The sequence below is a fragment of the Ischnura elegans genome, chromosome 3 (assembly GCF_921293095.1).
Source record: "Ischnura elegans chromosome 3, ioIscEleg1.1, whole genome shotgun sequence".
Lineage (NCBI taxonomy): Eukaryota > Metazoa > Arthropoda > Insecta > Odonata > Coenagrionidae > Ischnura > Ischnura elegans.
This window is the reverse complement of record NC_060248.1, coordinates 50,626,276-51,461,754: the sequence shown is the minus strand read 5'-3', so window position 1 is coordinate 51,461,754 and position 835,479 is coordinate 50,626,276. Positions and strand designations below refer to the sequence as shown.

Here is an 835,479-nt window from a genome sequence, read left to right as displayed (position 1 = left end):
GGCATTTCTTGTGATCGCTACCGGTGTCATATAAATGTTCATGGATATTTCCAACCACCTCAACTTGTTTGCTTTCATGCAGTCTTGCTTTCCTGTGATCGTTGCCTCTTCTCATGGTTTCCTTCAATATTCCTCCGTTCTGCACATTCCATAGATATCTTCCACAACGCACTCATTGAACGTGTTTGAATATACTTCTGGGTTGATCAGCACTCCCTATTACAGTCTCATTGTCCCGTCACACTTGGTCTCTGTAAGACGCTAAAGTTTAATCACAGACTCAGATGATTAATAAAATTAAATAAATAACACATTCTGAAAGGGTTCTTTTCTATTGCCTTGAGATTCAAATATGCATCTCATTCCACAATTTCAGTCACTTTATCTAAGCGCTTTCTCTTTTGATGCCTTGTAGCCTACTGGGGCTTTCTTGATTCATTGATCTTTCGGGTTTTCACTGCATTGTTCGTCATAGGATGACGAAATTTTAACCGGGATTCCATTAGGTGGCATTTTGCATCTCCTTTGCACTGCAGTTTCTGACCCAGAAAAATCCCACGTTTTTTTTTTTATTCACATGTGCAAAAATTAATGTTTTTCGATGTTCTAGGAAAATTATTCAACTGAAAATAAGCACGAAGAAAACCAAGATCTCAGTATGCAGCAGAAGAGAAGAAGTCAAGACCAACATTAAAATAGGGAGGCAAAAACTGATAGAGGTGGATGAATTCTGTTATTTGGGAAGCAAGATAACTAGTGACGGGAGAAGCAAGAAAGAAATTATCAGCAGAATAGCCCAGGCGAAGAGAGCATTCCACCAAAAGAGAGACCTGCTTAAAGCGGGAAACTTAAATATGGAAGTAAAGAAACAATTTATAAGAACCTACATCTGGAGTATGCTCCTATATGGAAGTGAGGCATGGACAATGACCGCAGCGGAGAAAGCAAGGATAGAGGCCTTTGAAATGTGGTGCTACAGAAGAATGATGAAAATCAAATGGATCGACCAAGTTAGTAACGAGGAAGTCCTAAGAAGGGCAGGAGAGAAGAGAAGCCTCATGAAAACCTTAATAAGAAGACGGAACAACCTTATAGGCCACATCTTGAGACATGATGGCCTGATGAAGACAATCGTCGAAGGACAAGTGGAAGGCAAGAATGGAAAAGGAAGACCTCGAACAAAATATATGGAACAAGTAAAGAAGGATGTGAAAGAGAAGAAATACGTAGTTGTGAAAAGATTAGCTGATAGGAGAACTGAGTGGAGAGCTGCGTCAAACCAATCCTAGGATTGTTGACCAGTGATGATGATGATGAGGAAAATTATTTCATCTTAACACCGATGTATACGTATCTACTAAATACATTTGTGAACGCCGTGAATGTAATCAGAAAATTTGCAAATGTGCTAAGAGAGTAAAGAAATACATTCCCGGAGACCGAATTTGCAGTGTATCAATTTATTGCTGCCTTTTTTTTATCATTTTTTTCTCTAATATATATGTTTTTAATCAAGAAAACTGCAGCAAACAACGTGCTTTGAAATGCGCCTAGTTCTTTAAAACACATGACGAATTACTTTTTAACTATGCAAGTGAGGCGTTTTTATTTCACAAAAAATTCTTTTAGGTGTAATTAAAACTTTTTGCAAATTTCAATTTTTTCCTAATACTATATCTAACTGTAAAGTATAATCAGAACACTTCTACAATCGTTCGGTAAAAATATGGAGTGAAAACGAATGAAAGAACGCAAGAAAAGGGCGAATAGTCAATTTACCACTGGCGGTCATTACAGGTATGTGGCTTACCCTGGTCATTCTAGTGTTAAAGCATTTCTTATCTGTGTAGTTCATGAAATTTTGATGCATAAGAAACTTGCTACAAGCATTGATTTAAAAGGCCTAGAGATAATTTGGGCAATTTGGGTTTCTTAACTACTAAGCCAATAATTTCTTTGTGAATAATGGATTTTTCCGTTTCTCGCATGTTAGTATTGCATCCATTAGGCATATTTATTGTCACACTTATTGTAGTGCGCCAGAATAACATCTTACATAACTCTTCAAAGTATAAAATAGTCCACCTGGATACTGTTTGTTGATTTCTTGTTTGCTGTGACAACCATGAAAAAAGGACAATTACTTTTGGAGTAAAGGCAGGAATTTGGTTATGGAGCCTATCAAAGACTGGAACTTTTTCCTGCAGAATTCAAGGAGGGATTTTGATGCAACATTACATCAAAAGTTCCCAACAAATATCTCTGTCAAGGATTTTGAATTTCGGAGAACCTTGGGTACAGGTTCATTTGGGAGAGTAAAATTGGTGAAGTGGCTAAAAAATGACAAGTATTATGCTATGAAGATTTTGGAGAAAGGAAAGGTTGTGAAGGCTAGACAGTTAGAACACACATTGAACGAAAAAAAGATTTTACAATCCATAAAATTCCCCTTCATAGTGCACATGGAGTTTGGATTCATGAACAATGATTATGTTTTTTTTGTGATGCCATTTGTGTGTGGAGGAGAACTTTTCTCTCACATTCGTCGCTTTGGTAAGTTTGAAGAAAGTCAAACAAAGTTTTATGCGGGTCAAGCTATCTTGGCCCTGGAATACTTGCATTACTTAGATATTGTGTACAGGGACCTTAAACCCGAAAATATATTAATAACTGAGAATGGCTACTTAAAGTTGACTGATCTTGGTTTCTGTAAAAGAATTTCTGGTCGAACATGGACATTATGTGGTACCCCTGAGTATTTAGCCCCTGAGGTGATTCTATCCAAGGGATATGGAAAATCGGTGGACTGGTGGTCAATGGGAGTTCTTATTTTTGAAATGTCTTCTGGTCGTGCACCATTTACTGCTTCTGATCCAATGAAAATATATGAGAAAATAGTCGCTGGAAAATACAAAATGGAATCTTACTTTAGCCCTGATTTAAGGGATTTGTTGAGACATTTACTTCAGACTGATTTGACAAGGAGGTTTGGGAACTTGAAGAAAGGAGTCAATGACATTAAAGAACACAGGTTTGCACTATTATGATTTTTCGTATTACTCCAATATTTATGTTCTTCACTTCAAACAAAGTTTTAACCAACTAAAATTTAAACACTGAATACTTAAAGTAGATAGACTTGCAACCCAATGTTAAAGTATAAGTCTCAGTAAATATTTTGCATTAATGTAAACCTTGGAATGTGAGCAGGTAGCCTCTCAAGATAGAAGGAGTTAAGCTGGGTGGGAGGAGGATTTTGCAAGGGGCTTGGATCAAGTCCAAATCCTCTGTATATATCTGTTTAGCTTTCTTGTTATGGTATGGTGGGCTGAAGTTAAGACAATCTGTAAAACCTCGAGAAAGAAATAAAATTTCACCGTATCGATTATTTGTACATTATCACGGAATCAAAAAGTTATCCAATAGAATTGATAAGTATACATTTTAATGTCACAGGTTCTTCCAGACTCTAGATTGGATAGGTTTGGTCAATCAAAAGATAGCAGCACCATTTATCCCTCGAATTAAGGGTGAAGGAGATCCTGGTAATTTTGAAGTATATCCAGAAGAACCTATTAAGGAATCACCTGTTGAGCAATATCCAAAAGAGTTTTCAGAGTTCTAATGAATAATTTGGAATATATGAAAGATGGAAGATAAAGGACGCTATGATAATGCATATCCTGGCTTTTCTTATTACTTGCTTACTTGAAAATCAAAAATATATTGTTGCTGATCTGCTAATAATATTGTTATAACATGTTCTATAATTTTATTTTGTAAAGTACCTATTTCACCACTGTGTATTATATGATTTTATCAGTGCCTAGTGAATATAATAAGGTTAAAACATTGATATGTCTCTTGCCTCATTGTAAACTTGCTTGTACTGTGAAATGCAAAGTAAGTGTTGTGCCATGTGACTGAATTACTGTTACAATAAGGACTATTTTTTGAAGAATGTGCACATCTTAATACTTATAAATTGCATTTAAAATTAAGTAACAAATGGGCAATTTGCCTAAATAAGATAAATAAAAAGAAAAAAGTACTATTCTCTTTGAATTTTACAATCCTGTTCTCATACTTCAAATAAACTAACAAAACTGGAGTCGTGAATCATGTATATTTCTCATGAGATACGACAAAATCGATACCATTGATACAGGGATGTTTAACTATACTTAAGAATTCATAAGTACAAGTTTTGCATATATGATCATAATGCCTATCCAGGTGCATAGCTTTTAGGGGCTTCAGCCTTTCCCAAATTTTTAATCCCATTGTTGCAACCACCCCATGCATCTGTTAAGAGACAAAACAGCTCTAGCTCAGCTGTCTCAAGACAGCTCTTGATAATGATGTGTAGGCATTGAAACCGGTCGAGGAAGAATAAAAAAGTGTGGAAAAATACTACTGTTTCAATTATCACTATCCATGGACTTCCACAAAGTCAACTTGTCTACAATCAGTTTGCATCTGTTGAGGATACCGCCAGCCCAGGGGCATGTATCTTCCCCATTTTTCAATACATATAAGTGAGTAAGTTTCATAATTTCTGCCAGCAATGACCTATGAATTTAACTTTCAGTATTGGGAAAACAAAATATGCTGCTGACTAATTGAAATGACAATGTTTTCCAATGCATGTGAATGCACAGTGAAATACTGTATAGGTAGGGTGACCAGACATTCAGGTTTATCCAGACATATCCTCCTTTTTAGATTTCATCCACTGTCCGGGCAGATTTTTTAAGAATCGGAAAATATCCTCCTTATTAAAAATTATGATTATTTATACATGGTAAATCTATTATTGGCCATTCAGAATTTTCAAAATTTCTGAATATTTATGCAGCAAAGCAGGGCACAATGCAAATGCAGAAAATGGTATTTTATCTCAGTGGACTACTGACTTGTGAGAGAAACATATTAAACATTGCTTCAGTAAAAATTTATAAGAGTTCTGAGTTAAGAATCCAAAAATTCCTTTAAAAAATTAGATCCACAGAAAAATATACAAAATTATGATGCTAATGAAATTTTATTGTTCTCAAATTTTCGTTATTTTTCAAGTGTCCTACTTTTTCTCCCTTTATCCTCCTTTTTCAAAGGATGCTGTCCACTTTTTCAGCTTTCGGCATCTGATAACCCTATGTATAAACAACCCGCATACCCCCAAGGCACCCTCCAGGAGGTGGCTGCTATTTCTGCCTGTCTACTCAAAACTACTTCCATTTGTTTAAGATTTAATGTCATCATGATAGAATTTCTTAGCATGGCTGTTTGTAGGAGTAAATTTTATCATCATCAGTCAGCAATCCGAAGATTGGTTTGATGCTGCTATCCACTTAATTCTCCTATGCACACTTACATATTTCTTCCTTTTTACATCCTTTATTATGTATTCTATGAGTCTTATGCGAGACCTTCCTCTGCTGTTTTTCCTTTCCAGCTGTCCTTCAACGATTATTTTCATCAGACTATGTGTCTCATGAAGTGACCAATTAACATGTCCCATATTTTTCTAAAGGTTTTCAAAAGACCTCCATCCATGGATATTGGCAACAGCAGCAACAGGAAGAAATCAGACCGAGGTGATCGGCCTGTTTGTTTACTAATGCTACAGCCTAGCGGTGAGCGAAACGGGTTGAATATTCTCTTGGCATTTCTGAGATCTTGGTTGGACAAATGAAATTTCTTCTTTCTTGCTCTTTAAAGTTCATGCAATATAAGTTTGCCCATCAATTTGAATCCAGAAATGTGTCTTCTGAATTCCTTTCATAGGGGTAGTTTTGTCTGACCATTCTTCTATATTTTGCTGGCGGAATTATTCAACTTCCTCTTTGGGCAACATGTTCAGGTTTATTGATTTGTATGACCACCATTTTTGTAAACTCCTTGGCATTCTGAATAGCAGCTGTATTTGGGCTGGACAGATTATGTTTTGTTGCATGAAGCTTCAGCAGGCCTTCTACAAACCATACAAACTTCGGAAGAGTTATCTACAACATTTTCAAGGCCAAATGTCTGTAAGTCGAGTCCCCCCTTTCCAGGGTAGTAAACAGGACTAACACTATTCTCTGTCGCTGACTGATTCAGGATATGTAGTTCTTCCTCTGCAGTTACAAAAGCTGTATCACACACAACATGAGAGGCTTCTTGTTCACTTATTGTCATTTTTGATAATGTGCTAAAGCATTTAGAACACAAAAAGTCACTACTAGAAACATTTTCCCTTTGAAACAGGATCTTAAAATGAGTCTTGTCTTTTTGCTAGTCTCATATATCACCCTTTTATGTATAAGTAAATTGTCAGCACACTTCACTCTCCTATGGCCTCAGTCTGAAGGCATTTCAAATACGTATGAGGCATTTCATACATTTCGAATATCTGTTTGCGGGCGGGACGATTCGCACTTCTCCTTATGACGGTATGACAATCGTAAATATGAACAAGTGAGTGAGGCGAAACGCCTTAATACGAATTAATGGAAAAAGTTCAAAGAGGGAAGGGGTGATAGGCATAAACATATGCACCATGTAAATTTACCTATACCAGCATAATACGTTAATATTACCTTCTTACTTCATTCTTCTTGACCCCAATGAATTGGTTTCAGTTGTCATAGTTTTCAATTGCCTCGTTCTTCTCATTGGAGACTAATAGGGTAGTTTCCTTCATCAAAGAAAACGAAAGGCATTGATTGCGATTCGTTACCCACCATTAGTGTATTCATAATTCACAAATTATTTCGTTTTTGAAATACCGGTTTAGACGAATGGCAAGGGCCAAATTTTATCCTCATTTGAAAAAGGCCAGATTGGCGCCCATGCGATTCCACTCCGCATGACGTCACAGGGACCTAGTTTCTATACGAGTAGATAGGAGTTATACATCGTCTGAGGTTACCAATGCATGCATGAGGCACAGAGCTCAGGGAAACATGTCTTAATAATCACCTATTAAAACTGGCTAAGGTCGGAAAGTTTTCTTCGTTTTATAAGGTATTAATAAACCTTTTTTAAGCCATGCGCTACCATTCAGCAAGGTACTCAGCTATCCGCTAGCATCCTGCGACGTATCAGAGCTAAGCCTCGCCTCAAGGTCACCTCACCGGGTGGGAGGGGGAACCAGAAATACGACGTACGGAGATATTTCCCGGCATGCATACTTAAGCGTCGCGTTTTCGCGCGCTTGAAAATTTTCACTTTTCATTTAATCGCGAAAAATAGATGTCATTTAAAAATCTAAAAGCGCGAAATACGTACTCCAGGAGTAATAATCTTTCGATTAAGGCAATAAAAAAATAATAGGAAACCACCCTATTCCTGTTGGCAAACCTCTTGGGTTCTGAATTTTATAGAGGAGATTATTTGCATAGAATTTTTTTTTTTCATTTAATAAAAATATTTCTGATAGTATGTTTTTGACTATACTCTAATGACATGATTCAATTTTTACCATGCCTGAGTCTTTTCATTGGTTTTAAATAGGTAGTGTTTGCTTTTGTATTTGTGATGGGTTTTTGTAGAAGGTAACTATGTTGTTGAATCTTTTTGGTAATGGGTATTCCTACTGTTGGAATATTATTTCCGTTTACCTGTATCTAATGTTGTGTTACTTTCGTATATTTATTCAGCTTTGATACTTTACCTTTTTATAAACATGTCAACATATGTATTAGTGAAGAAGTGAAATAAATGTTTTAAAATATTTTTGGATTATTTATTTATGTACTATCCCTTCCACTGTGGCGGCAGTTGCTATTCCTTAGTCTTTCTGCATTAGTGTTCAACGAAGAGATGGAAATAGTGGAGTATGAATTTAAGAAAAACGACCAGAAGCGTACGCTATTCGAACAAGCGCGGTTTTGAATCTCCCACGCTACGGTGGCGACAATCGGCAATGCGTTGCCGGCGAGAGTTACCCACCCCGCTTTTCCCCTCTGTCCGACCCCTCTCACCCTCAATCGACTCGCCGTGGAAACGCTTAGCCGCGTGAGCACAAAAACTTCACGATGCAGTGCAAACTTTTTGTGTTATTTATATTTATTTTTGCTGTACGCGATGCATCTTTTGAAGACATAAGTGATGAAATAGATCCCATTAATACCCTTGTTTGGGGGCCAGGACTTAAACCTAGTCAAATCGTGATGCCAGCGCGATATTTCTACATTCACGGCGTGAATTCCAAGCTACAGAGGTAGGTAATCGTATTTAATAAGGACTCATGAGTTGTAGCGTGCTTTTCTTTTGTGTATTTATGTTTATTACTTGCCAGGCTGAATAAATCGCCAGGGAATGTGTTTTCCGTCGAGATCACCGGGGATTCGGAGGATAAAACATGTAGAGCATGGGTGAACATATTGGATAGAAAAGATGGTAGCTTTATCGTTAGGTACAAAGTTTTCAGTTCATGCGACAATTTCCAGATACATATAAGATACAAAGGCTTAAAGGTAGCCGGGTCTCCTTACTCTGCAATTGGTACGTAAGAAAGTTTTTGTTCATTACTGGCACCTAGTTTTAAATTAAAATAAAACAGTGGTTACTATTGTTGCCTCTTGCAGGATTGGTTCATGCCGATGAATGTGACTGTCCTGTGAGAAATTTTGACTCGTGGTATGATCGATATGGATGTGGGGCAGAAGAAATGAAACACATGTACTCATCAATTATAAGTGACCTGAAACCCTTTAAAGCTGTCAATTTTACGGATTCTCGTCGACGTATTCGCGATAAATTTAACCAGCCGGGAAGTGTCAGCATTTGCAATTATGTTGTGAAAAGTAACAAGGTAATATACGCTTTTGTATGCCGCTAACCTCTGATGAAATATGGCTGTGCAATGACGATCCTGTGTACTACTTTCATTGATTGTATTGAGCTCCATGTCACAAAGCCATTAAGATGATGGAAATGAGATAGCTGAAAATCATTTTGTTTGTGGTGTTTTCCCCCTTGAAGTTTGTTACGTACCTTGTTTTTTTGTGGGAAGAACTTCATCGTTTGGGTGCGTCGTAAGCAGTTAAAATCTATGACCTCATCATAAAAGCAACTGGGCACAAAATTGAGAAAGTGGAAAATAATTATTTTGGTTGTTGACCGGAGAAGAAATAGAGGGCTGCAGTGTATCAATTTTAGAATTGTAATACTATGAATCAACAACAGGGGAAAATGGATGCAATTGTAAGGATGTCAGGAAGATTCCAAGGAGTTGGAACAGAGGGAGGGAGAGAATAGAATTTATGAATAGAATGATAGGGATTACATCTTACTTTGAAATTGAGATGGAAGTTCAATGTGGTTTGGGTGAGCAAGCCAAGGTAATTCACAAAGTGCTCCTTGAAAACCTACTCTTCCTGGTGGAATACCTTAAGCAATGATATGAAATGCAATTCCTTAAGCCCCTTCAGTTTCCACCCCTGGTATCGAAGATGTTAAATCATATAGCTGAAAATGTTAAATATTTTGACTTCAAGGGATGGATTATTAATTATTAACTTTAACTTTATGCTGATTCCTCTGTTGCTACCATTAATATTCATCCCAAAATCTTGTTACCTTTACTATAATTTTGTATGGATAATTTTATATCTACTATGTAGTTGAATTTCATCCCTTTGCTTTATTATGTGGTGTAATAATTATTTTCTCTGTTGTAACAGGTTTACCGAAAATGCTATGGACAATATGTTGGATTTAAAACCTTTGTGGATGAAATATTGCTTTCTCTTTCTCGAAAAGTAAAACTTCCTGATATAGAATTTTATGTCAATCTTGGTGATTGGCCCTTAATAAGGAAGGAAAAATTAGATTCAAAAGATGCTATTATACCCATGTTTTCTTGGTGTGGTTCCAAAGACACCCACGATATCATCATGCCTACATACGACCTCACGGAAGCCACTCTTGAGTGCATGGGAAGGTGATCACATTTTCTCTCCGGGGCTTATCTTCTTCTCCTTAGGCATTTACTTTCAAGTATATATTCCCATTTATTGTAGTTATTATGCTCTCTATTGATTTTTTTCTTCGCTTTTACCTTGACAGAGTTACATTAGACATGCTTTCCATCCAGGGAAATGTTGAGCTGCCTTGGGAAGAAAGAATTGAGAAAGGATTTTGGCGTGGGCGTGATTCTCGTATGGAGCGACTAAACTTGGTAGCCATGTCCCGAAAAAGACCTGATCTTCTAAATGCATCACTCACCAACTTCTTCTTCTTTCGAGATCAGGAGGAAGTCTACGGACCCAAAGAGCCTCATGTTTCTTTCTTCAAATTTTTTGATGTAAGTATTTAATAATACAGTAGACTCCCGATTATCTGGGCTAATGATGGGGAGGGACGGTGCAGATAATAAAAGAACACGGATAACCCAAACTGTCTCTTAAATATCTTGCAATGTTCATAATTTACGTAAAACAAACATTATATTATTATTTATGCAGTTGTTTTTGGAGTGCTTCCCGGACTCAATGAGAGCTTTCTTCACCAGTTCACGATCTTTTTAGTGGCGATAACATGGTTGTACTCATATAATTAATGCTCCATTTGAGGCCTGGTTTCGAAAACCACACATTCGTGGCTTTGTGATCACGGGTACAGAAAAGTGGTTTGCACGAATGCTTCAAAGCCACTGCTCGACGTCCGAAACTGCATTGTCAGGCACCACGCAGCACAGTCCCGTCTCACACAAGTTTCCCGGGCTGCAACTGCTGCTGGACGTGTTTCCGTGATCATGGAGCGTGTTTGCGCACTGTGAGGCTTGGAAAACACGAACACGGTGCTCCCATGAATGCAGCTAGCGCGCGATCGCTTCCGTTTCACGAAGGGGATTCTAAATGAAACGATAAGTGCGGTGTATCCTAACATAATTGCAGTAATTCCAATGATTTGGCCTCCAATTTTATTTTTTTATGAAGATCACAGAAAAAATTGAGCGAGAGTGAAAATCATGCACGGATAATCCGCAACCTGGTTAAACCGCAGCCAGATAATCGGGAGTCTGCTGTATCTGAAATAGTGAAGAGCTTTATTGATGAAAAGTTTGAATAAGCTTTTCACAGGTTCCGAGTTGTCCCAGTAGGTAACTGCATGGTCACATGAATGATTTTCTTTCAAGCAGCCTTAATTAGACTTCACATTTGCCTTTGTCCCTCCTCCATGCCTCAACACAGTGGCGGCTGGTAATTTATCTAGGGTGTGCATTACAGCAGATATAGGATGATTTAATTATATTATGTTAATACTAATCCTTGAGCATCATATTTCGTCGTTATAGAATACATAGCAAGCAAAACATATCACTGGTATATTCTACCCTCAAAATTGCATGAACAGAAATAATATTAGCATGCATGAAAATAATTATTCTAAACACACCTTTACAAGTGACGGTAGGTGAAATTCATTCTCCTTTCCTTACACCCTATGAGGAAGTAGTGTAGAAAACGGCCATACAGATGGCTCTGTAGACGGACTATAGGATCCTGGGGGCAGGTAGTGTAGGTGGCGGCTACACAACTACACTACCTGCGAGTCACTCACCAAAAATATGCGCGTGCGCACTCGCATGGTTTTGAGTCTGCTCCCATCACCCATTTGAACTGTGCATACCCCCCCCGCTTACTTCGTCCCGCCAGAGCACCCACAAGCGATTGCATAGACTGAAAATGTGCCCGGCGCGATGCAACGATGCCACGGGACCGCACACTTGTAGAGCGGTGAATTCGAAAAGGAGATAGCTGTAGTGTTCGGAGATTCATGTTTCTTGCATATGCAGACAGGATTTTTATCCTTCTCGTTGCAAAGGAATAGTTTTCTTTTATAATTCATTCATCATTGGGTGTGCACTTGCTAACATGCGTATATACACGCGCCGCCACTGCCTCAACAGTATATCTGTATTGCATTAATTGCATAATTTATGTTATAATTTTAGCTAATTAGCTGGTAGAAATTTTTTTCCTATGATGATGGAAGGTTTTTTCAATTAATCGCGCAATCAGCCTGAATTGTTTTTCTGAGGATTTGCTGATGACTTCGACATCATATTTCTACAGTGTTTGACTTTGTTAATCACATTGCAGTGCGTTGCTGTTTTTAGTTCAGTTCCTCTGCAAATTCTGGGCTAAAATTTTTGAAGGGTGTAGGGCTTGCACTCAATAAATTTTCAAAACTGTGTTAAATTGCATGTAATTATATATACAGTTGATTCCAGTTATTGGGACTTGTGCACTTTGCTCCAATTAAGCGGCTGCCCCAATTAGGCGAACTATATACGGGCATAAACAAACGTTGAAATGATAGAAAGAAGACTGAAGAATGTTTATTATGCAACATAAGTTTATTAATCTATTAATTTGATTAATAAATCATCGAGTTTAGTTCATTTATTATCATTTTTAAGAATTATAACAATTTAGTTAAAAATATTTTTCACAGCCTCAGGCCACGCTAAATGAATGTCTTTTACTGAGCCCTATTGAAGAAAAGTCTTTTCCTCTTGCGGATAGTATAATAGCAAGAGCTTTCAAAATAGGGCAAGAATAGGAAAATTTGTGAAAAATAAGAATAAATCAAAGGAGGGAAATAAAAAAAAATAGTATTCTGAAAACAAAAAAATTTAATTTCGTTAGGAGTATAGAGTCTATGTCACCGACTCATGGCCCAATAAAGCGGCATGCTGTCCCAATTAAGCGGAGAATACTCTGGGATATTCCTCTATTGGGTTCTTTTCTTCAAGATCTGCCCCAATTAAGTGGCTGCCCCAAGTAACCGGTGGACCCATTGAACTGAATCTACTGTATAAAACAAAGTCAAAAATTGTGTTATTTACACCATTTATAACTTGAGAACGACTGTACAGATTTGAATGATACTTGGTTTTTTGAATTTGTCTCAGCCCTGAATAACAGATTAAACCTTAAAATATAGTATAAGCCATGAAAAAATTAATCTTAATCTTATGGGCTTTATTTTAGTGGTTGGTAAGACTGCAAAAGCTGTCAAGTTAGTCAAAACTAGATGATTTTTTGTATTTATCAATTTAATTACTTAGCTACAATTCAAGCTAAGCTTTAACTATATTTAAAACATTATAAGAGTTAAAACACATTAAATGTATTAAAATAATATTAAAATGATTTAATTGAAGCTAAGCCCAGCTCAAGTTGAGTCGTCAACAATCATGTGACTATGTGTAATGACCATGTTCCTGTCAACAAATCAAGCAGATCGATTTCATTACCTCGGAATTTTAGAAATTTTGTTTTATTGAAAGATGAGCTCATGAAAAAAGTGTTCCCAAACATGATTGATAGCCACAAAAATCACAATTGGTGAGTGTGCGAGCCATTTTGATGGCTACGAACGAAGATTAGATCACTTAAATTTTGTAATTCAGGATCAAATTTTGGGTACTCTGCACTCACTCAACTCTATTGACTACGTAACAATTGAGTATAAAGTAACCAACTATCTATCTGAATGTTTTAACTTCTTGGATGTACCTGGCTTAACACCCTGCAATATACAGCTGAAGATAGGCTCAGTGGACCTGATGCTCAAAATCAAAAAGATTTTTCCATAGATTAAGGCAGAGGGCTAAATTCCAGTTAGAAATGCAAATTTTGGGTGAACAGCCGTCTCCTTAATCTGGTTGCCTCTGAATATGAACTCAGATGGCCAAGGGGTCTGAATGGGAAGAGGTCAGGTTTTGTGTTCGCTTACAGTTCCCTAATATGTACGACTACTTTATTTTCCGACACCTTAATATTCCCATTATACTCAACTAAACTTTTCCTTTCTCTCCTTAAATCCTTACCTTTCTCAGCTTTGCTTATCTTTTCCTTCACTATACTCTCTCCGTCTATCCTAAGTCTTCCTCTCTCGCCATCACACCGTAGTTTTGATGTATCCTAAATATGAATGAAAAAAAAAACCGCTGGACTAACAATTTATTATTGTTATGGTGTCATGATGGTTTAAAACCTATTAGAGTATAATAAAAAACATCAATTGTCATAGGCAGTGATTGTAAGATAATTATGATTTTTTAAAGCTTCATTCTATTTCTCCTTTCAGTATAAATATCAAGTAACTCTAGATGGCACAGTTGCAGCATACCGCTTGCCATATCTTCTTGCTGGTGGATCCCTTGTGCTAAAACAGGATTCTGATTATTACGAGCATTTCTATCCTCATCTGAAACCTGGGGTACATTATCTCCCAGTCAAGTCAGACCTCTCTGATTTAATCACACAAATTGAGTGGGCCAAAAATCATGACTTGGAGGCCAAAAGAATTGGTGAAGCAGGAAGGGTGTTTGCTGATAAGAATTTAACTCCACAAAGTATACTTTGCTATCATGCCACCCTCTATAAGGTAAGTTTTGTTGCTTTTCTTTGTGCTACTCTTTAGAATTTAAACTTTGATTGTAATCTTTGTCGGCTTTATCCTATGTTAACTCAATGAGCCATGATTGCATCATAGCTATTTTTGTCAAAGAGACATGTACTGTACATCACTCATGGTGTTAGTGGATTGTTCAATCTGGTGGTTCATGCTGCCAGACATACAATTCCACGAGACAGCTTGTTGGCATGGGTAGTTCAACATTGCGGAGGCTAAAGCCTGAAATTTAAATACTTGAGTGTCACCATAGGCAGTATAAACCAGGGTTCCCACTCAACCGTGAAAACCTTAAAACCGTGAATTTCGTCTACCGTGAAAAAACCTGGAAAAAGCCGTGAATTTCGCCATGAAACCTTAAAAATATCTCAATCTTGATAATAATACTACGATTGACTGATCAAATTCGATATGTTAATCATGTTTCATGGTCAGGCACGCGCAGACTCTTACTCTACGCATTCCTCTACACACGAATATTCGAAGTGTAGCAATTGGTCCGTACTATATGACGGCACATTGATCGATATTTTCCATTTTAATGGCGGAAGTCTGATATTTTGTATAAGCGTTTCAATTTCAGTGATAGCTTGGGATAGGCTTGTATTCGAAAAAAGACGAATGAAATAACTTGCATTTCTAATAGACCAGAATGAACAATTTACGAAAATCATCTGATTTGTAACTCGAAGTTCGGTTCCCACACAAAATTAGGGCACATGCCATAAGCTTCGAAATATGAGTTTGCCATTGGAATTTTACTTAAGGAAATATTTCTACGGCAAATAGGCTTTCAATTTATGGAAATAGCTCTCAATAGACTACGCTCACCTCGTTTGAATTTATGTGAATAATAAAGTAAAAGTGAAAATAACACACTTCAACAGGTATTTATTTTGTCTTTATATATTTAAAACCAAGTGCATTATACAGTGGAACCCCGATCTATCGTTCCTGCATTTTCCCGCATTCATCGTTCGCCGTTCCTGGTCCCAAATAAAGTTCCATAAAGGCAATGTAATTTTTTCCCGCATCCATCATTCTCCAAAGTATCGTTTTCCCGCATTGATCGTTTGAAGATCGCGGTCCCGTCGTTTTCCCGCATCCATCGTTTGACAAAAATTAGGCGAAGTGTTTACAACGTGTTATTTGTGGCTAGTAAAGGAGGACAACCCCAGGAGATTGAATTACTATAGGGAGAAGCTGAGTGCCGTGGGATAGTCACATTAGCGCATTTCCCAAGATCCGCTATCCCCTTCCATTCAGCACTCGCCTACTGAAGCTTACCTCTTCTCCGAAACAAAAAAAAAGTCCCAGCCCGTCCAGGGATCATATTACGAAAACCTTAGCTTCGAAAAAAATATCAAGTTACATGAGAACAATAGAAACGTGTTCCGTGCCCCCTCCTCCCTTTTCTCACCCACTGACCTTTTTCAGCCTACCTGCTTCAAAGTTCCCAGTTTCTGGAGGTCAACTGCTGCATGAATCACCAATTAGCCCAAAAAGTGTCTAACAATGAATTTCGGCAATTGGCATTATACTGATATTAGATTGAAATATTTGGAAAGTGCACGTGATTCTACAAAGAATGAGACCAAACACGACATATTTCTAATGTTATTTAGGCATTTAAAACAAGGAAATAGTTTGAAAAATACAATGGTGATTTCTGGCGAAACTTGATATCCTCGTAGCTGAGCTTCTCGGCAGTTAATGCGGCATTTTTCCGAAAACAGGATATCAGGTTATTATCAGTTATCAATTTACAAGTTATACTATAAGTCTTACTTGTCAGAGTTACGGAAGGGATATTTTCTCAGGATATTTTGTTTCTCCCTACTAACAATTGGAATTAATCCACTCATCTGGCGCTACGCTAATTAGAAAAGAATGTGTAAGTTGCCTTCTCTTTACGACAAAAAATTTCATGGTGTAGTCATATGTTTATGCTTCAACCCTGCAGTATGTTCTGCGTAAGACATACGCGATAGCATCAGTTGCGAACTTCACCTCACCTACTTTCCAGGGTGGGTTGCCTTCAAACTATCGAGTGTTGTCCGTGTGGGTTTAATAAAGTAAGGTTTCATTTTTATTAGTTTTATTTTTATCCGTTTTCGGACCATCGCCCTTCCGAATAAACAAGTGAGTACTTTAAAATATGGACTGAAAATAATTTAATAAGAAGAAAAGCATTCGGGATACAAGCGCGTGAATATTGGAGAATGCCTCGGGCTGTCCGCTAGCACATGACGGTAGGGGTGGGGGTAGAGCGAGCTACCAGGTGAAAACAAGAAGTGGGAAGAAGCCGAGGCTCAGGCGGGCGTGCCGCTGACGATTAACGTAACATTGTTCACGCTTTACACATGGCCTAAATTACATGAAAAATATATTTATTATACAGGAACATTACAAATAATTGACTATTTTTGGCCTATATGATCTATCTCACAACCAATCACTGCACCGGCGAAAGCGGTTGTTTTGGCATAACATGCACACTGCTCTTGTGAATACGTGTACTGGAAATGGCGTTTCATGGATTTTTACATCAGAGAGAAATCCATGATAGCAGGGTAAATGCCGAGTGGAGAGCAAACATTTTTAGTGAGGTGGCGTGTTCCTTTAGGATGTGTGAAAGAGATATTATTCGAATCAACAATATGACCTAAGTGTCTCGATGAAGTACTAGTATTCCTGTAATTGGCTAAAATCTTCTTTGAATCCTTAACAAATATAATTGCGCGCCAAAATCCTGCATTTCCTGGGACATAGGCAACCTGTCCAAACATTCCCACACCGATCGTTTTCCTGCAATCATCGTTTTTTTCGCCCATCCCCCTGAAAAACAATAGATCGAGGTTCCACTGTAATTACAGTGGAACTTGGTTATAACGTCATCAAAGGGACCAGAAGATTTGTAACGTTATATCCGAGTGACGTTATCAAAAAAGCAGCCTTAAATCTGAGTGAATACAATACAATACAGCGTGCCTGTGTCAGTGACCTTGTAGAATGTAGGGGTGGGAAGGGATAAGACCCAGGTATGCGGGACAGCCCCCGCTCCCTCCAGACACCAATTAAACAAAAGAGTTGCATCCCGTCACCAGCTCAACGTCCAGCTTGTGACCTGTTTTTGCTTTTGATGTTTCTACACGTGGTTTCTATGAACTTTGGGACATAATACAATCACACTACCACTTTTGCAACCTAAGAATTGCAAAATTTTTGACGCTATACCCGAGCGTCGCAATATTTGATGACAATATAAACGGGGTTTCGTACAACATAAAATGTTCAATTTTGGCTGGTCTGTATAAAATGTGATGTTAAACCCGAGTTGACGTTACAGCCGATGCCGTTATAACCAAGTTCCACTGTATATGAAATTAATGTTTTTATTGCGTTCTATTAACAATTTCAATAAATATTTTCCGCGATCTCAGAAAGATTGGGTATGGGAAATTTGGTTACTGTGCGGTAATAACAACGTGCGCAAAAAACAATCTCTCGGCGAGGAATAAAAAAAGGACTTCAGGTGTTCAGACGGAAGAAGGTCCTAAGGGCATTCGCGTATTAAAGGAGGCCATGGTATTCATGCATCCGGGCAAGAGCGCGGTTGGGTTGGGCCTTTAGTTGGCCCTGAATTTTCCAAACATTGACTTCATAAAAGATATCACTTTTCATTGCTGCGTATACATTCACGGCGTATGTCGCGTATGTTAATTTTTAGTTAATATACGGCCGGTGATTGTCCTATTGTTGACTTTAAACGGACCATGAATTTGACATTGAGACCATGAAAACCTGAAAAAACCGTGAAAACTTGAAAAAAAAAACGTGAAAACCTGGAAAAAGCCGTGAATTTCATTATCTTGGTAGAGTGGGAACCCTGAAAAACTTATGTTAGGGCATTCATAGATTTGGCTTTCTCTCAGTTGAGTAGATACTGGGCTATTATCAATGGAATATCAACCAATATCAAGTTCTTACTATGAAATATGTATCGACCAATGAATATGTCACATTGCTTCTTACATTACATATTTTAGGACCAATATAAGTTAATTATGTACAAAGCTTTTATGGTAATGGACCTTAAGGTTATCAATAGTAAATGTATTAGTCGTACATTTTTCATAAAATGTGATAATTAGCACTTATATTCGAATAAGAATTTTAAAAATTTTATGTACAGTCGAACCTTGATAAGTAAGAATTCAAGGGACTGGCATTTCTTTCCCATTTTCTTTTCTGATTTACCCAATTTCTTCCTTACAAAGGTTAGGAGAGTTCAGGAAATCCGCATTTATATACTTATTATGCATGTAATAATTTATGCACTTTAAATTATCCCATCTATATACAGCCCTTGTGGTGACTGACTCATGGATACAAATTCCCGACCACTTCTAGAAGTGCTGGAGAGCTGAAATTTGGCACGCGTACGGGGAACCCGAAATGATCCGGAGGAAAAATCCGAAAACCGGAAGTTTCCGCCACGTGTCGTCGCTAGGACGACAAAATGGCCGAAATCGGGCTTTTTCCGGTGACCGTCTTTCGGTTTTTATTTTACTGCGCGCGAACCGTGCGTGCCACACGAGTCGTTAATGCATTTTTTGAAAGCTGATGAACGTAGGCACGTAATTAAGTAAATTTATTAGTTTCCATTTGAGAAAAATACAGCTAAAATGGCGTCCAAAAATTGATTTTTCGAAACAAATATCAAACTTTCCCCTCCCCTCGACTTAATTTAAGGTGTTGGATAACGAAAATGATTATTATATATGCTCATCACTTTGTCTACGAAATGTAGGTAACAATTTTCTTACATCGTGCTTGGTTACTCAGAAAAAAATTAAAGTATTCCGAAAATCACCGAAAACTACGATTTCCAAAAGATTAACACAAGGTTTTGTCAATTTTTGACCGACTGATTTCTTTCAAACTTTGTAGTTACATACAACTATGAATTGTCTTTCAGAAAACATAAACATCTAGTAAATGATTTAATGGATTGGAACGCGAAAAAATAAAAATGGCGGGCACTACTCACTTTTTTAGGGGACTGGTTTCCTTTTTTTTTGTATTACTCCTGAAATATGGAGTTCATAGGGCACACTACTGTTAGATATGACAGCAAATGAATGTGACCATATGGTATCGTCATATTTAAACCCCCCGAAACCCTCTAAAAATTAAAATTTGCATATAAGTAGCCTTTTCGGGTATTTTTCGTCACGATTCCGCCACTATCCCATGCCTTGCCACTCATCACTATGGTATTGACGTCGACGACTGATGACCCCTGATAGGACAAACCTATAAACCCCCGGTAAACCCACATACACCCCCCTAAAAATAAAATTTTGCATATTAATCTACTTTTTGGGTACTTTTCGTGAGTTTACCACCGCCCCCAACGATTCATCCCCACGGAAATTATTTGAACGGATGGTGACCACCTGGAATACACACATAAACCCCCGGAATCCCCCTGAAATACCCCCCAAATGTAAAATGTGCCATTAAGGCTCCCATTTGGGAACTTCTCTCAAACATTACGCCCCACTTCCCGTCCCCTCTGAGCTCTAGATCCGGAATATTTGGTGAGGGCGACTCACCGTGAACCATACGGGAAAAATACCAGAAAACCCCCGATCACCTCCTGGAACATCACCAAAAAAAATCCTCAATCCCAAGGCGGCGAAGCCGCCCCAGAACGAGGAACGGCGAAGCCGTTCCTAGGAGTAACTGGCGTAGGCGAGGAGGAGCTTCAGTAACCCTCGGGCGGCGAAGCCGCCCCGATGTCCAAGCGGCGCAGAAGCTGTGGACTCCCCTCAAACGAAAAACGGTGAAACAGCTCCGAAATGCCTTCGCCCTCTGGGCGGCTATGGCGACCTTAGACGAGGAACGGCGAAGCCGTTCCGAGTATTAAGCGGGGAATCCCCGGGGGGGCACACTGAACCCCTGGGCGGCGAAGCCGCCCTTCAGCGAGGAACGCGAAGCCGTTCCGAGGAATGAGTGGGGCGCCTCCCTACCCCCTGGCCGGCGAAGCCGGCCCCTAGCTGAGGTGAGATTATTCGAACTTAAAAAGTCTTCGAGCGAACACAAATATAGACGGCGAAGCCGGAACCGGGGTTTTTAAGGGGCGGAGCCCCTTAACGAGCGCGCGGAGCGTGCGAGTTTATTATATATATTCAAATAAATATGTTGATGTCCTCTGAGATTCTCTTGCGGCATAATTAATATGATTTTTGTTCTTGTTTCTGTCATCAAAAATAGATTGTTACTGTTTTGAAACAACTCTACTACAACAGCATGTCTCGATTTACTGGATTCGAAGATGTAACAATGTAGACTATGAAATTTTCTGCAAAAAATATCACACTCTTTCTCTCTTAACGTATGTGTATTAGGAATTGATAGAGTCATGAAGAATGTGTTACATTCAAGTCAACGTTAACTAATACGTTTACAAATCTAAAGTTTGAGTGTGACATACCTTTCCTGTCATTCTGTATGGAGTCGGGTAGAGTGCACTCATTTCCTTACCTTACGTCAGATAAAAAATCTCTCTATTATTGAGGTTCCTAGATTCTCACACTTAGAGGCTTTCAAGGGTAATAATGTCGGGACCTGGCAATGAGTCCCATCTATAGAGGTTTCTCACTAATTGAGGTTTGACTGTATATGAAATGATAAAATTACTTTGTACTTTCGACAAAATTTTTAATGGGAGGGCATTAAAAATTTTGTGGAAAGTAGTAGGTGATTTTATTTTATCATGTACAACTTCCACAAAGTTAATTCACCAACCATCAACTTCATGTACAGTGAGTCCTCGTTCTATGTCACCCCGTTTAACGTCATTTCGCGATAATGTCAGGAAAATTTTGAGACCGTCATTCGTTTATCGCACCTATGCTTCGCGATAACATCAAGTCTTTTAAATTTCGCGCGAAAAAAAGGCGAAGCGGCGGGCGTTGCAGGTTGTTCGTTTTGTGGGCGGTAATACAGTCAGTCTAAGCAAAGTGTAAAACGGTGTGTTTATTCTTAATTGCGATTACGGTTTTAGCAAAAATTTCTGAAAAATGAATTCTTGCGTAAGTGCGCAAGGTTTTACTTGACAATGGTTTTCAGGAACCTAAAAAGTGATTTCAAGGCATTTTTCCGTGTAGAACTCTGAGTTTTTGTCGTCACTTTTTTCGCCGAGTTCACATTAATTTTGGTTCCTGTAACTGCGACGATGTTTCAGCGATGATGATGTCCAGGCGACGCTCGCCCGGGCAACCACCATAGTGAAGCCGAAAAGCAAATGCTGGAAGATACAAAAATGGAGAAGGATTTACGTCACTGCTGCTATTGACGTCGATAAAGACAGGAACTCGTATTTATGCGGTAGTTTGGCATTCCCTCCGTAAAAAATGCCCCAGATATGATACACTAACATTTTTATCGCGTAGGAATTGTGAGGTCTAGGAGCCAATATTCACTTTTTACATTGTCTCTTATGGGATATTATGCTTCGATTAACGTCATTTCGTTTATCGTCACATTTTTCAGGAACGGTAAGTGACGTTAAACGAGGACTCACTGTATATGAAATCTTTTTAAATACAATACATTGTCATTAAATATACATAGTCATAAATATTATAGACTGTGGATGCATGACACAGCAAATTGAAATCACCAGAGAGTCAGTTCATCCTATCAATATTCATAAAATCTAATAGATTTAGTTTTGAGGAGCAAGCATTTATTGGCTCTATTGTGTGCTAAGAGTGAGATGATGACATGACAGACAAAATGGAGTGAAGAACTGCTCCAAGTCCCTACATTAACTGTAGCACCATCAAGTTTTGGCACTGTGCTACAACATTAGGCTCAATACTGGAAGTGAATTTTCTATGTTGGGCCTGATAACATCTCTCAGGGACGAAACTGATGGTATTGAAGTTATTTGCATGAATTTTGTGATGGTTTTCATTCAGTAGTAGGTATTATAAAAAAGAAAAATAGTATTATAAATGTGGATGGGGGAAGGTAGGAGGTAAATAATATTAAACTGCATGATTTGATGCCTTAATGAACTAGTTGTTTATGGTCGAAAAGGAATATTTTTGGATTTATTTATACTTTGATTTATGCAGGTATTTTTTAGTGGTTATGTATAATAATGTTGGTCATATCTAGTGAAAATTGTTTGTTTAGTTCTTGATAACATTGTTTTCAATCCTTTTTTCCAGGAATGGAGTAAAAGACTGGTGAGTCCTGTCAAAGTTCTCAAAGGACGGGATCAGGTGACTCAAAAGGAGCAAGTATCAAAACTGATCAAGTGTGATTGTTCTACTAAAAAAAGTATTGAGAGTAACAGAACTTCACGACCCAAGGATGAAGTGGACAGCAGCAGAGGGAGAGATGAACTTTGACTCTGGAAATCTCTGTCCTCTTTATAGGCAAATGACTCCTATTATAGTTTGTTGTCTTAGTGCAATATTTTTAACACTACACATAAAGTTTCTCTAAGTGGTGATTGGGCCCAATACATGAGTAAGTAGTGTGTAGGAAGAAACACTAATGGAATCTCACAAGGCTGAGCTACTGTAATAGGCAGACTAATCATTTTGTATTATGGTTTTTCATTGTTCTCCTTGTTATCTCATCATTTATTTGTAATTACGATAGAAATTATTTTTGTGAGGGCTTTTTTGTGAAAGAAAAGGTGGTGAAACCTTAATGCACGTAATATGTGATATTTATAAGAATTACTGTAGTATAGCTCTCACAAAAGAACTGGGTGCAGTCCTGCATGAAAATGAGGGTGGGTAGCAGTGGAAGGGATTATGGGAAAGGAAGGAGGGGAAGATCACAAGGCATAGAGAGAGGGATCAGGGTCAGTTTAAACAGAAAGCAAAGTACGTGGCTGCATAGAGTGCCAAGAAAAACGGAGCACCTAAGTGCTGGTGAAAGGAAACATGTATAAGTTCACGCTGATATTTAAGTCTCGACCCTTATTCCTAAAGTATCTGTATTAATTTTGAAATGTATCCAGAGAGAATACCCACTACAGTTGAGGACCTCAAATCCAGAATCAATCCTTGCCAATCCAGCAGTCACAGGGATGGTAAAAACACCAATATTCTGTGAAATTCAAATCCTGTTATTTAGGGCTTCTCTCTGCTGCACTTATTCCTATCAGATCGCACACCTGCATGTATCCATATCTCTCTTTACCTGACAGACTTTGACAATATACCTACTACTTAATTAACACCGTTTCACTTAAGCACTTTATATTTTGAGTCCCTGTTTTGTTTTAATGAACTATGGTTCTACATTAATGCTCTCGGTAATTCCACAATGCACAGCAATCGTTACGACCCGTGTGATCCGTACCTCAATTACAATAGTATTCTGCTGCTAGTTTGTTTCTGAACTGAAAGGGACTTGTGAGAAACTTATAACTAAATATTGCCAATAATAAATTTTATGAAAGAAGAAAAAATTTTAAAACATTTTGATCAAGGCTTTTGCAATTACTTAATAAAGTAATTCATCAATTGGTGAGTCTTTCGATTACATTCTGTGCCTTTTCAATTAAATTATGCTTAGTGTTAAAGTTTGAACGCTGTATTCAATGATGAATAGTGAGAATTAGTGATACTAAGCTGCCTATAAAGGAATACTATACCGCTTAGCATGATGTTAGAAGCCTTGATCTGTCTTGACTTGATGATGACTCCCTCACGGCTCTTGCTTTTTAAAAATGGCCATATGCTTTTTCTCTGAATCTTTCCTACTACGTTTGTTTTTTTATTGCTTACAGTCAAAGAATCCAGGATAAGGTATGCATGTAATTACCGTCAAGTCGTCTTTCACAAAAGTTTTGTTGTACGTTTGTTACTGATAATGTAATGGTTGATTTTTTTATCAGAGGATTTGTTTTGCTATTTTTCTAAGCATTTAAAGACACTATTGTATTGTTGAATAATGATTTGAAGTTCGTATTTATTGCAGTAAGATCGCATGTATGAAAATACAGTATGTGTAACTAATCATGTGGCTTGAGGTGAAGCTTATTGCTCAATATGTAGCTGTTATAATTCACTCATATTTGTTGGCAAAATGGCTAAAAAATTGAGTGAAAACAATGGATATGTGACGTTTTATAATTTCATCAGTGATATTATCAGCATTATATTATTTTCAATGTAAAATTATTAAAATTTCTTTTGTGTGACTTGCGATGGTAACACCGCAGGTATGAGTTCCATAACATGTCTTTTTTGGATATTGACTCAATTAGTGCTGTTTCAATTAGCACTCAATTATGAAATGAATTGAGAGCGTTAATTGAGTATTGAGTCAATTATCCTCACTCACAATTCCTTGTCCTTGATAAATAAAAGCCTAAACTGAATAAACCATTGGAAACAAAAACAGAATATTACTACACCAATGTAGAATCCAAAATGGAGGCTGTATTATGTAATATCGTTCCAAAGCAATGTCTTTATACAATATTTTTGATATGTTTTTGTTCAACTCTAGGGATCATGGTAATGTGGCAAATTTCTACATTTTTGTATTATGTACTTCCAATACTGCCATTTAGTCACAATGTGACTCATGAATATTTATTATTTTTTGTTCTTATTTGTAAGTACTTGAATAAAAAGTGTGGCACACATTTGGATTAAAAGGCATTTTGAATCTCTTTGAATGGGAACTTAAAATTTGTCTATTTTAGAAAATACTCTACCAACCTTTTGTTGATTTAAGACTTCTCCAGTGTTCTGCTCAAAAGTACACATCTCTCTTCAACAATAACTATTCAAGAGACTTTATCTTTGTATACCTTTATATTTTAAAAGGTATTTACAATTTCAAGAAATGTTTTTTAAGAGTTAAATTGTAATGATTATTGAAATTAAATTTGAGTAATAAGTTGAAATTGATGCTTTTACTAGTGATATGCTTTCATGAGAATTATCCCATTATCAGTACATTCTTCTTTCTTTTTATTTTTAGATGTAGTCATAAATTTTACTCTGGTCGAGTCTGACAGAGACAAAGTCAAAACCTACAAGTACTCATCAAGGACGAACATTTCATAGACAAAAAGTCATCTACCCATGCCTGTACTCAAATGCAGTCCCCTTCAATGTGTATTGCATGGTTGAAAGAGCTTAGCCTTTTTAACTTCATTTAATACATTTGGAGGATTCTTGAGAAAATTATATTTCATCACAGGAAGTTTAGCACTTAAGTAAGACTTTCATTCCATTCATTGTTCCCATGTGAATGATACACTGTAAACGAATTTTTAAGGAGTGCACAAGCTATAAGAAAACTAATTTGAGAGGATAAAATTATGATTTTATAAAATAGAAAACTTTTAAATGAAAATATTCCTAACATTGGCGTAACTAGGAATATGCTTAGAGGGGAGATGATAGAGCTTGGGGGCCACCCCACTCCTAGGCAACGGGGAAATTTTTGAAAAATGACATGGTTGAAAATGCATTTTACGGCATTAATAAATGTTAAAAATTAATTTTAATCTTTAACTTTTGGCAGATGCAGTTATTACGTCATTTTTGACCTCTAATTTTAGTAACTTTGCCTCGAGCAATATTCATGAAAATTGGCATACTTATGGGTAAAGGCCCTAAGTTTTGTCTAGCGTAAACAGAATTTTACAATTTTGACCTCATATTGTGGGTTCAAATCAAAATTTTGAATTTGTCTTATGGGGTTTCAATGTTAAAAAATTGGGATAGAAAAAAATCTGAATTTCATTGACCAAGTTGTCAATTCTTAGGTTTCCTGACACAAGAAAATGGAAAATGACACTTTTATTTACAGAAATTCAATTGTTGACCCAGCATGTTCATCTTTCTTCACTAGTTCACAAAGAAGCCTTTTACCCTTCATTACACCCATAAACCCTATTCTCTTCCTCCTCTTTGCAGGTTACATAAAGACACTCCCCCCTAAAGAGTCAGTTTTCAAGGATCTTTTGATTATGCTCCATGTTTCCTGGTGAGAGTATGGTGATAAGTTTCCATACTGTTTTTTGTTTGACATCATCTGTAACATGTGGACTTTTGTCTGGCTTATACCCTTCAACCTATCTGGCATGGGTGGCCCTGTAGGGAATTATACCCACCAGCTCATTTCTAGGGCCTTGGCTGGATTTTCTATAGGCTAATTGAGCTTCATAGATGAGATTAATTATTTCATTATTGATAAGTTAATTGATGGTTGTTTAAAAGAAAATATAATACCTCATCATGAAATGAGTTAGAAATGCAATGCTCTGGATCACTTTGGTGTATTTCATGATTTTATTGAAAAGTAAAAATAAAATGTTGTGAATGCTTCAAATTAACCCATTAGTGCATATCGTCCGATATATCGGACGTGTGCCATGTCTCACATAAATACTTCTCTAGTCGATAAATTTAATGAGTCAACTAAAATATTAGCAGGGGAGGGGGGAAGACAGACATCCATTTGAACTTAATACAGTAATAAAATGTAACGCAAGTCAACTGGAGCCCATAAAAAAATAAAATACACGTCCGATATATCGGACGCTATGCACTAATGGGTTAATTTGAGTTATGGATGTGTTAGTGTATCCTTGGATAATTTGATTAATTTTTTTTCTCCAATCATAAAACCATGATTGGGTTGGCGTGGATTATTTAAAAAGAACAAAGATAATCAAGGAATAATAATTTGTAAAGTTTAATGAAAATGAGGTTTTATCAAGATATTATTAACTCATAATTAGAGATACGTGAAAATTGCACTTTCATTTTTATTTTATCGCACTTTCAATAACAGTTTGTCGCATTTTGTAGCATCTATTTTTTATTTTCGTAATGAGGTAGATGACGATAAAATGTAGTGAAACAGTTATATGACAAAATACAGAATATTTTAAATAATTATGTTGTAGAACAATAATAAATTAAGGAGTAAGAGCGAATAAGTGGAGGAGTAGCTTGCCTGTGTCCACTTATCGATTACGGCCAAATTAGAGTCCCAGCCAACTAGCAGCTGGCCTGCCACTCAAATGCTTTAAGCAGTAGGTGTCGGCGGAGCATTTAAACTGCGCTCTGCACAAAATGTACGAATTTTGCTGTCGAAAAGGCAAATTTGCGTAAAAATATCATAAAATTCCATTCATCGCATCTATGTTGCATTTATTTGTGCACATCGCATTTATCATATTTTCGATTTTCATGCATCTCTACTCATAATCAATTGTGTTAGTACAGTGCTGAGGCAAATGCTAATACATAGAACTATATGGATCCATGAACTGCAAAACTGACTTTGGCTCCCTTTAAAACCTATGGTTCCATACATTGGTTGTCATGTTGGTCCCACGTTTAACTCTATAACCTTTGACCTCCGTATTAGCCTTAGAAGTCAATAAGTAGATAAGATGGATATTTGGACAATGCCAATGACTTGGACACCCTTTAAAACCTTTGGATCGACACCTTTGTTGGTACATATGTCATTCTTTTTGCTACCCCTATGACCTTGACTGTGACCTTATCGGGTCAGTGGTTGAATTTCTGTGAAGAAAAGTGTTATTTTTGGTTTTCTCATGCATGGAAACCTAAGAATTGACATCTTGGTCAATGAAATTCAGAATTTTTTCTATCTCGATTTTTTAACATTGAAACCACATAAGGCAAATTCAAAATTTAGTTTGGACTCACATTGTGATGTCAAAATTGTAAAATTCTGTTTATGCTTAACAAAACTTAGGACCTTTTCTTATAAGTATGCCAATTTTCATGAATATTGTTCAAGGCGAAGTTACTAAAATTAGAGATAAGAAATGACACACGACCTGTGGGACAGTCTATACATTCATACACACTTTTCGATTGATAACATCCTGAGAAGATGCAACTGGCTTGACACCTATGTTGATTGGGATGTCTAAATTCAAGTCTTGGAATCAATGCTGAAGAGAGCTGCCAACTCTCATTGTTAACTTTCTGCTAAAAAGTTGGATAATAATGAATGCACGACTTGGCAACATCACTTTTATTTCATTAACGTGGCTCTGCTCATGAATAAAAATTTATCTATTTATTTCCTCGCTTAAAAGTGATCAGTGTCATAATACTGGGTAATTTTCTTTAGTTACATCACAACATAATGCTATCTATAAAATAAATCAAAGTGGCAACTCAGGTTGGCTGAATACACCTAGGATAGTAGTGGCTTCACCTAGTATGTATTCCAAATGTGTAATACTTCACAATAACATTTCATAACCAAAGCAACATTTATGTTCCAAATTCTGTATTTTTTGTTGCTACTGCAACAGTTGCTGTATGGTAAAAGGCAATAGTTTAGCTGGAACATCTACCTAAAATTGGCGACAAACATACTACCCTTGGCCAAAGACAAATTCCAGCATGACCTTTATGAAGGAGTGAACAAGGTCCGTAGCTCACGCAGAAAAACATAATGGTGAGACTTGCCGTTCATTGAAAGTATCAAAGCAAGAGCACCAAAGAGCCACATACAAAAATAGGGCATTTATTGAGATAGCCCGAATAGACACTGCCAACGGAAGTAATGGATACCGCCAACACCCTAGTTGGAGGAGGGTACTTAAATGTATCAATGTGAGAGCTACAACAGCAAATGTTGAGAAAGAGCCTGTAAACAAGGAGGGGCAAAATCGTTCACTGACACCTTTGACCTGAAGATGTTGGCAGTAGTGCCAGCAAAACTGTTGTACATATTTTACTATGCAGCAGCCAATGTCATACTAAAAGAAAAACTGGAGAATTTGGAATCCCAACACCTCAGAAACCTTCATTCTCATGGTATTAAATGTTTAAAAATTTAATAATTCTAGTTACTACCCATTACTAAACTCATAACAAAATAAGTACAAAATTTGGGCATAATAGCAAAAAGTTATTGTCACAGTCCAGGGGATGGTAAAAGGAAAACTACTTTGAAAAAACTATTTTTCAGCTCACTTGCTGATATTGTTTGGCAAAACATACTAATTCTGCTCATTACCTAACATTTTACACCTAAACAAGGAGGTAAAGAAAGAAAAGTGCAACATATTGTCACATTTTGGGTAATAGTCATTAAATTACATGGTGTTAGGTGTTCCAAAAATTGAAGTCTTAGGCATTTATGGGTTAGCCCCATCCACGTCAATTTATTTTTTGAATATTGTTCTCCTATCCTCTATTTATTTTTTATGTGGTTCATTTGAAATTGAATAGCAAGTAATGAAATTGTATTTTTTTGTTTATAATCACCTCAGTACGGTAAAATAAATAGTGAATATTATTTCATACTGTAAAGTATCTAGATAAATACATCTAGAAATAGCTATCGCTACTCATATAAAATCATTTTATTCCTTCCAATGCACCATATTTCATGTCCTTAATTTACATTAAGGATGTTGTAACATGGTTAAACTTTCACTATATTTACGTTCCCCTTAATATTGCTAAAATTATGAAAATGTGATGACGAGCTATACTCGTCATTGCACGATTTGGCATCCGAAGTTCATCACTAGCTGGACTCATCATTTCAGTGCAAGGGGTTAAAATGCTTTATAAGGTGAGAGTCCTTTTGGAAGAGATAAAGAACAGATAGAGCAAGCGGTTGAAGCAATATGAAGGCAAAGGATTTCCTATATCCACACCACAGAATATACTGATTAAGAGAGAGAGAAGGATGAAAAGGCACTGATTACGAGCCAGAAGGAAGGTCATCAAGTAGAAAAAAAGGAGAGTAGGATATTTTCAGTGATAAAAAGTACATATGAAGAGATGTTTCTGTTGATGGTGGAAGCGTTTTCTTCATCTAAACCAGCCATAAGAAAATAACAGCTAATCATAATTTTGACAATGCTTTTTATTTTCACACCTTGAATTTCAACATGGACCTTCCACTGGTAATTCTATACCGCCATGACTCTCTTGTCGAGGGTGTACAAACAATGAGCAATGTATCAAGAGACTCGTGAGTGTAGCTGAATTGCTAGCAGTAGGATAACCTTCAGCCTCTACCAGGTCCAATGAAACAGGTATGAAAGAAATGCAATGGTTTGCTGTATCTCAGAGGTTTTATTTACATGATATTAAAAAGTTTTAGTCTTAAAAACAAAAGCAAATCAACTATCAATTTCAGATATCACTCATAATACAAAGGATGTATGGTATTGTTTAACAGTATTAAAACTGGCCATTACTGGACACCATAAACTAACCACAAAGTCATCAAATGAGCAAAAATGTTCCCCTTTAGTTAACATCTACTAAAAAGAGAGAAAATTAAAGACAACAGTTTTTGAACCCTTTCCTTATATAAAAATTAAAATACATTTAACATTATACACAGCAATTGACTGAAAATACTTCACCCCATCCAAGTAATTGACTAGCACCACTTTCAAACAATACTCTACTGAAATGTCATGATAGCAGGAAACTTGAGCAAGCTAGCTAAATTTAATTGGCATATTCACTAAAACTAAGAAATTCACAATCCTAGCAGGTAATCATTATTTCAGATGGCTGAAATGCAGAAGCATAACTACTGCCAATTGGAATTTGAAACATTGGCAATACTTGAAATAAATTTGACTGAATTTATAGAAAAGAATCGAGCATTCTTGAGATTTGATGAGTAGCAGATTGAAGATTGTGAACAGGGGATGTTTATGTAGCAAAACATTCTGGAAAAACACCTTAAATTCTTTAAGTAATCATATAGACTGGGACTTGCTCAGGTTTCTATCGAATTTCTATCTCAATGGTTCTCAACCTGTATTGTATCCACAACAGCTTCGAGTCAACCTTTGATCCCAATATATATTCCCTTTAAGGAATGATTAAATTCACTTCTTGCTACAAAGAGTGACATGGTTTAAGTTAATTGAAATCCTTTACATGGAAGTGTTGAAAATTATGGGATTAAAAAAATTCCATTATTCATTAACATTTCTGAATACAGGTCAAATAGTATTCTCACGAAATATTGGTAAGAATTACATCTTACTAAAATACTAATTGATTATGCAAACAATACCTTTTTTAATACTGAAGGTTAAAAGAGGATGGTCAGTCAAATCTCTCTTAATGGGTACATTTAGTATGTTCTGAGTTTTCAAGTGAATAACACTGAAAATGGCCGTTACTTGAAATATTTTATAAGTTAAGATGAATTTCCTAATTGTAGTAAAATGAATCAGGTTAAGTACACAGTAGGCATAATTAGTCGTTATATATGACTTTTATCTTCATTTCCTTACATAATCAGATAGGAGGGAAAATGAGAAGATTAAAAAAATTGACTATCCATGTAACCATTAGTAAACTCTTCCAAATATACTTTGACTGGCATCTCATGAATTTTTATAATGATGACATTTCAAGCACACTCAATACCAAAGACATTTCACTTTTCTCTAAACAACAACCCCTAACACACAACAGGCATGCCTAGGTTGAGAACCACTGCTCTACACCAAATCTTTTTTCGTGATATACTTAGCCTTAGCTAGGAACCATTCAAAAACCCAATTACAAACTTTTCTGCTTAACGATTTTCTAAATATTATTTTTTTAAATTTAAAGCACTTGCTATTTGAGTGATTCATTTTTAAAAAATCACTGGTTTGTACATTCTGCCAGCTAATGAACATTAAGATTGGATGGTTGATCAGACTAGAAATAACAAAAGAAGGAATAAATTTATAATCTCAACAACCTTCAATATATAACTGGCCATTTTTTCCACAATAACCCGTAAAATAACTACAGTAAAATACATTACACAATTATTATTAAATTATATTGACGTATCCTTAAATATCACAACTGTTGTACCAAAAATAGGTCAATGTATCACCAAAAACAATCCTGCACAAACTGAAATTGGCTGTCTTTTCTTCACCCATGGATTGTAGAAACCATTAACCCCAGAAAAATTTAAACACATAAATAGCCTTATGCATTCCAATTTGAGATGAATATAATTATTCAATGTGCCTCGAGCAAGGAATAAAAGCAGATGGATAACCTCTGAATTAAGTCAAAGAATGCCACAAAACACTAATCACAGACTATTGAACTTCAAACCCACACAAATACTCTCCAAGGAAAGCATTAATAAACTGACCTCACAAAAGTGATATAACACATAGTAGGCGTACTGTCACTAAAATTTATAAAAAATCTATACAAAAAATAAAATATAATTTGCTATATAATAAATGCAAAAAAAATCACGTAGGGAGACAAAATATATGTTTAAAGACTGGTCACATTACTTAACAAAGAAATGGAAACTAACAAACTGTGCCAGGAACTTCAATCCAGGAATTTGAGATGGAGTTGCAGTGGGAACATTTGGAAAAGGATGAACTGTCTTAGATCATTGAGAAGTATAAATCACTCAAATTTGACAAATTATAGCATGCTCACTCACCATAAGGGTGAAAGAAATGCTATCAATAACACCTTGATAAAACTGATAAATTCCTTGAAAGCAGTCTAACTGGGAAAAGGTCTAATTTGCCATTCACTTTGGGAAAAAATTCTTGGTAACAAAAACAACGGTGAAAAAAGAGGAAATTACAACTCTCAAAACATACTACTTGCAGCTACATGTTTTAACTCTCCTAAAATTAGTTATAGTCTTCTTTTTCAACAGCCTCCAATCAAATCACAACAACTTGTAAACTCTTGCAACTTTCCCTAATGATTCCCTGTATAAACAGGTTCCTCATGATACCACTGTAATAAGCACAAACACGTTTACAACAAAATAGTTTGATGCACAAACTATGCACTGCACACTTTCAACAATAGATGATTTTTATTACAATAAAAAAGCTCAGACACCATTCACTACACGCAAAAGTTAAAAAAAACAACCAACTGGGCTCATTTGTTGAAATTTCAAGTAAATACCCATGAAAGTGTGCAAATAATTGCAAAGTGCTTCAACAAATGTCTCTTGAATGCATATAAAAATATTGAGCCCTATTCTATAACATACGCAAGGATGCTAAGTCCTGCACGCAACAATCTGCGTGAATTACACCCAAGCAATCACCACTCACTCCAGCAATCACTCCTCTAATATAATTAACTTCGTGGAATCATTTTTTGAACAGTTTCAAAAAGTCAACTATTTTCACACTTCTCACAATATGTAATAGAGGTCACACAAAAACCTTGGCCCACATGGGAGAAATGTGAGCATCATTGGATATGGAACTTCTCAAACGCACACTTCCAACCAGAATTTTTTAAATATAGTAGCTACAGCAAGTCTTATGCCATTATATACATAACTTTTTTACAGTTGTAAATCCCCCTGCATTCCGTCAACCAGCACTTTGGATTACCTTTTGTTCTGCTATAACACGTGGCCACTTATCTGGTGTTTTGATAAGAGAAGAAACCAGTCATGAAATGTTATTTCATCTGTTAAACCACTGGCTGTCAATCAGCAATTGACACAATCGCTCCTAGAGAACCAGCATTGTTGGTGAGTACAGATAAATGACTGGGGGCCACAATAAATGACAAGATTTCTCTGTCATGCAGCTTCGCATGTGTTCACAGCAGTGTTTCGGCACTCCAAGCTCCAGGTACGTCAGACAGGGGGGGCCCGTCTCAGTCATCACTCACTTCGTCATAGTGTGCAAACTTGAGGAACACTTGCTCCAGAGTTGTTTGACTGAAACTGTATTCTTCTATGTCCAACTCCACTTTAGCTGCAAAAGAATTTTTTGTGGACAATGAGGCAAATATTTTTTAATAGTATTGCTACCACAGTAAGTCCCTTCTTTGTGATGGCATAACTTCATTATCATTTTTTTCTCAACGGAGTTAGGTAAACTTAATTGTTAGAAGAAATACACAAAAACTTGGTTGCCAAGAGATAGGAGTGAGTCTCTGTTCTGTGCTGACATAGTGTGGAAAATCGAATGCACTACTAAGTATCTAATTGATCTCGTTTGAGAATAAAAATTTCATTCTCATGGATATAAAACATTTCCACCAGATATCGCCGGACACTGTGAATTATGATCTCGTTTGTTCTCTATACCTAATTAGTGTGCCTAAATCTGCTTAGAAAAAAGAAATCACTTGTACCCCTTGGCTTCTCACCCACTCAATTATCTTACCTTTTTCAAGCTGAGTGAAACACTGAGCTAACGACGTCACAGCATGTTGAGGTACACAGAACACAAGACGGTCGGCAAAGCTCTCCTCAACTGTGGCATCAGGGAAGAGCGATGAAACAAAGGCACGAAGTCCCGCCTGCCGGTCTGCAACAGACGCTGTGGGGGTTGAATCACCTCCACGAACTTTCATTTCTAACGTGTAGCCAGCTCCATAGAGATTTTTCAGGTGCTGAGTAGACCCAAGGCATCTGTAATTCGTTTAATGTATAATAGCAATCAATACTACAATAATTTAGTATCCGTTTATTTTCTTGAAGAATTATGGAAAATAATGAAGTGAGATCACACAGATGTATGCCCTTCCCTAATGGGTCAATGATTAAAATCATCCAGAGAAGAGATATAATAATTACAATTTTTAGGGACAATTAGGCCTATTAGGGACAATGGAAACTGCAATGTACCCCACATACCGAATGCAAGCCCACAGGGTGGACGAAACAGGCCGTGGTGACACGTAGCAAGCTGATTGCAGCGAGCGATTTTCCCTGATGTGTCTCGGGTGGGACATGTGTTGTGGGCTCATTCGGGTGACATAAGTAGGAAGCACTATTTCATTTGGTGGGTATGAGACTTTGGAGTTCACACTCGTTACATTTATAATGGAATGCCTAATTGCAGAATTGAAGAAATAACCTTGCTGGTACAATACAGTGCCCAATACAGGGATAATATAATAAGCTCTTATAAAAAATTTTTTTTTAAAAACCAGCCTTTATAATTAATTACAGGGGATGAGCAACGTTTATATATGACACAAAGCAAAAAAAAACTCAGTGACCCCAAAAAACCAAAAGTGACGTATTAAAAAAGTCACTATATTTATTAAATTTTCAGTGAATGGTAAGCCCCCTATGTTTCAAAATGCCACCCCTATGCTTTTAAATGCCTACTATGTGGATATGCCTAAAGTGGATAACTTTTACTGTGGTCGCAAAACACGAAAATCGACCATTTGGAACTTCTTAGATCAAAAACATGTTTTGGGGGGCTATAGGTTGACTGGGGGGTGGTTAAAGGGGGGTTGGAGAGAAAAAATTATATTTTCATGTATTGTCATCGGAAATGAAGAAGTGTGCAAAATTTCAGCGTTTTTGCTTCACAGGAAGTGAGTCAAATTTCAGTTACAAGATTTGTACCAGACAAACAGACAGGTTGGTGAGTTGATATAAAGACTGTAAAAAGGAAGCTCATTGGGAGAATCATAATTTTGAGAAGACAGTTACTTGGGTATTTCAACACACATTCTCACTACATATAAGACTCTCATTGCTCGTGTTTAGGCGACATAAACCCAGGAAATTTTTTTGCAAAATCCAAAATGTGCTGCATGACTGGTGTACCAGGCAGTATCCAGTCATTGAAGAGTACCGGCTGCAGGCAAGTATTGACGACATCACCACATTTTCTCAGCACTGACATTGTTTGTAATTTTTGGGTATAAGTAATTGCCAGTATTACGTAATTGCTCTTGTCATAAATAAAAAAAACATAAACCTAAAGCTTATCCCACAATATAATCGATAGATTGTGGGTTAACTTTAAGAATTCCATATCTTTTATAATTTTTCTCTTCATTTTTCTACAACTTTTCTTCACATTCTCACACTCACCAACATTCGCAGAACACTCACTAATAGAAATTTAGTCTTCTACGCAAAATCCTACAGTCTGCTATAAATGTCAGAACCAGCACAGTCCGAGCATCAAGGAAGAGGAAAAGTACAAGTATATTGGGATTTCACAAAAAAACTGATTTCAGTTTGTACATAATCATTACCCTTATGATTTGTAAAGGTGTTAGCAATAGGGTAGTTTCCTTCATCAAAGAAAACGAAAGTCATTGATTGCGATTCGTTACCCACCATTACTGTATTCATAATATACAAATTATTTCGTTTTAGAAATACCGGTTTAGACAAATGGCTATGGTCCATTTTTATCCTCATTTGAAAAGGGCCAGATTGGCGCCCATGCGATGCCACTCCACGTGACGTCACAGGGACCTAGTTTCTATACGAGAAGATAGGAGTTATACGTCGTCTGAGGTTACCAATGCATCCATGAGGCGCAGAGCTCAGGGAAACATGTCTTAATAATCACTTATTAAAACTGGCTAAGGTGGGAAAGTTTTCTTCATTTGATAAGGTATTAATAATCCTTATTTAAGCCAAGCGTTACCAGCCAGCAGGGTACTCAGCTACCCGCTAGCAGCCTGCGTCGTATCAGCGCTCAACTCGCCTCAAGGTCACCTCACAAGGCGGCAGCGGGAACCAGAAATACGTCGCACGGAGAGATTTCCCGACATTCATAGTTACGCGCCGCGTTTTCGCGCGCTAGAAAATTTTCACTTTTCATTTAATCGCGAAAAATAGATATCGTCATTTAAAAATCTAAAAGCGTGAAATACGTACTCAAGGAGAAATAATCTTTCGATTTAGGCAGTAAAAAAATAATAGGAAACCACCCTATCCTTAACTACATATTACCAATCAACAAAAAATTACTTCTCAAATTAGCACTGAAATATTGATACATTTACTTCTAGAAAGATAGAAAGGTAAAAGTAAGCCAATTTTCTACATTTCTAGTTGTAATTACTGGAAAAAGAAGCAATTTTTGCTGGACATTGGCTAAATACAAGTTTGCATTAAAACGTTTGATTTTCCAGGGAGCTTCAGAACTTGTTACAATGGACTTCTACTGTATCTTTCTAAAGGGTAAACTTATTAAACAGCATAAGAGCACTAAGAATTTCTTTTTTTCTCATTACTAATTTTTAAAGATGACAAAAGAAACAAAGAATTTTACCATAGGATTTACTAATTAAACCATTACCCAGGAGGCTCAAATCAATCATATTATGCATGGAAATCCTCACCTCAGTTCTCCTTGGACCATAATCCCTACTCTAGAACACAAGGCATCTGCCTCTTCCATTGAATGTGTAGTCAGTATTGCTCCACGGGTACCCTGAAATGGCAATTGAGAAGGAATATTTTACACAGACAGCTAAATCTTTATGGAACCTAAAACATTAACACGTCGCGTACTTAAATTTATTTGGGGTATTTAAATTCCTAGGAACGCTGATTCTGGGTGGAGGTGTAGAGATTGGAAATATGCCTTTGGTTTAAACATGGTTAAAAAGCTAACGTTGAGAATATAACTTAACCCAATCAAACGTTATGATGCATCAATTCATTATGAATAACGAACAACAACTGAAAACGTACTAACGAATACGTATAGTACACTTTAAAATTATTTAGGTTGACGCGCCTAAATGATGAGAATCTTCGAGAATCCATCCGGAACGTTCGGGAAAAAAATGACGAGAATTCTCGCCATCCGTACGCAACGTGTTAACAGTGTGAAGCTCATAACTATGCTAAATGCCAATAACTTATTTGAATTCCTCTTAAAATAATTCAATAAAATTTCTTACTTACCCTTAACTACAGGGCTTGGAATTCCTAGTTGAATAGGTTTTTAGCATGATAATACATAATCGATAGAAAGTTGCAGAAATAAAATATTAATCCTATGATGTTGTCAATGAACAGAAAATTAAAATATGATCTAGTTTACACAATTTGAATGAAATGAGTTATGCATCAACTTGGGAAATATTCTATTGGAATCATCACACCACATGAAGAAAATATTTCAGAAACAAAAAAGAATTTAAAAATTATAAAACAGATTCCTCTACCTTCATCCACCAAACTAATTTATGCAGAACTATCCTATTTCTACCATAAAATTTATAAAATGGAATAAGAGTACTTCATACACAAATAAAAAAAATTATCTGAAAAAATTCAGATTTCCATTTCAGACAACACAAGAATCAGCAAATTCCTCCACGAAAAAAAATAAATTGTACAATACACCAAGGATCTAGTCTTTATAACAAACTGCTATCTGCCATTAAATGCCTTGAACTCAGTGAATTCAAACAAGACGTAAAAGATTTTTAAAAACATTTATTATCAGTGTCAATGGATTTATAGAATGCTACTTGTAAATATACATACATTATATTTTATGTATGTACTCCATATATGTACTCCTGTTATATCTTAAATGTATATGCAAATGTATCAACAAAAAAACTAGACTAATCTATCCTAACGCACCTTTGTCTATGGAGAATAAAAATTATGATACTTATAATTAATACCTATGATTTGCACACAGTGGATATACCCACTACTCACCTGAAAACTGGCCAAGATGGTGTCCCAAAGGAAGCGCTTGGATCTAGGGTCCATTCCTGTACTCGGTTCATCCATGAGGACAACTTTTGGACCACCCACCATTGCCATTGCATAACTCAGCTTACGACGCGTTCCTCCACTACACTGATGACTTTGCTTGTTGGCATGCTCTTGTATTTGCAAACCAGTGAGATATGCATCAACAACACTGAAAAATCAGACAAATGCTTTAGTTACTTCCGTCTAAAAGCAATGCAAACATCAACATGGTGGTTAACATTTGATACCTTCCATTACTCTCCCAATGAATAAAATCGATGACAAGGTTTAATTAAACTGACAAAATGTGTAAATTGGCAAAATAGATTCTTCATGGATGGAATCATGCAAAAACATGATTTTTTTTAAAAACAGCAGCAATCACAAAAATATTTATACTTACCTTTCTTCGAAGGCAATTTGCTCATAAATACAGGAATATCTTTAAGTGCATCATTTGAAGATTTGCCATGAAATTAAGAATCTTCTGACTAATTCATGATACAGTAAAATCACAAATTAAGAAGATAAAGACACTTATGATGAAGTATAAAATACAAGGGATGAGATAGGTGAAGGATAAGAACACTTACATAGGAATATCAATTGGAGGAACACCTCTGATGGCAGCATACAATTCAAGGTGTTCACGCACAGTGATGTTCTTCCACAAAGCATCATGCTGTGGACAATAGCCCATCAGCTGGAATGCCTCAGCGATGTTAGATGTGATGTTGTGGCCTCCAATCTGAACCTAAAACCAGAATATAGGAATGATGATACAAATGTATGAATAATTAATTACAGCATATTTATCCATTGAAAAACCTCCCAACATATAACATGCAAATCGGAAGAGATCCTTTGGATCAGAATTAATACCTATTAATAAGTAGTTTTAATTATTTTTAAAATTAATTACAATAATTTTTAAATGCATACCTGGAATGCTATTACTGAGATTATCATGTCAAACACACTTTTCCTAAGTCATTGTAAGTTATTACAAAATGTAATGAGGAGATAACTGAATACCAGTCTGAATTCTTTTATTACAACATTTGATGCAATATATTCAAGCTATATAATTGTAAATATGTTATTTGACCTATCACCACAAATATCCTTCAGGACTAATTCAAGTATTTTAAGGGAATTTTTGGAGGCAGGAATTTCCTGGTGCAAGAACTATGGAACTAAAGTAAGAGTCTTGCTTATCATGAGTCACCAATGAGACACTTTCTGAATGAAATTTAGCACTAAGATGTAGTGCCCACTTATGCACGGTAGTTTAGCTGTAATCCCATTGACAGGCCTTGCTCCTCTTCAGTTGGCCAACTTAAGAAATGTGGGCAAGGTATACAACCAAAATGCGGGTATTTACAATTTTTATAAGCACAATTTTTTTAGGGTTAGCTGCTGAAATCATTTCAAAAGAATTTTAAATATGCCCATAGATTTTTGTCATAAAAAGGTATTATTCATTCAACCATCTCAAATCTCTGAAACATCAACCAGATCACATCTTACTACATTTAAGGTGTTAGTCCTTTACAGATGATGATTTTTGGGTAAGTTTTTGTGACTGTCATTGGTGTCTTTCAAATTCTTTTGAAAGCAATGCAACAGCTAAACTTAAAAAAAATATGTACCACTAAAACTTATAAAATTTCTTGACAAGTCAATAGTACATACATTTATACCAGATTCCAATTGATTTCATACCTTCCCATTCAGAACCCAACTGGTTCCATACCATTTTACGTGTACCATATTGGTTCCAAACATTTAACAAAGGTTACCTATTGGTTCCATTTCATGAGGAGGCAACTAGCCCAGGGGTAACATTATGTACTCTGACACTTCGTTTTCCTATACATTTAAATTTCATTACGTCCATCACCAAATAACTCATCAATAAAACGTGAAATTTTTATGAAAAGTCAACTTTGAAAATGTTCATGGAGACCAAGACCGAGACAAGAGCCACGACCGTTTCCACAAAAACCAACAATGGCTATAAACTTCAGCACTGTGCATACGAAAGTTACAGCTTAATTAAAGAAATTAACCCTTTTCCAGTGCTTATAATTTGAGAAAAATTTAACCAGTATAGGCAACCCGCACACCACCCCAGCATCCCCTGAAGCAAATTTTTGGCTATGCACCATTGCTCAATTCCAGGCCTCAAAAACAGTGTTCCAGATTTGAAAATTTCAGTTCAGAAACACTTTTGATAGGGAATACTTGTATAAGTACTCACCCTTCCCCTGGTGGGAGCCTCCTCTGCAATCATGATCTTCATGGTGGTGGTCTTCCCGGCACCATTGTGACCCAGAAGTCCAAACACCTCCCCAGCATCCACAGCAAGGGATAGATTGCGAACAGCCACTTTCCTCCCATGTGCACCATCAGTACCTCCTCCTGTGCCACCAGCACCAGCACCACCACCACCACCGCCACTGCCGACGCCACCGCCACTACCACCACCCTCGACACCTCCTTCCCCCCCTTCCTCATCCCCACCACCACCACAGCAAGCACACCGAGTGCAGCTCTCAAAGAGCCCTAGGGGCGACTTCTGGTATTCCTTTCTCAAGTTCTGAAACAAAAAGAATTTATTATTCAAGGAGTAACCCTGGACTAGCCATTTGTACACCTTTATAGAGTGCACTTGAAGTGTGGAAATTCCACAGAGGAAAAATCATTTGCCTTAACATTTGAACATTGAAAATCAATTTTTCGATTAATCCATGCATTTTTCAAAAAGTAAAGTAATTTTGACTGGATAACTACCTCAAAGCATGTCTGATTAGGCAATTGTAGGCCAAATCGGCCATCATTTTGTCACATTAAATCATATTCATGTGAACTCTTGGGGTTCAAATGCACAAAATCCTATGGAAATTAAGTATAAAAATGTTGACATATTTTTAAACGCTTGACTTCTCCGTATACAAAATTTACACAAATGCACAAAATCCTTTGGAAAATATGCATAAAAATGTTGACATTTTCCTTCATGCTTGACCTCTCTGTATACAAAATTTACATAAGTTTTATGAGACAGAAAAACATATTTTCATACTTTTTGCATGGACTGAGACTTGTCATGATTGGACAATCTCTATTCTTCATAAAATTTTGCTGGGCAGTAGAATATGTACCAACCTGAAGAATAACCACTGGTGGAGGTGATACATTGTTTGCCAGCAGCTGAGCAACCTTCTGCCTCTCTGCTTTGACATCTGTATCTTCATGTGAACCAAGGTCATTATTTTCTATTATATCTTCACTCACTGGGGCTTTCTTTGTACACTGTGACAAAAGATAAGCCCAGAATCAACAAAAACAAGTATTTAACACAAGATAACATTAATAGAATTCAGTGAACAAAGACTCTCTCCTCGCACTACAATCCAAACTGCTCCACCATAATTCATACAGAAAGGCAACAAAATATAATTCTTTAAGAGAAACCTGTGTAGGACATTAGAGATTAATTTTTGCAACGTTTCCAAATTCTTGGCTCTTTGAGATCAAAATTAAGGCTCCTTTGTGGAAAAATTTGAGAAAAGCAACTGAGAGGGGAAATGAGTGAAACTATAGACATTAAAAAATAACGCATTGTAAAAACTGACATTTTTCTATCTGAGAAATTTTTCCATATGCACTAGATGGGAGCTTATAGAAAAAATGCACTTACTTTCAAATAAGCAAAAATATCTGATACTCTGCCTCCTCCTTTACGGACGTCCAGCACCACGAGCAGGAGTAAACAGACAGGGGCATGGAATATCGTGGACACAAGGATCACAAGAATTTCATCTGTAGCATAGTCTGAGAAGGATAGTGCTGCACAAGCTGCATTCACTTCACAAGACACATACACTCGATTCACAAAATAAACTATGGCATATGGAATGTACATAGGATCCACCAGGGAGAGGAAAACATGAAGACCAAACACAACACTATTCCTTTCATCTCCGCTACCACCACCTCCACCTGCAAAAAGTGAATAAACAGGGGTCACAATGCAGAAGAATCGAAATAAATTAAAGTACAGACATTATGTATTGATGAAAAAGATAAAAATGAACCAGTTACATTAAAAAATACAGTCCGAGTATATATCATGAGATGTTCAAAACTACTAGAATACAAAACTACTCACAAGTATGTTCATTAGTTACAATGAATAATACTATTTCCTGAGTTGAAAGAAAGTTCATTTCATGATTTGAACAGATCAAACTAAAATCAATGTTTCTGTACACTGCACATATTTTGGCGTCGATATTACTACAATTTTATTCCCAATGGATCCTGGATTATTTGGTTTGAAAATATCAGCAGTTTTAATCAACTGCCTTATGCAGAAAATAATCAGAGAGAATTCATATTTCATATTCGATATTTTTCTGTATAAATACTGTACCATAGACGTTCATCAACTTCATTATGATAGAAAGATTGAAAATTACTTTGCCTACCGTCTTAAATATTAAGCACACCATCGATATAACTGATATTCTAGCTATCCTAGGAAAATCCTCATGAAATTTAAAATTCTATATCCCCACTCCTGGCTGGGTAGATAACTTGACTTAAAAGCTCACAGAGAACTGTTAAATAACTTACCAATATTCAACATATCCAATCCAGCAACAAGGATGAATGGGGCCAGCCCCACCACCGCAGCAACATTAGGCAGTATGGATTGAGCAGAGTCAGATCTGTCAAAGAGGTAAGAGGCAGCAGCTGCGAACAGGACCGAAGCTGGGCAACAAAGGAGGCAAAGAGCGCCCAAGGTACAAAATGCAGGAATGGGTCTTAGGGCAGGAGGATCAAGGACAGGAATCAAGGCTAACAGCACAACACATATGAGCAACATTAACGTGGCAAGAATTATAAAGTAGGTGATAAAATAAATAATAGGGGAGAGCCCATTCACTCTGAGCTGGTTCTTCGCTTTTACCTGAGAAAGATAGGAAAGAAAAATCATGTTTGAGTACTTGGTAAAACTATTACATATACACGACTATTACCAATAATTTTACAATATTTTAATGTCGACAAAAAAAATTTTTCTTTGAGAGTACATACTCAGATTCTTAAATTTATGTGCCCTGCTAAAAAAGTCATTCAAACCACAGAAATCTGGATGATGAATTTATGATACTTGAAGTACGGGCAGGCTGTAAATGATAGAATTAAGGTAATTTACACTAGCATGCAAGAGCAAACAAGGAAGAGGAACATTTGTGAAAAATAACAGGGTTCCCACTCAATCTAAATTTTAAAATTTAAGGTTTTTTCCATGTTTTTACGGTCTAAATGTCTTCAAATTCACGGTTTGTATAAAAACCATTTTAGGTAGAAATATTGTACACGTGACAATCATCGGAGGCACGTTAACTACAAATTTAACAAAGTCGACAGACACCGTGACGGCAAACGCAGCTATGATAGTGCTATCTCTCCTAACATCACATATCGTTTGGAAAATTCTGCTCCGGCTAAAGGTTGTGGGTGGGAAAATGGAGGGACCAGGGTGCCTGAGTAGTTAAGAAGTGTCTGAATTTTTGCAAGTGTTAATGAACACTTTGGTTACCAGTCTTCCGGCTTTGGTACTGGCTTAAGGTCAATGCGTCACCATGGCACACGGACCAATAATTGCGCTTCAAAAGAAGTGTCCAGATAAATCCGTGGCCATGTCTGCACGTGACTAACCTTGAAACATGATCGAAATATCCATTTTCTTTTAATCTATCAATCCCAGTTCTACGATCTTAAAATCAAGATTGAGAGATTTTTAAGGTTTTACGACGAAATTCACGGCTTTTTCCAGGTTTTTCCACGGTATACGAAATTCGCGGCTTATTCATGGTTGAGTGGGAACCCTGAAATAAGTTCTCATTAAAATGTAACCCAGTGAAATTGCACTTCCTTTTAATTTTGACATTCCAGAGGAGCCCATTAAATGCATAATCATTGTTTACCAAGTTAAAGATATGGTTAATTACTACAAAATTTCATCAATATCTAGCAAAAAGTAAGAAAAGTTGTGGAGCTTATAACAAACCACTATAGCAACCATGAGAAATCTAGTAAAGTAGCTGCACACAGCTCAAAGCAGGTGTGGAAAAGATTAAATTCCTTTCCGTAGAAAAGAAAGGTTTCCAAAATAGGTGGTAGGTGTTTAAAGTAAAAAATAAAATAAAACACAGGAAAAATATCAATAGGAACTTGTGGCAAAAGGTCACAATTACAATGGCCATAACACTTTCTATACAAACATCCTTTGAGAAGCCTCTCCCAAAATTATGGCCTTCCCAACCAAGGCTGTGCTTAGACATACATATAGCAATATGGTGGTGTAAAATTAGCCACAAAAATCCTCAGCTGGCCTCTGACAAAGATACATTAAAACTTATGAAAATTACGTACTCCTGTGGGCATATTTCTTTTCCGCCACTTACCCTTGTTCAAGGGAATAAAGACCAGGAATACAGAAAAAAGAAGAGCATGTTAAAGTAACAATCACTACAAATCTAACAAATGCGATGCTCATCACACGACCGCCATGTCTAGTTTTAAAAGGGACATATGAAGTAATAATTTTTACATTATTCATTACATAATTCATTGTCTCAAGTGTGACTTAATGGAATCAACTTAGAATAATAATCCATAAAAAAACTTAGAAATTCCTCATAAATTTATTACTCTACAACCTAGGTTGTGGCATGGCATGTCATCATCTTGTGATGATGTGATATGAAAACTTGTCGTGCAGTAATAAATTTATGTAGAATTACAAAGTCTTTTACGCTTCATTATACTATTCACAGGGGTCCTTCTTTAGCCCAAACTGGAAAAAAAATTTAATGTGCCCTGGTTACCTTCAGCAAACAGTTTTTCAACTGATTCCAGTAGTTTCCACTACGCTGCAGCATTAATATTTTAGTAATGTATTGCAAGTATTTGATTGTTCACCACTTGGATCAGCACTAGTGGTTTTCTTTTCTTTGAGCAACCACATATTTTTCTGTGCTCTTAAACATTTGTTTGTGAAAACAGCTCTACATCTGCTACAAGTCTGGTAAATATCTATTTATGAGCACAATTTAATAATTAAGACATTAGTATAGTTGAACTTTTGATTGCTAATAAGGTTTTGTAATGATGTAAAAATTTCATCATTGCAACAGTTCTCCTAACGTCAAAATTAAGGCTTACTTTGGCCCAGCTTTTTTCTTGGACAAACCAGGTTTTACTTTTGCAAACCTTGTTTTCCACCCATTACAAATCATTTTATGCATGATGCGTTCTTTTTTCTTAATCAAAGTAGGTAGTGGGCCTATATTTTAGTATTTCTATATTACATCTGTCCAAATTTTGGCTGCAATGCCATAGCTGGCAAGACAACCGAATAAAGTATAGAAACTTACACAAAAACATGCAATTTAAAATACCATCATAAAAATATGTCGGCATATATTTATTAATTAAAATGAAACATGTATATGGGTTTGTAAGTATGAAGTAATCAAATAGAATGACATCAAATAAACCAATCAAACAAGTCACAGGAAATGATGGAATAACAAAAAAATAACGACTTACTTCTCTATCATACACCATGTCCACAGCCAAACTTATTGGAACCAATACAAAAATCATTCCAATGAAGAGAGAGGAAGAGAAAGAGCCTCCATTGAACTCAGCTGGTTGAGATGTCAGTTGAAAAGGGTGAGACTGGACGGTTATAGGACAACAATTCTTGTCCTCTGGATTCACAACCATCCTGAAATGGAACAAATGCCACCATACAAAACAATTTGAAATCTTCAATGAAAAGGCTTTATTCCAAGGAATATTACAGAAGTTATGCAAGGGAAAATAAGTTTAGTTTGTATGATTAATAAAAGATATACTCAGAAGATACTAAAATGTCAAGTAAGAGCAACTTTTAACCATAGTAATTTGCAACCAACTCCATTTATAAAATGTAAAAAAAGCACAAACACTGTCACTGCCTAGTTATTTTATAATATGAAACAATTTAAGCTCAACATACCTATATATTGCATTGTTGATCAGGTTTATTACAATTGGGAGGGAATGCTGAGCTGTGTCGTTGTATATTGCTGTTAACGATATAGAGCTTGGCTCTGGACCATCCATATAGTCCCCCAGGTACGAGGAAATGTTGACATTAGCAATGTCAAACGTACTGATGGACAAAGCACCCAGATTAGGCCACATATTCAATAGGTGGGAGAAGTTCCCATCATATGTGGATAAAGGTCTTCCATTAGTCTGAGCACGGATGGCAGAAGTGAAAGCCTCTAACGGATGACCAGTTTCATTGTGAAACACCAACTTCGTGGCATTCTGATATGTTTCTGAAAAGGAAATTATCAACAAAACATCATAATCCCCCCTTAAATGAGACACACAAGACTCAGGCAAGACATTTTAAGAAAGCACATCCGCATCATTACATTTTGGGTATTTCATTTACACATACATTCTGAGTCATAACAGTAGAGAGATTATTAGGAATAATTTCAATTTCATTCCATTCCCTATAAAATAATTAGTCTGTGCATTAAGATTTTTATCTACAGCCTAGCAGTTCTTCCATTACCCACTATTTCATATTTAGTGTGGCAAACACCCTAATTAACCTCCACTTGCAGAGCAAAATGTAACACACAATGGAGCTCTTATAGTATGAAAATTACCTGATATACTACATATACAGTTGTGCAGCCACTTTAATCACCAATGCATCTTCTTCCCCTGAGAACACTTGCTGGCTTCAGGAGACAAGATAGTTTGATCATACGGAGGAAATTGGGAGATCCAAGTTCTGATCCCAGTCAGCGAAAATAATTTTTCCTCTGCAGAATTTACGCAATTGTGCACTTGCAGGTGAATAAGTGCAGGTATGCCACTGGCTACTCTTGAGGTTAGGTATATCTTGAATCAGTTATTGAGAGTTGTGGGAGGTATTTTTTAACCTCAAAGTGGGAAGTAGCCCAGCCAATCAAAGCAGAAATATTGATGCATAATTCCAGATTTTCCAGGGAAATTTTACAAAATTCCAGGTTAATCTTACTTGATTACTGCGATAGATAAGAATTTTAAAATACCCAAAATTACTTCAATACTTTTAAATAATATTATATTTATGAAATCAACTGATTTTGGAGCGCCTTGGTGGAACGATGAGATATTCATGGTGAAGCAAAAACCCAGTACTGTTCCACAAGCTTTTATTTGCTGTCGACTAGTTTCAATGTCTATAGCGTCATTATACAAAGACATTAAGACAAATGTCTTGATAATGATGCCATTGCCATCGAAACTAGACGACAGCAAATAAAAGTTAGTGGAACAGTACTCGGTTTTTGCTTCATCATGAACATTATATTTATGTATTATTTTACATTCCTAATTTAAATACAGTGAGTCCTCGTTCTACGTCACCCCGTTTGACGTCGTTTCGCGATAACGTCACGAAAATTTTATGACCGTGATTCGTTTATCGTCCCTTCGCTTCGCGATAACGTCACGTATTTTAAATTTCGCACGAGAAAAAAGGCGAAGTGGCAGGCGTTACAGGTTGTTTGTTTCGTGGACGGTAATACGGTCAGTCTGTTCAAAGTGTAAAACGGTGTGTATATTGTTAATTGCGATTACGGTTTTGGCAAATTTTAGCATCCGAGACATTTCCACGACAATGTCCAAGAGAACAATGTTCACAATAATTTTGGTTCCTGTTACTGCGACGATGTTTCAGCGATGATGATACCCAGTTATGCTTCGATTAACGTCATTTCGTTTATCGTCACATTTTTCAGGAACGGTAGGTGACGTTAAACGAGGACTCACTGTACTTACACTTAATAATAGAAATTTTACATTCAATAAATGAATGTCTCACTTGGCACCTCAAGAAATTCATCATAATTTTAAGTGTTTGATCAATAACATATGTTTCCTTTAAGTGCAATTTAAAAAGTAATAAATACATTTTAAAGCATTCATAAACATAAAATTGTCTTAAATTAAATATAAAAAATTTTAAAAACCAGACATGGGTTTTGAACTAGCAAAATTTTATGTGAAATTGATTTGAAGTAAAAGATTTTGAAATTCCAGGCTATAGCAAAAATTTATGAATCATTCATGCACGATTCCAGGGACTAAAAATTCAAAAATAACTCCTGATTCTCCCAGTCACCGGGAAGACACCCTAATACAACACAGTTTAGTAGACTCTTTCAAGCAGGGACGTGTAAAAAAAGAGGACTGAAAAGGAAAATATCTCACCTCCATTGAGCCTTAGAGATTTCATTCTTGAATTCCCAACTTGGATACCATTTAAGTACAGTCCCAGCACTGCAAACCCAAGAGGTAGAGCGATCATGAAGTAGAGCAACTGTATGTCACGCCCCATGCGAAGGAGCCTGAGCCAGAGCAGGGCCCTTGCTGTCTGCCAGTTACTCACTCCACTTGAATTTGGTCCCACCGTTTCCGACACCCTCTCCAGCACTGAAACCATCCCTGCTCTCTCTGCAGCCACTGCCTCTGAAGACGTGCCACTCCTCGTCCTCGTATGATGTGGCTTCTGAGAAGAGCTGCTGTGAGAGCTTGAGGCCATGTTGTTGTTTCCACCTTCACTGTAGGCTCCAGGCGTCGACCCAGAAGTGCCAGCCCCAGAGCCACCGAGACCAACGTCTTCTTGCAAACTCTGGTAAGAGGTCCGAGACTGGAGGGACAGGGATCGACTCAGAGCACGACTCCTAACCATCTTTTTGGACAAGTTATCCATGGTGTCTTCAGTCTCTTCGTCCTTTTCAAGGTGGAGGAAAACCTGGAAAGAATCATCACATTTGAGGTAGGAGTGAGATCCTGCACTTGAACGTGAAACAAAATTCTCACATTTTTTCCTCTAACAAAACCTATAAAAATTAGTTCAAATGTTTTCAGAGTATTTTAGAATATGCTTGTGATTAAAGCTATGGTTTGTGAATTTACTGAGAAGGCAAAAATAAAGTTTTAATATTCACCACTTATACAACTCTAAACCTTCATTGGTTTCCACACTGAGGATATAATTATTTATATAAATAAAATGTTTCACCTTTATATAAAAAATAAGAACAGTGATCATATGGAGCCTAATAAAAATTTAATTAAACCAAATTCAAGACTTTAATATGACACATGAGAAACCTTTTCATTACATTTTATATGGCTTAGAATTATGCAGACAATACTGAATAATTTCAGATGGCAATTGTAGGAAATGAATGATTACCTCTATCAGCCTTTAAATTTGCAGGATATTTCCATAATCTATAGCAAAAAATAATTCATCATGAATAAAAGAAAATTTCAAGGGCTACTTTAATTAACTCCTTTAGGAAGGGGATATTTTTTCAGTAATTATGAGCTGAAACTAATCCGAACATTACTTTTTCAGTTCCTCAAGGAGGTACAATCTATGATAATTACATTTTTGAACCAATTAGAAAAAATGACGATATGCACTTACTTCTTCTAAAGTTGTCATGGAGACTCCATAACTACTAATACCCAGGCGACCTCGATTATTGATGTCTTCTTCAATGGCAGAGAAAAGTACAGCAAAGCTATCGACAGAATCGTGGGGCAAAATGAAAGACAATTCTCTTCCATGTCGCCGAGCTTTCTCTGCCTTTCCAACATGCATGGTGACCAAGCGAGTGATTGCATTCTCTCTGCCATTTGAATCGAGGACCAACCTGAAGAAAAAAATGAAATAATATCAAGCTTAACTTAACTCAAATCTCAACTTGCCAAGTTAAGGAAGGGCCAAATAATGGCATGGTAATAATAAAAATATTTTTAAAAAATACAGTGCAACCTCGATAAAACGAGGCCCCACGGTGATCCAATAAACACTCGCTATAGCGAATTGTCGCTTTACCGGGGGTGGAGCAAATAACAGCCAATATACCTGTTGCGAACAGTTATACAGGAAGAGGAGTGGTGCGGCGACAGATAAATTTATATTCGATAAACGTAAGTAAAAATCCAGAAGAAAGGCGATGTTTTTTTTGCATCACTAAAATTCCTTACTCAAACAACGACTAACTATTCAAACAATTTATAAGCGCCGCGCTGAATAAAAATCATGCAAAGCATTGTTTTTTGGTCATGGTGTCTGCCATCAAATGCTTTCTATTCACGCAAATCACGGACGTGCGGGTATGCTGCCGTCTGCTTTCTGCCGTCCGAGGAACAAAAGAAAATCAAGCATTTGCAAATGTTAATGCCACAATATTTTCACCAAAATGAACTACTTATTCATATCGAACGACAGTTTACTACATGAATTTGAGACTGAGACATGTTAACTTCATTTCTAACAGATCTCAAGAAATTACCGAGATAAGGGACTCTTGGTGAAGGTTTTCCGGCGATCTCTCCGGCTTCCAGATCTCTATGGCGAGTGCCAACACCAAAAGGGCCTCGTAAAAACGAACTTTTTAAACATGCTTATTATAGGGTCAATTGACGGTGCATCGGCTATCTCTCGTAATGTCGGGGGCCTCGCAATAGCCCGTACTCGCTTTAACGAGGTTCCACTGTATACATATATGTACTAGCCAGAGAATTGGGAGCAACTTTATGGTATAAGACCATATTCATTTGCGAAAAGAAAATGCACTGACAGCATAGCACTGACATGCTACACTATCCATCCTTGAACTCATGACTTCTTCAATACCTAAAATTGGCTCCACAAATTCCTTGCTCAGTGGAAAAACAGGAAATACACATGGCAATTATAAAAAAATATACATCCTTCCCAAGATCTCATCTCAGCCCCACATCCCTGGCATAGATGAGGTTATCTCAGGGAATGCATGTCCCAGAAAGTATTTTATGCAACCAAATTACCAAAGACATACTCATAGCTACATGCAGCTCATGAAAACTTTTCTTATAGCTATGTATCAGTCGATTGATACATCAAATTCATTAAAATATTCATGTCATCCATTCACTGCCAAATACATAATTTCAGTCTCTCATTAGAAAGAATGTCCCATTCAGAATTCTTATTCCATTAAGAGATGCCTGACAAAAAGTTTGTTTTATAATTGGCCATATTCTTTGAAAACAGATTTATAAAATAATGATTTTTAAATCACTGTTTTCTAGTAGTGTTCCATAATAATCAATAATAAAATCCAGACCATTACAGAATCAACTCATGGGCTTTTACTGTATTAGAGACTAAGATTGGAATTGTGCATAACCATAATTAATAAAATTGAACTCAAGTATCATTTTTAATGGCATCCTTCTCCTTTCATCAGCAAGATTGCTTGATTAGCTGTAATTAGTCTAATTAGGTGGAAGATGGACTTCATGTAAAAAAATGGAGAGGTAGAATATGAGCTGAAGTGAAAAAGAGGGATCAGAAAAAGTTGGTTTGATGGTGGGAAGACTAAAATTGGTCAGCCAATATCCATGTCCATCCACTCCTACTGATGAAAGTATTAAGAAAATAAAGAGAAAAAGGAGTTCTGTTCATATTTATACTGCTATAATATTTATAATAGAGTAGGCAAGTGCTCAACAAATAAATTTACAACAAAAGGAGCATCAAAGCAATTGTGATTGGAGAGGAACTATCCCCGGGGAGATAATCCCAGTGAGACCCCTTGACCACAGCCCGCATTTCAAAGTAAGAAATGCTACCAATACACTCACGTCAAATGATATCCAATCCCAAACTTATTCTTGAGAAACAATGATGAACCACAACAACGCAGTCTACCTCTGGACACCACTGCTTTACGGTCGGCAAGGATGTCAGCCTCATCCATGAAATGTGTAGTCAAGAGAATAACCTATAAAATTTACAAAGATTACCATTAATTTGTTTCACAAACAATAACTTCAACTACTAACTAGTTGAAGAGTTTTCACTCATTACATGACATCTATTGCTCTTTACCAATATCCTATTGCACTGAGAGAGTCAAAGCTTTTATTTCAAAGAATGGAAAAAGTTTCTCAAAACAGAAATATGTGACTGTATCAATAGTTGTTCACCAACTTGATTTCTTTCAGATGTACATGATATATGTTACCTCTTTAATATTTTTGACACTGTTAGGGAAGAGAAAATAGAATGCATTACTCATAAACTGGATGGTTTGAAGTTGACTATAGGGAGCTCGTGGAAAAGTTTGGTCGGGAAATAAAACAGAACAGATATATCAAGCATGTAGCAAGATTTAGTAACAGTTTTTCATAAGACTGACTTCAACTTCCTGAGTAATCTGTTAAGCATGTAAATACTCATTAAGATAGAGAACAGTGTTAATTTAGTGTGCTATTTTCTGGACCATCTCTTGTACAGATTTGATCTGGCCTTAGACAAATACGTACCTATTAATGTGAAGCTCTTTATAAACTCAGTCTTACATGCAGTTACTAATATCCAAGAGGTTTTACCTTCTCAGAAAGAACAGATACTCAGACTCAGAAATGTATAGTAGTGCCATATATAGAAATGCTAACCTTCCCATGCCTCCTATTTTGCAAGACTGACCACATATGCCTCCTGGAGTATGGATCTACACCAGCTGTTGGCTCATCAAGGATGATTATCTGTGAAAAGAGAAAAAAAAATCAAGACCAAATGGAAAAAAATAGAAATGGAATTTATATCACTATGGGAAATGGTTATGAAATCAGGTCTGCTTATATTAATACATAATTATAAAGAAATATTTATCACATAAATATTCAGAATTTAAAGACTAGTAGAGAATATATTTCAAGTAAAAAAACAGTGTTATCACATGGTAAATGTGGTGTCATTGGAAAAGAAGTTAAGAACTGAAATATACTATGTGTATATATTAGGGATGAGTCGATTCCACTTTTTTTTTATTCCAATTCCAATTCCGATTCCTTCAAATCGATTCCCGATTCCGATTCCATTGATTCTAATTCATACTAAAAGTTGGGATACTGATTTATCTGTAGCATTGCTGTCATTTAAGTTTAAGAATTAAATGGAATAAAATAACATTAGCCGCGGTGGCTACATTGTCGTTTGGCCGCGGTGGCTAAACAATAACGTAGCGTTCATTACGTCCATACATACCAGAACAGCCTGGCGGGAGCACGGTGGAGGCAGAGCGCAACCTGTTGAGTCCGCCTGAAGGCCGCGGCGGCTTATGCCAAGCAAGTATCAACTTTCTCAAGGGTTGCATTGATGAAACTGGGCTATACAAACGCGAATGTGTCTAAATTTTTATTATAGACGCAGACACGTGTTAGTCTATGAAAAAATGTTATATAAAAAAAACCCGCTCTACGCACGTATATATAAGAAACTTTTTTTTCACAGGAAAACTCGCTCTCTGCACGTTTTTATTATCATCAAACTTCAAATATCATTCCAAAATAAAAATATATAGATTTCGATCTATTGTTCGTAAAAATTGGTGGCCTAGATGAATTCTCCGATGGTGATTCATAATCGCAATAATTTGATTTACCATGACCAGCGGTTAATAAAAGAACAAAAAATGCATGCATTGCTTCCTGATCCCATGGTTTTCAATTTTTTTTCTTGTAGAGTTGCTCATGAACACGCGCCATTTCAGGGTTCGACGGTTTGTCGCTCTTGCCGACATTTTCATGTATCCGAGGCCGCTTAGGTATGTTCATCGCAGCACCAGCGTGGTGGACGTATCCTTTGCGCGGGCAAGGCTGACACCGCGGCCGCTTTGGTGTGTGGCGGCCTTTATGTCCCAAGCTTACAGTCTATGCTCAAAACATTTATCTTCCTGGAATCGATGGAATCGGAATCGACTTTAAACGATCGATTCCGATTCCGTGCCCGAGAATCGGTGGAATCGAGAGTCGACATTTGGAACTGACTCATCCCTAGTATACATAAATATTTATCTGAAATTCTGAGACTAGGATTAAAAATAATAAACAATTATTTCAGCCTCCACATTCAGAAATGTGTATTTATCGATTAAGCAGTGGAAAAGGAGATAATGAAATAGGATTTGAGCTCAGGATTGGTTCCACGGTGATGGAGAATGAACAAAATCAATAGATAGTGTTAAAAAATACACATTCACACAAGAATTGGGAATATACCGCTAGATTACCATTAAAATGGCTTTTTTTTTAAACTGACTGGAGAAATCTCACTGGAATTCTTCAATTGGGTTCTCTTACAGAAAATTCTTTCCACATAAGTAACTGCCCTAGTCATCCTTTGGCCCAAAGAAGCGGGATCTGCTCTACATATATAAGTTAATTACTCATTCTATGTACATATCTGATAAAGCAGGGGAAAATTGAATTTTAGAAAAAAATCCCACACAGACCATTGTGTTGAAGAGTTTTGGATGCTTGGGAGTCTGCCTGGCTGCCGTTAAACCCCCTTAAAATATAATCTGTGATAACGTGAATGAACATGCAAAACAGGTGAGTAGACTTTATCATGCTTGTGACATTAACTGAGGCAGTAGTAGTGGCAGCAAAAATGAAAGTAAGTAGTGCCAAGTTGGCACTACCCCTTGCCACCTAGCCAAGATGAAAACAAAATGTCCACCTTGCCCCTAGAATACAGCAACACACTGCATGTTAAGCTATGATTTTCATCTACTAGCTACACGTATTATGAGTTTTTCCCTAACCTTATTTCCCTGGCATTTCCTTGACTTCCTTAAATAATGCCTAAACGTCCAAAAAAACAGTTTTCTCAAAATTAAGGATGATTCAGTTCTACTTTTTTCCTTTGAGATTCCATTTTGATTTCTGGCATAGGTTCCTATTCATTATCAAGTTTTCCATTTTCCTTGCTTAACTTTCAAAAGAGTCAAATAATTTTCATTTGGCTATGGTGAAAAAGCCAAATATAACATATTAAGTAATCTCTTCATTGGATCAATCAAACTCCATACAATGTATGCAATATAATTTGTGAACTCAATAAAATATTACAAATTTGGATTAGTATAGATTGTGCTGTCAATTCCTTTTTGACATTGGTTCCGATTCTGGGTCAAGAAACTGTACAAATGAGAACTAAATCAACCCATACCAACTGAAAATTAAATAATGATGGTCAAAATGGAACTCTTAGGCAATATAGGTAGGAAGACAGTTATGTACTAAGAAGAGCACACAAAAAGATGGGTGCTCTAGTGTTAAGTAGAGCAAACAAATCAAGCAAGACAAATGTAATAATATAAATTGAAAGAAATCACGGCGAGCACAATCAAATGTGTAGGAAAGAATCTTGGCAATCATATTAAACCGATTAAGATTAAAAACTATGCTCACCTTGGGATCTCCAATCACAGCAATACCAACAGACAATTTTCTCTTTTGCCCTCCACTGAGGTATTTGGCAAAAGTATTAGCTTTATCCAATAGGTCAATATCCTGCAATGTTTTGACAACTTCCTGCTCTACAGAGGCAGCAGGTATGCCCTAAAACAAAAAAAAAATTCAGCATGAAAAGTTTAAAATTGTCAAATACAAAGGACCCTAATAAATGCTCGTTGAAAAAATTTAACATAAATTTTTAAAGGCTGCAAATAGAAATTGATTACAAAAAATCCCAAATGCTACGCAATTTACAAGAACATGGTCGAATACATCAAAGGAACTGAATACATACACATATGCAGTATCACAATACATAAAAATTCCTAGAAATTCCTGCATAGTTAGAAAGGAAAAACACAAAGACCTTTAATCCTAGTGTCTAGCTGTAGGTACAAGTTTTCATAAAAATATCAAAACATAAAATTACTATTCATAAATAGACTAACATCCAATTCCCAGTTCAATTTAATATCTACCACAAAGCAACGTAACGCATCAATTAGAAATAATATTTCAATACATATTGATATTCATGTAAAATATGCACGCACCTAAAATATAAAAATTTCTTTGTGCAAACAATATTAAAGTCTGAAGTATTTTTCATATTGTGGAAGATATTTACAATAAATACAAACAAATTTCCAGATAATTATGATCAAGTAATTAGGGAGTTTTTTAATCAGACAAAAATAATTTATGCAACTATGCTCCTATTTCACCAATGTTATTAATGAACAATAATAAAATTACATTAAATTCTTTCCTTAAAAATCATAGCTGTAGATACAAATTTTCATAAAAATATCAAGAAATACAATTACTATTCACATACAGACTTACAGTCTATATGTGAATAGTAATTTTCCAGTTAAATTTAATATTAAGAACTTTTAAAGTGTCTTAAGGATAAAATCCTTTAAACTCTTTAGGGCCATTTTAAGATGGCTAAAAATGCCATTCAAAAATAGATAAATATTACTATCAATGAATTCATTCACAGACAATAAATTTTATTTCATGGATGAAAAGCAAGACCACTGAGATGAGAAGAATAGCAATCGTTACTTGAAGATCTGGAGAGTTATTATATTTGTCTTTTCATTACTATGGAGATAGATATGTATAAAGTACTGTACAAAACATTAGAGCCCCAAGATTGACGTGAATCAGAAATTCTGATTTGAGTAGGGAGTGAGACTAACCACATTGACATGTTAATCACTGATTTGGAGTAATGATCATCAAAGTTCTCAACACAACAAATATTTTATGCCAGAGGCTTGACTAATCACACAGGCTGGACACATTACCAGGAAAAAAAACTGACATGCTTCCACAGCAAAAAGGATAATGTATAACGGAATTTTTCAAGCACCTACATACCATACTGAATTATAATTAAATGTGAGATATTAACTAAATTTGGTAGGCTTTAAATTTGACTCATCACCAGGTGATGGCAGTGGTGAATAAAATACTTTATGAATTCAATTGATTCGGCTTTAACTTTGTGAAAATCCATGTTGAAATGAAATTGTACAACCTTGGTATCTTTTCACAGGAAAATTTGTACGAATAAATTTTCCTGTGAAAAGATACCAAGGTTGTACAATTTCATTTCAAAATACTTTATTATTGTTGAGGCACAACATGATGATAATAGGTGTCCTTAAAATTCCTGAATCAGGCTAAAGCCAAATGGTGAGACATTCCAGGCTACATCCTTCAATCCAATTGGCAATGTGCTCAGTGAATGTAATGAATAGATAAAGCAAGTGTAGCAAGAAACAGGACGTGGGATAGATTATTGGACTACCTAATTACAAGACCAACTTAACTCTACAATAGTGTTCTTCTCATAGAAAAAAATCCTTTTTTTCTGTTTGATAAACAGTTTTACTTCAGTTTAATCAAAAAATAACTCTTTATTGGAGATTGATCAAAAATTTAGTAGGTTTGATAAAATTTGAATTAAAATTCTGGTTAACAATTAACTTGAAATAATTCTATACAAGAAGTGAAGCATCTTTTAATTCGCAAAAATGACTAATTAGAGAAATATAATACGTGCACATAAGTCTAGCTTGCACACCCAAATATGCTATTAAATTTTAAAATACTCTTTTACCAAATGTATCGAACCCATACCTTTTAAAATATTAATATGCATATATAATAACAAAAAAATGTATATACATATATAACCACATTACACCAATGGACAAACTATCAGTGATGATCGTATCAACCCTTTGAGCAGTGAATTTTTCTAAAATACAGGAATGTTTGACCACATTTACCAATAGCATGATAAAACATGCATTAGCAACCAACAGAAAAAACTGCACATAGTGGTAAATGGGCTCACCAGACTCAAAAATGAATGGTCGCATATGACACAGGACTTCTGGAAATGAGGCGTACAAATATGTTTTTGCTGCTCCATTCTGAGTTGAACGATATTCAAGCACACCCACACTTGGAACTGCCAGGAGGCATGAAGATGGAAAACATACACGAATGTGCATATTGCCCAAAGGGAATTACTACCTATTTAAAAGCATTATTTCACAGTTACCACTGAAATAGAAAGGAAAATAAAAAAGCATGCTAACTGAAGCCTGCACACGAAGCACACCCACTTCAGGAAGATATAAAATCAAAGGCCATGCAGAAATGTTTTTCTGTGGTACATATCATACAAATTTTTAATAAAAAAGTTAAGATATCTTTCACATTCCAAAGTGAAATAAGATAAGTTACACAGCTCATGCATCTTCATAAATTATTTTGGGATCATCCCATCATAACTACGCTACAATAATGGTTGATGTAGCATGTTAGGGGCAGCACCATAAAACATCTCAAATAATGAAACAAACTAGTAGTAAAGACATCAAAAATGAAGCATAAAGTAAATGACAAATGTAACTTTTGAAAATTAGAATCAATACAAAGAAACAAGTTAAAGGCCCAGCAACATAAAACTATGGTAGATTACATTATTTAACATAAGTAAAACAAATATGAACATCAATTACAACAAAAAGAAAAAAATGCAAGAGAACAAAAGAACAACAGGAATGCCTATGTATGTACAAACTTGTTCACACTACTGCAACACAAAACCTGATAGAGCTCAAAAAAGGTACAACCAACACAATGGACAGCTAAATTGAACAAATATTACCTCCTAAATTTTTACTTTTCCCAAAAATTACAGGAAAGCCTTCAATAAACAAGAGGAAGTATTTGTGTTATGAATATGGCCATATTTTCATGAATTATTGGCTCAAGCCAATAAATCTCACAACCCATACTCGAGACTTGTTTTGGTTTCAACTGAATAAACAAGCTAAACTCAGGATCACAGCAGTTTCATCTCCTGCTCATTTTTCTTTAATGATTAGTAACCCAAGTTTTTTGTCTGCATGTATATTCACCTTGCAAACCAACTTGACTTGTCAACCAATGCTTTAGCATGATGTGCCTGTTGTTCCAGAGCTTTCCCACTGTATGCAAATAGATAAATAAAGTTGAGAGAAACCAATATTACAGTATGAATCATTCAAAAGGCAACTAATATGAAATTACATTTACATACTACATACTAATGCCAAGAATAAACAACCTATTAACAAACACATAAAGTATTAATATCGTTAAAAACAATACAGTTAACCACAAATTCCATCCTATTTCTTCTAAAATTAGTACATAAAAGGATTAAAATCTATGTAATTAAGTACATATTTAAAGCAATATAGTGCCTTCCTCCCCATTGCAGAAGTAGTTATGCACATAATACTATAGTTATAAGTGGACAATGCTGATTTGCATCATTATGGTCTTACTGAAGGAGCAAAATAATACCGAACGGCTCTTTTGGACACTAAATAAGTAACTTCTGCACAGGAGAAATTCTAACACAGTTAGTCACAAAAATAGGCTAACTACTGGTTTAATATGATGAATTTATCAATAAACCAATCAATCAATCAGTTATCCCAGGGAATTTATCTCAACGAATACATGATATCACACTAAACAAAAAATAATATTGTATTTAACAAAAATTTGGCACATTACTTGATTAGCCTTAATAAAATGTGAATACTCACTTAAATGCCATTTCTAGGGAATTTTGATAGTAAACAGTACAATTTGGAAGTAAACAGTAAATATGATTTAAACTCAACCATTCCCAGCTATACAAAAACGGATAAATTATAATAATAATGCTTGACTGATAATTTCATCCTGGCTGAGGGAAATTTACACAAGTCTGTTCATTTAATGCAGCAACAATTTCCATGTTGATGTTTATACTGAAATTGAGATATAAGTTAATATTTATCGAACAATTTCGTTTAAAAATTGTAAACGCTGCTCAAAAGACAAAGAATTCAATACTTGGTTCATATTTTTTGATAAAGGAACAAATGTTGATTTTGCTAACTGACTGAATGAACAGTGATGACCGCAGTCCCTTACTACAAAGAGGGAAAATAGAAGATGAGGGGTCCGTGTACCTCCTCCCAGATTTCAAGGGTAAGGCCTACATCTCGCTGCGTAAACATGGAAAACAAGGAAACATATATTTTCCGCATTCATTCCCCTACATATGAAAATCTCCGATGAAAATTTGTGACTTTCGTCCCCCAGGTCAGGAAACGTCCTCCTGCACATTTCTGTCGTTAGCAGCGAAAGGGTGAAATCAGAGGCCCAACACTAAGCACACAGCTTCCACCTTCCCTGGACATTTGTTCATCATGAATATTTCAAAATATTTAACAAAGCTAAGGCATATTGATAAAAAGTTCATTGAAATACATTCAAACCAGATGGAATCCACTGACATTAACAATAAAAGCAGACCTAAGGTTTACACAATCCAATGAGACAGGGGAGTAGTTATGTTACCTAGCGAAACAAACCTAAGATTATTTTCAATCGTGAATCATGCACAAAAAATTACAAATATTTGATAGTACAGAGATTTCTATTAAAATAGTTTTTAAGTTATTAATTACTAACATCAATGAATACCTTCAAAATTAAATGCAGCTACGGACAGAGAAAATCTTTTTTTGTATGCTCGAGGCTTTTGCACTACTGCATTACAGTTCTCTCCATAGTTCCCAGGTTAGCTGCGTTGAAGTTAGACCACGAAATGTCATCTGAAATCAACTTCGACGCAACTAACCCGGAAAGTATGGAGAGAGAAAATTTCACTACTGTAATGGTTCATCCCATTACGGTATATGTTCCTTGGTTATCCCTCCCTTTTACCACTACCTTAAACCTCACCCCAGACTCAACCTTCTCCCCCTCCTTCTCTCGACTCGGCTCTTGGAGTTGTGTGCACGAGTGAGTGAATGTATGAGTGTGCGAGGAAAGATAAGTGAATAGGTTTAGTCAGTTGTGTTGAAAGGAAATCAAATAGGATAGTGAAGTGTTTAGATATTAAGTGACCCCCCCCCCTTTGTCCTCTTCACACCACCCAACCGAGGAAGGTATAAAAGTACACGGAGCGAGGAACCAGGGGCAGAAAAGAGCAGAAATTCAGAAAGTAATACGCACTAGACTCACCCGTGGGCAAAGCTTAGGCCCGATGAAAGAATTTACTACCAAATTTGCACAGAGGAGTCAGCAGTGAGAACATTGAGTTTTTGCTGGCAGCAGTATCGCAGCACCCTGAATTGGCATGCTTTGCCCAAACTGAGGGACATCTTTTGCCATTCACTGAGGAAAAAACAGCTGAGAGGAGGATCCCAACACCACGTTCCTGACGATGCTTCCATTCCCGAAGAGGAGGAGCTTAAAGTTAGAAGATTTCGGCGAGGTGATCTCTTCAGGCTGCCCCTGTCATCGTAGCGGTCACATAAGATTTTCACCATCCAACACTACGTTATTCCTTAAACCCTACCCCCCCAAGCTGCAGCAATAACTTTCAGACAAAGCCATCCCTGACTAGTGAAAGTGTGAGATAACTCATTAAATTTCATCACTGAGGGCGAATGTGTGTTTGAAATAAATCAGGAAGAACTAATAATTACCTCCCTACGATAATTAAAAATAATTAAGATTGTTGTTTGTTCCCTAATTACCGTTACCAGTTTTACATATTCTTTTTGTTATTACATTATTTCTGCATTTGCTGTGGTTATTTCATCATTTATGTTCACTCAATCATTTCCCCATATTTCATTTAATTATTATGAGGGTTATTATCATTTTGTTTATAAAGCCTATTCTAAGTGTGAATAATAATGTGTGGTTAAATGAAAGATTTGTGTGCAAGAAGTTCATTTGCTTCACCAGTCGAGGAGGCAAGGCTCCAAGTCAGCCTCTGCCATACCTTTTTCCCCAATTCCAGTGTGCAATATTTAGGTGGTAAAGCTAGGGAATGTGAACGAATGGGACAGCTCGGGAATGGACACTTGTGTATCCTCTCTTGAGGTGATTTTTTCCTTGCTTTATGCTAAGTGGCGTGGTTTTTGCTCAGGGGTCTCATGCGGAAGGATTCAGTGGGAATTTTTTTTGTACTTGTGTCTCACAGCCTTTATTCAATCCGTATGGGTCGTGAACCATTGCACTTCCGAGGAGCCAAAATTTTTCTAAGTCTCAAATCTATGCCAAATTGGCAATGCCAATGAACCACGCTACCGTTGGAAAGAACAACAAACACAACAAGCATCGAGTAAGTAATTTCTTCCCCGCTAGTCAAAATGAGAACTTCGTTACCGAACTCTATAAAGAACTCTCCTTCTTGCAGGAGCCAAGGGCTTCTGCCCTCACGCCATCATAAAAGTTGCAGGTCAAAACATTGGTGGTCTAGAAAACTCTTTTTGATAGGCAATGAAGAAGGCCATTACTCAATGATGAGAGTTTTTGTTATCCTTTGAAGCAGGGGCGTGGCTCAGTGGCATTGCCAACTAGGCATCAATTTGAAACTTAGAAAATTTTCAGCTCCCGGGTGATAAGATTTTTCTGTCCAGAACTGCACATCAATTGGGAGAAAATTTACACACTTAAGAATACCTTTTAATGCTGGTAACTAATTACTTTGTTGCATCTGAGGCTAAAATGTAGCTTGAAATAATGAAACATATAAAGATAAGAAATTCAACAAACGTCCATGGTTCAACAACAAAGGCATACTCAGCATCCTAGCACTGAACCCATTGAATGGGTTTCAAAAATGGCATAACATGGCTAATTATGTGAGCAGACAAACTAAAATGTACTCACTGAAACACAAGCATGCAAAGTGTGTACAGAAAAAAAAATGATTAGCCATGAGCACAGTCCACTGAAGGTACAGTCACATTTACTCCCTAACTGGTGACTACCACATTTAAGTTAAATTCAAAAGCATAAAAGTCTCATCAATATAGGTAACTAAGAAAACGTGTACATTAAGGGAAACTATGCAGCGAGCCACATAAATATTGCTCAATAGAGGGTAACACAAGTCTACAAATGGTAGAGGCATCCAGGACCACCCCAAGCTTCCAGGAGGTGCAGTTTCCCAAAAATGGGCCTCCCTAACTGTGAACAAGCTGTTTGCCATCATCACCAAGCTGAACTCATGAAACTAACACATTTCATGCATGCCCATCAGAATGAGATCATTTCAGAAAAATAAAAATTTATGAACTAATAGTTCTAAATAATTTCTATGATGATAGGAAACTCTCAGAGGACCTTACTTGTAATACATCTGCTCATTGTGAAAGACTTGCAACTCAATCCCTGCAGGTGAGGGGTAAATTATAAGTAGTTTAGGTAACTTTTCTACAATATTAATGGAGTAAAAGCTATAGTGAAGGGCAGAAACTAGGTCAGTTGAATTCACACAACTAAGAGATAAAATTAAGGAATGCTTCAAATTCAAGAATAAATTCTGATATTCTTGCTTAAAATATAATCTCAACTCTCTAACTTTCAATTTAACTCAAGGGACCAGAAATTTTAGCTGAAAAAATTTGAATAAATATTTACAGGTGTATCTACCCTTCTAGACTTTAAATTTAAAAAAAATTAATATTAATGAAAATAATTCCATTACCAACCAATACCAAGAACCTCTTTTCTGAGATGCACCAAAAGTATTCTCGGACTCTCAAATTATTCTTAAGTTTCATCACTGAATAACATTCTGTTTGAAGTGCATACTTAGTGCAACCACTAGGGACTGCAAGCCTTTCCCCAAATGGCAAATCAACAACTAATCATGAATTGACGAACCTCACTGTTTTAAAATTCAGTCCTTTTAATATAACTTTTAATTTGCCATCCATCTCTTTTTCAACTCATTCCTTACCATTTAAAGTTAAACAGTAACTGTGACACAAGACAACCTCACACCTTGGCCAATGCTCACCCACTCATGTTTTCTTTGGGTTACTCTCACATATATAGTCTCATAAATACATACGTATATTGCTAATGAATCACCCATCCCTTCAATCAATTCTTATTTTCTTAAGGACACCCATTATCTTTATCCAATGCATTTGATCAAATACTTTTTCAAAACCTGAGAAGCAACACACAACTCCTGGTTATATTCTATGCTCCTCTCTATAAGGCTCTTCATCACCACTATCATATCTCAGGTCGACTTACCTTCATGAATTTAAACTAATCTTCAAACATTGACCCTCATCACCAAACATCTACATATAAATAATTATCAGTACCACTATCCCTGAAAATGATATTAGGTTTAAAATTATAAAATGTCTGAATAAAAGGCTTCAATTTCTTCTTTTTCGATAATCTCCTCACAAGCCAGGTCCCATTGTAAGAGTTTCCAAGGCCCATTTGATTCTGCTCAATGCATTTATGGAAGACATAGGGTTCTCACGTCTATTCCAACAGTGCTTTTCAAGTAGACTACCTTCATCCAGTTCCTACCATTCAATCTATCCAGCATGGGTAACCTTACCAGAAGAAATTAAGAGCTACATCGGACAGAGAAGCTCAAAAGGTCATTGCAAAGAGCAAGCTTTTCTCCTGTGATAGTGTCTTAACCAAAAGAAAATGGGCAAATGAAATACCATACACCTTTTGCTGGAGGATATTAATTTATTCACATTATGTACTATAATAAACGTATATTAAAGCTTCCAACTCCGATCTAAGATGATGATCAACTTCAACATTCTATCAAATTAAAAAATTACATGCTTTCATTACTTATTCCACACATGCTGAGATAAATTGAATTAAAAGAATATGAATCAACAGAAGAGGTTTGCATACACCAGGGGCCACATCATTATGCATGAAACCACAATGTAATAACCATACTATTCTGCCACATTCTTCTATTCTATACACATTTATACTGCAAGGGAGTAAGGTAAAAGAAAAACTTCACGCAATAACATTTGACTCATACCTACAGCAGAGATAAATTTGAAACATAAAACTTAATATGTATAGATATTTTTTAATGATCTGTAAACCATACTTCATATGAATACCTTGTAACCATAAGGCCTGTTCCACCTATTTATAACCTCTATTTGTCGTTCAGACGTACATGTACCAATGGAAAAAATTCAACACACTTCCTGTTGTCATAGTGGAACCTTAAATTCAAGATAAGGTACTCTCATGTCATACTGAGACCTACAAGTTTGGATATAGTTAATCCAAAGAAAAAGTGTAAAACCTGGTGTTGGACAAATAAGGTGGCAGCCTGAATCCACAAATACCTGATAAACAAGATGAGAAATGCAAAAGTGCAATAAAGCATGAAGACATGGCAAAGCAAAGTGCAATCAAACGGGTAGGTAGACTACCATCTACTTAACAAATTAAACACAACTAGCTAAGCACCACCGGGATAAATGTGTAGTATATATAAATGGGAATTAGATCACTGAACTAGAGAGAGTGAGACAGAAACAGAGAAAAAAGAGAGAGACACACGAAAGCTAAAGAATTGTGACAAGAGTAGGAAATCAGGGAACGCACCCGAACAGCTGCAAAGAACTCGAGGTGTTCCCTTGGGGTGAGGAAGTCGAAAAGGATGTCGTGCTGGGGGCACACCCCTGTCATCCTCCGGATGGTGCTCATGTCGTTCTGGTCCCTGCAATTTTTTTATCCAAACCACTCTTATATATATATTCTCCCCACCAAAGAAAAAAAGATAGGCCACAGAAAATCTGGAGAAATATATAATACTTTGTACCCCAATTGCCAAAGAAGGAAGAAAATGCATTTCAAGAACAAGTATCAACACTATGTACACATTTGTCTGGATTCCATAGATGTAAAATGTGCCTAACACTTGCATGAGGTCACCATTTAAAAAATCTATTTAATGAACCCGAATTTGAACCTAGAACTCCAAGTCCAGTGGCTGATTACAAGAAAGACTTCAACGCATTAATCATGTCATGTCACACATTACCCACGTCAACCATTACATGGCAATAAATTAGGTGGCATAAGTGAAATGACCCAGTGAAAATATTTACTGCATGAAAGGAGTTATTTTGTGACGATTTTTAAGTTCATTTGTAAACATGTACTACTTGAAATGTGCATAAGAGTCTTCATACACAATAATCATATTTTAAATCCATATTTGTCTGCAACAGGGCATATAATTGAGGAAATAGTTATAGGTTAATGAGTTACTAAAGCATTAGTTTCCACAACCAGAATCTATGATTCTAAAATTTCAAGCATGTTGAAATTATCACTACTATAGTAAGTTGGGAAATGGTTTGTTCAACCCACAGCATGATCCATGAACTAGTGAATCCAATCACTAAGCTTTTAACATATAACTGCACATTGGATTGATAAGATATATCCTTTAAAAATTGAGGGATTCAAACAAGAAATACTATCTCACTAAAATGATGAGTTTTACATTAGCAATTTAAATGTAATACTGCTGTGTGCTTATGAAGAAAATTGTTCTTAATGTTAATGAAAAGATTGACCATGTTGACTGCTCAGTAAAAAAATTAATGATCACCAAAGAACATATTAATTTAGTTGCCAAGAAATTTCCTTCACTGATTCAAAGAGAATGAGACCCTAGATTATCTGGAGATGCACGTGCAGATTATTCACAAGTAAAAATAACAAATATCAAAATTCTTCAGAGACAACTGTTTCTACAATAAACGTATTAGAATCTCAGCTTCACCAAGCACAATCATAACCTAAGAAGTCTCTTCATTTCTTTCTCATCTCATGAGACAGTGGCCAGATATTATGCATTTGGTTGTCATGACACTTTCCAACTAAGCAATTTAAAAACTACCTTTCAGCACTTTGAATAGTAATTACAAAATTCTAACCCTCTTAAACTGACTAGTAAAAATTGCTATTAGATGAAACGATCATGTAAGCGACCAGAAATAAAACAAATAATAGTCTGCACCCCTATCATACCCTCAATTATTGATCGAATGGGTAAAAATAACTCAACCATTAATGGTAAACTGCAAGTGAAATAAACTGACAGAAATACTTTCACATAATTTCTTAAGGGCCATGCATGCATAGTAAGGCTTAAGCATTGACTGGTGCCATTAGTGCATAGAATGATTCAATGAGATAGCCAATAGCAACTGACCCAGCCAACTGATATAAAACGACCTCAGGATACAGTATTTACCACTGCAATAAAAAAACTGCACAGAAATAGCACAGAGGCACATGCCGCCTTAGTGTAACTAATCATTTACTCTATATTCATGCCTATTCTTAGTGTAATACTAATCATTTGAGTTCTTGATGACTGGCATAGAGCTGTCCAAGAAATCACATGATAAGTCTCTATATCATCTGGGATATTGTTTAATGTGCATCCTGAAAGTGAATCACTCTTTCTAAAATATTAAATTCAAAACTGAATTTAATATTTTCTAATAAATTATACCAAATGACCCAATTAAGAATCTCATGCCAAATAGAGAATACCTCATGATTGAATTCCTCTGAAGATAGAGCAAAGTGAAATATAACACACATATATATGCATAACACAAGGAATAATATACATGTAGTAATCCAGCATTGGTCACAAGCATCTCCATTTGGCAGTAACAAGAAACACCATATTAAATAAATATTATCACAGATATCTGACTATACACTTCCCATTTTTACTCATATGCTTTAAATACTCCCATGGGAGCTACCTCGGAGCATAATAATATCCATTTCACATTTCCTTTCCACAAAATATACATATTGTCCAGGTTTTCTATTTCTTGACCTTTACATTGAAATAAAATATGTACTTATATTTTCTGATGGGACGAGGAAAGTTATGGAATTTCATATGAAATTCTAGCTCTGGCATTTCATGCCTTTAATGCTACCTATTTTAACCCTTTGGCTGCGGGAGTTCACGATTTTAGCTGCCAGCCAGTGCAGAAGAGACCCCCTGTTCAGGAGGCACCCCCTGCCATGAGGACTGGTCTGGCAGAGTTAAACCCCTTAGCGATCCTTATGGTGAGGGAAAATGCCCAAGAGCAAGATATCCAGGAAGCAATAAAAATTTTGGGTTAATGGCACAGTGAGCGTGCAAAATGTATAAAAATGTTGCCGCACTCTAAGGGTTGACTATAGACAGGGTGTACGTCATTGCATAATTCATCCGGCTATCAGATAGTTTTAAGGGTTATAGTTTTCAAGATCATAGATAAAAAGCTGAGGGCTCCTATATTTGGGTGCTATTCACGCCATCTGCCATAGATTAACACTCCAAAATAGCCTATGAAGGAAGACAGGAGAGAGAGGATAGCTGCCTCCCCTAAAAATGGATGCCGAGGATGCATTTTAAGATTACTATACTGGACATGGTCATAAAGTACATAATTATAAAATTATGTCCAGTGAGAAGCCTAACAAAAATACAGAGAACACTCATTCATGAAGGTGTGCTAGATATAGACTTCTATCCATTAAATTTATGTGATAATGTGGGTGTTTGTTACCTGGTGAATGCATTGCAACATAAACACAATTTTTAGCAAAAGCTTTAGGATTAAATGCAATGTGAATAATTTTCACTACATTAACATCAATGAAAAGCCAGGGAAATTCATTCACTGCAAATACAAAATGTAAAGAACAGATTCAACAGAGGAATGAAAATGTGTAAATGAGTTTACATTAGCTTCTGTACCATGCTATCCTCTGCAAATCTGATGCTGAATAGCTCAGTAGGTCTCCACAGTGGATGAGAACACAAATAACTATTTAATTTCCATATTTTTTCAGTACTCATCAGAACAACTCCAGTATTTAGGTAATTTATGCTTATTCCTAAATCTTATCTAGACTACTTAATGGCAAATCACTGAATATTCATTAATAGCTTTGCCTCAATTACAAGGGCTGATTATATGTGCCCAACCAACTTGCAAATAAAAACTATATGTAATAAGATTGTAATCGCGAATAACAATAAAATTATGTATTTTTATAGAAGTTTGGCCTGGAAAGTAACTGCTGGCTTTATAGTTACACCAATCAAAGAATATATACAACTAAATCTACCCCAATGATTTTAATATAATTATGCATAAAAATCAGTAGTGATAACTTACACAATAACATTAGATTTCAATAGCTTCATGAGCAATATAAAAAGACAAATCTAGGAGGTCTGGAGGCCTCCATTCGGCAAAATTCAGAATTTTTGGTCCCTTTAGCTACGCAAATTAGTGGTTTAGCTCTAATAAGTAGAGCCACAATATAAAAACCAGGGGTATGAGGAAATGTTGCAAATACAAACAGCTTTCTGGGGTGCCGAGGAAATTTACATTTAAAAGGACAGGGAAGCTTTGATATTACGAAATTTCAAAACTATGAACTAAGTCAATCAATCATAGAATGCCAGTTGTCAATCAATTGGAGAATGTTGCAGAGAATGAGAGCAAGTGGAGGGGAAAGTGTGCCTAGGAGACAAGATTTGAAGAGGAACGCAAACCTAGACCTGTGCTCCACTGTAACTGACAACTGGTCCGAGTTATGCCTGCTCAAAATTATACTCTAAACAAATTTACTCAGTAAAGGATTCATACTAAATATTATACCATTCTTTTCTAATTCATAACAATTGGAGCTCAATTTTCGATCACCAGTGCCCAATTAGTACCGCAGATGCATAGAGATCACATGGGTCACAGCCAGGTGTTTGTCTGCTTAGACAGAGTCTGAGTCCTTCCGTGCAGTGGTGCAGTGAGAGGGGTTTTGGGGGATAAACCCCCACCCCCGAGCTCAGAGAAATTTTTAAGTTTAATCCATTTCAATTAATTGGATTAATATTACTTATAGAATAGTGTTAAGTATCAATAAAATATTCCTCAGAAAGCTGTAAAACTCACAATTTTGTGCCATTTATCGGAAAATTTTTTTAGGGGAGGGCCCTAGCACCTCACACTTACCCTTGCGGGTATTCCATACCCTCAGACGTGTATGTTGCACCTAAAACCCCCCCTAGCCTTAATTCCTAGCGGCACCCCTGCTTCTGTGGAACAGTCTTGAGTCCTTGAAGCAATCTAAAATACCCAATTATGTGCATAAATAATGAGAAACTCTTTGATTTACACAAATTATGAACATTATAAGAAAAAAAAGGGAAAATTTGGATTATCCATGTTTTCTGATTACTCATGCCACTTCTCCTCATCATTAGCCCAGCTAATTGGGAGTTATCTGCATTCATCTAACTTTGACCCAATAATCTTCAACTATATACATATTAGAAGAAGAAACTGCACTTTCCGCAGGAGTTTGATATACAGTGGAACCTCGTTAAAGCGAGTACGGACTATAGCGACACCCCCGCTATTACGAGGGATAGCCGATGCACCGTCAATTGACCCTATAATAAGCGTGTTAAAAAATTCGTTTTTACGAGACCCTATGGTGTTGGCTCTCGTCATAGGGAGGATTTCACCGCCGGAAGACTTTCATCAAGACTCCTTAACCTCTGTAATTGCTAGCGATCTGTTAGAAATGAAGTTAATGGAGTGCTCAGTCTCAAATTTATGTGGTAAACTGTCGTTCGATAAGTATAATGATTGACGAAACAATGCTTTGCATGATTTTTATTCAGTGCGGCGCTTATAAATAGTTTGAATAGTTGGTCGTTATTTTAGTAAGGAAATTTAGTGATGCAAAAAAACATCGCCTTTCGCCTGGATTTATGCTTACGTTTATCGGATAGATGTTTATCTGTCGCCGCACCACTCCTGTTCCTATATATCTGTTCGCAACAGGTATATTGGCTATTATTTGCTCCACCTCCGGTAAAGCGACAATTCGCTATAGTGAGTGTTTATTAGTGCACCGTGGGGTGTCGTTATATCGAGGTTACACTGTATTTGATTCCCAAGATTTATTCCAATTCTACAAAGACCAAGTGTTGAGTAAGAAATTTCAAAATCCGATGACAGGGAGAAACAACTATGATAATTCTACACCAAGATATGTAAGATATTTTCTTCTGCCCTCATAAATTTCATTTAAACTTCATGCAATTATTTAAGACAGTGAAAGTAAACTTAAACGAAAGATGAAGTTCAATTAATTTTCTAACACCTTCGAATACAATTGCAGATAATTTTGTTTGGCATTAATAGCATTTCCATTTATTCCAGCCTAACTACTAAGTAAATTTGATTTCGGATAAACTGACCGAAGATAAATAGGAACACACAAGTTCTCAACAAAAAAAGGAAAAAGAAAAGAATTAAGTCATATTGACAGAAAGTAAAAAGATGCTCAAATGAGGTTAGACCTTCTGATTGAATCGCATAACGTAATACAAGTCTAGGCACTGTCACAATAGATATAAGAAACCTAAACAATTTCTGAGGAACAATGTCCAAAGTATATCTAAAATAATTAAAAACAGAAACACTATACAAAAGGAACAAAATAATATAAAAATAATCCAAATTACCTTCTCTTTTGTAGAAAAAAACACAATCTTAAGCAGAATGTTTCATAACATCCTACAGTAAACACTTTCATTGCTAATTATGTTAATCAGGAATGTGGAATGTCTTATTTTAAATAAAACCTTTGAATGCAAAGATGCCACCTATCAATAGTATGCGTATGCTATTATGCCCTGAGACACCATCTACACTGAGAATGATAAAAAGCACGCAACACAACTAATCTTAGTCCAATGCAATAAGAAGACTTTGTGATAACAGTAATCACAAACCCTGATGAATATGTATTAAAATACATATTTCAGAAGAATATATGACACACATATTGGAAAATTGAATACAAGTCAAAAGTAGCCTGTTAATAAGAACCAAAATGCAATACAAATCACCCAATACACAAAACACACACACTAATCTGATAAAGATTACTTATATACTTCATTCAAATGACAAAGCTGTCACTCAAACCCCACAATGCCATGCTCAAGGATATATATGATACCCCTAAAAATCACATTTTAATAAAAATACTAATCTGGAGTTAGTTAATGAAGAGCAATGATAGAAAACAAAAAAATAGATTTAATATAACTTAATACTTGATTTCTTCTAATGATGATGATATCCAAGAAAATCTATTTAGTCACTAGAAGCTTTTATCACAGCGAGGAAATCACAGTGACCACAGACTATACAAGAAGCTGTAGTGATCACAGGCTTTTATCAATCATGTGCAATGAACTTCTTCATTTCCAGTTACAATTGCGTAGGGTGCTGTGGCAAAACTGTTGCCATTGCCACAGCATCCTATGCAGTTGTAACCAGAAATGAAAAAGACACTATAATTTACCGAGTGGGGACAGAAGAAGAGATAACAGCTATTATGCTGCAGGATAAAATGTTTTGGGCAATGGACCTATTTATCACAACATATTGGCCCTATTTTACAGTAATTTTCATCAATGAACAGAAAATTCACATTGTAATGCCCCACAGGAATTAATGCAAAAGTCCTTCCGTCCTTTGTGAACAATAGTAGGATTCAACTGCAACTAAGTTCAAATAATCTACACAACCAAGAATTAAATGTATCATATGTTATTATTCTTAGCATTAATTCTTACATCTGATTCAAATCAAAAATTCTAACTGATGATGATTCTGACACCAAAACTAATCAAGCACTCCCACAAACTAAAGAGTGATATTTGATAGAATCCATAAAATGTATTTACTATACCTTATATCATATCCAAATACAAACGCTGTGCCGGATGTTGGAGCAGTAAGTCCAGTAAGAATGTTGAACAGTGTAGTTTTGCCAGCACCATTATGACCAAGGATGGCAGTAATCTGTCCCTCATAAATAGTCAGATTAATTCCTACAGAAAAAAGAACCATCATGGCACCATAATACCCAATTCATCACATCACCACACAAAAATATGACATCCAAAACATTTTAGTGCATCTTTTACTGGTATGTACACTGAATAGCATGCAAGAAAGCAAGCTAAGTAGGTATTCGGCTCACAAACGAAGTCGTACAGTGTGAATGAAATTCAGCAAATAAACACAAAAAGATTTATACTTTGATCATGTTTAGGACTGTGGTAGTCACCACTTTTCGATATTCAAGCGAGATTGAAGTACTGCTCACATTTCAATCAATTTCGGTATTAATATGTCCAAGAAATGAGTCTCACGATTGTTTTGAGGTCGCTGAAGATCTTTATTGCGGAGTACGTTATTTTACAAGGCCTTGCTCTATATGATGATGCAGCAGAGAAATATTTATTTCCTTATACTTGTGTGACAATTTCATGAAGTCATGATATCATGCCAACATTATAGAAGTAATGGAGCAGTTCATTTTTTTTTTCACAAAAGCAAGGTGCGGCAACATAAATTCCTTTTTTTAAATGAGAGTCATTCAGTCACTTCATGTTGTAGTGGAGCATAAGTGGTATCATTTGAGAGGCTAAATAGTTCTTTTTCAACAAAGTTCTGATTCCATCATGTGTTGGAACAACGAAGGAGGGCCCAAGGGCCCTTCGGAGGATACAACACAATGGGGGCGGGACCCATTAATTCATGCGTTGGAACAGTTAGGAACGCCGGTTTGCCGTTGAGGCCTATTTTTCGAAACACTTTCCTGAGTGCCTCATCTCAATTAGATTTGGAGTGGCCAGTCCGTTCTCCTGATTTGGCCGCTTGTGATTTTTTTCTACGGGATTTTTGATATCCCGTGTTTATGCAAACCTTCCAAGGACCCCACAGGCTTTGAAGACCAACATCCAGGAAGAAATTACCAACATAACCCCTGCTATACTGGCTAGAGTTTCGACAAATACCAGAAATCGGTTCACTCTCTATGGAGAATGTGGAACGTCACCTAACTCAAAAGATCTTCAGAACTGTGTAAAACAGAATTTTAGATATCTGCCTACATCATAAAAAATTTAAAAATTTCTGATTCATATAATGGGTTTTATTAATTTTTGAAAAAAAGGAAGTTATGTTGCCGCACACTGTAGCTCGAGAAGTAGGAGTTGGATTGAAAAACATAGAAATAGGAGAACGAGCCCATTAATACCTGAAAAAACACCCAATTTTGGAAGCCAATGTTCAATCCCATCAAGCCTTTCAATTGTAGAATATTACCTAACTAATAACATACCATTCACTGCTTTGACCTCAGGCTTCCTGCATGCGTGAAACGTCTTGTGGAGATCAACAATCTGGATTGCCTCCCTGCCTTTCATCTCTCGAGGAACTTGCTCAACATCCCCATCGAGGCCGTCTTCACTCGTGCCCAATCCTACTCTTTCTTCATCGACACCACCATCCCTCCCATTTCCTCTCCGCATGGCTGACATTGAATTCATGGATGTGAAGTCGCCATTCAATTTGGTCCTCGCATCAGGGGTTGATGGTTTGTGATGGTGCTGTAACATAGCATATGCATAATTCATAGAGATACCAAGGCCTTACTTTGAGATGTCCGTTGAAAAATTTTCCAGGTACGAATGCCAAATTTGATGATTTCTCTGGCTCATAGTTACAAAAACTGACACAAACAAATATACAAATATCACGCACCTAAACAAAGCTATAAGCCAGTTCTTTTTGGCTGACACGAATGCTATCAAAAAATGCTTGGCTGACAGTGAATACTAATTTTTAATAAACTAAATAATTTAATTTAAATGACAGTGCACACTTAATTTATGCAAATTGAAGCAAACCTTTTTTGATCTATAATTATTGGTCATTAGAACTTCATTTCACATAATTGACCTTCAAGAAACACAATGTATCTTGTTATATTCATGCCATATTATGCATTAAGTTTTCTTTGCCAAGACTACTCAATTATTTAAAAAATAAAAAACTTCCATTTTGAGAAATCCACCATTAATGCCCTTTTAAAAGAAGTTTTAACAGATTTTTTCAAGCTGTAATAAAATAATTCATAGGTACATAGAGCATGCAAAAAGCATTTCCATGAATTGAAAGGTACATCACGGACTTATAAGTCTCCCACTACCTTAAGAATTTTTATTGCCTGATCACACAGCATTTGAATAATGCATGGCTACGTAAAACTTACGTCAAGTTTCCAAAAAAAAAATTGTTACATTCACCCTTTAAAGAAGGAATTGAACTAATGGTGATAGTTATCAATCTTACCTCGGTTTTTTCCACGGAGTGGATCACTCCAATGATTTCTATTGTATGTTAATTTATAGTCTATTTAAAAGACGTCAGACTGAGGAAAACTACTAAAGCATACTTAGCATACTGAGGAAAACTACTAAAGACATTAGGTGTCTTCACTGACAATGAGTGTGAGAGAATGTGTGAAGCCTGAAGAAAAGATTGGGAATGAGAAATAATGTGAGGTTTAGGAATAGAGAAAAATAGAACACTGTAAGGCATTTAAGAGTGATAATCAAATATGTCTTCATTCTAGTAACTAGCACATTTTATGCTTGGGGAGGGGGGTATGGTACTGGTAGTCTGTCACTAATTCTGTTGGTGAAAAGAGAAAGAGGATATTACAGTGCTTAAATCTCCCCTAGAGTTGAGCAACAGATTATTATCACCATCAGAAAGGAAACAGGAATTTCATTGCACAGCAAAAGAGACAGTACTGTTTTTAAATTAAATATATACAAGATAATTCAAGTCATCATTAAAAAATATCAATGATATTTCTCCCACCAATAATATTTTTCCAGGGTGTATCTAAAAATTTCTACTTCATATATCATTTAAAAAATTCTTTTCCATTTAGCAAAGGAATTGTTGTGAGCCTTTAAAGAAAAGATTGCATCACGTATTACGTTGAAAGAAATAAGAGCAATTTTCCACTAATACGACGAATTAATTTCTCTAACTTAGGTTAAAACATTTTAAAAATCATCTTCAGGAGTGAAGCTCACTGATGACTTTTATTTTATAACATTGGCAATAGTTCAGCTTTTAGGAAACTTTAACATTTGTCCAACAACACATGACATTTATTCTTATTTAGTCAACCTGGCTGCGTTGAAGGTCCATAAAATAACACCTAATTCCTTGGAAATTTTTGCATGATATAGTTTTCCAATATCATACAATATTCAAAATACATATAAGGAGTGATAAACTTGAAATTTACAGTCGCGGAAGAGGAGATTGAATTTTATAAATATCAAGAAAGTTATCAACTTACCCTAGGGGCAACCTTCCTAGAACACCAAAATGATGGAGTAAAACAAAACCAAGGTTTCCGTTTTGTTCCATGCTCACCTTAAATAAAAGACGAAATCAAAATTTGAATCACTGCATACAATACTGATAATTCATGGAATTTTTTATGCTATTCGTGATACTATATATAGATAAAACAAGAATAAAATCAAACCACAAAATTAACAATGGGAATCAAAAACTCACTTGGAATGACACAATCCAGATAGTACGCAAGGAAACCATACAACACAATATCAAATGACATCATGATTAGACTTCCACCATAGGGTATACCAGGACCAGACCATAAATTATCGAAATTTACTCCTTCACCGGAAAGATCAAGAACAAGAGCCTGAAATATTAATAAAAATAATCATTTTATTCTAAATATTAATTCTGATACAAAGGGTCAGTGAGTACAAGACAATATTCACCACAATCAGTCCCTCACCTTATCCATAGCTAATGCAAATCCAGAGGAGCTTATTAATGAAACAAACCAAAATGCCGATGAGCTTGAATCATCAACAAAAACTTGAATAAAATAAAGCAGACTCATAATGTTAACAGCAAAATTTCCAAGTATTCCTGCAGTCTGCAAAAGAGAGTGGATTTTAATTACATGATATAGATAAATATAATATTTATACATATAATATCATTCAGAATCTGATACAACATTCATCCTAAAAGTATTGAATAGAAATAACTTACCCTAGACTTGTCAAAAAAAGGGGTCAGCATGAATCCAAACATTATGATTGACAGAGCATACAGGAGAATAAGTAAGAAGACTAAAATGAAGTTGGTATGCTGGAATACTTGAAGTGTAAAGAGCAGAACGGTACTTATGATTGTTAAAAACAGAACAAATACTCCATAAATAATAAACCATGATAACCTGGAAGTAAAAAAGAATAGAAAAGATTATGCTGTGATAGTTCTTTCCTCAATTATCTTGTTTTACCCACTAGCTTTATATGGCAATGATACGCCATTCCACCAGTCTTGGCTTAACATTGACACTTTGACTAATGTTATTTAAGTGCTTTGAGAGGCAGTAGGGCTGAGTTATCTTGTAATATGATCTAAAATTGGATATACAGGGCAATGAGTAGCAATGAGTTATATCTGTCTTCTTTTTCTATTTATCATTTAAATTTTACAATTATTAGGGAAAATAAGGCAGCATGCTAAGAAATACTCTACCACTGGCAAAAATGTACTTTGTCCACATCATTAGATGTGCTCTGCCCAGCCAGCACAAGAGATAATTGATATGGAAATTATTTGATTAACTTGGGGAAATTTAACCTTTTGTCATTACCCTTTCTTTACCCGTTCATTACTCACGTGCAGAGTTGCCAACAGGGAAGTATAAAAAATATATAGTGAGGCATTTATGTACTTAATTGTATGTGCTTAAGAAAAGTTTAAAGTAAAAAAATAAAGTTCAATATATCCACATGAAAATTTAAGTGATATTTTTCAAATTATTCTTGATTTCATTTTGCAAAGTTTCACATTACATACACGCTATTGATGAATGGCTGAGGTCATTAACAGACAAAATGAATTTAAAAATTACCTGATTATTTTCTTAAATACATTGAGAAGGATAGTAATTTTCATTGAATAATTATTTTTGCTTAAGTAATTATAAGAAAGTTGAAAGATTGATCATATCTTGACTGTTGGGTACAATGGATCCTCAACTGCGATTTGTGAATATTGGACTGTAACGTTGGCTACAAGTGGACAACTAATTAATGAAGGAGGAACATGAATACAACTGCAAGTGACGAAATAACGTGCCACACAATTACCATTTCTTGCTATAACTGGAGCATGAAGCAAAATAAACTATGTTACCTGATATAATGTTGAAAATCTTAAAACTTAATTTAATGGAAAACTTAACCAGAGAGTTCAATCACTTTTTGTTGTGATTAGCATCAACGTCATGCGCGACGAGGTGCTCGACCGCTCAGCATGAGGAAGGGGTTTGCAGCAGAAGTGCGTAAAGGAGAGGTGGAGGGGAAGGAGTGTGCTCCCTCTGTATTTCAAGTGACGAGGCTATAAATGAGAGAGTCAGGGACAAACAAGTCAGAGATCTTGCTTCAGTGACGTCACTGCCTTCAAAGCGAAGCGAGCTACGTGATATATGCAGTTGGGGTTTCCAATCCGTCTCTACTTGTTAGAGGGGTTAATGCTGCACCTGTTTCTTTGAAAATTGTGCTGTTTAGACAACATATTAGCATAGTCTAATTGTAAATAGAAAACTTAGTGGCAATCAATTAGAGCTGAAAAATCAACAGAAATACTGTCAGGAATGTGTCGTGTTTGGTCAATTCTTTTTTAAATCTTGTGGATGTCATCTAATTGTCAAAGCTATCGAGACATCTTCGGGCCCAGAAAGTCACTCACCTAGCATATGCTGTCTAGAAACGGAGAATTGAAGCAGGTAGACCAAAAAAGATCAGTTGGTGAGACGGGGTAGGGATTAAAAACACGCTTCAATCGTTCTAGTGTAATTTGATATTTTCCTTAGAAGACAATGATCTGGTCTGTGTGATTTCGGAAACAAAAAAAAAACAACAGAGGCAGGAACTGATCGACGGCCGAGGGTGATTTTCTGAAATCTGCGATGTAGTTATGTACTTTTGGCGTTGTCATTATCCTATGACGCTGAGATTCTCCGATAATTGTTCAATCTCTTGGCAAGAGTCACACTATGTGCCAAACGTATTTTGCCTTTTTTATTTTCGAATGCTGAAATTCTGCTACGTAACCTCTGCGAAAGCTTTCAAACAAAACAGTTCATGAGTAGGACAAGAATTACATGCGACGGCACATTCGAAGAGGGAAGCGGAACTCTTTCCATCCTTACGCATTGCATTCACTGAAGCTATATTTAAAATTTCGCATTCATATCCGATGTCTTCCACGACTTTGGATCCAATTGTAACACCTAATTTTGAGTGGTTTGTTTTGGTTTTTGGTGTGACGTAATACAAGCAATAATAAGCAGCAGAGGTGGAGTGAGGTAATTGTTGTGATTGTTGACGGCGCGGGAGGAAGTAAAAAGAGGGGAGTCGGATTGTGATAGTTATGGCGGACGGGTGTTCCCTTGCTCCCGAGTTTGTATCATTTAAAGTGCAATAAAATATTTGTAAGTGACGTGAAACAAAGAGGAATTAATTAAAACGTTACACAATGTATCCAATGAAGGGCAACATCCGCGAATGTTTGGATCCAAGGTATCTGGTCTGACCATCCCTGGTAGGTTTCATTTTTGTTGTTATTTTCACCAAGCGGTTATTTCCATACACAGATGTCGTATTTGTGTAAGTAGTAACTTTTCGTTGTTAAATTAACACTTATTCTTGAAATTCAATGGAGATTTCATTCATTATTGTGAAATAATTCCTATAACGCATTGAGTCAATGTAATGTTACATGACATAAGAATGTTAGCCAACAACAGACCAACAAGTCTTCATCATTGCATCGGTCACATTATGACCATACAATTTTTCTTCAGCCCACTGATGTAAAAGAAATTGATACCATAATAGAAAAGATAAATAAAAAACACTCCGCAGGTTATGATGATATTCCATGCTCCTTATTAAAAGGCAATGCCAAATTGTCTGTGATCCATCCACTTGTGCATCTAATTAATGAATCTCTGTCACTTGGAATATTTCCCAATAGATTGAAAGTTGCTAAAGTCATCCCAGTATTGAAGGGTGGTGACCCACACAACATGAACAATTATAGACCTATATCTGTTCCCTCCCTGTTTTCTAAAATATTTGAACAAGTGATGTACAATAGATTACTCTCTTTCTTTAATAAATTTAAGATTCTAACGGATTCCCAGTTTGGTTTTATAAAAAATAGATCTACTGAAACAGCAATATATAAACTCCTGTATGATATCATCTTAGAACTTGATAAGCAGAATCATATAACAGGGGTGTTCTTTGACTTAAGGAAAGCATTTGATTCTGTTGATCATGAAATACTGCTGAGGAAACTTAAGATGTATGGAGTCTCTGGAATTGCCAATCAGTGGTTAAAATCCTTTTTAAGTGAAAGATCACAAGTGGTACAGATTTACTCTGCTGAGTCATATACTAATATAACTTCTACTCCCTTAGCAATTTTCAGAGGTGTTCCCCAAGGATCTATTTTGGGCCCCCTCCTTTTTCTCATCTACATAAATGACCTTCCAAAGTACTTCGACTGTGGTTCAGTGTACATGTACGCTGATGACACAACCCACCTTACCTCTAATAAGCACTTAGACTCTACGGTAGTCCAAAGAAACATAAATTCTATGAGTGACTGGTGCAATGATAATAGGGTATTTATAAATAATGATAAATCAACTTTCATTCAATTTCATACCTATCAAAGAAAGATCACTTCTTCTCCTCTCCTAAGGTTAAATGGATCCTCCCTTATTTCCTCTTCTGTGACTAAATTTTTAGGTTTATATATTCATGAGTCACTATCTTGGGAATTTCATGTTGATAAACTGTCTACAAAGGTGTCCAGTGGCTGTTACCTACTTAGAAGAATTGTCCCTCTGGTTGATACTGCTACTGCACTCTCAGTCTATTATGCATATATCCATAGTCGATTGATGTATGGGATTGCAGTATGGGGCCATTCCCACCATTCTACTCGTCTTTTTAGGCTCCAGAAATGGGCCATTAGAATAATAAAAAACATTCCTAGGCGAAGCAGCTGCAAGCCCTATTTCAAATCCTTCAGGATTCTTACGCTACCTTGCCTATACATTTTTTCTGCAATTACCTTTGTTCAACAAAATAAGCAGTTTTACAGTCTCAAAACCAATGCTGATATCCACAACTATAACACAAGGGGTTGTAGTGATTTAAGAGTTACTGTACATAAATCAACCATGTTCAGCAGAAACCCCATATATGCTGGGTCAAAATATTTCAAATGTTTACCTCTAAAGATTAAACAGCTAGATTCATTCTCCAAATTCAAAGGTCAACTTTATCAGTATTTATGTGACAATCCCTGTTATTCAGTGGATGAATTTATGTCTTTATAACCTGTCTTTTGAAAATGTTACTTTTATGTTTATGTCTGTACCTATCCTTCTCGCCTTAAATATTATTTTTTAATACCTCATGTATGTACTATTCTTGTGACTTGTTCCATACGTGGCTTAGACACGTCTCTGGGAACCAATAAAAATATTATTATTATTATTATTACATTAGTTCTGACAGAGGGGGTGGCATCATGTTTCATTTTAAGCTCCACAGATGGCTCTGATGTCATATTGGGCAGTTTTACCCCAGAAAAATGCCGAATTTTACCACCTAATTACCCAAATGTTACCTTTTTTTATTTCTAAAGTAACGGGTAAAGTATCTATAAATTTAAGAAAAATTTCCTTTTACCATTATTCTTTTCATTTATAACAACAACCATTCTAGTTATTCAAACTACTATTCTAATTCATAACCATAATTTCTTTCGCCATAATTCAACGTGTGTAAAATAAAGGTAAAAATGGGGTAATCTATCTTGTGTGCTGACTGGGTGTAGGCAACACATTAAAGACATTCACCAGTTAACAGGTTTGATGCAGGGTTCATTTGACCTAGTTCCTTAGTTGTTCATAATTTTTTACATAACTTAATTAACATGCACAAAGTATGAATAACTTCATCATATGAAGATGTCATTCACTTCCAAAGTGCTAATTACTCAACAAATAACTTTAGGAAAAATGCCATTAACAAAAGTGCAAATTGATCTGCAAAGAATTAGCTATCATTTAGGAGTGAAATATGACCCAAAACATAAAAAAGTCAACAGCTTAAACCAAGGCAACAAAAATACTGCAACTATTATCATCTAGCCCAGTTTACAGCAAGGAATAAAATTTATTGGAGGAATAAAAAGAAAGAAATAGATAACGGTTCGTAAAAATACAGCATGCACATAAATACACTAAAATTAGCATTTAAAGGCATGACAATACATTAGTCTCAGCCAAATTAAATATATTGTTTCATTACAAAATAATTCAAAAAGTAATAAAAAGCAAAGTGTTTTTTCAAATTATTCTAATAAAATAAAAATAACGTTATCTATAAATAAAAAACGTAAAACAAGTAGAAAAAGGTGATGAATCTTTACTATATCATCATACAGGTTATTACAAGAAAGATGAAGGCATAAATGCTACAACAAACGAGTAGTGCAAATCATTGAAATCCTCACCAGAAAACTGAGTCTCGCAGTCCCATTATTTTCATTCCTTCTTTGATTTTGTTCTCTTTTTCACCAACAATCAAAATTAAAAGGTATGTAATGAACTGGGATAGAGCCATGACCATATAAAGTGGTATCACAACACGAAATGCCACCATCCAACCTGTGAATAGACATTTACGAAATGACGATGGTAAACATATTAGGATACAATGAATCTGCTCTAAGATAATTATGCCCAATTAATATTCTCCTTTGACATATAACACTCTATTAATAATAGTTTCCAGGGAAAATTATAGTATAAAATTATAACAAAATTCATAGAAAAATATCATTCAAATATGGCTAATTAAAATTAATCAATGAAATGGCATTCAAAGTCAATGTTCAACAATGCCAACCAGCCAGGAATTTACATAAATTACTTGACTAAAAACAATATACATAGCTTAACTTAACACTGGATAAATAAAACTAATTACCTCCAGTATATGCTTCCTTAGGTAATAGCTCCAACTGAATATCAGGTACTTCTATATCAGTACGGTCTGAATCCAACTAAATATCATAAAATGAATGAAATAAGAATTACTAATCTGAAGAAAAATTTGTAAATGATTAAATGAAGAGCATACTTAGCAGAAATGCTGAAACTAAATATAAAATCATTGGTAGCACTTAACAAGTAACTATCCACTTAAACATGAAGCTTTTCCATAAGTCACGCACACACAAATATTTCTCCAGATATTGCAAACAAACACTAGAAAAGAGACGAATCTATTGTAGATTGTATTTTACAGGAAACTATGCTCTTGGTACTTCTACATTAATAGTTTGTCAGCATATAATTGTTGATAAAATCCATCTCAGTTATTGACAAAAAGCAATAAGTGTCAATTTAAAAGACAAACTATCCTTAAACATGCATTACTCAAGAGAGGAAGCCAAGCAAATAAAATAAAAAACAGAATTAACCAATGATTTTGCTTTTTCGAATACAGTAAAACTTCGATTTTACGCACTTCGATTTTACATCAAGTCTCGTTTTTACGCAGCGGCACTCAAGTCCGGCCGGTAAGCATAGGGAATTGCAATGGTGAAACTTCGATTTTAAATCTTTTCTTGATTTTACGCAGTTTTTCGATTTTGCGCAGCATAACCCCATCCCCTAAGAGGTCGCTAATCTTGATTTTACGCAGTTGTCTTTCGGCTTGTTTTGAAAATCCGACTGGAGCAATATGAAGTTAGGTTATTATTTCGTCTCAATGGGTTGCAAAAATGAATACAGGAACGGTTGAAATGACGTCGCGCTGTTGAGCGTGAAACTAAAAACATCGCGAATCTAATTATTGCTTCCCCGTGAGCCCTCTCAGTACTATTTCAGGCTCCATTACGAACGGGAATGTCGCTCTTAGTTCAAATAGGGTTGTTCACCAATTTTTTTTTACTGTCTTAAATGAAAGTACACACCGAGGGGATACCGGCGACAGTTTCAGCGCTTTTCTATTCAAAAATTTAATCCTAAAAAGGCTAGGCGAAAAGTGTGGAATCCGAGGGCCGGCTCAAACGCTCCGAGAGCGCACGAAGGTTGCCGAAGGCATGCTGACGTCACACACAGCGAACTTCTCGCGGAAGCCGTCAACCCGGTCGAAAAACCTGTGATCCTGCGTCAGAGAAGAAACAACGAGGGTGAAAATGGAGGAAATTAGGAAGAAGGCGTATATATATATTGCTTTCTACCGCTTTGTAATCCTACCACAATAAGAAATCCGGGAAAACGTTTTATTACTGTGCCTCTTAATTCTCGTGTGCGAAGGAAATGGTTAACTGCAGCAATGCGAGATGACCAAAAATATCAACGGCAAGACATCTTATTATTGCTGTGAAGATTCTTTTAATGTTAGTGTTAAATTTATACTAGATGCCAGCATCACAACGTCAGTTTACGTGATATTGTTTTACTTGCGGTCTTCCCAAATAAGTCGAACGGACGAAAACAATTTTAATTTAAGTTATTTGAATGGAAATAATTTACGAAAGATTAAGAACAATGTTTATGCTACTATTCAATGATCACCGAAGTTAATTGATGCTAACATAGTCTTAGATTTTTAATACACCAAAGATTGACACACAGTAACCAAACATAATGTTTATTGATGAAATATTCTCGAGCACATTCTCAGCCGAGAGTTTTGGAGTTGGTGAAAACAGTAATATAACTGACTTAATAATGAAGCTACCCCTAGAGGTACTTAGGAATACCTAATGATCCAATGTACGTCATTGATTTGCCCTCTGGAATATTTAAGATTGCCACTAGAGACATTTTCATCACCATCATCAAAATTCAATTAAATGACAGCTTGGAGAGATTAGGAGACCAATTACAAATCAGTAAGACAAGAGTTTTTCTACTATCCACGCAACTTTACCTCTTATTTCACATTGCTTAAAAAAATTAATATTCTTTCCGAAGCATAACAAACTTGATCTACCATTGTCTTTTAAGCCAATTACAGCAATGTACAGTATATAATTGAATGTTTTGAAATTCAAATTCAAAAGCCCTCTGATCCAATAAATCAAGCTTTGACATGGAGTGAGTATAATAATATAAAAATGTAATGTTATCAAATATTTAGTACCTTGTGAACCAAATGAATTTGTAAATTTTGTTCCTCTGGGTTCTGGGTATGGCGGAAGAATAAGTGACAAAAATTATTTTTCCTGTGGTTTCTTCTGATTTTGTGCTCAGGACAAACTCTCCTTTTCATAGTGTATATATTATTCTCTTTTAAGTTGGATATAGCAAACTGCTGAATCGCCGTATTCTTTTCTGGCAGCGCTGAAATAGTTATCAACCCTTAGACCCATAGCACACGCCGATTTTGGACGGCCGTCAACATTCCAATGGTGAACAATGGAAGGGTATGGGAGCTTGCACACTGACCGACCGCGCACCGGCACCGGTAAAAAGTCGGTTAGCTACCGGCCAATGCCACTGCGGATCCCCTGCGCCAGCTCAACAACCAAGCAACTTATCTTTTGACCTGTGAAAATCCAGCGTGTGTGCAAGCAGCGCTTCACCGGTAAAATATCGGCCGGTTTTGGACGGCCGGTAAAATGTCGGCCGGTATTTTACCGGCCGTCAAAAATCGGTGCGTGTGCAAGGGGCCTTACAGTAACATTCACAATAATAAATATTTACTATAATTCGCCATTCCATATCATGATTCAGACAGATCTGAGACGAACAAAAGTGATTATTTTATGATAATAGTTTCCTTATGTCACCTAAGTTTTTATAGGCTATAAATTATCAAAAGCCTTTAAAACTAAAAAACGAGCATTGCGTGACAGGGATTTGTGTTATAATATGAAAAGTACCCCTCGAGAACCATTTCAGCGTTTACTAGGGGATAATTCGAATAAAAATGGAAGCCAGGGCTGAGTAAATCGTAACAAAATTAAATATTTGATGGAAAATATACTCATAAGTACGATTAACATATTTAACAGTGCTATAATAATTAATATGCATTGACTACTAACTTGCCTGCTTGACTCCTTGAATTTCCGGAGCGCTAAAAATGTCATTACTGCGTATTTAGATTTTTTTCTTGTCTTGACCTCTTCTTATTCATGATAAAAAATGAGCATCAGAGCACTCATTTTAGGTGGGGTAGTATAATTAGCCCTTACAAAGCCACAATCCGAAGGCATTTCTCACCACGGCATCCACAAATTCAAGCACGGCACGGATAACGGCGTTCACCGAAAGCGTGCAGTCAGTGAAGTAGCTGTGTGTGACGTCACAGCCATTCGAGCCTGACTTCCCGCCGAAACTGGCCGTTTCAAAGACGCACAAATTTCAACGGAGCACCAAAGAAAATGTAATGCACCTATTGCAGAAAATTTTTCACCAATGTGAATTGTTAGCCAAAACTCACCGTTAGCATCTACTTAAATGGGTAATTTCGTTTGAGGTTAACACCCCTATTCGCCTTAGAAGGATATCGAAACCTAAAACACACGGCAATCGCCGTGTATGCGTAACTACTTTTGATTAAGACATGATCGCTGGAGATATTAACATTATCACCTTTCGTTTATTATTCGACTTATTGATCGACGCTGTTTATATCCAGAATTATGAGCTACGGAATATCTATCCGTAACGCAAGGCTTTCTAGAATTTTGCCAACGCTATGTTTTCCGTCGCCCCAGCGAAATATAACGGCGAAATGAGTCGTTAAAAATACTCTCGTGCCAAAATTTTGGCTTCCAAGGTGATCCAAAAAGGATAGTCGTACTTCTAGTATGGACGTAAGTCGATGGTGATTCAACACGATGGTAAAAGCAGCATGCATTGTCTCATTCCCAGGCTAACCCCACATCTGCGGGACAAGTGGAGGCGAGGGAGAATTGCTTGCGCTGCGCGCTTGACAGAACCGACTCAACTTGTATCTCATTGTCGGAGGGATTAAATTAACCATGGTTGGAACTTGAATAGCTATTAGCTTAACTCCGCTAGGTGGGAAGCGTTTTAACGGAACGGGAGTTAATGCCCTCTGAGAATAACTCGTGTCGTCAATCGTCATGTAATCATTGAAGTCAAATTCAAAACGTGAGTGATAAGGCAGTCCCTTCAAACTCAGGAATGGCTTATTACCATTAAATCGAAATACAAAAATTGTCCGGTGTTGTTATCAGATATGGGGAAGCAAAATATTACGTGAAGCTGAGTCACACGGCTTGTGAGTCGAAGGTCCCGGCGCTGAATTCGCGGAAGAGTGCCGACAGAGAAGCTATTCCCGGTAGAGTCAATCTACTAATGCTAAAATTTCATGGGGAAATGCTTTTTTAATGCGCATAAATTACAAAGAAGGAAAATTTTTCAGGACTATTAGTAATTTTTTATTCATCACGGGCGGCATGAGGGCAGTTGCGCGGTCATTTAAATAGCTCACTTAAAAAAAGTGATCTTAGCACCGGAAAAATCTGAATATCCCGGGTCCTGTGTGCTCCGTATTATCTATGGTATGCTATTTGGAGGTAACCAACAACTGGGGTCATTAGCGCCATGAAGTAAGGGCTGGGGGGATAGGAACCCTATGTTGGCATTAGCCAGGTTGTAATGATAAGCTCAAAAGGGACCAGGACTTAACTTCCCATCTGATGGACAGAGTGGTGCACTGGAAGTGCCCTCCACATTGGACTCAAGTGGGGATAGGGCCAACTCTGATGAGTCTCTGCTACTGCCAGGACTTGAACCCAGGTCCACAGGGTGTAAAGCCTTTGTGATGTGTTAGCAAAATTTTGCTCCCTGTTAATGGGGTTAATTTGGATGACTATCCTCAGGTATCTCATTTCTTCAATCTCCAATCTTTGTTTGTCTGCAGGTGGTTAAACGGATATCCTGAAAACTGCTTTTAATGAGAATATTTTTGAAAATTAGCTTCTCTGCGACCATTTAGTATCACCATTCCGAAATTTCTCCTGGGTAACAGAAGTAATCTTAGTGCCCGAAATGCTGGCATTTCAACCATTTTGTTCAACCATGGGAAACACTGTTCAGGAATGCAACGTTGTTTCTCTTAAGGTAACACGTCATCTGTGGTGTTGCTTTTGAGTAAATAAGATTATTAGGCTTCATTTTCCGAGCAATAATGAGCAAGTGTTATCCTGAAAACTATACTCCTCCTCAATACCAACTCTTGATTTTACACACTTTGATTTTACACAGTGCCCATATTTCGGTCCCTCCAACTGCGTAAAATCAAAGTTTTACTGTATTAATTTGTGATTAAAATATCTGTCAGATAATTATTTCATAGAAAAATTCTGGTTTCCTTGATATCAGATGCATTTGAGCTGCAATGAATGTTATTTGCCCTGATTAAAATAATTTAGATTCACAATACATTCCTGTATGGAATAGAGCTCATATGAACTAACTAATCAAGGAAGCATACCACATAACTGATGATGCAATACACTCAAAAGTTCAACAAAACAAAAATACAATATAAAAGACACAGTTCTGGGAGTGTTTTTAACAGACTCCGTTCAGAATAAAGTAATACCCCAGGTGATGAAGATGCCAGTCTGTCAAAAACATTCCCAAGACTACTTTGGAATGCCAGAAAAATTGAAACCTGTGTTTTTCTTTGTAACTATTTAGTGCACTATATTATCTGCATCTATCATTGAAGGCATAAAATTTAAAAATTGGTTACAAAATATAGTCCACCAATGCATAAAAATTAAATTACAGACTTTTCCCAGACAAAATCATAAAAACCCAAGATCACATAGGATAGTAACTTCATAGATTAAATAAAAATTCTGCAGTTTGATTACCTTATTGTATAATTTTTCCTGTATCTTGCTAACCTAGAATGATTTGAGGCCCATATCTGATGCATATGAACAAATTAAGATGAAAACAGCCTCATACTGAATGATAATTTTACGGGGAAAAAGAAAAAGATGCAGTGCATATTGTAATGGCTATTATATTATGTTTCAAATTTTAGTCCGACAATATGCAAAATAGTCTTTGCTGGCTTTTTCCTCACATCAGCTTTACATAGAATCTAATTATTGCATCCATAGATTTTGCATTTTATCTCTGTTTGCACCATTTTTGTGTCCTATGATATTGAAATATTTTGAATTTCCAACTTTTTACAGTATCCAGATTTTCACACATTTTGTGAGAGCCTCAGAGAAAATGTAAATAAAAGGTTATAATCATCAATTGATCAATAATTGTAACATTGGTTTGATGCATCTCTCCTCTCAAACATAGTTTATAGTGATTTTATACACTTGAGTTCAGAGGCACAGACACATAATTGCTGCTGAGTCAAACTTTGTTGATATACTTTCTCCCAGAAAGTATGAAAGAACAAATTCCAATAACCAAACTTAACTACATGCTTTGTGAAGCAATGGAATCATTCAACTATGAGTTTATGGTACATATTTCATTCCGGTGAGAAACTAATTCAATTAGGCACTCAAAAATAACATAAATTGAAAAAGACTGACCCGAATTTTTGTGTAGTCCAGAAGAGCCTGAACAGCAACAAACCCTGAATAATAATACTTATTAACTGGACAGCTATTCCCAGTTTCAATAGGGATAACTCCACTCCAGTGACCAGTTCCTTGCCTACATACTGCTGGTGAGGCAAAGAGTTCTTCAGTAGGCGGGGTAGAATTGAAAGTTGGATTTGTGCGAATCTGTAATGGAAAATAATAGCTTTAACTTTAAGGAGATAATGCACAATTCAATGAAACAACCTCATCGCCACAATAATAATACAATGTAACAGTCAAAACCACTCTTAAGAAGTGCTTCTATTCCCAATGGTGTTTCCCTTAAAGTAAACACTAACCCATCTGCAAACAAAGGCTCTGAAGAACTCATGAATGCAGTAGTGGATGCAGAGAGGGGCTAGGGGGGATATAGCCCCCTCTGGGATATCCAATTTACACTAGATAAAATGGTAATTTTCTTGCGTCGTTGAATATACATATAGAGGAGAGCCTGGAAAACGGTCAGGTCCCCCACTTAGTCCTCCCCCATGTCCTTAACCTGGATCCACCACTGCATGAATGTGTATAATATAAGTATAGTACACTCCCGATTATCCAGGGTAATGATGGGGAGAGGACGCATGAATAATCGTAAAACATGGATAATCCAATCTTTACTTTTATTTCTTGTAATTTTCATAATTTACGTAAAGCAAACAATCTATTATTGCTTATGCACATTGTCTATTACTATAGATTGCTTTCCAAAATCGTTCTGAGCTTTGTCCTCCCGACCTTGATCTTTTTCGCGGTGATAACGTGATTGAGCTCGTATTTCTACTGCTGCATGTAATACCTGGTCTCCGAAAACCAAGCACCCGTGGCTGCGAGGTCACAGATTCAGAAAAGCACGGTTTGCACAAATCCACTTCGAAACCACTGCATGATGTTGGAAACTACACTGACAGGCACCATGCTGAGTAGTCCCGTCTCGCACAAGTTGCCCGGGATGCAACTGCTGCGGGACGCGGATCCATAATCACTGAGCCCGATCCTGCACCATGATGCTTGGAAAAGAGCAGCACGGAGCTCCCGTTAAGGCAACGGGTGTGCAATTACACCATCACGCAGTAGTGGTTATGGAAAACCAGGGCTTAAGGCAAATTGTCTACGTAGGGGAGTGCCTGGCTATGACTCATGCTATCTCTACTTCCTCTTCCCCCCTGCTTTCACTTCTACTATTCCATTCCTATGCAGTTTGGCCTAGACTGGTAACGGTGTAAACATGCCCGAGTGTGACGAAACCTCTGGTTCCCACGGGCCGTATTCAACCGCATGCAATGCCACGGCAATAATTGCATGTTAGCGCTATAAAATATACAATCGGAGATCATAGTTAAAATTTCTCTGACTTTACGAATGATTAACCATTGAAGAATCTTCTAAAATTAATCAAGAGTTTTTTCCACCGCTGATGGCCATCTACAATGCTAGAGCAGACATCAATGTAAACTTGAAACATTCCGTGTCAGCAAATAGATAAAACAATTTCACTTTAAGAAGGGGATTCTAATGGAAACAATTAGCCTGGAGTAGTATCGTAGTTAAAGAATGCAAATATCTTGGTGCTTTTTTGTCCGATAAAAAAAAAATAAAGATCGCGGAATACTTTGAAAGACAGTGAACTTATGCACGGATAATCCGCAACCCGGATAAAATGCATCTGGATAATCGGGAGTCTGCTGTATATAGAATATAATCATGAATATATTAAAATATCCAAATAAAAAAATTTGAGTCATAATAACACAATTTTTAGCTTCTCTATCAGCTTACTTCATAATCCAATTTCCCATGCTCCGTAGGTTCTGATGAAAAAATCACAGCAATTGGAATGGAAGTAGGTTCAGCCCAATATGCACGGCTTAATTCCTCCGGGGTTTCGAAGAAGATGAACGAGATTGGTTGAACACCTGGCTCTTTGTGCATTGTTTGCCAGAGGTTGTTGACCTGCTCCATGAAAGCCTGCGTGTCTGTTGAATTTGGCACAATGGCTAACGTATGATTTTTGAACTTGCTGAAGTGCTCGAAGAGTCTTGCTTCCCCCCGGGGCACATCCATCACAGGGAAATTAGGATTAGGTATTATCAATTTTATCAATATGAGGATGCCGAGAAAATAAAGTGGAAGAAGAATCTCCTGAAAGAGAAGAAAAGGGTTTAAGTCAGATGAATACAGAAGCATGAAACCACAAATAATTCTAATGAATATCATCATGCACTGCCTAACACAATGACTGCAGACAACGTTTATTGATGCAGTCTTGACCATCTGACAACGGAAGACCATGTTTACCCAAGCGTTCAATCACTTCAGTGATAACTGAGGTAAGTTATATTAAAGAGGAAACATTGAAATTCAAAACCTTGTGATACTATCAGCACTTTCCATGCCATTTTAAATCAATATAGTCATGCTAATTTTTAAAGAAATAAAAGGTCCTTATTTTTTTTAGGGTAAAGTCCCACCATGAGGCATCCCTCAAAGACTGTTCTTAGGCCTGTCTTGTTTCTTCCTTATGGAAATGATCTTGCAGATAGTTTTCAACATATATTATATGGTTCTACACAGGTTTTATCCATAGATGATACGAACATTATTATTATATCCCATACTTTGGATGATTTGTCAAATAAATGTAAACAGGTTATTCAAACTTTACTGACCTGAGTAATAACAATTTCCTTGACTTGAATATAGATAAGTCTGAATTGATACAAATTGCAACATTTCAAATTGAAAAAATCAACAAAATTATTCTCTTATCCCTCATTCATTGCCTGATGATGCGACCTGCAATGGCCGCAAAATCTCGCGTGACAAAGCGCAATTCGCTGCTGCTTCTGAAAGCCGTCAACACCAATGAATCTTGCTGCGAAAGCCGACGTTCCAAATTATGACTTGGTTCTCAATCAAATATTAATACCATATGATTAAACATTCACAGAAAACATGTTGAGTGAAAATTCAATGACTGAAAATTTAAACATCTTCAATCATCTACGAGCATCTCATTCCTAATTCACAAAACTGTAAGGTTTTGTAACAAATCAAAATTTATTGAATGAAAAAACAATGTAAAACACATTGATTATCAAGAATACATTAATAGTTATTGATTGGTGAAACATTGATATGGCTTCCCTGAACTCTCTCCTGACCTTGTTTCCTTTGTGAGAAGTTGAATAATCCTTTTATCAGACACTATTTCCATGGCTTCCAGCATCATGTGATGGAAACATTTACCCCATAAACTATTGCATATATGTAAATCAATTTTGACTATGAGGATAAAATTATTTTCACAACAAGCTATCACAAAGGGAAAGTCCAAATACACACACATGCAAGCACACTTTCACTCAGACATCATAGAATTATGAAATGCTTATTTTTACCATGGAAAAAGTCTTAGCTTTCCATGAAATAATTAGACTAAAGATTTTATTGCTGATGATAAGCCACATGACAAACATTCATTATTTAAATTTTAGCCTATCATCCCACCATTAAAAAATTATTCTGCTTCAAAATATGCAATGTCATTCAATGATACATGCTGAAAAAGGATTACCCAATCAATGTATACTTATTAAAAACTAAATCCTCAAAAGAAATTCAACCCTGCAGCCCAATGTAAATTGGTCTCGAGTAGGAAAATAAAACTGAACAAAAGAAGAAACATGATGTCTTACGAAATCTCATTGATTGATCTCATCAAATAAGTTCAAAAACTCAATTTTCCACATAATTTCATTAAATTAATATAAAGATATTCATAATACATCAAGTACACATTATATGCGAGTAATTTTAATGTAAGGCCTCATAAATTTTTTAAATGTAATTAAAAAAAATAATTTTTCATAAAAAGGAACAGTGATTGAGTTATTACTTGTCATTGTACAGTTCAAACAGGGACAATGAGATTACAAGATGATGGCAGGATGTGAATGTAGGGTACATTATTCTCCTTAGGCCACTTGGAAAAGAATATGGACTACAACTGCGAACAAGGATTAGTGATCAAATGTTTATGTTTGAGAGTTTCTGCATTTTTTGCCCAATCTGTCGAAGAAAAACTAAATAAAATTGTGTGCTTGTCTGAATGAAATGAAGCCATTGATGAAAACATAAAAGCACGACACAATAAATAAATTTATACGGGGAAATTTTCACTATACAAGTGTAAATCAGGTTTTCCATTTTCAATCTTCCTGACTTTTTCCTGATTTCCTCCCTGATTTTTTTTAATTCCCTGACTTGATATCAATGGCAAAGCAGCCATATATAAGGATTTTGGATTAATGCAGCAAGGGGCATAGTAAAATAAATTTAATCAGTATTCCTTGCACCAGAAATAAAGTAGCAAGTCAGCACTACCCCACACCAGCCAGCCAGGATGACAACATAAAGCCTACCTCACCCCTCGAACGTGGCAACACGATTCCTTCAACCATGATTTTCATCTTTTTGCGGCACCTTTGGAGTGTTTCCTAGAACATAACCTAGTTTCCCTGACATTGACCATTTTCATTGACTCAGTCAATATTTTTATCTCCCTGTCATTTCTCATATATGTATACCTAAGTCAATAGGCTGGCAGACGCATCTTAAATATACCCTTACGTTTCATAAACTTAGACTCACAATAGCCGACAAGGTTGCTGACCCTGTCCTAATAATAGGCGATAGTAGAAACGATTGCAACATACATTATTGCATTGTTCCTTGATCATTAATTATAATTCTAAAGTTAGTAAAATCATATAGGCAATTCAGAAGTGAAACTTTTAAAAACACACTAATCCGTGGTTTGCAGAGCACACTATATGAGGCATAAACCATGATGGCTGATGGATACAAAATTGTGGATCTCTGTTGACATTAGGGTGATATCTTTCGGACCCAGCCATCTGGCTAATGGATCCCATTGGGTGTACTTAGCAACTTGAAGATAACTGATACAGGTTTAATGGATTCCAAGATACCTACTTTTATAATACAGCAAGAGAGCAATAGCATGGCATGAAAAAGAAAGAAGAGAAAGAACTGTCCTCTGTGCTACATTGTCATCTCAACACCATACAACAACATAATCAAGATACATACTTATGTTGCACTGACATATAAATGCCTGCTAAAAACTTTTTTCAGCATACAATTTTATGTAGCATTTATAGATATTTAAAAGCACTTTCTTGCTAGTTTAACATTTTCTCTTTAAAGATAAAATTTTATACCAATGTTGAACAATCTACCATCAAGATAAAAAAATGCCCTTAAGCAATTAAAGCAGACAACTCATTTAATTTAGTGAAATTACATGCACAATATCATGTAATACTTGCTTTACCATAGAAATATACTAGTTAAGTCTTCTTGGGTTATGTTGTCATAACTAAAAAAAGATGGCTAAAAACATATAGAGTTGAATCTTTTAATTTCAATTTGACACCAATTCATTCTTACTATTCCAGCTAAATAGGTTTTATTATTTTGACTGACACTAGAAAACTGCAGGGCAGTCAGTGATGTAGCTTAGATTTTTACCGAAAAAACATCTGCCTTCAACTGAATGTAAAAAAAATTCAATGGAATGGGGCAATGAATTATATAGACTGCCATCACCCTCAGCCAGTATCAGTATAGTAAACCCTCAATTTACAATATTAATCAGTAATGGAGGTCCGATTGCAAAGCAAATTCCAACATATGTTGAATCTACATTATTTCTGGATGAGGAATTAATGTATAGAGCATCAAAGAGTGCAAATATTGCCACAATAAAAAATATTTGGTTAAAAATAAGGCAAAGAATGACATCACAGGTAACATATTGTGTGAGTGAAAGCAAAAATTAGAGAAACAATTAAGGTTTTAGTCTACTGCTCCGTAAGACACAGTCAGCCAGTTGGGCACATGGAACGTGTAACACAATGTGCTAGGAACAAAAATTTGAAAACAAAAAGTTTTTTATATGTTGACTGAGTTAAGAAAAATACAGATTTCGGAAAAACAAGTCTCGATGCAGACAGATGACTTCCCCCTGGTGGAATTAACATGTCTCACTATCCTTCAAGGAAGATTTCAAACAATAAATGGCCATTCAATCTGTTACAAGGGACTTCATGCAAAGGCATGTTTCAGATTTTTTCCAGTGTGTTTCAAGTCTTTAAGAGTGCCCCAAAATCAATTTAACCTCCAGTATATTTCACTATGAAGTGTCTCAATGAATATAATAAAAAATTGTAAATAAAATTTTTTTCTATGCTTTTATGTATGTAATTTGACATGCCATGAGAAAAAATTCTTATTTGGATTTTTTTGGACTCAAGTTTCCATTTTATACTATCTAACTAGTTGGGTTCTCAATACTACCTTCCCACACCTTGGAGTTCATATAAGGGTGCCATGGCACCCACTGTAGATATGCCTAGGTCTCTCATGGGCAAAGTTTAAAGTTGAAAAATTACAGTTATTATCATGTATAATTTGAGGCACGATGTGGTGGAAGTTATAAATATTAGTTAAATAAGACATTCCAACATGGCAAAAATTATTTTTTAAATCTCCCAAGCTAATGTGTTACAATGGTTTTTACAGGGGAACCATGAAATATAAGAATATTTGCTTAGTGAACACTGAAAATTTAACATATACATTATTAATACACCGATTGCATCAGGTCACTTATTAGCAAAGTGAACGACGCATAAGATAAAATGAAGAAATCGGAGGTTTTTTTAGTAATCTGCAAACTTGGGGTGCAAGTGATATGGGTCAAACTGGTAGCATTGTTACTATTAGAATTGATGAACATTATTCAGTAATTATATTACACTTCAATATTTATGATTTTTTTAATGTGATCAGATGCAGTGGAAAGTTCACCAAATAGCTGGAGTAAGTGGACCTATAAATAGAATGTGAAAACAGGCATATGGAAATAATAAATTTTCTACTAATATTGGTTCAAATACTTAAAAGCTCTTCACTACCTCCAATGGAGTTATTCATGAAAGCTCCTTTTTTCCGATATTATTTCAAACATGCAAGGACTAACGTAAGTTTTAGAGACGAAAAATGTGGAAAGATAGTGTTACCCCTGAATGATAATAGAATACTTTCAATCTTTTATGGCCAACAACGAGATCATGAACGCACAGGATATTGAAGATATAATCTACATGCGTAGGATCCTATTGGAGAAATATAGGACATGAGGCTTAAAAATAAACTTGATGAAAACTCAAAATCGAAGCGGTGGCAGTGAAGACCCAAGAAGTCATGAAGGGAGAGAGTAGGAAAAGAAATTGATAGGAGGTTGGGTGCGGGAGATGTATTTGATCAGAACAGGTGGCGATTGGGGATTGGGTTATGAACTTGTAGAGAATATGGAATTTTAATCATGGAAGATATGTTGTCTGGTTAAGCAAAACTGCCATAAAGAGGAATGTCTGAATAAAAAAAAAATTCCTTCAAATTCAAATGCATGAAATTACAGGGGTTCATCTCAAGTTCCTTTTTTCTATTTCCCTAATGTCCAGTCCAATGACTTTAACACAATGAGAAATCAGGTGTATTTAGGGATATTATGGAAAAATGCAGCTAGATATACTGTGAAATAAAGTCGAGTAGTAGTAATAAAGTCAAGTAGTAGTAATAAAGTCAAGTAGTAGTAAAAAAAAGTCATATGGTAGTAGAAATATAGTTAAGAAGTGCCAAGTCAGCACTACCTCATCCTGCCCCACCAGTGGTGCAACAAAACACTGAACGTGCCTCTAGAAAGAAGCAATGCTTCACATATTCAACCTAGATTTTCATCTCTTTTCTACACCTATGCTGTGTCCTGACCCTGATGACAATCAAATTTCCCTCATATTTCTGTGATGTCCAGTTCCAGTTTTTATTTCCCAGTATGAGCCCTGAATTATTCTAGCAGCAACTATTTTACTTTTTTACTCTCTTTCATCTTCACTACCAATTACTACTACGTACATATATATTATCCCTTTTCAAAGCAATTGAAAAAATGTTAGCATTGCATAACTGTTTTGATATAATGTCACTCATGGACTCTACCGAAAACTGTGAAGCTACACTATTTTTTTACTGTAATAATAGCATCCCATTTTCTTAAGGAATCCCAAAATAATCATACTAGTCCTCTTCTATTCTAAATTTGAAGCATCTGAAACTGCCGATTTAGGATGTTAGGTATTTTTTTTTTAATTATTTTTTTTTATTTTAACACCGTAGGGATACAAATTCTCCATGGGTTTCGTCAAGATACAGAGAGACATAAAAGAATCACAAAACTCAGCTTACAAATATTAAAAAAAAAATTCTTGAACACTAATAACATTTATAAAATGTCATTAAAAAATTCTTGGACACTATAATAACCTTTGTTACATAGCAAGTTTCTCAATCTATTCTTAAAAACCTTTATTGAGGGAAGGGTTTTCATATCAGAGGGTAGTCTATTGTAGATTGCAGCAATAGAGTGATATGGTCCCTTCTGGCATTGTGTAAATGAATACAGATAACTGTGAATGTCACTTTTTGATCTAGTGTTGTGACTGTGAAAATCAGAGTTAACACGGAAGTAATACGGATGGCACTTCACAAACATGGCACATGAGAGAATGTAAACACATGGAAGTGTGAGGATCTTGAGGGACACAAAAAGTGGCCGACCACTTGTTCGTATAGGAACTTTACAGATTGCCTTAATGGCTTGTTTCTGTAAAGAAAAGGCTTTAGCTGCAGTAGAGGAGTTACCCCAAAACATGATACCATATGACAATAGTGAGTGTACTTTGGCAAAGTACACAGCTTTTAGAACATATATAGAAACAAGAGGAGAGAGTTTCCTTATCATATAAATACCTACTGAAAGTTTCTTATTAATTTCAAAAACATGAGTTGACCAGTCAAGAGTGTCATCAAGCTGTAGACCTAATAATTTCACGGTGGAAGGTGGAGAAATCCGAATGAGGAGGCAGAGTAGGAATCTCATGAGAGAACTTGTTACGAAAGAGAATACAAGTGGTTTTAGCCTCAGTCAGAACCATTCTGTTAAGGTGGCACCACTGCAACATCTCATCTTTTGTAGTCGAGGCCAAATGATCCAAGAGGGGTAAAGTACTAGCGGATAAGAGATTAGAAGTATCGTCAGCATACATAACAGTGGAGCAATATGAGAAGTGTTTAGGAAGATCATTAATGAAGAGAAGAAACAGTAGAGGACCAAGGATAGAACCTTGAGGTACTCCAACTGGTACTTTCAAGGGACTGGATTTAATTTCCACCACTCCTGCAAGTGATCGATGAGTGTAACTCACAAACTACGATCTGTCACTAAGGAATGATGATATCCAATTATAAGAGTTATTAGTGATTCCCAAGCACTGAAGTTTGGACTTGAGAACTTCATGATCCACACTGTTAAAAGCGTTTTTGAAGTCAAAAGAGATGCCTAAAATGTGATGTTTATTGTTCAGTCCAAGAATAACATTATTTAGGAACTCGAAAATAGCAGAATTAGTGGACCGGCCAGCTCTAAAACCATGCTGAGAGTCAGAAATTAAATTAATCTCTGGAGGTACTTAATTAATCTATGATGGAAGAGTTTTTCAAAGATCTTTGAAAATGTTGATAGAATGGAAATAGGTCTGTAATTAATAGACTCTGAAGGGCAGCCTTTCTTGGGAATTGGAATTACCCTGGCCAGCTTTAGGGCAGAGGGAAAGACACCAGAGCTGAATGAGAGATTGATGATATCAGTCAATGGAGGAGCAATTAAGTTGGATGAAGCTATTATAATACTAGGAGGAATGCCATCAGGCCAGGGTGAAAATAAAGGTATAAATAGATGATTTGAGAGCAACGAGAAAATTAGAAATTTGTAACACGAGTAATACATGTTTCACAAGACAATCATAAGTATCCAGCTGTGGTAAGTGCGATTTTGATCACCCTACATACCACTATTTTTTGGAGTACTACTCAAAACAAAACTTATAAAACACTGATGATAACATGAATGCAAATATTTGTACAACAAATATTTCCAGTAAGAAATTCAGGGTATTTTGAAAGTAATTTGTCAAGAATGTTTTTAATTACCCATTTTGAGGTGAAACCAATGTACTATTATCACCGAAAACACCTGCACTAACTGTAAGTTATTTATTATAGCATTAAATATCACAGAAAGATGAAACAAACACTGCTCTGGGGTGAACATGTGCGTCAGAACAACAAACACTACCATAAGAATGCCGCCTGCTTGAATATGGCTTTTCTAAGAGTTATGGCCACTGTATTTAAACAAATACCCCCAAATAAGGAGGGCTGTGGCTGAAGTGCTGGGTAATGAATCACAGCAATTGAATGCTGAGGGGCCAAAGGGCAAATACTCACTGAAATGTTAAGGAGACATACTGTTTAGGGCACCCTCTCCAAATGACTCCCCCTCAAGATAATTTTTCTGGCCACAGCCTTTTATGAATGAGCATTTACCATGGAAACTGGCAGGATAATTATCAGAAGGTAGATTTAGAGGTGTGCCCTTGGGCACCTATGCTACTCTGTGTGGCAAAATATAGCCAATGCTGTTTTCATCAAATGCTGGTCAGATCTCTGATTGCTATTTCAAATCACACAAGTGCTACCCACAATTACTTCCAAACTTTTCCATGAGTGAGTATGAGTATCCATGGTGTTCATTCAGCCGTAGTGACTCAATTTTGTTTAAAATAGAATTGTTTACACAATTGTAATAACGTGAGAGTCATATGACAAACAACACTGAAAACGTATGCCTATTGGTGGAAGGGCTATGTGACTATGCTAATTCAACAGTGAAATATATAAATTAAATTTTTCCGAAACATTTTATCCTTAATGTTATGCTTCTTTCAATGCACTAGTGAATCGCATGGTGGTAAATGCACATAAGATAGTAAAATTAGGAAGGTTTCAACTTCTCTAAAGCACAACTCCTTTGAATACTTAATCTCCTATGAGCCTCATAGATTACACATTATAGAAAATTCACTCGCGATGAATGATTGCCAATTTCGTTGAAGATTTCTTAAAAAAAATATGAATGTTTTAACTAAAAACTAATTTATTCAGGGTTTGAAATACTTACGCAAGTGAAACCTAGATGTTGTTAATGGCATCATGAAAGAAGGTCACAATAATAAGGGCATCATCTTTCAGTCACTTGTTGGAACATCTACAATTAGCTATTTGCTGCCCAATGCTTTTGAGGCCACTACATAATTACATATAGTCCAGTGTATCTTGATAGGAATATTTTTTATGAGTTATCCCTGTTTTCCAAGTTAATATTTACATTTTTAGTTTTTATTTATAGTGAAGCATCTTAGGTTAGTGTCTTTCTTTCTAACTTCAGCTGCTCTTAAAATACCCTTGATGTCGATCTACTTACCCTAATATGCAACCAGTGTTATACATTTTTCCTGACTGTCCTGTGTGCCTCAGTGTTTCATAAGTGAGTGTTCCTTAACGTAAAAATAATTAAGTCCATGTTACACAGAAATTTTACTCAATAAAATTTCTAGCCCATACTTGCTATGAGTGTTAAAATATTGCAAGCTTCTAAGGCAGGCAAAAATAAAATTGTACGTATGTTCACCCAAACATCAGAGGAAATGAAATGACTGCGGCTTTAAATTGTAAACTGAACTGCTGCTAGAACTTGCTCATCAAAACGTGCTCTTTCCCTATTTTTTTAAGGAAGTGTCGGTTATGACCCTTTGACCACGTCACCACTGAGGCCCTTAGGAAACCACTCAATCATTATGATAACCTATCATGAATATCAAATAAATCTAATTTTCCTTGTCCTTCCAGTGTTCTGCAGAGACTTGTAAAAACACTTACCTAGTGCCTTTATTATACCTAAAAATATAAAACCTATCATGAGACACTCTGATAACCTCGTCCTTCCTTCAAAAAGGAAAAAAAATAAGAAAAAGAAAATTAAAGCCTACCATAAAACTCACAACCAATTAACCTTTAATGATGATTATTAAAGAACTGTTAAAGACCCACCATGGTTCCCTGATGATTGAGAGGAGGCAACTCATACAGATTAAAATCTAACACCCACAAACATAAATAGAAAATACTTATGTCCCACTATTCACATACCATATGCACACACATGAAAGTATATTCATTGCTTGAATTTTAGCATGGGTACCTATTTTCCTTTTAATTCTCACCAATTTAAAGGTGATGCAAAGAGAAAATTAATTTCTTTGGCATACAAAGTAATAGATAGGTAGTTCATCTACATTTTGAAAACATACACACACAGAAAGTTTGGAGTCAGTTAATGAGAATTGACATCAGCTTGTTGCCAGCAAGAGTCAATTTAAAACTATTTGGTGTCATGCTTAATGTGCCCAACACTGAGTCATCTGGTACAAATGGTAAGCCTGCATATAACTGAATTATGTAAATTTATGACAAAAGATGCAGTAGTAAATTTTGGCCATCATCATAACGACTGCTACACATTTCTCTGCAGGCTAGGTCAATTCTGTACATGTGTATCCTTCAAAAAATTATATTGATTATGACCTCAATACATGTGCATGAGCCTACATCACAGAGTCAAACTTCCTTAACAAATGGTAGAAGAATATTTTATTCTACAAAAACTCATCGTTGTGTGAATGGGTCGACGAAATTCTTCCAATGCACTAGCTCGTATACAAAGGTAATGTATTGAAGTTGCATTCAACATCGAGGCTGAGTGAGGCTCTTTAAGTTTACAAATATTGCAAATAAAACTGGAAGTACCAGCATCCATGATTTCAACAGCTTACGCTACAATTAATTCCAGAAAAAGGCTAAACTTTCACAAAGCAAACTAACATCTACCCCGACTGGATGGAGATTGAAAATAAATCTGCCCGCATCGAATGCATTCCAAAGTTTAACATCCGAATCATAAAAAATCTTAAAGGATACTTCACGACTGGGCTGGCGACGAGGTTGAAAATAAGACGCTTGGTTTAGGTGCAATGACATCCACAACAACGAATGATTTATTACAGGGGAATTTATAAGCCGAGAAAAACCAGAGCCCGAGATGATGAAATTCTGATCACAAGATGCCATACTTGCGATAAAAACCTCAACATTTTGTGTCTCAAAGTAGTAAAAATGAAAATACTATGGATCAACAGCAATTAATTTAGGAAATTAAAACTGAGAAACATTTACACCTAAAATAAAAGACAAAAAGAAAACTGCTGGAGTACTTACAGCCAAAGTCTTTCTTTTCTCACGCTTCTTCAGAAGAATGTTCCGAATTATCATAGCTTTCAGCTGAGACGTGAATACTGAGGATCTTTCAACCATCTTGAAGGCACTTATTTTTACCTCCTTATCCAATATTGTCCTGAAATGATAAAGCTTCGGGCACAAAGGATTCACCGCACACACACACGATTCTAATCAACCACCAAGAAGATATTCCAATGTATTTGACACACATGATATTTGTATTTCTATTAAACTACGATTCCCATCGAAACCTAAAAAGCGCCTAGCAGGCGCTGTATTACTGTGCTCGGTGGCTGACAGTAAATTCACAGAAGCCAACTAAATGATGCGCTTAAACACACTCGCAGAGAAAAAAAAGAGTTCAAATCCCGGGAATGTCACGATTAGATATCGAACGCTGGGCTGCTAACTTATCCAGATAACGAAAATCACCTATTCTGCACTCTACGAAAAAAATCTCTGTATAGAATAATGTAACAAGAACAGCAAAACTAATTCTTAAGGGTTAAACATGGATAACAATAGATTTATCATTAACCCATTAAGCGAATAGACGTCCACTTATAGGAATAAATCACAATGATTATCAAAACGTCATACTATTAATACTTACAGAAAATTATTTCCTGCATGGACTCGAATTATCATTCTTGATTTTGTGCATTTTCATTTTCCTCATTGCTCAACTAGCAGAAATCTCACAGCCATTGATACATTAACACATACGCGCACTACGGTCTTCAGCTGTTTCATACTATCGATTCACAGCAGCTTTGTTATTGATCGCTTTCCTGAAGTCATACACAACGAATATTCAATGGTAGAATTATTTAAGTAACCAAATACCGTAAAATTCAGCGCAATATTACAGGATCTGTGATAAACATGTGATGCGTAACCTCTCAGGTACCGAGTCGCCAACCCAAAAAGAGCAAGAATGAGGTCTGAGATACGCAGTGAAGAGCGACATAGCAATCATGCGCCTTCATATGCCGGGAGATATTTCCGGTTTTTCATGGCTCACACGAAAAAAGTGACGAATATGGCGATCATGAAATCGTAATTAAACGCACTAAAATCCGCGCTCTTATCACATGATTGTTGTACATCAGGTGCCACAACGTAAGATTCAGTACGTGCACGATAAGCCCCCTCTCTTCTTCCAGGGTGGGTTTCCGCGCAGACTGAGCACTACCCCCGCCCCCATGCGATCTGCTGCTTTTTTTCGCCCCCGCAAAAACGGCTCGGCTTTGTTGGGAATGGCGCAGTTTAATGGCTCGGCATAAAAAGATTAAGAATAGATGTCGGCAGTAAAGAAGTACTTTCGACAGACATTAGCAACGCACCAGTTTTTGCCGAATTAATCCAATATTCATAGAATTATTTCGATGGTAGTGCCTCCTCTGAGTTTAAATTACTCATGAACAGAGAGGTAATTCTTTGTAAGGCCGCGTTGGAATGACGGAGCGGCCTTAATTTTAAGCAGGCATTTAGTACTTTAGTGCTAATTCCGAGATGGAATTTAAAAAAATAGGGGGTAATACCTCAATCTGAGACGTATTGTAGCTAAGTGATTGAGCAGCTATAAAGATTAATAATGTAACAATTGTTCCTTAAGGTGGTGAAAAAAACGCTTTCTAAAAATATTTTAAAATCATTCAATGCATGTTGCAGTAGCATAAAAAATAGTAAAATTCATTGATTGTATATTCTGTTGAGTAAGTGCCCTTCTGAATGAAAATACGATTGTATGAAATAATAGTGTTTGAAGAAATATTGTTAGGTGTTCTAGTGGTGACCGGAATTAGTACCGGTAAGAGTGCATTTTCATAATATGTTGTTTCATTACTAATATGCACGCCTCTGGTCTATGAATTACTCCCTGTAAAATACTGCCTGTTAAAAATGAGTCGCAAAAACTCGCTCGTCGAATGCTTTCTCCTAAATCACAATGTCCCGGAATGAGAGCCGCTTCCAAAGGCCAAAAATCTCATTTTCACATAAAAGTAAAAATAAATCCTGAGAAAAGCCCACCCGTGAAAGGGCAACGCCCAAAATGTCAAGGATGATGGCTCTATTTAACCTAAGTGAATCAGTGGCTGCAGAAGGTCAAGGCATAGAGAAAGCCGCGCCAAAACATTGTAGATGTGCGACCTCACAACAAAAGGTATAACTTCTGCAAATGAATGTAATCAAGACATGTAAAAATTTAACGACCGTGACAGGACTCGAACCTGCAATCTTCGGATCCGAAGTCCGACGCCTTATCCATTAGGCCACACGGTCCTTCTTGCAAGGACGCGGGAATTTTAGTAAATAAAAAAATCCTCAATGATATCATTTTTACTTAACAATGTTTGGTGAAAATCATCGCAAATGTTGCTATATCGATTTTTCATATCACCCGATCATTCTAAATGCAATTCCACTTCACGACTGCGGCAACTATGATGTACGATGAACAAGGAATTGTCTCCGCATTACAATTTTCCGCCCAATTAATACCAAAAGTCCGTAATTTTACGCTGAAATATTAGAGAATCATTATTATGATTGAATCCTTCGTCCTTTCTAATGCTCATTTCCATCTTAATCAGGGTAAATCTATCAGAAAAGCAACTAAATTTGCATTTAGAACGTCACAATATATACATTGAAATACACAAAAGTTTACAATAATGCCAATGAAGTTTCATGAAATAGTTTTTTAAGAAAAAAATAGAGATGTATCATATTTAAATCGCGGGTCTTCATTTGAGCTTGGATGGTGCTGCTGCGGAATAACTTGGAAATACGTATGCCGTGATCCACTCCCAGGCCAGGGCCTGCTTGCGCGGGACTTTTGAAGTTTAGTCGATTTTAAGAAACGATTAAATCTGTTTTGCTGTGATGAAATGAAGTATATGCACACAATTTTACTGTTGGCTAAAAATCAGATTATACTGGGAAGAATAACATCGGATATAATATCTGGTCTTCGAACTACTTGAGAGATCTAAATACAATTTTAAAAAATGGAGATCGCGTTGGTGTTGTGTCTTGAATAGTTACTTTTCATCCTGTATGCTCGACTTGAAATCCCAATAATGGATGATACTTTTAATTGGATTTCTGATTTATAATTGGGCGCCATGAAAGAGGATTTGGGTCCAGTGTTGCACATCAGTGTGATAGTTTTTTTTCACATTATATAGTGGAAAGTCCGCAGTTTTCCGATTTGGGGAAGGAATAGGGTAAAAAGTTAATTTGGAGGAGTCATTACATTTGAGACGGCGCATAACTCTCCATTTGGTAAGACCTATCGTTCATTTCATCATGATGAACAGAGAAATATTACATACTTCAATAAAACTGAGGAGGCGAGTTTATTACTCAGGAAGTGGGGTCAGGGGCGGTCTGCGGTGATTAGGGGCCCTCAACTGGGGTTCATGATGGGGCACCCCTTACTGCCTCCCCCTTCCCCCGGAAACTTTTAGGAAATTATATGAAATTGATTTTGACGCCATTCTGCCTCTAAAACTAGATCAAATAAAAAAATAGCAATTTCGAAAAAAAGTACTGTGAAAAGTGAGAACGCCATAGCCTATACAGTTTAATTATCTGTTATGGTTCTATTATGTATGTAGTGAATTTGTTCCTTGAAACTGCTCGGAAATCTAAAATAAGCTTTTCGAATAACCCTTTCAAAAGGCATCATGTTCCTGTTATCTTGACCTTACACCTTTATATTTTATTCATTTTTTATGTAATTTTTTTACACTGACTATTGTATATAAAGCAACTAATGAGAACGTAGAATGTTATAATTGCCAAAAAAACTTTAGCTCAAGTAATAAACTGAGTTTTTTTAAATTAAATCTAAAAGTGTAAAATATTACTATAGCACATTTGAGGATAGATAAAGGCTTTTGGGATTTTTACCAATTAACTATTATGTCTAATTAATATTTGTATGGTATGTGTAATATGTAATCATAAGTAGCTAGCTTTTATCCATACTTCTTGGTTTATTGCTCTTAAGTGTGGATAAAATCTTGTTCAAATATTGGGGCACTAGCGTTGTAGAGAAATGGCCCGCCTGGCCGCAAATCCGCCAATATTCCGCCGATGATTTTTTAATTAAATGTGAATATCTTGACGTAACTTAGATGCATTGCATTAATAACAGGGGAATCTCAATCCTGAATTAACGAACACATCTGAATTACTCAGATGTGTTAGTAATTTCAGGCTTAAATTTCTCTATAACATGAGTGCCAAAACAACTGAAAAATACAATAACCCACTAATTACGCCCGTCGCTATTACATGTACTGCACGTGGCGGCTATCCTCGCGCATGCGCACAACGATTTATCTGAAGCATTTTGCCCGCTTTTGCCCGACGGACGAAAATTGACAAGAAAGTGCAAAGCGCCGCGCCTGGCCGCCAATCCGCCAATATTCCGGCGATGATTTTTTAATTAAATGTGAATATCTTGACGTAACTTAGATGCATTGCATTAATAACAGGGGGGTCCATTAATGACGTGAAGAGTAAAGGGGGTCGATGGTTCTCACCCACTCTCGCATGGAGGAGAGGGTGATGCTGACAAGTATCACGTAATTTTTTTCTCAAGAAAAAGTGTTGCAGTCACTCTTGAGACAGTATGAATCCCCGTGAACTGAATTAGAATGAATATTCTTTTACCAATTTCAGTAGTTCTGATTTAATTACTTTATTGTTCAAAATTTTCACTGTGAGTCTAGACTGCGATCTCAGTAATCTAAAATTCTAGTCTTAATTACTTTTAAATATAAATCAGCAAAAAAAAAAATAATTCCATCGCAATGAAGCATAAAGTAGTGTATTACCACTGGAAATACGCATTTTGAACAAGCTCACCTGATATTAGAGGGAGGGGGGAAGGGGACGAGCCAAATCTCACGAATAGGGGAGAGGGGGGGGGGGGGAGGCAATAATCGCCAAAATCACCTCACGTAAATAATAGACACCCCCATTACAGAATCTCCAATGAGCAACGAGGAGTTCATACTATGGAGGCATTGACTGCATTGCTATCACGATTCCAAAACCTTTACGCGCATGTAAACTGTACACGCAGAATATGTGACGTTAATTAGTAAACTAAAATATGCATATGGTCATGGCCGTATCCAGGATTTCTTTCGGGGGGGCACAAGCAAGGCCGTATCCAGGATTTTGTTCTGGGGGGGGGGGGGGGGGGGAACAAGGATACCTCGTAATACAAAACGAACGCAATGATAATGGAACCGTATTAAAAATATTGCATATTTTTGAGGGTCTGGGGGGGGGGGGGGGAGGGCACGTGCCCCCGTCCCCCCCTCCTGGATCCACCTTTGCATATGGTCACTTCTTGTGGCTCAGGCTTACCCACAGTATGTAATGATAAAGTATTTTGTGCGCGAAAACGCAAGCGCTGCCACCGGAAACTTTACTCGGGGAGAATCACCATAGTGATCGCAAGGGTCGGTCTTCATAATAATGATTAACCGGGGTAATTGTTTGAGGGCAGCGTGGCCTAGGGTCAGTGTCCCGTGGAGTACGGAGGGATTTATGATAGCGGATTGGCACCGCCTCTTGCGAGAGGCAAGTCAGCTTGAATAACCCTGCCAACCTTCAATTGGACGCATTCGGGGTTTACTCACGCTGTCTTCTCCCTTTGGATTTTTGCTTTATTTTCATTTTTATCATTCAACAACATGACGAAGTCCTTGATATTCAATGCGCAGGTCGCCGGTTCTACGACTGGCAATTTTTTTCTCGCGTTTCTATTTTTGAACATTATTTGAGAACGGTAATTACCACGTGTTTCCTTTATAATTTTTGGTGCAACCGTTTTTTCGTGGAAAATTGGTCTTTGATTTCACTATGGGTATTTTTTATTCACTCTAAAAATGAAAATACGATTATTCCAACGTACCTGAATCTGCGCCTAAACTCTCATTGTATAGTTATGTCAATTGCGTATTTGTACTATAACCACAGTTCTTGTTCAGCCAAGCATTCAAGTTTTTTTGAGAAATTATAAACATTTAAAAGTTTTTTCTTCCCACTATTTTTGCGCACCGCTTTCGAGTACACGATTCATATAAACACTTTTAATAGCATGAAAATCTCTTAATAACCAAAACAGCCATCAGTGAACTATGTAGGATTTTGCGATCTCTGTGAGGAAAATTGCAGTGTAGTTGCGCTGTGCGCGATTATCCCCCCTCAAGAATCGCTTCCTTCCTTGCTTCCTGTCCGCGGTACTGTTTCACGGTTCATGATGTTCCTTTGTCAAAGACTCAGACAAGGGAGATGTGTAATTGTACCCATATATTGTAATTGATATTTTTTCTCGGTGACTTAATTGGGGTCTCATCTACCCAGAAGCATAGCTGCCGGGATATCGGGTTTCGCTAGGAAACTGGAGACTTTGAGAAGAGTGAAGGCGGGAAAAAAATGGCTAATGGCAAGCAGGGGACAGGAGAGCAAGAAAAGAGACGCGACCAGCGCCACAGCACATGCCGGCCGCTTCACGATAGAGCGTTGTGGAGGCTCCCTAAGGATCGCTTAATGCTCAAACAATTAATTACCCCCCGGCGATCGCCGACCAGCCGACCTGGCCAGACCACCCCTGATTTCAGCTACAGATTTTTGGTATATTTCCATTTGGTATTTTTCTAAAATAAAAAGTACATTTGTAAAATACTTTTGAAGTAGCTCTGTAACATTATGATGTAGAGTTTACCTGTTTTTCGTTAGAATCGTTTTCTTCATGCTTGCAACTATCCATAATGTGCCAAGACAGGTTTTTATATATTTTTTAAGATCTCTTAGTTTACATGCAAATGTATTTTGTATTTTAAAAAGTAAGTATTTAAAATACTATTTTGTAGTTCATTTTTCCAATACCCAAATCAAAGGTATTTTGTATTTTGCATTTAAAATACTTTTGGAGTGGTATTTTGTATTCCGTATTCAGGGCCGGATTTAGGACATGAGTGGCCCGGGACCCATTTTGGTAGGAGGCCCACTGTTTCAAGGTGTTGCAATTTGTAACGTAATGACAGAAAATGCACATAATTTTCAGCACTCAGCATTTCAGTAATGTTGATGACCACATTCTAACAAAAAAAACCACCCAGCTTCACTTTGAATCAACTCATACACGATTTTTTTGTTTATCCAATTTTATGAAATTTACCTCTCCATTGGCGGAAGGCTCATGCTTTGTGGGTAGTTCAGAGCTCAGGCCCCTTGGGCCCCTCTTTGATACAGCCCTGTTCGTATTTCAAATACATACACAGGAGAAAGGTTCTATGATGCGAGTTCGGAATTATGTCTTGACGATGTGGGTGTATATCGTGCAGATACATTTATTGGGTGCTCTAATAGATTTTCTGTCAGCGGACGCAGAGTAGGGGTGTGGATTGGATGTGTGACGAACTGTGTATACCGTGAGCATGAATATACAATTAGAGAGAAGGAAACGACCATTTCATCCCAGATGTAATGAATTACTGCGATATTGGTGTGCGGACTGCCTATTTGGTCGCACAGATGTTTTTAAGGGTACGGGCTTCCGGGTAGAAAGGGGCGGTCTGGCCTGGTCGGCCGAGGGCCTCAAGCTTAAGGGGGGGGGGGGGGGGGGCAGCACTCGCGTACATCGTGAAGCGACCGACATGCCTTGAGGCGCTGGTCGCGTGTCTTCCCTCTCTCCTGTCCCTAGCTTACATTTAGCCATTTTTTTCCCTCCTCCACTCCTCACAAAGTCTCTAGTTCCATAAAGAAATCCGATATCCCGGCAACTGTGTTTCTTAGTAGTTGAGATCCCAATTAGGTCGCAGGGAAAAAATATCAGATTACAATGTGCGGGCACTATTACGCATCTCACTTGTCAGAGTCTTTGACCAGGGGGTATCGTTTTATTTTTTAAAATTTTATGGTAATCATCACTATTTTCGCGATAGATTACACCGTCGTCAGCAAATAAACGTATTTTACTTCTAATGGAGGAGCATAGGTCATTTTTGTATGTGATGACCAAAAGGGAAATATACGAAAAATTGGAAAATTACGCTTCCTTGTGGAACACCTACATCAGATCTAACTCCGTCAATAACTACATTTTTCTTGCGATCACTCAGAAAGTCGCGTGTCCAGTTTAGTACTGTTTCGTTTAGCCCGCATGATTGCAATTTGTATAAAAGCTTGTTATGAGGTGATGAAGTAGCGAAAACAAATACAGCATTATTAAAAGAAATTCATCAGTTTAGAGTTTACCTTAATTTTTTTTAATTTGTTACATTAACTGTGTAGAAGTAGGTAGTAACAATAAAACTAATTATTTGCATTTCGTCTATTTTTTACGAGGTCCTGAACACAAAATCACATAGGACAGCTCCAAAAATAATTGATCATTTAGTGGATCCATGAATATTAAACAGTAATTGATAAAAATATTTTTTAAATTACAGCGTATGCAATGTCAAGTTCAAAATCAAAATAAACAAACATATTTAAACCGTATCCATTTACATTACTCATTCTTTTCTTCTCTGCGGGACAGCTTTAATTGGTCAACTGATTTATACGGACCAAATAAATTGTTAAACATGATCCTTTAAAAATAGTTTGAGATGTGTTTGTTCATTCAGGCTTAAATTTCTCTATAACATTAGCGCCTCAATTTTTGTGCAAGATTTTATCCACACTTAAAAGCAGTAACAAACGAGTATGGATAAAAGCTTATAATTATATATTATGTATGCTGTGAAAAATTAATTAATTGGTAACAACCAAAAGCCTTTATTTAATCCCAAATGTGTTTTCGTAATATTTTGCACTTTATTTTTAATTTTAAATAAAAAAAGCCTACGAGAACCAATTGTTTTGCAATTATAAAATTCTACGTTTTCATTAGCTTCTTTATTTACAACATACTCAGTATTATAAGATTACAAAAAATAAAAAAAATTAACAAAATGAAGACGTAAGAAGATAAAAGAGCACCTTATGTTTTTTGAAAGGGTTATTGGAAAACATTATCTTACAATTAGATTTCAGTGCAGTTTAAAGGAACAAGTTCACTTGATAGATACTAGAACCATAACACATAATAATATTTTATTAGCTGTGAAGTTCTCACTCATCATAGTATTTTTATTACGAAGTTACAATTTTTAAAAATTTGATTTAGTTTTTAAGAGCCAGAATAGCGTTAAAATCCATTTTCGGGCATGCATTGCGGAGGGGATCTCCTGGTAAGGGGGCTCCCCTGAGCTTGGGGCACTCGGCGATCGCAAACTAGTCCACCTGGCCAGACCGCCCCAGGTCAATGTTTCCACGTCGTAAAGCGCAACACTCCGATCAAAATTTTCATTAGACTTTTCTTGAATCTCTTAGATAACGATCCCCTCATAGGCTCCATCCTGCTGATAAACGCCTCCTTAGCTGACGCAGATCTCTATCTGATTTCTCTACAGCTGTATCCGTTTTCATCTAGTGTGCTGTCCTCTGCATGGGAAATATTTTCTAGTTACATTTTATATTCTTGCATTGGTTATTAATAGTCTTAAAGGTTACGACTGCTCATATAATGTTTTGGCTGCAACTATCCTGAAAAGTAATCAATGTATCCGCACCCTACTCTGTGTGGAGGTGGACGCCTCTCTAGGCCTTCACTCCATGCGGTGCATAGCTCTCAAGATTCGTGCGCCTTATGATTTTCGCGCTCTTCGTTGTGTGCTCCTCACGTGAGAAACTCCACCCGTGATGCACGCCCCTAGAAGTGCAAGCCACTCGTAATGGACGGTTCAAGCGGTGCACGCTCCTGGTGTACTTAAGGATAGAATTTGAGCGTGAGAGAGTGAATGAGATAACATCGAGATAAAAATTGAGATAATACATCATTATCCGAGAAATTTGACAACTTAAATGTAAGTAATATAAATACGCTGAAGAAAAGAATCAACAAAAATATTCTTGCTTATCTCCAGTTCAGTTCTAATATATAAAAAAACATCATGGTTTATTTTCCATGAATTTTTTGCGATTAAAAGTAATGATGGATTCTTAGCCATTTGTGGTCATTTCGCAGTGTATAATCAAGAAGATATGGTGTACGATTTGAATTTAGCCTGTCAAATAAATTTTGGCTTTAATTTCGAATGGCATTACTGCAAAAATATTTTCGATGACCTTATCGCTCTATTGAACTCCTAATATTGTGATATTTTTAGTCGCAGATATTGGACGTGTATTATTTTTCCCATTGTCGTATAGCTTGAGAGTATCTTCGAAGGTCGTATGGTCCAACGTTTAGGCAAAACATTTTATTCTTTGAATTCATTTTCCTGACGCTTATACGCTAACTCTGTGTTTGAATGTAAATGCACGCTTGACTCACTTGTCCGTTAGCGAAAGCTTCCAATCGACAAACTCTTGTTTCCGTTCGTAAACAATATTTTTCGTATTATTGATGGAAGTAAGGTAGAAGTAACATCAGATCGAAAGATGTTAATTCTTCGATCGAATGTCAAAAAGTGTCTTAAATTTTATCGGTGAATTGATAACTATTTGGCCAACTCGAATTAATTAGTTTATTTTCTATAAATTCCTCGGTTTTATCTTCATAATTTTTTTTGGACAACAATAATTAATTTGCTATGCAGATACACTTTTTCATTGAATTTCTGGTAAAATTAGATTTATATGGTACTAGAGCGGAATATACTTCTGTTTAAAAATTCCCAATAGTAAATATTTCTAAGTGTTACAACTGTCATCAGTTATGTTATAGATGACGGGAGTGTAGTAGCGATGAATTTCGTTTGGGGGAGGTCCAAAACCAGGGGGGGAAATTATTGAAAAATACGGTACGAAATAGGGGGTGATAAGGGTACTAAGTCGAGGGTGTATTATAAAAGTGTTAACTGATTTTAACACTTTTATAATCGAAATAACTTCATTTCTCAAAGAAATCTTTTGTAAATTCATGATTTTTCAATATTTTGTTTTCTTTTGTGAATCAAAGTAATTGTGTTTTTATATTAAGGGGGTGTGCGGACCTATCGCATCGCCTCCCCTCCCTTTCTACGGCACTGGATTACGGAAGTATACAGACAAATGGATTGCGGATCCTGGGAAGCGTTACTGTCCGCGCATTTATTTGCCCAGAAACATTGTCAAAGATTCTCGTTTCAATCGTTCCTCAAGGAGATGGTCACTCCTCACCCAAAGTGTAGGCACTGCATAGCCACTACCACGGTATGAACTATATCGTTGCATCATCACACTCATGATGACTTGTGCTATTTATGAATAATATGGTACGCTAATTCGCGTTGTCACTAAGTTATTTGTCATAATTAACTGTTACTATTTCCTCAATATTTTCAGAGTTTAATATTATATGCCCTTCTCTCACCTACGTGAATAACCTTTGGGTCACTAAGTATGAGATTAGTAACTCTTAATAAGTCGAACCCTATATCTCTCCTTTCACTTTCTGTCTATCCCTCGTATTCCTTACCCGTATCACTGATGTCTAAAGGCAACTCTCAATGTATATTCAAATAATCCGCGATTTTTCGTCTCAAATTAAATTCTTTTTTTTGTTTCCTTCTCCATTTCCGCATTCGTCATCTTATTCCTTACCCAGGAAATCTTTCTTTCTTCCTTGAATTTCTTTCATTAATTCGGCATGAGGCCAATTTTCTTCATTCAATCCATGAACTCGGTTTTCTTCCTACTCTTCTCTCACCTAATAGTATTCAGTTCACCTTTTTTCAGCCTCCAATCTCCGCTTCGATTCAACGCAATCCTATGAGCCTTCAAAAGCGTTTAGACTTTTTCTCTAGGACTTCTATGTTTTCGCCCGGGTAGCTGTCTTGGACTCAAGAAATCTCATCCGTCAGCCTCGGCGATGTATGTTTGCAATTAGAGACAGTTGATTTTGAGTGAAGATTCAACTATGGAGCGTAGTGTAAAATTTCAATGGTTATTCGGTTTCCGGAGAACAATCAATTCATGTCGGCGATGAACACTCAAGTAAAAATATTCGCTCGGTGACGAGGAGCGCTTTAGTTGACCCTTTATTTAGGGAAGTCTCTTGACTGGCGAAAATTCACCGTCCTCTTAGCAAAACAATGTGCAAAGTGCAAATTCGTAATAAACGCTATTCTATCTTATTTAGTACGACATGAGCATAAATAATACGTCGGATATAAAATGCACTCCTTTAATTCGTGGAACCAACTGTATATTTTCGTTATCACTCATGAATACACCCGGCATGAATGTCTAGATTGCTTTCGTTTTATGACAATTACGTGGAAGTTATTTTAATAATTAAAACACAGCGAAAAAACAGTAAAATGAAGATATGTGCCTGCGATGTCCTTCTGCATGCTCGAAAGTCCGGGTCACATACTTACTGACGGTAGTTATATAGCCAAATTTACATTAACAAAATACATACATCGTATACGACAATGAATAATGTGACGTGGAAATGCAAATTGACATGGATGACAGGTTGGATGTAATTCTATAAAGCATTTTCTGATTTGGAGTACATTTTATAATTAAAATTTTAGGCACATTTAAGGCCCTTTAAAAATGGCCTTTTTTTACCTTTTGAAGGAATTTGCGAAATGAATGGTGGATGTCGTCTTTTCACGTCACAAAAAAGTGACTTTCCTGCACAAAGAGTGAATTGAAGCGTTGCACATTACCCAGCGAATATTATATTTATGAGTGCCCTCCATAGAAGGATTACTCACGGGAAACCGAATGACCAAGGTGCAGTGTACACCTCTTCACTACGCTCTAGACTTGAGTTTCTTTATTATACGTCTGCATACGAGACTTCAGGATATCACGGTGACCGCTTCCGTAATTTTTATATCTGATGTATTAATCGTCCTACCACACCTGTCTCATTTTTCCCATCACCTGAACTCATTCTCATCTTCCCCGCTAAGCCGAGGCAACCCCTTTTCTTATCCCCCGCTCATCAGTAACACACTCATGCATAAATGTATATGCACATTCCATCCTCTTCTTACCTCATGCGTGTTTGCACCAGTATATGTATCCTCCACCTGCCCATCATTCCAGTCAACTCGCCGAAAATAGATGAAAACAAGTGCCGTGCGCATGCGCCGGCTGCGCAGGTCGGGGAGCCGACCCGCGTGACGGGCGGGCTGCCTCGGCGGCTGGATTGGGCGAAACAAGATTTCCTCTCTCGTCAGTCGGTGGGAGACCGCCTTCGTGGTAGGTTGAATCAGTGAGCACGGGGTCTTCGCGCTCCGCTGTTCTTGTTTACTAGGCGCTTTTGCGAATTAACAACGAGGATACTTCTGTATTCATTATTCCTTTCAGTATCATATCCTTGTGAGTGTCTGTGGGATCACTAGTGTGTTGAAGTGTTTTAAATATTCGTCGAGAAAGCGTCATCAATCGCGGAGGAAAAAGTAATCCTCGGCATTGGAGGAGGGCTCGCGAACCCCGGTTGTCTAGGCGACCGAGTATTCGTTATTGTTTTGTTCATTTATCTTCCGGAATCCTGCCCGCTAAGATTCCTCTTTTCCATGCTGTTTTCTGTGTATGTGTGTGTGCCGGTGCGAGTGAATTTGTGTGAACACCCATCGCCTTAGTAAATCGGATGACTTACTTTACTTAATCAGCGTGCGCTCATATCTCATCAGTAGGTACCAACTACTTATCTTCGAGTGCCCAACAGAATTTCGGGTAAACTTCTTTTGTTGACGCGGCGGTGACATTTATTCGCGGAGAGCCATGTCTTCTTCGACCCACACCTTGGTCTTGCGGAAGTTGCTGGGAGAGGAGCTACTGAGGTGCAAGAGGAAGACCTCCGCGGGAGGAGGAGGCAAGTCTGAAGAGAACGGGAAGAATGGGGAGTCGAGTCCCGCGGGAGACGAGGAGACAAACGGCGGCAAGCACCTGGAGGCAGCGACGTCGGCCGCTGCAGACGTCGTCGCCGACGAGTTCGAGGAGGAGAGGGTATCCGTGTCCGCCGTGTTTGAATCGGCCGCGGACGGGGGCGGAGAGGGCGGCGGCGAAGAGGGCGTCGGCGGAGTCGAAGGCGGCAAAGTCCTCGGCCTGTACTTCTGCTCCTCGTGGTGTCCGCCTTGCATGACTTTCCGGCCTCAGCTGGAGTCCTTCTACCGGAACGTCAGGAACGGATCGTGGGAGAAGAACTTCGAAATTGTTACCGTCGCGACCGACGAAGAAGAGGTGGGATTCCGCATGACCTTCAGGGGATCTCCATGGTTCGCCCTGCCGTTCCGGGACAGAGAGAGAAAGGTAAGGTCGCCTCGTTTTATTTTCGCACTCCACCGTGGATCTTTCTTATGGCGACTCGATGATAGTAACTCTTATGACTGGCGATTGCCGGCCTCGGTGGCGTCGGGGTGAAGTCATCGCCTGCCAAGTAAGAGGTCGTAGTTTCGAGTCCCGCCTGGGTAGGTGGCCCCTATTCATGGCATGGTTGTTCGTGCATTTGTAAAAGTAATCAAGTTTTAAAAGGGTGAAATGATTTGTTTTGAAAAGGGTGGAATGAGATTAAATAAATAACTAGGTGGAATGTAGACAGTTTAAAGACTATGAATGAACTTGGGTGATTCCATAAGTTTCAATGACTCTCGTCAAAAAATGATGTAATCGGTTATTTCCATCGGTGCCATGGTAACATGGTTAACCATGGTTAACAAAATAAATAATACTCAAATAACACTTCCCTCAATTTTGGTGCCAAAGCATTTCTAATACATTCATTCAAAACCAAAATAAAAAATGCAATACAACTTAAATAATAACTAGTAATAAAAAACAACACACATTACTAAAAAAAAGGTTAAGGAAAGAGCGTTCCGGCAGCTCTAATTTTGCCATGACGTCACTGGTTATACCCAGATGTGGATGAAACCAGTCGAGTGCCAAAAAAAGTTTTGGAATTGACCGAGAAACTTAATTTTCTTATTACATCTTTTCTAAGATCCAACTTGTTTGATGATTCTTGTCTGGTTATTTTGGGCAAGTTGCGGATCGTGCGTGGTTTCTGCATTCGACGTCGCAACGCCTGAAAAGCACTCGCAATAATTATTTAACCCAGAATCACTCGGTCATTTTTCCCCGTCCCTTTCGAGCGATAGCTTCGGCGATCGCTCCAATGATGGCGGAAAAATTACCTTTTCACGCAATCAATTTCCGAGATCGCTGAATGGATGGAAAAGGAAAACCCATCTCTTTTTTATCACTCGGCTGGTTCCTTTACCCATCGCTTAAGCCTGAATCACACGATCATTTTTTTCGTCGCGAAAGTGATCACTATCGCGATTGCTGCGCAAAATGATCGTCAGCGGCAATTGTTTTTCGCGATCGCGATGAGGATTCCCATCGCTATTTTTCATCACTCGTCCGGTCGCTTTTTCCGTCGCTAAAACCGTCACTAAAACCCCATATCAGGCAATCGGAACGCATTCCCCTGCATTCCCCTGTGGATCGATTGCAGCGCAACGTTTGACAATTGTGGGAACGACATAAATAAACAAACACGCTATATAATTTCGTGATGTGGGTCCTATGACAACGAGCTGTGATATTGGAAAGGATGCGAAAAGCGACGGCGGGAGTGACCGTGTGATTCAGAAAAATGATCACAAGAGCGATTGCTTTTCGCGACGGGAAAAGTGATCTCGATAGTGATTGCTTTCGCGACGAAAAAAATGATCGTGTGATTCAGGCTATATACTGTGTTTCAGCTAATCATAACGTTCGGCCGCTAACACGATTATAACGGTACACTTGGCTTTTAATCGAATGCAGTTGTAAATACGTAAAAGTGACAGATAAGCGATGAAAAAAGGGACGGTGAGAATGACCGAGCAATGCAGAAAATGATGGGCTAGTGATCATCTTTTCTTTCCTGCACACCTATCGCTGCAGCTATTCCTATGAGGGACGGAAAAAATAATCGAGTAATTCAATATTGACTGATGTAATTGCAAACTCGATAAAAATAGCGATGTTTCCGAGCGATGCTGTTACTGAGTCTGAGGTTTTATTAAGTAATCCATTTGAGTTCGCGCTATCGTTGCAGATGTAGGTGTACCACGTGCACATCATGCGTCAAATTTAGAAAAAAAACTTAGATAAGCATGGTTATTCTTGGCCACAAACGGTACGAATATACCTTCCTCGCAGTTCATAAAGTTGAAAGTCCAGTTTAAATCTATGCGCTAACTAGCTCAAACATTGAAAATACCCTTGGGTATTTTTAAGGATAGTATCTTAGCTTAGAATCTGACATAGCATACATGGATACTCTTGAATGGAATATGACAGGATGAAGTTATTGTTAATTTGAACGGGATTATTGACTGACAGAAGCGGCGGTGGTGAAATGTGGAAGACAATTGTCCATTCAAGGAAGCATCTTAGGGGATGATGCGATTTTGATTTAAATAATGAGTTTTAGGGGTAAAGCGTTGTTTATAGAATGAAATATCTTAAACTGTGCCTGAATTTTAATCTTCTCAACACTTGACCGAAATATCTCCATATATATTACGCTAATCGTAGAAACAGTTTCCCTGCATACCAATATTCACTCATGGAAACATTTGGCCATTATAGTTTTGGTGAAGTACATCGATGTGAAATTTTATGGGCCAAGTTTTTTTTCTAAGATATACGTAGGTTCATTGAAACATCATCAATAGTCTTTAGGTTTCGTGTGGATTCTGGTTATTCAAGATTGAATAGCTGTAATTAGAAAAATACGTGTTAACTACATAAAAAAAGACATGTTAACCCTTATTGCGGTAGTTAATATTGAAATTTCACTTTGTTTTGAAAATCCTGATAGTCGATCAACTAGAAAGCTCGAGAAGTTTTAGGTGAAAATATTATCCGTAACGCCATCTCGATTCTTTTATTCAAATTGTTTTTATTCGCAGGAAAGGGATAATATTTAGGTGCTGTAAGGTAGAGTATATGCGGATACATCACTCACTGGTTGCGGGTTAGAAGGTAAGGAGTATGGAATAGATATCCTTTATTCCCGTCATGTGAAGCTCTGGCGTCCTTTGTTGAATATTTGCCGTGGAAATCACCCACTTAAGGAAAGCGGCTCCCTCAGGGTACGTACCGGCAATCTCGAAATATCTTGAACAACTGGAATGGTACAATGCATGCTTGAATGGTGCATTATCCTTTAATTATTGTAGGTATTAAATCATAGTCGATAGTGAGATCCCTCGGTTTGATCGGATAATAGGCTCTCATTTTTTTGGAGTAGGCAAATTTTTTCTGTACCTTTACAATAATATTATTCTAATGTGTTCATGTGACTTCATCAAGAAACAAACCGTAAGTAAACTCCGTTTAATTTATCGTTCCTTTATCACATTTGATGGGAAGCATTGATACTGCAATCAGGGGCACGCACGGCGAATATTACACTTGTGTATAATTTATCCTCCTAAGTCGCGAATGGATTGGAGCTAAAGAAACTAACGAAAAGTTTTCTTTAGATTTATGCAACAACTTGCTCAAAAAATTGCAATTAGCCATGGGCCCTTTTAAGGATAGTACTTTAAATTAGAATCTGACATAGCATACATTGATACTCTTGAATGGAATGTGACAGGATGAAATTATTGTTAATTTGAATGGGATTATTGACTGACAGAGTGCGGTGGTGAAATGTGGAAGACAATTGGTCACTCTATGTTGCTTCATACTACTATCTGGTTCATTATAATTTTTGATATTTGTTGCAAAATTTTTTAATGCAAATGTACGATAGTTTGAAAAGCAATAACAGCTCGCATGTATTATTTCAAGAGTGGACATCAGAAGTATAAGGTTTAGTTATTCTTAGATCGTGATAGCTCATAATCGGTTTTTAAAACGGTTTCTTAACTGCGTCGTCATTATTTGGTGAAGATGTTTGTGCACATGAGCCTTTGGTCAGCTATTCAGCGATGGGAATGGTGCTGGGTCAGCTGTGGGAGGATGAGAGCAGGATTGACTGACGTTAACCCATCGTAACGCAATATTGCTTCTAAGGCTTCTAAGTAACATAAAAAGTGTGTACATTTTCAGCTCTATTCGGGATGGTTTAAAGTACGTGTTCCTTTCTTTTGTAAAGTTTAATGGTGAAATATTTAGCTGCCACAAGAATTATGATTGATTGGAAAAATTTCACTTTTTTAAAATGAGAAGTCTTGAAATTTTAAATTCTCCCAGAAGCAGCTCTGGGTTAAGGCCGTTTTACACGGGGCACGGAATTGCGCAGGTTAGAGCTGCATTAATTTCTAAAATTGCGTGGAATTGCGCGAATGCATGAACGAAATTAGAACAGGGGGTATTTTGCCGTCTCGCATCCACACATTCTCGCATGTGTTCTAGCAATTCACCGCTTTACACGACGCAATTTTGATTGCGCCTTCGCACGTACATCAGACTGCGCAATTCCGTGTACCGTGTGAAACGGCCTTTAGAAAGGACTTCCGAGTGTCCTCCGTACTACTTCATTTATTCCGAAAAAGCAGCGAATCTCGCAGCAATGTCAACTCTTCTAGAATCACCCACACAGTGGAGTGCTCACATTTCCGTGATGGCTTGCGCGTCAGTGGTAGTCCTAAAAGGCCACCCCCCGCACTCCCTCGCGCTTTCTTGTTTGCGTTTCTGTGGAGATAGGAAGATGGTATGGGTTTCCTCTTTCCCCCAAGACGGTCTCCTCACGGCTCGAGACGTTTTTCGTGAAAGGATTCCGCTATTTCTTCGGATTGGCTGGCTCTGTTAGCACGTCCGGGCCATTCTTTCTCCCTCCCTATGCCAACATGGGAGGAGGAACCTCTGTGAGCATGGTGGTTGTTTATCTCGTCGTTCCTGAGCCTCCCCCGCCGCCGGTGCATGTGGCCCTCAAGGGCAAGCGGAATGGGACGGTGGGGGAGAGCGGCGGGACGCGGGTGGGCGGGTGAACGATAACACGGGCGAAAGCGTTTGAGTTACCAGGAACCTCGAAGGAAATTGTAGAATGGAGCTGGATTTCTCGCGGGCAGTGGCGATTTGCTATTGGAGGCCGCATTGTAACGAAATTTATCACATGTGTCAATAGTCTGCTAATCGAAAAAGAAAGAATTGATCTAGAATTAAGTTAATGAGGTACCTAGGCATTTTGTATTTTATTCCTCCCCCTAAAACTATGGAATGCGAAGGTAAAGTATTACGCCAATCAGTCCATAGAAACGAAATAGTTCAAAACTGATAAACTTCGAAAAAAAAGATACATTTTTTTTGTAAGAAAATAGTTGGGTCCACATCCCTTTTAGTTTACAGCATGCACTGTTAATTATTTATGAGGGGATTAGGATCAAAATCCTATATTACCTAAGACGAAACCGTGACAATTGTTAGATACAGTAATAAATTATTCAGTCAAGGACTTTTCACGAGGTAAAATAAAATTATGTTTGCGTACGCTAGCTTAAGAGGAGCATCAATTCCTTTCTAACAGGTTGTATCTCTCCTTTTTCTAACTAAATAAACGTTAAAAATTTTATGTTTCTTGATAAAATACCGAGGTATTTTTTATAAAATGTGAGATATAGGAAATGTTGAAAATCGTCTTATTCACCTCCATAAAAATTTCAAGATGATATGACGAGTGATTAGTCGCGGAAAAAGACCGTTCGAGCGAGAGTGATATGTCTTCTCACCAGTAAGACTGTGTGTCGTCGAGACACTGGAAGAAAGGTAGGGTGTAGCGCTATAACCTCGAGAGGTTTGGGTGGCCAAAATTCATCTAAGACGCCACTATGTTACCTCGAGGAGAAAAGGAAGGGAAAAGAGTCGTCAAAATTAAATTGACGGAAATTGAATTTTCCGCCTGCTCCGGTCCGCGCCGCCGCCGCCGTCGTCGGGAAGTAAAAGGCGTCCGCGCGGGGGGAGACACGGAGAGAGTGAGTGGCATGATGGGAAGGGGTTTTTCGTCTCTTCTGCCTCGCTCTCCTTGATTCGTGCGATTCAGATATGCGCGGGTGAGCTTTTATTTTCTTTGACTCGGCTGTTGACTCGAAGGGGAATAAGGAAAGGCGGGTAATAAGGAAAACGAAGTTTTAAGAAGGAGTTGGTGTGAGTGTCGCGCTACATTTGATTCTCTTAACTCGACTCGCTTGCGTTTAAGTGGAAGAAATTCGAATGTAATATTATCGTCCTAATGTTACCCTGTAGTGCATCGTGCTCCCCTATAGAGATGAAGGTTTTTTTTTAAAGATTCGTTTTGCTGGTCCTATTCAAATGTTTGACAATTAAGTCCTGATGCATTTTATAACATGGTAAGTTTATGTCATACCTTACATTTAAAACTTCCTTAGATATCAAATAAGTAATTATTGCGAGTTGTGGAAAATAAGTGGATCATTGATTAGTGGAAATTGTTATTTTATTTTGATAGTTTATCTCGTAAATTATTGCACGTAAAAAAACAGTTTCACATAGCATATATCGCAACTATATGAACATTACCACTTTGAAGAACTGTAAGGGTTGCGGGGGTTCTTGCCCTTGGTGTCGGGAAGCGAATAATCACACACAAGTATTTGAAGTTTTAACCCAAAGTTTATTTCCCTTTGAAATCCCAGTTTCCAAATCAATTCAATGAATATACATAAAGTAATAATGAATTTGTGCGTCTAGAATAGCCAAAATTTAGAACATTACCAAAAGTCTCGGGAAGGAGAGGAGCTGCTGGTGATGGCACGGGTGGATAGCGAGGCGCTTAGGTCGCACGGGCCATACGGCCCGTGCTTCAACTCCAACTGTGAGTTACTGAGTGAGTTCCTGAGTGCGTCCGTGAGTACCAATTGCATCTACACCGTGCCATTATATAGGTAAGAGGAACCAGGATGTTTTCGTCCAAGAGGAAGGGGAAGAGGAAGGTTAGGCGTTCTTGAAAGTGAAAAGGTGCAAATCCCAAGGCATAGTTTGTCACAGCTGGCTATTCTGAGACATCACACAACAACATATTTATGCACATTTTGGAAATGGAAATCTTCCATTTCCGGATCACTACAGAACTATTGGCCTTACCATTAGGTGTGAAATTTATATTAAGTAAACATTTTTGCAAATTTCAATAATATTGTCATACTGTTGGGAAATATTAATATCATTTACGAATGCCATCCTCTCTTTTGAAAGCTCCCTTTGCAGCAGTCGCAGCTTTTGTTGCATGAATTGATTATTTCTTGTCGTTTTTAATGAATGAACTTTTCTTATGCTGTACATTTCACATTCACTCAGGTCGCCGTACAAAATGTACAAGCTTAAATAGGAATAGAAAATGAAACAAAGAGATATGGACGCAAACTCTTGAAGTTGACGCGGCGACAAGGAAAAATTTCACCTCGACCGGGTTTTCCATGTGTTTCCGACCATCACCTCTACACTACCACCTTGACAACATTATACGTTTATGTTTCTATCTCTTTATTTTATGTTCTATCGCTACGTTTGCTTCTATGTAAGTAAAGTACATACTTTACCCAGTAATTCCATGGTCTACTATAATGTCTCCACTCAGGGGCGCAGCTAGGAATCAAGGCTGGGGGGGTTTTAGGCCAACTAATACTTACGCAAGTGGGGGTATTGCATACCCACCAGGGTAAGTGGGAGTTGCGGGGGGCCCTCCTCCAGAAAATTTTAAGATTAATGGTTCAAAAATGACTAGTTTTACCGCTTTATGAGAGATATTTGATTAATCCTAACACTATTCTATAAGTAATACTAATCCATGAAGTAAAATGGATAAAAATTAAAAATTTCTCTGAGCTCTGGGTGGGGTTTTATCCCCCAAAACCCCCCCTCGCTGCGCCACTGTCTCCACATACTTTTCCCGATGACGTAATACGCCCTAGCTGTTTTATAATTCAAAGTGCCTTGGCCTACCTCATCGCCTGTTCCACGAGCGGAGACATCCGTCGTCCAGCCTCCTGAAATGGTTTTGGGTCCCGATTTGGGAAGTTGCACAAGAAAGCGACACCGTCGATTCCTTTCGTGGATGTCGTCCTAGTGCTCACCCTGTAACGATCGCGGAAAGGGACATGAGGATGAATTACCGCATGCTGGCCGTGGAAACAGCCCTTTAAAAACCCATCGGAATCGAAGTCTCACTCCTTTTGGTCGTGGGACGTTTGGTAAAAAAACACACGATCGGGCGATAATGATCGTCTCGCTTGACGTTTGATGCATTGCCCCTCTAGTCGCGAGTGATTCATGTGGGATTCGGAGTTGGGAGCAAGACGGATGATATGTGTAAAGGCTGTGGAACTCCGTGGATTGCCGCTTGAAACCCATGTATTACTAGGGGGCGTCTAGAGCGATAAGAGATGATGACATCACATTTAATCTTCGGAAATAAAGTACGCCAGCTGTGTCGAATTCATTTTTCGCTCAATGCTGGCTCAAGTGAGGAATGTGGAGACCATGGAAGGTGCGGCTTCGAAGCTTTCAAGGTCGGAATGTCGAATAGTGATAAAGAATTCCTCCATTGAATGAGGAAGCTAAAAGTCTTGCTTGAATCATCTAAACTTGTCTTAACTTGGAGTAACTGTGTAGGACCTGTTGGTTCACAAACACTATCTAAAGAGAGGTCTCACGGTCAAAGAGTCTTTCACGGAGTGGGTTCATTTTTGCTCACGAGAATTGCTTACGTATTACGATATGTTATTTCACTACGAATTTTGATTTCCCATCATTGCTCTTACCCCTTGCATGCTGAATTATTTGGATGACTTTCATGATTGGCTTCTCTTGCTTTTTTCCGTTATCTCTTCCTTGAGGCTTACAGAATAACTAACCTTTCTCTTTTCTAAATGCTATAAACAGTGAAGAAAACCATTCATCTTTCGTCACGTCAAAAATATTTGATTGACGATGAGTCTTTACACTTACGGAGGAACACAAAAATAGAATTCGCTTCCATTGAGAAAAAGGATTGTATATTTTGTAGAAGTAAGTTTTTTTTAACATGCTGCCATTTATATTGAAAGAATAAAAATGAATGATGATGTAATGTTTCGTTCCAAAGGTAGGAACTGCGCGATTCGAATTTAGAAGCTCGTAGAAAGTTTCGCCGAAGAGTGTTGGGTGGCAGAGTGGGTGTTACGGAGTGAAAAATGCCCCTGTCGAAGGCGCTGTCCTCGACCGAATAATGTCTCCTCCGTCGATTTCAAACAAGTTTTGAACGCATTCTGAGATTTCCTGTTCCTTAAGCAGTCACATCAAATCTGTTTACGGTTTTCATACTCGCCCCGCTTTTTATTTTTTTAACGTCCACGTCAGGGGCCTGCAAAAGGAAAGGGGCATGGGGACAAGACTCCCATGAAATGGTGACTAATTTGCGCTCTGAAGCTAACTACCGCCAGCCACTTAGAGATATCGTAGTACTGCCTATCCATGTCTTGGCACTACGAGCGGATTTATGTGGGATCACACCCCCGAATTTTATCAAAGAATTTTTATTTTTATTGGTATCCTTGTAGAGGAGTTGAAGGTGTGTAAATGCAAATTCATGACTACAAGTCCCAAACGTGGGAGAAGTTTGAGTTGTTATATACCCTACCTTAAAAACCCCCATATCTCCTGGGGGGGTATTCCATACTCCTTGGACCCAGGTCACGGGTCCCCCCCATTTGGTGCTGAATCCGCCCATGACTGGCGCTATGCCTCTCTTCTTAAAAATCTAGTTTAATTTGATTTTAAAAATCATTAGGGTCCTTAATTTAAATGACTTTAAAAAAAAACTTGACTTGATTTTGTCCCCCCAAAAGATATAATCTAAATGCGTTACTTTTCCATGTTGGTAATCTTTTTGCAGACGTTTCAATTTAAACTCGAAACTCGTAGCCTTGCCCTTAATTTCATGGTTGCTTGTGGGATGTTTAGTTAGTGAGGAAGTAACAAAATCCTCTAATTTATTGTAAATGATTTTGCTATGGTTGATGAGGTAGATTTTATGCACTCCTGATTTTAATTCAGACAAAGTTTTAGATCGACCTGCATAACTTTTGCGGGTCAATTAGACGTTAGAACGCAACGGATGAATAAGAACAAACCAATGGGGTCCTTTCAGTTTCTAAAAATATTTCAAATTATGCCAGCAGTTCCCTTCCGGGGTTACGTCGAAAATAATCGGTAATGGCGGACGCCAGTTCCATATTATGTGGAAATGTATCTCTCAACCAGGAAATATGTATGCATATTATATGGGGTATTTAAAACAAAGTTTCTATTTATACAATTATTTATAAATGAAAGTGCCACCTACCCGTACTGAAATTTTGTAATAAAATGAGCACGTTACAGTTTTGGGGGGACAATGTAAGCTTTATACATATAGAGGGGTACGGAAGGAAAAAAAGGTTGGGACCCGGCGAGGTATGCAATCGAGATAGGCTGGCAAACGATTTTGATTCTGGTTAAATCAATGGTATCACGTCAGCTTAGTTAAGAAGCATTCTCGAAGAGAGGCGACGCGTTTGGTTTCTGCTACTCGAGGGGAGAGGATTGGGAAAGAAGTGTCTCGGTCGGGTGCGGAAGAGTAGCGGGGTCACAGCGCAGAAAAACTTGTCCCGTGGAGACTGGGGAAGGGGAAGGAGAAGGGAAAGAATAAAAAAATCAATTAAAATAAAATAAACAGTCGATTCGAAGCATTTCTTCTCTCTTTCTGTCGCTCCCAACTCTTCACCGAATCCAAACTCTCTCTACTAATTTCTGCAGGTATTTATTTGTTTATCTTGTTAAGCAAACATCCAAAATATAAATAAAATATATGGATGAAAGGTTATAAAAAAGTAAATTCAAATTCAGTACAATGGGGAACATGCACAATTTTTTAAAAGTACTGGAATAAGAAGGCCTCTACCTCAAATGTACTCGTCGAAAATTTCGCGTATGAATAATGCTTTTTAGCTGAGTTATGAGTCTTTAAAAATTGATCTTCATCGGCTGATTGAAAACACGACGTCATCGGAGCGTGACGTCACGGAACGGCATCCACTGATGACAGACTGAGGAAGTGGATAGAAAATCGATCTACGAGGGCTCAAATGCAAATTTGGCGATAGTAATTGCAATTTTTACTTTAAATATCTTGCATTCAAGCCTCTAACACTCTACTCTCTTAGCGAAGTGAATGGTGTTCCGTCCGATGACGTCAGAAGGCGTTTCAGATCACGTGACTTCAAGCGATATTCGAGCATTTTTAATTAGCATTTATTGACGTTTGTGGAGTACCAGGGGAGTTTTGGCTTATATATTTGGACTCGTGAGAAAATTTTCTATTCAATGAGACTAACTAGGATGATGAACAAATTCCATGCATGTTCCCTATTGAGTCAGACTATTCATACACGTACATTATTTTGATTTACAAGTTCATTTTGTACAAAATTTCCATCACCTCCGAGAAAAATTTTCTTCGATGCTCAAACGAATTCAGGTCGATTCATAATGTATTAAAGTAATTACATATTCTATTTAAAGGGTTATTTTTAAAAAGCCACTTTGAACATTCACAAATTAAAAGTCTTCTTGTACCTTACTTTAATATTTGGAACGTCCATACATATTCTACTAGCCTGACTACTACTTTCGCCTTTATTCAAATTGTCATGCAAAAACAATCAATCTTAATGTTATCTCTATACACAGAGTTTTTGGAATTCAATTACTTGTAGTAAGCGGTAATACTCAACGTAATTATTATGCAAAGGGTAATTACCGGACGTATAACATGCATCTTTTTGCATTTGAGAGACTCACAGCCCTGAGGACTATGGCCGGTCGGACATCGAAACGTCGCGTCGGCAGTTATGCAGATCCTGACCCGGTGGCGATCCCGAGGACTCTTCACTAAGTAAGTCTATTCGCCGGGAAAGCACTAAATCTTTCTTCGTTAAAATATTTACCTAACAACTGGTTCTTGCGAAGTCCTGCGCTGTGAGTAGTATATTCTCTCGTCTTCCGGTGGAGTTTGATGCAAAATAGGCCCATTTTTCACCAAGTCCACTTCTGACCAGAATATGATTACCGGCGAAACTGTCTTCGTCAGGCATGAAACATCGCGGTAGAAACCCGAAAACTGAGAGGGAAACTAATAACCAGTTAGCTTCGATAATATAATATTCATTCCCCCTTATTTCCAAACATGAATGCATTGCATAATTTGCTTGTAGAGTTATCTTGTAAGGTTAAAAGAAAAAAAAGGCTCACGATTTGAAAACTGGGACTGTTTGTTTTTGTTGTTTTTTTACTGCCTGTCTCATTCCCCTTCGCTCTTTGATTGCTCGGCGCGCGTGTCTGGATGGCTGTCTCGGGGAGTGAGTAGGAGAATGGGGGAATTCCCGGTGATGTGCGTGGAAAGGGGATGGGGTGAGTTGGATGTGGGAAACAGTGGGTGAGGATGGGAGGAATTTCCCTGGTTGCAGCCTGTCTGGCCGCGTTCGTAAGATTGATGTGTAAATGATTTCCACCTTCCCTTGGAACTCTCTCACTTGTGTTGTTGACTCACTAGCGTATCGTTTTGCTCAATTGTAGGGGCACACTACCACGGCGGAAATCATAATGCTCTGTAATTAATAGCAGTGATTTATCCTATATTTTGTAATGAAAAAATGTAATACTACAAAAATAACATTCAGATACAGTTTAGAAAATCTAAATACTCAAATTTTGAATTTTTTTGCTCACGCCGCGCCGTTGAGATATCGGTAAAAAATCGAAACTTCTGTAAAAATTTCCAATTATGTAGCTTTTATTAGCAAGTAATTAGATAAATTATTCTGTTTGAATCCGGCTATGAAGGGCCTCTATTTGTATCAATGATGTGAAATCTTTATTTTATGGGTCAATATAGTAGGAAAGCATATCGAAAAAAATGGGAAAAACATAAATTTCAAGTCAATATTAACGCATTGTCAACTCTAAAATCATAAATTTGTGTCGTAATGACTGCGCGATTTCATACTTGCTTTATAATAAAGCAAAACTTTGAGTACATCCTGGGCAAGGTTAATTTACGAAATAAGTAGGTAATCGTGACTGTTAGCTGCGACGCTATTCGCTGGGTTAGTGAGCCTCTAGTTTTTTGCCATGCACAAGACCTTCTTAGTTTGCCAGTTTGATCTTGTTAATGAGTACGGAATCCAGTGTGAGTAAACCGTTCGTAGGTTTCACTCGATAATTGAATTTGAAGTTAGCCGCGTTCATTGTTGCGAACTGAAGGAATGACGGAATCTTTAATTTATTTCAGTATCAGCTGTTAAATTTAAGATTTTTAAGGTCCCTGTGTAATTCCTGAGAGTTATTTTTGTATGGACTTTTTAGGGTGTTATAAAATTTATATTTTCTAGCCGCACGGATTCAGAAGGTTTCACGCCAAGAGTCAACTTTAATCAGGATCAGAGGAGGATCTATGGTAATTCTCAGTATTTGGTGACAGTGGCTGATCAAGGATAGGGACAAGGGGGGGCTAGTTGGGGCTTAAAATTCCAGCAATAGTGGAGGTCGAAAAAAAATTACCATTCTATCTATTGTAAATTGGATACTCAAGGGGGGGCCCCCTTTGCCCCCCCATAAATCCGTCACTGTTTGGTGATATGTTTTATCAAAAGTTAACTGTGTGTTCCTTTTAAAATTTATGGCTTAATAAACGGAGACAAGATTTTTAATGGAAATAAGTAAGAAAAAGGCGCTCATGTTTAATGCAGCTCACATTATTCTGCAATAGGTGCATCTTCAACCCGTGATTATTTTACTGAAATGCGTTTTAAGCCTTTAAAAGTGCTATCCTGACTAAACCAATATGATGGCTTCATCCTGTATCCCTTAAGGAAGAGATATTTCAAATGGATTACATTATTGCGACATTTGTTCACATGTTTCCTGTTTCTCAGTGGTAAAAAATCATTAGACAAATGCCTATCATAAAATATTGCGAATATAGTCCTATAGTATTTTTTTTCAATTACATTAATGACATTTTTTGCAAAATAATTACACATGTTACATTACACATGTCACAAATTACACACAATTACAATTACACAGAATATCATAAAATGAATCGAATATTATCTTATTATAATTTTTTTGAGAATTTTCAGTCACGAGATGCCGATGATCTTCTAAATTCTTCTGTAAAATAGAAAAAAATTATTAGAAGGGGAAACGATACCTCAATTTGAACAAGAACAAGTGCATCAGTAAATCGGTTTCGGAAAGCAGTTGTCAACAGGTGCAGGCAGTTATGTGTGTACAAATGGATTGAGCGCATCGGCATAACGATCGTTCATTTGCGCTCGCGCATTAATGGTCTTCAAGTCGGAACTGGTTTTCTCGCTGGTATTCCTTCATTTGTTTTTCTTTCTCTGCAAGTGGAGTGGGAGTGGAAGGACAGGGGCGTGCCGCCGCGTTCCCACTCTCCTCTCTTCAATGGCATTCGAGGGGTCAAACAAAACGGGAAAGAGAAATAAAAGAAAACGCAGTCGGCGAAGAGAAAAGGGAAAAGGATGAGAGTTCTGGCTTGACAGCGTTGAGACGTGAGAGATGGTCGATGGAAAGATTAAGGAACTGCAAACGAAAAGAAAGATGAGGAGGAGCGAGTCGAAGGAGGGAGAAAAAAATAAAATAATTGAAAGTCGCGCCCGCCCGCCGCTGTTTGTTTCGTTGCCTCATCCTCCCTTCGCCATGACTCTCGCCCTCCCACTCTGTCGACCTTCGAACTGAATGGCCATGGAAGCGACCGCGGGATGCTGCGATGCATTGGAGCCAGGTGGAGTGGGAGCATGGAAACAAGGCCCCATGCCACGGAATGAGCGGTGTTGTCCTAGCGAAAGCTCATTACGTCAGTACTCGGCAGCCGATTTCTGGGACTGGATGAGCCTCTACGCCTGTTGATAGAAAAAAGTTAGCTATGAAATGATTCAGTAGAATTCCTCAGGCGAAGAGGGCTTTCTACAAAAAGATGAATCTTGTTATACCTGAGAATAGAAGCGTAGAAGTAAGGAAACAATTCATCAAATGTTACACATGGAGCATGTTTCTCTATGGAAGCGATGCTTGGACGTTGAAAGCAGCAGAAAAGTCAAGAGTGGAAGCATTCGGAATGTGGTGGTGCCAAAGAATGATGAAGATAAGATGGATCGACCGGCTGAGGAATGAGGAAGTGCTAAGGAGAGTGAGAGAAAAGAGAAATCTTAAAAAAAACCTTAAGGAGAATACCTACATTGCAATATTATTTTTACTGTAAATCCCACAAAGTTGCGAAGCAAGTTTTATTTAAGACCGGAATTTACATTTGTTTATAATTTTTTTTCTGTAAATTGGCCTTAACGTTCGGAAAGCCGGTTTTCACAGGTGATGCGGTAGCATCGGCGGGGTAAAATCCACGATTTCACTGCCAACTTTGAAACCCGTCATCTGCCCTCAATGAATCATACTATTCGCCGAGTTGAATGATGATGGCCAGGTGGCAGAATTTATCCAAGTTTACCGTATTTCATTGCTACTAATGCCTTCGTGATTATCTAGCGCTACCGGAGGAATTCATGTATCCCCCTAGGGCCAAAAAATATTCATCAGCTCGACTGGGTTTTCGCGTACTTTTTTGGCCAATTGGGTGGGTAACCAAAATAATACAATGTTATTTGAGTACTTGTTTGAGTTCCCGAGTACGACGTAGTTGCTTGTAAACAAATACTGTATTAGAAGGGTATCCGGAATTTCCACCAGGTCAGGTTCTCCATCACGGCCGACGTTTCGATAAACGAGTCGTCCATCGTCATCAAGGAATGATCGTCATCGTCATCGAATCGTCTGCCTTGATGGAGAACCTGACCCGATGGAAATCTAGAATAACCTTCCACGATAAAATACTCCTGGAAGGCCTGCGATCATTCTTCAACTACTGTATTACATATGGCGGCCCTCTTAGAATATTGCTGTATTACTGCTGTGGCAAAAATGTATGTTTGCCGGTGAATTACCACGAAATTCAGAGTTCAATTACTGAAAAAATAGAAAGAAAAGTTTAGGATTAATTGCGCCTCTTTCAGCCGGGGCCACGTCTTTCTATTATACCATCTATAAACTACGAACCTATCTAAGATTTGAATTCGGACTTTGATACGATGCTCGTATTTTTTCTTGCGCCTCTGATATTTTTTTTCGCCGTCGTAATTTGAAAGAGTCGGGGGTAATTATTTTTTGCTCTTCAAACTGCGGAACTCACTCCCGTTTTCATTCTTCATGTCCTTATATCCTTTCTCCTTTCCCTCTCTTTGTCTTCCGTGGTTCCATCCGTTTTAATTTCTCCTCCCCAAATCTCATTTTTTTTCCTCGCCCCTTTAATTGTCGGCCCGTCTTAATTAGGTCTTTTTATTTGGCATCCCACTCCCCTCTGCCTCTTTTCGACGCTCCACCCTCTCGGAATTTGGCGCCGCGAAAATTCTTCGACTCCATCGGCGATCCGTATTTTTTTTTTTAAAGAGATCCGTAATGATGTCGATCGATGCGGAATGTAATTTCACTTTAGACACCACATTCACCGCTTCGTGGGGAAAATTTTCTCTTGGCCGTGATGTAACTTTTGGTCCTTCAGAAAAAACTTTACTCCAAACAATGTTCATTATGTAGTGGACTCCCAATGAGATAATCGAAATCTCTTACAGTCCTTTCTTACGATAGTCGTTTAGTTATAGCCCGGTCAAAATAGACATTGACCCTTGCATAAATTGCCAAAGTCTTATTTAACAGCACGATTAACACAGTCTTGACTAAAGACAATAGTAACTAAAATTAATATAATTCAATATGGTAAGATTTCATTCAATCTCAAGAGGGCCAGGATTGATATTTCAAAATTTAATTATCCTACTCCACTCCTCCCGGGGTGGCGCTCTCTGGCCATGGCCGTCCACCGCGTTAAGAAGTCTAGCACGGGCCTGATTTTGGGTCAAGGGTCGACTCAGAATCAGTATTAGTTTTGTCCATTACTAATATACCTAATTTTTTTCCACATACCTTGTTCTGGTGAGGGCAAGCACTGTTTAGAAAATAAACATCTTCTCTCCAATAGCTTCTATTTCCTACATTTCCTTATAGTGGTGGGTGTCAAAATATTTTTAGGCGACATCTTTTTTCAGTTTTTTTTTCTCCAATTTTACCCGAATTAATCCAATTATAAATCATTTCCGAATACGGGAATTCAAAGGATTTCATACCACATGGTGGCAAAGGTAGAAATCGGTGATAGGTAGCAGAAGTTGGGAAATTTATTCTAGCTCGTTGGAGCGGAGCAGAATTCAATGGTACCTTAAGTAATTGTGAATAACATTCAAAAGTATGATTTTTTATGAACTTATAAACTATACCCCATAAAGGTTATTATAAATATTATTGGTATATATACCTTGACCATTACGTAAACGTATATTTATCTTATATATGCCTCTTGGAATTTATATTTTTGTCTTTTGCATAGGATGAAATGGCATCAGCAATGGCCATGGAATTCATTTAAGCAGGTACGTCTGTGTAGGAAATGTTTCTTCTGGTTTGGGGAGGCAGCCTGAATAGGGTCTTTGGATGCTCTTTGCCTCTACTTTCGAAGCCGCTGCTTAAAGAACCAAGGAATATTCGTAGTATCTTTTATTTCGATACGGAAAAAATATTCACCACATTTTCTTTGTTATTGCATCTCTTATTGACAATTAAAAGCCCTAATACCAGTCCCAATACAAAGCATGATACCTCTGCTTCCATGTGTGCGATGGGTTAAGGGGAAATGTAAAATATCCTAGCGAACAAAACAAAATCAGCGTTGCAGATCGGACATTGCTATCATTGGAATCTTCGGCCATATACGTAAACAAAGGTGCTTATTTATACACTTAACCACTAATGAAGTTAGTCCGAACATCAACCCTAACCAATGACGTCTCACTGCGTATATTTTCTCTTGAGGAGCACATTGATGATATGGTTCCCAGCTAGTTGTTTTAGATTACGCATGCGCCATACGACTCATAAGGCGTGTGACCCTTGTGATTCTGAGAAATGCAAAAATGCTAAAATTTTGATCTGGGACTAGTATGTTGCCATAGTAACGCATATACCAATTACATGATCGAAGGTTAAATCAGCGTTACAGTCATAGACTCGTAGACATAGAGGCGAAAAAAAACAATTACATAAGCACATATGCCTGTGGTCGCGGAATTCCTTGTCGCGTGAACATCTGAGTGGGAAGAGATTACGTGACTTCCGAGTATTTCAGTCATTGCCGCATGCGTAGAAGATCTCCTATATTCTTATTCTAAGGGAGCGATACACCATTAGCGAACTATCCACGTGAGTTATTCCGCCGGCTGACCACGTAGGCCGCGGACCTGATCACGGATGAGGGGCGTGGGATTTCGTTTTACCGAGCCTGCGAGGCGACGCACCGTCGAGGTACGTGAGTGGCGGCTCTTGGCTCGGAGAGAAAAAAAGTATATATATCGGATCACGGGAGGCTTTGTGGCCAGGGCGCTCGGGGATTGTTTATTCAGCGGCGGCGACAGCGACTCACAGAGCGGGAAGGTTGCCGCGAGCCATGTATAGGCGCATCTGTGTGTGAGCTGCCGTCTGTGATCGCTCCAGTCGGTATCATCCCGACCGTTCTGCGTAATTGGCAACGCACTCGGGGAGACCAGCAGATTGCATGAATGAGGATTCCGAACCCCCGCTTTCCCCTTGCGTCCACTTTCCGAAGCCCATTAAAGCTCACGCAATACCTATGGGAGCCGTCTCCGTTGAGATAACGGACGTGCTTTATCCTTCCGATTCGATTAGGTATAATTTACGGAGAGAATCCCGTAAAAAATTATTTTTTAACAAGCCATAAAAGAATTAAAATAGTTGGAATTGGCTCCCGTTATCCTTTGTTGTAACGCGTTACAATTTAATTGTACCTCTTTGGCCACAGTTATGTTTTAAAGCCTTTTTCATTGACCTCATAATGCTTGTCACGGCTTGGTCAAGACCTTGGTAACGTTATTTTTACAAGAGGCTGGGCATTTTCAATTAAAGCGATATCAGTCTTCTTTTTATGTACTCTCATAAATTTTTCAGAGAAGTGAAATATCTAAATATTTGGGCTCTATTTAGGTCCATTGCTTTTAATTTTTAATGCAAGTGATTAAGAATTTGTTTTGTAAATAATTATCGCTGAAGGTACATGTAAGTGGGACAACTAACATTTTTAAGATAAAAGTGATTGTATTGATGCGAAAGAAAGAGGACTGTTTTCCGTAGTGGTTACTAGGAGTTGGATGAGATCACTAAGAGGTATTTCGTGTGGATAAACTATTAAAGATTTTATAAATTTAGGAGAAAAATTTTAGCTTTTTTTAATTACTATTATTGCTAAAGTATTCTCCCGGTTAACTCAGGTTCACATGAGGAAATTCGCGAACATTTCCGGCCTGTCCCCCTTCCCACATTAACTTCCCCTCTTAAATTTATTTTAAGGCCAATTTCCTTCAATTAAACCCTAGTCTCTTCTTTCTTATTTCCCGATCAAATAACATTCTTCCCAGTTATCAGTGTTATTCATCTCCCCACCGCGTCATACTCGCTCCATTCAAATCCTCTGCCTCCACTACTACCTCCCTCCACAGCCACCAAGTCTAGCACTTCCTCGTTTGTTTTGTCTCCATCCGTTTCAACTTCTCCATCGTCCTCCACACCTTTTTCAGAAATGCTTTCAGCCTCATCTCGCCTTCCTTCCTTTGCTGTCCCACAGTGGCGCCGACTCCATGGGGCCATAGAGGGCCCGATCCCCCTCAAAAATTCGTTGTGGGTGTTAGGAAAAAATGTATCAGGCTTGTCGATTTTCCCCGGAGTGTCCAGATATCGAGATTTGAGCCATAAAGGTTCCAATGTTGATCATGTGACTCTTCTAAAATGCTTAAAAAACTTGAAACACACTACTTATAAAATTCCCCAGGGCAAGATCCCTGGTTTTGGCCCCCCAATATTTTTTGCAAGTCGGCATCTCTGCTGTTCCGTACGCATTATGAAGTGCAGCACTCCTTAGAAAACTTATCACTGTTTTGTCTGAATAAGGTACATGAAATTAATTTCATTCTCTTGAAAATTTCCTCAGTTATATTTCTGTCGTTACTAAAGCATCAGAAGCGACCTTCTACGGTGGGAGGAGGAGGGCGGGCAGAGGCAATTTTTCTCCTATACCTTTATCGCTTCTAAAGCCCTGGTTACATGGTACATTAACACGTACGAGTTGATGTGTGTATGCATGACCGATTTTGGTGAACCGGGGCGGAACATGTACGAATGCATAGACTAAATTAGAACAGGTTCTATTTTCTGTTCATGCGTTCGCACAAGCTGGGTACATTTTCGTGTTTATTCTCACGTTCATAAATTTGGTCAATAACTCGTACGTGTTAATGTACCGTGCAACCAGGCCTTTAAGGATATTTTTATTCAATGCCGAAAAGATGCACGTGCCTCTCACTTCGCCTCTGTTTTTTTCCTTGTTTCATAGGAATACGACCTTCGAAACTAATAGTTATTTGTGGATCTTAGTTTCAATTTTTAATGTCCTGTGCCGTCTGTTGCGTCGTAGCGGAAGTGAATGTCTTCAGGTGTTGTTCTTCGTCCAATCTCATTTAGATCGTCCCTACCTAATAAGGAGCGCAGGGGAACGTCGGAGACAGTGTCGACTTTATGTTAAGATTCAGTGTACGTTGCAGCCCGTACGTGGCTATTGACGCGTGCCTAGCGTTCGGAATGGAGCAAAATCCCTGTGATGACGTTAAAAGTCCGTCTAACTTTGTGAGACCACCTTAATGATGTCATCATTGTGATTGAATGGCTTTACGTTCAGACATGAGTTCATCGTTTGAAGCCCCAAAAATTGATTCTTCATTTACATTGGCTTGTTACTTCAGAGAAAAATATTTTTATTTCAATCGAATTACTACTTCGGATGGAAATTAGGGAGATAGCGCCGGAGTGTGATTTTATAATTTGTGACAGAAAAATTTCCATTACTTGGAAATGTCTCATATCTCGTAATATGTGAATCATGTTGCAATGTGAGGAATTGTATTTGCTTTTGAGATGATGATACAGTCATTGCGATAGCCGATCATTAGGATTTGCTACATCTTCTTACTTTTTATTGAGTCGTCTTAGTAGCGTGTAGGGGAGATGCTTATACCAGCTGTGCCATTAACCCATTATAACCCAATGTTGCTTCTAAGCAACATCAAAAACGTATAAGTTTTCTACTCTATTTAGTAAATATCTAAACTACGCATTATTTTGTGGTTTCAATTGTAATGACGAAATATTTAGAAGCCACATTTATTATAATTGGGTGCAAAATTTTCAAGTTTTCAAATTGAAAAATCTTGAAAAATGATTTCTCCCAGAAGCAGCTCTGGGTTAGAAAGGGTTAATCGAGGTATGAGGAAGGATAGAACATTTGTTGATGGTTCATCGGGTGCTGCTCAAACTTTATTATGGCTGTTACCGTCCGTGATTTTGAATCAATATGATGTTATAATTATGTCACTCTTATTTTACCGTATCTAAAGGACATATCAATTCATTAAAATAATATGATGTTATACCTGTTTTGGCGTGCGGCAACATGTCTCTTCTGAATTTCAACAGCAATCACACCTTATCGTGCAGCTTCGAATTCTCCATAGGATGTCAAGAACCTATCTGTTCATGGTAAATTTCCAAAGATTTATTCTTTATTAATTATGTTTTTTGAAGTAGTCTCCATGGATAATTTTCATGTACATATATGCAAGTTATATAGTTTACTTTCGCGGTAAAGTCACACCTTTTACTAATCAAAGGATGAAAGTATTATCATCGATAATAGAAATACTTAGTATTCTTGTAAAATATATTTCAGATATATTTGATGTCATAGGCCGCCTCTGCTTGTCATTTTGATTTTGAGGATTGATTTTACTGTCTTCCATTTCAAGGTACGTGTTGAAACCCATTCCAGACCAATGTACAACACTTTGAAGGAATTTTCATATGAGGTGGTGATAATTTTATGATTCCTCTCTCTTGCACCGGAAGTGAAATGAAGTGTCATTAGAGAGCGGCTCTCCAAGGACCTTCCTTTACTCGTCGGCGATGTCTGTAAATATTTATGGCTAATAATAGCGGCGAATGATACATGGTGTTAATTAAATACTAAAATGGAGGAAGAGTTTATGGAAGGAAGAGGTTTTCTTCTGTCGAGTTAATTACAACCCCCATATTCACATCGATGATAGGAATGCGATTACTGGTGCTTTGTCGGGGAGGATTAGCTCCATTAGGAATAGCATTTGTGCCGACAGTTCTGCCTGTCCACATCATTAACCTAGCAACAAACGGTAAGTGATGTACGTATCGAATGCGTATTTACGGTATGAGACCTCAGCAATATTTTTCAATACACCCTATGTTTTTCCCGCGGAATCTTATGCCTACCCGATGCAACGTGGAACAAAATCTTAGTTGAATCATTTATTCATTTAGATTCACATACTTACACCATGAGGTAAGGAATATCTCAGCGGTTTATTAAGAGGGATGGTTTTCTTCGGCATATAATGCGCTTTGCGTTATGTTTTAGAAGCCACTGCACTAGCTTCTGTACCTATATATTTTTCTCGGATTACCTCTTGTTTCATAGCCATTGGTTGGTTCCGGCGTGCTTGCACGTGTTTAACTCATAAATTTATTTAAAAAGGCTATTTTGTAATAGTTATTTCACAGTAGTGTGCGCAATAGTAGATTATTGTATATTCATTTATCGGGGATGATGATAAATTATTTTCCAGGTATCAGTTTTTGAACGTACTGTAATTGTTACATATTTTGATATTCATCATCCTGGAATGGCTCCGCCCGTCATATTTCCATTCTCCCCCCGAAAGATAAAACGACGATATTTTTACCCTTGCCTTGTGGAGGCAGCAAAAGGGTCAACCATCCTCTTTTATGATCTTCCCGCTGTGTGAGCGATAAAAAGGTGGATGATGAAATTAAGAGGAAAACTTTACCGCGTGCTCCTGTGCGTGGAATGTGTGTACTTGTGAGAATGATGAAAATGTGCGCTCTTGCTCTCCGACCTCTCGCTTTCATCCTCAATCTCTTCGCTCGCATTCCACCGCTTGGTCCTCACCTCAGCCACTCTCATTTGGCGGCCGCCGTTTCATTGCGGAGTCGTTGGGTGCACAGTGCGTCGTCGTCGTTTCAAAGCGGCGGGCGTCAAAGGGATGCCTTGCGGGGTGCGTTTGCGTCTCTCCCTCCTTCGCCCATCCCTTCCTCTCTCTAGCCTCCCCTCCTGCACTCTCCATCCCATACCCCCTTCCCACCTCTCAGTAAAATCCCTGTCCCTTCCGACTTACGATGCACAGTGGTCCTGATCACGTAAAAGAGGGACAAAAATCAGATTTTTGTCTGATTACTTTGAAAATTGCGCCCTCTATATTTTTTGGCGTGCTATTTTCATTTCTGCAGTAAGTTTTATGAAAAAATATTAATATTCGTAATATATTGTGGAATTATAATTTATCAACTGGCTAGTTATAACGCTGAAAGCAAATAAAAACGTTTTGTAATGATTAAAAATGAAAATAAATAAGAATTATTTACATATTTAATGAGTTAATGACCTTTAGAATTACGTAATAAACCACATCGCGACTTGGGTGTTTTATTCCCGTCTGTAAATTTTTGTTTGCACAAAGTATGTTTTACTTATTCAAAGACAACGTTTTGCCTATCTTGCTATGAGCGTTTTGCTAATCTATTCACTCGTATTAGAAGAAAAGAAGGGATTGAATACCTTATATTGCCAGATATTCGCACGCATTTGGAAAAAAATGTTCTATGAATCATATCCTTAATGATTAGGCGTATATGCGTCTATCATGGAAATGGAAACGTGAGATTTTACAAGTGATGTAAATGTCACGCTCGAATATGCAAAAGACTTGTAGGAGGTGCCACATCGCGATAATTTCTCGAGGGTAGATAAGAAAGGCGAGGTGGAATATAGACCATATAATTATTGTGACTTTGATCAATTTAAATGATTTCAGCTTTTACCCCGAATTTCATGATGTATGCTTTTCATATACTGGGCAATTTATTTTCGAATTTTGTGTTACTCGAGTAACGTCTTCATTATGAAAAGATGCAATAGAAAACTCAGATGCGCATTATTATTTAATAGAGCCTTTGGCCTAAAGAAAAGGGTATTAGTTTAATTTTGGCTGGTTTGATGTTCTCTCTCATGTCATGTTACTTGAGGACTGTCATAGAACTTTCCGAAAGATGTCTGCTTTGATCTTCGAGGACATTAGATTAAGAAATAAAATTATAGGTATTTCATGATTGAGACATGCTGAACAAGCTGAAGAAATCTTCATCCTTTCTAATTATAGAGTAAGTTTAGTACTATGAGATATTCATTTATCAAGCATTGCCTTAAGAAACTTGAAAAACTTAAACTGCACGTATTGTCACTCGACGAGAATTTTACCGGGCGGTTCTTGCGAAGGCTTCCACGATGAGTATGTTGATGACCGTGACAGTGATGACCGCGTTGTTTCATGTCTAATGACGACAGTTAAGCTGGCAATCCCGCCGGTATCTCAAGTCAGAAGTGTAGTGGGCCTGTATATATACGCCGAAATGGTCCTGTATGTATTTCGTTCGGTCATAGCGGTCGTTTTTCTTTCAGGTTCGCTCATATTGGCTGAAGTCGTTTTTTTTTTTTGGTTTTGGGAGCGAGTTCCGTGAAAAAGTCTCTTCCAAACGTGGAGTAGCGGGTAGCTATCTTTTCTTTGAATTTTCCTGGTGTTTCGACTACTATGGCCATTTTTGCGTATTTTTAAAGATCCATTTTGTATCAAACTCCACTTCTGACCTAACGACGCTGACGGGATTACCGTCGAAACGGTCGTCAACAGTAATAATTAAAGGCACATTGTACTTTACACACTGGTTTAATACTCGGCGACGTCATCGTATAACGTAGAGTACGTTGAAACTGGTTGCCGATTACAAAACTAGTGTGTGAGTAAAAAGTGCTTTTTGCTATTACTATGCATAACTTACACAAAGTGACTTCACCTACTATCAACTTCGGTCGTCAACAGGCCTGAAACCACGTGTTGGAAGCCCGGAAACTATGAGAGTATTTTCTGAGTGGTACATGTAAGTAATAGATCGCTGTAAAAATATTTTTCGTGCGGAATAATATACAAGTCTACCTACTCTTATTTTTGCGCGATCTTTTTTTTTACCCCAGCTTCCCGTAGCAGTGCCACTCTTTCTCCCGGAACTTGCCTCCCCCACTTATCTCGTCCAAGGCGTCTGTTCCCTGCAAGCACCCCCTTTGATGGCAGATTATGACGGGAGAGGGAAAGTGGGCGGAGGGCTCTTAACCCCCCCTCACCTCTCCCTTTCTCCCTCCCTCGTCATATTTCCCTCCTCTCCGCTTCCTTTGTGTCGCTGACTGACCCCGGGGGGACGAATGGCAATAGGCATACACATTCACCCCTTTTTTCACGCGAGCTGAGGGATAGCTTCTCCTCCCTATCCCCCATCCCTCTACCGTCTACCAGGTTACATCCCCTCTCAGGAACGAATGTCACTTTCTCTCTTTGTCACCCTCTCTTCTCCCTCCTCCGTCCCCCCTTCCCAGTTCCTCTATCGCTGGGGAGTGGGCGAGGGTACAATTATGGTTGCAAGGCTCTCCCCTCCCCAGTTCGATGAAAACGCTGGGAGTATTTCGAGCCTGGTTTCACGGTCCTCTTTAAGCTTAAATTTGATCCATTTCACCTTGCAAGGTATCAGTTTTAGTTATTATTACTTTAAGTATTCTTCAGGGTCAGGTAAGTTTGCTTGAAGTATTTTAGAATTACTCCGGCTATTTCCCTTCCCTTCTCGGACCTCCATCCTCAAATCACAATACGGCCTTCTCCCTTTCATTCTCTCTATAAATCCTACTCTATTCCTTCTTCCTCCTCCGACTGAAGTTAATTTTTTTAACACCACTCTTGACGCCGTCAATATTTGATAATTATATGATATAATTCTTCCTGCCTAGATGTCGAGAGTTTTGGCTACACGTCCCCCATTGCAAAACGCAGGAATCCGCGAAATGTTTACCTAGCCTTCTCCATTGCATACTAGAAGATCCTTCTGGAGGTTGTTTTGCATCCCAGGGTCAATCGCTATCGCAAGATGCTGTTTACAGCGTCATATGCCTCTGGTGTCTTCTCAAACTCGTTTCTTTTGTCTTCCTTGCATTAAGGAGAAATAAGAGGTTTCGTCGCATTCATTTGACACGAGAAATGTCTGAAACTATTTTGTTCGCAGCGTTGTCTAATAGAAGTCAATGTAGAAGCCTCTGAGTGGTTGTCAGAACGATAAAACTCCAATTGAAAGACTTGAATGTATGATCTTAGATTTTCCCGGCGTATATGTTGCAGAAAGGTTTCTCGGGTTTTCCACCGGTTGATGTCGTCCATGGACGACATCAACCGGTGGAAAACCCGAGAAACCTTTCTGAAAGACTTGAATGGTTGCCGACTGATGCCCGCAAAGCCGCTTCACGAGCAAAACCATCGACTATGGCTTAACCATCGACAATGGCTCCAATTTATTTTAAGTTACCGAGACCAGGGTGAATTGTAAAATGAATGAATACTATAGTGATTTGGCTTCTGGAACTATGAAGAATAGTTTTTCGAGCCTTGGGAGCGGTTAATATTTATTATCTTGAAAGCGATCGAGGTCATTGATGAACTTTGAACCTGACTACCAAAACAATATTGGCATTAGATGCCTCTTTTAGAATCTCTCAAGTAAGGCTATGCCTTCACGCATGTACATGTTGTTAATATTAAGAGCACAGAGGAAGTTTGCTTTTGGCTAAAGCTGGACAATTTTAATCTTACGCAATATACATGTATGTACACCTCGTTGTAACACACGCTACGCATTCGAATTTTTCATACTGATGTACCTCTTTCTAAGCCTGCATTCTGATAACATTAATGGTGCTCCGGTTTTTCCATGCTGGGTTAATTATTGGGTGAATTCCACAAAAGGCGTTGGACAGTTACTAAACGCGCTCCAGTTAGTGACTATCAGCTTTTATATTTTAACTTTTTATTTTATTAAGAGTTTATTTGATGTTTAAACCGTGCAAAACCCTATGCCCTCATTTTTTCCATGATCGATCTATATGTTGTAACCTGTGTTTATAATTTCATTCCCTCCCGTGAAGTCCTGTGGCGACACCTCGTGGAGTGATAATTAACCGCCGTAAGGGGTTACCCCCCCCCCCCCACTTCGCCTCCATGAGGGCTCGCCGACTGTCTCCACGCCCCGGGAGTGATGGGGATATTAGAGGGGTAGTCCGTTCTGCCGGTTCTGCCTCAACTGATCTCGCTGGGAATGGTCCACAGCGCTCGCCCAGTCATTCGGATGCAAGTGCTTTTCGAGTGGCTGTGTCTACAAGGGGGATGACAACCGAACGACCCCTCAGGGTCGGCCAGCGCGCCTAGTCGAACCAGTGTTCCCCTCCGTGGAAAAATTGGAGGCAATTTTTTTGACAAACCTTATTTGAAAAAAATAAAACATTTTTTGCCTCTGTGGTTTATATCATTGATGCGTTTTAAATTGTGTTTCCTTGTAGTTTATGCGTCAATGGATTTCTTTTTTAAATGGAAATTTCCTCGTTCGCATGGTTCGTAGGGGAAATATTTTCGTCGGTGGGAACATTGAATTCGAAAGCAATTTTTGTCATAATTTTTTGCTATAAACAGGGCCTTACTTTAAATTAACATGCCTGGGGCATGATTTTCTCACGAGTGTGGACACCGATGATAATATTTATGACCGTGGAATCAATAATCTGGTTGAAAACCGTTGAAACCCTCTATCCTTGTACTCGCTGGAATAATTTTCTGCTAAATGTTCCTTTTTCGCTGCCTGCAATATAGTGGCTTCTCTGGCTTTGATGAAAACTTCGAGTTGTTAAAGAAGGTGAAGGCCACATTTTTTCCTCGTGAAGTCGTATAATAAGTTTTCACTCTTTAAAGAATTAAATTTCCGTTTAAATACGTTTAACTATACCTAATAATGAGTATTTTTTCCTTTTGTGATAAAAAATCTGCAATTTTAATGCATGGAACATCAAAATGATGTTTAATATTGAAATGAATCTCCAGCGTATCCAAAAGCTAAGATAATTCAGCAAATCTTGTAACAAGGGACTTTTAGGACCTAATTGTTCCAAAATTCTGCTTCTAGTTAATTTGGCTTTAAGTTCTCATTCGCCAGCTACGGTTTAAGTGTGCTGGCTTAATAAGTCATGGTGACTTTGAATCAATATTTTCAAAACCTTTTCAATGAATCTTCTTGTTGTCAGCATATTTCGCGGTTTCATATTTATGCTGCGTATTGCATGCAAATGCATGTCCGGGTGAATTGCTCGTGAATCCTTGATGGATTTATATTTAATTTCACTGAATGCCATAGTGTGCTGGGATTATGAACATTTCTCCTTTGTCCGTTCACTTATGAGATATAAAGTTGTTGTTTATTAATTATGTTGTTAGCGATTGTGACTGAAATGATTTCAAATTGTTCTTGCTAAGTCATTAAGCCTGAAGAATACATTTTCAAAAAACCTATAAAACAAGAAATTCATAGAAAGTGTTGCTGGTCTCGGCTACATCAACTAAATGTAAGAAATTGGAGAGAATTGCAGAAAAAAATCTCCTTTTTTGTTAATAATGGCTTGATTCGAAAATTAATTATCGAATAAAGTATTTTTCGCATTTAAATTGGAGGGGTTGTTACTATTTTGCGACTTGTTAGTGTACTGTTTATAGTGAGGCATTGTAATTAAAGTTCAATGGCGTTGACGTGGTTTTTCATGTATGATTCAATGATAAGAGTCTTATTGTTAGAGAAACAGAGTATATTGGAGCAGTTGATAGTATAAGAAAAGAGGATAGCGCATATGATATGTGTTTATCATCCTATTTTAGTTTCGTAATATTGCTGGCAATTGCTCACATATTTGCAGTTTTGCAGGCAATTTTTGCAAGTGCTGAAGATGGAAAAAATGGAATAAAGTAGCTTAATATCGTATTATGACATGGATAATATTATGAATAAGGCAATTTTATCAAATAATTAACAAAGTAAATAAGAAATCTAGTAAATAAGTATTGATAGCAAATAATTTTCCTTCATGAAATTAGAGTTTGCTCTTTCCATAATTCTTATGCTACCATTATGTCCATTATCCCGAATCCACTGAAGTAGTCTATAATTTGTTTCGTTTATTATTGTCGTTAAACTCTAATAATTTAACCTCATGTTTTCCTAATAATTAACATTGATTCTCCCTGAGTTTTTTTTTATAATGTGAGATCATGCGCCTATAGTTTGCAGGGTATTAAACATGATTTTTTTTATAACGCAAAGGTGAAGGCAGCTATTGAGTCTTTGAATTAAAATTATCTCACCCGGGAAGACACCGAATTATTAAAAAAAATGAAGGAGTACAAAATTACCCTCACTTTGATTGTGGACGAAATAAACGAATCATGCTTCGATGGTGCCATAAATCATTGGATCATTTGCATCCTCGCGAAGTCCTCTTGTTCAAACTTGCATTTCAAAGGAACGCGAGTGTCAAGCCGTAAAGAATGTCATCTTGAATTTGTTCGGTGAATATTTTTTATCGTGGAGAGCTCTCTAAGGGGAATGGATTGAAGTGATGTCTCGGACGTCTTGTCCACGCTGCGAGCGTGATTTTCGCCTCACGAGAGGGGTCTGCTCTTCGGTGTCGTGCTTCGTTTTTCTGTTTCGCCTCTGCCTTAATGACTAGGAGGAGGAGGAAGGAGAGGGTACTTGCACCCCCCTCCACTTTGAGCACAATATCCGCGGCGGAGTGTGTTGTAACGACGTGGGGAAGGGGGACGGGACCCCGAGAACATAAAGGGTTTGCATCGAGAAAAATGAATAATCACCGCTGGGGTCGCTTGAAGGGTCTTCCGCTGAAGTAGGCGTGAAGTCCTCTCTGTAAGCGAAATTTCCTATTCTCCGGCCAGCGGTTGCGATAGTGCGATGCATCGATTCGGATGTCGATACTCGTTTGATATCGCGTTGCGTTGTTGGATCTACTGGTAATTATTGCTTGTAAACCGGAAGTTAATGCAAACCCTCGTAATATCAAGCGATAAGTATAGCATTTTCATTTATCTGATAAGGGGGCGATTAAAAAAAACTTACTGTAGACCCAATCAGAGGCTCGCTTGCCACAGGTACCCTGAGGCAGTCTCGAACTCAATAGCTAATAATAAAATTTGTCAAATGTTGGGACGAAAGCGATGTGCGTTGAATCATAGTAGCATTAGCGAGTTTTGAAAACTTTCTGTCTGTCGTAAAAACTATTTTACTTTTACTATATATATTGTGCATTTTATCATGAAGAATTTTTACAGCTGTTTGAGGGTATAGTGGATTTGGGAGGGGGTGAAGGATTGATCGGATACAACTGAATTTGATATCTTTTATGCCTTTTATACTTTATTTTATACCTATAAGGCTGATTGGCTTGCTAATTTATTTGATATACTGTTCCTAGGACCTACACTGTTATAAATATTGCTCAATTATAAGCCTGTAATTGGAAAATTTCACACAGAACCTCTCAATTTTAGCGATGGGAAGCTATTCATATCTGTGGTCTGCATATTTGAATTTCTATGGCCACGCCGGATGCAATTCGTGTGCATATATATTTATATGAGATTATTATAAATATTTAACTAACCTAGTAAAATTTGGCGAAAACCCATCTAAAAGTGTTATTGTCTAAAATATGGACAAAATATCCTCTAATTGTTATACGCACTTGATGAGATTGGATCTAATTCTGGCGTGGTATGTAAATCTGACATGGTAACAATGATATGGTATGGTATTTTGAGGAGGTGACCGAAAGCTGAGGTTATTTGCGCCATCAGGGAAAATTGTGGAAGGAAGGGCGGAGAGAAACCCGGCGTAGGCTTTAACCTGCTCTCAGCGATAGGCGCCAAGGGGACCACGGCCGAACGTCCCATCCGACGGACGGAGTTTTAAGGCCGTTCTACACTAGGCACGCATTTGCGCAGGTTAGAACTGCATTAATTTCTAAAATGGCGAGGAATTGCGTGAATGCATGAACGAAATTAAAACGGGCTATTTTGCCATCTCACGTCCACGAATTCGCATTTCACCGCTTTACACGACGCAATTTTGACTGCACCTTCGTACACACGTCAGATGATGCAAGTACGTGCCCCGTGTAAAACGGCCTTTACGCTAGAAATTTCCACCATACAGTATTCAAGCAGGGAATAGGCAGTCCCTGAAAATTCTCTGCCACCGCCGGGATTTGAACCCTAGCCCACGGTGTGGAAGCCTGCACTCTATTCGCCACACCAACGCGATACCCAATTTCTAATCCAGTATGGCGCGAATATCATGTTATAATTCAAACATTTACGTTCCCGTCCTTCTGCATTCGGTCCTTTTTCCCCCCTATTCGACAGAATCGTCCGCTCCCCTCTGCCGACATCGGCGCGAATAGTACTTCCCCCACTCTCCTTCCCCGTCATGTTTTCCATCCGGCTTACGCCCGCTGTAAGCGTTCTGAAACACCTCCGAGTCCTACGACGGCGTTCGATCCTCAGACGGTCTCGAGGGCCTGAAGGTATAAAGAAAAAGAAAAGAGGGGAGAGAGGGACGCGTTTTTGAAAATTTAAAATTTTTTTATTTCGTGGAAAGAATTTTCGTGGTTCACTCGAGTCCTCGTGGCCGTTGTTGTCCGAGTCCGACGCCTGTCGCACACGCGTCGGCTTCGGGGATGAGGAAAAAAGGGAAGGAATAAAGAGGAGGATATTATTTCTGCAATTGATTGGTTAATGATTAGAGAACTGACGTCGAGAATTTTTGTGCTGCTAAGGAACCTCGGTGGCATTAATCGACATTGATTGATTGATCAGTACCGTATATCCCTTATTGTTTTATTGTTATTTTCTGGCCCTGTTTTACGATAAATTTTATTTTCAATGCCCAGTTTTCAAACTTCTTCATTCAATGTATTCTTCTTCCAATTCCAATGGATACCTATAGATATGAATGATAAGCTTAGTTTTTCTGATTTTTGAGTCTACTACTTGAGTTATGTCCAACGAAAAAGTGAAATTTAAACCCTAGAATAGCAAGAAATATTGAGAGTAATTGAGAACACTCGCTAACCTTAAGAGCATCCGTATTGAAAAAATATTTTAACGTTCGTATTGAAGTCATATGTTAAATTACAAAATATCAAGTTTAGGTGAAGGAACCTGTTTTTTTTATGCACACCTCTAAGATCTTTTTTTTTTTCAATGGGCGTCTAAAGCAGCAGTGTGGATCCAGGATAGGGAAAAAAGGGGAGGCTAGGGGGCTCTCCTCTCCCGTATATATTCGACAACTGAAAAAAGTTAGCATTTTATCTAGTGTAAATTGGATATCGAATGGGGGGGGGGGTATAGTCCCCACCAGCCCCTCTCTGTATCCGCCACTGCATGTCGCATTTATCGCATTAACTTTGCTCTGAAAATTCATGCCCTAAACCCTTTGAGGCGTGTTGGCTTACTGAAATCGGATGATTTATAAGGATAAGATAGACTTTTTGGCCGAGTTTGGCTCAGAAAAACGCTGGGTGCGTGAAAAGCGGTCTCCTACGTGGGGGTGGCATTTGTCAACCCCCCTCTCTCTCTCTTTCGAACTTATTCTTTTCTTTTCGGGGCGACAGCTGTGGCGAGTGGGTAGCCATTAATATTGACGATGAGGAGGACTGATCCTTCGCGCGGAATACCTTTGCTTTCAAGTTGTTTTGGGGAGGGGGTTGCAAGTCCATTGTCACACGTTTTCCTTCCCCCACTCTCGCTCTTCCACCCCTTTCTCGACCCCAACCCCTCATGATTGGTACCTCTCGCGCCCGCCGGGCTGCGCGGCATTCACTTTCACCTTTCCGTGGCCATCCCATGACGACGTGAAAATAAATAAATAAAAAAAGACGAAGGAGAGCGGAGCGTAAAAACAAGAAAGGGAGGGAGAGACGGGATGTAGCCAGCGACGTCCAGCGGGAGTGAGACGGAGCGAAACGGGAAAAGGGTGAATCGAGAGCACTTTTGGATTTGGCAACGGGACGAAATTCGCGTCGTCGGTTCTCTTTTGTTATCCGCCGTGGTCGGACAGTTGTCAGGGGAGATTGTACGGAGGGGCAGTTATCTAGTAAACTTTCGTAATGCACCTGGAAATAGTCCAGGCGGTTTTGTGTCTGGCCTTATTTTTACCCGCACCATTTTGATTATTCCGTCGTGATATTGACTGCTTTGCGCTTCTCTTTATTTTTGCCTTCTCGACTCTTGTTTTCAAATGGTTGCATTAAACAAAATTGATGCTCTTCCTAATACAGTTTTTTTTTAGATATTTGTGTAACTGACGCTATTGCTATTTGCGGTATAATCAAGATTGGCTGATATTTGGATGTTTCTGGCCCAGGGTTTCATTCCCTTATGAGTTTTTCGTTATGGAATGCCTGAAATTATGACAAAAGGCGTGTAGTAAATTATATGTAGTATCTTTGCTCATCAAGCTTACCGCTGGGCTGTTTTTTCGGTGAGGTTTTTTGCATTGATACACCTTGGATAAAAAATTCCGTAGCGGTAAAATCGTTTTCCATGGCAAAAAATGAATTATATGCCTCGTGGAATTTTCATATCATGGCAAATCCGAGGTTTTATCTTTAAAGAATTAACTTAGGATATTAAATTATGCACTTTCTTTTCGATGTGCTGTGAAAGGTTCATCGAAGTGCACAATGTGCAGGCATCTGTTAGCATCGCACCTTAGGTACCTTTTATAAAAAGGATATTTTTCTCTCAAGAGTCTTGGAATTAATTTTAATTTAATGCTGCTGAAATAACATCGCATCTCGTAATGAGTCGAAGTTCTCAGTTTTCTACTCCTTATTCGGTGGGCTATTACGTTGACCGTGTCCTGTGTGAAATACTAAGGATTCTTATAATTAAATCACTTATAATTTTAGTAGTTATATCAGCTTCCTTTATGTTAATTGTCTTTGAAATGGGTTGTAATGCACCTGGGGAGGATTACTCAACCTTACTGGGAAAGAGTTTGCAAAAGTAATCGGCTAGTCTCATGTTTTATTCCAGAATTGAAATGAATGGTGTGTCAATTAGGTTTGACGTCAATGCAAGGCGCAAGGAATGGAAATGTGAGTGGAACACGTTTTAAGTGACTTAATACTAACGATCCAGTGACTATATCTTTCACTCAGCATTTTATGCTTCCGACCCTTCCTCTAACTCGTTCATCCTGCGCCGCCACTCTCGACTGTCAAGGCCAATTCAAGGCGTATATCACAGCTGCCGAAAGCTTTGTGAATCGCTCATTGCAAACTTGGAACTCCCTGATCATCAATCAAGAACTACTAATTGATCCGTTAATAATGAATCGCGAGCGACTGCACCGAGGCCTGCGTTCGTGTTCTTCGCCTCTGTTGCGGCGCAGTTAAGTGTTAATTGCTCGATCGTTCTCGCTAGTTTTCATTTTGGAACTCAGCACCTGCGTCCCAGTTCATTGACCCATCGCAATAAGGTATTGCGGAGCCAGAGGGCGAGAGACAGTACAAAGAGGCTTTTTAACTGTGTGCTGCTGTGAAGTCAGCTCTTTGACGCAGACTCTCCTGTTTCCTGTACCGGCTATTTTCATTGGCTTACGTACAGTTAAGAAGTCGAGAGTTAAAACCATGTGAGACATTTTGATTTCAAGTCATGATGGTGAAAGCAGTCGAAATATGTGACTTGTCTATTTGTGAGTCTTTACATGCATTCTATGTTACGTAGCATTGATCGGTTGCATCTCCTCGATCGTTGCATTATGGGAGCGTGTATCCCCACTCGATGTGTATACTTGTGTATTTTCACAGGTGTTTCTGTTCCAAATATAGAAATATGTGCCTATAAAAATGTCATGAATTTTGTAATAGAAAGTGTTTTTAATCAGCTTTATTTCTGAGGCTCGGAGCGTATCAAGATAAAGCCTTACGTTAGGTCGTTCTTTATTAATCATGAAATACTTGATTAATATCAAGCCCTTCAAAGTTATGTAATGGTTGTTATGCGGTGATAGGAGCATTATACGCTCGTTTCGTACCCGTGATAAGACGTTGATGTTCTGAAAAAGTTGTTTTAAAATTGTGTGGTGAACTAAAGAAGATTGATTTAATCCTTCATGATGTAACGATTCCCGATTAAAGTTAAGGAACATACGCATTATCTAATTAGTATTTGCAAATGGGGTTATGTTTTGGTAGATTGCTTACAGACAATCATTTGTTTTGAGGAAATCAGTTGAGTTTCGTCTGTAAGGCTATCTAAATCAACTAAAGAAGGAAGAGGTAACTAGAAGTTAGGACCTATTATTGGCCTTTGTTTTTTAAGACGGTACATAAACCTTCCAGGCTTGTGATTGGTTTGAAATCCGTTCTATTCGCTTCGGAATCATAACCCTCCCTTACAGAAAGAATAGTTGTTTTTGAACGAGCAGGATTTGACTTAGATTCTCAATTTTCGTATTTGCTCTAATGTATGTAAATGTTATTTTAGCAATGTCCAAGAACTTCCCACTCCTGACTATTTTTCGATGATGAACTGTTGTTAATAATATATTTACTCAAAATCTGCGTGTTCGTAGCTATATTAAGAAAAATGTAGTGATATGATTTATTTTTTGCCTATTTATTGGTGACTAAGTATTTTTGGCGTAGGTATTCAGTATGAATTCTCTTATGCCAATGCCACCTAAAACCCTGCCTGGTCCCCTAAGGCCTCCTTATCATCCCACTCCTCCCCAGCCACCCCAACCCTTGTCGCGTCAATGATTCGTGAGCCTGAAAAAGTTTGATGGTTGCCAGTGTACCTGACGATGCTATAAATCGATAAAACCGGTTGTACTCTCAATATCAGAAGTCCAATGGAAAACAAAAATTAATAGGGAAGTGCACTAGTGTTTCAAATGCACCAAACACATTTTTTAAATTAGAGTTCAGAATAACATAATGTCGTAAAACCACAGTTAAAATCATAATAGTGAGTACTTGATTCGAGATGACCGTCTGAAATATGGAAAAATTCAAAGGCCGCGAAAACGGGTGTCCATGTTGAATATTGGCCGTGACGTCACAAGGCAGTAGCAGAAGGCAGCTTCTACACCGTTTAGTTCTACCACTATTATTGCATAGAAAAATTACAGAATTTGAGGGTATCCGTTTTTTGCTGTCATAAAATATCTTCAGATTATATATGTGGCTGCTTCTCTTTTGAGTAAACGACTTCATCATTGCGTAATATATTAATATTCATTTACGTGTCAACTTCAAGTTTGGAAAGAGTAGTACGAATAGCACATTGAATCTTTAATAAATGCATGATGGCATTTATTTTTCGCTGGGTATATTTTGGCACAATGCCGTTTATCATGCCAAAACTTTTTTGTAAGAACCGAGTCAAACTAATAAACCTATTTCAGACGTTTGCTGCAAGACTTATTCGTTGCGTATGTATTCACGCCGGCCGGAACGTTCGCCCTTCGCTACTAGAATCATGGGATGTTAGCCTTATTTCCGAGCTGGCTGGTTGTTGCAATGGTTCGCTGTCCAGGATGGGTTCAAGAAAAGATAATCTTGGTTGGGAGAAGGAAAATTCCAACGATTTATAAATGGTATACCAAACTTTGATGTATTTATGGTTACTGAATTTTTGAATAAGGAGGACAGGTTCAACGCTCCATAGAAATGCGAGACGTTAAGGCTAACAAGGGGAGACCGCGTACCTTGCTGCATCTTTTTCAATTAGGGCGTTAGTTAGGCTTTAAGTAATTAATTTTCATGCGTTACTTTTTACAAGTTATATATATAAATCCAAAATATCCATTACTTTGTAACGGGTCGGTTGGTGTAGTGGTAGCGTGCACGAGTGAAAGGGAAGAAGTTACCCGAAGGAGCAGTCTACTTCATAACATTATTTTTTGTTGCCTTCATTTTGATTATACGGCGTCTAGTTTATCATTAATTATAATTGCAGCAATCATTGACATGAGACAATTTTTTTATCGTCATTATGGCGTTTAGGTATTTTAGCAGTGTCATTACAAACGCCGAGATACGATGACTACAAGGGTTGGTGTGCGCTAAAATGTTAATTTTTTCTTTGCTTATACTGACCAACTTCCACATTAAAAATGAAAACCACTCTTGCAAGAGCACATACCATTAAAGGCTCGTGGCAAGCAACAATATGCGTACAGGCATAATTAATAAGAACACAAAGCGAATATAAAATGCCATATATCTCGAACACTTGTAATTCACATTACTCCAAAGGGAGTTTACTTACTCAGTACATACCTCAGTACCTTGTACTCAGTACCTACCAGTTTACCTCGGTAGCAGTGCTAAAAGAACCATTCTGAAATATAATTTCAACTAACAAATAGGATGAAATAAAAGTTGATAACCCTGGACCGGGCGCGCTGGCGTATAAAATACGTCAATCTTTGAAAACCAAGGATTTCGACATTGTACGTACATTCTGGGCTATAATGGTCTCGTGTATTCTTACAGTGTACTTTGACTGCCTATATTGCGAGTTTTCAAAGTTCGAGGTATTGTAGCTAATTTTTTAGATCAGCAAGATGAACCCGTCACCAGTGGAGTACAAATTACGCCGCGCGACCTGCCGTGTACCTTTATATCTGTATCACCTATAAATGTACTAATTTCAACAAATAAAGATTAACTTTAACAAAAATCGTTTGTTATCATATATGCATATATCATGGGCAAAGTTCGCATTTTGCCCGGTCGTGTAAAAAAACAGTCGCGCCATAATTCTTTAACCAAACTACTTTCAGTTTATAAATTACGTAGGTCTACGCGGAAGATGCTATATTTTGACTCAACACACTTTCTGATGTGACTGAGGTACCTATTAAGTAAATTATTATAATATAAATATCAATTTGATCTTACAATATGTACCTTCAAATGATCTTCAAAACAGAATATCATCGATAGGTAAGAGTCAGGAGCAGCCTTGAACCATTTATTCCGTATAGCTTGTGCTTAAGGCACGGGAATGAATATCTTCTCCAGGCTTTTGTTTCGACGTCGAGATGAAATTTGGAACAAAAAATCATTTATAATTCTATTTTGAATTCATGTTTTCGGTACTAGACGACATTTTTAGGAAGCAAACTCCACCGATTCCCGGAAACTCTCGCCGCGCTAAAGAAGGCGACGGAATACAGCGATACTCCACTGGTGACTACTGCCTTGTGACGTCACATCTCAATCAAGATGGAGGCACTGTGTTTCAGCGCAACATGAAATTTTCCGACTTTCAAAACGTTTTAAAGTGCATACCCCAGATGCAGAAAATAAAAGTGACTATACTAATGTTTCTTTTTTAGGCTAAACTTTCAAATTCAGCAATTAAAAAAAATTAGTGCACTTCCCTATTGCTAGAAGCATCGCGATATTGTTAAATTGGGCCTTGACACCTTCAATCTCCCGGAAATTTCAGTTTTTACTAACAAAAAGCCCATGCCCGATTTTCAGTTTATTACAAATATTCTTTGCATAGCTATACATTGAATTAAGGAGCTTAAATTTTGTCTTGGCCCTCAGTATATGAAGCTATTTGATTAAAAACAAACTTTAATTTTAAATAGAAATATATATTTTTCACATTTGCAAAAAACAGCGTTTTTTTGCGTGGAATTACCCCTGGAGCCCATGGAGCCCCCTGAGCGTTTTAAGGCAAAAACCGAAAGCCGATATGACGGCAACTTGAGTGTCAAGTTGTACGGATTAAGGAGGTTCAAGAGTTAACGAGGTATAGCGGCTATTACTCCTTTCCCTAGGCTCATGCTTAGAGGGCCCCTAGCGAACTGACGAAGAAATTCGTGTGCACGTAGGGATGGAGGGGTTGCACGTGGAGGGATGGAGACTGCTATTTTTCATACTGGCTGTCCCCCACGTGTTCCCTTCCCCTCCCACTCGTCCCACCCCTCCTACTCCACCACACGCTCTCACGGCATCGATCGGCCGTGCGTGTTTTTTTGCACGCGGGGTGCGTGCGTTGCATCGTCGTTTTCACTCTCGTGTGCGTGAGTGTGAATGAAAATGCACCGAGCTCTCTTTACTCGCAAGTGAAGTCGGGAGCGGGGATAAGACTAATGGAGGGGGAAAAGGGGTTGGTAAAGAGAATCTGGAGTTTTATTGGAGGGGTGGGAAATAAAAGAATGAAGAAGCGCGACTCCCTCCGGTGCAGGCAGCAAGCCAACCTCTCTTCCCTCTTATTTATTTTTTTTTCTTTAGGAGGAAATACCATTGGAGGGGGGTTGGGGTGGTGCTCATTCAAGAAGGACTTGGTGCCGTTGAGCCTTGAAAAAAATTTTGTTACGAAAAGAAAGAAATCGGGGTTTAGCACTCACCTGTGTTGCATTTTCAGGTACGGAGTTTTTCATGGATTTGAATCCACCACTTGCTGTTTAGGTACGTGGTTCAAGGCACTGTATATTTCTTTTGCCAAGCTTGGGCGTTTCACTGTCCTCTCCAAATACTGTCGTACCCTCAGTGGATTGCTGGAATGTGATTCGTTACCAGGAAACCTTTTGGACTCACGGCCTTTTCGAAAAATTTAGCGCCCCTATTGTATCTTGTGTCGTAATTAATTTCCCTTTGGGACAAAGCATCACTATTAGAATTAGCGATTAATTGATTTTATTAGCATTTCGCTGAGCAAAGAATTATAATAATTAACATTTTACTCAATTCCATTAAGTCACGCTCGAAACAACAATGTTTACTGGTTATCATTAGGAACGGTATTAGCATACTTAACAACCAACGGCTGCATAGAAGCTGCTTGCACGTACACTTAGTTTTGCTGAGCATAGGCGAAAAGCAGAGTATTGAGCTTTCTGTAGAGCATGAGAACAGTTTTGACATATTTGTGTTGCATTTACCGGAACATAATAATGTAGAGCATCGAACATAAAACATTAACATCGAATATAAATTAGAGCCTTAATCTGGAATACCCTTCGGAGATAAGAAGATTACGGGGGTTCTCGGCGGAAAATCGTTCGAATATTTAGGTTAAAATTGTACATTTTTAATTCTTTATGGAGATCCTATTTTCCTGCAGTTGATAGCCGCCAGAATTCCCTTTTTCCTCGTGAAAATTGAATGTTAATCGCAGAATCACGAAATTTTGGGCTGGAGAAAACGGGGTTTGACAATTTTAGGTCCTGTCGCCCTTCGCCATCCCCGAACGACGTCTATGCCTGCATCCTCAGTATTCAGCTCCATGTTCCAAGCTTTCAGTCGAATTCCGGTCGCCACTTCCCCGGAGGACCCCGGAGGAGGTGGAGGATTGGGAGCACCGGAAACGGAAGCAAGGTGGGGGAAGGAGTGAGTCTTATCTCCGTTGTCAATGGAGTTTCGCGGTTGTTCAGTGTCGCTCCTCGCTTGGAATCATTGAATTTCCAATAATGGGGTGCGGAGTGTTAGAAGAGTGCAGAAATCTGGATCTCATTGTCTGTCTTCTGTCCCTCGTCACAGATAGCGCAAATGACAGCTAAAACGATCGCTTGAAAATGAAATCCGCACCCTGTTTCCATGAAGAGGTTGGCTCGAGAAGCGAAGTAAATCTCATTTTTATTTTTACTTGAAAATATAATCTTATTACTCTACTTTATAGACTGATGACCACACACTAAATTGGCTTTCGTGCCATTATTCCTGGCAGTCGTATTTGAAAATCCGTTTTTATAATCCAGGTTCTTATGACAGTCATGTGAGAATACTGATAGAATGTTGAGTATAGTTCTCGAATCATGAAAATATGTAATGTAGGCTCGTCTTCTAGCTACTTCATAGCGAATTTATAGGGAAGGGATGCTGAAATTTTATTCAAATCACGTTAATACTTAAAGGCATAAAGATATCGCGACAGTCGACTGAAATTATCCATATTCTGGGTACTCTAATTTCGTTTCTTATCATCGGGGGATGCCGGGTAGAATGGAAAAATCGTTTTTCTACAGCGTATGAAAAGTATTTTTTTGGATCGCGTAGTCGCGAACCTACTTCCTTTATCTAGGCTAGCAATTTTCTCTCCTTAGATAGTTACATAAGCATAAAATATCGCGCAGTCGAACTACCGAAGCTCGTAGACCTAAGGGCCCATTTTGCCACCAAAATATGGTCAACAAAAGAGATGGATATCCTTTTCTAAGGCCAAATCCTTCATTTCCATTGGCTCTAAAGTAGGCTATTCTGGCTGCCTATTACGAGTCCTCATGTAAGCGGAAGACTGGCAATGCAGGTGAGTTAAATATTAATCTCCATCCTCACACTATCTACAACAGCTGAAATGATTCCCTGGAGATGCAGTTATCACATTACGTGATGGAGGCTAGTAAAAAGGCCTTTAATCCGTCTTCTTTTCATAGCCATAAATCCCCTCTTGAGTCTTGGGAAAGGTACTGCGATTAGGGATTTTGAATTGTCGCATGCTCGGTGTTTCCTGATGACAGATCCTTGGGTGTTGGGTGGGCCCCATATTCTGTTCTCTGGCGTGTCCGTTGGGTGTGCGACTAGCAAAAGCAGTTCAGGACCAGTCGGATTTTGAGTGACTCCAGTCTTTACCAGTTCATGCACTGTCTCCTCTCCTTACTATATCGCGAATTTAGTCGTTAATTAGCCTCTCTACAACTATTTAAAAATTTTCTACATATCTACATTTCTCCCCATGCATTTCTGAGATCCATGACCTGTTTTCGTTCTCCTCACTCGCAGTATGTGTTTCAGTGAACGTCAAAGATGTTGACCCGATGTAAGAGACGTGATGAATTTCTTTTTCTTCATCTTCAATAAACTGGGGAAAATAATGCATCTGCTGGTGTTCTTCGCTCATGCAGCATTATATTATATACAATAATATTATTCAACCATAACGTTTCATGATGCCGCGATATTTGAGTGAAGCCTTGACAAGTGAAAGCGATTTTAAAATTTACCCTTCATCGATTGTTATCATTTGTATTAGGTGTGTAAATTTTATACTTAAAAAGATTACATATTAACGACTGAAATTAAGTGCAAGAGATTACATTTAATTCCTTGCTGTATCTTTGCTATGTAATCTTTTTCCGTATTATACGCTTTTTCCCATTGTCATACTATTTAGATAGTGACGATAAAGTTTCGATACCCTTATGTTGCATGAAATTGAGTCGAAGTTTCGTACAATCTTTTTTTTTTGCCTCACTTCGGTGAGAGACGTTACTTTCAAGAGATAAGGTCCTTTTTTATATTTTTCTTGGTGAGAATATTGTGTTCTTTCTGCAGAAAAACGGGTGAATGGCATTCGTTTATTCTCATTTCCATATTTTTGCCCTCAAATTCCTCTCAGCCGCATTGTTTTAGCTGAAGTGGTGGCATTGTGTTTATATCAGCCGTGGAATATTGAAATTAAACTTCCTAAAACTTTAGAACCCGCTTAACTGAAGATCTATTTAATGCTAATTCTAGCCTTCATTTATTTTGTTACACTTGAGGAATGTTTTAATACACTGTCATTGTGATTTCATCCAGACAATGGGAACAACGGGAACGAATTTGCAAAGTTTTTGGCAGATTTTATTTTCAATTGTCCCGATGCGGCTGAGGTAGCTCGGGAGATATGCTTTTTCCCGCTCGTCGCTAAAGTTTTTGCAAAATAAAAAAAATTCCCGAGTCCATTTTGACGAGAGCGTTTCAGAAGGTAGATAATGGAGTTTCGTAGCCCGCTCAGTTCTTTTCTTCCATTAAATTTTTGTTTTAAGTGTGGTAAGTTACGTTGCGTGTGCACCGCGAATTAAGGAGGCAAATAAAAAAATAAACTTACGTGCACCTACTGTTTGTTTCCCATATAAAGTCTCTGGAATGATTTATACCGGGATAACGAAAACACTGAACTGCATTCTTCGGTACGCACGCAAATGGGCTGAAATGGAACGAAAGAACGTGAAAAAAATCATCTCCAAATGGGCGCCGTGCATTCGCGCGTGCAAATTGTCTCGGTTGTGTGTGCCTGAATATTTCGTTATAAAAGTAATTGCTGCTTTCTCTCTTTCTCCTAAATCGTGCGAACAATTTGGTGAAATGTATTTCATGCTCACGAGCCAATTTTTACGGAAGAATGTGAATGGGAGTCATTATTTTCGTTGTTTGTGTCAAATGATTGTCACAAGGTAATTGTTACGATAATTACTCTTGACGAGGAAACGGTTTTTGAATGCTATGATGACGTCTCAAGACACCGTGTGATGTTGTAAAAGGCGCATTTGTCGTCGCGATATGGTGGTAGAACGTTCTCCTAATAAGTTTCGAGTGAGTATTTTTTCGAAATTTCAGGACTAAAATTACGATCTAGCAAAGGTAAATGTCATAAGGTTGTAATTTGATGTGCTGAAAGCCCTGTAGAAGGAAAAATAAATTCATTACAAAGGGATGAATTTTTCTATGGTTTTTCAACCATGGGATTGTGCCAATTATGGAAATTAATGTATATACTTGTTTAATTTATATCTTTGTATAATATATGTCTTTGTTTAAGATATATCTTTGTTCAGTTCAAGCATATTAGGGAGGAGCGTTTTTGTTTAGTGTGTAGGGTGTAAGGCTGCTTTTAGATTATTTTTTATAGTTTTCTAGGGCGATATATCAAATATATAATTGAAGATTGATTCGTTCATTATTTATGTCGCTATAGTTATTTTGAGAGATTATTTACCAATTCAATGAGACATCAAATTTTACGTCGCCACCTTAATTATCAATTAATCCCACCTCTTCATTGCAGTTCTACACAGCATTTTAGTCCATGGATTCCACTTAAAAATGCATACCGCTAATTATTTTGGATGGTAAATATGAATTATAATTCAAATAATCTTTAATCCTGTCAGTATCGCAATAAGTTAGGCTTGCGCAAAAGTAATTTTTCTGTGAAATATATAATATAACAGAGTAAATGCAATCATACCCTTATTATAAACGTGCAATAATGCATATACAGGTACATAATTAGACCCTTTTAATTTTTATTTCATTTTCAGTATTGACGTGGATATTTTTATCGCTTTTGAATGGTCTATCTCGGAAACTACGTCTAATAGAAACGCGAACGTACCATTTTAGATTTAATGTGCTTCTATAAATCGTAATGATTTCTTATTTTTTGGCTGAAACTTTCATAGCCACTAATTCGAAAATTAGCAGTTAAAATAAATCTAAATTGATTATTATATTTTGGGTGGGAGCACAAAGTTTTTAAACAAATAATGAACTAATGACTAATATTTAACTTTTACAAAATAATATTCTATATCTTTTAAATTATTTTTTCCATTTCAATGTTGTTGATACCAGTTATTTTTAATTATACACGATTACTTGTATGTAATTAAATATACTTTTATATTTTTTGAAATTGCGCGTGTGAAATTGTCAGGTTGGAATAATGTTAATGACTGTGACAACAAGCAGGCCACGCTAGGGCAAAAACTTGTCCTACGATTTCTCACTGACAGTAGAAGCTAACTGTCACTTTAGAAACGTGTCCATAGCAACTCATGACTTGATGGGCTGCGACAAGGTCACTGTCCTGAGATTCCTTTTGCCCATTTCTTCCCTTATCGTTCTCCCCTCAGAATTAATCCTGTTGAAAAGTGTGATGTGAAGTAACTATGAGGAGTTTGTGGGAGGCCTAGGAAATTAGCAACGTGTAGTCGGCCATTTGTTGGTTTACTGAAAATATCATTCCTGAAATCGGAATCTTTTTTCTTGGAACGAATAACTCGCACAAAGAGGTGCGTTTCATTCAATGCTTGTTTTAGCGTTCTAGGTGGTTTTGTTTTAGCGTTCTAGGTGGTTTTGTTTGTGAAATTTCGCATAATTTAAAAAATATTAATGGAAAATAAATCTCCATATGGTAAATTAAATATGGTATTGTTAAATTTGTGTAACTCCATGCTGCCGAATGGTATCTTGTGACTCATGTTTACAGATTTCAGCATTTTAGTGTTTCATCTTACAAATTAAATGCTTGATCCGCTAGGGATATAATTTTATTTCATCCAGCTTGGGTTGCCCTCACGAATTTTTGAATTTTTGGCGAAATGAATGCTCACTAGTTGTGATATTTCATTGCCCAGATATGCTATTCCTTAGATAGACTTTTCTTTCATTCCGAGGTATGTGATTCATTTGTTTTCGTCAACAAGAGTTAGTTACAGCTAATATTATCTAGCTCTAATGAGGTAATACAGAAATCGATGCTAAAGTAGCTATTTTCTTCGATAATCCGATTTAAAACCGCTGGAAATAACAATAATGAACGCTCCTGTTTTAATCTCGCCTAACACCCCCTTGTTTCATTTCGTATTTCCGTTAATAAGCGTCGGCCTGACTCTTCCTCAGGCATGTTTTTCGTTTCATATCCATCTCCCTCTTTCTCTCTCCCTACTACTTTACTCGAACTTTCATGAAGCGTGCGTGTTGCAACCTTCTTTACACGTCGCATGTCGTCGTATATTTTCCTCCCCCTTGCTGAGGCATTTTATCTTCCTCGCCCCGTTTGACGGCGTGCGTAGCGTAATATGCAATATGGCAGCGATGGCTGGGGAGGAGAAGCTGTACAGGAGAGTGGAGAGGGTGGGAAACGAAATGAAATGGGGGTATGAGGGGGAAAGAGGGTTGAATCGTTGGGTGTGGAGACACAGGGTCATCAAAACCCCGCCCGCACTCGCGTTTATGCGCACCTAGTCTTCGTCCTTCCATACTCTGGCGAGGGAAAGCAGGGGTGGTATGGGACTTTGGATTTGGGGGAGGAGGGGTAAAGGTAGTGAGGGATACATGGGGTGATATTCATGGGTAAAGGTGGGGAAGATAGGGGGAGAATGACTTTTCCGAGGAGGAAGGGTGTGGTGTTTTTTTTGGGCGAGGGGTTGTTGTAATGGGAGACAGGCAGTCTGTAGAATGGGTCGCCCATCCGAGTTGCATGGAAGTGCCGGTGGGTGCGGGGGAGCATGGGACGTGCAGGGTGGGTCTTTCACAGCTGGGAGAACTTCGTTGGGCGGGCAAGGATAGAACGAAAGAGACATGGAAACCCTTCCCCCTCCTGCAAGCGCAATGGCTCCACCTATGTTAACCGACACGTCACCTATTCCACTCTCTCCCAAACCAACCTATGCTTACGTGTATGATCCAAGTCGCAGCTAGCACAGAAAGGTATTTTTTAGTCTGATATTATCTTCCAGATGCAGTTGAATGATAACATTTTTGACTATGCACTGTTACCTTTTTTAAGAGTGCAGTATAGGTATCCAGTGGCTGATAATAATAACCGCAATCATTTTCCTATGAAAAAAATACTTAAACATTCAATATATACTTCCTATTGTACCACGTTTTATTATAATCGCTTTCTTGTTTGTCCTTCCCGGAAAAATCTTGCAACTAAAATTTCGACCACTTCCTGATTAACTGGGGCGCTGAAATTTTCAGGATAGCTCAGAACTGGATGACAGTGAAACGTTCTTACACTTTTAACACGATAGGAAGAGTACTTCGAGTAATATTCAGAAATAAAAATTAAATGTGGAGTTCAAAAAAGGCCACTTAAATCCAATGGAGGCGCTGCAAACACAGTGGGTGCAGTAAAGTATCTGTTTTTAGAGCGCAAAGTATCTGTATATTTTTTATGTTGTTTATCTTCTTCTTATCTCTTTTATATTCTTCCTGGGATTTACCATTAATGAACTTATTCTTACATGTTTGTTGTGCCTATTTTTTTTTATAATGATATGGCTTTAATTCCAATCTAAGCTACACCTGAATTTAGCCGCGAGAGAGGTTACATAAAGAAAGAGAGGCATCTCCTGATGCTCCCCGTAAGTCGTTTCATGTGATAATATTTGATGATCATCTGGGGTATTATAGAATATCAATATCAATGTTGATATCCTAGGAAATATATTTTTACATGGGTCTGACTTACATATAAACTCAAGTGAAACGTCATGCTTCGAAGTCTTTCATAAGATAGCCGGATGGCAATTTTTAAACCTTCAGCCGAGGATAGGCTATATTAATGTCCCTGTATGGAGGTAGTTCAGCAAATATTTTTTACGATATCAGTGATATTTAACGAGAGTATTAATGTACAGGGTGGAGAAAAATTTTGTCACGGAATTTTTATCCTGGATAGCTGATGCTAGGAGAAACCAAAATTACTCATGACGTTTGGGTCGAAAACGCACCATTTTTACTACAAAAACTTAGAGCTAAGCCCTCCAATTTTCCGCGAGCTTGCTTTGTTGTCAGATGCCTTGGATAAATTGCTATCTCCGGTTGGCAAAGCATTCGAAGTAATGAGTTGTCCAGAGCATCCGGCAACAGAGCAAACTCGCGGCCAATCCGTGCGCTTGGCTCAAAGTTTTTGTACTTAAAAATTGATAGGTTTTTGACAAAACATTATTGATAATTTTGATTCCTACCGGCATCAGCTATCCAGGGTTAAAATTTCGCGACTCAATTTTTCTCCACCGTGTATAATGCATTTTATGAAAAAAGAATGATTCATAGAATTTGCTATCAATTTAGATCCATCGGTGTCTAACAAGGTGTTTTGAATTCTCCACAAGCCTGGTGTTGTTGTTCTTCGATTCTCTGCGTAGTTTCTCTCTCTTGAGCTCACTCAGCCTATGGCTCTTTAACGACGTTCTTCTCGATCTATATTCAGTTGTAGACTTTGCATTTTCCCCCCCATCTTTTTAGAACCCGCTTCAACCCTTGTCAGCCGTCGTTTACATAAGTTATTTTGTTTGCTTTCCATCGTTTTCCATTTCAGGTTTGGTTTGTTTGCATTGTTCAACGCAGAAGAAGTGGGAGATTATTTAAGCTATTCCATTGAGAATTCACGGAAGCTAATGACTGATATGCTCAGCAAGAGGGATCCACTAAGGGTGGGAATGAATTAAGCTCCATGAGGTCGTTTTTCGGGAATACTAACTCACAGGGGTCCCAATAAATTGCTGAGCGGGAAACCCGATTGTGAATGCGAGCGTGGAGAAGCCGGGAGATTTGATTGATTACTGTCCGCAGAAGTTTGTCTTCCAACGTGTTTGCTTTTCATGCGATTGATCGTTGCGGATAAAAATCTTAAGATCTGTGATTTTATATCTGCGGGAGATCTTCTGAGGTATTTCTACTTGCTCCAGAGAAAAGAACGAAATGAAAATCATGTGGAAGGCGTTGCAAATTGGATCCAGTTATTCATGGAAAATGTTCAGCTGAAGAACTCTATTTAGATGAAAACCTAAAGCCCTTGTCGCAATGCATTAAACATTTAATTTTATAGGTTCCTTTACGAACAGACAATCTTACAATTCCTTGCTCCTATTAAAAAATAAAATTTAATTAAATGAAAACTTGTGCGTCTGTAAAAGTTTTTATACCGACGTCCGTGTCTTCTTCCTTTTCGTTGAAAAATTTCACTCAAGTAGATTTCGCTCCATGGAGTCCTCCCCATCATTTTATTATTCCTTTAGCGAAGTGACCAGGCACACGGAATTCATAACTTATGAATTAATATGGTTGTTGATTATTGAACGGAATGGTTTTTTAAGGTAGATGAGAGAAAATGGGCAAGGTTAACAATATTCGGAGGAAAAATATTGGTCTCTCAGTTTTTCCAATGGGGTTCAAGTACGAGTGCATATTGTGACAGTTGCGTTACGTTTAAGTGAAAATAGCTCCATCGTCACCTATTGATGTTAGAATTATCGCAAAATTTTCTGTTCACGTGTGGGTAAGAGAAATTGATTTAATATCGCCCCAAAGATTCACCGCTTTTATAGATGGGGGGCATATAATGGATAGTTGTTACTTCCAATACTCTTCCGTCTTTCTTTCATCCTGATTCTTAATTAACATTTTACTGTTTAATCGGGAAAATATAATTGTCAGTTAGAATGGAGAATTGGCGCATACGTATTTAATTGGCGATCAGCGCGGCGTGTAGACTGTAGGTCGAGTCTGTGACATCTGTTTGCAGTTATTTCATCCTTAATTCGTTCGCACTTTAAACCCTCTCGTTGCTTTTACCGTGGAGGATTGCTAGGGGATATTTCCAAAGTCTTTGTCATTTAATTCACGTCACCTCCATAAGGAAAGTCTGCCAGAGGTTATAAAACCGCCCTTCTGGGGACCTTGCTGGCGTGCAAGAAACCTATTAGCTCTTCCCGGCTACGTTATTCATAGCATATATAGCTCTTTTTTATTCCCTTCTTACGTTATTAATCTTCCTCTCTCATTTTTAATACTCCAATAATTTTATTTAGAGCCCTCAGTAATAAAGATCATTAATCGCAATAGTTCTGGTTGAAATATTGGGGTAACATTGTGAATGCCTTAAACATCGTCCCCATTAGCTACCATCCTAGCGAGCACTACTGTTCTGGCTTTGAAACAAACTCTCTCAGATAAGCTTTGCTCCAATAATAATTTTAGTATCTCTTGTAATTGTTATTCAATATTAAATTTTCAAATCCTCGATGATCATATTTCCTCTGAAAATTAGTGTCTACCATAATTTTCATCATTTAAGTTTTTATTTGCAGGAAATATACTCATAATATCCCATTTCATATCTCCCGGTGCCTCTTGTAGATCTAATTATCGATGACTAGGATTTATTTATAATATTTTTTCAAGAAATTGATGCCTAACCGCAGCCTGTTTAAATTTTGCGTAATTTTCCCTTCGAGGTGTTCTGTGATAAAATCATAGTCTCAAGTTTTCTCACCGCTGACCCTCCACATATGGCGTTTTAGGGCGATAATAGCACCATGATAACGTAAAATTGGTATTGAGAGAGACATTATGGAGCATATTATATTATTAAAATGAAAACAATACCATGTATTCATCTCGTTCTTGTTTTCTCTATTATTGAAACTAATATGCTGATCATGTTGCCGTGCATTGGAGGCCAATTTAACTTGGCGTTATTCACGAGTACGCATTCTAATGGCTCTTGTGAACGGCAGGTATCAGACTAGCGTTCAGTCGTTATGATTGTTAGCGGTTCTGAGGTTAATAAAGTGTACCACTTTTCGGGATTTTCGGACTGGGAAAAACCTCTTGAGGACAGTAGTATATACAGAATATACGCCGTATGTATATTTCGGGGGGCGAGGGATTGGGGGTGAGTGGAGGAGGGAAGGGGGAAACATGAATGAAAGGTTAGGTCATGTTATTTTAAATAAACACAAATTGATATTGCACATCAAAAAAATAATTTGGATTCTAAAGCATGCTGATAAAATTCGATAGTACTAGTTGATGGATAAGAAGTACTACAAAACTCGGGCGGTGGATATGTTGAATGCTAAAATTTTCATCATTTTGGGGAGGCCGGGCCGGGCGAATAGCTTTTGACGGACTGTCTTCACTCACAATCGGAGCTCGGTTTAGAATATCATGAATTAGGCTAAGTTTATGGTCACCTTTTTTATATTTCCACACGCAACTTGTGTCAGAACACCTTTCAGCTCCTGCCAATCATCTAGGCGCAATCCTGTGGCTGCTTGAAAAACCTCCTCATTAATTGCATGCATATTAAATCTTATTATTTTTCCTAAGGGTCGTAAGTTTCGATGCACTGCGCTGAGTCTGTGTAGAGTATGGTGGGAATAATTTGTGGCCGGCTGCGGTACGAAAAAGATGAAAAAATAATTTAGGTTTGTTATGAGTTTTTCTTAATTTTTTTTGCTAATTGGGAAGGGACCGTTGCATGCAACACATTCCCCTCTTCCGGGGCAGCGGACGGCGGAGTCCATCGCCCTGTTTTTGGGGAAAATGGAGAAATGTTGCATTCGAAGAGGTCTTTTTCGTTTCTCCCTCTCGTTTCGCATTCCCTTTCCGATTCACCCTTCCTTTTACCCCCATCGTTGTCGCCGCCTCTCGAGAACACCCTTCCGATCCTTGGTCCGTTTCGCCCCCGGAAGTCGCCCAACTACCTCCCCAATATTCCCTCGACTCCCTCGCGTCAACACCCTTTTCCCTCTCGCGCTTCTGCGGCGGCTTCATTTACTGGACAGAAGAGGTAGGGGAATGCGAAAAGGTGGAATAAAATCCTTCAAAATTTTTTAGGGAAACGGAAGAAAGCCACCACATCTATGCTCGTGTGTCGTCTGCTGTGACAGCCAATTCTCCATATTTTCTTGTTATAACTCCTTGAAATGGTTTGGTAGCTTATATGATGACTATTACACTAATTCCTTTCCCCTGGGCTACAACCTTGTCGCGGTGGAAAGGCTTGCGCGTTCCTATGACCCCTAGAGCTGCACTGGCGGGATTAATTCTAAATTATTCCCGGTAGGGCCACCCATGCCAGATAGGTCGAAGGGTAGGAGCCAGACGAAAGGTAGTCCACGTGATGGTGTCACGTAAAAAACACTGTTGGAATGGTAGTGGGAAACCCTACCAACTATCTCTTCCCTGAACACATGGAGTACAACCAAATGAGCCTCGGAATCTCATCGCCCGGGACCCGTCCGCAAAGGGCGGGTGTCGGGCACGGCAACGAGGTCGGCAAGGTCCTCGGGGTCGCCAACATGCGAAATCCTTGCAGAGACTTATCATCATCACCATCAGCAGCAGCAGCAGCAGCAATGAAGAAAGAAGAAAAGAAGACCAAGAAGATGGAGAAGAAGAAGTCGGCTGTAAATGTAGGGACGTGGAATGTGAGGACTATGATGAGGGCGGGGAAATTAGAAAATATCAAAAGGGAAATGGATAAAGGGAGGATAGACATCTTAGGATTATGCGAGGTGAGGTGGAGGGATGGGGGGGACTATTGGAGTGATGGGTATAGGGTTATATATAGTGGAGGGGAAGAAAGCCAGCGGGGGGTAGCTTTAGTACTAAACGGGAAGATGGGTAAGCGTGTGGTAGGTATAGACCAGGTAAGCGATAGGATTCTGGTGGTAAAAATTGAGGCGCGGCCCACCAACCTTGTGGTGGTCCAAGTTTACATGCCCACTAGCAATCATAGGGAGGAAGAAGTAGATGAGGTGTATGAACAGCTCGAGGAAATAATTAGAGACACACCGGGTACGAAAAATCTGGTAGTAATGGGGGACTGGAACGCCTCAGTCGGGGAAGGCAGGGATGGAAACGAAATAGGAGATTTTGGTCTAGGAAAACGGAACGACAGGGGAGAGAAAGCAGCAGAATTTTGTAGGAGAAACAAATTATTCATCACAAACACGTGGTTCAATCATCATAAAGGGCGAAGGTACACGTGGAAAAGTCCAGGGGATGTGGGGAGATATCAAATAGACTACATTATGGTAAGACAGAGGTTTAGGAATAGTGTGAAAAACTCGCGCAGCTTCCCTGCAGCGGATGCGGATTCGGACCACAATCTAGTGCTCATGAAATGCAACGTAAGATTCAAAAGACTTATAAGAGTTAGGAAGACGAAGAAATGGAACGTAGAAGCCCTGAAAGGGAGCATGAGGAGAGAATATCAGGAACTAGTGGACATTAGTATGCGGGACATTGACAGCACCAAGACTGTCGAGGAAAGATGGGATAATATTAAAACGGGAATAGTCAAAGCGGCGGAGAAGTCAATTGGCTACGTGGACAGTAGAAGGATAAAGAAGCCGTGGATAACGGAGGCAATGGTAAAAGAAATGGAGGAGAGAAGGAAGTGGAAGAACGTGGACACAGAACAGGGCAAAAGAATGGATAGGGAATTGAATAATCGATTACGACGTGAAACTAAGAGGGCAAGGGAGGCTTGGTGGAAAACACAATGTGAGGAAATGGAAAAGTTCCAGAAGGATGGAGAAGTAGGCGCGTTGTACGCCAAAGTTAAGTCGCTATCGGGCGGCAAAAGAGGACAAACCATGTCTAAAATTAAGGCTAAGGATGGGAGGATGCTAACCGAGCGAGCAGAGGTACAGGGTAGGTGGAAGGAATACGTGGAGGACCTGTATGACGGAATGAACAGACCAGAGAGATTGACTCTAGAGGAGGAAAGTGCAGTGGAGGAGGACAATCTTGGGCCGGGGATATTAGATTCAGAAATAGAGAGAGCACTTCGTGATATGAAGGCTAGGAAAGCAGTAGGCGTGGACAATATCCCGTGTGAGCTTCTGAAGAATCTAGGGAAGGAAGGTAAGAATAGGTTTTTCGAACTAGTGCGCAGGATGTTGGCCGGAAGATTTCGTGAAGACGGTTTTAATTCCGCTTCCGAAGAAGAAGAAAGCTGTGGAATGCGGAGATTATAGGACTATCAGCCTAATATCGCATGCGGCGAAAGTAGTACTGAGGATATTGAACAGACGAATGGAGGCGAGGGCAAACGAATATTTGGGCGAAGATCAGTTTGGTTTCAGAAAAGGGAAGTCAACTCGTGATGCAATAGCAATAATGAGGTCCCTCGTGGAGAGGAGGCTAGAATATGACCAGGACGTATATGCGTGTTTCGTGGATTTTGAGAAAGCGTTTGATAGGGTGAACTGGGTGAAGCTAATGGATATTCTCAAGAGAATGGGTGTAGATTGGAGGGATAGACGACTGATTCGTAATCTGTATATGGCCCAGACTGCGCAAGTGAGGATAGCGGACGGAGAATCTGGGTGGGCAAGCATTGGCCGAGGTGTGAGGCAAGGCTGTCCTCTATCGCCGCTGCTCTTTAACGTGTACGCTGAAGAGATGGTAAGGGAAGCGTGGGATGAGTTAGAAGCTGGTATAGAAGTGGGAGGAATGATGTTCAAATCAGTGAGATTCGCGGATGACCAAGCGTTGATCAGTCAGTCAGCGAGGGGGCTTCAGGCTCTAGTGGATGCGTTATACGAACGTTGCGAGGAGTATGGGATGAGGATTAATCACAAGAAAACTAAGGTTATGCTGTTTTGTAAAGCATCACGAGCAAGGAATGTGAGACTCAAGATAAAGGTGGGTGGTGAAAAACTTGAGCAGGTTGAGCAATTCAACTATTTAGGCAGTACGTTAGAGGAAAACGGATACAGTAGTACGGACATCAGGAAGAGAATAGCATTAGCGAAGGAGGCGTTCATGAACAGGAAGGAGCTTCTGAGAGGATCGTTGTGTAAGAGTTTAAAGAAAAGGCTGGTGAAGAGTTTGATTTGGAGTGTAGCTCTCTACGGTGCGGAAACGTGGACACTGAGGAAAGAAGACGAGAGAAGATTGGAGGCATTTGAGATGTGGGTATGGAGAAGAATGGAGAGGGTGAAATGGACGGAGAGGAAAAGGAACGACGAAGTGCTGGATATGGTTGGCGAGGAGAGGCAGCTTTTAGATGAGATGCGCAGGAGACAGAAGGTATGGATGGAGTTAGTGCTTAGTGGTGAGGGGATGTTGAAAATGGTGTTGGAGGGTAGAATGTTGGGTAAACGAGGGAGGGGAAGGAAAAGAATAGGTTTTTTAGATAGATTGAAAGAGAGTAGGCCTTACAGTGAATTAAAGAAGGCAGTGCTGGAAGGAAAGGGAGGCTCCCAGATTGCTTCTCGAATACTCCATGGAAACCTACCTTAATCGGTAGAATACTATAATAATAATTACACTAATTATTGCAAATAATTAGACTATAGTTTATAAGAATTATATAAGAATTATTATAAGAATTCATCTCGAGGGTTGTTTGGATTCACCTTTGTACCGCCGATTTAGACAACTAATCTATGCCAAGAAAGTACGAGTCTTCTCACAATAATCTCGTGAATTTTCAGAAATTCACTCCGTCAAGGATGCAAGAACTCAATATTTTAATCTTCATTGTGAACTTTATAATGATTGAAACTTCTTTTCAAATTTTTAGTCGTCGGTGATTAATTCGCGCCGTAGAGACCGTCGGCGTGCAAGTCTTCTGCGGCGGCTTCATTTGCCGGACAGAAGAGGTAGGGGAAGGCGAAAGGGTGAAAAAAAATCCTTTAAAAATGTTGTAGACACAAAATAAAACCTAACTTATGCTCGTGTATCGTCTGGTGTGACAACTCGTTCTTCATTTGTTCTTGTTATTATTCCTTGCTATGATTTGGTATATAATGTGAATACTACTGCAATATTACGATCGTAATTGAAAATCATTTTAACTAAGATTTCGTCTCGAGGGTTGGTTTAGATACACCTTAGATACGCATTCGAACTTTACGGTCTTGGTTTTTCCAATGTGTTCATGACACAATTATGAGCATGTCTTGTGCATAACCGTGGCAGTTTTAAAACTATCTGTTGATTTCGTGTGGAGTGGTTGAATTAAAGCAGTGATTGACTGGGGTTCAAGGAAATAATGTACTTGAAAAAAATCAATTTAACGACAGATAATAGAATGCGTACAAATACCACATTAGATGGCCTCGTTATAGGCCAAAAAAGTATTACCGATTGAGAGGAAAATTTTGTCATCCTTTCGACCTATCCTTTGCCATCCTGTCAACCTATTAAAAATTGTCCAAATATAGCATTCGGCATTGAAGAAAACCATCGGAAACCCTAATGCCCAATCGAAACTCAAAACACGCGCTTTCTTTGTAATTAAGAGTGCAGAACAAAAAAAAAATGTACGAAAAAAATATTCTCTTATTCTGAGTGTGGAGCTATAGAAAATAGCCATTGCCTCATTCTCAAGCACATTAATGTCGCGCAGAATCCTCGGAGGGGACGCAAACAGTGTACGCAGCGTTGCCTGAGGAGAAAAGGACATTATAATGCAAGCTTAAATTAGTAGTGGCTGGATGCTAGGGGTCGACGAGTGAGACGTTCTTGGCGCGAGGGATGAAGAGCAGAAGAGGAAGCCCTGTGCTTTGGCCTCCGGCGTCGTTTCGCCGGCGTAGACTCCGCGACGTCTCGGGCAGATAGGGTGGAAGGGTTGGGATGGAGGGGCAAGGGTCCCGATTAATTGAGGCTGCCGTCCTTCTGCTCCAACCACTGGTCTTGGCACCCTTCCCTTCTTATCTGTCGCCTTCACCACATCCCGCCACGTCCACGGCCAGCCTCTATAGGTAAAAAAATAATCATCATCATTAGTCAACAATCCTAAGATTAGTTTGACGCAGCTCTCCATAAAAAATAACAGGCCTCCTAATAGGTAGAATGTACTTTTTGTTTGTATTTTTCTTTTACGCTGTGAAGTTTTTTTTTTTTAAGTCGAACAAATGTGAACGAGTGAGACGTTATTGGCGCGAGGGATGAAGAGCAATATTCACACATACCATGCGTAGTAAGCTTTCCAGTTTTTTCTTCATGTATCGTGCGTCTTAGTAACAAAATTTTGCGTCTGCATTTGAATATAAAATTTGCTACATTTTTGTTTAGCGTTTGTGTCTTTCTCGATGATTATGGCTCATAGTGAACCAAATCCTATGATATCGAGGAGAAAGGTAAAGGAATGTGAGTTGGATTAGTGCACTTTGTTGTTAGGGGGTTTAAACCATACTTACAGTAGTTATTGAAAAACTATAGCCATTTTTGTCTTTTAGAACACTATTTATGAATATGAGGCCTCTTGTGTCTAATGCAGCACCTGCACCTAAAATGATAATGCTAAAAACTGAAGCTCATATTATCACAATTTCTCTAATTTAGGGCTTTGATCCAGTAATTCGGTCACTTGTAAATTTCAAGCGTAAAATTTATCTATAAATACCCCATCCGATTGGGTTTTTACCCATCCTCATTCACAACTCCCCCCTCATCCAATCCGCTCTTGTATGGGAGTGAGACACACTCTCTCATCCTCAATTAATCTCGTTGATAGTTGTAACTTGTCGATTGCCATGGTAAGGTGGGGTTAGAACCCATATTCTCAGATCTTAAACTTTCGCGTTGATGCTTTGGCTTTCTTCGACTCTTCATGTGTGTATCCGCGTGGAAATGTAGGGGGATCGCGCAGCAATAATTCCCTTGCTACGACGAGTTGTATCAAGGGAATTATTGCCGCAGATGCTTTGGAGAAAATAAAGAATAGCAGAAAATTGCGCAACTTAATGCTTTGGAGACCTTAGGTTTTTATGAGAATTTAAAATGAATAGCCTGCCTGAGCTGGGAATTTCACTCCATTTTCCTTCGTTACTCATTTAATGACTCCAATCAATTACTACTCAAGCTCCATAAATTTCGCTCTCGAAAGGTATCAGCCGTATTAATTACATTTTTAGCTCCTTCATTTCAGGCTCAGTTTTTTTTAGTTTCATTTTGTTTCGTGATAACAAATTGCCCTTTATATCTCACTGTCCGGTTAATGCTTCTCAATAGTGACTGTTCTCCCGTATATCTTTTTTTTTGGCGTTGCGTCAGCGTTGGTAGAGTTTGATTAGCCAAAGCTTGCAATAAGGGAGAGAATTGCATCGTTTTTTAAATTTTATTCCCTCATATTCACTATTTACGAGGATTTTTGGTTATTTTACATATTTATATTACCTTATGTTCTTACTGACGTATTAAACTAATCAGCAATCCTGATAGGAAACAACATAATGAATATTTCTTACGATACAACTTGCATATTCATTTTAAATATGGTAACTTAAAACATATTATTTAAATTATATTTTCTTTTCCATTATGGAAATATTTTAAAATTTCAAGTATCACCGTATTGAATTATTACGATGGAAAGCATATGAGTCGATGATAACGATAGTTGAAAGATGTGTTCGTTAGCCACTTTATCGAGGATTTTTCTGGCACAATGAGGGTTATACTTCAAAGATGGTTTTGAAGAAGAGGTTTTATTACGAAGAATTGAATGCTGCGGTGTGTGCTAGGACCTACGCTTGAGAAACTTCAATTCACTTTGAACATTTGCACTTTCTCGCTTTCGCACAAAGTCTGTCAACTTACAAAACGCTGGTTATTTTGTTTCCTAGTGTACCACTTAGAACAAGGTTAAATAGGAGAAATGAAAGGAAAAGCAATGCAATGAGCATTCATCTTGAGACAGGACGAGTCTACACAAATGTTATTGCCTGTTTCAATTGTCTTTGGGGTAAAATATTTCGCAGGGCTTTCATTCCCTGTTCCATAAATGTCGCTTGTTCCGATTGTGCAGGTGGCAATAATTCTCTTTCCTTTCTCTATAAATTATACCGTAAACATAAGCATGAACACTAGTTTCCTAACATTCGCTTGTTGGGTCAACTTTTTGCCTCCTCCAGAAGCCCTGATGAATCCTCTTGAGTGTTTTTTTCACATTCTTGTTTGAGGTCTTGAAAAGTGTTACTAATCGTTCACTGATTTTACTATGATTTTAACATTAATACCGTCCAAAAATGATTCAGTCAATCGCAAAATATTATTTTATATTGCATATTTAGAGCAAGATCATATCTGAGGCCATTTTGAACTCAAGGTAGCCTATTCATACGTGCATCCTGCATTGTCGCTCTGCACACTTAGAAATTTTTGGAGGGCATTCTATCTCACCCCCCGCGAATGATATCCTTTCACTTTCCATACTTCCACGACCCGACTGCTCATAGTTACCCGCCCAAACCTCCACCGCTTCGCGCGAGGCTGTTCCTCTTGCAAGTCGTCGTCTGGGAGGGTCTGAACATGGTACCATGGGTCTGAACTAAGAAAGGGAGGGCGCTGCTGCATTAACCAGGCGTGTTTGCCTGCGTGCGCCGCCCTCGCGCCCTCATTTTTTTTCTGCGCGAAGTTTGTTTATTCGGGTTCGTTTGGTGCGCACGCTTTATTTCCTCCGCCCGCCTCCGTGTCGTCTGCGGCCTCCCTTTGAACCTTAGCCGACGACGCGTCGAATTCGCGAGGTTATCTTCCACCACCCGCATTTTCTTCTTTCCTTTGGGCTCACTCTTCAAGCTTCATTTCCAGTGGGAACCGTCATTCTTGGCATCCTCGAAAAAAAACCCTTACGTTTATTGTTACTGTAGCTCATTAATATGAAAATTTTCTTCTTAATGGTAAACAAAAATCTTTGTCAGCGGGAATTTAATGGAGATGCATAGATTGTTTAAATATGAACCACATTACAATTGGCACTACGAGACTTCCGGTCGTAGAAAGGATAAGCATTTATAGGTCGTACTATTTGTGGAAGACTACTAGCTTTATCCATCCATAAAATGCATTTGAAAATGAGGAATGTAAAATATTTTTCATCGTTGGCCAAAAAATATGCTCTGGTTTTCTTTCGTTTGAGGGTCTGCCACGTGGTCCATATTTTATGCGAACTCGGCATTATTTATGTGTTCATTATGTTTAAAAACGTATAAATGATATCTGGCTACCATTAAAAATTATAAAGGATTTCGTGCCTTTAGCTTTGGCTTCTTATGCTTGGATTCTCAGGTCAATGCTTCAAATAGCTCTCTACCCATCCAATGAGTCGTCAAACCATGTCTCGTATGGCGCTTTATGTTTAGAGCAGGACAATTGCGATGTCTACTTTTCTCTCCACCCTTTCTTATTTATGCTTCCTAGTGGCGCAAATGACTCCAGCTGTCAATCGCTTCCCTCAACTTCTATTAGCTGCTACTGCTGATTGAAAATAAATTAATAACCCATACTTATCCATTTGGCATTATAAATAAATGATTAAAATATACATTTATTTGATAATCTATGCCTTAGGCTTACTCATTAAGACTTTCAACTATGAGAGCAATATTTTCAAAGCGATTGACTATTCGAAAAGTTGTTATTCGTTTTGATTAGCTTAGTCATGCAGGAATCCAATATTCCGGCCGCTGAAGAAAAAAGGACTTCAAAATCAATAAGAGCGCTGTCGAGGGGTCATTTCAACTCTTGCGGCATTTTAGTTTGGATTTCCAGTAGCGTTCTTATTTACGCGATTCATTATAGTAAGGACACACTTTTGCATTGGTGTTTACAGGCGACATGCAGCAAAATTTGTGCTTCGATGAGACGAGGCATTTTTAATGATATTTTAAATTTTGATTCTCCGTATATTCTTCTACGAAAAGAGACATTTTAGCCACGCGAATTTAATCGAGCAAATGATATTTAAAATTTTAAATCTGCCATACAAACCTTAACTGACGCGTCTGCAACAGGCATCTCTTCACACTCTCTCTCTTTCATTTCCCTCCCGTTCACAGAAAGAGTCAGATATTTTTTTTGACGTCTCTTATCTTTTTGGAGAAAAAATATCTTTATCTCTTGAGTGGGCGTTGTTTGCGAGTCTGGTAGGGAGGTATTGAAGGGAGGGGCGGGAGGCTGTTCACCCGCTAAGCGTCGCGTAAGGTGGAGAAAGAGAGGGTCGTGGGAGGGGAGTTGGCTGAGAGGAGGAGAAGTATAAAAATGGAAATTATCGTCTCGGGGGACCGTCTTCATGAATTTCATGAGTCGAAAACACACTCACTAATCTTAAGTGACTTCTTACGGTGGAGGGGGTGTTACCAGTGTCTGCTTCATTCCTCTACCTCTTGGGATGCGCTATTACCGTAGGATTACCTCGAGAAACTTCTTCGGTGGCAAAGTTATTAGTAAATTGCGGGTGGGACCCATTGAAATTCATCATGAAGGGGAATGGAATTAATAAAATGAAATATTAGTGCATATAATGAATTTAAGATTTATACTTTCAATGTGAGTAAAGTCAGACTCCAAATGTTCCAAACGCGCTGAAAAGGACGCATTTTTTAGACTTTGACTCATAACGCACTTCACACTTCTCCACCTGGCAACGAATCCTACACACATCCTTACAGTACTTAGCGGGAATATCCTTCCCTCTATTAATTATTCCATTATTACTAAATAGTTGCATGCTAAATATTTTTACTTATAATTTACCAGTCTGATTGTAACAGCTTGGCCCGGTTACGGATTTGTAAAAGTGAAAGTATACAGCCTTAAGTGCAATGTTTAACGACCGTCCCACGCATGAAAGGTTTTAAAATTGCATTTTTTCTTTATGTAATAGTAGACTAAAATGGTTTAGACCGAGGGTTAAAGAAGCATTTTTGTGGTATCCTCCATAGTTTATGAGGAAAATTTAAACGACAACGAGCATTTTTTCATTGGAATAACTAGGAAGAGTGTCCAAAACCTACCACCTTATGACCGCAATGGGTCATGCAATGGTCTTTATATTGTAATTTTAAATACAAAATTATGGGCGGGTTGCTTAACGGAATTTGAATATTGTAAAATCCTAGTCAGCTGGGCTCTTGGAAGTTGTAGTGAGAGAGAATGAGACTTCTATAAATGAAAAATGCGAATTACTGTGATCATTTCCGTTCGGAGAAGAAATGCTCATCCCTGTCAATTCGTCCTGGCAAACTTCAAAATCAGGTCTGTGGTAGCCTCCCATAAGAAAAGGCGATATCAGTAATTATTTATGACCTCTGGATATGAAGATACTGCGAAAGAGGACGTGGGATTTGGTGACCATTATATAATTTCTTTTTATCTTCGTTTTCAACTTTCTTAAGCTGGTATGGGATAAATATGAAAAGCGCCCATATCCTCTGATTGCGACCCCGCTTTTTTCCGCGAAAAAAGACGAGAGGCGCAGACGTTGAATTGTTTTTACTAGATACCCCGTCACTCATAATCCCCGCATCAACAGGCAGCCTCCCTGCTGACTTAATAAAAAGTGTGCTGTCTTCGAAATGTTGGACGTAAACATGCTCGTGTCACGCAGATCTTCCGAGTAACCTTATTCCACGAAAAGTGTTTTTTTCTAAGTACGGGTTGCGCGGATGTAACTTCCTCTGTGCCTGTAAAGAGGTTTAAATTCATTATTCGTACGACACTCAAACGTCTTCTACCCTTTTCACTTATGTCATTTAATTGAAAGTCACTGCCGGGTGGATGAGACATAAATCTTTTCATTTCCTCTCAAGTCACACCGAAACAATCGTTCTGGAAATCTCTCGAGATTAAAAGGTAAGCGTATCACGATAAAAGCCGGGGAAAGCCATGGCGTCAGCAAAATATGCAGAAAAAATAATTTCCACGGTATATATTTTTCTTTAAATTTTGTGAAGCTCTCTTTACCGCTTCCTATGGAATACTCATGCTCACTATGTTTGTGTAAAATATATAGGTTTTAGGGGACGTTTCATACATGTGGCAGAGACTGCGGAATCGGTTTCTTCTCCCGTAGAAATGCTATTTCATCTTCGGAACGCTTATGGTTTAACGGGCAGATGCTGATTCTTATCGTTACTGTTATCCAGGATTAATTAGCTATGAAAGTTTTCAAATTTTCGCAACGCATAACCTGGCATTATGGTATTAATAGCTGACTCCTGTGACCAATACATTTGACCGGTTATGAATACCGTCGTTTTGTGGACTCATAGGACTTAGGGCTCATATTTAGTGAATATTCCCAATAAGATTGCATGAAATTTTTGATCCAGTTAATTTAGTTCGTTCAAGCTTCATAATCATTCTTGACATAGATGAACTACCAACTTCATTTCATATTACTTCATTTCATGTAAATAATCCTCTTCGTATTATTTCCGCTCATCGTACCTGATTCTCATAACATTGAAAATCTATCATTCCGTAACATTGAAAATCTATCATTCTTTCAGTCGTGTAGTGACCGATTGTTTTAGCTCTTCGTATTCCTGTGAATTTTTAAAATACGAATACTTTTCATATCAATGGTATTATGGTAGTCATAATTCAAAGATCAGAGTGATGGCAAAATAAAGTCAATGATTGCAGTAAGATGACTGGTCCGTTATAAATAGCATAAACGTTTATTCTCGCCATTAATAATGTCGACAAGAAAGATTTATTTTTTGAAATACGCAATGACGGTATCAGAATAAAGAGAAATGCTCACTACTCATATCCTAAAATTTAACACTTAGACAACTTGTTCTACTATTGATGGACGGTGGGATAGAAATGTCTTTTCATCATGCTATCTTGACTTAATCGGAAATGAATTCGTAACTTTAACCCACTCTTTCTGTACTCAAATCATAACTCCCCTTTAAGGAAATGAATTTCATCGCTCAATCCTTTTTGGAAATTCTTGGAGAATGGAGAGGTGGCGAAGACTAGAGTGCTTCGGAAATGATAAAATTGGAAACCGTTGCACAGAGAGGGGTTGCGGAAAGAATGCGAGGAACTGAACGAGAACCAAGCAGTTATCAGGGGAATGCGAGATATGTCAAGGGGAGTAATTTCATCTTTCCAGATTTGGAACTCCCTCCTTGGTATTATCAGTTTGTAAAGTGACAAAGAAGTTTATATATATATTTTTAAGTCTTGACTTCACCCTTCTTACTTTCTTCACAAAGGAAAGAATCTTATGATGCGGGGATCAAGGTGTGCTGAACCTGACGGTTGAGAGCTCGCGAATCGGAAAAGAAAGGTTTTTCTTTTTCGGCGGCTGGGGTGGTTTTAATTCGCGTGGGAGTTATGGATTCAGTGAAGGTGTGAGAGGGTCGAACCGAAAGAATTGTTTGGGAGCAAAGAGGGCGTCGACAGTATTGGTCTATAGCCTTATCGTCGCCACTTTTAGCCTTCCTTTCTCCCTGGTTCCAAGATTAAATTCCCAAAGGAAAGAGTCCCCCCGTGAATGCGCGCCGTAGCTTCCCTTTACTGGCTTTGCTGCAAAAACCAGTTATTTTATAGGGATAAAAATTCATTTAGCTGAGTCATTTTTCCGGCCACCGAGTTCATCGAAAGAGATTTGTAAATGAAACTGCTCGAAGAAGAAACTTGTTTTCGGATCGCATAATGCTATATGGCGCCAAGTTCCTCGATTGAAAATTGTTGCAAAATATTGGATGTAGTATTTACTTTCCAGTGTAGTCGGCGGTTTTTTATGAAAACATAATTGTAATGAGAGTGAGAGAAGTCAACGGATATTTTTAATCCTGGTGATTTATTTTCCCTTCCTAGTTCCTTTTTAACAAATATTAATTCCCTTAAGAAGCAAACGCAGAAATTACCGTGTACGTTTGTTCACAAAAAATCTTAATATTTTTTATTCAATAGATATTCAAGGAACCGCCAATAGCTCCAAGCACATAGGTAATACCCAAATTTATTCATAACAATAATAATAGCATAGACTTTAAAAAATATACACTCGATCGCGAATAGGTCAATGGAATTTGAATAAAAATAATATGTTTTGCAGAGGGATTAAATTTTATTAATAGCAAACGACATAAGAATTCTCGAACTATTTTAGGCACTTTTGGATTTTTAAAAGATATGGCCATTTACTTTTAAGTTGGAACTTTTAAGCAAATGGCCATAACTTTTGGATAACCAAAACTGAAGTTTCCAACTGAAATTCCACACCAGGGAACGTTGAACCTATAAAGGTAAATTTCAAAGTGCCCAAGGACGACCATCCCCTTTAAAAAGTGGCTGGCGTCCTCGCGTGGATTGCTACGCTGTGCAGGGGGCGGTCCGTTGATTTTTGGATTAACCCGCCGCGGAGGTGAGCAGGGAAAGTATGCCATACCTTCATCGGTAGGGAAAATCACATCCTCCTGCTGATTCCCATCTCTAATTTGATTTTGCCACGTACCATATTCATTACAGAATTTTTGAGCGCAAAAATGTATGTTTAGACATAAGATCTTGAACATTACAAAAAATGTCTTTCAAAGTGTTAAGATTCATAAATCCTCCACTGATTATTTCGAGAACTAACTCTATGTCATTGTATCACTTCGCTTTATCTATTTATCCTAGGTCCTGATTGATATGGGTTTTTAATAAGAAACAGTTTTAAGGCGCATATCTAATGCTTTTCATACATTTTTGAAAGGTGCATATGTTATAACCGTGATAAGTAGCTCGAAGAGTTTACTCAACTAGAAAAATACTGTCAGCATACAAAACTTAGGTTCTTAACTTCTTAGCTAGATTTTTACTATGATATTAATTGCGTATTTATTTCTGTAAATAATCAGGTTTAATAGCCGTTAATGAATTTTTAGAAATTATTCAATTCCATTTCTTATTCAGTGTTCTCTTTTTTTAGTCAATATTGTTTTTAAACTCTGCTATTAGTGAGTTATCCTAATTATACTCGCGTCTGAGTAGAACGTATTCATACATCGTAACTATTTTTTTTCGCAATTTCCTCATTTCGAGGAGTGTGAATGTGCCCTTTCGTCTACCCTTTTACTCTACCCTATAACCTCATGTAACTATTGGATGATTGGTTTTGATTGGATGATGAACCTCCGATTTTGGCCAATACAGCCTTAAATATAACCCCTATATTAAGTTTACGATCCATTATGATGGTGCATGCTGAAGTTTTTTTTAATCGTATATCGATATATCTTGTGAGTCGCATTTTCAGAACCGATACCTAGCGGTATCACCGTGGCCCGCCTTCCTCTTTCACCGTCTCGTATTCACTGTGGATAGGGAATCATATCACTATATCCCCTCCCCACGCTTCTGATTGTATACAGTTGTACCTTACATATAACATTTTCGTCAAGCTCGCGAGGTTTCCTTTAAATGTTGTACTACACTGCCAGTTGATAATGCATCCATTCTAACAACCCCTTTACTACACCACTTGTTATGGCCAAAAAGAACATAAACGTGACCTGCATTTTAAGTTTTGTGCGTCTTTTTGGCTGGAGATGTTTTTGACCCAAAGAATTTCGAGTAATCTTGGAGGGTATGCGAAACATGAAAATCGACATATCCTGAAAATGGCTAAATTTCACATCAAAACTGTGCTCTAGACAAAACTAACTTAAAGAAAATAGAAAGTCACATCAATTGGCAAAGTAGTCAAGTTATTATGACTAATTTTTTTCATTTCGTGGAGGAATAACTTCTTTTCGTATTTTTTTTGCTAAATTAATTGAATGTTATTTATATGTTAACTTATTGACTAATGAATTTAATTTAAATTATAAGAATTGCACGCTATTGCTATATTCAAATTATAAGAATTGCAATAAGGGAAATTATATGAACATAATTTTAACATGAAGTGAAGTAAGAATACGAAGTGGGCAGTTTTGCCAGTCCATGCCAAAATATTTTACAAACTCTATCCTCTATGCAGCTGGTGCTAACATGTTGTGGTGAAACTTTTCCAATATAATTTTAGTCCGTTTGTTAACTTCAAGGGGGGTGCTGCGGAAAAAAATCGAACATTTATTTTTCGTTACCACTCTAATTCTGATGTTTCTTTATCGGAAGCCGATGTATCGTCAGAGTCGCATTTCCTGAACCGATACGTCGCGGCATCCTTGTGGGCCGCCTCTCCCTTTCACCATCTCGCGTCAAGTGTGTCACATGCATCCGCACCCTCTTCCCCTCTCCCCCAACAACACCCTGGGATGAAAAGGAGACGGGGAATGCCCATCTTGCTAATGAAAGCCTCGCCGCCGCCGCCGTCTTCCTGTCCTCCTCGAAAAGCAAAAAAGAGAGAATCCTCTCTTACCTCTCCTTTCCTCTTGGCACACCTATCCCCTCCTACCTACTCGTGGAAATGTAGAAAAAAATGATATGGAATACGCGAAAGATGAAAGGGAAGATGATGAAGGGACTGCGAGGAGGAAGACAAAGGGAAGTAAACGTAAATATAAATAGAGGACGGGGAGGGCTCTCTTTTTTAGGAGACAAGTTTGTCCTCTTTCTCCCACTCTTTCGCTTGTGTTTTTTTTTCTTCCTTCCCCTTTCGGCGGGCGGCATTTCCTTTGGCGCACTTCGTCATTTCTTTGTTTTTCTCCCACTCGTCGTCGGTCTGGCCTCTGCTCACGTTGATAAGGACGGAGGTGAAATGTCAAAGACTACGCTTGGGCGTTGGGTTTTTTCTCTTCATCAGAGAGTGCAAGAACAAAGATGAGGGTGATTATTTATTTTGCTGCCCTACCCCTTGAGATATCTGGGAAGAGTTTGACCCTGTCGCTCGCGGGATATCCTCTTAGGTTCATGTCCGATGAGGAAAAAGCAGCCGGTTCATTTCATTTCGGCCCTAATTTAATGAAAGGTGTGCCCTTTCGGGTGATGAATGTTTAATTTCGGTAAGCTAACATTATTCCATGGACGATTTCTCTGAAGTCTTCTGGTTGAGGAGACAGGATACGAGGGTTTTCTTCCGCTTACATCTATTTTATTTTAGACATTATTTCGGTTACGTCTTAGGCATTGCATGGATGAAAATGTATGCATGCGGTAGAAAACCGGGGAATCAATATCTCAAGTGAGGTGTGGTAAAAGTTGAGTATAAAATTACGTGATTAAACGAATAAATGACTCAGTACACTAATTGCGTTTTGTCATGGTAAAATCAACATTTAGTTAGCGCTAATCACTAAGCAGTATCATTTGCGGTAGAAGAGGAAAAAAGAATCCGATATTGTACCCTGAAACATCCGGTAACACTCATATTGGTCAGAAATTTTCCCTAGAGAGGCAAACACTCGGATATTCTAAAAATTTTTTATTGATTGATTGATTGGAAATTGAAATTAAGTTCGTTATTAGTTTTTATATTTTCCTGTGACAGCTTCAATAAAATACATGCAAATGTGTTGTGATAAAATTACCACTTGCGCCTCAAGTAGAACCTTGAATCTTGTGTTAGCCTAAAAAAAAGACCAAATTTAGGAATCAAAGATATCAATTCGAGGAATTGCCTTCTTTGACATATTTGATTGGATGGATATTAAGGAGGGACTCAAAGCGAAGTTGTTGATGCTGGCGATGTCTGTCATTCAATCTGCTTATTTTAGGCGTAGGTATTTCGCCTTCAGTCACGCGACCAAAGTTCAATCAAATCCGATGATTTCCATTGATCGAAGGGGAGATTGCTGAAGTTTTTCCTTCGGCTACGCGGAATAATTCAGAGAAACAAGGCCAGCTCTAGCAACTTACTCTCACAAGGGTACTAGTCATAGATTTAAGTACCTGGGAGTATTTTGTTATAGCTGAGGAATTCAAATTTCTGTTAGCTAATAATTTTAATTTTCGGGAGTTGTCTTAGCTTTTTTTTCGAAATGACACATTGATATTGTATCGCAGTGTAAGTTGCGTTGACAGCTATTCCGATGTTTGATGACGCTAATGGTGATAATTAACCGTGGACATATCTAGTTCTTGTGCTTAAGGTAATGATTATTTATAGGCTAATTTAGCATCTACTTGAAAGAATGGCATCAAAAACTTTTGTCATCGAATGTAGCAAAATTGTATTGCTGTATCCATGTGAGTATTAAATTTTTAAATTGACTCTCATTCTAGAGGAAACAATTGTATCGTATCTTTTATCTTTTTTCCCTTACTGTATCTTTGTTTTTGATTATTTTAAGTTCGCTTAAGTTTAAGTGAATTTTTTATCCTATGATACAATTTATTATCTATTAATTAGAATTGTGAGATTTTTAGACTTGTTTCCAGCGTTTAAAAACTTTAGAATTAAACAGGAGAAGCCCTCACGTGTGAGGCGCCAGAGCCAAATACATTTATTATATTTATCTCTTGGATTTTGTGATATCTGTATATTTAGCTTTCTGTATGATTCCCTATGATTATGATTGTGAATCGATAATTATTGGGTGACGGGTGGATTGTGAAACTTGATAATTGGATTTTGATGGAATACTCTCGGCTCGGTAGGTCGGGAAATGAAGCTGATTCTCAGCTCGCTGCACATGTTAAGATGAGCATTCCTTTTGACATCGGGTGTATTGGTTCATTTTCATAAAGCAAAAATCCTCCATCATTCCGCGTCCCTGAATAAGCTCAACTACGATAGCAATTTGTAAAATAATTCTGAGTTAGCTTGATTAAAAAGGATAAAATATATGCTGGAAGGAGCTTTGCGTTGCTCTCTAGAAATTGTTTGAGGTACGATGGAGTTTCTTGGAAACGACAAAAACAAAATTCTAGCAGTGTTACCAAGGTAAAGACGGAAGGGAATCACCTCGAAATTATTAATATTTCAGAAATATTCTCTTCAGGGGTAAACTAACAGATGGAAGGGACACTGGAAAACCTGTCATATATTTACGTCTACGTATTAAGCTTCTGAAACCAGCTGTATTTGTCCTAAAACAATGGCTTAGATTTGTGGAATTAAAGCGAAATGATATTGAGATCACCCCATTTGTATCGGCTCTTAAGAGTAAGAAATATTCTTTAAAAAGAATTAAATTAAAAATCAGGCCATTTTTGTCAATGATTAATGTTTGGTAATGCGAATTCTCTACAGCTACTCGCACTTTCTATCTTGAAAAATTGCTTTGTACTTGTGAATATTAGTGGAGCAGTTAAGGCTTTCTATTCGAGAGTGCAAAATTGCATGGTCTAGTTCTTTGGATGACGAAGAAAGAGTAAATATTTCTGTTTGGAGTTTGGTGATGGAAACGCGGGTAGTCTTATTCCTGCTCAACTTTATTATTAGGCAGCGATCCGTGGGAAAAAATATGTAGAAGGCTTAGAAAACCTCTATTTTCAGTACTCAAATTTGCATTTTATGTGAGATCACGGACCTGCAGCACCGCTAAATTAATGCATCCCTTTGATGAAGAAGGCAAAGATGTACATACATATATAGTCGTACTAAACGTATATACGTAGGTGCATGTTTTTTTACATAACGACGTTAAAATAAGCGCGCGGTGCATCGCGTCACCGGCGAGGTGCTTTTCTTTTGTGAGATCGTCGTAGCGTTTTCCCTTGAAGCTGAGGCGCAAGGGAGCCGCTTTCCCTTTGACTTGCCCGCGGTGCAGGAGAGATTAAGCAAAGAGGGGGAAGGGAGTCTTTTTATCCTGCTGGTAGACTCGTGGCCTTCGCCGATGATATTTTTCCATTCCCCCCTCTCCCACTCTGTCTCCGTGGATTAATTGGAGGCCCAAAAAACTACCTTATTTTTTTAAAGGCCTCACGTTTTTTTTTTTTCAAACTTTGTTTTGAAGACTTCGTTTTTTTTCCTCAATTTCTCGTACGCTTTCTTCGCTTTTTCCGTACGGTAGTAACTCGCTTAATTGCACTCTCCTTTGTGCGAATCAGGCCGCGTTTCACGGCGCATTCGTTTCTTTTTTTTCTTCTTCTTCTTCTGGGAGCGAGCGTGCTGACAGCGGCGTCACAGAAATCGTCATCCATTTGCTATGGTTTTTCGGTGTTGGCCAAGTGTTCAGTACAATCGCCGTTTCCCTCGATTCGTTCCGGGAAGTCTGAGATGTCGCGTTGCTTGAGTTTGCCTTATGATATTTCCTTTCTGGTCTCAAAATGAGGTTTTCCATTTTTATTTTATACATGGGAATAATCGAGTTATTTTTTTTCGTCCCAATCAAAAAATCTTGGTTAAAATCCTGAAGATCGGTTTTGGAATCATGGATGTGATTTATTCGTTCCTGAATTCTCCTTGACTGCGGAAAAATTCAAGTTAACATTAATTTCCTTGCGCTAGAATTTAAGCTTTTCGTGCACTAATTTTCTTTATTATTTTACTTAGTAGCCCATTTCACGCTTAAAGTACTTTTATGTCACTGAGACGTTATCTCAATTTTTCATGTTCAGGAAAATGGTTATCGTGTTATCATAATTTTTTTCGGGGCAATAGCCCTCGATCTTAATTTAATGACTGGAACCTTACATCGTAATTACTTAATTCTACTCTTTGAAAGACTTAACACATGTCTGTAAAAATTCTTTCGTTTGCTGATTTGTTTAAATTGCAATACTTCTGTTATTCATGCAAACGATTAGGTGAATATAACTCCTATTTTTCTATCTTTTCAGGTTAGTAACCAGCTTTTGTGGGGGCAGACGCCGGATTCAACGCTGTCAATTGAGAGGAACGATTCTCTCTGGATGTGATACTTGTTCCTAGGAATACCTTGCAAGCGGCGGTAGGTGTCGAATATTATGTGCTGGTGCATGTGGTATCGTATTCGTTCCAGGACCGTGTCAATGAAACATGTTGCTCTGTCTCTGTCGCAGATAAGGAAAGAATTCGCTAAACAAATAAATTAATTTAATGAATCGATGACTGCTAATTTTCGGGTTCTCCAGCCGCGTCTGTCGTTTATGGTTGACAACAGTTTCGAAAGCCAACCTGCTTTCGTCTTCAGGTCGTAGGTGAGGAGTTTTAATTTTTTGCCGTCTTATATAGCACTGGCCGATCTCCCCCTGTGCGCTGATTGGTCAGCACTCTCCTCCAAACGTTGCTGATTGGGTAGCCGTTGTCCCTGGTAATATTTTGTGTTTTTCGAATTTCAATTGCTTCCCTGATTTGCCTTGGGTAGTAGCGACTCTCTTTTGTCACTATCTTCGCTTTTTCGAAATCAATGTTATGGCCCGCAAGGCGGCAAAAAATGAAAACTTCTCACCTTTGACCTGAAGACGAAAGATGGCTTTCGAAACTGTTGTCAACCATAAACGACAAACGCGGCTGGAGAACCCGAAAATTAGCAGTCATCGTGAACAGCGCCGCGGAAACCCACGCACGAATTTTAATTTAATGAATGGTACAATGACCATCGTGGCTGGTTAATTAGCAGGTTATGATTTTCATACCGATATGTATAATATGTATTTACGATACTGATGATTTCTTTCTTTCGGATTTTCGTTGCTAATAGTCCTTAAATTCTTTGAATATAAATTATCGTAGATGAGCAAGCTTTCATGCATTAAGTATGTGAAGTCTTAGTCGAGGAAGTTGATTAGGACGAACTGCGTAGCGGTGCTTCTGTCATCTCGGAACCATTGCAATGGCTACCCGCGTACGCCTTCCTTACTTACTACTCCTGTACGTGTGAGTAGGAGAAACTCAATTAAACGAAGAACCCGATCAAATTTCTGAAAAATTTCGTTATTTTGGTTTATTGATATCATCCAAATTTTATGGTAAGCTGGCGTCGATTTGAGCCCTTTGATCTGATCATTGGACTTGGTAAACTTGATGTTGTTTGATGGTAGAGAGGAGAAATCACGGATTCAAGCCTAAAATCTTTATGGCACCCTCACATTCATGCATTATTCCTCATTGGTTGAAGAAGTTACTTACATCGAGAAGTGGGAAATTTCAAACTTTACGAGGCGTTAGTCTCATCTGGGAAACATATAACAGTTTCTCGAGTAGGAATGGTTGGCAAGATCTCTTCGCTTTACCGTGCCTCAAGTTTATTGTGTCCTTAAGGAGTTTCTGTTTGCTGGGATCCGAACTTTCCGAGCGTATCCTGGAGCGATTTGTCTTCTCTCGGGACAACAGGTGGATGAAACTTTCCTTAAACTAGGACCCAATTTTAGATCCCTCCAAGTAAATTCTCTCCACCTGGGAATTGGAGTGTTTTATTTTATATTTGAGATTTGAAAGACTATGCTGCATTGGTATGGTAGTATCACTCATGAAAGCAAATTTTAGCGGCTTTCAGTTTTTACCATGGAAAACTATTAAGAATTTAAATCTGATTTCCATCAGCCTTTAATATTTAAGCTTTCTGCCTATTGCCTTCTCCCGTCTGAATGTTTCGCATACCTACCATATTCTGTTGACTTGCTCGAAGTTGATCTGATCGCTCTTTCTGCTCATCATTCATGATCTAAGGTTTTGAAATGCTGTAACTATTAACGTCAGTTCGTAAAAACGCATTTCCATGTTTTTTTCCCCTCATTAACTTTTTTCTACCATTATTTCGGGGCAAAAATATTCACCTGTTTGTATTTTCGTCCCAAATTTGTGTTAAATTTTTCACTCCCTCTCTCATCCTTTATCAGAATACTTTCCGCACTGGAATAATTTGCGAGGGAGTGATTCAGCTCTCGACGTTTCCTCATTCTCCTTATTATGCTCGGAATGAAATAAGTCATTTTAAATAGAATTTCATGACTTTTTCTCTGCTTGACGTTTCAATCTTATCCTAATTGCACTGGGAGAGAGCTATTAAGGTATTTGTAATTTTCATTAGCAGCTTAAGTAAATTGCAGTAGGCCTCTTTAGGTGGAGGAAATTAATAGTATCATGAACCTAGTGTGTAATTGATACGTTTGGTTGTAATGAAAGCTGAATATTAGGCGTAGAAAATGTGAAACTTGTATTCCGGGACATCGCAAGTGTAACTGGCTCTGCATGCAGCCAGCCCACAATGCACGACAGGTCTCGAATACAGGAGACGCGTAAACTGGTTTGGCGAACTATCCGCGAGGTTAGTCCAGTTTGCGATCAATAAATTGCTCGAGAGGAACAGAATCGCAGAAGGTCGATGCTCCGCGAAGTGAATGGAAAGACACGTGAGGTGTGGTACGGCCTCATGCTTGAATGCTGATGTCATTTCGATTGCTTGGTCGTACATCTTTTTAAATTGACGCTAGTATCGCCAAGACTGGCTCTCTCTCTCTCTCAAAAGAATTCCTCTGCGACAAAAATAGTGCGCAAGCCATAACTTTCGCCGAGGATGCGATAAAATTAGCTATCGTTTGAGCTTCGAGACAAAAGATAAACGGTCTTTCCCTCGAAGGCAAATGAGAAATAAATATTGAGCTTGAAAATATAAAATGGGGAATATTAATTGGAAAGGATCGAATATTTTTCTTCCTCTCCATTTCCTGCGGGAGACCATGCTTCCTAGAAATGTTTTATGACCGAATGGTGGGGTCCCTTAGGTTGTGGAAACAATAGCTCTCTCTTCGGCACTAAAATAATGTGGGCAGTCCAATACTCTATAATAAATGCAGATATTTCTACGGACAGTGGCGGATCTATGGGGTGGGGGGCTAAGGGGGCTTTAGTCCCCCCTTGGATATCCAATTTACAGTAGATAGAATGGTAATTTTGTTCGGACCCACACTACTGCTGGGAGGTTACCCCCTACTTATCCTCCCCCTTGTCCCTATCCTGGATCCGCCACTGTCTACGGATATCAAAATGTTATCTTAATTGTTTGTACAAAATATAAGGTCTCACATAAAATATTTGCCATAGTTTCAATCGTAGGCCATATACACTTTTCGCTTGTATTTATCCCTGGCGCAAATGTCATGTAGATGTCTTTGTTGCTTTTGGAGTCGCTAAGTTTCATTCATCTGATTTTCTGTGCTCCTTGATCCTTGGTAATGGCGTTTTATACATATTCTTGATTTCGTAAGACTGTGTTACAAAATCCGAATACGAGATAAGTAAGGGATTAGTTCACGCCGTTGTGTGCCGTTGGTGCGCGACTATTACTCCGTCAGGTTAGCGTGAGCCTTTCTAGTTCACCTGTGAGCTCTCACGAAGATCGACAGACAATTGTGTGGCGTGGTGAGGGTTTACAAAATAACCACTCTGATTGGAACCTATGTCCCTTCAGATTTTGCAGAAAATTCTAAACCAGTCCACGTCATTCAATTGACCACTTTCATGGTCTGTGCAATTTTCAACCTCTTGTACTTTCCATAAGCCTGAGGTTTTCATGAATGAAAGATGATGTGAAGTGAGTAATAGTAATGTAATGAAAGGTATATTTCATTTTGTAGTTAAAAAAGAATGCTGCGGGAATATTTTTGTCTGCTTATTAATTTTATTTATATTTGTTTATTCAAATGTATTTATTCCAAAATTAATTTTAAAATATGCAAAAAATGCTCATCTTAATGAGCCGACTGGAGTCTCTTGGTAATCAATGAATCTCTTGAGTTTCATGATTTCAACTGAATTTGGTTTATTTACTTTCATTTTAAATATAAACTCAGGATTTACTAATGATGAGATAAAATAATAGCTTTTTTTGGCATGGATAGTGATTACCCTTTCGAGCCTAAATATTCTAATTCAGTAAGGCCTTTTTTGTTTGGGTGTTGGATTTTCTTGACAATTAATGAATCGCTGGTTCGAGGTAGGCTTTTTTCCTAAAATAACATGGAAACATATGCATTTACATTCAGAAAATTCGTTGATACAATTGTAGTTTACAGCTATGATATCATCTGCATCATATATACTGTTTCATAATCGGCAGACGCATGGAACACTGCTATCCAAATATAATCCATAATGGAAACGCGGATTTTATTTCTTTTATTGCTTGTCAATGGCATATAATCATTTTTTTTAATATTTAGTAATTGGTAATGTCCTTACTATTTGTAAGAGAATTTACGGTTGAATTATATTCGAGTCAGTATATTATGTAGTTTCCATGAAATTGTAATGAATGCTGGCTGGTACCAGTGAGGTAATGCATGAAAGGATCCGGACGAATAATGGACTTTATGGTGGTTTTGCCTCGTTCTCTTATATCTCTAGCGTAAAATTTTACCGAGTTGCAGTTGAATTAAAATTAAATAAATCAAATGCTCCAGTAGTTGCCCGTTATCCGTGTGATGTGCTTCTCTTGCCAAGAAGTTCTATACCGTGGAGAGATGGCCCTAAAAATGTGAATTTCCGCGAGTTATGAATGAGCTTTTCCGGGATGTTGGAATCAGCGGGAAATAAATTTTCCAAGCGCAGTGAAATAAAATATTACGTCATAAATTGAATTTTTAAAAATTTCGATCTCCAAAGCCTGCATCTTCAGCATGTGCATTTTGCGTGAGTATGTTAGTCATCTAGGAATAGTGCTGAAAACACTGCAAAAGTTTCAAGAGATGATATTTATCAGAAAAAATATCAGGTGTTTTGTGTTTCTGTTTTCTTCAAAACCACTCGATTATCATATAGTATATGTTAATAATTATTTTTAAGCTAGTTATGGAACCGAAAGTAGTAGTTGTTCCCGTAGTTGAAAAAAATATTTTTTCATCTGTAAAATTATCTTTTTTTTCTTTCCATTCCTCGTATAAGATGTAGGTAGGAATTCAATTTTGCTGCAGTGAATAATATTCGTTATGTATGATAGAAAAAGGATCTTTCGCACGGGAAAATCCTCATTAATGTCGGCAATTAGCACTTATTGAATAAACGCTGAAAATTTCATGTAACCAAGCAATCTTATAGCTGATGGGATTAATTTAATTAATGGCTAGAAATACACGATTGCGGTGGGCTTTCCATTTTTTATGTTAACCAGCCCTCAACTCTCAGCACTCAACTCGCTGAAGCTCCTTTGAGAAGGCTGCGGAGGGTTTGTGTTTCCCATATGGCTATTTATTGGCTTTTGTCTTGTTATGGCTTCAGGCAGAATGGCTTGATTGATCTTTCATGAAAAAATTTTCTTCGCAAAATCAAGATGGAACGAACTGGTCTTTGTGTGAGCTGGCAAATTGGTTGAAGTTTCGATACCCTACTCTTTTCGATACTGCTATTTTGTGAACAAGTCCAATCTAAATAAATAGTCCTTGCATTTGTACTCCTTAGAGTCAAATCCAAATCGTTCAACCACACTTCAACTGTGTATCTACGCCATCGATAATGCGTAACGTTTGGTAAAATATTTCGAAGAGGATCCTATTCCCATTAAAAATGTAGTCGACCGAAGTGAAACTATTAGTGCAGTTTGCATTCTTCGCGTCGATTCAGTCGTATAGTTAATCGCCATGTGTTCTCACTGTTTACGTGTTCTAATCGGGGGAAATCTATGATGTCAAGAGGGATCTGCTTTAGAGTCGTTGGGTATATTTAATGGAACCGTGAGACGGATATCATTATCACAGACAGACGTTTGTTTAGCCGGCATATTTTAACTTAACGACCCAGGTTTCGACAAACGTCATTGTATGCATCATCATCATTAGTCAACAATCCTAAGAATGGTTTGACGCAGCTCTCCATTCCTCTCCCCTATCCGCTTGTCTTTTGATAGCGACATATTTCTTCTCTTCTACATCCTTTATAGCCTGCCCTATGTAACTCATTCGCAGCCGTCTCTTGCTCTTTTTCACTTATTCGGATCTCTCCGTGATGGCAAACGCCTAAAAATTACATAGTTTTTCCAAACCTGAGTTGGTTAATGAAAGTCCTTCGACCGTAAAAAACGTTTTTCTGTGATTATGTTTCAAGCCGAGGGATGCAAAATATTCAAAGTCGGCTCGGCCGTCAATGAAATCCAAAATCCCAACTCTTCTCCTCCTTTCTTTCCCTCCACACGATTCGCTCAATGTAGCTGGTGCCCTTCCAAACGAAAATGAAACGCCGCGCCGTTCATTTTAGAAATTTATTCGCGCTGCTGGTTGTGCGGTATTAGCCCCCACCTTTTCCCATGGGAGGGAGGCCTACCCCCAATGTTGCTGCGAATCTCCATTTCGGAAAGAGATATTCGGGGAGGAAGAGAGGGTTAGGATCGAATGATAACACACATCGGATCACATGACCCTCCTCCCATCATTCCCCGCAACGGCAAATCCCTCGTTACCCTTTTTTCCGATCGGAATTTTTATCCCGAACTCTGCTTTACCGATGACCCCGCATTTGCGCGTTTTTTTTTTCGATTTCCCTTCCTCGATTAAGGCACTGTCCCTGGTTGAGCTCTCTCGCTCATTCAGCCGAATTGCTTCAAACCAGAGGTTGGCTTTTGATTGTTGAGGGTGTAGCTCAGTTCAGACTACGCTACAGGCCAGTGAATATCACCTCAGAGTTTGGGTGGAGGGGTTAGTTCTTTTACCCTGGGCCACTTCGCACAGTGAGGATTTTGCTTTGGTGGTGTTCGAAGGTCTCCATCTAAGTTTGAGCCGTTATACTTCAATCATGTACTATCATGTTTTAACCCCTCGGCCACCATGATCCCCATATATTTCATTTGTAGGTATATAACGGAATTATAAAAGTTTTGATTGCAATTTTTTGTTTAAATATTTGATAATTTGCGTTTCTCTGTTTGATATGTTGTGCTTTGGTGTTTTATAGTCATTCAGGAAGGGTCTGTGGGTGATGAAACTCCGTTTTATTTCTGTCTTCCTAGCTGTAATTGTTACCCAGGTTTTCCGACCGTGCATTTCATCAAGGATTTTAGTCAAGTAGCGTTGGCATTTGTTGGACTGCAAAGTTTCTTCACAAGCCGTATTTCAATTCCTCGTAGGTGCTATTTTTCCACGTATCGATACTATAAGTATTTCAATGCGCTTCAGTACTCTTTTTATCTTCCGCGTTTTAGTATCTTTTTTAGCATTAGTATACGCTGTGGAAAATTAATCGAACTTTTTAGAAGAATTTCTGCGTGACTTTTACTTTCTTTGTACGAAGGAAAAACAAATTGGGCGTACTCTGCATTAATTCGAACGCTGTTATATCATTTAATTTCCCAACACTATGTCTATGCAAATAGAAATCGTAAAATTTTCAAAGCATTTAGCCCTTTATAAATTCAGGTATATAGATAGAATAGTAGATTCAAAGAAGGCACACGGCTGCCCTCTTCCTAGAAGTGAAACCCCCTCTTATAGCTTTTATTCGAATCCCTGGAAATTTTTATTTCTATCGCCCGTTGAAGTTACGATCTGGGGGTTAGGGAGGATTATCGTTATGGGTGATATCCGTGTCGTCTTTCCATCCCGGTTTAGTTTTTTTGTGTGCGGATGCATTAATCATTAAAAGGGAGCGAGGAGATTTTTTTATGCCCGGGATGAAAGAGGTGAAAGAGGAGATGAATGGTGGAAGAGAGAGGGCGAAGCGAACGCATCAACTGAAGAGACTGCTCTGTGTGAACTCTGCGGAGGCCATTTACAAAACCGTGCCTTTCTCGTCTCTCTCCTTCTCCTCCCCAATCCGAAATATCCCTCTCCGCCGTGTGGTCGTGGTTTAGTGTGGTCTGAAATCTTCTGACTTCTTTTTTTTTTGCTCCCTGGCTTTGTCTTACGCCCTTGGGTTCATTATTTTTTAAAACGTGTTTTCGTTAAATTTATTTATTATCATCTCCCCGTGAATAGCTCATTCACGGTCTTTACAAGGGGGAACCAAAGACAAGAAGGACATTCACTAACGCCCATGCCCTGCTTACCCAATGCAACTTACCCAGGCGGGACTCGAACCCGCGACCTTCAGTTTGGCAGACGAGGACTTTACCCCGCCGCCACCAATGCCGACAATTAATATTCAAAATATCCGCCGGTCTGCGGAATCTGTCCTTATCTTTAAAACTGGTCAAAGCTTTGGTGGATTCATTGTCGCTGGCTGCCAGTCCTTCAAAATATTTTTGTTATACTTTTTACTTTGTCCTTTATGGCCGTTGCCTTACTGATAGAGTACTTGGCTTGGTTAGCCTTGTCTGATCTTAAAAATTGATCTGATAATCCTTCTTTCCAGTTTTTCCATCTTATCGATTTTGTCTTTCGCTAATAATCCCCTCCTCGCCGGTGCCGCGTACAGTAGCATTGATTGGCTTGAGAGAGGATGAGATAAATCTCCCTCTTATCTCCGCCCTTCCTCGTTTTACAAATGCGTGTATATTTTCCAGCCTCCACTCCGATTTTAAAAATACCCTTCCGGGGAGCGAGTTTGGGGGAGATGTGATTTTTCCCCTCCCCCTGCCCGACTCTCCATCGCTTGTAAAAATTGGCCGCATGCGAGCGTAAACAGTTTTTGCTTGTGTTTGTGTTTCTGTTTTCGTGTTTTCCCTTGATCCGGAAGTGAGGACCCTGATGGGTGATCGATTTTTTGAATGAGCACGGGAATATTTTTCTGATGATAAAATGACCTCAGAGAGGTGCTTTGGCCTCGTGTTATTGCGCTACTCTCACTTTTGCGAGATTTAACGGTATAAAAAAAATACAGTTTACCCCACGATTAAGTCATTTACTCATTTTAGAAATCCTTTATTAACATAATATAAATATACTAGCTGACCCGGCGGACTTCGTACCCCCTAACAATCAATGAACTAACAGTTTAGTTACACATTTATAAATCAAGAGCGGCTGTATCGTTTATAACCATGTTTATTATAATAAAATAAGATACTAATTCAATAAAACTACGTAAATGAGCATGAAAATAGCTTAAGAAATTTTGGGCATTGTAGTTTTATAAAGCAGTTAATGAAATAAAAATTATACGCATTCACTTTCTGGCTATTTGATGCTGGCTTTTAACCGTAAAAAAAAGTTTTTAAGTCCAAGTCTGTTGCGTAAACTTAGCCCGTTCACGGGGCAGGTTAACACAACGCCAGACCGACGCTTGACTGATGCTCAAAATCGTGTAAGAAAAGTCCCTATGAAGCAGCAGCATTCGTATCAAATGACTTTAGGCGCGCCAGTTACAGTATCTCTGTTTGGAAAAAATGCACTGCGTAAACGCACTTCGGTTAGTCCTACACATTCGGGTTTAATGTAGTGCGTCAAGCACCTTATGATAAAAAACAGTTTTTCTTTTATCAGGTGCAATATAAAACAGATGACGCTAAATAAATATGGCGAAGCGAAGCAGTGACGCAGCGAGGGGGGTTTTGGGGGGTAAAACCTCCCCAAGAGCTCAGAGAACTTATTTATAAAAAACTTTGTTACTAATATTAGGGGGACGGATAGGTAACAAACAAAACATATTTAACTATTCACACAGCCGCAAAATCCGCTATTTTGAACCATTTATCTTGAAAAAATGTCTGGGGGAGGGCCCCCACACCTCTCGCTTACCTCAGCGAGTTTTCCATACCCTAAAGACCCGTAGTATTAGCTGCGCCCTTGAAGCGAAGGAAGAAATACAGCGGATGGTTTACCGACTCGTAAACATAGCAGGTTTAATTTACCATGAGAAAATCATGGGTTTTCATTAGCACATGAGCACAAACATCACTAAAACTGAAAGACTGACCATGCGATTTGTTAATCGTTATCGCGAATGCAACACTACTTGGAAATTGAATACATTTAAGCTCAAAAGGGCATATATGTTGGGATCATGGAAAGATGAGGAATGAGAACTTCCTCATCTTTGAGTTTTCCTTTGAGTAAAGTCGCGTGAGTCACATTCATTATCAATTTTTTAAATAACCAAACGCGTTCCGTTGGATAGCTATGGTGAGTTTAGGTTTCGAAATATCATGAACACAGAGCCTTCCTTTAGCTGTTAATCGTGCCGTGGTAAGCAAGGTACGTCCAAGGACTTTATATATTCAGTTAGATGGTTGGTGACTTCGTCTTCGTTTATTACTCAGTTAAAAGATTTGAATTCATGCAGAGTAACAATTATTTGATCCTGATTTACCTAGTTTGAGTGATCCACATCTTCGTTCTAGGCCGTCGAAATTGCTTACTCAATCAATCATTTTTGATTTTTGTGGTGATCAATCATATTCTGGAACTCTTTGTTGATGAGCTCACCTTCCAAAAAAAAATTGCAAATATTCGGAGAAAGTGTAATCAAACTGCTCGATTCCTCGACAGGAACACGGACATTACCTTTTGTCAACAATTGCTTGGAGATTTGTTTACAAACACGGTAGTGAAGAGTCAACTCGAGCTGGGCTTAAAATTAGCTGGAATTAAATATTTTAAATGCAATTTCAATATTTTGAATATATTTAGTAATTAAAATATTATATTGTTACGAAGTTCAGTTATTAAATGGGTAAAAACAAAACAAATAATTTAATTGGTAGTTTTGACCGACTTATCAATTGCTGTTGCGTTGCTAACTCCTAAAAACATATTGTTAGAAAGAGATGAATTTTTTTTGTGAAATTATCCTTTTTTTAATAGCCTATATGTTAACCCCGCCTGAGACGAATCCAAAGAACCAAATCCCATTGAAATCGGTGCAGCCGTTCTCGAGTTATAAGTGTTCTAACTAACACGATTTTCGACTTTCTTTTATATATATAGATAATGTTTTTGCTCCTTAAAAAATTTAAACATTTAAATATCATACTTACAAAAATCAATTTTGGAGCATAAGGTGATCCCTGGGGCTATTGTCTGTGGGAGGGATCGGCTTGAGAAAAACAATCGTACACTGAGCATAATGTTTCATAGCAAAAATTTTCTTCCAGATGAAATTTTGATTCAAAAGTCATATACAATAAGGATACACTCAAGGAAAACAGTATAATTATTACCATACCTGCGATTGCACTACATTTAGTATTTAATGTAGTTGCGTTGCATCCGGCATTCTGTCATGGATACTCTGAGGAATATATGACTCCTAAAATGGGGATATTTTGCTGAATTATTTTTTGGAATTTCAATGTATGTATGCAGTTCCTGAGGTAGAATCGGAATCTCTTTTTATTTCGCGGCGCCTTACCTCTATATTTTGCGTTGTTCTAGGGGGATATTACACATTAATTCTGTAATTTTCCGGTGATAACTTAAATTTCTATTGTTGTATTCAAGTTGTTTATTGTAAATAAATCAGACCCTTTCGGTGATATGCCTAGCGCAAAATCAATGAAATGATTTCGGAGAGCCAAATTATGTAGAATTGAGTTTATACGCGTAAGCCCATAATATGCGCCAGTTCATCCACATTATCTTTTTATGCTCGTTAAGGTTTCTATACCCATTTATACATTTTTTATTTTACCCAATCACCCATGATGCACGCAATGTACTAATGACGCGTAATTTACCCAAAAATTCGAATACTTTGGAAATAATTAGTATAAAATATTATAATAGTGTTTGTGGCTGTACTTTTACAAGTTGGTGTGTGTTTGTGTGGGATGGGGAAATGAATTCCTCGTGGAAAATTGAGTTCTTAGATTAGTTTACCTTTATTATACCGACCCCATACAAGTTATTTTCAAAGACGGTGGGCCTGCGAACTTTACTACGATCATTCTCAGACAAGTTCTCGGTATCCTCGCAGTGATCTACCCGCTGGCTGTTTTCGATTTCCACGCCCGTATCACCATCACTCTGGAATAAAATATGGGGCCATATTTACCCTTCAGCCCAAACCATTTCTGACGCATTTTGGAAACTGGCGACAATTTCGTCACATCATTTCTCAACGTCTCCTCCTTAATGCGCAGTCGAAGGAAATATATATTTATTTATTTCATATATCTGTTCCACTTTCGTATTGGTGGTACATTTATATCCATTTCCTCTCCTGTACATTCGTCTCTTGCTGGTACAAGGCCGTATTTACAGCGACTTAACTAAACTGAAGTTGAAAAAAAAATCTCTAAAGAGCGACTATTGGTTCACAGCAACTTAAATTAGCGTAACTCTACTTGGGATGGTCATTAATCGGGAAAATATCAAACTTGTCTTCTCTTGAAATTAACGGGAAGGATATAGGATAATTTCGTATATAGATAGACATAAGATCTATTGTAAATCCTCCAGCATAGATTTCCTATTGAGGCGCGTTTCGTGCTGTGGTGGACGTAATGCGTCATTAATTTTTCCTTGTTCAATATGCCTTAAGTTACGCCATGTTAAGTTGTTGTGAAGAGTGCGGGGTCGCGCTTTTTCGGTTGTTAGTTCCTCCCACTCCTTCCCTTGAGCCCGCATTTTGTGGCGGGGGGAGGAAAATAATCACCTTCCTTCCCCCGAATTTGCTTATGTATCCTTGCAGATGCTGGGGAATATCTGTAGCGAGCGGTGGGTTTGGCTGTTTTCCCATTCCGTCCTTCGCTCTGCTAACACGGTCCACTGCACGCACGCTTTTTCTCGACGGAACGCCGCGGCGCCACCGTTATGGAATATGACGATCGTGAGACGAGGTGTCGCGACGGAAAGCATCTCCTCCGACGTCGCTTGACGCGTGAATGACTATGGTTCCCACGAATGTTCCTGTGATGTCGGTGAGATGACTCGCTTTGGATGCCTTCGCGCAGAAAATATATCGTCGTTTCAAACGATTTTCACTGAAGTTTCTAGAGAAATCCTACCATATTTTGTTCCCATTTTAGCGTTTAACTTTGTCGTCCTTAAGTTTAACTGCTCTCTGTTGGTGAACCTACTAGGAAGAGTTTTAGATGTAGCCACCCTGCTGATGGCATGAAATTATCTGTAAGTGAGCATTCGTATACATCACATGGAAAATGTCTCCGCTACAACGTACAAACTTCCGATAAAAATGAAGTTGCAATGAATAGTATGTCTAGATATAGCTTAGGCTACAAACTTCTCAACCGCTGTAATGAAGCGGTGGCCCTCATGTTGCTAAATTTGTACCTGTTTCAAACGATGCACGTTATACTTGGTCTTAAAACTTCGTCATGGTACCAGAATCTCTAACGCAAAAAACAGGTGCGGATTTGTTTTTAAAAATCCAAATTCATGAGTTGAATGTAAAGTTAAATAATTGAAATCAGAGCTCGGAATAGTTTTAACGTGGGATATGGGACACAACTATAGTATTTTTTACAGGATACTCATATTCGTATTTTTATTATTTTGATTTGATATTATTATGATTTCATTAAGTAAACGTAGACGAAATATGCGTCAGAAAACAAGGCGTTGGGAACTGAAAATTTCTCATAAAGTTGTGCAATTAATTACATTAGTAATTAATCCTTTTTTACCGCGCAGGGAACAGTTTCTTCATCTTGGAGTGTTCTCTCAGTGTATGATGGGTACGCGCCATGTAGTTGCAGGTGCGTACTTCTCCTAGCTACCGAATAAACCTCAGGATTGTTGCGTGTAAACCTTTAAGTTTAAGCGGAGTTGATGAATATTCCTTGAAATAAATTCATTACGAGTCTTTAATATCTTTCGAGTCTTTTAAACCTCCCGGAAGAGGCGAACGAAGGATTAACGCTTAGCCGTTAGTGGTTGTGCCTAGATCGTTGATTTGCTGTTGGCGTAAAATTTCTTGGAAAAAATACGACCCGCAGACGGAGGACATGTTAGTCGCGCTTCATGGATCTCTCTCTGCTCTATTCCTCCTTTCGTTTGTTCTCTTATCATGCCCTCCCAACCCTTCCTCACATCCCTCCCAAGTCTCCCCGTGAGGTATATCTCATCAATTCCGCTTTTCTTTCTACTCTCACCCCTTTTCCTTTCATCTCCACCTCGGCGGTCTCTCTCCCTTTCTATTTATAAGTGCTCCACAAATTCATTACCTCCGTTCCGTTGGATTCATTTTCCTCGGATTTCTCTTTCCCTCTCTGCCGTGAAATGGCTCTTGCAGGAAAGAAGGGGTGGAACCTCTCCTCTCACTCTCTTCTTTTCTCTTCCTCCACCAACTTTGTCTACACCACCACTGGTTCTCCGCAATAATTCTTCCCTTTCTCTTTAATTCGAAAAAATCCTCCCCATGGTTCTCCCTGTCATGAAGAAAATACGCTCAAAATATATGTTGCAGTTCTTTTAAATACTGTAGTGTCACACAAGGTTGCGTCGTTGGCCCTCTGTAATTTCATATTGGCAAATCTAGAATTAATACCCATGCCATTTCTATTTTTGTAGTTATCTATCTATAAATGACTATAAAACCTGGGGTGAACCGCTCAAATTGGGTAGTGACGAAGTCATTCCTACTATCTTCTTGAAGTAATCGCACTCTATTTCGATGGAGGTTGTTAGGATTCTTTTTAAAAAAATCAGCTCATAAAACATCATTTTTTTATATTATTATTTTTTACGCGAATATGATGAAATAATGACGCACTGAAAATACATTTATAATGATATGCGTTTACTTACCAATTTGTATCTGTGAAATGTGTCTCATGAGTTTCTTTTTCATTAGTTGAGAACTTATTGATATTATTTATTGTTCTATCTTGGCAATCACCACTTCCAAAATCTTTCTCCAGGTAGGATTACAATTTCATAAACGATTTTGTTCCAAACGTTATCGTAGAAGCTTGACGAACTATTACAGTCGAATTGGAGATTATACGAATTTGGCTACAAAAATGACTTTTTAAGCGACAAAATTGACTTTGGTGTTACTTAAAATAAAGTTTAGGAAAGTAATAAATATTGCATTACTGTAGTGAGTCTTCTACGCACCAATTCCGTCAATACATTGACCGATCCTCAAGTTCATCCGAATGAGAGACTGAAAAAGAACACCGGAGCACAGATAACGGCAATGGGCGTTTAGCGGTACCAAGTAGTCTTAATCGGCCGTATTCATAGTTTCCTTAGTAAGCTACTAACGCCCAAGTAGCGTTCTAAGTAGTAGCATACTAGCAAAATGGTATTCATAGATCGTTAGTGAGGGCTACTAAGCTTAGTATGCTACTATCTTAGTAGCCGGTTCTTAGTCGCCCTTCGGCCTTGTCTAAGGGAGCTACTAAATATGGCGGACCGTTGTGGATGATCGAACTCCGGTTTTATTTGTATACTGTTATAGAGTTTTTATGCATTTGTGCCAAAATGGAATACGAGAATCCATTCTTCAAGTAAGGCAGGCAACGTATGTAGTGTAATTGTTGACAGGAATTGAAAGTTTTTCGTAGCTGCGAGGAAGCTACGACTTGCAGTGAACTTGTGCCTCTAGTGTAAGTGGTGTAAGTGAACACAATTTGTACATTCAGTGCGCCCCTAAGTGAATTGATTGCATATAGACGATGAAGTAAAGAGTGAAGCGACAAGTGAAGTGATTTGTGAGTGTATGAGCTTCGACAAAATTATTTATTTATTTCATACTGGTTTAACCATTTCGATCAAAGGTAGCTGTTGCGAAGGGGATATGTTTCATATTTGAAGCAGTTGTTCTTTAGGGATACAGCAAACGATTATAAATTTTCATTCGTTTGTACGCTTATAATTTGTGTTTGATTATATTACTTATTCTAGTCACTTTAACGTGAGCTTTCGGCAGTATTTACATTTCGCGTATTTCGTTGCGCTGTTGTTTTTGTTTTGGTTACGGTACGAGTGATAGTGGAGAGTGAGATTGGAAGTTTGTTGATGTTTCAATTTCTGGTTTAAAAATTTGTTTCAGCCTATTTATTTCATTGTCTACGTAATGGTAATGTGAAATAACATTAACTGATTCTAAATCATTAGTGATGAGTGGGAAGTGAGACGCGAAGAATTCTTTCGAACGTCAACGAGTGCAAATTCTTTTGGTGTGTGCAGAGAGATTGGAAAACTGATTATCATTGTTTACTAGAGTTACGTTATAGTGTTTTAAATTAAGTGTGAGTCAAGCTTTTCATTGAACCAGTTGATTCAGAATATACGGATTATAAGTGTCATAAAGACAGCTCGTGAAATGTGAAGTGAAATGTTGTGTGCGTTGTAGTGCTATTTGTGATATGATGGGCATTTATTTAATAAATAAATAATAAATTTAATAATAAATAAATAAGTAAAACAAGTTACGTTAATTATGCTTTGTTTTTTACATTAACCACCTCTAGTAAAGTATATGCCGTATATTTCCGCACGCTGTCAATATTTGAAATATTTAAATGTAGCGAAGCAGATTGTTGTTTCCTTGACTAACATTTTAGGAGTTGCAAACATATGTTACTAATTGCTCGCACGTAGGTGTTTGTAACGTAATAAATGTGTATCATTCACACATTTATCTCAACGTTATTTTCTTAACGTTTCATTTCTGCATTGCAAAAGTTTTCGTTTCTACTCCGACATCGAGGTGTATTTCTGCTTTCCGAATAAGATATGTATAATACTAACGTAGCTAGTTTTGTTTTTCCATACTAATCACGCATACACTAATGGAAACAAATATCGGAAGTGCAAACAATACGCAATGTATGTGATCAATAAATATACGGCCGTTTGTAAAGCAATAACTGCATCTCAAACATACAAATGCTTCGGTATTACTCATAAATCTACCCTTTCCCAAAGGTATTGCATAATTTTTGTGTACAGCAATAAAAAAATATGTCTGAGATGCGATATCACATCGAATTATCCATTATGAAGTAAAAATTTCAATGCATTTTGCTGAATCAATTTCTTTTGTTTGATAGTGTTACGAATTTTGCGCGCCGCGGAGGAGTCAGATGCAGTGTTGTCAAGCGTAGCCTAGCGGGTTGAACCCAAACCGCTACCGAGTATCGGCTGCCGAGCTGGCTAGTAGCATACTAAGTTAGTAGCTCTTAGTAGCTCACGTAATACAATCCATGAATACCATATCTTAGTAGGCGACTAAAAGGTCTTAGTAGCCGACTAAGTTAGTCGCCCTACTAGCGTGTTTTAGCGGAAATCTATGAATACGGCCGAATGTCTTCTAATTCTTAATTTACCGGTTAGAGAGGGTTGACTCTAGTCGGCTGATATCGAGACGAATTTAAACGGAAAATAAAAGAAATGCGTGGCTAGCGACTATAGCATTGAATGTCGATAATAATCAATGGACGTCGGGGACAATCGAAATTTTTGTAATCATAGTCATTACCCGCTGATATTAATCAATGTTTATTGTTGAACATTCACTCACTATGGACAACTATCGTACACCATCGATGGTCGGTAGCTATTGTGAATTGTTGGTCATCTATCCACACCTTAGGCATCAGTGTTCAACTGTTACTACGTATTACTTCATCGAATGCAGACGACCGATATCGTCACAACGAACGAATCTGCTTTCTGCCCCTCTAGTCTCCTCCCAACCCCTCTTTTGTGCCTCTCCATGCGTTAACTCCGTCCGCGCGTCCTCGCTCCGATGTGCCCCGCTGGCTGGCACGAGTCTAGCCAAAATAACTTCTCCTTTCAGTGGCTTTTTGTACCTCCCCGCATTCACGGGCGCACTTCTCCCCCCCTCTCTATTGCGCGCCAAGAGCGTGAAATACGCCGTCCGCTCGTCCAACCCACCCTTGCCACTTTTCCTCCCGGCAACAGTTTGTCCTCTCCCCCACTTCCCTCCCTCTGGTGATTCACTCTGGGCGTCATCTCCCTGGCCTCTTTTGTTTTTCCTCTCCTCTAGTAGACGCGCCGGAATAATGTTAGGATTTGTGGTCCCTCAATGGAACAGGTGGATCCAGGGACGCAGCTAGGAATTAAGGCTAGGGGGGCTAACGCGACACTAATACTGGGGGGGCTATGGGGTATGGAGTACCCGCCTGGACGTGTGCCCCCCCCCCCCGGAAATTTTTTAAGATAAAGGGTTCAAGATGGTGAGTTTTACGGCTTTCTGAGGGGTATTTTATTAACCTTTACACTATTCTGTAAGTAATACCAGAGAGGAGAAATAATAATAATACTAATGGTCTAATGCTATACCTCGGTAATACTAATACAATTAATTGGTCATCATTCATAAAATGGGTCAAACAAAATAATTTCTCTAAGCTCTGGGGGGGGGGGGGGGGGTTTATCCGCCAAAACCCCCCTCGCTGCACCACTAGGTGGATATATGATTGGTTCAAATTTATTTGGGCCTGGCGATTGGACAGAGCGCGTAGAAGAGAAGGAGGACATTTTTATTTTAATAGAAGAAAGAACTACTGGTCAGCCGCTAATGGATAAGCGTTGTTGTGGTGGTTTCTGAAGTATATAACTTCTAAGTTAACACTGAATATGACCTTTTAATATGGAATAATTAACTGTTTTTGTAAGTAATACATACATTTTTATGCCAAGAAGTTTGTCACCTAGTGTTCTATATTTGGTTTTTCTCAGCAAACTTTTGCTACATTTTTGTTTGTATGCTTCCGAAGTTTTTCGAATTGCCTTAAATTTCTCACTTAGTTATATTTTTAATACTTGATTTATCAAATCGAAAATGTTTTTCCCCAAGAGATTTGAATTTTTTGCTTTGAAATCTTTTGTAAAATAGTTTTCTTTTCCATTATGACTTTAATTATAGTACGAGCAGTAAGCACGGGAGGATTCTCGACAGACGTCACGATAGAACGTGTTTTGGGCTAGAGAGGCCCACATTTATTCGTCGTATCATCCGATGCTGCCATTATTTATCTTGATACGGGGATATTAACCTCTTTTCACAGATATCTCAGTTGATGTGAGTGGAACACGCGTTCGTGAAACTTCCGCATCGTACTCAATTTATCACGATGCAGTAATAGTGGCATCATATATGACGTCAGACTTGAATTTTGTCGAGAGTTATGTTTGAATAGTCAATAATGATATTCAGAAAAAGTCATAAAGGCAGTTGAATTCGTTTGAATACTCTGGCTGGCTCATGTGTGGGTTTCTTATGTCTGTATAACTGTAACAGTTGTACTCGTGTAAAAAATAAAGCATTCATTAAACTACTCATTTAACATCTGTACCTTGAAAATAATCGACGGGATAGAAGGTATAAATTAAGATGCTTATGAATTAGGTCGAATTAGGAAATTCCTTTTTTTTCTCTCCGTGAATTCGTCGTGAAAGAACATGTATCCGTTTTATTCTTCGATGAAGGTTTAAAATGTTTTAATACCGAGACGGGAAGTTACTTCTTTTGACCAACCGCGGCTATTCGTTAGTTTTTAATTGAAAAGTCCTCGGAACTCGTTGCACCACGGATTCGCGCGTATCTCTGAGAAATAATTTCCGTGAGTCAACGGCACGTATCCAGGAACAAGCCCCATGACTTTCCGAAACAAAATAATCTCTACCGAAGATAGAATCTGTGTGTTTGGCAGTTCAAAAAATATATATCTGCGAGTCGCGCGTGATAAATTCGAAGAACGGAGCTTTTACCGTTTGCGAAGAGTTCAAAGTAAAAGCTAAAGGAAAATAAATTGAGTCCGCGGTGAAAAATAGCAGAAAGGATGGTACGTTCGCTCTTCCGTGTAAAACTCAGGCGCTCTCCAGAGAATATTGGATTTTCAGTGTTTTTATGTGTCTCTTCGCTGCACTCCTTTTTAAAGAGTTGAAGAATGTTTCGATTCCTAACTTGAAAACGTAATTTTTTTACCATGCCGAAATTACCTCATTTGGTTTTAATGGTGACTACGGTCACGTCAAGTGAACTCTACTTATGTTTGTCAGAATTATGAACACTTTCATGGAATTAACCACTTCTTAGGTTAAACAATTTAAGTGCTGGATTACTCATTTAAATTTTATTTGAAATTTATTTCAGGTTTTCATTTTTAATGATTTAAAATCAATTTTATTCGATTTTTTAATATGATTGTTGAGTAATTTAATGTACGTTTACCTATATGATTTTCAGAAGTGGGAATACTTTCGCATAGTCGTGCTGTTTTTTATTAGGAAAAATCGAGAGATTGATTTTGTGAATTTCAAATTAACCCCGTTAACAAGATTTTTTTTTAGTCATAATTTGTGTCACTATCGCATATTGAACTCTATTTATTAGTACTTTGGTTTGTGTAGTGTGAGTGTGACTGATGTAATTAAAAAGGGGGCAAAATGACATTGGGAAAGGAAGCTAAGCGAGAATATGCCATTTGTGCTGAATAGCCCAACATAACCAATAACTTTGTAATAGCCACAGGAAATTTGCATGTTAATTTTGCTTTTCATACATTCCTGGTGGCCCTTGCACCTATGAGATCCAGTACAGTCCTTCTGATCGTTTTGTGGTTCATTATGGGGCTAAAACATAAGGAGGTTGCAAACAGGGAAAAACAGGGCAGCGCTTTTTACGCCCGCCCCTTTTGAGGCTGTCGGTGTCTCCGTTATGATACATTCTGTATTTTAGTTCTCTCTTGGCTTATTTTATTCTATTTCACTGATATCGTTGTCAGTTAAGCTTTATTTTGTGTTTTGAGCAAGTTTATCGGTGTCTTGATCTTAACGGCTCTGCCTTCAGTTTTCGGGGAAATAATTTATTTTCGCGTTTTTATATTCGTCCTCCTCATATTTTTTACATTCGAGGGATAAATTGAAGGAAAATTACCTCAATGAAGACCAGTAGATAATACTCAGGACATAGAAGGACACAGGATGAAGGATGTCAGGGAACGGAAGGATATAACTTGGGAAAGGGAGAGACGGAAGGTTGCAGTGTACCAATTTCAGTTGAATATGTTTTCCTAGAGAGCGGTTTTTGAACAAGTTATGAGAACGTACATTTGGAGCATACTTCTCTACGGAAATGAGGCATGGGCAGTGACCGCAGCGAAGAAATCAAGGGTTTGAGGTCTTCAAAATGTGTAGCTACAGAAGAATGATCAGGATCAAATGGATCGATCGAGTTAGCGATGAGGAAATCCTAGAAGAGTAGGAGAGAAGAAAATACTCATGAAAACCTTAATAAGAAGATGGAACAACCTTATGGGTCACTTCTTGAGACAGGATGACCTGATGAAGACAAACGTCGAGGGACAAGTAGATGGCAAGAACGGGTAAGAAGGAAAACCTCGAACAAAATATATTGAACTGGTAAAGAAGGATGTGAAAGAGAAGAAATGCGTAAGTGTGAAAAGATTAGCTGATGGAAGAATCGAATGAAGAGCTGCGTCAAACCAATCTTAGGATTGTTCACCAATGATGATGATGAGTAGTTTTCGAATGGAACCCGGAAATCTAACCTTGGATATTTTGATTTCCGAGTCTGATAGTAAGCCGCTATCTCGTGCCTACGCTATTTGCCTTAGGGGTACCTAAAGTAAGGCCTAAAGGCCATGCTCAAATGAGACCGCTACATAACAGGCCCATGGTTCGATTCCCCTTCAAGGAGATTTTTTTCTCTTATAAATTCATGTGCGTTGCCACGTACTTACGTTGTTCTCCAACGCTGCGGAAAGGGAAGAAGGAATCCAATTCCGCCCCCTCACATTCTTTTCGAAAGGAAAAATGTATTCCTCCCCAGAAATCTGCCGTCCCTCCACCATTTCAACTCTGTCCGTCCCCCTTCCGGGAAGCGTGAAGTAGCGCCCCCGCATTCAGTCCCTTCAAATCGAGAAAACTACGTGACGGGAATGGACCACTGGTTTCGTCCAACTCTTCTCCCCCGGGATCCATGCAGCCACTTCGCGGTGGTGGCCGGGGAGAGATAAAAAATCCTCTCTTCCTCAATTTTTTTCCTGCGATCAGTCGGGCGGTGATTCCGTTAGTTTTCCAACTAAGATTTTGGGTTCCCCTCCTTGGGTTATACCAAAACTTTCGGTGGATGATTTGCACATCAATCGCTGGAATCCCTCAGAAAACCATTTAAAATTCAAAATGGGAACTTTGTGGAACTCGTGTTAAATCCTCATTCGTGTGAATATCATTTGAAGATATCTAATGCGATTAATCAACCTTACGAATGTTATTCTAGTTCTTTCATCTGAGATACATTTAACATTGTAAAATACAAGAATATTTGAAAATAATATTTTGTTATTACTTACTTCATGCATGGTATTTGAACCTGCATGGGTTATATTGGAAATAATAGTTCTTTTATGAATTAATTCATGCAATTACATCCATTCTATAAAGTCACCACAAGCCATCCAAGCAGGTAAATTTGATCCCAACGGACAGAAATGAAATAATAAATTTTACACATCTGTCTATGAAATATTTCCTACATACCGATGAAATCGATGATACAGGAATAATATTGCAAGCACTATTATAATAATCAAACAAACTTTATGGTGCTATTGACTAGTTTCGACGGCTAAAGCGCCTATCTCAAGACGAACGGAATACAAACAAAACACGCTATAGTTGTCGAAACTGGTCGACAATAAAGTTTGTGGAACTCTACTGTGTTTTTTGTTCTACCATAAATATTTCCTAGTTACTCCAAGTCACGCCAAAATCAGCTTATTTCATTCACATTACTATTCATGCTACTGATTAATAGGCAAGTATGAGAATTTAACGATGGAACAATGAGTTAGAGTTGGAGGCAGGATTAAAAGGATGAAGCATTTTTTAAGGGAAGGGAAATGTGACTCCGGATTGCCAGAATGAGCGAAAGAATGGGCGAGAAAGAAGATCATAGCGTTTAAGATTCGGTGAGTGTTTCGTCGAATTGATTTTCCCTTAAGCTCCACCTCGGGGTTCCACTCTCAGTCAGTTCCCAACCGTGTCCACCCTCTTTCCGGTTGACCTCTTCGATCTCTCGCTGCGGTATCGCGATTTCGATAGCGGGCGATGAATGGAACGGTCAGCTTTTATCGTATTCATCCTTCATTATCCTCATGGAAAAAAAGGCCAAGGTCCGTGGGCTGAGCCAAAAACCGATGCCTGAAAGGTCCCTGGTAGGTGTATAGTGAGGTAAATGTGCGGTCAATATTTTATGGTTTATTTTCTTGATGTAAGCATCGGCTTCATCAGCAGTTTACTGTACGGAAATTGTTTAAACAGCTCTTTTGCACTACTCCCGGATCACCTCTGGTGTTTTTTTCCACTTCTCAGAAGAATTTTCTAATGTGTTTGTCAATTTATCTTCAGTGACTATCCTCTCCTTCTGTCGATCAATACTTTAAGCGTGCTTATGTGCATAAGTTCTTATCGATATTTTGTGATTCCTGACTGTGAAGTATAATTTCATTCCCAATACTTCATTGCTCTGCTTTGCCCTTTGAATACCGTGGTGCATGTAGGTAATTCATTCATGCAAGTGAGATGGGCAATCCAATGTAAGGAAAAAATCGTGTTTGATTTGTGGACGGAATGCAATGGTTAAAGCTCGAAACAGTGTATTATTTCGGTGTTAAATTGATCGTTTTTTCATATTTTACATCCGGATAATACAAATTGTAGAAATAGGTATCGCCGCACCAGTGACTTGTTCTTAAACTCTCATAATTTGCTCTTTCCTACATGGAATGGGAGGATAGGAAAAATCGTGATTTAAGCTACATGTATAAGTAATTGGGAGTCCTTGAGGAAACTTTTCAGCCAATATTCGCTGTAATTCCAGCCACGTTAGAGTTTGGGGAGTGAGGAGAGAGTTTTAGAACGAAGTCTTGGAGGAAATGGAAATGTTTGATGCTCAGGACGTTTAGGGGTGCGCGTAGGAATGAAATATTCAAGGATCAGTGTGAACGGTGGGCTCAAGAGACGCGAGATGTTCTCGTGCCAAAGTTGTGAACCAGTTCAGCTTCGGTGGTGGTAGAAAATGTTTGCAGGGTGTTTAGCCACCGTCTCAAACAACTTTTGGCACTCCGGCACCGTCTCAAAAAGCCGGTGCCGGAGCCGATGATTTTAGTATTTTGAACCCCCTCAAAGCTTAAATGGGTTTACTATTGAGGTATTATTTTGATCCAGGCAGAAATCGTGGTTATTCAAAAGCATTTTAAGGCAGTGTTATTGCTAGTTATTTATGTACCCTGAAATACTTAATTATACAATTATTTTCATCTTCGTCTTAAACTAGCAGTCCTAGGATTGGTTTGATGCACTTGTTTACTCAATTCTCCTCTCTTCTGGGCCATCGCTCAATGCTCATACATTTTAGTTTCTCGTCTTATATAAGATTCCCTTATAGTTCAATGATTGTCGGAAAAGCTACTTTACTCTCACACGAACGCCTCGGAGCCATTGTCTAGCTATTTTACTGACATAATGAGGTATGCACTTTTAACCATTGGGGTAAGTGATTAATGGGATGTATAATTGTGAGATATCTTATGGAAAACTCAGGGAATTCGTGTCTTTAATGGTCCAAACATTCTGCGAATCAGCATGTTTTGGGCATTTAGGGTGGGAAATGTAACTGAAAGAGGTGGTCTAGGGAATGTTATTGGCACCCATACTCTGAATTTGCGATGTGAACACGCCTGTGGCTTTGTTGTGGGTGTTAGCTTTCCCTTTCCATTTCCAAACTAACCTTTAAGTTGAGTCACAGAGTGAGTATGAGACTATTTACATCATGATACTTCACCTTTTTGAGATAAAATTTGATGGAGGACAATTCTCGATCGAAAAAACATGCAAAAAACGCTTTCTGTTTCACAGATTACTTGGGGCATCGTCAGGACACGAATTTTGAGCCAGGCAAAGGAGGCTGCGATTCCGCAGGTCCGTCAGAAAAAATATATTGCCTATTGCCTCTCTCTGAGGAATCGTGACTACCTTTTTTCCCTTGACGATGGTCATCCTGTAACTTTGCCTTGCCCCAAAATCGTTTGGATACCTTTCCGGCGCTTATTTAACCAACCTATACGAACTTCCATGGAGCTCGCAACATGTGCACAAGATCCCGCGTATATTTCCGTATTTCCAAGACGTATTTTTCGTGATGCCGAGGAAAAATGCGAGGAATCATATCCAGAAAGCCATTCCGGTCAGCGAACAACCACTGCCTCTTTCTTTCTTCGCTCCGGTGATCCCAGAAGCAATATCGTGGCGCAAGTTTGGTTATATTCCTTGTATGCACGATTTTCCTCCAACTCCTGAAAATATGCGTCTGGAGCATATTTTTTTCTCTCAAATTTCCCAGGCATAGCGAAACATTCCACGCAGCGGCGCGTGTATTTCACGGCTGAATAAGAACGAGGCATACCGACAACGTACCGACGACGCGACGCTTTCTTCTTCCTCGGCCGAAGATTTTCTTCTGCGGCGCAGTTGTATCGAAGGCCAGATGCTTTTCTTTTTCCGTGTTGCATTCCTTTAGGGCTGTAGCCATCTCCTGTCGAGAGGATGGCGAAGTCTTCAGGCACAGTCTCTGCCCATGTGAGAGATGAGTGACCAGACAACTGGCCCTCAGAATAAATATATACTATAGTACCCAATAAATATAACCCAATACCACACCCGATGGGAATCCCGAGAAATTTTTCATCAACCTATACGCCGGGAAAACCTAAAATTTTCAGTAATAGTAATTTACGGCTTCTGAGCATGCGTACAAAATTGAAATGGCAAAATCACCGATCACATGATTCCTCATGTGTCTAATTCGCTGATTCAGACAACAGCGTTTGTGTACGTGTTGTTTCTTTCGACTGGGAATTTTGCTTTGCTTTGAGATGAGTGAAAAGACACTGGCTCTCAGAATAAATATGTATAGTTAAAAGCGATTTCCGGATTCTGCGCATGTAACCAAAATCGAAAGTCAGAAATCGAAGATCTCGTGATCCCTAATTTTTCAAATCGACTGATGTTTTTTTTACGTGGTGTTTCTTCCGACTGAGAATTTGGGTTCAATTACATTTAAATCTCTCACAGGGAAGTAGAAGTATCAAGATTTTAGTAAAATCTCCTCACACTCAATAAGTAATTCAACCCGAGGGTCGTCTTGGGTAGATGAGGGCAGACCTCACCGCCGACGATGACACAGACGTCTTTATATTACAAATTCAAGGTAGGAGTGACAGAACTCATCTGTGCGGGCCATCCCACCTAACATGGATTTTAGTTTGAGTAATACTCGAAGACGTCACCCGGGATTTGTACCAGGAATTTCATTGACTAGGCTACCAGTGAAATTTCTTCATTATTAAATCTAAGAGACTAGAAACTTTCCTCAATAAACTTCCATTTGCGAAACAATGGCCACTGTCTTATTAATATGTTTAACTCCCACAAAATTAAGCATGAAAACGTACTTTCTATCTGAGAGTATGTTTTAATCTGAAAACTTTTTCATTTTCACATTTTGATGTCCAATTTTGGTAGATGAGTTTGAATGTTAGTCTCAGCTTTTGGTTCCTGCTTACTTCTTAGCTGCATTTACTATTGGGGGCGGGCAGGACTGCGGGGTTTCGTGAATCACGGGTCACCGGGACGGGCAGACTCGCATAACGACCAGGAAAATGATCACTCTCTGAGCGGAGCGAAAAGGGTTGAGCCTTATAATAACGGGTCGCAGATAAAAGACAGTCCTCTCGCTGGATGTGTAAATAACCTCTTCTTTGCCTTCCGTCTTATCTGCATTCCACTCTACCCTCAAGGAAATAAATAAAGAGACGAGAAGACCGCCAAGTTCTTCTTTTTATCCTTTATCTTCTCTCTCATGCGTGTGCGGGGTGGGGGTGTGGTGGTCTTTGTATCGAGATTCCGCCCGCAGCAGGCTTGGCAATCAACAGTCTCACCCTTTAGTGAGAAGTGGCCGGTTAAGATTAAACGGACAATCTAAAGGGCAAACAAGTATCCATCGAGATAATCTGCACTCGAGTGTATAAATCGAATACGTTTTTTATCCACGCCGATAATGCGGCGACTCTCTTTGTGGAAATAATCCAACTGGCGCCAGGAAATTATGCGATCCCGTTTCTCGAGTGTATATTTACGTGCGATCAAGTGTCCATTAATGAAGAGAATTCATTGTTGTAATCGTTTGGGTAATCTTTATAAGTGTATTCATGGAGCGAAACGGTTACTCTTTTAGCTATCGCTGTTTTTCTATATTGTTTTTGTTTATATATGGCGCGAGGAATCATTTAATGATGGGTGTCTCTTCATTGAAGTACCTACCTTCTTTTTGTCCGAACATTACAGAAAGCAAATTATAAAAATTTACCGTCGAAGGATTAATGAAGAAAAGGTTTTGCAATGCCCACTTAGACAGTTCACTAAGTCTTAGGGGACAATGCAAAATATTTTCTTCATTAATCCTCGTAACATGTTCTGCAACATCTCTTCTGGCACCATTGAATTAAACCTTATTTTGGCTAGTACTATCCTGCTTCCGACATGGAATTTTAATAAAAATTTTCATTATATCAAAAATATGATTACCTTGTTAATAACTTTTTCCCTTCATCTTCATCTTCTAAAATATAACCATAGCAATGAATTGCTTTGTTTACGCTGCGTTCTTTTAGAAATATTTTGTATAATAATCGCGTGTATGCTATTGACTGAAAATCTGTTTTCACATTTATTTGGTTTTATCATCGCAATCCAAATTTTTTGAAGAATCTAGCTTTGATTAATCGAACAGTCTGCACTCAAAACCACAGGCTGTTCAATGCGTGAATTATATCGTAGTTTATAGGTTAGTCCCCCGATTGTGTGAGAGATGTTCGTTCCTTAATACTCTCTTTCGTCACTTTCTCAAATCGTATATCACGCAGCAAAATCAGAATAATTATAATTACCATGAAAAGTTGGATGATAGTGTAGCCTAGTGTTCTGAGTATTGGTCCACGGAGTTGTAGGACTATGATTCGATTCGTGGTCCTCGTGAATTTTTCTCATTGTTCAAGTAAACCTTAACGCCAATAAAAACATTTTATCCTATGTTTTTTTTGGATTCGACGAGCTTACGAAAAAAAGTAACGCTAATAGTTGTTTTGTTCGTCAGAAAAATGCTGGCGTCATGCATGGCCGTGCGGATTGGCACCTACTCGTTGCCTATTCATTAACATATCCCCACAGCTTCCAGAAAATGATTTATAATCGTGGTAGCCGAGAATATATGAAGTGTTATCGACAGCCTAAATTTACAATGGGCCATTTATAATAGTATTTGAGGAGATTAATTTTAATCCACGCACGCATCAAACCAACCAGGCTTTATCGTGAGTTATAACTCATTTTTAGTGGAATAAAGATAACGCCAATTTCCTATCAGGGGAAAAATTTCGATAGAACGATCAGAAATTGTCACATGAAATGATATGATAGGTTATTGGAATATACAGTATAAATCTTGGGACCGCTGATATTCTGATTTTAATATTGAGAACCACTTTTATCCATGCTAAATTAATCTCTATAGTTAAAAAATATCACATAGGAAACAAAAATGGTCCTTCTCTACGAGTGCCGTCGTATCTTTCAGACAATAGGTAAAGAGGTATAAGGACGTATAAAATGTAAATCACTCGCCAGAATGAGAGGTTCGCTGAGTAATTTGGGATTCATTTCTTGCGTAAATTATCGAATTATAAATCTATCGAGCGTCAAATAACGGGAATATGGCGCCGTCTTGGCACTCGCTTATTCCAACATACAGTCTCGATAAGTGTCCTCAAGTGTACAAGAGTAGGGGACGTAATAACTCAATGATGGAGCCGGTCTTCGCTACGCAAATTCTTCCGGGTCGATCCACAATGTACCGTTCCATTGACCTCCTCCGTTAATGCTCAACCCTAAGACTCAATACTGACTGCACAGGAAAAGCAGACCCTGTCACGATAATTATTTTGGAATGTAGGAGAAAGAATGTTAGTTTGAAGTTTTCAAGCTAAAAACATTTTATAACATGAAAGCAAACGCTATTGCCATGGTGACCCAATTAGGCCCAACAGATTCATCGCGTAATCCAGGTTTTTACCATTTCAATACCGACCTCATGCGTAAAAGCCGTTTTGAGCAATTGATTATACATTTCCTCCTGGATGAGGAATTTCATACAAGCGAAGATACTAGCGATGATGCAGAATTTCGAGCATAATAGCTCTGAAATGCATTTCTTTTAGAAATGTTTTTCTCTCTCTTTTAATTGCCTTAGATTAAATACTTAGCAAAGTAAAGCTTTGTTTCAATTTATTTCTTTACAGCTCATGTACTGTAGAACTATAGTATTCTACTTGAGTAATCTTAAGTGCTGGGGTGGGTTCGGGTTTTGGTCGTTCTCTGTGCCAAAGTCTTTGTAAATGTCGCGTCGGTAGGTACCCATCAGCACCTTCACCCGTTTGGAAACCCGATCGAACGCGGTACAAAGGGTCCGCGACAGGAGATGACGTTCGCAGAACAAACTTCTGAAGAGGTTGACAGAATGCAAAGTTAAGAGGGATGCCGACGAGAGGCTTTTGAGGGTGTGAATGAGAGAGGGTAACAAGCGTGGAGGAAGAGAAGGAGGGAATGATTGAGAAATTAAGCGAGGAGAAGGCTTGGTCTCGCAATGGAGGAAGAAGAGGCGAGGAAGAGATGTGCGGTTTTTAGGGGGGGGGGGGGGGGGTTGAAACCGCCGTCAAAAAAGGACTATTCTTTTTTTTTTTTTTTTTTTAAAAAATGGTCCGTCGCTGCTTGATAAGAGCCGTGAAACCCTTTAATGAATTCACCGTGGTTCGCGCGCCTTCAAAAATGGTAAAGAGATTTGAATTTACATTCATTTAACAGGGTGTTCACTAACCTGGAAAATATGAAATACTCATGGAATTTTGGTATTCTGGAGAAACTCAGGGAAAATTTAGAGAATGCAGCGAGTGTCCTGGATAAATCGGTTTTTAACTCAGCCAGCGTCCGAAGAAAACTAGACCAGTGCGTTGAATTCGTGCGTGCGACACACCTAGAACAGAGGAAAGGATATAGTTATTTCTTTTAGATTGATGGTCTAATATTCCTTGAGATCAAAATCCCGCTGATGGAAATTCCTCTTCCATCTCGAGAATTTTGTGTCAGGTTAGTTGTTCAAGTATTCAAGTATAATATTTGGAGTCTATCTAGCTAAACTGATTTTGTAATGGACTTCATTTATAGGTCTGCAGTTTATATTTGGGGTATTCCATGGCTTTAGACTCACTGTTGCGTTGTAAATCATGAGTGTACATCTTTTGGAGGAGGTAGTAAGGTCGTAATTATTTTTATAGATCAAGATAATGTAAAAATGTCTATGCTGTTTTTTTCATTTATGCGTACGTAGGCGGATATTTTTATGAGATATGAGCAAGGTTAATCGAAACCCATCCAATTGGGGTAACTTGCAATTGTAGATCATCTCAAGGAGTTACAGTATTGAGATGACTGGACGGAACGTTTGCAAATAACATAAAAGGAAAACTATCAAAATCGTTATCAACAGCATTTTAAATAAATAGATACACAATATGTCTATTCAAAAATGATGCTTCATACAATAATATCAGCAGGTTCATATGTGAAATAATTTTCGCCAATAGATGATATTTGAAGTAGTTGTTATCGTTTTAAATGTCAAAAAGTTTACTAAGCACCTTCAGTATTAAATAATTCTTGAATGTCTAAAATATTTTAAAATTTAAGCGTTTATTATTGTTATTCAGCATGGAACATACTTGAGAGAAAGAGAGAGTTGGGTCTCTTCTTCAAACTCTTTGTGAGGCGTGCGGGAGATAATTGATATCATCTAGACGTCGCTCCGCGGAGAAGATTGCGCCTTTCATGCGATGACTCACCGTACGCATATATTGGAGGACAATTTTCGAATTTAACGGCTTTGTGGAAACACGAAACGAAAATTCACATTGTGCATTCCTCACTAATGCATTTCTCCCGATCATGGGTTCGAAAATATTATGCCATCATGATAACTATCTTAAAATTACATATTACTGTCGATAACTCTGTCGCTTATAGGGTATTGAGGTCGAATGCTCAAATTGAATTACCATTTCCCATCACAGAAGAAATAGAATCGATTAGGAAAGTACTTATTTCGTTGTTCGAAGTATTATCTCAGACAATACTTACTTCTCTTTCCTTTCCAGTGTTTTGAAAATATATTGACATTGGTGATAGCATTGAAATTAAGAAAAAAAGAGAGTTTTGGGTTTTCCAGCTTGAGAACCCTAGTTCAAACCTTGGGTTTTCTGTAAATTTTTGCTGAAGAATCCTAAGATATAACTGAGTGATCAGTTGAGAGACTTTGTAATGCGACTCAAATAATTTATCAAACTGTGGTATTTTTGGAGCTTTCCGTCAAAATCAACATGTCTACTAACCCATTTCCCATCTTATATTGTGCAAATTCGTAGTCGACCTCAAGCAACTGACGAATAAATATTCCTGAGAGCTGGTTGAGCTCTCAGGAATATTTATTCGTCTTTATTCGTATTTACGAGCAAGTTAGCTGTCCATGGAAACGGTGATGTCGAGCGTGAAATTTCTCTCATGTATATGGAGTATACTTATAATCCTCAGTCACTTGAGTGTTGGAGCAGTGTAGGATGAATCAATTTCACTGCGATCTTAGTTTTTAATGTGCGATTTGGTCTGAAGGGAAACTGTATTTAGGAAGAGTGGTTGGAGAGAGAAATACATTATTAATTTAATACTTAAGGTTAACAATTACTAAGAGTTTGTGCATTAGGGCACATCGGGGATCATGAATATGAGATGAGACTTGAAGTGAAGAGCCTGGTTCTTGCGTTCGGAAGCGAATGGATCAGCTGAAAATGTCTTCTACGGAATACGAGCGAAGAAAAAGTGGTTCAAGTGTGGGAGCCAGATTATCAATAAGGCACCCAGTGATCGGGAGTGACGGCACAAGTAAGTGGATAGCGTTTTGGGAGGGAAGGGGAAGTTGATCTGAATTATTTGTTGAGAGATCCTTTACGGAAAGAGATGGAAACCGAATTACAAAAAATGTTGCTGCGTATCTGGCATTGCACGATTGGCAGTGACAAATTATGCAAAGACAATAAAGAGCACTTTGACAATGATATTTGTTTACAAGTACGCGTTGCAAACATAATATAGAATTTTTCTGGTTGGCATTTCATCGTGTTTATTATTTTCCTAGCTTCTCAAGGAGTCATTCACAAATATTTCTTGTATGTGTTCCCCATGATACGTTGTCATAACTCACCAGTATTGTTTTCTCCCTGATTCTTTGCTTCAACTATGTATTATTTTGGAACCTTTTTTGGTTACACATCAACCTCCATAACCATGGTAGAGGTTGTGGCAACGAGGCATAAGGTTGACCTTCGATTGGTGGCAATGCGACGAGGCTGGTCTTCTTCTCCGTCATCCGTCGAATTCTCTGTGAGCTTTGCAGTGGGTAGTGGCGACGCGACGGCTCTCGTCGGGCCAGCTTGGCTTTGATGTTGCACACGTCGAGACCTGAGAGCGAAATGCATACACTCCAACTTTCTACGCACACCCTGGCCCCACTCTGGCTTTCTCCCCACTCGCAAAACGATTGGGGAGGTCTTTGATCGCTTTTTACTGTTTGACTGGGATTAGCTTGAACCCCCCAACCCCTTCGCTTTGTGGCTCCCTAAGTTTTTAAAATAAAAAAAGGAGGCACAGCTTTGCGTTTCCTACCTCGGGCAGTGCGACTTTTCTCTTTTATTCTTACCCCAGGGGAAAATGACAGTCTGCGATAGACGACCCGAGTAATTACGCGATCCCCAGCCCATTAAGGGCGAGCGTCACTGGTCACAAAGATTAACAGCCATGGCTTGGCGCGGCTGTCGCTGGGCAAAAAGGCAAAGTATCTCTTCGGATATCCTGTCATTAATTAAGACGGATAAAAAATGTGAGTTCGGACAATTTTTTTGCCGGGCAATGGCTGGGACATAAAAATCATACACGAGCGTGACGCTCCTTCGCGAAGTATGGATCATAATCTGCTCGCCTCGAGGTTCATGCTGCGAGCATGCATGTGCCACTCGGACGAACCACGTATGTGTTCCAAATATTCTTCCATATAAATGCATTCCTTTAGAGTAGCAGCAAATGACAATAATTTTAAAATTACGAAAATAAAGGTCGTAGCAATGGGAGTGTTTAGTGTTTAATATTCCTGAATTTTTTGGAGATAAGGTCAAACGTGTACCTCAAATGAACCCATCTACCTCTACAAAAAAAAACACTTCGAATTTTTTCTGAAAACGATCCTGGTCTTAATGAGATCTTTTATATCTTAGATATCTTTCATATTTTATATGGTATCTGTATAATGTATCTTTTATTTTCTGTTTTTTTTTGTTTTAGTTAAGAATTGGCAGTAGCATGTTTAATATTTTACTACAGGAACAATAAAATTTCCGTATGTATAAAGAAAGTTAGGTTTCATTAATTCGTTGTAATTTAGTGTTTGAAGAAAATAAGTTTCTTTCTTTCAGCCCTATAAGAACTCATGTAATGAATTTCTCTTAACGACACATTTACGGTGGTTATATTTATCTTGAGTACGACGTGAAAAATTCGTGCAATTACAGCAAAATCGTTTAAAAAGGTTTGATAGAGAGAACCTAGGAAAAAAAGGTCTATTCTCAGGGAATTCGACGGGGGATTCCGAATTTCAACATCTTGAGGGGGAACGACTACTATTTGTAGCCCTCGTACTCAAACGGAAATAATTCTGCTACATTTTTTTCAAGAGGAAGGAATAGGCTCTCAGAATAGATTATCATTGCGGTGCCCACCAAATCTACACGAGCTTCCGGTTATGGAGAAAAATATTTATTGAAGTTATGTGAAGTGTTTTCCAGAGAAAAGACATTTTTACATCCAATCAAAAGCTTCTATACCGGTATTTCCATTGGACTGGTGACCATCTGGACGGAAAAAAGTGCTTTTTTAGTAGAGTACATTCTGATTTTGATGCAGGAGGTCTAATTCTCATCTTTATTTTTGTAATATTGTTTGGCTTTCTAATTGATTTCTCATTCTTCATATAATTTTTCCTGCAGCCAATTCCTTCTATTTCAATGCATTATGGAAGCCGTCGCTTTTCTTCCAAGACTAGATCGAGGTGGAGAATTGATGAATATTGAAAAGGGTTAAGTTTAATTTTGGACCTTTTAGGAGCGTGGAGACAGCGGACGAGTAGTAAGCCGGGGACTGTTTTAAGGACCGTCTTTATCCCTATCCGCAGCGGGAAAATTGATTTACCTGCTGCTCATCGGAAATATTGCTCGGTTTGTGAGGAAATAATATAGGGAGTTAGGGGGATGAGAGGTTAGGGGATGAGGTGGGGATGTCGAAGACTCTCGAGAGAAGAAGAGAAGGAGCAGAGTGTCCTGGGATTAATTTTGCGAGCCGTGGTAGGCAGGAAGAAAAGATGCGGGTATCTTCATTCGGAGAGAAAGCCCTGAATTCAGGTAATGCATACAAACGATAAGTTGAGTGATACGTGAAATAAATCATAATTTAGACGTCGATTTATTATTATTTCATATTAATTAAAAGATATGTTTGTATGAGTGTTCTACACTTGAGTGGTAGTGGCATATTTTAAAATTTTCCTTGTGTTGTGTTACCTTGTTACGGATAATATGAACATGCCTCCACTGAATTGTCCTCGTCAATGTAGCTGTAGTTTTAGTTTAATTTGACCTTCTTAAGCATCTAGGTTATTCCACCACTGGGAGCGGTATTAGACCCTCATAACGAGCTATCAAAAAACGAATCTATAGCATTTCTAGCAGGAAAAAATGTTGGTCATTTGGTTGCGAAGTTGCGAGAGAAAGTACTTTTAATTTATACAAATATAATTTCTATATCAGTTTTTCGAAGTTTCTTTTCCCTCATGATCGCAGTGTATGGACTGAGTGAGCCAGTCTTCCTAACAGCGATTTGCTCTTATTACCTAGTATTGGTCTTAGATGATATTCCAGCGTAAAAAATGCTGTGTCAAAACGTCAGTTTCATTTTAGCTATGAATAAGAGTAATAGAAATAATTTAGTACCGTAACAGAAAAATATGACGGCATAAAAATCGATATAAATTTCATGAAATGTTTAGTAAGGCAATAATACGGGAAGGTAAGTTGGTGCAAGTACCTGGCTTTTCGGAGTGGACGAAGACGTTGGAGATATATACGTAAAGATGTCCTGGAATTAAATTTGCAAGTCGTGGGAGTCGAGGGGGGAAAGCGGGGTTGTGGGCGGGTGTCTTGTTTGGAGGGTTTTTAGCGTTGAATCGGGACGGCGATGGTGGAGGTAGGACTTTTGAAATTGGATTTTTGGCTTACGGGAAAACAAGCGAGCCGTGAAATTCGCGGGAGTGTCTACAACATCTCGGCATTAATGCCGTGGGAAGGAAGGCTGCTAAAAGGAACGAAAAGGGTTCTTTCCGATGGTGGGGATGGTCGTTCGGAGGGAACGGATATCGGGGTGCTGAAGGGGGAAGGGTATTCGTAAGGAGGGAGAGGTGATCTTGGAGAGGAGTTCGGTGGGCGTCTGGAAGGCTCCCACAACAGACGGGGCGGGGTGCGAGGTTTATTTGTTTTATCCGAGGGAAGCCAGGAGGACTGGGGGCGAAGGTCGAGTTCGCCCCAGGACTGGTGCGGGAGAACGGTTTCAATAGAATCTTCGGCCAGGCAAGGAAGTTGCGAGAGAGAGAAAGAGAGATTCACGAAAAATTTCTTTCGTCGAATACCCTGGATGAACGCTCCATTCCATCCGGCATTCAAATTGAAACGAGTGTCGTTCTGCTCTTAATTTCCATACGGAAGGAATTAATGTTCTCTTCTTTTTCTTACCTCTCTCATTTACGAATGGAATGGTGGAAGCATATTTTAAGGTTTTTCGATGGAATTTCAATGTATTCCCGGGTATATTCACAGATCCTGAATCAATTATTTAATTTTAAGGCCGTGAAAATCTTTTTCACCATTTTAAAATTTAACTACACGTTATTTTGTGTTGATATGTATATACGTAATAAAATAACTCAATGTCATTTTTTCTCTGTGATTTTATCTGAAGTCAGGATGAAATGATGCTTATTTTTGTTGTGTTTATTGGATAAGATAGATTTACATTTATATTAGCGGGCGAGGACTTCACTCCTCCATCACCACCATTTTCTTTGGGAAGAGTATTTACTCCATTTAAAGACGATATGACATATCTTTCAATAATTGAGAGGAATACATTATTTTTCTCACCAAGGGCTCTACTTTATATTTTCTTTTCCATTTAGCTGAGCTTAGTTAAGATTCCCAGCCCCTGTTCAGGTTTCAAAAGTTTATTTCACCTTTTGCCTCAAGTGGTGTATTCTTTTTTAATTCTTCCCCGCTACCCAATCTATTCCCATCAACCAGACTGGGATCGAAGCCTATCCTCGATGATTAAAATCGTACTCGTGGCCTGCTTTAATATCCCAACCGACTTCGCGACAAAAAATTGCGAGGAGGTATGTGATGAAAACTTCTACCTCCGTGATCGCGCACTTGGTGTCCTTGTGGAAGAGACTGCTTTTCCTGTGGAGGGTTACTCGATATCGCAGCCGAGGAAAGCGCAGTGTCTCGTGAAGTACCAACATGCGATTGCCTTGGAAGTCTAGGTCAGAGTTATATTTAAAGGAGCAGAGAAAGATTGTACAACCATTATGTTTTAGGTTTTGAGATACCTATTCAAAGCTTTATTTTGACGAAGGTTATGCATTAAAATCAAAGAAAAGAAATGCAGATGATTTAGTGAAACAAATGTAGAAGCACTTTAACAAAGGGATCACTACTGTTGTACCTCATGACTTACTCTCATTCTTAGCATTAGCATTTAACTTAGACAAAGAGGTGGTGGGTTAATTTCCCCAACATATTTTATGAGTGACGCCCACGGTTGACTATAGCTAATATTAGTTGTGAATCTCGCAGAAAAATACCTTTTTCTCTTAACTACATTTCCCCAGCCACGATTTCGCCGTAAAGATTCGCATCTCGGTATTAATAGCTCATGTAGTAATGTTTGGTTCGCTTCTATACCGGCAATTGATATCGCATGTTGGTGAATATTTTGATCGGTTCAAATTTTAATGTATCAAATGGGCCATTAGTTATTTAGAATTTTTTCGATAGAAATAATTCCACCATTCTCTAAAAATTGCCATCCATTTAGTTTTAATTGAGGTACGCAGTCTAGACTATTTTATTCCCATAAATGCACATAAATCATTGTTTTCGAGATTCCAAAAATAAATTCTTGCCCAGTAATGGCTATTTCTGCCTTTCATCGCGAAATATATGTCCAGAATTGGCTTGTGAAAATTGTGATTCCCATTTGGTTGTCATTGTTCAATGATTTATTTGACAATTTTCATGAATCAAGATTAAATATATGTATTATTGTGTTAGTAGATACTAGGAAATTTTAATGCTTCACGTTAAGTTCCAGTGCTGAAAGTTACGTTCCTAAAATAAGAACGTGTCTGATGGTCGGTATATAGCTGAATTTCACATTTGCACATTTGTTATAAGCATATGAATACCCTGTTTAAACAGTACCATATTGGTGAAAATTTCCTGAGTTGGTGAAATTTGCGTGAAAATATGGGTGGCATTGGTAAAAAAGTTCGGGGAGACTGTAAAAATTATGCGTATGAATTCCTCGGATATTATTGTCATCTATGATTATTTTGCGAGAGGCTTTTGAAAAAGAAGTTCGAAAGTTTATTGCTGTGTAATAAACACGTTTTTGATAAAAAATTATATGATTAGATATTTGAAAAAGAATTTCGAGCCAGGTTTTCTCCTAGGCAATTGGCAATAAACATTGTTGGACTGTGCATTTGGCAGGCTATCGGTTACGGTCGCTAAGGCAAGTTGGCAAAAAAATTAGTAACTCTCGCTACGATTGTTTTATTATCGTCTTGTGAATAGCTAATATTGGCTGTAACCACCCCGAATCGGAATTAACCCTGAATGTCGTCGATTATCGTGGCTCGTCAAAACTCGCTGCCTCTACTAATCACCAGTGGCGCCGACTCCATGGGGCCTGAGGGGGCCCGAGCCCCCTCAATGATTCGTTTGGGGGGGCGGAGCCCCCTCAATAATTCAAGAAAATATTTAAGTTATATTATGTTTTGTGAAATCACAAAAATATATTGGTGATTTTTATTTCCCATGCTTGACGATAGCTACCTTTTAAAATAAATTCAACAATGAGTGTTGAAACAAATAATTATAAGGTTAAGCAGGTTAACTGAATCAAGTGGTGTTAATCATGGTAGTGTTTCGGTGCTGCGACACACTTTCAATTTAACATCTTCCTGGGGCAGGACCTCCGATATGGGCCCCCCCAATATTTTTTTATAAGTCGGCGCCCCTGCTAATCACACACACCTAGTGATTCAATCCAAAGATTGGCATAGATCCATCTATTAATAACGGAGTTAGTTCATTTATAAGATGTGCAAAATCAGTCTCAGTGCTGTTTGTGATGATGATGATGATGATACAGTATAGGTTATTTAAAATATAATCGTTTTCGGTACCAATGTATAGCGTGCTTGGTAATGCTTAGTTGCTGCTGGAACGTGGTTTCTTAGACATAAATCTGTACGAGTTAAAGCCTAGCATTTTCTTCAATTGATTACTATGTAACCTACCTACTTTCCTACAGCATGCACAGATGGAAATTTTTAATGTATTGGGTGACAATAATGGGAAGTAACTAGGGGTCCGTGAAACAAGCAAGGATCGTACCAAAAATCAGAATTATAATTGCATGTTAGGCACGTGCCAAACATCATAATTTTATTACAATCGTGATTTTTAGCATTGATAATTATAATTCAGATTATGATCATGATGTTTAATAATCATCAAACATCATCATCATAATTAATCTCTGGGACCTGTTGGATTTTATTTAAGCTGTATCGGTAAAAGTCAAGTATTTTGGTAGATGATAGAATAGGGCATTTTATTTGCACATGCCCTCCCTATTGACACTCTAATTTTGCATTAGAAAGTTTTTTTTTTACTGTGCCAGTCAATAAGCGAAGCCGTAAATTTTGATCAGCACTTTCGTTTGACTTCGTGGGTACCGCCGGTGGTGACGGCACGTAACACGCCGCAGGTTAACGAATCCATTTTTCTTATTTCTCGCGACGAAACTCATTGGAAATGGCATCCCTTTGCACAGCTGACGCTCCCTGCCTGCATTTTTGTGTGCATACCCACCGGCGCAGCGTCGGTGGCCGCGGGAGAGAAAGCCTGCTCCTCGCAAACACTCGTATGCACACCAAACTGTCTCCCCTTCCCCGATACGATAAATCTTTCAGACTTGCGGGGGTGGAAATTTGGGGTTGGGGAGCAGGGTATGAAGAGAGGAGAAGGGTAGGTAGTATCATGCACAGGGGGTGAAAATTATAAACACGCCGCGTGGTCGGATCCAGTCGCTCCTATACACGGGGATAAGCATTGTTCTGGCCTCGTCATCCTCGCTGGGCCGAGACGGATGGCGGCGGGGGTCTAAAAAAAAAAGTATAAAAAAATGAACGCGGACGGGGGAGAGGAAAAAACAAATTCCGCAACCATCCACTCAGTCGGGGTAACATCAGCGGATTCGGATATCGGAGACGAAATCGATGTGTTTTCTCTCTCTCTCTCTTCACTCCCCCTTCAATTTACGGTCCATAGCCGCGAATGATTTTCTTTCTGGCATTTTTATTTTAAATTTTTTATCATCATCTCTCCGTCGATTTATTATTACTATTTTTTTCCAGCAAAAAATAAACATCGTGGTATGCTCCGTTGGGTTCAAGTGATCATGTTTTCGGCATCTCTTCGTGCCAGTGCGTGATTTTTTCAAGGTTAAATCTCTCAATTAGGCGATCGACGAGTTGGGCTCTCGGGGAACCCTCTCGCCAAGTTATCTCGACCTGTTAAATCGTCCCGCGTGACAAGTGCCTTCACACTCTAATTAAAGTTGAATTCGTGAGCATCCAAAAGCCTTTTATTTTTTAATGTGCAAATATTTCGTGGAAGGTATTTGGAAACGAATTCTCCGAAATGGTCATCAATGAAATTAGTGCTTGTTTGCCTGGGTGTAGTTTTTTCGTTTGATTTAAAATAAATCTAGTTTGTATCGTACATTTTTGCCATCAAAGGCCTGTTAAAGGACTTTTCCGAACTGGCCAAAATTGTATTATTACTGATTGCAGTTTATACGCGATTATTTACTTTTTTATCAAATGTCAATGGCTCCTCGTCAAAGATCTTTGGATGGGAATGGTGCCGAGATGAATATCAATCGTATTTGGGGAAGTTTATATGAGTACATCGGTTTGTGTAATCTCATCACTCAGGCGAGTTTCTCAACATTTAGCAGGCGAGTTTGCAATAAAGCCTTGATCAGTTAGGATAGAAATTGATAAACGTGTTAAGTCATCATTTTAACCGAAAACCTGTGCGAGCAAGTTACGAATGGTCATAGAATTTTTGTTTCCTAGCTTTTTGCTTGGTTTTTAAAATTCTTTAGTTCACAGCATTTTCTTATCCTCAAAGGCATTTAAAACGAACATTCGGAAATGAAATTCAAACACATTAGGTCATGTCTACCTAGATTTAGTATTTTTAAATTGATTTTTTTCTTGTAAACTGCTCGCTGGCTAAGGTCTTTGAATAGGAATGCTCCGAGTAGATTACAAACTATGTTTCATCATTTTTTAATCTGTGTTTGATAATTGAGTAAGATAACAGCAAACCTATGTTCGGATATTAAAATTGTGCCTTAATCACCTCATTCATCTAAAAACGTTTCGTACGAATTAGGAATTTTATGTAATTGATATATATAAAGTGATATAATTGCTTCAAACATTCCTTTGCATCCATAAAATAATAATTTCTGACCAACGATTGATCAAATCCATAGATTTAGTAGCTTTATGTAAACGAAAAAAAAAACATTTTTTTTACGGCTTGATGTCGGATTACCATTTATTCTTGTGTAAGATACTGTTTATTCTCTCGTAAGTAGTGTTCTTAGGTTGCTTTTTATGGACATAAGTTAATCCATTTTTCCTTGTTTACTTTTTCAGGTAATAGATAATTCCTCCTTGGCGTTTATAATTCTCGTGTGAAGCATGGCATTGGAGCCGGGATTACCACTCACTTATTACGATAGATGGCTTAAGATCGAGTATAGAGGTAAGGCTTTAGCAACGAATCATATATTAAACTTTCCTATCACTTTCTGGCTCCCATGATTTTGGGTTTTGCGTGTGACGTTGTGCATTGTATGGTATCTTTCATAGTGATATGCCGAAAAAAAGTCGTAAGTTAAGTGGTATTAGATGCAAACGTATTGGTTGAAGTTTTCAAAGCAATTCAGCCATACACTAATGCTTATCATGAATAGCTCTCACTTGCGGATAAATGATATAAATATTAACCCCTTATTCTCCCTCTTATTATCTTAATTTGTATCACATATTAAGGTATAAGCATCTTAATTTGTAATCAAATGATCAAATTTCACGAAATGGTCTTTTAACGTCAGTGATTGACTTAATTTATGTCGTTACCTTTTCATAATTTTTTTTTATAAACATCTCGTTGATAGCTAATATTTGTAAGCCCGAAGATATATCAAAGGACTATGGACGTTTGTATCATGGCCAAGCGTTGAACGATGGTGTTTTCGATATTGTAGAAATGCTCCATTCAAATTAATTACAGGTTGGTGAGAAGTTTTCTTAATAAAAATTACCTCTGTGCTTGGAAGACCTTTTTGTTTTGTTTCTACTTAAAAATTCGGCATCATTCACAGTGAGGATCGCAAAAAATAACTATTCGATTTTAACTAGATGTTTACATCATAGAGTTTTCAGTTTATTGTGATATAAAATTGTATGCTAATTAATGAACTGATATAGAATATATTTGAAAACATTTTCTCAGAGATTCATTCTGCGCCCCTCTTGTGTTTAAAAAGTGAAAATACGTGAAATTTTTGTTGATTTGTAAAAAACAGTTGTGTTCCGTTTTAGGCATGTATTTTCTCTGCACGTATGTATTTTTAGTTAGAGCGCGGGAGTGTTCTGCAGCGCCCATGGTAATTGAACGGAATTGATCTTCCACTTTCCGTTTTGTCAAAGGGTTAGAATTGTTGAAGTTTCTTCTGCGGAAACTTGAAAAGAAAACTATGGCCGTCTAAGGATCAATAAAGAAAACCAAATCTTCGGACGAGGAACTATTTGACGAATTGTTTGCTTAAAGATTTCTGAATAAGACTTACTAGCCATTAGTTTCTTAGCTATTACCATGAAATAGGCTGGCTTGGAAATGTCAACTCCCTAGATATTGACCCGCGCATCTTCCCAGGCAACTTCAATATTTCTTATTTTTTATTTTAAGCTCTGCCACTTTCAGCCTTAACGCGAGGCGGGCGAAATTTTTCAAACTTTCTTCCTGGTTATACGGAATCTTTTCCTAATTTGCGTCATGGTTTCCTTCTATTAAATCATATGAGAGGTTTGGAGGTCAAGGGGAAACAAGTGATTTTTTTTTAAGTAAGCAGAAGGAGCTCGAGATGTTTGGTATAAAAACAAACGAGATCAACTAGATATTTAGTAGTACATTTGATTTTCCACTCAATGTCAACACAGAAGAGAGACTCACTCATATCCCTTACCCACCAAGTTTTTTGTGTATTGCTTCTATGAATTTCAGTGTCTAACTTTAGGAAAAAAATCACTTATACCCCTTGGTTTCTCACCCCCTCAAATGTATTTTTAGTACAAACAACATTCAGATTTAAGTTGCTGGACCCCATTATTATTCATCTGAAATGAGATATTGGACGATTGAATGAGATTAGCGTCAAGGATTGTGGATTGAGATGCGGCTTTCATGCCTTGTGGCATTATCTCGAATGGAATTCGCATCCAAATGTATCCATCGTTCCTCAAGAGACTTATGCATCAGAATGTCTGAATCCTTACCCCCGTTGAAAGTGGGACAAGATCTGAATTCCTCCTCGCATTTCTTACTCATTCTTTCATTTCAAATTAGTCGAGAGTTAATTGTCTGGAAGGAAGACTTCCGCACCCGTACTTGCATTTTCAAACAATGCTTGGCCTCGTTGCGAGACAACGTCGTGCCTCCATTCCCCGGCCTTACCTCCCCGAGGGTCCCAAACCCGTGGTACATCTGCTACAGTCATCCCATTTCCGGAGACATACTCAGTAGGCCACAGCGTATTCCCTTGAAAATTAGTTGATGTTTTTCTTCCATTATATATAAGATTTTGGTATGTTTTCTACATGTTATTTTATGAATGTTGTCAACTGGTTAATTTTCATGGATTTAGTTTCTTGTGGGTATCCGGTATAATTTTTAACCGGATTTTTAATTTTTAAGTTAAGTTAAAAGTTAAGAATTGTCGATATTCTGCATGAACGAATGCTATTGAACGCTAGTTTCTACAACCTAAGTTCCTCTTCGTTGACCAACGATCCAAAATTGAAAAATCCCTACCTCTCCCAACGTATAACACCCTCAGTGTTTGTGACTAACCTCATAAGTTATTCATTATAAAATATCTTGCTCGAAGGCTCCTCTACTCTGAAAATATGCCAACTATATGTTTTAAAAGAATCGCATTTAGCTAAAATTAAGCTGAACTATGTAATCTGCGGATATTATCTCTCTAAAAACAACTAATTCATAGAACAGACTTCTCGTCGAACATGAATATTATATGAAGTGAGCAATTCAAGAAGGATTTGTATGAAGACGGCTTAAGAATCCTTGTGCGAATTATGAAATTCTTTCCAGTTCATAGTAAAGAATTCGTGTACTAGTTTTTTAAGTGTATAAAAATTTACATAATACGGATAATTATATTAAACGTCCGAAATCTTCACAATATATAGTACTTTATAATGCCTAAATATTATAGTAAGTGTGTACATACTAGAGTAAGTTTGCGCTGAAAATAGTAAGCTTATTTCCAATTCGAAAAATCAAGGAAAAATGACACAGGCTATTTACAAAAGTGGAAGCTTAGAAATAATGATAATATTTATTCGGAGGAATGCAGACATAACTCGTGGATCCAGAAAATATACAAGTTGTAGAGCGTGGGTTAGAAATCAAATTTGAGTAGATACTTGACATGGTCGCACTAAAATTAGAAGCTGAAAACGTATGCAGTAGCCAGAGCTATTTACATGAGGTCTTAGGTGTATTCAATGTCAAGGTCTAAGGTTCACACTTCTTGCAATAGGAAAAGTTTGGAAGTACTCCGGCCGTTTAGGAAATGGATAGTTTAGAGTCGGTGTGCCGCCGCGGAAGTATAAGGAATGTGGATAAATAGCGAGTAAAATCATGCTAGACAATAGAAAAAATTCTGTTAAAAAGAATCGCTCCTAAAAATTCACTTCCCATTGCGCAAGTTTGAAGAAAACTCATCATAAATAATCGAAATAATAATTTGAAAGAATCAATCCTCTCAATCCAAATCGAATCTCGATGAATTGGATTGATAAAGCTTGGTCTGTGGTTGTCTCAGTCCTGTATTATTCATGATCAGAGGTTCCATTTCGTTAATAGAGTTAAATGGAATGAAACGCTGAGGAATGCAGACATAACTCGTGGATCCGGAAAAAATTCAAATATTCGGCCATCATCGATACAGCCCCCAGGGGGGGGAGGAAGGGATTTGACCACTGCGGAGGTGGTTTTTCCCTTCGAAAGAATTAAATATTCTCCTTACCCTCCCTCTCTTGTCCAACCCTCAGGCACATGCCTATTGGGGCGGGAAAGTCCAGAACGCTTAGTTCACTCGACGCTGCAGCGTAGGGGAAAAGTTCCCCTTCCACGTGCTATGTCGCCAATTTTTTTTCAGCTGCTAACCTTGTTCGAATGCTCTGGATCACTCGATTAAATTTTGAATATTCCTCCCTTATCCCCGTTACCTGTAGTTTTTAACTTTTTTTGCAGAAATAAACCGTTCCAACTTGCCTATGCGTACGTCAGGGGCAAATTTTAAGTTTGGGGAAGTTTGATAATTCATTAAACTGAATTGCGAGGAAAACTTGAGTTAGGAAAGTGTCAATTTTAATAGGCCGCATTAGAGAAGAATTAAGCGGGTGACGTATGAATGTCATATTTGTGCTCCTAATCAATTGTGAATAATTTTTGTAATTGATCGAATTGAAGGCGAACTATAAAGGAAAATAGAATTTGCGAATATATATCTAAGAAATTTAATTGATGGTAGATATAGAGTTGTTTCCTGAATGGTCACTTAGTGATTAAAAAAAACTTCGAAGTTTCACTGAAAGGAATAAGGTGTGGCGACTGGAAATAATTTGTGGTTCAAATTTACACTGGAAATTAAGTTTAAAAAAAATGTAGTATCCTTTTTGTGGATTCTTCGTTGTTGTCCTCTCAAGGACCGAGGTAATGTTTTTACTGTTGTGGATTCTACTCGGAACTTTGCCTATAACTGAAGTAGATACCGCTTTTGAAGGGAAAATATATATATATATATATCTCGTTCCTTTGCTTCAGTCTCCACTAGAAAAAAAAAGCAAAATCACGGCTCCATTCGAAATTTTCTCCTTGCGAATGCGTCGCGCCCTGGCGCTGTCGCCTGGCGGTTCCTGGACAGTCGTCCCGCCCTGCACAATGACAAATGGTCATCCGGCAACCCTTTGTTGAAGAGGGGATGGGACGGAGTAAGGGGGAGAGGGTACCGTCCGCTGGCGTTGTCGTGGTGGCATGTGGTCAGAGGCGACGCTTCGCATGGAATTGTTTGAGTGGGTTGGGGAGGGATTGGGTTTGGAGATTTTGCGCGAATAAAAAAAAGTATGCGTCCAGAGTGTCTGGCCCGAAGCACCGGAAAAAAATATTAAATTTTTGTCCAAAAATTCGGCCCTGGAATGCTATTTTTAGGCGTTTGCTCATACGTGTTCGTTGTCATCCTTCCAGAATAACCAGACAGGATAGATGGAAATAGTTAGGCATAGTTAGTTTTTATTTTTGCTGGGTAATCTAAATTATTACTATTCTATTCTAACTCAATCGGTATATTATTTTTATTCCTACTATAGTATTCTACCGATGGATGTATTCTACCGATATTATAGTTTTCTACCGATTGAGGTAGAATACTATAATAGGAGTGGAGTGCATAAGAATCAATCTGTCAGACTTCCCTTCGTTCATGTATGTACTTCCCTCTTCAATTCACAATAAAGCCTAATCCCTTTCCTTCTATCTAAAAATCCTATTATCTTCCTTCCTTTCCCACGTGTACCCAATAATCTACCCTCTAACAGTGTTTTCAACATCCCTTCCCCGATAAGTACTCACACCATCCATACATTCCATCCCCTCCGTATTTTATCTAGAAGTTGCCTTTCCTCGCCCCCCTTTTCAGCACTATCGTCCTTCCTCTTCTTCCAATTCTCCTTCTCCACGCCCACATTTTTAACGCCGCATGTCTTCTCTCGTCCTCCATCCTAAGTGTCCGTCCAAATTTTCCACGCCGTCAAGCCCTAAACTCCAGATCGCAGTCTTCACTAGCTTTATCTTTTAACTTTAACATAACCATCCTATCGTTAGCTTCTTCTTGTTCATGAACAGTGAACACCTCCTTTGCTTACGCAATTCTCCTCCTCATGTCCGTGGAACTATAACTACTATCCTCTAATGTGCTGCCCAAGTATGAAGTTGAGTTGCTCTACATGTTCAAGTTTTTACATCGCGAGTCTCACATTCCTGGCTCACAATGTCTTACAAAATCATATAAATGTGATCTCTTTGTGATCAATCCTCATGCCATATGCCTCGCAACGCTTTACTATACTATTTTTAGGCGTTCTCTCATACGTTCTCGTTGTCATCCCTTCAGAATTACCAAACGGTATGGATGGAAATATTTCATAATCGGCTTTAAAGATAGGCTTGCTGATCTAAATGTGACATAAAATTTGGCATATTACCTAAACGCATAAGATTGCGCACGTAAGATTTTTTTAGCTCAATTAAGCGCGATAATTTTCAACAGAAAACTAGTGAGTCTTCCTTGAGGCGCAAATAAAAACTTCCTGCGCTAATTCAGAACTGGGATAATAATTTTCATATGGTCGTTCGTATTTGAAGTTCGTTATTTTCCCATAATTATCGAATAGAATGGGGAATCGAGATGAGATGGTGCAATGGTTTATCGTTGTTATTATTGGTTTTTGAATATGAATGATTTAAATAATTCCCGTTCTTAGTTTTGGTTGTATATGTAATGCATTAAATGAAAATCACTTTTTATCCCCGCAACCGTTTCAACTTTTACTATCGATATCCTCAGGGCTATAACAACGTTTAACATATATGCAACATTAGGTATCATAAAGTCAAATAATTGAGCAGCCTTTTCAAGACAGTTCTGATACTTAAAAAAGTAACAATTCATACGATACCTTAGAAAATAGATTTGATGAAACATAATAAATAGTATACTATGGATGATTCTTCTGTGTACCTCAACAAAGGCTGAGAAAACATAAATAACCGTCGTACCCATTGGAAACATGCGAGTATCTTTAAATCGCGACTGGTTTGAAAGAACTATGACAAATGGAAATCATTTATTAAACTCAAGTGAGCATAGTAAAATTTGTTTGTATGCATCGAAAAAAATGTTATGTTATTGAAATGATTAATAATTGCATTTCTCACGATCTCTTATCTCTATCTCTTGCTCATTAATGCATGCGAAAGGTTCTAACCTTGAGACCGAAACAAAACTACATATCACCCCAAATTCAGTTCTATTTACCTCTAGAATGTTTTTTCATGCGACAATTCATTCGAAAACCATTCTTATATCTGAACTGTGGAGGAAATTGGGAACATTGGCGGAAATAATATGTAATTATGATGCAATGTAAAATACTTTAATGCTGGTGATGTATGTGCAAATACTTCAATAGAATTTTAACTAGACTGTACGAAATGAAGTTTTTTTCTTTCGTACGGTATAAACCAATTGGTATATGTACAAACTTGAGCTAAAATCGAAATTTCATGTTTTTTCAAGCCTTGAAATTGTGATAATACTATGGAAATTGGTCTTCCCTTCTTGATTATTCGTTATACTTATTTTGGTTTTAATAATAATGAATGGAGTGACAGAAAGAAATTTGGGTTGGGACGAGACGAGGTTGAGTAATAGTAGGCACGATGAAAAATTAGTCGCTGAGGTTGAGAGTTTTACAGAGTGAAAGGTCGTCCTAGGGGATATGTGAGGGTATTTCGGACTGGTATCTTTGGAACTGGCGGTAATTAGTTCGACCTCCCAACATTCCTACAATGTCTGCCTTAACTGAATGCTGTACAACACGAATATTATATTACCTTTACTTTTTAATTCCACATTCACGTCTCTAAAATGATGTATGCATTTCCAATAAGGCGTACTATACTTTCCTATGTAAGTATAACGCTATTTTGCATTCAACCATATGCGCTATAAGTTTTGGTTAAATTTATAAAATCAACTTATACTTGTAGTAAATGGTGGATCGCTTCTTTTGTAAAATGGAATTGAAATACCTTCTATTTATCGGGCGGAAAAGGTTTTAGACTATGCCTCAAGCAAATGGCTTTATTAATATATGAATAGGCTCTCAATTCATGTCGTTGATGCGAATATTAACCAAAACTATTGACAAGCAATTAGAAATCAGAAAAAAAATTGGTGTAAGAAATCTACCTTGCAATTTATATTCTAGTTTAATTGCAACGTCTATAAGAAAGAGAAATTACTCGTTGATACGAATTAACGTTTAATTTTAGGCTATATTCCCTGTATCGACGAATAATAATGGAAAGGGGAAATTAACCTATCACCTTAAGTCCCAGTGTAAATTTTAGCACATCGGGTGGAAGGAATTTATTCTACATACTAGTACCGCTAAATTGGAGGCATTTTTATTGATAGCGTGTCATAAATTTACGTAACGCTTCGACCTGGTAGGCCAGGCTGATCTTGAGCTTATAAAAGAGGGAATATTTGATTTTTTTTGCTGTGGTATGCCATGTTTTTTCTATGGTGTCGCTTTCCGTCCGTGTTGTTTATCGCGCTCTGCGGCGGTCACCACTGTTCTGGCCGGAGTCCAAGGCAGTCTTAGATACGTGCGCCTCTCACATCAGTTATTCCGAGAGCAAGAAATGAAAACTTTCCGATATTTTTATCGCGTGCTCGCAGCGATAGAATTCAAAGGCGAAAGGAAGGAAAACGTTAAAAAAAAACGAGTAAATCTTTCACATCCCTTCCAATTCACGAAAGATTTTTGCTTGTCGGAGATATTCCGTTATTTCGGGACGCACGGCGCACTTTCCCTCGCCCGTTGAAGGATGAACGGCCTTCCGTTGGATTTGTTTTTTTACTTTCTTTTCTTTTTAATCGAACGAGACGGGGAGTCCCTGTGTGTTTGTGCGGCCAACGCGCTGCTCTCATAAACATGGAATCGCATTTCTTCTTGAGCTCGAGGCCATCTTTGTAACCGCAGTGATTTTCGTATCGTGGTGGCGCTACCACCAAGCCGCGTCCGGAGGCGACGATTATTATTTTTACTCTCTCCGTTCGGACAGATATTTCCGTTGAATTGAGTGGTGGAAGGAGTATAAAATAAAAGATGTACAATTATGATTCAGAATGGAATAATTTAAGATGTCATTCTTTCCTCCGTCTTTCAGGGATTATAAAGGTTGCAAAATGTATTCAGTAAGGAAACTGTACTCATTGGGATGGATGAGAGCGTGTTTTTCATTTCATTTGCGTTTTCCATTTTTTCCTGGAGTGTAATGAAATATAATTTTAGTTATCATTTAGGCTTCAATTCATGGAAGTTTTGTACATTCAAAATCAACCCAACTGTTTTAAATTCTCCCTTTTTATTTGATCGATCCTGATTTCAACACAGTTGTTCTAACATTTGGATGTTGAATTTGTAACCCAAATTGATTTGGTAATAAAACTTGTGGATTTAAACTAAGCTAGTGTCATCATTAGTAAACATTTATTAGTTGCTCATTTATAATGACCTTGTGGAATTATTGAGCTAAATTTTATGTAGCTAGTATTGCATTTTATATCAAGTTTATCATGTAAATGTACGTTTCTCAGAAATGTTTTCGGTACAGAGGCAAATACAGTGCTTCGCGGGGTTGTAATAATTAGTTAAAACTAAGTTATGACAAAGTCTTTCAGCTGCGGTCTTGGTTGTTTTGAGAATGTGAAATCGCCATTTATTATTTTCGAATGATCGCAAAAGAGGCTAGGGACTTTTTTAAAATAATTTTAAATATTTCCTGAATACTCTTAAACAGGACCCGTAATGGACTCATTGTCAGTTACTGAGTGCCGGAATATAATATTACTCAGTGCTTTTGGTTGATGAATTAGAAACTTTATTATCGGTAAAACATTATCCTTTCAACCACTTTCTACTTTAAAAAATCATAGGAGAGAAAGAGCAACAGGTCAATGATTACACTATCTCATTGATGCTCTGGTTAAGTGCATATTTAGCTTCCTGAAGGGTGAGGGTAGGGGAATACTCGATGTGCCTCAAGGTACTGAAAGTGACGCCCTTTCCACACTCTTATTTTTTCCGCCTTGATGAGTAAAAAACTGCTTATTTACGATTAAAAACTGCTGTCTTACGATTATTAACTGTATTAAAGTCTCCAAAAGTGAATCTAGTTTTTTTTGCTAGACCACACAAAACTTCTCACCTCGGTCGGCTTTTGTGATATCACTATGTGGTTCTATCCGACTTCTGGGATTGATAGGTGAGGGTAGAGATCACCCCGGTATAAGCTATGTATTAAGGTTTCACCCGGTTCCTTTCGAGCAGGAGCCCAGCGCTCTACCCAACAGACCGCTACACTCCCATTGATTAGGTTGTGTCATATTTAGATCTAAATCAAAACTTAATACGTGTGAGTTGGTAGAGCCATCTACATACCACCAAATCAGCTATAAAATTATTCTATTGCATGTTGATCGTTACATTTGTTGTAGATTTTTTATAAAATTACAAATTTCCTATTATGTTGGTTGATTCCTGGGTTACGCCTTCAATAATTCAAATTGCAGCTATCTGCCTCAAACTAGTCTACGAAAATATTTATTCTTATTATCACTTAGCGAAAAATATTTTGGTATAGTAAAACAGCATGTCAGGAAAAAGAGCTGCAAAACTTTGAAGAAATAAAGAATAAAGAGCGTGGATTTCTCTCCACCGAGTATGGGATTGCGCGGCCTAGTAATAAAAACTCACTGGAATTTGGAAAACTTACTCAATCGTTGACCTCAGGTGCAATTAGGAAACGCTACTGCCCCTTTGAGTTGAGTGAAAATATCACAAATAATATTTTTGACCGCGCTTATCTCTTGGGCTGCAAATTTGGCGAGATTTTTCCCCATTGTCACTCGAGTGCTTCCCACTAGAGGTCTTTTTCGTTTTGAATTTTTAGGATGAAAGAACGGTGTGGTGTTCATTTTATTTTATACCGACGATAAGATAGCAAAATACATCACTCGCACTACGCTGCAGGATGAAACTGTTTTCGCCGTGGATACGTACATCGCCGCGTTGCTGTTTTTACCGTTGAGTGACGACGTTTTCAACGGCCCAGTTTGAGGAAATAAAAAGAGGCAGAAAAGGGCTTCGTGACGCCGCGCTGTCCTGAAAACTCTCTCTGAAAGGAGAGGAAAAGGAAGTAAGAAATTTAGGAAGAGGGAATGGAAGTCGTTGAAGGTAGGCAGATCGTTGAAATCTTCAATACCCTAAGAATCATGTTACAGCATGTTACAAGAATAAAATCACCGCGCCAGAACTAAATTCTCTTCTCGGTCATTAATTATTTTCGCAATGAGTCACATATACAGCAAATTCACATAATATTGAATATTTGTTTTATTTTTATTCCTTCACATGATTTAAAGTATTAATTCATAAAAAATCGAACTATGAATGTTACCTACATTTAACCCACAAAATCCGCAGCGGCAAAATAAATTCAGGGCACGTATTTGCCTAGCTTTTGTCAAATAGTCAGCATTTTGAAGTAGAGTGAAGAAAAGAAACCAAAAACTTTATCCAGAACGAATTTTGATACGAATGATTAGACTTTTAATTATATTATTGCTGATTGGAACTTGGTTTCAAAAGTATTCGTAGGGAAAAAATGATTTCGGTTAATCGGATAATATTTTAGGATAAAGGAATTAATGAATATGGTTATAAAAATAGAGTTGTCCTGTCATATGAAATGAGTGTGATTGGCTATTTCTATTGTATGTTTCGGATAAAGTTAATCAAGATTTTGTTTCGAAAGTTTGCTCTTAAGGTATACTCTTGCTTTTAAACTTCTGGCAGTTATCTTCATGACGCAAGGTGCGAATGCTAGTTCCTACTCAGGATTTATATGAGTCTCAAATTGTCATCATCATCATCACAGGTCTACAATCTTAAGATTGGTTTGGCGCAGCTCTCCACTCCATTCTCCTATAAGCTAATCTTTTCGCATTTGCGTATTTCTTCTCTTTCACATCTTTATTTACCTGTTCCATATATTGTATCTCAAGTTGTATGTTATTGAAATAGCAAAAAGATGAGCCAGAAGAGAGTGGGATTATATGTAAGAAAGGATAGAAAAATCAATTATATACGTAGCAGAACAGCGTGGTCCAATTAAAACCCAATAGAAACATTTTCCAGGAGCTCCGTTGAGTTCGACTTGCCATAAAACTCATTCAATGGTTTAAATAAAAATTTCTAGATTTTAGGGGCAATGTTTTTAAACTGAAGCCCAGGAAATTAAAATTTAAGGCCTGGCAATAATTCTGTGTCCAACAGTGTATTTTCTTGTGCTCCTAATTTTTCACATTCTTTGTAAAATATAGTTAATTTTACTTTCATTTTATTTTAAACAGTAAAAAATAAAAAATGGCAAATAAAGGCATCAATTTATTATTTACATAGTTTCCAACATAACCGCACCTATACTTGAAGAAGAATATTTTAGTCGGTGAATTAAGGAGGCAATTCCAGGGTTTTTGAGGGTTGGATCAAGTAATAATGGGAGTTACCTTAGGGAAAATGAGATATTTATTGGGGAGTAGTCTGTATGATCGTTATCATAAATGCATTTTCTCAGAAAGAAATAATGCATTGCTGCTGGAAATAGCTGTCGAGTGTGATTTTGACTGAATGATATCCTGGTGAAGAGAAAACAATTACATAAAGTTACAATCTCAATTGAGAATGAATTAGTATTATCCATTGCAAGGGACCAATTATACTGAAGTTAAAGTACTGTGTAATAGATAGTAAATAGAGAATAGCGTAATATGAACATTCTTGAAAATCAAGACGATCTCTCAGGATGGGAAGCTGTTATCTTTGTCAATGCCCTTAATGTTCTTCCAAGAGTGGATTAGAATGTTTTAGTCCCTAAGTATCGCCCTCAGCTCTTCCAAACCCTATAACACGACAGCCGCATCCCTCATGACAGTGGCATCACTCGGAAGCCGGAAGACCAATAAAAAAGGAAATTAATTTGGCGATTTGAGCAATTTGTCTGGAAGTATAAAAATATTCCTCAAACTATTCAGCTAGTTTTCTATCCACACTTCCCCTCTCACATCCTCCCAATCTAATTTTAAGCTATTACCTCCCCCATGAAAACCAATTTCCACCCTCTCAGCCCCAATATGTCGTCATCGTCAAACGCTCGAGGCGTTGGAGAATTTGAACCCAAGTTTAGGGAATTGTAATTTTTCATTGGACTCCTTATCTATCGCAAGCATTATTCGAAATAGGAATCCTTGGTTAACACTCTTAGGAATAAATATTTTTCGGTTTTGAGAATAAATTTGTAGTAAGCTCTCCTCGTTATCCTATTATCCTCTCCTATCCTTTACCTTCTGATTTCTGGCCTTTTCCCTCTACCACAGCACCGTTGTCATCGTCCTTTTTCTATTATGTGTTCCTATCCCTTTCTTTCCTTACCTCTGAATTTATTTGAATGTTTGCGCTAATGGCATCGTATATTTCCATATGTTTATCAGACGGTTATCAGTAGAACGGGTAGACACTTAAGGTAATTTTACATAATAAAAGTGGTTTAATGCAGTAGAGATGAATATTATGGTGATTTAGATTTTGTACATGATTTGGTTAAAACTAATGGATATAGTATCAGATAGCGTACAATCAGAAATTTTTTAAGAGTAATAAATGAAGAGATATCGCTTTTTGAGGGCATAAAACGCAGAATAATCAGCTAATCTAATAATTGTCGAAGGAATAATTAGAGTAGTTATCATGGATCTATAAATGTGTTAGAATGTTTTACAAACCCATTATTTAATCAATAGATGTATCATGAGTATAGGTAGATGTGAAGAGATTAGCTATTAGTATAATTGAGATGAGGGCTGCGTCAAACCAATCATAGGATTGTTGACCAGTGATGGTGATGATGAAAGTGGAAGATAGGAATAGAGTGTAAAAATTCAAGCATGGAAAAAAGAACAGTTAGGAAAACTTAGCTGGAAATGAGAGAGAAAGAGCATGAGTGTTAAATGCTTCCGACGAAAAATTACACCTTTTAATCCAAAACTGGGAGGCAATCTCCACCGTATCGCCTTTCTTAATTAAAACGAATACCACCAGTTAAAGATCAGTTTCCTGAGGCTACAACTCCTTTTAATTTGCCAACGAGAACAAATCTGCTGGGTTTCTCGTTGAAACTTATGAGCGCTCTGTGTTTTATTCATAATCATACTTTTTTTTCTAAAAGACGTGTGGGTAAATGAATAACTTATTAGCATTCCCCCATGAAACATTGTTTTGCGTGTGTGTGGTGTAGCCTGGACTCCACGGCAGCGGAAAATTTCTGCTCGCCTCAGCGCTATGTGGCAATCGGATTCTTGTCAGATTCGCCTCCTCCCCTGCCGCATGAATTGTGGGGCGAAGGGAATAGGATGAAGTTCCTTCGGGAGGGTGGGACCGTGTTGCGACTCCTCCTTTCCGATTCATTTGTTTCGGTCGGACGCAATAATTTGGTTTATTTTTTCCCTTATGGGCATTGCGTTCCTCTTTTTTTATATCCCTCCCTTCCTGTTCTCCATACGCTTCCGGAATCTTTCTCGTCTCCTTTTTCCTTCTCCCTTTTCGTCCTACTTCATTTCGTTTCCTCTGTTAAGGGGGGATTGAAAACATCAGTAATAAGCTTTTAGGATTGGAAATCAATAGCAGCTTTTGGTTATTTATATTTACATGAGAATAGTATAAAAAGCTACAAATAGCAATACTAAAATGATTAGCAATACGGCATGATGGAGTTTATCAAGCCCGCTTGTGGAGTGCACTAATGTAGGTTTATTACATTGATGAAAAACCCCGGGGGTAGGTAACCTTAGTTACCAAACATATTAGATACCATTTGTAGCTGAAAATGTGTTAATTCTTTATTGCATACTATGCTCATTGAAGGACTCTTTGAATTATAAATTTCGGTTTGCAGTAAACTGAATTCAGTTTTGTATACCACAAGAAATGTTTCGCGTCCTCGTGAGGCGCGCCGCGCATGCGTAACTGGAAACAATCAGCTGAAAAACATATTGTGAATTGGTTATTCTGATGAAAGTATGAACAGGTGACGTAATTGCTCCGGGTTGGGACCAAATATCTCAATGGTAAAGCGTATGAAGGAGCATATTTGTCTACGTGCGTGATCGTAAGTGCGTATCCATCTCTTTCTTCCATTTTCCAACCCCTTCCCCCCTTTGCCCAATCCTACCTCCATTGCCCGAATCGATTTGTTTGCACCGTCGGTTTTTCTCGAACGTGCCCGCCGCGGGGGATAGTATTTTTTCCGGGAGAGGGTGTGTTATGCATGTATAAAGTTCGGGGGTGGAACGGGAGGGTTTGTTGATAGGAGGTGGAGTATGGGGGGAAAAAGGGAAGAGAGAAAAGATGGGAGAAGCCTGGTAGGGATAAATGGGAGAGGATAGGAAGGGAGGGGGGAGAGGAGGCATTTGGGTTGTACGAGCCATCTTTTGTGTGTTTGCGTGTGGGTGAGCGCGGGCCCGCCGTCATTTATTTTAATGAGGTTGATGCCGTCACAGGCCATCCTCTCCCTCTCCTCCCGGCCGCCCTACCAGCCCCTTGTGCCATCCCGAGCTGTGCCTAAAACCGATGTCATTGCGTCCCCGATATGTTCTCCTATTAATCCTATTCTTTTTTTATTCACCCTTTCTCTTCCACGGCTACTCTCTTTCGCATACTCCTTCCCCGTTATATGTTATGCGCGGTTTGGCCCTTAAACATGCGTGTAGAATGCACTTGTCCACTGAAATTTATTGCATTTGTTTTTTGTTGCGAACCTTTTCTCTTGGATCTTCGCTTCACACCCTTACTAAAGGCAAAAAATTACAGCTATCTTGTTGACCAATCCCTCCATATACACCGTACTTTTTTAAAAGTTCCGCTTGCACGCGGTCATTTTCCTTCAAAAATGCAGCGGAAGTGGATTTCATTGTGATTTTGTTCAATTGCAAATGAGCCTTCAGCCCATGGAGCGAGGTATCACAAGAATAAAATGAATAAAAATATGGCTAGTATATAATTCTGTGAGCTTCGAGTCAAATGAATAAACCCATTATTTATTCGACAGGAAGCTTTACTTATTTCTTCCATCGGGCTTATGAAATTCTTCGACGTTCATTCGAATGGAACGTCTGCACATAAGGTATTTTAGCTGGGAAACTTTAAAGCACATATGCCCTTGGGGCTCTTTAACAATCGGTTTCCATGGTAATTTTGTAGTTGGATAGTACCGCGTATTTAAAGCGGTGGAATTAATTTCTCAGCCTCTTTGGTCACCGCCCGTTTCAAATCCCGCCTACGTGGGTTTTCTCTACCAAGGGTATAGATGTTTGTGATTGTGCTCATAATTAATTTTTTAAGAGGTTCAAAATGGTCAATGTTGTTAATTCTCGAAGTTTAAGAAGTTGTATATTAGTAAATGAATACATATTCAGTTCCTTTCTTTGGGCGACCTGATATTTTCTGCGATTTTCTACCTACCAGAATATTGTATTTTGTGATTTTTTACCGTCAGTGAGGGAATAGGTTATTGTTGGAAATCCGTGAGCGGCTGGGATTTTCACAGCTATAAAACCCATCTTTATTTTGATTCCTCTTATTTATTGTTTTGATTTATTTGGACTTATTTTACTCGAATTTCGAATAATGGGCGATTAGCCAAATTTTTGTTCGCCGTCTCTCTTGTAATCTCTCAGTCCATTCGATGGAAGTCCTTTGACACAATGATATTACGCATGTTATCAGTTGGTAAGTGATAGATTTTGGCTTACTTAGGTTTACTTATATTTAAAAGTTTTTATTACTTTAAATGAACCTTGCAGTTTCTCCACCACTGAATAGAATGGAGCTCTTCCACGGTCTTTAATTTTTGGCTCTCCCTACGAATCACATCACTTTATGGAAATAATTAGTATTTAGGGTTACTCAGTTGGCTCTCTTTTACGTTCACCAAAATTTCAAATATTTTTGTATTTTGTGATAATTATTTTGTTTTACTAGGAAATTTAATTTCTAAACAGCATTTTTTTAAAAAGTTACTTACTGGTTCATTTTTGAACCAGTTAGCCTGATGAAAGCAGAACAAACTACAAAACATATAGATTAGGAAATCGCAGAATTCAATATTACTACGATTTGCTGCGAATTAGTTTAGAAAATATTGTTTAAACGTTTGTTTGATGACGTACATTGTGTCATTGTAGCATGTTTCTTATTGAAGGATCCGGTTTACATTCCACCTTATACATACGTTGACATTTATAGTATTCCATTGATGTAAATGTCACCCTTAGAAGCTTGGACGGATTGATTCTTCAGCTACGGGATTGATATTTGTGTCCCTGCTTCGGCGAAGCTCGTATACCCCCCGCAGGATTACAACCCCTTCAATCTTGCATTTTATTCATTGGCTTTATTTCCTCCAACTCCCCCCTTGGCTATATCCTACGGAACCCCACGTTTTCCTCCTTGATTGCCCCTTCTCAGTTTGCATCTCCGAAGCTCGTATTTCTCACTCCACCGTAATCTTCCCCATACTTTCCCGTTGATTTCGACTCGACGCGTTTGTGATGTCATATTTATGCCTCTCTGTATCCCTTATAGAGCTACCGTGCATCGCTGAAAGGGCTGATCCTTAAGGACTAATTAAATAAGCACTATCACTCCTTCATTATCCCTTATATATCGAATGTACTTGTGCTCCAGTAATTTTGGTCCTATTTCATGGTCGATACTCGTTTTTATAAGAGAGCGATTCGTCAAGAGGAATTGCGACAGTGTAAGAAAGATGATCTTACTTTCGATAAACCCATATCTTTCGAACTTTATATCCGTTCTCCTTTAACCTGGCATTAGCGTGTTTGTGATTGATGTGATGAGGATATAAGGGGGTAGCTGACTAATTTATTACACCACCTCGGCGGAAGACGTTTATCTCGTAAATTAATGGCAGGTACTATAGCTTTATCATTTTTTAAAACAATATTAATTGCTGCATTATTAGCACAATTCTGAAACATGAAAATTACGAAATTTTGTCTGGAGTATTTTTCATTAAAATTCGCCGTTAAGCCGCAAACTGCTGTTACTGTGCTGTCGTGAACACGTTAGAAAAAATTTTATGATAGTTGATGAAATGCTTAGTGTTGCATAAAAATAGAACCATTTTGTGCTGATATTACTTGAATTATCTTTCTTAGTGGTGTCAGAAAACGCATGATGGCATTTTGAAAAATGAAAGAAAACCGTAATTGGAAGTGTGTATCCCTTTATGCTAATAGATCACCGTAATCAGCCTCGTGATCGCTGAAGAGATCTCCTTTTGTTATCAGTTAAGGCACTTATAAATATTTGTGCCACGGTGAAAATATGGAGCCACGGAAAAGTGAAATAATGTGATGATTATCGCATACTTTTGTCGTGGATGCAGTGAACTCTCTAAATGAAAGAATTTAAGCGAATTTCAGAGTAATAAAATGACCTCTTATAAAATTATTCTACATGGTATACAAATCTTACATTTAATCTAAAATTAGGCCGATAGATTGATATCTTAATATTGATGAGAGTTTTAAATACGTACAAGACTCAAATTTCACGAAACTTGTATGAATAATTTTTCGGAGCTTTGTTCAAGAAGTATTCGGTAATGGGTATATGGTAATCTCGTCATCTTGTCATCACCTGTGGCATGCGATATTCTTTCCTTTCTGCTCCCCACTCTCTTCCTATTGTTCTCAGCCTTTGAGTTATGCACGGCAACTCCCTAACCTCTTCTCCCACTCTCCTTGCCGCTCAGCAACACCATTCTGATTTATTCTCCCTCACATATTTGAGTCGAACTCACACTCTTTTCAAGCCTACGTGTGCTAAAAGAAAAATAACAATGTCACCCTTCCACAATTATCGCACTCCTAATTCTTGGCAAAATATCGCTGGGACCATACTTAAATTACGTCATGCCAGTTAATCTTCCTGAAGATTTCTCTCCTAATACCGAACCTGCGTTACGAGTTCATTTCTGTAACTTTTATGAATGACTTCGTGGTCTCGTTGATAATGGCTTCCGGGTGCAGCTGCGTGTTGCGCTTTGTCGTGCAAGCTTTCGCAACCGTTGCAGGACGCATCATCAGGCGATGCCATCGCCTGATGATGCGTCCTGCAACGGTCGCGAAAGCTTGCACGACAAAGCGCAACACGCAGCTGCACCCGGAAGCCATTATCAACGATGCTCCTCGCTGCGAAAACCTACGTTCAAAGACTTCGTGGTCTGTTTTTGCGTTCGGATACTCCTGTCGAGAGGTAAGGTTGTCTCTCCCACGACCCTCTAGGGCCGTACGTATGGAATTTTCTTGTCTCAAAATTAAACTGTTTTCAACAGACTTTTTGTCTGGAATGAATGTTGAATATCAATATTTCAGCTGTTATGTGACGTTTATCTTGGGCTCCTCTACTTCATTATAATAAATATGTTTTTCATTTTTTAGCTTTCGGCTGATATCTGGTAATTTCCATTACTGTATTTATCTGTGTCTTCTTTAAATACTTATCTGTATCGCCTGTGGATACTGTGTCGTCAATAAAGACTAGTATGATTGCAAAAAGTTTTACCGGGTACCTATTTAATTTTTCTATGGTAACCATCAAGGTCCCTCATATCATAGTTTCCCAAGAAATGGCTTGGTTCTCTTTGTGCTGCTTGTCGAACCGAAGATGCGCCGCTGTCAATTCCGTGCGGCCTTCATGTACAAGACGTGAGAAAAGCGGCTCTTGGAAAAAGCTTGAGGTTTTGGGGATACAGACGGCTGGGCCCTTCAACATACGAAACGATCTTCAATTTCTCATACCTACTCGCTTTTATGGAAAGCAGACTCTAGCCACTCATTGCTCAATTATTAGCACGAATTCCGGTTAGCTTGATGGCCATGCAATTAATTACTATTATATCTATGATTTGTAGTACAGGCCCCAAGCGATTGCCTTCTAACACGACTTCGTTGTATAGGGCTGCCTTATTGTTATTCATCATACTTATAATACTAGTTGTCCTTCCAATACGCAGTTTACATATCATACTTAACATCTCGAAGGATCGGTTATGGTACTTTCCCAGCGTATGTGGTTGATGTAGTCTTCACGGGTTCTACTACACGGCCTGAAGACAATAAGTAAGATATCGCCTTCTAACTTACCCCGTGGAAAATCATTGACGAATTAATCAACACTTCAAACCATCATTGGCTTCAGTGCTATTCAATTTTACGACGTGCCCTCTAAACCATAGCCAGTGGACAATAAACACGTTTTAGACTTACTATTTTCCGCCTTATTTTCTCTCGTTGTTTTATTTGTTGACTTAAGAAACGATTTTTGATAATATTAGATTGAAATATTATAAAACGTATTTGTTTCAGCGTTTATTTTGTCTAAAGAGTTTTTTCTCAAGTTGAAAATGATGATGAAGACACATGTTGCATTATATTGACTACAGTTTACTAGATTTTTGGAACGGGAAAAGTTTTCGTTGAAAGTGTTTCAATATTTAGAGAATTAAAAAAAGTATGAATGGCACTGAAATTCTAAAATGTTACTGAAATATAAAGTTTCAGCGCATACAAATTACTCCCTATTTGTCGAAACGGCAGCCCAGGTGAGGTAACTTTTTATTGTGAAATCTGGCGCCGAGAATATCTGAAGAAATCATCCACAGGGACTAGTCATGAAGAATGTATGTAGTATAAATGGCCGACTTATCGGGGGAGTTGTGTTGGCCTCGTAAATATTGGAGGAAGTCGAATGCCTAACATCTTAAGTCGTTCGGAAACCGGCAAAAAAATATGGATTGGTGGAGGGAAAGTGGGCTTGGGCAAATAAAGTTCATGGTTTATTTAGTATATCTTATGAATAAAAGAAACTGACTGAGAATCGGTTTTGGCAGGAAGTGGATATAGAACTGGAAAGAGATTGAGTCAGGGGGACACAATAGTAAACTATATGTGACACATAACGAAAGACAAGTGCCTTATCGGCTCGTCTGAAAGTTATGTGGTACGAATAAACTTTTGTATCCGGTAGACCCCAGGCCTATAATTAAGAATGTGATTTATGCTAGTGTTATTTGTTTTATTCTTTTTTTTTACAGTTTTAGTATGGCATGTTGAAAGAAGAAAACAATCGTTAATAATTTGTACAGACCATCACATGATTACCATAAGTTTTGAATTTTGTAATGGTTGAAACTGTAATTCGGGGGTGACTAATAGCGGTAATTATAAGATTATGTACGAATTAATTAATTATATTAATTCCAAAATTTTCTCCGTCATTTCGCATGCGCGTAACCGTATGGATGCATGTTCTAATGTCCCTTTCTTCCTGAGAGCTTTTCTTGGTGACGATCGGGCGCGCCCTTTAAAAGGATGCCATAACTTCAACTCCAGCATTAACAAGATGTATAATATGCGGTCTTAAAGTAGATACTATGCTAATGGTGTTCTTAACTTACGGGTTATCAATACGTCTTCTTTGATTTTGGACGATGGTGAAGATTGCAATCAAAACCGTTGTGTACAAAAACAAATACAAGACCAAGAACTATGCCTAGAACTGGTATTCGGATCTTGGACCTTCGGCTCTCAAGGCCTCTCCACAGTACACTATCCAAGTTTCTTGGCATTTTTACAGTGTAAATGAAGTTCATGATGTTATTAGTTAAATGAAACATTGCAATATTTTCACAGAATTTATTCAACCACGACGCGTTTCGTTGTTACAACAACATTATCAAGTGTTATAACTATGAAACGCATCGTTTTCGAATAGATCCTGTGGAAATATTGCAATATTTCATTTAGCTAATATAAGGAACTTCCACCTTATCGTACCGCGTATCACACAAGATATTCATGATGCTAGGTAATTTTTCCTCTGTGGAATTTTACCAAGGTCCTAAAAATATATATTCTTTAAAGGACTTCCTTGGAATTTCACCACCGCTTACGCGGCAGATTTGATGTACATATATCATTGCTACGTACCGAGATGAAGAACCAGGAATTGTAGAAAAATATTTTAAGAATTGTATTATGACGGTATTTGCTGACTATAGGACTTCGGCGATGCATTTATGATGTTATTTAGTTGGTATGCCATCTGCTACACTTCGCTGGATGTGAAGATTTTCCCCACTCAGCGAGTCCTCAATCGCTATCGTTCGGAACCATTCTCCCTCTCTGTTGCATCTTCTCTTCCTTTACACTTCGTCTTCATTCAGCAACGTCCGAGGGATCTCTCACCCCAGCCCCATAAACCATCCCCTGCCATTATTCGAGGGTCGCGAACCAATTCCGGGAAACCCTCTTCCGTCCATCGAGCTATTTCGTACCCTTCCTTGAGTGTGCACCTTCCCCTGAGCTCTCTTTATCCGCCCACCCTCAGGATAGTGTACTGCACTCTAACTTGCCACTACCCCTCTTCCTTCCCGCTTCCGATTGGCTAAAGGAAACGTCTACAAGGGAAGGTCCGAGGAGAAAAGTGAGTTGGTTGGATCGGGGTGAAGTACAGGGGTCAAAAAATTCTTCTTCTACACTCTTAGTAAAGCCTTCTAGTAGACCTTGTCTCATTGTCAGTCTCTGACTCGAGCCAGAAGTCCATTCCCTTCCGTTGTTGACGTTCCCGAAGGATCGCGCTCGTCTGCCCAACAAGTTTTGCAATGTTTTTAATGTTCAGAGCCTACTGCTCTCTGCTTTAAAACACATCAATTCCTACCTACATTCTCCCTGGTCTAATTTTGATCTGATTCGTGATATTTCAATCTTCATCATATTTTTTTCTTGGCTCTGGTATTTGCGTAACAAATCCGCCCCATGCATGTCTGTGAAAGGCATTTTTTTAGCTTTCAAAAGTTACATTCAAAATCCCCGTTTATAATTTTTTTGGCAAGTAGGAGGATATTTTCATCGATATAAATATTTTTGCAATCAAGCAGAATGCATCCAGATTAATGAGAATCTTTTTTAGATTAGGCAACATGTAAACCTCTCCATCTATATCAGTCTCGATGAGCGACTCGCATTTTTCATCAGTAGCAATAGTGACTTAGGGAAAGTTACATTTGATGTCATATTGTTTTTTTTGAGGCTACTAATTGGTATGATCATTTTCCATGGCGGGACTTACTGGGAAGGCTGTGCTGGATATCACTCGGCATGTCGATTACAGTAAGTTTGTACAATTGCTTGACAGTATATTCGCCAGACGGTGTGTCATACCTGTACCCTCCTCACAGTAATCAAGTGGAGTTCGGCCTTCTTTTCAAAATAAAATATCTGCAATCTCTGGATCTTGAGCCTGAGTCCTCGCTATGGGATACCAATAATTATATAGTCATGCACCAACCGAATCCTCCAGTTACCTATCGCAACATTGGCAAAGATGGAGGAGTAGACTCAGTTCCTTACCCGAGAGGAATTCACCCGCATCATATGCCGAGAAATTTATGTTTTTACACGCGCAGAAGAAATGAAAACGGGAATGAGAGCTGTGATAATAAATACGTACATACCCGGGTAGGCTGACTTATTACGAATTGCGAAAGACGTAACCCCCACAAAAAGTTTTCGCTACGCGTCTGCTTTGAACCAATATAATCAATGTTTGATTTAAATCCATACCATGGCCGGCTGAATTATATGCATATATCTATTTACTGTCGTAGGCTTAAAAATTTTGGTATTTTTTACCGTGAGGGCGAAGTAAAAAAGGTTAATTAGATTTCATCGCTGGGCTTTATCATGGGCGACCTTGATTTCGAGGCGTGTGAATAGCTCCAGAAAGAGTTCTCATGACGACCCTTAGATCATAAAATGGCAAAACCTTGTTTTGATTATTAAAACCCGGTTTCGTATTAGCGATGTTTTCACCTTTTAAACCTTCCTAATGCATCTGACTATAATCTAACTTAATATATTAGGATAAAACATATCTCCTATCCATTTCATGTGGATTTTTTTCGACTCTTTAGTCTGTGGTAATACGTACTCATCCACCAGAGCAATGAAGATTTTCTAATTATATCTAAACTTCATGCTTCGTTTCCGCTTATTTGCATTAATACGTAAAAAATTACCATACTTTCTGATCACTCGAAATTTGATCTTTGAAAGCCCTTCAAACTTCAAAGCGTCGCGTGTGAGTTATTTAAGAGATAATTTATTCATTATTCATATCAGATGAGATTTTCTTGCATGACTGATTTGGCTGGAGTAGTTAATTAAGCAATGAATGGCCTGGGCAATGAAAACTCGTAAACGCGTGAAATATCTGCGAATGTAGATATCAATAAATCACGGGTCAGTTAGTTTTTGTCTCTTTAGTCTCACTGGCAAGCCATACACAAGTATTATTTTTGGAAAATAACAACTATAAATTTCCACTTATGAGAAGGCATTTCTCCTACAAGAGAACGATTTGCAAAAGCGGTGCATTTTTGCATTGAAAATAATGACTCTACCTTTATGCATGTGGATGTAAATGCTTGGTTATGTCCCTACAGTATAAAATATAACCCACTGAATTAATTTTTTCTTTAAGCAATTGGTAATCCGTAATGTTAAAAATACTGCGATCTAATTTTTTAGTTTTAGGATCTGATGCTTGACAGTACCTGTAAAATCCTTGCTGCGTATGCTAGTCAAGTCACCAGAGAGGAAAGTTCAAGGAGAACATGGGAAGGATGAAATAGTTGATTTTGTTAGTGTTGAAAGGTTGTAACGATAATGGCCGGAGTGGAATTTCTCTTCTAACACCAATCCCGAAGTCACGCCTTCTTTCGAGAAGTTTTAGTTGTTCTAAAGACTCCAAGAGAGAATGCCAGGACACTTCTTTATTAAATCTGCGTTGGCGTTGATAGGATATAAGATTCAATTTTGCCATTTCTACTCTTTATTTGTTCAGGATACTCGTATGAGATTGCCATAAATCCCAAAAACACCTCATGGAAGCTATTACTTTCTATTAATTGATCAATTTCAACCCAAGACACAATTTTAACGCAAGTGGTGAACATTGAGAGTAGAATGGAGATCCTTAAGTCAGTAATATTTATGGAAAATGAAAAAGTTAGTAAATGAAATACTTGTAAATACATTTTATCACTATCCCGCTACTTCACCATATTTGTGATTGTTTATGTAAATGGAAATAAAATTTCAAATCAATGTTAGCAACAATAAAGTTAATGCTATCCTCGTATCCTCCCAGTCAGACCATCATATCCATCAGTTTATCTCGAATTTTGCCATTCCAATCTTTGTCTTCTGCGTCCAAGCCAGAAATCGCCTATGCGTGTATTTACTTTGAGACTACAACTAGCTCTCATGGTGTTGACTCTGTCCATCCCATAGCCGTCTGCCGTGCAACACCGTAAACTTTTGTAGGGGCACTACGAATCATCACAGAAATGGAGAAATCAACAAAAGCTGAACGCGCGAATGAAAAAAACTCGGATCGTTCGTCTGCCAGCTTGTATCCAGTTCCCATCCTACCCGACCCCTTGTGTGGGTGGCCTTCTCCGCTCTGGTAAGACCATCAAGCTAGGGCGTCCGGCAGGCGAACTTTATCGCTCCCCAGTGGGACTGCTGTGTTCGCGTTGGGGAATCGTGGTAGGAGCGTATGGGAGGGAGGCAGGAGCCCTGGGATGGGGAGTGAATAAGAAGGAAGGAGGTGGGGTAGGGATATAAGGAGAAGGAGGGGGGCGCGTGGGCGAACCTAGGCCGAGATGGGGGGGTAGGGAGAAGGCAGGGGTTGGGGAAGATTTATGAGTATGGAGGGGTGTTACCGCGGAGGGGTCCTCTCGCGTCTCAGGGAATCGGTTTTACCACCATGGCTGCCGGCCGTACTGGAAGGGTGGCTCACTCACCAAGAAATGCGTGGGCGAAAAAATATGGAGTTTGGGTGGGTGGGGTGGTACTAAGGAAGGTGGAGGGGAAGAGGCCTTAAGACTCATGATATCATCCGTGGGAGTGTTGAGAGTGAGGAGAAGGGTCGTTATGCGCGCCTGAAATTCCCTGGTCCTCTCGGAGCGGTCCGGAATTCAAATGGGGACATATCGCCCGTCGAGCTACTTGGGGGCAAGTGGGAATGGTGCGTAGGCAATGCCATTTAACTACCGTCGTTTTTGAAGGGATTACTACTGAAATTAGCCATTAATTGCAAGGGAACCGTCTGAAATTTGGCTAGAAGGGAAATGCCACACGAATTAACCGAGTCTAAGACTTCCATTTTTAAGCGTACTTTTAGGCGTAAGCGTAAATTTTGAACTCATTTTTAAGCGTAGGGGTAATGTTAAGTCATCCAAAAAAATATGTAGGTAAAAATGAGCTCACGCGAATTGCAATAGATCTCAAGAATTGTGCTATTGGATAGAGTGTAGCCAATATAACGTTTGTAGCTTGTGGAAGGTTATTTTCGAATTCTCCTGAAATTGGATGACACTTCCGATTGGACCTCCACCATAGAAGTCATTACTGACGCATAAGTTGGAAGCATATGTAATAAATAACCACGCATTTAAGAAAGTAGATAAACGATTTCTTAAAATTTCTCAAAAAAGTTGTTATTTTGGTTGAAGTTAGCTCGTGTACGGTAAAAGTTACCCTGGGTGTTTCTCAAAAAAATTATAGAACATCTTTTGTTCGTTCTCAATATCATTGAAATTAGTATCCAGTTCACGAGCAAGATTCACCTCAGTGTAAGTTATGCATATTTGTTCCGAGAAATTGATGGTGAGTCAGTCATGAGTGCATTAGAAAAAAATCTCGCTATGATTCAATGAAGTGGTGTTGACTCAGGAAGGCTCCTCTTGGAGTATAATGCTAGCGTGAGGGATCCTTGCTAGGTAGTACTGATAACAGAAACTAATAGAGTACACTGATAAGCCGCCAGAGTCGTGTTGAGTTGCGATGAAAAGCGTCGAATGTTTCGAATTTTTAAATCATTAGGTTATAATAAGGCATTTTTGTATTTTGAGACGGTAATTTTACATTATCGCAGAGCAGAATATAGGCTGATGTTCCTTAGAGAAAATTCGGTGAGGAGTTTTTTATTAAATGATGTGAAAAATCTCCTGCGATAACTGGCGTTCTCTATAAGACTATCTATAAGACATGCGTAAAGTTGAAGATGAATGAAATAGAATGGCGAATTGAGAGATTTAAGATGTCATCCTTTATTTAGACAAACGGGAATAGTAACATTAAAGCAATTCATGAAATTAATCTCTGCTCTCGAAGGAATACTGAATGCGTGCTAATCTTTTTCAATTTGAATTTTTGATCTTCTTCCATTGGCATTGCATTATTTCCCTTTCTTACCATATTTTAGAGTAGTGTGTTATACATTTGATTGATTGCTTCATCGTTTTATCCTCGCGGTTAACGTTTTGGAAGATAATTTAGTTTTTTATTCATGTGACTTGAACTACATTCTCATATTGTAAGGAGCATTACGTGCTAAGTGGGAGCCCACATTCCCTGCATACATAGGCACGGTTTGTTATTTATTAATTTGTGTCAGGAGCATGAGGTACGCACATGGCGTATTCATGGTGCTTGTTGAAGATTAGTCACTCCATGCTGTACACCTTTGAGGTGGCTCTGGTGGTTTCTTGAAGCGTATCTGGCTTAAGAAGTATAGCGATAGTTTTAATTTTGAAGAAAAAAAGATGCAGGAAACCATGCAGGATCCAACGATTGCAAATGTGGGGGATTTTAGAGTGTTAGTGGAGTGTAGGCTCCTGAGGCTGGATTAAAAGGTCCTTCCTTGCACTTCGATTAATCATTGTCGGTGGGAAACTAATGGTGGATGGGGCAAATTTTTTTATGCGTGTACATTTTTCTTCATTTTTCACGTGATCTCCGACAGGACGCATTTAACTTGGCGATGGCCAGCATTCTCTTATGTCAAAGGCAGGGTTCTGTTTGGTACACTGGCCAAACCCATCGATTAAGCCCTTTTCAGACCACGAGTCACTGGCTTGATGGTTTTTTTAGGGACGATGGCGCGACATTTTTCCTTGGGCGAATCACATATAATTTCTCCCATACATCAAGGAAATGTTAAAGAGGTATTTCTGTTCGTGTTGCTACTCATGGATTTAAATACGTTGAGCGGTTCCGTTTTCCATCGCTTCTTAAGTCTTTACTAGAAGAATGTCAGGCGCTAATTTTCGGAGGCCTAAAATATAAAGCACCCTCAGTTGTTAACACTGGCAAATAATTTTATACGAAGTTTTCATGCGCAGCGTACTCGATGACAATTTTAAATTCGTTGTCATTAGCTCTGACTATTCTTCTTTTTTCTGAGATTCCTCTCTATCACGTGTGATACTACTCTTTTAGTTCGAGCTAACTCTACTCCTTGACTTTAATTTTTAATCCTCTGTTGGATTATCATCGTAATTATTTGTAGAATTGGAATTGAAATTCAAAAGAAAACAAGCCCACATATCTCCGTATTGCTTTTTAAGATTCGGTTAATGAAACAAAGAATCTCGTACCAACCTCCAGACTGGGACAAGACTGAAATTTACGATTATGTGAAGCAAAACTGAGACGAGAAAACGCGGCAACATTACTTAAGATATGTATGCCTTGTCGGAGTTTCTAACATTCTCTTGAATTGAAACCGTAAACTTTTCGAAACATCGAACGTTTCTCATTGTTCCTTGACACCGCATGGATTTGGGAAATTGTCATAAAGCTCGCTTGCGAGACTCGGGATTTAGATGGTTATTGCGTGCTCACCTCATGTTTTCTAAAAAAACTGGCTTCTCTTTTACTGCGTCTGTTCCCGAAAACAAAATCGAGATTTCACTTTACGAGATAGGGTTTACGATGGACTTCAAATGTCAAGACCCCTGCGTCGTTCAAAGGGCTATCTCTCCGGCAGGTCCGCTTTTGACTGTTTTGTCGTTGGATCGATGAAATGGTTCGCTTTATCTCTGTCTTCTCTGATTTTTTGGATAAATGATACCAACATAGGAATGCGAATGGTCTAAAGTTGAAAAAAATATTTTTTTGGAACTTTATGGTCTACTTAAACCTCAACTACACCCAACAGGGCCAGAAAGTCTGTAAGACGAATGCGAAATGTAAAGATATCCACAGCTCCACGAGACAGTAGATTGTATTCGTAATGATTATTTGAATTATTCGTTTGTGTTGTTTCAAGTCTAAGGTTAGTCTTTATGGCAATAGAATATTCATCAATATTCTTATTTCTCCTGAAATAAGGTAGAGCTCGGAAAGAAATTATTGACTGCATTTAGGGTTAATATCTGGGATCTCTTGATGTCTTTCGCCTTGCCACGAGGCGAAGAATCAAGATTTTTGATATATCTCTACCTTTTCCAAGCAACCATAAAATTCCTCACATTATCGGATGACGCAGTTTTCGACCAATCGCAAAGATAATTATGGTTTCTCTCCTTTCGATAAATTTTCTTTTCAGGCCTCAATGACAACTTTGGATCGATAGTTATTCCCGTACATTAATTTCGCTAATTTTTAGTTATGATAAGCATGGAAAGCGTTTTTATTTTGTCTTCAGCGCCATTTTTTATTTAATATATTCGCCCACAGATTAGAGCACCTTTGACCATTTAGGCGCAATGAGTACCATGAATGGCATAATATCAGTCAAAATGACCTCGTATGCAGGTTCACATTGTTTGCATTGTATTTTTTACTTCAGTTTTTTTATTGAAATAGCTGTAAATATCCCAATCTTGTGTTCTGGGATGGACTGTATTATTTATTGTATGTATTACTTTTACCTTCGTCCCTCATCTCTACCGATAGGAGCGATTCGTGTAAATAAATCTTTATTCTGTGTACCATTGGGATAAAATGAAATTAATTTGAAACTCCTATACGCATCCATCGAGTGACCAAAGCGACTTGGGCTCGACCCAGTTCTCAGATCCGATACATACCGCAAAGCCGAGTGACGGGAGACCTTTTTTATCCAAAAGAACAAAGGCCAAACGCAGACCTGACAACCTGCCCTTAATGGCGCCGCTCAATCCTTTTGATCTGTCTTATTACGCTGTGGTCTTACTCAGCTGGGGAGACTGGCGTCATCGGGGTTTCTCTCCTCGGTCTGTCTGCCATCGATAATCGATGTCTCTCATGTTTTCAACTTCTCCCATTTTTGTTTCCATCCCCATTCCAGCGGACATGATGGGCGATATGATGCGTCCGATGCATATTTTGCATGGAATAGCTTGTCTTCGATGTGGACTACATCTTTTTAATAAGTCACAAAATCATTCTTTAAATCCTAAAATGGAGGATGTTACTTGTTGGTTGGATGATAGCTAAAATATTATTTAATGTTAGTTGTAAATTTACTGCAAATAAAAGTAATTATTCAGCAATTTACCGGATTACCTGTGTCAATTCATTATTATTTTATTACTTTGCAGGCTTTCGCAATAATGACAAATAGTTAATTTGGGGTTGTAGACATTTGATGACGTTGTAAAAATAATTTTTTATTACGGAAGACTGGCTTCATCGCAGCATAAATATGCATGTTATTTGAAAACCTAATAATCATTATTAGTCAAAAATCCTGGTATTTTTTACCCTATTCCCCACTAACTAACAGTAATCTTATGAGCTGATAATTTCTCATTCAGGTACTTAATCCTCCCTTACAACCTTCGTTATCTGTTCCATACATTTTGTCCGTGTCATTCCTAGGCCGTTCTTGTTATCCGCTTGCCCCTCGAAAAATGTATGAGGTATTTATCGCCCTATCGTTTTCAATCTTCCTCATTTCTCCCTTGGTCAATCCGTTTGATTTTCACCATTCTTCCTTAGCACCACCGTGTAAATGTTTCAACCCTTATTTGCTTTGATTTTTATTACTCACAGTTGGTGTCACAAGTAGCGTTAACTTCAGTGTTTTATGAAATATTTAAAACATTCCAACAGTGCTATTTTAGAAATAGAGAATAATCGGTTGGCATTTCTTTACTGTCTTTTCCTATCTGCTGCTTACGGACAAGTACGTTCGATTTTGTCACCGTAGCTCTTTCTCTGTGGTTCATCCTGCCCTCTATTCTTGCCACTCCTCTGTTCCTCGCGGTCTGTTTGAAACTTGAGCTGAATCCTGTCTCGATCTACCAAAAGTGGAATTCCTTTGCCTCCTGCCTTCAGCGTTATATTCGACATCGCCGTTCGTTTCCTTTAGGCCTTTTGTTTTTGAAAGTCTGGAATGCAGAGTACGGGGCAGTCTTTCCAAAAACAAAGGGTGCATTTTTTATTACGTAAAGATGAAGAGTAGTCATTCCATCGTATTTATTCAAGATCGACTGATGATTTTCAAAGATTGAAACTCGGAGTTTTTGTGACCTCGTTATTATTATTACATAGCTTTGACAAAGAATTTATTTGTGACCCGCGTCCGTTTCATTCCATACAAAGGATTAAGATATTGGTGGAGGTGAAGATATATATATTATTTGCCGTGATCGTTGACAAATATATTCTTCTATTTCTTGCTGGTAAGGATGTTTTATCTTTACCACTAAAATGAGATGATTAATTTACAAGTCGTAAAGTCTCACCTGACGATTTGAAATTATAATGGAAATTTTACTCTCCAGAATTATTACGAAATAGGAAAACATTTTAACATTTAGACATTTATTGGGTGTAAAAAAGGGTACCTCTAAGAATACCCATTCGAACCTGGTGTAAAACAAGAACCTGTACCTCGCAATATTAAAAAAAGCAATGTGAAAAAATTGAGACTCTCTAATTAGCATATATTTAATTAGCTCATAAAATAGCAAACACTGAAATAACTGCTGCTCATGCATGAATGGAATTATTCGTTTTTTCCAGCAATCAAACCGTTAATATTTTTAGAGATGCATTTGAAGTATTAACATGAGTCCCATGGCGTGGAAACGAGTTACAAATTTTGGGCCCTAGATGCGTAAATAATATTCTATACCATGAAAGGAGTAGAAATATTTAATTTTTATGAATGATACGTCTTTAGGATAAAGTTGAACAACTCTTTATTATTTTCATTCCCGTTTTCTTATTATCAGGATCTTAACTATAATCAGACCTTTCTAATAGCGTGTTTTTGAATGTCCGCCTCATTAATTCTTATTACTATTTTACTTTTTTTACTATCTGTACTACTATTATGTTATTATTACTCGTTGTTTGCTCTCTTGAATTTTAATTGTTGCTTTACTTTACATTCGGAGATTATTTTTTCCCCTACCGTGTTTTTAATTCACTGTAGAGCTTTTAGCTGTAATTTCTACAGCATTCCATGAAGCGGTAAACTTGAAAGTGCTGTTTTAAGACAGAGGGAAAGGCTTAATTTTAGTCCACGGCAAAGAAAGATTAGAAAATTTTCTTCCATGGTGCTAGAGTGTACCTCAATGAATGCAATGAATGACCTTATGCATGAAATATTTATCAAGGAATTCGTTGATACCTCCACAGCCACATAACACATACGAATCTCTTAAAAAATAATTTGTACGATTGAGGGATGAAAAACTCTTAGGAAAATATGTAAGTTGATTTGATGAGGATATGCAGATTTTTTTTACTATTTATTGAGCAAAGAAGAATCGCCAGAGGTTAAGTCAACATGCTCAAAGAATTTTTTCTGGATGCTCTTACTCTTTCCATCGAATTGTTTTAGAAAATACGACAGAGGCTCATCGTAGTCGCCGCAAAAATGGCTCGTGTATGAACTTGGAATGAAATTGACCTGTGCATGATATTTTTTCAGCCTTAAAATGCCTATCTGAGTTCGACTGTTTTTATTTAATTATAGTTTCTTTCCAAATTTGTGGGGCCCTCTTTTTAATGATATTCTGTCTCATTTCTTGCCTATTTTTTCGCTAAGAATTTTCTACTGACAGTTGATTTGCTTCGGACTGTTACAGCGATTACATTGCAGTGTAGGAGCATACATTTCTCTATCTCTATATTTTACCAAAATTTTAGTTTCTCCGTAGGCATCTCATAAAATTGGAAGAAATTGTTCCATTTCCTTTTGTGGACAATATTATTCTAATTTACGAGCAGCCATTCATAAATATTATATGGACATTGCAATGGCAGTGAGAGACCTACTACTCCGTTAGTTGCTTGAAAACTTGTATGAACCAATGAATGGCTTCGTATTCTTGATTTTCATCTGGTTTGTTATCCTGAGTTTATTTGTAGATAGTTTCGTTTCTTCCTTATATGTGAAATTGCTTGTATCAATGCTTTTATGAAATTCTAATCTGTTTTTAAATTTATTTCTTTTGTCATATACTTATGCGCAATCGTGCAATCGGAAGTGGTTCCTCTCTCAAAATTGGCAATTTAAAAATTGATTTTTCCAGTTACAAAGTGGGTGTAACATATTTATGCCAATTAAAACTGATCTTTTAGGCCACCTTCTGAGACACTCTCTTACAAATTTTCCTTAAATATTGGAAATAGAAGTTTCCTGCTTCTTCACTTTCCACGTTCATTATTTTATGGTATATGATTCAGACAGACTTCGCTTTTCTGATTTTGAGCTTTACAAATCTCTGTATCCATGCTTAATGATGTCTCTTAGAACTATGATTAGGTACGGAAGCTAATTTGACGACTTAATGGAAGAGCAATAGAAGAAATTCTTCCCCATGCACAGTGAGGTTCACAGTCTGACATATTCCTATTCCTACGAATAGTCCTATCTTTCCCCTTACTCACCAGCAAATGCATAATTTTACGCTTCTTCTGCAATCTGCATATACCTCCATCTGCACGCTTACGACTAATCTTTTACTATGACGCCCGTAAAACCACAGAATCCATGTTTGTTCGCTTTCCCGTGCATACTATGCCATTTCGTATGGCCCTTTTCAATATACGTGACCAGCTGATTTTGTGCGAGCCTTGTTAGAGCCATTGGTTGTAGCTCAAGGTCACTCCGTCAAAAGATCGAAAGGCGCGTACTTCTTTATTACGAATTCTCGAGATATTCTTCAGGGTACTCTGAAACTTCTAAGTACGAGCCTAACGAAAACTTTTGCAAGTCAGAATCCTGAAATTACGTATTGTTCATTGTATCGACATGTCGATACCGTACTACCATACAATGCGCCATTGCCTACCTAGAATCTATGCCTCCAGTATCTATCTTAAGAGGGTCACTTCCTTTGGTCGCATTGGCTGCCTCCACTTCTCCGCTTCGAGAGAGATTTGGGAGGGGGAAGTAGGGAAGGGTGTTGAATGGCCCTCGACGTTGTACAGTGGGGGTGTTGAATTGCACACGCCTCGGCCGCGATCGATGTTCGCTAATCGGGCGGACGCCCGCCAACGCTCGAGGGGATTCGGGGTGCTTATCAGTGTGTTCGTCCCCATGCGGAGCCGCACGCTTGCAAATCCACTCTCTCCGACCAACCGAGTAGCACCCGATCGGCCAAGGGTGAGTGCTCCCGCCTCCTTCTCTCGGAGTATCTGCCGTGCGTGCGATGATCTCCCCTCTGATCTCATCGCATCATCAGTGGTCTCCACGCTGTCGGATGAATAGAGCTTCCGGGGACTGAATCGTTTCGCCACCAACAGAGAGTCGATCTCAGCCAGCCTCCAAACTGAAAAAAGCCTCAGCGTTGGTTTAAAAAAAGAGCGCACCATTTTGCTGCGCGATAAACGAATGCTTGAATGAAACGTGCGACTCGCTTACCTTACCATCGATCGATGAGGATATGTTTTTGCCTCAAAATTGCCGTGGTTTTTAGCTCCAAAAACAAAAGGCCAGCGTTGAAAACTTGCGATTCATCAAAACTGCCGATTTTATTATGAATACTGAACATGATTTCGAAAATAACTGCTTCAAAGTGTCAATCCACAGTAAGGATCGGCTTGCGCCAAGGAACCCCAAGAGCGACGGCACCTAGCCTCTTGGGCTTCTATCCGTCGAACTCTCAAGGGGGGGAGGAAAAGGGATGGGAGCGGGAAGGAAACACGCTTACCCCATGGCTATGAAAGAGCCATGGAGGGCGCGGGAGGAGGCTAGCGAAACCCGGCGAGCAGCCATTACTGTTCTACCAATTCTAGTAGATTTTCCTATGAGGAAGGAAAATCTATCGATCGAATCGGTAGATAGTGTCAATCCACAGCCAAAAAATCTCCCAAGTTGAAAAATAAATTTGATGGTAATCAATAGTCAACTCTAAAGTAAGCGTTGCTATCGATGAACTCGGCCAATTAGCGGTATTTTCAGTCATGCAGAGGTCGACAGGTGAGGGGTAGCACATGGTTTCAAATATTTAATTTCGTTTGCCTGGCTGGAAGCTAATAGCCCCTCTTTCATATCCCTACTCTAAGGCAATAAATGTTTTTTTTTGGGTGGAAGAACTGATAAACTCGTTTGACTCAAATTTTGATTTCTTAGTGCGATAGACAAAAAAAGTATTCTTTATAATCCAATTTTAGATCTATTGCGTAACTCTCGAGTCAATATATGCGATATTTCGAATGTCTGAATTCTTTTAAATATGGGGTGACTACTAATTTGATTGAAGGTTAGGTAATCATTCTTGATCATTTTTTTCTTCTTAATGATATTTTCTTCCCTTTCTCTCATGTTTCACGCAAATCACGATCGTATTAAAGTGGATCGTAGATTATCAACTAACAGTTCAATAAATAGAAGTTTATTTATATAAATATAGTTAATATTATTTTCTAATTTCTTAACATGAGGCCACCTCAGTGCAACGGTTATCATCAGTTTCCTCAGTCTGAATTTCAAAAATTCCCAAATGACGTCTTGAATAAGTACTATCTCTCCTTAAATTCAGCCATCCTCGTGGGACAAAAGACATTGTGAAGTATAGACGATGGGAACAAATATCTTGTCCTCTTCTCCTTCTTGGTCTCTCGGCATTCATTTTCTCTGTGTTTCCACATCTTTGCTCTCTCGAGTTTCTTTGACGCCAATGTCGATATCAGAAATAGGGAGAGAAAAAAATACTCCCAGATGCAAGAGGAAACTGAAATCATTTTGATGCGTCCCGAAGAAGACAATAGGTCGCGAGTATCTTTCTTCATCCTGGCCCTTTTACTTTTCCGAGGCCCTGGTCTCATCTCTCATTTCCTACTTTTCACTCCCGAAAAATATTCCTCCCGTCAAATTTTGTAGCTTTCATTCCTCCCACTCCTTTGGTCTCCTTTGCTCTTTACTTCTTTTTATCCAAGAATACGAAGGGATGTGGAACAAAGAGGGGCTGGAAGAAATGCTTTGATTCTGTCCACTTGAATACCCCTACTAATACCACAATGGCTTGCCGTATTGTTGTAGGAATTCTAAAGGTGGTTTAAGTATGCACGAGCATATTTAAAAAAATATATTTTGGCATTGATATCACGGAGCAAGTTGCTAGAATCGCGAGCGTATACTTTGGTGTACTTGATGCCAAAATTCCATGCTAATTCCGTGACAACATGTTATTATTGGTAGACTCACACTGGTGTGATTGTAATTGAGGATGATAGAATTCTTTCGATTCTCCGTAAATTGGGTAATTATTTTTCTGTGATCTTCTTCAACTTCGAAAAGCAAAAATTTCAAAACCAAAACAACGTTCAAATCAACGTGAATTTCACCTAAATAAAACATTGAATTCTCTCGGTGCAACCGAATATAGATACCTGCGGTGTGGAATCAAGGTATTCTGGTTCTCGTTTCTGTCCAGGATTATTAATGTTTTGAATTAGACGGCTCGAGTTATTTTGCGGTGAAAGCTCACTATCGGCTATTCCTCATTTATTTACTTCCTTAAAAAAACAAAATTTCAATGTAAATATAAAATTAACTTTTTTTTCAGGTGCTACCTAAATTGGTGGTTGGAAATTGCAGAAGAAAGAATTGCCTTTGGCATTATGTGGTTAGCAGGCTTTTGGATTATATATTTACATCTTTGTGAAGTATGTGCCTTTAGTGATTGTACCTCCCCCTCGATTGGAACTATGTACTGTATTCGCGTCTACGTGCGAAATAGATGTGTTGTTGCGATGCATGAGGACTGACCTTAATGATGGATGAGACATAGCTCAAATAAAATTGAGCTTGTCTCTTACATCTTGATGCCTGGCGTACTCACCGGTTAATATTACGGCAAATATTGTCGCCAAATATATTAAATCTCTCTCGCTTTTTCGATGAAAAATTTACCTATTACTCGTTTCCTTGATTCGATTTCAATTTCAGGGTAATTGAAACTGTTATCAAATATATTGACTTTTCACCGTCAATTTCCGTTAAAATTGCCTCTTAATATAACTTTTCAGAACTCGCCGCGTACCAAATTATTATTCAACTTTTATTTTGGTGACTGCTGTTTGTTTTTAGATTGATGACATGCGTTCCCAACACATTCAATACAATACAATTCATTGTGAAACGTTGAATGTTGGCTTTTTACATTCGCCAGCGTTGTAGACTGTTTTAGTTAGGGCCCTCATCCACTCCTGCGGTATGCATTTCATGTCTGGAATTAAGTATTAAAATCTTTTTCACGATTTACTCTTTGCATGAAAATTTTAGGAAAATCTCGCATCATACCTGAAAAGTGTACGTTAGACTAGAACCATCCGGACCTTTTGTCAGTATTTTATTGCCATCCTATCCAGAGATGAGTTCACACTTATTTTTATGCAAAGTCAACAGTCCGTAGCATTTGGAAAGAAACCGCGATAATCTTCTCTAAGTGTATGGTCCTTTTGCTTCTTAAATAATATAAAACAGGAGTCCTTCGAACTAAGGATTGTGAATAGAGAAACGACACAAGACTCGATAGAGTGACAGAATCAGAGATCATTTGAGACTATGGGGAAATAAGAGCCCCTTCACTTCGTCGATTGAATACTCCGCTCATATGAATGAAGGGAGGAAGGGATTTCCTCGGTTTCCTAATTACCTTGGCAATTATGATTTCCTGTAAAGGATCATCTCCGCCCACTGCTCGTCACTATTTTAGGATAAGTGAAAAATGGGGGCGAATAGATCCACAGTAAATGAAAGGGGGAAATTCTCTATCTCGCCATGCATTCCTCAACTTTTTAGCTGCATAATTCTCATTCAGTTTCCTTTCTCTTTATAATAGAGTTCCACAACGTCACGTTTGTGATAATCGTTCGTCTTACGTCTGTGGCTACAGAAAAGTGACTTATTTTTAGTATCTTCCACAGTTCCTTGGAATATGCGGAAGATACTGACGATATATATATATATGTGTACTAAAACTAATGTGGAATTTAAATGCGGAAATTAATCTCACTCAAGTACTTTTTCTTAGTATAATAAGAAGCTTGTGATGCCATACTTCCAGATGCTCACCATTCGGGGTAAATGCCATGGGTATAATCACAAGTGCTAAGGAGAGTAGGAGAAAAGAGAAGCCTCCTAAAAACATTAAGCAGAAGAAGGGACAACTTAGTTGGCCACATTTTGAGGCACGATGGTCTGATGAAGACAATCGTTGAAGGACAAGTGGAAGGGAAAAAGGGCAAGGGACGGCCCCGAATGAGTTATATCGGACAGGTTATAAAGGATGTAAAAGAGAATAAATATGTAGCTATGAAGAGATTAGCGGATAGGAGAGAGAAATGGAGAGCTGCGTCAAACCAATCGTAGGATTGTTGACTAATGATGATGATAATCACATACTTCACGGTGGTAATCCCTCATCAAATTATAAATATCCTCTTTTGGGGTATCAACCCTGTGCAATTTGCAATACCCAGCACTCCGTGAATCACATCATTAGCCTTAGCTTGTGTGAAGGATATAGAGATGGCGGACAAGGCGGGCATGGCATCTCTATAATTCTACATTTACGATCTTCTGAGTTTTTGCGGCTATGTGATCTACCAATCCATGTGAGAAAAGTGGGGAAGAAGTGAGAATGAGAGGTAAGGATCATCCTTTGCCACGAAGAAAAATTGCTTTATTGAAGGAGGAACGAGATTCCATTGTGTGTGTATTATTTTAGATAGATTTTTTCGTAGGATAGAGGGAGGAAATGATGCCGATATGCGAATTATGCATCATTCATCTTCAAGTTGATTTTATAAACACAAATTCAATCGGAATGTCATAATGTTTTTACCGTAATCAGTCGGAGATCATGTTTATCTATACTTACAAGGAAATTCCCTCAAGTGTCACCACCAGATCTCGTTTTAATTTGGCTAGGTGATCGGAAATGCATACTCATGAGGTGTGGTTGATGTTTCAGCCGCCACAACTCAATAGTTTTCGAGATATTAGCGGAGGAAAGAAAACGCCTATATTTATGCAGCCCACATAATAACAATGGGCCCTACGGCGTATTGCTATGCTGTGTGTTGCCTACATTTAGGCACTTATCATGTTTTTTTCCGTCACTAATATCTCGAGAATTATTCAGCGTCCAATTAGTCCTAGTTCATCAAGAGCGAAATTTTCTTCGTCCTGCGAAGAGGCTTTGTGAAAGGCTGTTTTACTCGGAGCCCTTGCACTTACTTGCACAATCCGACGTGTGCACGAAGGCGCAGTCAAAATCGCATCTCGTAAAGCGGTGAAGATTGCCTGGACGTGAAATGACAAAATAGCCCCATATTCCAAATTCCATGCCATAATGAGAGATTAATGCAATTCTAGCCTGCGCAATTCCGTGCCCGGGGTATTACAGGAAAGGAATGGTGAAAAAGCGACATAGTGCGAACTGTGGTGGGAAAAACGTGTAAGGTGAAGGGAAGTAGACTTTCTTTTCCATGGACGTATCCGTAAAAGCGAGGTTCTCTTTTGAAAAAGACAGTTTTGGGATTGCTTTCTGGTTACCGATTACGTCTCGGTGGCCGCAGGAAGCCTTTATCGCTTGAGGAAATGAATAGTGGTGTAGGGGATGCGTGCACAGAGAGAGAGAAAGGAAGACCAGGGATGAAGGTTTGAATCCAGAAGAAATACAAAGGTCGGAGAAGTAAAGAAAATATAGAAATATATACGCGGAAGACGATTCGACTCGGGTCGAGATTATTCGTCCCCGGGTATGGTGAGGAGAAACTGCAATCTCTTTTTTTTCATTTTCTGCATCTTCCGTATAACCTTTCAAAAGAAATGCGGGGTACCAGTCAATTATTGATTCGGCACCACCTCTTTTTTCTCCAGGAGATAAGTCGCTGTTATAAATAAAAATATTCGCTAGCTTTTGGCCTCAAATGTTATCTTGGTGGTCAATATTTTCTATATCCATCTATAAATATGTGTATAAATATGAAAGGGTCTTAGGAAGTCTCTGTGCTCACTCGGGTGGAATACATGTAATATTTATAACTTATTCTTCAGTAATTCTCGTATACCTTTAAGATTTCTTGTCTTATTTTTCTTGGATAGAAAATTTATCATCATTATTCTTATTTGTCACCCTGTATCTGAGGCATTTGTTATTTACCGACGCGTGATTCGTATTTTGATTTGAAATTTTAAACATTAGATGCCATTTCCTGTGAAAACATTAAAAATGCTCCTATGCCTGTAGATACAGTTCATGCTTTATTCAAAACAGTCATTAAAGAGTTGATGATGAGAAATATGTTCAAATTGTTGAGCGAACAACTGCTTTTCTGTGGTAAAATTATTTGATACTATTACACGTATCAGAATACGTGATGATTATTTGTACAATAACCCGATTATGATATACTACCAGTAAAAAAAATGTCCCACAAATTGAGTCGCGCCACTTATTCTCCTGCATAAAAATTTGAATATCTCCGTTGTTGTATTTTATTTTATTTCCGTGCTCTTAGAGATAGAAATAATGTACAGTGGTTATCTTTTAGTATGTTGATTCATTGTTTTCACCCTCGTGCATGGTTTTCATACAATTTTATTGAAAGCAAGGAGGCCGGTAAAATATACATTGTGATTGGTGATGGTTTTCCGGGTTTACACCGTAATAATTTATACATTGTGATGTTTTCTTTACGATTGGGCGATGAAGCTGTGCTTTTTAAAAGGCATAATCTCTAGAATAATATTTTCTGATTGAATAGCAAACAAATTCATTTGTTATCATCTTATATCCATGTGCGTGGCCATAGAATTAAATGCTACAATGGATTAAAACAAATTTCGTCTAAGAATAAGTGGGGCGATGCGTGCTTTATTTGTAGAGTCCACATTACCAATTGGATTGATACTTGGTTGCATAGAATGCGTTCAAGTTGAATCGCACATAGCAAGCACATTTCTTTTAACATTATTTCTCCAAGAAAAAAGCCATTAAATTGATTTCATGCGTTGCCTAACACAGTATGTTCTTTCAAAATAACTCATTTATTCCGAAGTTTTGTCTGTTTAACGTATGGTCGTCTTTTAATTGTTATGTTATTCGTCTCACCCAGGCCAAAATTAGTCAGGGTACGATAAAAAGAAAAACTTAGTTATTGCCTTATATATCCCTAGTATGTTTTCCCCCTTAGATTTTCCTATAACTTATAGCCTTGTGAATTTACGCAATTTACGATAACTATTTCTCTGAGAATCATAGGAAATTAAGTTTTTAAATATAACTCGTGCAAGTCAATGTTATTTACCTTAGGCATAGAATCGTGAGAAGAAACTTCGTCTTGCGGGTAACTTCCGCTTACCTCTGCGTCACCTAATCGCTCGCCAACATGAATAATATGAATTAGTTATCATTGAACCACTAAAATCATATTCGACTTGTAAATGCCATAATGAAAGATCATAAGTTAAGAAATAAGGTTGTTTATTCTTAGTAGCCACAACTCCATTTTCACTGGTTCATCTTTTGACGAAAGATTATTTTATATGAAAGAGCCTCGTTGACAACATATAATTAAGTTGGTGTGATTATGGAATTAAAAATTTGAGGAGACCGTCATGTGATTCACAACTGAAAGTGGCCTAGCTCGAGTTAAAATAATTATACGCAGAAAAAAGTTTTTTTTTCAAAAGAAGCCATTTGAAAGTCAAAATTTGCAATCCATTTTCGTTCATTTTATTTTCCAATAATGCAAGTTTAAAGATTCAACCTCTAATACAGGGGTTCCCAAACTGGGGGGCGCGCCCCCCTGGGGGGGGGGGGGGGGGCGTGGAGAAAGTCCAGGGGGGGCGTGACACCCAAATGAAAGAAATAAACAAATTACAAAAATAATTTCCTCAGATCTTTGAAATAAAGTCTTTCTAAGTTTTCATAATTCTTTTGTAAAGTTTCAATAAAGTTGTAAACTTTGTCAAAGAAGGTTACAGTTTTTAAAACTACAAAACGCACAAGAGTTCAAGGTTCTCAAAACCGTCCCCGTCCCCGTGTTTCACCTTCCTTACATTGAAAATGTATCTGTTACAATGTTAGATTTTGTATCGGTAATTATATTCGTTTTTCATGTAATTCTTGTTTTATTTTTCATCATACGTACAATTATTGAATCTTTCCACTCTGCGTTACCGCATTCAACAGTGAACAAAAAAATCTACCTACTCACCGTATCAAGTAGGCACATACTTGTACGAGTGCAAGTACTTGTACAAGTAGGAGTTGGTATGTACGGCACCGTGGAAATAGGGTATTGCAAAATGGAAAGCTGATATGCGTAGCGGGGGGGGGGGGGCGTGGTACAAAAAAGTTTGGGAACCCCTGCTCTAATATAATCACCGGGAAAACATGCATAATATTCTTTATCCACTGCCGGGATAAATCTATTTTATCTGGAAAACTAAAACTTTTACCGGGAAAACCTGGGAATCTCTGGAAATTTTTAATTGCTCATCTGCTGTATACCCTGTAACTACATTGTGTGGCACAGGGGTGGAAGAGCGGATGCAAAAATGATAGACAATGATGCGAAGATAGAAAATATTAATGAAAAGATACCGTAAAGATGAGGAGCGCGATGCCGTGCAAAGATAAACAAAGTGGGGCTCTGCATTCTTGCATTTTTTTCCTCCTGAGGTTCGAAAAAAATGTGGTTTTGGCTGCAAGAGATTATGTTTGCAAGATTAATGAGAAAAAGGGAGGTATGTGCGCGTGGTGGGGAACGAGGTGAGGTGTCTCTCTTTCTCCGACGCCATCGGGAGCACGGGGGGATCGCCGCGCTGGGGTGAACGAAGAAAAAATACCAAAGAAAAATAAGGGAAGGAATGAACTGTGAGCCGTGACAAAGGTTCCGTGAGGGAGAAAAAAAAATGCGTTTGATAAAAAGTCGACCCGACTAGGGAACCAAAGGGAAATTCGTGGATTAATGAAGGGTTGGAATGATAAGGCGGGGAGGCGTGCATTCCAGGGGAAACGGAGCTATCCCGCCAAAGTTTGGCTTGGTATGTGCGAGGAGAATTGATAGGGGAGTGAGAATTCTACGGGGAGGTTGGAGGTGCAGTAATAATGCTAGCCGAGGCGAGAGACGAATGCGAGAAGGGTAGGCCGGGGTAAAGGATCCAGGGTCGACGGGGTCGTTGTGGAATTGAGGGGTGATAAACGTCCTGGAATCGAGGGATTATAGAGCTTGCCTGGTCAAGATCTCATTCACCACTGTATGGGAGGGAGTAGTATTTTAATTATTCATTATTTTTAGAGTTGTGGGCTTACATTTCATGGTGCCGAAAGCACGGGCAACGGCTCTTTATCAGACTCAGACTCTCTATCTGCGCAGCGCCAAGTTTTTTTTTCCTCTTGGAATTCGATTTAAAGGAAATATCACATGGGGAGTATTAAAAAAGGTATTTGGAGAGTCTTGTAATAAAAATTCGTCCGAAAAAGGTACTCTCATATTGCATGTGCTTTTATTTTAGCTTGAGGCTGTCTGCGATTGTAGGTGTCTTCGATTTTTCAAGAAAATGCTCCCCTTTTGAACTGCAAGAAAGTCTTAATTGAGGACGGTCTCCTCTCTTACGCAGCCGCTAGCATTATAATTTCATGCACGTTCATTTGAAAGAAAAGTAATCAAGGAAAGATGCAGTAATCATTTAAACGAAACGATCGCAAGAAGCTTACGTATGAACCTCGTTAATTAGTTTATGATTCTACGAAGCGTTTCTCAATACTCTGTGCAAGGATACGTACGTATTTGAATAACTGCTGGAATTGTCCCTGTAATGAATTCGTTGTGGGAAACTATTCTGAAGACTCGTAAATGAAATACTTTTAAAAGGCACCTCTGCAATCTGGTCCAGTAATCAACCTACTACTCTTTTACAATCAGGTCACCAGAACGAAATATTTGAGTATTACGTCCCAATTTTGGCAGTTGGACAAGTGTCTCCCGATAAAGTAAAATATATCGAAGTAATTTTGTTCTTTTAATTTGTTTTTGTTCGATTCTCCTTCGTAGTTAGGGGAATTTCTATAGGCAATAAAATATTTAAGTATTGATGTATAAGTCGACATTTAATTGAATTTGGAAAGTGTTAGAGACACATATATGGGCGACTGAAGTAATCTATTGTGCTTAAGAATAAAGAAAGTAAGGTAAAAGGTTTAATTTGGGAATTTGTTGAAAAATAAACGTTTCCTCGTAATTTTCTCCATCGCGTTATTTCTATCATTTTTCCTCTCACGTAGAAGAGCCAAACTGGCCATATTCTAATATAGACACATTTTTATGCCGTGAGTTTCAAGTGTATGGTAATGTAAGAAGAAGTGCTGGAAGTTCAAATAATAAATTGATATATCTAACGATCCAGCATCTCGAATTGGGAAGATTGAATAGACTCCTAACGACTTTATTGTGGGTTAGGGGACATATATAGATACATATTAGATTAATAGAGGAATATTTAAAGTTAGCCATTGAAGAAGGATGTAGGGATGGAGATGGTAAACCAGTTGGAGAAGTGGTGATAAAAGAGGACGCTTGTACGAAATATTTTGTGATAACAGGGAAGAATGAGATATGGCTATCCAAGTCCATGGCTAACATTACAGATTCATTGAATAGTCTGGCAATGTCGAACATTGTGACTAAATATTGCTTTAATTTTTTTAAAAAAGTTAGCTATATGATTTTGACTAATTTATTATATGAATAACGAAGGAAAATGTACTGAATAGTAAATATTGGTGAGTATAAACTACTTTTCAAGCTGCTGTACATGTTAATTAGCTTCGCGTTTATTGTGCTTCAAGCGTGAATATTGCTAATATTTTTCATATCTTCTTTTTTAAAACGAATTTTACGCTGACGTGTCCTCTTTTTCATTCGGCTTTATTTTAATGATGCTTATTATCTCTTGTTTGTGTAATCATAATTTATAACAAAATAACGGAAGTATTGGTATCTGTGAAATATCCAATATGCCTCTTGGTTTGGTTATATAGCGCCTGCGTAAACGTCAACAGCTGTCAACGTTTTGCTAACTTTTTGTTTGTTTGTAAAAATTCTCTCGTGTCGAGTCTCTCCCGACATTAAACGCCGTCGACGTCTTTGTTTCTGAAATATTAAAAAAATAGTATTTCCGTGAATATGATTTGAAGACATGGAAATGTTGCAATAGATTATTTGCTATGGAAAAATGCTCTGGTGAGTCTTTCATTTGTGACTGTGGATTTGTTTAAGCCTGAAAACGTTATACTGGAAATTTCCTGTAAAATGGTACTGAGGAGACGAAACTGGTTTCGCTTTTTGTATCGAATACCTGTGTCTGAAGAATAAGCAATTGTTGTTTCATCACGAACGTACAATTCTTTTGAGAAGTGCCTCCAGAAAATATTTCTTCTGCTGAAATCTTCAATGAAATAGGTAGTTATTTTTTCATCTGCAGCCCTTACTTAATTTCTGTAAAAAATCATGTAACAGTCATATAAGGGTAGGAATAATGCAGGGGTTTCTGCCTGTGCATGGGGGATTCCCTTCTGTCTGCTCTTATATTTTTCCGATTCAGAGGATGCGATTCTTTTGGCAGGGAAACGAGGTATCTTTCGATGCCACATGTGCTCGTCTCCGACGGGTTGCCTACACCCTCTCATCAAGGTGAATGGGCAAGTGCACGGAATATTACGGCATCGTGACTCCACGATTTTAATCCGGCGACATTGCTTCGACGCCATGTGCATCCCGCAAGGGCTCTCAAGAAACAATATCTACCGTGGCTTTTATATTATTCCACTCTAGCGTGTCAGCAGTGCGTCGAATATGTTGCCTTGACGCGTGAAAGGTCGGGAAGTCAGATTTGGTCTTATTGTTAGTACCTGCAGTCTTTCTGCGGTTGCAGTACTACATCCTATTATTCTTCGATCAACAACGCCAACATAATGCTTACAAGTGCTCATTGTTGCTTTGGCCTCTGCTTCACGCATACGGAGTTTCCTGATCCTCTGGTTCTGGTAAAAGTGATTTTTTTTACATTTTCCTACGACTAATGCATTTATATCCCGGCTTATTTTAACTTACGCCATATTTTTAGTGAATTTTACTTTAAAACGCGTTTTTTAATATGAAACTTATCTCATGCGAGAAATAAAGTCAATTTATTGATAAGTATAACGATTTTTGACGCCACTGTAATGCAGAGTTCCTCTAGTTCCGGGACCGATCATTCCACTTGACATTATATCACCTATGATCAAAAGAGATTTATGCTACAGCTCTGACAGTCTGTCATTCATGAAATTTACTGAGAGAACTTTGAATCATTCATATGACTGTGGGTAGACATTTTCCTCGCTACTGGTTACTTTTTTGGGACAATTGTGAATTTACCTAAAAATGACTATTTCAAGTCGAGTAACAGAGCTTCAAGTTATTGTGAACCGCTTGACGCTAATCCTCGAAGTTTTCTGCTTCATAGTTCGCCAAGTCAAACCAAGTTGCGTTGAAAGAGGTCTAAAATGTCTTTCACAACAACTTAAATTGGCGTAAATACGGAATTGTAAACTCTAAAAGAGCGTCTGTTGGTTTACTAAATAAAACTTATAATTCTGCTACTCGACTTAGCATTGTCACTAGTTGAGAAAAATTCGAATTTCTCTTGAAATTAAGCAGTGAAGAGGAAGAGATTAATGTCTACCCGCAGTATTACGAACTAACGTTAGTACTTTAAAATGAATTCTTCAATTGATGCGTGTTACGTGGAGTGAGTAACGAAAAAGTGCGTCAATTACTGGTCTGGTTCATGAAAAGTCAAGAGCCCGTGAGGTTAGCCAGCTAAGGCGGACTGACTCCACGAAGAATGAGGGAGTGAGCCGATAGCGGGGTCGCTTGAAAATATTTCTGGGTGTGCTGGATGGCGGGGGGTGGGAGGTGGAGTCAGTGCTGTGCTGTTAACGGTTCAGGAGAGGGGAGGGGGTGAATGTGACTCGGCGCATCCAGGTGCGTCTCTCCTGGACATCGATTTCCTCCCCCGTGTCGTGCTTCTTTTTCTGGGGGAGGAGGGGATGGATGCATTATATGACCCATAACGCGAATTAGAAGAGGGATGAGGGGATAGTTTATGAGAAAACGGTAGACGGCGCTAGGCGGAGTTCCCGCCTGCTCGCGTCTTCACGATGCAAAAGATCAGCGTCTCTTTTCCTCCTAATGCCTTTTAGTGTGATGAAGGACGAGTCGAGCTCAGTCTTCGGAGGCGAGTATCATGGGAACATAGTCTCAGAGTTATATTTCTTGGATGTACCTTTGAATAAAATTACGGTAGCAGCAAGTAAATAAATTCGTCGCGTAATCATCTCGAGATACCCTAGAAAAATTCTAAATTCCAGTCTGATAAGTGTCAACATTTTCAAACTTTTTAATTTAATGCACTTATTAAATTTTGTTATAATAGTAGTTATTCTGGCTATTTTTTACAAAAGCTTTATGTGCCAGTGTAAATTATTCCAACAAAGTACGTTCATTTCATTTAAATATAATTTCGTCTCTATTTTCAAGCGAATTTTGGACATTTTCCTCTCTAACAATTTTCTTGATTGACAATCACAAACACCCATGCCCTGGATGGTAGTTAATGCACCCAGGCGGGATTCGAACCCGCGACCTCTAGGTTAGCAGTCGTGGACTTTACCCCGGCGCCACCGAGGCCGGTCCATATATATAAAATATATAGGTACAGCATGAAATTTTTAGCAGCACTTATAGATGGTGACAGCTAATTTGTATGCATTTCTTGATTGTTATGTTCATAAATCGTCTATAACCTTAAGTTATTAAAGAAATAACTTATGTTTCATTATATTTTACTTTGACACCCAAATTATGGAAATATATTGTTTTATTTGCACCCAACTTTCAATTGAGTAAATCCGTCAATAATCATTTTTATCAATTCTACTCAAAGCCACCTCGTTTTACGTGAGAAAAAATTGTCAAAAGATAAAAATTTTCAAAGAAAGAAACTTATTAAAAACCAATTTCATTAATAGTTTGTGGCAAATCATAACTTATCCCCTCAAAAACTTTCATGCAATAAAACCGTAATTCATTAATAATTGGTTCGCTACTTACTGGCACGGGTTCAATAAGCGTTAGTTTAAGCAATTTAGACGCATTATTTTTCTATGTTATTATTGATATTAGGCCTAGAAGTCTCCTCCAAATATCCCATAAATTTTATGTGAAGAATATTTTTAGCTGTTTTATTCGATAGAGAATTTCGTGGGACAAGTCTTTTCGTACAACTCGGTAATGTTTTTAAGTTGTAAAATGGTAATATTCACAATTAATGACATCAAAATGAAAAGGATAGTCTGGGAATAAGCTCTGATAAATTTCAATTGCAAAATTACAATCAGTCGTGGTTCTATTTGCCTTTTGATGGAGGTTTTAACACCAACGTCCAGGACGCCAAAAGTGTCGCTTGCGAGTCGTAGGCAGTTGAACGCGTAGTACCTGCATGGTATTTATAAGACTTTGGCAGCATGAGCTTGCGCCTATGTAGCTCTCGTTTGGTAGAAACTTTTTTTTACCAAGTTAATTGGAATTCTGGCATCTGAAGTTTTATTTTAATTTAATTAGCTCATGAAAAATCTCATTCAATCTTCTGGTGATTAACAAATCTATAAAATATGGTATTTATAATGAAGGAGCCATAGAAATCTGAGTTATACTCATTGAGATGCATGTCAGCTATGGGAATTGATGTAGCATAAAAAGTAATTCGACGTCATTCGCCTCTTATTGAATGGCTTCTCTCTCTCTCTCTCTCTCGCAGTCTCAATGTGTTAATGATGTCATATTTTACTGCCTTATTTCTAGAATCGAAGTAATGAGTCGAATTCCCTTTCATTGCTCGGTCTCAAGCATAATGGTAGGCTGAGTTCTCAGTGACTTTCCGGAAGTGTGATGGGATAAGGTATCTTGGTATTGATACTTCACTCTTTCGCTATTGAAAGTAAAGTTGTGTGTAATAATTCCTCTATCCCCAATTGACGTGGGTAGTGTAAATGAATTTTGCGGTGGCATCCACTTTTCACCTCGCGTGTTCAAGAGGTAGGAATAGTGGGAATTTAAAAACACAGTGAACCTATCTGGTGGAGAGTTACGCTTCGGTGGATTTCACCAATTAATCGTGGATATTTTTTCAGATGATTCTAGATGACCAGTGAAAATTCAACGAGAATTATCCACATCCGAAAGATTTTATATATTTGCAACGCCAGGTGTTGACTCTCTGAAAAATAATGGTTTGATAAAGTTAATTTTATTGTATACTTCTTATAATATCAATTGCAATCTTTAATTTATATTTGTAATTTGCATTGTGCAGGATGGAAAAGTTTCTAACGCAGTAGCTCATTTTCACATCAACGTTTTTATATTTTAACGTGACAACTAGATCTTACATGTTAGCTGCATGAATGGATAAGACTCTTTTTCAGTTTGGAATGAAAATAAGCTAGAGTATATTTATTTTATGTGTAGCTACAACCTCATTCCATTTTTTCTGCATTTGAGTGTCTGGGTTATCGGATGTTGAGTGTTTGTCGCCTGAATCATTTACAGTCTGGAATAGGAATCTGTAATTTCCAATACCTATGGTAAGAGATGGTTAAAAATGATCAAGCAAGCTTTATAGCTAACTAGTCAATGGTACGGGAAGTTATGCAGGTTTCTCCTACGCATGAATACGCTGTATTTTGTATGAGCGTGTAAGGCGGTTTACTTCAGCCTCTATGAGAGCAGAAAATTTGCTTCTTTACGTCCTCATCGTATTCACTAAAGTGAACCTTTGAAGAAATCTCGGCTCTTGCACAAGAGAAATAGAACTCTGTGTAGTCTTATGCTTTCATTTTGTACGAAATGCCAAAATTTCTGTGTGCGCTGCACCTTTGAACTCAAAAACCAAAAGCCTTTTGGCGGTGAAAAATTCACCCACGCAAAGATACTTCACAGAGACATTTCTTCCGTTATATATGTTGGTGGTACCGAGAGTATGAATGAAATCCTTTTTCCCTTTACTTCCCTACTCTTGTTTGACACGCTTTGTGCAAGCTAGACCAAAGGTATGAAAAGAAAACTATTTGGCCTCGTTCACTAATCATTTATATGCAGAATAGCATTGGGGGTAGCTTCTTAGCATTTCGGAGTCGAGCCTAATGAAATAGAATGATTAAAACTGTTTTCATAAGATATAAGCGAAAAAGTAATATCGCTATTCACTAACGCACTGGATATTTATACAATGTGTTAATGATGTCGTACCTTTATCGACAGCGTATAAGTTTCACATCTAACTTTTGCCTGTGGCGGTACCAAAAGAGGAAAGCCTCTAGCTCGCGTAATATTGACTAGGTCGTTTTCGAAACTAATCGCGTATGTAATAATTCGTGTATCTTTACATATTTTTGTCATAACTATTTTGAGTAGACCATCAAAAGTGTTTCAGGTCCGAAAACTAATCGCGTATGTAATAATTCGTGTATCTTTACATATTTTTGTCATGATTATTTTGAGTAGACCATCAAAAGTGTTTCAGGTCATTCATTATTAACTATTAAAAATGAAGGTGAGGTCGAAAGTTGCATAGATTGGGCCTGTATCATTTAAATAAATCCGATAACCCCAAGAGTGCCATTCCATCAACGATGATCTATATACGTGTTATGGAATAAGTTGTGAAAAGGAAAATCAGAATGTATTGTGGGAGGGATGATTGAATGATGAATAATTCATGCCGGGAATCCTCATGGAATGGAAATTCTGAAGCCGGCCCCCACCGAAATCCACTCGTATATACTTTTTTTTATATCTATTTGTTTACGCTCCAATTTTTTCGTGGAATCCCTCGTCGAAGATGGCGCGTGTTTTCTCGTTTTCCTTTACTCCTCCATTCCTTTCGTTTCGCTTCCTCTACCCCGATACCTTCTGTGTGTTAATAATAGAAGGGTCCTCGGAAGTTTTTCTTCGGACGTTTTGTAGGCTAGGTTAATCCTCGTGGTGACATGTTTACGAGTTTTATTTCGCCACCGTCCTTTTCGTGGGTCTCGGCTTTTTACGACTTCATTTCGCGGGGGATCGCACACTTTTACGTCCGCTGCAGTCGTGCGGTTTTCTTCGGGGGAAGAGAAATATTACTTTTACTAGTTTTTGCTCTCATGATACAAACGGGTTCGCCACCGAGTTTATTACTTATATTTCACGTGTCCCGAAAATTATTTGGCAACACAACTCCTTTATCTTTATGCTATCAACGTCATGAGAGTTTTTTCGTCGAAGATATTTCTGAAGCCTCCATAAATTTCAACTTTATCTCCCTGTTATGCCAGAAGTTTTAATTCTTTTAATTTGTCAATCTCCTCCGCGCATTATGATCACGTGACTCTCTGTCTAAACTTTAGCCATGCTTTTCCTTGGATCATATATGTTCCGGAAACTTTAAATTTCACGGCAAATTAAGTTGGCCGGAGAAAATAGACGCATTATGGAATCACACTCTCTGCTCATTATATTACTGAAAGTGAAGCCAATTTTTAATTCAATTTGCCCAATTTCTCATTTATGTAGTCGCGAGTAGTTATTTGTCATCTAAAGAAGCATAGGGAAATGCTGAAACTGAGAGATCTCTTGCGGTATGTAGTAAATAATGGGTTATGGTAGATATCTATTACTTATTTAACAAATTTTCCTCCGTTTGCACGATCAATTTGTTTAAACTATTCCAAAGCTATACTAACCTCAGGAATATGAGGGAAATATCACGGTGGTGAAGAGGTCTTCTGTAATTTAATTTTAGAACTTCCATATTATTGGTGTGCGTCCCTTGGGGTTTCAGAGGATAATAATTGAGTTGAAGTCAATATTGAACCATCAAATTCTGAGTTATCGCGGAAACGCGGCTAAGAACGCGGAAATGGTTTTCCTGGATTTTCTTAATGGGAATGAGTTCCATGCTCTTTAAAGAAACAATATTAATGTTTAAAACCACCAAATATTACTAATGAAATCATGTAATTCTATATTATATTTCATTATTCCTATTTTATTGACGTGCCTATTTATTTAATCCATTCCAAAAAACAGCACGAGGCCAATTACAAAGGGCTCAAAATAACAGGAGAAACAATTTAACAATATTAAGCAACGTAACCAATAATGAGCAAAAAATATTCAACAAGTTTTTTCAAATAAATAAAAAAATCGTAAATTTCATTGGGTGGTGCGAGGAATAGGTGGAAAATTACGATAGTGATGGTGCAAGATGGATGAAGGATGAAAAAAAAGGATCAAAATTTGGAACACATTTGGCTTAGGAGTTAATGGAAGAAGGACGTCTGAATAGAAAAGAACGTTTTGAGACAGAAAGGCTGGGGGTGAAACAATGAAATAAGTCACTCGACCTTGTCGTGCGCGAAGGAACACGAAACGGAAAAATAAAATTATCCACCTAAAAATTCTAGGAAAAGTCTTGAGATGTGTTTTAACTGTCAGGAAATTCGTTTCCGGGCATCACGTGAATGCTATAACCGAAATATTAAAAAATTGCAATAAAAACATTCCTTGGGCAAAGTGATCTAGGGAAAGGAGCTTGCCCCCTACCCTATGAGTATTGGCAATTCACCTGTTTGCACCTGCTGTTTCTTCAGATGTGAGCGCGACCCTTAGTTATCCCGACCAATCTTCGGGTTGACTCAATGGGTGAATGAGTGGCTAACATATTTGTTTATGGTTTCAAGAAAAGTAAAAGGTGGAGAAATAGATTGTAATTGCTATTGTCGAGACCAAATAATAATAAGTCTTTATTGGGCGAGATTAGGTCTAGGAATTCCCATATTCCATCTAACCTCTCACGTTAAATATTTGCAGAAAAATACCTGGTCGAGTTACTCTTGGAATTAAATGAAGTCAAATTAGTACAAATGAGACGTGGAAGTGTGATGTAAAAAACACAAAAAAAATCAAAGTGAACAATGTTACATTTACCAAGTGTAAAAAGATGTGAAAAGCGTGGGTAAAATCTAAGGATATTGACTCTCGTCCAACAAATGGGATGCGACCTGCAGATAATGAGGTATGCCGGAATAAAGAGTAATAAACTGACGAAGTAGCCGAGAGAAGAGTTGAGCTGCACTGGACCGATATCCAAATTAATGGCTCCGACCGGCGATGCTGATGATGATAAATGTCCACGCGGTGCGTGTTTCGTCGACACCATAATTCTTAGTCCCACTTTACCTCAAAACTCGCTCAGAAATACGCTTCTGAAAAAAAAACGCGATTAGGCTCCCGTACCCGCTGCGGCGCGAATGAATTTGGATCCGTCAAAAGTGGTAAAGGGGGCTGAAGGGTGGGGAAGTGAAGAGTGGGCAAGCCTCCACAAAAGGAGAACCAGTGTCGCATTTAGCCCGCGTGCAGAACGGGGAAAATATTCTCGCGAAAAGGAAGTGTACCTTTTATTATCACTTTCTAATCTATCCGGCGGAAGCGAGAGTGAAATATATTAAGGTTGTAAAATTAAGAAAAAAGAGAAAAAATATTGTTTGTACTTTAAAACGCACACAATGTCTAAGATATGGGGCCACCTGAATCGTTCAGACACGGGAGGGTTGACTCGGATATATTTACGACCTTGTGATAAGCTCTCCGCGGTTATTTTGTTGGCAAGGAAGGTGGGAAAGTGGAAAAAGGTCGGTCCCCAGAATATAGTGGATGGCTTCATGATTCAACGTCGTATTCGATATTGCTACTTTCTGTGTTACGCAGAGCCTAACGCTTTTTAATGAATGAAATCCTTACGAGTCTTTATGTCGGCTTAATAGCTGTCTACTTATTTTAATAGAATGGTGAGGCATTTACGTTGTATAATTTCTTTTCGAGTTTGAGAAAATAAATAAAATCCTCTGCTTTCTACAAGTTAACTGCCATAAATGATATGTTGCACTTGTCTTAGTGGTATTAGTTTTAATTGTTTAGTTACTTCAACAAGAAATTGCAACACTTTTTGTGTGAAATTTTGTAAAAACAATATTGTTTACAATAATCTTGTAACTAGGGCAATGAGGCTATTCAACAGTGCATGAAATGAAACATGAAATTGATGCTTATATATTTTATGATCCTTTTGATTCGTTTAAGCAAAACTTGTTAACATATTTGCTGTCATTATACTATCGATGTGATACCTAATCAATTTTATGTCCACTCTGACAGGTAAGTATATAAAAATAAAAATTATAATTTTGCTAAATTATGATAGTCATCTTATTAATATGATTTAAAAAATTATCCTTTAATGTACGTTCCTGTACTCATATTTCATTTGTATTTGAGATGATACCTCGTAACTTTTTTAATATATTACTTTTATTGTAATTTCCTTACTTGATTTTTTGGTAAATTGGGTTTACTCCCGTGAAATAAATATTATTATTAACTTTTAATCGTCGACTAGTTTCGATACACTGTATCAGATTCAAGACTACCCTTGCCGAAACTAGTCGGCGATTAAAATTTTACTTGAAATGTAGGGAGTAAAGTTTTCAATTTTTCATTACTCGGAATCGCTATTGTCGGAAGAGACCAAAGATGGAATGCGAGCTGCATATAATGAGGGATGCGGGGATAAAGAGTGATAAAGTGATGTAACAGTCGAGAGAAGATTTGAGCTGCAAATAATTTTGCCGATATGGTTCTATTATGCTATCATTTATTTGGGTAAGTCATGTTTAGATTCTAGTGGGAATTTTGCTTGAAACATTTATCAAAGAGTCATCTTGTGTTTTTTACCTCGCTGCAAATTTAAAATTGTGGACTCATCAACACTCGGTGCTTTTCAGGCGAGATAACGAGATAAAGTTCTCTCAAGTTTCCACCCGCGTGAGACACTCCATCGTATCGTCTCTTTCTGATCATCTCACCATGGTAGGATTCTCAGGAGAACTTTATTGACTCACTAATATTTAATGCTCCTTTAGTTGCATTAAGAAATTTTAGATGTCTTTCGTCTAACTCACGACGCACGTCTAACTCACATCATCCCTGATACTAGAAAAATGTTATATAAATTTCTAAAAATGTTTTATATTCATTAGATTGCTAATCCATTCATTTAAAGTTTCAAGGTCCATTTACGGCCTCATATTAACAGTTACGGTGATGTGAATGCATAAAATCTACTGATGCATACACTTAAGCGAATCTGCTGGGATGTGTTGCAGATTGGTATCCATCGTATCAATAATTGATGTAATATGATGTAATATGATGACCATGAAAACGATAATGATAGTTTATGGCTTTACACCGATAGAGAGTGCGATAGTTTAAACGCGGAAGTTATCGGAAATGCAAATGAATCCCATCATCTGGTTCCCTGTAAAGCGTTTTTATTCCCTCAACCCCATGATAACATTAAAAGTATGAAAACTTTTCGCTTCCGGTACCTTTATTTCCTTTATAAGTCCCTACTACTCAGTACTCTTATAGCTATTGATATTCTGATATACGCTCTATATTTAATGACAACTGTACAATATATTTTGTAAGTCCCCAAAGTGAAGTAAAAAACGAATAAATGTGCGGCAAAAAAGTTACATAAATAAAAAAAGAATAACAAATGTAAAAATATAAAAGATAGAACACAAACAGCCTTCTGCAAGACGCCAATAAAGATGACTCGGGGGCTAGTATTTAGATGTATTCTTTAAAATTTTACGATGTTCTGTTGTTGAATATACAAATTTTCTTCTGCGATGGAGTCAGAGAATCTATTTAAATAATTCTACGAGACGAATGTCCCATACATGGGGGAAAAGGACAGACGCATATTGTATATCTGCATATGCTAACTCGACTGTCGCCACCTGTATTTCGGTCCGCCTTTTTCTTCGTTTTGCTTTTCTTGATCTTCTCTCTCTCCAGCGTTTCGAGTCGAATCATTTTTTTAGAAGCATAATTCACCATCACGTTGGTTTTGATCCGATTTTGAATTAGCTATAAAAGATGCTGAATCGATTAATATGCTAAAACTGTTTCTATTAAGACGTTAGTGTTTTTAAATCTGTGTAAAAAGTTTCTAGTGCTATCTCCCTGTAACATTTTTTATCAAAAAATTATAATTTACTTTTTTGCTTTCAGGTAAGGAGATCCTCCTTCTACATCCCAGTTCATTTACCGGTATATTTCAGGTATGCAACCATTTATTTTGGTAAGTCTTGCGTAGATTCTAATGGAAATTTTGCATGAAAGGTTTACCGATATGGCTCATTTTGTGAACATAATTTCTCTGATTTGTGTCTATAATGGAAAAAATTTAGTTGGCCAACGGTTATGATGTGGTAGCTTTGTGGAATCGTCTTCATGAAATATTTCTGCATTGCGAAGAAGGAGCATGGTCTACAAGGTCAAAAGAGTAGCTTACTGCTGCTATTTTTGGTTATTTGCATTCACATATAATGATAGAGTTTCATGGTAAAATTTAGGACGTGGAAAACAAAGCAACGCTTTAAAATCATAACTATGGGGATCAATCGTTTTAATAGAGGTACAGTCTTCGTAATAGGCAAAGTTGAAATCGCCGACCACGGGCTATTGCTGTTTAGCTAGTATAACTATTGGGGCTATTGTTGTGCTGAGGGTTGCATACAGTCAGGCATTTTCCTGGTACTTTCCGTCGCAAATATTTCGACAAGAATCGAGCGCTGACGGCTGAAATAAAAATCTAATCTCATTGTATCCATATCCTATCACCTACCAAAATTCGAACGAGATTTGGTGGTGACATTTGCGGGACTTTCCTTGTCAGCATCTCAGGTTATTCGTAAGCTTCGCCACTGGCCACTACTTATTAGTAAAATAGGCACCACATGGATCCTCAAACGTGTATTCCCATGTTGTTCTACCTAACTAATCGAATTTTATTGGTTAATTTTAATTTACTAAATCCTTTCACATGGTGAATGGCATGCACCGCCAAAGACTCAATGTATCAGTTTCCTCATTCAAAGTGCTACAAGAAGTAGTAAATGCTATCTAATTTTTTTGCATGGATGTGACTCTATAACTGAATGAAATATGTACTTACTACATCTCTGGAACACGAATCCATTCGCACGAACTTCTTCTGGAGCAAAAGTTATATCCAAACCCTGCCCTATCCTTCAGAGTTGTACTAATAACATAGCACTCTTCGTTGTGTAATGTGAGAGTAAACTTTGTTACCACATGGAAAAATAAATGAAGACCAAGGTAAAATTGTTTACTACTTGTGATAAAGAAACAATGCTCGTGGACGAAGCATCATTGAACAAGAGGCTGCTAGTGAAACACGACAGCTACTAGAGTCACAAGGGACAAGCATTTTCTTCCTCTGCGTCGTAAATTTCCTTTCCTATTCTTCTTCATGGAGATAGCTCGCGCGGCTATCTTTTCTGTACGTTGCATAAATCGTTGGCGCCTCCCCCATGCCTTGGTGAGGGTGGTCTTGGTGGTGGTGGAGCGGGAATTCCTGACGAACGCGAGTTTTGAGGAAGGGGCGTTACTCATGGTGGAAGGAAAGTATACGGCGTGTGCCAGGCAGGGAACGGGTGACGGAGGATTTTAAGGGGTAGCGAAGAGGGTTGGTCGCAGAGGAGTATCCCTCCCCAAGGCCTCATACGTCTCCTCGGTCAGCAGCTGTGGATGACAAGTTAGCATCGTGGCGCGAGTAGGGACTTTATCTCTCGCTGGCCTCTCGAGCTCCAGAGGAGGAAAGGCTGAGCTAAAGGAACATATCACTTGATGTGACTTAGCTGAAGCCAGGATCACAGGATTATTCTACCACTGTGTGGGATAACTCCAACGATAACGTTTCAGGGGTCCTGTTTATCTATCTCTTTAATGAAGGTTTCACGTGTTTTCAATCGCCTAATAGTGTTTGTGAGGACCCAAGTCTACCTTTAAGCACGATTAACCGACAAGAAACTCGAGAAAACGTCATAATAGCAGTAGGTTGGGAAAACATACGATTTTTCATATGTCTAATTAGTTCTAGACCGATTTATTATTTTCTACTTCTTTTGGTCAGTTTCTCTTTTCATTATGCCTCATTTTCGTTCTCTCTTTTACAACTCTCGTTATATAGGCAGCAGGGGCGTTACAGTCGCTCTTTGTAATATTTAAATTAATCATTGCACGAATTTTGCTTTCAGGACATGTTTAATGGGAGGTTTGGTGGGTAATATTGTCAATATGCTTACATTTCGCAGAATGTTATGCATGGTTAAGGTATATATTTTGATTAGGCAATTCATGCATCCTGTGTTGGATAAAATTTTGTTCTAATAATTCTGATTTTGAAGTAAACTGTTTGGTTGACCTCGCTTTTCATATAATAACGTGTTTTTAAAGAGTGTTGTGAAAATATTTACTTACCCATAATTACTGGAATTAACAGGATATTTATAAATCCGGGTAAATTCACAGAACTCGTTCATACCTCATTATTTATGGCTTAAATGATAAGTATTGTATTTAAAAGAGTCCCTTTAGTACAACAGAATGGGATATTGTTCGTAATATCTAGTCATGGTTAACGACTAGAGCAAGAGGAAGAGAAGTGAAGTAATTGAAAGTGAAATATTTTTCCACGCGCTTTATTTATCAGACTCCAAAAAAAAAGAAGAAATCAGGAAACAAGATCCGATTACCTGCGTATTTTATGAGTAGCTTGAGCGGTGATTCTGAGGTGAGCGAAGGTCTTTCATGATTTGATTGATTGAAAGATTTTCTAAATATGACAGGAAAACTGTCATTTTAGAGACTATAGAATTCGTGACTATGGTTATTTTAATTCAATTTGAAATTGTTGTATCGAGTAAGCCTTAAATTATACTGCGTTATGCAGAAGCTTATAGAATCCAAAGCTCCGTAACTTAGGGTATTTATTCCAGATTATTCTTCCAAAATCCCTTGTCAAATTTTTAAAATATTATTTATTGCATATGCTATTTATTATGTATATTTTTGATTGCAAAACAATTCAATCTTACTCCGACGCAAATTGTGAAACAATATTAGATTAAGGTAGACGATCTCGATGTTTATCTGTAGATGGTGAACTAGAGCTAATGAATGAATTGGATGACTTACTGCAATATAATGTAGGAACAGAATTGCGCAGGTAATTGGATCTTGTTTCCTGATTTCGTTTTTTAGAGTCTGATGAATTAAGTGCGTGGAAAAATATTTCACTTTCAATTAGTTCACTTCCCTTTCGCTCGCTCTAGTCGATCACCATGGCTAGATATTGCGAACAATGTACCCGAAAGTTGCTCTCATTATAATGGCGAGCAAATGCTGGTAACGTTTATGATATTTAAGTAGAGTGACCGTTGACAATCGTAGGTAAACCGAGCAAATGCCTTGCCATATCCTCTGGAAGTAATCTTGGATAAGGTAGGAAATTCAATTATGATCGGATACTGATGCATTATTTCTACCGACAGGTGAAGAGCGTGAGTGTGCTGTTCATTTGGCGCGAAAGAGAGAGAGTGGGAGGGGGGAAAACGTAACAGTTGCATTACATCTGGCTCGGAGAACCACTCTTCTTTTTACTCCTGCCAACTTGTCAACCGACGTCTCCACCCATGTCACCAAAACCGCGCTCCGTTTTTCATTTGCTTTATGTTTTTTTCTATCCCTCCCGGATCACATCACGAATCGATGTCGTTTTCCACTCTGGGCGGAAGCGCTTCGTCAAACGAAATGGATTCACATATCGACGGAATTGCAGCGGGAGTGTTAGCGAAGGCGTGCAGGGTGGTGAAGGTAACGGAAAGTCCGCGCGCGGGAAAGCCAGCAGGAAGGGGTTGAGGCCGGTGACGGGAACAGCCTGAGCGCTTCATGGTGTATGGCGCACACGCAATTATTACAAACGAATTGGTATGACCCTGAGGCGGAACCAGGCATGAAACTGTTGGGGTGGATGGTACTTCCTGGGAGGGTGAGAAATTTGTAATACATAATTGTATTGTAAGAAGGAGGTGCTTCAATCGATACTGCGATAACACATCCCAAATTTCACCCATGTGGTGTGGTGAGCGGTCTTTCTCGATTTATATAAAGTGGTGGTGGTCATCGAGCGTTTACATTAAATATTAATAACACTGGTCTTGATAGACCGCATTTATGTTCTTAAGCGCTCTCATACTGAGCCTAAAATCCACGTGGAAATCTTTACATTGTTTATATATTTAAAATCTCTAGACTTTTTATGGTGAAAGTCTTATCAGTCATCTATCGGAGTGATAGAAGTGATGTCTCGTAATGCAGGCTTTATCTCAGGTGTAGATTTAGGTACTCTTAGGAATGTATTTTCTTGAAATAATAATTTTATCATAGTTTTATAATTACTTTATGGGTGAATAACTTGGAATAAATTTATCTTGTTATTCATAGATGTGATTCCAATAGACCAATAGCTCCTTTCACCCTAGCAAAAACATTTTCTCGTGGATTTGGGGAGATATCCCCATAACTCCTACACAAACCCCGCCATGGGTCCGTTACTATTATGACTCGATCCGGTGCGACAAGTAATTTCCCTTTTCAGCCGCATCGGCGCGAATGGCAGCAATATTTGTTCACAGATGGAGAGTCCGAGTTTCCGCCGCTTTAATCCCGTCCGCAAATAGCGTCCCGCGGGGTTGGGGTGGGGCGGGTTCGATCCTCGATTTAACTTCCCCTCCTATGGTCGCTGTCCCCACCTGCGCCCCCCGCTACCTCCCTGCGTGATGTATCCTTTACCCCAATATTCATCCTGAAACGTCGTGTGATACCGAACTAATACGAGCATTCAGCATTCCGCATTGGTTGCGAAGGAAAGCGGCGATTATTGGCAGGGATTATTACGAGATCCAAGTGTGGTAGTGGAAAAAAATGTCGATTGAATGTGGAGGCAATGGGCAAGAGTTCCTTGAAAGGCTTAAGATAGTAAACGGCAGGAAAATTAAGGTCGAATTTCCATTTCCTATTGTATAGTGCTTTATTTTTCGTCAGAAAACCAATTCAAGTAATCTTTATATGAGGGGGAGAGAAGCCAAGGGGTACAAGTGATTTTTTTCTCAACAGAGTTGGGTAAAGTAAATTGTTAGAATAAATACACAAAAACCTGGTTGACGAGGGAAACGAGTGAGTCTCTGTTCAGTGCTGACATCGAGTGGAAAATCAAATGCACTATACCAAATATCTAGTTCATCTCGTTTGTTTTCTACCCCTAATTTCTGTACCTGTGTATAGAAAAAGAAATCACTGCACCCCTTGGCTTCCAAACCACTCATATATGTTTAATCTTACATGGTAGGCGCTGCAAATAGAATTGGAAAGTTAAAAAATAATAGTCCTCTTAATAAATTCAAACCGTGAAAAATTTTGATTGATTACCTATATTGTAATGGGGAAGAGATCTCTGAAAGCCTTTAAATATAAAACGGCCGGAAAATTAAGATTCTATTTCCATCACAGTATTTTTAAACAGTGCTTCCTTTTTTCATGGGAATAAAAAACCAAGTTATATATATTTACTCTTATGTGGCAGAAAGTTAAAAAAAAACGGTATGCTCCGATTGAATGCCAACCCTAGAATGTTCTTTGTTTTTGTTCCTTTTTTTAAGGGATTATTTTATTATTCCGGGTTATTCTCTCCGTTTAGCGCCCAATCTGTCTGCTTAATTCCCCGCCCTTGTTTCAATGCAGGCATCGGAAGATGTAGCCAATATCTGCTTCGCCGCAAGTTCGGCGCGCTACGTTCAACCATCGCGAAAAGTAAACATTCAACGCAACCGCTGCTGTAAGTGAAGTAGGTATGTCTAGTCATATTGGTAAAATTGTGAGGTTTGGCTGGAATGCGTGGTTCCATTGAGGTGAAATGGATAGTTCATGGAGGGAGGTAATTTTTCGAGACGTACAGGTCAGAAAAATCGTTGGCAATCGAAAGCGATGCTCGTATTCTCTCCGCAGATCCGCGGAGTGAATGGGGCTTCACCACTTGGAGTGTTTTGCTCCGCCTGCGGCTTACCAGACGATTGTATTGGGCGAGTAAAATCTCATGCGTGTTCAGCATAACGTGGCCTGAGGATCAGTGCTTTTGAAATTTGATCTGTCTAGCCATCCTTCTCTCTAATTCAATATCATTTTGCGTTCCTGATTTCACTCTTATTTTGCCTGATTTCATTAAACTTGATTGATTTTATTTCGCCTTGCTAAGTGGAAAATCATTTTTATCATCATTTCGATTACAGATAATTTTTAGTTGCTTCCGAATTCGCCATGGAATATTTTAGTACTTATTGATTATCCGTGGAAGAAGAGACTTTTGTGTGTGATTTTTCAAGGCTAGGCAAGTGATAAGTAGTACCTCTTCCACCTCCTTCATTGGATATTATCAATGATAGTTTTCAACATTATACATTTGGCGTTATATGTGGCGCATTTTCAATGTGCGAATGTCTTGGAGTCACACTTGTGTCGATTGATCTAGTATACTTTCACAAAGAATGAGTTGCTATAGCCTTTCCTTGTATTTATAAATAGTAAGGTTAGTGTCTGTTTCTGTTTTGCGTATACGCATGGGCTTGATCAATAATTTAATGATTTCAAAGCCCGAGGTCTTATATTTAGATTTCCATTTTTAATTCATTCTTTTCTCCCCTAGTGTATGTAAAGGTAATAATTGCGGTCTCTCTATTATTTGGGCTTGAAATGAATAGTTCTGCGGCGATATTTCGCACATCAATCAATGTTTTAACACCTTTTAATGACATTATGGACATTTTGTTCCGTTTCGTTTGCGTTTCGACACCTCTGTGGCACCATCACATCATCGCTTCTTCTCTGGATAATTTACTCTTTGAAAATTCCGCTTTAAACCGGATAAAAACACCCATAAATATTCAGAAGCTTAGGTATTCGTTGTCATTCTAAGGTATCGTGCCCCTCACAACCTCCCAACCAGACCCCCTTCAAAGGTATAGTTTATGGATCTGATGAACTGAATTATCCGTGAGCATGTTTGGGAGAATAATGATTTAATATCAAGGTGATATAATAAAGGGGGATCGGATATTCTTGTTATTTACCTCCGATTAATTGAGGATACAAGCTGTCAATTTATCAATTGTATGGCATTTTAGTTCATTGAGTTCTAAGTCTAAATGTGGCGTTCATGTTAGGAAGTATCTATTGATTTTGGTGTTTTTTTTAGTTTCAACAATCCTTTCCTTAAACGTTGGTGAGAATAATTGAGATCCTCCTAATAATTTCATCCTATTGGCTTTTGGCGGGAGAATGATTGTAGCCTATTCAGTCAAGTAGTAGATGCAGTAGCCTTCGGCGACTGTTCTATGGGTCCCGGGTTTGAATTCGATTGAAGCCTTTGGGCACCACCAATAAGTTACCCCACAGTGCGTGGCGGTCCCGGGGAAGGAACTAGATCTCATAATCTAACTATGTTAATTCAAAAGTCTAAAGATTTGTTCGGGATGAGCTCTATCCTTACTCATTCAGACAAGCTTGAGATGATTGAACCTTTGGATATCTATTGGTGAAGAAAATTGATAAGAGAGTCAGTAAAAGTCAGGTTATGTCAAAATTGGTTACCAGTAGCCGCACTGATCACTGTGGCGTTATCCTGTGTGAGCTCTATCTAGAAGAACGATTCGCGGTGAAAGTACCTCTGGCCATCTAACGGCGATGAAAATTGTCGAGAAAAGGAGGGATAAGTTTAAGGAAAGTCGGAATATTTGGAAATTATATGCCATTACCTACTCGAAGTCTGTCCCTTTTCTGGTATGAGCTCTATCCTAACCTACTAAGACCAACATAATGTCAGTGAACCTTTGGCGATCTATCGGTGAGGAAAATTGGAGAGAGAGAATTGGATAGAATATTGAAAAATCGGAGTATTTCGAAATTGTAAGTCATTAGCCATCTTGAAGTCTGTGACTTTGCCCAGAGAGAGCTCAATCCTTACCTACGCAGACCAATTTGATGTCAGTGAACTTTTGGCAATATATCGGCTGAGAAAATTGGAAAGAGAAGTCAAGGAAAAGTCTGGGTATTCCGGAATTGGATGCCAGTTTCTGCTCTGGGGCAGAATCGGCGATAGTCTTGCCTCCCCTTGGGGATGAGCGTGGAAGTGGTGGCAGTCGTCAGAAATCTCTCTCGAGTGAGAAACCATTTGGCCGTGTGGGGGCGGAAAGGAATGACGTCGCTGAAATGGCGTGAAAACTCATATCGCTCTGGCTCTGCTCCTCCTTTCTCACCCTCTCTGACGGGTTAGTTCGTCACTCCCCTGACCGCTGTTTCCCTTCACATATCGTCCAGAGATTTGAAACGCTCCGCTGCTGGGAAGTCCAGAGGGATGCATGTCGTGGATATCTCCACTGTCTGGGAAGAGAGAGGAAGCAATCATCGAATATTTTTGAAACTGAGACTTGTGGCTTTGGTTTTTGGGGTTGGAGGGAAAATGTCTCCGGTCACGTGATTCGTGCAAAGCAGCTATAATTGAATAGGAAGAGCATATTCGGCACCGCAGTTAGTTCGTGAGTAACCGTTAGCCTCTTTCCTCTACCAAGAATATCCTATCCCCGATATTTGGTCGAAATACTTCGGTCGTAGAGTTGGAATTGATAACATGAATGCTACAGCACCTATGATGTTTATAGTTTCGTGATTATGTGATTATGTTGAACTTATCATGTAGCGAACGTGGAGTTTATACAATGTTATATTTGTTATTCAAACATGGTGATGATTTATTTTATTTATAAATAAATACCAATGTTCAAAGAAAATAGGTCTACATGTAAGTGGGATGTCTACCCTTAGTGGCGTAAAACTGGCTAATTTGTGGGGGCTTTTTACTATATGAGATCAGTATCGAGAAAAATAATATATTTCTAAGGTTCGAGACAGTAATTTTTTTCCTCTGTATAAATATAGGGTTGTGTATGTATGTAAATGGGAAAATGTTCTGAAGGTAAAATAGTTTTCATGTCTCGTTTCCGCAATTAATTAACCACGAAAACAAAATTTCCATGTGCATTTAATTTTATACATTTGTTTTCTTCAGACACGAGATTTATGCTAACCTTTAATTCGAATGATTGAGTAGAAAGAACATATTTTTCATCATAGTTGGTTTGCGCGAAGCCTGTCTCTACTCATCCTCTTTCTGTGATCCTGAAGAAATTCCACTTCTATTCACATCCCTTCATCTCCTCAATGAGCCACTTTGTGTGTCCATCGGAAAGTGGGAGTGGATCGAATGGGGATCAGGTAGACGAGACAATAGTCATTAAGGAGGCTGCGACGGAGGAGAAACTGGCGGAGGTAGGAAATCAGTACAGTCGGATTTGATTGGAACGATCGATTTAATTATTGTCGAATCTCTCGCATTTGGTAGCACGCAAAATGTGCTAATAGACATCAGGACATACGTTGTGGAATTCATTTGGTTACTACTAAAAAGTTTTGACGGGTATTAGATATTCCGTAATTAGTTTTGCAAATTAATGCGTCATTTTAAGCCTTAGTCTATCATTAGATTGGAGAATAGTAGATGACTGTGACGAGTTGGAACACGTAAACTCGTCTGACCTTTTAATTCTTACCCGGTGGAGAGCCCGAGAAAGTATCTACTATCTTTAAATCATGTTCTACGCCGAGAAAGTGTAAAATCGTGCATGAAAAATCCTTACCAAGGAAGCCGGAACGTTTATTTGTGACATTAAATCTTTTCTATGAACATTAATCGTACACTCATGTTAGACCCTTTCCAAAAATACGTACTTGCCGATCACTCACTGAATGGTTGAGGCATTTTTCTTGTATAATTCCATTTCGAGTTAAGAAAAATAAGAAAAAAAACTTCGCTCTCTACAACTTAAATTTAAAAACTAGTCTTTAAAACGACACAGTATATCGAAACTAGTCGACGATTAATAGTTAAGCTGTAGAAAGCAAAGTTTTTTTATTTTTCCCAAATCGAGAGGTACCAATCTTCTTTAGTAAGCGACTGGTAACGGACTTTGGAAGAGTTTTCGATTATTTTTTCGGAATGGAGTGCGATGAATGAGGGCAGGGAAAAAAATTGAGGATATGAGATGTGAAATTTGAAGCAGTGGGACGGGGAGAGGTTCCTTGAACCTCAGGCCTTTCCTGTTCCCCAGGGTCCCTTCTCCTCAAGGGCGTGACTGGTTTTTTTGCGGCGGTCCATCAGTGCCAGGGGATGTGTGGAGGGAAGTAGAGGCGAAAGGGATTGCAGGGACGAGTGTGTGTAGGAGGGAGTGTGGAGGAAGAGATTTTCTGTCGGAGGAATGGGATAAGGACAGAAAAAGTGTGATCGAGATGAAGAAGGCTCGGAAGGGTATTCAGGAAGAGGAGGAAAATGAAAGAGGGCGTACCGAGTGATGTGATGCTTTCGATGGTGCGTAAGGAGTCATTTGCGGTTCTAAGATGACGTTCCCATATTTCTCTAAAAGATATCTGTTCTTAATTGCTCTTATGATCCAACCTTCATAGGTAGCCTCGGAGACTCTTTGAGCTTCCAATCTTTTTAGTATAAAGGGTATGTAACACTCTCTTTTCGTTCTTAGAAGCAAAAATCGCAAATGTCTTTAAGGAAAGTAATATTTTTTCAAGCAAATAATTAAAAAAAGTGATAAAGAGCTGTTAAAGTTTCCTTAAAATGTTGCTTTCATTTACCTTTTCCATTCTTAAATCTTACCTATAACTTGAGCAACCATGGCATGACCCCCCCCCCCTAGTTTTGATCCTGGATGCGCCCTTGCATGTTTTACTCACTTCGTCGGTAGTTGTATTAAAAATTAACCACTCAGGCAATAATTGCTTGGTTCATGCACATTGTACAAGGATGACTCGCCATATCTTGCAGCGGTCCATATTGTAATGCATAATGTATCCGCCGCGGAAAGATTTAATCCGCGAACTAAATTAAAAACGAAGAAAAGCGGCGCGATACGTTGAAATTTTCCACGAATAAAATGTAACTTAATGATTTACGAGTAAAGTGAAACTTATTTATGCTCTCGAGGTGCTCTAAATGATATCTGATTGCGCTAGTAATATAAACCTCATACGTAGCCTTCGAGGCTCTTCAGGGCTCCCAATATTTTTACTTGGAAGACTATGTAACACTCTCTTTTTTCTCGTAGAAATTGATACAGTGGTTTATTTCGTGCTCATTTCGTCAGAAGTTGTAGTTAAAATTGAACTAGGGCTAAAAATTGGACTGTGCGGACAAGAGTAGCTTGATTCATGCGCAAGGATGACTCACCATATCTTGAAGCGTTCTACGTTTTAATACGTACGGTATCCAGCGCAGAAAGATTGAATCCGCGAAATAAATCTAATTAAAGCGGTGCGATATGTCGAAAACTGCTACCAGTGATTTGTAACTTAATTATTAACGAGTGAAATGAAATTTCTAAATGTTCTCTTGTTGCTCTGAAAGATATGAGTTCTTAATTGCTCTAGTAATATAAATCTCACACGTAACCTACGAGACTCTTTAGGGCTCCAATATTTTGCGTATAAAGGCTATGTAACACTCTTTTATCTCTTAAAAGTTCATAATAATGGTTCATTTCGTACTCACTTCGTTGGTAGTTGTACTAAAATTTGAAGTAGTACTAAAATGGAACTGTTCAGATGAGATTAGCTTGGTTCATGTACAAGGATGACTCGCCATATCTTGAAGCGTTCCACATTTTAATGCATAAGATATCCGGAGCATAAAGAGTTATAAATTTAATCATGTGTTTATAAATTTAATGCACCACACACCATTTGTACCTTTATGATGATGTGGTAAATTCGAAACTTCGGTCGGAATAAATTTTATAATCGTGGAAAATTGCAAGTGTCTATTTCAATAATTCACAAAGATTTGCCAAAATCCCATTCGATGGAGCATGCTCTTGACGAATTTAAACGCATAAGCTTTACATCCTTTACGGTCGCACATTCCGCTCCCGTTTCCCTAGGGTTCACTTGCTCCGAATCGCTTGGAATCTTCTCTCGAGCCCTTGAACCCTCGAAAACACTTGAGGGTGAAGAGAGCTGTGACAGGCTGTTGGAAGTCAGATCGCTGGACGGAAACAAAGGGGGCCACCCACGGGGGACGGTTGTCACGGTTACGCACGAGAAGTGACGGGATGATGTAACCCTCTTGCTCTTCCAAAAAAAGATGAAATGGAAATCGCATTTTCCACCACTAAGCACAAACACATTCACTTTGTACCGCATCCGAGTGATAAATACGGGAAGACATGTCATTCAGAAATATCTTTCGGTTGAATCCCGCGGATTGTGTTTAAAAAAAAACCTGCCCCGTAAAAAATGACAGCATTTAAAAGAATTATCACGATAAAAAATAACGGAGACCAGGAATCGATACGGCTTTTCGGCCCAAGTTAAAGATCATCTACGAATCTTACATTCTATATTTTGTAGTTTTCGCGATATCTTTTAGGATAAGCTTTATTTAATTAATGATTAAGTGCGCCACTATTCACTCGGCACCAATGCAATCATGTAAAACGCAATTTGTATCCTCTCCACAACACTTTCCAATGAGCGCCCTTATGACGGTGCAAGAGGGGACAATTAAATAGTGTAATTTTGATTAGACTTCACATTTTCTCTGCTATCAATTTAATTAACAGGGAGGAAGAATACTTTAAGAGGACGCATCACTCCTGGTCTACCCAGCGTATTTTGTTATTTTTCCTTAAGTGTTACCTATTTGTTTAAAATTTAGTTATCTTCATGACATTTTCAGGGTACATACAGTATATTCCAGCAACCTTTTACCGCTTTATGAGACAAAGCAATTTTACGCCACCCTCTTGTCCCCGCACTATTGAATTCTTATTTGCAATCCTTATCACAAAAATAAAAACACCTGGATTTTATCGCGCATCACATTCAATGATTGTTCAGTTTTTCTCTTTCCACACTCGCGCAATTATTTGTTTCTCGCGCTTTTCCTTGTAGTATTTCTTGAGTTTCTTTTTCATAGATGCAAATGTGTCGTCTCATCATGGATGTTATAGTGAGGACTCAGCGAAATGTTAAGAATCATTTACCCAATTACCGTTTGGTTTATTATATCGTTGCTGACTGACCTGGAAATTTAGTGCGGTTTTTAACGTATATTTCTTGTGCCTCTTTGAAAGATATATGTTCTTCCTTGTTTGAGTAATCGAAGCCAAGAAAGTAAAATCCAGGTGTTTTGTTGATGCGCGAAATGCGAATTCCTGTACCTAACTGTTCGGCAAATTATCTCTCTTGTTTTATCGTTTCTGTCGGACGTAGAAACGTAGTGCGACTCTAAAATTAAATTACCATTAACAGACGCTTTGTTACTTCCACAAAAAATTCTATTTTATGACCGCTTTCGGATGTTACACCATTATCAAATACAGAAAATATAAAAACATATGGTGGGGACAGGTTTACATGGGTGACAAACTTTGTTTCCCCCCCTCATTCCCCTCAAGGAATTACTAATCCCAGCTCGGAACCAACCCCACTCCATTAACAAACGAAGTATATATAAACCTGTCCTCACCATATTAAAAAAAATATTTTCTGTGACTAATGTATGTACGCTAATGTCTTCTATGTAGCTTCCAACCTGACCTCAAAAATTTCACCATGGTAGTTAATGATTTTCCTCTTAATAATATTGTTTCAATGCGGCCTACTCTTTATGCGTTCCAGCAAGAAATGTCCGTCCCTTCATTTCGTGGAGGTTTCTTTGCGGCTGTGCGAATCAATTTGATGTGAAGTGATTGGATGTCTTTTAGAGAACACGGTTCGTGTTATGTGTGTAAGGTATGTAAGAACCCGCGGTCAGCTCCTCGACACCGATCCGACCCCTTTAATCCTACCCTTTCCTCGTCAGCTCCTCTTCGCTAAGGGCCTCGTTAATGCGAGGATGGAGACCAGGAAATCTGAAGCGTCCAGTACAGTTTTCACTGCCTCACTCTCTAGGATTCATAAACTCGGGGAAAACTCACCATTTCATCTCCAATCGCGTGGGGAAAATGAAATTAGATGGTAGGACTTTGCTGTGGGGAGTGCCAGTGTTGTGTGCTGGTTGCTTTTTTTTATTTTTTGTTTATTCAATGTATTGGACAATTTTAAATTTTAATAAATATGCTTAAAATTTCATCTGCATAGTGCTAAAGTTAATAGCTGTCGTTGATGTTTACTGAAACGGCCATAGTGATTATGGATTGGTGTCGTAGTGGTTGTTTACGAGCTCTGCTTGCTTTTTCGAAAACTTCAGGTCACTGGTGGTATTCCTGGACTAGTTTTCTCTAATGGAGATACATCTTGGGTAGTCGCCACTAGGTAAAAAAGTCGGGGAAAGGGTTAGTGTTGAGGACTGAAGACCCCAAAGCCACTGGTGACGTGTCTGTAAGGTATGAGACCCGCGATGGAATAAGCTTTCATGGAAAATGGTGCCTTGCCTCCTCTATCCTCTCCAAAATACCGCCATCTTTTTTGCTCTTGTTGACAAATCTCTCCTCATCAAACACCGTTCAAGGGGACGGCGTCATCACAGCAGAATTCTCTCGAGATCATATCAAGGAGATTAGATCAGATTCATTAGGGAATCAGCTGACCCTAGAGAGCCAATCAAACCAGGGGCTTGTTCAATTTGTTGCACAAACAAACGAAGACCTCAATTTGCTCTTTCGGCTTCCGTTGTTTAATGAGGACCTTCTGAATTAATTTTAGTCTTTACCCTGTGCACGTTTATATTTTGAATGGGTCCCTGTTTTGTTCTTTTGATTGAATGATGATTTTATTTAACTACCTATTTGTAGTTTAGCATATTCCCTTCATAGCGAAATTGTGATTTCATGGTTATTATAAGTTGATAAATATTAGACAGACTTTCCACTAAATACTGTGGATTTTACATGACATATCTACTTTCCGGTATCTTCTCTTCCATAAAGGATTTTGGATGTAAATGGAATGCCTGAGGAGATCATTTAGACGTTGATGCATTCCACCAGCGATTTTACTGACTTTATAGGAGAGAATATTATATTCAGTATTTTCAAATCAACTTTGGTCATGTTTGCTCTTATAACATTTTGCTTATGTGGATGTTTATTCTGGATATTTCATCTATAAGTGGCCACAGCGAAAATTAGATGGTCATAAAAATGTAGAATTGTAATCGTATCAAGAGTCGCTAATTTCTTTGCCATCTTGAGTTTGCAACCGCTAATAATGATCGGAATTGCTTGCATGAGGCGGCTACTAAGGAAATATTTTAATCTGTCATTTGTAACCGCGAATCTTCCTTTATCCTCGAATAACATTGCCTCGTAGAATCAGGCGAAATCGGTCATTGATGCGAAATGAAATTTCTAGAATTGTAAAAATTAGTGAATGGGAAGTAGGAAAAACATCAGGTTTAAGATCATATAATTCTCCCATCCTTGTTCATTCTAAAAGAAACTCGAAGAATTGGGTGTCGTTTATTAGTGTCGTCTTGGACTCTCGAATTAGCCCTTCATGTGGTAATTCCCAAGCGTTTCGTTCCGGTCGACTTCCTCCGATTTCTGTCTATTTTGTCTCTGGGGGGCCTATTCTTTCCCTTAATTGCCCGCTCCGCCTTAGTTTGCCATCACTCAGTCTAACTTAAGGGATGTGGGAATTCTAAAGAGGAGGAACTTTTGAGGGAATGGAATTGGGTGTGGGAAGAGATGGCGATAATTAAGGGTTTAAACGTGGTCCAGCTGTCGTGAGCAGAAAAGTGTGTCGGTGCTCAAAACTTCTTTTTCAAGTTCTTATTTTTGGAATTGTAACGATGTGCAAAAAGGAATGACTTCGTAGTATTGTAGGGATTATAACAGCCATGTTTGAATTTAGTGATCCTCGGAGCTTGTTAGTATGCTCCAGGTTTACGCTTGAGATGGTTAATTCGTTTCCAAATGCACCCTAATCCTGTACGTTGTTGAAGCTCAGGCATTACTCAGCTTGTAGCCTAAGCATGTGGCAATTTTTTCGAATGGCTTGAAATGCACTGGAGTGGTTTGGTTGGGCGGACATCTGGAATTATATAGAACAGACAAAGTTAATATAGTTAATACATAATTTTAATAAACCAGTATGTGGACAGTGAAGCAATTTGAGGATACGTGAAGGTTAAACAAGACAGCTGAGAAAAAACGTGAACTCTTATACGAAATATATTGCATGAATGAGACAAATTTGGTTTCATGATGACTATATGCACAGCTCACCATATCATCCAAAATTTAAATGAATAAAATTCAACTTCTGGCAACAAGCACTAGCCTAATACAATGATTTTTCCGAAAACACAGTGGATGACTTAAAAACTTTTTTCGGCTAACAAAAAGCTATTTAATGTTCCGCTAAGATGTATTCAATAGATGCGGGATAAGCTTAATAATAAATTTTCATCTTATTCAGTAAAAAGAACAGTTCCAATTATCTGTCCTTGACGAACAGTGACGGAATATATATCCATTTTAACTTTTCATCAGGATCACAACTCCAGTTCTTTCTTGTGTCTGTGGTGTATCAAAACTTTATCACTATTTCTTGATTTTTAACCAAATTATTTCATGTTATGGGAGGCATGAAATTTCTTTCCCGATGCCATGTCAATGTCCCTTGAGCAGCATCGTAGCTTGAGGGAAACTAGCCAGTGTGAAATTGCTTAATGCTTTAGTTCCGCTTTTCAATCTTCATGTCCAAAGCTTATAGTTTTTTTCCTCAATTATATGAGTAGATGTTCCAGTGACGGCTTGCTCGCGTGATGTCATTTTCAGCGCGTTTGAGAGATTACTTGGTTTAAATAAGTGGAAGCGCTTAATTTTGAGTGACATTAAATTGTCGTGTGAACTCTGGAACCAACTTTCTCCGTATTTTTTGGAATGATGAGACTAAATAGGCGTGTAGGCTCGGAGTATGAATTGATATCCTAAGTGAGTGATATTAGTGTCCATATGGATGAGGTTTCTGTATTTGAAGTAATTCACAAGTAAATGATTAACGGTAATGCTCGGTCATTACTGTCAACATAAGAATTGTGATGATACTCATACCTTTCGCGGTCTGCAAATAATTTAGTCTATTTTTAGGCGGTGAGGTTGACGCGAGTAAACACCCTTGGCACAAATAATGTTTATCACCTAGTTAGTTACAAGTTCTAAACTATGATAAAAACACAAATGGTAATTTCCACACTATTTAATTTAACACTCAACGACCGACCATGGTTTCAATACTTTGTGTCATTCTTAAGGAAAACCTTGTACTTTGATAATGATACAAAGTGTTGAAACCATGGTCGGTCGTTGAATGCTAAATTAAATAGTGTGGAAATTACCATTTGTGTTTTTATCATGGATATAGCAAACTTCCACAAAATCAAGCCTCAAACGATTTTATAAGTTCTAAACTCTTTATGCTCAAATTTTTTCCACTTGCTTTCTTTTGCTGTGCCGTTAATTTGCTTTACATGCACAAACCTTTGGCAATTTTAGGCGATTTTTATGGGATTAGAGTAATTAATCCCTTACAGTCAATATCGGAAAGTAATTAAAATCGCCCATACCGCGTTTGAAACATTAATGTGTGGGACTTAATTTCCTTTTTTACCATTTTCATTAAGAATTATTATTAGCTAATTTCCTGCCCACCTTAGGAGCTTTTGATGCAACTAAGACCGAATAGAATAGAAATCTCCTGGAAAAGTCTTGCTATTTATTGGTTTCGTTAAGTAGTTATGCAAAGGAGGGGATTGGGTGAAAGGAAGGAAACAGTAAATAAATGCGTGAAATACACCACAATTAAAATGAGAAAACTGCTGTGGGGAAAATCTGCTAGATGTGTGACAGAGCGAGTATCGTGTTCATGTTTTTCCAATTTGCGGTATATTTTTATTTTGGTACATTTTTCGAATTTATTTACTTCTTTTACTTCCTTCTTTCCTTTTACTAACCCACTGTCGTGGGCAGTTGAACCTTACCCACGACAGAGTACGGCCTCGGGGGGTGCATATTATTCAACTTCTGAATGAACGTAGAATATTCATTAATTTATGGAACCGAGATTTGCGATTTTGTCGTGTGCAATGATGCTAGTCGACGTACTTAGCCATTTTTATGAGAGGGTATGTAAGACTTTTGCACGATGACATTCAATTTTATTCCGCCAAGCCATCCGCTTCTGGTGTACATTTATACCGTGTCTTACGGCGGTGAAAAAAATCGGCACGTATCGAGATGATAGAATCCAGGGGTTATTTTTCATGCAAAGAACACACGCGGTAGCATACGTCCCGTAAAACAGGAACCATTCACTCAGGTTCATATATTTCCCTCTCTTCGGGCCATGACATAAACGGGTGACATAAAAACATCCCCTTACACTTCGTTTCCATCCTCGCGATCGACCCGACAAATTCGTATTGTCCCTTTTGCGCCGCCTCTGTGCGCTATCAAAGTAGCTGGTGGAAAACTAATTCGGGTCGACGTATTTTGGATAGGAGCTATTTTATGCGTTTTCGTTTGTTTATTAATTTTCAACCATAAATGTCAACGGTGCTACAGTGTTTGCGAAAGCTTACATGTTCTGAATACTCAGAACAGGGGGGTTAAACTGAGTGGGAGAAGTAACGGAGGGGAAATAGAGCACGTGGATAGCCGCATAGACAACTAAGAAATGGGATTTTAGAGTTTAGAGTTTTTAGAGTTTTAGAGACTCGGCAATTTTACTCGTCTAGTAGATTGGAGTAGGTAGTAAAACTTCCTCGCCCCTCCATCTCCAGCTTTTTCAAAGAAAGGCCCTTCATTCAATGACCCACTTCGGCGTACAGCAGGAGGAATTCAAGTTAACTGAAGGCATATGAAGAATTTAATTGAAGAATTGCAAGGAAAAGTTAGGAAAATCATGACTGGATTGGTGACTATTCCATGCTCAACATTGTCTACTCCGCAACGCCATTAACTTTTGCCAGAACTATTTATCTGTTTATTTGGGTGGTTGGTTGGAATATATATGCCTATCATCAAGTATTCAATGTTGCGTGTGCAATATAAAAATAGTTCTACTTATTGCGATGCTGAAGATACGTCACAACAATTAAATTTTCATTGATATCGATTTAATAATGTTTACTGCATAGTATGTACTACATTATCTATATTAGTGCGTGCGTGGAGGAGGCACTCAAACAAACAGAATTTGCAGCATTGGTTTGATAGAAAGGGTGGAGGAAGATCATGCGACGTCGTTGTTTTGCTCTTAACGAAAGGCACCAAGTGGAGCACGTCATAGGTCCCATCTGACGGACAGAGAAGTTTGCTTGAAGTATCTTCCCATCCAAGTTCATTAATGCATGCTTAGGATCTCTTGTATACGCATAGTAGGCAGTCAGATAATGGACAAAACATCCTCTATGGCCAACAAGACGGTCAGGCTGCGTATGAAACGGTTATTTAGTTTGAATTACTAGTACGACTCCTCTATTATAGGCGTAGGAATGAGAAATATGACTGAGTGTTCTTTATTCCAGGGAAAACCAAATGTACTTAAGTGAAAGAGTGGGAAAACTCACTATCTCGGTGATTCAACCCGAAGATTGATGTGAATAAGTGGAGTTAGAGCTCTCCTCGGATTAAGCCTCAGGAGTGTTCATAATCCACATTCAGGGATGCGGGGCCAGTTCCACTTCGCATTCGGAGGATTTGTTTAGGGGTGTCAGGAGGCTTCACCAGCGATTCGAAGCGAGGACCCTTCAGGAGCCAAGCAATATACCCAATAGGCTAACAAAGTCCCGATTGAGTTGGATGCAGTATTTGATAAACTTGGACTAATGGCTTGATAATGAGGTAGATAACGATCGGTTAAATTTCCTTACGATGGACGTTACGGGGTGTCCTTCCAGGGTCTTTACAGAAGGCGACTACACTTTTCCCGACTAAAACTCCGCGGGAAATGACCCTATCGGCGCACATATGAAATTTGATGGTGCATCCGATGTATAGCTCAGGAAATCTCAGCTCAGAGCTTGCGGATGAGGGCAATACGTCGCTGCCTTCCGAGCCTATTTTAGTTTGCTTTATGCATGCATATTTTATCTCTATCAAATCGTCCCTCCCATCCGGCCAACCATCATAGCATATTTTCCCGCGGGAGATTTTTTGTTTTTATTTTAATTTTTTTTGTAAACCTTGAGGGCGTTTGGATAATTTATGTGGTAGCCGTTTCCGGAAGAGGATTGGGGAAGAAGGATGTAGTTTTGGAGGGGAATGAGGATAGCCCATCCGAGATCCTGTGTTCCCCTCCATCCCCATCGAACCATCCTTCTTCCCCTCCCCCCTGAAGACCATCATTTTTTCTACCCTTATGTCAGAAGGGAAAAAAAACATTTCTCCCTCCCTTTTGTTTCCATTATTAAAAATTTCTGTCCCGGTGATATTTCATGTGCTGTCACTTTTCCTACTCCCCGGGAGAAAAACGTAATGTCCGGTTATTTGTAGCTGTCTCCCCCGCAACGCGTTTTTGCTACCGTGCATTTTGTCATGTACTTGTTACTTTGTAAATTGATTCGTTTTTGTATCGCGTAAGTAAACCCATGCAGTGAACGTGAGGACTTGTGTCGGATGACCGGTAGCATATAACATGTTAGATGAAATATTCAATAAAGTTTGTGTTGTTATTAACGGAAGTAATCGTGGACATCCTCAAATGATTAAGAAGTGAAAAATAGCAACTGAAATTTGTTTGGACTTGGCTAACGTCACGTTTAGTTAACAATGGTCATTATTATCGAAATGTGTGAAATAATCAGTCAGCAATTCCTTATTTTTTAAATAGTTAGGTTGAGATTATTTTGTTTTTCTCGACTTAATCGTGTACGCATTAAGTCAGCCTTTATCTTAGAATTAGTTCTATAATCTATCTCCCTTTCCTCATTAGTTGCCTCTTTGCATGCCTGAAATGGTGCGCGACACTAGGAATGAATGTCTTTATTCTGTCCTCTTTAATGTAAAAAGTATACTTCTATCCAACGATACGAAATTTTTTGTGAGGCTAAAGAAGTAGCTTGTAGAGAAGTTTGCGAAAAAATAAAATTGGAAGAACGTATTTAGTCAGTCACGGTGGTAACTTTAGTCTTCAACGCAGTGGTGATCAAAGGCTAACCGACATTCTGTGTTGGTTATTTTTGAAACGGTCAATTTTCGTCTCTCGCACTGGCGGCGTCGCTGAGATAAATTAACCTTCGCGTGTACGCACTCACATGACAAAAATAACCCTTTCACCACTAAATCAGCATCTGCATGTCGGAAATGATTTTATCGCATTTATCTCGACCGCTCAGTTCTGTCGTCGGCCGGTAATCGTATTAATTAATTAACCTCCAGGTATGGCGTGTTATAATTTCGTCACATCCAGAAGATTGCTTTCGTGCATTTAAAAAAATCACTCCATGTGACACTATCCTTTTATTTTTTTATTTTAGTCGCTTGTGAGAGGAAAGCTATGCTGCATGGTTGGATTAACTGAATTCTCTAGTTAAACGTAAGCGTAAAAAATATTTTGAGCAAAAATTCACCCTAGCTTTGTATGTGATACCCAATGGGTCTCTTTTTTCCGTTACGCACCGGGGTTCCTAAATGCTTAAGGAAATACAGTGGATTCCGGTTAATTGGGACATATTGGGACTTGTGCACTTTGCCCCAATTAAGCGGCTGCCCCAATTAGGCCAACTATCCTATATATGGGCATAAACAAGCGTTAAAATGATAGAAAGAAGACTAAAGAATGTTTATAATGCAACATAAGTTTATCAAACTATTATTTTGATTAATAAATCAGTGAGTTTAGTTAATTTATTATCATTTTTAAGAATTATAACAATTTAGTGAAAAATATTTTTCACAGACTCGGGCGACGCTGAATGAATGTCTTTCACTAAGTCCTATTAAAGAAAAGTTCTATCCTCTTGCGGATAGTATAACAACAAGAGCTTTCAAAATAGGGCAAGAATAGGAACATTTGTGAAAAATAAGAGTAAATCAAAGGAGGAAAATATAAAAAAATAGTAATGTGAAAACAAAAAAAATTAATTTCGTCGCGAGTATAGAGTCTATGTCATCGACTCATGGCCCAATAAAGCGACTTTCTGTCCCAGTTAAGCGGAGAATACCCTGGGATATTCCTCTATTGTGTTCTGTTCTTCAAGATCTGCCCCGATTAAGCGGCTGCCCCAAGTAACCGGTGGACCCATTAAACGGAATCGACTGTATAATTATCAACTGAGGAACTTATTGCCCTTTTGGCTTGTTTCGCCTCCTGTTTACGGTAGATTTTTGCCGTCATTCTCTGCTACAATTATACCTGTTGAGGTTTACTCTTATGCTCAGAGAATATAAAATGCAAAAATATAAATAATTCATGCAAGAGTACATAAAGGTGGTGAATAATATTAATTTGCATTTAATTGTGCGATCGAGAATTTTCCGTTCCATCCGATTTCTGGCGACTTATTTTTATCAGAAAATGTAACATATTGGAAATAAATATGTTCTCCCGTGACCTCTCATAAGTACCTCATAATTAGAAGAATGAGATCATCTGAAACGAAGGGTCCGAATTAGAACTGCTCCCAAGAATAGAAAAATATATGACAAAGTTCGTGCGCTGAAAACCTCCGTATCTAATTAATCTTGAGCAAAGTTAATGTGAGGCGCGTAGTAGGATTAAGTAGATGTTTGCCTGAAAGGAGGGGTTTTATTAGTGTGCAGTGTACATATCTACATAGTACCCCGCAAGCGTCGCTAGAAAGACTGATTAGCCTCATGAATACTCGGCGAGCGTGTAGCAGGTATTAGGTCACTGGTCGTTCACCTATAGGAGAATTTCGTGAAGAAGAAAAAATATCAAATTTCTGTATCTATCCGTTCAGCAAAATATTTCTGTAACCCTAACGTTTTTGTCGTACTTGGAAACATAATGTTCTCTTAGATGATGTTGCTCTGAAAAATATCTATTCGTACTTGGGAATGCAATCTTAGCCTAATACGTAGCCTCCGATGTATGTGGTGACTATTAGTGAAGTTGAAAAATCAGGTCATCTAGCAAGTTGTCAGGAATTTTTCTGTACGAGGAAATTAATAATAAGTCGGTGACAAAAACAATCCTATACCAGAGTGATGAAGAAAAATGGAGAATTTGAAGTGGACGCAGAGGAGGAGGAATGGCAAAGTGCTGGATATGGTTGGTGAAGATAGGCAGCTTCTAGATGAGTTACCGAGGAGGCAGAAAGCATGGATAGAGCGAGTATTTAGCGGGGAGAGGATGTTGAAAACAATGTTAGAGTGTGGAATGTTGGATAAATGAGGGAGATAGTGGAAGATAATAGGATTTTTTTAGGTAAAATGAAAGGGAGTAGGCCTTATCGTGAATTTAAGAGAGAAGTACATGAAGGAAGGGGAGGCAACCAGAATATTTCTTAAGTACTCTGTAAAAAACCCACCTTCATCGGTAAATATTTTAATAATAAATAATACTTAAATGATTAGGTAAGATTTAGTTTCCTGCTCAACTTAATTGTAGAAGGGTGGGCATAGGTGGAGAATTTGGAAACGAAGCGTGTTTTTTTGTAGGTCTTTTTTGTTCACAAATTTAGACCGAGCGGTAGAAGAAATCGTGGAGACGAAATTCCGTCCGTGTGGGTTTCTCTTGCCGCGTCAGCAATTGCGTTCTTGACTTGCTACATATTTTTTCCATCTTGCGGTCGGAGCCAAGCGTCGAAGGACACAGCCAGCAGCTTTCGTCTCCAGCCGAGGGGAATTGACAAAGTTGTCTTGACATGGCAGACAGGGGGTTGAAAAGATGAATGACCGACGGAAAATGGCTTCCGTCAGGTGGCCTTCTAATCCGACTTTGTATTAGGGTTTCCCTCTCTCTATCTCTGGTAGCTCACGCATGTCGGACAGATAAGGTGAAAATGTTACGGTCTCATTGAAATATTATCCCACGACCTCCCTTTCATGCTGGGCTGTGCAATGAAGAATTTTGGGTCCTACTTTCGCAATGGTTTCGAGATCATTATTCAGGTGGACAACAACTGGCAACGAAGGGCGATAGATCCTGTGGTTAAGAATTAAATGCATTTTAATTGTTACTCACAGGCCTTAGTGACGGCAAGGTAACATGATAGCTTGCCAAACCGGAGGTTGCGTGTTCAAGTCCTGCCGGGGAGATTGCCCCTATCCGCAGTTTGGATATTGTGGTCTTCCACTATTATTTACTGTCTAACTCCGCAATGATGAGGCCTCAGTGTGCTGTTTTCGGGTTGATGAAGGTGAACTAAATAAGTGAAAGAAATGAGTTCCTGTTATCGAATTTGGATGCGATATCGATGAGTGAGTTCATCACCTTGTGGAGAGTTTTTTGTTATTATTTTTTTGGGCTCTACCTCTTATTTTCGTTCAACGTCACAAGTGTTTATTATTTGTAACAGCGTTTATCGTTCTTAGCATGAATTGAGCATTCATTTATGCTTGTACGTTTAACTTCTTATTGTAAATACAGTAGAAGAAATTATTGTAAATGGTAGCAAATATGACTGGAATCAAGTTCTGGTATATCATTAAGCTACTTAAATATCCTGTATATCACTATTTTATTGGCAAAACTTTTTTTGAACTGCTAACATACATGTTATTGTGTATGTTTAATTTTTCAGTTTCTAAGAAATTGTTCTTAATAGGGAAACCAGAATCGCGGTAAACATCAATGACGTGGCCGCCAAAGCGTTATCACAATCCGAAAAAAATACTCTCAGGCTCCGCCGCCTACGAACAAATGCAGTGGAACACGTCTTTAGCGGCTACCAAACGGGTTGAGGAAAGTAGATTCGTTTAGGTGTTCATGGAATGTGTGTGACCACTGGGTGGCCTCTTAATATGGGTGAAAGATGTAAGGTATTTAAAAGGATGTAAGATTTATTTATTTTCTGCCTAAAATTAGATAGATAATCTATCTTCCTTTATAAACTTTTAATTTCATACGCCAGGGGTATGAATGAAACATCAATGACAGTAGGACACGAAAGGACGACTGCTTAGTTTTGATTTAAAATCTACGAACCGCTCTTCAGATGTTATTTAGACCGTAGAGTGTGTAGTTTAGGAGAGAACAATCCCAAATGATATTCCCGAATATTTTGTGGGAGTACAGCTTCGTTGCTTAAAGACAAATCGCTGATCGAAGCACACATGGTCAATGGCCGTTAAAGGATGTGGTTGAGAAGAAGCGGAATTTAATTATCTTATTTGGGCAATATGTTAGCACCAGGGATTGGCCGCTTATGTTGGTGATTTAGGAATAGAGGTAGCAGTTTTGGCAGTTTTTCTTGTGTTTCTACTGACGGCAGTATCTATTCTGATGATGCTGGTGAGGTGAGCAGGAATGCTTGCTTTCGAGAACAAAATTTGATCGGCCTGCTAGGGAGAAATAAGTTGGTGCGGTAGAGATTGCGGATACCCTGCAAAGGGAAGAGCGTGGGAGAAGAAAGGCGTTGGGTAGTGGAGGGAGAGAGATGAAAGGAGTAAGGAGAGGCCGGTCGTAGGTGGCGCGGAATGAACGAGAGGGGGTGGGATAGGAGTCGGGAGGGTGAGGTGAGGCACCCAAGGATTAGGGCGGGGCCTGAGGATTAAAAGGGAAGATTGGTTGGGGTGGTTTCGGGGGTGGGTGGTGGGAGCAGGCCGGGAGAATAATGGCGAGGGCGCGTATGCGGAAGGGGTGGTGGTGGTGGAAAAAGCTGGGCTAAGGTCCCGAGGATTATTTCTATGGGGAAGGAGCGGTGGCGGAAAAAGGCGGACTCATCTACTCTTGGGCGATCCTCCACACCTCTGAACCTCCTCTTTTTCTTCCTTCTGCCCGAGAGGAAAATCAAAAGCGTTGGCGGTTATGGCTAAAGGAAGGAAGAGGGCTTTCATCGGAAGGAGCGGTGCATGGGGATCATATGAGGCTAACGCTAGGTGGTTCAATAATTTCTCATCCCTTATACCGAGGCAACATCGGCCTTCCGTTTTGAGGAATCACCGGCGAGGAAAATTTACCTTTCTTTTTTTACTCGCTTAATGTTATAACCCTCGGCCTTCCTGGGCCTCGCCTGCCAAATCGAAGGTCGCGGATTCAATTCTGCCTGGGTAGGCTGCCCCTATATAGGGAATGGATGTTCGTGAACGTTTATTATTAACTTGTTGCAAAACTCCAATATAAAAGACCTCTACTGTGATTTTTTCGGTGCTATGAAAAGAAATAATTTCCCAAATGTTGGTTCGGATAGATACGGATCGAGTTCACCTTAGGGAGGCTAGTGGTTTTATAAACATAAATGCTCGGGGGGCCAAGTCCTTCTTCTGTTACCTACGCCACCTTGCATTTCGAGTATTTTCTTTGACAAGTCCGAGGCTACATCTGGGTTTAGGCGTATTTGATTCGTAAATATTTGTGTTTAACTTTTTCATGAAATATTTTCATAAAAAGTAAAACTTTTGAGATAGATATTTGCCATTATTCCAGTTTTGCTTTCTGTTCTCTCACTTCGCAGCTAGAAACATTTTTGCATTGAGTCTCCTAGCTACCATAAGTAGGTTTTTTGCTTTTCCTCAATTAAATTATTCCTATGAAGCCGGAAGGTCTCGCTAACTACATATTAATATTTGCATTGCCACCGTTGATTCAATTTATATAAAATTTTTAGGACTGTATAAGTGGGTTGAAATTATATTTTTAGATAATAAATTAAAGACACTTGGCTCTCATCATCGACTGACTGTTGATTACGATTTATTAATTAAAATTCTTCGTCATTTATTTTTGATGAATGAAACAAATATTTACCGTGTTGCATTTTCTTTTGGGATGATTATAGTTCAGTTTAATAATTGGGGAAGGGACAAACTGGACAAAATAGTGGAGTATATGGAAAAAAAGAGTAAATTGTAAGATTAGTATCAGAGTAAGCTGTCATCCAGAGTAGCCTGTAAGTATTGAAAGGATATCTCTAAAATAATAATGACTAGATTGGTGGTAGACAAAGTTTCTCCATTGAGCTGTCAGTGGAATTTCCGAGTAGTATTATTTTTAGTTGTTTCTACAAAGTATTTTGATATCAATAATAATTTTCTTACCTCTTAATTGAAATATTTATAATGTGAAATTTGAAAAATTCCTGTAGAAAAACCTGTCGTATATTTCTCTCGTGTGCGTATCCGAATGTCGCGAAATATGAAAGAATGTAAACTCACCGACAGTGCCATACATTTCGCGACTGTAAATATTCTTGCCTTACGTCCAATTAGTTCGGAATCTCATTTGAATGATATGGATAAGTAGCTTTTTCCTGCGTTTGAGTTCATGGAATAGGATGGAATGCTTTCAAGCGGCTAAAAGGTGGAGGAGACGCACGAAAGATGTATTTTATTACGAGGACGGAGGGAATAGTGGGTTAATCCAGCGGGCGGCGCAATTGGAGTCGAGGGAAAAAGGCGAGGAGGGAAGAGGAATTTTCGGAGATAAGCGAGGAGAGTGTGATGGTCCCCGAGAGAAATTCATTAATGGTTATTTTCGCCGGAGAAAGAGGCTGCGGAAAGGCAAAGATAGTGCCTGGCGAAATGCTTAAAGGCTGGAATAAAACGTTTTTGGGAATGTGGGGCCATAGGAAGAGGAAGTACCGGGAAGTATTTGCGCTAAGATTATTAGGTTGTTATCTATAGGAAAAAATCTTGGGCCGACATCCCTCGAATTTTACGTAGGAGAACAGAGATATCTTCCTGTGGCCTTGGAGATGACTCACGATTTCGATAAGAGTACGTATGCTACGTACACACTAAAGATTCAAAGGAAGGAGACAGATTTTTGTCTCCTCCATCATAATCAACTTTTTTTACTTGCGTGTTTGTCTGTTCGGATAATTTAACGTTCTTACTGCTCTGCTTGTGTAAATTCTATTCGCATCCTTTTTTTGGCCTCCTTTAAGCTGAGAAAGCGTACTATTAATTAAATTTATCCGTGATAATTGCTGTGCGAGTTATCTGTGGTTGCCATTCTCCCTCAAGTTGTGTTTCAATGCAGTTATATACTTCAACACGGTCAAGTGTTAGTTGTACCACCGTTTACCTGTTCAATATGATGCCCAACATTAACATATGTACATATCGGATGATGGTATTTGTGAAAGGGTATATAAATAATATTCACGACGATTTGGTAGTAATTTTCTGTTCTGGATCGCAAGATCATGGTGGGGTAAGTGGGGTTAATAAACTGTTGGCTATCAGTCCGCTGTACCCAAGATATGAATAATTTTTTCTATTCATGCTGAGTTAATCAATGGAAATGGTACGTTAGAAATTTTTTAAATCGAATTTCGAATTATTGAGAAGGGGACATATTCAGAACATTTTAAGGTGATAGCATATATTTTAAAACAAGTTATGCGTCTGGAAATTGAGAAAAATTACAATCTCTCAAGGACTCAATAAGGCTGTTGTGAAATTCATTCCGACGCGCCTCGGCGCATGTAATGGACGTCGCATGGAATGCTACCTAGCCTTCGGACGCGCAGTCGATGAATAAGGTAATTGGAGCGTTAGATGAATGAGGGTGGATGAATAATGTACTGATTTGTGTGAAACTTCAGATACTCGTTTTTTAATGACATCTCTGGAAAAAAGCTGAAATAATTAAAATTTTGTTTCAGTTATTGAATGCAATTTTAACATTCAGTCATAAGGCCATGCTATAAATTGCCTTTAGATTAATCATGGACGTAAATATATCCTAAGGAGAATTTAATACGTACAATTTCGGTGAAAAGAATACATTAAAAATCAAGAAAAATCAATGTATTGAGAAAATCATGTTTTTTATAATTTTGCTGACGTCATCGGCCAGTAGTGAGTCATTCAATATTTTTAAAGAGGCCACAAATTTGACATAAAATAATTTCGTGACTTTCACCGCTCCGATATGAATGAGTCCCAGTCTATTTCTCCTTGTTTGATTAATATACGTATTATAACATGGGCGTTGTTATTCATATGGGCTTACAGATACGCCGGCCCCGGTGGCGGCGGGGTAAAGTTCTCGCCTGCCAAACCGAAGGTCGCGGGTTCGAGTCCCGCATGGATAAGTTACCCTTATCCAGGGCATGGGCGTGTGTGAATGTCCTTCATTGTTAATTGTTAATTACCTATTGTAAACCCTGTAAATGTGCTGTTTATGGGGTAATGGAAATAAATAAATAAAGAAATAAATACCAGATATTACCGAGTCAGCCATCTGATAGGTCTTGAAATGAGGTTGTTGCAGAATTTCATAGTAGAGAATGGGTGACTCCCACAACTGTTCGCACGTGCGTTCTTTTAAGACCTTTTGACCTCGTTCGCGCGCTTTTCGTCATGGGATGGAATAATGGGTTAATTCCTGAATTGGGGCAATAATCTCTCTCCCCTTCCGCCGTCCAGAATCTACGGTCGCGACCGTGCGTCGTCTTCTTGCGAAGGTTTTGTTTGCGAGGCTGGCGTGCCAAGGAAGGGAACCTCAGCTGATGTTGTTCACCCTCTGCCGCAAGACATGTAGCTTTTTTTGAAACATTTCACGCTGCTTCGTGGAGTGGAGTCGCGACCCGTCCCGAACGTCAGCTCTCACCTCAAGGCAGTGAGTGCTTTCAGAAACCCATTAGCTCAAACGCATGCACTTTGGAAACTGTTAATGTGTCGCGTGCCTGAAACTCGATGCGAGACGCAAGTGAAGCTTGAGTTTCTGCCATCAGCCATCGCTTGGATGAGTCATTGTATTTGGTTTCATATAATTCACGTCTTTAGAGAGGTGAACGAACTAATTATGAAAATATAATAAATATCATTTTTATATATGGTCTACATACGGATTTTTCTCTTGGTCTCCTTTGGCATTATTATTTTCCCTTATCCAAATGACACTTGACAGCAAACTAGAAGTGTCATATACTTTTTATTCTATAATTTCGGTCATAAAAGCTATAATAATTTCGCTAATAAAATTAAATTCAAAGAGTTCTCTATATATTTGTTCATATTGATTACATAATTACAGACGTAATGGAGTGTTTATTTGTCATGAAAAATAATCTCCCTTTTTTATTTATTTTTTTTACTCTCGGGGAAATTGCAACTCTTCATTAAATTAGTGAATTGATCGAGATTAAAATTTCGCCTTTGTTGCCGTTTAAATAAACAAAATATTAGCTTTAAAGAGCATACATTAGAGATATTATTACTTCCGGAAAGAGTTATTACTCTTATATATTTTTACGAATACAGTGCATGAACCTTAACCATCGACGATGTCGATTGTATTACCCTATTGAAACGGTGCGAGTGATGTCTTTTTTGACTAAGTACGACAAAAAAATGTATGCATGCAATGCTAATAGTACTTTGCGTGGTACTTCTGTGATTGTTTGATTTTCCTCAAGGATATTATGTGCTTGTATTATCGCAACGCATGACTCATGTGTTCGTTTTGCCGCTGGGAAGACTTTTAGCTTAGGACAGTGTTTTTTAATTATCCATCTTTTGAAGTATGCAAAGTTTGCATTTGAATTTATGAGGATATCTTGTGATTTGTCATAAATTAACATTCTGCCCCCAGCCGTCTTGGGAATGCGTTCGTCTTGAATGTGAGGCTCGATCGCATTGATAGCGCTCCTTGCGTTGAACCCCGCTGCGCAGAGGAATCGGAGGTGAAGCCAGCGGGTGGGAAGATAAGTTGGGATCAGAGATGCTCGCGAAAGAGGGAGTATGAGGCCCTATGTTAAGGTAGCTGTTACCGACACTAAAATATAACTGTGCTGCCTTATGGCTATCATCGATTTCGAGCCCACATCCCAGTCAAAGAAAATGATTTTTCGGCAATGAAATTTAATATTAGCCTGTTGAAATAAAAGTAATAAATTAATTATCGCATGACATAAGTCATCACGTCATATTTGTCATTATCTTGCTTCGATTTTATGGGATGCTTTTACTATTGAGGTAATTATCGGGGATGTGAAGATATGTCTATGGTCAAAACACCAGCTTGATCCGTAGCATAACCCAAATCGACATTTTTATGGCTCATGTCGGTGAAATTTCAAGTATCACATTTTACTTCATACGTCATTGGTTTCCTCACGAGACGAAGAGAGGTAAGTGGCTCACTTTATTACAAAAAATAACGCCTTGAGTGAAAGAGGAACGGACGATCCTACAGAAAAATAACAGCATCATTGATTAAGTACAAGTCAGGAAAAGTTGGGAAAAATAATAATGACCTATCTGGTTTATTTTTTCGATTGACTCGGAAATAATGTACGGGGAGGAGAATAGAGCCTACTCTGAACTAAGTCTTTGGTTGATAGCCACCAATTCCCCTCCGCGTAGATACTTGCTAATTTAATCAAACCACAGGCTTACGGTATACTTATTTTTTCAAGCTGAAATTTGCGTTGGGAATTTTCTCACTTCGGAGATTTTCTCGTAAGTAAACTACTTCCTCAACTTAATTATTCTAATTACTTAAGTATTTTAATGTACTAAATAATAACTGTGTAGTCCTTCAAAGAAAAAACCGTATATTAATAGAAAGTTATATTAATCTAATATCAGAAATTGATACTGTTGCCTCATCTTGTCGCTATCAAGTAAAAAAATCATGTAGGTATTTTAAAATATTGAATGTGTAAATTGTTGTAGTCAGCCAGAATGAACCATTTTGGGTGCGAAAGGGGTTGAAAAGTGTGGCTGCGAACAGATCATCGGTCCATTTGGAAATCTGAAGTGCGAGTGGGCGTAACCCTCTGGGATTTCCGGGATTTGGGAAGCTTGATGGCGGGAGCTTGTGATTGAGAAATGTTTAGGTCCCCATCTCCTTCCATATTCAAGAACGCTTGGACATCCTATCCACATTTTTTTTTCTCCGGATGGATGATGATGGGAATACACAGGGCCAATTGCGTGGCTGCAATCGCCGATAAACTCGTTGCCTACCGGCGTATTTAAATGAAGAGGAACGAAGTACCTGAATGTAGGCGTTGAGACTGAAAATATGTGCCATTTGGGCGAAATGTCATTGGCTAGCAAAACATTAGCTATTTAATCATATTGGACATGGTTGAAAAGCCAATGTTTAAAATAAGACTTTACCCAATCAAACATTACGATACGTACATTTATAATAAGTAACGAACTACTGGAAACGTACTAGCAAATATCTATAGTATTTTTTGAAATGTTTATGTTGACGCGTCTAAATTTCGTTAATATTTGTTATGCGCCCGGATAGCTCGGGAAAAAGTTATGAGAATTCTCGCCATCCGAACGCAACGAGAAAATATTAATTGAAAATTACCTAGAAATTTTCGTCATCCCTTGATCAACTTAACTATATTATAGACCCATAATAAGTGGTGCACAGTTTCATCATTATCATCTAAACATATGAATGAGTGTCAAGTGCATACATATCACAAAAATGGTCTTTCATCCGACTTTTTCTGATTCTCGATCTCGAATCTCTCTGGCCGAGGAGATTTTTGTATAGAGCTAGTGATGATTAAGCCAGTGGTCTCCGGGATCGAAAGAGGGAGAAAAAAAAATTCAAGAATGTTCATGGTCAAACTGTAACACGCTTTTCTACTCTTTTTCCGTTGATTGCTGAATTTTGACCATTGAAATACATAAAATGAGAAACGTATGTACCATCGTGAGATCCGATAGGTAGCAACGATGGAACCAGACTACGCTTAGATGAGTGATCATTCGTGCCGCAACTGTGGTAATTTTCTCCCCTGTCTGTAAATGGCTGGCAGCAAAAATTCTGTTGGCACGAATCTTAAAAGAAAGTCTTTTGGAAGGATCCCTTCGTCGTTTAATCTACCAATCTATGATTCCATTTACGTCACGACTAACTCGCTCAGTGATTTATCCCGACTGTTGGTATGCATGGATGAGGGTAGAGCTCATCACAAAACTAAGCCAAAGGCGTGAGAATATAGCTTATTCAGGGGAGGGACCAGTTCATTTTCCTGGGTCAACTCGCAAAGCTTGGTGTTTTGTTGTTTATGTCCCCCGGAATTCGAACTCGATTTCCCGACAATAGACTCCCTCTACTGCATGATCAGCATCAATTTGGTTGGAATATTGTCCAAAAATCATTATCTTATGTTTGAAAACGAGTTGTTGATGTTTTTTGCTGAGTATCGACCAAATGTGATTGCTGTATTTTTATTATTCACGAATACTGTCTTTTATAACTTGTATTAAACGCTTTGAGGGCTGTACTCTACCTACTCTCCCTGAAATCTAACACCAAATTTCGCAATTAGTTTAAATACACCTAGTTAACGTCTCAATTTTCTATCAAAATCTTTTCTCTTAATTTTTTACAGCTCTGTCCGATTTCGAACATCAGAGTAGCGGTCTGCATTTTGATTTACGATTTCATCCGTCAAGATTTTTGGAGGAAGAGAGTCAGCGTGACCGTCTGAGATATCCGGGATTTGAGAAGCGTGAGAAGGAGGGAAGGAGATTGGGGGTTGGTGGGATACCCTGTGCCTTACCCCGTGTCTTACGCCAGAACCTTCCATCCCCCTTCCGCCTCCCCTTTTCACCCTCTCCTCATGACGTGCCCTTCCCTCCAGAAATCCTGCCTCGATTCCCATCCCAATCTCCACCCTCCCAACTCTCTGTTCCTCGCATCTTTTTCCGAAGCGAGGAGAGGGATGAAAAGGGCGATGGAGAGGAAGGAAATGGAACCGCTAGGGAGGAAAGGGAAGAAGTGGGGAAAGAACGGGGGTAGAGAGATAAGTATATATCTTATGTGCCATAAAGATTTATGGAAGGAGTTTTGGGAAGTGGTGGGGGTGGAGGCGGCAAGAGTGGTTGGCGGGGGTTTTTCGGATTCCGGGGTTGCGCTTTGTTAGGGTGTGAGTTGGAGGGTTAAGGGTTACGAATGGTGAGACAGGTTTCTAGGGTTAGAGTTTGTGACGGATGGAAGTGGGTTTGATAGCTATGACCCTGTCTTAGCTCTTGAGTTGTTGGATTATTTTCACAAAGACCTGCAAATTACCATTTTATACATTTATGAGTATGCCAGAAATTACGAGACTATGAAAAAGGGCCAGGGGACGATTCTGTCATTTTAATTTTGTTTCTTTTCGAATATGAATATATATGCATGAATAAACTTATTAAACACGATTATTTAAACGAAGCTTATTTACTCGCAACCTCTTATATTTCAACTCTGTCGCATTGTATTTCGAATCTAGGATTTGATAGCATCAGCTATATTCCATGCCAGTTATTTTACTCTCCTCGGCTTTTCTTTACCGTTGTCATCTCTATTTTCCGCAAGTACTTGCGTAATTGCCTTATTGTCTTCCTCGGGAGACTTTTTATTTAAATTCTCTCTCCGTTTTTTATTTAAATTGTTGTAAAAAATACTCAATTATTTTAGTCACAGAAATTACCTTTTCGCGGTAATGGAATGCGTAGTTAGTGTAAGAGGTGAGTAGGAAGTTGTGTTTGTGTGCGAAGGAGGCGGAGGGCGAGAAAAAAACGGCAGAATCATACGTCACCTGGCAGAGGCGGAGTTTTTATTCCTCTACTCGTTTCTATCGAGGGGTGAGATCTCTCGACTGGGGAGTTTTTCTCTGTCCGATCTCCAAGAGTAATGACGCAAACTCGGGAGCTTTTTTCTTCCTTCTCGATGGAGGAAATTACATGAAGCTTCGAGTTAAAAAAAAAAAGCTACACCTCGACATAGGTTCAATGAACAGTGTTCAGGCGTTCCTATTTTATCAGAACATGTAGTGAGCTGGAAGCGAGGTTCCGTGGAGAATACATTTTGTATGGTATGATATGAATGCGATTCGTGAATGTCCTTCGATATCGACGAGACGATGGCCGTCGCCACCCCTGCTGTCATGAAATAATACCGTTTTTAGGGAATGGAGTATTATCTCGAAGTTGCGACATGTTTATGGCATTTTGTTTCCAAGTAAAATTATCAGTTTTGCTTGTTATCTCCTAGCGATGAAAATATCTTAGCTTTTACCGGTAGCGTAATTGACGATGTCGAGGCAGTTTCGCATGTATAAGATGCTGTTGCTCGGAAATATGCCAATTAATCTAATAAGCTCATTCATATTCGAATATATTTGCCTTGATGTGTTGCTGCTTTATTGAAGTGTTAAATATACGAATAATTTATGCATATATGTGTTACAGACAATGTGATTATATCTTCATATCAGTGTTTAACCAACTAGCGTACGATATTTTCTTGGCCAGCTGTGCCGTGGCAGTTTCGATGCGCCGTATATAGCAAATATCGTAGGAGTATGCGAATTACATCGACAAATAGCTTTGGGATAGTGAAAAATCAAGACCGCAAGGGTATTTTTATATTTGAAATAGCTAAAAAACTTCCGTTTCCCTCAGAATTTTTATGCTATAAATAACGATATATTTAAAAAATAAGATAAAATTTGATGATGAAAAATGCCTTCTATGATAAGTTTTCTCATCCCTTACCCGTCATGTTGGTCTTGAAATTTTTCAAGTATTTTTGTTTTCGAAGTCCAGAGTTTTGACTGCGACTTAGAATACAAATAAGGTGAAAATATTAAGTTTCGTTTTCTAGCGTATATGAAATGTATCTACTTGCAATACTTTAGTGAGCACATCTATGCCATCAAATCATTTAAAAAAGTTTGATACACTTTATTTAAACATGAAAAATGTTTATGAAGTTAAAAATAGGTATTTTTGATTCTGTTGATAGTGAAGGGAAAAATTGCTTGGGTATCCTCTTCTACAGTATAGTTATTCGTCCAGTTTTTTTCCATCTAAATACTGGTAATGGCTCAAATATATATTTATCTAAGATAAAATGCTCCTGTCTCTGCAAAAATTTTAAACTTACAATTGAATCATCGGCTTCAAAATTGCCATCCTAATTCATAATCCACTATTTTCCTTCAGTTGAATTAGCCATCGGTGAAGATTTCAAGATAATTTCAATTAGATTTTATCATTTCATTCGCCCTAACACGTTGCAGGGATGATTATCCATCATTGGTCGGAAGCCTTCATTTTCTCGTTCGAGTATAAAATATATTCAAATTGTAATTGAAACAAAAAGGGATAGCATGCGGTCGTAATTGCGGATCCAAGAATTAAATCTCCGTTGAAATGGTGGATTTTTGCGGGTGAATACCCCGTATGCATAGAATTGCGAGCCACATTCGAAAGGGGTTTCGGATTTGCGCCTAACCACCATTGTTGGACGACCCTTTGGGGTCAGACCCCGAGTGAAAGGAAGGGGTTCGGATATTGCTCCTAAGTTTTGCCGGCCACCTCTAATTGATTTACGGCGGCAGGGAACGCTCCAGTGCCAATAATATCTTCCAACAACGGCCTTCATAATTCATGATGCTGAGAGCATTCGCGGAAACTATGCGGAAGATAGTGAGCAGGAGCTTTCGGAACGGAAAGCGATGATGAACTTCAAGAATTCCCTATGGGAGTGGGATAATTGTGAGATATGTGAGAATATCAAGTTTTACTTCCTCCGCTATTATTTGTATGGTTTCATCGTTGACGTTGGTGTGCTGGTGATTGGAGCTGTTTGGAAAAATATTTTTTGAAAATTTCGGGTTGAAAAAGGGCAGCTGATGTCCATATGGATCAATTTCCGCTTTTTTTGTTCGCCATGACTTAATCATAAACACTAAATAATTTTGACTGGATAAAATGGTATAACGGTGGAAGTAAGATAAAATATATGTTTAGTGGAATATAAACTGAAACAATTGCATAAATCAATCGTTACCGATTTAAATTAAATAATTATTATTTATACCGAAGTAATTTTTTGATAGCTGGATGATGGCTAATTTTGGAGATGTTTTATTCAAGATAGCCTGCATTTTGTACCTTATAGTATTAGATGTATTACAGCGAGTTTTAATTTATAATTAGCGAAGAGTTTTGGGTTTATTTACCGAGTGAAATTATTTTGTATTGAGCAAAATGTTTTGTAATGTTATATTTTATGTTGAAGGCTGTTGGTGCTCAGGCTATCTTTGATTCGCCGTCGACTCTCCCATTTCATTGAATAATTGTGGAGCATGTGGAAAATTTAGTTACATTAATGATGAACCGAGTTAATGGAAAGCTTAATGCAATTAAAGAAGTTCGATATTCAACTTGCGAGGACGTCAGTGTTGGTTAAGCGCTGCAAGCTTTGGCGTACTAATTTTTTTTGTTGAAGTTTCAATACAACCTTTTCAACGTGCGGTGATCTTTAACATTTCATCGAGAGCGCTTTAAAATATTAATGAGATTTTCCATTATTTTGATCCAGAAATGGTCAAGTTAAATTTTAATCATGAGAATGGGTATGTTGAGCCTTCATCCGTCCCTATAAAGGCTTTGGTCCGTGCGTAAAATTCCAATCGTCGAATATCACTTTCATTGAAAGCATTTAGCGGTTGCAGTGGGCGATGACGGAAGTGTGGATTTGAATCTCATGAAAGAAGGGGAAGTGTGGGAAAAGCGGAGGAGAAAGGGAAGTGAAACCGATGGTTTCATTGTTTAATAGTGTAAGAATGATCCCGGGCAGATTGAATAACTCATGGAATGTTACTGACCCTTGTGGCTGTATGAGAGTGGACGACGTTATTTGGAACATATTCCAGGGTATTACGTCCATCAAAAGAAACTTGCTGGAAGTAATATATAATGATGCGACTCTGAACAGATTGAAAAATTATCTATCCTTGTTTTTCACGCATTGTTGTTCAGTGATATTAGCGGTAAGGTAAGCATGCAATTTTGAAAGCTCTTGTAAAATGGAATAGAAAATAATGGACATATATTAATATGAATACTTTAACTTATATTTTAATTAAATAATATTTTAAAATAATAATTAAGTAATCTAATAATTTAACTTTTATTTTATTTGAATATTGGAATTATCAAATCTAAATTTCCAGAGAAAATTTGTTATCTATATAGATGCCACTTGCTAATTATAGTGTACCATTTGATCATACAGCTAGCTGAAGAAATATAAAATATCTGTTAGAGTATACTACTCCATTAGGTTTTTTGTACCACTCGCCAGTGCCCTGCACTGTTCTCATTGTTGCCTTAGAAATATCATTTCTGATACCTTCATCCTTCGTAGCTACTTTGTAATTGAACGCAGCATCCAGGTCCTCTAAAAAATTTCAACACTTTCATTCCACGGAATGTTGTTAATTCCTTAGGAAACAGTCAACATTACTGAATTGCCACTTACTTTTGGCTTCATTTTTCAAAGATTACTTGGATGTGACGTCTTTGTTCGACTTCCTCTCCATCAACATTACGTTCGGACAAACGATTAGTTCAAAATTCTCAGGAAAAGCCTCTTAAAGCTGTTAACCAACAAAATAATCTATGATATCACGTTTTTGTACGTTGATGTGCTTTTTTTAGAGTGACTGATGCAAACTACCGACTCGCTGCAATGCCAAGTATATTACGTAGGAGGCCAGGACTTCGTGAAAGACGCATAATCGAACCGATAAAGGCTAAAATGTTAACGGGGGTAAGGTTTAAGGTAGTAACAGAAGTGGAAAGTGATATGAAAATTCGTGTGATTTTTTTCAACGAGCGTCTCGTGAAAGCTAATGGGAGTCCAGAATGTGAGGCAGGGGAACCTAAAGTCAATGTCAGGCCAGCCAAGGCGATTGCTACTGACAACCATGATGTAGTTGACGTAAATAAAGAGAGATATCCTATACGCTGGAAGACGGTTATGCCTCATTCACATTACGATAGTCCGAGCCGTCGTCCTAACTATAGTTGACCGAACTAGCCGTGTGAATGCAAGTCCTGACTATAGTTGACGTAGTTCCGAACGTTGCCACTTTACTATGGTTAGGCGCTGGGAGACCGGAAACGGAAGCGACAAGAGAAAGACGAAAAGCTCGTGAAGCTCTATTATTTTCGAGTATTTATGATTATTTTCATGGATTTGTCCTAGGAAGGAAGAATATGAGCGGAAGAAAAATTATTCGGTAAATACACGTTGAAAACAGTAATATCTTGTCAATGCAAACCACAACAGCTTTGCCAATCATCAATTTCCCGTTCACTTTAGATGTCAGCACTAGAGAGCAGCACAGGTTTCAACCATCGTCGTGTGAATGCACGATAGTTCCGACGATGGCTGGAGCTATCGTAATGTGAATGAGGCATTAGTGGCTGGGAAGGTGAAAAACTTATCAAGATTAATGGAGCTACATGCACAGTTGGAGAGGGATGGCGGTTAGCACTGAAGCCGGAGAGAAAGCACGCATGACGACTGATTGTGAGTGTATGTCAATTCACACTAACTTATGGTGCCCCAATTCATTTCTGTGGATGCCGCTGGGAAAGATAATTTTTTCTGTCGATCCAAGTGAAGTGCGAACAATAATAATTCTGGCCCGTTACAACGGCAATCTAATTTTCTCTTCCTTATTCCTCTCTGTTTCTGAGTTTTCTATGTACTTACTTAAGATTGAGCTAACTTTTTTACAACAGTACTCCAAGAATACAATAAGGAATTGATTACGCAGACTTATAATACAAGAATGGATTAGGTAAAGGGCTCATAATTGGCCAATTATACTTAGCCTAATTGTAACACATTCAGTTTCGTAATAATTTGGGTTGCAAACGTCTTTTACTGGAGAGAAAGTTTTGTGAAGTATAATACTGTCTGTGTAGGTCACTGTTTCTGTATTATTGGCGGTTTGAATAAATAGGCTTATGGAATCAGAGAATTTGTGGAAGATTTAGTGAATAAAGTATAGCAGTATTTTTTGTGGATGATTTAGTGACTAAAATATAGTAGTATTTTTTGTGGATGATTTAGTGACTAAAATATAGTAGTATTTTTGTGGACGATTTTATGGTATTTTGTGGAATGAGGGTGATGACAATTTTGCTAAACATAAAAATGATAAGTTTAATTATCTGTTTCCTTATGTTGTTTGGCATTCAGCACTTTCGTTCCTTGAGTTTTTTCTCGCTGATCTTTGCAATTTAGTTGGTCTGATGAATGTTTGCTACGTGATTTGAGGCTATCTTAAGTAGATGGGATTCTCTTCACTGAAGGGACCAGTTTTTTTCAAACGAGAATAAAACCTTACGCTAGTCTTTTTTTCTAAACCAAAGGCATCTTAAGGGCAGACCAAGTCGTAAATTCTCTCAGCAGCGTTCTTCAACTCACATTCACGCGCGTGCTTGGATGGTTTTTTCTGCTCTTCTAGTCAGTTGAAATTGCCTTTTCTTGTCAGCAACGTCGTATCTGTCTCGAGCACTCAATGCTCTCTACGAATGGTGCTTGTCATGTTTATTTGGTGGTGGGACAATAAAATTAGCTGTGAATGTCGTTAATTTTTTCTCTTGGTGTTCTTTTCATCGAGAGACACTACTCGCAAAGAGTCTTTCATATTTTCCGACGTGAAAATGCTATTCTGGGAGCTGGTCGATATCGGTATTATCTTCTGAAGAGTGAAATAAAAAATGATGGTGGGTGTTTGTTCCTTTAAGATCTTTTTGCCATTAAAAGAAAATAAATGTTTAAGTATTTTAATTTTTTCGTCGCAAGCTCGACCAACATTTTAAGCGATTTCAGTGGTTTGCAATGCAATAGAAGTTTTTGCACGTGGATACTAAATTGGGTCGGTAAATATCATTCAAAATCCTATTGGTGACAGTGGCGTAAATTAAAATAAATATTTTCTGCTCCTAAAATGTTAATTTTCATTGTTTTATGTTTGGAGAGAATATGTCAATATTTTTTGAAAGTCGCTATTCTTTTTTGAAAACCAATACACGAAGGAGCTTTTGGTATCGACTTTTTCCATTTTTTTAAATTGATTTTATGCTGGAGCATATAAAATCTCCAGTAATTGGGCACTTTTGACCACATAAAACTCCTGAATTGATACTCGAAGAAATAAGTACGAAATGTTTTGTTGTAGCAACTACAAAATTCCCAATTTTCATCGGCACTCCCGTGAAGGAGCAGTAGTTACACTATTGGAAACGTGACGATCCGAGTCAAACTCGTTTAGAATGGAATCGGGGCATATTTGATAACCGTCCCATTTTTATTATTTTTTTTTACTCTTTCACCTGCGCGTCACTATTTTCATAATTTTCATTTTTTTCGAGTGCTGTCCAGGCGATTTGAGCGACGCGCACGAGCATCATAAATGACTCCTTGCTGTCTGTCTGTCTGATTTGGCCGCGAGGGGTAGGGACGTCTGTCCGTCATGCACGTCTCTCTCTCTCCCTTCAATGAGCCCCGTCTGGCTGGTCCTACTTCCTCCCCTCCCCCCCCGCGGCCAGTCTCTGTTTGGGAGCTCATTCCGTAGTTGTGTCACGTATGAAAATATTCTCGGGTTGAGTGGCGGAAAAATTTAATCCTCACTTCGACAGCGATTTTTACTTTGTTACCCTCTGTCCTTCTCCCCCCCCCCCCTATCTTCGCTTCTCTCCCCTCCCTCCACTCACCCTCTCTGTCGCTCTAACAAAACAAAATTTCACTCCCCCCTACCATAGCTATTCAGCATTCATTACGTTCCCGAAGCCTCCTGCCCCGCGGGGATGTCCTCTCTTAATTCTACCGTTAGCCTTTTTTTTATTTTGCCGTCTCTCGTCGGTTTTGTTGGGATATTATTTTTTTTGAAACTCCTCGTTAGTGCCTTTGTCTGCTGCTGGACGTTGTGTCCTCTCGTTCCAGTTATTATTTTAGTCTATAGAACTTTCGATGTGGCCAACTTGAATGGCAATGTGATTCTCATAAAGTGCTTATTGAAAAATTTTGCCCCAATCGGAAATCGAGCCGTGCGGGTTCAAAAACCATGCGCAGTTGCCGAGGAATACCGAAGGGTCACCCTTCGATTCCGGTTTCATCAGCATTTTTCTCATTGTAGTTGAATCGTATTTGGGTATCAAATTTACCATCCTACCAGGTTAAAAATTGTTTTTTTTTTTAGAGAAGATGGGTCTCAAAATATTATCCTGTATATAGGTTTTATGTTAGAGGTGTCCGCCATAGATACCGAAACATGCTGCGTCTCTGGTGCCTAACGTGCTGAAAATATTATCGTGAATTTCTCGTAATATGCTGAAAATACTGGGGTGCATACTCTGTATTTAGTTGCAGTTTTGCATTTCAGAATTCATCATCATATCGGCCTTGGTTGCGGCTGGAATAAGTCCTCTCCAACCATACCGTAGGTCGTGGGTTCCAGTCTCATCTTGAAAGGTTGCTCCTGGGGCAATGATATATGTGCTCGTCTATTGATAATTGTTGAAACCCCGGATAGAAAGGCCTCATTGTGCTGTTTTCGGGGCTAATCAAGCTGAGACTCGCTCTGAATGTGTTCAAGCTCCATAAACCTCAGAAAGCTCTTCATATAAGGCTATATTTTGTACTGTTTATCGCTAGATACTTATTTTTAATTTATAAATTATTATTTTACTATCTATGGCATTACTAATTTCTGTTAGTATTTTTTAATTTTCATGAGGTAACTTTGAGTAGCTAAAAAATTTCTTCAATTTGATTTTTCATTCATGTACTTAAAGTGTATGTTCTCATGCAATGTTGGATCTTGAATTTCGTTGAGTCAGAACATCTTAATAGGACGTAGCGCGTCATCTGCCAAAGGGTTGAGGCAATCGATTCTTCACCGCGAATTGCTTGAGAAGCAAGGCAACGAATCGAAAGAAGGAAAGTAGCTTCATGTCCCTTTATTTTCCGAACTCTTTCACAGTCGGCTGTTGAATACAATTTGTGAACGAGCTCGTTCTTCAAATGTTTCTAAGTGTCCCATAAGTGGGCCATACATTGTGTATTTCCCACATCCATGTTGTCATGAGGTCTATGTTGACACGATCCATATGAAACGCGGGAATCAATGGATGGTGTCTATTTATTTTATTTTCTACTAACAGGCCACCCGGCGTTGCTCGAGAAAGATAGTTCCCAGAGAAGTGGGAAACTTGTAGCTTGGAATTCATAGTCACATGGCAGGATTTTTAGGCACACTGAACAGCAAACAATGGAAAAACCGTTTTGCGTATAACGCTTACGGCATCAGCTTACACCCCGCTCCAAAGCATGATAGCTTTGCGTGTCCCTACGAGTGTAGACCAAAAACGTCTTGTGAACTCATGCCCCGGCAAAAGGGTTTTCTCCGAGAGGATTATTAGGTAAGTGTAGTAGTGGATCCAGGAGAGGGACAAGGGGGGTCTAAGTATGGGGTAAGCTCCCAGAAGTATTGCGGGTCCGAACAAAAGTACCATTCTATCTAGTTTAAATTGGATGCCCAAGCCCCCTTAGCCCCCCCCCCCATAGATCCACCTCTGAGTGTTGTATAGTTTGAGTTATCTTTTCCCTTTGAGCGAGTAAAGAAGTGTGCTTACCCAGCAGGATGTCCAACCAGAGAAGTTGTAAGACGTTACGTAACAAATGGTCATGAGAAAACGACGCGAAGGACGCAGCCGAAGGTAGCACTACGGGGTTCGGGATCATGAGATGCCCCTATTTACTAACTTTGGTTGCAATCCGTGCAGCTATTTGGAAACACATAGTAAAAAGACAAACAAAAATCCTCTTTAATAGACATAGATAAATAGATTATGAGTGGAAGTGGTAACACCTCCGTTGTTGCGCTCCGCCTTTTATGCATTCCCGTCTCCATTTTACTCTCTCGCTCGCTCCTTTTATCCTTCACTCATTCCCTGAGCCTTCTTCGCTGGTCAAAAACGTACTTTCTCTTCATTTTGGCGCTTTACAGGGCGGAAGCGTCACGGGGAATCATCATCCCTTGTCTCTCCCGCCATGGGCGAGGGACAAAGCAATGCAACGTGGACCATTTGAAATGAAAGGGGAAATGAGAGGAAACGAGTGCGTACATCAACGCGCAAAGGAGCTCATGTTTCGGCAGTTGTCGTTGTTTCAGTGGAGAGATATGCACGTCCAGCCTCACTCCCTTGCACGAAATTAAAGGAATATCATGGTGCTCGTCTTCGAATTGAGCCGCATGACACTTAGACGTCAGTCCTTGGGTGAAGTAATGCAAAGCGGCTACACTCTTTGGGTGTTTTATTTTCAATATTTACCACCTAAGTCGAAAAAGCCATAACAAACCATTCATCATCATCACTGGTCAACAATCCAAGGATTGGTTTGACGCAGCTCTCCACTCAGTTCTCCTATCAGCTAATCTTTTCACACCTACGTATTTCTTCTCTTTCCCATCCTTCTTTACTTGTTCGTAATATTTTGTTCGAGGTCTTCCTTTTCCGTTCTCGCCTGCCACTTGTCCCTCGATGATTGTCTTCAGCAGGCCATCATGTCTCAAGATGTGGCCTATAAGGTTGTTCCGTCTTCTTGTTAAGGTTTTCATGAGGCTTCTCTTCTCTCCTACTCTTCTTAGGACGTCCTCGTTACTAACTCGGTCGATCCATTTGATCTTCATCATTCATCTGTAGCACCAAATTTCGAAGGCCTCTATCCTTGCTTTACCATAGCAAATATATTTTGTATATAATTTATGTGAATAAAGACACTATAATTCTCGACACTTATTGACCGGGAAATTGATTTGTTGGCTTAATGTCATTCATATAGTCATAATATTGCAGTCAGCGTTAATAGGAAGATATTCCCTGTAATTTTCCACTTGTGGCAGTTAAAAAAATATTTATCACCAAAGTGGAGTAAAATAACCGAATCAAGTCATTAGTTTTAAATTCGAATATCATTCATGCGAATAAAGATTAAGACTAACGAAAGAATAAGAAGACTATTATTCTGGAAACAAATAAACATTTGAATGACAGAGAAGATAATTTGTACGTTTAAAATCGTTCATATAGTTTTAATATTGCAGTCAATGTTGTGAAGGAGATTTTCCTTTAATTTTTCATTATTTCCTCGTGGGTGAGGGCAATCTGGGATGAGGATGACCCTCTGGCTTTATGAATGCGGTTTTTGAGTGGGGTAAAGTGAGTCCAACATAACTGCAAAAACAAACCAGGAAAAGATAGTTGAAGAGGGGAGTAAGAGGAAGGTAAAGATGGGAGTTCATAGATAGGTTAGGCGAGAGTAGGGCGTATTTTCAAATCATACATGAAATCATCCTCGGCATCTTTCCGATTGCCAATCACAGTTGGAAAAACAAAATATCCATCACTCACGGCATATTCCTTTGCGAGTTAGTGTCTTTTTTCTCCAAATAGATAATGGGAAGTCAATCGAAAAATCGACTTCAAGGATTTTTTCCCGGCATTAATTGGCCTCCAGTTTTACCCGTAGTCCGTAATTTTAAATGAATCCCGATTTCGGAGATTTCTTGGCGCTGATACCTTTATTAATTTTTAGTTTCAAAAATAATGAAGAAAGCTTATCAACTTCTCTTTGCTTTGCTATTTGTTTGTAAGTTTTGATCTACTGATAATGACACATTGTAGTGAGAACTCGGTTCGTATTAAATAATTTATCTTTAGAAAAATTCCTGAGGTTCCCTCCTCGCATCAAGAATAATTATTAGTATATTATCATTTTCTATTTCAAACGGCCTGGCTCAACCAATGGATCTACAATAGTGATTGTTGGCCATGGAAAAAAACTTTTTAAATTATAAGGTATTTTATCGGTCAACTTAATCCTCAAAATAATTTCCATTTGCGTTGCACGTCCCTTAGAATTCTTTCCCCTTTCTATCTCCTTCCTCATTCTATTGCAGCCCCTCTGATTTCTCCTCCGCGCGACAAGTCGTCCGACGAGTTGACAGCTAGTTTGTGCGCCGAGGAATTCTGGTACTACTTGGATGGGAGAATGTTTTCCTCTCCACGGTGCGATGACCACCCTCTGGGCTGGTATTCCCCTGTGATGAGTGTGCGCAAGAGGGCTTCATAGAAGAGACCTCGGTCCGTCCTGTGGATTTTAATTTAACGCTACGCGTTTCGTTGTTACAACAACTCGTCGAACTCGAATAAATTCAGTGTAAATATTGAAATATATCTCATTTAATATATATTAATAACTTCCACCGCGTCGTGCCACATATCATACAAGATATCCCTTTATTTAGTCTATTTCTCCGTGAAATTTGGGTCGCTCTGCAGTCAGCGTCGCGAGTGGTGAATATTATTAATTAATTTTAATGCGCGTCGGTTGGTAACACGTTCAGTGGTCGATTGGAGAACCCTCTGTTGTAAAATTCCTGGATGTAAGAGTAAAACGAGTTGGCTGTAGCCTATGAGAAAACGTGGCTGGCTTCATTAGGTATTCCCTAGCTTATCCAATAACTCCTTTATGTTGTTCCTCCCTTTTTCCTATTCTGGATATCAGGTATGTCCAATCGGTCGCAAATACCAGCGAAATATTTGATTAATTGCGTCGGTACATTTATTCTGCTGATTTTTTTAAATCGGTGAAGGGTCTCGGGTGTTCCACTGGGTTGAGTTCTACGTTGCCTATATGATAGGCAATCGTTAGTAAGTCGAATGTTCTACCCACCTTGCCTTCTTGCCTTGTTTTCTTGAAAATTTCTGGATAATGCCATTTCAGGATATTTATTTTTGAATGTTATCTACTTTACATTTACTAAAAAAGTGAATCGAATTTAAACTGCGCAACTTAATTTTTTTCTCTTCTTTCGCATGCAGTCTATCGATTGGCCACTGAAAAAAAACCCTTAGACTGCATGCGAAAGAAGAGAAAAAAATTAAGTTGCGCAGTTTAAATTCGATTCACTTTTTTAGTAAATGTAAAGTAGATAACATTCAAAAATAAATATCCTGATATGGCATTATCCAGAAATTTTCAAGAAAACAAGGCAAGAAGGCAAGGTGGGCAGAACATTCGACTACTACTTACTAACGATTGCCTATCATAGGCAATAGGAAAACATAACTTTTCTCAATTCTGAAAAATAAGGGCCGGCCTAGTGGCCATCCAACTCTCGGAGCGGCTGTGACATCAAAACGACTTGCGCATGTTCCGATGAGGGCGATTCAGAATCGCGCGGCTTGTTTAACGGCACTTTTGGATTATTCAAATTACGTCGCGCCGGGCTCGTCTCGCCTCGGGCACCCGAACAGCCCATTTTCTCCTCGAAGGCCGAGCGTACGATCGTTTATGTTCAGGGAACTCGAGGGAAGTCGTTAGGATGAAGAGAAGTGGACGGTCGACAAATGCCTCCGTGAAGGAAGAATAATATCCTTGTTTTTATGGATCGCACGGAAACGCTTTCCTCGGCTAACATTCCAGTTTTCTACAGAGAGAGTTCTTTATCCGCTTTTATCGTTCTGCCTTACCGAGTGTTTCAGTTGTCCCATTAAGATGCTCATGCCAAATTAAATAGGTATTTAAATATTTCAGGAACGCCGCAGAATTTGTTGGGACTTAATACGATTGAAATGGCGATCGATTCTCATTACATGAGGATTTAATGTGATTAATAATTAAAATAGATTGTTCCCAAATAGCCAGTTATTAAATGCTTGTTATGTTATTGAAAATAGGTATTTTTTTCGATGTCGATTGCATTATTTAGTGAGGGGTGAGTGTATATACGGGTGAGGATCCGCATTTAATATATTGCTCTGGTTACTTCTCTTTATCGTCAGACTTTCTTTTTCTAATTAGTTTATAAGTATAAAGAGCTAAGCAGACGATAACATGCGTGCAGTTAATTTGGTAGAAGAATGTAGTATAGGGAGACGAATTGCCAACGTGTAGTTAAAATTGCTTTTGCCAATACTTAGGTTATTATTATGCTCACACATTAAACGGTATGGTGGAAAAAGAAACTCGTATGTATCAATGCATTGCATTGATGAAAGAAATCAAGAAAGTTTATCCACACATTTATGTAACACATGATACACATACATGCGTTGAAAACGTAATTTTAACAATAATAGTTTCTTGCGTTGAAGTCTTAAGGAATTGCTTCTTATCTACCACTGTAATTTACGAGTCATAATTCAGGACACCATCGGTAAATCACACGAAGTTAGCGAACCAAATATTTCATATAGGTAATCAGACATTCATTTGCGCACAACTTGCCATTTTCACATCCAATACATATTTATAAGTGGAAATTAGACTTCTTTTTGTCAACTTACGTGAATATGTTATGAATTATGTCCGTTATACTTAATTTAATTGTGCACCATCAGGCCTATTCTGTAACAGATAGCGGCTCCGCTATCACGACGAAGATGCTATTTCTGGCGCAATATTACGCCCCCCCGATTCACTATCTGAAAATAGCGGCCCCTGGGCGGAATTTGGGGTCGCTTTATAGCATCGACAATAACGCCAGCATTTGGCTTGCGTTATTCCGATAGCGGCCCCCTACCAGGGCATTTTTAATGCGCGGATCGTCGCACTCAATTGTTTCAATGAAACAATTGAGTGCGAAGATCGTCGGTTCCACACATCGCGCGAAATTTATTTTAGAGAAGGGCGAGATAGATTGTGAAAGATACAAATATGGCCCGTCGATTAGTGTGGTTACAGATCGCTCGTGAAATATATTTAAGGGAAAGGCGATTTCTTCGCTTGGAGAGGAGAATGATCAGGGATCACTCCAATCCCTTTGAGGTTAGAGAAGAGGACTTCACTCGATATTTTCGCGTAAGTAAGGAGATTGCGATTTACTTGTGTCAGCAATTGCAACCGGAGCTGTCAAGAATACGTCGTAGTGGCTTAAGAACACATACGCAAGTAAATGAAAAGATTTTAAATCAATTAGAAGATAGAATTTATAAGTTCATTTTCATTAGAAAATATTAACAATTTTTTAGATGTGGGTTAACCAAATTGTGAACTTCGATTGTCATGCAATATGTTCAGCAAAGATTTTAAATTCATTTGTGTAGGTATTAGTCGCCTTGCGATTTCTGGCGGAAGGATCGTACCAAAGAGGGGTTGGGCAGGACTTTTTAATGGCAGTGAGCCAGCCCACTGTGAGCAGGTGTGTCACCAAAGTGACTTCCAGTATCTGCGACCGCCTACACCAGTGGATTAATTTTCCCCAAACAGACAATGAAATGGCGGCGGTACAAGAAAGGTATGGTACATTCATTATGATGCATTGAAAAAATGACTCTCTCCACTTTTATTAACTCTCCAGTTATTTCGTTTTCAGATTTAGAGCTAATGCTGGATTTCCCGGAATAGTTGGGTTAATTGACTGCACCCATATCTCCATCGTCACTCCTGCCATTCATGCAGAAGGATATAGGAACAGAAAAGGCTACTTCTCTCTTAATACACAGATGGTGAGAAATTCAGATTGATTTCATTATATTTCCTTAACAAACATTCTGTTTCATTGCTCTTCGAAGGAATTTTAAGTAATTGGATTAATATAAATTTAAAGTAATTCTCTTTGAAAAATTCCAGACGTGTGATGATAGAATGGTAATAACTAATGTGGTCACATACCCTGGGTCTGTACACGACCAATTTATATGGAACTTCTGCCAATTAAAGAACATAATGAGAAACACTGATGGAGGATATTTTTTGCTAGGTGGGTTTAATATATTATTTAAAACAGAAAGAAATTTTATAGAAAACACGTGTATTTTGATCACTATAGTGATCAAAATACACGTGTTTTCCCAACTATCATAATAATCAATCAGCTAAGTAAAGTTCCAATTACTGATGATTTTATATTTTGCCATCTGCAGGAGATTCTGGGTATGCATTGGAGCCATGGTTGATCACTCCACTGCCCCAAGCTGAGGAGGGAACTCCGGAATACAGATTCACCATGGCCCACTGCCATACAAGGAATAAAATAGAAAGGGTGTTCGGAGTTTTAAAAGCAAGGTGGAGATGCCTATTGAAAGACCGAACTTTGCACTACACCCCAGAGAAGGCATCCAAGATTGTTGTTTGTTGTGCAATACTGCACAACATAATGATGCACCATCGGTATGACAGTTATGACTATTCTTCTAAGTAGTTTCAATGAACATATTGAAATGGTATTGAAGTATTGATGCTGCATACTTAGAAAGCCTACTACAGCATGTACACATTTATGTTCTAGTCACATGTAGTATTGCATCATGCGGTGTTAAATTATAACTGTTTTGGATTCCAGAATTCCACTGCCAGAAAATGAAGTCTTTGAAGATTTACAAGATAATGGCCAGAGGGGAGACATGTTTGGGGGAGATCAACTCACCATAGCAAGGAGGAGGCAGATGAATATCATCCAACGTTATTTCACCATATAATTTTAAATTAGAAATTTTTCATTCCATTACCTTTTAAGTGGCCTTTTTATACATATTATATAGTCCAACAAAGTCATTTTCTACATTTGGGCTCCCAACATTGAGCTTTTTTTCTGCTTCCCTTTAGAGTTCAGGATTTATGGTTGTTAGAATAAACATTTAAACACATTTTTATAACAAATTATTAGTTTATTGATAAAAAATTACAATATTTGTGACAATGTGCTTCTACTCTTTCTCCATTACATATATGAAACTAACTAGAATAACAAAAATTGTTTAACCAATGAAATTAACTTTTGGTACAATGAACGATTGACATAAAAATGAAATGAACTCTGCAATAAACATATATGTGTATACACATTTAAGCTATACACTCTAGACTTCCTCCAAGGGAAACTCCATTACCTGTACACTCCCATGCCCTTCCACTAACTGGCTTTGAGTACTTACTAAATCCTTCAGAGCGGATACTATTTCTGAATGCCTCCGTAAGCGTTCACCCTCAAGCCTCAGGACCTCCTTCTCAAACTCCCTTCGTTGCACTCTGTCCGCTTCATCCTTTTCCATTCGCTGCCTCTCCAGGTCAAGCAATGCTGCCTGTCCCTGGGTGAGACTGGTGAGGCTATCAGAAATGGCCTACACAGGAGTTTAAGCAATAATTTTTATCAAAATTTGGCTGGGGAGTATCAACAACCATAGTGTTTCTAGACATAAGGCGTAGCTACCTGTAACACCTTAAGTTGGGAAGAGTCGGCACTGCGAAGATGTGCCTCAATATCCCCTAACTTTTTTTTATCTCTCTGGTGACTGCCTGTGAAATAATATCACCATAGTTCAATTTTGATTGCAATTTTACATAAATTATATTTTCTAAAAGTAAAGAAGATAGTTTTCTTACGTTCATAACTTAATGTGGATGTACAAGGCAGTGCCTCTTCCAGCTGATGCTGCAGCTGCTTTTCAGAAGTACTTTGCACAGTAACCTAAGAAAGAAAGGCAGTGGATAGTGCTGGTTACAGCTAACATCTACTATTTATATAACGTATACTATGCTCTTACCTCGTTAATCATATCCCCAATATCATCATCAATGACGTCTATGTCAACATTAATCTGTTGGAAAAACATAAGTTCTGCTTTGTGATTGTCAAATGCAAACCAATAAAAATATGAAATTCATATATATGGTACTAACTGTTTGTGGTGCATCACCCTCCAAGTTGGCACCAACATCAATTAAGGGGGTCGATGTCTGCTTGCCAATTATTGACAAAATAAGACTGTCAATGTCACTTAATATAGGGGTGTGACCCTTAAAAAAAACATATAAACCAGCATAAAATACAAACGGAGAGCAATTATTATTTTAATTTTTCTTGGTTAAATAACTGTTGCTACATCATCAGTGTAATTTGTATAATTATAACCATAAATAATAATGGACTAAACCAAAGTGGTGGCATAAGTAACAGTTGAATAACCAAGAAATCTTATAATGGAATACCAAACAGTTAATAATTGAGTTAGTTATTAAATTGTTATTTTTTTCATAGTCATACACAATTCTGACCTCTTTATTTCCCGTGGCCAGCCTATCGGCACATGCACGGGCATTCTTCTGCCTCGCCTTTCCACGCAGGTCCTTCCATGCCTAAATCATATCACGTAAGATCAATATTATTTCATATAAATGATTAAATTCGACAATGCGTGAGAGATCGTACCTTTTTCCATTGGTCGAGTGTTTTAGGCGGTCCGTGCAGCGCGAGAATATCAGCCAGCTCTTCCCAGAGCTTCTGATGGTCGGCTCTTCCTGTTGGCCCATGAAATTTACCAAGGGCGAACTCGCGATGGTCGCTCATGTAGTTAGCTAATGTCGCAGTTTGTTTCTGCGTCATCTTAAATGCCCTTGCTTTGTTGCTATAATTTTTCCCATATATCATTAATTATTGCAAATACATTCGTAGTTCAGCATAAATACCACATAATATTAATTCCGAAGTCAATATATAATGACTTACCTTTCCATTATGTATCTCAACTTCAATTTTCCGCTAGATATTTATGTTTATTGACTTTCGTCGTTTGTGTTGCCGCACAACCGTTTTCGATTGTCATTTGTCAACTTGGATTTGGATCAACAGGTAATATCATAATATCTAAAATTGGCTGTTAATACCAGCTTTTTAATGATATATTAATAAATAAAAATTAATTATAGTTATTATTCTCTCTAATAATTACGTTTTTGTTAATAACTTTCTGAAGCACACGGCTTGTATCATTTGCCCTACGATGTTTTTCATACCGACTACATATAGCATCAGGGCGATATATTACGCCCTCAAAATCGGCGTAATATAACGCGATGCTATTTGCTGAATCAAAATCGATGCCATTTGAAAGAGGGAAATAGCGGCGGCGCAATAAAGCGCCCCCAAGATACAGAATAGACCATATGTTATTAAACAAAGGGGTTGCTGTGTTCCAAAAACAGGTGAACATCGGCTTCCGTCTGCTTACTGCCGCTACTGCTCCTCTCGGCTTGCAGTAGCCACAGTAGAGTCTACAGTAGGGAACAAAGATTATATACTGTAGGGAACCTCATCAAACGACTGACGTCATCGGTTACTGTACCGTACTGCCAGTTGATTTTGAAACGGTTTGGCAGCACTGTCAGTACTGCCAGTGAATTTCGGAACGTGCCCAGAGTTAGGTGAAGTTAATGGTTAGAATAAATACACAAAAACCTGGTTGCCAAGGGAATTGAGCGAATCTCTGTTCTGTGCTGACATCGAGTGGAAAATCAAATGCAGTACCAAGTATCTAATTGATCTCGTTTGTTTTCTATACCTAATTTCTGTACCTAACTCTGTATAGAAAAGTGAAATCACTTGTACCCCTTGGCTTCCAACCCACTCAATTTTGATCCCCGATTTCTTTCCTGGCCGCTGGCCCGCCAAAGTATTTTCCCCTTTGCTCAGCCACCAGCTTGGGAAACTCCGAATGGAGCGAGTGACGCGGAAGAGTCGGCGTTTTTGTCATCGATTCCCTCCTCTGTCTGGGGGACGGACGACAGGTGCGTGGACCGCGGTGGAGGCCGACCCCCTCTGGAAGGAAGCACCTGCATTCTCCCTAAAAGTCACGAGGAGTTTCGTCCGTTCCTGCTCACATCCAGAAATATATCAAGCTCGGAATTAAGACGAGCGTGTCGAAGATGTACACGAACGAGTCGGATGTGCTTCGTCATTGACTCGGAACTTTGGAGTCACGCTTGGCATAGGAGAATGGAGGACCCTAAAATTAGGTGACTGCAGTGTTTTAAGAATACCGGTTAAGGCTATTTATGTAGTTTGCTGTTTTGTGTACGCTACCGACGAAAGGTACTCTTATCATCTCGTCGTATTTCAATGCGATGATGAAGAAAAATCGGCCTTAAAGTCCTCTCGGACAGAACGATTTTGAAGGAGCTCAAATGCCCAATATTTCAGCCACCAAGGACCGATTTTTGTAAGTCAATGTAAATTTAGAATTATCATCGTGATGTATATTTTCGTATCTGAAAATTTTGGAGCTAAGAACAAATTAATGCAATTAGTATCCTTCCCTAGTATTGCAGCATTTCGGTTGCATATTCATTGTTTCTTTAAAAGCACACCTACTGTGAAATCCGTCGAAAATTCCTTTTATTGCTGTCATTCTATCAAGATTTACAACGACCTATTAACCACTCAATCATCAAAAAATCTACGGTATAAATTATTTCAATATAAGGGACAACTCTCATAGGTTTGAAAAATTCCAATTCAACAATTCAATGCCCACTGACCATAAACAATCCGAATGGGTCACGGTACTTGGAGATTTCGCGGCGCGGAGCTGAGCCGCGACGCAGAGTAGAAAAATGTAGGCTTTTCTCGGCGTCGCAAACTTTTTTTCAAATATCTTCATTTAATAATCCAGAAATGTCTTCATTTAGCACTCTGACGAAGTTTCCCGATGCCTTTTTTTTCCAAACGTATGAATTATATTGTCTACTTTATGTAAACTTTTCCCTGGAAAAAAGGTTTGCCATTTTGTAACGTAAAATTACTAAAAAAATTGTAAAAAAATGTCTGAAAATTGTGCAGAATACAGATTACATTTATAAATGGTTATTTTATTTATTTCATGAAAATCCTTCCTTTATTCATATGCCAGCTTAACTTTTTAGAATTTTCGAAGAAAAATGAGAGCGGGCCGTTTTTCTGGAAATTTGTTTGTGTTTGTGCCTCTGTATCTAGGTAACAAGTGATACCTATGAAAAATAACTTACCATTTTTTGATCACCAATCATTTTTACAAATTTTCAAGAAGCTAAAAGCTCTCTTAAAAGCTGTTTTAGACTTTGGTCAGGCGATTTTGGCGTCACTGTACGACGGAGTGACTGTATCCGGCGTTTGCTCGGGAGAGAACTCGATTGAACTGGAGTGCAGTGGTAATTTACGAGGCTGTCGTTCAGAACTCACTGATCGCTTGGTCAATCGGCTAAAATAACTGGAGAGTAAGTAACTGATGGCCCTACTTGCTGTTATCTGTACCACTGTGTTGCTGACGTTGACTTGATTCATCGGGAAGGGTAGCCTGTGAATGTATTCTCTCGGCTGCGAAATTACTTGAAAACCGTTACGTTGGTCCGGTTAAACGGAATTCCTGTTTTTATTTCGGGATATTTATTTATACTCGATATTAGTCTTCCATATTTAGCATTTTTGGAATAATTGGCTGAAAGAAGAGCGTTTTTTCGGTGAAAATCCTTTCCTGTCGACTCAATGAATTGTCTCGATTTTAGGTCATAGCTGGAGACCCTAATGATGTGAATTCTTGTTAATTTACCCTGTTGTATGTTTGTTTTAGGTGACTATCTCATTATTTCAATTTGCAACTTAAAAAACTCACATGTTTACTTAAATAGCTAATCGCAGTGCCTTTTTCTCCTACGAGTTTTACTGGGCATACTGAACCTATGAGGCCTTGAGGTCAAGAAGCATTTCCATTTTAATGATCACACATCCAGTGCGTCGATCGAGGCGTTGCCTGTGATATGATGATAAATATGGTTAATATGTTCGGGGATAATTACGTGGCGATATTTTTAAATTGCTTCAACGATGGACCCCATTTCGGTGGTAATTCATCCACGTCCAATTTCCCTCATAAGTTAGCCAACGTGCGAAATTCCAGTAACAGTAACTTTGATCCGTGGGGCTTGCGGAAATAAATCTCCCAGATGATTAATTGCAAAGCTGACCATCGACTCGTGAGGGCCCGTTGCTGCGTGCGAAGTGTGGGGGTGACGCTTTATTTTCATCTCACATTACTCAGAGGACGTGAAAGCGCACGACCGATAGTAATCTACTGGCGGTGTTTCTGTCAGTATGCTTATTTTTCTGCCGAATCCATTGCTCCCTCGATATCCTCGCTGTCGTCCTGTAGCCCATTAATGACCACATCAATATTGCCGTAATTAAAAGCCGGCGATTTCGCGCGCCTCCATTATGGAAATAATATTAATAAAAATAACTTCACGTTTTTCATGGGTCGGGCAGAAATTAATATTCTCTGCTGAAAATAGACTTTGATGGCTCTAATCGTGAACTTCTCCGAAATTAGATTCATTTCCGTCTGATTTCGATTTACACTCTCAGCCACATTGTAAATACAAAATGAATCTACATGGTTGTTGTTAATCATGCACCTGACTTTTAGAATCGCACATTTATGCACACAGAAGTTTTTTATGAACTCCTGCAAACAGTGTTGAGTATTTTTAATTATTGAATCCTCCCTAGTTGTAGATATCCTATTTGCTTGATTCCTCTTATCGAGATTCAATGCACATACTAAAGACAAAAGGCTACGTAAGCTATTATCATCTAGTAACTTAAATTAACTGATGCATCAGCTATTTCCTGTGGCTGCCTTTCTATGCGAAAGAGCCTGAAAAGCGACTTATTTACCCTCTTAAATGTTCATAAATGGTAGTCTCGCGGCCGCAATTACGAAATGCGCTGGTGTTAAGCGTTGGTGGGGGAAGGTTTTTGTGGCTAATTAACTGGAGTCGTTGAGGTGATTACCGGGGAAGAAAGACGTGAGCGTGTCCTCGCCGAAAACCAGAGACAACATCCTCCTCATCGTCTTTCTCCCTCCAAACGCGCAAACATTTGGTTTCGGCTCTCCAATTCAACCTCTCCCCATCTTCTCTTCTCCTCTGTAACGGTGCCTTCCGCAGGTCTGTTCCGTCGCTGATTGAATTAAGCGTTTGAATGGAGGCGGTGTCGGGGATGCATTGCCCTCCGCTATCAAACTCGCACGCCGCTCGCTGTGGTTCTGCTGTCACTGTGTTTACGCCATGTTCAAATATAGCCCAAATTCTCTCTCTCTCTCTCTCGTCGTCCTATCCCTGCATTCCGCTCCGCCAGCAGAATTGAGCATACTCCCCGTGGACGTGTTCTTTATGGCTTTATCTTGTCTTTGTGATATTCCGCGTCGTGAAGCTCGGCTGGCTTTAAGTATTGAATTAGACCGTCATGAACGAATCCTCAAATTATAGTTAAAACTCAACAAATACTTACGCCCGTTGAGTGTTTGACGTCGAGTCATGACTGCAAATAGAGGCCTAATTACTAGCGCACGTTGCATAAATAATTCTTAAATCGGTTCTTTAGACTTTTTTTGTGAAGAACAATCTCAGCAGAAATTTATTCAGGCCTTGGATATTTTTAGGGCATCGAAGAAAAAAATAGAAAATCCGACAGTGAAGGGCGGATATCAGGAATTGAAATCTGGCTGCTAATGCTTATGTTAAACAAGTTTTTAGCAATAGATGAAAGGAAAATTAAATGGGAGAATGTGCCTGAAAATGGCGGTGAGCGATATGATTACGAGTATGATGAATTACCTAGGTTAGTACCTCTCAAAATATCGATATGGAAGAGAGTAATGGTGAGATAAATGGATAAAAAAATGAATGAAAAAGTTCTCTCCCTGTTACATGAAGAGAACAAGCTATATTGGTGAGTAAAATAGGTGATATTGTTAGTGGAATATGTATGTACTATCGGATGTGGCTATTACTGCACTACTCACTTGGGTACTACGCTCCCAAATTACTACTATATTGATGGTATTTCACCTCAAGACATTACTTTATTCGGCCAGTTGCCAGAAAAATATACCATCGTTGGTGTAGCATTCACTTTCAATGCAAAAGTGGTGATGACCGTGGTTCAGGATGGGATGTGATAACACCCAGAACGAGGGCCGATAAAATATTTTAATCTCAGTTTTTATTTCTTTAATCTCAACTTCCCCGTAAACAGCACATAGAGGCTTTTACAACAAAGGATGTCACAAACATCCATGCCCTAGATAGGGACAACCTACCCATGCGGGGTTCGAACCCGCGACCCACGGTTTGTCAGGCGAGGACTTTCCCCCACCGCCACCGAAGCCGGCTACATATATATTCAGGAGTACTCAAGATGGCTTAATAGTAACCGAAAGTCGAAGTCAAAATAGAAACCCAAAATTTGGTAATATTTTGGGAAATTGAAAAAAATTGGTACATAATACTTATGAAATACAATTCATTTTAAACTTCTCCTTCTCCTCGAGTGTTTCTTTTAGTGACAATTTAATTTCCAGACGTAATAAGCAGCACGTAAGCTAACGTTATCGTTGGAATCAATCCATCACGCGAACTGATATTCCACCATCTCAATGTTCGTTGGTTTCCACGCGAAGTTGCCGAAACTTGTTCTCGCATGAGTTTACCCTGAGATTCTGAAATTTTTTTTCGGTTTTCCATATTTCGCCTACTTGCTTTCTTTTCCTTCGCCATGTGCCATCCACTCTCCTCTTCTTCTTGCTGAAAAACAAAAGAAAAAAAACCTCCCAGAGGGCCAACGACGTCGAAATCCAATTCTACCGCTACCTTCCCTTCATCTTGCATTCCGGCCGATTAGGAATGAGAACAATGGGACTGAAGCTGTCCATCAGCCGACCATTTACTCAGCCCTACCCTACCTCCTTCAAATCGTCTCTCTTATCTTCTTTTTTTATTTTCCTGCCTTTTTACAGCATTCCTTTAGCTGAAACTCACAGGCTGTGCTTTGAAGAGTTTGCTCTTTGCTGAAGCTTTTTAGCCCGACCACATCCTCAACCGCGACATTCCGTTACATTATTGTAGCATATCTTCGATCGAGATATTTACTTTCGCTTGAAATCATTTCATTTTCATAGGGGCAAAATTTCACTCAAAACTTCTTCGCACTTCATTTGTTTGTTTGGCACAAAATTAGCAGAGTAAAAAGTTCAATTATATGGGAAGCACATTAGATGAAAACGGACGTAACGGTAAGGAAAAGAGGAAGAGAACTGCGATAGCATAGGAGGCGTCTATGAATAGGAAAGAGCTAATGAGGAGGTAGTTAGGTGAGAGTGGCAAGGAAAGGTAAGGAAAAAATCTGAGTACATGCGCTTCACGGTGCGGAAACAAGAACACTTAGGATGTAGGACGAGAAAAGACCGGAGGCGTGTTAGATGTGGGTGTGGAAAAGAAGGAGAGAAGGTGAAGTGAACGGAGAGGAGTAAATACGACGAAGTGTGAAATAGGGGATGAGGAGAGGTAGCTTCTAGACGAGATACGGAATAAACAAGGTTTGGATGGAGCGAGTACCAAGCGGGGAGGGGATGTTGGAAACAGTGCTAGAGGTTAGAATGATGGGTGAACAAGGGAGAGGAAGGAAGAGAATATAATTTTTAGAGAGAATGAAGGGGAATAGGTCTTATCAGGGGCGGGGCCAGGATTTTTTTCTGCGGGGAGCACAAGGGTTTGCCAGGTCCTCTTATATTTGACATTAAAAACAAAACACAACAATTACTGTAAAAATATTCTTTATTTGGACGTGAAAGTAATTAATATTAAATTCAATGATTGAGGCTCCGTAATACACAAAATAAAAAGAACGTAATGACAACTATATTAAAAATTTTATCTAGCTTTTGAGCGTGTTGGGGGGGGGGCACGTGTCCCCCCCTAAATCCGCCCATAGGCCTTATTGCGAATTGAAGAGGGAAGCCCATGAAGGGATGGAAGACTGCCGGAATACTTCGTAATTTCTCCATGTTAACACAACCTACTTTCCTGCTTCAGGTGAAGTGGGCGAAGAGGAACGAAGCGGTGCAAGACATGATAAGCGATGGGAGGAAACATCTATAAGAGAAACGGAGTTCGCGTTGTGGATGGAGCGAGTTCTTAGCTTCTAGGAGGAGATGATATAAGTCATGTACAAGGGAATATTAGGTTAGCGAGGAGGGTGTAGGAATAGGTTTGGAATAATAGATAGAATGAAAGAGAATAGGCCTTAATGTTCCTGACGAAATCTATAGATTCACTTCAACTGAGTGAAAATTAATGTTGAATGAATATAAACACACTTTGTAAATTTTCGCTGAATTTATTTGCTGGTACGACGCGTTTCGACGCTCATTCTCGAGTACAAAGACAATAATCGGGCCAACCTGAATTTATACCTGCTAGGGACCAGTAGGGGAGGTAATAGAAGGGGTTTGGGGTGGAGTCGGGGGTGGATTATTTTTTAGTGTTCCTATTTATTTTTGGAGTAATTCGCAAAATGATCCGTGTTAACCTATCTTAACCGATAGAGTACCAGTACCTAATTATTCTGTTTCAAAATTTTTGTAGGTGAAGACATGACTTGTACCCATCGAGAGTCACTTCCACGCGGGATTATATATTACCCCAAAAGATGAAATTCACTTCGGAAAAATTACTTGACTTGACTTAAATTCGGTCCTTCAATTCTTCGTGCGTTTGAAATGGCGAAATAAATGTTTGGCCCCCACATATATACTGTGGTCGTCAGAGAGATAAAATGCAATTTTGTTAATGTCAAAGAAATTTCAAAATAATATGCTGTTAATTTTTCATGGCTATTTTCATTACACTATGTCAGAGTATGTGTCACTTTTAAACAACATTTAAAAGGGAATATATTTCATATGCATTTTTTTTGTCTTTTCAGGTGAGTGTGATCCTGAAAATGGAGTTGAGATACGTAACAGATCTTTGAGAATATATTGATGAGCAATAGTCGAAGGAAGCTGGCTGAATTATGGATTCGATATGAAAGCTTCACCAGCTATTTTCCCCTGGCTAGCAAAGGTATGCAAGGTGTTATTATTGTCATTCATTAATTTATTTTCATTGCTTTGCAGTGTGTTCAATTATGAAAAATTTTCCGAGGGCACTTTTTATTGATGTAAATCAAATCTACCCCCAAGAGATCGCGTTGAGTGGACGAGGAACTTTTGAGTTTTTTGTATTCACTGACCTTATGGCGGTAAATGTGATTTCAAAATAGTTTTACTGTTAAGACACGTTACTTATTGCTATTAACTCCGGTCTCCCTCGCAATGAAGAGGTTTCTGGTATGATGCAAAATTCAGGGTTTTCGATGTTCATGAGGATGATACACTCTCAACTTTAATCAATTCGTCTATAAATTGTGAGAGACTAGTGTAGGTAATCACCATCGATATTGCTCACTACTGAATCCCTTGCCATGAATTGTCTCCGGTATTGTCTAGTGGTTAGGATATCCGGAAGGCCCGGGTTCGATTCCCGGTACCGGAAAATCATTTTTGTCCTGGATTGCGGCGGGGTAAAGTTCTCGCCTGCCTAATCGAAGGTCACGAATTCGAATCCCGCCTGGTTGGATTTTTCCTCGCTATGGCGTGGGTGTTTGCGGTCATCATGCGTTGTAAATGACCTTTTTTCGCAGCGCAGAGGATAAATAAAAAAAGGTAAAATAGTCTTGTCGTCTCATTAACACAGTAGGGTAGCGTGCATGCTCAGTAAAGGTATATGAAGTCATTCCAAATAATTTTCTTACCCGCTATATCCGGTTTTTAAAATGTCCAATTCTATTTATTTATAAATAAAATAACACATGAAACATAATTGTGGCATGGCTTGGCTTCATTTCCCGTGATTATGTGTGAGCGCTTGAGGTCATCAGGACATTTTTGGCGACCCATAAAATTGTAATTTTAATGTTACTTAATGCTCAAAAGTAAGATACGGTAACGCGCACTTCTCGCTACTGTTAATATTGTTATATGCGATTGGTTAATAATTTTATATACGTTAAATCTAAAAATTATGAAATACTTTTGAAGTCTTACGGCTCTTACTGCTAAACAAACCAGGATTAAATTCAACTGATATTCATGTTCTTTCTGATAAAGGTAAAAAAAGGAGATACATTTGGGGAGATTTCTTACAAATAAAAAAAAATAGATTAGCAAATTATCAGCCCTAAATGAGATAGCGTTATCGCCTGCGTAATTTATACTGGAGTTAGCAAAAATGCTATTTTTAGCTATAAAATCACAGTTTTTCCTCGTGCTGTGTCACTATCTATCTCACACTTAATTATTATTTAATTTATTTGGAACTAACATGTAATTTAATTCCTGTTCAAAATCTTCTGAAATGAAACAGATTTGGCAGCATGAAATTTCCAGTTGATCATATGCTCAAAAGTTGGCTTGAGATTCTGAGACCTAAAAGCGTCTCAAAATTCATTTCCAACAGCATGCATTTTCTATATGTGCTAAGTCATTGTTTCAATCGTGTTTCGACTCCGTTCCGCCCTCTTTTGTCCTTCGCTCTCGTTCAATTCGTCGGAGTGCATGTTCCCGTCGGGTGCGACACGTGTCTTTGCGAGAGTATACCGCAGGTATGCAAATGCGATCTATTCGTTCGTCTCGAATGGCGTCGCATGAAGGGCGGGGTGTCCCCTGGGAAGCCACGGGGGGTAAAGGCGGGCGTCTCCTCCGCCGCCTCCCGCCGCGAGCCCTCTTCACGGCACCTTGCTTGTCCCCGACGAGAATGGACCACGCTCTGGAGCACAGCAGAGGAGGTGGCAGTGTAATTTTATGATTCTTAACGGCGCCATCTGGGTAGCAGGTTGCAGCGCCGCGTCGCGTCGTCGAATGAAGTAGCAGGCATTGCAGGTGGGAAAGATGCTAAGAGGGTGGAAGAAGGTGAATCAGGCTCCAGGGATTGTGGTGTTATGTGATATTGCAATCATTTTATTTGAGGCTGAGGAACGCTTAGATTTTTTTCTAGTTTCTCAGGCTACGAGAAAGTATTTGTTTAATTTTATATAAAATAAAATAAACCGGTGCGTTCACTCACTCAGTGATTCGATTAGAAAGTTAGTTCAGTTAGGTTAGGATAGAGTTTACTTGAGACTAAACCACAGGCGTGTAAAAATGACATACCGAGGGCAAAGGGGGTCCCTATCCCTGGGCCACCTCACACTTTGAGTATTTATGATGATTGTGTGCAAATGCTCACCCGTGATTTGAACAGGGTACTCCCTGGTCGGTGGCCAAGCACTCAATCAACTAGGACACCTTGGTTCCGCATGAGGCTTGGCTTCCGGGCGTTCCTCCGCGTTTAGATGTCCATTTTTTTTAGAAGGCCCGTTTAGAACGCCCGGAAGCCAAGACTCATATGAAGAAACGCCGCGGAAACCTCAGATCAACCTTGGTTCCGCTCGTACTAGCCCGCCTTTCGGCTTGGTTTCTCGGTTTTGATTCTTAATTTTGTGCTTAAATATTCGTTTCTTATGGCAGGAAGCGTTCATATCTAATGGCTGTGTATATTTCGAAAAGAATATAATTTCATCTGTCTGTAATATTTTCCAGTGAATCATTGAATGAATGAATTATGAGACGTGAGACTATGTTAAAGCGCGTTAAAAGGCCTTCAATACTTTTGCATGATTTTATAATATTAACATTTTTTACGTAAATATGATGCATTGCATTGAATGCGAATTTTGACTTTTTGACAATTCCATGGAATTTCTGTGCGTATCAGGCGTACTAAGTATGTAAATGAAGTCAGTTTATTCACCTCTCTCACACCAGGCTATTTGTCAGTGTTACAATCAATTCTATGTTACTTTTAATCAAGTAGGGGATTAGTACGGAGGATTGTACCCAAATACACGTAATAATACTCATGATATTTTAATACATGATATTTAAATTTTAGGCATCATGATTAGGTAATTATTTCACGTCAATATATCTCAATGACATCGTTTTAGCCCCAGAGTAAAAAAATGGCGTTTAATTAAAAATACATTTCGTTAATTGGCGAGACTTGAATCATGACACAGAACATTATTTCACCAGATTTTTGAGAGAATTCTCATTTTCACGGTGTGAACTAGTCACACATTGGTTTTCGTTGATTTTAATTCGTAACTTATCGATTTCTTCTCCGGTTCTGGGTTCTAAGGTAGAACCGAAGTAGAACTAGTAGAACCGAAGAGTAAAACCGACTTCTTCTGATCTCTTTTCCCATTCATCTAACATCCTAATCCCTCACCTAAGCGCCGTTTTCTCATTACTCTTTTCACATATCATCCGCACGCTCTCCATCTGCCTCCTTTTTATATCAGGTAACGGATTCCTCTTTTCACTCGCAATAATAAGCACTCATCGCTTGTCTTTTTTTCGAAATTAAATCACTGGCTTTTGCATTCTATGTTGTCGGCAGCTCCTTTTGAAGCCACGTCATCATCAATTCGGTGGGAAATCCAAGTGGCCTTCCGAGATCACTGGCTCTGTTATATTTAATGGATTTCGGAAAAAATGGCTACTATAATTATACGAGTTTTCAAGTATTAAACAATAGAATCCTTCAATAACGAATGAATGGACACTTTTGATTTTAATGATTACTATTTAATCGGAGATCGTTCTCGTACTTGTCCTTACAAAGTCCCGTTCACAACAACTCAACTTGGCGTAACTTGAATTATGAAAAAAATAGAGCAATTAATGGTATTTTCTTTCAATCATAGTAAAAGGCGCGCATTAATCGTGAAGTGGAATTAAGAAGACATAAAATAGTTTCCATGTCTCTAGATTGACGGAACTGTCTTCTTAGATACTGGTTAATTTCAAAAGGTATTTGAGCTTTTCTCCATCTAAGGATCTTCTAAGTTAAGTTAACCCCATTATACGTAACTGTGAACCAATAGATGCCATATTCAAGGTTGAGCTCAAAGTGTCGCCAACTGTCGCCAACTGTCAAGTGAAGTGGTATTAGAAAGTCTTAATCCTCACAATTGTCATACTGGGCTTCTTTTATAAAAAGCCTTATTTTTCCTTTGTTTTTCCGCCTACTTTTGAAGGATTATCCATTGTGTGAAATATAATGTATACTATTACTCTGGTAACTGCTTCAATAACGTTATATATACATCGTTATACCTGATTATTAGGACTCATTTATTGTCTTCACTGCGTTCTGTGTTTCGAGGAGCGATTCTTCTGCTGAACTTGGCCTTATAAAGACTCACCAGGAGTTCTTTTGTCCTCCACAGTCCTCTAAAAGAAGGAAATGGAATACTACTTGCTATTCCAGGTCCGAGCGCCGATTTATAATCAAAGGGATTCCAAGCTATCCCTTCCCCATTTTTTTCTCCTCCGACATTCAGTATTCGAACGACTAGGACGAATGGAGAGGAGAATTTCCGAAAAAAAGAAAAGTACGAGAAGGAATGGCGTATAATGGAAGAAAAAAGTAACTTCTCTTTTGTTGAATTTTAGGTTGTTTTCTTTTTTACTCTCTCCTAGTGAACCTGCCTGCAGTGAAGTGCAGTCTCATTCGAAGCCGAATGGTCATGATGACGGCATGGGTAGAGGAGATGTTAACCTTCTTTGGAGGGCGGGAATATCTACGAAAAATCTATCTATCTACGGGCGGGAAAATCAAGGGGAGGAGCTACTAATCCGTTCCGTGTAAACTTGTTTTTTTTTTTAAACATTTTGGGCACATTTTAATCGGATTCTAATACGTCCGCTACTCGGCGATGACTGCAGTGCGAATTGTTAATCCTCAATATTCGCTTCATAATATATACTACCGTGAGTAATAGCACTGGAAAGTTATGAAAATGATCAATCACATCACCGAGAATAATAATTTAGTTTTGCAGTGGAGGTTCTCAATACAACCTCCACTTGGGGTTTCCAACTCAACACCTTCCCCTCATCCCTCCTGACACCCACTCCTTCCACTCTCTCCCCCATCCCCTTCAAATATATATGTTTACTTAACATTCAAATTTTTTTGTTCTTAATGATGACCTCTATGGTTCGAAACATGTTGTACGGACGAAATAAATCAGTGGAAATCAACGAAATCACCTTTTCATTTTCGATCATAAATTTCGTTCATTTGGGCAGCTTGAGATTACAGATTGGGATTAGATTTTCGTTAGTTTGAGTAACCTTGAAATAATTTTTTAAAGTGACCTCTCCCGTCATTTTTTCATGGAAATTTAAAAAAATTAACTCATCAATCATAAATATCTTGAATAATTACTCCATTTCTCTTTATATACACCAAGGATGAAGTTCTCCATGAAAAATATGTGGCTTAGCCGGGATTCGAACTCGGATGTCCGGATTACTGGCTTGGCATTTTAGCCAGTAGCACCACCAAGCCATCTCCTCACAGCGAACTTCGGGATGGCCTGATTGGCTATTGGAAAATCCGGGTTCGAAGACCGGCTAAGCTAAATATGTTTCCATGGCGAACTTCACCCTTAGTGTTTATGAATTTGCACATGCGCGCGTGATTGTGCACAAAGGCACTTCTTAATGCAGGGGCTATCTCTTGTTTATTTATGTGATAGTGGAAAGGGTTAAGACCACAAATATTACAAAATAGTATCCTCAAGTTGGCCCCTTAATGTGTTTTTGTTGTTTAAATGGGTTTCTAGAAGTCGCCACTCGCGTCGTTGACGGATAAATTGATCCGAGTTTCGCGGGGAAATAAAATATAATTAGGGGTTTAACCGAAATGTATATGGATGATGATGTGATCTATCAAATTAATTACTTTTCAATGATATTCCTCGCAACTCCATACATTATTCTACGAAATATTGTAAGAAAGTGGATAGTGTTGCATTTATCTCAGCGCCGTGGACATTTTTGAAAGCCGAATAAAATGCGACCGAAGTGGTACCAGAAATCTGCCTTCTATAGGATAAAATTGGGCCCCCTCTATGCAGTCCCCTTGGTTAAGACGCTCAGCTCGAATGGGAAAGCTCGAAAAGGTTGAAACTCATGGTCAAGGCGACGGCGGTGCTCGTCATGTGAGTGAGTGACGTTCTGAGGATTATTCTGGTGGAGGGAGTGGAGCGAATGAGGGCGGGTGAGGGTTTGAGGATGCTCTGGAGATTGAGTGGGTTCAGTTGAGGAAGTGGGTGCTGGCGGAGCGTCGGATTGCGAGGAGAGGGTTGTTGTTGTTGTTGTAAGGAGAGGATGGAGGGGAGGGCTCGAGGAGGTCGAGGAGTGAGATGTTCCCTTGCACGGAACGATCATCTCCCTCCCTTACTTTTTTTCTCTGGGGTGAATAAAAAAAAGTGATTTTGCACGGGGCGAAAGAGAAACCCCTACTAGTGACGACCTCACCCTCTCGAAGAATGTGGACAACCTGTTACGCCCAGCAGACGTCACTTTTTTCCAGAAAACCTTTCCTTCCTAGTTTATCTACTAACTCGTCTACAACGATTACCGACCATTGGTGTATATTGGTGACCCTTCTCACGGGGCCGCCCGCCTTGCTGAACATTTCATAACCACAATTGTAACTTTTTCAAATAAAATCAGATGGCATTTTATTGTATATGTGTATAATCAGTTTATAGAGCACTTTTTTTAAATTTGCATGTGACTTGATTATTTTTTTTACGATTAAAGTAAAGGTACATTGCTCAAGATATTTTTTGCGTCCCCCTTAACTTTTTTTCTGTATCCGCCACTGCTACCGACTGAGAACGTGATTGTTGACTACTTAACTTTGTCGACCTTTGTCGCATCATTCGATTAATGCACTATAGGTCAAATAAGTTTATAACAATTAATTTGTCGTCGCAGATGCTTTTCTACTATATTTAAATTCATCTATTGCCATTTATTGTTAAAGCCAGCACGTATGAAGGTGGGGATTGAACACTACACTGTCGTATGTCCTACCCGTGATCCGTGAAATCCGCCAAAAAAGCGAGGAAAAATGGCGTAATTGACCACAGTTGATGAAAAGGTGCATTCTCTTTACTCCTTTCTCTCATCGAAAAGTAAAGTAGAATACATTTGTACATTGACAACTGTGTTTAATTTCCGTTTTCGCTGTGAGTTCTAAATGAATAATGGCACAAGAAATGTTAAAATTTGCAGCGAAAGCATTGGAGCGATGCCCAGTCGTTGAGACCCTTCGTACCTTTATGTATATCACAGATGAGCCCATCGGTACCCTTTGTTTTAGTGGTACCTAGTCCCATCAGCCCGAATCTTTGATGCAGATTTATGGTTACATGCCATTACAAGTTTTATAACAAGAGTTTGGACTGATAATACGAATAATCAAGCAATGATTGTTAGCTTCCTTATTAGGGTAAAATCATAATCATTAATTAGTTATCATAATTAAATTATATTAGGAAAAAATGTTGGGCTTAAGGAACTAAAAATATGAGAGCCGAAATAGGTATATAGTTCTGTGTTTATGCGCGTATGCATTGCCTAAAATGCTTATAAACATTGAAATCATTCCTGGGTTCATGCATGCAATTTTTACTCATTTTTTGGCATTTAAAAGTACTTACACAAAATATCAGCCGAGTTGAAAACTTATCTTTCAGCCCGAAGAAGCTATTTTTAAGAGGTAAATATTTTCTTACCTTGCCAATATCACTTATTATTATGAGAAGAAGAAAATTAGCAATATTTTCTAATTTCCTCCTGGACAGCTAAAAAAGTATGGCTTCACTGCAATTTTAAACTCTATTTATATAGTGCATAGCAACTGCTAGAAAGAGGAAAGTTATTTGAAGATTAAAACCATGCTTGTATTGTATGGAATTAATGAAAATAGATTTCTCCCTAATGCATCGGCAAAGGCGAAATAAATACGAAATAGTATTCGCTCTTGTACTCCCCCCTTCCAAAGTCACGGGTAACCTGTTACTCCCAGCAGCCACAACTTCAGCGGGTACTCTTCCTCTTCTCTTGACATTCTATTTACTAAGTTTCCCTTTCACCCCTTTAATAGCTCCTCTCGACCTATGTGTTTCCTATTCGCGTCCTAGGGAGATGAAGTAGCAGGATTCTTGGCCATTACGCGGTGAATGAACTCGCGGCGTGCTTTGGAGGTCGACTGCGGGGACGAGGGGTATCTTTGAATTGCAGCTCTTCTCAGTCGCTTCCGCGTCTCCTGCTTATTGCTATCCACTTTGTGTCGAAACATGGAAAAGTATTCAATTGCTTACCCATCTGGTATGTTACTCACAAAGAGTTCAGACCTATTTTGCAACTGTCTAGTTAGCAAGTGGTTGCAGAATTTTTCTGTATTTGATTACGTCTGGTTTTCTTCAATTTACGATTTTTTTATTTTGGAAGCTGGGGTAAAAGAGTTCTTTTGCTGTAATACAGCTAGAATAAAATAAAATAACTTTGTTTTTCCACACTTTATTTTAAATGAAGCAATTCCACAAAGTAACGCCTGAGACCGTGTCTCATAGTAATACTGCTATTTTACAAAAAAGTGAAGACCTATTTTGCAACTGTCTAGTGAGCAATTGATGGCTGCATTTTTCTGTATTTGATTACATTTTGATCTCTTCTATCCACATTATTTTATTTTGGGAGTCGATGTAAAAGAGTTCTTTTATGGTAATATTTGCAGTCCAAAGAATGGTTATCGATATAAATATAAAAATGTTGCACTATGAGAGGAGCAGATTAAGTGAATGAATGGTTATTTTCTTGTCACTATTACCTTTCCCGTGTTGCTTACATTAGTGTTGAGAACACGTCGCGGTCCCGTCGGCAAACTGCTGTCGGCGTCAAAATGATGTGCCGCTCTTTTTTGCAGTAACCAGTAACTTCTGGTCAGTGTTGTGGCGAGGTAGATTACAATTTTTTTTCTGTCACGACTTCAATTTGTATAGATATTCGGAGGAATTTTTATCATATCAATTACAGCACTCGCCTATTATTGCGTCATCCGCCTTAGGTCGAAAGTGGGTCACTTCGCCTACCTCCATGTCTGAAAAATCCTCATATTGGCTATGCGTCTGGGAAAAAAACATAATATTTAAATATGTTTATTTATTTATAATATGCATTTTCATATTTTTGCAATATTCAATTATATGATTTCAATGAATTCATAACTGTATTTTTATTTAGTCTACTTCCGTTATTATCCCCACATTTGCATACCAGAAATTTTTTTTTTAAATTTACCATCGTCGGTTGCGGCTTTCCCGGAGCGCTCCAAAAGGCCCACCTCTATGGTTTGGTAAACCTTTTCGTTGTGAAATCTAAAGAGTGTGCAGTGATTTAATCTTAAAAGTTGTCAATAGCAATATTGTTTATGTGATCACGCATGACAAGGCATATCCGAATTCTCCTGGAGAAGGCATTAATCCCTAAGCAATTTTAATTTAGAAAATATTAGAACCTCGAGATCATGCTTATCTGCGTAGTGGCCCGGAGTAAGGGGCCATTGCACAGTAAGTATGTAAGAAGTTTTTCTCATGGTAATGTGCGTAACGATTACTACCATTTAAACTTCACTAGATTTTAAACGACCCTACTAGTAGCAATAATTATCAGTGATAAGGGAGTCAGCGAATTTATGACATCGGAAAATGAGAGAATTATTAGTCGAAGTTGTATTCCTGGATTCGCTTTCATCTCACGTGCTAGATTATGTAAAACCGTTTCGATGCCTTGATGTTCGTCTCATTTAGATGAAAGCCGCAAAAGCCGTCTCTGCACCTCCATGCTAATTCCTCTTCGTCCTTCTAGTACCTCAGTTCGGCTCTCGGGTCCTGGATTTAGCCGTCAACGTTATGAACACTTTGAGCGTAGTGACAGGATGAAGGCGTGTCCTATTTACGAATATCCGGTTGGAGATCCAGACTGGGTTGAAGGATGGATTCGGAATATGCGGCGCGATGCAAATATGATGATAAATATTCTGATTGGAGGGTTGACACAAATCATCTGATCGATCTGCCGTAGATTATAGGTCACTCGCCTCCGTTGGGTCGTTTTATATTTGGCCATAGGCCACGGGATTATGTCCTCGTAGAAGGGCTCGATTTTTTGGGTCGCTGCTTAGGCGTTGCCTTCCGTGATGTCTCCTAAATATACCGTGTTGGTAGGGGACCTTTTATCTGTTTTATTATCGTAATATCCGATATCGCGATGTGGTATGAGCAAATAAATAGGGACTAACTCCGAGTAACTGTATCCTAAATGCCTATCTGGGATTTCAAAGCATCCGCATCAGACTTTGGAAATGGATTTCAAGTTCATCTATGACTTTTGCTGTTATCCGTCTGGTTGCTTTTTCCTATATAGACTCTCCTTGGGAGGAGATATCCATGAATGGCTCATTTATGAGATGAAATTGATTCATAATTTTTATCAATACACCATGCTCATGGGATATTAATAAGTTAAATGCAGGTGTTAAAGAAACGCATTTTAGAGTGATCAAGTTAAATTAATTCTCGGTTTTTTAAGATATTTGGACATTTTTTGAAGGAAAAAGGTTACAAGAGTTTTCCTAGTGTTTCATTTTTTCGATAGACATTCTATTGCGACATGGAATATGTATGCTTTATTTTTCACAGGAGATTTTTGATTTTTTGGAAGCTAATAAGTGACATACCTATAGAATTATAATAAATCCTTATTATTATGTTGATGATCTAACATTGTTTCAATTCTTTAAAATATCAATGATCATTCTGTCCTGTTCGCACGTTTTGAGGAAACGTTTAATTCACTTATTATGTAGATGTAATGAATATCAACAGTGAATATGGATTCTTGTAGAATATGGGTCAATTTTATGGAAGGTAATCGGAGACCTCTATGATTATTTAATTGAAAAAAAAAAAACGTATCTGACGGATGCTTGAAAGTGAAACAGTTTTCCCGAACTCTTGGATATACCTGCGAGCGGAATTTCTGTATTCTCTTCTCAAATGCATGGGGATTACCATGGTAAACCTATTCGGTAAAAAAATCCTTTTTAACATTCAGGCCAATCGCATCGCTTTGAATTCCGAAGGTTAAATCCCATCTCGTAGTATTGCGGCCGGGCGTGAACTAAAGTAGAATAAGTGTTATTGAGGGAGATTCCTAGTATCCTTAATCCTGGATAATATGGCACAGAAAAATATAAGCATGTGCTTCGTATGAAATATTTTGAGTCCCTCGTGACCCACTTCGATGAAAGATCAATAGCCCGTCAAACGCAGAAGGTAAAGGCATGCATACAGCGAATGGAAATCATTTTCTCTCCGTCAAACACCGGGTTTAGAGTCCTTGTCCTATTTTTGTTTTATGAGTCTACTGTGGAGGATATTTTGCTCTGCACTTTACCTTTTAAATTTTTAACAATTTTATTTTATCTTAATGTATGCCTAGATCTGTCTTGTGGTGTTTGAAGGTTTACATTAACTGTGGTTACATGTGGTGTGAGGAGAGGAATGACATCCATTTCGCAAGACTCAACGGGATAGCTAAGTAGATTTTTATGAATTATCATCTATATGAATTTCGTAGCTAGCTGCCTACTCTGTATTACCTGCAGATATGAAATGACCACCAACATGGTTGCGCTATTATTCTTCCACGAATTACGTGGCAAATATTCGCCATTTCAATAGCAAAACATGTGATATCATGTGGAAAGTCGTCTTTGATTAATAGTACAATATTTATTTCTCATTATATTTTTGCTGATAGAAAAATAAATATTTACATGTTGTTTAGAGTGCCGGGATAACGGAAATGGGAGGTTTACCATCAATTTCTTGATTCTGATAGAAGGAGAACATCGACCGACATATTTCCTATCAGGTCTGCCAATAATCCTCTCTTTTTTCCCCAAACCTCAGAACCTCAATCTTATTTTTATAGATGAATGAATAATGTATTAATTGTCCTGGAGCTACACTACGGATATTAAGAGCAAAGAAGAATGAACTTTTTTTGAGTAACTTGAATGGAAAAAATAAACCATTTTTAAAACAAATATAGTGAAAATTAATTATATGCGTTCATGCGGACGAGAATATTATGATATTTTACTTTCTCTTATTTCTGTCTTTGCTTCAACGAGAATATTACTAGAATTCAGAATAAACCGAGATAGAAGTATCTCTCACTTTAGGAAGTTCTCTCGTCATCCGATGCAGTGATTTAGCCTTCTCACAAGACTCGCGTCTGTGGGTACCAAGGGAATCAAACATCCTAACGGAATCTCCCGAGGAGAATGAAATCACATCCCCGCATTCTTCTTGCCCTCTTCATCCGCCGAACCGAGCTTTGTTCACCCCGGCTCTGATACTTTTCGTCTTCCCCTTGCCTGTATTCTTTCCTACGTGTTCCTCTTCCAACTCCACACGGGATTCTCCCTGGGGAGCGACTGAGGGACTATAGAGTTGGAAAAGGACCCCTCCCTCTGGCCGGATTCCAAACCGGGTGTACTGGAGGTGTCCTTAAATTTCCGTTCTTCCCGGAAGTAACGTAACGTTTTTTTTTAAAGCGCACGTTAGTTAGTCAAAGACTGCAAGAATGATTTCCCAGATATCACAGATAGACCGTCTCGAAAATGTTTTATTCTGCGACTACTTTTAAGTAATCGTGAAACCGGCTTAATAAAATATATAACACTAATTAGGCTGTCTAATTATGCTATATAGCTGTGTGTCGCTGACGTTCTTTAATGAAATAATTATCGCAGAATCCTAAAACGTTTGAAAGATTTTTACCTGCGAGATACTACAAGGTAGGTGATTTTGCCCAGAAAATACTCTTTTATGTATGGTTTGAGATCCCATTTCTTTTTAAAAGTCTGAGTCGACTCTCTTTTGCATCCTATCTCTAGTGCTTAGCACAATCAACAATCATTGGTGTCAATTATCGCATAACAACGTCTTCTTTAAGCCCATTTACGGAATCGGTAGTTAAAAATTTAGATTTTTTTCGAAGTCTTAAGAAAATCTCATACATGAATTTTAAAGGAAACGAATATGAAAATAATAACAAACTGTTAAAGGTAAGACGTTAAAACTGGGCGTTATTGGGTAGATATTTGGATTATTATTCATCTAGCCAGGCGACGCAACGGATCACATACAAGTGAAGTCTTAGGGCACTCGCAAAATAATTCTTGCCGATCAAGGAGTTGCAAGTCTCTGGAAAAGAAACTGAACGCCACCAGTCAGGGTGAGTGAAGTTCACACGAATTATATGGCATTGCCTTGGTTTAGATCCGTGGTTTAGATTTACCGTCATCTCTCCTATCAAACGTGGATCAGTCAAACCATTTGCCCACCCGCGCTTTTCCGTTAACTGTTTTCCCCATCTCGTTGATCGAAATATATACTTTCTCTGAAAATCATTTCATACACTATCATATATGTGAGGTGGTAATTAATCGTAAAACCTCTTTGAATTTCATTTTTTAATTCTATTTTTGATGAAAAAGCAGTAAGATTATCAGGAAGAGGATAGCGTTAGCAAAACGTTTACGCTGAGGAAGGAGGAGGAGAAAAGATTTTAGGCGTTTGAGAAGTGGGCGTAGAGGAGAATGGAGAAGTCCACGTGGACGGAGAGGAAAAGGAACTACGAATTACTGACATAGTTTGCAAAGACAGGAAACATTTAGATGAGAATAGGAAGAGATAGAAGGTTTGATTAATGGGCATGGGGAACTAAAAACTTTGTGTGGAGGAAGAATGTTGGGTAAACGTTGTAGGGGGAGAAAGAGAATACGAAGAACATATGGATATACTGATACAGAATAGGCCTTAATCGTGAAACAAAAAGGGAAGTCCAATTTGGTTGAGGAAACAGGTTGAAGTGATTCGCAAAATGCTCCGTGAAAACTTAACTGGAAGAATATTTTAATAGTGATAATAATCGTATCCAACTTTTGGTTACACAATCAGGGAGATAGTAGTGATATCGTTATAAAAATAGGTTTTATTTCACTGTTAAAGTGGTAATTTTTTAGTTATACTTTCTAATTAATATGACGGAACCCCAGCGTGCAAGAAATAAGCAATCACTGACGTTCTGCAAATTTATGTAATACCCTGTAATTTCATTCTTTAAATGTATTTCAAAATAATCATGTTTTCCCGAAAAATTCCGGTTTCTTTGCGGCAGGATGAGAGGGAGGCCATTGTGGTTTGGTTTCTCTTTCGTCTCTCTTCCGAGTGGCTTTGAACCCTTTACTCCTTTTCCAGCATCAAAAGAGACCCTCTCTAACCCCTTTGCAATCCTACTCTCTCTTAAAGGGGCACTGTGTTGTACCCCTGCGACTCCTTTCGACAACAGTTCAGCCGTTAGATTTCATTTGAACACGTTGTGAATCTCATATTATTTCGGGTAAAATTCTAAATGGCTCAATCTATTTCTGCGGAAAGTATTTATGATGGGGAATGTGGCACCATGCTAATATTCTCCTTTGCAAATAAGGGTCGCGGAGTTGTTATTCATGCGGAATTCAAGTGAAAATCCCTGCGAGAAACCTTATGCAGGCCTGGAGATCCTCAAAGAACGGTGTTATTTACCCTTGATCTTTAATTTCATTATATGTACGATGCTTGTGGAGCTCCAAAGTAAGGGATTATTCTCTTTTGTACTAGAATTAGTCTGTCTCATTGAAAGAAAATTAATTCAAAAGTCATTCCTGTCGAACTTTATATATTAACTAGTTTGCTTATTGTTCAGATATTTAACCTAAAATTGATCTATATTACGAGCGTTTGAGGTTGAGGATTATTTACAAAACATCATTGTAACTTGTCAAACTCCGGTATTAATTACATACTTACTTTACATTATTTAGGATAGGGTTTTTATATTCATTGCGCAAAAATAATATTATTTTAAATATTTTTGCGTGGAAAAAAGCGCAATTACGAATTTTATATTTAAAAGATAGTATTTTTTGTGGAAATAACATACGTATTATGGTTAACTTTGCCAGTGTCAGCAAAAGATTTAATGGTCGAGCTAAATTGCTCTAGCATTCACCGGTAGAGGTTCACAGTGGGTGCTGTAAATTGAGGAAACGGATAATAAATGTAGTATGTATGATCCTGAAGCAATTGATTGAACCTTTATTGAGGCCATGTAACTGCCATGTGCCGGACGAGTATACAAACATTCCAACTCGCCAGGTTCGCCGTGCCTCCAAGGGACGAAAAGTGAATTGCTGAACTCGAACAGTGCTTGTTCACGTTTTCCTTGCCAACCAACCCCAAACAATTCAGTTTGCGGTGAAGTGTGTGTTTATCAGTAGGGCACGACGAAATAGCTGCGACATATGTGCCGTTGACTTCGTTTAATAGTTGCGAGCCAATGCATAGAGAAACATGACAATTGGCAATTAGATTTTCTGATGGACATGCGAGAGGACGCCAAGTTTTCTATAATACGACGGCGAGTGACCAGTGTTTCCGAATATACTTTTGGCTTCATGTCACTTAAAAGTTATTTTCTTCTAAAAAGTGCAATGATTTGGATGGGGCTCAAGAAGCTCATATCACAATCTTTTTCTGAAATCTTTTTATTTTTATGATACAATTCAACTCTTTAAAATTGATAATTTGGACATGAGTCATGTTTAAGACCGTTATAATATTGCTAATTGGAGTAAAAATACATAGAGATTCGAATGCAATATTTTTTTCATAATCTTTTTATTGTAATTTACGAACATCGTGTAAAATATATTACTCCGCAAAGGCATGTTTCATATGGCAGTATTTTGTCTAAAGAAGTTAAAGCGAGGGAAGTTTGAGGTTTATCGTGGAAATTAGTAGCAAATCAAAGGTGGCGTTTCACTGTACATAACTAACATACACTGTATTAATGTGATCATATGTAGATTGCCCTGATGTTAGGTTTGTCCAAGTCTCTTTCTCTCCTAGATTCAGTGCTGGTACGGACTTAATACATGGAGAAAACGTTTCGAAGTGATCACTCTGAAGTATTCTAACATTTATCGTGCACTCCACCAAAACACTGCACTCTAAAATTTCTCTTTTTGCGCCCTACCTTTGCCCTTCCCTCAAACAGGTTGTCATTCCCGGCAATCAAGGATTATGGACCGAGCCGGAATGTCCAGCCTACCATAAGATTAGAGTGTTACTCCCATCCTCTTTCGGCTGTTTGCGCAAGGATTTGGATGGGGCCCAAAGGCAATGGAGGCCATTCACTGCGGCGAGAAGTGTGTGATCCCAAACGAAGCAGGGGATCTGTGAGCTTCGCCGTGACCTGGTAACTTGGATGTAGGCCGCAAATTTCCCCTGCAGTGGCACTGCTTACTTTGAGCCGTAAGCCTCCTGGCTGGCTAAAATGATGTACATGATTGTACATGCATGTTGAAAGAGAATGAATGTATTCCTTTACTGAGAGACCAGGACCAAACGAATCAAAGTGGAGTTTCGAAATCAAGGGATTGAGGGGTCATCAAGGATCACATTCCAGTTAATTCTGTGTTGCTAGTGTAGCACGCAACGATATTTAGAGACCCATTTATTTTCCGCCCATACCGTTGGATTTGAGGTCAAAGTTATTTTCTTTTTAGTTTACCTTGCTACACATTTTTATTTCCTTTCTAACTAATTAGTTTTCTGCTAAAATATAGTTAAGGTAGAGAAAACAAGAATGAAAACTGATTAATAGCCATTTTAAATAGTCATTTATTAACTAGGCATCGTTATGAAGTAACAGAAGGTAAAAAGAGTGGGCAAATCAACAAAAAGACGGCCTTATCTCAACAAAACTCCAATAATACCTCTGACGATACTTTCGTGATGAGCTACTTTTATGCTCGAACTACTGCGTGATGTATTATGAATTATTACTAGTATGCATCCCACATGTAGACGCTACGCGGAGACTATTTTCTGATCATGCCTCAAATGCATATTACTATGATCATGTTTATAAAACTTTGGCCAAATCTCGGGCAAAATGTTCCATTGTTACTAATGTCACACCTTAAGAATTAATTTTCATTTCTTTTAATGATCCAGTCAGTAATTTGCATGAAACTACAAGGGCTTCTTCTAGAGCTAAATATGGATCCTAGTAATTTTATAGAATTTTTTTTGTCATTCGAATCTTGGATATACGGCAGAACCTTCTTTCACTGGGTGTCCAGGCAGTCACTGATAAACTACAAGACTACAAAACAGATCGGAGGAACATATACTTCGAATGACAAATGAAAGAATTCCAAAACAAGCAATAGAATATCAACCATTTGGAAAGAGAAGTATAGAAAGACCGAGAAAAAGGAGGTAATGCGGGGCCGGAACAAGCTTAGTAGTTTAATTCTGGAAGGAAGAAGAAGACCTTCTTTCACACTTCTTACGAACCACTTGCGACCCTTAGAAAATTACAAGCGGGATTGAGTTCGTTTGTGAAACATAGACGATTGACCCCACTGATAAACGCGTTTCACGAGTAGTACTCCGCGCGACCTCTCACGGAGAATAGAGATTAAGATCTGCTCCGTCGCGGCTTTTGGAACACACTCACTTTGATGTCTCCTTATCTTTGTGGATGCACTGCATCGCCGAATGGCACAGCTTCCATGCAACGAGATGATGGAGAGCTGGCGAAGAAATCTCTTTTTGAGGTCTCTTCGTCTTTTATTCCTTCCCTTCTCCTCTCTCTATCTCCATCTCCCCTTGTATAACCTCCCTGCCTTTACATTTCCTTCCTTCTGCTTTACCCTTAAGTGGCCGAGCGATTTTAAGTGGTGGTTCACCCGGAGGATATTGGAGGGTAGGGCTCCGGCAGCGCGAGGCGACAGGCATCAAATGATCAAAGGGAGGCGGACCAAGATTCGGGTCCGGAGAAAGATACTTCATGGTTTTATGGCCGTTTGTAACCACTGGAATTGATACATGGAAACGGATATCAAAACCCCATGCATTTTCCCTGAGAGAAGAGAAAACCAGGCAATTGTGTTTGGTAGAAAATGTATGCGATAGAACGCCGAAAATTCGGTGGACCTAATTTTCAAACCTATAAAATGCGAATGTGAGACCGCAAGAGCAAGCAACGATATATTCGGTTATTGAGAAAGCGATTTTCTAACCTTAATTAATCAGTGTTCCGCTGCCACTAACGCTGTTTACCGCAGCTCGAGAAATTAATTCTAAGATAACAACTTTATACGATCCATTTTTGAAATCGAAAGCCACCAAGATCTTTCAGAAATTCTCATTCTTTGCATTTTATCCTAGCTATTATAAAAACCCACCAAGAAAATTTTAATTCTCTCCAAGTTAGTGGTGATTTCTGTTTCTTATTGCTTTCGCTAATCCTAGATAGTCGGTTATAATTTACCGTTTCCGTGAGCGAACCCGATTCTTCACTGATGAAAATGAAGGTGTGGATCAAAATTCCATTTCCAATGATGAAAAAGTTTTTAGAAGAAATGATAAAGATTAATACATTTTACTACGCTAAATAATGTTATCTTGATAATTATTCCCAAAATAACCTACCATGAAGAGATAAATACGATGAAAGATTAAAAGCCATTCAAATGAGTCTATTCAGTAGAGAAATGACTAAGACAGCAGACTGAAGGGGCGAGGAGATGTTTAACGTCGTAATGAGAACGACATTTTAGAAAAATATTCACATATTTTTCGAAAAGTAAAAACCATATTATCTTTACATAGTTTAATAGTTAGTACAATACCTACCAGATTAATGATACCTTGTGTCGTATTCAAGGTATTATGATTATATTACCATACAATACCATTACCTTTGAAACTTTATTGTACATCCTTAGATTGTCATTGCCAAAAATTCCACTTAATTACCTAACCATAACAATAGCACTAGGCGACGACCCCATGGACCGACAGAAATGAATGTTTTTTTTCTATGTGCATGTGGAATAGTATCTAAATGTGACTGGTAGCTACCATATTTTAATTTTCAATTTGCAAACGATGATGTTTTGCGAAAAAGAAGTATGTTTATTAACAACTCTTGATGAAATTTCATCTTACTCTTAGAATCATGGCAGCATTAATCCAAATTTCATTAAAGTGGGTGTTTTAAATTATAGATGTCCCCCATGGGTTTTAAAGATTTTCACAACGTGGCTGTGAGACGTCTGTTGCAGGCTGATGCAAAATCTGGAAGCCCTGAAGGCGGCAGAGACTAAAGGAGGGAACGACTGAGGGCCCTTATGAAGTGCGGGACTGAAAGGAGGAGAGGTCGCGAGGTTCACAAAGGGAATTTGTTTCCGGACAATGACACAGCGTATGGGGGTGGAAGGGATGGAAGAAATAAAAGGAAAGGAAGGGTGTGTGTGTGTGGAATAGGCAGGGTTAGAATGAATGGACCAGGGGTGGACCGGGAGGGAGAGAAATGAGAATTAAAGGTTTCATGTTGGGTGGGGGATAACAAAAGGGACAAACCTTTTGTAAAATAGGGAGAAAAGGAAAATGGCTGCTAGGAGTGGACGGGATGGAAAGTCATGCTGGAGGGGAGCCTGACCGCTTTTCTTTGAGTCAGACTATGGTCTACGTACTACCCCGCACTTACTCAGTGGTTGAATTCGAATTTATTTATAAGTGTGGGTAGAGCTTATCCCGTACCAAGCCACTGGCGGGCGATATCCGCACATTCTAGGGATATTCCCCTTCCTTAAAGCCACCTTGGAAGTCGAGGTTCTTTGTTTGGGTGACTTAGGCTTCACCTGTGATCTAAACTAGACACCTACTGGTGCAGTTTTATCCTCATTATCCCTCCATAGTCTCTCCCGTCTCCGACTTCAATCAGACATAAAATTCATTTACAGTGCCCTTACTCCCATTTCGACAGTCCTAATATTTTTTCCAACTTCAACATCAGAGTACATTCCCGCAACACTCGTTCCCCACCTTTATTCCACATTCCTACACCCAGGCTATCTGTAATTAAGCGCTCTCTAGTCCATAGACTTTCTTTTGTTATAAATTCTCTCCCGGGTGATATTGAACCGTTTTCTCTGACAATAAAAATTTATAATCACCTAGTATCAACATATTTAACGCATGAATGACTATAAGGCTGGATAAATGTTTGTTGCTTCCGTTTTTTTCTTTCAAATTGTAATAAATAATTAGTTTATTTAATTATTTAATATTAGTTGATATATGTGCTCTATAAATTGGCAGTCTTGCTGTATGTGTACGCTTTTCCTTCTACAGCGCTCCCATTACTCCACCCGTAAGGCGTAAAAGGTGTGTGGCGGTAGCTGTCAAAAAGACTGGCCGTGTGCCTGTAAGATAATACAAAATAATGTACTAAAAGACGTGGTTAGTGTGAGTTTTGGCTGCCTGATCTCGACTTCTCATCGCGGTGATGCCTCCCATCCTTATCCTTCCTCTGTCCTTCCCCTCTCGAGGTGGCTTGGGCGTATGTCTCGGACTTGGTTCCCGGCCCTCGAGAGCGTATCCTATGCGGGGCCCGTTCTGGGTTACCCGAAGCCACTGCCTGATCTCTACCTAGAATTTATTGAAATCCTTATTGTTTGAGGGAAAAACGAATTGCGATGTATATATCAGTCTTAATTAATCGTTTCTGTCGGACTTGGAAATATAATGCGATATTAGGGGCGGTCTAAATATACGAATCCCAGATAATGTTCTCAGCGTCACTCGGAAAAATATCTGTTCACGATTGCTCAAGAATTACAATACGTAGCCTCCTAGTCCCTAGCTGCTCCCGGCCAATCCGCGAAAAAGCTAGGCAACACACTCTGTTAGTTCATGGAATTTTTTTCGATTGTTACCGGTTTCCATGTACTTCATTTACATCGCGAATGAAATATTTTTGTGCAGGATGCAGAATGCTTGACGCTTATTCGAGGTGCGACCCTAGTCGTGTGAGACAGACAAACAGTCGTGTCAGACTCTATTATAGGTCTGCTCCTTCAGAGTACAATCCATCGTCAAGGGTATTTTTCTCGAGAAGTTCATCCACTGCATTGCTTTATGTGGTGTAAAAAATGTTGCGATTCCGATGGGAGTCTTAGGGCATCCAAATTGTTACTCTATCAAGAAGTCAGTATTATTTTTAGTATTTTTTGGTTGAATTTTTCAATTAATGAAACTACTATTGGCCTCTATCCATTTTATAAGTGGTGCTGATAGGTACCGCATTAATTTATCTTAGATATGTAAATCACTTAAAAAAAATGATATGCTATAATGATTCACGATTCACGAGGCACTCGTTCAGCGCATTATTTTATTTGTTTCTGTCGATGCTAATTATTCCCATTAATGTTTTTCGCTTCACTCTAATGAGGTAAACATTTATGAGAATCCATTAGCAATTTTACGCCCATGGCTTTACATGGTCACTAGTGACAGCGGATAAGAAGCAAATATTGGGTGTTTATCTTTTTATTAATTCTTGAAAGCACAGCGAAACCTTGCGTATTAGTGTTGCCGCGAGACTCGAGACTTTCTCGTCTCGTCTCGAGTCTCGTCTCGTTTTCGAGACGAGACAGTAGGGTAGAATTCGAGACGAGACTCGAGACGAGACCACCTTTTGACGAGACGAGACGATACCACTTCCACGAGACTCTCGAAAGTCTCGAAATTTAGATGGACGTCCTCAATTGATATTTGGTATAGTTTTATGCCTAGAGGCTTATAGGTTTATGCTTAAAACTATATCCTTCAGTTAGGATGAAACACATTTTACGTTTTTCTTAAGCATTATATTTTAAATACAGCTGAATAATAACTTTTCGATACATGATCAAATTATAAACTAGAATATTTGCTGAAAAACCAATTTCTGAATGCATGAGCGACACTTATGGAGCCAAGTAAGGGAGTGTTAATGGCTGACTACTTTTTCTTGTTTCCCAGGATAATTAATTTGGAAAATTGGAGCCTTATTTTAATATAAAAAAGTTCTGGCTAAACTTTCGAGAGCCACAGCATTGTGTTACAAAAATGTGTTACGTTGGGTGGTCAGCCCCTCGCTCGGTTTCTTTTGCTTTGGGCATTTCCTGCATTTATTTTCTCTTGATTTCTTCAGGGTTCCAAGGTCTTTCTTCATTCTGCACTAGTGAAAGCATCGAAGTATCGTAAACAAAAGACTGCATTATACAAATATAAAATTAGGACGCATGACGAGACTTATTCCGCGTCGGTAAGCAATACTGCACAACATAATAGATCGTTACGAGAACGCCAGAAATCGTGTATGAGTTTCGTAAATTGCTGTTTCCTTTTTCTTTCTACCGTTTTTTTAGCAATCCATCACAAAATTCACGTTTATATTACTTCAGTAATACATATTCCTGCGCCCTTCATTTCTAAATTTTTCCTAAGATGGCAACGACAATATAATTTTTATTGCAGCTGAGAGGAATCCTAAATTACCTCTATTTCGATCGCTTCAACTCCATTGGTACACACGCCGTGCTAACTCCAAGTTATGCATTAAGTAAGAAAAATATATTAAAATTCTAAAATTTTTACAATTAGTGAATTTCATGAGAGACATGAACGTGTTTATAATTATATTCATTAAAATTCATATATAGTTATTCAAGCTGAACTCCTCTGAGATCCTGCCAACTTCATTTTTTTCTTAACTATGAAGTATGTGGTGCTTTCATCGGCACTAAAATCTCAGTAAGCTGAAGAGTCATGGTATCCTCAATTTTTTATCTCACTCATTTGAAGATACTCGGAGAAAATGATAGTCGTGCCTCAGCATTTTATCTTTTCTGGGAGAAAAAATTCGAATCAGTTCATAATTCGTAGAGGGTATTTCGAGGTGGTATTAGTATCTTCGTGTATTGCTATCTCATTACCCTATTGGAGTCCCATCTCTAAGGCCATGTCCGGAAACATTTGATCCGCATGTAATTGCAAAACAATGTGGCTAGCGCGGCTGTTAGCTAATAATTATTTCAATATATTGCATATTTCAAGAACTTATGGAGAGACATACAATTTTAATAAATTTTTAAAATTGGCTGTGGAAAATTGTGTCGTACACAGTTATGCCACACTTGCCGGGAAAAGCCTGTGGCGGGGGGCAGGAGGCTGCTGTTGGCCGCACCGCGATGTACAGGGATAAATATAGTATCAATTATAAATGAAAATATTCGAATTAAATATGACTTGCAAAGTAATTTTACGAGAATTTCAGCCAAATATCCTGTTCAAAATTATTACGTGTTTTGACTATGGCTACATGCTTGACTGTTTATCATTATGGCCATAAAATATTTTTTTAGCCGCAGAAGGCAAGAGAATCAGTTATTGAACCGTAAAATGTATATATTTTTCTAAATTAAACAGAAATGTGGCCTACACATCTAATTTTATTCGATCGCAGTATTTTAGGCATAACTAATTCCGATTCTATAAATGTAAAAACTACTATGTCTTTACATGAGACAAGTGTAAAAATATTTTTACACACATAAATACAGCAGAAATTAAAATGACAAAAGCTTTCTCGGGCACCAGGTGAGTGGTTGTTGTATAAGTAGCCAAAGTTTGTGTCGGATTGACACCGTCGGGTGTTTGAATAAGAGGACGTTCTGCTGACAGTGTCTTTTTCTTGTCTGAGAGATCTTCAAATTTATCATTCGCTAGGAAAACACCAAAAATTAAAACGTATGCCCCGAAATCGTTTGTATAACGTTGCCTTTGACAACTACATCGCTATCACCGTTCAACAATTCGATAATCGAGCCTCTGATGAAGTTTTCCGTTGGGTTTTCGTATAAATACCTGTGAATGACTTTTTCAGCGTAATTGTCCTGTATAATAATCTAATTTTCGGAAACACCGGATAATTTTAATAGATTAATACGAACGTTTATTTTCAACTTATTAACAAATTTTATAAATTATGAATGTACCAGTATACCGGTATTTTTTCGCCGGTACAAACGAGGGAGTACTATTATTGCTATTTAACCCCTCAAGCGTGACTTTAAATTCCCGTGGTCGTTCCCTTGCGTGGTCGTTCCTATGCGTGAAAGACACACTGTATGAGTTTGAAAGTTTCATTAGGTATTCCTATCTCTTAATCTTCCATATATGTACTTTCAGTGAGTATATATGTGAGACATATCTGCCTGATTTCGTTCTGTGCCTCTTAATTGCCTCTGTTTGTGTGGTCGACTTTTTTTAGAATATTTTTTCCAGCTGATGCCAGGATGCTCCCTCTAGGAGCGGCGACTGGTGGACGCCCATGGAAGATAGTCTACCACTTACGCTCCGATTTATGTGCTTTCTTAGCGATTGTATGTTCAATGTGGGGACGCTGAATGCCTTCCTCTGTGGTTCATTATCATCTCATCTTCTGTCTCATCTTTTCCTTTCTCTTTCATCGTGGCAATGATAGTGAAGGCTTGGACCGTCCAGGCATTGTTACTCAATAGTTTTCGGAACCTCGGAGACCTGCCAGCATCTGGTATCTTACTTATGACGTTGGAAGCTGAGGGTTGGAGTTTTTTTCGCGCTTGCGTTTGCTTTGGTGGTTTTATTTTTTTCGGCCTTGGGCCCCTTCCGTATCTGAACCCCTTCTTAGTTGACCATGCCTTCTAGCTCTCGTGAGTGGTCCGATCACAGTGTGCTTGACTTTCTGGAATAAAAGAGTGCAGAATGTTCTGATACGATTTCGTAAATTACAATTGGATACTCCCTTGAGTCCAGGTTCGAAGATTTATAGCATCTAATTTTTCCGTGAATTTTCAAGAAAATAATTGGGAAGAGATCGGCCGTGAAGACGCGCCTCTAACCTTTGCGTGTGATTTAGCTGAAAAGAAATATCGCCTATTCGTGTAAAAAGGATACTTGGAATTGGAGTTATTTTTCGATGATGAAATAATTACAATTATAGTGACTGAGACAAACCGCTACGTGGCATAGTTTATTTAAAATTTACTAAGAAAATTCCAAAAAAATGCGCTTTCAGTATAACCTTTCGCCCATTAGTGAATATTTGAATCTTAGTGAACAAAATTATAGCAGGACAGAATTCAGAACAGCACAAAGGACGGTTCTCGGATACCGATACGGAAAGTGCTCGATCAACCAGACGGCATATTTTGTTCAACAAAACCCATAAATTGAAACATATAGGGTTGAAAGAAGAAAGTGTGCAGTGAGTGAGATAAACATAAAGAGATACGAGACAAGATACAGATGTAAAACTGCCCAGGAACCTGTGTTTTGAGAAACCCCACAGACTTTTGAACTACTAGACACGGCATACAGGGGGCAGGCAAAAGTAAACGGCGCTGAAAATTGTAAGTACGTATTAATAATAATTAAGTTCAAACAATGTTTAAGATAATACAATTTTTTGAATTTTTTTCGGTGATCGATTAGGATTATGTCTACATTCCATTTTTAGACATTTTTCGTTTTATATTATTATTTTATTCATTGATTATCAATAAAATCAATGATTTTAGCACCAGTTTGATGCAATTGGTGTCCGGATAAATATATGCTTGCAATTTATATTAATGGCTCTCCTATTTTTAAGACTATCGATTAAGCGATTCAGCACGCTTACGCATGGAAACGACGCTAAATTTACTGTGGGGGAAACGAGACGAGACGAGAGTCTCGTCCGAGACTCGAGACCGAGACGAGACTGGGGTTCACGAGACGAGACTCGAGACGATACCAGAGGTCAGGAAACGAGACTGAGACGAGACTGGCGAAAGTCTCGTCTCGTCTCGTCTCGCGGCAACACTATTGCGTATATTCCGTTCACAGCATAACTAATTGAGAACTTTAATCATATCGGGTCTTATCAAGCGTCGAACATGATTTCGTTACAAGCTTAGAGCATTTTTTCCCTTGGTTTCTAATTCTTGTCCTCGTCGCCGTTTTTTTTAATAACTTTTGACCTCAAAATTATTTTATTTAGCGTTGAAATATCTTCCAAAAGCTCAATGATTTTGAAACTGCATCGTGAGCGTTGGATTTCTTGTCACTTCAAAAAGTAATCGTTCCTGAGATATTTGGGCTTAGGGAAGAAAGAGTCGTTTTCCATCTAGATATCAAACGGCAGATAATGCGGAAGAGTAGATAAAATAGTTTTCTCTCTTATTACGAGTGTTCGGTTGGTTGGTACTTCCGTGTAGTGGCATTGTACCTCTTTTGCTACTGAAAGCTTGAATGGCTGTGAATTAGAGGTGATCTGAACCTGGAGAAACTTACAGCGTATGAAGTTTACAGTGCTATCGTGGGATTTATTGCCGAATCCATTTCTCATTTGTCACAATCAGTCAGTCATTCATGTGTTAAGCGCCAATAGTCCTCAGGTGTACTTTATCTGCACTGCTATATTAGGTATATTACGTCATTTTTTCCTCAGCAAATATTCGAGGAAGTACCTAGCTTGTGAGAAATTGCAGAGTGTTCTTTTAGCTCAGCTGAAGTGTTCTTAATGTATTATTTAAAAGTTAAAAATGAAAAATTCCTGTAATTTTTAGAGATAGTATATGGTTTAATTCTTTCTTAGCATAATTTTTACATTTAGAATTTCTTTAGCATATAATTACTTGCATGACACAACAACTGTGCGAGTTTCTCTTAATCCAGATGCATTTAAAATGAGTATTATATGATCATTTTGCAAGGGTATCGAAGTATATATCATTATTGAAGACACCTGAGCAGTTATAAAAATAAGTATCAAATTCTCCGAAACAAATGTGACGCGAACTCAATTAATAATAGGAATACTTCCGGTTGAGGTAAACATTTTCGTAACTTTTGGATTGTTGCGTATTGCGTGAACAGTTGTGGTATTTGGAAATATATCTTACAGAACATAAGTTTTATTTACTAAACATGGATTGTTTTCTGTTCGTTGATAATATCTATATTTTTTGTATTCATTTTAATATATCAAAGCCATTAATGTGTATTTTGAAAAATTTCAATTTGGATTTCAATTTCATTATTTTTAAAAAATTTGATTTCGTTTTCTTCTGAAAGAAAAATAAAACGAGAACGTATATTTAACGTTTACGAGGAATTCTCATAAATGAATAATGAAATAAACGTCCTTTTTGGGGATTCTCTTGATTCCGTTGGATAATTCGAAGAAAATGAAAAGGCGATATTATGGTTTTGAGCGTTGTTTTTACGTCTGACTTGGAATATCTCGAGTGTTGTAATAAGCCTCTCGTTTGGAACAGCGCGGGCCCACTTGAATCTCCAGCAATAATTCCTCTTCCCGTCTCCATCCCCAAGCCCTCAAACGGGGCTCCCATCCACGGAAAAGAGTGAAAATTTAACGTTTCAATCTCATTTTTTTGGTGTTTTTCGATGGCCAGATTACCCGTGGATCCTGTTGAGCTTCCGCGCACAACTTCTCGTCTGCCGAAGCATCCTCCCGCGTCCCTGTGTAACCCTTGGGGTTCCCCTGGTCTTCCCTCTCTCGTCTCCCGCCCACATCATCCACTTTCCGGAGTGGATTCCTTTACAAAGTCGCGAACTCAAACAATGGTCCTTGTTTGAATTGGCTCCTATCCTCCCCAATCTTCCCTCCAATCTCCCTCGTGGCTCCTCACCGCCCCCTCCACAAACTTCACTCAGGCTCGTTTTATCTATGGCCTGTTTCTCCTAGTCTTCTCCAACCATTTCGATCTCTCTCCTGGAATAGGGTTAATTCTATCTCGTGTCTAGTTTCTACAGGTGGTCGGTCGTTTCTTTTTATTGGTGGCTGAAGCGGTAATTGTGGGCTATTCACAGCAAATATAGGGTGCTCCCAATGAAGATTTTGTTTTAAATGATTTTATACTATTTTACTTGCACTTATACATTATATATGTGATGAAAGAGAACCTCTAGCAGGTTTTCGTATGCCTGGAAGTGTTCAACATTACTTTCATTCATCACACGCCTCCCTAGCGATAGGGCAGTTTTTCAAGTATTTTGGCGCAGTAGGTGCTACGACTAATTTAATTCCGAGTCTTTAGTCAGGCAAATCAGCTAATAGCGCATGCAAATAATTATATATTTAACACCAAAAGATATAAATCGGTGAATGTCAGATCGGGGGACTGTGATGAAATGCGGAACAAACTTTTGGTTTTTTGTTGCCTTTTTAAGTACCACCTTTTTGGAAAAGGTAATAGAGGAAATGCTGCTTTCTCGTCTGCAAGTGATCAGCTGCTCTTTTAATTCGAAGCCAAAAAAAATATCTGTAGAGCCTTTTACCTGAAGCCATCATTTTGAAACTTTTTTGCATGGAATTTGCATTATTTCATTTTATATCACAAAAAAAAACACTTTTTTTTCAATTTTGCTTTTTCTTACAATTAGATGGGAGTTAGTCAAATTAGATGATATTTTACCCTTAGGTGAAGAGAGCGATTGATTTTTTTGGCTCCCACTAACTGTATTAATATGTTATATGAATACTTCAAATATCCTTGACCATATTGCTCTCGCATTAGTACTTTAACGTGACTTGTGGTCTGACAAACAAAACACATCAATCATTGCTCCAGAAAAAGGGAATAAAGTATTTAGAGTATTTCCCTCATGAGGAAATTCCCATTTGTGATATCCTTCCTAGTTTTGATGTTTCTAATTATTTCTGGAATTTTAGTCTTCTTAATTGTTTCCCCATTGATTTTCGTGGGTTATTGAGTGAGAATATTTTCAAAGTAATTAAAATATTCCACTCAATATGAGTACGTTATGGCTGCATTTCTGAATTAGTGGGAGTGGAAGTTTGAAAACTATTCTCGTTGTATCGTGTTTTATTGACTTATCATTAACCATGCGATCATTAACGTAGGTCTGTCTTGAAGGACTTAAATTAGATTTCGATATAGTTAAGAAAACCTAATACAATGGTGTGTAAGAAAATATTTCGTAATAGGTAAAAGCAGGGAAAAATACTACTGAGTTATCATATGACCTTCTTCTCGTATGATTTTCTTCAATAAAAAAATACTTTCCCAAAGGTGTCATAAAAATTAAGTCATACCCGTTGTATATAGGAGCCCGTTTCTGACAGCAGACCAGAGTAATGTGTTTTAAACTCGATAGAGATGCAATTATTTTTTAGTGATTGAAGTGTATCTTAATTTCGGTAATATTCCTGATAGGCGCTTCGGGAGTTACCAGCAAGTTGCCAGTGGCCAATGGCAATAAATTTCCGGAGCATTTTTGGTGAAATTATTCAACATTTTCTCGTGATTACTTGTACTAAACATTTTCTGAGTGTAAATCCAGTTTTACAGTTTTCAGAAGACCTTTCTTGCGAAATCATCTAACACAGATGAAATCCATGGTAAATTCAGCTTGTGGGTTTATAGACGACCTATTGTTTTCAAGCTGTTCATTGGTCTTCCTATGTTTAAACTTTTGCCGATAAAAAATAACTTTTAACGAGAGCTATTATTCGTAGTCCCGTTGTATTTGTTTGAGACGTTTGATTTATTTTCTAATGACGACTTGATTTCCTCTTCAATCCTGCAGCGTCAAGTATGCGAGCATATGATTTTTTTTTGCTCCTCCCACCTTAGCCCCTCCTCCTTTCTATCGCCTCCCCCTCTCCTCATCCATCCCTCAAGGCGACCCCTTCCACGTGACATTTTCGTCATCCATTTGAAGTTTGGGCCAACGCCCTGGGCGGTCTTCGATGAAGTGATTCCCCTTCTCAGGATGGAGACTGGTGGAGAGAGATGGAGACATTCTCGTAATGCGTGGATTTCGCTGTGGCAACGGCGGAGACGGGCAAAGCATTCCTCGAAGTCGACCCGAAAGAATTCTGTTCGTGGTTTATTTTGGGTTGGTGATGAGGCGCCTGGAGGTCGTTAATGCCGTTCAAAAAGACGCATCACTCCCGTCTGATCGGTCGTATTTTTCCGTTTTGTCTAACGTGTTATTTGTTTACAGCTTACCCTGCCATCTTGATATCACCATCATTTTTCAACAACCTATTTTTTTCAATTTTTTTTCAACAATCAATTTTTTTTCTAAGATTGGTTTAAGGCAGCTCTCCATTCCTCCCACCCATCCGCTAGCCTTTTTCTTCTGTTTTAATCCTTTATAACCTATCCTATGTAACTCGTTCGGGGCCGTCCCTTGCCCCTCTTCCCTTCCCACTGTCCTTCCACGGTTGCTTTTATCAGGCCATCATACCTCATAATATGGCCAACTAACCTTAAGGTTCTTAACCTAGAAGAGTTCTCTATTCCTCCTCTCATCTCAGCACTTCCTCGCAGCATTGCTCGATATATTTTTGGATTTCTCCATTTTCCGGGTTATCGCCGCGTTTCGTTGTCAGAGGTGACGACAGTTTCGCCAGGATTCCACCAGACGTCTTCAGGTCGAAGTGGTGCTTTCGTTGTTTTTGCTGCGTATATATAGCTCTCGATATATGTTGGGTAAATATGAAGTAAGCCCAGGTTGACATTAAGCTTTGTCTGAAATATAAGTAGTTACGCTTTCGAGAAAATACTATACTTGACTATGACCTACTCTATCATTACTGAAAATTGCAATATCTTAGCGCAAAGTGTGAAACATGCAATCGTCTCGAAAATGTATCGCTCGAGCGGGTGTAATGAGTCTTCTTAAATTAGGCAGATCAGTTTGGGATCGAGGGAAGGATTAAGATACTGACTATCATCATATCTCAGCGAAGGATGATTCCAGCTATTGCTAAAAAGTAAAAAAATGTCATTTCGTATACTGGATAAGTAGTAATTACGGTTCAGGCACGACCAATATGTGAGTTGTCAAAATGTCATCTTTGACGCACTTTCTAAGCCAACTTGACTTTGAATGGTAACCTGATACATCAATTCTACTATTTGAACAGGTCTAATACTAAGGGTTGTTACATAAGTAGTTTCCTTTCATGTATTTATTTGTTTAAACATCTCTCGTAAAAAATTCTTACAATTTGGTGGCGCAAAGAGCTGAATCCATACCGATGCATCGAAAATCGTTACTTGCGAACAACAACTACTTTGATATGAAAGATTGTTTCTTGCTCTAAATATTTTATCTTCTTTTATCAAGTTTCTTCAATTGGAAGTTCTTTTCAATGCCCGCCTTTGAGAAAGTGCGAGTCCTTTGTGAAATTTTAAAAATTCCTTGAGATTATGTGAACCCTATTGAATCCTTATAAACTCAGCCTTTAACGTCAATGAAATTAAATCATAGGCACTGCCTCTACATTTTTCGCTAACCTATTTTTTAAAACCAGGACCAGTCATTAAAACTGCGAAGCGTCGAACAAAGGAAGAGGAATGGAAAGAAAAAAAAAACTGATTCGGTCTACCACCTCGCGAGGGCGTATTCGTGGGAGACAAAGAGAAATAGAGACCCGGAGTCTTGCAAGTTAATTCATTAAAAAAGTGTGTCATTTCATATTTTTGCGAGAGCCGTGGCATACTTTCGTCATCCGTTCTCCCGAAATATTATTTTTTTTCGTTAAGCAGCATCACAGCATGTCGCGCGGGCCCTGAAATTTTGTCTGCGAGAGCGGGTCAATAATTGAATCCATCGTTTCCATTGGGGGAAAGAAACTGGGTCACTTCTCTTCATGTGACCCGGCTCGTATGCATAGAGGTTTTTCTAACGAGTTGTGAAGTTATTTTGGTGTGACCGACCATATTTTGTTACCTCACCTGTTGATATATCATCAATCCTCAAGAAATGCAAGTGCTTAATTGTTTCACTTGGGTAAAATAATGTTGTCATCAACTATTGACAATATAGAATGAATGAATCATTTAAGCACTGAATATAAGATGGAAATTTGTGGCCTGATACCATCAAGATGCATAAATCATAGTTATTATTTCTTTAAAATATGATGTTGCTACTTCATAGCATGTTATACGCCCTGCGGCGCTTAAATTTAATGAAAGAACCGGGCGAAGATTTGGCTAGCTATTCCATTAAGAAATTGTACTTGAAGTTTTATCTTTCATTTCCTTATTTTCATTAAATAGTTTTCCTAAAAACACCTTTTCTGCTGAGTGGTATTGCAGATAATATTAAGTAAATTAATGACTGGAAAAATTGTACTCAGCCAATGGAAACGATAATTATCTCGCTAGACAAATGAGCATTTTATAATTGCATGGACGAGAGTACCTCTAAACCATAATCTGTTTCATGATCAGTGGAACAATATAAGCAATCCAAGAGTGCTCACTACTTACTCAAAGTGACAAGAGTGGCGAGAGGGAAGAAATTACAATAAGATAAGCGTAGAAGATAGGGAAAATCGAGATATCAAAAATATGTAAATTTTCTGTCGTATGCAGTGTGAAGTGAAACACGAATCCATTAAATTATTGAGAGAGTGATATTGTATGCAGGGAGGACTGGACGTATGGGAACAAATGGAAAGAAAGACTCGGGAACGTATGATCCATTTGGCACGCATCAATCACCGAGATAAATGCGAAATAAAGAGTTGGAGAAGTGAGAGCAGTGCAAAGGGACAGATGGACAGTATCAAATTGAATGTGGGAGGGAAAAGATTGGATCCACCGGACGACGACGTGCGCTCCTCTGCTGGTTTTTGTTTCCTCCTGCTTTTGTTTTCCACCCAGGGAGGATTCGATTCCCATCCAAGTCTCTCCCGTCAATCCGAAAAGCCGTATCCTTTTCCTGGTATCTGAGAGAACAAAGCCCAAACTAAAGGGAGTCGTCTCTCGATTTTAGACCCCCAAATAGATGTCCAGTTGGATCCCCTCTTCTCCAAATATTTCTGAAATGAACCCTAAACTTTATTTTGATTTGAATAGTGTTTTCCTTGGATGGTTTAATATCTTTTTTAAATATTTGATCGGTATGGAATTTCGTCATTGTTCGAAAACCCTTCGCTTCAACGGGGATTGTGTTTATATGGTCCAAACTTTCTCTTTTTACTACTGCTTCCATGGAAAAGGATTTATTAACAATGGGCTACAAGTATTTTTTTTTATATTACGAAAGAAAGTACTTAATATTAAACTCGATATTGCAATAATATCTGAATTACTGATGACATTTAAAAATTTTCGTGCATCATGTATTTTCTGCAAGGGAATCTCTCCCTTCAAAACTTAAATTCTTACAGGGCAGCATTTCTTACTTCATGTGGTGTTAATATCAGATGCTGCATATAAAATTAAGATGTTACATAGGAATTGCTGGTTTATGCTTTATTTGCGTAAGATTTCCGGGCTGAAGAAACGGCTGAGACAATTACTAAATAAATTGTCTTCATTAAAATAGGTTTTTTTTCGCGGAATGCTAATATTATGTGCCTAGTTCAGGGGTTGGAATGGTGATTTACAACGGTTAGAGCACACTTCCATATCGGAATTTTAAAATACCCTTTTGGATATTTCCATAAAACACATTTAAAACTTATTTAAAAAAATGCGTCGAAATATTTTGTTTCAACTACATTTTTATTAAAGGTTTAACTTGCCAGACTGAAGCTACATATCACAACAAAAATTGCGATAAAAACTAATTTTTTCCATCTTAAATCTCGACTCACTCCCCAGCGCTATTCTCTTATAACGATACTTTAATAAAAATGATAACGATACTTTAAAAAAATCTGTCGAGCAGATTCCTTACACCCATGAGAGATGGAAGATTTAAAATACCCTTTTGGATATTTAATTTAGTGGCATAGTGAATAATTAATTTAGTGGCATAACCTCAAATAAACAGTAGACATAAACCTACGATGGGTAATAACGCCGAAAGATTACCGAAAAAAGCCTGATTCCGTGAATGTACTCATTACATGTAATAGTTAATCGTATGAAACAATATGTCTGTTGTAATCAATAGCTAACAGAGGGTAACTATGTTCAGATAAGCATGAGGTTAGCTAGGTAATACTAATCACTCAGGTAAATTTTAGTTTGAGGCAACCTGATTGACTGAGATGAAAAAGAGTACTAGCGATAACTTAGAGCGGTAACCTTGAATGCAATATATATTTATAATTCAATCCTCCCGCATGAATTGCAGTAAAATACACATTAGTTGCCATAGTAAAATGTCCTCTGGACTTGGAATCGAACCCTGAGCCATTGGCTTTCTAAGGCACGCCACTACGCTATCCATATTTATTGCCATGTGAATCGAGGAATCTAGCCAGCACTGTGGACTGCGCAGTAGCTCGTAAAAACCAAAGATCCGTGGTTCGATTTCCGGAAATTTTCCTCGGAAATTTTGTTTTTCACATGGTGGTTAATTTGAAGGCAAATATGAAGTCTGAAATGTATATGGAGAGCTAATCGAATATGACTCGTTTAACCGTATTGCATCGTGGAGCGATCTTCATCTTCTTCTAACCTTCACTTTTCTCCCAGTCATGGAAGAGTCGATCCAACGTCTTCGCCTCGACCTCTGCGTTCGTTTACATCCTTCATGGAGTAGACGGGGCGATGTCGTAAATCTCCTGCGACGTCTCATGTGTTCTTGCGTGGGTTTCGCTTTTCGGCAGCGGTGCGACGACAAATGCCCGGGGATGCATGGAGGGGGATCAAAGCGGCCTTCGGAATGTGATTCCGGGCAGAACGGAGAGGACGCGACGACAGATGTCGATGATGCTTTTTTTTGTAGTCCCTTGACTCTTTGCACCTGTGCCCTTTGACGTTTTTTTTGTCGTTTGGTCCTCTTTTTAATCCATTGTCTCTCGGTAAATACTGGCATCGATGCCCAGTTAGGCATAATTTTATCTGCCTTATAAATTTAAAAAAGGTATCTTCAGCTTGGAGAGCTCGTGGAAGTAACAAATGGTGCAGGCACCATGATTCAAATAAATTTAGCTAAATCCTTGTCCTTCAATCATCATAAAGGGATAACTTAAAGTTTTTAATCTTTATTCCGTGTTATTTTTGTGGTTAAACGGGAAAGTTTAAATGCTGTTGAAAAAAGCTGTAAACTATCGCAGTTTTTTCAAAAATGGATTTTTCCTGAACTATTTATATCACCTTTCTACTAATTAATGACTAGTCGCTCTCTGTAAGATATTGAATGCAGGAACTATTCAATGTTCTGTATGAGTGTAATGTACTATTAGTCCATTAATTGAAATGAATCTATGAGTTAATAAATTAACTGTCAATATCAAGCCATTTCGAAAAACATTTCAGTGTTATTACCGCTTGTAGACTTTTGTTTTTAGCTCTTTACGTGTGGCTGATATTTGTTCGTTGCTACTGCTTGTTAACAATCATAGCTGTTCTTGTCCACTCGCGTATTTAAATGAATTCGAGCTGCCGCGGCCCAAAATCCTCGAAATGCGAGGAGACGCAGGGAAATCACGCCTACGATAACTGTGTGAGCTTCACCCACCCGTGACAGGATGAGCTTTACTCTAAGTTATCCGAACAAATCTCTCACTGAGCTGATGAGGTGTTATTCCGCAAAAAATAATACATTTGATGGAAGCAAAGTTAGGATTTATCAAAACTGACGCGGTTTCAGGTAGACTCTTCCCATGCATTGCGGTGAACATTCAAGGTAGGGTTTGAGGTGGAACCAAGATATGCGGGAAAAATTCGCCCGTGCGTCGGGGGGCACTGCGACCCGGCGGTGAAAAATGCAAACGGGCAAAGATAAAAGGCGGAGTGGTATTCGCGGGGAACGCGGCAGATGGCGGTACCTGCCTGCATGCGAATGCGCTGCGTACGAAAATAAACGATGCGACGCGAGCGGAATTCGAGGCATTCCTTTTAATGAGCCGAGGAAGAGAAAGGGACGCCAAAATAAGAATGATACGACAAAGAAGAAGAAGCGTCATCCTTTTATTTCTTCGTTTGTTTTTCACCGTTGATGGGGATAATTAGCTGGGATGCGGTCTTAAAGGGAAGAATATTTAGGAATCCACTTCGTCTCAAAGGAGCGGCGTGGAAAGGAGAGAGGCTTATCCGCGGCTTTCCTATCGTGTGCTCGACCTTTCCGCTGCTCTTCCTCACAGTCCGTCGGAGAATGAAAACCGCTCTAAGCCTTTGAAATTTCTCCCCTGGCGTCTGCTCGTGTGAGGTTCTCTACCTGGCGGCGAGAATATTTTATTTGGATGAAATAACGCATTGTTTAATTTTTAAGGTTGATGGTTGGTGGTGGTGATACAAAAATTACATGCATGAGATTTTTGAGAAAGTATCAAAATAAAATATATTCGTGCTTAATCGGCTGATGGAAACAAACAATTATATTTTCAGTAATGTAATCTCTGAAATGGCATGTAAAAAATCCGCATTTTTACGCATTATCTCACTAATTCTCGCAATCTCATTATCTTTTAATTATTTGTATTGTTTTGAATATTTGTTTATTCAGTGTTGGTATTCTATCGCCAAATCCTTGTGAATTGGTTTGATATAAACACTAGATAATTATAATAATGATGTAACATGTATTTGCTTCGATACACCTGACAGTAGTGGACCTAACCCAGAATGGCTTTAATTTCTTGGTATACCGATACAGAACTTCACGCAATTGCCGTTAGGGTTGCGGTATAAATATCCATAATAAAAACTTTATTCTTAAAAAGCTAAGTTTTCCATTTCCAAGGATGATTGTGGAAAAACAAAGTTATTATTATAATTACATTGACATTCCACGAATTGAAGCCAGAACTGATGCAGTATTTCGCTAGAAAAATGGTTGCGATTTGATAGTTGCGTACCATTGTGTATATTAATAAATTATAATTAAATTAGACCTATCTCTTTAACAGGTTAGTCTCAGGCGCGATCTGGTTGGCTTTCATAATGTAAAAAAAATTAAAACTTTCTGCAATATAGCGTAATATTATATTTACATGCAATGACATATTGCCAATTTTTATAGAACTTTCATTTCCCTAATTTTCATAATTTTCTTATTGTGCTGTGCTTAAAAGAATTTTCTTGCACCACCTAATGTGTTGTCTCTTCTCTTTCCAGGTAATTTACATCCTCTGGCAGGCACGTGATGAAGCCTTCATGTATTTTCATTGAATTTCCCTCTGAAATATTCCTACCAGCAACGGTATGTTTTCAGATATCAATACCTACTGCCTTTACTTATGGGTTATTTTCAATTCATTTATTAATGCATCATTTTTCTGGGGATGAGAAACATTCATTTGGGAATCGATTGATAGCATAAAAATACGATTATATGCTATAATATATAATATACGATTCGAAATAGGATTGATAGCATAAAAATCTTAATGATGCTCATATGACAGTGAAGGAAGGCAACTTAATTGGTTTGGGGTATTGCTAATTGAGAATACTAAGTTAATTTTCTTAGTGATACTTTTTTTCCTCCGTTCTATATTTTGCTTATCTTTTTAACTCCTTCATGACGGAAAATGTGATAATTGATGAGAAAATGCACCTCATTGCGGTCGGATTGCGGTGCGGTATGTGTAGGCTCTAATTAAAAAGTCAAAATGGGACAAATAATGAACGGGTATTGGCACTTACTCTGAACCTACGTCGTATCTTTTCGGTAAAATTTTGCTTACTAATAAAATGCTTCTCAATGTCAAAATAAATTGTGTTGACAAGAAAAGGCACCATATCGTAATCCCACATATGTGATTTCTGATGGCTTTCTTAAACTCTGATTACTGTTTATCTTGTGCCTGAAAACGAATTCGTTTATCCTGTGCCTGGAAGCATTGTCCTTTCATGATATGTGGCACGATGTGGTGCACATTATTAATACTGATTAAATACATGGCAATATTTCCACTGAAATATAGCCAAAGTTCTGCCCTGCCTATCCCAAAGTTTTTCTCTGGACTGGGTTGGTTTGTACTGATAATAACGGTGGTGCAAGCAAGACGTACGTGGTGCACTTTGTTGGATAAAAAATCGGCCCTCGCTTGAATTGGCATTTGCGAGAGTCTTCCTTTATTTTTTTCCTCTCTGCTATTCCTCCCCCCAACTCTTCCATGCACCACAACAAAAATGAATTTCCTGGTGAGCGCATTTCGAGTGCTCGTGGGAGAGTGGGCTTCCTATTGAGGATTTATGCAAAATGGAGTTTCGTAGCGGGAGGAATTGAAACATACGAGGGGGTATATGCGGGAGAGCGAGAGCGCGTTCTCCCCATTCGGGATTTTATTTACCCGCCCCCACGGGGAAATATATTTTTACGGGGGGGCAGATGGCAGTCGTGAATACTACGGGCACCGTAGGAGGCCCTACAGCTCGTGCCGCATTGGTGCGGTTTGTTCGTCTATATTCCACGTTCATCTATTAAAGCTCTTGATATTTTACTCTTTTGTCGTGGAGGTATACCTGTGCACCATCTCCTGGGGTTTATTTTTTCAGAAAAATAGTAAAATAGCATAAAAGAATTGAAAATGAGATTCAAGAAAGTTAAAAAATGACAGTTTTACGTTAGATAACAACAAGGAAATTAAGACGTTTGCGGCTTTTAATATGCATTAAAAATATAAATTATCCTTTTGTTAGAAAAGTTACATTTTTGAGAGTTTAATAAGTTGCATAATTCTCGGATATTTTTTTCATGTTAGGCACTGGAAATTGGGTTGGTTACGTACCATCATGATAGATGAGCATATTTTTCTGTTTCTATGCCGCATTGTTGACTGAAAATACTAAGGTGAAATTATTCTGCTTGACCCTTTTCATTACTGACATGGTCACTGTATTCTGAGCATGTCAAGTAGCTAGTGTAAGTTTTAAACTAGTTATGCGCCTATTATATGTAATTTATTTTCCCAAATCGTCGTTTTAATCGGGTGTGCGTGCACGCGTCTCTTTGTCGCACCATTCCCTTTTTCATGATACCTTCTCATCCTCAGTTGCCTTAGCTTGCGCGTTGGAACCCCCTCTCGCCCGCCCAGTTCGGGTGTGGGATGGGATTACAAAATTAAGTACAATCGCTTCTGTAAACTGTTACGACTTGGAAGGTTGGGGTGGCGGAAATGAATGGCTACGTGGGCAGGACGATGGCTCGGGGTAAATACAAACATCCCTTGCGAGCCATCGGTCAGAAAGTAATGATCGCCGCTCCCTGCGTTTTATTCGATACGTATTTTTTCCTCTTTTTATTTCAGAGGTTTCGGAAATTTTCCCGAGCGGTTTGGTTTCTGCTCACGCTCTCGCAATACTCTTATGACCCATCAATATTCCCATTTTTTTCCTCCTCCACCATAAAAAAATGTAGAAGTTGATTTTCATTGCCTGAACAGCGGAATAAAGCTATGCGATATTCGAAAGCAAACACCACGTAGCGGAAATGTGCGTATTTCTCTATTCACATGCAACAGGAAATTGCGTAGCCTAACTATCTAATTATTTCCACCCTTAGTCACCATCCTCTATTTGAAGAAGGTTTTGAAGCCTGTTTAATGCTGAAAAGGGGAGAAAAGGATAAGTACATGGGGCCTTTCATTATACCCTTTCTAGAAGTTAGGTACCGAGAACTTCGACTCTAATGTAATAAATTTTTATGTGGAAAGTGCAAAGTGTTTCACTTCATATCTCACTTACACTATGTTACCGCTTACAATAAATGAAAGCCTGTTCTCCTATCTCGAAAGACAGGCGGGGATAAGGGCACTTACTATTGAATATTATTTCATAATCTGTGTGTTATTAATCAGTAGAGATTTACATGCTATATAGGCATGGATTATCATATCTTAATAATATTTGTGGCATCGTGAAATATTCTTTAGGTCCTCTTACCTCTTAGAAAATTTTATTTCACCGAATTCCCTGTCTTGTAAATGCTATTAATGTCTTTATTCACTTTTTTCTCGTTTATTTCACTCATACCCATAGTCTTCATTTCAACTAGCCCATTGAATCTCTAAGGTATCCGGAATGATTACCATATGATATATCATTAAGTATTAATACATCATATATGTTGCTCATTATGCCATGTACTGGGCAATTATTGCAAATTGTATACGTATACATTTTGCTATTATTGCTCCGCATTCCTCACGGATCAGGCATATATCAGGCATCATTTATGATTCGAAAACGTACCAACCGTTCATAGGAACTATTCTTCTTTGGAATATGTTAGTCAGCTTCACACAGCTTCTCATAACACCTGAGACAACCTGCGTATAAAATTCAAAAGATATTTGCCGTTGAGCACATTCATGTAGGAAATTTTTTACATCTGTTAGACAAATCTTTTATCCGGAAATCGTGTGTACATGATAGTCATGCAATAAGCCATGAAAGTAATTTTGGTTGCGCAGGAGAGCTTTTTTCAAATTCCCAAGTATTTCGTCTGTTATATTTCATCAATGCCTCGTATTTTATTCATTTGATCAATATTTTCATTGAAAAACTTTTATCTTTGGTGCGTTATTCCATACGATCCTTGGAATCCACATCAATTCTGTAAATCACCTGTCAAACTAAAATTACTGGTCGAACTTATGGACCTGCTGTTAAGCTTTGACATTTGCCTCTTTATTAAAATTGGATGTGACCCAAGAGCAAATAAAAAATTGTAGTATTTCTTATGTTGCTTATATCATGATATCGTGTTGTGTTGGTTTATGTAGTCTGGACTGTAAACATCGTCCTGGATTGTCGCTGTCATATAGCAGCCGTAGTTGTTTTACCGCGATATTTTATTCCTCATAGACCCTCTCGTCTTTTCAGTTGTACTTCAACCAAAAAGTGATAATAAAGCACAAGTGGTATCATAGATAAATTGAAGGGGGAATAACTACCTCTTCATAGTTTTGCGCGACCAAGGGGTTTTGTGCTTTCCAGCCGTGTCCCTATTCGGGAGGAGATTTCATTGGTGGTCACGCGGCGGTCGAAGGAAGGGTTGTCCGGCGAGAGAGAACAAAATAGAGGTTTTGCGGCTGAAAGGCTAAATCCACGGATCCGTTTCACCCCTCGCTTTTTTCCCGTTGTTTTATTTATTTCTTTTCATCCCATCCCGATAAAAATAATTCTCTTGGTTTCCAGCCATAACGCTGAGTAGGAAAAAATGGAATTGCTCGCCGTCACTTCCATGAATATTTTATGCTCGAATTAAAAAAATAATTCTGTCCTTCCATACGCGATGCTGGTGGTGGCTGGGATGAAATTGATGGAATATCTTTAATAAAATTTTGTGTGTATATTGGGAGTAATATCTTGCAATTTTCAATCCATTAAAATACCCCGGAAATGCTTTTCGCTAAAAGGATTGGAGTGAGTTACCCATGAATATTCAATCCACCGGGGTCGGTGGCGAAGCTGGGATGATGATGGTGGTGAACGTTTCTGTGAGTAATGTTTCCTTCTAATTTCGTTTATAAATTGGAAACATTCCTCGATGTTTTGCCTCTATGAATTATATTCTCGTCATTTGGTTTTGACCCCTTTCATTTATTTAAGGTGTGAAAATAATCAATTTCTTCAAAACGCATCGGAATAACTCTTTCGATGCCATTAACAATAAATTTATTTTTTACATTCATATTTGCATGCGTGTTAGCCTTAATGGCTTCCATATTTTATCATGACCATTATTAGGAGAAAAAGGCTCCCTATTAATTAATAATTTAAAAGAAATTCTTTTTTATTTTATCGCGATTTTTGATTTGGGCTTCTTTGCAGTGGCTTTCTCAGTAAAATATTTTTGAAGTGTTCAGATGCTTGGAATACTTCTAACCTTCTGTATTGTAAATGTTGTATTTAGGTATTGAAGAGTACCTAATTTCCTTGATGATATCTGGGACAAATCTTTTGCGGTGAAAATGGTATGAGGGTACTTGGTTAGGATGAACTGTACGGTATTATGAGCATGTTTGATACATTAGTGAAATATTTGATAAGGAAAAATCATATATAATGAGGATTGTCTGCGTACATCATACCATTATTTGGTCAAATATTTTATTTCTTGTATCAAAGTATATATATTCCGAAATTCCATAACTTTCCAAATCATGACTCCAGGTATTTTTGCTATGTTATTTTGCCTCAAAAAAAGAGGGTTGCTGGTCAAAATCACCTGTAAGAACCCAGGAGTATGTTCAGGTCTATCCATTGTCTTTTATACTAATGAATTGTTATCGGAAATCTGTGCGTAATATAAAAAGTATAGACATCGGGTCATTAAAAATGTATTTTCATCCGATATGTCATTATTTTGTCATTGTGATATAATTTGTCATTGTGATATAATTTGTCATTCTTAAATATAGATTGGTAAAGATCCTACTGGAAATAGTGAAAAGTTCCACATCTGTCGTGCTTTTTAAATTTCAATTTTTGAAGAAAATACTGGTGTCGAGTTTGTTTTTGGAGCATCAGAGGGACCTGAAACGCTACAGGAAATAATTTTCCTTTAATAAAAGAGAGATGGGCAGATTTTGGTCGTACCAGTTTAAATTAGTATCCAATAACGCTATATGAATTTCTTATCACAATTGACCTCATATTGAGATTTACCCACTGATTCGATGTTCGTCATTGGATGGTATGACTTTTTTCTTGCAGCTGTTTTTACAAAAAAATCCGTTTATCGATCTTAGGACTTAGAACATTCCTTTTGCAATCTCATATCTTTGGTTCGTAGGGGGAAAATATTAGTTTTCTGCTATCGTTCTGCCAGTAATCGTGGCCTCCTAAAACTTTGGAGCCAGTTAAAATTGACATTAGAAATTCTCAGAAATAGAAATGTAAGAGAGAAATTTGCTGGATAATGTGAAAAGGAGCCCGAAAGTTGGGAGGGATGGGTGGACTTATAGGCATGGATACATACTAAATGCTGTGCTTGGGGAAATGATACTAAATTAACGGGGAGGAGGAAAGGCTAAATTCTTTGTGCCATACTAATTGCTAAAAAATATTTAGGATGACAAAATTGGGGATCGTTTGTAAGTTTCAGGTGCCAAATATTTTTTTAATGTTATTATTTTGTAGATAGGTAGGTATTTGGAGGAGATGATCGACAGCTCAGGCCATTTGCGCCGTAGCTATTGAAAGGGAAGGGTTGGCAAAAAAATGGGGAGAAAACCGACGTCGCAATGGTGAGACATTACTAGCATCGCTTAAAAATTTTTCACATTTATTTCACAGTCCCAAAATCCCTTCTTTGCTCGATATTTCTTACTATTTTCAGTGCTCATTAGGTTTCCATAGACTCCATAGTCTCATTAGGTCATTTCCGCTGTTTCGACTCGTTGTAGACGGACGTCACTCTAAAAGTCTTCCAGCCAGTTGTATTTTTTACCCATTTCTGCGTAAGAATTTCTCCGGGCTTAGTCATTAACCGCTCTATTGGCTCGTCTTTCTCTTCACTTGATGCACGGGTCTTCTTGCTCTTTAATGATCTATGTGCTTCGCCGTCTTCGCCTACTATATGATCTCTCTGAGCCCGCATCACATTTTTTCGCTCACGTTTCTTTGAAATGTATTTTTCACCTTAAAGAACTTCAAGAGATTTTTTGTAAATGTCTCGTCTTTTTAAAAGGATGCTTATCTGTCAGATGTATCCTATTGCGTGGAACGCGGTCGGGAAATGAGCTTTTTTTGCCTTACCTAAACTCTCAAATATTATATTCAGGCGGAAATATTTTTCCTGCAACTCTAGAATTTCGCTAGAAATCTGGGCGCTATTATTCTCTTCTTGCATTCTTGGATTGCTTCTGAGGACACCTTTTCCATTTTTCCTTAATGCAGCTCAAATTGTATGATAAAATTCCGTTCATTTGTATGGCAAGCATGTTACTTCAAATTTCCGATGCAGCCCTAAAAACTATTTGGATATTTGTTTGTCATAGTACTTCATTATCCATTTATTTGCGTCATTGCTGAAACATTGTTGTGTTGAGTGGTCGTTCTAACACCAGCAATGCATTGTTAATGGATAGTCAAATGAAAGATACAATGCGTGATGATGCACTCTAGGGGCTAGTACTGTTTTAATAATTTTCTTGGCGATATTCATCCACTTCCCAATTTAGTTTTCCTGTGGATCTGAAGGAAAATATATATATTTTATTTTGAATGTATGACTGTAAAAATAAGACAAATAATTTATTTCAGGAAAATATCAAGTGGCGAGGGTTGCGTGATAACAAAGGCATCTCATTTTCGTCACCTAAATATGAACTGAAGGGGAAGCATTTATGAAGAGTTTCTTGTGGCTTGCATTGTGAACATATTTTTTGTGGGGATTTATCAGTTTAAATTATTGATTCAATAGTTTCAATTGATTTATTCTTGTTGATCCACTAAATTTGTGAAATATTTGCTGCAAAGCTTTTGATGTGTTGGGGTAAGCGAAGTTCTAATATCTAGGTCATGATTTTGATCATACTTACCGCTTGTATAATCTCAGTATTTCTATTTTTCATGTGCCTTAAAGTGATAAATGATGAACGAGCTTTGGAAGTAGGAGACGTTTTAAGTACTTCGCCAACCCCCTTTACCTTACATGACATCCTTTTCTCTCGAAGATTAGCCGCGAGGAGCTCACTCTGTGAAATGACATCGGAAGCAAGTTTTTTATTTGTCTGGATCCATAGGAATTGTAGGAAAAGTGGCAAACCTCATTTGATAAGTGCTCCTTGGTTAGATTTGCGAAGTCTGTATCCCAGACGAAGTTTATATCCTTCTCACAAATCTTACTCAATACCTCGCTCACTTTGCCTCCTACATCCACGAGTGTATAGTTCCCACTCCCACAGAACGTTCGTTCGTCCCGCATAGGAAAAGGTTCCCTGAAAAATTCACGTTCCTCATTCCCGTGGCTAGATGTTCCGCTGCTCACCTCTTCAGACTTATAAGTGCCGTCACCATTTTCGTGGATGTTATACTGTTGGTGCACGGTGAACTTGGTTTCCGTAAGTGCTCATCCCAGAGAAGGAGAAAGGTTAATCCATTTCGGTGCATCTGTCGACCGAGAAGACGTGATGTCGACCTTCGCTCGAAATTCTTTGGCCCGAAACGGCTTTAGTTCAAGCGTGAGGGTATTCTTTTTCACAGTCTGGTAACGTTTTGAAATGGCGAAGCCGAAATGTATGGATGGTTGAAGGTTTTGTTGGGGACTTAGGAGCCCAAAAGTCAGCATTAGGGCCCAATACAGCTCAGAACTTTTCCGTTTTGGAAATGAATCAATGAAAAAATGTTAGCGTGTCGATCCTATTCCATTCAATTTGCTAGTACTACTATTTTCAATACTTATCTTGTCATCTTCAGTTACTTGCGCTAAACTAGTTCTATAAGCTGAAGAAGATGCAATAAGAGTTTAAACTAGCTGCACGTTTTAAGCTAATCGATTTGAAAACTACTGTTACTTTTTCTTTTATTATTTCACATTATAATGCCCGACAAAATGTTGCCTGTTAATTCAACTGCTTGGGGATATTTTGCATTTATGACTGGTCATTAAGCTTAGAATTCGTGCCATAAAGTACTCTGAAAGAGCTATTGCTGCATGGCACAAACATTTACTTTAATAGTAGGAAATGATGGCATGATGAATTCGAAATTTATTAAACTGTATTTTGAGCGTGATATATGAAAATTTTACCTGCTAAATATCTTAGAGTGAGAGAAAATCGCAGGGATACCACGGCTAAGAAACTAGTGCTTTCAAACTAAATTTTAAAGTCCGAAATCCGAATTTTTTAACATTTTATTTGAGCGATGAACTTAGCAGATCGTTCTATGTGATAATGCCTTCGCAGCAACCAAACCTCTCTGTGAACTACATTTGGTGAGAGCCACCGGTCCCCCAAGGCATGATGTTGAGTTCGGCTGACAGGAATTACGTTGCCGAAGCGTGTTCTGGGCCCGGCCGGAAAATTTGCACGGCGTGAATCGGTTGTTGTTGTTTCCCTTGGATGTTCCGTGTTTTTTGACCCGAACCCCCCACCATCCGAACGCCCTCGCTGCCTTGTATTCAGTCATCTCCCGCAATCGCTACTGCAGCCTTATCCAATCGCTTCCTCCGCCACGCCGTGTTATGGATGGGCGAGCATCTGTTTTCCTGCTTCCCCATAGTCCTACCCTCGTTTCAAGAAGAGCGCTTCCAACGGCGGGGTACTCGTGCACTGCGTGGAGCTTACAGGGGATTGAAAGCTTGTTGGTACACAATTTCCGAAGTGCCGAGCTGATACCAGCACTATTGCGGTGTGAGTGTGAAGTATTTTTTCATTCCAAATATGGAGGAGCGTTGTGATATTTAACGGAAAAGTTTTTTAAAATATGTTAATTTAGTATTATTCCACAAAATTGTTCTATCGCAACCACTCAATCAAAATTTGGCAGTTAATTAAAATATATGGAGACTTAGGACTAGCGAGCCTTTCGTATTTCGAGCGAAAAAAGTAATTTTTATCGACAAAAATTAAGCCAGGAATATAGTGTTTCCCTAATTTACTTTCAGAGTTACTTTCAATCATCCCATCTACCATTTATTAATGCTGTCAACCCTGAGGATCTTTAGGAAAACTTAATGGTATATTTTTCAATTTTGAGTTAATGTTTTGATGGCATATGGAGAGAGCATATTCATTCCCATTTAATTTGTGAGGATAATCCATTTAATTCCTCTCTTGGCCCATATTAAATGAACGAAATAATAAAAAAAATACCTTGAAATTATCATTTCAAATGAAGGGGGCGCATCACTGCAGCTTTACCGGGCGTAAAATGCCCCTTTTCTTGACGTATTATTTTTTTAAACTTAAGCTGTCTCTTGGTGCACTGAATAGATCCCTACTTTTATTTTATAAAAATTTAAAATTTTACAAAATACCGAGGTAAAATTTTAGAATTTAAATACAGGAAAATGTTGACAATAGTCTTGCCTTAAAAATATATATAGATGATGGGCAAACTTAAAAATAAAAACCTCTTCACGGGAAGAGACTGGCGGAGCATTCGTCCCGTTAATTAACCGTAAAAATTACCCATTTCCGAGTCGGAACAATAAGTCACAAACCCTTTAGTATACAGACTTGCCGGCTTATCTACTATGAGCCATCCCCACAATAGAGGAATAGGTCCACGGAAGGGCGAAAAGGATTGCGGCGTGGACTCGAGTTTGAAGGCTCACGCCGAGGGAGGAGGGGATTTGAACGCAGATGGACGGTTTGGAACGGAGGTTGGGGACTGAGGCAAGAAGAGTCAATCTGTCTGGCGATAAACAAACATGCATCGGCAGGGGAACGTAAACATCCCGTTCGGAATATACTCTGTGGCTCACTCCTTCACGTTTTCCTGCTTCTGAACTCCCAAACCCCCTCCTCCGCCTCCTGTACACCCGCTCAGATCATTCCATCCCTCTCCACTTGTACCTATACAACAATCCCCATTTCTCTCTCTTGCTTCCCGCCGTCACATCGGAAACCCCTCCACTTTCAAGGCCCCTCGTGGTTCCCTCCCGCGTGCTCTGCCACTCGAAAAACTCCTTGATGGCCGTGATAGCGGTCGTAAAACTGATTTCTCTTCCTCTGTTTTCAACTGAACGAACGAGTGAAAACATTCGATTATTGCGTGGTTGGTCGCGAACGTATTGGTACCCGAGAGATGCTCTCTAATTTTGCGCGCGCGCCTTTTTTTCAAAATGATTGCGTTGGGGGTTTGAGGGACTTTTTTGATGACGTTTTTCATCAAAAGTCTATATTTTATTTCTATCAATAGGTTTTACTGTTCAGAATGGCAAAAATATGTAACATACTACAGCGGCCCATCATAAAACTGCTCTCCCTCCCTGTTTTACTAAACAAATGAGTTAAAACATTCGATCATTTCGCGATGGCGTTTTGGGGAGTTTTTGACGACATTTTTCGTCCAAGTTCTATATTTTGCGTATATCTTTAGCTTTCACTGTTCTGTATGGCAGATAATAGGTATATATATGTTCTTCATCCAGTCATATCCAAAGATTTTTCCTCTTCTTGCTTTACCGAATAAATGAATTAAAATATTCCTTTATTTCGCAGTAATTCGTGAAGGTCAGGTGTATAGCCGAGAAGTACTCGCAACTGTATTGTATAAGTCTAATTTCAAACCGATTTGGCCTGTTGGTGTAAGGGATTACGGTCAGTTTTACACTACTTTCTACCATGCAACTTGTGGAGTTTAGAAGTTTTTTTATGCTAATGTTGTCCAATAATGGGTAGTGATACTTTAAAAATCCTCTGCCAAAAATGATTCATCTTTCAAATTCACGGAATGAATGAGAAATAATACTACTGTTTCGTAATGGATCGTGAATATCATAATAATTACTGAAAGGTGTTAAACTCCCCGATCGAATGTGCTCCTGTTACTGTGAGTGGAGAGGATGTATAAATAAAAGTTGAACGCAATTTCAGTCAATAGATTGATTATGTGCTTTCTGCAACATTAAAAAATATGGAAATTTATGAGAACCAAAGATTCAATTGCCATCTTAAAATTTTCATTCCTCTATTTATTCTATGAGATTAAAAAAAATAATTTCATCTAATGATGACTCATGCATGTAATAGCGACATACTAGATAAATTCTGCTGTTAACCTCGTGGCCCTCCGACTACAGAGTACTGCGACTGTGTTCTTCCTTTATGTCAGTCTTTGGATGTTTTTGACCATATTTTCTTCGCCTACTGACATCTAGTAGTTTTACTGCGTCTGTAGGAAAGTAATTCATATACATAAGAATATATTAGAGATTGCTCTCAGATGAATTTTATGTATCTATTCAGATTGATTTACTGAAAGAATGAGTGAAGAAATTTTATGCTTAATTCATGATTGGTCATGAATGCCGTGCAGGCAATTAGAAGATGGTCGATATTAGTTATTTTTTTTACTTTCCAGTAACTATGTATGAGTTTCATGGGAATTGATTTTGTACTTTGCCATTCCATTTTCTATTGCTGTGACTTCGCATTTAACTGTAAAATTTTTAGGCATCATCACCGAAAAAGGAATAACGCTCGTCAATTTTTTCCCCGCTCTATTTTGTGAAAGGAGTTGGTAGTTATGTTAGACAATATTATTATATGTCGCGTATGCCATGCCAAAACTCCAAATATACTTAAGGCCCTGGGTTTGTTCAAAGGATTGGATTGGTTATGTCGGTTCCGTAGTCATGTACTACTACGTCCAGTTTTTGTTTTCCATTTCCCCATGGAATTTCGGCCCAACAATCTACCGGAAATATGTCAAAAATTTGGCGTTTAAGTCGTCTTAGTGATAGTAAATCAAATTTTTGTGGTTATGATGTACCGAATGAATGAGTGCAAATATTTGACTAGTTGAGAAAAAGTTTTGGAAATAGCGCTGATAATCAGGAGTTACAAACAAATTGTGTTGCGTGGACTCCATTATTTTACGCCGTTTAGTGGCTTTTGCGTTACTCTGGAGGTGACTTGTCGGTCAGTCACTATTTTCTTCATCAAATTATATTTTAAATTTATTTATTAGAATCTTTTTTCATAAATTTCCGTGACGCCAATTTAAAGTGAAAATTTAAAAAACATTAAATGAGACAAAATAAAAGAACAGTATATAAAAACTAACATGGAATATACCAGAGGTGAGACGAAAACTTTTTATTAGCTGACATTCAATTTATTTCTCCGAAACTCAAATTATTTTGAGGATTAGGATTGAGGGAGGGGAGTCCATAAACGGTGACATTTAACGTCTAAGGTCTTGCGATAATAATGCCATACCTACCGCTGCTAAAAAAATGAAAAATATACTAGCATCATCTCATATCTTGCGGAAGCATTATCGGGGAGTTTCAATGAGCAATTTCCTGCAATGTAATTAATCTTATTTCAATTTCGTTGGTAGCGTACATAATTATGTTGGGAAATTTAAAGATAAATCACGCTCAAATGCGTTCATCTCGCCGTACTTTTATCCCCCGTTTCTCTCCACTTCTGCGAAGGCGAGAAATTTTTCCATTTTTATGATTTTTTTTGCAAAAATTGAGGTGTTGGGGAAGCAAGCAGTTCGTTGGCAAAGGGAAAAGTTTCCCTTTTTACTCACAACCCCTGCTGTCCACGTCTCGCTCACTTTCCTTGCATATTCACCCCCGGCAGACGGGAGATGTATCGACAAAGGTCGGATGCGAAGCGACCCCTTCGTCGGAGTGCGGAGGATTATCCGACGGAATGAATGAATTCAAATTAATTAAGGTCTTGACGGTCTCGACGGAATGCTATGAATATCTCGCTATTTTTCTCTCTCTTTCTTTCTCCGTGAAGACGTGTCTTAAGGATGATTCCCCTGTCGCTTTTGCTCCCCCTTAATTTACCAACCCGTGCATCTACACACCTCATTTCGTCACCCCTCGAAATTTTCTTTCGCCTTCAGCCCAATCCTTCATTTCTTCTTGATGGAAAATTTCCTGGCTTGATTCTGCTCTGCATCAAATTTATCAGCCCGTTTTCGTATTAATTATTGCTAAATGCATTCATAACTGACCTGAACTCGATATCTGTCTATCTAAATTGTTCTCACGTTATCCTTTTCTCTCGTATTTGAATCCGTATTTGTGCCTCCTCTTTTGATATTAAACAAAATAAATTACAACTGGTTTAATTTTTACCACGATTTTTGGGGTATTCTTTAAATAATCTTGGAATCCCTCTGATTATATTAGTTAGATCAAAAATCTACATTTACGTATTTCCGGGAGTGTCCACTGTCCATATAATAATTTGACAAGCAATGCATTGAAAAAAGGATACATTGGTAGTGTATGAGCTGGTGGGAAAAGTGAATTTTTGCATCTCTAGTTGAACTATATACCTCCTTATGTTATCGGCCCTATCGCAATATACCATCGATCCAAAATGATATTTCTTTTTCAAACGGAACGTCGCGACGTGTTTTCTATGTTACTCTTGAACAGTCGTTTTTATCTGTGTCATATTGTTCCTCTGAGACGAAAGAAACAACTAGAAAAATGCACAATTGAACGTGCGGGAATTTATTTTTCTCTTCACTCGTGTGGAAAAGCCATTCTTACTGGAGCTCTGAAAAGGAAAGTTGGATTTCTTCATCGGAACGAAATGAAAATTATGTCTGTAATGGGAAAGTAGGGAGAGTGGTATTAAATGCCTTAAGTATGTGCATTCATTGGCTATTTCGTGGTTTAACCTCACTTTTAAAACGTGTAACATAGCTTATCATGGATGCGTGTAAAAATAATTCTGAGCAAACTTTTTCATGACGTGAAATTTAATATAAAAAAAGGCCATTCCTAATGCGATCATCAGCTTTTTCACTCTGTCACCTTCATCACGCGTAATTAGATATGCCCCTGAGTGCACACCACCATTAGAAATAAGATTGACGTCGCACTGATTATATTTTGTCCTGAGGAACCCATTCACAGAGTGGCGTTGAATTAGTTTTTTTGTTTTTGGGATGCGTACCGCGACTCACGAGGCGTGTGGAGCCAGTAATTCAGGTTAAGGAACTCATGAAAAAGTTTCCTGCAACTTATATATGCGATGTACATAATCGAAGTCTGTCGATGTACACGTAGCTTATCCCCCTTTCACTCCTCCAAAATCGTCGACAGAACCTACAAGTAATTTCACCTTTTCGTGGTAGGCACGTGCATGGGAACCATATTCCCTTCATTGAACATGTCCAGCTTCATTCCTTCCTGTCTGCGTGGAATAATTTGGCTGGTGGGACCGTCAGGGCTCACTCAAGCTAGGTCTGGCGATCGCAGGATGGCCTCAAAGCCGCCAGATCTCTTTCCTTCCCTGCGGGTTTGCTCTCCATTGAAATGACTTGTAATAGGGACGAATGCGGAGCCTGACAAATTGCCGTGTGTGCAATCAGAGAGACAGCGAGCGATCATTCCATGTCGCATGAATAAACGACGCCTTCTATATTCACTGACCGCTTCAATGACTAGCTATCTTTGTGCGGTATCGTTTTCGATTTCGCGAAAGAATGAAATGGCTCCATTGCTGTGAAGGGCATACGTTATTAGATATCAGGCGAGGAATGTGGAACATACGGTTGAGAATTTCCTGAATGATAAATACATGATAATTTAAGCACTGAGTGTAAGTGAGAATTTTAACGATTTTGTATAATTATCCATAGTTTAGAATCTCTCTTGGGGAAATTCTACTAAATAACTTATTTGTACCTTGAAATGAGGGCTAAGAGCCTAGTGGAGTGAAATTTCCGCCATTATTCTACTAAGGGGCTAACTCAGTCCTCTTCAGTCCTCACGTACAATGTGTGTGCACCCACCCACAGAATATGTGTGAAATAAATTCCTACCAAAGTACGTAAAAACGATAAATATAGATAATCATTAGTCAAAAACGGTCAATTGGAAGGGTAATAATAAAATATATATAATATTTTATCGAATATTTAATTTACATGTATTAAACATGTAAATTAAAAATTCGTTATATAATCTTTAATATTCTATAATATTTAATTTAGATGTATCAAACATGACTCATCTTTTCACTACAGCTCTTGATTTTTTAATGATTATTTTAATAATGACGGCCTACATTTTGTTCTTCCACATGTGAAAATAACTTCCGTCAGTGCTCTTGATTTCCAATACTCTCTTTACCTGACATGCTTGGAAGTCATCTATTGAGTTAGCTATCTATGCAACCATTGTCTTTCTAATTTTTTATATCTTTCATTACCTTGTTATAATTTCGATTAAGATGCAAAAACTGGTATGACAATTTTATTGATATATTTATTTGAGACCATAAAACTGTTGTGCGAAGTAATTTTATCAAGGCTTTTTCTTACTGTTTGACAAAATTCAACGCGTGTTTAATCAGTGTGATCCAATATTGTGAGTTCCGTCATGAGGGGACGGTTTTCGAAAGTTTAATATCGCGTTTCCCCTCTCAAACCGTTTCCCGTTTCGTTACTTTTAATGTCTCGCCATTTCCGCTCCAAATCCCTCTCCCTCAAATTTCCTTCCCATCATCTCAATCCGTTCCCTCTTTATGTCGTTGATTTTATTCCCATCATCTCCAACTTAATTTCCACATTATCGTCCTCTCGACGCGTCCCCAAGTTTTACTTTCGCGTTTCTTTTTTATGCTTCAGCATCCCCGCTCCTTCCTTAGTTTTCCTTTCGGGGAGAGGATAGGCAAGGAAAATCACTAGTACCTACACGTTAGGTTGAGGTTGTTACGATATTCAAGAGAATTACGTCAGACTATGGTGTAGAACACAGATACTCTATGCTAAACTTCATAATTGAAATTCCAAAAATTCGACTCTTGACCACATTTTTCCTGTAAGACCACTGTGCGGCCAATCTTTACGAATTGTACGTGACAAACGAAAATTTCACCACCACAAGGAAAATAATTAGTCACCTGTAATAATATTGCGCACAATGAGGATAGGACGTAAATACCTTATTACACCGAGGAAAATGATTTTTTCTAAGTAGAATAAAATAGAGTCCTGCCGTCGCCCGTAAAACTTCCTTGATTGCGAATGCGGCTGATTATTGTCTGATTTTGTAGATGGCAATGTTTTAATTATAAGTGTTTATTTGGACGATTTCGACAAGGAATTTCAGTTCCAAATTCTTATAGCATACAGGGACGCCGACTTACAAAAAATATTGGGGGGGCCCAAACCGGGGATCTTTCCACGGGAAATTTTATAAGTAGTGAGTTTTAAGTTTTTTAAGCATTTTAGAAGAGTCATATGATCAACATTAGAACACTGAGAACTCTAATATCGATATTTGGACACTCCGGGGAAAATCGACAAGCCTGACACTTTTTTCCTCACACCCATAACGAATTATTGAGGGGGCTCGGGCCCCCTCAAGCCCCATGGAGTCGGCGCCACTGATAGCATACAAAGTTTTGCTGAAGAACAAGCGTATTTCAGGTTCTGAAGTTCAATGGATTTCCAACAGCTTACTACTTTCCATTTACATTATAAATATCAAAAGTCAGTATTATTTTAAAGTGTCTTGGTTTCAGTGTTGGCCTCCGCTTTCTGTTACTAGGCATGCAAATATTGCGCGCTTGTTTATATTTACTCGTAGGTTTTCCTGTGCTACAGGGTCAAGGGTGATAATGATGCGACGCTGAACTCCAAATGCATCTGTGATTCCCTTTATGCGGGAAGATTTTTCTGAATTTATAATCAGTGCTGCTCCAAAGGCCTTTCCATTATAGTCCCTCTATTATCGAAAATTCAACAAATTTTCCTCAAAAAATCTAAAATTTGGTACTTCACATGAGAGGAGAATCAGAAAATTCGTACTGTATTTCGAAAATAATTGCAGTTTTGGAAATTCGCGGTGGTGAGGAATGTCATGGGCATTTACCTCGTCAGCGGGTTTACAAAGCTCAATTTTGATAGAAGCATTGAGCATACTCATCTACCGATAAATGCAATAAAATTGTACGATAATACCATGTTACTTTTGACTGATGTTTATTGCATTCGTAATCTGGAAGGAGCTGGAAACAGTGAATAGCTTTTCAGTGACAAGGACGTTACGGTCTAAAATTCTCGGAAATAACATTTCAATACAGGTCTGCTATCCAGAAACCTTACCATTTATGCGTTAGATTTTATCGTTTACGATAATGAAAATACTGAATTTTTATCGGAGAAAACCTTCGTTTTTTGCTATTATTTTAATTTTACTTGGTTTTAAAGTTATTGTTTGTTTTTTTTATCATAGCAATTTTGTTCTATTTTTTATCGTTATAATGCTTGGAATTGGTGGAATTACTGCTCTAGCTTTATAGTTAACCTTTAAAACCTTTAGTTAACCTTTAAAAGTAAGTTTAACCTTTCAATTTTAGACTTACTCATATTTTTGTAGGCCAGAACTCTAATTTATTCAACAGAGAATTAGTAGCTGATAGCAATATATTTGAAGTGAAATTTAGCTCGATGAGCGAAATGCAGGTGCTATTGAAATGCTGAATACTCGGTAGGGGTTTATTGTACCTACCCTTGAGGGAGGGGAATATCTTTCCTATTATTTATTTTTTTCCTAGGAAGTCGTGCTGTTGTCGTATTTACGTGACTCTATTGTTGCGTCAAAATTTATCGTAGAATGATATCATGCGTGTGGTTCCCCATGGTGGAAGAAATTGTCTAACCCCTGTGATGGAAATGAGCTGCGTTAAAAGGATGGGGTTGTGTTAGCAAAGTTTCTCACATTTTTTTGTTCCTCTCTGGCGCCAATATGTCCTCATTCTCTGACCCATCCCCTCCCAAACGGAAATTATACACCCCCTTCATCATTCCTTTCACCCTAGGGTACATGCACTAATTGTAAGGGTACACCAAAGTACGCTAGGGGTACGCCACCCTCTTTCAGGAGTTATGAATTCCCAACCCTTTCTCGACGCTATCTCAATATTCCCCTACTCCCCTATTTTTTGCTACTACCACTTCCGTTAGGCCTTCCCCATTGTCTTTCAGTATTTATCCCAGGTCTGTGGTTTTGCTTGAAAAACTAGCTCAATGCAACCGGCAACTTGATGGTGGTTTTGCCCCAATCAAGTATCGCTTCAGTACCTGGAGTTATCGATAAAATGGATACCCTTTTATTATGCCTCGTTCAGGTTACGATTGTTCCAGCAATCGTTGGAACTATCGTGAATTCACACAACGACGGTTAAAATCTGTGCTCCCCTCCAGTACTGACATCTAAAGTGAACGAGAAATGACGGTTAGTAAAGCTGTTGAGGTATGTAGGGTCAAGATATTACTTTGTTGAACGTGTATTTAACGAATAATTCTTCTTCCGCCCATAGTTTTCCTTGATTGGATAAATCCATGAAAAAAAATTGAGCGAAGGGAGCTTTACGAACTTTTCGTCTTTCTCTTGTCGCTTCCTCTTCCGGTCTCCCAGCGCCTAACCATCGTAAAGTGACAACGTTCGGAACTACAGTAATTATTGTCAGGGCATGCATTCACACTGCTAGTTCGGGCAACTTTATCGTTAGGACGATCGCTCGGATAGTTGTGATCTGAACGAGGCATTATATTTCAGTTGATTCCGTTGTTTAGAAATAATTTAAGCCATCTGAGATGGGAGAATTTATATTGAAAATTCCCTATCGCTATTCAGTATGCTAAGGTGTACTCTAGTCTGACTTTACTAAACTGAGTATAAAAACCTTTAAGGTCCATTGTGAGAATAAATTGTTTCCAGAACACAATAATAGGGTCCCTAACGAATTGAGAGATTCATCGAGGAAACTCAAGGATTAAGTCAATCAAGCTAACTCCGAGGAAATTTTCAAAATGGGATTATAAAGGAATTTAACTGTGTACGTGATTGGAAATGAGAATGGAAAGTCAAAAGGAAATGATGAGTTTGCGACTTGGCTAACTTTCGAAAGTATAAATGAAATTTCATATTTTTCTTTATTAGATGCGTCATGGGAGGTGGAAAGAGTAATTGCTCGAACATTTCTAATAGGCTGCATTCAGAATTTTTGTCATGAATGTAGCTCAAGTTTCTCCATTCTCCAGTTCTTCAAGTAATAGATAACGTCTCATCCAGAAGTGTTTAATGCTTAGGCAATTTTATTCTAATGGCAGCATTTATTTGCTGAACTCTCAGCAAGTGAAATGGATAGGATACCGATTTTCATGTTTCATAGATGGCCTGCAATGCCACACATATATCAATTATTATCAAATCTGTATTTGCATTGTAGCCGTAATGTACATTTTTCTAGTTGCGTGGTAATATTTTCAAATTGGAGATTCGTCTAAATGTAGACATTTATCTACTCTCTATACCCTAAAAACTTCAAAGTGAAATTATTAGAATTAAAGGAAATTTGTCGCGAAAAAAAGACCGGTCATATGTGAGTTATGAGTTATTTAAAGTTATATGTACGAGTTTTCATCTTGTCCACTTTGGTACTATGATTATGTTTCAGGTTATATTTAATATTATGAATACCATAGTTCGAAAAAGGAGTTGCCAATACAGATCGGTCTCCGTACGAGCATTAAACGTGTAATTTGTCACGTGAAGGGCCAGTATAGGGGGAGGAATGGGTCCTCGTAAGGAGTAGGTACGATCTCGCGTCTTCTCCCCCTTTGGTCCGATGCAGATTGGTCTCCCCGAATTCCCCCCCACCCCTTCTTCTGCTCTTCAACTCGATCCATCACCCGGCGTCGCAAGGAGAAGGGTTGTCTGCAAGAGAATGACGCCGTCTCTCGCGCCCTCCTCTCGTCTTCTTCCGCCACCCTTTTGGGGGATGGCGGCTGAGGGAAAATAATATAAAAAACTTCGCCCAACAAGGCGGGCGCGCCCCGCCTAATCACGGGGTGTGGCGCCCCCCAGGGTTTGTTGCTGGGGGGAAGAAAGATTTCGTGGATAAAGTCTCGACGTAAGGCGACGCGTTCGAAATATCGGGAAAAGTTCGCCGTCAGAGTTTTCCTAATAGGTCGGCAGATTGTGCTACTTGGCTGTCTCATTTATTGGTACTCTCTCAGCATGTCACATCCGTAGCAAGAAAAATATTAGGGGGGAGGAGTCAAAGGGAGTGTGGGGTATTTTCAGACGGATAGGCTTTATTTCAAATGTCTACATTCAACGCTTAATATTTCGGTCATATTTTATTTTTTTATCCGCTTGATCTCCTCCATACTCTACGGCCATGATAATCATCACTGACCTTGAATACGCGGAAACCCATAGATACGGGACTCATTGTTAGTGATAGCTTTGTTATTTCCTCGCTGTTCTGTATTCTTTTAATCGTAAAGATTGCAATAATAATTATCGTCATTATCATTAGTATTGTTATTCGAGAGACCGGTTTTGATTGTTTAGGGTAGGTCTCTCCCCGGACTAAACCGCAGATGGTTTTATAACAGACATCATCGGAGAAAGAAGAATAGTTCCTTTCCCGGAAGCGTCTGATATCGGTAGGATTTTTATCTTTTCAAGAACCAATTTTATAAAAGTAATCCTGTCAATTGTCTCCATCAATGTTATCGATACAATAGGTAAAAAATTAGGATTTATGGATGGAATGAAAGGGAGTAGATCTTAGTGGGAGTTTAAAAGGGAGATTGATGTTAAGGGTGTTAATCGATTCAAAAATCCTGAGTGTAAACCTACCTTCACCTTTGGAATAAATTTGACTTTAGCATCTAAGGATGACGCCTGTGTAGCTAAACTTGTTTTTTAACGATCAATGCAAGAAGATTTGAATGAAGATAAACAACTCTTGTAAATTTTCACAGAATTTTTCTATTGGTACAATGCGTTTCGACCAATAAAATATCTGTGAAAATTTACAAAGGCCATTTATCTTCAGTCGGCATGAATTTTCACCAAATGAAAGCCGAATCTATCGATTTCAGCCAGTAGATTTGTTTGGATTCGTTGTACACTCCACGGAGCCACGTCGCGACGCGTCACAGCAAAGGCTAAAGGGAGGATCAGGGTTGGTGTTGGTTGATACAGTAGTGGCTTCGTACACTCACTGCAGCCTCCACTTGCTCCTCTCGTTGACTCTCTCCCTCGCGCGAGGCAATTGCCCGATGCGACGGGGACGAGAAGTAAATGGAAGATTGAAATTTTCTCCACCTTTTCGAACGGGATCAATCCGAGGGAGAAACGTTTAGGGCAGAGAGGACCCTCAAACGGTGCACCCTCTGGAGTCGTCTTTTATTTTTTTTAAAAGAGCTCTTTTGAAGACTCAGATTCTGAAGGAAAAAAAATACGGATCGTTTTCGGAATATTTAGATGGAAAAATCAACAGTTCATCTCAGTTGTACGACGATCCAGATCCAAATACATTTCGTCCGACAAGTTGAAGCGTCGTGTTAGAAAGAAGTCTTGCATTAGGAAGTCTACCGCAAATCTACCGTAATTTCAATATAACTCCAAATGGCAAATGATATTATTTTATTTTTACATGCCAGGGGTTTAAAAAAAGTAATGTACAGAGTAGAAAAATATTTATTAAAACAATTATTTGCTTCTTTCTACGACACTACTTATTTTGCAGTCTTATTAAATACTGATAAATGACTTTTCTTAAAAATGAACTTTAAATGAAAGAGCCGCTTCTTTGGCATAGTTTTAGATAAATATCCTTATCTTACGCTTATTGGTAAAATAAACGTGATCTTCCCTGAATGCGTTTAAGTAAAACAATAAATAATTCAGTCGCAACTTTTCGCATAACGATTTAGGATGTCAATAATAATGAAAAGAGGGAGAAAGATACAAAATGTTTGGTGCGAAACGCGTCTCATTTATACACCTTCATACCACTCAGCGTGCCGCCTCAATAGGCTTGTGGCGGGGCAAGGATTATAAGGATTGTGAAACGTAACTTTGGGGTATGAAAACCACTCTTGCGCATCTCACATATTGTGCTTGCACATGTGTGCGTTTCTGACGTGGCTATTCAAGAATTACTTATGTAATTATTTTACATTTTTTTACCTATTTGAATTCGATTCAATATAGTTATGTTTAAGGACAAGATTTTGGTTTACTTTGCCACTCCACGCTCCTTTGGTATGGATTATTTTTTCTGTCGAAGTAAACCTTGGGGATAATTGAATTGCAGTTATCCTCGTGGTTTATTGAAAGAAAGCTGACATGAAGGATATTTGAATTAAATGATATCTGAATTGCAATCACCTTAATAGTTCATTTGAAGAAGGATGACTTAATTATACTAAAACTTCGCATAAGTATGAAATTTTTCCCTTCAGGTTACCCGATATTACGTTCGTAATTGTAATTAAACTCTGGAAAACTTCTTCCCCCAGCGATGATTGAATTCTTACGGTCCTTATAATCTTGAGAACTCTTGACGAAAATATCCATAGAAATTGTTTGGTGATTCCGTAAATGAGGTACCATACTTGCCGGTAAATGTTTTCACTAAATATTTCATCTTAATTTGAACTTCATGATATTGGAACTCAATTTTAAGTAATTGCTGACCGATTCGCGCCGCTAAGACCATCGCCGTTAAGGCGACAAATTCTAAGTTCGGCAAGTACGTCTAAGTAGAAGCTATGAATTCAAGTGATTAGACGACTAACCCTTTCAGCCATTTCAATGAATAATGTACATAAAATATCCGTCGGCAGGAAATACCACCGTTTGATCGTGAGAAATGGCATCCCTCCTCAAAGTTTTAAAGGTATAGTAAAAAACCATTAAGCGTTTTCCTACGAGTTGGCACGATTTTAAGCAGGATGCTGGTAATGGGTCGGGAGAAATAGGAGAATTTTGACGGCTATCTCGTGAATCTGGTATGAGATTGATTGATTAATTCCGGTGGGAGTTGAAGGCGGAAACGGGAAGTTAGAAAGGGCGAGGGGTATTCGCAGGTACTTTATCCAGCTGTCAGAGGGCTCGTCGCCAAGGAGGTGTTTACACATGGTCCCGGAGTTTCGTTCTGCCCCTCCCAACTCCATCGCCTCCGTATCATTTCCTCTCGATCCTCTTCCCAATTAGATCAGATTTGGGCGTGCGGAAGATGTCTGGAGGGAAGGTATCCATTTCTCCCTCTTGTAATTTTATTTCATCATCGTAATAGAGTTATCGGGTATGTAATGAGTGGAGATCTTGTAAGTACCCTTGGTAAGTCATATGCTATGATGCCTCAAATGCAGGCAAAAATAAGACATGTATACGACGGTACTTGTTTTGGACTGCTGATATTGAAGTTTCGTTGCGTACGTTATAAATTATTTTTTATGAATTACAAATCTTGAGGTTAAGGTCCATTTACATTAAAGTAAGTTACATACATAAGTTTCGGAATTCATTTTCCATTTTAAATGCTTATTATATGGAAAGATGAGAGGTAAAATTTCAATGAAATATAATATGAAATATAACATTTTCAATGAGAGGTAATTATTCAATGAAAAATATCCAAGAAAACGTTTTAACTAATGGATTTGAAATTCAAATTACAAACTAATAAAATTTATGTGACATATTTTATGTAGTTGTTTAGTTTGTTTGGTGCTATGTTATTATGTAACATTTATACGAGTATTTATATTAATTTTGATTAGTTTGATTATAATATATTTTGCTCAAAGCAATTGTGTCAGTTCTTTAATTGCAATTTTTTTTTGGACTTGGATTCATAAAACATTTCTCTTACCGCAATTGTGAAGACTGTTACATGAGAAGAACGTATTGGTGCCTGAAAAATAGGAGTTCACAATAAAAATCATATTTCCAAAATATCATACAGTTCTGGGCACTTGATAACCATTAAATTATCACAAGCAACACTTTTAATTTTGATAACACCCAAATTTTAGATAAAGAATTTAATTTATAAAAAAAACTTCTTAAGAAATGAAATATACATGCACACTCGCAAAAAATTGTATTAAGAGAACTGACATAGATAGCAAAATATATCATAATCAACTTCGGCACATACGAGTTTTTGTAAAAGGACTTAAATAACAAGATTTTATATTTATATAAATTAGAAAGAGGTCAGGAGCAAAAGAAATATATTATAAATTATTGAATCTGTATATTTCAAATTTTTTTAGGCATAGCCTTGGAGATATTTCAGTAAATTGTGTTTTTTGTCTATGGCTCTATGTCGATCTAAAAAAATATTTTTGCCAATGTAATTAATTCAATCACACCTAATATGCTTGGAAAAAATCATGTGTTCTTCGGATAATTATTTCATGCCTTCTGGCTAGTAAAGTGTCTAGTATTTTTACTAATTCATTATTATTGCATTACCACAATTTTGTGTATATTGTGGGGAATTGTAAACAATATGCATGAGAAAATATTTACGCTCATAAATACAACTCTTTAACTTGATGGGGAGTGTTAAAGGTTCGATGGATGGAAAGGAAATGAACTAGGAAGTGTAGGGTAAGCGTAGGTTGGAGATACATGGTGCGAATGAAGCGAGTTCTAAGCGGGTAGGGGATGCTTAAATCGTGCTAAAAGTAAAGATGTTAGAGGAGGGAGGAGAAGTATAGGGAACGAATTTAAAGGTGGGGAAGAAGATTAATGGGTAGAGTCAAAGTAACACAATAGGCTTTATGCTTGATTAAAATAGAAAATTAATGTGGGAAGATCGACGAATGGTGGGAGTGCCGAATTAAAAGCTATATGTTAATCTGCTTGTATTAGCAGAATACCTTACGTAATTTCCTGACGTGTCAAACATCAAGTTAACTTAGTTTCGACTTCACTGGGCACTCACGTCACGCGATTACCTCTACTATTTTTGAAAATATGAGTATCAAAATGACAATTGTATCCTTATAGTTAAACAATCTGCGGATATTTAAATCAGTTTTTCAAATATAGGTGCAATCTACTGTGGTTGCTAGTAATGTAGGACTTTACCTTTTGGACAACCTTTGACAGTCACTGAATTTAATTTAATAATTTGTAAAACAATGGCTAATGAAACAAATTTGTAATTTTCACTCAGATTTTTAAGCACCTCGATCGATTTCAACGGCTTAACGTCATTTTCGTGGCGGGAACCAACTTGAAAGCACTTGTCAAGCTGTGTGAAATGTACGAAGTTGATTAATTTTCCATTTAACACTCGGAATTTCCACGAAGTACCTATCAACTTCTTCCATTGATTTACTAAATTTTATTTCGACACTATTTCATTGCGGCGATAGCCGCGTGATGCCTCTCGCGTTGGAGGTCCTAATTCGATGGTGTCACGTGTGATCGGTTTCCTCGAGGTCCAAGTGAATTGAAATCTGAGGGGATTTGATGGCGATGTAGGCCTAGGGGTACAAGTGATGTATTCATGTATTGTTTTGAGAAAAAATGATTTAAAGTTAAAGTAGTTCGGAGTTGTTGGGAGAAAGGTTTTGATAAAAAACATTCAATATCTCACCAGATTTAAGTGCAGAGCACAGTGTCACTCGTATCCCTTGGCCACTGAGTTCATGTGTATTGCATCTATAAAGTTTTCTACTCAACTCTATTAAGAAAAAAATCACTTGAAATCCCATTTGCTTCTCCCCCGCTCATATGAGGGGGTGAGAGTAGTGCAATTGATTTTCCAATCGATGATAGCAACAGATACTCGTACATCTTGGCCACCAAGTTTTTTTCTATATTTCTTCTATCAATTTCTGTACCTATCTCTGTTTAGAAAAAAAATCTCTCGTGCCCCTTGGCTCCCCCCCCCCTCATATTTTCTTTTCGAACGAAGGCCTGAGCAAAACGCGAAGCTGTGTAGAGCGAGGCTGATATGAGTCGTGAATGGAAGGGAGGCAGGAAGGAGCTGGTCGAAGAGGGGGGAAGGATTCGTTTCCGCGAATTTCCGGCTCGTCTCATCTCACCACCCTCTCTCTCTCTTTTGAAGGCGAGAGGTTGGGGAAGATTAACTGCCTGAAAGTCGAAGCGAGGAGTCATGGTGACGAACCAACGAGCCGAGGGTGCGCGCCGTCGGAGATGGATTCGAGGCTCGCGCGGATGAGAAATGAACACCTTTTGGGGGGTAGCCATTAAGAAAATTCTGGAGATGAGCGATGACGAGGTGCCAAGAGGGAGAGTGAAGAAAGAGGGGAAGTTACATTAGCAAGCGAGGAGCTCAGGGTGTGGCCGAGGGAAAAACTTAATCACGCCAAGGTTACTTCGCGGGAATAAAGGTGCTATATTGACAGGTAGGGATGATAGGTTTGGAAATAAACTAGTTTTTAATGGGTAGAGGGCAAAATACTCTTTATTACTGTTATAGAGAGATATCCAAATAGGGACAGGCATGAGGAGTATTAGGTAGTAGACACGGTTCAGTGGAGGTTATAAAGTGAACGTAAAGTCTCCCCCAGAACCAAGATCCAAGGGAGCATTTTGCTGGAGTTAATGATTTAGCATCTTTAAATCATGATTTATGGAAGAAATTACTTTGTTTAATTACTACATTACTAATTAATTATGAAGTAACGGGTAGAACCCTTTCATTAGGAAACTAATATGTAATTAAAAATGGGTGAGATTGACTACCAAGAGGACCTAAAACTCTGTATGAAGCACCTACCTTTGTATTGCATTTTACTTATGCTCCCAGGAAGGATGGAAGATCATAAAGAAAGACGACTTTATCCGAATACTAAATGAGTTTGCCAAGTCCTGCGATGCATATCCAGGTGGTAACGTTGTGATACAAGGTGAGGATATTGGCTGTATTTAGGGGCACTATGGTAAAGCAGCGCTCTTCTAGTGATGGAATGAAGCCAACGTCTGTGACATCTGGAATGCGATTTTCTCTTTTACCGTCACCAGCCAACCATCAGTAGTTCGCCAATTTAACATATAAGCAAATGGGCATCTGTCGAGAGTTTTCAAATAAATGGGGACCCTAGAGGTCGTTGAAATGTATTAATGAACAAAATGGGAAAGCCAATGAATAGTGAAAGTAGTATTAAAAAGGAGAAACAATATGCTTGAATCTTTCAAAGCGTTCTTTAACAGTCGATAACTTTTAATTTGGTACAGTAGACTCTCACTTTACACTAGTAATCCGTTCCGGATGAACGATCGTAAATCGATTTCCCAATGCGGAATACTTTTGTATTGCATTGGTTCACGAAACAGCTTCTGTATTATAAAGTTTGTTTCGTTAACAAAGAAGGCGTAGAATTATATGATTGATGACATACGTGGTAGTTGATGAAAAATTTTCTAAATTTGAAAATATTAAATTCACGCAAAAAATCAGCTGAGATGGTATGTCGAATTCATCGTAAGTTAACCCATAGTTAATTACTGTATTATAATGATAGCGGAAGCCTGAGCTCTTTCTGCGACCTCTCTGTGGCACTATTATGATACTTTCCGCAAGCAAATTTCTGTCTCCGATGCTAAAAGGGCCCCTTCTCCTATCGTCCTTTTGGGGCTTGCTTCAACCAGGTCTTACAACACTGCCCTCAATTTCAAGCATTTGAGTTTACGCCTGAAAGAAGAATGGAATCTTTTAAGTGAAACCTAATGCATTTTCCTCTTTCTCTCTCGTAATGCATTCCTTCAGGTATCACTTAGGTGACGTTAAGGGAAAAATTGATTCTGGTGGAGTTTGTCCAAGTAGTTGAGAGAATGTGAGAATGAGTTTCCTGCAGGGAGTAGTCATAACAGGGGAAAGTGAGGTAGACACATTTTGCGATTAGATATGCGAGTGTTCGTCACACGGCACAAATGATTTATTTTGGTGTTCGAAATCGCGTCTTTAGATGAGATTACTTTCACCTTCAAGTCGAAGATAAGTAAAGAAACAGTTTAAAAGATCTGGATGACAGTTTCATTTTAGTTTCATTAATTTTCTTTTTCATCCCTCTCTATGCCCTAAAAGTTTTTTTATGTAACTCTGTCAATCCGTTGGATGCAATAGGTGGGTATAGTTGTTGTCGATGAAAGCTACAATTTAAGATGACTCTAATATATCTTTCATGGGGTGTGTAAACTGGATAATTAGGACCGAGTCGGTTGAAAAATCAGCGTAAATAGTCGTATCCCAATAAATGCCAAAGGGGCCGTTTTTGAACCTTATAAATGACTAATTCAGCCTCCTTTAGGCTATCGTAGGATTAGCTGTCGAAGCGTCCTCCTTTCATTATTTCACCTTGCTGATAATTGGAGAATAATTATAGAATATATCATAAGAAAATAAGAAGGGCAATTAAAAACCGTGGTCAAGGTCCAGAGAAGAATTTATTCTAAATCAGTCTAGGAGAGGAAATATTGTCACTATTCTTCAGGAAAAAAGGATCTACTTAGCCAACATGATTCATTATATTGAAGCATAATCGGAGCTCAAGAATTCGTATGTTGCACTAATGTGAAACGTTCAATACATGAATTACTGTTATTATTTGCACTTTTCTTCAAAAGTCATGTCATTCATTTTTACATCAATTTGATATAAAAAATAACGACTTTTACCATTTACTTCATTATAATCAAGATAAAATCAGGAAGAATAGGTATCACTGTATGCTCGTTGAATTTCTTCCCAAGTGTGCGAGACTCGGCTAAACAAAATAGAAGATAATAGTGGTGAATGCGAGACTGGTTAAATAATGGAGTTACATTTGTCAAGGGAGAGAAAGAAGTTGCTCACAATTGGTAGTAAAGAGAGAGTGTTGCGAAGGATTTGTGAGGCTTTCGGGGAAGGAAGGGAGAAAAGAGCAAAGGTTGATGGAAAATAAAAATCACTGAGGCAAGACGTGGTTGCCATGGAGGTGGAGGGAGGGATTTAATTAGGGAAAAGGTTGTACTGGCATTATGAGATTGTTGACCGTGGAAATAAATACATTGCGGCGAGGAACAATCTGGTAAATACATGAAAACTCTCTAGAAGATAAGACTGTTATAAATTAAAATGGTGAATCATAGATTATTGGCAGAGAATTGAAAGCCTATTACTCATGGATGCTGAACTGTTTTTAGTTTTGAATTTTCATCGGCAAATTTCCATCTTAGCGATAGTTTATTCTCAAATTATATCATATAATTACGTTTATTTCAAGCTTATTCGTTGTCTAATGTGTATGCTCGGTGGTAATAAATACCTCAGACCCTATTGTATGCCAGTCAGTGTTTTCCTCAATGAAGATTTCATTCCACCTTCGGCAATATTTCTCGTGTAATGCTTTTTTTGTCGAGTTTCAAAGAACATTCACATTCTCCCGCATTTTGTGACAATGATAACATACTATGGAATTATTTTTCCTCCAGCTCATTGGCAACTATTTTTTATTTCCCAGGACCTGTATTACTTCGACTTCTTCCTTTGAGCCTTGATATTAGGACACAGACGTGGTTCCATAAAACAGTTTATCTTAGCTTATAAACCACTTTTGTAGTGTTAATCACTATGATGCAAATAATAATCTTACTTATCATAAAATCTATGATTATCTCGCTAAATGGATGAGGGCATCAAAATTATTGGTCAACTTTTTGCCAAGAGATTTTCTCTGCCGTAACTTCCTAATTGTGAAATTTATTTGGATTAATTACCTGCGCGTTTTTAATTGTGGAATGTTTTAATTAAAAATGTGCATGCTGCGGTAGAATGGCTCCATTTCTACCTTTCGGCAAGGAAAAGTGCCTTCTCATTTTGTGAGACACATTTACCTACCATTTTCAAATACCTTAATTGCCTTTTCTAGCTTCTCAGTTTTCGTAACTTAATGCGTGAAAATGTGAGTCTGCACCTCGCGAATGAAGTGCCTGCAGACGAGAAAAATACCGCGGTGATGCACGCCCCACCTAAGAAATAAGAGAGGAGTGTGACGGGGAAGCCAACCTTGGGGGTAGGGAGAGGGTTGGCAGGCGAGGGTGTGTTTATTTTTTTGATTCGAGGGGAGATCTTTGCTGGAGGAGCGTTTCGTGTTTGGGGTGAGAACGAGGGGAACTTTGATGGGCGTCATCGCACGGAGATATGCAGCGGGATAATTACTGCTGGAGGGGGGGAGAAGCACGACTTGTGGAAAGGGTGGTTGAACGATACACAGTCTCGCATACGCTTGAGTTCTGCTCCCGCCGATTTTTCGAAGGGACAGCCCCAGCACATTAAGCAGGATGATTCGGAAGGAAACAGTGTGTGGAAACGGCCCTTTGTCGAAGAATGGATGAATTGAGTGTTCAATCGAACGCGATTCGCTGGAGAGAACTGATGCGGAATCTCCGCGAACTTCGATTGGGTGGAGGAAATTTTGATGTTCCATTGTTTTGGAGTAAAGAAGCAGATGGCCCCAACGTCTGGGATGTAGGGACGAAGTCTATTTTTGGCCGAAGGACTAAGAAACACTGGGATACCCATACACCATCTCCAAGTTCCACAACCTATGCTAACGGAGGAAAGTTGAATTTATGATGGTGAGGAAATAGAGTGCGTTGGCAGCTGCGGTCACGAGACATGCTGACCGAATAGGAAGTATAATCGCATCCTAAACGGTCACCTGAACGATCCCCCCTCTTTAAAAAGTGTGTTTCGAAGGGAGTCATCATCACTGGTCAGCAATCCTAAGATTGGTTTGACACAGCTCTCCGCGCGCAAATCCCCTATCAGCTAATCTTTACACACCTACGTATTTCTTCTGCTTCATATCCTTCTGTACCTGTTCCATGTATTTTTTTCGAAGTCTTCTTTTTCCGTTCTTGCCAACGACTTGCCCCTCGACGATTGTCTTCGTCCAGTCATCACGTCTCAAGATATGGCCTATAAGGCCGTTCCGTCTTCTTATCAAGGTTCTCATAAGTCTTCTTTTCTCTCCTACTCTTCTTAGGAATTCTTCATTACTTACCTCGGTCGATCAATTTCTTCCTCATCATTCTCATGTAGCACCACATTTCGAAGGCCTCCACCCTCGATATCTGCAGCTAGTATTACTTTATCACGAATGACTCCGGAATTATTACATGTAAATATTTTTCTGAATAGAATGAGAGGATGTTCTATTTACTGTTCAGTCTTTTCATAAGCATCCGCGAAAAATGACGATGTAAACTTCACATGTCTCCTCATGGCAGCTGAGCTGCTAGAAATATTTTCCATGTAAATTCATGTCTGCACAATTTGAAATGGTCGTTACAGTGCAGACAGCAGCATCGTTCCGTGCATAATGTAGAACTGGGACAGTGGAAATTTTACATGGCGCCACCCATCTATTAGAGTCACTACACGGATGCAGTCTGCCGCTCATAAATGGCTCAATTTCTGAAGCGCCGTCGCCAATGCCTCTGCATTTCCAGTGTCCTGGTTACCCTCAAGTCACATGTCGGAAAGCCATGCATACTGAGGAAGTGCGCTAGCAAAGGAGAATACTCCATCCTTTAATTCTTTGCTTTGAATCGGGTTATCTGAGCAGGGTGAGCGAGAGATCCGTTAGCCGCCGAATACCGCGGAACCATTTATTAATGGGCAATGCTCTTTATGGCTTATGTTCGTAATGGGGAAATAAAAGCCAAGTTGAAAGATGGATGATAGCATTCTGTCGTGGTAAACCTGGCTGTCACGCTACCTTCACTTAACATCGGTGAACAATGCTTGACGCACAATAATAGGATGGTTCACGCACATCCGAAATTGCAGTTCATTTGTCGAATTCGGTAAATACAAGAGAAAGTATAAGTTACAGCGAAAAATTTGCTCTCATTCAGCCGTCATCTCTTAGAAGTTGAGTTAAGAAAATAACAGGAACTGAATTTTTAAATTTCTCATGAGTTTGGAGAGTCCGAATGTCAATTGTTTTATTATTTTTGTATACATGCCACTTAAGTATGATAAAAAATTCAGCATCATATTCAACTTTTAAACGACTGTGGCGGCAGCTAAGGCTAGACGTGTTTTGATGAGTTCGGCGATGTTCGGTTCACACTTCATCGCTTCTTCGTGAATTTTTGGTGAAAAACAATACTGTAACTATGCCCCAGCCGTCATATTCTCCAGGAATGTCTCCGTGTGACTTTTTCTATCACCACAAGGAAAGAGAACCTGAAAGGGCCGTCGTTTTACAATCATAGATGTCTGATACAGCTAAAGGCTACCCCAAAGATCGAGTTTGAGAAGTGTTTCGGAAGAGTATTGGAAGAGGCGTTGACATAAGTGGGTACTATTTTGTAGGCGATAGCATTAATATAGACGAATAAATAAATATTTTTTAAAATCTAAAATTCCCGTTATTTTCTAAACACACCTTGTGTCTCTCATTAGTGCGCGAAACTTGCCGCCCTTTTTTTACGAATTGGTGATGCCAATAGAGTTGCGGTTCTTCAGCTCTTTCAGGGAGACATAAAGGCTAACAATCGTCTGCAGGAATTCGATCCATTCCAGACCCATGCATGGAAGGGAGGAAACATCTAATATGCAGTGACCCACTCAGTAGGAGCGCGTGACGTCATGAACCTATTTGCGAAAGATTTTTCGTCGGAGATTCCCCCATTTTTCGTCGCCGATTGGATCAAGAAATAGGTGATTCGCCAACGGATCGCATTACGGAAAAATATTTACTCTATGAAAAATATGCCTCTCTTTTGAAAATACTATTATGGTCGGCAATAAAAAATGGCATGATCTCACTGCAGTGCTGATTATGGTAAGGGCGATATTAATCTTTTTATTCGGTTGAGGTGGTGACTACCAAATTCGCAAGCATGTAAGACGAACCAAAATCTAAATCGACCTTCATATTTAGGAAAATTCTGAAGGGATGCTTAATAGTTCATAACATATAATTTTTGATCAGCTCAATTCTCTGTTTTTGTTTCCATAGGCTTTGTTTTGCGTGAATGGTTTAGTCAGTACACAAACCCTTTATTTACGTCGTTCTTCGGAAAGCATTTTCGTCCAAACGTATAGATACCAAGCATAGAGCTGAGAGTGGCATGGGGTGTCAGCGGAGACAGGGACGAGAGAGGCCCTCAAAAGTGGTCCCGACTCTTTGGGGAGCCTTTATGACGGGCTTCGAGGGCTTTTAAAGGGTGCGATGGAGCGCGTAAGAGGTACCACGGCACAGGGATCTGAAGGAGTGAAGTGGGGTGAGGGTTACATTGTCGCTTGGTGGGCGTGGCAGGAGTAAATTAGGGAGGCCGTATTTTGAAAAGGGCCATTGGGCGCGTGGAGACGCGTTGCTCGCAGACTGGGAGGGAATCCAACCCGATGGCGACGACTCCATTAAGCCACCACCACCACTTCCTTCAGCCCAAGACTCCCGCTGTCTCCTTAATCCCCCAGAAATCTCTCTTTAGTTTTCCACCACTCTCATCTCCTTCCATATAAGAGTGTGCGGAGTAGTCACGGCGTGTGTCGAATTGGAAACTTTTGCAAACCCGAAAAAGGATCTCTCTGCTTGTATTAGTGCTTTTGAATTGTGCAGCCTCCTTTGCACGAATTTCTGGTGTACTCTGTATTTGCTGAACGTAGATGTCTTATGACCACTTTATTCTTATATTTGTCATTTATATCCGTCCAAGGTTTCTGTGTACTTTTGTGTATTTTTTTCTGATCTGATTTTATTGTATTTTTATGTGTTTGATTCTCGTTATATTTTATGTATTTCTTGTCATTGGGTCGCTGTAAGTTTACAATTTTGCCATGCGTGGAGATTTTCAATAAAATAAAATTAGGTCCATCGTTTCCTTTGGTCTTAACTACTGTATCTTTCGGTGCAAATGTCTTAGATCATAAAAGAAATACCAAGTATAATCTACGGTCACAATTCCTCATATGAAGTATTATGAATGAAGTTTTGTAAAATATACAAATGTGTACGAGTAAATGTTCGTTCTGAGCTCAACTAATCCATTGTATGCCTCATGCACTCTCCATCAGTATTTGTTGAACGCCATGAAGATCGCGCTGGAGGAGTGGCTGGAGTAATGGCTTCTCATGTAAGGGCCCTGACATAAATCCCGATGGTTGCGGAAAATCTTCTGGATCATATCGATTTCTTATCGAGTCCTGTACATTATATCCTCCTTCAATCGGCTAGGTCGTTGGCCCTGGTCCCCTACGTGTCTTTTGTAACGGCCACTCAGATAACAGATTTTCTCTTAACCCTATTAATCAATCCTTCACGGGTAATTATGTTCCTCAGTGTTACTAACGAATAAGGTTATAACGAATTGTGTCATCTGCTAGCCCACCAATGAGTAGATGATGGTAACACCTAGGGCATGAAAAGGTTTATATTAATGAAAGACCAAAGCCAAGTAAGAACATGGCGTAAGACCAAGTAAGAACTAAAGTATTTGAAATTAAGGATACATATTTTGTGACTTCGGCTGTAGTTGCAATGGAAGACATGGAAATTGTCGGTAGAAAAACTTCTTCTTGGCTGAGATTCGTATCAGAGACCTTCAGCTTTCCCGGCCAGTACGAAATCATCTGTCATAAATTATACAATAATTCCAGCCAGAAAAAATTCTGGAGAATTCTTGAAACTTCTGTTCTTTGATTGTAAAGTGTTTTTATCGGTCCCTGAAGTTCCAACTTTGTGCTAGGTTTGTGATTTTTCACGGTACACTCTGCACCCTACGCTGTTTTCTGGTTTGAAAGACAGAATTGCTTTTACTTGGATGCAACTTTTGAAAATTTCGAAAAGTATATGAATGTTTTGTCGCAAAAACGTCCTCGCGTTTAGACTCCACGGAATTAAATGCTAAAAGTTTCGTGACTTTCCCGCCTTCATCACGCCAAAGGTTGGTGGCGAGGGACTATCACGGGTTAGTTCTCTTCTGTGGCCCTCGTTTATCCACCTCCACTCTCAAGATGTAGATCGAATCCAAGCATGAGTCCGTGCGATTCCGCCGTGCGACCGCTAGTTTCTCGCATGAATACTTGAGCGTCGGAACTTCCCTCTGCTCATGCATCGCCGAGTGAGTCGCAAATATATATATACGGGCTCCGCCACTTCTACTGAGGATTTTTACTGAGGCAGTTAGTTTCCATCCACATCAGATCTCTTATGAAGACGAACGAAACGGGGAGAGCGGCCTAGACATGAGTTTACAAGCCTCTCGCACTTCTCGCTTGGATCTTCCCTTTAAATTTTCTCCACTCGAGGTTTCTGCGGGGCGCATCAGCCAACTTCCTCAGGCAAGGCACACGGTCTTCGCCGCCGCCGGGGACATTTCCTTAATTGGGCGTCAAGGGATCGTCTACCAGTCCATATCTTGGTAGGAACTTCCTCCGGCGTCTTCGCTGCCCGTCTTTCCACGTGCCGTCCCTTTCACGGTCGAACTTGAGAGAACTTGGGTTTTAATTGGAAAGGTAAATTTTATACCCTCGTCGACTGGATTTGGGGAGTACAAGTCCACCTCTTGAATCACGTAAGCTGAGTTAAAATGTATGCCGCACGAAATCTTGAATTAGTCTACGGAGGACCTAAGTGGAGTCAGTTCAGTTTCAGCGTCGCGTGAATGAATGCCTGAATGCGAAATTCAATTAATATAGACCAGATCATGCCATTCTAACTCTCAAGTCCCTTTAGGTTAAGTCAAGTTGTCACGATCAAAGCTGAAATTAATTCGAGCGAATTTTCGAAATGGCAAATTCATCGTACTAATTTTGACATTTACACAGCTTCCTTTAATCAATAGATAAAAACTCACTATATTCGTTTCCGAAGCCTTTTCATTTCTATCTCGTGGATTTCTTTTCTCGGCTTCTTTCTGAGTGCCATACTACGTTATCTCTGATTTAAGATATTCATGCTTGAAAATTATTCTTAAATAACGTGAATTATGTCCGTTACTTTTCCTCGACAATTGTCTTCATCAAGCCATCGTGTCTCAAGATGTGGCCAATTCGGCTGTTTCGTATTCATATCAAGGCTTCCACGAGGCTTCTCTTCTCTCCTATTATTCTTAGGATTTTCTTACTCATTGGTCAATGCATTTGATCAATATGATCAGACGCGTAGCCAGGGGGAAGGCTTTGGGGGCTTCCCCCTCTACGAAATTTTTTCCCGCGTGGCGACTACCCCCGATAGATCTTTGGAGGAGATCAGATTTTTCGGTATAGTTACTTTTCATGTCTGCCAAGAATCAACGAAGAATTTTATTTTAAGCCTCATGCAAACTAAATATATCGCTGGTTCAATGAAATGAATGGGAATCCAACGTTGAAATTCAGAACAAATATGTCGGAGATCGAGGGAAATATCGGTATGGGTAACCCGTACACCATCCAAGATCCCCCCGAAGCATATTTCTTGCTGCGTGCCTGAGTATGGAATTTGCTTTCTCGTTGATGCGCGAAGTAGTCGTACATATTTTGATATCACAAATGCGTTTGGATTCAGTGAATATATTTTCAGCGAATTCAGTGAGTATGCGTATGGTGAAGTAAATATGTTGACTCTGTGGGAATAATTACGAAAGAGTAAGTGGTGGTGGACAATTTGTTTAAAGGGGTGGAATAAAATATGTGGGAGAGAGAAAGAGAATTAAAATTTTGCTCAGACTCTGCTTGCGAGATATATGGCTTCTCGCGCAAAAAAATGCATTCCTCGTAAGTGCTCCCTTCTGTATCCAACCCCACATCGTGTTCATGAGCCACAACTCGTACCTCTTAAAAAATAAATGAAATAAAAAGCCAAGAAACCAACTTACCGTTTTGGTTGCTATTCTTATTTTTAAATAACCATCCCTTCTCCATCATAGTATTTCCACGTGGTGGGCTGGGTTATTTTACATGCGAGAACGATTCATCCATTTCTCAATGTATTTTTAAGTTTTCTTTGTAGATGTGAGATGCTCAGAATATCTCTACGACAAAATTGTGATCGCGTAGTAAATTCTGAGGCTTTTCTTTAATTCCTTAATCCTTATTTATCTTATATTCTATCATAACACCTCATCTTATTGGCCTTCTTTAAATTATTCCTCCTTTTTACCTGCCGGAGTGCCACAATTGGACCTAAGTGCACTCAGAGACAATATATTTTGAAATATTTCTAAATTATCGCGTAAGAAACCGAGAGAATGCGTCTACCGCGTTGCCTTACTGTCCTAGAGACATTAAAATCCTTTTCAGTCTAAATCTCGTTACCCTTAAGTACTTCCGTGGAATCCGAATCGAATCAAATGGATGTTCTTAAAATTGATGGAAATGGTCAACAAGAGTGAGGAATGAAAATCCCTTTGATCGGAAGAAACACGAAAAAAGTTGGTGGCGATAGTAATATTTAGCAGGGCTCCCACTCAACCGTGAAAACCTTAAAGCCGTGAGTAAGCCGTGAGTTTCGTCTACTGTGAAAAAACCTGGAAATAGCCGTGAATTTCTTCATAAAACCTTAGAGATCTCTCAAACTTCATTGTAGAACTACGAATGACAGATTAAAAGAAAAATCGTTCTTTCGATCATGTTTCAAGGCCGAGTCACGTGCAGATAATGTCCACTTATTTATCTGCACACGTATATTTGAAACGCAATTATGTATTGGTCCGTGTGCCATGACAGCACATTGATCTTAAGCCTGTGATTGGAAGACATTAACCCTGGCAAGAAATCAGGCACTTCTTCACTTCCCTGCCACCCTGCTCTCTCCATTTTTCCACTCACACCCTTCTGCCGGATCTGAATTTTGCTAACGATAGGTGACTTCATGAGAGATAGCATTTTCATTGCTGCGTTTGCATTCAAGGCATCTGTTGAATTTGTTACATTTTTAGTTTACGTGCGGCCGATGATTGTTACGTGATCAATATTTCTGCCTAAAATACCTTATCTACAAACCGTGAATTTGATGACATTTAGACCGTGAAAACCTGGAAAAAACCGTGAATTTTATAATGTAGTTGGAGTGGGGACCCTGTTTAGGGAAGAACGATAGTATTTGAAAGGGATTGAAGTGGATGGGGCATCCCCAATTTTTCGTACCAAGTTGAACCCAGTGTTGGTTATCAAAGAAAGCAAAAACGTAACACATTAAAAATGATATAAGGAAATGAAAATGTTCCTCTTATCACGCTTACAGGGTGAATTACTCTTTTCCGTAAAAGATGCCCTCAGACCTTGTTGCAAATTTGCATCCACCTCCACGTGGTCGTTGCTAACCAAAAACCTCTCATTTCCCAAAAAAAAACCTTTCCCCCCTCGGCGCCCTCCTTTTTTTTAATACCCTGCCGCTCTTATAATTGCGGTGCTCATGTTTTTGTGCCACATAATTAATCCAGGAAAAAGGGTGTTATCAGTATCTTTTACTTATTCTGCAGTTGCTATACATTTGCATATTGTGCTTTACAGTATGAAAACGTACCACATCTCCTCGTCATTTTCTCCCCATCCATACAACGGTTTTCTTTTCTGAATGAAATTTATCTTTTGAGTAGTTTCACTCTATTCGTGTGAAATTTCTATGAATTTATGTTCTTCATAATTATTTAGCCTCATCTCGTAAAAATTCTCTTGCAATATCACATCAAACTCGTACCGCCAAGAGAATACGGGTGTCTCTCAGCGCATACGTTCACGATTCATTATATCCTTTGAGCCCTTGTTTCGTGCTAGGAGAGTGATGGGCTAGTTGGCTGAGCGTTGGGCTACGTTTCTATTGTCTTATACTCGCTATGTTTTGTGTTTCCCAATCTAATCAGTCCCCGCTGTGAGGTCTCCTTGGATTTGGATTTGAGTGTACACCAGCTGATGGAAGGCCCTCACACGCTCTCACTTATAGGTTCAAGGAATACTCATTAAATTGTACTTTATCCCAATTATTATTCAGTATCATTGCACTTCAACTGATGTAAAGTATTATCACGTTCTGGTGAAGTTCAGAATAGTCTGCAGTGGGTATTTCTTCCAGAATTTCGGACATTCCCCGCTCCTCATTCATTGTAGGTACCATTCGGCCTCTGAAGTTTAGCTCCATACAAATGCTTGTAAATTTTCTTGAATGATGGTATTGATATGACTATATTTGACACTATGAAAGGCAAAACAAGGGAGAAAATGTTTAAATGTCGCGATTATTTTTCTAGCAATTTCTGAGACCTATCATATACTTAAAATTTCAATCAATTGACAGCAAATGCATATTTATATAGGTATAAATATTAATACAGGCATTAAAGTACAAAATAATATGTTTTGCCATAACAGGCATAAATAAACTTACACCGGGAACAAATAGTGGTGATTTTCGCCTCCTACAGAGAACGTATCAGGGTTTACTCACCAAAATTTAATTATGTTTGCGAACTCACCCCACGAAATTGAAATTAATTGAAAAAAAGCCAACGGAAGAACCACTGAAACAGTTAGTGGTGGAGGGTCTGTTTTTGGGATGCACGATTAAATTTGAGGGAGACAGAACCGGAGAAGGGTGGCGGTACCCCGATTTTCTCCAGTTGAATTGAATCCATTCTCGAAAATAAGAATGCCCAAATTAAAAGGAGGAAGAGAGTTGAGAAAATTAAAATTTTGCTTTCGTTGCATGCCTCACAAAAAAATGCACTCTCTCCTTCTTTCTTCATATCTACATCCACCACTGCGTATGAGTACAGAGAGAAAAATACATATACTGTTCCAAAAACCAACTCCTAAAATGTACCCCTTTTTTTCGGGGCCTCCCGCTGCTTTTTTATGAAAAACTTTAATATCCACCTACTCCCGCGAAAAGATACTTTTCATTATTTTCATGTTAATAGTTCTCCTCGCCGTCCCACGAAAAAGCGCACTCTTTTCCGCAAGCCACCCTCTCCGGCTCCAGTCATACTCTCTGTCTCCACTTGCACTCTCATTAATATTTTCGTGCGCTCCGTACTTTTCCTTTTTTTCTCTCCCTCTCCGAGCCTTGATCCTCATTTGTTCATCTCCGAGTGTCTTCATTTTTTTGTCCTACCTCGTACATTTTTTTTCTCGTTCTCTTCCCGTTTCCCGCTCCTCACCGTGACATCTATGTATATAGGGGGTGGAGTCCCATGGAGGCCCATGGGTTCCGCTTCTTTGCCCCGAGAGAATGGGACGCGTGTATGTTTGTTTGTCTCTATACGTAGTAAGTATTTTTATGCGTTGCCGCCGTGCGCCGTCCGCGGGTGGTGAATGAGGAGGAGGAAAGGGAAGTTTGCGGGTGTTCCTTGTATTCTCGCAATAAGGGGAAGGGCGTGTTCCCCAAAGGACTTTTCGGAGCGTTTGACGTTCATCTGCCGGCTTCCCATTTTTGCTTTCCTTTCCATCTGTCTCCTCGACCTTTGCTCTTTGAATGCATCACGCGATTATTAATTGAATTGTCTTCTGGCCTTAATCAAACAGTCCTCGAGGTTTAAGAGTTAACAATCAGTAAAAACATTGTTATTTACATACTGCTCGCAATTTTATTGCCCGGAAACTAAGTAAGCGAACAGCAACCCTAAAAATATGATCACTATAGTAAAAGTAAAAGTAATAGTAAAAGTAAAGAGTAAAATACATATAGAAATCTCTAACAAAGTGTTGTTCTTACACTATGATCAGAAATGAAATGGAAACTCATTACACAATCATATCCTGTATTATAGTCGACCCTATGAAATACATTTAAATTTAACCCTGTTAAATGCTATTATCATTAAAGCAACTAACTGTTTGTTTCTTAAATTGTTGCCCCGCCAAATCTAGGTGGGCACGATTGAATTCGTTAAAGAGTATGGTTATTTATTTTACCTAAATCCCATTCCGTTCAGTTATAGAGAAATGTTCCTAGAGTTTGATGAAAAAGACCAGATGAAACAAGGCATTCTTATTAGAGATACATAGGAACCTTTGAAAATCGAGCAGTCGAATCGTGTTTATAGTACAAGAATTGAAGTGGGATACGTTGATTGGATTGTTAAAGTAGGTTGGAAATTGAAAATTGATTGTTAAAATAGGTTACAATGATTACACAAAATTGATTGTTAAACGTTCACAAAGATAGCTATCGCGTACAAAAGTACGAGTACCTAGGAATGACAGGATTCACCATTACCAGATGTGTGTGAACGTTTTTCAGTCATTCACGGAATAATGACTCGCCGGATCATTGTATTCATTAATAATTCCATTTAATGAATCTTTTTCAAATTTTGCCATAGATAAATTCTGGGAATAAACAGTTGTAGTCTTCCTTAATCATATGTAACTGTCTTGTCCAAAACCCTTTATTTCAATCTCATAACTTGCTATTACTTAGGGGGCACGTACATGTGCAAGTGAATGTGCGGATATGTATTAACTACTTTTTTTCTACTTTCAGGTGAGATTTTCTTCCCTGTTGTGCGATACTCAGAATTAATGTAAGTCATGAGAACCTCGCCTTTTTTTCTGTTTCTTGTTCGAACGCATTCAGAACGAAGCCTTTTTCCTTGTGTTTTTCTTTCTTCAGGTTATTGCTATAATGAGATTCGCGACATTTTAATTATTTAAATAAATGTTGATTTTTCAACTTACTAGTTTTGAATCATCGTTTTTTTTATAATTTATCGTTTTTGATTCGCTACGTTGTAATTAATCTTTGTAAAATCAGTAAATTGTATGATATGGCAAAAGTAAATGATCGTGGGATGAGTCGTAGTTAGCGATAATATGATAAAACATTGCAAAGAGCTGAAATGACTGCATCGTAAGTGGTTGATGGTAGGCATATAAAAAGAAGCTGTAGTATTCCTTGGACTTTAAAACATATGCCCTAGGGTTAAAATCTGGGCATATACTTTTTAACACCCTCTATCAATCCTCCTGGTGCAGTGGGAGTCAGAAGTTAAAGGGGAAACACTCCTGGACCAGAAAATGGAGCTACTCACCTATCCTATCTTACTCCAATAATTACTATGAGTATTTTTTAAGTTTTCAACTGTAGTAGCATAGGTCCTCAAAGAGACCGAAAATTACTATTTTCCCTATGCACGTTGTGTGATATTACTTATCTAAAACCCTAAGATTGCATTTTGAACATTCGCATCTTCGCTTCGCGAACAAATTAAGCGACTAATGAAATAGTAGCAAAGGTTTCAAGCAAGAATACCGTGCGACACAATAAAGATTTATCAGATTTCCTGTTCCTTAGTCATGAAAATTCATTTAAAAGATCATAAAACTCGTATGGTAATGAATTAACGTTAAGAGAATGTGAAAGCAGTAATTTATGAAAACTAGTCGCAATATAATAAATACCTAAACGGAATATTAGATTACATTTTTCATAGATAAAGATTCTACTAAAGCCATTTAAATTTTGTGATGGGCGTGGGAAAATCTTGATTCAATGATTAATCAATAAGATATCACAATAGTTGACCACAGTTGTTAATCCTGAATGAATGCGATCGTTATTGCTGTGGCGTAGTTAAGTGGTGTAGCTGTTAACGCTCCACCTCTCGGGTTTATACAGTATTTTGATCAGGATAGTAACAACTCGAGGTTGGGTAGAAGAGTACATTGAAGCTATTATTGATTATTTTCAAGGACAGGGTTTTATATTTGTAATTAAGTTACCATTATCAAATTTTAACGATTTGATTTATGCACTCCCTTTAAAAGACAGTAAATTTAATGGAAGACATCTTTTAACCCCATAGTTTTATATATTATCTACAACATCTGTAAACTTATGGATTCCAAAATAAAAATGGAAAGTAATGCCAAACTTGTATTGAAATTTCATGTAAAATAGTTTTATCAGTTTTTTGCAATTTCAACAGAGACACAACCCAAATACGACTAAAATACAAACTAATCAGACATTTTATCATTGAAATTCAAAAACAAGGGTGGTAATATTGTTGAAGTTATTACTACAACATAGTTAAAATTGTCGTGCGCTTTAGCTTTTATCATTAAATTTTCATGGAGGCTCAGTACTTATGATTGGATGCTTCTTTCGAACCTCTCCAAGAGTCGTATCTTGCCTACGCTGGTGGTTATTAGCTTGAAAATATCCCTAATATCGTCCAAATACAGGGCGAGAACTGTGAGCCGTGGCCTCATTCAAGAGGATCGTGTTATGGTGTTGAGCGAGAGACATGGAGTGAGATCTTTGCTCGGGTGAATCCTATTTCGCATTTCATCGCGCGGTGGAAACAGCACGCGAGAATGACGAGATATGCGCGTACAACCTATACGGGAAGCCGGTGAAGAGGCTGCCGGAGTAATAGGCGACGAGTGAAGTTGCTTTTTTTTTGAAATCGCAATCTCCCGAGGAATATACGATGCGCTCTTTTCGATTCCAGTCCGCATGGTTTTCATCTTCTTCCACTAACCCAGCTCCCTTGCAAGCAACGCTTCATTGCTCGATAGTGAGGATCATCGTCAATATTTCTACCTCTCTCTCACACGCCCCGCCTCAGTCATTTGTTTGTCGTCACCATCCCGATTTTCTTCAGGGTACGCTCAATCCATCTCCACACCGCATCCTGTGTTTCTTTTTTTTCCGTTTATTTTTTATTCAAGTGCAGCGAATCGTCTCTTTTTCAATCCCGTGTTTTACTTTCCTTTTCGCATTCCGATTGTCTTTTTGCGTGTCGGTTGCATCATCGCATGGTATCATCTCTCGTTTAAGTGCACCCATGGTTAATACTCGATTGCATATTGCACTCAGTCTGGTGGAGTGAGACGTTGTAAATTGTAGGGGATCGCTGTGTTGAACCACATAGACTGCGTAGAATGTGCATTCACTTTCCGTTTGTCTTTGGTGTCGTTATTTTTCATGTGTACGCAGTCGCTTTCTTCTCCTGAGTACATTGCGATTTTTAATCTATTTTTTTATTTTTTATCTATTAAAATATTTTGTTTTTCAAGTATCATTCTCAAATTTCAAGACAATTTTCAGATTCTCTCAGTTAAAATAATTTATTACTGGGGAGTTGGTCATTGAATGTACCCCTAAATCGTTATTCAAATTTTAAATAATGGTAGAAAGTAATTGAAAAATTATCGTTAAGTTGATTAAAAATTTTTATAAATTGTCATGTGGTTTAAAACTTTATATTTTCCGGAGACCGGCTTCATCTCTTTAGAGAACCTAATCATTTGAACTCAGTGCGTGAAGCGTTTATGACGCGTGTGATCTTAGTGCCTCTTTTTCTTACCCTCGAATGCAAATTATTCGTGGCTCGGAACGAATGTATAAAAGAAAGCTCTTCTCTGAGACGAATATCGCATTAATATAGTGACAGAAACAAAGAAAAGAGGAAACAACTGCTGCCCTCGCGACGATTCATTTTTGCGCCGAAGAAAAGATGCGTGCACGCGCGACACGCAACGGAAACAGGTACGCGGTTGAACTTTTAGTTCTCAACGAAGAAAGAATGCGAGCGGGCGAAAAATGTTTTTGACGCAATCTTAGATGCGTGCGTTAGGGGTAAATGTTGTTTCCAGCCCTCTTCATCATTCAAAATGAAGGCGAAGAAAATGCTTTGATGGAGAATCACATGAGGATTTTCTTCTTTTCTTTCCGAGTTCAGTGCATTAAGTGTTTTTATGAAATCCTTTCAGAGGTGTGGTGTGAAAAGGTGAGGAGTGGAAGGGAACAGTGGGAGACAGAAAGGGGAGGGGAATGAAAAATATTTTCGACCCTCTGATATCAAAGGGCGACGCATAAAGCGGTGCCGTAGGAAAGAAATGAGCGTAGGATGTGGGGGTAGAGAAATAATGCGAAGAAGATAAGAGGAGGTTAAGGCGATATAAAAGGTGTCATCTTGGGGGAACATTCATATCACTTATGGTTTCCGGGTGGTAACAGAAATAAAAAGTATTATTATCAGATTTATTTCTTGAAGGGTAAAATGTCTTTTAAGGTTGTCAGAAATATCATGGAAGTAAACTATTCATAATACGCACCACAAACGAGGACCGTAGAAGCCAAGGGGGATTACTTATTGTTAGTGCAATTTTCATTCTTGGAGATAAGTACAGATAATAGATGGTGGGGTACACAATTCCGTTCCGGGAAAGGGATAAAAGTGGATCATTGATAAGCATATACGTATACATTCAGTGATTTAAATGTATCTCTTTGTTGCAGTATTATTTTGTACCCCGCCAACCATTATCTGCAATTATCTCCAAAAAAATGCACTTATCTCCCCTGGCTTCTAAGGTCCTCAATTGAAAAGCTAATACTACAACAATACTGATGAAATCAGGAATAAAAAAATTACAAGTTTTAAACGAACGAATTTAATCTTATGTTTCACTTTTACTATGTGCTGGCCACTAAGCTTTTAGATGCAGAGGGAAGGATTTAATTCCGTTAATAGGGTTGAGCAGGGAAACAGTAATGAGGATAACGGACGGAAATCTTGTTGTTGAGGTAAACACAGTGCACGCTGGGTGAGCCTTATAGGGATTAGCTTAATGGTTGCCTCGGGGATTGCGGTGCATAGTTGCTCTCAGGCTCTTGATTCTATGCTTGGAATGTGCACATTTCATCCGAGTTATGGTCCAATTATTTGCCCTAGGGTGTGAGGCGGAACCGATTCCGGTATTGTGGCTAGATCTCATACTCCTCGGTCTCCAATTGAGCTCTTTTTTATCATGTTTCCTATTTTCCTCTTTCTCTCTTCAGTGTTGCTAGTTTCGTCATGGGGAAAGAAAATGCGTGCGCTATCTGAATGTAGAACAAGTTTTACTCATTAGGTAGATGATATGAAAGATGTAGGCGTTATTCGAATTAATGTTTGGAGAAACATATTGTGTGTCCTTGTAGGAAATCATTTTATTCCTACTCACCGGCACTGATAAATATTTGATCATCTTCGCTCATGTGAAACTATTTAGCATAAACGACGAGTGATAAAGACTTTCGCTGAATGGCGGTATAAAAAAATTATTGTTTATATATATTTTATCGACAAGTTTTTCCGTGGATATTAACCATGGGGAAACGAGATAGTGTAAAAAATCTGTTTAGTATTTAAACATGGATACGATAATTATGCATTGAAATATAAGATTTTAGGGGAAAATCCGTTTAGTTATTATTCATTCGGTAATTCAGATTTGGAAAGATCAAAAGAATTTTTATTTCATTTTAAATCAATAAGATCAGAAAAAATAAGTGTTTCCGAGGCCTTTATAGCTGATTACATCTAAAATTTCATTCGAATATAAATCACGGCATCCAGATGTTACTAGCGCATCATTTAGAATATCAATGGAAACATCACTATCGAGGCGTCCAATTTTGTAATTCGTTTTGTTTATTTTGCTTTCTCATGTCAAAGATGTTATTGAAAACCTGAGTCAACCTTTTGGAATTGTGCTTGATATAGAATTCATTCTACCCATTATCTATTGGAGACAAATTCATTCGTTTAAAGTAGGCCGAAGAGCAAGAGGAGTTTTACCTAGTATCTAAAAGTCATCTTTAAGTATACCGGGAATAGCCGCGGTGATATTTTTACGGAGTCCCACGCATTGCATGAATGTGCGAGAATTCCATTGAGAAAACAATCATTCGCCTTGATCAGGATCAAAAATTCATTTATCATGGAAAATCAATTTTTTTCCGAATGTACGCTTCAATTTGGAACCCCATTTTTTAGGTCGGAAATAATTAAAAGAATCTTTCGTAGGTTAAAGTTGGAAACTTGTTTTTAATTAGCCATTGCGTACCAGTGGGCCATATCCTGCTTCATTGTCGGTATCAGCGCACCAGGTGCTTGCGTTCCCAGTTGCGGAGAGGCAGATGTTACGGTGGAAAGGAGCATGGATTTTCCAGCGTGGGAGGGGATGTCCAAGGAAAGCCGCTTTCATGGTCGACCCCGAGACGAGGGGATTGTCGGAGGCGGATTCGGATTGTTCCGAGTTCCACTCCGTTTCTCACCGTTGGGCGGTATAGAATTGTCGCCAGTGAAGCGACGTCCACGGGGAAGGGGTTAGCTGGAGATTGATGAGCGCTTTGCGTTCCATTATAGAGATATCTGGGGGGATTGGGGTCCATCCAAATCCCAAGTGACCGCTGGGGAGGTCATTCCCTGCTGAAACTGCCATGGATTGTGGGGGTGGTAATTATTTGCTGAGAATATCTCTTTCCAAAATTATTTATAGGCCGAAACGAGGACGATATCTAGTTAATGTGATAATATTAATCGGCGAGAGTATTTATTATGATATCAATTCGGTAATCAGTGAATACATATTCGACTATAAAGAATAAAACTTCGGAGTTAGGGAAATACGCGCAACACCTCGTAATTTGATTAATAATCAAAAAGCAAACTGATTAGGCAGATCGAAATTGATGCGTACGAATATCATAACAACAAAATGTTGACGAAATCTTCGCGTACCCTTAATTAAACACTGAAAACTTATCGATGTTGACACTATTAACTGGTGAAAACAAAATATACTATATTTGTTTCATAAGGGACATAAGAGACCTTGGACCCATCGTTGTTATCAGTAACTAATTTGATATAATTTGAGTTTTCGATATTTAAACAAACTGCAAATATATTGGAGAGTACCTTTTCGTCCCATTGCTTATTTTCAACCTACTCTTAACACTTCTGAGATTATTAAGAAAGGTTTGGTATACAGATAATATGATTGCATGTCAAGCCGAGCATCATGACAACAGGAGACGGTAATTTTTATTCCGGCGGCTCTTTGGGCTTGCATGAGTGGAATCTCTAATTCCGATCATAGCGTTATACTTGCGGGTGTTTAGGATATCGTGCATGTAGTTTTAGTGATATATACTGCCTGTTAAGTAAACGATTTTGACTGAGAAATGCATTCTCAACAATATAATTGTTCTCTGTAGGCTGTTGGAAATTTTAGTATGGTTCATTTGGCTCAAGCCGATGTGAGTAATGCCTAAATGGTCACGTTTCTCTTTGTTACCATTGAAATTGGACTGGAAACAATATTCTTTCCTCGACGGCAATGCATTGGAAATTAATATCCGCAGCTGCTGAAAAGATACACACAGAGCTGCGTCTAAACAGGCAGAGTTTCGTTGAAAGCTTTCTCTAAACGACCAATTTTCCTTCAACTAAGGATTTTCATTGCGGGATGTTATGGTGATTCGAAGGTGGAAGCAGGATTCAAGTTATAATCCCTTAAAACCACCCATAAAGTATTACGAAAGCATTCGACTTCAACACTGCCTTTCCTCTCGTAGCATAAGACTACTGAATGACGGGAAAATACCTAATAATAGGAATAGTCATGAAATATGCTATGCTTTCCCTTTAAATAAACTGGAGTTTCTGGAGTGGTTCTCTTCGTGTTTTCAACCGGGAGAGTCGTTCCATGACGTTCGATGGATGGAGAATGGATTCTTATGTACTGAGTGAAGGTAGAGATTTCACACTCAAGGTAAAGAATGATCCGGACCTTGAAGCGTTAGAAATGAATGTTTACGCTATGTTGAAGACCCAAGAGAAATGAATCCCATAGGAATAGTCGTCGCGGAAGGAAGTTTGATCTTTGTGGAGTGTGTTTTACTTTAATTTTTTTTATACATGTAGGAAAATATAAATATATTTTTGACGGTCTTCTTGAAAGCGATGTTTGTTCTCTTGTCTCAAAATCCCTTCATCTTTTCACATCTTACCGTGACTACCCCACCCTTTACTCCTCCCCCTCTTCACCTTTTTTTCTGTCGGCAGTCTTACGTATCTTTGAAGGCGGCGCTGGTAAAGGACTAGAGTGGATTGAGTGTAGTTCATTTCAAAGGACAGGTAGACGGGACCAAGGTGGGGACCAAGAAGAGAAAAGAAAGGACTTCTTTTGGAATCGCCGCCAGACCCTCATTTTTTTCCGCAAAACGGCGTGTTTGCCGGAGCAGGATGAAAATATTCTTGCCTCCGTTTGCCAAAAACACAGAGTGTTGATAATTTTGTGTCCCCATCAGCTCTTAATGGAAAATATGAATTTTTATCTAATAAAAATTCGACCGCGGCATTTCATTAGGAGGAGCAGTGTAAGTAGCTTGGATAAAGAATTGGGTTTCCTACTAAATCAACTGCTATACACGATTATCGTATCATTGGTCGAATTATTTAAGTTCTTTCATTTTTAAACATTTTGCAAATTGACTTAATGGTATATTTTCAATAACGAAGGATAACTAGTCAATTTTCAGTCAATTGAAGATAGATTTTGATTTTATTAGAAAATGGAGAATGCATATTTAAAACGATTTATCAAAACACCAACAATATATGAATATCACCGATTGAATTTAAATACAATTTTTACTTATTCAAACCGAAGGACGCGAATATGTGGACTTCTGCTCAAGGGTATCTTCATTGTGTTTCGTAGAATAAATTTTAAACGACATTGTTACCATTCAAACTAATTACTCAAAATTTAACACGGTTATGCCTATCTAGCCGTGGGTTGTTACTTCCTTTCCGATAGATTCTCATAAAGGCTCTATTCTTTTCATTGGGTAATTTTCATTTTAAAATCGCCTGAAAAAACTTTGACCCTTATAAATACTTGAGTGGCAGTAAATTATAATGGTGGTTTCTTCAATTTTCATAGCCGAGGGGGTCATTTTCCCGTATTTAGGAGACCTATAGGCATAATTATATCAAATCTCACTCCTCGTTTTAAGTACTTAGAGAGTGGGAGCCATATCTGATATCGGCACCTTCGATCGTTAAAGCATCCTGCCATGGAGGAGAGTAAGGAGGTCACTCGGGGTGACCTATAGCGGAAACGCGCATATGAATTGATTCGCTTGATTTATGTTCCTTAATTGTGGGTTTCGAAGATGCTGTTTCTTTTACCATTATGTGACCTTATAATTTCATTTTTTTAATTTCATTTTCAAACCCTTGTGAATAATTATTCTTGGATCGAAAAGGTTGGATCGTTAAAAATTTTCTCTCGAGAATAAAAAATTTATTCATTGATGCAATCAATTCACCTGGTCAGGTAATATTTAAAAACCTAAGGTCACATTTTTAAAATTAAAAATACATCTCATATTCCAGAAACGGCGTGAAGAATGTAGCTGTTCAAAATGTCTGTGCTGCCTGTAATTTTATTGACTCAACCTGGTTAATATTTAGTAAATATTAACCATTAAATATTATTTACATGGATTAGAGATAATGGACCAATTTGACGCGTTAAGTATTGTTCTTGAAAATTTCGTTTTAATTTTAATCGAATCAGTTCCCTTTTCTCGTATCATTTGTAAAAAAATTGTTGTATGTAGAACGGAAAACAAAAATCGTATTATGTTGAAGGGGATACAAAAATAATACTATGATGTGGTCTCGAGACTCAGGAGTTTGACCAAAACGAGTGATTTTCCATGGAAAAAGACAAAAAGTGAAAACAAATACACGGATGCGTGTACGGGGTTTAGTGTAGCTACGACCTATAATGGCAAAACGTATAATTGTTTCAAACAACGGATAGAACAGCACTGGTGGGACATCATGAAGAAAGCGTACTATATGTCGGCAATTTCAGATCATGCGTGGACCTTATCTGGGCATGAAATTGACTTTGACAACTCGAGAGGGCTGGGGAAAGTTAGTGAGTTATTTGCCAAGAGTGATCCAAGAGGCTATGGCTAACTTGCCAAAACATCAAGAAATTCCAATAGAGAGGACAGTTACTCGCAAAAATTGACGTCATCAGGCATCTTGCTACGCTATAGAAACCCGGAAAACATGATCGCGGCAAAAGTTTAAGGAGAATACAAGGGTTAAAGGTGAGAATTCTATTATCGTTTTTGGAAGATCTGTGAGGTGAGCGGCCAAGGCTGGAAAGCGAAATCACGCACCCGCACCCCCAAATATACATACCTACAATGTATAAGCACCAAACACCACGGCACCCCTCTCCCCTATGCTCAAGCCTTTCCTTCTTGAAGGGGCCGCGAGAAACATCAAACAGGATCCGAAAGAAAGGTTCCTTTTGATGCGATTCTTGCTTTATCTCCCGCTTCTTGCGATGAAAGAGGGGAGAGGGGAACTTGAGTGGTGTTCGCGCTTATTTGCGAGCTGGGGCGTAAGTGTGGGGAAATAAGGGATGAGGAGTTTTAGAATTTTTTTAAGGGGAGCACTGAACGGTGTGAGTGGATGCGGATACGAGGAAGGAAAACACGAAGGCGTTATCATGAAAGGAAGGTTTTTAATAATTATGAGGGGTTGAGCGAGAGGTGTGCTAAATAGGTGGTGTGAGGAAGGAAGGGGGACGAGATGGCTGACGTAGCATTCAGTCAGGGGCGGATTCAACATCAAATTGGTAGACGGTGGATCGTGACCTAGGTACGGAAAATATGGAATACTCCGGGGGAGAGAGAGGGACGTTATCTCCTGTAAGGTATTAATAAATACCCATTGTATATCCTTTGTATTGTAAACGCTTGTCTACCAGTTTTTAATATGTTTGCATTGACGCTATCGAGGGGTTAGGTGGAAGAGGGGACTTATTAATCTCAACCTCGCCCGAATAAAGGCATTCTATTATTATTATTTTTCAGCCTAAAATTTCATTTTTTACCACCTTATGGAATTGAAAAAGAGTAAAAAATTCAGGAAATATAGCAATGGAGAAGATATAAATATGCGGGGATATTTAAAAGCACTTCGTAAAATGTTCTCGTGATCGCCACCGGGTCAGGAACTGCATAACTGGCGACGCGTCGCCAGTTATGCAGTTCGCGTCGTTTCGATGGCCGAGTCGGACATCGAAACGTCGGCAGTTATACAGTTCCTGACCCGGTGGCGATCCTGTGAACATTATACGAAGTCTGTTCGCCGGGAAAGCACTAAATCTTTCTTCATTTAAAAGCACTATCTACAGATGGGGGCAATACGCAGAATTCGCTATGCAAACCAACATTAACTTGTAGAATACTTTTCTAATATGACTAAATGTAGGGAATAAATGCCCAACATAAGCATTCTAAATATCTTAATTATGTTAATTAGGAATAGTTAATAGCTCTGCAGGCCACATTAATACGTTTTGGGGGGTACGTTCTGCCCAGAGGGACCTTTTTGCAGTTGTACACTTGTTTTATCATCGACATCGTCTTCAGGGAACCAATTTAAAGCTAGAAAATGGGTGCAGGGGCAGTATTCTAAACATAATCTTGCAAAAACAGTAAGTTTTTAGGAACACTTGAAGTATGAGACCGCTTACCTTAACCATAAGTTATAAATCATTATTTTATGAATCGAGGCAATAGTTTAAAAAAAAATAGGCAAAAAAATTGTTCACTCACTCACTCGTAATTCAGACAAAAGATTCGCGAAAATTATACCCTCTCGAGTAATTTGTGACATTACCAGCGTTCGGCCCCCATATTCGTTATGTGGAGAGGGAGTAAAGGGGAATAATACATTGGGATGACATTAATTGGACTGAAACAGCTCGTGAATTTTGTTTCTTTTCTTTCTCATCTATGTTTGCGGGAACTTTTTGCCAATGGTGACTCGAAGAGGAGACAAAGTAAAACATACTATGTAGGCAAAGGAAAAGTTACGTTCCCCGAACTCGATTTGAATCGGTATAACTAAAAGTTTTGTAAACTAGCCCGTTCATCAAGACGAGCAGACGATTGTATCGGCTGCGAGGGAGGAAGGCAGAAAAGGGGTTGCAACTTCGAGATAGGAATGACAAACGACCCTTAACAAAGGAAAGGATGACAGTTATCTTCCATTTAGGAATGATTTAGAGTCCTCTGTACGCGGATAGCATTAACATCGTCTCTTCATTTGATAAATTTGGGTATCCGGTTAAGGTGTATCAGTTCTCCATTCATAAGATTGGTAATGAGAATCGATGGGGATGAAAGCTAGGATCTTAAAGTCTGTATTTGAAAGTTAAATTTGCTGTTATCGACGCCTTGTAATAAGGTGGCGGTGAGTATTGTACGGTTTAGTATCACTGCCTTACCGATTGATTAAAAATAAGATCCCACAGCCCATTCCAATTTAATTTTTCTCTAGTTAGTCCTGGAAAATATTACTTAACGCTAATTACTTAACTTTTGTGTAGCTCAAGGCTGTAGTGAGCGGGGTTGAGAGGGGTTCAGAAATTCAAATCCCCTCTAAATTGTTTGGGAGATACAGTCGAAGGTGACCCTCTTCAAACCAAAACCCCGAAATCTATTCACAGCTCTAAGAACCCCTCCGAATTTTTTACTGCCCACGTCCTGGCGTAGTACCTGTATTTTGCAAAAAGTTCTTATGTCCGTGGTGATGGAGCTGTAAGATTTTCAAAAAATAAATGAACTAGCCTCTGGAAACGATGAAAATCATCAAAATACTTTTCATAATACGTACAACCGCGGTTAAGTCCCAATCTTCTTTTGTGTTTGTTTATTTATTCCCGCCCTTCCTCAGAGCCAAACCCTTGATAAGCCACAAGTTAAGGCCTATTTAGTGATTGATTAATATAATATCACCATTTCCAGTAATACCATACAAGGTTTGATGAGAGTCAAATAATTCAGTGCATGAGTGTATGTCGTGTACTTTGGCCAATATGGCTGGTGCAATCCGTCTTGCACGGCTTGAGTGATTGGGGGGATCGACGACCCGAAGACCCGAATGAATAAAAGGAGTTTTCCCCCTTTTCACGTAAGGAGAGAAGGAGTTAAGGCGCTTTAGGGAAGGAAGTTAATGCGGGAGAGGTGGAGGAATTGGTGGCGAGGGATAATGATCTAAAGCAGGGCGCGCACAAAGGGCGAGGCGAGTGAGAGGGAGGGAGGTGATATGGAAAGAGGTCCCGAGGCGTCTGATGAGTGGAAGCAGTCGCTCCCCGCTCGCAAATGCGACCGGCGCGATTCCGATAAGCGTCTCCTCTTTTTCTTTCCGGTCCCGTCCAAAATTCCCACGGGGACGTTTAATCTCTAATCACTTTCTCGAATTTCTTTCTTCCTCTCTTCCTGGGCTATACGGAAAATCATTGTTGGATCCCCTTCTGCGCATCAGGCGCGGGCGTAGGTTTTGGGTCACTGGGTTCATGTTGCGACCCTTTCCTACCGAGACAGAAAACATGGGTTTGGTGTAGTGTGGTAGCTATAGTGTTGGCTTCCCACTCCATGGGCCCGGGGTCACATCCTGGATGTGACAGAGAATTTTCAGAGACTACCCGATCCCTGCTTGAGTGTTGTGGGGAGGACATTTGAAGCGCAACACTCCGTCCGTCAAATGGGACTTACAGCCGTGGTCCCCTAGCACACTTAATGCTGAGAAAATTTATCGTAACACACCGCCACGCGGAAAAAATATTTCGCAATAATATCAGATATTATGTCTTCCTTAATCGTATACAATCATACATAGTTCAAAATTATTAAAATTTGCACTATTAATAAAGAAAATATTAAATATTATTATAAAATTATAATAATTATATGATTATAAAAATAAGCCAAAAAATCTGCTGCAAGCAAACGTCTTGCATCCAGTCACAGGAGAAAACACACTGAGACGCTGGGCACAATTGCAGAGTCTAGTAGAAGACGCGGAGGCAGATGGCGGGCCGAGAAACCTAATGGGACCGATGCCTTGTATTCAAGGCATCCGCGTCCTAGGCTAGCGCGGGATGCCTTGAATTCAAGGCATCCGCATTGAGTGTGCTAGGCGCCTTCCGTTTAAAGCACGCTAATGCCGACACCGGATTTCTCTCCACCCGTCCTCTCCTATCCTTCTCGTAAATGGCCTTACTTGTCGGTCAACTCCTCCAAATACCATCCTATACAGGAAGCATTTTACTTTGGACATTTTAAATGAGGGTAGTTTAGAAGGTAATTTATAAATACTTTTATATTACCTCCATATTTAGTATCTTCAGTTTCATAAGATTGAGTGCTATACTTCGTTCGCATAGTTAAATATAATCATGATGGCTCTACCTGGTACATGTATCGAAAGAATGATTTTATTTAGAAAGGAGACAAGTTCAAGGTCTGGCGATTTCCTCTCACTCGAAATCCTTCACGTGCTAATACAATTTGTGGCGTGTGTAACTGTTTAGATTGTAAAGAATAAGACACTCATTTCTCTAGTGATCTATTTTTTCATTGTTTTTCTTTACCCAGTTCGGTATGCGACCCAGCTGTCTTCATTTTGGACATAATCCGTTTTCCCATACTTCCTAGCACCTGGTAACCCAAAATTTCTACTTCCCTACATTACAGTATTCAGCACACCCTCTATCCTCAATATAAGTTCCATCAACAGCCCCTTGTCTCCTTATCTCATGTCAGAACTCTGCCGTACCTTTTTATTTTCATCCACCTAGTTGAGGCATCTTGATAATCAGACTTATGTATTTGAGAATACGCTTCTCAAGCAATTTCTTCAAATTTTTAAACTTATGTTGTAGAAAGAGATATTAGGAGATACAATATAGCGTTAAAGTAGCAGGGGGTGACAATTATTTCTTAGAAAAAGTTTTTATCGATTACATATACTATTAAAATCATTATCAAGTTTTATTGTGACCTGTATAATATGCCGATATGAATGAGCGTATAAATCTTATGAATTTTTTAAATACATTTATTTTGAGTACAGACTCTGGCTACAGCATTATGAGTTAATTTACATCACGTGCGTAACCACCCAACACTACTTTCGTTTATGATTACTGCCCACAACCACGCAACGATTGCCGGCTATCTCTGTACGTATCCATTGCTTACTCCTACTGGTTTGCGTGTTCTTCTTTGAAATTGCGGCTGAACAGCGAGAATTTTGAATTATGAATGATTTCATATTCATTCAAAGATTTATCCTTTTGATTAGGCTTTTCATGGTAGGAAATACTGCACCTGAAGAAAGTCGGAAGGTGAATTCTTAAGTACTGCTGCTAATTCATCAAATACCAAGTTTGTGCTGATAAAATCCTATTTTAAATATTTGTAAATTTCTCTCATAAATGCGTTTATCATGAAACTACTAGCATAAAGTTTAAAGTCCGCTTCTTTCTTTACTTGTAAATCTCAGTAATTTCTCTTAGATCGAGAAAATACGTTCCATGACACCATAAACATTAATTTTCAGTATGTAGATATTACAAGCTTTTCGGCAATAATAGAGGATACCTTGCATTATAAGGTATTTGAAAGTAAAAGTGAATTTTAGTGCAAACATAAACAAGGAGGAAGTACCTTCCTTTTTGGATTTTATGGTTTGATTACTTAAAATATATTTCTTGCATTCAAATACTCGCTCATTATTGGTGACGTTACTTGATAATGTGAATTATGTGTTATCGGCGGCCTTGAAGGTGTTGTGCAGCTACATAGTGCAATGCATAATGCGTCAAAGATGTTTTAGTTTGAACTGGGTTCGCCCCTTGGCCTAACCGTAATCAGCACATGGCGTCTTTCCTCTGGAAATTGAGGGATGTTCATGCAAATATCTTTCGCTGACGATATCGTGTGCTTACTTGACGATTTTTCAATTTATTCCACATGTTCCGTGTGCAAACGAGCTACCAAGCGCTGAAAAATAATTGGTGGGACAAGGGCTTCCAGAACATGCATTCCACACCGGGGAGTTCATAAATGAAGGACTGGAGTACTTGTCATTTCCAAGGAATATTTTTTGCTGCTTCTCCTTTGGAAAAATTCGTGGTCGAGCGTGTTTTTCTTGCCCGAGCAGACTATGGTCCCGTGCCGCAATGCAGCGGAATCTATGGGAGCAAACAGAGCATTCGCTCCACTCTGGCTTATTCATGATAACGACCCAAAGGCTTGGGCCGATCACGCCGCCGCCATTGGGACACAACCTGATTTTTCTCCCTTCCCCGATTCTCTCTCCTCTCTCTCCGACGGCTCCTCGTTGGGAACGTAGTATTAATTCGAGATGATCATGGATATTTTTTGGCCTCGATATTTGCTATGTTTATTGAACTCCAGTCTTATTTGAATTTAAATCCCTTAAACTGATTTTCAATTAGTAATGTATTCATATATTGAAATTAAACTGATTTTAGTAATAAATTATTCCTATTATTAAGCTATTAGTCGCAAATTCGTACGTATGGCATTGGAGACTCAATAAAAAAAATCCGATGTCATCTTTGTTGAAATGGAAATTTTGTAGAACTTGAAAGCATATAGGCAACTTCTGCTTCAAAATTCATTGGAAACTATAAAAAGTCATCTATAATTTTGCTTTGTTTAGGTTTCAGGTCCTATTGACCCTGGGTTGACTTTGAAATAGGCAGGTGCGATACAAATAATTAGGAACCGAACCACGACTTCCGATCTATTCGACGAATAGAAAGCATACTGCACTACGGACCCCCGCGCACTGGCAACTTTTACAAAGCAACTATTTAGTTGCCGTGTGTTTCATTGGGACTTCCTCAAACCAACTAAATAATTTCTTTGAAGAAGTTTCCAGCGGGGGCCCTAACATCAGTGCACACCCTAAGGCACCTTGGTGAAATCATGTAGGCTTTGAAAAATATTCTGCTACTACAGGTATTTTGTCTATTTAAAAAGGTGTATAATAAAGGCAGTATGACACCCTGCCTATTGTATTAAGGACATTTAACTATGTGATTTGGACCCGTAAAACTAATAAATTCCAGATTTTTCTAAAATCCTAGTATTCATTTTTCAGCTCAAAGAAGCTTAAATCTTTATGATATTTACCCTTATACGTAATAATTGGAATTGCTTGGTTGAATAAAATATTTAGAAGAGAAACAATAAACTTATTTCCACTCTTTAGAGTGATGAGCAATGCAACTTTATGGGGTTCAGCTGGGTATCTAGTAGACTTTTTCATACATTAAACTTGTTTTAGCAAAATTCCCTTCATTCTTCGTAAGTTTTACATGCAGAAAAAAATACAGGTATATTAGATGAACGGACTCCCCGCCGAGGGCTGACCACCCCAGAAATCATCGCGATTCTGCTGATCCTATCCCGGTTCATGCTCACTATTTAGCACCCCGCACTACAGCTTCGTAGCTGACCGTCGAGACTTGGAATTGAGGCGTGAGTAAGGATAAGAAGGAAGGAAATAAATCGAAGGGAATGGTTTCCTCCCCTAGAGGACTAAGGAAAGACAAATTACCTTTGCCCCGTCCGTAGGATATCTCAGGCCTGGCAGTAGTGAGAGCAATGGATTGGTGGAGGAAGAGGCGAGTGAGGTAGTAGCTTTACGGGCAAGAGCGTCCGAGGGTAATGGGCGCCTAAGGACCCATCTGGCAGGCATACCTGCAGAAGACACAACGTGCTTCTTTATCCGCGTGTCTGCCTCGCCGCCGGGGTATATCAATTGGCAAGGAATAGCGCTCTCTGGTGAAAAAATAGCATTTACTCTCATGAATTCCTAATGTACTGATACACGACTGCGTATGAATGGCGAACCTTTCCGAGTACAAAAGTTAAGGATAAGGTCATTCCACCAAGATTCAGCGAACGTATGTTTTTCTCTTATGGTCTCAGATTTCGATTAAAATGTTGATTTAAAAAATTTTAAAGAAATAATTAATTTCATTCAATAAGGAGCGTTACTGTATAATTTTAATATGAATAATGCTTTTACATAGCGTTTTGAGTTTTATATTGTAAATTATTAATTATCTTGAATGGAAATAGAAAACCATAAAATATTACTCCACAGGCGTAATTAAGATTTCGCGTAGGATTTCTGAAAATTTCACGATATTTCGACTGTGACAATGATTTCAACATTTGAAATCATTGTAACGGTTGTAATTAGAAGGGAATCTACTGGTGAAGGTCAATTAACACGAAGCCGCTCCCCTTTCAAACATTAAATTTGCATCTTCATTTCGGCTTAAGGCCTTTCATAGTATCTATGGACCCTATTCTCTTCCTTCCTTGCTCACCTAATACCCATCCTTCTCTCTCAATATTCATCATCCGATCTCCCCTCAGTATATGCTCCATCTTCACTTTCTGCCTGTTCATAATCTCCTATCATTATTTCCTCTCCTAATCCACCATGTATTGAACTTCCTTCCTCTCCGCCCACCTCGGAACACATACGTTAATTTGGAATTAGGAAATGAGAGGGTATTTGCAAATAGGGTGTGTTGTTAATCATTTTAAGTCCATAAACCAAGGTAGGATGGAAAATTGGGCTTCATTAGAAGCAGTCCTCTTGCAAATAATGTTGAATACTTAAATTCAGGAATGCCATTTGGAATGTTACCTTGTCTATTAAGAGATTATATATAAAATTTGAACCTTTCTCAGGCATGTACTGCTTTAAAATTTGCGACTAAATTATAAGACTTCATTTTGAAGATTAATCGAGCAAGGCCTCTGCTATGTGTATTTTTGATAGAAAATAAGAATCATAGTCCTTGTCGCATAATTCCAATTCTATGTTATTCTATATTATATTCTAGATTCTATATTAATTCTATTCTCCGTTAACATAAACATTGGGTCATTTTATTCGAGACGCAAAAAAACCTAAAATTAGCGTTGCACCATTCTTAATGTTTGCCAAACATAAAAATGTTTTACATTCCATTTAGCGAGTTATGCGGCCTGAAATTAAGTCTTGTGACGATTAAACGTTCGTGGATTCGGTATATCGTTGAGCAGCAGGATAAAATTTCTGGAAAAAAGTTAAAAAGTAAAATAGGAAAAGATTTTGCGAAACATTTTTCCTCGAAATAACATGCGTGACAACATTCATACGATGCATTGTTAAATCAAACTTTGTTAAATATATATTATCATCAAACGATATAGAATTTTCGTCGCTCACGATAACACAAGAAAGTACTAAATTAATCTCAATCTAATAAATTATCAATGTTACTAAAAGTGCATGAAGAGATTAAATGACACATTTCATCAGAAAGTAAAATAAAACTGAATAATAGAAATAAAGTACTCGGCATAAGATCGTAATAGTATAATGTTAGTTTCCATAAGAAAATACTTTTCCAATTCCGTATGCCTAAATAAACTCCATTTACCGTAACAGGTCACTCTTTTTTTTACTTATATGAGGTAAAAATGACACTATTTCTTGTCATTCAACTCTATTAAATTTTATATTTTACTCCGTATTTACCCAAAATTCATGTAAAACATTCGAATGATGCGTTTTACCTATTCATCAGCAATAATATATTTCCCATTTGACCGTACCCCTGGCTTTTGATATCCTTGCAATCCCATAATCCATTCAGTAGCCAAGTTTAAAAGATAAAATAGTATTAGCATTCAACAATTACGGGGAGAATTGTTTTGCGGCGTCTACAAGGCGCTTTTACCTATGAGGGCATAAGTAAAACTGTAAACTATACAATTAGCTGTATCGTTAAGGACGCGGCCGAAGACTACTCAGGAGGGAGGGAAATGAGAAAGGTTACTGCCAGCCTTCACCGGGATACACACGAAAAATATGGAGGAGCAAACTAGCCGAGAGATGGATTGATAGAGAGGAACAGGAGGGAGTTATTGCGACTGTGAACCATGCAATATACTGCGCCGTCATGGTTACAGCCGAAGGCTATAACTCCGGGGATATGGACACGAGAAGGGATAAGGTCATCCTTCAACCGAGTGCACGCGCAAGATAGAGAAACATACCCGAGGGCATACAACTGAACCAGAAGAATATTTCCGAAGTACCCCGACGCTGATGATGGTAGAAATTGTAAAATCAAGTGGGCAGATTATTGAAAACGGAATAAAATGATATAACTCATCATACTGCCCACTGGTGTATTAATAATAACAACGCGTTTCGACGCTTAGCATCATTATCAGGTTATTTTACCTTTCGTACACTGCCCACCTCCTTCGTCTCTAACCCCTTTTTCTTCTGCCCCTTCCTCCTCTGGATATAGAACAGCTTCGCAGCTGCGGCGGTACTCACTTGCTATTTCTATTTGACCTGATAAGACGATATCATTTCATTCATTATGCTGCTCCACCATATCTCGCCAAGCACAGTTGAACACAATTTAAAACGGAAGGAAAATTTTGATATTGCGCCAATTGTTTCTATCAATATCATTAGTATTAACCCGTCTCATATCACTGGTTCCTGATAAGTTCTCTAGGTAACAAAAATGCGCCATTTTTTAAATTTTTTTTACCAGTGCACCATTTTTGCTATAGAGTAAAGCTGGAGGTCCCAACAATATCTCATTCCCAAGTCTTAACATTTACCTAAAAATGATGTCCTAAAGATGGTTATCTTAGAGTGGGAGGAACATGGACACAGGGAAATTGGATGAGTTGATGGGTGACATGAAGACAAGAGCGTGCGACAAGATACCAAACTCTCCCTTCCCAACAAGAGAAGGCTCCACCCCTAAACACAAGAGTGGGTGGTTGCACAGAGTGGTTGGTTGGTTAGGTGGAGTGGTCGCAGCAAAGGGGTAGTAGCGTGAGGAGACAGGAAGGGAAGTTTTGGGAAGGGGACGAGGAGGTCGAGAACGCCATGGGAAAATGATTTAGAGTTGCTTGGGACGAGAGAACGCCAACGGGGCAGTGGAAGCCAAACTGCAGCTCATTATGCACATGATGTAATGCAGACACACGCAATTGGAGTAGATTTAAAGATAGTGACACCCACAATGTAATTTTAATTATTAATCAATAACAACAATAATAATAACAACGTTTATTACCGTGGGCTAGTCTTAGCCCCTGAGATAATGAAGTAAAATTCTGCAAATTAATACGATTGTGAAATCCAAAAATTAGATAAATAATACAGTGATGAACACAATATACAAAATCAATTAGTTATACAACGATGACAGGCAAAACAAAAAATAAAAAATAAATTAAAAAACCTTAGTAAACTTGGAATTCTTAACACAGCCGTACATATTATTGTAGAGAGAACTTAATTAATCTATATATATAAAGTTTAAAGTATACCGGGACTAGCCGCGGTGATAACTTTTTACGGGAGTCACCCGCAATGCACAATCGTGCGAAAGATCCACAGAGAAAGCCCCTTAAAGACCACTCACACAAATGTTTGGGGTGAACAACACGAGATACGACAAAAAGTCTTATGAAGACCCCCTCTAAAATTGTCTGAAACCCCAGGAAAAATTATGAAAACAATAAATTTCCAATTATTTATCTATCTATTCATGTAAAATTGAGTTTGGGGATAAAATGACCCAATGTTTATGTTAATGCAGATTAATTAATCAAAATTAGTTATCAGCAATTTTGATACAGCTTTTAAAAATGAAGTTCGAGTTTTACATGCATATGATAATATTTTCATTCTTCCCTGTATAACACAAGAGCCCACCAACGTTCACGTGAGACGTGCTCCCTCATCCACCCCCTCTCGTAAATGCTCACGTGGTTGGGAACCACTTCGCGGCCGCTCGTGTCAACACCCGGCAGCAGCAGCGGCGACCATTCAGGGGGACATGCGTCCTTTCCCACGGCCGCGGTTGGGGTCACTTGTGCGGCCGGGATCCGTAAACACGGCGGACGACCAAACACGACCTCTCTCGCCCTTCCCCCATTCTATCCCCTAACCGAACAATCCCACCTCCGAACACTCTGCCGACCGCCGCTCAGTCATCTCCTATCCTTACCTTACTCCTCCTCGAATTACCAATTCCCAGGATTCTGTCCGTCGACCGTGGTAACCGAAGCGTTCGTCCATACTGTCGCGCTGCTCACGGGCGACGTTTTTCACATGGATACATTTGTGGAGGGCACTTCTAGTATAGCGCTTAGTCCGTCGGTTAAGTCGTAGCACCCGTGGCTCCTGTTGTTAAGATTAGGCTAATGATTACTCCGGGTTTATCTCCCAACCCTTCACTATGGCGCAAAAGACCTGAGCTTTCGTTCGCCTCCTCCGAATACCATACCATAATATCGCAACATCATCTCGTCGACAATGAGAAACGAGTAGTTAATGAGGTGGTATATAGACGAGTAGGAAAAGAAAATACCTGCACTATTGATCATTGCGCACCGAAAAAGAACTCGGTGGATTGTTTAAATAGTGAGACGAATCAGTACGTGGGAAACAAAGTGGAAGGAAAAAGTAACGGAAAAATCCTCCGATGAAAACCTAGGTATAATTTTTGTAGGATAGATCAGAAGGATATGGGGAAGAGAAGCATCTTTTATGTAAAAGAACTGGCATTGGATACGGAGAAAAGGGACGGCTATACTTTAAAGAAACTTCAGATTGCAATGCTATGACTAAATATTGTGAATATACCAATTTGGGTTGTCCCAATGTATAATCTCCTCTAAAAAGTTGCCAGTTTTGTGAGATAAATTTGATTGCTGTATAATTTTTGTTTTTTTTCCCGGCGAACAATTGCAGTGAAGTTTTCTCGGGTTTCGCACCGGGTTAGGTCCTCCATTTCTCCTTCCAACGTTTCGATGAACAACTCACCCGTCGTCATCGGGCATCCAGGATTCCAATCCAATTGGACTATTGTATTATTGAGAACTTTTGAAAATTGTATTATTTTGTAGTCTCGGCGTCATTGCTGTGGCGTGTGCTAGTTTTTGGTGTTGGCGGCGCTCTCCTCTAGTCAGTAAATATTGTATAAAAATATAATTTAACTTTATTCCATTCATACTCAATTACAGGATACCTTATACAAATGCAGTGTAATATATAGGCTCCCCATATGGTCCTATTTTTTTGTCTACTGCCATACATTGTTCCAACAGAACTGGTACTGTCAATACAAAATACAAATTTTCTTTAATTCAGTTCTGTGATCATTTTCATTTTATTATGGTTTATGCTTTAAATGTTAACAATCCTTACATTAATAGACCGTTAACTTCAGTTAGTTATCATATTGTGTTATTTCTTTCAGAAACACACAAATACTTATGCACAAAGTACATTAAACTAAGAACATTTTATGTTACCTTTTTAAGTCAAAACTCCATTTCCTTATAGTACGTAAGCCATTTTTGACAGCAGATGGGAGTACCCACACATTCTCCTTTCTTACCACATTGCTTGGCAGCATACTAAATAATTCTGGCCTCCATAAACCGATAAGGTTATCGGAAAATTTCAGTCGTTGGTCTAGGTATATCAAACAAAAAATAATTTCTATATTACGGAATTATTTCAACGACTTAGCACACTGTTACCCAAAATCGGTGATGATGCCTTCATGGGATTAAAATGTGCGTCGAAATCTAGGAAGGCGGAAGAGGAAGTCTCTTGTCCATTATGGCATTGCTTAGGTCTCACTGAGCAATCACACACTGGCTACCGCTCCCTCGTCAGTCTTATTCACCCCGCTCAACTCATCTTCTTCATAATGATTAAACAAGACAAGCCACTCCTCTATCCTATATCTATAGGACGTCCCAACGTCGAGGCCTAATAGAGGAAGATTTGGAGGAAAGAGAAGAGTTACTCACGTAGCAGGAAAATCGGTTGTTTTCCCTCTCGAACCCTTTTCCAAGCCCTTGTCTTCAATCATTCCCTGGGTCCGATAATCCTTTAGACCCTCACTCTCGACCTCGAGCCTTTTAATCCACGTGATCCTCTCTGGCATTGTACCCTTTCCATCACACCGTCTCCCTCGGACAGATTTTCCTGCTGCTCTCTCTAAAATTTTACCTCGGTATACACTTTTGTTAGTGAAAACCTCTTTCTCTTATGTTTCCAAAGTAGTATATGCTTTTAAGATTAGTGATAGGGGTCGATATTGATGTGCAATTACGCAGGTAACTCATCAAAAGTTGATTATTATGTAGTTTGTAAGTTTTTTTTAGTGTGCGAAGGGGTAAGACCAGAAAATTTAGTTAACTTGTAAATCCTGAAGAAAAATCTGAGAGGAAGACGAAGATGGCACAGAAAGACAAAGAAAGGAAGGTAAAAGATGAATTTGAAAGTGGGTTAGATGGTGGTCGAGGAATGGATATGAGTAGGAGGAATTTAGAAATGAGAGAAAAAAGCGTCTGTGAAGCTAATTAACTCAAATATCGCCTGAATAATTGCGTGTATTAATAATAATCCGGACGTAAATTGCATGCTTTCGAATTTTACCGAAAATTGCCAGCCCTGAAAAACTACTCCTACTCATTAACAAGTATTATTACAATTTAAAATCAATAGCACCATTTATTACAATTGTCTACTAGTGAAACCGTTAGGATGTGGTTTTGGAAGTCCGTAACAGAAAAGTCGAACACGGTGTTGTCCGTTTATTTAATGAAAACTCCACCTTAGTACCCGTCTGCCACTTCACGCGTCATTATATAGACTCCCTGGGAATTGCCTCGCTTTCCCCCACTCTTCCCTCCTACCAACTCCCTTTTCTGTCTCCCGTCAAGTCTCACTTACCACGGCATTATTTTCCTTTCTTAGCACCGCAGCATCAGCATTCTCTCTGCACCACAACACTTACTGGGAAGTGCCAAGTAAGGTACGAAGTGGCCACATTGCGTCAGGTGCGCTTACACTTGCATATATGTATGTATAATATTTTTGGGAGGGTAATGTGACTTTTGGTTGAGCACCATCAAACCACTCATGTATTTATGATTGGCTATATATGAGTCTTGGCCATCGTTTGATGATGGGGATTTCCAAAAATGTGGTAGGCGGAACAGGAAGTCAGTACTGTTCCGATGATCTTTAAATATTTCCATCATAGCTTTGATAAATCAGTCATCGAGCATAAAGACACATCAGAGTTGTCGAAATGTCCCTTGTACTTTTCCGTATTTCCTTGAGAACAAACCAGTGTCAGTGTATATTATTATTTTAAAATAAATTAATCTAACATTAACAGTGCTTCTTTGTATATATTCCTGTTACGTACTGCTTTGGAAAATAACGTCATTATCATCAATAGTTGTCAATTCCAATATTGATTTGACGCAGCCATCCCCGCTTATCTCCTATCGGCCAATCTTTCAATACTTACACAGTTCTCCTCTTTTAAATCTTTGATCACATGCTCTATGGATCTCATTCGAGGCCTACCTTTGCCGTTCTTCCCTTCCACCTGTCCTTCGACGATAATTTTTATTACCTATTCCATAGTGTCTACATGATGTGGCCGATTAAATTGTCCCATCCTTTACCTATGGTTTTCAAAAGACTTCTCTTCTTACCTACTCTTCTTACAAATGCCGCATTACTCGCGCAATATGTCCATTTTATTTTCATAATCCTTTTGTAAAAACAAATTTTGAAGATTTCCAACCTTAATTTCTCCAATAGCGAAGAACCGTTTGCGTCGAAAGTTGAATCCTTAAACACGTATTTGCATATTTCACAAAAGAAAATATTGCTGGAAGAATAAGTAGTCAATGACCTCGTTGATTGCTTCGCAGTAGGAATTCTAGAACTAGGAGCTTTAAAAGACCTAGAAACGCTGGGTCTATGTGGGGCAGGAGTGCGACTATTTAGAAAGTAAAAGGCAGCTGGGAGGTAGAAGGGGAGCGAGCGAAGGATAGAGAATATGAGCTGACTAGCGCAAGAAAATGGAATCGGTAAAAGGATGAAGCAAGCGGTCGCTCAGGATTTGTATTCGCGGAAGCTCCGTCTTCTCGTGCTGCTTTAATTGCTGAGTTTCCCCTCCCGCATCATTAGTCTGTGCCGGGAGGGACTTGGAGAATTGCGGGGGTTGCTGCGCTCAAAGCCCCGTGAGTGGTGCTGATGGTTCGGGGTGTTTGTCCTGCGCAAGGTTCTCGAGGAATAGTAGAAGGAGTAAGGTTTGAATGGAGAGCTTAAGGAGGCACACTACCTCGGAGGAAAGCGTTACCCTCGAAAAGTTATGGCAGCGATCGGTCCGCAGTTTTTGAATGGAAACTCTCGTCAATGCTGCATTCGTCATAACAGCTTACAATGTAGATTTTACGCACAAATATCTTGAAAGCTGTTAGTTGTAATAAATTTGTACTTTACACACTGTATTTCAAATTACATACCAGCCCCTATCGATTTCTACAACTAAACGCCGTTATCATTGGGAGCGAACTTTTGAAAGTGACCCTTAGTCGATGAAAACGTTCAGGGTATTTAAAATTATTTGTGGAAAGTACAAATTTGTGTCATTTATGATGTTTCACGTTTTGAATTTCCACTAAGTATCGCTTTCATGCAGTAATTAACATTATTTGAGTTTAGTCTATACCGCTGCGTAAAATGCAGTGAAAAATCTCAAAATACAGGTATACGTGAGCGTTATGGATGATGCAGCTTTTTATTCATAAGTGAAGTCATGCATGCTAGTAATGTTCGGCGATGAGGGAAACATATTTGGAGTGGGTCGCAAATGTGAGAATCAATGTTGTAAAACTTGGGATGACGTTATTTTGTAATTTAATTTAAACCTATTTCAACAAAAATTGCGATAATTTGTTCTTAATAACTGCACAACTTCATCCCTTCCTCTTATTGTACCGCAAATGTTTCGTTTACAAGGGCCAATTTTCTGTAACGAAATGAGCAATCGAAATTGTCGTCGGCGACGCTTTTTGACGAGGTAGGGAGCGCATTTAGAGGCGAGAGTGAAGGATGGATCGACGGGAGGGATATTTTATACGTCGGGAAGAAGAGTGACGGCCGAGAAGGAAGGATTGAGATAGCGGTTCCGCACCGGGAAATGCTCGCAGGGAAATCCAGGCTCAATTTCCTTTCAGCCTGTAGCCTTTCTCGACATGGGTTGTTTATCTACCCTCGTTCGGAGATGTGGGATCGGTTTGGTAGGGGTTAGTGAGATCTCGATGGGTAATGGATAAACGTCGGCTTCGCAAGTGGAATCCTAGCTCTTTCATTCTCAGGGTGGTTTGAATGTGCAGAAAGGATGAATACTTTTATAAGAATATATTTTATCTCCAAAGAAAATCGTTATAATTGGAAAAATGGTTTCAGATATTTAATGAGAGACTAATGCAAATTTTCTACGTATATAATACCAAATAATAATTAATGTTTTTATTGATTTCTTGGTATTTCATTGGAATTCTTCCCTTGAAATCGTCAATTATTTTAATGGACTGTTTAATTTTTTATTACACTATTAAAATCAGTATTTTTCCTACATTGTTCATCATGAATAATAATAGGATAATAAGATAGTTATACCTATCCTTAATCCGATTGTTAAGTCCATTATTTCCTGCGTTTTAATATATTTGTCAATTGTCATCCAGAGAGCAGAGAATGCGACTGCAGCTACCCCTAAAATCTTATCCTAGACGAAAGTTTTTATTCTAAGAGGATTTCTCGTGGATTTCTCTTAGTTACATGATTTTTCCGTCACATTTTTATTCACATTTGGTTCTTTATTTTGTTTTGAGAATATAATTATAAAGTATAAATCACTCTCGGATCCATAAGGCTCACTGATTTCCTCCTTTTTAGAAAAATTTCCGTCGATAACCCTGTATGCATAGTGTGAAGCGTCAAGTAGTGAAATTGACATCTAGCATAATTTAACAGCTACAATATGATGTTTCGCCAATAATGTTCTATACTACGCTTATACTTTTGCAGTTATAACTCGACCTATTTGTACACTTTAATATTATTTTTGAGAGATTGAGGATGATTCCGGTCGCAGATTATAGTAAAATTCGGAAAATACAAAGTTTCTTCAATTTCATTAAGGCATATATTTCCACTCTGTCTTCCCACAAATAATGCAATAGATTAACTAAATGCTGGATGGCGATATTTGGTGGAACTTGGTAACAGGAAACATAATAAAAGATACACTGTTATATGTTCCACAAAATTTTCCTTGACCGACCCAGGTTTCGACATTACACTATGTAATATGACACCTTTGAAAATGACATAGTGTAATGTCGAAACCTGGGTCGGTCAAGGAAATTTTTGTGGAACATATAACAGATTTCAGGTTTAGAACATATAGCAGTTTTCAGGAACATATAACAGGTTTCGACATTACACTATGTAATATGACACCTTTGAAAATGATAGTGTAATGTCGAAACCTGGGGCGGTCAAGTAAACTTTTGTGGAACTGTTGTACGTTCCACGGTGAAGTAAACAGTTGTATGTTCCACAAAAGTTTATTTCACCGACCCAGGTTCCGACATTACACTATGTAATATGACACCTTTGAAAATGACATAGTGTAATGTCGAAACCTGGGACGGTCAAGTAAACTTTTGTGGAACTTTTAACAGGGTATCTTTTATTATGTTTCATGGAATAGATTAACGAAGTAAATAGAAAAATGAAAGTTTAACTAAGTCATGGACGCGTGAAGGAACCCCGCTCGATGTTGAAACCAAAATGTTAATAGCCGCTGTCTCTGATGATTGACCAATTCCTCTTGAGTCATCTATTACTTATGGGGTGTGGTGTGCAGGCCATTTACCAGGGTTGGCGTCGCGAAGGGTTGGATTTATTGACCGAGGGAAAAGCTTTCTTTCGTGGGTGTGAATGGAAAGGGCGGGTCGCCAGGGGTGGATTCAGAACTTCGTCCGACGGAGTTGTGAGGTTAAAAAGGGAGGCACGGGGTTGGATGCAGAATGTGACGGCCGAGATAAGGGGTTAGGGACTGATGGTCAATAGGAAGGGTCCAGTGGGGGGCCTCGTGAGGGCTCATTCGTTCGAAGTTTCTTCCCCTTTTGCGGAGCCACGATTATTCGGCTGGGTGAGAAAGGGATGGAAACAGGGAAAACAGGGTTTCCCCCGCCAATATGCTGCAAGCCCCTCAGCAGAGTTGGTTAACCCTTACGAGCAAGAGTCATGTTGTGGGTGGGATCTCCCAGAACTGGGGCTGAAGAGATAAAAGGCAAACTTAAGCTGCTCGCCATTGGATGTATTTCGTATTGAAATATGTTAAATATACATTCTAGATTCTACCTCACTCAGTGGCGGTTTGAGAGGGGGGGGGGGGTCACATGTGTCATGAACCTCCCTGAATGAATTTTTATTATATTAATAGTGTTTGTATTCTTAAATTGCTAAATTTGTTGAATTTAATCAGTTTTCAAAAACCAAAATGAAATTTTAGGCTCCAAAATGCGTAAACAATGTGTACTATGAAAACTTTTATACGGGAGAACGTCCCTCTCCCCGGGGGGTATTCCATGCTCCCCGTGCCTAGGTTTTGACCCCCCCCCCAAATTTGATGCTGAATCCGCCCCTGGCCACACCAGAGGTTTCAATACTAAAAACTTATATATTGTGTAATACAACAATTTAACCGTTCTCGCATGCTAGATTATGTATTAGCTGTAAATATGAGAAAGAGAGTAGATAAATTTTGAGGTTCATTGAGAGAGCTTTGTGGAGAATATTTTTTTTTTTACTTGCGAGCCTTCATTATCATTCCATCCGCTATGAAAAATGGAAATTCATCGTAAAGAAGATTCCACTTGAATGGAAATCCTAAGATGAAATTTGTGACCCATCTTTCCCCGTTGGTAACCCAATAATTTCTTACCGTAAAATTTCCATGATATAGGGATGGCAACCGATGAGATTGAGTAACGTACCTATTTCGGCAATAAAATTTGGTTGAGTAAGTAATGTCTCATTTGCCAGCCATAGTTACGATTTGCAGTTGATCATTTTAATTTTCATGATTGAAAATATCCCGTCACAATTTTTAAAATTTCTTTCCTCAAGGAGCAACTTGATGAATGCGAAGATGAATTGGATAGGAGATTTAAGATTAATGATTCTCATACTAGCGGCTAAGTCTGATCCCTTGCTTATGATGAAGGTGATTGTGTTTGACATTCCAACGAATTGAGTTTCGGAAAGGTGATATTTGCTCGTCATTAGTGAATTATTTCTAAGTATTTCCTCGAATCATTTAATTCTTCTCATCTCTCCTCCGGATTTACTTGTACTCATAGTTGCGTACACTCTTCTTCCTCCATTTTTTTTTTAAACCTCAAGGATTTTAAAATGGGGGTGTGTTGTGTCTTTTTATAATTGAAACCCTCCTTGATGTCGAATTTTCGCTTGGTATTTTTGAACTAGTGCCTAAAGTTGTTTTTAATGTCATTCTTAAGTTTTTTCAATCCATTAAGAAGTATTTCAGTCTAGAAATATTGAATGAATGGTTCTCTAGATTGCGAGTCATTGCGCTGTCCTACTTAGCTGTTCTTGCTCATTTGATCAAGACTTGACGAGGAATGCAACATTTTTGCTCCAAGTTATGTTTTTTAAGAGCTTCTGTGCTCTCCAAAGACCCACATCAATACAATATTGGCAGTTATTTCTGCTAAGGGCTTTGGAAAACTTGTTAAGGAGTGATGTGATAAATGCTATAATATTCGCTATAGCTGAGTTCAGAAAATAGCATGCATGTAGGTAATTAGCAAAGGTACCTTTTATTTCTTCATTAAGGTCTTTGTTACATTAGGGGCAGAAGTCCTCGCCTGCTGACTTACCGCTTACTTATGTAAGAGCATCAAGTGCATTGTCGCGTAATTATGGCACATCGTCAGGCTAGGAATATGAAAACTAGAGTGAATGTTCAAAACCGTTTTTGATTAAAAATGTATTTGGGGTAATTTGATTACATATTTTTTTATTTTCGCAATGGAGAAGTTTCATTTACTGACCTCTGCCAACTTACAATTGTTTTTTTTTCTTGGATTTTAAATCATTACCTAAACCAACTTAACCCCGACCAACTTACAATTAATTTCTTTTCTTGGATTTTAAATCATTACCTAAGCCAAATTACCCCCTGCCAACTTACAATTGTTCTTTTATATTTAAATCATTACCTAAACCAAATTACCCCCTGCCAACTTACAATTGTTTTTTTCTTGTATTTGAAATCATTACCTAAGCCAACTTACCCCCTACCAACTTACAATTAATTTCTTTTCTTGGATTTTAAATCATTACCTAAGCCAAATTACTCCCTGCCAACTTACAATTGTTTTTTTTTGTATTTAAATCATTACCTAAACCAAATTACCCCCTGCCTACTTACAATTGTTTTTTTCTTGTATTTGAAATCATTACCTAAGCCAACTTACAATTAATTTCTTTTCTTGTATTTGAAATCATTACCTAAGCCAACTTACCTCCTGCCAACTTACAATTGTTTTTTTACTTGGATTTTAAATAATTACCTAAACCACCTTACAATTATTTTTTCTTGGATTTTAACCCATTACCTAAACCAAGACTAGGGACTAGAATGATATATCTTATACGCGACGGGTCAAATACACCCATTGATGAGACGAGTGATGCTTTCATCCCCAGCCGAAGCACCAGTATGGAGCTGAGCCAGAATCAAAGAGAAGCCAACCTCCTTCAAAAGCACTTCAAGGAATGCAAACCGAGGTCCCTCGTCTCGCGAACCCATTCCTCCGGGGGCACCGCACCAATTCAATTCTCTTTGAAATTATTGTTATTCTCGGGAGTTCCACTCAAGCTTTGCTTTGCTCCCCTCTGTTCTGTTCCATTGTTCTGAGGAGCGCCATCTCGCATGCTGTTTTTTTTCGTTTTCAACTTCACTCGCGCCCTTATATTTCCGGGAGAGGAATTGCAGCGCGAGGCAGGTGGGGGGAAAAATTAAATTCGAGTCGCGGACTGCGCTTTTTAACGATTTTTCGAAAAGGTGGGTCGCTTCGATCGTGCGACGACTTCATCCCCCCCGGGCCGCGGCTCCAAAGTGAAGAGGATGGCTGCTACCGCTTGCTCCTATTTTGCGTTCATCCAAGCCCCCGTCATTCATACCTTCCCCCGGGGTTCTTGCGAACAATGAGAGCGCCGTAGGCCGCGGTTCGGACCATAAACCGCAGGCTTTCCTTCACCGAAGGTATTGATCCCTGTCGCTTCTCTTCGCTAACTCATTAAGAATGAGTCTTCCTACCTCGGCAAAGAGGACGCATTATTCGAAGAATTCTACCGTGGCGCCGCGGAGAGCTGGGTTGCATAAAGACCCTGACGTGGTGTAAAAACCAAGTATACCCATATATCCGCCGGTCAAGTCTGATATCTCTTAAATATTGTTACACTGTGGGGACTATGCACAGAAAACTAGGCCATAAAGTGTATCATTTGAGTAAAAATTTCATTTTTTTAATGTTCTGCGTTTATGAGATTAATGATGATTGATGAACTCAGTTTCATCGTAAGTAAAATTCCCGATATCTATGGCTAAGTTCTGACAACACTTATCTCAAAATTTGGCCGGTCTGAGTTAAAAGTGCTAATACTGTTAATAAAAAATAAAATTCAAGCGAAAAACAACTCTTTGTTTGCATATGTATGCTTCTTTTTCTTTTTTATGTATTTTTGGTTTTAATTTCAATTAAAATTATATACAATTGAAAAAATAAATCGTTGCTGAAAAGTTTATATTTTTAAGGTACATGTTGTTAGAATTTAGTCATTGATATGCTCCTGAACTAGCTATCGTCAATGAAAGTCACGGGTATTTTTTTTAAGGATTTTCCTTATTTTTTATTCTAGTTACTACTCAAATTGTTTCTTTTTCCTGGCTTATGAGATTAATAAGTAATGGATATTTAATTCAATTCCACTGTTATCAATTCGATAATGAAAGTAATGGGTACCTGAGAGGGGGGGATACTTATTGCCTATTATTGTTGCGCGCAGACAATTTGTTCGTGGAAACGACTTTTGAAGATAATTTTTGATGTATTTTTTCCATTTTCTAAGGCAATGAGCAGTGGCAAAAAAATTTACAGATTTTATCCTGACCACACTTAGGATAAAATATAAATAAATTAAAAATTTTTCAGGTGCATAAATGTGGAATAAAACTTTATATAATTTTAAAGAAGAATTAATGATACTAATATTCTAGTATGTTGACCGTTGTAAAGGAAAATCGTCTGGTTTTAACTGTACCACTGTCGTTCCGTACGAATTTTTGCTATCGGTCCGGGCATCTTACGTATCCCGTGTTTGAGCGTCCTATTCCTGACTTCGTGTTATCGCCCGACTAATAAATGGATCGACCCCGTCAACAATGGCCTTCCCGTATGGGCACTCAAACGCAGGCTTCCCCGCAAACACGGATCCCCAGAAATGGATTTCCTTCTTTCTTTGCCCTTTTATGCGTGTGGGGACGATGAATAGTGGCGGCAAAGTGCGATTGATAGCCCACTTTTGCGAGGAATCGTTCGAGAAGATGGCGCAGAAGAGAAATTATGATGCACGGATAGGCTGATCGATGCTGAGGATAGGAAATAAAAGGGAATATTCCCGAACGTTCACTTTTCCATACAATGATGCAACGTCTCTGAAAGTAAATGTCCAATTCATTTTATCAATTATTTTTACAAGCAATCAATTTTTTAGGGAACACAACGTTTTGAGACAATTTTCGATTCAATTCGAATTTCATCCATTTAAATGGAAGGAAATGAGCGGCCGCAAAAAGAGTTCTCACATTTTATTGTCTCCACACTTTGGTGTTTTGAGGTGTATGTGAAATAGCGAGTTGTTAGAATATTTTGGAAAATTTAATGCTGCGAATATTCAAGCATGCTAAGATTTTAATGGAAAGTTATCCGTATTTAATTATATCGCATTGTGAGACTAGTTTTTGGGGTATGTACGAATGATTATTTACAAATTAATTTAATAACTCTGTATCGAATGATGTCATTAAATTATTGATTTAAAGTAAAGCCTTTTTCTCGTGGTCGATCTCTTTTTATTTTAAATTCCGTACACTATCTTGTTTTCCCTGACCAATGTGAAATATTATAAAAATCCTCCACATCATTCACAAGCAACCACTTATCAACAAAATGCATCTACAATTGATTTTTAAAATTATTTTTCTTATAAAAAATAAATAGTTATTGTAAAAGAATGAATTTCAACTAAACTAATGAGTGCCTTTAAATTTTAATTTCCTAAAACTTTACGATTGTTCTACCTCTAGCACTGGGCACTATTTTTCGAAGTTAAGTTGGTCGCAATGTCAGAAAGATTCCAACTTTGCTTTATTTTTTCCCTAAGAAAGACTTCTTTCCGTTTATTTAAGAAAAAAATACGTTCATGAGTGGCATTGGGATCTCTAAAAATCAATACTGATCCCTTATTTGTCTCACTATGCCTCTCGCCGCGACATTTAAATAAGTAGTCTTTTACGGTTTCGTTTCTCCTTTAGTATGCTAACAATTCAATATAGCTATTTTTACATATAATTCTCAGGTAAACCGACATTTTAGGGCGATATTTTTGCAATGATGTAGGTTGGTTCTAAAATTATTGTTTTTTTACTATTAAAGAAGAAAAGCCTTGTGGTCCTTACAGAGGAAGATTGGTTACTGTGCTAGCATGTTGGATTTTATCTCTCCATCTCCACGAACTCCCATATCTCTCCTGTAATTCGTTTTCTCCTTTTCCAATTCTTGGTCGGTCTCCTTCTATTCTCTTTCTTTCGACTCTTTCTCCTCCGTTCTTCCCCTTTAGGGGCCATATCCCGCACCGGATGTGGAACGCGATCGTAAAAGCAGAGGCCCCCCGGACAATATTGGATCCTTTAATAACCTTAACTTGGTGGGTAGGGCGTTAAAAATAATAAATCAGAGTCTCTCACCTTTGCCTTTTATTGGGTAATTCCGCGGTTTTTGAAATAACCTTTATCTCCTGGCTTTAATGTTCCCGCCACAAATCTGGCCACGAAAGATTACGGAAGACGTGAAAGGCTCTTGCTTTGCGCCACAAAGGGTTTTGAGATATTAACCCTTCGCGTTCGATTATCGAATTCACATGGTGGGGAATAAATTCAATAATGAAAGTTGGTTGTTTCCGGCGATACTTTGTGTTATTTGCTGAATATTTTGAATGAATATCTTAAACTTTGTTTTCAAACGGATTTTTTTACTAAAGCGCACTTTGTTTTTCCACGGAGTTTTGTATTAACTCACAAAATATTTAATATTGTGTGGAAAACCAATTTTTAGTTATAAATTCAAAATATTCAATGATGATGTCGTTTTACTGCTGCAAAGTATTGATAAAAGTCAGGTGGTCTACTGTAGAGGCTCAGTCTTATCTTTGAATGAATTATTATCATCGTAAAGTAACAAAAATATTCTTTTTCTCCCCTCAGTACAACTGGAAATACTTATCTTTCATTAGATTTTTTACTAATGAAGGTGAAATCAATCCAGTGATTGTATTGAGAGGATAAAAAAATTGAAGCTCTGAATATGGTTTTCATATACACCAAGACTTTGGGTTTAACAAATGATAATACAAAATACCGAATAACCTCTGAGAAAAAAGGAGGTACTATTGCAAGAAATTAATGGTAATGCTGCAAGTATAAACAGGATTCGGATAAATCTGAAACTAAAAAATACTACCTATAAGAAAAATTAAAAATGTACAATTTTATGTGTAAATTATCACGTGCAAAGTCTATTATTTATGAATACATCCGTATTTTCTGAAAACTGAAAGTTGAAAACTTTTCCTCTTTCTTCAGTTGCTGATACTGTTGATGTTATGGGGCATGATGTTATGTTATGTTGATGTTATGGGGCATACTGTTGATGTTATGGGCATTTGAAAAAGAATTGGTCATGATTTTATTCATTATGTCTTATTAATCATGCATTAGCTCCAGTAATAATCTTTGTACTAGTTTTCAGCAAATTTAGTTCATTGAGTGCTTTTGGAATCTATTTATATCCTACGTGTTAAACCGTGAATTGTGTTTAAAAGCCCTCATAAATTGAAAGCCATAGAATTTTTTATAAGAATGGCATACATGGTATAAGACATTTAAACGTAACATATTTTTTATTTATGGTCTGAAGTGTAATGACGGTATTTCTCGTCTTACCCTCGACGTGACGCTTTGTTCTCTTGCTTCACTTTTGCTACCCCAAAATAATAAAAAAAACCTGGACCAAGTGGAAGACCCTAGGTCATTCGAAAAAGCAAGCCAATTACCCTGGGTACTGGGTTCTTTTTTGCGGATGAGTTTCCAGGACCCGGCTCGTTAATTCTTCACCTCTGGGGGTTGGCGCCCGTGAGCCCATGGAGAGAGAGAGAGACCTTTAATGTTACCGGTAAAAAAAAGAATGAGCGTAGAGAGTGCGCTGGAGGAAAGGAAGGACACTGGCTCGAATAGTGGGAGGGCGTTCGCTCCCGTCCCTCGGCACGTACCTTGGACCTCATTTCAGCTCCATCCCAGCCACACTACTCCGATTCTCACGTTCGACCCTTTGGCAAATACATCCTAGGGGAATGGTCTCGGAGCACGTATTCGGTCGACCATATTCTTTGGCTTAGGCATGTTTGGGTACATACAAATACGCATAACTTCGACGAATCTCCAAGAACAGAATCCAATTGAGGACTTAACATTTGAATGAATGTAAACATGAATTTACTCCGGTTAATTGGGACAAAAAGCCGCTTATACGGTTGAATTAGCAGTTGTAGTTGGTCAATACTTCAGTGTATATATTATTTAAGTATTACACTTCTTAAGGTAGGTTTGAATTGGGTCGCAGTCAAAAGGCCCGCTCCTAAAATCCCCGGCGGCAAAAAGCCCGATACAAAACGCCCGGGTCAAAATCTCCGTGGCGACAAAACGCCCGAGACTAAATCCGCGTGGCGATTTTGTCGTTGGGATTTTGTCGCCGGCCCTTATGTCCTCAGGGGGTTTTGTCGTCGGGCCTTATGTCCTCAGGGGGTTTTGTCGTCGGGCCTTATTTCGGCGGGGGTTTTGCTGCCGGGAATTCTGCGCCGGGCCTATGTCGGTAACCCGTCTGAATTGAGCATTTTAGAATTGCTCCTGCCGTCTCCTCTTCCATCTTGGATTCCCTCTCAAAATCACAAGATGGCCTAATCCCGTTCATTCTATAAATCCTAGTCTCTTCCTCTTCCTCCATTGCCAAAAGAGCATTCTTCCCATAAGCACGATTTTAACTTCCACTCCGCGCTCAGTACTCGCCAGTTTCATCTGTTCTCACCGGTGATCGAAGAAGTTTCTAGTAGAGAGTTTCGTGAGATGGAAAGAGATGAATTGCTGCTCTAAGGCAACAAGAGCTGTGGGAGAATTTTTTCGGTTGGTTTGCGAACAGGAGGTCAGCTCTCAGATATTTGAAGGAAGCAGTGAAAAAATAATTTTTGGTTTTATTCTCATACGTACGCCATCTGAGATACACAATGAAATCAATGCTCCCATAGCGCAAAAGATGAGAGACTCGAAATCCCATCTTTAAAGCTGATGACTATCCTTGTGTTTTATTTTCAACTCGCGTTTTGCTTGTTGCTATTTTTGGGTAATACGATCCTACCTAACTACAATAGTAATTTATTACTTCAGGAAAAAATTACATTTATTCATAAAATGTTTCCAGATTTGAAGGAATAGCCGGATGAACGGGCGCATTAACACTCATATGCAAGAGCCCTTTAACACTAACATGCACTAGTATTCTTCCCACGAAAAGCGTTGCTCCTCCTGGAGCGCACAATAATGTTCTCTTGAGTGTTGGTTAAAAAACTCAGGAGGCCGAAAATTAAAATTAATAATATTATGATGACATTTGACATATTATACTGACATACGTTGAATATTATACTGACAAGCAAGGCAAACAAAAGTTAACCTAGAACATACAATTGAAACATCTTTCTGTAATCTTTTCGGGCATTTTTTTCGTGTCATTAAAACCCCATGACTTTGTTTATGAAAAACAGAACTCGGGAATGCAAAAACTTAATCATTTCAATTAGACTCAAATCTTGTCCTATTTTTATTTCTCTTGGATTCAAAATTTTCAAAAAGTAAAAACGGGGAACATTCTATACAAATTTTTATGCCTACATATCGTGGTTATCCAAGTTCGTTTGATTTCATAATTACACTTTCCCATCTAGTTTTGATGTTATTAATCTGCACGTGTCCTACGCTCATGTTTGCGGACACAACGGTGGGAGGTGATTCAGATGAAAACCGTGTTTAGGCACGTTGCATAAACTCGTTCAGCGTTCTCCCATGCATCCATTATTCGCGGCTCCACGGCGCTGCGCTGCCTGGAGGTAAAGTCGCAAACTGCGGGCAAATTGCTGGCGGCGTCTCGTCTCTCGCCGTAGCCTTTCGCGAGCTTTTATTGTTTCGCGCGGGTAATTAGCCAGGCTCGTCCAATCGAGGGCTCTGGTTTTCCTCCTCCTCCTCCTCGCAAAACTCCTCGGAATCACTCCAAAGGCAAGCGACCTACATCACCGCCGGGGAAATCAATTGTCGAGGCTGCAAAACTGGAGCCGTACTTGCCAGGCAGTAGCGGGCGGGCTCAAAATGCAGTTTTCATGCGCGCCAAACAACGAACTATCGCGCAGGTAAAGCGACGTTGAGCGCCATTGTTGCAACTTTAGCGTTCCATCATTGTCGCGAGCGTTTTTTGTTTGTCGCGTGCACGCGCTCCCTGATTGTGAGTAACGCGCCAGCCTTCGGTTCAGTTTAAGCCATATTCACGAGCCGAATGCTCAACCTCAAAAATATCGTACAGTACTTAGAAAATGCAGTTTGTTGGGGGAATGAATGAAAGGGCACAATGGTGGATTGAGGTCGTGCATTCACGCTGGATTTCCATGCTGTTGTTGTATTTGAGTTGGTGGGTAAACAATTTAGCGCTGACCTCCCTTTCAATGCGTTTTGTATGATAATAGTGCTGTGTGAAGGAAATTCTGAGGGCTGTGATTTCAAAGGCACTAAGTGAACCCTGCTGTCTGTGGAAATGAAAATGGGCTGAGAGAACGCATTTACATTGTGGGAGGAATGAATTGAAGCGTAGATTGCTATCCAAGCACTCAAGTTGAGGTTTCTTTAGGCATTTTTAGCTTCTTTGGTTTCTGTTTTTTTATTCTTGCGATTTTAAATTCATGATTCATGTCACTATACTGGAATGCCAAATTCTGCGTAGGATGTTGAAAAGATTCCTTTGAAAGGATTTAAATGTTTAAATTCCATTTATATCCATAAATTTTTACAATTATAAACTTGAACAGATGAGATCAGATTGATCGGCTCCAAGACAGTTCTCTAGGGTGAAGAATTTTTCACGACAGCTTACTTTGTCGTAACTTGTTTTAATCTGACCAAGTCCAGCTAATGAAAAATCCACCAGCCACAACTCAGACAGTTTGTACTAGCAATACTATTATGGGCTATCAATTGATACTGATGTCGTTCTTTTTAGCAGCTATATTTTAGAGAATTTTGTTTTACTGAAAGCATTATAGACTCGAGATTTGGCGCTTCAATACGTTGTGACATTATGAAAGCTCTTTTCTAAACTCACGTTAATTACGCCATTGTTGAGAACGAGGCTGATTGAGGGATGAAGTTTGAAAATGATGGGAACATATTAGTCTCAAGGGAAATGATACCGAATCATGATGATGTAAAACCATTTTTGATTTTCACGCTATGCAATATATCTATCCTTACTTTTGCACAAACATGCGTACTACTTTGGTTGACTAGTGGCAACAAATATGCAGTTGTTATTGAAAACTCTAACAAGTCACTGTCCGAGCAAAGCTCCGCTTGAGACCCAGTATCATACCGTAACTTCATTCTTGAGCATCATGTATACATTGAACAAGCCCATTTAAAAATGTAGCCTCGAGTAGTCGCTTCCCCATTTTTGTGTGAATGTAAGGTTTAGCCTTATTTTATCCCATTTTTGTTTGCTTCAGCAACTCTTTTAGTAGATCACGATTTCAATTCCTATTACTCCCCAGCTACGAAATTCATCTTGCCCAAAGCGCATTGTACGAGAGCGATATGTAAGGCTATTCGCCTTCTCTCTCGGGTTCACATTCGCAAATTATTTAAGCTTCCCCTCCTCGAACGCGGGTCATTGACAGAGAATTACCTTCTCGAGTGCTTCATTTTGAGAATGCTCCTCGTCGCTGGGTTGATGCAACCGTTTTCCGCGTAAACCATCGTGAACCCTTGTGCCTTCTCCAAAACTCCAGCTCTCTATTTTTTAATATTTTTATTTCCAGCCACGATTCTCCCTCTCTCTCTCTTGTGTCCCGCTTAAAAAGTAATTTCTTTGCCCGAGCCAACGCTGGGACGTAAGGGTGGGGGTGGTAAACAAATGCATATCTCGGTCCGCCATCCGAGTTCGTGACTCGCGGCTGGTAATAAAAAAAATCAGGTGGATGGAGTTCCGCTTCCACTTCACCGTTCCCATTTCTCGAGGAAGCCGAGTCCAGGGCTCTGAAAGTGTCTCTATCTCTTTCTCTCCTTGTCTCTCTCTTCTGGAACCCTTAAGTAACTATGAAGCGCCCCTTTCCGCGTGATCATATACGAAACAACGTCGGGGATGAGCTCTCTTCCGGCTCCCGACGACTTCTAGTGTGATCGCGACTACTCAGTGCGTCATCACGTTTTATCCTTCCCTCCCAGTCCTTGCCTCGAGGCATGAAAGAAAGAGAATCCTAATGGGTTCCTTAAAATCTATTCGATTATGAGGTATTATTCATTGTGAATGCGCTCGTCATTTTCTTTACCCTTGCTCTCACATTGTATTTTAAAGTTTTTAGGATAATTATGTGAGAGTCCGCTGGATAATGCTACCTGCAAGGTGATAAAATGGCCGCTTATAAATGTTTGATTGGAAAAAGGTAAGCAACCCATCAGCAATGAACATTACGTATCGAATGCTCGGTAAAATAAATACTTAGTATCGTTTCAGTTCTTAATATAATGTTTCCTGCGACTTGGTTGGAAGGAGCCCACGCCACGCTTCGTTTTTCTACCTATGGAGCCCTGAGAATGTGCTGCTCGAGCATTTTTTTTTTTTTTTAATATATCGATCTCTTCAAATCGGGCTAGTACTAGTTGCGTAGGCGTGTTACCTTGGAGACTGGTCTCCACCGTCTGAGGAGTTGGGGTGCGCCTAGGTAGCATGGTGGTATCTCCCAAGCTTCCCTCGTCTCTTCCGGGAGCACTATCACCACGCCCCCAGGGTGTGTGCGTTAAATGAAGCAGGGGAGACCGCGGGCCGCCTCGGGAGATTCCTCTGCGTTTTGGCGACGGAAGCGGAAAATTGGGAGTGCAGGTTGGGGGGAAGAGGTTAGTTGGGCGGTTTAGGGGGTTTTTGCTGCGGGAGGGCAGGGGTGACGGGGGCGCTTGGCTAACTACCTTGGGGGAAGTGGCAGGAAGGAGGAGATGTCGGGCCCGGTGGGCGTGGTTGGAGGAACAGAACCGGAAGATTGGGGGTGGAAACGGGAGAGGGTAAGATTGAGGGAGAAAGATGCTAGGAAATAGGAGGCAAATAGATCGGAGAGAAGAAAGATAAGTATTTTAGTGTAGGTAGAAGGTAGAGCGGAGAAATAGTGAAATCCTGAGAAGAAGAAATAGAGAAGAAGTTGAACGTAAATAAAGAAATACTTAAATAAAAATTAAATTCCCTTTAGTTGCCTTTGTGGCAATCCGTTTTTAACACAACAGTGGATTCATTTTGTTAAACTGGTAAGATTACTATTATTCTACCGATTAAGATAAGTTTCCATGGAGTGTTTGAGCAGTATTCAGGGAGCCTCCCAAACCGTCATGAACTTCCCTCTTCAATTCACAGTATAGCGTACTCCCTTACATTCTATCTAAAATCCTATTTTCTTCCTTCTTATCTGTCGTTTGTCAAACATTATATCCTCTAACATCGTTTTCAAAAAACATTCTCCGCTAAGTGATCGCTCCGGTCATACCTTATATCTCCTCCGTATCTCATCTAGAAACTGCCTCCTCCCACCATATACTAATAAGATAAATTAAAATTAATATTAATTTTAATAAATTTATTAGAATTTTAACCAAGTTAGAATTTTAATATAGTTAAAAATCTAATTTGGTCCATAAATTGGCGTTTGAATATCAATATCAGGTTTTGAAAATAGTTTTTAGGCGCCAAAACTGGGTGGTATGACTTTTTAACGTAGTGATTTTTATTTCCCATGCTGTGAATTTAGCTAACATTTTAAGTTGATTCATAAGTTGTTTTATCAAGCAAAAATAATTTTTGAATGGTATTTTGAGATTTTTATGCAAGTAATGGAATTTCTCTAGTCGAAATTCCATGTCAGGGCAGTAGTGTTTGTGTAATTCCTGTGTTTACGTTATGTTTCCGTAAAAATGCTTAGCTGGGGAGGATACGTCGAGCAAAGTGTGGGAGGGAGGAAGAGAATAGTCTCGTTCAATCGAACCTGAATTCGTGGAATTGAAATTTATAGGTAGGAGGGAAACGTTAGTTTCAGCGACAAAAAATCTTCATCAATTAGCCATTCAGTAATAAGTTTTAATCAAAAAAATGCTTGAGTTTCCGCCCTCTTTAAATGCGTTAGTGATGTCATTAGTGTTCCGCTTCACCACGTATTCGTACCGACCAACCTCAACCAACCTAATGAGGCCAATCTGAGGAAGCTTATTGAAACTGACAGATAGGAATTAATATAAAATAGGATAGGATTTAAGAGGAAGAAAGAGCGCGTGATGTCAACAACTTATCTGCGAAAGGGTTTAGACCGTCAAAGTTTTCGTCGCGAATTTATTTATGCATATAAGTAAATGCTCACATATATCATTTCTGCCAATTTTCATTGATACAGTAACAGACAGGGAATGTAAACGTTTACAATGAAAAAGGAGTGCAGGCTAAAAATAGTAAAGTACACAAATACAAGTATCGCAATAAAGGGTGGCGACGCATCTGAACACGGAAAATAAGGGTGCCATAATCACATTTTTTCCATACTCTATCAGGATTGACAATAATATAGAATTGGTCAACGATTTCATGGGATGAGAAGGACTGCCGGGCTGTGTTATTCCTCTTCTGCCCGAACCAACCTCTTATGTTTTAGCATTTAGGGAATCATGTTGTGTGGTGGCTATAGTGTTGGCTTCGTAGCCCATGGGCTCGGGTTCAAAACCCGGATGTGACGGATATTTTCCATAGACTGCCCGATCCCTTCTTAAATGTTGCATGGAGAGCATTTCCGTCCGTCCGTCGGAGGGGACGTTAAGCCATGGTCCCCTTCGCACCTTTCGTTAAGAGCAGGCTAATGCTGACGCCAGGTTTCTCTCCGTACTTACTGCCATACCCTTCCCTCAGGGCGCAAATGACCTCTGCTGTTGGTCGCCTCTTCCGAATACTCTACCATACTTGAGTGAATGAGTGAGTGAGATTCCGTGGAAATTCCATGGTAGTAAGTGAGAGGAAAATTCCTGTAAAAGGTGTAAGAGATGAAGGGAAGTGGATGAGAAATCGAGGCGAAGCAGGAGGGAGGAGTGAGTAGGTTTGTGTGGGAGGTAGGCTTTGCCCGTCTCTCGTGGAGCGAGTAAACACGTTGCTCCCAATTTCGCCGGATTGCACACATCCCTCGCGTGAGAGAGAGACGACGCGATGGAATCCCTCGAGTGTTCTCAAGCTGCCAAAGGCCCCAATCCCGCTTGCTTGCCTGCTCATTGGAATTTCATTGGACTCATTAGAGTAAGAAGAGCATCTTCAGCATGGAGCCAAACGAGATTGTAAAAGGCAAGAGGATGGTGGCCTCAGACACTTGTGAATCAATTTTCTCGGCTCCTTGTAATAGTAATTATGTCAAAAACTTTAGTGCCCAATAGGTGTTTACGTCTCATCAATTTCATAAAATGCCTAAAAGGGTTGATAGTTCAAAACGAAGCCGATAATATAACTCCAAGAGCACTTATCTACACTGAAAAGATAAGCTGATAGGATCGGGGAGCTGCGTGAAGTGAATCTTGAGATTATGTGGTGATGGTGATAATGAAGACGATGAAAACTTTTAGTATATTATAGATGAATATGAAGTTATCGTTTTCACTCTTTATTAAGAGCGGAACTGTAAAAGAATTTCATGGTTTGTTTCATGATTAAGAAATGGGCCTATTTTTTCTAGGATGATATAAATACTATCTAAAAAAGCTTATTTACACTTATTTTATCATATTCCAATTAAATAAGTTGCGATGATACTGTGAAAAGAGCGAATGTTAAGAAAAGGATGCAATCCTTGGCAGCCCTCATGCGCCTGTGAATAATTTAATCCCTCAAGGAGAAAAAAAACAGGACCAAATTTTAGCACTCTGATTACTGTCTTGAAGCCAATTCATTGTCATCGATTGTGTAAAATAATAATTTTTTGTTTTATCAAAATGATGAAGAAACTTATAATTTTATACGCACTGATGACATTTGAAACGGCTGGCTGATCAAGGATTAGGGAGAGCTTCGTCAAGGATCAATGTGCCATTTTCTATGGAAGAGAGCATAACCGCGCGAGATGAGGCGCTCATCTTAATACGTTCATTTCTTGTCGCATTTACCGCGTAACCTGCTTAATCCCTCGTATCCAATCCCTCCCGCCTTCAATCCTTGCATCTCAAGGGAAGTGTTTGTGCCGTGAGGATGAGGCTGGTGAGTCTTCTGGAAGTTGGGAGAAAGCGAATTAGAGAGGGTTTTAGTTAGCAGAGGAGAGTTTTTGGGCGTTTCCGGAGGGGAAATAACCCTCTGGGAGAAGGAAATGGGTGATATGAAGCGTGGAGGAAGGAGAAGAAGGTAATAATGGCTGCCTCCTTGTTTATCGGCTTCATTTAATTTCGCGATCAGGCTAAAGGGTTTAAGTGGTTCCTTTGCGGGTCTATTAGACCAATTGGAAAAAATTACTCCCTAGTCATCCAAGCGCGCTGTGTTCGTTACCAGCGGGGGTACAACCCACCCAGAGCACACCACGGAATTGAATGGGGATGAACGAATTTGGTCTCGTAATGAGTTTTCATTCCGGCGGGGTGACATTAACCACTATCGCCAATGTGTAGGATCATTTTTTATGATGTCGTCCATTTTTTACAAGGTGCAATAAAGTAAGTATTGTAGCGAATCGCGAGCTAGGATTTTGAGGCTCAAGATAAAAGTGGGTGGTTGAAGTCTTAAGCTGGCGGAAAAGTTTAAATATTTGGGCAGCGCACCAGGGGAAAACGGTCACAGCTGTAATCAAGAAGAGACATTGCATTCGCAAAAGGGGCCTTCATGAATGGTAAAGAGATGAAGAATTGATCGTCATGTAAGAGTTAACATACAAGGTTATAGAACAGTTGGATGAGTGCAGCCTTTTACAATACAGAAACGTGGAGACTGTGGAGGAAGGACAACATAATAGTGTTGGGTTTCATGCTAGTTGAATAGAATATCACCGTATTCTTAAAATAACAAACAAACTGGTTTTCCTCTACATATTTCCGCAAAGCCTTTTATTGATTTACTGGGGTATTACAATATAAATTTGGTTTTGCGCTGACGGGTAGTGGATATCTTATACTCGGTAACATAATCGATTTCGCATTTTTGTTATAGTTGTAAGCGTGTATTTTGTGACCTATGTGACAATGTCGCTCAGACTTTTGAATCTGATAAAAGTGTGCCTCATTTCTGAAAGCAAGACTCGAGCGGCAGAAATTTCTAATTTTTCCAGTTTTCATGTGAAAACGTGACAAATTTGGAGATTACCGATTCAAAAAATAGTTTTTCTATGAATAGTGAGTTAAATTGGTCTATTTAAGATGATTATACAGAGATTTTATATTTAATTATATAATAAAGATAGTCTAATTATTTTTAGCACCCTTCTTAAAGTCAGTGAGAATCTTTTAACATATGAAACAAATGGAGGCGCTTCGATAATTTATCACCTGCAATGAATATAAGAACCTTCCAAGAGCAAAATATTACTCCGTGAAAAAATTAACCATGATTTTGAAGCTAATTTTAGCATGAAAAAACTTATTGTGCACTCTGAATTCATGCAGAAACTGCAAAATTCAAGGTTGTGATAGTGAAAGCATTTTTGAATTCTGGGTAATTTATTAGACATTTTCGCATAAAATAAGTCGTCGTGCATGGAGCATGTTCGAGATTAGTAAATATTAGGATTCCGAGAGACCGTCGTTAAGGTTTTTCTCTCCTAAATTCGTTGATTGCTTGGTAAACTCGTGAGGGAGCTTGAGCTGGAAACTATTTGGATGCTTGAGAATGTATAATTCTCAACCATCTCTTCTCCACGACCGTGGCGTATTTATACCGCAGAAAGTTTCTTTGTAATCAGTCTTACTTATAAGTGAGCTTAATACAAATGTTGGTCAGGGAATGAATATCGCTGGGCTTGTGAAAATGAGTAAACAACAAGCTCTGGAGTTTGAGCAGCTAATTAATATTTACTTCACGTCCAAATTTGCTTCTCTCTTTGTTAAATTTGCCTTTACTTACCTACAGACTATTCTTCAAGTAAGAGCTATCAAAAGCGCAGACTGGAAAAAATTACATTTTCCACTCTGTATTATTAATATGATGTCAAATCAGTCTATCCTGATTCTCATGCTGTGCTTAGATTCTCTACGGCACGTATTCTCCGTGGCCTTCTTAATCTCCCCCTGCCACTAATCTCTTCATCTTCTCCGGGGTAAATTTCTTTGTGGACTTTGTGGGAATTAATAGAAAACAACTGTATGCCCTAGTCTATTTATATTATTTAATTTAGCGGATTTCCATTTTTTTGTGATAGGAGACGATTTTTTATGGAACTCCCATGGGAGCATACACAATTTGTATTACACATCCATCCTAGGCAAAAGTCTTATAGATATCAGTGCTTACCGTAGTCCATCCTAGCACCTCCTCTGGAATTTAAGACCTGCATGTATAATTGTATACATACTGCTTTTATGCATTTATTAGCTTATATTTTGGTAAAATATTTATATTAATCGATTGTTAGACTTGTTGAATATTCTTATTTTGGGCAATGAATTTCTCTCGGGCTTCCTCTCGGGTTAAAAATTCCATCATCGCCAACGCTTCGAAGAGCGCGTTGCTCGTCATCTTTAGGGCAGGGATTGAACAACCAGGCTAAATTACGATTGCTCAGGGATGAAGCTGGATGTGATTGGTAGATGCGACTAATGAATGGGTTCCATGATTAACTGAGGTCGAACCCTTTGTCTCGGTTAATTTTTTTTCTATTTGTCAGCTGAACTATAATTTCTTCTTATACCACCCTGTACCAAAATCATAGAGTTTATATTACTACAGGAGGTTAGACTACACTAGGTAGCAGTAGCAGTCCTAATGCGAACGCGGTACCCACGCATTAAATCGTACTCCAAATTTTGTCACTAATGGCGCGATGATCGGTAGGTATCAATGCAGTTGGCTTAGAATTCCCGTCGGAACTAAATCTGAACATTTTATTACCATGGTCCGTGGTTCGGTGCTCTGCTCCTTGCCAAGATTCCAAGATCGAGTATCGTTTGCGCTACTTATTTTTCATAATTTCTGTCTACTTTTTCTTTTTCTGAATTAATTAGTAAAAATATTTTCATGATTATTTCTATAAATAATTATTCCTGTGCGAGGAAAATTTTTGAGCACATTTTTTCCATGAGATTTCTTTCCATTTTTGTACAAGGATACTTCCTTAGAATTGTTTTATTTCCGTGTCGCGACACGACGCATTTTTTAGATAAATATATGTTTGGTTTACTTTTATGTTGAAATGCGGTGTTGTGGACTCATTATGAAAATTTAAACCTAGTTCGCGTCCCATTTGATGGCATGTTCATTGCCCATGGCGTGCTCTGCGAACGCCGACTTCTCAGGTTGTGCCAGCCTGAGGTGCCGTTAATGCTCCACACCTCACCGCAGGCCCATCTGATCACTAAATCTTTCTCGCATCATGTGTGACATTTATGGGCGCAAGGCACATCACCTCAAGTCCTTGGGTTAAGTGATGGGAGACAAGTGGGGGCCGTGAGCAAAGGCTTTTCGAGGTCAGGCCGTCATATCCCAACGCCTCCTCGCCTTATAGCTGACCCAGCCCGCCGATGAGGTCGCCGTGGAGTAATTCGGTCGGTCGCCGATGAGGTCGCCGTTTCTATCGATTGATCTCTTCTGCCTCGAAAGAGAGTGAGGGGAAAAAAGACAAGAAAAAGAGACTTTCCGTCCGCGGGCCACTTCCGCCTTACGCCGCCCCGACCAGGAAACGAGAAAAGTTTTAAGGAGGCGCGCACGACTCCCCATTCAGGGTTCGCCTTCCCTCGTGTCCGCTGTCCCAACTACTCCATCCCTGGTGATGACGCTTGGATGGGTTCTCGTCTTTAGCTCCCTGTTCAGGGTTTACCAGGGTTGCGGATGATCACGAGAGAAGAAAAGTACGGCTGTGGTCGCTCTTTTCAGAAGAGGCGGTCTGAAGTTTACGAGACCCTGGTGTCTTGCTCCATTGTTAGTCGAATACACTAGGAATTAACTATTTTATTTCCTTTAATACATGCATAGAATTTAAACCCTAGATTTGTTATACTGTAAGCTACCACTTCTGCCCAAACCAAGACATTTCGTTTCGTTCTCGGCGGTCCTTCTTCCTGTCTAGTTCTAAATTTTCTCCAGCCACTTATGATTTTGTCTTCTTCGGAATACTTCACTTTCCCTTTCTTTATAGCATTATCAAAGTTTCATTTAGGGAAAGGATTTGCATAGGCTTATTTTATTTCATCCTAATTTAATTTCCTGTGAAGACCTTTGCTTTTGAGTTCAGTAGATTTCGTTTTTTTTTCTAGTGCGAATGGATGATTTTTTGGGAATCTCACACATTCTATGCGAAGCGGAAAATCGTATGGTTACATTTCAGTTATTTGATTAATTATTAATGAAAAAATGTATTCCGTATAGTTAAAATTACTTGAGAAACGGCAAATGAAATAAATTCAAATAAATGACTATTGACTCGATTGGAAGATTGTTGATAGGTTAGGAACATGGTGACCCGCCGGGTAGAGCGTTGATAGATAGGTCCAAGGTTTCGTTCCCAGATGAAGCCATTAGACATCCCTAAATGAAATATTCGAAGTACTAGGTGGCCAAGGGGTCCAAACTGGCCTCATACCCTCAATATGTACACCTAATAATGATAGCCACTTAATCTAGGGCATTGGCGGATCTATGGGGTGGAGCGGAGCTATAGCCTCCCTTGGCTATCCAATTTGCACTTGATAGAATGGTGATTTTTTTCCGACTCCCACTACTGCTGGAATTTAAACCCCACTTAGCCCCTTGTCCCTATCTTGGATCCGCCACTGATCTGGGGTGAACTCTACATTCACCTTGCGAACCAATTTCATGTCTTAATCGCTGTTTTACACTACGACTGATTTCGTGTAAAACCCAAAGCTCTATAGGTATTTAAGGGATTAATTGAAACGAAAAATTATACAGTTTTATGCATTTAATGCCAGTACGAATTATTATCCTAGGTATAAATGAAGATACCTACTATTTTCACTGGAATATAAGCAACAGGTCGAGAAATTTTATTTATATTTTTCAGGGTATCGTACTCTATATATTAATTAATAATAGAATATAAATTTAACTTTTTTTTTAGTTTTAGGTCAAAAATTATTTTTAATTTCAACTATTGACTTTAACCTCAAAGAAAATTTATTTCCCGCAAATGAGATCACACTATGACACTGCTCGTTGGCACCTTGTGCCCTTTGATAAGCTCCTACAGGTATTAATCCCTGCTTGAAAATGTGTGCTTATATTTGAAAGCGCTGAAACTCGTTAGTGATGACGTTACGTGGAGCCGAAATAATGCTGCAGTAAGCTCCATCCCTGTGTTCGTGAGCCTGCCATTCGAGAAAGCAAAAGCCTTTCAACCGGAAACGTTATTATTAATTCCTAACGGCGGGCTCCCCATTATCTCCTGGTGCGGGTTTAATCCCATGGCATTACAATTGGTGTCGATAATGAGCGGCTTTGGCGGTCCGCGGAGAGGAGTGATAGTGTGTGGGAGGCTTGCAATTCTGAATGGGAAAAATAGCCAATTAACCCACCTCCTATACTGTTATTGTTCCTCTTTCATCATATCTGTTACATTATTCTTAAGAAGTCGCTGTTACATGCCCAAACTAGTGTAGGTAGGTATCAATTATTAAGCCACCTTCCCACTCAACGTCATTACTTTATTATTTGTCTATAGATATAGAGTGATTGTGTTGCATAACGGCTTAAATCAGCGATTAATTTTTTAGGGAAATGCATGTTGGAATAAGTAAATATTGTCCTATTTTATTGTGTCACTCATTGAATTTTTGTTATGTTGTTTGTATGGTTCTTTGATTTGAGCGGTGGCCGATGGTATTTTTTGTTTTTAATTTGTTTTGAAAGAGAAACAAGTTTTTGTTCGGACCACATTGCTATTGATCAGTTGTTGACAGAATACTCGTTGCTATGACTTGAGTTTGAGTAATAGAAGTTTTTGCGAGGTTGAAACTTGGAACTGTTGTAACCTTTTTCAATAAATATCTATCATAAAGACGAGGTAGGACAGAAAATTAAGCTGTAAGGGAGTAGAATTCCATTCTGCAGGATCACACGAATGTTTGTGAAATTCAAAAAGGGTCAATTGTTAGTATATTCTATGAAACAATATGTATGAGGAACCTTAAGCAAGTTACGAATTCTCTTCGAATTAAATTGGCGATCAAAATATTTAATTTAATTGATCATGATAACTGATATCGCTATTTTACCTACAAGTGGTTTAAAATGTGAGCTATTCGATGGAGTGATCATATTCTGAAAGTCGTGTGTTAGTTTATTTCGCTAGGCGTTTGATTCCGGGGAAAAATAAAAAAAATCTATAAGCCATTTAAACACTTTGGCTACGTAAACTTACTAAAAGACATACGTAAGACACACGATCAGCACCTTCTAAACTCTACCTAAATTCTAATTTGATTCGCCTTGTCGCTATCGTTATCTACCCTATTTGCAACTCAATTATCCAATGGGTAGAACTGGGTTCTCTTTAAGTACCACTAACATTGAACCACTGAAAATTTATTTTCGCTTCTCGACCACCCCGGCAATGTCAGTTTGCGGAGATATATGTGTATAATATAACAATCTGGAGGTGTGTATTTTTCTCACAGACCTTTTTTTAAGTTTATTCAGGGAAGTTGCGTCCTTTTTCTGAATATTCATTTTCTCTTTTGTACCGCATATATGACGAGAAAAAAATCAGCAGATACTTGCACCTAATATATTACGACCGAAAACGGCTTGCCGGACGTAAAATGACCGCGAGAGGGCAAACATACCATTCGAATCTTTATAAAGGGTCGTGTGTGGAGCGCTGCTGATGAGAGGAGTGGGGTGGTGGTACAGAATACGAAGCACTTCCATCTGTCTGAATCCAATTCGTGGCCGATGACCATTGGGTGTAGGGGTGTGGTCCGTGGGTCCGCCGCGTGATTGTGCATATGTCTGTATGAACACTCGACCGTGGGGATATTGTGGCCGAGGATCGCCCGCGTATATACATATATATATGCCGGGAACATCGCGGAACCCTGGTCAGCACGCGCCCGCTAGGATGGCAACGTGATTACTCCATCCGACCTCCCGGTGGGTATTGCGGCCAATTAAACTCTCCCTCCTCCGCCAGATCTCTCTCATTGCTTCGCTTAGACTCTCGTTTTTGTTTTCTTTCTGTGTTTCATCGGTGAACGAACTTCGGGGAGGGTTATAGCTCCCAGCAAAATGAGCTGCAGGGTAGAGAGAGAGATAGAGAGAGAGAGAGAAATTGTCTGAGGGACAAAATGCGAGCCGGGACGCTTGGCAATTGAAACCGAATTAAAGCGCTCTGCGGTCGTCTTTTTTTCTCCCTTCTCTCTCTCTCCCTCTCTCTGGCTCGCTCACTTGAAATGCCGCGGACGAATAGGAAGACGGGAGAGAGACCCAGACACAGAGAATGAATGAATAGAAGTTTTAACTGAGGAAAAATTTTACGAGCAAAATAAGGATGATGATGGGCACGGAGGGGATCAATGCACCCTTTTGTTTCATTTTTGTCGGGGCGTATTTTTTTCTTGAAGAATGGATAACTTTTAATGGAGAGAATGGATGGATGGCACGTAAAATGGGCGTAATGAGTGCGGAAGTGGGCCATTGTTCCAGATATTAATAGGCTTTGACATAGTAGGTTGGGCGTTGGAAGTGAGAATGTCGGGAAACCCTCTGTTCCCAGGTGGATAATGGAATTTCGCTGTTTTTTACTGTTATCTTGTGGACTATCTAGCAATTTGTATCATTTTTTGAACTTTTGCATATTATTTTCCCTGTTTACGTAGGTGTAGTCATTAAATTTGCTGCGAGCTAATTTCATATTCATGAAATTTTCTACATCTTCATGCCATATGCTAACGCTTCCTCAGCAAGTAAGTGCTCAAGACCCTCCGTCTCTCCATCTATCTATTTTATAGGGTTTGTTAGACAAGAAATAATTGTCAAGGAATTTACTTTACATTTAGAGATGAGGAATTAGAGATGAGGATTTAATTATGCGTTTATATAAGAAAAATAGTTATCCTTGTGCAAATATTTGAAATACCATATTGTAATAATGAATGCAATCGGCAAGAGAACAAAAAACTGAATGCAAAGAAATTTTTTCTTCTCATGTGTGCTAGCACCAGACCTATGTAAAAAGTTTAAGATGGTAGCCCCAAAACTATACAATAAGGGGTACCTATATATTCCATAATTATTTGAGTATGTCCTAATGTAATATATTTGAATGTTAATGGAATAAAGTTATATATCATATTATTATATATATTATTTAATGAAATATGTATTAAGTACTTGCTGGTCTTGTGTTATACACATCATATCGTGTTGCTCTCATGGAAAATCCATTCTATGAATTTACTTATCACAATTGCATTGAAGATTCACTATTTCTACCGTATGCTTCTATATTTTCACGCTCAGATGGGATTTATACTATGTAAGTTTTTCAATGCATTCCATGTTTCCATCTAATTCTAAATTTAGCACTTTGTATCCCACTGCTAGCCGTGGAGAAAAAAGCCTATCGTAATTGTCTGTATTCCCGTGACTTTTTTGAAAAATTATTTTTGCACGCATTTGTGAGAATCATTTTTATTTTTATTTCACGGAATTTGCAATTGTTTTATCTTAAATGTTTCGCTGTATACTATTAGTAGCATTTTAAATTCAAATATTTCGAGTCTATGGCTGCATTTGAAGGTACTTGGATTCTCCAAATGATATTTTTCCAATTTTAGAAAGTTATTGCATTCACTCAATATTAAACACGAAATTTGGCTTTGTAATTTCGATAGGTGAGATGAGATCACTCCCTAGACTTTGTTACAGGTGTGTAAATGTCACAAATAAAAGCCAGATGGGCATTTTTTTCCCTTGGCCACCCCGAATTTTGAGGACTTCGTTTGTGTACGTAACGAAAGAATTCTCCCTGGATTTAAATTCGCGACCCCTCAAGCCAAGCACTCTGAACCGTTATTGTGTATAATGCATTCTTCGAGTTTGAGATCTATTATTTTTATGTACGTAACTCGAACAGCTGTATAAATTTTTAAAAGTTTTTCTTTGGCTCATAATGGTATTCACAGCATATTTCTCGATATCTTGGGATCCATGATTAGAAGCATTTGGTATCCGCACATTTATTGGCTAAAGCGAAGCTTCCTTGTCAAACAGTCGCTTCTATCGTATATGCTTTCCAATTTACATTTTGTGTGTAATGTAAAAAATTTCCTTATACTATTTTGTGTTGAATGTAATTGTGTTAATTCTTTCCATTTTATTTTTTCAGGTAATCGTCCTCACTCATTCTTCTCGAGCATTTATGGTTATTCAAGTGGTGTAAAAAAACTGCAAGTACAAATGCATTTTCTACTATAGATTGAACATTATCCTTTTATTAAAATCCTTTGATCAAATAACACACACGTATAAATGATTAATTCAAAGGTTTATTGGGTTTGAATACTGATGTAGTATTTTATTTTATTGTTTACTGAAAATTGCTATTTTTTATCGACCGTGAAGGTAATTTTTTCGCAATAATGGTCATCATTAATTGAATTTCCTTTCATCATTTGAAGGTTTCCAATCGGTCAATTTTTATTATATTAAAAAATAACTCGAATCTAGTTTAATAGTTATGCATAGGCGCGAGGATAGTATAAATAAGCATGTAAATCCTTCTCGAAGTTGAAGTAACGGAAAATAAGCATTGTGTTTTACTCGAATGGATAAACCTAAGCGTGCTTCCTGGTTAGTTTCATTAGCCTAAAGTTTTTATGCATCTAATATTTCTTATCATGGCATGAATTCAAATGTTTGTTCAAAGGTACCTAGTCCCAGAGCAATGAAACTTTTTTCCATTCTATGAGACAGCGCGCCCTGTCGGATAGTGAGGTAACCGAGGATTGCATGTCGTGCAGCGGCTGAGGATGTTTTGCGGGAGGACGTGCGAAACCATGAGAGATGTGGAAGGCAGGGTTATGAGGAAAGGGAAAGTGGGGTCTGAGTTGAGGGATGGATGAGGGTGTTTGCTTTGAGCAAACATGGAAGTTAGGAGGAACTCACCCGGAGCTTCCAAGCGGAGAAGTGGTAGGGAATTGGTTGGGATGGGAAAAGAAGGGTGGGGAACAATGGGAGCTACGCGTGAATTTGGCGTGAATGCGGTGCTAAAGGTCGTGAGTTAGTTTTTTACGTGTCGGAGAGATTGTAGTTGGAAGGAACAGGCACAATGTGAAAGTCTTCAAATTTGTGAGGGAGAGGATTTTTAACTACGAGGAAACGACGTTATCGGATTTTCGGAAGCTTAAGTCTCATTGTTTATAGGCAATGAAAAGCCGCTGCTGTTTAAGGCCTTCAAACTACATCTGTTATTCAGTATACGGTTTTTCTCGTTGTTAAATTAATGCTGTCAATAGCAATGCATGTCATGCCGTACTATCATCCATAATAACAAATAGAAAACAAGATGGTGAAATGACTGTACTGGCAGACGAATTACAATTCTGTTGTTCACTGCTGAATTATACTAAATTCTGGTTGCCTAGCCTTAAGTTTGCAAACATTCAGGCGGGAATGAGCAAATTTTAATACGAATTATTTTCGTTACTCAATTTGAACATATCTTGCTAATTCTCCATTTTCCCCTGTTCGTATGGGTTATAGGAGATGAAATTTTGCTCCCTAACCCAAAATGCTTTTTTTTTTAAGATAAGATGTTTTAAGACGTACTTACCTACCTTCTCCAGCCCTGTAATATTTTATTTTACTTCACCTTCACCAATTAACATGATTTATGCTAGCAATATCTTATCAGATGTAAATAGCAGTGATAATCGTAAAAACTTTTATTGCCTCCATCCAACCCCTAACAAAATTATTTTAATACTTATTAATACTCTAAGTCTATCACCATTGTGAAGTACGCTTGACTCGGGAATTGACGCCTTGCTTTAATAATTAATTTTAGTACTTGGGCCTCTATAAGCCGTACCCGTACTTACCTTTGTCAATGACGAGGTCCATCTAAAAAAGGAGTTATAATTAGAAGTTAAAAAATTTATTGAGTCTTTTTAATCTCTAGGTATAATTTTAGTGTGGGGCTATTTCATAAAGTTATTATTCTTTCCCGATGGATTGAAAAAAATTGGTTTCTGAATTGTTTTTTATAAAAAATATCTCTTAGGTAGCTAAATTGAAGGGCAAAAAATTATATGATTAAGAGTAAAGATATTATGCGTATGAACGTCAATGTGTCATTCCATTCAACGAACCGCGCACATCTTTAGATTATACTCACCCGATGGTTGGTTGCTTTCCAATCCATTCATCGCTGTTGGAGATTGAACGGACTTTCTCCGTCTTTTGTTCTTGAACGGGTCATCGCAAGGGCCATACACTGCTGGGATCGCAATCGCAAAGCTAGGGGCTTGTATGATTGCCAAAGCCTCCTGCTGTGATGCGGTGAGGATGACCAGAGATGCTGAATGCTGCTGGGTTCGGACTTGGATGACAAAACAGGTCGAAAATGAGGACTTTCTCCGGCTGCGTTCTGATTTCACTTCCCCTCGGAATTGGCCTTGTGAACTTGGGCTGGCCATACCTCGATTTTAACCATGTGGGCAGAAATGCGAGGTATGCGATTGATTATACGCGGACTGCAAAAGACTTTTTACGTCAATTTTTAATATCATTAACAATGGTTGAAGTTGACGAATGATCCCATATTTTCTCCTTTTTCGATCATTCTGCTACTTTTAGAACTCTTTTTTAGGCTACCTTAACCATTTCTTTGACAAGTTGATGATATCACTCGCGATTGCGGAGCGGGTCACCGCTTCTTTTATGCGATCATCAATTCAATTCAATTCTCAAATCAGTATTTTCTTTCAGTATGGCATTCAGTTGTATCGCTTGAAGTAAGTGTTTATTCGTATCAATTGGGAAAATATTCTAGCATTTTACCGCTAATTTCTTTCACTTTAGCCGGAATATTCTAGTTCAGTACGTCTCACTTGCGATACGTAGCTCATGAAATTATGAATTTCATAATTTATCGTCCTTATCAATTCCCGAGATTTTTCTCAGTCAAAATTTTAAAGACTAGTAAGGGTCGTTCACTGAGATCCAAAGTTGCTTTTTAAGCCTTTGCGGTGCAACGTCGAGGCTGGCTCGACAGGTCTGGTGCAAGCATTAGGTCCAACGTCAAGTTGAGCTCAACACATATATAATTTTTAAATAATAAATTATTTAATTGAACCTATGGTATAATATTACAGTCAGTTGAAGTTTACTTTAAACAACAAAATAAAACGTTTAAAGGGCTCCAATGAATCCTGTCAATTATTCATTTTTTCTAAAAATTAATTAGGACCAGATTATTGGAAAAATCAATCATTTTCTCACAATTCCAAAATAGGGAAACGGGAAACTTGCCGTCTACTTTTCATGAGTTGATGGCGTCATTAGAGTTTCATTCATGAACTCGCTAAGGGAGAATCTTTCATTCACAAGAGTGTAAAGAAAGGCGAACCACGCGAGACTGGAGGCGAGGAGTAGTTGAGTTGCGGTATCGCGCTCGGTAGAAGTTCCTGACGTCGCGTCGTCAACATATCAGCGGAAGGGTTATGGCCGTCGAGTTTGGCCGCATATGGCTCGAGAACGACGGATTGAGAAGCAGAAAAATGCGGGTCGCATATTTTTCAAATTTTGTCGAAATCGGTATTTAAAAAATTGGTGAACGAGAACGAGTGAGTTTGATATTATCCCATTATGTAAAAATTGTGCCTGAGATCTTGACAAAAAATCCAAAAGATTTCTGAATAAGAAAAGTGCGATCCTGAGCAAAGAACATCTTCGGTCCATCACAAATTGTACATTTCTTTTCTTATTGTGGATTTCTCTCAAGATCCTTCCTATCTTGTCTGAGATCACATCCTGTTCCACCTCTCCCGAATCCGAGAGTAGCCAAAGGGATGATGACGAGGCGAAATGATTTCTGTGGACCAATCTTGCCCTTTCACTCCTAATGTTCTTCCTTCCCTTTCAAAGGGTTTTGGTTGACCATTCTGGTGCCCAGAGGGATATTTTCAGTGTCGGGAGTATCCTCTGTATTAAACCTGACCGCTAGTAGTTATTATATCCGTTTCGAATACATGCAGTAGTGCGCTACAAAGTAATTTCCGTTATCTACGGTAAAATATTCTGCAAAATATGTTTCTAAAAAAATTAAATCGAAAATTGACGAGTTCTGGTTATAATCAGGGGTTCCTGTGGGGCTAGGGAGTTGGAGTTTGACGGCGAAGAGTGCATCATGATGGAGCTGGTAGGATTATATTTGGGGGTTCACTAAAATATGAGTTTGGTGGCAACTAGCTAAATTAGCCTGTAAATGGTCAATTGTGTTTCCCACTACAAATAGAGCCTTAAAGAAATGCACTTGAAAAGCTTTGAAGGGGCGGGATTTCATTTATTCATTGGCGGGTTTAGTTTTCAGATTTAGTAAGTCATCAAGATAAGAGTCATAGATCGCCACCCCTCATAAAATAATCCATAACAACGCAATGATGAATCATCTGCTCGTATGATAGGTCTTTCGAACCTATTTAGCAATAAAATACCTCTTATTTCGGTATATAGTGCGTCATAAACTACGTATTTCTCCAGTATATATGTGATTCTACGCTTATAAGATATGTTTAATTTTTATTGAATTAGTTCTCCTTAGTTACGAATTGAGGGAATTATTTCATTGAAGATTTACCAAAATAACTGTAATATTCCTATTCATTACAAATAATTTGTTAGTGGTTTTCAGTTTCTCCCTGTTAAATTTATATGGCTATTCCTGTATGAGTTAAAAGTTCCACGTGAGCAGTAAGCACACAGTTTATAATGTATCTTAAGTTCTTTAAAACTAATGGTATTTACTTATTTAACGGTATTAACGGTACTAAGGGCATGATTTATCTTCTGTACTCGGATATTCATCACTTTCCTCACATCTCATACATGCCTATCTTATCAATTTGTTATTAATTGAAAAAAGCGTTGTTGTTGTACTCCGTATTTTTTTTACAAATGTTAAATATAAAACACCGATGGTGTAATACAAGGAAGTAGTTAGAGCATGAATCCCGTCTCTTTGCCATCTCGTCCGAACGCTGCTGCATCCACCGCAGACTACGCTTCTCAATTCGGCCGGGCTATATTTTTTTTTTTTAGCCCTTATCTTTTCGATCCTGTACCATTTTAATCTTCCCATATCCCGTCCTCGACCTCCGAAATCTTCCCGAATCTATCTCTGCGCTCTCGGGCCTTTTACATGCTCCCCATACTTCTGAAGGCCGAAGGATTGCTTCACTTTTTTCACTGATTTTTTTTCTTACATATTTTTCCTTCGTAATATTTTTTGTCCCTGCGGGTGGAAAATGAAGAAGTCGAACGTCTTCCCGGTATCCGGACTGAGAAGAGATATGCAGAGAAAGAGATGCTGTGATTCCTCTCTGCTCTTTCACCTCTTTCCTTAGTCTTGCCATTCTATATTTTTCTCTGCGGGAAGGGAGTAATCATGGCTCGAGGAGAATTCTCTCGATAGATGATGCTCGCGTGCCCGTTGAAGGGGAAAGTAGGCTCATCATCAGAATTGATCAATTCAAAGATTGGTTTCCTGCATCTCCCATCGTCCCCTTTCATGCATATAAATTGAATTCCAAAATAAGTCCACCTCCTTGCACTCCTTTTTTTATTCTGATCATTTTTTTTGTAAATAATGGACGCGAACACAATATTAAATTCGATTGGATTTGCTTTTCAAAGGATTTCATGTTTACTAAAGGCTAAATATATAAGGAGTTTTTTGTTGGGATAGGTGTGATTGCCTTGCAAGTAAATCGGGAAGTACGTGTTGACTGTTCAAAAGCTGAGTATCTATTGAAGTAACGAGCCGCCTCTATGATTCCTTCAATCGCGTCAGAAGGGACTTGCACAAACAGCATTTTCAATAATGAAAAATAAATAATTTTTATTTTATCTACTGTCGATCATTATGAATATTGGGTGGGATTGCTCGTATTCAACGCTTATGTGCTTACTCGGGTAGTATTTGCCGTGGCGTGATCAGTAATGTGTATATTTAAGCAAGAAATTTTCAATGTTTTTTTATTTTTCTTCAAGGATGTAAGATAGGTGTTCCGAAGAAGAATGTCTTGCACATCATGCATTTATACTCAATGCATTTTGTTTCAGAAACTATCATCTGCATCCAACAAACGCAAGAATGCTATTGGGGGGAGTGCTCTAGACAACGAAATATCGATAATTTGTCTCATGTCAATGGAAGAATAATGGAAATCCGGGAAATGTTATGAATTCTGCTGCCAAATCCGTTTTCAAATTCTCTGTGAGCCGCTTTCTCGTCGCTGCAAATTATCCACAAAAAGCCTTACAGTAGAAGTAATCTGTGTGTAATGTCCTTTCAATCAAACTACATGGATTACTATTTCTACAATAATCATGGTTTTATCGTTTTTTGTTATAAAAATTGATTTTTAATCCTTCGTTTTTGTCATATTTCGCTATTTTTATGGTAAGAAAACTGCTTGGATGGTGATAAAATCTTTGATCTCTTTCATTATTTTGAAGCATTGTAACCCACCAGTGAAGTCACAGTGCTTTTTCGCATGCTGTCTTGATAACAATCGGGCGACCTTATCCATTCTACGAATGACGAAGACTAAATCGCACATGTGCAAGTAACCCTTATGTCAAGGTATCCGTCCAATAACGCACACTTGTTTCGTTCGTTTAGGAGAATACTTAATTGAAATGAGCACACTAATGTTTTCTCGTTTATTTCTGGTTACCTAATGCCTTCTCCTCATAATGAATAATATCTTTGAAATGCGGTATTTCAATTTATTTTTAAGAATGTCATACGAATAAACGATGTTTTGTATCACAAATGACAACTCTAAGCTGAAATAAGTCAACATAGCTTACGGTGGTGGTGCTCTTCAGATGTTATTTTCTTTTGACTCCCCAATGATACTCTGATATCGAAGTGATCGTTTATAAACTTTCTTTGTGATGTTATCCCTGTACCATCAAATATCTCAGAGCACGACCGTGATCCTTTTGTTTAGAAACATTTTTTTTGTAGACCTTTCGATTCTCCTCTCATCTTTCTGATCAAGATGGAATTGCTTTCGGAACCACAAGAACTCAGCTCCACGCGCGAGAGGGAACCAAGACTTAATTTTTTTACTTCGACCGTTTTCCTCTTTGAAAAATATAAATTTTTGTTCCATGGCTTCGTATCCCTCCCTTTTCAACTCGCATTGGGATCTCGACCCTCACTCAGGGCAGCTACTGCTCTGTATTGTTGTAGCAATTTTCTTCCTTTTTGTTCCAACGTCTTTTCATTTGTCTTTCCCTCAACTCGGCGAAAAATATCTTAGTTGGGGGAATGGAGACAAAATAATCGTGTTTTATCTTTAGTCTTTCTTTCCAGGGGGATAATGGGAAAGGGAAGGCTTGTCAAATTTAAAGAATCCTCGTGGTAACCTTTCACATCTAAGTTATTATATTTTTCTTTTATAGAATTGAAACCGATCCTGGCGGTGGCAATGTCCTCTTTTATGAAAATAGTTCTTCTTTCCGCTTATGTATATGATGAATGTTTTTCTACACGCAGGGTTGCGTTGAGAATTTTTCATTTTATAATTGTCAATAAAATAGACGGGCAAATGACCCCACAATAATTATTTAATTTCAACCTTTTAGTACACTCGTTCTGTTGTATTCTGCTGGTTAGTTCGTGCTATCATCAAATGAATTAGAGAATTTAATTTGGAAAAGAACCTGTTTGCCAGTCTGTTGTGTAAATGTATTAGACTTTCGCCAAATTCAGCTAGAAAACTTATTCTATAGTCTGCCAATTATTTTAGGGATATCAATGCCTTTTGTTGATTGTTTTAGTTATACTTGTTCTTCGACTTTGAAATGGAACTCCAATTATAATGCACGACCTTTTGCCTCGTATATCTCTTTAAATGTTTCTCGTGTTTCTCTCTTAAATTCTCACTATTTTCCCCGAGCATTAAGGAATATTCGAACAATATGCCCATAAAGAATAACTGAAACGACAAATAATACTCATAGCATTCAGATGCCTCGATAAACGTGCATTGCGATTAAAACGTGCCTGGAACACCATTGCATTATGTTCCAGCCTTAAACTCTTTGCCTTGCAAGAAGCTTTCATTCAAACAAAACGTTCCTTCGAGACGCTTTAACTTTAATGGTCTTCATTTCTCTTTAATTACGTATTCCTCTCCTTCTTCGAGTCGCTCCGTGTTTTTTTTCTCCACTCGTTTAGTCTCCACCCCACTCCGGCTTTCTCTCTTTGTGGAAAAAAAGAACTTTCAAATGCAGAACATTTTCTCATAAGTTCTTCCGAGGCACCTCGAGTCCTCCGTAATGAAACAGCGAAAATATCCTTACGGTCTCATTAGGTTTATAGGTCACGTTTGTCGTCTTTTGATTCTGAGTCTCTCTCCTAGAAATATTCCGATATTATTTTTTCAAAAGACATATACTCTTTTATAAAGTTTTACCCCTAGAGTCATAAGCACAGTTGGCACAAAGGGAGTCTCTTTATTCACGGCAAATAATAAGTTCTTTCTCAACAGAATAGTTTCAACTTTGTCATCTTGTGAGTAAAAGAAAGCCTCGAGGCTGCACTTTTAGAATATGAGAGTAAAAATTTCCTGGCTTGAGGCTTTCTGCACTCGATTTTATCTCAGGTTTTTCTTTCTTGGCTTTCGGTTCCAATAACTGTACTTCGGCCCCCGAATGGAGAGTTATTGCCTCCATCCAGCTAAAGTAATACTTGATGAAATATTTGCGTCTCAAAACGCAATCTGGTGTGGATTATTATTGGTATCATATGTGTGAAAGTCTGTGTACTCGGACCTTATTACGAATCACCCCACCTCTCCCCTAGAGAGACCTATTCCGTTTTACACTTAGCATGCCGGCCTGAAAACCATTGGTCATTCCCTGTATGCCGTCCGTTTTTGCTACTTTACCAACTGAAAAAAAACCATTCACTCATGATAATTAAAAGAATTATATTTCTGCACGCTAATTATATATATCGGCCTCGAATGGACTAACTATACCAATGAATGAACAGAGACACATATATTACGTCTAGTGACGGAATACCTCATTTAAATATTATTGAAAAGAGTTTTCCGACAATTTACATGAGAAGTAGTTTTGGGGTTGTCTCACTATTCCCTCAATTGACGTAATTGGCACGCTGAGTGATAATTATATCTATAAATCCTATTTTATTCCTCCCCCTCCCCGCTAACCTTACATTCTTCCCTCTACCACGGTTTTCAAATTCCCCTCCTCGCTTGTTAATCTTTTCATCCATATCATCTGTCACCACTGCATCTCATCTAGAAGTTACTGAGGTGAATGACTCTGGAATAAAACTTCTTTGGAAGTAAGAGTCGGGTAGCTGAGTGCTTTCGAGGCAGCAACTTGAAAGTGCTACTTTGGCGTAAAAGCTGGATTGTTTATTCAGTTGGAATTGCCTGTAACGTTGAAGTATGTCTCTTTAAATTTTAAATCCTCATTTAACCGTGAATACTGTACTATTATGAGTAAATAAGTGCTTTAGTTGTATTTAGCCAAGGCAATGCATGGGAATTGTATCATTTGAAGTAGAATTTTAGCCAGTGAGTGAGGGAAAGTTTCAGCTACTCCTAGGGGAAAAGATCATCAGCTTTTTTTTTTGGCGGAAGAATGGTATTACAAGCTGTCCTCTTTTCCGGATCTCATTAGTAAGAGCCGTGATGGTACCGCGGCACTCATGTAGAAATGGGCTTTCGGGAATAAAAATTTTGTCCCTCTTCTTCTTGCCATGATACCTTTATTTATTTACCTGCTTTCATCCTCAAAAAGTGAACAAGGTGTATCGTGAGTGACGCATTGCACATTTTTAAAAATGTTTTCCGGCGATGGTAATGCCCTTACAATGCTGTTCTTCGTCTGCCCTCGATGCTGTCACTAACCGTGGTACGTATGAACAAGAGCAAGGCTATGGACTAGGAAAGGGTATATGGAAGATGAAAGAACACAAATGGTAATATCCACACTTTTAAAGTGTGGAAAATACCATTTTTGTTCTTTCATCATGGATATATCGAACTTCCACCAAATCAAGCCAGAAACGATTTTATACGTAGATAGAAGACTTCAATGCCCCCTCATATGTTCTGGGTTGCTCAAAAACTCGAGATATGTCCCACTTTCATTTTGGGATGAAATTTGTCTTACCATCGTTGAGGACACAAATGTAACAATAGATGATTTATCAATCGAGCGGGACCTCTGAATGCGGTCTTACCTACCGAAAATTAAATTATGATCTGCGTTTTTAACCGAAATTTATTTTCGTGCTGAAATGATATATCAAATTCACAACTTGTCAATGCTAATCTTCACTGGTCCTCAAACATCTTTTGTAAATATTGAGAATAAACATATCGCTCTTGACTCATCGCAGCGCCACGTATGTTTTTGGAAAACGATTTAAATGCGCTATTAATGAAGCTTCTGTGAGTTCGAATGGCACCTCTTTTACATTACGGTCCCCTTGGTTAAGGGCAAGCATGTTGGAGGTAGGTATGCGGCTTCTTGTAGAACGAAATCCCGCACATTTCGGGCTGCTAAGTGGCCCGACAGCGAGAGTAAGCACGTAGTGACCGTTGAGCGCATCAAACAAATAACTTAGGGCAGGAATTATGAAAACCAGCCCCCCAAGTTCGGTTTTTTCCTCCGTCGTTACGTTTGCACGTATCGCTGACGCGACGAAAGATATCCACGCGTCGTGGGCTGCTGCCGCGCCGCGTAGACTGGCGCTCCTCATTGCGACCTGTCGTCTAAAAATGGAAGGCGCTGAGAGCGAATAAGCAGACAAGAGAGCGGAGGAGGATACGCGTGGTTGAGGGAAGGAATGGCGGGTGGGATCCTCTTGGAGAGGATGGGGAGAATTGTGGAGGGAAAGAATCCGGCGAAGAGGAGGAGAGTGGTGCTCAGGTGGCAATAGCCTCCTCAATAGAGCGATAGCTTACATCCGGTGCTGGGATCCCGTTGAGTATGCTTCGAAATGGAGTCGGTTTCGCGCTAAGGAGACAGTTGAGTCATATTGTCGCCACGTTCCACCTAATTAATTTGTACCGTCAACCCTAATCCTATTACTCTGCAGCCCTCCATTTCTCCTTTTTCCAAGCTGGTCATTCAGTTCCCTGCTGTTCAGTTTTCCTTGTTTTTTTCTTTACACGCCATAGGTACTTCACATCTTGGCTTTCATCAAGGAGCTTTTCCTTCAGTTATTCCATCCTTAATATTTTAACGTTATCATTATACTCTATTCCATGGGATGTCCACCGGGTCTAGCCTATGGTGCTCCACACTTCCCTTTCTTATCCTATTCTTCCTTACACCACGTTTCTCCTTCTATTCGTCCATTTAATCTTCAACGCCCATCATAGTAGGGGTTCTATTCCTTTCTGATCAGCTTACTCCAAGGTTCATGCTTCTTATTTGTGGAGTACCTCTTCTCCACGACTATTTTCACGTGCTTTTGTTACCTTTGCCTCCAGTCATTCGATCTTGTATCATATTGGGGACCTTTTTGTTGTAAAGGATTTCTTGACTTGGGCTACACGACGCATTATACCTGTTATGCTTCTCCCAGCCCTCGATATTTTCGCGCGAGGTAGATATCATAAAAATGTATAAACTCAGTCATTAATTATGTCAATTAGCATTTTCCATAAATTTTAATCTGCAGAAAAGGAAAATTTTCTTAATGTGTTGCAACGACCAAGGTCCATTGTGGTGATGAAACAGACGAATTAGTTCGTGATTCGGTTGAATTTATGTAAAATGAAAGGGTCGAAGAAAAGTACAAGTGAAAAAAAAAATCATCGCAGAGTACGTTCCTTATCATGCACATTTATCTATCCATCCATCCATCTACTGTGTCAACCCTCGTTTGGAACTCGCACACCTGCTCGCAAAGAGGCTCAAGGCTCATCGCATCAGATGTAGCGGAAAATAGAGGAAGAAAGGCGCACCTGTTATACACCTACGAGATGGGTGTTGAGGAGACAGGGTGTATGTCATGGCTTTTTTGGGGTGCTAAACCCGCAAGGAGCGGTGGTGTTCGAGCTTACCTAGTTTCTTGCGGGATACACCGAGTATGGCTTGATGGGGGTTGAGGATAGAGGAGATATGAGGATAGAGTCAGGTGGGTGGAAGGTGGAGAGTGAGGCAAAAAAGGAAGGCAGTAGAGAGAGATTCATGCTTTGAACCCGGGATGTGTATCGTGATGAGCTAACAGAGCGACGGAGAGTGCAAGGAAGACGAATGGTAGTAGCGGGAAGGGATACGCTCGGAGAAATAAGTCAGGGCCAGGGTTAAATCCCCCTGAAATATCCCCCTAATGAGAGAGAGCCGAGTCTTGAAATGCTTTATATATAGAGTAATTAGTGTCGGAGAGGAAGGGAAAAACTATTCTTTGTTCTATAAATGGGTTCATCCGATTAGGTTCCTTAGCAGTTACACACCTTTTTTTGCGAGCTATTTTCTGGAGATAGTTAACGATACGTGGGAAAAGGTAGTAATTAATAGAGTATGTTCCAGTTAATTCTGCCACCGGATATTACGACCTTGAAGATAAATATGTTTTAAATAATATCAAACTGAGTTTTGCAAAATTTTCCATCATTACCGATCAACAACCCTAAGAATTGTTTGACGCAACTCTCCACTCATTTTTTCTATCAGCATACTGTTGTATTTGAAATTGGTGCTTGGAAATAAATGAGACTCGATTGGCTTGACCGGCACGCCGCCTACCCCGGCTTCTCAGCTGCAGTCGTTAGCTCGAGGCCAGTTGCTACCCTACCTGCCGCCGAGCCAGTCGGACTCGCTGAACTGTCAATCACGTGTGTTAAATCATTGAGCCCGGTACACCACAAATGGCGACGAGGATAAACTATGTGGAAACTAGCGTTATGTAACAGATCGATAACGGCTAGGATAAAGGAAGTAATTCTGTGTGATCCAGTAATTCTGAAATGGCTGGAGTAATAGGCTCGGTTGGCGAGTTTGATAGTACGATAGACACGTGGTCGTCGTATGCCGAACGATTTGAATTGTTCGTGGAATGTAACGAGATAAATGCGACTAAGAAAGTGAGTACTCTCTTAACCGTTGTGGGAGTTAAAACATTTAATTTGATTCGTGATTTGTGCACGCCGAACAAACCATCGTCAAAGACGTATGGCGAGTTAGTAAAGCTGGTAGAGGACCATCTTTACCCGGCACCATCATTTATTGCTGAGCGCTACAAATTCAGCAAGAGAAATCAAAATGAGGGGGAGACGGTAGCTGATTACATCGCAAACCTCAAAAAGCTGTCAATATATTGCCAGTTCGGGTCTTCCTTAAATGACTATTTAAGGGATCGCCTAGTAAGTGGCATCAGGAATGAGTCGACGAAACAGCGACTACTTGCAGAGGCCAGCTTGAGTTTCGAGCAGGCAGTCAAGATTGCCAGCTCAGTGGAGGCAGCAGAGAAGAACGCAGCAGCCTTGGCTGTCCAAGGAGTCGACAACGGCGGCCGAGTACAGCACATCGCATCATGGAGAGCAACGCAAAGGATCAACAACTCTACATCGACCAGGTCAAACTCAGTGTCCAGGGATGGTGGTGTGAAGTGTTTCTGTTGTGGGCAAATTGGGCATGTAAAGAATCAGTGTAAATTGTATGGTGTTACTTGCCATAAGTGTGGGAAGAAAAACCACATTGCCAAGGTTTGTCGATCGACGAGTGCGATGACAAGTGCGACAACTGTGCGTTATAATAGTTACGGCTCTTCCAGACCACCAAAATGTAAGTCTTTTAATAAGTCTATGTTAAAGCCAAAACACAATTTCGTGGGTTCGGAAAAATGTTCCGATACGCCAAGTGCTTTTTGTGTGGGAAATCAAGCTGACGATTTGCACATCGAAGATATTCAGCACATGTTCGTCATGTATGAGGAACATATTGAGAAAGTCAAAGTTGATCCAATAAGGGTAGATATTGTCGTTCAGGGTGAAATGACTACGTTCGAAGTAGACACAGGAGCAAGTGTGACTGTTATTAGTGATACATTTTACAAGAATAATCTAAGTTCTTGTACGCTTTACCCTAGCGAGTTAAAGCTATGTTCCTATACCAATCAACCGATTGTTCCAATTGGTAAAATTAAAGTCAAGGTCAGCTATCAGAATGTAAATAAACTTCTTGATATGTATGTAATCCAAGGGGGATCACATCCGTTAATAGGACGTGATTGGCTTAAAATATTGGGCATTGACATTTCCTTCAAAAATAAAACTATAAAAGCTAATATAAACACCAACTAAACTCTCAAATATAACCAAATAAACAAGATCATTGCGATTGAAATCTATCAACCGGCTTCCTAATGCGCTGAGGGTATCTTTTATCATCAGCTGATCCCTCGCTTGGAGATGGAACACTTGCATTTGACTGAGTGTCAGAGTGAGAAGGAACCGGGGATTGCAGCGATGGGGATGGGTGAGGCAAACGTGGCGTACTGGGAATGCTAGAGGTGGGTGAGGAGTGAGGGGATAGGTGGTTTTTGTTTGGGAACCTCTCCGCTACTACGTCGTTATTGACATTGAAATCACCCGTTTTAACATTATCAGAATTGGCATACACTGAGCTGGAATTCATCCCAATGAGCTGATCAATATGTCTGTTACAAACAAAACCAGACTTGAACATTACAGAATACATTACACCACTTAATTGTTTTAATACGATCCCTTCAACCCATTTGTCTTTACAGCGATAATCCCTAATTAGAACAGGTTGATTTTCAAACAAAATCCTTGTTTTCTTAACACCAAAATACTCTTTTTGTTTTTCTTGCTTAAGTTCCACTCTCTTGACCACATTAGGCCTCAATAGATCTAGTCTGGATCTAAAAGGTCTGCCAAACATTAGTTTAGCTGGGGTTTCATTCGCAGTACTATGAATAGAGTTTCTGTAACTATACAATATATTACTCAGGGCAATATTTACATCTGCATTTTCTACAAAAGCGCAACTTAACTTATGCTTAGCATACTTAACAGAACTCTCCGCCTGGCCATTAGATTGAGGGTGGTATGGCGGCGAAAATGAGTGCTTCACACCATTTGATACCATAAAATTTCTAAATTCTAATGAAGTGAAAGGTGGGCCATTATCGGAATGTAAGGAAACAGGTAGTCCAAATCTTGAAAATAGCTCTCTGAGCTTTTCTATGGTTACCTTAGCCGAGGTAGAGCTAACTTCAAATACCTCCAGCCACTTAGTATGAGCATCAATCACCACTAAATACATCTTCCCTTTAAAAGGGCCCAAGTAATCCACATGTAACCTCTCCCAAGGAGAAGCGGGATAATGCCACACATGAAGTTCACTCTTGGGAGGGCTAGAACGTTCTCTAAGGCAAGGCGAGCAATTGTTAGCTAGGTCTTCTATTCGTCTATCAATATTAGGGAACCAAACATAATTTATAGCCACAGATTTCATCTTTACAATACCTAGATGACCCGAATGCAATTCGTTCAGAACATAATCACGCAATTTACTTGGAACAACAATTTTGTACCCCCACATAATAATACCATGCTCTACAGTCAGTTCATCTTTCCTTAAGAAATATGGCTGTAACTCACTATTTTCCCCTGAGATAAAGTTAGGCCACCCATTCATTACATAATTATACACCTTCTTTAAGATAGGGTCACTCTGTGTTTCTTTTCTTACATGTTCAAAATTTAGTGGTACGGAACTCTCAGCTATACAATGCAAATAAGTTCCTACCAATTTTGTTTCTTCATTAACAGAGTGTAAGTCAGGTAATGGCATACGTGAAAGAGCGTCAGCATTACCATGTTTTTCAGATTTAACGTACTGAACATCAAAATTATACCCTGATAAAAACAAAGCATATCTCTGCAGTCTACTCGCGGCAAAAACAGGTAATCCCCTTTTTGGGCCGAAAATGCTTACTAAGGGTCTGTGATCGGTACATAAAGTAAACTTCCGTCCGTACAAATATTGGTTGAACTTCTTGACGCCAAAAACAACAGCTAATGCCTCCTTATCTATCTGCGAGTACCCGCATTCGGCAGGAGATAAGGTTCGCGAATGAAATGGAACTGGCCTTTCGACACCCTCCTGAGTGACTATGCTTAAAACAGCACCAAGTCCGGTGGAGCTGGCGTCAACTGCCAATTTCACGGGTAGTGTTGGATCATAGTGTGCCAACACAGGTGCTTGCGTCAAGATTTTCTTTACTTCATTGAATGCATAAAGACAGTCTTTGCCAAATTTGAACGAAACATCTTTACGTAGAAGTTTATACATAGGATTTAAAATGGTTGACATGTTTTTTATAAACTTAGAATAATAATTCACAAGACCAATAAATGCTCGAACTTCATTGACTGATTTTGGTATGGGTGCATTCACAATCGCAGCTACTTTATCTTGGGATGTGTGCAATCCGTCTTTATCAATTTTAAACCCTAAATATTCAACCTTACTTGCAAAAAAATTACATTTTTCCTTTTTTACTGTTAGACCACATTCACTAAGACGTTTACACACAGCCTCCAATCGCTCATAATGAGTTTTAGTATCCGGTGCACTAACCAAAATGTCATCTAAAAACACAACAGTACCTTCTAACCCTGCTAAGGTTTGTTCAATGGCCTTTTGAAATACTCCTGGAGCACTCGAAATACCATAGGGCACTCTGCAATAAGAGAAGAGACCCTTGTGTGTGCTAATAGTACAGAGCTTTTGTGACTCAGAATCTAAGGTCAATTGCATAAATGCATTGCTTAAATCAATTTTGCTAAAATGCCTACCTTTATGCATGCTTACAAATAAATCCTCAATGCGAGGTATGGGGTATTTATCAACCTCCAAATACTGGTTTAGTGTGACCTTAAAATCCCCACAGATTCTGATGTCACCATTAGCTTTTAACACGGGCACAATTGGCGTACCCCAATTACAGCTACGTACAGGCATTAACACTTTTTCGTCCACTAGACGTTGCAATTCGCTCTCAACCTTTAACTTCAAGGAAAAGCGAATGGGTCTTGGCTTGAAATGTTTCGGCTTAGCATTCTCTTTGAGAATTAATTCTACTGGTTCGCCTTTGTACTGGCCTAATTTATTGGTAAAAACTTCAGGGAACTTTTTTACTAAATTGTTAACCATTGAATCAAAGTTATCAAATATTTTACTTGAATCGCTAATCCCGTAAAGATCGGATTTATTTTTGAAGGAAATGTCAATGCCCAATATTTTAAGCCAATCACGTCCTATTAACGGATGTGATCCCCCTTGGATTACATACATATCAAGAAGTTTATTTACATTCTGATAGCTGACCTTGACTTTAATTTTACCAATTGGAACAATCGGTTGATTGGTATAGGAACATCCCCATCGCTGCAATCCCCGGTTCCTTCTCACTCTGACACTCAGTCAAATGCAAGTGTTCCATCTCCAAGCGAGGGATCAGCTGTTGATAAAAGATACCCTCAGCGCATTAGGAAGCCGGTTGATAGATTTCAATCGCAATGATCTTGTTTATTTGGTTATATTTGAGAGTTTAGTTGGTGTTTATATTAGCTTTTATAGTTTATGCATTGTTACATTGCTATTGTTATTACTTTATATTTCCAAATATGTGTTTCCAAGGAGTTGTTAAATTTTTGTTTATTGAAACAAATTTATATTTTTTGTTATTAAGTTTTGTTCTATGATGCAACCATTTTTGAAAGGGAGGAATTGTTGTATTTGAAATTGGTGCTTGGAAATAAATGAGACTCGATTGGCTTGACCGGCACGCCGCCTACCCCGGCTTCTCAGCTGCAGTCGTTAGCTCGAGGCCAGTTGCTACCCTACCTGCCGCCGAGCCAGTCGGACTCGCTGAACTGTCAATCACGTGTGTTAAATCATTGAGCCCGGTACACCACACATACCTTTTCACAACTACGTATTTTTCCTTTTTCACATCCTTCTCTATTTGTTCTCGACGATTGTCTTCATCAGGTCATCATGTCTCAAGATATGGCCTCTAAGGTTGTTCCGTCTTCTTATCAATTATTTCATGAGGCATCTCGTCTCGCCTACTCATCTTAGGTCTTCCTCATTTATTACTTTTATTTACCACTAAATTAATGCTCATCTATCCTCTGCTTAGAGAGGTTACCTCGAAGTCCCTGATAAACGATGGATGGACATGCGAATTAAAGTCATGCGCGTGATCGCTTGAATTGTCTACTTTGCAAGTTGAATGAATTCGGCGAATTTTGGGCGCAGGAACGATGTGCAGTGGTGCAATCCATCGATTGCACATATCGATTCTAGCGATAAATACGACATTATACAGTTGTTTTGAAAGTCTCAGACGAAGATAAGGGAAGAAAATACTCGGTCTTATAAATGTTTCCTCCCGATGAGTTGTTCCCTACCATACAGAAATATTTTTCTACTAACTTTTTCTGTAGCATTCTAAACGATGTATTGAAAAACAAACTACCAGCAAACAAACTCGTAGTAAAGCAATTTTGTAAGGAATATGGCTTCTTCGTTCTTGGAGACGTGTGAATATATTTAGTAGCAGTAATGGAATTAATTGCTGTAGGATTCTGTGGTTGAGAAATTCTCCGTCTCACAGGAAATAACATCAGGAATGAGTGCTAAGTTTTACACTGTTTCTTAACACTCAAGCAATAAAATTATCTTCCTTAGAATTAATGAGTCATTTTTTCCTCGTGGTAACATATTGTTTAGCTCGTATTCCAAATATTTCTTTGAAACCTGAAAATCATAGAATTTTGGCTACTACAAAAACATTTCTATTTTAATTTTTGCAATGTTCATTAAAGTTTAAAATAACGCTTTTATCTATATCTTAAAAAATACAAGAGCTGATTTAACTGATTCCTTGCAATTAATTGTATGAAATACATCAAAATGATCTTATCGTAACCATTTTAAATCATCAACTAACTCAGGAACATGGCCTGCGAAAGCAATTGATTATAAATGCCACTTTTGTCGCGTACATTATTGGCTCATCTGTCATGAAGAAGAAATAACTTTCTGGGCTGATATTTGATGACCAAGGGTAACAGGGTGACTCATCCTTTGAAAGAAATAGTGACGACTTTCCACTCAGTTTCACAATGGAAGCAGCGAGACCGATAAAAATGAATTGCCTACGGGGATTCTCCTCTAGTAATCCGGCGCGCAGCGTATCGAGAAAAAGCGCGATGCGTTGTGAGGAGCAGTGAAAACATTCCTGTGCGAGGTATTTTTCCCCTATGCTGGAGACAGCAGAGTGGGAAGGAGATTGCTCGTGACAAATGATGCGGTGAAAGGTCGAAGCGGCATTAACACTCGTACTCGGAAGAGGGCCGGAAAGGAGACGGCTGATATAGGAGAATGCCGTGCATCCAGCCGGAAAATATAGCGGGCTATAGGGAGAAGGAAAGAGACATGCTAGGGATACGGGGATAGCTTACTGAGCGAGAGGAATTCTCTCTACGTGTACGCATAAGGATGGGGGATTAGGTATTTTTGTTCTTCGGAACTGCTGTGTACTTGATGTTGGACCCTTGGTTTTCCTGGCGGATACTCATGATACAAAGGTCTCCGAACAGTTCTACCTGATACAAAGTTCGATATCGTCACGATGGCGTGGTCTTTCGGAAATATTCGTTCTGATAATGATAAAAGAATACCTACCTCATCGTAACGTTGCGATGTTGGTAAAATTAAAGGTTTGGGATTAGACATCTGAAGGTTCAAAAGATGAATCTTTAAAAAAAAAATTGGATCGTGAGATTTTATATAAATTATTGGAGCATCAATCGGAGCATTTTTATATTTTTAATCATATCCATGGTTGTTACATTGATAGACAATGATTAAAACCACAGATGTAAAATGGAGACATTTTTAGGTTTGAAAAGGAATCGTAATGCGGCAGAGGAGAGATAATGGAGGCATTGAGTGAAACCAGAATCGATGATTACCAAGTTTGCATTACTCAGGCTCAGGTAGAAGGCCCATGAGAGGTTGGGAATAACCATCAAATGTATAATGTGTCTTTGTCGTGGTGGATAGCGCACACTCTTATTAAGAATTATTTAATATATTCCAAGAAAATATTTTCAAAATGATAAAGCATTTGGTACCGTTGAAATGATTAATTGATAGTTTGATATTGTTCTTGCTTATTCATAGACTACTTCGTCTACATGAATGCGAAAAAAAAACAAAATTACATCATCAAAGACACAGAAAATATCATAAAAATAGATCTGGGTGAAATTATGGATCTTTCGATATTATTCTTATTTGCAACGGGATCACAACAGTTTTTGCGAATTTTAGTTCAGGAGTTGAGGCTTTAACATCATTTGAATATCAAATCAAAGGAACGCGTTTATTCTCTTATTTTCCTGCACTACTAAATGTCTATTATGAAAGTTACAACGAAATTTGAGTCAGGGGATGGGGATACCGTAATCGAGTCTAAATTATTTCTTTAAGAATTCTAGAGATCATTCAAATGACTACTCTAAACACACGCTCGCACCTTTCATTTGAATTCATCGAGTAATTTGGACTCATTGCTTTCATATTTCAAGAAATTTGACGTAACCGACCTATTGGATCTGGGTAACTCTGAAGCGCATGCGAGGGATATCGACTGCGGCCTCTTTTTCCCTGCACGGAACTCGAAGCATGGAGGCACGAGTTGTTCACCACCACTAAAGGGCCAACGGTACCTATCCACGAGTCATTGACTCTCAAATGTGCGCACGTTTAATCCGCCAGACCCCCGCCACCTTTCCGTTTAAAAAAAATCTCTCCATCCACTCCTCAACCACCCACGGGAAGAGCAGAGGAAATAGGTAGGGGAGCTGGCTCCAGCGTTTCAGGTGCTTTTTGATCTCCGATATTTTCCTTTTATATCGCTCGGAGGACAGGCGAATTTGAATCCGCGATCTTTTGAGTGGAGAGAGGGAGAGAGAGTACCGGCCTACTACCTTGTCCGTCCTCTTTTTAGGCGAGCTTAAAAAATGATGGAAGCGCGGAAACTCCTTCATCTCCCTCTATCTTTCTCCCACTCGCTCTCTCTCCGCCTCTCTTCACCATCCCTGCCTCAGGCGGAACTGAAGGGCTGACGTCCTTTGAGGGCTTCTGAAGTCTGGGAGAACGAAGAGGGGAAGGAAGTACAAGGTCCGTGGCGAGCGACTAGAGCGCGGGAGAGTTTGAGCGGAAAGGAATCGACGACCATGCGAAAAATCAAGTGTGTACCACAAGGTTCATCAATGGGTCCCCTCGATTTTCATTCTTTTTTTCCTTCCGACAACCAGTCTCCGTCATCCCCCTCTTCCCCTCGGCAGACATCCCGCATCCTTTCAGGTTAAATCCGTTGGCCTACTTCCTTTCACTCCCGCCTTTCATGTTCCTCCCGGCGTTGTCATTCTTTTCTCCCTCTCGTCTTCCCCGCACTTCTTCATACTTGATTATCGATCTTGACGTGCGTTTCGTACTGCGGAGAACTCGGGATTGCTTCATAAGTTAGCCAGGGTTGTCAGTCTGATTTTTTGTCAAGCAGCCGTACCGTCTAAAATTTTCAAAATGTCGCAGACATTTCTTCCGACAGCATAATTACCAGAATCACTGGGTTTTTTTCTTGTCTCTGAGTGGTAAAAACTATCGCAAACTTTAAATTTAGATGTCTACTCAAGTATCTTAATTCACTATTTTTCAGTCTATATCTTTAAATTTGACTTATTTATTTTTACTCCAATTGTACTAATTGAATCTACGAACAACGGTATTAATCTCGTCAACAATAGATTGTCTAATACATTTTATTCCAGGAGAATTTCTCTCATAAGCTATTTCTGTTGTTTCAAATCCGTAGATAATGTTTTATCTAGTAGTATTGAAAATAAAACAGTAATAATAGTTTTATCTTCGCAAGAGGTGTGTTTTAACCAAAAACAGGATCATAGTTAATTGGGAGACCTTGCTCATTATTGTTATGGTTGTATTTTGAAATATTTACTTTTTGCATTTATGCTCGTGCAATAAACTAAAAAAATAATTTTATTTTTTTCGTAGCGAGGATTTACTGTGCTTTGTACTATTGAGAAGTATGCTCCATATTCTGAATCTTAAATATTTTTCTATTCGAGCTCAATGGAAAAATTGATCACACTCACTCATTTACTCCATGGTTGAAACGGAAGGTTGATTTGGGTAGGTGAGGATAGGAGTTGCCCCAGATATAGCCACAGTAATGTGAAATTTTCTCTCATTCAGGGTCAGGTGGCCAGTTTGTTACCCTGAGACACCTAGTTATTCTATGATCAGGTTTAGGTTTTGGGATCAGGATTTGAACCCCAATCCCTTCGATCAACAGTCAAGCGCTGTGCCCAATGGGTTACTGCACTCCCCGTTAATAAATGATGAATTAATTATAATTATTTTTGCTTGACGTCGGTTTATTACATCTGAATCGGCGGAATCCATCTTTGAAGAAGTGAGAGATTGACATACCTATCGAAGTGGTGACCCGGTTTGTGTCGCAATTGCTTATCTCTGGAGCTGTGAGGCCAAGTCGTGGGATGATGTCGAGTGTTCTTTCGCGCCTCTTCCACACTTGAGGGGTGTTGCCGAAGATAAGTCACGGATTAAGGAACAAGGGGACGGAAGCTAAAATAAGCCCCTTTCTCACTCTCTCTCATCTTTGGAGGGCCATCGGTCGCCCTGGATAAAAGCCGGGCGCACCGGCATCAAAGGTTTCTGGCGAAACGACTCAATTTGATGAAAAAACTTCCTCCTTAGCCGACCTCGTATCGAAGTAATACTTGAGGGCAAAAATGGTTGTCCAAAAATTTTCTAGTATTTTTTCATTTAGCCTAAAGAGATTATTTGGTGCCCAGAATCGTTGAAATAAAATGGATTTTTAGAAGTGTCTGAAATAGCCACGGTTCCGATTCATGCGTAAGAGTAAAGCTATACGTGATCTACACAAGCATTATCAGCGTTATTCTTGCGAAGGTTGTTTTTTAAAACAATGGTGCATTTTTATTTTACTTCGTACTTTATTTAAGATTACGTTTATTGTCTAGAAAGAGGCCCAATGCCTGTATTCATACGTCCTATACGCACGGAGGAAAGTTGTCAGCGTTTGAATTTTCAAAAGACTAGTGATAATTCTCTTTTAAAGTAATATTCTGTGATTCGTGGCTCGCTTAGTAGGGAAATGATTAAATTTATAGAAGTAGGCACATCATAAGTGTGACTAAATATTTGCTGTACGAAACGACCTTAGCCAGTGGCGCAGCGAGGGGGAGGTTTTGGGGGATAAAACCCCCCCAGAGCTCGAGAAATTTTTAAGTTTAATCCATTTTACTTAATTGAATTGAAAATACTAATAGAATAGCGCAAGGATTAATAAAATGTCCCTCAGAGAGCCGTAAAACTCACCATTTTGAACCATTTATCTTAAAATTCCGCAGTATATTAATTTCGCACCTACCGCTTATCTTGGTGGGAATTCCATACCCCCACACACCCCGGTATTAGTTGCACCCAAACCCCCCCTAGCCTTATTTCCTAGCTGCGCCCCTGACCTGAGCTGTGGACTTACGGTGCTAAGGGCGATGTGGTGGTACTGTTCCAGTATATACTGTTGAATAAATTTCAAGTTTCCTTTTTTTTAATAATCAAATGTTCCTACTTGTTTCAATGTACTGTTATTTACGGTGAAAGTAGAAAATTCATATTCATAGCACCCGTGAATAGTACTCAAGAATAGAATTTCGTTTGCAAACGAGGCATTCATGAATAGGAAAGACCTTATGAGTGTATCGTTAAGTAAGAAGAATTTAAAGAAAAGGCTAGTGAAATGTCTGATCTAAAGCTTAGTTCTTTACGGTATGGAAACATGGATAATGAGTATAGTGGGCGAGAAGAGATTATAAGCGTTCGTAACGTGGGAATGTGGGAGAATGGCGATTATCTTTACGTTTTGGAAACGTGGACGTTAGGGAATGAGTACGAGTATAGATCAGAAGTTTTCGTAATAATGGAGAAGGTGAATTGGACGGAAAGGAAGAGGAATCACGAAGTGCTCGACGTGGTGGGTGAGGAGAGAAACTTCTAGATGAGATGCGGTGGAGAAAAAAGGTTTGGATTGAGAGAGAACTGAGCGGTAAGGGGATGTAGAAAATCGTGCTGGAGGGAATGCTTGGCAGGAGGTAGAGAATAAGAAAATTTATTGACGGAATGAAACTTAATAGGACTTATTGTGAATTGAAGAGGGTCTTCCATTTTGTGAGGGAAGGCTGCCGGAATAATTCGTAAATACTCGATAAAAACCTGCCTAACCCGTAGAATACTTCACTATTACCAATAGAAACAATACTCATACCTTCTCACGCTCCTGTATTTTGGAGAAAAAGATGAAAATAGTGATTTTTTTCTCCTCTGTGCTTCTCAATCCACTCTACCTTCTCGTCAGCTTCACACCTCTTCGGTATTTTTGGCGTCGTCAAGGACCGAATCTCCTTTCTGACGTCTGAAGGTACTTGAAACCCATTATTTATAGCGGGACCTCAAGCATTCTCGACTTAAACGTCGTTTGTCTTATTTTTCTCGGAGTAATGGGCAATGCCCCTGATCACGACGGCTCTTTTTCTCCCTCAACGGGCGAATTTAAAGCGACCGGCAAAAATTCTTACTTGGGGGGGAGAGAGAAAAAATCAACTCTGGTAAATTACCTCCACCCGAACCGCGAGAGACTGAGTGAGTGAGTGGCTTATTAAGACCTGAGTCCGTCCGGGTAAGCGAAGGAGTGGGTTTGTTTATTGAGGAGACGGAAATTCGTGGAGAAGACCGTAAGGAAGGAGTAGGATATGGCTGGTTTCAAGAGTTTTCGTTAAGGAAGGTATTTTATGTCATTTTCGTGGAAATCGCGAAAAATGCTCTTCAAAATTGTGCTTCATCGACTGTTTATGTGGCTGATGAGACAGATGGTGAAATAAAGTGGGTCTTCCTTGCTATATTTTCCGTAACTTGCAAGCTTTGATACCGACTCTCGTTAAATCACAAGATAAATTCTGGTCAGCAATATAGCTTAACCGTCTTCACAAAAATATGTGTGTACGTATATTTCAAACCGTTCCCTTCAACGACGCTAAAATTCACAGTTATTTCCATACTTAAAATTCTCATAGACAAGGAATGGAACTACAGACATTTGACTTTCCCGGCCACTGCGCACACTGCTAAGCTCCCTAGCTTTCTCAATCAATGTTCAGTTATTCCTCAATATTGTCTCGGAAATGAGGATCTTGGATAGCGTGTCGTCTTAAAAGTGGCTCTACAAGGTAAGTGTGGTTAGATTCCCGGTCGAGAGGAATTCATTTTAATGGAAATATATATGAACAGATTTAAAGTTTTTCATTGTATAAATATTAACATTAATTCAAAATATAGACTTCGACGTTATTACTTATTTGCTGATGAATGATGATATCGAAGCCAAAACTAGTTTGTTTGCTGTTACTGTACGGAGGTGGTAACAAGATCGGATTATTTAGTCTGAAAAACAGGTCATTTATCAGCTATAGCTCTACCTTCCATTTTGCAGTTAAAAATTAACGCTGGGAATCTTTATATTTTCATTATTTTTACATGGCCCAAGCATGCCAGCCGTAGTGCCTTAGAGAATCTATGTTCATCTCATCTAGAATATCATTTATCTCTGATCATTCTGATCCTCCATCTCTTTCCCTCTTTAATTGTGTTATGTATACTCCTTATGATATTTTTTTCCAATTCACTTAGGCTTTATTCGCCTTGTTTCGATAAAGTCCGTGTATCAGCTCCGTGAGATACTATTGGTATTATCGTGGTTTAATTCATCTTAAGTTTTGGGTTTCTTGACTGCAAGGTTGTTTTGAAGAGAGGTAAATTTTCAAAATAGTTTTTTTTTAACATTTTAATTGAGCGATTTTCCGAACAGTTGAGTGTTGGAGTTACTCCATGTGGATTCATGTGTCTTTGTATCGCATAGGTCACGACATGAGCTTTTTACCTCTTAAAGAAATTTCCCCATCAGAGGTTTGAAAACACGGGTCTAGAGGTCTAATCGGGGGAAAGTAAGGGGAAATTATGTGGCACTTATCTCTAGACGTTTATTGCGGGCACTGCCCAGTCAACTATATTATTCATCTCTGAAGACGGCAACAGAGTGATCTGCCGAAATGTTCGAGATGGAGTCATTCACGCGGTTGACGGCCCGAGAAGAATTTATGCAAGGAAGTGAAGTAATTGCCGTCTTATTGGAAAAAGGCGGTCATAATATGAAAAGCCCCCGTCAATCAACATGGCATTGATGGGCGTCTTTTCCTAGATTTTCAGTTTCAGAAATATATCTAGATCAGTAAAATTTACTTTAAAAGCGTTTCAAAGATTTTTAGGGGAAAATTTTCTACCAAAATTTGAGTGGCTCTCGTATCAGTACTTTGATTTAACGCATGGTGGGGCTATATCAGCCCCCTATTTACTGGTTAGAATCACGGATGGGAAAATAGGAATGAGGGCGTGAGGAGAGAAAAGCCGTGTGTGTTCAGCCGAGTTGAAATGGCTTCCTTGCACATGATCACGGCCAGGGTTCTTAAAACTTTGACCCAAAAGGCGCGTGTGTTAGTTCACCCTCACCTTTTGATTCAGAGCACTTTGATGTATTAACGAAACGGTATTCCTCCCTTTTTCGTCCCAGCCTCTACTTCCCTCTTCTACTTCTCTCCTTTCTCTTTTCATCACGTTTTTCCTCTTCTCTTTTATTCAAACGTCAGCTGCTTTCCACCTTTCTCCGCTCCGAGCTTCAGGCATTGAATAAAAATATAAATCTAAAATCTTTCAAATCGTCACGCATCCCTGTCTTCTCTCTCTCTCTCTCTCGCTGTCATTTTGAGTTTTAGGATGCGAGTTTATTTGCTTGGAAATGGAATTTACCGGCCGCTAACAGCTATTTTGGTCTTCAGTGATGTCCGGCGATCCTTTCTTCTTCATGTATTCATTAGTTTCTTCAACTCCCAAGGTATTTACTCACCTGATTGAGGAGCAATAGACATATACAGAGTGACTTTTACCGCTCATATCCGACATTTTTGGCTTCGTGAGTTATGTTGGAAAAATTTTAAATGCAATTTCAGGTTCTACGTTTTCAAAAGTAATATAATGATGAATTGTAGGAAAAATTATAACTTTTTCAATTTTTTATTCTTTATTGTAGTTTATATTCCCCAAAATCCATCTCTTATGCAATAGTTTTTCAATGTAAAACTTTATCCAATAAAGTCCAACAGGACCGTATAGTTACGTTGCTTTGTGTAGACATTATGTCACAGTTCATTCTCCTGCACATTAAGTTTTACCACTCAATGCTTTGTTCTTCATTTTTATGCGTCTTTGTGGATGTACTTTATCTACTACGCATTTTTATTAGAACAGACAGGTATTTCTATAGCATCAGTACTCTTAAAGGTTTTTCAATGGGATTTCATAAGGCATTTTCAAGGGTATATGTGTTAATTCAATCTCTCAATGTGGTTCTTCTACTCCACGATAGCAGCTTCGATGGTTGCAACTACTTCCCGACTTTCATGAGTAATACGCTAGTCAGCGTAACGGAATTGTATATCATTTTCCAAGTCTTAAACATAACTTTTCTTCTCTACCCGCTGCCTTAGCAATAGCTTTCCTCGCTACCCTAATGCATTAAATACATCGGGAGCGTGCAAATCCCAGCATTTTCTTCAGCTACCCCTCTCCCTTCCATTGAGCGACCTAGAAAGTTGTAGTGACCCCCGCGCCACTTCGAGCGAAAGAAGTGAACAGCTCCTAATAGCCTAGCTCTTTCCCTCTACCTTATTCTCTTGACAAGAGAGGCCCTTGACTGCCCCGCTGAAAGCCGAGTGAGTGACCCTGAAAGGCCACTTTGCGGAACAGCCTGGGTGACGAGTATAAGAGGAGAGGTTTATTAGGTGCACAGGAGGACTCGACGCAACCCTATGCGCAACAAGGGAGCCTAGGCGTGCAAGAAGTGAGGGAAGAAATGTGGAAAAATATTTTATTATACCTATAAGAATGTAGTTATGGTAAAAAATATAGGCCTTCTGGATACCCAGAAAATAGGGTACTCAAGAGTGGTCGTTTACCTAGGATTTAATTTATAATTTAATTTACCACTGCAAACGTGCCTGAAAGTTCTCATAAAAATAAGCAATAAAATTAAGGAAAGAGAAATAAGCAGGAAATTTAAGGAAAAAAATAAAATCCGTATGGAAATTGTCGTCGAGTCAAGGCTGCACTTTTATTTTGAAAACGAGGTTTCAAAAGAATGAAAGACGGCTTTAATGCTAAATTTCGTTCCTTTGGGTGTTCAGTCATTGTATTTTTCCATTAATTGAATTTGGGACTTCTTTTTTGGCAAATCATTTTAGAATTTATTACTCGAAATCCCTAAATAAAAATATCGCCGTGCGAGGACGACAATCTCAAAAGGGCTTTCCGTTTATTTGGCTGAATGCTCCAAATGAGCATTTGGATACGGGGACGAAACTCATTCTCCCTCCGAGATACATTCTCGCTAACTCTGTCCGTTGCAAGCTTTTCTCCTTTTTTTAAATGCTTATCATTATGCGAAGTGATTTGGAAATAACATTGGAATAAGTTATGAGGCTATTCAAAATTTATTTCGCCAAGCCCAATGGAGGTATTCATATTTGAATTTATATATTTTTTCCAAGTACCTCTTTGGCATTTTCTTCTTTTTTACCTTTAAGAAAACCTTCTCGTTAGAATAACTCAGTTATGAACGAACCATCTTCTTTTTAAGTTTATTGGTGTGATATATATGCAAAGTTGTCTTGTCTTGCCTTTTCTTCTAAGTATACTAGGCTTCTGAAATTTTGCTAGAGCATAAGCAGTAAGATTAACTGTGTACGTGATTATCTACTTTCAATTTTTTAAAATAATTATATTAACTTCCATCCACGGCTTTGAAATCCTTTAAACCGGGAAATCGCGAATACTATGTAATATTCCGTCATATCTTATGATAACAGTGTTTTCTTGAGCTGGATTTCTGTACAATGAAGTTGTGGCCAAGGCATATAACATTTGCAGCTATAATTTTTTTACAAGGTAGTGGAATAACTATAAAAATAAGTTTTTCTAATTATATTTCCTCTCCATTGATGTGCCGAGTTCACCATATGTGGACGTTGCAACGTAACTTCCATAATGTATCATAAATAGCGTGATAGTGACTATTTAGATAGTTGAACTAAAGCTTCGGATTTGTTATGTTAAAAACTCTTTGGAATATTTCTATTGCTATTCGTAATTTTTTCGTACTTGTAAATTTCCTTTGGTTTTCTCTCATCCACGACTTCAATTTGCTTAATTGAAACGATACTGCCAATGAAGTGGTGTTATAGCGGTTGATGGGGGAAGCGTAAGCACCCCTTCGTCACAGGGGTCTTCTGTTCTTCAAATGCTAAGGGTGTCATTAAAAGAGCCAGAGCTGATCCTGTCAACCCTCATTCAGTACTGGATTGCGTCGTGTATATGGACGAAAAACGAGTCTTCCCTTAATGGCAAACATCTTTTCAGCAAGGTAACCAACCTTAACGCTTTCATTTTATTTGGATGTGGATGCACCTTGAAAAGCATCGGCAGTTGCTAGTTGCTCACTCTCTCCTGTTCTTTTTATTCGCTCAAAGCTGTGATCTAAGCAATTTAAGAGCATAATTAGCAAACCTTATGGTTGAATATGCCTTTGCCAATTCATGCTTTGCTAATTAATACTCAGACTTAAAAACCTAGCCGTCAGTGACTGAATGTTATATTGTGCTACTAAATTTAAACACAGACTCAGAAATTAAGCTAAAATCTTGGAAAAACCATTTCTCCATGGAGGTATTAGCTTCTAAGTATGCAGCTTTCTGACCTCTCAACAATTCATAAAAAATCTTCACACACCCTCGTCCGTTTCCTGTTATTTACATTCTCGACGTTAAAAATAATATGTTTTTATTAACATCATAGATTTTATTCAAGAGGAATAAAATCTGTCATGATAAAGTTTTATAAAGAAAGAATAATAAGAAGGTATTGCCTGAAGAATTTATAAATAAGTAATCAGTAATGAGAATAATACCATCCGCACGCTTTTTCTTCCTTTAACCTTGATATAATTTAAATGTTACATAAACAATTATGTATTCAAATGCTACTATTTTTACGTTTTTAGTACATCAAATTACGAGAGAATAACTTTTTTCTTCTGAATTTAGGTAAAATAACATTCATTGAGTATAGTTTACTTGGACTACCATCATTCAAATTCCTTATTATGTACCTAAGTTTAATTTTAATGGAAAATGATCCGGTTCGAAATGCTGGAAATGATTGATTTTCTTACCGAAAAACATGTTTGTCTGCTGGGTATAAATGTAATGCTTGTTAGGAATTACAAAAAGTAGCAAGTAAACTTTTACGCAACTTTTAACAATGCCATAATTTCTAAATTTAGCTTACAGTTTGTGAATTTAACTTCGTTATTATGATTGTTTCGCCCCTCTCCTTTAATTGATCACTGCAGTACTTTTCTCTAACCTCGTCCTCATCTGTCATTCGTAAACGTGTGACTACAAATAAAATTGAAACCCCTTAATATTGCGGAAACTCGATAGTTTTTTAAGTAGGCTTTTAAAAAGATTTCTTATTGTAACACCAAAAATCTAGTCTATGTTTGGGTGGATAGAAGTGCCAATTCACGTGCGTTCAAATATAGAGCATAGTGGGGATAAAAATCGGTTGGACGTTCATGCAATTTTTTACAGTACTATACTTGTGCTTGAGAAAGACCAAACGGTCGAAACACGAAGTACTTAATAGAATAAAGTTGAGGAAAAGTGACATATCTTTATCGTTAGATAAGTGAAGATGCCCTTCCTCTAATATCGCCTGCATCATTTACTTATTAAATCAATTCATTTTCAACAACCATAAAACGCACAGTATTGGATGATGAAACTGAGACATCGTGTTCCCCAGGCTTCGGGCCTAAGGCTGTCGATAGCGCCCCGTCGGAGACATTCTTGTAACTTTGGTGGCGGATGCGCGTTACGACAAACGCCAGCGCGAGAGCAGACACGCGTCGCGGCCTTGTCCCCCCCTCCTGCCCCCTGCTATACCGCCGCACGCGACTCTCTTTTTCCCCTCCTCGTGGTCGCATCCGTTGCAGCCGTTTCCTCCTTTTCGCGTGGATGCAGCCGCGAGTGTCTGCGAGACATTCAAGGGTGCACTCAGACTACGCGTCCCGTCTAAATAGGCACCTCCTCCGCTCTCGTTTCCCTTTCTTTTGCATGTAATGAACCTACGCCCTGCGCAGAGGGTGTGAGACAATACGGAATGACTCCGCCACCGCCTTGTTAAGGGCGAGGCGAACCCCCACTCCTAGTGCCAAGCTACGCTCTGCTTCCAACCCCATCTTACGCGCGTTTTCCTCACGCTGCCGCCGTAACGCACATCTGCCAGCAAAGTTGCAAGAATGTGACGATAACGACTGTCTTCGGTGTAAAGTTTTGGTAGAAAACACCAAGTTTAATATTCATGTCCCAACAGTGTGCGTTTGCTGGCTGTTATAAGTGGATAGAAGTATTAAGTGACTGAGGTAGCGAAGAAGTATGAGGAAATAAAGTTTACTAGTAGAAAACAAACGTACCCAGTAGAACGAAAAAACGTATTGCATTAAATAAATATAATAAATTGTACTGTTCCAAAATCGTCTTGTTAAAGCAGGACTAAGAAATAAACAATATCGGTGTGTTCCCGTATCGGTGATGTTTTACAGCTCCGTTGGCCACAAGTACAGTGCTTTTCTGCAACCACGCTCTCCCTTCTGATACATCTCCATTGTGATGTGTATGCAAATAAAACTGATTCCACCCTAAATTCTTCTTTCAATTATTGATGAGTTTATAATGGGGAAATCCTTCTTTCAATTATTGATGAGTTTATAATGGGTAGATATTAAATGTAACGTGAAGTACCTAGACGAGTGAGAAATGATACATAAAACATGTACCTAAATGATCTCAGACTTTGATTGAATATCCCCTCCCTATCGTTACTTGCCACAAGAAATTAGGTTAGCATTATTTCAATTTCATTTCTTGTTATAAAACAAATTTTTTATAAGTAAGTCCATAATTGCTGTTATAAATATGAATTTGGAAACAATGCATCAAGGATCAATTGATTTCTTATTTCGTATTGTTTCACTGGACCAGTTATGTGAGTGGTATTTTATTTTTAATGAGAAATAAATCTTTTAAATACTCTTCATCGTATTCTTGGAACTACCTTTTTACATGCTTCAATCAAACTATGCTTGTAACACAGCAAAATTGAGTGCTGAACGTGATATAATTGAAATGAATTTGCGCCAGTGAAGGTATATATTTCATATTCTCCGACTCAGGCATCAAACATTCAGTAGGTAATTTTACGGAATGCTATGTCATATTATTCTATATTATTTAGTAAAATAGAGATTCATATTTTTAAATATAGAATATTGATTGCTTTAAAACTTGTCTTAAACATTATTTATTTATTTACAGGTAAGCCTTGTACCGTCGGAAGCACATACTAGAGAGTACATATAACAGGCAAGTTACTTTTGCAATTTGTTTAATGCCAAGTTTCTCCCCCGCAATCTTAAGTTATTAAATCATTATTTACCACACTCATTATGCACGAAGCGGGCTTCCATCCCCTTAACCCCACCGAAGAGCTAATTAGTCTCGATAAGTGCGAGTCAAGAGAAGACCATCGTTAGTATCATTCAGCACTTGATATTGGAGATAGAATCAAAGGTGATTCAATCCGTCCTGGAATAAATCATCTCAGGATGGAAGGATAGAGAGACTGATTTTCTTGGCATCTGCGAACACGATCATAAAACTGAAGTCTTAAGTCTCGAATCCCGACCCCTCCCCGACATTGTGGGCTCGAGAACTGAGTGGTAATAGCAGTAGATTCCGGGATTGTAAACTAAAGTTCATGAGTAAAAATGAGACCAAAATCTACTAAGAAATTACCCCGGAGCCATGTAGTTTCAATGACCTTATGTTTTCCCTGCGATTCAGTCGAGTGATGTATTCTCAGATGTTCTCGTACCACCAGTCGAAACGGTTACGGAAGTGAGGTCACTCAACCGATGTAAGACGCTAGTTCACTCACCGCAGTGTCAATTTTTGATTTTTTAACATGCTCTTACGTACTTCTATCCTCTTAAAGAAATGTGTTATATTATAGTGGCAAAGAACGTCTTGTATGAGCGTCGACTCGAACTTTATCACTAACGTTAACGTACTATTAAGCTCATATTGATAAGGAAAGGTCGAATTATGCGGTCACAGATTCCATGTTTTAATTCTATTTTCACAAAATCAGCATAACCTTCTTATAATGCAAAAATAAAAATCAGTCGTATCAATTATATATCGATTATTTCGCTTTCTACTGAGGTTGTTTGCATGCATAAAGTTAAAAACTTGAGATTTCATTGAATGAAATAAGGATATTTATTCTTAACAACGTATATCAATTATATAAGCATTGCAAGCAGGGATAAATATCGATATATATGATAGGAGGAGTGATTTTTTTCCACGAAACCACGTAATTTTTCATAAATCGTCCTTATCATAACGAGCCTTCCTCTCGGAATTCATCGCGTGAGTAAATTTTATTTGTCCACCTCGCATGCATTATGTGCGTTTCCTCCCATTTATTAGCGCCGCAGTGCCATGAATAGCGGTCATTCATTCGAGGGATTTCTTTTTTTCTTCCCTCCTCCTTTTTCGGATGGAATCCGTAATCTGATTAGGAAACCAAAAAGAGCCTTGACTTCGCAGTGACTCTGGGATAACAGTTGGGAGGTGGGCGCGTGGTGGATAGGGGTTGGGTTGATCGAGGAATTGGAATTGGACTGTTTGGAGACCAGCGATTCCATCTGATTTTCTTCCACTTCCTCGCGTCCATTACTCAGTTAAGTATCAGTCTCGATTTTTTATGGTTTGCAGGCATCGATATTTTGTGCCAAGGATGCCGCAGTAGTGCCTTTCGTGGTATTTTCTTGTGAGATAAGCCTTCATGAAATTCTCACCGATTCGTTTTCGTTTCCATTATGAGTAATTTTGCCTTAAAATTTTCGGATTGATAACAAATTTTAATACATTGGTTAATGTGTACGAAAATGCGACAGTAGTTATCTTTGATATTGGCCATCAATACCAAAGACGATAAGTCTTTAGTATTGCCTCTTTGTGAGATTAAGGTTTATAAAATTCTCACCGATGCGTATTCATTTCAATTATGAGTAATTCTGCGTTTAGTTTTTCGGTTTGTTAATCATTTTTTAACACTTTGGTTAATGTGTAGGATTTTGAGCGACCTTGCATCATTGCCTAAAGGAGCAAACGCAAAAGTCAGCACAAACTCACGATGGAGATATGATCATATGTTCAAATATGAGCTTCGTTGTTTGATGGTTTCGAGGTATCTCCGTTTCCCCAACGAAGGAGAATACTGCAGTTATTTGGAACCGAATTTCCGTATGGTGGCTTTATTCCCATTATAGATAACGACCTGTGATTTTGCAATGCTGCTACAAGATCGAGATGTGTGGATAAGCATCCCGGAATTTTGCGAAGAGCAATTTGTAGTTTTTCAGTGAATTGCAATTGTAATTAACGATTCTCCGTATCGCTGGTACTAATTGCTACTTAGAAGAGCTTTGAGTCTTAGGAAACTTCGGTGTTTTTTTGGTTCTGGTCCCAGTAAGATTTTCCTTCAATTTTTTTGTCTCACATTTCTCATGAATTTACCGGATGGAGGTTGATAATTTTGCTATTTAGCTCATATCATGCAAAAACTCTGTACCTAGCTAACATAATATCTACACCTCAAAGCCTCATATTGTATTCCTGCGAAACTGAAGCAAAGATTATGTGAAATCCACATGAAAATAAATTCTTCCGAATTCAACAGTATAATTTTTTTCCTATTTTACGTACCAATTCATCTTTTATATACCTATGTGTTTATCGTGTATAGATTTATTTGAAGCTAAGGGATTTTGCTTGTTCTCTTTTGACATGCGTCGTTTTCCCTCTACTGGTGGTACTTCTCGCATTCTGGTGTACTAAAGATAAAATATGTTACATATTCGTTGGGTCGGAAAATATCGTGTTTTTTAATGATAAATCAAAGACAAATATTACTGGAGGCAATTTTTGACGCTTTGGGCCGAAATTTATATGACGCCAGAAATTTTTCTCTTATTTATGTTTATTTTAAATGAGCAATGCTTGCAAGCAGAATGTTTTTGACAAGGTTAGATACAAAACAATATCTATCATGAGCTGAATTTTTACGACTTAAATATCTCATGAAAGAACCTTAATCTTCTCCTCATAAATTTCTAGTGTTCTCAATTCGTTCAAAGCGTAAACATTACTAAGTTTGAATTAATAATTAAGAATCTAACTTTTCAATTTTGTCACAAAATATAAAAAAATACAAGTGTAAAAGAAGTATTTCGGTTAGATAAATTGGGATTATTAAATTGGTCTTCAATTGGTCATTGAACTTCTAATTTGAAAGCGAGGTATAATTCGATTCTTGTATTTTTTTGGTCGTTGTAGTATCGATGTCAGATATCGATAGTTGGTGCTGGGATGCCTATGCCATATTGTGTTTGCTTTTTCCCCCAGCCACTCCCTCCCCATTCGCCTCCCTCCCCAAACAATTGCCTGACTTCTCATTTTACGTCCGTCGCAGAATTGTATTAACGGAACGCCCGGGGGATGGCAGCACAGTACGGAAGAGGAAACGAATTAAGGGGAATTAAACTAGGAATGGCCAGCAGTCCGTTCACTTTTGTTTTTTTTATTTGTTTTTGTCCTTCGTGTTATTCTTTCGCCCTCTCTCCTTCCATTCTGTTCCTTTGCACGCCAGCAAACAATACTCACACGCCCCTGCTCTATTCTTCGTTGAGCATAGGTTGTTTTCTGCTTTAGCCCGCCTGCCTCTATTTAAGTTTTCCTTTTCCCTATATTCTTCATACACGTGTACCCCGGTAGTTCTGTCATGAAATGTCCATGTATGATATCGATATTATATGACGACATTTTATAAGCATAAATATCGATTATATAGATAAATAAAGCTATATAATCGATACATTATGAAATGTCCATCATGTTATTAAGTGTCGATTTTATTGTTTTAAGCCTACTCGTAGAAAATATACTTTCTCTCTCTTATTTGTTTCAGTGACCATTTGGTCGCTGATATCATTTAATATTACATTTTTCAACATTCGTTAAAAGCTGGATGTATGGGTTGACATTATTATGTGTTATCCTATTACCATAGTGAACATTCGTTGTAAAAGATTCAAAAGAAGCGATTATTTACGAAAAAAATCGAGAAAATAAAACGTGGCCAACTTGCTACACTACGTTTGGAAATAAGGTAGGTTTTTCGGGTCTCCCTCCGCGTGTCTTCGGTTAGTTAGGCGCCTTCACCTTGAGGAATGTAGTGATTGGCCGAGACAGCGAAAAGCTAGTTTCCATTTATTGGCAAATAAATCGTATTAGTGAAAATATTACTCTGATGATAAATAGCGATAGGGCATTTGGTTCAAATGATCGGAAAAATTTGAAGTAAAAATATGCTGTTTTTTTAAATTCTGTTCTATATCCCTGTGCTTATATCCTTTAAGTATATTTGCGATAGTAGAGATGTTTTAAATAAGCTATTTTGAAATGTTGGATTTGGGCATTGTTTTGAATCGGGAAGTCGCTGATGACCTCTTAAGAGGACTCATCACTGCAGCTCCACCGTTTTATTTTCGTGGCAAATCGTTTATAACTTATGCCGCGATATTAGCGTCGATATTAGCACAATAGTCTGCAATTATCAACGCTTGCCTGTAACTCAATTGCGAATATTTCATCTTAATATTTTTTCTCAGGAAAAATTTTTATATTTAATATTTAAGGTAAGTTGGTATATAACCTTTACACGCTGAAAATATGAAGGTTATAGCCTAAGTTTCAAATGAGCACTACGTCGCAAAAAAGACAAAACACATCCGGTCCCGTGGGAGTGATGCGTCTTCTTATGCGTGGCTGCAAACAACCCTTATTCGGAGCCTTTCTTTTTTTTTTACTCTCGCCTGGACACCTTCGCTTTCACCGCACGTCTTAGACTCTTCCGTATAACCCTCTTGCCCACCCATCGCCTTGTTTTTCTACTCGCGTTGGTCGAGAGACCTTCTCTTCTTCTTACTTTCCGCTCATTTCTCTCGCCCGCTCGCCTATTTTCTATCTCCCTTTACGCGTTATCTCTCCCTCGGCCCCTCGTGACACGTGCTTCTCATGCGAACGAAAGACTGGGGCTCTCAATGTGAGGGTGTTATGGGATCTTTCTTTTTTCTCCATGCTGTTAGTGCCAACCAAGTGGGGGAGGAGTGTTAAGGTGTGGAAATGCTATTGTTATCTTCATAAACACATTGATGTTTTTCTTTTCATCGTTCACTTACCCTTTTGATACCGTCAGTAAATTTTTGTGAAGTACTTGTTTTCTTCAGAATTCCTTGCTAATTTTACGAAAGCGATTGAGATTTTGTGTAGTACCATTAGGTTGATTTTAATTTCAATTAAGAAATGATTCAATTTTTATTGATTTTATTTTGTCTACCAAGAAATTTTTATTTGTAAAAAAAACATTATTTCTATGAATTTAAATGCTATCAATTAATTTATTTTTAAAGAAAAAGAAATAAATTGATAAAATGTAAAGTTTTGTAGTTTGATACAAAATAGGAATATTTTTTAATATTTTAAGCGTGTTAAAGTTCCGCGCAAGCATTTACAAAGAGCTATGCGTTAAATTTTAATGTGACTACTAACAAAAAATATATCATCAGACCATTTTGCGTACCTATTTGTCATCGACAAGAATTATTGATAAAAAATTCTTTTCGGAGTTTTTCCCATATGTAAATGCTGAAATTGGGTGTAGCAGGATATAAAAAAAGAATTTTGCGGTTTTCATTTGTGATGTCGATTATTCGTGGTTGAATTTTCGTGCAATTACAATAACGAAGAAAAAAAGAAGATTTATCATGCTTGGTAAAATGTGATTATTACTGAAAATTATTGTCTGGGTAACTAGGTGTTTCGGATCACGGAAATTATGAGACCACCAAACTCATAATAAGTTTATAAAATTAATGTAACGTTAAGTTCTTCTGATTTCGTAGCGTGGTCAGTTAAATAAAGGAAAGGTATATGAATTTTAAATATGATCCGAAGAGCGTGCAAGATTGGATATCCATGATGAGAATAATGTTTATCCTGTGTGTTAATTTTATCGCCTTTTAATGACACAAGAACAAATAAACTGCCCTGGATGTTTCAATTTTTTGCTGAAATTGTTTGGTTGGGTCACGTCTCGGTTCAGTGGCTCCCTATTTTTGATTTTTTGAATACTTTTTGTGCTCAATGGAATCTCAAATGACAAATGGCTATTCACTGCAGGCAGGTGAATTCCTTCAATGACCCTGTCTGAATGAATAGAGTTGTGAAGATAGAAAAAATAAATTCGTCTGCAGGATTAGGGAATGTGGTAGTTTACTTCGTCGTAATGGCGAAGTTTATTTGTTTTTCATTCGTGCATCTGAAATGTAATTCGTAAATTTCGTGTGAATGCTGCTATATTATTTAATAAGTAGGGACAGAATTTTTAACGATACGAGCAAAATGGGATTCTTTTAATTTTTCGTATTGAACTACATGCAATAGGAAATGCAAACGACGCATTATTTTTGCTTTTATGGCTCATAAATACGTAAAAGTTAATCAATATTCTTAAAAAAACGAAAAATAAGCAAAAAATGGGAAATTCATAAATTCTTCGTCCTCAGAGGAGATTTTTCGGTGTTATGTATGGGGTATTATCGCGTCTATGGTGCCTATTTACGTAATGAAATGTGTGTAGAAATATAGTCTGAGGTTTCAGGCGAGATGGAGTGGAAACGTGACATAATGAAAATGAAATTGCTCCTGCTTTTTCATTTTCAGTGTGTAGAAATGATATTGTTATAATTAAAATCTGATCGTTTCGGTCGGAGGAAAATACTTCGTCATAATCAATATTGAAAAAGCTATTTTATATTTTTCTTTAGTATTTACGAGCAGCTCGTTGGGAGAATGATTGTAGATTTATTTATAATATCCTATTATTAGCATAATTTATCGTGTGAAACGGCAATTTTAGTGAATAAATTGCGGTTAATTTTGGTCGAAGCCATATATTTTTGAGCATTTTGTACTTGAGTCAAGGCGCAAATATTTTTTTGCTCGGTCTTATAATTACCGTAACTTTTTTCATCACAATAAAATAACGGACATCGGACGGCCTGGGAAATACAAAAGCGGGAAAAGCTCGTTAGCTCAATACCGGCTTTCTGCTTACACAGCAGCGAGGCGAAGGTGGTGAGCTTAGACCAGTCGCATTGGAAATCCGTTATCGATGACGACAAGTCCTATTTAAAACAAACCCCTAGGCATCCGTCACTGCCCTTCAGTTTCAGGCCTCAGTTTAGGATCAATGTGAGAAGAATCCGGCCAATGACTCAGGTCAATGGATCCAATCGCTCTTCGTCCTCTGGTGGCGAGTGCTATTTATGTCTATTTTTGTGCTCAGGTTGTTATTTATTGCATGAAAATTCTAAATTACATGCTTACTCATTACAACTATGTTGTAAAAACTTCCATTATTCTTGTGCTGATGCATCCCAGGCAATAATCTGTATTGTCTCAATCTGAGGCAAATGTTTAACGGAAATCCCTTCACAATGCAAAAGCAATCGACAACCGTATTAAACATAATCTCGATTCCTAGAGTTATAATCCATCATTGGTTTTCCAATATGGTCGGAAGCTTAATACTCTAGACACCCGTTCACCGATACAAGGCGCAGGAAGAAGAAATAGCCTGTCGATGTCTATTCGCATCCCTCAATTTTCATCCCATCTCGTCCCCGGTTTTCGCCCGCGGGGTCTGCTGCTCAACTGTCTCATCCGTCGGGATGGGCCACGGAAAAGAAAACGACGGAACCCACGGCTTTTTTCAAAAATCTCCCTTTCCTCTCTCTTTCATCTTTTTTCTCGTTCCATTCTTTACCTTTTTCCTCTTCTTCTCCTTGCTCCTATAGTTCCCCTCCGGCTGAGCCAATACTGTGAAAACTACTTCGAAGAATTCTTCCTTCCAAAACCTTATCTTGACCCGGCCTCGCTTATCTCATTTCCCACAATCCCTCACGATCCCTATCCCTCAGACATACCTTTTCCTTTGACCCATTTGCGGAGGGCGAAATGGAAGGAGAGACCATTTTACGAAGCGGGAAATGAGATTTTTGGACTCATTATTTCTTTCCCCTCTTAGGGAAGGTATTTAGCACCAAGAATGGAACTGTTTAGAAAACCCGGCACGTTTCAATGTGAATGCATATGTGAGGGCTTGGCCCGTTTTGGCGACATTTCTTATTTTCAATCATATTTTTTACATGATTAATAAGAATTTAGATTCATGATATTTTTATCATTTTGGAACCATAATTTTTTTGTTGCATTGATACAGTTTATAAGAAAGACTTGAGTGTGAACTTATACCTTGGCCGTCTATTCACTTGTTGAAACTAATGTTGATATTACGGCTGGATTGTTGAGTATACATTTCTTTTATGTATAGTACGCTGCTTCCGGAAACACTCATTCCGTGATACTTGGCGCGTTGGTTATTACATTAGCTGTTAGTTAGGAATGGTTAACTGTGAGTTAGATATTGGTAAGGAATTACTGTAGGTCCGTTCATTGTGATAAAGACGAAGTCAAACTTGTGATGGATTTCTCTCCATACTTTAATTCATTCTTTAAGCAATATTTAATTAATGAAAAGGTGAGAATGACTGAGAAGTATTTTCAAATATTTTCTTTGAAGGCATTTGAAGTGACGGTATTTGAGTGGATTTTAATAAGGTGTTGTAAAGGAAATTTTGCTTTGGGTCTCGAGCCCGAACCCTTAGTTTTTATGAGTTTAATAATTTATCTGTCTTAACAACTAAACTCAAATAAATATTTCTCAACTATTATTGTTAATACTCAACTGAAAAAATGTATCTCTACTCTATAGATCTCTCTACTTGGGCGGATCGGAAAAATCTATTTTTTCAAATCCATCTGGTCCAATAAAAATAGTTGTGGGACCGATCAAAAATATGGCCTGAAAAATTTGAGACCTCTACGTGAACCCCTGACCCTCGCTCAAATGCAATTTAGGGGGGAGGGTCAAAATTGGAAACATATAATATTTTATGGTCATTCTCTATAGATTTTGCCTAGTTGCTTTCCTGATAGGTCAAAAATTTCGTGCATTTTGACGTATCTGCCACCGTTCAGCCACAAAATGCCTAATTTGAGTCCGCGCCCGTGAAGAAAATATCCCAACGCCCACGCAGCGTCGCGGATACAAGAGCAGCAGGCCGATCCCGTCCCCTTCCCGCTCGCTTCTCCCCCTCCCTCGCCTCGAATGCAGCAAAATTCATCCCGCGTGTGCTGCTAGGAGGGCGTTCATGTTTGATAATATAAATCGGAAAATGGTAGAAGGTAAAAAAGGATGCGTAGTGAGACGACTTGTCCCTTTTTTTGGCTCTTCGTCGGTGTTAAACAAATCGATGTCACCAACTTTTAGAAAAGTGATGAAATATTTTTAGATCCACGAACGCAGGAAAGGAGCCTACGGTCAATGAAGAGACATCTGGAGTGGCTATCTTAGAGAGTCTCTATCCTTATGAATTATCGTATTTCAAGAAAAAATTTCAAGATTATTGCCTAATTATCATTATTTTACACTTGCCGCGTGAACGGCATTGAAATATACTTAAATATCTATGGAAAATATATGACTAACTGGAATTCGAACCACGGACATTTTATACTATAATTAAGGAACCTGTATAGCTTAGTAGTCTGAGTATTGTCGCGGAAAGCCTAAGGTCCGTAGAAGTCTTTTCTGTTCAGGGGAATTTTTTCCACGGGAATTAATGTAAACAGTGTTCAATTCGCATTTCAATATACTACTACAGCTTCATTTTTATTCGCTCCTTACCAAATGCACGTTTCTCATCCTGCACTCTTTTTATTCTCATTGCTAGGTGGACCTTTTCGGCAGGAGGAAGAATTTGTGTTGCTCGTGTTTCACGGAGGAAAAATAAAATGTTCTCCTTTTGGAGGAGCTGTAAGAGGTATCATCATTCCTTTGGAATCCATTGTTATTCTTACAGAAGGGATATTAAGAAATGTAAGGATTCGTGGATTTTTCAAAGGAGTTGTGCGCTTTGGGAGATTTACTCGCAGTGGAGCCTCGGGGATCTCTCGTCCGTTAGTTATTTTTTTGTCGATACGGCGCGCCAACAAAACTGGTTTTTCCCACTGGAACACAGTTTTATTACCTTTTTTTTGAAGGGAACATTTGTCTCCCATTCTTTCGCCCAAGATTTTGGACCAAAGTCTCTTACATATCCCTCTATATAGATGGTGCTCTCGGATAACAGACGGATTGGTGACCTTTATGCCTGCCACTCGCTGTTCTTTCCGAATTTTCCTTAGTTCATGTAGAGATTGCTTTGTGGGAGTGCATTTCCGTGTATCGTCTCGGCGGAAACTAGACATTTCCGGCGGACCGGAAGGCCATCAATTTTGGTCAGCGTGTCTCACGTTGGTTTACTGCTACCGCTAGGTCTTTCCCCGTTTCTCATCATTCAGATGTTCCGTAATCCTTATCCTCATTTTCTTTTAGGGTCATTTTTAGTGAAATATTTATTCCTAATTGCCAATTAATTCCATTTGCTACCATTTTATAATTTATTTACTGCTCTACTTATATATACTTATTTAGCGCATCAAAATTGAGTGTCTTTTTTAAGGGAATAGAACTTACAATAAATATTCCTCGTGACTTGCATCCGGGATCGGGTTGGTATGGTGGCTAGAGTGTGGGGTTCCCACCCTGTGGGCTTGAGTTCAAATCCCGGTGGTGGTAGAGAATTTTCATAGACTGCCCGACTCCTGCTTGAATGAAGTGTGGAGGACATCTCAAGCGCAACACCCCGTCCGTCGGATGGGACGTTAGGCCGTGGTCCCCTTGGCGCCTTTCGTTAAGAGCAGGCTAATGCCGACACCGGGTTTCTGTCTATCCTTCCTTATCAACCCTTCCCTCATGGCGCGAATGACCTCAGCTGTCGGTCGCCTCCTCCAAATACCATACCACCAAGAAAATCTGCTAAAGTTATATTTTCCCTGTGATTGATCATCATATTTTTGTCATTCCTATGATTTTCCAACGCACAATGTCGTGATATTTTGTATTTTTCAATGTTTGCCGTGAAATGATTCGGCCATTGCTTTGTGCCACTAAGTTATCACTCGCCTTTGCTCTTCTTATACGAAGGCTGTTCGGAAAGTAACCTCCGTTTGCTGACTACGTGAAAGGAGGAGGGAGTAGTGCCGCCATTATTACGTCGGCACGCACCGCAAGTCAGTGGACGTACAGTCGTGGTGGAGTGAAGGTCGTTTGAGCGCTAGTTGTTTTTTGGCAGCTTGTCAAATGTGTCCTGCTATAGAAAATCCTGCCAAGTGTGAAGTGGGTGGTGTTATTCGATTGTTCGCAGCTAAACATTATTCGACAGCAGAAATCCATTGGGAACTTTGTGCTCTGGCCCAAGGATTATGAGTGAAGGAGTTGTTCTGGAATTATGGGTTCATGCATATGTAGAAATGGCTTGGCTCTCAGTGATTTGAGGATAATGAAGTGTTCAAAGATGCAGGCACCAAATAGTTCATGGCACAGGCGGCAGATTATTTTGCAGAAGGGATTTCAAAGTTGGTTTATAAGTATGAAAAGTGCCAAAATTATCATGGAAGTTATATTGAAAATTCGTAAGAAAGGGAATTCGTAGTTTTAAGAGGTATATAATAAATTTTGTAGATACACTTTAGCGTTTTATTTATAAAAAACGGAGGCCCTCGTAGATAAGATCAGTGAGGTACTACCCACGTACCTACTATCTGTCTGATGGCGTGCTAGAACATGACCACCTAGATACTCAGCATACTGATACTGAGTATCTAGGACCACCTAGTGACCACCTAGATACTCCTAGGTGGTCATGGCTAGAACGCCGGGTACGGTGCACGGTTCTTCAAAAACTAAACAAAGTACAGTTCGCGGCCGGGTACTCATGTTTGGATGGCCTTCCCGCCAACCGTTGTCCCGGAGGTCTCGTCCTTCCCAGTGAGTCACTCGTTAACATCCTCGGAGACGGATCGTTAGAGCGGATAGGTGGTCGCGTTACGCCTACAGCGCGGCCGCGTGAGACAGAGAAAAGCCCCCTTTGATATAGGCGCCGCAAAAAATACCCATCATTAAATGCCTCATTTATGGTTAATTAAATGGCAGTAATTAAGAAGAAACGTCATTCCCGCTCAGCCAGTCATAATTTGTTATTTATATAGTGTTGAATTAGTTGTCTAAAACAGCAGTGAAAGTTTTTTCCAAAGTCTAAAATTGTCTGGATATGAAGGTTCCAGAATGCCGTATTATACATTGTCTGTCACTCTAACATATAAAAATTATCCGAGAGGAAAAATTAGGTAAATTTTTCAAATTTGAAATGGAAAAAAACCTTGAAAAGTGTCTATTGTACATGCTCCGAATATTTGAATTTGATAGCTTAAATCATTATAAAGAAGATTCTCCAGTCATCCTCTTGGATTGGATGGATTTACAAGAGTAGTATTAAGTGTAGTAGCTCTCGATTACCTCTTCCCTCACCGACCTACTTTAGTCGTAGAGCATGTTAACCAGCACAATGTTTGCCCTCTGAACGCGGCCAATTCTCGCCTCAATCCTCCTGCAGATCTCTCCATCTGGGATAGCACCAGTCCACCTCATTTTACCTATTAGAGAGGAATAATAATTGAAGATTAAAAAAGATTTGAAGTTGGGAATGATTTAGCTGGAGTGGAGGTAGGAGGGACAGTCACAGAGCATAAAGCATTGGAAGAATAGGAAGAGAAAACTTAATTATTTAGCATTAAATTATCAGACTATGTTGAGGAGAATCATTTCAACATTTTTCCTCATGTCATATATGATAATTTTCCCTCGGTATTATCTCAGATACATAATGTATATACTTGAGATAAAGTCAAATGCTCCCAAGACTCTGCACTATGTAGTCTGAATATTTGAAAATGATAGCTTAAGTTTAAGTGAAAAACACGCGTAAAGAAATAACATAATAGTTCATGCGGGAGTGATGCGTTTTAAAAAATTCTTTACATCATTCAGCAGCTCTTAATGACTTCTTCCTCCACCGACCCACTTTTGTCATCTAGCACGTTCCCCAACTCATCCTTATGCCCCCTGAATGCAACCCATCCTCCATCCAATGTAATCCTCCGTATTTTTGCATCATGGAAAGCACCTCAGTCCTCCACCTCACTCTTCCTTGTTAGGGAGGAATAATGGAAACTTAAAAGGATTGGAGCTGGGAATGGTATAGCTGTAGTGGTGGGATGAGTCGTTGAGTAGCGGATGCGCTGAGGAAGGGCGCGCGTTCGTTGACTCTTTGGCCGCTGAGACGCTCTCAAGTATTCCCCGAGGTCGACGCCACTACCGCCGATATCGATTGTCGCAAGTCAACATAGTCGAAAAGACTAGCGCTCACGGATATTCCCCCGAGAGAGAGCGACCTGAGTCAGCAGAAATAGTGGGCGCCACTTACCAATTCGTTCACCTGCGTGCGTTTTGTTGCGCTCTGGACAGCTCTCATTCACTTACCAAGCTCCGTCTTACAGTTCAAATTCTTGAATACATTGAATACTCTTAAAAAGCGCATCGCTCCCGTTTAACTTATGTTTTTTTGGTCACGTATTGCTGTTTTTAAAATAATGCTTTTGTTTTCAAAATTTCAGAGCATGTAAATTAGACTCTTGCCGACATTTGTTTGGCTCCCAAATTTTGAAAGTTTTATTTCAGTGTTTTCTCGGATGTAAATACTTCATATATTCAGTTAATGGTGGTTTTTCAAGATGGTAATCGCACCACTACGCCCAGCTTGTCGTATTCTGTCATGTTTTCTGAAGCAATACTCATTTCAAATTTACACTCAGATTTTTAGTCCCAGAATTTACTATAGACTTAACTCCTATTAATATTTCTTGGTATATAAATTATATTTTTACCGAATGAGGTATAGGTTAATGCTGAGAAGTGTTAACTTAACCTATGTGGAAATGTGAATATGAGCGCTGTGAATGTACACAATATTTCGGTCGGGAGAAAAGACCGGTTGGGCTGAAATAATGACTTCTCATATGGTAACCTAGCATCGCAATTAATTTTGTCGCACTTGACTGCGTAGGAAAAGAAGTACCATGCTGTTAAATCGGAGAGGTTGATTCTCACTCTAAAACAAATGTGGTATTTTAGGGAAGGTCACCAGTTCCTCGTGACTAATTTTCAACCTTCTAACAGCAATGAAAACGTTATAACTGAGGTTCTGTAACAAAAAATATGCTCTCAAGTTATTTTTATGTTTGTATTCACTTTAAAATCTTTTTTCAAAGTTAACGATACAAAAACTTAATTTTTGCGTTGATGTATTTTTGTATTTTAAATACGGGCACTATTGGTTTTTACCTCCTGTTGTGGTAAAACCGGTAGGTTTATGTATCTATGCCGTCGCTGTAACCTAATTTTTGGGTAAACTAACCTATTCATAGGTTAATTTACCCACAGGATGTCTCTGGTTGCGGTTCAGGAGATCCAGGTTTGAATCCCGGTCATTCTCTAGTGAGATTTTTTGGACTCGATCAATGAGCAAATTTTTATACCGAATTTCTCTCAGGAATCCTTAATCCGATATATTGACGTGCTCAGAATATAACCGGAGACCACCGGCTTAAGCACATGTAAACGAGGCCTAGCTTACCGCACCTTTACGTCACCACAATCGGCTTGCTTTGGTCCCTCAAACAACAAGCGCCGTGCCCCTCCCTTCGCAGTTATCCGCGCTCGAAGGCAGGGAATCATTTCGGTTCAGTGACGTTGTTTACGTGCTGGGCGTGGAGTTTTTTTATTCGACGCCCTAGTGGGGAAAATTTCCATCCGAAGTGATTCGATCAAACCATTTGAAAGGGGGCGTGCTCCGTAAAACCCGCTCCAAATCCGACTCTAATTATTTCTTTTTATTTTTTTTTGTGCGCCCGTTAAGTGGGAAAAAATGGTGATGATTATTATCTTGTGATAATGGCAATAACCCTCCAAGGCTCACTTTTTTCAGATAGGGAGAGAGAAGTCTTTGTTCCGCTGGTTCGCTCTGCTCCCGTTGACTCGATCACTTGGAGCCCCTCAAGGCGGTTCAATTCACAGTCTCCACCCGCGTATCTCCGAAAGTGCTGATTCGTGAGGAAAAATAAAGAACAGAAACGCCAAAGTTAGTTCTGGAGCACCTTCAAATGAAAAAAAATTCAAAATTCAGCCCCTTGAGGACAGATTCAACCAACCGAATGCATTTTCATCCTGTTTTAACCCTCCTTTTTCATAAAGTATTGACAAAACGCAAGGATTTTTTTGGTATGTTTAGTGCAATACAATTAATGAAAATGAAGGGCGTTTTCTAAGTGTTCTAGAAAAAGTGTGTCGTTCTCCCATTTCTTCGGTTGATTGCTAGAATATCCAGGAGTTAAGATATATTATATATCATGCAAATGTTTTGTGCCATATTTATGCAAGTGCTTGGAAATTGATGGTAAATTTGAATGAAATTTTATGTATCTATCATCTATATGAGTATGATAATAAAAGGGATCCGTCGGATTTTATAATTTTATAGCTGAATAATGAATTTATTTATTCAAAGGAGTATTGTGTGGCTATACCTGACGCATAATACAATGGATGATAACTACGATCGATCAGGGATCAAATTGAAATATAACGTGTAATCTTTACCGTAAATTGTTGGAGTGCAGTTTTGATTTTTGAATTGATGCATTTTTTGCATCATCATCTTAGTCTGAGTATGGTTATCGAACTTATAGTATTTTAACTATACTTTTTGATAATTCTGAAAATATATACACAAAGTATGAAAACACATTAGTAAATGCTTACCCATACATGGATTAACTGTTAGTCTGGGTTTCATTAGCACTGTACTTGGAACTGCATAAATCAAACTAATTGATTTCGAGCTATCAACTACTCCGAATCGAATTGAGAATCATCATCATACGCTAAAGAGCATGCATTTGAATGCAATCCTACGGCCACATGCTTGAAAACCATGGTCCCATTAGAATTTTGAGTAACATGGGTTGATATTAGGGAGGACAGAGAACGAAGTTGATGCATAATAGTAATAAAAATTTGACAGTTTTCGAAACCTTGTAAAAATACCTTTTTTAAACCATAAATGATTTCCATTGAGTTTATTTTACAAAACTAATCGCATATTTATATAAACTTGAAAGATTTTCCATGTTTAAAACTGTGATTTTATATACGCTATCGGATAATTTAAGAGGCGTTATTTATAATGGATTTGGATTTTATCTTTTTTCTCCATGTAAGTCGTGGGTCAAGGCCGAGATTTAGGCATCGTATAGGGTTGGGTGCGATTTTTTGTTCTCTTGTTTCACATCCAGCGGTCCACCTAAAATCGTGAATAAGGTTTATTATTGGTAGACAGAAGATAAAGCGATGGGAAGAGGAGTGGACCAAGAGGCCCGGAAATACAGCTGTTGCGTACGCGGCATCAAGCTCGCTGCGAGGGTGCAACACGTGTAACTTTTTAAGTGAGTTCTTGCCCTTGTCCAGATACTAATAATCTCTCACATATATTTCAGAGAAAGGAGGCGAAGTATATTTTACTTATATAAAAAGAAAATCAATACTACATTAAAGTAAGAAATAGTGAACATTTTGCGTCTATAAAAGCTTTAAGCCTCAGGAAGACTGTTAGCCGCGGGCGATGACAAGTTTGCATAGCAGGGCACTTCGTTGGAAGTGATCCAATGACCTGCGCATCGAATCATGTTCATAACTACATAGTAACTGCTGTGTTAATGAATCGGTAATGGGTGACTGATGAATAACTGGCGTATAGGCCTATGTTGAAAAGATTACACTACGATCTTTTCGGTAAAAAAATAATGATAGGTGGGCAGGAGGTTTGGATAATATTGTATGCTTGCAAAAATAGAAGGCATAATTCCGGAGGCTTAGTTTTACAAACTTGGCTATTCAAAAATTTAACCTAAACACACTTTTATGCATGTTTAGGATAATGTTGTTGCTCAATTACCGCGTCGCAACATCAAAGCCAGTTGCAAATGACGTTCAAGTGTGTCATTGCAATCAAATGAACTCTAAATTAAATGAAATTGAAATGTCCATTAAATTAGACATTATCGCCCCGGAAAGTCAAGCAACGCTAACGATGGAGTCAGCGGAAGGAGTTCTTTGTCGCGGAAAGGCCAAGGTTGGGGAAGATCACTTCGCTCAAGAGTTTTGCGGTAGTGACCGCACGCGGAGGAAACAAAAATCATTCTCCCCCGCTCCTAGTTTTTGCCGCTGTTCAACGGAAAATTATGATCTCTACCCCTCCTTTATTCACTCCTAGCGCCCGTTGTATACGGAACCACTGGGAACTGCTAAGCTTAGCGGGTCGTGCACTTGTCAGGGGGGAAATGGCGAAACCGTTGTGATGGCCAGGCAAGAGTTCACGCTACTGATGCGTGAAGTTCTTTCGTGGTTATCGCCTCTCTTTTGTTTTTCCTCTCGTTCGTATCGTGCCCGCACAGCGCTACCCTTCGAGTCTTGTCTCCCGAGCGTGAGATATCTCGATGCTGGAAATGCGCTCGTATGCGTTCGTTTGTTTGTTTAGTTGGGGGGGGGGGGTTTTAGAGGGTTTGAAGGTTTTTATTCTTCTTTTAATTTTTTCCGATCCTTCAAAAATTTCGCTTTCGAGAGAGATGCAGGAGAGGGGAAGCAAGCAGGAGTCTCTCCATCAAATGATTAAGACTCCCCAAAAGGAGACCCTTCTTCATTTTTCCTTTTTAAAGTTCGGCGAGTTTTTTTATTTAAATTATTTTACTACTATGATGTGCCTGGAAGCAAGATGGAAAGCTTTTCTCGTAGTTTAATAAGGTGAATCAAGATTTTCCATCATTTTCTCGACTTTGAATAACGAATTTGGAATTAAAACGTTGCTCTTTAATTATTTTACTGTCGAAACAGGAAGGAGTTATCGTTTTACATACGGAAAAAAACGAAAATGCGATGAAAGGGAAGAATGGAGGAAAATGCCGGCTTAAATCAGGCGGATATCATTAAGGTAAACAGACCCATATAAAAATAGGGAAAATGATAAATGAGTATATTTCATTGAATTTTTAAGAGCTTGCGAGTAGATGAGAGCCTCATTATTTATTATTCGTGTTGAAACTGCTGCTATTGTGCTATTCACATAAAGAGTAGGCATTTTAGAAGGAGAGGTTGTATGTCTTTGTGTTCCACAAACCATTTTGGTATTCAAAAATATATCCTCAGTTCTTTTAACCAGCAAGGAACAAATAGAATCCTTGCTGTTTATTCTTTAAAATAACTGTATTTTGTTTCGCGCATTGTTTATTCGACCACAACAATAAATCATTTATAATTTTTTTAACGTAAAAATTTACCTACTAAGGCCGAAAGAGTGACGAAGAACACGCGAAAAACTATGAGAACAGCGAAACGCACATCTTCTTCATCCTGTCCCGGGCAAAATATTTGATTGGTGCATTTCATTGTGTTTTTATAAACAGAACGACGTCTTCGCATTAAAAATAGCTTTTAAATATTGAATTTTACCCATTCTTCATTTTTTAAATGGCCGAAAGGTAGATTTCAATTTCTGAGGTGTAAAAAAGAAAATGAGTATCGCTGTTACGTATGGTGTGTGAAAACATTTCTAAACTTTTCATCTAAGGAAATGTTAATATTGTTCCTCTTAATTGAAATAAACCACAGAAACGGAAATCGCCCCGCAGCAATTTACACTCTACCAAAACGACCACGAATGAAAAGTTTGGAAATATTTTTTTCTTAGAGCATACGTAACTTCGATATTAGTGCAGTATTGTACACCTCGGAAATTGAAATCTACTTTCGGCCATTTAAAATAATCAAAGAATGGGTGAAATTTGATTTTGAAAGCTATATGTAATCAAGCGGTAGAGAAAAAAGAAAACAAGATGGGAAATAAGTGCATTCACCATCATTACATATGTATAAATGGTAACAAATAACTAGATCTTCCTGAGTAATTCGAGTGACCCTAAAGTACAAGGTGTGATCGTTGCAAGGCGTATGAGTTGACTGCAGAATTTGCAGGAGTAGAAAACGGGGCAACTATGTCGATCACATCTTGATACATGATGGTGATGCATCGTTCTGATATCGTTCTGTACATAAAAAATACAATGGATCCACCAATCAAATATTTTTCCCGGTAAAGGATGAAAAAGACCATCGTTTCGCTGTTCTTATAGTTTTTCGCCTGTTCTACTTCACTCTTTCCACCGCAGAAGCTAAAAATTTAAATAATTTATATTTATCCAATGTTGTAGTCAAAAAAACAATGAGAAAAACGATGTATGACATTTTGATTTTTTAAATGGCCGAAAGATAGATTTCAATTTCTGAGATGTAGAGTATTACACGAATATCGAAATTACGTTTGCCATTTGGAAAACATGTTTCCAAACTTTTCAGGAAAGGAAATGTTAATATCGTTCCTCTTACTTAAATTACACCACAAAGATGAAATTCGCTATTTTGTCAGGGTCCATTGCCGCGGGGTAGGATTATATTTTTACGTCATAACATTTTACCTAACGCTTAAGTTTCATTCTGGTCAAAATTCGATGATACCTCGCGTAATTATGATATTCAGGTTTTCTATAATGGCAATGAACATTAGATAGTTGTTTTAAATTAAGCGAGGAGAATTTTAGGAAATAAATGTCTGTTATATGAAAGATTTACAGGAATTTCTTCCTTCGTTTATGTTGCCGTTTTACCCGATGCCATTGTTGTCTCCTTTCTCCCTTTTATCTTTTGAATTAACTGGTTCCATAACCTGCGGAGATATGCCTGGAGTCGCGATTCACATTTTTATTCTCCAGGCGATCGCTAAAGTATCGCCTCGGAAGTACAAAGAATACTACCATTCTATGTTTGTAATTTATCTCTTGAATGTTATCTGGTTCATTGTTGTCTACTTTTTGTGTACTATTTGTTAATTGTTTTCTTATTATGACTCCTTTGTAAATTACCATATATGCTTTCTTTGAATTGCAACTAATATTTGACATCGCCGGAAATAACTCTTGTAATTAATGAGCGCCTCCTACTTCTTCGAACTTTGCAGTAATTTATTCGTTATTGCCGCATTATCCGAGAGCGTTGTTGTCTCTTGCAGAAGTCGACTGGAATTAAGATTAGGACGTAAGACGCTCTCTTATCTTATCATAGCGACTCGGAAGCATTTATCGGAATGAGAGCGAAGTAAAAAGTCTTGAAGTTGCTTTCTTACGAACCAGTTACGGTGGATTTAGATTTTTTTCCTACTGCGATCAAATATTTCAGTTTACAAACATTGCATTTCTTTATTATATCGTAGCTTAGTAACATAATTTGCGTTCGTGCGGCCGAACTAATCTCCTGATCATCTAATGGACGTGCGCTCAAAATGTATTCCCCGCTGTTAATTTTAAATCCATAGTCCTTAAAGTATGCCAGCCCCACGACCAGATCTAAGTGTGCAAAATGTGTCTTTTGAGGATTCCTCTCTAAAATATATTGCACTGATTATTTTCATGGGTAAACCAAACACGTTTAATTATGTTGCTTTAGAGACAAGGGCTGGGCCTCATTATTCTGGCTTTGAACAATTAAAAAAAAATTAATATTAATATCATTGAATTGCGGCGTGTAAAATTACCTTACTAATTGATTCAGCATTGGCCGCTGTCCGAATTTTCTGTAAAATGCTGCCCAATCTACTTTTTATAAGCTATTTTCTCCCCTCATTTTCTTCCTTTGATGTCATTTCTCTCGCGTCTAATATTTCCGTTCTCATGCTTTTCCCATCGATCAATTTACCTGTGATCCGCTCTCATTTCTTTGGTGATATTGAATTCTTTGATCGCGTCGTTCAATAGGCTATCGCCGAGGATATTATGTAATAGATTGGGATCTTTGCTTTTGCGTTTCCTTTGAAAATGCTGACGATCAATCAATCCTTCTCGAGAGAGGCATTGATATGGTCTATTTCAGCGTAATGGGATGAAGAAACCCATGAAAGAACGTAAATTGTCGCGCAAGAGATATTTGATAGTTTTTTTTTTTAGCGGTGAGACGTCAAATATTCCAAGAAATACCCCCTCCTGCTTCCTAGCTCACTTCCAGGAAAGGCAAGGCCATCGGAGGGCAAGTTTAAAGTAGATATCTATATATATTTCAATTTTCTTGCGTAATTTCTGATTTCAAAGCGACGAGTCAATTATATTCAGAAATGAATCGAACGGAAGCTGATTAAACTCGGTTAAGGTTAGAGTTAAGTTTAATACTTTTATCGATGAAAGGTATTAAAGCTATATGCTAGATTTTTTAATAAGTTTACAGTTTGAAAATTTGACCACTCCCATATAAAATAAGCTTGATCTTACTGGATTATTTCTGTATCGTATTTATGTAGTGGGAACAGCAAGCGAGTGGAAAATATTTCACTGTAACAGCAATGCTAGATAAAAGCAGTGATTAAATATTTGAAAGGAAAATAAATTATAATATGTTAGCTTAAAAGAAATATTACCTGCTGGAAAATTTAGACGACGGCGGAGTCTAACTTTAAGGTCGATGAATTGTCACAAACATGAGAATTTATTTCGATGGCTATATTTTAATTTCAGTTCTCAACTTATTTTGGAGGCACTATTCGTTATAATGGTGTTTATTCCTTTGCATAGTTGAAATAATTTTTCTGTTGGCCAACTAAATGGTAGCAGAAAAATATTTAAGCAATCTTCATTATAACATTTTGATTGTTATGTAATATTTTGTGATCAGATCCATATTATACAGAATAATTCAAATGTAGATAACTCGTATATATATATATATAATTCATGCGCGGATAATTCATACATAGAAAATAAGATTCAATAACTCATAATACAGATAAGATACGGAATCAAACATATAAGGACAAGCTAACTTTATATGAAAGTGGGTGACTAGCGAAGAGGAAGCTTTATAAACTGAGTCATCCTAAAATATCAGCTTCAGATTACCTTATTTGACGTAAAATGTTCTATTTAACTTATCCAAAACATTATCTATTCTCCTCTACTCATTTAAGTCGGGTTTTCTAGATAGGGTCGACAATGTCAAACCTTCGTAGCGCTGCGACTTCAGAAGGTCTCCGCTTATCTTTACATTTGAAAAGGAATGGGAATCTTCGGTTCCCTTCTCTTTGTACTTTGCTTGGAATGGGAAAATCCATGAGGAATCCAAATTCCTTGCCCATGCGAGAATACAATAGTCTTGCTCTGGAATCAATGCAGTGTGTTCCGGCTGGAAGCCTGTCGCTCTGGCACTCGAGGTATCTCTAGTGAATGTGTGAGCACGAGTGAGAACTCTATGGAGGAGAAATAGAGGCTTAGTATGGTCAGGAAGAATATTCAGCGAGGACTCGACGTAGCAGGACCTCAAAGTATTTGTGGAATTCTCGGCTTTGACTAATCTCTAGTCTCTTTAATTTCGTAACTTGGAAATTTGAAGGTACCGACAAAAAGCTATACCAAATCTACGTATTTTTTTAACATAGAATATTGATTTAAACTAGAAAATCTAGTCTGTATGTAATATTTGGGCCTTTCTTTCACCATGATTTACACCAGGATGGAGATTTTACGCTGGCAATACTCGCACGTTATCGAGCATTTAGGGAGACATAAGTATATTCATTGATAGAGCGCCAGGTTGTATCAGAGCTGATATGTCATTCAGTTTAGTTAAAATTTCGTAGTCCATGTTTAATTTCCTTCTTCCGATGCTGGAGACCTCCGAAGGAAGGAATGTGTCACTGGGAGACGTTGGCATAAGATTCAATAAAACGCCGAGCCACCCAAGATCCTATTTACCATTCGGATGTAATAGATCAGGGTCATTCCACGTCCAAGGAACCAGAAAAATGATAAAATTCAACCTACTAAATTCTATTTTCACGAAATTTTGCACTTATTAATTTATTTTGCACTTTAAATTTGTTTAGTCAGGGAGGAATGGAGTTATTTGTTGTTACTTTTTACTCTAAACTATTTTCAGATAATCAGTTGCATACATTTTTATTCTTTATTTAAATTCGAGCATCATTTGATTATTGTTTTTCTGTGTTGAAATTTAGAATAATTTGTTAGATTGCCATTTAAATTGTTTTTATGACAAATCATGCAGTTGTCATTCCTTCAAAAAAGATTTTCTAAACTTATTACAAAAGAAAATTTCTTCTGTTTCAAGTGACGACACCCATTATACTGAGACACTGTAAATACAGTCTGCACACATTAATTTGTAAGTAATTGAAATTGTGGACTTTTAAAAGAGAATAAAAGTTGCATTTTCAAGACTCACTTTACCCTTTAGAATGTGATTTTAATCCGAAAGACTTGATACCATATTCAGTTGTTGAAACTTTTGCATTAATGCGGAAATTTTTACACCTTTCCTTCTTTAGTTTATGATTAATAAAACAAACAAATTTCAAAGTACTGACTGCATTCGCGACAGCCGATGAAGATTTGTTTATATTGGCTGAAAATCAAGTGGCCCTAGTTTTGAATCTTCTTATGAAATTTAAAAACGAGTCATTATATGTGTAAACTAACAATGCGTACAGAATTTCACGAAAATACGAGCGGCTGGGTTGCATGGCGTGGTATGGCTGGTCAGTAAGAACCTATTAACTTAGAAAAATGTTATTGGCCAATGTATTGAATTTTTATACCCTATTAAGAATTTTTGTGTCTAATATTTTTTTAACTATTTATAATTCTTATAAATAGCCTTTTCTTCTGATGTTTTTTTTTTTAATCAGTTTTTCCTGTGAAGCAAAACGGCCCTCGAAACTAACTCCTTTAACTTTAACTTTTCACGATAATCTGAAAAATTTCTAAGTATGAATTTCCCGTACGTACAACAGTTATTCTAGTGTACTTATGACGGGAAATTTTTCTAAGTCCAGAGATTCCAAGATGGCGCTGGGCGCAATAACAAATGACAACACCAATGCGTTTTAAAATTAAATAAACAGTTTATTAACCTTTAACATAAAATTGAACATCACCAAAAACTCCAATGGAAGCAGAGTCTGGAGTTAAATTACTTTTACAAAAAACAGTTAAACGATCTTCAGGTTTAAACCTCATACATCTTTTAGAAGTTAATACATTCGAAGAAACAGTAGTACAATGCTCCTTTTGATAAGATTGAAAATTATTCATTTGAATAGTTTTATAACACAAAACATCTGATGCAGGAAAACTCTCCAAGCCACCAATATTCATGGTTACATTATTCGGTATCCTTGCGAAGCAAATAGTAAGCCAATATGAACCTTGTACATTATGATCATTACCAACAGCAAAAGTAAACTTAAAACCAAAAAGAGTTCCAATGGTATCAGCAACCCAAACATTAACAGCTCCAGCATGATTAGCCTTCAATACAGTGCAGTCCTTGATTATTTTCTCCACAGGTCTCCGAGGAGCCCATCTTCTTACTGTTACTGTTTATTTAATTTTAAAACGCATTGGTGTTGTCATTTGTTATTGCGCCCAGCGCCATCTTGGAATCTCTGGACTTAGAAAAATTTCCCGTCATAAGTACACTAGAATAACTGTTGTACGTACGGGAAATTCATACTTAGAAATTTTTCAGATTATCGTGAAAAGTTAAAGTCCAGAACTCCATGTTAATTCCCTATGGTGACGTCAGTTTCCGGTCCCCATCCCACTGGCTGCCTCGGCGCCGCTCGCTACATCCGGTGTAGATAAGAGTGGCCTGTCATTCTGACAGAGTTGAGTGTCACTTGTGACGTCAGTGTTGGTACACCATGCCTAAGTATCGTTCTGTAAGAAGATGGGCTCCTCGGAGACCTGTGGAGAAAATAATCAAGGACTGCACTGTATTGAAGGCTAATCATGCTGGAGCTGTTAATGTTTGGGTTGCTGATACCATTGGAACTCTTTTTGGTTTTAAGTTTACTTTTGCTGTTGGTAATGATCATAATGTACAAGGTTCATATTGGCTTACTATTTGCTTCGCAAGGATACCGAATAATGTAACCATGAATATTGGTGGCTTGGAGAGTTTTCCTGCATCAGATGTTTTGTGTTATAAAACTATTCAAATGAATAATTTTCAATCTTATCAAAAGGAGCATTGTACTACTGTTTCTTCGAATGTATTAACTTCTAAAAGATGTATGAGGTGTAAACCTGAAGTAGTTTAGTAGTACCTCTTTACGTTGTTAGTTAGTTTTAACACTTAAATCCCCTTGGCTTTCTTGAACAAAATATAGGAAGCAGACTATGCAGAAGTAGATGAAATTTGTGAAAAGAGAATGAAAAATGCGGATGGGGAGTCGGCGGCCTTTAGAGTTAAGATGGAAAGAAAGGGATAAAAATGTTTTTGTGAAATCTCCTCTACTTCGAAGAGACTTCTCTCTTGGCTGAACTTTGCCGAAACAAAAGCCAAATAGGGAGCGTAAAGTCTCCAACATAAAAGGGGCGTGAATATTTCAAGCGTGAAAGAGTAAGGAACTAAACGTAAACAAAACAAACTGTTCCAAGGTCTTTTTCAAGTTTAACGATGTTTATTTGTTGGTTTTCTGGGAATTCTTGTTCTTAGGAGCCATTGTGAACTTTCTAAAAGGGATTAAAGTCACTTTGCTTCCATTAATTTTGTATAAATTTTCGCGATTTTTTTGTATTACCTCAGGTAGCTCAGTTTAATAAATACTAGCCATGTTACGAGTTGTTTTTCCGAGAGCAGCCAAACTTACGACATTGCAAGCTCCCTTATCATGCGAAAACGATCAGGGTGTGTCATTAATAATTGATCGTAGTACCCGCTAGGATGGGTTTTGATGGTAGCGAAGAACGGCGAGAGAGATAGCACTTGCACCAAATGTTACGAACTTTTTAAGAGAAAAATATTAATAATTCCCCCAATCAAAATTTATTAATGCTTCCCATTCTTTTTGTGTTTTTTTTTTTTAATTCAAGAATACCATTTAAATCCCATTGTGTGATTCTTTTTTATTTTAGTTTACTAGAAAATCGGAGTTCAATGCATGGGTAAAATTGTTTTGCCCTCTTCAGTTTTTATTTCGTCCACTGAACATTATTTATACGCTGCCGTAGTTGATTTTATACCAGCTGGCTTTTGCTTTCATTAGAATTCAAAACGATTTTGCACATTTTGTGTTCATTATATTGAGCGATCAGTGATGACACTAAATGCTTATGATGAGTAAGTAGCTAAGATTTTTTCTCTCCAAACCGGTAAATATTCTGTGTTTAAATAATAGTAATATGTAATAATATAGGTATAATTTATAGTAAAATTCTGTAGAATTCATTATTACGTTTACAGTTATTCATTTTAAAAAAATTGTAATTCATGTGTGGTTTTTCAGTAATTCTAAATGTAATGGAATTGTTTTAACTGTGCCCATCTTTTCACTTATGTCACCGGTAACTGGTACATAACTCGCAAATGAAGACCTTTGCAGAACAATTTCTTCAATGATATTTCATTTATTTCGCTCTATCTCTCTGTTTATTTGATATGCGTCTATGCAGCAAAGACAAACTTATTATATAGTCGGTGTTATTTATGGGAAACTCCTATGTTTGGGTATTTTCCTCTCTTCCTCCCGCGGTAATTTGATAATTGCTCTTTCCCATGCGGAGGGATATCATTTCCTGATATTCAATTTGGAGCTCCCTTCCGCACGTGGGTCTTGGAAATTAAATTCATCACCCAGGGTTGTAGATATGCATTTGAATGCCGACTTCTGGAATACCTTCCTCAGTGGCGGAGAATATTGCAAACGGATCGCCGTAATGGAAGCAAAGGTAGGTAGGGATGCGATGGTTGGGTATATAGAAACCGGCTGTGTCCAAAAGGAAAAGCCAAAACGAAAGACCATTGGGGGGGATAAGTTTTCGGAGAAATGTTTTTGAGAGGAAAAGGTGCGAGCCGGCCAACCTTTTGATGTGCTGATGCCTTATTTTTGATGAAAAGGATGAGAGGAGGCCGTGGAGATCAATATTAAGCATGATGTTGGAGATTCGGAGTACTATGCACTAGGGAATTGGCTAGCAGTCGGTACGTGAAAGGCTCAAGGTTGATTAGCGTGTGTTGGGTTCTTTTCATGTAGAACCATGCAATCACAATCGCATGGACTCAATTATGGACCCATTAAAGCCAGGTGTACTGGAAATCTACGCAATAAGCAGATAAGACTCAGCGTTCCAGACTATATAAGCTAAGGTAATGTTATAAAAAAATGTTTCGCCATCACAGACGACATCGATGGATGTGAAAAAGTAAACTAAGGCTACAGGTAACGTTGATGATCCGACCTGTATATTTTTATGTTTACAGTTTCTTGAGAGAAGTGAGGCGCCATCTTTTGTTACTACATTGCACTTGCTAGAGTAAGCCACTGCCTGAGCTAGTGTTCAAAATACCTCTTGCTGAGAATACCTGCCGGCCCAAATACGAGTGAAGTGAAGACATGAGCAGTGAGAAAATATGAGTATTATTTCTATTTTATTTATTATCATCTTCCCCGGAAAAGGGACATAATGGCCTTTTATAGCGAGGGTTTCCAACATTAACAATGTACAACACAAACATCCATGCCCGGACAAGGATCACCTACCCAGGCGGGATTCGAACCCACGACCAACGGTTTGGCAGGCGAGGTCTTTACCCCACTGCCACCGAGGCCGGCAGTATTGGAGAATTGTTAATTTTCGAACCATTTAATTTCGGAGAACAGTTCTTTCTGCATCTCGTTTCTTTCTGACCCATTTCTAGTGAACTCGAATAGCTCGAGGTTGAAAATGTAAGCTATTGTGAAGCTCGAACAAATTTTTCAAACGTGGACGGTGCGGAGGGACAAGACTTCGAAAAATTAATCCAGTCGCCTCATCCTTTGTTTAAACAAAATCTATCTAAATTATAATAAAAAATACACATGAAAGTTTCATAATATTTACATTTATTTTTTCAAAATTATTTATTTATTTATTTTATTTCGTCAAAAAGCATTTAATTTTTTTCGAGTGGACCCTTGCCAGTCTAATTTCAGGAAATCCTAGGTGAAAATGAAAATAAGGTGGAACCTTTGTACTACTTGAATTTTTTTACAAAACTTGAACGCTTTCTGCTTTTTCATCATAGGGTGGCAATGGCTTGATAGGCTAACAGATTGAAAGATTGTAATAAATGGTAGAGCTCGCAAATGTTGTTCTGGTTTCCAATTATGCTGTCACACCACCAAAAGAATGATAGATTATTTTTTGAACCATCCTTTTGATGGCGTTCAAATACTGCAGGTCTCCTGTTGACGTACTTCGCGTTCGGTGCTAAGGTATCAATTTTTGTACATAATATTTTTTAAATATATCGTTATACCGTCGGAAACTGTATCGTTAAGTGCTGAATACTAAATCTGTATACAATGAGTCGAAACATTTTCCCCAAAATATTGAGCTTCAGACGAAATTTCACTTTCTCTATTGTTGAATGTTATTGTAGTGTCCCATGAACAGGGGCGCCGACTTATAAAAAATATTGGGGGGGCCCATATCGGGGGTCTTGCCCCGGAAAGAGGTTAAATTCAAAGTGTGTATCAGCACCGTAACACTATCATAATTCACATCACTTGTTTTCAGTTAACTTACTTACTACCTTATAATTATTGTTTTAACACATTGTTGAATGTATTTTAAAAGGTAACTATCGTCAAACATGGGAAATAAAAAATACTAATATATTTTTGTGATTTCACAAAGCATAATATAACTTAATTATTATCTTGAATTATTGAGGGGGCTCCGCCCCCCCAAACGAAACTTTGAGGGGGCTCGGGCCCCCTCAGGCCCCATGGAGTCGGCGCCACTGCCCATGAAGAAGGAAAACATTGTAAAAATGCATTTATTTACTTTACAGACTAATCAGAACAGAATGCTTTCAGTATCACGGAGAGTACGCCTTTTTAAATACCATGCTTCACGGTCATGTATAATGTAATACATTTATTGAAAAGATATATTTCGTTCATTTTGCTATGAACATTTGACCATTCCTATCGCTTTTTCTGTTAGGGTATAAAAAAACGTTAACTACGCCGTTGAAGATAGTCATTACAAATTATTTCCACATTCAAGAACATAAAATATCGTAAAACAATAGGTAAGCCAAATTTCGTTCTTGAGATCATGTGGAGCTGTTCGGTAACCTTTTTTTACCGATGTAGGATGCATATACGCTATGTTTTTATTTTTTATGATAGTAATATAATTTCATTTCAGTCGTACACAATTACTTTATACCCTTTGTAAAAGCAATGGAATATGTAGCCACAACACATGAACCTGATTTGGGGCTATCATCATAAATTGGTCAAACAGAACTGGTGCTATCAATTTATCATATAAAATTTCTTTAATTAATTTCAGTGATTATTTTCATTTTGTCATATTTGTGTATTCAGTTTTCCAAGAATCCAGGTTTTATATATATACTTATATTTATTAAGAAGCTCCCGCTCGCCTTCGAAGGGAGAGTGCCTTTCTCTACCGGTTCACTTTCATACTTACTTTCCTCACCCCTACTTAAATCCAGGATCTGTGAGCCGGCAACTCAGAGGAAGATGTTAATGTCATTCGCCACGAGGGGAGAGCCTTTTGAAGGTTCTCAGAGGAATCTGAGGAAACTCGATGAATAAGTGTCAGGAAGTAGTAAGGGAAGAAATAAATATGTTTGCCTCGCATTTGAGAAATCGTGGTAGGAACTCCAGGGGGACAGAAGAAAAGAGAACGGTAATGGGCCGCAGTTTATTTTCTTTTTCCCTTGGTGTGCTTTCTTTAGATCCTTCATCCAGAATCTTGGATTTCTCATCGTGGTATTATATATGGTTTCCGGCTTAACTTTGTTAAACCACGAAAAAGGGATATAAATTGTACTTTACATGCTCCACACGCAATATTCGACACCGAACATGGTTTCGATGCATATTGGCCTTAATTACGATGTAACAGTATCAAAACCATGGTCTGAGTTACTAAATATTCAGTGCGTTGAATATTCATTACGAAAATTTTTGTTTGCATTTGAAACCTATGTATCAGATGAAGTTTATTTCCCTATGTGGTGTTAGCCGTATTTTAATATTCGTTTACAATTGTCGTTTCATTTAACACGCTTCATTCCGTATTAGCCTTTCCTGATATTGATATTTTTCTGCCTTATAGCCTGATATTTTTCGTCCCTATGACGGTTAATTTTTTAATACATAGTTTACGCCATAGTTGAAGCTCCGATGATGGTATTTATAAAATATTTTCATTCATAATAGTGATTTAGAAGAGTTAAAACAGAATTAACGAAAACTGTCGAACGCGAAATTTTAACTTCCGTTTGAATTCTATGGATCAGGTGAATTTTATTTCTCTATGTGGTATTAGCCGCATATAAATATTTTTTTACGATTGTTGTTTCATCCCACATGCTTCATTCCGTATTAGCCTTTCCTGCCCCTTTAATCTCAGTGACAGGTAATTTTTGAATGTGTAGTTTTTTTTAGTGCTGAACTCCCAAAAATGTGTTCGTAATTTATTTTCATTCATAATAATGTTTTATTTAGAGTTGAAATATTATCAACGAAAACTCGAACGAGAAGGTTTATTTTTTTGTTCCCCCCCCCCCCGCAAGCGTAAACTATCTATTGAATAAACTGCTCAATGATATTTTAAAGTAAGATTCCTCAGAATTTTTATTCCACCTTTTGTATGCCGCTTACGATTTTTACCAAGGCGAGTTGCTTCCTTCCACCCTGCGTGGCCATATTTCCGCTAGAAATCTCACGAAACGTAAGTGGGCTTAAATGAAGTAGAAATACTCTTTAATTAAGGTTTTGGCATCCAGTTTGGCAAATATAGCCCTTCATTAAAGGGTCTGTCAATTTTTCATGCCGAAATAGCAAACGACTACAAGGACCTAAATTATGGTGCTCGCAGAGGCCTACTTGATCGTTTGTGGGTCAGCCAGGTACAAGATCAATACGCCGTTTACGAAGCGCACAGGGCCATATGGTACTCATAGAGTTTGCTTTACTTGATACACAGCTTTCGTTGCGAGACCTCAAATAGTGCGGAAAAAATTAATATTTGTTTTAACTAGTAAAAAAAACTTGATACGATAACTAATTAAGCCCTAAAAAATACGTAAATTTTGCACTTCCTTCAATAAAAAGCTCATGTACTATTAAATAAATTAGAGCACTTTAATTAAATTTCTCTGTAACACAATTTTTTTAAACTAGGTTAGTTTTTAATCATGTATTTACGCTACGGAAAATAAAAAAATGACTTAAGGTCTCATTTGGGTGTCATCGCGTTAGCGCACAATCATTTTTACGCTCCGGCGAAGTTCTGGGCGTTTATTTCGTTTGCTGCCAGTGGTCATTGACTCAAGATAGCAAAGACTTTGGTAACGCTCGTTATATTTTATTTCAGGCATCTTGTCACCGGCTAATATTCATTGTTGTCAACCCTTAGCGACGTAAGAGCCGGAAAAACGCTTTTGGATGGAAACACCTAGGTCGTCTTGAGTCGAATATCTACGAATACTGAAATTCCATTGATAGTGTTTCAATCCCATACTGCAGCCCTCCATTTCTACCTATCCCATTTTGCCTTCGTGATGCTTTTCCTCCCCGGATCCTTCCTGATCTGTCATATATACTTGTCCCTTGGTCTTCCTGTGAGGACTTTCTATCAATTTTTCCTTCCTTTATGCTTCCCACGCAACCGCTGTGCCTCATTAGGTGGCCAATCCATCGTGTTCTTCTTTGACGTACATTGATCCAGAGTGGCCTTTAACCCTCTTATGTTGTATATACCCCCTCTTTTTTCATTCTACTAACATTTATCTGGGGTCGTGGGAGCCGGCCGAGGGATCATTTGCATCGGCCTTGTTTCCTCTCCCACTAGAGTCTTTACCTTAGAGTCTAGAGCCTTTATTTCTAGAAAATAGTCAGAGGGTGTTGGCCTTAAGGAGACGCATATCTCCCGATTGTTTTTTTTTTTTTGGTCACGGATCACTCGCTTAAAACTTGTGCTATTATTTTGAAATATTCAAGCTACATTTATAAAATGGATTACTTTCTACATTTTCCTGTGCCTCATACATAAAATAATGCATCTTAGAAAATTAGTTCAAGGTAATCGTTTCAATTTTGAGATGCGGACAAATGTTGAAAACGGTCTATTGTTCTATGTGTATGTACCATGGAAATGTCAAGATTGTTGCAAGTTTTATCAGTTAATTTGTCACAACAAAGAGCGATCGAGCGGGAGGTATAGGTCCTCTTTTCAACCGGTTCTAATCTGCATAAAGTGTGGCCGAAGGAGAAAACACACGCCCCCATTAGCCCTTACACTCCCTTTGACAAACACCCAGGAGTTAATGTATGAGCAAGGAAGGGAGCTTTCCGATGCAGCGAGAGCAGGATCAAAGAAAACAATGGGATGCCCCAAAGTGCGTGGGACCGTTTAACTTCCGCGGCCCCAACCTTATGGAGCGACCCTTAGGTACTGGATAAGGGGACTAGGGTGACAAAAGATGAAGGAGAGAGGAACAAAGGCCGTTCTCGGAGGCACCAAAAGCCGTGCTACGATGAGAGAAAACTTTTATCGCTGGAAAAAATGGTCAATTGGTCACAAAGGAAAGCACTTAATAGGACACCTCAGACCCGCTCACTCGGTGTTCATTTGTTTTTCACTCAGTGACGTATTGCTGTTTTAAATCTTAATATATCATCTAGAAATTTTCAGCATATATAGAGAATATCTTCATCAGCAAATGCATGTTGCTTCAACATTAACATTTTACAACAGAAAAAATACCGAGGCAAAACTTTTAAATCTGAGAAACAATGATTTATTCAAAGGGTTCATTTTGAATACCTGAAAGTTACCGGAAGGAGCTTATCTATGGAAGTAATTATGCGTCAGAAAAATGAGGAATTGAGAAGGGTTGCAGCATCTTAATCTTAGGATTGTGTAATTGTGATATGATCAAGTAAAAGAATCATTAATTGAGACCTTCACAAAAAGTCTCCTACTGTACAGAAATCCTTTTCGCTTCGGACATGCGCCACATGCGTCCTTATACATTTCCTAGCTGTGGTGCGATACGGAGAATTTTTTAGGTTCATCAGTGCACAGAACATGTACACTAGATGATTAATGTCTTTGGTTGAAATCTTATTCTTTCCTTGTTTTTACTACATTAACAATTAACTACCTTTCCATATTTCTCGCCTGTCTTCTCTCATTATAATTTTGTTTTTCCGTGGACAGTGCAGAGATAATTGAAATTACGCGTGAAAAGAAGTAGCGGAATAACAGCCGAGTGATAGCGATTCAGTGACCGGTATGTTTGCGCCTACCTTTTTTATCAGTGACGTACGCATCGGTTTTTATGGCTCCCGTTCCACTTCAGTGGCGTGCCCAGGGTGGACATTTCAGGACACTGGGGTGATAGCTATTCCCTCTCTTTGCATCGCGTCCGGCTGCCCTAAAGGGTGACTGGATAAGGCGTAAAGGAAGGAAAAAACTTTCCCTCGCTCCCAGGAGAAAAGGAAAACGACAGTGGGAGAGATGAAAGGAGGAAAGAGAAAACATTTTGAGACGAGACCAAAGGAAAGAGATGAAGAAGAGTCGAGAGAGAGAGGAGAGGGTTGAGTCTTCGTGGAAGAAGTCGTGAAGGGAGAGGAGGCCATCGAGGTCAAGGGGCAAATAGTGTCCTTTTATGTCCCCGTCTACTCTTTCTCTCCCCTCCCTTTGATAGAACGCATCACCCCCGCCAGCCCGGTCCTTTAACGTCTATTATTTTTCTCACTACTCGCTAAATTATGAAGTTATTATCCTAAAATTTGTACATCTTACAGATAATATCTTTGAACGTAGGTTTTCTTAGCGAGAGGCATCGTTGCTAACGGCTTCCGGGTGCAGCTGCGTGTTGCGCTTTGTTGTGCAAGCTTTCGCGTCCATTACAGGGCGCATCATCAGGCGATGAATTTTTCATCGCCTGATTCATCATCGCCTAATGATGCACCCTCTAATGGACGCGAAAGCTTGCACGACAAAGCGCAACACGTAGCTGCACCCGGAAGCCGTTAGCAACTTACAAATAATAACTTTAAAAATTGCTTTGGAATTTGGAGGACGCGGCTGACAGCTTAGGCCATTTGCACTATGAGGGAAAAGTGGAGAGAAACCTGGCGCCAGAGTTAGCCTGAATTTAACGAGGACCAAGGGGACCACGGCTTGACGTCCCATCGGAAGAAAAGATTTCTGTTCTTGAATTCCCCTCCACAAAGCACTTAATCAGGGCGGGCATTCTCTAAACAATCTCCGCCAACCCTGAATTTGAACGTGGACCCGCCACCCTAGTCACCACGCCAACCCGATCCTCAGGGCATATTGAGTTAACCCATAATTCTCGTAGAGATTTTCGCGGTTCATAATTATTTAAAATAAACCTAGGCCTCGAGAGGCCATCAAAATTAGAAAGCAAAAATCCAAATTTCATGGAGATGGCGGCCTCCAATTCAACCTAACGACTTGAAGATGTAACGGCATTAAGTCCCATTCTCCCGGAAGATGCGACCAAAAGAGATTACGAAACGTCTGAAAAATCTGATTACTTAATACTAATGTCAACGTTTATCAGTTTCTCAAATACGAAATATTTTCATCTGAGAAAACACTGAGGTGACATTAAAAATTGAAGGCAAGGGAAAATATTGATGATGTGTAATATTTATCTCTTGAAAACTTCATGATGATTTTATGAGTGATGAATGAGAAATAAGTCCCATAAAATAGCGTACGAGCGTAAGTGATGAGCTACCTTAATGTGAGAACTTGAGGATATGATCAAGCGACTAAGGCTAGTATATCGATGGCTAAGTTATAACAACACGTTTCTCAAAATTTGGCCGGTCTGAGTTAAAAATGCTAATACTGTTAATAAAAAATAAAGTTGAAGCAAAAAACAACTCTTTGTTTGCAAATGTATGCTTCTTTTTCAGTTTTATGTATTTTTGGTTTTTAATTTCAATTAAAATTGTATACAATTAAAAAATAAACCTTTTTTTTGCTGTCCAGAAAAGTTGCTATTTTTGAGATACGTGTTGTTAGAACTTAGCCATCGATATGTGTACCGGGGACTGTTCTGTATGTCTGAATTTCGGATGATGTCACATATTTATCCTAATACGGAGATTGCTTTTGAGTTCAATGAGTGACTTCTTATGGCGCGCGAATAACGGCTCACTTAATTCTATGGACACGCTTCAATTCCACCGCATCATCGTTGTTGCTTTGAGTTAGGAAAGATACGTAAGAATATCCGAAAACTCAACAAATGTGGTAATTTTCATTCGAGAATACAGAATAACCTCCCTAATACCTTGCGGTAGACTTCTTTATCGCCGCTCGCGAACTGTCTTAATCTCCTGAATGGAGAAGGAAATGAAAGATTGTGTGATGGCCCAACATTTTTTGGGTTTTCCTATCCTCAAAGAGCAGCGACTTTTACGACAATGCAGTAGCCAACGGAGGTCGAGGAGTTGAAATCAACTCTCAAAATACTTGCAAGATGCAATCTCTTGTGTAGCCTCTCCAAAGGTTCCCCCCAAAAATGCAATCTCCCTCCAAGTTAATCCCTGTCGAAGTAAATATCTGGCAAACGGTCACTTGGATATGGTGAAATTTCAAAAATGTACCCCTGCAATACAGGGAATATATTATTTCCATTTTACATAGCTATACCCCAGCAATGGCGAAGTCTGATCATGACAATGTTTCCATATTGAACGCCCTTTTTATTTTGTGCGAATACCTCTTAATGGTTAAGAAATTATACACTTTCGCGTAAAATATGATAGATAGAATGTGTTAGATTAAAAATATGGAATAATAAAAATATTTGATATTTATGTCGTTTTCAGAGAAAATTTCGCAAAAAATTGATGATTTTATATATATGAGTCTAGATTATTGTACCAATTGATGTGTATTTCTAGTCATCATAAGTTTTAAAATATCAATATTTATCTACAAATAATGTTTCAGAATTAGTTAGTAGTTTAGAATAAGTTTTTCATCGATATTTTTCTTTATTAACTGTATCTTCCGAATCTATTTATTGTCGAAGGAATGTTTAAATACCAGTTTAAATCCAGAGTAAAAATTGCTTCAGTGTTTAGTCAGATAGCTTATCATATACTGTGGAAACTGCTTCATGAATATGATAATGCGAGAATATTTAACTAACATATATATTTAACTTTTTTTACAGGTAAATAATCTGTGGTACTTTCCGTGAGCATTTTGCTGGTGAAGAGGTGAGTCATTAAATAAATTCAACTCATTCAGGCATAGCATAGTGGGAGTTCTACATATTGAAATAAAAGGTAGTTGCACTTTTCTGTTATCATCCAGTCTCACTCTAAAGAAGAGGTATAAATAAATATAAATTTAATATAATGTAAAATTTCCGTGGTCTTACCTCTTTTTTTAAACAAATAGAATGTATAAAATTAGACTAATTTAAAATGAATACATTTTATGAAATAACACATTATATGAACACCAAATTTATCGTTCAAAAGAATCGTTTTCTGTTTGAAAGGGTGTAAAAAATATGCGTGGGAGGTGAATATCACGGCCAATTAAGCTAATATTTGAGTAACATATGTTTATAATAAAAAAATAAACCAATTCAACAACAAGGGTACTATTTCATAATTTCAGCATCATCATTCAGCGTAGTAGTAAATGGTGATATTCAGAAAGCAGCATTTCATGATGTTCCTATTAGTTTTGGGGGTGGAAAGTAGTGAAAGATGGAGGAAAACGGAAGATGCGACGATGTCTTTCACGGCTTGCGCTCGGCTGATGCTGTCTTGTTTTCGCACCACCGTACTTCTCACGAGGAGCATTTTTGCGAGGACGAGAAGAGAGGGTGGCTGTGAAAGGTGAGGAGGAGAGTGCAGGCACTGAGGGCCTTCAGTGCCCGGGAGGAACCCGGGGCCTCGAGGAGGCGGGGAGAAACTATTCGCGGGGTTGGAATTTTTGAGAGGCGGAGTGATGAGGATGATGAAAGTGGACGATGCCGCCACCGCCGCCCTGCTGCCGAAGATCAAAAGATTTTCACATCCGTAAGGCACTGCATCCTTTCGCTTTTTTACATTTTTTTATCAGAGCGACCTTTCCTCTCTCTCTTTCACTCCGCGTCTTATGCCTTTCCATCCCCATCTCTTTCTTCCTCACTCCGGTTGTGAAATTACGAGTGCACGGATAGGCCTCTTTTCTTTCCGTACATTTTTCTTCCGCTCCTCATTACGGCAAACTCCTCTGGCTGCGAGGTCTGATTAATTTTTGTCACCCTTTAAGAGACGGGTTGAATTTTTATGTTCGATTTCTTTTTTCCTTTCATTTGTTTCTCTGTCTCGCCCTGGCCCTTTGTCGCGAGATCGGAAAGTTAATGCTAAGGAGGGTGTTTCATATTTTCTTTTTTTTTTTGAAACCGGAATAAAAAAATCAACATCACGTTGGGATGGGAGGTGTCGGTGTCCCATCCATTCCGGGAGATGCGTGCTTGCTCTGCGTTCTCCCTTATTGTGATGCATTTTCAATCAGCTGAGGGGGTTTACAGTGCCTCAAACTGGTGTTTCGTAATTACAAATACTCAAAGTTTGTGAAACTCTCGCAAGTCATGAGTACTCGTTACTAAGAAAGTTACCATGTAAATGTATTTATCTGTGCTATCATGTAGTAGTGATATTTTACTATATTTAAGCTAAGGAAAAACTAAAAATTAATTTTTTCTACCATGCGCCCAATACATGAAATTGATGAAAATTAAGTTAAATGCGTGCCGAACAGCAGTAAGGAAAATATTGGCTAATTATTGTTTGGTACTTTGCAAGCCATTCAAACAAATCAAATCAATCCAAACAAAATCAGCGGGCACGTCATAGTCTTTGTTTCATCAGTCGTTGACTCGAGATTGGAAAGTCAAAGCCAAGGGGGTGTTTCATGTTTTTTTTTTGAGCACAGTCTAAAAAAATCAACATCACATCGGAAAGGGAGGTGTAGGTGTACCATCCATTCCGGGAGATGCGTGCCTGCCCTGAGTTCTTCCGTATTGTGATGCATTTTCAATCAGTTGAGGTGGTTTTTTCAATGTCTGAAGCAGGTGTTTCGGAATGACAAACACTCAGTGTTTGCGAAACTCTCGAAATGCATGGGAATATATTCCTCAGATCTTCGCCGGATGAAATATGCGGGTGTTACAATTTATTCTTACTAAGGGTTTGGATTTCTGAAATGCGTGGTTAGGGTCATCTTTCACCACTATGAGGTAAATTTCAAGGTTCGTCTAAATTTGTAATTATTGGCTTCAGTTCATTTTACTAAGGAAGTTACTATGCAAATGTATCTGTTTTCTATTACGCGGTAGGTGTCCTTTAATTTTTGATCGTGTATAAGAAAAACTCAAGAATAATTTTCTGTCGTGCGCTCATTGGAAGAAATTGAGGAAAAATGAAGTTCAGTGTGTGCCAAGCAGCAGTAAAGAAAATAAGTTTTGTCAATTGCAAGCCATTCCATACATAATTAGTTAGCACGTCATAGTGTTTGTTTCATCGGTTATTGGCTATCAATTTGATGTCGAACATTTTTGATCGGACGTCACAGTTCTGATTTAGATTTCTGACATCGTAGAGAGAATTTTCGAAGTACAATTATGTGTTGAGCTATGAAGTAGTCCAAAAATTATGAGGCTATTTTAAGGGCGTGTTAAATGATTTAATTGAGAGATAAGTTCATGATGGAGATTTCCCGACGAAACCTATGAAGAACGCTGCGTTCAGAACGGGCGTCGTGGAATCTCATAAAAGTCTGTTCTCTTTCCTTAAAGGATTTCAAAATATAATGATTAACTTTAAGTCCTCTCAAATTGCAAAGAGGTTTTGAAAAAATCCTTTGGACCAAAATTTTTCAATCTTTGTACTTTATTTTCTGACGTTTTACTCATCTAAAGAACATTTTTTTCGGATATGGTTTGGATTCCTACGTGGTCTAAAGATATTTTAAAGTGCATACACTGTTTTGGCCGACACTTGGTGAAGTTCCTTGGTGTCAAACAATTGTATGTACTCAAATATTCCAAAACTTTTTTTATATATTTTATTCTGACCAGTTTCAGTACTTGCGTGCCATAATTGAGGGAACCAAGCGTAATAATGTGGAACGAGATAAATGAGGGACGCTGCGTACGGCCCGGAACTCGCATACATGCTTGCACTCTTTCCTCGCGAGTTCTAAAAATAATTTTATTTTTCAAAAAAGTGCAAGTGAGTTTTTGAGCCCCCTTCCTCACTCGACCGGCGTCGCGTCGGTCGCAGCGGGGAAGCTCGTACCTTATGGCTCTCTGCTGAGCACACGCCCTCTTTCTGTTTGAAGGTCCAAGCTTCCATTCTCTCAAGCCTGTTCGTTTGGGTATCTTATTCCCTCTCAACTTCTTGCCTGGCCTTCAAAAAAAAGTAATTCAAGTAATTCAGACCCCGGTCCCATCTTGACGCTGACTCTTCAGGACCATTTTTCGAGTGCAAGGGAATCTTGCTTCGTGGAGTCAGACGTGGAGGGCGCTAGCGGGATTGCCTCGCGACATTTTTGCTGCGAAATTATTTCCTTTTGACTGGCGTTTTCATCGTCATAACGGGTGGATGTTTCGCGTAAGGTGAAAGGGCAGTGCGGATGAAGCCACTGGAAGAGAACATTTTTACATGAAATCTAATACAAAGCATAAGCCTTAATTTGCTCCTTCTGATGGAAAATTTAAACTTTTGTGACCCTTGATGCATGTTTATATGAACAGCGTGGAACCAAATTAGCAATTTTGCGCTGTATGCATGCGACTTCACTTGTTTCATCATGAATACAGCCCGTGAGTAAAATCAGTATACATGAATTTCTGTCACTTTTTTCGAGGAAATCGTTGGATTAAAACCATATAAAAATAAATTCCTCGTAATGCCCAGGGAAATTACCTTGCCCACTTCAACCCTGAATTTGTGATATTCGCAAGCCTAAGGCATTTTCAAGGTGGCTCTATTCTTACCTATCCAAACGAGCCCTCAGTTTGAATCGCTGAAAGAGTGAGTAAAGAGAAAATTTGGTCTAAATTTTATGCAATAAAACAAGGTGCAATCTTTGCATAATAGTATTCAGATTGTTTTCAGAAATTCTAAGGTAGTTATGCGTGTCTTCAATGTGAAGTGAATTCTTCCATAGTTGTGTTTCATCATTCGTATTTTAGGGCTATCGTGACGTGAGGATGAATTATTGGGAATCATTATCGCATGGAAATCGAGGGAGATAAATTTCTGAGAATGTACATATAATGGCATTACTACCCAATCACCCATAATATCTAATCGCTAAACCGAGAATGACGTCAGAAGGTTTCCCCGACTGCAAGCACTACTTATAGGTCAGTAAGGTCTCCTGCAATGTGTGGAAATAACCACGCAAGTTACTCCACATATTTGCACACGAGTGAAATTGGCCACTTAACACGACTCTCCGTCAAGCAGAAATTTAGGTCAGCAAGGAATGCGGGATAATTTCGTAGTAAGTCTGAGTAAACTACAGATGCTTGGGTTTAGAGAATGTCACCTAATTATCAGACCCTATGGTGAGAAACCAAGGAAACTGACACGAAGCATTGAGGAGTTACTTTTTGGTGGAAAATTAGCGTAAAAAGTGCACTTTTATAATATTTCAGTTGACTTATAAGAAGCAGTAATGATAGGGTGAGCTTATGTTAGAAGAAGACCGAGGGAAACTTAAAAATTGTTATTACATCCTCCGAATATCAATATCAACTTGCACAAAATAAATACCGTGAGGTGTTGTGTGAAATCATTTTCGCGTGAAAAACATGACGCGAATTTCTGAGAATACATTGACCACATACTATGGCAATACTATGCAGTCACTCGTGATATCTTATCGCTAAACTGAGGATGACATCAGCAGGCAATAAAAAATATAAAAGATCCTCTGGTAATCAGCATAGCCTATGGGCAAGTTAATGAAAGTCCCAGTATTTGTTCGTTTTCGTCAAAACCAGTTAGTAGCGAAACAAATCAGACATATATACGTATATAAAGTTAAAATACGCGTATGGATTTTGAAAACGGAATTTTCTTTCCGTTAATCATGAACTGATTATTCGTTTTGGAGTGTTTGAAGCTATATCTCATATCCTGATTGGAGTCTCAATCAATTTAATACTTCTAATTTTCTAAATGAAATTTAAGTTTTGATGGTAGATGCTCATATAGAATCGTTTTCTATTGATTTCTTCTTTCATATGATTACCCTGTCAGGTCGATCGTTCGTAAAGTAATTTTTCCACATAGTGATCTACCACAATGCAAGGAAACTAATTTTATTACATATGTACCGGAGAATTTACCGATTTCATAGATAGATAATACATTACATTTGCTGTAAATCATTAAATATATACTATAGGACATTACACCACAGCGTTGCTAGAAAACGTCCCGGGTTTCCATGATCCCACGTATATTCAGTTACCCTTAAGAACCCAATTTGAAACTGGAATATGGAGGTTGTTATTTGAAAACACCAATAGATAACTCAATTCACCGCTGACATAAGTCATAGTGAATTTTTGCAAACATATTAAGGCTCTTCTATGTATTTCGAGTGCACTGACAAAGTCAATCCGTGGGAAAGTGGGGGTTAACTATAGCTTGGCCATAGCGACGGATTTTTTTTCCGGAACGTGATTGATGCTACTCCATGCACGAACGAAATAAGGATGCGAGAAAGGCTTCAGAGGATCCTCTGATCGAGGTCGCTGATTTTGAAGGGCAAGGAGGAGCGCTTAATGGCGGACGGAGGTGGAAGAGTGCAGAAGGAGATGATGGAGTGGCCTTGAATGGCGAGGGATCTTTTTCGCCCGGGCATGAAAGGGATAGAGAGTGGAGAAGATGAAAGAGGATGCAATCACAGACTTCAATCACTTAAAAACCCATGCAAAACTCAGGCAGCAGTTAACAAGGGCAGTGGAGTTAATGCTAGAGCTAGAGTCATCGCGAAGGTACGAGGACAGCGAAATAGGGGACTGAAATTTTACCATTATTTACATTTACTCATGACAGTAGTATGAGTATTGGTATGAAAGCTTTATAAATCATTGATTTTCCCAGTAACTTAATTCTTGGTAGACTCGTGTTCTCTGTTACTTCAATTGACAACTTCTGATTAGTGCTTATTACTTAATAGTAATTTAATTATTTATTTATTTAGTAATATGATTGTATGCATAATAAACAAACTGTAGGTAACCAAAATGTAAATAAGCGATTCTAACCAAAGTCCTGCCCTGCGATTAAAAAGAACTGATAAAGAGCACCAAAGCGTTTTGGATAGGAATTATATTGGTTGATCACCGAAGTGAATGAAAAAAGAATGTTAACACGAGAAACAGTGGAAAAATAAATTTTTAGAGGACCCGTCGCTAGTGAACTTGCATGAGGACTTGTTGAATGGAAGAAAATGGAATGGACCCTGTGAAATACCAATCTCAAGCATCGATAATGGCTGATCGGTGTGTTTTCTTCTTTAGCACAATAATTTTGATAGTTCACGCTAGGGAACGGACGGTAAAAGTAGCCAATAGTCCTTGTATGCCAATTACCATTCACTATTCACTGATAATTGATAAGAAGGATAGTTTTTGGAATTTTATTTCTACTGCATCGCACTGTAGAGCAATTAACCGGTTAAGGGCTTATTCGAATCGATTTTCCGCGTACCCTGAATGTCCCAACATTTCCTACTGCTCACTTACACGGATAGGGATGCTTCATTCCGCTAAAATGCTTACACATTATGTATTTATCCTTTAATATTATTATATTAATCCGTTGTTAAATTACTTGCAGGATTATTTTAGGGACCCGACTGAAGACTTTATTGTGATCTTGATATGATATTTGGGGGAGGCGACCGACAGCCGAGGTCATTTGCGGTATAAGGGTAGGTAAGGAATGGTGGAGAGAAGCCTGGCGTCGGCATTAGCCTGCTCTTAACGAAAGGCGCCAAGGGGACCACTTCTTTAACGATCAATGATTATCATTGGGAAAGACAGGTTATATCTTTGAGGAGAAGGGGACAACAAGATTATATTTAAGGTTATGCGAGGTTATATTATATTATTTTATGTATAAGGCAACCTAACATATTTTATGCTAAAAATTAATGATTCCTCCCACCATTACGACGGAATTTAAATGATTCAAATAACTCTCCATATCTTTTTCCTAATATTCGTAATTTCCGGAGGGGCCTGGGCCCACTCCCATTTTTATTCGCTCCTGACTATCCACTCACACCTGACTATCCGAGCACTACTCGCTGCATGGCCTAATTAGTACGGAGTATTAGTTGGAGTTGAGTGTACTTTAGTGGTGGCCACCCTTCGTGTGCTCCCTGGGTGTTCAAGAGATGAGGAGGCCTTTGAGGAGAGAAAAGAGAGGGATGAGTGCGATGCAGCGATAGAGATAAAGAGGTCTCTGATAGCGGCGAGGGTGGGAGCCACCCCGAATGGAGATGGACCTCGCATAGCAACAGACACTTTATCCGAAGCGGGGAGGCGATAGGATGGCTGTGGGTGGTAGGGAATAGTGGGGGAGGCTCGAAATGAGGAGAGCTTTGGATGGGGAACGTGCCGCCGTCAGCACCTCCCGACCTGTTCCCTCTCTACTACTGCGTCTTATTTTCGCCAGCCGGTGGCCAAGGATGGAATCTACGGGAAGAGCGCTGGATAAGCGCCACACACGGCGTTTGTTTTTCGGTAACACATTTCTAGAACCACAAAAGATTGGCATGAATGGTTGCGATAAATGCAAAAATGGGTTTACTATTTTTAACTAGTAGTTTTGTTTGCATGGTAACATGTTCATGTCCTTAGCACTCTACTAGTTTCTGATCTGACCGCATCTCGCTGTCCTTTGTGCTTGGTCTGTGTCCGACAAGCGAGCGTGTGCCTGATTAATGCTAGGATGAGTGCTGCATACCTGATATGGGATCGCCCCGAGCCTCACACCCTGGTGGTGGCTTGCATGGCACCTAGTAGATGTAGATTTCAGCTCGCCAGTACTCTTGAGATTTTTAACAATAATCTTTAAAATTATGTGGTGTAACTATCCTCGTGTAACTCCCGTGGAGGCATGGATTTTTGTGGATCACTGGATAGTGAAGATGGAAAATGAAAGAAAAAAATCATCCGAACGACTTCGATTTTATTAACGCTATTAAGTGTTTGATAAATTTTTAAAAAATAAAAATAAAAAGGGGATGAATTCATATTGCCCGTGGCGTTGAAAGGCGGTCTATCTTCCAGCGGCACACCCTCCAATCCCCAGTACGACAGTGTTCCTAGATGCCTCCTGAGCCCTCCTCTGCTCTCCCCGCCCGGACTCCCTCGCGGGTTCACGTACCCCGAGGTAGCTACTCTCTTTCGACACAGTCCACGTGATATAAGGCATGCTGTGTAGCCCACAGTAGTCATCATCATGGTTAGTTCACTGGTATAGATTACGCGTCAATAACTCTCGTCCACTCGTGTTTTGTATATTTTTTTATTCTGCATTAGTTGTTTAAAACTTAAGGCAAATTCTGAAAATTTTCAGGGTATAATGAAAAGGCCCCCGTCGATATTTGCCTGTATCTCAAATATAGAAAACATTTTAGGAGAAAGTGGTGGGGTAAATTTTCAAAATTAAGGTCTGGTATATACAAAAAAAGGGTAAATTCTTTTTACACGGGAATTTATATGTGATAGCTTAAGCCTAGAGCAAGTATTAAGTCACTAGGAAAGAACCGCCAAGCGGAATCTATGCGTTTTCTTACGATAGGTTGGCATACCAATTTTACTACCTCTATTCTCACGTTGAATTTCTTTCTCTTGCTCCGCATAACAGCTATGTTTCCTTGTATGTATTACATACCTATGTTGTCTTCCACACCTGTCCATGCTAACATGCTGAATGCTTGATAATAACGTAAATACATTAAGGCCACATTTTAATATTTTCTTTGTTCATAGTACAAGTAATATTTAATGTATTTTTAATAATTGATTCAATTCGCAAATTGGTTTCTTAAAAGCGTATAACTATCCACGACGCCAAAATACACCCTTTTTTAACTTCTACAAAATGACTCTTTTTTTTCTTCCCTTAAACCTATATTTTATGAAAACAAGTGCCTCATTATTTCCCCTTAACGATCATGATTTTTCCGACCCCCCTAAAAAAACAATTTAGAGCCGGAACGAGTGGAAAACCCTTTTCAAGGGGTTGGAACAGCCTCAATCTTACGTTACCAAAGTTTGAAGATTTTTATAGTGCGTTACACGCGATGGGATTGACCACTTCCGGGTTAAGGACTGGTGGACGCGTAGTGCGCACTGATTACCCACAATTCCCCGCAAACGATGCAACGGCTTCTGAAGCAGAGGTGAGGGTCCCGTTGGATTGAGTGAAACATTGCGTGCACGCAAAACGATCGTGAGACTGACGGAGGCATAATGGCTGCCATCATTCTCTTCAGTCCACGACGCTTTAGCATAGCATACAAGCGGAAGCTTCGAGATGGGTCAGTCAAGACGTGCGTGATGAATAAGATGGCCTGCATCAAGTTATTTTACAACAGCTGCTCAATAATTATGCGTCAGTGATTAACTTATATCTAGGATTTACTTAAGATGTTGATTTGACCACACTAGGAATGAGTTAGTGGAAAGGGTGAATATTCAAAGAGATTTTCGATATATTCATCTCATGAATGTATTTCTCACTAAGAAAGAAACTCTGCCATGAATTACAATTTTATGGTGGCATAGTGGTTAGATCTTTTATAAATAGCCTACCATTCTAGTGGTACTGTTGGTATTAGTTTACTCTTTGTAATACATTAGTAATTAAACATGAATATTAATAATTATTCCTGAGCCTAAACATCACAAATGTGATGACCTTATGTTAATGTATTAGCGTATGTGCCAAAGATTCCACAGTTCAATTTCATCAATGCAATTTATTCCAAATGTATGCTATGCAATATATTTATGCAAAAATGAATACGCTAATTGTCTAAGAGAAGATATAACGTCGTCATAACTATTTCAACACAACTCACGCGGCTGCAGTCAAAAACAGAATTGTTAAATAAGCGATGACAATGAAGAGCAAAGGTTTTTTGTGATAGTAGAAACATCATTTATAATAAACAAATTACATCAAATTTCTGTGCAAGGAAACCCTAGAATAAAAACATGCTGAAACAGTGATTGAAAGTTAAATTGATTGCGAAATAAATCGACTATCAAAAATGGGACCAAAAATAATAATGCATGTTTTGCCGATGCGCATATTTACCACCAGATTCGCTTACTTCCAAGGCAGTTCATTCATTAGCTTATCGAATTAAAATATTATGCATTAAAAGCACTAATAGTATTATTTGTAAATGATATTTTATTAATTGTATTTAAATATTTTATATAAACAATATTTTATGTAAACAATAAATTATATTAACAAGCGATTGTTTCTTTTGTCAAGCAGCAAAATATTGAATCGTCAATTTAAAATCCACTTAAACTCAACAAAAAAGGCTATCTCCCTGATGCCACCGCACTTGTGCATTTTTTTGTATTTTAATGCATAATTCCACTGTATTAATCTTAGAATCAAAACCAATAGCAAAACTCGAAGACATATTTTGATGCATTGTTAGATAAATGATGGTGGATGCATCGTTTTAAAACCCAAAGAAATGTAAAGGTGAAAATGTAAGTAAAGGTGATGAGCAATGGATTTTGGGCAGGTTTAGTTACCCTTGGGGTGGGGATTTTTTTCCAAATGGAGACAAATTGCCATGGAAGCAAGATGGGTAGTAGAAGTTTGTGTGGTGTGGGTATAAGTAGCAAGGGAGAGATCATTAGAAAGATGAATGGGAAATGGGGCTGAGAAGAATATACAGCGAACCCATCTTCATTTATTTCAAATTTTATTTTTGGTAATTATTCTCAAAAGTTGGATGCCTCGAGTAGGAAGAAGATAACGTACCATTATTTTTTTATTCGCGACCCGTAATAGAAAACGCAAAGTTGAGATTTACTCGTTGCAGAAGACTTATGGGAGTGTACAACCTGGGGGTAGATTGTTCAAGAGTGGAAAATTAACTTTCGTCAGCCGTTAAGGGCTTTGTTATGAGCTCCAGAAGAGGTTCTTATTGTGTTCACTTACTGGATTCATGAAAAGGGGAGCTAATTACCGCTGGCAAGTTTCCTTTCAATGTGAATTATTTGTGGAACACATAATGAGGATCCACTGGCAATATTCCATTTAGAGGGCGCTCGTTATAATCAGGTTATTTAAAGAAAATATACTTTCTACTCAGATTGACTCAGTGTAAATAAATTGATCTCCAATATTTATGACTAGCACAATGAATTACTTCAAGAACTTCTAGGCTATAATCCTGATCGCCTAAGCCGTGTCACAATTTTCCTCGGGTACACTGGCATGTTCAATTCAATATAATGTGTAAAACTTTTATTTTCATTCATTATCTTCAACTGCTAGCCAGTGGCGCCGACTCCATGGGGCTTGAGGGGGCCGGAGCCCCCTCAAAAATTCGTCATGGGAGTGAGGGAAAAAATGTGTCAGGCTTGTCGTTTTTCCCCGGAATATCCCGGATATCGAGCTATCAGGGTTCTAATTTTGATCATATGACTCTTCTAAATTGCTTAAAAAAACTTAAAAGTCACAACTTATAAAATTTCTCGGAGCAAGATCCCCGGTTTAGACCCCCCCAATATTTTTTCTGAGTCAGCATCCCTGCTGCTAGCCCATTTAATTGGGAATATTATGATGCAATCAGATTGCGATTGGTGCAAATGGCCTTAGTCGTTGACGCACCCATAACCCCAAACCTAACTACTGCAATAACTTTGCTCGAGATAAATTCATTTCGCGTTCAAGGTTTGATTATATATATAATAAAATGTCAAAAAAAAAGCCTTTCCTTGAAATTTAGTGAATTTTCTGATCTGAGAAAGTCTTATTAAATTAGCTAATATCAGGTTCATTATCAGGCTATATTTAAATGAAAACACGTTGTCGTATTCCAAAAATATTTTTACGGCATTACCGGTTCCGGGCTCGTCAGTGTATTTTCATGCGTGAAATTACTCTGAACAGTGTCCCATACTTACATACTTATGAAATGGAACAATGTGTTTTCACTTTTATATACTAAGGCACTTTCACTTTCATTGTTTATCTTATTCCTGAATGAGGCGAAAACATATTGCAGATTTTTTTTAAATCGAACTAGAGCAGGTCTAGACCATAATGTAACTGAAAGTAATAAAACATTAAATATAGCATTTTTATATGGCATAATATTACTTTTAGAAAGAATATCGCTTGTGTTTGCGTAAAAAATTACCGTGTGAAAGGAGATTATATGTTTAAACTCGCGCATGGAACTGACGTTGATTTTTCATCACAATGATTTTTAACCTCGTAATAATATTGATGGAGGCTTCCGCGGAGTGGTGCACAAGGTGCAGCTAGGTTTTCGGGTTATCCTCTGCGTCGATTCAATTTCGTGACGACCGTTTCACTGACCTTTATTCAGGCGTCTTTAGGTTTGAAGTGAATCCGAGGACGCCTGATCCGACGAAACGGTCGTCACGAAGGCGAATCGACGCAGAGAATAACCTGAAAACTTAGCTGCGGCTACCATGTAATGGTTTTACACATGGCCTCGTCAAATTGCTTCATATTCCTTATGTTATGCAACATTTGTAGCGCGGAGACGTTCAGCTCAGAAGGGCGGTCGAAATCTAAGATGGACTTGTGGTGAGAAGCGGGAAGTCCCAAAGATAACAGAGACGAGAATAAACAAAACGGCGGCCATCTGCGAGCAAGAAGAGTGGCGTATCAGTAATCGGCGGGAAAAAGGGGCCACTTGGTCAAGAGTGGGCGTTGTGATGTAGGGTCGCCACGATACACCATCTGCTGGCCAGACCAACCACCAAAAAGTAGGAATAAACTCAGCCGATTTCCAACCTTTAAGGTGGTTTGGGGAAGTGTGGTAGCCTGGTGGGTAGAACACTCAGCTGCTGACAGCATGGGCGCCGGGTTCTAATCCCTTTGGACACGGAAACAAAATTCCTCAAACTGCGATGCAGACCAAGGAAAGGAACTGACTCCTCTACCCTGAATCTATGGAATTTACATCCCTGTGTCTGGAGTGAACCCTCACTGAGCAATATAGCAAATATGGAGTGGAAAAAAATTTTGTCACGAAATTATAACCAATTCTGGACCACTCACAACTTCGAATGCTTTGCCTGCCAGTGATCGCGATGCATCCTGGGTATCCGGCCACAAGGAAAACTCGCGACCAATCGAAGCGCTTGGCTCAAAGTTTCTGTAGAGTAATTATCGTGCGTTTTCGACCTGAACATCGTTGGTAATTTTGATTCCCATTGGCATCAACTATTCAGGGTTAAATTTCGTGACAATTTCGCTCCGTCTGTAGCGTATTTAGTACATGTTTTGGTCAATGGGAACACTGGGAAAGTGGAGCAAGTATCATGGGGATTTTGACAGTCATAACTTAACTACCTTCCTCTGGTACCTTTTTGTGCATCACTTAAAAATAATATTTGTTCATAACTTTTTAATATTAAATTTGGTATGTATTACAGCAATGGCGTAACTAGGAATATGCTTTGGGGGTATGGGAGAGCCTGGGGGACGAACCCTCCCCCGGAGCAATGGGGGGTCCGGGAAATCTTTTGAAAAAATACTTGCCTGGAAATACATTTTACATCATTTTGGCACTTATTTGGCAAAATTTAACTTTGAGCAGATGCTGTTATTATATATCAAAACTAGACAATATTTTTAAATATTTTTTTACGACTCTGAGGCTTTTGGAGGGTGATATATCCCCCTCATCCCCCCATGGTTACGCCACTGTATTTCAGCCCTCCATTTCTCTCTATTCCAAGCTATTTCCTTTAGTTCCCCTGGTGTTCTTCTCTGTTATGTTTTTATCTGTCCCAAGTGCATTTCTCCTAGCCTTCCTCGGAGGACTTATTGTTCCTTTTTTCCTTCCATTACATCCCTCACGTGATTTCTATTTAATACGCCGCGGTACAGCTACCGCACCGATTCCTTCTCTAGCGTATGAGGTGATGGCAATTCCCTTTTTCTCCTATTCTTCGTCCTAGTTTCCTCTCCTCTTTCCTCTCCTAATTTTCTATTCTATCTATCTATTTGATATTCTTGAAAAGTAAAATAGATTGTCTCATATAGCCGCTACCTTCCTCTCCACCATCTATATTATTACCAAGGGGGCGACATACCCATAAGGATAATGCGTATAGGTTTTGATGCATCAGTGCCATCTATGCCAGTGGTCCAATGCTGCCGCGAAGTTTGAATGCACATCTCGGCGCGTGTTTCAATTTTTTTTACGCGTCACGATAGGGCGTGCTATTCAGGCTTAATAATGATACTGCAATTGCGAGAAACTTAAAAGCAATGAATGTAAGAAAATCTTCCTGAAGAACTTCTCCAGGTTACTAAAGCGGTAACCATAATACAAGATTAATGTACAAAGTCAACTGGCGATCTGGTGGTTGGTAAGAATAATGATCTCGGAAACTTACTTCAGTGGACATTGGTATTTATTGATAGAATAACTGGTAAAAGAAATACAACAATAACAATTTCAATATGACATACTAGAGATGAAATCTGTGGAAGTTAACAATTCTACAAGCACATGAGATGCACAAGCAACAAATATCAATTACAACATGAGATGAGCAGCCTTTGCGTAATAGGAGAAAGATTCCATTACTTAAGTAAACACTCCACAGTTATAGACAAAGAGGGTGACCCAATTTTCCTTGACGTAGATGTATCTTGCAATAGCTCTGGTACAGGGAAAATAATGCTAATCCTGAAACCATAGACCATAACAACACTTAACTAGAAATAAGCGTGCAAGTTTGGATATCATTTCATGGAAGATAATTATTTAATTAAGAAAGGATGACATTATTTCGTAGGAAGTTGTTCATGATGAGTACCCATTAAGATATACAACATATCTTGGCAGAGGAGTCTTAAAATGAAAGGTTCTTATAAGTTAATATCCATCACTTATACGAAAGAAAGTATTCCAAAAGTAGAAAACGAAAAAAGTAAAGAATATTTTATACCAATGTAGTAGAAATTAAGTTCTTACTTCAAAAGGAAAGAGATTAAAGTTTTAAGAAATGTAAACATCGTAGAACACTTAATGAATAATGCTCAATTAATGACAATTAAACAGTTGAAATGACAGAGTTGAAATAGCAAATTACATACATAACCAACAAAATGATTGGCATTAAACAAACGAAAGCATAGCACTAGCGATAAATGAGTAGTTTGAACACTAGAAAAACTGCAAGTACAATGAAAAACATATTGAAATATAAGGAATACAAGACACCATAAAATTTTGAAAACATGAGAAAAGGTTAGCTAATCACAGGTTGAAATCAAAATGGAATAATGAAGGAAACAGAATTTACTCACATTTTCATCACCAAATACATTTCATACCCACGCAATTTAGCAATAACCAAGATCACTGAGACTCGCATCCTTCAACGAGCAAATTCCAAAATCGTAAGGGACACTGTAAGCAATAAAAAAAAAGTCTGCAGTTAACACTAATGACTATCAATAAGCCTCAATATCACGTTTGTTTACCGCGAGATTCAATATGGCAGCCCCCAGTTCATAACTGCTCAGAAAAACAGGCTACACCAGCGCCTCTATGTTGGGTAGGCCGTTGGACCACTGGGGCTCCGGAAAAATCAAAACAAAAGAGGTTTTCCATACGATATATCGCAGTTTTGTCGCCCCCTTGATTATTACGGTATGTTTGAATATATCGTACGCCATATTCTGGTGGTCTTAGTCTCTATTTTACCTTTTTCCTTCTCGGAGGTTATTTGTTATCGGTTCTAAAACTGGAAGAGGCGCGTCATCTCCCGTCGCCTGAAATAATTACTGCGTTTCGAAAAAAATAAGAGGAAAGATGCGTTTTTCATGCGTCTAAAGGAGGAAAAAAGCACAAAAAAGGCCCTTACCTTCGGCGAGCAGGTATGAATCCTTCGTGACTCGCCCCGAGCATCGGTTCGGCTCAGGGAGGAGTGCCCCTGGGAGAGAGAAGAGAGAGGTCCAGAAAAATGCTGAAATGTCATTCTTCCAAAAAAAAAGTAACGTTCGGGGAAAGGACAGATATATCCCTTTTGGAGGCCTTTCGAGTCGATGCCATAGCCATCCAGTCCGAGTGCAGCCGAATGCATTTCGTTTACGGCAGCATTTAAGGGGGAGTGAAATGGTGCGGGAACTCTCTGCAACCGAGCGATTGGACATCGCTCAACAGGCAATGTGAGGTGGATGAGCTCGTGTGGGAAGGGGAGAAAAGACAATGGGGTCTCCCTTTCATATCGGCGTCGCCAAGGGAGCCCGTATTTCCCGCTTCACGTGCTAATGGTGTATAAATGCTAAACGACATCTTTGCTCAACTGTAGGCATTCGATATGCGATTGTGGAAGAGAATGGTATTGGTAAAAGACGGCGATAGTGAGGGAGAGTAATGAGGACGCGCGAGGCATGGTGGATGCGGAGAGGGAACTTCATAGAGTACACTTCAAATATCTATGCGACTGATTGTGAGAGGCAGGCCGAAGGTTTTCGGAGGGAGAGGGCGGAGGGACGACGCTGATGTAAACATTCCGAGGTGGCACAGTTGGGCTAGGAGCAAAGATATTTGAAAAGGGTCATAGTGGAATGTGAAATGATTCGAGTACGGGTATTCGAGTACACGCATGGTATTCGAATACCCAGGCGGATTCCTTAATTCCGAAAGAGTTTCTGGAGTAAACAGGCAATATCCCGATAAATCTGATGAAAATTCAAAGGCTAGGCAAATTTTGTTTTCTTTTCTCGGAGCACAACGTATCAGACAGGGATGGCAATAGAAACTAAACGAAAGTCAAAACCATTAAAATTTCAATAGTTTCGTTCCCGAGAGCGAAATGTAGAAAAGAAACGATGTGGATTTCAACCCGGGGAGCTAAACTCAGGGTTGAAACGAAATCGGAGTCAAAACTACTTTGGGTTGAAACTTAACTAAAACTCTGGGACAAAACGAAACGCTGAAAATGTTTCGCACCGGAGGGACCACGTGCTTCACCTTCGAACAGTTTAGTTTCGACCCACACACCGAGTACGAAGTATGATTGTATGAATTAGAGGTTCGGCCTAGTAGATGCCATTAGATGCATGGAGCACTCATATTTTTACCACTAACGCGAACATCCGAGAACTCAGGAATCTCTCTGGGTACTGGGTACTGGGCCTGGGTAAAAAAAATTCTGGAAATCAAATGTAAACGGCAAAACACAGGCTATTGTAATGAACCTCTCATGGGATCTTGATTTTCGATACATCCTTGGTTGCGCCAGAGGGCGTACTCACTAAAATTAGATTTCATTCCCCGACAGTCAGTCTCTGGTGTCCCTTGGGGTGACCAGTTCATACATCAGAGATGCGAGTCAGTACATTTGGGAGAGAGACTCCTCCAGTCTCTTGCCTCTGGGCTTCGAATGCATTTGCAACGGTCGAATCAGGGTGCCTCATGTCTCGTGGAAGGAAATACAGTACGCTTCTGTTCGGACCATCGCGGAAAAGGGTGGTAGCAGCACCGGCTCTCTCCGTCGGGAAGAGGGAGGGTTTTCAGACCCCTCGTGTAGGCTGTGGGGGAGGGGGGAGACTTCCGAGCCATCGCTCCAGTAACTCTCATTACGAGATTGCTTCACAAAACTTTGGGCCGAATGGGGAAGGGTGTATGGCATGGTTTGTCGGGGTAAGGGTAAAGGGGGTTTTACGTTAAAGTGGGAGGGGGAAGGCAGAGGGTTAGGGTATGTGACGGGGTATTGATTGCACGGTGGGGGATGGGGAGACACTGAGGGTCGAAGTCATGCAGGGGGTTTAGGGTTTGTGGGGGTTTGGGAGTTTTGTCTGCGGGAAATGTTTCTTTTCTCCCTCGTGGGCCAAGCGCTAGGAGATCCGTCGAGATTGCTCAAGTCGGGCGGTGTGGAAGTATTTTAATAACGATATGATCAGCGTTTTGCATGCCAGCAATGTAATAATGGCAGTATTTCAAATCACATATTGATTTAAATTTTTTTAAGGAATTCTGACCATGATTCTGTCGCCGAAAGATAAAGATATTGATAATGCTATGCGGTGATAAAATCTTGGTCTAAATGCTTCTAAATTTTCAAATCGCTAAAAATAGATTGATAAATATTATAACTTTATTTTCTTAATTTGGACTCCATAATATCCATCATATTACCCAGTGATGAAAAAAAGCTTTGGTTATGCTAGTAGCTGTGCATTTTCTTTCACATCTAACCAAATCGGATTATCGGGTAATTCGAATCGAGATATCTGTTTATTGAAACGTTTCTATATTGAAAGGAGCAGAATTTTTTAATATTTTGGATTATTATAGAGTTACATAATCAGCTGATATAAGTAGGAATCAATTGTGGTATTCACTTGTCGAATTTTGAGAAAATTTCCTTCGTCTAATTATGAAATCCAGCCATCATCAGCAATGTTATGTACCTTTGATTGCTCTTAAAAATATCTCTTTCAGCTTAGGACTTTTTTTAAATGGAATCTTTTGATGTAAAAATTAAACCAAAATTTCATTTTGGTGCAATTTGGTTTCGCGCGGTTAAAATATACGAATCGCTCAGCAGTAGTATTACTGGACAGATTCATTGAAATGCACCGATGTAATGCATTTTTTTCGGATTAAAAATATGCATTACTGAGGTCCCATAACTTTTAAATTTATTATCTTGCATCATATTCTTTGTAGATAACTTTTCATTTGTTGCATTATTCCAAAATGTGTATGTCCCTTGAATATTGTTTATTTTATCTTCGTTAAGTTAGGGTAGAAAAAATCACTCGATATGGCCTAAATTTTTTACACACGCCGATCTTACGCTAATAAGCATATTTTCTCTGTGCATTTATTATCTTGCATCATATTCAGCAGATAACATGTTATTCGTTGCGTTACTCCAAAATGTCTTTGTCCCTTGATTATTGTGTATTCTATCTTCGTTAAGTAACGATAGAAAAAAAATCACTCGATATGGCCTAAATTTTTTACACACGCCGTTCTTACGCTAATAAGCATATTTGCTCCGTATGAAAATAAAAATACAATGGATATTTTTATGCATATTGAATGAAATCGAGGGATTTTACAGAAGAACATCGTCTGGAAGCAAAAACAGCCCCTGGTAGCAAACACGAAAATGTTTTCTCTCGCGCGCAATGGGGGAATCTATTTAGGATCGGGCCGCAAGGTTTTCCGAGTATCCAGGTTATGGAAGGGTGTGCAGGTTGCGAGCTCTGGGGGTGCATGGGTTAGATCCGGCGGAAGTGTTTCTTTCTCCGAGGCAGGCGGGGCAAGCGAGGGGAGTCAGTCGTAAATGTTTGGAATGGGGAAATACCCTGGGTGGATGGTCTCGTCGGCTGTGGCGGGGAAGTATATATATATTCCTACCGTGGAGCCCATTTTATTTGTGAAGAAAAGAGAGGGGAGAGGTGCATTGTGGGAACGTATTTAAGGAGTGCTGCATTCTCGCCGCTGTCACCATACCAACGCCTATCCATTTGGCATTCTTCACCGTTGATTTTCGCTTTTACTCCATTCTCTGCACAATTCATTCCCTTGGTGATTTTCAAAGGCCGTTTAATTACGCAACTCACTCGTTTGAAGCGTATTATACATAGTTTGATTCTGTAAACGTCTTTGCAAGTAAACATGCCGAGAGATGTATAAAGTTTTGTAGAACTTTATCGTAAAAACATATGCATCTGAATGATATAATTTCGAATCCTTCCAAATAGATATCAACACATAGTTGACAAAAGAGCAACTACTGCTCAATGGAAACTGCTACAGATATTGATAAAGATAAGCACTCATTTACACCACGTGATCGATTAAAGTAAGCATGACTATGCACGAATCTCAGCTCACCTGTTAAAGATTAAGAAATCACGTTATTACTTTTCTCCTATTGGAATCGGGTATTCTTTATATGCATCTCGTAGTTTTTATTATTCCTCATAGGTCGAGGAGAGAATTATGTGTTGTGCCATGTGTCTGTTAATATTTCTTTCTCCTTCGTGTGGGGAATGATATTATAACCATAAAATTGTGTTTAAACTATTACCCCATTGCATTATATGTATCCAAGGCCAATAAAAGGCTTGCCTAATATGCTTATTCAGTGCCTTATAATTTTAAGTAAAAATTGCAACAACCCTATGGTTCCTTGAACCCTTTGAATTCTTGTGGTAACTTGTTCTTGAATACGTGTGGCTTTTAATGTATTTGAACTCAGTTTTTGCTAGAGGGGCTCAGTCCCTAAATTTCCCCGCACAAGCCTGCGGCCTTTTTGGTCACTTGGACAGTTCTTACCATTTTTGTTTGCCGTTTGTTCCATAAAGATCGTTATTTTCGGTGGCATAAAACCTACTTATATTGAACTCTAGAAATACCTAACAGTTCTTGGGTTCCAGGCTTTCTTACTGTTACTTTTGGATGTCACAATGACTTAACTGCCGTTAACAAGCTTCTTCGCAATGTTCAAATTCCTCATTATCATCGATGTTTTGACCCCCAAATGTCCCAATAAGCTGAGGTAAAGAGGCAGTTGGCAACTCTGTAATAGATATAAAATAGGAAATTTAGTGCATCGACAATTTTTTCTTACGGTTTGAGACGATTTTAGAGGGTTTCAATTGTATGACTTTTAGTCGTATCTCGTCTCGTTCACCCCAACATTTGTATGAATCAATCAGCGGCTGGAACTGGGTTTTATAGCTTATAGCAATTGATACGGTTCCTTGTTGTTTTATGCCTATGGTACTCACCGAAATACGATACGTGTTGTTTCTGTTGCGGTTCCTGTGATTTCTCACCTTGTACGTTCTAATACAAGTAATTTTAGCATAGAATGTGCAAGGTTTCTAGTAATTGCTTGCTCATGGTTTTTTGTTTTTGCCCGTCACTCTGTGATCGAGGCCGTAGCAGCCGTGGCGTCATGTGGGTTGTGCTTCCCTCTGAATACCAGGAACAGGAATCCAGAGGCGTAAAGACCGAGGGTAGGGTTGGCGTGAGGATATTATGGCTCCGTTTCAGCGAGGGGAGGCTCAGGGTAGTTTGCATAGAAAGCGGTGATTCAGGCTGCGGATTTTGTCGAAGGTGGGTTAAGGGATTTAGCTGGAGGAAAGTGGGCCTGTCTGCTTATGCTAAGACCTTCCTTCTCTCCCCTTGGAAAACGGCTCTGCCTAAAACTGTTCGAGTCAGTTCTGGTAAGAAATGTCTACGTTTTCATTCATTCCGTTAAGAAAGTCAAGGTTCATGAATATTGCCCATCCCGGCTGTGGGTCGGGGGTGTATCCGATAAAAAATACGATGTGACTCTGACGAAATTGTACTCATGAGTGCTCTCTTACAGGAAAATGGGGAACGAATACATTGGGTATTCTAATCCGTGATGATGGAGAGAATATGGATCATGATCGGGTCCATAGAGTTTAAATCACTATATAGTATTTATGATCTGGTCACTGGAAAACTCCCCAAATGACATCCCTTAAAATAAACATTTTATGATCGTCATGCGCACTGTCGACTGCGCGAAGGATGATTGAATCACGGTTGAAAATCTTTGCCTAATTCTCTTCTGCTCTGATTGTGAGAATATAGATACTTCGTCGCATTGATGTTACGGAATTTGGAATGGGATAATCTAACCGGTCCAAGGGTAAATTTTATATTAATATTTTTTGCTGAAATTTCAAGTAGAATATTTTTTCCTGATGTTCAAGATATTTTGAGAGACCCCAATTATTATGGTAGAAACGATCAGAAGGATAATATTAAGGAAATTGACTGCAAAACCGATTGATTAGAGATGTCGTTTTTTCCGCGTACAATAAGGGACCAAATACCTGCGATAGCTTAGCTCTAGGATAGCTTGACTCGGGCTAGGTAAAATAGGCTCTTCATACATACTGAATAAATAACTTGCTGTATTTGTGAGCACTAGCTATCTGCATCTGCTATTGGTGACTTATAACTCATGTATGAATAACTTACTACACCAACTTTTCGTTTTCTATAAATAATTAATAGTTTTATTGGCATGGTAGCATGTTCGTTTCCTTAGCATTCTCCTAGTTGGTGGTCTGACAGCATGTCGCTATCCTGTGTGCTTGGCCTCTGTCCGGCAAGCGAAGGCGTGTCTGATTAAGGCTAGGATGAGTGCTACATGCCTGGTGTGGAATCACTTCATTTATATTACTATACAATATTTTTGAATATTTGACCACTGTAAACATTAAATGCCGATTGAAATGTTTATTCAATAAGAGTAATTTACACTCAGGGTCGGTTCTTGTGTAAGTGAACAACATTCCACCCTACCCTCAAAAATAGTGTGATAGGTAGTGGCATTAGTGCTGGCCATTGTACTGACCGCTTAGTTGCCCCCTTATACTTGGCGCCGTATGCGGCTGCGTCCTTAGCTTACCGCTAAAACAGGCCCTGAACACACCTTGGTGGTGAATTGAACGGTACCGTATAGATGTAGATGAAATTTTACGGAGTCAAACTATGCGCCGCTGAGCCGTCGACACTAGCCACTTGCATTAGCCGCATCGCCAACTCCGAGAATGCTAAGAATAGGACCATTAATTTCCCAAAATTTACCAGGGACCAGGATAAACATTCAATATTTTATCACTGCATTGTACTTCTTATTTGTTGGAGTCCAATTTGAATTCGTTTGAATACTGTCCAATGCGCACCTCAGAGACAACTGGTTTTTGACGCAAAGCGCCGACGCACCTCATTGTGGGGAAAATGACCGTAAAAGCTGGCCATCAGGAAAAAATTAAAGTTACCTTGTGAATAGTTTTGATTTCCATATTTTTTTAGAATAATTGATAATGATTACGTATTCACTACAAGTTGTATCCATACCTGAGTCAACAAAAATCGACATTGAAAGTTAACATCATCTGATAGGGTGCGCCGATTGAAATAGTATGATCCTGTAAAAATAACTTTGACGGAGTTTATTTTCAAGTGATAAGTAAAATTTCTTTTGTTAAAATTTATTTCAATTTATAAATAATAAATCTATTGCACTCTATTTATAATATCTAAAAGTAACTTACAATCGTATCCTGACCAGTCCGTTTTATCAGATGTGAAATTCGTTAAATCTTCCATTATTATCGCAATTAAGAGGGAAATAAAAATCTTTTTATTCGTTCTACACTGATTAATTATAAACTCCGACCATGGTTTCTATACTGCTGTATTGTTATCAATAATGTCTTGTTAAGCATACCTTTATTTTTTTATGCATATAGTATCAAATATTTTTCCCGTGACGAGATAAAGGAGACGACCGTTTCGCCGTTCTCATAGTTTTTCGCGCGTTCTTCTTTTTTATTTCGACCGTAGAAGATAAATGATTACGTTTAAACAATTTTCGATGCTTTATTGTTATAGTAGAATAAACAATGAGTAAAACGATATTCGACACGACCCTATGGAGCTTCGGCAGAATTTCATACAAATACTTTAAGTTCAGTGTTCTACCTTTTTTGCGCCGATACCTTTTTTGTCCATGTCCATACACCTTCCGCCTCACGCCTATTGCGGCGGCTTACAGGGTAGTATATATCGATGTTCAAGTTCTCCTTCTGTAAATAAATGTTAATGTTATTCATAGCCTCCTCTGAGAATGTGCGATTTGGGTTTCTTTGAAAGCGGGACGATGAGTATGGGTCGGAGGTGTATTGAGGAAGTGTGACATGGGAAATCACGCTTCAGGGTTGTGCCCGAGGTTGATGACGGGATCAAGGAGGAGTATGCAGGATCAGGGTAGATCGACGAAGGCATCAGGCTGATTCATACCGGACAAAATAGCTTCCATCGTTTTATGAAGTTGTGCCCAGTGGTTTGGTGGCTCTGAGTGACACGATTTCGCCCGTCATCGAAACACTACTTGCTATCCTCCCAAACTTCCGGAATTATCGTGTACTTATCGTATTTTTCTCGGAAAATGTACTCAGGTAAATGAAAAATTTCCGCTGTTGGAATTTTGTTTAGCTATGGCGGAATGATCGTAGAGTATGTTTCTCCTTGCCTCCTGTGAGACCAAACTTTTTGGGAGTACTTCGACCTCTAAAAGATGAATTTCTCCTAAACCATGGGTTACACTTAATTTTGAATCACTTTCAGCACTCTGCTGCGGTTCTATCTTCCTTCTTTTTGGTGCCTGAGATTTGTGATGGTATGTTGTATTTCCGTTTAGGTCATACATCTTCCTATGCGTAGTCAGATCATATAAATAAAATAAGATAGATAGACTGTAGAACAGACAGATTCAGAATGTCTTTTTTCCTAGATCAATAAGAGATTATAACGGCAGCGATAAAACTCATAAATTGATAGATGACTTGTAGTGTAGCTTACAAACCTATGTAAAACTTAATGCATGCCTCTTAATTTTATTATTATTTCTAACAGCATATGGTAGTATAATTTGATAGTATGCGTGACGTTATTTGTACTGCGTGGGGTGCATGTGGGAGTCCAATTGCATGCTGCATGCTGCATGCTGGTGATTGATCACCCCCTGCCAAACACCCTAGCGGTGGCTCGCAGGGTACTATGTAGATGTAGTGCAACGTTAATATTATTTAAATTGATAACTGGGATCTAATTAATAAGAAATTCACTCAATTAATATTTTTCGAAGAAAAACAAGCACGAGAAAAAAAAACAATCGGGCTACTTTTTATAATGGCTGAAAAATCTGCACGCATGCACAATAAACCTTCAAAGAGAGGATATAGACTTGCTACGAATAAATGTGCGCTACTGATGCATGTATACGTACTATAATTAACGTTTACTACCGTGTATGGTGACTCTTTCTGTAAAAACAAGTTTATTTTTATGTATCTTTTATAAATCCCTGAATCTACATATATCAAGACTGACTTATCTAGATGAATTTCCTTGAAAGTATCAAGAAAAATTTTTCAGAAACTTTGTTTTACCAAACGTTTAAGAAAAAATATTATTGTTGAAAATTATTAATGGTTTTTCTTGGTTTAGTTATGGTTAATCTTGGTAAAAGTACTTGTTTCCTCACCTCTCACTGACTTCTGTGTTAAATTTTAAAATCCCATGGCTCTCTCCTGAGTCCTGAGGCAGCTGTTTTGGCATTTCTCAGACATGGAATTTTCATGAGCCGCTACCTCCTCGGTGTATTGGTCCTTGTGCACGATTCACGAACCTTCCGGAAACCTGAGAGACCAGATGCATGAGAAGGATACATGCGAGGGTATCGCTGCTTCGTTTTGCTGTGATCCTCTATTTCACTTCCCCTGGGAATATTTCTCCATCCCTCCCCTCTCGAAAAAAAAAACGCCTAGGGGTATATATCCTTGCGATGCGGCCGTGTCATAAACCCTTCTCCCCCTAATCCACCTGCTCCCCGTGTATCCTTGCAGAAAAAAACCTTGGCGTCGCTCCTTGCTTCGTCATACGGCTTTCTCCGGTCCCTTTTCAATTCCCTTTCTCCTCTGGTTTTCATGCATTTGCCTTGTTATGCCTGTGTGGAATCAGCATCGCGAGGACGGTAAGGAATGCTTAGAAGGACAGCATGGGCCTTTTTACCAATAAACTTTTCTTACACGAAATGACTATTCATTCTCTTCCTGTAATGTTTTATTAAAAAGACTTAAATCTATGTTCTGAACAATAAAATCTATTTGAAACAACTTAAATAAACTTTAACTCGTAAATAATTCAAGTTATCTATTAAATTCGACAATTGAAAGTAATAGGGATGATTCTTATGATGTGTGTCAATAACTAGATAATAATCTACAGCTATGTATCCTTGACAATTATAAATGAAAAATAAATACATATTTATATACAAAGTTTCGTAGTATGACCCATAACCTACTACAAGGAATATTGAATCATTTTTATATATATTCCATCATCAATTGTGAAATTTTTATTCATCAGTATACCTTAAAGTCATAATGGAAGTATAAATAATGTACGCCTTGAACTTAAAAAAATAGAATCATATATGTAAAATTAAATTTGATTTCGAACTTGACGTATGGGTCAAAAGACAGATCGTGTCCTATTGTTATTTAGGCTGGAGTTGCCCACCAAAATTAACTTGCGGGGCACTTTGGCAATACATCTTAACTTGTTGGGTCGAATGTAAAATTATGTAGTATCCCCGCATCAATACGTTTTTTATAAATTAAAGTATACTTATAATACATTTATTTTTACTTCTGTGATCGTTACAAAATAATGCATTTTTTTTAACAAGTGTCTGATCAATTTATCAATCACCGATGTCATTAAAAACTGTCAAAAAGTACGAATATGTTACGGTGTACTTACAGAACCGAATAATGCTCGTATAAATAGTTGTATTCTAGACAAGACCTTGTAAAGTAACGGAAAAGTAGCATATTTATTAGTTTACTTTATGCTCATAAAATTACTTTGAAAGTTACGCAAGAAAATTTTATATGATAACTTAGATATTAAATTTTTGGTAAAAAAAGGTAGCACCTCCGTATGAGTGATACCAGGTTAGAACTCATAAGTGGACCTTTGGTTTCTAACGCTATAACCTCCGTGTTCACGTTGTTGGTGCAAGTTTCGGCAATGCTTCGGAAACAACTTTATCGGGAGAGGAAAGGTCAAAAGACGAGGAGGGAAACATTGTTTAGACTTTCATTCAACATCTCTAAAAGCTATGAGTAACTTCAAACTTTAAGTGTCGTTTGTAATCACCGCGTGCTTTGTAAGGCCTGCGTACTCTCTCACAGGGCCAAGTTGCGCCGAAAGTGGATCGCTTGCGAAAATTTGCCGCCGACTTTCAAAGGGAGATGTTTCAAAGCGACGAGTGGTCCTTTGGGAGACTCGGGTCTGATGTGGTCATTGTGCCACTCCGTAAATGGAAGAGGACCCTCTGCTTTCAACTCACTCTCCCCACTTCCTCCTCTTGTTTCAACCTTTCGACGTCATTGCTTATGGAGGTGCTTCTAATAGGTATCCTAGTATTACGTGTTTGGAAAATAGATACCGTTCTATAACAAGCGATGTCACCTAGCGCTTTAAAATACTCGGATATAATACTACTAAAAACGAAGGGTAGATATCTAAAATCTATAATTCCCTGGTGACTTAAATAGTAATCGCTAACCCGTTATGGAATTCGCTCTTTATCGGCCGCGGTGAAATGCTGTTGTGGGTGGCATATATGGACGAATTTTACGGGTGAGGGTATCCATGGGATTTCTGATAGTATGGAATTGCCTGTGGGTCGTATAAGAGAGGATTTTTGAAATGGCGGATTACATCTATAAATTACCCTTGCTTTGAGGAAACAAAAGGTCCTCATCAATAAATTTAATGGTATCCTGAAAACCACTAAGCCGTCAATTTTCTTGGTTGAGGCAGCACATATATTATCAGCTTTTCAATAGTTGATGCACTATCCATGCGGTCCTTTAAAGATAAAATTGGAAATTTTCAGTTTTGAGCTTTTTTGAATTCCATGCTGTGGGGTAAAACGGTACTGTCACCGTTAAGATTAGAACACATCAGCTCAGCTTCGCATGTCCGCGAAATGTTTGATCACGCAATAAAATGTGCCCGGACGTTGTTTCTTACTCGAACCTGGGGGGTCGGTAATAAATTCAGTAGAAAAGATAGCATTATTTCGTTCGCAGCTGTCCCAACACTGCCCACTGTGTCCGAAGAAATTTATTTTCTCTCGAAAATGTGGACCAGCAGCAGGCAGAGATGTTTGACCTACACCGTCCTGGGGGTGCGATAAAAATATTCGCGACTCGAAAATATAAAAGGGAACTAAACGAAAAAGTTTGGGAACCCAGGTGCATTGTGGGAAAGTTTAAGGGTCGTGAGTGTTTTGTTTTTTGTTTTTGAGAGCCGCCGTGGGGAATGTGGATGGCGCTCTCCGATCGGCCTAATCGCCGAGATCCGATCTCAAGATCCATTACGGGCCTGGCATCACTTTTCATCCCCCCCCATCCACCCCCTGTTAGCTACCTCGCCCCCTCTCCATATCTCACAGCTCCCTTTCTTACCCATATACTCTTTCTCCCCTACGCTCCCCACAGACCCCTGTTTCGCTGCTGTAACCCTGGGGCGCTCTCCCCTCCTTCCTTCGCTATTCCAAGTCTCCGCTTAACCCCTTTCTCGCATTATCTCCTCGGCAAGACCCCGGAGGCTCACCCTCCAAACCCTTTCTTTCTTTCGCTCGAGTACTGCAAGTGAAGGCGAGAGCATACCTTCTCGCCAGTGTCAACTTATATACCTCTCCTCTTTTTATCCACTCCTTTTAATGCCTTGTCAATTTTTTTGGCAGTCGGGGCAAATGTTCGTGTGATAGTAGATAGTGAGGAATAGATTGTTAAAATCAGGTGCTATATGAAGTGCACTTAACGTGATAACGTTTTGTATTTTAGTGCGATACGTGGCCGATTTCAGATTCGATTCTCTACACGCAAAAAAAATTCTAGTTAGAATATCTAGGATCTTGGTTATATTTTACTACAAGATTTAGTACAATATACATGAAATGTATAAGATGTAGTAAAATATATAGCCAATTTTTCATGTGAAAGTAGATAGTATGTAATGCACTGTTAGAATCAGGTGCTGAATAAATTGTTCTTTGGGTGACAAATTTTGTGTTTTAACTGATATCAGGATCAATTTTCTAGTCAGTCAGTAAGAGTCATTTTTCAATTATACTTCGTGTTATAGTGCAGTGAAGTTTTCTCGGGTTTCACACCGGGTCTGGTCCTCCATTTCTCCTTCCAACGTTTCGATGAACAACTCGCCCATCGTCTTCAGGGATTCAGGAATCCAAGTGTGAAACCCGAGAAAACTTCACTGCAATTGTTCGCCGGGAAAAAACCAAAAATTATATTATTCGTGTTATAGTGTTTGTGTTCATTTCTTGTCCATTTGTGACCAGTGTATTATAAAATGTTTTTAAAAAAAACTTGGTTCTGAATCTCACAAATTTATGAAGTAAATCCCGACCAATGAAGCACATACCTACCACTTCTCAAGACGCCGATTGTCTATGATCTCTAAAACTTGTACCTTGTTTTTCTTGTCTCCTGCCGAGTTTACCTATTTATACTGGTAACCGAGACCAACATCTTTATGCCAGTGAAGAGGCTATGTTTACCGGCTGCCTGCTATGTGTATCATGCCGAAAACCTGAATGCAGAGAATCAAATTTGTTATTGTATATTAAGTACTCTGTGGCTTGTATGAAACATATTCTCTTTAGAAATTTTGACAAGGCATGAAGGATAGATATCGTCCGGAAGTCGGGAGGTGTTGTTATATTTTTTTCTTCATTACTGGGTGAAAGGACCTTTTTCCTGGTGTAGGGAAATACTGAGTGATATAAGAAGTGGTTAAATATTTTAAGGATAAAAAGTAATAGAGGACAGAGATTTTGTAGCATTTGATTTGAGAGAGCATGAATTTTTGCCCTCATTAAAATATTTTTTCAGAATAACTGTTTGACATAATTATTTAAATTTGATACTCTTGCATAGTTCAGTTGTATCCTAGCCTTCAGTTCGTCGACGTCTGCAACTGGTGTGGAGAAGACTCTGTCCATGATGTAGCCCTTAAAATTTCAGTTTTTATGTCAGTAATTTCCTAGGCTCACCCTGTGTATTTTGAAATTCATTAGCCATTTCCGGAATTTCATCTTCTCCAGCAGCATCTGAGTTGGAGAACGGCAAACCCACGTCACTAGCCACGTGACCCAAAGAAAAAAAGTGTCAGGTCACGTAAAGGCGCATGGAGCGCCGAGGAACTCGTGGAAGGGCGTTGGTGTTCTCTCTCAATAAATAAAACCGGACTGCATGTGTTTTCGTCCCTCCCCTCCCTTTGCTTTCTCACTCTACCCCAAGGAGGTCGGTTCCAATTTTCGGGAAATGTTCCTCCTTTCTTTTTTCCTATATTTTTTCTCTCTTCCATCTCCTCGGGGAGTCACGGGGGAAATTCTAACCACCGAGTCCGGGTGGGTGGGTCACATGTTCCCCGTCATCGCCTTGTCTCTCTTTACATGGCTGGACTCACTCCTCCCATGTCTTCCGTGGTCATTCCCGCCGTGTCGCCTTTCTCTCAACCTCTCCCCGTATTCACCCTGCGTTTGACCTTGCTTGCGATCTTTCGCCTTTCGCTACCTTCGTTTCATCCTCTTTATGATATGCTCCTACATTTTTTTCGAGTTCCATTTTCTCAACTTAATATAATGTCTTACTCTTAAGGCCTGATTACACGGTACGCTAACACGTATGAGTCAATATGTTAATGCATGAACGATTTTGGTGGATCGGAGCGGAACATGTAAGAATTCATAGCGAAATTAGAACAGGTTCTATTTTCTGCTCATGCGTTCGCACAAGTTGGGCGGTTACACGGTGTATTTTCCTGTTCATTCACACTTTCATACATTTCGACATTAACTAGTATGTCTTTATGTACCGCGTGAGCAGGCCTTTACGTACAAGTAGTTTTCTTGACCTTTTATTATGATCAATTCCAATGTTTTCAGTATTTTTCGATTTGAATCAAGTATTTAATTTCTTGACAAACTTTTTGTAAGCTCTCAATTCTTCAGGACCGTAAACCTATGTAAACATATAAAAGCATAAAATAAGTTTGTTTTTCGTAAGTGGTTTTCTTGGTCTCTTTGAACTGTCAGTTTCGAATATTTGCAGAATTCTAGGACATTACTCAGCCCAATCACCCAGCCTAATCTACACGGAGAAGTTCATCTTAGAAGCACAGTATATTGTCCGACAGAAACAATAAAATGAGTGAGCGATATCTTTCCGACGGAAAATCCGCAAAATTAATATTATATTGATATATATATTCTATCAACTTCCCAAAACGGAACTCCCGACGTACTTTGAAAATGCATTCATACAATAGCAATTATCTTCAAAAACATCGTATAATATGGTGATTAATTATTAATGATATAATGATTTCAACTGTGATATTTTACAGAATAATTTTGACGTAAATTCATGCATAGCTTTGTTCACCGTCAGCTATAAACGATAATGATCGCTTGTTTAATTCCTCGAATCTTACCTCGTTAGGAGACCCGAAATCGGTTTGTCGAAACCTTAGGTTGGTTCATAGGCATGATTCTTCCTTCCTCCTTAACATAACACCTCATCAGCAGTATTCAGCGAAAAAACTTTTCTTCCAGCATGTAATTCCTAAGACTTTGATTAAATGCTTGTCGTTCTCCTAATCATAGGCGGCTTCTGTTAATTGTCTTTCGATAAAGATAACTTTCTAAATATGCTTTATCAGCTTCTATCAAGTATTTTAGTACACGTTATATCACAATTTACCTTTACCTGGGAAAAATGCTCTTCCGGACCATTTATTTATTTATTTTCCGGACCAAAGTTTAATTCTTATTACATCATTCACAGAGAAATTGAATATTTTATTCTAGCATTTTTGGGTATTCAATCCAATGAAATTTGAAGAAATACACTTTTCACTTGTGCAACGTAATATTCAAGTACATGAATGTGATATACTGGCACTTGTAATCATATCACACAATATAGGGATTATAATATAAATAATAGGAATAAAGATCACAGAAGTATATTATAAACTTTATTTCATCATTAAAATAAATCCATATAATCCTATATTTTCGTTTTTTCCTTGTTTCCAGTGGTAACAAATAAATATCCTTTCTCATCGTTAAATGTTGTGAAAAATCTCTTTTTGACATCATTAATATAGCTAAGAGTACCGATTTCTCTTATGTTTCACTCTTTCAATTTCAAAGAATCAAACCCATTTTCATTCTTATATTGTTTTTTGTTTCCTTTTCTTCTCGTTAACACACTTCTCTAAATTTTGGTGTCATTGAACTCTTTACGTATTAGCTTCATGCCTCCTCCTCACCTTTTATTCTCAAGCCACGTATTCTCAAACCACTTTCTTCTCTCCCTCAGTCCTTTGGTATCTTCTTCCCCATGCTCTGCATTTCACCCCCTCTTTCTCCCGAATTCTCCTCGTCCTTTCTTCGCTCCCACGAGCGGTCCCCTGTAAACTTCCCTCCCGGGAATGGCTATTTCCATAAAATGCTCGAGTAGCCCGTGGTCGCGCGTGCAAATTTAAAAGGCTCCCCATGCACCTTCATGTGAGCTGAAACTGTTTTTTCTTTTCTCCTGGGTTCTAATTATGAGAGTGGTTTTTAAAAATGTATGGATTCATTAATTTCTTCCTCTTTTTATACTTATTCCTCGTGGACCGTATCGTACGTACATGCGAAGTAACTAATTTACTTCCACTTCAGTGCTTAGTTCTAGAAATTTTCTCATTCCATTTGTGGATATTTCTTGATGAGGTAGATTGTTTTTTGTGCGACCACTGATTTCTCTTACAAGTATTGAGCTTTATTTGCCGAAAGAGTGGAATGGGAGATTGATCGTCATTTCTTTGTTTTCTCATCACTGAGAAATATGGCTAAAGCCTTTTATTTCAATGGATTGGCTTAACTTGATGACTTTGATTTTTACTGGTTGTTTACCAGTAGTTTAATTTTCGCATATATTCAATTTGAAAAGTTTAATTCTTACTACATCATTCATAGAGAAATTGAATATTTTATTCTAACATTTTTAGGGATTCAATCCAATGAAATTTAAAAAAATACACTTTTCACTTGTGCAACGTAATATTCAAGTACATGAATGTGATAAAATGGCATTTGTAATCATACCACACAATATGGGGATAATAATATAAATAATAGTAATAAAGATCATAGAAGTATATTAAATTTTATTACATAAATAAACAAAAATAAATAAAAAATAAATCCATACAATACTATATTTTCGTTTTTTCCTTGTTTCCAGTGATAACCATCCTACCTGAAATGAATCCTAGGAATATCAAATAGTTCTTGGCTTCGATGTATTTCTTACATCTTCTTCAGGGCTATGAATGATAATGGTTACAATAAATTGATACATGAAGGCATGAAAGATAGTTACAATGTTAATTATAGTTATAATAGTTTCAGATATTTTTTTCCGGGGGAATGGGTGGTTTGGATAATTAGATTGAATTAAACTCCTTGCTTGATTTATTATTGATTATGCTGGACGTATACGCTTTCTACGCTATCTTTCCATTGGTTGCACTGAAATTAAAATTTCTCTCGCGGTGGTGCTGAGCGTATTTCGTGCTCTTTCCACTGACCGCCCCCTCGTCAACTTCTTCGTCCACTTATCGCTTGACCTCTATCCCTGCCTCTCAGTGGGACGGAAGTAGCTGTCCAAACCTCCCCTCGCCCAAATCCGATATGCGATCCCGCAGAGTAAACTTCCTCACTCCTTATAGTATCTCCCCAAAGATATCTTCTCGCTTCGCCCGACTCCTTACCAGGGGCGCAGCTGAATTAAGGCTGGGGAGGTTTAGGCGCAATTAATACCGGGGTGTGTAGGGGTATGGAATACCCACCAGGATAAGCGGTAGGTGCGAGATTAATAAATTGCGGAATTTTAAAGATAAATGGTTTAAAATCGTGAGTTTTACGGCTTTCTGGGGTATATTTTATTCATCATTACACTATTCTATTAGTAAATCAATCCAATTAAGTAAAATGGATTAAACTTAAAAATTTCTCTGAGCTCTGGGGGGAGTTTATCCCCCAAAACCCCCCCACGCTGCGATTTCTGCGAAATTTATTAAAAGCCACATGACCGATTCATTGAAATAATAAATCCCGAAGATCCAAACGTGACGGAGTGGAATACTTACATATTGAAATAAACTCTTGAAATTTTCCACGATAATAAAATTTATTCCAACCCAGGTTTTGCTACATCATCTTAATAATACCCAAGTAAGAGTACAAATAATAGTATTTTTTCCTTGAATATGATTTAGCAACATTAAAACCTACGTCGAAATAAATTTTATTATCGCACAAATACGTACAAATACCTTGAAGGTGATGTAATAACATTGAAAGCTAGGTCAGAATAAATTTTATTATCGTGGAAAGTTGCAAGTGTTTAGTCCATTGAAAAGTTGGCGCCAAACTTTGAGGATTATTCTCAGCCTTTAATCATTTTCAAAGAGAATCTTTTATAAAAACCCATGGACCACCATCTAAAGTAAATTTCGGCGCAGTTTACTTGCATGTTTCCATTAACGTTACTGGCCAATTATATTGTTACATTTTTGACATTGATTCTTCCTGAATACGTATGCGAACCCATCGTAAAGCGAGGCCTTGTGTATCGTATTTATAAACTTTTCTTTTACAATTGATCCGTAGGCTCGGCTTCGTCGACGGTACCGCGTCCGCGGCGTTCCCACGCTGGTGCTGGTCGAGGCGGAGACGGGGCGGGCCATCACGGGTGCGGGCCGTGACCAAGTGCTGCACGACCCGGAGGCCATCAACTTCCCGTGGCGCCCACGCTCCCTCGTCACGGTGCTGTCGGAGGGCGCCCTCGTCGACAGGGACGGACAGAGACACAACTACCACTTGCCCGACGACAACGAGGAGGAGGGTGGAACCGTGCACGGCCTCTACTTCTCCGCTAATTGGGTGAGTGATAGATATAACCACGAATTGACCATGGAAGATTTTCCAGTTAGCCATTGATGTGTGCTGACACCCATCGCATAGACACTAGGTGGACGACGGAATGGGTGATTATGACCTATGTACCATGCTCAAAATCAACAATTCATTTCCTTTCCTGTTCCTCAGAAATTTAGTGACTTTGCTTATCCTTACTCTCATGATACCAATGGAAACCAAGTTTCTTCATTGCTCATGGGAAATTTTTAGATACATTTCATGCCTAGAAAGGCGGCTAGAAAGGCCCCATATTTTTTTAGCATAAATGATTTTTCATCATGATACTTTTTTATCACTATTTGAAACATGCTCATTCCATTTCAATGCTATCCTCAGCTAGAGAAGCTTCTCCCGCTTGAAGGGTTTCCTAAATTACGAACATTTCCGCATCTCCCAAAGCTTATCCGAAAATTTCATCCTGTGAAGGAATACATTTTTAATGTTATTTTCCTTACAAGATGCTCTTATTTATCTGCATTACCTAAATATGCAGAAGAGTATGGCATCTTGACCACAAAAATATGCATAAAGCTATGTAATATAATGAGACAAATGGCCTATGCCCGTCCTTCTTGTTTGTGTGAAACTATTGTATTACTTCTAGTGTTAAATAGGTGTACAATTGTCGCCACCATTGACTCTGATTGTGGAAAAATCCGACTATCGTGGGTAAATAAACTACAATCGGAGCAGTAAGTCGTCATTTACATTTAAATTGAAGTTCAGTTGGATGCGTAACTTTTCTATGCTATTCCTCTCGAGTACAAACGCGCTGTTGCAAGCATTATAAATAAATGTATTGGCATTTGATCATCCCCGCGATGCCAATGTGTTTTAAACAGATTGAAAATTAATGAAAAGGTTTGCATAAATTACGCCTGCGGGACGGACTGACCTCTACGTCCTCGAGTAGTCCTCTTGGCTAGAACGAGCAAAGCAAGTCCACGATTAATCTCCAACTTCAAGCGTCAAAGCGTCCGGGACTACTTCTAGCTTAACTTCAGCAGGATCTAACGCTCAGGTTATGCCTTTTTCACTCTGCAGGAATGAAAGTCTGAAAGATGGAATGGCTTCATGTATGAAGGTAGTGGTGGACGGCTGATACAAGAAGAAATTACTCGAGCAATCAAATACAGCTACATCAATATGGTATTCTGTTAGAGTGTATGACGGGAGATGATATTTAATGAAACAAATCTCCTTGACGACGGGAGAAAACAATGGGAATAAAATAATGGTAGGCAACAATTCTCGTTGACAGCGTGAAAATAAACAAAAAAGGAGTCATGAAATGGAAATAGTGGTGATATAATTTTTGTTTTTTTCCCCGGCGAACAATTACAGTAAAGTTTTCTCGGGTTTCGCACCGGGTCGGATCCTCCATATCTCCTTCCTTCTATCTGCTATCTATCTGCTATTCTACACCTTTATGTTTGAGACTGGGGTTAGTTCCCACCCAGATTGCGCGATTCCTTCAACCAACACATATTTGAGCCACAGAAAGGGAGGAGATATGGAGGACCTGACCCGGTGCGAAACCCGAGAAAACTTTACTGGAAATAGTGGTGTTCGGTCGTACGCATCGTCGCTTCCGATTTTTCGTCCTTAATTTCGTCGATACTTAACAATTGTGTTTGCAAATCGTGTTAAATGTATTTGTAAAGTTATGGTACGTGTCGTCGCTTCCAAATTCCCTTCATACAGTAATTACTCAGGGAAATTGTGTCTATAATTTTCGTCAATTTTACTTGTATATTTACGGTGCATGTCGTCGCTCCTGTATATTCTTCGTGAGTAACTACCCAGGACAATTGCGTTTGTAATCTGTGTGGCTTGGATTTGTGTAATATAGATAAACGTTTCACTACTCAGCACGCATTATTATGTACCTTACCTGGCGTCAGATTCTGCTGTTTTACACCTGCATGTTTGAGGCTTGGGTAAGTTCCCACCCAGTTTGCACTAATCCTTCGATCAACACACATTTGAACCACAGAAACTGTATACCAAGCGTTAAACTAATTTTACCCCATCTAATACTTATTATACTTCATGTTTAAAGCTGGTAGAATTTTCTATGTTCCTTTTTTATGTTTACAAGTGAATCAAGGCTCCACGGTTTACATGAGCTTCCTTTAATGATAATCAATATGGTATGGCATTAGCAGTGGTACGTATTGATGCAGACTTCGATAGATACTATAATGAAATAAATACTTGCAAAAGATACTATATTCAGTGCTGTAGTTCGGCCGATACGGCGTACCCCCTAAAATCCATACTCGTTATAAGCGTACCAGTTAAACTACCTTTTTAACTCTGTAAAAAATAGCCTTACTATAAATTGTCCAATGGATTTCAGGAAGAAAAATCGGAAAGGATTATTTACTTGTTCACAGTTATCGTGGCACAACTTTGAACTAATTGGGTCGAACATTTCAATCGCGCCCGGATGTATAATACATGTTCAGCTGAAGAAACTGCGTGTCGAGAATGTTACTCACTCAACGAAGTTCACTACAAGTCCATCTGGAACCTCCTTAAGTTATTTTTGGTGAGTACCGCCTAATTTGTTTCCCAACTACAGCACTGACTATATTGAAATAAATACTTACAATTCGGTAAAGAAAAATTCCACTCCATCACGATTGAATCTACAGATTTTATTAAATAGATCCTACGTATATCCAAATCAGTTGGATTGTAAACCATCCGACGAAATTACAAAACGCGTTTTATTTTACTGAAATTGCGATCCTTGTTCATTATCTTCATCCGCCCAAATTAAAAGTGGTCACATCTTCTTAATTTCTGTTGGTAAATCAAATTATCGCTTTCCATAGCACAGAAGACGGGTAAAGGAAATAAAATAATCTTTTGGACAGTGCACCCAGACGATTCGAGTTCCACTACTAATTGGAGGGACATGGTGCAGATTTTTTTTTACCAGTCCTCTTTTAGTTTTGCATTCGGTTCAAAGGTGAGCGGGGAGAAGCATTTGCTTGCGCTGAGAGCGGCGACTATTGAACGAGAGGGTGGGATTCATTATGCGGGCAAACCGCTCAAGGATTTGCTTCCCATCAAAGTCTGTTGTGCGAGAGAGGAGGAAACATTCATTAATTGCTGCGACTAGAGAATTGAAACGAAGTTTCTCGCCAAGTATGAAGCCCAAACGGCACTGGTACATTACCATAATCCTCATTTCCTCATCCTAATTTCTCATTTGCCTCCCCTGCGGAGAACCTGAGCATGTGCTTCTCTTCGTAAGCATAGAGTTCAAAGAGTTAAAATGCGTAGATATAGTGAGCTAGGTGCGAGGTGGCAGGGGCGCAGCTAGGAATTATGGCTGGATGGGGTTTAGGTGCAACTAATACCGCGGTTTATGGGGGTTTGGAATACTCACCAGGATAAGCGGTATGTGCGAGATTAATAAATTGCGGAATTTGAAGATAAATGGTTCGAAATTGTGAGTTTTACGGCTTTCTGGGCGATATTTTATTAATCCTTACACTTATCTATTAGTAATATCAATCCAATTAGGTAAAATGGATTAAACTTTAAAATTTCTCTAAGGTCTGGGGGGGGGGGTTTTTTCCCCTCAAACCCCCCCCCCTCACTGCGCCACTGCGAAGAGGTTCGATGTATCAGCCAGTGTTGGATTATACGACCCCGTTAACATATTATATGTATTTACATGGTGTAGGTAATTATAGGGACGAATATTTTTGGAAAACTGTCAGAAGGAAAGAGAAAACCATAAGGTTCTTTTTCCTTCAATGTTTCTGCGTCTTTACTGGTGAACATTTATAGAATTAAAAGCTGGATAATATTAAATGAAACTTTTTGCGCAATAATCGCTGAGTTGAAAGAACCTCTACCATCGCTTTCCAGAGGTTTCGTCCGAGTTTAGTTCGTTCGTTGAATTGTTTTTGTAATAAAGGCAGAACTTAATTGTACCTATAATCACTAATACCGTATTTATCCGTGGAAGCCGCGCACTTTTTTTCCGGAAATGCCGGAGAAAAAAATGGGGGTGCGTGGCTTACACGAATCCTCCAAATTTTAATGTAAGTAAGCCACGTTCCATTTTCTCTGAAATTCTTATCGTTTAATTCTCCTGAATTAGCATTGAAACCAGGAAACCTTCGCAGGAATTACATTTCTAACATTACTTAACCTTATTAATCATTTAAACGTAAACTTATCGATTTAGCATCGAATCACAAGTTCCTACACAAAGTTTTTTTCCTCACGAGCTGGCCTAAATATGTGGGCGCGCGGGAAACACGAGGGCGCGGCTTACACGAGTAAATACGTACCAATCATAATTGCCTTACGCAGAGGTAGAAAATCTCTCTTCCTACTCTATCTCTATCCCGTTTCCAACATACTCTCATACGCTGCAGTATCCATCTCTTTTCTCATTGTTCTGCTGGTTGAGTTGGTATCTTCATAATTACTTCAAAAAGGATAGGTCACTTCCTTGCCTTGTTTACTGGGCATTTGATGATTCTCTTTTTAACTTTACCTAGAGAATGGTTTGATTGCTGAGTATGGGGCTCTCTGAATACGAAGTCATTGGATTTTAGGGAGTAATGGAACTGTTTTCTAGATCATCTCTTTACAATGCCACACTATACATCGTGATTTCTTCTTAACAGCTCCAGATATAAAAATTTCAGGAGAGGCCGGGGAAGAGGGGCATACCTTGTTAGCTATTTACCCCGTTTTCTTTTAAATTGTCGATATATCGGTGGTTGGCTAGTTTCGTTTGCGTTCGGTCAGCGGTGAAAACCTTTGTCGGTATTCTTTTATTAAAAACTTAATGCATACGTGTACTATATCAGTATTTTTCTTTCCGTCAACACGATTGAGTTACACGAAGTAAATCCGAGAATTATTGAACATTCCGTATATTTCTGATATCCACCGCGTTGGCGCTTTTGGCTGACAACAGTTTCACTAATATTACCGAAATATATTATTTAAATTCCCTTGCGCTCTCTGTTGAAGTAACTAGTTATTTGAATGACTGGCCATGCAGGCAAAATGCCAGCCTTTAAGCGTTATTTATTTTACTAAAATCGACCATAAAAATGGCATGGCGATAAATAAAAAGAGATGAGACATGAAAAATATTTTTTTCAGTGTTTAAAGTCAAAGTTGAAAAGAAACTGTAATGTTGGAAATGTAGGTAGAACTAAATTGTGCCTTTACTCCCTATAACCAATGATGATGTCTTGCTCTTATTGCAATGATGATTGAATTCTCTCCTCTAGCTATTCCATTTCCAACGTGCGATAGACATATTCCGTTATCAGACAAGGATGTAAAAAAATACATGTAAACATAACTAAAATTTCTCGTACAAGCTCCGTAAATAGATTACTGTGAATCGTATTTCAGCATTTGGAGTGTTCTACCTTGCTCATAAATTTGCGAATTAAAGAGTAAATATCCTTTTATCATGCACTTTAAGAAATCAACTGTATCCCATGACCTCCGCTTATTCAATACTGTGCTCCTAGCCCTCCTTCAACTCGAGTGTTTTCTCTCCACTGCCTACCCAAGATAGCTCAGCATACATTGAGTCCTTCTGTCTTCTTTTATCTCTCCCCTTATCATCTCCTTCATCCGCTTATCTAAGCCTTCTCACCCATCTGGAACTCAACCAAGCCAAACAGCTTCCTCCCACTTCATCTCAACCTACTTCGCCATTCTTAGTCGTACCTATTTCCAGTATTGTCATCATCTCCCCCCTCGTCCACATCTGCCATAGTAATTAATCCGATCCGTTTCCGTTACGATCGGTTGATTCCGAGTGGTGAGCAGCGTGATTAGAATTTGCTGTGTCCGGAAATTTTCATTAAGACCACTCATTACAAGGACTTATATTGTTGTGGAGTGAAAAATTTCGAAACACAGCAAATTCCAATCGCTTTGCCTACCGCTCAGAGTCGACCGCTTGTTACGGAAATCAAGTGGAATAATTTTTATACGAGTCATTCGCATCTGAGGGTGTTTTTCCATCAATTTTAATTAATAAATTAATGGTGGTTTTGCAGTGGTGATACTCATCTCCGGAAATCTCTAACTGCCCTCAAGGTAGGTGCATACTTTTACCGTCAACCTGCATCAATCCATAGAATTACGAATGCCCCAAAATAATTATTCTAATCCTCAGTGGCTGCCGGTAAAGTGGAAAATGTTTGGATTTATGTTCAATGCAAAGAGCAGCTCTCATACCAGAGTAATTTTACAAATTGATTTCATTGAAAATTTTTATCGACATATTCATTCTGGTCCTTTGGATCAAATAATAAATCAGCCTGTAATGAAATATAGATTAGTCTTCAATAAATTGGGCTTTAATTCATAAGTACCAAATGAATAAAAATTAATCGTCAAAAGAAATAATTTACTTTCAGGATAAATTAAATTTATTCCTAAAAAAAACTTTATTCCTTTATGCACGAATAGAATATCTCCACCAATAAGCTCTCTAGATTATGTTGCGGTAAAAATAGCATATTTACTCGTATGGATACCAGGGAGTCTAATAAATTTAATTTATTCAATATTTTTCATTCCATATCTTTCACTCACATCTTTCCCTTCCCTGCTGATTTGATTGAAATTTATTCCAATAAAACAGTAAAAACTTTTACGTATTCAATATGTTTTCCTGAGATTGATTCCGTGTCAATTCTCCGTTTTCTCTTTGAATTTTTGCTAAGGGAAATAATTTTAAGATCCTATTTCTTTCATCATTTTTTTATGCCTGAATTTTTTTTCTTCAAATCTAGAACCTGTACGGTAAAAGAGGGTAAAATATTAGTTATTTTTTTCCTAGCATCTTTATGAGCTCTTGTCTCTCTCCGGTCAAGCGGGGCAAAGTTGAGAATCTTTTCTGTTTAGCTTTAAGGTTACTCTAAAAAGCGTCTCCATTTTGCTTCCGTTCAAAAAATAATTTTAGCCCTTTTTTCCGGGTGTCATACAAAAGCGATAAGACTCTTTACCAAATCTACTTGCGGGGTGAAAGGAAATGGTAAGAGTTTGCACCTACTCGGACGCTGGAGCAAGACAAGTTGTTTTAGTTACCTCTCTGTCACCTTGTTTACGAAGTCCTTGAGGGTGTTTCGACTGTTTTCCTGAATATTGATGGGTTGCGAGCCCTTGATTCACTCATCTCCCTCAAAAAATATTTACATTTTATGCCAATTCCTGTGGCTACTATCCCCTCATTTCAATTCTTTGCTAATATTTCTGGTTATTTTCCTTGAATTAATATTCGATATCTATAAACTTGGCAAAAGATTTGGCAGAGTTTCCTGTTACTCTATCTATTCTCCAGTCAATCAATCATACCTTAAGACGAATCAGATCTTTGAGATCCTGTGTTTTGTCTTTTTTCCAGACCTATTTGTGATGTAAAATTTGCTCAGTCATCGTGAAATTTTCTGAATACGTAGATCATACTATTGCCAACTTTTTTCTTTGCATGAAATATAAAATGTTTACCTTGGGAAAATACTTAAGTATATTTTTAATATTTGAGATGCAGGTAATTATTGACAAGGGTGAAGTACCTACTGTATATACCCTGAAATATTCTAGATAAAAGCGCAAGTTCTTGTCGCCTAATATTACGTGAGGAAAAAAGACTGGTGGAGCAGGGATGATGTGTCTTCTTAAGACCGTGTGTACCGTTTTTAGCTACCAACATTTCTTGGGCTCTCAACTACTCCAACGGATGGAAACTCAGATGAATTCTTTCCGCATATTAAATAAAAACTTTTGGGCTATGTCGCCGCGTCAATTTTTGCTTGGCCCCAACGTTTCTCGACCGATGCTGGTCGCTTTCTCAAGGTAATCTCTAACGAAGAATTTTATCTACGTCAATGAAATATTTAACTTAGGTAGTGTGAATGTGTGCCTGCTTTTATTTTTGTAACTTCATTCGTGATAAATTTTGCCTTTCCCTTCGTACGTCATGGTGATTCAAGGAACAATTATAAAGCGCTAATTTCTTCCTGATATCATTGATACGTACTTTATCATTGCAAGTTTAGCGACATCTGATATTATGCTTCCGATTTAGATGTGCAAACCCTTGCGCGTCAACTCAACTAGAACTAGACCACGTCGAAATCAAATCTCCAATTAATGGCAGCCCAATGGTTTTTAATTCCAATATTTCCAATTAATTTAAAAGATAAACGCTTAACGTAAACTATCAACGTCGCATTGACATAATGGAGCGTTTGAATTAACTACCAGATCACCTCGTACTTATCCATTTCTTTATTTTAATCTAGAGATTCTTTCACAGTTTAGAACATTAGCAAATTACAAATTCAACGTTATGATCATATTTACGTAAGGACCTTGGACGGGGTGTGTTAAATAATGATAATTATCACCCACAAATATTGTGTTATCATCAGAAATTTACTTTACTATGACTCCATGTTGTATGCCTGCGATATATTATTAAACTTTGATATTCCGACATACGCTGCTTAAATGGGGTATAACTTAGGGTGGAAAGAGGTTTGAAATGGAAAATGAGGATGGTGAGGTATATCATGGCGTTGTTTGGAGGCGAAAACTTTGTTCGCGAGAAAAGAGGATGGGAATCGCCGTTGGAGTTTGAGAATTGGGTATGGTGAATCATTGAGTAGATGCAGAGATGAAAAACTGATAAATGCAAAAGAGAAAAGTAAGTTATGAGACGTAGATGTTGAAAGAGTCATTGAACTAATGATTTTTCAGAAAAGAGACAAGGCAAATGAGTGTTTGTAGAAAGTGATAAAAAGTGAGACAAGGAGAGGTTGAATGTGGTAATAAAAGATGAAATAGTGTTTATTGCCATATGAACTGATTTCAATTGAAATAACTGAACTTATATCAGTTAATGTTGGTGGAGAGCACAATTTTAGGTCATCTCGAGTTTCCGGAAAAAGGAATCTGCTTTTATGAAAGGAAAATATCCGTTCATTACCATTAATCAGCGCAGAGCATTAAGAGTTGGCTTCTTACTTAATAAGATTGGATCGTCAACACTAACATTACATTTAACTTTAAGTCAGTAACTGAATAGCATCAAATTCTATTGTTAAATTACCAATCAGGGAAAGCGCCTCTGATGCCATTAAATAGTGTATAGTTCCATCAACCTCTATGGCAGGCACTTATTTGTATTGTAATTTTTGTACGTAATTCCCACTGCCTCGCTTTCGAACTTTTCCAACGAAGAGGCTCATATTCTTGTAGCTCATGTTCTGAAATATTCACGTCAGCCAAAAAGTGTAGGACTGTAGGAGAGTGTATCGAAATTCCACTGAAGGAAAATCATCCTTTTTGTTCTTCCATCACGCCCCTATTTCCTTCATATACTTTAACAATACGGTCTAATTTGGCTCCCTACTAAAGCATTTTCTACACTTCGACTGACCTGTAACTTTTCTTGTCCAGTAGCAGAAAAATTGTGACTTAGCTGAATCCAATAATTCCACTTATATCTCCACGTTTCACAGATGTTGCGGTTGCAGCAACCGGCGCTAAATCAATGAATCCTTATACGAGTATAAGTTAATATTTTTTTATCCATATACTTTTCTCTCTTATTTGCACTTTTTCGAGGCTCCGTAATGGTATATTGTGTGGGAATCCTTGGTATAATCATGGAAATCAGTTTTAATAAGTACATATATCGGATTATTTATTCTTACCACGCTCTTCGGTAGTGTGGTAAAGTTTATGGGTAAAGTGTTGAGTAACAAATTAAGCGTACCAAGAGAATGTTCTCAGTCGACAACTAAGGGTGGAATAAATGGGAATGGACCGTGAGCATAGAAAAAGAGTGATACCAAGTGATATTAAAAGATCTTGGATGTGATTGCCAAAATAGGCCTTTTTTTTCATGGAGCTCCTTTAAGTGGAATCATCACGGAATGCGGGTTCAAAATCTGCAGTAGTAAATGCTTGCTACAATGCTCCATTGTAATAAGGGTTTTGGATGAAAGCAGCTGATGATGCTTTGTGCTTTGCATCCGGGATTGGTGAATTTTTCTAGCCTCTTTACTGAGATGCGATGATAATAATAATAAACAAAATGGTGATTTAACTGAAGTAAGCGGGGTCGTTGAACGCTTATTTTCACTGCCCTCCCTGATACAGAACCTCACCAAACTCCACTCCAATCTCTCGCCTGGATATAAAAAAAAGAAATAACGCAAGAAGCGGGACGATATCTCTGAGACACGCCCTCTTCTTTCCCTTCCTTTTGCTGTCCACTTGAGGAAGCGGATTTATCGGTGAAGAGGAGCACGGAGTGGAGGGGGTAAAAGAGTGAGAGATATGGTAAGGGAAGGATCTTAACCTTGAGCTAAATTGAAAACAATGGGACGGAGATATTTCACGCTCCCCTTTTAATTGTTTGTGCCCCGGGAGGATGAGCGAGGTGGCGTCTGGAAAAATCTCTCTGGGTACCCAACCACTCAGCCACTTCGAGACGGAGTGGGAGGGAATATGAGGGAAATTTCTTGCCGCCGCCGTTAAATCTTTTGTTTCCTCGGAGTCCGAGAGAGGAGGAAGAAAAAAATGGGAAATTGAAGAAAATTCGAGGAATAATCAGGACGTTCTTAATCGCAAAACCCGCTCTTTTTCGTACCCTCAGATTCATTTCGTGAAATAAGGGGAGAAGAGAGCCTTTTGAAGAAACGAAAACGTTATCTTCTCCGCTTATTTTTTTCTGCTCTAACGATGTTCAGCGGAGGAAAATGTGGAGGACGGAGAAAATAATACAGTAACAAGCCTCTTTTCTTCTGCAAAATGTTGGCCTGAAAATTGTCTTCCCGGATAATATCCTTTGCAACCTCGTGGGTATATCCTCTCTGTTCTTTCTTTCGGATTAAGGGTGGTTCCTAATTAAATTTACGCCACGAGGCTTATTTTGCAAACGGTATCATGAAAGGAATCTATGTATCCTGGAAACTGACTATCTAGTTTTTTTTTCAAATTTAGGAGATCGGGTTAGATTAACTGAATGAGTAGGTACCGATGGCCCGGCTTTATGATGGCCCTGACTATAGTTCCAGCAGTGTTTTAGATAATCATCTATAATCCAGACTCCTCCATGCAAGCCATATATATAGATTTCTCCTCATACGCAGGACTCAGTTCATCGGAGGAAACTTTGCCCTATGAGCCTAAGGTACCTAATCAATGCAGGAACTCCTGGTTAAGTTAATTATCGGTGAGTTTACTTGGCGGGATCGTAACTGCATCATGACAATGAAAACACGATGTTAATGAAGGTCTCTCTTGCGTAACTTTCCAGATCAGTTGATCCATCTCCTCCCAACTTAAGAAGAAGTGTATCAACTGGCCTGGGTCTTGATATATCTTCTAATAATAACCTGATATGTCTTAATCATCACAATCCACCGGAAAGACTGAGACACTTGAAAACACTATGTTATGTTACATATATGTATTCGAGACACAAACCAGTTTCGGTTTTTACAGGCCGTTTTAAAGAATAATGAAAATTTCTATTTGTTATGAAAAATTCTATTTTTTTTACTATTCATTGGATAATGATTGCGATTTCTTGTCGGGTATCGACGTGCAAAAAAACCCATTCAGTAATTTGATTTTGAAATTTTTGCTCGTCAATAACCCCAAAAGAAGCGTGTGGCCTCTCCATTGAACTGTGAAAAAAATTAATTGTACACTGTACACTTGATAATGATGTGAATAGGCCAAAAACGCTAAAATTACTCAAATGTACGTGATAGAATACAAAAACCTGTTTTCACTGTCGCAAGGGCTCTAAAGTCAATGGCTAATGTTGTCCCTGGGTTCTCCCAAAAGTTACTTCCTTGAAGATGTTATCAGCCCCTCAACTCGCATATTTGACTATGATTTGTTGTGTCTTAAGAGTGGCTCAAGTTTTATTTATTGCTAAGTTTGTCTTCAAACCGACCTTTGGACTGAGGTGAGCTCTACCCCTACCCAAACCAGCTAGTTGAGGTATTGAGTGAGAAAGTAGAGTGACCGTGGGCTCACACGAATTTACACTCCGTCCTTGCACGAAAAACACGTTTTGGTAGTCCCGCTCAAGTGTTAGTTCACTGCGAACCAACGAGGAACCTCCGAATGCCGTTCTCTCCTGTCCTCGCCCGCGGAAACCCGCGGTGAATTTATGCATTCCGTCTTCCAACTCGCTCCCTCTCTCTCAACCACGCCCTCTACTTAGGCACTTCCTCCCTCCAAATCTTTCGCACCTTTCCATCCTCATCTTCCCCAAGCATAAAAGCACTCCCGACTCCATTCCGGCCCGCCCTACCATTTCGGCGGGCCTCCTCCGAGTGCATAATAAAAAAGGGAGAATCATTCGTTTACGCTGGCACTCTCTCTCCCACGCGAGTGGAGAATTACGGAGAGTCGACAATGGGTCTCCTCGGATATCTCCCCTCCGCGGAATCCCTCATTGTTGCGCGGCAAGGGTGCGGCAAGGACTGGGCGAGGCATCGCCTCTCCCTTCAGGGAACACACTCCCCGTGGGTGCGTGACGCGAAAGCGCCAATTGGTGCAGCAAAGAAGGAATGGAATAAGAGTAAATAGAAAAAGAGAACCCGGCGGTAAGGGATAAAGGATCCGATAGCATGTACCAATTTTACCTGACAAATCAGTCTTTTCGTACCTTGGTCATGACAATGGAAGTGGTATCACATTTCTACCGCACTCACCGAATTACAAATCTATTTCAAGCACCTTACGTTTGTAATAGATAAGGTATATCTCATTTATTCACAAATAAAACGAGAATGAAATAAATGTCTTTTGCCTATAATAGAGATGCCACCAAAAGGGTGTTTTCTCCCACAATATAATTATTCATCTCTCATTGTGTCCTAAATCTATTTACTCTAGTATACATGTATACAAATTGGTATACGGACATATATATTATGACCAAACAGCTCCTAAAGCTACTCAAAATAGAATAAAATCTTCCTATGCAATCACTTTGGCCATTTTAAGTGAGCTTCACTGTTATGAATTGAGATGCTGTCAGTATTTTACTTCGATTTTCAATTACCATCTCGATGACCAACGCCCGCGTCGTGACTGAATCGTAAAGTTGGTATGGTATCCACAGATTGTGGATAATTTTTCTTCTGAACGATTACTTTATATAGTACATGCCTCACTCTAAAAGATTGCCCTTAATTGATGCGAAATTTGGAACGAGCAACAGCTGTTCAATTAAACTTCGAATTGTTAACAAATCAAAGTATTTCCCTCCCACAAAACCCGTTATTCATAATCTCCAATATGCCTGCACCCAATAAGCTGAGGACAACAATGAAACTTATTGAATTAATAATATGTAAAATAATAAATTCATTTTATGAAAATTCTGATTCCCCCTCTTCTTTTTTAGTGTTGAATTTGATGTGAATAAAATTTTCAATCCAAATAAAGACCATAAAAACCAGCACTATCGCCTAAATAAGGCCATCTGAGAAATTTAAAAAATCGAGAAGTTCGTAGTTGGAGGAGTGGGGATCACGTAATCTGAAAATTTTCCACGACAAATCTTGGGTCGCATGCTTAGAAGACGGGAATAGTCCTCGTTTATTTTTACCCTGAGGGTTTTTACGCATCAAATCGAGGACGAATTTAGAAGTCTAGACCTCATTTAAGGACACGAATCTAATGAGGGACCTTACCTGTTCTGTCCAATGGCTTTCCGCTAGATTGGGCGATTACTTATTTGCCCGTAGAATTCCGGTTCGCTTCATCTCGCATGATTTCAGTAATGGCGAGAGCAGACGCGAAAGAGAATAAATCTGAATGGAAGACGGATGCAGGGCTCTGGGGAGAGATAATCGCCGATTCTTGATCGGAACATTTAGGTTTCATATCAGTGACGAGGCAGAGAGGACATTCTTCCTATGAATTTCGAAGTAAGTCCAAATATAAACCATCAAAATTTTGTTTTCCTCTACTAGAGGTCTTTCTTTACTTCCAGGTTTACTTTGCTGAATGCAATACAGCTCTGGTGGGCTCTATGCTATAATATGCATGTAATATTTAGTTCGAGAAAAGTTTTTAGTAAATTCAAATTCGGCACTTGTAATGAATCTTCTTGATTTCAAGGAAAATATTTGACTGCTGTTCTTTGAAAATTTCTTAGATTTTTTAAAACTGTATCAACTTATGAATCCGTGTATTCCAAAGCAGTAAAATTTCATTGGGCAAAGTTTCCATTAAAAAATTAATTTTTTGACATATCTTAAAAGCAACCAAATCCATCATTAAAGTTTTTCTCGATGAGCATAATGCACATTCATTAAATAAATCGAAGAAGTATCTATAGAAATCCTATAGATACCCATAAAAACTGACCATACCAAATTGTAGACTTTTGACTTTTGAATTCTTTGCATCACGTGAATTTACACCGCTATGCAAGTTGTTGGAGACGATAATACACCCCATAACCTTCCCGCAATAGCCACCTGAAAGTTGCGAGCTTAAAGTTTTCTTTGCCGATGCGCCTATAAAGCGAACTATCTTCGACTCACCTTTTTCATTTAAATATTTAAGGTCTTGAAATTATTTAGCGTAATTTTCTCTCAGGGCCCGGCCTCATCTCACTTGACTGCAAGAGGTTTTAACATACTGATCGACGTCTACTCCGCTGCCTGAACGGTTGAGTGTTATTCCACTGCAAGTTTAATGATCTACGCTTCTGTAGTGTATCGGCTGCGAGGGCGCTACAAGAAAAATACCCAAGTTGGCTAAACTGAACGTCCGGCGTATTCCTGCCCAGTCCTTTTCATCTGCTAAGTAACAAAAGTCAAGAAGTCCTAAGAAGAATAGGAGTGAAGAGGAACCTCGTGAAAACCTTGATAAGAAGACGGAACAACCTAACCTGCCACATCTTGAGACATTGTGGTCTGATGAAGACAATGGTCGACCGAAGAGTTGATGTCAAGAACGGAAAAGGAAGATCTTTACTAAAATGTATGAAACAGGCGAATTAGGACGCGAAAGAGAACGAATACGTAGATGTGAAAAGATTCGTTAATAGGAGAATTGAGCGAAAATATGCGTCAAACCAATCATAATATCTCTATGACGACAAAGCCTGACATAATAAAATCCTAATAATCTATACAGAGCCATATACCTGATTCTTTGAAAGAAAGTTTTTTTAAACAATTTTTTCCCAGCAACTTGGAGCTTTGAGTTTATTCTTGCGTTTTTAAATTTCAGTAAGTTGAATCGATCAAATTTTTAAAATTGCACCTACACATATTCCGATAAATTCGAAATACAACGTATAATTGAATGGCTTTCCATTGCTTTCAAATAACCCTCTTTTCATCATGCATATGAGCAAAGTTTTCCTCCAGGAACTTTATGCTGTTACACATCGGTAGCTCACATCAAAGCAGTTTATTATCCGTTTTGATGTACTTACACTCCATTTGGCTTAGGAAGCAAACTTCCGCAAACACTTCAGTAAACACATCTCTGAACCTAAATTTTGACTTTTATTCCTCATCAAAATATCAAATATGGATACAGTTGTGATTCTTCTTTACCTTTGAGGAAAGTTAGCATGAAGATTGGAGGATCATTCTGTTTTAACGGCATTTTCGGGAGTTATCTTCGCAAATATATTGATACCTCTGGTAAAATTCTGGTCCGTATTACAATCTAAAGGGTTTTCTCTGTTTGAGTTTGCTAATGAGTGTCTATTTGTTCGCTATTAACGAAGGAATGTTATATACTCCTTCGACATAAGGGTAGCCATGTATGCACTACTAAGTGAAACTGAAAGAAGTTTGAATTGGTGTCAGTCTAGTTTATAAATAAATATTCGTCGTATTTCTTCCTTCTAAATTAAGGAAGCGACAGATAAGCCAATGCTTATGAAACCCGAGAAAGCTAATTTTAATCGCAGTTTTATGTTTTTAATCAACATTTTAGGTACATATCGTCTTCTTTAATATGAGGGTAGACTTTCAAACAATGCTGCACGTGAAACCAAAAGTAATTGAATTCAATTTCGCTGTCGGTCATTTTTTTAATCAACTTTTCACTACTCATGGTGTTGTAGTCAACTGAACGAGATCCCATTCGAGCTGTTTGAATAGCCAAGGGCGTCGACCATACGCATCTCATCCAGACATCACGAATGGGTCCAGGTACATAGATTCCTACACGAGACGTGATAATCGCTTCGGCGTTCGAAAATATCTGCACCGCAAGCGTTTGTTGGCTCGATGGCCAATTGTGGAAAAAAATCTGCAAGTCATCACTGTCTGACGAAAATCCTCTCTCTTTCTCTCTCTCTCTCTCTCTCTCTCTTTGGAACAGTCCTGCCGGAAGTAATCTTCCTTCTCTTTTTTTATTTCTCTCCATTTCTTCCGCGAGCCGAGATAAATCCGGGATTAGCTGGCTCCACGTTGATTCTTTTATGCAATCTGAGACGCAAATCATTCTCGAAATTTTAATCCCCGCCACTCCTTTTGTGCTCCAAGAGAAAGGCTCATTAATTTTACTGCCTTTACCACCAAGCGATCGATTTAATAAAATTTAGGTGTTTTTTTTTAGTCGGCAAAGTGGATTCGAAACCTTGAAAAATCTTGTTCGGGTAACCGTTTTAAGTGAATCCATCGCTGTAAATTGGCTTGAAAATCGCAAGGGTTTGCCTCGAAGTGAAAACTGGATGCAAATATGGGCTCGCCGAATGAGAATATTTTATTATAGAATTCCGCATGAAAAAATGCCGTATTTTTTGCAGTAAGATTTCGACTGATGCAATGATAAGACCTCTCAGCGCCTTCTCCAGGAGGGTATGTAATGAGTAGAGTTCCGCATTAAAACTTTTAATTAAAATTCTGGCTTTAAATTTCAGACCATGTACTCCTGCTAATGAACCAAAGTTCATCGGACAATGAATGTTATCTGCCAAAATTTTAATGACTTTTATTCTTTGGTAACACCACTGGCGGTGACCGAATAATACCTACGCTTATGGTAGGCCTGATTTTCTGAGTCAAATTTTACAATTTCGTGACTGGTATTGTTATTCGTATCAAGTGAACATTCAATGAGTCTTTCTCCCTATCCTCCTTGAGGTAATATGAATAGAAAAATATTTCGCGCATACTTTGGCCATAAGAAAAAAAGGAATCCATACTGAGTATAAATGAAGGGGAGAAAAGATAGAAGTATTTTTTTGGCGAGGGAAATGATATATTTTGGTGATTTCAAGCATATGCATGAAGAACGTGTGAAACAATGATGACTGAATAGACGAAAAATACATGGTGTTTTGCGGAAAAGTGTGAAGAAATCTCTTTTCTTGATGAAGTTAATTTCAAATTTAAAGTTAAATATTTGAAAAAGTTAAGTTAATTTCAAAATGTTAATTTTCATCAAACAAAAAGAATTTAAAGAGGGCAAATTATGAAATCCTTTTAGAACGAAAAGAAGGTTGAGTTTAAAGCTGGTTCGAATTTGTTTTGTACGCAGTTTTCTCTCCGATTACTCATAATCTTCACCACAGACTCTTACCCTTATATTCATTCCTTCCTTTCACATTATTCCGTCCTTTATTCCCTCAAATTTCCGAACTATTTTCACCGCTTCAAAAACTATTCTTCAACTCTTTCTTCGGCTGTCAAAGGCTCTTGCTTCTGTTGCGTCTTCCACCAGCTATCATCTCCAATTTTCCTGGGGTATTACTTAGTTACATTCTAATTCTTCCAAGGGTTTTCTCTCCTCGTAACTAAATCGAAGTTAGTTTCAAAAAGGCCAGCTTCCTAAATATTTTCATTTCGTATTCTACATGATACCTCCATGAAGCTCTTTTTTTTGCACTTTTGCACGCAATAGCGTGGAAAAAAATTTATACGTAGAATTTTCGCGCTGGGACCGGAATTAAGTCTAGATCCCGAGGATGCTGTGGCGTGAAAATAGGAATATATTGTTGGAGATAGCGCGGGGGTTTTCCTCTGAAGGCTACCCTCACCGGAAGCTTTCCTTCCCAGTGCCCTCCTTATGAGAAGTTGTCTTGTCTCCCCCCGCTAACGACAAAGTTGGGCTTCCAGTGCTGGGGAAGCAGTGAGGGCGTTTTAAGGACTGCCAGGTAGGGTATATGGGGACTGGAAGCCAATAAGGCGGAATAAGAAGGCTAGGGTTTTGAGAGTAGGTGTGTTTTGTGGGTGGGGGAAATGAAGCACCGCCGTGGAAGGAAATGAGGGAAGGTGGCGTGCGTCTTGCGGGTTGGGAGCGCCGCGGTAATGGAGGAAGTGAGTAATACGGGGCAAGGGGAAGGGATTTGAGCGGGACCGAGGTTGAATGGGGCCCTGCGACGACGCTTGCACCCTGCTTTCGCGCCAGCGATGTGGAAAACAGGACGGTCCCAAAAAAATTGAGGATAAGGAAATAATTAAACAAGACCCTACCTAAGGGGTGGGTACTGAGGGTAAGGAGATTGGGAAGTAAGGTAGGCATCGTGGGAGGCATGGGAAAGAAGGAATTTGCATTGTCTAGGGTGAGATTTTGAGGAAGGTGCCTCTCCATCATAGACATGTGGAGAACGAAGTGCTGGGATAAGTTGCTGTATCTGGTGGTGGAAAAGGATAGCCTAGGCATCTCGTGCTGGATGCAGACGCGGCTGTTGGTGTTTCAATTTGCAATTCGTCTCTTTTGCACAGCTCCTATATTTTTTCTACTTCAATGGCGAAAAATGCTTGGTACCGGAAACAACATTGAATTAAGTAGGTGCCTAAATGTCAATACGATGTAATTTGGCAGTAGGTATCTCAAATTTGAAAATTTCATTTCAGTATATTCTCAAATGGAATTTTTTTTACTTTATACAGCACGAAAATTTCAAAACAGTAACCTTAGTTTCATACAAAAAAATCGTCGAAAAAAGACAAAATTATTTTGCACGAGAGGAAGAAATAGTTCCTCAAAACCTGTGACTCCAAAAACTTAAGAAAATTGTCGTCATTTTAGGAAAATATGCAAAACTAAAATTCTCTTTGCTGATGCAATGCTAAAGTTAATAAATAGGTCGTTGACATCGGCCCTCAGACCCGTGCGTTTATGAGGTGGGAAACTTCGCACCAGCGCCAGTCATCAGGTCGCGTAGGTTTCCATCTTAATGGTCGTATGATTGTGCAAAGGATTATTTGCAACAATTAGGAGCATCAATTCTGCAGCAGGAGTATGCAACGTTTTTCCATGCATTACAGCAGCATAAGTTGAGTTTATGAGAATTTTATCAATATCTTCTCTCTACTATCAATAAATGTTTGAAGCTGTAGGATTAATGGAGATAGTGACGTGAAATATCCGATGGTATAGTGCATTAATAAATCTCCAGAAAATACCCGAAATTTATTTAATAAACTGAGTAGGTATTTGCTAATTACTCCATAATCATTGTCTACCATGGGATTATATAATTATCATCAATAGTAAACCAATGTATTGAATTGGGATTTTCCGATGGGTAAATGTGATTCGTGTACGGCGTCTTGTTTCAAAAATATAGGGCAGGGAGTTTATGGTTTATTTTAACACGTTACTTGAAGTATCATTTGAACATAAAAATACTACTTGGCAGAAACGCTTATATAATGACTCAAAAAGAGTATGACAAATGAAAAAAATGCAAATTTTGAACCCTCACTAGGCTCAAAAGTAAATGTATGGATGAATACACATTAAGAAAAAAGTCTTTATCGTGATATTGAATTCATTTGTATTCTAAAAAGGTCAGATTCAGCTCCTGGACTAAAATTTGATGAATGAAAGAGTTTTATAAACGTCACACTTCCTGTAAAACTTTAAATGCCAAAGAATTCAAAAATGTTAGAAAATAGTTTATGAATCGTTGCCCATGATTGTTATAATAATAACCTCTTTTCTCAATCGAAACTCAATTTATTTAGGCCTGAAATAAGAACTCTCAATTATGAAATGTTATTCCGAAAACTCATCCTGACTTCGCTACTTACTTTCTCATAAGGCTATGCCTCACTACTGTATCTATTTGTATTATTAAGTATTTCATTGTCCACATCAAAAGGTAATCTTGAGGTAGAATATGTCGGAGGCAGCTTAGCTTGAGGATCGGTAAAGACCAAAATGAATCTAGATGCGGGCTTTGCTTTAAGAATAGAGTTCTGGAAGATTGGGGGGGGGGGGTGATGAATGGTAATGAGCGCTAAATGAAATACTCTTGCAAGATTCCCTGTGCTTCGCCTCCCAAGCGGAAGAGATATATTCTCCTCCGGCGGTCGTTGAAAAGTTGCCTGGGGATGAGCATAGGGAGCTACAATGTATTCTGGAGGGAGATTTTTTTGAAGAACGCATTTCCACAGGGGGGATATCATGCGTGCTTTATCGTTTTCCCTACCTCCCTCCATATAATTCCTGAAATGAGATCGTAAAAAATTGCGATTGTTCCTTTATTCCTGTCGTTGTTGTTATTTGCCAGTGATAGATCGTGTAAATGTCTCTCAAGGCTTCCCTCGGCCTTAATTACAGGTCGATAAATATCTTTTCGTAATTACCTTAATCAAGGAACGCGGTGATGTCGGAAACGTTACAGCGTGGCTCGGAGCCCATTCGATATGTCATAGGAGTTATTTAGAGCTTATCTCATTCCGTCCCTAGAATCTTGGTCTTTCTGATTAGGAAATCGCTGTGGTTCAATTACCGTAATTTATCACTTTTAAGTTGGCATTGAGCCCTCGAATTTGGCGAACGACTTTCGACGCTTGTTTTGTTAGTTCTACGACTACCTAAGTTAGTAATCGTGTGAAGTTTTACTTGGAATTCCAAGTGGTAACTTCCACTTTTATTAATGAGGAAATACATACAGAAAAAATGTATTTTTGAAGAGGATAATTTAGGCCGTGGTGATAAAAAAATGTTCCATCCAAGCTAACCTGAATTCCATTCGGTGAATTCTTATCGGGTTTCCATCCGGGTGAGCTCCATCTCCATCGCTGCCGACGTTTCGATAGAATCCTTTTCTATCGTCATCAGGGCCGATGATGCCAGTAGGAAAGTGCCAGGTTTATATATCCTCGGTCGTAGGATATATAAACCTGGCACTTTCCTACTGGCATCATCGGCCCTGATGACGATAGAAAAGGATTCTATCGAAACGTCGGCAGCGATGGAGATGGAGCTCACCCGGATGGAAACCCGAGAAGAATTCACCGCCATCATACGCCGGGAAAAAGTGAAATCTTGAATTCCATTCGTTTATTATTACTGAAGGTATTCTACCGTTCATTAAGGCTTATATGGAGCATATTGCAAATCATCCCGCACATCCCCCACCCAAATTTGAATCGCTAACTGCAGAAAGACATCATGTCCAAGTTGGACGATTTTACTTTTTTCTTTTTTAAGTTGTTGCTAGGTGTTGTTCCTACTAAAAGGAAGCATGTCATGCTAATAACACCGAGGATATGTGTTCATAATATGTTTCTTTTTTGTAGGAAACGTTGAGTCTTGCACCTAGTAGCAACTTGAAGAAGGAAAAAGAAAAATCGTCCAACTTGGGCATGATGCCTTTCTGCAGTTAGCGATTCATTTATTCTTCCCTCTAAAATTCGCACTTCAGCTTATTTCCTTTCATTTAATCTATAAATGCTTCTCTTACTTCCCTTTCCCCGTTTACGTAACATTGTTCCTTATAACTATTTTTTCTCACATCCCCTTTTCGCTTATGACTTGCCCCTGCACCAAACTCTCTGCCTCTGTATCTTATGTTTGAATCACGCTATCATTTTTTTCCATCCCTTTCGAGGGACAGTTCCAGCGATCGTTCCAATGATGACGTAAAAATGACCGTTTCACGCCATCATTTTCTGCGATGGCTCGAGGTATAGGGATCCCATCCCTTTTCAAAACTCCACAAGTCCCTTTATCCGTCGCTGAAACCGTCGCTGGCACCGTCCTTCGCCGATCAGAACGCACGGCCGCCAACGGCGATTGTAACGCCACGCTTGGCTTTTAATTGAACTTCAGTTGTACGAACGGAAATAACGGGAAAAGGGACGGTGAACATGATCGTGATTCAGAAAATGATAGGCCGAGCGATCATTCCATTGGTCCCTGAAAAGCTATCGCCTAAGCTATCTTTCATTTACTGGGACGGAAAAAATGATCGTGTGATTCAGGCTCTATGTAGAAGATTCTCCTCCTCGCCCACCAAGTGTAGCACTTCTTCGTCTTCCTCTCTGCCTACATTACCATCTCAATTCTCCTTTTCACCCACTCATCGAACGCAATTCCACACGTTTGCCTTGATTATTTTTTACTTGAGAGTAATCATCATTCCTGCTCATCCGTAGAACCGAGGAAAAGGAAATTGGTATTTGCAATGATGAGCTACCTCATTCCTTACGCTGGAATGGATGGTAAACGGGTCCCGAGAATTAGAATACTTAACCCACCTAATACTCCGTCGCGACGGTCAGGTCGTTGCTAAGGGGAAGCAGTCTAGGAGAGAGAGATTTAGACAGTGGAAGTTATGGAAGATTCGTTCATGGGGGAGGAGGTACGGTTGGCAAATGGAGCGTGCGAGGTTGAATGGGTGAGATATAGGAGAGGAGGGGATCTTAGTCAAATGGCGGGGGAGGTGGTAGGTTCTAGCGGAAGAGGGTTGGGTTGTGTGACGGAATAAGCGATGTGCTTGGGGGACGGGAGTGTGCCGAATCCGACGAGGAATGGGATTCATTACATAGAAATTGCTTCTCCGATCCCACTTTATATCCCTCCCTCCTCAGAAACCATTTTCCCACTACTGCACGCACGCACGCCGACCTCAGTGGTACCAACGCACCCACACCATGCACGCGTGCTCTGTCTGGGATGCCGCCCCTAAATCTGAGCAGAAGGAGCCAAAGCACGAAGGATTCCAAGTCAGTTGGATGCAAACGCCGCTGTTGATATTTCAATTTGCTTTTCGCCTCTTCTGTAAGACTCCTGCATTATATAATTGCGGTAGCGGAAAATCCTTGGCATTGAAAACAACAAAGATTATATTGTGTCTAAGTGTCGCGCAGGTCTTTTATAGTAAGTTTTACTAAATCTTTCAAATTGGTTAGAAACCTACCTTTTGATCTAAGGGTACGCAAAGTCCTAACAAATTTTTTTCCAAAGATATGCTGCATAATTTTCCAAATACTGCACATCTAGGATAAGGGGATCAGTGATTTTTCTCTGAGTCATCTGCGGCAAAGTAATACTTATGAACATACAGAAAGCCGCAGACTGAGAATTTTGGTAGATTATGCAAGGGTTCACTTTGGTAGTTAACGTGTATATACGGATGCATACACATTCATGTTCATTAACTAGTCATTATTTTACACTTGATCATGATTGAGACTCAATTTACTGTCGTCAGAGACCCTAACATCAGTGACCATTCTCTGCCGTGGAGAAGTTCGGCGTAGAAGCCGTCTCTCCGCTGCTATCGAATTGCACAGTAGGCATACAGGTCTAATCCAGTTTCCTATCGTCCTTCTTCCTCGATATCCACCTTTCTATACCTTCAATAGCTACGCTCTGTAATAACGATAATAGAATATAGATTTCACACCGACGTGTGGCTGAATAGTTTCTTAGTTAGGCTAGCTTCCGGACCAGGGTAGTGGAAGGGGGATGATTATTATCGGACGTCCAGCCCCGCAGTCTGCTTGATCAGGCCACCTTCCAATCAATGCCTCCCCTCGGACAAAAGATCTTGCCGCAAGAGGGAAGAGTTAAACGGGGCGGAATAGCCTAAGTCGCGCACCACCCCTGTTGCGCGCCACCCATCGTCTCCCTGGAAACCGACCCCTCGAGTCGGGCCTCTATGGGGCCAGCCATCTCCCGACGGATTAAAACGCCACCACCTCCCCATCCGTACATAGAGATCCCTTCTCAGTCTTATATGGTCGAAAGCTTATATATCAAGGCATACCGACCTCCGCAATTCCCCTTCGTCTGCAGTCATTTTGCCCCCTAGACTTGCCCGTCCCCCATTATTTATAATGGCACCCTCCTTCACTTTCCCCACTGAACCTTGGTCTTATGAGCACCCTCATCGCATGTGCACCGTGCCCCTGCTAGTCTCTGAATGTGCATCGATCCCAGTCTTGAAGCCTTGAAGAGACAGACGAATCGTCGTTGTCCATGAGGCTGTACCAGGTGCTCAGAGGGAGACTTCGGTACTGAATTGTTTCCCTCCTTCCTCCCCCGGAATAGCCGACAGCCGTCGGCGATTGCGTCGCACGCTGAAACTAATTATACCTCGACGTCCCTGAATAAAATAGGATAAAATCTGTGGATGCATCTGAAAAATTATTTTAAAACTTTCATCCAGAAATTGGCGATGTACTTTAAAAAAAAACATTTACAGAAATATCACTCAGCACGCGCAACACGTTTTTCTCGTTCAAAACTGTTTTTCATCATCACTAAGTTATTTGGATCTTCTTCATCGAAGGTTATAGGTTTTCTTTTCCTTTCGTGTTTGTAAATATAAAATAATTTCAGTGCTACTAAGTGAGAGTTCATTGGGGGTCGTCTAATTGTTGGCGACGGAAAATATTTAATAAAAAAATACGGTGGGAAAATATTCTTATTTTCACGTCCGATTGGCAGAGAAATTCTCCATGCTGTTCGGATGACTTTTTCCTGATTTTCTATCGCTTTGATCCAGCCCTTAGGATTTATTCAGCAATACTGTCTTCACAAAAAGGTTTTACGCAGTAGATTTATTTTTTTAAATTCAGACCTCTCCTGTAGTCGAGTACACTGGTGGTGGTTTACTTCAAATATAGTGATTATCTTTTTCCAAATGCAGAATTGCGAGTACCTTTTGTTCTGTTTCAATTTTACCATGATAGGCTAAAGTTGAGAACTTACGATTTTACACTCCACAGTAAACCGTTGATAAAATGTTGTTCTTTGCTTTCTGTCCACGGGAAGCCCAATTTCGTGATATAACTGCATCAGTATCTCGAATCTTCTCTCCAAATCAGGGGAAATGAAACATATTCCCGCGAGAGACTTTCGAAATTAGAAAATTGATGAATAATTTTAGTTCAAGTGTGACATGCATGGAAAAACTACGAAGGGCCGGGATATTTATCTTTATTTACCGTTTAACGAATGCAGTGTGTGACAAAATGTTTCCCCTGTATAAAGCTTTCGCGAGAACTATAGATTGAACGATCTACGAAAAAAGGCTAAGAAACTAATAGCGACACGAAATAAAGTATGAGTTTTTCTGACTTTTTCTCTATGTGAGGGTCACAGGTCAGGGACTGATGTTTATTATGAATTGGCTGAATCAAGCCAAAACATATGTCATGTGATGAGAAAAATGTACTTTAAAAAATGAAAACGAAATAAATAGTACTGTTATTGTTTTTTCCAATATGAGAGAAGGCGTTCGGGGAATGATAATCATCGGCAACTTCATTACTCCTTAACATTTTCTTCGAGGAGAAAATCTGTTGTTTTCTCTAATTTATCCAAACACTAAAAAAAAACTAAATTCGTAATGCTTTCAAAGTTTTTTTTTCCAATGTGAGGGTCGTGAGTCAATGGGTGATTAGTGTCGGCGGCTTATTACGCCGTAATATATTTCCGCACCGCTGGAAATTCGTCACTGTTGGGCAATGCTCGTGCGTTCCCTCATGCCCCCGGCCCCGATTCCCGTCTGCACCGATTACTTTACTGAGTTCGTGGAAGGGAATGAGTTTTAACCATCGCACCAACTTTGTGCGCGTCAGTCCCCAAGGATCGCTCTGAACTACTCGCCTCAATTTGCACCGCCTTGCCTCTTGTTCCATGCGCTTTGATTGAATTTTAAATGAGGTCCCTCGAGGGAGTCAAGTTTGCGGCCCGATAGACTCGAGTTCCGTGGAATATCGGCAGACGTCTTAGCCTCATCGAATGGGCCGATTGCAAGGGGAATTAGGCCTTGCCGTGGTTCGGAAATTTGGCTTCCGTCTCGTACTATGCGGAATCCCTATTGCGTCATCCTCTGAGTGTCAATGACGGCTCAAATGGCTCCTTTACACGAGGAGTCTTGCAGTGCGTTGTTGGACTAAATGTGTTTGGAGAGAGTACAAATAAACACGACTCTCAAACCGTACGTAGAAATCCCACTCCATAGGTAGGAAGCTGTAGTTCTTACGGTTTCAAACTGCTCTGAGTTTCATGGTTTTGAAGGCAATAATTTGTAATAATATCGTAATAATTAACTGTTAACCTTTGCTGTTAATGAAAGCTGCGGAAAATCAAAAAGAATAACTTTATTTTATGCTAATTTGCAACGTTCGCGAATCTAACTTGGACGATGCTAAATTTATTGAGGTAGTAGTTTGCAAGCATAACTTGTAAAGGCTTAAAGCGGCACGTTCGGATACTTAATTCTTTGAAAAAATAATATGTGAAAAAATCTTATACCTATTGTTGTAACAAGCATCGAAATTCTCCAAATTTTCGTTACCTACCGGACCTCACTTAGGCCCCCTTGTCGCTATCCTGAATCCGCCACTAACGTCCCCCTATAAATTTTTAAGGAGAACTGCTGAGTACACCCCAGATTCGGATGTGTGATAAGTATTTGGGCAACGCGTTTAATTTTGCATGCCCCTTTGTCTCCTTTTCTCAGTTGACATCTCTTGCCGTCGTAACTAACCCCTCAGCGTAGCGCGGGGCGGCATGTAACCCTGTTAGGCGTCAAACCCAGACCAGGGTGGATTAAAAAAAAGCAAGTGGTACTCAACCACGCTGTTGTACAAACATTGGGGCACATTGTCTATCCCCTAAGGAAGAAGAAGAAAGCGGGGGGGTGGAGGGTCTGAGACAAGGGTTTGCAGAAAGGGAAGGGGTCTTGGTTGAGTCATAGGTTTAAGTCCTATTTGTGCGTCCTCTTCCCTCCCTTAAGTTCTCTTTTCCTTGCCTTACCCCTCCACTTCATTCCCTGAATAAATATCTCCGCTTCTCCCCCTCTCCACCTGCTACAAGGGACGGGAGAGGGCACGCAATTCAATTTTGTTTGTGTTTGAACAGGTCCTCCACTTTGGAGGCCAATGCATGTACGATTCGCCTCAGTACGAAAAATAAAACTCAAACCGCAAGTTCGATCAGATATAAGTTGAATCCCGGTTGACTGCAATAAGGCGTACGCTACTGCAGCAGAGGTCGGATGTGCAAAGAAGACCAAAAGAAAATAGTTCAACAGTCATCCAAATACCATGTGTTCCCATGCTGCTACTGGCACCCGCAAACATGAGGGTACTGGTATTGACTATTGAGTAGGTTTTTACTTGCCATCTACATATACATTCTATCGCGGAAGCCTCTTCAAAAGGCGTGCGGCGAGAAGTGTCGAGACACCACCTGTTAAGCCTTTCTAACCCAGAGCTGCTTCTGGGTGAAATTAAATTTCAAGACTTCTCATTAAAAAAAGTGAAAATTATCTGCTCAATCATAATTATTGTGGCAGCTGCATATTTCACCATTAAACTTTTCAGCACAAAAGAACACGTATTTTAACTCTCTCCTCAATAGAGCTGAAAATAAGTACATTTTTGATGTTACTCAGAAGCAACATTGACTTATAATGGGTTAATCTGTGAGAGAATAAATAAAAATGAAGGTATATTATTTATAGATGATACTGCCTAAGTTTAACCTTTTTATTTTTCTGGTGAAATATTACTATACCTAACCTTTCGACAAAATGTCACATTAATTCATCATTTCTCTCGGTCCTGGAAATGCAGTACTGGTCTCGGAAAATAGCCTTCATATGGAGACGCCTCGAAGGGTTTGAAAGAAACAGTCTTTGGCGAGTCCCCACCAAGTGAACACCACCCTGCGAAGTGCTTGAAATATTTCTTTTCTCCGATTAAACCATATTTATCTTCCAAAACTTTCTTTTTATTGTAGTCCGTGGCTACGGCCAAAGATTATCGGTACTGCAATGAAAAATAATGGTAGTGCTCAAAAAGGTCAGTTGATATAAGCTCTAAAAATGATGTGTGTATTAATTGACTGATTTCCTGTTCCTTCTCTTTTCCAGTGTCCACCATGTAAGGCGTTTACCCCGCAGCTGGCCGAGACGTATCGCCGGATAAGGGGAAGAGGTCACAAGTTCGAGGTCACATTCGTCAGTTCTGACAGGTGCGTCACTTTTTATCGCTACTTCCATCGGCTTCTGCTGCCAGGGGCGCAGCTAGGAATTAAGGCTGGGAAGGGGGGGTTTAGGTGCAACTAAAACCGGGGTGTGTGGGGGTATGGAATACCCACCAGGATAAGCGGTATGTGCGAGATTAATAAATTACGGAATTTTAAGATAAGTGGTTCAAAATGGTGAGTTTAACGGCTTTCTGAGGGATATTTTATTAATCCTTACATTATTCTATTATTATTATCAATCCAATTAAGTAAAATGGATTAAACTTAAAAATTTCTCTGAGCTCTGGGGGGGGGGGGGGTTTATCTCCCATAACTCCCCACCTCGCTGCGCCACTGTCTGCTGCAATATCGTATCTACCTCCAAAATGTCATCTGTATCTCCATGATACTCTGCTAGCCTCTTCAGTGTCCTTGGCGGAGGGCGAATTTTAATTTTGACCGTATATGCATTACACTCCATGATCGTTTGCCGTTTACCGAGAATATGTCTCATTTTCCTAGCGATTTAGCTTATCATAGGATTGTTATCATACAATCACGGTAGCTACTATTGATCTCAAAAATTTTAGTAGGTACCTCCATTGAAGTCCTAGATCTCGGTACAGTCACTGCGGAGTTAATGAGACCTTCGTCCTGTCAAATCAGTGTGCTTGCAACAAATAATAATAATAATAATAATAATAATAATAATAATACATAGATTGCCTTTATTGACATATACAGCTTGGTCCTTCTAAGCCATATGGCTTGTCAGAAAGTTCCATTTAGCCTACAAGGTGACACATTGAAAGCGTAGCATTTATATTACATTTCAAGTTTCAACTTCAAAAACAAAAATAAGCATTAACAGTGCACGAAAAGCTTTAGGAACTTTGAAACCAAAATATGAGAATGTAATATAATTTGTAAATTTCATATTAATTAAAGAAATTACAAGTTTACAGTTTCAATAGTTAACCATTCTAAAATTAAATTAATAAAATTAATAACAAATTAAATTATTGATATATTAAATGAGTTGACTATTAGTACAATCGAACCGTATAGTGCAGAAATAAATTATACGATGGGTTAACTATTCCACAGTTAGAACCTATATTTGTGCGAGATTAATCAATCAGCCTTCAATTATAACTACATATTTTCGATCTTTCGCCAAAGAAGATTCAGTAATTAACTACTTTCTGTAGATATTTTCGTATTAGCGCAATGTTAGCGTCATCCCTCCGCGTGCTTTCCGTTGTGTAACAACATTTTTCTTGCATTATTCTGCGAGATGAGATGTAAATGAAATGTGTTGTACATTAAGGAATGATATACTGCTGGAACTAGCTATATTTGACGCGTCCTAAGAAAGGAGTCTGACTTCGGTGTGGTTATGTATTTGTATATTTATTTCATTCTTTATCCGGAAAGAGATTGGCTGACCTGTTTTGTGTACTTTTTCATAAAATTTGGTCAGTTAGCTTTTAGTTACATTGACTCCCTTCCGCTAATATTGCCAGAGGCTTCCATCCCCATCCCAAGGGGTTTACAGACCTCCTCAGGGGTCATTTTTTCTGCCTGCAGTTAAGCAAATAAAAATATGACCCCCTTCCCTAATGCTGTTGCGTGGTTACGTCGGTCGTTCCTGGATCCTACTGCCAGGCTACGTACCGTCATTCCACAGGGTAGGGTAACACGTGGATACAGCGATATAAAAAAAGAATACACGCCTCACGCAATAAATGCATAAATGTATGTATATATGAATAGGGGATACGTGTGGGAGTTGGGGTCCACCGGGCAACGGAGCAGACGGTAAGGGGGTAACCATGGCAACCGGTTTCTACTCGTGTTGCCAAGTGAGGTAGTGCATACTTTTAGGGGAGACACGGGACAGTGTGATGGAAAATGATGCTAAAGAGAGAAAAAAATGTCGAAAAAAAATTCTTCTTGGAAGGAATTCACTGAAAATGTGCGATCACAAGAGCTATCATTTCACTGGAAAGAGTGAGCTGAGGTGATGCGGAATGATGATAATAACGACGTATTTTTTAGGTGATAATTTGATAAATTAATCTATACAGTCTGGGACTCAATTAGGTTACATATCATCATTTCCATGTAGAATCTGAGTTATTATATTATAAATCATCTCCATGTTCAAAATTCTTGACCTTCCCAGAAGTGCGTTTCCTTCAATACACGATGAATTACCGCCGATGTAATCTTGCTCCAATGTTCATTCATGTGCACTGTTGAGTGACATTTAAATGCATTATTTTTTTGTGATGGTGGTAGTGTTAGGGAAGATGCTTAGGTGTGTGTGTGATTCCTTTTCTTTAGTATATTCTCTCTTATAAAATTGACAAGGATGATACTTTAGTAGTATGGATAGTAATGATCATTTTTGAAACATCTACAATTAGAGGAATATTTCTTTAATACATCAAAGGAACTTTAGTAAAAATGAAAACACGCGTTGCCTTTTTGTGTTTCTATATTTTTTGTTCAATACCTAGTTGATTTTTTTAATAAAGTTAATTCCGTTACTAGGAGTCTGAACACCCTGAATAGGAAATTTTATTCTCGAGAAACAGATGATAGATGTTTTTGGGAGAGGCGGTATTAATTTATGATCTCCAAATGAAATCCCTAGAAATGTTCCGCCACTCAAAAGGGACTTTCAAACTTCTCTCTCTGAAAAAATTACGATCTTTCTTTTTTCACAAGCCCTTGCAATAGTGCATTTTTTAACGTTTTTCTCCCGTTTTCGACTTAAACTTGGAACAGATCGTCGAATATCCGTTTCACGGCCATATCTAATTTTATCATATTCATATTTATTTCCACCGCGTTTGACCTCTAGTTTTTCAAAATTATGCGACGACGTATAAAATCAGTGAGTTGTGTTAATAAACTCCCAAACCCGTTTCGCTCGGGAAAATAATGGGCCTCCGTTCTTATTTGCGGCGGACTCTGTGAGGACAGGGCCGGCTCAAGGCAAAATACTCATCCGGGCAAACTGCTGTTGTGTCGCTCCCCTACTGGGGGGTTTGGTATGGACTACCCCCCCAATTAAACGGTGGTACGGGGAACCTCACTTGGGATTTTTTTTTAACTTTAAAATAGTGAGTTTTGAGTTTTTGCAAAGTATGTGTATCATCACCTTTTTTTTGGATACTTTATAGTGTACGTTTTCCGTAAAAAGAATTATCAGAAAGTATTTGTCGGGATTAAAGAAGATTTTAATCCAAGTTACAAAAGCAAACATAATAATAGGGACAGTGATGCCTGTTTCAAACATTTTTTTGCTGTTTGGGCGTTTGGTCGCCCCCTAGCTACCTACATCGCGACGTCGCGACGCGTCGCCACTGACAGTTGCCCGGCCCTGTGTGACAATCCCTCAAATTAATACTGACTACTTTCAGGGATCTTTTATTTCTCCCCTTCCTTATTAACTGTGCTGTAATAAAACGAGCATCACGAGCAATAAATTGAGAAATTACCGGAAGCGATGTGGACGTGAACATTGAAATCCTCTTGAAGTAGACTTGACGAGATTTTGACGTTACCGGATAGGTTTTAGATAGCGTCTGTATGTCGCAATCAAAGGAAAAGAGGGGGTGAACATATTTTAGTCAATAAACATGCAGTCTTGCCATCAACGGACAAGATTCCGAAAATTATTCGACTCCAACCTGGCATCAAGCTGTGTGCTAGTGTGTTGCCTGCATTCAGGGGAAACGGTGAAACCCGTATAATCTAAATTCCCATGTTGTGAGTATTGAAGAATTTTCTGAGCATCGCTAGAAACCCTTGTATTAAACTATCCGCTGGTATATACGCCATAGGCGGATTTAGGGGGGGGCACGTGCACGCTTAAAAAATAGACGAGATTTTAAGACGGTTATCATTATGTTCATTTTATTTTGTGTATTACAGAGCCTTTATCATTTGAGACTTGAGCACAAGTCAAGAAGGCAGATTTTCCAGTCATTGGTCATTAGCTAATATTCGCTCAAAAAAATAGCATCGCCCAAGTAGGAAAGGGACTCAAAAACTGTTGTTATTTTTCTTGTAACTTTCATATAAATAACTTTCATCTTAAAATAAAGAGAACATTTCATAAAGTAATTGTTGTATATAGATTTTAATCTCAATTATGAGAAGACCGATTGCCTGCCAGACTCTTGTGTTCCCCCCCCCCCCCCCCCCCCAACCCCTAGAAAAAAATCCTGGATCCGCCATTGATTTATGCCATTCAGAAATGAAATGATGGAATGAACCCTGGATTTTCTTTTACTCAGCGGTCAACCTACTTGTGGAATCTTCATGCAAAATGGGTAGCAGTAATAAGTAATGGTTAGTACCTTGACAATAAAACCAGCTAACCTGGTGCAAAGAAAACCTTAAGCAAATTCATGTCATGTACTTCTTTCACTTTTCAATGAGGCAAGTGAGGGCATATATGAAAAATATTATTAATGGTAATTGTGTGACAATCTCGTGTAGCCATGGAGGCATTAACGGATACAGAAAAAACTCAAGGGGCAAAGTATAGGTAGCGCAAAAGATATTTTCCGCTACCTATACTTTAATCGCAATGAAAAATAATTAAGTTATATGCAAAGTTTAAGAAAGTTTTATTTTAACTGATTTTATGCTTCTGCAAGACAATTCCATCTTATGATATAAAAAAGTTACAATTGTAGTTCTGCAATGCTATTCAATGACAGCAGCCCCACAAAGGGGGGGGGGGCGCACCCCCATATGTATCCACCACTGCATGGAGGTTTAAAAGTATATTTCCCCTCCCTATATGCTGGTGAGCAGTCTAACATATTCTATCGTCTATCACCACTGAGCCCCTCTGCCTCTACCGGTACATGATTCTGTGGAAAGTGACCATTGGTTCAGAAGGAAAATCCCACCTGATGATGATAAATTATTTTTATCCAGAGTGAACTCTACCCTCACCTTTTGAACCAGATTGTTTGTGCAATTGTATGTGTGATATCAATGTAATTACTTTGCCTATTTGCAACAACTATTTGTGTACATAGTTCCTCACGTTCAAATTACGTCAAAATATGAGCACATATCACATTTTTTCTTGCAGGAGTGAAGAATCCTTCTCCCTCTACCATTCAACAATGCCCTGGGCAGCAGTTCCCTTTGAGGAAGAATCAAGACGCCGAGAGTTGGCGACAGTACTTGGAGTTCAAGGAATTCCAACTCTAGTGTTACTGGATGCCAAAGGCAAAGTCATTAATGATGAAGGTCGAATAGAGGTTATTGAAGACCCTGAAGGCCTGGTAAGGAAAAATTTTGGTCACATGTGTATGATTTTAGGAAGGTATTTAAAAAAAATATCATTACTGGCAAAGCCAGCGCTGTGCTAAATATGCAAGCTAAATTCATTAATACTTCCCTATGTTTTATTTTAAATTGATATAAGTTATCTCTCTGCTCTAATGGTGGAGTAGTCACTGAATGATGAGAAGCATTCATGGGGAGGTACCAGACAAGTACCGTATTTTGTTACGTACATATATTCATAAAGAAAAAAAAATTTCACACACTGAATATCACAAATTTATCCAAGACACAGTACAAACTTAAAGTTTCAATTAAATGTAGTATAAAAATCCAAAATGCAAATAACTTCAATGTTTTAAGACTACTTTGGCTGAAATCTTCCATTGCCAATCTAGGAAATAAAAATCACTTTTTTCTTTCAATAAACCTCCGTTCAGTGTTAATACAGAGCATTGGCATAATTAGGTATATGCTTTGGGGGGGATGGGATGGCATGGGGTGGCGACCCCCTCAGGCAACAGAAAAATTTTTGAGAAATGACATGCCTTTATTTAAGGAATTTTGCATCATTTTTGGCATTAAAAATTTAGCTTTAAGCAAATGCAGTTATTAAAGTTCAAAACTAAACAATACATAGATATAAATAACTTTTTTATTTCTCGGAGGCTTTGGGGGGGGGGGGGATCTATCCCCACTTCCCTCCCCCCAATCATTGTCGGCCTCGGTGGCGTCGGGGTAAAGTCCCCGGCTGCTAACCTAGAGGTCGCGGGTTCGAATCCCACCTGGCTGGATTGACCACCATCCAGGGCATGGATGTTTGTGATTGTCCATTAAGTTAATTGGAAGAGAGGACAACAATGTCCTAAATTCGCTTGAGAAAATAAGACGAAATAATAATAATCATTACGCCACTGGACTAGGTAATGCATCCAAATGTGTGGTTACTTCTTTTACATGCCATACGTTTGATTTTACATAATGCATGATCAATGTAGTTGAATGGTATTTATTTACCTATGTTAATTACAAGAGAACAATCAGCTAAGTGTCAATAAAAAAATTGTACCCGAGCTAAATTGTTTACAGACCTGAAGTATTATGCATTTAAAAATATGAAACAGGAATATTTATAATGCTTCATTCCGTATGTGAAGCCTTAGGGCCTCCTTAAGATGCTGATTTTGATTTTTGCTTAAAATTCACACCTTTGTTCAATATTGATGGAGGGAAACATACGATATTTTAGATTACAGAATGAAGAAGTTTATTTATTTTAAATTTTATTTTTAGATTGAAATTTTTAAATGTAATGCTTCTCTGATTGAGTGTTAACCTCACAGTTTGATGTAGCTATAGAGAGAGACCAACTCATTTCGCATCTGTTATTATTCCAGAATTTCCCATGGCACCCAAGACTTGTGAATACATTGACTGAAAGGCATGCATCTTTACTTAGTGACTACCCGGCTGTAATACTTTTTGTTGGTAAGACATGATTTTCTAAGCTTCATTCTCATTCTCACATAATGTGTGGACCTACATATTCAAACATGGATCACTGGGCGTCATTTTCTTTAAATGTGTATAACTTTTTTCAATTTTGACTCATCCATCATGAAATTTTTCAGAGGGAGAAGACAGTGAAATAGAATTTGCAGAGTCAGTTCTATTGCCTGCTGCAGAGGAATATAAATCCAAGCATCGAGAAGAGGATGATATCTGCTTGCAGTTTTTCATTGGTTGTGATGTGAGTGATTTCCTAATTATGGAACAATTCAATCTTCCTATATTTTCATTATGTATTAGTATTTTGTAGAGGTGGATACAAAGTGACATTAGTATTGGGTGGGGAATGGATAATCCTAGTACCATCAGGGTACAGGGATATTTTCTCCAATTCATGATATGGAGACGTAGTTTGCCCCAGTGGTGGCTCGTGAGTCAAATGCTGGGAGGGGCACACTCCACCAGGGGGGTCAAAATTTTTGAATATTTTGTGTATTTTAATGAGTTTTCATGGCAATCTAGAGGCCATCATGACTCACTAATACACAAAAAAATCATTAACACTACAACACTAACAATCACAAACTCAATTAACTCAACTACAACTAGGCCTATTTACATTAAAACAATTTTACACGTAATTAATAAACTGGTCACCAAAACAAGGTATGTATTCTGCAACACCAAGATTGTATGGCCGCATCGGGGCGGTGGCCGGCGCGGCGATGTCAACTCACTAGATACGTCGCTCTGCGCATGCTCGGGCGGTGTCCCAAGACTTCCACAAGGCTAGACGTGTCATAGCAATAGCTGCCCCCACCACTGCCACTCTTCATATAACTGCATGGTGATGGATTGGGACGTTCTGGCCAGCACCCCACGGCTACAAATACGAACTTCTCATGCTAATTTTGTGTTTTTCCTACATTTTCGATGTATGCGATTGAAAACAACACTTTTGTTAATTAGAAGTATGATTATAATTGAATGGGTATATATTTTTACCTTTTTCAAATTTTTGGGAGGGGTGGCATCCGAGGGTCCTTATGGGCAAGATGCCACTGGTTTGCCCACCTCTTATAGACACTGGGTATTGCTGGTAATCACGTTGCGTACCTTCAGGATATGAATTGGTCTTGTTCATTGTCACATTTTGCTTAAAAAAAACTAGTTTTCAAACCTCTAGGCCTTTATCATCAACAATTTAGTTTCATAAGACAATTTTCTCCACAATTTTGCTGCCATAAAGAGAAGTTGAACTACCATATAAAAGAGGCCTTTATTAAGGCTAATACTCCTCTTAAAAAATAGAAAATCATGCATTAAAAGGCTTTGTCAAATATTTGTGATCAGTACAAGGTGGGCTATTATTTTGTAGAGTAGAGAAAAGTTTGATACAGCCATACCATATCAAACTTGAAGTCCATGAGGAGATCAGAAAAGACCAGAAAAAACATTCATCCCATTGATTGATTCTTTAAGAATGGTTTTGTTGCAGTAATTTTTTATTTATTGTACATATGTACTTATGTTAAGACAAATTTTGCAAACTGAACTAAAATACTTATTCCAAAAACAAGCTTTCCTTGACTTTGAAAATAAATGCTGATACAGATTAAATAATAGCAGCAATTAAACTTACAAGGCATATCAAAGAAAATGAGTTCTTTGAAAGTGAGTATTTTTCTATGAGGTAACTTAAATTACTGAATACATACATTGGGACAGCATTCAATAGAAATCTATAGAGAGTGAAAGAGAAATCACTTGTTGATGCTCTAAAAAATTCATAACAATGTCATTACTCATTCTACATGCATATATCATTTTAAGAATATGTACTGTATTTAGCATTTTGTTTAGTGTTGAAGGAAACTCAGCATTACTACATCGTAGCAAAGCTTTTGATTTATGTTGTGGATTTTTTTACTCAGTGGATTCTTACTATCTCATAATACTGTAACGGTTCAAACCGCGAGAGCCGCCCGCTCGCCTCCCGTTCGATATCTCCCCGTACATGTGATTGTTAACTCTCCACTCCCCCAAAATAGAAAATTGCCCCTACGGAGACTTACCGTATCCGGGCTTAAAATCAAGTTCCCCAATTGTTCGTGCCTGCACGCACACTCACTTACAACAGGATCTAAGGAAATAGTGGCAATAGCAAAACAAATAAATTCAATGACATCCCTTTTACAATTGATTTTAATAATTGAACTACCATAGGTTCCAAAATTTACACTGACACTAAAGCATTCCCAACACACACAATAAATCCCCGTTCCAAAATCCATCGGCGTCACCTCCAACATGAAATATTCACCTTCGGCTTCTCCTTCCAAAAATGACAATAGCACTTTCTCAATGATTATAAAAAAATTGATGTTTCCAACAACAAAATGTACCCACGCTCTTTAGCGAATAAGCAACGTAAAAAATAGTGACATCAAACTTACAAAAAGAACTTTCCGTGCAAAGCAATTATAAATGGGGCGTTACTGTTCAAATGGCCACCCGTTTTGAACTCGGGCTCAATGATCCGCCAAGTGACACTAACATTCAGAAAGTATGCTCAAACTTCACCACGTGCCGCACTTAAGTCTTGCAGGGCCGTGACTAAAACCAGCCAACAGTAAATTCACCAGGGCCTTATTGTGGGGAGCACACTTGGGACTTTCAAAGGGGGGAACCATCTGGACACCAAAGGATCTATTCGGGCTTTGGTAATTTCCAAGCTTACTTCCTTTATCCGATGTTCTCGCCACCCCTGAAGAGCTGTCCGCGTATCGGCCTCCACCACGTGCCGTAGCTTGGCTGCTGCTGCTTGTCACCGCACGCCCCTATGACTTATCTTCGTGTCACACCGTAAGAGAGAGAGAGAGCTATCCTTCTCGTCTCTCTCTTTTATAAACTCTGCACTACCCACAATCACCTCTGGTGCACCTCAACGCCCTCTTTTTTCCCCGGCCGTAAGGCGGGTTTTCAAACGTATTCCGGGAGAGAACCACTGCGTCGCCTCTCCCGGAAATCCACTCTCACACCATGTCACATCCATAAAAAAAAATATACTACAATGGAAAAAACAAAATAAACCCTTTACATAAATTCAGGATAGAACTCCGTGAAAAAAATGCTAAAAATGTGAGTGTGCGCGCAGACGTAACCCCCCCCAGCCGTGATGTTTTATTTGATGCGTCGGGCCAGCTCCGGTCCGTACCGCTACAATACGTACTGGTGTACAAAGAATGAGAACTTCTAGCATGGCTACTTAACTCATTTTTATTTTCTCTTGCAGTCTGAACCAATTGACACCCTTCGGGAATATGTGGGCATTGATGATGCAGTGCCACTTCTTACAGTCATCGACATGGCAGCGAGAAAAGTGTGCGTGATGGAAGATGGAGCAGAAATAACAGAAGAGTCTGTCAAAGCCTTTGTAAATAAATTTCTAATTGGTGGACTTCCAGTGGCTGAAATACGAGATAGCCCATCCCCTTATGAGCAGCAGCCAAGAATCGTACCCCCACAACCCAATTCTAAGCCAATGCCACCATCTCCTCCACTAAGAGCCGACCAGGAAGTGTAGATAAACAGTCTATCTATTAAATATAGGATTGACTTCATGCTCCTTATGGGACTCAATACATTTCAAGGAACCAAGCAATCATCATTTAAGTTAAGGCCCAAAGCCAACTCTTCTCAAGCTCCACCTAGGAGATCCAGAATAGTCAATACAATTTACTTTCCTTGTTTAATTTAACTCATCCTTCTGTGAATGGTTCTCGTCTAATATTTGTATACACCTCACATTTATACCTAAAATTTTCCCCATAATTCAGCCTGCATCCCTCAATGAATATTTTAAAAAACAAAGTAGTGTGACCAGTTGCACTATTACTAACACAGGCTGACCAAAGTTCTGCTATAATACAGATCAAGTGATAGTTTGATAGACCTAATTCTGCCTAGAGGTATGTAGTATATAACAAGACCAAAAACAGTTGAAGGTGAGCTTCATTGAGCAGAAGTACAACAAAGTGGAAAATTGTGTATAGATATGATGAATAAGCAAAGACTTCGTAGAAGCAAGAGGTGGTTACGAAATTGATTAACCCCAAAGAAAGCTGTACCTTGTACATGTGCCCTTTATACCATATATTCTGAACAGATTTTGCTATGAGATGTGTTTTTGCATGCTTCTAAACTGTGCCAAAGCACTGACTGTAGAAGTTGTGGAGATGCATCAACATCTATCTTATGATTAGGTACAAAGTGTTAATAAAGATTTTCCCTTAAACAAAAGTGAGTATCCCTTTTTTTCGTATCCAGAAATAAAATTCATAAACAAAATAAAAATTCCTTCTTCGAAAAATAAATTTAATCTCAAAAGTTTTGACAGTAAAATATGTATACAGATTATATAAATTTATATCACACAAACAGACCCCAAGATGAAAGTTTTTTCTCCATGCTAAAATCATGCCCTTTTGCAGAAATAGATCTTTCGTACTCAAGTTGTCACTCCATAAAACTATTGCTGCCCAAAAGCATCACAGAGACCACTGGAATAATATATACACACAAGAAATGATATCCTAATTTTTTGTTATATTTATCAGCTCAGAAGAGAAGTTAAAGCATCGAAGAATTTGCTTCTATCTTCGCATTTCAGCTGCATACCTGAAAATAAAAGTCACTTCAGGAAAAAACCAAAATTGCAAAACAATTGATGATTACTCAAAGAAAAGCATGCTTTCCAGAATGCAGTAAACATAGCATCCGAACAGTAGTATAGAGCGTTAATTTATGCTTATATTCTCGTGTCTTGCAAACAGTATTTTAATAGCCATTCTTTTGCATCTTCAGATCACTTACACAGAAGCCAAAGTATTTCATCAGATTTCAAAAGATTTCACTTTTCTTAGACTACATTAAATGAAAATATTGCAAACATTCAGTATCATATGCTGCAGCCATCATCAGTGTACATGTTTAACAACTGAGTGGGAAGAAAATCACCTTTACTAACCTTTCCACTTTATGTACTCTCTTATCTTTGAAGCAGTGATTTATTACATGCAGCTTGAAAATTTCTTAATGATTACCATAGAAAGGGATTGACATTGGACGGCTGCACTTATTCATTCATAACTGATCTTACAGTAAAAGAGAAAATATGAGAAAAGAAAATAGATAAAAACTCACAAGAGGTATCAAAATAATCGAAGACAGCCCTTGAATTAGTTTTCTCTGCAGCTTGCTCAAATGCTTTCCCGAAGAAGCTACAAGAAAAAATTTTAAATTAGAAATGGAGCTTAAACAGCTGACCATTAGTGTTAAAGATGTGTACTATGGTCTAGTAAGTATGATCAGGGGCACAGCTAGGAATTAAGGTTAGTGGTGGTTATAGGCACAAATAGACCTGGGGTGTGTGGTATACCCACCAGGTGTGGGGGCCCTCCTCCAGAATTTTTTTAAGATAAATGGTTCAAAATGGTGAGTTTTATGACTTTCTGAGGGATATTTTATTAATCCTTACACTCTTCTATAAGTATATTAATCAAATGAAGTAAAATGGATTAAACTTAAAAGTTTCTCTGAGCTCTGGGGAGGGGGTTTATCCCCCAAACCCCCCTCGCTGCGCCACTGAGTATGATCAAGGGTTCTTATCATCAGTAGTTGAGTGCAGGATTAGTTTTGACAGAAATATACTACAACTCAACAAATTGAGCAACCAATATTTAAGTTTAGTAAAGAATAAAAGCATTCCAATTGCAATAAGCAAGGCACCAAAACAATTTTATAACTGAGACATTAATATAAAACTCATAAACTCTCAAGTAGGCACAAGAGCTACTTAAGTACCTCACCAGGCCATAGATACAGTATGTACTTCAATGTGACTCATGTGATGGTGCTTTTGACGCACTACTTAAGGTAACTGTTGAAATGACGGTAAATTCTTGAAATAGTTTTAGATAAGTTCATTTCATTTTGAGCGATATAAGGGTTGAGATGTAAAGTACACCAGTACCTATCATTGAATTTCTAGGGCTCAGCCGAATGAGGATTGTACTCACTTTCTAGGTGAATCTTCACTGACAGGAGGTATACCAAGGATAAGACAGGTTCCTTCTGCATGATCAAGAGGTGCAGAGATGACAAGGGGAAGATTTGGAGCTCGACGAGATCTTGATATTGCCACATGTGCTCTTAATGCAAAGTGTGCAAGAAGTGAAAGACAATGAGGATTGGAGAAGCATGCAGAATCTAATGCCCCCTGTAAAAAATACAATGCGGAATCTCACTGTAAATTATTCCATATTTACTAGTAATTTCAAATAATAGTCATATCAAACACACAAATATCTATGCAATGCCATAAATTTTCCAGCCAGGCACTATATTCTCAGTATTTTTTGTGGAGCTATTTTTATTTAAAAAAAAAACTAATCATTTCAACTTAGATCACAAGAAATTCCCTCAATTACCAATTTCAATTCTGCCTACTAATAGCTTACTACCAAGAAATTCCATGGAAAATACAAGAAATGCATCATTTAAAGAAATAAATGTTATCAACTCACAATGCTTAATATGAAAATACTTTGTGAATTGTTGATAAATCTTTAAAAAGCTAGTGAGAGAATTCAATTAATAAATTAATGCAACAAAGCCAGCGATACAAATTAGTTAGATTCTCACAGAGTCAGTAATACAAAATAAAGGCTGCCTTGGGAGTTGATAATTTTGGTTTAAGTACGAGACTTAAGATTCAAGCAGCTCCAAGAGGGATTGTCATTAGGGGTGAGCTGGTAATTACCTAATTCGATATAAATATAGGGCAATACTCTCCCATCAGTACATCGGCATCAAAGCATCAAAATCTGATAATTTTTCCACTACCATAATGCATTCAGCATATCTCTGTATATCTCCCTATTGAATAATTAGCTTTGCCTTATTCACCACACTGACAAATGTTTGTTTTTTGCAATCTTGCGAAATAAAAAAGTATGTGGTGCTGTATTTTGTGAACAGTATAATAGCATAACCTAATTTTATAGACCAGGAAATCGCACTTGGCCCACAATCATGTGCGTGTAACTCATGGTGTTACTGATACATACAAGTGACGGTCAGAATTTCAGACATGCAGAAGTAGGTATTTTGTTGTGAAACATGGCATCCCATTAAGGCATCTTGCAAAAGTTGTGATTCACTCATGTCTCAAGGTAGAAATAATTCTAGATCATATACTACACCTAACTTGCGAGTTCATTTGCAAAGCAACCATTAGATCCAGTTAAGAGAACTACAAAATACAAGACTTGAAAACTGCAAAGAAAAAACATGGTGACTTCAAAAAGTGCATCAGATTGCACATCCTTATAATCCTTCCTTATCAAATTTGTTAAAACCAAAAATGATGACATTCAAACCTCAACTCAGAGAAATTAGGAGGAAACTCAAACATGGGAGATGATCCTCAAGGGATTAAAATTATTACCCAAGTAAGGCAGGTGTTGGGCTTGAATTTCCTTTGCTCACATTAGTTCGAAGTATTTCTCTTACATCTCCTTTGCTTTAAACATGTAATATTTTTTAGCTTCCACTAATCTATAGAAATATTAGGAGCCTCAATATGCCATATCCCTCAATCCTCAAATTATCCCTCAAATGATAATCCCATTTTTAGACAACCACGCATGCGAATTTTTCTAGCATGAGTTGGAGGAGGCTGTAACCGTTGCCTGTACCACAGAATTATGGCCATCAAATTCTTGTAATGGTAATTTTTCATTGATTGCGAATTTCATCACGCAAAACTTCTTGTAGAAATTGGGTTATTGAAAAAAAAGGCTCTCCACTCATGCCTAATTGTCAGAAGAATGAAGATTTCTTCAGGATCTGATCAATCTCGTAGATAATTGTACGCAGTGTTAAGGACCCTAGTTTCATATTTGGGCTGAGACAAATCTTAAGAGAAACTAACTGGTTAATTCTCTTTTATTTTTGGCTTTCATATGTGCATAAAACTTAAGCTTTGAAACCCTTCAACATTTGTCTCAAAGAAGTCAATATTTTATGATCAAGAGTTTTTAAAGCAATATGTGGGCAATTTTTCTGATGAACTATTTTCGTCAAACACAAAAAATTCCATACGTGAAGAATTAGATCTTGAAAAAAATATGGATGGCAACATACTCAAATTCTTAAAATGGAATGAGTAAAAACAGTTAATAGTCTTGTCGACAACAAATTAAAGTAAATAAGACAACAGACAAAAAAACAAGGCTGCATATCTCAGATGTTTCACTGAATCAGTACAAATGTATTTTAAAATAAAGGGTTCCATTTACCAGCTGAAATGCAGGCACAGATGAACCACATGCCCAGCAGAAAAAAAAACAATAAATTACCTTGAACACAGAGATTTCATAAACTTCAAAGAAGCCTTCACAGCATTACGAAGACATACCTCTTGGATGACTAAATACAGAAATGGTCCAGCTGACAACACTTGGCTCATGTCCAATGATGTTTGAACCTGCTTAAATATACACTCTAGGAGCTTTTTGGCTTTTTCGATTCCAGAACTCAAGATGTCCTTCTGTGATCTATAAATGAATATTTTAAAAATTATTAGAGAAATAGTTTCGTCAAATATATTCATTAGAGGAAAGGAAATATCCCCTTACCTTGATAAACAGTCTAAGGCATCAAGAAAACAATCAGAGGCAGCTTTTGTTTTGCCCTACAAAAGATAGAAGCATTTGGCATCTTGAATAATGCACTTATAATCCATAGAAAAAACTACACTACTTAAGGGTAATGATGTAAGTTTGCACAGACCCCACATCTTAATACCTCAAATTAGTTACCACAAGGACAAACTGGCCGTAGAGGACATTATCTCTCATAATCATATTTCTACCTCCTCAATGATAACAGCAAATCAAAATTTAACCTACTTCCCTATTTAAGGCAACTTCTCCAACCAAAAAAGGGTTATTTTTAGCCATCGAGCTCTTAAGCCATTAACTCGGTAACTTAAGCTACATATTTAAGCTCTGTAACCACATGGCTAAAGCTTAATACAATTTTAGAGATAAGCAATTCATAGTTCCAATTAACACTTCTATTCCATTCATTTATCTTTTTATCACAGCAAGCAGAGCAAATGGAGTAACTAATTCAAGTTGTGCAGATCCATTATTTTCTTCATGTAAACTAGAGGCTTCCACTAGTTGGTGGCCAAAATATCTATACTCAAAAGCATGGTAAGAGTTTGAAAAATATAAATGCACTCACTGTTCCCTCTAAAAGTGCAAGCATTGCATACACAACATCAGCAGCACAAAATCTCGAACGAAAACCATACTGAAGAACAAACGATGCATATACAATATTTGTTAGGCCATATTTCTCTGAGACTTTTTCTAAAGAGGTCTGGAATTCTTTCCTCAAGACCAAGTCCATTGCACTGAACTTCTGACGGCTTTGAACAAGAGGCAAACTGTAAAAATAAATTACAAATTGATATCATCACCATTTACACCAATAACCACAATTCCAAATAAATACTATGATATTATTTTACAAGTTGACAATCTATGAAAAGATCTATGTGAATACTTACCCCATTTCAGCAAGGAGTTCATTTAGCCTCTTTTCTCCCCTCAAAGTCCACAGCTTCAATTTGCATGCTGTGTACATTGTGTGCTTAACACTGGCCTCTACGGTCCAATGCCTATAAAGAGCTAACCGTAAACTACAAAAGAGTTAAGGATGATCGATGATCAAAGATTCCTTTTTAACGAGCCATTGGTATAAAATGCATTACAATTTTAACGGTCAAACATAAAAAATCAGCACTTAGGAAATAATTCGATCAACTCATTACTGGTATGATATTCATTACTGAAAACAAATTCATGTATTTTGGTCAAGCAAATAAAACTTAGCTTTCTAATACCTAATTCTAGCTTTAGAAGCAAAAGTAAGAGAAGGATACTCTTTATCAAATGTTATTTTCACTCCAGTATTTTGAGTGTTAGCCTCTGTATTGTTTTGATGACTTAGGCGGGACACATGGTTTTGAAGGTTTCCTGATTCCAAGACATAGTGCTGGTTTTCCACTTTGCCAAGAATCAACTGTTCAGTTGCTCCCACTATGGCCCACCTAAAAGTTAAGATAACACCACAGTTTAGGACAAGCAACAGCCAAAATGAAATACATAGTATATGAGCACATTCATAAATATCCACCAGATTAAATAAACTTCACAGATATTGAAAGCAGAAACACAAAAATGAAAAACAGAACTGATGAGCATACTTTTCTTTGCATGAAAATTATAGCAAACTTCTCCACTATCGAAAATAAACATGGAAATTTGTGAGAAAGCAATTTTGAAGTTGTAATGGGTGATGGGTTCGACCAGTTTCTAAAATTATAAACAGCTGTTTAAGTCTTCAATTATTAAGTAAATCGATTCAATTACAAAGTCAATCAATTATATCTTCAAATATTTCTAAAATCCTCGATGTGCTCCATTTAACTTACAATTCAATCATTGTAGACAAAAAGGCACAGGAGGAAAGAAACCGAGTAAGACACAACAGGTAACTGATTTAATTGTTCAGCACTTTTCCACATACAGTGAAACTTGGTTAGTACGTTCCTCTTCAGTACGTTTTCCTCCTTAGTACGGCGATTTCTCCCGGTCCCATCCGAACAAAATACAGGTAAAAGTATTTGTTTAGTACGTTTGAAAAAAATGCGCTTTCCTGGTTAGTACGCTCAAATGCTTGCCGTGATGCAACCCGCAATTCGTTCTCTAGTATCTTCTTAAGGGTCGTAAACCTCCGAATTCATGATTTAACATATTATTATTAGCCATTGAAATTATTGCATTCATTCCACATCTCTTTCTTCGACCGTGATTTATCCAAACGCATTTCTCAATTCTTGTGACGTGTTGAATAATAAAATGCGGCCATTTATCAGGAATGTCTGACTAACTAAACTGCAGCCAATGAGAAGCCCCGATTTTCCCCACCCCGAGCTCCACACCTTCTATTGCTTCTGGAGTGCCCACTGCGTACAAATTTTGCGAGTGGGCAATTGTTGCTATTGCACGAGTTATCATGATGAAGAAATGAGTCTTACCCAATTCCCACTTTATCTAAAGCAGCACTGCACGTATTCCATAAACTCGACGTCAAGGCTATGGAGTACGTGGGTACGTGCGTATTTACTTGACTACTGCTGCAGGAGCAGACGATGTTCTGGATCTCCACACGAAGCTTAGCTTAAAAATACTTGATCTCGGCACGAAAGCTGACGACATTAGACAAATTTTTAAAAGTAAATTTCAACTGTATAATATAAAATCTTCCTGTAATTACGTCGCAATCTAATAATCTTGCGTGTTATTAATCGATATATCGATCGATATGGTTTCATTCCAGAAGCGAATGTGTACGGCTGTAGCCGTAATTTAAGGTTAATATAATTTTGTCCAATTTTTATGATATTTAAAAACAACCAGTTGTCATACTCAGGGTCGATGTTATATTCTCCGAGCAGGGGCGGATCCAGGATTTTTTTCTGGGAGGGGCACAAGCAAGGCCGTATCCAGGATTTTGTTCTGGTGGGGGCACAAGGATACCTCGTAATACAAAACGAACGCAATGATAATGGGACCGTATTAAAAATCTTGCATATTTTTGAAGGTCTGGGGGGGGCACGTGCCCCCCCCTGGATCCGCCTATGTCTCCGAGTACGCTTTGAGAAAGAAGAAATGACTTAGCTTTACTTGTCCTCTTTCTATAAAAATATATAGGATAAATCACGGGAGATAGATGCCGTTTTCATGTCATTGTCTTCGGGAAATCTATGAAACATAGTGATTTTTACTCACATGGTATTGTTCTTCATTGTAGCGCACATTTTCTTGATTATAAAGGTAAAAAAAGTTCAGGAAGGCGATCCTACGAGAACAACCGATAGTAATTGTAATTATGACGACCCTTCCACAGATTGCAGTTACCCCGACTGCTATTATTTACTTTCCTCGTTAGCACATTTTCCTGGTTAGTATGTTCATTTTTTGTGGTCCCTTCAGAAACGTACTAAACAAGTTCCACTGTAATATCTATTCCTTTTCAGTAATAGTACACCATGAATGTCCCCAGTGTAAATATGCGAGATCGAAAATCAGCCACAGTAGTCAAAGCACCAGCAGCAACGAATTACTGAAGTCCACAGAATATTAGCACAAATTATTGAAACCTGTCAAAATCGTGTCTCATAAACTTGTGGCCTACCTCTTCATGTTAAACAACTCTTAGTTATCATTTTGTTTGGTTCTTATGCTTCTTAACTGTCAAATTACCTACTTTTTCTCATATAAAATTAGAAAAGATAATACATATATTTTTTTATAGACTGAAAATTTTTCATATTGTAGGTAGTTCAACATACTAAAAATTACTTAGGACATTTTTCATTAACCAGACGAGATACTTTAATCTGCAAGTAAATCATGTTTAATTTTACACTAACACTATAAAACAGATTATGAAATTGTATCCCCTGCAGGGAAGTAAAATGGAGGTCCATACATTGAATTAATGGAACTGTTCATACAGCTTATGTTTACTCTTAAACGTTTTCACTTTCAATAGCGTTAAAATTCTTATTGCTCTGACATAGCAGCTCAATGTTCAGTTTCCTTAAGTGTATTCATCATTAAGAACAAAAATCCTGAGTGGTTTGACACAGCTCTCCACCTTGCAGGGCACATGGTCAATGCTTCCCTAAAAAACAATCTTCAAGCGATCTCGGTACAGAGGAGGATTACTTTGTTATCACATCTGCATTATACCATTTTTGTTATCCTAACATCGCTCGAGATTGAGCATGCTCTTCCAGAGACGAGTCAATGGAGTGAGGGTTCTCTTTGTGTAAGTATGTAATCATAACCAAGGAAACCTAAACAGGATCCCATCATCCCTTGCAAAGGATCCCTATGAGTTGAGAGCAAGTATGTGTGCTTGCAAAGGCTTCCGAGTATAGTGGTTGTGGCTGGTCACAACTGTGAATAATGTAAACCCCATTCCTACAAACTAGCACAATAAATTAACCACAGATTTGAGGTTTTAAACTTATGGCCATTGGAGTATAACTGTTCTTCTTTTGATTATTTATCCTAAAGATGGTAAAAGCTAAAACAGATAAAAGAGTGATACCAAATTTCCTCATTATTATTTTCTTATCAATTATTACTCTGGCTAGTGAGTCATGCTTTCTCCACATCTTTGATAAATCATCCCAATCCAATAAAATTTGCTCTTATTACTTAGAGGTGGGGAGGGTAAGAAATGGAAAGTAAAGTTGGGTTTGTTGAGAGTACCAGCTAAAAATAAAAAATGCAGACTCTTTCAATACCACAATTGCCTTTCACTTAAATATAAAAATTAATTACCTCTCAGCAGCAAGCAACAGAATAAATATATTTAAAGTCAACTCACCATATTAAGTCATGGTTGTCCTTTGATAATTTCCATGCTAATTCAAACATAAGGACAGCACACTGAAAGTTAAAAAAAGAAATAAGAACTTCGGAGTCCAAATCAATTATTACAAAGTAACATTCCTTGATAAATGCGATGGTGGTTGGCGTAACATGGTGAAACTCCTTCATGATGCACAAAGGTTAAGAAAACACTTAGCTGTTTCACATAATAACTTATTTTGTGAAACAGCTAAGTGTTTTCTTAACCTTTGTGCATCGTAACATTCCTTGTTTACAAAAATTGCTTCAACATCATAAAAAATAGCATACACAGGTCCAAAATAAAATCTGGAAAAGTGAAACCCCAAATTGATTGATCTGCTAGGCAGGGGTGCAGCCAGGAATTGAGGCTAGGAGAGGTTTGAGGCGCAACTAATACGTTGGTGTCTGGGGGTATGGCATACCCGCAAGGGTAAGCGGGAGGTGCGGGGGCCCTCCCAGAGAAAAATTAGGATAAATAGTGAGTTTTACAACTTTCTGAGGGATATTTTATAAAGCCTCACAAAATTCTATAAGTAATGTTAATGCAATTAAGTACAATGGATTTAACTTTTTAGAAAATCAGAGCTCTGGGGGGGGTTTTATCTCCCCTTTGCTGCGCCACTGCTGCTAGGTGCAGTTAGCAGTAGTCCGGATAAAATGAGGTATGACAATAACGGCATAATATATGGGATTCTAACAATACACATTTAACTAATTTTTACATTCAGCTTCTCAAAAACAAACCAAAGAGGAAATGAATATGTGCGAAGTTTTTTATGCGTTAATTTAATTTTTCATCTGGTCCCAACTCTGAAGAAATGGCATGATTTGAATTTATGTAGAAGTAGGACAATAGCAAGCACCAATTGGTTGACAGCTCTTTCAACCAAATGGTATTTGAAAAGTTCACCACATCGCTGATATTTCAAGTTCCCTCGGCGAACAGGTCATTAACACTTGAGCAAGTAAGTGCAAAAATTTCTGAGACTTGAATGGGCAGCATAAAAACCTGACCTATATGTATTACAATTCCATACAACATGTCACAGAATTTTTGTCATCATTTATTTCTGCATTTTCAGACTTATATATATTCACTTCAGAAAAATGCACCAAACCATTTTTCAGGGGAAATCTGAGTCATGCAGCACTTAAGATAACATACACTAGATCCATGTACTTACCCAATGAAGCAGCATTATTTAGGTGCAAACCAATTGGAGATAACAATGACAGATTAGGGAACTATCTTACCTCTCCTCTTCAGTCTAGTACCTCCATAAGAACTTAGTCATGCACTTACTGCTAGATCTTGATAATGGCTAAACCAAGAATGGAAAAGCAATTGTCACTCGCACGGATACTTGGTCCATATCTCATGAAACAATGTTTTTCATCTTCATCAGATATGAACTTCAATCCAGTTTTTTAGAGCCATATTTTATCTCAACCATTTCTAACACAATAGGAATACAAGAAAAATAATCTGCAGGAGATATATTTTAAGTGTATTATTTGTTTTGAGTCCCACACAAGTGCAAGCTGATTCTTTTCTCTTTTCATAAACATTTCAACCTTGACTCACAAAAAATTTCTCTGCCACTAGTGAGTCACCTACATAAAGGACATTTATTTCAAATTAGACATTATAATTAGACATTTCATACTCGCACTTCTGATAAAGACTACCCGAGTATTTTGTAGAAGTGTATAAGGCATCTTTTACTCTCCCAGTGAGCAACTGAAAATTGATTTTAAGAATTGCTGTTCAAGCAATTTCTGTTAGGAAAGTTATGAGATAGAAAAATGATATGTAACATTAAGATAGCAGGGGAGAAATAGAGTAAGTTCAGAACTTAAAATATTAGGGAAGCATAACCAGAGAAGAAATGCATTGCACAAGAGACATTAAGATAAGGATTGCAATGGTAAAAGAAAGTTTTAAGAGTAATTGGTGATTACTTCATGGACTTTTGATTAAAGATTAGCAGACCGGACTCACATAGTTTTACCTCTGAAGTGTTGCAGTATATAGCACATAGACTTGGATGATGTGAAAGGAGGAAGAAAAAGGATAAGAGGCCCTAAAGATTTGGTCGCAGAGAATGGAAAGAGTTCACTGGGAAGTCAGGAAAATGAACTACGAAGCCAAGCATGAGGCAGGAGAAAATTGCGCTATGCAATATGTCAGCAGAGGAAGAAAAATGAACTGGGTGGGGCACTAGTTGGGAGGGGAATGTTTATTGAGAGAATAGATAGAAGAATAGTGAAAGGCCGAAGGGGAAGATATAAAATAATAAAAAAATCGAAAGAAAGAAATATGTAAGCCAATATGAAGAGAACAGCTATGGGAAAAAATGGAAAAGCGGTTTACCCCATGAGTATGACTACACTTATTTTCAGGCAAAATTACCCAGTCCATGATAGCCATCATCGTTAGTCAACAATCCTAAGATTGGTTTGACGCAGCTCACCATTTCTCTCTTCTATCCGCTAACCTTTTCATAGCTGCATATTACAAAAATGGATTTGTTGGGTTGACTCTATGTTCAGTAAGATTTTAATGATTAAGAGAGATAACAAAAATGTGTCAATGCTCTGTTTGGTGAGATAAGAAGGAATACGACAAATGGATCGAGCAAAGAGTAATATGGACAGCTTGCAAGTAGGTAAAAAAGAGTCAAGATCAAAAACTACTTCTAAACGATTCATCAGGAGGACAAATGCAAAGAGGTTGTAAAAACAAAGTAGAACCAAAGAAAACTCAGAAGCATGAAGATAAATACTAACTCAGGAAAACAGTTGTTGAGGCCACTGCAGATAAATAATAACTAGTCCACACTGAGTTAATTGTACCAAATAGACATTACAAAATTATTTTTTAGTTGATTTAATACTCATACTCATAATAGTTTTAGAGGAAGTAATTTATTGGTGGCAGGCCAAGTTCCAGGAGCTAAACTATGGTGAAAATGAAAGCCGAGGTTCACCCACAGATACAGAATGTTAGTTTTGTATGTGGTGTGGAAATATGAGATTTTTCACTTCCCATTAAGAAATCCTTGATAACACTTATCAATCCCAGAATTCAGAATGAATTGATGGAAAGTTCATCCCATACATACGGGGAGATACAATTAGCAGCCCAAAATTTTAGCCGATTGAAATAAGCTCGAATTCTGATGTTTCTCCATAAGTAACCAGTCACAAATGGTATTCTTTCCATATTCATCATCTGTGAAACGATATCGATTTTTACGTGGAAATCCATTGCTGTAACACGTTAACAACACAATGAGAGGGCAACATATTACACTCCCATCCACTGCTAAACAGCAGTGCTGGGCTAATGAGATGATAATAAATCATTTCTTACCGACTGGCCGTAATAACTGAACTGCGTGTATTCAAAAAGAATACGATGACGGCTTTCTTCCCAGGCCCTTTTCTCCCGACGTTTCAATATTGCCTCTTCACTCATTCTCATCCTCTTTTGACGCGCTGATTCGACTCTCTCCTCATCGTCTTCCCCTTCCTCGTCTTCATCATCTTCTCCTTCTTCCTCGTTTTCTGACTGCATGGGTAGAAATCAAAACAGGGTTTAGGAAAACGGAATCAAAGCTTATAATTTCTCAATCCGCAGACTATTTCTACAGCAAATAACTCTTCACTTGAGTGAACCCGGGAATTGAATGCTCACCAATCCACACTGATAACACAGAGCAAATATCCAAATACGTACTTAAGCTACTTATAAAATGCACATAACTACAATACTAAGTACCTCATCATCGCGAAAAATGTCGTCGAAATTGGGAATTCCTTCATCGCTGGTAGGTTGCATGAGAAGCCTCACCTATAAAGAAATAACTCACGAATTAAGTACGCAAAATAAAGAAGGAAGATCAGAAATGAGGCTGGCGTCACAAAACATACCTGGCCATTACTGTAAACATTGCACACATCCGTCGGCCGATGATTGTCTGCCACGAAGAAGACTACATCCTCATCAGGCTCTAGCAATTCAACTATATCAATGTTGCCACCACAATTTATGAATAAGACATATTTAACCTATAAAGTGACAATACAAACAAGGAGAAATTATGAATGGATAAACGAGTATCATTTGAAAAATTAGGCCAGTTATGGAAAGAAAGGACCAACCTCACACCTATTTTCGTTGTAAGCATTCTTTAAATCACTGATTCCTTGAATTGGCACAAGCGTATAAACAACATTATCGCACCTAAACAAATATTGAAGAATTTTGCAGGCACATATTGAATCTATATCAAAGTTAACAAGTAGAAGTAACCTCTGAAACAAAAATGTGAAAACGGTGAGTGAAACAGTAACACCTTTTGAAAATCAATCGAAACTTCTGACTGTGGGACAATGTTTTCACTGAAATGACATGAAGACAGGAAGGTATTTACAAACATATTTACCTCGCCAGTGATGACATTGTAGAAGTCCCTCTTTAAATCCTCTATGTACATTATGAATCATAGGAGGGGTTTACTTTCCTTAACTGCATTACACTTTCCCTTACAATAACCTGCTAGACAAAAATAAAGCACTTTAAATCATATACACAAACACAGCAACCCATTCGCCACCACTGATCTTTCGACTGGCGCCAAAACAGATGACTTTTTGCTTCCGCGGTGGTAGCACCCTCTGCTGGTAAATAATATATCGAGAAAGCGCTAGATTCAAATACATGTATGATGAAGACTTTCGTGAGGAATATCCAGTCTGTTCGATAATCCAAAAATACGTACGCTATTTAAAATAAATATCCTTTTAGTCATAGGAAAAATTCAATTTTTTTGTAAACATCTAATTAACGCATTTGTTTTACAAAAGTATGATTCAAAATTGTACTTCTTGCGAGAACGGTGTTCGTATTGTACTACAATGAGCTTAACTAACTCAATCATTTCAAAATGAAGTTTTGCTCGAACCATTTAATTTATTTAAATAACCATAGACAGTAAATTGGGTCAAAGTATGACCGCGCTAAAAACAAGAATGAAGAAGCGACCGCGTGGCGATACATATTAACATTCCTGGAGGAACAGACGTTTTTTGCATACATATCTTTCTCGATAAATGCAACGTGAAAATACCTAATTAATCAAATTATTTACGGCCATAAATTAATGAGTAGAACTAACTACAATTTCGAAAAATAAAAATAATATTTTCGTTAAAAATTTCAAGCAAAATAAAAACATCTCACGTTTTAGGTAGATCGATGATTTTTTTTCAGATGGTGAGGAGGAGACGTGCTCACCTTTTTTGGAATGAAAATCCTCTTCGAAAAAATAAATGTGGAGGGAAAAAAGGAGGAATAATTATAATTGTCTGTAGTCGAAAAAACTTGGAAAGTTGCGACATTTCAATGTGGAGGTTTTTAGGAACACAATTTTTGGTTGATAAAAAAGAAAAAATGAGGTAACGCAATATTTTAACTTTGGACCATGACGATTGAAATCGATTTCCATACTTTTTAATGAATTACATTTTACAAATGTTTTAACTATGGAATATCGCTTAAGTTGATGTTAATGACACATATGATAATGGATACGTAATGCCCTGCTATTTTTCTGGGTGAAGACAAAGGATGAAAATGGTGGGTAATGAAAATTTTTATCTATTGCGTAAGTGGACTAATAAATTGGGGAATAGGTGAGTTTGAAAGTTAATTTGTCTGAGATAAATATTTTCATTAGTACACTATGGATATTTTAATAACTCATGCATTGTATGACATTGTAATTTGTGGTGTTGTATTAGTTTTCAATATAAGTGCTTTGGGGCCTCTGTTTCACGCCGCTCTGAGGTTGAGCGGAGTGGGTTTATACATGCACATGAGTAAGTTATTCTACACAGTGGATGTATGAGCTTTTATGAGACATTCTGTCAGGTGGGTCACATTAAAGCTTACACCTCCGCTCAACTTTCACTTGATAACATTTCTTTTCGAGATCATTAATTTTTAAAGCTAGTCATGATTTTGTATGGTCATCATTGTCTGTTTACTCATACAATAGTTGAACTTTTTTTATTAAACAAAAGATCGAATCGGTTCATTTCCGCCAGCAGATGCATCCTAACGCATTTTCATTATCAACATGTAGCGACGAATATTGGAGACTGTTTCGATCATTTTGAAAATTTTTTGGTCCATGCTTTCCCATTATTATTTTGGGAGTTAAAAATTCTAGTGTATCGTCAGGTAAGACATTATTACAGCCGTAATTGCTTGATAAACAGTCCCGTTCCCTCTATATCCACAATATGTAGGCGAGGACAGGGAAGCGAGCCAACTGATAACACCTCAGTATGCCAACAACAATGGATTGAACAGCTGGCCAATGCAGTCCTGTTTTGCACTGTCTCAATCGCTTATCTGCGACTTGTTTATCATTTGAACCGCTAAAGATGTTCCCTCTGGCGAGAGAGGCTGTCTCAAGCGAATGATAACGAGCTTGATGAGGTATGCGCTCACGACCTTGACAGCATCACATCCAACGGGCTCCTCGCGCCAGCCTCAACGCATGCGAGCCGTTCTCGATAGAAGCACATCAACAACATGTCCCCCAAATACGATCACATCGTCATCGGAGCTGGCATAGAAGGATCATGGACAGCCTACCACTTGGCGAAATTGGGTCAAAAAGTCCTTCTGTTGGAGCAGGTAATCTACGTCTCAAACATTTCGTCACATCATTGCTTTTTATGATTACTGTTGCTTTATGTTTATCGCTTCAGGCTTTCCTTGGTGGATCCACGAGTTTAGACAAGAAATATTTTGTTTGCATGCAGACCGTAGGCGTGGTTTAGGGCTCAAACCCCCGGAAATTTGTGCAGATACGGTTAATAATGCATCCTCTCCTAATAAACCCCCTAAATGTTCCACCCCCATTGATTAACCCTTCCTATGGGTTTTTCGACCTGGAAACAATGGTCGGTATATTCAAACTTAAATCTGAAACGTCAAACGCAGGGAGTTTCTTTTTTTCCGTAGTTCACACCTTATAATTCTACCCTACAATGCTTTAGATCAGCATTATTGCTACGGTATAAGCGTTGGGCGTCTGTTAGAGAGAAAATTAAATTTGAATTCGTGCAATCGACTCAAATTATTTACTCCCGACCACTTATTCCAGCTATTTTTGGGATAAAAGTATAATTAGGGAGCTTACAAAGTAATTTTTTACATCTCTTATTCCGCTCAAGAGGAAGTACCAACACAAATGGCTACACAGCCTGTTTAGTCCTTTGGCACAACTTCTTCAGCCACTCAAACTTGGGCATGGTTCCAAAAAGTAAAGCCGCAAACTTGAAACAGTGTCGCAACGTCTTAGATTTTCCCGGCGTTTCAAGTGCAGAAAGGATTCTCGGGTTTTCCCCCGGGTGAATGGCTCCATGCAGGGGCGCAGCTAGGGGGGTTTCAGGCGCAACTAATACTGGAGGGCCTGGAGGATAAGTACGGGAGGTGCGGGTGCCCTTTCCCAGAAAATATTTAAGATAAATGGTTCAACATGGTCAGTTTTACGGGTTACTGAGGGATATTTTATTAATCCTTACACTATTCTATAAGTAATCTTTATACAATTAAGTAAAATGGATTACATTTTAAAATTTCTCTGATTTCTAGGGGGATTTTATTACCCAAAATCTCCCCTCGCTGCGCCACTGGCTTCATGTATCCCTACGTTTCGAAGAACGACTTTCTCTTCATCATCAGGTAATCTTCTAATAAGGAAGATTGCAAGCATGCACTCAACCCGCATCGATGGTTAAAATACCGAGTATTACGTTTTCAAGGCCGCATTTGATCATATAATTTTTTAAATGCCCATAGTAAAAAATGTATGATGGCTTGTTCCTTATTAGAAGATCCCCTGAGGATGAAGAGCAAGTCGTTCTTCGAAACGTCGGGAGATATGGAGCCAATTAGCCAGTTTAAAGCCCGAGAATCCTTTCTGTATTTAAACAGTGTCTCCTAGATATTTATTGATGAAACATATTTGTTCTAACATCTGCCTTTTACGATGTCCCTTTACTTTTTTTTAACAGTTCAACCTGCCTCACACCCGCGGAAGTTCGCACGGTCAGACTCGGATAACCCGCTATGGATACGTGGAAGACTTCCACGCGGCTCTCATGGAGGAGGCATATCGCAAATGGAGCGAGCTGGAGAAAGAAGCAGCTGAGACGCTCTTTGTGTGAGTACGGAGTACACAATGGCGACGCTCATGTCACCTGCCCCCCCACCCCGCCTCCCCTCCCATCTCAGGGTCACTCACACCGGAATTCCTTCTTTCCCTCTTTGTTATATCACTCCCCGACCAGCTGTTGCCTTCGCGGGGACCGGCTATTCTGCATTTCAGGCGGCTGGCGTCCAAAGCGGGCGGACGAAAAAGATCCAGAAAAGTTCGGTACCGTAGGTCTACGGGAACATTTCCCTGCCTTCGCGTTTAACCCTTTAGCTGCGGGAGCGTCAAAATTTTTCTGCCACTGTGTGCGGGACATAAACGGAGAAGATATTTTTCCGTCGACCCCGGGCGTGTGTCTAGCAGGTAGTGGACCCTCATAATCCGGGACTACCCACCCTACCCCCTGACGACAGACCATGAATACAATTGAGCCCTTTCAAAGAATAACAATTGGAATTGAAATATTTGATCGTTACTTTTTCTAAATTGAATGTAAATGAATTTTTTTCCTCAAATTTGGCCAGCATGACATTTTTATGAGCGATTTGATATCAAACAGTAATAAAATCCATTGATTTTTAACCATATTTCTCAATATTTCAACCATACTTCAGCCGATTTGAACTTTGGGGAGCATTTGGAACGTATGTTTGGATGCGGTAGGTAAAGGTAATGGATAATAAAGGTTATAATAGGTATTCTCATGAAGGTGGTCCGATATTACACGAGATGAGGAGCTGTCGAACTGGAAAATCTGAGGAGTAAAATCATCAGTCCTGGACCAAGAAGATGATGCGGATTCAATGTCTTCAGCCAAATTGAATGGACCACCATCGCCGGAATCATTTGCATCATCCTCATCCGTCTCAGTATCCCTGGTAGACACAGACACATCGGAAAAATTTCCATCCTCACTCTCACAATCAGAGTCGAATAAAATATTGAGAACTTCATCCTGGAGAGAAACCTTTCTCCTTTTTGGCCGAGATGGCAAATTTTCACTATCCATAGTGACAATAAATGAAGAGATTCACAATATGTAGTCACTCGAGTAGGTACTTGATTAGGAGCAAACGTACACCACCGAAACTCTAAAAAAAACTGAGCAAAGATCAATAGAGCATGTGGAAAAGACAGGATACTCGAAGGGAAACCCATTCGGTGGGAAATCCAGAACGAGATTATAATACTCAAAGGAAAGAAATGTCCTTGGTAATTACGCAGGTACGACTGACCCACCACCGAAAGTATAAGAAAGAATAACCAATGCTTTCAAATAAGTTTCCCCGGCTAATGGACAATGACAAGATTAAAAAATTCCTAGGAAATGTAAGGATTCATTGGAATTGTTTTCTTCGTGAATGTGCCGCGGAGAGCTGGGAGCTCTCTCCCTCGGTGAAGGGATAATCTGGGTAGCGCTCCCCGTGGTGAGGGTGCCCAGTCCTCGAAAGACGCCTCTGTGCTCTCTGCCACTAGGTTGGGCCGAGTTCAAGCAACCGCGGAAAGGATGGCAATAAAATCCTTAGGAAAGTCTGCCAGTGGTAAGAAAATCTGGTCAAACGTAGAAAAACGTTTTTCCCGCACTCACCATGCAGAACGTTTAAAAACGTTCCCGCAGCCTAAGGGTTAAACAACGACGAGGCTCTCCTTCAGGCCTGCGATCGACCGTCATACATTTTTTAGGATGGCCATTTAAAAAAAGATGGTCAAATATGGCCTTGAAAACGTTTTACTCCACATCTTAATAATTGACGCGAGTGTCTGCTTGCACTCAAAGTGATGCTGTTGTATACTTGCGCATTCATAGTCAACTAAAAATACCACAGAAATCAACCAGGGTTAATGCCCAGACTGACTTAAGCACACACTGAAGTATGTAGTACCTAGTGTTTCCAAATCACATGGTAATCTTGGTCCGTCATAGAGCAACCCGAAAAATGTATTGGACTATAATTTATCGCCTGTGAAAGGTATTTTGCAATTAATATGCCATCTACACTGTATAAGTACACTAATTTTCCCTAAAAGCCTTAAAATCGTACATAATCCAATATTGGGCATTGGGAATCGGCCAAGCAAATGCTCGTTTTTAAATACCCTAACCACTAGATATTTAGCCGACCCTCGTCACAAACTCAGGGCCACCCAGAGATCTTTGATGGCCTGGGGAAGGGTTCCCTTCAGGGTCCCATCCAAATTTTTTTTACCCCCTCTTGGGGGACCCCGTCGCAGCTCCATCGGGGTCTGGGGTAAAGTGCCATCCTGCCTTTAACTGACCTTTTTTTGACCTATCTAGGATATTATTTACCTCTTTATGGGTTCTTTAAACTAAGCATCAAAATGGTTATATAAATCACATTATAATTCTCACTTTCAATCTGTGAAATTGAGAAATTAATGCATGTAATGGTGCTCATTATTTACGGTAATTATAACGACTAAAACATTACCGTAAAAAATTCCTTGAAGAAACAGGCACTCGACCAAGTCGCAAATAAATGATACTGCAGACAGGCTGTAATTATTGTGAAGCAAGTATCCCAATACAACTTCTCATTCGATCAAATTTAATTAAAAAAAATTAAATTTAGCCTAAAATGTTTTAGCACATTATTTAATTTATTTTCAGAGGAGAAAATTGATTAATTGGTTCATTTTTCCTATTATGACTAATTATAATAAGATATTCTTCTTCCAAAACTTTTTCAAATATTGTGTCCACCGGACGATATTTTCCTTATTTCTACCGCCAGTAAATTGTCGCAAAAGCATATATTTGCATATCATACTGTGCATCATTCTGTATCATCGACATATATGCAAACTTCCAACTTCCACACAGAAAAAAACTGGTGAGGTTTTGGCTACCTTTTTCCGATTTTAGTCCGCTGTGTTTAGGTGTTTAGGTTTAGTGTATTTTAGGTATCACGGAAGGGAGGGAGCGACATGATTGAAAAAAAATTCACAAAAAACTTCAAAAAATTCAAATTCTCGTTAACTTTCAATCGCATCTATCTCGTCCACTTTTCCCTCCAAATTCATTTCTCGAGTTTTGAATTAAATCAATTTTCAATGAAGTCACAGTTTTCTAGGTATTAAAAAAAGAAAACGAAAAAGCGACCTTTAAAAGCCCATTAACGCCTGAATCCATTCCACTGAATTTCATACAAATGAGTGACGTATTCGCGATTCATTTTAATTTTTTGTCAGGAATATCAATAAATTCATCAGGATGAAGTCAAATAAAAGTCAGAGAATATCAAAATTTGGTACCCTACTTTCTTAATTGATTCATTCTCTTTGAAGAATCAGTCTGCGGTGTGTTTTGATGTATGTTCTATTTATTCTCCAAATTGCCTGCAACGTGACCAGAAAACGATTCTGGGGAAGATAGTTTTCTCTTTGATCAATTGAAATAACATGATTTCTATATCTATACGAGGATCACAGCGCAGCAATGGCGGATTATGGGGGAAGACGGGAGTAAATCGGTCTCCCCTCCCCCGTATTTTCTCGGAAAATTGAAAAGATAGTAATTTTTTTAGGTAACTTTCCGATGATAGCTTTTATTATATCAGGTTAACAAACAATGTAAAAAAATCTGATGAATATCTAAAAGCCACTTGTCTACTCATGTCAGATCTCAGCTGAGAGGACGCGTACCACCAAGGCGCTGCTCCGCGGTAATGTAATGTATTCCCCTAAAAACATGGGCGTACCCAGCGAGGGGCAGGAGGGGGCAGCTTCTCCCCCCCCCTAGAAGCAAAAATCGCAAACGTCTTTAAGGAAAATAATATTTTTTCAAGCAAATAATTTAAAAAAATAATAAAGAGCTGTTACAGTTTCCTTAAAATTTTGATTTCATTCACCTTTTCCATGCTTAAATCCTACCTACAACTTGAACAACCATGGCTTGCCCTCCCTAATTTTGATCCTATAAGGTACACCCTTGCCTCAAAACAACGACCATAATCCTCCCCTGCAGCACGATGCACTTTAAACGGATCTTATTTATTACTGCACCGATCACGTTGAAGCAATGCTTATGACATTACTTTAAAGTTTATAAAATTTTCAATAGGAATCTTTATTTGCCAGGATTGGCTTGATTCAGCACAGGGGAAAGGATGCAACCCCCTGAAGTCCTTCGTCCATTATCCCTTGATTGGTTCGGTCGAACGGGTGGGAATTGGATAACCTTGTCGGAAGTAGGAGCCATTTTGAGCGTGGTCATACCTTATATTTTAAAAACTGGGTATCATTAAAAGACGCTGATATCGCAGAGGAGAATTAACGGCTGTGTGTACAGAGAATTGCCCGTAATACTCGTTGCGTATAAATGGAGAAATGATGTGCAGTATATTTTATAATTTATTAGAAACTTATGCATAAGGATGCGAATAAAAATAATCCGGCATAATCACGCATTTGCTTGCCGTATGATAAAAACAATTCAATGCCAGATAAATGAGAAAATATTTTGCACAAACAACCATTTTTTCCATGGAGAATACATTATATGTGTAATGTATTAATCATGATTTTTTCTTAAGACCGACCTTCAACTGATATTACCGAGAAAGTGGCAGCGAAAATCGGAAGCTGGGTCGCTATTAATTTTTTAAAATTTTCTTATTTATAGTAATCAAGTTGAGCTGCAAATGATTGGGTGGGGGAGGTTGGGCTGATCCGCGCGATTTTATTTCGAGTTGAGCCGTCCTCTCACTGCATAGGGTTGAGAACCACATTACTGTTACATCGGAAACCTTTATTTTATGCCTTTCGAGTTCCGTTTTGTGAGCTATTCGCTTCCTCGCTCGACCCTGAATATGTATCCTGTAACTTGAGGTAGGCCACGTGAGGCTTTCAAATCTTTCGAACGCAGCAAGACCATAGAGCTTCCTCAGCATCTCTAGGCCGTGCAGAAATACAAGCAAACACTGCTGCGGTGTCCGCTCACACTTTACGGGCTGACTGCCGCTGATTAAATTGCATGCTGAACATGCGTCTTCTGGATTTATGATGTGTTAATGTTTGATCTTTTATCCCTTACGCTGCAATCAGTGGCGGCTCGTGAGTCAAATGCTAGGGGGGGCGCACTCCACCGGGGGGTCATAATTTTTTAATATTTCGTGTATTTTATTAAGTTTTTACGGCAATCTAGGAATTGAATTCTGTGATGCCATACGTTCCGTTTTTTTTCAACAAAAATACCTAGTTTTCCTAATAAAGCTTGATTAATAAATACTAAATGCAGTAGACTCTCGGTCATACGGATCGGCTTAGTCCGGACTCTCGATGATACTGATCAATGATCTTGAAGAATACAAATATATTTGCTGCGATATTTTGCAAATACAAACGAAAATACGTAACTTTAGGTTTTAGCGTCTACATTCTTCGTGCGGATATGCCCGCAATACACTTCTGTTGTTCGTTTTGCAATCATAATGCGTTATTTGTCAAATCTATACAACATTTGCAATGATTTAGGTAGCAATGACACTTGTAACACCTGAGGAGGGAGGGGAGTGTCACTGACTTCCACTAGGCAACAAACACGGCTAGAATGCGCGCGCTTTGCTATTGCAGATGTAAACTTTGATGGCGGTGTTCGCGTTGCTTCTTGAATACAGTATGATTTAAAATCAACAATTAAACATTTCTCACACATTTTTAACAAAATATGAAATACTCACAGGCTTTTAGTTATATTGCAAAAGTCCATCCTTCTTTCATTTTGTCCAGCAAAATGATCAATTACACGTTCGTTGAAATCAGCGCTGGACAACAATTTCTTTCTGATTGAACACATGGCAAGGGCACTAGTCTATAAATAAACAAGGGACGACACAAAATAGGCCGACGAAAAATACGACCAAAAAGAACAAGGTTCCTGGACACAGAATTGGGACAATTTTTCCCTATATTTCCCTTAAAAAAACGAGCACTGTTGATTAATTCAAAATTGTCATCTTGAATGTACACACAGCACTAAGAAACTTCTTAATCGGCAATTACGAACAATTAACTCCTCGAAAATGATGTCTGAACTCATTTCACTCCGTTCTTTCCGAGAGTCTTGCCGTTACTATAAGGACGACTCAAGGGAGATAGAAGTCGTGGTCCACTAATGCTGATTCAGCTGAGGGACGAATTTAAGGTCAGCAAAGGCATTCAAGCAAACAAAGGACGTCACGGACCATCTCCTTGAGTCTAAGATTCATATGTGGTAAACACACGAGACACCAACGGGTCGCATTTGGAATAACCGTGTCTTCGAAATCATTGCCATGATATAATAGAATATAAATTCTAGATCGTAAAAGACGACGACTCTGAGCCACAGATACGAGTTGTAAGGATCTCCGCACTTATATGAACTCTTCGAAGCCACTTAAATCAGACCGAAGTGGGCATTTTCCGTCAGACAGCTACCGCTCTGCCGCTGAGGAAGTAGGTGAACATGAACTAATACAACAAGGACGGCTAGAAAAATGATGAATCTACACACAAAAGGTGCATTGTACGCGGCACTTCATGACATTAATTGAATGACTCTATTTAAAGTCGCGCTTAACGATTTAAATCATATTTAATCCTTCACCCTATCACGCACGCAACTATTTCTTAAATTATAAATCAGTGGGGAATGTTAACTGATTTTTCCTAATACTGCAGGTCTTTTGATAAATTTATCTAAAAAATAGGTACCGCATTTCTAATCATCGGGAAGATATGAATACATAGTTAAGGGCTAAATATTATAATATTAGTTTCCCCAAGGTTCTTGAAATTCGTAATCATAACAGAACTGTGTCAAATACTCGAGAATAGTTTTCCTTCGTCAATACGGCCTTTAACTGGTTGGATTTTATGTGTTCCGCAATTCAAACACCAAAAAACGCAAGCATAATGGGATAATTTATTTAATGTAGCAATACCTACCAGTAATTAAAAATTAAAATAGTATAACTACACCCAGTACAGTGACCATTCTGATTCCGTAGGTCCCTTTTCTGTGGCAGCACCAAGTAGACGCCAGATTATACGCCCGCCGGCCTGCGCAGCGATGTCAACTCACTCGTCGCTCTGCGCATTTTCGGACGACGTCCCAAGACTTCCATAAGACACAACGTTAGACGCGTCATAGCACCAGCGGCCCCCACCACTACCACTCTCCATATAACTGCATGGGGATGGATTGGGACGTTCTAGCCAGCGCCCCACGGCTACAAATACGAACTTCTCGCGCTATTTCTTTTCGTGTTTTTCCAACACTTTCGATGTATGGGACTGAAAAAACGCTTTGATTAATCAGATGTATAATTATAAATTAATGGATATTTATTTTTTTTACTTTTTCAAATATTTGGGAGGGGCGGCGTCCGAGAGTCCTTATGGGCAAACCGCCACTGGCTGCAATTATGAATGAATTATACGTTGATAAAGGTGCCTGACGCACTAACCAGAGGGGAATCTGGGGGAAAATCAAAAGAAAGGATTGAAAAGGCCAAAATTTTGGGTAATGAGTATCAAAGAGGTATGCAATCCGCTCAAAAATAAAGGATTGCATTCTTATTGAGAAGAATAGTATCTTCCCAAATAAACGGTACCATAAAGTTTTTAACCGTGAGATCGAATTGATTTTCCATGAACTCATGATGCCTAGTGTTACATGACATCGAATATTCATGTAATAATTTCAAAAAATGCAGGAAAGTACCAATTATTCCCTATATGCCCCCATGAAGACCACAAGCGACTCATTTTTTTGCATTTGTACATTTATCTGGACAAGCAAAAAAAGAGAAGCTAGGAAACCAAAATTTCTAACAGACACTAGCTGATGATGAGCAGAGGGGGCGGGGGGAGGAGTAGATGAGGCAGACTGCCCTGGGCCAAAGAGTTAAGGGGCCGAAAATTTAGATTAGTAAAAGTTCAAATGCCATTCCTCTTCGGGGAAGAAGGGCCTCACACCCAAACTCTGCCCCGGGCCACAAGCAGTTTGTCGGCGGCCCTCATGATAGGAGTGTATTTGGATGCATAGATTTTTGTATCTTACAGATCGCTTAGCTGTTTCACAAAATAAAATATATTGCGACCGGTTTCGATACAGCGTATCATCATCTGGATGATGATACGCTGTATCGAAACCGGTCGCAATATATTTTATTTTGTGAAACAGCTAAGTGTTTTCTTAACCTTTGTGCATCATGAAGGAGTTTCACCATGTTACGCCAACCACCATCGCATTTATCTTACAGATATTTACTCAAAATCATCTCATAACATTAAATTCACTTTCTGGGGGAAAATCACATTTCTTATTTGTATAGCATATAAGGTAATTCCGGAAACGATTATATGAATTATAATAGTAAAGCAATAGAAGTTAACCGTAGGAATTTTAAAAATCTCAGACATATTTTTCGGAATCTCATATACCAAAGTATTTACATTTTCTTATTATCGCCAAAGATGATAAACACGAAATTTTCACAGAACTTATTCCCTGGATTTTCATAACCTTTGAATGTTAGTGGCGCATATGACCTTAACAAAAAATCTGTGGATTTACTTGACGGGTGAAAATAAACCTGAATCATATCATTGTCATTTGTATTACTCTACTAAAGTGTTGAATTACAGAAGTCATATTTCGTCCAACATTAAATTTTTTATTACACCCAATTACTCGGATAATTATATTCTTTAGTGATATAAGCTAATGCACTGTGGAAAGAAGTAACATGTATCCCTCTAGGAAAAAGTTCTGTTTTTTGCACTAGCGAAGGGTTCTGCTTGGTATTTAGCGCATAAATATTATTAGCACATATATATGTATTTGAATATTGGCGGTGACGAAGGTCATTTCGTTTCCAAAATTTTTATGCGCGCTCACGCCTGATTTTGTTTCTGCGGTGACCTCGCGTTGTTTTTAAATTTTGTGGGCGTGCTTAGTTGCTCATATGTGATTTGTTCGATTGCAGACGGTGCGAACAAGTGTCATGATGTTATCTCAAGTGATTGAATTGCCGCCAGTAGAACCAAGGTTCAATTTATTATCGTTGTTTACGTCAGAGGTGCTTGTTTATCTATCATTCGTATGGTTGGATTACCGCGAAATGGCATTTGTAAACCCGAGACAAGATTCCATTTCTTACGAGCTTCGTTAAATGGTTTCCAAAAACCTAGTACGTATATTTTATTGTTTATATCTAAACCTTTCTTGTCGATCTAAAGCTAACAACTTCACTTCAAACTGTGGCAGTGTTCGAATTATGATAGATGTAGCCTCCGTAATTGGAAAAAATCAGCCGATTCAAATGCAATTATCTAAATATTCAATGGAATATCTCATTATGTAATTGAATTGGAAGAAATTCAATTGAATTCACCCGCAAGGTCTCCGCTCTTTTGACTTACAATCAGTAATATTAGCCCAGCTGTCGGTAAAATGGTTCATTGCTCTTTTGTTTCGTTACACACAAGTGTAACTACAGTGGTTCCGAATGTGTCAAGGGTTACTATATACAATCATAGATTTTGGCTGTAACTAAATGGTATAAATTGGCTTTCTCTTTAAAATATGGGCTTTTCAAAACCAAATATCATTGAATGTTGATTAAGCAGTCGGTAAAATAATCCATGTGAATATCACAAAAAGTATTAAATTGTTTACTTTACTGTTTGGAGCGCTTTTGCTAAGTTTGTGGAGTGGTCAGTGTGGCAAATGATTTTTACTTTGTGGAATTTGATTTGTGAATAATGATTGGAAAAATGGACATGTTACAGTTGCACATAACCATTCCCCAAAGATGGCCAAACTATCTGAGCTACATGGGGAGTAACCAAAAGGTAACAGAGGCAAGCTGTCAAACCTGACACAACTGTCAAGCATCAGCCATTGCTTCCTTGCTGCTGTGGTTGTCTACGTAAATGAGCAATGATATGCTAGCTAGGATTGAATTGGTGTGGTGGCTGCCCTCTTTTAAGGTATTGGTTTAAATGGGAATTTTAATGAAGTCTTTTCAGAAGGGAGGTTTTTATGGAGGTTACTTCAATTTCCTTCCATCCCTCGAATGAGATGTTCAGCCACTCTAAAAGTATAGAATAGGCCAATACTAGATATCTCCTCATCCTTTCTGCCCATCCCAATCCTAAATTGAACAAATGATAGGCTGTCAGTAGCCCCCTCCGAATGCCAGACCATATAAGATATTTTATTGGCAATAACTTGATAAATACTTAGTAGTCTATTGAAGGAGCCTCACCCAACTTATACTGCAGGGTAAACTCCAACTCGGACTGTAGTACTGCTATTCACAACCAGACTGTGTATTTGCTGAGAGGGGTGCCATTCACATGGATTATTGTACTAACTAATAAATCAACATCCAATGATATTTGGTTGTGAAAAGTCCCATATTTTAAAGACAAAACAAATTTATACCATTTAGCTGGAGCCAAAATCGTATGATTGTATAAAGCTGATATTAGCTTTCATCCCTTTTCGTTAATTATAGGTGAACCAAACTCATCTTCTTATCCACACTGCAGAACTACCTGAGGCATACTCTTAAGATATAGGATCCTCATTCCAGTGGTGCAGCGAGGGGGGGTTTTGGGGGATAAAACTCCCCCCCCAGGACTCAGACATTTTTAAAAGTTTAATGTATTTTATTTATTTAGATTAATATTACTTATAGAATAGTGGAAGGATTAATAAAATATCCCTCAGAGGCCGTAAAACTCACCATTTTTAACCATTTATCTTAAATTTTTTTTCCAGCGGAGGGCCCTCACACCTTCCGCTTACCCTGGCAGGTATGCCATACCCCCAGACACCCCATTATTAGTTGTGCCTGAAATCCCCCCAAGCCTTAATTCCTAGCTGCGCCCCTGCCTCTTTCTATTTTTGCTCTCAGGCAATTTGGCACGGCATGTTACATAAAGCAGTGGCCAGTGGCATAACAAGGAGTATTCTTTGGGGGGGGGGGACCCCCTCAAGCAACGGGGGTTAGTCACCGGTTGTTATTCAGTGACTTATCACTGCTATTAATAAATAATCTTTAGCATTAAGCAGATGCAGTTATTTTATGTCAAAACTAGACATTTGTTTTAAGACTTTTTATTTCTCTGAGGTGTTGGGGGGGGGGGGAGGGGGGTTAGATGCAGTGGCGTAACTATGGGGGAGGGTACCCCCCCCCATAGTTACATCACTGCATCTAGCCCTTAACCAGAAAACATTTGTAGGGGGTAGTTTACTTGAAGGGGGAGTATATTTGGTAGGGGAATGAATTTCAAGGGTTCCATTTGAAGGAAGTGCATCTTAAACTATATGTCCTAAACATTTCGGGGGACGTTTGAGTCCCTTTTCCCTCCCTCTTCCCACTTGTCAAGCTATTTAGTATCATTTCCACAACTTTGTCTCCTTTCAGGCCTTAAGATGATATTATCCTGTTTAGAATTAAATAATAAAAAAAATGCTGTTGAAGACGTTTAAAAATAACTTATAATGGATTTTATATTGAAATTCATAAAAGTTTATGTTAGAAATGAAACATAGAAATGAACAAGTCAGTGAAATCTGTATAAATACCCAAATCAGAATGTAAAATATTTCATAGGAAAATGGCGAGATTAATAATAGTTCTTCTGTCCTCTTGCAGGGAAACAGGTACTTTGTATTTGGCGGGAAAAAAAGATTATGGGGACCTGGACTCCATAATTTCAAATTTGAGCAATATTCCCAATGCGTCACATTCAAAATTGACCTCAGATGAATTGAAAAAGAAGTATCCACAATTTTGTTTCCCGAAGGACTACTTGGCTTGCTACGAAAAAAATGGTGGAGTGCTGCTTGCATCTAGATGCTTAAATGCTGTCCAGGTATTAATCAGATATGCTGTCTACATTTCTCATTAAGGGTATATACGTATTTTATCTTTTTAACGTCAATTTTGAAAGTAGAACAGGTAAGGTGAACTCTGCAGCCTCAATTGTGAAACGGAAAATAATCTTGATGCTTCTCTGAAAAGTTTTAACTTCTCTTGTGTAACTTGGTGGCCTGTGTCTGTTAAGTGCTGTGATATGCTGGCTTTTTTTAGGTTTGTTGTTTTTGTAGTACGAAATAAGGAGTTAACTTTCCCTTCCCTCAAATGCTAACTTTCCCTTCCCTCAAATGCTAACTTTCCCTTCCTCCATATCTTGCGTTCACCTCCCCCACTCTTCCTATACATTCCAGTGATGTCTACCATTCACCATCACTCAACATTAATTTGATGTGACAATCAGACCCTCAATTGTGTTGAGAAGGAAATCTTCGATTTCGAAACCATTCCACTTTTCTCGCCTAGCATTACCTTACCATCACTCGTGCCATAGCGTTTTCTCCCAGAGTGTAGCCCAAGAAGTGAGTGTGGTATGTACTAGTGTGCATGTTAAATAGTGATATCTCAAATGAAGCTGCTACCTTAGCAAGGCCCCTTGCAACCCTTGCTATATTTCCTTCGTGTTGAGTGAGTGTACGTGCCACCACTTAAGAAACCTTAGCAAGGTACATTCAACCCTAGCAAAGGTTTACTCCGAGAGGTCCAGTGAGTGCTTGTAAAGAGTTTCCTGTTGAGAGGCTAGGGTTGGTCACTACTGCAAATTCTCCCATTCTAGCAAACCAACGCAGTATTTGCTTTGCACCTGTGGCCATAGATCCATACGTTATGACCATTGGAGACTCTTTTCTGTTTCACAAATTTAGAAGAATTTCTAAATTAATTGGGATTTAAACGTATTTCTATATTCACAATATACATCATTGTTACTTACCCCAGCATCAGAGAAGGTTGACTCAACATTTTAGCAATGTTGCAATGAGAAAACCAATAAGTTGTTACAACGTTTCTTAAATTGCCACAATCTTGCACGCCATTGTGTGCACATTGTCACAACGTTCTAATCCGAAATCTAAAAGGCTTATAAAAACGTTGTCCACCATGTTGAAAAGTAATATTGTCATTAAACGTGCTCAAATTGTTATGCTAATGTTAACATTACAACGCAGCATTGTGGCGTTATGTCGTTAATCTTGGAGATTGTTCCCGTAAGCCCAGACATAGGGAAACTCCAATCGTCGGTCACAAGCTGGTTCAGGGAAAGACTCCACAAACAAGAAATCAGCACACAAGAAAAAAATTGTCAAAAATATTTACGAGTTATTTTCAATCAATATCTATTTGAAGTAGAAGTATTCAAAATCAGAATTATTACAGAAAACAACGATGATAACTAATGATCCCATAGGAAACATTACCAAACTAAATACCAGCAGTATAATTTTTCTAAAATCAGCCATGTCAGTCGAGCCATCCGTCCACGACCGGCGCCCGAGCAAAATAGAGCTTGCATTCTCCACGACGTGACAGGGTGGAGGGGAAGGATTTTGCAAAAGGAGTGGAGGGGTAAAAAGGGCGATGTTCAGGCAGCTGCGTATCTGCCCCTGTTGACAGGCTGCTCCGCCAAGCATCAGGTAATCCCACCCGAAGTAGGAGGGAACAGCGTTCAGGCCGGAATTTTCCCCTCAAACTTCTGGGTTGGAGACATCAGTCGAATCAGAGGGAAATTCATTGGAAAACATGGAGGGGAGAGACATAGTGGGGTGCGGTGTTGGAGGGAGAGAGAGTTGTGATAGGACTATGGTAATACTTCTCACTCCAAACTGCATACTAGGACCTCAGCACCCATTTCCCCTTGATTGCCAAGGAGTAGGTATTCCTCCGCATTAGTCCTATATAAGTCTTGCTCTGCAGGTATGGCTGGGTTCCGGGTGCTGGGTTTCCGGATGCAGGGTTTCCGGAGACAAGAGTTTCCGAGACTTAGAGTCTCCTAGCCTTTTAGTCGAAGGGCCTTTGCGCGAAAAACCTTCTCCCACTAAGGACTTTTCGCGCTTAGTTCTGCGGATAAGTTCGGAGGAATTTCTGGGGGGGGTACCAGAAATTTTGGGGGGGGGACACTAAAAAATGCCACAGCATTTAGAATGTTGCTAAAACGTTGAGACAACCTTATCTGCTGCTGGGGTACTTACTGACTACTTGGGCAATCAATCTCGTGGGTTATGTTTAGCCTTGTCTACAGGTCTCCTTCTGGCTCTATCCTCTGCCCATCCTCACTCAAATGTTTACAAAATTCTTACAGTATATCCTTCTGCAGATATCAATCTTCTTTCAATGTCCACCTGGTTCATCAGGACTTTATCTCACTTATGCCTAGATCTCATGTTTGCTGTTTGCATAATTTCTGATTTCTATGGCATGATTTTTTTCCTCCTTGTCCATACTCGTTTTTGGGTCTAAAGAGTTTATGTAATATTTTATTCTTAAATACTGCTAGTTTTTCTCCTTTTTGATGACCTCTATGTTTCAAATCAGTGAAGCAGTGCTAAGGGCTTTATAAAGCCTAATTTTGTTTTTGTGGAGGAGATCATATGTCTAGCTTTTCTCTGATGTCATTTCTTGTTTTTTTCTCATTCATAGTGGCTAAATTTTTCATACCTATGCCCATCTATTTACAGAGACCTGTAAACCAATGTGGCATCTTGAGAAGCATATCAATTAACATTTCTTTGTCTCATATTTTCCATTTCCTTCATAAATGCATGCATGCTATAGTCGTTTCCCTGACCTACAGTCCAGCCGGCAAGAGTTGTCTGATTGCTGCACAAAAGGAGGGGTGAAGAACCTTGAGCCAGCATGGTTTTCAGCAAATTGCTGTCCCCCATTCACACCTTATGCCATTTTCTAGTCTACACTGTTGTCACGCATGAAGCACCAAAACAAGCCTGAGCCACCAAACCAAGCCCTTTTTCAAACCACCAAAACAAGGGATTCTTCCGTTAGCCCTCCACACTCGTCATCCCTTCCAGCTCCTTTCTTCATCGAAGACTTTTGTTTACGTGTGACTTGGGGATTTCCCTTTCCAACCTGGGAACCTAGCTCCCTACCCCGAACTAGACTCGTCTGACAGTCATAAGACAACTCTTGGCAGCTGGACTGTACTCTTGTGTTTATCATAAACTGCATGGGGATAAACATTTCCCTTTATCACCTGGAAGCCTCTTAATTGACACTGTGCCACTCAGTTATTGCTAGTTTCATCAATTTTTTTTGGCATCCTGAACTTGTCCAAAGGCCTCATTCACCAAGTTCTTTATAGATTTCTGTAGGGTCTTTAAAAAAAACATTTTTCCGTTTTGTTTTATCCATCTCCTTAGACTTCTTGCACTATTAACAACAAAAAGAATGATGGGCTTAGCCCATCCACAGAGAGTTGATCACCTCACAGACTCAATGTGAGCAGCTCAGTGCTTCTCCTCTAATTCATACTACTAGATCTCGGCCTCGTGCACCCGTTGTTATCAAAACTCTAGTGAGAATTTTTTTCTATTACAGATTGGGTCTCTCTGCATTAGTTAAATTGCCAAAACTCCAACCACACCTCTAACTCATGAACAGTGCATGGCAGCTTTCAATTTTTTAATTCTAAAGTGGATGGAAAAATGGCTAAGTGAGGAAGGCATTTTTTTGTCACCCCTTATCTTTCCCTCCGTTATACCAAATTATTTTAATATACTGTGATTTCAGGTCTGAGCTAATGACCCCATTTTCTCCTCAATCATTCTCTGTATTTCTACTGTGTTATCACTTCAATAAGAGCCCTAAGTACTCAAGAGTACTGTGTTATCACTATAATAATACCACTTAGTCAATAAGTACATTAATTCTATGATATTGGTGTTCTGGGGTTTTTGAACCTGTATTCTAATGTCAAATTTTTTATTTTAGCAAAGGTTCAAAAGTGTTGGTGGGAGACTGATTGATGGATTTGAAGTTTTGAGGATTAACCCTGGACCCCCTGCAGTGGTTTATGGAAGCAAAACATGGAAGGATGTGAAGGGTATTCAAGTTAACCATGAAGAATCATTCACTGCCAATTCAGTCATTGTGTGTGCTGGGCCTTGGTCAGGCTCTTTCCTCAAGAAAACTCTTGGTCTGAATTTGCCCCTTACTCCTCAAAAAATTGATGTCTACTACTGGCGTGTGAAAGATTTGAGCTTAGGGGGTCTGCCAGTTGCGTTCATAGACCTTAGAAACAATGGTGAATTTTATGGCCTTCCTTCATTGGAGTACCCAGACATGGTGAAAGTAAGTACATTCATTTTTAATAATTATGCTGTGCTTGATGCTTAGTTTTCCGCGGCGTTGTCTAGATGATGTCTCCATGTTCCTGGGTTTCACCGCGTGGATTTTCTTTGTGACGACAGTTTCGCCGGTGTTCCAACCGGCGTCTTCTGGTCGAACTGTACAAAACTGTCGTCACAAAGAAAATCCACGCGGTGAAACCCAGGGACATGGAGACATCATTATGCTGTACTCTTTGCATTAAATGTAAGTTTCCATCTGCATATCCGTGAATCCAGCAAACTGCTTCACTTGACCACTAACAATTCTTTTTAAATTTGAATTATTTAGTTACGCTTGTATCAGTTTTAAAAATACCAATTTTTAGAAAATACATACTTCACAAGAAAGTTAAAAAATGCCAAATTTAGATTTAAAAAAATTTGAGTGTGTCTTTGTATAAATAAAAAACCCCTTCACTCTATTAAAATATAGATCCATCAATTACAGATGCATTTTAAAAGTGCATTAAGAGAGGTTGAAGCTCAAAATTTAACATGGACTTCGTATAAATATTCAAACCAATAGTCATTTACATTATACAGTTTGAGGACTTCAAATCCCTTCAAATCCCTTCAAAGGAGGGAAGCTTGGGACCAAAGGGTTTCTGGTTTTTCTGAATTTCGTCGTAATAGAATACATAGCAAACAAAACATATCACTGGTACACTCTACCCTTAAAATTGCATGAACAGAAATAATATTAGCATGCATGAAAATAATTATTCTCAACACACCTTTACAAGTGACGGTAGTTGAAATTCATTCTCTTTTCCTTACACCCTATGAGGAAGTAGTGTAGAAAACAGCTATACAGCTTACATGAATGCATTCAGGCTCTTGTTCTTGTTATTTGAGATCCCTATGTGTCCTTGCGTAGGTTGTTATCGTACGTTCATAGCATGTGCTAACTTTTTACTTGTCCCAGAAAAAGGCTGGGAGAGTGGTGCCATGAGGTGGCAAGTTGAAACACTATGCAGAAGAATTTTGGAAACATTCTGGTTTTCCGAGTTTCTGTATCCTGGATTTGAGGTCCGCAACTGTGATTTGACCTTGAAAACCTTCAAACACCTATGATGAAATTAGTGGTGTCACTGTTGGCAGTTCTTTTGGCTGCAATGGTCACTATTTTGCCAATTTTGTGGAAAATTTCATCCTATAACGTAAGATAAGAAATAGGCAAGAGAATTTAGAACCTTCCAAATTTTAGATAATGTTTTTAACATGTCATATCCGTTAGGAAGCTTGACCTGCAATCATTCATAAAAGAGACTACATATTCAAAGGAATTCATTAGCTCTCATGGAATCTATGCCAAAAATTCCTAAATGCCAGTGGGTTCCCACCCATAATAAAATTGACCCTTGTCTAATAGGTGGCAGATTTGGTGAAAGATTGTTTAGACACAAAAGTAAAAATTTTATATTTCGTGTTCATGAGCGTTCCCAGCAAGGGGTAGGGGGGGGGGGCAGCTGCCCCCCTTAGAAACAAAATTTGCAAAAGTCTTTGAGAAAAATCAGTACCGAATTGAAACGAAAGTATTCAACAAATTTTCTTGAAACCCATGAACAATGATATGCATTAATATAAGATATGTAACTAAAATAAAACTATTTTTTCAAGGAAATAATCTTATAAACTGATATCACTACTTGGCTTGCTCCCCACCCCCCAGACCATAGCTTGCCCCCCTAGACCATGGCTTGCCTCTCCTAGTTATGATCCTGGGTATGCCCTTGTTTGTATTTATACTTTTCAATATTTATGGTAAATGCCTTTCAAAGTGATCACCGCTCTATAATGAAATTATCATTGCCATTTTATGCCATTAAAATTTTTTTGACCTTAATTACAATAGTTAAATGCCTGGTTTTGTTTGGTAGTATGATTGGTTGTGCAGTTGAATGCTTTCTTCAGATGTCTCAAAGACAGCTTTTTGTTATCAACTAAGAATTTCTTTTTCTTTTTTCAGCTGGTTAGCCATCATCAAGAGGATGCAGAGCCAAATAAGAGAGATGTATCAAGGAGAGCAAAAGACAGAGACATAAAAAAGTATGTGAGAGAGCACTTCCCAACCATCGAGCCCATCCCTTCTATTGTAGAAACCTGCATGTATACAGTAAGTACTTTTTGTAAGTAGAGTACCTTTTGAAATATACTCTTCTATTTGTACCATCATGAAGAGCGTAACTTCAATGAATCTACATTTTCCCTTGTTGAGTAGTTCTTCAGTTTCTTATGTGGGAATGGTATTGTTGAACTGTGCTGGCATTCCCATGACTTTGGGCAATTTTGTAAAGCGCCCATGATTGAGTTAACTCGAGTCCAATTGATGATGAAAGACAACAATCTCCTATGGCAATAGGGTGGTTTCCTATTATTTTTTTATTGCCTAAATAGAAAGATTATTACTCCTGGAGTACATATTTCACGCTTTTAGATTTTTAAATGACGATATCTATTTTTCGCGATCAAATGAAAAGTGAAAATTTTCAAGCGCGCGACAACGCGACGCTTAAGTATGAATGTCGGGAAGTCTCTCCGCGTGACGTATTTCTGGTTCCCCCTCCCGCCCTGCGAGGTGACCTTGAGGCGAGGCTTAGCGCTGATACGACGCAGGCTGCTAGCGGCTAGCCTAGTACCCTGCTGGCTGGTAGCGCTTGGCTTAAATAAGGATTATTAATAACTTATCAAACGAGGAAAACTTTCCGACCTTAGCCAGTTTTAATAAGTGATTGTTAAGACATGTTTCCTGAGCTCTGCGCCTCATGCATGCAATGGTAACCTCAGACGACGTATAACTCCTATCTTCTCGTATAGAAACTAGGTCCCTGTGACGTCACGTGGAGTGGCATCGCATGGGCGCCAATCTGGCCCTTTTCAAATGAGGATAAAAATGGACCATTGCCATTCGTCTAACCCGGTATTTCTAAAACAAAATAATTTGTATATTATGAATACACTAATGGTGGGTAACGAATCGCAATCAATGCCTTTCGTTTTCTTTGACGAAGGAAACCACCCTATTAACGAGCTACCTCCAATGAAGGAGATATCTAGTGGTCATTGCTGAGATTGATATAAACGAGCAACGAATTTCCAATATTACCCATAGTACCAAAGTCATTAACTCTTCAAAGAATGCTAGATTACCCTTTCGTTGGAAGTACAGTGCAACCTCGATATAACGACACCCCACGGTGCTTCAATAAACACTCGCTATAGCGAATTGTCGCTTTACCGGAGGTGGAGCAAATAATAGCCAATATACCTGTTGCGAACAGATATACAGGAACAGGAGTGGTGCGGCGACAGATAAACATCTATCCGATAAACGTAAGCATAAATCCAGACGAAAGGCGATGTTTTTTTGCATCACTAAATTTCCTCACTCAAATAACGACTAACTATTCAAACAATTTATAAGCGCCGCATTGAATAAAAATTATGGAAAGCGTTGTTTTGTCAATCATTATATTTATCGAACGACAGTTTACCACATAAATTTGAGACTGAGCACTCCATTAACATCATTTCTAACAGATCGCTAGCAGTTCCAGAGGTTAAGGAGTCTTGATTAAGTCTTCCGGCGGTGAAACCCTCGCTATGGCGAGAGCCAACGCCGAAAGGGTCTCGTAAAAACGAATTTTTTAACACGCTTATTATAGGGTCAATTGACGGTGCATCGGCTATCTCTCGTAATAGCGGGGGTGTCGCTATAGCCCGTACTCGCTTTAACGAGGTTCCACTGTAGTTTGTAAAATGTTGTATGAGACTGTTGTCCTGCATTATGAAGAGAACAACTTGATTATTGACACTTTAGAACACGGCCCTTGTCTTTCTTTTTTTGGGGGCTAGAGCATAGCCACATTGTCATACTGTATGCTGCAGTGCTTGGTCTTGTGCTGTGCAAAATTGGTTACCATTCATACCCTAGCAAATAGTGCTCTTTTCCATTGCCTGCCATTATCTAGTAGGTTAAAATTAATGCGATAGAATTAATAAAGGTCTCTATGTTTGGGCTGCTTTCATTGGCCCTCCCAAGCATTCAATCTGCGAATCTAAGTCATTTAATTTATTTTGAAAATGATAACAGGCTACATTCTCTAAAGGTTAGTGTGGTTCAATGACACCAAGGCTGGATCTAGAATTTTCTTCTAGGGGAGCACAAGGGCCTGACAGGCAAACGGTCTTCTTATATTTGAGATTAAAAACAACGTACAACAATTGCTATGCAAAATATTATCTTTATTTTAATATGAAAGTTAGTAATATGAAATTAAATGATTAAGACCCGTGCAAAACAAAACGAATGTAATGATAACAGTATTAAAAATTATATTTTTTAAGCATATGGGGGGGCACAGGCCCCCCCCCTAAATCAGCCTATGAATGACACCATCTTTAGGAATCCAGGAACTCTGCATTATCAGGGTGAGCCTTAGGGTATTTTCTTAATTGGCTGTGGGGAGAACAGTACCATGTATGGATTTTATCTGTTGGAGCGGAGGTCAGTGTAGGGTGAGGTTAATTTTGTTTTAGAATAATGACACCCCAGATATTTTATTCTATATAAGTAAAAGAGGATGTCTGTTTGTCTGTCTGCTATGTGTTTCCATATGGTTTCTCAGATTATGACATTTCTCATTATCATTTGTTACGTTTTATCGTACAACTTCGGCGGTTGGACATCCTGCCGGGTAGGCACACCTCTTGACACTCAAAGGGAAATCATAACTCAAAGGATACTGCACTCAACTATTAATCTTCTCGGTGCAAACCTTTTTGCTGGGGTATGTGTTCACACGATGTTTTTGGTCTAAGTAGTAAGTACACATGATGATGAATGTTGTGCAGCGAGGTGTACTGATCCTATGTTTACTAATCGTTTTTTCCATTTTTTACTGTTCGGCGTCTTTTGCTCAATGTCTTATTCCAATTTTTAGTCAACAGGCATTTGGGGGGGGGGGGGCATTAGCATATCTGCTTTGTTCCTTTATCTTAAAATCCTTCTACATATATGTCCATGAATTCTGAGTTCCAAGTTTCCTACTTCTCTGGGTACTGTCCTTCCCTAGCAACACAGGGTAGCCTGCTAGTCAATAATATTTTCAAAACTAGGGCCCATCGGATGATTCAGCAAAAACAATTATCTCTTCACCATCATCAGTTATCAATCCTAAGGTTTGATACAGCTCTCCACACAATTCTCCTATTGGCCAATCTTTTGACACCCACATAATTCTTCCATCATATCATGATATAAAAGTGAGTGTAGTAGCTGCGACTCCTCTGTTCTGTAACTGCTCCAATAAAGTTCATAATATCTTTCTTCCTACTTCATATTTTTTCATTTCATTCGTTCTTCCTTCATAAAATACTTCATAAAATCAGAACTTACATTTGAAGTATGCTATGCAGAAATGAGACCTGGACAATGGCAGCTGCAGAGAAATCAAGGGTTGAGACCTTTGAAATGTGGTGCTACTGATGAATGATGAGGATCAAATGAATCTACTGAGCAAGTAATGAGGAAGTCCTATGAAGAGTAGGAGAGAAGAGAAGCCTCATGAAAACCTTGACAAGAAGATGGAACATCCTTATAGGCTATATCTTGAGACATGATGGCCTGATGAAGACAATCGTTGAGAGACAGTGGATGGTAAGAGTGGAGAAGGAAGACCTCAGATGAAATACATATGTATATGGAATAGATAAAGTAGGATGTGAAAGAGAAAAAATGCATTGGTTTGAAAAGATAAGCTTATAGGAGAATTGAGTGGAGAGCTTTGTCAAACAAATCGTAAGATTGTTGACCACTGTTGATGATAATTCTTCCACTTTACATCCATCGTCACCTGCTTCTTGTATCTCATCGGTACCCTTCCTCACTTTTTCTTCCCTTCCACCTGTCCTTCAAGGATAATTTTCATGTGCTTCATGATGTGGCCGATTAAATTGTTCCATCTTCTACCCAAGGTTTTCAAAAGACTTGTCCCCTGTCCGGGGGGTCCGGACCCCCCCCCCCCCCCCCCCCCAAAATATGAAAACACTATAATTTTTCTTTATAAAATAATGAAAAATTATGAATTTTCAAAATATGTATTTCTTAAACAAATGAAGTTTTTTCGGTTATGAAAAGTGTTAAAATTAATGCAAAACCCTCTACTTAACACCCTGTTTTTCAAAATTTTTCACCCCTGGTTTCACCCCCCCCGAATGATATTCCTGGGTACGCCACTACTCTTCTTAGAACTTCTGGATTAATCGTACAAACTACCCATTCGGTCTTCATAATTCTTGTTTATCACCACATTTGGAAAGCTTCTAACCTTGATTTCTCTGCTGCCGTCATCCTTCATGCCTCACCACCATAAAGAAGTATACTCCAAATGTGAGTCCTAATAATTTTCTTCCTGACATCAGAGCTTATATTTTCAGCAGTTTGAAGACTTCTCTTTTTGAGGAATACCCTCTTAGCTTGGGCTATTCTACCAACTAATTTCTTCTTGCCTCATCCGTCATTGCTCACTCGGCTACCTATGTAGCCTTCATCTCCTTGAGTTTATAGTTTCCCTTTTTCAGGATTATCTTCACCTCTTCTCTTCTACAGCAGATTACACTATTCTTTTGCTTTCTTTTCACATATTTTCAGTTCATATCTAGTCATTATACATATTTTCCATTGTTAAAAGAATTTTTTTCTTCTTTCTGTCTCTCTCTCTCTCCGCTATGCCTGCTATGTCATTGGGTAATTGCAGCATGCTAATTGTTTCACTATGGATTTTCACTCCTGGCACTTTCTCTTCTATTTCATGAATATCTTTCTCAATGAACACGTTAAAAATTACAGGACACATGGCACACCCTTGTATCACTCTATCCCTTATTTTTGCTTCTTAACAGCTGAATCCACATTTAATCACAGCTACTTGGTTTTTATATATTTAAATTGTGGATAGTTCTGTGGTCATTATGAATCACTCCAATTTCTCTCAGGATTGTGAGCCTTCCAAATCGCATTATCAAAAGCCTGTTCTTAGTCCACAAAAGTACTTAAGGTTAGTGTTTGGGAATAGGATTGATGATGTTCATCTCTTAGTCCTCGGTATGTTTCCTATTGTGTACATGTTGCAGATGGTTTTGTAGAGCTTAGATAACGTCTTTACCCCCTACATTTTTAATTAAATAGTTATATCATAGAATACCATTTTGTATCTCATGACAAAGTTTGAATGCTATGTAGTGGTGACACTGGTACCTTCCCATATATGTACATACATAGTTGGTTGAGTTTCAAGACTAGATCTTCCAATTGCTGGTAAGGTAAGCTACCACATGAGTGTCCGGTGTTATACAGGTTTCTCTTAAAAACGCTCTCCATGACAGGACCTGTTTCAACATTTTTACATCATCTTCAAGCATCTGTTAGTGCTCTCTGTGAAAAGAATCTTCATCATTCTTGTACTGAAATATATCTGTGTGTCTTGTCCTTTATCAGGGGTGCATTTGGGTTGTTTTCATCAGGGGGTGCTGGGAAATTACTTTGTTGGCACCTTGTTGGTTTTATATTAATTTGATAATTTTTTAAATTTATAATTTATAATAATTTAATAATGTATTATGGTTCCGTAATGTATTTAATGAATTTGTTCCTTGAAAATGTGCTGAAGTAAAATAATCTTAAGTAACCCTTTCAAGAAAGCATCAGGTTCTCTTTTATCTTCTGACACCTTTATTTTATTTATTTTTTATATAATATTTTTACACCGAGTATGTTGTAAATAAAGCAACTAATTAAAATGTCCTATTTTTTAAAATAAAATAGTCTTTAATGAAGTAATGGCAATAAAACCTTAATATCCCAATCATGTGCCTACTTTGTATTGTGGATGACGTTTTATTTAAGGTATTGTTTTCCTCTAAATTCTGTTCATTTTATTTTTGCGGGTGAGCTGGTGCGGCCAAAGCAAGTGGTGGTGAGGTGAGGGAAAGTTTCTCGAATTGTGACTTTCCCTTTTCCCAATCAGCAAAGAGTGGGCGTGGCCTGCTGCTTTGAAAATTCAGTCGCTCTCAGACCTCCGTCATGTTAACATCGATAATTTGGTCGTTGAGCAGTGTTGCCAAACCTCACACATTCTCGTTGTATGTCTTTAAGAATGCCTTTTACTAATGGTGCCATATTCAGCATGGCAGATGGCAATGTCATGGACTTCTACGAAAGGGGTTATCCCCAATTCCTTCCAAATGAGTAGGTACATTGTCTCGATGCTGGGCCCAAAATACCTGTGGCCACCAATGACTCACACGTTTGCAGTGACAAACTAGGGCTGCTTAATACATTTGGCATGGTTAAGTTTGCTCCTGCTCTCTGTCTCATTACTACCCCTCCCTCATCAGTGAAGCCCTCCGAGTTTGTCTGGTCTCTCTCGAAAGCTCACTCTCAAACATAAAGTGAACTGATATGTAATAGTTTTTGATTTTTTGAAATAATAAAATATATTTAATTGACTATGATGGAAAATTACCCAAAGTAAAATTAAATAGTGAGGAGTAAATTATGTATTAATGTTGATTTCAATTATTGCAGAACACACCTGATGAAGTGTGCATACTGGATAAGCATCCATTTTACAACAATATTGTCTTTGGGTGTGGATTTTCTGGTAAGTTTAAGCCTTTCTTTTATTTAAATTGAAGTCCTTATGTTCATAGCTGCATTCTTTGGGACATTACTGGGAAGGATCAAATAGTAGCAGGACTGAATTAATTAAAAGTTTTTTATTGAATGAATTGGTAAAAAACTGTAATATTCCATAAAATAGCACCCTTGTGCTTCGATACAATACACTTGGCGTGATTCTGACAATATGTACACTTTCTGGAGCTCGCTTTCCGGGATCCTCTTCTGATATGTTGTTATGGCCCCTTGGAGGTCTCTGACGGAGCTATATTGGTTTCCCTTGAGGTCTCTCTAGAGCCATGGGGTAGTCTGGTCCCCCTCCATCTCTGTTCATGCAACAGAAATTCAGTCCTCCTACTTTTTTGATCCTACTCCGAAAATTAGCCTTTTGCCTCTGCCTATGTTGTGAAACACATTGTTCAAAGCAATGAAGACTCACAGTGAGAATATGATGTGCATCTCTCAATAGATGTAATGAATAGTGTCTGAATACAATGAATATTAAATGTATTAAACTGCATAAAATATCATTTCTTGCCAAACATGGACTATTTAATGGGTGTGATGCCTCTGATGTCAATCCCCCTTTTACTGGTACTTGGCATGTGGACAGAAATTTGCCATGATTAATGACTCATGGTTTGAACTGTTATTTTACCATATTGTCATTATGGATGAGCTTTCCAGCATCATCAACCTCATTTATCGATGTTGAAGGTTGCGGCATAATGTCATATGCAGTAAAGAATAGTTTGGGGTTTTTATCATCTGACTGCTGAAGAAGGGTTGAAAGCTCTACCTCTGCTTTTTATTAGACAAACAAAGGGTCTATTTATGTCTATGTTCTTATTTTGCAACTGAGTGCCAGATAAATGAGTGGAAAGGGCATAGAGATTACGGTGTCACCACCTTTTACCACCATTAGGTTCTCCTTTGGGGAATTTTTCTTCTATGCTCCTCTACCACTTTAAAAAAATATTTCCTGTGTGCTATGATTAGGTACTACTTTGAGCCACTCAAGTTTATTCAATAATATTGATGTTACTGAAGTAGTTGCAGGAAAAATTCATATTTTATGTTCGAAGGAACAATATGGAACTTATAATATATAATATGGAACAATATGGATTAAATTTAATTAATAACAATATGTAAAAAATTAAGCATTGAAGTCGAGGAATCATTAATATTTTTGTAAAATTAAAAAAATCTGTAAATGACAGGATTTATACCTTTTGATTTAATTATTTTTTCACTCTGGGACATTTCTTTTTAAACCTGATTATGACACTTGTGAGTAAAAAGCTATTTTTAGAGAAATATTTTTTTGAAAATGGGTTGCCAACAACCCAGAAGTGGGTTAAGACCTCTTCAGTTAAAAATATAATTTTTTTTCAGGTACTGGGTTTAAAATATCACCAGTTGTGGGACACATCCTTGGAAACTTGGCAATGGGAAAACCGCCTGTTCATAACATTAAGCCATTTGCATTGCAAAGGTTTATGAAACCAGGAGCTGTTGCAAAATTATAGAAAATGAGCTTAGATTGATATTCGTTCGTGAATAACGTGTATAATATGATCCTCAATCGATAATTCTTGGCATAGATGCTAAGTTCAACTGTACAAATGTGAACGACTGATACTGTAGTGTATATAACCATTATTTGTTAACATTGATGTGCAGAAATAAACCCCAAGTATTCATTTGGCTGAATATAATTTTTTTAAAAACAGAAAAACTGTATTGAGCTGCCACTGATGGTTCTTCTGAAAAATGGTATTCAATCCATTCTGCTTTGCTAGTCTTAAACACACCTCAGCCCTGCCAACTGGGCTTTTTCTGTATTTTTCAGTCATTAATGTAATGTATATTAAACAGTACTGCAGGTCCTCCTCCTCCTCCTCTTATATGTACCATATGAATCACTGTGAAAGTATTGTTCAAGTGTATGGCAATATTTTACTGCTTTGGTGGTGAAGGTGTATCATTCTACAGCTGGCAAACTTATGGGTTTTGAATTGCTAGGTTATTGCATACTTTTTATTTAATATGGTTCTTGTAGAAAGTGGTAAGTTACCGATACTATGTATGAATGAAAGTTTTTACTATTTTTACTATCAATGGCAGAAAAACGACGATATATGCAAAAAATAGTTGAGAATAGTTGCCTCTACCTCTTTCAAAGAAACAGTGCTGTTGAATTTGATCGGGGTAAATAAGAAGCTGTGTGGAAAGTACAAAGTAGTTTCTTGTAGCATTTAGGAAAAAAATAGATGCATTGAAATGTTCAGTCGCAGTTCAACATCTTTAAGTTATTTACTTCAATTAGGGAAGGCAATCAAATATTAATAATGGTTCAAGGCTACTCATAACAAAAGGCACCAGGGGAAAAATGGTGTGCAATACATCCAGTCTGGTTCATACAGTGTTCATTGCATCATGTCAGCAGTTATGAACCCTTAAAATAATTACTACATATATATTAAGGGTATTAGCTGTCACCTGTGCTGTTTCTTATACATATTTGCAGAAAAGAATGCGAGGAAGGACTGGGAGATATTAGATCTAGAGATTACTGTGGTTGGACTTGGGGAGGTGTCAGAGGACAGGGGCACAGCTAGGAATTAAGGCTGGGGGGGCCCTCCCCCAGAAAATTTTTAAAATATATGGTTCAAAATGGTGAGTATTATGACATTCGGAGGGATATTTTATTAACATTTACACTATTCTTTATGTTATATTAATCGAATTAAGTAAAATGGATTAAACTTAAAAATTTCTCTGAGCTCTGGGGGGGTTTACCCCTCAAAAGCCCCCCCTTGCTGTGCCACTTTTAGAGGATGCTCGCGGATTTTTCAAGATGGCAGAATGAATTTTATTCCAATGGTACACATGTCTTTTTTCTTTGTGCATTCTTCTCAATAAAGATATCAGCAGCGAGGACCAGTACATATTAATCCGATACTAGTGATGTATTTATTAATTAATGTGATCCCTTTAACTTTATTAATCCCCCTTCCCTCATGTTTGATATTGTATATTATATCAGACCCTCCTATGGCTTCTCCAGTGCACTGCAAGCTGTAAGACCCACAGGTGGACAACCCTGATGATTTGGGGGAAGGAATTGATGATTGATTAGAGGGGAAGGGAATAGAGAGATATGAGTTCATTGCCAGTGGGGAGTGGTAAGTCATGTTCATAACTAAGGAATTAAATTCTGTGGAATAGGGGAATGGTTTGGATGACAGTGAAATGGGTATCATATTCAATGCGAATATGCTGTAACTCATTGTCAGTGGCGGATACAGATGGGGGGTGCAGGGGGCGCGCATCCGGCCGTATTGTCAAACATTGCAGAATCACAATTGTGACTTTTTTATATCATAAGATGGCATTGTCTTAAATATGTGTATAATTACTTTAATTAAAATTTTATTTTACTCTACCTGTGACTTGATTATTTTTTATCATGATAAAAGTAAAAGCAACTCAATATATGAAATTATATATACAATTATTTTTCTGTCTTATTTAACTTATTTGTTGTTGACGTTCATAAAAAAATTATGTTTGACAGTGTAACACTCTTTTATAGCCATTTTAGTCATAGCTCATGGTGTTTGAAACTCAGTAAGTCCCTCCATTTCCTTGTATTTTCATAAGGTGTTCTTCTGCTTTAATGTCTGAAACAATTTAAATGAAGTTTACCAATTTTATGTTTCTTCCTATTCTTTTTTATGCAGGAGTTCACGAAGGACTGCATTCAAGAAATATTTTATACCGCTCTGACTTGTTTGCTAATTTATGCTATTCAGATAAAAGACTGCACCAGTTCCTAATTAATATTAATATTGCCTTTTTACATTTGCTTTAATTTATTTGCATCTACCCAAGGTAGCCCTACTGTCTACTGTCCTAAGGCCTTGGTGGATCTTCCCTCCCAATGTCACCCCAATTAAACTAAACCATTAGGGGTCAGGTGAAAGGGGGGATTTTTAGTCTCAACCTAACCAAAATAAAGGCATCTATTAATTCTCGGAATCAGTTGTTTGGTGTTTACCAGTTCCCTAAAAGGAGGCAAAGTATGTTTACATTGCACAATTACTGTGAAAAGCTGAAAATAATACTTAAAAAAAGAATGGGGTTTAAAGAAAGCGTGATTTGAATTTGGCGGCAATTGCTAAGAAGCCAATGCTATAAATGCCATTTGAACATATTATTGGCAAAACTCTCCCTGCAATGATGCTTTCCATGTAGTCGGAACCCATGTAATAAGCACTCAAAGCATTTTTGAATCTCAACAAAAGATGGGCATTTTAACATTAGCCCTTCATTCACTTGGGAGTCAGTCGCAGTCAGCTCACAAGCTCCCCGAGGCTTAAAACACTTCATTGCAATGTGCTGAGTATGAGTTTTGAAGGCTTGAAACAGTGTCCTTCTCCCCTGTAAATTAGACAAATGAGGAAGCTGTTTTGCTTGATGCTGAAGGATAACGTCTTTCTTGATGAAAATCTTTTTTGCCATTGATTTTATAAGTAAAATAAAAGAATAAATGTTGTAAGGTTTGCTAATATATTGAACAAAAGCTCCCTATGCTTGGTGGTTTATCAAGCATAGGATGATTAAAAAAAATATATTAGTGGTCAGTGGTGCTATTTTAAATCTAATAGTGAACCTTACAAAGCTTATTATTTTATTTTTACTAAGTAGGTAAAGCCTGAAGATATATATCTTCAGGCTTTACCTACTTTGCTGATATCAGTTAGATTTTTTATTTTTCTAAATTAAAAAGGTAAGTACATATGAATGAAGAAAGCAGAGGGAGTAGACAATGGGCATCTAAGCAACTTTAAATCGGATGGTAGGTAAATGAATTACATAAAAATGGCATCAATACAAACATATTTCACCCTTCACAAACACATTAAGAAGTAATTATTTCATTGATTTACTGCAGTAAAAAAAGCTGCATATTAAATATAAATGGATACCTATGCTGCAAACATTTTTTGCCCAAATTTGACATCAATATTGAATTTTGAATAACACTCAATTTTGAAAGGAGAGGATCAAAGACTGCTGTAATAAATCGATGAAGCAGTGGCAATAATATCATCTATGAGAATATCTCCAAATATATTATACAACTCTCAGCAGTGACTTCATAGATGCCACATAGAGAGCATATTTGTGATACTAGGGACAAAAATCAATGAGATATCCAAGGGCAAGATGATGTCCACGGAAAGAAAAACGTGGAAGTAGGTTTCACTATATGTTGCCCCGCTCAACTTTCTCTGCTGTTGTTGGTGGACAACTACTCCCCCTACTCCACTATTCTGTATTCACCATTGCCTGGCATGGTATGTAGTAGAAGGGGGCAAAGCCTGAGGGGTACGTGACGAGAAGCAGAAGCCAGCGATTTAAGTCGACAGTCAATAAGCCCGAAAGCTGCGTAAGGCTAGGAAAAACGTAAACAAATTCTAATGATACCATTTACGGGGATACCTCCTGACATAACATACGACACTAATAGAAGGCTTCGAAAATGTCCATTTTGGAGAAAAATCTGACGTCCCAGAAGCAAAATCTGCGATATTTGAGTCTCGTATCTCCACGGCGAGAATAACATGTAAGAAGGTATCTCTGTAAGTTGCCCCACTTAACTCGTGCTGTTGCTGTTGGCGGACGACTACTCACCCTTCCTTCCAATGTTCTGTTTGTAATTAGCTGGCGCGTTGCTCGGCGGAAAGAGGGTAAGATTGGAGAGGGTAAGGTGCATTATGACCAGCCAGCCGTTGAGGGGAGGCACGATAAGCCAGCCGGTCAATGGACAGTCAACAAGCCCGAAAGCTGTTGAAGTTTAGGAACAACGTAAACAAATTCTAATGATACTATTTACGAGGATACCTCCTGACATAACATACGACACTATTAGAAAGCTTCGAAAATGTCTATTTTGGAGAAAAATCTGACGTCCCAGATGCAAAATCTGCGATATTTGAGTCTCTTATCTCCACGGTGAGAATAACATGTAAGAAGGTATCTCTGTAAGTTGCCCCACTTAACTCGTGCTGTTGCTGTTGGCGGACGATACTCACCCTTCCTTCCAATGATCTGTTTGAAATTAGCTGGCGCGTTGCTCGGCGGAAAGAGGGTAAGCGGATGGGGTGCATTATGACCAGCCAGCCGTTGAGGGGAGACAAGATAAGCCAGCCGGTCAATGGATAGTCAACAAACCCGAAACCTGTGGAAGGCTAGGAAAAACGTAAACAAATTCTAATGATACCATATATGAGCATACCTCCTGACATAACATACGACCCTAATAACTGGCTTTGAAAATGATCTTGTCAGAGCAAAACAGTCCGTTCAGAGACAAAAACCTTCGAGATTTCTGGTTGCTGCTCCATGGCGAGATTAAGATACGAGGACCAGTACAGTTCAGGTAACCTCTATTGCTTCGTAAAAAGGCCTTTCCTCGTACTTTTAGAGTACCTATCTATACTCAGGTAGGGACTAGACTAGACGATTGAACCGCATCTGCTGCCAGATTTAAATGCTCATATGAAATGATATCCAAAGGGTCTCACCCTTGATTTCCGAAAGAAATGCGATTCTCCTGTCGTCAAATTATCAGGAATATGTAGATTAGATTAATTCGCAATTGGATAACAGCTATTGGCCACCATCCATACCTAATTTGAATTTTGAAAACCCAAAAAACTTCCAATATGAATATCAGCGAAAGCAAAAAGTGTTTTTTTTTCATAATAAGTATGCATTAAAAAGGATTGATTTTTTTCATTAAAGTGCTTTTTTAAATTCGTATATTTAAACCTACCCAGACGGCACAGAACCCTCCGTATCTAATTCGTATGTACATAGTACCCATTGACTAAGGGGATACTATGCCGCTTCGTCGCTTTTCGTCAATGGATAATTTCCGTTCGCGGCCTGTCGACGAAGCGCGTACGCAGCATGTGAATGTCCGCTACTAAGCACGTACGATTGGATACGAAGCGCGCAGGAACACGGCACTCAGGCTAATCTCAATCGATTGGGTCGAAAATTAGATATATCGTAACTCGCACGATCGAAAAATGTATCGAACGCAACACCATCGATAGCTACCGACCGTAGCGAGAACCTTGATACGAATCATTATGAATTGTAAGTTCTCAATAGGTAAATAACACCATATCATGAATTCTAATTACCATGAAAGACTCACGACCGACAAAGTTTTGTCGGTTGTGAGTTTTTCATGGTAATTATAATTCATGATATAGTATTATTTACCCATTGAGAACTTACAAAACTTACTCGGCCACTTAAATAACTCTGCGAAAAATGAGATTCTCATGGCTAATTCACGCACCCCCAGCATCCAGCATTGTTAAGTGGCTCGTACTTACTAGGAAACCTTGAGATGTTAATGAGAGTAAATTCTTATTAATTTTGACACTAAATAAGACATCACATAGCCCACGAGCATTAAAAAGCTTACCCTAAAGCCTGACGAAATAAAATTTTTAAATAAAAATTGCCGATGAAACAGGATTGCTGACACATCTGCTATTAGTATGATCGAATTCATCAAAATGCAAGCAAAAATTAACGTATAGTTCAGTCTCAGCTACTAAAACTTACCCATATCAGGCGCTAAAGTATTTGAAAAATTATTTGGGATGAGTAAAAGTCCCTAGGTCACTGCAGTAAATGTATCACCCTATTAAAAATATGAAAGTCCTGCCAAATCACCAGCATAAACACTTGTAAAATAAAACATGTTATCTCTTAGATCACACCTCCGATTTTATACTTACTTTGCATGAAGTCACCACCGCAAGAAATTTTAAAGAGGCAGGAAAGAAAAAACCCACAGAAATACAATACATATATTATGTATTTTCTATTGTCAACCACAATAATATTTCCAATTTTCTCTTCTATCCCACATCTAATTTAGCGAAACAATTACTCTTATTCTCTTTCGAATAGAAAATTATTTAAAAGAGGACTGGTCGATACATACAAACTATCGTCAATACTTTCTCCGATGAACGTCCACTATCACTGCACCAACTTGCACAAATCAAATCCACATCCACAAATATGTCACTTCTGCCACAATGTCTGTCTTCTTGGCGACAGGTAACAGTGAAGCAATGGTACCTTCCTCCAATCTGGGCACCTCCAATTCAGCAAGAATTTTCTCCTCGTCTTCTCGTCCAAGGCCACAGATTATTTTCTGATATCACAAGGTGCGATGTGAAGCTCACCCACCTAAAATTAATAAATAATAAAATACCATGTAACTTATTAGGTCAAATCATTTCCAATTTTTGGTATTTCTGCATGAGAAATGAAATTACTAGGCTCGTAAATATAGTAAATATTTTTATGCCTGATATTTTTATTGTTTTAAACTATGGCATAAGATAATTTGAAATGATGAAAGCCGACGTGTAATACACCATAGGGCAAGCTAAGAAGCAATATTCGAGCCTATAAACTTGGCAGCTTATTCCTAGTTTCTCCTTTAAACACACGTTTACCGAATGAATTAATACAAAAAAGACAACTAAAATGCAAGAATTTTCAAAAGAATTGCTGCTACAATATTTTGAATCACCATTTTTAGTACTATCCCAGCCGGCACAAACCATCAAATTTCTTTTTGGCAGCTGGATGTCATCCAGATGCAAAGAGTATGAGTGCATCCTTTTATACAGATGCCATCCATATGCCGGTCCACCGCCGAGGGGATGAACCAGGATGAACCGCCGCACTTAGAGAGATGCCGTGAGGATGAGGATGCACGAAAGTGCTGCCATCTAACGGCGGAAAATTGAACTCGGTCATACTAGTATTCCTATATTGCTTGTCTGGTTCTCTTTATCTCGTGATTGTTTTACACTACTCGGGATAAATCAGAGCACGTTTTATTTCATGAATATAACTTTAATGACTCAGCATAAAACAAGAGGCAGGCGAACACAGGAATACAGGCGTACACAAGACAACATATGAGAACTTCAGTACAACATTGCTATCCATCGGAGTCCAAAACAAACGCAAGAGTTCAAATCCAGGAAAGTAGAGGCCAATGGGTGCGCGAGGGTCGATACCGGGAGATTAGACAAAATTGCTGCAATGGTCAGAATAAAAAAATATCACTATAAAACACGCCCAACACAACACTCAATCTACGAGGTACAACATCGCTATCCATCGCAGTACAAAACAAACGCAGATTTCAAATCCAGGAGAGTACAGGCCTATGAGTGAGCGAGGGTCGACACCGGGAGATTAGTCAAAATTGCTGCAATGGTCAGAATTAAAAAATATCACTATAAAACATACCCAACACAACACTCTATCTACGAGGCTCCAACACGTCGAGATAGGGATAGATGGCTACAAGACGACAAGTCCATACCTACTGCTGTAGTCATTGGTAGTTCCGTATGTCCGTGAAAATCTTGAATACAATGAATAATTATAATAATAATAGTTCTTGAAATTTTATAATAATTAATGCGAGGACTTGCAGATATTTTTAAGTATTAAACCACATCATGAAAAATATGGCATTCATAGGCGCAACTAGCAAAGGATGGCAGAAGGATATTTGGTACCTAGCGCATTCTGTCACGCATTGCATCCACTTCACATATAGATGCGGTATGGGCTGTGCCGGCTGGGATAGTACTTCAGTACTGAATAGTTCGGGATGTTGATGCATCAACATCCCGAAGCCACTTCTAACTTAAAATTACATCCAAATAATTACAGCGAGAAAGAGTATACATACCTCACAGTTTTTCGTAGGGGTGAAATGTTTTCTTCTTATCGCCCAAATGCACTTCTTCTTCAACTCAGGATCTTTTGAAAAGCTAAAAACTTGAACCATGTCTCGGAGTTTCCATTACATCCCGACAATACACACACGAAAGGCACTTTTAACAAAAATATCTCACAAACACGTTTCTGAAGCCCAGTGAATGAAATTAAAGAATAAGGGAAACTTCACCATTACCAGACACTCTATTTTTCACAAACTTAACCACAAAAATCCCTGAAATGTGGTGAGACGTAACGTAAACGATGCGATCTCCAACGCCTTGTGCTAGCTTGTGAAGACATGTGATGGATGTGATCTTTCTAGGAGGATATGGCACGATGGCACCAGATGGCACCACCCGCGAAAGAAAATAGTCCCAGACCGAATACAGTTTTATCGATGAGATACAATTTTATCGATGCATATGAATTTGCCAGTCCTCTTGCATCTTTTTTCGTCATTAAAGGAAATAAAGAAACAAAACCTTCTAAGTAACTTCCTAAGCGCGATTTTTGTATCTTGATTGTCCACCCTCGTATTTAGGTACGAAAACTTCCTGTGCCGTCTGGGTAAGTTTGGGCTCAGGATAAAATTTAACCTTAATTTGCAATTTTAAAATCCAACCAAATTTGATATAATGGTTGGCATAAATTGTCTGTGGCAAGAATGCACAAAAATATTTTGGTCCGCCGAATCTTTAATTACGCTTTTCTCTCGAACCCGGGTCGTGAGGAAAGCCGTGATGCCTATTCTATGTATTCCCAATAGTTTCAGGAAATGACTTCACCATTTGAATCCCGAACATGCCTCTTGCAATCTCTTTGTTTGTCAGATACATGCATATTAATCATACATTACCCTGATCTACTTCCTTTGATAGAAGAAGCACTGTTTTTGAAAGCCACTCAAATTTTGCCAAAAATTCATTCCCCTATCCAAAAATACCCTCTGTATCCGATTGCACTGCTGTATGCAATTTCATTTACAGAATTTAGGAATACAAAATGTACAACACCTTTTCTATTTTGTATTACATTTGCCGAAACAATGAATGTCTCCCATACTTTATGATACACATCTTTCCTGAATGAATTGTAACCTATTATCAACCCTGTAACCCAAAATACTCCCTCTTTCTAATCAAATAAAGCAATATTGTGTAAGTTTAATTTGCATTTAGCTAGAGATTATAAATTTGAGTAAATATTCAACGGAAATATAAATCAATTAATTTTTCACATTAATGAATTTTTCCAAATTTTTATTCTAGAATACATCTTTTCTGAATGATCATCGTTATCATTGTCAAGAATTTCTTATTCCTGATGATTTTACTGTGCAATAACTTATGAAATAATTTAGATTTTTAACAATTCGGTTTTCTTTTAGTTATCTTAAATAGTAATCTAATAGCCTTATACAGAGCGTTTGTAATAATTCTCACACTTTTTAGCGAATTATGCTGGCATTTAAGTAATCTGTCCACGTGACTAAAGGATGTAAGTAAGGTGCCAAAATTATTCGTGTATGAAATGGGTTTAAAGCGTTACTTTCCCTGACACAAATACACTCAGTACCAAATTAACTGCTGCCTGTATACATATTGGTTTATGATTTAGGAAGCTAATAATTGATAAAATAACTTACGGAAAAATGAAAACATATTGACTTCTATTGAAAACACATTCACTTCTACTCAAAATATTTTCACTTCCATTCAAAACATGTTCTATAAAAATCCACTTCGTAAGATGCGAAGAAGACTAAATGACCGTACACGACCACTTATAGTTGAACTTCCTCTTCATATAAATGCCTTAAATACAAAGCATGGCTACATTTAAATCTGTGAAGATACTGAAGAAAGATTTTGCGCTCTTCCGGCGAATGGATTGCGTGAAGAGTTCATGGGGACACCACCGGGTCTTGTACTCTTCACCCTGTAAAGATACTATTATAAAAAGGTGTGTGAAACAGTACTCTGCTTTTTATTTTGTTTTAACATGAGTATTAATAATTTACACCAAGTAAACCCAAAATCAGCTAAATCGAAGGAGTTTTTAGAGTTGGTTGGGAAAGATACAGCGACATTGAGACTAAAAAGATATAAGCAACGAAAAAAATGGTCCAGGTATGGGTGCATTTGCGAAGGCATTAAAGTTAAGTTAGGGTAAATACCCAAGGTGCGTATAATAGGCACCTTGGTGCCAAGGTGGTGCCAAGATGCCTATCATACGCACCTTGGTAAATACCATAAAAGGCCCGAACATTAGGCTCCCTCAAGTGATATCACATTCAAATAAATGATATGTGCAATATCCCACGGGAGCTCTTTAGTATTCATGTTTTGTTTATGATACGTGTCATTTGTGGTGCAAATCTACGTCCTCGTGAGAAGTGTAAGTGTGCTTTTAGAAGCGTTTATTCGAATTTTCCATGTTCGTGTCCAACTGTGCATTTATTTCAAGTGAATGTTAATTTATTAATGGTTGCCTCCCCCCGTCATGACGTCGCGTCGTTGCGATTGTGGTGTCGTCAGCGTACACGTGTAATGTTGTATTGGCTGTCTGTGGCATGTATTTACAAATAGTGTGAATAATTGTGGAGATTGATCCTTGCAGAACGCCTGCTTTCATCGGACGCAAAGATGACCGGATTTTGGCTTCGGTGACTCAGAATTGTCGTTGGAATAGATATTAGTTAAAAGAATGTCAGAAGGAGGAAATTTTAATTGGTGAAGTTTTTAAATTAATCCTTTATGCCACATTCTATCAAATGCATGCGCGACGTCAATAAATACCGCGTCCGTCGAGAGTCGGCGATGGAAGCGAAGGCTGATTTTCTCCAGGGAAATTGCACACTTTTTAAAGACAGTCTGCTGATATACTTTTACAGTAAATCTTATTACCGGAATATACATTTTTCGCTTGAAATTCAAGTTACACTAGAAAATGACTCCAAAAAGTCTCCCGAGTTTCGCGGGCTAAGGAACACCGCCCCCACTAATCTTGCGCCGTGGCGTCAAAATCCAGTAGGAGTCTTAGATCCAAGCCCAAGTATGGATTAGGAAGAAGAAAGACAGCAGACATGAGTGGATCGGCTGGCATATCGCAACTGAGCGTTGCTGATATTGTGAGCCCTATCCACTAAGGCAATCTCTCGGATAGTTCGTGGTTGGTTCTCGGAAAGACGTCATAATTTCATTGAGCATTCCAGGAGCATTGTTTACGGGAAGAGAGTTTGAAATATTTCGAATGTCGGACGATGCAGAAATAGCAATAGGAGAAGGAATAGGCTGAAGATGGTCGATAAAGTCATTTACTGATTGTTATATGGGTGAAGAAGAAGTATCAAAAGACATATTTTTTAAAGACGATCGGCCTGAATTTTAATTTTTTTTGGGTCTAAGATTAATGTTGAGTTCATTGAGAGTGGGCGGGAGAAAATTTTCTCGGATTTTTGAGGGCTTTTACAGTGCGCCAGATGGGCTTTGCATTAAAAGGAGCAGGATTTTATCAATGAGTAAATTTTTTAATACCATTTTCCCAATTTTTGTTGCTTTAGTTTCTAAGTTCTTTTTTGGCTAGATTTGAAAGACGATTATAGATCGATTTGCAGTGATGAATGCGTGAATTACACCATTCTTGACGAGCAGCATTGCGGCGTTTGATGAGTGCTACAAAGAACTATGGCAATTTATTATGAATTTTGGAGCGTGGAGCGAAGGATCGTGATGCGCGGTCCTTGGCAGCACGAAGAGCGGGAGTGTTTTGACCAACTTGCTGTTCGATTTTTGCGGGAGTTGGCTTTTGAATAGGGTGAACTGAGGAAAGGGAAACATCTAAAGATATTACAAATTTGTCCCAGACCGTTACGGATGATAATTCTTACGGCAAAACGTGATGATTATTTAAGGAAAGTGAAAAGCGTTGTGGGAGGTGATCCCTATTGTGTCGAACAGAAGTGAAAAAATTTATTACAGAGATAGTGAATTTAATGGGGAGGTTGTGGGAATGGCCAAAATCGATGACGTCAATGATCTTGGTGCATTATGAGCAGGAGAAATTGCAGACAAAATTTGAAAATTATTATTTTTAATGTATGAGAGCAAAATTTTGCTGATGATGCTAATTGTCTGATCAGTTGCTATTCCACAGAGGATGTTTAGAATTCCAGTCGCCGAAATAAATGCCGTTAGGAGCGGAGAACAGGCGACCCAGATCGTCCGTGGTAACGCTTATTTTGGGTTCACGATAAACTGTGTATATGTTTAAAGGACCGGCTTTTGTGTGGATCAAAATACCAAGACAGATGAGGGGAGTGAAACAAGGAGTAGGGGAGGATTTTGCGGATAAGAATTGCTACTCCTCCGCCTCGCGTCCAGCCTGTATCGGTCCAGCCCGTATATATTGGAGTGTGAAGAGAAAAAAGAGTGGTCTGGCTTTAAGGGAGTTTCTCGCAATAATAAAATATTAATATTGTTGTCGATATCGTACAAAATCGTTGAAAAGGTAATTTTAAATCCTGCCGCTCTCGCTAAAGTGGCAGGGAGTGGTCGTGCTCCCTCGTGGCGGCCGATTGCATGGCCAATCAACAACGATAAGATATCTAAATCCCTGCTGCAAGCATTTCCACTGACCCCTAAACTTCACTGACCCATTCGCATTGTAGATCTTGGCGGATGGTCTTGGAAGACCGTGCCGAAGATGCTGCTCCGGCAACAATTGTTAGGTGTTCAACTTATGTTGCGGCCTAAGGTATTTTCGAATTACACGACATTTTATGAAAACATTTCCCCATTAATTACATTTTTAGTTTGAACAAATGATATCGATTTTCTTGAATCAAATTTGATTTCTCCCGTGATCAATCTCGTAGGTCAGCATAGTTAAAGTGGAAGTTATTCGATGACTCGTCTAAATCGTCTAAAACTTGTTCGAACACCCACAAAATTAGACGGCAAAACCGGCTATGGGGGTTCTAAGGGGCGTAGCCGAAGCGACGCGAGTTGATTTTCAGCCACCCTCTGTAATACCCCCGTGTCGACGATGGACAGCTGTGCGGTGGACCCTTTACGCGGTAGTCAATTTACCTGATAACCTATGATGGCAAAAATTAAATCTCAAACCCTATTGCTTTCAAAGAACTCATTTCCACTTGCTCCAAACTTAATTAATGATCTAAATTAACTGATATCAATCAGTTAAAGAGACGAGATAAATTACTTAGGTAGGTCGGCTATCCGAACGACATGACGAGTAGGTAATGTTTTTGGCCATTGCGCAGCACTGTGTAAAGTTCACGTTTTATCAAAATAGTGTTAAGGCTATTTGATTAGGCTAAGGCGTGTTTCTGGAAATCTTCCGGGGCCCCGATGAAGGAATTTGCGCAAATCAAAATTGCGCTAAGCGAGGCATGGGTGTGCTTTGTAAAGCAGTCTCTCTTTACCGTCCGATTAAACATTAAAAGGAATCGATTTTAAATCTCAGTAAAAAATTACAGGTCGGTCTACAAAAACTTGCATAACCGAAAAACATTTTTTATTTTAGATAGATAGTTGAATTCAATTTTTTCTATCACCATAGAGTCAAGTAAATAAATTAGAGTAAAGGCTACAGTAGACTCTAGATAGGATAAGGTCAAAACGAATATCATTTCACTGAGATTGAAAAAAGAGCCCCATTTTTGTCTCCTCTGCAGAAGGCATCCTGGGACCACTTGAAGATGGTATCGGACTACTTGGACGTAGCTTTATATTCTGACTGCATCAAACTATCAACATTCACTCATGGGGCTGATAGTGAGTCCATTTAACAGGAGATAAAAATGGAAAATGAGTTTAAAGTAACCCCAGAGTGAAAATAAACGAGGAATGAAAAAAAGAAGAAAGGCACTCACTTACCTTGAAATTATGCCAATGATGTCTCTCCAAAGAATGCATGGAAATCAAAGCATATAGTTGACTTATTTCCTCATGCTGATTCAGTGGCATGGGACAAAGACCTAGGGAAAAAACTATAACAACTGGCAACAAAGGCTGAAACTTGGATAAGTGAGGAATCAAAGAAAAAAGGAGGAAAATCAAAAGAAATGGAATGAAGATATATCCTTGTTCGAACAATGATTATTCTAGGCCACCTGGAAGGGGTCAAAGCTTTGACCCCTTCCATTAACATGCAAGACATAGTGACCTAGGTCACTATGTCTTGCATGTTAATGACTCTAATAGAACACTTGAGGGTGGAAGTGGACCAGACATGTAACCAAGAGAGGTGCTTTGGGGCCTTCAGCCCCCTGCAACACTTTTGCCTTCAGGAGACTGCCTGTGATACATCCACATGGGAGAAAATAGCCATAGGTTACTTATCCTCTGAATTTCTCTCTTTACTTAGGGTTGTGGACTGAGATTAGGGTTCACATCTAAAATTTTCTCAAAATCGAATAATGTGGACTACAACTGCCAGCATCCTAGAGTTTAAGATAAAAAAATCGGGTGGATTTTGGAAACAAATGCCTATGTGGACAAAACCATAATAACTACAGCCATTTTTGAAAGAATCAACAATCCGATGCATGCCGGTTTTCAGATGCATGAGAATAGACAGAAAAATTACAATTTTCTAAAGGTAATCAATATACTACTCCACCACCCCTCCCTCCCCAGCGAATATCTGGCTACGTTCCCAAAGTGTTTTTTCGAGGGGATTAGTATTCCAAGCACTCTGATATGAACCCAAGGCCCACTAAAATGAGAGGTTGCTGCATCATGACCTTGAATTTAAGGAAAGATGAGGTTGACACCTCTGTATGCTCCTGGAAACATTGTTGAAAAGTATGCATCCCTGCCCACCCCCATAGTTGTGCTCACGGGCATATCCAGCAGGGGGCAGGAGGGGACAGCTTAGCTCTCCCTCCCCCACCATGAAGCAAAAATCACAAAAGTCTTTAAGGAAAATCGGAACTGGATTGAAATGAAAGTTTTGAACAAATTTTGCTTGATCCAACGAAAAATGATAATATTGTAAGACACATAACTAAAATAACTTTTTTCAAACATATAATTTTAAAAAGCAATGCAGCGCTGTTATAATTTTCTTAAAATGTTGGTTTCATTCATCTTTTCTATGCTAAAATGTTACAACTTGAACAACCATGACTTGCCTGCCCACCCTAGTTTTGATCCTGGGTACGTCCTTGGTTGTGCTGCTTTCTCAGGTTCCTGCTGTGGATCAAAAGACTAATCCGACAATATCTGTGAGCCTGGATGATCATTTAGCATTGGCTCAGAACCGATTCTAGCATCTCATGTGCCTCTGCTGCAACTCTCAGCTAAGCTTAAGGTGGTAGTGCTGAGGCCAATTTAGTAGCGTAGCCAGGAAATTTTGTTCAAAACTAAGGGGGAAAATTTTTTGAAAACAGGGTACCAAGTAATGTGTTTTAAACTAATGTTAACACTTTTTCATAATCGAAAAAACTTAATTTGTTAAAGAAATATTTTGTAAATTCGTGATTTTTCAATATTTTGTTTTCTTGTATGAAGGAAAATAATAGTGTGTTTATATTTTGGGGGGTCTGGACCCCTTGGACCCCCCCTGGCTACACCAATGGGCCAATTTTCACCAGCTTCTTTACGTATGATAACACTTAGTACAGTATTGCCTATCTGCAGTGGCGCAGCAAGGGGGTCCTGACCCCTCTCTGAAATATTAAAACGCAATTCCTTTGCATCTCAAAAGAAAACAAAATATTGAAAAATCATGGATTTACAAAATATTTCTTTGAAAAATAAAGGTTTTTTGATTTTAAAAGTGTTAAAATTAGTTTAAAACCCTCTGCTTAGTACTTGGTTTAAACAAAAATTTCCACCCTGGTTTTGGACCCTCCCCCTGAACGAAATTCCTGGCTACCCCACTGCTTCTCCGTGGAGATGGTCTGGTCCTCAACACACTGTTGATAAAACTGATAACATCAGCAGAACAACCACAATATTATACGAATGCATGAGTCACTTCAGTGGTAGAGTCGATGAAGAAAATGATATAATGGATGATGCCCTGATATTTTTTGGGCAGGCTTCAATTTTTTTTACATCCTTTGGAGCAAGGAGGTCAAAATTAAGAATCATACTTTGATATATTGGTTTCAAATATAATATTGGAAAATTTTCTACAAAATGAAGCTGGTCTAAAAAAATTGTGATTATTTTCATAGCTGGACACATATTTACAGAGCTCACATTAACACAATACAGTAAAAAAGAAAGAAAAAAACATAAATTTTGCTTAGTGAGGTAAGGAAAATCTTATTCGACTGGTGATATAATTAAAGTTGTATTTCAAGGAGAACTTTCAGTAAGTCCTCGGTAATTGTACACCTACCTGAATTTCAGAAAGAATTATTTCAGTCTTCTATTTGAGCACAGTGTATTTAGTTACAAAATATTGGGTAATGACCTTTCTTTACCACTAGCTGATATCTCCCTTCATGAAATTAAAAAATAACCCCATTAAGTCTCGTCACATTACCACATCTTTTTTCACACAGTCACTTTGAGTCCCTTTACTTTCATTTTGAAGTTCAGTTTTTTTTGTAAAACTGGGAAACTCAAAACAATTTTTGGCATATTTGGCTGTTGAGTTGATAGGTGCTCTCCACTTGCAGTAAAGCTATACAATAAACACTCACATGAGGCCACCTCTTTTTTTTCACAAAATTTTGAGGAGGAAATTTGTCCCACTTAAATGTCTGGAGTATATACAGAAATAAAAAACATTACCTGACTCTAAATCTTATACCACAATTGCCACATTTATGAATCAAGTTGGCTTGTATCTCCAACCATACCACCCATGGGAGGCATTAAGAGTCTGTGGAAATACATAGCTCCAACCACAAATCATTACACGCAAACGTCATATGCCCACTTTGAGTTTTCGTCAAGCACTGGCAACGGAAATACTGGTTTGTCAACAATTATCATCACTCCTAAATCATAGATGATCAGGTTTGATTCAATAATTTTTGCCCCATTCAGCCACATTGCATCTGTAAAGAAAAGAAACCTTAGTTGAAGAGAAACATTCAAGAAAATAAGAATTCCAAATTACAATCAATTGAATGCACTGCATGCGCAAGTATGTACCAACAAGCAAAAGTAAAAAAAGACTAAACACCAAACAGATTTTTTTAATTGCAAAATATAATTTCAATTGACTTGGATTTCCTGATTTCTGACAAATCATGGAGACATGGCTGCGACAGGTCCTATGACACTAGACTACCAATAATCATTATCCCCGAAGCTCAGGAAAATCTAATTCAATAATTATAATTGTAAAATGCGATATTTTCATGACTTTTGAAAGTAATCCCATTTGTTGAGAGAACCGTTAAAAATGTGCCTATTTCCCCAAAGAAATCAATTTCCATATAATGACAGAGGTATTGAAGCCTAAACTTAAAACTTTTGTTGCAGGGGAACCCTAGGAAAATATCCTTTACTGATGGGGAAATGTTGTCATGTCATTTTTCTCATTACTTTAGCAAGTACTGCCTGGGTACACTGCCTAGAACCAAGATCATCATTGAAATGAATGTCGTCAAAAAAAAGAGGACATTTTTCACATGTAGGTGAAATCCTGCTTTTAAATGTATGTTATTAGCTGAAATTACCTCTAGTCCAATTGATTAACTGTGTAATATCAACCTTTGTTTACTATTTCTATTATTCATGACATGAAATGTGGAAATTTTCTTGCATGAAAATCACCCATTGTGAATTTAATAATTACCTTCACTACTGCAGACTGTAATGGTCTTGTTTCCCAAAGTCGTAAAATTAGCTCCAACCTTCAGCTCTTTATCGAACACACGACCAACAACCATGTGGTTGTAGAGGATGCTGAGGGCCCATGAGTCTCTCAGTGGGCCCTCTTCAGGGAAATTTGCTCCTTCCAACCCCTTATCAGTTGGTATAAAAATTGTATAGCCTGAAAAAAGTAGTAAGACTCAATACAACAGTACTTTACAACTTAGCCATTATAAGACTATATACAACCTACAACGATTGAAAGTTCTTGACTTATTGACCACAACCCTGGTCGTCGTGACCGGTAATGAAAGTTCCCATGTCACCATGCCAGTCATAGTGACTGTCATTTGCAGCGCTTAAGTTTGGCCGAAATCCACCAGCACCTCTCAGGGAAAAGTGGGTCCTCTAATTTGGCTATGCAGTTTTAAGATGCAATTTTTTTTATAAAACATGATTCCTCATAGTAACTTTTAATGAAAGTTAAAAAAGAAATTGGAAGTTTTTAGGGGTGGAATAAGTAGGGTTTACATTTGAAAATCATGTGCAGATAAAATGTGTGCGTAAGCGCTACCGTAGCTAAAATTTTAGAAATGACGCACTGAGCATAAAAAGCACCAAGCAACATTTAAATTAAGCAGCATTGAGCATAAAAATCCTGGAGTATTTCTCCACAGTTGAACGCTTCAAATTGTTTAGGCATGACTGACAGTTGCGGAGCTGTGGGACCTCACCATAGATCCACCCCTGACCCCCCATAGATAGCACATGATTAGGTCAAAACACACTAGATAAAATCAAAATTTTTAGAGGTTGCCACTTTTTACAAAACTATTTCATTATATTTTTCGATATATTTACCTACTTAACCAAATTGAAGCACAAAAATAGGTCTAAATTTAGGGCCTACATATTTTAGACTCTCTTAGTATGTTACAATCCAGTGATAGATCCAGAGAGTGGACTAAGGGTGGGGGAATAGCCCTCCCCTTGGGTATTAAATTTACGCTAGATAGAATGGTAATTTTGTTTGGACCCTCACTGTTGCTGGGAGGTTACCTTCCATTTTCCCCCCTCTTGTACCTATCCTGGATCCACCACTGATGGCTGAATAGGTCATCGTGACCACTGTACTTCAAAACAGAGTATATTAATTTTATATTCATAAGTAATCATATTTATGGTATGGAATGGTATTTGGAGGAGACGACCGGCAACTATGGTCATTTGTGCCATAGGGGATGGTTGAGGAGGAAAGAGTGGAGAGAACACTGGTATCTTAAAGAAAGGTACAAAGGGGACCAAAAAAACATCCCATTTGACAGATGGAGTGCTGTACCTGAAATGCCCTCCATAAAGCAGTTAAACAGGTATTGGGCTGTCTCTGAAACACCTCTGCCTCTGCTGGCATTTGAACCTGGACCCACAGGGTCAGAAGCCTACACTATAGCCACCACACCACCCTGATCACCATGATATTTTTACGTATCACGAACGACATGACTGACATGGCTGATAAAGGAATACTGATACCATCACTGGATATATGTGCTAAAACTCCACGGTGGTCTAGGTGTTTAAATTTATCAACCTAAATTCTTATATTTCTTCTGAAATGGAAAGTTTACTGAATTCAGGTTTAGTAAAAGTAAACCTCATTCCCAAAGAAAAGTAAAAAGAGCATGTGGAAAAGGGAAAGAAATGTAGTTCTAAGAAAAAACATGGAGGACATTCAGAGTTGTTTACCATGTATACAGAGGAGATTAAGAATTCAGTAATGAATGAGTAGAAATAAGAATATGTCAACCAAAATCACCAGTGATGACCACTATGCTTGTATTGCTTAATAAATTTCATTCCAAAAAGGTGAAATGTTAATTATGAGCAGAAAAAAATGCCAAAAATCATGACCACATGATACATTAAGCAATTTGCATGCCATTTTAAACCAATATAAAAAATTTAGATAAAATCTTTTTATATGCCAAGAGTGATATAAAAAAATGTAGATTGCTGAAATTTTGCACTAATTCACACAAATTCATACAAATGAGGACTTACCATCTGATTCCTTTGACTCAATGTGGCCCCCAGCTTGGTGTATTATCCTTAACATATGGTTAAAGGACTCTTTCCTTGTTTTGTTATTCACAGGGATTTGTTTCCGAGAATTATTTGATTTCATGTTAAACAAAGCATTCCAGTCTCTTCCTGGCATTCCACCACTCCAGCCTTCACGAGAGTTACTTTGAGTGTCCTCAGTGGTATTTTCAGGCACTTCATTCATGTCACAATATTTGACAACTAACGGTTCATCACTTTCAGATTCTGTTGAGGGCTCAGGCTGACAGTTGAGATCATTCATGTTAGGACTGCATGCTGATATGACTGATATATCAGTAAAATCAGTCTTATTTTCTTGTGTAGTGCCATTTACACCTTCTGTTTCTATTTTATCGTCAGTTGGGTCAGCATTTGTGGCAGGTGAATCAGAGCCACTGCGGCTTTCACCAATCTCGCTCAACACTTGGTCAAAACTTTCTTCTTCCACAAACTGGGAATGCTCATTCAGATGAATGGAAACATAGGCTAGGAAAGTAGAACCAGTCCAATCCACCAAAATTGGTGGGCCACTCTCTGCCTCAGGGTACAATCGTCTCAGCTGACGCACAACGTCTTCATCGACAAAAAGCACTTTACTCCCACGTAGGAGAATGATTTTCCCTCCCGGAATGGTTATGTCAGCATTTGAGGTGGTGAACATATCAACTCCATTCAGTGATGGTGATTTTCCAGCTAAAAACAATCAAGAAAGGAAATTGGAATTTATATTTGGAACAACATTGGAAATAAAAAAAAAGTGTTCACATTAGCAAAACTCATGGATGGTGTTATTCATTCAGTCCTAAAATCACATTTGATAGTAAGAATTTGGTAGATGGGGGGGAAAAGTACGTCATGATGAAAAAATAAATTTACCTCATTCCGACATTCTGGTATATGAAAAAAAACACATTAAAGTTGTCACTCAATTTTCATGAGTTGGTGATGTCATGAGAGTTTTGGCTAGTTAACTCATCCTAAGGAGAACCACTCATTGAGGGAAAAATTGACTTACAAGAGTGTGAACAACAGCAAAACACACATGGCATATACATGAGATCAAGGAGCAGCTGAAAAGGAGAGATCTACCTATTCAGCAGGAGCTTGTGATGTCACGAACTTATCTACAAAGTTGATAAGGCCATCAATTTTTTGCAGGTGATAGCTTGTGAAGAATCGATAAATGAAAATATGTATATGGGTCTCTAAGTATTTAAAACTCTATCACAATCTACAACTGTAGAAAAGCAGTGAATTATCTCATTTTATGCCTAGAAATTTTTGATTACAGTATTGTTACAATTGTGCATGCATAAATTGTTTGAAAATTCCACAGAGGAAAAATCGTTCCCCTTGACAGGGATTAGAACCAGGATCTCCCAATTTCCAGTCGAGTGCTTCAGCCACTTAAGCTACCAAGGCATCTTTCCCCTCTGTGGAATTTTGTGGAATATTCCAAACAAGGTGGTGTGGTCTGCTAAGCACATTATGCAACTAGCAGTCCAATTCATGTGCAATGTGCCACAGCCAGAGAGCAAAGCCCGAACTCTGAACCCTAGGAGGTGTTCGCTCTTGACTGATTTAAGTATTCCGAGACTTAAATATAGGTCCCAGTATGCATACTTAAATTGGTATATCAGGACTTATATATGTACCGGTATACTTAAATTAGTACATACACATTCATTTTGAGGTAATTATGGAATTTACTTCAACAATTTACTTACATGGATGCCTAAAAGATAGGGAGCCACCATCTAGAGTCTGCAACCGATCCCCATCCCTTAGAGAAGACACATTCACTGCGCCTCGAACAAAATGATTTCGAATCACCACTGATATGAAATCTGCAACTGCAAAAGGCCTGAAGCCATAATCTATTGGGTCCCAACTTCGAAATGCTTCATTTGGTGGCACAACAACAGTATAGGATTCTCCTGAAAAAGTAAAATGATTATTCATGAGTATGGAATACTTATATTTAAAAAAAATATGGCAGTGAGCTAATTTACTAGTCCATCCAGTAAAATATATAACAAAACCTCATGCACGCTAAGATAATCAGAGAAGTACCAAAGTCATGTTTATTATCTTACTCTATTCCAAACATAGTAGGTAATGGAATGACGACAGTGACTTTTGATTCATGAAGGCAGTGAATACCCAAGGAGGAGAACTTACCAGGGCAAAGATATTTTGTAACATTGGCCTTGGACAACAGGTGGCGAAATGTTTCAGCAAATGGAATTTTGGACAAGGAATTGTTCAAGAAAAACATAAATGCTTCTGGACTGATATACGGTTTTCTTTCATCAACCAATTCCTCAGCAATTGCATATCTTTCAAGTGCCTCCTCTTCTTTCCTTCCCTCTGGTAAGCTAATTAATGGTGATGACTTAGATGATAGTGCTTTCAACTGAGAATTTACTTCATCAAGAAATAAGTATTTGTCCAGAAGAAGAATAAATCCACCCTTTGGCAGAGCAATACCAGGGAACTGCACAAGCACTTGATTGTTGGCATGGAGAGTTCCTGAAAAAAATTGCATGATTTTGATTACATTATAATTTATTAATTTTTGAGTACATTCAAGCAAAGATATCTTTAATATATTCATATACATAAATGGATATTTTATATATCTGACTGACTGATTCGTCAACGCACAGCCCAAACTGCTGATGAGAGAGCCCCAAAATTTTGAGGATACATACATACATACTGCGGTGATTAGGTGCTCTAAGAAAGGATTTTTTAAATAAACAATTTTTGGGGAAGTTCTAACCCCATAGGGATATGTTGTGGGGAATTTTTTCCAAGAAAACAGATGGAGAAATGAGAAATGGATCATGGAGAGATGGTCTTAAAATTGGATAGAAGATGAAAGAGGAAAAAAGTTGATATTGAATTTCTCCAATACTACATAAGTACATATATATTACATACATGAAATGGAGCAAAAAATATAATATTCTTTCATTTTCAATAGTTAATGATACTCTTAAAATGATACTGTATTATGTTTTACCAATTAGTGGAAAATAAATCAATTTTACCGATCAACTAGCAATAGCAGACCAGCCTTTTGATCAATATTAAATTCAAAATTTACCATTTGAGAGGGGCCTATGAAGCTGTTTTCCACCAATATATGTATAGGTCATCTGAATACAAAAATCAAAGTTACACTCTGAATTGGTGGGTAACAATGAAAGATTTCCTAATTTTCAAACAGTTTGTTGTGGTTGAAGGAGGAGATAAGGTAGGAGCAGAAAATAAGGATTTGATAATAAGCCATAATCAGAACTTAAATTTGCAGGTTATGGTATAGTGATATAAAATAAGCTTTCAGGTTCCACTACGTGGAGAATCATGAATTGGGAATCATGAATCAGAAAGATGGGAAACATCATATCATGAAGGCAATGCTTTGATACCTGACCCCTGTTCAGAGAAATTTAAAATGTCACATAAAGATGCATGATATTTATTACTTGAATATTTAAAAAGAGGCAATAAAAGTATCAGAATATGGAAATACTTCCTGGTGAAACAGAAGAACTGTCATGATATAAGCCTGTTGGTAAAAACTATTCCTTACCATCAGCCCATTGCAAATGCAGGACTCTTCCTGATAAAGTGGTGAAGTTTCCCTCTAACTTCTCAGTTGATGCTGCATGGCTGCCGTTTCTGGCACCATGTGGCAGCGTGGCAAGTTTTATCAGGGAGAGTGCCGACTTCCCCATCACCACATGACTTAGCAGGAGATTCCTCAGAATCTGTGGTCTGGTGAGGAGCTGTTCTAGTGGTGGCACCACAGGTCCCAGAAGAGCTTGTTTATCAACAGGAGCCAGTATGACAAAGGCTTCACCTGCAGTAAATGAAGGTATAAAAAATATTGTCAAAAACAGAAAGGAGAAAATACTATAAATGGTGGTTGTGAAAAGATGCATAAAATCCCTGGGGCAATCAACATTAGGCTGATGCATTTTGAATAGCTAGTATGTGAAATTAAAAAAAAATATCTTAATCATAATATTTTTCTCTTTCGATTAAAATTAGACAAATAAAATTCAATTTGATGATGCCCTCAAAAACCAAAATTGTAAGAATAGCCCTGTCATTTTTGACATTTCTGAATTTTACGCAATACTTCTTTTACCAATGTGTCAGCCATGTTTTTAGATATGAAATAGTTTTTCAAGTCAGAGAGCCTCGATCAATTCCCAAGTTGAAATATGGTGGAAACCAATTGTTCCATAAATGCTTACAAATTTGTCTACAACCAAGGACGTACCCAGAATCAAAACTAGAAGGGGGCAAGCCATGGTCATTCAAGTTGTAATACAGAAAGGTTATAAAACCAAAATTTCAAGAAAATTGTAACAGCGCTTTATTAGTTTTTAAAAGTATTTGCTCAGATTTAAAGAAAAATTGTTAAAAAATTTTGTTTTGAACTAAATGTACTTTTGCTTCAAGGGGGGGCAGCTCCTGTCCTCCTCTGGGTATGCCAATGTCTATAACAGAATTATTCTGAAATTATTGAAATAGCACCAGTCCATCCTATATAAACCCAAGCAGAAATGTAAACAAAAATCTGAGAATCTTTCCCAAAAACTGTTTGATTGGACTCGCATGTGAACCCCTGCCCCTGTGGTGGAAAAGGGGAGGAATTTTTTAATGTAGTATTTAAGAATAGCCCAAAATTTCTATAAAAATTGAAAAGATGGTATTTTTTTAAGGTGGCTCTCCAGGGTAAGATTTTCAACAGGTTAGCAATTACTGCTTAAAAATAATAATTGCGTAAAAATGCCTGAAAACCACTTGCCAACTTGCATATCGGACATCAGGCGCATTATCGCTGCAAGGTATTGCATACCACTAAGGTGCCTCGGTAAGTGATGAACCGCCACACTACAAAACAACGACCTTAAACCACTCCTGTTTATACAACATAAGGTCCAGTGGCGGTTACAAATGAGGGCGCGCGCTCCCTAATTGCGCTGCCGAACATGCAGAACCACAATCGTAACTTTTTTACATCATAAGACGTCACAGCGTTGCATACGTGTATAATTAGTTTAAATAAAAATTTCTAAAAATTTACATGTCACTTGATTATTTTTTGATTACGATAAAAGTAAAGGTAGCTAAATATTTCTTCTTCGCCCCCCTTGATTTTTTTCTGTATCGGTCACTGTTAGGGACATGCATAATTTTTTACGGTTCGGTCACTTTAGAGTAAAACACAGGAACTTCTCACCTCTTACCTTGCACAGTTGGGTTCACGTCCACGTCGTTGAAGACCATCCACATGGAGAAGAACCTCTGCACGCCCAGTTCCTCGGTCAGCTGCCCGCTTATCCCCGACGTGTCCGGCAGCGTCAGCGACGCCGGCTTCACGTACTCTACCAGCTCCTCCCTCGCGAACTTGCCCATCTCGATCTTGCGCGCCCTCCAGTGCTCCGGCAAAGTCGTTTGCCGGTCGTTCTCGCTCTCCTTCCTCAGGTTCTTCCTCAGTCCGGAAGATTTGCCGCCCGTGTCGCTGATCACCACCGTGTCGTCCCACGGAATTTTCCTCACCTCGTAGAGGTTCGCCTGCTCCTGGGAGTGGAGCATGGACGATTCCTCCTCCCGCCTGGAGCGCCTCACGCGCGACCCGGAAGAGGACGCAGGGTTCTCGAGGGACAATCCGTGGGCGCTGGCGAGGACCAGGAGGAGCAGGGCCGCCCCGATGGCGGCCTTGGGCGCCTTCCGGAACATCTTGCTCGAGGGCTGGGGCCGACTTGCCGCGATGGTGCGCCCTCCGTCGCGTCGGGGTAAGAGGTGAGCTGTGTCCGGGTATAGGAGGCGGTGGGAGCCTTATAATGAGAATAATATTAAAAGATCATTCCCTGGATCAAAATAAATTCGTGCGATTTTATGAATTGAATTTAAAGGCCAGTTCTTTCGCCTGGGCCACTTTGAATCGGGAGACTTCGAATATTACATAATATACGCAGAGATATTCGAAGGTATCGTCCTTATATCGTATTAACCACCGACCCACCACTTGCTCCCCACCGCTATAAATGTATATTCTATTATCCTCAGATTTCCTGAAACGATGGTATTGCCTTTTATGTTTTTTCTGAGTTGTAAATTCATAAATAATTATGTCTAAAATTTGCTCAATGCAATCATGTCCTCTATTTTTCCCTAAAAATTCAACAACCAATTGTTTGTGGCAAGCGAAAACCTCAAGGGTTTATGAGTTTATAAAAAATTTGCCCATTTCTAAACATTAATGTTTTATTCGAGCCTAAGCATTTGTGGTGCAAGCATTCTACAAAAATAGAGCGGTCCTTTGAACTAGTTTAAGGCGAAAACTCAAGGGAATGTGAGACCAATAATAATTTTCTTGTGTGATACATGGTACAATGAGGTGGGAATATTAATATTAGTCAAGCAAGACATTGTAATATTCCAACTGAACTCTGAAGTCAGCGGAAATATTTCCATGTCTTATTTAACTAATTTAATAATTTTATTTATTTGTTATTCTCCTGGTCAAAGTGGGGTTCCATAGCATTTTGCGAATCACCCCAACTTCCCCCCATCCCCAGGTTGAACTTTTCTCTTCAATCACCCATAAGCCTTATCTCCTTTCACTTTATCAGTACATACAATTATCTTCCTTCTCCTTCACCGCTCACCTTACATTCTTCCCTCTAACACTGTTTTTAAAACCCCCTCCACGCTCACTACTCGCTCCATTCAAACCCTTTCTCCCCTGCGAATTTAATCTGCAAGTACCTTTTCATCGTCCATTATGTTTAGCACTGCGTCGTTCATCTTCCTCAACGTCCAGCAACTCCAGCAACCTATCCCATTCCACACCACACCCACATCTCGAGCGCTTCTACAACGCTCGTAGTCTCGTCTCGTCGTCCTTCCTCAGCGTCCACGTTTCCGACAAGTAAAGCGCAACTCCTCATATCAGTTTCTTAACTCCCTTATATAATGATCTTCACATTACCTCTTCCCCGTTCATAAACGTCCCCATTGCTCTTAATGTAACTCTACCCTTGATATCCTTACTGTTGTGTTCGTTTTCTTCTACTCATACCCCAACCTTTCCAGACTTTCCATGCTATCCTAGTGAGTTTCCAGAACATTCGATGATACATACTCGCATATTTCACAGAATATTCCCCTGTGTGGGACAAAAAATTGAAGTAAAATAATTAATACAAATTAAGTGAATTCGAAGTATATCACCGTTACATCAATATGAATTTTTTCACTCGCTCTCTCAGCGGTTCAACTCCCAAGGTTTGATTGAATAAGTTAGTTTTGAACTTACTCCAGAATTAGCCACATTCGTGTGAATATCACTCATTCAGGGAAGGGGGGAGGGGCAGTTTATTTCCCTGGGCCACCATGCACTCCGAGCATTTTATTTGGAGGGGGATTCAAAGCCAAGCGGTTTATCCACTACGCTGCTGTACTCCCCCAATTATTTCTGCTCTCTGATATTCCATTACTTTCCGATCACAATGAAATTCCATGGCATTACAAATTTTTCATGTGATTGGCCACGCTATTCTTAAATTGACGTCAGAACATCAGAAGTTAAATAAAATAAGAGCGCCTTAGTACATATTCGACTCAAATCACACTTTTTGTGAGACACTTCTTTAAAGTAATAAAAATCAAATAATTCATTATTCAAAAGAACAAGACGTAACGATGGAAGCAGAAGAACTAAAATTAACAAAGGCACATTATCAGCGACAAAAATTTATCCGCAATCAATTAAGCAGAGTCCAGTTCAATGAAAAAAACATTATATACAAATGCCATGTTCACATGTTACATAGGTATGTACACCAGCTATATTTAACACGGATATAATAGATATAATATATGCCTTCAAAGGTATCGTTAGCGCAAAAAACTTTCCAAGTTTCTTACCAATAATTAGGTTTACCAGAAGACAGCTAAAAGAACATCAATATCCGTGACTACTTCGTTTGTAGCAAGCAAGTGCGATCATTAATCAAATCCACCCATATCTATAACAACAACTTATTAAGAATCAATTAAACTACCTTGTAGGGTTAATTTCCTAAGTTACCGTAGCGGTACCATTCCGTATGGTTTCCACCGAATCTTGATTCATTTTCACGAAGTTTCCCTCACATGCCCAGGCTCAGTTAATTTTTTGGATGTCTTTCATTTCAATTTCACTCCCAACTTTCAATCGTGACCAGTGTGACAACGAAGATGTGGTTAAACAAGATTAAATAAAATGAGGGAAAGAATGCTGGTCATTCGAAGCTACGACGGAAATGTGCTGATATAGAAATGAATCATTGCAATAGAGACAATTAATGTGTATACTTTAAATGAAAAACCCTGAATCACTTCCCGTTTAATTATAATTTCCCAGAACTCTGCAAATTTTCCTATTTTATCTTTCTTTTCTGGCCAGAATTATTTTTAGCTTGGCGTAACATACTTCTCTGATTTACCTGGTCGCCTCCTCCAAATACCATACGATACGGATTTTCCAATGCGCTTTCCAGATATATGTCGCACGGAGGGCCTATTCTTTACGTCGATCGTTTGTTGATGAGGCACATGTAGAGGAGCATTTTTAAAGTTTACATGAAAATGAAATATAATTAGTTCCTCCCAATAGCCACTTTCAATTGCATAAAATCTTATCGGGATTTCAACAAGATCAAATTATTGTCTATCATCAACATTTCAACCGTTGTATATCATTGTTGCATCAATCGTTGTATATAAATATTTCATTAGTACAAAATTTCAACGGACGACTCATCCGTCACCATTAGGGCGAAGGAATAAGTTTGAGTGAATAAAAAAAACCGTTTTGATGTAATTATCATCAGTGGAAGATCTGGGTTTGGGCCAGGGGGAACGGGAGGTCTGGAAAATTCCTCCCCACGCAAAAGGGGGCTTTGGAGATTTAGGAAATTTGGGATTTTTAAGACATAAAAACGGTGGTTTTAGGCTTATTATTTGCTAGAAAAAAAGACACTACTAAGCAATTGTAGAAGGCCATTTTATGGATACAGAAGCCTGTAAAATAGGTTTAAAACTAAATTGTATTTTAATTCGTTACAGTAGGTAATTTTAACGGAAAGTGTAACTAAATACATTGGTGCGAAGAGGCAACCTCCAAAAACTTCGATATTATCAAGTGTATGTTTCGACCCAATTATTACTCCCTCCCCAATAGATCCGCCACTGATTATCATGTCTCTCTAGACTTGAGCGCCCCACCTGCTTTAAATCGCTCCACATGTCAGTCTCTCTTAAGAGAGTATCACTTGTAGTGGAGAGCTACTCTCACAGAATGCTTAATGAGCATTTTGCAGCTTTAGTTATTATAAGACAGATAAATCTGCGGTCTCTTAGATTTATCCAACTACGCTAGGGCAAGAACAAAATTGAGATGTAATCCCGATAAGACTTCACGCATATAATTCGCCGGAAATAATTAAATCATATTTTACCAACCTCTTTACTGTTTTCCAACAGCAATATACCCTCTCTTCCTGGAATTTTTTTGCTACACTGTCCAGACTAATTGCCTCCCTTCCCCACACTACCGCATTCCGTTCCTCAATCACAACCACCAGGGAATTTTCTTACCAGGAATTTTCGTAGGCTAGTTACATAATGACCACAAAAAAGGTGAATCACCTTTTGAGAATGAGTACTGGGAAAAATATATTATTACGCGCTTGAAGAAAGTAAACAGAGAACACACTATTATAAGGAAAGAGAGCACCCATAGGTAGTTTGATAAATTTGAAGAGGAAACAAGATTGATCGGTCATATAAAAAGGAAAGCTTTTGATTGCTCTATAAGAATACTGGTAGCATTTCTTTCAACTACAAGCAGTACTCTCCAAATGGAAATATGTTAGTGAAACTTTGCGGTATTCCCACCATATGAGCTGTTCTATTAGAACCGACGCGTTTCAATTGCAAACTTTGACATCGACCTCAGGGCGTTGAGTGCTGGATCAAGATTTTAAAAAAGCTAAAATGGGGCTGAGAGAGAGAGACAGTTATGAAGTTAAGTCTAATTATTTTTTTAAATAGGAAAATATGAGGAAGATATTAAACTTTGCGCTTAGCAAGGTCCACATTGTGTGTTGAGAGAAGAGAGAAGCGTTACTTTCCCTGACTTATACGAGAGGCTATCGAAATAGCGAAAACATCCACATTCAACAGGGAGGAAAGCTATTCGCTCTCAAATGCCTGGAAGAGACTCTTACCCAAACGGACCAATCAGAACGCTCCTAGCCAAAACCAAGGCCTATACAAAACGGGAAAAAACCTGCATCAAACACTTCGAACCTGAAGACGCCAGCTGTAACGCCGGCGAAACTGTCTTCATGTAGACGAATTGACGCGGAGGTCAACCCGAAAACCTTGCTACGCATGCTGCACCACTCCGCGAAAGTCTCCATCAACATATTAAGCGTTTGTGTTGACTACCACCCGCCGTTAAGAGCTATCATCGTGCTTCCTATCCCTCTACTTCTGCAGCAACGGTACAGTACTATCATGTGTATTTTTTTGTTTTAAATGCACTTTAAAATAAGATGTTGCGGTGTGTCCGCATGAAGAATTTTTTATCCTAATATTGCCCTGATCTTACTTCCCCACCCCCAACATATAACCAGTATACGCCACTGCCCAAAGATCGCGATGCCGAAATAGGTTTTCAATCAAGATCATACCAACGCAAAACTGATTTTTTGTCGTGAAAAAAAAACAAATTTATCTTTTAAACTTTCATTTAAATTTTTTTCTATAAATTGAATATGTCCAGGTCATTATTGCCACATGTTATAGAGCCTACAAATAAGGTCCCATTGAAGTGCGGTGATTATGATGAGATCCCTGTTTAAAATAAGTCTAATGAATCGACATCCATGGTCGTTTCTGTAAACTATTGATAGACATGTAAAAGACATGGGGATCGAATGTTCAGCCGATGTCTACCGGTAACATTTTTAGAATGAGCATAAAAAATAACTAATTAGTGTTGGAAAAATCGATTAAAATTAAAATTTGAAAATCGAGTTTTGACAGCGAAAGATCGAAGAAATTGAGAGAATGATCTTCGAGTTTCGATACAAACTCGATTTTTCAATGTCGATCTTGACCATTTCGCTTTATATCAGAAGCGTCACTATATTAATGCCATCCGTCAACGTCACTAGGGTAACAACTATGATAATTTCATCCTTCCCGAGTGAAATACTTTTATCTAAGAGCGGAAAAAATTGAAAAGCACGGCCTGGATTATCAAGAAAGCATCTCAATCAGTTAATCTTTCGTAAAAACTTTATTGGAGCCAAAATGTTCCAAGCAGTGATCCCAAAACTATAACGTGCTTGCATTTGTAAAATGTTCTACTATTCAAAAGTGTTTTTCGAATGAATAATTTAGATGTTTTTCTACGAACGGTTTTTTCTTCAAGAATAACAGTGATTTTTTCGATCAATAGATATTTTGATGCAATTTTTCGATTTTTGTTGCAAAGTCGATCTTTTCATTTCGATTAGAAATCGATTTTGATCGACATTTTTCCATCACTATGGGTACCTAATGTCTCTCATCCTAATTCCCGCTCCTCAAGAAATAATGAAGACGCGGGTGCGCAATAAGTGTGCATGCTTCCACTTTTTTTAGTTCAACAATAAAATATATTTGACACAGGCGAAGACAATAAAGATAAAATTTTGACGACAAGGAATGAATGCATCGATGGAATGAATGTATTCCACTTAGAGAAAAAAGCGAAAAAAAAGACGAAAGTTTCACGAAAACACTCATCGTATAGAAACAGCGTCACAGCTAATTTAGCCCCGCCCCCCACAGTTTTGATTCCGGGTAAGTCCATTATTGGAGAAATATAATTTCAAGGCATTCGGAATGTGATGCTACAGAGGAATGACGAAAATCAAATGGATGGACCGAGTGAGCGACGAGGCAGTCCTGAGAACAGCATGAGAGAAGCAGAAAGCAGATGGGTAGAAAAACGGCATTGAATTCGATAAAAGGAATTAGTGATCAAATGACCACTAGCCGTCCTTATAGGTGGGACGAAACTCCCGTCCCCTTAGTGTTAATTTAAATATATGAAATTTACATCTTTATTTGTTATAAATTCCCACCTCGTCTTTGAATTGAAAGATATATTCCTCGTCCGATCCTTCAAATAGAAATTCAAAAAGTTGAAATAGAAAAGGTTATGCCACATAATTCTCTATCAACGACTAAGAAATTCGTATTTTACACAGCCATCAACGTTCTTGCTAATTAATATTTACGGCACGGATCAATTTATATTCAATTGACGTGTCAGATTAGAGACAGAACATGGCATACGGTAAAAAGAAAAAGTCATCGGAAAAAAAAGGGCTCGATTATGCAACCATGCATTACACTACTGCAATGCTATCCGGTGACGACGGACGACGATCGTCGTCAAATTTGAAATTGCAATTTTTCATAAAAAATTTTTTTTTCGTAACTTCCAATGAACAATATATTCTAACTGAGACCAAAACCATCTAAAACCAAAGAATTAAAATTCAGTCACCGGCAAAACTTAAAAAAATTACCGCCGCGTTGAAAGTGTTAAGAAAACGGAACAACCTAATCGGTCACATCTTGAGGCATGATATCCTGATGATGACCATCGTTAAGGGATAAGTGTACGACAATAATGGGAAAGGAAGACCTCGAATAAGATATATGGAGCAAGTAAAGTCGCATGTGAAAAGATATGCTGATACGAGAATTAAGTGGAGAACGGTTTCAAATCAATCTTAGGATTGTTAACCAGTGATAATCTCGTCATCTTGAGTGACAATGTGAAAGAACCAAGTTCTTCATAGTCCGATTGTCAAACGGTTTCGGCAATGTCTTTCACAAAAAATATTTAAATATATCAGCAGGTTCTTTGAATCGCGCATCTGTTTTTCAATTCAATTCCTGAGAAATGAATTTCATTCTAGTAAAGAACATTAATATTCGTATTACATATATCTTTTCCCCACAGTCACCCATTGAAGTGCAATATTTCGTCAATTTTCAGTATCATAGAGTTCCATATACAAATAAATTAGCCTTTTTTGCCCATTAAAATACTTTAAAAAGCCACTGAAAATAATTTATTTAATAACATCAAATGATAAAGTATTTCTATCATTGAATCTTAAATCGTCTCCGAAAGTACGGACAGTGTCATCTTCAACACGTAATAATAACATGAAATTAAAGCATTCAGTACAATTTCGTGACTTACGCTGCTAATGAGAACGTAATTTTACCTAATATACTGTGTAGATAATTATCTCAGATGACATCGTTGGCACTTTCGAAAACGTCCCAAACGATAGCACATGATAGGAATAATTAGGCAATTAGAAAAATGAATTATCACCATCAACGCTCCAAAACTATTTTTTGGGCATGAGCCGCAAAAACTGCGGCAATTTGATATTGTATGACGACGAAACTTCAAGACATCATGCTGTGCTGCACATTGACATACCTACCTCATCATCGACTGCTTATGTGTATTCGTATACAAAGCAATCCGATATACTTGATTGTGGCCGGTGTAACTTTTTGAACTTCAATGATGGTGACAATTATTGAGCAAATTATCAATTTACGGTCTTTCAAAGATTCCCCGGCTAAGGTGAAGCTTGTCTCTTCAGAATATATCAATTCATTAAATACCCTGAAAATTAGGGGATAAGTCAAGATCTGGGTCGGCAAATCATAAAGTCACGTTCTAATGCAGAATTATCACCTCATTTTTTAAATAGACTCCATTTAAGCAATTTATTAGATGAGTACAGAATTTATATATGACGGGGAAAATTGATCTTGCCATAAATACAGGAATTAAAGTCATTTTTGAGATCAAAAGAAATGAAGTATTACGAAGTAAAAACATAGAACTAATACTAAAAATAGTTATCATCGGATTATGGGGAGAATCAAAACACATACGAGTGCTTGAGAGCAGTTACTTAAATAAAAATGAGAATGATGCCTATAATAATAATAATAATAATAATAATGTTTTTTATACAACAATTCATTTCTCAATTTACTTTCAGTTAAGTAACTTAACTCAAGAACTCTATAAAGTTATTTTTCTCCAATAAGTGGACTATTTCAACATATTTACTATCTAAATTAAGATTTTGAACTTCATAAAATGCTGATTTGTATTTTATTATTTTAATATTCGTAATTTGAGAGTAATTTTTGCCTGAAATAATTAATCGTTTAAAAAATATCACTTCTCGCTGACTTAGAGTGGCTGTTAGATTTGAGTGGTTATTACTATGCAAATGGTATTCTTAAGAGTGATATCATTATACGAATATAGACAGCGATTGATAGTACATAGGTGTATGCAAGATCCTACCAACGTAATTATCTTTTTATGTTTAGTCACTATAACATACCGATATTTATCAAGACTGAGCGGCATACGGAGGATTTTAAATAATTTATATCTTCTTTATCTAAGAACCTCCGCTTGCATTTACATTTTCCCTTAAATTCCCATCTTTCGCTGATTGTTCTTCATGTTTCCACCGAAACTATAACATTTTCCAATTTACACACTAAGTTATAATTCCTCTCTGTATTAGCTTCTAAAAGACAGTTATTTCAGCCTATTTTGTTAACTAGATTGCTTGTTCTACTATACTTCCCAGGCTACATTTGCATACCATTGGCTAATACAATATTTTAAAATCCATCATACATGGAAACAGCTCAATATATATCCATATGCTACTGAGTAATCATACGGAGCAACTTTACCCGGCTCCACTTGTGAAATAATATCCATTGATGCTAAGATTTTTACACTTCCTCAAATTAAAAAATATCCCGGAGGAATGGTGGAGTCGGATGTGATTTGACTTAAGTGAGAAAAGAAGTTACATAAGTAAGTGAAAATTACCCCAAGAGTATCGTTTCAACTAAATTTGATCGCATATACCGATCTAATTACCCACAATTACAGATATATAAATATTCATTGCCACCCCAATAGGGGATATTTTGTAATAAGAATGGCATTATAACTTTCATAAAAGTAAAATAAGAAGTCACAAAAACTTCGAAATTGACTTTGATTCGTATTTATAACAAAAATTAATTTTTAAATTAAATTTACATATTTACAAGAATTACGATGGCCATATATTTTAGATATATCTACCATACATGGTGATGAAAATCTCCAAAGGAAGAGAAAATCTAATCATGTTCAATTACACGATTACGAGAGTAATAAATCATGTACACAAGATTGGCCTAAATAATAATTACATGATTATGTTTCGGCTAACTCTATGATCAATATACATTCCGATAAAGTACATTAAAATCTCAAGTGATCGTCAGAAATAAAAAAGTAGATTTTTCATAGCAGCTATGAAAAGTTACGTACGTGCGTATGGGTTTTACAATATGTATGACCGTATAAATATAAGTTTGCTATTTTGGATAGAGTCCCACTAAAAATCCACCGAGACATATAAAATTTACTTAGTGGGTACTTAAATGTGACGTCCTTAGAGTTTCGGCTCTTTAGTTAGCTATGGAAGAATCGTATGATGAAAGAAGAAATCATTCACAAGAGCGCAAACAACAACGAACCACGCAAGACGGCTACCCATCGGCCTCGTGTACCGGCCGACCGGTGCGTGAGGCCGATAGGTAGCGTAGAAGAGGTGAAACGCTCGATAAGAGTTTATGACGTCATCAACTTATCTTCGAAAGGTTTGAAGGTTTTCGATTTTTCTCCGCGAAAATCTCGACAGTGACGTCATGGCAAAATTAGAAGAGCCGGAACGCACTTTTCTTAACTTTTTTTTACAATTTAATATTACTGTTTGTTTTTTATTACAAGTTACGTCTGCATATTTTAAAATGTATATGACTTTGTTTAATAAATATTTAAATTCTGGATTTGACAATTTTTTGCTTGTAATTATTATTACTATATGGTTATTATGTCTTTTCTCAACAAGTGCCTGCACGGCGTTCCGGCACCATGACACCACTGGTAGACGACGAATTGAAAAACGGAAAAAATATGGGTCTCTTTTTATAATGTAGAATTCTGCGGTGATGGTTTGATTTCTACATTTTTCTCGGGTTATATTTTGCGTCAGTTGGCACGTAGACGACAGTTTCGCTGGCTATCCTACCAACTTACCGCCATCACCGAACGGACGCGCGTGGTCAGGACGCGGCCGCGACATTCAATTTTAAGAGACCAAAATTTTAACTAAGGAGTGCTAATAATTCCCTCGGAAAGTCAAGGAAGACATAGGGATTCAAAAAAACACCGCTGAATTTCAACAGAAATGGACGGATATCTCCTTCCAAGCGCCTGAAAAAGACTCAATCAAGAGACATCCAATCAGCGAACAGCACGCAGCTAGCCTACGGTGTAGAAGCGAGGCAGGAACCTCACGCCGACCCTTTCGACCTGAAGACGCTGACGGGATAGGCAGCGACACTATTGTCCACAAGTCAACTGAATCGAAAGAAAACCGAGAAAAATGCAGATATCATATGGGTATCTTTATTCTTTAAACTCCATCAAAATCAACGATTAAAAATATTTGTGAACGACTCTAAGAGGCTACACTCAACTCGAAGTGAAGCCAAGGGCAATCATCTGCAAGAACAAATATATCGCTCTTTATTAAGTTTTCTTCGGGTTCACTCCAGATAATTAGACTTATTAATGCCAACGTTTCTGTGGCTAAGTGTCCACCGCCTTCAGGGTACACGACGAAACTTTCCAACTCGTAACTTCATGAGTAAATAAAACGTAATATACTTTCTTGCTAAATAACTATTACCTTCTAGCTAATTCAACTTACGAATAACTAAGTAAAGAGTTTAAAAAGTTCGTTTTGTGCACTAAAGACGGTGGCAGACTTAGTCACAGAAAAGGTTGGCTTTGATAAACCGAATAACTTGAAGTGAATCACGAGAAACCTTGATAAATACGATATACCGGAAAAGTATAAATTCATACATTAAACACATCGCTATTTCCCATGACATAATGGAGCGCACAGATCTCACAAAGGTAACTGTGGGTGAGATTTTATTCGAGCAAAAACTTCCTGAGGATTCATTATTCGTTACCTCGTTTCGAAATGCTCATACGGTCTGCTTCGTCATAATTTTACTTCGCTCCTACTTTTGCCTTGCAAAAAATGTCGTTTCATAACAAAGCAGGCAAAAAATAGCTTGCATATAATCACTGTGCGTTGCGAAATAAAATTTACCGATGACCCGGAAGGGTAAGATCACACAAAGAGGTGACTTTGAAGTCCTATCATGCCTCTTGTTCGCTACGAAAGGATAAATATAAATACATTACCGTTCCGAAATATGCCCAATATGTAAGCCAGAAGTGCATTCATTCAGATGTATATAAAAAGATAATACCGCTAAATTTAATTCGAAACTGAACCATAGGTGTTGAGAAGTAATTATAAAAAGTTAGTCGTATTATTACGTTAGGGTTGACAACCATTGAAAAGCAGTGTAGTTAGTGGCTACAAAATAGTAACTTAGGCTAACACCTGAAACAAAAGCCTAGCCGATACTGAGGTAGAGAAGTTATTGAGAAATTCTGGCGTCATTTCACTGCGACAATGGCTGACTGTCTTCAAACGAAAAAATAAATCTATTTTATGGAAGATCCGGACAGTTAGATCACCTAAAATGAAATGAAGACTTCTAATTTATTCATAGTGCGCCTCCTGGAATAATAGCTTCCACTTACGTCAGCGTTCCAACTAGGAAAGCGATTGTACGTTCGTCAGCGGGACCAACTGTTCTTCAGCGATGCACAGTGCATACGAAACGTCTGCTCCTACCTTTATCCGCGCGCCAGAATGCAATGTTACGACATCGGCATGACCTTATGACCAACATTCATTCACAGACTTTCTCAGCGATCCTGAATTTCTCATTTACACATCGCGACATTCCAGCTACTGTGAGGTTTTCAGCCTCCCCGTATTTCTATCGTGAGATTCATAATAAGAGGCAGATTAGATTAAAGCCCGTTTTACACGAGGCTCGCAATTGTACAAACAAAAGCACGAACGAACGTTCAATGCTGAATTCTCCGTGTTTAACCGTGAGTTTCATGAACGCGTGCGAAAATGCAAGATCGCAAGTTGGCAAAATAGTCCCTTCACTATAAGCTTAAAATGTTTGCACGCCCGATTGAGATGCAGCTTGAAGATGCACAAGTTCGTGCCCGATGCTGAACAGACTAAAGATCTTCACAATGCCTTTTCATTTGTTAGACAGAGGGGTTTAGCGGTTTTAGCAGACGAACAAATCATAAATGTTTCCATTCATTACTCACGACTTGGTTACACACTATATTAACAGATACGAGTTAAAATGGAAATTCATTAACGATTTTGATGGGTATACGGAGACTCGTACGAATTCGTGAACCAAATTAGAACAGGTTATGTTTTCTGTTCACACTTTCGCACAAGTTGGGTGGTTAGACGATTCATTTTCGCATGCAATGATGCGTTCAGGCACTTACGCATTAACTCATATCGTTTTACCATGCCTTCATAGAAATAACGAAATAGCGTTGGCCCAACGTCTTCTCCTTTTGGGTTCGAATGAAGATTTATATGCATTTTCTGGTCGATCACAAACACACGTGACTGGCGCTAATATGTCATTTACGCTTGACAAGAAGAAACGGGAGAAAGTTGGTTCCATTTCTCATGGGTATCAGCGGTCTTCGACCGCTACAAAGACCTCGACCGACTTCTATGGCTCTCATAGGGTTTTAAAAGGAAAACACTTTGCTTTCACTTAATTTGCGTTCTTATTTTCCTCGAGGAAAGAGAATGCACTTCTCTGCTTCCATGGGAACACAACTGAGGAGCGCCTAAGAGATTAGGAGAGACAAAAGCCTTTCTTTTTTTTCAAGCAAGAGGCGAAAGTTGAAACAATAACAATGCCAAAGCTCGGAAAATTCTATGGGAGGTCGTCGACATGAGGAAGCTAGATGGATATAAGGTCTTGGGCGTTTTGCTACGACAACTACTGAGGTGATAGCGGGCTATAAATCCAAAAATCGCTGTGAGATTAGAAACCGTGACCTGTGGGCTGCCAGGTCGGCTAAGTACCAACTGTCAACCGTTATAATTTCAATCTCAGTTTAAATTAACAAATTACATTAAATGTATTGTGTAAAAAATTACAATTACTTTTCATTGACTATTATGTGAATCCTGAGCGTTGTTATCTTGGACCGTAGATTGTTCAACCCAACTCACGAAGGCGGTATTGTTCACTACACAAAATATTATTTCAATATTGGCACAATAGCAAAGACATGTTCATGGGAAAGTCTCAATAATACGATAGAACCATAATATTTCGTGATATCCGCGTCATTTCAGTAAAATTAATTATCTCCAAAATGATACACATAATGGGAACGAAAGAACAGTCATTTGCACGTTCATTACGACACGACACGTTATTATCTATTACGAACTTCGCAAGGAAAATTGTACAGAAAATGAAGACGACCACCAACCTTGAGTGTCGAGGCATCTGTGACAACTACTGAAATGATATCGAGCTGTCAAATCGGCCTTCCGCATATCGCGGCGAGATTAGAACCCGCGACCTGTCAGTTACCAGACGGGCAGATCAACAACTGGCTTCGGCAGTCAAGCTCAGATAAATAAAGGCCGAGTTTTTTACGTAATGTTACGATTGTAGATTAGGTGGGCACGTAACATCAGCAGGAAATCACGCAGCATAAACAAATGTCGTGTATTTACACGTCATTTTACCAATGAAGATTGCGTGAACACGTAACGTTAAATCCTTGGCACAATGGCAACCACATATCAATGGGAATCTGCGCAAGAATGCGTAAGCACGAGCCATAACTTTTCGTGATATCCGTGTCATACTTACTTCATGAGTAGTTGGCAATTTTTGCCTTTGCATGATCGAGGAAGTGTCATTTGGTAGAATACTGAACATTTTTTGGTCCGTGTGGTGTGAATGTGGGAACACTCACGCATACTGTATGATGGTGAATAATGACCCCCTGCCAAACATCCTAGAGGTGGCTCGCAGGTTATTGTGTAGATGTAGATATCCCAACCAGGAATAACCCATGGAAGACGATTACGAGCCTCGCGTGTCAACTCCGAATAGTCACCGAAAGTCATCTTTCCGCCTCGTAATTCAGGCAGCCTCGACCAGAGTGCGAAGGACAGCAAGATTTTGGGACAGTCGGTTTCATCCTTCAGGGATTTTGTACATAACATGGCTGGGCGAGGGAGTAAGACACGTCACAGATGACTTCAACATTCCGCTACAATTAAGTAGAATCTCCCTTACCTTGGGGCAACCGAAATCCTCAGGTATCCAATATAGGTTCCATGTGGACAGCAAAAACAAGTTCTGTACCGCACGAGTCTTCAGGAAGGGATCAGGTATATGGGTGTGGGGGGACCCCCACGGGGGGTAAACAACTCGTAAGCTCCTTCAGGGGTGGGGGCGGATTAAAAAAAACAAAACACTCACTACAGCGCACTTCCAGTGGCGGATATATATATATTCCCCTCCAAGGGACCTTTTTCCACTTTTTGACTTGGCAGAGCTCTCGTTCTGTACGCGTCCACGGCGGCTCGGCGTGTGCGGCCGTAGGATTGTGGTCGGGTTCTCCCGCTGCCGATACCGGAGGTCCCACTAACTAAAACCTCCCCTCGAAGTGTTTCTTCTCCCCCTCCCACTTCTCTCTCACTGAAAGCACCCGAGAGACAGCAGCAAGCAACAACTTCCCATTCCTCGTCAGGTCGCCAATCCAACAGCGAGCTCCCAACTACTTTCCCCCCCCCCCTCCCTCCCTCCCAGAGTGGGGGATTAACTTAAGTGGTGGTGGTGGTTCCTCAACCCCCTTCCCCACCCCCTAACAAGCCGCCCCCACCTCCTCTCCTTTCCCCTCCTAAGCCACAAACTCCCTCACACTCCTCAGACCACTTCCCCTGTAGGTGTCCCCCCTTCCAGAGGCCTCCCGTCCTCCCCAGTGTCTTCCATCCAAAGCAGCCTAACGGCACTTCCCCTCCTCTCGCCGCGACGCTGCTCTGTTTTTTTATCGGATGGGATCCTGCTTCTTCTCCGTCGCATGGTCTCGCGGTCTCCACGACATCGCGTCGTCGTCACCGGGAACACCCTTGAGGTCGTCTCGCGGCATGATTCGTGCGTCGAATTGACGTCATATTGGCCCACGCGTGAAGTTCCAGTACCCTCTGGGTGGTTGAAGGTGGTAAGATGCGGTATCGTATATAGATCCTCATTTGGGCAGTGGCGTATACAGATGGGGGGCGCAGGGGGCGCGCGCCCCCCCTTGTGGGACCGCTCCCATTGCCAAACATTTGCAGAATCACAATTTTAATTTTTTATATCGTAAGATGATATTGTCTTATATGCGTGTATAATAAGTTTAAGTATAACTTTTTTAAACTTTGCATGCGGCTTGATTATTTTTTTATTGCGATAAAAGTAAAGGTAGTTCAATATATCTTTTCCGCCCCCCCCTTGAGTTTTTTCTGTATCCGCTACTGCATTTGGGGGAGTTAAATGGGTAGCGGTAGAGCGGGCCCACTCACTTTCGCCTATACTGGTACTCATCGACATCCACTTTATCACCCCCTGCCAAACACCCTAAAGGTGGTTCGCAGGGTATTATGTAGATATACATACTACCTCGCAAGCCACCAAGGGGTAGTTTGGACACCAGCCGTTTACACATAAAAAGGAAATACTCAAACGAAGTTACGCCTTGCAGTCATTAGTCTTTTATCGTGCGGGGGAAAAACGAATTCCCATACCCATCCTTTCGGCAAAGTTTCTCTCTTAATTTATCGTTTCTGTCAGACCTGGAAATGCAGTAGGGTTGTAACATGATGTTCTGCGTGTCGCTCTTAAAGATATTTATTCTCAATTGCTCTAGCCATATAAGCCTAAAATACAATAAAATACTCCTGGAAATACAAAAATGTCAGTTCCAAATACTCGTTCTTAGGCTGGATTGGTTGTAGGTCGGAAAACTTGGGTGTTAAATCCTCACCCTAGACTAAATCGTGGCTGTGCCGACTGACGTAGATTCGCTTTGCGAACTACACGTACTTTTTTGCACAATATCTTTTAAAGTAACTATAACAAGACAATTATTACCAATAAATTAAAGAAGACTTTATAAAAAAAACGATGCGAACAATAATGTCGTGATAGGGACACATTGCCGCGATATGCGTTCGCTTATTGCGGAATTTTCAAGAGGAAATTTTAGGAATATTTCGTAACTTATTTATAAAAATAATATCGGTCGTAGCTTGTGGTGGTCGTTAGTCGAACGGTCCAAAGTCGCGGAGTTCCTATACTCACAACTGTGTGGACTTCCATTGATTATTCTAAATGCTGGTTTTTGTCCCAATGCAGGGAATAACGCCGGTGACTAGATGCGATTGCACTTGTTAGGGCATAGAATTTTCGTTAAATTCAATTACGCGATCACGGTCCTTTAGATTTCCCCTCTCTTCTTTCTCCCATCTTGCGCATATCATTTTAGCGCGTTCGCATCGAAGTATGAAAGCGTAAGTCAAATTGACGTCAGGTTGGCCTGACGCGAGAGGTTCAAGTGACTTCCCCTAGTTGTCGGTGATACGATGCGGTGAGGCACGTAGATCCTTTTCATTTTCGGGGAGGGAATAGGACCCCCTCTCTTATACACATCTCTAAGCAGACAATCTTTGGAAACTCTCAGCATTAGTTTGGCCCCAATGCAGGTCCTCGCTTAAGGGGGGCAATGGTGCCTGTAAGGACACCTGATCACCCCCTGCCAAACACCCTAGAGGTGGCTCGTAGGGTATTACGTAGATGTAGATGACACTTCAGGAAATATCGATCCAGAGAAATTTTAGCCATTTAGTTTTTATGCTATATCGATCGGATCAATAGAACCTTCAAGTGACTATTTTTGAAGAATCGAAACCTGTAATATTTATGTTTATAGGTAGACAAATAATAGTTTTATTCATTTTTAGCTTTCCAAAGTTAAGCAATAATAATTGTTGTGTATATGATAGAGTATACTGCATACCGTGACAATGCCCTAGCGCATGATTCGTTGAACTAATTCAGACTATGGTACCTTCTATGTTTTCTTCAGTTTCCTCTCTTGTTGGGGGATGGAGATCTTGGCCTTCACTTGTGTACACCCCTGGAAAAATGGTAACTTACCCTATTGTCAATGGTGTATTACTCGATGAAATTGTCAAAGCGATTTTTCTCATAAATATAGGTATCAATTTATTGAATTACACTATAATTATTCAAGGAAATCCCCCTGCCCTCTCAATAATTTCTTCGCAGCCAAACTAAGAGGCCCCTAATTATATTTTAATTATTAATGTTTTCTCTAGCTGACAAAAATACTCGGGCTCATCTGACTTAAAACGGAGGAGAAAAGCAGGCAGATTAAAGAAGATGAAAATTTTAATTGGGCCATGCAGAAACTGCGAAAGTTTGCTATAGATTATGCGGCTTTTTAATTACCTTATAATGAAAGAGGAAAAAGCTGCCACTTTCGATCTCGTAAATTGGAAATTATTAGTTTCGGCGTGGGTTTTTAGTGCAGGCATAGTCTACTGTTATCGCCGAAATGCCCAATTTCCATAGAATTTTTAATCCTGAAATACTGCTTTAAGTAGGTCATAAATGTATCCGCCAATATTAGTTTTCGCACCCTACTTCTCATTTTAATTCACATGACAACCTGTTTACTATCGATTAGGCCGTCGTTAAGTAGTTTTACGCAACTTACACTGTACTTATTTTATTGTATTGCACTACATCAGTAATAAAAAGGCTAAATTTTCCTAATGTAACGCCATGTAAAAGTAATTACTATCAGTAATATATTGCCAGATTGTATCTGCACCCAAAGAAGCAGGAGCATTGGGAGACCCTCCAATCTTGAATCATTGAATCTTCAGTGCAATATCCTTATTCTCTGAGTATATATAAACAGGAGCGATTATCGGCTACTGCATGTACAACCAGCATGGAAATGAAAAAATAAGAGATCACGAAATGGGCTCACTGGCACGGTAGCGTTTGTGCTCGTGTTGTATATTGCAAATGTAAAATTTATTTCCATTAAATTTTATATTCACGGAGAAGGTGGAGTCTCAGATATTAAGTAAATTTTTAAATAAATATTTCATTTGCTGACCATTTTACATTGCAATATTGAGGTTGGAGTTTTAATGCCAGCCTCAGAATTTGGTTTCTAGCTTCCAACTGTTACGATCTTGCATTCATTTACTCTTTATAGCGTATAAAGGATGTAAAAGAGAATAAATATGTAGCTATGAAGAGATTAGCGGATAGGAGAGAGAAATGGAGAGCTGCGTCAAACCAATCTTATGACTAATGATGATGATGATGAGCGTGAAAATGGTCATTCTGGTTTGCTACAGGGAATAAAACACGCAGATATTTATATAACGCTAGATTCATGTGCTGAACTCAATGCTTTGTTCTTATCTCTAAAAGTAAAATATAAAAATAACCTTGATGCGGCTTGAATATCGAATGAATGCAAAAATTATTTGACTGCGTTCGTAAAAAAGATTTGCAATATTTACAAAGATATATGTATAGAAACGATTTCTGGAGGTCACTGAGAAGTTTAACCCATCCCCACTCCGATGCTAAAAGACATACTAAGAAGGAATTTAATGCCCGCAGGTATAAAGCGGTCACTCGCTGGGCTAATTTTAAGTTCTGAATCACCGGTTTTACAGGCGTCCGCTCACCAACGGTGAGCCAGCCATAAAAATAACCTAAAAAAAAATACTAAGATTGAATCGTGGAACATCGTAAAAATGTGAAAGGTACGCTGAATTTTATGTCTCACAAGCCTTCGACATCAATGAACGAAAACTGCATGTCATCATCAAATATCAGGTCAAAGATTGAGTCAAGTCATTAGTATGTGTTCGAAAACGATGTGTTCTACAAGTATTAAAGTAAATTTTTAGATCAATAAGATGGCGGGGAGATCGAATCGACTAAGAAGGGAATACCAATAAGACATCTATTTAAAACGCTATTGTTTAGTATGCACTTAAGTGTTATTTCAAACTTTATGCTTCACGACCCCTTATTATATATATATATATATTTTTTTTAGATCACGAGATGTGGGTTAAGTGTTATTACAAAAACTGATTAAAGTTCTATCCAAAGAAAATTGAGGTTTGAAAGGATTTTTTTGTTGCAAATGTATGTCTGTAGTCACAATATTTCTTGGATTTGTAAATAATTAGTACCACATGCTTGATGTTAGCTCACCTCAGTCTTTATTATTTACTTTTTCTTCTTCTTATCTTGACCTCGTTTAATTCATGGTAAAATAGTTCTCGGAGTACAGGTCAAATGTATGTGTTGCAAAAAAGTTTTAGCCAACGTTTCAGTTTATTTTAAACTATAATCAGGGCTTAACTTTACACATATTTATTGATATTTAAATATGTGCAAAGCTAAGCCCTGATGATAGTTAAAAATAAATTGAAACGTTAGCTAAAACTTTTTTGCAACACATACGTTTGACCTATACTCCGAGAACTATTTTACCATTTATTATTTACTTTCTATGCATAGACCGGAGGAGGAACTTCGAATTGTTGCTTCCTGCTTAATACCTGTGACGCAGCTTAGAGGATACTGGAAAAATATCAGCATGTCATGACGATACGATGCAACGTTAGAAAAATTTAAGAATTACGAGAGGATAGGATGATTTTGTGAGAATAATTTATGTAATTATTGGTAGAGAGTTCATATTTAAAGCAAATTCATTTGCGCAAACAATTAGACGCCGTAATATCTTTCATGATTTAAAACCGAATATCTGCTTCGGTAGGCGGAATCTGCTTTCGATATAAATTTGCCTTATTTTACCCAAGAGTGATATTGACACGATGTAATAATCTACCGCCATTGATAAGAGATTGTAGCGGCAGCATTAGAATTTATCAAACAGTTTATTTGACTGGTAGCGTAGCTTAATAACTACCCTATTCCTAAATGCATGCTTCTAAATTTTCCTAGAACTTTTAACTACAAGTTTTGCAGGTTAGACGTACATATTTTCATGCCATCATTATCATTTCATCCGTGTTTACTTAAGATATTTTAGAAGTAGTTTTTCGCACATGAAAGAGTAAGAAAATATGAGTTTGTATATTTGTAAAAATTAAATTAGATTTCGTAAAATTATGGATTGTTGCGAAAGTCGCAGTGTTTTGGTTTCCAGCCTCGCAGTCCTAACTTATATACTGGTGCGCAGTATCGGAGGAGCAAGCGGGCAAACCAGAAAAATGCTTTGGTAATTGACATTCTCATGTAACCGGTTTTAAAAATGAGTTCGACCCTCAGGGCTGGTTCAAATTGAAGATAAATTTTATGACAGCTTTTAACGGTAAAGAAAGAGCAAATAATTCGGGCTTCATTTATGTACCTGCCTCAATGCACAAGTATGTTCAGAAATTCCAGCCATTATAAAAATATTCGTCACATTTATATATTTATACACTCCGGATGACATAATATGGGTTATGAAAAAGGAATCCGTAGTAAATGTTTTATGATTGTGTACCAAATTCATCCTATAATCATTCAAAACAAGGGTGGGCAAGTGAGAGAGAATTCAAGTGAGAGAGAATTTCATCTTCGAGTACGGTCATATACAATCTTATAACGATCAGTTGTGTGTGATGGTAGAGCTCACCCCTGATTAAGTCGCTGGCGAGTGAATTCCACTAATTCCGGGTTGGGGTCAGCTAATTTCCCTGTGCCAACTCATACTTGGAGGATTAAATTAGGAGTGTCCGGAGGGTTCCCCCGAGATTTGAGCTTAGGACACTTTTATCGAATCGTAGGAATTGATGATTAAGGATGCATCGCTAACGTTGATTTAACAACGCTTGCATAGAATATAGCTACAGCTGGCTATTTTCCAATTTCTTACTAAGAGGGGAGCTATCTTTAGCAAAAATGCAAATAAATTTTATCACTTGCTGAATGAAAATATTACTCATGTTATGTATAAATATATACTCATTTATAATCACAGGCGATGAAATTGTTACCGTCATTTATTTTGTACTACCAACTCTGCCTTCACGAAATATTTTGACATTTCGGCGTTGATAATTGTAGCCAGATATCTTTTTTGAGCTAATATCTTCGCAGTCAACTTCGATGTATATACCAGGCTTAGTGACATTTGCATGGAACTGGAATTTAGGAATGTTATGAGTGGGATCTCGCTGCTAGACTTAAAGCCTCCCAGCGCGTCCGCCGGGTTGCGTATCTCAAAAATGTCCGCAACACGGCGACGAGGTGAAAACGATCCATTTCTTCTCAATATTTACTCCATAATATTTACAATCGCGAGAGACAACATTGAAGAGTTATGTTGGTATGATAAATCATCAAATCATTGTGCGTATAAAGTACGGTTAACAACTTTAATTTGAACTTATTTTCTACGCGCAAATCGGATCACTTCGCCCGTCAGCGTCGCGAGTGGTCAGTCAACCCGTTCTTATGCGCGCTGTGTGATAACACATCCGGAGGCTGATGAGAGAATCCTCAATTGTAATATTCCTACTATGTGCGAAGGTGGAGATGGTAGTAGTCGGCACAGCCATACCTACACATTTCACCACGAGCGGTCGGGGCGCAGCCAGAAAAATTGCTGGCGGGTCACGACCACGGATTAGTGGGATGGAACCTCCCTCTGGAGAAAATGTGAGCATTTTTATCTCTTAATCACAGATGTTTTATATTTTGGTACTTAAAATTACACAGTTGATGGGTCGTCGGGAAGCTGATCCGCTAAAACATTTTGGTGGAGTAGAATAAATTTGTTTTATAGGTAAATATTTTTCTGTTAAAATTAATGGGTTTGGGGTGGGGGCACGTGCCCTCGGTGCTCCCTCTGACTACGCCACTGATGGGCGGGGTAATATTTACTCTAAATCTGAAGTAATGCGATGTGGGAGGCAAGGGAAAACTACCCCATCATTATCCCGAGGAGCTTGAACTATTCAAGAGTAGGAGGTGTGCTGAGATATCCGGCGTCGCTGCTGGGCTTCCATTAACGAAAGTCGCCGAAGGCACCACGGCCTATCTTCCCTTCCAACTAACCAAGTGCAGTGGGTATGCGCTTGGAATGCCTTTCACTCAGCGACCAACCAGTGGCAAAAATTCCTCCTAAAACACCTGAGCCTCCGCCGGAGTATGACTCCAAACCATCGTAATGGATTGCCAACACGGGTTTTTGCCTTAACAATTTATGAAACATTTTGTGCTAAGTAAGACTTAATGCAAGTTACATAGATTCACATGGTAGTGCCCAAGGAAACAATGATTTGTGATAAGATCACAATAATACGGATGACTCCGTTGACCGAGATTAGTCCATGCACGAATAGTGGTCATCGAAGTCACTATATGTACCTGTTCACTTTTGTGGTATATACACATTCTCATTGCTCATTTTTCCGTATATATTTGTGCATTATTAACTAAAAATAGTTATCCTAGACAATCGCATAACCATGAAGCATCCCTATCGTTCAACATGATTAAATATTAATACGAGAAAATAAAGAAAAAACTTTTTTATCATGATCACTGAAAGTAAAAGTTACCTTAAAAGCTATAGTTAATGTATCACTGTATAATTTTATTATAATATTAATAAACAGTACTTATCTCATTATTATTCCTTATTTTGATTTGACATATATTGAAAAGCCATTTTCCTTGGTAATCTACACTTCTGACCTCGCCATTGCGTAAGGGCTATTTGCGGAAGCTTCGCCCCGGCCAAGTACCGTATTGGTTTCAAACCTGAGGGATTACTAACCTAAATTTAAAGCCTTCAATTTACCGTTCCATTGTGATGGATGATGCGTAATAACCCAGTGCGTTTGTCTCCATGCTGAATCTAAGTTCTTTACGAAGTGGTGTGCAAGTAAATAAGTGCGCTGCGATGGGTGATCCCACGCAACATGAGCGATAGGCAACTCAGTTCAAGGTCGGAACTAGCACGCTTCCACGGCTGCCTAGACAAGGACACCTATAAGGCAGTCGGCATAACAATGCCTTGTCAGGACACAACAACTGGGACAGTTCAAAGAAGTCACGGAATGGGCTTGAATGCAAGGTAAGTAAGTACTACCATAATGCTGAGTAGGGAATGTGATGTGCGAAGGAGGAATGTACGTATATATGGTGCAAAGTTCTTATTATACATCTTGAGCATAGATCTTTTATTTAGGATGCCACATAAATCAATAGGGTCATCTCAGGGACAGCCAGAAATTTTCCATAAGGGAGAACTTGGGTGGTATGCCGGTCACCTATACCGATATTTTGTTGTCAATTCGCACGACAACGGAAAACCATCAATTATATTGAATAAGCATAGGTATGTTTCGTTTGCACAATTCCGAAAGTTAAATCATCTTTCGATGTTGTCAGGCATTATTTAATGTAACTATACAGAAAAATTGAGTTTCAGAGGATTGATGCCCCTGAGCTTGAGCTGAGAGTGATCTTCTCAGAAGAAGTTTCTCGGGTAGTCAAAACAAGACAAGGTAAACAAAACAGACAAGATAAACAAGGTAGACAAGGTAAAAAATTAGGGGGAATAAAGAGGGTTGAAGCTTCCTCACCTCCCCGGACTAACATAAGTACTTCTGTCAATTACTGAGACCTGAATTCGTCGTAATTCATTTAAAGAATTTGGTGGATGGAAAGGAGAGATGAGGTACTACGAAAAAATCTTCCCGATTCAGCCGTCATCTTGTAAATTTGCGATTAGGGAACGTTAAGGAAAGTTGCCGACCGCTTTCCGTGAGTTAGTGACGTCATTAGAGTGTTGGACCATTAAGCCGATCTGGAGGAACCTTTCACAGAGTAAGTAATCGCCCCCAAAAATAATGTAAACAACAACGAAACGCATGGTTCATGCACAAAACCGCTGAGTAACTGAGAAGCTGGACAAGCTCGGCATGAGTTCGTGACGTCATCAACTTATTTCCGAAAGGTCTTTAACGGTCGTCATTTTTCGACACAAACGCCTCGAGAAGTAGGCGACGGGTTTAAAAACTTATAATTACGGGTAAGTAGGTCTATTTTTCAAAATGTATTACAATCGAAAACAAAAAGCTAGGTGAATGAGCCAGTAGTGCTAGAGAATTCTCTATAGAGAAGAGGATAACTTTTTTCTTCTTTGAAAATCTTGAGAACGGATTGATCAAAAAGTAAATACACTAGTGTGGGCACCAGCCGATACACCGAAGTTGGTAACAGAAACCCTGGCCAAGGATTTTCAATAGTAGGTATAGGTATTAAACTTCATTCTCTCAGTTCGCATTTAATTTATTTTCGCTCTGCCATTTATTTTAATTTGTTTTGCAATAGTTTCCATGCCAGAAGATCCAGATAAAGCGTTCCTGTGCCAACTGAAGAAGATTCGTATTGTGAAGTATATGCACTTTTCCTGCACGATTCTTCATATACCTACTTGGAGAACACTAGATATTGACAATTAATTAAAACAAAATATTCCGAAAAGTATTACCCACAAAACAAAAAATGAATAACTTATGAATTTAGGGAAAGAGGAATCCTACAGATGTCGAAGAAGAAATTTCGGATATTTTTCAAATTTTATTTAAAAAATTTACTTTGGTCATAACTTCAGGAGGTCTGGGAGTACCTATATATGCTGTACTTTTTTGTTTTGAATCGAACGGTTGCAACCCCACATCCTCAATTGGACAAAACAACACAACACTTTGTACTACACTTCTTTTCCGCCCGTCCCCCTCGGGAAGACAGCAAACTATCCCTCGAGAGCTTCCGCACCTCAACCTCCCCGCGGCTAACAAGCTTTTCTTGACTCGACCGTCCTCCCCCGACCACTCCTGTCAAGACCCGCGGAAGGTAGATTCCGCAGTCAACAGCCCTTAAGTCACTTAGCTGAGCCCCCTTGTTATCCGGGTTTTTGCCGCCAACCTTGGGATCCCAAATATTTTCCTCTCACTCTCTCCGTCTTCCGCCTCGGTCAGGCGGGGGACGTGTAACGCAAGACTTCGCTCGGTTTGGGCGCGTGCGAAGCGTTTGCCTGCAGGGGAGAAAGCATTTTACCTATCGCGCACGTTCCGTAAGTTCGTGCTTTCCTGCGAATAGATAAGGAGGGGTGGAAAGTGGAGGGACTGGGTAACTTATTTGCCCTGCACTATGTTCCATAATATCATTGTTCTACCAGAGAATTAGATCGTTTGACCAAAAACATCCAGTCGGTGAAAACTTGCACGTTACTTTGGTGTGAAATTCAGTCATCTACATCATTTTTCTAACCTGATTTAACCAACATCAAAAACACTTTTCGCTTTGATTAAAGAGGAAAAACTCCATTTTTCTACATTTTCCGTATTTTTGTGGCTAAAAAAAAACATCGCGTCGATGTTTTACTTTCATGTCAGTTCTCTCAGATGCTAATTTAACTCATGGTATATTTTTTAATTTTATTGTTTTTCCAAATAGTTTTTGTTTTTGATTTAGGCTAAGTAGTCTCACTTTCGCTGTGGCGGTATCTTTTGTTTTTTCCTTACCCGGAATCGGTGACGGATTTATATGGATATAGAAAATATAAGTATTGCCTGTCAACACCGTCTAACAGTAGCTCCGTAGCCCATTCCAGCAGTATCATGGAGATTTTTTGGCGTGGTCGCCCTCCGTCGCTCATTTATGACAAAGATTACTCCAACAGCGTTACGCAGCTTTTAGACGAGTTAGACAGACCCGCAAGAGACTCGTAGGCTGCGCGCCAGGCTTGAATTGCACGAGTAATTAATATATATATATCTGTAAGAGCGACACGGGGAATTTCATATTAAAATCACACTATATCTCCAGATCCGACAGTAAAGATAAATTTAGGGAGATATTTTGTCGAATGGATAGGTATGGGAATTCGTTTTTCCCCCGAAAATCAATGGACTTAAATTAAATCCATAAAGGACTTTAATGAATGTTGATGGAGACTTTCGCGGGGTGGCGAAGCATGCGTAGCAAGGTTTTCGGGTTGACCTCCGCGTCGATTCATCATTCAAGATGAAAATCCTCGCTAAGCAGACTTTATTAAGTGCTAGGCTTAGTTTCGATAGAGAATTTCCCTTTTAATGTAAACGGTTGGTATCCTAATACCCCCTGCCCAGCACTTCTGTAGGTGGCTTGCAGGGTAATATGATGTTGTAAATAGAGATGAAGATTGATGTGGTTTATATCTGATAAGGATTTGGTGGCGAAATATGGATGTCCAAAGAGGAAATAACCATATTTTTGGGAGACAATGAATCTGCGGGGAACTGAAAGTATAATAAGTATTCGATACTGGTAAACGAGTATTAGAGGATATAAAACACTCTATTGAGTGATAAATCTAGGTACGACACTGGGTAAGTGAATGTAATGCTGCCGATATTTCGGGTCGCGACTCGTTACCCATCTTCAAGGCAATTGTCAGAAAATCTAACCTGTCCGGTTGCATTCACTTACCCCGCGTAAAACCCGAGAATAGTTCATTACTGCAATTCGTCGGGAAACTACTTCACAAGTTTCTATTGGGTATTTTAGAATTTTGATGTTAGAGAAGGTTCTAGAACATTGGTGATTACTGTGAAGTAAAGCAAAATTTTAAACAATCTTCTAGATGATGAAGCTTGAAAATTGGAGAATGTTCTAGAAATTTCCAAAGGTTTTTGACTTTAAAATATTGGTTTTGATTTTGTTTCTGGAATTCTTGGGAATACTCTGGAATGTTCCAGATAGACAAGGACCTTTAACGGTACAAACCTTTAAAAGCGCTTCTTATTTTTAACTCTTGTTACGCTTTAGAACGTTCTAGAAATCGGAAATGGATACGCAGAATATTCACAATCATTTTTCAATAATCCATTTAGTTAGGGAGGATACCTTCCAGTTTTTAGGCTACATTTATAGGCTAAGCTGAGACATATTTACATTCGTATAATTTTAGAAAGCGGTTGCAAAAGCTCACAAATAAATCAATTATCATTGACATGAAAGGAAAGAAAGGGATGGCAACGCACAATATAAAATGGGCTGGGACAACGGTGATGTGGAGGATAGAGGAAGCCATGAAAGTGTGGCTAGACTTGGACTCAAACCTTGGCCCTCCCGGATTCACTCAAAATGCCATTGAAATTTTTCGCAAGTGGTTTATTCGGAACGTATAGAAAGTAATTCATGGTACGTGAAGAGCTCCTTCAATGTCTATAAATGGTATTGAGGCGCGCACAATCAAAAATATCTCAATTATGCCAAATTTATAAGAGATACAGAAGATCAAGGAAACCATTGAGTAAAGGAGAGATATTTTGAAAATCTTTCCTTTAAAGAGAAATTTATAATTCCGTGGAAAGTGGTTTCACGCAATAGTAATCATGAAAAGATATGAAAAAAAATTTACCATTTAACGCTTTATCACTGTATTCTTATTATCACAGCAACTATCGTCAGTAATTTCGGAGCAACCTGCCCACTTTGATGGATAATAATAATAATTAAAAATTAAAAGAAACACAATATATAACATTCAAAAATCTGTAATACTGGATACATGTAGAACAGTTAGATTGTTTTTAAATGAATTGTAACTTGAGGCAGCGTCTTGGCAAGGCCCGACGCTGGCAGACCTCCAAGTAAATCTTGTGGAATAAAGAATATAATAATAATAATAAAATGCCTTTATTCGGGCGAGGTTGAGACTAAAAAGTCCCCTCTTCCACCTAACCCCTAAATGGATGATGAGCTGGAGGAGGCGTGTACTTTGTACTCATATCCACGCAGGGCGCAGTGTACACTACCAATATATTTTATCAAATTTTATCAAAACTTGCCTGAATAAAATGAATTTCAATTCTACAAACGCATGCCTATGTTGTCACATCGTTGTACACTGATGAAATTATTTCCCTTCCTTCCCAGTAATCGTTATTCAAGGATAATTTTGCATCGTCATTCTTTAAGGCGCCACCTAACCTTTAACGAACCTCGATGCATGAACTGACTTGAATTAGCTCCTTTCACATTCCTTTGTTTTAGAGGAGAACCAGTGTATAGAGGACGATGGATTTGAAGCATCGTAACTTATAACTGATTGGGAAAAATTTTGAGTTTGTTTTGTCTTGCATCTTTTAGTAATTCACGTGTATGTCCATTGGAAAACGCTCATAGCTATTGTGAAATATATTGAGGGCGATCGATCATTCTTGAATGCATTTTAGTGACGCATACATCGCAACTTTGAGATAATTGGAAGAAGTTTGTTTGAGATATCTTTCTTTGGAAATCACGGTCATCAGAAAATACCTAGTGGTATTGCGAAAGTTTAAGCAAATATTTATTTTCCAGTAAACCTATTTTTCTTTATACACCTAATATTAGCATGAAGACTGGATTCTCATTAACTACGTCAAAGTTTAGATGTGAATGATTTCGTTGGTTTTTGATTAGTGTCTATTGAAAATATTCATTACTTGGCAAAATATGGAAGTCCTTGTTTATTTAAATATAGGTACAATAGATTACAGCCTCTGCTTGTAAACTGACACCAATAAATTTCTATAAGAAAAGGCTACTGACTGAGAATAAACTCTTCTCAGATTCAAGCTTTCAACACAAAATCCGCGACGATCTATTAATGATTTCTCATTTTAGAGCCTTTTAATGATACATTACTATCTTCAAAGATAACTTGTGCACCGGTTCTTCATTCGAATTTGTCGAGATTACATATTCTACTCATAACTACCACCATAACGAAATTGCTCCTTCTTGCATAGAAATTGAAGCAATTATGGAAATATATTTCATGCTCTGTGCGCAAGAACGTCATTAACTACTGAAAATAAGGCCTACGAAACATCAAAGTGTTTCATGCGAAGGTCACCGGGAGTTATAGTTTTAATTGTGCCTCTTGATTTTTAAGATTTTGAAAATGCCTTTTCTAGAGAAATTGTACACGAGAGAAGCCAATGTCTTGCAGTGAATAGGGCTGATTCGAAGACAAATACTAGGGACAAGCGTTAGAATGTTTCTAAGCCGCTGGTGGTATCTTCAGAAGGTCATAGCATCAACTTAAATCAATATGATTTATAAATCACGTTTAAACATCTAAAAAACCTCATTAGTTACGAGAATTACTCATTCATTCACTTAAATTTGCTTGACATTTTCTTCCTTTGTAAGTTATAACAAATTTGGAAGGTAATATTACTGAATCCTGTTGTGGGAGAATAAGTGGTAAATGGCTCTTTTTATAGAATTTAAAACATATTTTACTAGAAGTTTGCATTTGAGAGGATTGCTTATAGGAGATTAAGCTGCAGGTAATGGAGATAAAAGCGAAATCTTAGATACATTTAATTATAATTTAATAATATTAAGGAAACGGTTAAATTAGTTGGAATAATGTTATCGATATAAATGCGGTAATAAATTATCGATATTTTCGCAACAGTAAATAAATGATGTGCTCCATTTGGTGAAAGCTTACCCAATCAGCTTAAAGCACCCGGAGAGCCAGGGGAAGTGATTACATAAGGTTTTAATACCCATACACGGGTAGGTTCAAGTACCACCACTATATATCATGTGGGCAAAAATATCAACTTCCAATTATCACAGCTACAGAAGTTCAAGAAATCCATTGAGAAAGGGACAAATTCTAAACATCTCTAGGTCACATAATGATTTCCGATTTCGTCACGATGAGGGTTAACGCAATAGCATACCTCAACCGGTGTTATTTACGGATACCAGGAAAGATTATTCATGCGCACAACTAGATGATCGCGTTGTTTGGTGCTCTTTCCTCATTTGATGAATTGTGATCGGTGCTTCAACGCTGGCGGTATGCCGCTTCTAGATGAGCACCAATTATCGTAATGCGTCGGTAATGAGATCTCCCTCAATACATAGAATGGCAACAGTATTTCTCCTGAACAACTCAAATCATTCGTGTATCTGACTGAGTAAATTATGCGTTTTGTTTTCTGCCCGATAATGATCAATTATCTTAGCGAGACCTTTAATTGTATAGTGCGATGATTAAGGTTCCCTTGATGCTAATTTGACATGCCCCACCAACGAATATTTTCTTCCTAATGTCACTGTTCCGTGATTGTAACGTGTTTATTTAACAATCCAATTTAAAAGCACACAAGCGTGGCGGAAAGTAAAATACATTAATAATAATAATAAAAAATAATAATAATAATAAAAAATAAATTGTTTATTACTCCAAAAAATATAAGTACAAAATAGACTAGTAATTACATGTCCAAAAAATTACATGTAATATTAGCCATTGTTCTTTTGTCATTGCTTGAAAGCACTCTGAAATACTGCATTTTATATTCGGTTACGACAATGCCTATGAAAATTTCGGATTTTTGCTAACACTGAAGAAAAAAAATCGAAACATGTGTTCCCATGCTGTTTTCATAAGAAATAAAAGGCCGATAATGTGATTTATGTCTTCCTTTATGGGGTCAAACGAACAAATATAAGAGCAAATATTTTGTACGTTTGTTCATATAGAAGTTTGCTTTATACTAAATATACTCATGGTACAATGGTTTTTGAGGGTTTGACCATCTAAGTGTCGTTTCATATGTATATTGAGATACGAGGTACAGAGATGAAGTTAGGTACTAAGGGAATAGTAGATAATGGATAGTGGAATTACAACGAATTAGAAACGAGAAAAACCACTCGAAATGCGTCTATAATGAAGTTTTGGAATTGAAAAATGTTTAATTATTTCGTATCCAGAACGTTTGTATTTGCCTTCGTGTTAGTCACTCAAATATCCGGTAAAAATTAAAAAGGGCATTAAAAATATTATGATCTCGCTTCGACACTCTCAACCTCGAGGCAACGTTTTAGAGATACATATTTGAGGCAAGCTGCTCCGAATTGAGAATTCAATAGAGTCACAAGCTTTAGAACATTATAATGAACGGTTAAAAATTCGTAGTTGATGCGCAGAAACTCGGAATAATTATTTCGGCTCGAATCTACGTTAGGGCCTAGCGATAAATGAGCTACATCCGAAGAATTCATTTAGTATCCGTTGAGTGTGAAACACCAATGAAAAAAAATGTCCCTCCAGGTAAAAATATTGCTGCTTCAATGAATTCTCGCATATGAAAAGGCTATGTTCTTTCATCTAAGGGAAAAGAGCTATTAGTATGTCCGTCAAGTGTGACCCTTAACAAAAACTGTATCTCATAGGACTGGACAGCTAGGCCCATCTCTGCGTTTATAGCAATCAATACCGCTTTAGAAACTGAATTATATACTCAAGAACTGTACATTATGAATTTTAAAAACGTCACAAAATACAACTCTCCAGATCATATACGTATATTAGACTTAGAGTTGATCACTCAGTTGGGCAATAATAGATGTAAAGGAAAGACAATGACTTTGATACGCAGTTTTGAATTACGAATTTAAATAAGTAATAGATATTCAATCGAGAGCAGACTAGTCAGACAGGCACCAGTCAAATGAAATATTTTGATAAGATTGCAATTAAATTTTATTGGTTATTGAAATACATACTGCGTATATTATAAAAGCCCTAAATCTGCAAGGTAAATTGGCTATTATTCAAGGTATGAGGATAGAAAAATTATGTAATAGGTGGTAAATGACACATTTATTCGTAATGTCAATCAAAACAACTAATATGACACTTTTGCGTATGAGTATTACCAACTATCTTAAGCCGTGAATTCGCCGGAGCCGGAGATTCAAATTTTTGTGGTTTCTTATTGGCCATTTGATTAATTTTTTAATATGAAAATATCGCAAGAAAGCGGCTTTTACAGTAGAATCAGGCGACTGAAGACATAAATTTCCCCGTAAGGTAGCCATAATATTATTGATAATAACATTGAAAATTTACTGTGCAGGAAAATGATAGAAATATATACGTACATATTATTTTATGAAGAACATGTGACATCCAGCATCGTGAATGTTAAAAATATGCAATTCGAGAATTAGACACGTATGTAAAACTGCGAAATGCTTATACATCTGATAAAGTAACTAATTAATCGAAAAGGAATGTGAAAAATATCCTACTTTATTGTCACAATGTGAACTCACAAGGAGAGATATGCCTTGCAATATAATATGGTATTTCATCATGGAAAGAGAGTCGTTTTTCTAGACTTTGATGGAAATCATGGCTATTGCTCGAGATGACTTCATTTCACCAATTTAACATACCGGAAAACTCATACATTACTTTTAATATGAATAAACTTTGTTGAACATGAATGAGTTAACATATTAAACAAAATGTATGAGGCATTATAAGAAAATGTATGAAAAATGAATGACAAAACGAATAACTGCAAATAATAAAATGAAGTTATATGTTATTAGATTTAGTAAAATTTTGGAGGAAAATGTAATTAAACATGGATACTAATCGAGTGTTACCTCAACTCCAACCTATTGGTGATAGAATTTAACCAGCGCAATAATTTATAAAAATACCCACTGAAGCAGTAAATTTAACCTCGTTAATTTTAAACGGTGTATCCAAGTATAGCTCACTCTAATGTCACAGACTCGTATCAAGAATAGAATAATATGGTAGTACTTACCAAAATATACTGCAAAATTTCCAGAAACGGGGTTGTGTAGGTGAAATCAGAGAGACTAGATGAAGATCTTGAGGTCCCTGTGTGATCGCTCAGAAAACTTTCTTACGAACTGTTACCTAAATTGCAATATGTTTTCAGCGGTTCTAAAGTTTCCTTGTGAGAAAGGACCACATTTCATCGGATATTCTCCGGAAAACAATCTCAGAAGTAAAATTGTATGAGAGATTTGGATGACTACCACACCAAATCCAAAGACATGAGACCGTCATAAGCCAGGAGTTGGTGAAGTTTGAGATAGAGAGGCACTGAGTCGTACTGTATTCCACGAGAAGAGGAGGAGGGGCTAGAGGAAATATATACAAGAGCTCCTGCGTCTGGGGCAATCATTGGATAAATCCGAGATCACGTGATGGATTTAATTGGCTGACTACGACAATGGCTTCTGTTTTCATTGCATTTATTTCGACTATAATTTTTATTTCCACGGAATTGAATTCTCAAGTATGAAGCAGGAATATCAAGAATTGAATAAAATATATTTCTAAATATTTACTTTGCTAACATTTTCGATTTTCCACTATATGTAGTACTCTAATTGGACTTTCAGTGTTGGCCGTTTTTTTATTTTAATTACTTCGTTGCCGGCCTGTGGACTCTTGTACTATGGGCTAAAAAAGTTCCCCAACAAAGAAATATAATGGCTATACTCTCACTTCAGTTGAAACTCAGCTCTTGTGTTATTAATCCTAATTTTTGTTTCGGCGATGGAATTATAACCTAGTATCGCGCGTGAATGTTTAAAGGTAGACTTATTCAGAATTATGAATCAAATTACCAAAGCTTTTATGAGATTAAGTATTGTGTTCGTCACCAAAATACACTCTCGAACTCACTTATGTTCATTCTACGATGGATTTTTGATAAGTATGTTTGCAAAGTAGGGAAGCATAGAATATTCGTTTACTCTTGACCCTAAGTTTAGGGTATTGAGAGGGTACTTTTTCAGGTTTCAATTAACTTTATTATTTATTTGCTTTTCCCTAAGCGGTTCACGAGAGTGATCGCGGTTAAGAGCACAGGACATTGCGATGTAAGAATGTAGATCATATTATATCAGTGTTTTGGAGTGTAGGTCTTGAAATTTTTTAAATGCAATTGTTGCCAACGAACGGTATATTTAATAGATTTAAATAATCTAAACTAATCAGGGTTATAACAATTTTTCACCAAAATTAAAAAAAGAAAAATATCAGTAGTAAATTAACAAAAAGAGAAGACTAGAATTTTGGCATACCTTTTTGCAATGTTTATTGAAGATAACTAAGCTAATTCAGTTCATGGTTACCTTCCAATACTAATTGATTAAATAATAATAATAAATTTTGCAAAAATTGTCCTTGTCTGATCTGTTATTATAAATACTTTTTGGGCATACGTACGATTTTTTAAAAATAATCACTTTATTACTTACATTATTTTTGGAATCTAAAATTTCTGTATTTCTAAAGTCGAAAGTATGGTTTTGAACTGTGGTTTGCAAGGCCACAATGTTGTATTTTATTTTTTTAAATAGATTTGTGTTGGGAAAATTACATTCAAAATATATCAAGATCAACACTCCAAACGCATATATAAATAGGTATAGGGGTCAAGAGAGAGAAACAAAACCTGAGCCTGAACAAAAGTAGCCATAATAAAAACGCAAATGGTAATTTCCACACTATTCATTTAACACTTAGCGAACGACCATGGTTTCGATAATAGTTTGTTTGCGAAGTGGGGAAGCGTAGAATATTCGTTTACTCTTGACCCTAAGTTTCGGGTATTGAGAGGGTACTTTTTCAGGTTTTAATTAACTTTATTATTTATTTGCTTTTCCCTAAGCGGTGCACGAGTGTAATCGTTACAATTTGTGTTTTTATCATGGATATAGCAATATTCCACAAAATCAAGCCTGAAACGATTATATATCTGAACTTATAAAATTTGGATCTACATGGGCGCGTCCTTAAATGAATAACATAGAACGGCAGAGAGAATCAAAGTCCTCCTCAAGAATGTATTAAGCCACACCATTTTTAGGGGAAACTTCTTTTACCCATTGTATTTACATATTCCATCTGAGAAAATACATCACCTGAGCTCCTGGCCAATGGAACGCAGCCGTTCTGAGAGAAACAATACGTGATCGATTACCATTGTCGCGTTCGATTGCGAGTATTCCGCGTGGATTCCTAGCCCTTATCGGCCGCAAAGCGGAATGAGCGCTTATTGTGAAATAAAGATTTATTGCAAGCATAGAGATAAATTGCGCGAAGCTGCATCAGCATTTACCCATGTCATGAAGTTGATGTGAAGCTAACTAGACCTATCGAGGCAAATAACAAAGATTGCTTGAGGTACCTCTCTCCGTATTTCTCTGTTGAAATTTTATGTGAAATTTCTGAATGAGACAAGAACTTCGTAATTTAGGCCTATACTTGGGTCAGTCCACGTATAATCAATGCAAAAAAATCTCCATAAAAATATCCATTTCAACCCGAGCCGCTCCTTTTCCTTTCAAATTTGGCTTATTATAAGTGGTGGAAACTAACATTTGGTAGAGCCTTATAGGGATTAACAAAAGAATTGCAGGGAATCTAGATTGAGAAATCGTTAAAAGTTAAAAAAGGTGTTCGAATTATATGGAAAGACCGATTGCCATTATTTTTTATAAGATAATCTCACTATATCAATGTCATTCAAACCAACAAATGGAAAGAGAAATTATTGTTATCTAACGCAATGGATCCATACTTTTTGTCCTATATATCATTACAGTGAGATATATTAAAAAATTATTTAGTTTATTGTTAGCATAAAGTCCTTCAATATAAATTGGATTATATTCCCTCAATATTTATTGGAATTTTTATTGTGAATCATTTCTTTGAAGCGAATTCAATAGAGTTTAGTTCACAAGTGTCAAATAGGTATATCCTTCTGAAAATATGAGGAATGCCATAATAGGTATAGTAACATGATTAACTCCCTTCATCTAAGACAGTCAAGAACAATAATTCGGGCATGAAATAAATTCGCGAAAAAAATGCCTTCGATTAAAATGCATGTCAAAGCTTGGTTCTTATTAGAATAAGTGTCAGATTGCATGAAAGTTTAATTTCCTCATTATATTACTACTTTCAACTACTAATTCAATGTATGAAACGAGATATTATCTCCCAGTCTTATAAATAAAACAATTGTAAGGAAATTCTTTGGAGTATCGTAGATTTTAATTTAATTGGTTCATATTAAGAGAATGTAAAAATAATATTTATTTTTTTAATAATAATAATAATTTTTAAAATAATATTTATTTATTTATTTTCAGACAGCGTAAATTTATTTTCATCATTACCAAAAATTTAGACTTGAGTAATGTAAAAAAACACACCTTAAATAGTTTGAAAATGTTGGATTTCGTAACACATTACATTATATTAAATTGCCCTCCGCATTTTTCGCTAGTTTTCCAGGAATGCTAGCAGTAAGAGGGTTAAGGGGTACCTCTATTCTCTAACATTATTGTCGTGCAAGTCATGAATTTCTCGGTGTTTGTGACGTGTGGGTATTTTCCCGGGTAATCAAGAAACTCACATTGACTCATAACGGCCAGAACATTTATAATTCTTAGAAAACCGAGCACCGCTGTCGGCTCCTGCGCTTTTTACCTCTCCCTCAAAATAAAAAGTTGGAAATCCTGAACATTCAGTGTTCCCCAATTATTCCAACCAGAAAGATTTAGTGCTTTCCCGGCGTATAAACTGCGTGAGGAGTTCTCGGGATCGCCACCGGGTTAGGAACTGCATTACCTACTGCCGACGTTACGATGTCCGAGTCGGACGTCGTAACGTCGGCAGTAGTGCAGTTCCTGACCTCGTGGCGATCCCGAGAACTCTTTATGTAATCCAACTAGATTGAAAGAGATGCGAAAAAACAATTGGCTTCCTCTCACCGAGTAAATCTGTTACTGATATCAACAAGCTGGTGTTGTAGGCAGTGAAGTCATGGCAAGATTAGCAGCGCCGGAACGCAGTTTCCTGAGTTTTTTTTAAAAGAAGTGTGTGTGTTTTTTATTACAAGTTATCATTTACGTAATATTAGATTTTTTTGTTACGAATATATATTAGAAATTTATCGGCACCAAAATTGATAAAAGTGTTATATAAGACATGTATTTTGTTAACCATTGCCGGAACGGCACGGCGTTTCATCCATATCCATGACGCCGCTGGTTGTAGATTAAGTGTTCTTCGACGGAGCATTTATTGACCGGGAAATAAGAATTTAGAGACATTCCACTCTTACCTTCTTGCTGTTTCCTGTTCATTGGTGGCGAGTAATGACATAAGGCCATTTACACACCTCAAACCGAAAAAACATGCATGTCTATGGAAAACCTTAGAAATTTACAGTGGAGCTAGCTTATCATCGGAGCGTATGTAATCCGACCCGCACGTCTAGTGATGCCTGAAACCAATGATTCAGAAAGAAATGGGGAACATTCCCTTGCATTGCATATGGCTTCGCTGATCAATCCGCTTTCGACGGAAATCAAATAAAAGATCTGCTGTGGCCATCCAAAACTAACAGATGGGTTTGAACGTTGACCTTTTTATGGGTGAAAATGAACGTGGTCAAAATTCCCTCCGAAATTAAAGTAAGAATAGATTTAGAGGAGATGCAAGAGAAGATAGAGTTAAACATAAGGGATTCTACTATACTCGCTAGCTTGAAAATTGGAGGCCTGACGTTGGACTTCTGAAGTGTAAGTTTATTCACCCAGCTATTGCAGTATTTGTCGCATAGTCAGTTCAGATCATCTCCTCCTTTAACTGCGCGTAAGAGGAATAGTTAAGGGGGAAAGGATAATTGAATTCAATTGATTCGGCTTTTACTTTGTGAAAATCCATGTTGAAATGAAAATACACAACCTTGGTAACCTTTCACTGGAAAATTTATTTATTAATTATTATTAATAAATAATTTTTCCAGTGAAAAGTTACCAAGGTTGTGTATGTTCATTTCGAAAGGATAATTCTTCAGGGTACTGGAATTTACATTGTGAGCGATTTTGCAATATCATCCACGAGAGATTCTTATTAATGTAGCAATATACCAAAAATCAGAAATTCTCAGGAATTCATGGATAGCATCTTATGATCATGAGCCACAATAGACTTACCCCTACGACGCATTGCAAATGAGCCGAATAAATTCAAGTAGCAGGGGTGGGTATTTTCAGCGAGGCTTGTGTCATTCTAATATGAGATTACTCATTTGAAACAATTGGTATATAAATTTTATTTATACACCGATTAATAACCTGAACGTATTAGATAACTGCCAAACGCTGAAGCTGAAGATATTTTCGGCTGAAATCATCTTTCTCATTTTCCCCACCATCGCCAAGGGAGAAACGGTAGTCGGAGGAATCTAGATTAATGGAATGACCATTGTGGGTGGAAATGATCTTAAATCCGAATATTTTCAATGACAATAAAAATTTATTTTTGGAAGTTATGACTAATTAGGGATAATGTCCATATACTTTAATCAGCCAACTCCGAATCGGTCGTATTGCCTCAATCTTTTCGAGTATATTTCACAGTGGCGTCTTAAAAAGAATCATCTTCAATATAATACTAATATTTATAGATTTGGAAGGAAATTGAGATTGGGCCGAGCATAGACTATGAGCTTCAATAAATTATGTGATAAGCATGAGAATCTATTCACTTAGCCATCTCCACACATTAATAATTTTTACCTCGTCAAAATAGAACATAGAAACAGTAAGCCCTCTGCGCCAAGTTGAAGAGAAATTTTGGGATTTTCAAGTCCGCGACCTGCATTTGCAGAATTTTCCTTGTTGTTGCGCCTGATGCAACTCCCACGTACTCTTCAACCTTCGTTACTTCCTTGATCTCCCAATCGCGCACTTTTGAACACCGGAGTCAATTCGATCAAATCAACGACCCCTTCGGAGCACGTGCAAAACCGACAGATGAGGGTAAATACGTAACATACATGCGAAGCGGCGGCGCGCACTCTACGGTAGGTTTAGTACCTACCACATGGGCGTGTCGGTCAAAATGCTTTCGTTGAGAGAGAGCGCGTGTGGGCCTGGCAGCCATCTCCTGTGTCCTTGGGCGAAGAGCAAGAAGGGACCACTTTTGACTCATTGGACGGTCATTGGATCAGATTGGTGAAGCGAAATTCGGTGAGCGGCACTCTGCAGAGGGTGTGTGTGTGTATGTGTGCGGTTTTATTGTCGGCAAGGTCGTCGCCGGCCGCTTCCGCGAGTTGAGCGGTGTTGCCGCTCATCTGCCGCTGTTTACGTCCAGGGTGCGGGGGTTAGGGGAGACAATTCCCAAAACATCCGCTCTCCTCATATATTCCTCTCTCTCTTTGAACTTGTCCGACTTGATGAATGGCGACATCGTGACGCGTGTGCTACCTACTGCACCGCCAAAGGACTTTCCGAGGTTTTGAAGCCGAACTAGAGCGCGCGAGTAGTAAATAGGGCGCCAATGGGGTACTAGTTGACCATGGCAACAATACTGATAAAAGGTTCGCGACTGTTCCATCCGACTTAAATTAAGGTTGCGAATGTTTGAAAAAATGAAAAAATATCGGAGATCATAGACTATTTCCGTTAAGAATAAAAAGCAAAAACAGGCCAAAAAAGTTGCGAATTATTCAATTTTTAGTCAAAGTCTTTTCGCAGCTATTTCAGCCGACCGCAACGCCATGAAACTAAAATGGAACCATTTTTCATGTTACAAAATTGATTTAAAAACAATTATTTACTAATAATTAAGAAAGTATTACAGTGACATATCTAGTTTTATTTTTGTTATGTGTCTTATGGTAAGAAGAGAATTTGTCATGTTTTGTAAAATTTACATGCATAATATAATTGTTATTGACATTTTTTCAATGCTATTACAGGTACTACCATAAAAGCATATGTAAAAACGAAGATCTTCAAATGCAATTTCCGAAATTTTTCTACGGAATGGCTATTTTTGTGACCGTCTTTCAATGAAGTGCAGTTAGAAGGGTATAAATTTTGATTTTTCACGAAAAGTCATAGGTTCATTTCGTTTCTTGTGCAAACTCCCTGATGAGGACGTATTAATCCCCTTGAATTAACATCCAGGCGTCGTCAGATAAGGGGGGTTAGGGAAAGACAATTCCCAAAACATCCGCTCTTTGAAATTTGTCATTTCATCTAGAAGCTGCCTATCCTCACCCACCTAGTCCAGCACTTCGTTCCTCCTCCTCTCCGTCAACTTTACCATCTCCATTCTTCTCCCTACCCACATCTCGAATGCCTCTAGTATTTTCTCTTCCTCCTTCCAAAGTTCCCATGTTTCTGCACCGTAAAGCGCTTCACTCCAAATCCGACTCATCACTAGGCCTTTTTTTTATCTTACATATCGATCTTATCCTGTATGATTTGGAGTTCATTATTTCCACGTAAAATTTCATTCCCATTGAATTTGATGCCAAAAAAGAATTGCCGGGATTTTAATAAACTCTAATAGTGACTATTTACTTAACTATCTCCATTTCAAAATACTTCTTGGGAGTTTCAATTTTGGCTTCGGCTTTGGTTTGGCGCACACATCTTTAAGACAATTAACAATATTTATATTTACTCTGAGGTGAAGCAAGTCCATTACAATATGATTAAATTGAATTTTAAATGGGAACAGTGAGCTTGATTCGAATGCGAGGATTGTGCGTACCTTCGTGGTATTTTTTCTTACAGGTTGCGTTGTTATCCGAATCAAGTGAGATGGGAAAATAAGTTCTAAAGTTGCATGAGTTTTACATGCATTTAATAGGTCTGGAACGGTCGTATTTTTTATACTTCTCGAATTAATAGCAACTCATTTAAAACTTACGTCACCCTCATGAATTTTGGAGAGCCCAAAGGCCTTTGAAAACATTTCAAGAATCAATAATGTTAAAAAAATTGCAACTGGGAATAAACAAGGTAAATTTTCAAATTTGAAAAAAAAGGAAAATGCTTTTAACGATTCATTGCAAGTACTCTGAAAAAATAAATGTGCTAAGACAATCTTCAAACGAGAAACGGGCGACGGAAAAGGGGGGTCGGACAAACGGGAGAAATGCGTCTACTTTAAATGGAGCGCAATGCTCGAGGTCCTTTCCAAGATGGCAGGATGCGCAATTTATTGGCTTCACTCGAGGAGGTATTATCACTCCTTTCTATTGAGACCAGTGAATGCGTCGCATTGGATTTCGCGATCTCTTTCACAACAGTCGAATCCCATTATCGGTCACTAGTCTCGCATCCTCGCCGACACACTTTCTATACGTCCCGGCAGGGGCGAGAAACCGTGCGATGACCTAACAGTAAGTGTCACCGGAGCGTCATGGTGAGTGAACCGGAAGGGTTATATCATCTGTATAGACGGTGGCGATTATCCCATCATCAGTCGGTCGACCACCCTCGTTCGAGGTCCCGAAAATAAACTTTGGGTTCGTCGCAGCCGCTGGCCTCATCTTGCCCTCTCTTAGTGATGGAAAAATCGATTTCGATTTACATCGAAAGTCGAGTTTTAACCCTTGGGCTGCGGGAATTCACGATTTTATCTGCCATTCAGTGCACAATAGACTCCCAGTGCAGGAGGCATCCTATGCCAGGAGAGCTAGTCTGGTAGAGTTAAGTCTCTTAGCGATCCTTATGGTGATGGAAAGTACCCAAGTGCAAGATATCCAGGTAGCAATTGACATTTTGGTTAAATGCCGCAGTCAGCGGGCAAAACGTATGAGAAAGTTCCCGCTCTCTAAGGGTTAAATGTCAAAGATCGAGGAAATCGAGCTCGAATCTTATTGATCTTATAGTTTCGATATTGTCTCGATTTTTGAAGTTCGATTTTGATCATTTCGTTTGATTTCAAGAGCGTCACTAACGTCATCCGTCTCGGGTGAAAGACTTTTCTCTAAGTCCGGTAAATTGGAAAGGCACGCCCTAGATCATCAAGCTAACATCATCTCAATTGCTTCATATTAAAAAAAAAATTTTAGTGAAGAAGAATGGTTCTCAGCGATGATCCGAAAACTTAAATGTCTGCATTTGTAAATTTTCACCTCTAGTAATTCACGCATATATTTTAGAGGATTTTTGGGAACTTTATATGTGCACCAAAATGTGTATTTTGAGTGTTTTTGTAGTGTAAAATAATTCTATGACAAAACGTCTTTTTTACAAACAATGTTTTTCAAAGAGGACAGTCAAATTTTTCGATTAATCGGTTTTTTGGTTCAAATTTCGATTTTAGTTAAAATCGATTGCTCGAAAAGTCGTGTAAACTATAATAAAAGTCTACGGTGCTGTCCTGTTGACAATTTTGGAACGGGTAGAAATACTTTGGTGAAAGCCGGCTTTCAAGGGTGGAGAGAAAGAACCGGCGCGGTAATGATTACAATTTTCCGCGGTACAGTCACCTTTGAATATTGTCGCATGACTTAAGTGCATTTAAATGAGATTATATGAAAATTATGATGGATATACGAAAAATTACTCATAATATCTCTCCAGATCAGAGAGATACCATTAGTATACCATTTCGCCACGATTTTATATGCTCGTTCTCCATGACCGTCGTTCCCTTTCGGGTGACCCGCTGTCGCGAAGTCTCGACAGCGGTCGAGGCGCGTCGGTCGACCGGCAAATGGGAGGAGAGAAATGATTGTAGGAACGAGGATGCGCGCGAATTAGCCGCATCCTGTGTATGCAAACGCGAGGAGCGGCAGGGCACACGCGGAGCGGCGCGGCGGGTGTGGGGAAGAGCGCGGCATGTGGCTCCCTCCCATCCGCCAATCTGATTGGAACGTGAGGGGACTGACTGGTGTCATTCCTTCGTGCCCATCCACACCCTTCGCTGGGGAAGGAATCTCGGGGCGAGCATAAACACAGCGCTCAAATACTTGACTGCGCAGTAACCGAAGCCAGCATTGAAATCAAGTGGCTCCGAATAAATTGAGAGCATTTCTATGGTGCGGTACGGTGGTGTCGTACGCAGATGCATATTTTGGGTTAAATGGCTATCTGAAGGGAGGAAAAATAGGGATATCTATGTTGAAAAAAGAGTTCTACTAGAAATACCAATTTCTGATATATTTCATCGATGTTATGGGTTAATATGGAACATTGAATATTACGGTAACTTTTACCAATCAAGTTTGATAAGTTTTGTTCGATAAATACTGTCAATATGGACCGCATCAGTTCGATAAAAACTTCCATTATTAAATGACTAATAAATCCGACGAAATATTTAGCATATGAAAGATTTTCCACGCAGAAAAACTTTTCTTTTATTGAAAACCAGAAAATTAAGAGTTCAGTGTAAGTTTCCGTAAAAGAAATAAAAAAACGGAGAAAAAATATGTATGCGTCTTTTTTCCCTGTAGCATCTTAACATCAAAATGCCATCATTCCTCTTCGCATGATAACTTTTAGAGTTCATTTGTGCTGTAAGATGAAAGAGGGGGTAGACAGAAGGTATGGATGGAATGAGTACTTAGCGAGAAAAGGATGTTGAAAACAGTGTTAGACGGTAGAATGTTTGGTAACGAGGAAGAGGAAGGAAGAGAATAGATTTAGATGGAATGAAAGGGAGTAGGCCTTATTGTTATTTGAAGCGGGAAGCCCATCAAGGCAGGAGAGGCTGCCAGAATGCTTCGTAAGCACTCCTTGGAAACCTACCTTAATCGGTAGAATACTTCAATAGCAACATTCATCCAGAGATTTATGCTCATCTCCTTTATCAATGCTGTTGAAGGCAATAAGCGAACAATGGGCTATTAATTTTACCCATAGCTTCTGAAATCTTTCCCAAATATCGTGTCTAAAATAATCCCGCCATTTCTTACACCTTATATTGTCTCTAAGGGGACCACCGTTTTCAACTCTAAATATTGGCCTGACCCAATGCAAAGAGGAACTTCTGAAACGAGAGGCGATCGCGTCAGTCAGCACGCTTCAGGAAGATTCGCCATATTCAGCTAAGTGATTTCGGCACTTCGAGTTTCTCTTTCTCTATCTCTCATGTGCATCTTTGCTTATTAATAACTTGAAAGGATAGATCATTTATACATGGGGGGTCAATTTAAGGTTAAGTAAACTCATTTTTATTAAGGAAACTCCATGGTATTTTATATGTAAACATACGCCTTCAGTGGCATAATATATATGGCGAGTAAAGACCTCGCGCATGATTCGGAAAAATAATTCAGACAACGGTACTTTATTTTTTAAAATTTTCATCGCTTAATGGAGGGAATCAGCCTCCCACATATATTAAACGTTACAATGTTCACGCGGATACAAATAATGTATAGTAAATACTGAGAATACGTTTTCTTTTATATTCATAGCTTAAGGGGAATCATCCCCTTTTATATTTTACAGTGTTTACGCGGGTGCAAGTACTCTACCAAACTTAAAGAATAAATTAATCGCATATTACCAGCTTACGGACATTATTGAAAACCGATTGAAAAGCGAGCGGGGTAACAGAATCAACCAAGATCCTACGAAACAAACTGTGGCCTCTTCTTTGCACTGGTTACCCTTACATTCTACTATGGTGAATCTCGCAAACGTGACGGGGAAGGAGAGAGTGCATCAGAGAGAAAGAGATAGGGGAAGAGAGAGAGAGGGAGAGAGTGGAAGAAAGCGAGGAAGTCTCGCGTCAGCCGCGGTGGGAATAGCGCCTGGAATGGAGTGCTGACCCAGTTGGAATGGAGAGAGAGAGGAGAAGAAGACATCCCCGCGCAGCAGCGTGAATAATAATGAGCATTTGGGGCCACCCGTTGATTTTCAAAGTGGAAGCACTCATGAATTTGAGGTTGCGGCTTGGACCCTCATGTGTATTTTATTCATATGCCTCGGCCATTTTGCATATGTAATCACTCATTTTGGACATAAAGGATCGATGTGTTAATAAAACGACCGTTGATATATTATACTTGATACGACTAAAGCGTGCCTTCGTGAAATTTAAGTAACATTTTTCCTTCTAAATTTTACATCTAACTAAATTATTGTAGGATATATTTATATACATGAGGATCATTTGTGATTTTCGGTTCTATTAATCCTTTATTGGGAATCACGTCTGATTTGGCATATTTGTTTTATTTTATTTTATATTAATAGATGCTGTAAAGTTGCTAAAGTTGTATCAGAATTTGTGGCAGAAATTGGCGAGGAATATGGTTTGAGATGCAATATTTTTTTACAACAGGACACTGAAACCATTAAAATAAAGTTTGTTCCCGATTAAATTTACTCTTATGCACGTAATAATTAAGAAGACAGAATGGATTCTGGAGCCATGAGAGCCCAAGGGTGCTTGTAAAATTTTCAGATATTCATATGTTCCGCTTCAGCTTCAAGATTGTGCCCCACCGCGCTCAAGTATGTTTACTTGAAGCATTATATGTATGGCAGCAATACACCACCTTGTCCGTAAAAGTTAAAAACAAATCCACGGAGAGAGAGGATGTCTGAGTGGCGCGAATTGTCAAAGAACTTGTGATGAATTCGGGGGATCCTGATTAAGGCCGATCAATGAACGGTAAATTATTACTCCAGCATTTTGAAGTCTACATCTTGTAATTACACAATTTGTTAGAAACATGCATAGAAGAGAAATTGATTGATCTGGAAGTGGTTCGAGTTGAAGTAAATTGGATTGAAGTGAATTTGAAATGTTTTGAAGTTATTTTCTATGAATTATTAGAGAAAATGGAAAATCGCACTTAGGTGTTTAAAATGCAGGTGTGTTTAAAGAGAATATTTTTCATCAATTGCTAATTTTCTCTTGGAATGATAAAAGCTACATCTGAATGGCTACATTGAATGGAAAAAAAATCTGGATGCCTTGTATTTTAATTAATGCCGTTTTCCTGAGCGTATGACCATTTTTAGAATTTATTTGTCCTGTAGACATTGATGCAGGTAACCTCATTGATCGAATATGTTTGAAGACCATGACCGCATACTGAGCGCTTCATATTCTCTATAGTACAGTAAGAAATGATTGTTTTGATTACAAATTATTTTCATTATAATTTATTAATTATATCAATAATGATAAAAATATTTGTGGAAACATAATATTGAAAGAGCCTCAAACTGTTCGCAACAAAAAGGATAAAATATAACAATGTAGTAATTGAAAACAATAAAAAATTACCCATTATTTTAATTATGATTTGATTAAAATAACAAAAAAGCCAAATAAATAAGCGGAAAGATAGCGTCATAAAAATTTCGGAAAAACTATGATGTAAGTCATCTTATAATCCTCTTTCGGTAATAATTTTCCATACCTTTCAGAAACGAAGAAAATGGAATCATGAAGTTGACATTGCAGTCGTCCGATGGAAATTAAATCGCGTAGAAAAGAGGAGGGCGTCCTCTTGCGCGAGGAAAACATTACGCGCTCGCTTCCCAAGTTCACGCCACTCTGAATGAAATGATACATGTCTATCCGCATTCCAGTGAGCTTCATCACGTAAACCACCTTGAAAATCGCCCTTGAACTTTTCCCACCCGCTTTCGCGTGCACTCGAAGAGACTTCAAACTCTCCTTTTATACCAACTCCCTCGCATTTCACCTGGAAGGCAGTCTGCCAACTTTCTTACACAAACAACGTTTTCTCCTACGCGTTCAGCCTTTCTATCAAAAACTCTGCCAACCTTCACTCCGTAGAGATGGGAATGTGCCCTTCACGCCTTGCTCTCCAATCACAAAATCATTCACGTTTCTAGTTTCTACTCTGATTAGGCGTAGGGCAGTCCTTCGAGCCAATTTTATACTAGGTGAATTGGATGGGTGAGGCCGATACTTTGTGGAGATCCATTATGAGATATGAAGTGAAACACTTTGCACTTTCCACATAAACATTTTTTGTGTGTGGAAAGATAAAAGTAAATGTATGTTACACATACGATAAAAAAAGCACAAAAAACACACATATTATGTGGAAAGTGCAAAGTATTTCACTTCATTTCTCTTTATACTAGGTACTTAAATGTACTTACTTGCATGCTGCAATTTGCATAGTTTGTCATGCTACAGGTAATCAGAAAAGGAATTATTTTAAAGGTATTCTGTCATCTAGATTTATTTTTCAAAATTGACATTTAACGCGAATTTGCAGGTTTTTCACCGATAGCACTATTGCTCTCCCATATATGCGACGGAAATTAATGCTGAGCAATTTTTTCAGTATGTTACGCAGAATTAGAAGTACAGGTAGACTTTTCTCATAAAAACAGGACTTTCCGTTAAGCTCATTTTACAGCGGGCACATATATATATGTGCATTTTGATACATTCTAAAATTTTTGAAGCCATAAAATGACACAAAATTAGAACTGCTGATATCCCCAGCTGATTTTCATTCATTTTTGTTGGTGTTTGCTATTTGACATTTTTCACGAATTTGCATGCTTTTCACCAATTGCACATTCTCCCACATATGTGGCTAAAATAATTTTTCAAGAAATATTTTTAACCAGTCACGGTATATTGTGTATAAATGTATAAATATATACATACATATATCATCATCATTAGTCAACAATCCTAAGATTGGTTTGACGCAGCTCTCCATTTCTCTCTCCTATCCGCTAATCTCTTCATAGCTACATATTTATTCTCTTTTACATCCTTTATAACCTGTCCGATATAACTCATTCGGGGCCGTCCCTTGCCCTTATTTCCCTTCCACTTGTCCTTCAACGATTGTCTTCATCAGACCATCGTGCCTCAAAATGTGGCCAACTAAGTTGTCCCTTCTTCTGCTTAATGTTTTTAGGAGGCTTCTCTTTTCTCCTACTCTCCTTAGCACTTCATGGTTACTCACACGGTCAATCCATTTTATCTTCATCATTCTTCGGTAGCACCACATTTCGAATGCTTCCACTCTTGACTTCTCTGCTGCTGTCAACGTCCAAGCCTCGCTTCCATAGAGAAACATACTCCATATGTAGCATCTGATGAATTGTTTCCTTACTTCTATGCTGGTATTTTCAGCTGTAAGAAGATTCTTCTTTTTGTAGAAAGCCTTATTCGCCTGCGCTATTCTACTGTGTATTTCTTTCTTGCTCCGTCCATCGCTGGTAATTCGGCTTCCCAGGTAAGAGAACTCGTTCACCTCTTCAAGCTTATGCTTTCCTAGGTTGATGTTTGTTTTAGCCTCCTCTCTTTTGCTGCAAACTAATATCTTAGTCTTCTTTTTGTTGATTTTCAGCTGATATCTGGCCATTGTCCTTTCCATGTTTGTTAACGTCTTCTTCAAATCCTTCTCTGTCTATGACTGCTATGTCGTCAGCAAATCGCAGCATACTAATTTTTTCTCCGTGGATATTTTCTGCTTGATTTCGTTGATGGCTTTCTCTATGTAAACATTAAAAATTAAGGGGGAAAGCGCACAACCTTGTCTCACCCCTTTTCTTATTCTCGCTTCTGCACCGTTTGGTCCATACAGGTATATATGTAATTATAAGAGTAGGAATTGTTTGCCCAAATCAACTGTTTACGTTGATAAACAATAACACCGTGATTTTTAGCGCGTACGACTAGTGTAACTACGATTAGTTGTAATACTGCCTCGTATTTCATTTTGTTAGATCTTGTTCGTGTGTGCTCCATGGAAGATGGAGCTACTAGAACAGCAATTAAATTAATTTTGCTAATAATAACTACTTAAGAGTGTTTTGGAATATTATTCTGGATTTTGCAGCTGGACACGATCAAAGAATGGTATTTTTTAATATAATACAAGAGAACGGTGTCGCGGTTTAACTCCCAATTTTACAAACAATGTATTCTGTTTTCAGTTTGAAATATACAGTTTCATATCGATATCGTGGTGAAATATCAATCCGAAAATTCTGTTGCGCAGTCGAGATATGAGACGAAGAAGGGTGCGAAGCAAATGCTGACCAGATTCCAGGGTGGTTTCATGTGTCAGCGTATACATATCAATATATTATGTGAACCTAAAATCACGAATGATTTATTAATGGAACAACCATGCTGATCATGAGTATCAGTATAATATAAATATGGATAAGATGAGTTGGTCACCTTCCGTTACATTTTCAAAGCTCACGAAGTCTTCATAATTTAAAATTATGAAAAGCAGATTAAAAAGACCACCGAAACCAACCTTTGTTGATTTTTCATGGTGAGATTTAGTGAGGGAGATAATTTATAGATGCTCATTACTGCAGTTAATTTTTAAGTGCGACTAATGTCATTCCGTGGATGTCAGTGGAGATTATGTGCGACTCATAGTCACCCCAAAAATTAAAAAATGTTAACTTCATAATTGAATAAAAGTTTGTTTTCCTCTCGCGGGAAGGAGTTTTTAATTGATAAATGAGAACATTCAATGCTTTTTTTCATATCACGACTCAATAATAAGTGTTCATTAATAAGAATCCCTGGATTCCTATTTTTCAGAAATTGGGACACTTTGAGATCTAACAGCGTAAAATTGGTCCTCAAGTTTTGACTGGGTCAGTTCTGATTTTCGTTTTTCTATGCTATTCTTAGGATATAACGTGTCAAAAACACACCATTAATTGGAGAATTACGCTAGTAAAATAAAGAACATTTACTTTATTAACGTGTAACATCTTTTATGCTTGGAAATAGCACATTTGTTATTTTTCGTATTAGCTGGTGCAATACCTTCGGGTGTTCCATTTAATATAAAACATACGATTAAAATATAAGTATATTATAAAGAATAATTATGGCGAACAAAATTTTAACTGAAATATTTATCAAATTGATGCAAATACAACTATCCCTTGAACATTAGGTTCTTCAGGAAAAAATTTTCAAGATCGGTCTCTAGTTCGAATGTGTTATTTTGTAATTACCACGCAGCTGTTGAGCTAGGATACATTTTTTGCATTATGGATTCATTTCACTACAAAGTGTTCACATCCTTTTAAACTTTTCGTATTGACTTACACTTGAAACATTTAATCGAGACAAAAAACTTTTTGTTTGTATATTGATGTAATATATTTTGTAAAAAAATACGAGAAATGAACACTATTAGTGACTCAATGTTCAGTCGAAAGGCTAATTTCACGAGAACAGATGAATCAATCAAGTTAACCTTGCTTTAAAAATAAAAATTACGAATATTATTTAAGTATAGAATATAATTGATTTTATTGATCAAATCCCGCTTCAACTTTATATGAATACTAAAATTAATTACTTACATAAAGTAAATCGAATAGAATTCATTCCAAAATATTATTTGAATAAATATCAGCGTATGCATATCAATTTATTATGTTAACATATAATTGCGAATGATTTATTAGTGGAACACACCATGCTAATCAAGGGTATTAATACAATATTTACTAAATATTTTTTTTCGGCTCTGGCATTGTCATTTGCCCACTATAAGGGAATGCCTCTTAAAAATTCAATCGCCTTGGTTATAAATAAAAATGGAGCCAGTAAAACCTACATAAATTGTATTCGATACAAGTTTTGATTCGAAAAAGTTCCTAAAATTTATTTAAAATAAATTGATTTCTTATTCCATGTCCCCAAAACCCAAACAGAGCCTTGGATGAATTTTGAAACCTTAAGAATTGAATCATTGAAGAATTTAAGTCGTTATTTATGATATTTTGAAAAGTTTTGAGTTTAGTTGAAAGATTTTGTTTCTTCAACCGAGGATTTGGGAAATAATTAAAGCCGAAAAACGTCCGCAACTAGGTCAACTCGTGTCACCGACTTGCTCTAGTGTTTTACCCAAATAAACAGAGAGAACGGGCCATAGAAAAGCTCTAAGACTGAAAGAGGCCGTCTGTTCACTATGCAGGAAGCCGTGCAGCGTTATTCGGCGTCGACAGGAACCGGAAACAGACGGACGGCTCAGAGGTGATATGCACGGAGCCCAGATATCCGCAGGGTGTGATAGCGGTGCTGCGTCACACAATACCCGAAAAAATAGACTATTAGGAAAAGAGGCCTTCCGAAAACTAGGACTTTTCCATCCGCACGGACCGGCTGGTTCCCTAGAATATCGCACTTCATGTGAACGTGTGGGCTCGCAGGATTCGGTTGCAATTGGATTAACCAACAAAACGCCCAAGGTACTGAATTTCGTGAACCGCGATAACGCGTCGGTTCAATTCAGCAATGTTTATTTTCATTTTTCTAAAAGGACTATGATATTCGGGTCATTCCACCTCAATTCCACATACTTTTGACCCTGAAGGTCTCAAGGTTTGAAATTTTTTTTCTATATATGCTTGTATTCACCTCAAACTTAATGCCTCGAGACTTTTTTGCGGTATAATATTGCGCGACTTATTTCAACTTTCATTTTTTTTGGCAGAAACCGTGCTTTTAACCATTCTATCCTCTAACTATCTATCAAATTGTTTAAAGAGACGTTTTTGGGATAATTTTAAACCTAAGTCCTTCCTTAAGATATTATATACTAACAGAGTATATTTTATTTCAGTTTCTTTTAATGAGTAGAGGTTACTGATTCAAAATTTGACTTAAATATAAAAATTTTAGAGTGCAGAATAAGTATAGATTTATACCGAATGCTGTAAATAATCTGTAGGAAAGCCAAAGGCACATGTAATAGTCTGTATCACAAAAATGAAAATTAAAAAAAATGCACTGCACTGATTTAGATAATGATTTATAGAGGTGCCCATTAAGATCGATGGTTTCCCCGCTTGAGGGCAAATATATTTTTTCTTTTGAGGGTGGGAGGACTTAATATCAACGATGTAAATTGGTATTATTAACAGTGTTTTATCACTGTGGTAGGTTTACATGAAACATTTTACAAATCTTCCCAACCTATCTCTTCTTCCCGTATCTAGCGTCCCCTTTCAATTCTAAAGGATAGCTACGCTAATTCTTTTCATAAACCCAGTAATCTTCATCTCATTTCCACGCTTAGCAAGCATTCTTCTCTCTAACGTGGTTTTCAGTGCACTCTCGCTTACTACTCACTTCATACAGACCTTCATATTTAATATATTTTTGATTATATATCGTCCTTCCGTTTCTTATATGTAGCATATTTGATATATCCATCTCCTCCGTGGGTATGTCCTCTAAAATAATAGTTTCTGATTCTCACCCAACATTTCAACCACTATTTCCTACGTTTCCAACTACGTTCTTCTCACCTTATTTATACCTCAGTGATATGTACCGGATCGTATGTGGGGTTTTGCTGTTCATACATGGTTATTTACTCGGGCATTTACCGATCGTCTGGATGTATATATACCTACCTAGCGTAACGGGCTTATGGAATGATGGGAGACATGCAGAATGCTTATAAATTCATGCAGAATTTTTTATACTTCCAACGTTTCATATTGATTACATATGTACTTTAAGTAGGACATGTATTTTATTCCAAAAGGCTGTTTCCTGATTCTTAAAAAAATTAATCATTCATAAATGAAAGCCGCTATGCTAAAGACTCACACTTGTAAAACTTGCATCACAATGTCTCTTGCCGCTTCCAGTCCTAAGGTTACGGTTACCGCGTAGGTGATAAATACTGGGTAATTTTAGAAATATGCCTGTTTTAAAATATTTAACGAACCTTAATAGGATAATACGGCTTTTTATTCACAAGAATGGCTATAAATATTATTCTTCTTAATGATTCTTTTGATATTTGAATGTTAATTCTTTGGTCTCAAGAGGGAGACAACAAGTAATAAAGGAAGATACGTCTACCCCCGTTTCTATCTGAATGGCTAGGATTTAGTTTACTTAGTAATGGCGACATTAAAAACTGCTTTGATAAATTAACCTATGTAATGGCTCAGCAATTTATTCGTGCCTCATTGCGCGTAACCATTTTAGATTACGAGATAATTAATACATTTTCGACGAAAATATTATTTTTCCTATTAGACAAAGTATATTTCAAGAGGAAAAGAAAGTTCGTAGGTACCGAATATTTACAAAGAATTTTAAGGACAATTAGATTTAATGTCTTTCTAAAATTCTGCATTCAGTCATTAAAAATATTTAATGAATTTGAAAATTGACAAAAAAATCCCTATAATTTAATGGAAATTAAATTTCAGTATTTTCATGATATTTTTTAATCTAAATAATGGGTTTTAAAAATTAACCTGAGAATTTTGGAGGGGAAATAAGATAAGCTGCGATTCAATGAATATTATAGTTCTCTAAATATTTTCTTAGTATAATGGAAAAATTAGATATGAAATTATTTTTTAATTAAAGAACCATTTTAGCCTGTGAAAGTAAAACTTTTCGCAGTAAAATTGAAGAGATCAAGTCCAGTATATTAATTACTCAAATAGCTTAGCTGAAGAGAGTACGATTATAACGATTTGACGCGTCGCGACGCGTCGAATCATTCGGTGGCTTGGATCGAGTTGAGCAATACCTTTTACCCACCTTCGTTTGAAATACCTATGGAGTGAATTGCCCAGATGTTTAAACAATTAATCAAGAAACCAGTGTTATAAATAATAGTGAAAAAACTAGGTATGCCATGATTGAAATGACTTTTTAAATATTGGTATGACTACATAAATTTCAGTTGCTCGGAGAATCAACTTTTCGATCCCACAAAATTGTTTATAAAAGCATGATACTGCTACCAAAATTTAAAGGTATGACTAAACCTAATATCATGTTATATAATGAGAAAATTAATGGATTTTCGAGGAAAATGTTAATGCTTAAATAATCAAAGTATATTTCAAGCGAAAAAGAAAGTTGGTAGTTATAGAACATTTACAGAGAATATTAAAGGCAATAAAAGCAAATTGATACAAAAATTCTATATCCAGTCATTAAAAATGCTAAATTGACTTACAATTCATAAAAAATGACAAATTAAATGCTAGGCTAACATAACATGGCTCTCTAATTAAAAAATAGTTCAATATATAACCATTTCCTTACTCGGAGATTTATTTTAAATGTAAAGGTATATATTCAAGTACTTAATGTACCTTTTTTAAAACTGCTGTGTCATATTGTCAGTAAACCCCTCGGGCATCTGTCGAAAATTTTGCCAATCATTCAATTGTACGGGTGAATATTTGGGCTTTATTTTTTTTAACTCGTCCAAGATAATTTTTTGGAGTTATTAGCCTAATTATTTACATTAATGAATTTTATCCGCTTTACGCGCCTCGCAATTTAAATCGCGAGACATATTACTATGCTTGAAATGACAACAGATCATAAATCTTAATTATTTTCATCCCCATGTTATAACGAGGGAATTAAATTATTGATCGCTGCTGCCGCTGCACAGTCAATTGTTGCCTGAAGAGGCAGGGAATATTATTGCTTGCAATTAAGTAATTTTATTTATGCTACGAATTTTAATAGCGTCCATAAATATTAATTCCCTCTCGAAAATAGAAACGGTAAAACAAATTTATTCATTGCTCTTGTAACTTACCTAACAATCTGGTATATGCACCGTAAATATGTTAGTATGTAAGTAGTTTACAGTTTATCAAAAACATATTTCTATTTAACTCAGACATAAATTCCCTGGATCTAGAATCAACTCTCTGAGGTGCGTTTAACGAGCCACGAAAAGTTATTATATTTCATTTGTTATTGTTTGCTTGGAGTAACTTTATGAAATATATTATTCAACGCTAATCTCGGCATTTAATAAAAATTAATGGAAATTATTTTCCTAATAAGTCCAACCTATTATCTGTGCGTGCGATGACTCTGAATATCTGTTTCCAATTCATTTATATTTTGCCTAGAGCGCGCAATAACGGTAGCGGCGCAATAATTCCTCATTTAGATTTGTCCATTACGGAACGTGTTGCAACATCTTTCGGCGTAATCGCAATTTTCAGCAATATCGTTGGTTATGGAGAATTAAAATATGTCAGTAGAGCTTAACACGATATTTGAAATGATTTAATGCACATTAATAACTAACGTGTTTATGCATGGGAACCATTTTAGATAAAGACACTGGTGTAAAATCATTGTTGACTATGCTTGGATGAGCTTGACGGTCATTAACAGCCAATCAATGTTTGGTGGAGACTATGTTCTGATTTTGCTATAAATAAGACCACGTTAACGATATGGATTTGTCTATTTCAGAAATACTATGATTGAGGTAATATGATGTAGGATTAGATGATGTTCATATTTACTTTAATTTTTTAAAGCACTATTTCTCTTTAACATTTTACTCACTACTTAATGTATATTCCTAGAGTTTGTGGTGCACGAGGAATTTTGAAGGAGCAAGTTTCCTGGTAGTCATTTTTGAAAATATCATTCTGACAGATAATAAAAATTACCAACCTGAAAAAAATGGCATTAGGGTTGCTTTAAAGAAAAAAATGGAATGTATGTGTTATGGTCATCTGGTTTTGCTGCAGATTTCGAGCTGATGCAAGTCTCCTTTTCTAAATAAAGAAGGTGGGGAAAAGAAGGCTTTTGGCAGTATTGGAAACGACGAAATTTTTTCTGATTAATGCGCATCAAATACCATTTTTGCTTAGATGCTTCTTCTCGGACTTTTGCATAATAGTGCAATCAGTATATTATATTAATCAGTGCATGCTGGCTTTTACTGTTGCGGAACACCATAAATATTGGCCATTGGACAAATAAATAATTGACCCAGTGACCTATACTCCGAGAACTATTTTACCATGAATTAAACGAGGTCAAGATAAGAAAAAAATAATTAGGCATAACTATTCTCTAGCAAAATGAAGCACACATTTTCCCAATTTCTCCAACTGCTGCTACCATGTGGCTGTAACTTGTCAGATTAAAAATTAATAATACTTTTGCGTAAAATTAACGAGGTGGAGGGCACGCTTGCCTCAGGAACCCAAGGGTGCATACTTGAGTAATGCTCTTGGCACCCTCCTGACAGGAGGCATCGTGTCGTAGCGGGCTACGCTAGGCTCCACGGGAGTAGGACGTCCTAGAAATGGAAATGCTGGCGGACAGGGAAAACAGCCTTGGTTCTGACGAATGGTGAAGTTCGCGGATAGTGATTTACACGGCATGAAACAAGAGATGGATATCGAGGGAACATCTCGAGAGAGGCCAAGGCTCTCCAGCTCCGCTTGGAGCGCGGCGGGGAGCGCGTGATGAAAGTCTTAGAATTCGGTCTCACGCAGAATGAGAATGACAGCAAGGATTTCGCACATTGCGATACCTCCACCACAGAAACGCTCAACAATTGCCCACCGAATCAAATCCGCTCATATAGTAGACGATACGAATCCGCTCAGTTTGTATATAGTAACCGGAGCATTATCGCTCACCTCCGAAGTTTGGAGAATTGGAGGTGAGCGTGTATTCTCCGGCTACTGCCAGCTGGGCGCATTCGTATTGTTGCGCTACTAGATGAGCGGATTTGATTCGGTGGGCTGTTGTTGAGCGTTTTTGCAGTGGAGGTATCGATTGTGGATACAATAAAAAAATGTATCCAACGAATCTATTTCTAGCTGAAATATAGTTAAGAATCGGTAGAGTCTGTAGAAAAAAGCTCCTTCATGTTCGTCATTTTTTTTACTTTTATTTTTGTGAGACGAGTGGGAGAAAAGAGAAGTCTTCTAAGAATAAAAAGTAAAATACAGGGAAATTTAGTAGGGAACATTATGATGCATGATGGCTAGATGAATAAAATCATAGATGGACAGGATGAAAAAGGGCAAGAGAGGGTCCCGAATTGAATTACATAATATAGAGAGATTATAACGGCAGACATAGAACTCGTAAATAGATTGCATGACTTGTAGTGTAGCCTACTAACCTATGTAAAACTTAATGCATGTTTCTGAATATCTATTATATATTCTATTTCTATCAGCATATAGTGGTATAGTTTGTTATTATACGGGACGTTTCTTGGACGGTGTGGTGTCCATGTGTGCGTCTAAATGCATGCTGCATGCTGGTGATTAATCACCCCCTGCCAAGCACCCTAGAGGTGGCTCGCAGGGTATTATGTAGATGTAGATGTAGATGAATACAGGTTATTAAGGATATAAAAGAGAAGAAATACGTCGCTATGAAACGGCTAGCAATTAGGCTCCTTAGGATTGTGGAATTACGATGAAGATGACTTTTACTTTGAGATAAACAGATGATATTATAATAATGGTATCCTCACCAATTACTTGTGATAGATAATAAAAATATAAACTGATGTGTAATTTTCCGTTTTGTGATCCGTCGCCTACTTATCGAGGTATTTGCGGCAAAAATCCGACGGTCTTAACCCTTTTGCATATACAGTGGAACTTGGTTATAACGTCATCAAAGGGACCAGAAGATTTGTAACGTTATATCAGAGTGACGTTATGAAAAAAGCAGCCTTAAATCTGAGTGAAAGGACAAAGTTAAAACGCAAATGTTCTGCTATATACAACACTGTTTACTATGATGTGACTGATGATCTACCGTAACTAACGTAACAAACAATACAATACAGTGTGCCTGTGTCAGTGACCTTGTAGAATGGGAAGGGATAAGACACAGGTATGCGGGACAGCCCCCGCTCCCTCCAGACCCCAATTAAACAAAAGAGTTGCATCCCGTCACCAGGTCAGCGTCCAGCTTGTCACCTGTTTTTGATTTTGATGTTTCTACACGTGGTTTCTATGAACTTTGGGATATAATACAATCACACTACCACTTTTGCAACCTAAGAATCGCAAAATGTTTGACGCTATACCCGAGCGTCGCAATATTTGTTGACGATACAAACGGGTTTTCGTACAACATAATGTTCAATTTTGGCTGGTCTGTATAAAATGTGACGTTAAACCCGAGTTGACGTTACAGCCGATGCCGTTATAACCAAGTTCCACTGTACATACATTGATGACGCCATGCGCTCCTCGTTCGGGGTTCTCCGCAGCGAAGTAATGAATGGGAACTCTAATGACGTCATTAAGTCAAGAATGGTGGGCGCAACTTTTGCGTATTTTTTTATCAAAACATTTGAGAAATAGGCTGAATGAGGGTTTATTTTTTCTCCCTGAATAAACTTTCGCAACCTTGTACCGAATCCCTTCATTATTTTACATTGAACTATCAACTCTTACCTTTTCATTATTCATTTTAATCTCGATTGTTATCTTCAGTGATGGCAATGTATTTTTTATGAAAAATACGGTAAGCATTTGCCACTGCACTATCTCTGTCTTCGGGGTGAAGCCACGTCACATACCTCACCGACAGATGGGATGCAGCACACCATACGATCAACTGTTGGTCAACCAGTTGATCGCTTGGTGTACCCAGAAGATGGAGCATTGCATCGCCTGCGAATTGTCGGCCAGGTGTATCAACAGTGACAACTCGACGCGGCGCAACCCTGAAGAGCGAGATAGTGCAGTGATTAATTTTAATCGCACAATCCTACCTTTTGATGCGGAAAGTATTTTTTTTGAGCAGTACACTTGCAAAAATATCTCCTAAAGTATGTGACAGCTCGTTTCGGAGTGGCAGAGGGAAATGAACTGCGTGGGAACTGGGCAATTCTGTGAACCGCGACCTCCTGAGCTACTCCCATCCCTTCCATTCAACACCCCCTCTCCGTTGAGGCACCCAAACCGCCTCTTTCTGCTACAGTTACGTAAACAGCACTATACACCTTGCTGGAAAAGATTCTTCATCTTAATCCGACTCCCTATTTTCCCGAAGGTCTTAATTAATCTAACTCAACCAGTTTTTTTGGCGACAAATTACTCATTTGAAACTGAAGATAAGAAAACTCTTTAATGCTCAGATACGAACGTTAATTGGATCATGAATAAAAAACAGCTATGATAGCGGTGGCATAGCCAGGATTTTTTAAATGGGGGGTTGGTGTTTTACCTGATATTTCGGGGCCCTTCTGGGGTGTATGGAAAACATCTCAGGGCAAATGGGGCCTCCTACGAAAAAATTTTGGGATTTGATATTGAAAACGTAATTATTAGGACTCAAAAACAGTAATTTTGTACAATTATTCATTAAAAGTTATATTTTGAGTCCATCTAACTCGTTTTTGGACCCTCTTTTAAAGGTTGTAACGCGGAAACTACCCCGCCACTGTCTGATAGGTCTGGTGAGACGAGGAAAAGAAAAACGCATGATGTAATCAAATAAAACACAATCCCTCACCACTAACGAAAAACACAATATGTACAAATTAAATATGTATGATTAGTCAAGTCAGGATAAATAAATGCATTCATCCGTTTTCCATTAAAAATTACATCATAAATATCATTTGAGATACACCAAAAACAAAATGTTTTAAAATCTTTCTATTGTCTTGAATTTTGGCTTTTAAAATGTTGGTCCAAGACTGAAATGGCTAAATCCAAGATCACGAAACAGATCTGATTGGCTTTTGCTGGCTGTAGCTTTTTTTATCATACTTTTATTTCAGCAGGAAAATAAGCTTCTATAAAATTTAACACTCACAAACATGGAGAGTTATCAAATTTTAATGAAATTTATTGGTAAGTATTTCATTTACTGGCGTTTTCCTTTTTCCATAATAATACTGATGAGATTGTAATATAGGTTTAACCTTTCTGTAGTCATCATGAGAGCTATGTATATATTTACTCTGAGACTAGATGGAGAAATCGTTATTGTTATGATGGCCCCTATTAGATTAATGTTTAATACGCAATTGCAAAAGATGAGTTAAGCTTTCATCTGTTGAAGTTTTGAATATTAAGTCGTAATGGACAAACGCTGCATACCTTCAATGGCAACCTTGTGTGGTGATAGATAAGCAGCTGCGTGATTCAATTTCATTACATGTGCATTGAAACTGACATGGTGTAACTTGAAAATGACTAAACAAGCCGTTAAGACCAGTTGGCCTGTAACCAGGATATATTTTTATTTATCACGCTATCATCAAAGCCTGCAACTGCAGTTTCTACCATATGAATATAGCAAATGCAGTTTGAAAGGGCCCCTCAAATTACTAAACGCAATAAATATTTCCAGAAAATCAATTTATTTCGATATTTTCAAAGGGCGCTTGTTCCTTCTTTTTAGCATTATTCGTTTATCATATTATTCTAATGTAAATATTGTAACGTTTCAATTAATTTCACTTCGTTTTCACGTTACTTTCAAACATTTTATTTCACTTTAAATAATACATACTCGGGAGCGAGGGAAACACCCGTCCGCCATAACTATCACAATCCGAGTCCCCTCTTTTCATCTCCTCGCGCGCCGTCAACAATCCCAACAATTACCTCACTCCACCTCTGCTGCTTATTATTGCTTTTATTTCGTCACACCAACAACCAAAACAAACCACTCAAAATTAGGTGTTACATTTGCCCCATTGGAAAAGAAAATGGAATGACATGTAATTTTCTTTTTCAAAGCCTTCAAAAACAAAGTATTATGGGTTACGGGCGTGGCCCCAACGCCTTCAGTTTTGAACTTCCCCTTTTCCACCACACAAACACAGTTCACTCCACTTCACACACCGGCATTTCATTATTCCATCTGTCACACTTCTCTTACTTATCACTACCCTTCTCCGTTCACTTTACTCATTCATTCATCACTGTCATCATTCATTCCAAGCATATAAATACCAACCATGCACTTAATAAACAATCAACAAACACTCCTGCAATCCTCCATATCAAATTATTACACATGTATTTACCCTCACTTTTCTCCTGTCACATCACCCTTCCACCGTCTCTCCAGTGTGTAACCACTCTCGCCACCTATCTAATTGCCCCATTTTAAATTTTACTCTCCTCCTTTTCTCCTTCCTCCTTCTTCTCTCCACCCGACCTTCGTCCCTTCTTACGTTACCTTCACGTATCCTAAATATTCTCGCGATCCTCTCATTGTCAGAGTCACCTTCTCCCGCCGATCCAAGCTCGGTTATGTGACTGCTTCCTTCCGCCATCATGGAATTGACAAGGTGCTGTCGCTCCGGTTGGCGCGCCTCCGCTACATTGTTTAGTGCAGGCCGCTGATCAGCTGATCTCTCGCCCGGCCGGTGAAAGTATCCATCGCCGAGAAAGTCATTGTCTCGTCGTCCCTCTCTCTGCTGGCTCGACGCCTGCCACTCCTGCTGCTGCGACTTCCTCGAGTCCCATCCGTGCTGCTGGTTGTGCTGGAACGTGCCTCCCGACGTCCTCCACGCACTCTCCTCACGGGGTCCCAATGTATTCCTCCCATCAAACGTCGGTACCTTCAACTGTACCGCGGATGTCATTGTGACGCCGGGTCTCGCGTCCCTCTCACGCACGATGCGTTGGACTGCTTCCTCATCTAGCCCAGCTGCCTTTGTGGTGGATTCTTGTCCTATCTCGTCCGCCATCTTCCCGGGCACTTCCTCCGCTTGTTTTTCCTTTCTCCCCTCACATTCTCGCCGAAACGCCGCTAGCCCTTCGTTGATGCTTTTCATTGTCTCCTCCAACTTTTTGTCTCTTTCTTCTTGTTTGCTTTCTCGCCTCTCCCGTTCTGCTTCCCATTTTCTATTTCGACTCTTCTGTTCTTCTAGCATCTGTCTTAGTAGCACCCGTAGGTCACTGTATCCTTGGTCCTGCGTCTCCATTTCAAACTCATGTGTCTCTATATCTACCCCTTCTTTTATCAAAAGTGGCTTTAAACGCTCCTGCAGCTCAAATTTCGCCCCTTGGGTCGTCGATCCCCGGTCCCTCAACAAACTTTGTAAATCTACCTTTTTCAGTTCGTAAAATTTTTTCACTCCCGCCATCTTGAATTCCCGCTCTCTACGACGCGACTCGTTCCTCAGGCGTTCCGTGGTCTCGATCCTTTCGAGAAGTCGTGCCCCACGTTGGGCGCCAAAATGTAACGTTTCAATTAATTTCACTTCGTTTTCACGTTACTTTCAAACATTTTATTTCACTTTAAATAATACATACTCGGGAGCGAGGGAAACACCCGTCCGCCATAACTATCACAATCCGAGTCCCCTCTTTTCATCTCCTCGCGCGCCGTCAACAATCCCAACAATTACCTCACTCCACCTCTGCTGCTTATTATTGCTTTTATTTCGTCACACCAACAACCAAAACAAACCACTCAAAATTAGGTGTTACAATATGAACATTCAATAAAATTTGAGTGAATATCAATAACATATCAAACGCTAAAGGATGAATAAAAATTGGTTTCCACAAGAATTTTGTGGACATAATACAGATCAGGAGGGAGGGGTATATAATATTATATGAGCTATGCTAAAGATTTTTGGAGTAGATTTCGAACCAAATGATTAGCGTTTGGAGGCCATGGGTTCGACTTGCGTAGAGGATTAGCTTACGACTTAATAAATTAGATTGGTAAGCAGTTCAGCCAGACATTTTGGCAACTCCCCGGCAGCTGGACAAGGGAAACTCAATTCGGGAATCACTACTGTACGTAGGAATGGCCTTCAAGAATTCCTTGGCCAGCATTCCATAGACGCCAAATTCCCACGACCCAGTTCACACAATTTCCGCATTGTGGAAGACTCTCTCCATTTTCCGGAATTGGAATGTTCGCATCAAAAATCGGTTTAATTTTTCATAATACTTTAATTATTTCTCTATGTAGGTACAAAGTCTTTTCACCGAAGTTTCTCTTCTTCATTATAGTCTTTTACTGCTTGAAGTCTTACTATTGGGTGACGTATAGTAATAAAAATATACGAATGAGGCAAACATTCCCGACTGTAATTTTTATACATGCTTTACTTTTGAGCCACACGTTTTGAGACAGAAATTTGTTGCAGCTTGATGATGGATCTTTTTTGCAAACATTTTTTAAAGCTGATGAAACATTTCTTTTCTAAGTTTAACGTAATTATTCATCTCAGAAGGAGAAAAATAGAAAATATTGACGTACGGAAATATTATATGCATAAAACGACGTGAGTATTTAGGAGATTATAATTTGGGATGTAAGATGAAAGGAGATGGCCATGAAAAATATTACGAAATGAACACATAGTGAATGATAATAGTGGATAATTGAGGAAAAATATATAATGAGTGGTGAGAATGAATGAAGAAGCGTAAAAATTTATGAAATATGAGTAAAGGAGTGAGAAATCTTCTGAGAACCCTTTCGTTAATATTTTAGCTATTATATGTATCCGGCAGATTTATTATATCCAGGTAGGTTGTCATGAAAAAAGTTACTAATAGCCTCGAACTCTCTCTTTTCCGTTTTAGAATCTCTTCCTTTTGTCCGTTTGAAGTTGAGAAGTTGCATCGTAGGTGAGGGAGGAGCGTGAACAGAAAAATATGTAACAGGATTAAGAGAAGCAAGATCTTTCCAAAAAAAAGCGGAAATGTGAATTGAAAGTCCCTTTGAAGGAAAATAATACAGTTATATGTTTAAAGTTAATGCATGAAGGGTTAACACTCAGTTTTTCGTGGTGAATCAAATTGTGACTCAATAAAAAAATAAAATATTTTTCCTAAGAAAAAAAAAACATCGTGGAGTTGGGGAAGGATTTATTTTATCAAGCTTATTTAGGCGCAAGGCTCTACTTTCAATGCGTAGCTATTATCCTCAGGTTTTGAGTTCAAGGGCCATCAGTTTGTATACTTGAACAGGTTTTCGAGAATGGAAAGGCTATTGTACGTATTATATAATTCAATTCTCCCCTCCTACCACACAGCGTATTCCTATAACTCTTACTCTCTTAAGGTTAAGACAGCCAATGGCCATCAACTTTGCAACTGGGAATCCCGCCCACGTATTGTGACTGCAGAGTGGAGAGGCATTTAGGTAAAATTAACGAAATGCAAATAACTTTGTTAGTTGTTAGAGAATTTCCATAGTAATTATTAGCACGCTCATTACTATTGGTAAAGCTTCATTTTCTGATTTTAATATTACTTCATTGACACCGATCAACCCCCTTATTCATGAAAAAATTGACGTTAGTCGTCTTCTGAGATAATTTTCTTACAAATTAACAATTTATTATTTTAATATTGACCGTTTCTGTATTCTAATTCTTGGCCCAGTAATAATAATATGGCGTGGCTTAACTTAAACAATTGCTACTTAGCACAATTGCTGAGTCTTTCTTCAGTCAAATCATATTGAATAATAGGAATATGACAATGTCAAAAACCCGTAGCGTAGTAATTAATTTATTACTTATAATAATGCTTTACAAATAATCCGTAACTATTTTAAATTATTTGTGAAAGAAAGTTCGAAACATTTTTTTTTACCGATTCAAGTATAACTTTAGAAAGTATTCAGGACAATACTTGAATTTTCCTCGGATATTTATTTTGACGCATTTCTAAACTAATTTCAGTGGAAGATGCACATGCATATGTAATAGATAGCACAACTTGCTTCTCCGCTCCGTGGAAAAATCATGGGCCCCGAAGGAGCATGGCGGGTAATACGTAGCGGTTTTATAAACTTCTAAGCATTTCAATCCCTCTAAAATCCTTACTAGGATTTGAGGAGAAAAGTTCAATTTTGGAAGGGGAGATTTCGATAATACTCCTCGTAAACCTATCACGACCAGCAGATTATCTTTATTAACAAATAAATGTATGAATGCGATGCTTCATGGAAATTACGAACGATGAACTTGCTGAATGAAATATAATTGCTATTTTCACACCGCTTTATATACCTTCGCCGATCAATTTCCACGACTAAGCATACACCAAATGTATGTATTTGAAATGATGCGTTTTAAATCCTCTTAGTTGATGTTAACGATTTTAAAATTCAATTTATATCCAAATGCCAACTCCGCCCCCACTGCTGTCCTTGATAGAACCCAACAGCCTACCACCACCTCCATACCACCCTCTTGCTCCTATCCTAAAGTCTCCCTTCCTCTCGGCTTGAGCCTTCTCCCACTCCTCATGGAATGATATATAAAAAAGCGTTGTGCGAAATACTTATGCTAGTTGACTCACCCCTTCCCCCCTGAAAATGACGTTTGGTAGTTGAAATCTATCGGGGCATATATAAAAATCTGTGTGGAAGGAGCAAAATTGTTTAATTTACCATGGTTAAAGTTTTTATTTAATTAAAATTTTTATAATTCTTTTTATAATTTCTCTCGAACTCGGACGTATATGAAAAACAACCCTTCAACCGTATTCATACCTACCTAAGTGTCTACTTCCAAACAAAGACGTTTCATCTACGTCCTTGGCATCAGTCGCGCAAAGTATCCTTGATTGACGTGTATTTCGTACAAAATATGCATCGGTATTAACAATTGAATAAGGTAGCAAGTCATCGTACTTAACTGTGAAGTGCAATGCATTTTCTGTTGGCACTCTCATTGATTATAATACATTCATGAAGCATTACAACAACGCATTGATGGCAGAAATTCATCGTTAAAAATCGAGGTGCACAGCCGCGAATTAACTTTCTCTGGCTCTCATTGACTTGATGGAATTGACGGGCGGCAAGTGTTATTGAACTCGATGAAAAGTAACAGAATCGCTCCAACCGTGCCGGTGTCCTAAGATTGACAGAAACGTCATAAATCTAGTAATGGGCTCATGACATTTACAGAACCGAGATGCAGGTTACATTTCGTATGCACACAATATATTCAGGTTACACTTAGTGTAAATTTTCAATCATGACGATGGAAAATAACACTAACTTAGAGAACCATCCACACTTCAATCAAACTAACTCCAACCTCGGTTTTAGCGGATAACCAGTGGTGTCTGGTACCGGAAAGCCGTTCTGGAACTGTTTAACAAAAGACATAATATTCAAAAAACACTTTTATCAATTTTGGAGCCTAAAAATTTCTAACATTCGTAACCAAAACAAAAAATTTTGCAATAAAATGTAAATAATAAATTGTAATAAAAAACAGACAGATCAATATTTCTCATCTAAAATAAGTTAAGGAAAGTGCGTTCCGGCTCTGCTAATTTTGCCATGACGTCACTGCGGGTAACTGTCATTCGCAATGTGCCATCCGCTGACACATCTGAATGACGGTTACCCGTTGAAACATAAATCGGTATAAGTTTGATGAAAATGTGGAAATATACTGAGGATGGAGTTTTCTTCCATTTTCATATCATAGAACCGCACGAAACGAGTGACTTTGTACGCGGTCACGCTTACGGTCGTAAATTTACATACACCATGGATGAGGTTTACGAGAAAAAATATTCGGCATGCAATTGTCTGGGATAAACTCCCGCGATCACGGCTTAGCCAAATATTTTTTCACAGCTAACTTCATCCTATATCCATATCATATACCCACTCAAAGATTCGATTGCAAGGGCGAGATAATCGGCCAGCCTAGCAGTGCTGTTTTCTTCGCGCATCAGAAAGAGATTTGAAATGAAGCGATGGGCGCCATCCCGTCGAGTAGTTTGCACCCTTAGACGCCAGGTGCCGTGGATAGCGAGCCGCGGGGCGAAGCACGTTCGCGGCGCGCACATGCGCAACAGGTCGAGGAAGCGAAGGCGGCGGCAAGCAGTAATGAGGCGACGGTCGAGCCGAATGATTCGTTTAGACGGCAACGGACGTGATGAGAAACACAAATGCCTCTTACGGAGCCCAAGTTTTCCATTTGAATGGACAGATATGTAGATACTATGTACAGTGCCCACTACAAACAAAAAGTTATTTTTTCATACGTCCCATCTCAAAGGGTATAAATGCAAGCAAGGGCGCAGCTAGGAATCAAGGCTGGGGGGGGGGGGGGAGGGGTAGGTTTAGGTGCAACTAATACCGGGGTGTGTGGGGGTATGGAAAACCCACCAGGATAATCGGTAGGTGCGAGATTAATATATTGCGGAATTTCAAGATAAATGGTTCAAAATGGTGAGTTCGGACGGATATTTTATTAATCCCTACACTGTTCTATTAGTAATATCAATCAAATTAAGTAAAATGGATTAAACTTAAGAATTTCTCTGAGCTCTAGGGGGGGTTTAGTCCCCCCCTCGCTGCGCCACTGACTACAAGTGTGCGCATTTTAATTCTCTAGCGTTCATTTCAAATATCTTTGCGACTAAGAGGTAGGCCCAAGTTTTTTTGGGGCGTGAGGGCACGCGAATTTCTCTAAACCAACCAAAATTCGATAGGTATTGCCTAACTTCCGGGAAACTCAATCGCTTTCAAACTTCCGTCATGGCTGTTCATCAGGCCCGTGAGAAGATTCCTGCGACGGTTACTCCATCTTTAGTTGGATTAAGCTATAGCTCGAAAACATTTATAGAAATTTGGTGGTGAAGTACATAGAGAAAGAGTTTTTCTAACTCCGAGGAAGGTGGTAGTGCCTCAGAAAATTTAGTTGTGTGAGTCTTTTGCGTCTTTCATTATAAATATCCAACCCGGATTATATTTCATCATTATTTATATATTTATGTGAAATGAGTAACATTTTGATAAGGGTTTCAAATAAAAATGACTTATACAGGCGTATATCTCTCAGGTTTTAATCTTAGTTAAATTCTCCATTTCATCTTCCAACGTTTCGACAAGCCATTTGCCCATCGTCATAAGGGATCCAGTACTCTAAGCCAACACGGATTCCAGTATTCCGAATGACTAAGGGCGAGTCGCTAGCGGAACATTCAAGAAGATATGGAGGATACAACCCGTTGTGAATCGCGACAGATCTTCTCCCTTATTTCTCGCCAGAACACTAACGGACGTGAAAACCGCACATGATCATGGATTATCCCGGTAAAAAATTGCGATGCAAATAAGCAATGATGACATTACAGTTTTAAGTTTGAAAATATTCTGAATAAAATTATTCGAATAATATGAATTTAATTTACATCAATTTGATTTATGATAATATTATTTCAATGAGTAAACCGTCTACTAAAAGGTCGCTTTATTATTGTGTGTCAAAAATATGTTAGCAAAGTATAAAAAATATTGTCATCATGGTAGCTCAGCATACCATCGATTTTCTTTAATTTATTATTTTTTTGCAAGGTTTCAAAGTCCTCCCACGGATAACGCCACTTTGGAATTTCGTCTAATTAATTTTGATAGACCGCTTTGCGTCGATAAAAAAAAATCAGAGTACTACATCCTCACGGAGTCGAAAGTGAAAAAAAGTAAACATCTATCGTTTCACAATTTTATATGCTGATAAGTGAGTGTTGAATTATCCAATAACGTACGCATTAAATTCTAACTATGCTCTTTACCTTGCTGTAGTTTATAAATTTTTCTCAGGTATTCACCCAAAATTTAACACACAGAATGGATACGTTTCGGATAAGTATTCGTTAATGAGTACGGCAAAATTAGTCTCTGAATCTTTTTTCGTAAATAACATGGAATTCTATGCCAAATCAATAAGTTGGTTTGAAGTAATCAAGAATTAACGATTACCTTACCAAACCTACCCAAAAATATGAGCTTTTTACTGAATCTTTTATTAACGACCAATTAATGCAATGGGTTGAGGCCTCTCTGGATAAGACTAACGTAATCACATTGATTCTTGGCGAGGAATTTCATTTTTCAAGCAGTAGAATACTACCACATAAGATAATACTTATTGCTAGCAGAAAAAAATTAAATTAATATTTTACATATGTACACTATCGATGAAACCGACTTAGGTACGTCAGCCATTTTTATGACCTATATTTCGTGATTAAAAGAGAGCTAGTTTTGTACAGACACATTGAATATACCCTCAAGCTTTGATTGAGACATATGCATGGGATTATGTAATTAAAACCTTATCAATATGAATGTAAATCAGAAAATAAAACAGTATTGATAAGATCCATATGGAAAAGCTTCTATGCTGATAGTTGAGTGTTGAATTATTTATTCAAAGTACGTATTGGATACTAACTATGCTCTCTGCTTTGTGCGTACAAATGTTTGCTATCTCTATAACGGTATACCGTAAAGTGGGGTAAAGTGTGCCACTCAAACAGTTCCATGCTAATCCTCTCCTTATACCTTGAGGATTACTGTGGAATTACTTTAAGAAGTCTCTGAGATGAAACTGGATTGTGGTGTGTTCACCATCAAGCGTGGTATCATGACCTGTGTTGCGTTAAAGTTAAAATTCATATTGATATGAAACACCGTATTTCCTATAATTGAAGAATATGTGAAAAACTTATGCTTTATCGTACTATTTGAGAGATTTCACGCCTTTTTTAAAGGCTCAAGGTTGGGGGGGGGGAGGGGTGTGAGGATTGTAACCCGGAACCCCCCTCCGTGGCTACGCCACTGGGTGGAGTTCGAGGAGTGATTGGGAATTACATCCTTGAATGCAGCTGTCGGAATCAAAGAAATACGAAAGGCTTTCCGCCGGAAGAAGGTAGTAGTCCGGGGAAAATTAATATGCATTCATTCATAACTAACTCGTTCGTAAATCTCTTTCTTCATTCTCTTAAAATTAGGGTAGCCTAAAATGATAAAATCATGCGTGTAGAATTTGGTGGTGATGAAGAGTCCTTTTGAAAACGGTTGAAAATATGGAAGGAAATTATAAAAAAGTGGAATATGCTAATAATATCAGAGTAAATAGAGATTGAAATTAGTATTTGACGAGGCTAGATTGATAGAAAAAACAAAAAAAATGATTAATGATAGGAGTGAGCTCATGTGGAATAATAGTATAAAGGATAAATAGCAAAACTACGATTTAATTCCGATGGAAACATATTTGTTCTTTAATTATTTGAAATTTAGAGCGGCAATTAGCAGTTCAATGGAAAGCCATCTCCATTACCATATACATTCTCTTCAATTTTGCTCCCGATGAAAATAGTTTTAGCATGGGAGCGATGAAAATTCCTTTCGAATTTAGATTTTTTTTAATTGCCCCTTTTTTTTGCATATCTATGCGTAAACTCATTTCGCTTATAAAACGGATTGCTTATTAATTTCAGCCTTTGAGAATTAATTGGGACATCGCGATATTTGCCGTTCGTCGGTACTTGTTTACCAACTCTCTCGAATCACTAAATAATTTTATCATTAGCCTACACCATAGCCTTTCAACTTGACCCACATGGATCGGAATCCAGGAATGAACTAAATATGGTGAGGCGATTTTAAATATGAGCGAGCGTAATTTAAATCAGTCAATTCACTCTCATCGATGTCTATACATATATAAAATTTTTCTTGATTTCCGAATACAAGCACCAACTATGAGTTTGACTGGGTCCTAATTGTTTCATCAACATCCTTGTCACTGTTCACTGAATTCACTTGAGATAAATTTCTATGTCCTCATTTCCTTTAAATACAATATTTATTCTCTAAGTATCTAGTTAATTTGATATAGAGTAAATTCGTATGGTACAGGTTGTTATTTTCAGAAGTAAATTTAGAAAGAAATATTTAGAAAGATAATTATTGCTCTAGGGCTGGGGTTCCCAAACTTTTTTGTACCACGCCCCCCCGCTACACATATCAGCTTTCCATTTTGCAATACCCTATTTCCACGGTGCCGTACATACCAACTCCTATTTGTACAAGTACTTGTACTCGTACAAGAATGTGCCTACTTGATACGGTGAGTAGGTAGATTTTTTTTGTTCACTGTTGAATGCGGTAACGCAGAATGGAAAGATTCAATAATTATACGTATCTGAGTAAATTCTTTTTGTAATTTTTTTATTTATTTCATTTGGTTGTCACGCCCCCCCTGGACTTTCTCCACGCCCCCCCAGGGGGGCGCGCCCCCCAGTTTGGGAACTCCTGCTCTAGGGCTTCTGTCCTCTAAGATCAATAACGATTTGCTGCACAAACAGCATGAAGTAAATATAAATATATTATAAGCATGAACATAGAATAACGAAAGCAACTCACTTAATCGATGTGAACAATAAACCAACTAGACAATACAAAAAAATAGTTCCATTACATAACATTACACAGAGTTAAAAAAAGAAAAACATATCATGCAACATGTTCCAAAAAATTATAATTAATCCCATCATAGTAACTATAAGTAAAATTGCAGCCCATCGATAAATCACGGTGAGTAGGAGCAATGAGGAAGAACTTATAGGAACAGCTTTAAGTTGCATGAAGATAAGAATAAACAAACTAAGAATTAAAAAAATACCAATGTACATTTTTCTTTATATCACCAATAATTCATAGTAAGGCGATAATGAATAAACTACAAACTGTTGCCTTAAACGATTTCACTTATACCGCGGATTTATCTGTGGAATGACTTTAGAACTTAGTGGCGAAATGTAAAAGAGAATACAATATCATCAGTGAGGGTTCATTTCGTGGAAAAATTCCACGTCCAATGTAAAAGGAACGGATTGGTGAGGAGATTTTGATATTAAAGGTTTTTGAAAAGAACTGCTTTGGAAAAATGCTTTGGTTAATCTGCCTGGAGAGGTGGGATGAATGAGGTATTCTGGACAAAATTAAGCATTTCCTCGGTTTATACCAAGGTATCAACTCTTTACCACAAGCATTATTAATATTGGATACATAATTTATGAAATAAATTAAAATATATTTAAATATTTAATACTTAAATGAAACATAATAATGCATAACTTGCATCAGCATATCTAAGAAGATCAAAGAGATCTGAAAAATCCTCCGGCACACGAACTAATAAATCAAGTATTCAAGTATGGAGAGTCGATCAAAATTATTATTCATAGTACCATACTGCTTGAGAATAGGAAAGAGTTAGATTCGGCATTTTTTCCCGAATCCACGCTTATTGGCTTAAGAAGTTAATTTTATTCTCCAATACTATTGCTAAGATATTCAAAGAATCTCATATGAGGAGCGTTATCCCTTCTCCAAAATCGTCACACTAGTGAGTTTCGTTGTGAGCATATTAACTGCCGTTCATATTATATGCAATTGATGCTCATGATATGAAATGCCCAAAAGTCATGCCCAGAAATTCAAATAAAAAGCTCCAAGGGGTCATATATCACCCTTTTTTATGGGAAGCCTCGTTAATTTGATTCCCGAAGTTCTGAAGGGAGTACGCATTGGGCGGATAAGTTAAGAACAGAATCCATTTAAAATGTTAATCAAAAATAAATTTATGCATGTATATGCGATATTTATCATGTTTAAACAATGGAATTTTACGGCTTAATGCTTTCTCATTAGTGAGAGAAATTTGCTTTGTGGTTGCTTTGAGGTTACTGGCTTTGAGGTGGCGTTACTTTGTTCCATAAATTTAGTCCGATATTTCAATTTTATATAGCCTAACAGGCATATCAAAATCCATATCTCTGCCTTAATGGGCGTTCAATTCTTCACTGTTTTCTTCTATGTTCACCAAATTTGGAAATGTGGTTACCGGATTGGACCACAGCATCTTACATGCCACTCTGTTTAGAGCAAGCACATATGAGAGATTGTTCAATGCGGCAGTTTCTTCAATAATGAATAGACTGCGAGCTTTTTGGAATCGGATGTAGAGTTGTCAAAATGACGCTTAGCTTAAGCAATGATATCAACTTGTAGCTCAGGTTTAAAATTACATTCCTACATATTACTCCCATAATCATCGTTATAAATATTGAAATTTAAAGCAATCATTGTATATTATGATCATTTCATGATTGATTCTGATATACGATTTCAATTGAATTTATTATTTTAATTTTAATTATTTTTTACTGTTGCAAAAATGCTGCAAAAATTTGATAGTTGCAAATCTTACTTTTTATTTTGCACGATCATTTCTTGCTTACCATGCATATATCTTGTAGTTGCATACATATTTCACTAATTCATGCTTTTTTTGTATTTCAGACATTAAAATTCATGGATGTCGTGTAAATTATTATAGCTTAATCATCGTGTCACCAAGAGGCTGTTAGGAAAAGAAGAGGAACATTTATGTGGGCTTTGGAAAATTTATTATTATATTATTTATATAAAATTTATGCTTTTCAATTAACGTTTGAGTGCTTCATGAGTTTCATAATGTTAATAGATCATTTGTCCTATTTTTTCAGTTGAATAAACTGTGGCATCTGGTACGAATGTGCTGGAATTTCCTGGATATGTATTGGATTTAATTTACCGTATTTTTTATATTTTCGATTACACACTCTCACGCACGCTGAAAATGTATGTCGAATATTTTTTTCTGGCTTTAATGTATATTTTTTATTATAATAATCTTGATATATATTGAGTAAATTGTAATAATTTCATTTTTCTGCCCAAAACAGGAAAGGATAATTTCCATCCAACAGTTTGAATTGTGAACCGCCGCGCCGCGTAACGGGTGAGATCTATGTTAAATGAAGTACATATCCATAAATTTCAGTAATTTTTGAGTCTACCTGCGAAGTTTCAAGTTTATAATTCAAAAAAAGCCATTTTGTAATTTTGTCCGGCTTTTTCCGATTACCGCCTACTGTGCGCCGCGGCGGTTTACAGAGGAGCGCTTAAATACCAAACGCTCCTAATCCGAGTGGAACAGAGGTCGGAACGGAGCAATGGACGGAGTCGCGCGGGGCGGAACTTTGGTTTCCCTTGCACGGTTGTTATGGTGGAAACTATCAGAGTTGACTTCGGCCTTCACGGATTCAGAGTGTCAAGTTTCCTTCACGGGACCAAATATTTCACAATCAAAGCGCGGTTAGAGGATGAGGCAGCATTATTTTGACTGGTCTTTGGGTGGTCACAAGACACCAGCCTTAACAGATTTCCTCCTCGAGGAGTGCATAATTTTTCCTTATACTTCTTCCAAATTCTTATTAATAAAATAGCTCAAACGTTTTTGCATTCCAAAGGAAAGTTGAGGTCAAGACCCCGAGAAAAACATAAACTTAAAGAGTGTTGAAGGGTTCTGGAAGTCTAGTAACTAGTAAAGGGAGATTCAAGAGAGAAATAAGTCCGTGGAATGGCTCAGGCAAAGAAGCCACTTTATATAACAAGAATATAACAAGCTGAATACACAAACAGTTTGGCAATCAATCATAATGGTAAAGAAATATTAAACTTTATTATTGAATATTTATATCTGGAGCATGGTCTCTATGACAGTAAGACTTCAAGAGTGCGGTGATCAAGGGAAGATACACTTTAAATGAGATTACGCAGAAGAAATATGAAGAACCAATGGACCGATCGACCGAATAAGTAAAGAGAAAGTGCTACGATGAGTACGAGGAAGTAGAGGATAGAGGGGGGAAGCAGGGATGAATAAAAAATTAACGAAAGTCATAACCAGTAAAAGTTTAATAGTTTCCTTCCCGGGAGCGAATTGCAGAAACGAAAAAGGATGAAACTCGGGGAGCTAAAATCAGGGTCGAAACGGAATTAGAGACAAAGACTTCGGGTCGAGACTAAACTAATCGTCTGGGACGAAAGAAAACACAGATTATGTTTCGCACCGGAGGGACAACGTGCTTCACATTCGAACAGTCCCACACACCGAGTACGAAGTATGGTTGAATGGATTAGAGGCTTTTCGTACTCATAATTCGCAACGCAGTATTCATTCACAATGTGACGTAGCTAAATGTTTTAACCTCCCTGCATTCTGTCATGAAATGGGTCGAAACTATTCCCTCTTCCCTCTCCACTCAACTTCTGGGATCGAAACTTAACTAAGAGCAGCGGGATCTCGATTAATTTAGTTTCGTTCCAGGTAGTAAAGTTACGTCCCGGGTCGAAACTAAACTCCTTTGTGATTTCAATTTCACGCGGGAACGAAACCAAACCTAGGCCTTGTATTTTAGTTTCCCTCCGGGTTGAAACGAAACATTTTCGTTTCGTTTCACTTGCCATCTCTGGAGGGAAGAGCCTAAGTAGAGGATATGACATGTCATTGTACGACATTATGTTATGCTATATTTTATTATAAAAATCGCAGAATGATTGAACGGGAAGGACGACAAAGGAAAGTCGTAGATAGAGAAAAATGAGAGAGGTTATGAAGGAAATGCATTTAAGGAAGAACACAGGTAGGTAAGTGTAAAATGATTGGTATACAATAGAAATGAATATAAAACTGCGTCAAATCAATTTCAAGATTGTTGACAGATGATTATAATACGTATTTATTTGTATCCCCTTCCGATAAACCAAATAATTTGTCTTTGCTTCGACAACGGAATAAATGAAATGAAGCTTGCCCTACAACCAGCTAATGAAAAACGACGCAAGAATTTCCATTCCTCCGGAAACCAATCTTTTCCTCCTTAAATGCAGGCAAACGTTAGATGGAGGGGAGGGAAATAGAGGCACTGTTGATTAAACATTCTTCCGGAGGTTACCTTTCTTGAATCTATAAAAGGGTGACCCACTTCCGCAAAAAACTTACAGCACAAAGGGCCAAAGACGTAAGGGCACGGTTTTGTATTTTCTCGGCGAGAGAGAGAGAATTCCTGGGAAGCACTCTCGCAAAACAGTCCCACATTCGCGTAATTAGGTGAGTATTTCTTGAGAGATCAAAATTATGACCGGGGGTTGCATTTGGGGGACCCACGTGGGATTGAAAACAAAACAGAAAAAAGCTCTGACCTGCCGTGGTACACTTCTTACCGTTGGTCGCAAAAAGGAGTGTCATTAACGGTATTAAAAGCAAACACTGCTTCCCTTGAGGAGCTTTCTTGATAATGATTCGAAAATTTCCAAGCGATAAAAGCCCTGTTTTGCGAAAATTGCTGCAAGAAAACAGCAAAGCTCCAAATCAAAAAGAAACTGGAAGCTATTTCAGATTAAAGAAAAGCGAGACTTGAAAACAGAAAGGTACGATTCTTACGAGAATAGCGTTGAAATATTCTTAAGTGAAAAAACGGGCAGATAAAATACTTTTAACTCCCATACTTTATCGTGAAGCAGTTTATTTATTTAAATCATAATTATGTAGGCCAAATATAAGTAGGATATATTTCCGTAATGTGATCCAGGGGAGATTTATGGAAATGATGAACTCTAATCGTCGGAAGTATTCCTATAGTGAAATTGAACTAGTCTAGGTTCAAAGACTCCGTTCACACAAAAATACCTCAAAACCTGGTAAAATAAATGGGTAAAGTAGCTGAAATTGTGATGTGACGTATTTTGATCGATTTTCGCTTTGCTTGACATTTATGAAGTGCGGAATGTCGTACATGTCGTAATGTTTTTCATCGCTTTTCTTTTTTGTTATCTTAACTCGTTGAGTTTCCGGCACGCCGCGCCGGTCTCAGTGACCGGCAATGAAAGTCGTCGCAACGACATGCCATTCATAGTGACCTGCCTCGAAGCGAATAAACTCAACGAGCGATTGTTTGGACATGGATTGAGGTAGTGATGGAAAAACGTAGGCCTAAATCGATTTTTAATCAAAATGAAAAGCTTAAATTTTCAACAAAAATATAGAAACTTGAACCGATAGTTCTACTAAAAGAAAAAAATCGTTATTTAAAAAAAATACAGTTTGTACAAAAATGTGTTTACTATACACTCAACAAACACTCAAAATAATGCAAAAGATAAAGTTTAGAAAAATATTTTACACTTGACCGTCCAAAATGTAATGAATTCTATGATGTTTGATCTATTAGGTTACTTAGTATTTCTCAGCTACCTCAGAAGACTCAATTACATAATGAATGTTAACAATTGTTGTTAAAATACAATATGGCACATATATGATCCAGAGAATTCCTCAGTTACAATTGAAATTCAATGATTGCATTAATGTATGCCGCGTATTATTGTTGTCATAAAGGTGGTAAAATTTAAGCATGTGACTTATCAATAGTATCTTGAAAATTTGACTTTAACTTAATGATTATGCTAATGACGCTGCAAATAGAGGCAACGCTGAGAATATTTTCGGCTGATTTACTTTGATGTCGCCACGACGATATTCCCTCGTCATCATTAAGCACCTCAACGGGAAAACGTGCCTCTGAGACGTTGAGATTGAACGCCCGCATAGATTACGTCTTATCGATTCCCTTTCACCTCTCCTTCGCCAGGGAATAAGCAAACAAAATTTTCTTTGAAAACTTGTCAAGGATCCAAGTAAACAGATACGCCACTGCTTACAGTCGCTGATTTAAACGCCGACTTCATCGTCCATGATTATACCGCGTATTTACATCCTCATTCGACATATTTTGAATTGTATTTTTTGGGCAACAATATCAAAAAATTGCTGTTAACATTCACTAAATTTATACGTTACATGATCTGGATGGCTTAGTTAATCACAAAATGTCATTTATTTTGTTTTCAGGATAAATTGGAATTAATGCCATCGAATTACACTCCGCTCTAGAGATTTTAAAACCTTTATGTCGACGTAAAATTAATGGATGCTAAATGACATAGGTAGTTCAAATTATCATTCATATGAAAAATAATGATTTAGGCAGTAATAATATTTTTAAAGACTTTATCATGATCACTTTATGCAATTATGATGCATTAAAAGGTATTAGATTTCACTAAATCACGCATATAATACGTTCTTCTGTCCAGTTAAATGCTTGAATGAAACTAAAATTAGGATGTATTAAAATTTCAACATTCATGTGAAAACTATTAACATGTAATGGACGACAATTTGCGAAAATACAATCATAAAAACAGAGCGACCTTTAAACCTATAAACTACCTTTTCATAGAACGATTTATTAAAAAAAACTCAGTTCCAAAAATTCAGTTTAAACGAGAGAATGGGATGCATGAAATCTATTTACGATAGGTCATAAAAGTAGAAAACTTTCCATGGCATGTTTCATAACGAGGTCACCTCTGAATAAAAATTGCTGTGATACAATTCAAATGTTTTGAACGTAACCAATTAAGCCATACTTCAAATTTTGAAACATGGAATGAATCAATGAAATTTTGAAGTTTGGAACTTTGTTAAGGTAAAAGAAGGAAAGTAAATCTCATTACCAATTATTAGGCGTTGGAGCATAATCGACTATTTCAGCTATACTGAATATTTATAAATAAAGTTTTGTTAAACTGTTTCATTGTAGGAAAGAGTGAAATATTATGCAATCAACAATATAATAATCATGATTAATTCAAATTTTGACGTAAAAGTCATTTCAAGTTTGGTTTCAAGTCCAAGAGATAGATAGATAGATATTGCTCGAGTCAAAGCCTGAGTCGGTCTTTATATTAAAACTGTGGATCACGTAACATCATTATCATTTCTCTGATAAAGAATAAGTTTTACCATAGAGTAAATGTATATACTTATACTTACTCTATGGTTTTACCCAACAATTCCCAACCAACCACCTCCCTAGCAATCATCCCTAAACTGTTTGAATTTATAGTTTGTGTCAAGAGAAAAAGGTAAGTATCTTATGACGGCGTAATAGTATTGATGCGAGTTGCTAAGTTCTCTTCTTGAAAGTGGAATTTGCTTCAGTCCATTCAAGAATTTATTTCAGCTATTATACACCATAAATTTGAGTATAACTTCCATGGCCTTCAAATTAGGATAATATTGCTCCGTCAATTATTCACGCGCAAACTAGTTCACCTTGCGACACAAAACGTTGCTTTCCGCGGACTAAATTATTCTCGTAACCAGAGCGAACGCCTCCAGAGGCGAGGAGGGCGCTAGCAAATGCATAGGATTGTGTTCCGCGCGCCGCCAGCGGCGGATGAGTGAAGCGTTTTAATTTGAGAGAGGGAAAACGCTTCCGGGAAAGAGGGGATGATCAAGGGCCAATCCGGAAACTAATGGAAGTAAAAAAAGGAAACAATAGACGGTGGTGAGGCGGAAGAAAAATCAGGACACAGGAACGAATGCATGTTGGGATCAGAGCGTTGCGTGCGGAGGGCGGAGGAAAAAGGGTTCAAACTCTCTGCCCCCGAAGTGCTGAAGGTGGTGGGTAACAATTTTACGAAAATAAAATCATTCAATCAATGAATAGTTCAAATTATTATTCATAAGAATAATAATTTTTGGTAGCAATAATGATTTTAAAGACTATCATTACGTAATTTCACTCAATCACATACAAAATACGATCTTCTGACCAATTAAATGTAAAAAATAAAACTTTGAATGGGATAAAAATTCAACGTCAATGTGAAAGCGAATAGTAATTTGCAAAAATGTACGAAAGTACAATCATTAATGCAGAATGAGTATTTAGCCGATTATAATGAACTCTACATTGAAAATATATTTAAAACATTCAGTTTAAACAAGATAATTGGATGTATGGCACTTATAAACGATAGATCATAAAGGCAAAAAAAACCTTTCGATTGCTCGTTTCAATATGAGATTTCTTTGTGATGAAATTGCTGTGTGTATAATGAAAAAAGTTTTGGAAGATAAACTTTTAAGCTATGCTTTAAATTTTTTAAAATTTAATTGTACGAAAGTGACTCATATTACAAATTTTTAGACCTATAAGTATAATCAGTTTCCACAAGTTGTTGTACTGAATTTCACAAGTTAAGTCCTATGTGTTTATTAGTGGGTGATTCATTGTTCCATTTCCATCTGATTTTCCATTTTATCCTCCTAAAACAACCTATGGAGAGTGGAATTGATGTTCTAAAAATATGGGCCGTCAGTTTAACATTAGGAGACGGCTTTATAATATCTGGTTTGCGGTAATCATAAGATTTTACAGCGCACAACTTTACCTGGTTGAGACTGAAAGTTCTGATTAGCTAGTAGTCTGTTCTTCCACAGAAGCCAACCAGAACTTTCAATCACCATTAGGTAATGTTTACCGGTAACTAGGTATTTTAAAACCGGGCCTTAGATTTTCACCTGAGAGACTAACATGCAGTGACTATCGTTTTTTCAATACGCAAAAAAACATTTCTTCTTCGGAGTAAAACGTTATGTAAAAGCCCTAAGAAAGTTTTTCAACAAGTAGGCGCTGAATTACTGTAAATTTACAATTGAAAAATGTATAATACCTATATTAGAATTAATTAGAATTGAAAATATATAAAAACTCTTGACTCCAATCCATTAAAATTAGAAAAAATATAGAGCTGTTTTGAACTGTAGGTTTGTGCGAATAATTTACACCCCAACAGTTACCCAACGAAAAATTTCTCCCACGGTTATTTATTTGGAATCTTGCGTGAGGGGCGCTGGGCAACGAGAGGGGCAGGACCAATCAGCTGACCGTGACCGTGGCCCACAAGCACTCCGTGGGGCGACGTTCAGAGTGCGCATTTCGCGCTTAAATATTACATTCCTGGAAACAGTTTGCTTTGACGTAAAAATGGAGGTAATTACCATGCCATAGAAGGGCAATTTTAAGCTTTATCATTTAGATTAGAAAATATTACTCGTGATAGCATTTAGGGAGCTTGAGTGACTTATCAAAGTTTTAATAATTAAATGATTCATTTTTACCTGCCTGTTGGCGTGATAACATTTACTTTAACGGCTGCAGTAATACGACGTGGAGGGTATGGGGAATCCACCAAATCATTATCTCGCGGAGTAGCTAATACTCCAATCAGTGGCGTAATTAGGAATATGCTTTGGGATGGGGTGGCGACTCCTCAAATCTGGTAAAATTTTTGAAAAATGACATGCCTGAAAATACATTTTACCCCATTTTGGCACAATTTAAATTTAAACTGATGTAATTATTATACGTCAAATCTAGAAAATAGATTTTAATATTTTTTTTACTTGTCACCTGCTTTGGTGGGGGATCTATCCCCTCATAGTTACCCCACTGACTCCAATTAATATCATATAAAAAGTGGCATTGTCTCTAGTAAAATATTGTGGAAGTAAACCAGTCCCCCATTCTGATCTCCGGGCGGATACGACCCGAGAAGATACATCGATCAGATACGGCAACATTATGCTTGCAGGTAAAAGTGGTTTATGGGGGGAACGACAAACCAATCTTAGGATATTCGACTCATGATGATGGTTAATGGTAATAACAATTATACTGCCCATGTGTACCATGGCGTTTCAAAAGCCTCAGAGACAAAACGAGAAAAAATAATGACCCACACGATAATGTACAGTCACTTTAAAAAGTTTAGGAAAAATATTTTGGCGCCACTTGTATTTCGCTAGAATATTTAGTTCCCCTCAACCCCTTTTGAAGTCCTTGGTGAATCACCACAAATATTTCATTATTACAAATTTATATTTCACTTTCGATTTCTGCTGGGTTAAATAATAATTATTCCGCGTGCATTTACGGCTTATTTGCTCCGGTTTTCAATGCTGGTTTGTATTTTACGCAATGTAAAGAACAGCGCTGGCCTAGCGGATTACGTGTGCAGCTTCGAAGATCTGGTATCGCGAGAGGATTATTTTAATTTTTATCCAGATCGTTCAGTTTTTTTTTCTTTATGTACAGTTTTATACTCGTCCTAAAATTCTCTGAAATTGATTTATATATTTTTTAAAATGGTAATGAGTGGCATAAAAGTTAAGAATTAGGCAATACTTCGAATACGAATTATTTTTAAGAATAGCTACATTTCAATAGTTAGGGATTCGAAAAAGAGATAAACCGGCGGTAAATGGTGGAAAAAAAACCCGGCGTTGACTCTAGGTACTACCCCCCCAAATGAAGCCGAAACATATTGATGTCTACGTATTTTGCTGGGTTGCAGCGCGTACGGAAATCCTTTTTGGAAAATGAATCCGCGGCCGAACAGCGCCATAGTACTCGCATACTATCACTTCCTCTCCAATTCGTCCCACGCCTGAACTCGCGGGAAATCCTCGCCAAAGTAGCGGAGAAAACGGGCGCTCCCCATCCCATAAAATATGCAGCCGCGATAGAAGGTCTCAGCCGAGTAGAAGGATCCTGTCAGGAGAGATTTAGCGATGCAAGGGAAGAGCATAGGCTGCAGAAAGGGTTAGACCGGCTCTTATAGGATGCTCTCCTGCTCCGCGGGATTGGATGCGGGAGTTGCCGGGGAGGGTGCGGAAGGGAGCCGTGGATGTGAGTCGAAGTTGCTTAATCAGATTTGGAAATTTCGAGAGCGGAGTTTGGAGAAAAAATAGCGGGAGATTTGGGAGGCCTAAAAAAGTCACAGCCCAAGTCAGGCAGTGGTCTCTATCTCTCACACTGTATACATATGTGCATACAATTGAAGATCGTAAAAGTCTCATCCTCCGCGTCTTCTACCACGGTTTTTGTTAAGCTTTCAGCCCGTTCACAACAACTTAAATTGACTAGACTTGACACTTACAAAGTCAATTAAAATTTAAATAAAAAATTAAATTAAATTAAAAAATTGAAGAGCATAGCCAGTTAATGACGGATTCCATTTTCTTAAAGTAAATCCGCGCAAAAAGCGATTTAAAGGGCGAAAGATAGTTTTTATTACTTACTTGAGACAATACAATTATCCTTGTTACTGATTCATCGAGAGAAATTTGAGATTATTCTCGACTATTGCCTGTTTCAAATCGAATTACGCCATTTTTTGTCGCTAAGTTTTCCTCTCCTTAATGACGTCAGATCTAGTCAGATTAAGTTAGTTTGACCAAGATTTTAGGTATTGACGTTATGATACACAGCTTAGTTAATTTAAAATTACTAGTAATTGTCCGCAAATAATTTTATTCGCGCGACTCGTTTCAAGACATTTCGTACTGAGAATAAAACTAAATGTATTCTAACCAGTCGCGTGAATAAAATTGTTTGTGGATACTTGCAAGTAATTTTTTATTTTCAATTTGTTTTGGTTCTACCATATTAAGGCTAAATTAACCGTCTACAATGGTGAAAATCGTTCAACACCTATGTTAATAATAATATATGTTGTTTAATATTTCGTAAAAATTTCATCAAATATCAAATTAGAATATTGGTCTACTTTTCCATTTCTTAACACCTTTCTATTACTCAGCTCCATTAATTATGCTGAGGAGACTTTCGCAGGATTAAATTCTTGTAAATATCACGAATACTGGCGTTACCACAGCCTATTTTCCTGTCGACCCACGGATGATGAATCTTAGCTTCTCAAACGATATTATTCTACGCTATTTCTCAGCCAAAAAACGTCGTTTCATTTTCTCAAATGGTCTCATTGATTCTTTTAATTCATCACTTGCAAGAATACAACTGCTTGAACAAGCATGAACAAAGTGCCCCAAACACATAACACACTCCTCATAATTAGCTAAAATTAACTCTATTAGCTAAAGAGTGTCATGTGTATTAGTTTGAGTAAGGTAAAAATAAATTTAAATTTTAGAAAGATCAATATCAGCTATACTTTTCTCAGCCGCGCCGAAGTTTATTTTTGTACGGGAATACAACAGAAGTTGAATTACAATATCATTAGCTCCTACGACCATCAAATCAATTCAAACGCGTCATGAGGAACAAAGCACGAAACAAAAATACTGTAATTTGCTGATTAATTACTAACCGCTAATTTCATCACTTGACGTCTTTCACTGCTAAGTACCTGCAGATACACCAATAGAAAATGGAGAGGATTACAGCCTGATATCTGATTAAAGTGTTAAATGTGAAAAAACATTTCAAGCTGGCGTGATTTCTCGAAACTTATCTTCTGGTGAAAAAGAAAATTTTTGATGACGCGAGACGCAAGACCGTCCTGCATTTTTCTACTCGAAGAAACCTCCCTGCATGCGCGGACAAGATGATTTTTAATGACTTAATCTAGCAAGAAGAAATGGGAACCCACTCCGCTGGAAATGTTGCTAAGTGGACGGAAACAAGTGGCGTGTAAAAAGCTTAGGACCCGCTCTCGGAAACATGGAGATGGTTCGCCAGGAAAAGAAACGCTGTACCCCTTTCTTTTTTTCTCTCTCTTTCTAACTCTTTCGTTCACCTTCACAATCGCATCAACGGGTTGTGAGCTTGGGTGCGCTCGCTGCTCTAGGGGTCAAAGTAATCTCGCGTTCTACTAGCGTAAATCCGTTTTTCATGGCAATGTTGCCTGCGAATATGTAACCGGCGTTATTTTGCTACCGGTGCCCCTCTAGGAATTTCTAGGCATGCAGAAAAGGGAATAAAAGAACATTACCCGTTTCGCTTGTCGCAATGAGCATTCAATTATCATTTTCTTAGATATTTTTATATTATTTTGTACAAATTTAGTAGGGAAATTTTCAAAATATTCAGAACCTATATCGCGGGTGCTTGTTAGATCCAAGTTGAAAAATTGATGAGGCGGCGAAAACGCCATCAAGATTAAGGGAAAATCCACTGTTTTGTGCACAGAATTGAGGAAAATTGCAAGCCATCCGAATTCCTGCGGTTTCCACGGCGCTTCAGATGTCGCTACTTTAGAATAAGCCTTCTTCAGAATTCGTTATTATGAGGACCATAAAAGTTAAGTATAAACAAGAAAAAGATTAAAATTTTTAAGCACTTAAATACTTCTTCATCATCATTCGAGTTGAATCTGCCATAAAAACCTTATATAATGATAAATTTTAGTAATAAGAAAACACAAGGTTAATGAACTAAATTCCCTTACGAAAATTGGCTGGGCGGATCTTCCTTTTTATCATACCGCTTTTGCTTAAAATTAACACCTAAATAAATACATATTTTTGCACTACGGTTTCACCTGCTAATTCATTACCGATATAAAATTCATATTATCTATTGATTATGCCTAGAAGAAGTATTTTTAAATAAACAATTTCAGAGAGCGTTTTCTGAAAAAATGTGCGTGCAATGTATCAGATAATGCAAGCAATAAGTGTGGAATGTTTAAAATGAATCATAATATCAAAGATGGAGTAATCATAATATCAAGAGGGAGTATTATAGTTTCAATAGAAAAGCAATGAGATGAACAAATGAAGTAAACTATTTTAAATTATGAACTATAACCCTGATCCAATTATTTCTAAGATCCATTTAATATTTTTAAATCATTCAAATAATATTTTGAAAGAAATACTATCTTGATGAAAATGAAATCTTTCTGTAAAATATGCAAATGAAAATTTTTAAAGTATCAAGCAGTTTTGCTCATAGAGGTTCATGGATATAATCGAGAATAATCGCCGGTCTTAATGGTTCAAAGTCTTCGCCTGCCAAACCGACCGTTGGTTCGAGTCCCACCTGAGTAGGTTGTTCCTATCTAGGGCATGGATGTTCGCGTTGAGAAATTAATGTTGGAACACCGGTTTTGGAGGCCATTATGTGTTGTGTGCGCGAAAGTTGTAAATAATAAATGCACAAATAAGAAATACTTTCTGTCTCTTAACGCTTTCTTTTATTCAGACTTTCTCCCTCCATTTACTCCTATTCCGAATGTGTTCCAAATTTTGATCCTTTTTTTTATCCCTCATCCATATTGCACCATCTCTATCCTAATTTTCTCCCTATTCCTCGTGCCACCTGATGAAGTCTACCTTTCTTTGTTATTTATTTGTAAATAATGTTCAATATTATTTTGTTCATTGTTGGTTACGTTTTGCTTAATATTAGTAAATAGTCCTCTTGTTATTGTGAGTCCTCTGTAATTGCCCTCGTGCTGATTTTGGACTGCGTTAAATGAATAAATAAATGATTAATGCTGCTAGCCTGACTGTGTTGTTAAAAAATATGAAATATGCTTCACTTACACAGAAAATAATTCGCCGAATAGCTGCATTTCCATAATTTGTGTTTCTCATGCACAGATGTCGAAAGAAAATTAAATCTCCGCGAAAGAAAAACTTTTCGTCTAAAATATAAGGTGGAAAACGTCAAGGACAGTTGAATTTTACTCTATTTTGTTAAAAAATAAAAAGTCCCACCTGCGACCTCCTTTTTCCCACTCCTATGGCGATGGAAATTTTCGCGAGTACCTACTGCGCACTTTAGCTTATTTTTCGCGTGACCCCGTTTTATTTTTGCGTTTTGGTGAGTGGCCCTTTAAGAGCGAGGGTGTGCAGCTGCCATCGCGGATGATATTCATCCGCAAGACGACTCCCGCTCCCGTCTCATCGCATGCAATTGATCCTCAGACGTCACTGCCGCTACATTCAAGCTCGCACCCTCTTGCGATCGCACACGAAGCGTGCACGACTGTCCACACGATCTCAGCACCACTCAACGTCAAGGCATCCTCAGCTGCCTCCGCTCAATGCAATTCTTGGGTGCGGAACCCTGTCCGCCAGGATTGTGCGATAGATCTTAAGTGGGGATGAAACGATTCGAAGCGTCGATTCTCTATTCCACCGATTCTCGAACATGGAATCACAATCGAGAATCGATTGCCTGAAGTCGATAGAGATTCTAGGAAGATGAATAATTTAGGCAATGACTATAAAATGAGCTATATAAAATGAACTATAATCCTGATCCAATTATTTATAAGATCCTTTTAACATTTTTAAATCATTCAAGTAATATTTTAAAAGAAATATTGTCTTGATGAAAATGAAATCTTTCTGTAACATATCATCATCATCAGTCAACAATCCTAAGATTGGTTTGACGCAGCTCTCCATTTCTCTCTCCTATCCGCTAATCTCTTCATAGCTATATATTTATTCTCTTTTACATCCTTTATAACCTGTCCGACATAACTCATTCGGGGCCGTCCCTTGCCCTTTTTCCCTTCCACTTGTCCTTCAACGATTGTCTTCATCAGACCATCGTGCCTCAAAATGTGGCCAATTAATTTGTCCCTTCTTCTGCTTAATGTTTTAAGGAGGCTTCTCTTTTCTCCTACTCTCCTTAGCACTTCATGGTTACTCACACGGTCAATCCATTTTATCTTCATCATTCTTCGGTAGCACCACATTTCGAATGCTTCCACTCTTGACTTCCCTGCTGCTGTCAACGTCCAAGCCTCGCTTCCATAGAGAAACATACTCCATATGTAGCATCTGATGAATTGTTTCCTTACTTCTATGCTGGTATTTTCAGCTGTAAGAAGATTCTTCTTTTTGTAGAAAGCCCTCTTCGCCTGCGCTATTCCACTGTGTATTTCTTTCTTGCTCCGTCCATCGCTGGTAATTCGGCTTCCCAGGTAAGAGAACTCGTTCACCTCTTCAAGCTTAAGCTTTCCTAGGTTGATGTTTGTTTTAGCCTCCTCTCTTTTACTGCAAACTAATATCTTAGTCTTCTTTTTGTTGATTTTCAGCTGATATCTGACCATTGTCCTTTCCATGTTTATCAACGTCTTCTTCAAATCCTTCTCTGTCTCGGCTATGACTGCTATGTCGTCACTGTAACATATGCAAATGAAATTTTTTAAAGTATCTAGCAGTTTTTGCTTATAGAGGTTCATAGATATAATCGAGAATAATCGCCGGTCTTAATCGTTCAAAGTCTTCGCCTGCCAAACCGACCGTGGCTTCGAGTCCCACCTGAGTAGGTTGTTCCTGGGAATGGATGTTCGCGTTGAGAAATTAATGTTGGAACTCCGGTTGAACCTGAGTCGTTGAGTACTGTACATTATTAAGTTGACAAGTTATGTCTGAAACAGTGAAAGTGTTTATGATTTGATCTAATCTGAGAACATATCACTATAACACTAATGCACTATTTTTAATAAATATACTTCTTAAGTCAATTAATTGTCAATTTTATTTTATTCCATTGACACTTTAATGACAGTAACGCTACTGACAAATCAATATCCCTCCTGTTAGTATGAATAAGAATCGATGGAATCGGGACCGAGGATCGGGAATCGATTTAAAAAATCGGAAACTGAATCGTAATCGAAAAAATAAAATAGGAATCGACTCATCCCTAACCTACTGCATGGTTGGCAGTCCAAATCATGGACTATGTGACATTGACGCTGAACTGTAAACAGAGGAGGAAATCTAAAAGTATTAAAATAAAACATGACTGCCAATCGTTTATCGTTATTATTATTCTGGTCATGCAAAATGAATAAAATAAGAAGTGAGACTGAACTAAAATCCTTAACGCAACTGATTGACATACACCCCGCCACATTCGATCAAAACTGGAAGAAGCCTTCAATGGTAATTAGGAAAGCCTTTCATGGTAATTAATGGTAATTGCCTCTCTCAGAAATATACTATAGCCAAAAATGATTCATTTATCATATTCGAGTATAATCTCCAGCAGAGCAAAAATAAAACTTAATGGACTTTTTCTTATTTTAGTCCGAAAATATTATGAGGCTTTATAGAATATAGATTTCAGCTAAAAGTTTTCTTATACAGTTATTTGATTCTTAACTAAATTTAAATCAGTCAGTACTTTTAAAAGTGAATAAAATCAGTGTTTAAAATCCTTTGAATAAAGCAATTTTCTATTCATATTTGAGCATTTTAAGTTCAAATCAATTTTGGCTAAGATTTCAATTAGTTTGAAATGTATATTTTTGTTGATACAAATTTTCAAGCACTGAAGACGTGAAAATGAATGCTCAAAACGTCGGCAAAATGATAATTATTTTATTGGTACCTTGATTTCAATAAAAAAGATGGTCTCGCAATGGATACCGTTTAATAAAACTATTTATTACCAAATGTTCTCAAGAATAATACACTTCTATTGAGACATAATATCTGTAAATTATATTATCGTCATTGCATTTCACCTCAATTAACCAGCGGAGTTTGAATACATATCATCAATACAAATGTTATGGCAAGTTGAGAGCTTAGTAATTGGTAGGGCAAGGACCAATGACGTACCCGAACTGTTCGTCTGCCGAGGGCCACTGGGCGCGAACAATTGGGTTTCATGAGATGTCGAACTTTACATAATTCATAACGAAATATCAATATTTGATGAGCGGTCAAGCGCGGGGCGAAGGCCTAACACTCGAAGGAGAAGGGGTAGAACGTGAACGAATATTATCATTCCAACGTCAGCTTTTCGCCAAAGAAATTATTTGAAAGTATTGAAAGGCAATATTGGAATAAGTTTTGGCAACATTCCATCATACGGAATTCACGAACTTTTGACCAGAACGACAATGACGAAAGATGAAGAGAAAAAAAGCGAGTCGTATGCGCATTTTTTTCGTTATTTCAATATGTCCGAAAGAAGCATGGTGCTTATTTGAAAAGTGCCCACATATATACTCGGTTTGTGCAATATAATACGTATTAGTTAATCCAAGGTTGGTGAAGGGGTGATTCCCACTCCCAAATCCAAGAAAAAAATTATTACTGAGGTTAATAATAATATGAGAATATGAAACCCAGCAGCATGCAGATGATGCAGCGAATTTAATTAAGGGAGAAGTTTATCTTTCGGGAAGTTGAAAATTACTGGGATCAGAAAGTTGTCAAAGAGAACTTCAACTGAAAAAACGACTTTTACACCGCAAATCATCAAAAGTTTTACCGTACCTTCTAAAATTTTGATCAGAATTTATGTGTAGGTATTATTTTTCCTCAAAATAAATACCCTCCTACCGTTTCATAAAAATATTTTTTTTTCGATTTATGCGCATTTTCATTATTTCATATTGATGCCAAAAAGGGCTTTGAATCCTAAAATCATTCTATCTCACCACCACTCCGTTTCAGAGTCCTGGTTCATTTCGAAACTAACGCCTTGCCTTAGATATTTAATGTCAATATGTGAGATTAAGTGCTGTTTCCCATTGTCGTTAAATTTTGATGCTTAAAAAATCCATTGTTAACTTTTATACAATATTCCATCTTGGAATCGGTTGAATATTTTATCATATAACCGAGGAAAATTTTCCCAATCACAAATGCTTTCCGGTACTTCCTCCAGAAAATTATCCCCGGATCCACCTCTGATGACAAGTGAAATACTCCACGGCATGAAGTTGATACATCAATGTCCTGTCTGGTCTTACCACCTTCACACAAGTGCCTCGCTTCGAGCATGACAGCTCCTTCCGACGAGAGCTCAATAGTTGACCAGAGGCCGTAAAAATGTTTGAACAAGGTAATTTAGGCACCCGCTGCTGGTCCTCTCGCTGAGGGATCGGCTTCTCCTTCCGTCGCCTTTGAGGGGCTGGAAACTCATTGAGGGAGGAGGGCTTTGTATGGCGGCCATTGGGGACGACTCAAAGTCGGGCGGCGCAGTAACGCGATATATGAGGTGTATGAGCCATTAAGGGCATTTGAAATTTGAGTGCCATTGAGCGAGTGAATGGCTGTCAGGCGTTCCACTCCGTTCCTTTGAAACGGTTAAGGGGAATACTAAACGGCTTTTCATCCTCGCCTGCCCTCCAATTGACCTTTGGTTTCAAGATCATGACCACGATTACACGAGCGAAGCATTGTGGAGGAGCCTCGACGAAGATAGTGCGTCGGTACACAACGGGTTTTACGTCCCTAAGACACAGTATCGGTGTATGCAAATTGCAATAACAAGTTATACGCATACCCTCCAGCGTAATTTTGAGGAAAAATAAAAGAATAATCTTTTTTAAGTTTCACCTATAACTTTGAAAAAGCACGACTCGGATTTCATAACGTCGTTACACTTTCAGATGCAAGGGCGGATCCAGCATTTATTTCTAGGGAGGGGTCTCAAAACGGTCCTCTCATATTTGGGATTAAGAAAAACTTGCAAAAATTACTTTACGTAATACATTTTTCATCTCCATACTATGCAACACAAAACAAAACTACAGTAATGATACCGAAGCGTATTAATAATCTTGTCTATTTTTTTAAGCTTCTGGGGAGGGTAGGGGTTGGGGGACTACGGAAGAATACGTGCCCCCTCCCTGAATCCGCACATGTTCGAATGCATCTGTCATGCATGCATCTCCTTTTACATTATGTCGGGTGCGACAGTAAAGACATATAATTTTCGGGAGAGAGTGAGGTGGGTTGGGAGTTGAGGGATTTGGCGGATGGTGATGATGTTGATGATGGAATTGTGCAAGCCAGTAAGGCAAAAGCAAATTATTGGTCAAACATCGCAAAGCATCCTTAAAATTTTTTTTAACAACAGACACTTGAATCTTGGAGAAATACCTTAGAACGTACACATATAAAAACCGGCGCCTCTTTAAAATGAAATGCAAGCATGATAGATGCACCTGAAGATGCAACTAAGTTATGAAACGTGGGTCGTGCTTTATTTAATGTTTTGTATTATATTAAATATTATATGTTAAATATAATATTTGAATAGTATTATTGAACGTTGCAAAGTTTTTTCTTATATTTTCCATCATGGAAAGGTTTCACTAAGTTAAGCCTGAAGTTATCATTAACATGATTTTTAGGGTTAGCCACTAGGAACTCCGTTCTCTTGACTACTACGACTAAAAATAATAAATTGTTTATAAAGGATTGTGAACTTGAAAAATTAATGCATCAATGTGAAGTGAATTCCAGAATAATTATGTTAGATTTCAGAATCATAACAATGAATTCCATTAATTAAAAGTTTCATAATACCAAAAGGTAATTGTGAAATTTTCAGCTCAAATATTACCTAAATATTCTGTCTGAGACAGATAACAATGACTAAGGATAAATTTTTGGCTCTGAAGTATAAATAAATTAAATTGGAATGGATTACCCTTGCTTAATGCCTTAAGTCATAAATAATTCGTTGCTGTTAAATTTTATAAACCTTAGCTCTGAGCTACTCAATCGGCCCCAATAATTAAATTTTCGCCCCGAAAAAGATACAGGGTTGATATTTAATTTAGATAACAAAGTAGCTGCTGTTTCTAATAAGATATTTAGTGAACTTTGAAGTGTATACCAGAATAATAATTGTAGATTACGGATTAATAGCAATAAACTCCATTAATTAAAAGTTCCGTAATACAAAAAGATAATTTATATGGTTAATGGTTATATGGCTATATCCTTTCGAATATGGATATTTATGAAGTTATAAAGTGATTATTAAAGACCGTAAGTATTTATTAATCATAACCAGCTAATGATCATTTGCACACGTTTTTGAGGTGCTTGTAGATTCATTGAATACGTTTTACGGTCTAATTCTTTGATCATAAGTTCTTAAAAATAAATGAAAAATCTTCTCAAGGTTGAATCTCTGAGGAAAAATTCCTTTCCCTCAAAATAATGTTTTCTATCCCTTTTCATGGGTATATTTTTGCGATAAAAAGTTACTGTGAAATAATAAAATTATGTGATAGTTAAAAAAATCGAGATTTAGTGGAAAGAATACATATTTTTTGAAGAAAACCAATTAGTACTTTTTCCACCTGTACGTTCCACCTGAGTAGCAGAGTATAACTTTTGACTAACCAATGATTATTAAAGAGTTTAAGTTTAATAATAATAATAACAATAATTTCATAAATGGTAACAACTTATCCCAATGACTAATATTTTATATGATACATACAGCCATTCTTAATACCACTTATGGGTAAAGTCCCCGACTGCTAACCTAGAGGTCGCGGGTTCGCATCCCGCCTGGGTGGATTGAATGCCATCCAGGGCATGGATGTTTGTGATTGTTAATCAAGTTAATTGTAAGAGAGGGCAATGTTATCCTAAATTCGCTTGAAAAATATAGACGAAATTATTATTATGCCTTGGAAACCCACGTGTGTCTCGAACCCGGGAACTTCGATTTGGCAGACTTTGGCTTACCTCCGCCGAGGCCAGCAAACACAGTGTCATTTACATTCGTCAGCAAACTGAATTTTCTGGAGACTTAGAGGTGCCTTTACATTCATGGAATACTTTGCACATAGGTACTTTAAAATGATTTTTTACGGAATTACTCTTACAGATGAATCTCGAAAGAAAATTTTATTTTCTCTCGGAATAAAATTTTCTAGCCCAACAATGGAATCAAATAATGTTGAGTATTTTGACCATAAGATAGAAGAACCTCCGTGACTCACAATCGGCATACAATGGAACACACTTATAGAAAAAGGACGGGAAATTGTACTGCAAGACCCTGGAGATCCTTATCCCGGTCGAAATAAATCGAACGAAACCCCAAGGTTTTCCGGAGGGTAATGACCCAACGTCACGCCTCGGCAATGGCTTTGTATCTACTCTTGATGTATCACGCGCTGAGGAAACGCACAAAATACGAAAAGAGAAGAATGTTCCATGGACGCAAAGGCGAAGAGTTTTCTGTTTACTCTCCCTTTCTCCCGTCTTTTGAGTTCTGACCAAATGGAGGCTTTCTTTCACTCATTCAGTCCCCTTAAACCCATTCTCTTTCGCCGCCAGGGAGAGAGAGTGTGTGTGTGTGTAGCCGCTTAACACCTCATTCACGAAGAAAAATCATCCCCTCGCCTGGACTTTATTAAGACGCAGCGGCCCTCCTATCTACCCCCGCCCTCGTTCATCACACGTCCAAGGAACGCTGCGGAAGGGTCGCCGAGGAATTTCAGCTCATTAGACGGGCACAAAGAAAAATTATTATCGCCCACCCCCGAAAAAAAAAACCCTTTACCCTTTCTCTTTCCCCGTGAACCCCAGCTAAAAGGACCTTCACCCCCCTGCAGACTTTTGCTGGGGGTGGGAGGCCAAATTAATTATGTTTAATCGTTCCACACTCACATTCCCTTTCACCGAGACGCGTCGCCGGTTGAGTGAAGAATAATGTGTTGAGGTGCACTCTCAACCTCAACGCAATTTGGGAAGTTTAGGTATTGCGTCTAATATTTGGTGAAGGGGATGGAAATTTTCAACCATTGAAGCATTTTATTGAAAAATTGCCGATATTTTCTGTTGCGGTTAGCCTTTAAGTAGTCGCGTCGGGTTTATATGACCCGAGAGGTTTCGAATAAATAACACTTCTTTACAGTTAAATATTTTAGCAATTTTCGTACTGCGTAATCTAATCACGTATTTTTCTCTTTATTACAATGCCATTTTTGTGCCCGGATAAAGGAATTATGCATTATATCATCATAATTTATCGTTTTGTACAAACTCGAGTGTTTGCGTTTTGAAAAAATACCGCTCTAGGACCCGTCGTGAGCGTTAGTGATACAACATAACATTTGCGAAGCTTTCTGCGGTGCCTCGATACTTTGTCTCTTTTTTTGTCGCCCTATTAGAGCATTGTGTCTCATTGAAAAACATATAAAAGACTTTAAATTGTCTCAGTTTCTTATTACCAAAACCCAGATATAATTCCAATCACTTGACCATTATTTAATTAAAGGTACTTACAAATTCTGGGTCAATAAAACCCAACGGGAGTACTTCAGTGACTTTATCTCACGCGATTACTGAAGGGTTAAAGAAATCTCTCTATCAGATCAACCTTGATGCTTCTTTTTATTTGTTGTGCCGTAATTAGAAGAGATAAAAACGAGAAAAATTCGGCTGGATATTTGTAGTAAGCGACCAATAGCAAAAGTATTTAATAACTTTAATATCCTTAGTCACTGTCTTAGCCCGGAAAACAAACTGTGAAAGCCCACGACGCGACATAACTAGGGAAAATACGGAATTACTGTATTCCATTTCGTCTCCATTCGCATTCCTCCATGCGAACTGGGTTAATTTCGTGAAGGTTCTTGATCACATACTTACCCGTTCTAATAACGAACGGCTCAATAACGATAAAAGACTTAAGTGTTATATTAGCATGTTTAGAAAGGAAACGTTGCACAGTGGGCTAGAATCGAAAAAAGCTGGCCAAAACCTCAAAATCGATTTTTTTGAGCTAGGAAGTTGAAACTTCGCATACACATTCTCAAATAAATTGTGCATAACTACCCAGATTATTTTGGTCCTGTGTTTTCACTTTAACAATATATGTGAGGTGAAAGTTGAGCAAATTTAGCGAAAAACGACCACCCTCGATTTTTTCTGAAAATTGCCGACTTTATCCTCGTGCAGTGGTTTTATAAATAGTTTTATCGACAAAACAGTTATACCATCCTAATTGACACTTCTTATTCTTTCATTTGAAGGGTTTTTAAAGATTTTGTTTCATCAATAACCATAGATACATAACAAAATGGCGGAGCCTGTTTTCAACCCATTTTTTCACATAAACGTAGAAAAAAAGTAGACATTGTCACCGGCTTACACTAAGTAACTTATATCATGTCGTTCTTTGAAGCTTCTATATTGTGAATCTAAAGTCAAACCTTGCACCAATTTGCAACCCCGAATTTTAAATAGTTTTTTCGAACGCACGGACGACTCCGGTTCTGGCCGGTGGCGGCGGAGAGTACGGCGACGCGGCAAGCGGGGTGATGCAATATGGTCTCATTCACTTTTATGTGTGGATAACAGATATATTAGTGACAGAAAATAATCACCAGAAAATAAAATTTATAAATATTGCTACGAATGACTCTCATTATGCAATCGCTGGGCACTGCAAGAGGTGCACTGAAAGGTTTCCTTCTTTGAGTGCATTCCATGGAAAATGGACTTAAATCGCGTGCTTAAAGTGGGGAAACGGACTCATTTATTAACAAACAAGCTCTATATCTAGGCAAGAGCCCTCGATGACCCATAGCCTCCAATTCCTAACCTGCCATACATATTTATATTTATACATATTTATATATATATATTTATAGGCCTTCTGACAACGGTCGTTTTATAGTATTGTTGTAGTGCCGAGCCCTTCGAACTTGTTTTTGGTCTGAACTCCTGCTAGCTTTAAAAGTTTCGGAAGGCATATTGCTCACATCAAATAATGTATTCTTTCTAAGAAATACAGTTCATTTTAATGTATGCCTTATGCTCAATTTAAAGTATTGATTTAAATCTCTTACCTATATATCAACGTCATTATTCTTATTAAACTGCGCTGTTGACAAAATGGTTATCTTTCAGAAATATTTTACCATACAAACATAACTTAAACAAAAGCAACACAATTTACACTTTTCCCAACTAACATACTGCAATTATCACTGTCAGCAATAAAAGGTTACTGTTTTTCATTCAATATCTGACGAGTTTTTATCACTTTCACTGTCTGAGCTAAAGCATTGTTTTCCTTTTTCAAAAACAGATCCATTACATTTTTCGGCAAGCTGTGTGTTTCTTCCAGTTTAATCGGCGTAATTTTTGTCATTATCAGTTATGACATTAGGAGTTGTCTTCGGAATAAATCCCTATTTGTGGCCACTCGTGTCATTTTTCTAGTCAACCGTTCACGGAACTTTCTCACGTCCTTATACCGTGCCTATATCGCTTCCCCTGTCAGTTGTCGCAATTAAGAATGGACTCTTTTGCAATGTCAGCTCCTTGAATGAAGACCTTATGTACGGTTGGTGGCATACCATAATTGTATTTAAAGCGTCAGTGTGAGAGAGAGAAAATTAAATTATTTGGAGAGGAAATCTAGAATAATTGTGATGACTTTTGAATACTCGTGCCTGTTTCATGCTTGGCCTAAGGAACAGCATTTTTTACCTAAACAAGAAGGCACAAAGGTGCTCACGAGCAATAATTCATGAGACATAGGCCCTCGTTCCCACGTGTGATTATATTGCGCATGTCCTAACTGCTGCCAAAGCCGTGTTTGCAAATTTAAGTGCACTTTATATGCGACGCGAAACTTGGATCTGTGGAAATGTACGTTAAGATTCGAGTCGCAGTAAGATGCAGAACCATTTTTGGAAACTTCTTATATAACCTCTGCTACAATAATTTCACTCGGGTAAATGAAGTCATATACTCGCGTCACTCTCTCATCGCTTGGGTTAATATTATATCCCTGGCATTTCAGATTTTCGAAGACCCTTGCACCGAAATTTTGTGAGCTGCATGGACACAATTAATTAGTGAGAGGGCCTCTTAATCTGACATAACATAATACTCGGGGTTGCATTTTATCCACTTGGCAAGAGTTCTTGCCTCCGAGGATGGTCACTGTATCTTCCTTTTGCATTCGTTTTCCTCCTAGTCGTTCTCTCGATACAACCCTGAAAAAATGAATTGACGTCCATCTGCACTGACTAAACTAGAGCAATATGTAAATTGTGCTGCATAAGGAATAGTTATTAATTGCTTTAAATCAAGAATATAAATTAAATAACCTTACTGGATAAGAATAATGAACTCTTCAAGCACCAAGACAGTACTTGATTTGGAAAAATTCGGCAAAATCAAGTACTGTATTGAGCCATTTTCAATCACGTTTAAGGAATATATTATCTGTTATTGTTAAAACGTTTATTAGTTAGTAAAAGAGTCCGTTTCCACACTTTAAGCACGCGATTTAAGTCCATTTTCCATGGAATGCACTCAAAGAAGGAAACCTTTCAGTGCACCTCTTGCAGTGCCCAGCGATTGCATAATGAGAGTCATTCGTAGCAATATTTATAAATTTTATTTTCTGGTGATTATTTTCTGTCACTAATATATCTGTTATCCACACATAAAAGTGAATGAGACCATATTGCATCACCCCGCTTGCCGCGTCGCCGTACTCTCCGCCGCCACCGGCCAGAACCGGAGTCGTCCGTGCGTTCGAAAAAACTATTTAAAATTCGGGGTTGCAAATTGGTGCAAGGTTTGACTTTAGATTCACAATATAGAAGCTTCAAAGAACGACATGATATAAGTTACTTAGTGTAAGCCGGTGACAATGTCTACTTTTTTTCTACGTTTATGTGAAAAAATGGGTTGAAAACAGGCTCCGCCATTTTGTTATGTATCTATGGTTATTGATGAAACAAAATCTTTAAAAACCCTTCAAATGAAAGAATAAGAAGTGTCAATTAGGATGGTATAACCGTTTTGTCGATAAAACTATTTATAAAACCACTGCACGAGGATAAAGTCGGCAATTTTCAGAAAAAATCGAGGGTGGTCGTTTTTCGCTAAATTTGCTCAACTTTCACCTCACATATATTGTTAAAGTGAAAACACAGGACCAAAATAATCTGGGTAGTTATGCACAATTTATTTGAGAATGTGTATGCGAAGTTTCAACTTCCTAGCTCAAAAAAATCGATTTTGAGGTTTTGGCCAGCTTTTTTCGATTCTAGCCCACTGTGCGTTGGTAGGGTTTTAGCGCTGGAATTAAAATTTATACTACACGCATCTGTAGGCCAAAAAATACAATCGAAGTTCTTGATACCTAAGTGAGGTCGTTGACTGGTGCATAGTAACCACTACAGAGGAATTTAAAGCTTATTTAATACTGTAAGTGATATAAATATGACATTCGGATGAATTTAATCACGAGGTACACAGTATTATTGTCAACGGAATTTTAACCGGAATTAAGAGAGGGTTATAAATAAAAAAATTAGAATAAGATTTAAAAACTCTTATCTCACTCTCAGCAAAATATGGATGCTAGAAAGTATAAGCTTGGCATAAGCGTTGACAACGCAATGGATATGCATTCACTCAAGGTATTTTCACGGAAATAATTTTGATACCATATTAACTTTTGGTTGCTCTGACAAAAACAGCCCATTATTAGAGCAAAAGGGAATGACACCGTAATGTTATGTGCCGTATAAAAGAGACGAATCATTTGCTTTTGATGAGAATTTTTTATAATATCCGAGGCAAATTCATAAAGTAAGTTTGGTCACAGAAAAAAATATACTCATATGAAACACCTTTTATTGGCACTTGTAGCTAGATAGAAACCTAATTCACTTCTCTACATAATCGCTGTTCACTTCAAATCATTTTTCGTCCTGCTACAGCAATCTCTTTAACCCCTTTGCATAGAAGCTCGCTGTCTGAGTGTTGAACCAATTGACAACACCATTGAGTTCCTCGTTGGTTTCGAAATGTTGTCCACCAAGCCGCTGTTTCAAGTACAAGAAGAGGAAGTAGTCGCTAGGTGTAGGGCCAGGACTTAGCGTTGGGAGGTCATAGAGTTCCCAACGAAAATCTTGTATTTCCTTATTAGTTTTGGCAGCAGTGTTACCCTATGGTTTAGTCCAATTGGTTCAACTCCCACGCGCGCCTAGGCGGCGAACTGCTTTGCAGAGGGGTAAAAGAAGCTGGTGCAGCGGTACGAAACATGCTTAGAATTGAACGGTGATTATGTAGAGAAAAGAATTAGGTTTAAAGCCAACTTCGAGTGCCAATAAATGTGTTTTATATGAGTATTTTGTCCTGTGACCAAACGGCCCTTAGGTACTTTATGAATATGCCTCGTAGTATTTGCAGACTCTACACTTACGTGAGTTGTTACACGAAATACATAAAACTGAATGAAATTACGTTCGTGTATTCATGTAAATTTGACACATTTAGTGATGAATTTCGTTTGTATTTTAGACTCATTATTTTGAGAGGAAGAAGTTCAAATTTCGGAAATCGCTCTTAAGGGATGGTTTTAAGAAAAATCTCTGGGGAACCAGCCAAACCGGCGGACGACTTTCTTCTTTTATTTAATCAAAAGAGGGAAAAACGGAGAATGCGGGATGCAATAACGCAGAGACCTTTTCGAGGTTTTAATGTGCACGAGAAGGGGAAAGTGGTGCGCAAATTATAAGAAGAGTACCAGGAAGGAAAATAAGTTATTTGCAACAACTCCTTCGTCTGACCATGCATGCTCCTTCATTTGAGATTCATTGTTTCTCCGTCGCTTGGTGGCGTAGTAGCTATTCGCTTCGTCGAAATGCCACCCATTACTAATTCAGCCGCGACGCCCGTTGTTGATACTTTCATCCCAGCCTCCCGCTCCCGCGTGCCAAAATTGAGCCTGAAACCTCCACTCCGACACGCTTAAATGTTTCAACGGTTTGGGAAGTGAAAATCACAACGCGGCAGCATAATCAAACGTGTAACCTTGGAAACTGCTGAGGTGGGCTGGGCTGAGGTGCCGATCTTGGTCGTTTTCATGTGCGAAAAAAAAGTTAAAAACGCGATTGAAAAGGATTAGAAGGCCAAAAATATGGGTATGCATTAATTTCCCTCCGAAATCTCAAGCTCTACTCCTGTAGTTCCAAGCAGCGTAGTTCTATTTCCAAGGAAGAGGTTATTGGTACATGAAATCTGTTATTGAAAAGGTGATTAATTTTTTTCATTTATTTAACGAGCGTAAAAAATCACACTTAGTAATAGCAACAATTGAATTATTTATCCACGATCCGGGAAAAAATCACGTAGTGCTATATTAAAGTAATATCCTTAATTTCGCACCTTAATCACCTTTCGCACCATCTTTAATATCCTTTCTTAAAGTAATATCCTTAAAGATGTTATCATTTCATTTAACCCGAGTCGTGAATACATAACTTTAAATTGGGCCATCAAAAAGTAAGGTTTTTTTATTTCCACAATGAATAAATACCATAGCGTCATGCCTGAAATTAACTTTTACATCAAACAAAATAAAACTCTGTTCGTACAAAAATTGTTAATATTGCCTCAATGACTTCTATCTAAATCGGTGGCATTTGAATTCCAATGCTTACCTTACCAATGTTATGCTGGTTAATGGCAAAATTTTAGAATTGAAAATAAAAAGTAGACCACCTTTTACATGCATATCCTACTTTGTGGTACGTGCATTGTTTTTATTGATAAATTCTTCTTCTTTAATATTATTGACGATTTCTATATTTTTGTCAAGATTTTTTCTTGGATGAATTATTGGAGTTCACAAGAAATCGGAGGTTCAAGAAAACAACATCAAACAAGCTATCCTAATTGAGAGAAGTATCTTTCGGCCGGCTTAGGTCATATGAGTGGGCGAGAAGCCAAGGGGTGCAAGTGATTTCTTTTTCCTGAACCGAATTAGGAACAGAAATTAGGCAAAGAAAAAAAAACGAGATCAATTAGATGTTTAGCAATGCATTTGATTTTTCACTGGGTGTCAGCACAGGACAGAGATTCACTCGTATCACTTGGCAACCAAGTTTTTGTGTATTTCTTCTAACAATTAACTTTACCTACCTCTGTTGAGAAAAATATCACTTTTACCCCATGAATTCTCCACTCTTCAGATATATTAACGAAAAATTGAATAGTTAGACTTAATTAAATGTGACGAGAAAGATTAATTTAGAGAAATAAAATTTCATTATGTAAACTTGATAAAGAAATCCCTTGAGCATAGAGTCGGAAGCAACAATGTGAGCAACTGAAAAATGTAATTTACTCATTAATAAAAACAGTATTACTCTATTCTTCACCTTCTTCTTTGTACCTTCCTACCACTTGCCTCTTTGATTCACCATGGAGAGTATGCCCCATTAAGTCACTCTAGAAACCACCCAGCATATTTCATCATCAAAATGATTTGAGGATATTCAGCTGGCAATCTATTATGAAAATACGGCGGGAATGTTAATCTCACTAGTTTCAGTAAATTCGTGAGTAGCGAGGGCCTCGCAGATGACGGGAGATTAACCACCTCATGAGTCTTTCGACGTTTGGGCTGACAGGAATATGAGAAGACAGTCGAGCTACGAAGCAAGGGGAGGGACTTATCTCATTAGTTGAGAGAGCTATACGAGCTAAAGAGCGCAAAGAGATATCAAAAACGGGTTCCTGAGCATGCTTGAATGAAAGTTCGGCAATGGTTGAATATTTTACCAAGTTATTTAAGTCAATAAATATGTTTACCAGAAGGTCCATTTTAGTTTAGGATTTGAAATGTGCATATAGAACAGAAAATACAGTCAAATTTCTGGGAGTTTATCGATTCAAATAATGAAATTTTCGTTGAAAATAAAGAAAGGCATTAATTAAGTATTTTAGCATTAAAGGTGGTTTACCTATTTCAGTGGGCGTGTTATTCAGTGGAGCCTATAGTATTGTGAAAAAATGCAAAACACCCAGCCACCATCTTGAATGATGTTCCTTTACTACGAATGCATGATTCTGAAATATATGTAAAAATGTGGAAAAAACCAAATTAAACCTTTTTTCTGCTTCGCTGAAGTTTAATCATGCAAAATGAATAAAATTCTAGGATCAAATTGTATAGAGGAATTTCTAACATTACCTTCTTAAGGTAATGTAAAGGAGACAATTATATACACTATTTTATTCCATGGTGAGAAATACTGTCCCGGCGGGAGGAACGTGAATCCATTTATTCATGACCAGGCTTTGTATTTTTTTAATCTAAGTCTAGTGCCATTCCCACTGTTCAAAGTTTGTATCTACCTATCAACCAAGAGAGGAGCTAGGAATTGAGAATTCAATCAGCCGAATCCGATCTTCTTGCATGCGGGAATCCAGTTGACGTAGTGGATTGAACGATCGCGTTGAAGGACACCACCACTCCGAAGGAGTACTCATGTAGGATTACGATGCATTATAGAAAAGGAGGTATCTAGTTCGGAACATGTATTGGCCTAGCAATTGCCGCGGATTGGCTTGGTACCTATGCGAGTAGTTCGATAGTCAGGGATTTAGGCTGTCATGAATGGCATTTATCACCGATTATTCAGTGTATGGTACAAGGTAAAAGGGATTGAATGGGCTTGATAAGGGGATGCGAGCAGATGGGTAGATGGCTAAATCAAATTTCCGCGAAATCAAGGGATCAATTACCGGTTCTAATCCTTAGCCAAGGTGCGCATCTGACTCTACAGAGAAGTCAATAGCATAACGAAATAATCCATGTCTGACGCAGTTAACAGCCCCAATTCATGATTATGTTAGTTGTCAAGGAGAATTATAACTTATTGTCTGGTACAATTACCACATTAATCTTAAATATAGCATAAGATTTAAGAGCATGCAATAGAAAAAGAGCTGTTTCCAATTATGTCGTCATGCGGAATTGTTCAAATACATTCTGAATATAATTTTAATCAATTATTTAAAGAAATACACATATTTTATGTTATAAATATGAAAACCTGTGATTTGTTAAATTATGCAATAATATCGCATTTGTGCCTAAGAAGTATTTGCAATACTGGCCGTTTAATTTATCTCAATTACCCCCGAAAACAGCATAGAAGCTTTTGCATCGGGGTTTCCAACGAATAAAAATTGACGATCATGCACATCTATGTCCAGAATAGGGACTCGAACCCGTGACCATAGGTGTGATTAACAAGGACTCATTGCCGCCACCACCGAGGCCGACGATGTGATGACGGTTTGATGAAGGTCTATTTTCATTTTACCATTTTGACACATTCACCATATTAAAATATGTGTCTACAAGAACCTTCAATTCCCAGGAATTTACTTCCCTTCCCAAACTATTTCATTGGTTTTAGAATCGTGATCAGTGAAACATCAATTAAGGGGGTGTAATACTATCAAGTTTTCCCGAAAATGTGAACACTGAGGAGAGGTCTCAGAAAATCAATGAACCTACGCAAAGCTTTCCTTCCCTCCCCAAAGTAGGATTGAATCACCACCAGATCCTTGTCAACCATCGTCACATGATCGCTGGGTCATCGCTTTCGAGGCAAAAGGAAAAGAACACACGATAATTGACTGCGTATCGGACTTGACGTGGGGTTGGGGAGCTGTGGAGATAGGTTCGGAAGCCATTGAAACCTTATTTGTATTCAACCCTCGTCGTTTTTCGAGTGGACAGTGGTTCTGACAACCGAGAGGCCACGGATGGGGAGGCAGGTAAGGGAGGGATGAAAGCAGGAGGAGGTGGATATGGCAAGAAAAAAAAGAGAGAATGATCGGAAGTGGTCGTGAAAACGGGACCACAGGACCGTTGGCATGTTTCGGGCGAGATAGGCGACAGGAACAGTTGAGGAACGGATCGCGTGCGGGAGGTGTATAATACGGGGGAACGTCAGCCCGACTGCCGGGCGCCGAACGCGCACGGGGGGGCGGACGGATTGGACGTGTGTGACAACCCAGGGATGCGGAATCGAGAGATACAGCCGGGCAATCGAGATGAAGCAAGCTGTAATTGAGAGGAAGTGGAGGATGGTCGATAGGGGTTGACGGATTCTTTTAACTCCCATTCTTCAAAGAAAACGTAACTTATGGAAACAATTTTCCAGGAAAGTAACAGTGTTCCACCAAAGTAACCTTTATTGGAAAACAGGCGATTCATAGTATTTTATCATGAAAAGGTGACATTTCTTGGGAAAATAATCCCTAGAGCTGATAAAATTTTTCCGTATGATAGTTTTCAACAGAATTTCAACCTTTCCCGCATGTTTTAAGTAGTGATTAAAAATTGAGAATAAATTAGGACCAAAAACAGTCGCTTCCACTAGCAGAATACAAGAATATCAAAGTTGCCTCTATCATTATATGCAATGAATCATTACCATCCAAAATTTGCATTTGCATTCGCCTCATTACTACAGTAATTAATTATTTACAAAATAGTAATGATATAAAATATATTTCCACTAAGTAAAGAATGTATAATTAGCTGTTGAAACCAGTGAGGCAGAATTATTATTTGCTAGACGTGACCCCACTTTTATGCTAGGATGATAAAAAGTAATTTATAATTAACTTTGCCGCTAAATCTTTGTTCGTAAAACTACTCTTTGATGAATTTTTTCTTGACAGAAACAATTACTGAGAGATTCTTCGTTGAAATAATACCATGTATATTAATTATTTTGACCTAAAATTGGACTCTATTGGATAGTATCTCTCGAGGCGGTAGTATATTCCCAATTTCAAGTCAAATGCCGCAATTGCTATAACAATCTCTAGTAAATAATCAGGAAAATCGCTTGTAATACGTCGTTGAGTACCATAATGTTAATGAAGTAGTGGATTTTAAGCACAGAAATGCCAGAGAAATACCGGGAAATTATTCCTCTTCTTAAACATTTTCTATAAAACGAAACTATATTTAATCAGTAGCAAAATCCGCACAGCCAATTATTGAGATATTTCGTACATACACAACTATAGTTTGCAGTAAAAATAACGGTCTCAAAATAAAATATTGGATACAAAGATTTTGCCGTTCACATTTAGCGTATATGAAAATCCCAAGTAGAAAAGTCATCTCATAAACGTGAGTTTTCATATTTGTAATTTTTTCAATATTAAACATTTGCTATTGCATTACTAATTCTTTAGGCACTCACTTCTAAAATTGAAGTCAGAAACGGAGAATATCTGTTATCTCTCTAAGAACGGTAGTGGAAAATTATGAATTTGTATTTAGAGTGAGCCGAAATAGGTAAAGTATAATTTATGAATCGGAACAATTTGGAGCCAATAAAAAAATATGGGATTGAAAAATTTTCATCGAAGCTTCTTTACATATGAGAAATGAAAAACTCCAATGGCTGTAACGAGGGGATTGGGTTATTGGATTATTTTTCAACATATTAACAGGGGATTGTTTTAGCAACTGCGGTATTTGACTTCCCCTCGTTACGGCCATTGGAGTTATTTCATTTCCCAGTTCATCTTGAGGCCGTAGAGCTCACCCTTTTTATTAATTTTTCGTTACATATCCTCTGTTTGACAGAGTAAGGTTTGTGTTGTAAAAATATTTTAAAATATTCTGTTAAACGACGTATAGACTAAAATAATTCGTAATATTCCACATTTATCTTTATCCACTTCGACTGGTTTCGAGCGTTTACAACGCCGTTTTTAAGAGGCAACTCCACCAATATTTTATCACTGCTCTATTAGCCTCATAAACATGCTCTTATAAACTGTACTACAAGAGTATGTACTCAACTGCAAGAAAAGCTCTGCTAGAAGAATAGCCGCTTGAAAATGGCGGTTATGAACCCTCAAAACCAGTCGAGGTGAATAAATGCAAGCTGTGGAAAAATGCACTGAATTTTTTCATCCCTTTAGCATAAAAAATACATACGAAGTGAACTCGTCAGCAATTGATCTTATGAGCTAATAAACCGAAGAATAAAAACGGTCTCTCGTAGTTCTGCACCCGTTCCACCCCGCTGAAATAACTTCCGGCAGCGCCCTCCCGTGCGAGCATGGCCCGGCCATTATAAATGGATTGAAGTGAAGAATTTGTCATCGAGAGGTTTAGAGTCTTGGGGAGATTTTGCTCCCTGACAGTTCCCTGGAGGGGGAGAGATCACAACCCTTCTTATCCCTTCATTTCAACGGAGCAATGATTGCGTCTCTTATCCGGTGAAGAGAAAAAAAACTCACTAATTACTCGAATCGAACATTCGCGCTTCGGTGACACCCATTACGACTCCTCCCTTGGTGACGCGAAAGGGTGAAGGGGGGAAGAGTTGGGGGCATGGGGCTGTAGGATTAAGTAGGGAGGAGAAAACGGAAAAGGGGGTGCAGTGAAAGATTCTAAACCCTTTCGCACTTAAGCACCTCCATTGAATCTTCACGATCTGCCGAAGGAGGGAGAAAACCGTAGGAGAGAAGGAACGAGGGAGTTAAGAATGAGAAAGACAGAGAATGGAGGATTCGCGTTTTGGGAACGAGTTCTACTAGGGGAAGGGTCCGATAAAAAACATTTAAATGCCTTTCAAATTATTTTCTCATTTGTTTGAAGGTTCCATATCCCTTGCAAATGGAATTTTAAATGGGATTTAGGCGAGGGGAGGGGAGGAGGGGGTAAAAGGTACCAGAAAGGTCAGGAGAAGGATATCTTGAGATGCGACGCTAAAGAAACTTAAGAAAAGGATGAAGAGGGAGAGAGAGTATGACGAAGTGAAAAGAGATAGTAATGGAATAGGAAGGAAGAGAAAACGATTCGTTTATATACTTACTATGTAAAACCTCAGTCAAATATAAAGTTTAAAATTACTTAATTGATGACAAAACTGGCATATTCTACAAAATCGATAAGAAGCGCTACACATTATTATCAATTCACCCCCATGCAATACACTGACCTAAGTTCCAATATATAATCCTTATTAAAAAAAATGTACACAACTCGGCCGGTGCTACTGGAGAAAGCATGCATGAAAAATAAAAGTAAGTTAAAACAGGAGGTGGACCAAAGAGAGAGAATACATGCACAAGAACACGGACAATTGGGTGTAGAAGTAATGTTAGGTAGCCTAAAAGATATGTAAAAAATATTATCTTGACCAGGAATTAAATGAAATACCTGGGACTAATCTACATAAAGATAATACGGTAGTCTGATGGATGCCATTAATATATTGTAAAATAGCGTACCAAAATAAGATTTTAAATCAATAATAAACACGAAAAAAGGATTGCATAGTAACTTATTATGAGAGGAGAACGTTTACTTTGCAAATATAGAGACCCCGAATTTTTTTTAAGGCATTCACATACGTAAAGGTTAAGAGTAATTTTAAGTACAATTTTACATACTTACTAACACTCTAGGAAAGTGTGATACGTGAACAGAACTGAGAGCAAGAAGTACCCCGTTGACAAAAATAACTCAAATTAGGCACAGTCCCAATCCCAAAGAAATAACCGGATCTACTCGCAGGAGTTTCCATCGCATCCATCCCACCCACATCCTTGCCTGGATTAGATCGCGGAATGCCCGAAATGGTTTCGCGGAAGGAACCAAATTTCCCTGCTCGCGAAAATCTGTTTCATATTTCATTTGACCTACTTTCGATTCCCACCGTATTCCCCGCAGTTCTGTGTTTTCTTACGGCCGCGGAGAACGTAATGAAGTGGGATTCCGCCAAGCTCCCTTTTTTAAACCTTTAAAAGTGGTTTTCCGCCCGGCCGCCAGGCAGCGCTGCTATATCGCCATTGAGTTTCCTCTCCGCCCCATGAACAGCTGTAATTTTTCGCGGGAATAAAGGCTTACGTTGGAGGAGGATAAGCCCACACTCCTCGGCTCTAACGATCAGCAACTCTCGCATCTAAGGCCCTGTAGGGGTTCCATTAAAAGGGTCAGATTAGAATAAAAAGGGAGAGAAAATAAGAAAGGTATGAGAGATGCTATGCCGTGATTCCGTAAGAAGGCAGAGTTTTCCTATAGTCTTCATTAGAAACTCAATTAAAATCTGAAAAATTGATGCAGGAAGCCCACAAAAATTTGCAGGCGTAAAATGATTTTGACTTGAGCATAACCAAATCATGAACAAAAACTATCTGGGTCAAACTGTAGTGATATGTATAACGAAGTTTAGAAATCGGCCGCTACTTCTACATCGACATTTTACCCTGCAAGCCGCCTCAAGAGGCGTATGGTGGTGCCTGTTAGGACAATACCCGTAAAAAGGAAATACTCTGACGAAATTACGTCTAGCATTTATGGAAGTCTATAATTGTTCGGGGGGAAAAAGAATTCCCATATCTATCCGATCGGCAAAATATTTCTCCTAATTTATCGTTCCTGTCAGGTTTGGAGGTTTTAGATATGGGGTTCTAATATGATGCTCTCGGTGTCCCTCTTAAGGGGAAAGGATACTTCGGGAGAACACCGCGATAACGGTCAATGGCATTTAGTTTCGAAAGCGACCGTTGCAGTTTGAATGCGAGGGGAAGTTGTTTGAGTGGAAAGGGGGCATCGAGAGCGAAGAAAAGCATGGATTCTTAATTGCACAAGCAATCTAAGCCTAGCGCGCAGCCTCAGAGTTTATAACGGAAGACCGTGGATATGGACGGGGGTGGATCCAGGAATTTTTTCTGGAGGGGGCACAAGGGTCTCACAGATCCTTCCATATTTGAGATTAAAACAAAATATAACAATTACTTTGGAACATATTCTCTTTATTTTGATATGAAAGTGTTTAATATCAAATTAAATGATTGATGCCTTGTACACACAATAAAACAAACGTAATGATAACCGTATTAAAAATCTTGTATATTTTTTAAGTGTTTGGGGCGGGGCACGTGCCCCCCTCCTAAATCCGCCTATGGATATGGATAATTTTTGGATAACAGTTGGGTGCTGTTAATGATATGTTAGGAAAAACCATACTAACGGAAATAATGAAAAGTATATTGGACCCAGCATTACTGACGATATCGGAAAATGGCAGTGACCAGATAAACGTTCTCAGAACCAAAGACAAATCCACGTGACCAAAGACCAGGCTGGAAAAACTATTCGAAACGGAATACGAAAAAAAATATGCGTCTCTCTTTATGTATGAAATACCTGGGACTAATCTATGTAAAGATAATACGATAGTCTGAAGGATTCCATTAATATATTGTAAAAAAGCGTACCAAAATGAGATTTTGAATTAATAATAAACAATATCTCAGTGTAAAAATATATGTCTGCAATGAAGTCGTTATTGTACGAGTAAGTTCGTCCAAGAAGTGAAGATTTTTCTAATACCGTGACCTAATGATTAGAAATAAAATGAATGGATGACTCAATAACTCCCAAGATTTAAATGCAAGGAGTTCCTAAGGTCTACCTTCTGTCGAAGGGACCGGGCAATAAGAAATATGATAAAATGGCCTTAATATTTGAAATTTTACATGACCTGAAACCTAACATGTGTGAAGCTAAGGCTGCCAGTGTTACTAAATCAGCGAAGTTGAATATAATATGAGAGATAACTAAGAATAATATTCATAAGGTTTGAGAAACAGATCCTAACAGAGTAAAATAGCAGTGGCTGTTGGCTAAAAATGAGCTTCAGCATTTTTATCTAGTCCAAAGACAAATTTTTTGCACCCTTTTTTGAAATAAATTCACTTTCAAGCAACAACGCTGCAGTATTTTACGTAGATCAAATTTGAGAGATGAGATTTTAACACAGATTTAGTTTCATCACGTCAAATTAAATGAGAAATTCCATATACTATCTCAGCAGGAGCCATCAAAATAGGTTCTGGAAGATGGATTAAACCCCTGATTGAAGTTCCAATTAACGTCAAGCAAAACTTGAGCGTAACTCAACTTGGATATGCCCCAGGAGCAAATTCCCTTCTTAATTAGTTGCATAGAACGCTCAGGCGGAGTGATGAGTTCTGCACCATCTAACTCGCAATAAAGATAGATTTCTTTAGAACAATTGATTTATTAAAAAATCCATAGAGTTATATGAGAATATGTTGCCAAGATGCAGATATAATTCAATCAAATACTTTCTGAAGAGAGTTCCACGTATTACATTAACCACTTATCGCGATTATTTGACCAAGGCCATAAAAACCCTGACCAGTAACGATCTCAATTAAAATTGTGTTACTTTACATTTTTCGCGACAACTTTAGAGATATATTATAACAAATACAGTAAAAAGATTGCAGAGTAAGCTAGGGAAAAGAAAGAATATATTTGAAGGATTGCACAGATAATAAAAATGGAATCCATTGGATAAATTATTCATCCGGTAAATTGGCAGGGCAATGCCTCAAATAAGAATGGATTTAAAAGAGATAAGGGAGCGCGAGAGAAACGAGATTGTTTCAAGAAAGGTTTACGAAAGAATGTGGGAATCGACGATAGAAATTTTGGTAGCAAATTTTCAGAAAATATGAGGGTGGTGACGGATTATTTGCATTCTGGAATATTAGCTGGGAATTTGGTCTTTGTGGAAGATAAAGGCGAGAAGAGCGGCTACTGTGCAAAGAAAGGTTCAGAATTAATCGGAGCAATTGTGTTTGAAGAAGAGTTGAAAAAAATAGAGATCCCGGGAGTGAGATAAGACTAAGATGGATAAGATTAAGAGGGTGGTGATAGTGGTGGTAGCAGATGGAGCGGGATCATAGGGAACCAAGTCCGAGACGTCTACGCCCGCGCACATCACAATGGTAACATTGGTAATTTTCGATAGCTTTATCTTTGTCTCCTTAGTGCGCTGCAGTGTTTGCTTCTCCGGACAATACGCCGATCGATCAGAGGCGGCTTCGTGGACAAGGATTTTTTGGCACTTCTTACTCGGCCGCGATAATTCCTTTCTCTTCACCTGCGCTAACCGTCTCCTTTTCGTTCATCTCCGCTTCCAGACGTACTATGCTATTAAAATGCCGAAAGCAAAGCAGACTATAATTCCTCATCGCAACTTAAAAGAGATAAATAACGATAATTTGCTTAGTGAAGCATGTACACTACCATGGTCCTCTATTGAATTCGTTGAAAAGGTTGAGGACAAAGTTGAAATTTTAAATAATCTTCTAACGTATCTTTTGGATAAATTTGCCCCGGAGAAATTGGTACGTATCTCTAAACCAAATGCACCTTGGTTGAATGCGGAAATTAAACAATCAATGTCAGCCCGAGACTTAGCCTTTAGAATTTTTAAGAGAACAAATGATATCAATGCATTCAACAGGTACAAATGTCTCAGAAATAAAACGAAGCAGCTAGTAAGGAATGCAAAAATTAAATTTTTTCAAACTGCTACTAAATCTAAAAATTCACCAACCATTCTCTGGAAGCAACTTAACTCAATCGGCATAGGTAAAAGCAAGAACATTCCCAGCCCAACGAATGTATCCCTTGATAGATTAAATCAAACATTTTCACAGCCACCAAATGTAAATCCAAATGAGGACAAGGAGCGAGTCATACAAACATACTCCATCAAATCAGCCGCGACACATAACCATACTAAGAAGCTTACTTGGAAACCTGTGACTCAAATGCAAGTACACTCTGCGTTTAAGTGCATCAAGTCTAAAGCTCAAGGCTCAGATGGTATTTCCCTTGAATTCATTAAATCATTACTCCCATTAATTCTAACATACCTCACCAACATTTTCAACTCGTCACTATCACAAGATCATTTTCCCATTCAATGGAAATCTGCCCTAGTTAAACCCATACCAAAAAAGGGAAACACTCAAGATCAATTAACTTTTCGCCCAATTTCTTTTCTTTCAATCATTTCTAAGGCTCTAGAAAAACTTGTTCACGAACAAATCACTACCTTTCTTAAGCAAAATAAAATACTCAATGATTATCAATCTGGCTTTCGGCACGGACATAGTACCACCACTGCTTTAGTTAAAATAACGGATGATATGCGACGCTCCATGGACAAGAAAGAGATCACAGCACTCGTACTGCTAGACTTTAGTAAAGCCTTTGACTCGTTAGACAAAGACATTCTTGCAGCTAAAATCCATTGCATGGGTTTTTCTCCTTCTGTTGTTAAATGGATTACTTCTTATCTCTCTGATCGGAAACAGAAAGTAATTGCTAATAATTTGGAATCCTCTTGGATCCACCTTACTAGAGGAGCCCCACAAGGCTCCATCCTCGGTCCACTTCTATTCTCACTTTACATCAATGATTGCTCATCAGGACTAAATTGCAAGTATCACCTCTATGCAGACGATCTACAAATCTATTTGCATTCCACAGTCAATAATTTAAGCAATAGCTTGATGTCTATCAATGATGACTTAGCATACCTCCAAGAATGGTGCAATAATAACTTCCTATGCATAAATCCTAATAAATCTCAAGCAATACTAATTGGTTACCCAAGAATTTTAGCGAGAGTGCAGAGGGATAAACTGCCAAATTTACGTATCGCCGATTCCCCAATTTCTTTTTGCGATGAAGTCAGAAACTTAGGATTAATTATTGATCAAAATCTCTCTTGGGCATCACATGTAAATAAAATCACTAAATCTGTTAATCAATCACTTTATCCCCTATTAAAATTTAAATATGTCATCCCTACATCTCTTAAAGCGCAATTAGTATCTAATTTAATATTACCTTTATTTGACTATTCTGACATTGCCTACCAGGACCTTTCTCAAGAACTTAGTCTTAAGCTTCAACGTTCCATGAACAGATACATTAGATTCATATTTAACTTACAATTATCGGACCATATAACCGATTATATTAACAAACTGTCATGGCTGAAACTTGACTCTCGACGCCGGCTGCATACTCTTTCTCTCCTATATCAAATTCTAAACACAAAAACACCTCCTTACCTATCATGCGAATTCAGGAGTCTTGACACTGTCCATATGACTAACACAAGAGGGAATCACAATCTTGTTATACCTCATCACCGAACTGTCATTTACAACAAATCATTTACCGTTACTGCATGTAGGGAATGGAATAATCTTAACCTTTCAATTAGGAACTCATCATCATTGGCATCTTTTAAGAGGAGGCTACACAAAGCACTTTTCACCTCACAACAAGTAGGTATACATGACACTGAGCAGCACCTGCGACAAAGTGATATGCATCACTGAATGCTTGTATATATATACATGTTATATTTTATATCTTAATTGCTTGTGTAATATTTGTGTATCCTATGTATCTCATGAACTATGTTGTATTTTGCATGTAACATGACATTAGCTTTCACTCAGTAGGTTTTCGCAGGTTTTTCACGCCCCCCTTCTTGTGTGGGCGTTTTCCTGCAGTGGGTTTTTTCGCTGAAGGATATTACACCCTTATCCTCATGTTTTTTCCCACCAACTTAAATCTTTTTTACACAAAAATTTCACATATAGTTGTTTATATTTTTTGACATTTCACAAACAGTGTATATTGTATATTCTTGGTACTGTAAACGTTTGTCTAATATTTTATAATATGCTTGCATTGACGTTATCGAGGGGTTAGGTGGAACAGGGGACTTTCCAGTCTCAACCTCGCCCGAATAAAGGCATTTTATTATTATTATTATTATTATTATGCTAAGGTTGCGCGCGCACAGTCCGTTTAAGACTTGGCGATCCCTGCGCGGACGTCAGTTTTGGGCGCGGGAGAGAAAGCATATTTTGAAAAAGCATCGTCAAACAAGGGCGATGGTTGAAATTGCCATCTTTGTTTGGGACTTGATTCAATTATAGGTGTATGCTTGACTCAGTACAAAGGGCTTCGCCTCCCCTCCGAAGTTCCCCCACCGCAGCCAGTTTCCCCTCCACTTGCTAGAGTTCTACGCATTCAGGGGTCACCAAGTTTTGACCGGTAAGATATGAAGAGAAACTACTCTGCACTTTTCCTCATAAAACTTTATTTCACCTGAGTCAACATGTTCCACTGCCTTGCAGCATTATCAAGACTCGAATAAGTCTTGTGTCAAATGAGTCTATAGAGTCTTGATAATGCTGCATGAAATGTATATATAGTGAAACATGTTGACTCAGGTGAAACAAAGTTTTATGTGGAAAAGTGCAAAGTAATATCACTTCATATCTTATAATGGATCTCCGCAAAGATCTGCCATTCAATTTATAAAGTTTTGACCGGACTTTAATATGCTGTCATTGCTCTCACGGCCATTGTGTGAGAGGCTTCAGAGGCCCCGGGAAACTAAGATGAGGGTGCGGAACTTTTTGAACTGGAAGTATTTTGAACAGCTGTTTTCGTAAACGGTTTTGCTTATTATCGCTGTTATTTTCGCCATCCTAAGAGGGAAGGAAATAAATGTGAGAGCAAAAAGACGGTGTGCATTCTATCTTCATATCTCCTGCAAAATTCCAACAGGAGCACCTTGAATAGGCGATGGACAACTTCACTTGGTCGACTTCTTCGCGAGAGAATAGTTGGGGTGAAGAAGTATAGGGTGGGGTGGGAAGTACACTACCATGCTCTTTGCCTACGCAAGCCTCACAGCGGGGCTGGAAATCACCTAAGTCTTTTCGCCCGCTAAAAGCTGCACAGCGGCTGTACAGGGGCTGGGGAATAGAAAAGGGCGGGGAATGCATTCGTACAAAGGATCCTTATTCGAATCACGAAACTTGCCTGCCCCATCACCTCGCTGCACACTTACGACTATTGTTTAGTTTGTCCAAATTTGAATGGCTACATTTATAAATTATTACTTATACAATAATCACAGTCCGTAATTGGCTAACATCCTTGATGCAATGGTGACAGTTAACGCAATGCAGGTCATATTAATTAAATTCACATTTACCAACATGTCATTCAACATTTTAATATTTGCTTGAGGTATGAAAATAGGTCCTTCAAAAATTATTGCTTCAAAAATTATATTTTAAGTCCCTATGCCTTTAAAATGAATGCGCAATGTAAAAAACATGTATAAAGTAAAAATGCCCTCAATTTTATATTTTATCGGGTAATGGGTATACCGCAATTTACAGATGATTTATCCACGAGTAATTAACTCGCTTTATATCACTGACTCGGATAAATAATGGAATGCGATCAACATCTATATCTGCGGAAATGATAAATAGATTTGGTTGCCAGGCGCAGAGGATATCCATTGTATTCAAGATTTATTAGCAGTTATAAGAAAAATCCATAGCATATTTGGAGTCCTTCGAGTATCAGCGCATTACCTTTTCCTATAACAGTGTTTACAACTTATCTCGGCTTCTCCCCCAGGCGGCAGATAAACCTCCGCTGCAATACGTTGCCTCTCGCTCAACCAAACAAAAACGAACGAACCCGTTGCGTGGCTCCCGTGTAAGAACTGGGCGACAAACAACCAAATTTGTGCCCAATGTGGAGTAACTCTCCATGTCGAATAAAGGGAGTATTTGGGAGTGGGACGGGACGGAAAGTATGTCAGCGTGAAAATTTGATAACATGCGAAACTGCACCCGGGCGTGTTGTGTTGGCTCATGGTCCGTGGATTATTTTGAGCAGTGCTGAAAGGGTGTAGTGTTTCGCCCCGCGGTGATTGGTTGCGCACATGAACTGCACACAACAAGCCGTCCTCATTAATGCATGATAGCCCACTTTCTCACACACGGGTTGCAACGAGAGCCTAACATAATTTCACCAGTGCTTCGCACGCATTTGTGAACAGAGAATCCGAACGTAGAGCGTATCAACAATAGATTGCATTTTCTCCCTAGCTGGGAACCTGATCTTCGCATTGCCACGTTGTAAACAATGGAATTTGATTTTTTTTCATAGCGAAAAAACTGATTCCTCTGCTACTATCCCCCATGTAAAAAATGCTTCTTTTCAATGCTTTCTTACAAATCCCGTAGTAATATCATTGTACCTCATGGACACCTCGTAACTACACCATACCTCTTCACCTGATTCCCAAATTAAAAGTTTCATGGAGTTTCATTTGAAACTCGACTTGGCACTTCTCCAGGAGTATATACTAATTTGAATGTCCCACAAGAAAAGGATCATGGCAAATAATAGTTAAATCACATAGTCTTGCGCCCAACGGGCTAAATAAATGAAGGTTGTTGTTAATAATATGGGTTTTACAGACAATGGATTACTGTTTCATTGATCTTAATTCAACGTTAGTAATTAATCAACCTTTAGGTGTTCCGCAATGTTGCCAGAGAAGATGTTCCATTTTTGCCTCCCAGCACCGGTACTCTACGAGCAAGGAGCACTGCCTGCAGCGATCCTGAACCCGTGACGGGAGAAAAGCAAAATTGCACCAAGCAGCGAGCGCGTAGGCTAATCAGCACGAGAATAACGGTATCGTCGCTGATATTTTCCGCTTCCGACAAATTCTGAATGCAATCGGGGTGTCCGAGCCAGTTTCCCTCTCGATTCAGAACACTGATTCTAACTTAACGCCTACGAATGGGTACGAATGATTGCACTTTACTAGGATTTGACTCTATGGACGTCATCCGTGATGAGGGAATTAAAGACTCCATGACTAGGAAAAATTAAAAATGATCTTATCTCAGGCCTATGTTTAGCTTTTGACAGGATTTTTATGTAAAAAAAAAGCGAAGCGCATGTCGTGATAAAACCTTATTTTTTATTTTTACGGAATAGGAAATTTCTTTTTTTTAATTTTTTAGCGACGGTGATGTTACGTCTCCTCGGTAAAAACGTCCAATATTTAGAACTTTTATGTAATTTAAAATAGTTTATTGTATACCTCCTCTTTAAACGCTTTTATGAGGAAAATTGTAACCTACATAATATAAAAACGGATAAATTTTTATAAATATGCATTCACTTGTGCATTTAAAATAAAACGAAACAAATTTCCAAACCCATTCATTTAATTTCAAATCGATTAGCTCTCTCCTATTCAAAATCCCTAATTATTCTCTTCACCTATTCACTCTCTGAAATCTGTTATTTAATTGCCAAAAAAGATCAGAACCCCACTCGAATGCTATCCGAGATTTTCAACATGCCATCTCCTATTTCTGTTTATCGCGATCACCTTTAAGATTTATTAGTTGAAAGTTGAAATCATTAAAATTTTATGCAGATGCCAGTTAAAACGCAAGCATATAAAATAGGACTGAGGCTGAGAACACAACAAATAATTATGAATAGCGATTTTATCATTGTTATTAGACTTCCAGTTTTCATCCTCAGTAAAAGGACGAGAAAATTCATTTTCTAGATAATAAGTATATATTACTCCTGAATTTTTAGGTCAAAGATAAGACTAAGTATTTACGCATCTGATAGGAGATGAATGAATGAATAAGTTGAATACATATAAATGAATTAATCCAAATTGAACAAGCAATCGAAAAATATTTGCTGACAGATTTCAGGCTAAAATGAATATAAAAATATGTATCTTACGATTGTACTCACCGTCTTCTTAAGTTGAGTTTCGGTCTACTTCACATTGCCAACTGACTATTTGAATTTGCTGAAACGCAAGATATAAATATTACAGAAGATATTGTGCCGGTAACTTAGGTTTTTCATGGATAGTTTTGCGATTCACCAGTGCCTTCTCCCGAAATGGGATCTTTCCTCTTCTCCAACCAGTAAGGCTTATTGCTTTTCATTACATTCATAAACCCTATTCTTTTCCTCTATCTATCCCGATTACTTCAAATCGTTTCCTCTGACAGTTTTTAGCTCCGCTCAGTACTCGCTTCATCCAAGCCCTCTCGTCTCCTCAGTTTCTCTTCTCAAATTTCCTCTTATAAAACATCAGTGACGTATAAATAAACGTCTTCTGGGATGATGGCAACATCATAGATGCCAAAGAAGCCAAAATTAAAAGACTCAGCCATCCCCATAATTTCATGTTAACCCATTATAACAAAATGCTGCTTCTAAGTAACATCAAAAATGTACTTATTTTCAGCTCTATTCAGGATATGTTTAATCTACGTATTATTTTGAGCTGTTCTAAAGTTTACTGGTGAAATATACAGCTGCCATAGTAATAATGATTGAGCAGAAAATTATCACTTTTTTAAATTGAGCAGCCTTGAAATTTAATATCTCCCAGAAGAAGAGGAGAAAGAGTACACAGGATAGCAAATATTCGCGAAATTCTGAAACATTGAATTAAACAATGTACAACATCCGGGACGTGAAATTTTCATATTTCCTTTTTGAGACGCGGAAATTCTGCGTACGTTGAGCGTTTTCTTCCATTGGAGGAGTAAGTTTCAATGCGGGACCTTCTACGAACACACCCAAAATTCGCTAGCGAGTTTCCACCCCGAAAGGCTGTCTCAATAGCGCGGCACCCATCATATAGGCGCGGTAGCGGGTGCGGCGCGAACAGCCGAAATTCCATTAAACTACGTAGAATCCGGGGAGCGCGGGGTGCGGATATATATCCCCCGGGGTGCTTTGCTAGGGGTGCAGTATTAGGCACAGACGGGCGTTGAAGTAATTCACGCTTCATCGCGGAACGGCGAATCCCTCGTAGCGAGAAATACGCATTGTGTTAATTAATGCACTTGAGAGATACTATTTCGGAGTGCAGAGGGCGGGCGGTTTAATGCCGTGTCAGGGATACCATCGGGAGTAAATTACTTCTCGACGAAATGCTAACCTAATAATTTCTTTGTTAAAGCTCTCGAGGGTGAAGTATTTTGTTCCCCTCGCAATTATTCGGTTTGTCGCCCGACGTTTCTTCGCCGTTGCAGGTAACTTTTTCTCAGGGAATAAGGATAGTTTTTCGATTGAGGGTATTTATAATGGTTCATGGGGGAAAAGAGGTTGAGAGGAGATAGGGGAAGGAATTGTCATTTTATTTTTGGACAATATCATAACGATCTTTGAAATCGGCAGTGGCGGATAATGAAGCCTCGCGACGCGCGATTGATTCCCAAAAATACCAAAGTACCAAGTACCAAGGTGACAAGATTCAAACCCCGGCTAATCCGAAATTGCGTTGGAGATAAAGAATTACGACCAGAATTTCAACAGGGATTGTGACTTAAAAATCAGCCAATGAGGGATCCTGCTCTGAAATTATGGAAAAATAAAATGACAACTCCTTCACACCACACCTTTCAACCTCCTCTCCGCGAATCATTATTAATATCCTCCACCGAAAACTTTCCTTATTCCTTAAGAAAAAGTGACCAGCAACGACCACGAAAAGTCGGGCGAGAAACCGGCATGGTATGGTATTTGAAGCAGGCGGCCGACAGCTTAGGTCATTTGCGGCATGAGGGAAAGGTAGTTAATAGATTCCGATCTCCCCCGCTCCAGAAGCAAAATTCGCAGTCTTTAGAGGAAGTTTTACACGGTACAATCTGACATACGTGCGAAGGCGCAACCAAAATTGCGTCGTGTAAAGCGGTGAATTGCTAGAACACATGCGAGAATGCGTGGATGCGAGACGGCAAAATAGCCCCTGCTCTAATTTCGTTCATGCATTCGCGCAATTCCACGCCATTTTAGAAATTAATGCAGCTCTAACCTGCGCAATTGCGTGATCCTTGTAAAACGGCCTTAAGGAAAAGCAGGACTGGATTGAAACGCAGGTTTTCACAAAATTTTATTTAACTTAACCCCACGAAAAATGATATTAATATTTGACATTTAACTAAAAATTTTTTTCAAACAAATAATTTTAAAAACGATTGAAGCGCTATTATAGTTTTCTTAAAATGCCGGTTTCAATAATATTTTCGATGTTTAAAATGTTACAGCATGAAGAACCATGGCTTGCCCCCCCCCCTCGTTTTGACCCTGTGTACGCCCTTGTACCTATGTAGAGTGAGTTTGTTCTTTTTTGTTTTTTTTTAAGGATTGGTTTAAATAAGCCCACAACATATATCAATCCTCCGAAAACTGCCTCACTTACCTATGGTTATATTGATTACATACGAAACTATCATGATAACATGCACCATCCTGGTACGGCAGATTTCCCGAGAAGACTTTATCAGCAAGATTCGCTGGGAAAGTACCAAATCCTTCATGTACCAACCTATGTTTGATCGAAAGAATTTACGACGATAACCACACGACAAAAACAATTCATCAAATTTACATCAACAAGTGGCGAGCAGACTAACTTGGTTACTTCACATTCACCCGAGCGGCAAATACAAAGCATCCCACATGTCAGTGAGCTTAGCAGCTTGCGAGCCATCTAGGTTTCTTTCCGTGAGTTACGCAACATGAGACTCGAAAGACTCCATTCACGGCCCGCGGCAATACGATTTATACGAATGTGGCTCCTTGATCATTAATACTTACTGCGCTTTGCTCCGAAGAAAAATAGGTGCAAAAATGTAGAAATTGCTCGTAGATATATGAAGTCAGCACTAACCTGAGCTTTTGTCAAGATTTTGGTTAACACCTTGAGGTTTGAAAATATAAGGTGTTTTAATTTATTGTTGTCACAAAAAAAAGTGATAGAACTTATCTATAATTTTAACTATTTTCATCATCAAAATACGCGTACCACGTATTAAATTCTTTAGAAGCATTTAGTAGGAAAACGAAAACTAATAATTGCCTCATACGTTGATATAAATTACAGTAATCTAAGTAAATATCTCCATAGGTGGAGCAAACCTGCCTAAATATTATTCCAAACATACTTAATAACAATGAAAATATGTGAAAATATTCGACGTATTGTTAAATTTTTTGTCGCGCAAAACGCAGTACGTTTTTGGAGATTGACCCTAAACGCCAGCTCGCCCACGCGAGGGTTAAATCTCAGATCTTCTATCAGTTTCTTTTTAAAAATATTCCAGTCTTATTTCCAGCATAAATAATGTTCAATTTTTCATTTTGCCCACTATGCTATCATTATTATAAAATATCCCACATTGCCACCGCAAGAAAAGTACATTTTATCGTGGCAGATGAGGTTTATCGTCCGCTCAAGCAAAGATTTTCCATAATTCCCTCACCAATCAACATATTACCTAATAACTCACGTATTGTTCCGAACTACGATCTAGAATGAGTTTCTATCTGCTTGCATCACTTCTCCCGGCACTTAAATCGTTATCCATTCTCAATGTCCCCAAAATATCATAATTATATCGATTACGTTTAACTGTCTTCACGTCGTATGCAGAGAATTTTAATATTGTTTCCTGTCGTAATAAAATAGAAGAACTTTTGCTTTAAATCGGAATACTAAATTTCATATCACAATATCTGAATCATCAGAATCACCAAAGAAGAAAACAATCTAAAAAATTATTTTACGTTGTTTGTAATTCTCTCTAAAATTCGAAGTAAAAATAAAACACTTAGTATCACTATATCTTAATGCTAACAACTCCTTTAAGGTCGTGATTAGAACATACCTTCACATTACTGCTCAGTTTTGGCAATAGTCACTTATAATGTACCTTAAAATTTTTAAAGAACGTTGATAATTTTTTGTATTCATTACCACATTTTGCCAATATTTAATTTTTTATTATAATTGTTTACATGCACCGTTAGTGAATTCAAAGTGATCATGCGATGAAAACAGACACGTTCATAAATTAGTCAGCTAAAAAGGGTCTGAAATGGATGCTCTAACATCCTTATGCTGTAATAAAATGTTTCTTAATAATATTTATTCCTTTTATTACAAATCATATAACACATATTCACAATAGGTACTTTTTAAGATAGACAGTAACAATATGAAAAATACAATCGTGCGAGGGTATTCAATAATAAGCATCATTTTCGCACTGGATAAATTTCCCGATCATCTGTTCATTCCAAACTGTATGAAAACTGTTTTGCTTTCCACATTGTATGCCCGGCTCGGACTTTTTTTTATTCCCGCGATATGTTTGGCACACTGAGGAACATCACGAAAATGTTGATGGGAAAATAAACCAGTGAGAGCAACTGAAGACATGCCGGGAAAATGTACGACCAGTACGTGAGAATAAAAAATAGATTCCACTGATTATTGACAATGGATCCAGGGATGTTTAATTTGAAAGCAGACCACTCGCTACGGGGCAGGTAAAGCATAGCTTGTTGTTGTAAGCACACTCAAAACTAAATGCAAGGAGGAAGAAATACCCGAAAATGTATTTCCACATCGATGCTCAGGAGACACAGACACTGTAAAAAATTACAAGTTTTTTTGTCACGTTCACCAAACCACTTTTGAGTCGAACTTTTGTTCGACTAAATACCGCCGAAATTTGGAAGAAAAATTGCATGATTCAAGCGAAAAGGGCAATATTTTCGCAGTCAGCTAGTCACAAAGACGCAGAGATATGACTCAATCTTAGAACTCAAAAGAAAAAAATAACGCACGAATCTCTTCATCAGTTGTTCTTTTTCTTCATCAACTGCTTATTTCACTTTCAATGATCACTATAGCAAAAGTGTACACATTTTCTCAGCACTATCTAAAATATAAAATGCGTCATCCCACTGAAAGTTTCTTCAGAGTGTTTAACACATCAACAGATGAACTGGTAGTCAATGAAAATCAGTCTAAGAATTTTCACTCGATTTCTCCTTTGATGGAAATGGAGACCTCGAATAGTGGGACTTAATACGATTACACAAATCCCTCAATCTCAGTACTAATATTTACAGTTCAAATACACATAGTTACTATCTCACACAGTACAAAAAATGCATTTTAAAACAAACAAACACATTGTATGCCTTTTCTTCAGACTATGAAGAACGTGGAAACTATGTAGAAACAATGCGAATTTTAATGCTTTAAAATCATTCCTTCCATGATTACAGAGAGTAAGAAATTATTTTCCATAATTGAGGCACTAAACCGCAAAATAATTAGCCAATGTCAAATGAGTAACCCTCTTTGAAACATCTAAGGCCACGAACGGTCAGCATAAAGAAAAGAGATAATTGTGAATGCAAAAGCAGCACTTCGCTAAAACAACACCCGAATATACATGACATCGGAAGACACATATTTTGAAAGCACTAAAAACTTCATTTTAAAACATTGGTTACATTTCATCAGCCTTTATTAGCAACAAGTATCTATAAAAGGATATCGAATCATGAATACATTACACACTAGTAACATGGTGGAGTGAGAAATTGGACCCAAATAGCTTAACCTCTGATTCAAAATGTTTTATCGGTTTATTACCTTAGGAGGTAAATGGTTTAAAGAAAGCCGGGACGAAGCATAGAGGGAAAAAATACTAAAAAATCGCATTGTTGTGTCGAAAATTGTTAAAAGACTACAATCGTAGCGGCTTTAAAAATAAAATAAAATGTAAAAGCGGGCACATTTCATTATGCATGGGATGTATCTATATTATTCCTATGTTAAAAAATTTGGAATTAAACTCACACCATCTTCGGTAGGAGTTATAGTTTCATTTTAAAAAATAGAGCTCATCTGAAACTTTACCCTGATGTTTCCTGACATCATCCAATTAAAAGCTAAGTATCTGAGCCCTCATTCGCGATCAAAACTTTTGTAATGCCGAAAGTCGAGCGGCGATGAAATCCACAATGTGACTTGAAACTGTTAGAACTTTTCCGCCGACTTGCACTAGCTCTTAGCACTAACCTAAGGATGGGAACGCCAAGTACATACAAATCCCCGAAATCACAAGAAAACATCAGTTCGTAGTGGATTCGAATGCATCATCATTTTAATCTATGGCAAAAAATATATCTTATATTTTTCGCTCTGCTCGTTCAAAGGAAAATAGAACGGTTGTTTAATAATGATACACAAACCACTCGTGATATTTCAGACCGGTTTTTGATGAGAGTTGTTGCCATATCTGTGATTTGTGAATCGAGTCGAATTTGTGAAGTGGTAAATTATATCCACTATGCCTTAAATATCCTTAATGATCCTCAATGCTCAAACATATTTATTTCTAAATTTTAATAATATTTTTCCTTTTCTTCTATTTTTCAAAATACATACTAGGGCGTCCCTACTTCAGTATGCAGTAGCAAAAGTAATTTTCACTATCAATGTTCACCACAATACATCACAAAATGACGCACTGGAGAATTTTTACTTAAAACATGTCCCAGACGGAATAATCCACATCACTTTTAGAAATGATTCCATATATTACCCAAGATAAACACGATAAGTTATAATCATAACATTTAAAATCGATAGTTTAGCTTCGTTTACTTCAAACACGTGTCTGCTCGTAATGAGGCAGCCTCTAAACCCTTTCCCTCCACTGTTTCACAACTCTGGATAATTTTCCGAAACTTGTCCCCACAAATATTGCAAGACCTTCCATCAAGAATGAGCAGGGTGGCAGATATTCAAAGGCTGAGAAACCCTTTCAAACTCCATCTCCCATTTCGCACCGACGCAAACCCGTTTAAAGCTGCGGTCCAGTACGAAAAGCGTCCTTATCTCAGGGACTTGGTGAAGATGGGATGTGTGCGCTTGAACATTTGATGGAGTTTGAGAAGTGGGTTAGCAGCGATATAGAGAAAAAGACTATGAGGAGACTTGATTCAACTCTCGCTTCGATAAGGATCACAGATCCTACTTAGTTCATATCTTGACTCCTCCTTCAAAGCGTCTCAACTCCTGGAACATTCAGATAATTAACGTCATAATTCATTAGAAGACGTATCACACCCCCACACAACCGGAGGTATTTTGTCTTCTCACGTGACGAGTGGCTTGTTCAAAACTTAAACTATAATGTAGGAAACTGCTTCTGGCATCACTCGGAAGCATCCACGATAAAAGCAATACCATTGAAACACCACACTTTAAATTTGTTCAAAACTTGCCCAGCAGTGGCGTCATGGTTCTGGAGAAGAGGTAATGCTCAAGAAAAGGTAAGAGTCAAATAACACTATAATCAATTTTGGTGCCACAAAATTTGTAATACTCCCAGTCGTAACCAAAACAAATTATTTTTGATTAGTTTATTCTATATTTTCTGAAAAAATGGATGGTCGGTTGAATTGCTTGCATCAATGGTTGTACTGTACTGTAAGTGCGTTCCGGCACTGCTAATTTTGCCATGATACCATTACTTTCCAGGTTTTTGGCAAAAACTTAGAAAAATACACAAAGTGGCTGAATCTCGGGTCTATATGCTGTTAAATATGGGTAGGCTATTGCTATTATTAGTTTAATCGTGAATTGCACTACTTTTCAGAGATAAGAAGACACAGATCGACATTTACCTGTACCTGATTTATAGCAATGCTTGATACATCGAAAGATATACTGAGATAAGAATTAAAAATTTTGACTTGGGCACAAGACACCAAAGGCCTGCTCAGATAACGTCTCAACTTTCAAATAACTGATGAGTCGCGAAAAGAGATCAGTGGATTGATGCGTCCACTTACTATAGAGAAGTTGCTATCCAACTCAAGGATTGATTACCGAATTTCTGCATAGATCCTTCTGAAATCTCTCTTTTAAGATCCACGTGACACATCGCGCTCCCCAACATTTGCCTCTACCGAGAATCACGCTAGCCTCGTGACGCCGATGCGGGCTCCATCTCGCGATATTTCAGCGAAACTTCTCGTCCTTCCCGGCCGTTCGCAAAACTTCGCGGTTCTCCGACTTCTGCAGCGAGAGACGATTAACTAAACCTCGATTCCTCGGCCCCGTCCATCAATCACGGCCTCAACTTGCGACAAACTTCAAATATCTAGGGGAGTTTAGGGCTTACATCATTAATTTACTTCCTACCGACTTTTATCGAACAAGCAGGGAGTTATCTGAGTATTTTTTCATAGATAATATTTTTCTGAATGAATAGGATATGATCAATTTCTATGTAATTTTTCGTCCAAGAAAATTTATACGGCAGTGCCTAGTAACTCATGTGGTTAAGAACAATGTAGTTTGACTATAGTCCTTATGCATTGACCAGGTATGAATGACGTTATGGGAAACATGTAAAATTGCTCAAAATAAGGAGGCTGAATTTATGCATGCATTATAAAAACATCGCTTCTAAATAAATAGACTCGAAAAATTGTCTCAAAATTTTCATTTTCCAAAGTATAACGATGGCAAAATTATTCGCTTCGATAATTAGGAACGCTTAAGTGATTTATGATTTTGAATGAAACATAAACGGGCTCTTTAAATTTCTAGTGGAATATTCAAACAATCAAAATTAATGATTGACAATAAATCCTTGATTGAGAAAGTTTTCCTAGCATGATACATTTAACACAAACTTAAGGCCAGCAAATAACAAGAGTTATGCCAGATACCATATTTAGTTACAAAAGAAATTTAACTCTGATTCGAGGATATAACCACTCACTAACTCTTTTAGGGATGTTCTCACTTAACTCACTTGAATAAGATGAATTCAATTGGTTCGGCTTTTACTTTGTGAAAATCCATGTCGAAATGAAAATACACAACCTTGGTAACTTTTCACTGGAAAATTATTATTATACCTCCTCCCCTGCCAGAATTTGGGTATTAATTGGATTGTCGATATTACAAACAGTGTGGTTGAGAATGACGCCTCAGCGTCGAAACGCGTCGTACCAATATAAAATTTTCCAGTGAAAAGTTACCAAGGTTGTGTATTTTCATTTCACACTTGATTAATCATAAATATTTGTATTCCGATTTGATCCTTTGAAACACAACGAAACTTAGCTTCCTGCCTTTCGAAGTTTTCGTCCTTCCGACCTTAACTCGGAAAATCTTGAGATCGTTAACCTCAGGATGACTCTCGCAAACCGTCACCGGGTCAAGGACTCGACCTGACTAACTAAGATGGGAGTACGGCCCACCCCCATCGCCATTACGACCATCACACCCTCGGGGTCCTCCCAAACGCGGTCCGCATCCTTTCCCCACTCTTTTCCCTCATTTTAATTCCCTTCCTCTCTTTCTTTCTCTCTCTCCCTCCTTTTAGAAGTTCCTCTCCCCGCTTCTCTCTCTCCCCTTTAGTTCCCCGAAAACTTTCAGGGAAACCTCCCCACGATCCATTCCCCGCCATAAATATCCATCCCCAATTATCTTCCGTCCACAACTTCTGCCCAAATAATCTCTCCTCTCTCTCTAACTATCCCTCATCTCATTTGCTCCCATCTCCTCCCTCTTTTACATCCTCTTCTGTTTTAAACCCCTTCGGCTCTCTACGCACCCCATTCTTAAGGCCGTTTTACACGAAATTTATTTAATTTAGGAAAGAAGTGATTTGAAAAAATTGCCAGAGCAAAACGTATACTATTAAACGGAAATACGACATAATATACGTTATAAATAGTAAATATTCTTCTGCATTTACATATATTCAGCGGAATAAATACGATTTTAAATAAAATTAACATTTCTCGTAACAATTCCGATCGTGTTGCTAATTGCAGCGCTCATGGAGTTGAAATTTGTACAAAGTAATTCCTAGACCGGAGCTTGTTGATTGTATAACCTTTCCTATTGATACACTTTAAAAAGGAAATTCTATTTAGGTAAACTGCTCGTCCTCGTGTATGACCCGCATCCTGTTTATGACGCATATAAAGGCCGTTTTACACGTGGCACGTCATTTTGCAGTCTGACCTACGTACGATAGCGCAATCGAAATTGCGCGCTGTAAAGCAGTGAATTGCACGAACATATGCGAGAACGCGTGGATGCTGGACGGCAAAATAGCCTCTGCTCTAAATTCAAGCTCGCGTTCTCTCAATTTCAATGTGTTTTCAGTGCTAAACTTGCGCAATGACGTGCCCCGTGTAAAACAGCCTTTACAGACCACGGTTATTCGGCCTCTCACGTGACGGTAGTTTTTCCACAATTTCATGGTAATTTCACGGACGCGTGGCATAGAACGCTTGACTCATGATCGAATTCTCGGAATTCCATTTCAGAGGATAATGGGGGAAGTGTTTGGATTGGTGTAATGGCTGCTGTTGACCTTATCCGTGGGCTCGGGTTCAAATCCCTACGGTGGCGGAGATATTTCAGGGACCGGCCAAACCCTGCTTGAGTGATTTGGGGAGAGTGCTTTGAGTACAGCATTCTGTCCGTTTGATGGGGCGCTGAGCCTCGGTTCCCTTGAGGCCTTTATTTAAGAGTAGGTTAATGCCGACACAGGGTTTCTTTCCACACTTTCTTCCTGTGGCGCAAATAGCCTCGGGCACTCCAAAAATAAAAATAAAATTTTTCGCACCGACAATTGGCCCGCGGAATAGAAGAATGAGAATCTCAGGTCGACATACGCAAGCATGAGGCACGGTCAGGGCTGGGTGTGCTCAAACTTCAACAATCCCACCAAATAATACGTCAGGAAAAAAATACTTATTTCTGAGGCATTAGTATTAAAATGTGATTGCTTATGTGTGTAACCTCTCTTTGAGACGTATAGCCAGCGAAGATGATTGACCAGGTACTTTGATATGCAGGGGGAAGGATAGAGAGAAACCCGGCGTCGGTGTACGTCGGATTCCACGCAAAGAGGGAACCAATGCTTAACGTACTGTCCGACGGGTGGATACTTTTATGTCCTGGGGACACATGACACCCATATGATGGTATTATGAAGGCTATCGTCGAGGGACAAGTAGATGGCAAGAACGGAAAAGTAAGACCTCGAACAAAATATGTGGAACAAGTAAAGAAGGATGTGAAAGAGAAGAAATACGTAGGTGTGAAAAGATTAGCTGATAGGAGAACTGAGTGGAGAGCTGCGTCGATCCAACCTTAGGACTGTTGGCCAATAACGATGACATCACAATCGCTCAAATGGCCCCCTTACTCATTCACACGAACTCATATAGGTTAGGTATTTCTCCGCGAAACAGATGTGTTCTCATAGGCTTTTCTCTTTTATGACAACAAATGACTACGCCACGGCGAAATCAAGAAAGGATTTAATGATAACTAAAAATCGATCAAATATTAAGCTAATCTAAAGGTTTATTTACTCGGATTATGCACTAATTATTTCTATGAACAAAGACCGATAGAGCGGGGTATAACGATCTCGTAAGCATTCTCTACAGAAACCCAAATAGGAGCGCTATTTCTCCGCGAAACAAAAAATTTAGCCAGAGAAGTCAATGTTAAACTCCTATAACCCTTTGGGCTACCACAACGACCAGTTTATTCGCAAATTTTCAGCACAAAAAGAAGAAACATAATGAAGACACACTTTTGTATGTTCCACAGGAGTTTTAATTACCAACCCAGGTTTCGACAGTACACTATGTCGTTATCAAGGTACATAATCAAATACATAGTGTACTGTCGAAACCTGGCTCGGTAATTGAAACTCCTGTGAAACATACAAAAGTGTGTCTTCATTATGTTTCCTGTCACCAAGTTCCTTCAAGCATCGCCTTCCAGCCTTAAGTTGAACAAAAAGAAGAGATGAAGAATGATTCATTGGTTCCTTTTCCATCAACCTTTGGACACTGCTATATTACGCTAAAATATACTAGGCTAATTCAGCATTTATTTTTTTTTAATAAAAGGATCCTCACTATTGAATACAAAATTGAGTAAAGATGAATATGAAGTATCTATTTCCCCTCATTACTATTGGAATGCGGTTTAGGACGTCCTCTTATAATCCAACTAAGCACTCGGATCCATCCCCTCCCTAAATCCGCCCACTCCCTTGAGGTCGCCCTGCTCCTTTCCCTGCTTCGATCTCTATCGCCTTCCTTTTCTTCAGGCCCTTCACCCGTCGCCCATCTTTCCACTATTTGGTTGGAGATACCCTACCCATTGGGTGTTTTTTTCCCTCTTCGTCCCACAAAAGAGACCCTTCTATAGCGCATCGTCATATCCCGCATGGAAGCCTCGAATGCCAATTATGGAAAACTTCACTTTTTTGTACATCTCCCGTTCGGAGATAATACCGCGCAGAAATTATGGAAGGGAACATCATCGCCAGAGGTTTTCCTTTTCTCTACTTGGCAGATTCGTTGACTGGAGGATTTTATTACGCCAAAAGCATCATTTATAATGCTGAGATACGCCAGAAAGAAGTCGGTTGACCGAGTTAATTTAATCTCGGTGAGTATGAATACTATTATCTCAGAAACCTCAGGGTCAAAATGTACTTCCAGGTTTCAGTACATTAAAAAAATTGTACTGTCAAAATAATTCGAAGACATGACATAATAAGGAGAACGCGTAAAAAATGTTAGATTTTTTATGAGAGACTCTTATTAACAGGCCAAACGGAAGTCCCGAATGCCAATTATCGAAATTTTTTTCGATTTTTCCGATAAATGTTTTCACCAACGCGTATACTAACTTGGACTGACAAAAGAAATAAAATGTTATCAGAGGAGACTGGGACTATTTGTCCGAATAAGCCATGCCTGCCGATTTTTCTCAAAATATTTGCTCACACCTACACTAGCGTCACAACGATATTTTAAGAAATGTTTACCGCTGGCACAATCATACTCAAAAAGCAAACACGGCTTCTACTGTGAAGGTTGTGTTGTAAAAAAATATTTGAATTATAAAAGACCTAGCCAAAAGTGATAGGAATTTTTAACAATAAAATCCGACTTGTCATTGATGAAAATGGTTCGTTTGTGCACCACGACATTTAAGAGCAAGAGAAATAATTAATGGTTCATTTTATCGCATCAATTTGAATGCTGATGTCCTAAATTACAATCGGGCATGCAATTAAATTTCTCCCCGACGATTTAATTATCAACGAAAATCGCAAATCGTAACGAGCCTTAGCACTTCGGTGAGCAGTTCAGTTATGGCTGTCCAGTTCCATTGAAAGGATGAAAAAACATTTGACATGAACTTATGAAGCGTGAAAAAGCTTGACTCAATAAAAATCTGCCATTCAAATATTTGTTGAAACTCCCACTTCATTGTTTGCACGAGAAACTCACTGCCACTCATGAATAAAAATGAAATTCCGAGAGCCAGTCATGGTCACCGAAAATATTGCGAGGAAAAGCCAACGTATTAATGAATAAACGTTATTGAATGAGTTACGTCATCAAATACTTTTTCGGGATGTTTATCTTTGACCAATCAAGCAGCGGTGAACCAATGATTTCGTTGACAATAATATGGCCACCTCAAATCACTGCAAATACTACCGTCACCTAAAAGGGAATACAATTCTGATTGATGAAGTTTTTGGAATGCAGTAAAATCAATATCATGCTTAAGGAAATACCCTAGGTTTAAGAGAGAAACTATAGAAAAATCGTCAGTAAGAAGGGGCTATCATTAGAGATATAATCAGTGTGAAATTTATTTCTTATTTATTTGAATAAATAAAGTAAAAAATTATTAAACTTGCAATTCAGGTAGATATGTCGCAACTCGGGATGAAAAAATATTTCCCTCTGCGACCTATGATAGTACCGCATATCCAATTTCCCATCTATATTCATGAATAACTTATGAGTCTTTGAAAATGCATGAATCGATTCTCAGTAAATTCATAATCACAGGCAGAATAGCATTATAGAGCGTACTACGTAGTCAACATTATTTACATATCTGAATAATATTTCGTCTCCTCAGTCATGTGTATTCATTCACTTCCCACATTATATCATCACAATTTATATGTACTTGGAAAACCCTTCCATTTCCTTAATTATATCCATTTCATTGACACTTCTGCTGCATATATCAGAATCAATTCACTTCAAACCTCAATAAAAGCAGACCCAATATCACTCGAAGTTTAGTATAGTAATAAAATTTATAATAAGTATTCATAATGTCATTCTCAATTCCATCTCATTACCTCTTCAACAAATAAAAATTAACTAAAAATTCAACGTACACAATTCGCCTTTTTCACAAAAACATTTGGCGGAATAAAATTGAATTGAAAATACATGGGGTGTCAACGGACACAAAAACTATTAAAAGAATCGAGTATCGTGTAGATAAAACATATAAATCTAGAGAAATAGTTAGATGAAATAGGGAAGTGAAAAAAAACGCACTCCGACTATTCCTGCAGGGGTTAGAGAACACCCAATTACAAGCATGGCGAGTTAAAATATACCTCTCGAATACATAATCCGAAGATGAGGGCTCTCCTTTTGTGATCCGAGCGCACGTCATCCGAATGCAAGATTGCTTGTGACCCTTGGGGAGGTGGATTGGATTTGCCAAATAGCTTTCAATTTCGCACGCGGCCGACCTTCCAGCCAATCACGTAGCGTCCCTCGCGTGCCGCACGCAACGACCACCTCAAAACGCATTAAATCTTTTCCCTCCACGCAATCTCGGCTTCATCTCATCTCCAGGTAATCGGCTGACGGTTTAAAAAGAAAGAGGGCAGGCACTCTCTCTCTCTAGTAAGACCTCCGTCGGTCGGGCAACAACAAGGGTTCACTTAAGGGACCAATTTCGAGCCGTGCCTGTACGGTGAAACTTCCCGAAGCTTTCAAGAAACACCCCGTTTCCATGGTCCGCTCAGGGCTACGTCCTAGGAGAAGAGAGAGAGAAAAAAATACTTCGAGAACGTCCAATTTGCCGGTGAATACCCACCCATCCATGTGCTTTAAAAGGAACCCCTTTCATATCATTCACGATACCGACCGGAGATATGAAAACCATTTATTTTACTCGACGAGAAAAAAAAAATTCTTCCCCACTCACACACTTGAGGAAAAAATATTCTCGGGCGCCTAACCTCACCTTTCTTTCACCTTCATACTCGAGAGATGATCATGAACGTCGACAGCGAGATTTTTTTCGATGAATACGTAATTTCGTCCACGGAAGAGTGCAACAATACAGGTCACTGGTGGGAGTGGTCGCGCTCGTTCGGACGGGCTCTTTCTTTTCATTAAACGGAAACACACAAGATGGCGCGAGGGCCGTGGAGTGAAATGAAATCAATGGCGCGGAGTGGGACGCAAGAGAGCTAGGTCAACGGACCAATCAAGGTGCAAGAAATGGATAAAAATCTTGGGATAGCGGATGAAGTTTTTCAATTAAAAACTCAACGATGAACGTAGGAAAGGAGATACAAGTAGATCATTTTCCTCATGGCTTTAATCAATCAAGAATTACGCATTTCTATTTGGAATAATTATGAAACCCTATTTAAACTAACATTATTATTCAATACGTGCAGAGTCATTCCATTTTTAAAAGCGTGTACCATGTCATAATTAGAAATGAGGTATTATTGAAAATATATACGGCACCTAGAACGAATACCATTTTCATAAGAAAAGCGGCAATGCGAATCATATTTTCACATACTATGCAAGTGATGAAATATGGGTAACTCACCGCCATACTTATACATTTTAGATCAGAGATAATACAGTGATGGAAGAAGAGTTGCGCAAGACAAATTTTAGTTTAGGGAAAATTGCCCTGATATCAGAGACAGTATATGTTTTCTACTCGGAAAATTATGATCAATATCAGAAATGAAATGGCAGACTACAATGCCGGAGTATCTTGGTTCATTGAGTAGCAGGAGCCGATATAAGATTTTCTACGAGCAGCAGCTGCTCAGTCTCTGCCGTTTGAAATAAAGTCAATTCTAAGATATAGCAATGCGCTCTTTTAGCATTTCCACTGATCCCAGTTATATTAAAAATCATTTTAAAAGTGACACTGTATTGTAAATGCGTGCGTTTGGATGCCTTAACAATTTAAGTTACCCCTGCCTATCGTATAATTCGAGTCTCAGCAAAAAAAGCACCAAATACATTTCGATCGCAAAGAAGAAAATTAGTTAGGCAGATGGAGCGATATATACTAACAATAGCGAGCCAGTTGATAACATGAATCTATAAAAGTGATCGTCACTCTGTAATGTTCATTTATTTTACGCAAATAAACGCCTTAAATGAGTTGGATAAAAGAATTTTAAATATTATAATGGAAAAATTCTCGAATTAATATAATACTACCACCTTTAGCCTCTAAATTTTTCATCCAATCAGGAAATATTACGAATGTAATTACAATGAGGCTTTAATAAGAGTAATTTTCAAACATGCAAAATGATAATTCCCATTTGGATTAAATGAGTAGAAGTTGAATTACAAGTGTTTCCCACGGTGCTTAACTAATGGGCGTTGTTGTAGCCGTGTTGAACGGATCAATGTTGACTCGAAGCTTTCGGATTGGGATTAAAACCAGGAAACCTCGTTTTTGAAGAGATACCTGATGCATAATTGATGACGTTGGATTCGGCAGAACGCAAATGCTTTAATATTCAATGACGGCGCTCATTATCGGTAAATTTTTGGGGATCGCGTCGGAATGTGCCCGCAGTGGTTCGTTACATTTGCGAAACTAGCCACGTTACTCGGGAGAGCTTAAACACGCCCACGGACGACCCGATTACTCCAGAACTACTGCGAAGTATGTCACCACTGTTCAACTTGTTCAACTGGAAAAGAATTAGGTACGAGCCATTAGCATTTAACTCTCCAGAACTAACGCTGTGTACTCCACTGTGGCCGAACTGTACTCTCGTGCCTCATTCAAATCGTATCTGCGACCATTACGTGCGATAATCAAGTGACGAAACAAAAAGCTCACAACGTACCCATTTCCAGTTACCGTAGTTTAGTGAAGTGGAGGGGATTATTCACATATAACATTGATGCGAGGCCGATATAATTGGATCGAAAATATTCAAACCCAGTGGAAACAACAAATGCGGAAGTTCGCAACATAAAGATCGTTTCTGGCCAGTAATTTGCAAGCATGAACAGGTACTTTCGAATTTAAAATTTATACGGCAACCTGAGAGCATCTATGCAACGATAGGGAAAGTTTGATGGGCTTACTTTCCACATGTTTGAATTTGTAAACATTAAATTAGTGAAAATTTGAAAGTAATTACAATTCGATTTTAGATATTAAATTTTTAATAAATCAATAACAAAATGATTAAATCAACAAGAAATTCACTTCAAATTAACAGCCAATCGATTGAGCAGTTTTATAATCAATTTCTATGTCTCTCATCATATGATATTCAGAGAAATTAGTTGCCGTGCTAGTAGAAAGGATATCTAGCGGATAAACAGATACGCTAATAGTATATTTATGGCTAACTCAGAACTAGATGGTAGACGTTTCCATCCATAAGTGAGCACGTAATTTTTGTATGGGAGACTTGAAAAGAAGCTCATTAGGATTGAGAGAAATCTAGTTAATAAGAAGAAGAATTAAGTAATCCCACTGCATAGTTGCACTGCAACCTTGAAAAAGAAGAGTAATATTTTAAAATTAAAAGTGATCAAAACTAATTGTCAAAAGTGTCATATTTATACCGGAGTCTAAGTTTTTATCAAACTTCCTCAGTTCTCTAATGATCGTAGATAGATGCAAAATACGAAATATTTTTGATACCCACTTGAATGCTTGACTAGATGAATCACTTTTGACCATCAGCGATAAAATCGCGGTAAAGCATTGACGGATATGTGAAATACTGGATCATATGGCGCCCGATACGATATCCCACACTCCTAAGGCTCCCAATTTACGAATCAGTGATTCAAACCTATCCTTAGCGGGCCGAGGACTGTCGGCACCCGTTTTGAAACCATCCCCCGGGGCGGAAAAGGAAAAGAGAACCCTTTCGGAGGCTCGGGCCGAATGAATCCCTATCACTCTTAATGGGCGTGGAAAATTGAGGTTCGGCGGCACAGTCGGGAGGTGTGGCAGAAAACTAGAGGGTACTGGTCAGCCGAGAAGTCAACGGGGGGGTTGGGGGACCGTACCCACTTGATAGGGTGAATTATTGGGTCAAATCACCGGGCGGGAGGAAGTAGGTGGAAATTTGGACTAAAATTGTGGTCAATTACAGCATCGCTTTCGGACAGTGGGACGTGAATTTAGCTCGAGGAGGAGAGTGTGGGGGGAAAAGGTTTCATATGCCGCGTGGTCGGGGAGGCTGGTCAATCCGGCGGGATTGATAAGAGGGAAGAGGTGGAAAGGATGCTTATAATGACGATGGCAGCGGTCAGGCGGACAGCAGCGCCACTGCGGTCGAGATGCGAACGAGATCGGCCGATTGCAGTCAATCGCATCTGTGGGGACATAACGCGGAACATGCAGTGGATTTAATTTGCGAAATCCATTCTCTCCATGTCTCTCGGTTGACGGTTACACGGCGCACTGGTCCAGAGAGCATTTTTGCGAATCATTTCGTTTTTTTTTTTGACGTCAAAGAATTATTTTATCCGACATGAACTTCCGATGTTCTTTGAGAACAAATTTCAACGGAACCACTGTGGTGTCAAACATCGTTTTTCCCAAACGCGATGGCTTCACAGATCTACATCAGAGCGAATAGTGAGAGGATAGTTGAAGCATTCAAACGGAAATGTTAACATTCGCGCAAAATATACTGGTTCAAACCACGGCTTTCTATTGCACTTCAAATGTCAATCTGGATAAATGAAATGCATCGTCTTTCGCAGAAGAATTTTGTAAACTGCGCCAAAAAAATGTTCTCCTGGTAACCAACACCATTCTGCGAAGAGAAAAAAACTATAATTAGGAAATATATCCCTTTGGAATCAGTATGCAACCAAAATAAACAATGCCATTAACAAGATTAAATTTCATTCAGGAGCACTTTAGAGAGTCTTTACATAAATACGGCTATACATTTAAGCAGCGAAAAACCTCAATATTCAAAAGCTGAAATTCATTAATGATATAGTTATTTAGTAATATCAAATCTAAATTGAATGCTGAAAGGTTGAATAACAAAAAGCAAGGCCTATATTCAGATGAACAAAAAAAACTTCATGACAACAAGTATCAATAAAAAGGTTTAATTCAAATCCAAACAAAATAAATGAAGAAAAATAACGGAATTTAGGCTATGATAAAAAAGAATGGCCCAAGAAAAAATAATGAAGAATGTCTACGAGTCTTTGATCACGTCTCTGATTAAATTTTATATCTAAAGCCAGCCACTATTTCCTTTGACACATCAGTAATTAATTCACCGTCGATAACTCTATTGTTTCTGACGCCCTATCTCATTTACACTCTGATCTTGGAACCCTTTAGCGAATTATAAGGGATGATTTGAAAAAAAACTCCCTTTGCTACGCTGCTTCGGCGCGGGTTTTGCATGGAATGCAGCTCGCGAAGAGCGTCCGGTTTTTCACGGATTGATGCAACAAATCTCTCCCACATACTCATTCCCCTCTTTCTATCCGGCCAGTCGGTACAATATGGAGGATCATCAAAGGCACGCCTCTAGCCCAACGAGAGGGAATATTCCAATAGCCACTTAAACCGAATCACTTGGCGTGAAGTCACCGTTATTTTCCTCGCGTCCTCATTCATTCTCACAGCCTCTCTTTTCATTCTCCAGCGAGCGAGATATATCCCTCCCCCCACGGACATACATCCGATCGAATAACTTCGGCGTGAAATAATCTCTTTTCAGCCTTTCACGAACAAAGAATCTGATACCGCTTGATCTCTACCCGCCACTCGCGGCCACTCCCTTTTGATGTCGGTGTCGAGAACGCTCGGATGGGACGTTCGCTGCACCGCACGCTTTTATCAATCCGCCCGAATAAGGGTGCATATGCTCTACGCTTAAAAACCCTTCCACGGATCGTGAACTTTTTATATAGCTCTTTAGCTTTCGTGGTGCAAAGTTCTGTAGCACAAAAAAGGGGATAGTTTAGGATTGGATGAACCCCATCTCAAACCATAAAGTCTATCGTGGTATTGGGTTCTCCGCGTGTACCTTACGAAGAGTAAATACCCTATTACGCAGGCCCATTAGACATTACTGTGTCTTTGTAGCGTATCAATTTTTTTACAGGGGGTGTTAAAATATCATATCGTAGGCATCAAGATAACAGAATTATCAATTAAAATTTGCTGTTTCCTGGAATCCGCAAAAGAAGCTACTGCCCCTGGAGAAAATGTTAAGTTAATTGATGAAATACAAACCAATAAAAATGTAAAGGAAGGCAAAATGATCTTGTGCACCAGTAGACTTTGAGACCTATTCAAAAGAGATTCAACATTAGATTCTACAAAGATAACAATGATTAATGGAGATGTATGTTATCAATTCATGCAAAAAGAGGTACATGAATCCAAGTTAGACACTTTCACAGACCTTCAATATTACCTAACTCTTTAGCTTTTATATTGACAAAACTAACTTGATGGAGATAATGAACTCTGTCATGTTCCAAAGAGCTTATTGTGGAAACACTTATTATCACACACACCAAAGAGCTTATTTGGGTCTACTTCACGAAGAGTTTACCTAATGTTCTTGACATTATTTTACGCCACAATTTCATAGGTTTATTTCATCCTTGTTCCAGTACTGCCTCTATTTCCGAATGTACTCAATGCAATTAGACCTAATTGAAATTTAATTTCCGCAAATCGCCTCAAGTACCTGCAAAATTATTTGAGATCAATGCCAAGTTGATTTATGAAATGAAAAATAAATAATCAACAAGAAAGCAAAATGATTCACGTTCATCACAAACAGGGTATTTGAGGCAAGAAGACGGAGTTACACCACCAATTTTCATTTATAGGGCTTTTGAAACTGTCGTTAATGGCAAAATACTTCGTCTCCATTTCAAATGAAGTAGTATAGGTAATTTTTCACAAAATATTTTAAGAAATATGTAAATTACGTGTTTGCAGCAGCAATTTTTACAGTTTTGTTTTGCAGCAAAATTCATAGGATATTCGACGTGTTATTTATATATTGTGTGGAAAGTTAACAACTACTGTATTTTTTATGTTTTGGAAACCACCAGGTCACCCGGCGTTGCTTGGGAAAGATGGTACCCATAGAACTGGGAAACTTGGAACTTGAATTTAATGATCATACAGGATTTTTTTTTCTTTTTGATCGTTTCAAGAATTCAACAATTTGATAATTGGATTTTTCTCTTTCATGGAAAATTCTTCCAAACTCGTCGGTATAATAAATAATGGTTTCGCTAATAGCGGGCCCTATCGTCTTTCATGGCGGCGTGAGTATTTTCCTAACCTACCCTTCCATTCCTATCCCTACCTTGGAGGCGTCGATGGGCTCCTATCGCGGCGGCGCCTCCATCCTTTTTCCTTCCCATTGCATTCCCCTACCCGGGTGCGCGGGCGTATCAGTTGTATTACTGGGTCCCGGACCCGGTGCGCTGTAACCTTCTAAGGACCCCCCTTGGGTCCTCATTCTCGGATCGCAGCAAGAGGTGTGGCTACCCGGCAGGATTTCCAACTGCAGAAGTTGTATGACGTGACGTAACAAAGGGCAATGAGAAAGCGACGCAAAGAGCACGTCGGACGCACTACGGAGTTTGGGAGCATTAGATGCCCCTATGCACCAACTTAGGTCGCAATCCATGCAGCGGAATGGATACGCATAGCGGACAGAAAAACAGACTCCCTCTTGAATATATATCGATGGCTTATTTCTAAATACACGTATCTCAAAATTTGGCCGGTCTGAGTTAATACTGTTAATAAAAAATAAAATTCAAGCAAAAACATCTCTTTGTTTGCAAATGCATGATTTTTTTCAGTTTTATGTATTTTTTGTTTTTAATTTCACTTTAAATTATATACAATTAAAAAAATAACGTGTTTTGCCCTCCTAAAAAGTTGCTATTTTTGAGATACATGTTGTTAGAACTTAGCCATCGATGTATAAAGATGGGTATAAAGTATCATCAAGTACATATATTTGATTTTACACTTGCTATCAATTTAATTCCCTCCTCAGGACTAGACCTAAGACAAGATCTTATAGCAGATACCTTTTAGGAGACTACAAAAAAAAACCACTTTCCCAGTAATTCACCTCTTCCTCCACACTACCCCTATCCTTCCAGTTTATTCCCATCCATACATGCCAGAGGGGACCCTTTTTTGTGGCACGTCCAATGCTGTGACTTCACCCACCCCTAGATCCCTCGGTCGTCTTCAAAAAAGAAACACGGGGATGGAAAAGACGAGAAAAGAGAGCGATGTTTTTTTCCCCTCGCGATGTAAAAAAAAGACACAACAACGGCCGCATCGCTTTTTGCGAAACCGCCATTCCTCTTCCGGACCCCCCTGTCTTCGAGCTCATCCTTGTTTCGTCATTTTTCACCCGACCCCACGGCGGGCCGACCTCATTCCATGTCCAGGCGATCCCCGCTTTGTCTTCACGAGGAATCTTCTTCTTTTTCTCTCCCGTCTTTACTCTCGACACATCGATCGAAGGCACCACCCCCCACTGCCACTCAACGATCGACTTATCCCTGTTCCGCCGGAGCCCGCAAACCTCCTTGTGAAGGAACCACTCATTATTCTTTCTACCCCCTCCGACTTTTACCCCTTCGAAATGACATCCGGTCCTCACCTATCTTTGCCGATAAATGGCTATCCTTTGATTCTCACCGAAAAGGAGTATCTATCTGTTCGTATTTACAGCAATATTGCCATGTTACAGCCACGCAGTAAAGAATTTTTCCTATTTGCCGGCCTCGTTGGCGGTGGGGTAAAGTGTTAGTTTCTCAATGTGAACTTATATTCCTGCTAGAAGACACTGGTGATAGCGTAAATGAATAATAAAACCAACTCAGATCGATTAACACTTAATTTAAAGGACATCACATAAGAAGATATTGTTGTTGAGAGTACACAAATAAATATAAGTTGGTCGCCAACCGACGAGGACAAAACATCAGCGATAAATAAGTAAACACAGAACACGACTGAAAATTACAAATAACAATATAAAATCCTTGCCTGACACAACAGAGGTCGCGTATTCGAGTCCCGTCCCGTGGGTAGATTGCCCTTATCCAGGACATAGTTTGATTAGGCCACAGTAAAGAACTAGTAAATAAATGTATGGTTAGTTAAGAAACGAAGCGAACGAATGCTAGTAAGTTCATTTGCATCATTTGGGAAGGATGATATTAAGGGTGGAGAGATACTTAGTATCGGTATTAGCCTTATCTTAGCGTAAGCTGCCAAAAAGACTATGCTTAATTTTCAATCCAACGGCCGGAGAGCTAAAACTGTAGTGCCCCCCACAAAAACACTCAAGTAGGGATAGAGCAACCTCTTAAAAATAAGTCTTTGAGCTCGGTACCACGGGGCGCAAAGCCAATACCCTCGCCACCATAGAAATATGAATCACGGGGATTAATAGTAATTTTCGTAGCTTTTCTCCTCGAGTTATCACCTGGGTTAGAAACTCAAGTTGAACTTACCTACAAAGGTGATATGATTATTTTTATGAATGACTGTTCCAAAAACTTCCGGTCGAGTGCATTATTATTAAAATACATATTTATTAAGTGCAGCATGCAGCTTTAATATCGAGAGAACCAGGATTTTTATCTGCAGTGACTGGTTTTTCAAAAAATCTGGAAAAAATTGCTGAAATATCTTATCGGCTCGTCAGCTGCAATGAAATCTGCGTCCAGCTAACCTGGATAACAAATCCTCGGAAATTTACGAGGAAGCAAGTATAAACAACTGCAGACAGGTGTTGGTACAGGACCTTTCTGTCATCACAAACGAAAATTTGCGAAAACCTTATCCCATTTCCCAAGAGCTGAGGCAGAAGTAATCGAGTAATTGTCCCAGCCTGAATGTTATTATTATGAGGTGCTACGGCTGTAAGGCTTTGGGATTATTATTAAACCATCAATTCTTTAGAGAAGCGTCGATGCCTGCTACTCTTTCGTGAAGAAAATAACATTCCATGTAGTTCTCAACCAAGGCAGTATTACTCAAAAATATGCCTTCATCCAACCAGTCAACTCATAAAAGTTTGGAATAATTACCAAGTTTCAGGGTTTATGCCCATTTTCCCGTTTCGATTCCGCAGACTTAACATAATTAGCGAAGCTCTCATATATGGGGACTTACTTAAAATGCGGCAAGTTACATAGTGAAATAAAATTTATTTATTCCGGGAGTATAACATATTCAAGTCAAGATTAAAAAAAAACAAAATAAAAAACTATGCAATCTTAGCTTAACATTCTAAGATAAGTTAAAAATTACTCAAATCATCACACGAAACGAAACTTAGCCTTGGTTTGCCATTGTTGTAACGATCTAGTCATCGCCTGCTCTCATTTATGTAGCCTACTCAGTAACTAACTTAGTCCTCTTGGTCTTCAATTCAGTGAAATGTTACGCCAATGACCTAGCCTTTGTCCTCTTCTCTCCCTTTTTCTGATTTCAAGCAAAACAAAATGCTTTCCTCGCCTCTTAAGCGAAACAGTGCTACGCGCGTTTAATCACCATATCCACATTTATGCTGCTTCGCCGAATAATCTTCCTGACGTTTCCCTGACTATAGGCAACGATTTTTAGTGCCCCGACTTCCATGATTTACCCTGATTCCATGACAGATAGCGTTACCCAGACGTTAAGCGAATTAGGCCGGGAGCCGCTAGAGACTTGGAGGCTGCGCGTTAGGCCTAGATTGCTTGAACAAATGAGAATAAAAGTCTTTAAGAGCGACGCGGAGAACATCACCTTAGAGCCCCACTATATTTCCAGGTCCGACAGAGGCGATAAATAAAGAGAGATATTTTGGTGTAAGGATAGATATGGGAATTAGTTTTTCACCGAACCTTAAAGGACTTTTATAAATGCTTATCGTAATTTGGTTCGAGCATTGCTTTATATATGTAAACGGCGACGACCTAACATCCCCTGTCACAGGCCTGATAGATGGCGACAATTTTCGTATGGGTTATTCCGTATTAAGATAGAGGCAGTCAACTTGTAGTCACGCAAAGGAAGTTAGAGGATCCGTCAATTCCTTAACCTTACCTTTGGAGTCCCTCAATAAGCCCGTGAAGATTGCCTTTTTGCCTAACTCGCCTCCTTTCGTAATGCACAAGGATTACTAAGCCTTCAGGGCTTGAAGCTCCAAGGGCAACGGAGACACGAACCTTGTCTTGAACCAAAATTTAAGAGCAAATGATATCATATCCATCCCTCAAAATCCTCACGTACGTGAGGTTTATCCGCTCCTACTCCTCAAAATTCGGGCTCGAGCGCCCGAGACGATTCTCTTTGGCAAGACCTTTCTTACGCAAACGACAGCAAACGTTGAGGCAGTGGAGGTAACCGTAAATAACCTAACTCTTCCCCCTCTAGTTTCATATCTTCCTACCTCTCTCTAATATCCCTCGTTTCCAACGAGATATGTGTTTACGACTAGCAAAACTGGGTTCTTTCCGAGATATTTTTTTACCCCGACGGTTTACCAAATAAACGGTACGCGGACGAAGTTTGCCACGATAATATTGGCTCCATTCCAAAACTTTGTCAAGTACACCAATCTTTTTATTTCGCAATGAAATCTAATGCTCGCTAAATTTCTACCTT

At 38.3% G+C, this 835,479-nt stretch overlaps 8 protein-coding genes, 1 long non-coding RNA gene and 2 other non-coding genes across 14 annotated transcripts; 6 read left to right on the top strand and 5 right to left on the bottom strand.

Annotated features, from left to right (window-relative positions):
- The first annotated feature begins 1,501 nt into the window (after nt 1-1,501).
- On the top strand, nt 1,502-4,051 carry LOC124155769 (cAMP-dependent protein kinase catalytic subunit beta-like). The gene is made up of 2 exons (XM_046529857.1): nt 1,502-3,031; nt 3,457-4,051. Exons 1-2 carry the CDS (start codon nt 2,172-2,174, stop codon nt 3,623-3,625), a joined length of 1,029 nt encoding a protein of 342 aa, XP_046385813.1. The 5' UTR covers nt 1,502-2,171; the 3' UTR covers nt 3,626-4,051.
- Nucleotides 4,052-7,992: 3,941 nt separating this feature from the next.
- Nucleotides 7,993-25,127, top strand: LOC124155768 (protein O-glucosyltransferase 2-like). Its single transcript, XM_046529856.1, has 7 exons — nt 7,993-8,206; nt 8,285-8,490; nt 8,574-8,800; nt 9,672-9,931; nt 10,057-10,294; nt 14,092-14,391; nt 22,668-25,127. The coding sequence occupies exons 1-7, from the start codon at nt 8,022-8,024 to the stop codon at nt 22,848-22,850; spliced, it is 1,599 nt and encodes a 532-aa protein (XP_046385812.1). The 5' UTR covers nt 7,993-8,021; the 3' UTR covers nt 22,851-25,127.
- Nucleotides 25,128-30,549: 5,422 nt separating this feature from the next.
- On the bottom strand, nt 30,550-105,013 carry LOC124155767 (cholesterol transporter ABCA5-like). 3 transcript variants are annotated; one of them, XM_046529853.1, is made up of 30 exons: nt 104,747-105,013; nt 104,461-104,638; nt 103,827-103,962; nt 92,286-92,648; nt 90,459-90,653; nt 83,879-83,954; nt 83,403-83,556; nt 77,838-78,024; nt 77,575-77,718; nt 77,325-77,475; nt 77,101-77,177; nt 75,061-75,328; nt 73,621-73,762; nt 66,415-66,529; nt 56,371-56,520; nt 53,572-53,661; nt 52,756-52,895; nt 50,546-50,774; nt 49,318-49,861; nt 47,054-47,381; nt 46,600-46,780; nt 43,612-43,948; nt 42,674-42,975; nt 42,139-42,285; nt 41,231-41,569; nt 39,561-39,721; nt 38,929-39,136; nt 37,587-37,678; nt 34,646-34,893; nt 30,550-34,231 (listed from the first exon to the last, which is right to left on the bottom strand). In XM_046529853.1, the coding sequence occupies exons 2-30, from the start codon at nt 104,493-104,495 to the stop codon at nt 34,131-34,133; spliced, it is 5,640 nt and encodes a 1,879-aa protein (XP_046385809.1). In that variant the 5' UTR covers nt 104,496-104,638; nt 104,747-105,013; the 3' UTR covers nt 30,550-34,130. The 3 variants fall into 3 exon arrangements, with proteins under 3 accessions (XP_046385809.1, XP_046385811.1, XP_046385808.1); XM_046529855.1 differs by having other exon boundaries at nt 103,827-104,291; nt 104,461-105,013; XM_046529852.1 differs by having other exon boundaries at nt 104,461-105,013.
- Nucleotides 105,014-106,060: 1,047 nt separating this feature from the next.
- On the bottom strand, nt 106,061-106,133 carry Trnar-ucg. The gene has a single exon. It is a non-coding gene; the product is annotated as a tRNA-Arg (tRNA).
- Nucleotides 106,134-117,120: 10,987 nt separating this feature from the next.
- On the top strand, nt 117,121-622,212 carry LOC124155763 (nucleoredoxin-like). The gene is made up of 7 exons (XM_046529850.1): nt 117,121-118,187; nt 582,514-582,786; nt 610,985-611,085; nt 616,205-616,400; nt 617,799-617,889; nt 618,033-618,151; nt 621,206-622,212. Exons 1-7 carry the CDS (start codon nt 117,660-117,662, stop codon nt 621,494-621,496), a joined length of 1,599 nt encoding a protein of 532 aa, XP_046385806.1. The 5' UTR covers nt 117,121-117,659; the 3' UTR covers nt 621,497-622,212.
- Nucleotides 297,955-298,056, top strand: LOC124156677. Its single transcript, XR_006864380.1, has one exon. It is a non-coding gene; the product is annotated as a U6 spliceosomal RNA (small nuclear RNA).
- LOC124155765 (putative nuclease HARBI1) lies at nt 334,719-336,946 on the top strand. The gene is made up of 5 exons (XM_046529851.1): nt 334,719-335,611; nt 335,690-335,822; nt 335,947-336,076; nt 336,240-336,486; nt 336,659-336,946. Exons 1-5 carry the CDS (start codon nt 335,487-335,489, stop codon nt 336,792-336,794), a joined length of 771 nt encoding a protein of 256 aa, XP_046385807.1. The 5' UTR covers nt 334,719-335,486; the 3' UTR covers nt 336,795-336,946.
- LOC124155766 lies at nt 337,016-337,838 on the bottom strand. The gene is made up of 3 exons (XR_006864230.1): nt 337,699-337,838; nt 337,526-337,611; nt 337,016-337,436 (listed from the first exon to the last, which is right to left on the bottom strand). It is a non-coding gene; the product is annotated as an uncharacterized LOC124155766 (long non-coding RNA).
- A 54-nt stretch (nt 622,213-622,266) lies between the features above and the next one.
- LOC124155762 (cell division control protein 45 homolog) lies at nt 622,267-636,133 on the bottom strand. Its single transcript, XM_046529849.1, has 14 exons — nt 635,930-636,133; nt 635,646-635,798; nt 635,415-635,552; nt 635,263-635,334; nt 634,855-635,052; nt 631,453-631,514; nt 627,929-628,096; nt 627,554-627,685; nt 627,226-627,430; nt 626,613-626,668; nt 626,393-626,531; nt 623,991-624,190; nt 623,116-623,192; nt 622,267-622,590 (listed from the first exon to the last, which is right to left on the bottom strand). The coding sequence occupies exons 1-14, from the start codon at nt 635,978-635,980 to the stop codon at nt 622,526-622,528; spliced, it is 1,716 nt and encodes a 571-aa protein (XP_046385805.1). The 5' UTR covers nt 635,981-636,133; the 3' UTR covers nt 622,267-622,525.
- Nucleotides 636,134-637,981: 1,848 nt separating this feature from the next.
- Nucleotides 637,982-666,342, top strand: LOC124155761 (peroxisomal sarcosine oxidase-like). The gene is made up of 7 exons (XM_046529848.1): nt 637,982-638,190; nt 639,576-639,724; nt 651,391-651,610; nt 655,555-655,914; nt 657,922-658,068; nt 664,540-664,615; nt 666,031-666,342. Exons 1-7 carry the CDS (start codon nt 638,086-638,088, stop codon nt 666,162-666,164), a joined length of 1,191 nt encoding a protein of 396 aa, XP_046385804.1. The 5' UTR covers nt 637,982-638,085; the 3' UTR covers nt 666,165-666,342.
- A 16,280-nt stretch (nt 666,343-682,622) lies between these two features.
- LOC124155760 lies at nt 682,623-707,323 on the bottom strand. Of its 2 annotated transcripts, none has more exons than XM_046529846.1 (8): nt 706,911-707,323; nt 691,670-692,260; nt 690,001-690,270; nt 688,581-688,931; nt 688,127-688,336; nt 686,358-687,092; nt 684,280-684,477; nt 682,623-683,533 (listed from the first exon to the last, which is right to left on the bottom strand). In XM_046529846.1, the coding sequence occupies exons 2-8, from the start codon at nt 692,160-692,162 to the stop codon at nt 683,388-683,390; spliced, it is 2,403 nt and encodes an 800-aa protein (XP_046385802.1). In that variant the 5' UTR covers nt 692,163-692,260; nt 706,911-707,323; the 3' UTR covers nt 682,623-683,387. The 2 variants fall into 2 exon arrangements, with proteins under 2 accessions (XP_046385802.1, XP_046385803.1); XM_046529847.1 differs by having other exon boundaries at nt 707,097-707,323.
- Nucleotides 707,324-835,479: the final 128,156 nt, after the last annotated feature.

Coding starts and splice junctions, on each gene's coding strand:
- LOC124155762 (XM_046529849.1), bottom strand. CDS start 635,980: ATGTACATAGAGGATTTAAAGAGGGACTTCTACAATGTCATCACTGGC. Junction 627,431..627,553: donor GAACTCCTTGCTGAAATGGG/GTAAGTATTCAC, acceptor TTATTTTTACAG/TTTGCCTCTTGTTCAAAGCC. Junction 626,669..627,225: donor TTGCACTTTTAGAGGGAACA/GTGAGTGCATTT, acceptor TATCTTTTGTAG/GGCAAAACAAAAGCTGCCTC.
- LOC124155763 (XM_046529850.1), top strand. CDS start 117,660: ATGTCTTCTTCGACCCACACCTTGGTCTTGCGGAAGTTGCTGGGAGAG. Junction 118,188..582,513: donor TCCGGGACAGAGAGAGAAAG/GTAAGGTCGCCT, acceptor ATTGATCCGTAG/GCTCGGCTTCGTCGACGGTA. Junction 617,890..618,032: donor GGCTGTAATACTTTTTGTTG/GTAAGACATGAT, acceptor GAAATTTTTCAG/AGGGAGAAGACAGTGAAATA.
- LOC124155767 (XM_046529852.1), bottom strand. CDS start 104,495: ATGATAATTCGAGTCCATGCAGGAAATAATTTTCT. Junction 73,763..75,060: donor TGAGGTCAAAGCAGTGAATG/GTATGTTATTAG, acceptor TTTTTTCTGTAG/GAATTAATCTGACTATTTAT. Junction 53,662..56,370: donor CTGTGATTGGAGATCCCAAG/GTGAGCATAGTT, acceptor CTCTTTTCACAG/ATAATCATCCTTGATGAGCC.
- LOC124155761 (XM_046529848.1), top strand. CDS start 638,086: ATGTCCCCCAAATACGATCACATCGTCATCGGAGCTGGCATAGAAGGA. Junction 655,915..657,921: donor AGTACCCAGACATGGTGAAA/GTAAGTACATTC, acceptor TTCTTTTTTCAG/CTGGTTAGCCATCATCAAGA. Junction 658,069..664,539: donor TAGAAACCTGCATGTATACA/GTAAGTACTTTT, acceptor CAATTATTGCAG/AACACACCTGATGAAGTGTG.
- LOC124155769 (XM_046529857.1), top strand. CDS start 2,172: ATGGAGCCTATCAAAGACTGGAACTTTTTCCTGCAGAATTCAAGGAGG. Junction 3,032..3,456: donor AATGACATTAAAGAACACAG/GTTTGCACTATT, acceptor TTAATGTCACAG/GTTCTTCCAGACTCTAGATT.
- LOC124155765 (XM_046529851.1), top strand. CDS start 335,487: ATGGCAGTGAGCCAGCCCACTGTGAGCAGGTGTGTCACCAAAGTGACT. Junction 335,612..335,689: donor ATGGCGGCGGTACAAGAAAG/GTATGGTACATT, acceptor TTTCGTTTTCAG/ATTTAGAGCTAATGCTGGAT. Junction 336,487..336,658: donor AACATAATGATGCACCATCG/GTATGACAGTTA, acceptor TTTGGATTCCAG/AATTCCACTGCCAGAAAATG.
- LOC124155760 (XM_046529846.1), bottom strand. CDS start 692,162: ATGTTCCGGAAGGCGCCCAAGGCCGCCATCGGGGCGGCCCTGCTCCTC. Junction 690,271..691,669: donor CGTGAACCCAACTGTGCAAG/GTAAGAGGTGAG, acceptor CATTTACTGCAG/GTGAAGCCTTTGTCATACTG. Junction 688,337..688,580: donor TACAAAATATCTTTGCCCTG/GTAAGTTCTCCT, acceptor TTACTTTTTCAG/GAGAATCCTATACTGTTGTT.
- LOC124155768 (XM_046529856.1), top strand. CDS start 8,022: ATGCAGTGCAAACTTTTTGTGTTATTTATATTTATTTTTGCTGTACGC. Junction 8,801..9,671: donor ATGTTGTGAAAAGTAACAAG/GTAATATACGCT, acceptor CTGTTGTAACAG/GTTTACCGAAAATGCTATGG. Junction 10,295..14,091: donor CTTTCTTCAAATTTTTTGAT/GTAAGTATTTAA, acceptor TTCTCCTTTCAG/TATAAATATCAAGTAACTCT.